General features: G+C 49.4%; 6 protein-coding genes, 2 long non-coding RNA genes and 1 other non-coding gene across 32 annotated transcripts; 5 read left to right on the top strand and 4 right to left on the bottom strand.

Moving 5' to 3' along the window:
- Positions 1–14,097: 14,097 nt before the first annotated feature.
- Positions 14,098–28,117, top strand: BRD3OS (BRD3 opposite strand). 3 transcript variants are annotated; one of them, XR_008312776.1, is made up of 3 exons: positions 14,098–14,252; positions 15,453–16,662; positions 26,546–28,117. XR_008312776.1 is itself a non-coding variant. In XM_053282194.1 (2 exons), exon 2 carries the CDS (start codon positions 16,336–16,338, stop codon positions 16,588–16,590), a length of 255 nt encoding a protein of 84 aa, XP_053138169.1. In that variant the 5' UTR covers positions 14,098–14,252; positions 15,453–16,335; the 3' UTR covers positions 16,591–18,155. The 3 variants fall into 3 exon arrangements, 1 of the variants encoding a protein (XP_053138169.1); XR_008312775.1 differs by having other exon boundaries at positions 15,453–16,686; XM_053282194.1 differs by lacking the exon at positions 26,546–28,117 and having other exon boundaries at positions 15,453–18,155.
- On the bottom strand, positions 18,794–76,870 carry BRD3 (bromodomain containing 3). Of its 8 annotated transcripts, none has more exons than XM_053282183.1 (16): positions 76,697–76,870; positions 74,870–74,985; positions 70,785–70,889; positions 65,521–65,699; positions 51,160–51,506; positions 48,527–48,664; positions 44,449–44,596; positions 41,804–42,033; positions 38,905–39,276; positions 36,816–36,944; positions 36,127–36,318; positions 33,945–34,010; positions 29,033–29,274; positions 24,076–24,368; positions 22,559–22,684; positions 18,794–21,330 (listed from the first exon to the last, which is right to left on the bottom strand). In XM_053282183.1, the coding sequence occupies exons 5-16, from the start codon at positions 51,358–51,360 to the stop codon at positions 21,215–21,217; spliced, it is 2,253 nt and encodes a 750-aa protein (XP_053138158.1). In that variant the 5' UTR covers positions 51,361–51,506; positions 65,521–65,699; positions 70,785–70,889; positions 74,870–74,985; positions 76,697–76,870; the 3' UTR covers positions 18,794–21,214. The 8 variants fall into 8 exon arrangements, with proteins under 8 accessions (XP_053138158.1, XP_053138163.1, XP_053138159.1 ...); XM_053282188.1 differs by having other exon boundaries at positions 33,978–34,010; XM_053282184.1 differs by lacking the exon at positions 65,521–65,699.
- Positions 76,871–76,939: 69 nt separating this feature from the next.
- WDR5 (WD repeat domain 5) lies at positions 76,940–103,110 on the top strand. Of its 3 annotated transcripts, none has more exons than XM_053282192.1 (14): positions 76,940–77,140; positions 84,783–84,943; positions 86,601–86,709; positions 89,508–89,581; positions 90,688–90,777; positions 93,659–93,748; positions 94,989–95,072; positions 96,434–96,489; positions 97,710–97,756; positions 97,865–97,940; positions 98,647–98,680; positions 99,382–99,456; positions 100,610–100,697; positions 102,063–103,110. In XM_053282192.1, the coding sequence occupies exons 2-14, from the start codon at positions 84,863–84,865 to the stop codon at positions 102,161–102,163; spliced, it is 1,005 nt and encodes a 334-aa protein (XP_053138167.1). In that variant the 5' UTR covers positions 76,940–77,140; positions 84,783–84,862; the 3' UTR covers positions 102,164–103,110. The 3 variants fall into 3 exon arrangements, with proteins under 3 accessions (XP_053138167.1, XP_053138166.1, XP_053138168.1); XM_053282191.1 differs by lacking the exon at positions 76,940–77,140 and adding an exon at positions 77,155–77,451; XM_053282193.1 differs by lacking the exon at positions 76,940–77,140 and adding an exon at positions 77,749–77,939.
- A 2,797-nt stretch (positions 103,111–105,907) lies between these two features.
- LOC128339137 (U6atac minor spliceosomal RNA) lies at positions 105,908–106,035 on the bottom strand. Its single transcript, XR_008312864.1, has one exon. It is a non-coding gene; the product is annotated as a U6atac minor spliceosomal RNA (small nuclear RNA).
- Positions 106,036–248,703: 142,668 nt separating this feature from the next.
- On the bottom strand, positions 248,704–251,614 carry LOC128338987 (uncharacterized). The gene is made up of 2 exons (XR_008312793.1): positions 251,438–251,614; positions 248,704–248,812 (listed from the first exon to the last, which is right to left on the bottom strand). It is a non-coding gene; the product is annotated as an uncharacterized LOC128338987 (long non-coding RNA).
- A 141-nt stretch (positions 251,615–251,755) lies between these two features.
- On the top strand, positions 251,756–438,551 carry RXRA (retinoid X receptor alpha). 5 transcript variants are annotated; one of them, XM_053282347.1, is made up of 13 exons: positions 251,756–251,892; positions 253,308–253,367; positions 258,295–258,336; positions 374,634–374,899; positions 393,416–393,566; positions 396,162–396,341; positions 411,531–411,587; positions 416,166–416,335; positions 418,392–418,521; positions 423,099–423,231; positions 423,590–423,681; positions 427,013–427,118; positions 431,093–438,551. In XM_053282347.1, exons 2-13 carry the CDS (start codon positions 253,334–253,336, stop codon positions 431,238–431,240), a joined length of 1,509 nt encoding a protein of 502 aa, XP_053138322.1. In that variant the 5' UTR covers positions 251,756–251,892; positions 253,308–253,333; the 3' UTR covers positions 431,241–438,551. The 5 variants fall into 5 exon arrangements, with proteins under 5 accessions (XP_053138322.1, XP_053138323.1, XP_053138321.1 ...); XM_053282348.1 differs by lacking the exon at positions 258,295–258,336; XM_053282346.1 differs by lacking the exons at positions 251,756–251,892; positions 253,308–253,367; positions 258,295–258,336 and adding an exon at positions 308,108–308,411.
- Positions 438,552–442,033: 3,482 nt separating this feature from the next.
- On the top strand, positions 442,034–816,316 carry COL5A1 (collagen type V alpha 1 chain). Of its 3 annotated transcripts, none has more exons than XM_053282026.1 (66): positions 442,034–442,191; positions 625,309–625,476; positions 632,458–632,671; positions 635,516–635,678; positions 673,964–674,095; positions 674,841–674,999; positions 676,937–677,170; positions 678,582–678,743; positions 679,916–679,972; positions 689,223–689,264; positions 689,577–689,639; positions 699,989–700,063; positions 705,007–705,099; positions 708,035–708,091; positions 709,135–709,188; positions 713,221–713,274; positions 715,587–715,640; positions 719,430–719,483; positions 720,759–720,812; positions 721,872–721,916; positions 727,159–727,212; positions 728,721–728,765; positions 734,494–734,547; positions 735,784–735,828; positions 737,859–737,912; positions 739,871–739,915; positions 740,573–740,626; positions 743,546–743,590; positions 748,227–748,280; positions 752,334–752,441; positions 753,023–753,076; positions 756,302–756,355; positions 759,893–759,937; positions 760,075–760,128; positions 762,790–762,834; positions 763,002–763,055; positions 763,705–763,758; positions 765,600–765,653; positions 767,418–767,525; positions 768,494–768,583; positions 768,704–768,757; positions 770,029–770,136; positions 774,951–775,058; positions 776,945–776,998; positions 777,559–777,612; positions 778,195–778,302; positions 778,787–778,840; positions 778,933–779,040; positions 780,755–780,808; positions 781,030–781,137; positions 783,894–783,947; positions 784,920–784,973; positions 786,350–786,403; positions 787,418–787,471; positions 787,567–787,674; positions 788,651–788,704; positions 790,002–790,055; positions 791,166–791,273; positions 791,470–791,523; positions 791,976–792,011; positions 793,176–793,229; positions 793,347–793,605; positions 795,191–795,303; positions 800,373–800,441; positions 808,077–808,310; positions 812,466–816,316. In XM_053282026.1, the coding sequence occupies exons 1-66, from the start codon at positions 442,158–442,160 to the stop codon at positions 812,610–812,612; spliced, it is 5,454 nt and encodes a 1,817-aa protein (XP_053138001.1). In that variant the 5' UTR covers positions 442,034–442,157; the 3' UTR covers positions 812,613–816,316. The 3 variants fall into 3 exon arrangements, with proteins under 3 accessions (XP_053138001.1, XP_053138000.1, XP_053137999.1); XM_053282025.1 differs by lacking the exons at positions 442,034–442,191; positions 800,373–800,441 and adding exons at positions 576,500–577,051; positions 800,500–800,568; XM_053282024.1 differs by lacking the exon at positions 442,034–442,191 and adding an exon at positions 576,500–577,051.
- LOC128338884 (uncharacterized) lies at positions 811,026–884,262 on the bottom strand. 4 transcript variants are annotated; one of them, XR_008312737.1, is made up of 6 exons: positions 884,056–884,262; positions 882,860–883,031; positions 831,436–831,638; positions 815,896–816,000; positions 814,162–814,259; positions 811,026–811,222 (listed from the first exon to the last, which is right to left on the bottom strand). It is a non-coding gene; the product is annotated as an uncharacterized LOC128338884 (long non-coding RNA). The 4 variants fall into 4 exon arrangements; XR_008312736.1 differs by lacking the exon at positions 882,860–883,031; XR_008312739.1 differs by lacking the exons at positions 882,860–883,031; positions 884,056–884,262 and adding an exon at positions 833,368–833,742.
- Positions 884,263–898,559: 14,297 nt separating this feature from the next.
- Positions 898,560–980,480, top strand: OLFM1 (olfactomedin 1). 4 transcript variants are annotated; one of them, XM_053282054.1, is made up of 6 exons: positions 898,560–898,684; positions 946,189–946,338; positions 952,818–952,973; positions 956,447–956,666; positions 976,225–976,331; positions 978,741–980,480. In XM_053282054.1, the coding sequence occupies exons 2-6, from the start codon at positions 946,288–946,290 to the stop codon at positions 979,413–979,415; spliced, it is 1,209 nt and encodes a 402-aa protein (XP_053138029.1). In that variant the 5' UTR covers positions 898,560–898,684; positions 946,189–946,287; the 3' UTR covers positions 979,416–980,480. The 4 variants fall into 4 exon arrangements, with proteins under 4 accessions (XP_053138029.1, XP_053138027.1, XP_053138030.1 ...); XM_053282052.1 differs by lacking the exon at positions 898,560–898,684 and adding an exon at positions 903,030–903,599; XM_053282053.1 differs by lacking the exon at positions 898,560–898,684 and adding an exon at positions 937,306–937,986.
- The last annotated feature ends 79,969 nt before the right edge of the window (positions 980,481–1,060,449 follow it).

Below are 1,060,449 nucleotides of genomic sequence, written 5' to 3'. Positions count from 1 at the left end.
TCACCCTTCCAAATGCAAACCAGGACAGATCCTGCTTAGCTAAGGGCCGGACCCTGCTTAGCTAAGGCATGCTTGCTACCAAGACCAGCACTGTTCCACCAGAATGGGTGACCCTCCCACCACTCCTCCAAGGACCTCAGGGGGGCATGCAGGATCCTGACCCTCACCACAACCCTGTGAAGCCACTTAATGGCACAGCAGGGAAATGACTTGACTAGCAAGCCAGAGGTTGCCGGTTTGAATCCCTGCTGGTCTGTTTCGCAGACTATGGGAAACACCTCTATCGGGCAGCAGCGATACAGGAAGATGCTGAAAGGCATCATCTCATACTGTGCGGGAGAAGGCAATGGTCAACCCCTCCTGTATTCTACCAAAGACAACCACAAGGCTCTGTGGGCGCCACGAGTCGACACTGACTCGATGGCACACTTCGCCTTAACAACCCTGTGAGGAAAGGAAGGTTGCCACTGCAAGCCCCACAGGAACGGCCAGGAGCCTCCAGCTTCAGTCCCAGTTGGCAAGCTGTCCACCACAACCATTCCCTGAATGTGTGTTTATCTCCTCCACCACTATTCCAGATTTCCCCATCCAATCTCGCCTCGGCACTTTAGAAAGACCCGGTTCTTCCCCCACCTTTTCCTGGAGGGAGAAGGGAAAGTCCTTCTGCACATGCTCAGAGGTGTGCCATCTGTCCTAAGGCTGATCCCTCATGTTACAAACCAATAGCAGCACCATGTCCTGCTGAGTCCTGGCTTAAATTCAACTCTGGGTGGCACCCAGAACTTTTTACTCAAGTACAGCCATTCCTCGCCAAGCACAAGGGTTCCATTCGGCCAAAACCTCGCCATTGGCAAATTCGTGGTTGGCGAGGCATTAAAGTCCATGGGAAACAGGGTTAGTGGAACTGCTGTCGCAAAAAGGCCAGAAAATAAAGGGGGGAAATGCTCAAAGGTCACCCAAAATCCTCCTAACTCCCTTAAAATTGCCAAGAGTCAGCAAGAGGATTGCACAGACGGAACCTCCAGACATATTTAAACCCCCACAAAATTGCTAAAAGGTACTTTTTTTGCGGGGGACCCAAATTGGTAAAAATCATTTTAAATCATGAGTAGGCAGGGTCAGCAAGAGGAATGAGTGGATTGAACCGCTGAACCCCGCAAAATTGCAACTCCTCTCCCCCCCCCCAAGAAATCTGACCCAACCGCAGATGCTCGGGTTGCAGTTGGCGAGACCGGTCACAATTTCCCAGTCGTGGACACTCAAAACTGCGATTGAGAAAGCCGCGATTGGTGAGGGGATGACTGTAAAGGACTCCCACAGGCAGGTAGACCCCTGCATGCTCTGCAGAAGGCAGCAAGAATCACCAGTTCAAGGATGGAGAGGAGAGCTGGTCTTGTGGTAGCAAGCATGACTTGTCCCCTTAGCTAAGCGGGGTCTGCCCTGGTTGCATCTGAATGGGAGACTAGAAGTGTGGGCACTGCAAGATCTTCCCCTCAGGGGATGGAGCCGCTCTGGGAAGAGCAGAAGGTGCCAAGTTCCCTCCCTGGCAGCATCTCCAAGATAAGGCTGAGAGAGATTCCTGCCTGCAACCTGGGAGAAGCCGCTGCCAGTCTGTGAAGACAATACTGAGCTAGATGGACCAAGGGTCTGACTCAGTATATGGCAGTTTCCTATGTTCCTATGATGGAACCCCCAAGCCAAGCTGAAACAGACACACAGCCTAAAGTGCGTTCCAACTTTCTTTTCTGGCCCTGCCAGCACTCCGGTCATGGACTTCAGCAATTGGAACCTTTCCTGGCCTGGGGATAACACGATTCTGCTTGCCAGAATGCTTTCCAGATTACCCGCTACGACCGTGGCAAAATGCTTCGGCTTGGCAGGATCGTATTCACAACGATCCTCAGAGTCAAAAAATCCTACCGCGGGAAAATGCAGCAACCTTTTTGCGATGCACGTACAGCGTTATAGCGCTATCTCGCAGCGATTAAAGCCAAAACAAGGCATCCGAAATGTGAACGGCACCCTACAGAAGCACACTTAGTAGATACGCCGTGACCCTGTTGTAGGGTCTAATCTGGAAAGTGTCCAGGCTACAGTTCAAGACAGAGAGGAGCAGGGAACGGAGGGAGAGAGAAAAGGTGGCACCTTAACGGGGGAGTGAGTGTAATTTTTGCTAAACTATTGCTGTGTAAATAATGCTTTATAAAAGCATTATAAACTGTGTGTTATAAAAGCATAGCTTGTGTGTAATGTGGATAAACACTCCGTTATTCAAACACTGAGTTGATATGAAAGTTGCCTGCTGCCTCAGACAAACAAAGGTGTTTGTTTTCTTTCTCTCCTTCCTCTTTTTGAACTATTCTGTCTGTTCATACAAACACAAGCGAAGGGCTGAGATTTCCCAGAGAAGAGATCCGCTGGTGCCCCCTGCTGTTTCCAAGAGGGTGTGCTTGTTTTTCTTCTGTCCACCTGGAAGTTTTTCACACCTGGCTTTGAGTTCACGTCTCTGCAGGGAAGAAGGGTGCGTTCACATATTGGTCAGATTTACCTGGAAGGCCCTGCGTGCTCTCAGGGAGCACTTCACACACAATTCGGGTTTTTCATCATGGGTTTATATCCAGTCTTTTAAAAATCCACTCACTGTTTGTGTTGGTTTTAGGGGGCACCTTTGAACTCTCAGCAAAGCCTGCTGTCTGGGAAAGCCCCTGGGAATGTTTACAAACAGCAGACTTTTCCATGAGTTTACTAGGAGCCTTAACTGCGAAGTCGAAGCTGTCCACAAAAAACAATGCAAATAGTGGGGTTTTTTAAACCCCGGATACAAATCAGGCCCCACTCTAATGCGCTGTGAAAAACCCGAATTGTGTGTGAACTGCTCCCCAATAACTTGCAGGGACTTCGGGGTAAATCTGACCGATATGTGAATGCACCCCCTCCATTCCGGAGGAGATGCGAGTTAAAGGGCTTTAAAAGCCCCTTGATGAACTTCCTGGGGGGACAAATACTTTTGTTTTTGACAAGCTCTCCACCCCAGAGATGGAAAACGGGTGATAGTATTACAATATTTTCAGCTTTCTGTGCCTTCTCATGCTTTAATAGTCCTGACCATTGGCCTGCAGCAGACAAATGTGCAATGGTGCTTTAAGAGTTTTTAAAACACAAAAACCTACAAATGTATCGATGTTGTCAGAGGAATGGAAATGAAGATTGGCAGGAATTTCCTCCAAAGATCTCCATGGAGAGAGCGCAAGAATGTCTTCATTGTGCGCCTGACCCATTCCTCTGTGCGAAAATGACTGCAATTTTACCCGAATCACTTGGGGGTAGTAGGGATATATGTTACTGATAAAAACTGAAATTAAAAGTTACAATTTTAATTGTGCTTTTAGCCTGGACTGTTAACTTTTTAGCCTTATTAACTGTTTATCCTATATTGAATCTATTTGATCAGTGTTGTAAGCCACTCCAATCAGTAGTGCACTGAAGGAACAGGGTATAAATATTTTTTAATGATGATGATGATGATGAGATAATGAAGGGATGATGACACAGAAAGCTGTAAGGGCAACAGTGACATCACATATTTTCCACTTTGGGGGTAGATGTTGACAGAACTCACGATGAGCATGAGGAGAGTTGGTCTGGTGGTAGCAAGCATGACTTGTCCCCTTTGCTAAGCAGGGTCCACCCTGGTTTGGATTTCAATGGGAGACTGCATGGTGTGAGCATTGGAAGATACTCCCCTCAGGGGATGGTGCCATTCTGGGAAGAGCATCTGTCTGCTTGCATGCAGAAGGTTCCCAGTTCCCTCCCTGGCAGCATCTCCAGATAGGGCTGAAAGAGATTCCTGCCTGCAACTTTGGAGAAGCTGTTGCCAGTCTGTGAAGACAATACTGAGCTAGATAGACCAATGGTCTGACTCAATATAAGGCTAGGATATGTTCAGCTAGAGTCAAGGAGTACCTGCTGAATCAAGTGTCACCCCTGGACAGGTTTTCTGCTGAACATGCTACTAATCAGTAGATACCCATTTCCATGGGTAAGAAGAAGACGGGAAGCCCCATGAAGTTTCACCACTGTTGTTTTTCCCCCTGCATTGATTTTGCCCACAAAAGCAGAAGTGATGGAACACAGGCATTCCGACAGCATTGCTACCTGCCCAGTTTGAGACATTCACAAGAGCTCTGCCATGCAGAACTGGGAGGCCGGCTTCACTGCCACAAGCCCAGGAAAGTAAGGAAGATTATAGCTTTCCTTCTTTACCTAATGGTGCAGCGGGGAAATGACTTGACTAGCAAGCCAGAGGCTGCCCATTCAAATCCCCGCTTGTCTGTTTCCCAGACTATGGGGAACACCTATATCAGGCAGCAGTGACATCGGAAGATACTGAAAGGCATCATCTCATACTGCGCGGGAGGAGGCCATGGTCAACCCCACCTGTATTCTACCAAAGACAACCACAGGGTTCTGTGGGCGCCAGGAGTTGACACCGACCTGAGGGCACAACTTTACTTTACTATGAAGGACTGAGTTATGGCCTTTTGATAAACAACATCTTAATTGATAGAAATGCTTTTGTTTTTTTGTCTTCTAGGTCACTGACCGTAATAAAGATTGACTATGATTGATCCAATTCTGTTATTTCTCTATGATACTTTGATTGATTGATTGATTGATTGATTGATTGATTGATTGATTGATTAAGTGCCACTCTTAGCTACCACATAGAGAGATTCTCTCCAGGATGATCTACAATCATTTCATTTTGTCAATCCATGTGGTTTTCTTGGTAAAATACAGGAGTGGTTTACCATTGCCGTCTCCGGCACAGAATGAAATTATGCCATTGTCGTTGTCACTGAAGTGATCGTTAGCCTCCAGCACCTTCCTATATCGCCGCTACCCAATATAGGTGCCTGCTTGCTTTAGCTGGGCAGCTGGGGTGACCTTTGTGCTTTGAGTGACCCTACTGGGAGTATACACCCGGCGTACTTCACTCATCCCTCCCAGGAACACCCACCACCACCACCACGATGAGGCAGCATAGCAGGACTTGGGAGCGGGGGCTAAGATACCTAATCTATATAATTAATTCTCTTAGCTGGTGAGTGTCCAGGATTTGCCCGCGGAACTCTTGCGACATCCTGTGAGAGTTCCGGCAGAGTGAGGAGGAGAGAGGGAAGAAAGTGCTGATGGTGGCCGGCCGGCAGGTGGAGGGGGGGGGAGAGAAAAACGGTGGTGGGGGGGCCCTTCTTGGCCGCCCGCCACGGCTCTGTGAGTGGGGAGGAATGGGAGGGGAGGAGGGCAGAAGGAAGAGGGAGGGGGAAACAGCCGGCCCCAAAGCGCTGCACAGATGCTCTGTGCGGGGTCAGCTAATAGAAGTTTATTTCCATAGCATGGGGAACCTCCAAAAACAGGACCGCCCAGCTGTTTTTGGACTATAACTCCCATCACCCCAGACACAGTGGCTAGTCGTCAGGGATGATGGGAGTTGTAGTCCAGAATCTGCAGGAGGGCTGAATTGTGCAGCTCTACTCTGGAAGCGATTTCATCCCCCCCCCCCAGCATCTAATTTTAGTACCATCCGTTATGATTTAAGATTGAATTTTGTGTCCAAGACTTCCATACTCCGAGACCAGCCGTAATTTGTTAATTGCTTTGAGGCCCCATAAATGTAAGAGTCTGCATCAAGTGATTTAAAAAATAGATGAGCCGTGTTCTATCCTGAAACGCTTTTACAGGGTTATGAATTGCTAGGGCAAAGTGGTTTGACAGCCGAGTCAAATAAGAAGGGGTTCTCTCCATTGCCCCACTCTTTGCCTTAGCACACCCAGCTCCCCCTACACACACACACACACCCCACACACCCCACCTTAAGCTCCGTGCTTCTGCACTCTTCAATGCAGAGAAGCCCAAGGTGGATCACAGTCTCTTTTAAAATGAGGAAATGCAATTATCTGATTTCCAAGAACAAAAGAAGCACTAACACAGCAGCAAATGAATTGTCCCCTTTGCTAAGCAGGGTCCACCCTGATTTGCATTTGAATTGGAGACTACATAGGAAGCTGCCATATACTGAGTCAGACCCTTGGTCCATCTAGCTCAGTGTTGTCTTCACAGACTGGCAGCGGCTTCTCCAAGGTTGCAGGCAGGAATCTCTCTCAGGCCTCTCTTGGAGATGCTGCCAGGAAGGGAACCTGGAACCTTCTGCTCTTCCCAGAGCGGCTCCATCCCCTGAGGGGAAGATCTTGCAGTGCTCACACTTCTGGTCTCCCATTCATATGCAACCAGGGAAGACCCTGCTTAGCTAAGGGGACAAGTCATGCTTGCTACCCCAAGACCAGCTCTCCTCTCATGTGTGAGCACTGTCAGATATTCCCTGTAGGGGATGGGGCCAAAGCTCAATGGCAGAGCACCTGCCTGCTTGCATGCAGAAGGTTCCCAGTCCCCTCCCTGGCAGCATCTCCAAGATAGGGCTGAGAGAGACTCCTGCCTGCAACCTGGAGAAGCCGCTGCCAGTCTGTGAAGACAATCCTGAGCTAGAAGGACCAGTGGTCTGACTCAGTATATGGCAGCTTCCTATGTTCCTAAGTCTGGAGAACCTTTAACCTCCCCCAGCAATATTTGGGGATGCTTTGACATGGGGCCCAGGTGCAAATAATCTATCAGATGGGACGACAACTAAATGTAAAGAAGACTAAACTAATGAAGACTAAACTTATGACAAACTAATGGGTACAGCAACCAGCCTCAGAACTGACAATGAAGACATCGACGTGGTGGATAACTTCTGCCTTTTAGGATCGACCGTCAACAGTCAAGGATCCAGCAGTCAAGAAATACGCCACAGACTAGCACTTGATAGGGTTGCAATGAAGGCCTTGGAAAGGAGATTGAGATGCCGTGATGGGTCTACACCTACAAAGATGAGAATTGTTCAGACAATGGTTTTTCCCATGACCCTCTATGGATGTGAAAGCTGGACTCTGAAGAAGCAAGACAGAACAAGCATTGACACTTTTCAACTTTGGTGCTGGAGAAGATTTTGAGGAGACCATGGACAGCCACGAAAACAAACCAACGGATCATAGAACAAACCAATCCAGAAGTGTCACTCCAGGCACAAATGACCAGGTTCAAACTATACTGCAGATACATTATGCAAAGACGCAGCTCCCTTGAGAAGTCCATCATGCTGGGGAAAGTGAAAGGAAAGAGAAGAGGACGACCAGCAGCAAGGTGGATGGACTCGGTTACAACAGCAATGAATGCACCACTGAGAGACTTTCAAGGCCAAGTGGAAGACAGATCATCCTGCAGAGAATCTATCTACAATATGTGGTCGCTAAGAGTCAACACCGACTTGACGGCACTTAATCAATCAATCAATCCTAATGACCACTAGGGGCATTGGGAGTACAGGTAGTGAGTGAGGGTCCTCTTACCTGTCCCTGCTTTGCCTCTTACTCTATGACCCCTGCCTTGACTCCTCAGGTATTTCCTGTAGTGAGTTGGTTCTACTTCCTTTCTCCTTGGAGAGCAGATGGGAGCGTCTCTCTCTCCCCCCTCCCTCCTATTCACTATGTAGCTCATAGTTAGGATCGCTCTTTCCTATCTCAAATGTAATTAAATCTTATTTACTTTATACTGCACTACATTCTCTATGCTTGTTCTTGACTAATTGCAACCATAAGGCTCTGCACTACTTCATCACTGGAGTGGGCGGCTTCCTCTTAGTGCTTTGCTAAACAATCACAACTTGCAACAAACACAGTCATTCTAACCACCAGATTCAAAACTTAACATTGCTCCACGGGTGGGGGTGGGGAGGAACTTAGGATACATCTCCAAACACACATGTTTTTATAGAACCAATATGTGCATAGCATCGCCAATTTATCAACTTATTTATATCTCTGTAAACTAGAGATGTGTGCAAAACCAGCTTGGCCTGTTTGGTTTGAACTAGCTTCAATCCAGGGTGGGTAGTTTCAGTTCTGCTCAAATGCCCTCCCCCCCGGCACAGTTCGGTTCACATTCGAACCCAATTCAAACCAGATCTAACTGGCCCATTATTCCCTATGCAGAGCACCTAGGGGCACAAAACCAGAGTGGGTGGTAGGCACTCAGGGGTGCCAACCACCCACTGAACCCCAAAGCAATTCGTCATTCCTGTGATTTTTAATGATTTTTTGGAATTTCCCCCCTCAATGTTTGCATTTCTCCCATAGGAAATAATGGGGAGTTGAGGCAGCCCCATCCAACCCCTTTGTGGGGCACTGGGCACCTCAAAGTGGGTTTGGGGGCACAGCAGGTTGTGTCACAACTCCCCAAAGGCAGTCCCAAGCCGGTGGGGTTTAGGGTTCCCTCCCCCAGCATTTTTTTAGTTTCTGGCCTTTTAACAGTCTATCTCTATCAGAATGGATTATCTGGTCTATGTGTAGATAGATAGATAGATAGATAGATAGATAGATAGATAGATAGATAGTTCTTCATAGGGATTCACTGAGATAACTCATACAGCACCATGTTACCAATTATCTGCATTTTGAATCAGAGTTGGAAGGGTCCTGGGGAGGTCATCTAGTCCAACCCTCTGCTGCAGCAATCTGAGAGAGATAGCCGTCCAGCCTCTGTCTGAAAATTTCCAATGAAGGAGCACCTACCACTGCATGAGGCAGGCAGTTCCACTGCCTAACAGCATGCCATATAAGATATATAAGACTTTGGGTGGGTTCTTCCACACTTCTGCCCTACCCGCCCACCCCCTCCTCCATTCCTCCTCCATTCCCCAGCAACAGGACTGGGATCTCACTGGGAGACACTGGGTCCTCAGCATCTCCAGGCTCCTCTGCTGGGGGTGGGGGGGCTCTATTCAAGGAGCAGGCTGTGAGTGGGTCCAAGTGTGAGGGATGTGGGAGGTCTCACCTTGGCCAGGGGTCTGAGCTTTGACTTGGACTTCCTCTTCTGGGAGGGCCTCCTTGGCGTCCTTGCCCAGGCGAGAAATTGCCGGCCATCATGCCACAGGGCCATGAAGATACGGAAGCAAGGCCTTACTGCAAATCCCCTTTTCTTTGGAAGGCTCTGGCAGTCAGACCCCAGTTGGGTGCGGCTGGCCCAGGGGCCTGAGAGCTCCGAGATCAAGTCAGCCGGCTATGTTGCCAAATGCAGCTGCTGTATACAGAGCCCACGGCGCTCTGCCTGAGTCCGGGCGCCCCCCGCCCGACATCTTCTCTTTCCTCTCCATCATGCTGGCATCGTCTTCCTTCCCAACATAGCCACAAGGCGCTGTCAGCTGCTAGCACGGCCCGTACAGATGGCTGGTGAAAGGTCACCTGTCATTCCTGGCAAGCTTGCTCAGGTTTGGGTGCAATGGAACCGCAAGGAAGACGACGCTGTAAAGTGATTTAAAGCCAACACTTCCAGAGCGCAGCAAGCCGGAATTCTCTCTTGAGCAGGGGGAGAGCAACAGTCCCTCTTCAGCCCTGAACAGCATCCCTCCAGTGGCTGTTGCTGGGGTCTCCTTGGCATTCCCTTCCATTTTTTGTAGGCTCTTTGGGGCAGGGCAGGCTCTCTCGGGAAGCATCCCTGCTAGCTGGTCAAAGTAGGCACTCTCTTAGGAACATAGAGAGCTGCCCTATACTGAGTCAGACCCTTGGTCCGTCTAGCTCAGCATTGTCTACACAGACTGGCAGCGGCTTCTCCCAGGTTGCAGGCAGGAGTCTCTCTCAGCCCTCTCTTGGAGATGCTGCCAGGGAGGGAACTGGGAACCTTTTGCCCTTCCCAGAGCGGCTCCATCCCCTCAGGGGAATCTCTTCCAGTGCTCATATGTAGGCTCCCATTCAAATGCAAACCAGGGCAGACCCTGCTTAGCTAAAGGGAGAAGTCACGCTTGCTCCCAGCAGACCAGCTCTCCTCTCTTCTCTTGAGCAGGGGGAGAGCAACAGTCCCTCTTCAGCCGAGAAAAGCCTCCCTCCAGAGGCACCGGTTGCCGTCTCCCCAGTGTTTCTTTTTCCGTCTGGAAACTCCTCAGACTAGGAACCATCTCCAGGCCCTCTGGCTGCACACAGGTGGAGAATCTCGCCTGCTACCTGGGCAGAGAGGCATCTTTTCAAGCGGAGGCTCTCTCAACTTGAGTGGGCTGGGCGTGTGTTGGCAACTGTCCCTATCCAGCCCTCCAGCGGCTGTTGCTGGCATCTCCCGCGTTGCTCGGACTCAACTGGGAGCCTCTTGGGGCAGAGAGCCGCCTTCTCCGGCCTCAGCTTATGGGCCCTGCTCCGAGAACTTCTTGGCAGCGGACAGCTGCGCCATGAATAATAGATGAGCAGCCCCCTCAGGCAAAGGTCGGCCTCGTTAAGGCAACACCCCACCCCCACACTGGGCCGAGGCCTCAAAATGGCGGCTCTCTCCTCCTGAGTAAGGGGAGAGCAACTGGCCCTCTGCAACCCAAGCACAGCATTATTATTATTATTATTATTATTATTATTATTATTAATTCACATTTTATGTCCCGCTCATCCTCCAAGGAGCCCAGAGCGGTGTACGACATACTTCAGTTTCTCCTCACAACAACCCTGTGAAGTAGGTGAGGCTGAGAGAGAGAAGTGACTGGCTCAGAGTCACCCAGCAAGTCTCCTGGCTGAATGGGGATTTGAACTCGGGTCTCCCCGGTCCTAGTCCAGCACTCTAACCACTACACCAAGCATCCCTCCAGTGGCTGTTGCTGGTGCCTGTCTTGTGTCTCTTTTGTAGACTGTGAGCCCTTTGGGAACAGGGAGCCATCTTGTTACTTTATTATTGTTTTCTCTGGGTAAACTGCTTTGAGAACTTCCGTTGAAAAGCGATATATAAATATTTGTTGTTTGTTTTTTCCTCTTCCAGCTCAGGGTAAGAATCTGCAACCACTCCCCTGACAGCTAGCCGTCCAGCTTTTGTCTGGAAACCGCCAGCCAAGAAGAGTCCACAGCCACTTCATGAGGCAAGCTGTTCCCCTGTCTAACAGCTCTTACAGTCAGGAAATCCCTCCTAATGTCTAGCCTAGATCTGCTTCCTCGTCATTCAAGGTTCTAGTCCTTAGGAACAACCAAGAGCAAGTCGGCTTCCTCTTCTTCACGAAGACAGCCCTTCAGATATTCGGACGGCTCTCATATCTCCCCTTAGTCCTCTCTTCCCCAGGCTAAACACCCCCAGCTCTTTCTACCTTTCCCCGCAGGGCTTGGTTTCCAGACCCCTCAGCATCTTAAGTTTCCCTCCCCTGACCCCGTTTATCAGCATCCTTAAAATGTGGGACCCAGAACTGCACAGTACTGCACGCAGTATTTTGTCCAATGATTAATGTACATATTTCTAGGGTCTTTATATAACTGTAAACAAACCAAGACAAATCATCCTGGAGAGAATCTATATAAGTGGTTGCTAAAAGTTGAAACCAAGTTGGCGGCACTTAATCAATCAATCAATCAATCAATAAATCAATCAAACAAACAATCAATCAATCAAACAAACAAACAAACAAACCAAAACCCTGCATTCACCAGAAAGACGATTCCCAGCACATGAAATGTTCATTTAATACATTATTATAAAGGAGAAGAGCTGGTCTTGTGGTAGCAAGCATGAGTTGTCCCCTTTGCTAAGCAAGGTCCACTCTGGTTTGCATCTGAATGGGTGAGCACTGTAAGATATTCCCCTCAGGGGATGGAGCCGCTCTGGGAAGAGCATCTACAGGTTCCAAGTTCCTTCCCTGGCAGCATCTCCAAGACAGGACTTGGAGAGACTCCAGGCTGCAACGTTGGAGAAGCCGCTGCCAGTCTGGGTAGACAAGACTGTGCTAGATGGACCAAGGGTCTGACTCAGTATATGGCAGCTTCCTATGTTAAGCTTGTAGATCATAAAACCATTGCTCTAAACATCTATGGGGAGGGGGGCGGGAATCACCACAATGGAATATAACCTGGTACTACAATCCTTTTTAGGTCACTGACAGACCTTAAAGGCCAAGTTGAAGACAGATCATCCTGGAGAGAATCTACCTATGTGGTCGCTAAGAGTTGACACTGATTTGATGGCACTTAATCATGATCATCAATCAACTACAATCCTAAAATATCATCTACAAAATGCTAGGTACCGTATTTCAAGGATATATGATCAACATGCAAAAACTGTATTTCAGAATGAGACCAATGAGGTCATCATCAGTTCTAAACATCTTCCAGTCCAAAGAAGTTCTACATGTAGGGGATTCTGAATGGTGTAATCTCCATGTACAGGGAGAAATACCCCATAAACGATCTTCATTTGTACAGGATTTACGAAGGAGATAGTTCTTCAGTATTTCTTTGTCACCCTACGTATTTCAACCCTCCACGGGTCTTCTTTAGTAGAAAGCCTGCAACTCTTTACAAACAACCTAAAACATCTTGAGAAATTACATGTAACTTTTAAAAATCAACTCTAAACAAGTATGGTTGATTGACTGATTAAGTGCCATCAAGTTGGTGTCGACTTGGAAGTATATAAGCTAAAAAGTACACATCTAGCAGATGTACTCCCCATCATATAAGAAAAGCCATCATATAAGAAAACAATCAAAAGTGATGAAAACCCAACCAAGCCACTGGAAAGCAAACTATTAATATCATTAACATTGTTCCATCCACTAGAACATTAAGCTAAAACCAGTGAGTAACTTCAACAGTAGTGTAAAATAACTTCCATGTTCACCATTTATATTTTCCCCAAGTTATTGTGGTCAAGATTTCGTCTTGTACTGTCCTCATGTGCAAACCACAAAGCCTACTAACACTTCCTACTAGGAGATCTGTACCTTTGCGCACCGCACATGCATTGGACGATGAGTGTTGGACGTATCGTGTGAATCGGGCTCATAACCATACATGTGCTCAATAATGCCCTATGTGCATAGCCTGGGCACAGATTGTATGTGCCTTGATGCAGTGGCACTCTTACCTCTGGACTTGGGGGCCGAAGCCCAGGGCCTCCAAACCTCCTCACCCCCCCTCCCAAATCATCTTTTGTCTGCACTGGGTGGTGGGGTCACCGTTGCCCCCGCACTGCACCGGGCGGCCGAGTGTGATTGTGAGCTGTGCCGGGTGCTTTAGAGACAGAGTGGGGAGCGGGGAAAGAAATCAGTGGGATGGCAACATGTTACACTGTGGGCTGAAATGTTTCTGCTAATGCATCTTTGCATCCATAGACCTGTTGTAGATTCTTACATTCTTGTGAGTTCAGTTGCTGTCTGTGCCCCCAAGAAGCCCCCTGTGATGTGTGAGAAATATACTGCATGTGTCAGGGTGTGTGTGTGGGGGGGGGATGATGCTTAACTTGCAGGGGAGGGGTGGGCCTCCAGCAAGGGGTGGGGCCGTGGGGGGTACCTCCAAAGGCCTTTAGGTCCAGGCTCCAAAATTACCTGGGTGCACACCTGAACACAACATAGCTTTGCTAGGCAGAGAGGGGCTGAAGTGTAGGCTCGGGCTGGCAGCAGCTTCCCCGCCGGGCTGCAGGCGCCTATGCCTGTGTGAGAGCTCCTGAGGGCGGATCTGGCGGGGAAGGGCAAAAGCACGCACACACACACACACACACACACACACCGCTCCCCAAGTTAGTTCACAAACCCAGGGAGAATTTGAACTCGGGACTCCCCGCCCACAACGGGAGCTTCAGCCTCGCCCCATCTGTGCTGTGCCCTTCCCAGGCAAGGGCAGCTCCAGGATGCGGACAAGCGGACTCCTCCAAAGCAGCTCGCTCTCCCCCGTCCACCAGGCCCCCCATCCCTGATTCCGAATTAAAGCCAAGGCGTGGGGTGCAGCAGCTCGGCCGGCCGGCGCCTGCTGCGTGCTGATCCTGCTGGCGCCCGCCGTGGTGGGCCCCGCTTGGCTTCTCCTCCCCCGGGCCGTTGCGCCCGCCGTGGGAGGCGCTGCGCCAAGACGCGGCGCGAGCCTGCCCTGGGCACCCAGAGGGCGCCGCTGCGCGCGGGGCGAGGAGGACTGGCCGGCGGGCGGAGGTCTGCCTCTGCTCGGAAGCCTCGGATCCAGGGCAGCGCGGCGTCGGCGGGCGGAGCACCTCGGAACTCCGCCCGCCGGCCCGTGGACGCGCTTGGCGCTCGCCTCCGCAGGCTGGCCGGTCTCTTGGAGACCGACGCGGCGCCGGAGGAGGAGCCGGGCCCAGCCGAGGCGCAGCGCCCGTGCGCCCTGGGCGCGCCAGCCGGGCACCACCAGGACGCGGCGCTGGTGAGTGCGTGGCGGCAGGGCAGGCAGGGATACAGGCAGGCAGGCAGGCTGCCGCGGGGTGGTCCCCAGGTGGGGAGAGGCCGGGGCCCTGGGCTTACCGCTGCCGCCGGCGACATCTCACTCCTCCAGAGGCGGCCGGAGACCCTCTGCACGTGCTCAGAGGCACCCCTGCCGCCCACGACCCCTTGGCACAAAGTAGGGGTTTCCTTGTGCTGCAGCAGGAAGGGAGCTGCTTTCCAGTGACTGCGATCTCGGCCCATCTAGCTCAGGACTGCCTACCCTGACTGGCAGCGGCTTCCCCAAGACTGCAGGCAGGAGTCTCTCTCCCAGCCCTGCCTTGGAGAGGTCGGCGTCCAGGGAGAGAACCTCCTGCGCGTGGATGCTCTACCACGGGGCTATGGCCTCATCCCCTAGAAAATGCGATAGAGACCTAGCTGCCTTCTCCTGGGTCAGCTGCCATATACCATTGGTCCATCTAGCTCCGAACTACCTACACTGACTGGCAGCGGCTTCTGCAAGGACACAGGCAGGAATCTCTCTCGGCCCTATCTGGAGATGCTGCCAGGGAAGTAGAAACAATACATGTTCTGTTCTATTGCCTCTTTTATTACAACTCCCGTACAAGGTCGATCTCCCCTTTACTGTCGAGATAGCTGGATCGACTGGACATATATTGCTTTCAGAGACAAATTCCTCAGTAACCTGTACGGTAGCTATATTTTGTGCAGCTGCAGTGAAAATATGCCAACAAATGACTTAGCCACGATCCAGCTGATTGTAACATTCTTATTTTGTTATTCTTCTTAATTTACTTGATCTTCTTAATTTACTTGATCTTACTTGATCTTTGCTCAAAATACAGATTGATTGCGAGCTGATGTTGAGTAGTCGCCACAATATGGTGAAAATATGTAGCGATTGCCTTGCAGTGGGTGTTGCCAATCTTGAGAGTCCCCAGATGTTGTTAGACTACAACTCCCATCACCCGCAGTCTACTGTGGCTGGGGATGATGGGGCTTGTCGTAGGGAGACATCTGGCGACCCAACTTTGAGAACCCCTTTGCTGGGAGATTCCTGCCCGAAACCTTGGAGAGCTGCTGCCAGACAGTGTAGACAGTACCGAGCTAGATGGATCAATAGTCTGACTCGGTAGAAGGCAGCTTTCTGTGCTCCTAATTATTGTTTATTCTGGTTCTCCAGGACCAACCTGAATCCGCCTTTTCCCAACTCTGGTAGCAGGACAATCTGTCTCCCGTTTCCCCTCCGATTCTTGCTTGTGAAGAGATGATCTAGATCGCGTTGCAGTCCAGCCAACAAAGGGGTGCAGCTTGTCCTGGGCACAGCAGAAACACCCGACCTCTTCGGCACGTTCTCTCCATGGCAGCAGATACATTTGGTGGCCATTTCAGCAGCACCCGACTGTAGGTGGCTCCCATTTTCCGAGCAAGAAGCTGGGCCAGGTTGCAGGATACATTGCTAGCCGGATGCTTCCCCTCTGGCCGGAAAAAGCTGGCAAGCAAAGTGGACGGTGTCTAGTTTTCTCTTTCCAGTTTCACGTTTTCCAGTCCCAGAAGACCAGGAAATTGGGTGGGATTACAAGGAGGGAAGCCACATTGTAGGCCTGAAGCTGACGAGCAAGCTCCAAAAGGAAGGCCGGGTGCAGGGGTCTGGGACCCCCGGAAAGAGAAGGCCGAGAAGCCAAAGGACAGATGAGGAAGTGCTGTCTTTTGTGTCAAGAGAAGCCTTCAGTTTCCCTTTGGAACAGGAAACAGGAAACTGGTCGTGTGGACCTTGTGAATTTGGGAGGATCAGGTGGGACCCTCCCAGTCCTCGGGGCCAGGAAGCCAGGAGAATATCGGTCTCCTCGGTTTTGCTGCTCAGGCCAAGCCTTTGAGAAGGATTATTCCCTGCCACAAGCACAACCCTCAGCGGGCAGCTCTGGCTGGCAGGGAGTCATGGCGTTCTTGCCACACCGCCGTGTCTGAAGGGGTCTCCCTCCTGCCTCAGAACCAGGCTCTTCTCCAGGCCCCTGGCGCCTGCTAGCCAGCGGCAAGCTAGCCCTCACCCCGGGAAGCCTGCAGAGATGAGCGGCCGGCCCCCCCTGGCAGAAAAGGCGCTCTCGGAGCGATACGCCCGCCTCCGGTACAGAGACGCTTCGCTGCTGATCTGGCAGCAGCAGCAGCAGAAACTGGAGACGTTGGGCCCAGGGTCGTACCTCAGCAGGAGCCACAGCATGTGGTACACACAGTACGGCAACCAGGCCATCCTGGTGCGGGAGAAAAACAAGCTGGACATCTCCAGGGATACGGGGCAGTCCAAATTTTGCACCGTGATGTAGCCTCGGTGCCAAGGGAGAGGCAGCCGGCACGGGACGGCCACCCCCACCGCTTTCCAAAATGTCCTGCCGACGGTTTGGTTGTGTTTACTTTTTCTGGTACTTTAGAGGCCTGGTTTCCAGCGTTGCTGGTGGGGAGGGGGCCTCAGGCCTGGGTCCCCAGATGCAGTTGGAGTCCAGTGACATACAGTAGGAGGGCCCGAACCAGGTTTTCCGGAAGGGCAACCATTATGGGAAGGGGTTCTGTTTTGGTGTTTAAAGACCCCTCTTGACCAGGCCGGAGTGCAGCTAAGCCAGCAACGACCAAGCCTGGTCACTGGCCAGCCTGCACCCCAAGCTCTCCGTTGGCTTAAACCCCACTGAAGCCCTTGGAAAACAGTCCGAACCCAATTGCTGAACGGGGAATGCGAAAAGCAAGGCTGAGCAACTGGGGGATGCCCACTGTCGTGGGACTACAACTCCCATCACCCCCTTGCTGTGGCGGGGGTGTGTGATGGGAGTTGTAGTGCAAGGGCAGCTGGGGAGCCCAGAATTGTGCCGCCTTGCGTGAAACTCAAAAAACGGCACTCCTCAGGGGTGAGACCTGCCCTCTCTGTGTTGGGCGCATGTCTGCAGCGAACGCAGCAGGCATAACTCCCCAAGGTGGCTTATTTCACGCCTGCATTATTTCTGCACTGTGTGCTGTGTATGTATGTATGTATGTATTTTTACATGGTCTCCGGGGTGTGTGTATGTGTGTTTTATTTATTGCTTTAAGGCAGGGGTGGGGAACCTTGGCCCTCCAGCTGTTTTTGAACTACAACTCCCACCATCCCCAGCCACTGGGGATGATGGGAGTTGTAGTTCCAACAACAGCTGGAGGGTCAGGGTGCCCCACCCCTGCTTTAAGCTTATTTCCTACTGCAGGCTGCTTGGATTGAAGGCTAGTGGCTTTGGAAACTATAGGTACCGCCTGGGCTCGTGTCAGGCGATCGGCCACTGAACCAGTGTTCCCTCTAACGGGGATTCCCAGATCATGTTGACTGCAACTCCCAGAATCCCCAGCTGCAATAGCCTGGGGATTATGGGAGTTGTAGTCAGCATCTGGAAATCCCCGTTAGAGGGAACACTGTATTGAATAGTGGTCTCTGACTTTGACTCTCCTGCAGCCGTTGGCCTACTACAACTCCCATCATCCCTGGCTACCGGCCATTGTGAGTGGGGAGGATGATGGGAGATGTTAACCCTCAACAGCCAGAGAGCTGCAGTGGGGGATCCGTGGCCTGATTGCTGGCTGCGAAAGAGCACCTTTCGAAAGCAACTTCCTAGGACAGGGGTGGGCCAAGTTGGACTACAACTCCCAGCATCCCCTGCCACAAGGTAGTGGGGGAGATGGGAGTTGGAGTTGAACCACAGCTGGAGGGCCAACCAGGTCCACCCCTGGCCTAGCAATACAAGCTCACCCCGGGGGTTAGCCAATGTGTGCGGGAGGGCTAGGATTTCCATGCAGCTAACCTGAAGGCCATGTGACTTGTGTCTGGGGCCGCATAAAAATGTGTTAGATAAATAAATAATCCTCTTGACTTTGACGCAACTACTCAAGGTCCTAGTGATGCAAGGGAGAGGAGAGCTGGTCTGGTGGTAGCAAGCAGGACTTGTTCCCATAGCTAAGCAGGGTCCACCCTGGTTCCATTTGAATGGGAGACTACATATGAGCACTGGAAGCAATTCCCATTAGGAGATGGATCTGCTCTGGGAAGAGCATCCAGGTTCCAAGTTCCCTCCCTGGCAGCATCTCCAAGAGAGGGCTGAGAGAGACTCCTGCCTGCAACCTTGGAGAAGCCGCAGCCAGTCTGGGTAGATAATACTGAGCGAGATGGAACAAGGGTGTGACTCAGTATGTGGCAGCTTCCTATGTTCCTATGATTTGTAGATCACTCTGCTAGCCACAATGCTACACTAATTCTCTAAAGGGCAGGGGGCTTACACAGGTGGTGGAGACTGAAAGGGGGCCACCTCCTTTGGTTTAAGCCAGGGTTGCACAACTTTGCTCCCACCCCCAGCTTTTGATGGACTACAACTCCCATAGTCCCTGAATATTGGCCACTGTAGCTGGGGATTGTGGGAACTGCAGTCAACAACAGCTGGAGGTACAATGTTTTGCAGCCCCGGTTTAAGTCATGCATACAGTTTTTAGTGAAGTGGGTTTAAAAAAAAAGATCCTGAGTCTTTGTTCCTTTTATTTTATTTTTTTTCCAAACTGTTCTACTTTAAAACAATTAAGATACAGAGAAAGAGAAAAAGACCGACCTGGAAGGGGACTAGGAATATACAAAGAAAAAATCATGCTTTATCTGGAAGTTACCGATACCTGTAAGTCTCCAAAGTTCTGTACAAAAAGAAACCAAACAAAACCCAGAACATCCCCCCCCCCCCAAAGAACGGAATACACATACAAGGATTAAGCACCGGCACAGGAAACTATCAAAGATCCGTAGCACCCGTTGGTTAAAAAGTCAGAGGCATTTAAATAAAAAGGGCTCCCAATTCATCAGAGCTTGGTTTAAAAAAACCCAAAAAAAGTTTGCACCCCCCCCCCGCCCCGCCAAATGCTGCTCTTCAAAATGCAGGATAGATTTTTTTTTAAGTGACCAATGGTGTTAATAAATAAAGCATTTCTATATACATGAGAACATGGGATAGTCCATTACGGAGCGTGTCTTTTGCAGAACTGCAGGTCTCCAGGAACAGGCTGGAAAGGAAAAAAAAAATAGCTTCTAGAAAATGGATGAACCTTACAAAAAGGTCTCCCCGCCCCATATTCTATCCCCACCACCGCCACCACCACACCATACCTTGAGGTAAAACTTTTGATTATTTGGAAACCTGCACTTCCACAACTGACAAGTATCCTAAGAGCTTTCTGGCTGTTACAAAAAGATAAAAGGGAAGAGAGTCTGTTGCTTGCCTGCTTTGCTTGGCCCTCGGGGGTTCGGGTGCACCCAAACTTTGCCTTGAAACGGGGTTCCTGAAGCTTGGGGCGGCTGGACTACAATTCCCATCACCCCCCGCCACACGGTGGCAGGGGGTGATAGGAGTTGCCATCCAGCCATCTTTGGGGACACCCACCCCCGTCTTACCACCCAGACCCAGGACACACCACGTGTCACAATATCACAACTGCACTGCCTGGCGTGAAATCTCTGCGACATCGTTGGTAGGTTTTGCGAGGCAACTATACAACCCCGGCGAAGACCTGCGGGCAGGGTGTCCTTCCGGGGAGCTTGCCCACCATTACTGGTCAGTGAGGAACACCAGGGTTCCCAGGACCACCGCTTCAGTCCGTAAACCAGCCGGGCTTCCCCGTGTGGGAGAGGCGCGTCTCCCTTCACCACGTCCTCCGGCATGCCTCTCCCAAGGAGCCGGAGACCTCTCAGAATCTCACTCGACACATGGAGGCGTCAACCGACTGGCAGTGGGCCAGTGGGGTGGGCGACGTTTCTCCCCTCCCCAGGGTAGATTCCGGCCACAGCCCAAGAGGCCCACAGGGCTATGGGGCACACCACAAGGGCCATCCTGGGAGGGTTCTCCCCTTTCTCTGGTCTAAGAAACGGGCGGGGGGGGAGTATGCGCCATGCACACACAGTGGGCAGATGCCACGCAGTGACTCCACTCCGGGTGCCAGCCAACCTCTGAAGAACTTCTCAGAACAGGATTCTGAACCTCTATAATGCATTTTTCTTTAAAAAGGATAAAAAGAAAGATCTAAAAAGATACATTTTTAAACAATCCACAGTACATGAGCTTTCTTTTTTCTTCCCTCATATATATATATATAAATATATATAAAAGGATGATGACAATGATCTTCATCACAATGTATACATGGGGGCCCTGATCCACCTGAAATTTTCTCCCTCGAGCGCTTTTCACAGCTGCCCTTAGCTTCTTCAGGGGAGCTTCCTGGTGGATCGGGCCCACAGGAGCCTAGGAATACTAGAGCTAAGAACCAATACATCAACTACTTCAAAAGCTAACATCTTTCAGGTACAGTACCATTTTACAAAGAGCTTGTCCACCCGCCCCCCGCCCCCATTTAAAAGGTTCCCTCCCCACCCTCTCTGCCTTGCGCCTTCTTGGAGATGAGAGCCAATCTTGGTCTGTATGAAAAAGGAAGAAATTCCAGGAAAAAGGAAAAGGGTTACACTTTGCAAGTGTCCTCAAGGGATCTCTCATTCAGAGTCTCAGTGGTAAGGAAACCACCTCCCATTGTTTGTTTGTTTGTTTGAAAAGTTTAGAGACTTTAAGCGAAGCGAATTATTTGTCGTAAAGTCTAGTCGGACACACACACACGCGCGCACACACACACACAAAACGATCTTTGACCTAAGAAAAGCAGCGGGGAGGAAAATTAATTTTGGAAGGTGTCTTTTTTTTCTTCTTTTTTTTAATAACACTGGGGTTGTTTGTTTTTTTTAAAAAAAAAAATGTTTTAAAAAGAGCAAAAAAAGTGTAGAACTGGTCACGAGGGAACGAAGCAGACTGTGGAAATAACCCAACGACAGACGGGGGGGGGACACAGCAAAGCGTCAGGGTGAGTGCAGGCAAGAGGTCCGTTGGCCGGCCAGGCCCGAGAAGTGTCCGCGGTTTATTCCGAATCGCTACTGTCCGAACTGGACCCGCTGGAGCTGCTGGTTCCCGATTCCGAGGAGCTGCTGCTGCTGAGACGGGACGGGCCGCCAGAGGGGGTGGAGCCAGATTTTTCTAGATGGGGGGGAAAAAAATTTGAATTTTCACCATTTCAGTGGAAGCCAGCCGTACCGAGTTCTGCTTAGTCCTTGCTGCATTCATGCCCACTTTTTCACCAAGCCCCAGTCGTCATCCCCAGCAAAGGGTGCAGGGGGGCAACCTTGGCTCTCTGGCTGTTGAACGACAACTCCCATCACCCCCCCGCCATGATAAGCTGCAGCAGGGGATGATGGGAGTTGTAGTTTAACAACAGCCAGAAAGCCACTGCTGCCACCCCTGGCCTACATCCCAGTTCTGGCCAGAGGGGCAAAGGGGCAGGCTCACCCCTCCCCTGCCCACCCAGGGCAAGAGAGCTGCCTGTGCTCCCAATCAGCGACTGGGTGTTTGCAAAGATCAAGGAAGGAAGTGGGGAGAGTGATGGAGCGGGAACTTGGAGATGGGTAGGACGGGGGCACCTAACCCACCTTCTGCCCCCAGCATTTTAGAGGTAGGCGAGAAAGCTCCCGGAAGAAAACTCTGAATGGGCAAATTTTCCAGAAAAATCTCCCATTAACTTTTCGGGGTGGGGTGGGGGAGATTCCAACCCAATATTCCCTTTCGTTGCATAAAATTCACAGGAATTCTTTTCTCCAAAAAAAAAAAAAAAAGGACTATGCAAATTTCCCCTGGCGCTTTAAATCAGACCGTGGCTTGATCTGGCCTGTCCTCTGATTGGAAAAACACCTTCACCATATGAATTTCCCTCCCTGTTATCGCAAAGGTTCTTCAAGCAGCCCAGCAGAAATGGTAGAAACAGAAAAGCTTTTGTGGAGGAGAAGAAGAAGAAGAAGTGGGGAGATTTCTCCGTGAAAGGTTTCCCACCCCACATCTCTGCATTCTATGCGAGAGAGGAAAGAGACTGGGAAAACAAGAAGGGGGGAGAAAAGCCTGTTTCTTTCCCTGCTCCCCGAAGAAACGGGGGGATAGCAGGGGCAGCTTTGCCCCTTTCTGCTAGTCCTCATCGTTCATTTGGTTCCTGGAAAGACAAGTGGCCACACTGAAGATGTGAACGTCTGGGGAAAACCAAGAGTAGGTTTCCCCCTTTTCTCCTCCCCCCCCCAAACCCCCCTGCCTTTTCTCCCAGGGAAAAAAGTGGGGAAACTGGGTTCCTCCCGGGGTTTTACACAGGCCTAATCTCTAGACCACACACACACACACACACAAACACACAGACCACCAGCACAGTGGAGGTGGTCCTGGTTACCTTTTTTTGCAGGCTTCTTGTTATTCAGCTGCCCGCTCACGTCCTGCAGCCGTTTCTCCAGCTCCTTCTTCTTTTCCTGAGCGAGCTCCTCCTTGGATTTCGCGGCTTGCTTTTTCCCACTCGCAGCTGGGAAGGAGGGAGGAAGGCACAGTTGCTGAGAGTGCTCAGGGCATGGGGAGAGAAGAGCCCAAAGAAGCCCAGGATTGCAGCAACACAGAACTTTAGGGCTGCAAAGGACTTGGGAGGCCACCCACTCCAACCCCCGGCTCAGGGCAGGAAGTTGCTACAGCTTCCGAAAACCTCCCAAGAAACAGAGCCTTCATGAGGCAGACTGTTCCACGGTCCAGTCGTTCTTATGGTCAGGAAATCCTTCCTGATGCCTGGCCTGGATCTGCTTCCTGCCTCGAAAAGCAAAAGAACAAGCATTCCACTCCTCCTCCTGTGTAACAGCCCTTCAGGTATTTGAAAAAAGCTATCACACTCTCCCCTATTCTTCCTTTCTCCAGACAAAGCATCCCCAGCTCCTTCAACTGGTTTCTAGACCCTTTCACCATGTCCTTCCCGGGTCTGTTCTGAATCACCTTAATATTCAGATTATAAATCGCAAAGATACAAAGATTAATGTAGTTGCAAGTTCGGAAATGCAGATGCGTTCCATGATACCCAACCGCCCCATAGCCACACCCCATAGCCACGCCCACTCCAATGGCCACACCCCCATGCACACACCCCTCTTAGACAGATGCTATAATTTGGGAGTTCGGTGACAGAAAGTCAAGGACGGTTTCCTGATCCTACAGTTCCACCTGGAAACTCCCAGACAGCATCAGTTGCTGTTCTTAAAGGCCCCCCGACCCCGCCGCCAAGAAACCTCAAAGCATCTTTCATGACTAACGGACTCCTCCTCCAATAGAAGGCCATATCTTTCAATAAGTATTTACTGAAATTTATCTGCAGACAGAATACCCTACCCTGGAAGAAAAATGTAACCTGAACACTTTCCTCAAAAGATAGGGCTTACCTGTTATGGTGGCCAATCAGAAATGATTACCTGACCGGATAAATTTTGAAAAGTGAAAAAGAGTTTTTTAAAAATCCCTTAGATGTTGTTTTTGAGTAAGATTTTAACATGGGGCATAGGAACATGGGAAGCTGCCACATACTAAGCCAGACCCTTGGTCCATCTAGCTCCGTACCGTCCACACAGACCGGCAGTGGCTTCTCCAAGGTTGCAGGCAGGAGTCTCTCTCTCAGCCCTAACTGGAAATGCGGCCAGGGATTTAACTCTGGACCTTCTGCACACAGAGCAGATGTTCTACCACTGAGTGAAAGCCCCATCCCCTAAGGGGAATGTTGCACAGTCCTCACACGTGTAATCTCCCATCCAAATGCCAACCAGGGCAGACCCTGCTTAGCAAAGGGGGGCAAGCCATGCTTGCTGCCACATGGCCAGCTCTCCTCCTGCGGGGAGGCAGGACCCTTGCTCTGGCAACAGGTTTCACAAGACGGCCACTTACAAAACGGCTTCCGTTGCTTTTTCTGTAAACAAGACTTGACGTATCTCTCCAGTTCTCGTAACGTGGTGGGCTTCAAGGTTTCAAAATCTATTTCGATCTCGTCGGGGTTGGAGTCCCTGAGGGAGGGCTCCCGGGACTGGATTATATGTACCACCCGGCCCAGCTTCTCCCCCGGCAAACGGTTGATGTCCAAGCTGAGCTGACGCTTCTCGTCGTAGGTCATGGGCAGACCCTCCTCCTCCTCGTCCGAATCGTAGGGTGCCGAGGCCGGCTTCCCTCCTTTCTTTGGCTGCCTGGAAGGGGCAAATCAGGAAGAAGGGGCTGCTCAGTCAGGTACAACCCAAGGGGTCCCAGGTGGAAGTCGGAACTAGTTTGGGTGGCTTTAAGGAGGGTTTGGAGAACTTCATGGAGGAGAGGTCTATCAACGGCTGCTAGTCGGAGGGCTACGGGCCACCTCCAGCCTCAGAGGCAGGATGCCTCTGAATCCCAGTTGCAGGGGAGCAACAGCAGGAGAGGGGGCAGGCCCCACCCTGCTTGTGGGCTTCTCAGAGGCAACTGGTGGGTCACTGTGTGAAAGAGGAGGCTGGACTAGATGGGCCTTCTTGGGCCTGATCCAGCAGGGCTGTTCTTAGGTTCTTATGAACGTTTGCAATGGAAAGGGCACATTTGTTAAAATGTTGAAGTCATCATTTTTAAGTTTTTTAAAATGTTTTTGTTTTAATCTGTGTTGTTTTATTGTAAACTGTGCAGAGACGTGACTTTTGGGTGGCATATAAATATGCCAGAGTGAGACAGAGAGAGTGCAAAAGAAAGGAGAGAGGGGAATAGAAAGAAAAAGAAAGAGTGAACGAAAGGAAAAGGAAAAAGAGAGAGAGTGCGCATGAAAGGGAGAGAGAGAGAGAGAGCGAAAGAAAGGAGATAGCAAAAGAGAGAGAGAGAAAGCAAAGAAAGCAAGAAAGCAAGCACTCAAGCAAGCAAGCAAGCAAGAAAGAGTGTGAAAGAAAGGGGAGAGAATAAGAAAGGAGAGAGAAAGTAAAGTGTCGCTGCCCTAAACCACCGGGATTTTCAGCACTGGGCCCTCGCGCAAAGATTCCCCACAGCACATGAGATACGCCGCGGTTGTGCTCCTTGCATGCAACTAAACAATATTTGTGCTAGCTCAGAGGCTCTGCAACTTGGGTTCCCAGATGACGTGTTGAGATGACGTGTTGGACTACATCTCCCATCATCCCTGTGGCAGGGGATGATGCAAGTTGTAATTCAACACTATCATCTGCGGATCCAAGTTTGAGGGCCCCTGAGCTAGGGCAACACCCAGGCTTTTAATTAGATACTGTTTTAATGGTTTAAACATTGTTTGGATTTTAAATTATTGTAATGTTTTTAACCTTTTTCATTTTGTTGTGATTTGTATTATTCCATTGTAAACCTCCCAGAGATGCAAGTTTTGGGCAGTGTACAAATATGTTATATAAATAACAAATATGTTTGGGCGGTATACAAATATGTTAAATAAACACACAGAGAGAGCTTTGCACAAGCACAGCATGAGTCAGGATGCTGGCCGCTGCTTAAAAATGTGTTTGCCGACCATGACCCTGGGGAAGCAAGCCAACGTGTCAGCTGACGCAAAGCAACGAGTCTTTTGAATCTATGTCCTGAAAGCATGTATATCTGGCCCCCCTGGTAAAAACCCGCATGGTGGCTCACACTAGAAGTTAGACACACTACACAGTCGACACAGTAAGAAGCGTCCAAAGAGCAGAGATCAATCCAATGCCCAGTTTATCCGAAGACAGACCTCTGAATGCCAGGATGTATAGAAACATGTTTTCAACTGGTGCCTCAAGGCCGTCTGGACAAGCACCGGTCAAATAGGCATGGAGAGAAGGCTCCATCAAGGTGCCACCCACACTGAAAAGAGCCGGGCCCTTGTGGCTCCCCATCACCGCCCCTGAAACACCCATGCGATCTGGGCAACAAGAAGCACCTTTCAAAGTGGCCTCCCTCTTAAGAACACAGGGAGCTGCCGTATACTGAGTCAGACCATTGGTCCGTCTAGCTCAGTATTGTCTTCACAGCCTGGCAGCAGGTTCTCCAAGGTTGCAGGCTGGAATCTCTCTCCGCCCTATCTTGGAGATGCTGCCAGGGAGGGAACTGGGAACCTTCTGCTCTTCCCAGAGCGGCTCCATCCCTTAAGGGGAAGATCTTCCAGTGCTCACATGTAGTCTCCCATTCAAATGCAACCAGGGTGGACCCTGCTTAGCTAAGGGGACAAGTCATGCTGGCTACCACCAGACCAGCTCTCCTCTCTCTGTCGCCTATTAAGATTATCTGGAGAGGTCTGGTTACGGCTGCCGCCAACTCATTTGGTGGCGACTGGGGACTGGGTCTTCTCTGTGGCTGCCCCGGGGCTTTGGAACACGCTCCCTGCCGAAATAAGAGCATCTCCTTCTCTGTTTGCTTTCAGGAGGACCCTGAAGATGTACCTGTTTCCCCAGGCCTTCAACTGAGAACACAATGTTTGAATTTTGATGTGTTTTTATTATGATTTTCTCTTCATGAATTTTAAATGTCTTATAGCTTATATTAGGTTTTAATTCTGTACACCGCCTAGAGATTTCGATATTGGGCAGTCTATAAATTCGACAGACAGACAGAGAGATAAGGAAAGCAAGCTTCTGGCCCCCAGATCTGCAGAACAGGCAACTTCCAGGCTTGGAAACCAACACTATGGCGAACGTCCTCTGCTCAGCAGGGCATGAATGTACAGAGAGCTGCGTAACAGCTGTGTGCAGCGAGCTGGAGCATCTTTGGGCTCCCGGTCCAAAGACGCAGAGTGCAGCACTGGAAATCCGCAGAATTCAGCTTCCTGGGATGTCGTAGTTTGTCACAGCCCTCATCTGCTTTCCACTGAGTCAGACAACTAGTCCGGCGTGGCATCGTGGTTCAAATGCTGGGCTGTAAGTGGAGTGTGTGTGTGTGTGTGTGTGTGCTTGAAAAAGCAAAGCCTTCAATTACTACTCTAAGTGCTGCTGCTTTACTATTTGATCGCTGTTCTGAAGTTGTAAGAGAATGCCGCCTTCTTCATCAACCCCACCGCTTATTAAGATTTATTTTATTTTATTTTTATTTATTTTACATTTTCTATCCCGCTCTTCCTCCAAGAAGCCCAGAGCGGTGTACTACATACTTGTGTTTCTCTTTCACAACAACCCTGTGAGGTAGGTGAGGCTGAGAGAGAAGCGACTGGCCCAGAGTCACCCAGCAAGTCTCATGGCTGAAGGGGGATTTGAACTCGGGTCCTAGTCCAGCACTCTAACCACTACACCACGCTGGCTCAGACCATCTGAGGAGGTTTGGTTGTGGCTGCCACCGGCTCAGTTGGTGGCGACTCGAAACCGGGCCTTTTCTAGAGTTGTACCAGGACTCCGGAACACCCTTCCTAACAAAATTAGTTTTTCCCCTGCTCTGAATGTTTTTAAGAAGGACCTGGAAATATATCTCTTTAAGTCAGGCTTTTAGTTTATGGTTTTAAAGCTTCGGGTTTTAATTTTTTCCATTTGTATTTTTAAATGGTTTTGGTTGCGTCAATGTTTTGGTGGTGTTTAGATTGTGAACTGCCCAGGGACTTTTTTTTGTTTGGCGCGGTATATAGGGTTGCCAGATTCTGACTTTCCAAATCTGGGAGCCTAATTTGCATAGTATGTAAGTAAATGGGCTTGAAAACAATTTCTGAGCAGAAGGGGGGCGGCACGTTTTGCTCCAGAACTTCGCTTCTGCAAGGACTGGAGCTTAGCTTTTTGTTGTTGTTGTTAAATGAAAGCTGGAATCTGGGCAAATCCGGGTGGACTCAGCAATCTGGGTGAAAGGCTTAAAATCCGGGTGAAACTCGGAATTCCGGAGGGGGGGGGGCCTGGCAACTCTTGGGGTTATAGAAATGTGAGAAATAAAAAATAAATAAAACAATATGCACATGCTGCATGGCCTAGGTGTTGAGTGTTGGGCGTAATAAAAGCCACATGCAAAGCCTTGAGCTTAATCAGGCTGTCCTGTGATTTCTTCCTTCTGCAAAGATCTCGTAGCAGGGACACCTCGGCCCAGCTGAACACCCTCTAGCTCAGAATTCGCTGCTCTGACTGGCAGCGGCTTCTCCAAGGTTGCAGGCAGGAGTCTTTCCCCAGCCATACCTGGAGATGCTGCCAGGGAGGGAACCCGGGACCTTCTGCATGCAGAGCAGACACTCTACCCCTGAGCTACAGGCCCTCCCAAGAAATAGTGAACAGGAAGCCCTTGACTCATTGAGTTATGACTACGACGACGGACATTTATATACAGCTCTTCAACCAAAGTTCTCAAAGTGGTTTCCATAGAAAAATAAATAATACCTACATAAGATGGTCCCCTGGCCCCAAAGGGAATTCAAAAATAAACATAAGGCAGACACCAACTACAGCCACTGGAGGGATGCTGTGCTGGGGATGGATAGGGCCAGTTGCTCTCCTCCTGCTAAATGTAAGACAATCGCCACTTTAAAAGGCGTCTCTTTGCTGAGTTAGCAAGGGTCTAATCTAGCTACTCTTTCTGCTCTGATCGGCAGCGGATCTCCCAGGTTCCAGGCAGGAGCCTTTCCCAACCGAGGTGGAGACGCCGCCAGGGCCTTCTGCATGCCAAGCAGATGCTCCCCCACTGAGCTATGGCCGGATTCCCAAACAGAAACACAGGAAGCTGCCTTCTACTGAGTCAGACCACTGGCCCATCTAGCTCAGGATTGCCTACCCAGGCTGGCAGCGGCTTCTCCCAGGCTGCAGGCTGGAGTCTCTCTCCCAGCCCTATTTCGGAGATGCTACCAGGGAGGGAACTGGGAACCTTCTGCATGCAATGCCGGGGGTCTTCCCGTGAGCGACAGCCCCCTCCTCTGGCTGCAGCCCACCCAGCTTCGATCTCAAGCAGGTACCTGTTGGCAGTGGTCGTACTGTTCGCCTTCTTGGCTGGTGCTTTCTTCTGCTGGGCCTGCTTCACCGGCTGGGCCACTTTGGCCTTCTTCTCTTCCTCGGCCTTCGCCTTGTTCCTCTCTTTCTCCTTCTCTTTCTCCTTGTCTTTCTTCTTCTTCTCCTTCTCCTTCTTCTCCTTCTTCTTCTTTGGCTTGTTCACCGGAGCCTGAGACAGGGCGGCCAGTTGCTCGTGGACGGCCTTCAGCTGGTGGAGGAGACGGAGGGTCAAAGCGGAGAAGTTCAAGGCCCCCCACCCCAAAGGCGGCCCCCCTGCGGGGTCTGTGCACACATGCATTTGTCTCTCGCCCCTCCACGGCTGAAGGCTCTAAGTCCAACACTTCATGCAGAGCTTCTCTGAAGTGGGTCCCCAGGTGCTGGACTACCACTCCCATCATCCTCAGCCGCAGTGGCCAAAGGTGATGGGAGTTGTAGTCCCAACAAAACCTGGGGACCCAAGTCTGAGAACCCCTGACTGCATGTGAACAGACCTCATTGGCAAAGCCTGTGCTTGAACCGGCCTGGGGCGATATGAATCTTCCATCCGTATTGACTCATCTCGGATGCATGGAGTGGAGAGGGTGGACAGAGAGATTTTTTCCCCTCCCTCTCTCACATCACTAGAACCAGGGGTCAACCCATAAAGCTGACGGTCAGGAAGTTTAGGACCCACAAAAGGAAACACTTTTTCACCCAGCACACAATTGATCTGCGGAATTCTCTGCCACAGGATGTGGTCATGGCCACCAGCTTGGACGGCTTTGAAAGGGGCGTGGACACATTCATGGAGGACAGGTCTATCCATGGCTACTAACCTGGTGGCTGTGGGCCACCTCCGGCCTCAGAGGCACGATGCCTCTGAATACCAGCTGCAGGCGAGCCACAGCGGGAGAGAAGGCATGCCCTCACCTCTTGCCTGTGGGCTTCTCAGTAGGAAACGGACTCTGTGAGAAACAGGGTGCCGGACCAGATAAGGCCGCGGGCCTGATCCAGCAAGGCTCTCCTTATGCTCTTATGGGATGACTCACCCACATATGCAGTCTTCACTTGAGGGCTGCAGTCATCTAGTGATGGTGTGGGCGGGTGTATATATAAACGATCTCACAGATGCTGTCTACACGAAATGTAGACATGTAAAACGTAAATCTATCTCACAGACGTCTACCCATCCGTCTTGACTCCTCTCTGGGGCTCCCGTGTCGGCACGGTGGTGCTATCTAGGGGTCCCGCTGTGGAAGCACCGCTGGCAAATACCAGCTGCCTCCACACCATGGATGTAAACAAGACCAGCGCAGTCTGTGCACTCTCTTTTCGCGGAGGCTGCAATTGCACCGCTGGCAAAAGCCAAGCAGAGGGGATGGGTCTTACTGAGGACCCCTCCGCCATGGCGCCCACTTCTCAGACACTTCCTGTGGTGTCCACCGCAAATGTGAACCTCTTGGTCCTCCCCCGCAATACTTAGACCTGTTCCACACATGCAGCAGAACGTAGGACAGAGGGGGCCATTTCAGGGTACAGATGGCCAGGAATGCCACTCTGCTATCCTCGCCTTTAATGCTATTCCCGCTTTTAAAAACCCAAATATTAAAAAAACATTCCTCTCCCTATAAGTAGAAAGTTAGCACATCAGGGTCTGGCCTATCCCACTCCCTGCAGTGTTAGCTTTCTGCGTGCAGGGAATTTTGTTTTTTTTTGTTTCGCCCCCATACAGCCGCATTCAGAAATGTGATTTCCCCATCAGCAGCCTCAAGTGCAGACCACAGCAGAACGGCCCTTTATGTGGCAAGGAGAGCCATTTCACTGATCGATCGATTGATTTCTGTGTAAACTGAGTTGGGAACTTTTGTTGAAAAGGGGCATATAAATATTCCTCGTATTTGTAAGATGTCATTTGCTCTCTGGGTTCAAAAAAGTCAAAAGCTGCTTGGGGCAATCGAGGCAGCCACGTGTCCATTTTCCACCCTGCCAGGGACCCCTGTACACAAGAGACGAGCCCCTTGACCAAATAAACGACAGAGGGAACAGTTTGGGGCCAAAAACGTGAGCAGAGATGCCACCTTTTCTGGCCTTCCTCCTCTGCTGTTAAGATGCAGAAATTTAGTAGGTTTTTCCAGAGTGGAGATAAAACTGGTGGGAATCGTTTAATCCCGGGCGGCTCAACTTTCGGCCCTCCTGCAGCTGTTGGCCAACTCCCATAATCCCTGGCCACTGGCCACTGTGGCTGGGGATTATGGGAGTTGTAGTCCAGAAACAGCTGTGGGGGACACTGTTGAGCAGACCTAGTTTAATCTCTGTATTTCAGAGCAAGGCTAGGAAAACGGGGGGAAACATCGGAGAGTATTGTCATACATGGCAAGACCAAATGCAACGCGGGTGTCAGAAGAGAGCCAGTGGCTGCAGCAGAGAGAGACAGACCTGGGTCCAAATCCCCCCTTAACCACGAAGCTCAGTGGCTAGGTTGGAGCAATTCACCCTCTCTCTGCTCGACCTGCTTCACAGGGTGGTTGAGAGGCTATACGCCGGAAACCGTCTTACCAATGCTGCTCATGACCTCCTTGGAGAAAAGGCAGGACACAAATACGGCAGGCAGTAGAAGAGAGAGGTTCTTGGGAGCGGCCCCACATGATTGAGGGGGTCCCTTCTCCCAAAGATCGGCCCAAATCCCACCCTGAATATTTTCTGGAAGCCTTCTAAGACCTCCTTCTCTGGGTGGCATTTAAGGGGTCAGCAGAATGACGGCCGTTTTAATTCATTCGTTGCTAACGCTTTTCATGGCTCTAAAGAAAGCAGCTACATTGAATTAATTCATGGTTAGCTTTGAACACTTTTAAGCCACTAAAACAATGTCCCCAATTAATTGGACAGCAGATTTTTAAAAATCATGATTATTCACACACCTGCTTATTAAAAAAAAACAAAAAAACTGCAGGTGCAAAACACCATTTTAGAAGAGATGTTCTTCGTATCAGAGAAGATGGAATCTCTCTAAAATGGTGCCTGCTAAGGACATCTGCATCATCTGGAAAATATTAAAAACGTGCTTTTTGCTCCCATGCTACTCTTCTTACCCAAAATTAGGCAAATCCAGTTGGTTCAATTCAAATAAAACAGAGTAGCAAAACATAAAATGAAGCCAGGAATTCCGATTTTAAAGTGGGAGTTAGATTGCGGCCAGCCGTATCTCTGGATGTCCCCTGTTTGTAGTGCAGCGGAGATAGTAGACTGGGGAAAGACGGTGGAACAGGGAACCACAAAGACTCAAAACGAGCCTGCCCTTGGCCACTGGGAGCCTTCCACTAGAGACCTTCTAGTCTCGAAGGCTGTACAAGTGGCTGTCTCAGTCTTTGAGTACTCTTTAAGTTGGTCTCCGATTCATAGGGGCTAGAAACTTGTCCTTTGAAAATTAAAGCTGGGATTCTCAGGAGATCTGGTGGGAGCACTAAATCCTGCTCCAGGTGGGAAATGCAGTATTAGCAACATATGGGCACCCCCAGGAACACCCATCCAGGGAGTTTTGTCATTTGGGACTGACTTGATCACTTTTGAAGCTTCTAACATGGAACGGGCAGGCAGGCAGACGTCAATTACAAGCAATAACAATGTCCTGCCCTCCAGGCTTACAATCTGCTTTTTCTACGTTTCTGCCATGCCAGGGGTCACCTTTCTCAATGAAGACCTGCCCTGGATGTAACCTATGAAGCTCTTCCCAACTTTGGCCTTCCTGCAGACGTCAGACTACAACTCCCAGCATCCTCGACTATTGGCCCCTGGGGCTGGAGATGGTGGGAGCAGTAGTCCAAAGGCTGTTGGAGGGGCACAGCGGGTAAAACCCTGCTCTACGCCAACCAGCACTGGCCCTCCCAAGAGTTGGGGTGGGGGGGAAGGTCTCAGGCAATACCTGAATTTGCAACTGAGCGGCAGCGTTTCTGCCTGCAAAGCATATTCTTCTTCTTTGGCTGGGGATGATTTGGTGGAGGAAAGATTCGGCCAGGGTTTTCAGCCTGGGGACGGCTGGATTTGTTGTTGGACTACAAAGCCCATCACTCCCAGCCAGAGGAGGGGGGTGATGGGAGCTGTAGTCCAAACGCATCTGCAGACCCAAGGCTGAGAACCCCTGCATCGGCCCAGTGGGGCCTCCATCCAGCCCCCTCTCTGACCCTGACCCCCTTGTTTAACTGCTCCCTGGAAAGCGAGACCCACCCTTTCCCTTCCCCACAGTCACCTCCAACTCTTTCAGCACCCCGACCCACCACAGAGGGACCCATATGGACCAAATATCTCTTTCTACCTCTTTTTAAGAGCAGGTGACCAGATGGAAAAAAGAAGGCTGTGTTCCCAAACCGCTGGACAAAGAGGGAATTTTGGCAAATGCAGCCAGGAGAAGTTGCACCTGCTAAACTTCCCTCCTCTTCGCAACTAAAAGGAGCTCAGCCTTCTTTGTCTCAGTTGACCCTCCCTCCCTCCCTGTTTCTCCCCTTTTCTGTCTTTTCCACAAAAACAGTTTTCTTTAAAGATTTCGACACCAGAAGCAATCACAACACAACCTAAGTGTGGGTCCCTGCCCACCAGCTGAAGATCAGTGCTTTAGACGAGGGGCGACCAGCCGCTCCCTAGCTGCTGCTGCTGGACTACAACTCCCATCACCCCTGTCAGAACAGCGGCAGTGGATGATGAGAGCTGTAGTCCAGCGGCGTGCCAGAGCGCCTCTGGCTTAGCCACCCGGGTCTAGAGGACTATTTCTGCTAATCCAGCCAAGTGCAAATGCATCTTAGAGGAGGATACAGGATTTCTGATTGCTACATAACTAATACTACAGAACGGGCACATATTCTGTACAACAATAAGGAAATCAATAGAAAATAAAAAATAAACAAATACATTCCATCCATTCCAGTCTCGGGAGTCATTGACCTTGTAGCACTGCCTCAATGATCGGGAACAGTCCTGTGTGAACAAGAAGACAGGCAGGGAAGCAAATATTGTGTCCACACTGCGAATCCAGACCCTGGGGGAGGGATGTAGGGGGCAGAGGGCCCAGAGACCTGTCTGGCCACCACAGCCCAGAAGCTTCAAGTCTCCCGCAAATCCTGAGAATCTTTTCTTTTCTTTTTTTAAAGTGCCAAGTTTCTATTATTTTTACTGACTTTTATTCTTAAAAAAAAAAAAAAATCTCCCACCCTTTTGCCAAACAGCTCACGTTTGCCCTCCCACCTTGTTATCATCACAACAACCCTGCAGGGGAGGTTAGGCCGAGAGAAAATGATTGGCCCAGGGTCACCCAGAGAACGTCATGGCTAAATGCAGATCTGGACATGGGGTCCTGCACTCCCCGGCCCAAATCCACATCACTGATGGGCGGATGCCCAGGGTTCTCAAACTTGGGTCCCCAGATGTTGATGGACTTCACAGGAACATAGGAAGCTGCCATATACTGAGTCAGACCCTTGGTCCATCTAGCTCAGGATTGTCTACCCAGACTGGAAGCAGCTTCTCCCAGGTTGCAGGCAGAAATCTCTCCCAGCCCTATCTTGGAGATGCTGCCAGGGAGGGACCTTGGAACCTTCTGCATGCAAGCATACAATTGCTCTTCCCAGAGTGGCCCTGTCCCCTAAGGGGAATCTCTTCCAGTGCTCACACATGTGGTCTCCCATTCAAATGCAAACCAGGGCAGAGCCTGCTTAGCAAAGGGGACAATTCATGCTTGCTTCCACAAGACCAGCTCTCCTCCCTTCAACTCCCCACATCTCCAGCCATAATGGCCTTGGCCAGTTGTGAGTACAGGAATGGAAATCCAGCAATGTCTGAGGACCCAAGCTGGAGGAGCCCTTCTCAAGAAAGACCCTCTTAAGAAAATCTGAGGGTCAGTATGGTGGGGTCTGCAGAGCCCTTTGAAATTTATTTCCACAGACACCCTCGGAAGAGACTCTAGTTCCCATTTATAGCCGCAAAGCAGAGACTGGGCAACTTGTCTCTCCGTGGGTCCCTTGCAGAGATGGGGTTCAGCCCAAAAGACCGGTTCAGCTGTAACTCAGAAACACAATTAATCCTGCTCCTCTCCTCAAGTTTTGAGTTGCAATAAACCAAGATTGGACGTGACATCCTGACTGACTGAACTCGGTTTGTTTACTGATCAACTGTGACGCCCAAACTGACTGATCTCAGTTTGTTTGAACCCACTTACTTGAAATAAATGGCGATTTAACACTCTCTTCGAACCTTGGTCTCCGATGGCGGTTTATTTCAAGTAAGCCGGTTCGGACAAGCTGAGATCGGTTGCACCGGACCTTGCAACTGATCAGCAAACCAACCTAAGTTGCGATGTCCGAACTGACCTATCTCGGTTTGTTCTAACCGGCTTACTTGAATGGAATCATGATCTAACACTCGTCTCGGACCTTGATTTCTGATGGCGGTTTATTTCAAGCAAGCCGGTTAGAACAAACCGAAATGGGTCGATTTAGACGTCACAAGTGATCCTGGCTCACTGCAACCTAAATTGGAAGTCAGTGTTCAAGTGGGTGTGGGAGGGGAGGGGAGGATGAGCTCTTGAGCCTTGGGGAGGACCCCACAAGAGTGGGCTGAAATGTGGTCCCACATGACGTCCACCTCCAACTCCCAATCCAGCCACCCAGGCTAAATACGCTGGACATTGAGTGACCACAGGTTTGGGGTGGGGGAGACGAGTTCTAATCTGCACTCAGCCACGACGCCTCCCAGGTGGCCCTGGAGCAAACTGGCATTTCTCACAGGAAGGCTGAAGACACGGAGGGTATAAGTAGGTCGGTCAATCTCCAGGCGATGAGGTAAGCAAGCTTTGCGAAAGTTGGTTGGTTTTCTGATTCATTTATGACATGGCGACCCCGCCCCATCCAAAGGCTCTGGGCTTTTAAACGGTGACGCCAGAAATGGCCAACGGCTACGTGGGCTAGGCAAACTCGGAATGGGCTCGTTTCCAACGCTGACCTCCTGGGACCTGGCTGGAGCCCCAGGGACTGGTGGGGAAGAAAGCCTCCATCCAAATCTCGGCCGGCGCAGGAGAGAGCACCGGACTCCCCCTCACCTGCTCCTGAAGCTCCGCCAGCCGTGTGGCTCTCTCCTCTTCGGAGTCCGAGCTGTCCGAATCGGAGGAGCTCTCCTCGCTGCTGTGGCTGCTCTCCGTGCTTTTGCTCACGACTGGCGCCGTCGGGGGAGGCGGAGGGGGAGGCTCGGGAGGCTCGTCCGGCATCTTGGCAAACCTCATCTCAAAGACGTCCTGCGGGGAGGGCAGAGTCGGAGGAGGGTGAGGCGCAGGAGCAGAGAACGTGGGGCCGCCTCTAGGGCAGCGTCCCCGTCCCCCCCTCCTGACGCCTGATCCCCCCCTCCTGACGCCTCCATGTGAAGAGGGCCCCCCCTGCCCACTGAGTCCCTGGGAGCCCAGAGACTCACACAGAGGCTCGACGGGTAGCTCCATGAAGGGTGGGCAATTCTGGTGCCTCTGCAGCAGGTAGCACTGAATCCACCTGAACGCTTTCCGTGCAGAGACACACAGCACAATCATCCCCCCTCAGAGGAGGCTGCCTCCTGCCCCTCTGCATGAGTCACTGGTCTGGATAGGCCTCCTCCCAAAATACAGCAGAATCTCCCCAAAGTCTGAGTGGAAGGTGACACACCCAAAAGGTTGAGTTGATTTCTTCTGGGGTTCTCTCTCTCAGGCCCCCCCGTCTGCCCCCCATCTCTCCCCACTCGTGCCCCAGTAAGCATGCTTTTTACCTGAAGCTTCCTTGCCATAGCCACAACTTCGTGGTCAGGAGGATTGTACTTGTAACAATTTGAGAACATTAACCGAATATCTGCGGCAAAACCCTGGGCGTCTGGATATTCCCGGCCGTCCATTTTTTTCTGCAAACACAGAAATCCAAAGAGGTGGGGGAGGGCAGGGGAGGTAGAGAGGAAGGGTTGGATGGGGAGTGGGCCAGGGACGGGAAGAAAAGCCATAAGCAACATGCATTCACAGACATGATGGGTGACACAAGGGAGCTCATGCAAAAACCAAACCAAAAAAAAGGAAGGAACACAACGGAAAAGTCCAGCTTGTGAGATCGGGTCGGATCACCTCCACGGCTGCACCCAAGAGAGTCATTTCTACAAACGCTTTTAACCTTTAGAAGTACAAGAGGAATAAACAGTAATAGAGTGATGTGAGAAAGGAGTTTGGGCCATGCAGCTTAAGAAGCCGCTGGCTAGACTTGGGAGGAGAGCTGGTCTTGTGGCAGCAAGCATGACTTGTCCCCTTAGCTAAGCAGGGTCCATCCTGATTTGCATTTGAATGGGAGACTCCATGTGTGAGCACTGTGAGATATTCCCCTCAGAGGATGGGGCCACTCTGGGAAGAGCAGAAGGTTCCCAGTTCCCTCCCTGGCAGCATCTCCAAGATCGGGCAGAGAAAGACTCCTGCCTGCAACCTTGGAGAAGCCGTTGCTGCCAGTCTGTGAAGACAATACTGAGCTAGATAGACCAATGGTCTGACTCAGTATATGGCAGCTTCCTATGTTCCTCTGATATCACAAGAGTCCTGCTGGGTCCTACCAAAGGTTCCAACCGTGGGAAGCCTGTGAGCAAAATGGGAAGGTGCTACCCCACTAAAGATATGTGAAGGTCTGGGGGGAAAGATGGGGGGGAATGGGGGAGAAACAGGGTGTTTTTTTAAAAAAAATTCCCCTGGGGGTGGCATTGTTTTTTCTAGCTTTCCCCTCAGTCCATCGCATCTTTACACCCCCACTGAGTTTGCTTGCACTACCAAGTAACAGATAGAAAGATAGATAGATAGATAGATAGACAGCCCTGCTAAGCAACACATTTCTGTCGGGGAGTATATTCTACAGTTTAGCACAACCACAGAGCAGCCCCGATCCGGAGTCGCCACCAGACAAACCAGCAGCGGCTGGCGATGGATCTGGCCAGGTGATCTTAATACGTGCTGTGGATCACACAGAAGGCGGCGCTCTGCTATGGTAGCCTGGCCCTAAGCTGTTAAAGGCTTTAAAAGTAGGTGCCAGCACTTTGCATTTCGCCCGGAGACCTATCGGCAGCCACACAACTGTTTTGAAAGAGGTATAATATGGTCTCTCCAGGTTGTAGCTGTGCTTGATAAATTCATAGAGACATAGGAAGCTGCCGTATACTGAGTCAGACCCTTGGTCCATCCAGCTCAGTATTGTCTACCCAGACTGGCAGCGGCTTCTCCAAGGTTGCGTGCCCAGCCCCATAGGGAAATGCTGCCAGGGAGGGAACTTGAAACTTTCTGCATGAAAAGCAGATGCTCTAGGGAATGTACTAAAATGAATGACATTGGATGCCCACTAAAAAACCCTCATTCCTTCCAAATGAGCATTGCAATTCCATGCATTCCTATTCCCTTTAAAAGGAGGAATTTAGGAGGTGCCATATACTGAGTCAGACCCTTGGTCCATCTAGCTCAGGATTGTCTTCACAGACTAGCAGCAGCTTCTCCACGGCTGCAGGCAGGAGTCTCTCTCAGCCCTGTCTTGGAGATGCTGCCAGGGAGGGAACTTGGAACCTTCTTCTGCTCTTCCAAGAGCAGCTCCATCCTCTAAGAGGAATCTCTTACCATGTTCACACTTCTAGTCTCCCATTCAAATGCAAACCAGGGCGGACCCTGCTTAGCCAAGGGGACAAGTCAGGCTTGCGACCACCAGACCAGCTTTCCTCCCTCCTCTCCATACTGGTTGAAGCCCTGGAGTTCCCCTGCCTCGAGCTGTTCCACAAGTCAATGTTACGATTAAAAGAAGGTAAAGGAAGGGGGGTGGTGGAGAAAGAGACGTGGGGGAGGCGGACGGACCTTCACAGTACTGAGATCCATGGGGTGCTTGATAATGTCGTGATAGTCGTGCAGCTCCAGAGCCTCGGCGTCCACCGGCTTGTAAAAGGGCCAGGCGTAGGCCGCGTGCTTCTTGGACAGCATCTCCTTGAGGATGCTGTCGCAGTACTTGAGGTGCTCCGACAGCTTGCCCTTCTTGCCCGCGTGCTGGGGCACCTCCCCGTCCTCCAGGTCCTTCTTGGGCGGCTTGATGGGGCGGCCGCCGCTCTCCCGCCGGGCCACCACCTTGGCCTGCTTGGGGTCCGAGAGCGGAGGGGGCGACTCGCTGCGGCTGGCGGTGATGGCCGAGGTGGTGGGCGTGGTGGTGTCCGCTTTCCGCTTCACCCCCTTTTTCTGGAATCCAAACACAAGTCGGATCAGCGGCAGGAAGGGGGTGAGCCGTCACCGGATCCACAGGGCCATGGGCGGGTGACACAGAAGCACAGGAAACCAGGGAAGTATCAAGCACAGAACGCAGGTTAATTATTATTATTATTATTATTATGGGGCTTTGTGTAATATCATCATTATACTTTGTGTGTGCCATCAGCTGAACCACAGAGTTGTGGTTGGGTGACACAGAAGCACAGGAAACCAAGGAGGTATCAAGCACAGAACACAGGTTGTTGTTGTTATTAATTATGATGCTGCTGCTGCTGATGCTTTGTGTATTATCTACATATTTCATTCTCCTGGGTGCGCCATAGAATGTGCGTCCTGGCACCCTGCTGATTGGCTGGGCGGCAGAGGCACCTGATAGGCTGAGGTGCACCCAGGAGGATTGGTCATCGCGGTGGCCAGGCCGTCCCCCGGGTAAGGGGGAGGCAGCGGCCAAACCCAGCCTGGCCACCGGAGGCGGTGGTGGGAAAGGGGGTGAGTGGGAAACGGGCGGCGGGACTTCCCTGTTCGCCACCCGGGAGGATGAACAGCGGCAGCGGGGCCCTTTCCAGGCCCACGGCCCCTCTGGTCCAGCATTCCATTTCCCACAGTAGCCCATCCGATGCCCCTGAGAAGCCCACAGGCAAGCCCTCTCTCTAGGAGAGCGGTCTATCAATAGGAGAAGTCTATCAATGGCTACTAGTTGGAGGGCTAGAGGCCACCTCCAGCCTCAGAGGCAGGATGCCTCTGAATCCCAGTTGCAGGGGAGCAACAGTAGGAGAGAGGGCCTGCCCTCCCCTCTTGCCTGGGGGCTTCTCAGAGGCATCTGGTGGACCACTGTGTGAAACAAGATGCTGGACTAGATGGGCTTCCTTGGGCCTGATCCAGCAGGGCTCTTCTTATGTTCTCTTGCTGCCACTCCTGTGCAGCTGGGATTCAGAGGCATCTTGCCTCTGAGTCTGGACTAGTAGCCATTAGCCACTGCTAGACCTGTCCTCTATGAATTTGTCAGAGCCCCTTTTAGAGCCATCCAAGCTGGTGGCCATCACCACATCCCATGGCAGAGACTTCCACCATTTAATTGTGTGAAAAAGTACTTCCTTTTGTCGGTCCTAAACTTCCTGGCCAACAGATTCATGGGATGGCCCAGTGTTATGCGAGAAGGAGAAGGAACTTCTCTACACCATGCATAATTTTATAAATCTCTATCATGTCTCCCCTAGGTCTCTGTTTATTCTAAACTAAATTTTTTGAAATGTATTAGCCAGGTCCCCTGAGAAGGCCTGCCATTTGCTGGCTAGAAGTGGGCCCCAATTTCAGACATGGCATTAGCCCCAGAACCTGCGTGGAACGTGTGAAGGGGAGGGTTCTCCTGAGCACGTGCAGAAATACTACCCCTCTCAAACGGCAACCATCCTTCATATCCAAGTGTAATGGGTTGTCGTATTCCAATCTCCTAGCCTTAAGCAGCTAAGTAACAGACAGAAAACAACAGGTGAGGTGGTCCATGAGCGTAATAAAGATGGATTGAACAGGTGCGGTATACAAAAGCTCTTCCTCAACTACCCATGAGGGCTAGAAATGTTTTTAATTTTGATGCATAATTAATTTGTCTGTTAACTAATTAATAATTAACACATAATTTTAGATTGTGAGCCCTTTGGGGTCAGGGAGCCTTTTATTCATACGACGTAAACCACTTTGTGAACCTTTCTTGAAAAGCAGTATATGAATATTTGTCGTATTTGTATAACAAAACTGTGGAAGTCTCTGCCACGGGATGTGGTGATGGCCACCAGCTTGGATGGCTCTAAAATGGGGTTTAGACCAACGGGCTTTCTCTGTAGTCGCTGCTGGGCTATGGAATGCGCTCCCTATTGACATTTGTGGTTTAATGTCTTTACAAACTTTAAAAGAGCCCTTAAGACACTTTTTTTTTTTAGCAGTCTTTGAATGTTTTAAGCTGTTTTAACAATTTGTCTTGTTTTGTTTTTGTTGCATTTATTTTTGCGAACCGCCCTTTGGAGTCAGGCAGTCGGCAAACAAACAAGCAAGCAAACAAACAAACAAAGCAAAAGCAGATACTCTCTGGGTTCCAGGAAAACCACTCAATTTAAATCGTGTTTGTAAGGTTTAGATCTATGTTTTGAATTATTATTACAGCAAGGGTTAATTCTATAGCTGACGATTCACAAGGAGGTGTGAGCGGGAAGTCCATGTTTGTTCAATATGTTGTGAATGTTAAGATACTGTTAAAATTAATAAAAATTTAATTTTTTAAAAAAAGGAAAACCACTCAATTCCACTCGAGGACTGTTTTCCCCTTTCCATGAGTAAGCATAACTCCGACCAGCTTCCCAGCTTCTGAGTGCAGCAGCAACCGCTCCTCTCTCTGCAGCCCCCACACCCCTGTGCCCCACGCCTGGCAAAGAGGGCGGCTTGAGACGGGCACGCGGCCCCCGCCGGGGAAATGCCCGCGTCTCCATCCCTTTTCCTCGCGTACCTTGACAATCGGCGGCGTGGGAGGGACGACAGGCATGATGGGGGCGGCAGGAGGTGGCGGCGGCGGCGGCGGGGGCGCGGCGGCAGGGGGGGCGGAGATGGGGGAGACGTTGGTGGTGAGGCTTGGCACGGGCGTGGCGGCAATGACCGGCGTCTGAGAGACGGAGGGGGGCACATTCTGGAAGGGGGCAGGCGGAGCGACGGAAGACACAGCCAGCGCGTGCTGGGCTCCTGGCAAAAGGAAGAGAGAGAAGTTACGCGCGGGCGCAGGGGCCTCCCACCGGACCCCGGTGGCCGTCCTCTGAGAAACACGCTACTCCATACGTGAGCCAGGCCCACACGTTTGGAGCTTTGGTACCATTTCAGGGAGTCAGCTAATGCTGCAGCGGGGAAGTAACTGGCCTAGCGAGCAAGCGGTTGCCGGTTCGAACCCCCGCCGGTGTGTATCCCAGACTATGGGGAACACCTCTATCGGGCAGCAGCGATAGAGGGAGGTGCTGAAAGGCATCATCTCATACTGCGTGGGAGATGGCCATGGTCAACCCCTCCTGGATTCCACCAAAGACAACCACAGGGCTCTGCGGTCGCCACCGATTCGACGGCACAACTTTGCCTCTGCCATTTCAGGGGATGAATGCTCGTAGTGAGTTTGGCCAAGAGGTTTGCGCTATCATCGCCCCACCCTTACCCCCAAATGGTAGCTAAATTGCTCAAGGCGGGGACTAAGCTAACTTGGCAAAGAGGCACCTTTTAATGTGGTGATTCTCTTTATTTAGCAGGGGGAGAATAATTGGCCCTATCCCACTCCAACACAGGGTCTCCAGCGACTGTTGCTGGTGTCTTATCTTATGTTTCTTTTTAGATTGCGAGCCCTTTGGGGACAGGGAGCCATCTTATTTCTTTATTATTTCACTGTGTAAACTGCCCTGAGCCATTTCTGGAAGGGCGGTATAGAAATAAAATATGTTGAAATCGAATCGAATCAGCAGAATGTCCTCCTTGTGTCTGGGGATGCTGGGAGTTGTAGTTCAGCAACATCTGGAGGCACCCAGGTGGGGAACTGCAACACAATGAACAAACCGCCGTGCTCTCTACCTGGAGTAATCTTTGGAGGCCCAAAGACTGGAAGTGCCAATTGTCATTTCCCTGCCTCTGACCACACTGATAAGAAGTTAGAGTCATTTCTGAATAGTTCCTGTGTCTTTCAATGCTTTTAAGACCGCCTTGCAAATTTGGCCACTACAGGCCTGATGGTCAGGCCAATAAAAGCCTGAGAACACACAGCAATGTGGCTATTCCTTTAGGTTAAGCAGGAGGAGAGCAACTGGCCCTCTCCAGCCCCAGCACAGCATCCCTCCAGTGGCTGTTGCTGGTTTCTTGTGTTTCTTTTTATTACAACGATGCATATTTATATCCTGCACTTCATAGGAACATAGGAAGCTGCCATATACTGAGTCAGACCTCAGTCCATCTAGCTCAGTATTGTCTACCCAGACTGGCAGCGGCTTCTCCAAGGTTGAAGGCAGGAATCTCTCTCAGCCCTATCTTGGAGATGCTGCCAGGGAGGGAACCTGGGACCTAGATGCACTTCCCAGAGCGGCTCCATCCCCTAAAGGGAATATCCTACAGTACTCACACTTCTAGTCTCCCATTCAAATGCAAACCAGGGTGGACCCTGCTTAGCAAAGGGGAGAAGTCATGCTTGCGACCACAAGACCACATCTCCTCTCCCAAGTTCAACCCAAGTTCTCAAAGCGGTTTACAGAGAAAAAGAAATACTACCTAAATATGATGACCCCCTGTCCCCAAAGGGCTCAAAGTCTAAAAAGAAACACAAGGCAGATACCAGCAGTTGTCACGGGAGGGATGCTGTACTGGGGATGGATAGGGCCAGTTTTTAAACTGAGTGAGCCCTTTGGAGACAAGGAATCATATTATTAATGATGATGATGATTCTTTTTCTATGTATGTATATAGTATGTTTTTCTATAGTGTGTAAATAGTAGTCGCAGTGTCTACACCAGGGTTTCCAGAACTTCCTGTTGGACTACAACTCCCATCATCCCCAGTCGCAATAGCTAAAGGGGGGACTAAGCAGAATGTCCAGTGGACAGCGAGTGGGGTCTTCTATGCCCCCCACTTTGCTCCTCCCATGATTAGCAGAAGCAGGGTTAAGTTATGTGAAAATGTCCACCAGCTGATGCCCAGATGTTGTTGACTACAGCTCCCAAAATCTCCAGCCAATGGCCACTGCAGCTGAGGATTATGGGAGCTGTAGTTGCCAGTTCAAATCCCCGCTGGTACTCTATCAGGCAGCAACAATATAGGGAGATGCTGAAAAGCATCATCTCATACTGCATGGGAGATGGCAATGGTCAACCCCTCCTGTATTCCACCAAAGACAAGCACAGGGCTCGGTGGGCACCTGGAGTCGATATCGACTTGACGGCACACTTTACCTTTTGTTGACAACATATGGGCATCCCTGCTACAAGGAACATTCATACCCAGAATAAGCACATTTGCTTAATTCACATAAGGCATACAGACTTTCCTTGACACTCCTTGCTTTTTAAAAAAACAGCAATCAAAAAGCTGCACAGAGTTACAAAGACACACACACACAGAGAGTGTGCCGTCTCTGACCTGAATTGTGTGTGCTGGCGGCCGTCTTCCGAGCTTTGCCTTTCGGGACCGGAGGTAACAATTCAACTTCCTCCTGGGGCATCTGGGCCACCTTCTGCAGGAAGATCTTCTCCAGGGCCTGAGCCATGAGCACGATGTCGTCGGTGGGCTGGGCAGGGAAGGCAGAAGAAAGCAGGGGTGAGTCGAGGTCCGACAGACACACGCGGGTCAAACACCTCACTTCTGCCCCCTACATACCACCTCTGGGCAAGAGAGCCATGCTGCCTACAAGACGCTTTGGAACCGGAAGCCAGAAACTCACAAAGAACGCCCAACCTTTCCGCCGATTCACAGGGCCCCCTGGTTTCAAGGGGGAGCTTCCTGGAGATGGTAGGCCAGACGTTCCCCGGGCGGCACCCCAAATACCTGCTGCCTGGACCAGCCCACCCACCGCACCCCATCGGTACGGTCATATCTGCCTCCAAGGGGGCAAACCCATTCTTGCTTTGAGAAGGGAAGTTGAATGCCAGCTTGCAAGCCGCTCCTGCCCTGGAGATGAACCCAGGTCAGCCGGGGAGGGAGCGTGAATGGACTGCAGGGGTGGACCTTCTCTATGGCCAAAGTGGGCGGCTCTCGCCTTCCATTTCTCAGTCCGCCATGTTGCCTACTGCCTGCCTCTGTTGCTCCCTGCCGCGCTTGCCTAGAGCCTGCGGCTGCTTTGTCTATTTATATATTTATCTGTCATATTTATACACCGCAAGCTGTATGTGTATCTCTTGACGGTGTACACAGTTTAAAACAAATACAAAACAGGACAAACACGAATTAAAACTATTTCACAGAATAAGGAGTTCAAGCAAGGTCAGAGGATTAAAAAACAAGCAAACAATAAATTTAATTTCAGTTAAAAGCCTGAGAAAACAGGTACGTCTTGAGGGTCTTCCGAAAAGCAAACAGAGAAGGAGATGCTCTTCTTTCAACAGGGAGCATATTCCACAGCCCTTGGGGGCAGCCACAGAGAAGGCCCGGTCCTGAGTCGCCACCAAATGAGCCGGTGGCGACTGCATCCGGACCTCCCCAGGTGATCTTCATAGGCGGCAGGGTCCATGACAACGGAGGCACTCTCTTAAATAGCCTGGACCCAAGCCGTTGAGGGCTTTATAGGTAATAACTAGCACTGTGTGTTTCATTCGGAAACACAGCAGCAGCCAGTGCAATTTTCTCAAAATCAGTGTTATATGGTCCTTATGGGCTTGTCCCAGAGACCAACTTAGCTGCCACATTCTATACCAACTGCAGTTTCTGGACCATGTATAAAGGCAGCCCCACTTAAGAGTGCATTGCAGTAGTCGAGCCTGGAGGTTACCGGCATATGCACCACTATTTTAAGGTCATTTACCTCCAGAAATCGGCGTAGCTGATGGCCGAAGCTGATAAAAAGCGCTCCTGGCCACTGCCTGAGAAACCAGAGAGTTTTGGATCCAGGAACACTCCAGGCTATGTACCTGATCTTTCGGGGGAGTGTAACCTCATTCAGAACAGGCAGATCTAAACCATTTCTCGGTCCCGTCCCCCGCCCCAGCCAACAGTCAGTATCTTCGACTTATTTGGATTCAACTTCTGTTCGTTAGCTTTAAGAGTTGTGAAATGGGCGACGGTAGCACCAACCTCAAAGAATGAGTGAAAAGCCCCAGATCTTCTAAAATATATTAATAAGGCAGGAGCCCATAAGCATGCTCACTTTTGTTTTGCAAAGTGGGTGGTCCTAGGACTGCCCTATAAACCAATCAGAGAGTGACTAGGCTGATGGGACTCTGCAGGTAGCCAATAAGAGTGCCCAGAGGGTGGGCAAGTCTTTTTCTTTTAGTTACTCAGGAGAATCACCATTTTGGTTAGAGATCGAGTGGGCTGGCTGGCTGTTGGCAAGTCTGATCTTTTGCTGGCTTCTTTGTTTGTTTGTTTGTTTGGAGGGGAGGAATGCAATCTCTGCTTTCTCTCCCTTGCTCTCTGATCTGATCTGTATGCAAAACATTATGGCCCATTCCCAAAATAACATGCTATGAAACACTGGAAGGAACAACAACTGTAAGACTGGACTAATTAGATTAGAATCTGTCATAAGAAGCCAGAAAGTTCTTTTAGGGCATATGTGTGGATTTCTGAGTCCAAACTGCTTTTCAAATAATTGCAGAAGGGGCATTCCATGTGGGTGTGGTGTATGTAGAGAAGGAATGGATTCTTTTGGAAGGAATTTTTTTTAAAAAATCCATTTGCTATGCAGAGAGCTAACCAGTTTCCCCCTCTGGATTGTGGCCAGTATATGGAACATTAATATGTCCATGGGGGGTTATGGTTCAGTGGGCAAAGATTAAGGAAGTGATTTCGATTTTAAAAAACAACAACATTTGTTGCTTGCTAGGAAGGACACCCAGGCTAAGTAGTGGGCACCCAAGGTGGGCAGAGAGTGGCACTCAGCCGTTCAGCAGGCATGGAGCATAGAGAAGATGTCCTCATGCATATTTGCTCTCCATGGTGTCCTCTAAGTTACAGGAGATGGTTCATAGCTGCAGCAAGCATTATGGAAAACCCAAAGATATAAGCAACTGTTCCAGAGTCAGCCAGTGAGTTTCATGGTTGAATGGGGATTTGAACTTGGGTTTCCCCAGAATAGTCCAGCACACGAACCATTGTACCACTCTAGCCCAGTTCTTTCTTTCTTGTTATTTATTGTAAGTAGTAAGTAACCATTTTTGAAATCAGGCAGACAGAGCTGCCCTGGTGACTTCAGATGCATTTATCTGTCTCACTCAGTATTGTCTACACAAACTGGCAGCGGCTTCTCCAAGGTTGCAGGCAGGAGTCTCTCTCAGCCCTTTCTTGGAGATGTTGCCAGGGAGGGAACTTAGAACCTTCTGCTCTTCCCAGAGCGGCTCCAACCCCTGAGGGGAATATCTTCCAGGGCTAACATTTCTAGCCTTGCCTCTCCCAGAATCTCTTCCTATTCTGCGCATCCAAGCCCTATTCACGTATTGTGTTCAACGCATGGATAACCTGTGTTCAGTGTCCACATGAACAGACCCATATGCAGGTCACCCATCACGTACAGTGGTTGTCAGAACTCTGTCCTTACAACCCAACTGAAGGCATTCGCTGATCCCCTCACAACCTATACGGGTAATTTATTCTCATGAGGTTAGGTTTTCCCCAGTAGATTTTCAGTAGGGCTTACTGGTTAGGTTGCACAGCTCACAGCCGTAAGCAGGAAAATCAACTTCATTGGCTGCATTCAAAACTACAATCTTGTGCACGTAGTACATACACTTAAACAAAAAACAGGAAGCTGACCTTGGTCTATCTAGCTCAGTATTGTCTACCCAGACTGGCAGCGGCTGCTCCAAGGTTGCTGGCAGGAGTCTCTCTCAGCCCAATCTTGGAGATGCTGCCAGGAAGGGAACTTGGAGCCTTCTTCATGCAGGTGCTCTTCCCAGAGTGGCTCCATTATCCCCTAAGGGGAATATCTTACAGTGCTCACAAATGTAGTCTCCCATTCAAATGCAAACCAGGGCAGATTGTGCTTAGCAAAGGGAGAATTCATGCTTGCTACCATCCACTTAATGGCGCAGTGGGGAAATGACTTGCCTAGCGAGCAAGAGGTTGCTAGTTCGAATCCCAGCTGGTATGTTTCCCAAACTATGGGAAACTCCTATATCGGGCAGCAGCGATACAGGAAGGTGCAGAAAGGCTTCATCTCATACTGCGCGGGAGGAGGCAATGGTCAGCCCCTCCTGTATTCTACCAAAGACAACCACAGAGTCGACACCGACTCAAGGGCACAACTTTACTATACCACAAGACCAGCCTTTATTTCTCACAACCCGGAAGTGTGTTTCTTTTCCTTGTGTGGACAAGGACAACGCTTTACTCTCATCGTTGACTAAGATTTGGCAGGGCTTTCAATACACCGTTCTGGGGGCCAGATCCCGTCCAGAGGCTCTCATTAACCACCTGCTCTCAGCATATGTGCATGCACAACCCTTACGTCCGTTTTCCCCCCTGCAGCCAAAAACTTGCATTTCAACTGTATGCTCAGCTCCTTTACCTTGTTGTAGATGTAGCAATTTGTAAACATGGTGTTGAAATCCTGCATGCATTCACTGGCACTCCAGTAATAGTTATGCTCCAGGCGTTTCTTGATCGTCCCCATATCCATCGGGTTTTTGATTATTTTGTGATAATCCTGTTGGAAAGGAGAAAAAAGCCATTTTTACTGGAATCAAGATGCTTTATGGTGCATATCAGGAGTCCTCAACTTTGAGTCCCCAGATGGTTTTGAAGACTACAACTCCCCTCATCCCCAGCCAAAATGACCAAAGGGAAGGATGGGGACAGTAGTGGTTAGAGTGCTGGACTAGGACCGGGGAGATCCAAGTTCAAATCCCCGTTCAGTCATGAAACTCACTGGGTGACTCTGGGCCAGTTGCTTCTCTCTCTCTCGGCCTAGCCTACCTCATAAGGTTGCTGTGAGAATAAATGAACACCGCTCTGGGCTCCTTGGAGGAAGAGCGGAATATAACTGCAAAAATAAATAAATACATAATATAAATGTTAAAGGAGGAATGAGGGAAGCGATGAAATTCATTGGCTATTGAGTGAAGGTGTGAATTTTTACTTTCCCCCTCTGCTTATGAGAAAATTGGGGGTTTTGTAACAGGATTGGCTAATTACTGTCAATTTTGCCAAGTCGTGATGCTGAGTTATTGTATAACTCATATTGTATAACTGAGTTATTGTATAACAAGGTAGTGAGCCGCCTTGGTATTTTCTTAATGAAAGGTGAGGTGTAAATTATTTTATTATTATTATTACATTTTATATCCCGCTCGTCCTCCAAGGAGCCCAGAGCGGTGTACTACGTACTTAGGTTTCTCCAATATAACAATATTTAACAATTTAACAATAAATAAATAAATAAATAAAATATTTAAGAGCACGTTTCAGCCACCACTGTATACTACAGGCAACCCCTGCTAACTGAGCAGAGAGACACCTTTTTAAGTGGTGATGCTCTTATATTTAAGCAGGGGGAGAGCAACTGGCCCTATCCGTCCCCAGCACACCATCCCTCTAGTGGCTGTTGCTGGTGTCTAATCATGTTTCTTTTTAGACTGTGTGCCCTTTGAAGACAGGGGACCATCTTATTTATGTATTGTTTATTTTCCTATGGAAACCGCTTTGAGAACTAGAGTGGTATAGAAATATTTGTCATTGCAACCGTAGTAATATATAGCACTGAAGCTGGTTGTGACGTCAAAATGTATGCTACTTTTAACATCTCTTTTATGCTTTATTTTCCTTGCACACTAAAGAGGTCTTGCAAGGAAAGCTTTCAATAAATAAATAAAATAATCTGAGGACTCGAAGTCGGGCACCTCCAATTTATACAGCACTCCCCTGCTTAATGTAAGCCAGGTCCCTGCCCCAGGAAGTCTACAATCTAAATGTTGAAGTTGCCAGATTTGGCTTTTTTAAAGCCAAATTTAGGGTTAAGGCCCATTTGACCCACGAGTATACCCCTTAGGGGAATGAGGACAGGGAGAAACCAAAAAGGTATCATAGGATATATTTATTTTATTTAAAATATTTCTATACCACCCAAAACCTGCGTCTCTGGGCGGTTTTCAATTAAAATCATTTAAAACATCAATGAACAATTACAATCATTTAGAAGATTAAAAACATTTAAAACCCAGTATTAAAATTATTTAAAACTATAAATCTAATTAAAAACCTGGGTGAATAAGTGTGTCTTCAGTGCCTTTTAAAAGTTGACAGAGATGGGGAGGCTCTTATTTCAACAGGGAGTGCATTCCAAAGCCCCAGGGCAGCAACAGAATGAGTTGGCAGCAGCCACTGGTGAACCTCTTCAGACGACCTCAATGGGCGGTGGGGCTCATGGCGAAGAAGATGTTCTCTTAAATACCCAGGGCCTAAGCTGTTGAGGGCTTTATAGGTAATGACCAGCACCTTGTATTTTGCCCGGAAAGGTATCGGCAGCCAGTGCAATTCCTTCACAGGAGTGATATGGTCTCTCTTAGATGACCCAGAGACCAACCTGGCTGCTGTGTTCTGAACCAATGGCAGTTTCCGGACTACGTACAAAGGCAGCCCCGCAGAGAGCGCATTGCAGTAATCCAGCCTAGAGGTTATCAGCAGCTGTACCACCATTCTGAGGTCGTTTCTTGTTCATCTCAAGAAATGGACACAGCTGGAGTATCAGCCGGAGGTAATAAAAAGCACCTCTGGCCACCGCCTCAACCTGGGACACCAGGAGAGGTTCAGATCCAGAGGCATCGGATCCAGAAGCATTGGATCCCAGACTGCGTATCTGTTCCTTCTGGTGGAGCGTGACCCCATCCAGAATCGACAGATCAAAATCGTCTCCTGAGTTTTGACCCTACACAATAAGTACCTCCGTCTTATCTGGATTCAGCCTCGGCTTGTTATCCCTCATCCAGCCCATTACTGCCTCCAGGCAGGCATCTAGGGAGGTTATGCCTTCTCCTGATGAGGTTGACATGGAGAAATAGGTTTGGGCGTCATCAGTATATTGATAACACCCAAATATATAGTCAGGTCAGGGAGTGTTTATCAAATTTTCTCACCCCCCAAAAAGGGCATCGTGGGTCTGGGGAGTGGAGCAGCTTCCTCCCAAGGGAGGCTACTGTTACTCACCGGCAGATTCAGCTTAATGGCATCCACCGGCTGGTAGAAAGGCCAAGCAAACTGGTGCTTCCACAAGGTCTTCACCACCACATTCTGCATGTACTGGAGCTGATTTGTCTTCCTCCCTGGCTTGCTGGGATTGGTGACCTCCGGAGGAGGCGGGTTGATGGGGCCCTGGGGAGCCTGGATGGCCGAAGTGACGGTGGACATTTTCCCCGGCCTCTGCGTCTCACTTGTGGTCACGGCGACAGCGGCGGAAACAGCCGGGGCTGGGAAAGAGCCGGCCTCCTCCTCCTTCTTCTTCTACGATCCCTGAATGGGATGGACATCCCATTCCCAGGGACCGGCCATGCAGCCTGGGAAGGGAGGAGGAGAGGAGAAAGTGTCAGCTTGCAAAACAGGGAAGGACACAAGGAACATCTCTACCACCAAGAGCACAGACTCGCTTGACCCTTCTGGCTCCTCAAAGAAAGAGCGGTGGGGAAATCCAAACAGATTATTCATCAGTTACATCTCTGGAGGAGGAAAGGAACTCCAATGACGAAAGCATGTTTTGCTAAAATACGGGATTGTTGAGAGCCAGAAGGCTCCAACTGTATAACAGGGCTAATCAACTTTGGCCCTCCTGCAGATGTTGGCCTACAACTCCCATAATCCCTGGCCACTGTGGCTGGGGACTATGGGAGTTGTAGTCCAAAAACAGCTGGGGGGGGACCTAATTTGAGCAATAGAATGGTGGGAATAGAAATACGATGGCTATTCATATACCGCTTTCTAACCAAGTTCCCAAAGCGGTTGACATAGCTATGAAGAAAGATAGCTCCCTATCCCCAAATCGAAGTCACAATCGAAAAAAGAAACATAAGATAAGACACCAGCCACGGCTGTGCTGGGGATGGATAGGGCCAGTTGCTCTCTCCCTGCTCAATACAAGAGAATCACCACTTCTTAAAGGTGCCTCTTTGCTCAATTAGGAAGAGGAAGCCACAAGAGCTTGGACTACTGCCGAAAAAAGAGATGAGTGGGGGCCAAGCGGAAGCCTCTAGGAAGGGCATTCCACCATGGGGGTGCCACCACAAAAAATATTGCAGGAACCTAGGAACCGGTGTCATACTGAATCAGACCCTTGGTCCACCGAACTCAGTAGTCTTCACTGACTGGTAGCAAGTTCTCCGGGGCTTCAGGCAGGACTCTCTCCCAGCCCTACCAGGAGATGCTGCCAGGGAGCGAACCTGGGACCTCCTGCATGGAAAGCCACTGAGCTACGGCCCCAGACAGTGCTCACATGTAGCCACTGATTTGTCAATGGCTACTAGTCCTGATGGCTATAAGCCACCTCCAGCTCCAAAGGCAGGACGGCTCCGAATCCCATTCGCCAGGGAGCAACAGGAGAGGGGGCCTGCCCTCACCCTCTTGCCTGTGGGCTTCTCAGAGGCACGTGGTGGGCCACCATGTGAAACAGGATGCTGGATTAGATAGGCCTCCTTGGGACTGGTTAAACAGGGCTGTTCTTATTTATTTGTTTGTTTGATTGATTGATTGATTGATATCAAATAAGACTTCAAAAAATGGCTTATCTGGATTCAAATCTCACTTTAGCCACCCATCTCATCAACAGGCACAATAGGAGGAAATTGTGAAGGTAACATGGGATAAAGTCCCTGTTCATCAACCGGGGGTCATCCCATGAAACTGATGGCCAAGAAACTGAGGACCAACAAAAAGTACTTTTTCACACAGCGCAGAATTAATCGATGGACTTATCTGCCACGGGATGTGGTGATGGTCCCCAGCTTGGATGGCTTTGAAAGGGCTTGGATGGCTTTGAAAGACAAATTCATGGAGGAGAGGTCTACCAATGGCTACTAGTCTGGTGGCTATAGGCTACCTCCAGCCTCAGAGGCAGGATGCCTCTGAGTACCAGTTGCAGGGGAGCAACAGCAGGAACAGAGAGGGCCTGCCTTCACCTCTTGCCTGTGGGCTCCCCATAGGCATCTGGTGGGCCACTGTGGGCAACAGGATGCTGGACTAGATGGGCCTTCTTGGGCCTGATCCAGCAGGGCTGTTCTTATGAAGGCTGTTAGGGGTTGTTCTTATTCTCCAAGAATAGCTCCAATCAGAATTAGTAACCCTACTGAACACACTTCCCAAACCATCTACAGGCAAATCGGTGTGGGAAACGTTTGAAAGAGAGACACCCTCTCGGTGCGGAGGGCCCCATGGAAAACTGGATCCAGCCCTGATTTTGTGTCTTAACCCACTAACTCCTGTACTCGGCTGCACAAATCCTGTGATCTGCATATAACAGACAAACCAGACGTTCACGGTTTCTCTACCTTTGAAGCATCTGCAGAAGCAGCCGTGGAAGCACTTCAATTTAAGAAAAATTTGGTTTCAGAAAACGGGTCACCGCTGCATCCATGCAAAAGCCCCCCGCCAAAAAACACCAAGACACACCTTTCCGTTCTCCAGGCCGCAAATAGTAACCGTGAGAAACGTTTTGTGATGTGGGTGTGCAATTGTGACATTTCACAGAAGCCAGCGAATCAGCAAGCACTTGGGCCTTTTCAGTAGAACCAGTGAGAGTTTTCTCGCCAGCAAGATTCTTATTTTGAGGATATTTGCTACGTTTCTTTTTTTAAAAGAGAATAATAAAAATAAATAGATCTTGGCATTCACATAGGACAGGAGTTCTCAACCTTGAATCCCCAGATACTGCTGGACTACAACGCCCACCATCCCTAGCCACAATGGCCAAAGGTAGGAGATGATGGGGCTGGTAGTCCAAACACCTCTGGGGACCCATGGAAGCAGCTTTCTACCTCGTCAGAGCCTTGGTCCATCTAGCTCAGTGTTGTCTACACAGGCTGGCAGCGGCTTCTCCGTGGTTACAGGCAGGCGTCTCTCTCAGCCCTCTCTTGGAGATGCTGCCAGGGAGGGAACTTGGAACCTTCTGTTCTTCCCAGAACGGCTCCATCCCCTGAGAGGAAGACCTTCCAGTGCTTACACATGTAGTCTCCCATCCAGATGCAAACCAGGGTGGGCCCTGCTTAGCAAAGGGGACCAGTCATGCTTGCTACCACAAAGCCAGCTCCCCTCCCAGAATGCCAAGCCTCTGATGGACTGCGCGCACACACACACACACGTTCAGATGTAGTCTCCCATTCAAATGCAAAGCTGAGCAGACCCTGCTTAGCAAAGGGGACGACCCATACTGGCTACCACCACACCAGCTCTCCTTGGAACCTTCTGCATGCAAAGCAGATGCTCTAGGGAATGTACTACAACGAATGACAAGGGATGCCCACTAAAAAGCCCTGGTTCCTTCCAACATTCCTTCTAACAGGGGTTCCCAGATGTTGTTGGCTACAACTCCCATTGCAGCTGGGGATTCTGGGAGTCGTAGTCAACAACATCTGGGAACCCCTGCTAGAGGGGACGCTGGCTCCTTCCAAAAGGTCATGGAAATCCCATGCATCCTTATTCCCTTTGGAAGGAGAAATCTAGGAAGCGGCCTTCTGCCTAGTCAGACCATTGCTCCATCTAGCCTAGTATTGTCTACACTGACTGGCAGCAGTTCGCTCAGGTTTTGGAGACTTTCTCAACCCTACCTGGAGATGCTGCCATCTTTTGGGGACCTCCCGATTGCAAAGCAGACGCCCCGCCCCTGAGCTGCAGGCCCCATCCCCTAGGGCAGGGTTTCTTAACTTTGGGCCCCTATGTTGTTGGACTACAACTCCCATCATCCCCAGTCACGAAGGCAATGCTGGGGATGAAGGGAGTTGTAGTCCAACAACATCTGAGGGCCCAAAGTTAAGATATCCTGCCCTAGGGAGAATATCTCACACCATTCACACGCGGTCACACAACCAAAGCCAACCAAGGCAGATCCAGTTTAGCAGAGGGGACCATTCATGCTCACTTCCACAGGAACTGTCCCCTTTGCTAAGCAGGGTCCACCCTGGTTTGCATTTGAATGGGAGACTACATGTGTGAGCACTGGAATAGATCCACCCCCCACCCCACCCCAGGGCAGTAATTACCAAACAGGGTTCCTCTAGATCAGGGATCAAGTGGCCTTGGGTTGGGGATTATGGGCGCTGAAGTCCAATAACATCTGGGGACCCAACGTTGAGAATCCCTGATCTAGATGTTGCTGAACTACAACTCCCAGCATCCCCAGCCACAATAAATTGCAACTGTGGATGGGGCCGCTCTGGGAAGAGCAGAAGGTCCCCAGTTCCCTCCCTGGCAGCATCTCCAAGATAGGGCTGAGAGAGAGATTCCTGCCTGCAACCTTGGAGAAGCCGTTGCTGCCAGTCAGTGTGGACAATCCTGAGCGAGATGGACCAAGGCTCTGACTCAGTATACGGCAGCTTCCCATGCTCCTAAATGCAGCCCAGGCCTGCACACTTGCTCCTTCGCTTACCTCCAGGGCCGAGCTACAGTCTCGACATCGCAGCTTGGTCATAGCCAAGCACGGCAGCTAATCCTAACCTGGAGTTCCGCTTGAAGCGTGATTCACAAACCACGATTTCAACAGCCTCCGAAACAGAGACTGGACTGGTCTCAACTGCCGGCTGAATCGTGGTTTGTGAAGCACGGTGAAAGCACAGCCCCAGGGATCAGGCAAGCCACGGAGCTGCGGTTTAAAGCCAACCACAACAGCTGCAAGAGGGGGGCGAGACGGGACTGCGCAGCCACATCAACCATTTCTTTGGTTAAGAACATAAGAACAACCCTGCTGGATCAGGCCCAAGAAAGCCCATCTATCCCAGCATCCTGTTTGGTCCCCCAGATGCCTCTGGGGAGCCCACAGGCAGGAGCTGAAAGGGGCAGGCCCTCCCTCCTGCTGTGGCCACCCTGCATCCTGCCTCTGAGGCTGGAGGTAGCCTGTAGCCCTCCGACTAGCAGCCACTGATAGACCTGCCCTCCCTGAACAGGTCTGAACCCAGCCTGGCTCTCAGATGCTGCCATCCAAAGCTTGCAGTCCCATGCATCGACTTGGAGGAAGGCCCGATTCAACGGGACGTTACTTGGGAGAAAACACAGACCCTGGCACTATGCTTCTCGCTAACAAGGCAGAAGAGGGGTCTTCACTCTTTTTCAAGCGGGGGCCACTTTGGCAAAACACCTTCGATGGAAAAGACATTTCCCACCACGCTGACCCCCAAACAGTACCGCGCTTCTCTCAGTGCTGAGAGCGCCCTTTAAGAGCGACGAGGCAGGCCTCTCCCAACGGCACGGCGGGAAGGGAGGACTACATACCCCAGAATTCCGTGCACGCCTTCCTAGATGTTGCAGGGGCTCAAAGAGGACAACGTTTCCCTTCAAGGTTGCTGGTTCGAATCCCCGCTGGTACTATATCGGGCAGCAGCGATACAGGAAGGTGCTGAAAAGCATCATCTCATGTTGTGCAGGAGGAGGCAATGGGAAACCCCTCCTGTATTCTACCCAAGACAACCACAGGGCTCTGTGGGAGCCGGGAGTCGACACCGACTCAACGGCACACTTTACCTTTATAAATATTCATAGTAGCAGTAGCTACCACCAGTTACCTCCTTGAAGCCCAAAAGCCAGGCAAGAAGGCAACGGTGCTCTCCTATTGCCTGTCCCTCCCTACCCCTGAACATGGAAGTTCCATGCTCTTTTTATAGATCTAATATTCATACGAGGTCAATGGAATCATTCTGCATAGACCTCTGAGTATCAGATAATGCCTCAAGCCCTTACACACACACATTTCCCTATGTGCAGTGTTCCCTGCAAGGTGTGCGCATGAGCATTTTTGGATGTCCACTCCGCTTATTTTAGATCCCGCTCAGGTTGAATCAGGAAGGCCCCACTCTGAACGCAGGTGCCTTGATACTGCTGCCCAGAACAAAACTCATTCCGCACACAGATGAACAAAAAATGAGAGAGTACACTGTCTACGTGCCTCAGGATTTCAGAATTGGAAGAGACCTGTGGAGATTTGCCAGTTCAACCTTTGCCTAAGTACAGGAATCTGTTGCACTTAGAAATTAGATTAGAAATTTAATTTCCCCCACCCGGGCAATAATCCAGCTGTGGAGATGTAAGAATTTGGAACCTTCTGCATGCAAGCATGCAGCTGCACTTCACCCTCAGGGGAATAGCTCACAGTGCTCACACATGTAGTCTCCCATTCAAATGTAAACCAGGGTGGACCCTGCTTAGCAAAGGGGACAATTCATGCTCACTACCCCAAGACCAGCTCTCCCGAGCACAGCAACATATTTATATCATATATATTTTGCTTAAGATCGCATGCTTCCTTTGCAGAGAAAAACACAGAGATCCACAGATTGCCCAAACTTCGATGGACAAAATAAAAAAAACTAAGATGCATTCCCAAGTTAAGATATGCAAATAAGGCAAACCTCACGGCTGGATATAAATTCCGTCCACATCAGCAGGAATACACAGTGGGCTGGTTCAGGTGCAACAGGACCCAAGGAATAAATTCTGGCTTCCTGCAATGCTGCCCAACTGAGTTTTGGGAGCATACACCCCGCTTTTTGCAGTTAAATTCGAAGAACTCTACTCCCAATTCTGGTTCAAGACAAACTGAATGGCTTATTGCAGCCAAACCAAGCAATCTGGGTTATCTTAACAAGAGCTCCAAACCCAACCAGAATCTGAATCCGAGACTGAGTCCTGAGTTCAGGTTTGGGTTGGTTTTGGAACTCTCATTAGGATGAGTTAGGAACGCACGTTAGGATAACACATCGCACAATTCAGCTATAACAAGTGGTTCTGTCTAAGCAGAACTGGGAGAAGACTCTTCGGACTTGCACACACTAAAAGAAAGGAACTGGAAAGCACTTCACATTATCTCTGACCAAGTCCAGCGAGGAACCCTAAGATAGGAACATAGGAAGCTGCAGAGTCAGACCATTGGTCCGTCTAGCTCAGGACAGTCTACACAGACTGGCAGCAGCTTCTCCAAGGTTTCAACAACAACGACAGATATTTATATACTGCTTTTCAGCAGAAGTTCCCAAAGCAGTTTACACAGAGAAATAAAAATAAATAAAGATGGATCCCTGTCCCCAAAGGGCTCACAATCTAAAAAAAAAAAAGACAGACACCAGTAACAGCCCCTGGAGGGATGCTGTGCCAGGGACGGAGAGGGCCAGTTGCTCTCCCCCTGCTCAACAAAGAGAATCATCACTTTTAAAAGGTGCCTCTTTGCTCAGTTAGCAGGCCTCTATCTAGCTTCGTGTTGTGTACACAGACTGTCAGCGGCTTCTCCAAGGTTTCAGGTGCTCTTCCCAGAGTGGCCCCATCCCTTAAGGGGAATCTATATCTTCCAGTGCTCACACATACCGTATCCCATTCAAATGCAAACCAGAGCAGACCCTGCTTAGCTAAGGGGACAATTCATGCTTGCGACCACAAGACCAGCTCTCCTCCCATAGACCAGATAAGACCTTTTTTCCCCTTCTCCCTTACTAGCTTTTTTTTTTGTACTGCATCAAGAATCTGACACAATGTCATTATACAGGTGAAACTTTTCCTGGCATGGGAATCATGGCCAGTGCTCTTCCTGATAGATTTCTACACATCCAGCTACTGTTGAGAGGGGCAAAGTCAGTGTATTGGTTTTTTTTAAAAAGGTAACCCGCAATACAGCTTGCGAATCTGTGATTTATCTCTGACAACCTGAAGCAAGCTCATCTGGAAATCAGCCTTATAGATTCGTAGACACCAACCCTCTACGAATTCTCCCTAGATAACCCTACTTTCTCCCTAGATAACTTTCTAGATAAAGAAACTTATCTAGATAAACACTACTTTCTCTCTAAACAACCGTGGTGACGGCTGCAGCACAGCACAACATCCCACAGTAATATCGCCTTGGTGTTACTACACAGTGCTGGATATTTATGCCGGCTTCTGCTAGCGAGGAATTTTGCAAACAAAAACCTAAACAGCAGAAGCACGTTGGTCTGATCCAGCAAGGTCCTTCTTTTGAACTTAAGAGTGCACAGCCAGGACCACTAGAAGCACAGACTGTTTCGCTTTTATGGGGCCATATGAAGAGATCTACGCCATGGAGCAAACTCCTATAACCCCATTCAGACAAGCTGGACGCACATGTTTTTGTGTGAATGACTGTAAAGTAAAGTGTGCCGTCGAGCCGATTTCGACTCCTGGCACCCACAGAGCCCTGTGGTTTTCTTTGGTAGAACACAGGAGGGGTTGGCCATGGCCAGTAGGAGATTATGCCTGTCAGCATCTTCCTTTATCGCTGCTGCCCGATAGAGTAGCAACGGGGATTTGAACCAGCAACTTTCCGCTTGTTAGTCAAGCGTTTCCCCGCTGTGCCACCACCTGCGTTCATTTCAAAAAGTGAACCTGGGGGCAGGCCCTCTCAAGGACAGGCACAGATAGGTATCCTGCTGTGTGTCCAACGTAACCTGTGCATGATGTCAATATGCCCTCTCTAGCCTAGTATTCTGCACCCCTCGAGAAATCCCACAAGCAGTTCAAGGAAGCAACAGCCCACCCAACAATTACAGCCAGGCAACTGGCACTCCGTGGCATAAGGCCTCCAAAGATGGAGGCTCTAAATCGACCACTTGGCTAATCACCCTCGACAGAACTCTCCTCCGCCAAGTGATCTAATCCCCTCTCATGGCATCTCAAGCTCGTGGCTACCACGACATCCTGAGGAAGTAGATTCCGTGAATCAGGAGTTCCCAAACTTGGGTCCCCAAAGGTTGTGGGACTACAACACCTATCATCCCTCAGCATAAGATGGCTCCCTGTCCCCAAAGGGATTACCATCTAAAAAGAAACACAAGACAAGACACCAGCCACGGCCACTGGAGGGATGCTGTGCTGGGGTCGGATAGGGCCAGTTGCTCTCCCCCTGCTAAATGAAGAGTATCACCATGTAAAAAGGTGCCTCTTTGCCAAGTTGTACACACATACCCATTGGTGTGTGTGTGTGGGGGGGTGTTTTTTGCACCCATTTGTTCCCCTAACCTCACAAGACTGCAACTATAACCACATTTGCACAGAAACTACTTCCAAAGGCATATGTGAGTGAACTATATTACACACACACACACACACACACACACACACACAGAGCTGCCAACTGAGGATAACATTTCATGCATCTGATAAAGAGGAAGCAGGGCCAAAAAAGCTGCTGCTACGACCAACAGGTTAGTCTCTTTCAGGAAAACCCTTGGCCGCTTTGACTTGTGTGAATTCAAGACTTGTGCAAATTTGAATCAAGGTACTTGGAACCTGCATGAAATCCCACTGAAGTCAACAGGACACAGGGCCCCGTCCTCTCGGTGGACATTTAGAGCAGGGGGCGGCTCGCCAGCTGCTGTTGAACGACAGTAAACTGTGGCAGGGGAGTTGTAGTTCAACACCAGCTGTAATTCCAAAGGGGTTGGATCCCGCTGCTTTCAATAGGACTTATTCCCAAGTTGCACACACTCGGAGCAGCAGACTTGAAATCCTTAAGCATTAAAAACGGAACGAAGTCAAGAGAAAGAGACACAAACTTGAGCAAGGACTGACCCCTGGAACACACGAAGCAACAACAGGTGGAAGCGTTCCTGAGCATGCACGAAGTGTTTCCCGACCTCCAGAGTGCAACTGTGTGCCCACAGCACTTGAGAAGAAGCCCCACTGAAGCCAATGCGGGCGGGGGCTCACTTCTGAGAAAACATGGCTAGGATGGAACCACAAGCAACCATAAACATACCTCCTCGAGAGCAAGTTCCACAGAACGCAAAGGGGACGCGCCAGCATCATTAGGGAACAGGCTGCCGTCACAACAACTCTTAGCACGACAGGACAGATGGCTATGTGGGGTGGGGGGGGCACATAAGTCCCTCTGCAAACTTTCTGCCATCCCCACATGCAACAAGAAAGTTCCCTGCAGATGCAACAGGAAGGCGGAAAGAGAAAGTGTGGAAGGAAAGGGAAAGGGAAGGAGGGGGTGGAAACCGACCAGACCAGGTGCCACTGAAACCGACACACTCTCTCTTCTCACCGGGCTCAGTCTTTCATGCCTAAATCAGGGGGAGGCAACCTTGCCAAACTAAAACTCCCATCAGCCCCAGCCACAATGTGTCCACAGCCGTGAGGATCGGGCCCCCGTGTCCTGTCACTTTCAACGGGCCTCCCAAGAGGGTCTCAGCATCTCCACTCAGAACCTGAATGGCACCCTGCCCCGCAGTGTTGCTCCCTTCCAGACCCAACAGAGCGCCCAGGTGGGCAGCGCGGGTGATCCTCCTTTGTGCAGGGGGAGTGGTGTGGGGGGGGCCGGCCAGGGGTCCTCCTTTTCCTTCGCCCCAGGCCGAAAGAGGAGGGGGAGAGGCAGAGGGGAGAGGAGAAGGTGGGAAATGAGAGACACACTCGGCATCTATCTATCTATCTTTGTGTGTGTATATATGTGTGTGTGTATGTATATATGTATGTCTGTATGTGTGTGTGTGTATATATATATATATATATATATATATATATATATATATATATATATACACACATATATATATGAATGATGTGTGTCTATACATATGTGTGTGTGAGTACATCCATCTAGCTATGTGGTCCCTAAGAGTCGACAGCGCCCTGACATCACTTAATCAATCAATCAATCAATCAAATGTCTACACACCGATGATGCCCACTGTCTCCCAGCACACCCAACCCGCTCCGGTTGTCCTCCTGCCTGCCTGCCAGCCAGAGGAGCCGGAGCGGCGTCAGTGGCCCGTCCTGCCCGCGGCATTTCCGCCCGGCGGCGACCCCGCTTCGGGGCACGCGGTCCCCCCGCTTCCGACCCGCCTCCGCCGGCCAGCACCGAGACCCTGGCGCGGGGGTCCCTCCCGCGTCGTGCGCGGCTCTCCTTCCCCGCCTGCCGCCGCCGCCGCCTCTGGTGGGGCTACAAAGACGCCGCCGCCGCCGCCGCGCTCTCCCCGGCGCCAGCCCGTCCGAGAGCAACAGTGTTGCCGCCGCCGCCGCCGCGCTGGGCATCCTCGGGGGCTCCCTCCAGGGGCGCGGGGCCGGCTTGCGGGGGGGGGGGGGGGCGCGAGAGGGAGAGCGGGTGCCCCCCCAGAAAGAGGATCGCGGCCCCCCCAGGGAAGGGGGCGAGGCGGGAGTCGCGATCCGGCCCCCCCGGTGGCGGCGGCGGCGGCGGCGCCTTTTGTTACACTCTTGCCAGCGGAGGAAGCGGGGCGCGCGGCGGGGGAGAGGCCGGCTGCAGCGGCCTGGCCGAGGAGCGGAGCGGAGCGCGCGCGGGGGAGGAGGAGGAGGAAAAGGGGGGGCGCTCTCCGGGGAGGGCCCCCCCCGCCCCAAGCGTGGCCTGCTGCTGCTCCCGGCCGCGGTGGCGGCGCAACCTACAGGCGCTGGCTGGGCCCGGCCGCCGGGCGACGATCCGCTCGTCTTGCTGCTGCTGCTGCTGCTGCTGCGTGCCTGTGTTTGGAGGGCCAGGCCAGGCCCCCCCCCCCCCGCCGCCACTCCTCCGCCTCCGGTGGCTCTTCGGGCGCCCCCCTCCCTCCCTGGCTCTTCCCCCCCCCCCCTTTTTTTTTTTTGGCTTGCTCCTGGCCAAGGCAAGGCGGGGGGATGCGCTGCTGGCTGCAGCGATGCGCGCCGCTCATGCGCCCGGGCGCGCCGCCCGCTGGGTAGCCGAGTCTGCGCGCCCGGCCGGCCCCAGGCGCTCCGCCCCGGCCGCGACTACAAGGCCCAGCAGCCCCCGCGCCCGCTTTCTCGCTGACCCCCCCTCACTCCCCCCCTGCGCGCGCGCGCAACCCCGCCAGTGGGGACAGAGAGGGAAGGGAAGGGAGGGGGCGATGCTGCTGCTGCTGCCGCTGCCCAGGTCGGGAGAGGAGGACTCGAAGGTGCTCCCTCCCCACGAAGGGAAGGCGGCAGCAGGCGGAAAGGCCCCTCCCGCCTGGATCTCCGCCGGGGCGGCAGCTGTGGGAGGGCAGACATTTGCAAAAAGGCCGTTGTTTCCCTCCCTCTTCCTCCATCGGGGTGTGCGGGGAGCGGGGGGGGGGGGCTTTTTCCGGCGGCCCACAGGAGCCCCTCCAAGTCTGGCTGGGGCAGAAGGATCGGTCTAGGGCGGCTGCTCGCACAGCGCTCTGGACGGCCCCCTTGGGGAAGCGCTATGGCTTTGGCTTTGGAGAACCCTTCTGTGGCTGGTGGGGGTCTCTGCTGAAGCCTCCAACTGAATCGTGGCTTCCTCTCTCTGGCCTCCCCTCCTCTTTTTATACCCTCCTCTTTTTATATTGTGCCTATACACAGGATGGTTGGTTAACAGAACTATAATGTTCCCCCTGCTAGCTGAGCAAAGAGACCTTTCAAAGCGGGGATTCTCTTATTTAGCAGGGGAGAAGCAACTGGCCCTATCCATCCCCAGTGCAGCATGCCTGGTATCTTCTGTTGCTTTTTAGACTTTGAGCCCTTTGGGGTCAGGGGACTATCTTACTGATGCATTACTTATTTTTAAGAACACAAGAAGAGCCCTGCTGGATCAGGCCCAAGGAGGCCCATCTAGTCCAGCATCCTGTTTCACACAGTGGCCCACCAGATGCCGCTGGAAGCCACAGGCAGGAGCTGAAAGGGGCAGGCCCTCCCTCCTACTGTTACTTCCCTGCAACTGGTACTCAGAGGCATCCTGCCTTTGAGGCTGGAGGTGGCCCACAGCCCTCCGACTAGTAGCTGTTGATAGGCCTCTCCTCCATGAAGTTATCCAAACCATCCAGGTTGTTGACTGTCACCACATCTTGTGGCAGAGAATTCCACAAGTAGTTCCGCAATTTTTCTAAGTAAACTGCTTTGAGAGTGACATCCAGTCAGTGTCGACTCTTAGCGACCACACAGAGAGATTCTCTCCAAGATGATCCATCTTCAACTCGGTCTTGAGGTCTCTCAGTGGTGCCTTCATTGCTGCTGCTGTTACTGCAAGTAACTGAGACTAGCCCTCTCCTTAAGGAGTGAGCTCATGGCTCAAGGGAGATTTGAATCACAGACTTCGTCCCCAAAGCTTGTACTGCAAGATACCTGAGAGCCCCACTGAAAGCAATGGAAACTATTTCTGAGTTAAGACCGTGAGGATTGGGTCTTACCCAGGCTCGGACTGGCCCACAGGGCAACAGGGCATATTCCCGGTGTGCTCTACCCGCGTGGCACCCCTACGCCCCAACTCCCACCATTAATCACCAATTATGCTCAAAACTCGGCACCCTCCCTACATACATTCCACCGCCCTCTCCGTACCCCCAGTCCGGCCCTGGTCTTACCAGAGCCCGCCCTTAGCCACTGGGTCATGCAATTAATATGCAGCACTATTTTAAAACATTTCCAAAGAGACATGAACTAGTATGATACTAGTATGCTGAAAGCAGTATTCCTTAATGATAATATAATCAGATGTGTTCATTACCATTTTTATCACGGTTCTACTGTTTCACACTTCCCACTTCCTTGAACAGGAGAACTGTTCAGGCCAAAGGGCAGGAATGCTTTTGTCCTGGTGTTGAACTAGATGGGTGTAACACAAGGACACTGAAGTTTGGTTTTTTAAAAAAAAGTCTTCCAAAAAAGAGGGAAGGGGGAAACCAAACACCACTCCCATGGGCTAAAACAGGAGCCCGTGAAATTCAACTGAGGTAGTCAGTGCAATGTCATCCCTCCTCCTCCTCAAAAAAAAAAAAAAAAAAAAAGAGGGGGACTCACTCATTTTCCCAAAACTGGAGAAAAGTGTGAGATCAGAGCAGTGCATTCACACCAAAGCACTAAAATGAAAGTTTCCTGGTCAATTTCACCTCAGCTGCAAAATCCCATAAGCAAGCCTGTCAGTTTGAACCGAGCTGGTCAGTTTCACCTCCGCACACAAGAGCAACCAATGTTTGATGCTTTCAGTGTTACCTGTTTCTCTGGACATCACTGCTTCTTAATTAAAACGAATGACAAAAGATCCAGCCAAAAGGACACTATGTAATATAGCATATAACCAGAGGCACAATAATAAACCATCCATATATAAATATATCACAGAGAACTATAAAACATCACAAAACCATAATAGAACCCTACATAAACTAATGTTCATAAGGATCCACAACACTGACCCGGTGAAATTTTGAGAAATACTGCCTTTTTCAAGTGGAGCAATTAATGTCCAAACAGCTGAGCTGTCCAATTCTCCAAGTCATGTCCTTGATAACATTCCTTTACAGAAGATATCCTGATCTATTACCCCTGTAAAACATATCTATAAAAGTAATCATCACAAAATACTTATTTCATCTCAGCTGCAAAATCTCACAAGCAATCTTGTCAGTTTGAACTGAGCTGGTCAATTCCACCTACCCCAGCTCTCAAGTCAGCAAACAAAGCAACAGATGTTTGATGTTTTCGGTGTTATCTGTCTCTCTAGACATGATTGCTTCTTAATTCTTCACTTCCTGAAACCCACTTCCTGAAACCGTTTCCTCTCAAGTGAACCTTTCCCCCTTCAATGACTTGGCTGCAATCAGATGCACACTTTCCTGGGAGTAAGCAGAGTAAGAAGCACATAAGCAGATGGCACTAGTTCCCAAGAAATGTTGGTCTAGCATCCTGATATCCCAAAGACAGCATTTGCAAGCTTCTGAAAGTTGACCTTTTTCCAGGTTCAAAATCCAGGCACACAGCACACTTACATCTGAAAAGCTTTATAGGATAGGGTTGCCACATTCTGGCTCTCCAAATCCGGGTGCCTGTTTCACATGTTATGTAAATTGGCTTGCAAATCATTTGCAAACTAGCAGCACGTTCCAATTGACTTGTATTTGTTCCGGGTATCTATCAACAATAGTTGGGGAAGACAGCTTTGCCTGACCATTTTCCTTGACATATTAACAGCAGCAATAGAACAACAACAAAAAGCACAGCTTTTAAATTAAGGCTGCAACTCTGCACATGCTTAATTGAGAGAAGATCGGACAGGTATCAATGGTGCTTACTTCTAAGTAGGCACGCATTGAAAGTAAAGCCAAGAAAGTCCTTAAACAGTACAACACACAGCCTGGTAGGCAGGTAGTGATTCACATCAAAAGCAAGCTCTCTTCTCAACTGCCCCTGCTGATAACAAACAAGGCAACATTCCTCAGGGGACTACTGTTCTTGTGAAAGTGAACCCCTCCCAGCGAGCCTACTGTGTATCCAGCAGCAACATAGGAGCTGGAAACTGCCTTACAGCACCATCCTATGCATGTTTTCTCAGAAATACGTTGCATGGGGTACCCAGTGAGGCTTACTTTCATGTAAGCAGGCCTAAGATTGCAGCCTGAAAGCAACGGCAATTTAGGGAGGGGACAGGAGTTGGCATTTGTTTGGGGCTGGCATGCACTCCAGGGGCCCCACTGATTAAGCAGGGACAGGACCTATTCTCTGGCCACTATCCTTGGGTAAAACTATGGGTCCACTGACAGGGGGAATAGATCCACAATACTTTTAATTTTAATGTGATAATATGCTAAAAATTGACCTCGGCCCCTGCACTCCAAGCTGTGGATGGATCCGGCCCACTAGGGCATTTGGGTTGTGCAGCCCTGGTACATAGTAACATAGGAAGCTGCCATACACTGAGTCAGACCATTGGTCCATCTAGCTTAGGATTGTCTACACAGACTGGCAGCGGCTTCTCCAAGGTTGCAGGCAGGAATCTCTCTCAGCCCTGTCTTGGAGATGCTGCCAGGGAGGGAAATGGGAACCTTCTGCTCTTCCCAGAGCGGCTCCATCCCCTGAGGGGGGAATATCTTCCAGTGCTCACACTTCTAGTCTCCTTTTCATATGCAACCAGGGTGGACCCTGCTTAGCTAAGGGGACAAGTCATGCTTGCTACCACAAGACCAGCTCTCCTCTCTTAAAGGTAAAGCTTTAGCTTTAAGGTAAAGCTTAGCTTTAAAAAAAGAAAGAAAGAAACCTGAAATCCAGGTGAATCTGAGTGGGCTAAGCAATCCGGGTGAGATGCTTAAAAGCCAGGTTACGATCATCAAGGCAGGTCCAGCAGTGGTAACCACCAATTCATTGGGTTGCAACCCAAAACTGGGCCTTCTCTGGAACAAGTCCCCAAATGAAATCATCTCTGGCTGTTTTCAAGCAACTCTTTTTTTTGGCAGGCTTTTAATTTATACTGTTTCAAAGTTTTATTGGTGGTTTTAATTTGTTTTATATGACTTAAGATTTTAATTGTCAGGTTTTAATTGTAAATTACCGAAAGATTTTATAGGAGGAAGTCTATAAATACAATAATTAAATGATAAAGAAGTAGGATGTCTTTCTCAGGAAAGGCCTCTGTGATGCTGTAGAAAAGGGTACTGTGAGGGTCTTGTGGTAGTAACAAGCACAATTTGTCCCCTTTCCTAAGCAGGGTCTGCCCTGGTTTGCATTTGGATGGGTGATTATATGTGAGCACTGTAAGAGATTCCCCTTTGGGGGTGGGGCCGTAGTTTTAATTATTTTATGTATGTATGTATGTATGTGATTTTTATACGGCCCTTCCAAAATGGCTCAGGGCGGTTTACAATTAAAACACACCACTAAAACAGTAAAGAGCTAAAACAAATTAAAAAACAATATAACAACAATTTAAAAACATTATTTTAATTAATTAATGGTAGAGCACCTCCTTGCATGCAGAAGGTATCAGGTTCACTCCCTGGCAGCATCTCCAGGTAGGGCTGGCAAAGACCCCTGAGTCTGAAACTTTGGAGAGCTGCTGCAACTCAGCATAGATGGACCAAGGGTCTGACAAGGCAACTTCCTACGATGTTGGTTACCTGTGGCAGCACCATATACAACGTGGCGGGGGGTGGGTTTGCATTTCTGGGTGGGCACACTATGACCCACTTTACATTTCTTAAAAAGAAATAAAGGCAAAGTGTGCCCTCGAGTTGGTGTTGACTCGTGGTGACTCCAGAGCCCTGTGGTTGTCTTTGGGAGAATACAGGAGGGGTTGACCATTGCCTCCTCCCACACAGTATGAGATGATGCCTTTCAGCATCTTCCTAGATTGCTGCTGCCTGATAGAGGTGTTTCTGGGGAACATACCAGCGGGGATTCGAACCGGCAACCTCTGGCTTGAAAAACAAGTCATTTCCCCACTGCATCAAAATACTAGTGAAGCATTAAATGGAGCCGGAGTGGGTTCAGATAGCATGGTCACTGCACAGACATTGTAGAAGGCCAAGTGGTTGGGTTATGGTTGGATAGAAATCTACAATAGAGGCTGTATAATTCTAGGGCTCAAAATGCACCTATTGACTTGGAGCTTTGTATGTATGTATTTATTTATTTTTAAATAGGGGTATGTGTGGAGTGTGGAGAACCAGTCCTGTGGTGGTAACCTGGGGCAACCCCCGAGAAGGCCCGGTTTGGGGTTGCAAACCAACAAGCCAGTGGTTACCACAGCTGGACCTGCCCAGATGATCTTGGAAGAAGGCACTCTCTGCTTTCCTTTATTATCTCCATTGTGCCTGCCTCTACCCGCTGGTCTTTGATTCTGTGGCCTTGCACACAACCTTTCCTTAGAAACTAGGACTGTCAACTAATCATGTTGAATGGGTGAGACACCTGCATCTTGAATTTGACCACAACCTCAATAGAGATGTTGTTATAGGAAATGCAAGATTTGCCGTTTATCAGGCAAAAGATACCGCTTATTGTTGGAAGGGAGGGACGGGAAGAAAGCCGATCTTGTGGTAAAAAGGTAAAGTGTGCCATTGAGTCGGTGTCAACTCCTGGCGCCCACAGAGCCCTGTGCTTGTCTTTGGTAGAATACAGGAGGGGTTGACCATGGCCTCCTCCCGTGCAATATGAGATGATGATGCCTTTCAGCATCTTCCTATATTGCTGCTGCCCAATATAGGTGTTTTCCATAGTCTGGGAAACATACCAGTGGGGATCTTGTGGTAGCGAGCATGAATTGTGCTAACTGAGCAAAGAGGCACCTTTTTAACGTGGTGATTCTCTTTATTTAGCAGGGGAGAGTAACTGACCTTATCCACCCCCAGCACAGCATCCCTCCAGTGATTGTTGCTGGTGTCTGTCTTATGTTTTGTCTTAGATTGTGAGCCCTTTGGCAACAGGGATCCATCTTATTTATTTATCATATCTCTATGTAAACCGCTTTGGAAACTTTTGTTGAAAAGCGGTATATAAATATTTGTTGTTGCTGGTGCTGCTTAGCAAAGGGGACCTTTGTTTGCATTTGGATGGCTGACTAAGTGTGAGCTCTTTAAGATATTTTCCTTAGGGGATGGGGTGGAAGCTCATCTGCTTTGCATGCAGAAGGTCCCAGGTTAAATCCCTGGCCGCATCTCCAGGTAGGGCTGGGAAAGACTCCTGCCTGAAACCTGGGAGAAGCTGCTGCCAGTCTGGGAAGACAACACTGAGCTACATGGTCTGACATGGTATAAGGCAGCTTCCTATGCTTTGGGTTACAGATGCTGGCTGTAACTGAGGCAATAAGGCACATAACTGGCTACAATCTGCTCTCACGTCTCTTGGCCTTGTGTTTGCCTCTGCTAAACAGCTTATTTGTAACTATGTCTTAAAATATTTGCCATGGGTTCTAACTCTGGCCAGGATAGAAAACCTCAGATTCCAAATTACAGCAGCTGAAAGAGACACAGGGAAATGAGAGGAGAGCTGGTCTGGTGGTAGCCAGCATGACTTGTCCCCTAGCTAAGCAGGGTCTGCCCTGGCTGCATATGAATGGGAGACTAGAAGTGTGGGCACTGCAAGAGATTCCCCTCAGGGGAAGGAGCCACTCTGGGAAGAGCAGAAGGTTCCAAGTTCGCTCCCTGGCAGCATCTCCAAGATGTGGCTGAGAGAGATTTCTGCCTGCAGCCTTGGAGAAGCCGCTACCAGTCTGTGAAGACAATTCTGAGGTAGATAGACCAAGAGTCTGACTCAGTATATGGCAGCTTCCTTTGTTCCTATGTATTTGAATGGAAGACTAGAAGTGTGAGCACTGTAAGATCTTCCCCTCAGGGGATGGAGCTGCTCTGGGAAGAGTAGAAGGTTCCCAGTTCCCTCCCTGGCAGCATCTCCAAGATGGGGCTGAGAGAGACTCCTGCCTGCAACCTTGGAGAAGCCGCTGCCAGTCTGTGAAGACAATACAGAGCTAGATGGACCAAGGGTCTGACTCAGTATATGGCAGCTTCCTATATTCTCATGATGGAATGCATCCAAAATGGTTTCTTAAAACACCTTTGATCAAAACTGTATTATAATTATGCTTGTAAGTTTCAAAAAACGTTTATTTGGAGGGAACAGAACATCTTGCAAAAGACCCCAAACAAACCTGACAGAGAGCAATATTTATTCATTTACTTCAATCCAAAAAATTACTAATGTAAGAAAAAATGACATGATTTATGCACAATCCCACTAGCTCATCAAGTCGAGAGCTTCTGAGTAGATGCATGCATTTATTTATGGTCCTCGGGGTCCTCGGTGTCAGCTCAAGACCTCTGTGTGACTGAGGCAGGACACCAAATGCTTCCCTCCCTGGCCCCCACCGCCCCTTAAAACTGGGGACAGCAGAGCAAATAATTTGCAGCCCGGCGGGGGGCGGGAACCCTCACCTTGCCTCATAGAAGGAGCGTCCCTGGGTGGACTCCTGCGGCCCAGGGCAGTCCCAGAAGGCATCTCGTCTCCCCACGACTTCCTTAAGAAACGGTGTTTCTTCACTGTTCAAAACAAAGGCAATAACACTGACTTAACGGCTGAAAAAGTTAATTAGTTTTTTATTTAAAAAACAACAACAATGATCAAGTGTTGTAGCAAGGCAGAATGGAAGAGCCACGTAACACCTGATGCCTCCCCACTGGGGTGGAAGTCCAGGTGGAAATGAAAGAGCACCTGTTCACTGCCTGGGGAGAGTCAGGTTGCCAGCTCTTCCCCCCTGGCAGGGCTCCTGTGCCTTTAGCAGCGTCATGGCAGATGCGGCTTTCCTCTAGGCCTACATCTCCATGCCAGGAGAAGCTGCTGACAGTCAATTTGGGCCACTCTCACCTCCAGGGCTATATGTGCTTTAAAACAAAATGTCAAGACTCTGTGCCAAAGCGGCCCCAGTTCTGCACCGAGAAAACTGGAATTCCGCACCTGCATCATTTCTCTTTGCTTTAGTTTCTCTGCCTGCACTAGCCACCAGGAAGGGCTAAGGACACCCCAGAGTGCTCTAACCTCTGCCATTTACCTGCTGAAAATACTGTTCGGACACCCCTCTGGCTTCTGGACTTAACCTGGCATGGCACCCACATCTGGCTCCGGCTTCTCTTTGCAATCACAAGGGCCTTGCTTCTTTTGTGGGGCGAGTTGTGCCGAGTGGCATATGTTGCCTCTCGCGAATGTTGGAACATAGGAAGCTGCCACAGACTGAGTCAGAAGATTGGTCTATCGAGCTCAGTATTGTCTACCCAGACTGGCAGCAGCTTTTCCAAGGTTGCAGGCAGGAGTCTCTCTCAGCCCTACTTGGAGATGCTGCCAGGGAGGGAGCTAGGAACCTTCTGCATGCAAAGCAGACACTCTGCCACTGAGCAATGGCCTCATCTCATAATATATTACAGTGCTCACATGTAGTCACCCGCCCAAATGCAAACCAAGGCAAACCTGCTTAGCAAAAGGCACCATCCACGCTTGCTACCACAAGAATGCCTAAGTCTACCTCTGAACAGCAGATACTAGAGACGAGCAGGCCAGTGGTAGATCAAGGCATCTGTTCCCTTGAGCCAGGGCACCAAATTCCACCCGGTCTAGCGGATCGTCAAGAGGAGACTACTTACAGAACTGCATGTTTTTGTGCTGCGGCGTGCAAAATAAGATGCTTGCAAACGGGGGTTTAAATTTATTTTATTTGGTTTCCGATTTGTAATTGTGGACTTGCTGTTCAGGTGCTGTTCTGTTTGGTCATTGACCATAAATAAAAGAACTGATGACATGTTCCCGCCTTCCCTCATTTTCAAGCAGGGGACAGGAGGACATCTTACTGGTGCCCCTCTAACCTGCTGCCTAAGGCGGCTGCCTCGCCTCGTGGAAGGGCCGTCTCTGAAACAGGCCGTGTGTTGCTGTGGCCTTCACATCCTGCTCATGGGCTTCCTTCCCAAACACAGGCAAGTGGGCATTTAGCCACAGGAACAGTGCGCTTCACAGTAAGGTCCAGGGGCCCGTGGGGGCCCCATCAACCCTAAGGGCTCCTTGAAGGGGAACAGGGCCCTCTTGAGTCTCTGCAACATCTTGGAAGGTGTGCGTCCAGAGTGCTGGGAAGTATCTCTTAAGAGGGGGCTCCGTCTTTCTGAGAGGGCCCTCCCAACACGGAGAAAAGCAGAGATCAGCGCCGTGGGAAATGGATCTCACCACAGAAGGTTTTTTGCCCAAGTGGTCCCTGGCACTATCACGGCGTTCTTGTAGACCACCTGGTAAAGACCTTTCTGTTCACTTAGGCTTTTTAAGCTTGATTTTAAAAATTGATTTAAAAAAAAGTTTTACAGTTGCATTATATTATCATGCTCTATTTCTTTTTCCTGGTGTGTTGTGATTTGTTGTGCTTCATGCGTTTTTATTGGAATACAGATACGATGAATATTTATATACCACTTTTCAACGAAAGTTCCCAAACAGGTTTACATAGATATAAAACAAACAGACAAATAAAATGGCTCATGGTCCCCAAAGGGCTCACAATTTAAAAAGAAACATAAGATAGACAATAGCAACAGCCACTGGAGGGATGCTGTGTTGGGGATGGACAGGGCCAGTTGCTCTCCTCCTGCTCAATAAGGAGAATTACACCTTTTAAAAAGGTGCCTCTTTGCTCAGATAGTAGGGGTGATGTTAGCAGGGGTGATATTGGATGCCTTAATGTTGTGTTGTGAGCCATCCAGAGAACAATTTGTTATGGGGCGGCTAGCAAAGTTATTAAAATTATCTATATCTATATCTCTCTTAGGCGTACCCGTCACTAATCTCGTGTGTGGCAGCTCTCGCAAGAGTTTGCGAGTGAACTGCCAACAGGAAAAGAGGAAAGCGGCGGCTCCGGATGGGCAGGGAGAAAACGGCAGCGGGTGGGCAAAGAAAACGGCGGTGAAGGCCGGAGAAAACGGCGACAACGGCAGTGGGAGGAGAACTAGAGACGCAGATGCTCTGCGCCCAGCCCAGCTAGTTTATTATTATTTAGTGGAGACCACTGGAATACTCAGTTAGATGGACCAAACTGGGACTGATCCAGGAAAGCCGGGCTTAAGTAACACAAAATAGTATCTGAAAGTGCCTCAGTGATACTAAATGATCATAACAGCAATGCTTGCACACAACATACAATTCGAGATGCTGGCAAAGGTGGGGTTTAAAAGCACAAACAGGGAGACAAAGGCTGCTGCTAATTTGCCCGATTCCAAACGGATGGCAATCCTCCTGATGACCCCCTGTGGTCCCCTTCTTGCTGAAACCCACATTTTCCTAATTAGCAGCTCGTTATCCACACACCTGCAGTCTATTTACTCCAAGCACTGGGAGGCCTCCAGTTTTTAGCCCCTGGGGAATCATCTCTCAGTGCGCTTTGGACAACACACCAGGACGCAAAAAGGATGTGCAGTAAAGCAATCACCCTCTCGTCATCCTCCTGCCAATACTGGGTTTGTAAGCCACCTAATGGCACAGCAGGGACATGCTTGACTAAGAATCAGAAGGTTGCTGGTTCGAATCCCCCCGTTACTATATCAGGCAGCAGCGATATAGGAAGATAATGAAAGGCATTATCATCTCAGACTCCGCGGGAAGAGGCAATGGTCAAGCCCTCCTGTGTTCTACCAAAGAAAAACCAGAGGGCTCTGTGGGTGCCAGGAGTCGAAATCGACTTGACGGCACACTTACCTTAAGATCACTGAGGAAGATCACCCTGGAAAAGCCCTGTCAATGCAAGACCACAGGAGAGTTGCTGGGCAACTGCCAGAACCTCAGGGGTATACTTGTGAGTCAAATGGGCTATAACCCAAAATTTGGCTTTAAAAAAGCCAAATCTGGCAACCGAGGACTGTATGGGTCAGACACTTCCTCCTTCAGCAAAATTCATGACTTGAGGCCGGAGCAGGCAAAGCAGATCTCGTCACAGGCAATGCTGTCTACTGCAGTGATTACGTAAGAGCCCGATTCAGATATCATGCTGTACGAGTGTACACAGGCCTGTGCACAGGGACATGCATTTGTGTGTATGAGTATACCTCGGTTCATTTAAAAAGTGAATCTGATACAGACCCTTCAAAGACATGGGACAGATGGATAGGGAGGAGAGCTGGTCTTGTGGTAGCAAGCTTGAATTGTCCCCTTTGCTAAGCAGGGTCCATCCTGGTTTGCATTTAGGAACACAGGAAGCTGCCATATACTGAGTCAGACCCTTGGTCCACCTAGCTCAGTATTGTCTTCACCGACTGGCAGCGGCTGCTCCAAGGTTGCGGGCAGGACTCTCTCCCAGCCCTCTCTTGGAGATGCTGCCAGGGAGGGAAATTGGGACCTCAGATGCTCTTCACAAGCTTTGCTAGAAGCACGAGGAGGAGGCTGGGGACCCACTCCCTTCCTTTTGGTGGCCCCTCAGGCCACTACCAGACCTTTCAAGGGTCAGCTTTGAAAGGGGCTAACCCCCACCAGGGTCGTGAGGCAGCACCTGGCATCTCACCTCCGGCACCACAATTCCGCTCCTGCCCAAGAACCACCATTAAGTTAGTCTCCGCTTCCGCGTGGTCTCTGGGTCCGGATTTCGTTTTTGGCGGCGTTTCATTTTCAGTTTGATGGCTTTAAAACAAACAAACAAAAAATCATGGCTATCGCAACGATCCTAATCCTTGCTGTGAGTTGCCTTGACCTCTCATAGGCTTGGGAAGACGGGATATAAATTCCCCTAAATAAATAATTCAAACTACAGTAGATGTTCTGTTAAGTCCTTCATTAGTGCTGACAAGCTTAACCTTTCTTCCCAAAATAGCACCTGCCGCTATAGCAGGGATGTGCAGTGCTGGAGATCAGGGCAGCCGTGAGGGAGGGGTGCTCTAATCCTCTGCTCCGGCTACGTTCCTAATCCGGATCCCCCCACCGTGTCGATCCGATATGGGAAAACAAAAATCTCCCGCCGAAGCCCCTCCCCTCCACAGTGGCTCTGATCCTTCCCCGAGTCAATGATGATCGGTTTAACACACAGAGTTCTCAAACAACAACTACTACAACTAGGAGCTGTAATCCAACAGCCTCTGGGGACCCACATTTGAGAAACCCCGGCTCAACAGTGTATCTTTTCCTTCTCAGAAATACGTTCCAGTGAATTTAATTGGGCTGCTCCCAACTAAGCATGAGCAAGAGTGTAGCCTTAGATATCTGACATACATCTGAAGCTGAATGGGCCTAAATTTTGACTGCTGTTTGAGCAAGAGGCAGCATCACTTGCCTGGGCGCTTTCCAGACTAGCTGCTTAACAGCAGCAAAATGCCTCCATCCGGCAAGTCTCATTCGGAACGTAAAGAGCAGGGGGAGCTGTCTCGCAGCAACTAACCACCTGAAAAAACCAGCAACTTTTTCACACCAGATATACGATGTCCTAGCTCTGTATCACAGCTATTAAATCCAAAACAAGTCATCGGCAATGTGACTGGCACCCCGCTGTCTGCAGAGGGACTGTGGTGTCACTACGCAGGACGTGTGGAAGCACACTTCCGAGATCTGTCCTGACCCCGTTGTAGGGTCTAGTCTGGAAAGCGCCCTGGAGAAGAAATCTCCCACAAGGTTTCTAAGTTAACACCTCTTCCATGGAAAAGGCAGTGTCTCACTATCTCCCCCAGTGAGCTTAGGGGAGCAGGCAGGGTTTTTGATCCCTACAACAACCTGGAATTAATTACTTTTTGTTTAAGATAAGGTTGGGTTGTGGTCCAAAAGGAGGAGACAAACATCAAATGCAACAGACCTGCCTGTGCCTGGTAGATTCACTAAAAAGGGTGATTAATAACATACTGCTCCATGTTAACACTGACAGCTATACTTAGTAATAATTACAACCATAAAGGCCTGGTGTCCACTGACTTAATAGCTAATTGATTGATTGATTGAGTGCCATCAAGTCAGTGTCAACTCTCAGTGACCACATAGATTGGTATAGATTAACATATTATTATTATTATTAATATATTAATACAAGATTAATCATGCATTGTTCAAGGTTAACACTAACAGCTATGCTTATTTATAATTACGGCCATAAAGGCCTGGCGTCCATTGACTTAATGGCTAATTAGATTAATAATATATTTTTAATATAGTAATAGTATATTGATAGTAAATTAATAATACATTGAGCAAGGTTAATACTAACTGCTGTGCTTAGTGATAATTATGTCCATAAAGGCTCCATGTCCATTGACTCAATTCCTAATATATTATACAATTATTAATATATTAATAGTAGGTTAATACATTTCTCTATTATCAATATAGTACATTGTTCAAGTTCAATACTAACTACTATGCTTGGTGATAACTGCGACCATAAAGGCCGTGACTCGGTTCCTCTCTTGTGCACGCTGACGCGCCTCGCTCTGACTGATTCACACGTTGGCGGGAAAACCCGAGTTTCCGAGTCTCTGCTCCTTGATGGCAGCGACTTCTCCTTTTTGTCCCTCCGCGCCTACCGTACGGCCAGCGTGCAGAGGAGGAGGACGGCTGCGTGCGTGGCTGCGTGCGAGGGAGGGGGGAGAGAGAAACAAGCCTACGCCCCGCCCCTTTCAAGGCGGCCTCTGCTTCTTAAGGACAGGACCAAAAAAACCTCAAACTCCACACAGACAGTCCAATCACATATTGCGAATGAGGTTTTTAATCCCTTCGAGGACACCGTAGGGGGCGCGCCCGCCAGAAGCAGCAGCAGCAGGGCGGGGCCGGGAGAGCGAGCGAAGGAGCGCGAGGCCCGGTGCGTCGCCCTTTCCCTACCGGGTCCCGCCAGTGCGCCTGCGCGAGGCCCCCTTCCTCACACTGCCCCCACCCCCGCCGCGCCGCCCCGTCTCCTCCTCCGGCGGCCGCTACTGTCGCCTTCCTCCTCCTCCTCCTCCTCCTCCCCCCTCCCCTCTTTCCCCGCCCTCCCCACGCCGAGGCCTCGAGGTGAGCGAGCTGCTGAGGCGAGCGGGGCGCCGCCGGTGCGACCCCGAAATCCCTCCCCCCGGAGGAGGAGGAGGCGGGCGGGCAGCAGAGGAGTCGCCGCCAACGCCGCCGCCGCCGCGCCAGGTAGGAGGCCAGGAGGGGCCCCGCTCCTGCAGGCCCCAGAGGCCCCTCGCTCCCGTCGTAGCTGGCCGTGGCATCGGGGGCTGATGGGAGTTGTAGTCCAGCAGTAGCAGCAAGGGGGGGGGGCTCTGCTCCCTCTCCCTGCCCCTCTTCTTCCTCCTCATTCCTCCCCCCGCCTTCTCCCGGGCGGGTCGGGCCCGGGATCTGGTATGCAGGCATGTGCCGCCTGCCTGCAGCGGCTCCGCGGTGGGGCCGTGGCGGCCCTCTCTCCTCCTAGGGGTGGGAGAGCTGGGCTTCTTGGGGGGGAGGAGGGAGACCTGCCTGCAAGCTGGGAGCAGCCGCTGCCAGCCTGGGTGGACCATCCTGAGCTAGAGGGACCGAGGGTCTGACTCGGGATATGGCAGCTCCCTGTGTTCCTTGGCGAGAAGAGCTGCTGCGTTGTATGCCGCGTAGCCAGCAAGACAGACAGCTTCTGCGTGCCTGCTTTCCAGGTGAAGTGGGGCCTTTTCATTTCAAACACACCCATACAGAGGCAGTAGCTATAGGGGAGGAGAGAGGGTCTTAGGAACAGAGGATGCTGCCCTATACTGAGTCAGACCCTGGGTCCATCTAGCTCAGCATTGTCTTCACAGACTGGCAGCAGCTTCTCCCAGGTTGCAGGCAGCAAGAGTCTCTCTCAGCCCTATCTCGTTGGAGATGCTGCCAGGGAGGGAACTGGGAACCTTCTGCTCTTCCCAGAGCGGCTCCATCCCTTGAGGGGAAGATCTTCCAGTGCTCACACTTCCAGTCTCCCATTCATCTGCAACCAGGGCAAACCCTGCTTAGCTAAGACAAGTCATGCTTGCTGCCACAAGACCAGCTCTCCTCTCCTTGTGGTCGCGGGATTGAATGGTCCCCTTTGCTAAGGGCCGCTTCCAATGTGCTGCCTTCTATGGAGTTGGGTCCTTGGGCCTGCCAGCTCAGCGTTGTCTGCACTAGCTGGCAGGTTGCAGGCGGGGCTTTCCTCCCATGGAGTGCATTGATCCACAGAGTGGCCGAGAGTCAACTGGGCGGATAAGAAGTCAACAACATCTGGGAATCTCTCTTAGAGGGAACACTGTATAGTATAGCCCTCATCTCCACCCCCAAATCTCAGGAACATAGAAAGCTGCCATCTACAGAGTCAGACTCCTGGACCGTCTAGATCCCTGTTGTTGACTCTCCAAGGTTTCGGGTAGGGGTCTCTCCCAGTCCTCGCTGGAGATGCTGCCAGGGACAGAGCATGGGATCTTTTGTACGCAAAACAGTGGCTCTCCCATGGAGTCTCAGCCCTACCCCTAAGGGGAGTATCTTACAGTAGATGGTGCTTACATGTGGTTACCCATCCAAATGAAGACTAAAGTGAACCTCACTTGGGAAAGGGGGCAATTCATGCTGGCCGCCCAGAGACGTAAGTCTGGGCAGGGTATAAATTTGATAGACATAAATAAATAAAGCCAGGAAATAAAAGTTCCAAGCAAACCCTCCTCGCCTTGCCTACTTTCCACAAGTTAGAAGGGATAACGGAAGCTGCCCTATACCATGTCAGACTGTTGGTCTGTCTAGCTCAGTATTGTCTACACCATTTATTTATTTTTTACATTTTTATCCTGCTCTAAGGAGCCCAGAACGGTGTCCCTAGTGATGTTTATCCTCACAACAACCCTGTGAGGTCGGTTAGGCTGAGTGGCCTAGAATCATCCTGTGTGTTTCATGGCTGAATGGGGATTTGACCTTGAGTTTTTCCAGTCCTCGTCCAGCACTCTAACCACTCTGCTACACCGAATGGCTGCAGCTTCTCCAAGGCTCCAGCCAGGAGTCTCTCCCAGCCCTACCTGGAGCTGCTGCCAGGAATTTTACCTGGGACCTTTTGCATGCAAAGCTGAACCATGAGCTCTCACCATTGTCAAAGACCTGACTGAACATGGTTCATTAATTCCCTCAGTCAGACGAATACATATTCAACAACAACAAATATTTATATCCTGCTAGTCAACAAGTTTCCAAAGTGGTTTACATAGAGAAATGATAAATAAATAAGACCGCTCCCTGTCTCCACAAGAACTCACAATCTAAAAAGAAACATAGACAGACACCAGCAACAGTCACTGGAAGTACTGTGCTAAGGGTAGATTACTCTCCCCCTGCTCAATAAAGAGAATCGCCATGTTAAAAAGGTGCCTCTTTGCCTAGTTAGCAGGGGTATTCATATATGAAGCATCTGAAACTGCCTTATACTGAGTCAGACCCTTGCTCCATCTAAGTCAGTATTGTCTGCTCTGACTAGCGGTGGTTTTAGGTGGAGTGTGTTTCCCAGCCCTATTTGGAGATGCTGCAAGGGATTCCATCTGGTGCCAACCTGGGATTGGGCCCCTTTGGCTGTCGCCCCTAGGTTGTGGAACATGCTCCCCGGATTACCTTCCTTGGAGAGCCTTCAAGGCCTATCTCTTTAGCCCGGCTTTTAATGCGATCTAGCTTGGATTTTAATCTTAATGAGTTTTAATCTGGTTTAAATGTCTGATTTTAATTGTTGTCTGTGTTTGAATTTATTGTCAACCTCCCTGAGCCACTTTTGGAAGGATGGTATATAAATGGAATGAATGAATTAACTTGAACCCAGGACCTGGGTTTGGGCAACATACCGCAGTGGTAGAACACACAATTTGTCTGCAGAAGGTCCCAGGTTCAGTCCCTGGCAGCATCCAGGTAGGGCTAGAAGTAGACGCTGGTGAGCTGCTGTCAGTCAGAGTAGAAATACGCGCTCGTGTGCGCTCTCCCCCCCCCCCCATTCTCCCCACTGCTTACATGCTTGTTACTAATATTTATGTACCACTTTTCAGAGCAAAAGTTCTCAAAGCCATTTATACAGCAGAAGGAGTAAGATGGTTCCCTGTTTCAGAAGGGCTCAGAATCTGAATCCATCCATGCCTAATAAGAATGATGGTTTGCCAAGGCTTTTGTCTTTCACCCATCGAGCGGTGGTTCTGTTTCTTTCTCCCCACCTCTTTGCACCCCGTAGCTCTGTTTCTGCAGGCAAGAGCTAACCTCGTTCCCAACTTCTCTTCTTTTCTCTTTCCCCCCGCCGTTAATCGGAGCCCATACTTTACCATAGGGTTGTGTACCCATCATGCCTCAGGAACAGACAGGAAGTTGTCACAGCAGAACTTTTGGTTAGCAGTAGGTAAAGCCCCAAAGCCCCAGTTTCTTTCCTGTCTTGCTTCAGAGAACAACACGCAGTGAGAGCTCTTCAAATTGAATGCCAATTTCAGGCCTGTTTACTTTGCTTTTATCAAATTCCAAACCTTTTTTGCATATTCTGTTTGCATTCTTTCCTTAAATTTATTTGAGTGTGTCTCTTTAATTTTCATGGATCCTATACAAATGGCAGAAGCCCTCACGGGCTCTTTATCACAAGGCCCCCCAATTTTATTGGAAGCCCCACTTACGGCTCAAACTCAAACCCTACCAAAAGAACGCGGAGTCTCCCAGCTTTCCCAATTAATGAGGGTGCATCTCCTTGAAAATGTTCTAGTGCAGGCATCTCCACGATGTTTCAAGCCGGAGCCACTCTGGCAAAACACTTTCCATGTAAGAGCCATTTCCCACTGTGCGTCTCTCGGTGTTGGGGTGCCCTTCAAGAGAGACGGAGCCCTCTGAAAAGCTCAGTGGGAAGAACTACACTTCCCAACATTCCCTGCAGGCCTTCCAAGATGGCGCAGGGACTCAAGAGGGCTCCATTTCCCTTAGAGGAGCCCACTGTGGCTGGGCAAGGTGCAGCACTGCATGATGGGACTGGTAGTCTCTGCTCAGTGCTGGGGTGGGGGCAGAGTATTCAGTTTCAGGCCCAATAAGCAATTAGGGGGCTGACTTAGGGTTGATGGGGCCCTCCTGGGCCTTACAAGGAAGGACACTGTTCTAGTAATTATTAGCGCTGAACTAGATGGACCCCTGGTCTGGATTTCACATCTTGATGTACACCCTGTGTTCTGTGACTGGCTTCTCCCTCCCATCACAGACTCCAGAGAGAGGAGCTTCATGGGTTTCTGCTAGTGCTATACTCCCAAGAGCAATTGGTGCTTGCCTTGAGTAAGCAGTGGAATGGCCCACTGCATCTTTAGTGGATACAAGCCCATATCAATTGGGACTGTGTGTGTATATATGCTAAAATAAAATAAAATAAAATAAAAAATCCAGCAGCGGGAAAAACCTGAGTTCTGCACGTTGTAAGTCATGCAGGTGAAGCACTTTTGTATTCTTTTTTTTCTTAGTTTGTACAATCTATCCTGCTTTGGCTGTGGGGCACTAGAAACACGGGTGGGGGTGGTTCTCTCTGGCTTTGATTTCTGAGGGCACTGCCTCCGTACTCTCCAGTATATGTTTGCAGCCCATGTGCTTAGGATGCTTGGAGCAGAGTTCAGTAACCGATTTCGCTGTTGTCGAATTCTGCCATTGAACAGAATTCCACAACCAGTTCGTTTTCAGGCTCACGTGAAGTGTGTGCAGACGCCAGGCCCCATTTCTGCTTCCGTCAGGGGTCAGTACTGGCCCTAGAGCAACACTTTGTATATATCCTCCACCCCTAGGCAAGAGCCTTGCTGTACATGCTGAAAGCCCTTCTCTAGCCATGCTGCAGTGAAACAGTTTCCTCTGCAGCAAGGGCTCCAGTTTCCTAGAATACAAGCACAGCATTTTATCAGGGCTTGCTGGAGGCTGGGATGCATTCTCTTCTTCTTGACTAGATGGCTTCCAGGCAGTATTAGAACGGCTGCACTCGGTCCCTCTGGCCCCTGCCTCTGTTCCCTGCCTGCATCTTTTCTTTTGTTCCTCGCAGTGGCTGCTGACGTCTTGGCTTAGAAGGTTTATTTTCTTTGTGTGTGTGTGTGTGTGTTTGTTTGTTGGCTTGCCCCTCTGTTTAACCGTGGTTTGCACAGGCAGTTCGGACACGTTTGCACCATTTTTCACAGATTTGCACAGATGTGTGATTTAGTATGGCAGCGGAGGCAGGAATTGTCAACTTGCTTTTGTAATTTTCAAATGGGGGAAGAGGCTTAATGATCGAAGTGTGTGCTGAAGGGAGAACGGGGAGCGGAGCGGAGAGCTGGTCTTGTGGTAGCGTGCAAGAATTGTCCCTTTTGCTAAGCAGGGTCTGCCCTGGTTTGCATTAGAATGGGAGATGGCATGTGTGAGCACTGTGAGATCTTCCTCTTAAGGGATGGGGCCATTCTGGGAAGAACACCTGCATGCTACCTGTATGCATTACCTCCCTGGCATCTGCATATAGGGGTGAAAGGCTCCTGCCTGAAACCTTGGCAGACTGCTGTCAGTTAATGTAGACAGTACTGAGCTAGATGGACCAATAGTCTGACTCGGTATAAGGCAGCTTCCTATGTGGGCAGAACCCGAGAAGGAAGTAGTAGCAATACAAAGTTGAAAGACCTCTTGTTGGAATACTCCACCCAGACCTCTCAGATTCTTCTTGGGACTGCTTGAGGATTTCCTCGGCAACGTGAAGGCTTAAAACCTACTAAGTTAAAACAAGCGAAATGAAGCAGAGATGTAGGGTTGAAAACTTCTGTTGAAAATTTCCCAAAAAGGGGTGGGGAGGAGAAATCCCATCCTTGGTTCCCTTGGAAAGTTTTCCACCTTTTAAAATTCATAGGGATGCCAATGTAATATTAGGCAAGACTGCCAATTTCAAAATTGTAATTAGTGTTCTTCAGATGACAAACTTCTAAATGACTTCTTTAATGCTTAAAAACATTAAAATAGCATTTTAATATTTCTTAGTTTTTTTAATGTCTTATTTTTATTATCTTTTACGCATTTAAAGTGGTCATTTAGAAGTTTGACTTTGGAGCAGCGCAGTGAGTGTTTCATAGCTACTATATCATATTTATTCTTCAGATTATCTTGTGGAATTCTTTGAGAGAGTACATGTAGGTTTTACTGATTTGAGTAGTGTATTAAAGTTTTCTTCCTTAGGGAAACATAAAGCTTTGAATTGTTCAGTATCACACTTAAACTGCATTAAGTGTCTCTTGACTCCCCGCCCCCATCAGAAGTTCGGCTGCTTGGCTATGTGAACTAACTTTGAGATACAGCATGGGAAGTTATGGCAGGTTTTTAAATTAAGTGTGTAGACCAAATATGCCATATCGAATTACAATCTGTTTAAGGCATCAGTAAAATGTTTGAAGAAAATTCTTTGTACAAATGAAACATTTGCATGGGACACTTCCTTACAAAATTTTCCAGTTCTAAACTTTTCGGAAAACCCACATCTCTGACGGAAAGTGCAAGTTCATATGACTGAAGGTTGTATTCCATTCATTGTTCTGCTAATAGGGCCTTTTAGAGTTCCTGACGCCATAGCATTGGGAACAGCAAACAGGCTTCGCTCTTGAATTCTTAAACGTGGGGCTAGATAGTAAAGGTAACGTGTGCTTTCGAGTCGGTGTTGACTCCTGGCGCCCACAGACTAGCCCTGTGGTTGTCTTTGGTAGAATACAGGAGGGGTTGACCATTGCCTCCTCCCACACGGTAGGAGATGATGATGTCTTTCAGCATCTTGCTATATCGCTGCTGTACTGCAAGGAATTTAATTAATGAGAGGTTCCTGTGAGCCCAGAGCACCCATTGAGGAGGCTGCCTGATGTATCTCTGCAGGATTTCATTGTTTTGGGTCTGTCTCTTTCCGGTTGGTCTTCACTTTGGGGGTAGGCTGAGGGCAGTTTTGTTCTGTCTCTTGATCACCTGCAATGGAATGATGCAGTCATTCCTGATTGCTATGCAATTAACCCCTGCTAACTTGGCAAAGAGGCACCTTTTAATATGGTGATTCTTTCTTTAGCAGGGGGAGAGCAACCGGCCCTATCCATCCCCAGCACAGCATCACTCCAGTGACTGTTGCTGGTGTCTATCTTGTGTTTCTTTTGAGATTGTGAGCCCTTTGGGGACAGGGAGCCACCTTATTTATTTATTATTTCTCTGTTTAAACTGCCCTGAGCCATTTTTGGAAGGGCGGTATAGAAATAATAATAATAATAACAACAACAACCACCTCAGAGGAGAGATGATCTGAACAGTGACTCATGCAGAGAAATGGGGTGAATTTATCTTAGGGCAAGGAGTTCTAATTCTTGTGCTTTTGAGGTGTAAACAGTGCAGTATGCTTCCATCTTTTATTTTTAATTGGAGGGGTTGGAAAGAGGTTGCTTGTCAGAAGTTTGGGAAACATTTGTCTGCATTCAAACTGCTGTTCCTTAACTCTGCATTGCTGAAATGCTTTCCCTCCCTTCTCTTTCTCTGTTCTTCAGCGGGAGACCTCCTTCTTTGAAACAGTGCGTTCATTCATCCCTTGAAGCCCCCGAATCCTGGCTTGCCAGTTTCCAGAGCCATGGCAACGGAAGAGAAGAAACCTGATGCAGAATCGACCAAAACACAATTGACGCCTTCCTCCTCAACCAATCAGAGCAAGGTGTGTGTGAGGTTTTTAGATGATCATTCTGCCTGGAAGTCCCAGCTTAAATGCTCGGAGTCCAAGCTACGTGTAGCCATCTTCTTGCTGATGGGGCTTGGAATCTCGGCTGGACTCCACTTGCTTTCCTTAAGGCCCTTTAGATTCAGGTGAAGGCTAAACAGAGAGGCATTGTAGACCACCTGCACCATAAACTCGTCCAAAAGGAAAGCTGAATTGTCCCCATTGCTAAGGGTCTGCCCAGGTTTGCATTTGAATTGGAGACTCCATGTGTGAGCACTGCAAGATATTCCCCATGGGGGGATGGGGCCGCCCTGGGAAGAGCTTGCATGCAGAAGGTCCCAGGTTCCCTCCCTGGCAGCATCTCCAAGATAGGGTTGGGAGACTCCTGCCTGCAACCTCGGAGAAGCCGCTGCCAGTCCGGGCAGACAATCCTGAGCTAGATGGACCGAGGGTCTGACTCGGTAGAAGGCAGCTTCCTATGTTCATATCCCTATATTCATAACTTCCAGTGTGGTTTTATGAATGTATGGAGTTGTCTGGGCAAACTACGCAGGTTCCAGGTTCTCCAGCCTGGTTTTTCACACGATGGACTACAGCCTCCCTCATCCCCAGCCTCCCCCCAGGGTGGAGCAAGCCTGACGCTCTAGGCCAGCACGTAGCATATAAGCACAGCCCTGCTGGGTCAGGCCCAAGGCGGCCCATCTAGGCCAGCATCCTGTTTCCCACAGTGGCCCACCAGGGAAGCCCACAGGCAGGAGGTGAGGGCATGCCCTCTCTTGGGCTGTGGCTCTCTTTTCATAGCATTATGTGCTGAGTTTCCAGCTGCTTATTAATTACGAACCCTGAGCCGGCCTCTCTTCTGTGCGGCTGCGTACTGCGCTGACATGCTCAGTAACCATCATGTTACTGTAATTCATCATGTTCATGTGAATTACAACTGCCGATCAATGCCCTTTGCTTTCTTGCTGCCTGAGAGCCATGGCTGCCTTGCAGCAATTAACAGGCTTGCCAGTTAGCTGAAATTCATAACAGAACCAACTGGATCAGGGCCTAGATCCGTCTCGTCCAGTGTTTTGCATCCAGGCAGAGCTAGCTGGGTATTGCTAGAATATTCACATGGGATGAGCCTGTCCTCCTCTGCTTTTGTGAACAGGCCTGCTGGATCAGGCCCAAGGAAGCCCATCTGACCCAGCATCCTGTTTCACACAGTGGCCACTAGATGCCTCTGAGAAGCCCACAGGCAAGAGCTGAGGGCATGCCCTCTCTCCTGCTGCTGCTGCTCCCCTGCAACTGGGATTGAGAGGTACCTCCATGACTTTGTCTAAGCCCCTCTTAAAGCCACCCAAGCTAGTGGCCATCACCACATCCCATGGCAAAGAAGTCCATAGGTTAATTGTGCACAGTGTGAATTATGCGCTATCTGACCTTACTTCCTCTGGGACGATATCTGGGGTTAGCATGTCTCTGCAGCTTGTGACTACCAAGCCAAGTACATCCCACTGGCCATGTCTTGCAGCCCTCTGGGGGCTTGATAAAGCTCTGCCTGCCCCAGAAACAAGGTGGAGTCACGATTGGTGACCTCCCTTGGCTTGGTGGCTCCCGAGGTTGTTGTCAAGGCCTTTTTGGCGTCATGTGGTGGTTTCTGTTTTCTCAGCCTGCACCCGTCAAGCCAAACTACGCCCTGAAGTTCACGTTGGCAGGACACACGAAAGCCGTCTCGTCGGTGAAGTTCAGCCCCAACGGGGAGTGGCTGGCCAGTTCTTGTGAGTATCCATCACACTGGAGGTGGGAGGGCTCTGTTCTCACGCAGTGTAGAACTGGGAGCTTCAACTCCCATAATCCCCAACCAAAGTCCACTGGAGCTGGGGATTATGGGAGTTGAAGTCCAGTAACATCTGGGGACCCAACGCTGAGAATCCCTGGTGTAGAAGGTCGTCAGTAACTGGGTTCTCTTCCTCAACTTGCTGCTCTAGACAAGTTAGATTCAGGTAGAAGGATCAGGTAACAGGGAGTCCGGGTTTCCTCCCAGTGGGCAGCGGGAGCTGGATTCCGAGTTCCTCTCCTGCCCGTCGATCTCCAGTTCCATTTTCTTCACTTTCTTCAGTGTGGCGAGTAGGGATGTGGATGGGACCGGCTCCCTTGGAGCCAACAGTATAGCAGGGGTGCCTTTAAGGATGGGGGAGGGTGCACTTAACACTCGGCGGTGTTCTGAGTACAAAAGTGTGGCGGGCTAGCAGCGTGCATCCTTGCCACCCTGTTTCCGTGACCGGAAGTGACGTGTGCGCATGCACGCGACATGTGTTCACCCGCGAACAGCGTGGTCATGGAAACAATGGGGTGGCAAGGAGATACATTGCCGCCTCGCCAGACCATCTCCTTGCCGCCCCATTGTTTCCGTGGCTGCGCTGTTCGCCGGCGGGCACACACCGTGCACATGTGCACACGGCACTTCCGGTCGCGGAAACAACAGGGTGGCACGGAGGTACTCTGCCACCCAGCCACACTATTTGTACTCAGAGTGCCGAAGGGGGAAGCCCGGCAGGTTGGTGGTGGGAAGTACACCCTCCCTTGTCCTTAAAGCCGTGAACCGGTTCGAACATGGGGGTTCTGAAGCTCTTTGGCGTTCTAAGAATACAATGCCTAACAGGTTTGTGCACATTGCTAGTTGTGAGCCCTTCCCCCCGCCCCCCTTGTTTCTTCTGCTTAAAAAAAACAAAAACCCAAACCACACCTTTTCCGATCACCCCATCCCCAGCACTAAATTCTGGGTCTGTTATAAAGTTAATATGTCTGAGTCAGTCCGGTTGTATGAGTTTTAGTTAATTGATCCATGATGCCCACATGTGAGTAGAAACAGTCATTCTGAAGCAAAGGGCAAACCTCCTTGGTTAAAATGGATCCATGCAAGGCCTCATCTTGAAAAGAGACCTTCTTTCTTGTGTGACACAGAAGAGAGGATGCTTCTCTTGGGATGCCGCTTGGTATCTGGAGTTCTGATAGGTACTTTAAAAATAATACACCCTCTTTAAAGAACTTGCTGCGTGATTACTTGTGGCGCCTCTGTAGTTGAGGAGGTTTTGAAATCGGTCAATCACGCTGATGAATGAACTCAACTTTGCAGCCCTGCAAAGTTCTCAGTCTACATCTGGTCCTTCTATACCCAGGGCTCTGCGCTCTGCACTATAAAAATGCTGTTTCAATAAAATCTGAATTTTGCAACCTATATCATAATGTGAGCTTCCATAAGTTGTCGCTTCCATAACTCTTTTTAGCATAACTTATTCTTGTCATTGGCAAGTGGAGGGGCAAGGAGCTGCCTAGAGTGTTGGATTCACATCCCATGACTGTTGGAGGTGGTCTTCAGGCCCCATTCTGATAGATTTCAATAGGTGTTGACCTTGACCACATGCTTGAGCGTCTCTTGGCAGCCTTAAGAACCAGAAACATGGTTTTCTTAGCAATGAGAGAGCTGGAATTCTCAGGAAACAGAATCCGCCACATATCCTCCCCCGTGCTCCTGCAGAATCTAATTGAAAGCACAACCAGTGTTGATATATTACTTTTTGGAGGGACAGCATTATGACTTTATTTCATTTTAGCTTGATGTTGGTCCTGTCTTGATTAAATACACAGTGTGCGAGGAAGCACTTAAATAAGTCCACCATATAAACCTTCCAAAGGGACGGAACTTTCCCACTCCCCTGCTCTTTCCTCTCTCCCCCAATTTCTGCCCCGAGGTTGTGGGACTTGCTCTCGGCTGAGACCTACGTGGCTCCCTCTCTCCCACCCTTTAGGAGGAAAGTGAAGACGACCCTTTTTATTCAGTCTTTTGGCCAGCAAGCTGTCCTTTGCTCTTAGACTTTTAGCTGTGTTTGTTTTGTATGTGTTTGAATTATTTTTATCTTGTTAACCGCCCTAGGGTCTTAAGATGAAGGGCAGTATATAAATAAGGTGCAGAAAGTATCAAAATTCTCCTGTTCCCTTGGCTAAGCAGGTTTTCTGTATTAGATGCAAATTCATACTGTAGTAGGTGAACATGTGGATAAAGGGTTGTCTGTATTCATGCACAGTTTGTCACACTTGAGTCCCAAGATGTTGCTGGGCTACAACTCCCATCATCCACAGCTACCATAGCCTTTGACTGGGGATGGTGGGAGTTGTAGTCCAGTAACTTCTGGGGACTCAAGTTTGAGAGCCCCGCCCTAAGGAATGAAGGGGAAAAATGTTCATTGTGGTTTTTTTCCTAGAGCAACACATGGAGAGGAATCTAATGAGAGTCTGGGAGGAGCTTCCAGGATCCATGCCCATCAATCATGCAGTAATGCAGCCACATTAGACTTGGGCAGGACATTCAGGGGCTAAAGAGAAGTAGGCAGAGGCATGGGTTACAGTCCAGGAGCTCTTCCAGGCTAGTCTGAACACTCCTTCCTGGGCATACCTATTTGGTATCTGGCAAAATAAAATCTGGTGCACAGACTGTGGTGGAGGGGAGAGGGTGGCGAAAGGAATTAGCATGTGGAAATCATCATTTTACATCGGTGGCTTCTTCTTCCTTCTCTAGCGGCCGATAAGCTTATTAAAATTTGGGGTGCTTACGACGGCAAATTTGAGAAAACAATATCTGGCCACAAATTGGTGAGTGCTCAACTATGCTTTTTTCGGGCGTTACCTGCTGAGTTATGGCTGAGTGGCCGTTCCAGGCAACAGCAGTTTCTCCCTGAACCAACATTGGTTCAGTGGGTCTGACAAGCTTCTTGGGTGGAAGGACTTGCTACTAGCCACGAGGAGGGAGGCGAATGGCTGGCTGGCTTTGGGAAGCAGCATTTATCCAGTTCTGTGGCGTGAGTTGTCCACGTCTCTGAAGCTGAAAACATACACGTAAAGTGGGTGGTCTTGACATTTTAGAACAAAAACGGATCCCTTTTTGTATGTTACACAGATTGAGTGCTGCAAGTGTGTGTGTCCTTTTTTTAATGTGCCACCCCCATCCAGCATCAACAGCTCTCTGCGTGTAGGTAGTTGGCACATCAGAGAACAACTTAGCTTAACTGCTGTCCCTTATGCACAACATTGGCCTTCCAGCTGTTTTTTGAATACAACTCCCATCATCCCCAGCCACAGTGGCCAATAGGTACGATGGGAGTTGTAGTCCAGCTTCAGTTCAGTTTTATTGCAATCTTTGATCAAATAAAAGGCACCTTAAAGGCAAATAGCAATGCAAATGTGTATTTACACATGTGGAATCTATTACATAAAAATGGAGATAAAATAGTATAGGATAAAACAAAATGAAAAAGAAAAAGAAAAGCATGATTAAAATGGACTGTTTCTGATACACCACGTGCTGATCTTAATCGCAACCATACCAAATTTGGCTACCCTGTGCAAGGCATTGATGTATTTATCAGAAAGAAATACGTTTATATAAAATTCATCCAAATTACCGGGGTATCTAAGAACAAGACGAGCAATATATTTGGAACGCAGCTCATGATGGGCTTCACAGTACAGGAGCCCATGGCCAGCTGTCCTTCCAGCATCTGCGGGGGCGGGGCTGAAATTGTACAGCCTTACCCCTGTGTAAACACTTACTACAAACTGGAAGGTTTAATCCAATGTGGGGATTAAAAAATCTCAGCTGCGTACTGAAGTGATACCACCCAGAATGCGACTTCTCATTCTGTGGAGTTGTGTGAATAATTCACTTGCTTTTAAAGAAGCTGAACGTCCCTTTGTTCCAGGGAATCTCTGACGTCGCCTGGTCATCGGATTCAAACCTCCTTGTGTCCGCTTCAGATGACAAGACCCTCAAAATATGGGATGTGAGCTCGGTAAGAGGTTTGCCCTTGGTGCCCCCACCGGTGGGATTTAACCACATTTTAATGTTAGCTTGATTGGGGCTTTTGCTAAATTTATTTTGCTAACTTGTGGGTTTTCATATTCACAACGCGGACTCTCCCTTTGGTGACAAAGTCCAGATGAAAAGCCTTAAAGAAACTTGCCTCCATTTCCATTGTATCTGTTGGCTAGAATGCATATCAAGTACAGAGATGACAAGTCTGTGGGTTCAGCTTATTGCAGAGTTTGCTGTTGAATCCAACAGGATCAGCTGGCTGGAATCAAGACTGAGTTTAAGTAGCTATCTAACCCTGCCGCTCTGTGTGTGCGTGTGTTAAGCTTGGAGAACTGCAGGGCCCATAGCCCTGTGATGGAGCATCTGCTTGGCATGCAGAAGGTCCCACGTTCAGTCTCCGGCAACATCTCATAGGAGCATAGGAAGCTGCCATATACTGAGTCAGACCCTTGGTCCAACTAGCTCATTGTTTTCTTCCCAGGCTGGCAGCGGCTTCTCCGAGATCACAGGCAGGAGTCTCTCTCCCAGCCCTATCTTGGAGTTGCAAGGGAGGGAACTTGGAACCTTCTGCCTGCAAGCAGGCAAGTGCTCTTCCCAGAGCGGATTCCCCATCCCCTAAGGGGAAAGATCTTCCAGTGCTCACACATGGAGTGTCCCATTCAAGTGCAAACCAGGGCAGACCCTACTCAGCAAAGGGGACAATTCATGCTTGCTCCCACAAGTCCAGCTCTTCTCTTCTCTTCTTCGGGAAGGACTGGGAAAGACTTCTGCCTGAAACCTTGGAGAGCTGCTGCCAGTTGGTGTACCACTACAAACCTTAATTTACCGCTTTTCAACAAAAGTTCCCGAAGTGGTTTACATAGAAAAATAAATAAAATGGCTCCCTGTCCCCAAAGCGCTCACAGTCTGAAAGAGAAACACGAGACGATGCTGAACTAGATGGGCCAAGGCATCAGTATAAGGCAGCTTCGTGTTTTCCTAGGACAGCAACCTTAAGGCCAAAAATGTACATAAAGAAAAATGTAGTAGACCTTATAGTAAGTAAGCTGGAGATCCACTCTGGATAGTGCTCCAGGTATAAATATGAATACAACGGATATTTATATCCTGCTTTTCAACAGAAGTTCCCAAAGTGGTTTACATAGAGGAATACAAATAATTAAAAGGGCTCCCTATCCCAAAAGGGCTCACAATCTAAAAAATGAAACGTAAGACAGACACCAGCAACAGCCACTGGAGGGATGCTGTGCTGGGGCTAGTTAGGGCCAAGTGCTCTCCCCCTGCTTAATACAAGAGCATTGCCACTTTTAAAAGGTGCCTCTTTGCTCAGTTAGCAGGGGATAAGTTGATCAGTCAAATTGCGTGCTGTTTCCTTATGATTAGCAACAACAAGAACAAATATTTATATACCTCTTTTCAACAAAAGTTTCCAAAGCAGTTTACCCAGGGAAATGATAAATAAATAAGATGGCTCCCTGTCCCCAAAGGACTCACAATCTAAAAAGAAACATAATAGACACCAACAGCAGTCACTGGAGGGATGCTGTGCTGGGGATGGATAAGGCCAGTTGCTCTCCCTCTGCTAAATAAAGAGCATCACCACGCTAAAAGGGGGACTCTTTGCCAAGTTAGCAGGGGATTAGCAGACTAGATGTTACGCTGCAGTCAATCCCTCCTGCCTTGGCAGAGGTCTGGATGTTTTTTTTCTGGAGTGTCAGAATTCAGTTCCAGCTTTAGAATTCTGTTTTGGTGCCAACTATTCATTCCACTAGATGGTGCTGTAGCTGTTCAAGCCTGGGAGGGAGTTTTAGACTGGTAATCATCCCAACGGCAGCCTTGTCATCCGCTCCCTCTCGCTTTCTCCCTCCTCTGTGTGCACTTGGTGTGTTTGTCAGAGGCTGTGTGGATGGTTGCCTGCCTCTGTGACTGCCGCTCGGTCGGCCACGGAGTCCCTCTTGATACACACGCAAACGCGTTGCCGTTCTGACCACTGCTCTATCATGGCCTGTAAAGCTCGTCGATATGATTGCCGGCATTGTGGCAGTTAATTCTCTGTGTGTTGTGCATCATGTGGAGAAGGACTTCGCTTTTTGTCCAGCGGCTTCTGCCAGCCAGCTCCGTTGGGTGACCAGATTCTAGCACGCGAAGAAGAGAACTTTGATTTTCTTGCAGACGCGAGAGATGGATCACTGCATGCACTTTGCCGATTGTGAAGCTGTGGCTGACGAAGTGGAGGGTTGAGCCGTATAGGAAGCTGCCGTATACTGAGTCAGACCCTTGGTCCTTCTAGCTCAGTGTTGCCTGCACTGGCTGGCAGCGGCTCTCCATGGTTTCAGAGGCAGGCGTCTCTCCCAGCCCTACCTGGAGATGCTGCCAGGGATTGAACCGGGGACCTTCTGCATGCAAAGCGGATGCTCCACCCCACTGAGCTACAGCCTCATCCTGAAGCGAATGACAGGAAATGCCCACTGAAAGGCACGGGTTCCTCCCCAATGGCCAGAGGGATGCATGGAATTTCCGGATGGCAGGATAGAAACTCAATGAATCCCGTGGCCGTTTGGTCTGACTAGCTCAGTCTTGTCTTCACTGGCTGGCAGCGGCTCTCCAAGGTTTGAGAGAGGAGTCTCTCCCAGCCCTCCGTGGAGATGCTGCCAGGGATCGAACCTGGGACCTTCTGCATGCCAAGCAGATGGTCTTCCACTGAGTGATGGCCCCATCTCCAGAGGATGCTGAGCTGGACTTGCCCATCATGTTCACTCCCCTCTCCCCCCGCACTGTGGCTTGCTGCAAAGTTCAAGCCGTGGGCAGTCCTATTGGTCTGTAAACTCTCTTTTTATGTATTTTATTTTATTTTTTAGGGCAAATGCTTAAAGACCCTGAAGGGGCACAGCAACTATGTCTTCTGCTGCAATTTCAACCCCCAGTCGAACCTCATTGTCTCGGGGTCGGTAAGTGTGCTTTGCTGAGAGAGGCGGATGTTCTTGTTTTTGTTTTTGTAGAAGAGAAAATCCCAGGTGAAATTCTGCCAAAAATCTGTACTGGCTCCTTATCTTGGGGCATCTTGGTGTTGGCAGGCCTGGCCCCCCGAGAAGAAAGCTGCGGTAGAGCCCATGGGTGCTAAGGAACCGGGAGAAGAATCCGCCATGGCGGGAACCACTTGATGGGGTGGGCAGAGAAGTCCTAGAGGTGGACTTCCCAACAGGGATGTGCACAGTACCACGGAGCTGTGGTCCGGCGCTGGGGTGGGGGTTCCTTTAAGGACGGGGTGGGGGGAGGGTGTACTTACCCCTCCCCCCACTGGCACGTGTTTTTTGGTAAGCATTTGGGGCGGCAGGGTTTGGTGGCGCGCGTGCACGCGCAAAAGGCTTTCTCGGCTGGTGTAGGAGGTCACCCAACGTGGGATTGAACGCGCGCTGGCGGGGGGAAAGCGGCAGGAGGGGAAAGTACACCCGCCCCCTGCCCTTAAAGGAACCCGCACCCTGGTGTTCGAACCTCGAACCGCCCCATGACCGGACCGGTCCGGAGGCCTGTAAAATGGCCTCCGGACCGGTCCGTGCACATCGCTACTTCCCAACTGCATGAGCTTGCATTCTGGGTCACTTGTTCAGCACTTCTGGCAGGGACAGCTTGGGCAAGCTTCCTTGTAAAACATGCTTGTCTTATCAACCATAGCCTTGTGTGTGAATGAAACCTTTCTGCATGAAAATGTCACGCCTCATGTTATCGCCATTCCCTCTTCATGACCTAATCGTCCTTATGTCCCTGGCATAATTTATTTATTTATTTATTGTGGCTGGGGATTATGGGAGTTGTAGTCTGGCAACATCTGGAGCACCACTGGTAGCGAAACCTGCTCAGGGCAGGAAATCGCTATGGCATCTCTGACAAAGTGGGCCGTCCAGCCTCTGTTTAATACGCCTTACCTGCCCAAGATCTAACCCCCGAAATGCAGGCCACAGCAGATGCCAGGGACGAGCAGATCAGAGTAGGCCATGATGATTCAGGACAAGCTTTTGGCTCCTTGGTGCTCGGTGCCTGAGCAAAACAGGAGACGTTCACTACTGCTAAATCATGTGTATGGAAGTAATTTACAGGTGTGTGTGGGGTGTGTGTGTGTGTGTGTGTGTGGATTCCTTGAGCACTAGGAAAAGCTGCCACTTCTGAACTTCTCCCCTGCTTGCTTTCCAGTTTGACGAAAGTGTGAGGATATGGGACGTGAAAACTGGGAAGTGCCTCAAAACGCTGCCAGCTCATTCTGACCCAGTTTCGGCTGTAAGTTCTTTGGGATGCGTTGAGCCGCAGCCGCCTCTAAAGCTGGGCTTTCTGTTTCCTCCCTCCCAGCAAGAAAGCTGGAGCTCTCTGCCTCCTGCTGTTGCAAAGAGTTATGGGAGTTCCTGGGACTCCATACAGCTGGGCATGAATCGCACCTGTCCTTTGGCAGGACAGTGAGAGAGAGACAGACAGACATGAACATCTTGCCTCTTGTAGGTAGTAAGAGTAGTACTACTAATAAATAAACTTTATTTGTTAGTCTCCTCATAATAAACTTTTCTCTGGACAGCTCACAACACATTAAAACATCAAGTAGAAACACACACATGAAATCACAATACACCCCCCCTATACAAAAGAATTTAAAAACGTTTTTTCAAAAATCAGTGTTAAAAATTAAAAGAAATCAACATTTAAAAGGCCTGAGTGAACAAAAAGGTCTTTATCTGGCATCTAAAAAAACAAAGTGATGAAGCCAGGCGAACCTCACTGGGGAGGTTATTCCATAAGCGGGGTGCAACCACCGAAAAGACCCTGTCCCTAGTAGCCACCTCTCCTCATTTGCCAGGGCACTTGGAGGAGGGCCTCTGAAGAAGATCTTAAGAGCCAGGTTGGGACAGAGGGGGCAAGGTGCTCTCTCAGTTAACCCGGTCCCAAGCCACTTAGGGCTTTAAAGGTTAAAACAGCACCTTGAATTGGGCCCGGAAACGGACTGGGAGCCAGTGCAGCTGATGAAGCGTTGGCGTGATATGCTCAAAAAGTCCAGCCCCAGGTAATAATCTTGCAGCCTTATTTTGTACCAGCTGCAGTTTCCGGACTGTTTTCAAAGGCAGCCCCACGTACAATGCATTGCAGTAACCTAAGCGAGAGGTTACCAGAGTCTGCGTGATTGTGGCCAAGCGCTTTCTGTCCAGGTCTGGTCGCAATTGGCGTATCAGCCAAAGCAGATCAAAGGCGCTCCGTGGACTTGGAGGTGGTGGTCTCTGTGTCACAGAGGAGTCTAGCAGTGCCAGCTGGGGGACAAAACTGGACTACCAGGTGTAAAACCCCAATTCCAAGGTGCTTGCTTTGCTTGCCAGTGTAACGCTTTGATGCCAGCAAACTGTGTGGCTTGGGCAGAAGGCATTGGCGTGTGGCTGCTGCCGCACCTCCAAGCCACGGTACTTGCCTTCTGAAGGTGGTGCCAGATGCACAGCAAACTGGTCTGGATCCTGGCACAACAGTGTGTGTGAACCTGGGCTTTATGTGGGGCAGGTTTGAACCAGGGTTCCCAGCGGAAGGGTAGCAAAGCAGCTAGCCTTTCTCTCTAGAGAAAAGTGACTTGTACCAGAAATGCCATCTCGCCTTTTCTTGCCTCCCAGGTGCATTTTAACCGTGACGGCTCTCTGATTGTATCCAGCAGCTATGATGGCCTCTGGTAAGTGGGCAGAGGGAGAGCTGGGTTTGGATCCTGACTTGGTCCTGGGAGCAGGTTATCGTGAGCCTCTGCTTTTGCCCGCTTCCTTTAAGGTGGGGATGGGGAGGGCTGCCTTGACGGTGATCTGTATTCATGCCACCACAGAGTGCTTTAAAGAACATTTGTATGCTGCTTCTCTCTCTATGAGAACCCGAGAGAGATTCTTAGGTCCAACTTTTGTCATCCGCGATGTATAAACATGTGAAGAAAAAGGCTTGGTGGTGATTTATCTGATTCATATGTTTTTGTTTTAACACATTTTTATACCACCCCATATGTTGGTCTCTGGGCAGTTCACAATCTAAAAACACAACAGCAATTCAAACGATTTAAAATACAGGTAAAAACTGTAAAAAAAAATAAATTTAAAACTATGAACTAAAAGCCTGGCTAAACAGGTATGTTTTTCAGGTCCTTCTTTTTAAAAAAAAGCATCCAGAGAAGGGGAGGCTCTAATTTTGTGGTTCAGTTAATTCCAAAGTCCTGGGGCAACTCTAAAAAAGGCCCCCTTTTGCGTCTCCTCCAACTGAGCCGGTGGCATCTGCAACTAGATCTTCCCTGGTTCATGAAGAAGGCATCCCCTGCTTGGTTTGTGAAGGCTGCAGCACATATTGGTGGTGCTTTAACTCCAGACGTTCCTGCTGGGGATTGTGGAAGAGAGAGGCTCATTTAAATTTGAACGGTTTTGAGCTTTAAGAAACGTCTTAACTTCATTATTTGTAACATTCGTCCATTCTCAATAAACCGATCTGACTGGTGATATTGGGCTAGTTCAGGGCTGCTCAGCTTCACCCCTCCTCCAGATGTTGGCCTGCAACTCCCATAATTTTAAATGCTTGTATTTTAAATCTTTTTAGTCAGGGTTGTTTTAAATTTTAGCTTAATATTTTCATTGTGTCATTTTTATAGTCTTGCTTTTAATTTTTGTGTAAACCGCCTTGGGATTGTTTTAAGGAAAGGCGGTATTCAAATTTAACAATAAATAAAATAATTCCTGGCTGTTGGCCACTGTGGCTGGGATGATGGAAGTTGTAGTCCAAGGACAGCTGGAGGCCCTAAATTGAGCAGCCTAGAACAGCCGTCCTGTTTTGGTTTGCACTTTGGTTTGCAGTGTGCCTTTCCAGGAAAACCTGGTTTTGGACCAAGTTCTCTTGCCTAACGCTCTCCTCTTTGTGTTGCAGTCGGATCTGGGATACAGCATCTGGCCAGTGTTTGAAAACACTGATTGGTGAGTCCTCCATAAGTCATTTGGGTGCTTTTTAAAATGCACCCAGAAAGTATCTGCTAATGATCCAGATTAGCGCACTGCGTAAATAATAATCTGTTTCCGTTACAGATGACGACAATCCCCCGGTGTCTTTTGTAAAATTCTCTCCCAATGGCAAATACATTTTAGCAGCAACTTTGGACAAGTAGGTATCAATGGCTCAACAGAGGAGGAGTTTGAAGGGATTTGTTAAGGACAAGCATGTCAGTAGCGATGGGCCATAATAGGTGAGGGTTCCTCTGTCCAAGGGGTAGAGGGATCCCTCATCCATGCTAGTGGTGATGTCCACGGGCTGGGGCTGGCTTTAAAAGGGGCTTAGACAAAGTCATGGAGGACAGGACTATCAGTGGCTACTAGTCTGAGGGCTGTAGGCCACCTCCAGCCTCAGAGGCAGGATGCCTCTCAATCGCAGTTGCAGGGGAGCAACAGCAGGAGAGAGGGCATGCACATACCTCTTGGCTTCTCAGGGGCATCTGGTGGGTCACTGTGGGAAACAGGATGCTGGACTAGATGGGCCTCCTTGGGCCTGATTCAGCAGGGCTGTTCTTATGTAAATTGGAGTTCTCCAACTTCAGTCTCCAGATGTTGGGCTGCAATTCTCATAATCACCCCAAAAAAATCCAACAGCAAAATAAATATCTGAAAATTACCAATATACTTACACTTTAAAATAAGTAATACCCATTGCATAAAAATCGTATTGATAATCCTAGACCACTACTTGAAATTTGCCAGGGAAAGGAAGAAGGGCACGTGATGATGAACCAAAAGCAGTCATTGAGCTCTGGGTGAAACATTGAACCACCTCATAAGTCTCTTGCTTAATTTAATTTCCCCATTCTTCCCTCCAGCACTCTTAAACTTTGGGACTACAGCAAAGGAAAGGTGAGCTTCAGTAATACATTATTAATCCTTGAGTAGGTAAGCATTTTAATGCACATAGAGGGTTAAAAGCACCTGCATGCAGAAGGCTTAAAGTCCCCTCCCTGACGGCATCTCCAAGATAGGGCCGGATGAGACTCCTGCCTGCAACTTTGGAGAAGCCGCTGCCAGTCTGTGTAGACAATCCTGAGCTAGATGGACCAGTGATCTGACTTGGCATATGGCAGCTTTCTATGTTCCTATGGTCTAGTTTTTTTAACCAGATTTTGCGAGTTAAGCATGTACCGTGGTTTCCTCTCCTGCAAGTAAAAGTGACGTACTTTTGTTTTTAAAAATTATTGTTGGCCTCTAATCTCTGAATATCCCCAAGTTGATAGAATGTAGCAGAGCTGACAAGGAATGGGGCTCTCTTGGGCTTTAAGTGGCCAGGACTTTGGTTTCCCCCAAAGTTTATTATCTTTCCACATGATTAGTGAAAGCAAACTCGGGAAAGAGATCAGACTTGTTTAGTCTGCATAACTTGCAGAAGCTGCAGGACCTTGGTGTTTAGTTTTTCTTTGTGGTGTGCCTAGGGAGTGCCCTCTAAATCCAGAGATCCAAAGCCAAGGTATAGGTGGAAATTCCATGGATGTGCCACAAGTGTGCCTGAGGATATCTGTTCACTTTTTAAAATAATGTTGATTTCTGTTCCTCTCGTCTTCCAGTGCCTAAAGACATACACAGGCCACAAGAATGAGAAGTACTGCATATTTGCCAACTTCTCGGTTACTGGTGGAAAGGTGAGAATCTCTTAAGCTTGCAGGGACTGAATCCAAACCAGTGTTCGCTCTAAAAAAAATTTCATCTGTGTGCGGAATGAGTTTTGTTCTGGGCGACAGTATCAAGGCAGTGTGCGCACACCATTCATTCATTCATTCTTTCATTCATTCATTCATTCATTTATTGTTAAATTTATATACTGCCTTTCATTAAAGCAATCTCAAGGCGGTTTGAGATTCACATGGATTCAGAGCTGGGTTTTCTTGATTCAACTTGAGCAGGATCTAAAATTAACTGAGTGGACATTAAAAAAAAGTTGTGAGCTCGCTCACACCTTAGAGGAATCACTGGCCCAAACGCCAGGATTCCACATCGGGTGTGGCCTGCTGTAATTCTCTTCCCCATTCAAAAATTTAAAGATTGCCAAAACATAGCAAGGAATCCTCAGACTTGCTCATTGAACAAACCAAGAAAAAGTATTGAATTTTGCATAAATGCCGACTCCAGTCGCTTAGAATTCTGGGGCAGGCCTGAGTGGAGGTAGTGATGGGTTAAGGCATGGGGAAATCAGTGAGCAAGTTGTGCAAAAGAGGAAGCATCATATGTACACACACACACACACATATGGAAATACAGGAGAAGCTTGTTACTCGCCTGGGTTCCACTCCTTGCCTACTGCCGCAAGGAACGGAACCAGAGAGGAACGGAACCATCTCTGTAACCTAGAGATTTACATATCAGGTGGTATAAAAATATGATAAATAAATAACGAGTCATTATTATGGGGAAAGGGGGATTAGATTCTGAAGTGGAGGGAAAGTGGCAAGATAACTTGGAAAAACTTAGTGTGGAGTGCCCCACGCAGTCTGTATGTGCCCAGGAATGCCCCCTCCACCAACCGCGAAAAATCGTGGGGGGGGGGAGTCGGTCCATTTTTGTAAGGAAAGGAGCCACAAAATGGTGGGCAGAAGTGACCTCCACAGTTACTTCTGGTCCTCTAGGAACTGTGGATATGTGGGTTATAACCCTATCGTATCTGCGAATACTGGAAATGGGTGTCATTGAGACAATAGTGAGGTTCTCTTGTAATACGAATGGGGGAAGGCTTCCCCTGGGCTGACCAGGGTACACAACTTTGCTGTTTCCTCCTCTTTTGTGCGTCTCCCCATGTAGTGGATCGTGTCCGGTTCAGAGGACAACCTGGTCTACATTTGGAACCTCCAGACAAAAGAGATCGTACAGAAGCTGCAAGGCCATACAGGTGAGCTGTGCTGCGATCCTTTGTGTTCCCCTTGCAGGGAGAACGCAGAATACTTCTCAAACTCTGGCTTGTGGTGTGAACTCAGAATTGTCAATGGCGCGGCAGTCCTGAGAACGACTCGGCTTGTCTGACTCGGAGAGCGTGAGGTTCAGCACGGGAATCTGTCAGGTGCTGCTCTTGTCCTCCACTGTGCCATTCGAGGAGCTTTGAAAGCCGGTTCCCGGTTGCTTTGGAAATGTGCCAGATGTTGGAAATGGTGCACAGAGAGTTGGAGAACTTTGCCTCCAACTACTTGGCAGCTGTGACCGTGCCACAGGTGCTCCCTGTTAAAGCTTTGTACCCTTTATTGGATTAAGAGACGTCTGTCTTAATATAAACATGCAGCTTGCATCGAATCAAGTTGCTACAGAGGGCCAGAGTGGATCCATTGCTATACATGGCCCTTTGGAAATCCTGGGAGTGCCTGTGACTCTTTTTGTGTGTGTTGAGTCGTAATCGGTGAAACTTCCAGGAGAAGAGCTGGTCTTGTGGTAGCCAGCATGACTTGTCCCCATAGCAAAGCAGGGTCTGACCTGGTTGCATATGAATGGGAGACTTGATGTGTGAGCACTGCAAGATATTCCCCTCAGGGGATGGAGCCACTCTGGGAAGAGCAGAAGGAGGTTCCAAGTTCCCTCCCTGGCAGCATCTCCAAGAGAGGGCTGAGAGACTCCTGCCTGAAAGCTTGGAGAAGCCGCTGCCAGTCTGTGAAGACAATTCTGAGCTAGATAGACCAGTGTTTCTCGGCGTTTTTGGAGTCATGGACAGGTACATCATTCATGCACAGTTTCCTGGACCAGCAGTTAGTAAGAGGGTTTCCCCCCTCAGCCCCAATCCCACCCCCAGGTACCTCCCAAAACACAACCAACAGCTCGAACACCGGACTTCCAAACCGGTTTGGTGCTCCAGAAAAGGAGCGCCTAACTGGTTTGTGCACATCCCTATTCGCTACCACAAGACCAGCTCTTCTTGGTGTTCTCTCTTTTAGCTGTTTATTTGTTTGATTGGATTTCTATACCACCTGATATAGAAATCTCCAGGTGGTGTACAAATTAAAACAGAATATAAAATATAAAAGTCCTCAAAACAGATAGAATCACAATAGATAAAAACACATCAAAAATTTGAAATTTAGATTTCAGTTAAAAGCCTGGGGAAACAGGTACCTCTTCAGGGTCCTCCTAAAAACAAACAGAGGAGGAGAAGCTCTTCTTTCAGCAGGGCATGCAAGTTGCATGCAAGACAGGCTTGCGCGGGTGCCTGGGCCTGTGAGAGGACTAGCTTCATGATTCTGCGTGTGTCTTCTCTTATTTTCCCCCCAAACAGATGTTGTGATCTCTACAGCTTGCCACCCAACAGAAAACATCATCGCCTCAGCAGCCCTAGAAAATGACAAAACGATTAAGCTTTGGAGGAGTGACTGTTAAAACACTTTTGACATCATTTTAGAGACTGTTGGGGGGGTTCTATGGAAAATTGGGGGTGGGGGGTTGTTTTGTGTTTGTGTTGTTTTTTTTAAAGAGAGAGAGAGGAAAAAAACCCACAGGAGAACATTTCAAGCCCATTTGGCAGGGACCCTGAAGCAGTCAAGAGGGCAGTGTCTCTTATTCTTGGCCCAAAGAGAATGTTCGTCCCCCCCCCCCCCGCACCCCAATCCTTCTATTCTTGGCAACATAGTTCGGGGATTTCTTTTCCCCATATCTTGGGGGTTCTTTCATGTTGTGTTCCCTTTGCACTGGAAGCCCCAAAGATTCTGCCCTCCGATGAAAGAAGGCTGTTCCCTCCTTGGAGGTATTTCTGGCTTGTCTAATGGGCAAGTCATAAATAACTTGGATCTTTTTTTTTTAAAGTTTTTATGTACCTAAAGGTAGGCCTTTGTCAATCAAACTTTAAAGGGGAGAGCCATGTTGTTAAAGGTGCCTCCTGACAAAAAAGCGACCAAATGTGGTTCTGCCTTTTTATCTCCCCCAGCCCCTGCTCATCAGTCTACCCAGTTCCAGGACTCTGTGGTCGTGCCCCCCCCCGCTTTTATTTCATTGTGAGCTCCAATAGATGCCATAACGGTGTGAGTCTTTCCAGCTTCTCCCCTTAACTGTTACGCCCGACGTCTTTGCTTATAGTTATTGTAATTTTTTTTTTTTTTTACTTTTATGAAACCATTCTGGCAAACTTCACAATACCTGTACAGTTATTTCAATGTAAAAAAAAAAAAACTTTTTATCTTGGAAACTTCATTGTATGAACTTGTATTTGCTAATGGTATGGCTGTATTGTGCGGCGTTGGTATCCTCACCCCTTCTTTTTCCTTCCATGCTTGGCGTTTTTACACATCAGAATCAGTTGCCATTTGCCATAATAAAAAGGTGGGATTTTATTTGGATGGTCTTGGTACGATTGGGCGGATGGATTGTCTGTTGGCTTACCCCCAGCCATTCCTTGGGCTTACCTCTCACACCTATTTGCAAAGAAAAGGCTGGTTTTTAATTAATCTTTTTAATGCAGGATTCTCATGCTTGGATCTCCAGATGTTGTTGGACTTCAGTTCCCATAATCCCCAGCCACAATGGCCTGGGGATTGTGGGAGCTGAAGTCCAACATCATCTGGAGACTCAAGTTTGAGAATCCCTGTAGAAGTAGGGGTTCCCAACCTATGGTACTTATGCAACCTATGGTGTTGCTGAACTCCAGCTCCCATTGTCCCCAGGCACAATAAAATGTTGCTGCGGGTGATGGGAATTGGAGTTCAGCAGCATCTGGAGTAGCACAGGTTGGGTACCCTTGAAATAGAATGTCCAAACACAGGGCCAAAAACTGCAGGCAACTTTTGACCCTCCCAAAAATTCAAATCTTCCAGTTATGTCATGTATAGATCTGAAATTAGGCTCCCTTCCCCTTGGTACAGCCACCTAATGGCACAGCAGGGAATGACTTGACTAGCAAGCCAGAGGTTGCCGGTTCGAATCCCCGCTGGTCTGTTTCCCAGCCTGTGGTGCTGAAAGGCATCACCTCATAATGCACGGGAGGAGGCCATGGTCAACCCCTCCTGTATTCTACCAAAGACAACCACAGGGCTCTGCGGGCGCTGGGAGTCGAAATCGACTTGACGGCACACACTACCTTCTTGGCACGACTCCTGAGGTCTTTGAGCATTGCTCGGGCTGTCTCCACTGCTGAAAAGTCTGTTTTTCTAAAAACAAAAGTCAGCACCTAGCAGCTGTGTGCGCTCGCTGTGATGTTGGAATCTTTCTCTTGCTGTGCAGCAGAGAAAGACGAATGAGGCCCCATTGGAGTTGCCTGCAGCCTGTCCGTTGTGTGCTAGTGGTGTGTCCATGCATGAGTGTTAATGAAGGGGGCACTGCTCCAGAACCAGCACCCAAACTGTGCATTTTTAGTGAGTTGGGCTTCCCCCTTTTCTGAACAGTTGAGCTTCATGGCCTGCTTGCTTAGAACTGGAGAGGAGCAGGAAGGCAGGGCCAGAGCATCGGAAGCTTAGAACAGATGTCGATGTTTTTGTGTGTTGCCTTTTTGAAAAGCCCACCACAGCTGTGTGAAAGGTTCAAGAGCACAAACTAGTGTTGGGCCTGGTCCTCGTTCACATAAATCGGGGAAATACAGGCAGGAACCCCTGAACGCAACAGGCAAGTGTGTTACCGAGGCAGAGAAGCATCTTTATTCTGTCACTGCACTAATCTCCTTTGCAAAAACAATTTTTCATGATACAGCCAACTAATCCAAACTCTGACCAATGCAAACACATTTGAATGTTATTGACTATATTTACCTGAATTCAAGATTAGGGTTTTTCCTAAGTTCCTTGATGTCAGGTGGGTAGTTGGGGTTTTTCTTACATTCAGAGCCATTTTCTACTTAGATAAAAATTGTATATTTAATGTGCTGAAGCTGCTGCAGAAGATCTCTGCTACATCAGATGAAAGGATCCTGTTTCTAACACGTCTCTCCCAGATGTTTCCTGAAGAAGGGCACAGAACACCCTTTGTTTTGCCCTCATTGTGTAATGTGCCAAGATATAGTGCTTCTGAACAAGGAGGTTCTTTTGAGCTACCAAGCAATGATAGACTCGCCCTTCATGCATCTGAAGCCTCTGTTGCTAGAATGGAAGCTCACATTCTTTGCAAACCATGAAACAAATAAGAAACAAATTTGTAGTGGTTTGAAGCAACATAGTCGGCTCACAGAATCCAAGCAGCAGGATGTACAAATATTTTTGTACCACTTTTCAACAAATGTTCCCAAAGCAGTTTACATAGATATACATAAATAAAATATTCCCTGTCCCCAAGGGGCTCACAATCTAAAAACTTGATAGGCAACAGCCACTGGAGGGATGCTGTGTTGGGGATGAATAGGGCCAGTTGCTCTCCCCTTCCTAAATACAGAGAATCACCACTTTAAAAAGGTACCTCTTTGCTCAGTGAGAGTGGTTAAAGTAGGAGCAGAGAGACCTGAGTTCCAATCCTCATTCAGACATGAAACTTTCTGGGTGACTGGCCAATCAGTTATCTCTCAGCGTAACCTGCCTCAAAGACTTTTTGTGATAATCAAAATAACCATCTATATTGGAAGAAAAATGCAATATAAATGAAAATCTATTATATATTTTGAAGCATTTATGAAATAGTCATACTTCCCAATGACCTACAGATATCAAATTTTGCATACACAATACTTGCACTTGAATTAGCTGGATGTAGTACTTCTGTTGGGGGAAAGTATACTGTATAAAAGTATATAAGTATACTGCTATTCCTGGGAAGGAATAAGCAACTCGGAATATAATATGTAACTTATAATATGTCATTGTTCTCAACAGATTTTAAACAATAATTATACCAATAATTCCAAAGCAACATAATACCCCTGCAAATGCAGAATATCTTTCTCCGGTCCAATTTTACTGTGATTCAAACTTACTATATACAGTATAGGCACCTTGGCGTCCGCTTTATCGCCACATCAGTGCTGTTGCCTTCCAGGTGCTGCAGGATGCTTTGTCGTTTTGGTTTCAGCAGGCTCTCACACCTAGTGACCCCAGACACTTCTAGAGCAAAAGGCAATGGCAAAAGAACACTGCGAAGTGGGAAGAAGGCAGCGGCACCTTGCCAATGCTGCAGATAATGTTATTTCTTACTCTCTTATTTTTGCAAGATGAAACAAAAACTTGGTTAGATGCCACGAAGTAAGTGGCAATGCCTTAACCATATGCGTGTTGTAAAGGCCACTCGGACCTCTTCCATCCTTATCAAGGGGAGTGCTAACCTTCTCTCCTTTCATACAACACGGAAATCGGAGTTGTGTGCTCTGTATATATAGCTGAGTGTCGAGAAATCTTACAAGTCATGGTGACTCAACTATACCTAATTTTAAATGGGATTTAAAATAATGTTTTTGCAGCTATTTGAACCAAGAAATAAATACAGTGCAAACATTTAGTTTTAAAAGGGCGTGCGACTATGAGGACAAATTTAATAAGCAAATATAGCTGCGTTCTGCGCATGACTCACTAATATATGCAACAGCGCATCCAATCGGGATGCGAGAGATTTGAATATGGGGGAGGGCTACAAAATGCGCTCTCTCTCTATATATATATTACAATTACAAATGCAGTACAGGGCTTATTTAGATGCTGACTTTTCATTATGGTGAAATTCTTTGCGGGTTTGTCTAAATGATGGAACCTTCGTAGCTGAATGACCGCAAAATAGGGCGTCGAATCTTCAGTCTGCAAACATCAGCTAGATTTACTCGCCGCCATATTTACGGCCGGAGCAGATTTCTTCCCTGCCCTTGTCCAAGATGGCGGTCTCAGTGACGCCACGACTCTGGAAACTTGTGAGTTCGAATCTGCACTGTTTTAAAAAATAGTAATAATGTGGCTTTTTGATCTCCCATTTAAAACAAAAATTAGGTTTTATTTTTTAAATGAGAAAATAGAAAAAATGACTTTGCAATAGGAAGTATCTTTGCCTTTTGTTGCTTGCTTTTGTGCCATCTTTATTCGTATCAAGAGGTGTGCTGGTTTTGCACAAATCTAAACAGACAAAAAGTATTTAAAAACTTTAAACAATGGAATATAAAGGATAAAGATGCTGCTGTAAACCCCCTCTAGTGCCTCTCTAGCCCACCCAAGAAAGAAAGGTGGGTGGGGAATAACACAGGCTACAGGAACAGGCAGTCTTATAAAGAAATCATTGAGGCTTAAGTCGTGACAAATAGAGGCTAGTAGCAGGGGTTGGTCTAGATGACCTCTGAGGATCCTTCTGACTCTGATACCTCCTATGCAGGCCACCTTAGTCATGACTAATTTCTTCTCTCCAGACCTTTTTATTATTAATTTTATTTATTTATTTATTTATTACATTTATAAACCGCCCCACCCAGAGGCTCTGGGCGGTGTACAACAACAACAGACATAAAACCCACAATTCAAACACAATGCTAAAAACAATCTAAAAAAAAAATCAAAAATAATTAAAACTAGCGCCCTAACCCAATTAAAATACTTTAAAAAACAATGACACTTTTATTTATTGCGTAGATTAAAAGAAGATTAAAAACTGCAAACCGAGAACCGACGTTTCGACGTGCAGATGTCAACTTCAGTGTTCCATGCCTCACTGTCTAAAAACCCACACTCTTAGATCCCAGATACTCTCGCTTAAACGTAATATATGAGTGTGGGTTTGCACACACACCACTCTGCTCTGTAACTGGAGTGAGTAGCTCCCTTTGCTGGCACTTTGGAAAATAATGACAAACTCCAACAAATCCGGCTGCCCCCTGAAATGGGAGGCAAGCTGGCAATCTTTGCTTTTGGGCCCGAGCGCCACTGCAGGATTGTGACGGAGAATCACTGCAATGAAAAGAGATAAGTAAGTTGTGTGTGTCCAATAGGAGATGATCTCTAAGAGGGATTTGTGGGCAAAACCCTCTTATCTGTGCACGGTTTTTATCCATCTTCTGGGCATCCCGAAAGTTTCAGTGAGAACAAGAATGTCCTGGGCTTGTTAATGGAGTGGGTCTGCCCCCCTTTTTTTTCTCAGTCGGCGTGGGGCTTTCCCCATTTCACTCCTCAGGGTCCATGCCTTAAGCCATCTTTACATCAAGGTTTAATAAGAAGGGGAATGGGTGCTAGTGCGACTAATGCCCAAACGCAAAAACTGGGGACGAAAAGAAAAGATTGCTTTTGAACTAAAAGAAAGCCAAGTTTCCCCATGCAGGGAGGCGGAACAGTCCTTTAAGAGTTGCATAGACCAAGGGTTGCGCCTGCTAACTGAGCAAAGAGACACCTTTCAAAGTGGTGATTCTCTTTTCATTGAGCAGGGGGAGAGCAACTGGCCCTATCCGTCCCCAGCACAGCATGCCTCCAGGGGCTGTAGCTGGTGTCTACCGTATGTTTCTTTTTGGACTGTGAGCCCTTTGGGGACAGGGAGGGAACCATCTTATTTCTGTATTATTTCTTCTTCTATGTAAACCGCTTTGAGAATTTTGTTGAAGGGCGGTATGTAAATATGCATAGTAGCAGTAGTAGTAGTAGCAGAAGAAGATGTGGTTGGACTACAATGCCCACCATCCACAGCCTTCAGCCGTTATGACTGACTGGGGATGATGGGAGGTGTAGCTTACCTCTGCTACCTGGCCTCCTACCTACCATTCTTAGAGGAGAGCTGGTCTTGGGGTAGCCAGCATGACTTGTCTCTTTAGCTAAGCAGTGTCTGCCCTGGTTGCATATGAAAGGGAGACTAGAAGTGTGTGCACTATAAGATATTCCTCTTAGGGGGATGGAGCCACTCTGGGAAGAGCATCAGATGGTTCCCAGTTCCCTCCCTGGCAGCATCTCCAAGATAGGGTCGAGAGAGACTCCTGCCTGAAACCCTGGAGAAGCCGCTGCCAGTCTGTGTAGACAATACTGAGCTATATGGACCAAGCGTCTGACCCAGTATATAGCAGCTTCCTATGTTCCTCCCTTGTGTTCCTTGTGAGTGCTTTTGGGAAGGGAACTGCCTTCTTATTCCGTGCACTCCACTTCTGAGGACTCAAGATAGCCAACCCCAGGCACAGGAAGTTGAATTTTGGGTTACTGCAGGTCCTTATGTTGTATTAACAACAGCAAATATTTATACACCGCTTTTCAACAAAAGTTTCCAAAGTGGTTTACATAGAGAAATAATAAATAAATGCAGAAGTGAGCCAGGTTGCATGAACTGCCTTTGTATCTGGTCGCCTCTTGTGCAGACAGTGGGTAGGGTTGCCAACTTTTAACCAGTTCCTGCTCCTATGCCTTTGAGAGCAACTTGATTAGTGGATGACAAATTTTATTTGTGTCATGCATGGGCGTCCGGGCAGGGGAACAAGAGGGGGCAGTCTTCCCCTGCCCAGATTGAGCCAGTTCCCATTGAATTCAGTGGGGCATACTCCCAGGGCAGGGGGTATTCGATTGCTGACTTTGCCCCCACGCCCCTAGAAAAAAAATCTGGCAGACACCCCTGATGTCATGAAAACATCTGTTATTTTAATCTGCTGTTTTGCTCTCTCTGCCCATTTTAAATTCTATTAAGGAAAACGAACACTACTGTTCTGGACTTGATCAATTGATTGATTGGTTGGTTGGTTGGTTGATATAAGGGAGCTCCGGATGTTTGGCAGGATGCATTTTAGCTGCAACAGTCGACATCCAGTGCTCTGACTCCACTGAATTGAGACTGGAATTGCTCTCCGAATGAAACATTTTTGGACGTGCCTGGGATTCCTAGCACCAAATTCTTCCTGCCCTGAATTCTTTCCAGGAGCATTTCCACCTGAAGTACTTCCTCCCAATCTCAGGCTTATTTTAAGATATGGGGAAGGGGGCATTTCCTCCCTTCCTCTGACCCCTCACCCCTCCGAATTGGGAGCCATTTAGGGCAGATCCGGAGGGCGGGGGCGGTTTAAACAAGAAGAAGCACTTCCAACCTCAGGGTGCTCATCGCGATGTGGGGGCAAAGGTGGCCGTGTCTGGGCACACTTCAGTGGCCTGAGCGTCAGCAGGCCACACTTCAAGGGGGTGCAGGGAGGGGGTGGCAGCTTGGTGGACTCAGCAAGGCTGGTTAGGCAGTGCCATTGTGTGGGGGGGAGAAGAGCAAAGAGTGGAAGGCAGAGGGAGGCCAGGCAGGGGCCGGAGGAGACTCGGGTGGGTGGCCGAGGGGAGGGAGCTGCCGGCGGGGACCGCTTTGGGGTGGGAAGTGCCACCACAGCAGCCCCGGCTCTCTTCCTGGAGGCAGCCGCCTCGGCAGGAGACCCAGGCTTCGGAGCTCTACCAGAGCTTGTACGATCGGAGCTAGACTGTCTTAGGACAAAACGGTCAGCCAGAAGAGCTTGGTGGTAGCAGCAGAAGCTGGAGAAAAGGAGGACGAGAGAAGGAGAAGAAGGAGACCATTCTCCGGGGAATTGCTCCACAAAGTTTCTAACCTCTCCAGTTTGGGGGACAGAAACCCCCCCCCCCCCATTAGCAGTGTCTCAGAGGGGTGAGGAGGGAAGGGCTCCCCAAAGGCCGCCAGTGTGGTGGTGGTGGTGGGGGGGGGGAACCCTGACTCCCAACAGCCCAAAGAGACCCAGGTGGCATCGGAGAGAGACAAGCTCTTCTGGCTGGACCCGCCTGTCCCGAGCAGAGTGGGGCAGCCTCCTCCCCATCTTGACTTTAGCCCCTCTCCGTTGGGAGAGCATTTTGCCTAAGCAATTTGTCGCCACAGTCCAAAAAGGGGGCGCTGAAGGGATTCACCGCCTCTCAGCCCAGGCCCCGCCTGACTGCTGGCCTCGGGTAGACTCTCAGTGTGAGTCAGGCAGTCTACGTGGGTGTGAGTCCTTTCTTCACCCTAAGCTAATCTTCCTGGCCCCCCAGTTCCCCCCTTCCCCCCGGTTCCCCATTCCGCAGGCGACCCCCTGATTCCCTCTCAACCCGTTTCATCTCTTGAGCAGTGTCTCCAGAGGCAGGTCTTCAAGGCGGCTTGCAGAACCCGCCTGCAGCCTTGGGAGGAGGAGGTGTCATATCAGAGCCTTTTCATCCAGAATGCGTCATTCCCCTGTCCCCGTGTGGCCCGTGCAGGATGCTTGTGCTGGGAATGAGACGCTCTTGGTCTCCCGGACTGGGTCCGGCAGGAGAGAAGGGGAGAGAGCTCAGCTGGGGAGAGGGTGGAGGCCCAAGGACAGAGGGCTGGTGTGTGTCGCCTGCAGCTCAGGGACGTGGCCGAGGGAAGCCAAAGACTGCCTTCTCAGAGCCCTTTATTTTGAATTTTCGCTTTTTCACACACACACGGAAAAACCGAGCACGTTGTGTTATGTACCCCAACCTTAGACTTAAAGGTACCAACTCAGAAGTATGTGGAATTGAGGCCTGTGTCTGATTTCATTTTATTTTAAGAGTTCAATTAATGCCTGCACTCGGTGAATTGACATACTAGATCTCAACTGCTCTGTGAAGGAGGAGGCAATCCAGCATTGTATTGTGAAATGGATACTCAAGGGAGTGCAAAAGCCAGGCCTGAATGCTGAATGCTGAATATCCAAATGGTAAAATGTGACTCACTACCAGATAATGTCCGTGGAAGAGGCCAGAGGTTGATCTCCCCTCTCCTGTTGCAAGAAGTCAGCGTTAATCCTTGTCAACGATTAACTCAATTGCTCTCTATAGAGATTCAACATAGGTAGATGCATACAAAGAAAACACCTATAGACTATAATTCTTACCTCACTGACAGGATGCTTCTGCCCTAGTCAAATGTATTGATTAACTCGTCTCACACATGTACCCCTTTTAATGTTACTTTGAATATTCTTTTTTTATAAATGCACACTAGATAGAGGTACACAAGAAATAAGGTAATTGCTGTCTCACACAAATAGAACTAACTCTCTCACTAACTCCTGACTTTTAACACCTTTGGGACCAGGCTAGCAAATCTGGGATGCAGATTGGCTTGGGGCAATTTCCCCTCCTCAAGATAGCAGCTAACAGAAGATGAGATTAAGATTTCTCTGGACTGGCCAATATCCTGAATAATTAAAAGACATTATCCAGAAGGTAGCTGCAAGTTGTCGCCCTTTGGGACCCAGGAAAAGATGAGATTTGAATAGATCAAAGAAAATTCAACTATAAAGAATGAGGCTGCTGGACAGAGAGTTAGCAGTGTTGTGCCTATGGGCAATCTTGTACCTACATGCAAGACCTGCTCACACGCCATCCCAGAGTTTGCTGCTAAGCCGCGGGGCAACAAGCAGGAAATACTCTGCCCATGGACCGGAGCTGTCTGTGACTTCTACTGCACAGTGAGAAGTCAAGACTTCCCCAGCCATGGTGCTCTGGCTCTCAGCCGTGATCTGAGCAACTGCAAACGCTCCTGTCTCCAGCCAAGAAGCCTCGCTCCTTCAGCTGAAAAGACCCTCCGCTCTCAAAGCCTCTGAGCTGCCTTCACAAGCCGTGGATCCCTACTTTCCTCCTCCTTACTAATCACGGCTACCCCCCTTCCTAAGCGCCCCCCTTCCTCCTTCTTTCTCTGCTTCTCTCTAAAAGTTTTGTTAGATTATTAGATATCTGTAATTACTGATTGCACACACATATGTTAGTTAGGCACATTACAGTACAACTTGAATCGGAAACATGTTTTTATTTTATCCTGATGAGCAACTTTTTCTAATAAAGCCCATTGAATTTTCTGAGTCTGTCTCTCTCTATCTCTGTTTGCGCGCCCAGATCCTACATGGTCATCATCTCCAGGAACCAATTCAGTTTGTGTATGATGTGACTTGGCCTCTTTCCCTCTGAGCATGTACAGAGTGCGAAACCAGGCATAGTTCACAACAGTTGTGGAGCGAGAGAGACCCCTCCCCTCCCCTCCGCCACTGGCGACTCTCTTTCTCGATACCAGTCTTCTGACTGTCATCCCAAGGACAGGCGGGATTCGCACCCAGCCCCCTGTGAGCCTATTGGAAGAGTTGGCCAGCCTCATGACCCTGGGCTGGAGAGGGACAACCAGAGGGAGGCGGATCGCTGGAGCAGGCAGACACGCGGGCCCAAGACAGCGTCGGTGCCAGTGGAGGGCCCCCTTCTCGCCGCGGCCTTTGGGGGGCCCAACGGGCTTCAGGTTGTCTGCAGGGGACCCTGACCCTTCAGGTGAGAAGCAGCATCCGGGAGACCAGGAGGCAGCCGACGGAGAGGGCCTGGCCCGGGAGAGCCGCCCCCCTGGGGGCTCCGTTGCAAAGGTCTCTGTCGCAGCAGTGGACGCGGATTCCGGGCAGCTCCTGCTGCTGGCAGTGGCGGGAGGTGGCACAGCCGCTGGTCAACGGGACCCCCAGGACCACTGCGAGGCAGAGAGGGGAGGAGGAGAGCGGAGCGTTAGGAGGCGGGCTGCAGCAGGGACCCCTGGAGAAGCCACCTGCCCACACCACAGCCGCCCTGCTCAAGGACACAGAGACGGGGCCAGCTTATGGGTTTCACAGAACGCTTCCAACTTTTGAGGAACAGGGAGCAAGACCAGCAGGAGAGGCAAAGAGGCTTCTGGCCAAGGCCTTGTGGAGACCTCGCATGCCTGGCTGCAGGACTCACAGAGGAGGGAGAGGGTGGTTTGCTGCCCCCAAGCTGCCCCCCCCCCATTTCTGTGTCAGAACTCTAACAGGAGGGGCACAGACCACCGCCCCCCACTCAGAAATGTGCTGGCCTCCACTCTCCCCCAGGCAAAGACTCCTCCCCAGATCTCCTCCCCAAGCAAGACCCATTGGACTGGAGAGGTCAGGCACAGAACCTGGGGGACACACACACACACACACACACACCCCACCCCACGGCCAAGCGTTGGTGGGCTCTCCGCCCTCCAAGGGAAGCCCCCAGCCCACATCGTCGTCCCGGGACGCCCCCAGCTCCAGAGGCCGGCTGGCCTGCCACCCACTCACTCACTCACCGCTCTCCATCTTAATGCAGAAGCGGTGCTTGAAGCCTTGGTGCCAATGGGAGCAGGTGATCACTTCTGGCTGGGAGCAGCCCCTGTCCACCGACCGGGAGCCCACGAGGACGTTGCAGGCGTAGCACTGGAGGCCGGAGGCTGCGGGGGGGGGGAGCAGAAGCAGGGGCGTGAGTGGACCCCACTTCTCCAAGAGGAGGAGCCCTGCAAAGCCTGCAACCCAGAGGCTGTCAGGTGGCAACGTGGGGATCATCGGGGGCCTTCCTGCCACCCCACTGGAAGTGTGGAATGCCCCACCACCACCACCACAAAGAGAGTCACATGTCCACCAGTGGTTCTTCACCTTAGATGCTGCTTTGGCTTTGGCTTTGGGCCTATATTCTCACTGCCACTGATTATGCGGTGACGCCTCTGTGACTCTGTTGGTTCTCTGAGGCTGGCTTGTTCCACTACTGATGAGTCGGGCTGAAATCTGGCTCGGTATGTTATAGACTGTTCATAATAATGGTTGGAACTTCTCCTCACTCACAGCACTTGGTGGCTGTACACACCATCAAGGAGGCTTCTGAAAACCTGAACCCAGCTCCTCCCCAGAACTGGACTTCACACCCCAGGCTTTGCTACAGGTGGTCCTCATAAGCCAGTCCTTCTTTCTTTTCCCGGCTGCCTTATCCTTTGAGTCTCAGAACTCCTCCTCTTTGGGGCTGTCCCTAAATCCCCACTCTCCCTGAACTCCCCTTCCAACTTCTGTGTCCTTCTTGTGACTGACAGCTCCCAAGAAGCCTCAGCCAAGATGCATCCAAGTTATCCTGCAGCATTTCATCATCACACCCCACCAAAGGAGGTTCCAGAGGTTGCTCTAGGTGTCCATCGGCTGGCTCTCGGAGGTCTGGGGAAGGGTGGCTTAAGTTCTGCTTGGTGGCTCCCTTAAGGGGATGTCCTCACGGCTCTTCACCCTTGTGGGGGTCTGAATAATTGATCGGTTGATTGATCAAATTTGTACACCGCCCCAAACATTCATCCCTGGGCAGTTAACAATAACATGCATGTGTGGTTTAAAAATAAATAAATAAATAAACAAATTAAAACACAAGAAGTTGAAACTTACATAAAACTTAAAAACAATTTAAACATTTTTAAAAGTCAAAACAGATTCAAATCTAAAAACGTTAGCTTTTTAATTAATTATGAAGCTCCCTTCTCATCGTAGCCCGCTTCATAGGGACGAAGGGATCCTCCGTCAGCCTTGCAAGCAACCGTTTCCCACGTCAGGCCGTTGGTCTGTTTAGCTCAGTACTGCCGACTGGGGAAAGTGGGGCTGGGAGCTCCTCCTGCCTGAAGCCTTGCAGAGCTGCGGCTGCTGCCGGTCCGTGCAGACAATGCTGAGCTAGAGAGACCAAGGGTCTGACTTAGTAGGAGGCACATTCAGCAGGTGGCAAAGTGGCTGACTTGTTCTGCTTTGTGGGTTATTGTTGCTTTGGTGACACCCCCGCCCCCCCCGCCTGCCGTGCCTTCCGGAGGAGACAGGCCTTGGGGCTAAACTAAATAATAGGCATCCCTTCCAAAAACGAGGCAGTCATTGAGTGGGACGGAGGAGGAAGGACCAGTATCGCTCCAGCTCCCTGTCACCTCTCCTCATTACTCTTTCATTTATCTTAAGCACTCACCGACAGGAAGCAGAAAAGAAGAAGCCATCACCAGAGAAAGGATCCCAGAGGCTGCACCCAACGGGCGTCGCGCCCCCATGGAGGCCGCCTTTTGCTCTGTGCTGAAGACCAGCAAAGGTGGTCACGTCGCCTGACTGCGGACCCGGCTCCGGATTTCGGAAACCTTTACATGTGCCCGGATCTCTGGTCATGGGGCCATGCAGCACTCAGCGCAAAAGTCTTCGATTCCCAGTCTTCAGAGACCTCTCAAGGGATTGCCTCTCTCTGCGAGAGATCTTCCTTTTGAATCACGCCCAATCAGTGTTGGAAATTAGAGCAAAGACACACACCCCACTTCCTTCCTCAGAAAATCTTCCTGGTTGATGAACAGACGCTAGCATATGTGCGTGTGCAATCTTACCCTCAGCTATTCCTGGCCTATTTCTTCGACCCACGATCATTACCCGTTAATGCAAACGTGCAGAGGCTGTTAGAGAGAAATTCTCCCTAATCAAGATTTAACTCTAAATCCACTTCAAAATCCTCTAATTCAGTTGGATTAGGCGGGGAAAGCTTTCTCTCTTCTCTCCCACCCACCCCACATCCAGTCCTCCCCCCCATCCCCCATTTTAGCAAAGTGACAGGAGACCCCTGCAGAACGTGATTGTGCTACGTAACAGATCTAGGGATAATTTTATTCTCGAAAGACAAGAAAAGACCCACGTCAAGCTAATTTTAAATCCAAAAGAATGCCATTTGAGGAGTCAATGCAGGGGTAACTCTAGAACAATCAGTTTGGAAGAGCAAAGGGAGTGAGAATTTTGCCACACATAAGAACATAGGGAGCTGCCATATACTGAGTCAGACCCTTGGTCCATCTGTGTATTGGTCTATACAGACTGGCAGTGGCTTCTCCAAGTTTGCAGGCAGGAGTCTCTCTCAGCCCTATCTTGGAGACAAGTATATCTCTTCTAAACAGCAATGGGACAAATTGTGGAAATGGACATCGGATGTAACCCGCCCCCCATTAGCTGATGTGCCTTGAAATCCCCCACCCCCAAGTTACAGTACTACCTGCATATACTTCATAACCTTGTGGGTTTCCAAATCCTTGTGTGTAAATCTTTGTAGATATATCATGTACAAACAACCACTTTGTATATAATTGTGCTTTGGCAATGTACTGTATGCTCTGGTAGTTTGTTGGTTCAATTAAAAAAATCTTGTCCTATTAAAAAAAATAATAGATCTTGTCCTATCTTGGAGATGCAGCCAGAGAGGGAACTTGAAACCTTCTGCTCTTCCCAGAGCAGCTCCATCCCCAGAGGGGAAGAACGTCCAGTGCTTACACATATATATGGTCTTCCATTCAAATGCAACCAGGGTGGACCCTGCTTAGCTTAAGGGGACAAGTCATGCTTGCTACCACAAGACCAGCTCTCTCCTATATCATAGAAGACATATATATTCACACACATACACAAGATATTCACACACTGCACACTTTACCTCTATAGTTATAGGTAAAGGTAAGGTAAAGTGTGCCGTCAAGTCGATGTTGACTCCTCCGACGATTTATGAGATGATGCCTTTCAGCACATTCCTAGATCACTGCTGCCCAATATAGGAGCTTCCCATAGTCTGGGAAACATACCCCTGTGGATTTGAACCGGCATCCTCTGGCTTGCTAGTTGAGTCATTTTCCACTGTGCCATTAGGTGGCTTATATTTATAGATATAAGGGTTAGGGTTAGTTACAATCACGTTCTGCAGGGGTCTCCTGTCACTTTGCTAAAATGGGGGACGGGGGGGGACTGGATATGGGGTGGGTGGGAGAGAAGAGAGAAAGCTTTCCCCGCCTAATCCAACTGAATTAGAGGATTTTGAAGTGGATTTAGAGTTAAATCTTGATTAGGGAGAATTTCTCTCTAACAGCCTCTGCACGTTTGCATTAACGGGTAATGATCGTGGGTCGAAGAAATAGGCCAGGAATAGCTGAGGGTAAGATTGCACACGCACATATGCTAGCGTCTGTTCATCAACCAGGAAGATTTTCTGAGGAAGGAAGTGGGGTGTGTGTCTTTGCTCTAATTTCCAACACTGATTGGGCGTGATTCAAAAGGAAGATCTCTCGCAGAGAGAGGCAATCCCTTGAGAGGTCTCTGAAGACTGGGAATCGAAGACTTTTGCGCTGAGTGCTGCATGGCCCCATGACCAGAGATCCGGGCACATGTAAAGGTTTCCGAAATCCGGAGCCGGGTCCGCAGTCAGGCGACGTGACCACCTTTGCTGGTCTTCAGCACAGAGCAAAAGGCGGCCTCCATGGGGGCGCGACGCCCGTTGGGTGCAGCCTCTGGGATCCTTTCTCTGGTGATGGCTTCTTCTTTTCTGCTTCCTGTCGGTGAGTGCTTAAGATAAATGAAAGAGTAATGAGGAGAGGTGACAGGGAGCTGGAGCGATACTGGTCCTTCCTCCTCCGTCCCACTCAATGACTGCCTCGTTTTTGGAAGGGATGCCTATTATTTAGTTTAGCCCCAAGGCCTGTCTCCTCCGGAAGGCACGGCAGGCGGGGGGGGCGGGGGTGTCACCAAAGCAACAATAACCCACAAAGCAGAACAAGTCAGCCACTTTGCCACCTGCTGAATGTGCCTCCTACTAAGTCAGACCCTTGGTCTCTCTAGCTCAGCATTGTCTGCACGGACCGGCAGCAGCCGCAGCTCTGCAAGGCTTCAGGCAGGAGGAGCTCCCAGCCCCACTTTCCCCAGTCGGCAGTACTGAGCTAAACAGACCAACGGCCTGACGTGGGAAACGGTTGCTTGCAAGGCTGACGGAGGATCCCTTCGTCCCTATGAAGCGGGCTACGATGAGAAGGGAGCTTCATAATTAATTAAAAAGCTAACGTTTTTAGATTTGAATCTGTTTTGACTTTTAAAAATGTTTAAATTGTTTTTAAGTTTTATGTAAGTTTCAACTTCTTGTGTTTTAATTTGTTTATTTATTTATTTATTTTTAAACCACACATGCATGTTATTGTTAACTGCCCAGGGATGAATGTTTGGGGCGGTGTACAAATTTGATCAATCAACCGATCAATTATTCAGACCCCCACAAGGGTGAAGAGCCGTGAGGACATCCCCTTAAGGGAGCCACCAAGCAGAACTTAAGCCACCCTTCCCCAGACCTCCGAGAGCCAGCCGATGGACACCTAGAGCAACCTCTGGACCCTCCTTTGGTGGGGTGTGATGATGAAATGCTGCAGGATAACTTGGATGCATCTTGGCTGAGGCTTCTTGGGAGCTGTCAGTCACAAGAAGGACACAGAAGTTGGAAGGGGAGTTCAGGGAGAGTGGGGATTTAGGGACAGCCCCAAAGAGGAGGAGTTCTGAGACTCAAAGGATAAGGCAGCCGGGAAAAGAAAGAAGGACTGGCTTATGAGGACCACCTGTAGCAAAGCCTGGGGTGTGAAGTCCAGTTCTGGGGAGGAGCTGGGTTCAGGTTTTCAGAAGCCTCCTTGATGGTGTGTACAGCCACCAAGTGCTGTGAGTGAGGAGAAGTTCCAACCATTATTATGAACAGTCTATAACATACCGAGCCAGATTTCAGCCCGACTCATCAGTAGTGGAACAAGCCAGCCTCAGAGAACCAACAGAGTCACAGAGGCGTCACCGCATAATCAGTGGCAGTGAGAATATAGGCCCAAAGCCAAAGCCAAAGCAGCATCTAAGGTGAAGAACCACTGGTGGACATGTGACTCTCTTTGTGGTGGTGGGGCATTCCACACTTCCAGTGGGGTGGCAGGAAGGCCCCCGATGATCCCCACGTTGCCCCCTGACAGCCTCTGGGTTGCAGGCTTTGCAGGGCTCCTCCTCTTGGAGAAGTGGGGTCCACTCACGCCCCTGCTTCTGCTCCCCCCCCCCCCCGCAGCCTCCGGCCTCCAGTGCTACGCCTGCAACGTCCTTGTGGGCTCCCGGTCGGTGGACAGGGGCTGCTCCCAGCCAGAAGTGATCACCTGCTCCCATTGGCACCAAGGCTTCAAGCACCGCTTCTGCATTAAGATGGAGAGCGGTGAGTGAGTGAGTGGGTGGCAGGCCAGCCGGCCCCTGGAGCCGGGGGCTTCCCTTGGAGGGCGGAGAGCCCACCAACGCTTGGCCGTGGGGTGGGGTGTGTGTGTGTGTGTGTCCCCCAGGTTCTGTGCCTGACCTCTCCAGTCCAATGGGTCTTGCTTGGGGAGGAGATCCGGGGAGGAGTCTTTGCCTGGGGGAGAGTGGAGGCCAGCACATTTCTGAGTGGGGGGCGGTGGTCTGTGCCCCTCCTGTTAGAGTTCTGACACAGAAATGGGGGGGGAGCAGCTTGGGGGCAGCAAACCACCCTCTCCCTCCTCCTGCAGCCAGGCAGGCGGGGTCTCCACAAGGCCTTGGCCAGAAGCCTCTTTGGCTCCCCTGCTGGTCTTGCTCCCTGTTCCCCATCAGTTGGAAGCGTTCTGTGAAACCCAGAAGCTGGCCCCGTCTCTGTGTCCTTGAGCAGGGCGGCTGTGGTGTGGGCAGGTGGCTTCTCCAGGGGTCCCTGCTGCAGCCCGCCTCCTCACGCTCCGCTCTCCTCCTCCCCTCTCTGCCTCGCAGTGGTCCTGGGGGTCCCGTTGACCAGCGGCTGTGCCACCTCCCGCCACTGCCAGCAGCAGGAGCTGCCCGGAATCCGCGTCCACTGCTGCGACAGAGACCTTTGCAACGGAGTCCCCAGGGGGGCGGCTCTCCCGGGCCAGGCCCTCTCCGTCGGCTGCCTCCTGGTCTCCCGGATGCTGCTTCTCACCTGAAGGGAGGGTCCCCTGCAGACGACCTGAAGCCCGTTGGGCCCCCCAAAGGCCGCGGTGAAAAGGGGGCCCTCCACTGGCACCGACGCTGTCTTTGGCCCGCGTATCTGCCTACTCCAGCGATCCGCCTCCCTCTGGTTGTCCCTCTCCAGCCCAGGGTCATGAGGCCGGCCAACTCTTCCAAAAGGCTCACAGGAGGCCGGGTGCGAATCCCGCCTGTCCTTGGGATGACAGTCAGAAGACTGGTATCTAGAAAGAGGGACGCCAGTGGCGGAGGGGAGGGGAGGGGTCTCTCTCGCTCCACAACTGTTGTGAACTATACCTGGTTTTGCACTCTGTACATGCTCAGAGGGAGAGAGGCCAAGTCACATCATACACAAACTGAATTGGTTCTTGGAGATGGTGACCATGTAGGATCTGGGCGCGCAAACAGAGATAGAGAGAGACACACTCAGAAAATTCAATGGGGTTTATTAGAAAAAGTTGCTCATCAGGATAAAATAAAAACATGTTTCCGATTCAAGGTGTAGTGTAATGTGCCTAAATAACATATATGTGTGCAATCAGTAATTACAGATATCTAATAATCTAACAAATCCTAAATAAAACATTTAGAGAGAAGCAGAGAAAGAAGGAGGAAGTGGGGGGGGGCTTAGGAAGGGGGGTAGCAGTGATTAGTAAGGAGGAGGAAAGTAGGGATCCAGGGCTTGTGAAGGCAGCTCAGAAGCTTTGAGAGCGGCGGGTCTTTTCAGCTGAAGGAGCGAGGCTTCTTGGCTGGAGACAGGAGCGTTTGCAGTTGCTCAGATCACGGCTGAGAGCCAGAGCACCGTGGCTGGGGAAGACTTGACTTCTCACTGCGCAGTAGAAGTCACAGACAGCTCCGGTCCATGGGCAGAGTTCCTGCTTGTTGCCCCGCGGCTTAGCAGCAAACTCTGGGATGGCGTGTGAGCAGGTCTTGCATGTAGGTACAAGATTGCCCATAGGCACAAGACTGCTAACTCTCTGTCCAGTAGCCTCATTCTTTATAGTTGAATTTTCTTTGATCTGTTCAAATCTCATCATTTCCTGGGTCCCAAAAGGTGACAACTTGCTGCTACCTTCTGGATAATGTCTTTTAATTATTCAGGATATTGGCCAGTCCAGAGAAATCTTAATCTCATCTTCTGCTAGCTGCTATCTTGAGGAGGGGAAATTGCCCAAAGCAAATCTGCATCCCAGAATTGCTAGCCTGGTCCCAAAGGTGTTAAAAGTCAGGAGTTAGTGAGAGAGTTAGTTCTATTTGTGTGAGACAGCAATTACCTTATTTCTTGTGTACCTCTATCTAGTGTGTATTTATAACAAAAGAATATTCAAAGTAACATTAAAAGGGGTACATGTGTGAGACGAGTTAATCAATACATTTGACTAGGGCAGAAGCATCCTGTCAGTGAGGTAAGAATTATAGTCTATAGGTGTTTTCTTTGTATGCATCTACCTATGTTGAATCTCTATAGAGAGCAATTGAGTTAATCGTTGACAAGGATTAACGCTGACTTCTTGCAACAGGAGAGGGGAGATCAGCCTCTGGCCTCTTCCACAGACATTATCTGCTAGTGAGTCACATTTTAGCATTTGGATATAGCATTCAGCATTCAGGCCTGGTTTTTGTACTCCCTTGAGTATCCATTTCACAATACAATGCTGGATTGCCTCCTCCTTCACAGAGCAGTTGAGATCTAGTATGTCAATTCACCGAGTGCAGGCATTAATTGAACTCTTAAAATAAAATGAAATCAGACACAGGCCTCAATTCCACATACTTCTGAGTTGGTACCTTTAATCTAAGGTTGGGGTACATAACACAACGCGCTTGGTTTTTCCGTGTGTGTGTGTGAAAAAGCGAAAATTCGAAATAAAGGGCTCTGAGAAGGCAGTCTTTGGCTTCCCTCGGCCACGTCCCTGAGCTGCAGGCGACACACACCAGCCCTCTGTCCTTGGGCCTCCACCCTCTCCCCAGCTGAGCTCTCTCCCCTTCTCTCCTGCCGGACCCAGTCCGGGAGACCAAGAGCGTCTCATTCCCAACACAAGCATCCTGCACGGGCCACACGGGGACGCGGGAATGACGGATTCTGGATGAAAAGGCTCTGATATGACACCTCCTCCTCCCAAGGCTGCAGGCGGGTTCTGCAAGCCGCCTTGAAGACCTGCCTCTGGAGCCACTGCTCAAGAGATGAAACGGGTTGAGAGGGAATCAGGGGGTCGCCTGCGGAATGGGGAACTGGGGGGAAGGGGGGAACTGGGGGGCCAAGAAGATAAGCTTGGGGTGAAGAAAGGACTCACCCCCACGTGGACTGCCCGACTCACACTGAGAGTCTACCCGAGGCCAGCAGTCAGGCGGGGCCTGGGCTGAGAGGCGGTGAATCCCTTCAACGCCCCCTTTTTGGACTGTGGCGACAAATTACTTAGGCAAAACGCTCTCCCAACGGAGAGGGGCTAAAGTCAAGATGGGGAGGAGGCTGCCCCACTCTGCTCGGGACAGGCGGGTCCAGCCAGAAGAGCTTGTCTCTCTCCGATGCCACCTGGGTCTCTTTGGGCTGTTGGGAGTCAGGGTTCCCCACCACCACCACCACCACACTGGCGGCCTTTGGGGAGCCCTTCCCTCCACACCCCTCTGAGACACTGCTAATGGGGGGGGGGTTTCTGTCCCCCAAACTGGAGAGGTTAGAAACTTTGTGGAGCAATTCCCCGGAGAATGGTCTCCTTCTTCTCCTTCTCTCGTCCTCCTTTTCTCCAGCTTCTGCTGCTACCACCAAGCTCTTCTGGCTGAGCGTTGTGTCCTAAGACAGTCTAGCTCCGATCGTACAAGCTCCGGTAGAGCTCCGAAGCCTGGGTCTCCTGCCGAGGTGGCTGCCTCCAGGAAGAGAGCCGGGGCTGCTGTGGTGGCACTTCCCACCCCAAAGCGGTCCCCGCCGGCAGCTCCCTCCCCTCGGCCACCCACCCGAGTCTCCTCTGGCCCCTGCCTGGCCTCCCTCTGCCTTCCACTCTTTGCTCTTCTCCCCCCCACACAATGGCACTGCCTAACCAGCCTCGCTGAGTCCACCAAGCTGCCACCCCCTCCCTGCACCCCCTTGAAGTGTGGCCTGCTGATGCTCCGGCCGCTGAAGTGTGCCCAGACACGGCCACCTTTGCCCCCACATTGCGATGAGCACCCTGAGGTTGGAAGTGCTTCTTCTTGGGAGCGGCTCAGGCGGGCGGAGGGCACAGGGGCGCTCCTTGATCCTGTGGAAGCAGCCACAATGCTTCTTCTGCGGACCTGACGTAGTCCTGGGGCAAAGGAGGACAGAGAAAAGGAGGACCCCCAGTGGTGTGCAGAAGGGTTTGCCAAGACTCTTCATGAGAATTTGGGGCTGGGCGCTTCCCAGATTAGCCGCTCAGCAGCTGCAAAAGGCTTCCACTCAGACAAATCGCTTCCAAAACGTAAACAGCAGGGGGAGCCGTCTCACGGAAACGAACAACCTGGGGAAAGCAGCAACCTTTTTACGCCGGACACACGACGTCATCGCACTATGTGATTAAATCCGAAACAAGGCATCGGCAATGTGAACGGCCCCCTGCTGTCTGCATAGGGACTGCGGTGTCACGACACAGGAAGTGTGGAAGCACCCTTCTGAGATCCGCTGTGACCCCGTTGTCGGGTCTAATCTGGAAAGCGCCCTGTGATCTCAGTGGGCGGTGGGGTTCATAGCGAAGAAGGCATTCTCTTAAATGCCCAGGGCCCAAGCTGTTTAGGGATTAATAGGTTATAACCAAACCCTTGTATTTTGCCCGGAAACTTATCGCCAACCAGTGTAGATCTTTTAAGAGAGGAGTGATATGTTCTCTCCAAGGTGACCCAGAGACAAACCTGGCTACTGAATTCTGGATCAACTACAGTTTCCGGACAACATACAAAGGCAGCTCCACACAGAGCACATTGCAGTAGTCAAGTCTGGAGGTGACCAGTAGATGTCCTACTGATCTGAGGTCGTGTATCTCAAGAAATGGACGCAACTGGTGTTTCAGCCGAAGCTGATAAAAGGCACCTCTGGCCACTGCCTCAACCTGGGATACCAGGGAGAGTTTTGTGTCCAGAAGCACCCCCAGACGGCATACCTGTTCCTTCTGGGGAAGTGTGAGCCCATCCAGAACTGGCAGATCAAAATCTTCTCCCGAGTTCCGACCCCGCAGATAAGAGACCCCATGCTGAACTGCCTCACATGTAGTCACTCATCCAAATACAAACCCAGGCAGGCCCTGCTTGGCAAAGGGGACTATTCACGTTTGTTACCACAAGACCAGCTCTCATCTCCGCACCTGCTGTCCTGGCATCCCACCAGGGTGAAGGAGGAAAGAGAAAAATCTGTCTGCAAAAGCGTTTGCCAAGAATTGTCTTAAGAATTCGGGAGCAATTTTCCAGAGAATGCTCTTCTTCTTATCTCGTCCTCCCTTTCTCAAGCTTCTGCTGCCACCACCAAGCTCTTCTGGCTCAGCTTTGTGTCCTGACAGCCTCTTGGGAGGGCTGCGTATTAGTATCGTCTTCACAGACTGGCAGCAGCTTCTCCAAGGTTGCAGGCAGGGATCTCTCTCAGCCCAATCTTGGAGATTCTGCCAGGGAGGGAACTGGGAACCTCCTGATGCTCTTCCCAGAGCGGCTCCATCCCCTGAGAGGAAGATCTCACAGTGAATGCATGTAGTCTTCCATCCAAATGCAAACCAGGGTGGACTCTGCTTAGCAAAGGGGACAATTCAGGATTGCTCCCACAAGACCAGCTCTTCTCCCCTTCTTAGGAACATAGGAAGCTGCCATATACTGAGTCAGACACCCTGTGACCTAACCTTAACCAGCACCCGGCTGTCCGCGTAGGAACTGCGGTTGTGTCACAACACAGGAAGTGCGGAAGCACACTTCCAAGATTCGCCGTGACCCCGTTGCAGGGTCTGATCTGGAAAGTGCCCTGGAGTCCTTCCCCGCAGACGCTAGGGAACACGAGACCTTCTGCAGTGCACACAAAACAGATGCTCTTTTCACTGAGCTGCAGCCCCATCCTTGGTACAGGAAGAAGCTGCCACATACTGAGTCCGACCCTTGGTCCATCTAGCTCAGGACTGTCTACACTGACTGGCAGCAGCTCTCCAAGTTCCAGTTCGGAGTCTCTCCCAGCCCTACCTGGAGATGCTGCCAGGGAATGAACCTGGGAGCTCCTGCATGCAAAGCAGATGCTCTTCCACGGAATTATGGCCTCCTCCCCTAAAGGGGAATCCCTTACAGCACTGACATGCAGCCACTCATCCAACTACAAACCCAGGCAGACCCTGTTTGGCAAAGGGGTCTAGTCCGGTTTGTTACCACAAGGCCCGCTCTCCTCTCTGCACCTGCTGTCCTCCTTATAGCTCTGCACCTGGTTACCCATGGATGTATTGTACACATATACGCGTGTCTGATGGAACCTTCGTCCTGCAGGCTTGGCCTGTCCTTTCATTTGCCCGCCCTGTGAACGGGCTCCAATCTTCCTGAATATGCAAGGAGTTATTTTACATTTGCAAGAACATGCTTGCCCTTTTGTTTTTTTGGTTTGCTGTGGGTTTTTGTTTTGTTTTGTTTTGTTTAAAACCCCAATCACCTTAAGCTGTCTGTGCATCAAAAGCTGTTTCCCGAATAGCCTTGGTAGCTGAAGTGCTGCCTTTGTTTTGGTCTCTAGCGAGGCTGGGGCTTAAAATAATTCCAGTTTGAAGCACGCCTTGACAACCTGCCCAGACAGACGAGAGAGAGAGCAAGCAGGGAGTTGGAAATGTCCCTACAAGACACAGATCTCTGCTCAAAAAAGTGTTCCGATCACCAGTCTGCAAATTGTAGACTCTCATGTCACTTTGCTGAGCTCTTGGGGTGTGTGTTGTGTTGTGTAGTGTAGTGTAGTGTTGTGTGTGTGTGTGTGAGAGAGAGAGTGAGCAAGAGAGAGCATACCATAAAGTCCAGTAGTCTAACCCCTTGCAGCTTTGGCCTCTGCAGGATGCTTTCCAGATTAGGAAGCTGCCATATACTGAGTCAGACCATTGGTCCAGCTAGCTGAGTATTGTCTTCAGAGACTGGCAGCGGCTTCTCCAAGGTTGCAGGCAGGAATCTCTCAGTCCGATCTTGGAGATGCTGCCAGGGAGGGAACTTGGAACCTTCTGCTCTTCCCAGAGTGGCTCCATCCCCTGAGGGGGGAATATCTTCTGCTGCTCACACATGGAGTCTCCCATTCAAATGCAACCAGAGTGAACGCTGCTTAGCTAAGGGGACAAGTCATGCTTGCTACCACAAGACCAGCTCTCCTCTACACGCTACAACAGTGTCACATCGTGTCCGTTCAATGTGTTTCAAGACGATCCCACCAAGCCGAAGTTAACTACTGCTGTTGTAGCATGGAAGCTGCCATATTACTGAGTCAGACCCTTGGTCCACCTAGCTCAGTATTGTCTTCACAGACTGGCAGTGGCTTCTCCAAGGTTGCAGGCAGGAGTCTCTCTCCCAGCCCTATTTCGTTGGAGATGCTGCCAGGGAGGGAACTGGGAACCTTCTGCTCTTCCCAGATCGGCTCCATCCCCTAAGGGGGAATATATTCCAGTGCTGACACTTCTAGTCTCCCTTTCATGTGCAACCAGGGTGGACCCTGCTTACCTAAGTGGACAAGGCATGCTTGCTACCACGAGACCAGCTTTCCTCTCCTAAAAAAGATCTCAAGTACAGAGCCAGGAAAGATCTTAGGGAATATAGGAAGCTGCCATATACTGAGTCAGACCCTTGGTCCTTCTTGCTCAGTATTGTCTACCCAGACTGGCAGCGGCTTCTCCAAGGTTGCAGGCAGGAGTCTCTCTGCCAGCCTTATCTCGTTGGAGATGCTGCCAGGGAGGGAACTGGGAACCTAGATGCTCTTCCCAGAACGGCTCCATCCCCTGAGGGGAATATCTCGCAGTGCTCACACCTGTGGTCCCCCATTCAGATACAAACCAGGGTGGACCCTGCTTAGCAAAGAGGACACTCAAGCCCAGTACCACAAGACCAGCCCCCCCCCCCGCGAAGAAGAGCCTTTTGACAGCAGCAAGCTTGATACCCTGCTGACCCAGCTGCTTCTATCAACAGCCGACCCTGCAACCGGCGGCTCGCCAGTCCCCTCTGCTCATATAAGCTAGATCCCTGCTTCCTCCAGGAACCTGCTCACGGACCGCCAGCATCTCCTTCCTTGCCCCATTACCTCGTTTATCCAGCTCCGCATAACCGGCTCAAAGTCTTTCTCTTCCCCCACTCCCCGCATTGTTGTGTTTGCATCTTAACTCTGCCCGACTTGGCTGATTCTGCTGAGGAGGACGGATGGACGGATGGATGGATGGGGTGGGGGTTCCTGACAGCCCCTGGCTCTTTTTTGTCCTCCAGAAGAAGGTTGCCCGTGTGGCATGTCAGAGGGTTGGTGGGTGACACGCAGTGCCACAGCAGTGGGAACAGGACAGAGGGCTTGCCAGAAGGGGAAGGGTCATCTCCGTCTGTAGAAGGATGGCAACAGACAGAGAGAGGACCCTTTCCCCTTTGCATTAAGTGGCTGTGTCCGTGGCTCAGACCAGCATGTCTCATCAGGAGAATTTGTTGGGGAGAAGGAGACGGAGAAGAAAACTTTATTTTAAAGCCACCCCATAATTGGGCAGCTCAGAACAACAGCAAGAAGGTCCACTTAAAACACAGAATGTGGAAGAAATGACAATGTAAAGTAGAAAATCAAAATATAATACCAAACATTTCAAAACTTTTCTTTAAAAATCCATTTTCAAAAGCCCGAGTGGACTGAAAGGTCCTCCCCTGGCATCTAAAAGAACAAAGTGACGGTGCCAGGCGAGCCTCACTGGGGAGGCTATTCCAGAGCTGCGGTGCCACCACCCAAAAGGCCCTCGCTCTAGTTAGTAGCCACCCACCTCTCTTCATTTTCTACCTCTTTGGTGGAATACAGGAGGGGTTGACCATGGCCTCCTCCCGCGCAGTATGAGATGATGCCTTTCAGCATCTTCCTATATTGCTGCTGCCCAATATAGGAGTTTCCCATAGTCTGAGAAACATACCAGCGGGGATCCGAACTGCCAACCGGGTATGAGAGAAGTAGGAGGCAAAAGCATCCTACTCAGCTGGGACTTTGCACACAAGCAAGATCCCTGCCTCCCACCTTGCAAAGGAGGCCTCGTGAGAACTGCCCTCTCTTGTCATTCTTTCATGATCGAAGCCTAACTTTCAAAACTCTCTTTAGAACTAGGAGGCAGAAGATATCGAAGGCATTACCGCTGCTGGAGGCAGGGATGTGGAGATCAGCTAGTCAGAGCGAGTAGAGGAAACAGACGCAGCTGCCATCTGTTGAGTCAGCCCACTGGTCTCCCTAGCTTAGCACGGTCTACACTGACTGGCAGCAGAGTTTTTCAGACAGGGGTCTTTCCCCACCCTCCCAAGAGATGCGCAAGGGACTGAACCTGGAAGCTTCTGCATGCAAAGGACGTGCAAACTATGGTCCTCTTCCCAGTAGGAAACCATCCTGTAGGAGCGAGAGAGCATGGGCATGCCTCTGTGTACCCTGCACCCGTTGACTGGCCTGTCTCTTTTATACGATCGCATCCTTGCAGGGAGGTGCGGAAGAACTGAATCCCAGCCGGGCTTCCCTCCGCCTCTCCGGGCTCGATCCACAGAAGAGCGGCTGAGTTATTTCCCCTCCCGAAACTGGTCCTCAATGAATCAGTAGAACAAATCCCCATTGTCACCCCTCTCGAAGCCCTCGCAGGCCCTTTGGAGATGGATGGATGCAAGGGTCCCCTTCCAGGCTTGTTGCGCGCCTTTGGAAATAGCACACAGCACTATTTCAGGCTGAATTGCCGCTGTGCACCCGGCGTAAATAAAGGAAAGGGAGCGTGCCGGGATATAAGCTGCTGGCTCAGGGCTGGGGTTTTCATTCCCCTCCAGGGAAGGGGCTTTGTCTTGCCACGGAGTCAAGGAGCGAGGCTGGAAGCAGGAGGATGACGTGCTCTGAGTCGGAGTGCTGCTCCACTGAGTCGTCTGAGGTCTACCTGGATGTCTGAAGCTTTCTAAGCTGGCTATCCGGCAAAGCTCCTAGGAGAACATCAGAAGCTGCCTTCTACTGAGTCAGACGCTTGGTCTATCTAGCTCAGTGTTGTCTACCCAGACGGGCAGCGGCTTCTCCCAGGTTGCAGGCAGGAGTCTCTCTTAGCCCTACCTGGAGATGCAGCCAGGGAGGGAACTGGGAAGCTTCTACAGGCAGGGTAACTTGGAACCCCCTATGGGCTGGGCAAAGAGGCACCCTTTTAACGTGGTGATTCTCTTTATTGAGCAGGGGGAGAGTAACTGGCCCTCTCCACCCCCAGCACAGCATCCCTCCAGTGACTGTTGCTGGTGTTGGTCTTGTTTCTTTTTCGATTATGAGCCCTTTGGGGACAGGGATCCATCTTATTTAGTTAGTTATTTGTTTATTTCTCTGTGTAAACCACTTTGGAAATGTTTGTTGAAAAGTGGTATATAAATATTTTTTGTTGTTGCTGCTGCTGCTGCTGCATGCAGGCATGCAGGTGCTCTTCTCAGAACAGCCCCATCCCCTAAGGGGTATATCTTACAGTGCTCACATCAGAGGCGTATCTAGGGAAAATAGCGCCTAGGGCAAGCACTGAAATTGCGCCCCCTGTCCAAACATCTGACACCCATCTTTCACATAACTTTACCATAATATCAGCTGAAAAATGCAAGTCAAGCTTGTTAATCTTTTAATATTTCAAAAACTATTTAGCAGTGGACGTAGCCAGACCAAAAAATGCGGGAAAACTACAAATGTCAGTATGCTGGGGCTCATGAAATACCCAAAGACTATGTGGAGGTGTACTTGGAAAACTAAACAGAAATACCTGTTCTAATTCTCTACTATGCATTGTAGCATCATTATTACGTAAGTTTTAAAAATAAATGGAAAATTTGGCTTTCCCCAGCTACTCTGAAAATAATTAAAGGATATGCAGAGTAAACTGTGTCACTGCTTGGAATATATTCTAGTCTTTCAGAAAGACAGTTAAAATGAGAGAAAGAGAGCAAGAAACTCCCAGTGGGCCTTAATACTAAGGATTTCACACTGATTCAAAGACAAACTCACCATTAATAGCCATATTAGCAAGACATCACATTTAACTCACTTATCACAAGAAGCAAAGTAAGAGCAAATGAATACAATCCTAGCTCATAAGCTTCAGCTCAGTATTCACAAGCCCTGATTCTCTGTACCTAGTTCCAAACTAAATATGTGTACAGTGACTTATATTATTATTTTTTACCTGTAGCCCTTTGGGGTGCTTCCTAAAGGCTGGGGGGTCTGCAAAGGTTCCCCCTCCCCACGCTGCCCTCTAGGGCCTTGCAGGGACCATTTGAGCATGTGTTGTGGCCATTGTTTAAATTTTTTTTTAATGGCCACTAAAAACAGATGCCATTTGAGCATGTGCAGTGGCCATTTTGTTTTCGGCAACCATTTTTGTTTATTTTTTAATTTTAGAGAATGGCGCCCCCCTTCAAGTGGCACCCAGGGCACGTGCCCTGCCTGCCCTACCCTAGATACGCCCCGTCTCCCATTCATATGCAAACCAGGGTGGATCCTGCTTAGCAAAGGGGGCAATTCATGCTTTCAACTGCAAGACCAGCTCTCCTCAAATCCTGCCTCTGCTAGGGATGCCAGGGTGGGCTTGGTCAGGTTATTAGCCTCAGTTCCCCTTCTGTACAATGGGTGTCACAATGACTTAGCCAAGGCTCCTTCCTAAATTCAACTTTCAAAGTGGTGTCTCTCTTAAGAAGCTGCCATAAACTGTGTCAGACCCTTGGTCCATCTAGCTCAGTATTGTCTACCCAGACTGGTAGCGGCTTCTCCAAGGTTGCAGGCAGGAGTCTCTCCTCTTAGCCTTATCTTGGAGATGCTGCCAGGGAGGGAACTTGGAACTTTCTGCATGCAAGCATCTTTTCCCTATACGGAGACCCTTTTGCTGGAGATTGAACATAGGCAGCTGCCACATACTGAGTCAGACCATTGGTCTATCTAGCTCAGTATTGTCTTCACAGACTGGCAGCGGCTTCTCCAAGGTGGGAGAACCTGGGATGTTCTCTGTCATCGAGCTCTGGTTCAGGTCACCTCTGAAGCCCTGTTCTGTCATCAGGCTGCATGTCTTGAGACATTAGAAGCTAGTTCATATGCTCTTTAGTTAGGTAGGACATGATCAGAGCCCTTTGCCCTGAAAAGCACAGCTGAGTTGCATAAAAAGAGGGCTGGGCTCTGTCAGAAGCTCTGTTGCTGTTTGTATGGAGAAGAGGGGGTTAAAAGAACCCTTTGCCCATGTTTCAGTTGATGCCCAAGAAAGGGGTGGAGAGCTGGCCTTGTGGCAGCAGGCATGAAGTGCCTCCTTTGCTAAGCAGGCTCTACACTGGTTCCCATTTGGATGGGTGGCTACATGTAAGCACTGTCTGCAGCAAGATGTTTCCCCTAAGCGATGGGGCCATCGCTCAGTGGTAGAGCCCCTGGAGATGTGCAAAAGGCCCCAAGTTCACTCCCTGGCATTATCTCCAGGTAAGACCGGGAGAGACTCCTGCCTGAAACCACAGAGGGCGGCTGCCAGCCAGTGTTGACAGTTCTGTGCAGGATGGACCAAGGGTCTGACTCAGTATAAAGCCGCTGTGAGGCAGTCCTCGGTATCAGGGTGATGATGCTGGAGGGCTGGATTGAGCCCTTGATCCTACCAAGGGCCTATTCAACAACGATCCACCGTTTCCACCGCGGTCCACAACAAGAGCTCAGAATGACCCACTCCGCAGCGGAACGTTTATCTCCTCCGGAGCGTGGTATGTAATAACAAGTAGGTGGAAAAATCACAAGCCGAGTATAGAGAGAAGGCATGGCTGGCCCCATCCACAGGATGGTAACAAAGATGCTCCCATTGACGCCTTCCATCCTGGGCTGGGCTTTGAATTCCACTTCAAGGCCATCATCACCCAGACAATCTAGGCTGTCTCTCGCCCTCTCTTTGGGAGACTGAAGAACTCACTTTCCCCGAAGAGCTCAGGCAGACAAGGCAGCCATTGTCAGGAGTTTGAAAAGGAAGCACTGCTGTGTGTCGACGACAACAACCCAGGATAACAGCCACCCACCCTAGAGCCTGAAGTGTATGCTGGTTTCAGATGAAGTGGCATCCTCTTTCTCTCGGTCCTCCCACTCACCTGCCTATTCTTCTGTCCATCGGTTCGCTCAAGAACCTGCCCCTCCGGGGGTGTAGCTAGGGAAGGGGGGGGCCTGTGTTTGCCCCCTCCCTGGCGGACCCTTGGAGTGAGGGAGATAATGAAGAAAATAGGGTGGGGGGCCTTCAGGAGCTGGGGGGCCCTGGGTTCTTTGACCCCCCCCCACTCAATTATAGCTGCCCCCTGCTGTCCCCCCAATGTCTTTCCAATTTTGCACCCCTTTTGCTCCTGGTTGCCATGGATCTTGCTCTCTTTCCTTGGCTTGTGCGGTGACGTGGGAGGCCTGCGGAAGAAGTATGGGTCTGAGAAGGAACCTGCCCCACCTGGGGAGACTGTCCGATAATGTTCAACAGAGACATGGAAAGCCCTGCAAAAAGTCGAGGATGGGGCAGGCCTGGCTTGGTGGCCGGGCTCCAATGTCTGAGTCAGGTCATGGCTAGATTGCAGGAAGATACTGCTAGATTAGAGCTGCCTGCTAACTGAGCCAAGAGGCACCTTTTAAAAGTGGCGGTTCTCTTTACTGAGCTGGGGGGGAGCAACTGGCCCTCTCTGTCCCCAGCACAACATCCCTCCAGTGGATGTTGCTGGAGTCTGTCTTCTGTTTCTTTTTCAGATTGTGAGCCCTTTGGGGGACGGAGAGGCATTTTTTAACCCAAAAAATTATATCTATGGAAACTGTTTGGGGAACCGTGGTTAAAAAGTGATACATAAATATTCATCATAGTCATCGTTTGAATCGTGTTGGGTTTATTTGTTTAATACCTGAACCATTGGCTAGCAGGCCTGAAGTTACCTGTATTTATTTGCTTACTGGTTTTTTCACCTGAGACCAGGCAGTTATTTGCACCTGGCTTCATGCTGTGGGGTAAATGTTGAGCGAAGCCACTTTGAATCACACTTGCGGCATTGAGGGAAGCCGCCCCTCCCCTCTGCTCTCTCGGGTTTGCTTTCGATGCAAGTTCACATTGCATGCCTCCATGTTCTAGCCAATTGGTGGGGGGGAGAGGGACCTAAATGCAGCTATATCTGCATTTCTAAAGAGAGTATCCCTCTTATCATGCTAATGATTCTATGTCAGTGCCTCTCCGTTTGCTTAAGTTGCTTAAAACCAGCATTTTTAAAGACCCAGAAGTACCTCAAGATAAGCTAGAATTTGCAAGACAAAGCCCGATTTGTGTGTGGAGCCGGTCCAAGGATATTGAAGGGATTTGGGGGTAGGTTTGGCTGGTGTGTGAATGCACAACGACAACAACAACTTCGACAATGATGTTCCTTCCACCCTCTCTCTCTGTACAATAAAATTTAAGCTTTATCTAACCAATCAGAATTCGCACAGTTGATTTGAACTGCATTTTAAATATATATTTACTTTTATTTATAAATACAAGAAAAAATATCCAGAAATATTCAACATTCCAGTATCTAACCCCACTCTTTGTCATATGAATTTAAGCCAAATCATTGTTTTAAATGGAGACGATCAAAGGAAACTTTGAAAAATGAAATGATTATAGTAAACAAAAAGGGACATACCTAACTTTAAATGAAAACATACTTTTACATTGCAATCAATCTCATCTTAAATTACTCCAAGTAACATAAATGGTTCTACATTATCCTGAGCTTTAGTGTTCCAATAATGAATAAAAAAGGGCCATTTTTGAACAGATCTATCTATCTACCCATGGCAGGGGCGTATCTAGGGTAGGGCAGGCAGGGCACGTGCCCCGGGCACCACTTGAAGGGGGGTGCCATTCTCTAATTTTTTTTAAAAAAAATTAAAAATGGTCGCTGAAAACAAAATGGCCACTGCACATGCTCAAATGGCCTCTGTTTTTAGTGGCCATTTTTTAATTTAAAAAATTTTAAACAATGGCCACAACACATGCTCAAATGGTCCCTGCGAGGCCCTAGAGGCCAGTGCGGGGAGGGGGAACCTTTGCAGACCCCCCCAGCCTTTAGGAAGCACCCCAAAGGGCTACAGGTAAAAAAATAATAATATAATATAAGTCACTGTACACATATTTAGTTTGGAACTAGGTACAGAGAATCAGGGCTTGTGAATACTGAGCTGAAGCTTCTGAGCTAGGATTGTATTCAAACAGGAGTCACAGCTGAGCTCTGTTTGCTCTTCTCTCTCCCCCCTCCCACCCTGCCCCAGCGTTAATTAAAGCCAGCAGGCTGCTCATTCGTCAGGTAGAGCTGCACAGGGTGGTTGATGAAGGGCCAGCCTGCTGGCAGCGTGAGCAGGTGAGATGGGATGGGGGAGAGAGGAACAAACAGAGCTCCGAGAAGTAGTCACAGCTGTGCCTCCTTTCCACCTGGCTTGTCGGAAGAGCTACTCCCGGTACATGGTTATGTTTATACTCACAACAACCCTGTGAGGTAGGTTAAGCTGAGAAAGAAGTGACCGGTCCAGAGTCACGCAATGTGTTTCATGGCTGAACAGGGATTTGAACTCGGATCTTCCTGATTCTAGTCCAACACTCTAACCACTGCACCATGCTGTCTTTCTCATTTTACTGCAGAGGCCGTACCTCCTCTCCACTTGAGAATTAATTCCATGCACACATCCTGAGCAGAGCACACAAAAGTTGGCAAAGAAGGAAAGGGACAGTATTGTCATTTGAGCCACCCAAAGTCAAAAATGCATATTACTTAGATTCAATTTAAAAACAAACAAACAAAAATTGCTAGCCTGGAATTGGCCATTTAGCTCAAAGCGGGCAGGAAATTACTATGGCAACAATGCATCATAATCTGCGCTGATTCGAAACATCTTCTCTTTCTTTCTGAATAACAAAATGCCAGCAACAGTCTAATTATCCGTGTGTTGCCATGGCTATTTGCATGAAGGCCACATTTAACAATCCTTTTGAAACAGCAAGCAAATTGCATCCTTAAGTTTAAAAAAAAAAAAGCCAAGAAATTTTTCTAGACCTGTAACGAAACCCACATTGCCGGCTGTTTAGTGCAAAAAAGACCAATTCCCACGAAATAATGATCTGGTGCATGAGATCATCAGGACCCACTTGCCAACGAGAGGTGATTATTTGGCTCCTGGCTGGGCCCAGTTTCCAGCTTCTCGCTTTCATTTCATTTCCATTTACAAGGGCAGCAGGGGGGGTTGAGGGTGACCCTACTGAAAAATTAGAACCTCCAAAACATTTTCTGCAGTTGCTAAGTAACTTCCTGAAGATGACTTCACTCCGCTGGGGGCGGTGGGGGGGATGAAATGGACAGGCCAAGGACGACAGGCATGCACACACGCATTTATTGGCGATTTAGTGAGGAGGGAGTGAGGGTGGTGTTTCTTCCGCTCTTTGAAATGAAGAGTTGCATGCCTCCATCCAAAGCCAACGGAGATGGATAAGCAAGGAGGGTTTGGCACTTAGGATTTTCAGTAGTAGTAGTAGTAATATGGTTTCTGTTGTAACCACTGGGTGTTCTTCACATCGCATAGTTCTTCACATTTACTGCAAGTTCGAAGCTGCAGCCAGAAACTGAGGCAGACAGTGGATGTTTTAACCCCGGACATAAATCAGGCTGGGCTCTAACGAGTCGGGTTTTTCTGGCAATGAAGAACCCAAATCGTGTGTGAAGTTCGCAGGGTCTTTGGGGTAAATCTGCCCAAGGAACACCTTCCATTCCGGAGGAGATACAAACTAAAGGGCTTGAAAAGCCCTGTGTGAAAAATGCCCTGGAGGTTTTTCACATGTGGCTCTATGCCTCCGGGTATCTGAAGAGCGAATCTGCTTCACAGCAGATTCGAGGCATTTTAATTCGAGGGATTTGATGGCCCGTTCATATAGCCATCAGCACCATCATCAACACCTTCGGAGAAAGCAGAAGCCCTGGAGTTCTTTTCAAAAGCTGTGGGAAATAGAGGGTGTGTTTTTTTACCCCTGACATAACTCGGGATAAGCCAGAATTCACAGCCTCCATTCGGGGAGAATCAAAGTCTTGTCTGTCCTGGTCTCTGATAGCCCGCAGGGAAGTCAGATTAAATCCAGAGAATATGTGGACTGCCATACTCCAATCAGGAGTGGATTTGGGAGAAAAGCCCTGTTTGTAAAACCTCCGGGTCGTAACATGGCATTAAAAAAGAAAAGGGGCAGGGGGAGAAAAGGTTAAAACAAAACCTAGCATACAATAAAATCCAGCAAATGATGAAACAGTATGGACACACACACATACATACACATGCACTCTGTGCTCCTGCAGAGAAAATGATTTACCCTGATGATTTAGGTTGTGGTGCCATTTCAAACCATCTAAAATCAGGGATCCCCTGTGGACACTCTGCAAGGCATTCTGGGAAATGGTTTGGGGTGAATCCATGGTTCATGTGGGGCAGAACTCCCTGTTGCCCGTCTGAACTGCATTCAGGTAGCCCCTTCCTTAATATTTACATGTCCGGCAAAGAGCTGAAGAGATGCTACTAAAGCTTCGGCCCAGGGTATTTGAGAGGATGCCTTCTTCACTGTGAGCCCATTGAGATCATCTGGAGTAGTCTGTCTGCAGTTGCCACCAGTCTGTTTGGTGGCTACTCAGGGACGGGCCTTCGTTGCCACCCCAAGGGTTTGCAATCCACTCCCTGCTGCAGTAAAAGCCTCACCATCTGTGACAACTGTTCAAAAGTCTCTCATTGTGTGTTGAAAGATGTATATACCACTTTTCAACAAAGATTTATATGCCGCTTTTCAACAACAACAACAACAACAAAAGACGCATGTATTCACCACAGCTTTTAAACTAGAATTGTGGTTTTACATTGGTTCAATGTTTGCTTTAATTTGTTTTATGTGATGAACAAATATACTAAACACATGCTAGGAAAGGTGAAGCCCGGGGACAGGCTTGCTTTTTCCAGAGATGACGCCAGCGTGATAATTTCGGAGCTCTGTGCTCCCTAGAAACAAGATTTGCACCCTAGAGTTCCCAATGCAAATGAACCCACAAGCAGAGTCACTTCTTGGGTCAGACTCAAAAGTGGGCTGACAGCTACCCATGTCTTCTAGCGATACAAGTTCTTCTAACTGTGGAAGGGGAAAAATGAAAAATGGCCCCTTCTGGTTAGCCAGCCTGATCATGAAGATGGCAAGAAAATTAACCTCAGTGAAGCATGCAGCACGTTGGCCTGCTATGGTGTGTTTGCTCCTGGCAAAACTTAGCCCTGGAATCAATCATTAAGAGAGTACCTCAGAGCCTGCGCAAAATGCCTTAGACCAGTTTAGTTTATGGACTTTGGGGATGGGGGTGGGGTTCGTGGTTCGCCATTCTGAGCTTTTTGGAAAATGCAAAAAACCCCACAAAACATATCCATACAGGAAGCACAACTCAGACCTTACCAAACTTAGTTCACACCTTCATCTCTTGTTTATCTGTTTATATTATTTATTATTAATTTATTTATATATCACCTGGCTTTGAAGACTCTAGGCAGTTCACAACCATAAATACAATAACACTACAGTTTCTCGCCTGAGGGTGCCTCTCTGCAAAACATCAGAGGTATTTTGGAAGATGTCGAAGATCTCCTAACAAGGTTGGTAGAAATCTCTCAGGCATTTTGTTCTTCTTGTCCTTTCCAACTGTGTGGTGCAGGACAAACTCTGGCCCAAAAGCGGAAGAGGAAATGGAGGGTGCAGATCCAGGCTACAGTTAAATCCGTGTTGGAGGGCATTTTTTGGGAGTGCATACGACCAAACCCACAAGAGATCCTCTGGATCCATGGGTCTGGGTCTGAATCTGGAATCTGTGATGAGTTGGACATGGGAGGAGATCTGGTCTTGTGGTAGCAAGCAGGAATTGTCCCCTTTCTTAAGCAGGGTCCACCTTGGTTTGCATTTCAATGGGAGACACGTGTGAGCACTGTAATAGATTCCCCTTAGGGGATGGGGCCACTCTAGGAAGAGCACCTGCCCACTTGCATGCAGAAGGTTTCCTCCCTGGCAGCATCTCCAAGATAGGTTGAGAGGAGAGACTCCTTCCTGCAACCTTGGAAAAGCCTCTGTCAGTCTGGATAGACAATCCTGACCTAGATGGACCAACAGTATGACTCAGAGGAAGCAGTTTCTATGTTCCTTGGGTCCCCCAACCTTGGAGAAGCTGCTGCCTGTCTGGGTAGACAATACTGAGCAAGATGGACCGATGGTCTGACTCGGCATAAAGTTATTTTCCTATATTCTGATGTAATTATATATTTATCAGATTTTTATACCACCCCATTCAGAGGCTCAGGCTTGCTATGGTGTGTTTGCTCCTGGCAAAACTCAGCCCTGGAATCGATCATTAAGAGAAAAACAGACACAAGAGAACAAAAACTAACAATCAATCATTTAAAACAATCAGCTTAAAACACTATAAAAACACATTTAAAAACAGTTTTAAAACAATTAAAAACAGAAACATTTAAGAGCAATTTAAAACCCTCGAAGGCCAAACCAAGCAAATAAGTTGCAAGGGCTGTTTTGCAGGCCAACAATTCTCCCAAACCACAAATTTCTGCCAGGAGTGCATTCCACAGCGAGTCGCCACCAGACGTACCGGTGGTAACTGGAGATGGACCTCTCCAGATGACCTCAACGAGTGAGCGATGAGGATCATACCGAAGAAGGCGCTCTCTAAGGTTTAAAGTGAGTAACTAGCACTTTGTATTTTGCCCAGAAACATATTGGGAGCCAGTGCAACTGTTTTAAGTGCAGGCATGATAGGGTCTCTCCGGGTTACCCCAGAGACCAATCTGGCTGCCGCATTTTGGACTAACTGAAGTTTCCAAGCTACGTACAAAGGTAACTATTTACTCGAATCCAAGATGAGGTGTCCCACCCCCCAGTTATTTCCTGTTAAGTATACGGGGGTTGTCTTGAATCCGAGTCCTTTTTCTTTTGTGTAAATACAGGTATAACCTGTATGTAAGGTCTATCTTTTAAGGCATCATCCTAAATTCAGAGTTGTTCTCTTTGGGTAAATGCAGTACAGTTGGGAGTTTTTTGGGTTTGTTTTTTTTTAAACAGAGAATGAGAACACAGTTCCCTGCCCCAAGGGCCTTCCAAGATAAAATCCACACAAGGGAGATCACAAAGGAAGAGGAGAGCTGAAGAGGCAGGGGATAGGCAGGCTGGGGAGTAATTTACTTTATAGATTTGTTTAGGTCTCGGTGCTCACAAGCGTGTTTCCTTTCATCTTCCTGTGCTTTGGGCATCATAACTGAGACTGATATTTTCTTACAACAGGGTCAATTGTTCTGTGTTGTTGCAACCCCTTCTTCCATTGTGAAGACCCCCCCCTTTAAATTTGACTGTTTTGCATCTGCTAGACCCAAATAAAGTAGGGTTGCCATATTCTGGCTTTTCAAATCTGGGTGCCGAATTTGCATATTATGTAAATTGGCTTGGAAACAATTTTGCATATGCTACGCTTTCCAGTTCACTTGTATTTGCTCTGGATATCTACCAACAATAGTTGGGGAAGATATCTTTGCCTGACCGTTTTCCTTGACACATTAACAGTAGCAATAGAATTTTTTTAAAAATGCACAGCTTTTTAATTAAGGCTGCAATTCTGTACACACTTATTTGAGAGAAGATTTTATTGAAACCAATGGTGCTTACTTCTACCTAGGCATGCATTGAACATAAAGCCAAGAAAGTCTTTAAACATTACAACACACAGCCTGGTAGACAGGGAGTGATTCACATCAAAAGCAAGCTCTCCTCGCAACTGCCCGATAGAGATCCCCTACCGATAGCAAACAAGGCAACATTCCTCAGGGGATCACTGTACTTGTGAAAGTAAAACCCTCCTAGCTAGACTCCTGTGCTCTTCCTCTCTTAATCCAAGTCCAGTGGTTGAGCAGAATAGTAACTGCACGTTTTGCTCCATAACTCCGCTTCTACAAGGGCTAGAGCTTTGTTGTTGTTGTTTTTTAAAGGAAGCTGAAATCCGGGTGAATCTGGGTGAGCTAAGTAATCTGAGTGAGATGCTTAAAATCTGGGTGAAACTCGGAATTCCAAGGGGCATGGCAACTCTAAATTAAAGGGAATAACAGTAAAGAAAACCAACAGCTATGCAGTTTTCGTTGTAACCAGGAGGCCTGTAGCTCTTTGGTACAGCAGATCTGCTCTGGATGTAGAAGGATCCAGATTTGATCTCTCAGCACCCCCAACTTAAAAGACTTTGGGTGGTGGTCTCTCTGTCTAGGACTCTGAGGAGTTGCTGCCAGTCAGAGCAGATAATACAGAACTAGGCAGGCCAAGGTCAGAGTCAGAAGCAGAGTCAGAGAGAATCAGAGCTGGAGTTGGAAAGAGCTAAGAAGAGCTGCTGGAAAGAGAGCTGAGAAATCTCTGGGAGAGCTGAGAGTCTCTGGAGGACGAAATCACTCCCCAAACAGCTGAAGGAACAGATTGAACCCCCCACCCCCACCGCGAGCTGGGAAGTGAACTGAAAAATCACTGGGAGAGAAATCACTGGCTCAGGAGGAAGGAACCAGCTTGGGGGAAAAGTACCTGTGTTGCATGCAGAAGGTCATCCCATGTCCAATAGCATGTTCAGGAGGGGTGGGGAAGACGCCTGCCTGAAACCCTGCCCAGCTGCACCCAGTCAGTACAGGGGCTCTGAACTGGGTGGCTTCCCCTGTCAAGAACTGGGAAAGATGGCCCCAGAACTTGGAATTTAGGTCAATTTGAAATCACAGGGATCTTTTCGACCACTAGATGGGACCAGTGAGCCACATCGCCAGCCTGGATTGGAGGCTGGACTCTTCATTCCGTCTGTGGAGAGAAGAGCTTAGCTGAGATGAGGCCAGACTTAGAGGTGTGTGGGGGTCTGTCTGTCTGTCTGTTTGTGTTTGTGTTTCTGTGTCTGTGTGTAGGATTTGTGGAGTTGAGCTGGTCTTGTGCTAAGCAGGGTCCAGCTTGGTTTGCATGGGGATGGGTGACAGTGTGTGGGTGCTGTCAGCGGCCCCCCTTAGAGGATGTTTTTGTTTTATTGTATTATTGTCTGCTTTTACTCTGTAACCGTATTTTAATCTCAATTTGACGTCTGAGTCAAAGTTGATCACGGTTGTTGACCAATGAGAAAAGCACAATCGCTTCCAATCAGAGGTTGAAAACGGAAATCACACTGAGATGCGGCTTGAATAAATTATTGGAGTCTCTTACACGCAGCTGTTCAGAACTTAGCAACATTTAGTGTCGCCCCTGAACATTTATCTGATAACAAAAGTGATAAGTAAAATTTGTCAGTGTGCCCTATGAAACAAGATAATAAGGGGAGAATTCAGCTCCTTCTGAGATCACGATAAATAGAGCAGTACAATAAAATATGCCCCAAATGTCATCACAAGGACATAGGAAGCTGCCACATTCTGAGTCAGACCCTTGGTCCCGCTAGCTCAGGATTGTCTACACAGACTGGCAGCGGCTTCTCCAAGGTTACAGGCAGGAATATCTCTCAGCGTTATCTGGCATTGCCAGGGAGGGAACTTGGAACCTTCTGCATGCAAGCAAGCAGGTGCTCTTCCCATGTTCTCATCTTGAGGAGTAGGAGTGCTCCTATGTATTTCTAGAGCCAGCATGGCATAGTGGTTAGAGCGCTGGACTAGGACCAGGGAGACCCGAGTTCAAATCCCCATTCTGCCATGATACTAGCTGGGAGACTCTGGGCCAGTCACTTCTCTCTCAGCCTAACCTACAGGGTTGTTGTAAGGAGAAACTTAAGTATGTAGTACACCACTCTGGGCTCCTTGGAAAAAGAGCGGGAAATAAAAATGTAAAACATCATCATCATCATCATCATCATCATCCAGCAGTCAAGAAATACACCGCAGACTAGCACTATCAGATGTTTGATAGGGTTGCAATGAAGGCTTTGCAAAGGATATTTAGATGCCGTGACATGTCTACACCTACAATGATTAGAATCGTCCGGACAATGATTTTCCCCGGGACACTCTATGGATGCGAAAGCTGGACTTTGAAGAAGCAAGACAGAAAAAGTATTGATGCTTTTGAACTTGGGTGCTGGAGAAGACTTTTGAGGAGACCATGGACAGCCAGGAGAACAAACCAATCGATCTTAGAACAAATCAATCCAGGATTTTAACTCAAGTCACCAATGACCAGGCTCGAACTATCATACTTTGGACACATTATGCAAAGACCCAGCTCCTTAGAGAAGTCCAAAATGCTGGGGGAAGTGGAAGGAAAGGAGAGAAGAGGACGACCAGCCGCAAGGTGGATGGACTCGATCAGGACAGCAATGAAGGCTCCACTGAGAGACCTTGAAGGCCAAGTGGAAGACAGATCATCTTGGAGAGAATCTATCTATGTGGTCGCTAAGACTTGACAGCACTTAATCAATCAATCAATCAATCAATCAATCAATCAATCAATCAATCAACTGCCTGCCTGCTTAAACTGTCATGGGGCAGAATCTTCAAGGGGTGTGAGAATTTTTTCTTTCCCCTTTTAAGAAAGCAGAAATCCTGCTCCACAATCAGAGAATTAAATAGACCCAGTCTTCCTTCCTTCCTTCCTTCCTTCCTTCTATTTTATTGAACTAGATCAGAACCTGAACCAATAGCTGAAATTCTCACTGCACCCAGAGCAGAATCCGATCAAAAGGAGTAGGGCTTTTGGTTCTCAGCGGAGAACCTTTAGGAGGAAAGTGAAGACTGACCTTTTAATTCAATCTTTTGGCCAATGAGCTGTTCTTCGCTCTTTTTAAAATTTTAGCTGCGTTCTGGTTTTTTTGTTTTGTATTGCATTGTTTTTATCTTGTTGTTAGGGTCTTAGCACAAAGGCTGGTATATAAATATAAATATAAATATAAATATAAATATAAATATAAATAGCTTCAGAATAATGGTCCGACTGAAAAATTGGGGTTGCATACAGCAAACATAGGTCTGAGTCATGCAGTGTTTTGAATCTGGATTCGGTGTGGGTTACTGACATTCGTTTGATTGTGTGGACCCACACCAAGGTGGTTTATGGCCAGAGATGAATCTGGAATTCCCACATTGGCATGGATTGACACAATCACGCAAATGCCAGTAACTCACATTAAACCTAGATTGCATAGGAACATAGGAAGCTTCCATACACAGAGTCAGAACTTTGGGCCATCTAGCTCAGTATTGTCTTCACAGACTGGCAGCGGCTTCTCCAAGGTTGCAGGCAGAAATCTCTCTCAGCCCTGTTTGCTGCCAGGGAGGGAACTTGAAGCGTTCTAAATGCAAGCAGGCAGATGCTCTTCCCAGAGCAGCCCCATCCCTTCAGGAGAGTATCTTACAGCATTCACATGAGGTCTCCCATTCAAATGTAAACCAGGGTGGGCTCTGCTTAGCAAAGGGGCAATTCATGCTTGCATGAATTGCATGAACACAAGACCCGCCTTCCTCCTCTAATGATTCTAAAGATTTTGTGAACTTGGCCTTAACTAGGGTGATAACGGTACTTTGGAATATCGCTTTCAGCTTATTTTCACCATGCCTATCACCTTCCCTGCAGGATTGAGCTGAGGAAAAACACTATCGTTTTTCAGCCATGCTGGCTGGCTGGCTGGCTCTCAAGACATCACAAAGCTAGCCTCCCTAGATAAACAGTTTGATTTATCAGTTATAAAAAATAGGTCTGTGTGTCTGTGTGTCTGTGTGTGTTAGGGGATACACAAGCACACCTTTTGTGATGATGCCTTTTGCAATACATGCATGCATTGGATACACACAAAAAATAAGTGGTTTCCCTCCCCCTTTGAGAGCTATTCTTTTGACGTATGCAGATTTAATCAATCAGTTAATGGACTGAAGCACAGCCCATTGGCTAAGATGCCTTTCCATGACTGGCAGGCATACGGAGAGGGGTTCTTTTTCCTTAAAAAGCACCTAGCAGATGTTTGATTTGACAAATTTGCAGAGAGCTTGAAAACAAATTAGAAAGGAGGAGAATCTGCTAGATGTCTAGGGGGAGGAGTAAAACGGAAGAAGGCATCCGTGCTGGAGCGGGAGGCAAATACAGAGGAACTTGTCCCACAGCAGAAAACCTCACACAACTCATGGTTGTTACTTACATCTGTACACAAACCCATGAGCACATAAACAGATGTCTGGAGTGGTCTGCAATACACCAGGAGTTTTCAGCCTTGGGTACCCAGCTGTTGTTCAACTCAGGGCCTTGGAAGATTGTACCTGGGGATGATGGGAGTTGTAGTCCAAAGTTGGGAACCCCTGAAGGACAGGGGTTTTGAGTTGTCTTGGCGTCGGCCTTCTTGAGAAGCTGGAAAGTGGTGGGGAGGATTTGGGCAATTCAGCGTAATTGAGTCATACAAATTTAAAACTGTGCTACTGATGGAGTGTTCGATCAGACCATGGCTTTTATTTCATGCATGCTTCGTACTGTTAATAGTTTATGGGAGCATATATAGTGGCATCAAGTTCCTCCACCTGGAAAGATGGGATGGGGCGGTATCTTATTGGTAGGGAATTAGCTTTCCATGCAGAAGGTCCCAGGTTCACTCCCTGGCAGCATCTTCAGGTAGGGCTGGGAGAGACTCCGGCTTGGAACCTGGGAGAGCTGCTGCCAGGGGCGTATCTAGGGTAGGGCAGGCAGGGCACATGCCCCGGGCGCCACTTGAAGGAGGGCGCCATTAAAAAAAATTTTTTAAATGGCTGTTGAAAACAAAATGGCCACCATGCATGCTCAAATGGCCTCTGTGAGGCCCTAGGCCATGCCAGGCCTCACAGAGGCCATTTGAGTATGCGTGGTGGCCATTTTGTTTTCAGCAGCCATTTTTTATAAAAAAATTAAAAAATGGCCACCGCATATGCTCAAATGGTCCCTGTGAGGCCCTAGAGGCCAGCGGGGGGGGGGGAGAGGAAATCTTTGCAGACCTCCATGGCCATTAGGAAGCCCCCCGAAAGGGCTACAGGTAATTTTTTAAATAATTAATATAATATAAGTCACTGTACACATATTCAGATATGTGACTTGTATGTGACCTTCAGACTTTTATTTTTCGGCTGATATTATGGTAAAGTTATCTGAAAGATGAGTGTCAGATGTTTGGACAGGGGGTGCAATTTCAGTGCTTGCCCTAGGTGCTATTTTCCCTAGATACGCCTCTGGCTGCTGCCAGTCAGTGTTGACAATCCTGAGCTAGATGGACCAAGGGTCAGACTCAGTAGAAGGCAGCTTTCTATGTCCCTACGTCAAAATGGTCTTAAACTCCCAATATTTTAGGAAATGGGCCCATAGCTCAGTGGTAGAACATCTGATTTCAGGCAAGTGGGCAGCCTTTATTAGGGTCTTTGACCAATACCAGTGCACCTAAAACAATTACATACTTTTATACGCAGCATGCTGATTACATAACTATACATTAATCCTACCCATTAGCAAGCAGAATATGTTCCACTCCTATTGCAGAAGAACAAAACTACACAACTGAATGTGTAATTGACGAATTCATGTTTATTAACAGATATTTGACATCAAATCCATCCAATCATCCAGGAAATCTTTTAGAACAGGATCAGCTGATTTGCATGCGGAGTGTCCCAGGGTTTACTCTCTGGCAGCATCTCCAGGTAGGGCTGGGAAAGTCTCCTGCCTGGAACCTTGGGTAGCTGCTGCCAATCTGTGCAGACAGTACTGGCCTAGACGGACTGATGGTTGGACTCAGTAGTCGGCAGCTTCCTCTGTCCTATATTCCATTCCATTCTGAACAGCAGCACCACAGTATGAGTCCCATTTAAGATTTCTCATGTGATCCAGAAGTCAGCCTGACTTGAAGGTGTACTTGGCGGGCGTGAGCTGGAGCTGAACTGGAATTATGCCGGTCTTAGCTGACCTCATGCCAAACTGTTGAATGGCTCAGCTCCCTGCCCACAACCATCCGTTTTCCCCAATTGAAAGAGGTAAAATGGGAAACAATGCGTGGAACGTCGAACCAATGAGGAAAGCAAAGGCTACCAGAAGCTGTGGAAGCCGGTGATTAATAATCAAACTCAAAACCTTTCACTGGGCATCGTGTGGACAATGAGACATCAGGAAGGTCTGACTCAGTCCTGAAGAAGTGCAGATTCTCCTCTTTGTTTCCTCCCGATTTTCTCCTCCCACTTTGCCTGGTATGAATGGCTCCTCATCTTCTTTGATTGGAGCAGGGAAAGAAATAACTGACCAGATAATGGATGATCTTCAGGACCTCTTCCACCCAAAGGCATTTCGTTCCAATTTTTCTTTCCTTGTTGGCTGTACTTCCTGCTATCCTGGGAAACGAACACACACACACACACACACACACCACACACTTTTGTGCCGAAGTAGGTAATGATTAAGGGTGAAGGAGAAAAATTACTTAAGTGTATAGTAGTGCTACAAAAAAGATGATTCAGAATAGGGGTTCCCAACCTTCAATGCCAAGATGTTGTTGGACCACAACACCCATCAACCAATGGCTAGGCCATTGTGACTGGGGATGATGGGAGTTGTAGTCCAACATCTGGGTTCCCTAGGGTAGGAACCTCTGATCTAGATAGGACCATCAGAAGCTGCCTTCTACTGAGTCAGACTCTTGGTCCCTCTAGCTCAGTATTGTCTATACTGACTGGCATCGGCTTCTCCAAGGTTTTAGGAAGGTGTCTCTCCCATCCCTATCTTGGAGATGCTGCCAGGGATTGACCCTGGGATTTTCTGCACGCAAGGCTAGGTAGTAAGCCTAAAATTAGAACACACACACACACACACACACACACACACACACACACACACATTTTGTGCAACAAATGGCCAAATTTGCCTTCAGGCAAGGAGGAGGAGGAGGAGGAGGAGGAGGAGGAGGAGAAGAAGAAGAAGAAGAAGAAGAAGAAGAAGAAGAAGAAGAAGAAGAAGAAGAAGAAAGGAAGGAAGGAAGGAAGGAAGGGGAGGAGGAGGAGGAAGGAAGAAGAAGAAAGAAGAAGAAAGAAAGAGGAAGAGGAGGAAGGAAGGAGAAGAAGAAAGGAAGGAAGAAGGAAGGAAGAAAGGTAGGGATGAGGAGGAGGAGGAAGAGGAAGAAGAAGAAGAAGAAGAAGAAGAAGAAGAAGAAGAAAGCCCACAGACTGCCCAGAGATTTCTTCCCGAAGTGGCAATCCTTTAGCACTGCCTGCTAACTCCCATTTCCATCTGCATCTCCGCTTTCTCAGGTTGTCCGTTTTGGCAAATGAGAACCAAAGCCCAAAGCAGTGGGCTGCTTGACCTCCGGAAGCGGAGGGGCCAGCAGAGAGAAAAACAGGCCCAGGTTCAAGGGTGCATCTTTGAACCCCGGTTTCAAAGAGGTGGTGTGGGGGGGGGGAGGTCAGGAAAGGGTCAGGCAGAGAAAGAGGGCTGGTTTCCATTAAGAGCCTGCCACGGCGCTCAGAGGCCTTGCTCCATTGTGTGCGCTGTGGGGAAACCTCTTTCTCCTGTCAGCAGGAATGACGGGGGGGGGGGGGGAGGAGGAATTGGAAACAGTCAGCCTTAAGCGTTACCAGCTGAAGCGCTTCCAAAACTTTGAAAGATGTTAAAAAAAAAAAAGAGGAGGAAGAGGAGGAGAAGGGAGAGGTGTGTGTGTGTGTGTGTGTGTGTGGTGGTGGTGGTGGTGGTGGTTTCTCTTCTCTCGCTTTGCACTGTCCCAAGACAGGCGGGATTTCGCCGGCAACTCCCGCGCCGGGCGGGCATACTGGGTGCAGTTCATTAGCCGTGATTTGTTGGAGTGCGGGCGCTTGGCCGGCCCATTACAGGTCCATTTGCTTCACGGGTTGCTCTTGATGGGGACAGTCAATAGTTTTTAACTATGATGACGCATTTAAGAGCCCTGCGTGGGGGAAAGATATTTATGACCTCAGTCGGGTGGGAGAAAGAGAGAGGAAAGACCACAGTGCCTGCGAGCTTTGTGAGAAGTGAACATGGTGTTGGGACGAATTATTATTTCTTGTTTACACAGTCAGACAGGTGCTATTGGCTGGTTTGTTTTATCCAGACATCGAGTCCTTCCCAAGGACCTGGGATGGCTGAATTTTGTTATCAATATCGTTGTTGTTATCATTATAAATATCGTTGTAGAATATAGCCTGTTCCCAGAAACATTGGTTTTTGTAATTGGCTGATGGTGATTTCTGTGGCCCCTCTGGTGTTGAGGTGCTCTTCAAGGTCTTTTGGAACTGCACCCAGGGCGCCAATGACCACTGGGATGATTTGGGTCTTTTTCTGCCACAGCCTTTCAATTGCAATTTGTAGATCTTTGTATTTGGTGATTTTTTTCTATTTCTTTTTCTTCTATTCTGCTATCCCCTGGTATTGCTATGTTGATTATTTTAACTTGTTTTTCTTTCTTCTCAACTACAGTTATATCTGGGGTATTGTGTGGCAGTTGTTTGTCTGTTTGTAGTCGGAAGTCCCATAATATTTTTGCATCTTCATTTTCTACAGCTTTTTCAGTTTTATGGTCCCACCAATTTTTGGCTACAGGTAGCTTGTATTTTTTGCAGATGTTCCAGTGTATCATCCCTGCTACCTTGTCATGCCCTTGTCTGTAGTCAGTCTGTGCGATCTTTTTACAACAGCTGATTAGGTGGTCCATGGTTTCATCTGCTTCTTTACAAAGGCGGCACTTGCTGTTTGTGGTGGATTTTTCAACTTTTGCTCTTATTGCATTTGTTCTTAGTGTCTGTTCTTGTGCAGCCGGTGTTAAACCCTCAGTTTCTTTCTTCAAGTTGCGATTCTTAAGCCATTGCCAGGTCTTGGTGATGTCTGATTTTCCAGTTATATTGTGCAAATATTGACCATGCAGGGGCTTATTTCTCCATTTTTCTGCTCGGTTCTTGACTTGTTCTTTCTTGTAGGCCTGCTTTGTTTCATTGGTGTTGAATAATTTCGCATTATTGACCGTTTGAAGTGCATCTTCTTCACTGCCCTTGATATATTCTTCAAGGCCTCTTTTCTCCTCCTCTACTGTTTGATGGACTTGCAGCATTCCTCTTCCACCTGAGCTGCGAGGGAGGTATAGCCTATCGACATCACTGCGGGGGTGCAGAGCATGATTGATGGTCATGATTTTCCTGGTCTTACGGTCTAGCGTCTCTAGCTCTGCCTGGGTCCAGTCTATTATTCCTGCAGTGTATCTGATAACAGGTATAGCCCAGGTGTTTATAGAGTGTATGGTGTTCCCGCCATTGAGTTTGGACTTGAGGATTTTTCTAACTCTCCTCATGTATTCACTTCCAATTTTTCTTTTAACTTTAGTGTGTGCAATGTTATCAGCCTGGAGAATGCCCTTGTATTTGTAATGTTCTTTCTCTTCCAGGTTCTTGATGTTGCTTCCATTGGGCAGTTCTATTCCTTCTGTTTTTCTTATTTTTCCTCTGTTCATTATTAATGCAGCACACTTGTCTAGTCCAAACTCCACTGCTATATACTGAATATACGGACAGTGTTTAGCAGTGATTCGATTTCTGACTGGGACTTTCCATACAACTTCAGATCGTCCATGTACAGCAGAGGGTTGATTTTACTGGATGTTTTAGATGTTTGGTATCCGAGGCCTGTTTTGTTTAGTATTTGTGAAAGTGGGGTCATGGCGATTACAAACAACGGAGTGGATAGTGAGTCCCCTTGGAAAATGCCTCTTCTAATGCTAACCTGTCCAAGTGCCTCGCCATTGATTGTTAACTGTGTACTCCACATGCTCATTGCTTTTTAAATAAATATCTGAATGTTTTTGCTGACACCAGTTATTTCTAAACATTTTAGTATCCATGTGTGAGGCAATGAATCGAAGGCTTTCTTGTAGTCAATCCATGCAACACTTAGATTTGTTTTTCTTCTCTTGCAGTTTTCTAAAATCATTTTGTCAATCAGCAGCTGGTCTTTTGTGCCTCTGGTGTTCGGGCAATTTCCTTTCTGTTCAACTGGAAGCTGTTTGTTAGTTAATAAGTGTTACATTACGTCATCTGCTATTATTCCAGTTAATAATTTGAACATGCTTGGCAGGCAGGTTATTGGTCTATAATTACTTGGAACTGCACCTTTTGCTGGGTCTTTCATGATGAGATGAGTTTTCCCAGTTGTTAGCCATTGTTCAATATCACCTCCTTGCAAAATGTGATTGAACTGTTTTGATAGTTGTTTATGAAGGCTTGTTAGGTGTTTAAGCCAAAAGCCATGCAGTTCATCGTCGCCTGGTGCAGTCCAATTTTTAATTTTCTTTGCTCTTTCACATATTAATTCTGGTGTTGTTATTAGATCTTGCATTTGTTGGTTACATTTTTCGACCTCTTTCACCCAGCCTGCTTTTTTGTTATAATCTATAGGATTGTCCCATAATTTCCCCCAGAATTGCACTGTTTCTTCTTTATTTGGTGTTTCTAGGTTTCTTGTAGTTTCTCCTTCTATGCTTTGGTAGAACCGTCTCTTATTCGACTGGAATTGGAGATTCTGCCTGTGTTGTGTAATTCTGGCTTCGTATCTGCTAATCTTCTTTGACACTGCTGTTATTTGCTGCTTTATTATTTCCAGGACTTCTCTAATTCTCCTTGAATCTAGGTGGTATTTTTGGATCAGATACTGGTTGGTGTTTTCATTCTTCAGCTTCTTGTCTTTCATATCTTTCAATTTACTAGCATCTGATCTAAGCCTGGAGATTTTATTTTCTAATCTAATCTTCCATTTAGGTTATATACTGCTTTCTTTTTTGACAGGTCCACTGATCTTCTATCCGAGCTCTTGTGTTGTTATTGTTGCTGCACTGTACATTAGTTGGTTTGTTTCTTGCAAATGATTGGTTGTTATTTCTGCAAGTGCAACGCTGACATCTTTTAATGCCTGAGCGAGTTGCTTTTTGGCAACTGTTTTTAGAGCTGGAAGTTGAACCCTGGTGGTTGTTTGGTTCATGTGCTCAGATAGTTTTTGCTTTAGTTCTTGTTGCTTTTCTGTTAAACGGCATTCGGGTTTTTGAGGTGAAGGCAAAGGGGAGGTTGCCTGGTTTTGATTTTGAAACAGTTCAGCAACAGTGGCATCCTCTATTTCCAACACCTCCTCTACCTGCGCCTGAGCAACTTCTTCAATTGGTGGTAATTCTTCTTCCATATCTTGAGCCTGTGTTGCTCTTTGCAGTTCTGCCAGCTCAATTCCTGTGAATACTCTATTTCTTATTATGAATCTTCTCTGGTCTTCTAGCCTTTGTTCTGTGATTTCTGTATCTGGATGTTTCTCTTTCCAAATCTGGTACATTCTTTTTAAATAGCCTCTTCTAGTTGGACTAGACTTGTAATAGCAGATCATTATTTCCTTGTTGGCGTTTTCCGTATATTTTTTTCGGTTAAGCGACATTTCTTCCAGTAACTTTGCTGTCTTCAGCCCTGGTTGCTCAACTGAAGATCCTGAGTCCTGTTGCCCACTTGCCACCAGATGTCCAGGGACTCCAGCACCTGGCGCGGTCCTTGTTGACCCGGGCGACAACCGATCCGGTATAGATTTATTAAAGTTACTTCTCACCATATTGTTGATGGGAGAGGCACTCTTTGTCTGGGTCCTCTGGTGAGACCTGTCCAGTATGGTTGGACCTCTGGCATAGCTCTCACCTTCCTCAGATCACACAAGCCCCACAACCACGCCAAGGTAGTGCCTCACTGTGGGGGGGGGACATGGTGTTGGGACTAATAATAATAATAATAATAATAATAATAATTATTATTATTATTATTATTATTATTATTATTATTATTTTACACACAGTCTATCCAGTGTTATGGACTGGATTTGGTACTTTAATTATCGGGCCTTTTCCAAGGGTCTAGGATAGAGATGGTGTTCAAGTTCTTTTGGTACTGCACCAAGGCCACCCACAATGATTGGCACCACTCTTGTTTTCTTTTTCAACAACAGCCCTAACAAGTACTACTACTACTACTTATTAATAAACAGTAGCATTCATTGATTGATTGACTGATTGATTGACTGATTAAGTGCCATCCAGTCGGTGTCGACTCTTAGCACCCACCTAGAGAGATTCTCTCCAGGATGATTTGTCTTCAACTTGACCTTCAAGGTCTCTCAGTGGTGCATTCATGGTTGTCACCATCGAGTCCATCCACCTTGCTGCTGGCCGTCCTCTTCTTCTCTTGCCTTCAACTTTCCCCAGCATTAGGGACTTCTCAAGGGAGCTGGGTCTCCGCATAATGTGTCTGAAGTAGGATAGTTTGAGCCTGGTCATTTGTGCCTGGAGTGAAATTTCTGGATTGATTTGTTCTAGGATCCATTTGTTTGTTTTCCTGGCTGTCCATGGTCTCCTCAAAAGCCTTCTCCAGCACCCAAGTTCAAATGCTTTTTCTGTCTTGCTTCTTCAGAGTCCAGCTTTCACATCCATAGAGTGTCACTGGAAAGACCATTGTCCAAATTTGTTAGGGCTAGGCAAGTTTGGATTGGGGTGGCCACACTGGATGATGCTGGAGAAAATTTGAACCTGACCGTAGAAAGCCTAGGTTGCTACAGAGTTTGATGTGGTTTGGTAAATTTTGGAGCATTTCAGAACTCCAAAAGGTGGCAGGAGTCCCTTTTTTTTTTTTTTTGGCAGATCACAGCTGTATTTTTTTTAAGGGCATCTGTCAGTCCACCCACCTTCTTGCCTGTCTGCCCATGCATTTATTTTTTTAATTTTTAAAAGTTTTATGCTGTTTTTTTAACTTACAATTTTAAAATGAAAGTGGCTGATTTCTGGGTTTCTCCTGTGATTCTCTGATGTTACATCACTTCCCCTGTGATTCTCTGGTGTTTCCAGATTTCACAGTGAGTGTTTTCTGGTTACTTTTATAAACTAATAAATACCCCAACCCCAACATTTTCCTGACCCCAACATTCTATAGGGTCCGACATTTGTGGGATCGGGTCAGATCGAGTTGGACCCGATGCCAACATTTGCAAAGGTGTGCAGCCCTGGAATTTGTATCCAAAGAGCTCGGAATAGCTTATCATGTCACCCAAAATAATTGTCATTATCTTCTAATAAGCCCTGTTTAGACCTTACACTGTGCATGCATCAAGGCCCCTATTCACATGGGATGGTCGACACATCCCATTCAATGGCCGTTCAACATGGCGATTCTCTTTATTGAGCAGAGGGAGAGTGGAAGGTTCCAAGTTCCCTCCCTGGCAGCATCTCCAAGATAGGGCTGCGAGAGATTTCTGCCTGCAACCTTGGAGAAGCCTCTGCCAGTCTGTGAAGACAATGCTGAGCTAGATAGACCAATGGTCTGACTCAGTATACGGCAGCTTCCTATGTTCCTATCAGAGAGCACTTGACACACAATTCGGGTTTTTCATCCCACATTAGAGTATTGGGGTAAAAAAACCTCCAATTTTTGCATCCGTTTTGGGAGGCAACCTTAAACTCGCAGTAAAGCCTGGCAGAAACCCGGCGGTAATGCCTGCTGTCTGAGAAAGCTCAGGTGACTATGGTTATGAGACTACCTAGAGCCTACAAAGACCTTAATCCAGCCCTGGGCGGACCAGCATCATGCAGGTGCTGTCATACCTTGGGCCGCCCTTGGGTGGCTGTTTCTGCTTCCGCTCAGTCGAGGTCACCTTTGTTTTCTCCGGGGACTGCCTGCTCTGGGCGGCCACAAAACCCCTGATCTGGGCTGCCTCGTGCCACCTCCGTGGTGATGGAAGAGGTGTACGGCCTCCCCCTTCTCTCACCTTCTCCTGCCACACTGGGACGTACAAGAGGCAGACCTGGAGTGATCTGATTGTTCTTTACCCAAGCAGTGGCCATTTGCTTGAGCTGCTCATTTCTCACGACAGCAAGGCCCCCCAATAAGTACTGCGATCAGGCAGCACAAGGTCAAGGGCCTTGTATTGTCTCCGTCTAATGGGATGCTATTAGGCCGGGGCCATAATGCGGCAGCTGCAGCAAGGCTGACGCTGTGAGATCAAAGCTCCGGCAATTTCCTCCCTGTCCTCCCACGGTGATCTTATCAAAACCTGAGTGATCTCTGTGCACAGGAATCAAACTGGGAAGCGTTTGCAGCCACTCAGAGCTCGGCTTCCACGCGGGGCAGATGAATGGCCGTCTGCTGGGCGGCCGCGAATGGCCCTCCTTTAGCCACGCGTGCCGCCGCTTTCGCTTCCCCTCCAGAAAGGTCGAAGCAGCGATTGCTTTTTGGGGGGTTGAGGAGAGGCCATCGCCTTCTGAGAAACGCCAGCCGGGCGGCGTTTCCAGCCCCGTCATTTGTTTCCAAAGTTCGATCTTCGCTCAAGCACTGATGAAGCTCTCGCCGCTCAACTCCGCATTTCCAGGAAAAGGAGCGTGTTGGCGGGTGTCACAGAATGGCTAATTTTGCCTCCATCAGCAGTCTGAGGGCTGACATTCCCTCCCCCCCCTTTTAAAACAGAGGTCAACCGCTGAACAGAAAGAGGGGGAAGGGGTGGGGGGGGGGAGAGCGTGAGTTTGTTTCTGTTCACATCCATGATCATTTCCGAGCATCGCTCTGGAGAGATGCAGAAAAAGGCCATGGAGGTGGCCAGTGATCTTCTCAAGGAGGAAGAGGCTCAAGTGTTTGGGGTTCCGGAGTTTCGGGGGGGGGGAGAGAGAGAAACAGCAAGTCAACGTGCAGGTTACAAGAAATGCACAATGGTTGTTTCACGAAGGGAGGTGCGCGGGAAGTCCATTTTTGTTTATTATGATTGTTAATGGTTACTATTGTTAAAAATTAATAAAAATTGAATTTGGGAAAAAAAAGAAATGCACAATGGGCGCTGCTGTGCTTCGTTTGTATTTGTGGCTGACCGAGAGAGCAAGGAGGCAGGGGTGCAGTGAGAGAGCTGCCTAACAGAACGTCCCAGGTGACTGCACCCGACCCAACAAGGTTCTGCTTATGTTCTGATCTCTCTGCTCTCCAGACTGGGAGGTGGAGCCTGGGAGGGATAGTTGGAGCCTGGAGGTATTTAAGGCTCCATCCCTCCTCTGGCTCTCATCAGAGCACGTTTCTCTACGGGAGCTCTCCAGGGTCCTAAAACCCTGCCTTGCCTTGCCTTGCCTTGCCTTGCCTACTGCTTCGGAAGAGGGGGAAATACCAGATCAGTGTACTGGGAAGCAGTTCCAGGCATAAGAGGCAGCAGGGGATGAAAAGCAGAGACCTTTGAGAACAGGATGGTAGAGGTATCCTCAAAAGTCTTCTCCAGCACCAAAGTTCAAATGCGTCAATACTTTTCCTATCAAAGTCCAGAAGAATCCTTGCTTCTTCCAAGTCCAGCTTTCACATCCATAGATGAGGCAGCATAGCAGGACTTGGGTGGGTGGGAATCAAGAATTATGATGCCCAAATTCTCTTGCCATTAAAAACACCCTCTCTACAGGAAAGGAAAAACAAGAGTCTTTTGAAAGAGAAAGTTCTGTAGCAGATTCATTCATTCATTCGATTTCTATACTGCCCTTCCAAAAAATGGCTCAGGGCAGTTTACACAGAGAAATAACAAACAAATAAGATGGCTCCCTGTCTCCAAAGGGCACACAATCTACAAAGAAACATAAGATAGAAACCAGCAATAGTCACTTCAGTCATATGTGCATAAAAAAGGCCCAGGACACATTAGTGGACAATGTCTCTGCTATCCAGACTTATCACACACATTTCAGTTGGGGAGCATAAAGGTGTATCTCAACTGCTCTGCTGTTATCGGCAGCCTTTGACATTAGCTGTTCTAGAAGGAGGAAGTCACTTTTAGCTGGCAGTGAATTATTTTGTGGCTCTCTCATGTGGTTTGACAAAACCATCATAGTGATGAAATATAGATGGCCTTTCTTTCGTGGTGTCCTCTGGACATTTGCACCTCTGGTTCAGAGGAGAGCTAGTCTTGTGGTAGCAAGCATGACTTGTCCCCTTAGCTAAGCAGGGTCCACCCTGGTTGCATATGAATGGGAGTCTAGAAGTGTGAGCACTGAAAGATATTTCCCTCAGGGGATGATGGAGCCGCTCTGGGAAGAGCAGAAGGTTCCAAGTTCGCTCCCTGGCAGCATCTCCAAGATGTGGCTGAGAGAGATTTCTGCCTGCAGCCTTGGAGAAGCCGCTGCCAGTCTGTGAAGACAATTCTGAGGTAGATAGACCAAGAGTCTGACTCAGTAAATGGCAGCTTCCAATGCTTCTATGTTTCATCCTTTGCAGGGTCAGACTCATTAGACACCTCACATTATTAATGAGGTATTAGCTGCAGTTTCTCCCTGGAAAACTTTAGCCTTCCTTTTTAAATTTTTTTAAAAACGTACAATTCTTAGGAACATAGAAAGCTGCCTTATGGGTCCATCTAGGAAAAAGTTTATGCCTGCATTCAGATGTAACGACTGCGGAACCGCAGGCCCATTTAGTCACGTGTGAATGCGGCCACAGTGTGTCTAGGCTCACTCGCTCTCATCCTCAGCCCTGCTTCTGCAATATGGGGCTCAAACTGGCCTACCTTGCAGGGTTCTGAGGACTGTTGCGATAACAGCCAACACCTTCCAAACTCAACCACTGCTAGCGTTTACACATGTCGTATTTTGGCCACAGAGCTCTGTCTTGAGCATCATGGTCTCCGTTGGGCAGCTGGTGGCCATTTTTGCGCTGGCCTCTGTGTGAAATTTCAACATGTGGGCTTGTATTTACAGTTGCTGGCTTGAAAGGCCTGCTTTTTCTGCCCAAGTCTTTCGGCGTTTTCGAACTGGTTTGAAAGGGAGTCATATTGCCCACTCCTTTCTTCTGCCACGTGTGTCTCTAATATAGCTGCCTCGATCACCACCAACAAGAGTGGTGTGATAAATCTGTTGTGACATCGTGCAGCTTTGAACGTTGTTGGCTCTTCCTTCGCTGGCCAGTCAATGGTCTCTCCTGCCATGCCAAAAGCTCATGTTGAGCCAAATCAGGATATTTGGGGTGTGTGTGGGGGGGAGGATAAGATGGCTAACGCCTTATTCGCTGGCATGTTAGACCTGCTCTTTTAACAGCCCCATTGCCTTGGAATCTCATATTTCTAAATGCTGACAAGGGAAGACGTTGGCCAAAGGAGGGAGGCGGGAATTTGCCCACTTGCTCCAGAATTTCTCTTGGGATGGTCATTCATGCTTCATATTTGAAGCTGGGGGCAGGTTTTCTTGTAAGCAAGGCAGATGCTGGAGCCACTCCCGTCTGGACCTTTGCGGGAGGAGAGTAGCTAGAGAGGAGGGCAAAGGTCTTGGGGCAACAGCTGTCTCTCCAAAGGCAGTGCTGGGGCTGAGCTTATTTCTTGTGCCAGGATTGGGGCCTAGCATCTGTGCTCAACTGTCAGGGCTGGCTGGACTCGTTGTTGTTATTATTAGGGTCAGAGGCTTCTCCCACCGTCGTTTGGGAGCTGTGTGTGCTCCCGATATCTGACGGTGTGTTAGATAGGGACATAGCAAGCTGCCTTATACTAGATGGTGCCTTATACTAGGTGGACCATCTAGCTCAGCATTGTCTACCCAGGCTGGCAGCGACTTCTCCAAGGTCGCAGGCAGGAGTCTCTCTCGGCCCTATCCTGGAGATGCTGCCAGGGAGGGAACTTGGAACCTTCTGCTATTCCCAGAGCAGCCCCATCCCCTGAGGGGAAGATCTCCCAGTGATCACACATATAGTCTCCCATTCAAATGCAAACCAGGGCAGACCCTGCTTAGCTAAGGGGACAAGTCATGCTTGCTAGCACAAGACCAGCTCTCCTCCTTGGCTCCTGAATCCAATGGTCAACAAGTCAGGAGGGGAAACTCCCTGCAGTGTCGACCTCTCTGCAGAAGAGGAGGTGTTGAGTTGACTCTATGTCAGGATCTCGCAGCTCAAACCTTTCAGAGGAGGGGTGTAAATCAGCCTTCCCACTCTTTAACGTTCTTTTTCAAAGTCCTCGAGATAGACTGCTAAGCCAAAGCTACTCAGCTAGATGACCATGCACAATTTCATGCTGGAGTGCTTCTGCCGATTTATTTATTTATTTATTTATTTAGCACATTTTTATACTGCCCCAAATGCAAGTTCTCTGGGCAGTTTACAAAACAATAAAAACAACCAATAAAAAAGATTAAAACATTTCAACAATTAGAATTAAAAAGTTAAAACTATTAGAACACAATTGAAGCAGTATCTAATTAAAAGCCTGGGTGAACAAATCCGTCTTGACTGCCCTTTTGAAAGTTGTCAGAGACGGAGAGGCTCTTATTTCAGCAGGAAGTGTGTTCCAAAGCCTCGGGGCAGCAACAGAGAAGGCCCTTCCCTGAGTAGCCACACGACAAGCCGGTGGCAACTGCAGATAAACCTCTCCAGATGATCTCAATGGGTGGTGGGGTTCATATCTCATTTAAGAGCTCAGAGGCGCTTCTGACTTGGTTGGACCCACATTGGCCTTCCTTAGGCCCTCTCCCACCTTAACGTGCCTCAGAGCAGAGCGGGGAAGCCATGCTTTGCGGAATATAGAGAACAGTGCCTGCTACCAAATCAGATCCCTGGTCCAACAGTATTGTCAGCACAGGCTGGCAGCGGCTTCTCCAAGGCTGCGGTCAGGAGTCTCTCTCTCTCTCAATCCTGACTGGAGATGCTGCCAGGGAGGGAATTTGGGCCTTTCCACACGCAAAGCAGATGCTCCAGCACTGAGCTACAGCGCCATGTACAACCCAGAGGGAGACCAAAATGGCAGCTGGTCTCTAGTGGTGGATTCCACATCTACTTCAGCTTTGCCCCCTTGAAAACTGGCCTCACCCATGAAGGTTCCCCGGAAAAAGAGTCTGCGGGGTGGGAGGGTTTCAGCACAGCTCAGCCATGGGATGCGGGATGCGAATGGGCAGTGCTGTCTTCTAGCAAGGAAGGCTTATGAGAAGGGGGACCAAGCACAAGATCGGATCGAAGCCAAGACAAGAGAGAGAGAGTCATTCTTGGGAAACAGACGGGATTTCAGTGCATTTCTCTGCATTGTCCTTTCCCCGCCTGCAGCGGTTTTCGCTCATGTGCGATGTGCTGTCACAACAATGTTGCCACTGCTCACAGATGATTGCCTAATTGCAGCCCAGAAGAAACTCTGTGGAAATCCAGAGAGGCTCCTGTAACTCTGTTGGGAAGAGATGAGGGTTTCTGGGAGGAGAAATCGCACCTGCCCTTGGTGGCCCGGCGAACATCTTCTGGGAAGCTCCAGGAGGCAGCCTAGGGTAGTGGATAGGTCAGGGTCGGAATGCCTGGTCAGAGTTACTTGGGCAGCCACAGGAAGTCTCACTGTGTCTCAGCCTGACCTACCTTGCAAGGCTGTTGTGGAGAGTATGTATCCTTTGGATTTAAATTTGACAATGAAGAGGAGAGGAGAGGAGAGCTGGTCTTGTGGTAGCAAGCATGCCTTGTCCCCTTAGCTAAGCAGGGTCCACCCCGGTTGCATATGAATATGAATATGTGTGAGCACTGAAAGATCTTCCCCGCAGTGGATGGAGCCGCTCTGGGAAGAGCAGAAGGTCCCAAGTTCCCTCCCTGGCAGCATCTCCAAGAGAGGGCTGAGAGAGACTCCTGCCTGCAACCTTGGAGATGCCGCTGCCAGTCTGGGTAGACAATACTAAGCTAGATGGACCATGGGTCTGACTCAGTATACGGCAGCTTCCTATGTTCCTATGATGAGTCTATAGCTATATGAAATCTCCAATGAGATTTTTTGAAGAAGAACAGCCCGGCTGGATCAGGCCCAAGGAGGCCCATCTCGTCCAGCATCCTGTTTCACACAGTGGCCCACTAGATGCCTCTGGGGAGCCCACAGGCAAGAGTTGAGATTGAACAGGTCTGCTGAAAGAGTAGGTCAGTTTCACCTCTCTCCTGCTGTTGCTCCCCTGCAACTGGGATTGAGAGGCATCGTGCCTCTGAGGCTGGAGGTGGCCCACAGCCACCAGAATAGTCATCATTGATGGACCTGTCCTCCATGAATTTGTCTCAGCCCCTTTTAAAGCCAGCCAAGCTAGTTCTGCATATATGCGAATGCAGCCAATGAGTGTACAGTCTGTGTCTGTGTGAATGACTATACCTGGGTTCATTTAAAAAGTGAACCTGGATCCAGGCCCTTCTAATGCATGGCACAGATAGAAAGGGTACTTCTGTACCTGCATTCGGGATAACATGTGAATAGATCTGCACAGATCTGGGAGGTATAGATCTGGTGAGGCCTTTGGTTTTTATAATTCTCAGTTTTTAGCTTTTAAAATAACTTTTAATTTGAAACTTTAAAAAAAATTTTTTTTTAATTTTAAATGTAGTTTGAGCCTGGTGGTTAGAGTGTTGGACTAGGACCAGGGAGACCCGAGTTCAAATCCCCCTTCAGCCATGAGACTTGCTGGGTGACTCTGGGCCAGTCACTTCTCTCTTAGCCTAGCATACCTTACAGGGTTGTTGTGAGGATGAACATAACCAAGAACAGCTCTCTGAGCTCCTTGGGAGGAAGAGCGGAATAGAAATGCAAAAATAAAACAAACAAACAAACTTAAATTTGGTTAACTTTATTGATCTTATTTTGCATCGTATCTTTTTTATTGATGTTGTGAGCTGCCCCCAGCAATAGTGTAATGGAGGGGCAGGGTATACATATTTCAAATAAATAAATAAATAAATAACAGCTACACTGTATGCTTGTTGAATGAGTGTTGAACATCATGTGTGAATGGGCTTCTGGAGTGTAAAGAAGCCTATAGAATTGTCTTCTGAACATACACGCCGACGTTCCATATCTCAGGGTCCCGGAGAGTGGCTGGGTTAGAAACAAAACCGGCTACTTGAACCGGCGAAGGCCTTGCTTCACTCAGCCAAAAACAGCAAAATGCGTCATCCTCGTTCGCTGCTTCCAAACCGCTCCGGGTTTTACAGCCCTCTGATGAAACCACCACCATTTTAAAAGTGAAGGGAGAGTCATTCTTGGCTTGTGGGAAACCATATGAAACCCTCGGGTTCATTGCTTGAACTCTGCCACCTGTAGGTAGGCTCGCTGTCTGGACGCAGGCAGTTCAAATAAAGGTTGTTCTCTGCTGCAGAAGAGCCGCAGGCTTGCTTTAATAATATCTGGGAACAGCTGGGCTGGGTCCCTCTCTCTGGTTCCCCTTCTCCTCCCTTTCCTCCTCAGCATGACTTGCTTACCATCTCGGAGGCAAGACCACAAAATCAACATTTTGGCAGCTTTCTTCTGCATTTGGCTCCGAGGGAAAACGAAAATTGAAAGTCTGGTTGGACGAGCAGTTCTGGAAAAGCTGGCGCACGGGTCTAAGAATGCGAAGGCACGGATCGTGCCAAGGGCCTCCAAAGGTGGTCTGGGAGGAGCCGCTTTGATCAGCGCCGGATCAAGCCCTCCTCAGCTTACAACCGGCTCAGTGCAATCAGGGCTGTGCATTGATGCTGTCCTTTCTCAGTCCAAGCCATGTGGTCAGGAAACAGACGGTAGCCAAGTTCCAGTCAGATGTGGAATTCAGAAGCCTGCCTGACCGATCCGCCCTCATGGTGACCTGGAAGTCTTAAGAAGTCACCCTTAGGAACATGGGAAGCTGCCATATACTGAGTCAGACCCTTGGTCCATCTAGCTCAGTATTGTCTTCACAGGCTGGCAGCGGCTTCTCCAAGGTTGCAGGCAGGAGTCTCTCTCCCAGCCCTCTCTTGGAGATGCTGCCAGGGAGGGAACCTGGAACCTTCTGCATGCAAGCAGACAGATGCTCTTCCCAGCTCTTCTGGCGGCTACTTAGGGACGGGCCTTCTCTGTTGCCTTCCTGAGACTATAGAACGCACTCCCTGCTGAAAGAAGAGCCTCCCCGCTGCTGCCAACTTTTAAAAAGTCCCTAAAGACGCATTTATACACCCAAGCTTTTTAACTAGACACAGAGGCACTCTTACCCCTGGACTTTGGGGCCAAAGTCCAGAGCCTCCACAGCCCCTGGGGGTCCCCTAATCCTCCTTAGTCTGTCCCGGGTGGTGTGGTAACCCGGCAGAGCATGATGAAGCTTAATTTGCAGGGGCTCCAAAGGCCTTTCGGACCAGGCTCCTGAATCTTATGAAGGTCAGTTTCATCGGGTGATGCTGAATTTAATGAGATGACGGGGGTGGGAGATGCTGGGCGCTGTCGTTCAGCAACCGCTGGAGGGCCAAGTTTGCCCACCCCTGCTGGAGCAGATTCCTGCACTGAGAAGTGGGTTGGACTACATGACCTCTGAGGTCCCTCCCAACGCTCACGTTCTATGATTTGGATGGGAGCAGGCTGAAGGGGCACCTGGCCACTTTCACAGGTCCACCGCCTCCTTTTAGGATGATTTCAAAGCAGGCAACGCCACAGCTGGGAGGTTCTAAGTGCACAGACAGACAGCTGCATGCTACGTGGCTAGCTCCCTGGGCCACTATTGATCGATGCAGCCGCGAACAGTAATGCAACCAGACAGCCTGGGCGGAAGGGGGATCCCGCCCGGTACATGTGTGCCCAGCTGGGACCTGCTGAGTCAGGCATGATCCTGCAGAGAGGAACCGTTTCCCTGCTGGAAACGCAGGGTTCGAATCAACCACATCCCTCCCTTCAGCTGGCCAGGATGCTACTTTGGGCAGCACGGCTTCTCTGGAGGAGGGCATTGTCATGGCACATTCCAGGCTGGGATTCACAGTGAAACACAAGCCAATGTGTTCTTTCACCCAGTTCCTTGCTTTAGGAACACAGGATGCTGCCATATACTGAGTCAGGCCCTTGGTCCATCTTGCTCAGTATTGTCCACACAGACTGGCAGCGGCCAGTCCAAGGTTGCAGGCAGGAGCCTCGAAGAACATAAGAACAGCCCAGCGGGATCAGGCCCAAGGCCTATCTAAGTCCAGCATCCTGCTCAGGGGCGTAACAAGGCTGGAGTGGGCCCAGAGACAAGATTTTAAAATGGGCCCCTCGCTGATATACACAGGGTCGTATCTAGGGTGGGGCAGGCAGGGCACATGCCCCGGGCACCACTTGAAGGGGAGCACAATTTTTTAAAATTAAAAAAAAAAATTTAATGGCTGCTGAAAACAAAATGGCCACCATGCATGCTCAAATGGCCTCTGCAAGGCCGTAGTATCTGAGAAAAGTCAAATTCTCCATTTATTTTTAAAACTTATGTAATAGTGATGCTACAATGCATAGTAGAGAATTAGACAGGCACTTCTGTTTAGTTTTCCAAGTACACCTCCACATAGTATTTGGGTATTTCATGAGCCCCAGCATACTGAAATTTGTATTTTTCAGCATTTTTTGGTCCGGCTACATCCACTGCTAAATAGTTTTTGAAATATTAAAGGTTAACGAGCTTGACTTGTATTTTTGAGCTGATATTATGGTAAAGTTATCTGAAAGGTGGGTGTCAGATGTTTGGACAGGGAGCGCAATTTCAGTGCTTGCCCTAGGCGCTATTTTCCCTAGATACACCTCTGGATATACACACACACACTTCACAATATATAGTCATGTGACTTGCCTCGGAGGGGGGGCCTTGAGGCATGGGGGCCCCCAGGCAGCCGCCTCCCCTTGCCTAAGAGTAGTTACGCCCCTGATCCTGCTTCACACAGTGGCCCACCACATGCCTCTGAGAAGCCCACAGGCAAGAGGTCTGTGCATGCCCTCTCTCCTGCTGTTGCTCCCCTGCAACTGGGATTTGGAAACACCTTGCCTCTGAGACTGGAAGTGGCCTATAGCCCTCAGACTAGTAGTCATTGATACAGTAGGCCTGTCCTCCAGGAATTTGTCTAAGCCCCTTTTAAAGCTATCCAGGCTTCTGGCCATCACCACATCCTGTGGCAGAGAATTCCATAGATTAATTATGTGCTGTGTGAAAAAGTACTTCCTTTTGTTGGTCCTCAATTTCCCGGCCTTCAGTTTCATGGGATAGCCCCTGGTTCTCGTGTTGTGAGAGAGGGAGAACAATTTCTCTTTCCACTCTACTCCATGCATACTTTTAAACACCTCTATTATGCCTCCCTGTAGTTGCCTCTTTTCCAAACGAAAAAGACCCAGATACTCTAGCCTTGCCTCAAAGGGAAGGTGCTCCAGGCCACTGATCTAGGAATGTGCATGAATCGAAAATCTCAATACGATTCAGGTTCAAATCCAAATGTGCTGTATCAATTTGAACACAAATCGAATCAGCCCGAAACAGGCCAATTCGATTCAGACTTGATTCGACTGGAATTGAATCCATATCCACCCAACCTGTATGGGGGGAGGGAGGGGGGATAGTGTCTCCTTTTAGCATGAAAACACTACATTTGAGCACTACAAGTTCTTCCCCTTAGAGAATGGGGCTGCTCTGCGAAGAGCCTCTACATGCTTGCCTGCAGAAGAGAACCTGGCATCTCCATGCTAGGGCTGAGAGAGATTCCTGCCTGCAACCTTGCAGAAGCTGCTGCCAGCCTGTGTAGACAGTGCTGAGCGAGATGGACCAAGGGTCTGACTCAATAGGTGGCAGCTTCCTATGTCCGTCAAGCCTTGCGTTGGACACTTCACTGCACTCCCCCCCAATGTGTGTTGACAGGCGGCTCTTCAGAAGCCAGTTTGGATCGGGTGTTTGCCATCTCTCTCCCCGCTCTGAAATATAATCTGCTCCCGCTGCATGGGATCTTCTGTACTCTGCCTCTCTTTGCTGAGTCCCGACTCCCTTTGAAGTGAGGTTGCCCTTTGCACAGTCACAATGTCACCGCCCGGACTTTCCCCTCCCCTCCCCTCCCCTCCCCACCCCCTCCCGGGGGACCCTGGCTGCCAAAGCAGTGGAGAGCCGTCCCCTGTTTGTCCAAAGAGCTGGCTGTCTGAGGGCAGGCCACATGAAATCCGCATGGCCTCCGATGGGGCTGCTGCATGCTCGGGACCTGGGCCCACTGCCACGGCTGTGGACAGCAGAAGCCGAGGAAGAGCCTCCAGGACCCGGGGCTTTTTAATCCAGAAAGGAGAAAAGAAGGGATCCAGGCAGAAGAAGGGGTCGTGGTGTACAGACATGGGGGTACAGACGTGGTCCTCCCCACCCTCCCTCTCTCACTATACTCAGTCATTCGATGGAAGTGACTGGCATAAGATGAAACAAACAAGAGGAAATATTTCTTGACAACACCCAATTGACCTTTGGAACTTGCTGCCACAAGATGTGATGATGACCACTGGCTTTAAAACAGGGGTGGGTGGGCAAAGTTGGCCCTTTTATGTATGTATTGTTGCTGGGGGTGATGGGAATTGTAGTTCAGCAACAGCTGCGGGGGCAGGTTTTCCCACTCCTGTTTTAAAAGGAAGTTGGGCATGTTAATGGGGGAGAGGCCTCTGATTGTTACATGGAACCCCTATGTTCAGGTGCAGTCTACCTCTCCATACCAGAGGCTGAGGATAATGGACAGAATATAATATTCTGTATCGTAGAGTTGTGCACAAATCAGATTCTGCCATTTGTTTTGAGTTAGAAGCGAGTAGCAGAATCATCAAATTGATTCATCACAAAATCCCAGCTTGGCCGGCTGTCTTGATGAATCACCCCCTGATTCGGCCTGAATCAATTAGGGTGATTTGAGTGCCATTTTGAGGCCTGTTTTTCCCGGGTAGAGCTGTCTACCAGTTGGGATTGGTGGGTAGACCAGCCCTCTACTCCAGACTTGGTGCATCTGCCCACCTAGGAGGATGAATCTACCAGGCAGAACAGCCCTCTGAGATGGGCTGATACATGAAGTACAGAGTGGATGGCTGGTCTACCCAGCAACCCCAATTGGTTGACTAGCTCTCCCTAGAAAAATGGCACCATTTTGAGACCTGTTTTTCCAGCTCTTGCAGGAAAAACGGGCCTCAAAATGGCGCTCGAATCACCCGAATTGATTCGGGTCAAAATCAGGCATTATTCTCTATGACCATGAATTGGGTCCTTTATTTTGAGGGCAATTTGACTCCAAGTTGCATCACCCAAGTAGTCCTCAATTCGACCCGAATCGATTCAAGGTCAAATCGGATTGCACATCTCTACGGTGAAGCCCCTGCGAACTGAGCAAAGAGGCTTCTTTTCAAGTGGTGATTCCCTTAAATTTAGCAGGGAGAGATCAACTGACCCAATTCCACCCCACCATCTTTCCAATGGCTGTTGCTTGTTTCTACCTTACGAGCCATTTTGGGACAGGGAACCACCTTGTTAGTTGTTTACTTTCCTATGTAAAACTGCTTTGAGAACTTTTGTTGACAAGCAGTATATATGTTGTAAATATTTGTCGGAAATCATCAACATGGCCTGATGTGCCATCTGATAAGCTGTCTCTGTCCTCACTCCAAAGAATGGGATCTAGCCCCAATTATCCATGCCTTTGTAGGGGTGGTGGCATTTTTCTGAATCGGAATTGGTGGCACAATACACTATTTACTGTTAATGAAATTGGCCACCTTCAGTGTAGGCTATGCCCTGGGTTTCTGCACTAGCTCAAAACAGGGACTCATAGAATTGCACAATTCGAGAGCTGGAAAGGACTTCAGAGGTCTTCTCGTCAAACCGCTTTCTCATTGCAGGATTGCCAGGATCCAATCACTGCTAATACAGAAACACAGCAAAATGGCCCACCCCCAATGCAAACTGGCTGGAAAGTGACTCAGTGCTTTGCACTCACAGGAGATTTTAACAGTTTCTTAATAGTGGCACAGTTAGAGCATGAGCCAGCTGGGGTGGGCTATACCACCTGGGGAGGATTCATGCTCACTGCGATTTTTGACAACAGCAGGGCTTCTCAACTTCAGCCCTCCTGCAGATGCCGGCCTACAATTCCCATAATCCCTGGCTATTAGCCACTGTGGCTGGGGATTATGGGAGTTGTCATCCAAAAACAGCTGTGGGGAGGGCCTAAGTTGAGCAGGTCTGGTCTACTCCCTGAAAGATGGAAAATAGCTGATAACATGGCAAGACTTTTGACTTTGGGTGTGTTGTTGTGTTTCTATTGTCCTGGCCATCGAGGCTGCAGTGGCCAAATTTGCAATGGTGTTTTAAAAGCTTTGAAAAGTTTTAAAAACACAAAAATGGCGATAACATTTTATTGAGGTTGTCAGAGGAATGGAAAAGAACATTGGCAGGAGCGTCCTCCAAAGATGCCTCCATGGAGAGAGGACAGCAATTTGTTTGTTGTCACCCTGACCCTTTCCTCTGTGCAAAATTGACAGCAATTTTACTCTGATTATTTGGGGATAGGGATAGAGAAGGGGTGATAACACTCAGAAAGCTATAAGTGTAATAGGGATGTGCAAATCGATTCACATTTGAATCGATTTAATTCAAATCTGGGGGATTCAAATTTGAATCGATTTAATTCAAATCTGGGGGATTCAAATTTGAATCAAATCACTCTGTCAAAGGGCAATTCGATTCAAATTTGAATCAAAATTCCAAAACTCGATTCGAATTCAATTCGGGAGCCATTTGGCACCTTTGAAAAACCATTCAGGCCCCCTGATTGGTAAAATAGGTGTCCAAATAGGGTCGAATCAATTAGTATTTGATTTGAATCGAATGTTCGGACCAGATTCGAGTTTGATTCGAATTCGAAAAGAATATTCGGAATTCGAATTGGATTTGAAATGAATCAAAAAGTTCATTTTGTGCTCCTCTCTGTAGTGCAACTGTGCCATCACCTAGTTCCTATCTCTGAGGGTTAGACATTGCCAAAAATAACGGTGAGCATTAGTCCTCTGAGATGGTACGAATGACCATAATGCGTGGACCTGCCTCACGGACTCAGTAGGGTGACTCAGCAGCAATATGGCAATTACTGCTCTGGATTAAATCAACCCTATTATGACCCTTGCTCATTGCTAGTTTGTGAGCATGCCAGCCGAGGAAAGCACTCTGTGAGACATTTTTTTTAAAAGCTGAATAAATACTCAATATTGCTATTATTAATCAAAGCCATTTAAGTAGGATAGCATAATTGCACATAACAGCGAGCGAAATAAAGCAACACAGCCATTAATATTCGTTAATATCTGTTTCTTTGCTCTCTGGAATATAAACTCTGGCAGGCTCTCAAAAACTGCAGGGAGTTGTGTTTGTTCAGTGGGAGAGGGCCGAACTGACATCATAAATGCCTCGCTGAGGGGAGGGCGGGATGCCTCCATGTTTGAAGGAGGCAATCGAGAGACCTTTTCTTCCTCCTTATACCGAGTCAGACCCTTCGTCTATCTAGCTCAGGATTGTCTTCCCAGACTGGCAGCGGCTTCTCCAAGGTTGCAGGCAGGCGTCCACCTGGGTCCATCTTCTGCATGCACAGGGAGAGTCCTCAGTGTAAGTTTTCTGAAGTCTGTCAATCAGGCTGAGGGGAGGGGTATGCGGAGCTTCAGCATGTAACTAGCCAATCAGGAACCGAGGAGGAGGGGTCCTAGAAATCAAGAGTCCTATAAATTTCAAGGGGAGCTGGAAAGGGAGGAGAGCTGGTCTTTTGGTAAAGTGTGCTGCTGAGTCGGTGTCGACTCCTGGCACCCACAGAGCCCTGTGGTTGTCTTTGGTAGAATACAGGAGGGGTTGACCATTGCCTCCTCCCATGCAGTATGAGATGATACCTTCCAGCATCTTCCTATATCCCTGCTGCCCAAGATAGGTGTTTCCCCTAGTAGTATTTCCAGGGGGGATTCAAACTGGCAGCCTTTGGCTTGCTAGTAAATTGTCCCTTTTGCTAAGCAGGGTCTGCCCTGGTTTGCATTTGGATGGGAGATTACATGTAAAAGTACTGTAAGACATACCCCTTAGGGGATGGGGCCGCTCTGGGAAGAGCATCTGCCTGCCTGCCTGCCGAAGGTTCCAAGTCCCCTCCCTGGCAGCATCTCCAAGATAGGGCTGAGAGAGAGACTCCTGCCTGTAGCCTTGGAGAAGCCGCTGCCAGTCTAGGTAGATTAACCTGAGCTAGATGGACCAAGGGTTTGACCACTGCAAAGCAGCTGCACTACCAGTGAGCTATGGCCCCACTGCAGAAGACAGCCCCAGTTCTTGCTAGGATTGGGGCTGCTCTCCCACTCTAGTTCAACCAGAGAGCAGGCTGAGCAGAGTTGGGGTGGAGCACAGCTCTCATTTCTGCTGCCAGTGGTTTTCTCTCCCTCCCTCCCTCTCTCTCTCTTCCATTGTTCCTGTGTTCTCAGAAAGATTTTCTACTTTTCCAGCCATAAAAGGAAGCCCGGGCAAGGCCAACATGACCTTCCGCTTTGTGAAGAGCGAATGATGATCAAGCAAGATTTCTCTCGAAGGACCGTCGCTCTTGAAACTGCTGACTTCATCGCTGGTTGGAGCGGGGAAGCAGGCGGCTCAAAGGGAGGATCTTTTGACAAAGCTTAATTTGTGGCAGGATTTCATGGGAGTAACTTAATCTGGAGACCGGTCAGTGATTGGAGTAGCCTGTCTCATAAGGGTAACTTTTAAGTGTGGGTCTGGGTCTGTGTGTACACAAAAACAAAAATCTAAGTGGCACAGTCACTGGTTCATAGGAAGCTGCCGTATACTGAGTCAGACCCTTGGTCCATCTAGCTCAGTATTATCTTCACAGACTGGCAGCGGCTTCTCCGAGGTTGCAGGCAGGGGTCTCTTTCTCAGCCCTGTCTTGGAGATGCTGCCAGGGAGGGAACTTGGGACCTTCTGCATGCAAGCAGGCAGGTGCTCTTCCTAGAGCGGCCCCATCCCCTAAGGCAGGGCTGCTCAACTCCTGCAGGTGTTGACCTATAACTCCTACAACCCCTAGCTGGTCTTGTGGTAGCTGGTCTGTGGAGAGCTGGTCTTGTGGTAGCCAGCATGACTTGTCCCCGTAGCAAAGCAGGGTCTGCCTTGGTTGCATATGAATGGGAGACTTGATGTGTGAGCACTGCGTGATATTCCCGTCAGGGGATGAAGCCGCCACTCTGGGAAGAGCAGAAGGTTCCCAGTTCCCTCCTTGGCAGCATCTCCAAGATAGGACTGAGAGAGACTCCTGCCTGCAAGCTTGGAGAAGCCGCTGCCAGTCTGTGAAGACAATACTGAGCTAGATAGACCAGTGGTCTGACTCAGTATATGGCAGTTTCCTATGTTCCTATGTTCCTATTGGCCACTGTGGCTGGGGATTATGGGAGTTGTAGTCCAAAAAAAGCTGGGCAACGTTGAGGAGGCTTGCCCTAAGGGGAATACTGAGCTAGGTGGACCAAGGGTCTGACTCAGTAGAAGGCAGCTTCCGATGTTCCTATGTTCTCTCCCCGAGCTTGCAGGATATTTTGCTGGTCATTATTATTTGAAAGAATTTTTAAAAATAAAAAACCCAAAATCACAACAGGCTGCTTGTCATTTCTCCCAAAGTCTGCACCCCCACTTTCATTTTTTTCGTATCTTTGTTTTCCAAGGAAAGGCTTCGCCACTCATAGAGCTGCTGACAAGGACAATCTGCCCTCCCACAACACCAAGTGGACAAGACACATTTTAATTTAATTATACTTTAAGCATGAATCATGTCACTCCTCCTGGAGTTTGTTGTCTGGTGTGTAATTACTTTACGGCCCTGTAAAAATATATGGCACGACAGAGCTGTGCTCAAATGATTTATAGCCCGGACGGTGTCACGAAGATCCATCGGGAACTAGACAGACCTCCCTGGCCTTTCAAGAGAGAAGCAAGCCCCGAGGAGAAGAATGGCTCGATTCAATATCACTATTTGGTGCCTCGGATGAAATCTATATTGAAATACACATTGGTGGCGATTCGGAGGTCTGTCTGAGACTGGCTAGCTGCCCTCATGTGACCAAGGGGGCTGGGCAGTCAGAAGGGACTCTGGCCATTGGCTGAGCTGCTGTGATGTCAGAAAGGGTCTGGAGATGGCCCAGGCCTAGGGAAGGGAGAACAGAAGGAGCAAGGAAGGCCTGCCTCCTGGTCTTTCTTTCAAGGAACTGTTGATTATTTAGGATCAGAACAGTGGCCGCATTCACACGTAACTCGGAACTGAGGGTCCAACAGACCCACGGTTCCTCCCCGCCCACCGCACACTCACGCATCTGCATTCGGATGTATCACCCAAGACCCGAACTGCAGTCAGGGAGACCAGGCCTCCTTTCCATGAAGGACAGCCATGGCAGCCAATCGGAACGGAAAGAACTTCCTCCCTCAACTCTAGTTTTGGAGAATGCAGCCTCAGAATGCAGCAGCCGGCTGCTTAACCTCAGGTAGGAGCAGCAAAACTTGCAACAGGGTTCAAATTGGAGTTTGGGGAGGGAAACCTCGGGTCATTTTCCCCAGTGGGGCAGAGGTTCCACGTATTCAGAACTGTAGCTGGGTGTGGTGGTGGGTGTTGTAGTTTAGCAACCTCTGGAGAACCAAGAGGTTTGGAACCCCTGTTCTGCTCCATCTGGGCCTAGGGATATCCAAGCCCCCAGAGTGCTAACACAGCCCCAACGGATCACACAGGCTTCCGCTGCAAAGTGAAAACTGTCCCCCCAGGTTCTCTCACATGGCCTGTCTCATCTTGAGGCCTTCTGGGCTTGGCTCTTAAAGAGGCAGTGCGCAACAGAAAGCACCTGTTTTAACTCAGGGAGGCTGGTAGGCAAAAACAGCTTCACCTCCGGGGTGGCCCATGATGGTCATGACAGATGCCAGTGAGCATTTCCTGGAGAGCTGCCTGGAAGTGAGGCTATCCCTTATAACGGCCAAGACAGGTAAGAGCTGCAAGAGGAAGGCAGGACAGAGCGTGCCTGGGTTTGGGGCATCCCCTCTTTATTCTGAAGAGCTGAAACCCCATTCCTCTCGCTAGTGGTCCCAGCTGCTTCCTCCCCCTTGCCTGATTGACCCTGGTTCTAATTTGCGTCCTTGGGGCTGGTCCAAGGCAACAGCACTGGTGGGGCCCCCCTAGATGCATCTTCCACAAAGAGACTCATAAATGCAGTCTGCGACTGAAAATCAATCCCTTAAAGTGGAAATCAATCGCTATAACTAATATTAATAGTGATTATGCTGCCTCTATTGCGCTCTGCAGCTGGGAATGAATTCTTTTTAAGGATTCAGCGGCCGCTGAACTTTGTAATGCAAGACAAGGCCGGAGATTTACGTACGGAGGAAAAACACTCCGCAGAGCAAGAAGAAGCAAGCCGGGCGGATCTTTTATGAGGCGAGTTGAGGCAAGGGCCTCCGGTGGCGTATTATGGGGCCCAATGTTCCCTGTAACAGGGATTCCCAGACGTTGTTGACTACAACTCCCATAATCCCCAGCTGCAGTGGCAAAGGACCCTTGCAGCTGGGGATTATGGGAGTTGTAGTCAACAACACCGGGGACTCCCTGTTACTGGGGACACTCATGGGGCCAGCAGCTGGGAGGCAATTTTCTCCCCACTACCTCCACTGGAGCGGCTTTTGGGGACTGATCTGACCCTTGCAGGTTTTGCACAGAGTGCCAGGAGAAGAACTCAGGCTCAGAGGCGCTCTTACCCCCTGGACTTCTGGGTGGCTGTCCAGGGTCTTCACACCCCCGGGGGGGGCCAATCCTCTTTAGTCTGTCCCAGGTGGTGTGGCCGATGGCTGAGCGCAACTGTGACCTGCACTGGATGACCAAGTGTGACCTCTGCATTAGAGCCGGGGGGGGGGGGAGAAATACGTGGGATGGGAATATGTGGAGACGCGGGTTGAAATGTTTCTGCTAATGCAGATTTGCGTCAATAGACCTGTTTTATATTCTTACATTCTTCAGTTGCTGTTTCAGCCCTCAAGAACCCACATGCTGAAAATACTGTGTGTGTCATGGTGTGTGTGTGTGTGTGTGTGTGTGTGTGTGTGTAGGAGGAAGATGCTTACCTTGCAGCGGGGTGGGGTGAAGCCTCCAAAGAGAGGTGCTCCTAAGTAATTTTGGAGCCTGGACCTAAAGGCCTTCGGAGGCTCCCCTCCCCTACAAATAATATTTATTTATTTATTTATTTATTTATTTATTTAACGCATTTCTACACCACCCAAAATTCACATCTCTGGGCGGTTTACAACAAGCAAACAAACACAAAGTGACAGCATTAGTTACAATCAATGACAACAAAAAACTTAAAAAGCAGTCGTTAAAACAAAAGAAACGATCTAGTACCAGTTAAACCATGACAACAATTTAAATTTTAAGACGGCGTTAAAACGATTAAAGCAATATTTAATTAAAAGCCTGGGTGAAGAGGTGCCTCTTTAAAGAACTTTAAAAAAGTTGTCAGAGATGGGGAGGCTCTTATTTCTCCAGGGAGCGCAATCATTAAGCTTTATCATGCTCAGCCGGGCGACCACACCACCAGGATTTGGGGGCCCCCAGGAGCTATGGCGGCCCTGGACTCTGGCCTCAAAGTCCAGGGGGGAGAGTGCCTCTGCCTCCAAAGGCCATTAGGTCCAGGCTCCAAAGATACCTCGGTGCACCTCTGAACAAGCGGCCCGCTTCTCCTCATGCCCCCTTTGCACATGAATCGAGCTCACACCTTCTGGCCCTGGGGACCATCTCAGTGCTCTAAATGATCTTTGACATCATCTGCAGCTGATTTTTTGACACTGTTCCCACCCCTACAGACGGGAAATAGGTGATCACATTGTTGCAAATATTCCACCCCCACCCCTCAAAGATTAGAGGAAAATTGCAGACATTTTTGCACAGAGCAAAAGGATAGAGGCAGAGTTAAGGTAACACTGACTCAACAAACGGACGCACCTTCTTCATGGAGTCATCGTTGGGGGAAATTCCTGCCTGTTGTCGTTCCCATTCCTCTGACAACATCGTTGACATTTGACAGTTGTTGCAGATTTTTCAAAGTTTCCAAAACACCAGGGCATGTTGGGGGGCACCATGATCGGCATGTCAGGTCCTGATGGAGAGATTGCTGGTCTTGTGGTAGCAACCATGACTTGGCCCTTTTGCTAAGACGGGTCAATCCTGGTTTGCATTTGAACGTGGCCCTTTTGCTAAACAGGGTCAGCCCTGGTTTGCAGTTGAATGGGAGACTACGTGTGAGCACTGGAAGATCTACATGTGAGCACTGGAAGACCTTCCCCTTAGGGGATGGGGCTGCTCTGGGAAGAGCACCTTCCTGTTTGCAAGCAGAAGGCTCCAAGTTCCCTCCCTGATGGAGAGATGAGAGAGACTCCTGCCTGCAACCTTGCAGAAGCTGCTGCCAGTCTGGGTAGACAATACTGAACTAGATGGACCAAGGGTCTGACTCAGTATATGGCAGCTTCCTATGTTCCTATGGTCAGGACAATAAGAGCATGAGACCACACCAAAAGTTGCAAGTCTTGCATGGCGATCGCCTCTTTTTCATCTCTAGGGGTGTTGTAGACCTTGTCAAAAAAATCACAAGGAGTATTCATCCCTGCAGGCGGTACCAACCACTCCAGCCGGCTTATATGCTACCAAAGTCTCGATTGCTCTTTCTCCTTATAAGGAAATTGTTTTCCTCAAGATGTCCCTGGAATTTCCTACCATTTGGGGGCATTTAAATGACTAGGATTAAGAGCAGAGTTCCTCGTTCGCCATACTCACCACCCAATATGGGATTATCCAAGAAACGATCTGGTTGCTGGCTTCAGATGGAGACATGGCAGAAAGCTGCCTTAACAATTCCCCACTAATCTGTTTGGCTGTGGCCACAAATATAACTTGGGAACGATAAATAAACAAAGGGGGATTAATTAAATGCAGCTTCTTAACCTTCGGACCAACCAATCCGCCTGCCTCTCTCTCTCTCTCTCTCTCTCTCTCTCCCATCCCGAGCTTCCTTTCTGTCTTGGTCTTCCTGATTGTTGTTAAAAAAGCAGCTTAGCATCAGGAAAAATAAAGAGTAACTAGCGGAGCCTTAAGTGGTGCAGCGGGGAAATGCTTGACTAAGAAGCAGAAGGTTGGAGGTTCGAATCCCCGCTGGTACTATATTGGGCAGCAGCAATATAGGAAGATGCTGAAAGGCATCATCTCATCCTGCGCGGGAGGAGGCAATGGGAAACCCCTCCTGGATTCTACCAAAGACAGCCACAGGGCTCTGTTTGCCAGGAGTCAAAATCGACTTGATGGCACATTTTACCTAGGGGAGCTAGTCAGAATTCTTAGGACCATAGGAAGCTGCGTAGCTGCCTTATACCGAATCAGATCATTAGTGGTCTATCTAGCTCAGTGTTGTCTACACAGGCTGGCAGCAGCTTCTCCAAGGTTGCAGGCAGGAATCTCTACCAGCCCTGTCTTGGAGATGCTGCCAGGGAGGGAACTGGGGACCTTGGAATAAGCATGCAGATGCTCTTCCCAGAGTGGCCCCATCCCCTAAGGGGAAGATCTTTTAGGGCTCACACATGCAGTCTCCCATTTAAATGCAAACCAGGGGAGACCCTGCTTAGTAAAGGAGACCATTCATGCTTGCTACCAGCTCTCCTCCCTTTCTTGCTGTTGAAAAGCAGGTTCTGTCCAAGGGATTTACTGAGCACAGACTATGGGCGAATTGAAAACAGAAGTAATATAAAGGATTAACGGTGAGGGTTGCCAATTCTGTCTGAAGCGATTCCTGCAGATTCAGTCACCGCCCCATTCCCACCCCCACCCACCCCAAAATATCAAGCCACTATAATCTGCAGGACAGCTTTTTAATTTTTCCTGGTGGCTGATGCCAGTTCTTGGTCCAGTCCAGGAGAGTTGGCAACCCTAATCACTACTTGTTGCACAGCAGGAGGTGAAGGTCTATTTTGCAACGAAAATGACGGCCAGTTCTACGAGCAAACAGAGGACCAGCTCATCAGACAGGCGGGTTTCTCCACCCACGCTCCAGACAAACAAAAGCGATTCTTCAAAAGCATCACCTTAACACTCATGTATTCTCATTTGCGCTTTCTGAACTGAAAAAGGAAACTCTTTCCAAAGTGCTTCTGCATGATGGCGCATGCAGTGATGGTGGAGCAGGGCAGTGTTCCCTCTAAATGGGATTCCCTGATGTTGTTGACTACAACTCCCATAATCCCCAGCCAAAGGCCATTGCAGCTGGGGACACTGGGAGTTGTAGTGTTGTCGACTGGGAGTTGTCACCCCCGCTAACTCAGCAAACAGGCACCTTTTTAATGTGGTGGTTCTCTTTATTGAGCAGGGGGAGAGCAACTGGCCTAGTCCATCCCCAACACAGCATCCCTCCAGTGGCTCTTGCTGGTGTCTATCTTTTCTTTCTTTCTTTCTTTTTTAGATTGTGAGCCCTTTGGGGAACAAGGAGCCGTTGTGTTTATTTATTTATATCTCTGTAAATCGCTCTGGGAACTTTTGTTGAAAAGTGGTATATAAATATTTGTCGTCGTCGTAGTGAGCAACATCTGAGAATCCCTGCTGGTTGGTGCAGGGGTTCAAGAGGGCTCTGTTTCCCTTAAAAGCAACATAAAAGTGCAAAGCGCAGCTCTGAATGGGGAGAAGGGTTGTCTACGCATGGTGCCAGGGGGACCGTGCAGAGTATTCAGCTGTGGTCGAAGCTTCATGCGGGCTTTGATAAACAATTTGATGGGGATCCACCCTTGGGGTTGACGGGGGCTGCCACTGGCCCCTTCCCTGGGCCTTGCCACCAAGAACACTGAACGAGTCAGTTCTTGTGGTTGCAGGTGTCCAGTTAGCATAGGTCTGGTGGTAGAGACTGCAGGCAGGTTTTAACTGGTCCAGTCCAAGTGGGAAGAGTCTTATGGGGACGTCGCCCAAATATCTCCAAAGAAATATCTCCATTCCTGCTGCTTGGTGTGTCTACCATATGAAAAACATGCATTTTTCTCTTTAACCTCCCTATAAAAGGAGATTGAAGCATTCCACGACTCTATCCCTCCCCCCTAGATTGTGAGCCCTTTGGGGACAGGGATCCATCTTCTTATTTCTTTATTATTTCTCTATGTAAACTGCTTTGGAAACTTTTGGTGAAAAGCAGCATCTAAATATTTGTTGTTCTCTCTCTCTCTCTCTCTCTCTCTCCCCTCCATGCTCCTTGCTTGGTGGTTTTAACCCCCGTTTATATGTCTGGGGGTGCTGGTGAATTTATTTTCCAGTGCATCCTCCTTCATCCAAATCCACATAGGTAGGGATGAAGCATAGCTGTTTTCCTCGATGAGTGAGTCTGCACTCCTCTCTCTTCCTGGAGGTGGCAGATTAATTCCTGCATATGTTTAGCCTCACCCCGTTGAACTCGTCTTCCTTCCCACTTCAGAGATGACTTGACTCTCTGTCCCCCTGCCTGCCTCAGCCAAGGAGCAGCCATGATCGGAACTGGCATTGCCAAGATACAAGGTGAGGTGGAAGTGTCAAGAATACAGGAAGCTGCCTGGGGATGATAGGAGTTGTAGTACAACAGCTGGAGGACTGTTTGCCCATCCTTGGTCTGCACTGACTGGCAGCAGCTTCTCCAAGGTTTCAGGCAAGAGTGTCTCCCAACCCTACCTGGAGTTGCCAGGGATTGAACCTGGGATCTTTTGCATGCCTTGTATACAGGAGAGGAGATCTGGCCTGGTGGTCGCAAGCATGATTTGTCTCCTTAGCTAAGCAGGGTCTGCCCTGGTTGCATCTGAATGGGAGACTAGAAGTGTGAGCACCGGAAGATCTTCCCCTTCAGGGATGGAGCCGCTCTGGGAAGAGCAAAAGGTTTCAAGTTCCCTCCCTGGCAGCATCTCCAAGAGAGGGCTGAGAGAGATTCCTGCCTGCAACCTTGGAGAAGCTGCTGCCAGTCTGGGTAGACAATACTGAGCTAGATAGACCAATGGTCTGACTCAGTATATGGCAGCATCCTCTGTTCCTATGTTGCCAGCACACACATGGCCTCCACCTGGGCATGGCTGCTGACCACGCAAATACCTACTGCGCATGTGCAGAGGCCATGTGAGTGCTGGTATCACGTGAGGCCAGCTGGGGGAGAGCACCGCTGGTGCGCAAAGGTAGCTGGGAGGAGCGCTGCCAATTCAGGAAGTGGCAGCGAGTAGCAGAGGAACAGGTATGCACCTGCTCTCCTCCATTTTAAAGGTGCCGGGGATGTGTTTCGAATCGCGCATCGAATCACAATTCGTGCACATCGCTAGACAGGTTCATAAGTTCACATATATGGAATGGTTAGCCCTGTGTAGCTCTGGCAATACCAGGATAGGAACATAGGCAGCTGCCATATACTGAGTCAGACCTTCAGTCCATCTAGATCAGTATCGTCTACACAGACGGGCAGCGGCTTCTCCAAGGTTACAGGCAGGAGTCTCCCTCAGCCCTATCTTGGAGATGCTGCCAGGGAGGGGACCTGGAGCCTTCTGCATGCAAGCATAGAGATGATCCTCCCATCCCTTACAGGAAATATCGTACACTGCTCGCACATGTTGTCTCCGATTCAAATGCAAATCAGGGTGGGCCCTGCTTAGCAAAGGGGGCAATCCATGCTTGCTACCACCAGACCAGCCCCCCTCCAGGGGTCTTTGATGGATCTTTAACTGGGATTGCCCACCCAATAGGAAATGTCCCTGGAATGATGAATCGTCTCTCATGGCGACGCACGCACATTAATACCCCGATGGCACGCTGCCTTTGGGCTTTTTTGGGCATAGCTCCAAAATGGAACAAACTTGCCATAATAACTGAGTGCGGCTCACTTTTTCCACTGCACGGGTCTTGGTGGGGGGGGGGAGCTGCTGGCTCTGAGCCTCCAAGGACACAAAGGAGCTTTCTTCCAGGCAGCTCAGTCTGAAGGGGATGCTTTGGCTGAAGTCACACAGGGAGAGACTGGTCATCATCTGCTGGGGCCAGAGATGCTATGTGGGCGAGCCTCGGCTCTTGGATTTTGAGGGACAAGGAGACTCCGGTTAGTCCCAAACGTTTTCACCCTGATAATGTTCAATCCCTCAAGAGTCATTAAATGTGTTTTAAAAGTTTCTAATGTTAGATGGCTGGTAAGATTCAGGGCTCTGAGCCATTCATTGGGGGCCCAAGCCCCATGGACCAGGTTACCCGAGAGAGCGCCTTGCTCCATATGTCCTGACTCAAGATCTTCTCTGGAGGCTCTGCTCCGAGTCCCCCTGCCAAATGAAGTGAGGCGGGTGGCTGTTAGGACAAGGGTCTTTTTGGTGGTGGCTCCCCATCCATGGAATAGCCTCCCCGGCAAGGCTCACCTGGTGTTGTCACTTTGTTTGTTTACACCCCAGGAGGCTTTTCAGACAGCAGGCTTTAAAATGAGGCTTTACTGTGAGACTGTGAGTTCGAGGCATAACAGATACTCCAACGCAAAAAGAGGATTTTTCAACCATGGACATAAACAGGGCTCGGTTCCAATACGGAGGGAAAAAACCCCAATTGTGTATGAAGTGCTCTCTGAAATATCGCACGGACTTCGGGGCAAATCGGGCCGATTTGTGAACGCACCTCCCATAGTGAAGTCGCAGTAAAATCGCTGTCTAGGGATACACATATCAGGCAGCATACAAACATGATTGATGAATGACTGAAAGAGAAACAGAAAAAGAGACCACCATCCAGCTCCTTGTCCCAGCTGGAGAGCACATACACCCCCACCCACCAAATGCCACCACAGAACAGTTAGAGACCATATTGCTCCATACAGTAGGAAGCTGCCATATACTGAGTCAGGCCCTTGGTCTATCTAACTCAGCATTGTCTTCACAGACTGGCAGCGGCTTCTCCAAGGTTGCAGGCAGGAGTCTCTCTCAGCCCTATCTTGGAGATGCTGCCAGGGAGGGAACTTGGAGCCTAGATGCTCTTCCCGGAGTGGCTCCATCCCCTAAGGGGGGAATATCTTCCAATGCTCACACTTCTAGTCTCCCTTTCATATGCAACCAGGGCGGACCCTGCTTAGCTAAGGGGACGTCATGCTTCCTACCACCAGACCAGCTCTCCTCTCTCCTAAAGTGAAACTAAAATAAAAAGGTAAAGTGTTCCGTCAAGTTGATTTCGGTAGAATATAAGAGGGGTTTACCTCCTGCTCTGTCTGAGATGATGCCTTTCAGCATTTGACTATATCGCTGCTGCCTAATTTAGTACCAGTGGGGATTTGAACCAGCAACCTGCTTGTTAGTCAAGCAGTTTCCCCGCTGCGCCACTTAAGGTGACCATGTAAAGATGTAAGTGTGTGGCTTCATCTCTTGTCCTTTTTAAAAGTCTTTTGTAAACCGCTTTGGGAGGTCCGCCTACAAAAGTGGCATATAAATGCAAAAACAAGCAAACGAACAAACAAATGGATAAACAATTGGCAAACTTTTCCAGGTGGAAGAGCGGAGAGAGACTCCACAAAGAAGGTGTGCCTCGAGGGTCTCAAGAATCCTGGGAAACCTGAGAAATGTTTGCAATTTATTTTTCAACGGTGTTGTGTCTGAGGCGCAGGGCACCTGCAGGAACTTGGGGAGACGCCAGGATCAAACGAGCAAAGGGGGAATGTGCTGATTCCTTCGGCAAGCCAATCTAAGCTTTCTCCGCCGCCTCAGGTCCTGTTCCTACCAATCCAGGCCTTCACGTGTTCACCCAAGGCCAAGGTGTAGAGTCTATAATAGAATCACCAAAGACTTTATCGTTGAAGGAAACTCAGCCAAGAGCCTGCCAGGTATTGCACTGTGCCTAGATTGTAAATTATCTTTTATGGCCCTTTCAGTCTAATTGCGAATGGAGATTTACAGCCCGGAGGTGGAGGGGCTCACACTCTTAGCCTAATTAGGGCTATTTTTAGACCCGGCCAGAGCAGCTGCGTCGGCCTCCGGCATGGCGTCTGGCTTTAGTCCTTGGCTCTTGCCAACCTTGGGGGTGAGCATGACACATTTTGCCAATGCAGAGAGTGAGCCCACAAATCCTGGACGCAGGTGGGGCAGTTAAGGGGGCCAGGAAAGGGTCTAGCTCAGGGAGGAGAGCGTGTCTGGTGGGAGGGAGCATGAATGGTCCCCTTTGCTAAGCAGGGTCCACCCTGGTTTGCATTTGAATGGGAGACCAGAAATGTGAGCACTGTAAGATATTCTCCTTAGGGGATGGAGCCGCTCTGGGAAGAGCAGAAGGTTCCAAGTTCCCTCCCTGGCAGCATCTCCAAGACAGGGCTGAGAGAGGCTCCTGCTTGCAACCTTGGAGAAGCCGCTGCCAGCCTGGGTAGACAATACTGAGCTCGATAGACCAATGTTCTATGGCAGCTTCCTATGTTCCTATCCCAACTCAGCCAAAAACCTACATGAAGGTTGTCTCATGTGTTCGTATCCATATCAGTATTCGAGGACAGCTAGCAAGAGACTCCAGTAAGCATTGGCAGCAAAGTTAACAATTAAGCGAGCCTCCACTCTGGCTGGAAAACCCGGCAGCCCCCACGCTGATCATAGGTCGGGGAGGAAACCAGCAACTGGGAAGAGCCTTGACTCTTAGCAATCATTAGGGAAAATGCATCCCTGCCCACACTTGAAAGGGGGAATTACATGCACGTGTTTCCCACCCTGGAAACCCTGACTGTGCCGTGTTTCTTAATACAGACAGCAGGCTGCTCTGTGTGTGTGGCTTTCTGTTCAGAGGTGGAGGAGAGCTGGTCTTGTGGTAAAGATAAAGTGTGCTGTTGAGTCGATTTCGACTCCTGGCGCCCACAGAGCCCTGTGGTTGTCTTTGGTAGAATACAGGAGGGGTTGACCATGGCCTCCTCCCGCGCAGTGTGAGATGATGCCTTTCAGCATCTTCCTATATCGCTGCTGCCTGATATGGGAAACCTACCAGTGGGGATTTGAACCAGCAACCTCTGGCTTGCTAGTCAAGTCATTCCCCCACTGTGCCATTTGGTGGCTGTGGTAGTGGGCACAAATTGTCCCCTTTGCTAAAGCAGGAACATAGGAAGCTGCCATATACTGAGTCAGACCGTTGGTCCATCTAGATCAGGATTGTCTACACAGACTGGCAGCGGCTTCTCCCAGGTTGCAGGCAGGAATCTCTCTCAGCCCTATCTTGGAGATGCTGCCAGGGAGGGAACTGGGAACCTAGATGCTCTTCCCAGAGCGGCTCCATCCCCTGAGGGGAATCTCTATTAGTATTTGCTTTCTTTTTGTTTTATTGTATTATTATCTGCTTTTACTCTGTAACCGTATTTTAATCTCAATTTGACGTCTGAGTCAAAGTTGATCACGGTTGTTGACCAATGAGAAAAGCACAATCGCTTCCAATCAGAGGTTGAAAACTGAAATCGCACTGAGATGCGGCTTGAATAAATTATTGGAGTCTCTTACACGCAGCTGTTCGGAACTTGGCAACATTTAGTGTCGCCCCTGAACATTTATCTGATAACAAAAGTGATAAGTAAAATTTGTCAGTGTGCCCTATGAAACAAGATAATAAGGGGAGAATTCAGCTCCTTCTGAGATCACGATAAATAGAGCAGTACAATAAAATATGCCCCAAATGTCATCACAAGGACATAGGAAGCTGCCACATTCTGAGTCAGACCCTTGGTCCCTCTAGCTCAGTATTGTCTACACAGACTGGCAGCGGCTTCTCCAAGGTTACAGGCAGGAATATCTCTCAGCGTTATCTGGCATTGCCAGGGAGGGAACTTGGAACCTTCTGCATGCAAGCAAGCAGGTGCTCTTCCAATGTTCTCATCTTGAGGAGTAGGAGTGCTCCTGTGTATTTCTAGAGCCAGCATGGCGTAGTGGTTAGAGTGCTGGACTAGGACCGGGGAGACCCGAGTTCAAATCCCCTTTCAGCCATGAGACTTGCTGGGTGACTCTGGGCCAGCCACTTCTCTCTCAGCCTAACCCACTTCACAGGGTTGTTGTGAGGAGAAACTTAAGTATGTAGTATACCGCTCTGGGCTCCTTGGAGGAAGAGTGGGATATAAAATGTAATAATAATAATAATAATAATAATATGTTCCTGCTTAGCAAAGGGAATGCTTGCTACCACAAGACCAGCTCTCCTCCCTAAACTTGACATCTGGAGTTCTCCTCCAGACTTCAATTTGGCTGTTACACCTCTTTTGAAAATGCCCCCCCTCCCCACTGATCCCCACAAGTCAGTTTGATTCTAAACTCTGTGAGAACGCAATGCTTAGATGCTGCACAATATTTAGAGCATCTCTTGTCTAATTTGCCTTTTGATGCTAATCAGTCTGGTTTACATCCCTTCCACTTTACTGAAATCACTTTAACTTCTGTTACTGGCTTTCTTCTTTGTCTAAACAGTGTCATCTGTTTTCAGTTCGCCTGTTGTGGTTACTTCTTTCCTCGGCTCTTCTTTTGTCAGCTTTGCATAAACGTGGCTTCCTGGCTCCTTGTTCTTGCTTGCTTTTCTTTTCTTGTGTGTCCAAATGTCCCTCTGCATTTCCTGGACGAGCCCTTCTCAACCTCATGTCCGCAAACTGTTGGTGCTAGGGGTGTGCACGAACCAAAAATCTCGGTTCGGTTCGAATTCAGTTCGAACCGAATTCTGCCAAACCAGTTTGGTCAAACCGACAGGCCGGTCTGGCCCGTTTGACTGAACTGGTTCGGCGATTCGGGTGGCCTACACTTGTAAAGGGGAATCTGGTGAGGATTCTCCTTTACAAGTAGAGGGGTGAGGTCCTGAATCCAACCTAAGGGGCAAGTGGGCAGGGGCAGTGAGGAAAGTAGTAAGGGTCTTATCAGGCAGGTGCATCGGCCAGCGCGGCTGTTTGCCTCTCCTGGCGTGACCCCAAGTCCATGCAATACCTCGTTAGAAAGATCTCTGGCATCTCCGGATAGGGCTGAGAAAGACTCCTACCTGTAATTCACTCTGTTTTCATGTTTTAATTGAATTGTTTTTATCTTGTTGTTAACCGCCTTGGGGTTTAGGATGAAGGACAGTATATACATAACAATAAATAAAAACCTTGGGGGAACCACTGCCAGTCTGTGTCGACAATACTGAGCTAGATGGACCAATGGTCTGACTCAGTATATGGCAGCTCTCTCTGCTCCGATTCACTCTTCTTCCCAGGCTTGATTATTTTAATGCTGCTTGTATTGGTCTTCTTTCATCCTGCCCTGAAACAACTCTTCATTCTGCAGCTCATCTCATTTTTCTTGCCTGTAAATATGACCATGTTTCTCCCTTGCTTTGTTTTGTTTTTTTTAAACACTGGGGTCTTTTTCCTTACCATGTTCGATTTAAATTGTTATTGCTTACGCTTAAAAAGCTTATATTCATTTCCCCCCTCAATTTCCTCTTCTTATTCCTCCCAGAGCCTGATGTTCTTCAAAAACCAATCTTGGCTACGGCAGAGATTATGCTGGCTGCGTCCTGCCTTTATCCAATTTCTCTGGGTAGCACCTTATCTTTAGAAATCACGGCTTCCAGATGTTTGTGTGTCTTCAGTCCATTCTGTTCTTTAAGAAACACCTAAAGACAAGCTTTTTCACTCAGCCTCCCTTAGTTTGTTCTAATCCTTGCACCTCTCTTCCCCCACTGTATTTCCTTTGTTTTTCTTTGACTGTTTAGATTGCAAGCTTTCAGGCAGGGACTTGTCACTATTTTATGTATGCAACAGCACCTTATTTCTTAGTGACTTGAAAAATGTTATTTAGGTTAGTTGCCATATTTACTTGAATAGAAGATGATTCTGAATTTAAGACAAGCCCCTTAAAAATAGGGATTAAATTCAGGTCATACCTGTATTTACCCCAAAGGAAAAAGAATCTGAATTCAAGATGACCCCATGATTTTTAAAATCAAAGAACTTAGGAAAAAAACATAGTCCTTGATTCAGATAAATATGGTAATTTTTCTACCCCTTTTCAACAAAGGTTGCAAAGCAATTTACATAGCTAAAGAAATGAGAAAAAGTTCCCTGTCCCAAAAGGGCTTGCAGTTTGAAGACGCAGACTTTGGGGACCCTAGCAACTAGCCATTGGAAAATATGCTCTGCTCTGCTGGGATTATAGGTCTTTGTTAGTGAGGGGAGGAGGAGAACCTCCTCTTGAGGGGAGGAGAGCTGGTCTTGTGGTAGCAAGCCTGACTTGTCCCCTTAGCTAAGCAGGGTCCACCCTGGTTTGCATTTGAATGCGAGACTCCATGTCTGAGCACTGGAAGAGATTCCCCTCAGGGGATGATGGACGTGCTCTGGGAAGAGCAGAAAGTTCCAAGTTCCCTCCCTTACAACGTCTCCAAGATAGGGTTGAGAGAGATTCCTGCCTGCAACCTTGGAGAAGCCACTGCCAGTCTGTGTAGACAATACTGAGTGAGATGGACCAAGGGTCTGACTCAGTATATGGCAGCTTCCTATGAAGGGTGAGAGACATCCAGACTAAATTACTTGTGGAGTGGTCCCATTTTCAATGTTGTATGTGGCCAAGCAGACAACTAAAGGTTTCCTCCATGTTTAGGTAAAGGTAAAGTGTGCCATCAAGTCAGTTTCGACTCCTGGTGCCCACAGAGCCCTGTGGTTGTCCTGGGTAGAATCCAGGATGGGTTTAAAGAAAACCACAGAGCTCTGTGGGCGCCAGGAGTCAAAATCGACTTGACGGCACACTTTACCTTTTATCCTCTTTAAGGCAGATCTTGTCAAGAGGGATCCTACATGTGGCCAGAGACATTTCATTGGCTACTGGGTGAGATGGATATTGATCTGAATCAACAAGGTCTTCAAAGATTTTAGTATGATCTTGGAATAATTATAGATCAATGGTGTAGGTGGGGGGCGCAAATTATTGCAGGTACTCTTGATCTCAGCCATCTGAGAATGACCACATTCCAACTTGGAACACTCGGAACAGCCCAAGAGCCATTTTATGTGCGGTCAGCAACATAATGGAAATGGCTGCCCCACATGCTCAGAGGCCCAAAGAGCTCGACTGGTTTTTCCAACAGAACGTTTTGCAGATGTTGTGTTCCATTCCGAGCTAAGAATGGAATGAAAAATCAGTTTTGTGCGTATCCCTAACAGCTACTAGCGGATTTACCTGAATCTAATACCAGGTTTCCCACCAAGTCCTTTCTTGTTAAAAACCATGGGAGTTGTCATAAATTCAGAATCCTCATTCTTTCAGGTAAATACAGGTATAACCTATTTTTAACCTCTGTTTTTTAAGAGAGTCATCTTACATTGGATAGATATGGTCTGTCTGTCTGTCTGTCTGTCTGTCTCTCTCTCTCTCTCTCTCTCTCTCTATCTATCTATCTATCTATCTATCTATCTATCTATCTATCTATCCTTCCATATGAAGATATATCTCCATATGAAGAGCGTCAACTTAATTTGGATAGATATGGTCTGTGTCCAATACTGTCAGCTTTGGATTCCTACCACTGATTCCTTTGGGATCTCTCAACGGCTTTCGATACCATCAACCATGGCATGGTATCCTTCTGGATCACCTGGGGGTACTGGGCATAGGGGGTACTGCTTTGCACTGGTTCCGCTCAGAAGCTTTAACATCTACATGAAACCGCTGGGAGAGATCATCAGGGGATTTGGTGCAGGGTGTTATCAGTATGCCTTTGACACCCAAATCTACGTCTCCATATCAGCATCATCAGGCAATTGCATAACTTCCCTCAATATCTGCCTTGAGGCAGCAATGGGCAGGATGAGGGATAACAAACTGAGACTGAATCCAAACAAGACAGAGGTGTTCACTCATTCATTGTAGGAAGCCTCAGTTTGGGAAATAGGATAGATCTGCCGGTTCTGGATGGGGTTACACTCCCCTGGAAAGAACAGGTCCGCATTTTGGGAGTACTTCTGGACCCAACCCTCTCTCTGATACCTTAGGCTGAGGTAGTGGTCAGGAGTGCTTTCTACCAGCTTTGGTTGATTCACCAACTGCACCCTTTTTTGGAAGTGAGTGACCTTAAGACAGTGGTGCACAAGCTGGTAATCTCCAAGCTTGACTACTGCAATGTACTCTATGTGGGGCTGCCTTTGTACATAGTCCGGAAACTGCAAATGGTGCAGAATGCTGCTGCCGGTTTCCGGGACATCCCAAAGAGACCGCATCACTCTGGTTTTAAAAGACTAGACTGGATGCCAGCAGGTTTCCAGGCAAAATACGAAGTGCTGGTTATTACCTATAAAGCCCTTAATGGCTTGGGCCAACAGTATTTAAGAGAACACCTTCTTCGTTATTAAGCCTGCCACCTATTAAGATTTTCGGGGAGGGTTCATCGGAGGGTGCCGTTGGCTCGTCCGATAGTGACGCAGAGGCGTGCCTTCTCTGTGGTTGCCCCGGGGGCTGTGGAATGCGCTTCCTGCTGAGATTAGATCTGCTCCATCCCTGATGGTTTTTAGGAAACAACTGAAGACACAGCTCTTCAGCCAAGCTTTTTAGCTATCTGGTGGTTTTTAGGGGTATTTTCATTTGATATTTTTATATGTTTTAATGGTTACCATTGCTTGGTTTGTTTTGTTGTTGTAAACTGCCTAGAGCCTTCAGGAGTGGGTGATCTACAAAGATGCTAAATAAATAAATAAATAAATCTCCAACATTTCCCCAGGCCAGGAGAGACCTAGAGAATGGTCGTCCTCAGCATGGGGAGAGGGAAGCTTGGGAGAGCATTTCCTGGGGCGAACTTGTTTCAGCTCTGCTCCAAGAGACGGCAGCGAGGCTGTTTCTGCCTGGGAAAGGCAGGCTGGCCATGCTCCCTGCCTCCTCTCCTCCGCCAGGCGGTTATGAATTGTCTGGCTACACCAGGTGAAATCAAGCAATCTGTACAAATCATATTAGCCGTGCAGCCATGCCGGGGTTCAAGAGGTGAGAAAGTCAAAAGGTGAAGCCGATGCCCTCCAGATGACTTGTGCGGGGCTGACGGCAGCACTTTGTAAACCTGCTTGGCCGTGAAGCATTTCCCATCTTGCTTCTCATTCACCTGTGGTACTGCAGGCGGGAGAGAGAGCAAAAACTAGCCAGTAGGGAAGATCTGGCCGTCACTGAACGCCTGAGACATCCCCTTTCAAGTTCTGGGTTTTAAAAAACGGATTGAGCACGCTGAACCCACATGGCTCAGAGGAAGCTTCTATTTGCTGAGTCAGGTCCTTGGTCCATCTAGCTCAATATTGTCTACACTGACTGGCAGTGGCTCTCCAGGATTTCAGACAGGAGCCCCTCTCAGCCTGTCCTGGAGAGGCCAGATATTGAATCTGGGACCTTCTGCATACAAAGAAGATGTTCCATTATTATTTCTTGTTTGCACAGTCAGGCAGGTGTTATTGACTGGTTTGTTTTATCCAGACATCGAGTCCTTCCCAAGGACCTGGGATGGCTGAATTTTATTATCAATATTGTTGTTATTATTATAGATATTGTCATTGAATATAGGCTGTTCCCAGTAAAGTTGCTTTTTGTAATTGAAGGATGGTGATTTCTGTGGCCCCGATGGTGTTGAGGTGCTCTTCAAGGTGTTTTGGAATTGCACCCAGGGCACCAATGACCACTGGGATTATTTTGGTCTTCTTCTGCCACAGCCTTTCAATTTCAATTTGTAGATCTTTGTATTTTGTTGTTTTTTTCTATTTCTTTTTCTTCTATCCTGCTATCCCCTGGTATTGCTATGTCAATTATTTTGACTTGTTTTTCTCCATCATCATCATCATCATCATCATCATCATCATCATTATTATTATTAATTCAATTTTTATACCGCCCATCCAAACATGGCTCAGGGCAGTTTACACACACAGAAACAATAAATAAATAAGATGGCTCCCTGTCCCCAAAGGGCTCACAATCTAAAAAGAAACATAAGACAGACACCAGCAAAAGTCACTGGAGGTCCTGTGCTGGGGGTGGAGAGGACCAGTTACTCTCCCCCAGCTAAATAAAGAGAATCACCATGTTAAAAGGTACCTCTTTGCCCAGTTAGCAGGGTTTGCGCTTTGGACCCATTCCCAGGATGATGGAGGTTGTAGTCCAACAACATTAGGGGAATCCAGCGATGGAAACACAGGGAGCTCCCCTCTATCACAGACTGGCAGCATCTCTCTGAGGTTTCAGAGAGGTGTGTCCCAGCCCTACCTGGAGATGCTGCCAGAGAGTGAATCTGGGATGTTCTGCACATGAACATGAACATGCTCTTGCACTGGAAATGTGGCTGGGAATTATGGGAGTTGTAGTTCAACAACAGCTAGAGAGCCAAGGATGCCGACTCCATCCCCTCAAGGGAATCTCTTCCAGTGCTCACCCATGTAACCACCCATCCAAATGCAAACCAAGGCAGGCCGTTCTTAGCAAAGAGGACCATTCATGCTTGCTACCACGTATTCATGCTTACTTTTTTTTTGAAGTTCAAAGGTTCAAAAGTTCTTCTAAAAGTTCTCAGTCTAAAAAAGAAACATAAAATAGACACCACACTTCCCTTAGCAGCTCTGTCCTCTGAGGGGAAGATCTTCCAGTGCTCACACATCTAGTCTCCCTTTCATAGGCAAGCAGGGTGGACCCTGCTTAGCAAAGGGGACCAGTCATGCTTGCTACCACCAGACCAGCTCTACTTTGGATTGTTTTGGCTGGAATCCAATACAGTAAAGGTCCTCCAGATTTCCTGCTCGCTTCTCCCAGGAGAGCAGGCTGGAGAGGGGAATCTTCGGGCACTCCAGTTCTCCTTCACAACTTCAGTCATGATTTTCTCTGGGAGCCAAGACCTTTCCTCCAGCCATGTCTCCCTCTCCTCCCCTCAAGGGGGTCACACATAGCTCCTTCTGGTGGATTGTGCTCCTTCAGGCTTTCTCTGGCTCTGCTCTCTCTGTGCTGCTGGATTAATACAGAGAAGCCAAAATCAGCCACCCAGAAAGCACCTGGTGATTACTATTTGGTCCACCAGGCAGGTGGTCTTTGGCCTCCCTGCTCAGAGTGCTTATTCACCATAAAATACGCTGTCGAGGCATTGATTGCCAAAGCGTGTGGGAACTTAAATCAAAAAGCAGGGGAGCAGCGCTCTGGGAATGGAGTCGTATGCTTTCAAAAAGAGTGGATGGAATTTGGAAACCTTTGGGGAGCACCAACCTCAGCAGCCTCTCTCAAGAGACTAGTCTGCCAGTTTCAAGGCTGCTTGCCTGCTGGGAAGGTCTCCCACCTGCTGGGACTCCCACACCAACCAGAAAGCTGGTTTTGTGGGAGAAAGCATGACTTGTCCCCTTTGCTAAGCAGGTTTGCTCTGCTCTTCTCTGGTTTGCATTTGAATGAGAGACTGCATGTGAGCCCTGGAAGTGAGTCCCCTCAGGGGATGGAGACACTCTGAGAAGAGTACCTGCGTGCTTGCAGGCGGAAGGTTCCAAGTTCCCTCCCTGGTGGCAGCTCCAGGTAGGACTCTTCCCAGAGTGGCTCCATCCCCTAAGGGGAATCTCTGACATTGCTCACATGTCTAGTCTCCCATTCCTATGCAACCAGGGCGGACCCTGCTTAGCTAAGGGGACAAGTCATGCTTGCTACCATAAGGCCAGCTCTTCTCCCTCTCCGTGGTAGCCAGCACAAATTGTCCCCTTTGCTAAGCAGGGTATGCCCTGGTTGCCCTGTGAGATATTCCCCTCAGGGGATGGGACTGCTTTGGGAAGAGTATCTAGATGCCAGATTCCCTCCCTGGCCGCATCTCCAGATAGGGCTGAGAGAGATTCTTGACTGCAGCCTTGGAGAAGTCAAGTTGTCAGTCTGTGAAGACAATACTGAGTTAACTGGACCAATGGCCTGACTTGGTATAAAGCAGTTTCCTATGTTCCAATGTGCCAGGCACCCTCCCAACTGGCAGTCTTAAGGTAGGAGGCAGGGAGAGTGATCGTGTGCAAGGCAACAGCTGGAGTGAGTCCTACCCAGATTCTGTCCCCAGTTTTTATTACTGAGGTACGAGGGAAAGCTGTCCTACCCAACAGCTGCCCATGACCACTCTCCCTGCCTCCTACCTTAAGACTTTCATGCACACAGCCCCCAGTCAGGAAGTTCCTCGGCTCTCCCACCCAGACTGGTTCTCCTCTTACCTACAAATGCTCGTGCGAATGACACCAGTGTTTGCACACCTTCTACTGAAACCTTGGGTGGGTTTTTGTAGGTCAAGAGGGCTTTGGAAGATGCTCCCTGCTGAAATAAGAGCATAAACTCACCTTTAATTAGAATTATTTTTAATAATTCTTGAAACTTGTTTTAATAGCTATTTTATTCCATAGTTTTTACTGTGTCATGTATTTTATCCTGTGACTTTGGAATATTTTAAATTTTGTGCACTGCCTAGAGTCACCTTTAGTGGCGCAGCGGGGAAATGCTTGACTAACAATCAGAAGGTTGCCGGTTCGAATCCCCGCTGGTACTATATCGGGCAGCAGCGATCTAGGAAGATGCTGAAAGGCATCATCTCATACTGCGTGGGAGGAGGCAATGGTCAACCCCACCTGTATTCTACCAAAGACAACCACAGGGCTCTGTGGGTGCCAGGAGTTGAAATCGACCTGACGGCATACTTTACCTTTACCTTTACACCACCTAGAGATGTACATAGATAGATAGATAGATAGATAGATAGATAAGAGAAAGTGCTTTTATCTGTCTCTTGAGTGTTCAGGCATTACTCGGTAGGAAGCAAATTCACGCTCTTAAGACACACCTGGAATTTGTCAGGTGTACAGACAGGTGAGTGTCACCCAACCTTGGGTGCAGGCCCTTGAGATCAGCAGGCAGCCTTCTTCCTGGTCACCTCCAAGCTCTGGAAGGGGAAGGCAGTCAGAATGTGCGTTTCCCTTGCAGTGAAAAATCTGGCCTTTTAGTAGCCTGCAAGGCATGAGAGAGCCAGGGAGGGTGTTGGGTGTTTCTTTCTTTTTTTTGACTAAGTGCCTTTTCATCTGCTGTCCCTTTGGGAGCCGGAGCTCAGTAACCAATGAAATTATATCTGTTGTTTTAAGCGGTGGAGAAAACTTCCCCTGATCTTTATTGAGATTTATGGCTCCCTGGAGCTTAATTGTCTTTGGGAGACTTGGATGTTCTTAACAGTTCACTGTAAGTGGTGCTAAGAAGGATGATAATGGCTTGGAGGGCCAGCCCCTCCCTGGTCAGCCTCCCTCCCCTCTCCTCTCCCCGTAACGTGAGAGGCCTAAAATCTCCTGGTGCAGAAAAAAGACCCAACCACAGAAAACACGGAGAGGGGTATGGGTTTGATGCCCAGCCCAGGCTTAATTTGGGGGTTGTTGTCTCTGCCTTTACAATCTAAGGAGAGCAAGGGTGCCTCTGGCCATGTGCAGAGTGTTTTTTTTAATCCACACAAAGTAAAGCCAGCCAGCTTGGTATTCTGAGCTGGAAGCCCAGGCTTTCAAGCATGAGCTTAGTTACTGGCACTGGCTGGACAGAAGGGGTGCATCCTTTCCAATTAATGAACCAGAGGAGAGATAATATTCCTCTCAATCTGATTGGGCTCAAATCCCACTTCAGTAATGAAGGCACTAGGGCTAATGAACAAGCCGAGCCTTCCTGATTACTGCATTTACCTCCATCCAAGAGGCGCCCCCCCAATTTTTTTCTGGGGGGAACAGTTGTCTTGAATTTGAGTCTTCTTTCTTTTGGGTAAATACAACCTGTATTTAACCTCTATCTTTTAAGGCATCGTCTTAAATTCAGAGTCGCCTTCTAGTGGGGTAAATACGGTATATACTAGCCTGTGGTACAGGGTTGTTGTAAGATTACTGGGCCATGTGCAGGCAGCATTCTGGACCCCTGCTAACGGAGCAAAGAGACATCTTTTTAAAATGGTGATCCTCGTTACTAAGCAGGGGGAGAGCAACTGGCCATATCCATCCCCAGCACAGCATCCCTCCAGTGGCTGTTGCTGGTGTCTATTTTATGTTTCTTTCTTTTCTTTTCTAAGATTGTGAGCCCTTTGGGGAACAAGGAGCCATTTTATGTATGTATGTATGTATGTATGTATGTATGTATGTCTATGTAAACTGCTTTGGGAACTTGTGTTGAAAAGCGGTATATAAATATTTGTCGCCACTTCTGCCGCCTTAAAGGACAGTAGAAATGAGTCAGGGCTGTAAGACCTAATCAGGAGATTGGCTAAACCAGTTTCGTGCCCTCCAACGGTTTTGTAGCTGTAAATAAGAATACGCTTGTAAACTATCTTGGAGCGAGGACGACTCCCCAAACCGGCTTTCCCCTGGGACGCCTTGGCTGATGTCTCCTTCTTGATGTCATCTTTCATGGACTCTGCTACAACTGGTCCGGCACTGATTTAAGAGCTGGGGAAGGGATGGTTCTGTGGACTGGTGATCTGGCCAGGGACAGGTAAGGTGGCCAGCCCTCCAAGATGGGCAACAATTGGAAGCATTGGAAGCATTCCAATTGGAATTGGAAGCATTCCTGGAGATGCCTGCCAAAGCCATGCAGCACATAGAAACATAGGAAGCTGCCATATACTGAGTCAGACCATTGGTCCATCTAGCTCGATACTGTCTACCCAGACTGGCAGCGGCTTCTCCAAGGTTGCAGGCAGGAGTCTCTCTCAGCCCTCTCTTGGAGATGCTGCCAGGGAGGGAACTTGAGACCTAGATGCTCTTCCCAGAGGGGCTCCATCTCCTCAGGGGAATATCTTACATGTAGTCTCCTATTCAGATGCAACCAGGGCAGACCTTGCTTAGCTAAGGGGACAAGTCATGCTTGATACCACCAGACCAGCTCTCCTCTAGTAAAGCTCCAGTAAAGCTGTTTTAGGTTGAGTGCTGAGATCTATGCTTTGCTTCTCTCTTTCTCTCTCTCTCTCCATCTTCAGAAGTGATGCAGAACTGCAGGTCCTTCCCATCCTCTTTCGGACGTTTGGGAGAACTGCCTCTTGGGAGTCAGTGAGCCTGGAGAGAGGTGGGAGAGCTGTCTGTGCGGGCTTCCATCTTGACAGAAGGACAACCCACACAGCCAATCAGGCTGGAGTGAAGGAGGAGCTTTCTCCCTCAACTCCGGGCCCATTGGGCCGAAAATGCGGTACGGTGCCAGTGTTCGGCTGTAACGCTGGTGCCGCAGAACCGGAGGTTAGGGCGGCAAAACTCCATTCTGACCGAAGGCTCAGAGTGGAGTTTGGGGAGGGAAAACCACTGGTCCCTTTTCGCCCGTAACTCCAGTTTCCTCAATTTGGCAATTGTGCGGCTTGGGAAACCGGAGGTGAAGGGAACTCCAGTTTCCTAGTATGCCTGAATCTTCACACACACACACACACACACACACACACACACACACACACACACACACAGTGGCCCACTGCTCGCCCTCTCCTCTGAGATCACAGCTCCTTGTGGGTGTGAAATCATAAGAGAAGAAAGGAGGTGTGAAAAGCTCTCGGGCAGGCTGGGACATTCCCTTCCCTGCTAGCCAAAAGCTGCCGTTTTTGCTGCTCCTCCCCTGCTTGCTAGAAGTCTGGACTGTTGAAGGATCCCTTCCTGCACCACTAAAGGGGAGTTTATGGGGTCCCCAGGCCCCTGCCTGCCCTCTCTGGCTGCCTGCAGGATGCGTGGATGGCAAGGCCCTCAAGACTGCAGTAGAGAGATTGCAACACTTAAAACTGCATGCCCTTGTGCAATCATGGTCTGCTAAATGACAAACACACAAAACCAAGCCAAACAGAATCTTGTCAGCACTTGAGGCAGCTTGCTGAAGTGCCACCCCCATGCTCCTGCACAAAGCATGCCCCCATGGAGGAATTTCCTCCCGCCTCCTGCCTTCCCCCAACCTGGATCTCTCTCCTTATCACCTCCCAAGCCCTCTCCACCCCCCACCTCCCCCCACCGGTCACAACCCTCTCCCCCTCCTCATCTTGTGCTGATGTCAGCAGCAGTCTTGAGGGCTATGTAGAACCTCCAGGTCCAGTGGCAGTGTACCTGTGATTACCAGTTGCAGGGAAGCAACCATGAGAGAGGGTGTCTGCCTTCCTCTGCTCGTGGGCTTCCCAGAAGTGTCTGGTGGGCCATTGTGGGAAACAAGATGATTATGTAGAGGTCATGAGTGGCCCCGAAAGAGGAGGGCAAGTCTAATGATAGCTGCTATGTTCTTATATAGCACATAATCCATAGGATTCTCCGCCACAGGATGTGGTGATGGCCACCAGCTTGGACGGTTTTAAAAGGGGCTTAAGCAAATTCATGGAGGACAGGTCTATCAGTGGCTACTAGTCTGGATGGCAAAAGGCCACCTCCAGGCTCAGAGGCAGGATGCCTCTGAATCCCAGTTGCAGGGGAGCAACAGCGGGAGACGGGACATGCATACAGAGTCAGACAGTTGTTCCATTTAGCTCAGGATTGTCTGCACAGACTGGCAGCGGCTTCTCCAAGGTTGCAGGCAAGAGTCTCTCTCAGCCCTTCTCTCATCTTCCACCAGGGAGGGAACTTGGAACCTTCTGCCTGCAAGCATGCAGGTGCTCTTCCCAGAGCGGCCCCATCCCCTAAGGGGAAGATCTTACAGTGCTCACATGTAGTCTCCCATTCAAATACAAACCAAGGAAGACCCTGCTTAGAAAAAGGGACAATTCATGCTTGCTACCACAAGACCAGGTCTCCTCCTCCTCCTATAGCTCAGAGAGTCTGCTTTTTATGCAAAAGGACCCAGGTTTACTCCCTCCATCTCCAGGTAGGGCTGGGAAAGACTCCTGCCTGAAGCCTTGGAGAGACACTGCCAGTCAGAGCAGACCTTACTGAGCAAGACGGACAAAAGGTCTGACTCGGCATCAGGCAGCTTCCTATGTCCGTCCCCTCTGAATGGCCGCTAACAGCCACAGGCAGTTGCATCAAGCGAGCCACTTTGGTGGTCCCACAATTCCTCACTGGAGCCCACATGAGTCATAGGAAGCTGCCATCTACTGAGTCAGACCAATGGTCTGACTCACAGACTGGCAGCGGCTTCTCCAAGGTTGCAGGCAGGAGTCTCTCTCAGCCCTAGCTTGAGATGCTGCCAGGGAGGGAACTGGGAACTGAAATGTTCCATCCCCTCAAGGGAATCTCTTCCAGTGCTCAGACATCAAGTCTCACATTCATATGCAACCAGGGCAGACTTCCTATGTTCCTAAATAAATAAAAACAGGGAAGAATACACAGAAGAGGGAATGTGTGGAGAAGAAGATGGCAGATTCCTTCACCTCTGTATGCCTCTCCACCTTGAAACCAGATTGGTGGTGGTGGTAGTGATGGTGGTGTGTGTATGTGTGTGTGTGTATTTCTGTGTGTGTCAAACCATTTGTATTTCAAATAAAAAATTATGTCAGGGATGCACCTTCTAAACTTCATTGTCATTGTTTCATGTTGCCATTTGGTTTATACCTTTCCTTTCTGGGCCCCCTTGAAAACAGGGCCTGAGAAGTTGAGTTGGTGTTTTGAACTCAAACTCTAGAATTGTGCCCTGAATATACATGCCACTTGACATTCAGAAATTTCAGTAGACCTTTTCTGGCTTTCTCACTCTAAGTATGCTACACCCAGGTAGGGAGGGATGTCAGCCCACCAGCTAGCCACTAGGGCTGTGCAATATGTTTAGACCTTGAAATGTTTCGACTTGAAATGGGTCATTTTGAGTGTTTCAAGCTCGGAACAAAACACCCTCTAAATAAAGGGCTTGTTTTGAGCTCAGAAAAAAACAACCCCATTTTGATCGAAATATTCCAACATTCCGGGCGCCATTTTGGAGGCCTTTCCCCCCCCATTGGTTCACCATCTCCTTGCTTATTCATTGGCTTGTTATTGTACAAATCAAGGGTTGTAATGGGCAACTGCGCCCCCATTGGCTGGTGGGGGGGAGAAGGGAGAGGGCAGCCTAAATGGAGGGATTTTCAAAAATGTATTCAAAGAGACTGGGTGGCAGTGAGAGCCCTTATAGTGCGCCTCTCTTGAAGAGGATACATCAGGCGAGGAGGAAGGTAGATTTGGCATTGTCATTTTCTCAGCACCAATTATAATATGCTTTGCTATTCTTGCTATAACTATCTGGTTTTGCTGGATCTCAGATTGGCAAAGGCAGAACTCTGGGGCCTTCCTTCCTTGAGTTGTGGTTTGTTTGATTGTGTTGTGGCAATAAACTGTTGTGGCAATAACTTGAAAATTTCAAAAGGAGGAAATAGTAGTCCCAGCAGCACAACATATGCAGGCTTCCTCAGAAACAAGTTCCACTATGTTCAGTTGGGCTTACTTCCAGGAAAGTGGACACAGGATTGCGGCCAAATCATTAAAAAGGGATGACTGGGAAGGATTTCAGGAAGTGGTTAATCAGCATCAATGGCCAGAGAACAAGGGAACACTTAAAATCACATTTTGTTTCTTCTTTTTTTAAAAAAAAAATCATTTAGTTTCCAGAAACAGATATACAATTCAAATAACACCAAAGAAGATCCATTATAAATAAGTTCAGAAATTATCGAATTTACACATGCTGCAGAAACAGTGGCCACCTTCAGACATCATGCTAAACCAGAGGCGAACACACTTCCGGTTCACCCGCCGTGATGTCCATATTATCGGCATCATGGTTCCCAGAAACAACCACAGTTCCAGTTTGACCACCCAACCTGGGAATGAACCCTTGGTCTGTTGTGAGTTCCACTCACCCAACTGAAGGTCCATTCCCTCTCCCGTTATGTCCAGATTGGGATTTCACCCTAAATTGGAAGCAGGAGAGGAAGATCCTCCCATGGGTGGCCAGCACATTGGCTGACAGAGGCTGTCCTTCCAGGGTTGGAGGAAGCCTACGCAGCCAGTCCCGCCCCCTTTTCCGGCTCCAAGACTTCAGACTGTGACTGCCAGGGAGCTCACGGTAGGGGTTGGGGGCAAACCACAGGTCTTCACCATTGTATCCTCCCCCTCTTCCTCTCCTCTTCCTCTCCTCCCCTCCTCCTACCCTCCCCTCCTCTTCCTCTACTTCTCTCCTCCTCCTCCTCTCCTCCTCCTCCCCTCCTTCTCTTCTCCTTCTCCTCTCCTCCTGCTCCTCTCTTCCTCTTCCTCCTCCCCTCCTTCTCAGCTCCTCCTCCTCCTCTCCTCCCTTATTCCTGCTCCTCTCCTCCTGCTCCTTGCTCTCCTCCTCCCGTCCTCCTCCTCTCCCTCTCCTCCAATGCTCCCTCTCCTACTCCTCTTCCCCTCCTCTCCTGCTTCTCCTCTTCCTCCCCTCTCCTCCCTCCTCCTCCTCTCCCACCCCTCTTCTCTTTTGCTTCACCCAGGATTGTGTCTCCGAAGTATTCTGGAGCAACAGACTCCTTGGACTTGCCTCTCTCCCTCAGCAGTGCACCCTAGACCTTTCATTGGACCCCCCACCTGTTCGTCAACCCTGCCAGGGCCTATTTAATCACATTACAGGAACAGAGGAAGCTGTTTTACACTGAGACAGAACACTGGTCCATTGCTTGGGATTGTCGGCACGGACAGGCAGCAGCATCTCTAGGGATTCAGGCAGGAACCTTGCCGGAGATGCTGCCAGGGATTGAACCTGAGATCTTCTGCATGCAAAGCAGCTGCTCTTCCACTGAGCTATGGGCCCATCCCCTGAGGGGAAGATCTTACAGGGCAGGGGAGGAGCAGACAACTGATTGGCAATGTCCTCCTTCCTGAAGTGGATGGGAAATAGCACCGTGATGACAAAAAATAAAGCTGCAAGGGCTGTTTTGTTGGGAAGCAGGGAGGAGAGCTCCTTTTGTGGTAGTGAGCTCTTTGCTAAGCAGGGTCTGCCTTAGTTAGAATTCGGATGGGAGGCGACATGTGAGAGCTGTAAGCTATGCCCTTAGGGCTTGGGACCATAGCTCAGTGGCAGAGCAGAAGGTCCTGGGTTCATTTCCTGGCAGCATCTCCAGACACGGCTGGGAGCGACTCCTGCCTGCAACCTTGGAGAACTGCTGCCAGTCAGTGTAGACAGCCCTGAGCGAGAGGGACCAAGGGTCTGACTCAGTATATGGCAGCTTCCCATGCTCCTAAGTGCCTTTTCTCTTCTGTATGCAGCTCATGTTGGAAAGCCATGGAAGAGGCAAGTGGAAAGGGGTTTGGCCCCAGAGCCCCTTCCCCAGGACCCCCAACAGTCAGCCCTCCGCCCGTGCTTTCTGCTGGGAGGCTGCACCTCTCACACTGAGCGCTGTCAACTTCTCCACCACTGGCGCTTGTGGGAATTTCCCGGGCGTGCCGGGCACGGAGGAGTCACCCAGCAGCAGCTCCGCGGCAGAGGCCTGAGCATGAAGCAGCTTGTCGCTGTCATTAAGAGGCAGCTGGGGCTGGCATCAGACCCTGGTTGCAGCTGCACCTCAGAGGGTGTTTTTCCAAGCCTTCCTTGACAAGACCGGCTGTGGGGTGGTGGGATGGGGGGGTGGGTGGGAGTGAAACTGAGCTGCTGATCTTGGCATCGCCCCAACTTGCAGGAGCAACCAACGGCCGGGGAAGCCAGGTGTGCAGGGGGGATGGAAGGCCGAGAGGGTTCCATCATTAAATTGTGCACCAAATCCTCTGGCCTCCCCAAATGGTTTCGCAAACGTGCCTAGTGGGGGGAATAGGAAGGAGGGAGCCAGGACCACGCCAGGCTTGTGCATCTTAAGGCCCACAACTCCTGGCATAAGAAGATAAGAACAGCCCTGCTGGGTCAGGCCTAAAGAAGCCCATCTAGTCCAACATCCTCTATCACAGGGATTCTCAGTGCTGAACGGGATTCTCAGATGTTATTGGACTTCAACTCCCACAATCCCCAGGCCCAGTGGCTTTTGGCTGGGGATTATGGGAGTTGAAGTCCAATAATATCTAGGGACCCAACACTGAGAATCCGTGCTCTATCCCACAGTGGTCCATCAGATGCCTCTGGGAAGTCCACAAAGAGGAGATGAAGGCATGCCCTCTCTCATGCCATTGCGCCCCTTCATCTGATATTCAGAGGCACCATGCCTCTGAGGCTGGTGGTGGCCCATAGCCATCAGACTAGTAGCCATAGATAGTCCTGTCCTCCATGAATTTGTCTAAGCTCCCTTCCAAGCCATCCAAGCTGGTGGCCTTCACCACATCCCATGGTAGAGAGTTCCACAGATAAATTATGGGCCATGTGAAAAAGGACTTCCTTCTGCTACTCCTCAATTTCCTGGCAATTCATTTCACAGGATGACCACTGGTTCTAGTGTTGTGAGGGAGGGAATCCCCCTAAGGCTGAAACAGGTAGGCCCTCTGGCACCTTTGAGCAAACTCTTTTACTGGGGGGAAAAACCATGTGGGCAGTGCACACGATAAGGACTTGGGTAGGAGATGCATCCTCCCCAAATTTGGGAGCTCTGTGTGCTCCTGTTTTCTGACTGACTGTGAATTAAAATCAAGGTCAGAGGCAGGGAGCTTGATCGTGAGCTTAGCCCCAACCAAGTAGGACAAGCAAACCCTACCCAGCTTCCATCCCCAGTATGGATGGAATGAGGTAGGAGGATTATCCCTCCTACCCAGCTGGGGCTTTGCTCCGTATCAAGCTTTCTGCCTCCGACCTTGTTTTTAACCCACAAAAGTCCAGAAAACAGTAGTGCACACAGTTCCCAAATTAAGGAGTAGGGATGTGCGAATCAATTCACATTCGAATCAATTCGACTCAAATCTGGCTGAGTCAAATGATTCAAATTCAAATCAAATCACCCCCCAAAGGGTAATTAGATTCAAATTTAAAATGATTCAGATCGATTTGATGGCAGTTGATGGGCATTTTGGCACCTTTAAAAAACATTCAGGCACCTTGATTGGTCAAAAAAGGCACCAAAATAGGTCAAATCAATTCAGGCCAATTCAAATTCGAATTGAATCTACTGGTTTCGATTCAAATCAAATCTGAAAATTCAATTTGTGCATGTCCCTTTTAAGGAGAACCCGTCTCCTTAAAAGTTCTGAGCGTGTGAACTGACCCCTCCTGTGTTCTTCCTCTGTTCAATTATTTCAAGATATATGTATTTTAAAGTTCTTCATGGTCAGGTGATGTTCAGGCACAACAACGAGGAGCAAATGAGTACATCCTCTCTGTTTTATTTAATGACAGATGTAGCAAAAAAAACCAGCCTTTCACAATAATAAATCAGGGGGAGGATGGAATTTGCAGGGCTATGGTGGCATCTTCTATCCCCCCACCCCAACTCATGCTCTGTCCTGACTTCTTGAAAAGAAAAGCGAGGACCAGCTTGCAGCCCAGGAGGTATTTAACCTTAACTCCAGTTTAATGTCACATCAGGGTATCTTGATTCCTGCTTGCCTGAGATCACCTGCCTGTAAGGAAGGCTTTGTTTCCAAGACGCAACCAGCCGATGCGACATTAGACCTTTAAGCGGGCAGAAATGAGATGGGAGGGAAATGGCTTCATATGATCTTCCAGCCCCGACCTGAATCATTATTTTTCATACAGACTCTGTTGGCATTGTGATCTGACGCTGGGATTCTATGTACTAAAGACTCAAGGCTCACCCGGAAGAGATGGATCCTGGCCTGCAACCTCTGCAGATTATGAACATTACGCTGATTTGCAAGAGAACATTGAAAGAGTCTCCCTCCCTCCTGTTGTGATTTCTGGAAGACTGGTATTCTGAGGTATACTGCCCTGGAGATGGATGCTTTACATAGCTAGATAACAAATAGTCAGGAGATCTCTAGTCCTCCATGATGGGTCTAATCTCATTTTGTTTTGTCTTGTGTTTCAATATTATTATTTTTTTAAAAAAACAACCCATACAAATATAATTAAAGCATACAAAACATAAAAGATCCCTCATAAACAAGTTAATCAGAACTAGACATGCTACACAATTCTTATAGGTTTAGACAATAGAGAAGGTAGGAGATCATTTTGGATCCCAGAAGGATGCTGTTAACCAAAGAGAATAGTACTGTTGATTAGCTAAACAGAAATATAATGGGCAGGAACCTTCAGTTCAGAAGAAGGCGGAAGCCAAAAGGATTTGCCCATAATATCCTCTCTCTCTCTCTCTCTCTCTCTCTCTCTCTCTCTCTCTCTTAATTGCTCTTTATCCCATCAGATTAAGAACCCAGATGATTCATAAACAAAACCAGATTTTGAACATCTTCTTTAGATGCCTCCCATTTGCGGGAGGTGTGGGGAGGTGGTCTTGTGGTAGCAAGCATGAATTGTCCCCTTTGCTAAGCAGGGTCTTCCCTGGTTGGCATTTGAATGGGAGACTACATGTGTGAGCGCTGTAAGATATTCCCCTCAGGGGATAGGGTTGCTCCGGGAAGAGCCCATGCCTGCTTGCATGCAGAAGGTTCCAGGTTCCCTCCCTGGCAGCATCTCCAAGAGAGGGCTGAGAGAGACTCCTGCCTGTAACCTGGGAGAAGCCACTGCCAGTCTGTGCAGACAATACTGAGTGAGATGGACCAAGGGTCTGACTCGGTAGAAGGCAGCTTCCTATGTTCCTATGTTCTTTCTCATCAGAAACGTTTGCGACCGCATCTGTAATTAATTAAGAATATAACAGAACAGCCCGGCTGGATCAGGCCCAAGAAGGCCCATCTAGTCCAGCATCCTGTTTCCCACAGCGGCCCACCAGATGCCTCTGAGGAGCCCACAGACGAGAGTTGTAGAGCTTGCCCTCTCTCCTGCTGTTGCTTCGCTCCCACTGGGATTCGAAGGCCTCCTGCCTCTGAACCTCAAGACTAGTAGCCCTTTGAAAGACTTGCCCTCCATGAATATGCCTAAGCCCCTTCCAAAGCCATCCAAGCTGGTGGCCATCACTACATCCCCGGGACAGAAAATTAATTACATGCTGTGTGAAAAAGTATGACCCCGAACTTGCTGGCCACCAGTTTCATGGGATGACTCCTGGTTCTAGAGTTCTAGGGGAGGTGGGAATCTTTCTTTCCTTTCTCTCCACGCCATGCATAATTTTATAAACCTCCTTCAGGCCCTCTTGGCCTCCTTCACTTTCGGTTATCTTGCCATTAGGTTTCTCCAGGCTTGTTTTAAAAAAAACAAAAAACCCACTGCCCTGAGAGATCCAAGGTGCAGGTTTAGCTGTGTTCTCTATTAGCTTCCTCACAGGTCAGGAATCCCAATACGGCGTGGTCATTTCCCTCTACAATTCCCACTGCTTCAACCTCATTCACCCAGGGCACATCCAGTCGGAGGGATTATTTTGCGGGAGCTTTATTGAACTACCATGAGAACAACCTGAGCAGGGCGTGTGGCAGTTGCTTGCTCCTGCTTTTTTCGGTCTGCACAGAGATGGACGTTTGGGGGTTGTGTTCTTTCCCTTTGTGGTCCCCCTCTTAGCTGCACATTGTTAGAACCAGGGAGTTCTAGCTTCATACAGCAGGCTTGACCACACGTTTTCTGTGAGGCTTTACTGCAAACTTGAAGTTGTAAAAAAAAAAAAAAGATGCAAAAAGTGGATTTTTTAAAACCCCGGATATAAATTGGGCTGTACTCTAACGCGCAGTGAAAACCCCAGATTTAGTGTGAGCTGCTCCCTGATTGCTCTCAGGGACTTTGGAGTAAATCTGCCCAATATGTGAATGTACACCCTCCATTCCAGAGGACATGGGAGCAAAAGGGCTTTAAAAGCCCCGTGTGAAATACTCCCAGGGGCCATCCCATGGAACTGATGGCCAGGAAATGTAGGACCAACAAAAGGAAATACATAGGAAGCTGCCATGTACTGAGACCATTGGTCTATTATTATTATTATTATTATTATTTACATTTATATCCCACTCTTCCTCCAAGGAGCCCAGAACGGTGTACTACATACTTAAGTTTCTCTTTCACAACAACCCTGTGAAGTAAGCTAGGCTGAGAGAGAAGTGACCGGCCCCGAGTCACCCAGCAAGTCTCATGGCTGAATGGGGATTTGAACTCGGGTCTCCCCAGTCCTAGTCCAGCACTCTAACCACTACACCACGCTGGCTCTATCTAGCTCAGTATTGTCTACCCAGACTGGCAACGGCTTCTCCATGATTGCAGGCAGGAATCTCTCTCAGCCCTATCTTGGAGATGCTGCCAGGGAGGGAACCTGGAACCTAGATGCTCTTCCCAGAGTGGCTCCATCCCCTAAGGGGAATATCTTACATGTGGTCTCCCATTCATATGCAACCAGAGCAGATCCTGCTTAGCTAAGGGGACAAGTCATGCTGGCGACCACAAGACCAGCTCTTTTCTCCAAAGTAGTTTTTCACACAGCACATAATGTATGGAATTCTTTGCCACGGGATTGTGTGATGGCCACCAGCTTGTATGGCTTTTTAAGGGGCTTAGACCAATTCATGGAGGACTGGTCTATCAGTGGCTACTAGTCTGAGGGCCATCCCCAGCCTCTAAATACCAGCTGCAGAGCAGAAAACAGAGGCGAGAGGGCATGCACATACCCTCTCAGGGGCATCTGACGGACTACTGTGAGAAACAGGATGCTGGACTAGAGAGGTCTTGGGCCTGATCCAGCAGGGCTGGGTTTTTGTTGTTGTTGTTTAGGGATGTGCGTTTCGTTTTGGATACAAAATGTTTTGTGAACAAAACAGGCCATTTCAGCTGTTTTGTAGCCAAAACAAAACACCCAATGCTCAAAACAGAAAATTTTGTAGCCAAAACAAAACGGCCCTGTTTTGGATACAAAACGTTTTGTTGTTTCGGCTGTTTTGGAACTCCATTTTGCAATCGCAAAAATTGGGGTGTTTCGGATTGGCTGGTTTCGAACAAAGAACAAAACGGGGGTATTTCGGATTCGAGCCAAAAACAAAACAGAAAAAAAGACAAAACGCACAACCCTATTGTTGTTGTTCTTATGCTGCTCCCACCCCCAGGGCTTTCTGAATGCATGTGTAAAAAGCCACATTGTGGACTTTTTAAAAAACTTAACACAATAGTGCTCTTCCAGAACACTGTGCTTCTGGAAATGTATTTCTGTTCACTGTTCCACTGCTCTGAAGTAATAACTTCCTTCCACCTATCCACGATGTCACGAAAAAGGCTGAAATTATCGCTGCGTTTGGTTTTTTCCTGCTATCTGGGCCAAAGTGTAGGGATGTTGCCTCACCGGCGTTGCACAAGAATACTTAAGTGACAAAAAGCCCACCTCCTCTCCTTCCAAATGAACCAGACGCCACTGAAATGGGTTAATCAGCAATAGCTGAGATGAGCCTGTGAAGTTCAGCTGAGGTGATCAATTCTGCAGCCCCTCAAAGATGGACCATGTCATTTTCCAGAAGCACGCAAAACCAGAGAAATTTTGTTCCATTAGAGGGCCATATAACAATGAAAAACCAAAGCTCTCCGTTGATGTTTTCAATGTTGTCTGTTTCTCTGGACATGGTTGCTTCATAATTAATCGTTTCCTCCCAAAGAACCTTTAATGACTTGGCTGCAATCTTATGCACACTTTCCTGGGAGAAAGCCCCATTGACCTCCGTGGGGCTTATTTCCAAGTTAACATGGTATCTCTTTCCCCACTGAGAGCACGTCCTTTCCAAATTTCTAGCGCATACTTCAGCTCTGTAAGCCTGCACATCTTAGAACTGGGTTGTTTCATGTCAGAAAGGATGGGAAACCGGATGCATGGGAGACCTTTATGAGGTCATTATACACTTGCCACATTTCCACCACATAGCTCAAATTGGCAGCCCTGCCGGAGCATACAAAAGAATCCCGCTAGACCAGAATCCTCTGCCCCCCACAGTGGCCAATCAGCTGCCTCCAGGAAGCTCACAAACAGACCGAAGCCAAAAGCCCCAATTGAAATTAATTAATTAATTAATTAATTAATTATTCATTTATTCAATTTCTATACCGCCCTTCCAAAAATGGATCAGGGCGGTTTACATTAAAACAAAACAATTAAAACCAATTGACAGTTAAACACAGAGACTATAAAACACTATCGAACAATGAACAATTAAAACATGCCACACAGTTTTAAAAACCCCAGAAAACCAGGTTACAGCAGATAAAAAAAACATTTACAACAGTTTAAAAACCTTGGAAGGCCAGGTCAAAGAGATAGGTTTTGAGGGCTCTCCTGAAGGCCAATAATGAATTCAGATTACGGATTTCTGCATTAAATTAAAAAAGATATACTGCCTCTGCATATGGAGGCTCCTTCAGCTATTATGGTTAATAATAATAATTTATTGATTAAAATTGTGTTTTAACTGTGTTTTAATAGTTTTAACTTTTTAATTTTAATTGTTGAAATGTTTTAATCTTTTGTTGGCTGTTTTGATTGTTTTGTAAACTGCCCAGGGAACTTGCGTTTTGGGCGGTATAGAAATGTATTCAAATAAATAAATAAATAAATAAATAAATAATAGCAATTCTAGCCCTCTCCTCCTCCGTAAATCTATCCACTCCATGTTATTTCTTTATTTCGTGCCTTCATTTTATTTTATTTATTGAGTGGTTTTGGAAGTCTCCTAAGCCAATGGCCATCTCGTTTTTGAGAAGAAGAGATCTTTATCGGAGGTTTCCAGCGCTACCTGTTCTTCCACTGAGCCGCCAAACAGGAGTGCCTCTTCCCTCCCCACCCCACTGCCCCCCAGGCACCCGGCCGCTTCCAATTCAAGACACTCCACCCTTCCATTACATAATAGCTTCAGCAAAGCCAGCCAACCTGACATTTGCCTAACCTGCCCCCACTTGTTTCCGCAGGCATAACAGCCGGGTAGGGTTTCTTAAGTCGCTTCCCTTTCGTGTGCATGCAGGGTGTCACAAACATTATATCTGTACATTTAAAAAATAATAAAAATCCACGGTGCAAACTGCAGAATGCAGACACTGTGAGTGGTATAGAAAAGGAAAAGGGGCCGTGTAGGCTTTCGGCAGAATTCAGTGGCAAAGCTTTCCTTGGCTTCAAGGAGGAGTGCTCAGGCCCCTTTGGACTACAACTCTCATCATGCCCTGCTGTTGTGACAGGGGATGATGGGAGTTGTAGTCCAGAAACATCTGGAGACCTGAGGATGCTGGGAAATTTTTGGGTTTTGGGGACACAAGTGTTGGGCGGTATAGAAATATTTTAAATACATTTTTAAAAAAAAAATGCTTTCAGGCTGCAGGTGAGGGCATCCTGTCCTGTAGTTGAATGCTGACTGACGATGGATTGATTAAGGGCCGTCAAGTCAGTGTCAACTCTTAGCGACCACATAGATAGATTCTCTCCAGGTTGATCAGTCTACCATTTGGCCTTTAAGGTATCTCAGTGGTGCATTGAATGCTAAAGGTAAAGTGTGCCATCCAGTCGGTTTCGATTCCTGGCGACCACAGAGCCCTATGGTTGTCTTTGGCAGAATACAGGAAGGGTTTACCATTGCCATCTCCCACGCAGTATGAGATGATGCCTTTCCACCAATGTTCCCTCTAAGAAGGATTCCCAGACGTTGTTGACTACAGCTCCCAGAATCCCCAGCTTCCATGGCTTTTGCTTGAGGATTCTGGGAGTTGTAGTCAACATCTGGGAATCCCTCTTAGAGGAAACACTGCTTTCAGCATCTTCCTATATCACTGCTGCCCGATCTAGGCGTTTCCCATAGTCTGGGAAACAGACCAGCAGGGATTCGAACCGGCAGCCTCTGGCTTGCTAGTCAAGTCATTTCCCCGCTGTGCCATTAGGTGGCTGCATCGAATGCTACTCTCTGGGAAAAACAAAACGGAACACCTCTCCCTAAACACACAAAAGCTGATTGTCACAGCAGAAAAGGCTACGCTGCACTGAACTCTCCAACCAGCTAAGTGTGTATATACAGTCAGCATTTTACGTAAACCTAAAGATTTATATCCCGTCTTTCTGCTTTGATTAGCAAGGCCGCTGACATCAAAGGACTTTGAAAACAGTAACACTGTCAACGTCAAAAAACCAAGGCAACAGAATTTCAGCACACGTACACAATTGGGCAGTGCCCATTAAAAACCAACAAACCTAGGCAGTAAACGTAAACACCACACTAGACAGGCTGCTTCATTCACTTTTAAATTTTATTTCCAAATGTGTATACTTTTGCACTCGGAAAAGATCTTCGAAGCAGTGAACAAGGTGAAATCACGGACTGGCAGCCGCACTCCAAAGTTCCAGGCAAAGAGATGTCTTCCCCAGCCCTACCTGGAGATGCTGCCAGGGACTGAACCGGGGACCTTTTGCATGCAAAGCAGATGCTCTGCAACTAAGCGATGGCACTTCCAGTACCTTTGTGCACACTCCTTGTTTCTTCAGATAGCCAAAGGTTTCTGGGCACTGAAGAAATTTGAGATGCATTTGGAAATGTCCTATCCTTGATATTTTTTTGTAGCGTTCAGTTTTTTAAAATTCAAATTGTCCTGCTGCTGCTTCATTTCCATTATTTTACATAGTGAAAAGTCTTAACAGATTGCTGTTTAAGGAATCAAATCTTACAATGGCATGATAAAACCAAAAGCCAAGCCGCATCCTTGAAATCCATAAAATAGCAGCACCTAAAACCAGAGGAGTTAAATGCATAAAACTGAACACCAAGGGCCTGGGGAAAAGAAACCAGTTTAGAAAAAACTGAAATCTGTGGCTGGACTCCTCTGACGTGTGTTGTGTTTGGGTCGTCAGGCCGCCTTCGCACATAACGCAAATGCAAATGCAACCAGAGGAAAACAAGCCAGAGGTTCCATTTCGTGGTCATTTGAAGGCATGAAACCGGGGTTCTTCACAAAAGCGACCCGGGTTTTTTGAGCTGAAAGTGTAATCTGAACTTTTGGTTTGTAGTGAATTTCGCTGTTCCAACCTGAGGTTTGAAAGCAGCATCGTGTCGTCTGAATTCTTCCGCCACCGTAACTTAGGTTTTGTGCTGTGGCTGCTGCCCAGACCAGCCCTGTGCCTGTTGTGCTTCTCGCTGGCCACCTCTTGGAGCATTTATTTATTCATTCATTCATTCATTCATTCATTCATTCATTCATTCATTTGATTTATATACTGCCCTTCCAAAAATGGCTCAGGGCAGTTTACATCAAAATAAAAACAATTACAATCAATTAACAATTAAAATCAAAACTAAATCAATTAAAACCATTTAAACATGAAAATTATTAACATTAAAATGCCCCACTTGCCCCATCTCCCGCTGTCTCTACTAGGGGTGTGCACGAACCAAAAAATAAATGTGATTCACTTGGAATCCTAATCAATTTGAACCTAACTGCATTACTTCGAACCGGTTCGCTTGAACCGACCAGCTGGTCTGGTCTCTTTGATCAAAGCAGTTCGGGCGATTCAGGTGGCCCGAACTGGTTTCTTCTAAAGGGGAAATCCGGTGGGGAAACCAAGTGGACCTGGAAATTAACAGCATTGTGAGTGCTTATGCAACTTACAGAAAAAGGTTTTCTCTCACTTCGAAAGGTCTTGGCCAGCACGATGCCTTTTGAGTCTCTCTGCTCCCTAAATGGCTAATTGCCATTCTGAGCTTTAGCTGCGTTGAAAGATGAGAGCATTGTCTTCTCTTTCTCTCTCTGAAAGAAAAGAGATGTAGGGAAAAACACCCCGGTTCCTCCAGCAAGCCTCCCTTCCTGCTCCTCTTACACCTTGAACTGCCAGAGCACCTGCTATTCTGAGCTCCAGCTGTCAAATTGTGTTTAGTGCCTGTCGCTGGAGTGCTTCGAGAGAACTCGCTTGCAAAGACGACGCTCACGGTGCTGACATTCAGGTCACCAGATGGAGGACAACCAAGCAGCCACACACTCAGAACACAAACAGCAAACACAAACTTCCTTTTCGTTTTCTTGCACACACGTCTGCAGTTCCTGCCCGGAACGTAGGAAGCTGCCTCCTTTTACTGAGTCAGACCCTTGGTCCATCTAGCTCAGTATTGTCTACCCAGATTGGCAGCGGCTTCACCAAGTGGCAGGAAGGAGTCTCTCAGCCCTAACTGGAGATGCTGCCAGGAAGGGAACTTGGGGCCTTCTGCATGCAAAGCAGATGCTATGGGGAATGGACTAAAATGGATGGCAGAGAATACCCACTGAAAAGCCCTGGTTCCTTCCAAGTGTCCATGGAATGCATTGAATTTCCAAATGGCCAAAGGCCAACATTCATATGGCCCCCTGGACGGAACAACATAGGCAGCTGCCGTATACTGAGTCAGACCCTTGGTCCATCTAGCTCAGTATTATCTACCCAGATCGGCAGCAGCTTCTCCAAGGCTGCAGGCAGGAATCTCTCTCGGCCCTATCTTAGAGAAGAGTGTGGCAGGGAGTAAGCAAGCTGTTAGAGTGGCCTGATTTGGAAAAACAGACTTGGGAAGAACTAACCTCGGGTTTGAGCGATAGAACCTCCTTTCGAGGTCCCAGAAAGAAACCTTCAAGGAAATGGGACAGAACGGGTGCCCCCATACTAGGGAACTGGAACATTCCCCTTCTCGTAATCAGGTTAGTAAACTTGTATGTCATTTCTGCAATGCTCGTGCATAGGAATAGGGAGGGAAGACGCGACCAAGAGGTTCACGCAGATGAAACAGTAAATTTCTTCTGGAAAAGTTTGTATGGTTATGTGCAAAAAGAGAAGAGTATCTCTTCTAAACAGCAATGGGACAAATTGTGGAAATGGACGTTGGACGTAAACCACCCCCCCCACATTACCTGATGTGCCTTGTAATCCCCCACCCCCGAGTTACAGTACTACCTGCATATACTTCATAACCTTGTGGGTTTCCAAATCCTTGTGTGCAAATCTTTGTAGATATATCATGTACAAACAACCACTTTGTATATAATTGTGCTTTGGCAACGTACTGTATGCTTTGGTAGTTTGTTGGTTCAATAGAAAAATCTTGTCCTATACAAAAAATCTTGTCCTATCTTGGAGATGCAGATGCTCTTCCCAGAGGGGCCCCATCCCCAAAGGGGAATATTTTACGGTGCTCACACCTGTAGTCTCCCATTCAAATAGGGAATGGGGCAACCATAGCTCAAAGGCATCACTGATGGGCCCATTATATCCAGATCACACCTGCATCACCATCAATCTAACCTTCCTTCCTTGAAGCATTCAGCATTTGGGCTCAGTTCACAGCTTATATAAATTCCCAAAATTGTATAAACAAGAGTTCCAAAAGCGGATTACATAGATAGATAGATAGATAGATAGATAGCATGGAGAAGGTTCCAAGTTCCCTCCCTGGCAGCATCTCCAAATAGGGCTGAGAGAGTCTCCTGCCTGCAACTTTGGAGAAGCCGCTGCCAGTCTGGGTAGACACGAGCTAGATGGACCAAGGGTCTGACTCAGTGTATGGCAGCTGCCTATGTTGCTCCTTCCAGGGGGCCATTTGGAAATTCAATGTATTCTATGGTCACTTGGAAGGAACCAGGGCTTTTCAGACCCTGGTTGCATATGAAAGGGAGACTAGAAGTGTGAGCACTGGAAGAGATTCCCCTCAGGGGGATGGAGCCGCTCTGGGAAGAGCATCAAGGTCCCAAGTTCCCTCCCTGGCAGCATCTCCAAGAGAGGGCTGAGAGAGACTCCTGCCTGCAAGTTTGGAGAAGCCGCTACCAGTCTGGGAAGGCAATACTGAGTGAGATGGACCAAGACTCAGTATAAGGTATCTTCTTATGTTCCTTTTCTAAGATTCAAAGCCATAAAATTTAATTAGATACCTAGAATGCCAGAGTTGGAAGGGACATAAGCGGTCCTCTATCCAACCCCCTCCCCCAAGCTCAGAGCAGGAGACGGCTACCGCGAATTTCTTCCTTTGTCATTCAGCTGCAACACCTCACAAAGTAGCTTACAGGAAAACACCCCTCTATAAAACATATCAGCTTAAAACAAACAACTTACCCCACCCCCAGCCATTTACAAAACCAATATCAATAAAACCCCAGAGAAGAACACATTTGCTCTCTGAGGTTTTTTAAAGAAACAAGTGAAGAACCCATCTTTTTAAAGAGGCTTTTTAGTGTTTTGTTTTTATTTTGTGTCAGTTCCAGTACATTCTCATTCCATACATTTGAGTTTAACTGACCCTAATTTTTAACAAGCCACCTAATGGCGCAGTGGGGACGTAACTTGCCTAGTAAGCCAGAGGTTGCCAGTTCAAATCCCCACTGGTATGTTTCCCAGAATATAGGAAATTCCTATATCGGGCAGCAACGATACAGGAAGATGTTGAAAGGCATCATCTCATAGTAGACAGGAGGAGGAAGTGGTCAGCCCCTCCTGTGTGCGCCAGGAGTCAACACCGACTTGACGGCACAACTTTACTTTAATTTTTAGCTGAATTTCATTAATTTTGTTTTCTCTGTTTCACTGTTGTCTACACCCTGAACAGTGTTGCGCTGGGTATGTAAATATTTAAGATAAGTAAATAAAAAACAACTATCATACTTTGGACACATTGTGCAAAGACGCAGCTCCCTTGAGAAGTCCATAATGCTGGGAAACGTTGAAGGAAAGAGAAGAAGAGGACGACCAGCAGCCAGGTGGATGGACTCAATGACGACACCAATGAATGCACCACTGAGAGACCTTCAAGGCCAAGTTGAGGACAGACCATCCTGGAGAGACTCTATCTCTGTGGTCGCTCTAAGAGTCGATATTGACTTGACGGCACTTAATCGATCAATCAATCAAAATTAAAAGCAGGTTTGATGGATGATGAGGATCAGTTAACTTGGGCTTCTCAAGCTTGGTCCTCCAGATGCTGGACAGGACTACAACTCCCATCATCCCCAGCTGCAGTGGCCAAAGGCCATTGGAGCTGGGGATGATGGGAGTTGTAGTCCAACAACATCTGGGGGCCAAAATCTGAGAAGCCCTGAACAAAAGGCATCCTGGAAACGAAGGTTTTTCAGGGCTCTTTTGAATGTTGCCGAAGACAGATTTTCACCTGGGACATAGCAGGCTTAACCGCAAGTTTAATGGAAGGCTGTAGTGCGAACTCGAAGTTGTCCCCCAAAACCAACACAAATAATAGATTTTTTAACCCTGGATATAAATCGGGCTACACTCTAACATGCTGTGAAAAACCCGAAGTAAAGTCCCATGTGTAAAACTACCGGGGGGGTGGGGGGGGGAGGCATTGCACAGGTGTGGCACCATCACCCCAAACACCCTATCTCTGGTCCTTGGCAAGGCATACTAGTTTGGGATAATGTTGGACCAGGAAGCAAGGTTGGAAAAATTGACCTTAAGGCCCAGAGGTCAAAAGGATCAGATTGGTAACCAGGGAAGCAATAATAGCAAGAGTATCAATAAGCAGGTGCAGGCAATAAGAGCTCCCAGCCCATAATTTCTTGATGGGGGTTGTTTCCCACAGATCCCTATAGAGCAGTCAGTTCCTTATTTTGGTCTTTCTGGATTTCTTATGGTGCCCTCCACACTGACATTTTTGTGACAAATAATATATCAAGACCACATCTGGTTTTTACCCTTTATTACAACGGCTCTTAAACGATAATCCCTAGACCGCTGTAGAGATGTAGGGAAATGCTGAGGACCCCGCAGTTGCTTTGAAGTCCCCGCTACATGCTGAAGAGGCAAGCCACTTATCAGTGCTGATTTTAAAAGCCCAGTTGAAAGGAGGCTTGCCTCTTCAGCAGAGTAGGAGGTTCCAAGAGAAACCCGAAAGTATACACACACTGCTTGCCAGTTTTGTGCACAAATCTCTCCTGAACAACAACAAAAAATATTTATATACCGCTTTTCAACAAAAGTTTCCAAAGTGATAGAGGGATAGATAGATAGATAGATAGATAGATAGATAGATAGATAGATAGATAGAACGTAAGTATGACTTTCAGTGGTCACAGAAGACAAATGCTGTCGAATTTCAATTCAGGGAATATTTCAAGTGTCCAAGATAAGAAATTGTGATGAACAAAGAGCAAGTGAACCAGAACGGTGATTAAAAATAATAATAATAATTCAAGAGTTTGAGAACTGGAGCATGCAAAAGCTACGTTTCCTTCATAAAACTGAAGGCTAGAATTTATTGTTTAAAATGAGTCTGATTTCTGCATACTCCAGGCTCTGAGATCGTTGTGACAACCAGCCTTCCTAGAATTTCCCCACTAAATTTGACATCTCTTTTGAAAGCTGTCTAGTCTTGGTTTCTTCTTAACCAATCAAAGTTCTCCACTCAGTTTTTATTGCAGTCTCTTGACAGCTCACTTCTGTCCTTCCAGCAATCCCTCGCATTCAGACACTCCCCTCACCCCACCCAGGGCAACAGAGGAGGCAGATTGTGTAACCTCAGCCTTGGAGTTGGAAGTTCCTCACCCTGGGAACTTTAAAGTCAGCAGCAGGCGTTCAGGCGAGGGGCCTTTCATGCAGCCCTGAGTGTGAATCATGCCATAGGAAGGGACGGGACTTGCAACAACGTGGTGACTCTTGGTCAGGACCCACTCGGACTCCTACCCAGAAGAGTCCGTTTTGGAAGACGATGGGCCTAATGAGGATAATGAGCATAAAGGAAGCTGCCACCTGTTGAGTCAGACCCTTGGCCCATCAGACTGAGAATTGCCTGCACTAACTGGCAGCGGCTCTCCAAGGTTTTGGACAAAGAGGAGTCTTTTCTATCCTACTTGGAGATGCTGGAGAGAGAACCCGGGGTCTTCTGTATGCAAAAACGGGGGTCATCTGCATGTGCTCTACCACTGAACTACGAATACAACAAACATTTATATACCGCTTTTCAACAAAATCTCTCCAAATGTTTTACATAGCTATAAATAAAATAAAATAAAATAAAACAGCTCCCTGTTCTTAATGGGCTCACCATCTAAAAAAGAAACATAAGACAGTCACCAGCAACAGCCACTGGAGAGACGCTGTGCTGGGGACGGACAGGGCCAGTTGCTCTCCCCCTGCTCAATAAAGAGAATCGCCATTTTTAAAAGGTGCCTCTTTGCTCAGTTAGCAGGGCATAATTTGTTAACTATGGCCCTTGGGGGCTGTTTTGCAGGAATGACTTGCATTAAAGGCTCCTCAGCTGTCAGTCACAGGGGCAGAATTCTTCTCCCTCAACGCCAGGGCTTTTAAATTTAATTTTTTCCACAAATCATCTAGAAATTGGGGTAAGCAACGAGGTGGCCAGAATAGTAGATGACACCAAACGATGTAGGGTAGTGGGATCAAAACAGACTGTGAGGAGCTCAAAAAGGATGTCTCCAAATTGGGGGAGTGGGCGACAAAATAGCAGATGTGGTTCGATGTTAGCAAGTGCAAAGCGAAGCATGTTGGGGCACAAAACCCGAGCAACTAAGAGGAGAAATGACAGAGGCCCATAAAACTATACAAGGAAGTAGCTTTTCACAATGTGCATAATCGACGGAATTCTCTGGTGCCAGATGTGGTGATGGCCACCAGCTTGGATGGCTGGAAAAGGGGCTTAAAAGGCCCCTGCTAACTGGGCAAAGAGGCACCTTTTAGCGTGGTGATGCTCTTGATTTAGCAGGGGAGAGTAACTGGCCCTATCCGCCCCCAGCACAGCATCCCTCCAGTGACTGTTGCTGGTGTCTATCTTATATTTCTTTTTAGATTGTGAGCCCTTTGGGGACAGGGATCCATCTTATTTACTTATTATTTCTCGGTGTAAACCGCCCTGAGCCATTTTTGGAAGGGCGGTATAGAAGTCGAATTAATAATAATAATTAATAATAATAAATCCACGGAGGACAGGTCTATCAGTGGCTACTAGACTTGATGGCTAGAGGCCACCTCCAGCCCCAGAGGCAAGATGCCTCTGATTACCAGTTGCAAGGGAGTAACAGCAGGGCAGGGGGCACGCCTTTATCTTCTGCCTGTGGGCTCCCCAGAGGCATCTGGTGGGCCACTGTGAGAAACAGGATGCTGGACTAGATGGGCTTCCTTGGGCCTAATCCAGCAGGGCTGTTCTGATGGTCTTATGTTATGTTTTTAGAGGAGTGCTGGCTTATAGCAGAGGATGCCATGTGGGTAGGGTTGCCATGTCCCCTGGAATTTAGGGTGGCCCCCAGATTTTGGCTCCTCCCCCTGGCTGCTAAATTCCACCAGGACTTACACGGATTTCAAATGTGCTGCCCGGATTGCCTGGATTTTATTCTGGATCTGATCACATGGGAGGGCAGAGAAGGAGGGGGGACGTAGACAAATCGGTTAGATCAATAAATAAATGAATTGCAAATCAGTTGCCGCATAATTTGCATAATGTGAGAATTTGCTTGAATATGGCAACCCTCCATCTGGCTGGTTGGGCTGTGACCCCGAATTCCTCCCATTGCACAAGCCCACCCAGAAAACCCCTGCAGGCAGCCTCTCCCAAGATGAGGATGGCAGATTTTGGCATGAGGCTGCCAAGTCTTTGGCACTCCGACGCAGGCAGCCTCCAGTTTTCCTCATCCGCTCCTCTTTTCCTGTACGGCAAGGATCTAATTAAGCCGGAGGAAATCTGAAAGAGGCCGCTCTTGATCACCATGGCAAAAACCCTCCAAGCACCTCTCCTCGCTAACAGCTCTTGGGGAAATGTGAAAGATCTGAAGTGTTTACTCTTTAGAGTATGAAGTGTCCAGTTTATGCTTGGGGGCTAGAAAGCCCTTAGCCAAGCCTTCCTCGTATCTCTGTCTATGCTGTACTCAAACTACAATGTCAATATTCTGCACGGAAGAGCTGAATTCTGCAATCTCTTTTGTAGGCCTGTGCAGAATTGGATCGGTTATTGATCCCTTTGCCTGGTTCGGCTCGGACTTCTCCAACCCCCTTCATAAAACATTGGAGCTTTCCAGAGCTTCAGATGGCGGTGAGAAACTGTTCTTCTCTCTCTCTCTCTCTTTAGCAATCGTAGTTGGGCGGGGGAACCCATCTTCTGCCCGCTCTGCCTGCCCGCCTGCCCATGCATAACATAAATCCCATCTTTTAAAGTTTTTAAAAGTTTTAACACCGATTTTTAATTCACAAGCAGCTAATTTCCAGGTTTCTCCTGTGATTCTCTGAAGTTACATCACTTCCTCTGAGGATCTCTGGTATTAAGTGATTTTTATTCTGGTTTACAGTGAGTATCCATGGTTACTTAGAAAAAAACCTGTTTTGAGGTTTGTCTCACCCCAACACTGATCCGACCCCTACTCCAATCCCGACCCTGACATTTCGTAGGGTCCAAAGCAACCCAAACCGACATTTGTAGGGTTGGACTAGGTTAGGTCGGACCCAATTCCCGCACTTTAGCATGATGCCAAAGAGGCAAGTTTAATTTTGCACCATTTCTTCTTCTTCTTCCCAGGGTTCCCAAACTGTGCTACTACAGATAGCTGAACTACAACTCCCATCATTCCCAGCTACAATTTATTGTGGCTGGGGATTATGGGAGTTGTAATCCAGCAACATCTAAAGGACTGAAGGTTGGGAACCCCTGCTGTAAACCACCTTGAGATTTCACCTGGTTGTGAAAGGCAACATACACAGTTAACCATTAATCCACGGAACCTCTTTGTTCAGAGGCAGTCTATCTGTGCTGATTCTGGTACAAAAATGGCCATCACTTTCACATCTTATAACAAAGGTCGGCAAACTTGGCTCCTCCAACTGTTGTTGAACTACAACTACAATTGAACGACACTTTTGCCCACCCTGCCTTTTAACCTTCTCTGGAGTATCTGGATGACCACGCTGAGAAGCAGGACCAGGACTCTTCTTCTGTTCTGAAGTGCATGAAGGTCCCCCCACACAAAGTGCAGTAGATCCTGCACTGGAGGGCTACAGCGGAGAGAAATCCTCTCCAAGATCTCATCTGAGAACAGCAGTGCTGTTCTTGTTTTGGGCTATGTAAGCCACCTAATGGCTCAGCGGGGAAATGATGTGACTAGCAAGCCAGAGGTTGCTGGTTTGAATCCCTGCTGGTATGTTTCCCAGACAGGCCTTCTCTGTTGCTGCCCCCAGACTCTGGAATGCTCTCCTGGTGGCTGTTCGCTTCCCAGGCTCCATCACAGCTTTTAGAAAGAGTGTAAAATCATGGCTTTTTACCAGGACTTTTATGTGATTGTCTCTTTGTACTTTGTATTGCTTTTATGCTTGTGTTTTAAAACTTTTTAATCAGATTTGTTTTGTATTTTTAGCTTAATATTTTAATTGTGTCTTGTTCACAATCTGGTTTTTAAATTTTGCTGTAAACTGCCTTGGAATTGTTTTAATGAAAGGCGGTATATAAATTTGAAAATCAATCAATCAATCAATCACTCAATCAATCAAACAATCAATCAATCTCAGACTGCGCGGGAGGAGGCAATGGTCAACCCCTCCTGCATTCTACCAAAGACAACCACAGGGCTCTGGGTTTGCCAGGAGTTGACCCTGACCCGACGGCACACTTTACTTTACTTTTGTGGCGGTTTGCTTCCCATTCTCTTGTATGGATTCAATTGCCATACTCAACAATACAGCCTGGGAATTTTTTACACAGTAGGCTTTACTGCAAATTAAATGTAAGGTTTTACTGCGAGTTTGAGGCTGCCCCCCAAAACCAACGCAAAAAGTGGATTTGGTTTGTTTTTTTTCTACGTCGGATATAAATCGGGCTACACTCTTAACGTGCAATGAAAAACCTGAATCGTGTGTGAAGGGCTCCCAAATATCTCGCAGGGACTTGGGGGTAAATCTGCCCGATATGTGAACGCACACCTCCATTCCAGAGGAGATGCCAGCTAAAAGCCCTGTGTGGAAAATGCCCAGGAGGTTAAATTTTAACTCCTTTCACGCGGCCGGGCGAACTTTGCCTGACATCCAGGGGCATGAAGTGCTGTGTCATCAGGCCGTGCACTCCTGATCTCTGCAAACAGATCATCCTCCTGTCCCCAGGCCCAGGACAACTGCCCTCACGAATCAGGGGCCATGCAGGATGCAGCCCATTTCGCCAAACCTAACCAAGGCCCACGATTCAATTTTTCAAGAATTAAAATTGGAGGCTCACTTCACTAATAACGGAAAATGTTGTCCGAGGGTATAAAAGAGAGAAGAGCTGGTCTGGTGGTACCCAGCGTGACTTGTCCTCTTAGCTAAGCAGGGTCCGCCGTGGTTGCATTTGAATGGGAGACTAGAAGTGTGAGCAGTGGAAGAGATTCCCCTCAGGGGATGGAGCTGCTCTGGGAAAAGCAGAAGGTTCCAAGTTCCCTCCCTGGCAGCATCTCCAAGAGAGGGCTGAGAGAGACTCCTGCCTGCAACCCTGGAGAAGCCGCTGCCAGTGTGTGAAGACAATACTGAGCTAGATAGAGCAAGGGTCTGACTCAGTATATGGCAGCTTCCTATGTTCCTAAAGGGAAGAACTGCCTCCCACAATGCAATCCTCCTCTGCTTATAGCATCTCCCTCCAGAGTGGCAGGAGACCACACACACAGCGACTGAGATATTAAAACCTCAAACTGCTGAATGAACCCTCCAGAAACAGTGGGACAGCTCTCCTAAAATGGGAGAATGCAGCCATTCATTTGGAACGCCCATGCAACGTTGTAACACTAAAACGTAAAGATAAAACCCGGTAGAAGGCTTCCCATGTGCAAACGGCACCTTGCTGCCATCACACCCAGGGCAGCGGTAGGATCCACAGTTACTATGGATGCACATTTAGCAGATACATCGTGAATCCATTATAACGTGTAATCTGGAAAGTGCTCAATCCCGAACAGTGACTCATGCAGAGATGCAACAAGTAGCCTCCTCTGAGGGCTGCTAATTCTGCTGCTCCTCTGGATTGAATGCAATTGGACATTTCAAACACAGAGGTTGCTGCAAAACTCTTTGTCCCCAGCGAAGGCTGATTGGAATGAGCAGGGACTCACACAGAGACAGGATGGGCAGCCTCCTGTGTGCGGGCACTCCAAGCTCACAGTATCCCTTAGCTGTTGTTATTTTTTCCTTTTCACAGCATGCGGACAGCTGGCTGTTCTTTAAGAACATAAGTGGCGGTGGCCTCCAAATAGTAGCCCTTGATAGACCTCTCCTCAGTGAAGTTATCCAAACCCCTCTTAAAGCCATCCAGGTTGTTGGCTGTCACCACGTCTTGCAGCAGAGAATCCCACAAGTTGATTATGCATTGTGTGAAAAAGTACTTCTGTTTGTTGATCCTAAATTTCGGGGCCATACTGTTTAAGAGTGATCATGTTAAGACAAACTGAAGCGCAAGTTTAAGATTAAGTTTCTGGCTGTGTTGCTGAGAATGACACTTGGTTTTTATTTTATTTTTGTTTTAAGGAAGCCAGATTCACAAGCAGTTCAAAGAAACACTCCCTGGGACTTTTACACACAGCAGGTTTTACCACGGGTTTGAATGTTGAATGACTTGAATGTTGCCAAAGACAGATTTTCGCCTGGGACTTTTACAAACAGCAGGCTTTGCTGAGAGTTTACTGGGAGGCTATCTCCCCGATATCTCTCAGGGACTCAATATGTCAGATCAACACCCCCTTCATTCTGGAGGAGACGCAAGTTAAAGGGCTTCCAAAGCCCTGTGTGAAAAGCTTCCTGGGCAAAGAAACTGGGATTAAGGGAAGCCTAGAACAATGGTGAGATAAACTCAGAGGAGAGCAACCCAGATAGGAAGGCGTCTGGACAGCAGATCATGCGAGAAATGGTTGAAGGAAGTGGGGATGGTTAGTCTGGAGAAAAGACTGTGGAAGGCGGGGATGTGAGAGCTGTCTTCAAATAGCTGAAGGGCTGGGAACCTTCAACTCTTCCCAGAGCGGCTCCATCCCCTGAGGGGGAATCTCTTGCAGTGCTCACACTTCTAGTCTCCCTTTCATATGCAACGAGGGTGGACCCTGCTTAGCTAAGGGGACAAGTCATGCTTGCTAACACAAGACCAGCTTTCCTCTCCTAAAAAGATCTCAAGTACAGAGCCAGGAAAGATCTTAGGGAATATAGGAAGCTGCCATATACTGAGTCAGACCCTTGGTCCACCTAGCTCAATATTGTCTTCACAGACTGGCAGCGGCTTCTCCAAGGTCGCAGGCAGGAGTCTCTCTCCCAGCCCTATATCCTTGGAGATGCTGCCAGGGAGGGAACTTGGACCCTAGATGCTCTTCTCAGAGTGGCTCCATCCCCTGAGGGGAATCTCTTCCACAGCTCACACTTCTAGTCTCCCATTCAAATGCAACCAGGGCAGACCCTGCTTAGCTAAGGGGACGTCATGCTTGCGACCACAAGCCAGCGTGGTGTAGTGGTTAGAGTGCTTGACTGGGACCGGGGAGACCCGAGTTCAAATCCCCATTCAGCCATGAATAGTAGCTGGGTGACTCTGGGCCAGTCACTTCTCTCTCAGCCTAACCTACTTCACAGGGTTGTTGTGAAAGAGAAACTCAAGTATGTAGTACACCTCTCTGGGCTCCTTGGAGGAAGAGCGGGATATAAATGTAATAATAATAATAATAATAATACCAGCTCTCGTCTCTCATGATTAACTGAGTGTGGATGTAAACCAGTGACTGGGGTAATTTGTCTCATAAATGTAACATTTAAATGTGTGTGTGTGTGTGTGTGTGTGTGTGTGTTGTGTGGGTGTGTATACAAACACATACACACACTATGGGGCACCTGAGCTGAAGGTTTGTGACAGAAGGGATACACTGGTTAAAAGGGGTTGGAATCCCTGCCTTAAACACTTAAAGAGGTGCTGGAGACGTCTCTTTCCCTGAAGACCTTCAGAGAAGAAGATCGCAGCTCTGGAATACGCTGTCAATTCAGCCCTTTTCTCCGTCAAAGTTACATCTTCATCAAGCACCCAACAACCGATATAAAATTAGCCCTGTTCACTGCACATCCAACTGTAGCCAACTTTAGGGAGAGGATTAATCTGAGATCAATGGATTTTCTCTTCCCCCTTCTTCTCCCCAGCTCCCCAAAGCCGCAAAGAATGGATCTGTTTCGCTGGTCAAAGGCAGGGGGCTTCATTTATAAAAAAATTTCAGGATGGAAATTAGTTCTTAAAGAGCTTTTATTTTTCAAAAGTCCCAGCTTGCAATAAAAATCTAGGTGACCTAGACTTTCTTCTTCTTCTTTTTTTAAATCAAGTTTTCATGTCAGTGGAAATAGCTTTTGTTCAGAATTCTAAGAGCCACAGAGCTAATTAGGCACTTTTTGAACGCTGTCTATGAGCCGTTGAGACGTTAATCCTGTCAGATGATACTTAAAGACCATGCACTCCATGATAATTACCCAATGTAAGAATCCTTCAGGGATGCAAAAACAACTTTTGCAAACATTGCAGTGTATTATTGCAAAACACAAAAAGATACTCTGCTTAGGAGGGTAGAGTTGTAGTGCTGTAAAAGCCCCTCTAGAAAAGAATGAGAACAAAGCATAAGAGAAACACTCGGGTTTGTGGATCTCTGCAAGAGTCAGGGTACTGAGAAGGCCTCCTAATCCGTGCTTGACAGCTGGTCTTGCATAAACTGTCCCCTTTGCTAATCAGGGTCCACCCTGGTTTGCATTTGAATGGGAGACTGTAAGATGCTCCCTTTACGAGATGGGGGGGCATTCTGGAAAGAGCCTCTACAGGCTTGCATGCAGAAGGTCCAAAGTTCCCTCCCTGGCAGCATTTCTAGATAGGACTGAGAAAGACTCAGCAACTTTGGAGAAGCCGCTGCCAATCTGTGTAGAGAACACAGAGCTAGATGGACCAAGGGTCTGACTCAGTAGAAGGCTGCTTCCTTGGTTCCTGTGATGGAGTTGCTGCAAGGATATTGCTGGGGCTTTTTAGTTTAGAAAAAAGACGACTGTGGGGAGGCATGATAGAGGTCTATAAAATCATGCATGGTGTGGAGAAAGTGGAGAGAGAGAAATTCTCCCTCTCCTATTGCACTAGAACCAGGGGTCATCCCATGAAATTGATGGCCAGGAAATTTAGGACCAACAAATGGAAGTACTTTTTCACACCACGCATAATCAACTTGTGGAATTCTCTGCCACAAGATACAATGACAGCCAACAACCTGGATGGCTTTAAGAGGGGTTTGGATCACTTCATGGAGGAGAGGTCTAGCAAAGGCTACTATAAGCCACCTCCAGTCTCAAAGGCAGAATGCCTCTGAGTACCAGTTGCAGGGGAGTCACAGCAAGAGAGAGGGCCTGCCCTCAACTCCTGCCTGTGGGCTTCCAGCAGCACCTGGTGGGCCACTGTGTTAAACAGGATGCTGGACTAGTTGGGCCTCCTTGGGCCTGATCCAGCAGGGCTGTTCTTATGTTCTTTTATTGCTGTCCTAACCCCGATGGGGAGGGATGAATCCAAGGGGTAGTGCGGGGTAATGGGTAAAAGGAAAGGAAAGATTGTGCCATTGAGACGGTGTCAACTCCTGGCGGCCACGGAAAAAAACATGTGGTTTTCTTTGGAAGAATACAGGAGGGGTTTACCACTGCCATCTCCCATGCAGTATGAGATGTTGCCTTTCAGCATCTTCCTATATTGTTGCTGCCCGACATAGGAGTTTCTCATATTCTGGGAAACACACCAGCGGGGATTCGAACTGACAGCCTGCTCCTGCTCTCTAGGCAGGTTGCTTCCCCGCTGCGCCATTAGGGGGCTCGGGGTAGTGGGTACTCCCCCCCAAAAAAGCATATTTCCTGCTCCCCTATCCATCAGCAAAGTGTCAGATGACAGAATCATAGTACTGTATATTATCGCTTGAATTAATTATTATAGAAGGCCTCCGTTGTGTTAAGAAGATCACTTCATTTATTCCTCTGCCAGGAGTCTCTTCCAACCTCCCAAGACCCAGCCCATCCAATTTGCTTCCTCCCTGGCAAGGAACTAGGCTGGGTGAGAGACCAGGTGTGCAGCGGGTTGCAGGCCACATATCCCCTGCAGATTTTGGCTGGCCTGGTATTCTGTCTCCCAGCCCAGGGCTCTCCTGCTACAGGGTTTTGGACGGGAAGAGAAAAGCACACGAAGGCCAACTGGAAGCTTTGGCCAACTCCAAAAAGACTGTATTTTCCATCACAGTTTTTAAAAAGCAAGTAAAAGCTTGGCTTTTTACCCAGGTTTTTAAATGAGTGTTTTTATTCCCCTTTCTTTCTTTCTTTCTTTCTTTCTTTCTTTCTTTCTTTCTTATATTTGTATACTGCCCAAAACGCCAAGTCCCTGGGTGGTTTACAACAAAACAAAAACAACAAGTAAAAAGGTTAAAAAACATTACAACAATGTAAAACCTAAAACACAGTTAAAACAATTAAAATCATCAAACTATTAAAACAGTATCTAATTAAAAGCCTGGGTGAACAAATGTGTCCTGATTGCCTTTTAAAAAGTTGTATCTTATGGTTATATTGCACATGTTTTTGAAACGTTTAATTAGATTTGTATTTTCATATTCCATTTTAATTCTTATTATGTGGTTTTTAATATTTTATATTGTTTTAAATGTTTTGGTAACTGCCTAGAGATTATTTTAATGAAAGTTGGTACAAAAAATTAACAATCAATCAATCAATCAATCAATCAGCATTTGGTGTGTTTTCTGAATAAGTTTGAAGATGTCAAGCAAGTAATCATGATTAAGGTAAATAAACTAACAACATTAAATTACCTTACCTTTATAAGTATTTGATATATAGCAAAATCCTCACTCCCCTAACAATATTCTATGCCAGCCCTCTGATCTCCCAAACTAGTTGTTCTGGAGTTGATCCTGGTGATGGGACATAGGCGAAGAGATCAGGAGTGCTCTTTGCTATGCTTAACGGACATCTTGATTTGGCACTGGATATTTATCCCTTTGGGTTTTCATATCAATTCTGGCAAGCTGGGATGGCTAGAGATGGTGCCGAACAAGTTACCTTTGCTCAAGCCTGTTGGATGCTGCTGTTTGCCTGGGCGTGACTTCTTCCTTCTTCCTGAATTGGTCATATGGGGAATCCTGTGCAATCAGGGAGCACATAATGAAAGGGATAATGTCACTGTGTGACATCTGCCTTGAGGATGTCTCTGGACATTAGTCAATAGAATCATGTGAGATGATTGAACGGATTAAAGTTGGCTGGATGATTTTGCCACTGAAGACAATTGGGAGTGAGGGCTGTCTAAATGAACAAATGTACATTGGGAGTGAAGGCTATCTAAATGAGCAGATGTACATTGGGAGTGAGAGCCATCACAATGCAACATCTGCCTTGATAATATCTCTGGACATCAAATACAATCATGTGAGGTGGCTGAATGAATGTAGAGTGGACTGGATGATTATGCCACTAAAGGCAATTGGGAGTGAGGGCTGTCTAAATGAACAGATGTACCCTGGGAGTGAGGGCTGCTTAAATGAACATTTTTGCTAGGAGAGCTGAAAGATTTCCAAAAAGAGGAGGACTTTCCCAGCGCTGCTAAAACATCTTTGCAGAAATGGGGATGGGTTTTGTCTCACTTCTGGCTTTGAACCAAGACCAGAAGTCGGTCGACACCTAAAAATGCCCTGTGAACCATATCTAGATCCAGCTTGCGAGCCAAATGCCGCCTTCCCTCCCCAGCCACTGAAAGCACCCGCAGAGAATAATGTGCTTACCGATAAAGAAAGAAATCACCAGAGGGTCACCGTAGCTGACCTTGAGCAGAAAAAAAGGACCGGCGGTGATTCCGGTAAGGCCCAGAAATGGTGGACGTGGCGTCTAGACCCACGGCGGCTCCAAATTCAGTACCTCTGGGGCATTCGGGATCACAACTTGCTTTGGGGCGGGGGGGGGCTGCCAAAGGGACCAGAAGCCACCGCAGGCTGGCAAGTGGCGACAACCCAGGGAACAGATGCAACCCATCACGCTAACGAGCTTTTCCTTCCCAGCGGCATCACCCCATTGAGAGCGAGCGGGCTCATTCCGGTCTCATGGCAACCCTGAAATGGATAGAATGGAGGAGAGGGTGGCCAGTGGGGGGCGGGAGGCTTTTTATTTAATTTTTCTCTGTGTGTCTTTCACTAGCATCACTGGTGAACAAAAGCCCACAAGAGAAGGGCTGCTCATTTTTCGCTCTCTCCCAACACCCTGCAACTCCTTTTCAGTCTCTCTCTCTCTCTTTTAAAGGGGTTAGAGCAAGATAGATGGTCCGCCTGGCCATCATCGCATTAAAGAAATTGATGGCGGTTTCTATTAAACGTGCCGGTTTGCATGTGGGCGGATGGCTGAGGGTCCCTGTGCCTTAAAGATGCTGGCTTTTTGCTGGCTTTTGCACAAACCAGATTGGACTCCAGGCCTCCATTCTCCTTTGCCCTTTACACCTCAGGAGCACTCCGCCCCTAACAATCTCCGGTCCATATGCTTTCCCAGAGCAATGAGGAATCTGGTTAGATAGATGGGGGCCTCGTCAGCAAAAGTGAGAGGTCAAAGGGTTGGGACGCCTTGAACGCGGCACGCTTGGAGTGAAACGTCAAAAATCTCTTGCGCGCGCACACTGGACACGCATCTGATGAAGTCAACTGTAGACCATGAAAAGTCTGCGCTACGTTTGCTGCGTTTTTGTTTGTTTTTTGCTAGTGATGGCATCACTAAATTCTGTCATTTTTGCTCTGCTATCATGGCTATCCATTGTAAGTGATGCTCTGGAAGGGGTATCCTATTTTATTTTATTTTTATTTATATACCGCCCCATATAAAATATCTGGGTGGTTTACAAATTAAAAGCACAGCAATTAAAACCTTAAATCCTATTAAACAAATTAAAATAACCATCAGCAGCAAGACTTAAAAACCTTATAAACGAAAAGCCCGATCAAACAGGTGTGTTTTCAAGAGTCACTTAAAAATAGCCAGAGATGGGGAGGTTCTGATTTCATTTGGATGCATGTTCCAGAGATCAGGGGCCACCCCGAAGAAGGCCTTGTTTTCCGTTGCTACCAAAGAGCCAGTGGTACCTACAGCTGGAACTCACTTGATGAACTTAATAGGTGTTAGGGTTCATGAAGATTATTTCTGTTGGCTAACATTCTGGCTAATGCTGTCTTTGCACAACACAGGCTGTGTTATCAGGTCCAGAATGATCATGGTTAAAAAGTTAACCACAATCAACCAGCACCCACGCCCCCATGGAGCATATTGTGAGAATTTCTGCACCGTCCCAGTTAAATTGTTGCAGTTAATCAGCATTTAATTAGGCTCGCTAACTAGGTGGTATAGTCATTAGGGTGTTGGACTCAGATCGAGGGGGAGCCAAGTTCAAATCCCCGTTCAGGCATGAAACTCACTTTAGGCCAGCCACTTCTCTCTCAGCCTAGCCTACCTCACAGGGTTGTTGTGAGGATAAACATAACCATGTACGCAGCTCTGGGCTCCTTGGAGGGAGAGCGGGATACGAACGTAAAAACAAACCAAACCAGACAAACAAACAGCCCTTAAATGGCGACCACTTTGGTCACGGGAACGTGGCCGAACTTATGTGGCTCATGTTGAGGCACTAAATTCCCGCGATTTCCAAAACACCACTCTTGCACACTCGCATCCAGATTCCCTGCAAGGTGTGTCCTGCACACTGTGGAGCAAACACAAGTATCTTAGCACCAGGGCAAGATGGGTCTGGAGCGCAGCTGGCTGGCCTGGTGTTAGTAGGATCTTGGCCATTGACCCCTTATTTGGTTATGTGTGGATGTATTATTTATTTATTTGACTGATGACATGTTTAGGGGTGTGGAGGCAGAAAAATGCATCCCGTTGCCCCCAGAATCCCGACAGCCACGTTGCTTGTTGGCAAGGTCTGGCTGGGCCCAATCCCAATCTCAATCTCTGCTGTCCCCAGGGTCTCCGATGAGCAGCAATGGGAGGGAGCCCTGGATTTGGGGCTCCATCCTCCCCCCCCCCACTGCTGGCCCGCCTTTGACCTGTGGGGCTCTGGGATAGCAAGATGACTTCGCTCTCTAATGGGGGAGGGCGAGGGGAGGCCAAAAATTAAAGAGGGGCAGAGAGGCCAGGTCCCCTAACCAAGGGGGGGTTGGGACGGGCCCACCTTCGGGCTGTGGAATTCAGCAGAGAAGAGGCAACCTCCCGGCTTATCCGTTCCCAAGCTATGCCTTCTGCATCGCGCCCCCCCCCGCGCCCGCTTTAATTCTTAAAACGCTTTTGTCATTAGTTTCATTTCAGTGATGAATTTTTAAATGGCTTATACATTATAGAGGTCTCCTCACATCCCTCCTTGCTTCTCCCAGCTGCGTGCGCTCTGCACACGGCGCTGAATTGGCGCTCAGTGACACCCGGCTGCATTCAGAGATGCCAGGCGGAGTGGCGAAGAAGACCCACATGCTGATGAGCACAACGTCTTCCGCGCTGATTTAGGATTCGGTGGCTGGAGGGCGTGAAAGTAGTGCCGAAATCCATTCTACAGGCTACGCCTGTTATCCAGACATCTGTATGAAATAGCCAGTTCCCCATTTGTCTGTCTTTATTTGTAGTACATGTAAAGTGGTGCCCTCGAGTTGATTCCTGGCGACGACAGAGCCATGTAGTTTTCTTTGGTGGGATACAGGAGGGGTTGACCATTGCCTCTTCCCGCACAGTATGAGATGATGCCTTGCAGCATCTTCCTATATCACTGCTGCCCAATATAGGTGTTTCCCTTAGCCTGGGAAACACACCAGCAGGGATCTGAATTAGCAACCTCTTGCTTGCAAGGCAAGTTATTCCCCCGCTGTGCCATGTTGTTGTTAAATGGCTTGGGGCCAGGTTACCTGAGAGAGCGCCTGGCCCCATATGTCCCTAATCGGATCTTGAGATCTTCTTTGGAAGCCCAACTCCGAGTACACCTGCCCAATGAGGTGAGGCGGATGGCTACCAGGGAGAGGGCCTTTTTGGTGGTGGCACCTCGTCTATGGAATAGCCCCCTCAGGGAGGCTTGCCTGGCATCCTCTCTTTGCTCTTTTAGACGCCAGGCGAAGACCTTTCTGTTCCTTCAGGCTTTTTAAAACTGAGCTTTCAAAACAAGTTTTAAAAATATTGTGTATTGTATTTTGTATGTTTAGCTTTGGAATGCACTCCCTAGTGAAATAAGAACCTCCCCATCTCTGACAACTTTTAAAAAGTCTTTAAAGGCGCATCTGTTCACCCAGGCTTTTAACTGATATTGTTTTGATGGTTTTAATGTTGTTTTTAGCATATTGTTTTAAAATTTTAAATGGTTGTGTTTTAAATTCCTTGTTTTTAAATTCCTTGTTTTTCTTTTTAACTGACGTTTTACTTTTGTTTTTATCTTCTTGTAAGATGAGATGTAAATTCTGGGCAGTGAGATGAGATGTAAATTCCCAGAGATGTAAATTCTGGGCGGTATAAAAATATGTTAAATAAATAAATAAAAATAGCCCACTTTCCTTAAAGAATGTAAGTTTATAAGATCACCCAGCAGGGACACATTGTAGGGATACATAGGGACACCTCAATGGCATAGATTGTGAAGATGTCATCCAGCTCAATTAAAGATGGCAGATGCATGAACGTTTGAAACAAAATGGGCTAACTTGTGACTGTGGTAATTCTCTATTAAGATTCTAGTGAGAGGAAAGCAGACAGATTCGTTCTGACCAGAATGTCTTGTTTGTCCTGTGTTGTAATTTGTTTGTCTTGTTTTATGTGTTTTTACTGGATTTTTTTTTTTAAACTGTTGTGTTGTGAACCGCTCAGAGAACAACTTGTTATGGGGTGGCTAACAAATAAAGTTGTGGTTTTTAATGGTTGTTATGCTGTTCAACAAAATAGGTTCTGAAAGCAGTTTGCATAGCAGAAGGAATAAATAAATGGTCCCTGGTACAAAAGGGGCTTACACACCCAAAAGAAAGCAAGGGAGACGCCTGCAGCAGCCACTGGAGGGATGCTGTGCCAGGGATGGATAGGGTCAGTGGCTCTCCCCCTGCTACAGAGAAGACAATCACCACTTTGAAAGGTGCTTCTTTGTCAGTCATTTCCATCTCCTCTAGTTGTAGGAGATCATGGAGATGCTGCCAGGGAGGGGGCTTGGAGCCTTCTGCATGCAACACGCAGATGCACTTCCCAGAGCAGCCCCATTATCCCCTAAGGGGAATAACTTCTAGTGCTCACACACGTAGTCTCCCATTCAAATCCAAACCAGGTCAGGCCCTGCTTAGCAAATGAAACAATTCATGCTCGCTACCACAAGACCAGCTCTCCTCTCTTTGGACAGACTGGGACTAAACGCTGCAGTGAACACAACAGGTTTCTCCTATCACCTAGCAGGGGCTGTTAGACCCCCATTTAGACCCCCATCTGTCGCAATGACAGGCATTTTGCTAGACTTACCTAACACTATTCTGCACATGCTGGGCTTCTCAAACCGTATTAATTAATTAATTAATTAATTAATTAATTCTATATCCTGCTCTTCCTCCAAAGAGCCTAGAGCGGTGTACATGGTTGATGTTTATCTTCACGGCCACCCTGCGAGGTGGGTTAGGCTGAGAAAGAAGTGACTGGCCCAGAGTCACCCCGGGGCTGTGATCCCTCTAAGGTGTGTGCATGTGCATGTATGTGCACACACATTTTTTGAAGTCCGTTCAGTACATTTCAGATCCCACTCAGGTTGAATCCAGAAGGCCCCACTCTGAATGCTGGTGCGCCCACACTGTCTTGATACTGCTGCCCAGAACAAAACTCATAAGAACATCGGAAGCTGCCATATACTGAGTCATGCTTGCTGCCACAAGACCAGCTCTCCTCAAATGTGCAGATTAAAGTTATTTAATGTAAGGAACTATTTCAGGGGAAAGAACATTTCATCTTAATAAAACCAGTGTTTTCCAGTTCTCCCCTGGGCCTCTCCACTCCCAAGGCAGCAAAAAGGAGCGACAGGCGTTTGGTTCTCTCACCCCGTCAAAGAAGTTGGTGTACACATTTAGCCTCCACGACTCCATTGCCACAGGGGTTCCTAACCCTAGGTCCCCAGATGCTGTTGGACTACAACTCCCATCATCCAGTGGATGTCCATTGCAGCTGGGGATGATGGGAATCATAGCCCAATGACGTCTGGAGAGCAGTGTTCTCTCTAATTTTTTTCCCCATCTCTGCAGAATGAGAGGAATGTGTGGAATGGAGAGGAGAGCTGGTCTGGTGGTAGCAAGCATGACTTGTCCCATTAACTAAGCAGGGTCCGCCCTGGTTGCATATGAATGGGAGACTAGCAGTGTGAGCATTGCAAGATCCTCCCCTCAGGGGATGGAGCTGCTCTGGGAAGAGCAGAAGGTTCCCAGTTCTCTCCCTGGCAGCATCTCCAAGAGAGGGCTGAGAGAGACTCTTGCTGCCTGCAACCTGGGAGAAGCTGCTGCCAGTCTGTGAAGACAATCCTGAGCTAGATGGACCAAGGGTCTGACTCAGTATATGGCAGCTTCCGATGTTCCTATGACTCCTTGGTTGTCATTAATCCACACCGTTCCCCCAATGTGCACTTATCTCTCTCCGTCACCACCAATTTCGGCCCACCAGTTTGGGCTTCTCGCAGGATTGGGTTTCCTCTCCAACTGCATTTTTGACCCCCGCCCCCAACTCCTTAAGGCAGCGTCCCCTGGATCAACGCCCCCTCCCCTCATAAAGACCAACTCCAATTTTAAAAAATCAAAACCATTTGGGAGTGATGAGGGTGCTGGGGCCACTTCTACACTCATCCCCCCCCCCACAGCTGCCAGTTCGCACCCCAGCCGGCCTCCCACCTCCAGAGAACAGCAAAAGCCAAATTAGGCATCTAGAGAGTGCAAATGTGGAAGACATTTCGGAGCGCCGTCAGCCCAAACGGAGAAGTGGCTGGGGAAAGAGGAAATTGACTTCTCCTTGATAAAGACCCATAAATGCATGCAGACTTGTATTGCGCGTGGAAATATCTTCATTAAAAGTGGGAGGGTTCTCTCCCCTCCCCTGCCGCCCCCACCACCCCCAGCCAGATTTTTGCAGATACAAATGTGCAATGGAAAATGAGGGTAAAAGGAAGTGGCGGGGGGGGGGATGGAAATGCAGCTGTGCCTTGCCCAACGAAGAGAGAAGGAGAGGTTTTTGTATGCCCCGTGGCTGAAAAGGATTCTTCCGTTACTTTGACGGCCAGTGGCCACTAGCGACCGAGTGCTGGCCGTGACGCTTGGAGGAGAAATATCTAGAAATGATACTTGGAAGCTGGAATGGAGCCAGTGAGATGCAGGCGGGATATTTTGTGGCTGGCTGGCTGGCTAGAAGAGGGGCTTGGCCGAGGGCCAAGGACATGCTGTTTGATTTGGGGAACGGACATTATTTTGCAGACTCACAGTGTCTGCCTGGATATTCGCCTTCAGTCCTTGCCCAACCTGTAATGTCTGTAAATACACAGATTTACATCATAAAGCCTTTATCCGTCATGAGGACTGTCTCCTCAGAAGAGAAGTGACCCCTGTCAGAAATGACAACACTGCTGGATAAGTTGACTGGCGAGAAGCAAAACCAAGCGCACTTCATTTGCGGATTCTCTCTAGTCTGTAGTAACCTGGGACAAGGATTCTGCCGATCACTGAGGAGTGTACGCAGGCCAAGCTGCTCACATAGGCTTCGGCCGCAGAACAGTGTTGTCTTCATTTCTCTCACAGGGCCATTCTCATCCTGAGGCCTTCTATTCCCACCTCGTAAAGAGGCAGCACCCCCAAACCCCCAGGAATTTCCCATAGAGAAGCCGTGAAAAGGGAAGCTTTTTGTATGACTATCTGGCCCTTTCTTCACCCACAAGAGGCGTCTGCTGAGGCCCTGATCAATGTCACATATGAGCCAGGCATTCATGCAACTCAGCAGTGCTGGCTTCAGCATTCTCCAGAAAGTCCCAAATGAGCTTACTGATTGCAAGGTTGCTACAGCGGAGATTGCCAATGTTTCTTGCACTGGGATGGGGCCGTCGCTCAGTGGAAGGGTATCTGCTTGGCATGCAGAAGGTCCCAGGTTCACTCCCTGGCAGCATCTCCCAAGTTCAGCTGGGAGAGACTCCTGCTTAAAACCTGGGACAAGCTGCTGCCAGTCTGTGCAGACAATGCTGAGCGAGAGGGACTGAGGGTCTGGCTCAGTATGGCAGCTTCCTGTGTCCCTATGTCTGTGCACATATGCCAGTTAGCTTTAGCAATGACCACTAATGAGACTGATTGGAAAAATAAGCAGACCAGACAAAAGAAAATAATTCTTCATACAACTTAACAATAATTTACGTTGTTATAGGAATATAGGGAGCTTCCGTATACCGAGTCTGACCTTTGGTCCACCTAGCTGAGTATTGTCTTCACAGACTGGCAGCGGCTTCTCCAAGGTTGCAGGCAGGAATCTCTCTCAACCCTGTCTGGGAGATGCTGCCAGAGAGGGAACTGGGAACCTCAGATGCTCCTCCCAGGGTAGCCTCATTATCCCCTAAGGGGAGGTGCTCACATGGATTCCTCCATCCAAATGCCAACCTTGGTGGACCCTACCCTGCTCAGCAAAGTACCTTACTACCACAAGACCAGCTCTCCTCCTCCTCCTAGTTCGTTGCCTAGACTGGCCGCGAGCTCAGATGGCTTTGAAAAGGGATTCTGGAAATGATGGAGGAGAGGCCTCTCTGTGGCCATGGGCCCTGGCAGCTAAATGAAACCTCAGGCACGTACCAAGACTGGAGGCAGAGGGACATTTGTCCCTTGTCTAGCGGTAGTTATGCCCCTGTGGAGGCTCCATGAACAGAGGCATTCTACCTTTCAGTAAAGGATGCTGGGGACCAGCAGCTAGGGAAGCCAGGACTTCCATGCCCTGTTTGTGAGCTCCCAGATGCATAGGGCTGACTGCTGCTGAAGACAGTATACTGGGGAGCTGAAGACAGAGTGGTGAGGGGTGGGACTAGAAGACCTCCAAGGTCCCTTTCAATGGACTGATTCTAGTTCCTCAGTCCCCAGATGCTGGGGAGAAACCGCATACTCTGCTTGTATAAACTCCTGGCTGGGCTCTCTTGGGAACAAAATGCTGCCTGGACGGACGGAGCTGGATTCCCCAAGGCGCCGGTGTGAATCTCTTGCTCTCCGTCCGGCAGGGCTGCCGCCACCCAAACCAGAGGCGTCCCCAGGTCTCGCTCGCAGCACCCTGCGAACCGTCCCCGTCCCTGCTCAGCTCCGGGAAACGCACCCAGTCCAGGTCCGTGCGCGTACGAGGCCCGCACGTGTCCTCCCTGGCTGCCAGCCAGCCGTTTGGCGGATGCAACAAAGACCTGGAGTCTCCCAGACAGAGTCCTGGGGATTCCCTTGCTCGGAGGAGTGTGTGTTAAGCTGTCCCGTCAGTTGCACGGCGAGGCTGTGACTTCATTAAGAAGCGAGAGCCTTTGGAAGGGAGGGCGTGGGGGGGTTTCCCAGGGGCAGGGGCTGGGAGAGCGGCTGGGAATGGGCCCCTTGTAAATCACAGCCCCTGGCTTGCCTCTTTCTTGGCCTCTTGCAAAGGCTGTGTTTAATTCAAAGAAAACATGAATGGGCAGATCGGTTCTTCAGGGAACCGTTCAGAACATCGGGACCCAGGAAGCTGCCACATCCTGAGTCAGACCCTTGGTCCAGCTAGCTCAGTATCATCTACCCAGCCTGGCAGCGGCTTCTCCAAGGTTGAAGGCAGGAGTCTCTCTCCCAGCCCTGTCTTGGTGATGCCGAGGAGGGAACTTGGAACCTTCTGCTCTTCCCAGAGCGGCTCCATCCTCTAAGGGGAATATCTTACAGTGCTCACACATGTAGCCTCCCATTCAAATGCAAACCAGGGTGGACCCTGCTTAGTAAAGGGGACAATTCATACTCCCCACCATGACGGGCTCTCCTGCTTCCCACACAGGAAGCTGCTTTGAACTGAGTCAAATCCTTAGTCCATTGAGCTCAGAATTGTCTACACAGACTGGCAGCAGCTTCTCCAAGGTTGCAGCCCAGCCCTATCTTGGAGATGTGTTTGGTTTTTCCCTGCTATCGGGACCAAAGAGCATGGATGTTGTTTCGCTGTTGTTTCTTATTAAGAGAAGTGTTTATTAGGGCTGTGCAAAGCATTAAGTATTTGATTTGGAAATGGTTTTGCCCGTTCAGAAGGGCCCTGTTTCTATCCAGAGATTCTGTTTGTTGTGGTGATTTGATTTGACATGGTTTGGGTCCAAAGTTCTAATGGAATATTCGGACTGAATCTCGTCCAAACCGAATATCCCATGGAAGCTTTGCCCAGCCTTGATGTGTGCCTTTTGTCGGTGTCGACTCTTAGCGTCCACATAGATAGATTCTCCCCAGGATGGTCTGTCTTCAACTTGACCTTTAAGGTCTCTCAGTGGAGCCTTCATTGCTGTCATAATTGAGTCCATCCACCTTGTGGCTGGTCGTCCTCTTCTTTCCTTTCCTTCCACTTCCCCCAGCATTTTGGACTTCTCTAAGGAGCTGGGTCTTCGCATAATGTGTCCAAAGTATGATAGTTTGAGCCTGTTCATTTGTGCCTCGAGTGAGAATTTTGGATTGGTTTGTTCTAGGATCTATTGGTTTGTTTTCCTGGCTGTCCATGGTCTCCTCAAAAGTCTTCTCCAGCACCCAAGTCCAAAAGCATCAATACTTTTTCTATCTTGCTTCTTCAAGGTCCAGCTTTTGCATCCATAGAGTGTCCCGGGGAAAGCCATTGTCCGGACGATTCTGATCTTTGTAGGTGTAGACACGTCACGGCATCTCAATCTCCTTTCCAAAGCCTTCATTGCAACCCTACCAAGTGCTGGTCTGTGGCGTATTGCTTGGCTGCTGGATCCTTGACTGTTGATGGTCGATCCTAAAAGGCAGAAGCTACCCACCACTTCAATGTCCCTGCCAGAAAATCCCCCAGAGCCCTCAGGAATCCACTGGAGTCCATCAGTCTCAGAGGGCGGACCATTTTTATAGGTCACCCCAGCTCTTGCAGAGAGGTGTAGCTGCTAAGACTCTAAACCTCAGAAGGAAGTGATCCGGTCATGATAAGGGCATAGATGGCATAGATCCCCCACTTTCAAATCACCGCCCTCCTGTCCTGTCCAGTTGAAAAAAACCAGATCTAGAGTCTTCCCCAGTTCATGTGTTGAGCCAACAACATGTTGGGACAGCCCCATGGTGGTGCTGGCAGCCATGAGGTCCTGAGCCACTCCAGACCTGGCAGTCTCAGCATGGATGTCGTCACCCCAGAACAATCATTCTGAGCATCCTCAACACCAGATCTGAGACCACCTCTGGGAGCTCAGGGAGGGAGACGTCTGTGCAGTACACCAGCAGCTTAGCATAGTGGTTAGAGTGTTGGACTAGGACCGGGAAGACCTGAGTTCGATTGTTTGAATCGCCCTTCAACCATGAAACTCACTGGGTGACTCTGGGCCAGTCATAGTTAGTCTTAGCCTAACCTACCTCACAGGGTTGTGGTGAGGATAAAAATAACCATGTATACCACTCTGAGCTCTTTGGAAGAAGAACAGGATATCAATAAAATAAAATAAAATAAAATAAAATAAAATAAAATAAAATAAAATAAAATAAAATAAAATAAACAGAATCCCCATTCTGTCCCAAGAGCCCAACGCCAGGTACAAACACTCTGAACCAGCACTTATTTGGGCTGGGGTCCTCGAGAGGCAAATAGAGCTTGTATAAATTACAGTGAACCCCACCCCCACCCCTGCCCCCCCAGACTATGTTGATGCTGCACTAAATATCCAGGTGGCCACCACTGGGGAAGCCTAATCTCTGCCAGCCAGGGGCGTATCTAGGGGTAGGGCAGGCAGGGCACGTGCCCCGGGCGCCACTTAAAGGGGGGCACCATTTTCAAAAAATATTTTTTTAAAAAAGTATAATGTATACCTCCACATAGTATTTGGGTATTTCATGAGCCCCAGCATACTGAAATTTGTAGTTTTCTAAATTGTTTTTGAAAAATTAAAAGATTAACAAGCTTGACTTGTATTTTTCAGCTGATATTATGGTAAAGTTATCTGAAAGATGGGTGTTGGATGTTTGGACAAGGGGTGCAATTTCAGTGCTTGCCCTAGGCGCTATTTTCCCTAGATACGCCTCTGCTTCCAGCTCCCCCACCCAGGTCTCCGTAATACAAACCAAGTCATAAGAACAACAGAATGACGTGGTTGGATTGGACAAAGGTGGTCCATCTCCTTATCCGCTTCTAGTGGTGACCCACCAGGACCCTTCTGGGAAGGCTACAAGCAGGCCACGAAGTCAACAGCATGTCCCCAACACTTGGTAATTGGAGGTAGACTACTCCTGTGCCATGGAATCCCCATCTTGCTACCGTGGCCAGTCGATTGGTCACCGCACTGATCTGCGACGGACCTCTCTGGGCAAGTGGAAGCCCCTGCACAGCTCCATTCTGGGAGTGGTCCTGGGTTTCGAGCCAGCTTCGCAGAGAGAGTTGTGAGCGGCCCAAATCAGGCAACGGCCAGCCTGCCCTCCCTGCAATGCCCTGGTGCCTTCTCGGTGGGGAAGAGGGCGAGAAGGCAGCCTTGCCGACCCCGGCAGGACGGGAGCTTCGCGGCCCTGTGTTGGACCGCCCTGGCCTGCCCTCCTTGGAGGCAGCGTGGGCTCATTTTCCGTCGGGGAACAAGGCCAGGGTTTCAGCTGAGGCGGCAGTTTAACGAGCAACACCCACTGCAAGAGTTTCCAGCGCACATTTGACAAGGCAATCCAAGATCAACATTACGAAAGAGCTGCAGAGAAGAAACTGGGGTAAAGAAACCTTGGCTGGTGATGGGGGTCGGTTTGGGGGTGGGGAGGATCTGGTTCTCTTGACGCTTCTCTGCTCAGTGCGTCGAGGAGAAATCGGCGCTTCAGCAGAACAAACCAGCAGAACAGGCTGCGCTGCCTTACGCGAGAGGTTCGGGGAGGGCGGCGGGATATCACCTCTGAGTGTTCCCCTGGGTGGAAAAGCTCCCTGCAGAGAGAAATCGACCAGGTCAAGGAGGGGGCTGGGGCAGAACATTTTCTCCCTCTGCCGGTTTTCCATGTGAAAATGCTGCTGTTCATTTAACATGTTTGGGGTGGGTGGGATCAACGTCATTTTGCTGATGCAGCCTAGAGGCTGCTTCACGTGATCTTTTAACAGAAGAACTTGTCTTACCCAAGTTTCATAGGAAGCCGCCGTATGCTGAGTCAGACCCTTGGTCTGTCTGCCTTAGTATTGTCTACCCAGATCGGCAGCGGCTTCTCCAAGGTTGCAGGCAGGAGTCTCTCTCAGCCCTATCTGGAGATGCCACCAGGGAGGGAACTTGGAACCTTCTGCCTGTAAGCAGGGAGGTGCTCTTCCCAGAGTGATTTCCCCAGCAGCCAAGGTTCAGAAGTGGCGTGCAGTCCCGTTACGTAAGTGTGTGCTTTTAAAAAATAAGATGCAAGGGGTGCGGTTGTCTGTGAGGCTCCCACTGGGTAGGAGGGCTTTTCCTCCCACCTCTGTTAACTTTTTTCAAAATGGTGATTCCCTTTTATTTAGCAGGGGGAGAGCAACTGGCCCTACCCAACCCCAGCACTGCATCCCTCCTGTGGCTGTTGCTGGTGTCTGCCTTATGTTTGTTTTTTAGAATATGAGCCCTTTGGGGACAAGGGACCATCTTCTCATTATTATTTTTTCTTATTTAAAGACTTTTGTGTTTGTTTGTTAAAGATCGGTAGATACTATATTTACCTGAATCCAAGATGAGGATTTCCCCAACTTCTTTCCTGTTAACTATAGGAGGGTCATCTTTTATTCAAAGTCCTCTTTCTTTTGTGTAAATGCAGGTATAACCTGTATGTAACCTCTATCTTTTAAGGCATTGTCTTACATTCAGAGTCACCTTCTACTTGGGTAAATATGCAGCGGGGAAATGACTTGCCTAGCAAGCCAGAGGTTGCCGGTTCGAATCCCCGCTGGTCTGTTTCCCAGACTATGGGAAACACCTCTATCGGGCAGCAGCGATATAGGAAGATGCTGAAAGGCATCATCTCATACTGCGCAGGAGGAGGCAATGGTCAACCCCACCTGTATTCTCCCAAAGAAAAACCACAGGGCTCTGTGGGCGCCACGAGTCAACACCGACTTGATGGCACACTTGATGTGTGCCTTTTGTCTCAAGTTTGATGCCCAAACCTTGTCACATCAAACATGTCCTTGGCCCTGAGGTCTTTTTCGTTTCGTTTTGCCCGACAGCAGCCATGGGGGTGGAAGTGGGAACTCCAGAGTAGGGATACAGGATCTGGCAGGGATTTTAGCCCAAGCTAGATCCCGCCTGGCTCCTCTTGAGCAAAGACAAATTGCCTCTCTAGCTTGTGCATCCTTCTTGTTTACCAAGTCCTTTGGAGGCCAAAGGATGGATGGGAACCGCGGCATGCCGCAGGGTTTTATGGCTCTGCTGGTGCTCGGATGCTTTTTATCGCTTTGAAATTGAGTTTACAGTATCAATGTTTTTTAAATAATCTTGTGAGCTGGCTGGGGCATCTCGGAAAGGCGGGATGGAGATCTCTCCAAATAAACAAGCCAGCCTCTTGGAGACTCTTCCTTTTGCCAGAGAGGAGGCAAGGATGACAAAGGTTTGATGGAAATAAAAAGGAGGGGGAAGGGGACGCTCTGGGAGCTGACAGAGCCTGGTCTGAAGGGAGACGGATGGCCAGTGGAAGAAGATCAGGGGGAATCTTCCTCGGAAGCCTTCAAACAATCAAACCTAATGGGTTTAATGTGAGGGCCGAGAAGTAATCGCTTTTTCCTCCCCACCTAATTCAATTCCATTTATTTTTATCTGGCAGCTTTCATACCAACTGTCTTGCGGCTGCTGTGGCCAGGGACCGGAGTGATGGAGGGGTAATGCTGTCCCATCAGCACCCCGAGGGCCTGGAGGGGCAGCTCCGGAAAGGTCAGGGCCAGAGCTAAAACTGGATTTCAGAGGTGAAAGAGTCCCTACGACAGGCTTCTCAAAACTTGAGCCCCGGATTTCACACAACGACAGTTCCCACCATCTCCTCCTGCAGTGGTCCTCAACCACGGTGGCAGGGGATAATGGGAGTTGTAGTCCAACAACATCTGAGGACCCAACTTTAAGAACCTCTGCCCTACAGGCATGCTGGGAGGGGACCAGAAGTCAGTGCAGGTCCACCAAAAGCTAGAGTCAAGAAAGGTAAGAGTAGCAATAACAATAAGACTTCAGACATCGTATCTATATAGTACATATTGTACAATACATACCATAGTACATAGGAACCTAGGAAGCTGCCTTCTACTGAGTCAGACCCTTGGGCTGTCTAGCTCAGGATTGTCTACCCAGACTGGCAGCGGCTTCTCCAAGGTTGCAGGCAGGAGTCTCTCCCAGCCCTCTCTTGGCTTAATACCAGTCTTATGACAGATATTCTGGAGTGGGTGGGGTAAATGAGCTTCTCTTTATCCCCTTTACAAGTAACAGACTTAGAACAGAAAGCAGGCTTCCTGGGACAAAGAGGGATATTATTCAATAGCTGGCTGTGCATCTGAATATCCTAGTCTAGGTGCCATGGTTACATTTCTAGGTGCAATAATAAATAACAACTTTATTTGTTAGACGTCCCATAAACTGTTATCTGGGGCTGGGATTTGTCATGCCTTGATTAATAGCTTTGCATTTGTGTTCTGTTGTATGATTTAAAATATTTTTATTTTAAATAAGCTATGTGGGGAATTTTTAGAGCTTAAAAGACAGGGTAATATTTTTTACTTTTTAATAAACCAAAGTATTTATTATTAATTATGATTATTATATTGCTCAAATCCATATATCACCTTTTCAACCAAAAAAAGTTCTCAAAGTGGTTTACACAGATAAAGAAAGAAGATGTCTCCTTATCCCACAATATCTCTCCCTTTCTCTCTCACACACACAGGGTTGGATGTAGGGGTGTGTACAAACAAAAGAATGCAGTTCGGTTCGAATGGGAAACAATTCGAACCGAACCGCGTTGCTCCGAACTGGTTCAGTCAAACCGACTGGCCAGTCCATTAGACTGAACTGGTTCATGCGGCCACTTTTAAAGGGGAATCTGGTGGTGAGGATTCCCCTTTGCAAGTACAGGGGTGGGCGACTCTGCTAATGGTGAGGGGTGGTGAAAAAGCTAAAAAGCTGATTATCACACGTGCACACCCCTACTGGATAAGGACAGACTCTCTCCCCTTCTAAACTGAAGAGACTCACCACTTTGAAAGGTGTCTTTTTGCCCAGTTTACAGGGCCCGGCCGATTCCCAAACTGTATGCCCGAAGAGGGCCGAAAGAGAGTTCCCTTTCCCAAAGCGGCTCAGCCTAAACAGAAACAATGGAGAGCCCAGCAACAGCTACTGGGCCAGTTGCTCTCCCCCTGCTCAATATGAGAGACTCTCGTTCTAAAAGGTACCTCTTTGCTCAGTTAACCTAACAACACGCAGCTTATGATATGTCCAAACAGGAAAGGTCCCACGTGCCTGCAACCTTGGAGAAGCCGCTGCCAGTCTGTGAAGACAATACTGAGCTAGATAGACCAATGGTCTGACTCAGTATATGGCAGTTTCCTATGTTCCTATGTCCTATGTCCCACTGGGTTAGCATAAGCCCCTTACATGAACCTAAATTCTTTCAATCCATCCTCTGCAACTTCATCAATCATCTGTCCAAGGCTGAATATTTGCCCTACTTTATGCATCTCCACCTGCAATGCCGTTCTCATGGCCGGTAAGTTAAAAAGCAATGCTGGAGCAATTCTATCCCTAAAAACATCTATATCCCACCCCTCCAGTACAATATTGCTCGCAATGAAAATGAGTGACGGAATTAGTGGCGCTAAAGGAACCGGATCCTGACCAGAACAATGTTAGGCGGGTCTGACTCAGAGGAACCTCCACTGTTTTTTCTGAGCAGACCTCGTCCACTATATGACATCCGTGAGTCCACCTCAATGATGTTTTAGCAGAAGGTTCCCACCATCCCGGGTAGCAAACAAAGGGCAGAGCTACAGACTGTGCATTGGGTGTGTGTGTGTGTGTGTGTGTGTGTGTGTGTGTTTAAATAATCCCATGGTCTGTTGGTAATTAATGACCGCGTATTCATGGAACATTCATGGAATATAGAATCTCTCTCTCTTGCTCTGCCGGAAAGGACTTTCTCTGAGATTGGAGTGGGGGGGGGGTTGCTTGTGGGAGGGGAAATTAATAATATCCATGTTTTCCATTATTAATGTCCACTCTGTCCTCTAGACACCGTGCCTATTAAGCCTGGGAAAGTAAGATTTGAAAGCTTCCCCTTCAATGAAAATGAAAGTCGGCCTCTGCGTGGATGCTATAATTCCATCCTTGCATGGGGAAAACCTTGTGGGTAGAATTCTGCTCCCAGTCTCAGCTTTCGTGCTTTAAAAAAGGATCGAGTTTCTAGCCCTTACAGTGGACCAGGTTGCTTGAGGGTAGGCCTGTTGGCACCATCCTTTGCATCTAAGTTGAATGTTACCAACATTTGCATGGTTGTGTGAACCCAGGCCAAGGTGGTTCATGCCCGGAGATTCCCACTTTGTCATGAGTTGACAGCAACAGGCTACTCTTGGTAGTCCAGATTAAACCTGGATTCAAACAACTGTGTGCTGTATGGGTGAACAGTGGTGGAAATGGGACACAATTCCATTTCCAGTGGTGAGAATTCCACCAATTCCAGGGTGCAACCTTCTCAAAACGTTTCAGGGCAGTTGGTAGCAAGCATGATGTGTCCCCTTAGCTAAGCAGGGGGACATGATGTGTCCCCTTAGCTAAGCAGATTCCAGGTTGCACCCTGGAATCGGTGGAATTCCCACCACTGGAAATGGAATTGGGTCCCGTTTCCACTCCCTGGTTGCATATGAATGGGAGACCACATGTGAGCACTATAAGATATTCCCCTCTTAGGGGATGGGGCCGCTCTGGGAAGAGCAGAAGTTTCCAAGTTCCCTCCCTGGCATCATCTCCAAGCTAGGGCTGAGAAAGATTCCTGCCTGAAACCTTGGAGAAGCCGCTGCTTGTCTGGGTAGACAATACTGAGCTAGATAGACCAATGGTCTGACTCAGTATTTGGCAGTTTCCTATGTTCCTATGGTTGGTGGGCAGATGCATAGCTAGGACCTCAATTCCCGGACCTCAATTCCCAGCACCTTCACTGTTGGCTGAGTGTCTTCTTTTTTCTCTTGGGGAGAACGAAGGAAAAAACCCTGCCGACGATAAAGCCTGCTGGGAAATAAGGACAGCTGGAGCTTGTGGGAGAAGGGGGAGGCAGGCGGCTCTCAGGAGCTGGGCGACTTGGGTTCTTTGGACCCACCTGCCCAAGTATAGGTCCGCCCTGTAGGTGAGGGTCGGGAGCTGTGCCCTTTTCTTTAAAAGGTGTTTTAAATCTCTTCACACATCTGCAGGCTTCTTCCGCCCCAGTGTCCATCGCGAGAACAGCCCTGCTATCAATTCATTTTCCAGCCCTGGGGCAAGAAGTGAAGAAGGGTTCCCTGCCCCTGGGCCCACGGCCTTCTCCTCCCTTTCAGTCCGAGGGAGGGAGGGAGGGAAGGGTGCTGCCTGACACCCCTCCCCTCCCTCCTGCCCCAGTTGTCTTGCTTGAAGTCAAGATGAAATGGCCAGCAATGACTATTCTTGTTGGGGAGAGCAAAGACGACGTACCTGTTTCCCCAGGCTTTTAACTGAACTTGTTTATTTATGGTCAACGGCCAAATAATTGAACTGAAATTTTAAATTTTAATGTGTTTTGATCTATTGCGATTTTTATCTGTTTTTATGCATTTTCAATGTTTGGTATTTTATACATTATGTTTTAATCCGTACACTGCCTACAGATTTCTGTATTAGGCGGTATAGAAATTCAGTCAATCAATCAATCAATCAATCGTGAGCTGCCACCCAGTTGGCCGGCTGGCCGCCCTCCCTCCCGCCCTCGGGAGGCGAGGGACCTTGGTCCTCTTTCTTCAATTATAGCGACGCCCCTGGGGCCAGCATGTTTGCGGAACAATCCTGCTGCTTCCGACTCCTGCTTTGTGGCGCAAACGGAAAGTTGTGCAAGTTCGGCAAGTTTAAGCAGCCCGCTGCCTGGGATTCTTGCACGTGGGAAGCCACACTTGAAGCCCCCTTTTCCTTTCAGCGCGGTGCCGGGAAGAGCATCAGGCAAGCCGTTGGCAGCTGATTTGTCACGTCTCTCGGCGCAAAACCGTCTGTGCTTTATGAGCGCTATCAATAATGACGATCATCTCCTTAATGCCGCGGTTGCCACATATATAATATTTAAATCACATTTTCCTCTGGCGGAGACGGGCGGGCGGCCACAGCCTCCAACAGGCCATGATGGTTTGCGCTGGGCCTGTCATATCCCTGTTATGAATCATCCCCCGCGATCTTTATGGGGGCCCTGTGCTGACATCCCTGGGAAAGGGGGCAGACGCCTGGTCTCTCTGCATATTATTAACACTCACCTGACATGTATGTATGCAAAGACGGCAGGGTGAAGATATATACGGCCATCACCGGTAATGGATGCCTCTTGTAAAGTATATCGTCTTCGCGCTTAATTCACAGGTGGCACAATTTTATGATTGGAAAGTCAGAATCTGCAGGTCTGGTCACTCCCTGTACTGCAGGCAGTGTGGTGTAGTGGTTGGACTAGGACTAGGGAGAGCCGAGTTCAAATCCCCATTCAGCCATGAAACTCACTCGGTGACTGCAGGCCAATTGCTTCTCTCCCGGCCTAAACAACCTTACAGTGGCGTTGTGAGGGATAGATAACCCCTGCTAACTGAGCAAAGAGGCACCTTCCAAAGAGGTGGTTCTCTTATATTTAGCAGGGGGAGAGCAACTGGCCCGCTCCAACCCCACCACAGCATCCCTCCAGTTGCTGGTTGTTTAACAGATTCCTATACTGCCCCCAAACCTGGTGGTTTACAATAAAAATACAATTAAAAGAAAATGTAAAACATTAAAAAGATTTAAAATGTAAGACAATGTCAAAAGTGTTAATGCTATTCAAACTGTTGGTGTCTGCCTTGTGTTTCTTTTTAGATGGTGAGCCTTTTGGGCCAGGGAAACATCTTGTTTTTTATTTCTTTATTCTTCCTATGTCAACTGCTTTGGAAACTTGTTGAAAAGCAGTATATAAATATAAATAAACACCACCACCATTCTGGCCTCCTTGGAGGAACTGTGGGATATCAATGTAAACACAAATAAAATGAAATAGAAGCAAGGACATAACAGCAGCCCTGCTGGATCAGGCCCAAGGAGGCCCATCTAGTCCAGCATCCTGTTTCCCACAGTGGCCCACCAGATGCCTCTGGGGAGCCCACAGGAAGCCCACAGGCATGCCCACTCTCCTGCTGTTGCTCCCCTGCAACTGGTATTGAGAGGCATCTTTCCTCTGAGGCTGGAGGTAGCCCACAGCCACCGGACTAGTAGCCATTGATAGACATGAACTCCATGAATTTGGCGAAGCCCCTTTTAAAGCCATCCAAAGTGGTGGCCATCACCACATCCCATGGCAGAGAATCCCATAAGTTAATTATGACAATGTGTGAAAAAGTACTTCTTCTTGTCCGTCCTCAATTTCCCTGTTTCCAGTTTCATGGGGTGACCCTTGCTTCTAGTGTTATAAGAGAGGGAGAAAAATTTCTCTCTGTCCATCCTCTCCACTCCATGTATAATTTTATACACCTCAATCATGTCTCCCCTTAGTTGCCTCTTTTCCAAGGCAAAGAGCCCCAGATGCTGTAGCCTAGCCTCCTAAGAAAGTTGCTCCAGGCCCCTGACCATCTGGGTTGCCTTCTTCTGCACCTTCTCCAGTTCTCCAATATCCTTCTTAAGATACGGTGGCCAAAGCTGTATCCAGGACTCCAGATGCGTCCGCAACATAGATTTGTATAAGGGCATTATAAGAGGAACATTTCTATTTTCAATCCCCTTCCTAATGACTCCAAGTAGAAGAACTGCCCCCAGAGCAAGGATTCCCAAACTGGGCTCTGCAGGACTCACCCTCCCACCATCTTTTCGGTCAACCAAAACGTTCTGCATCCATTATCTTCACCAATTAAGTTGACGTGATGCAGAAGTTCTGACTTTGGCACCTGAAACAAAACAAAACACCCAGATAGCATGCCTCCTCCCACATACGTACAGTGAAAATTGAGTGTTCAATTAAACCACAGCTAGTTTGCTGTCCTCTCATGCGGGCTTCGAATGAGCTGCTCATCCAGTTGAAGACGGTTCCCCTAGGCAACCCAGAAGGGAAGATTTAAACTGCAGGAGGGGGTCTTTTGCTTTCAGACCAAAAGCTGTGGATGATGGGAGTTGTAGTCCTGTACAGCCACCCAATGTTAGAGCTCCTGAATTAATCTGTGGACAGATTAATCTGTCCATCAGCCAAAACTCACACGATGAATCAACTAAAATTTATTTCTCTGGGCATCAGCCTGAATCAAAATGAATTAGGCCAAAAAGAGGGAAAGGGAAGGGTGTAGTGAGTACCACAGGACAAGAATGAACTCAGATATCTGATTTCCTTTCTCTGTCGCTTTCCCAGGAAAAGCTTTGGCAAATTTCATTTTTAAAACAGAGTGAGTAAAGGGCTTTGTTAAAAAGGGAGGGGAATCCAGATCTCAGCTGTATTCCACTTTTAAGACTTCTGGCTTCCAACGCTTCTTCCTGGCAACTTGAAGTCATAGGAACATAGGAAGCTGCCATATACTGAGTCAGACCACTGGTCCATCTAGCTCAGCATTGTCTTCACAGACCGGCAGCGGCTTCTCCAAGGCTGCAGGCAGAAATCTCTCTCAGCCACATCTTGGAGATGCTGCCAGGGAGCGAACTTGGAACCTTCTGCTCTTCCCAGAGTGGCTTCATCCCCTGAATGGAATATCTTTTGGTGCTCACACATGTAGTCTCCCATTCAAATAAAAACCAGGACAGACCCTGCTTAGCTAAGGGGACAAGTCATGCTTGATACCACAAGACCAGCTCTCCTCTGTTCTCCCAATACAATTTATTGTGGCTGGGGATGATGGGAGTTGTAGTTCAGCAACATCTGGAAGCTCCCAGGTAGAGAACTACGGTACTGCTCTAGAGAATCACCCCTTTAAGAAGGCATCTCTTTGCTCACTTAGCAGGGGACCATCTAGATTAGTCTGCACTGGAAGATTAATATATAGTCGCCGAGATTAGTCTCCGTTGGAAGGATGCTGGGCTGAATAGGGACAGTTGAATAGGGATAGTTTTAAAAGATGTGTCTGGGCTCAGTTACTAGGCCAGATTCCCAAAGCGTGTGCCACCAATTTAGGACTGACAAAAGGAAGCACTTTTTCACACAACGCATAATCCACTTGTGGAATTCTCTGCCACAAGATGTGGTGACAGCCAACAACCTGGATGGCTTTAAGAGGGGTTTGGATAACTTCATGGAGGAGAGTCTATCGACAGCTACTAGTCGGAGGGCTACAGGCCACCTCCAGCCTCAAAGGCAGGATGCCTCTGAGTACCAGTTGCAGGGGAGTCACCGCAGGAGAGAAGGCATGCCCTCAACTCCTGCCTGTGGCTTCCAGCAGCATCTGGGTGAAACAGGATGCTGGACTAGATGGGCCTTGGGCCTGATCCAGCAGGGCTGTTCTTATGTTCTTAGGAAGGAGGAGGAAGGGATGGATGGAAGAATGGCTAGCAATGGACACAGACAATATCACCCACAATGGAGAGAGGGATCCAAGCTAGTGGACTTCACCACATCCTGTGGCAGAGAGTTCCAAAGGTTAATTCTGTGCAGTGTGCAATGTCAGTTTGGCCTTCCTGTCCCTCGAGCCCCATGTTTGAACCAAGATTTGCAGTGTAGCCAAAAAGCACAGCCAGACAAGATTTTGAAGATAACCAGGCAAGAGACGCTCAGATTCCAATATGTTTTGAACATATGCTACAAAGCAAACCCAAACGACATGATTCATATGGCAGTGCTTTAAGACTACAACCGGATTTAAAGCTTTGTCAGGCTGTCATGCTAGGACTGTGAATCTAATATCTATGTTTCCTAGTGAAAGCCGTGTGAAGTCATAGAAGATCTTTATTCGGAGCTGAATCACAGCTCACGTTTAGCAAAGTCTACCTTAAACTTGCAGAGGAGCTGGGGTTTTGCAGCTCAGGTCTGGCATGCCTTGGCTCACATTGGAGGAGTTTTGATACAGCAAGCTCAGCCTTTGCAAGAGTAGATGTGCAAAATAGCCAAGCAGCTTGTTTCGGAGGCTTCTGGGTAGATCCCATTTAAATGAGAGGGAGCTGGTCTAACTGTCATGGCTTCCTCCAAGGAACTCTGGGAAATCTAGAGCGCGAGGGTAGGTTAGCAACCTCCTGGTCAGACTGCAGTTCTCAGGGTTCCTTGGCGAGGAAGGAAGCCACACTAGTCAAGCAGGTTTCAAACCAGTTTGTCATGCAGATGCACCCTTCAGGAAAAGGAGATTTCAGTTCTTTGGGAGGAAGACCATTTGTTAGTATTTTTTTAAAATAGCGATGGAATGATAGGAAGGTTATGTGAGGGATTGTGACTCACAAGCCTTCCTCCTGGCGTGTGAGTCAGGAAATGTGTGATTTTTATAGCAACTCCAATAAGTTGCCAGAAATTACAGGGAAGATTTCATTTCCACGGGTTACTTGGAAAACAGCAGGCTGTGGACAGTGAGTCCAGGCGCTTCTCTTGAGGGAGGCCCAAGAAGACCATGATTTCGACATCTGAAAAGAAATAATAATGGAAAAAAATGGGAAAGGCAGCCAAGGGAGGGGATAAAGCTCACCTTTTCTCCTCACTGTCCTGATATCACCCTGACTGAGCATAGAGACAGTTGCTTCTCCTTCTGATAGGAGGCTAAAGGTGCCACTTGCTGGAGAAGAGGGAGCGAGAGAAGAAGGAGTTGCATGTGATTAGCTCTTGGACATGTTTGTCCCAAATGTGTCACTTGTGGAACTCCCTGCCACAAGATTGCTCACTAGCATTTCTAATGCACATATAGATTAATTTTTTAAAAGGTTCACATATACTATTTCTGATATAATCCATCAACAGAGATGATACCCAAATGGAACCCAGAATAACAGAAAGAGTTGGAAGAGACATAAGAACAGCCCTGCCGGATCAGGCCCAAGGCCCATCTAGTCCAGCGTCCTGTTTCACACAGTGGCCCACCAGATGCCGCTGAGAAGCCCACAGGCAGGAACTGAAGGCAGGCCCTCTCTCCTGCTGTTACTCCCCTGCAACTGGGATTGAGAGGCATCCTGCCTTTGAGGCTGGAGGTGGCCTATAGCCCTCAGACTAGTAGCTAATGATAGACCTCTCCTCCATGAATGTATCCAAACCCCTCTTAAAGCCATCCAGGTTGTTGGCTGTCACCACATTTGTGGCGGAGAGTTCCACAAGTGGATTATGAGTTCTGTGAAAATGTACTTCCTTTGGCCGGTCCTAAATTTCCTGGCCATCAATTTCATGGGATGACCCCTTGTTCTAGCGTTATGTGAGAGGGAGAAGAATTTCTCTCTATCCATTTTCTAGTTTGTAGACCTCTAGGTTTATAGACCTCTATCACGTCTCCCTGCAGTCGTCTTTTTTCTAAACTAAAAAGCCCCAGGTGTTGTAGCCTTGCCTCATAAGGAAGGTGCTCCAGGCCCTTGATCATATGGGTTGCCCTCTTCTGCACCTTTTCCAGTTCTACAATGTCCTTTTTTAGGTATGGAGGTCTTCTGTATCCATCCCCTAAATCTCTCCCTGAAATGGGGAATCACAGTCGTCCCTTGCCAAGGGAGTTTTTAGTATCCGCGACTGGCAAATTGTGAGCGGTCTCACCAACCGCAACCCGAGTATCTGCAGTTTGGCAAGACTTTATTTCAGTGATTTGAGGGGGGGTTGTGTTTCTACAATTGGGGGGGGGGTTTCAGAGGTTCAATCCACTCATTCCTCTTGCTGACCCGGCCAATTCCTCACAATTTAAGGTGACTTTGTGTGGTTTTGGGGGGTTCAAAAGAAACTTTGAGCAATTTGGGGGAGTTCAAAAATATCCAATTTGCTCACTCTTCTACTTATGCTCGGTGGTTTTAAGGGATTCTGGGCATTTTTTTGACAATTTTATTTATTTTTTCTTTGAATCTTTGGTCTTTTCTCAACTGCAGTTCCCCTAACCCCCTGTTCCCTACTGAATTCAACTGCTCGCCAACGGCAAGGTTTTGCTGGAACAGAACCCTTGTGGTTGGCAAGGGATGAACCGTATTGCAAAATGCTGATTTGGGGGCAGACGAATCCTTGGGTGATTCCAGGGTGAAAAGAGTATAGGAGACAAGTTCTAGACTCTCTCTTTCATGCCGTGCACTAGCGAGGCAAGTTCTAGACTCTCTCTCTCACCACACACTACACCCCCATCCAGATTGGGACCCCATTTGACATATATATATTTTAAAGAGAACAAGACTGCTTCTGGTCCACTTCTAGGTTAAGTTGATCTTCTAACAATGCATCTATTGTCACATGCAGTTTGACCCATCTTCATCTTGCACGTTGAGTCCGGAAGGAGCTCAGTGGTAATCTTGCACCTGTCCCTTTTTGCCATGGGATTGCCTGTAATATTGTGGGGTGGCCGCACCCAAAAGCATACAGAGGGTCACCTGTGATCCATGGACTCACAGGTGACGTGTTATTAAAGCGGGACACTAATAACTATCCCTTGAAATCTGTCCTCAAAATTTACATTTTCTGCAGAGTCTTTGGCTTCTCCTTAGTCCCTGATAAGCATCGGAACACAGGAAGCTGCCATATACTGAGTCTGACCCTTGGTCCATCGAGCTCAGTATTGTCTACCGAGACGGGCAGCGGCTTCTCCAAGGTTGCAGGCAGGAGTCTCTCTCTCTCTTTCTCAGCCCTCTCTTAGAGATGCTGCCAGGGAGGGAACCTGGAACCTTCTGCAAGCAGATGCAAAGGCCCCATATCCCATAAGGAACTGGTCTTGTGGTCGCAAGCATGACTTATCCCCTTAGCTAAGCAGGGTCTGCCCTGGTTGCATATGAATGGGAGACTAGAAATGTGAGCACTGGAAAATATTCCCCATCAGGGCCGCTCTGGGAAGAGTACCTAGGCTCCAGGTTCCCTCCCTGGCAGCATCTCCAAGATAGGGCTGGGAGAGAGACTCCTGCCTGCAACCTGGGAGAAGCCGCTGCCAGTCTGTGTTGACAATCCTGAGCTAGGTGTACCAAGGGTCTGACTCAGTATAAGGCAGCTTCCTATGTCCGTATGCTTTCACATGGTGGCTCCTGTGCAGGGGCAAAGTGGGCACAGCCCCCCTAAAGATCTCCACCTGCAGCTGCCATGCTGCTTACCTAATTACAAGTGGCAGGCATCCTGTTGAATTCAGCATCTGCAGCAGCCTCTCTATCTCTCCAGACTCTTCTGCTCCAGGACCTGCAGTTTGGGGACCTCCAGGCTCTCTCTGCCTTTGAGGGACAATATTAGCATAAGAATTCCCCCCCCCCCCCGATTTGAAGATGAAAAGGCCTCCTAGCCAATAATCAGCTTGTGGGTTGTTGTCACAAGGTGGGCTGGTCCTCCTGGGGCCTCAGCCAATAGGGAGAGGCTCAGCTGTGATTGATTTACTGGACCATTAATTAGGAGCACCTGGAGGCAGGCACAGGTTTTTTTTTTTGAAAGGAGCTGGGAGGAAGCTGGATTTAGGAAGGAAGCCCCCTTTTAAATTAGAGATGGCATCCCCCCATTTGTGAAGTGTGGTTGTAGTTTGCACAAGATGGCATCTGGAAGCAAATGGAGTTCAGGAAAGGTAGGAGCCCAACCTGAGGAGCAAGCCCTCAGAAGGTGTTGAGTTTCCTCCAACGTTTGCTGGGAGCTTTTCTCTTTCCCTTTCCTCTTTTCTGTTTTAGAATTGCACTTAATTATCTTAGTAACATCCAGAGACCTGGAAAAGGGGGTAGGAAAGGGACGTGAGGTGGTGGACAGGGGCCTAGCAAGGTTGGAGTGGGCCTAGGGACAGAAAGTGAAGAGGGGCCCCCTTCCTCCCCGTCTTCTTTGTTTCCCCCTTCCCCCAGATATTTTTTTTGCCGACAAACGGCGAGGAGACCATGAAAACAAGATTCTTCGAATGCCCTTTCTTTCCCTTCTATGCATATAATATTACATCCTCTTCATAGATGCATACACTTTCACACACACACTTGTGCACACACAGTCCCCTAGCTCAGAAACATTTTTAATATATGCCTCCTACTGTGACCCGATATATACATGCATGCAACTCCTAGCAATGCTCCTATCCCTATTTACCAATTTGTGCGCTCTCTCTCTCTCTCTCTCTCACACACACACACACACACACACACACACACACACACGGTTCATGTATGTCAGAAAGAGAAAAACACACAGGGAAGAAATCACATTCACAGAAAAAAAACAGATACGGGTTGTCTGTTTGTTTGACTTTCCTTTCCAGCTCTCCTTGTGGCCGTGCTTCCTTCCTGATACCTTGTCAACTCTGCATTGAATTGCCAAGCGGAGGAATACAACTCAAGGAAGAGCAATCCCTGGGCTGGTTTAACCGTTTCCTTTCTCAGCAGCCGTCATCCTCCTGCCTGAAAGAAGAGGAGCAGCTCACTGGCCGTGACTGGGAGTCATGCCGCTGGAGTGAGGGGAAGAGAAACATTTGGGGGGCAATATCACACCCTGGCCGTGGGTCTGCAGAGCCTTGTGGGGCCCCTTGAGGATGCAATCGCACCTCTTTGTAGAATCGACCCAACGCCCCTGGTGGACCGACACTTCCTCTGGGTTTCTCTCTCTTGCTCTCTCATCTCTCGGGAGGGAGGAGTTTTGTAGCTTCCAAATAAAACTTGGAGGTCATGCACACAGTCACAAACTGTGTTCTCTCCAGGTTTGGGAGCTGTGTGTGCTCCCAGTTTTTGGTTGTGTGGAAGCAAGGTCGGAGGAAAACCTGGGTAGACGTGATTGTGTGGAAGCCAGGTAAGAGGGAAAGCGACCCAGGTTTTCCTCCGACCTTGCTTCCGCACAACCGAAAACTGGAAGCACACACAACTCCCAAATCCAGGTAAAACACAGATTTTTTTTTTATTGTGTGAATGACCTCATGGTATTTTAACTGAAATCCTTAACTGGACAATTTTGAACTTAACCTGTCTGAAATGTGCATCTTTAATATAGAAATATTTGTCTTAATTTTTGAAGGGTTCTGAGACTATTGCCTTCTCTTCATGGACAACCGAACAGGCACAACTTGGAAACCAGGTAAGTCGAAATATTCAAGTACCTGCATCTTTCTCTCTAGTCCTTATACCAGTTTTTGCTTGCTGTTGTTGTAGTTGTAGTTGTGTGTGTTTGTTTTTTAACTCAGATCTTCAGCATAAATTAATTGGTCAGGTCTGTGATCTCTATGGCTTAATTTTCAAATCTGAGAAAGTAAATGTTGTATAGAATTGCGGCTAATTCTGTGGGGGTTTACTCCCAAGGAACTGTTGTGTGCATAAGATGGCAGCCTAAGGATTTTTTTCTTAGAAATGTTTATATTGTGAGAGAGGGAGAAGAAAGGCTTGCAAGTATGCATGTGTGTATTTGAGAGGAAACGTGTGGGCAAATACCTCAAGTGGTGTGAAAGTTGAAGATGCAGTGAAACTGCAAACAGGTGCTCAAGAACTCAAGCCTCTCCCTAGTTTAGGTGGTGGTCTTAGCTCAGTCCTGCATGTGGGGAGAAATGGAGGCGATGGTCAATTTCTGAGAGAGAGAGAAAGAGAGAACATTGCCATGAAGCTACTAAGTGCTGGTATAAATGATGGAGCCTTTGGCTGAGAAAAGTAGGCAGGTTTAAAGACTGCAGAAAACCATGGGCTGGTGACTGTCCTTCCACTTCTTTTGAACTTTGCTAAGCAGGGCCCACCCTGGCTTGCATTTGAATGGGAGACTACATGTGTGAGCACTGCAAGAGATTCCCCTGAGGGGATGGGACCACTCTGGGAAGATCAGCTGCCTGCTAGCATGCAGGAGGTTCCAAGTTCCCTCCCTGGCAGCATTTCCAGGAGAGGACTGAGAGGGACTCCTGCCTAAAACCTGGGAGAAGCCACTGCCGGTCTGTGAAGACAATACTGAGCTAGATTGACCAAGGGTCTGGCTCGGCATGTTCCTAGTCTCCCATTCAAATGCAAACCAGGGCAGACCCTGCTTAGCAAGGGCACAAATCATGCTTCCTACCACAGGACCAGCTTTCCTCAAAACAAAGCCTAGGTACATAACATTTGGGGCTGAATAAAAATGTAAACTATGCATATCTGTTTGCACTCGTCCCTTGTTGGCTCTTCCTCCTCCCTCCTCCTTCGGGGTGCCGTCACCTTGGCCGGGGGCCCAGGAGGACCATCATAACATCCACAGCACAGCTCTGGGCTGTCCCGAGTGCCGGACTCAGCTGAGAGCCTACGATCGGGGATGCGTGTAGACTTCGAGAGCGCTTTATGGTGGCCATATTGGTCGACACCATCTTGGCTGCAGCTATCCCTGTGTTGCATGGCTGTGATACACTGAAGTTGGGTTGTTGTTTTTTAAATGGAGGTGGCCATTGCTGCGGTCATGAAGCATTTTCCCTGCTTCATATGGTAATATGCTTCTTCTAAACCCTTGGTGGGAGCCTCTGGACCACTGGATGGGGGATTGAGGCCCCAGTTCATGCAGGCCATTGGGGGTGGGCTGGTGGACGGGGAGACAGTGCAAAACTGGGGGTCCAGCACAGGACTTCACCCTAGTGTACCCCACAAGCTGAGCTCATCCTGCCCTCCCTCTATGGTCTCTCTCACTGTCAGAATTTAAGGCGCGGTCCTGTCAAAGTTGTGGGGCCTCTTGTGTGGAAAAGCAAAGTAAATCTGAAACTGTGATAAGATTTGAAAAGTGAATCCTGGCTGTTCACCTCCTGATGCTGTGGGTAGATTTCCTTTGAAAGAGAACGTCATCAGTTATTCCTCTGCGTTTGAGTCCATTAATTCATCGATTAAGTCTGCGTATATTTGCATATTTGAAAAAGCAAGTTTTCTAATGGGGGGAAAAGATGTATGATTGTTTGTTATTTATTAAAGTCTCCATTATTTTTAAACGACACCCTAACCCTGCATTACAACAGGTATACGGATTGTTGTTGGTTTGTTTATATTATTTATATACTGCTTTTCAACAAAAGTCCTCAACGCCGTTTACATAGATATAAATAAATAAAATGGCTCCCTGTCCCCGAAGGGCTCACAATCTAAAAAAGAAGCATAAAATAGGTACCAGCAACAGCCACTGGAGGGATGCTGTGCTGGGGATGGATAGGGCCAGTTGCTCTCCCCCTGCTAAAAGTAAAGAGAATCGCCACTTTTAAAAGGTGCCTCCTTGCTCAATTAGCAGGGGTGTCGTGTTTTAGAACAGGGGTTCACACAGAGAACGTTGCTTCTAAGACAGGGATAGGCAGCCGTAGTTCTTCGGAAGTTGTTGGACTACAACTCCCATCATCCCTCTTCAAAGACGGTGCTTGCTGTATATATTTGTATTTAAAGATGTTAAGAATCTTTTGAAACCAGGGGCACACCCTTAGCAGGCTGCAATACATTTTAGTCAATTAATCCACCCAGTTAATTGGTCCGGAGGCCTGCTCTGAAGCAAGAGCCACTGAATTCAATGAGGTCTAATTCTCACAAGGATTCAGTGGTGATTACTCTCTTGTAATAAGCCACCTAATGGGGCAGTGGGGAAATGACTTGCCTAGGGAGCAAGAGGCTGCTGGTTCGAATCCCCGCTGGTCTGTTTCCCAGACTATGGGAAACGACTTGCAGTATCGGGCAGCAGCGATATAGGAAGGTGCTGAAAGGCATCATCATTTCATACTGTGCAGGAGGAGGCAATGGGAAACCCTTCCTGCATTCTACCAAAGACAACCACAGGGCTCTGTGGGCTCCAGGAGTCGGCACGGACTCCATGGCACAACTTTACCTTACTCTCTAGTAAGCATGCTCAGTATTCTAGCTTTGGTCCCATGCATTTCAACAGAAGAAATTTGCAGTGTGGTCTTCACCCGGAGGGGGTCTGGCTGAAGTTGCCACCAGCCCTTCTGGTGGCTACCCGGGGAGGGGCCTTCTCTGTGGCTGCCCCGAGACTCTGGAATGTGCGCCCTGCCGAAATAAGAGCCTCCCCATCTCCGGTAGCTTTTAAAATGTCTCTAAAGATGCATCCATTCACCCAAGAATAAATTGTGGTTTTAAACTCTTTTAATGTTAATTTGTTCCATGTTGTTGTGAACTGCCCAGAGACGTAGGTTTGGTGCAGTGCACAAATATCTATATATTAAAAAATTGACTGTCTGTCCCCTGTGCATTCCTTTGCGCTATTGGCACCAAACTTGGCACAGTGACTGCCTAGGACTCTACAAGTAACATAGGGTACCCGGGAACCCCGACAACTGCCTCGCACAGACAGACAGATATTCAACGGGTATATCCACAAAACGGATATGGATGCAATAACAAAGAGAAGCTCGCACCATAAGCCCGAGCAACGCCGGGTACTCAAAGCTAGTAATAAATAAAAACAAATATTATTAATTATTATTATTTATTCGATTTCTATACCGCCCTTCCAAAAATGGCTCAGGGCGGTTTACACAGAGAAATAATAAATAAGTAAGATGGATCCCTGTCTTCACAGGGCTCACAATCTAAAAAGAAACAGTAGATAGACCCCAGCAACAGCCACTGGAGGGATGCTGTGCTGGGGGCGGAGAGGGCCAGTTGCTCTCCTCCTGCTAAATAAAGATTATCACCACACTAATGAAAAGGTGCCTCTTTGCCAAGTTAGCAGGGGATTTAACCTTGAGTATTCTTCTGAGACACCACATTTCAAATTCATGGAGGACAGGTCTATCAGTGGCTACTAGTCCTGATGGCCAAGTTAGCCAAGTTTGCAGGGCTATATTTATTAAATGAATAAATAAATGCAGGGCTGTCCTTAGAGAGCCCTGGTGGGGTGTTGGGCCTGGGGCAAATCGCATCCGAATCTCACCTGCGGCAAATTGCCACCCCTTGTGGTGGGGTGTGGGGTTGGGTGGGGGAGACCCGAGTTCACATTCCTGTGGAACTGAATGGGTTGTTGTGGGCCGGTTACTTATCTCTCATCCTGGCCTACCTCGCAGTGTTGTTGTGCCGATAAATATAAACCATGTACGCCACTCTGGGCTCCTCGGCGGCAGAGTGGGATATCCATGTAAGTAAATAAAATGAATACCCATGTTAGGTCTGAAGCGTGCGATTCGGCCACCTTGCTGAAGCTAAGTAGGTTTGGGGCTGGTCAGTAACTGGCTGGGAAACTGGGACCCTCCCCACCATTGCTGCCTTGAGTCCCACCATGGAAGAAAGGCAGGGCAGAAACTCCAGCCCAGCAAAACTCTTCTTCGGAGTTCTGGTGGAAGCTTGCTCACTACCGATTGCCATTTGAGGGGGGCAGAGGTTTCGCTCAGCTGTCCCCCCCGTCCCCCCCGGATTTTTTCCGGCTGGATCGGCTGGATCTCTTCCGTCCCTGAGAAAGAGGGGCATTGCCCAGCCCCGTCGCTGCTAGCCGGTCGGCCCTCAGGTTCCCCCTTGGCCGGGGCCCTTTTGCAATTGCAGCTCCAGTCTCTGGGAGAGGGAGAGAGAGAGAAGCAGACACACACACACACACACACTCACACACACTCAGAGACACACAAGTACTTTAGTTACATTGTTGGGTGAGTTTGTTACAACTCCTATCGCCTCGGCCTTGCGCGCACCCCGTGGGATTGGATTTGCTCTTCTCAGCGTGGCGTTTCTCTACACTTATTGTTGTTGTTGTTGTTATTATTTCCCCCCTCCAAGCGGGGGAGGGGGGGGCAAGGCAAAAAAAAAACCAAAAACCCCACCAACCACCCCAAACCAAAAACAAAGCAGCCGAGGAAGGCAAAGAGAAAAAGGAAAGGAAAAAAGATACAAGGACAACCAGCCAAGCCCCCCCTTCCTTTCCCTCCCTCCCTCCAGCTTTGACTTTGATTTTTCTTTTTTAATACACAGTGCGTGTGGGCTTTTTTTCCTCCCCCCCCACCCTGTGTGTGATTTTTTTTCTCTCTCTCTCCCCCTCCCCTCCTCCTTTTTCCGCCACCGATCTTCATCACAAATCTCTCTGGCATGAGTTAAACGGCGAGCAATGGACACGAAACATTTCCTGCCTTTGGGTGAGTTTCTTTGCAGAATTTCTTTCAAAATCAGCCGGAGCTGGGGCGGGGGGGGGGGGAGGCTGCGAAAGGGAGGGGGGTGGAGAGAGGAGGGTGATTTTCCTCTGGTTCCCCCCCCCCCCCCGCACAAGTCAAGGCGATCCCCCCCCCTTCGCTCTCTTGCTTTTTAATCGTATTTAGATCCCGGCGATCGTGGAGGGGGGAGGAGGAAGGAAAGAAGGCAGGCAGAAGCGTCTGGGAAAAGGGCGCGCGCGGGGGGTGGTTGGGGAGCAGAGCGGGGGGGGAGTGTCTTTATTACCCAGCCGATCTTTTTATCCCCCCCCTCCCTAGTGGGGGCGGGGCTGGGAGCACCCCCTGTTTGGATGCAGGCCGGCTGGAGAAAAAGCTGGTCAATTTCACCACCCGGCGAGCCTCCCCACCCGATCGCTTTGAAATTGACAAGCTCGGTCCAGGCCGGGGTGCCTCTCCCTGGGTTGGCTGTGTGTGTGGATGCCTCTTTGCAAAAGAGGATGCCTCCTCCAGATGCCTGCCGAGTTGGCAAGGGGGGGCGGGGGGGGCAGGCAGCCGAAGGGGCGCGGGGGGGGGTGTCCGGGGGCTGCTCCGAAGGCAAAGGGGGCCGCTGGCTCCAGCCACACGGACCCCCCTCTGGGAATCTCAGTCAGGGCTGGATCTTCGCGTCTTTGGAAGCGGGCATGGCTCAGAGCAGGCCGCAGGAGCGGGAGGCGTTTCCCAAATGTAGCCGAGAGAGAGAGGCTTAATTTGCAGAACTTGGGGGAAGTCGAAAAGTAACCCAGGCTGGGAGGCAGCTCCCAAACTGGGCAGAAGTTCGTTTTCTCTCTCTCTCTCTGTCTCTTTTAAAAGTATGTTTTCTGAGTGCGGCTTGAAAAGCCAGTTCTTGGCATTCGAGGCGGAGCGGGGGGGGGGGGGGAGATGAAAAGCGATGGCGATGCGACTTTTCCTTGGAGCAATTAAAAGTCTCCTCTTTGGGGTCGGAGAAGTATTAACAGTGTGCAATCCGCCCCGCCTTTTAATTTTTTAAAATGGGAATCTGAGTTGGTTTTGCTTGCATCGCTTAGGAAACTTTTTCTTTTGGGACTGATCTGCCTTATGGGGCTGTATTCCGGGGGGAAAAAAATTGCTGTATTGGAAAAGGCCGTTTTCTAAAAGAATGCCGTTTGGAATTTTGTATTTCCCTAAATATATATATATAAGAATCTCGCTTTCCCTCCCTGAGATGTTCATCCCGCCCTTGTTGTTCCCCCATCTGTAATTGTTTTTCTTTTTACCCTTTAAATCCCGCCCTTCTTCGAAGACTCAACCCCCCCCCCCCCGCAGGCTCAGTCTAGCAGAAGTAAATGTAATTGCCCAGGGTTAAAGAGGACAGCGTGTAACACACCCACGGTCAAGTGTTGATCTAAAGCGGGGTGCTTTCAGCCTGTGCCCTTGTCAGAATACAATATCTGATGGCTGGGAATTCTCCCCACCTCCATGTCACCTTTCGAATGAATTTCCACCTGTCGGGTTGGGTGTGTGTTCTTTCCCCCTTTTTCTTTCCGAGCCAACATTTCGGTGTTTGAGTCAAGCTCTGGCTTTGCTAAGAGTCTTCTGGGCCTCCTCCTGGTCTTGCGTTGTGTTTTTTTGGTTTTGCCTGGCTTCTAGGAAGTTTTGAGAAAGGGCCACCCCAGCCCAGTTCCGCTTGCCTGGCTCCGTTTGGGGTACTCTGCCCTGTCTTGGCCAGAGTGCCGGCCCTTTGGGGAAATCGGCAGGCATTGTTCCTACAGGTGAACAAGCGGCAAGGGGGCAAATTGCTGGACGTGGCCATCAACATAATGTGTGAATGTGACCGATTAAAGCTCACCACATCTAAAAAAGGGCATTGTAGAACTGGAAAAGGTGCAGAAGAGGGCAACCAAGATGATCAGGGGCTGGAGCACCTTCCTTATGAGGCAAGGCTACAACACCTGGGGCTTTTTAGTTTAGAAAAAAGATGACTGCAGGGAGACATGAAAGAGGTCTACAAAATCATGCATGGCGTGGAGAAAGTGGACAGAGAGAAATTCTTTTCCCTCTCCCATTATAACACTAGAACCAGGGGTCATCCCATGAAATTGATGGCCAGGAAATCTAGGACCAACAAATGGAAGTATTTTTTCACACCACGCATAATCAACTTGTGGAATTCTCTGCCACATGATGTGGTGACAGCCAGCCACCTGGATGGCTTTAAGAAGGGTTTGGATAACTTCATGGAGGAGAGGTCTATTGACGGCTACTAGTCGGAGGTGCTGTGGGCCACCTCCAGCCTCAAAGGCAGGATGCCTCTGAGTACCAGTTGCAGGGGAGTCACAGCAGGAGAGAGGGCCTGCCCTCAACTCCTGCCTGTGGGCTTCCAGCAGCATCTGGTGGGCCACTGTGCGAAACAGGATGCTGGGCTAGATGGGCCTCCTTGGGTCTGATCCTGCAGGGCTGTTCTTATGTTCTCCATCAGTCAGAACCCACCTTGTCTGGGAAGCCTTTACCACCTCCTTAAAGGATACACATCCCCAGGCCCCAGATAAGTGGAACCACGCTTGCCAGCCACGTTTCTTCCCTTCCCACCTCTTTCTTCCGTTGCCAAAGTCTAGATTTGTATGCCCCTTGAAGCAAGGGACCTGGTTTATTTATTTGCTGACGAAGCAGGACGGTGTCATAGGAAGTACTACGACTGATAATACGCCTTAAGGTTTCTGTGAAAATAATGCTGGCCTGCCTCAGTGAGGTGTTCTGTTTCTATGAAACTGCTTGTGGCGCAACAGGCCATCGGGCTCTGGATTGCCATCACTGACTGGCAGCAGGCTCTCCGAGATTTCAGGCAGGAACCTCTCCCAGGCCTAGCTGGAGATGCTGCCAGGGATGGAACCAGGGACCTTCTGCAGGGAAAGCAGACGCTCTGCCACTGACCCCCAACATATATGACTGACCTAGTACTGATAGAAGCCTGTGTGCTCTTAAGCCTTTATCATATGCCTTTCTCTGGGATTTCTCCTGGCGTTGCCACTTTCCAGAAGCCTCCTTGCGAAGGCTGTGTGCCTAGTAGTGAAGTCGGGATAGAAGTCTCATAACTACAGAGATTATAGGAAGTGCTCTAGACATGCCGAAGCATGACACAGTTTGCATTTTTATTATTGCAACCAAGTGCCTGTCATTGTGAGAGGGGAGAGCTGTGTCTGCAAGGAGCTCTTCTTTGTGGCAGAGACTTTTATGATGTGCCACCCCTTGCACAGGAAGAGTCCGACCCTTGGTCCATCCAGCTCAGTCTCGTCTACACAGACTGGCAGCGGCTTCTCCAAGGTGGCAGGCAGGCGTCTTTCCCAGCCGTATCTGGAGATGCTGCCAGGGAGGGAACTTGGAACCTTCTGCCTGCAAGCAGAAGGGGAAGATCTTCCAGTGCTCAGGTGTAGTGTTCCTCTAACAGGGATTCCCAGATGTGGTTGACTACAATTCCCAGAATCCCCAAGCAGAAGCCACTTGCAGCTGGGGATTCTGGGAGTTGTAGGCAACCACATCAGGGAATCCGTCTTAGGGGGAGCAGTGCTCAGGTGTGGTCTCCCATCCAAATGCAAACCAGGGCAGACCCTGCTTAGCAGAGGGGACAAGTCACATTTGCTGCCACAAGACCAGCTCTCCACCCTCCTCTCCTCCCTTGCCAGATCTGTGTCTGTCACTGAGAGCCGGGCTTCCCGGGGTCCAGGGTTGAAGCCAGATGATCCACAAGGCTCTACACCCCACACTAATGTGGGAGAAAGGCAAGGGAGGGCAGGCTAGATTCTTCCCTGCCTCACTGACCTTGGCCATTGAGAATCTAGCCTTTGCATGGCCCCGTCCCTTCATCTGCATAGCACCGCCCTGGATCCTGTCTACAGGGAGACATGATAGAGGTCTATAAAATCAGGCATGTGTTTCTCTCCTCACTTTCTGCACCCCATGCATGATTTGATAGACCTCTCTCATATCTCCCCGCAGTCGTCTTTTTTCTAAACTAAAAAGCCCCAGCTGTTGTAGCCTTGCCTCATGAGGAAGGTGCTCTAGGCCCCTGATCATCTTGGTTGCCCTCTTCTGCACCTTTTCAAGTCCCACAATGTCCTTTTTTAGATGTGGTGCTGGGGGTCCTGCTAGCCAGAGCGCTGGGGGCACTTGCCACTGGCGAGCTGGCAAGTGAATTTGTAGATGCCTCTGTGTAAGTATACTTATATTCGTATCCATATTTGCATGTTTGTATGCGTATATAAATGTAGTGTACTGGTGCTGATTATATCAAGCAGCGTGGACATAAGGTGACACTAACCCTCAAAGATATAAAACAGAGAAGGAATTAAGTTTCTCCTAGTTGCTATGGGTCAAAGGGCCCCCTGTTTAAAATTGTGGTCAGATCTGCAAAGACGAGACCCCAAACGAGTGCATTCCAGGAGTGACCGAGCTGAGAGCATGGAGCTGTTCCATCTCAAAGGGGTGTGACATTGACTCCTAAAGAGGTTCTGGAAGTTACACTGAAGTCCGTGAGCCTGGCTGCTGTGGAGACCTGTGAGCAGTTGACTTGCGTCTTGCGATGTGGGCAAGGAGTGTGCATGAAGGGGGTGGGAAGTGGTCTTAAGATAGCATGTGGATAGCTCATCGGGTTCTTACAATCTCTTTTGGCTTCTTAACAGGCCTGCAAGCTGGATAAATGGTTCAGGTTTAGAGTGAAGGCACACTGCTTGCAGTTTCTGGTGTAGCATGTTGAAGGGTTCAGTGTGGATAGGGTGCTTGCTGTAGTTGTAAAGTGTGCCGTTGGGTCGGTGTCGACTCGTGGCGACCACAAAGCCATGTGGTTTTCTTTGGTAGAATACAGGAGGGGGTTGCCATTGCCATCTCCCGCGCAGTATGAGATGAGGCTTTTCAGCATCTTCCTAGATCGCTGCTGCCTGATATAGGTGTTTCCCATAGTCTGGGGAACATACTTGCGGGGATTCGAACTGGCAACCTCTGGCTCGCTAGTCAAGTCATCTCCCCGCTGCGCCATTAGGTGGCCACCGTAGTTGTAGAGGTGTTAATTTAATGCACAGAACACGCAAATGTGGCTGTTGAGTTCTAAAAGAGACTGAACGGGAGCCCTCTTTCTTCTGGGCCCTTCCCCACCAGGCCTGTAGGCCCCCTCTGGCCATTGGCTGAGCTGCTGTGATGTCATGGAATGATCACACACATGGGAACCACATGGGGCGAATTACTGGCGCGAAGGAAAAACGGACAGGCGAGACAGAACAATTACGAAGCCCTGGAATTTGGGGTGTGTGCCTAATTCCAAGCTACTCCTTTTGCTTGGGATATTGGAAACGGTTCCTTTGGTGTACAACAAAGCAACTCTGGCGAGTAGATGTTACTTCAGCCTTGTTGACTGACTGGCAAAGGAAAACCCAGAACCCTTGGGGGGTGTGGGGGGGGGATGAAAGCAGGCTAGGGGAAGGAGAAACAGCCTCGTCCACTCCCCGCTTTGCAACTTGGAACGCTGGCTTTGGGCTGGAGTCCCAAGTTCTGGAGTGCTTGTAACTGGGTGACGGTCTGGTCTGTCTTGGTCGACACTCTTGTGCTCTCAGTACAGCGTCTTCCATAATGAAATGCTAACAGGTTGTTGATGGTGGGAGAGGTTCCCAGGGGCAGTTTTTCTCAAAAACCGGGGATGGTGCTGAAAAGCCCTTGATGTGTAAACAAGAACCTTGCAGGTTCAGCTTGCCAGACCAGATAGAGCCTACCCCTTGGGAGGGTGGGCCTCCTGTATCTCAGAAGCCACCTTTGTGCTATCAGGTCGACTGCTCCCTCTGTGTGTGTGTGTGCACGCATGCGTGTGCACACACACACAGACACACACAGAGAATGGTCCTGGGTTTATGAGTCCGCAGTTAAGAAGATAGGAAGCTGCCAGATACTGAGTCAGACCCTTGGTCCGTCTAGCTCAGTATTGTCTACCCAGACTGGCAGCGGCTTCTCCAAGGCTGCAGGCAGGAGTCTCTCCCATCCCCATGCCATCTCTCTTGGAGATGCTGCCAAGGAGGGAACTTGGGGCCTTCCGCATGCAAGCATGCAGCCAGCTGTTTCTCCCTAACCCTATCCATTAGGGGGAATATCTTACAGAGCTCACACATTCAAATGCAAACCAGAGCAGACCCTGTTTAGCAAAGGGGCCCATTCATGCTTGCCACCACGGCCAGTTCTTCGCCTTCCCACATAGGAAGCTGCTTTGTACTGAGTCAGACACTTGTTCCATCAAGTGCAGGCTTGTCTACACAGACTGGCAGCGGCTTCTCCAAGGTTGCAAGCAGGAGTCTCTCCCTGCCCTATCCTGGAGATGCTGCCAGGGAGGGAACTGGGAACCTTCCGCATGCAAGCAGGCAGGTGTTCTTTCACTGAGCTCCGACCCAATCCCCTAAGGGGAATCTCTTACAGTGCTCACACATGGAATCTCCCATCCAAATGCAAACCAGGGCAGACCCTGCTTAGTAAAGTGGACAATTCATGCTTGCTAACACAAAATCAGCTCTCCTCCAGTGGTAACAAAGAGGTCAAAAGCACAAGTATGGATTTTTATTTTTACATTTATATCCTGCTCTCCCTCCAAGGAGCCCAGAACAGCTGCGTACATGCCTATGTTTCTCCTCACAACAATCCTGTGAGGTAGGTCAGGCTGAGAGATACATGACCGGCCCAGAGTCACCCAGTGAGTTTCATGGCTGAACAGGGATTTGACCTCGGTTCTTCCCGGTCCTAGTCCAACATTCTAACCACTAGGCCTTGCTGGCGCATTTCGGCGTACCATCCTGTTTTTGAACCTGCTGAAGACGTGGCAGCTTGAAATGTGAGTAAAGTAAAGTGTGCCGTGGAGTCGGTGTCAACTCCTGGCGCCCACAGAGCCCGGTGGTTGTCTCTGGTAGAATACAGGAGGGGCTGACCATTGCCTCCTCCTGCACAGTATGAGATGATGCCTTTCAGCATCTTCCTAGATCGCTGCTGCCTGATATAGGTGTTTCGCATAGTGAGTGCCTCAGGTAAAAGGTGGGATGGATCCCCCCCTGGATGAACTGAGTGCAAAAAAGAAAGAAAGAAGAGCGCACCCCGGCTGAGAGTGTGGCGTCACCGTTGCGTTACTATTTTGTTAACTGTCTTATTTATAGAGAAGCGAGAGAGTCCCAGAATTTTCGTTATCCATTGCAGATGTTGTTCTTGGCATTTTGAGGCAGCAAGAAAGGAGAGAGAGAGAGAAACCCAGTCGAGGCAGAATCAACACAGCTAGCTTCATGGAGACAGGAGATTCTGCCGCTATCCTTGCCAAGTTGGGGATGCGCGGACAGATATTGGATTCTGGGGTGGTTGGTTTTTTTGGTTTGTTCTTAAATACTTTCAATTGGATATTGTTTGGGGAAAGACGATCCACGGTTCTGGATTTTTCACAGTGCTCTCCGTACAGGAAAAGAAGAAGCCGGTGGCGCCGAGCGGCTTGCTAGAGTGATGAGGAATCCTTGGGCTTATGTTGATGCTGCCGCGACACCCCCCACCCCTCCAGATCTGCACTTGTGAACATCCTCCAGGCCTCCACAAGGACAATGTTTTTGTTTTCATTTCATTTCATTTCATTTTGGCCAATGACTGTAAATAGAAAGCTGTGCCTTCCTGGCTGAGGAACAGATGGCTTGCAAAGAACAAGGGAGGGAAAAGTGCATGAAAACCTATTTTAATTGCTGTGAGAATCGGAAAGGGATGCATAGAGCCTGGGATTGATGGAAAGTCAATCTGGACCAGTTGCCGCGTTCTCTCTAATTTTTTTTTTTCATCTGTGTGCGGAATGAGTTTTGTCCTGGGCGGCAGCAGTATCAAGGCAGTGTGTGTGCACATGCATTCAGGGTGGGGCCTTCCTGATTCAACCTGAGCGGGATCTAAAATCAACTGAGCAGACATCAAAAAAACTTGTGAGCACGTACACATGCACACGCCTTAGAGGAAACACTGGGCCATCCAAACACTGGATGGCTTTGAGGACAGGGCTGTAACTCATCTCCTCGTAGGGCTCCCCCATGAAACCTCGGAGAGCTGCTGCCAGTCAGTGTAGACAGTACTGAGCTAGGTGGACCAAGGGTCTGACTCGGTATATGGCAGCTTCCCTCATTTCTATATTTCCTTTTGAGAATGGCCCAAATTCCTCCCGATGGAAATTCATCCAATTGATCACAATGCTATGTTGGATGAGTCTCTAAGGTGGTTTTGCTGAAGTTGGGGCACTCTAGATTCTTTGCAAAATGCCAGGTGGTTTTTTTTTTTTGGTTTTTTGGCAGATGATTGCTGCCTCCTTCAAGGTAGAAAGTCTGGAAATCAGCCCTTTGGGCCATTCCTTTCCAGCAAGTTGTGGTCAGATGACACTCTCTTCCCGTCTCTCTCATCCCACTCTCAAATCTGTGTCCGTCATTTTGGTAAATTACTGCAAGAAGTGGGGAGGGCTCTTATGCGGAAATGTTGCTGAAGAGAAATTTGCTTTCAGCTTTCCAAAGTATGTTCCCCGGTATCTCCGTGGTGAATATGATGCTGTCTCAGAGCATGCCGTGATGTCTCTACGAGGGGAAATATCGCCCAAGGGTTAGGCAAGCTTCTGTCATTTTAAGACGACACTTCTAGCAATGCGGCGTGTATGTTGCAATCCTGTTTGAGTGTGTGTGGTGGGGGGGAGCGCAGAATCTGGTTTTGGGTGCAGAATGTCCTTTTAAACAAAACAAAACGGGTTTCTAGCGCTTCTGGTTGTGAAGCTACGATGTGGGGCCGTTCCTGTTGGATTCTCAGAAGTCAAAAGAGTGGATCTGTTTTTTCAGAGCTTCCATTCCCCCTCTCCCTCCTCATTGTTAATGGAACCCAAATAAATGGTCCAAAATGTTGGCAGAATTGGCGAAATTGGCCAGAGCATGCATGCTTGCAGAATTAATATACAGGTTGCAGAACTGAGTTTTCTTGGCACAGAACCTGGCATGCCTGGATGCAGAATTACCTTTGCGGCCCAACCTCCTGTTCTCTAGTGGTCTGGTTTGGATGCATTGCCACTGGGAATTTTCCTCTGGCTTCTGTAGTTCTTTGGGCAATTGAAAACATTTGAAATATCCCCCTGCCTTTCCTGCATATTATAGCCTAAAGACGTGGGAGTGGGCTGTAGTAATCTAAACTGATGATTGTTGTCAAAATGTGAATTGTATGTGAGAGCTGATCCTGAGGTAGCGGGCATTAATTGCCCCCTCTGCTAAGCAGGGTCCACCCTGGTTTGCATTTGAAAGGGAGACTACATGTGCGATCACTGTAAGGTCTTCCTCTTAGGGGAGCGGGCCACGCTGGGCAGAGCGCCTGCATGCAGAAGGTTTCAAATTACCTCCCCGGCATCTCCAGATATTTATTTATTTATATTAATATTATTTTATTTTGCATTTATATACCGCTTTTTTCTGGATAGGGTTGAGAGAGACCCCTGCCTGCAACCTTGGAGAAGCCACTGCCAGTCTGGGTAGACAATGCTGAGCTAGATGGACCAAGGGTCTGACTCAGTATAGGGCAGCTTTCTATCTACACACACACACACCCCTGTCTGTTCCCTGTACATTCCCACACCCTTTGAGCTATTGGGATGAAACTATGCAAAGTGACTTCCTAGGACCCTACAAGTAACAGAGCGTACCTGGGGATTTGGAACCCCGACAACCACCTCGCATAGACGGACAGATGGCTATACAACAGGCATATCCACCTATGGCTCAGTGGGGAAGTGACTTGACTAGGAAGCCGGTGGATACCGGTTCGAATCCCCACTGGTATGTTTCCCAGACTATGAGAAACAACAATATTGGGCAGCAGCGATATCGGAAGATGCTGAAAAGCATCATCCTCTCATAGTGCGTGGGAGGAGGCAACGGCAAACCCCTCCTGTATTCTACCAGAGACAACCACAGGGCTCTGTGGTCGCCCCGAGTCGACACCGACTCGACGGCACACTTTACCTTTATATGCACAAAACTTATGGAAGAATTAACAAAGAGAAACTCACACCATAAACCTGAACAACGCCCAGTATGTACTCAAAGCTAGTGTCCTTATGTCATTTCCCCGGGCAAGGACTCCCCATTTAAAAGTTGTTCTGTAAAGCACGTTTTCCAACAATGCTGCTCTAAAGCATGATAATGCTGATGATTAGAGCTCTGGGTAGGGACTGGGGTATTCCGGGCCGCTCCCGAGGGATGGTCTTGCCTCTCTAACTCTCTGTTAAATGGCCGAGCCACAGTCATGGGGATGGGCTTGTTTTGCTGACTTAATGGGGCACCAGGGCACGCCAGTAAGGCTTGAGAGAACTGTGTATGGGCTGTGGGCAATTAATTTAATGGCATAATGACAGTTTCCCATGGGCCTAACGTATCCATTTGCAGAGGAGGCCTGCCTGTGGCATCTCGGGACAAGTCACTGCTCCTCACTTAGCGTCCTTCCAGTCAGGTGCAGAGATGCCAAATCCCGCCCTAAAGCAGAGGCGTGTTGCTCGCCCTTGGGAGTGTCTGTTGTATCTCTGCGTGAGTCCCTCATCTGGGTGTGCTTTTCCTGGTTGCAGGGAAGCCAGCCCCGAGCAGGGACTCATTTGATGGTGGAGTCCTCCTCCAAAGCTATTCTTACGGACCACAAACCAGTCTGTGGAGAGCCGGTCTTGTGGCAGCAAGCATGGCTGGTCCCCTTAGCTAAGCAGGGTCTGCCCTGGTTGCATATGAACGGGAGACTAGAAGTGTGAACACTGCAAGATCTTCCCCTCAGGAAGAGCAGATGGTTTCAAGTTCCCTCTCTGGCTTCTCCAAGATAGGGCTGAGAGAGATTCCCGCCTTCAACCTTGGAGAAGCTGCTGCCAGTCTGTGAAGACAATACTGAGCTAGACAGACCAATGGTCTGACTCAGTAGATGGCAGCTTCCTATGTTCCTATGTCTTAGATGCAAATTCTAACTGAGTCGAGTAGAGTGTCTTGCAGTTGAGAGCTTAGATCGGCTATCCAGGGGAGATTCCCCCCATGTTTTTTTTATAAATAGAGATTTCAATAGTGGAAATAGCAGTGGCAATGAGAACCCCAAAGTCCATATACCAGGGCCCCCATCTGGATTGGGGGGTTCCCCACACTGCTGCTCTACCTATTTTAGCAAGCAAACACTCACGCACAATATGTTAATTTCCAGTCCCTTAGGAACACAGGAAGCTGGCGTATAGTGAGTCAGGCCTTTGGTCCATCTTGCTCAGGATGGTCTGCAAGATACGATGGCACTCCAAGGCTGCAGGCAGGAATCTTTCCTGTCCCGACCTGGCGATGCTGCCAGGGAGTGATGGGAACTGTAGTCCCACCTCTGGAGACCCAGCTCTTCCGGTCTTTCCATGATTCCAAGGGATATCTGAGCGGATAAGGTTCATTTGCACCATTGTCTACCTCTGGGTGACCCTCTGAATCCACTTTGACATCCAGCACACTTTCATATTCAAGTTGCTTAAGCTGCATTGGAAGCGGCCTTATACAGACCATCAGACCGTTAAGCTCCGTATTGTGTAGACTAGGATCCCCAAAAGTTGGACTCCAACTCCCAACATCCCCAACCGCAATGGCCTTCGGGGTGATGGCAGCTGTAGCCGAACAACATCCGAGGACCCGAGATTGGAGTGCCTGGTGTGCACTGACTTGCAGCAACTCTCCGAGATTTCAGATCTACGTTGTCTACCCAGACTGGCAGCGGCTTTTCCAAGATTACAGGCAGACGTCTCTCCCAGCCCTACCTGGAGATGCTGCCAGGGGTTAAACCTGGGACCTTCTGCATGCAAATCAGATGCTCCACCACTGTTCTCTTGCCCCCTCCCCAAACTGGAATGTAGGAAGCTGCCATATACTGAGTCAGACCCTTGGTCCATCTAGCTCAATATTGTCTGCACAGACTGGCAGCGGCTTCTCCAAGGTTGCAGGCAGGAATCTCTCCCAACCTTAGCTGGAGATGCTGCCAGGGATTGAACCCAGGACCGGATGTTCTTCCACTGAAGGGGAATATCTTGCAGCACTTACCTTGAGCCTCCCCTCCAAATGCAAATGTTTTAAAACATTTAAAAATAACTTTTAAAAGTTATTTTGTTGGCTGTTTATAATAATACGCTTCATCTTGAAGAGCACCTCAACACCATAGGGACCACAGAAATCACCACCAACCAGTTACAAAAAGCAACCTTACTGGGAACAGCCTATATTTTGCGACGATATCTATAATAATAACAATATTGATAATAAAATTCTGGCATTCTAGTTCCTTGGGAAGGACTCGATGTCTGGATAAAACCAACCAGTCAATAAAACCTGTCTGACTGTGGAAACAAGAAACAATACACTTTATTTGTTAGCTGCCCCATTACAAATTTTTCTTTGGGCGCCTCACAACATAGAATTAAAACATCAAATAAAAACACATAACACATGAAATCACAACACAAGGGAAAACATATAAATTACAATAAAAAACAATTTAAAAGACATTTTTTTAAAAAAATCAGATCAAAAATTTAGAAGGCCTGGGTGAACAAAAAGGTCTTCACCTGGCGTCTAAAAGAACAAAGTGATGAAGCCAGGCAAACCTCACTGGGGAGGCTGTTCCATAGACGGGGTGCCACCACCGAAAAGGCCCTCTCCCTAGTAGCCACCCGCCTCACCTCGTTTTGCAGGGGCACCCAGAAAAGCAAGAGACCCTATTCTGAGGGTACTCACCTCTGATTTAAAGAGCAGTTAACTTTAACAGTGGGCGGCTCTAGTGAATTTATTATTAATTTATATCTTTGTTCATTCAGTGCAAACGTCTTTGAGAACCTTTTATGAAAAGTGGTGTATAAATAGAAGCATAGGCAGCTCAGCTGCCATATACTGAGTCAGACCCTTGGTCGATCTCGCTCAGTATTGTCTGCACAGACTGGCAGCGGCTTCTCCCAGGTTGCAAGCAGGAGCCTCTCTCAGCCTGATCTTGGAGATGCCGCCAGGGAGGGAACCTGGAACCTCAGATGCTCTTCCCGGAGCGGCCCCCATCATCCCCTGAGGGGAATCTCTTGCAATGCTCACACTTCTAGTCTCCTTTTCAGCACTCTCCCTGTGCATATAAGAGGATTGTTTTCCTTGGGTCTTCAGGAGAGCCCTAAAGTCCCATCTTTTTAGCCTGGCTTTTAATGATATCTAGTTTTAATTGTAATTTCAATTTGTTTTTAGTTAGTTTTTGATTTTGTTACTTTTAAATTTGATTTTAGTGATTTTCTTTTTTGAGCCACCTTCGGAAGGGCGTTGTATAAATCCAATCAATCCAATCAAACCAATCAATCAATAAGTGCAAACCAGGGTGGACCCTGCTTAGCAAAGAGGACAGTTCGTTCTTGCCACCCCAAGACCAGCTCTGCTCCGTTCTTCGTAGTGGTCATTGTGAATGAGCCAGGTCACGCTCTGCAGCAGAAGGCAGGTCACTAGCCAATAGGGGCTGACCTCTTTCTGGTTACCAGTTGGTTTCAAAAGGGTTCCCCCCCCCCATTCTCCTCCTGCTTTTGCAAAAATCCTTCTGCTTTACCTTGCTCCTGCCATGAGTAGAAGCAGAGGTTGATGCAATTAGATATGCATTTAATCTATGCACAGACACTTTGCGTAGAAGAAATGGGGGAGACCGTTGTCCCCCTCTTCTGGCGGGCGCTCGGCCAGGACCCGTCTGCACGCCGTGTTGCCTGCCTGCGTTCACGTTGGGCTCACAGACGGTCAAATTGTCCCCTTGAGTTATAAAGCAATTGTCTCCCTCTTCAGCAGGATGAGCACGAAATGGTGCAGAAAAGGAATGGAATAAAATTGGGAGGCAAGCACACACGGACAGGAGCAGATAATGACGTCTCGCCGCTCTTTCGCCTGCTGCTCCAGAGAAACTTCTGGAGCTGCGCCAGCATTTTTCGTTCTCCTCTTTTGGCTTTTATTTTATTTTCTCTTCTCTTCTCCCCTCGGAGCTCTGGCAAGTGGGAAGGGGCTGTGTGTGTGTGTTGATGTCGCATGCGGGTGAGGAACCCAGAGCTGTTGACAAGCCATCCATGTGAACGGGAGGATTGCTGGTCTTGTGGCAGCAAGCATGCATTGCCCCCTCTGCTAAGCAGGGCCTGCCCTGCTTTGTATTTGAATGGGAGACATGCACAAGCATTGTAAGATGTTCCCCTTAGGGGATGGGGCTGCTCTGGGAAGAACATAGGAAGCTGCCGTATACTGAGTCAGACCATTGGTCTCTCTAGCTCAGTATTGTCTTCACAGACTGGCAGCGGCTTCTCCAAGGTTGCAGGCAGCAAGAGTCTCTCTCAGCCCTTTCTTGGAGATGCTGCCAGGGAGGGAACTGGGAGCCTAGATGCTCTTCCCAGAGCGGCCCCATCCCCTGAGGGGAATATCTCACAGTGCTCACACATGGAGTCTCCCATTCAAATGCAAATCAGGATGGACCCTGCTTAGCTAAAGGGACAAGGCATGCTTGCCTACCCCAGGACCAGCAAATTTAGGCTAGATATTAGGAAGAATTTCCCAACTGTAGGAGCCGTTGGACAGTGGAACAGCCTGCCTCATGCAGTGGCGGGCTTTCCTTTGCCGGAGGTTTTTGACCAGGTTGGGCAGCCATCAGTCAGGGGTGCTGGAGCAGTTTCCTGCACAGAACGGGGGCTGGATTAGATGACCTCTAGGGACCCCCCCAGATCTCAGATCCTGAGGTTCTGTGATATCTCTGCTGGTGATAACATGGCTCCGAAGCCAGCAGCTTCCTGTTGTTTCCAGATGGATGTGGGCTGTCTCCAAATACCCATTCCCTGCAAGGGGCTGTTTTGGAGAATGAACTGGTGACTGGTTAGGCCTGGTTATTAGATGGGGATTTCTGCTGTGGAGCCGCTGGAAGTCTCTTCTCGGGGAGAAATTTAAAGCCTGGCCTTTGGACAGTAAGTACCCACCTAATGGGCCCATATATTAACATAACGATCTCCTTTCCTATGGAGCAAGGGCCATAAGATCCTCCAGCTGTTTCTATTTGCAGCACCGCAGTATTTATGGGCGCGCTCGCGGAGATACAGATCTGGCTTATTGGCTTGCTATTTATGAGGGCTTCACCTGCCTCTGGAAAAGGGAGCTGGGAAACACAGAAGGAAGGATGGCGAGGTGGGGCTCCCTTGCATAACCCAGGGGTTCTCAGCCTTGGGCCCCTTGGTGGTGTTGGACTACAACTCCCATCTCCCCCTGCCACTGCAGCCATCAATGAGAGTGGTAGTCTTGCAGTAGCGAGCATGAATTGCCCCCTTTGCTAGGCAGGGTCTGCCCTGGTTTTCAGTTGGATCAAACGTCATTTGAGCTACCTGCTGTAAGATACTCGGCCAAAACCATTGTGGTTGGGGATGATGGGAGTTGTAGTCCAACAACATCTGGGGACTCAAATTTGAGAACCCCTGCCAGCTGTGTGGGAGAGCATCTGCTTTGCATACAGAAGGCCCCAGGTTCCCTCCCTGGCAGCAGCATCTCCAAGACAGGGCTGAGAGAGACTCCTGCCTGCAGCCTTGGAGAAGCCGCTGCCCGTCTGTGCAGACAACGCTGAGCTAGATGGACCAAGGGTCTGGCTCAGTATATGGCAGCTTCCTATGTTCCTAATCCACCAGGCTGACACCATGCATGTATAATCATGTAGACGCTAGGGAATGTATTAGAATGAATGGCAGGGAATGCCCACTGAAAGGCACTGGTTCCTTCCCAATGGCCCTAGGGAATGCATGGAATTCCCAAATGGCCTTGGCCATTTGGAAACCCAAAGCATTCCATGGCCATTGGGAAGGAACCAGTGCCTTTCAGTGGGCATTCCCTGCCATTCACTTCAGGATGACCTGACACTTGATGGTTCCAGGCTCAATCCCTGGTAGCATCCCCAGGCCAGACTGGGAGAGACTCCTGCCTGCAACCTTGGAGGGCCGCTGCCCGGGCTGTCAAACTATGCCCCCTTCCCAGATGTTGTTGGCCCACAACTCTCAGCATTCCTTCCGGTGGGCCGCTCTGGCAGGGGCTGATGGGAGGTGTAGTCCAGAAACGGCTGGAGGGCTGCAGTTTGACACACCCCTGGTGTAGACAACACTGAGCTAGATGCGGTGGTGATCTGATTCAGTCCAAGGACGAACAGAGAAGACCTGTTAGCCGTTACCCAAAAGCCCACAGAAATGCAACCAGAACCCCCCAAACCAAAGAACTTTCTTACTAAAGGGGTGCTCATGTGTTGGATAATTAAGTGCCGTCAAGTTGGTGTAGACTCATAGTGACCACATAGATAGAGTCTCTCCAGGATGATCTGTCTTTCACTTGGCCTTGAAGGTCTCTCAGGGGTGCCTTCATTGCTGTCGTGATCGAGTCCATCCACCTGGCTGCTGGTCATCCTCTTCTTCTCTTGCCTTCCACTTTCCCCAGCATGATGGACTTCTCAAGGCAGCTGGGTCTCCACACAATGTGTCTGAAGTAGGATTGTTTGAGCCTGGTCATTTGTGCCTGGAGTGAAAATTCAGGATTGATTTGTTCTAAGATTCATTGGTTTGTTTTCCTGGCTGTCCATGGTCTCCTCAAAAGTCTTCTCCAGCACCCAAGTTCAAACGTGTCAATCCCTTTTCTATCAATACTAACTCAAAATCATCACTCAATTATTGACCAGTGAAACAGCTAAAATGAATATATTAACGTCACACAATGACTAAACCATATTAAAAACTCATATCTAAACCTCAGATCGCCAGTTGAAGATCTACAGTCCCAAATGCGTCTGAATGGAACTTTCATGTCACTTCAAAAAAAACAGTCTTGTTAGTGTCCACCAACATGGAGATCCAAGTAAACAGTTGAAGCATCCAAGGAATTCATACAATTACAGAAAATACCAGATGCGTTTTGACCATCTGTTGGGCGTCTTCAGTTGCAATAAGTATTTATGACTCCTTGTAATCAATCGGAAGACTTCCAGAAGCAGAAGAGATGTTCAAGCTGTGCGTAATCTTCATCTAAGACATTAATCTTACAAATATTTATTTCCATGTCCTGTACCTAGCTGTTGCGTTCCCCCGCCCCCACAGGGACCGGTACTGGGACCCGTGTTTTTTAACTTGTTCATAAATGATCTAGAACTTGGGGTAAGCAGTGAAGTGGCCAGATTGGCAGACGACGCTAAACTTTTTAGGGTAGTGAAATCCAAAAGAGATTGTGAGGTGCTCCAAAAGGATCTCTCCAAACTGGGCTACAAAATGGCAAATGCGGTTCAATGTAAGCAAGTGTACAGTGATGCATGTTGGGGCAAACACCCCCCCACCCCCAAGTTCACATATGCACTGATGTGGTCTGAGCTGTTGGTGACCTCTCTGTTGGAAAGAGATCTTGGGGACATATTGGACAGCTTGCTGAAAGTGTCGTCTCAGTGTGGCGGCAGCTGTGAAAAAGGCCAATTCCATGCTCGGGATCATTAGGAAGGGGACTGAACATAAAAATGCTAATATCATCATGCCCTTTTATAAATCTATGGTGCAGCCACATCTGGAGTACTGCGTACAGCTTTGGTCACTGTATCTTAAGAAGGACATTGTAGAACTGGAGAAGGTGCAGAAGAGGGCAACCAAGATGATCAGGGGCCTAGAGCACCTTCCTGATGAGGCAAGGCTACAACACCTAGGGCTATTTAGATTAGAAAAAAGACAACTGAGGGGAGACATGATCAAAGTGTATGAAATTATGCATGGAGTGGAGAGGGTGGGCAGAGAGCCAGCGTGGTGTAGTGGTTAGAGTGCTGGACTAGGACTGGGGAGACCCGAGTTCAAATCCCCATTCAGCCATGATACTTGCTGGGTGACTCTGGGCCAGTCACTTCTCTCTCAGCCTAACCTACTTCACAGGGTTGTCGTGGAAGAGAAACTAAAGTATGTAGTACACCTCTCTGGGCTCCTTGGAGGAAGAGCGGGATATAAATGTAAATATTAATAATAATAATAATAATAATAATATTTTTCCTCCTCTCTCACCACACTAGAACCAGGTTGGGAAATTTGGGAAGGTTGGGAAATCTTGGACCAACAAACGGAAGTATATTTTCACACAATCCATAAGCAACTTGTGGAATTCTCTGCTACATGATATGGTGACAGCCAACCCCCTGGATGGCTTTAAGAAGGGTTTGGATCACTTCATGGAGGAGAGGTCTAACAAGGGCTACTTAGCCATTGCTTCTGTCTCGGGAGAAGGCTGCTTCCTATCGTCCTGCATCTGTAACAACATCTGGGGATCCGTGTTTGAGAACCTCCTGCCTTAACCCAACAGTTTCAGCATCACACAATGGTTGCTGCGCAGACCCAAGCAAGTGTGGCCGACAGGCAGGTGAGGACAGGTTGGGAACTCGCCCGTCCACCTGCAAGGAGGCGCAGGAGAGATCGGCCCGTTGGAGCCTCTGTCTGGTGGGGAGGGAAGTCAGTCCCGTGGGGAGGGGAGGGTCCTCTCTCCCGGCAGATTCCAAAACAGCATGTTAGTTCCTGTGCAGCCCCCTAACAATGTCTCTGGGGATTCGCATAGCTTCGAGCCCAAACAAAGAGTGTCGTAATGTGCCATCGGCTGGCTCATATTCCGGGCAGAAAAGGGCTGCAGAAAGGCGGGTGGTGGGAATGAGCACAGCGAGGCGAGAGGCAGAGTCGATTGGCTGTATCGGGGATGCCGGTGATTCGATTGGCTGTATCGGGGATGCCGGTGATTCGATTGGCTGTATCGGGGATGCCGGTGATTCGATTGGCTGTATCGGGGATGCCGGTGATTCGATTGGCTGTATCGGGGATGCCGGTGATTCTAGCGGTCCGGTTCTGTGTGGCCGACTTGGCTTGATGAACCCTCTCTGGAAACAAATGTAGGAGAGGATTTATGTCGGGGGGTTTTGGACTTGGGTCCTGGCTGTTGGGCTATAGGTCCCATCATCTCAAGACACAATGGCCTTTGGCTGGGGTTGGAGGGAGTTCCCTGGGGATGCTGGGAGTTGTGGTTCAACAGAATCTGTGGATTTAAGGTGCAGACCCGCTGGAGACACAATTCCTGGTTGCCCCGAGCCTGTTTCCGTTTGATTTCTCCAGCACCGTCGTGATGTACAGAGGAACGCTGGGGATGTTTCAAGGTGGGCGACCTGGGGACAGGCGGCCCAATTCCATGGGCATTGTTCTCAAAGTTGGGCCCCCAGATGTTGCTGGACTACAATTTCCATCCTCCAGCAGCCACGATGCCCCAATGGTCCCTGCCTCCAGTGGCTCTGTGTGTGCTCTCTGGATAGGACTAGAGGCAAAAGCAGCCTGTGCTGCAAGCTAACCCACGTGTTTTGCGTCAGCCGCAGAGTTCGGCACAACTGCGTTGGCTGCATGTGGCACGCTGGTGACGCATGCAGCTGCTGAACGCCGCATCTGTTTCCAGCCCTGGTGTGGTTTTGTCGGGCAGGAAGGGGAAATCTCTCTTTGACTGGGGTTCCCCTCAGTCTTTGGTCTGAAGCTTTTAGGAGCAGAGTCTCTCGGTGCAGGCGTTCCTCAGTCCCCTTCGTCGCTTAAGCTCTAGTCTACCCGAATTCAGCTGTTGGTGTTTCCGTTGAGTGGAGCAGCAGGGCAGGGAGGCTTCCTGGAGCAATCTCCCTCTCCTATCACCACTCTGCTTGCTTACCGGGCTGTAGGGAGGCAAGCCAAGAAGGGGCGAGCACCTGTGTCTGCAGCAACGGGGATTTCCGGATGTTGTCGACTACAACACCCATCCCCCCCTGCCAAAGGCCCTTGCAGTGGGGGATGATGGGAGTTGGAGTTAGCAACATCGGGGAATTCTTCTTACAGGGGACACTGGTTGGGCATCCACTCGGATCACTTTGGCATCAGACTGCCTCCCCAAAGGGGCTGCAGAGACGGCTCTGAAATGGCAAAAAGTCTTCATGAGACAGGAACCCCACCTCCATGGGGGCATTGCGGTTGGTGGGGGGGCTGCTGGAGGGCTCAATCGAAGGAATGGTTTTCCATGAGCTCACTCCGTTTTCCAGCCCCAGGGTGTGCTGGATGCCGGCCGGCCAGCCAGATGTGCTCGTTTAATGTGTGTCAACCCTCTGCACCTTTTGGCACCCAACAAGTTCAGGCACACTTCGCCCAGAGCCTCTGCTGTTCTCCACTGTGCCAAGCTGTGAGCAGAAATAACACACTTCTAAAAAATCCGCCCTCCGAAATGCTGGCCCTTAGCTGAGAGGGCATAAAAAAGGATTGTGCCGTATAGAGGGGAGAGGGGAGCTATTGTAGCGGGTGGGAAGCAGAGCGGGTCTTGTGGCAGCGAGCATGAATTGCTGACTTTGCTAAGCAGGGTCTGCCTTGGTTTGCATTCGGATGGGAGACTATATGTGAGCGCTGTAAGTTATTCCCCTTAAGGGGGATGGGGCCATAGCTCAGAGGAAGAGTGCCTGCTTGCACGCAGAAGGTCTCAAGTTCCTTCCCTGGCAGCATCTCCAAGACAGGGCTGAGAGAGAGACTCCTGCCTGCAGCCTTGGAGAAGCCGCTGCCAGTCTGTGCAGACAATACTGAGTGAGATGGACCTATGGTCTGACTCAGTAGAAGGCAGCTTCCAATGAGCACAGTGGCTGGAGTCGCTGAAAACCTTCATTTGCTTAAGGGCTTCTGGTGGCTGAGGTTAGGGGCTAGCATTGTAGGCTTATGTTCTTGGGTCCAGTTCTGGCATCCTAACTGTAAGGAGCTGTTCAACAGCAGAACAGCCTGCTTCATGCATTGGTGAGCTCCCCTTCACTAGAGAATTTCCCACAGAGGCTGGACAGCCGTTTCTCAGAGGTGCAGATTTCTGTGCTAAGCAAGGGGTTGGCCTAGGTGACCTCTGAGGTCCCCATTCTACTCTAAAATTCTGTAATTCTATCACATTTAAAGCCACGTATCCTAGAATTTTAGAAGGGAACTTGGAGTTCTTCTAATCTGTGGCGGAATCCTGGTTTTGAATAGTGTTCCTCTTTCCATTTGCCTACCCACTGCCGAGTACACCAAAAGAACTAGCAACTTGGCCGCTTTTAAAATGTGGCAGCGGAGAGTCTTAGGATATGAAATCTGCGTCTGATGATGCCACGTCTGGCGGCCAGACTGTGGCACTGGCATAATCCTTTGGATAACTGTCATGGTAAAAAAAATCCTGACATGTGGATGAGAAGTCTTTAGAAAGTGGCAGTTTTGGAAGCCGACAAATCCGTGCAGGGCTGTGAGCTGGGAAAGATTTTAGGCTCATAAGAAGAGGAAGGCCCCATCTGTCATCTGTGTAGGTGGGGTGGACAGCCCCGATGAGGTGGATTTAAACGTGTGGTTGAACCGAAGCCCCTCCAGTCTAGGAGGCGAGATAACGCAGCCCCTGTTCTGCCCTTCCTTCCTCTGAACTCGGTGATCCTTCTCATACATTGTACAGACTTATCTGCTCATTAACAATTATCGTCTCCCTCTGAAAGGGATAATGACCGTACGTACAGTGCAGAGATCTCATTATAGCAGAGCTAATGAAGTATATATATATATATATTTAAAAACACCAACCACTCAGCTACGGCAGGGGGAAGGGAAGCGAAAACATCCTCTGGAACCAATTCACCCCAGCGAGAAGCAGCGAGATCAGGGAAACCAAGGCGTGCAGGTTCTGATCCCTTGATCTGGAAGGCGGAGATGTGCAAAGGCTGTCTAGACCCCCCGCTTTTTTTAAACCTCACTGGGCTGTTATGATTCTAAAGCCTTGGATGCCAAGGAGAGCGCCTGCACCCCGATGGTGACAAACAGAGAGATGGACCAGGAAAAGCTAATTCCATGCTAAGTTACGGATATGGAATGTGCGCAGTTATCTGGAATCAGACTGTTTGTCCATTTGGTCTCTCGTTTTGCTGTGACTGGCACCATCTCTAGGAGAGGGTCTGGTGGTCGCAAGCGTGACTTGTCCCCTTAGCTAAGCAGGGTCCGCCCTGGTTGCATTTGGAAGGGAGACTTTGAGCACTGCAAGATCTTCCCCTCAGGGGATGGAGCTGCTCTGGGAAGAGCAGAAGGTTCCCAGTTCCCTCCCTGGCAGCATCTCCAAGAGAGGGCTGAGAGAGATTCCTGCCTGCAACCTTGGAGAAGCCGCTGCCAGTCTGGGTAGACAATACTGAACTAAATAGACCAATGGTCTGGCTCAGTATATGGCAGCTTCCTATGTCCCTATCTCTCCAGCCTTATAAATGAGCTTTTTTCCTGCGCTACCTGGAGACGCTGTCGGGGATTGAATTTGGGGCCTTCTGCCAGCAAAGCAGGGTCTCTGCCACTGAGCGACAGGCCCTCATAATAGAGAGTCATTTTTTTCAGAGAATGCTGCCTGCCACTGAGTCAGACCCATGGTCCGGCTAGCTCAGTTTTGCCTGCACTGACTGGCAGCAGCTGTTGTTTGTTTTACATTTGCATTCTATATCTTGCTCTACCTCCAAGGAGCCCACGTACTTAGGTCTCTCTTCACAACAACCCTGTGAAGTAGGTTAGGCTGAGAGAGAAGTGATGGGTCTCCCTGGTCCTAGTCCAGCACTCTAACCACTGCACCACGCTGGCTCTTGAGGGTTTCAGATGGGTCTTTCCCAGCCCTACCTGGAGATACTGCTGCATTTGTTGATGAGAACCTATCAAGGATATGTGTCTGCCGAGAACTCTTGAAAGCAAAAGTCCTTAAAAAAATAAATAAATTAAAAAGTAGGGGAAGAATCTGTAGTGCGACTCATCTGGAACCAATCCATTGCGAGGGCAGAAAGTTCATTAACGGGTGATCAAAGGTAACTGCTTGTGAAATGCCCTGGGGTGATGGAACCCAGGATGGAAGCATGCTGCCTACTGAGTCAGACCCTTGGTCCATCTAGGTCAGCATTGTCTACACTGACTGGCAGCCTCTTCTCCAAGGATATAGGGTATCTGGAGATGCTCCCAGAGGAGGAGAGCTGGTCTTGTGGTAGGAAGCATGACTTGTCTCCTTTGCTAAGCAGGGTATGCCCTGGTTTGCATTTGAATGGGAGGCTACATGTGAGTATATGATTGTCCCCCTTGGGGAGGGGGCCACTCCTGGGAAGAGCATCAGGTTCCAAGATCCCTCCCTGGCAGAGTCTCCAAGATAGGGCTGAGAGAGACCCGTGCCTGGAGCTTTGCAGAAGCCGCTGCCAGTCTGTGTAGACAATCCTGAGCTAGATGGACCAAGGGTCTGACTCAGAATATGGCAGCTGCCTCTGTTGCAGAGATTGAACCTGGGACCTTCTGCATGCAAAGCAGATATTCTCCCCCTGAGCTATGGGAGGCGATGGCACACAGCCATGAGAACCTGCCTTATACTGAGTCAGACTCTCCTTCTATCTAAGCCAGGATTGTCTACACTGACCGGCAGCAGCTCTCCAAGGTTTCAGGGAGGAGTCTTTCCCAGCCCTACCTGGAGATGCTGCCAGGGACTGAACGCTCGACCACCGAACTGCGGCCCCATCCCATAGCTCCGTGATGCTGTCCCTTCCCTAGTTGTGCCCCTGGATCTGTCCTCCTCAATGCTCCTTTGGCTTGAAGCTGTCTTTCTTTTTTCTGTGCAATACGATCCTCCTCCTCCTCCTCCCCCTCCCTGCTGCCGAGGATCAGAAAATTAGCGCATGGCTCTTGCGGCAGAAAGCCTGACATGATACCTGTAATTAGCAAAACGAAGCGGAGATTCCTCAAGATGCACGTCACCTGGGCGGCAAGCAGGAACCTTGTTGACGGAGTGTCTGGGAAGCAGCGAATTCTTCACCGTTGAGGACATCCGTGCGCGGAAGGCGCAGCCAATCCCATGGGGGGCTTACTGGTCGGTGGGCTGTCTTGCTTCTAGAGCAAGTTGGGGTGCCTGTCTGGGTGGCTTGACTATTCTTCTTTGTTTGTCGGAGAGTTGATTCAGGTACCAACAGCTGGGATGAGGTGGGGCCGTAGAGCCCTGGCAGAGCATCTGCTTTGCTTGCAGAAGGTCCCGGGGTTCAGTTTCTGGCCGTATCTCCAGGTGGGGCTGGGAAGGACTCCTGAAACCTTGGTGAGTTGCTGCCAGTGTAGACAATATTGAGCTCAATCTCTCAGAGATCTGACTTAGTATAAGGCAGGCAGCTGATGGGGAAGAATGGTCACACCGTGGAAGAACTTCTGCATTTTGCATGCAGAAGCTCCCAGGTTTAAATCCCTGGCGGCATCTCCAGGTAGGGCTGGGGGAAACCTCACATGGAACCGTGAGAGGCCATGCCGTTCAGAGCGGACAATGAGGCTGGATCAGGCCTGCTCAACTTGCCCCCCCCCGCTGTTTTTGGATGACAACTCCCATAATCCCCAGCCACAGTGGCCAATAGCCAGGGGTTATGGGAGTTGTAGGCCAATGTCTTGAAGAAGCAAGAGAGAAAAAGTATTGATGCTTTGGGACTTGGGTGCTGGAGAAGACTTTTGAGGAGACCATGGACAGCCAGGAGAACAAACCAATGGATCCTAGAACAAATCAACCCAGAAGTTTCACTCCAGGCACAAAGGACCAGGCTTAAACTATGCTACTTCGGACACATGCTGCGAAGACCCAGCTCCCTTGAGAAGTCCGTCATGCTGGGGAAAGTGGAAGGCAAGAGAAGAAGAGGACGACCAGCCGCAAGGTGGATGGACTCGATGACGACAGCCATGAATGCACCACTGAGAGTCCTGAAAGGCCAAGTTGAAGGCAGATCATCCTGGAGAGAATCTATCCATGTGGTTGTTAAAAGTGAACACCAACTTGACGGCACTTAATCAATTGATCGATCAATCAATCAGTCAATCAGTAAAGGCCATCATCTGCAGGAGCAGCCAAAGCTGAGCAGCCCTGGGCTAGATAGACAAACCATATTATTCTGTAACAGGCAATTCTGTATGATCAATCCTGTATAACAGAAGAAAGTATGGAGGAAGGATAATAGTTCAGTGCATGCAGAAAGGTCCCAGCTTCACTTCCTGGCAGCATCTCCATGTAGGGCTGGGAAAGTGTCCTGCCTGAAATTCTGGAGAGCTGCTGCCAGTCTGTGTGGACAATCCTGAGCTAGATGGACCAATGGCTTGACTTGGTATAAGGCAGCTTCCTAGGTTCCTAAGCGAATGGCACCGTAGCAGAGTTTACACGCAGAAGGTGCCAGGTTCAATCCCTGGCAGCATCTCGAGGTTGGGCTTGCGGGGGACGGCTTGTGACTCCTGCCTGTGACCTTTGCAAGCTGCTGCCAGTCAGAGAACACGACACTGAGCTAGATGGTCCAAGGGTCTGACTCGGCAGAAGGCAGCTTCCTATGTTCCTGATGCACTTGTGTCCACTCTGCACTTATTCACTGGATTTCTGTGCTTGTGGCGAAAGAGCTCCTCCAGGTCTTCTGTGTCATTTATTGCAAAGCGAACGCGGCCATAACTTCTCCAAATAACGGGGAATCTCAGATGGTGAGTTCTAGAGGTGAGATCTGAGAAGCCTCGCCTCTAATGCTGGGGGGAGGGCTGTGTTGATGGCCATCAGGCACAACGGGAGTGGAATCAGACCATCTAGTCGAGGCTTCTCCAACTTGCGTCCCCAGATGTTGTTGGACTACGATTCCCATCATCCCTAGCCACATGTGGCTGGGGATGGCGGGAGCTGTAGTCCAACAGCATCTGGGCACCCAAGCTGGAGAAACCCTGATCTGATCCTGTTTTGCCTATTCTGACGAGCTCCGTTTGCTGGTCGAAGCCTTTCCCAGTTCTGCTGGCCTTCTTAGTAGGGAAGATGCAGGAGTCCGATTCTGGCACCTTTTGATTTTAATGCATATCCTCTACTGCTGAACAGTGGCCCCTCCGGAAATGGCTAAATGAAGCCTCCATCCTTAGAGGCAGTATACCTGATGTCTGCTACAGGCAAATCTCTAGAGGCATCGAACTAGCTTCAGCTGGAAACTTAAAGCTCCGTTCGGTGGACTTAAATGAGACAGCAGGAACATAGGAAGCTGCCTTCTACTGAGTCACACCCTTGGTCCAGCTCGCTCAGTACTGTCTGGCAAGTACTGGCGGCAGCTTCCCCGAGGTTGCAGGCAGGAGTCTCTCTCAGCCCGATCTTGGAGATGCTGCCAGGGAGGGAGCTTGGAACCTTCTGCTCTTCCCAGAGCGGCTCCATCATCCCCTGAGGGGAATCTCTTCCAGTGTTCACACTTCTAGTCTCCCATTCACATGTAACCAGGCAGACCCTGCTTAGCAAAGGGGACCAGTCATACTTGCTGCCAGGAGACCAGCTCTCCTCCCATCAAATGTGTGCACCAGGCCCCCCACTTTTCTTATTAGCTGTCCAGCAAGCCGTAGCCCAGAGGGGAGCCCCATTGGCCTGCTAATGTTGCACGCAGAGGGAAATGCACAGAGGCAACACTCTGGGCTGGTGAAACCCAGCCTGGCCAGGGTATGCAGTTCCTGCAGATCAGTCTGTAGACTGTTCCAACAAGGGAAAGCGCGTCCCTGTTGTGCTCCACCTGTGCCGAGCGGGCGACCGTGTCGGGGGCTGCCATCTCCCGCAGCCATGAGTGACCTTTTCTTCCCAGGAGTTGTCATCCACACACAGCGACAGTCTCGAGTCTTTCTTCTGCTGGCTGCGTAGTGACTGTCACCATGGATATTGTGCTGTCTCGTCCCTGGCTATAGATCTGGGGCTTGTTTTCGTCGCTTCCCAGAAACGGAATGACGGGGAGCTGGTCTCAAGTTTTGGAAGAAGCCGGGATGGAAGGACTGTTGCAGCGAATATATTTGAAGGGTAGGACTTCAGAGGGACAGGGAGCTTGAAAACCCCTCTGTGATCCGTTGTTGAGAGGTTGGGCATTCTCAGACCTGCTGCTGAGATATTAAAGTAGTAATAATAATGAAACTGATGTTGTGGTAGCAAGCTTTTTGTCCCCTTTGCTAAGCAGGGTCTGCCCTGGTTGCAGTTGAATGGGAGACCATATGTGAGCACTGGAAGATCTTCCCCTCAAGGGATGGAGCCGCTCTGGGAAGAGCATCTAGGTCCCAAGTTCCCTCCCTGGCAGCATCTCCAAGATTGGGCTGGGAGAGATTCCTGCCTGCCGCCTTGGAGAAGCCGCTGCCAGTCTGTGTAGATCAGGGATTCTCAAACTTGGGTCCTCAGGTGTTATTGGACTTCAACTCCCATAATCCCCAACCAAAGGCCACTGAGGCTGGGGATTATGGGAGTTGAAGTCCAATAACACCTGAGGACCCAAGTTTGAGAATCCCTGGTGTAGATGATACTGAGCTAGCTGGACCAAGGGTTTGACTCAGTATAAGGCAGCTTCCTATATTCCTGTGTTTATTTTTTAACTGCCCCATAGCAAATTATTCTCTGGGAGGCTCTCCATAGAACAAGAATAGAAGAAAACATACAATGGAAACACACAAAACCAAACAAAAAACTGCAATAAAATACAAACATATTATACAAAAATACTGTACACGAAGCCTGAAAAACCTATTTTAAAGGCCTGATTGAACAGAAAGGTCTCTCCCTGGTGCCTGAAAGGACAAAGTGATGACTCCAGGCATGCCTCATGGGAGGCTATTCCATAGAAGGGGGGCCACGACCAACAAGACCCCCTCCCTGGTAGCCACCTGCCTTGCCTCATTTGGCAGGAGTACTCAGAACAAGACCTCCATAGTAGATCTCAAGCCCTAGATAGGGACATATGGTGACAACTGAAGCTGTATATGCTAACTGGTGCCAAATTTAGGCTCCCACTTAGGGCCTCAAATTATAAGGGGCCTCTAAATTGGGGTGGGGAGGACTAAATTTCAAATTTGACATGAGATGTTTTCATTTAAAGGTTCTTCTCATGCAAGAGAACTCTTTATATTCCGTTCCATCTTTGGCAAGTAAAAAAAGCTTTATTGCTTCTATTTCTATTGCCCTTTTTGTTAGAAGAAGAATTTTTGTAATGCTATGTGGCATTTTATATTTGATATCGCTCCATGTGTCAACATCTGGCCCCCGATGTCAAAGGGGTAAGAACAAAGAGCAATTCTGCATCAGGAAAAAAATGGAATTCTGCAACCTGTCTAAATTATGCAAATTACACCAGATTCTTTTAGTTGGCATAATTCTGATTTGGGAAGGAGCAAGATTTTCTGACCGGGAATCTGTTTTTCCCCCAGGTTTGTTTGTTTGTTTGTTTATCAAATTTGTACACCACCCCAAACTTTCGTCTCTGGGTGGTTAACAATAGCATAAAACAAGTTAAAAACATATACAGAAAACTCAAAACAATTTAAAAATTTAAAAATAAACCAGAGATTAAAACCTAAGAACACTTAGTTATCCCTCTGGCATCTGAAACTTGTGCAGAATTTGCCTACACACTTTCAGGCTGATGTCCCCAACCATAAGTGCTGGACGCTTTAAAATAAAATAAAATAGAAGTGACTGTTTTGTAGAATCTGAATCCTGCTTCCACATCCCCATGTGCCAACCTTCCTGTGGAACCGTAGCCCAGATTGGGGTGCGTATGCTGGGAACTGGGCCAGATACACAGACGTTTTGGCAAACATTTGCCACTGCTGTCCTTGTGAAATTGCGTTGATGCTGGTTTTTTTTTTTTTAATGTCTTTGTGTTTTTCTCTTGTCTTTTGTTTTCTGTTGTGCGTTTTTCTCTTGTCATTGGGCAAGCCGTATTTGGAACTCTGATGAAGGGTGGGTTACAAAACTTTAGAATAACATTTTATTAAAAAAAATAAAATCTTTAGTTTTAAAATAACATTGGCTACACTTTGTTTTCAGATAGCAAGGGGCCCTGTTGCTCCATTTGGGAATCTTTGCTCAGGGAGAGGAGGGAACGTGAGAGCGATTAGCGGGTTTTCCTCCACGTTATCATTCTGGTGGGTGCCAAGACCAGTACCGGGAGCGAGATTGCGTATTGCTGGGCTTCTAATGAACTGGGAGCTTTTTACTCATGGTGTGAACTGAGATTGAGCCGTGGAGAGGGACGGGCAGGGTGGAAAGTCTTTTATTTACAACGGTCTATAAATAAACCCGGCCAACCACCCTGCTCAATCCGAAATAGACCGTTTGTCGCTGAAGGCAGCCAGATGAAGTCGTAGCGGGCAGAGTTTCTGACCGGCTAGGGTAGAATGGTGGGGCCCCGGGTTGGGGGGGGGGGAGCTGTGGGAATCCCAGGAACAAACAGTTGTCTGTTCTGCAGAGCTCTGCAGGGAAGGAAGTTGCTTTGCAGATGGGCAATGCAGAGAGGAGGAGATATCTCACATTCCTGCCTCAGTTTGTCAAAGCCACTGCACACTAGGGATGTGCACAAATCGGTTCGGTGCTCCTCTTCTGGGGTGCCGGACCGGTTCGGAATGCCAGCGTTCGAGCCAGTTCCGAGGCGGGGAATCCTTTTAAGTGGCATGGAGAGTTGGTGCAAGGCTGCAGCGTACCTCCCTTCAGCCCCGCGCCAACGCTTTTGGGGAAAGTGGCGGGGCTGCTAAGGGCACCCTCCCTGCCCGTTGATGGGAAACTCTCCCCCCCACCTCCTGGGCATGCACGGACTATTTCATGCACATCCCTACCACAGACATTATGGACATCCATGTTTGCACCCCAGCACAGGGTCATTTGGAAGCGGTTGTCATAATTCATGTGTCTGCAAGTGTGTCTTCCTTAGAGGAAGCCGATTTTCCTTTTCAAAGTTTCTAGTCCTTATGGACTAGGAGCTTTCCTTAAGCTGTGCTTGGGAATGAGTGAGCAGTGCCTAGTGAAACGTCCAGACTGAGGACTTAGTGGGCCTTTTGGATAAAAGGTCTGTGGTGCCCCACTCCATCCACAAACCACCCACCACTCCTCCCCTCTATGATCCATCCTTTTTACATCCTTTCTCCTGAGTCAGGCCTTGGGTCCATCCAGCGCAGTCTCTTCCACACTGATTGGCCGCGGCTCTCTAAGCTAGGTGGACCAAATGGTCTGACTCAGTAGAAGGCAGTTTGCTATGACCTACTCCTCGGGAGTAGGGAAGGGCGTTATTGGGGGACTGAGGATTTTGCTCTCTAATCAATACGTATAGAGGCAAGGTAATTAGGAACGTAGGGAGCTGCCATATACTGAGTCAGACCACTGGTCTATCTAGCTCAGTATTGACTTCACAGACTGGCAGCGGCTCCTCCAAGGTTGCAGGCAGGAGGGTGTCTCTCAGCCCTATTTTGGAGAAGCCAGAGAGGGAGCTGGGAACCTTTTGCTCTTCCCGGAGCAGCTCCATCCCCTAAGGGGGATATTTTCCAGGGCTCACACATCAGGTCTCCCATTTATATGCAACCAGTACACACCCTGCTTAGCTAAGGGGACAAGTCATGCTTGCTGCCATAAGACCAGCTCTCCTGCAATGCTCTCCTGTAATGCAATTAAGGCAATTAATTGCATTAATTACCTTAATGCAATTAAGGTAATTAATGAGTCTCCTACCTACCTGTCTGCACTAGCTTCTGCGGCTTGTTCCGTGGTAGAGGAGGCCTTCTTAAAACAACGGAGGCCTTTTGGAATAATTCATTCAAACACTAGGGCCATACTCCGGTAAGATTGGACGATGAGGGCCGAAATTGAGCAGCCCTGCCTAAAGCAAAGGTTCCCTCTGACAGGGATTCCCAGATGTTGTGGACTACAACTCCCAGAATCCCTAGCTGCAATGGCTTTTGCTTGGGGATTTTGGGAATTGTAGTCAACAACATCTGGGAATCCCTGTTAGAGGGAACACTGCTCTAAGGCAAGGATTCCCAACTGGTGGTCCACCAGATGCTGCTGAACTGCAACTTCCATCATAAATTGTAGCCGGGGGTGATGATGGGAGTTGTAGTTCATCAACATTTGGAGCACCCTCTGCTCTAGAACACTACTAAACTTGCATGGGACTTCCTCTCGTAAATGTGGTCAGGCTATGGGCCACGGTTTCCTTCCAGTCTTCATGACCCCATACAAAAAGTGCATTTGAGCCTTTCCTTGCGCATTCTCATTTTTTGGAAAGTCCCTAAATTTTTCTTGCTTCCTCTCTTTCTTATCCCTTCCTTTTCTCTCCGCATTGCTTTCCCTCTCCCCCTGTTTTTCTTTCTGTCAGCAGATTCTGGAGTAAGGGAATGCTTGTGGATGGGGGCGGGGGCGGTGGTTTGCACTGCAAATAGGAACAAGAATGAAAATAGGTTGCTTGTGCAATAGGAGCTGAAGCTTCGAATAAACCTTGACCGTCACTAGCTTCAGTGCAGAGACTCTGTGTCTCTCGCAGTTCTAGGAAGTCACGTTTGCGGACGGCCATGCTAGCTTCCTGTGGCAAAGAGTTCCAGAGGTTAATCCTAAGAATGTCTCCTGGAACCCCTGGTCCTGTTCTTTGGACCGCTGGGCAGCTTCCAAGGGGTTGTGCTTGGGGGGGTGGCGGGGCCCTCAGGAAGCACACAGCCGCAAGTGTTGTTGTGTGCACTGACGCAGCTCAGCTTTCTTGCTGAAGGCGGTGCTGTGACCGTCGCCCCCACCCTGGGACATTCCAGCCCCTGGCCAAACGGGTCCGGATACCTGTCACAGTTCACAGAGGAGTCGCTTCTCTGCGAAGTTACGTCGATGCATTCCAAGGGGCTGAAGCACTGGCCAGAAACGCGGCCAGCGAAAGTGGATATATCTTTCAACCGACTTATTGACGTGTGTCACTTAGCTCAGGGGCTCTAAATCAGGGTGGGTGGTGCTGCCTCAGGAGAGCCAAGCAGGAGATGGAGGCCTGCCCTCTCTCTTCCTGCTCTTGCTGCCCTGCAACTGGGATCTGGAGGCATCCTGCCTCTGAAGCTGGAGGTGGCCTTTAGCCCTCCGACTAGTAGCCATTGATAGCCTGTCCTCCATGAATTTGGGAGGAGAGCTGGTCTTGTGGGACAAAGCATGAATGGCCCCCTCTGCTAAGCAGGATTTGCCCTGGTTTGCATTTGAGTGGGAGACGACATGTGTGAGCACTGTAAGATATTAGGGGATGGGGATGCTCTGGGAAGAGATATTGGATGCAGAAGGTCCCAAGTTCCCTCCCTGGCAGCATCTCCAAGATAGGACTGCGAGAGACTCCTGCCTGTAACTGTTTATACCAGCTTTTATGTAAAGTTCGCTTTTATGTAAAGCTTTTGTACTTTCCGTTTTGCTGGTTGAATGACCGTAACAATAAAGACTTGATTTGATTTATACCAGTTGCAGGGGAACAAGAGCAGGAGAGAGGGCATGCACATATCTCTTGCCTGTGGGCTCCCCAGAGGCATCTGGTGGGCCACTGTGGGAAACAGGGTGCTGGACTAGATGGGCCTCCTTGGGCCTGATCCTGCAGGGCTGTTCTGATGTTCTGTTGACCTTGGAGAAGCTGCTGCCAGTCGGTGTGGACAGAGATACCGGAAGCGAGTTGCAGAGACCAGGAGATCCTGAGAGTTCTCTTAACCGGGACACCTTAGAAAAACCCAATGGGTAGTGTGTGAGTGAGAGAGGTGTCTGTGCCAGGACAAGGGAGGTCTGGACCACCCCTTCTTCCTCTGCAGCTGTGGGCGGCTCCCAACAAGAGCTGCCAGCAGATGTGCAAGGAGCCCTCGGAGTGAGTGACCTTGACGCTTGCAACTTTCCTGGAGGGATTTCTGCTCATCCTCCACTTTAGCGTAGATAGGCTTTGCAAACGGCTGTTTGTGTCCTCTGCTTTCTTCCCTGATCACGGTCTGCAGCCCGAAGGCTCAAATGTTGAGGCCAAAGTAAACCCAGGGTCAGTTTTCGAAAGGGGTGGGTGGGTGAACACTGTGCGTAGGCCACACAATTGATGGATTTTCCAAAAATGGCGCAGAGAGAGAGAGAGAGAGAGAGAGAGAGTGTGTGACTTCTGGGAGGGAGTGTCATCTTTTCTCTCCCGTCCCTGCCCAGCCCACACATTTAATAAAGACATTGTTCTTTGGAATGACTTGATCTTTGAGTTTTTGGAGAGGCCGCTCCCCCCCCCCCCCCGGAAAGGCTTGCTATCAAAACATGTTGAGTTTTTGAAGCCTAACTCCAAATGTGCTGATTTCATGGGAAAATGGAAATCCCGCAAAAGGAGGACTCTCCCCTTGGGGCGGATTAGTCAGGAATCCTTCTTTCATTCCTGGGCAGGGAGGGCCATGAGCAGGAATGGTCCCCTTTGCTAAGCAGCATCCACCCTGGTTTGCATTTGAATGGGAGATGTGTGAACATGGAAAGATATTCCCCTCAGGGGATGGGGCCACTCTGAGAAGAGCATTTAGGTTCCAAGTTCCCTCCTGGCAACATTTCCGAGATAGGGCTGAGAGAGATTCCTGCCTGCAACCTTGGAGAAGCCGCTGCCAGTCTGTGTAGACAATACTGAGCTAGGTGGACCAAGGGTCTGACTCAGTAAAAGGCAGCTTCCTGGGGCTGCAGGGTGAAAGGGGCCATCCTTCCAGGGTGCAGAATGCCCCCCTCCCAAAGTCACTCGGGGTGAGGGAAAGAAAATGCCCTGCTTAGTCTGCAAGCTGTCTTGGAGAAACTACCTCTTTGCACGTCTAACACCATGTGCCATAAATGGCAGAGCGTGGAAACTACCCCTTTTCTCTCAATGGGAGATGCTCTTGCACCTGGAAAGGTACCTCCTGACTGGAAAGAAAGAAGCCTAGAACCGTGGTTCATGCAGGGGTGCGAGAGACCGCTACAGGCAGCTTCTTCTGCTACGGCTCTGTCTTGTGAGTCATGCGGGCCCAATAGCTTCTGCGGGCTGAAGTTAGAGCAGCCAACTGTGACCATCCTTTGGGGAAAGGCACTCCAGAGCACGGGGGCTGCTGTGACAGTGGCCCTCCCCATATTAGGGCTTTGCATCGCCCCGGCTGGTCATCAGGTCCAAGGTGATGCAAGCACTATCAGAGCATTTTTTCCTCCCATCCAAATGCAAACCAAATTGGACCCTGCTCATTGAAGGGGGCATCTCTTGCTTGCCGCCACAAGACCAGCTCTCTTTCTGAGGGAGGGGGACTCGGAACAGTTCGAGCTCAATCCGGTTCGGCTCTAGCTTGAGCCGAACCTCCAGGTCGGTTCGGGGGTGTTAGTGGCCGTGCATTTTTAAAAAAAGATGTACTTGCTGCCGCCGCCGGGTTTGACAACCCCGGGGGAGTGCTGCTGCTGTGGTGGGGGTCTCTGGTGGCCTCCCCCTGGTCTCTGAAGGGTCAGTTCACCCCCTTTCGGGTCTGTTTGGGGCCGTTTTGCCCTTTGAGAGTGCGCCGCGGCCCTTTTGGAGGCAGCCCATTTGCACAGCTGGGTCATGACACACGTTCTCATTTCTCACGGCACCCTGATGTGCTCCAGCAGACCGTTTTTGCAAACGGCTGCTCTCCCCACGAGGCCAGGTCGGCCGAAGACGATCTCCCCCCTTCTCTGCCTCTGCGCCAGCATCAACGTGCCCCGTGTCCTAAGACCAGGTGAGGGCCCTTTTCCAGCCCGGCTCCCCTGCCCTCAAAGCAGCTTCTGATGAGCTCCGCTTACTTAACCTGACGAGAGACTAATTAGTTCATTGGCGAAGTGCTCGGAGGGCAAGCACTAATTAATTGGCATGATTTATTAACGCCTCAGTTAGGCCTCTGACCTTCAAGGCCTCGCTTTCCTCTCGGTTTCCATGCAGCGGGCGAGAGCGTTGGCTCGGTGGCCCCTTGTGCTTAACCAGGGCTTGGTGGCCCCCGTCTTTGGCCTCGTCTCTTGGGGCTTCTGCGCTGCTCAGGAAAGGCTGCTGTGAAGCAGCTCCAACCCGGGAGCCTTGTTGAATGAGTCCTGTCTGGGGGGCTGGCCTTCGAGACCCCGTTGCAAGCAGGGAGTCAATTTCGTGCCTCTGGAGTTTAAGATAAGTGAGAGGGGATGGAGAGGGCACCCCGATGCGGGCGGATTTCTTTGCCTTCCTCGCCGGGGCCTGCCTTGTGGATGTTCAGCCAATGTCCACAGACGCGGGGCTTTGGCTTTCCCTCCGCGCGGCCGCCAAAAGGTGCCAGCGAGGAAGCTGCCGGGAAGGTTGCAAAGACCCTTCAGCGAGGCCAGGGAGAATTGCACACGGAGAGGTTGCGGAGACCAGTTCCTGGCGATTCTGCCGGGGACTGAATCCTTTGCAGCCCAACCAGATGCTCCCGGAAGCTGCCGTATACCGTGTTGGACCCTTGGTCCATCTAGCTTAGCATTTCCTACCCCAGGGCTGCTCAGCTTCAGCCCTCCTGCAGCTCCCATCATCCCTGGCTGTGGGCCACTGTGGCTGGGGATGATGGGAGCTGTCGTCCAATAACAGCTGGGGGACGGAAATTGAGCAGGGACATAGGAAGCTGCCATATGCTGAGTCAGACCCTTGCTCCAGCTCGGTCAGTATTGTCCGCACTGACTGGCAGCGGCTTCCACAAGGTTTCAGGCAGGAGTCTGCCCCAGCTCTCCCTGGGTGCTTTCCAGATTGCGAGCCTCACACCGCAAAAAGTGGAGTAAATGGCAACATTTTGTGGTGCTGCATTCAAACCACATTAGAGATCCGTTTTAAGGGGGCAAGCCTCCTGCAATCGGCAAATAGAGCTATTATTATTTTTTGCAATGCAGATGCGATGTTATAGGGCTGTGATGCAGCAATAAAATCCAAAAGAAGGTGTCTGAAATATGAACGGCACCTTCCTTACGACGCAGGGGCTGAGTTGTCACGACACAGGCAATATGGAAACACACTTCAGGGACCCCTTGCGACACTCTCATCGCGTGCAATCTGGAAAGCGCCCTGGAGATGTCAGGGAGGGAACTTGGAACCTCTTGCATGCAAGCGTGCAGATGCTCTTCCCAGAGCGGCCCCATCCCCTAAGGGGATGTGCTGCTCACATGTAGTCTCCCATTCATATGCAAAGCAGAGTACACCCTGCTTAGCAAAGTGGGGCAATTCATGCTTGCTTCCCCAAGTCTAGCTCTCCTCGCAAACTTCCTGAGGCTGCAGCTTCTGCATAGAGCTCTCTGTGTGTGTGTGTGTGTGTGATATAAATATAAATATTATTTGTGTGTAATATAAATAGTACGTGTGTCTGTAATATAGAAATAATTTTTTTTGTTGTGCGTGTATATGTGTGTGTGTGTATGTGTGTATGTGTGTGTGTATCTATCTTGTGGGGTTTGTCTTGGCAGCACTCTGGAGGTGTCAGTCCGCAGGAGAATCCAAAGTATGTTAATATAGCTGGTAGTGTTTGCTTATGGAAAAGCTGAGCCTGCCGTGAAATGCTTCTCCAGTATGAAAAGAACCACTCTTAGCGCTGGGGAATGCAGACCTCCCAACTCTCCCACTCTAAGCAGGAGATAAACCTGATTTTCAGGATCTCCCTTCACTGTTACAAGTTTCAGCTTATTGAGGATTCTTTTGGCAGCAGTCGGGTGAGCGGAGATCCTCATTTTACAGAGGTTTGGGGCAAGCAGGATGGAATCTGGCCATACCTGGCTGATTTCAGGGTCAGGATAAGGTGGTTCAAAGGAAGGGAGGGTGGAAGGAGTCGAGAGCCTGGGAGAGGAGTAGGTAGGACCTTCCTAGTTGGAAGAGTGGTCCACCGAAGTTAGGCGGAGAAGAACATAATAATGAGGTGCCCATGAATCAGGATTATTCATTTTTTATTTACTACATTTCTATCCCTCTCTTCCTTCAAGGATCCCAGAGCAATGTACGTGGTTATGGTTATCCTCGCAACAACCCTGTGAGGTAGGCTAGGCTGAGAGATTAATGACTGGCCCAGAGTTGCCCGGAGTTCCATGGCTGAATGGGGGATTTGAACTCGGGTCTCCCTGGTCCTAGTCCAACACTCTATCCCAGGCCTGCTCAATGTAGCCCCCCCCGGTGGCTGTTTTTGAACTACAATTCCCATAATCCCCAGCCACAGTGGCCCTTAGCCAGGGATTCTGGGAATTGTAGGCCAACATCTGCAGGAGGGCCGAAGTTGAGCAGCCCTGCTCCAACCACTGCACCCTCGGAATTGTGCATGGGATTTGGGGGCACGCTTCCATCTGGAGTGGTCCGAGGTCCAGGCCGGACTGGGATCAGCTCTGGCTGGGCTATCCGGCCTTCCTGGCCAAGGTGTGGACATGCTTGCAGAATCTTGCCAGGGAGGCCATTCTTGGATTCCTCCGCTCTTATCAGAGCCGACCGCTGCTTTTCAGTCAAAACATGCTCCCGATAAAAGAGAGACTTTTCAGCACAGCAGCGAGAGGTTTTGGCAGGCGAGGCGTCAGCGCCTCTGTGGGAAGAGGAGGGGCATTGGTGGCCCTGCAGTGTGGATGGGGTTTGGGAGATGGGATTCCTGGCCAGCGGAGCCCTGGACGTGCTGGGTGGTCTCAGGCCAGATTGACAGCCCGCGGGGCTCCAAGGGTGTGTGTTCAGACATCAGTCTCCGTGCGATCCGTCGGACTTAGTATTTGGGAAAATACACCGGCTTGCCACATCTGTTCTCCATTGACAAACTGAATCAGAGGAACCTAGGAAGCTGCTTTCTACTGAGTCAGACCCGTGGTCCATCTAGCTCAGGATTGTCTACACTGACTGGCAGCGGCTTCTCCAAGCTTGCAGGTGGGAGTCTCTCTCAGTCTTACCTTGGAGATGCTGCCAGGGAGGGAACTGAGAACCTAGTTCATGCACGCAGGTAGGGGCTCTTCCTAGAGTCTCCCCATCCCCTCAGGTATATTTTCATTTTGTGGTCTCCCATTCAAAGGCAAACCAGAGTAGACCCTGCTTAGCAAGGGGGATAATTCATGCTTGCTTCCACAAGAGCTGCTCTCTCCTGCCCCAAGGACACTGAGGGCGACACCATGGAGAGAATGGTCTGCTGGTGCAAAAATGAATATTTTGTTCTGACATCTCAACATATTTGTATGGAACGCATGCGTTGTGTGTGTTTTTTTTTTAAATTATTAAATATTTCTGCACATGCACTATGTTCTGGGGATGTTTTAAGGCTAATTTTTTACTGCTTTCAATTATTTGAGTGTTTCATAATTGGGTGGGTTGTGTGAGTGTTCATCTAGTCTTTTTATTAGCTATGCATTTTATTTTGTTTGTTTTATTCAGTTTATATACCGCCTAATATTGAAATCTCTAGGCGGTTTACAGAATTAAAGAAAATAAAATATAAAACATTTAAAAGATAAAAAGATAAAATAGATAAAAACACATTAAAATTTTTAAAATTGATATCAGTTGAAGGCCTGGGAAAAGAGGTACATCTTCAGGGTCCTCCTGAAAGCAAACAGAGAAGGAGATGCTCTTATTTCAGCAGGGAGTGAGTTCCAAAGCCCTGGAGCAGCCACACAGAAGGCCCGGTCCCGAGTTGCCCCCAAATGGGTTGGTGGCAACCATAACCGGACCTCTCCAGATGATCTTAATAGGCGGCAGGGTTCATGGCAGAGAAGGCGCTCTCTTAAGTATCCTGGACCTAAGCCATTAAGGACTTTATAGGTAATAACCAGCACTTTGCATTTCGTTCAGAAACATCTCGGCAGCCAGTGAAGTTCTTTTCGAATCGGTGTTATATGGTCCCTCCTGGTAAACCCAGAGACTAACCTGGCTGCCGCATTCTGAACCAATGGCAGTTTCCGAAACTATGTACAAAGGCAGCCCCACGTAGAGCGCATTACAGTAGTCAAGCCTAGAGGTTAATTTAATTTATTCAACTAGTGTTTTTATTAGCTATGTATTTAATTTATTGTATGTCACGTTTTTGTTTTCTTTGACTTCTTTGTATCATCCCCTGACGAAAAGCGGTTTGCATGAAATATGTTGGAATCTTCGATTAAAATACTCATTTTTTCCGCCACCAATGCAGAACAAGGGGATAGGTCTGTAGCTCAGAGCACCTGATTGCATGCAGAAGGTTCAGTCCCTGGCAGCATCTCCAATTAGGACTGGGAAACACGCAGGTCTGAAACACTGAAGTGCGGCTGCCAGTCAGTGTAGGCAATACTGACCTAGACAAACCAAGGGTCAGACTCGGTATGAGGCAGCTTCCTATGTTCCTGTGCCTTGTCCTGGGAGCAAAGCTTCTTTAGGGGAGGGGTGGGGGTCCCAGGTTCAATCACTGGCAGCATCTCCAGGTAGGGATGGGAAAGATTCCTGCCTAAAACATAGGAAGCTACCATATCATGGGTCTATCTAGTTCAGGATTGTCTTCACAGCCTGAGAGCAGCTTCTCCAAGGCTGCAGGCAGGAATCTCTCTCAGCTCTCTCTGGAGATGCTGCCAGGGAGGGAACTTGGCCTTCTGCATGCAAGCAGGCAGGTGCTCTCCTCCCAGAGCGGCCCCATTTTCACCTAAGGGGAGTATCTCACAGTGATCACACATGTGGTCTCCCATTCAAATGCAAACCAGGCTAGAGCCTGCTTAGCAAAGGGGACAATTCATGCCTGCTCGCCTCCTTGGAGAAGCTGCTGCCGGTCAGTGTAGAAAATCGTGAGCTAGATGTTCCAAGGGTCTGACTCAGTAGAAGGCAGCTTCCTGCGTTCCCAAGCAGGAACCCCAATGTTCCTGAATTCCTTCTCCAAAGCGCCCACTTAATTTGGGGCGCCCTGTATTCAGAGGTGCATTCAGCCACGGGAAAGTCAGCTCCATTTCCCAGTTGGGAATGGAAAGTTCAGTTATCGGGGGGCCGAGGATCAATAATGGAAGCAGAATATTAAAAAGGCGGTCATTTGCTCCCACCACTTCGGTGGAGTGACAGCGCCTTTTTGCATGACACCACCTTGCTTTTGAGCTGATCCCACGAGCCAGCCACTCCTTTAATTTTCAACCGGCTGGAGCTTCTGGTGGGCTCTCTCTCCCCCCGCGTTCCTCAGCGCTACATGAGTGTACTTCGGGGAGCCGAGAGAGGCCGTCTGCCTGACTGCGCTTTGAGGCTGGCGCTAATGGGCGGAGGAGGCGCAGCACGCAGAAAGGGGGTCAGGGGAATCCTCTCCTTCTCCGCCAGCTTTAATTTCCTCCTTAATGGTCTTTGTGGTTAAGAGAAACTGGCCCACGTGGACCGTTCCGGGGCCCCAACCAGGAGCTTGGGATGCTCTGCTGGAATTTCTTGCCCTTGCTTTCGTGCCACGCCCAGGAGCGCTTGGAGTAATCCTTACTAACAGCTCCCCGCTTCCCAGTTGGGTTAGAATCGAGGACTCCCAGCGTGACCCTCGGAGGGGCCGCCTGTCTCCGTATTTTGCGTGCAGAGGGTCCCAGGTTCAGTCCCTGGCAGCATCTCCAGGTTGGGCCGGGATGGACTCCTTGGAGAGCTGCTGCCAGTCAGTGCAGACAATACTGAGCTGGGTGGACCAAGGGTCTGACTCAGTATATGGCAGCTTCATGGGTTGCATATCTGTGAATACCGGGCACCAGAGAGAGACACGGGGAAGGCTGTTAAAAAGCCGTCATGTGCTTTTCCGAGTGCTGCTTTTCAGAGGCATTGAACTGGTGGCCACTGCCGACTATTATATTATTATTCATTTATCACAATTTCATACCTCCTCCTCTAAAAGCTTAGGGCAATTTACATGAATGAAGAACAGCAAAACACTCAACAGTTAATTAGAATGACCACTAAAGAGCCTAAAACAATTAAAAAGGCCAGACTAAAAAAAGGGGTGTCTTTAAGGGCTCTCTTGATGGTTGTAAAGCTTCTCCCCCTCACCATTATAAAGCACTGTTATGCACAGAGTACTTTAGTCTCTCTCTCTCCTTTTGAAAATATAATCTTATCTCTTCTATTACAGTTCCAGAATCTACATGTATTGCATAACTAAAGCCTACACATTAGACTCACCAGGGAAGCCGTAGAACAAATAAACCACATGGTGGTTATGATTGGGATTCCAGATCTCTCTCCCTTCAGATATGGTTTTGGGAGGAGAGCTGGTCTTGTAGTAGGAAGCATGACTGGTCTCCTTTGCTAAGCAGGGTTTGCCCAGGTTGCATCTGAATGGGGGACTAGAAGTGTGAGCACTGGAAGATCTTCCCCTCAGGGGATGGAGCTGCTCTAGGAAGAGCATCTACATTCCAAGTTCCCTCCCTGGCAGCATCTCCAAGATAGGGCTGAGAGAGACTCCTGCCTGCAACCTTGGAGAAACTGCTGCCAGCCTGTGCAGACAATGCTGATGGACCAAAGGTCTGACTCAGTATACGTCAGCTTCCTATGTTCTCTCTGGAGATGCTGCCAGAGAGGGAACCTGGAACCTTCTGCATGCCCATGCGGATGCTTTTCCCAGAGCGGCCCCATTCCCTAACAGAACCATCTTACAGTGCTCACACATGTCCCATTCAGATGCAAACCAGGGCAGACCCTGCTTAGCAAAGGGGACAACTCATACTTGCTGCCACAAGACCAGCTCTCCTCCCTGTGAACGGATGTATTCGATAAAGGTAGCCTACCACCTACAAGGTTGCCAAATTTTGTGCAGCTGCTGTTAAGATCTGTCAACCGCTAACCTCCAGACCTCCTTTTTTTTGGTGTTGTCACATGTGGCTTCTCTGTTGGTGTATTCTGTATGATTTACTTCTCATCTGAACGTCGTATCATCTGTTTGTATAGATAACGGATCATTGATCGTAATAAAGCTATTCCGATAAAGGTAGCCTCATCTTTCTAAAGCTGTCCTAGGGAATGATTCCGTCTCTGCAACCCACATTGCATCCCTCGCTTGGCAAAAGGTGGAGTTTTGCTTTGAAGTATGAGGAGGGAAGCCCTCGGTCTGACAGCGGCTTTGGTTCCCCCTCCACCTGATTGATTTGTGGGTGGAATAATTTAGTGATGGAAGCAGAAATCGATGGTGGCGGATTTGTGTGTGTGCCTCTCTGACTCCCCCCCGCCCTTGATGCATAATGTATGAGGAGGTGAAAAAGTGGGGGAAATAATTAAAGTTGGAACACTGTATGCTCTCATTCATTACGAAATCTGGGTCAGCCGCCTGAGAAGGAAAATGTGGGGAGAGGAAGGGGGGAAAGAGAGATGGCAGCGTCAGCAACGTGGGTGGAAAACATGGAGTTGAGAACGCTCGAGGCGTTCAAGGAGCTTGTGAAAGAAAAGTGTGCAAAGGCTTGCACGCTTAAGCGGAGGCCGGTGGTGGGATTGTGTGTGTGTGTGTGTGTGTGTGTGTGTGTGTGTGGTGGGAGAGGCCTCTCCTATTTCCTTTTTGTTTCCCAGGCAGAAATTCCTCTGGAATAGCTCTGTGTGAGCGCACCGGCATTTTTCTGCATCAAGAACAACTCTGAATTCAAGCAACCTCCTTTTAAAGCAGAGGTTGAATGCAGGCTCAAAAGGAAGAGGTCTCTGAATTTAAGACCACCTCCTGATTTCAATATTTTTAAAAATGAGGAAAACCTAGTCAGGAGGTTTTACCCACACCAGATTTTATCGCGAGTTTACCAGGAGGCTTTACTGCGAACTTAAAGCTGTCTCAAACAACCGCTGGAAATAGTGGCATTTTTAACTCCGGAGATAAATCGGGCTACAATTGGGTGCAATGGAAAATCCGAATTGCAGGTGTGGACTGCTCCCTGATAACTTGCAGGGGCTTCCAGGAAAATCTGGCCAATATGTGTACTTGTACCCTCCATTCGAGCTAAAAGCAAAAACCGTGCGGTAAAACTGCTGTTCATAAAACTTCCAGGTAAATGCAGAATTCCAGCTGAGAGCAGGGTTGATAAGGCTCGCTCTTTCTCTCCAGGAAGTTTTCCACACGGGGGCTTTTAAAACCCTTTAGCTCGCATCTCCTCTGGAATGGAGAGGGTGCGTTTCCATGTCGGGCAGATTTACCCCGAAGGCCTTGCAAGAAAAGCTGCATCTAGGAAGGATTTTCCCTTCTCGGCAAGCCTAAAGAGGTTCAGGAGGTCTTTCAGGGTTTGGCAGCCTTAAAAGGGAAATTGCTATCTTGCAGTTTGACAAATGGAATCCCATCCACTTCCATTCTAGCATCCTAGAATGTTAGAGCTGGAAGGGGTCTTGAAGGGCATCTAGTCCACCCCACGGCTTAGCAGAAGCTCAGCAGAAACAAGGTAGCCAACATGGACCCCTCTGGGTGGCAGAACAGTGAACAGTCACATACACTTATGTTCTCAGCCTTGCAGCCCTCTTATGTGTGATGTGCATATACAGCACTGATGACTTCACTGTCGTGTCTACAAAGTTAGCATTTTAAAGCAAAACAAGGTGAATTTGCAAGGGCAGATCAAGGGAGAGCTTTGAGAGCAAGCATGCATTGTCCCCCTTTGCTAAGCAGGGTCTGCCCTGGTGTTCATTTGAAGGGGAGACTACAGGTGAACACTGTAAGAGATTCCCCACCCCTCATGGGAAAGGGCCGCTCTGGAAGGAGCACCTGCCTGCTTGCAGGCAGAAGATTCCAAGTTCCCTCCCAGGCAGCATCTCCAAGATCGGGCTGAGAGAGACTCCTGCCTGCAACCTTGGAGAAGCTGCTGCCAGTCTGTGAAGACAATACTGAGCTAGATGGACCAAGGGTCTGACTCGGTAGAAGGCGGCTTCCTATGTTCCTAACTGGAGCTCCCAGCGAGGGCTTCTCAGCCAGCGAATTAAGGGAACAAGATGACCAAGTCAGTCATAAATGGGACCTGTTGGCAGTTTTAGTAAGCATCCAATGCAGACTTTTATACGAATACAGCGAATACTTCGATACCGCTTTTCAACAAAAGTTCCCAAAGCGGTTTAAATCAATATAAATGAATAAAAATGGCTCCCTGTCCCCAAAGGGCTTACAATCTTAAAAAACAACAACAATCCTATGATAGACAGACTGCAGCCACAGCCACTGGAGGGGTGCTGTGCTGGGGACGGAGAGGGCCAGTTGCTCTCCCCTGCTCAATAAAGAGAAGCACCCCTTTAAAGAGGTGCCTCTGGGCTCAGTTAGCAAGGGCGCCCTTTAGCTCTCCGAACTGCAAGGCGATGTGCTTCCTGGGGGCAGGACAAGGGCCCCCCCTTCAGCGGGAAGGGGGATTCATGGCGCATCCTTCGCTCTCCCTTTCCCCGAGTGCACGGCTGACTTTTCCTCATAAGATACATTTCCAGCCTATCCCCGCCGCGTCAGCTTGAATTCTGCTTAGACGGTGAATAAATTGATGTTGGATTTGAGCATTTGTGGTGTATGCAGCGAAGGCGGCCTAATCTTCTGTGTACTGGAGAGGATGGGAGAGGAGTGTCCCCCCCCCCTTGCTCGGGAACTGGCTGTGCTTTTGCAGCTGGGTTTTCTTGTCTGCTTATGGCTAAACAGACCCTGGGCAGGGCTTGTGGAGGTGAGCCGTTGGCTGGAGTCTGACCTTGGCGGCGGGCTGGATTTGGAACGTTCCTGACTGTTTCTGTAGGGGTGGGGCTGTAGCTTAGAGACAGAGCATCTGCTTTGCATGCAGAAGGTCCCGGGTTCAATCCCTGCCAGCCTCTCCAGGTAGGGCCACGAAAAACCTGTTTGCAACTCTGGAAAGCTGCTGCCAGTCTGTGCTGACAATGCTGAGATGGAGGGGCCAAGGGTCGGACTCAGTATAAGGTGGCTTCATAGGTACCCCCCTGTCAGTTGGAGGGGTCATCGCTCAGTGGCAGACAACCTGCTTTGCACGCAGAAGGTCCCAGCTCTAGTCCTGGGACAGGAACTCAAGGTAGGTTGAGGGACACAAAACGTTTGAAAGTACAACAGTGTTGTGCCTGGGGATGAGGGAAGTTATAGTCCAATAACGCCTGGGGAGCGAAGTTTGAGAACTGCTATCTAAGGGGGATATCTCACAGAAGGGCTCTCACGCCATTGCCCATCCAAATGCAAACCAGGGCAGACCCTGCTTAGCAAAGAGGGCACGTCCTGCTCGCAGCCACGAGACCAGCTGTCCTCCCCAACTGAGGCACCCAGAACTGGACACACCCTCCGTTGACTGCTGCTACCGTTCACGACGACAATCTGCAACGACACACAGCCCTGGTGTGGCTTCGGTCATCCCCTTGGGAGGCTCATCACCGGAACGCAAGAATCTGGAAATTCAGGGACAGAATCCGTTGCGTCTTGTTGTCTCAGACCCCAGTATGTCATTTGTGGGTTTTCCATTTGCGGTTTCATGTATCCCCGGCTGGGCCGTAGAGACCCGCCGTTTTGTACCACTGACACTCTCCTTACCTGCCGGGGTCTCTTTTGGCTAACGTAGATCTGATGGTGGCGAAACCTCTCCGTCCGGTGGGCCCCCAAGTGTGGGGCTGCCCCTGGCTGCCTTGCCCATGGGCCCTGGCCAGAGAATCCACAGCGAAGGGTTTCTCTGCCGTAAACAAGCGGCGTGGCTGAGACCCAGTTCTGTCGAGAGGAATGAAGAGACGGCCCTTCCTCAGTTATTTTTAATGCACTCGGCATCCTCTGGATCGTGCAGAGGGGCGCGGGAGAGCGAGAGAGGCCACAAGCTCTCTGTGTGTGTGTGTGTGTGCACGCACATGGGATCAGATTTGGTTCTTCTCCAACCGGTATCCTCCGACTTTGTTGCTGGGCTGGAGGCAGGATGCTGACCAGGCAGTGGTAGTGCATTTAGACCTGGCCTGCCCAACCCAGAATCCAGAAAGGGATTAATAAAGGGGTCAGCGTTGGCTCCTGTGGTGAGGAACATGGGAAGCTGTCTCCTACTGAGTCAGACCCTTGGTCCATTTAGCTCAGTGTTGACTTCACAGACCGGCAGCGCCTTCTCCCAGGGTGCAGGCAGGAAGCTCTCTCAGCCTTATCTTGGAGAAGCCGCCAGGGAGGGAACTGGGAACCTTCTGATGTTCTTCCCAGAGCAGCTCCCTCCCTGAAGGGGAATCTTTTCCAATGCTCACACATGCAGTCTCCCATTCAAATGCAAACCAGGAAAGCCCCTGTTTAGCAAAGGGGCCATTCATGCTTGCTGCCGCAAGTCCAGCTATCCGCCCATCCGCACGGTCGATGACGTGAGAAGTTGTACCTACCAGAATTCCCCCTCTGCACCACTGGACAGAAGTGGCGCCTGACTGGATCACACCACCTCATTCTCTCTCTTCCAGTTTCTGCTTGCTTAGAAGGAGGCCAGAGTGGCTAGGATCAGCTTGCCTTTCCCCCACATAAGAACACAATCCACAGAAGCCCGGCTGGATCGGGCCCAAGGAGGCCCATCTCGTCCAGCATCCTGTTTCCCCCAGTGGCCCACCAGATGCCTCTGGGGAGCCCACAGGCAAGAGGGGAGGGCCTGCCCTCTCTCTTCCTGCTGTTGCTCCCCTGCAACTGGGATTCGGAGGCATCGTGCCTCTGAGGCTGGAGGTGGCCCACAGCCACCAGACTAGTAGCCACTGATCGACCTCTCCTCCATGAATTTGTCTAAACCCCTCTTCAAGCCATCTAGGCTGTTGGCTCTCACCACATCTATACAAACGGGACCCCATCCTGGTCCTGATGATCTCTCCCATCTTCGGCTGGGCTTTGTGCCGTCCTGTGCAGAGCCTGGGATCAACTCCTGGGCACCGGGGGCCTCCTGCTCTGTCCAGACCGTTCCCTCCCCGAGCCTTTTGCCACCCGCTTCCTCCTCCCTCCTCTTAATTTCTCTCTCTCTCTTCCTCCCCCCTCCTTGAGAATGCCTGGGTTGCAAGGAAGCAGGAAGCCCCGGCCGCTGCCAGATGGCTCCGAGGCCGGCATCTGCAAGATTTTATTGGAGAGAAATTGCCGCCCCGGAGGAAAAAACAAGAGCAAGAAGCCAGCCGCGCTCCCGGCCAGATCCTCTGTGGGCCAGCTGGGCAGTCTCTGGTCCCCATGACAGGATGAGCCGTTCGGAAGCCACGGGGCGGGGTGGCCGTGCGGGTCACCCTCCCTTGTTCCCGAAGCCTGCCGGGGAATGGCGGGAGGAAGGAAGGAAGGAATTGCAGGCCGGTGAGGGCAGCCGTGGCGTTGGCATTCCTTGTGGGAAGGACGCTCTTTTAAGCTTGTCGCAAGCAACGTTTAAGGGTGAAGCGTTCCTTATGCCCACCGTCAGTGACGGGAGGAGCTGCATCGGCCAAAATTCCCCCTCCTGCACCACTGAGCAGAAGCAGAGTCAGGCTGGATCAGTCCGCCCAAGGCTGTCTAATCCAGCGTCCTGTTTCCCGTGGTGGCCAACCACCAGATGCTTTTGGGAAGCCTGCAAGAAGGCAAGAACTCTCCTTGGCTGCCGACTGCTTTCCAGGTAGACTGCCTCTGTCCCTGGAGGTTTTATTTAGCTAGCCTTCCTAACAGCCACTGGCAGATCTCCCCTCCTTGGATTGCTCCATTCGTCTTTTAAAGCCACCAGAGACAGTGGGCATCACCGCATCTTGTGGCCATTAAATCGCACCATAATGCAGGCCATCCTTCCTTTTGTCTGTTTGGAACCTCCGGCCCTTCACCTGCATTGGACAACCCGAGGGCCAGCATCACAGAAGAAGGAGAAAGCCCCCGCCCCCCGCCCAATCTAGTTTCTCCGTCTCCTGTTTGTATTTGTGGGGTGTGGAGAGTGGTGGACCAAGGGTCTGACTCAGTATAAGGCCGCATCCTATGAGAGAGAGAGGAATAAAAGACTAGTTTGTTGATGGCTAGAAGGTGAAATATAGTTTGATTGAGATTAATTCTAAGCAGTAACCAGCAAGGGCAGAGGCAAGGAGTCCTTCTCTCTCTCTCTCATTTCTCCCATGCCTGTGTCATGCGTACCTCTGAGAAACGGATCTACAACAAGCAAACTTGCTGTACAAGCGAGATCTCACACTTCAGAATTTCCCCACCACATTTTAGCTGACTCTTTCCTGAGGAAGAGAGGGGAGGATCCCTGGCTTGCCCTTGATGCATTTGCTGCCGAATTTAAGATGTGTTCCACTGTTCCCAAGAACTCTGCCACTCTCTTGGTGCAAGCCCAGACTTCTCAGAAGTTGGGTTTTTATTTGAACCTCCACCTCCCCAAAGGCTCGAGGCAGAAGACAACATTTGGGAACAAGTCCTATCGAGTAAAATCCCAAGGCTCCACTGGAGGTATCCCATTAGTTTGTATTTCTCCATATCTTGCCCCAACGAAAACATGAGGTTAGGACCCTGTCCTACGGAACAGCCCTAAACTGAAATTGACATGTATTGCGTAGGAACAATGGTTGGAGAAAAAGCAAAGTACAAAAGACAGCCTATCAAAATTGTATATTGCCTCGGAAGATCATTTGGGCCAGAATTTTAAAAGGGAATGCAAAAGGGAAAGAGAATTTTAAAAAATGTGAAAGGGAATGGAGGTGGGGAGTCGATTCTCAGAAGGTGCAAATGGAAAAATATTGTTCTGATCGACCCTTGCAGCATCTCAATGCATTAACTTTAAAGAAAATGATTACAAAGCACCATATCAATATTTATTGACTTTCTTTTAAAAATTTATACCCCTCTTCTCTCAACAAGCAACTTGAAGGAGCTTACAGAATAAATCTATTAAAACAGTAAACCATCTCAACAACAATGCGGCAAATTAATAATACAAAAATGTAAAAAAAAAAAAAACAGCACCTTTGCAATACAAACAAACACACCCTACATGCAGGAAAAATAAACCAAATTCCGCAAAATGGTATAAATCCAAGAAACGAAGATGTACAGCCGAAGAAACGTTTACCGTTGATGATGCAGTGAGTTAATTCTGTGCATTTTTGTGAAGGTTAAAAGCATTTAAGGTATGCTGTTAAGCATATGACTATTATGCTTAATAACCAGCAGATTGCCTGGGTGAACAGATGTCTTTAAAGACTTTTAAAATGTTGTCAGAGATGGGGAGGCTCTTATTTCACTAGGGAGCGTAGAATTCCATGTTGCTGCTTCTGCTTCTGCTGTTAAACTAGATATATTTATATTCTGAATGTTTCATCAAAGCCTGTTTTGTTAATGACACAGGTCACTTAGGATGGCTTAACGGTCGTGCTTGTTGTTTTTGTCAAGAAAGAGAAATTATCTTCCCTTTTTGTATTTTTGGGACTTGCATTGGAAAGGGTTCATTTCAACTTTTTAATCCTGAAATTAAAAACAACAACACAAAACCCCAACATTTTCAACTAGTAATAACCAGCAGATTGCAAAGTTTGAAGAGACCTGCCATTCGATCTCCTGCATCAAGGGTTTTCAACATTGGGTCTGCAGATATGGCTGGACTCCCATAATTCCTTAGGCCATTGTGGCTGCAAATGATGCACATTGTAGTCCAACCCCATCACGGGGGAGGAGAGCTGATCTTGTGGTAGTGAGCACAGATTGTCCCCTTGTTAAGGAAGGTCTCCCCTGTTTTGCATTTGAATGGGAGACTAGAAGTGTGAGCACTGCAAGATATTCCCCTCATCAGGGGAAGGAGCCGTTCTGGGACGAGCATCTAGGTCCCAAGTTCCCTCCCTGGCAGCATCTCCAAGACAGGGCTGAGAAAGATTCCTGCTTGCCACCTTGGAGAAGCCACTGCCAGTATGTATTGACCAGGGCCGCTCAACTTTGGTCCTCCTGAAGATGTTGGCCTACAACTCCCATAATCCCTGGCTATTGGCCATTGTGGCTGGGGATTATGGGAGTTGTAGTCCAAAAAAAGCTGTTGGGGGGGGCTAAATTGAGCAAGCCTGGTATAGGCAATCCTGGGCTATATGGACCAAGGGTCTGACTTGGTGAAAGGCACTTTCCTATTTTCCTAAGTCTGCACTTGCATTCATAGGAACATAAATAGCTGCCTCCTACCGAGTCAGACCCTTGGTCCCTCTAGCTCAGCCTTGTCTACACTGACTGGCAGCAGCTCTCCAGGGCCATGTAGCTTCTGTGCGTCCAAAGTGATTCAGGGCCTTTAAGGTTCAGCCCAGGCCTGCCTGCCTGCCTGCGTCGGCCTCATAATAGCGTTCGGCGTTGTTTAAAAACATGACAACAAACTGCGGACCAGCCTGCCGCCCGATGACATTTTTCCGTTTGAGCCTTCTGATGCGTTGTGAAAAGGCAGAGTGTGAGGAGGCAGCAGGCGGGAGCGGAAGGGGAGAGCTCCGTAAACAGGCTCTGACGGGCGAAGGGCCCTTCTCCCCCTCCTTGGCCGTGCCTGGCAGAGGCTCACAGTCGGGGGGGCCCCCGAAATCTGAACCCCCCAATTCTTGGTGCTTTCCACAAGGGAAGCTGGAGCCGTGTCCGAGCGAATGGCTCAGTGTCTCGTGTGTATCCGCCTTCTGTGTCCTCCTCTTCCATCTTTCCAGTCCATGGTGGGCCAGGAATGCCCCGCGTGGTTTCTCGTTGAACCTGCTGCAAAGAACACCGGCTCTGTCTAGGTTGGCCTTGCTTAGTGCCCACGTTTCAATTAAGAAGTCCTGGCAAGAACGGATCTGCCTACCGGCCTTTTCATTCTCATCTTGGTGGATTATGACCATCTTCACAAGTTAGCCCATTTCTGCCCATTTCGAAACCCCAATAATTAGTATATCAAATAACGGCTGAGTGTGCAAATAGCAGTTGACTATTCCACCTAATGGCGCAGCGGGGAAGTAACTTTGCCTAGCGAGCAGGAGGTTGCCGGTTCGAATCCCCGCTGGTCTGTTCCCCAGACTATGGGAAACGCCTCTATCAGGCAGCAGCGATACAGGAAGATGCTGAAAGGCCTCATCATCTCATACTGCGTCGGAGATGGCAATGGTCAACCCCTCCTGTATTCTACCAAAGACAACTACAGGGCTCGACACCGACTCGATGGCACACTTTATTCCCTAGCAGTTGAGTATCTCTCTCTCCCCCCCACAGCTTTCCTCGATGGCAAGGGGCATTGTGTTTGTGTTTGTGTGTGTGTGTTGAGATTCAGGTAAGTACAGTGGAAGCGTCCACCTTGAGAAACATTATCTCTTTTCCTTTTCTCAGCTGTCAATATTTCATGGGCATATTAAACATTTAAACCCGAATGAACCCTGCTGTGGGGAAAAGGTTGGGTGGGTGGAGAGCTGTCGTGGTTTCAGGTTCGGTTTAAGTATTTTTTTTCTTTTATAATGCAGCGATGTCAATTAGAAAATGACATGGCCATTTAAAATGCTGTTCCGCGGCCCTCTTTAATTAAAGGGAGGCACATAATACCAATCTGCTCTCATTAATGAATTTTTAACCGTCATAATGAGATGGGGATGACGCGCTCGTCCCAGCCCGGGTGGCTCCCTTGTCTCTCCTGTGCTGCCAGCAGGCTGGCCATTTGTCAGGTAGAGCTGCGTGGCTGTACCTGATGGATGGCCGGCCTGGCGACACCGGAGAGAGGAGAGCCACTGGGAAGCAGACGCAGCTGTGCCTCTTTCAAACCCCCCCCCCCCAGCTAGTGAGGATGAGCTGCTTCTGAAGTTGTGGTTGGGGTGTGTGTGTGTGTTGTGTGCTTTTCTGTTTGCTTGCTTTTAACTGAGATATTCTGCTTGTGGGTCTGATGGGCAGATTTTTGGACTCACCATTACTAGAGATCTGTAACAGCATAGGAACATAGGCAGCTGCCATACACTGAGTCAGACCCTTGGTCCACCTAGCTCAGTATTGTCTTCACAGACTGGCAGCAGCTTCTCCAAGGTTGCAGGCAGGAATCTCTCTCGGCCCTCTCTTGGAGATGCTGCCAGGGAGGGAATCTGGGACCTTTTGCGTGCAAACATGCATATGCTATTTCCAGAGCAGCCCCATCCCCCGAGGGGAATATCTTACAGTGCTCACATGAAGTCCTATCCAAATGCAAATCAGGGTAGACCCTGCTTAACAAAGGGGACAAGAAGTCAAGCTTGCTACCACAAAACCAGCTCTTGTGGCAGCTAGGAAGGGCTGCTAATTTGAGCAGGGAAGGAGTGCTCAGGGAGGGGTGTAGATTGAACCCTTTCTTCCCAGGGGGTTTCTCTGATCAAATCCACCCCGTCTTTAAAATAAGAAAGGAAATCCTATTAGATCCAGGGTGGCGGAGGGGGGCTTACTGAGAGTTAAAGATGGGCAGAGATGGTTTCTGTCATGCCAAACTAGCCTGCTGGGGCTGGACAGAGTTTTCTGAACCACCATTTTAAAGACGATATAAGTTATTGCAGGCACGTGAAGTTTCCACTATGCCTACCACCACCATGGGAAGCTGCCTTATACAGAGTCAGACCCTTGGTCCATCTAGCTCAGGATTGTCAACCCAGACTGGCAGCGGCTTCTCCAAAGTTGCAGGCTGGAGTCTCTCCCAGGGACCTTCTATTTCATTTAACATATTTATATCCCGCCCAAAACTCATGTCTCTGGGCGGTTTACAATAAAACAGCACAAATTTAACTGACTTAAAATGTAAAAACAATGTTGAATTTGGCATGCAACGCAGATGCTCTTCCACTGAGCTACGCCCCCATCCCCTAAGGGCAATATCTTGCAGTGTTCGCATGTAGTCTCCCATCCAAATGCAAATTAAGACAGGCCCTGCTTAGCAAAGGGAACAATTCATTTGTGCCGCCACAACACAGTCTCTCCTCCCCTTCTTTTCCTTCCCCTCGACAGATATCTATATCTATATCTATATCTATATCTATATCTATATCTATATCTTGTCTTTAAGTGTGTGTGTCTCTGTGTGTAACTCTTCTGAAGAAGCGTTCTGTGAAACTCAAAACTTGCCCATCATTTTGTGATGTTTAATAGGGTATTACATAAACACCCACATTTCCGAATTGTCACTCCTCCTCTCCCTTCTGTTCATAACGCTGCTTGGCATTTATTTAGTGTTTGAGGGGTGTTCTAATGGCTTAACATCCGTTATCGTCTCGTAATCTTTCACCCACCTGGGCGATGTTGGCCTGCTGGCCCTGTGCCTGGGAAGTCATGGATCCTTGGGACGCTAATGCTGCGTGCCCGAATGTGGTGACCCTGTTTAAAGGAGACACTAGGTGTGTGAAATGCATCCCTGGGGGGCGGGGGGGGGCGGGGTTGTCTTAAACACTCAGTGTCATGTTTACCAGGGAATTCAGATCCGATTTAAAGGCAAAACTCGCTCTTCCTCCAGGTCCCTACACAACAGTAACTCCCAGTTGCTGAGGAGGAGGAGGAGGAGGAGAAGCCAAACACAAGAGTTCAAGTTGATTTTTTTGTGTTAAACTGCTTTTTCTAAAGAAGCAAGCTTTGGAGTGAAAGGGAATAAGCAATAGATTGCAGATATCACTGCTGGTTTTGCTTTGGCTGCAGACTAGAATGGGAAATTAGTAAAATCTTGCCGAGTTTTGAGTAGAGCTAGAAAGACCAAATTCTGCAATGAGAAGGATACAGGAGGGGTTGACCATTTCCTCCTCCTGCGCAGCATGAGATGATGCCTGTCAGCATCTTCCTATATCGCTGCTGCCCACTATAGGTATTTCCCATAGTCTGGGAAACATACTAGCGGGGATTCGAACCGGCAACCTCTGGCTTGCTAGTCAAGTCCTTTCCCTGCTGTGCCATGATGTGTCCCCCCCCCAAAAAAAACCCCTGAATCTAACACTTATACTTTAGAACAGATAGGAAAATAGGAAGCTGCCTAGCTGAGTCAGACTGTGGTCCATCTATCTTGGTATTGTCTACACTGACTGGCAGCAGCTCACCAAGGTTTCGGGCAGGAGTCTCTCCCAGCGCTACTTGGAGCTGTTGCCAGGGAGTGAACCTGGGACCTTCTGCATGCAAAGCAGATGCTCTACCACAGAATCACGGCCCCTTCCCCCCTGGTCCCCCAGCCCCAAATTCAACTCTCTGCCTACAACGCTGCCGACAGTACCCTCTGGCTACTGAATTGTCACACGATGGACCGTGACTCTCAAACCGACAATCGCAACAGAAGCGTAATCTGAACTCGGTGCAAGGCTTTGAGTGAGCGCCGAGCGGTGGAAACCGCTAACTTGGCAACTAAGCCGGAGATAAAATTACTGGAGCTGAAGTAATTATGTTGACGTATCCTGCGGTAACCCTATCTTCTAACTAGGGCTTCGCAGCAGAACAGGCCTTTGGAAAACGTGCCCAGGGGTGCCAGACAGAGCTGCCCAGAATGTAAGCCAACCCTGGGATTCAGACGTTTGACCACCTCAAAGGGGTGGGCTTAAGGACCACCCCCCCCATGTTGAAAGGAACTTCCTCGGCTCTTTTCTGTAGTGCCAGATCTAAATACGACACGAATACGACACATATTTTTATGCCGGTTTTCAACAAAACCTCCCCAGGCGGTTTGCATAGAGAGATAAACATAAAATAAATAAAGATGACTCCCTGTCCCCAAAGGGCTCACAATCTAAAAAAGAAACATAAGGTAGACACTGGCAACAGCCACTGTAGGGATGCTGTGCTGGGGATGGGGATGGCCAGTTGCTCTCCCCCTGCTAAATAAAGAGAATTGCCACTTTTAAGAAGGTGCCTTTCTGCTTAGTTAGCAGGGGGTGGTTCTACAATGGACGTGAGTCGTCTTTTGTTCCATTCTTTTGACTGTAACTGCCTGGCAGCCCGTCTCTTGAGAAACTCATCTTCTATCACACAGCGTTCTTCGACCCTTGCAGAGAAGCTCTGTTGGATCTGGCGGCTTATGGAGTTTTTGCAAAACTGCTTAGAAGTGAGGTGAATTCCGGCAGGGCCTCTGCTCTGGTGCAGAAGTTGAGCGGCTGCATAGAACTCTGCCTTGATCTTTCCAAGTTTAGGTCGTGTATTTATTCTCCTGGCCCATTAAGGACCCACACGGGAGATATGAGCACCATTTCTCAGCTGGACTGTCAGTTTCGTTAGAAGTAATGATGCTTTCATTTTATTTATTTATTTATCATACTTGTATACTGCCCATAATGCAAGTCTCCGGGCGGTTTACAACAAAACAATGAAAACACCAAATAAAAAGGTTAAAACATGACAACAATTTACAATTTAAAACATTAAAGCGATTCAAAATCACCAAACTCTTAAAACGGTATCTAATTAAAAGCCTGGGTGAACAAATGTGTCTTGACTGCCTTTTTTGAAAGTTGCCAGAGATGGGGAGGCTCTGATTTCGGCAGGGAGCACGTTCCAAAGCCTCGGGGCAGCAACGGAGAAGGCCTGTCCTGAGTTGCTGCCAGACAAACTGGTGGAAACTGCAGATGAACCTCTCCGGATGATCTAAATGGGTGGTGTGGCTCATAGCGAAGAAGACGTTCTCTTAAATACCCAGGGCCCAAGCTGTTTAGGGCTTTATATGTTATAACCAAGACCTTGTCTTTTGCCCGGAAACTTTTTGGCAACCAGTGTAGATCTTGTAAGATAAGAATAGTCCAACTTCCTCTTGGATCCCAAAGCATCCTTTATCGAAATGTTTCCTTGCAGTCAAGAGGACTAGAAACTTCTTCCCAAAAAAACCCCCAAACTACAGTCCTCCCTCGCCAACCGTGGGTATCCCAATGGCGGGTCTGAGTATCTGAGACTGGGAAATTGTGGCAGGTCTCATCAATCGTGACCTGGGTATCCGTGGTTTGGCCAGATTTTTTGGAAATTTGGGGGTATTGGGGAATTTTGTGGGCCAGGAGGTGGTTCTTCCTTGATGCAAACAAGGAGGGAGGGTGCTATTCCCAACAGCAACCCTGCAAGGTAGGATAAATTGAGAGGGTGGCTTGCTCAAGTCCACCGTGTGAGCACAGCAGAAATTCGAACTGGTGTCTCCCATTCCCTATAGGAACATAGGAAGCAGCCATATACTGACTGAGTCAGACCCTTGGTCCACCTAGCTCAGTATTGTCTTCACAGATTGGCAGCGGCTTTTCCAAGGTTGCAGGCAGGAGTCTCTCTCAGCCCTCTCTTGGAGATGCTGCTGCCAGGGAGGGAACGTGGAACCTAGATGCTCTTCCCGGAGTGGCTCCATCCCCTAAGAGGGGAATCTCTTGCAGTGCTCACACATCAAGTCTCCCATTCATATGCAACCAGGGCAGACCCTGCTTAGCTAAGGGGAGGAATGCCTGCTTGCGACCACCAGGCCAGCCCTCCTCCCCTCCTTGGGCCCCTTCCTCGCCATCTGCATCCAGAACTGGAACCGACCGGCGGCAAGGAAGTCGGGTCACCCCAGTCCCCTCTAGCTGTGGTTTGGCCTGTCGGCTGGAGGTCGGATGTGACACGCGGACTGCAGCTTTTTCTCTGCCATTTAAGTGGCGCCCTTAACTGGCCACGGCAGGATCCTGATCCTGATGGCCGTTGCGTGGGTTCTCTGTGGCCCTGGGATTCTTGTAGCGGGGGTGCATGAGGAGAACACACACACCCTCCGGTAAGGTGGGAACCCCCAGCTAAAATCTTGGCTCAGCCTCTGGCCTCGTCCCCAGCCGGTAATTGCTTCAGCAAGGGGGCTGTATCTTGTGCCTCTAGACCATGCTCTGGGACCCATCCCTGGCCACCCCACCGGTGATTAGGAAGGAACATAGGAAGCTGCCACCTTCTGCGTCAGACCCTTCTTCTAAGAACATAAGAAGAGCCCTGCTGGATCAGGCCCAAGGAGGCCCATCTAGTCCAGCATCCTGTTTCGCACAGTGGCCCACCAGATGCCGCTGGAAGCCACAGGCAGGAGCTGAAAGGGGGCATGCCCTCCCTCCTGCTGTTACTCCCCCCTCAACGGATACTCAGAGGCACCCCGCCCCCGAGGCTGGAGGTGGCCTACAGCCCTCCGACTTCTGCCTAGCTCACCCTTCTACCTAGCTCACTACTGTCTACTCTGGCTGGCAGCATTTCTCCAGGGCTTCAGGCAATCATTTTGCCAGCGGTTGAACCTGGGACCTTCTGCCGGCCAAGCAGATGCTCTGCCACTGAGACAGGGGCTCCATCCCCCAAGGGGGATCTCTTACAGTGCTCTCATGCAGCCGCCCATCCAAAAGCAAGCCATGGCCGCCCCTTGCTTAGCAAAGGGAGTGATTCCTGCTCGCTCCCACAAGTGCAACTCTCCAACCCTGAGAGAGGAGATAATTTCCTGGGATGATTTTTGCTCACCGGCTTCTATAGTATGACCCCAAGTGGGCTGCTTCAAAACTCAAACCAGGAGATATTCGGGGCCAAGCCACGTGTGCCGATTCGGTGAAGACGTTTGCAAGAGGCAGATGGGCATCGTGCCATTCGGTGTCGGCACTGGCGAGGGAGAAAAAGGCCGATCAGGCGCTCCGTGTGTGTGCACCTTTGGCTGCATTTGCCAAGATGGACTTTCACTGCAAAATTTTGGGAGAGAGATTTGAGGGCCGGGGGAGAAATTTTGGGGCGGTTTTTCAACACCCACCACTAGCTGCTCCCTCCTTTTGAATAGAAGGTTTTCAGTAGGTGCTGTGGAGGCGGCTTGGAGAGGCCTGCTTTTTTCTCCCTGGTCCTTCACTAGTCCCAGACCGGTTTTCTTCTCTGGCAAAATGCCTCCGGAGTCCTGCTTTAGCTGGCTAACTATTGTGCTAGACCTTGTCTTCAAATAACGCTGAGCACTGGGCCCAGCGAAAGACCTTGACTGTCTGGAATGGGAGGCCGCCGAGGCCGACTTGTGTTTTCACAGGAAGGCTGTTCCTGCGCCCTGTCAGTGGAAGGAAGGTGATGATCAAGGAGCTGAGTGGTTGAAGCCACTTTCCCCCCTCTGCAGAGGGAGTCTGCAAAAGATCATCCAGTCTGGCTAATATCCCTAGCACGTGGGGGCGAATGAATCTTTGGCGGGGTCCCTGCATTGGGAAGGAAGCCGGGGTTCTCTGCAAGCTTCTCAGGGTCTTTAAAAAAAAGAATCAGTTCAGCCATGGTGGGAAGAGCTTCCTAGAAGAAGTGGCTTGGGTTGCCATCTCTCGAGGACTGGCCTGGAGTTTCCGGCAGTCTGCATCCATTCCCAGGAGACTGGAAGAGAGCTGGTCTTTGCAGGAGCAAGGGTGTCACTCTCATGGAGCGGATGGGTTCAAAGAACCTGGGCCCCTCAGTTCCAGAGGCCTGCCCCCTGCCCAGCTCCACCCCTCCCTGTTTTCTTGATTATCTCCATCACTCCGAGGGGCTGCCGGGGAGAACATGGGCCCCCTCTCCCCTAGTTCTCTCTCTCTCTCTTGCAAACATGAATGGTCCCTGTTGCTAAGCAGGGGTGTCTCTCTATGTGGTTGCCGAGAGTGGACACCAACTTGACGGCACTTAAGCAATCAATCCATGGCAAGCGCTCTTGTCGAAGCTCTGGAGATTCTCTCCAGGATGGTCTGCCTTCCACTTGGTCTTGAAGGTTTCTCCATGGTGCATTCATTGCTGTTGTGATTGAGTCCATTCACCTGGCTGCTGGCCGTCCTCTTCTTCTCTTTCCTTCCACTTTCCCCAGCATGACGGACTTCTCCCGTGAGCTGGGTCTTCACATAATATCTCCAAAGCATGATAGTTTGAGCCTGGTCATTTGTGCCTCGAGTGAAAATTCTGGATTGCTTTGTTCTATGATCGATTGGTTTGTTCTCCTGGCTGTCCATGGTCTCCTCAAAAGTCTTCTCCAGCACCAAAGTGCAAAAGCGTCAATGCTTTTTCTATCTTGCTTCTTCAAAGTCCAGCTTTCGCATCCATAGAGTGTCACGAGAAAAACCATTGTTGGAACGATTCTGATCTTTGTAGGTGTAGACACGTCATGGCATCTCAAAATCCTTTCCAAGTCCTTCATTGCAACCCTACCAAGAGCTAGTCTGTGATGTATTTCTTGACTGCTGGATCCTTGACTGTTAACGGTCGATCCTAAAAGGCAGAAGCTATCACCACTTCAGTGTCTTCATTGTCAGTTCTGAGGCTTGGACAGTCTTACACTCAGGAAATTCCTCCTCTCTTCTAGCCTAAATCTGTGTGCTTGTCCTCCCAGCCCTCGTAATGGTCTTTTTGGAAAGAGGCAAGTGGTTACCACAGCAGCCCACGTAAGTTTGGGGGCTGCTATCTGTTGTGGCTTCCTGGGACACAGACATTCAGCAAAATGTGTGAAATCTCTCCTCTGCTTGCATGTATTTCCTACACTCCAAGTCTTTCCCATGTCGGAAATGGAAAGCTGGCACATTTGAATTGGCCTCAGAGCACTGAACATTCCCTAGTGAATCAGCATTCCTAGTCTCTGGAAATTTTTGATTTTCCTGGGAAAGGCAAGGAACAGTCATTGGAAATGGGCCAGTTGCTGGAACGTAAGCCGTATACTGAGTCAGACCCTTGGTCCATCTAGCTCAGTATTGTCCACCCAGACTTGGCTTCTCCAGAGTTGCAGGCAGGAGTCTTTCTCAGTCCTATCTTGGAGATGCTGCCAGGGAGGGAACTTGGGAACTTCTACATGCAAACATGCAGATGCTCTCCCCAGGGCAGCCCCATCCCCGAAAGAGAATCTCTTCCAGTGCTCACACATGTGGTCTCCCCTTCAAATGCAAACCAGGGTGGATCCTGCTTAGCAAAGGGGACAGTTCATGCTTGCTACCACAAGACTAGCCTTTTCTCCCTTATGTTGCAGGGAGAGTTGTTGGGCAAGCCTGTGCATGAACAAAAATGTCAGGATCGGGTCTGACCCTATCATACCCAACCCCACAAATCTTGGTTCGGGTTCCTTTGAACCCTATTGGGGTCAGGATCAGACCAACCTTAAAACAATTTTTCCATGCAACCCTGTGTTTTTCTGAAGAGGGTCGGAAAAGTCTCATCCGAACTGGCTTGTGCAAGTTCAGATTCGGACTCTCTCTGCATCCCTCCGATCTGGGTAAAAATGGACCATTTCCTTTTTAACCAATCTGATATTGCACACCCCTAGTGTGAGGTGCGGGGAGAGAGAAACAGAGAGGTGCACCCCAGATGGGCAAGGAGGCTGGCAGTGTGACCTCCCCTGCTCTCTGGTAGGGGAGTTAGGAACATCGGAAGCTGCCGTATACTGAGTCAGACCATTGGTCTATCTAGCTCAGTGTTGTCTTCACAGACTGGCAGCGGCTTCTCCAAGGTTGCAGGCAGGAATCTCTCTCCCAGCCCTTTCTCGTTGGAGATGCTGCCAGGGAGGGAACTGGGAACCTTCATCTCTTCCCAGAGCGGCTCCATCCCCTGAGGGGAATATCTCACTGTGTTCACACATCAAGTCTCCCATTCATATGCAACCAGGGTGGACCCTGCTTAGCTAAAGGGACAAGTCATGCTTGCTACCACCAGACCAGCCCTCCTCTCATATTCTCACATATTCTTCCCCTCCTGTTGCCCTGCAGCCGGGAAACTGCCCCATATTCTGCCAGAAAAGGTGTAATAAACCAGATTTTAATTCCTGTGGCAGTGGAAGGCAGAACCATATTTCTGCCTGTAAGGGTGGCAGGCAGAGCAAATCCCAACCGAAAAAGCATCTCCAAATCAAGTTTGCAGCAACTACTTGCAATGTGGGAATCTGCATAACTGCTGTGCCTAACTTCTTTTCAGGCCTGCACGCATCCTTTTGCCAAAGAACTGGTGCTGAGCGCAAGGCAGCCTGGCTCTGCAAAAGGAGAGGGGTGTTTGCCTCCTCCCCGGTTCTCAGAGGGACAACTTTGAAAATCCAGCAGCTATATTCTTGGCCTTTAAGCTCCTCATGCACCTGAGCAAGCTGCTGGAGTTGCCCGTGTGAGGATCACAGGGATATTTTTGGCCTGTAAGCCTCTCAGCTTCTGCAGGCCTCCTTTGGACACAGAGGCGATAGCAACAGGTCTGTGTTACTGAGGGATGCGGGGATCTGTTGTGTACGAGTGGGGATTCTGCGACTTCTTTTGCCACCTCCCTGGAGACAGCAGCCCCTGCCCCTGCCCCTGCGGAGAGATTTTTCAAGCATCTCTGCGTCAATCAGAACTAGAAACTTGAATGAATTCCGGAAGTGCCAGGACCACTCCTTAAGCGGAGGAGTGCTGGTTTTGCAGTAGCCAGCATGAATGGCCCCCTTTGCTAAGCAGGGCCCACCCTGGTTTGCATTTGGATGAGAGACTCCACGTGTGAGCCCTGTAGGATATTCCCCTTAAGGGGATGAGGCCGAAGCTCAGTGGAAGAGCACCTGCATCTTTCGTGCAGAAAGCCCCCTGCCTGCTACTCTGGAGAAGCCACTGCCAGTCGGCGTAAAGACGGTACTGAACTAGATGGGCCAGGGGTCCGTCTCGGCATAAGTCGGCTTCCTGTGTTCCTAGCACGTCTTGTGGGTTTTCTGACAGTTGTGCAGAATTGTGGCATGAAACACACCAAGCGTCCTTTCATCCGACTGGTGCGCCATCAGCATCAGAACAGCCCGGCTGGATCAGGCCCAAGGAGGCCCATCCAGTCCAGCATCCTGTTTCCCACAGTGGCCCACCCGATGCCTCTGGGAAGACCGTCAGTGGGGCAAAGAGGGCCGTCTCCCCTTTCTGCTGATGTTCCCCTCCTAACTGGACAAAGAGGCCTCTTTTTAAAGTGGTGATTCTCTTTCTTGAGCAACGGGAGAGTAAGTGGCCCTATCCGCCCCCAGCACAGCATCCCTCCAGTGACTGTTGCTGCGGGTCTATCATGTTTCTTTTTAGATTGTGAGCCCTTTGGGGACAGGGAGCCGCCTTATTTCTTTATTATTTCTCTGTGCAAACCACTTTGGGAACTCTTGTTGAAAAGCGGCGTATAAATACTGGTGGTGGTTGTTCCCTAGCACCTGGTGTTCAGGGGCACACCCCTTCTGATCCTGATGGAAACCTACAGCTATCCAGGCAAATAGGAGGTGATTTAGGTGCAAATGCCGCACACCACAGAAAACAGGGTTGCCAAACCTCTCCTGGGAGGAGAGCTGGTCTGGTGGGTGCAAGCATGACTTGTCCCCTTAGCTAAGCAGGGTCCACCCTGGTTGCATCTGAAAGGGAGACTAGAAGTGTGAGCACTGGAAGAGATTCCTTTTGGGGAGGGAGCCGCTCTGGGAAGAGCATCGAGGGTTCAAGTTCCCTCCCTGGCTTCTCTCAGCCCTATCTTGGAGAGACCCCTGCCTGCAACCTTGGAGAAGCCGCTGCCAGTCTGGGTAGACAATACTGAGCTAGGTGGACCAAGGGTCTGACTCAGTGTATGGCAACTGTCTATGTTCCTAACCTCCAGGATGGGAACAGAGTCTCCAAGAACTTGCATGCATCCCCATGTGACTGGAGGTATACTTTTATATGGCCAAAAATATCAGGGTGTTGGGGGGTATCTCCAGGAATAGCTCTGCTCAGTGTGGGCACCCTTCCTTGAAACACCAACTGACAGGAGAACCCCAGGCAGCAAACTTTTCAAATTATATTGTCAAAACAAAATGACCCTAATAAAATATGAACAGTCCAGCAAATGGGTCACTAAGCACTCACAATGACGACGATGTTGCCACAAAGTACAACATTTTAAAACCATTCCATATTAGACGCAGTTAAAATGTGGCAGTGGCTATTCAACATAAAATCTGTACAAGTCCACAGATGACCCAGTGATTTGGTCTCATTGCATATGCCAAGATCCAGTAAGATGCGGTGTCCATAACTTGACAAACACCTTTCATCCAGAGACCGACCCCCTCAGTCACCCCAGATCAATCACCCCCCTCCCCATTTCTGCTTATTGGCTGCCCTCAAATCCATCAGCTATATTGAAATGCCTTCAGCTACCCTCATCGCAGCTGGTGGTCCATCAAGAAGCGTGGCTTTGTGGCCTCCGTCACCCCTTCCCGCTCACAATTTTGCTGGAAAATATTAACACCACAAATCACAGCCATTTTCCGAATGAAGGCAGGGGAGGAGAGCTGGCCTTGTGGCAGCACGCACAAATTGTCCCATTTGCTAAGCAGGGACTTCCCTGGTTTGCATTTGAAGTGTGAGCACTGCAAGATTTTCCCCTCAGGGGATGGAGCCGCTCTGGGAAGAGCAGAAAAAGGTTCAAAGTTCCCTCCCTGGCAGCATCTCCAAGAGAGGGCTGAGAGAGAGAGACTCCTGCCTGCAGCCTTGGAGAAGCTGCTGCCAGTCTGGGTAGACAATACTGAGCTCGATAGACCAATGGTCTGACTCAGTCTATGGCAGCTTCCTATGTTCCTACCGTCCCTGGCACGTTATTGTGACATTTAACCATGGTGTGATACAAATTTCACTGCTTAGAGAAAAGAGATTGTCAAAAGTGGCCAGAGATCCGTTACAAATACGAATACAACGGATATTTTGCTTATCAATAAATGTTCCCAAAGTGGTTTACATAGCTATAAACAAACAAACAAACAAACAAACAAACAAACAAACAAAGAAAGAAAGAAAGGGCTCCCTGTCCCCACAAGGCTCACAGTAGAAAAAAGAAACCTCAGATAGACCCCAGCAACAGCCACTGGAGGTGTGCCGTGCTGAGGACGGATAGGGCCAGTTGCTCTCCCTCTGTTCAGTAAAGAGACTCACCACTTTAAAAAGGTGCCTTTTTGGTTTGGAATAGGCTAGGAGTCGTTTGCATAGATTATGCGGTACTGGTTCAACTGGGTTGCTTTCCACCCAAAGAATGCAAACTTTTGTGTCTAGAGTGAATCACTCTACGTAGCATACATTTGCTTTGTTTTCCAGCCCATTGGTCTGCTTCCTTGCATTTCTGGTGAAACCTGGAGGGCCTTCTGGGGAGGCGAGTATGTAGGTTTGATCTTGACAAACTTTCTCTGCATCTGGGATCAGCCCCCAAATTTAGGAGCCAGACATTGGACACTTGGACGAAATTCCCAGACTTGTGGAGGGAGAGGGTAAATGGAGGAGAGCCGGTTTTGCAATAGTGAGCATGAATGCTCCCTTTTCCTAAGCAGGGCCTGCCTTGGTTTGCATTTGGATGGGAGACTACATGTGAGTGTTGCAAGAGACTTCCTTTAGGGGATGGGGGCCCGTAGCTCAGTGGAAGAGCATCTACTTTGCACGCAGATGGTCCCAGGTTCAATCCTTGCAATCTCCAAGGAAAGCTGGGAGAGAGACTCCTGCCTGCCACCTTGGAGAAGCCGCTGCCAGTCTGTGTAGATAAGACTGAGCTAGGTGGACCAAGGGTCTGACTCCGTAGAAGGCCGCTTCCTAACTTCCAGCTTCAGTTTCTCCTTGGCTGGGGGTGGTCTGGGCATTTTGGGAAGCCAACTCTCTTCCCACACCTACTGTCCATGGCCTTCTATCAAACAGCCATTTGAAAGAAGGCCAACCATGGCGATGGCCAGTGCTCAGAATAATGTTTCACGGTAAAGCTGGGACATATCTGTGAAACTGTGTTTTATGTCCTGAAACTTGCCTTTTGAATTCTCGGATTGGTGTGTGTTGGGGTGTGTGTGTGTGTGTGTGTGTGTGTGTGTGTGTGTATACATAGAGCAAAGATGCTTATACGTTTCTCTCCGAGGGAGCTCTGTAGGGTGGCTGGGCCCAGTCGACGTTCGGTTTTGACCTTCATGCCCATTAGGATTAGCTTTGCCGCATTGAATCGTTGCTCCCGCTTTTGGGCTGTGAGACGAGCGAAGCCTGTATCCGGAGCCGAAAAGGCCTTCCAGCCTCACTTGGCCTTTTTCTCTCTTTCCCTCCGCCGAATGGAAAAGCCTCTGGGCCGACGGCTGTTCCAGGCCTGATGCAGCCGCATTGCCTCCTCGAACAGCGAGGAGATAGTTTATCTGGATGTTGTCTAGGTGGAGTCTTTTTTTTGAGGTGGAAGAGGCCGCGTCATGTTTGGCAACCATCAAACAGAGAAATGTGAGGAGAAGCCGGCTCTTGAACACGGGACCTTTCATTGATGGCTTTGCTTCCTTAGTAATTCTAAAGGAGGATTTGATGGCAGCACCAGAATGGTGCTGGTCAGACTTCCGGCCTTCTGGGAACCCTCCGTAGATCTGTTTGACTTCCAAGGAAGATCCAAGAATTGGCCCCAGAAAGCCAGCGCGTTGCAGAGGATTCTGAGGTGTGTTCTAGGATGGGCAGGCAGAAGGTGCATTGGGAGCAGCGGGTAGATCTCGGAGGGATTCGACATTGAATCGAAAGGCTTTTTGATAGGCCTGTGAAAAGTCGGATTGGCCATGTTGGAATTGATCCCATATCACTGCACTCAGTAAAAAAATCAGCCACATTCTGATCCGATAATGGGTCCCCGATATTGGATCGGAATTCTCAGAACTCTTGTTGGAATTTGTATCGGAATTCATGTCGGACTGTCAGAAGCAGAAAATGGTGGGAACCATTGTTGTTGTTTTTTGAAACCCCAATAAAATTGGATCATTTCCCATAGAGATCAATGGGGAAATGGAAAGACATTCAGGAAAAATAAACGGATGGGCCTAGGACTTCGAAATTTGGCACAGGTGACAAACGGGTTGGCAGAACACTGTGTAGTGAATTTGAAATGAATTGGAAAATTCTGCTATTTGTGTGTGTGTGTGTGTTTCATTCTATGGGGTGTTTTTGCGCAAGAGCAGCATTCTACCATTGGCAGAATGCTGCTCTTCTGCAAGAACATCTTATTTTTAAAAAATCATTAAAAATCATAGGATTGTCTGATTTACTTCAAATTCCCCACACAGAGTCCTGCCAAGCTATACTTCACCTCTGTCAAATGTTGAAGTCCTAGGCCCAACTCTTGGTTTTTCTTCTGATTTTTTTCTGTTTCCCCATTGATCTCGATGAGCAACATTCCGATGTTAAGTCGTTTTCCAACCAGAAATCTGACTCTGACCTGACACCCGACACCTGCAGAGGCCCAAGAATCTGACCCTGATATTTTCGAAATTGGATCGGATTTGGATCTGGTCCGATTCTTTTTTTCACGCACAGCCCTCGTTTTAGCAAGTTATATGGCAAGGGAAAGAAAAAGCAAGTCACTGCTCTCTCTGGCTGTCTCCACCTGTTAAAATATGAGTTATTAATTGTTTGCCAGGCTTTTGAGCTGCTCTGATGGCCAGTGCAAAAGTTTACTGTAGCCCTGTTCAGACATTATGTTGTGTGTTTGTACAGGTTTCTATACATGCATATATGCTGCTGTATGAATGACTGTGCCTGCGTTCATTTTAAAAGTGAACCTGGACGCAGAGTCCCTCAAATGCAGGGTGCATCCAGGAATGTACATGTGTTGAGCATAATCAGCTGGTTCTGACAATACTTCATCTTCTGACCCAACCATAAGAGATATTGATATGTGCACACTACAAGTGTGTGTGTCTTTCTTCACCACCCAGAGTGCTGTGGCAGCATTTGTTGTTATCGTTGTTATTTAGGAGGGGGGTCCAAACTGCCTTTCTACATGCAGACCAGCTGCCATCCTAAAAATTCAGGGATACTACCAAAAATATGAGGCTTATCTGGCCCTATCAGTCCTAAGGCTAAGCAACATTTTTTTGGCGGGGGGGGGGGAATTAGCGGGGGGGGAGGGACATTGAAAATTCTAGGGAAGCAGCATTGCTCTGGTCTTACTGGCTACAGGTCTGTCTATGTATATTAGAAATGTCAGTATCATCCTAAATGTTTCCCCATGTGATTAGGGAAAGATTGCCACTATTTTGTGCCATCTCTCTGCTGGGTAGAAGTTGCCATCCTTTATTATGGCTGAATGTGGTGTTGATTATTTAAAAAACCCCAGTGCCTGGCCCTGATGGCTGCGGAGAAAAACCTGGACAGGTCTCAGCTCCCTTCCTCCTCACCCTTGTTGCCTTTCTGACTGCAGGGATGGTTGCTTCTCCTGCAGCTGATCTCCTGCCTCTGTCCCCCTTGCCCTTTTCAACGTTCAGAGCCTGTTAGGAAGACGCCCTGTCTGGATCTTGGCTTTGCAGTCAGGGTCTCTTGCCCTGTAGGCACTCAAGAAGGGACGCTTGTCTCGGACCCTCAGAGGCCATCACCTTTGAGCTGCCGTTTCCAAGCCCAGCCGAGATGAGTCTTGGCATCTCCATCACAAGAGCCTGTCAATCCTGGCGTCTCAAAGGCGAATGAAGCAGGTCTCGCCTTGGGTAGAGACTTACCCGCTATCTCCCCCCCGCCGCCCCCGAGGGGCTTTTTCAACCAGAACATTTTCCAGCACCTCGACACTCTGTTGGGTCGGTACCTCTTTCTTTTGCTGTGGGCACTTGGGCAAGCCCTCTGAAATAGGGGCCCTTCCAGAGAGACGGAGTCCCCTCTTAGGAGCTCTAGGAAGGAAGCTCTGTGAAGGGTGACATTTCCCAGCAGTCTGTGCACACTTTCCAAGATGGGGCAGGGGGTCAAGACGACTCAGTTTCCCTGAAAGGAGCGCCCCCAGCACTGGGCAAGGTGTAGCTCTGAACCGTGAGAATGGCTGTCTTTGCATGTGCAGAGTACCTGGCTTCTGCTGAAGTTTCACAAAGGCCCAATAAACCATTAGTCAGGAAGCCACGCTTAGGGTTGATATTTGCCACCGCTGGCATCCTCGTCCAGCCTTCTCCCCTGGCATGTGTCTCTCTTTCTGGGTGTCCTGATCCCGCCACGCTGTGCGTTCTTCTGAACCCTTTCGACATCACTGGCTCTTGCTGGTAGGAAGACGAGTGCGTGCAAGCGGAGTGCAAAATGGCATCACACTCTGGGGGGAAGAAGGGTGACCCCAATTTGGGGGTGCCGTTTTGGGTGGCCGCTGCCAGAGATGTGGGTTTCCTGGAAATTTTTGATTGGGGAGATTTTGGAAAATTTCAATTTCCCATCCAGTTTTGCATACAATTTGCATACCCTCCCCAACCCTTCTGATGCCCTAAATAGATTGTGTTCTGATTTGGCATCTTGTTTGATGTATTTACAAGGGGGTGGGGTGGGGGAACCCCACACCCACCATATTAATTTTCCCTCACTGTCTCTCAGAAGTTTTTCAAGTAGCCAAGTAGACATTTTAGAAATGGTTAAAAAAAAAGTATGGGGGGAATTTCTGGAACAATCCACTCACCCACCCACCCCAGGTCTCTGGCTGCTATGCATCTTGCATGATGTATAGTGGCTTGCAGAGAACCAGGACAAAACTGTCTGTCTGCATCCTTTGACAATCTGCAAAGTTCACTCTTCTGAAGTGCCTTTTGCTTGGGTTTGCCCCAGACAGGTTTCTGCCTCCCCATGTCTGTGGTTCTCCCGCCTCTCTGCGAATCTCAGTTTTGTCTCTTTGCAAGTCCACGAACAGCAGCATAATGGGGCGTGTTGGGAACAGCTAAGCAAACATGAGGATAAACCTGTGCACAGCGTCGGAAGTATTTCACGTCGGGCCGTGCTAATCTGAGTCGGCTCATCAAACGGCGGCCAAGGCAGACAGGAGGCGACGCTTCCTAATTGTGACAAATTGTTTCCCCCACAATCCCCTGCTTCAGCTGTGGCATGACAAGGCCTCGGAGACACCTGGCGGTGTGCAAAGTGTGGGCATGCAGACCCCCGTGGTCACCTGCTTTGATGAATGTGGAGGGTGTTGTGTTAACCACACATGTGCTCACCATGAAGATAGTTACTGCCTGTGACTCCTCAGCTATGCAGGAGAGCCTTCTCGAGAGGACAGTTCCCAGGTTCCCTGGCTGGGGAGCGATGGCAGTTAAGGCTGTGCAAGATGTTTGCAGTGGAGGCAAATGTTAGTCAGAGCTGCTGTCACTGGGCAGATGTTGAGGGTGCAGGAGCCACTGCAGAGTCCTCATAACCCCATCTGTGCCCTCCCTGGCAGCAGCATCTCCAAGAGAGGGCTGAGAGAGACTCCTGCCTGCTGCCTTGGAGAAGCCGCTTGGAGAAGCATGCCTCGTCCCTTTAGCTAAGCAGGGTCCGCCCTGGTTGCATACAAATGGGAGACTTGATGTGTGAGCACTGCAGGATATTCCCCTCTTAGGGGATGGAGCTGCTCTGGGAAGAGCATCTCGGTTCCCGGTTCCCTCCCTGGCAGCATCTCCAAGAGAGGGCAGAGAGAGAGATTCCTACCTGCAACCTTGGAGAAGCCGCTGCCAATCTGGGTAGACAATCCTGAGCTAGATGGACCAGGGGTCTGACTCAGTATATGGCAGCTTCCAGGGTCCCTCTGTTTTTGTGTGACAGAGTCCCGCCCGGTTGGAGGGAGGCCCTTGAAACCTGAGGCTGGTTCTGCAAGTGGGGATGTACGATAAATGGGCCTCTGAACCAACTCCATGGTTGATTCATTTGTATCAGTGCTGGTCTCGTGGCAGCAAGCATGCCTCGTCCCTTTAGCTAAGCAGGGTCTGCCCTGGTTGCATCTGAATGGGAGACTAGAAGTGTGAGCACTGGAAGAGATTCCCCCCTCAGGGGATGGAGCCGCTCTGGGAAGAGTGTCTAGGTTCCAAGTTCCTTCCCTGGCAGCATCTCCAAGATAGGGCTGAGAGAGATTCCTGCTGCTTGCAACCTTGGAGAAGCCACTGCCAGTCTGTGAAGACAATACTGAGATAGATAGACCAGTGGTCTGACTCAGTATATGGCAGCTTCCTAGGCTCCTAGTTATCCACTGGGAAGATGGCCATCATCTTGTGTGGACTCCCCAAGCTACACAGACATCAACCCACTTACTGCCTGAGCACGCACACACAGAGTCGGCATATTTTGCTGGGGGCTGCCTCACTTTCTGAGGGCCTTTCCAGCCTGAATGAGCGGCTGGCTCCGGCTCAGGAATGTTGCATTATCTCGAAACCATTTCCAGCTTCCTCAGTAGGGAACAGCTCCGCTTCTGTCTCCCTACATCTGGAAAACGTTAGCGCAGAGTGTCGGGGCCGTCAGCGTGAAGCTGGCTGGCAGGCCTTCTCTCTCCTCACGCCCTCTTCACCCCGAGCGGGGATGACCGCAGGGGAGAGGACCCCCTCTGTGGACGCCCGAGCCTGTTCCTGAATGCGAGATGGGCTGGGGAGCTCATAGCCCACTCTTGCAACAGTAGAGATGCAGATTGATGGGTGGCCTTCCAGCCCCCACCTCTTGGCTCCACAAGGCTCTGAGGGCAGATTGCAGAAATATTTTTAACCACAGACGATGCCGTGGAGAGCCGTGCAACACTCACAATTCATGTTGGCAGCAGCATCCGAATGACACTTTGGTCGCAGCTTGGATGCCGCGGAAGAGCAGTGGTGTGTTCTTCCTTCAGCAGGGATCCGTTTTAATTATGCTCCCCGCGGCAAAGAACGAGAAGGCAAAACAAACGACCCACTTTTTTGGACACCCCCAAATCACCCCAAACTGCATGGAGCCCAGTGAATCCCTGGCGATCGGGGTCTCTACTCAGCCAAATGTTCCCTCGAGGGTCCAATTGGAAGCTGGCTTGCGCCCTACAGCGTCATCCACTAATTAAAGGACATATTGATTTGGTAAGTCTCCTGCACACAGATATTATGTCTGTATCGGAGGCCGCTGGACTCTGGCCTGTGATATGCAGACTGGCCTTGTTCCAGGGCAGCCTTCCCCCAAATTGCAAAGCCCGGCATTCTCTCCTGATCGATGGGGCTGCTGCCTGCTAACTAAACATTGCCTAACTGTTTTTCTGGACTCTGGGACTGTGGCGGAGGAATTGCCAAGACTGATTAGTTTGTGACGTGGAGAGTAGGCTGGAGAGGGAGAGCTGGCTTGTTTTCAGTCCTTTCCCCAAGAACGATAGATCTCGGGCAGAGGGGCCAGTAGAGCCTCCTTAGGAACATAGGAAGCGGCTTTCTACAGAGTCAGACCCTTAGCCCATCTAGCTCAGGATTGTCTACCCAGACGGGCAGCGGCTTCTCCAAGACTGCAGGCAGGAATCTCTCTCAGCCTTATCTTGGAGATCGCCAATAGACATAGGATGCATTGAATTTCCGAATGGCCAGGGGCCCTTTTGAACATCCCAGGCATTCCTATGGCCATTTGGAAAGAACCAATGCATTTCAGCGGGCACTCTCTGTCGTCATTTTCGTACATTCCCCACATGGATGGTCTCACCTTAGTGGACCACGAACAGAGAAAGCGGCCTTCTACCGTGTCAGACCCTTTCTCCATATAGTTCTTGATGGTCTACCCAGAACAGTGACTTCTCCAAGGTTACAGGCAAGAGCCTGTCCTCTCAGCCCTATCCTGGAGATGCTGCCAGGAAGGGAACCAGGAACCTTCTGCCTGAAAGCGTGTGGATGCTCTTCCCAGAGCGGCTCCTTCCCCTAAGGGGAAGACCGCCCAGTGCTCACACATGGAGTCTCCCATCCAAATGCAAACCAGGGCAGACCCTGCTTAGCAAAGGGGGCAATTCATGCTGGCTACCCCAAGCCCAGCTCTCTGGCAAGCTGCAAGTGGGGTCAGTTTGTGGGCAGGATGTTTGGGGTGTTGCAAATGGAGACTTCGGACTTCCATTATCTTCCTCCCTCCCTCCCTCCCTCCCTCCCTCCCTCTCTCTCTTTCTTTCTTTCTTTCTTTCTTTCTTTCTTTCTTTGATTTCTATACCGCCCTTCCAAAAATGGCTCAGGGCAGTTTACATAGAAAATACGGAATAAATAAGATGGATCCCTGTCTCCAAAGGGCTCACAATCTTAAAAAAGGAAACACAAGATCGACACCAGCCACAGTCACTGGAGGGATGCTGTGCTGGGGGTGGATAGGGCCAGTTACTCTCCCCCTGCTAAATAAAGAGAATCACCATGTTAAAAAGGTGCCTCTTTGCCCAGTTAGCAGGGATTATGACATTCCATGACATTTTGACATTAGATGTGCTGCCCAGGTAGTTTTGATTCGGCATTGTACTAAGTAGTTTTTGGTCCTTTATCTTGGGGGTTCTCGCACTCGGCTCCCCAGATGCGATCCTGTGGCTCCTATCATCCCCAGCCACAATGGCCGAAGGATGAGGAGAGCTGTCATGTAACATTTGGGGACCCAGGACTGCTCTCTAGGTTCAGCCACTTTGCTTTCCTGAGCTGAGGACTGCCAGAGATTTTTCAGAGGTGTTTCAGAATCCAACTGGTGCGTCCTCTTCATGTCACCTGCTGACTTTCGGTTCCTCTTGAAACACTAAAAGGCACAGGGAGTCTGCCAGAAAGGAAACTAGCCAGCCTGGCTGCTTTCTGTTTTTGGCCCGCTTGACGGGAGGAGAGCTGGTCTTGTGGGAATAAGCCAAGTTGTGCCGTCAAGTCGGTGTGGACTCCTGGCGCCCACAGAGCCCTGTGGTTGTCTTGGGTAGAATACAGGAGGGGTTGACCATTGCCTCCTCCTGCGCAGTCTGAGGTGATGATGCCTTTCAGCATCTTCCTAGATCGCTGCTGCCCAATATAGGTGTTTACTGGGTTCAAACCAGCAACCAGTGGTCCCTCTAATTTTTTTTGTCTCTGTGTGGAATCTTTTTGTGCAGGATTTTTGTTTTGTTTTTTTGTTCTGGGCGGCAGTATCAAGGCAGTGTGCGCGCACCATGTGCATTCAGAGTGGGGCCTTCCTGATTCAACCTGAGTGGTTGAATTGAATGGAGTGGACATCCAAAAACTTGTGAGCGCGCACATGTGCGCACACCTTAGAGGAAACAGTGCCAGCAACCTCTTGCTTCCTAGGCAAGTTACTGTAGCTAAGCAGGGTCCGCCCTGGTTCCATATGAATGAGAGACCACCCGTGAGCACTGGAAGATATTCCCCTGAGGGGATAATGGGGCCGCTCTGGGAAGAGCATCTGAGGTTCCCAGTTCCCTCCCTGGCAGCATCTCCAGGAGAGGGCTGAGAGAGACTCCTGCCTGCAACCTGGGAGAAGCCGCTGCCAGTCTGTGAAGACAATACTGAGCTAGGTGGACCAAGGGTCTGACTCAGTAGATGGCAGCTTCCTCTATTCCCTAAGATCTTTCCTGGCTCTGTACTTGAGATCTTTTTAGGAGAGGAAAGCTGGTCTTGTGGTAGCAAGCATGACCTGTCCCCGTAGCTAAGCAGGGTCCGCCCTGGTTGCATCTGAAAGGGAGACTAGAAGTGTGAGCACTGGAAGAGATTCCCCGGAGGGGATAATGGGGCCACTCTGGGAAGAGCAGAAGGCTCCAAGTTCCCTCCCTGGCAGCATCTCCAAGAGAGGGCTGAGAGAGACTCCTGCCTGCAACCTTGGAGAAGCTGCTGCCAATCTGGGTAGACAGTACTCAGCTAGATGGACCGATTGTTGGACTCAGTAGAAGGCAGCTTCCTTTGTCCCTATGACAACTCATACTAATGAAGTGAGCTGGTTCCCCTTATCCTCCAGATGGTCGCACCCAGACACTACAAGTGCAAGGGTCTCTAGTTTTGCTTCCTGGAGAGATGTTGGCTGGAGTCGCCTGGTTCTGCTTTTGCTTTTGTGGAGGTGCGTGCACACTAGAATTCTCTACGCCAGATTCTCTCAAACCTGGGTCCCCGGATGTGGTTGGGTGACGGCCCCCATAATCCCCCGTCACGATCCCCATTGCGGCTGTGGGTGACGGAAGCTGTAGTCTGACCACATCTGGAGATCCGAGTTCGAGAACAGCCTCCTGAGCTTTCAGCCTTTTCCCTTCAGGCTCCGGAAGTGACTCTTCCAAACTGGGGACGGACGTGCTGTGATGGCATATCAGTGTACAGATGCCGAGCAGAAATCTCCTTCCATTTCTCCACCCACTCAATAACTGCCTCTCCAGCTAACAAGTGTTGCTGGAGATAGTCATCTCTCATCCTCTGCCTCTCCAGATAACGAATCTTGCGGCGATTCTGTGAAAAGTAAAAGCAGATCCGCTGTGAAATGAAATATTCCATTAAACTTGATTACATTTGAATAAGAAGTGAACTGTTCTTTCGTCAGTTGATGTGAGGCAAGGAATCCGCTGGTTATGTTGAGCCTGGGGAAGAGGAGACGGAGCAGAGATATGAGAGACGTCTTCAAAGGTCTGAAGGCGAAGGAGACGAGACGTGGTGACAGCCAACCGCCTGGATGGCTTGAAGAGGGGTTTGGATAACTTGATGGTCTATCAGTGGCTACTAGTCAGAGGGCTACAGGCCACCTCCAGCCTCAAAGGCAGGATGCCTCTGAGTGCCAGTTGCAGGGCAGTCACAGCAGGAGGGAGGGCCTGCCCCTTTCAGCTCCTGCCTGTGGGCTTCTCAGCGGTATCTGGTGGGCCACTGTGTGAAACAGGATGCTGGTCTAAATGGGCTTCCTTGGGCCTGATCCAGCAGGGCTGTTCTTAGGTTCTTATGAGGTTCTTATATTCTTATGAGACTTGCTTTCTGTTGCTCCTGAAGGCAGAACTGGAACTTATGGGTTGAAATTATAAGGAAGCAGATCCAGGCTAGAGGTTTGGAAGATAGCGGTAAGAGCGTTTGGACAGTGGAACGGCCTGCCTCATGCAGTGGGGGGCTCTCCTTTCACTGGAGGTTTTCAGACAGCGCCTGGGCGGCCATATGTCAGGGATGCCATGGCAGATTCCTACACTGCACGGGGATTGGGCTAGATGACCTTGAAGGGCCCTTCTTTCAGCTCTAACATGCTGTGATTGTATGAAAGGAGGGGAAGCACCGAGGCAGAGCGGGCCCAGCTCGATTTATATTTATTTATAGTAAATTAATGCTCTGGAGGCAGAGAAGGGCCCTGAAGGCAGCCTTTGGTGGAGCTCTCCAGCCGTGATTTTCAGGGTGAAGATATTACAAGTACAGGAGGGCCTCCTTCTTTTTATCCATAAACTGTTAGCAGGTATGTGTTAGGGTTGTGCACAACACCGGAAAACCCAGTTCGGTTTGAGCAGAACTGGGCTCGAACCGGGCCCTGTCTGGTTTTGTGCATTCCGAGCCGGGACTTGGTCCGGCTCAAATCCAAACTGGTTCGGGCTCGGCTTGGCTGTGTGTGTGTGACATTTTGTTTCCACCTAAAACCCCTGAACCGGCTCAAGGTTTGGGGCCCTGAGCCAGTCCAGTGGGGGTTCAGCTCGATCTGGAGCCAAATCGGATCTGGTCTTGATGTTGAACCAGCTCAAGGTCGAGCCAGTTCACACATCCCTAGTATGAGGCTACGATGCAGTTACCCAGAATCAGTGGCCGCTTTCTGCTGGCCACGACTTCCCCATATCATTGCCAGTGGAACTTGGGTCTTTCTCCTCTTCCTCTGCTCAGTAGTTGATGTTCCCCCCAGCCTCTCAAGCGCGTGATTGGGGAGGATTTCCATTGTCATTGTTTCGGTTTCTTTTTAAATCTGCCTGGTTTTTGTTTCTCTGGAACCCTCTTTTCCTCTCACTTGGCCAATAAGATGGTTGCAGAGTGATGAGCAGCAAGGGCATTGACTTCACGGGGAGGGACCCTTGGAACTCATGTACACATGGCTGTCAGCCATCCCAGAGAGGGCTTGGCACTACAGATTTCCCCTCTCTCCATCTGTGCAGTGGTGGTGGGTGCCCATGTGGGGCCAGCCACAGGGGGCAGGGGTGGGAAACCGGACTTGGGCTATTTCTCCAGCCGTGCTTCTTTCCTTTTCGGCATGGAGGGTCACTATGATTAAAGTGCTTAAAGTCTGAGATCTGCACAGGATCTCAGTCATTCTGCAGCAGGGTGTGGGGCGGGGTGTGGGGCGGAGGGATCTCACCCAGGAGGACTCGGAGAATGGTGAGAAGGGTGGGGTGGCAATGGAGAAGGAGGATAACCTGCAGTAGCCAGGTTATATTTATTTTTATAGATAGACAGCAGCTGTGAATTATGAATACGACAAATATTTATATACCACTTTCCAACAAAAGTTCCCAAAGTGGTTTTATGGCCACTGGCTGGGGGGATTGTGGGAGTTGTGGTTAGCAACATCTGGGAATGCTTGTTACAAGGAACGCTGGTCAGGAAACAGAGTGATCTGAGGCCCATTCACACAGTATGTTCAACGAGTGTAGAGCGGTACCGATCTGTACTTGGGTACAGTCGTTCACATGTCATGCTGAATGCAAGCCCAGAAGTCTGTACCCTGCCTTTGAAGGGCCTCTCTCCAGGTTCACTTTTAAAATGAACCCAGGTACAGTCATTCTCACACACACACACACACGCACACACGCACACGAGTGTGCAGACATCTGTATACTTGCACAGCAGCATGTGTGAATCGGGCTTTGGTTACCTAGCAAAGCCAGTAAGGGCCCTTGAGCTGAGCTGAAGTCCACTGGTTTTGAACTTCATTCTCTTGGGGAACCCTTTCCGAATCTCCCCCCCCCCCCGTGTTTCCCAGAGGATTCTGGGAAGGCTTTGAGGAGCCATGCTTGTTTAATTCATTCACTGGCTCTGCTTGGTGGCCTCGCTGCTTCCCCACATGGACTAACAACATGTGTGGGGCTCTTTATTTTATTTAATTTATTTACAGTATTGTCTATTTTAAGGAGATTTCTGTTTTAGTTGGGCTTTCATAGGCGGTCTTTTGCTCTTTGCTTTTTCAGTTGTGTGTTGCCGGTCACGGGCCTTTGGTATTCTAGGGAGGTTCTGCATTCAAACTAATAAATGCAGCCGTGAAATGCGCCTGGCCTTGTGTGGGACCAGCACACCCTGTCCTCCTGCCTCAGGGAGCAGAGTCCAACCCTTCTTGGGCGGTTTTTTCCTCCCTTAACAAGCATAGGAAGTACAAAGTTCACCGTCGCCCTGGTCCTCTTTCGCAGGACGTCCCCAGCTCTGGAATTTCCTCCATCTGCCTGCCGGGGAAATGGAAGCGTGGCCATTTCTGTGGGCTGCACCCGGACCTGTTCACTTGCCACCAGCGTAATGGTTTTGGCCACTTTTTTCCAACATCCCTGGGCGACAGGCCTCCAAGGGTTTTTCCCTGCATTCTTTTCCTGCATTCCCTTTCAGGTCCTTGACTTCTTGAATTTTTACCTTGCCTGTTCCAAAAGTCATTTCCCCCATGAAGACCCCTAGACAAGCGTGCAGGTGGCCTTCTACCTGGCTGCAAAGGGTCGGTCTGGATGAGGCCAGTGCTGGATTCTGACATGCAGAGGCCCTGAACTATGTCAAACCTAGAAGGCCCCATAGCATTTTAAAAACAAAAGGATTCTAACAAAAAGGACGATGGAAACAGAAATATGAAAATGTTATTTTTTACGTGGCAAAAGTGCAACAGAAAGTTAATAATCTAACAGAGACAGTTCCTGTCACTTGCAATAAGCCTGTTTATTTATTTATTTGACATATGTGTATCCCACCCAACCCTTGCGTCTCTTGCCGTTTACAATGAAACCATACAAACAAAACAAAAATAAAAAGGTTACAAACATTAGAAATAAAACAATTACAAAATGATAAGAAACACATTACAAAACAATACAAATGAAACAAAATGGTTAAAAACATCACGATAATTTAAATTTTAAAACAATGTTAAAAGCTATCGGAACGGTGTCTAATTAAAAGCCTGGATGAACAAATGCATCTTAACTGCCTTTTAAAAAGTTGCCAGTGATGGGGAGGCTCTTATTTCAGCGGGGAGCGCGTTCCAAAACCTGAGGGTAGCAACAGGCCTCCCAGGTGCAGGCACATGTCAGAGATGGAAGCAGGTGGGTCAGAGGACATATCACCTGTAACAGGAAAGGTGTACTGATCAGCCAACGAAGTGTCCGTTCACTGCCCATTAGTGGCACCTTTCTCACTCTGTGATTCTGTGTTAGGGATGTTGCTGCAGATTCCTGCTCTGAACAGAGGGTTGGAGTAGAAGACCTCTTAGGCGCCTTCCAATTCTAGGGTAGGGCGACCATCTGTCAGGGATGCTTTAGCAGTTGTCTGCACTGAGTAGGGGGCTGGACTAAAAGACAAACTGGTTCCCTTTCACCTCTTCTTAGGAACATAGGAAGCTGCTGTATACTGAGTCAGACCATTGGTGTATCTAGCTCAATATTGTCTACCCAGACTGGCATCAGCTTCTCCAAGGTTGCAGGCAGGAGTCTCTCTCAGCCCGATCTTGGAGATGCTGCCAGAGAGGAAACTTGGAACCTTCTGCTCTTCCCAGAGCGGCTCCATCCCCGGAGGGGAAGATCTTGCAGTGCCCACACATCAAGTCTCCCATTCAGATGCAACCAGGGCAGACCCTGCTTAGCTAGGGGGACAAGTCATGCTGGCTACCACAAGACTGGCTCTCCTCTCTTTGATTGTATGATTCTAGGACTTTCCTGACTGTAAGAGCTGTGGGACAGTGGAACAGTCTGCCTCATGAAGCGGTGGGCTCTCCTTGGCTGGTGGTTTTCAGAGGCTGGGTCGGCCATCTGTTGGGGGTGCTGGAGCAGATTCCTGCCCTGAGCAGGGGTGGTGGACTAGTTGACCTCTAAGGCCCCTCACAACTCTTCCTGTGAACCGCTGAAAGGCCATACCTGGGCTTGTTGGGATGGCGGGGGGAGAGGGCGGGCAGGTGTGAACTTGATACCGTAGGCTGGCGGAGGAGGGAGGGGATCATGGTATCGAGAATATAAAACCCACCAAGGGATGATTGGATCCAGCGGGGAGAGGAGTTTCTCTTCGGAGATGCTGTTTCCTTGATGGCATGTTTGGTTTCATGAGTGACGCTGGAAAGGTTAACTTGATAGCCCCTCTGCGTGGCCCAGCTGGAGTCACCGGCAGGGCCGGCCGGAGGGTGTCGGTGCTGGTTTTGAAGCTGGGTTTTCACGGCCTGGAATATTGTGGCTGGAATGTCTCCCAGGGGGATCGGGGGATCCGTGGGGGGCTTTTGAACACGGAAGAAGGCAGTATGAAGTTCTCTCTTAACAGCAGTGCTGAGGTCTGGATGGAAAGCAATGCGTAGCCAGACATTAGTGGGGTTGTCACAGCCCTGTGGATGCACAAGCAATACACATAGCCAGCTGCCATCTACTGAGTCAGACCACTGGTCCAGCTAGCTCGGTAATGTCTACCCAGACTGGCAGCGGCTTCTCCATGGTTGCGGGCAAAAGTCTCTCTCAGCACTATCTTGGAGATGCTGCCAGGGAGGGAACTGGGAAACTTCTACATGCAGGCCAGAGGAACCCCTAAAGGGAATTTCTTACAATACTCAAACATGTAGTCTCCCATTCAAATGCAACCAGGGTGGGCCATTCAAAGCACAGCATGTGTGACTGGCCACAGAATTCTGCTTCCTGAGAGTCTTCGCTTTGGTTTATAAAGTACAAGCAAGAATCTAGTCCTCATGGTTACAGAGTTTGAACTATGCTCGGTTAGTTGTAGAACTGATAATCAGTCAAGATCTGCTCCTCTCTCCTTTTTTCTTTTACTGGTTCTCGGCTGCAGTAAAGCTATTTTCATTATGCTTGAATGCTTGTGGGCATGCTTTCTTAGATCTTGAAAGGCATAAGACTGACTGGAAAAGATTTCCATGGCTGGGGGAGAACTCAGCATCCCGCCTGGCTTTCCCTATTTAGCAAAAAACTAAATAAACTCTGCAGAAGTTTTTTTTTGTAAAGGAATAAAATTGCAGAACATACCATGCAATATATGAGAGATTGCACGCTTTGATTTGCATAATTGATTCAGGTCGCAGAATTCAGCCTCTCTTGGTGCAGAATGTTATTTACTGTATTTTCCTGAATAGAAGATGACTCCAAATTTAAGACACCCCCTTAAAAAAAGCAATAGAGTGTAAATACAAGTTATACCTGTATTTACCTGAACTGAAGAGGACTCTGAATTTAAGGTGACTTCCCGCACAAAAAACCAACAACAATCAAAGAAACCAAACCAAACCATAGTCTTGCATTCAGGTAAATACTGTATGGTATTTTTTTAAAAAATAGTGTGGTGAAGTTGGAACCACGGAGTTAAGCCCTGGGGGAAAGTCCTAGTCCTTCAATATCCCTGCTCCCCCCCCCCCGCGCTTTCTCAAGGCAAAGATGGGCGGAGATCCTTTTTGGCTTGGATACAGGCCTAGGTATGAAGCTTGTAGCTTCATGGAACAGGGAGGGACCGTTGCATGATTAAAAAATGTGCAGATCAGTTACTAGCTCACGGAATGGTTTACAAGCCCGGCTGCTCACGTATCCCTGTATTTATTTGTAGCCCTAAAGCAGGTCTTCTCAAACCAGGGTTCTCAGATGGTGTTGGACTACAACTCCCATCATCCCTGGGCACAAGGGCCTTTTTGCTGACATGCAGCTTCTGTAGGTTCAGGGAAGTGTGTTGGTTCTGTTTTCCCTGTAAGGAAGCGTTCAAATGTATGACAGCCTCACCTGAAGCCTCGGCTGGGGTCCAAGACGATGTTGGACCAGGACTGGGAAGACATGAGTTCAAATCCCCATTCAACCTTGACACTCACTGGGTGACTCTGGGCCAGTCATGTATCTCTCAGCCTTACCTACCTTACAGGTTTGTTGTGAGGATAAAAGTAACCATGTACACTGCTCTGAGCTCCTTGGAGGAAGAGCGGGATAGAAGTGTAAAAATAAATTAAAAAATAAATGGGCAGGCTTGGAGGACTGGTCTGGATTCTCCCGGAATGGGCCGTTTTGGAGACTTAAATGACTTGGGAGTGTGCAAAAATATTGGAAAACGAAATCTGCTTTGAGACAACTTCTGGTTTCAAGCAAATGAAACTGAGCCAAGCTTACTGCAGACGGCAGTGTTTTGGAGAGGCCGACTGAAGGATACTTTCAGTTTTAATTTGGAAAAATTGTGCTGTGGCGATCAGATGTTCAGGAAACAGGGTTCTATACTTAGAAGGCCAGCCCTGGTGATAGCGGTTGTGGAGGAGTGACTGATGGGCTTTGGGGCCGTCTCGGGATGGGAGTGTTGAAATGAGGCGCCGAGGAGTGGACGCTGCCACCTTGCAAGCATCGACGCGGCCTGATTGTTTTTCCTCTGCTCTGGGTTGGCCACAGAACAGGGTTGCACAACTTCCAACCGTCCAGCTGTTTTTGGACTACAACTCCCATCACGCCCCTTTGCCACAGTGTCCAGTAGTCAGGGGTGATGGGGGTTGTAGTCCGACGTCTGCGGCAGGGCTAGGGTTGCCTGAGGCTTGCTTTCCAAATCGGGATGCTTAATGTGCATATTATGTAAACTGGCTTGAAAACAATTTCCGAGCAGAAGAGTGACGGCACGTTTTGCTCCCTCACTCCGCTAGACCAGCTCTCCTCCCTCAACTCACACTAAAAACCAGTTCTAGAAACAACTTGGAGTAGCTCCACTCACACTGAATTCGATTAGAAGGCCGTTCAAGCGTGCGTGTCTTTTGCTGGTGTCTGAAAGATGCCCCACGATGGACAGTGGGAAGGAGTTCCACAAGGGATGATGTTACTATCTCACTGGAGTTCCACAAGTGGGAAGGAGTTCCACAAGCCATGTTGTACATTTTCTTACCCCTCCCCTGCTGCACTGTGTCGCGACCTGAGTGACTGCTCCCGCATTCAAGCAGCAAAGAGTTTTGACCCAGGCATTGCTATTTTAGGGGCCAGCTAGGCCCTGCATGTGGCAAAGTGCTGCCCCGAAGCCTGTGTGCCATGAAGGAGCACATCCGTTGCGCGCGCACTCATTGACAGTGTGGGGCTGGGGGTGCCTAGTGTGTGGAAATGGCGCCCACCCTGTGGATCGGAAAGGGGTCCAGTGTCAAATCAGAGACGGAGCGAATCAGTCTCCATCATCCTGGTGACTCAAGCCGTTTCGAGATGCATGACTCAGTGTCTCCTCGGCTCTGAGGAAGTGGCTGTTGGCTGTGTTGAGAAAAATAAAGAAGTCCTTTGTCTGGGTTGTTTTCCCTTTCCACCAGCCCTGCAGCCCAGAGCAGGAAACGAGAGCTGGGCAGAGAGAGGAGGGATCTTTGCTCTTGCTTCACAATCCTGCTCTCTCGGGAGCCGTCAGCGCTCCCACGCCCCACTGAACGTCCTCGCTCCCACGGTGCCCGTTCTAGGGGGCGTCCTGGCATGAGGCACCTTTGTGGGAGTCCCCTTCTAGGGGGAGTCCCTTGGCAAGCCGCCATCCCTTGCCCTGAAGGGGGGACAGAAAATACACCCCTGTGGCCTTTGAGTGCCTTGAGGTCAACGTGGGGTGGGTGGTCCTTCTGATGGTGGACCCTTCCCTTCCCTTGGGGCCCGTGACACGTGCTTCTCCAACTTCCCTAGCACTGAATTTCCTTTTGGTGACTGGTGTGCATGTTGGCGATGTGGGGAAGGAGAGAGGGGACTCTTACCTCTGTTCCTTGATTGTAGGGTAATGAGGCTATTTCCCCGATTGCCCCAAAGCGGGCTAAGGGAGCCCAGCCCGCTTTGGGGCAATCGTGGGCTGCAACCGGAGCCGCACAGCTCCCGGCAGCTAGCCACATTAAGCCCCCCTCCACGAGGCGAAGCCCTCTCTCCCCGCAGAACCCGGTCAGGCGCTTCTCACGAGTCACGTGAAGCATCTCAAGATCTCCATTCTGGAAAAAGATAAGTGACTATGTCGATTTAGTCATAGCAAAGGAATATCCTCTAGATCCTATTTCAGTTTGGTGGGGATTGCCTTCTGATGTAGAAAGAATAACCTTTAATCAGTGGAAATGGCTTACTAGGGCCTTTTTGGTGGCGAAACGCATTGTTCTACAGAATTGGAAATGTGAATATTCTCCAGATATTGAAAAATGGCTCTTCGGTTTTCTTACTTTAGCAGCCCACGAATGGTGTTTTTTCAAGACTTGATCTTGTTTTTCTAAGTATGGGGGATTTGATCTGAGTTTTTGGAACTATTTTTATTGTAAGTATAGTGTATGTAATTTAACTTTTTTAAAAATAGTGTACCTGTTGCTTTGAGCAGGGAAACCCAGCCCCAAACCAGAGAGCCAATGTAATTTTAACTTAATTCATTTAAGATTGTTCATTTATTTAGCCTTTTTATATACCACCCAAAACTCATGTCTCTGGGTGGTTTACAGCAAAACAACACAGATGAAAGCAAACATTAAAACAACTTAAAAGCCATGACAAATTCTATCAGTCTAATCAGAAGCCTGGATGGATAAATGTGTCTTAAGCCACCTAATGGCACAGAGGGGAAATGGCTTGACTAGCAAATTTAGGGCTTTATAGGTAACAATCAGCCCCTTGCATTTTGCCCAGAAACCTATTGGCAGCCAGCGTTGCTCTTTCAAGACCGGAGCGATGTGGTCTCTCCGAGATGACCCAGAGACCAACCTGGCTGCCGCATTCTGGACCAACTGCAGTTTCCGGACTACGTACAAGGCCAGCCCCACATAGAGCGCACTGCAGTAGTCAAGTCTGGAGGTGATCAGCAGATGTACCACTGTACATATGAGAAAGAGGGTGAGAGAGCGAGATGTGAGAGAGCCTTCCGAAGAAGCTGAGCAGGAGAGAGAAGAAGGCATTGCATGAATAATAGAGTCCCTTGCATCCGGTTTAGATTCCTGCGAGAGAGCACCGTGCCCATCTTTACCCAGCATGCAACTTTAATGCCGGGATAATGAGCAAACGTATTTATTTGTCAAAGATCTGGAGATATCACGGCTCCAAAGGGATTGCGTTGCAGGGCACTTCTGGCAGCGGTGACTCCACTCGGCTGTGACTGGAGATCTTCTTTCCAGGTCCGGATTTCTCAGCTTGCTCCGTAGTGCCGTGGTGGAGCTTTGCGGCGGAAGTCCATCTCAGAACCTGATACTTGGGGGCAGTACATAGGAACACAGGAAGCTGCCTTCTACTGAATCAGACCCTTGGTCTGTCTAGCTCAGAATTGTCTTCACAGACTGGCAGCGGCTTCTCCAAGGTTCCAGGCAGGAGTCTCTCTCAGCCTTATCTTGGAGATGCTGCCAGGGAGGGAACTGGGAACCTTCTTCTGCTCTTCCCAGAGCGGCTCCATCCCCTGAGAAAGGGAATATCTGACAGTGCGCTCACACTTTTAGTCTCCCATTCCTATGCAAACAGGGCAGACCCTGCTTAGCTAAGGGGGCAAGTTCTGCTTGTGACCACAAGACTGGCTCTCCTCTCCGTAGCGGCTCATCCTAATGAGCCTAATGGGGGGCACCAAAGGAGGCAGTTTGGATCGCTCCTTTTTCTTCTGCAGGTTGCCACTTGTCAGGTAGAGCGGTGCGGGTAATCATTTGGATGGGTATAGAGAGCAAAAAAAAAAAAAAGGACAAGCCCCGAGCAGAGAGAATTTCACCGCCCAAGAGGACGCCGGAGACACTGTTGGCGAAGTGCGGCGGAAGGTGCGCCCGAGATGTTCCCTCCTCAGCAACCATCCGATGCTGTCCTTGTGCCGCACTTCGTAGAAAGTGTTTCCGACCCCTCCTCGGGCAGCGGAGGCGTCTCTCCGCGCTGGGCCTGTGCTGCGTTTGGGTTGCCGCCGTGCTGATTTGAGAAAGGCCCCTGCAGGAAGGATGTGGCCGTGACTATCTGAAGCAGCAGCTTCTTGTGGTGAGCAGAGACGATTTCCCAGGAGGTGGGGAACTGATTTGCAGTCGCTTGTGTGAGCCGGGTGGGGGTGAGCCGTGCAGGGGCGCGCGGTGGCAGAAGGGTGACTTCTGTTTCCTGTCAGATTGGCCCTCCTTGCGGCCTGGAAGATCACCGGCATACACGGCCTGAAACCGTTGGCTGAACCTCTTCCCCGGATTGGGTGCCAATTAAAGCAGGGAACTCGGGGTTTTTTTCTGTTCCGCTCCATTCTCTGTGGCGGGCTGCAAAATGGCTCTCCTCCCCCCCAGGTGGCTCTCAGTTGCCGCAAAGGCCAGGTGGCAACAGATCTTCGCCCTCTGCGATCCACTCAGCTGGTTTGCTAATCGAAATGTCTCTGCTCTCTGCAAACATTGCCTGTGACATTTTACATTGGCCTTGTAGTAGCCAGTATGATTTGTCCCCTTAGCTAAGCAGGGTCTGCCCTGGTTGCATATGAATGGGAAACTAGAAGTGTGAGCACCGTAAGATATTCCCCTCGGGATGGGGCCACTCTGGGAAGAGCATCTAGGTCCCCGGTTCCCTCCCTGGCAGCATCTCCAAGACAGGGCTGAGAGAGAGACTCCTGCCTGCAACTTTGGAGAAGCGGCTGCCAGTCTGGGTAAGCAATCCTGAGCTAGATGGACCAAGGGTCTGACTCAGTATATGGCAGCTTCCTATGTTCCTAAAGGTAACCTGACATTCATTCGGGCAGAGGGCTCATCTCAGTTGTTGGGCAAGATTGCTAAATGTTTGGAAAGGCGCTGTTTTGGATGTCGCTAGGGGAGCAGTGGTCTCTCTAACTTTTTTTCATCTCTGCGGAATGAGTTTTGTTCTGGGCAGCAGTATCAAGGCGCCTGCATTCAGAGTTGGGCCTTCCTGATTCAACCTGAGTGGCATCTGAAGTGAACTGAGTGGACATCAGAAAAAGCATGAGCATGTGCACGCCTTCGAGGGAGAAGGGCTGGGGAGATGCCAGCTGCAAAATGTAATCTATAAGCCCTGATTTCTATTTTATGCTCAAGACGGCATGGTGGTCCCCATGTGCTGGCTGGACGGTGCAGAGCACAGGAGGATATTTGCGCAGGTGATTCGTTCCATGCGACAACCGCGGATACGGAAACCGCGGATATTGAGTCATTGGGGCAATGGAGAATTGGGAGTCAGGTCCCCGGTCCCCTGAAAACCTCACAAAAACATTGAATTCTGGGAGTGTGTGTGCGCCTACCATCTTAGATGCTTCCCTCTGGGGTTTCTGCATATGCCAAGGTCAGGTGACTATTACCCGACCGTGGGAACACGGATCCACCGATGTAGAGTCTGCACATTCAAGATCCTGCTGGTTTCCATTTTTTGCCAAAGTTCCGCACAGGCCCAATAAACACTTGGCCAGCAAGCCACACTGGCTTGAGGCTACTCCTTACGATGAAGAATCATTCTCTAAGGCCAGGCTTAACTCAAGATGTTGCTGAACTACAACTCCCATCTTCCCCAGCCACAACGAATTGTAGCTGGGCATGATGGGAGTTGTAGTTCAACTGCATCTGGAGTACCACAGCTTGGGAAGCCTTGCTCTAGCGCAGGATCTGCTCAACCTTAGCCTTCCAGCTGTTTTTGGACTACAGCTCCCACAATCCCCAGCCACAGTGGCCAATAGCCAAGGATTATGGGTGTTGTAGGCCAACATCTGCAGCAGGGCCAAAGCTGAGCAGCCCTGCTCTGCTGGAGTGAATTGAATTGCATCCCTAATAATCATAAACTTTATTTACATAGGGCATAGGAATGTTAAGCTGGTCTAAGGACTGTAATAAATTTACTTACTTACTAGGACATAGGAAACAGCCATATACTGAGTCAGACCATTGGTCTATCTAGCTCAGTATTGCCTTCACAGACTGGCAGCAGCTTCTCCACGGTTGCTGGCAGGAATCTCTCTCAGCCCTATCCTGGAGATGCCAGCGAAGGAACTTGGAACCTTCTGCTCTTCCCAGAGCGGCTCCATCCCCTGAGGGGGGAATCTCTTCCAGTGCTCACACATGGAGTCTCCCATTGATATGCAACCAGGGCAGACTCTGCTTAGCTAAAGGGACAAGTCATTCTGGCTACCACAAGACCAGCACTCCTCCCTTTGTTAGCCACCCCATAACAAAGTGTTCTCTGGGCAGCTCACAACAACACAACATTAAAATCATCCATTCAAAACACACAAAATACAACAAATTGCAACCCAAAATTAAAAAAAAAAGTTTTCTATTGTATTTTGTAGATTTCAAAACTTTTTAAAAAGGGGGGGAGGAATCAATTGAAAACAATACTGATGCATTGCAGGAGAAAACACTGAGCTTAACTCTGAGAGGCGAGATACAAAGAGCCATCAAGGAAATAGATGAACCCACAAATATGCATAACCTTCTAAATTTATGGGCATTAGTGCTGTTTCTGGTTGCGGGATTATTTTCCATTTTGTTTGATCTTGTGGGCTTTTGGGCTGTCTTAGATGGTGGTTACTGGATTCCTAAGGAGAAAAGAGGAGAGATGAAAGTTTTGTAAATAAAACAAGGGAAGTTGTTCAGAGTTCATCCAAACAAATGGTATGCATCAGTAGTCTTTAGAAAATGTAGCAGTCAATCATGTTTATTGACTGGTCAACAGACCACAACAAACAGAGCAATGCTATTATACAGAAAGTGACAAAACAACGGAAAGTTTCATCCAAAAAACTCATATGCAACTCAACGTGCAGGATATATAGGCCAAGGGAGGGACTCGACTTCAACTTGTCTACAAAAAACCTTTAAGAATTCCAAAGAATAATACTGATAAAAAAGAAAGAACCCCAACATACAATCTGCATAATAATCAAATGCCTTTTCAGAAATATAAAGGTGATAATACTGATCAATCAGTATTGATCAGCAATCTTTGACTACGCTAAGCAAATAAATCTATCACATACAATCATAAATACATCACCAATACTCCATATGAGGCTTATATTTATTTCCTGATTTCTGATTAAATAAGGTATCTGATTATAATGCAGATTGAAAAGTAGATGGTATGTTTGAGTTCTTTCTTTATCTGTTGGACTTTAATTCCCATAATCCCTTCCTTTGGCCGTTGGGGATATGGGACACCTGGGGACCTAAATTTCAGAACCCCTGTAATATCCTGCTGAAATAAGAGCCTCCCCATCTTTTTCAACTTTGAAAAGGGCAGTCAAGACGCATTTGTTCATCCAGGCTTTTAGTTAGATATTGTTTTAATTGTGTTTTAATAGGTGTAACTTTTTAAATTTTACTTGTTGAAATGTGTCAATCTTTTTATTGGTTGTTTTTATTGTTTTGTAAACCACCCAGAGAACTTGTCTTTTGGGTGGTCTAAAAATATGCGAAATAAATGAAAATAAAATACATAGAGGCCTCTCTTACCAGGATAAACCCTTGGCTTTGCCAGTATTTTTCTGCCAAAGGTTTGATGGCTTTGGTATAAAATTGCCGCCCGTCCCGGGCTACAACATGTCGACCTTGATGAGATAATGCGCTATTATTTTTGTAGCGCCGGAAGATTAGCACTATTGAGATCTGTCAAAAGGCTTATCAGGCAGGATTTATTCCCGCTCCGAGCTGTGGCTCAGGAGGTCAGATGGGGGCTCATTCTTGGGAGACAATTTTGAGAGTGAGTTTGGAGTCTCGTTGGGTGGCTAGACGGAAAGACCTGGGTTGCTCCAGCCCCTCGTCTGTTGCTTGGGGCTTCGGGATAGCGGCCAAGATGTCGGACTCCCGTTGAATGCCCTTCTGTTCTCGGCCCTCGGTGACGCTTCCGGGGGATACGAAGCCAAAGGAAAGCGGTGGAAGGTGACCTCTGCACATGGGCAGAGCAATTAGTGGCGCCGCTGGGGGAGAAACACTGCATCTCAGGGCGCCTTACGCCGCAGAAAGCATCCGGCTTGAACTCTGATGTCGAGGGGTCCTTCTGTGTTGGCACAAGTCTCTTGCACACCCCTGAACAGTGTTCCCTGGAAGAGGGATTCCCAGATGTTGTAGACTGCCATGCCCAGAATCCCCGGCCAAAGGCCCTTGCAGCTGGGGATTCTGGGAGTTGTAGTCAACGACATCTGGGAATCCCTCTTCCAGGGAACACTGCCCCTGAAGGCTCTTAGATGGGAGGTGGGGAGGAGGAGAGCTGGTCTGGCGGCAGTGAGCATGAATGGTTTCCTTGCACTGAGCAGGCTGTGCCTTGGTTTGCATTTGGATGGGAGACGACATGTGTGAGCCCTGGGAGATATTCCTTTGAGCCACCGCTCAGTGGCAGAACTTCTGCTTGGCTTGCAGAAGGTCCCAGGTTGGCTCCCTGGCAGAATCTCCAGCTAGAGTTGGGAAGGACTCCTGCCTGCAACTCCAGCCGGTCTGGGTAGACAACGCTGAGCTAGAGGGACCGAGGGTCTGACTCAGGAGAAGGCCGTTTCCTCTGGGGGAGGAGAGCTGGTCTTGTGGCAGCCAGCATGGATTGCCTTATTTGCTAAGTAGGGCCGGCTGGGGTTTGCACTTGGATGATTGCTAAGCAGGGTCTGTCCCAGTTTGCATTTGAAGGGGAGACTGTCTGCTCTGGGAAGAGTGCCTGCCTGCTTGCATGCAGAAGGTCCCAAGTCCCCTCCCTGGCAGCATCTCCAGATGGGGCTGAGACCTTGGAGAAGCCGCTGCCAGTCTGGGTAGACAATCCTGAGCTGGATGGACCAATACTCTGACTCAGTTTAAGGTCCTGTGATGGCCATGTGTGCGCTCTGCAAGATATTCCTCTTAAGGCAGGGTGAGGCAACCTTGGCTCTCCAGCCGTTGTTGAACTACAACTCCCATCAACCCCAGCCACAGCTCGGCGGCAGAACATCTGCTTTGCTATGCAGCACATCCCAGCTTCCCTCCCTGGCAACATCTCCAGGTGGGGCCGGGGGAGACTCCTCCCGGCAACCTCGGAGAAGCCGCTGCCAGCCTGTGTAAGCAATCCTGAGCTAGGCGCACCAGTGGTCTGACTCTGTATAGGGCAGCTTCCTCTCTTCGCCGAGGCTCTTGCCAAATGTGGAGCTACAGGGCTGTCACGTCTGGATGCTTTTTCCTTTGCGGAGAAAGCCTAGTCTGGGGAGCCCCGCCCGGACGCAGCTTGCCGCCGAGGCCTGGCGAGAGCCGGCTGGCTTTGCCCCTCTCTGCGCGGCTGCCTTCCGTGCCCTGCCACCCCCTCTAAGCTGGCTGGCAGCTGCTGTCTGGGAACGGGAGGGATGTGGCTGGCATTAGACCCAGGAAGCGCAGCCTGGAGGCCGGCCAAGGCGGGCGCACGCTTGAGCCAAATGCAGCTGCAGCTGATCTGATCAAGGGAGAGGTTAAGAAGAGAGCATCTGTTAGCCAAGGGGGGGCGCCCAGCAGGAGGGCTTAAGCTCTTTTCTGCCCCCCACCCCAGCCCCACATCAGCCCGGGCGGCTGCAGCGGCTTTGTCACTTTATTTCCTTAAGTGAGGAAGGAAGGAAGGAGCACTGTCAGTGGTGGTCTGTGGCATTGGGGCTCCGTCCCAAAGACATTGCAATGGCCTTTCTGATGGCCACTTGGATCTGTGCCTAGCTTGCCCAAAGCCAGGTTGGAGGATCTGAAGCTAACTCATAAAAGACACGCTTGTGATCTGACTGTGTCCTTGAGCTGCAACAACGATGGAGTCAGACAGACCGAGTCAGACCCTTGGTCCATCGAGCTCAGGATTGTCTCCACAGGCTGGCAGCGGCTTCTTCAAGGTTGCAGACAGGAGTCTCTCTCGGCCCTCTCTTGGAGATGCTGCCAGGGAGGGGACTTGGGACCTGCAGATGCTCCTCCCCAACCCCTCAGGGGAATCACTTCCAGTGCTCAGACATGGAATCTCCCATTCAAATACAAACCAGGGCAGACCCTGCTTTGCCAAGGGGACAATTCATGCTTGCTACCACAAGGGCAGCCACCTGATGGTGCAGTGCGGAAATGCTTGACTAAGGTTGCCGGTTCGAATCCCTGCTGGTACTATATCGGGCAGCAGAAATATAGGAAAGTGCTGAAAGGCCTCATCATCTCATACTGTGCGGGAGGAGGCCATGGCCAACCCCTCCTGTATTCCACCAAAGACAACCACAGGGCTCTGTGGGTGCCAGAAGTCGACACCGACTTGAGGGCACAACTTGACTTGACTTTTCGTGTCCTCCTCTTCGGATTCAGCCCCTTCTGCAATGATGCAGATCAACAGGAAACATTCTCTAGTCAAGAGGAAATCCACCTTACTTAACTTTCCACCCAACTTAACTTTTCCGATCTGTGTTTCCTGCTTGCTTTTCCTCTCAAAGATTTCTGCCCAACCTCTTCCTCCTTGTTCGCTAAGGACGTTGCTCCAGCTGTGGACACCGCCTGCCAAAAGGAACCAAGTAGAATTCTGTCAGATTGCAGTAATGCCCGTCACCTTGGCCCACACGCCATCTGCGTAGAAAACCCTCCTAGGTTCAGTCGTCTGGTGGCTTCCCTGCAGTTCTGTTGGAGGGGAGAGGTTTAATTTGCCCCAGTTATAGCAGAGCAAGCATGTGTGAGAAGAGCAAGCCCCCCAAATAGGTACCTTGAGATAGGCATTTAAGTTTCAAGAGCAAGTAAGGCTTATTGGGGAAGTTACATACTTGGAAAGAAAAGCCTGTGCCCCTGAGCTTTCTCTCTCCATCGTGCAGAGCAGGGAGGGAAAGAAAGAGGCCATGTGAGGAGTAGGGAGCAAGAAGGAGGAAGGAAGAGACACCCACCCACCGCTAGAGGATCAGTCTACTAATCGGAGAAAGCCAGAGCAGAGAAGAGACCACAAGAGGAAGAGTATCTCTCACGATCTCTACTCCTAACTAGCTCAATCCCAGTTGCAGGGGAGCAACAGCAGCAGGAGAGAGGGCAGGCACATCCCTCTTGGCTGTGGGCTCTCCAAATGCATCGGGTGGGCCACTGTGGGAAACAGGATGCTGGACTCGATGGGCCTCCTTGGGCCTGATCCAGCAGGGCTGTGTTTTTCTTACTCCGAATGCCCCACTGCTCTCGAGGATAGAAGGCGCAAACAGAATCTAACCAGTTCTGCAGCTCCAGGCTTCTCGGCCAGTCCTCCTTGGGTTACTCCAAAATGTGCCCTGGGCATTGAGGGCGGCTGTCATAACAAGATCCGCCACGACATAATGCCATCCTGAAACCTCACCCAAAGCCCCACCTCAGCTGGCCTCATGCAGGCTGTTTTGCCTCTCTCCCCACCTTCTGATCTGGAGGAGAGCTGGTCTTGCGGTTGCAAGCGTGCATTGGCCCCTCCTTTGCTAAGCAGGGTCCACCCTGGTTTGCATTTGAACGGGAGACAGGATGTGTGAGCGCCGTAAGATATTCCTCTTAGGGGATCTGGCTGTAGGTCAGTGGAAAAGCATCCGCCTGCTTGCGTGCAGAAGGGTCCACGTTCCCTCCCTGGCATCACCGAGAGAGGTCTGAGGGAGGCTCCGTAAGGAAAGTAGGCTAAAAAGGCATGCCTGGCATGAATAACAAACCTCTTATGAGCGGTATTTGACTTCAGGTGGCTACGGAACGAGCCTTTCTGCCTACAGAGTCCAAGGCGGAGGAGCACAGAGTTTTAGGCATACAGCACAGCTGATTCAGGTCCACAACCGTCTCTGCAGAGAGGGGCCGATGCGGCCCCTTTCCTGGGCTTGCAGCGCGGATGTTCGGCGACGTGGCACGTCCAGGAGAAAGAGAGAGAGGACTGTTGTACGATCCCCCAGTCTCTTGTCTGTTCCCGCAGGGCTGTCAGCAGAGATGGCGCAAGACACATACCTGAGTTGCTAAACACGAGGAATCGCTGTTAAAACTTGCAAGTCCGTTTGCGCGCGGGGGGAGGGGGGGAGCCAAGCCAAGAATCCGGACACCCCAGAACGGGTTGGGCAGCCCCCGGGCGAGACGAGAGCCGAAATGTGTTTTAACAGTACAAAGACGATCGGGAGAGATGCATTTTGCAACCCGGGCCCAAACGCAGCGTATTTTGTCTTTTTGCTCAAGGACATGGCGCTTGGTTCCCCCCCCCCGGCAGCCTTTAGATCAGGGCTTGCCAGATTTCCGATATTTATAGATAAATTCATGGAGGACAGGTATATCAGTGGCTACTAGTCTGGTGGCTATAGGCCAGCCTCAGAGGCACGATGCCTCTCAATCCCAGTTGCAGGGGAGCAATAGCAGCAGGAGGGCGGTGAAACTGACCTGCTCTTTCAGCAGAGCGGTTCAATTTCACCTCTGGCCTGTGGGCTCCCCAGAGGCATCTAGTGGGCCACTGTGTGAAACAGGATGCTGGACGAGATGGGCCTCTTTGGGCCTGATCCAGCCGGGCTGTTCTTAGGTTCTTATTTATTGTTAGATTGACAGACCACCTTTCATTAAGATAACCCTCAAGGCCATTTAGACTAAGTTTAAAAACTATGCAAATGTTAAACTGGAATATAAGAAAAAAATTAAAAGTTTTTTTAAAAAACCATGCACAGTAAAACCATGAAACACAGCAGAAGCAGCAGCAACAACAAGAAAACAAAAGATATTTTCTGGGAGGAGATGGAGAAACGGATGTCGGCTGGAAGGGCACTCCAAAGCCTGGGGGCAATGTCGGAGATTTCGCAGCCAAAATGAGCAATCTCAATCTGTGGCTGGGCTTGCAGGAACATAACATTGTTTTACAAGTTAATTCCTCATTTGGGATTTACTGCTTAGGAACCTAGGAAGCTGCCTCATACTGAGTCAGACCCTCGGTCCATCAAGTTCAGTATCGTCTACCCAGACTGGCAGCGGCTTCTCCAAGGTTGCAAGCAGGAGTCTCTCCTCTTAGCCTTATCTTGGAGATGCTGCCAGGGAGGGAACTTGGAACCTTCTAAGCATGGAAGTAGGCAGGTGCTCTTCCCAGAGCGGCCCCATTATCCCTCAAAGGGAACATCTTGCAGTACTTACACATGCAGTCTCCCATTCAAATGCAAACCAGGTTGGACCTTGCTTAGCAAAGGGGACAATTCATGCTTGCTACCACAAGACCAGCTCTCCTGCTTATAGCAATGAGAGCTAGGCTTATCCATCAGTTGAGATTTTTACTATGGAGATTGTGCCCCAGAAAATGATAACACTGAGAAGAATTCACATTCAACTCCAGTGTTTTTACATTTATGGAAATAACTGAACTGAGAAATGCTGCAGTTCTTAATTTGGGTACTTTGATGAAAACCACCCGTAGTATCAGGAAGGATTTAATTATCCAGCTGATTTCCCTTTACACAGTGTGCCACAAAATCTGGTCACCGAGTTGAGCAAGAGTGACTTCTTTCATGTATGCTTGAATGGATGTTTAGTTAGTTTGCTTTTTTTACAACTGTAAAACAGAGTGAGTGACACACGATTGCCCTGAATCAAGAGCAAGAGGGGTTTGCAAAAGTGGTCTCGTGAGAGCTGGCCTGGTGGTAGCAAGCATGACTTGTCCCGTTTGCTAAGCAAGATCCATCCTGATTTGCATTTGGATGGGAGACTAGAAGGGTGAGCACTGGAAGATATTCCCCTTAGTGGGATGGGGCTGCTCTGGGAAGAGCAGAAGGTTCCCAGTTCCCTCCCTGGCAGCATCTCCAAGACAGGGCTGAGAAAGACTCCTGCTTGCAACCTTGGAGAAGCCGCTGCCAGTCTGTGAAGACAATACTGAGCGTGATGGACCAAGGGTCTGACTCAGCATATGGCAGCGTCCTCTGTAACCACAAGGGAAGGTGTATAGCTGCGTTCCTATGCTCTGCCACTGAGCTGTGGTGTTTCTCCACACAGTGATATGTAGGGATCAACCTCTGATTTTGTGCCTCTTTAGTCTTTGGCTGGCTTGGCTCCCTGGATGTTGTTGGACTACAGTTCCCATCATGCTGAGCCTCAATGGCTGAAAGGATGACGGGACTTTATTTAGTTAGTTAGTTAGTTATTTACTACTTCTTTATCTAGTTATTACGTTTATATCCTGCCCTTCCTCCAAGAGCTCAGAGTGGTGTACATGGTTATTTTTCTCCTCACAACCCTGTGAGGTAGGTTAGGCTGAGAGATAAATAGCTGGCCCAGAGTCACCCTGTGAGTTTCATTGCTGAATAGGGATTCGAACCCAGGTCTTCCTGGTCCTAGTCCAACACTCTAACCATGACGATGCTTGTAGTCAATAAGCATGTAGGAACAGGCAGGTGGACCACAAACTCTCCTGAGTCAGATTTATGTCTGCTGAGGTTTGCTTAACATCTGCAGCTTTTCATTCATCATAGCCAGACAGTTGAGATCCTTCCCTTTCCCCCAATCAGCACCTAATGGATTAATTATCTCCAGGAACTAATAAAGTGCAATTATTTATGCTCGGCAAATTCCAATTACCGTGCTGATGGGACTGGGTTATTTTCTGCAGGTATGGGTGAAAGGAAGAGAAAGAAAACGAGCTGAATTTATTGCCACTTCGTATGTTCCAAGGCCAAAGACAGATTCTGGGGCCAAGCTCTGGGGAGTCCCAGCTCCCAGTGAGGGTGCAATTACTTTTAATAATTATAATCATAATTAAGACTCGTTTAGTGCCGTGCTGGGTTCAAAGGGCTTTATACCCATTACATGATGGGAGGAGAGCTGGTCTTGTGGCAGCAGCAAGCATGACTGGTCCCCTTAGCTAAGCAGGGTCTGCCCTGGTTTGGATTTCAATGGGAGACTGCAAGGTGTGACCACTAGGAGATATTCCCCTCAGGGGATGGGGCCACTCTGGGAAGAGCATCTGCAGGTTCCAAATTCCACATGCTGGTTATGATTTGGATTCCAGACCTCTCTTCCTTCAAATATAGTTTTGGGAGGAGAGCTGATCTTGTAGCAGCAAGCAAGACTTGTCCCCTTAGCTAAGCAGGGTCTGCCCTGGTTGCATATGAAAGGGAGACTAGAAGTGTGAGCACTGGAAGATTATATTCCCCTCAGGGGATGGAGCCACTCTGGGAGGAGCAGAAGGTTTCAAGTTCCCTCCCTGGCAGCATCTCCAAGAGAGGGCCAGAGAGATTCCTGCCTGCAACCTTGGAGAAGCTGCTGCCAGTCTGTGAAGACAATACTGAGCTAGATGGACCGAGGGTCTGACTCAGTATAAGTCTGCTTCCTATGTTCACAACAGTCCTGTGAGGGAATTATCCATTTTATTTTATTTTTAAATTTTGTTTTGTTTTGTTTTGTTTTGTTTTGTGTTTCGTTTCGTTTCGTTTCGTTTCGTTTCGTTTCATTTCATTTCATTTCATTCATTCATTCATTCATTCATTCATTTTTGCGGATGGAGTTCTGAGGCAGAGAGGATAGGGACTTGCATGAAACCCCCTGGTGACTTCTCGGGAGAGGCAGAATTTGAACTAGGGTCTTCTGGGTTCACAGCTCAGCCTTGGGAAGAGCCGAGAAACCAAGGGAGGTGGTGTTTGGTAATCGTTAAGAGAGCAGCCCCCGTCCTGCCCTCCTGTCTCTGCTTTCTTGCTTTGACCGAAAAATTCCAGCAATGTCTGTGGCCTTCTCGGAATGGCATAGAATTACAACGCAGCTGAGGGGCTTTATGTCTCCTCTCGGGGACCGAGTATTGTTTGGGTAATTTGAAGCAGATCCGACCGGCATTTGCGGCAAACTGCAAGACTCCGCGGCTGTAATGGAGACCAGCCGAGAATGCGCGCGTGGGGTGCGTGTGGGGAAGAGGGACGCATGCGTGGGGTGCAGAGGGAAGGACTTTGGGGTCACTACTGGTGTTGCACTGAATGGGACTCGGCGTTTGGACTTGGGTGCCAAGATGTTGTCTGACTACAACTCCCAGATGTTGGACTACAAACCCCATCTTCCCCAACCCAAATGGCCAAAGTCCATAAAAGTATGAGGAGATCGTTGTTCTCCCCTCTCACTCTCTGTCACAGCACTAGAACCCGGGATCCACCCAGAAAAGCAGGGTTCCCTCTATCAGGGATCCCCAGATGTTGTTGACTACAACTCCCATAATCCCCAAGCAAAAGCTGTTGCAGCTAGGGATTATGGGAGTGGTAGTCAAGAACATCTGGGAATCCCTGTAGGAGGGAACACTGGTGGGCAGTGGGTTGGGCTGCCAGATATGAATTCAGAGCCTTGGTCTATCTAGCTCAGTATTGTCCACCCAGACTGGCAGCGGCTTCTCCAAGGTTGCAGGCAGGAGTCTCTCTCAGCCGTATCTGGAGATGCTGCCAGGGAGGGGACTTGGAGCCTTTTGCATGCAAATATCTTCCCAGAGCGGCCCATCCCCTAAGGGGAATCTCTTCCAGTGCTCATACATGTAGTCTCCCATTCAAATGCAAACCAAGGTGGACCCTGCTTAGCAAAGGAGACAATTCATGCCTGCTGCCTAATGGTGCAGCAGGGAAATGACTTGTCTAGTGAGCAAGAGGTTGCCAATTCGAATCCCCGCTCATAACGTTTCCCAGACTATGAGAGACAACACTATCGGGAAGCATTGAAAGGCATTCAGTGTTGCTGAAAGGCATAATCTCATCCTGCACGGGAGGTGGCAATGGTAAACCTCTCCTGTATCCTTCCCAAGACAACCACAGGGCTCTGTGGATGCTGCAGACTGCCTAATTAACCTATGGAACTCATTGGCACTAGATGTGGCAGTTACCACCAGCTGAGATAAATTTTACATGGGGTTAGACACATTCACGTCGGATAAGTGTCTCAATAGCTATTTGAGCAGGGCAACTAAATGAAACCTCCATGTTTGGAAGCAGTCTACCTTTGAGTGCCAAACACTAGAGGCAACCAGCAGAGGAAGTTATGGCCTTCCCGGGCCTCCTTGGGAGCACCCGGACAAATTCGGCGGACCACTTTTGCCTGCTGGCTTATGGTCAGGTCTGATGCCCAGTCCTGGTGTTGTCTGTGTGTCTCTTTCTGGGCTGCGACTGCCTCCAGATTCCCAACAGCAGCCTCCACTTCACCCGTGGCTGGCACACGTGTCCTTGCGACCTTTTTGGCATGGCCGGGTGCTTCAGTTTTTCCGCTGTTGATTGTCGCTCCTCAACCATGAAGTGGCCTTTGCCGGGCTCACAGAATGCTCTCTTTGTGTTTGGAAGGGAGACGGGCATACCGGAGCGGCCGGCCCGAAGCGGGAACTGGGAGAAGCCACTGTGTGTCCTCTGCAAGCATCCTGTGCTCGAAATAGCTCCCAACACTGCATCTCCTGTCCTGCTGGCTGTAAACGTCCCAGGCCTCACCTAGACTCGGTTCAGCCCGATCTCTTGGCTGTTGGAATCTGCGTTGAATGGGTTGCCTTGAGTACCTATGCCTGGCAAGCGGATCGAGGCCCTCGTTGCGCATGAAACGATTCGGGCTGGCACCGAGCAACCCTCTGGGGTTAGGACCATGTGAAGTCGAGGACCGCAGCCTAGTGGGCGGCGATTTGAGGAAGGGGCTTCCCTACGGTGAACAGAAATGGAACCTGGCAGAAGGAAAATTGACCTTCCGCCTGTAAAAGAATTATTCCAGCAGTGGAAGGAAGTGGGATTTCTGGAAGTTTTGTGCAGTGTGTGTTGTGTGGTGTGTGAGTGAAAAGAAGCCTTCTAGCCTAGGGGTGGGGGAATGCAACGGTATTGTGACAGAACAACCAAGAGACCGTCCTCCGGGAGTTAAATGGTGCGTCCCATTCAGAGTGTTGGAATGAAATTAGTTAGTCACACACTCGTCAGCCAAAGTGCTGCGGGGAGGGCATAAACATGACAGATGAGGGCAAACTGATGCAGGACTCCGCGTGTCCTGGGAAACAGCAGGATGCGTCAGCGTGCACGGCTTTGGCTGGGATAGGAGGACACTTCCAAAGAGCCCATCAGCAGAACAACAGACTTCTGTTGTGGTGAAGGAAATGCATTTTGCCTCCCAACTGGTCTTGTAGTAGCTGGTCGTGTGCTGGTCTTGTGTGAGCAAGCAGGAAGCGTCCCCTTTGCTAAGCAGGATTGCGTTTGCATGGAACCTAGGAAACTGCCATATACTGAGTCGGACCTTTGGTCCATCTAGCTCAGTATGGTCTTCACAGACTGGCAGCGGCTTCTCCCAGGTTGCAGGCAGGAGTCTCTCTCAGTCCTCTCTTGGAGATGCTGCCAGGGAGGGAACTTGGACCCTAGATGCTCTTCTCAGAGTGGCTCCATCCCCTGAAGGGAAGATCTTCCATTGCTCACACTTCTAGTCTCCCTTTTATCTGCAACCCCAGGGTGGAACCTACTTAGCTAAGGGGAGAAGCCATGTGACTACATATGTGAGCACTGGAAGAGATTTCCTTGGGGGGTAGGGCCGTGGCTCAGGGGAAGAGCATCGGCATACCTCCATGCAGAAGGAGCCAAGTTTACTCTTTGGAAAATGAGGTGGTGTGAACACTTTTGTTTGTAAAAACCTATATAATACAGTCACACACAAAGCAGCAGTGGCAGCAAAAACGGTACTCTCTTATAAAAAGCCTGGGTGAAGAGCCAGGCTTTTACCACCAGATTGCTGGTTTTGTGGTAGCGAGCATGCCTTGTCCCCTTAGCTAAGCAGGGTCCACTCTGGTTGCCTATGAAAGGGAGACTTGATGTGTGAGCACTGGAAGAGATTCCCCTCTCAGGGGATGGAGCCACTCTGGGAAGAGCATCTAGGTTCCAGGTTCCTCCCTGGCAGCAGCATCTCCAAGACAGGGCTGAGAGAGATTCCTGCCTGCAACCTGGGAGAAGCCGCTGCCAGTCTGGGTAGACAATACTGAACTAGATGGACCAAAGGTCTGACTCGGTATATGGCAGTTTCCTACGTCCCTATGAGAGATTCCTGCCTGCAACCTTGGAGAAGCCGCTGCCAGTCTGTGCAGACAATCCTGAGCTAGATCAGCTGTATCCGGCCCAAGCTCATCTAGTCCAGCATCCTGCTTCACACACAGTGGCTAACCAGGTACATTTGGGGAGCCTGCAAGTGGTGAAAAGAGGGGAGGTGTTGGGGATCCCCGATCCTTCTCTTTTCAAGGGGTGGCCCAAGCAGATGCTTCTGGCAACCCGCGGAGGTGACGGCGGTTCCTTGCTCTGCTGTTCGGAGGCCCTCCCAATTACAGCATCGTTGGCACAGCAGCCTGGAATTGTGTGCGAAGGAGCTCCCGAACGGTGCAAGTCACGCTCCGTCGGCAAGCGCCATGAAAGGGCCCTTCTGTGCCGGCTTTATTAAGAACAGCTTTTCCACGTTGAAGAGCTTTCTGGGAAGCGGGGGAGAAAAAGTTACAAAGCACTTCAAAGGCGCAGGCCAAATGTTCAGCCCTCCCCGCTTCTCCCCCCCCCCATTCCTTTTTGCACTTCATGCTTGGAAGGAAGAAGGCAACAAAGCCGTCGGCTTTCCAAAGGCGCGGCCGTTGCTGTCCACTCGTCCCCATAGAGACGTAGGGAGCTGCCATTTACTGAGTCAGACCCTTGGTCCATCTCGCTGGGTATTGCTTACCCAGACAGGCAGCGGCTCCTCCAAGGTTGCATGACACTTTCAGAGTTTAATATGTAGTAGCCGCTGCAGGTGGGAGGTCCGGGAGGCAATTTTTAGCCGGAAAAATGGACTGAGGCAAAGGGTTCAATATCCCCAACCCCGGCGTGGGAGCCCCAATCCAAACCGCAGCCCTGCGCGCTGCCACTCACGAGTAAACCAAATTCTGCAACGACACCCTAGCATTGTGTGTAGTTTGGCTCTGAAGCTCGCTCTGGTAGTTGGAAATCTCCAGAGACCTTATAAAAGGAGAATTTCTGTGCCTGCCCCCCTTTTTCTTCCTTTGGCTTTTCCTTTATAGCGGTGGGGTCACGGTAGTCTCTTTCTCTCTCCTCCCTCCCCCCCCCCATTCCCCAAGAAACAGCATCGGGGCAAAAATGCAAGGAAGCGAACTCTTGAACCTCCCTTGGGAGAGCTTTGTGGGGCTGGGCTTGGGGTTGTTTGCAGTGGGGCGTTGGGCAGGGGGGAGAGCCAAGGAGCTGTGCCTTGCGACGTCTTTTGGCTCTGAGACAACACCCCCCCCAGGAAGGATGGTGGCAGCGGCGGGGGGGGGGGGAAGGCACCCCGTCTGTGACACAGTGAGATAATTGCAGCCTTTCCTTAATGGTTTGCGGTTTGGTGGATCTGGGATTCCGGTAAGTGGAGTCTTTATTTAATGTTTAAGAAGGAACCGTTTGCAGACTTATTGTGTGCCGAGGCAGCTTGTGGTGACCTTGGCACACAGGCGGTTGATGCTCAGCGCCTTTCACTTTCCCAAGGTGGATCAGGTCTGTGGAAGGCAGGCAGGCCCGGGCTGGGAGGACACCTGCCCAGGAAGCCCTCTTAGCTCTTGGGAACTTAAGGACCCTATAAATCACCCCCGAGCAGCCACTGCGAAGCATGTGAGCCCAGGAAATGGATATTCTGCCGGTCATCTGCTCCCTACCCACCGTCTGGGCCTTCCTGGCTTTTGAAGACACAGCGCGGCTTCCATGCATCTCTCGGGGTTCCCAGCAAGTCCAAGACCAATTTCGAGTCTGGGCTCAGCAGCGTGGGAATTTTGTGGGGAGGCAAGCAGCAAGCAGCGGCTCGGTCGCTGTTAGGGACAGGGGGTTGGAGCAGCGTGGAGTTGCACCCAGGTGACCAGATGGTGTATTATTCGGGAGTAAAAGCAGGGGAGGATTGCTGGTCTTGTGGCGGCGGGAAGAGTTGGTCTCTTTTGCTAAGCAGGGCCCACGTTGGTTTGCATTTGGATGGGAGACTGCGGTCTCCCATTCGTTTGCATATAATGGCAAACGGCGGGGCTGGGAGACTGCGAGGCGGGAGGAGCTGGCCGCGTGGGCGTCTGCTTTTGCATGCAGGAGAGCTGCGGCAGCCCATCGGTGAGGGAGAGAGGGAGGAGCTTCCCACCCTCAACTCCAGTTTTGCACAGCGGCAGACTTGGGACGACACGGCGGCGCTTTCTGACCTGCGGCTTCGGCAGCGAAACGCAAGCCGAAGATGCCAGTTCAGGTTTGGAGTCGAAAAGCTCGGGTTGCTTTTTTGATGGGACCGCAGGACCCTGGATTCGGACAACCACCAGCCTGAACCTCTGGCAGGGCTGCCTCTGGTTTGGCGTGATGTCCGAAGGTGGCCTAGAAGTGAGTGCTGTCAGAGATGCCCCTCAGCGATGGGGCCATTGCTCAGGGGAAGAGCATCTGCGGGCAGAAGGTCCCAGGTTCCGTCCCTGGCAGCAGCATCTCAAGAGAGGTCTGGGAGAGACTCCTGCCTGCAACCTGGGAGAAGCCGCTGCCAGTCAGTGTAGACAATACTGAGTTGGATGGACCAGTGGTCTGACTCAGTATATGGCAGCTTCCTAGGTTCCTAAGGAAAACAAAAGCAAAATTCTTTGCAGCGAGAAACTCGTTTCTAAAATTTGTTGTAAAGCGTGTGTGTTGAGCACAGTGGTGCATTATTTTGTAAGGCTTTGGGGAGTCTTGGCTAGGAGCAAAGAACTCTGTTGAGCCCTGAAGACCCACTACTGAACGTCTTATCTAGCAAACTCTGCTGGCTTCTGGGATCCGCCCAGATTGTGCTGAGCTGAAGAGTTTCCTTGGTGCCTTAATGCAGGGTCCCCAGAGGCTGTTGGACTCCAACTCCCGACATCCTTCAGTTATTATGGTTGGGGATGATGGGAGTTGTAGTCCAATAGCATCTGGAGTCCCCAGTTTGAGAACTCTCTTGATCCCTTGTACAGCACCCAGCACACTTTATTTACATGGATAATCCGGACTTCCTCCGAGGAGCCCAGAGTAGTATGCATGCTCGTGTTTCCCCTCACAACAACCCTGTGGGGCGGGTTAGGCTGCGAGAGAGTCGCTCATTGAGTTTCATGGCTGAGTGGGGATTTGAACTCGGGTCTCCCCAGTCCTAGTCCAGCACTCTAACCACTGCACCCCCGCTCCTCCAAAACTGGATCAGCCTTTCAGCTAAGGGAACAGTGACAGGAGCATGTCTGATGCAAGGGGAGAGGTGAGCTGGTCTTGTGGTAGCAAGCATGACTTGTCCCCTTAGCTAAGCAGGGTCCACCTGGGTTGCATGTGGATGGGAGACTAGAAATGTGAGCACTGGAAGAGATTCCCCTCAGGGGATGGAGCCGCTCTGGGAAGAGCAACGAGGTTCCCAGTTCCCTCCCTGGCAGCATCTCCAACATCAGGTGCTTTGGGCAGCATCTCCAACGAGATAGGGCTGGGAGAGAGACTCCTGCCTGCAACCTTGGAGAAGCTGCTGCCAGTCTGTGAAGACAATCCTGAGCTAGATGGACCAAGGGTCTGACTCAGTATATAGCAGCTTCCTAGGTTCCTAAGGGCCAAAAAGCGTGATCAGGATTTCTACAGCAAGGAAAGGGTTAACGTGGGGCTGCTGTGTCCCACTGGGCGAAGGGAAATGTGGGGGGTCTGGGAATGTGACCCCAGAATCTATTGATGGTGTGTGTGTGTGTGTGTGTGTGTGTGTGTGTGTGTGCTTCCCGCTCCTTTTTTACCCAGAGGCTGAGTCGGGTCTTCTGGAATGCTGCAATGAGAGGGGAGTGAATTTGTCCTGCTCCCTCCGTTTTTCTTTCCTTTTTGAGTTTTTGTTTGATTGAAGCCCACAAGTCCTAAGGTCTTTATCCTGTTGGTGGTTTCGGTTTTAGCTTAGGAGGTTGTGACCCTGCCTGGACGGTTTGTCTCGAGACCACCAAGCTGGAGTCGCTGGTGAAAGTCCTTTGCTCGGCCCCAGTGAGGCTAATCTCGGCGCACAAGCCCAAAGATCACGGCTGGAGCCAAACATCCCACATCGGTGGGGTCATCAGCTACTCGGGCCTCAGCCCGTTTCCCCAACCGCTTCCTTCCCCTGTAAGGAACAAAAGATGCTGGGCCAACAGTTCCCTGCCTGGCAGCATCTCCAAGATGGGGCTGAGAGAGAGATTCCTGCCTACAGCCTTGGAGAAGCCGCTGCCAGCCTGTGTGGACGATCCTGAGCTAGATGGACCAAGGGTCGGACTCAGTAGACGGCAGCTTCCGATGTTCCTAGCTGTTCAACAGTGGAACAGCCTGCCTCATGCAGCTAAGTGGCTGGCCCAGCGTCACCCAGTGCATTTCGCGGCTGAACGAGGATTTGAATTTCTAATAACTTCTGTGCATATACCACCTTCTATTGAGTCAGACATACTGAGTCAGGAACATAGCAAGCTGCCTTCTACTGAGTCAGACCCTTGGTCCATCTAGCTCAGCGTTGTCTACCCAGACTGGCAGCGGCTTCTCCCAGGTGGCAGGCAGGAGTCTCTCTCAGCCCTACCGGGAGATGCTGCCAGGGAGGGAACCGGGGACCTTCTACTGTTACTCCTGCAAAACACAGTGCCCTAGATAGTCGGGGAGACCATTCAGGGCTAGCCGGCGTGGAAAAGCTGTTGGCGGCCGGGGCCTGCCTACGCAGCAGGGTAGTGAGCGGAATCTGCTCCCCTGTCTCTTTAAAGGGGGACGCCTGCCCCATTTCCAGAGCGAAACGGCTCCCAGCAGAACGGGCTGAGCTTGGCAGGCAGGCAGGCAGGGGCTCCCTTATCATGCCTGGCCTCTTCCTGTGACACGTAGCCTCAGCAAGGTTCTCAGGCTTTCTCCCCGCCCCTGTGCCCCTCCACAAGACCTCCAACTGCAGCGCGCAGATATCGGGAAGCAACCGGGAGGCCGCTGACTCCCTCGCTGTGGGTCCCTACCAGCTGGGGTTTTCTGCTTCTGCAAAGGGGGGCTGGCCTCAGCCGTCCAGCGAATCACACAGCCAGGGAGCTGCTTATTATTATTATTATTTTTTAAACCCCAATCTCTAGATTTCTATCCTGTTCTTCTCCCAAGGAGCCCAGAGCAGCATCCATGCTTGTGTGGATCCGCACAACAACCTTGTGAGGTAGGCTGGGCTGAGAGAGAAGCGACTGCGGCCCAGAATCACCCGGCGATTTTTCACAGTGGAATGAGGATTTGAACTCGCGTCTCCCCAGTCCTAGGCCAACCCTCTGCCGACTACACCTTTGGGAATGCGCTCCCTGCGGAATTGAAAGCCCCTCCCCATATCCGACAGCTTTTTAAAAGACTCTTAAAACCCATTTGCTCATCCCAGCTTCTAACTAGATTTTATTTTCATTGTGAAATGGATATACCACCTTGCCTCAAAACAATCCCAAGCCTTGCCAAGTTGTGGATTTGTTTTATATGGGATTCGCGTTTTGATTGCTCTTTTAATTCTGCTGTATTTGTAAACGTCCCAGAGACATGAGGTTGGGGAGGTATCGGAATATACCAAATAAAATGAAAAAATCACAACATTTATGCTCCCCTCCTACAAGCCTGTGGACGCTACAGATCAGCTTCGGCCCGGGATTATCTGGCATTGGGGCCGGGTTGCCTGTGCCTTGCAAAGGGGTCAGGGTCCCTCTCCGACAGGGCACAGGGCTCGGGTTACCCTCCTCCTGCCTGGCGGCCATTAAGAGTGCTCTGTTTGCAGAAGGGGGGACCTGCTCGGTTGACAAGAGGTCGGGAGGTCTGGTCAGAGTTTGTCCTTGATTTGTTAAGTCAACACTCTTGCAATCTCCCAGGGGCTGGAGCGTAAACTTCTTCCCTCGGATAACTGCACCTCCTCCAGGTGCAGGAAAACCTTCCAGGGAACTTGGCCAACAGCCAGGTTTGGGCAAAGGTAATTTGGCATTGGAAGTGTAAGGAAGAAGAAGGAGAAGGAGAAGGAGAAGGAGGAGAAGGACAAGGACAAGGAGAAGGACAAGGAGAAGGAGAAGAAGGAGAAGGACAAGGAGAAGGACAAGGAGAAGGAGAAGAAGGAGAAGGACAAGGAGAAGAAGGAGAAGGAGGAGGAGAAGGAGGAGGAGAAGAAGAAGAAGAAGAAGAAGAAGAAGAAGAAGAAGAAGAAGAAGCCATATTGGCAAGCATCCAATTTCGGAAGGGTAACCATGGACCAGGACCCCCCCTCCCCCAATCGGCCAGCTCTGTACACGAAGCCAAGAGACATTCGGGGCCGGGCTGGGGCTCCAGCTCAGTGGTAATGCATCAGCCTTGCATACAGAAAGTCCTGGGTTCAGAGGAACATAGGAAGCTGCCATATACTAAGTCAGACTATTGGTCTATCTAGCTCAGAATTGTCTTCACAGACTGGCAGCGTCTCCTCCAAGGTTGCAGGCAGGAATCTCTCTCAGCCCTATCTGGGAGATGCTGCCCAAAGCACCTGATGTGCCTTGAACCAACCCCCCCCCCCGAGTTACAGTAATGCCTGCCTGCATATACTTTATAACCCTGTGGGTTACCAAATCCTTGTTTGTAAATCTTTGTAGATATATGATGTACAAACAACCACTTTGTATATAATTGTGCTTTGATAATGTACTGTATGTTCTGGTAGTTTGTTGGTTCAATTAAAAAAATCTTGTCCTTAAAAACACACACACACCCTTGTCCTGTCTGGGAGATGCTGCCAGGTAGGGAACTTGGAACTTCTGCTCTTCCCAGAGCGGCTCCATCCCCTACTAAGGGGAATCTCTTCCAGTGCTGCTCACACTGCTAGTCTCCCATCCATATGCAACCAGGGCGGACCCTGCTTAGCTAAGGGGACAAGTCCGGCTTGCTCCCACCAGACCAGCCCTCCTCTCCCGTTCACTCTCCCTGGCAGCATCTCCAGCTAGGGCCAGGAAAGACTCCTGCCTGAAACCTTGGAGGGCTGCTGCCGGTCCGAGTAGACATCACTGGACTAGAAGGACCGATGGCAATGGTCTGACGCAGTATATGGCAGCTTCCGGCATGCCTGTGTTTTCTTCTTGGCTCCCCTCCCCCCCCCCCCGCCCCCGCCTGCAGGAGTTTGGCAGATTCTGCCCCTGGCTTCTCCCAAACATTGGAAATGTTGCAATCCACATTCCAGAATGTGCAGTCTCCGCCTTCAGTTGCAGACTCCGCAGCTTCCAGGAACTTAAAGGAACTCGGGTACATGTCCATACATTTTGCTGCTTTTGTGAAAATGATTCGGTAGGAGGAGTCCTGCGGAGGGAAAAGCACGGTAAAGCCTTGGAGGCTGTCCTCCGTTTTGCGCTGCTTCTGAGATGTCTTAGAGCATTGTCGATTTCTGTGACCTTGAGGGCTAGAAACATGGTTATTATCTTTAAAAGAGAGCTGAGATGCACCGAATGCAAGATCCAGCCTCGGCACCCCACCCCACCCACTCCAGTGGCAATGTCCTTGGATTTTCCTCTTTTCATCTCTAATCTGGATGTCTGGATGTTCTTTGTTCCCCCAACGGTTTCCGTAACGTGCTCTGATCAAGCAAGACAGAAATGCTAAAATACATAGAAATCAGGCGGGATCCCTCCAGCTCTCGCTGCTCCTGCCTGAACAAAGACGGTCTCGTTTCTCCCGCGTGGGAGAAACCTCCGACTCGCTGACGCCTTTTGCGTTTTTCTCCTTGGTCAAAGCTCAGCACCCCCACGTGGGCCATTATATCGTTTCCAATTTGCCTGTCGCCCATTAAATTCCCGTTGAACGTAATTAAAAGGCTGTAACGATCCCGGCCCACCTGTGGGGCCTCCTGTTGCCTCTGATTCTTCTCCGTTTTGCTCGGAGAAGGGCTTCAAGGAGAAGCAGAGGCTGTGGATTACGGTTGCTGAATCTGGAGACTTATTCTCAGTGCCCCACAGAACACCTCATTGGACCCAGCAAAGACCACGGCGGGCTGGCTTAATTTCCTGTATCTGGCCCTTTCAAACAGGTGACCTCTTGGCGGCTTGTTTGTTCGGGCTGTTAATTCTTGGAGGAGACCTTCAAATAAGGCTGTTTTTCAGGAACTGTTTTTCAGGAACTCTCACTTTATTTTGTTTGGTCACTCATCTTCGTGAGGACACTTTTTCTTCCCATTTTACAGACTGGAGGCAGGGGAACCTCCTGAGACCGTCGAAAAGTGATTGGAGCAAAGCTACCGCATTTACCTGAATCCAGCACTAGGTTGGATTCAGTGCTTTGAAGTTAGAATTTGGCGGGGGCAGCGGGGTGTAATTTTACATTCAGAGGCCTGTTCCTTTCCGGTAAAGAGAGGCATAATCTGTATTTCATCCCGTTTTGTTTTTTTTTAAAGGGGCTCATCTTAAATTCAAAGTCATTTTCGATTTGGGTAAATACGGCACTCATGGAGGTTGAGTTAGGATTTTGAACTCTATCTGCTGGCCACAAAAGATGAGCCCACCATGTAGGGGATGGGACTGTAGCTCAGTGGGAAAGCATCTTCTTTGCATGGCGAAGGTCCCAGGTTCAACCCCTGGCAGCATCCCCAGGTAGGGCTGAGAAAGACTCCTGCCTGCAACCTTGAAGAAGCCGCTGCCGGTCAGAGTACTGAGCTGAATAGACCAAGGGTCTAAGGCGATACAAGGCAGCCGCCTCCCTTCCTATGGTTGTTGGGCTCAGATGTGGAAGGCTCCACACCTCCCAGAGAATTCTGAACATCCTGCCACTTTTCAAAACGAATGCCTTAGCTAAGTTCCTAGCCCTCATGATTGTGGAGAAAAGCATCACGGTAATGTGTCTGTGAGTTTCGCCCTGCAGAATGAGAGGCCCAGAATTGCATCTGAGCTGGAGTGTAACCAGCAGTCAGCAGCAGACCCAGTTGCTGGGAAATGCTGGCTAGAGGGAGGGATATTTGGGGACGATGGTGGGGCTTTGGCATCTGTAATCTGAGCCTAAAACGTTCATGGGCTAGAATATATATACAAATATGAATACGACAAATATTTATATACCGCTTTTCAACAAAAAGTACTCAAAGCAGTTTACACAGCAATAAATAAATGAAATGGATCCCTGTCCCCCAAAGGTCCCACAATCTAAAAAAGAAAGAAAGAAACAGAAGATAGACCCCAGCCACAGCCACTGGAGGGATGCTGTGCTGGGGGATGGATACAGCCAGTTGCTCTCCCCCTGCTCAATAAAGAGGATCACCATTTTTAAGAGGTGCCTTTTTGCTCTGTTAGCAGGGGACCATCTATATAAAATGATGCTCTCTTTGGCTTTCTACCCTGCATTCATAGCACTTAGTGGCACTCGTCAAAATGCCGTTAGGGTGTGCAATGTATGGTGGTTGCACCTCATGCTTCAGCTCCACATGGACCTGCTTGAAGAATATTAGAACAGCCCTGCTGGATCAGGCCCAAGGAAGCCCATCTAGTCCAGCATCCTTTCCCCCCACACTGGCCCACCAGATGCCTCTGGGGAGCCCACAGGCAAGAGCTGAGGGCCTGCCCTCTCTCCTGCTGTTACTCCCCTGCAACTGGTACACAGAGGCATCCTGTCTTTGAGGCTGGAGGTGGCCTGTAGCCCTCCGACTAGTAGCCGATGATAGACCTCTCCTCCATGAAGTGATCCAAACCCCTCTTAAAGCCATCCAGGTTGTTGGCTGTCATCACATCTTGTGGCAGAGAATTCCACAAGCTGATTATGCGTGGTGTGAAAAAGCCCCTCCGTTGGTTGGTCCTAGATTTCCTGGCAATCAGTTTCATGCGTGAAACTGGCCTGGTAATGGGATCCTATAATATTGTCAGAGCATGCTAATTTTTTTTAAAAATAATAATAATAAAGGGACACTTTTAAGGTCTGTGCTGTGTCAATAAACGCTTGCATGTTTCTAGGCACTTCACTGTATGTGGAGATGTGCTTTCTGGGTTTAGGGCATTTCTCTTTCTAAAGATAACACTTAAAGAATTTGAGTGAGGCATGCTGCTAGCTGGTCTATGAGGAGGAGAGCTGGTCTTGTGGGAGCAAGCAGGACTTGCCTCCTTTTGCTAAGCAGGGTCCGCCCTGGTTTGCATTTGAGTGGGAGACTACAGGTGTGAGCACTTTAAGATACTCCCCTTAGGGGATGGGGCCACTCTGGGAAGAAGATCTTCCTGCTTGCATGCAGAAGGTTCCAAGTTCCCTCCCTGGCAGCATCTCCAAGATAGAGGGCTGAGAGAGACTCCTGCCTGAAAGCTTGGAGAAGCCGCTGCCAGTCTGTGAAGACAATACTGAGCTAGATGGACCAACGGTCTGACTCAGTATATGGCAGCTTCCTGTCATTGGGGAAAGTGTGTCATTTGGTGTAAGAAGCTGCCTTATACTGAGTCGGACCCTTGGTCCATCTTGGTCAGTATTGTCTACCCAGACTGGCAGCGGCTTCTCCAAGATTCCAGGCAGGAGTCTCTCTCCCAGCCCTACCTGGAGATGCTGCCAGGGATTGAATCTGGGCCCTTCTGCATGCAAAGCGGATGCTCTTCCACTGAGCTATGGTCCTTCCCCTGACCCTTGCTCCGTCTAGCTCAGTATTGTCTACACTCTCTAGGGTTTCAGGCAGGAGTCTTCCCCAGCCTTACTTGGAGATGCCAAGGAGTAAATCTGGGCCCTTCTGCGTGCAAAAAAGCAGATGCTCTTTTACTGAGCTATGGTTCCATCTTCCCTACAGGTATAGGATGAAATTGTGCCTACCTTGTGTAACTTGCGTGTATGTTCACACCCCCTAAACCTCCACTCCGGCCTGCAATATCCTCCCCGCTGCCCTTGTCCCTGGGTGTCTCAAATCGGGTAATTCGCCAGCAAGCTTGGGGTGCTTTCCTCCCGCGTCGCTACAGATCTGTGTCTTTGCCGCTTTGATTTATTTCTCACACCACATCAACAGAGTCGGAACTGCGGCTTAGAGTTTTAAAAAAACACCAGTTGGTTTTGTTTTGGAACTTGTGGCGCGGGGAATGGATGCCTCAGTGCTTAGTGCTTAGCAGATTTCTGCTGGATTCAGTTGGGATTTTGAAGCATAATGGAAAGACGCGAAAGCTTGTAAATGCATAAAGACTGTCTTAACGCCGAGAAAATAGCTGCAATTGAAGGGGAGGATAATGCATCGCTAATGTGTTTCTGTGGCTTCCAAGCCGGCAGCGTGGAGTTTATTTTGGTCTTTAGCGTGTTGGTAGGAGTCGTGTTTTCTGGGGGGCTACTTGCGTGTCTTGGAGCCTGTGCAGATCTTGTTCACCTCAGTCGTGCCCCGCTTTAATTGGGGCTGCCAGTAGGATGGTATGTCCCAGACCAGCCTCCCTGGGAAAGCTGGAGCAAGGCTTTGATGGAAACCTTGAGCCCTGGGGGTTCTCAGTCTTGGGGCCCCAGACATTGTTTGACTATCCCCAAATTCGGATGTACTAGGACCCTGGAGGTGCTTTCACCTCTAGTTTCCCAAGCCACCACTGGAACTGACGAAACTGGAGTTTAGGGTGAGAAGGGACCCACGATTTCCCTTCCCAAACTCCACTCTGAGCCTTCGGTCAGAGTGGAGTTTCGCCGCCCTAACCTCCGGTTCTGCGGCACCAGCATTACATCCGAACACTGGCACCACTGTTTTGAGTGCATGGACCTCAAGGAGGTTGAGGGGGGAAGCGCCTTCTTCACTCCAACCCAAGAGGCTGGGCGGGTTGTCCTTCTGTCAAGCCCGGCCAGTCCCTCCCCCACTCTCTGCAGGCTTGCTGACTCCAAAGAAGCAGCTCTCCCAAACTTCTGAAAGCAAACAAGAGGAGCAAGGATGGGGACGCGGTTCTGCGTTAGTTCTGAAGGTGGCCTGTACCTTCCATGTATTGGGATGATGGGAGTTGTAGTCTCCTGCTAACTGAGCAAAGAGGCACCTTTTAAAAGTGGTGATTCCCTTTCCCGAGCAGGGGGAGAGCAACTGCCCTATCCGATCCCAGCACAGCATCCCTCCAGTGGCTGTTGCTGGGGTCTATCTTCTGTTTCTTTCTTTAGATTCTCGGCCCTTTGGGGCCAGAGTAGCCATCTTCCTTCCTTCCTTCCTTCCTTCCTTCCTTCCTTCCTTCCTTCCTTCCTATGTCACCAAATGGTGCAGCGTGGAAGTAACTTGCCTAGCAAGCAAGAGGTTGCCGGTTTGAATCCCTGCTGGTCTGTTTCCCAGACTATGGCAAACACCTCTATCGGGCAGCAGCGATCTAGGAAGGTGCTGAAAGGCATCATCATCTCATACTGCGCGGGAGGAGGCCATGGTCAACCCCTCCTGTATTCTACCCAAGACAACCACAGGGCTCTGTGGGTGCCAGGAGTTGACACTGACTCGATGGCACAACTTTACCCGTACCTTTAAACCGCTTTGGGAACTTTTGTTGAAAAGTGGTATATAAATATTGTCCGTCTTTGTAGTCAAGCTTGGACCTGGGTTTGTTAAGGTACTGGCAAGAATCACTCGTCAAGTCAAGTCAATCTTTATTTACGGTCATTGACTAACAAGAATCACTATTTATAGTTCTGTTTGGTTGAAATGCCGCGGTAACTTAATTCTCCTAAACAATCAGCTATATTATAGAAACAAACACAACACTGTTGCAGAATGATGTTGTTTTTCTCCGTAAGGGATTCAAGGCACTGGCCACGGTGACTGGCAGAACATATGGGCGAGGGTACAACGGGCGTGCCCATATTCGTTCACCGCCATGGGGGCAGAGGGTTTTCCGAAACAGATTTCTGTCTTCCAAAAATGTCCCCTTTCGGTTCTTCCCCCCTGCACTCCTGCAGCATCTCCGTGCCTGTTGCTGTGCATCTGTTTGGGGCCGCGGCTGCTGGATTTCTCTCCTGTCCTTCAAAGAGAGGAGCCCCCTCCCCAAGCCGGCTCCAGCAGACACACCCTGTTCCTTGCTGCACTGAGTAAGAAAAGCCGGTTCGGGGGGACGGGCCAGTTGACCTGCCTGGCTGGCCGGCCTGGCCTCTGCTCCAGATTTCCATGCTGAAGGTGCAGCAAGAGGCTCGCAACAGCAGTCCAGGAAGAAGCCCCTTTTACAAGCGTCACCTGGAGATGGATGCTGATACCTGGAGGCTGTAGGGTGATCTGGACGGGCTGGCAACCCTAACCCTTTCACCACTCCCACCTTCCCTATCCTCAGGACAACCCACACATTTCCCAAGCAACACGCCGCTGTGTGGGGTGGAGAGCTGCATGAACGGAGACCTTTGAATGTAGATCTTTGCTAAGCAGGGTCTGCCCTGGTTTGCATTTGGGTGGGAGACCACATGTGTGAGCACTGTAAGATGTTCCCCTTAGGGGATGGGGCCATAGCTCCATGGAAGAGCATCTAGGTTCCAAGTTCCCTCTCTGGCAGCATCTCCAAGAGAGGGCTGAGAGAGACTCCTGCCTGCAACCTGGGAGAAGCCGCTGCCAGTCTGGGACAGACAATCTCCTGAGCTAGACGGACCAAGGGTCTGACTCAGTATAAGGCTGCTTCCTGTATTCCTATGGAGGGGGGGTCGTGAGCCATGGGCGACTGCATCCTCGTGATCACTAGTCATTCCCTGAGATACAAATGTGCCAAAGAATTGGCACCTGTCTGAGCTATCTCTTGAAAACAAGCCGGGAGATTTTAATCGTTTGGAGTCATGGAAACCACTGGGGAAATTATTGGGGAGGGGGAATCTCCGGACATGGCTTCCGTCAGAGTTGGGCCCGTCAATCGCCCGTCCCGTATGGAGTTGCTTGCTACCGCCCTGGGGGTGCAAAGCAGGACCTTTTGCGGACCCAACTGGAGGGTGAGGAGGATTCCGGGGCCCCCTTGGGACCATGCCCTGCCCTTGGCCCTGTCTTTATCTATCCGTTGATCAGAAAGGCGCCCCGTACGTTGCTCCCACGGTGCCTGGCCTCGCTCTGCATTCCCCGAGTTGTAGACATAACAGGATTACAAGCGCTGAGAGGAAAGAGAGAGAGAGAGAGAGAGAGAGAGAGAGAGAGAGAGAGAGAGAGAGACTCCTTTCCTTCTTCAGCCCTCCCGGACAATGGGCCTCCTCTGTGTGGATCCCAGGGATGTGACACCCCCCCAGAGCGGAAGGGTTGAAGGAGCCGAGGGGGCTTTTCCTTTGGCTTCCGCGTCTGTGGGAGGTGGCAGCCTGGGGGGGGGTGGATACCGGAGGTCCGAGGGCCGCGGGCGGAATCCTGGCTTGGCATCTCTGGTCAGCCCTGAAGCTGGATCCATCACTCCCTCTCGCCTTCCTCGCAGGGTGGTTGTGAGGACGCATTTTGGGCTGATCCGGGGAGGCTCTTCTCATGTTCTTCTTCAGTCTGGGTTGGCGGCTGTTTGGCAGGAGAGGGAGCGGAAGAGAAGCCCTTGGCAAGCACCAGCTTGGATGGCTTTTAAAGGGACACATTCGTGGAGGGCAGGTCTGCCGTCGGCTACTAGTCTGGGGGCTGGGGGCCACCTCCAGCCTCAGAGGCACGATGCCTCTCAATCCCAGTTGCAGGGGAGCAGAAACAAGAGAGAGGGCATGTCCTCCGCTCTTGCCTGTGGGCTCCCTAGAGGCATCTGGTGGGCCACTGTGTGAAGCAAGATGCTGAACTAGATGGGCTTCCTTGGGCCTGATCCAGCCGGGCTCTTCTTATGTTCATTTTGCCATCACTTGCCTACATTAGAGTCAAGATACATCAGCCTCCCATCTTCCAGGGCAGGGCTGCCCGCCGGGCCTGCCCTCCTGCAGAGGCTGGACTACAACTCCTATCATCCCCGGCTGTGGCTGAGGATGACGCGGGTTGAGTTCAAAACCAGCTGGAGGCATGGCTCTACATGCCAGGGCTGCTCAGCCTCGGACCTCCTGCAGATGTTGGCCTACAGTTCCCGCAATCCCTGGCTTTTGGCTACTGGGGATGGGGATGATGGGAGTTGTAGTCCAAAAACAGCTGTGGGGCCTAAGCAGGCCTGATCGACACATTTCGGCTCAGCTCACCAGTCAGCCTTTATGGGGTGTGGGGCAGAGATGCTCTTAGCCCTGGACTCCCGTGGCAAAGTCCAGGGCCTCCACACCCCCTGCCCCCCCCCAGATCCTCTCTAGTCTGTCCCGGGCGGCTGAGCATGACCTCTGCTTTAGAGACGCGGGTGGGGGGATTTGTTGAGTGGTATGTTGAAATGTTTCTGCTAATGCATAGTTGCACCAATATGCCTGTTTTATGGCCTTATGTTCTTGTGGGTTCAGTTGCTGTTTGGGCCAAGAACCCCTGTGCTAAAAATACTCTCTGTGTGTCATGGTGTGTGTGTGTGTGTGTGTGTGTGTGTGTGTGTGTAGGGGGATGATGCTTAACCTGCAGCATTGGGTTCCAAAGGCCTTTAGGCTGAGGCTCCCCAATCACCTAGGTGCACCTCTGATTGGGGTTGCCACCAAACTCCTGAGATCCGTTCCTGGCACCCAAGCTTAAGGGAGAAGCTGATCTTGTGCCGTGGGAGATGGCAAAGGTCAAGTTGCCGTCGAGTTGATTCCGACGCCTGGCGCCCACAGAGCCCCGTGGTTTTCTTTGGGTAGAATCCAGGAGGGGTTGGCCATGGCCGCCTCCCGCGCAGTATGAGATGATGATGCCTTTCAGCATCTTCCTGTATCTCTGCTGCCCAATATAGATACCAGCGGGGATTCAAACCGGCAACCTTCTGACGGAGAGGGTAAGAAACAGGGGGAGCCCCCCCCGCCCCCGCCAACTTCTCAGGAAGGATTCCTGCTGTTGCTTGCCTTCTCAAGACTGGCCGTGGCGGAAAGGAGACCTCTGGGGGGGAGATCTTTGCAGTGCTAGCCAGCGGGTTGGGGGCACTTGCCACTGGTGAGCTGGCAAGTGGATTTGTAGAAGTCTGAAGCGATGCAGCCCAGTTTAGAGCTCCGAGTGGGGAAGCTGAGAGGGGGAGAACTCCAGCGCAGAGTCTGGGGACGGCGTCTCCCCAAGATAGACGATGTCTGTCTCTCCAGGGACACGATCCAGAAAGAGGGGGCGGGCCTGCTGGTTAGGGGGAGTTGGAGCCTGTGGAACAGCCGCTCCCTCTTCAAGGGATATTTGATCTTTCCATTTTGACGTCCAGGGAGGTTGGGTTTCAGAACGTTATATTTGACAGCTGTCACTTGATCGGTGGTATAAATGGCGCTCAGCATCTGACACCCGGCTGCTTATGAAATTCCATGTGACCTGTGCTTCCACGCTGCATTTGCAGGCCCATTTGGGCCCGTGGTTCCTTTGAAGGGAAGCCACGGGGGGCGTCAGAGACAGCCTGGCCCGTTGGGAGCAGGGGGCTTGCGTTCAAATCCCTCCCCAAACACAGAGGTCATATTATTTATTTGCTAATTACATTCCCACCCCACCTTTCCTCCAAGGAGCCCAGAGTGGTGTGCCTGGTTATGTTTATTCTCACAACAACCCTGTGAGGTAGGTGAGGCTGAGAGAGAAGCGGCTGGCCCAGGGTCACCCAGTGAGTTTTGTGGCTGAGCAGAGATTTGAACCCGGGTCTCCCCGTTCTTAGCCCAACCGGTCAGCATATCTCAGCCTCGCCCACCTCTCAGGGCTGTTGTGAGGATCTGCTGGGCTAATTCCTACCGATGCCACACTTCGCTCCTTGGATTAAATGTAATAAGAAATCATTACACGATGGATTATAATTTTTTGCGGGAATCACATTTATCAAATCCTTTATAATGGTCGTAGGCCACGATCGTTGCACCAACATACGCCCAGAGATGCACGTTTTGGGCAGTATAGATGTTAAATAAATACAGACAGGCAGACAATATTCTACAGTGTACACTCAGAAACTGCAAGCGTCCTCAACATTTATATTTGCCGGTTGCCTCGCCCACATTTTTCAGAAAATGACTAAAGTTGTTGCTACGCCCACTTTGTTCCTTGCCCAGCTCCTTGTTTTGAGTTTGTCCTCACGGGCAGATTGTGCAAGCTTGGAGACCTAAAACAAAGTAAAGTTGTGCCATCGAGTTGGTGTCGACTCCTGGCGCCCACAGAGTTTTCTTTGGTGGAATCCAGGAGGGGTTGACCATTGCCATCTCCTGCACAGTATGAGAGGGTGCCTTTCAGTATCTTCCGATATCGCCGCTGCCCGATACAGTCCCAGCGGGGCTTCGAACCGGCAACCTCTTGCTCCCTAGGCAAGTTACTTCCCTGCTGCGGAGACTGGAGGTCTCTTTTTCCCTGTGGCCACCCAACCATGTTTCTCTTTCGCCCTGCAGATTTTTCGACTCAGGTCAATTCCAATTCCCTGAGCTCTCCGACGGGCCGGGGCCCGATGACAGCGCCTTCCCTGCACCCGTCCCTCGGACCCGGCATCGGCCACGCCCTGGGCTCCCCGAACCAGCTTCATTCGCCCATCAGCACGCTCAGCTCCCCCATCAACGGCATGGGGCCCCCTTTCTCCGTCATCAGCTCTCCCATGGGGCCCCACTCGATGTCTGGGCCGTCCACCCCGGGCCTTGGGTTCGGAACCAGCAGCCCACAGGTGAGTGGCTGATGGGGAACTCCGGAGGGGGGCCGAAGCATCTTTCCGACAAGTCAAGGCTGCTGCGTTGGTGACGTTTTAGTTTAGGGGAAGTGTGCCTAAGAGTGGAGACAAAGAGGGAGGTTTTCCTCCAGTTCTGAGCATCCCAAGACCTAGGGTCAGTTGATGGAGTTGACTTGGGCATGGCTGAGGACTGACACACATTCCTAGGACTGACGCACATTGACTTGGGCATGGTTTAGAAATGACACACGCCAGGCCCCTCTTCACACGATGCGCTGTTAGCTTGTGAGATTGGAGGTGACTGCCACGAACGTCGTTTTTTTAAAAGTACTGGGGAAATTCAAAGAGGACAAGTCGCTCCGTGGCTGCTAGCTGTGATGGCTAAGTGGAGCCTCCCTGGAAAGGAGCAGGATACCTCTCAGTACCAGATGATGGAGCCAAGAACAGGTGAAGGACCTGTTGATGGTCTTGCCCTGATTGTGAGTTTCTAAACGAGGGCTGAGAGCCCGCCTTGTGGCAGCATGTGTGAATTGTGCCCTTTGCCAAGCAGGGCCTGCCCTGGTTTGCATTTAAATGGGAGGCTACATGTGAGCACTTTAAGATGCCCCCCTTGGGGGAAGGGGCTGCTCTGGGAAAAGCACCTGCATGCTTGTATGCAGAAGGTTCCAAGTCCCCTCCCTGGCAGCATCTCCAAGACAGGGCTGAGAGAGAGACTCCTGCCTGCAACCTTGGAGAAGCTGCTGCCAGTCTGGGTAGACAATACTGAGCAAGAAGGACCGATGGTCTGACTCAGTATATGGCAGCTTCCTATGTTCCTAAGAGATGCTGCCAGTCTGGGTAGACAGTCCTGAGCTAGATGGACCAAGGGTCTGACTCGGTAGAAGGCAGCTTCGTGTGTTCCTGAACGTCTTCTGGCCTGGCTCTCAGTGGGAAACAGAATTCTGGCCTCTGTTCTCTTTTCCCAACCTGATCTCTTTGCAAGGCAGCCAGATGGTTGGCTCCGGAGTGCCTTTGAAGGAGCAGAACAGGATCGCCCCACTCTCATTTCCTTCCTCCTAGCAATGATTTGTTTTCCTTCTCGGGAGGCACGAGGCGGTCAGGTTGATGGAAGATTACGCTTAAAAAAAAAAAAACCCAGGAGAAAAAACCCCCCACATACACACCACCCCCACTGCCGGGAGATAAGCCCTCCCGATAAAAATAGCAGGCGCTGACCACGGCTGCCACCTGTTGCTCGGCTCGCCGGAGATTTGGCGCGGTCTTACACATTCATGGACGGGAAGCGGGGCGGGGAGGGGGGGGGACACCCACCGCGGATCAAGAAATTGGCCACCACCTGCCGGTTGCGGCTGCGTTATTGATTCCGGCCTCTCTCCGGGAGCCGTGCACCTGCCGGGCGGTTGATTAGCCTGATTTATGGCCAGGGGGATGGAGAGCAGGTTCTCCTGGGGAGGAGAGAAGGGTGCTTGGCCTGAGCGAGGGCTCTGTTCCGGACCGGGGGGCCGTTTTGCCGTGGCATCTGTGGGGGGGATTCTCCGCTCAGGCTGCGGTCTCCCAGCCACGTCCTGGTGGCCCCCGGGGCTTCCCCGAAGCTTCTCGGGGATTCCTCTCTGAGGCTGAGTGATATCGAGCGGGTTTCCCTGAAAGAGAGCTTGTCTGGCTTGTCTGGCGTCACGGCCGCCCACGTTCTCCTGCAGGGTTCAGCGGCGGAAGCGTGTGGGGTGTGCTCTCAGAGGGCGCGCCTGTAGGCCTGGCGTTGCCTGTGTGGTATAAGGGCCGCTGTGGCAGAAGAGGAGAGCTGGTCTGGTGGTCGCAAGCATGACTTGACCCCTTAGCTAAGCAGGGTCCACCCTGGTTGCATTTGGAAGGGAGACTTTGAGCACTGCAAGAGATTCCCCTGAGGGGATGGAGCTGCTCTGGGAAGAGCGGAAGGTTCCCAGTTCCCTCCCTGGCAGCATCTCCAAGATAGTGCTGAGAAGGAGATTCCTGCCTGCAACCTTGGAGAAGCCGCTGCCAGTCCGTGAAGACAATACTGAGCTAGATAGACCGATGGTCTGACTCAGTATATGGCAGCTTCCCGTGTTCCTAAGCCCTTCCTATGCGGAAGTGACAAGCCTCAGGATTCAAGACAGGAATCCCTGCCTGGGATTTGGGGTGGTGCTTGCATGGGGCGAAGCTGCAGCGTGGGTTTCTTTCCAGCGACCTGTCATCTTGCATTTTGTGGCACCCAAGGGGTTAAATGCCCCCTCCCCACCTGTCTTGGTCTCCATCCTGACCAGCTCCACAGTCCCTGTTTTAGATCTGAAAGCAACACAGAAGCTCAAATGATGCAAGAAAAGTCCCTCTAATTTAACCCTGAGTTTGTGGATATGTAATTATTTTGACACGTATATCCTGCTTTTCCTCCAAGGAGCTCAGAGCAGTGTACGTGGTTATTTTTATCCTCACAACAACCTTGTGAGTTAGGCTAGGCTGAGAGATGCACGACTGGCCCAGAGTCACCCAGTGAGTTTCATGGTTGAATGGGGATTCGAACCCGGGTCTTCCCGGTCCTAGTCCAGCACTCTAACCACTACACTATGCTGGCTCTCCACACTATGCTGGTATGGTTGTCTACAGAAACTGACGGCCACCCTTTTGGAACGTGGCCCCCAGCTCTCTCTTGCACACAGCTGTGTCTTCATTTTAGCAGTTTGTTTTTAGGCAAGTTTTATTACTGGTTCTATCTTGTTAGCTGCACTGGGGTCTTCAGACGAAGGATCGTACAGAACTATAAAGAGCCAATAAATAAAATAAACAATACAGCTGGCTGGAGGCAAGAGTGCCTCTGAGCATGTCCAGAATTTATTGATGATCGTATTTTTATGCCTTCCAGGGCGGCTTACAACTTAACCAAACAACCAACCAAACCTAAACATCATGTAAAAACACATTAAAGTAAGCAAAACATCAACCCTTTAAAATGCCATGAACTACAAGCCTGATACAACAGCCGTGTCCTCAAAAGCCTTTTACAAACAGCCAGCGCGATGGGGAGATTCTGATTTCGTTTGGGAGGGGGCTCCCGAACCTAGAGAAGTCCCAGTGTTGGCTTGCCACCAAACGAGCCGGTGGCAACCACAAACGGACGTCCCCTGATGATCTCCATAGGTCCCCTGATGATCTCCATAGGTCCCCTGATGATCTCCATAGGTCCCCTGATGATCTCCATAGGGGTTCATGAAGAAGAAAGTGCTCTCTCAAATCAAAGCATGCAATGTGCAAACCACTGGTGGGCTCTTTCCATGCTGCCGTGCTGCTTTAAGACTGGCGTCCGTCCCCCCTCCAAATTGGGCATTGCAAATGAGAATGTGCCCCCGACTGTGAGGATTTGCTCTCTGCTCTCTTAGAACCAGATTGGGGAGGCCAGATTTTGTCAGACCTTTTTGCCCCAAAGTAGGGCCATTCACCACACGGCCTCCCAGAGATGAGCCCACGGAACCCGGGTCACGGGATGTGCCACGCTGCACAGTAGTGTAGGTGCCAGCGAAGAGAGCTGGTCTGGTGGGCACAAGCATGCCTTGTCCCCTTAGCTAAGCAGGGCCCGCCCTGGTTTCATTTGAATGGGAGACTTGATGTGTGAGCACTGGAAGAGATTCCCCTCAGGGGATGGATCCACTCTGAGAAGAGCAGAAGGTTCTTCCAAGTCCCCTCCCTGGCAGCATCTCCAAGATAGGGCCGAGAGAGATTCCTGCCTGCAGCCTTGGAGAAGCTGCTGCCAGTCTGTGTAGACCATACAGAGCTAGCTAGACCAATGGTCTGACTCAGTAAATGGCAGATTCCTCTGTCCCTATGTTCCTACAGTATCTCCAGGTAACCTGAGCAAGCACAGCTAAGCTATGTTTGGAGTTGTACTTTCCTCACAGTAGCAGCTCTTCTCTGACGGTGAGAAATTTGACAGCTGGCTGTTCCCCTCCTCTTAGAAGACCTGTCTGCACTTTCTGTGACATCACAGGAGTTTGGCCAATGGCACAGGCCCGCAGGGGTCTGCAGAATGCCATTTCCGGGCCTTCTGGGATCGGATTTGTGTCCTGCTTTTTCGACAAGGAGAACAAGGAGGCATCTGTGGGGCTACCCTTGATTTCTGCATAACCACCCTGTGAGGTATTCTGGATTTAATGTGACTTGATGCTATCTCGCATGTTCCTGAACCATGGGAGTCCTGCTCTGGCTGTTTACCCTGGGCGGGGAGTTAAGTTTAGTCTGTGTGGTTGGCCCACAGTTTTTTTGGTACCATCTCGCAGGACAAATGCTCAAATTGAAGATTTTTTTTTGCCCGGAGGCAAAGGTTAGGGTCAGGTTTAGGGTAACAATGAACAAATGGCGGTTTTTTTCTCTCTCCGGGGAGTCATCTTTCCCATTTCCATTTCCATGCCTCTGACAACGGTTGATGATGAAACCAGTTGATGATGAAATCGTATAGTAGTGTTTGTGCTTTTGAGACTTTGGAAAGCTTTTAAAACACCCTTGCTGTGAGCGCAACAGTCCGGACAATAAAAGCAAGATCAGACCGAGAGCTGAAAGGCCATCACTAGGGATGTGATTGTTGTGCTTTCGAGTGGCTTCAAATCGTGGCGCCCCCAGAGCCCTGTGGTTGTCTTTGGTCGAATACAGGAAGGGTGGACCATGGCCTCCTCCCACGCAGTATGAGGTGATGCCTTTCAGCATCTTCCTATATCACAGCTGCCCAATAGAGGTGTTGCCCATAGTCTGGGAAACAGACCAGCGGGGATTCGAACCAGTAACCTCTGGCTTGCTAGGCAGGTCATTTCCCCACTGCGCCATTATGTCGACCTTGTCAAAAATTGAACATTCCTCCCCACCCAGATGCTATCAGTGGCCTCATCTGGACTGTGGATTAATGGCAGTCTGACTCTTGGAGTGCTGGGTATGTGGCATTGATCCCCATTTGACCCTCACAACAGCCCTGCAGAGTAGTCCCGACTGCAAGAGCATGGCCACCCGACCACCAGGGATTGGAACCCGCGGCCGCAGCTCTCTCGGCTGCCCTGCTTGGGGAGAGCTGTCGGGAGAGACTGGCGGGGAGGCAGGCAGGCTTGGCTCTTCCTGCCGCTTGCTCCACACCTCCCCAAGGAGAATCCGCCTCGTGCTGCGTCTATTTTTAGCGCCGGTCACGCAAGGCAGAGGCCCGGAAATAAGTCTAAGCCAGCGAGCGGGAGGGGGGGGTTGTCAGGCGGGCCGGCACGGGGGTCTCGCCTGCTCCTGGCGGCGCATCTGGAGTGGGGCTCCTGTACTCATGGCCTGTCTTAAGTGCTTTTTTCTGGCGGAGACGCTGCAGACGCTCACGGCCGGCTGACTCCGGCAATCTGTCCCCTTCTGACTGCTTCCCACCGCCAGGAGGGGCGCACCTGAGCCTGGAGAAAAAGCAGCAGGCTGGGCCGGAGGGAGGGGAGGCAGCCGGCCTCTCCCCACAGACCCCCCCCCGCCCCCGCCCCCCGGTGCTGTCCCTGCTCAGGCCCACAGAGCTCCAAGGTCAATGAAGCGTGTGCCCGAGGTGCGGGGCGGTGGCGGCGGCACTGGGGGAAGGTGTGGAGCATCAGATGGCAGGTGCCACTTGCGATCACCTTCTGCTCGGTTGCCGCGGCAGCTCAAGCGGAGCAGAAGGGCGCTGGGACGGGGCGGAAATGCGCAGGATCACTGAGCAAGGAGGAGACGGACCTTGCTCGCCTTCACTGGGGTTTTTTTTTTTTTAAGAAGCAGGGGATACAACAGCAGAAAATGTTTGGCCCCAACATTGTTCTTGCTCTCTGTCTCTTTCTTGTTATCTTTCTTGCATTGTTGTTATTTTGAGCTCTCCTACTCATCAGTCTGACACAGAGTGGCTTACGGGGGGAAAAGACCGAAAAAGCTGTAAATGATAAGGCTAGCAACAGCGATAATAATATAATTCCTCACCAGAGCAGAGAGAATACTACAGGAAGCTGATTTCTACTGAGTCAGACCCTTGGTCCATCCAGCTCAGTATTGTCTACACTGATTGGCAGCAGCTTCTCCAAGGTTGCAGGCGAGCGTCTCTCTCAGCCCTATCTTGGAGATGCTACCAGGGAGGGAAGCTGGGACCTTCTGCATGCGAAGCACCGGGTTATGCCCCGCTCCCCTATGGGGAATATCTCACAGCACTCACACGTGGTCACCCATCCAAAAGCAGACCAAGGCAGACCCTGCTTAGCCAAGGGAGAGAGTCAGGCTTGCCACCACCAGACCAGCTTGAAAGGTCAGATTCAATGGGTTTGGGCAAACCAGATGCCTTTGCTTGGTGTTCCATGGGGAGAGCATTTCAGTGCCAGGGGAGGGCACCACAGAGAAGTTCCTGTCCTCCCCCCCCGCCCCCGCCACCACCTCACCTCCAGTAGTGAGGGAACCCGGCGAAGGGCCTCTGTCAATCTTCATGCACTTGTAAAAGTGACCCGGCTGCATGCCCTGTAGACATCCAGATGGGATGCCGCGCATAAGTTATGCATTTTTTAAAGGATCGTTTCGTTTGCATGATTTATTCTGAACTTGCCAGTTGTGTGAAGGGGTGGAAAGCGTGCTGAAGACTCCGGAGCTGGACATCCACAAACCCGCTTGCCAGTGGTGAGTGCCCCCAGCCCTCTGGCAAGCAGGACACCCAGCCCCACACAGACCTCCTCCCCAGAGGTCTCCATTTTGGAGAAGGCAAGAAACTGCAGGGATCCCATCGGAGCAGTTTCTTGCCATCTCTGTCTCCCTGTGCAAATGCTAACTGGGCAAAGAGGCACCTTTTAACGTGGGGATTCTCTTTATTTAGCAAGGGGAGGGTAACCGGTCCTCTCCACCCCCCGCACAGCATCCTTCCAGTGACTGTTGCTGGGGTCTCTCCTGAGTTTCTTTTCAGATTGTGAGCCCTTTGGGGAACAGGCATCCATACTTTTTACTCATTCTTTTTCTGTGTAAACTGCCCTGAGCCATTTTTGGAAGGGCGGTATAGAAATCAAGCAAGTAAGTAAATGTCAAAAAGTCCCTTTTCTTGCCTAAGCCCCTCTATCCGTGTGCCAGAAAAGGATCCGGTGGAAGAGAGGGGCTTGTGAACTCAGTGCAAATTAAGAACATAAACATAAGAACAGCCCTGCTGGATCAGGCCCAAGGAGGCCTATCTAGGCCAGCATCCTGTTTTGCACAGTAGCCTACCAGATGCCACTGGGGAAGCCGACAGAAAGGAGTTGAGGACATGCCCTCTCTCTCCTGCTGTGACTCCCCTGCAACTGGTATTCAGAGGCATCCTGCCTTTGAGGCTGGAGGTGGCCTGTAGCCCTCCGACTAGTAGCCCTTGATAGACCTCTCCTGCATGAAGTTATCCAAACTCATCTTAAAGCCTTCCAGGTTGTTGGCTGTCACCACGTCTTGTGGCAGAGAATTCCACAGGCGGATTATGCATTGTGTGAAAATTCGTGGATCCCTGCCTGTGGCCATGTTCTAGACAATTCTGGCATTTGTCTAGATCTGACTGCACCATTACTCTGGCTTCAAAGATTCCAGCGCTCGGAAGTACATCTTTGGACTCATAAGGGCTAGACACATTTTTTTTAAAATAATGAATGCTAATATTCTCTAGCGACTGGATTCTGCACCCAATACTATGTTCCTGTAGGAACCTGGCATTCAGGCAGCCCCGAACTGTACCCAGTGTGAGGAATGACCTTCTGAGATCCCCGTCCTTGACCCTAGGAATGTGGCTGCTTAATTGGACTACTTTGGCAAATGCTTGCCTTTCTACCAAGTTGTGCGCAGCTCTGAAGGAAGCAGCCGGGGTTCTGTCCTCTGGTGCATCTGGGATGAGCTGGAATGGTTGAGCTGACGCGAAGAAGCGACGAATGGTGTGAGCTGCGTGAGAACTAGAGCAAGGATTCCCAAAAGTAGGAGGGCCATTGAGAGCATAAGAGAGCATAAGTGGGAGAGCATCTGCTTTGCACAGGGAAGGTCCCAGGCTCCCTCCCTGGCAGCATCTCCAGGGAGGGTTGGGAGAAACTCCTGCCTGAAACCTTGGAGAAGCCGCTGCTGCCAGTCAGGGTAGACAATACTAGATGGACCAAGGGTCTGACTCGGAATAAGGCAGCTTCCTATGTTCCCCTGTGAGATGTCCAATATCTGGGAGCCCGAGTTTAAGAACCAATAGGAACATAGAGAGCTGCCTTCTACTGAGTCAGACCCTCGGACCATCTAGCTCAGGATTGTCTACCCAGACTGGCAGCGGCTTCTCCAAGGCTGCAGGCAGGAGTCTCTCTCGGACCTATCTTGGAGATGCTGCCAGGCAGGGAACTTGGAGCCTTCTGCATGCAAGCAGGCAGATCTTCTTCCCAGAGCAGCCCATCCCCTAAATGGAAGATCTTACAGTGCTCACACATGTCGTTTCCCATTCACATGCAAACCAGGTCAGACCCTGCTTAGCAAAGGGGACAATTCATGCTTGCCACCACAAGACCACGTCTTGTGCATCTGCATCCAGAAGGTCCCCAGGTTCAATCCCCGATGACGTCTGCAGGTAGGGCTGGGAAAGGCTCCTGCCCGGATCCGTGGAGAAGCTGCTGCCAGTCAGTGTAGCCAAGACTGAGCTAGATGGACCAAGGGTCTGACTCAGTATATGGCAGCTTCCTGTCTTCTTATGAATCCCGTCAGTGGCTGCAGCATGCCTTTGTGCAGAGGAAACGGCACTGCCCTGCATTCCATCGTAACGCCGAATGTCTTCTCCAGTAAACCAAGCTGCCGCTTAGCTTTCTGGTCCTAGCAGGTGGACAGCCCTGCCCGCCGTGGTCAGGATTTAGGCCTCCTGAGTTCCTTTTAGACCGGCGATTCTGTGCAAGAGGACATGGCTGGCCTCCTTCTTAAATATTTCACACACACACACACACACACACACACACACACACACACACACACACACACACCCTCCATGGCTCCGGAGCTCGGGATGCCAGCCTCCTGTGCCAGCTGCCGCCTACGGAGATGTCTCTGCTCCCCGAGGCCATGCTGACAGCCGCACAGGAGGCGCCGCAGGGCAGAGAGGACGCCGCGTCTGCACACACACACTCCTGCGGCGTCAGCGCCGAGGCGGCCACCCGCCGCGTCCTTCCTTGTAAGGGCAGCTGTCCCAGCAAGGTCGCCGGTTTCAGACCTCGCCCCAGCAGCGCTTTGACTGGCCATTTCCCTCACTCTTGGCTTCGGGCTTGCCGCGGAATCTCGCGAGTGGAGGATGGCCGCGGACAGCCGGAATGCCAGATCGCGGACTGGGCAAAGAACGTCTCTCCTCAAAAGACTGGCGACGCCATCACCGGGGCAGTCTCAGGAAGGTGGACCAGCCGTGGAGATGGATTGCATTGGCAGAGGGTTGTGTGTGTGTGTGTAGAAAGTGGATAGAGAGAAACTCTTCTCCCTCTCCCATTCTAACACTAGAGCCAGGAGTCATCCCATGAAATTGATTGCCGGGAAATTTAGGACCAACAAACGGAAGTATTTTTTCTCACAATGCATAATCCACTTGTGGAATTCTCTGACCCAAGATGTGGTGACAGCAAACCACCTGGATGACTTTAAGAGGGGCTTGGATGACTTCATGGAGGAGAGGTCTATCATCGGCTACTAGTCTCTGAGTACCAGTTGCAGGGGAGTCGCAGCAGCAGGAGGGAGGGCCTGCCCCTTTCAGCTCCTGCTTGTGGGCTTCCAGCAGCATCTGGTGGGCCACTGTGTGAAACAGGGTGCTGGACTAGGTGGGCCTCCTTGGGCCTGATCCAGCAGGGCTGTCCTGATGTTCTTATGGTGGTCCAAGGACCCTTCCTTATTAAAAAAAAAAGGGGTATGATGTGGTTAGCTAGGTCCCCAGTCTGGGGGTAGACCTCTCCTGAATATGGAGGTTCTTAGCTGTCATGGTGAAAAGCTGATCTCTCCTCCATGTATTGGTATGCTTAGGCCAGAAGTCTTCAACCTTTCCATCCCCAAATCCAAGCATTTTTTGTGGGGGGTTGGTTTGGATGCCATCTGTCAGGGATGCTGAAGCAAATCCCTGCACTGTGTGGGGGTTTGGACCAGAAGGCCTCCAGGGTCCCTCTCAACTCTAAAATAGAGATGTCTCCTAAAAGCTTTTTATTGTTCGGTTCTCACCAAAAAGTGATTACAAGGTGTCGGGTTTGCTTGCTGAAATCTGTTTATATGCAGCTGAAATCAAGACTTGAAATGCCTATTTAGCTACATAAGAACATAGAACAGAAAAACAGCCCTACTGGATCAGGCCCAAGGAAGCCCGACTAGTCCAGCATCCTGCTTCACGTAGTGGCCCACCAGAAGCCCACAGGCCAGAGCTGAGGGCATGCCCTCTCTCCTGCTACTGTTACTCCCCTGCAGCTGATATTGAGAGGCATCGTGCCTCTGAGGCTGAAGGTGGCCCACGGCCACCAGACTAGTAGCCATTGATAGACCTGTCCACCATCAATCTGTCTAAGCCCCGTTTAAAGCCATCCAAGCTGGTGGCCATCACCACATCCCATGGCAAGGAATTCCATAGGTTAATTATGCACCATGTGAAAAAGGACTTCCTCTTGTTGGTCCTAAATTTCCCGACCTTCAGTTTCATGGGGTGACCTCTGGTTCTAGTGTTGTGAGAAAGGGAGAAAAACCTCCCTCTGTCCACTCTCTCCACTCCATGCGTAATTTTATACATCTTCACTCTGTCTCCCTGGCATATAGCCACCAGACTAGTAGCCATTGATTGGCTGCACCCCCCAAACAGGCAGCAGCTATGTTAGTTCTGCTATGACATCATCACTGCTCTCTCTCTCTTTCTCTTTCTCCTCCTTCTCCTTTTTTTTTTTTGGAGACCTAGTCATTCCAAGTATGGAGAGTGAAGTTGCTTGCAAGAAATCTGACCAAAAACCATGATTTTGAAAAAATCCAGAAGGCACAAGTCGTGCATAGCATGCCCCTCATCTTCACTCCAACATCACCTGTATTGCCAGCGAAGAGACGTGCCATGGTGCAGGTGCATCCACACATGGCAGATTCCCTGGATTTCCTTTTACGAATCCTTTCCCAGCCACTTTCAGTCATCTGCGCACAATGAGTCCGCACAACCCAGTCAGGCCTTCCACACATCTTGGAAGGCTGCGGGGAGGTTGAGCAGTGCTGATGTCATAGTCGGCTCAGCCAATGGGAGAGCACTCTTGCCTTTCCCGGGAAACGTGAACTTTTAAACAGAGTTTTTAAAACAAACTACTTCATGCAGGTCAGGGGGAAATCACAACACGACCTATTGGTGAGTTGCTTAACGGACAAAGACTAATAAAAATGCTCTATGGGAGACCTTCATAATCTGCACGTTCTCCATCTGTGGTTTCATGTATCTGTGGTCAGGTCATAAGCACTGTGAGATATTTCCTTTAGGGAATGGGGCCACTCTGGGAAGAGCCCTGCCTGCTTGCATGCATGCAGAAGGCTCCAAGTTCCCTCCCTGGCAGCATCTCCAAGACAGGGCTGAGAAAGAGAAATTCCTGCCTGCAACCTTGGAGAAGCCGCTGCCAGTTTGTGAAGACAATACTGAGCTAGATAGACCAAGGGTCTGACTCAGTATATGGCGGCTGGCATGTTGCTATGTGCAGAATGAAAACAGTGGTTAGTGTTGGACTAGGACCGGGAAGACCTGAGTTCAAATCCCCATTCAACTATGAAACTCACTGGGTGACTCGGGGCCAGTCATGTATTTCTCAGCCTAACCTACCTAAAAGGGTTATTGCGAGGATAAAGATAACCTTGTACCCCGCTCTGGGCTCCATGGAGGAAGAGCGGGATATAAATGTAAATAAATACCTGCTATTCCTGAGTCGTCGGAAATGACTGCTGACATCATTTCCGTCTGCTATTTTGTGGTTCTTTTCTCCCCAGCAAAAAAGCCCAAAAATCGGAGGATTTACCGACTTGGGGGGCATTGCTGGAGAACTGAAGAGCAAGATATGAGTACGGCGGATATTTATTCCGCTTTTCAACAGAAGCTCCCAAAGCGGCTTACATAGATATTACTAAATTACATACATATATACATACAATTTAATTAATTTAATTTAATTTAACAGAACATATTTTATTTTGGTCCTTGACCAGAAACATTATCACACACAACAGAACGTGATTTGCATAAGATATATCAAAACTTAGCCACTGTATTGGCATATTTATGATTAAAATTTGACAATAAAATTTTTTAAGAGAGACTCATCTGGATAACCAGGAAATTAATTTAATTTAATTTATACATACCTACATACCTACATATTTCTGCTTCCCACTTTCCCCTTATGATTTCCAGCTCACTTTAGTGTGCCAAGGAACCTAACCCAGAAATCCCCATAAAGTGAAGGTGTCTTTATTTGCTGTTTTGTCATCCCTCCGAATAGGTGGGAACCCCACAAATAAAGGGACTTAGGAGAATGAAGCGAATGAAAAGAGATTTCGGAGACATCCCCGCTCTGTGATCTGGCTAAACGGCTTCCAAAGAGGAAAGCCACGCTGGGCCGTTTCAGCCACGACAGCACGTCCCACAAAACAGTTGTGTCACCCAGCCGAGCAAGAGACCTCTGGTCCCCAGGGCATCCGGAGGAGAGCTCGGCTCACGGGAACACGGACGTTCCCCATCGCTTGCCTTGCTGTTCGGCGGGGCCCGCCTGCGAGCATCTGATGCTGTGGTCGGTCCACCTGTGCTGGCAGCATCGAGCGCGCGTAAGAGGAAGGTCCAGCAGGCGCCGAGGGCGGGCGGGGGGAAGCGGGACCCAAGAGGCGCCGTGGTTTCCAGGTCAGCAACCCAAAGCGGAACTTCAAGGGGAGACGTGCGGCCGAGGGAGCCAGCTCAGCAGCCGCTTGTGGTTCCTGCCGGCTTGTTTGTGTGTGTGGGGGGGCAGGGCGGGGGGCAGGTAAGGCTCTCTGCCCTCTCCTCCCCATAGGCGGAGGATGAAGGGGAAGCTCCCACCCCACTCGCTGCCATTGCAGGGCCTGTTGCTTAAAAACAGGCTCGGATTAATGTGGCAGTCCCGAGCATCTTTTCTTGAAAGTGAACACAAGTCAGGGAGGGGGAAGCATGTTTAGGATGGAGTGTGTGGATGTGAAATAGGTGGTTAACCCTAATAGGATTAGGGTTAGAGAGCTGGCCCTGTGGCAGCAAGCATGCCTTGTCCCCTGAGCTAAGCAGGGTCTGCCTTGGTTGCATATGGATGGGAGACTTGATGTGTGAGGACTGGAAGAGATTCCCCTTCCAGGGATGGAACTGCCCCTCTGGGAAGAGCACCTGGGTTCCAGGTTCCCTCCCTGGCGGCATCTCCAGGTAGGGCTGGGAAAGACTCCTACCTGAAGCCCTCGAGAGCCCCTGCCAGTTGGTGCAGGCAATCCTGAGCTAGGTGAGCCAAGGGCCTGACTCCGTAAGGCAGCTAACTGCCGGAAACCTCTGAGAACCGCTGTCAGTCAATGTGGGCAGTGCTGAGCTAGATGGACCAAGGGTCTGGCAAAAGGCCGCCTTCTAAGTGCCCACGCCCAAGGCATGTGCCCTGGATCAATTTGGCCACTCTATCCGGGGGTGATGGGGACGACATTTAGGGATTCCCAGCGTTGGGAATCCGTGATGGAGAGCATCGGAGGTTCTGCAAGACGGTTCTGGAAACACGCACCTAGAGTGGGACCTTCCGGATCCAACCTGAGTGGGATCTAAAATTGACTGAGCAGACATGCGCCCACCTTAGAGGGAACACTGACCGAAAGATTGCCAGAGCATGAGTTTTGAATGGACTGGGAGCAATTCAAGGGTAAAACGGCAGGTTATGTGGGGCCCTCTCTTCCTGACGGGCTCTCAGACCAGGGATCTCTCTCTCACACGCAGGGAGTGGCTGTGGGCACTGGATTAGGGTTAGACCTGCTTATTTTTTTTGGGGGGGGGATTTTGGGGTGTGACTGGCGAGGGGGGAGTATGAATCTCCCACTCAGGCGGCTGCAGGTCTGAGTTGTATTGCCTCCTGCCCAGAAATTGCTTTGGGAGGAAAGGGAAACGCTTCTGGCTGCAGCTCGGTTGTTTGTTAAATTGCTGATTCTTAAATTGTTACCCAAGGAGAAAGGCTGTGCGATCGTATTCTGGAGGCATTGCTTCCCTTGAGATGGAGTGAGTCCTTGTGCTGCTTCTTGCACATGCTTGCGGTCGGCTCTCTGCCCCGCCACGGTCCCCTGGTCTCTTTAGGCTGGCGTCTGTGAAACGGGAAGTTTGGAAAGACGAGAAATTGGTTTCCCCTCCCTCGCGAAAAAACCAAAGCGCCACCCACATGGTCGTTGCCGCCACACGAACAAAGGAAATGGGGCAGCCGACTTGAAAGGGAGATTTTGCAGCGGGTGGGTTCAGCAGAAGCCTCAGTGTGGAGACCGAGAGGAGGCGGAGGCGGCAGGGGACGGGGGTGGTGGAAATTGCTGAGCCGCAAAGTCTGGAAAGGGCAGGCCCGATTCTGCTGATACTGTGCCTGCGGAGGAGGCCGAGTTACGCAAAACCTCTTCTGGCGGCACTGGGGGAAACCCAGAGCGTGCAGGCGATTCCCTCCGGAGGGTGTGCACAAAACCGGTTTGCTTGGTTCCATTCGAGTCCGAAGCAGACTCGAACCGGACTGGACATGTTTGGTTTTATGCACCCCCAAACATCCCCCCCCCTCGGTTCGGTTTGACTTTGAACCGTTTGGGGGTAATTCTTTTTTAAAAACCACATATTCACTGCCACGGGCGTGTGTGTGTGTGTGTGTGTGTGTGTGTGTGTGATCTCCTAAAGTTCCCCCTCCCTCTGTCAGCCCCCCCAGTATCATAACAGCACGGTTCGGGTGGTTTTTGGCCTTGCAGGTGGCTCGGCAGGTGACCATTGTGCATGCACAGCCACCTCCGAAATGGCCACTGCAACTACACATAGGCTTGAAATGGGCCGTTATGATACCGGGAGAGTCTGGCAGGGAGAGGGGAAACCCTGGAGGTGGTGAGTTTAATTTTTTTTAAACAACAGAACCCCAAACTGCTTGGGGTGTTCGGCTTGATCTCTAGCCGAACTGGGGTAGGTTCAGTTTGAGGATGGCTTGAAATCGAGCCCTTGAACCGGGCCTGTTTGATGACGAGCCGGTTCGAATGTGAACATCCCTATGGTCTGGCTAATGCTTCTTTTTCGATTGTGAGCCCTTTTGGGATGGAGAAGCAGCTTGTTTTTATCGAAGCTATTGAGGATGTTCAAGTTATATTGCTAACTAAGCAAAGAGGCGCCTTTTTAAAGTGGCGATTCTCTTGTATTTAGCAGGGGGAGAACAAATGGCCCTCTCCATCCCCAGCACAGCATCCCTCCAGTGGCTGTTGTTGCTTATGTATCTTTTTTAGCTTGTGAGGGTGTGCGCGTGTGTGTGTATAGATATATATTTGTGTGTGTGTGTGTATACTTTGGGAACTTTGTTGAAAAGCGGAATAGCAATATTCGTCTTCTTCAGAGTATTTGCATGCTGAGTGTTTTCTTCCTTTTTTCTGGTCATGTACCAAAATAAAGTGTCCATTTCATTTCAGTTTGTTGTTTATTTTTTGGTGTTAACTGCTCTGAGTGCTTTATTGAAAAGTGGTATATAAATATTCCTTGCAGTAGTACTAATATTTATCCCGAGAATGACTTTCTGCAACCCTCCCATTCTGGAGAAACTCCTTGCCTTCTCCTTTGGAGTCTTCTCCTCGCCACGTCTCTTTGCCCTGATTCTTTGATATTTCTCCGCCTGCCACGATCCGCTGTCGCTTCTGGCTGCCAGGCAGCCTCCTCCTGCCTTGAATTACATAGGAATGTAATGAGGTGCCTGCCTTCTACCGAGTCAGACCCTTGGTCCTTTTTGCTCAGTTTTGTCTACCCGGACTGGCAGCGGCTTCTCCAAGGCTTCAGGCAGGAATCTCTCCGAGCCCTACCTGGAGATGCTGCCAGGGACCGAACCTGGGACTTAGGAACAGAGGAAGCTGCCTTCTACCGAGTCAGACCGTTGATCCATCTAGCTCAGGACTGTCTACACAGACTGGCAGCAGCTTCTGTGCATGCAAAGCAGATGCTCTTCCACTGAGCCTCCTCCCCTAAGGGGAAGATCTCACAGTGCTCATACACATGTAGTCACCCATCCAAATGCAAACCAAGGCAGATCCTGCTTAGCAAAGGGTTGCCACTCATGCTTGCTGCCACAAGGCAAGCTCCCCGTCACTGACTCCTTTGCCTGCAGCACCCTCCTAGACCAACTGTGCCCCCCCCCCCCCCATTTCTCATCCAGGATTTGACTCCTGGTGCCCACAGAGCCTGGTGATGAAAATATCCAGCCCCTGCAGCTCTCCGGGATGGCTTTCCGGAGCCATCGGGGTGGATGCCAATTCTGGGATCCAGTGGCCAAGTTCTTGGATCTGCTCCGTAGGATGCCTGAAAGCCATCCTGGAGTTTTGGGATCTGGTGGGAAAGGTTGGGGCAGCGGGGAGAGCGGGGAGTCATGCCAGCCAGAGTGGGCAAGGCTGCGTCCAAGTGGTGATACGACGGTAAGAGTGTCAGTGACAACACACAGACACACACACGTAGTTTGGAGAGAGCAGAGATTGCTGAAGAGTGAGGCGAAAAGTACTGCGAGTACGTCATTACAGCCGTTTAGTGGTTGTACATAGGAACAGGAAACTGACATATACTGAGTCAGACCCTTGGTCTATCTAGCTCAGTATTGTCTTCACAGACTGGCAGCAGCTTCTCCAAGGTTGCAGGCAGCAAGAGTCTCTCTCAGCCCTCTCTTGGAGATGCTGCCAGGGAGGGGACTTGGAACTTTCTGCTCTTCCCAGAGCGGCCCCATCCCCTAATTGGAATATCTTACAATCCTCACGCATCTAGTCTCCCATTCAGATGCAACCAGGGCGGACCCTGCTTAGCTAAGGGGACAAATCATGCTTGCTACCACAAGACCAGCTTTCCTCTCCTAAAAAGATCTCAAGTACAGAGCCAGAAAAGATCTTAGGGAATATATGAAGCTGCCATAGACTGAGTCAGACCTTCAGTCCATCTAGCTCTGTATTGTCTTCACAGACTGGCAGCGGCTTCTCCAAGGTTGCAGGCAGGAGTCTCTCTCAACCCGATCTTGGAGATGCTGCCAGGGAGGGGACTTGGAACCTTCTGCATGCAAGCATCTTCCCAGAGCGGCTCCATCCCCTGAGGGGAATATCTCACAGTGCTCACACATGGAGTCTCCCATTCAGATGCAAGCCAGAGTGGGCCCTGCTTAGCAAAGGGGACAGTGCATGCTTGCTACCACAAGACCACCTCTGTCATGTCCCTGCTTACCTGCCTTCTTTCAAAACTGAAAAGGGCCCAAATCTTTCCTCATCGGAAAAGGGTCATTGTGAGGATAAGGGTGTCTGTGAGAAAATGACAATTTTTGGTCCTCTGGTCTACTTGGAGGAGGTGCATATAATTAAATAATGCATTTATAAACCACCTTTGCATTAAAACAACAGTGGCAAACAGCATATAAGAAACCAGAAAGAGAAACACATAAGAGGGAACAATAATTTTTTAAAAACACAGTACTAGGAGCCAGCTTTAGAAAGTAGTCCGTAAAAGTATTCCATGTTTGAAAATAGAGAATAGCAACCTTTTCATCAGGAGCTAGAAGCTACGCTGGGAATGTCACCTGGAAGGCCAGGGGTGCCTGGCCTGGGGCTATCTGCTTTGTAGACTACAACTCCCATCATCCCCAGCTGCATTTATTCTCATTAGCGTGCTCGTTATTTGAAAGCACAAGAGAATGGTGTTGGGGAGGAGAGCTGGTTTTGTGGCAGCGAGTACGAATTGTCTCCATTGCTAAGCTGGGTCCACCCAGGTTTGCATTTGGATGGGAGACTACATGTGAGCACTGTACGATATTCCCCTTTGGGGATGGGGCCGCTTTGGGAAGAGCACCTGCCTGCTTGCATGCAGAAGGTCCCAAGTTCCCTGCCTGGCAGCATCTTCAAGAGAGGGCTGGGAGAGACTCCTGCCTGCAACCTTAGAGAAGCCGCTGCCGGTCTGGGTAGACAGTACTGAGCTAGATGGACCAAGGGTCTGACTCAGTAAAAGGCAGCTTCCCATGTTCCTATGATAGCATCATTTGGGTAGCTGGGGGATTTAAGTTGGGGGGAAACTGATATGTCTTGAAAGATGAAGGTCCTTCCCACTATCTGGGCATGTGGGCAGCAGTTCTGTATTTGTCAGGAAGCTTTCTCATTCTGAGCTGTGTTAGATTATGCAGCTGTGACCTCCTGATTGTTCTGGAATTTCTGCTGAGTCTGTCTGTCCATTTGCTTTGAACAGTAGAGTAAACAGTACTTATCTGTGTCGAAATGCATTGTCTGGAGGTTTCTTTACGGACTCTGTCTTTTCCTTTCTTGATGCTGATTCTTCCGTTTCTCTACCTCTCTTTGCAGCTCAGTTCTCCCATGAACCCCGTGAGCAGCACAGAAGATATTAAGCCCCCCTTGGGACTCAACGGCGTTCTTAAAGTGCCAGTACACCCTTCAGCCGCCATGGCCTCCTTCACCAAGCACATATGTGCCATCTGTGGGGACAGATCATCAGGTAACACCAAACTTGCCAGGTGGCTTGTGGAATAAATAGCATGAAGATCTGATGATGGTATTTCTTCACTGAGCAATGGAACGAGGGTGAAGTGGACTGGAAGACCTCCAGGGACCCTTTCGAAACTAAAATGCTGTGATTTAGTTTCTGATGTGTAAACACTGGAGATGGACAGACCCTGTTTCTATTTCTGGTTGAGCTATGAAAACCAGATTAATTATCCAGATACCTTGAAATGAATCCAAGAAAAACTGGAGAATTTACCAACATTCAACTTCAACGAGTTGAAAGATAGATAGATGACTTTATTATAGAACAGAACCACAACAAGCCGATAGCCATCAATAGCCAAAATTAACAATTTAAGAAGTTAGGACAGTATCTATCTATCTATCTATCTATCTATCTATCTATCTATCTATCTATACTACTCATTGCCTTAAAAATCTATATACTATGTACTAATCATCAAAATACTCAATCTAAGTAGCCATACTGTGCTCCTTAAAGTTTTAGTTATACTTAATATCTTGAATCAACTTGTGCCTGATATTGCAGGCTACGGCACAGAATTTAGCCACTCTAAATATTGAAGAAGAAAGGAGGTATAAAACTTAGCAGGTCTGCCTGGCATATTCAGTCAAAGAGGGGCAATAAAGGTGATGTGAATATCCCAATACAATGGGCAATATAAAAGCACACGAGTCACAGTTTCAATTTCCTCTCTGCTGCATTTTTTGTGAACTAGAGTTGAAGTTTCCTTTAACTCTAGGATAGCAGTTTCCAAAGTGTGAGTCGCAACCTAGCATTGGGTCCCTTGCTAATGAAGACATGAATGTTCTTTTCGGATATCACCCACAACATTTGTAAAGCAGTGTCACAGTCATTCAGAGATGGGACTAATAGGTTGTTTCCAGCAAGCTTGCTAGATTTATGCTCACATATTATGTGTCCAACGTGGCAGTTCTGAATGTAACTAATCAAAGAATTAGATCTTTCTTGCTGCTCACTGCTGTGAATTCACGAGCTGTGAAACACAACCAGTTATTCTTTGGGGCCCTGTGGAGAAGTGATTGCCATTGACTTGGTTGCGGGAGAAGCTGGAAAATTGCTGCTCTGGGGCTCTTTTGAATAACAAATTGCATCCCCTCTGAATTTTGCACCTCTGCTGAGACCTGGGACTTAGGAAGTGGTGCCTAGGAGGGCTTGATTTTCACCACTTAGGGCTTCCTCTGGACCTTTTGGTCTTCTCCTGCTCCATTCCAAAGACTAGGCATTTCACCCAGACTCTAAACCAATGCTGAAAAAATAGACCCTCCCTAAATGTGGATGCGTTGTTGTTGTTGGAGGAGTTGTTGATGAGTGTTGGTTTTTTTTAAGCGATTTAATCACATACTTTAAGTGGTTAATAGTTGACCTGAACACACTGGGAGCCAAACGTTTGCACCAATTGAAAACATGGTGACATTTTGAAATGTGAATGTATGGCATTAGTGTTAAAGTAAAGACAGCATCAAAGATCTCCATGCTAAACTAAATACTGAAGCTTCCTGATAAAGACAAATGTACGAAGTATCAGCATTCCAAATAAAGTAATCTGTAAGCATTTTTCCCTTGAACCTATAGATCCAATCAACTTGATGGCACACTTTACCTTTATAGATCTAATTGCATTCATATTTGGTATTTCTGGATCTCCCCGCACCCCACCCCCACCATATTTGTATTTAGGAAAATACAGCTGGATTTTTTTTAAAAAAAAAGTAAATTCTAGTTAGGAAAATGTCCTTGGATTTCTTTATTTCTTTTAACCAGATTTATCTCAGTATGGGCCATCTTTGTTTGGCTCCTTACAGCAGGAGTTTTCAAGATATGGGCCAAGACCCAGAAATGGATCATGGGATATTAGGCGCGGAGTCCTTTGCTAATTAAAATTGTTATGATCTCTTCAAATATTGTCCATGTTTTATAAGCTACGTTACAGTCCTTCATATAGAGAATTACCGTATCTACCCAAATCGAAGATGACCCTGTATTTAAGACAATCTCCTTACAAAATATGGGTTAAATATACTATTTACCCAAAAGGAAGAGGTGCTTAAATTTAAGATGACCCCCCAATTTAAAACATCAAAGAACTTGCAAAAACCTAGTCTTGGATTTAGGCAAATATAGTAATAGCTGGTTTCCTTCACTGAATCCTTAGCCTAACCTACCTCACAGGGTTGTTGTGAGGATAAACTTAAACATGTACACTTCTCTGGGCTTCTCCAAGGAAGGGCAGATATAAATGTAAAAATAAATCAAATCAAACTGATACATCAGAGTTGGCTCGATGTGGGCACCCGGACATTGTCCGATGCGCCACTTGGTTATTTCTGGGGAAAAGACGACCCCAACAGGGATGGTTGTGTGCAGCCACAGGTTCCCACAGGCCTCCTTAGCTGATGCCAGAGCCAACCCATTGCATCATGGGAAGTGCCCTCCCAATGCGTCTTTCTTCCCAAATGGTGCTTTCCGCCATGGGCCATGCCCTTGGCTCGCTGTCCAGACCTCTTCCAATGAGTCCTTTCTCTCCCTTCTTCCCCACTCCAGGTAAACATTACGGGGTGTACAGTTGCGAGGGCTGCAAAGGCTTCTTCAAGCGGACGGTGCGGAAGGACTTGACATATACCTGCCGCGACAACAAGGACTGCCTCATTGACAAGCGCCAGCGGAACCGATGTCAATATTGCCGGTACCAGAAGTGTCTCGCCATGGGCATGAAGCGAGAAGGTAAGGCGAGGAGAATGCTGCCCGCTGCGGCTAGAGCGAATCGGCGTGTTGTGTGGACCAGGGTGCTAGTCTTACCTGGACTGTACCATTCCAGAATGCAGGGGGGGGGGGCTGTGTCTGGGGGACTGCTATTTTTTCCTGTTCCTCCACGTTAACATTTCCAAGCTTGTAGGAAAGCAGCACATAAAAAAGGAAAGTTCCCAGTTGCGGATACTCAAAACCATGATTGGGAGGAATGACTGTACAACCTGATTGCATGCTGGGAAATGTCTTATGCCTGGACACGTTTGCCTTGAACCGTTAGTTACATTGCCTTTAGCAGTGTCAAAGAGCATTGTCTTGATATTTCTTTACACGCACTCTCCTTTCCTCCAGGGCTGCACAACACCGACCCTCCTGCAGATGTTGGACAACAACTCCCATAACCCCTTGGTTTTGGCCACTGTGGCTGAGGATGATGGGGGTTGTAGTCCAGAAAACAGCAGGTGGGCCAAGGTTGTGCATCCCTGCTTTAGGAAGATGCAACATGGGGTGCATTCTAGGAGGGCCCCACTCATTCTCCGTGTAGGGCATGGATTGCTTCTTAGGGCCGTAACGGTTCACCAGGGTGGTGCATATTCTGATATAAATAAATAGAATAAAAATGTGAGATAATTCAGATCCTATGCAAAGAAAGGCAGGATTCCACAACCTGCATCAGTAGGCCTGGATCATGCTCATTTGCGTGATTTCTCTCCTCCTATTTTCTGTATTCGGCACAAATGCTTCTGTTCCTGTTACTCATGAGGAGGGCCTGTCCCCAATCCCTGGACAGGCTTATGCAGCTGGTCTCATGCTCATTTAGCTTACAGTTGAAATCATAAGGGATTAGAGGTGTATGCTTTTTGTCTTGTGCGCAAGACCATGAACAGAGGAATATAGGAAGCTGCCATATACTGAGTCAGACCCTTGGTCTATTTAGCTCAGTATTGTCTTCACAGACTGGCAGCGGCTTCTCCAAGGTTGCAGGCAGCAAGAGTCTCTCTCCCAGCCCTGTCTTGGAGATGCTGCCAGGGAGGGAACTTGGAACCTTCTGCTCTTCCCAGAGTGGCTCCATCCCGCTAAGAGGAATCTCTTCCAGTGCTCACACTTCGAGTCTCCCATTCAAATGCAACCAGGGCGGACCCTGCTTAGCTAAGGGGACAAGTCATCCTGGCTACCACCAGACCAGCTCCCCTCTCTAAGTGCTTTGTGTTAGGAAGCTACGAATTCTAAGAATGTGAACCCATGAATTTAAACCCATGAAGTGGGTTCAAAGGAAGGTTGCAGCTTGATTATTCTGCTGTGCGGTAAAGTATATGGTGCTGGTAACTCCAGTGTCTGGATTCCTGTTACCTACCGTCTTAGCCTGATCAAGTGCTGTGGGGTTATTACTGCAGTTGGCAGGGCGGCCAGGTCCTTTCCCTGCTCTCCTGGGTGATGTTACAGAAGTCTCTGCTCTAGTGTGACCTGCGTCTTAAGTTCTCTGCAGTTCCCAAATGGAGCAAAACATCCAGTTAAACCTGTCAGATGCTGGCATTGTGGAGATGGACAGGGTGGTTCTTTGGGCCTGTGTGGTGGAGTTTCCATCATTCTGTGCTGCAGGGATTCTGCCCTCTGGAGTGGAAACAAGATCCAGGGAACGGTGTTGCTTATGCATGCACTGCAGGTTACATCTCCAGAGCTGAGTTTGCTCCCTCTGGAACATCATTATCCAACCCTTTTCATTTGCATCTCACTGTTTGGTGCATTTCCACTCTCACTGAACAGAGGAAGCTGCCATCTACAGAGTCAGACCCTTGGTCCATCTAGCTCAGTATTGTCTTCACAGACTGGCAGCAGCTTCTCCAAGGCTGCAGGCAGGGGTCTCTCTCAGCCCGATCTTGGAGATGCTGCCAGGGCAGGAACTTGGAACCTTCTGCTCTTCCCAAAGTGGTCCCACCCCCTGAGGGGAAGCTCTTCCAGTGCTCACACATCAAGTCTCCCATTCATATGCAACCAGGGCAGACCCTGCTTTGCAAAGGGGATAAGTCATGCTTACCCCAAGACTAGCTCTCCTCCATGGAGAGAGCACAATAGGAGAGGAGAGCTGGTCTTGTGGTAGCCAGCATGACTTGTCCCCTTAGCTAAGCAGGGTCCACCCTGGTTGCATATGAAAGGGAGACTAGAAGTGTGAGCACTGGAAGAGATTCCCCTTCTTAGGGGATGGAGCCGCTCTGGGAAGAGCAGGAGGTCCCAAGTCCCCTCCCTGGCAGCATCTCCAAGACAGGCTGATTGAGATTCCTGCCTGCAACCTTGGAGAAGCCGCTGCCAATCTGTGAAGACAACACTGAGCTAGCTAGACCAATGGTCTGACTCAGTATATGGCAGCTACCTATGTAACCATTGGTTCATTGTTACCCAAACCCTGACTCTTTCCTCTGTGCAAAAATGACTGCATTTTTACCCTATTTATTTGTGGGGTCAGGATAATGAAGGGGTGATAACACACAGAAAGTGGCAGCTGCAACAATGCTCTCGCCTGTTTGGCATTTCTAGCAGGGTAGAAGTTGCCAAAAAGTCACTATGAGTGGCCAAAAAGACCCTAGGATGGTAAAGGTAAAAGTTGTGCCCTTGAGTAGGTGTCGACTTGTGGTGTCCACAGAGCCCTGTGGTTGTCTTTGGTAGAAAACACGAGGAGTTTCCCATGGCCTCCTCCCATGCAGTATGAGATGATGCCTTCCAGCATCTTCCTATATCGCTGCTGCCCAATAGAGGTGTTCCCAAAATTTGTGTGCCTGGCTGACGGGCTATGACCACAAGACTGGATCTCTACCAGTGTTGCCTCCAACAGGGATTCCCAGATGTTGTTGACTACAGCTCCCATCATCCCCAAGCCAAAGGCCATTGCAACTGGGGACTCTGGGAGTTGTCGTCAACAACATCTGGGAATCCCTCTTAGAGGGAACCCAGCTCTCTACCCAAACTTGGACCTTGGACCTTCCATTTCCGAATCTAGTGTTGCCCCATGCCGGCCCCCCCCCCGGTCTCAGCACCACCGACTCCCCCAGCCTTCTCCTCGCTTTCTTCATTTCCTTCCCAGTGGAGCTCAGAGGATTCATTCAGTGGGGTGCTCAGGGTGCCCAGGCGAGCACGCAGCAGACCTGACATGCTTGATTTGCGGGGTTATCCCAGGACTCCCACTGGCTTGAAATGTCAGGCCTGTCTTTTCTCTCGGGAAGCGCCGAGGAAGCCGTCGATAAAAGGGCATTTGGAAGGGAGCTGGCCGGGAGGAGAATGACGGAGAGGATGTCTGGGGTGAGAGGCAGTGCAGATGAGGAAGGACGGGATGGAAGAACAGCATGGCTGGATCAGGCCAAAGGCCCTTCTAGACTGCCTCCCCTCACACACGGAGTCTCCCACTCAAATGCAAACCTTTGCTAAGACCCTGCTTAGCAAAGGGGAGAATTCATGCTTGCTAATGCATGGCAGGGGGCTCATCGTCTTTTTGGCTTATTGGCATATAGGAAGCTGCCTTATACTGAGTCAGGCCATTGCTCCAGCTAGCTCAGTATTGTCTTCCCAGACTGGCAGTGGCTTCTCCAAGGTTGCAGGCAGGAATCTCTCTCAGCCTCTCTTGGAGATGCTGCCAGGGAGGGAATGTGGAACCTTCTGCTCTTCCCAGAGCAGCTCCACCTCCTAAGGGAGGAATACCTTACAGGGCTCACATGTGGTCTCCCATTCAAATGTAAACCAGGGCAGACCCTGCTTAGCCAAGGGGACAAGTCCTGCTCGCGACCACCAGGCCAGCTCTCCTCCTTCCGCGGCCCTCCCCTCTCAGACGCTGTCTCCTGGCTTCCCCTCTTCCAGCCTCCCTCTCAAGGGTTGCTCCTTTCCTAAGCCACTGCTTCTCCTCCCACACTTCTTCCCTGAGCCCTTCCGCCTGCCAGGCTCCTCTCTAAAAGCAGAGCATCTCTGTCCTGCAGAATGGTCCAGTCATCACAAGGAAGGCGGTTCCCCAAGACAGGAACAGAGGAAACGGCCAGTCTGTTAGTCCCTCTGGCTCAGCTTGTATGAAATAACTCCACCTATGAAGATCTCCGTCTAAGCACCACGGTCAAATTTCTAGGTGCCGTGGCTCCCTGGCACCTGGGATCTGTCAAGCCTGTAGGGGAGAAATTGAGTCAGCCTCGTATTTATCAGAGAAACCCAGCTAGATGAGAACAGAGCTCAGGGAGGCGATCTGGAGTCAATTGCTTAAGGGCTAAAACAAGTGGAGGTTTAGTTGAAGATGTTACAAACTTCTGCTTTCTCATGGAGCACCAAGGCACTTTTTCAAAGTAGTGATTCTCTTTACTGAGCAGGGGGAGAGCAACTGGCCCTATCCGTCCCCAGCACAGCATCCTTCCAGTGGCTGTTGCTGGTGTCTGTCTTAGGCTTCTTTTTAAGACTGTGAGCCATTTTGGGGACAGGGAGCCATTTGTGGACAGGGACAGAAGAGCCAGCATGGTGTAGTGGTTAGAGTGCTGGACTAGGACCGGGGAGACCCGAGTTCAAATCCCCGTTCAGCCATGAAACTAGCTGGGTGGCTCTGGGCCAGTCACTTCTCTCTCAGCCTCACCTACTTCACAGGGTTGTTGTGAAAGAGAAACTCAAGTCTGTAGTACACCGCTCTGGGTTCCTTGGAGGAAGAGCGGGATATAAATTTAAATAATAATAATAATAATAATAATAATAATTTTATTTCTTTATTTTTATGTAAACTGCTATGGGGACTTTTGCTGAAAAGCAGTATATCAGTATTTGTCATGTTCGTACAAACCTAGATAGAAAGCGGGCAACCTGTTCCTGCTATGTTATGGTGGAAGGAAGGAAGGAGGAGGAACAGAGAGAGCAAAGAAGAAGGGAGGGTCCTAAGAGTATCGGTCTACCAACTGGAAGGCACTTAGAGCAGAGATATGGAAATGAGAGAGAACCAAGGGGCAGCCCTATGCTCTCTGCATCCACTCATCATGTCCCCAGTGGTCAGTCGGAATTGTTGGTGTTGAGTGTTGATGCCCATGGAGTCACATCTCCAACAAAGCCCAGCTTTATTTAGGGACACAGGAAGCGGACTTCTACTGAGTCAGACCCTCGGTCCATCTAGCTCAGCATTGTCTGCACAGACTGGCAGCGGCTTCTCCAAGGCTGCAAGCAGGAGTCTCTCCCAGCCCTACCTGGAGATGCTGCTCGGGATTGAACACCTGGGGCCTTTTCCACACAAAGCAGATGCGCGACCACTTAGATGCTCTAGACGGAAGTTTTAAGAGTGGAATTTCAAAAAGAGTTTCAGGGCCCTCTGCTCTAGAGAGTGCATGATCCTTTCCGAGAAGAAAGGAAAAGGAAAGATAGAGCCATCGAGTCGGTGTTGACTCCTGGCACCCACAGAGCCATGTAGAATACAGGAGGGGTTGGCCATGGCCTCCTCCCACGCAGTGTGAGATGATGCCTTTCAGCATCTTCCTATGTCACTGCTGCCCGATAGAGGTGTTCTCCGTGTTCTGGGAAACATACTAGCGGGGATTCAAACTAGAACAATTTTTTAATTCGGTCTGGGGTGAGATGTCGAACCTGTTTGCACATCCCGGCTCCCTAGGCAAGTCACTTCCCTGCCACGCCGAATGGCCAGGAGCTGACCCAGGACCTTGGACAGTTCCCAGGGCAGCCGTTCAGGACCACGGCCAGAGCTGATCAGGCAAATGCAGAAGTTGGGTGTTCCCACAGGAAGGCTTGGTGCTCCAGCAGTCACTCTCTGTGAACTTCTGGGTTTTGTTGCCTGCTGCTCAGGCAGGGCGACTTACCCTTCCAGGAACAAGCGATGGTGTGTGTGTGTGTGTGTGTTTAAAAGGAGCTTTGCTCAATTTTGCAGGCACTTCCTCTGGTAGTGTTGGATAGCCTCCACCATGGCTACAAGGTCTTTGGGATGTTCCTCTGAATCAAAGGGTCGTATGCTCAGGGCCATTAGCAGGGTTTTGGTGGTGGTGCTTGTTGGGGTCCTTCTGCTTCATCCAGTCTGGGGGTCCCAGTGGCACAGGGTCAGTGGTGCCTCCCAATCCATCTCCCCCTTCCCCCAACTTTCTCCTGTATTTCTCTGGTAGGTGGCTTCATAGGAACATAGGAAGCTGCCATATACTGAGTCAGACCATTGGCCCATCAAGCTCAGTATTGTCTTCACAGACTGGCAGCGGCTTCTCCAAGGTTGCAGGCAGGGGTCTCTCTCAGCCCTATCTTGGAGAAGCCAGGGAGGGAACTTGGAACCTAGATGCTCTTCTCAGAGCAGTTCCATCCCCTGAGGGGAATCTCTTCCAGTGCTCACACGTCTAGTCTCCCTTTAATATGCAACCAGGGCAGACCCTGCTTAGCTAAGGGGACAAGTCATGCTTGCTACCACAAGACCAGCTGTCCTCTTCAGTTTCATCATAGGGCTCATCAATTCATAGAAGAAATTTGGAGTATCTCTCAAAAAGAAACTGAGATGAGATGAGGAATTTCGGGGTTCCTCCCCAAGAGGGACATTGTAGAACTGGAGAAGGTGGAGAAGAGGGCAACCAAGATGATCGGGGCCTGGAGCACCTTCCTTGCGACAGCATCTGGGGCCCTTTAGTTTGGAAAAGAGGCAACTATGGGGAGACATGATAGAGCTGTATGAAATTATGCATGGAGTAGAGAGTGGACAGAGAGACATTTTTCTCCCTCTTTGGTAGAACCAGGGGACATCCCATGAAACTGTTAGCCAGGAAATCTAGGACCACAAAAGGAAGCACTTTTTCACTCAGCTCATAGTTAACCTATGGAACTCTCTGCCACGGCATGTGGTGATGACCACCAGCTTAGACACATTCATGGAGGACAGGTCTATCAATGGCTACTAGTCTGGTGGCTCTAGGCCACCTCCAGCCTCAGAGGCAAGATGCCTCTCAATCCCAGTTGCAGGGGAGCAACAGCGGGAAGAGAGAGGGCAGGCCCTCACCCTCTTGCCTGTGGGCTTCTCAGAGGCATCTGGTGGGCCAAGGTGTGAAACAGGATGCTGGACCCGATAGACCTTGGGCCCTGATCCAGCAGGGCTGTTCTTATGAGAAACAGTAGAGTGTTTCCTAAGTCAGTTTATCCAGATTTCTTTTTCAAAAGCCTGCAGCCCCCAACCCCAGCTCTGACCACTAGGCCATTGCTGCCCAGTGAGGAGTGTTTCCGAGGGCACCTGCCACTGCAGGAAACCGGGAGCGGCGGGCACTTGCAGCCTGATCAGCACATGGCAAAGAAGTCACACCCACCCTCCAGCAATCTCCCTCTTCCATGTTTTCACAAAGTGGGCAAGGACCCCAGCTTGTTCACCTCTGCCTGAGTTCAGCCGCCGCCTTGTCAATCAGGCGGGTTGTGGACGTTTCCACTGAAGTGGGCAGCGCCGCGGTGAAATCATAAGGCCCATTAATTCATGCCGTAAGTGGTCACGGCGTTCCCACAGCTGGGTAGGCCTTGCAGCATCTGTGTGAGGCCTTCTGACTAATTCATCTTGATTGCATTTGTGCCTGCGAGCACTTAAAGGGATTTGCTAACAATCAGCCAGTTACCTTTTGGGAAGTGTAACGGAGTCAATTTGGCTGTTCTCACTCCTCCCCGCACATCCCCATCGCTGCACTTGTTCCTTGACTTGTTCATCTCTCAAGCTCTAAAACCAAATGGTGTACAAATGGTGTTGGATGAAACCAAAGGCGCATCTAGACCAGCTCCCTGTTTCCAACAGTGGACAGCCAAATGGCCCATTGGCTAACAAAAATTGAAGGGGACAGCACCCCCGTACCCCGATTATTGTCCCTCCTCAGCTGGAGTGCAGAGATAGACTGCTTTTGTTCACGGAGGTTCCATTTCAGTATCATAGTGAATACACGGTGATAGAACTATCCTCTATCATGATTTTTTATTTATTTCACTACTGCTCAGGGTGGTTCATGACAATAAGATAGACACAGATACAATAAAAGTTATAAAATGACTGTATTGTCAAATGTTGCCGTTGGAAGGGACCGTGGAGGTCCTCTAGTCCACCCCTCTGCCTTGTCCATTTTTCAGTGCAGATTCCTGCCTTTGGATGTACCAATTGGGTTAGGAACAGCAGTAGTTCAGTTTTATTACAGTCATTGACCAGAAAAGAAAAAAAAAGAAATAATAATAATAATATTTTTAAAAAACAACATAAAAATGCAAATATCAGTATCAATAAAGCAACTATTTATTGCCTGAGCCATTTTGAAAGGGTGGTATATAAAAATCCAATGAATGAATGAATGAATGATAAATATAAAAGAAAATAAAGGAATAAGATTATAATTAACATTAACCAGCTAAGGAGTATTCATAACCTCCAGACGTATCCTACCCAGAATGTAACAACGTTTGGCACCCTTCCACAGTCTGGCTTTGCTCTGTTCCGCTAAAAGACTAGATAAACACACGTTATCATCCCAATCTGGGTATCAGGCAAGTTCCGGGCAAATAAGCTCAAATCTAGCATCATTATAAAACTGGCAGTGTAAAATCACCCCCTCCTTGTCCCTTTCTTGGCTTGTTTAAAAAACTCCAAGCTTGACAGGGCAAATGGGGCCAGGCTGCCAATTTCCGCGAGCCCCACCACTCTGTGAGGGTTGCACTAGTGAATTTGTCATATTGGAGGGAATTTGCCAGACACACAGACACCTGTGCATTAGGGGTTCCCAGGTAAGCCACCTTTCTAAATTCGGCACGGCAGAGATTAGATGGCGAATGCCTGTTTCCCGTCAGAGCATTCCTTCTGCATAACGTTTCTTTAGGGCCAAGAATGTGTTGTCGCACAGGCACACACTTTGCCTGGCCGGCTTACAAACTGCCGGAGGTGGACAAGTGACAGAGATGGAAGGGGGAAGAGGCCATGGAAATACGGATACGGCGAATATTTATAGACCGCTTTCAACGCAAGTTCCCAGGGTGGTTTATATAGATATAAATAGAAAAATCAAAGGGCTCCCCAAAGGGCTCACAATCTAAAAAAGAAACACAAGGTCGACATCATCATCAGCCGCTGGAGGGATGCTGTGCTGGGGTCGGATAGGGCTTGTTGCTCTCCCCCTGCTAAATAAAGGGAATCGCCACTTTTTAAAAAGAGCCTTTTTGCTCAGTGACCAAGGGAAGGAGGCCACAGGAGATTGTAGGAGAAAATGGGGAAAGCAGGAGGTGAGAGAACCATTGCAATCTAGGCATAGAGATGGAGAGTTTAAAAGCTGGACCTTGATGACTGGATTCCGAACATCAGAAGAGCACCAACAGAGAAATAAAGGCTATTAAAGATAATATTATAAAATAAAGATAATATTATAAAATAATAATTATTAAATATAATATTATGAAATAAATAAAGGCTGTTTGCTTAGGGTGGAGAGCTTTGAGGCTGAGGACTAGAACCTTAAAGCGGTGTTCTAAACGTCAGGGGGCTTTTTGCCATTCCTTGCTCTGAGCTGCTGGATAAGTTGGGCCTGTGGAATTCCTTCTTAGAAATAAGCTCTGTGCGCACACATTAGCAAGAGCTTGAAATTCTGCCCCAAGGTGGAGCCGATTCTGTGCCGAAAAATGTGAGCTGTATCATTCTGTAACTTATTCCTCTGCTGTGGTTGTGGGGCGAGGCGCTGTAGCAAGTTGCAGGTCCATTTGCAGACAGCATCTCCAGAAGGGGCTGGGAGAACCTCCAGCCTGAAACCTTGAGGAGCTGCTGCCAGTCAGAGCAGACAGTCCTGAGCTAGACGGACCAAGGGTCGGACTCAGTAGGTGGCAGCCACTGTTCCCTCTAAGGCGTGCGCATGTGCGGGCGCTCACAAGCTTTTGGATCTCCGCTCAGTCCCATTTAGATCCCGCTCCGGTTGAATCAGGAAGGCCCCATTCTGAATGCGCATGGTGCGCACACACTGCCTGGATGCTGCCACCCCGAACAAAACTCATTCTGCCCAGAGATGAAAAATATTAGAGGGACCCCTGGAGGAAGCTCCCTGTGATTCCCAGGGAGCGGAATGCTCCGTGCAGTGCCACAGTGAGTCTGTTCTGGGCGCTTGCACAGAATGGCAGAGTAGACCCAAGACCCAACCTTGACCGGAGCCCGTGGCGTGAAATGATTCGCCCCCAACATGGGGCTGGAGCTTCCGCTCCGAAGCTTCCTTTCCTCCCTGGGATTTTAGCAAGGGGCTTGCGCCGTTTATAGCAGCCGCGTTTCCAGCACCCCACGGGCATGCGTCCTGGAATGACTTGGCCGGATCGGCACTCGCGGAGGGAAGCGTCTGCCAGTGACCCATCCCTGGGTCTCCTGCCGTAGCTGCTTGCTGGCCTCTATCAAATGGGTCACACACCGAGGGGAAACCCTGGACCGCCAGCCAGCGGGGTGGAGCAGCGTGGAGGGGAAGAGCAAAGAGAGGGCCAGGGAGGGGAACATCAAGGGAGCAGGCAGGAAGCAAACCTCCACCGGATCAGCAGGGCTCGAGTGTCCAGGAAGCCCGAGATTTGGTGCGCGGTGTGTCCATTTTTCAAATGGGACCCCTGTGGCTTGGCATCCCTCCTCCCGTTTCACTGGGAGAAACCCAGGCCTGGTGAATTTGCAACCTGTGCAGCTCAGTTCCAGGCTGGCTGGCTCAGACGTGAGTCTCCCTGCGACGGAGTCGCGGAACGTTAGCACCGGGCGGGGGGGGGGGACCTTGGAGGTCATCCGCTCCCCTGCTCAAGACGGGACTCTCTTTCCGCATCCCTGGCACATGGGTGTCCAGCCTCTCTGTGAAAACACCCAGCTCAGGAGAGCCCAGCACTGCATCAGGCGGGCTGTAGGGGTGTGCACGGAACTGGCGGGTCTGGCTTGAGTTCAAATTGGCCCTGGGCCAGTTCGGTTCGGCACCCCCTCGAACCCTGCCCCCCGGTCCGGTCCAGAATAAGAATATTATTATTATTATGCTCTTTGCACACAGTCGACTAGATGTTAATGACTGGATTTGGTACAATAATAATAACAACTAGCTGGGCCGGGCGCAGAGCATCTGCACCTCTGGCCGGCCCACCCACCGCCGCTGCCCCACCACCACCACGCCGGCATGCTCAGCTTTCTGGCTGGCTGGCCAGCAGAGCCCTCCCCCACCCCGCCACACTTTCTGGCGGGCCGCCTGGTTGTTTACATAGGGAGCTGCCATATACTGAGTCAGACCTTCAGTCCATCTAGCTCAGTATTGTCTACCCAGACTGGCAGCGGCTTCTCCAAGGTTGCAGGCAGGCGTCTCTCTCAGCCCTCTCTTGGAGATGCTGCCAGGGAGGGAACTTGGAGCCTAGATGCTCTTCCCAGATCAGTTCCATCCCCTGAGGGGAATCTCTTCCAAGGCTCACCCATCAAGTCTCCCATTCATATGCAACCAGGGCGGACCCTACTTAGCTAAGGGGACAAGTCATGCTCACTACCACAAGACCAGCTCTCCTCTCAAATAGGCATTGGAACATAGGAAGCTGCCATATACTGAGTCAGACCGTTGGTCCACCTAGCTGGGTATTGTCTTCACAGACTGGCAGCGGCTTCTCCAAGCTTGCAGGCAGGCGTCTCTCTCCCAGCCCTTTCTTGTTGGAGATGCTGCCAGGGAGGGAACTGGGAGCCTTCAGCTCTTCCCAGAGTGGCTCCATCCCCTCGGGAGAATCTCTTCCAGTGCTCACCAGCGTTCTCTCGAATTGTTTTACATCTGTGTGTAGAAAGAGTTTTGTTGGGGGCAGCAGTATCAAGGCACTGTGTGCGCACCTGCATTCAGAGTGGGACTTGCCCGATTCAATCTGAGCGGAGCCACACTGTGGCAATCCATGACCAAAAAACCTGGGTTCGTGGAGCGCTCGCTCAGCTAACCTGGGCTACGGGAAGGGGGAGTTAAGCGTGTGACCCGCTTTGGGTAAACTGGGCTCGCCTGTGGCCCGGTGGTTCCCATGATCCATGGGAAGCGGGCTAAGCTCCCTTAGCCCGCTTTCCACTGATCGTGAGAATACCCTTGTCATCTTTTTGCTTGGAGAGGGTAAGGAGTCGCAGGAGAGGCTGAAGTCCTCTTCCCTGACCCCATGGAACCATAGTCAGCTCCTCTCATCGCTTCGTTGCCCACATGCTTTCTTCTCATCCTAAGGACTAGTCACCTGCTTGCTTATAACAAAGAACGGAAGCTGAATTCTGTACCCCGAGTTACTTGCTGGGCCGTCTCTGCGCTTCTGAGGACTTACAGGAGGCTAAACCCACCTCTGTGTGTAGGACGTTCCCAGAGAAATGATTGCAGCCGATCCAATCTCTTAGTGCTGCCTGCCTGGGCCCAGTTTTTCCTCCTCCTCCTCCTCATTTAGGCAGGACTTGGTGTGCAGAATTAGTTTCCTGTGAAATCTAAACAGTCTGCAAGAAAATAACAGGAAAACCATCCAATCTGTTGGTATAAATAGAGGGGCTTTTTTTTTTTGCTTGGCACACAAGTACGTATTTGTATTAGTGGAGGGTTAGTGGTAATTGCCTCTTACCACAGGCCTCCGCTTTCTTGGAATAAACAACCCTGAAGCCACAAAAGGTCACAGCAACAGAGGCTTTTGTTCCGGCAAACAGCACTGATGGGAGAGACGAGGAGTCCTTTCCCCTTTTGTCTCTGGCAGTTCTCATTAAAATTCCTCTCCTTATTCAAAAGTGCAGGGGAGTGAGTGGCAGCTTGAGCTCTGCCCACGACTGCTTCCGTTCTGAGTCCAGAACTTGGCGGTGGCCTCAGTGCAGTGGGATGGAACAATCACAGAAGCAAGTGTCTCGAGAGAGCATGCTTTAACGCGACAGCTCAAAGAGGGCTAGAAACTTGGCTGGTTTTATAAACGTGTTGGGACAAAGCTGAGAGTCTTGGGGTGCTAAATGCTGCATACCGTCCCAAAGGTGTACCCTCTTGAGATTTCACGGATGAAAATAGGGGCCAATCTCGGGTGCTGTATTTAAAATGTGCTGTGACTGATCCGCAAATTGTAACGCCTGGCGCCTTTGCAGCATTGTGAGGGATCCTATACAAAACCATAGGAACAGAGGAAGCGGCCTTCTACTGAGTCAGACCATTGGTCCACCTAGCTCAGTATTGTCTACGCAGACTGACAGCGGCTTCTCTAAGGTTACAGGCAGGGATGTGCATGAGACGATTTTTGGGGATTCGATTCAAGTTCGAATTGAATCAGCCTGATTCGATTCGAGCTCAAATCCACTGCCGTAGAAGAAGATTAGATTTTATTTGAATCCATTCGGATTTTATTTTAGTGGGCTAGGGGGCAGCAAGGCAGGTTGGGTGGCAGGGTCTACCACCCAAACTGCAAAGCGATCGGGCAAATGGTTGATTTTTGAGGATTTTTTTAGTTTTTTGTACTTTTCTGCCCAAAGGAATAATGGGGATTCAAAGCAGGCCTGTTATTTCCCACGGGTAGTGCCTAGGTACTCGAAAATGGGTTAGGGGGTAGAGCCCCATGGGTGCCAACAGCTACCCAAGTCTCTATCTTGGAGACGCCAGGCAGGAGACATGGGACCTTCTGCATGCAAGCAGGTGGGTGTTCTTCCCAGAGTAGCCCCAAAGGGGAATATCTTGCATGTCTTCTCCTGTTCAACGTCAAACCAGGGCAGACCCTGCTTAAAAAGGGACCATTTCCTGCTGGGACCATAAACGGGGCAGAAGACAAGCCCTACATGGTTTTGGGAGAGCGATCCTGTGTTAGATGAAAGTGGAGACGGGGGCCCTTGATGGTCTGTCAAGCCCCACCGGAGCAGAACGCGTGTGCCTTTCCCAGATTCTATCTCCAGCTTCTGATCAATGTTGGCAGGGAGCTGATCCGGGCTTACTATAGGAAACTGTATGTAAGGATTGGAGTCCCTGCACTCAATACTCATGAAGTTCCATTTTGCTGCGGTGTTTATGGCGATGTGGCGTTTGTGCTTCTTTTAAAGAAAAAGTCAGTCTCTTTTCTTTAGTGTGGCGTTTATGCCAATGCGGCGTTTCCGCCGAAAACTACAGTAATGCCAATTCTCGTTAATTTATTGATAAGCAGCTTGTCTGGTGTAAACAACAGTGCACAGAGTATAGCAGTGATCTCGTTTCCTAGGGCAGGTCATTATGCAGGCTTCAGAACAGCCACTGTGCTATTCCTCTGGGGTGAGTATGAAGTGAGTGCAGGCGAGCCAGGTTAAAGTAAAATGCAAAACTGTTTAGGAATGATGACACCCCAACACCTGTCCTTCTGTAATGCATTCTTTTTTGCAAGTTGGTCTGACTTTCCAGTGCTGATGACGATAAATGGTACCATATTTTCCCGAATCCAAGATGAAGGTTTCCCCCCAGTTCGTTCCTGTTAAATATGGCAGGGGGAGGTTCGCCTTGAATTTGGGTAAATACAGGTATAACTTGTATTTAGCCGCTTTTTAAAGACCTCATCTTAGGGACAGAGGAAGCTGCCATATACTGAGTCAGACCCTTGGTCCATCTAGATCAGGATTGTCTACCCAGACTGGAAGCAGCTTCTCCCAGGTTGCAGGCAGAAATCTCTCCCAGCCCTATCTTGGAGATGCTGCCAGGGAGGGACCTTGGAACCTTCTGCATGCAAAGCAGATGCTCTAGGGAATGTACTAAAATGAATAAGGGATGCCCACTAAAAAGCCCTGGTTTCTTCCAAAAGGTCATGGAAATCCCATGCATTCCTGTTCCCTTTGGAAGGAGGAATTTAGGAAGTTGCCTTCTACTGAGTCAGAGCCTTGGTCTATCTAGCTCAGTATTGTCTACACAGACTGGCAGCGGCTTCTCCAAGGTTGCAAGCAGGAGCCTCTCTCAGCCCTGTCTTGGAGATGCTGCCAGGGAGGGAACTTGGAACCTAGTTGCTCTTCCCAGAGCGGCTCCATCCCCTGAGAGGAATATCTTACAGAGCTCACACTTCTAGTCTCCCATTCAAATGCAACCAGGATGGACCCTGCTTAGCCAAGGGGACCAGTCATGCTGGCTGCCACCAGACCAGCTCTCAGGGTCATCTTCTATCCGGGTAAACGCAGCAGGCAGATATTCTGAGCATCTTCAGGAGCAGCAGCAGTGACCGCTCTTTACTCTAACCATGTCTCATTTCCAAATTTTTACTCTATTACAGGGATGGAGCACCATCCATCCCGGCCCACCAGACAGCCAGGAAGGCAGGAAGATCAAGGTATTCCCATTTCAATCTTACTAGACCAGCTGTGAAGCAGCATAGACTGTGTGTATTTCTCTAGAGGTATAGCAGCAGAGTCTAACTGGGGGTGCCGTGGTTCTGCCTAGATCCCCACCCCCAGGCCCCAAAGTTTGGCCACCCCTTTTTGGAAATGTCTTCCTTCCTTCCTTCCTTCCTTCCTTCCTTCCTTCCTTCCTTCCTTCCTTCCTTCCTTCTCCCTCCATCCCTCTTTCTTTCTTTCTTTCTTTCTTTCTTTCTTTCTTTCTTTCTTTCTTTCTTTCTTTCTTTCTTTCTTTCTTTCTTTCTTTCTTTCTTTCTTCCCTCCCCCCTTCCTTCCTTCCTTCCTTCTTCCTCCGTCTTTCTTTCTTTCTTCCCTCCCCCCTTGCTTCCTTCCTTCTCCCTCCATCCCTCTTTCTTTCCCCTCCCTCCCTCCCCTCGCTCTTGCCTTCCTTCCTGCCTTCCTTCTATATACTGCCCATCCCCGAAGGGCTCGGGGGCAGTTCACGCCCCCAAATCCAAACCATTTAAAATTCAACAGGAAACATCAAAATAAGAGCAGTTTAAACACCAACCTCAAACCTCATTTTTAAAAACCAGTTCAGGATTATGATTAGCTCAGCTGAAAAGAGGGGTCTTCAGGGCTCTCTTGAACGCCTCCAAAGGCGGCAACCCTCTTATTACCCATGGGGAGTGCTTTCCACAACTGAGGGGTGACAGCTGAGAAGACCTGATCCCAGGTTGCCACCAGGTGAACGCTGGCACCCGAAGATGGACCTCCCCTGAGGATCTTAATGAGCAGTGGGGATCTTTCAAGGGAAGGGGTTCTCTCAGGCAACCTGGGCAATAATGATCCGCTTACATTCAGGACCAGCGGCAGGGAGAGGTGGGCACCCCTTTAAGGAGATGAGCCCTCTGACCAGGTTTGGAGGAGGGGCTTGTCCTCTTAGGCCCCTCCCCCCAAATTTGCATTACATCACTGCATCCATGATGCTGTAACTGAACATAAAAATGCAAAACAGCCATGCTTTCTCCACTGGGCCGTCCCTTTCATTCTGGTCGGCCAGCTGTAACCCTTTACAGGATTTTACAGGGAAACTTCGCCACAGGGTGAGAAATGCCTGTCCTCCTTTGTCCTGATTATTGCACCCACATGTAGGAGTCAGTGGGGAGGCTGGACAGGTCTTTGGGGCCCTGGGTGAGAGCGCTTTGATGTTCCTCTCACTCTGGACCCCTCCTCTTGAGAAGCAGAATCACAACAAATGGTTTGAGAGGTTTTTAAAAATATGTGTGAACTTGCATAGCTGGTCTTGTGGTAGCAAGCACGAATTGTCCCCTTTGCTAAGCTGGGTCTCTCCTGGTTTGCATTTGAATGGGAGAAATGTTGTGAGCACTGGCAGATATTCCCCTTGGGGGACCGGGCCGCTGCCTGCTTGCAGGCAGAAGGTTCCAAGTCCGAGAGACTCCTGCCTGCCACCTTGAAGAAGCCGCTGCCAGTCTGGGATAGACAATCCTGAGCTAGCTGGACCAAGGGTCTGACTCAGTAGAAGGCAGTTTCCTATGTTCCTGATTGAATTAAAAAAAAAAAAAGGTTTTAACATCCTGCCTCATAGTGCTGTGAAACCTGAACGCTCGCAGAACTTTGTGCAATATAGCCGGGTTAATATAATTCAAGTTTTTGTCCTTCTGTCCCTGTTTGCATTCCCCTCACCCCTTATGGTTCCACACGGCCGCTTGGTTTTGATCTCATGGCTCATGCATAGCCTCCCACCACATCTCCGCTGCATCTGCTGAGGGCTGTTTCCGCCCCGTGCCCAGGACCACTTGGGTGGGATCCTGCCATGCTGCTCTCTGTTGTACGCCATGCACACCCAGCAGGGCCAAAACCGCTTGGAGGAGTGGGCTGTTTGGTTCTTGGCAGGGATAGGCTTTTCCCAGTGGGATGGTTGGCCCCAAGAGTCTATGAGTTGAAGGCCAGAGAGACCAGGTCCGCTGCCGAAAGGCGGTCCCGGTCACGAAGGCAGCAAGTTTTCTGTAGCTCCTGGAAGGCCCTGAGGAGGGCCTAGTCAAAGTGGCTGAGGACCACGTCTCTTTCTTTGGGTTTGGCTGGAGTGGGGGGGAAGACCCCCTCACTTGTGAGGAAGAAAGGTCATGACGCAAACGACTGACCCATGCCTATAGGGCTCTGCTTGTAGGGAAGAGGGGCTCCATTCCCCTGTGTTTTGACTGCAGCCAGGCAGAGGAGGGAGATGCTACACCTGGCGTTCACGAACGTCGGTGCCCAGATGTTGCTGGCCTGCACAATGGCACAGGCCATTGTGGCTGGGGAATATGGGAGTTGTAGTCCAAAATCATCTGGGCTTGAGAAGCCCTCGATGACACAGTTCACCCAGGTGGGCAGCCCATGTCAACTGCAAATCCATGGCATCCTTTTGGGCAAATGATTCAGCTACCTGATGATGGGAGCTCAATCAATCAGCCATTATGGCCATGACGAAGGGTGTTTTTTTTCTAACCCTCAAAAATTAAGCCATTAAAACAGTGACATAAAAATGTGCAAGATACTCGCAAACGTAATCTTGATTCACAATAATTCAGCGTGCACCAGCTTGCCACCTACTTTGATAGCAGAAACGAGAAAGCTGGCTGCTTTTCTTGTAACGTAGGGCCCGGTATTGACTTATCAATTTATTTGCATAGAACTGCAAAGATCTCCAGGGATTAACCACATTCTGTGCTTCTTCCATGCACGGCCAGACCCTATAAATGGCCAGGCTTAGCCAAAGCGGCTTGTCTTGTGTCATGGCTGTTCTGAGGAGTATACGACCTCGTGTTTTCAAGGAATTTTGGGCCCCTCTTTGCAAATGCATTCATGTTGTTTCAGTGCTCTGCTTGGCATCATTCCCGTCTTTGCTTTTTTGCCTTCACTGTCCTTGGCTTCATTTGCCCTCACTGCCCTTTCATCCCATCGCAACTTAGGGATGTCCCCATGCCACCGCCGATATTATGATGCCACTGACACAAAACATTGCCACCAAATGAACTCTCATGGGTTGCTGCAGCCAATCATATCAAGCGGCAAGCGAAGGGAAATGAGGCAGTGAGGGCAAAGACGAAGGAAAGTGTTGCCAGGAAGCAACAGCTATGGGAACAAAAGGCCTCCAAAGAGGGGCAAAAGTACAAGACTGTCCAGTGAGGGGAGAATGTGTTCAGTTATTTGTTCAGCTGTGTTGAGTGTGCACTATTTGAGATGAATATCTAATTCATTATAGTGTTGCATCAAATGTTCTATTTTGCATATTGGATGGGGAACCCTGCGGCTGCTTCTTTATGCCTTCCTCTGCCTGATCTGTATTCTAGCATAAACTAGAAACCCACATCCAGCACCTGGGTTATTGTCACTTATTATCTGACAGGCCTGTGCGATGTCGGATTGGGAATATCGGATCCTGTCCACTCTGCTGTGTTTCAGGGCTTTGGAGACTGCACTCATTCCCACCTGCCCAACCCCCCCGGCCTCAGTCTTCGCTTCTCCTGGCCCAGCTCTTTTAACCTTTCCTCTTAGGCTTTGTTTTCCAGATCACTGACCATCATCCAGACCCACCAGCTTCCCTTTTCTGGATGCATTCCAGTTTCTCGGCATTCTTCTTAAAGTGCAGTGCCCGGAACTGGGTATCCCTTGAGCTGCACTGAATGCAGTACAATGTTTGCAAGTGCACAGTGATGCACATTGGGGCAATAGACCAACAAACCAGCTTCACACATACGCTGGTGGGGTCTGAGCTGTCAGTGACTGACCAGGAGAGGGATCTTGGGGTCGGGGTGGACAGCTCGTCGGAAGTGTCGGCTCAATGTGCGGCAGCTGCGGAAAAGGCCAATTCCGTGCTAGGGATCTGTTTAAGAGAGTTCTGTGAGTGGGTTAGTGGCCTCAGCCACTGGCACCCAAAGGGGTGAGGAGTGGACCAAGAACTTGTAGCTCTCTGTGTGCTTTGTTGGTGTCGATAAAGGTGCCGCTCCAAAGTGGAAATCCTTTTCTGCCGTAATTTCGATGCCCATTTGACCCACAGGATAGTGACCCCTGGCCACTGAGCTGGTGAGAAGCTACAAGGGTGCCCCACTGCCTAGCGTGCTTTTCATCATCTGCTGCCTTAAGGCAAGCTGTGTTTTTCAGAACCAGAAAGGGAACTTGACATAATCTAGCGTGATTTGAACAATGGCCAGTGCATTGCATGTTCTTAGGTGCCCATGGTGTGTGACTGTCTTATCAACGGTTGTTAACTTAGGGCTTCGCAGCCTCGAGCCCACCAGATGTTGCTGGACTACAACTCCCATCACCCCCCAGCAGGGGGTGATGGGAGTTGTAGTCCAACCGTACCTGGGGACCCAGTGTAGAGAACCCCTCTGTTAATGCATCAGCACTCCAGGGATGCCACTTTAGCATTGAGGATGCTGTTCTCTCGATGTTGAGCTCTTGAAGCTTATGAACTGGGAGACTCCCTTTGGCACATGCTGTCGGTGTTGAGACCCACAGACTGACCCCTCTCCCCCCTTTTCCCCTTTCTCTCTTGGCATTTCCAGCCGTACAGGAAGAGCGACAGCGGGGGAAAGACCGCAACGAGAACGAGGTGGAGTCGACAAGCAACGCGAACGAGGACATGCCGGTGGAGAAGATCCTAGAAGCCGAACTCGCAGTAGAGCCAAAGACAGAGACGTACATTGAAGCTAATATGGGCTTGACTCCGAACTCAGTAAGGAAACAACCCCATTGGGGTCTCCGTTGCCCACCGGCTTACTTAGATGATGTTTAACAAAGCCACCTAAATGTGACAGAGGATTGGTCTATTAGCCATTGGCTATGACAACTAAATGGAACCCCCATGTGCCACTGCAGTCTACCCCAGAGTGCCAGGTGCTGAGGATGGGCCCGGGGGGATCATCATCCACTTCATGCCCAGGTTGTGAGCTTACATAGGAAGGGTTTCTTGGATGCGAAGCTTTGGCTGAAGCTTCAGACCTGTGCTGTTTGGGACCACAACACCCATCGCCCCCGGCCGCAGGGATCAGTAAGGGTTGATGGGAGTTGTAGGCCAAGATCTGCAGGAGGGCTGAGGCTGTGCAGCCCCCCTGGCACGACGCGGAGACGACCGCCCTCAGCCCTGCATTTTGCCCAGGGAGGGGGCTCCTTTGAGGGAAACGGATCCCTCTTGAGCCCCCCGCGCCGTCCTGGAAGGCATGCACGGATTGCTGGGATGTGTAGTTCTCCCTAGGGCTAACCCTCCTTGAGCAGGGGTGGGCAAACTGGGCCCTCCAGCTGTTGCGGAACTACGCCTCCCATCTCCCCCAGCCTTGGGATGCTGGGAGTTGGAGTTCCCCAGCCCTGTCTGAGAGCTCTGAAGAGAGGGCTCCGTCTCGGTGCAAGGCCCCCCCAGCACCGAGGAAAGTGCAGAGCTGGGCAGAGATCAGCATAGTTGGAAATGGCTCTTGCATTGAAGGGTTGTTGGGTTTTTTTTGCCACAGTGGGACCTGCCTGATCAGTGCCATAGAGGAAAGAAGGATAAAAATATTATGGATGATGGTGACAGGCACCCTTCAGAGCCAAGCAAATACTGGAGCATAGGAAGCTGCCTTCTACCGAGTCAGACCCTTGGTCTATCTAGCTCAGGATTGTCAACACAGACTGGCAGAGGCTTCTCCAAGGCTGCAGGCAGGAGTCTCTCTCAGCCCTATCTTGGAGAAGCTGCCAGGGAGGGAACTGGGAACCTTTTTCATGCAAGCAGGCAGGTGTTCTTCCCAGAGCTGCGCCATTCCTTAAGGGGGGAATATCTTACAGCGCTCACACATGTAGTCTCCCATTCAAATGCAAACCAGGGTGGACCCTGCTTAGCAGAGGGGGCAACACATACTTACTAGAAGAGTGCTGGTCTTGTGGAAGCAAGCATGACTTGTCCCCTTAGCTAAGCAGGATCCGCCCTGGCTGCATATGAATGGGAGACTAGCACTGGAGAATAGCACTGTGAGCACTGGAAGAGATTCCCCTTCAGGGATGGAGCCACTCTGAGAAGAGCATCTGGGTTCCAAGTTCCCTCCCTGGCAGCATCTCCAAGATCGGGCTGAGAGAGACTCCTGCCTGCAACCTTGGAGAAGCCGCTGCCAGTCTGTGAAGACCATACTGAGCTAGATGGACCAAGAGTCTGACCCAGTATTCGGCAGCTTCCTACATTCTTACTATCCCACAGACCAGCTCTCCTCCCCCATCCTGTCATGTTCCGCCCACTAGGCGTTTCTGCTTGGTGGCCTTGTGTTTCCTTCTTGGCATCCTGTTTCTCCTCCTCATGGACCCTCGCTCTTTTCAGCCTCACTTCCTCACGCTCCTGTTTCTGACCTCTTGGCTGCGGTGCGCTTACCACGTGGCGTTGCTTCAAGCGGCCACAACGCCGTGTCACGTGCCGCGCCATGGCGGCATCGACAAATCACGTGAGTTGTGGCAGCCAATCAGATTAAGCCATGGCGTGGGCAAAGGAGGCCGGGGAGGAAGAGGTCCAAGATGGAGGAGGACCTTGGCCATGATAAGGACGCTGAGACGGCCGGATGGTCTTTGCAACAGCCGCTGAGAACCGCCCCACCGTGGGAGGATTTCTTTGACATTCCGAGAAACAGGCGCCAAATGCAAACAATTCTTTTGGCTCCGCTCTTCAACGGTGGGCGAAGACGTCTTCTGGGATGCTGCGACCTTGGCTGTTTTGTGGCCCCTCTTCCCTGGCCTGTCTGAATCCGAACACCTTTTGTCTTCTCTGCTCTCCGCAGCCCAACGACCCGGTCACCAACATATGCCAAGCGGCAGACAAGCAGCTCTTCACGTTGGTGGAATGGGCCAAGAGGATTCCCCACTTCTCCGAACTGCCGCTGGATGACCAAGTAATCTTGCTCAGAGCCGGTGAGTCTGACGCCCCGCCGGGGCGCGGGAGTGGTGGGGCGGGGAGGGAGGCCCCCAGCTGCGAGGGCACACGCCAGTCCTAGATGTGCTTTGCTTGCAGCCTGCAAGGGAACGGTGCATCCATTTCCCCCCCGTTTTGTTTTGCCTTTTTATTAAAACATTTTTATACTGCCCAAAACTGGCGTCTCTGGGCGGTTCACAACAATGAAAACAATGATAATGACAGACCTAGTAAGAAATTGGAGGCTACACGGACCATAGGAACAAACCATATACGTCGAGAAATGTATATGCCCCATGTTTAATTGTCACTCACACCAACACGTCATAGGAAATCGTTCTCATCAAAACGTTATGTCAAAATTTATAACCAAACTACAATACAACGGATCTTTTCAAATCAATTAACATATGCAATTGACCAGGTATATAAATGTTTTGACACAGGTAATCAGTTGAGGCTCCTGGACTCAATTGGCATACAATGAGGAAACACACAGAATAAGAGAAAATATTAGTCGAGATCATTTCTGTTCCATAAATCACAAATGGCGTTGCTTGGAAGTCAAATATCGCATCAAAAAGTTCCTTTATGCATGTAAATGCTAGATAATGAGGGAATAAAATACGAAAAGCAATCCTTGTGATTCCCTCAAAGTCCTTGTTGGTCTTGGCTCTCGTAGATTTTTATTCAAATTTTGGCTCTTGCTCGACAGGTGTCCTAGATAGCTTTTCACCTGTTTCCCCCTGCTCTAGCAGGACTTCATCAGGAGAAATATTTATCAATTCATTAGTGCCTCTGCACCTACCAGTGGTTTCACCTTGGAACTCCTACTGATTACAGGAATGTATATACACAGTGCATATCCATTTCTCTACGTATATGGTTCGTGATAATGACAGACCTGTCATTATGAGGCCCTGGGCGTGGGCCTGAGAGCTGGCCCCATCCCCCAGAAGGAAACGGCTGGCTTCGCCATGCGTCAGGGAGTCTGGCTGTAGCGGAGTGGATTTGCGAGTGTCTGGCTCGGGAGGGGCCTCAGATGACCTCCCCGAAGTCCTCTAACTGGTGGCTTTATTTATTATTGAGCACGGAGAGCAGCCTGCAGAGAACAGCCTGCCCATGAAATATTGAAGCGTTAAAACTTTGCTCAGAGTGGCGCTCGGATTCGTGTGTGCCAGTGCCCTGGGGGAAAAAAAAATCAAACGGGAACCATGTCTTCAGAGAAGTGTGCCTTGGATGGGGCGGCCAGCTGGCCTTTGGCTGGGAGGTGTGACCATTTCAGCTCACCTGTGCAGGTGAAGGGAAGGTGCACAGTCCAGCCTGCTGGAGCCTCTTTGCTTCCCGTTCTGGGCGGGACCTGAGATCGAGGCAGGCCCAAAGCCGAGTTATTGAGGGTCCCCGCTGATGGAATTTTGGAGCCCCTGTGTAAACGGGGGCTCTGAGGGGTATCCCGTCACAGCAGTGGGGGAGTGGGATATTCACATGCTGTTCCCGTGTATCATGGACATTGCTACAGCATCGCTACAACAGGTGTGGAACCTAGGAAGCTGCCTTATCCACCGTCAGACTGTTGGCTCATCTAGCTCAGCCTTGTGTACAATGACAACTCCCACCACCCCCAGCCACAATAAATTGTGTCTGGGAATGATGGGGGTTGTCGTTCAGCAACACCTGGAGCAGCAAAGGTTAGGAACGTAGGAAGCTGCCTTCTACAGAGTCCGACCCTCGGTCCATCTAGCTCAGGATTGTCTACACCAGGGATTCTCAGCGTTGGGTCCTCAGATGTTATTGGACTTCAGCTCCCATAATCCCCAGCCCCAGGGGGTCTTTGGTTGGGGATTATGGGAGTTGAAGTCCAATAACATTTGGGGACCCAATGTTGAGAATCCTTGGCCTACAGAGACTGGCAGCGGCTTCTCCGCTCTTTCCCCGCCCGCCCTGGAGATGCTGCCAGGCATTGGACCTGGGACTTCCGGCATGCAGAGCAGATGCCCTGCCACTGAGCAATGGCTCCGTCCTCTTGGGGTTCTGAATTAATCTCGTCTGGTTTCTGAAGTGGAACCCAATGCATGCAGAGTCCACCGCCATCTTAGAATCCATGTCCAAATATGCACACAGTGACACCCATCGCTTCCATCCACGTAAAATCCAAGTCCTTGAGCTCCGTCTTACATGCCCACTTCTGGACGGCCTGGTTGGGAAGTGCTATGTTGCCCTTCTAAACCCCCCGGCTGGCAGAGCTAGTCAATACTACTACTACTATGAATATTTATCTACTGCTTTTCAACAAAAGTTCCCAAAGTGGTACACATAGCTTTAAATAATTAAAGGTGGCTCCCTGTCCCCAGAGGGCTCACAGTCTGAAAAAGAAACATGAGATCGACACCAGCAACAGCCACTGGAGGGATGGTGTGCTGGGGATGGATAGGGCCAGTTGCTCCCCCCCTGCTCAGTTTGAGAATCACCACATTCAAAGGTGTCTCTTTGCTCAGTTAGCAGGGGTAAAGCACTACAAAAAGGCACTCTTGGCTGATTAATGCCTAACATCATTGTGTGTGGTGGATTTTTTTAAAAAAATATTTAGCATGGGGAGAATAATTGTCCCTGTTCAACCCCAGAACTGCATCTCTTCAGCGGCTGTTGTTGGTGTCTAACGTGTTTCCTATTAGACTGTGTGCCCTTCTGGGAAAGGCGACAATTCTATGAGCTTATTTTGCTATGTAAACTGCTTTAAGAACTTTTGTTGGGAAGCGGTATATAAATATTTGGAGGAGGAGGAGGGTGGCGAAGGCAGAGTGGTTTAGTGAATTCTGGGAGCATTGAAGAAGGAGAAATGAAGGTCTCCTGGCAAGAGACTAAAGATATGTTTTGCATTTCTGGAGCCCTTGATGGATGTTCAGAGTGCTATCTTATGCACAATTTCATAGCAAATGGAAGAAAAACAAGGTTTCTCTTGTCTCAGAAGCTTAGTACAGGTTTTTGGAGAACCTTATTTAACCTTCAGCCCTGGGGAGATGTTTGCAAGGGCATATTAGGAGAGTCGCGGAGATGTGTTTGCTCTGGTGCCTGGAACTGGAGCGTTGCTGTGCAGCAGAGTTCGTTACAAAGGCTTTGAGAGTCCTCACTGGCCCTGCTGCAGCAGAAGCCGAGGTTGAGGTGACCCAGAAGAGCCAACCTGACCCATCACAACTCTCTCCAGGCTGGGGCCCAAGTCACGGCCCTGTCCTTCTCTCTTCGGAGCTCCGTTGCATTTTGACAGCCTGTTCGGGTTGCATCCTGCTCCCTCGTTTCTCCCTCGTTCTTTCTTGCATGTTACCAAATATTTATAGACACCTTCTGCCAGATCCTCATCTGCCAGTTGACCGAGAAATGGGCTGGGAACATCCCGTCAGCCACATACAAAGTGGTGGCATTGTTGACGGGACGGACTCTGGACAGTTTAGAAGGGCAGCATTGCGGTCCCAGAACTGCTGGCCAGAGGCAGGCCAGAGGGAGCTCAGAAGCTCAGGTCCTGTGTGCGTGGGAGGTGCTTCCAGATCTTTTCCAGTGTCTTCAGCCACCCGAAAGCTGTCTTGAGAGAGTCAGATGACTTAGGGAGTTAAGGGCAGGACCTCCGACTTCAGTCCTGCTGGAGAGGACAGCTGGTCTGGTGGTAGCAAGCATGACTTGTCCCCTTAGCTAAGCAGGGTCCACCCTGGTTGCATATGAATGGGAGACTACATGTGAGCACTGTAAGATATTCCCCCCTCAGGGGATGGAGCCACCACTCTGGGAAGAGCATCAGAAGGTTCCAAGTTCCCTCCCTGGCAGCATCTCCAAGATAGGGCTGAGAGAGATTCCTGCCAGCAACCTTGGAGAAGCTGCTGCCAGTCTGTGAAGACAATACTGAGCTAGATAGACCAATGGTCTGACTCAGTATATGGCAGCTTCCTATGTTCCTACTCTAGTTTGCACTAGAGTAGTGCACATCTTTCCAGCATGCCTTGGACTGACTAGGAAATAATCCAAACTATCTCACCCCCACCCACCCCCAAATAAGAAAATATTCTCCCCCCCAAATTGATCCAAATGCAGCATAACACCCACCCCCATGAGCTCTTGAGTCCAATCTCTCACACATGCTGATTCCCAAATCCCTTGCCTGCTCTCCTTTAAACTACGCTTACCTGCCTGGGCCATTGTCCACAAGAAGGAGGGGGTGTCTCTTCTCTCCCCCCCCCCCCCACTCTCCTGGTGCCTTGGGTACTGTGTAGCAGCACACTAACTCCCCTGTTGATCCATGGGAAATGTATTTTCCCAGTATCACTTGGGAATTCTTTTCCAGCTTGAATTTTTATCTGAGCCAGAGAAGAATTTGGGGCACATAATGCTCAGCTTTTATTCAAGGCGAGCATTACACACCCTCATAGCCTGCCTCTGAGCCCAGAAACAGGATGCTTGACCTGCATGCCCAGGCTACACAGACTGATTGTCTGAAAGGTCTAAAGAGATCAAGATATGAGCACTATCCTTGTGCAGTGTTTGGGTAGCCTTCACACCACCATCATTTCCTTCCCTGTTGTCTTATCTCCAGGCTGGAATGAATTGCTGATTGCCTCCTTCTCTCACCGGTCCATAGCTGTGAAAGATGGGATCCTCCTTGCCACAGGCCTCCACGTTCATCGGAACAGCGCTCACAGTGCAGGAGTTGGCGCCATCTTCGACAGGTAGGGGCGCCCGGACCTGGAGATGGAGTGATAGTGGGCCTTGTTCGGAGGCGAAAGGGGTGCAGAGTTGGCTTGAGTCATTCTGCTGTCCACCAATCACGCACATGCCACAGCTCTACCTTTCACACCAACATTGTCTTCCAGTTGCTTGTGAAGGATAGCCGCCTTTCACTTTTTAAACAATCTTCTAGCCCTCATGGGAAATGTGCACAAGAAGGCATCACAACAATAAAGCTCACAATGTTATGAGGGATCCCTCGCTGGCTACTGGATAGCTCGGCTACAAAAATAGTAATAAATGAAATGGATGCTCGGAAGCCTGAGTGCCACAGTCTTTCTTATTGCTCCACCCTTGCAGAGTATTGACAGAACTCGTGTCAAAAATGAGGGACATGCAGATGGACAAGACCGAACTAGGCTGCCTGCGAGCTATCGTCCTCTTCAACCCCGGTAGGTTTGCTTCCCCTCTCTGCTTCCGCTCTTTTACTTTCTGCTGCATCAAATCAAGAAAGAAAAAAAAGGGATGAGAGCTGGTCTTCTGGTGGCAGGCATGAATTGTCCCCTTTGCCACTCTGGCAAAAAAGCGTGTGTGTGGGTTTTTGTTTTTAAAGAAAAGAAAATTGGTGTCAACAGTGGGATTTGAACTTACACCTTCTGTTGGAGACCAGGACTAAATCATTAGAAAAAGCCAAGTTAGGGCATTGAACTATTCTTCACCCTTAATATTTATTTATTAGAAACATTTAATATACCACCCACTCCAAAGACTCCAGGTGGTGCACAAAAACACGCAAACAAGGCAACATTAAAAATTACATTCTAAATTAAAAACTAAAGTAACTAACAAAAAAACAAAATAAGTAAACTACAGGGCAAAAGCCTGGCGAAAAAGAAAAGTCTCCAATAGAGATTTGAAGATCAGTAAGGAAGGGGCTAGACGGATCTGAAGGGGAAGAGCTTTCCAAAGAAGTGGGGCCCCTTATGATGCAGAGATGATGTGGGAAAGGAGAAGCCAGATGCTGCACCACCCTGACATGGTCTGGCTGATATCCCAGCTTCCCTTTATTATCACCCTCCCCCCCATTATTGAAATGTAGATTGTAGACTACTTGGGGCAGGGTCCTTCCCTTTTGACTTATGATCCTTTGCAAACTGTCAGATATTAGGGGTGTGCACGGAACTGGTTTTGGCTGTTTGGAACCAAACTTGAACCAAACCGCCGGTTGGCGAGCCGGTTTGGTTCGAAGGCCTCTTCTTGTAAAGGGGGACCTGGTGAGCATTCCCCTTTACAAGCAAAAGGGATCCCTGCCTCTAAAAGGGTTTCTAAGGCCTGGGTGGTGGTGGTGGTGAGAGGCTGCCCTTAGAACCCTTTTAGAGGTAGGCTCAAACAAACAACGTATATTTATATACCACTTTTCAACGAAAGTTTCCAAAGTGGTTTACACAGAGAAGTAATAAATAAATAAAAAAGATGGCTCCCTGTCCCCAAAGGGCTCACAATCTAAAAAGAAGCATAAGAGGGACACCAGCCACAGTCACCGGAAGTACTGTGCTGGGGGTGGAGAGGGCCAGTTACTCTCCCCCTGCTCAATAAGGAGCATCACCATGTTAAAAAGGTTCCTCTTTGCCTGGTTAGCAGGGGTATTGTAAAGGGGAATCCTCACCAAATTCCTCTTTACATGTAGAGCCCCTCGAACTGGTCTGTACTGAACCAGGCCCAGTCTGGTTCGGGGGGGGAAAGGTGGACCGGCCACCTTTTTTGGGAGGCCAGTCCTGTTTGAGTTTGAACCGGTTGAACCGGCCTGGTTCGAATCAAACTGGTTCCACACACCCCTACCGGATATAACCACCCATGATTCTCAGACTTTGGTGCATAGGGCAGGGAGACAGAGTGGGGCTCATTTGTCCCCACCTTCCTCAGAGATGTTAGCTGGGCTTTCCAAGAGGTTATGTTGGGATGGGTCCATGTTTTACTTTCATTTCTCTATTATGTATACCTCTCTGTAAATGTTTTTGTGGAAAAGTGGTGCATAAATATTCTAAATAAACAAAATGTGTCAGTGAGTTGGGCGTAGTGTAGTGGTTGATGATGGAAGTTGTATTCCATCCACATCTGGGAACTCCTATTCTAAAAGCACCCTGAAGATTCAAACCTGGTCCATCCATAGGATCATAGGACGCTGCCTTATACGGAGTCAGGCTGTCGGTCCATCTAACTCAGGGTTGTCAACACTGACTGGCAGCAACTCTCCAAAGTTGCAGGCAGGGGTCTTTCCCAGCTTTACTTGGCAATTTCAGGGGTTGAACCTGGCGCCTGCTGCATGCAAAGCAGATGCTCTTCCACTGAGCTATTATGGCCCCATACCTTAAGGGGAATATCTTAGAGCGCTCACCTGTAGTCGCCCATCCAAATGCAAACCAAAGCCAGACCCTGCTTAGCAAAGGAGACAATTCATGCTTGCTGCCACAAGACCAGCTGAGCATGCTGAACCCCCACTCTCAGGTCAGATGAACCAATCGCCCCATAACCACAATTAGCAGAAAACCTCTGGTCTGGATGTAGCGTCCATTGCTTCGCTTTCAGAACACTGGTCTCCTTTAAAGTGATGTTGTTGGCATGTCGTGTGCATGTCGTGTTCTTGGAAAACACTACCCTCCAGGCTAAATTACTCATGAGTTGTCCCACTGAAATTTATGGGACAGGTGAGTTACAACTAACTTGTCTCATTAGTTTCAGTGACTCGTGAGTAATTTAGTCTGGCCATGATCCAGATCTTATTTATTAGCTTTGACGGGACTGGTGTGTTCTGTTGAACAATATAACCTGTCTCTAGCTTATCTGAAAGAAGGCCACACATGTCAATTTACACCCAACATTGCCTCTGAGCAAGCCAAGTAACCTCAGTGCAAATAGGTTTTACTCTCACGGATCTGAGCCTCCTTTCCGGGACTCCCTGGCTTCTGTCCATGGAGGGGTACCTGTTGAAGGCAGATCAGACCAAGGAGTGCTGATCTGCTCAGAGGGGGCTCGGTGCTCTAGCAAACCCCTCTTTCAGGGAGCCATCAGATCTTTTAAAACCCCCGTGCAGAATTCTGCCCAGTGGTGCTCATCTGGGCAGCTCCTGGGGAGATGGTAACAGCATGTTAGGTAAATCAAAGGGGACAGGCCCAAAAAACTGAATTTATTCAGAGTAATTGGATTTGTCAGGTTATGAAATCCTGCGAGTAGAGCAGTGCCATGGGAAATATGCCTTATGTATAATTTAATCCTCTCAAGATTATTTTGGTTTTAGTTTCTGCAACTCCAGTGTGGGATTTTGTCTCGAATTCCCACCATGATCTGCTCCCTGAGAGTATAAAACTGGTGGGATCTGAACAGAGGAAGTTGCTTTGTACCGAGTGGTCCATCTAGGTCCATCTAGCTCGGTATTGTCTTCACAGACTGGCAGCGGCTTCTCCAAGGCTGCAGGCAGGAGTCTTTCTCAGCCCTATCTTGGAGATGCTGCCAGGACGTGAATCTGGGACATTCTGCATGCAAGCAGGCAGATGCTTTCCCAATGAGCTATGGCCCCATCCCCTGAGGGGAATATTCTACAGTGCTCACATCTGCTCTCTGCTGCCTGTTGCCACCCAGGCTGAAACCAAGGGATGGGTTTGGCTTTAGTTTTTTGGTTTATTGTTGATGATAAGAAAGTTCTCCCCTTCCTTACGATGCCCACATGCCTCTGGTCCTCAGGAGGGCTTAAAAGGTGTCCGTTTCAAAGTCTCTCTTCTCTCACAGACTCAAAAGGCCTTTCCAATCCTGCCGAAGTGGAGGCTCTGCGTGAGAAGGTGTACGCTTCGCTTGAGGCCTACTGCAAACACAAATATCCCGACCAGCCTGGAAGGTGAGTGAGTGTAATGTCCACATGTAAGATAAGGCCACTTGGAAACTAACTTCCGCTTTCTCACTCTTTGTTTCATTTTACTCCTTCTCCTCCTCTTCCTTCTTCACCATCTCCTCCTCTGTCTCCTCCTCCTCCTTCTCCATCTTCCTTCTGTCTCCTCCTGTATCTCCTCCGTCTCCTTCTCCATCTGTCTCCTCCTCCTCCTCTGTCTCTTCTTCTCTCTCTCCATCTCTTTTCTCCTTCTCCATCTCTCTCCTCCTCCTCTGTCTCTTCCTCTCTCTCTCTCCATCTCTCTCCTCCTCCTCCTCTGTCTCCTTCTCCATCTCTCTCCTCCTCTGTCTCCTTTGTCTCCTCTCATTCTCCATCTCTTCCTTCTTCCTTCTCCATCTCCAAATCTCTAAAGAAGGAGAGTCCACCACTGCATGAAGCAGGCTCTTCCACTGTCTAACAGCTCTTACAGTCAGGAAATGCCTCCCGTTGTCTAGTCCAAATCTGCATCCTTGTAATTTCAACCTTTTGGTTCCAGTCTTGCCCTCAGGCATGACAGATAACAAGCCCACTCCTCTTTCTTTCAAAACTTGAAGATGGCTCTCGTATCTCCCCCTCCCCCAGCCTTCTTTTTTCCAGGCTTAACACACCCAGATCTTTCAAATGCTCCTCATAGGGAACCTGGCGCCATTTTGTTTTCTCTTTCCATCGTCTACATATAACTGCGTTTCCTAATTTGGCCTTCTGTTCTGGCGGATACGTTTCTGTATTTCCATCCATTCTGATTGGAGGGCTTGGGTATATTTGTTTGTGGGGGGGGGGGGGCGGGGGGCGGGGCGGGGTTATCACTTCTTTTTGAATTACATTTGGAAATGAGAGGGGAACCCCCCCTTTAAAAAAATCTTTTTAAAAGGATCCCCCCCTTTAACAACAACAAAAAAAGTCAGGCACATAGAGAGTTAATCTTCCTTGGCAGATGCGCTTCCTGTGTCAGCCACACTTCCTTCCCTGGCTCATCCTTTGAGTGCACTCAACACTCAAGAGTGTTGAGTGTTAGGCGCATCCTCTGAGATTGCATTGGAACTTCGATGGAGAAGGGGGCTTTTTCCCCCCACTGCCAGTTAATTCTAACCAGGACTAGATCCAGTTCTTGTATTTCATGGGCAAATGGCTGACCAGAAGCATACGTGCACCCAATAATTCCCTCCTTCCAGATCAAGGAACAGCAAGGAAAGGTTCCAAGGAAAACTAGTTCCGGCATCTCCACTCCGCGGTTCTCCTCTGGCGGATGCCTGACCTTAACCTTGCTTGCCCCTCTTTTGAACCTGCCCCTCTCCTCCCACCCAGCTGCTCTTTCCCTGTGGCTGGATTATTCCCCGAGCTGGTTCTTTCACAGTTAAAAGGTTTCCAAGCAGCCCTCATCTGGTTTAGTTTAAGAGTGAGACTTCCTGTGTGTCGGGGGTGAGCGGGACAAGGAGGACGAGAGTGGCAGGTCTTGATCCGCGTTTCCTGGCCTCCGTCCCACGGTTCTTGCCAACTCAGCGTTCAAAAATAAAGTCAACAAAACCGCCCCTCACAGCACTGCCACCCCCGCCAGGAGCTGGTTCAGTTCCAGGCCTGAAACAGACGCTGCATTTTTTTGGAAACCACACGTTTGCATCTATTTGCAATAAAAATAAATATATGGTGTCACCCTCAATTATGCAAGGGGGAGAGGGGAATAACAACAACAACAACAACAAGAATAATAATGATCCCAGTGGTCATTGGCGCCCTGGGTGCCGTTCCAAAAGACCTTGAAGAGCACCTCGACACCAGAGGGGCCACAGAAATCACCACCGGCCAATTACAAAAAGCAGCTTTTCTGGGAACAGCCTATATTCTGCGACGATATCTATAACCATTGACAGTAAAATTCTGGCATCCCAGGTCCTTGGGAAGGACTCGATGTCTGGATAAAACAAACCAGTCAATAACACCTGTCTGACTGTGTAAACAACAACAACATAATAATTGTAGAAGAAAGCGTGTGTGTGTGTGTGTGTGTGTGTGTGTGTGTGTGTGTGTGTGTGTGTGTGTGTGTGTGTAGAGGAGAGGCAGGAAGGGAAAAGAAATATTCAAATGTCCGTTCTCTGCAGGGGAGGGCATTTCTTCAAGGATGCAAAGGAGCCATGAGTACTAGAAACTTCTGCCAAGCCCAAACTTAACTTGTTTTTTGTAACAACGGATCCACTGAAAACACATGTATTTTCCAGCAATTTTCAGCATGCCTTGCAAATACTTTTTGTCACGTTGTATGCATGCTGTTTTTCTCAGTACCATTTCCCCTTCTCTTTGCCCTCACTGTCCCCTGCCCTCACTTGCCCCACTGCCACTTAATCCGATTGGCTGTTGCACCCTATGTGATTTCCTCTCCCCTCCCCACCATGATGTCACAGTGCTAGATGTCACTGTTGATGTTTGTAAGCAAGATAATGTGGGTTGACTTGTTCAGTGGCAGTGTGGGCCAATGAGGCCAAGGACAGTGAGGGCAGAGGAGAAGGGAGAAAATGATACCAAGAAGAAGTAGTGGCATCTCGGGGAAGAAAAGGTTGCCAGGCCGCAGTGAAAGAATACCAATGTTTGCTCAGGTTTTTCCAGATCAGTGTGCATCGGCATCAAATGTGAATATTGAAACACGAGAATATTTGGCAAGCCCGATTAAAAAGGCTATTTAATACTGCCTAGAGCTTTGGAGTCAGGTAGTATTTAAAACAAACAAACAAACAAAATATTTGTTCCTTTTCCAGGATATTCTGAAGAGCTGCTTAGTTCTGTATTGGAGACGGTATTTTGCACTCCCCTTCATGATTTCTGATTGTGCTCCATGCAGATTTCTAGAATCTCTCCACCTGAACCTCTGTGGGGCCATACACAACTGTGTATTTGCAAAAATGAAAGCATAACGACATGTCCAGGACAAAAGGAGGGACGTTCCCACACCATGCATAATGACCGTCTTGAACTCACTGACCCAAGATGTGATGATCCCTCTTTAAAAAAACAAAAAAAGGGGTGGTGGTGGTTTACAGGCATCATAAAACAACATAAAAGCATAGTAGAACTGGAATAAAAACCAAATCATGTTAAAATGATAGGTATTGAAGCGACCGCAGAACAAAGAACTGAAAATCCCCCAAACCAGCCAAGGAAAGAGAGAGGGAGGCCCGCCACCAGTAGATGCTCCTATCCTGTCCCAAAGGTCTAAGGGATCAGGACAGTGCCCAGCTGCCTTTGAAAACCCCAAGGGATTCTTGCCTCAACTCGGAGCAGTAATCCCACGTCGTCACGGCACATGACCCAGCCACCGTGATGAACCTTGGATTGTTAAGGCAAGCTGCAAGGGGAGAAGGCGGTTGCCGGAAGGCTTCTTGGAAGCTTCTGCCTGGCCACGATTAGAATCCTAGAACCACAGAGCTGGAGAGGGCTTTGGAGGTCATCTAGTCCAACCCCCACACAGAGCCTCTGTTTGGGGACTTCCAGGGAAGGACAGCTGGTCCTGAGCAGCAGAGAACCAGTCCACTCCCCTCCTCCTCCTCTGTAACAGCCCTTCAGATATCTGAAGATGACTCTCCCCGCCACCCCTTGGTCTTCTCTTCTTCAGGCTAAGCACCCCCAGTTTCCTCAACTTAGCTTCCAGACCCCTCACCGTCTGGGTTGCCTTCCTCCGAAGCCATCCTCCTCTGAAATGCGGCGCCCCGAACTGGACACAGTACCCCGCATGCGGTCTGATCCATGCAGACTAGAGCGTAGTGACCACTCCTCGAGGCCTGGACCCTGTGCCTGCAGTTGGCACAGTCCGGGATCACGTTAGCCTTTTTAGCTGCGGCTTCACCCTGCTGGCTGACGTTCCAGCTTGCGGTGCACCCTCCGGACGTGGCAGGCGGGCTCGTCGCCTGGCCCAACCGGGCTCCCCTCCCCTTCTAACGGCTGTCTTTGCCTTGTAGGTTCGCCAAGCTCTTGCTCCGCCTCCCCGCCCTCCGCTCCATCGGCCTCAAATGCTTAGAGCACCTCTTCTTCTTCAAGCTCATAGGCGACACCCCTATCGACACCTTCTTGATGGAGATGCTGGAGGCCCCCCACCAAATGACTTAAGAGGCAGCCTCTGGCGAGCATCAGCCCCTCTCCTGGAGCTCAGCAGGCTCCACCACGCTCCGCCTCCGCGTCCCGCCCGGTGCAAAAGACACTGCTCTCCTCCGCGCGGCACTCACCTGGCGACCCTGTTGGCTCGGCCCCTTTGTTGCTTTCACAATCTCTGCTGCCTCTGAGGATCCAGTGTTGGGCTGCCGCTGCTCCTTCCACCGATGGAGAGACCGTGGGTTTCAGACACTCAAAGGGCACCCACCGCCGCCTCCTTCCCGGGCACAGGTGCACCGCAAAAGAGCCTGCAAGCTGGGTCACTCTCGCCGTCGTTCACCCCCCCCCCGCCCCCCGCATTTGTGGCTTTGGTTGGGCAGATGGGATTTGCGTCCTCCGTTGCAGAGAGATGGACTTTGGGAAGAAGGATGGAAGGGATTGTGTGTTTTGTGTTGTCGTCCCCCCCCAACCCCACCCCTGATTTGGAAAGAGGAAAAGATGATCCTCCCCCCGCCCCCCACGCCCATTTCAATTGCTTAACATCTCTAAAGGGAACTGAGTGCAAACGCAGTTAAGCTGAGGAGGGTCTTCGCGGCGAAGGGTTCCTAATAGGGGAAGGTTTTCAGGGGGTGCTCAGCGCCCACCTTGCCTCCCCATGCTTCTGCTGTGCTGCTCATGAGCAAGCTTATTGGGATTGATGGGACATGCTTACTTCCAACGGGAGTCACTTCAAAAAAGTTTGTTTCGTTATTCATGAGTAACTCAGTCTGGATGGGAGCCATTGATTGGAGTCGCTTGTCTCATAGCTAACGTTTAAGTGTGTGTGCATGAGCAATAAAAATCTCTATGGGGCACCTGAGCTGAAGGCTTGATCCGGAAGGGGGCCTCCTGTTTAAAAAACTTGGGGAGCCCTGATCTAACGGCGTCGTAAAATTAAGCGTGAAGGGAAGGGCCTGGCACAGGCAGGCAGCATCCTGCAAAAGGGCGGTGCTTTCATAGCTGTCTTGATGTTGTTGTTCAAAGGTGACGTCCTCTCTGTTGTCAGAGTGAGGCCGGCCTATTGCAAGCCGACAGGAATGCACAGAGATCAGCCCAGGCACTTTTAACGCTGTGAATGTCACGGGTGAACCAAATCCATCCATGCCTTTCCTTGCCAAAGGGCATGCCTGTCCAGTGGGCGTTTTGCAGAAGATGAAATTGTCGTTGCTCGTGGTTCTTTAAGGCTGAGGTTGGGAACCTTGGGTCCACTGGTTGCTGGGACTACAACTCCCATCCATCCCCAGCCGTTATGGATGGGGATGATGGGAGTTGCAGTCCAACATTTGGGGACCCAAACGTGAGAACCCCTGCTTTAAAGTTCTTCCTCTACTATTGCCACCTTAAAAAGAAAAGAAAAATGTCCCTGCCCCTGTGCCCGGAACAGATATGCAGAAATGCAGCCTGTGGAGCTCTGTCCGAGCCCTGCCTGTTTCATGTCTTCATATCCGATATCCTGGCACGGGGACCCTGGAAGGTGTTCAGAGGAAATCCCACGGGCAGTTCTGTGCTTTGTACGGCCAAACCTGTGTCTGCTCACCATTTAACACACGAAGCCAAGTATTGATGGGCTGTGCCTTCCTGGCAACGCTCTTGAGCGTTCTCTGGTTTTGTAGAGTTTGGAGGGGAGTTTAGCACCGAGGCGAGCCAGTTCTGGGAAAGTTGCTTATCAGGGTTGTGGATTCTCAGCATCGACATAGGCAGTAGGGATGTGTGAATCGATTTGAATTGATTTGACTTGAAGCTGGCCAATTTGGACGATTGGAATTTGGATAGAATCACCCCTTTAAAAAGGTAATTCAATTCAATTCAAATCGGTCAGACTTGCGTTTGAATCGATTCGAATCTATTCGGTGACCATTTTGGGACAATTTTGTCACCTTCTAAAAACCATTCAGGCACTCTGGTCAAAAAAGCCCCCCAGATAGGTTGATTAGATTCAAATCAAATCAATTAGAATTAAATCCACCTGTTTCCAGCCAATTCAATTCAAATTTGAAGCGTATTTGAAAATTCGATTCGTGCACATCCCTTATAGGCAGTTCCTCTAGTCTACCAGGGTCTGCTGTGAGTGGCCCCATGTTCTTGGACTTGGCGGGCTTTCCCAGCCTTCTGCTGAGATCTTTTCCAGACAGCCTGAGACCCTCTGCTTTGGAAGCACTGCTCAGCTGCTGCACTCAGGGCCATCACACTTTCCTGTGCTTCTAAGCAGGCTTGTTAACAGAGCGGTGATCTTGGAGCTGATGCCACGCCAGCCTCTTTGCCTCCCAACCTAAGGCCCGGCTGTGCCCAGCAGAATCCACTGTGCAGGTCTGTTCTTTAAGGAGAGAGAGAGAGAGAGAGAGAGAGAGAGAGAGAGAGAGAGAGAGAGAGAGAGAGAGAGACCAGAGGTGACACCTGTCTGAAAGGTCAGCCCTTCTGATGCAAGCCTCGCCTCACCCCATCCCAGCTGGGCGAGGCCAGTTGTGTGGCACGGGGGCAAAAACACTCTCTGCTCATGCTCAGAGGTATTGTCTTTAGGCATACTTCAGGTGGCCCACTTGTCAAAGGTAGATTCTGCGGTCGAGGCCCATTCAACAAAGGCAACATTTGAGCTTCAGAATCTAGTCTAGCGGAGAGAAAAAATTAAGTCCAGAATAAAAGTGATCCGAAACGGAATGCTTCCTATACATTCTGTGGCCATTCTGAGAGAGCCTCGTTTTTTGAAGTTTTAGTCAACTTTCAGCTCAAAATGTATGGGGAGGTGAAAGGCTCGCCAGAACTGACTTTCTCAGGAAACAGGCTCTGACCATCTCGCAGTCACCAGTGTTTTTCCTCCCGCAATCCCCCTGGAATAAGCACAGGATGCGTTCAGATTGTGGGGAAATATGGCAACCACCGGGACAGCCAGGAGCACTGATGGTCAGCTGATTCCCTTTTGGGGGCTCCCAAATTAACCCCCCCCTCTGGCTTTGCACTCTGGCAAAATTGGCAGGGAAAGTGTTTTGGCTTCATTGTAAATTTACCAAGAAAGCTGGTTGGGGCAACCTGAGAGTAAAAGTAGGACAGTGGCATCAGTGGTGTTTGCCGGGGGTCTTCTGAGGGAGGCTCAAGTGAAAGGAAACCCACCCTAGATATGAGCCAATCTTGTCCAACCTGAGGTTTTCCAGCTATTGTTGGACTACAAATCCCATAACCCCAGCCGTAATTTGTTGTGTCACAGAAGAGGGTACCTTGTTGCATCTCTGCATGACTTGGCCTGGCCTTGCCCTCCTCCAGATCAGACCCCATTGGGAGTGTGCCATCCTGCTTTTTCTCCACACTGAGTGTAACAACCAATCCCGAGACGGAGATGCAGTCGAATTAGCACCGCCTGAGGCGAGTTCCTCGCGGGTCTCTGCACGAATCCGATTCATGCAGAAGCACCAGCTGGGCTCCCCGAGGTCAGAGAACAATTCCTTTCCCACACTTTAGAAGCAATCCTTGTCAAGCTAGAAGGGGCAGCTTGACCCATAGGGCAGTTTTGTTTTGGCCAGTGTGGGGCTCAAATGACCCATAGCAGTCATGGCTCTGAGACTCCGTTTGTGGGGAAAGAAGTCTGTTTCATAGCCCAGTGCAAAGGAGCCCAATTTGTACCCATACATAGTTGGCATGTAAGAATTAAAATGGAAAAGAGCTACCTCCTGAGAATCTCAGCTTTCTTTTCATTTCCAAGCAAGTTTCTAGTCCTTAAGGCTACAGATACATGCTTGGAAGCATGCATCTGGAGACTGAAGGTAGACTTTTCTTTTCAAAGCTCGTATTGTTGCCTTACGCAGGTGTTTCCAGAGCCAAGTTCTCTCTCAATCTCTCTTTAAAAAACAACAACCAAAAACCAGAATGAACAGTGAAGGAGTGTGTTGGTTTTGCAGAAGAAAGTGGTTATTCTTAGCAGGTTGGGCCGAGGCCAAGAGTGAGGTGATTGTGGTTGGCTCTGGCCTAGGAGTTTCCCTGGGACATTTATTTGCTTGGTGTGGGTTTTTCCCCTCCCCAGACTCCGTGTATGTTCTAAAAATAATCCACCTTCTCTCAGCAGCCGCTGTGAGTCCTTTAAAAAGATGCCTTCAGAGATCGCTGTGTTCAGGGACAGATTTTTGGCTGCACTCGTTCCTTGCGGGCCAGGCCTGCTTCCTCACACTTCCCACCCGCTTTCCAAGAGGCATTTCCCACACGCCAGGGGCCGACGTCTTCCCGTAGGACTCCCGGAGACGACTCAGTCCCTTACTCAGCCATCCCCAAATGACTCGAGGTAGCCGACTGGCAGGAGGGAAGAGAAACGCTGTCTCCGTCTCTTTGCCCGCTTGCAACTTGGCTGGGAATATTATCCAAACAACTTTTACCCTGGAAACGGGGTTTGTGTGTCATTTGATTGCCAGCAAAATGAGGCAAGAAATGGCTCGTTCTGTACTAATACATTCGTGCAGGAGTGTGCTCTTTAGGACAGGGGTTGCGGAAATGGGGAACTGCCAAATACCGAGTCAGCGCCTTGGTCCATCTAGCTCAGTATCGTCTACCCAGACTGGCAGTTGCTTCTCCAAGGTTGCAGGCAGGAGTCTCGCCTCCCAAGTTGGCAAGCTCACTTCTTCGACCCAAGAGTCACAGGTAGCCTTTGAAAGACACACCCGCTGCTTTACACAGCCACTGAAATATCAGGTTTTAATTTCTGGGTTCTGAAGCCAAGACTGAAGAATCAAATCTCACACTTTTAGATTTTTAGGCTGGTTTAGGATATTGGATTCATGCACACCAAATTCTTTCCACTGCCTCTTTGGTCTTTGCCAGAAAATATTGGCATTCATTGCCCTTGTTTATCCCGACCGAGTCCTTGGGCCCATCTAGATGGTAACCTATTCCAGCTTCGCAAATTAGATCATCATGAGATTTTATGGAGCCTCTACATGACGTTTAAACATTCTGTGTAATTTCCTAGCACCATCTGCTGGTCACATGCTGACAATCCATGAAGAAGCCATCTCTTTTCAATGCTACCTTGATCCTGGCTTGACAATGATGTGACTTTTTCACAGATTCCCAGCAGGTGGCGCTAAGACATTACAGGAAGGGTTTAAACGTCATGTGGCTGCCCTGTAAAATCTCCCATTGGAATTTGTGTTGAATTTGGAATAAATTACTGCCAGGATAGTGCTCTCATTCTATTTGCGTGTGTCCAGCTCTGACAGAATGTGGCCAGGAATGTGCAATCTAATGCCCAGTAGCAAGCAATGTAGTGTGGATAGAGGGTGCCCCAATACATCATGTTTGTACAGAAACTTTATTCCATGCCCAGCCCTCCTTTAATGGTCTCGGGCGAGTGCAAGCATTTTAACTGACAGCAGCCAAAGTCTCTTCCCCCAAGTAACACACAAGCGACACACCTAAAAGACCGTCGGACTTTTGCACCCCTGCCCACCACAGCCTTAAATCAAACTCTGCAGGATTTTGATTCTAACCGATTTCCTCCTTTCAATTTTTCTTTCACATTTTGGGTTCCTTTCTCTCTTTCCCACGATGGCAGTGAGCCATAACAATGACCAAACTACTCTCTCTCAGCCCAGGACAGCTGTGGGGTCTGTAGCATTCTGCAAAGAGCCAGGGTGGGTTTTGCCACACAGGATGGCAAAAGGGGTCATCTGAACAAGCCAAGTGAGATGTACTGCATTTACCTGAATCTAAAACTTGCCTCCCCCTGCCCCTCGCCAAGTTCTGTGAGGTTAGAAAAAAGCGGGATCATCTTAAATTCGGAGTCCTTTTTCATTTCGGGTGAATACAGATATAATCTGTCCTTAACCTGAAATTTTCAACAGAGCCATCTTAAATTCAGCGTCGGTCTTCTATTCGGGTAAATAGGGTGCCTTTTAAAAAATACTTGATCCACCATGATGGCATGATGCTGTTTTAAGTGAGGGCGGAGGCCATGATGCATTTAAGAGCCAGGGTTCTAAACAAACCACTCTCTCGGATGCAATTGGCTTCTACCGTGCTAACCCTAACCCTAACTGGCTACACAGCTTTGGCCCTCCAGCTGTTGCTGGACTACAACTCCCATCATCCCCGGCCACAATGGCCAACAGTCAGGGATGATGGGACTTGTAGTCCATCATCTGCAGGAGGGCCGAAGTTGTGCAAGCCTTGTTTTAGAGGATTCCTCTCCCTCCCTCCTGCTCTCTCTCTCTCTCTCTTTCCTTTCCACATCTGCAACGAGAGAGATTCCACATAGGATGCACAGTCCCGGGGCTTTCTGTTGTGAAATTGTAGTAGGAGGCTGTGTGTCTACAATGAGATGGCACGATGTTTTTTACGTTGATATGTATGTAGTGTAGATATGTTCACTGTATAAATATCCTCACTCACATATGCATATATTATACCCATAGCAAGTCAGACTTTTAGCATTACCTTTGCGTTCTCTCTCTCTTTTTTAATTTCTTGGTGCCCCCTTCATTTGCTTTATGAAAGCAAGTACATTTCATCGGACTGTCCCTTCCAGCCCATGCAGAGTTGGTTGGCACCAAAACAGAACTTTATAACCCAAGAAGAGGCAAAAATGCATCTATTTTAAGATGCTGGGGGGTGGGGCAAGCAGCAGGTGTATTCAAACTATAGCTTTAGCAGCTCCCAACACTTAGAAAAACAGATGCCTTTGCTATGGAGTGCATAGCTTAACAAATATAAAATTTAGAAAGGGTTTTTAAAAAACTAAAGCTTTTTAAAAAAGAGAAAGGGTAAGCAAAATATCTAAAGCGTCAATAAAGTTAAATATCTATTTTTGTACAAATGTAATTTTATCCCTTACATACTTTCAGATAATTTGGGGTTTTTTTTTGTGGTGTTGTTGTTGATGTGGGGCAAGGGTGTGTGTGTGTGTTTCTCTGTTATCATAGAATTTGCTCTAAGTTTCGCATTAATGCATTTAGCCAGAGATCCATCTGTACGGAGCAGAGGGCAGGCTTTGCATTATGTTGAAATGGCGTCATCCAAAATCTCTTCAGAAATGGTTTTTCTTTTGAACGAGTGGGTTTTGACTTTCCCTCTGCTATTTTTGGAAATGCAAAAAGATGGCCTTTTATTGCGTCGTTTCCCGCGCCCTCCCACCCCAGCATTATCCTGCAGGTCTACTCTACTGTGAAAATCACTACCATGTATTATTGTTCACTTAAAAAAAAAATTAAGCAAATAAAAAAAAAATTCTGCTGGAAATGCCAGTATTTTGAACAAATGTCTTAGAATTGTTTTAAAGAGTAAAAGAAAATATATGAGCATTTTAAAATACAACAACGTTCTAATTCTCTTTTATTCTGCACATGGGTATTCTTTGGTTTCTTCTTCGTGTAGCTTACAAGAAGTTTGATTTGATGTTGGGTTGATCTTTGCAACAACAGTAATGTTTCTTACATGTTTGCAATTTGCATAAGAACTAGAAACTTTGCTTTTATCCAGCGAGTCAGAAGTGCTATTCACACATTATGCTGAACACTCGTGCAATGAGTATACAGTGTACATGCAGTTACAGAAGTATGCTTCCGATCTGTACCCTGTATCTGAAGGGCCTGCATCCAGGTTCATTTTTAGGAACATAGGGAGCTGCCATATACTGAGTCAGGCCATGGTCTATCTAGCTCAGTATTGCCTACACAGACTGGCAGCGGCTTCTCCAAGGTTGCAGGCAGGAATCTCTCAGAAGGGGAATATCTTACAGTGCTCATATGTGGTCTCCCATTCAAATGCAACCAGGGCGGGCCCTGCTTAGCTAAGGTGAGAAGTCATACTTGCTACCACAAGACAAGACTTTTAAAAGGAACCCAGCTACAGTCGTTCACACAAACACATGTACGTGTGTACAGACATCTGTACACCCGCACAGCATCATGTCTGAATGGGCCTAAAGAATCAGTCCAGTGAATTACAGCTCTCTAAGTTAAGTGGCCAGTAGGCTCTTCTACAGAGACATGGGGAATTATCAGGGGGAGGTGAAACCTCCCTGCAGCCTCTCCCAGTTCACCTTTTGCGGAACGTGTGAGGAGGACAAGAATAAGTGAGCGACCTTCCAGTCAACAGAAGAGCCTCTGATTGAGATAGCAGAATCATAGCATTTTCCGAGTCCTTGGAGGTCATCTAGGCCACCCCCCTACTGAGTGCAGGACTTTGCTCCATGGTCATCCAGCTTCTGTCTGAAAACGTCCAGCGAAGGATTGCCCGAGGTGGGCCCTGGTGCTCTATGGATGGAGTCTGGGAGAATTGGGTGGGTCATGGGTGCACAGTGAGACGACTGTGAATATTTATATACCACTTTTCAACAAAAGTGCACAAAGCAGTTTACAAAGAAAAACAAAACAAGGTGGCTTCCGATCCCCCAAAGGCTCACAAGATAAAAGGAAAGGTAAGGGGGAGACCCCAGCAACAGCCACTGGATGGATGGATGGATGATGCTCTCCCACTACCCAAATATAATGGAAGCACCTAATGGCGCAGCGGGGAAATGACTAGCAAGCCAGAGGTTGCCAGTTCAAATCCCTGCTGGTCTGTTTGAGAAACAGACCAGCAGGGATTTGAACCGGCAACCTCTGGCTGGTTCAAACTATGGGAAACTCCTATATTGGGCAGCAGCAATATAGGAAGATGCTGAAAAGCATCATCTCAGACTGCGTGGGAGGAGGCAATGGTCAACCCCTCCTGTATTCTACCAAGAAAACCACAGCGCTCTGTGGTCACCATGAGTTGACACCGACTCGACAGCACACTTTTCCTTACACCGTGGAAAGATGCTTCTTTGCTCAGTTAGCAGGAATTCGCTCTAACGCAATTAGCCTTACAATCAGGATGTTGAGGAGAGGGTATCAAACATGAATTGTCCCCTTTGCTAATCAGGGTCTGCCCTGGTTTGCATTTTTTATGGGAGGCTACCTGTGTGAGCACTGGAAGATAGTCCCCTTAGGGGATGGGGCCTCTTTGGGAAGAGCCCTGCCTGCTTACATGCAGAAGGTTCCCAGTTCCCTCCCTGGCAGCATCTCCAAGACAGGGCTGAGAGAGAGACTCCTGCCTGCAACCTTGGAGAAGCCGCTGCCAGTCTGTGCAGACAGTCCTGAGCTAGATGGACCAAGGGCCGGACTCAGTATATGGCAGCTGCTTTTGTAACAAGGGCGGAGGTGCACAGGGATAAGTGCCAAGCCCTCGTGGAACACGATGGTGGTCCAACACAACGGCCCTTCCACATTCCTTACCGGTTGGGAAGGCTCAACAGGGTGAAACCTCAGCGCTCCTGGCTCCGTCTCCTGGCCCTCCTGGTCCTGGGACGCGATGTGATTTTCATGGCCTCTCGGCTCCTGGTGTCAGATGTTTGTGCTTGTTGCAGGAGAACGTTGCCCAGGCATCAGTCCAGGGCTGGAGCCAGGACTGATGCCGCCTCTTGAGCAAACTGCCGCTTCTGAGAACTGACTGGTGAAGGGGCAGGAGATCACCGAGATGCCAGCTGGTCAGAAATGCCCATCCCTGAGACAGCATACTTTATTTCAAAAAAATTTTTAGAGGGATGGCTTTTATTCATTCATACATTCATTCAAGGTGGCTTAGCAAAGTAAAAACACAATAAAATTCCATGAAAGTTTCATCTAAAAACCTTAAAATCAGTGAAAGAGTAAAAACACTGTAAAACACCAAAAAACCAAAACAAAACACCCCAAAAAAACTCCCACCATAAGAAAGACAAACAGAAGCAGGAGAGCTGAGAGACCAGCAGCCCCTGGGTGGTGGTGGGGAGGCCTGAACAAATACAAGGGTCTTTAGCATTTTGTATGGGAGAGAGAAAGCATCTGTATGCTTCATGCAGAAGGTCCCAGGTTCAATCCCTGACAGCATCCATCTACAGGTAGGGTTGGGGGGAAGAAGAAAAAACTTGGAGAGCCGCTGCCAGTCAGTGTAGAAAATACTGAGCTAGATGGACCAAGGGTCTGACTTGGTAAGGCAGCGTCCTATGTCCCTATGTAATTTCACCATTTTAAGATTGCACACGCTTTGGAGGGGAGGAAGACGAGGAAGAAAGGATGCAAATGGCATTTGGATCTCTGAAACATGGCCTTTCGAATAGTTTCCTCTATACCAGGGTTTCTTAACCTTGGGCACCCAGATGTTGATGGACTACAACTCCCATCATCCCCAGCCATGTCCATTGTGGTTGGGAATGATGGGAGTTGTAGTCCATCAACATCTGGGGGCTGAAGGTTAAGAAACCCTGCTCTATACTACTAGCAGAGAGTGAGCAATCCGCAAAACCTTCAAGGGCGATCATGTGTTGCCACCTGGTGGGGAGGTTTGAGAGCTGCAAGTCAAGAAAGGCAACCCGCGTTCGAGTGAGGGCTGGAGCTGCAAATGTGACCACCCTTTCCCGTTTGTGGGTCCAGAGCAATGCTTGGTGAGAGGTACAATGTTTTCCAGAAAACATGCACATGTGATGTGATGTGTGTCTGTGTGTGTGTAAAGGTAGAGTGTGCCGTCAAGTCGATTTTGACTCCTGGCACCCACAAAGCCCTGTGGTTGTCTTTGGTAGAATACAGGAGGGGTTGACCATGGCCGCCTCCCACACAGTATGAGATGGTGCCTTCCAGCATCTTCCTATATCTGCCCTATATAGCACCAGCGGGGATTCGAACCGGCAACCTTCTGCTGTTAGCCAAGCATTTCCCCGCTGCGCCACTTAAGGTGCTTAAATATAATCTGCTGCTTGCTCCTTACTCTTTTTTTCTTTTTAAAGGTAATGACGCCATCTTCTCCCTCCTGGGCATAGCCACATAAGCCATAGCAACCATGTGGGGTGATGCCATGAATGGGGTGATGTCCCTGATGCCGAGATGACCGACTGGGTGGCCAAATTTTGTGCCACTGCTTGTAATGTCAGGGAACAAACGGTTGACCCTTATGTCATGTAAGCTACACGTCTTATTCTGGTGGGGGCAGTGTTCTCTCTAGTTTTTTTCATTTGTGTGCAGAATGAATTTTGTTCTGAATTTTGTATCAAGACAATATGTGCGCATGTGCGTTCAGAATGGGGCCTTCCTGATTCAACCTGAGCGGGATCTAAAATTAACTGAGCGCACATCCAAAAACTTGTGAGCGCCCAAAAACGTGTGCACACGCCTTAGCGGGAACTCTGGGTGGGAGTTGGTAGTCTTAGTGTTATTCATTATTATTTTGTATCAGGGTATTTATATAACTTATTGCCTGTAACTATTCATCTTTATAATTGCTGGCTGGTCGTGGACTGTAACGTTATTTATTATTTATTACATTTTTATACTCCCCTATCCAAAGGGTCTGGGCGGTGCACAAAAAATAAAAAATTAAGAAAACACACTATTTAAAACAAACTCTGTAAAACACTATAAAAACAAATTTAAAATGGCTCAGGATTGTCTTCACAGACTGGCAGCGGCTTCTCCCAGGTTGCCGGCAGGAGTCTCTCTCTCAGCCCTATCTTGGAGATGCTGCCAAGGATTGAACCTGGGACCATGGGTACATAGGAAGCTGCAAGATACCGAGTCCGATTAGGGATGTGCAAACAGGTCCAAACTCGAACCGGTGTGGTTCAAAGGTTCGAACTCGGACCCAACAGGGCATTGCATTGGCAATGCCGGTCTGAGTTCAAACCGAACGAACCAGGTTCAGTTTGCTCCGGATCGAAAGTTGTAGAAGCCATTTTCAAGGGCGTCCTCCATTTTGTGTGACTTGTGTTGCTTGATTTAATTGGCTGAGCTCTTGCTTCTGATTGGCCAGATGAGTCTGGCTTGCTGGTAGGCTCGGCACCCTATTGGCCGGGGGGGAGGGCAAAGGTGGGGGCTCCCAAAGGAGGGAGTTTCAAATCCTATTTAAAGCCAAGCTTCTGGCCTTGCAGAATCACTCTGGCTGCAGCCTTCCTTGGCTCCTGGCCGGCCTTGGCTGGTGTGGCAAGAGAGAGAGCGTCTGCCTGGCAGACCAGCCTGTATTTTTGTTCCCAATCCCTTCTACCTGTTTTCCTCCCCCCCTGCTTTAAACCCTTTTCCCCCTGTTGTCAGGGCTGTCTCTAAGGAGGTGCGGGGCTGGGGGCAAATCAGCATGTGCGGGACTCCTTTAACAATTCGTAGGATTACAAAACCACACTGACTGATGACCTACTGTGCAAATCGTGTGAGTGAGGTTTTGGGGCACGTCCAACCAGCTTGGCCATATATTGCATTTGGTGGAGGGGGGAGTCACTCTGACATTCTGGATTGCAAGCCAACCTGAGCACAGTCAGGCAACAATAAAATAATTTACATTTATTTAGATGTTTACAGCCAGCCCTACTTCCACTCGTGGTGAAGGACTCTGTGGATAGAGAGAACACTTTCTGGCAGCTTTACTACAGTAGGGAAAACAATGCAAAGTCATGAAACAAGCCACTGATAGGACTTTGGGTGATAGTTTTAGGAAGAATTTTTTTTAAAAAAAATGAATAAACCATTTCAATGTCAATTTCCAAACCATTTCAGTGTCAACATGCAGAGCTCTCCCACTCTGCCTTATAAGTCTGTGCCCGAAATCAAAGCCAAGGCATTCCAGGTGGTCTAAAGGGCGGGGCAAGAAGTGGGGTGCTTTTACCCCCCCTTTTTTAATGAAGGCAAAGGGCAGATTCCTCCACATGGAGGTGGAAGGAGGGTCCAAGGGTGGTGGGCTTCAGTTCCAGATGCTTTGGTCACTTTCTGCCATGAAACAAGCCAGTTGCAGGACTTTCGTGTGTGTGTGTGTGTTTAAATGCAAACAGTTATTAAAAACAAGCCTTTTCTCCAATCCATTTCAGTTTCAAAACTGAAATGGACTGCCCTCCCGCCCTGCCCTAGATCTGTGCCCTATATCAAAGCCCCATAGGAAGCCATGCCTTATATATGCAAGCGGGGGGGGGGGAGGGAATTGTGAGAAAAGGGAAACCCCCCTCCCTGGCATGGCTGGCTTGGAGGAGGAAGGCACCAGCTCTCTGCACAGCCCAGGGCTGTAGGGCAGGAGGGGCAGAGGGTGTGCCCAGCACTCTGCCTCCTGGCTGGGGAGAGCTGCAGGAAACTGGGAGGCTTTTAGGGAGGCCTGCTGCTCCAGCAGCAGAGCAGCTGCCCTGGAAGCCCCGCCCAGCCACTCAGCCCCACAGCTGAGACTAATCCCTCCTCTGCTGCTGCTGCTGGGAGCCCAGCCTGTGTGGATAGCAGGCAGGCCAGCCTGTTGTGTGTTCTGGGCCCCCCAAGTGAATGAGTGAGTGTCTTGCTCTTCCCCCCCCCCCAGGCCAGGGGGACCAGGCCCCTTGGCCTGAGGCCTCTCTCTGGCCCATTTCCCTGACCCCCCCAGTCCCCCCCCCCCCCGCCTTTGTAGCTGGCTGCTGCTTTTAAATCTGTGGGCTGAGTCCATAATTGGAGAGCCTTCTGCTCAGCTGCCAATGGTTTGCATTTTATTCTGGGGTTGCATTTTTTTTGTGTGTGGGGGGGGAGTCCTTGTTTTCTGGAGCAGCTGTTTTTCTTTCCGAGCCCTTTCCTTGCTGGGCTTAGCCCACCGCCTGGTCCAGAGTCCAGCAGCACCTCTCCCCCCCCCCGTTCTCCCCTTGCCTTCCCTTTCTTCGCCCCTCAACCCCTTCCCCAGCCCCACAGCTATTTTTCCCCCACAGTAGCCTTTTTATTTATTTAAACAGTGTTTGTTTTAATTTGTTTGTTTGGGCGGGTGATGAGCTGGAAAGCTTTTCATTCTGCCCTCCCCCTGCCCCAGCGGTGCCTGCGGCTGCTCTGGGAGTCCTCGTGACCCACGTGTGGGGCAGAAGATCTCCAGGACAACGAGGGGGTAAGTGGTGCTTTCATTTTTGTTGCCCCCTTTAGTTCTCCTTAAATAGGGCCTCCTTTTTCTGGTGTGGGCGTGGGGGAGGTATATTTTCTGTGCTTTTTTCTTTGCAGGTTGTTTCTTGTTTTTGCAGGTTGTTTCTTGTTTTCACAGGTTGCTCCTCAGTTGCCCCCATTGTATTGCATTCTGTGTTTTTTTCTTTGCAGGTTGTTTCTTGTTTTTGCAGGTTGTTTCTTGTTTTCACAGGTTCCCCCTCAGTTGCCCCCATTGTATTGCATTCTGTGTTTTTTTCTTTGCAGGTTGTTTCTTGTTTTTGCAGGTTGTTTCTTGTTTTCACAGGTTCCCCCTCAGTTGTCTGCATCGTATTGCATCGTATTGCATCATACTGCATTGTATTGCATCGTACTGCATCATACTGCATTGTATTGCATTGTTGTTGTGGGTGGAGTGGGTGGGTAGGTTTTATTTAAGTAGAGTTTTCTTTAAATAGGTATTTTTAAATTTTTTAAATAGGTATTTTTAAATTTTTTAAAGAAAAAACTGTTTTTCTTTAAATAGTGTTTTTTTTTAAACATCACCTCCCAATAGAGTTTAAAAAACACAACCCCCTCATTTAAAGCCCCCAGGGTCTTTGAGAATGTCTGAGCACTGTGTGGTGAGCAGAGCTCACAGCAGGGTGTTAGGCAGAGGTGGGAGGGGTCCCCATCCCCAAGGTGGTGCGGGAGGCTGGGGTGGGGGGCAGAGAAGATGCCGGCATGGGGTCCTACAGGTCCCCGTCGGCAAATTCTTTGTCCCAGGTGAGGCGGTGGCACAAAGGCTTTCCTATCCCCCCAATGACATGGCAAGGAACAAATCCTTGGGTGCGTGCAAACTATCCAATGCGGAGTGGAAGCACAGGTCCAAGATGGCGTCGGCACTCGAGCCCTTCCTTTTTGCCACGAAGGGCTTGTGTGGCGACACCGGTCCTCTGAGCCAGGCCCTGCCCGCGGCTCTCCTCCTGGAGAAGCGGATGGGTGCACTCCGGACTTTGCGGAGCGGACCATGCCAGAGGGGTGTGCTCTGGCCGGAAGGCTGAGGGCCGGGGTTGGTGGCAGGCTGGTTGATGAGCTGGGAGGAGTATGTCCTGGCTCCCTCCTTCCGCCGTGCCGTGTGTCAGTGTGCCCACTAGTGTGCTGTGACTTGACAACTGGATACACCCCGCCCCCCGCCGTGACCCAATTCTGAACTAGCCCCTGGTTCCACCTGACCACTACTACTCAGGGGGCTGTGGGCACACACAGACACTAGGTGGTTTGTGCCAGTGTGGCACTGTGTAGATTTGTGAATATGTTGGTGTGTAAATATATAGATTTGTAAGCCTGTAAACTCCTGAATGTGTGCATAAGTGACTTGCGGGGGAGGCAGTCGGGGTGGGCCGGGGACTGTACAAACGGGGATCTGTGAAAATGTAGATTTGTTAGTCTGTAAATTTTTAAACGTGTTGTGTTGGTGTTGTACATAGTTGACTTGCTGGGGGATGGCAGCGGCACTGGCAAAATTTCTATTTGTAAATATTTCGGACTGTGCAAATTTGTGCTGGTATAGAGAGAGTGTGTGTGTGCGTGGCGGTTTCTTCCGTTGTGTGTGTGAATGGGTGGTGGACGTCAGCAGTAGTAGTGGCAGAGGTTTTTCCTTTCCTTTCTGTAGATCGTGTTTTTGGTCTGGTTCGTGGAGACAGATCGTTGATGGTGTAAATATTACTGTATAGCGGCTATATAGATGGATTTGTATATATACTTGTGTATATATGTACTCGTTAAATGTTTTAAGTGTGCCCCCCTCACTTTCCCCTCTCGTTTGGTTCTGCTGACATGCACGCAAACACACACCCCAGACATGCATGCACCAGCCATGATGAGTAAGTGGTCTCCTTCCACACCACGTCGTGTGTGGCCTCCACTGACCTGCATCTGAGCTGAACTTTCTTATCCCTTTTAATTTTTTCAGAGCTTCCCCTCCTTCCCCTCTTCTACCTAGCAGCACACACGCGCACACCAGATGCAAACACGCATGCACGCCAAGGATGACTCTATGTGCTCCGGTGCCACCCCATGCCTGGGGCCCTGTGTGGCTTCCAGCAAAGATGTGGTGGATTGCACACTCTCAGGCATTTTCCCCTACACAGGCAAAACGCGTGCATTGCACACGAAGAGAAGAGCAGAAAAACCAGGTGCCAGTCACTTTAAGTTCTTCTTCAGGGTGTTGCGTGCCGGGTTGGTTTTACTGCCTTGCGCCGTTTTGTTAGATTGTGTTGGTTTGTGGCTTTTGTTGTGTAGTCTGTGCTGTTGTTTGGTTTGGTCCCCTTGGCTTTGCGGTTGTGTGGGCACAGCAGCAGGTCTGTTTCTGTGGTGGTTTTTTGTTTTGTTTCCAGTGGGTTGTCGTCTTAGGTGTGTCTCTGTGTGTTGGTATGGTGGCCTGCTAGGGGCACAAAACTGGAGGTGGTGGTAAGCACCCAGGGGTGCCAACCACCCACCGAACCCCAAAGCAATCGGGCACTTCTGTGATTTTAGATTTTTCAACTTTTTGCATTTCTCCCATAGGGAATAATGGGGATTTGGGTTGGCTCAGCCGGCCCATTCTACTCTTTGGGGGGTGCTTGGGCACCCCAAAGTGGGTCTGGGGGAACGGCAGGTTGTGCCACGTCTCCTCCAGTCCCCAGGCAGCCCCAAGCTGGGTGTGTGTGTGTTGTGGTTTCTTTTTCAGGATTTTTTAAAGGTTTCTGTCCTTTAACAGTCTGTCTCTATCACAGTCACTTCTCTGGTTTGTATATTCAATCATTTGATGTCTATAGTATACCGCCCTTCCAAAAATGCCTCAGGGTAGTTTACACAGAGAAATAACAAATAAATAAGATGGCTCCCTGTCCCCAAAGGGCTCACAATCTAAAAAGAAACACAAGATAGACACCAGCAACAGTCACTGGAGGCCCTGTGCTTGGCGTGGATAGGGCCAGTTGTTCTCTCCCTGCTAAATAAAGAGAATCACCACGTTAAAAGGTGCCTCTTTGCCAAGTTAGCAGGGGCTATTTGTGTTTATGAAGAGTTCATATGGATTCATTGAGAGAATTCATACAGCAGAAAGTCCAAACACTAATTGGATTCTTGGTGGCTGTAAGAGTTCTCTCAGTGAATCCCTATAAAGATCTTTACACACACACATACACACACCCTAGTGAAACTACTCTGATAGAGACAGACTGTTGAAGACCAGAAACTTAAAAAAATCCTGGGGGAAAAATCCATAAGCCCCACAGACTTCGGGCTGCCTGGGGGGAGTTGTGGCACAACCTGCCGTGCCCCCAGACCCACTTTGGGGTTCCCTGGCACCCCCAAAGGGGAGGAATGGGGCTGCCTCAAATCCCCATTCTTTCTTATGGGAGAAATGCAAAATTTGGAAAAATCTTCAAAAAAATAACTAAAAATCACAGGAGTATCCGATTGCTTTGGGGTTTGGTGGGTGGGTGGTACCCATCGGTGCCTACTACCCATCCCAATTTTGTACCCCTAGGTGCTCTATATAGTCCCTATTATACCCTATGTAGAACCTTTTATAACTTATCCCTGCAATATATAACTTATCCCTAGAATCGGGCTCTGTACTGGAGGACTGGAAAGTAGCAAATGTAACACTGATTTTCAAAAAGGGATCCAGGGGCGATCTGGCAAATTACAGGCCGGTTAACTTAATGTCCGTTCCAGGCAAATTGATGGAAAGCATCCTCAAGGATAAAATTGTAAAGCACATACTATAGAAGAACAGGCCCTGCTTGGAGAAAACCAGCATGGCTTCCGTAAAGGTAAATCTTGCCTCTCAAATATTTTGGAGTTCTTTGAGAGGGTCAATAAGTGTGTGGATCAAAGTGATCCAGATGACATAGTATACCTGGACTTCCAAAAAGCTTTTGACAAAGTTCCTCATCAAAGACTCCTGAGGAAACTTAGCGGTCATGGGATAAGGGGACAAGTACATGTGTGGCTTGCTAACTGGTTGAAAGACAGGAAACCGAGGGTAGGTATAAATGGAGAGTTTTCACAATGGAGGGAAGCAAGAAGTGGGGTCCCCCAGGGATCTGTACTGGGATCGGTGCTTTTTAATTTATTCATCAATGATCTAGAAGCAGGGGTAAGCAGCGAGGTGGCCAAATGTGCAGATGATACTAAACTCTTCCAGGTAGTGAAATCCAAAGCAGATTGTGAGGAGCTCCAAAAGGATCTCTCCAGACTGGGGGAGTGGGCGACAAAATGGCAAATGTGGTTCAATGTTAGCAAGTGTAAGGTGATGCACATTGGGACAAAAAACCCCAACTTCAAGTATACGCTGATGGGATCTGAGCTGTCGGTGACTGACCAGGAGAGGGATCTTAGGGTCATGGTGGACAGCTCATTGAAAGTGTCGACTCAATGTGCGGGAGCTGTGAAAAAGGCCAATTCCGTGCTAGGGATCATTAGGAAGGGGATTGAAAATAAAATGGCTAATATTATAATGCCCTTATACAAAACCATGCTGTAGCCACATCTGGAGTACTGGGTACAGTTCGGGTCACCAAATCTAAAGAAGGACACTGTAGAACTGGAAAAGGTGCAGAAGAGGGCAACCAAGATGATCAGGGGCCTGGAGCACCTTCCTTATGAGGCAAGGCTACAACACCTCCTGCTGAAATAAGAGCCTTCAATTCTTACAATTTTTAAAAAGGCAGTCAAGATGCATTTGTTCACCCAGGCTTTTAAGTGGACATTGTTTTATCTGTGTTTGAATTGTGTTTTAATAGTTTTAATATTTTAAATTTTAATGTGTTAATCTTTTAATTGGTTTTTATTGTCTTGTAAACCGCCCAGAGAACTCGCGTGTTGAGCGGTATAAAAATGTGATAAATAAATAAGTATTTAGTTTAGAAAAAATACGGCTGTGGGGAGACAAGATAGAGGTCTATAAAATCATGCATGGTATGGAGAAAGTGGATAGAGAGAACTTCTTCTCCCTCTCCCATAACACTAGAACCAGGGATCATCCCATGAAATAATCAATCCCATGAAATTGATTGTCGGGAAATCTAGGACCAACCAACGCAAGTACCTTTTCACACAAAACATAAACAACTTGTAGAATTCTCTGCCATGAGATGTGGTGACAGCCAACAACCTGGATGGCTTTAAGAGGAGTTTGGATAACTTCATGGAGGAGAGGCCTATTGATGGCTACTAGTTGGAGGGCTAAAGGCCACCTTCAGCCTCAATGAAGGATGCCTCCAAGTACCAGTTGCAGGGGAGGAACAGCAGGAGGAAGGACATGCCCCTTTCAACTCCTGCCTGTGGCTTCCAGTGGCCCCTGGTGGGCCACTGTGCGAAACAGGATGCTGGACTAGATGGGCCTTGGGCCTGATCCAGCAGGGCTCTTCTTATGCTTTTAGAACTGGTTTGAATTGGGTTTGAATTCGAACAGAACTGTGTGTGTGGTGGGGGCGGTTTTCGAGCAGAACCAAAACTGAACCTACCCACCCTGGTTCGAAGCTGGTTCGAATTTGAACCAAAGAGGCCAAGCCGGTTTTGTGCACATCCCTAAGTCAGACCCTTGCGCCATGTAGCTCAATATTGTCTACCCAGACTGGCAGCGGCTTCTCCAAGGCTGCAGGCAGGAGTCTCTCTCAGCCCGATCTTGGAGATGCTGCCAGGGAGGGAACCTGGAACCTAGATGCTCTTCCCAGAGCAGCTCCATCCCCTGAGGGGAAGATCTTCCAGTGCTCACACATCAAATCTCCCATTCATATTCAACCAGGGCAAACCCTATTTAGCTAAGGGGACAAGTCATGCTGGCTACCACAAGGCCAGCTGACCTTCTGCATGCAAAACAGATGCTATAGCACTGATCTACAGCCCCATTTAGAACCAATTAAAAATATGTAAGAACAATTTAAAAACCTTGGGAGGCCAGGCCAAACAAGTAAGTTTTTCGGGCAGTCTTGAAGGCCAGCAATGAACCCAAACTACAGACATCATATTAATCAATAAAAGATGTCCCAGGACTGCCCGATCAATCATATTTGGCTCCGAGATTATGGCACGGAGGGCAAATAAAACCTATGGAAAGCGTAGCATTTTGGGGTGATCCCAAGCCTCCTGAGATCAAGTACTGATGAAGATGCCATCACCATGACATGTAGCTAATCATGTCAAGGTTAGCCAATAATCAGAACTGCCTTCGGGGGCAAGCTAATACAATCTGTCTAATTTCTGAATTATTCTGAGTTAATGTTTGCTCTTTTTTGAGAGTTCTGTGATTGTCTTATGTGGGTTGAACGACCTAGTTTCCCCCAAAAATATTTGTGTTATGGCTCCGGCTAAACAGATAAACTGATGGTTTGATTGATTATTGTTCCAATTGGCTGCACAGCCCTCTTCTCCACATACAAATACGACAAATATTTATATACCACTTTTCAACAAAAGTTTCCAAAGAGGTTTATGCAGATATAAATATATAAGATGGCTCCCAGACCCCAAAGGGCTCACAATCTAAAGAAGAAACATAACATAGACACTAGCAGCCGCCACTGGAGGGATGCTGTGCTGGGGATGGATAGGGCCAGTTGCTCTCCCACTGCTAGAAAGAAGGGAGTCATCATTTTAAGAAGTGGCCTCTTTGCTCAGTTAGTTCTAACTCACAAGAAAGGTGAGAGATTTTGGAAGCTGGGTTCCGGGCAGTGCCAAGGAGTGGAGAAGACGCCAGAAGTTGCAGTGGGAGAAGCCGAGCTGAGGCCTTCTCAGAGACTGGGAGGGCCATCTGTTACAGCTCATGACATTGTTGGATAAACATTGTTTTTTCCTGGTTAAAATGTACACATGTTTTTTAAAAAAAGATTAGAATTCCAACCGCTGAGCACTTTGACAAATGGGAGAAGAAACAAGACAACCTCCCAGCTCTGTGGATATTGGAGGTGAGGAGGAGGAGGTGGAGATGAAGGAGGAGGCAGAGGCCTCTTCGTTGGAAAGGAAATTGAGTGGAACATTCTCCCCCTCCACGCCCCCTTCTTTGACAGCAATTCAGCCTCACAGCCGTTTCCAGTTGGCTCTGAGTTCCAGTGTAAACAAGGAAAAGTGTGCAACTGGTTTGTTTATTTATATATTTATTTGTCAAATTTGTACACCGCCCCAAACTTTCATCTCTGGGCGGTTAACAATAACACAAAACAAGTTAAAACATACACAAACATCTTCAAACAATTTAGGCAATCTAAAAATCAAAAACAGATTAAAACTTTAAATGTCTTAAAACTTTTTAAAGACGTTTAAAAAGCTGGAAACGCTTGGGTGAAGAGGAGGTGGGTTTTCAAGCGCTTTTCAAAAATGGTCAGAGATGGGGAGGATTGTATCTCGGTAGGGAGCTCATTCCACAGTCTTGGGGTAGCAACCGAGAAGGCCCGTCCCCATGTGGCCACCAGCTGAGCAGGTGGCAACTGGAGACGGACCTCTCCAGATGACCTCAGTGGGTGGTGAGGCTCATAATGAAGAAAACATTCTCTTAAATAATGAATAGACGTTCTCTTAAATCAAACCAGATCTGAAGCTGGTTATGGGGCGGGAGCTTTTTTCTAGAAGGAGAGAAAACTGACAATGAGGCCCCTATCATGGTCAGCCCCAAATGTAGAAGGTTCACAAGGTAGCCCACTTGGGCTTCCAAAACGTGTGTGCATCCACCATCTTGAATCAGGGAGGATGATGTCATCACAAACTATGCCATTGAGGTCTCCCTATGTGTCCCTACAAGACAAGTGTACCCAATTTGGTTCATATTGGTCCAGGCATTGTGAGGTTGATAGGGACGGACACACACACACACACACACACACACACACACACACACACACACACAATGCCTGGTGATAGCATAAGCTTATTTTCCTTAAGGAAAGGATGGTCATAACTATCTTCTACCCTCTGCCTGCCTGCCTGCTCATGCATATCTCCTTTTTAAAAACTTTTTTAGCCCATTTTTAACTCACAAACAGCCATTTCCTTTCCTCATAGGACTTGGCTTCCAGACCCCTCCCCATTTTTATTTCCCTTCTCTGAATACATTCCAGTTTGTCAATACTTTTCCAAAAATGCAGTGCCCAGAACCAGACGCACTATCCCAGTATCAGATCTGACCGGTGCAGGATAGAGCTGGACGATGACTTCTCTCATGCTCTGGATGCTTCTGATGGTGACAGATCACCCAGCCAGTAGACGGCGCCATTGCACCACTGAGCCCACGGCTGGTGCGTTTTCTTGAGCACGCGGAACGTCTCCTTAGCAATGCTTGCGTGGGTGGAAGTTCCTGCCGTTCCGTCCCTCGCCCCCACCTCTCTTCTCTGAAACGGTTGCATGTTTTATTTTCGGAACTGTTCCAAACGATGTTTGAGGAGTGATTTATCCACGTGCCCGTGTGACCTTTTGCAAACGAAAGAGAGTACGACGTTCTTTCCGGCATGCACACTGTATTGGCCACTGATAATTTGGAATAAAGTTTATACAGACATGGAGCGCTCCAAAGGGATCTCTCCAAACTAGGTGAGCGGGTGACGAAATGGTAGAGGTTGAGGCCGGAACTGTGCTGCCGCTGTGCGGGCGGTTTGCTGCGCCAGTGGGGGGAAGTGTCGCGTCAGCAGCCACATCCGGTAGGTAAGACACTTACACTACCTCTCTCGTCACCCCACCGACCGCCTTTTAGAGATTGCCAGGACCCCCACCCTTTTACTTGTGAAGGGGAATCCTCACTGGATTCCCCTTTAGAAATATAGCTGCTCAAACCCCCCAAACTGATTCGGTCAAACGGACCGGACTGGCTGGACGGTTCGACCAGACTGGTTCAGCAACACACAGTTCAATTCGAATTTGATCCGAATTCGAACCGAACTGTGATTTTTGGTTCGTGCACACCCCTGCATGAAATTGATAGCCAAGAAATTTAGGGTCAACAAATGGATGTACTTTTTCACACAATGCATAATCAACTTGTGGTACTCTCTGCCACGAGATGTGGTGACAGCCAACAACCTGGATGGCTTTAAGAGGGGTTTGGATAACTTTGTGGAGGAGAGGTCTATCAAGGGCTACTAGTCGGAGGGCTATAGGCCACTTCCAGCCTCAAAGGCAGGATGCCTCTGAGTGCCAGTTGCAGGGGAGTAACAGCAGGAGAGAGGGCAGGCCCTCACCTCTTGCCGGTGGGCTTCTAGCAGCATCTGGTGGGCCACAGTGCGAAACAAGATGCTGGACTAGATGGGCCTCCTTGGGCCTGATCCAGCAGGGCTCTTCTTATGTTCTTAAGAGCCCTGCTGGATCAGGCCCAAGGAGGCCCATCTAGTCCAGCATCCTGTTCCCCACAGTGGCCCACCAGATGCCTCTGAGAAGCCCACAGGCAGGGGGTGAAGGCATGCCTTCTCTCCTTCTGTTACTCCCCAGCAACTGGGATGTAGAGACATCTTGCCTCCTGAGGCTGGAGGTGACCGACAGCCACCAGACAAGCAGCCACCCATAGACCTCTCCTCCATGTTTCTTTCCTAGTTTTATTTATGGTTTCATTTTTGAAAAAATTCTAATCCTGTTTCTCTGTCTTCTAAAAACACGCTGTCTACCACCTTGACCTCTTTCTTGCAGAGGAGCAACGGATACAGTCAGAAATAAAATAAAATAATTTACACTTTCCCCTAAGCGGTTGTAATGGTAAATGGGGAATATAAGATTGAGCTGCCAGTTTAAGAAGCCACGACTGTGAGGGAAGAAGGCTTGTTCAAGGCTGGGCTTTTGGCTCGCAGATCCAACACGCTTCCATGGTGCAGGGACCCAAGCATCATAAATTTCCAGTCCATTTTAGACTGTCCTTTTTGGAGCGCTTTTTTGGCCAGGTGCATATCCTTAATTGCACGTTTGAAATATAGGTGGGACAGAGTTGAATGTGCTCTGGAGTGCTGGAACGTCACCCCTGGGCGCAGAGCATCCTAGCAACAGCTGGTCTGTGTGGCGGAGACACAGACAGACTCTGGAATGGAGGGAGACATCAGCTGATGACCCGAACATCTGGATGGTGTACTGTAGAAGGCAGCTATGTGGTGGGTCAGGGAACTCCTGGATCCGCAGGAAACTCTCCCACAATTTTAAATTGCGGTTTCCATTTTAAACTGCTGCTAAATATACAAAGAGGCACCTTTTTAAGAGTGGTGGTTCTCTTGTATTTAGCGGGTGGGGGAGCAGCTGGCCCTATCCAACCCCATTTTTTAAATTTAAATTTAATTTAATTTAACAAAAACAGAAGGAATAAAACTACCCAATGGAAGCAACATCGAGAACCTAGGAGAGAAAGAACATTACAAATACTTGGGCATTCTCCAGGCTGATAACATCGCACACACTGAAGTTAAAAGAAAAATTGGAAGTGAATACATCAGGAGAGTTAGAAAAATCCTCAAGTCCAAACTCAATGGCGGGAACACCATACAAGCCATAAACACCTGGGCTATAGCTGTTATCAGATACACTGCAGGAATAATAGACTGGACCCAGGCAGAGCTAGAGACGCTAGATCGTATGACCAGGAAAATCATGACCATCAATCATGCTCTGCACCCCCGCAGTGATGTCGATAGGCTCTACCTCCCTCGCAGCTCAGGTGGAAGAGGAATGCTGCAAGTCCATCAAACAGTAGAGGAGGAGAAAAGAGGCCTTGAAGAATATATCAAGGACAGTGAAGAAGATGCACTTCAAATGGTCAGTAACGAGAAACTATTCAACACCAATGAAACAAAGCAGGCCTACAAGAAATAACAAGTCAAGAACTGAGCAGAAAAATGGAAAAATAAGCCCCTGCATGGTCAATATTTGCACAGTATAAGTGGAAAATCAATCATCACCAAGACCTGGCAATGGCTTAAGAATGGCAACCTGAAGAAAGAAACAGAAGGTTTAATACTGGCTGCACAAGAACAGGCACTAAGAACAAATGCAATAAGAGCAAAAGTCAAAAAATCAACCACAAACAGCAAGTGCCGCCTTTGTAAAGAAGCAGATGAAACCGTGGACCACCTAATCAGCTGCTGTAAAAAGATCGCACAGACTGACTACAAACAAAGGCATGACAAGGTAGCAGGGATGATACCACTGGAACATCTGCAAAAAATACAAGCTGCCTGTATCCAAAAACTGGTGGGACCATAAAACTGAAAAAGTTGTACAAAATGAAGATGCAAAAATATTATGGGACTTCCGACTACAAACAGACAAACATCTGCCACACAATACACCAGATAGAACTGTAGTCGAGAAGAAAGAAAAACAAGTCAAAATAATCGACGTAGCAATACCAGGGGATAGCAGAATAGAAGAAAAAGAAATAGAAAAAAATCACAAAATACAAAGATCTACAAATTGAAATGAAAGAAGACCAAAATAATCCCAGGGGTACTGTAATTGGCGCCCTAGGTGCAATTCCAAAAGACCTTGAAGAGCACCTCAACACCATAGGGGCCACAGAAATCACCATTAGCCAATTACAAAAAGCAACTTTACTGGGAACAGCCTATATTCTGCAACGATATCTATAATTATAACAGCAACAACATTGATAATAAAATTCTGGCATCCCAGGTCCTTGGGAAGGGCTCAATGTCTGGATAAAGCAAACCAGTCAATAACACCTGTCTGACTGTGTAAACAACAACAACAACAATAAAATAATCACAACAACAACCTTGGAGAAGCTGCTGCCAGTGTGTGTAGACGATACTGAGTTAGTCGGACCAAGCATCTGACTCGGTACATGGCAGCACCAGAGAGGGCTGAGAAAGACTCCTGCCTGCAACCTTGGAGAAGCCGCTGCCCGTCTGGGTAGACAATATTGAGCTAGATGGACTAAGCCAGCTTAGCCTTGTAAGAGGTCAGTGTGGATGGTTTTCTAGAGGCGTCTAGGACCTCCATACTTCAGGATGTCACACAGTCTCGGAGTTATCTTCCAGGTGGTGATGGCTGCATGGAGGTCTTGGCCATTGTCCTCTGAGCGGAGGAGGGCTCCTCTGTGCCTGTGTAGAGCCTCCAGGAACACCCCAGAACTTTCCCTCATAGACTTTGGTAGGAGCCCCGCTGCCAATGATGTCTTCCCAGCTTCCCCCTCCATACAAGTTGGCAGAGCACCTGACATCAGGCCAAGAGAGCTGTAGAGAGAAGAAATCTGGGAAACAACAAGATAAGGCCACAGAAACGAAGGCCTGCCCCTTCGAAAGGGTTCCCACCCTATTATCTTCTTCTCTCTTTGGAGCTGGAGAGGCTCAAACTTTGAGCCAAAACCAATAAGCTGAAGTTCAAGAGAAACAACTGCAAAGTTCTGTACTTAGGTAGAAAACTCCACGGCAAAAGTGCAAAGATTGGGGGAACTCAGGCTTGGCGGCAGCAGAGGTAAAAGGGGTCTACGGGTCTTAGTGGACCCCAAATTGAACGTGAGCCAGCAGCGTCATGCAAGAGGAGCAGTGACAAAGATAAGGTGTTTGGGGTACCTATTGGGCACCTCCATCTTCTTCCAAAAACAGGAAAAGCAGCAGGGATGGTATTCAGGATGGCAGTCTATCAGAAACCGAACATAAGGCAGCAGTGTGAAAGCATCTGCAAAAAAAAAAAAAAAAAAAAAAAAAGGCTAATTCAATATTTTATTTTATTTTATTTTATTTTATTTTCGTATAAATGTACATTGCCCCAAACTCACATCTCTGGGCGGTTTGCAACACACCTAAAACAAATTAAAAACAGAAATAAAAACATTTAAACAGCGTAAAACCACAAGAATTTTGGGTGAATAAATGCATCTTATTCGAATCCCCGCTGGTATGTCCCCCAGAATATGGGCAAAACACCTATATCAGGCAGCAGCGATCTAGGAAGATGCTGAAAGGCATCATCATCTCATACTGCGTGGGAGGAGGCCATGGTCAACCCCACCTGGATTCTACCAAAGACAACCACGGGGCTCTGTGGGCACCAGGAGTCCACACCGACTTGATGGCACACTTTACCTTTAAGAGTCTTTTTAAAAACTTTCAGATGTGGGGAGGCTCTTCTTTCAGCAGGGAGTGAATTCCAAAGTCTCAGGGAGGCAACAGAGAAGGCTGTCCTTGGGTAGCCACCAGGTAAACTGGTGGCTGCTGCAGATGTTCTTCTGAGGATTATCTCAATGGGAGGCAGTGCTCCTAACGAAGAAGATGTTCTCTTTAACAGATTTTAATAGAACTTAGTTTCCAAGTCACAAGAAATCATAGTTCCACTTTGCCAGTTGAGATCACCCGGAGAGGTTTGTCTGCAGTTGCCACCGGCTGGTCTGGTGGCTACTCAGGGACGGGCATTCCCGAGACTCTGGAATGTGCTCCCTGCTGAAATAAGAGCCTCCCCATCTCTGAAAGCTTTAAGTAGACTTAGTTTTAAAAAGACTTATTTCTTCACCTAAGCTTTTTAATTTGACTGTGATTTTAAATGGTTTTAGGGTTTTTATTTTTGCATTTTAACTTGTTTTATGTTGTAAACTGCTTGGAGATGAATGTTTGGGGCAGTATAGAAATGTGGTAGATCGATAGATTGACTGACCGACCGACCGATACTTTATCCTACTATAGTCAGACCCAGTGTTGGCAGCAGGGGAAAAAATTGAGGTCCCCTCCAAAAAAATTCGCAAAATGTGCCAAGTGCATTTATGGGTGGGAGAGTTGTGTCCTGCACATAAGATTTCTGAAACAGAAATGGAGAAGCAGGTAGGGGCAAAGCTCTTCTGGAGCTGCTCTAGTGTGTCCAGCTCTGGGTGCCACACTCTTAAGTAAATGTAGAAAAAACAAACAAAGGCGCAGTCTACAAGAAGGCAATCACAATACTGGTCTACCTCCCAAGGCTGTTGTAGATCCAAACTGGTGAAATAATATCTGTCCAGGACTCTACAGGGCCGAAATGCGAAGCATTGCATCAGATAATGTGCTTCTTTGGATGAGTTCTCACTCAGTCATTGCAGTGCGTAGTTTCTGTGTTACGGGATAAACATTTATAATTCAAATCGTGTGCAAAATATCAGTCCAGATTTTTTTAAAAAAATATAAAAAACCCCAGCATGTTATATTGGTTAGGGATTGGGAGAGGGGAAACAACTTTGGTTCAAGTGTGGAATGACCGAAGTGATATGCACCATAAAATTTCAGGCATGTTTGCAGATGGATTGGACAGCAGTTCTATGCAGAATTCCTCAAGAGTAAGCTCTGCTGAAGTCTGTGGGATGTGTGTCTGGGTTAACAGATTGGTCCCACCATCGCATTGAGAGACTGGGAAGACAATGTCAGAAGAGGGAGGGAGGGAGGGGGACACATCTGGATCGCCTCCTCCCCCCTTGATTCACATGTGCCAGAAACCAAGTTTTTATATACTTTTTTCGCTCAGCGAGCCAATCGGCCTTTCATATTTTCCCACTTACATCATCCAACACAATTGGAATCTACCACAGACTGGTAAACCCTCAAAGGCATAATTGTCGTTGCTTTAGGAAAGCAGAAATCATATGTTGCTCTTTCCCCCATCCTCTCTCCTCCCTTCCCCTCCTTTAAAAAAAAAAAAGTCCCTCTGATTCTTGTTTGGATTCCAGATGTTTCCTGCAGCAGCCATCCTGGGACAGGGAGGAGGGAAGAGAGAGACACGATGGAGGCCCCCGTATGTTCTGGAAAGCACTGCATGACAATGGAGAAAGAGTCTGCTTGACTGCGTGTGTAGTAAGGTAGACTAGAACCGCTAGGGCTGAAACTTCATTCTTCTGAAGACAAGATTTAAAGAATTCTGGCCTGGTTTTCTCAGGAACCAGCATGCATTTTCTTGTATCCCTAAATCAGCCTGGACCAGGGGTTCTCAACCGTGGCTTCCCCAGATGTTGTTGGACTACAGCTCCCATCATCCTCAGCCATTACAACGGGGGGGGGTGATGGAAGTTGTAGTCGGGGGACCTAAGGTTGGGCACCCCTGCTCTAAGGACGTGGAGCAACCATCTGAGAAGATTCACCAAAATGTTTTCCATGGAGGAACCCTGAAATTATCTTTCAAAGACCACTTTGGAGAAATTTCAGTTTCAGTCCTATCAAACTCGGAACAGAGGAAGCTGCCATATACTGACTTAGACCCTTGGTCTATCTAGCTCAGTATTGTCTTCACAGACTGGCAGCGGCTTCTCCAAGGCTGCAGGCAGGAGTCTCTCTCAGCCCTATCTTGGAGATGCCGCCAGGGAGGGAACTTGGAACCTAGATGCTCTTCCCAGAGCGGCCCCATCCCCTGAGGGGAGGATCTTCCAGTGTTCACACATGCAGTCTCCCATTCAAATGCAAACCAGGGAGGACCTTGCTTTGCAAAAGGGACAATTCATGCTTGCTACCATCAGACCAGCTCTGTATTGATCTGTATCAAGCTCACAGCTATACCAAGAGCACATTTAGTTTTTAGAGCGCTATGAGGACAAACTCACTAAGTGCTTCCCTTAAGGCGGAGTGCAAAGTTGCTACCTACTTGTGGTTTTCAACATGTCTTCTGCTAAACGAGTATCAGCCTGCTAAAGGAGCAAAGAGGCACCTTTTAAAAGTGGCAATTCTCTTTATTTAGCAGGGGGAGAGCAACTAGTCCTCTCCATCCCCGGCACAGCATCCCTCCAGTGGCTGTTGCTGGTGTCAATCATATGTCCCACCTCCCTCAATTGTGAGTCTTTTGGGGACAGGGAGCGGCATTTATTTATTTTTATTTCTCTTTGTGAACTTTGGTTGAAAATGGCATACAAGTATCCGGCGTTGTAGTAGAAAATAAGCCAGCAATGTGATGCAGCAGCTTAAAAAGCGAACACCATCTTGGACTGTTTTGCTAGGCGCTTCGCCTGCAGGACGTGAGAAGCAATCTTGTTCCACTCTGTTCTGCCCTGGTCCAGCCTCGCTTGGAATACTGTGTCCAATTCTGGGCCCTGCGTCTTAAGAAAGGTGGGGACGAACTGGTTCAGAGGAGGCCAGGTGTCTGGAAACCAAGTCCACTGAGGAATGATAGAAAGAGGCCGAGGCCGGAGCCTGGAGGAGAGGAGACTAGCGGGGGCGGGATGATAGCATAGTTTTCTTCAAACATCTGAAAGGCTGCCAAGGAGTTGGAATTGCAGGAAGCAGATTCGGGATAGAGATTAGGAAGAATTTCCTGTTTGACAGTGGAACAGCCTGCCTCATGGAGCGGTTGGCTCTCCTTGGCTGGAGGTTTCCAAACAGAGGCTGGATGGCAGTGTATCAGGGATGCAGCATCGGATACCAGCCCTGAGCAGGGGGCTGGATAGATGACCTCTAAGGTGCCTTCCAACCTGGACTTTCGGTGATGCCATGACAGTCCCCTCCCTCCAGCTCAAACACTCTATGGTCCTATGATTTTATGCAAGTAATATAATACAGATAGAAAACATCTGCCTCTGGGGCACATCTGGAACATTAAGTACATTTCAGTTGAGTTGCCTCCCCACTGAGGATGTCCCCCCTCTCCGGCTTTTCCTATTTCAGCCCATTGAAACAGAGATTTTGTCTTGTTTTTTTCCCTTCAGTGATACTGTCGCCTAGTCAGTATCACAGATTCGCTCTGCTCCTTCCCATTAGAAGGAAGCCCGCTTCTTGTCTTCAGGTAAGCCTCCCTCCCTCCCCCTGACACAAACTGATACGATAAAATACAATATTATGTTGTATCGAATTGGATCGGTTTATTGGACAAATGTTTCATCAGCTCGTATCCAATGGAAAAATGGACCAGTAAGACTTTGCATCGCATTGGTTCCTATTACCAGCCCGTGTGTGTGTTGTGTTCAAGTTGTGTATCGGGAGCTCCCATATGTTGAGTCAGACCACTGGGCCATGTAACTCAGTGTCGTCTACACTGACTGGCAGCAGCTCTCCAAGGTTGCAGGCAGGAGTCGCTGGACGTAAACCCCGCCCCCCCCATTACCTGATGTGCCTTGTAATCCCCCATCCTCGAGTTACAGTGCTGCCTGCATATACTTTATAACCCTGTGGGTCTCCAAATCCTTGTGTGTAAATCTTTGTAGATATATCATGTACAAACAACCACTTTGTATACAATTGTGCTTTGGCAACGTACTGTATGCTTTGGTAGTTTGTTGGTTCAATAAAAAAAATCTTGTCCTATTAAAAATAAAAATGAAAAAAAATATCGTGTCCTACCTGGAGATGCTGTCAGGGAGGGAACCGAGAACCTTCTGCATGCAACAGCAATGCTCTCCCACTGAGCTATGGCCCTGAATCCAGCACATACATTGGAACATACAGGAACATAGGAAGCTGCCTTACTGAGTCAGACTTGGTCCATCTCGCTAGGTATTGTCTACACTGAGTGGCAGCATCTGTTTCATCACACAGCCCTACCTGGAGATGCTGCCAGGGTGTGTACCTGAGACCTTTTGCATGCAAAGCAGATTCTCTACCACTAAGCGATGGCCCCATCCCCTAAGGGGAATACCTTACAGCAGGCAGGGCTCAGATGTGGTCACCTGTATCTGGAAGGAGAGCTGGTCTGGTGGGAGCCAGCATGACCTGTCCCCTTAGCTAAGCAGGGTCCACCTTGGTTGCATATGAGTGTGAGCACTGGAAGATATTCCCTTTCTTAGGGGATGGAGCCGCTCTGGAAAGAGCATCTAGGTTCCCAGTCCCCTCCCTGGCAGCATCTCCAAGACAGGGCTGAGAGAGATTCCTGCCTGCAACCTTGGAGAAGCCACTGCCAGCCTGGGTAGACAATCCTGAGCTAGATGGACCAATGGTCCCCCATCCAAATGCTGACCAGGGCAGGCCCTGCTTTGCAAAGGGAACAATTCATGCTTCCTGCTGGAAGACCAGCTCGTCTCTGCCGCTGACTTTGCCTGCAGAGCCAGGTGACTCCTCCTGCCAACTCTCTGTGAACATGAGAATCCGTCCCACAGCTACCTGCTCTGTTGCGTCTGTTGTTTTGCAGGCAGCTGTTATGGACATTTGCTGGCGTTTGAGAGTGCCCTGCAGCGCTCCCGGCTTGGTTTTCCATGAGCCGAAACAGCAGCCTTGTGGCTGTCAAGCATCCAGGGTGCCGCTGGAGTGCGCTGATTCGGCCAGCCAGCTGACAGCAAGAAGGCTCTTCCCCATGCCAGATGGCACCACACAGCATGTTCCCTGGCTTCAGTGGTTTCTTCTTCTCATTTTGTTTTAACATCTCCAGAAAGAAACCAGAGGAGCTCCTTGAGTGAAAATGTGCCTCCTTGCAAAAATAATAGGAACCTAGGAAGCTGCCGAATACTGAGTCAGACCCTTGGTCTGTCTAGCTCAGTATTGTCTTCACAGACTGGCAGCGGCTTCTCCAAGGTTGCAGGCAGGAATCTCTCTCAGCCCTGTCTTAGAAATGCTGCCAGGGAGGGAACTGGGAACCTTCAGCTCTTCCCAGATCGGATCCATCCCCTGAGGGGGAGTTTCTTCCAGTGCTCACACTTCTAGTCTCCCTTTCATATACAAACCAGGGCAGACCCTGCTTAGCTAAGGGGACAAGTCATGCTTGCTACCCCAAGACCAGCTCTCCTCTCCTAAAAAGATCTCAAGTACAGAGCCAGGAAAGATCTTAGGGAATATAGGAAGCTGCCATCTACTGAGTCAGACCCTTGGTCCACCTAGCTGAGTATTGTCTTCACAGACTGGCAGCGGCTTCTCCAAAGTTGCATGCAGGAGTCTCTCTCCCAGCCCTATATCCTTGGAGATGCTACCAGGGAGGGAACTGGGAACCTTCTGCATTCAAGCAGGCAGGTGCTCTTCCCAGAGCGGCCCCAAAGGGGAACCTCTTACAATGCTCACATGGGTGGGGTGGGGGAGACTATGCAACCTTTGCCTCCCCCCAACCCCGCCCGATGAGCTTTCCTAGACTGGTGGGAGCACAGAGCATGCTCCTGCACGATCAGCGCTGCTCTGTGGCTGGGACTTGTTATCCTGGCCTCCGGTATCCCACAATGCACTGCGTGCTGAGTACAGTGCACTGGGGGATTCCCCCTGGGGTTGGGTGCTCTAGGCTTCCATCTCTGTGTCAGTGCAGGCTGCAAGCAGCTCATGCTGACACATGATCCCAGGTTAAGGGTGCGTTTGTGCCCTGAACCTTGGTTAAGATCCGGACATCAGTGCTGGGTTTGGCCATGCCGTGCTGATCCTGGCAGTTCTCACGCACAGCCAAACCCAGGCTCACAATGATTCAAACTTACTCTATGTGGTAATTATTCCATAACATGAATAATGTTTGAAGTTGAAATCCTATCAACTGAAAACGGGTTTTTTAACTTCCCTTTTGCAAGGGTGTATTTGACATATATGCATATATTTGCAAATAGGGAGAGAAACGTGGTGTAGTGGTTAGAGTGCTGGACTAGGACCGGGGAGACCCGAGTTCAAATCCCCCTTCAGCCATGAGACTAGCTGGGTGACTCGGGGCCAGTCACTTCTCTCTCAGCCTAGCCTACTTCACAGGGTTGTTGTGAAAGAGAAAGTATGTAGCACACCGCTCTGGGCTCCTTGGAGGAAGAGCGGGATATAAAATGGAAAATAAATAGTCATTGTCTTATTTTAATCTATATTTACATTTATATCCCGCTCATCCTCTAAGGAGCCCAGAGTGGTATACATGGGTTATGTTTATCCTCAACACAACCCTGCAAGGTAGGTTAGGCTGAGAGATATGTGCTCGACCCGGAGTCACCCAGTGAGTTTCATGGCTGAATGGGATTAACACCAACAACAAATATTTATATACTGCTTTTCAACAAAAGTTTCCAAAGCAGTTTACATAGACAAATAAGAGCTCTGTGAAATGTAAACGTATTATGCAAATTGTAATGACTGGTCAATGACCGTAATGAACTTCTACTGGAGAAATAAGAAATAAATAATTAAATTAAATTAAATGGCTCCCTGCCCCCCACAGGGCTCACAACCTAAAAAGAACCACAAGGTAGACACCAGCAAGAGCCACTGGAGGGATGCTGTGCTGGGGGTGGATAGGGCCAGTTGCTCTCCCCCTGCTAAATACAAGAGAATCGCCACGTTAGAAGGTGCCTCTTTGCCCAGTTAGCAGGGGCTAGAATGGGACTAGTTGACAACATCTGGGAATACCTGTGAGGGGGAACTCTGCAGGGGGTTCAGGGATAAAGAGAGGGGCCCACGGCTCCAGATCTGCTTGGAGGGGCCAGCTGAAGGAGGGGCAACGAGCCGGAAGAGCTGGGCCTTGGGCCTGATCCAGCTGGGCTGTTCTTATGATAAATGTACTTTCCGATTTGCCAGGTGGCTCTCGGACACACGAGATGTTCCAAGCAGGTTTTTCTGCAGCTGTGTGGAGCATTCACTGGAAGCACTGACCTCAGGCGGGAACAGGGTGGTATTTGCTTTGGCCAGCAAAATCCCCTAAGGTGTGAGGGTGACCATGTTTTGGCTAGACCAGAAGGGGACAGAGTAGAGCCAGGAGTTGAGCAGAAGGAAACACAGGACAGCTTGCCAAATGGGTCGAATGATGGCAAGGGGGATAGCACACGCCAACCCCAGGTGAGGGAGCCGGCGTATCGGTGTCTGTCTACCCATGCCAGAAGCCTCCGAGCCAAGATGGGTGAGCTGGAGCACTTGGTCACTAATGAAAACATAGATATAGTGGGTATAACAGAAACCTGGTGGAATGGTGAGAACCAGTAGGACACGGTTATTCCCGGATAATAGGCTCTATAGAAGGGACAGGGAGGGGATTCTTTGCCATGGGATGTGGTGATGGCCACCAGCTTGGATGGCTTTAAAAGGATTAGACAAATTCATGGAGGACAGGCCTATTATTGGCTACTAGTCTGGTGGCTGTGGGCCACCTCCAGCCTCAGGCGGAGGGATGATGCCTCTCAATCCCAGTTGCAGGAGAGAGGGCATGCCCTCAGCTCTTGCCTGTGGGCTTCCCAGAGGCATCTGGTAGACCACTGTGTGAAGTAGGATGCTGGACTAGATGGGTCTCCTTGGGCCTGATCCAGCAGGACTGTTCTTATGACAATTCACACTCGCTGGCACAAAACCAGTTCTCCTCCCTCTTCCTTTCGGAGCCCACCTTTGCTGGGTCAACAGTTTCTTCTTGGAGCTGCTGCTACCTCGTTGGACCTGGGCACAGACAACTCCAAACTGTGACCACCTGAGAAAACTGTCAAACACTGAGTATCTAATGCAAGTATCAAATACTGTTGGGGTATTGCTCCAACGTGCATTGATTCAAATATGATCTGGGGGAGAGCTGGAATCCAAGATGGGAATCTTGGGGGAGAGTTCAGTTCTGTCTTTGCATCTTTGAAGGACCTTCTTCCGTAGGCTGCAGTTCGACAGGCACATCACGGAGTTGCTTAATAACAAGCTCTACCTTCCCCCATTAAGGAGATAAGAGGCTTATTGCAGACCTTGTATTGTTTCTGCCTGCTGTGGTGAAGGCTGAAATAAATGGCGTCATTTTGCCTCCTATTATGTGGAGTCATAAAAAGCACATTTGGGGAGAAGACAGAAGGCATCTGGCAGGGTGCAGGAATTATGGCTGGTGTGGAGGCTAAATCTTGCAGAACAGAACTTGTGGTGGGGGACAGAGTGCTTGGACTTATTCTTATTAATAAAGGAAGTGATTATAGGAGCCGGATAATGGCTGCTTTTGTCTTCTCAATGACAAATCAGAGGTACTTAGTGGACTTCTCCTATGGCATTATTTCCCACACCTTATTTGTGATTTCTCTACTTCCCAGGAAATCAGTTTATTCAGTTCTTCTAGGCACTGCGTTGGTGGGGTTTCTTAATTGTTTGGGAGAAGGAGGAGAAGGAATTCTTCTGATGCTGCATAATTAGGCACGTAAGATGAAGTAAATGTATATGTGATTTGGGTAGCCACTCTGCATGCAAATGTTTCCAGAACCTATAGACCAACATATTTTGGCCATGAGTGCCATTTCAGGGGACCGACCATGGTTTTTGACCACATCTACTCCCTGAGAATCCGGCCGCTCGTCTCGGGGCCGTGTCGGTGCCTCCGAGGCGTGACCTGTTTGCTCCAGCTTTGAATGGAGCCCAAGGCATGGAGCTTATGGGTTGCTGGGTGGAGGAGGAGAAGCCTAGGAGGCGGTTGGGCCTTTGGCCTGCGCTTCCCCCTCCGTCTGATGTGGGAAGTGACCTGAGCAGATGGCTTAGGCGGCTTTTCTCCTCAGGTGTGCGGTGGCGTTCAGGAGGTGGCGTTTCAGCCTTGTGGCGGTGGTGTCACCCTTTCAGCGGAGTCATCATTGGTTGACATTTCTGCCAGTTTTCATTTCCATTTCTCTGACAACATCCACAATATATTATAGGAGGGGTGTGTGTGTGTGTGTGTGTGTGTGTGTGTGTGTGTGTGTGTTAAACCTGGCATCTCCAGGTAGGGCTGAGAGAGATTCTGCAACCTGCAACCTTGGAGAACTGCTGCCAGTCAGTGTAGAGTGAGCTAGATGGACCAAGGATCTGACTCAGTAAAAGGCAGCTTCCTATCTTTTTATGAGTTGGGATATAGCCTCTTTTTGAAGGGAAGAGAGCTGGTTATGTGGTAGCAAGCATGAATGGTCCCCTCTGCTAAGCAGAATCTGCCCTGGTTTGCATTTGAATGGGAGACTACCTGTGAACTCTATAAGATCTTCCCCTGAGGGGATGGGGCCGCTCTGGGAAGAGCAGCAGCCTGTTTGCATGCAGAAGGCCCCAAGTTCCCTCCCTGGCAGCATCTCCAAGATAGGGCTGGGAGAGATTCCTGCCTGCAACCTCGGAGAAACCGCTGCCAGTCTGGGTAGACAATACTGAGCTGGATGGACTAAGGGTTTGACTCGGTGTATTGCAGCTTCCAATGTTCCTAAAACTTCTAAAAGCTTTTAAAGCACCATTGCAGATTTGGCCACTGCAGACCGGATGGTCAGAACAATAAGAGCATATTAATACATCAAAAGTTGGAGATCTCGCAATGCGATCACCTCTTCCCCATCTTTAGGTTGGTAGAGCTTGTCAAAAGAGCATCATGAGCATTCATGCCACCCCCCCCCCCCCACGGCCAATGATAATGGCCACCTAGTTGGCTCATGTACCATATCCTCCATTTCTCCCATTAAAACGGTTTCCAGAAGTGTGGCTGGGAGAGGCCTCTGAAAGCCACTGCCAGCCCTAATAGACAGTACTGGGTTGAATCAGTGGTGACGGTGCCCAGGCTCTCCCGATGTTCTTGGACTGCAATTCCCATAACCCCCCACCTCAATTTATTGATACTGGGAATTGTTAGAGGAACCAGAAGGCAGCTTCCTGTGTTCACGTCTTGCAGGATTTGAGAGAGCTTGCTGCAGCCTCCGTGACCTTTTCTTCTAGCAGAGGCCAGGGTGGTGGCCCTTTGGGCACCCTGGTTCTGCATCCAGCCCTTCTTCCAGCCTTCAGACCATCGCGGGAACTGACTGGAATTGCTGCAGTGGAGTCAGGCTTGGGCGATTGCTACCAGATGACTCTTTTCACACGCTCATCCAGAAAATGTGGTCCTGGGAGATGATCCAGTTGGCCATACATTGCAGCAGGAAACTGAGAAGGAACACGGAGAATGCTTCAGGAGCTGGGAGTTCTTTCAATCACAACATCGCCTGTTATATGCAAGACCAGAGGACAACATTCCCAACTAGCTCCTCCCTCAGATGTTATCAGAGGCCTCAAGAACAGAGGGAGGGCAGAGATGGAATTTGGGTAGGAACATAGGCAGCTGCCCTATACCGAGTCAGACCCTTGGTCCATCTAGCTCAGGATTGTCTACACAGACCAGCAGCGGCTTCTCCAAAGTTGCGAGCAGGAGTCTCTCTCAGTCCTCTATCTTGGAGATGCTGCCAGGGAGGGGACTGGGAACCTAGATGCTCTTCCCAGAGAGGCTTCATCCCCTGAGGGGAAGATCTTGCAGTGCTCACACTTCTAGACTCCTATTCATATGCAACCCCTGCTTAGCTAAAGGGCCAAGTCATGCTGGCTACCAGAAGACCAGCTCTCCTCCCACAAGACCAGCTCCTCTCCTTTTATGTGTTAGGGTGGACATGCTTCTGGTCAGAAAAAGAGCTGATTCAGTCTTTGGGGTTGTTGTTGTTTTAATTTGGATAGGGTTACATTCCCCTTGAAGGAGCAGGGTTGCAGCTTGGGGATTTTCTGGGCAAGTGTGTGCCATGGCCCAGAAGGGAGGAGAGCTGGTCTTGTGGTCACAAGCATGAATTGCCCCCTTTGCCAAGCAGGGTCTTCCCTGGCTTGCATTTGGAAGCATTAGCATATATTCCCCTTAGGGGATGGTGCCACTCTGGGAAGAGCATCTGCCTGCTTGCATTTAGAACGTTCCCAGTTCCCTCCCTGGCAACATCTCCAAGATCAGGCTGAGGGACATTCCTGCCTGCAACCCCAGAGATGTCGCTGCCAGTCTGTGCAGACAATACTGAGCTAGATGGACTGAGGGTCTGACCCGGTAGAAGGCAGCTTCCGACGTTCCTTGCTTTCTTTGGCCAGCTTTGCTGGTGTGCCAGTTGTGCCCATTTCTGTCACAGCCCGATCTGACTGCAATTATCCACATCCTTTTAACATTGCAGTTGGATTCCTGCCACACGTTCCTCACGAGGTGAGGTGAGGTGAGGTGGGGCAGTCACCTCAGGGGCAAGATTCCTGGGGCACCAGCCAGGGATCCAGATGCTGCTCATTGCTGCCCCTTGGAAGACTCTTTGAGACCCCTCTGACCTCTCACCCTCCTTGCAAACCTTGCAAGAACCATAAAGGGAGAAGAGGCAGCATCTGGCAAGTAAGCCGGCAGGGGGAGGGGGGACCTCAGGAGACACCCCCCCACCCCCCCACCCCCCCCACCATGGCAGCACCTCCCGAAACCCTGCCATGGTGGTAAGTCCACCTTTTTTTTTTTTTTTTTAAACCCATTCCCCCTCTCCCACCCCGCCCCGAGCCGGGCGTGAACCAGTTTGGACTCAAGCCAGCTTTGGTGAGCATAGAACCGCACTGGACCCGGTTCAGCTTGAGTCCCGTTCTACTCGAACCAAACTGGGTTTTCCTTTTTTGTGCACACCCTTACTCAATGCCTCAAATGCCACCATACGGGGATGACAAGGGCACCAGATCAATTAGGCTCTTCCCCCCCCCCACTTGGCCCTCGTCAGTTGCTGGTTTCATTTCCGAATCATAAACTGAAAATTAAACTACTGTGTTTACCCGAATCCAAGACACGGTCCCCCCCACCCACCCACCGGCCATTATAATTATCTTTCCTGTTAATTATAGGGGGGTTATCTTGAATTCAAATCCTCTTTCTTGGGGGTAAATAGAGGTATAACCTGTATATTTAAGCTCTATCTTTTAAGGCATCATCTTAAATTCAGAGTCGCCTTCTGTTCAGGTAAAGACGATAAGGCTGCAATTCCAGCCTTGCTTACCTGAAAGTTAAATCCATCAAAACCAAATAGGTCTTTTTTCAGTGAAAGTGCAGGGTAGGATTGCTTCCGGGCACCTTCGTTCATCTAAAACGGATAATAGAATTCCAGCAGGTGGGGAAAAGAGGCTCTCTAAATGCTACACACTGTCACGCTGTCTGAATAACACCCTCCTTGTCCATCTTTATGAAGACTGAGGTCCCTGCCCTGAGGAGCCTACAATCTGGAATATTGGAAAAGCAGAATGCATTCCCGGGTATGATGGGAAAAGCAGGACCTCTGTTGCCTCTGAGCTTGGAGTGAGCAGCTAACAAATTCACTCCAAGATCGTTATAATATTTTTTTACGGTTGCTTACTGCAAAATCTTATCTAAACTCTGGAACAGAATTGCCATAAGGCAAGCCGGAAGAGTGGAGTATTTGCAGGAAGGAAGTGTCTGGAGAATGCAGCAGCCAGCAGCCTGTGAGAAAGAGATCTTTTAAAGGAGCAAAACGCAGCTCTCAGCGGAGAATAGATTTCCTTCTTAACCAGTGAGCATGGCCTCAGACAAGGAGGCCACGCTTAGAGAAAAGCAGAAGAATGGGGCGGATTTTGTTTCTGTGGGGAGGAGTGTGCTTTACAGTAGAAATGCTACAGGGCAGGTTTTCTCTTTATAACCTTCTGCTTTGCCATAGTTTTACCTGGGAGTGAAATGATTCGTCCAGATTGTTATTTATCACCATCTGTGCATCAGCTGCTTTACAGAGGATAAATTTCTGCCCCAAGGCATGCATGGAGTGGAGAAAGTGGATGGAGAGAAATTCTTCTCCCTCTCACATAATTCTTCTCCCTCTCACATCATAATTTTATGTGGCAGAAGAAGACCAAAATCATCCCAGTGGTAATTGGCGCCCTGGGTGCAGTCCCAAAAGACCTTGAAGAGCACCTCGACACCAGAGGGGCCACAGAAATCACCAACAGCCAAAAAGCAGCTTTACTGGGAACAGCCTATATTCTGCGACGATATCTATAACAATTGACAATAAAATTCAGCCATCCCAGGTCCTTGGGAAGGACTCGATGTCTGGATAAAACAAACCAGTCAATAACACCTGTCTGACTGTGTAAACAAGAAATAATAATATATTTTGTTTGTTTGTTTGTTTGACATCATCCCATGAAACTGATTGCCAGGAAATTTAGGACCAACAAACAGAAGTACTTTTTCACACAACACATAATCCACTTGTGGAATTCTCTGCCACAAGATGTGGTGACTGCCAACAACCTGGATGGCTTTAAGAGGGGTTTGGATAACTTCATGGAGGAGAGGTCTATCAACGGCTACTAGTCGGAGGGCTACAGGCCACCTCCAGCCTCAAAGGCAAAATGCCTCTGAGTACCAGTTGCAGGGGAGCAACAGCAGGAGAGAGGGCATGGCCTCACCTCTTGCCGGTGGGCTTCCCAGAGGAAACTGGTGGGCCACTGTGTGAAACAGGATGCTGGACTAGATGAGCCTCCTTGGTCCTGATCCAGCAGGGCTGTTCTTAGGTTCTTATTTTGTTCAAGGTGTCTACAATCTAAAGGTTGGCCGTGGGCCAAACCATCAAGGAAGAGGAGGAGTAGCAGTGCAAGGTTAACAAGGGATGGAAGCAGAGAGAAGAATGCAGTCGCTGGTCACCATCGCTAAACTGGCGGCAGCTACTCTGGGGCCGGTACAGAAGGCCTCTCAGAGCACCCTTCATCTCATCAGGGCACATGCCATGGCGTCTTAGCAGGATTCCCCAGGTGGTCTCTGGGGACACACGAGCTTGTTTTGAGGCAGTGGCTTGTGTGCCATAAGAAATAGCCTACACTAAGTTGTAGGATGCTGCTAGTCTCCGGCACCCTCTCCAGGTAGGACTGAGAGAGACTCCCGCCTGCAGCCTGGGAGAAGTTGCTGCCAGCCTGTGAAGACAAGACTGAGCTAGATGGACCAAGGGTCTGACTCAGTAGGAGGCCGCTTCCAGTGTTCCTAAACATGGTGCACATTTCCTGCCCACTTTTGGAGAGAGTCCCGGGTGGCAAGACGGCCAAGCTGAGGAGAACTAGCAGCCACTTCCGGAGTCTTCAGCAGAACCTGTCGGGATAACCCCGCAGACCCGTCCCCCCCAGGCCTCTGCTTAGCTTGACTTAGAAGTGAATGCCATGGCGTGGGATGGGCCTCCCTCCCTGGAAAGCGTGCATCAGTTGGCTGCTTGGATTTGCTGCGAGCAGAATTTCTGCGGTGACTCCATCGAAAATGTGCTGAATGTGAGGTCACGGAAGCAGCCGCGTTGAGCCTTGCCTGCTTGGCTGGGATGCAACTGCTCTCCCCTCTCCCCGCCCCAAGCTCAACCCTGAGACTCCAATGGCTAATAAACAGGAGGAAGGGCCTGTAGGGAAAAGGAGCTGTTTCTGCGGCTTTGAGGGCCTGGGTAATCATAGCCCCAGCTTCGCTAAACAATTCCAGATGTTGCAGTGATGAGGTCATCCAGGGACTCGGCTCTCTGAAGCCATCACGATTCTCCCCCCGCCCCCCCCCCAATTTTTACAGACTTGCCCAAAGCAGGGAGTGTTGAGTGTAGCTGGGAGGCGTTTTGGCTCGCCTTCGTTTCGCTTCGAAGGAACCCAAGACCATTCGTGGCAAAACCTGGGCCTGGGGTTTCTACCTGGTGCACCGCAGAGCTGCCCATCCTTCCCGCCGGGGTAGAAAGAAGAGGGTGGATCTGAAGAGTTTGTTTGTGCGACAGAGTCATACGTCCTGGTCATCTACAGTGACCAAATTTTGCCTACACACTCCTGCCACTGAAATTAGCGGAATGAGCTCCTTTTTACCCTGAAACATGCTGGGTCAGGTTTTAACGGTTCAAATTCACCATATATGATAACATGGAAGTCATTCTCCCTGATGGCCTGTAAAGTAAAGGTGTGCTGTCAAGTCGGTGTTGCCGCCTGGCGCCCACAGAGCCCTGTGGTTGTCTTTGGTAGAATACAGGAGCGGTTGGCCATTGCCTCCTCCCTCACAAGATGAGATGATGATGATGCCTTTCAGCACTTTCCTATATTGCTGCTGCCTGATATAGGTGTTTCCCATAATCTGGGGAGCATACCAGCAGGGATTAGAACTGGCAATCTCTTGCTTGCTAGGCAGGTCATTTCCCTGCTGCTCCATGAAGTGGCTCCTGATGACCTGCAGATACCAAATTTTGCCTGCACAATCCTGCCACTGGAATTAGCTGAATGTGCTCCTTTTACACTAGAATATGCTGGGAGAAATGCTTTTGGTTTAAAAAAAATGTGAAGAAGAAATTCTGATTATAATTATCGGATTTTAACTGTAATTGTTCTGAGTTTTCTGAACCTTCGATAATCAGATCAATAATTCCAAAACAACATCATGCCCAAGAGAAACAGAAGATCTTTCTTAGCTTCAATTTACCATATATTGTAATTATTCAATACAATGAATAGTGTCTGAAGCTGATATGTACAATGTGCAAGCACATTAATAAAAAATTCTATTAATTATTTTCTCCTATCAGTGTCTTCTACACAAAATAACTTTGCGCATTCAACCAAAGGACTCTCCTACTAGTATATACTGTATATTTAAAAGGAAGCATTCTCCAGTTTACTGGCTTGGTCTGCATAACCTTTCTCAATATGAATATGAATGCAACGAATATTCACATAATTCAAATATGAATATGAATATATGACAGGAGGAGAGCTGGTCTTGTGGTAGCAAGCCTGACTTGTCCCCTTAGCTAAGCAGGGTCCACCCTGGTTGCATTTGAATGGGGGACTACATGTGAGCACTGGAAAATATTCCACTCAGGAGATGGGGCCACCGCTCTGAGAAGAACATAGAAGGTTCCCAGTTCCCTCCTTGGCAGCATCTCCAAGCTAGGGCTGAGAGAGACTCCTGCCTGCAGCCTTGGAGAAGCCACTGCCAGTCTGGGTAGACAATACTGAGCTAGATGGACCAAGGGTCTGACTCAGCATATGGCAGCTTCCTATGTTCCTATGACTATTCATATATTATATTTGTAAATAAGTTTCTTAAATGACATAGTTGGGAATCGGCAACATTTCCAGGGAGGGCTAGGAAGGAGAAGAGCTGGTCTCGCGGTAACAAGCGTGAATGGTCCTCTTTGCTAAGCAGGGTCCACCCTGCTTTGCATTTGAATGGGAGACTCCATGTGTGAGCATTTCCCTTAGGGGGATTGGGGCCGCTCTGGGAACAGCACCTGCCTGTTTGCATGCAGAAGTTTCCCAGTTCCCTCCCTGGCAGCATCTCCAACGAGATAGGGCTGAGAGAGAAACTCCTGCCTGAAACCCTGGAGAAGCCGCTGCCAGTCTGGGTTTGACAGTACTGAGGTAGATGGGCTAATGGTAGAAGGCAGCTTCCTAGGAACCTAGGAAGCTGCTGTAGACTGAGTCAGACCCTTGGTCCATCTCGCTCAGTATCGTCTGTACAGTCCGGAGGCGGCTTCGCCAAGGTTGCGGGCAGGAGTCTTCCTCGGCCTTTGGGGCTTTCGGCACGATTCAGTGTCCCTTCTGACTCGGATGTGCCCCTCGTGGCTGCATTTTTCCAGGCTCCAGGGCATGACGGCACAGAAACGTCAGTGTGTCCACTAGGCCAGGAGTGTTTATGTCATGGAAAAAGCAGAGAGGGAGACACTAGAGGGCAGATGGAGCCTACTGGAAGCAGCACCTGGCCAGCTACGGAGCGACAGCCTTGAGAGACCACTTTGGGAAGGCGCTGTGCTTGTGTTCTTAAGGGGTGCTGTGCAATCCCTGGGGCGTTGGGTCCTCACTAAGGGGAGTCTATATGGTTGTCTAAAGGGCACGCTCTAGACTCAGAGACTATTGAGTGGGAAGGCAACAGCACCTTGGAGGCCTCCCAGTCTGTCTGTCCGTCCGCTCAGGGCAGGAATCCTCGACAGACAGCCACCCAGCCTCTGTTTGGAAGCCTCCAGCCAAGGAGTGCCCGCCACTTCATGAGGTGGGCTGTCCCACTCTCTAACAGCTCTTCCTGAGCTGTTAACTGAGCCCCTGCTGCCTGAGCAAAGAGGTACCTTTTCAAAGTGGTGATTCCCGTCATTGAGCAGGGGGAGAGCAACTGGCCCTATCCGGCCCCAGCACTGCATCCCTGTTGCAGGTGTCTGTCTTCGGTGTCTTTTTCAGATGAGGTTTCTTTTTCAGTGAGCCCTTTTTATTTTATTTTATTATTATTTATTTATTGTACATTTATATCCTGCTCTTCCTGCAAGGAGCCCAGAGCAGTGTACATGGCTACGTTTATCCTCACAACAACCCTGTGGGGTGGGTTAGGCTGAAAGAGAAGTGACTGGCCCAGAGTCACCCAGTGACTTTCATGGCTGAGTGGGGATTTGAACCCGGGTCTCTCTGGGTTAATTTATTTTTTAAACCCACTAGGCTGTAGCAAAACACATTAAGAAGCCTCTCTAAACAAATAGGTTCTAAGATCTTTTTCCAAAATCCTAAGGAAGGGAGCATGGCAAAAGTTTTCTGGGAGGGCACTCCAGAGCCAGGGGGCCACAACCGAAAAGGCCCTGTCTCTTGTCCCCGCCCACTGAATCTCAGTCAAGGGCGGGGCCATGAGCAGGGCTTGTGATGATGAGCATAGGGCCCTGGCAGATTGATATGGGTGGATGCGGTCTGACAGCCACCCTGTTTCTTACATACAAGCGAGTGCAAATTTTTAAAAGGTGGCATAGCTACACATATCTGAAAACTAAAATTATGTTATTACCAGGACCAGCTCCCCCCCGTGCACACGGTCGAAGCCTGGTTTGGCTTGAAACTGCCTAGGCTCTTTGCTCCTATTCAGGTGCTGCAAAGGACAGGCACGGAGCTCCATTCGGTGGGTGCTTTTGTCACACCTGGCCTGTGATTCTCGCCCATTACTCCAGCGGGCAGTGTTTTTGACTCTGGGAACAGGGACATGTCTGAGCTTGAATCACCTCCCAACCCTTGTGCCAGTTTCAGTCAACTCCTCTGAGCTAGGAAGGTGAGTCAGAACCGAAATGCTCATCAATCAATATCCGTTTTCAGCCTGCATGGATTGTAAACCACCCAGAGTTTTGGGCGGTATAAGAATATGCTAAATAAATCCATAAATTTTGCAACTGGCCAGGTCGACAGGGTGCTGTTATGCTGTGGATGGTCCTTCCTGACCCATTCTGATCCTTGTGTTCCGTCGAAGATGCCAGGAATGCCAAATCGATGGTACTGATTGCATTCCTGCATCAGAAAGCCTGATCATGGACACAGTGTGGGTGTTGTGAGCGGAAAGCAACATGGGGTTCAGGCAGGTCGGCCCACGTCTGGTAGACTGTCTTAACTCCCTGAACACACACACACACATACAATCTAGCAAGTGAGAGACTGAGCAGATAAAGATTTTTTAAAAAAAGATAAATTGCTGTGGATCAGGTCTGGTGCTTGCTTCCCTGATTAGGGTCTTGAGACCTAAAGAATAACCTCATAAGATCTTAGTCCTAAAACTTTGATATAAACGATGCCAGAGGTGCTTGCGGCTGCTATGCCAACTGCATCCATTTCTTGAGATAAATGACCTCAGAACAGCAGTACATCTGCTGGTAACCTCCAGGCTTGGCTACTGAAATGCACTCTATGTGGGGCTGCCCTTGTACATAGTCTGGAACCTGCGGTTGGTCCATAATGTGGCGGTCAGGTTGGTTTCTGAGTCATCTTGGAGAGACTATGTTACTCCTATACTAAAAGAGCTATACTGGCTCCCAATAGGTTTCCAGGCAAAATGGTTATAACCTCTAAAGCCCTAACAGCTTGGGCCCTGGGTATTTAAGAGAATGTCTCCTTCACCATGAACCCCTGCTAACTGGGCAAAGAGGCACCTTTTACCGTGGTGATTCTCTTTATTGAGCAGGGGGAGAGTAACTGGCCCTCTCTACCCCCAGCACAACATCCCTCCAGTGGCTGTTGCTGGTGTCTATCTTGTGTTTTTTTAAGAATGTGAGCCCTTTGGGGACAGGGAGCCATCTTATTTATTTATTATTTCTCTGTGTAAACTGCCCTGAGCCATTTTTGGAAGGGCGGTATAGAAATCGAATTAACAACAACAACAACAACAACCCCACAGGCTATACCTGGAGAGCTTTGTCTGCAATTGTCACCAACGTGTCTGGTGGGCTACTCAGGGGTGGGCATTCCCATCTCTGGCAACTTTTGAAAAGTCTCCAAAGACCCATTTATTCACCTTTTAAACCAGAATTGTGGTTCTAAATTGTTTCCATGTTTTAATTATTGTTTTGATATGTTTTGAGTTGTTGTAAACTGCCCAGAGATGTAGGTTTGGGGCAGGGTACAAATATAATAAACAAACAAATGCATGCATGCATGCATGTATACACACACACACACAGACACACACACACACACACACACGAACAGGGTTCTGTAACTGATCTAGAGATCTTTGGCAGATTGAACACATCGATAGAGAGGCATCATTTCACCCGTTCAAGGCTCTGCTCATTAGTATTCAGTAGGCATTAAAAGGGGATTGTCTATGGATCTGGATTTTCCTACTCATTAAAACGTCTTCAAAGCAGATTTCTGGCATTTGTCCACCGATTCCACATCCTCCTCAAAAATAAACCAGAGGGAAAGATTACCAAGATTTCAAGAATTCCTTGAGTAAATCTCAATGGGTAAATCTCCTTTGAAAATGCAGACGGCGCATCGATGAGTCCTTAGCTCAGCATTAACACTCAGGAATCCCTTGCCTCGCTTGGGGCAAACGTTGGTTGAATTGGGATGGCTCCAGGGTGGTTCCTTCAGCTTCAAAGCTGTTACTACAACATCCATGAGAGGCAACAGTGAAGTTGTCCTGATAAAGACAGGTTGGTCCCTAAAAGTATTTGTGAGTTTGCTACCTTCTGTTGATCCACTATGATCTGCACATTCATGAGAACATAGTAAGCTGCCTTATACCAAGTCAGACCATGGGTCCGTCTAGTACAGCATAGATTTCAGGCTGGGAGTGAACCTGGGACCTTCTGTGGGCAAAGCAGAGGATCCACCACTAAAGCTCCTTCCCTTCAGGGGTTTATCTTACAGCACTCACATGTAGAGGTCATTCACACAATCAAAAACTGTGTTCTACCCAGGTTTTCGGAGCTCTGCGTGCTCCCAATTTTCGGTTGTGTGAAAGCAAGGTAGGAGGGAAAGCTGGGTAGAAGTGATTGTGGGGAAGCAAGGGAGGAGGGGAAAGCTGGGTAGCTTTGGGAGCACACACAGCTCCCAAAAGACTTCATTGTCTCCCATCAAGATGCAAACCAAAGACAGCTTTCCCTCCTACCTTGGTCAAAAGCTGGGTATGAAAGCCGGGTAAGACGGCACTTTTTGAGATCCTAACCATCCGCTTTCTATTCTTCTCTTTTCTTTGTAAACGTTTTTCAGAACTTCTCTGTTGAAAAGCATATTTAAATCCCCTGCTAAGTGAGCAAAGAGGCACCTGTTAAAAGTGGTGATTCTCTTTATTTAGCAGGAGGAGAGCAACTGGCTCTATCCATCCCCAGTGAAGTGTCCCTCCAGTGGCTGTATACCAGTCATCATATTCATATGAATTCTCCTCCGCTCCTCTCTTCCGCTCCTCCCCCTCCCCTCCCTTCCCTTCCCTTCTCATAATTTTCTGAGAACAGAGAATTTTGTCAGCATCACTGTTTAGCTTGACTGTTATCCTGACATGAAAAAAGCTATCTTCTCCCTGTTTTAGCCGAACAGATTGTGAGGATGAGGAACTCCAAAAGAATCTCTCCAAACTGGGGGACTGGGCAACAAGATAGCAAATGCGGTTCATGTAATTAGCGAATTTACCACGAATATTTATATACTGCTTTTCAACTAAAGTTCCCAACACGCTTTACATAGATATAAGTAAATAGATAAGATGACTCCCTGCCCCAAAGGGCTCACAGTGGCTCACAACATAAGATAGACGTCAGCAACAGCCACTGGAGGGATGCTGTGCTGGGGACGGATAGGGCCAGTTGCTCTCCCCCGGCGAAACAGAAGAGAAACTATACAGACCTTTAGGCTTTTACTCCTTTGGCAAAGGGCGTTTGCGATTCCTCAGGGAAGGACGGCCAGAGCAGCTGCCCAGACACAAATACCTTCCATCTGCTCTGTGGCTGCTCTCCTGATCACGGCCGCTGTAGGGTAAAGACTTTAAGTCATACAGTAATTACTCCCATGAAGGAAACATGGTTTTCCTGTCATGTTCCATTAAATAGCTCCTGGCGTGAGTCAAAAGAATTAATGGTCTTATTATCCAGGCTTCAAATTATGCCGTATTACAGAACAACAGGAAGCTACAAGGAAGGGGAAAAACACACCAAATCTAGAAGTGGGCCAGGCAAGTGGCAGCGGAGGGCGGAAATCTTCCTTTCCCAGAGGGCTGCTGGACATTTCCTCGCCTAGTAGTTTCTATAATAAAGGGTTAAGAATCAAATGCAGAGGTCGGGGATGGGGGGAGACCTAGATTGGCCTCAGTACATATGAAAGCGGGCCAGTACATGTGAAAGGGACCTTAGTGTGGTCCACTAAGGTGTCCTAGTGGACCACAAGCTGAAGATGAGCCAGCATTGTGATGCTGCTGCTAAAAAGGCGAATGCAATCCTAGGATGTGTTAATAGAAGCACAGTGTCCGGATCACAAGAATTAATCATTCTGTTCCTTCCCGTGCTGGTCGGACCTTACTTGTCCAATTCTGGGCCCTGCGTTTTAAAAGGATGCTGGCAAACTAGAAAGAGTTCAGAGGAGGGCTTGGAGAGAGATCCCTGCCTGAAACCTGGGAAAAGCCGCTGCCAGTCTGTGTAGACAATGCTGAGCTAGATGGACCCATGGTCTGTCCCAGTAGTAGTAGCAGTAAGTGTATTACGGCCCTTAGACCAGCTTAACATTTAAAATAATACATTTACACTTTACAAAATATTCAAGTTACTAATACAAGCTCTACGAAGTTTGGATGCAACAAAACAAAACTTAGCCACATTTATAGAGGTAATAGATTTAAAATTGGACAGCAAAAAATCCAAGTAAAATTGATCCGTATGGCCAGGATGATTCTTTAAGAGAGGAGCAATGAACTTAATACGAGCACCCCTGTAAAATTGACAATACAGAATAACATGAACAACTAACTGACTCTTTATCCCCTGAGCCACAAGGGCAACAACGCAATGCACACAGAACTCGTTTATATTTCCCGTCTAGGAGTGCGGAGGGAAGGGCATTCAAACGTGCAAGGGTCAATGCTCTCCTAAACTTAGGTAAAAACATATGATCTAAATATTCAGCCGGTTTGTGACTGAAATTTTGGGAGCCTATATACATTTCCCTAGGTAGTCGTGCACACTCCTCCTGCAGATCTATATCCAATAGTCGTTGCCTGACAAAACATACTGCCTGATCTAAACCCCTCCCTATAAGGTTTTCTTGGGACGTGCCCAGATGATGTAATTTCGTTTTCAGAGCTATTTCCCATTTAGATGTACAGGTGAAACTCGGAAAATTAGAATATCGTGCAAAAGTCCATTAATTTCAGTAATGCAAATTAAAAGGTGAAACTGATATATGAGACAGACGCATTACATGCAAAGCGAGATAAGTCAAGCCTTAATTTGTTATAATTGTGATGATCATGGCGTACAGCTCATGAAAACCCCAAATCCACAATCCCAGAAAATTAGAATATTACATGGAACCAAGAAGACAAGGATTGTAGAATAGAACAATATTGGACCTCTGAAAAGTATAAGCATGCATATGTATTCAGTACTTGGTTTGGGCCCCTTTTGCAGCAATTACTGCCTCAATGCGGCGTGGCATGGATGCTCTCAGCCTGTGGCACTGAGGAGGTGTTATGGAAGACCAGGATGCTTCATTAGCGGCCTTCAGCAATTCTGCACTGTTTGGTTTCATGTCTCTCATCCTTCTCTTGGCAATGCCCCATAGATTCTCTATGGGGTCAGGTCAGGCGAGTTTGCTGGCCAGTCAAGCACAGTACACTGTATACTTTTCAGAGGTCCGATATTGTTCTATTCTACAATCCTTGTCTTCTTGGTTCCATGCAATATTCTAATTTTCTGGGATCGTGGATTTGGGGTTTTCATGAGCTGTACGCCATGATCATCACAATTATAACAAATTAAGGCTTGACTTATCTCGCTTTGCATGTAATGCGTCTGTCTCATATATCAGTTTCACCTTTTAATTTGCATTACTGAAATTAATGGACTTTTGCACGATATTCTAATTTTCCGAGTTTCACCTGTAAAGCTTTCAACTAACATTACATGGTCTGTCTCAGTATATGGCAGCTTCCTATGTTCCTGCACTGAGCTAGGGGTTGGAGGAGTAGAAGACCTCCAATTTCTCTGCCAACTCATGGAAAGAGGGACCATGTATCAAAGGGCAGGATCTCAGCCGGGCCTCTTTCCAATTCCCTGTTGAAGCTTCTAGGGTGGTTCCTATGGGGCACTGTGAGAACAGTGGTGCAAAAGCAGGGGGGAGAGACAGATGGGGCAGAGCAATTTGCTGAACTGGCATCCCAGGCAATCCCACAGTTGGGTTACTGGGGCAGGGGCAAGGAGATACGTATTGAGCAGGCGAAAACGAAAGATCAAAGGGCCCTGCCTCTGGTGGTAACGTGCTCATTGGAAATTGAAAAATACTTGGCATTGCAAAAGGCAGCCCAGGGCGCTCAGAGGCGCAGCTGCAGCAGCAGCGAGAAAAAAAGAGCTGATTTAGCAGGAACGGCTGAGGCTGGTAGGAGAGCTGGCAGCAGCGGAAACCGAGATGGCTCTGCTAGGCCTCCCCTCTGCAACCACTCCGGAGTCTCTCCTCTGAAGCGCAGCCCGACTGATAACCCAAGTTGGCTGCTACTAAAAGAAAGAAAAATAAGGCACGCTCCAGGCTGGGGATCATTAGGAAGGGGACTGGAAAGAAACATGCTAATTTTATAATGCCCTTATACAAATCCATGGTGCGGCCCCATCTGGAGGACTGTGTACAGTTCTGGTCACTGTACCTTAGGAAGGACATTGTAGAACTGGGAAAAGGTGCAGAAGAGGGCAACCAAGATGATCAAGGTGTGTGTGTGTGTGTGTGTGTGTGTGTGTGTGTGTGTGTGTGTGTGTGTGGTGCGTGCGTACGTACGTGTGTGCGTGCATGTGGTGCCTGGAGCAACACACACACACACACCCCTCCTGCTTAATATCCCCCGAGCCCCACATTTTCAGCCCCACAGATAGCTGCAGCTATGACAGCAAGCCAAAAGCCTGGACAGCCATTTACCTTTAGAGGATGCCGTTCCAAATTTGCCTTAAATCTCTGCATAGTGGTCTTCAAAAGCCCATAAACTCCATCCACAACAACATGCACGAGGGCTAAAGGCGGGCAAGCGCCCCTGAAGCCGCTGGCACATTTGCTGCCAAGACCAACGGTGGGGGGGATGCCCAGATGATCCCTTCTGCCACCAGCTCCATGAATTTGTGGAGACGAAATCTGAGACCTGACTCTCTGTCTCTGCCTCACCTGGCTGGGGGGACCTTCCCTTCTGCCTGCTCCTTCTCGGCCTCTTGGGAATGTTGTTAGTTGTGTCAAGTTGGCCTGAGAGGACCTGAACCAGGGCGGCGGGGTGGGGCGCCATTTCTGCCCTCACTACAGAGTTATTGGGAGGATATTTTTCTTTGTTTTTGCTTTATGGCACTACAGGATTTTGAAAGGCTAAAATGCAACATTTCACCAAAGGATATGTGGAGCAGCTGCAGGAGGTCAATCTCTTTCTCCATATCTCTATCTCTATCTATTAATTAATTAATCATATTTCTATATCTTCTGACATGTGCATCCCTAGGTGGTGTACATAAGTTAAATGAAATATATAAACTGAATGAAACTATTAAAACAATTACGACATAAAATCAGTTAAAAGCCCAAGAAAACAGGTGCATCTTAAGGGTTTTTTTGGTTTAAGGCAGAGATGGAGAAATTCCGACAGCAACAGGAAGTTCATTCCAGAGCCTCAGGGCAGCCACAGAAAAGGCCTGGATCTAAATAGTCGGGGTAGCCAATACTGGACCTCCCCAGATGATCTTAATAGGCGGGAGGGTTCATGAGAAAGGAGGCACTCTCTTAAATAGCCTGGACTCAAGCCATTAAGGGCTTTATAGGTAACAACCAGCACTTTGTACTTCGCACGGAAACGTAGCAGCAGCCAGTACAGTTCTTTTAGGATCGGTGTTATATGGTTTCTTATATGGGATTATCCTGGAGACCAACCTGGCTGCCGCTTTCTGCACCAACTTTAGTTTCTGGACTACATACAAAAGGCAGCCTCATGTAGCATGCATTAGAGCAGTCAAGCCTGTAGGTTATCAGCATATGTACCACTATTCCCTTCCGGTCATTTTCCTCCAGACATGCGCATAGCTGACGTATCAGCCAAAACTGATAAAAGGTGGCCCTGGCCATTGCCTCAGTCTGAGAGACCAGAGAGAGTTTTGTCCTTTCTGGGGAGTGTAGCCCCATCCAGAAGAAGCAGATCTAAATGGACTCTTGAGTTCTGACACCCCTCCCCTCCCCAGTAAGTTTCTCCATCTTATTTGGGTTCAGTTTTAGTTTGTGATCCCTCATCCAGCCCATTACTGCCTCCAGGCAGGCATCCAGGGTAATGGTTTATGCCATTACTGCAGTTTTTTTGCAAATGACTGAAATTTTGCCCTAATCATTTGGAATTAAGGATTTAAAAAAAGGGTGATGATAAGACACAGAAAGCTGTTAAGTGCATCAAGGCTATCACCTATTTCCCATCCCTAGAGTGCTAGATGTTGCACCAACCCCCCCCCCAAAAAAACCCCACACACCAACCAATAAGCACTCATAGGAACATAGGAACACAGGGAGCTGCCATATACCAAGTCAACCCTAACCCTTGGTCCATCTAGATCAGTATTGTTTACACAGGCTGGCAGTGGCTTCTCCAAGGCTGCAGGCAGGAGTCTCTTCCAGCCCCATCTTGCTGATTCCAGGGAGGGAACCGGGAACCTTCTGTATGCAAGCAGGCAGGTGCTCTTTGACCCAGAGCGGCCCCATGCCTGGAGGGGAAGATCTTGCAGTGCTCACATGTAGTCTCCCATTCAAATCCAAACTGGGGTGGACCCTGCTGAGCAAAGGGGACAAGTCATACTTGCCACCACAAGACCAGCTCTCCTCCTATAGACCAGCTCTGCTCTCTTGTCCTCTGAGATGGTACCAAAGGCCAATATTTGTGATCCTGGCTTGTGGGATTGTATTTTATTTTATTTTATTTTATTTTATTTTATTTTATTTTATGGGTGGTTTACAATTAAAATTCTCTCCCCCCCCCACCCTTCCTTCCTTCCTTCTTTCCTTCCTGGCTTGAGGATGGGGTATACGTTGGACTGCATTTGCCCATATGAACCTGCCAGGCCCTCTGCTCATCGTCTCAGGCCCTGTTCATGGCCTCATCACTGATGGGGACTAGATACAGGGCCTTTTTGGTTGTAACCCCTCAGCCCTGGAACGTCCTCCCTGTAGATCTTTGCCATGCTCCCTCCCTCAGTGTTGTGTGTTTTTTTTAAAATAAAAAAAACAACTAAAATGCATCTTTTAAAAGAGGCTCTTAAATGTTTCACCTGTTGCATATATCAGGTAGGTTCTTTAGTTTTTAAGATTGTTCGTTTTTCGTTTTTAAAAATGACTTTTAATTTGAAGTTTTAAAAGCTGTGATTCTGATTGTGGTTTTAGCTTGGCGTTTTAACTTGTTTAGCTTAATTTGGTTAATTTCGTTTGTCTGCTTTTACAGGCTTACTATTTTCCAAAGGCCGTGAGGTGCTCCGAGCAGCAGTATCCTGGAGGGGCGGGGTATATTATTTATTCTAAATAAATAAATAAATACACAAGCAGATGAATAAATATCCCGCATAGTTATATACAGCCTGCTATATCCCTCTCTAGGCAGGACACCTAGGACAGCACCAAGGCTCCAGGCCCCCTGTTCCTTTTGAACTCAGGCTGAGAGGGAATCCAACCCCTCCGCTGGGACTGTATGGAAGGGGATCTCTGGTTGCTGACTTCTCAATGCCACGCTCACCTCTGTCTTGTACAGTTGGAGCCAGTGGTGCAGTGAGAGAAGATGAGTGTGCTGCCGGGCGTGTCCCGCTGCCTTGGAGCAAGGGGTCACGGGCCAGGTCTGCTCGGAGTATCTAGGACGCAGACAGAGACCTGCCTATCTAGGGCACGGATCCTAATGAGAGTCAGCTGCCCCAGCTATGCACTCCTGATGCCTCCTTTATTAATCTTATATAAGAAACAGTCTCGGCTGCCCTTCAGCGTAGCCGGCATGACAGACAACTTCTGTGGGCCTCTCCCTCAACTTGCTTTCCAGGAGAAGTGGTGCGTTTTCATTTTAAGTGCACACACACACACAGGCAGCAGCGGCACGGGAGGAGAGCGGGTCTTGTGGTCGCAGGCATGAATGGTCCCCTTTGCAAAGCAGGACCTGCCCTGGGAGGCGACATGTGTGAGCACTGGAAGATAGTCCTCTTAGGGGATCTGGCTGTAGCTCAGTGGAAGAGCACCTGCACACTTGCATGCAGAAGGTCCGAGGTTCCCTCCCTGGCAGCATCTCCAAGATAGGGCCGCGAGAGGGACTCCTTCCTTGGAGAAGCCGCTGCCAGTCTGGGTAGACAAGCCTGAGCTAGATGGACCCAGGGTCTGACTCCAAATATAGCAACTTCCTTTGTTCATAGCTATAAGAGGGGGAAAGGGAAGGTTGTGCCATTGAGTCGGTGTCGATTCGTAGCAACCACAGAGCCCTGTGGTTGTCTTGGGTAGAATACAGGAGGGGTTGACCATTGCCTTCTCCCGCACAGTATGAGATGATGATGCCTTTCAGCACCTTTCTGTATCGCTGCTTCCTGATCTGGGAGTTTCCCATAGGGCTAATTCTGGGATTCCAGTCTCTACGAAGCCTTTGGCCCAACCCGTCAGCTTTGTTCATGTTCTGTAAATCTGTTACCTGTAAACGTTGCTGCTGTTTCCTTTGTGTTCTGGCCATACGGGAGATGTGTTTGTATACATAGTTTTAGTGGATTTCCGAGGTACAAAATAGAAAATATTTTGAGAGGCGAACATAAATAAGTAGCTGTTCGCAGCCTTCTGCATAGATTTGAGCGGTCCAGCTGAGCAGCCATGAACTGGAAAAGGAGGCAGCAGAGAGTAGTAGCGTTGTGTGTGTGTGTGTGTGTGTGTGTGTGTGTGTGTGTGTGTGTAAAGCCAGATGACCCTCTTCCATTGCAAAACGTGGCAGTGCTTCTCCCAGAGTCACAGGCCAAAGATCAGGAACGTTATATACATCCTACGTATGACCTAATAGGATTGGCTGCCACGTCGCTCCGAGGGTGGGAGCTTTCCAGAAGCCTCTCTGGGCTGCAGAAAAGCAAGCGCAAAATTGGCAGGAGGAGTTTTGCTGCTGCCTCCTCTCCCAGCGACCGGCAGTCCCACGCAGCTGCAGCTGGCCTTCAGACCAGCTGTGAGTTCCGATGGGTGCTTTCTGCTGCCTCTGCTGTTTCGACGGGAAAGGGCTGGCCAGATCTCTCTCAGGCCGGTCTGAAGCTGAACTGGTCACAATACGGCCAGTTCCACATTCTTGCAGCGGTGATGCTTTGGATGGATTTACATTTGAACCTGGCTGATTCCGTTCTAATTCAAATCGGATGACCCTTCTAAGGAGTGATTCAGTTTGAATTTGAATCATTCAAATTGGCCAGATTCAAATCAATATCAACTCAAATTCGAATCGGTTCGCACATCCCTAGGGACCAGCTAGGAGACCTGCCTACTTGAATTCTGCCCAGCGTCTCTTGGGTCCCCGTCCCCCCGGCAAAAAAACAAACAACAACAACAACAAACAACTGGCTCCCTGGGCAACCACCTGGGTCTACCTAGTGGATGAGCTGACCAGCGATGAAGAAGAATTAAGGAAGGCGGAATCACTGCTGGAGTGAGAAGATGGCCAGGCTACAACTGTTGCTACGACCCCTGGAGAAAATGAAAATGAATTTACATGTTGAAAGCACAGGGAAGATTCCCTGCAGCAGGAAACACGAACTGGGCAAACTGGAGCGCTCTCAGGTTTTGGGAGGAGGGAAGTGGCTGCTTGAGTTTTCCCAAGCTTGTGCACTAACAGTGGGACAGAGGAATGCTCTTGGACATGGGTTTTCCATTCTCTTCTCTCCACTCTGCCTCTAACCTGATCCCAGTTAGATAAACATGGCAGTAGCTGCCATGAGTCTTTTTATGACTCATTTGCAAATAATAAATAAATAATAAATAAATAAATGGTACAGAAGTGCTGTGCATTTTGAAGCAAGAAGATTCCAGCTGTTCGTTCTCTCTCTCTCTCTCTCTCTCACTCTTGCTCTCGCCTGCTCAGTTTATTAGCAATGCAGATCACAGGAATTTCTGAAGAGAAAGCACTCCAGAGAGGCAAGTTTAGCCTCTTCTTGGAATCCCATCCTATGCACCATCCTTTTCTGTACTCTTTTTTGTCTTCTTTTTTAATGCAGCTGGCAAGAAAGTAATCATCTGGGTTGAAGTTTTCCAGTGTACAAGTAGCAGGTTTGCGGCCAGAGAGAGAACTAGCTAGTGATGGCTTTTTAAATATGTGTTTTCCTTGTCGAATCAGCAGAATTCTTCTGCGCTCTTGGCAAGTTGAGCGACTGAAACATGTGGCCACCTTTCGCCCACAATTCAGAGGACGAGCATTCCTGTAATTTCCTGGAGGATGCACTGGTCTCTCTTTGCCAGGCCCAGCTGCAGGTTTTTGGTGTGCTCCAGAGTGGGAGCCAACGTTCAGTTTCAAGAAGTTTGGTCCTGTGCAGGAGTAGGCAGTATGGCTGTGCAAGGACAGATTGGGAAAGTTGGGTAAGAACATAAGAAGAGCCCTGCTGGATCAGGCCTAAGAGTGCCCATCTAGTCCAGCATCCTGTTTCGCAGAGTGGCCCAGCAGATGCCTCTGAGAAACCCTCAGGAAGGGGGCGAGGGCATGCCCCTTCTCCTGCCACTGCTCCCCTGCAACTGGTATTTAGTGGCATTATGCCTCTGAGACTGGAGGTGGCCTATGGCCACCAGACTAGTAGCCATTGGTAGGCCTGTTCTCCATGACATTGTCTAAGCCCCTTTTAAAGCCATCCAAGCTGGTGGCCGTCACCACATCCTGGGGCAGAGAATTCAATAGATTAATTATGTGCTGTGTGGAAAAAGTACTTCCTTTTGTCGGTCCTAAATTTCCCAACCTTCAGTTTCATGGGATGACCCCTGGTTCTGGTGTTGTGATAGAGGGAGAGAAAATTCTCTCTGTCCACCCTCTTTTTCTTGGCCTGACATTGCCCACTTTGGAGGGCATCAGCCCCAACCAAGGGAGGTCTATTTCAGGTTGGAGTTCCCTGATCCCATAAGGCTAATTTTTGGAGCATTTTGGAAAAATTATTTGGAGGATTTCCATATGGCAGCAGAAGTCCACCCACCCATGGTGTGAGGGGGAAACTATCTTCCAGCATCTCTATACCAGCTTCCCTGCCTACCCACTTCCCATGCATTTATTTTCAATTTTAAGATTTTAGCCCAATATTTTATGCACAATTTTTAAAAGGAATCAGAAGATTCTCTAGTGTCCCGTCACTTCCCATCAAATTCTCGGAAGTTACATCACGTTTCTTCTGCGATTCTCTGTGAGTAGGATTTCTGGGCTACATAACAACAACAACAACAACAACAACAACAGAAAGGAAATTGCCCGAACACCAGAGGCACAAAAGACCAGCTGCTGATTGACAAAATGATTTTATAAAATTGCAAGAGAAGAAAAAACAATCTAAGTGTTGCATGGATTGACTACAAGAAAGCCTTCAATTCATTGCCTCACACATGGATACTAAAATGTTTAGAAACAACTGGTGTCAGCAAAAACATTCAGATATTTATTTAAAAAGCAATGAGCATGTGGAGTACACAGTTAACAATCAATGGCGAGACACTTGGACAGGTTAGCATTAGAAGAGGCATTTTCCAAGGGGGCTCACTATCCCCTCTGTTGTTTGTAATCGCCATGACCACACTTTCACAAATACCAAACAAAAATGGCCTTGGATACCAAACATCTAAAACATCAAGTAAAATCAACCATCCGCTGTACATGGACGATCTGAAGTTGTATGGAAAGTCCCAGTCAGAAATTGAATCACTGCTAAACACTGTCCGTATATTCAGTAGCAATATAACAATGGAGTTTGGACTAGACAAGTGTGCTGCATTAATAAAGAACAGAGGGAAGATAACAAAAACAGAAGGAATAGAACAGCCCAATGGAAGCAAGATCAAGAACCTGAAAGAGAAAGAACGTTACAAATACTTGGGCATTCTCCAGGCTGATAACATCGCACACACTGAAGTTAAAAGAAAAATAGGAAGTGAATACATCAGGAGAGTTAGAAAAATCCTCAAGTCCAAACTCAAGGGCGGGAACACCATACAAGCCATAAACACCTGGGCTATACCTGTTATCAGATACGCTGCAGGAATAATAGACTGGACCCAGGCAGAGCTAGAGACGCTAGATCGTAAGACCAGGAAAATCATGACCATCAATCATGCTCTGCACCCCCGCAGTGATGTCGATAGGCTCTACCTCCCTGATCCCAACATTCGGAAGGGTTCCAAGGACCCGAATCTGACCTTTGTGGTGCTGGATCCGATTGGACCTGACCCAGTCCAAACTTTGTGATTGTGTACAACCCTATTAGGCAGCCTTCGCTCCCCAACTATTGTTCAACTGTCACTCCCATTATCCCCAGCCACAATTTATTGGAGGGCTTCCCCCAACCTAGTTGCTGAATGAGGAAGAAGAAAGGTCCTCTAACCCAGCTGAGCAGATGAACATGGACAGCACCTCCGACCTTGGTTTTTATTGACAGATGGCCAAATATCAGGAGTGTGGGTAGGAGGCTTCTCCTACCTTAAATATTATGGTGTGAACTCCCCTATTGATACTTTTTTAGTACCATGTCTCTCCCCTGCAACTGGGATTTAGGACCATGAGCCCCACCGCTGGTTAACTGGAGAGGTCCGTCTGTGGCTGCCACCAACTCATCTGGAGGCTACTCAGGACGATGCCCTCTCCGTTGCTGCCCCTGGATTTTGGAATGTGCTCCCTGTTGAAATAAGAGCCTCCCCATCTCTGGCAACTTTCAAAAAGGCACAGAAGGCACATTGATTCACCCTGGCTTTTAATTAGATTTATAGTTTTAATATTTTTTAATATTGGGCTTTAAATGTTTAATGTTTTAAATTATTTTAATTGTAAACTGCCCAGAGACGCAGGTTTGGGGCAGAATAGAAATATTTTAAATAAAAAAATAAAATCTTGGAGGTGACCTATAGCCCCAAGACTAGGAGCCATTGATAGACCTGTCCTCCATGAATTCATCTAAGCCCTTCTTAAAGCCATCCAGGTTGGTGGCTGTCACTGCATGTTGTGGCAGATAATTCCATTGGTTAATTATGCATTGTGTGAAGAAGTACTTCCTTTCATTGGTCCTAAATGTCTTGGCCATCTGTTTCATGGGATGACCCCTGGTTCTAGTGTTGTGAGAGAGGGAGAACTTCTCTCTATCCACTCTACAAAGGTAAAGTTGTGCTGTCCAGTCTGTGTCGACTCCTGGCGCCCACAAAGCCCTGTGGTTGTCTTTGGTAGAATATAGGAGCGGTTGGCCATGACCATCTCCTGCGCAGTATGAGATGATGCCTTTCAGCATCTTCCGATATTGCTGATGCCTGATATAGTGTTTCCTAAAGTCTGGGAAACACACCAGCGAGGATTCGAACTGGCAACCTCTGGCTTGCTAGTCAAGTCATTTCCCGCTGCGCCATTAGGTCTATAGTGACATAGATATAAGTGAGAATGACAAACCATTCTCTTCCCAAATGTAGCCAGTAGCTCGTGCCTCTAAGACACTAGTTTTCAAATCTAACTTTCTCTCTCTCTCTCTCTCTCCCTGAAAGAAACCATTGAGCAAACATTACACAGCCCCAAAGTAGTTAAAACCGTCCAGAATCCCCATGCAGACCACTTTATAATCTGAGCTGAGTTTATACAAGGCTGAAGCAATGAAATTTATTTTACCAAGTGGGAAAGGGTGTGTATATGTAGGACGCATAAGATAAACAGTAGTCAGCAGTCTATTAACAGGATGATTGGGAGGCCGTTTCAGCTCCAGTCCAGGCCTAGTTAAAATCACCGCCCCAGCCCTGGACATCATGCCAGCCTCTCTCTACTCAAGTCCAACAAAGTAGGCCAGAGATTAGTCTTCTGCAGCGTCTTCAGGCACTCTTGGCCTGGTCTGGAGGGAGGTTTGGTTGGGGTTTTTTTTGCTGTGGGGCAGAATCTCAGGCTGGACACAGGCTGCCAGTTGTTGATGGGTTGGGGTCCAGAGTTCCTCCTTACATTGCACTTCATCTTGTTTGTTTTTGTCCCAAAGTTTTAGTTTGCCCAGATTGGACTGAATCTTGATTCTGTTCGCTGTCTCCCCAGCCTTGCTGTGAAAAGCATCCCTTCCTCCAAGTCATTTATGAAAAGGTTGAACAGCACAGGGTCCAGGACAGTAGGACAGTTTGAGCCAGGCTTGACGTCGAGCCGGCTTGGCTTGACGGGTTTGGGGTCGAACCAGACTGGCTTCGGCCGGTCCAGGTTCGAGCCGAACCAGGCCTGGTTCAGACCGATCCGGCTCGGAGTTGTACTGGTAAATGAGTCCTCTTTACTAGTACAGGCAGGGGGTCTTTTCTAAGCATAGGGGGGTGGGGGGGTGGGAGGGGAGTAAAAATGTACTTACAAGTAGGATCTGCAGCTGCTGCAGTGGTGGTGGGGGGCAGCTCCCCCCCCAACCTCCCCCCCAAGTAGCCCTGGTTGGTTTGGGTCTGATTTGTGCCAGCTCGGGCCTCTGTGCAGGCGTGGAGATAACTAAAATGGCCTCGTTTATATTAAAAAACATACCACTTTCCAACAAAAGTTCTCAAAGCTTTTTACATAGAAAAACAAACAAGATGGTCCCCTGTCCCCAAAAGGCTCACAATTTAAAAATAAACTTAAGGCAGATACCAGCAGAGGAGCACCTAGGTAACTTTGGAGCCTGGACCTAAAGGCCTTTAGAGCCCACCCCCCGCCAATTAAGCATCCTCATGCTCCTCCCGGCGACCGCACCACCTGGGGCAGACTAAAGAGGATTTGGGGGCCCTGGACGTTGGCCCAAAAATCCAGTGGTAAGAGTGCCTCTGGACACCATTAACAACCCCTGGAGGGATGCTGTGCTAGGGGTGGATAGAGCCAGGCCACACACCCCCACGCTAAATAGAAGATATCCATCAGTTTGAAAGGTGCCTCTTGGCTCAGTTAGTTAAATTTTTATGCTACCTAGCCCAGATGGCTCTGAGTTGCCCCTCTTCAGTAGTTAGTTATTGAAGGTAATAAGGTAATAAGGACCAGGGTAATAAGGACCAGGTAAAAGTAGTTATTGAAGGTGGTTAGTTATTGAAGCTGTCAGATTTGTTGAGTTGGTGTGGTGTGTATTTTGCATTTCTATTCTTTTGACCCGCTCTGAGTGATCTGCCATGCTCCATCCCTTGATGGGAAGAACCGTCAGCTGGCTCTACCCTGGATTTGACCCATGGGCCACATATGTTAAAATCACAAGCTACAAACCCAACACACAAACACACACACCTACAAAGGTCACTGGTGACCTCTAGTTTGCATTCCTGAACACAATGAGTATTAAGAGATTCTAAGACAATTGGGGCTTTTCCAGTTTAACCAACCAAAGATACGGCTCCTTTGCTTCTAAATCAATGCAGAACACGAAGCAAATTCTGAGGCAACCCTTTGATCTCCACACTTGCGCTTTCATTTGTTAAGGCTGTGGTTGGTTTTCAAAATCTGAATGCAGCAATGTCATTACATTTGCAGGATTTTGCAAAATTACATTCCAGCTGTTGATTGATTGATTGAAAAAGCCTCACCTTTTTTCACCTTGGCAAATAGGTAACTCTTTAACTGTGCAGGGAAGTGAAGCTCATTTTTTTTGCTTTTTAAATCTTGAGCCCTAGCTGAATTGGGCCTCCTTGCGTCAGGTCTGCAGCTAGGGGAGGGGTCTTTTTGTTAAGAACATGTATTTTGATTTTTTGGGGAAAAAATGTTTTAAAGGAACATACATATTCAAATTACATCAAGTGCACAGGTACAAAAAATTGAGGATTCTCAAGCATTACACTTTCTAACCAGTATATATTATATAATTACATGTGGGTTATATTTAGGGGTGTGCAAAGTTGGATCAGGGAGGGGGTCAGAAATGGCCCAACCTGGGTAAAATTGGAGGGGGTCAGATTACATTTATATCCTGCTCTTCCTTCGAAGAGTTCAGAGGATATAAATGTAGGTGTAGATGCTTATTTTTTATCCTCGCAACAACCCTGTGAGGTAGGTTAGGCTGAGAGAGAAGTGACTGGCCCAGCCTCACCCAGTCAGTTTCGTGGTTCAATGGAGAGTCTAACCTGGGTCTTCCTGGTCCTAGTCCAACACTCTAGCCACTTTTCTATGCCGGCCATGCCGTGCCTGTGTCATAGCCATTAAGACTGGCTCTGTGTCTCTTAGAGTCTGCTAGGCTAGCTGTGAGTGGGCAGTGGCTGGATCCTGAATGCTCCCCAGAGGTCCTGTGTGCCATTTCTTCCCTGGAAATCTTCCGTGGACAACCCATCCTCCACTCTGGATGAAGCTGTTCTGGCCAAAACATCGCAGTGGAGAGAGGGGTGGTGGAAACTGCGTTGTACTCATAGACTCAAAATCCGTCCCTCCCTTGGGCCTTGTAAAAGAGCTGATGGTTCATAAGCCAAGCTGACCTTTAACTAGCGTAGTCTGATGACTCCAAGTTCTCCAGAACACTCTTGGAGGGTGATGTGGCAGCTCAGGGTCAGACTTGAATGCAAAGAGCCTTCCCATCACTGACCACTTTTAAGAAGTTTTCAAAGATGCATTTATTCGCCTGAGCTTTTTAACTAGAATTCTGTCTTAAAATTGTTTTAAGGTTTCAATTTTTGTTTTATGTTGTAAACCACCCAGAGAGGTAAGTTGGGGCAGTATAAAAATAAAATAAAATAAAATAAGATTTGCATTTAAAGGGTGAACATCCCAACTATCATTACCCCTGGCCTGAATTCAGGGGGCTTTCAGACAAGGGACCACTAGCGGACCCCCAAAATGGAAGGTAATGTGTGTACAGACTGGGAAATCTCTCATTTGGTGCCAGACATCCATGCAGTGATGGAGAAGTGAATTCTTTGTTGTTCTTGGGGCCCCGGCATTCCTAACCTTGTCAGCCTTCGGAGGATGGGGATGGAACTTAGTGGGAGAGCATCTGCTTTGCATGCGGAAAATCCCAGGTTCACTCCTTGGCAGCATCTTCAGTTGGGCTGGGAAAAGCTCCTGCCTGAAACGTCGGAGAGCTACTGCCAGTCAGTATTATTGGATTCCCCTTTACAAGTATTAGCCGCTCGAACCGCTGAACTGGTTCAGTTAAATGGACCGGCTGGTTGGTTCAACCAAACCGGTTTGGCAGCATACGGTTCAGTTCGAATTTGATTCGAATTCAGATTGAGCCACGAGTTTTTATTTGTGCACACCACTACCAGACAGTGTAGACAATACTGAGCTAGATGGACTAATGGAATAATTCAGCTTCTTCTTCTTCTTCTTCTTCTTCTTCTTCTTATTATTATTATTATTATTAATTTTACATTTATATCCCACTCTTCCTCCAAAGAGCCCAGAGTGGTGTACTACATACTTAAGTTTCTCTTTCACAACAGCCCAGTGAAGTAGGTTAGGCTGAGAAAAAAGGGACTGGCCCAGAGTCACCTAGCTAGTATCTGGCTGAATGGGGATTTGAACTTGGGTCTCCCCGGTCCTAGTCCAGCACTCTAACCACTATACCATGCTGGTTTTCTATGTACCCATGCAAGTACCTAGCTGGTTTTGCAGGTGCTCTGCCTTGCCAGCAACTGATTACTCCATATGGTCAGCATTACCCAGTAGATCATCTAAATTCTATACTAAATACCTATTGGATAAAGTTCCTAGGGTGACTTTGATTGATTGATGAAGTGCCGTCAAGTTGGTGTCAGATCTTAGCAACCACATTGATAGATTCTCTCCAGGATGATCCGTCTTCCACTTGGTCTTGAAGGTCTCTCAATGGTGCATTCATTGCTGTTGTGATTGAGTCCATCCACCTGGCTGCTGGCTGTCCTCTTCTTCTCTTTCCTTCCACTTCCCCCAGCATGATGGACTTTTCAAGGGATCTGGGTCTTTGCATAATGTGCCCAAAGTATGATAGTTTGCGCCTGGTCATTTGTGTCTCGAGTGAAAATTCTGGATGGATTTGTTCTATGATCCATTTGTTTGTCTTCCTGACTGTCCACGGTATCCTCAAAAGTCTTCTCCAGCACCAAAGTTCAAAAGCGTCAATACTTTTTCTGTCTTGCTTCTTCAAAGTCCAACTTTCACATCCATAGAGTGTCACGGGGAAAACCTTTGTCCGAACGATTCTAATCTTTGTAGGTGTAGACATGTCAGGGCATCTAAATATCCTTTCCAAGGCCTTCATTGCAACCCTACCAAGTGCCTGTCAGTGGCTATAAAAATGAGGAAGTAACTTGTGAACTAATGCAGATTTTAGGACTGTTTTTTTTTTTTGAGTAAATTCTGTATTTATGAATCTCATTGTTGGAATTTTAATGTCTATATTCCGTGCTGTACATTTGATTATTGCTTATTTCTATTTCTGGTCTATTGACTGTAATGAACTGAATTGAAAAGGTAAAGTGTGCCGTCGAGTCGGTGTGGTTGTCTTTGGTAGGATCCAGGAACAGTTTACCATTGCCATCTCCCGCGCAGTGTGAGATGATGCCTTTCAGCATCTTCCTATATCGCTGCCACCTGATAGAGGTGTCTCCCATAGTCTGGGAAACATACCAGTGGGGATTCGAACCAGCAACCTCTGGCTTGCTAGTCAAGTCATTTCCCGCGGCGCCATTAGGTGGCTGAACTGAATTGAATAAGCAAGTAAATTCTGTATCCATTAAAAAAAACCAAACAAACCTATAACTCATCTTTCCACAAATGTTCAAGGCATCTAACAGCAGTTTTAAACAGCAGTTTTAAAAAGAAAATGTACATTAAATCTGTTAATCAGAGATGGATGCTGAAAGCAGAAGACTTGTGGAACAGAGACTGCAAAACAGAAGCGCCGAGAGACTCAGGACTCCTCTCCTGCAGACATGGCCCCTTGATATCCTTGGCTTTGCCCCAGGGGGTGGGACACCATGACCTTTACATCCGAAATGTTGTGAAGCTCCCAGCAAGAAGCCATGAGGTGATACTCTTTGGTGCAAGGAAGCAATCCTTTGGCATGCCACCAGAATGTCTCCTTTTGTTGCTGTGAGCCAAGAATCTGGCTGTAATGGAATGCATTTCCCACCTCCTCACATGGGGAAGATTGAAAGAGTTTCCTGCCTGCTCACTCTTCACATCAGAGAACCACTACGATGTTCATTCTCAGACGCAGTAGTCATCTGTACCAAGAGGGTGCCGAGACCTGAGACACTACAGGAAAGAATGTTTGGGCAAGCCAAGGAAAGGATGGCTGCCCTGAGATATTCACAGCTTAAATCACATCCCACAACTCTGGTTGGTTTTTAATGGCCTCAGTGTGGCCACAGAGTCCTTGGATGCAACAAGGTGGAAAAACATCCATTTTTAAAAACATATTTTCCATCTACCCAAACATGTTCAGGATATTTTTTTGTCCCAAGCAGATACATGGTTGACTCAGGAGCTGAACCATTCTTGCACAGAATTTGGAACACAGCATGCAAAGTTGGCTGAATGGTACATCATCGTGCTCTCCAAAAGCACAGGCTTTGAAGCAGTTGGAGAAATGGATGGGAATTGCTTGCACTCCTGACTGAGAAGCTGAGAATCTGAATTTGAGATTTGACAGAAGGCAGCTTTGTGGTGGTTCGATAACTTGTGCCTTCCTCCCTGCCCACGGGTTGGCCAAAGTGAGCCTGATGGGTGTCATGTGAAAATAGTGAGCGCTCCTGGGAACTAGTTTTCTCTAGGGTTTGTTTGTGCCACGGATCTGCAAAGCTCGCCTTGGGTGTTTCTTTTCAATGCTATCCTGCAGCTCAGGAACACCTGTATTTATTTCTAAACGTTGATATTCTGCCTTGATTCTGACACATGAAGTAAGAAGGGATAAAAGTGTCTCTGAGAAAGTGTAAAGTGCATTTGTGAGGGATTGGTGGGAAGGGATAGGGATGTGTAAACCAGTTCGATATTGAACAGGTTCGATATTGAATCGGTTCGGTTTGAAGCCTCGGCATCGAGCTGAACACCCCGCCCCCCCAGTTTGGTTCGACAATGAGTTTGACCCTCGACAAAAATAAATAAATATTTTTTTACCTTACCCCTTCTGGGGGGGCTTCTCTGAGATGCATTAATAATAATATTTTTAAAAACATATTTGCAACCCCCCCGAACTGAATCGAACTGAACTTTGGGGGGGGTGGGGTTCCGATGCAGGCAAAATAGGATCTGGTTGGGACTCGAACTGAACCAGGCCAGCCAGTTTTATGTACACCTCTAGGAAGGGATTCCAAAGCAGACTGTGGCATACATTTGTTACTTGTCATTAATTTCCATTGCACATGGTGCTTTCCAGAATCCCTGGGAACTTAGGTCCCACAATGTAACAGCAAGGAGGTAGGAAGATGGAGGCAAAATATTTGCACAGATTTGAGCACCACCTTTGCTTCTGCTGGAAATGAAGCACTCAGCCAAGGAAATGGTGTGCATTGTTTACAATGAAAGAAAAGAACCAATTTTACATTTTTTCAAAAGAAAATGAGGCTCTCTCATTGTCTTTATTAGTGCTTTTTTTTTTTTAAACCAAAAGCAAATGGTGCTGCTGGGAACAGGATGTCCCAGCTGGATGGGGGAGTCATTAGCCTCTTGCATGTATGTGAGAGAGAGAGAGAGAGAGAGATTTCCACTGGGACAAGAGGAAATGCTTTTCACCCAGAAGACACAGCAGATAAGTTCACTGAAAGCACAAACTGGAAGATGCCACCACTTTGTTTAATTTCAGTTTTTGGCGATGGGACATCACAGTGTGAGCATCAGAGGAAGATCTGTATTTAAACTATTGGATCTGCAAACTGTTGAATCTTAAATTGTTGGAACTGCAAACTTTGAGGGCACAGTATTTGGGACTAGAAGGCCCCCGGGCCAAGACTGCAGTTGCGGGCAAGTTTGGGGCTAGAACAGGGGTTGCATCTGCCCTTCTCTGTTGGAAAATCGGATGGACAGGAACCCTGACAAAGGCAGGTGTCTGATGCAATCCTTGACATGGCAAACCACCCTGTCATGGGACCACCTTCTTCCTCCCAGAGAAATAGACTTTGCAGAAGTGCCCTTGGGAGGGGTGTGTGTGTGTGTGTGTGTTGTAAGCTGCACTCAGTGCAAATCCATCAGGAAAGGACATTATCCATCCTCCGGCCGTTTCCTGTCATGTCTCCCTCACTCATAGCAGCCCGGATTTCCTCTCTCTTTGCAAGGTAGCAAGTGGGATCATGCAGTTAAGATCATGCACCTCCCTCAGAGCAATTCATGCTGCTCAGTGTGCATTTTGCAGGGTCAAACTAGATGCTACTTCAAGCAAGCACATTGCTTTTTTAAAAAAAAATGTGCTATAGGAGCTGCATAAAACTTCAGTGAGGAAAAGGGGTTCACCCCTCCTTCCTCTCAGAGGTCCAGTCCAGAGCCACTGTTGACTGCTGCTTGCTGAAGAGCCGGGGGGCGGGGGGGCGGGCGGGGGGAGGTCTCCCACTGAATCCAAACTGTTCCTTTTTTCACCTTGGCAAATAGGTAACTCTTTAACTGTGCAGGGAAGTGAAGCTCATTTTTTTGCTTTTTAAACCTTGAGCCCTAGCTGAATTGGGCCTCCTTGAGTCAGGTCTGCAGCTAGGGGAGGGGTCTTTTTGTTAAGAACATGTATTTTGATTTTTGGAAAAAAATGTTTTAAAGGAACAAACATATTCAAATTACATCAAGTGCACAGGTACAAAAAATTGAGGATTCTCAAGCATTACACTTTCTAACCAGTATATATTATATAATTACATGTGGGTTATATTTAGGGGTGTGCAAAGTTGGATCAGGGAGGGGGTCAGAAATGGCCCAACCTGGGTAAAATTGGAGGGGGTCAGAGATGTGCACATCCGACCTCAGGAAGCCTAGTTCAGGTCTGATTTCTCTGACCCTGTTTGTGCCCCTCCAACCTTGCTGCTTTGGAGTTACCAATGGTGGGTGGGGTGTCTCTGTGTGTGGCTGAGTTAAACAAAAGTTTTTTTCTGCCCTCTAACTGCTTGCCTGCCTGCCCATGCTTTTATTTTGTGGTTTTAAAAACATTTTCCGCCAGTTTTTAACCTTACTTTTAGAGAAATAAAGTGGGTGGTTTCGTTGTTTTACATCACTTCCTCCAAGATTCTTTGGTGCTCCATCACATCTGCTCTGATTCTTCATTGTTATGTAGCTTTTCTTCCACAATGGTGGATTCTTTGATTTTCAAGTAAGTTAAAAAAACTATATCAAAGGATGGCCGGATTCACTTGTAATTAAATATACAGAGTTCCGCCATCCTTACCTACTTGTGGGGGTGACTTTCAAAGCTCTGCTTTAAGCAGTTTTTTTCTTGGAGATTTCTAAACATTCCCCATAGAATTCAATGGGGATTTTTGCCAGAAAAAAGCCGACTCCGACCCTGATTCTGACTTTGGGAAAGGTCCAAACGACCCGATCCCAACCTCTCTGATTTCGGTTGGAGGCTCCTTGCCTCTGTCACAGTTCCTGACATAAGGCAGTCATGTCTGACAGCTTTGTCATAGGAACATAGGAAGCTGCCTTCTCCTGAGCCAGACCGTTGGAACCTTGTAGCTCAGTATTGTCTACCCAGACTGGCAGCGGCTTCTCCAAAGTTGCAGGCAGGAGTCTCTCTCAGCCCGATCTTGGAGAGGCTGCCAGGGAGGGAACCTTGGACCTTCTGCATGCAAGCAAGTAGGTGCTCTTTCTAGAGTGGCTCATCCCCTAATGGGAAGAGCTGACACTGCTAACACATGGTCTCCCTTTCAAATATAAACCAGGGTAGACCCTGGTTAGCAAGGGGACTTCAATCAATCAATCTTTATTACGGTCATAGACCAGCATAGTAGCAAGGGGACAATTCATGCGCACTTCCACAAGACTATAAGTCCCCCCCCCCATCTCCCTCCCAGACCTGACACAATGCACAGCGCTCGTGGTCATTACCTTTTGAGTCCAAAATGATTTGGGGCTGGGGTCCCTGAGGACCACCTTCCCCCATATGAATCTCCCTGGGCACAGATCTGGCTCTGGGTTCGGCAAGCAGTGACCCAGGACTGGATCTTCCCTATGGTGGCACTCAGCCTGTGGAACTCCCTCCCCCTTGCAGCCCAGCCAGGCACCCTCCTTAGCAACTTTTTCCTGAGGACTAAAAACCTAAAAAGGCCACTGATTGAGCAGCTTGGTTTAATTGAGCTGCAGAAGAAATGTTTACTGTCCTCTGTGGTTCATGCGGTAATGGCTTTAACAGAGGGCAAACTGGGCAACTGCCCAGTGCCCCACAGTTTCTTTCCCCCCTCCACAAAACTTGTACATTTCTCAAGAGTAAATAGCTTGGGTTAATGACAACCTCAATCAAAAGTTTTTAGGCTTTTGAAGTCATCCACACAATCAAAAACTGAGGCTGTTCTTACAATCAGCCACGGCTCCTGTGGTGTCGTGGTGGCAAACTCACCAAAGAGGCCAGCCTCTTGGTGCTCACTTAGCCCCTTTTCAAAATCATCTGCCCACACCACCTGCTTGCCACCAGGACTCGGAACCTGCGGGGGGGGGGGATACCCACAATGCACCACACACTCACACAGTGCAGTTTGGGATTTCTGGGGACCGGGGCGGTGTGGGCACACAATCTGAGCGCCCAGCACAGATGGGGGTAATCGTCTGTGGTGGAGGTTAACTGAGCAAACTGAGCAAAGCAACCCCTTGTGGCCATTCTCTTCTGTTTAGTAGGGGGAGAGCAACTGGCCTTCTCCGACCCCAGCACAGCATCTCTCCAGTGGCTGATGCTGGTGTCTTACCTTATGTTTCTTTTTAGATGGTGAGCCCGTTGGGGACAGAGACCATCTTATTGATGTATTATTTACTTTTCTATGAAACCACTTTGAGAATTTAAGTTGAAGAGTATAAATCTTTGTTGTCATTGCCGTAGGTATGTTTTCACAGCCTTCCTCCCCACGCGCCCCAAGCCCTTTTGCACTGATTGTGAGAAAGGGCTCAATAAATGAGAAGAATTCTCTTGGTTCTGCGAGTTTGATTATTCTTGGGAGCCAGTCTTCTGCTGAGCTCCCTCCACCTTGAAGGGAAGTCACAAGTTATCTTCCTGTGCCAGTTCCTGCCTGCTGTTCTCTCGGCTACAGAGAGCTGTCACTCTCTAGCGGGGAATGCTTGACTAAAAAGCAGAAGGTTGCCAGTTGGAATCACTGCTGGTGCTATAGGAAGATGCTGAAAGGCATCATCTCAGACTGCGCAGGAGGAGGCAATGGGAAAACCCTCCTGTATTCTACCAAAGAAGCCATAGGACTCTGTGGGTGCCCGGAGTAAAAATCAACTTGATGGCACACTTTACCTTTAACTGCATCCATGCCAAAGACCACTATGCAATATCCAGACATTTCATTGGTGGTGGTGGTGGTGGTTTTTATCACACTTCTAAACCACCCAAAACTCATGTCTCTGGGAGGTTCACAAGCAAACAAACAAAAAAAATCATAACATTAGGTAAAATAAACAACAAAAAATTAACACAGTAGTTAAAACAAAATAAACAACATAGTAAAACTTAAAACAATTTTTTAAAAAAGCTAATAAATAAAAATCTCCATTCTACTACATGCATCTATAAGAATATGTGGACAGTGATTACCACTGATGTCAACGAGACTGGACCATCGCTGGCCCAGGGCCAGCTAATTCTGATGGACACCATTTGGCAACCGTACTAACTATCCTCACCCTTGTGCATGTCACATCGGAAGTGATGACGGGCACAGCGAACTGTGATTTCAGGGAATCCTTTCTCCTGGAATGGAGCCAGTGACCTACAGGCATCTCTAACTGGGTATGATTTCTCACTAGCAAAAGAATTGATATTAGGGCAGCCCTTGTGGTCCGGCCACCAACCTGGAGACAGACCAAAAGAATGCAGGGAGAAGATTTCACTGTTAAAATGCGTAGTGCTCTAAAGAGTAATGACAAAAGATGGAGCCCTGTCCTGAGTTTACTAGCTATGATTTGGCACAAAAGGAGCCACGGAGGGAGGAAAGGGAGGAGGAGGCAAGGATAAACAAGAAAATGATGCCTCCAGTTGCACATATTTAGACTTAGGCCACTTTCAGACATAACGTGGAACCGTGGGTCCCATGGACCCTTGGTTCCGCAGCCCCATCTCTCCCTGCTCTCCCAACCAAATATGGATGTTCAGGAAAGCAGTCTCACTTCAGTCAGCAAGACTTAAAAGAGGCGGGGGAGCTGGTTTTGCAGCTTCCTTCTTTACTGAAGGACAGCCCGCACAGCCAATCATGACAGAGCTGGGGGAAAAGCTTCTGGTTCCCAGGAAAGCAGTCTGCAGTTCCAAATTTGGGACCACAGGCTGCTTGGAAGAGGGACTTCTTCCACAGAGAGCGTAGTTAATCTATGGAATTCCCTGCCACAGGATCTGGTGATGGCCTGCAGCTTGGATGGCTTAGACAAATTCATGGAGGAGAGGGCTAATAGTCTTGATGACTATGGGCCACCTCCAGCCTCAAAAGCAAGATGCCTCTAATGTCATTTGCAGGGGAGCTACAGCAGGAGAGAGGGCCTGCCCTCATCTCTGGCCTGTGGGCTTGTCGGAGGCATCTGGTTAGCAACTGTGGGAAATGGGATGCTGGACTGGATGGGCCTCCTTGGGCCTGATCCAGCTGGGCTGTTCTGATGTTCTCATATTATGTTATCTTTGGAAGAAGTGTCATCAGATAGGGAGGCCAAATAGTGCTGCATGTTGACTCACTTGCTCCTGTGTGGGAGTGTTGGAGGCCTCTGGTTGGTTGCTCTGTAGTTGTTTTCCATGGGCTCCGTTGAGCTGGGCCAGGGGGAGCAGGTAGAGACAGACCCAGGAGGCCCCATGAAGCATGACTTCATGAGGGAGGAGAGCTGGTCTTGTGGTAGCAAGCATCAGTTGTCCCCTCTGCTAAGCAGGCTCTGCCCAGGTTTGCTCTAGAATGGGAGACTACGTGTGAGCACCATAAGAGATTCCCCTTAGGGGATGGGGCCACTCTGGGAAGATCACCTGCATGCCTGCATGGAGAAGGCTCCAAGTTCCCTCCATGGCAGCATCTCCAAGATAAGGCTGGGAGACACTCTTGCTTTCAACCTTGGAGAAGCTGCTGCCAATCTGTGTAGACAATCCTGAGCTAGATGGACCAAGGGTCTGACTCATTAGAAGGCAGCTTCCCATGTTCCAATGGCTCCTGTTTGCACTTCCTTCCGCTCGCAGCTCAGCCTCCCGTCATTAGAACCCGAGTGCCAGCCCAGCCCGCTGTGCACCAACCCCGAAGCCGCTAGAAGTGGTTTGAAATGGCTCCGGCCCGACCAAATGAAGCCCCCGGGTTTCCACCTCCTGGCCTCGCCCAGGTGCCAGCAGTTTCAGAACGGAGAGTTGGCAGTCCCTAGCTCTTGGGTGTGGGGAGAGGAAGTGTGAAAGAGGTGGCTGGTGTGTGGGGGGTCTCTCCAAGGAGGAGAGCAGCTTGCAGAGGAGGCTTGGTGTGGAATGGGGAGCACAGAGACCCCAAGGGTTGGAGAACTGGCCATGGGGAGAAGGGGAAGCGCCGAACCAGAGAGAGGAAGAGGAGAATCTTCATGCGGACACACTCGGTGCTTTTTGCGACGTTGTGAGCTCTAAGGCTCCTCCCTTTGCTCCACGCTGTGCTCAGCGGGGACACGAAACACCCCACAGTGTGTTATTTCTTGAGCATGAGCTCAAATTCTTGGTCGGCTGGTGGCGGGGAGCAAACGCCCACTCCAGAAGGCATGCCCCACATTCCAAAGGGGCTTAAAGCTACACACCAGCCCTGTGAGGCGGAGGGCGGCGGGGAGGAAGGGCTGTTATAGACGTGTGTTGTGTGCATGGGGTGGGGGAGATGGGGAGCAGAGCAGGCGGGAGGCCGAGTAGCAAAAGACCGCAGCAACGTGAGCGGACCCCATCTGGTTCCACTTAGGCCTGTCCTCCGAGGCCGAGTGATGTAACACTCGCTAACCCCTGTGATATGTTGGCATGCACAGCTCACCGACAACTCCAACTGTAAGTTCCTTCGCTAATGAGCAGGAAAGCTGCAGCTTTTTGTTTCCTTCAGAGCAAGCCTTTTGCCTCCGGATCCTCCTCCTCGTGGTTGACTCTTTTCACACCACGCCAGTCTCCGAGGACACCCAGAGGAGGGTTAATGGCTGCATAGCGGCAAAGCCGAAGGCTGCCAAGAGGAGCGTTACTGGGGAGGTTTCATAATCCATTTCACAGGACAATTTTCCGACAGGGCGCAAAATAAACACCCAACCTCCTCATAAGGGATCCCTTGGAAATCTTGCTTTCTGGCTCTCATGGAGTTAAATGCATTATGTGCTCTTTTTTTTGTTCCAAGTCAAGAATGTTTTACTAGCGTTTTCTCTCCACACAATCACCAGCCTCCAAGTGGACCATGTTAACGGCAGCATTACATAGTCTGTCAGGGAGCATGTGTTTCTTGTAAGACAATTTTGAGCCACAATCCTTGGTAGGAAATTGTTTATGTCTCCCTCCCTCTCTCTCCCTCTTCCTCATTTCCTCACCGTACATTCCCCCCCCCCCGCCCGCCCGCCCCAAGAAGCTGTATAGGAGAACTTTGCTAAAGCAGATGTTCATCAGTCTTCATTGCACTCACGTAGACCTCTGTCCCAGTTGTGGGGTATTGGGAGAAGGAAAGGCTGGAGCAGACATGCCGGGAGGAAGGAGCAGCTCAGCTCCTTCAGGAATTTGAACTTTTCTCTGCTGAGAAGGGATTCAGCTCCAGGCCAGCCCAAAGCCATATTGCAGCTTCCAAGTGGTTCTAGGACCGCGAGGCACTGCCTAACCATCCCCGGTGGGTACATCTGCCTCAAAATTAGATTTCAACCATATGAGAGACACTTTTGAAGAGATTTTTCTCAGAGCAAAAATCTGCAGGAATTGTGAGGAGTGAGATGTTTACGGAGGAAAAAATATGTCTCAAGAGGAGGATTGGAATGGGTTGCACATCTCTATCCAGTACCAAGTGTCACCTAAAGCAAAATTCAAGGTCATTTCTATTGGGGAGGTCATGCTCAGGTGAAACCTCGATGGCAAGTTTGAAGGGAGTCAGAAGGATGTCAAGAAACATCGTGATATTTCTCAGGAGTGGAGAAGTTCACGGTCTCTCTGTGCAACGTAGCAAAGGATTCTGGGGCCACAATCTAACAGCACCCTAGGGAAGTCCTCATCAGAAAATCCCAGTTGCAGAGCTGCACGTGTTATTTTTGCCATCCCCAGATTGGTTCTGCACACACCGACGTTTAAGCAGGACTGACCAGCTGAGTTCAGCTCTGAGCTGAACTATTGCGGTTAACTGGTGGGGGTTTGCAGCTCTGATCTGGGGTTAGTGAAAAAAACCCAGAATTTCTGATAACATGCTCCTCAGGAGTGCAAGCCATTCAGCTGTGACTTTCGTGGTCATGAGAACCTGCAGTGGCACACCTAGGCAATCTGGGAGCCTGGACCGCCCTGCTGTGAGGCCCCACTTGGCCGTAAGCCCTCTTCCCCGCTGCCACCACGAGGCAAAACTGTCGATATTCTAGCTGCCATGTGCATGGCCAGGGTGTGTGTGTGTGTGTGAACACCTGCTCACTTCACCCACACCCACCCCCCAACCACACACATGGCGGCCAGAATATCAGCAGTTTGGCTTTGGGGCAGGGGCAGAGAGGAGGGCCCGTGGCCTGTCCTTGGAGGCCACGGGCTGGGGCCCCAAGGTCCGGGGGTTAGCGCACCTCTGAGAACCTGCCCTCTGCTTGGTTGGCACCTAACTGCTGCCTCCGTGGGAAGGGAGGCCACTTGACACAATCATTTTTGGTGTGTAAAAGTCGCCACAAAGGTCTCGGGTCTCTTTGATGCCCTCATCCTGTCCAGGTTTGTGGAGAAGCTTTCCCCTGCTGTGCTCAAGTTTTTGCCATTTTAGAAGGCAATGTTTGGCCTAGAAAAGAAGAAGGGAAAACTTCCACAAGCTGAGCTTTCGATGTGGTTTTTGCACGGTGATCCTATAAGCACACTGGAATGTTAAAGCTTATTGAGGCTGTTCACACATCCAGAGACCTCTGGGTAGGAGAGGGTTGAACCAAGGATTCCTGGTTGTCTGGGGAACCAGGAGCCCAGATTTGCTACCCTGGTTAAAAGTGAGGTAGGAGGAGAACCAAGCCCGTCCTACATTCTTCTGTGGTCATCTGTGTGTGCAACCTGTAATAAATGCCGCTGCGGTTGCCCTGTTGATCACGGAGTTGTGGGCTTGCAGAGCCAGGCAGAGCTGAACGTCTGCTGTACTGAGGGCTGCCTCTCTGCTGCTCATGAGATGTATTGTGGGTTACTGGAGGACTCAGGTTGGGTTTCCTTCCCTCCTGGAGCATGCAGCAACCTGCTCATCTGGGCATTGGGTAAGCTAACCCAAGCAGGGGTTTGGGTCATCTGGGAGGCACAAGGCAGGAATGCACCTCTGCTCCAGCCCTGCCCGCCCGCCCGCCCATGATCATGAGAACGGCCTCGCTGACTAACTATTCTTCCCAGCTAGCTAGCCTACCCTTTTCTGTGACATGTTGTTGTTGTTGTTCTTCTTCTTCCCTCATTCAGATATGATATCCCGGTACGGTCCCGGAAAAGGTGCACTTTTCAGCAGGTGACCCTGCTGCAGGTGTAGAGCAAATGAAAGCAGGAGTGGTGTTTGTCCGGACAGTGGTGTTTGTCCAGAAGTGTGTGTTTATGCAGACTGCTCCTTTGTCAAGTATCTCCAGGCAACAAACTTGAGGAATCAAGAATGCCAATGATCACACCTAAAATTTAAAGTTCTCATGATCTGACCTTATGAGTGTATCAACCAGTGCCAGATATTCTCTAGTTTCCGATCAGGGGTCACCAAATAACAGGAGTTCCCAACCCGTGGCACTCTAGATGTTGCCAGACTGCAACTCCCAGCATCCCCATCCACAATAAATTGTAGCTAGAAGTCATGGGCATTGTAGTTCAGCAACATCTGGAGTATCACATAGGTTGGGAACCCCTGGTAAAACACAACCAATTAAATGCGGCTACGTGATGATGCCACCAAGGGGAAGTGAGGGCAACATGAGTTAAAAAGTGGGCTCTTTTGGAAGGATTCCTGAAAAGCTGTCCCAAAGGGGAAATGCACCAGCAAAATATTTTCTGGGAAACAGTCGTTTTGGCTCAACCCTACGATCAATGGATCCCAAACTGTGCATTTTTGTTAATAATTCCCCTTTGGTGGTTCCGTGTCAAAGGAAGTTTGTCCACATTGTCATCCATTTTTGTTCACTATGCTGTGAATCACACATGTAAATCACCAAACCAAACCGACAAAAAAGTCTGGTTTAAAGGGACCCTTTAAATCCACAAGCACTGATGACAAATATTTAGTCCTGCTCTTCCTTCAGTTATTTACACGAAAGAATTCAACACAGGTTTTGAGCACAGATGTCTTGGCTTGTCTTAAATAGATGTTCACATTGAGTTGGACTTGGGAAGGTATCTGACGTGGCGCAGCATTCAGAGAAACAGTCCATTGGTTGTTAAATTAATGCAAGCAGCGGAAATGGCATTTGTTTACATATCGGAATTGTTGCCTGCAGTATCCCAAAAATGTGCTATTTGCTATGGATTCATATACCTGTTTTGACTCAGCAATAGTCAAGAAAAGTTGACCCTGAAAAAGTTTTTGTTTTCTTGTACTTTGGAGGCTAATTGTTACCAGAGCAAAAAGGCGGGGTGGGGTGGGGGTGGGGAATCAAAACACACTCACAAAAAATGGAAACGAGTTTCCAAACCTGGCTTGACTCCCCCACTGGCAATGCGCCTTCGTGACCTCCCTGCAGAGCATGGACACAGTTGGGGTGGGGGGAGAACAATCCCAGTGATAAATTGCATGGATACATTAACGGAAATCTAAACATTCTATTCTATCAACAGACTCAAAGTGAAGAGTTGGCGAAGTCATATAGGGACTTGCTTTGGGTTTATGTAAACAGAAAATCCCCTGTTTCCTGCATAGTATTCAGTGGAAGAAAGGCAAAACTAGGGTTGCTACAGTAACAGGTATCACCTTATTCAACCCCCCTCCTCAGTCTGGGCTAAACATAGCAAGGATACTCCAAACTGGAGCTGAAATGGATTCACTTTGTTTCCCCCAGTTTGGAAACAAAACACTGGTTATTGCACACTTTTGGAACTGTCTACTTTGCATCTGGTTCCCTTGAGGATTTCAACCACCCTGCTTTGATTTCTTTCTTGGTGAACTGTGTTCTCAAGTAAAAGGTAAAGTGTGCCGTCAAGTCGATTTCACTCCTGGTGCCCACAGAGCCCTGTTGTTTTCTTTGGTAGAGTACAGGAGGGTTTGACCATTGCCTCCTCCTGCACGGTCTGAGATGATGATGCCTTTCAGCATCTTCCTATATCGCTACTGCCTGATATAGTACCAGTGAGGATTCGAACCGGCAACCTTCTGCTAGTTAGTCAAGCATTTCCCTGCTGCACCATTTAAGGTGACGCGAACTGTGTTTTAGTACTGGCCAATCTGAAAGTGTAATTCAGCTACCAAGTTACTCTGTTCCTTCCCTTCACTGGAACCTTCCAGACGAGGCACTTTTAAGAGGAGTTTTATAGGTGGAAAGCAGAATGTTGGACTCCATTAAAATTCCAACGGAGGTATGAACTCGGACTCAAATAAGAAAAGTTGGCTTGGTCTATCTTGATTCGTAGGACTTGACCCAAATGGCTGTTCTCTGTTTCATTCTCTGAGATTAGGTCTGATGAGCTGTTGGGACCCCCTCCAACGGAATGGATACCCTTGTCTTGAGCTGCCACCCAAGTTGTATTTAAAGTGCATTCTGACGTAAAATGGTGGTGGTGGGCTTCATAGAATAATAGACATAAGAGCTGGAAAGGACTGTGGAGGTATTTTAGTCCAATGCCCTGCTCAGTGCAGGAATCAGCTGCAGCATTTATTTATTTAACACATTTTTATACCACCCCGTATGCAAGTCCCCAGGTGGTTCACAATCTAGCATCCCTGACAGATGGCCAGCCAGCCTGTGTCAGAAAACCTTTAGAGAAGGTGAGCCCATTACTGCACGGAACACACTGTCCTACCGTCCAACTGCTCTGACTCTCCGAATGTCTAGCCCTAATTGGCTTCCTTGTCATTCCAACCTCTATTGGTCCGCGTCCTGCCCCCAGGAGCAACGGAGAACAAGGCCCACCTCTCCTTCCATGTGAGGACCCTTCAGATATATTAAGACGACTGCCATAGAAATACGAATACGACAAATATTTATAGACCGTTTTCCAGCAAAAGTCACCGAAGTGGTTTACATAGATATAAGTAAATAAATAAAATGGCTCCCTGTCCCCAAGGGGCTCACAATCTAAAAAAGAAACATAGGATAGATACCAGCCACAGTCACTGGAGGGATGCTGTGCTGGGGATGGATAGGGCCAGTTGCTCTCCCCCTGCTCAATAAAGAGAATCGCCACTAATGGGACTAGCTCCCTTCAGTCTTCTCTTTTCCAGGCTGAACATATCCCACTCCTTTGACCATTCCTCACAGGACTTGGTTTCCAGACTCTTCATCATTGGATTTATTATTTACTTATTTGCAGATTTATATACTGCCTATTACTAGCGTCTGGAAGTGGTTCACAATCATCTGGGCTGTCTTCCTCTGAACTGCTTTAGTTGATCAAGATTAGGCGTATCAAGGTTCCCAGCACAGGACGCAGTGGTCAGGTGGGTGGGTGGAGGAGAAGGCAGGATTCGATCTGCCTTCCCCCAGATGACTGCTCACAGCCTAGGTGGTGCACATCCACACAACCAGTGCTGCCGAGAGCAGCGTAGATGAATCTTCACTCTGCTCCCAGCAGTGCTGGTAAATCCCGCAATCCCACAATGCACTGCACAACATGTGTGATGCATTGCGGGATTCCCCCAAGAGAGGGGCCTGGGGGAAGGGACCCTGTAGGTCATCTAGTCCATCCCCTGCTTAATGGGGATGTGGGTTCCCAGTGTGCTTAATGGGTTCCCAGTGTGACTGCCCAGCCTCTGCCTCCCCCTTCTCACACTTGATACATTGGTTCCACTTCCAAATTTCTCTCACCATTACAAACTTTCTCGTAATGTTCAACCCAAATCTACCCTCTTGTAACTAGCCTGGCCTCTGGGATGGCAGAGAACAAGTTGTGCCCTCTTCTGTGAGGTCTGTGCCTCCTCCTCCTCCTCATTTACTTAATCATGTGCCTGATTATGCGGCATAAGTTAGAGAATTCTCCTCCTCCTCCTCCATGAATTTATTTATTTATATTTTTAATACTACGGTAATCTCAGATGGGAATGTGCGGGAATAAGGAACAAGTCATTAAAACAAGGGGAATCTGGCAACCCGAGGCCACACCCACACTAAAACCCCCATTAAAGACAAATTGAGAGCTTTTGTGGTTGTCTGATTTCGGAGGCAACGGCCTGCCGAGATGAAGGTCATTTTCACAGCTTCTCAGAGCGCTTGCAGGGAACTGTGGGCAAGGAGGACAAGCACAAGCAGATGGTGGGCTCTGGCCCGCAGATGGGAACGAAGTGACTCCGCTCCAGTCTCCACTTGGGTCCGCTTCCAGCTTGTATCAGATGGTTCCAGTCAACGTTTGGCTTAGCCGGGGCGAGGGGAGGCCAGCACAGCCGTTGGAGCTGGGTGAGTCACCCGCGCATGCGTGGCTGGAGAAGAGCTGTCTGCCCTTCCTTCTCACACCCCTGCTTCTTGTGGGTGATGCTTCCCTTCTCCGCAGTCGTCAGCCAGGATTTCCCCAATGCTTGATACCTGGCGTGGGGAATCGCCATAGGCTCCAGTGGTGCCGATTCAGAGGAACAGTCCCTGTTTCTGCTCCCTCTCCCTGGAAAACGCATGTTTCTCTTGGGTCCCTATTTCTTGCCTTTGAGGAATGGTGAAAATATTGATACTGTGGGCTGGTTCTCACGACCGGGAGGCACTGGTCCAACCAGGTTTGAGACAAACTGGCCCCGTTTGAGCAGTTGGACTGGTTCGAGCTCAAACTACATTGGCCCTCCAAGAATTGTTTGACCAGTTCGGATGCTGGTAAAGGGGGATCCAATAAGCATCTGTCTGGGGTTGGAAAAGGGTGGGGTGGCTGGAGGTATCTTATTCTCCTCTGCGGTGGTGGCTCCTCGAGGCTCCACTGGCGCTCCCGCATCACCCCTTTACAAGCATCCGAACTGGGTTGACCCAATTCGTTAGCTCCGACCGCTGCCAGCTAGTGGACTGGGCGGTTCGGGTCAAGTTTGGTTCAAACTCAAACCGAACCACCGTTAGCAGTTCTGTGCACACCTCTCAGTGCTGGGTAGGAGCAACCAGGCTCTATGACCTGTGTGCGCTCCTGAGAAATGGCCCTGTGTCCGCAAAAATCAAAGTCGGAGGGATGGGCAGAGATCAGCTGCTAGCGGCAATCTGGGTGAGACGGTAGTGGTCGACCCAGATGGTGTACCCAGCACTGGACTGAGGGTGGAGGGAAAGCACGTCCCACTCCGAAGAACTCAAGATCGTGGCTAGCACACGGTCACTGCCCTCTGCTTCTACCTTGCTCTCCCCTGACATATGGCCATTTCTTTGGAGGGCGTACGGGCCTTGGTGCTTGGCTGGACACTCTGCCTACCAGCTGTCGGTCATGAGAACCAGCCCCGGGACTTGCAAGAACTGTCATTCTCCAGGCTTGGGTGTCCACGCTCTTTGCTTGAAATGAAATCTGTGATTCGAGCAGGATTCGGCGTGTCTTAAGTATAGGGGAGCCTCGTTATTCGTGAGTTCTCCATTCACAGATGCGTGCTTCTGCTGCTGGGTCATAGTGAAAGACTAACATGCCAGAGGCTGACATGTTAGTCTTTTGCTCCTATACTCCTGTGTTGTTCTAACAGGGACCCAGTTTCTTTATTCATGGGGCAAAAATAGGGCGATATCTGTAGTTCCTGAGTGACTGAAAATGACTTCTGATATCATTTCCTGCCACTATTTTATAGCACAGAGCTGTTTTGTGGTTCTTTTCTGCAAAAAAAAAAACCCCAACCACAACAAACAAACAAACGTTGAAGGATTTGGGAGTTTGAGGGGCATTGCTGGAGAACTGGAGAGCAAGCGACTGTGTTTATTACTCCTCCCTCTTTTTTCCTTGTGATTTTTGTTATCCACAGAAATAGGCTGGAACAGAATCCCCGCAAATCTCATGCATAAGCACTAAGGCAGGGTGGTGTAGAATGCAAGGGAAATAATTGTGGTATATATGGTCAAGGCAGTGGTATTCAATCAGGAATATTAATAGTTTAATGAAATAGATATTATGTACAGAGAGGCACATGCAGACTGCTTTTCTGTGCTCTTGCTGCTGGCTGTTTGTTAGCCTCGCCTCTTTTCAGTTATCTTGCTGCTGGCTGTTTGTTAGCCCCGCCTATACTCCAGGACTGGAATACAAGTAACTAAAGCCCCAATCAAAAGCTGGCCTGGATCAAGGAATGGGTTAACCCCAAACACCACAGGTAGCACATGATACCCCACACTCGGCAGCTGCAGAGGCTATCTTGACAGCCTTTGATCTTGTAGGGCAGGTATGATTTCCAAATATATCTCCTGCTCAAAGAACCAAGATCTTCTTGGGTTCTAAATCAGCAGGGGATAGACCATTGCAGCATAGAAAACCCAAGTAGTTCTAAGTAGAATTAACATAGCCTACGTTCCGCTTCTTTAAACGTGAGGTCTCTTATCTCAGACTCCCTTTCATGTGCCACGAATTTGCTTTGTATCCGACTGTATATATATTCCTCCTGGGGTCTTCTAAATCCCTCCCATGTGCTGTAACTTTGGTTTGTATTGGACAGTAAAAACGAGATGCAACCTTTAATTGACAGATCTGTCAGTTAAAGTTTATTCTCTCAATTTTAAACAGTCCTGCATCAAATTAAGGCTGTTTTGAGGATGTTATGATTCTAGTGTGTTTGTACCATAAGGCTCTAAAAAGGCAATGTTAAACAAGGGCCTTTTCTTCCAGTAATGATGAGTAGCTTTCATCTGTGGAACTGGAATTCAACATTTGGTCTTGTGGTAGCAAGCATGAATGGTCCCCTCTGCTAAGCAGGGTACTCCCTGGTTTGCATTTGAATGGGAGACCACACGTATGAGCACTGCAAGATATTTCCCTCATGGGATGGAGCCGTTCTGGGAAGATCACCTGCGTGTTGCATTTTAATTTTTGATTTTTATTTATTTAACATATTTTTATAATTGCCAAAACTTGCATGTCTGGGTGGTTTACAATTAAAATCATTTAAAACATTAAATCAATTAATTAAAATCATTTAAACATTAAAATCATTTAAAACTGAGATTAAAAATTAAAACTATAAACCTAATTAAAAGCCTGGGTGAATAAATGTGTTTTCGGTGCCTTTTGGAAAGTTGCCAGAGATGGGGAGGCTCTTATTTCAACAAGGAGTGCATTTCTGGCATCCCCAACATAAGACTGGGGGAGACTCCTGCCTGCAGCCTGGGAAAAGCCGCTTCCAGTCTGTGAAGGCAATATTGAGCTAGATGTAGCAATGGTCTGACTCAGTAGAAGACAGCTTCCTATCTTCCCATTGCGTTCATTGTCATTCCCAGAGGAAGATTTCAGGTGAGCCCATGAAGTTCATTTCTATCCTGTATTTAGATTCTCCTGTTGGAGAGATTAATAACTCTTTTAGGTTGAGTGACCTCCCTTTCTTTCCCCCTCTCTCCTTCTTGTCTCCCCCAAATGGTTGTGGTGCTATTGACCCAACCCACCATAGGTAAGGTGGGAACCAGTTTGGGGTCTTAATATTGGACTTAATATATTGGTCTTATGCCCTGAAGAGCAATATCTATCTAACCACTCTTCCCTCAGAAAAGATGAAAAGAGAAGCATCTCTTGTCTGCCTAGTGAATCAGGCCAAGGCCTATAACAGCATCCTCTTTTCCATAGCAGCCAACCTCTGGGAAGCCCACGAGCAGGAAATGAAAGCATAGCCTCTCTTCTGCTGTTGCTTGCCTGCAACTGGTATTCAGAAGAGTCTTGCTTGGATATATTTCTGTAGAGGAGCCTTAAGAGCCTGAGAAAACAGATGCGTCTTGAGGGTCTTCCTAAAAGCAAAGCGAGGAGATGCTCTTATTTTTTGGGAGGAGAGCTGGTCTTGTGGTAGCAAGCATGACTTGTCCCCTTAGCTAAGCAGGGTCTGCCCTGGTTGCATTTGAATGGGAAACTAGATGTGTGAGCACTGCAAGAGATTCCCTTCAGGGGATGGAGCCACTCTGGGAAGAGCATCTCGGTTCCAAGTTCCCTCCCTGGCAGCATCTCCAAGATCGGGCTGAGAGAGACTCCTGCCTGCAACTTTGGAGAAGCCGCTGCCAATCTGGGTAGACAATATTGAGTTAGATAGACCAATGGTCTGACTCAGTGTATGGCAGCTTCCTATGTTCAACAGGGAGCATATTCCAAAGCCCAAATGAATATCCAAAATGAATACTGCTTGTTTGTAATGTCTGAAAAGGTCCTGTTTGGGAAAGCTGAACAGGCTGCAGAGACCCAGATAGTAATCAGAGTTCCACGTGGCAACTTTCGCCATGGATCCCAGAGCCACAGATCATGTCCAGTGGGATTCAGCCGTGGTCCCTGTGAAACATTTCTGCAGAAGACTGAGAGGAAACTGTAATGAACAGCAACAGTCCTTTTCTCTTCTCTTCTCTTAAAGAAAGAATCCTCTCCATACATTTTCTCCCTTCCTCCTCCCAATTAGGCTTTGGCAAGGAGAAAGGAGAGAAGCCAACCAGCCAGTGAGCTGCTTTCTAGGGAAGGGCGGAAACAAGCACAGATCTCCTCTTTCAAGGGAACAGAGGTTGCAAAATGAATGGAAGTTTCACCACCAGTGAAATAAGCAGAGGGATGACCCAGAAAGAAATGGCTGCAGAAAATATCTATTGCATTCGTATCCCAGCTTTCCGCCGAGGGTAGCCGTCAGGGACTCCTCTTCCTCTTCATGTGGATCCGTGCGGGGGTGGGGGGTGGAGGCTCTCCCCTTTTGTCCTCACAACATCCTTGCTAGGTAGGTTAGGCTCGGAGAGAATGGTTGGCTGTGCTAGTGCAGTGCTAAAAAATGCATGCATGCAAGGAGATGGTAGAGCGGAGTGGATAGGAAATTAGGAAGCTGCCTTCTACCAGACTCTTGGTCCATTTAGCCCAGTATTGTCTACACAGCCTGGCAGCGGCTTTTCCAAGGTGGTAGGCAGGAGTCTCTCTCAGTGCTATCTGGGGATGCCAGGGAGAGCACTTGCAACCTCCTGCATGCAAGCGGGCAGGTGTTCTTCCCAGAGTAGCCTCATCCCCTAAAGGAAAGGTCTCACACATGTCGTCTCCCATTCAAATGAAAACCAGGATGGAACCAGCTTAGCAAAGGGGACAATTCATGCTCGCTCCCACAAGACCAGCTCTCCTCCCATAACTACTTCAGTGTTCTTCATTGTAAGGCCCGGGGAGTCACTGCCGCTCCCTGATGGATTCTTTAACAGGCCATTGTGAAGCTTCAGCCAAAACTGAATGCTCTGGACAATCCCGCTGGCACCTTGTGGAGGTGACCATTCTCCCCCTGCAAGGCTGTTCTTCCTTAGCCCCAGGAGCAACTTTAAAGGAAACTGAGCTTTCTTGAGCTCCGGCACCATCTTGGAAGGTGTGCACAGAGTGCTGGGAAGCGTAGTCTTTCCTGGTGTTTTTCTTCTACTGCTCTTAAGAGAGGCTCTTAAAAATTCTGAGGACCCAGTATCGGATCGGATTTGGGCTGATTTTTTAAACCAATTGCAGCTATGTTAGATCAATTCTGCCTTTGCAGAATTGATCTAACATAAAAAAAAAATCTGACTTTGCACAGTCACATTTTGCCATGTTAACGCACCAGCCATAAGGGGAACAGTTATGTCCCTTTTCCATATTGTCATCTTCAATTAACTGATAGATAGATAGATTGATTGATTGATTGATTAAGTGCCATCAAGTCGGTGTCGACCCTTAGCAACCACATGGATAGATTCTCTCCAGGATGACCTGTCTTCCACTTGGCCTTTGAGGTCTCTCAGTGGTGCATCCATTGTTGTCATGATCGAGTCCATCCACCTTGCTGCTGGTCATCCTCTTCCTCTCTTTCCTTCAACTTTCCCCAGCATGATGGACTTCTCAAGGGAGCTGGGTCTTTGCATAATGTGTCTGCAGTATGATAGTTTGAGCCTGGTCATTTGTGCCTCAAGTGAATATTCTGGATTGATTTATTCTAGAATCCATTTGTTTGTTCTCCTGACTGTCCATGCTATCCTCAAAAGTCATCTCGAGCACCCAAGTTCAAAAGCGTCAGTACTTTTTCTATCTGTCTTCTTCAAAGTCCAGCTTTCACATCCATAGAGTGTCATGGGGAAAACCATGGCCCGAACTATTCTAATCTTTGTAGGTGTAAATATGTCACGACATCTAAATATCCTTTCCAAGGCCTTCATTGCAGCCCTACCAAGTGCTAGTCTGCGGCATATTTCTTGACTGCTGGATCTTTTACTGTTGACAGTCAATCCTAAAAGGCAGACGCTATCTACCACTTCTGTGTCTTCATTATCAGTTCTGAGGCTGGTTGCTGTGCCCCTTGTCACTCGTTTAGTCAATTAACAGAACGTGCATTTTATTTGCAGTGGTGTTTTTACAGTTTGTGCGGCCAGGCTAAATCTTGCATTACCTTTAAGGAAGGAGCTGAAAGGAACAGATCAGGTTTTTCTCATTCAAGAGATTTCCCCCCTCCCTTTGCAGATAACGGCGGCATGTCTGCAGACCTCCTTGGTGTTTCCATCTCCTTCTTTTCCTGCCCTTTAGTCTGAATGAGTCAGGGGAGATAGAGGCCACATTCCCCACTCAGAGCCTCTTCAAGATACAGAGTTCCACAATGCCTGGGGCCATATTTAGGCTGCTGTCTGTCTGCTTTCCCACAGGGGAGTCCACCCATAATCTCCTTTGGAGGACTTATCAGCTCCTCTCCCTCCTCTTTTAAGTGCTTCTCCCCAAGGTTAAGTGGGTCCTTTAAGTTGAACGAAATGCCAGGGTTCTTCCCTATGATACATTGAAACTCAAGAAAAGAATTTCAGGGTGTCCCCACCCCCACCCCGGTGAGAAACTGAAATTGGAAGAGGAATTTCAGGCTTCCTCCAAGAAGAAGAATTGGAGGATTTTCTCAGGTGGTTTCTCCGTGTCCCTGGGTGCCAGGCATATCTCCATTTACCACCCAAGTACCAAGGCCTGGAAGGTGGAGGTCCCATTTCTGGATTAGCCTGGTGATGCCTGTAGATGACACTAAATTCAGGAGCCACGAGCCACAACTGAGCCGGGCAGGGGTTGTGGTGGAGTGTGGAGGAGTGGACCAGTCCGTAACCCACTGGAGCCCACCTATAGGGTCTTGGGCTCTGTGGCTGTGAGGAGCCATTTGGCCTCCATTCAGAACAGAGGTAGGTAAGACTACATCATCACCTCTTATGAAGAAATGCTGATTCCATTTCTTGGGAAGTTGGACAGCACAGAGCTCAGAAATGTAGACAGCCACAAGGGAGCAAACTGTCTTTGATTCCAAAAGGAACATATGAATTAAAGAAGGCGGAGGGCAGGGAGGCATGAGAAGCCGTGAGCCACACTCTGGGTGAGTAAGGGATCCAGAGACAGATTTAGCAGGGCATGGCCCCTCTGTTTGTTTATTCCAGAGAGGTATATTTGAAAACTTTTAAACACTTCCAAAGCGCTATATAATCAAACAAGGCCTTTGTGATCTTGGCTCAGCGTCACAAGTATCTCTTGCATCCAAGGACCTTCTCTAAGCTTTAGATCGTTGCCCCTGCCGACGTCTTTGCTGTTATTCCTCCGTCACTTCCCATCTGTTCCCTCTGCAGCTGCCCCAAAGTCTCTTAAAGGGGTCCAGCTCAGAGCTCACTTCCCGGTCATGTCCCTTCATTGTATATGTAGCTCGAGGATCTGAAATCGGAACCAAATCGGAAGCAGACGTGCAAATCGGAAGCAAACCGGCGGCTTCTGCCTGTTCATTCCCGGGTCACCCCCCTTTCATAACATTACCAGAATAAGGGGAATGCAGACCGTGAGTCAGTTCCAGGTCCCGGGAGGACGCACCCTGGCGCCTGCACCTTGCGCCGCTTGTCATGTGGGTGCACGGTCCACGTGCCCAGACTCTTCACATCGCTCATCTGTGGGGAAGGTAAAGGTAACAAACCTTCCTCCCCGCCCGCCCACCTGGCCTGGCTGGGCGGTCGTGGGAAAGGGCCCACCGGGTCACATTTCTTCCATGGCATGTGAGGGTGTTTTTGTTGATTTTTATTTTTAAGTGAGAGATGGCAGCAGGGATTCTGGCTTCTGCCCCTCACCCCCTAAATCATGGGGTCCAGCAGAATATCCATCATCCTTTCATTATTCAGCAGGGGGGAATAATGACCCAAAGAGCAAGGGTATACTCGTATCCTTTGGGAGGGAATTAATTATCCATTGCTTCTGGATTTCCCCAAAGCTGTTTTGTAGCAAGTTGGGTGCATAGGAACCTAGGAAGCTGCCATATACTGAGTCAGACCATTGGTCCTTCTAGCTCAGTATTGTCTACCCAGACTGGCAGCGGCTTCTCCAAGATTGCAGGCAGGAATCTCTCTCAGCCCTCTCTTGGAGATGCTGCCAGGGAGGGAGCTTGGAACCTTCTGCTCTTCCCAGAGCAGCTCCATCCCCTAAGGGGGAGATCTTAACAATGCTGTAACTTCTAGTCTCCCTTTCATATGCAACCAGGGTGGACTCTGCTTAGCTATGGGGACAAGTCATGCTTGCCTACTACAAGACCAGCTCTCCTCTCTCATTCTGTGGGATGAATGTCCCGAAAGCCCAATTTGTAATTAATATTTTAAAAATGAGTTAAGTAATAGGTTGCCCGCCGGACATCTGAAATTCTTTTGCGGGGCAATTGTGATGCATTAAGCCTCAAGGTCCTGGTGATAGAAATATGTCACAATGGCCTCCTTCACATGTTATGCATAGTGCATCACAATCTGTGAGCAGTGCATGCACGCACAGATCTCTATACATGTACAGTGTTTCGGACATTATCTTCAGCATACATACAGTACTTCCTTTCTCCTTCTTATCTACACTTCTCATTGGAGAGGGGAGCAGGGGTTGCACCTCACTTTTAAAATGAAGGCACATACAGTCATTCACACAAAAACATGTCCATATACACAGACATACTTAGGCATGCAGATTGTAATGTGTGAATAGGGTTATTGTCATTAAGTGTGCCTCCCCAGGACCTAGAGGCCTCTTTGTACCCCTTTTGATATGGACTAGGCCTTTTTTGCACCCATACCCACACACGTATTGTGTAAATTATCAAAAGTGGGGTAGATCCATTTTGCACTGGGAGAATCACAGGAACATCAGAAGCTACCATATACTGAGTAGGGTTGTGTGTTTTGTATTTTTTCTGTTTCGATGTGTACCAAATCCGAATCAACCCCATTTTGTCCAAAATTAAACCTTCCGAATCACTCCAGTTTTGTTTTGTATCCAAATTAATCCAAATCTGAATCTGAATTAATTCAGATTTTAAAAATGGGTCATGTGGTCAAAAGAGTGGGTGGGGGTTATAGTGCCCAATGAGTGGAAGCTACCACAAAAATTTCAAAGGAATTGGGCAAACTGCTGATTTTTTGTTAATTTTTGAAGTTTGCGTGTCTTTCAGATTTTCTCCATAGGGTATGATGGAGGTTCCAGGAAAAGTATAGCTTCACGCAGGGTGGGGGGAAAGGGTAGACCAGTGTGGAGTGTGGTTGGTGGTAGTGCCTGGTTGGTGCAAGGAAGCTACTACAATTTTTTCAGAGGAATTTGGCAAAGGGCTGATTTTTAAAGAATTAATGAAGTTACATGTCTTACAGATTTTCCTTGTAGGGTATAATGGAGGTTTCTGCAGTCCCATAACTCAACTTGAGGGGCACTGGGGTGGCCCAGAGCAAGTGGCGGAGTAGTGCATATAGGGTGCCAACCACCCACATGGGTTGCCAACCCATGAAGTACAGGGTTTTGTTGTTCTAGAGGTGTTCTGAGTAGATTCTCTAGTAGCATATGAGAGTGGATTCATGGTTTTTCATTAAAAATCTCATTTGCTACCAGAGAATCTAAACTCAACACCTCAGAAACAACAAAGCCCAGTACCCCAATGGGTTAGCAATTCAGGGGGTTGGTTGGTGCCCTCTGTGCACTACACCACCACTTGCTTTGGGCCATCCCAGTGCCCCCCAGGTGGAGTTATGGGGCTGCTGAAACCTCCATTATTCCCTATGGGGGGGAAATCTTAAAGATGCGTAAACCTCAAAATTTCCTAAGAAATCAGCCCTTTGCCCTATTTGTAATCTGGGTGCACCACCCTTGGGGCAGCTCCATCCCCTGAGGGGAATATCTTACACATGTAGTCATCCATTCAGATGCAAACCAGAGTGCAAACCTCTGCATGATGTTGGCATGCACATGGTGGTCAGCATGTGCACGCTGACCATGCAGATGGCCACCACACATACACGGAAGCCATGTGCATGCCGACATCTTGCAAAGGCAGCTGGGAGAAGCCCTGCTGGTCCACGGTCATGGCTGGGGGGAGTACTGTGATGAAGTGGTGGTGAGTAGAGGAGGAGCAGGTGTGGACCTGAGCTCCTCCATGTTAATGGGGCTGTGGAAGCCCTCGGTTTTAAAGGGATTGTGCTGTGATTCAGCATTTTGGTGCATCTCTCCCCCCTCCATCCCTCCCCCCTCCATCCCTCCCCCCCTCTCTCTCACCAACCAAAAACCTTCTCCCAAACCTTTAAAACAAATGAAAAGAGAAACCCTAGATTTCCAGTGTTGGAATCTTGTTTTCAAATCTCCTTTCCAAAGTTTGAAAATTTGAATATATGCTTCTTTAAAAAACAAATATCAAAGTTTGAATTCTATTCCCACTCGTTTTGTTTCTTGTTAGCCCCTTGCTCCTGAATTCTTAGAGGCTTTTGGAGGAGAGGAGGAACAGGAAGAAAAGGGGGGACCCCCCAAACTTCAGACAGAACTAATACTGCTGCATATATGTGTCTCTTCTGGAAGCCTTAAAATAGTTGGCCTTTTCATGTGGTTTGCGCATGAAAGAATTATTTATCAGTCCCTAGATGCTGCTGTTTTTTAATTGCACTCATTTATTAGAACAAGCTCGAGTGGGGTATTAAAAAGGATCCCTGATTCTTACTGCTGGGTGATGCATGGCTGGGAATGTTGTGGTCACAGCCCCCTTTGGTGTTATGGGAAACATGTCTGTTCACATCACCAGGACAGTGAGTGGCAGGGTTCTCCACCCCCTCTTGAAATACCACAGGAGTCCCAGGGTGGGCATTTCTGCGTATGTTGTAAGCAACAGGGATCTGAAACGTTGCACTCGCTTTTAGGAAAAGAAGCAACCCGTTAGGAAATGCCACATCAGAAATATTCCAGCTACTAGTGTGGGAAGGGGCGGCCAAAAAACCTGGAGCGGTTCTTGGTAGGCTCTGCATTTTTTCCTAGTGAAGTTGCAGAGCAAAGTAAACCCACTTGTGCAGCCTGTGGTCACTTCTCTTCCTATAAACCAAAGAGTTGCATAGTCTCCTTTTCATTCAAGCCAGTGGGGGTGCTGGGTGAGTCAGCGCAAATGGGCTTGTTGCAGAGGGTTCCTTAAGAGCAGGGGGGCTCTGCGTCCTCTTCTGAGACTCCTCTGTCCTTGGCCTTAGATTCAGCAGGGTTCCACAGGGCTCGGATAAGCTTAGATTGAACACTGAATCCTGTAATGCCTTCTCCCAGAAGGGGAACTGCATGCAACCTTACACGATGGCATGACTGCAGCTCATGAATGAGGAGGCGTTGGTCAAGAAACACCTAGCTACCTTCAATAAATTGGCTGGATAGATTGGACCCCAGGGTGTTCAAAGGATTGGTTAGGTACTCTCAGGACTTAGTCCGCTCATCATTCTGGAGGACGGCTGAGTTGCCACAGAACTGGAGACAGGAGAATGTCCCAATTGCACAGAAGGGGGGGGAAAGAGTCGCCATTGACGTTGGTGCCTGACACGATCCTAGGTCAGATTATATGAGCAATTCCAAAAGAATGTGATGATGGGTACTAGGAGCCAGCATGCATGTGTGAAGAACAAGTCATGCCAGACCAAACTTACCTCTATTTCTCAGAGTTACTAGTTTAGTAGATCATGGGGATGCTGTGGACATAGCGTATCTTGGTTCAACAAAGCTTTTCAGCAGTATCCCATAGGATCCTTGTTAACAAGATACCAAAATGTCGACTAGATGATACTTACTGGGCCTTTTCTCACCATCAGGGATCCTGCGTGAGGGTAGATGGGGAGGAAGGCTATAGAAGCTTATCTCCCCCACAGACGAGCAGTTGCTGGTAGCGCGGGTCGCATGCCCAGATGATCTGCTGCTCCCCCCGGCAGTGTGGAGTTGCGGGGGGAAGATTGACACATCGACCCAGCCTCCAAAAGTCCCACAATGTACTGCACGAGGGCATGGTGTGTATTGTGGGTACATAAGAACTTAAGAACAGCCCTGCTGGATCAGGCCCAAGGCCCGTCTACTCCAGCATCCTGTTTTGCACACTGGCCCACCAGATGCCATTGGGAAGCCCACAGGCAGGAGCTGAAAGGGGCAGGCCCTCTCTCATGCTTATACTCCCCTGCAACTGGCACTCAGAGGCATCCGACTAGTAGCCGTTGATAGACCTCTCCTCCATGAAGTTATCCCGACCCCTCTTCCAGCCATCCAGGTTGTTGACTGTCACCGCATCTTGTGGCAGAGAATCCCACAAGCTGATTATGTGTTGTGTGAAAAAGTCCTTCTGTTTGTGGGTCCTAAATCTCCGGGCAATCAGTTTCATGGGATGACCCCTGGTTCTAGGCATCCCCCTGCCAATGGACTGGTGCCCTTCAGTCTCTCAGTGCTAGCTGGAAGCAGCCAGCACAGACACACGGTCAGTTAAACCGGGTCAAAGGAGCGTTTGCTCCCGGTTCCCTAATCCAGTTCAGCAGGAAGGGACACCTCTGGACGAGCGTGCCAGATAAGATCTTCCCCTTGATCAAAAGGATGAATTGGAAGGATTCTCTACCTCCTCTTGTACTTTGCATTCCAACTCAATTTCATTCTCTCCAGGTGAGACCCAGTGAGTTGTCAACACAATTTCTACACACCCCACAGGTTTGGGACCTGGAGACAAATGTGTTTTGACACATTCAACACGTTACTTCTGCCTTCAGCGCACAGGGCAAAGAACCCCTCCCCGACCCCGAATAATCTGAAAAGAACTTGGTGCAGGAAAAAAGAATCATTGTATTTCTCATTTATTAAGGTACATGTTGTTACAAGAACATCTGTGCAAAAAGGAGGGAGGGGGTTAGTAATTCTCAAGTACCGTGAACTCTGTGTGTGTGTGTGTGTGTGTGTGTGTGTGTGTGTGTGTGTGTGTGTGAAAGTGCAGCCTGATCCGGCCAGATTAATATAGAACTAAACCACAGTCTGGTTCTGTTCACATTGGGTCAAATCGGGACCAACTCGATTCAGTCCTAATTTGAACCTTCATTTTGTCTCCCCTCCCACCAGCTTCTCCCCCAAACCAGTTCCTGGGAATTGGCAAATATTTTATTTTTGCACCCAACTGAAGGGCAGGGCTATGCGTTGGAAAGTCAGGAACATAGAGTGCAGCCTTATACTGAGTCAGAACCTTGGTCCATCTGGCTCAGTATTGCCTACCCAGACTCCTCCAAGGTTGCAGGCAGGAGTCTCTCTCAGCCCTATCTTGGAGATGCTGCGAGGGAATGAACCTGGGACCTTCTGCATGCAAGCAGGGAAGTGTTCTCCCCAGAGTGGCCCAATCTCTTAAGGGGAATATCTTACAGTGCTCCACACACATGCATCCCTATGGCCGCATTCACACGTAACGCACCCCCTGCTCTGCTGCCCGAATTCGGATGAACTGGAGAGCAGTCTCTCTGCAGTCAGTGAGACGGGAGAGAGGAGGGGGAGCTGGCTGTGTGGGCTTCCATCTTGACTGATGGACAACCCTCACAGGCAATCACATCAAAGTTGAGGAAGGAACTTCCTCCCTCAGCTCCAGTTCCAAGGGAAATGACTTGCAGTTCCAAATTTGGATGTACTGCAGGGTTGCGGCAGAACCTTGGGTTCTGGTGATGACACTCACAACAACCTGTGAGTTCAGACTGGAATTCCAAATCTGGGCCCTTGGTTTCAGTGAAGCAAATAAAAATTTAAAATCAAGTTTTAAAGATCAGCTAAAAGAAAAGCCTGGCGGAACAGGTGGGTCTTTGGTGCTCTTCTGAAGGTCATCAGAGACAGAGAGAAATCTTTCTCCCTCTCCTATAGCACTAGAACCAGGGGTCATCCCATGAAATTGATTGCCAAGAAATTTAGGACCAAGAAATGGAAGTACTTTTTCACACAACGCATAATCAACTTGTGGAAGCCACTGTGTGAAACAGGATGCTGGACTAGATGAAAGAATGACACAAATAAAACACATCATAAAATGAAACCAATTAAAACAAACCCAATTAAAAATAAAAACCCAATAAAGAGTCCATTGATGTATGAGTAGGAGAGTTTAAAAGCTTCTCCGAACAGGTGGGTTTTGAGATCTTTTTAAAGACAAATCCCTACAGGAAGGAGCAGGGCCAAGTTCTTTTGTGCTTGCACCTCAGACAGGTCTTCAGAAACAAGACAAAAAGATGTTGAAGGCGGTGGTTCTGCTGTGCTCTGCAGCCAGAACTGGCGTTCTGCAAAGAACCTGCGATGGCTGGATCTCCGTGGGGCTGTGACCTCTGTAGCCACTTCTCCTAGCCCATTCTGATGCACGGGGGAAAGAGTGACTCCGAGGCGTTCTCTTGGCCTCTGTGCTACTGTTTATCATGCAGCTGATGACATGGGACATATGGAGCTGTGCATTGACAGAGTACGTTTTTGGAAATGAAGGCCTTTGGTACATTCCATCGGGCCAAAGTAATACAGTGGATGTGGGCCCAGTTTAGCGATGCTTCCTTGAACACCAGGGCTGTTTCTGCCTCCCCTCCCTTTCCCCCTTGACTTTCACTACTTGGAGCCTGGGCTGTGGATTCTCACGGAAGGCCCTACTTGAGCTAGGTAGCACTGAGGTCATATTGTCACTTAGAGTTGCCAGCTCTGATTATTCCAGGAGAATTCCCCTCCCAATTATTTCCATTTAAGCCATTTAATTCCCCTCCCAATACTTTCCATTACACCATTAAATCTTGAAGTATTGCTTTCAATATAGGAAGCTGCCTCCTCCCGAGTCAGACCTTTGGGCCATCTATCTCAGTATTGTCTACACAGACTGGCAGCAGCTTCCCCAAGGATGCAGGCAGCTCTCTCCCAGCCCGATCTGGAGATTCCACAGAGGGAACTAGGAAACTTCAGCAAGCAAGCAAGCAAGCAAGCAAGCAGATGTTCTCCCCAAAGTGGCCTCATCTCCTAAAGGGAATATCTTATAGTGCTAACACATATAGAGGCTGTTCGCATGAGCAGCCTAGACCAGGCTAGGACAGGGCTAGGGTTGCTCGTGTGGAGCACCAGGATCCACACAGATCCTGCCCAGTCTAACCCTACTCCAAACCCAGCTCTTAGCCGAGGTTAAGGGAGCAAGCACTCCCTCAATCCAGCTACCAGGCTTGTTTGTCTCCTTGGGCTCCATGGAGACACAAAGACAGATGCCTAGAGTGCCCATCTGATGACTGGTTGCACAGTGCCTTGTGGGATATCTGGAGGCTGGGAAAACAAGACCTGGCCTCTGTTGATATGGGTCATGTGGGCCCACGGCCTGCACCCTGAAGCAACAAAATTTGACCACCTGCAGGAAGGTAGCTTGAACCCTGCCTTCCCCGCCACCTGCTGGGCCGCCTGGATGTGTGAATAGCCCTGTACTCTCCCATTCAGATTCAAACCAGGGCATACCCTGCTTAGCAAAAAGGACAATGCTTGCTACCACAAGATCAGCTCCCCTCTCATCATTCAGCATCTCCATGATCTGGGTGCTAATTCCTCCAGAATCCAGGCCACTCCTGAAGGGCTGGCAACCCTGTTCTCCATAATACATTTCTTTCAGGTGGGGGGATGTGTCTGCTGAACAATAGATTGCCTAGGGCAGGTGGCGGGGAGGGGTAACTTTAGTTTCCCAGCTGTTACTGAACTCCAGCTCACAACATCCTCAACCACAATAAATTGTGGCTGGGGATGGTGGGAGTTGTAGTTCCCCAAAAATGGCTAGAGGGCCAGAGTTGCCTCCCCCTCGCCCAGGGCCCCCTTCCGGGTTCATGGAAGAAGGTTGAACTGGGAAGCTCATGAATAAGAACTCCCCGGTGGGGCTGATCCTAGAGTACCCCACACCTGAGCATGAGGATTGCTTTTGGCATACACTGTGATGGGGCGATGGGGTTCTCCACGAAATAGGATCTTTAAGAGGGAGAGAGTCTCCCCGTACTCAGCTGTGGTTTGACATCTTGTATGTGTCTTGAAGAGGACATTGTAGAACTGGGGAAGGTGCAGAAGAGGGCAACCAAGATAATCGGGGGGCTGGAACACCTTCCTGATGAGGTGTGGCTACAGCATCTGGGGCTCTTTAGGATGGAAAAGAGGTGACTACGGGGAGACATGGTAGAGGTCTATAAAATTAGGCATGGAGTAGACAGAGTGGACAGTGAGAATTTTTTCTCCCTCTCTCACAACACTCGAACCAGGGGTCATACCACGAAACATGAAGGTTGGGAAATTTAGGACCTACAAGAGGAAGTCCTTTTTCACACAGCGCATCATTAATCGATGGAATTCTGTGCCACAGGCTGTGGTGATGGCCACCAGCTTGGATGTCTTTAAAAGGGGCTTAGACAAATCCATGGAGGACAGGTCTGTCAGTGGCTACTAGTCTGGCGGCTGTGGGCCACCTCCAGCCTCAGAGGCACGATGGCTCTCAGTCCCAGTTGCACGGGAGCAAGAGCAGGAGAGAGGGCCTGCCCTCACCTCTTGCCTGTGGGCTTCTTAGAGGCATCTGGTGGGCCACTGGGTGAAACAGGATGCTGGACGAGATAGGCTTTCTTGGGCCTGACCCAGCAGGGCTGTCCTTTTGTTCTTATGGAACTAGATGTTCAGTCCTAGCAGCAATGCAGGTAGCTCAAGCAGCAGAAACGACAGAAAACTAACCCTAACCCTAACCCTTATCCTTATCCCTAACCCTACCCTCACCACGGTTAATTTATCAAGGTTCCCACCCCCCGCCTCACTAGCTACCTACAGACAGGCCACTCAAAAAAACTTCAAGCCCCCACCAAGCCTGCCTGGCCACTCCCTACAGGTAGTTGACTTGGGTGACCTTCTGGCTTGCCCACCCCTGTGGCCAGCCCTGCGGCTGAACCAGCTCTTCCTTCATCATCCCATCTTCCAGCACTGAGCCTTCGCACCGAGGACCCGTTCCAGAGATGAATGATTCCGAGAGGCCCAACATCTCGCTCTCTTATTGCATGTCTCCAAACTGACTTTCACAAATTCCTCCTCTTTCTAACCCTGTTAGCATCTTACTCTGCACATGGGTACAGGTGTCTGTGCGCCTGTGCATGTTTTTTCTGTGAATATGTGTTCATAGAACATGCATTTGTTTGCAGAGTGTATCTGGGTACGGCCCTCCCTGACAATGCAGGGGGGAGAGCTGGTCTTGGGGTAAGTAAAGTAAAGTTGTGCCGCCGGGTTGGTGCTGACTCACGGGCATAGCAAGACCCCCGGGGGCTCAGGGACGAAATGTTTGGAGGCAGTCCCTTCTATTGCACACACACACAGTGTGTGCATGCCCCAAGCCATGCCCCCTGCATCGGACATCAAACGCAAGGAGCAGGGCAACAAACAATGCCCCCCTGCCCCCCCTGCCCCACTGCCCATGCCCCACTGCTGCTGCTTACCTTTCCCCCCTGATAGCACGGGCCGGGCCGGGCCCCTCTTCACTTGCCAGCTGGCATGCCTCTCTCTCTCTCTCTCTCTCTTGCTGGCCAGCCAAACTGTGCGCCTCTGCAGTTCTGACTATTGACGTCACATGCCTGTGGGGCAAGGGCAAGGGTGGTCTGGTCTGGTCCGGTCTGCTTGGGGGCCCCTTTGGGGGTCCCCTGACCCTCTGGGCCCAGGGACATTTGTCCCTGCCTGTCCAACGGGCACTACGCCATGGTGGTTTTCTTTGGTAGAATTACCATTGCCATCTCCCATGCAGTACGAGATTCATCTTCCTATGTGGGAATTCTCCCCTTTGCTAAGCAAGGCCCACCCTGGTTTGCAATTGAATGAGAGGCTGCATGTGTGAGCTCTGTAAGATATTCCCATTGGGGATGTCTCCAGTGTAGAAAGGGCACTTGCCTGCTTGCATACAGAAGATTCTCAGTTCATCTCCAGATAGGGCTGAGAGAGACTCCTGCCTGCAACCTGGGAGAGAAAATAAGGTGAAGAGCACCGTGCAGAAATGAATATTCAAAGGTCACATAAATTGCTACTAGTGGTGACAACACTACTAATACTTGAAAAATGGCCAAGGCTCTGTATAAAGAAAGGAGGCAAAATGTATATATCCATACAACTAGTTCCAGATGCCGGTCTGTTTAGACAATACTGAGCTAGATGGACCAAGGGTCTGACTCAGTAGGAGGCAGCTTGCTATGTTCCTTTGTTCCAATGCAAATGCAGGGTACAGATAGTTAGTGCTGTACTGTACATATGTTGAACATATAGATCTGGACATGCTTGCTCTGTACTCCGATTGTACTTGTGTGTTGACCATAACGTGTGTGTAAGGCTTCCATGTGCCTTGAATTCTACAACGGCCCATGCCAAACAGGAGAGCAGCTGAGGTCAGAAGACACATCCTGTAAGCTTCCCAACTGTGAAGACATTCCTGGAACATAAGCAGCAGCAATTCACAATGCTGGGTGGCGTTTGGCTTCTATTCCCTCCATCAAATTCCACATGGGCAAGCTGAGAGACGTTTACCACAATGTAGGGCTGCACAAACGCTCTGCTTTTATTTCTGAGGATGTTTTGGTGACTTCCTATATTTAGCTCTGCCAAGCTTGGAAACTCCCTGCCAATCTGAATCATCAGCGCGCATGCATGTTCTGATAACTGCCGCTGCATGTGCTGACTCATGCACATTTATCTATTGGCTTCAACATGGAATTCCTCCTTGGGGAAAGCACATCTCTAAACCTGATCAATTTCCACGGAGGTGGGGGTGGAGAGCACAGAATGTTCGACGGTGGGGATGTGGAAGTCCTTTTTGAAGGCGATGATGAAGTGCATGGACATAGTCTGAGACGGAGGTCCCGGCTTATGCAGGAGGTGACTCAGGAAATTATCTGCAACACTTTCCCACTGTAGGATTGTTTCAGAGCTGAAACGTATGTCCTGGGGAGGAGAGTTGAGATCCAAACCAGAATTAGGCCCATATTTTGAAGAGACGGTTGGTTTTCTGTAGGAGAACGCCAGCCATCCCTCCCCGCTTGGCGTCTTGTTTGTGGGGCAGAATCATCGCCCGACTCAAAGATGGAGGAATGTAACCACTTCTCATTGCAAAACGTTGCTCAGCTGGAGACCGGCGGAAGCGGTGTCTGCACCAGCCGTTTCGTCACAGAGAGAGGTTCGAGGAGGAGGCCTGGGGAGGGCTTAGCCCCTGTAATTCACGCTGCCGATCTCTCTGCAGAAACAGCCTCTGCCTGGCTTATTCGTCCAAGCCCACATCGCGAAATGTCTTCGGGTGGAAAGTACCCATAAATCAGGCATGCTTGTGGGCTGATGAAGAAACCTCCATGAAGCTTGACTCACAGGCTAGAAATGTGCTTGCTAAAGAGATGTGGCCGCATGGCCAAGGTCCTAAACGCACCCCCCCCCCATGAACATCTGTCCCGAGAGTCTGTAGTGGTCACTTTCTTTTTGGGGGGGGGCTCTCCTGCACATTCTCCACATTCTCTGCGAAAACCATCCTTTGAAGAAAGAGCATTCGACTGGGATCTGGAAGCGGCTGTTCCCCTCCCAATATGCCTGGATCGCAGATCTGCATGCAGTATAAGGGCAAGCCCTGGATCTAAGAATACAGCGCTGGGCTGTCTGTCAGTCCACACTGACGTGCTTGCAGGAAGTAGAACACTGATTGTGGATGGAGCTTTTCTGCAGTTCCACTTACAAGAAGTGAAATTCCACTAGGCAATCATCCATAGGGACAACAGGCTCATAGATACAGTATAATGGTGGTAGGGGGGAATGTTCCTGGGCTGCTGGTTTCTGGGATCTGTCCCCTTACCCTCAGCTCCCTATGTGAGGAACCTAGGAAGCTGCCATATACTGAGTCAGACCTTTAGTCCATCCAGCTCAGGATTGTCAGCACAGACTGGCAGCGGCTTCTCCAAGGTTGCAGGCAGGAGTCTCTCATCTATCGACCCTATCTTGGAGATGCTGCCAGGGAGGGAATTTGGAGCCTTCCACATGTGCGCCTCCCAGAGCGGTGTTGTGGCGACTGGCCAGCGGAAGATGTCAGTCAAAAATCATTTATTTGATATCTTGTTTAATGTATTTATTGTTAAATTTTTATGCCACCCTAACACAAACTCAAGGCAGTTTACAAAATGTTTAAAACAATATAAAACCATAAAAATTATGCAATAAGAATTAAAACAGAATATAAAGATACAAATCTAATTAAAAATTTGAAAAACATGTACAGTAGAAACATAAGCTAGAAAGCGGGCAGCAAACAAAACACTCATTTAAAAGCCTGAGTAAAAAGCCGAGGTTTTACTTGCTTTCTAAAATCGGTGATGGAGACTGGGGAGTGGAGGCTCACCGGGAGAGCATTCCAAGGTCAGGGGGCAACAACTGAGAAGGCCCTGTTGTGCATGCATGACAGGCGAGCCTCCCTCATTGCCGGCACACGGAGCAGGGCCCCCTCTGATGGCCTCGTTGAGTGGGCAGCAACCCTTGGAAGCAGGCAGTCCCTCAGGTATCCCGGGCCCAAACCCTTTAGGGCTTTCAAGGTCCAAACCAGCACCTTGAATTGGACCCGGAAACAGATTGGCAGCCAGCGCAGCTCTTTCAAAATGGGGGTGACGTGGTCCCAGTGGGCAGCTCCAGATAACACCCTTGCTGCCGCATTTTGCAGGAGCTGCAGTTTCCAAATATTCTTCAGGGGCAGCCCCACGTAGAGCAAGTTACAGTAATCCAGCTGTGACGTGACTAAGGTGTGGGTCAATTCGCCTTCACGAAAAAGGCATGCAGCTGGCGCACTAGCCGAAGCCGTGCCAAGGCGCCCCTGGCCACCCTCTCCACCTGAGCTTCCGAAAACAGAGCCGGGTCCAGCGGTACTTCCAAGCACTGAGATCTAGGCACCTCCTCCGAGAGGATCCATGAGGGAGGGGCTTTAGAATGCAGGGAACAGGAGGTGATAAATAAATAGAGATGGGAGTGAACTGAAAAGATGGGATCACGATGGGATGAGCCAGAGAAAGGGTCTCCAGAGGGCGGGGGGAGAGGAACTGAGGGCTGGAGTGGGAGGTTAGGTGGGTAGGAACATAGTAAAATTGGAAGCTGCCATATACTGAGCCAGATCATTGGTCTATCAAGCTCAGTATTGATTACCCAGACTGGCAGCGGCTTCTCCAAGGTTGCAGGCAGGAATCTCTCTCAGCCCCATCTTGGAGATGCTGCCAGGGAGGGAACTGGGAACCTTCTGCTCTTCCCAAAGTGGCTCCATCCCCCTAAGAGGAATCTCTTCCAGTGCTCACACTTCTAGTCTCCCTTTCATATGCAACCAGGGCGGACCCTGCTTAGCTAAGGGGACAAGTCATGCTGTTACCACAAGACCAGCTCTCCTCTCCTGGGTAGATTCTTATACACTAGGGAAAACCTTTTTTGGTTTGCATAGGAAAACCTATGCACCCCCAGCAGAATCTTTTGTTGAACAGGGTGAAGATGACCTGAATGCTGCCCAAACAGTTTGTGATTGCATTGGATTGTTTTTTTGGGGGGGAGACCCGTGACAGATTTGGGAGGTGGGCAGAGTGGAGATGGCGAGCTGGCAGAGGCAGTGTGAGGGTGGAGCACCCCTCGCCCCGGCCAGTACGACCCCTGAGGTAGCTGCTCATTAGAGGGCCAGTCCTTGGGCAAGGACAGGAAACGCACTGGCATGATCCTGGCATCACACGTAGAAACCACCTTCAGCATTTTCGTTCCCGATCCTCCACTTTAATTTGCTTTAATTTGATTTTTTTAAACGGAAATTAATTTGATTTTTGTTCTGAGGATTTTTGGTACGCTGCTTCGAGAGTGAGCCTTTCCACCTTCTAGAAGGAAACGAAACATTTAAAGGCAACCTGTATTTCCCAGCTGCCCTTGTGAGCTGCACGGGCTTCAGCCACAAAAAGGCACTACTTGAATGGCAGGGGCCGCTGACATCCAGACAAATGCAAAAGACAAATGATGCCGATAGGCAAGGAGCTTGTCTAGCCGAGTGGGCACTCAGAGTTGTGTGATCTCTTGCTCGTACACGCATGTGCACGCCTTGCACTAGTGTGACAAGGGGAGCAGAGAGCTTTGCATCCTTCCCTGCAACTGGCTTTCTATCCTGCAAGCCCTGCAAATAGGCCCATGATCCCCTTCCCTCCTTGCCCCACTGATGTGCTGAATGGCTGGACTGTCTGTAGACTGTCCCCTGCTAACTGAGCAAAAGAGGCACCTTTTAGAAGTGGCGGTTCTCTTTATTGAGCAGGGGGAGAGCAACTGGCCTTCTCCATCCCCAGCACAGCATCCCTCCAGTGGCTGAACAGGAGCAAGGAAATGGATTTCCTTGCAAAGAAACACACACACAAACCTGCTTCTGAATACACACACACACACACACAAGTTTCCAACCTTGTCGCTGCTGGACCGCAACTCCCACCGTCCCCTGCTAACTGAGCAACGAGGCACCTTTTTAAAGTGCTGATTCTCTTTACTGAGCAGGGGGAGAGCAACTGGCCCTCTCCATCCCCAGCACAGCATCCCTCTAGTGACTGTGGCTGGTTTCTATCCTATGTTTCTTTTTTAGATTGTGAGCCCCTTGGGGACAGGGAGCCATTCTATTTATTTGTTTGTTTCTATATAAACCCCTTTGGGTGCCGCTCATGAAAAGTGGTATATAAATATCTGTCGCATTTGAATAGTTCAACTGGTTGACTAACCCTACAAAGGAGCAACGAGCCCGTCTGAGACTGTATCAAGGAAGCCTGTGCACTCAGTTCCGCACCGGTGAGACCCCGATCTGGAGAAGCATCCCCTTCAGCGCTTCGGCTCAAAAAGGGCGCTGACAAGCTGGAAAGATTCCGGCGAAGACGGGAAAGATGATGAAAAGTTTAGAAGCACGTGTGGAGAGGCTGAAGGCACGGCGTGTATTTCGCCTGGAGAAAAGAAGCGGCAGCAGCAGCTACTGTACATTGATGGCTGTCAGGTTTTTCAAAGGAGAACGGTCCGTCTTCAGCTGTTAACCTGATGAGAGGAGGAGGACGCAGAAGGTCACATCTGCCAGGAGCCAGCTGGCCTGCAAAGTGGAATAGCTGATTTCAGATGCAAGGCTGGGGTGCAGTCACATTTCTTGCAAGAGGGCTTGCACGGGGGGCTCCCCAGCCCCGCACTGTTTTTACACGGATGCACGGGATGCATTGAATTCTTAGCACCAGAGCCTTCTTCTCTTGCTCCTTCCTTCCTTCCTTCCTTGCAGCGATAAGGGCTAGAAATTTGCTAGAAAGGTGACTTCCCTGGGATGTGAAATTCTGCAGTACACAAAGCAAATTCCACCACAGTACTCAGTGCCTACCTAAGATGCACTTCAGAGATCTCTGGGAAGGGAAGTCTTTCTTCTCCCTAACATCACAGCCTAAATAAACCATTTTTTAAAAAAATGTTGGGCACATCTGGAGGCTGGTGCCTGAAAGGCTGGTCTGGACGATCTTTGGTTTTTTCCTTATTGATTGGCTACATTTTTATCCCGCTCTTCCGCCGAGGAGTCCAGAGTGGTGTACGTGGTTATGTTTCTCTTCACAGCGACCCTGCTGTCGGGGAGGAGTGCCAGTTCCTGTCCTCTTTGCTAAGCAAGGCCTGTCTTGGTTTGAATTTTGGATGGGAGGCTACATGTGAGCCCTGTAAAATATGCGGCCGTAGCTCAGTGGAAGAGCATCTGAGGCCCCAGGTTCAATCCCTGGCGGCATCTCCAGGTAGGGCTAGGAGAGACTCCTGCTTGGAATCTGGGAGAGCTGCTGCCAGTCAGTGTTGACAGTCCTGAACTAGATGGACCGAGGATCAGATTCAGTATATGGCAGCTTCCTATGTTCCTAACAGTTTCCTTGGAAAGCTGTTGACGGTCAGTGTACACAAGGCTGAGCTAGAGAGGCCAAGGGTCTGAACTAGTATGAGGCAACTTCATAAGAACACCCGAACAGCTCTGATGGATCAGGCCCAAGGTCTATGTAGTCCAGCACCCCGTTTCACACAGTGGCCGACCAGATGCCCCTGAGAAGCCCACAGGCAAGAGGTGAGGGCATGTCCTCTCTCCTATTGTGCTCCCCTGCAACTGGTATTTGAAGGCATCTTGCCTCTGAGGCTGGAGGTAGCCTGTATCATCAAGACTAGTCGCCATCCATAGGCCTGTCCTCCATGAATTTGTCCAGGCCATTCTTAAAGCCATCCAAGCTAGTGGCCATCACCACATCCTGTGGCAGAGTATTCCATAGGTTAATGATGTGCGGTGTGAAAAAAAGTACTTCCTTTTTTGGCCCTAAATTTCCTGGCCACCAGTTTCATGGGATGGCCCCTGGTTCTTGTGTTGTGAGAGAGAGAGATAAATTTTTCTCTCTGTCCACTCGCTGCACACCATGCATGATTTTGTAGACCTCTACCATGTCTCCCCGTAGTCATGTCTTTTCCAAACTTAATAGCCCCAGATGTTGCACCCCTGCCTTCTAAGCCATACTTACTCTGTCCCTAGGTAGGTTCGTCTGAGAGATGCTGGCCCAGAGTCACCCAGCGAGTTTCATGGCTGAATGGGGGTTTGAACTCATCATGTGGATCTCTTGTTTAAATTTCTGCTCTGTCTTTCTCCACAAGATTCAAGGTGGCTTATTCAGACTTCAATTGAAAGGCTTGAGTTAAAAGCTTCATTTAAAAGAAGAATGCAGGCTTCTCAAAATTAGCATTTGGGGCTAATTAATGTGCTCTCTTGCTCCTTCCTTCCTTCCTTCCTTGGCTAGAAATTTGCCTGAAAGGTGACTTCCCTGGGATGTGAAATTCTGCAGTACACAAAGCAAATTCCACCACAGTACTCAGTGCCTACCTAAGATGCACTTCAGAGATCTCTGGGAAGGGAAGTCTTTCTTCTCCCTAACATCACAGCCTAAATAAACCATTCTTTAAAAAAATGTTGGGCACATCTGGAGGCTGGTGCCTGAAAGGCTGGTCTGGACGATCGGCTCACTGGAGCAGGGAGAGGAAATTGATTGTTATGGGAGAGATTGATGATGCAACTCTCCGCTCCAAAGGGAGGTGCAGGGGAGGACAGGAAAGCCGTTGGATGCCAAGTGGAACAGAACAAAAGGAAACCATCCTGGAGGGATGCTGTTGCTTATGAAGGGAGTTTAAACAGCTGGCATCAGGCAGGGAGCATCTCCCGGGCAGCATTAAACCATCTGCAAAGACAAGGATACTGGGTAGGAAGCTGCCTTCTACTGAGTCAGACCCTTGGTCCATCTAGCTCAGGATTGTCGACACAGACTGGCAGCAGCTTCTCCAAGGTTGCAGGCAGGAGTCTCTGGAAAACTAGTATACTCACAGCTCGACTGGAAATGTGACAGACAAAATTCCCCCGGGATGGGAGATTTCTTTCTGTCTTTCTTTCTGTCTTTCGTATCTACGTTTTCTGCACTGGGTTCCAGTCTGTTTCTGGGCCCAGTCCAAAGTGCAAGTTTTAACTGTTAAGGCCCTAAATGACTTGGGACTGAGCTGCCTGAGAGAGTGCCTTGCCCCATATGTCCTGACTCGGACCTTAAGATCTTCTTCGGAGGTCCTGCTCCGAGTGCCACTACCAAAGGAGGTGAGGTGGGTGGCTACTTGGGAGAGGGCCTTTTCGGTGGTGGCACCCCATGACTGTAATAGCCTCTCCAGTGAGGCTCGCCTGGCACCATCACCATGCTGTAGATGCCATGAAAACATTCTATTCACCAAGGCTTTAAAAAAAATGTTTAACCTCAAGTGCCTTCTCCAAGGTTGCGGGCTGGACTCTCTCTCAGCCCTATCTGGAGATGCCGCCAGGAAGGGAACTTGGAACCTCCTGATGCTCTTCCCAGAGCGGCTCCATTCCCGGAGGGGAATCTCTTACAGGGCTCACACATGGAGTCTCCCATTCAAATGCAAATCAGGCTGGACCCTGCTTAGTAAAGGAGACAATTCATGCTTGTTACCACAAGACCATCTCTCCTGCTCCAGAAAGCAAAGCACTTCCCCACTGTACAACAACAACTCTGAGTACTTATATGCCACTTTTCAACAAAGGCTCTTCTCATGGTTTACATAGAAAAATAAATAATAAAGATAATTCCCTGTCCCTAAATACAACCTTGCAATCTGGGAGAAACAAGGTCCTATCAGGCTCCCATTACCTGGTTTCACTTTCACTTTCCTTCACCGGTTCCTTCACTGGATGAGGTCACGTCCATTGGAGGATGAAAGCAGCCGGAGGAGGCTGATGAGACCCAGCTAGGTGATTACCAAGGTCCCAGACTTGACTTGGATGTGCCTATAAATAGGCCAGGTTAAGTCCGGTCAGGGAGGCCCAGCCACTCCCCTGTAGAGAAGAGACATGTTGGGTCCCGAAAAGGAGGGCGGTGCTGTTTCTATGGCTTATCGAGGATGCTTGAGTGCACGATATGCCCATAACATCAGTTTCATAACTAGCTGCTTATCCATCTGCAGTCAATTTGATGCCGGGCTGAAATGCCGTTTAAAACAAAGGATTTGTTTGTATGTTTGTTGAGAGAGAGAGAGAGAGAGAGAGAGAGAGAGAGAACAGCAAGATCAGAGCATCTTTGGCACCAGCGGCCTGAGATGGGGTCTTCCTGCTCCCATATCAATGTGCAGGGTGCTGGACAGAGCATACCGTATGAAGACTTGAATGGAAGACTTAATTTCCCCCAAGTTCTTTGATGTTAGAAAGTGGAGGGGGCGGGGTGTCATCTTAAAATCAGAGTCCTGTTCCTTTTGGATAAATACACTTATAACCTGTATTTATCCAAGCAGGTATAACCCCTGGGTGTTTTCTACAGAGGGCTTTTAAAGCAACTCCTCTGGAGTGGAGAGTGGGCGTTCACATTTCAGGCAGATTTACCTCGAAGTCCCTTATGGAACACTGGTCTATCCATGGCTGGTAGTCTGGTGGCTGTGGGCCACCTCCAACCTCAGAGGCATGATGCCTCTCAATCCCAGTTGCAGGGGAGCAACAGCAAGAGAGAGGGCATGCACACACCTCTTGCCCATGCGCTTCTCTGAGGCATCTGGTGGGCCACTGTGGGAAACAGGAGGCTGGACTAGATAGGCTTTCTTGGGCCTGATCCAGCAGGGCTCTTCTTATTTATGTTCTTATGAGCTATCAGGAAGCAGTTCACATTAAATTCAGGTTTTTCACTGCACATTATAGCCCAGCTTATATCTGGGGTGACCAAAAGTCCACTTTGTGCATCAAATTTTTTGTTTTGTTTTGTTACAATTTTGAGTTTGCAGGAGAGCCTCGCAGCAAACTAGAAGTAAAGCCTGCTGTGTGAAGAGTGCCCTGCTAAATGAGCTCTTTGCTAACGGAGCAAAGAGGCCCCCTTTGAACGTGGCGATTCTCTTTCTTGAGCAGGGGGAGAGCAACTGGCCCTATCTGTCCCCAGCACAACATCCCTCCAGTGGCTGTTGCTGGTGTCTATCTTGTGTTTCTTTTTTAAGATTGTGACCCCTTTGGGGACAGGGAGCCATTTTATCCATCCATCCATCCATCCATCCATCCATTCATTCATTCATTCATTTATATCGATGCAAACTGCTTTGGGAACGTTTGTTGAAAAGCAGTATATAAATATTTGTTGTATTGGTTGTATTGTATTTCCCCTCTGTTTCAAAAGGGGGTCATCTTAAATTCAGAATCATCTTCCATTTGGGTAAATATCGTAATGCCAGCAATCCCTGCCTCAAGGAGCTTACAAATGGCTTCATGTTCTCGCTGTTCTTTGGAAATAAGCCACTGGAGCCGTGTCTCAGACAGTTATGTGTGTGCAAATACCTGGAAGCGACCAGTGAGTCACGAAACTGCTGCCTTCTGGAGAGGGAAACTGGAAGCTGACCTCTGAGCAAGAGAGAGAGGAGAAGCGAGAGCCTGGAGCTCTCTGGGTTTTGCAGGTTCACCTCGGCTTCCGTGGCCTCTGCCCCACCCTCCTTGCGATCAGAGCAGACTGTCAAAATGAATCAGAATCACCCCAGATGTGCAGAAGTGCGTGCTGGAAGCGTCCCGGCACGCCTGCTCATGGAACATCTGCCCTCACATACCAAGAATCTCACCTCTGTTGGCTGCTGCTAACTCAGGGGGAATGAAGATCACATCGTTTTTACAGCAGGTACCATCTCGTGGGTGATACCTGCCTCAGAACACTGCAAGATTTTTTTGAGGAGGGGCGGATTTTTCTCAGACCTAGAGGGTTTTTGTTCCAGAAACCCAAGACACACTCCCTCCTTGAACTGAGATCGAATCATGAAGAAACTTAGAGATTGCCACTGAAAATGGGCATGCCCAATCAAGTCCCCTTACCCTGTCTGTAGCCATGGGGAAGTGTCTTCTTCTCATTGGCTGGCATGAGGAAAAAAACTCAGAGTAGTCCCATTGAAATTAAGTGGACATGTTAGGCACTATCAGAAGGAGATATCAGCTTGCTCTCTGCTGCACAGGAGCACCACCCATATAATGGCCAGAACCGGTACTGCATTTCTTCTGCCCAGGTGAATGGAGGAATCATTAGACGCCCAGCCATCCTCAGATGTTGCTCCAGGCTTGGTTCCCCAGCCTATGGAACATCACTTGAATGCACAACAGCATGGACTTCCTCTGCCTTATCTGTCTTATCACTGGCACATGACAAGCTGCCCATTCTCAACTACACCTTTTGACATTGGCCCTTCTGATCTTTGTCCTGGCATTTGACCCTAGCTGGTCTTGACCATGTCTGCTTCCACTTCTCAATTTGACCCTCATCTACACCCTCTGCAATAGAACCAACTAGCCTCAGGTGCAGCCTGCCTTGGGGTCAGGACAAGGTCTGTCATGACGTTGCTAAAACCCACAGACATAAACTGCTCAGAAATGTCAGTTTGGGGCAGTGTACAAATATAATAAATGAATGAATGAAGAAGCCAATTCAGAGGGATGGCATTGTTTCGTGAACTGAATAAAATGAACAAGCCAAGTCAGAGGGATGTCAATGCTTCCTGAATTGAATAAAATGAATGATCCAGTTCAGAGGGACATCAGTGCTTCCTGAATGGAATAAAATGCATAAACCAAGTCAGAGGGATACCAATGCTTCTTGAACGCTCTGAAGCCCTTTTGATGAAGCAACTATCAATGAATTGCCAAAAAGATTCATGTGTGCTTTTTGATAATGCTGAAAATGTTAACAAAAGTACTTCCCTTCTGCTCACTTTTGTTAGTCACATTGACTTTTAGTTTATTTTAGAAACCTAGTCCCCACCTTTTGCAGATGCCTCAAAGAGGTGAGCAGAATTAAAAAAACAACAAAAAACTTAAAGCAAACCATCAAAATTAAATGCAGCAGATAAAAACATCAGAAACAATAAACCAAGCAGTAGCAACTTAAAACAGATAACCAATCTTAAGAGCAAGGGAGAAGAGACATCTAAAAAAAGCCATCAAGTATGATTTAGGAATTGTAGGGTTTTTGATATAAGGCAGGGCATGTCTAGGGTGAAACCTTCCGCTTAGAAATGCAAGAGGGTTTGTCCTACCAGATACAAATCTAGAGATCATTGTTCATGTGTATAATGTAACCTGGTTACTTTTTGTGACCAGGTTACATTCAAAACCCTTTTTGTTGCTCTTAAAATACCTGATTTTTCTAAGCAGATGCCAACGGTATTTACCTGAATCCAAGACTAGGTTTTTTATTGTACTTCATTGTTAGAAATCCAAAGAGTTTTTCCCCCTGAAATTCAGGGTCATCTTTAATTTGGGTAAATATGGCAACAAGAGCCCTCAAATATGCTTTGAAGTTTTACTGTGGGGAAAACTGGGTTGCAGCTGAAGGGAATGTGTACCCCTCCCCCAAGAAATAGCATTAGCATACTGAACATCATGTCTGTTTTTTGCTCAAAGCTCCTCCAAAGGGAACTTCCATCTGAGCAGAATTTTTGAAATTCGATTCGAATTCAATTCAAGAGCCGTTTGGCACCTTTTAAAAACTGTTCAGGCCCCCTGATTGATTATAAAAGGTGCCAAAACACAGTTGAATTGATTAAAATTCAAATCGGATTTTTGGACCAGATTCGAAGTTGATTCAAGTTCAAAACGAATTTTCGGAATTCAATTTGAATTCAAAACAAACAAAAAAATTCATTTCATGCACATCTCTAGTGTATCATCTAGAAAATGCTTACTTTTGTGGCCTATTTCCGGACACACTGTGTGTGCTAAATAGGGAGAAGGCCAAAGAATTAATTGTGAAATGACTCTAAGATTTGGAGTTCCAGTTTAATTTGAGCTGGATACCCACTTTTTGCAGGATGCCAAGTAAGACCAGTTGGACTCCATGGCTGCTTACCTTTTTAATATTCTAATTAGCTCTGGGCTTTTACAAGAGTACAATTTAATGCCCTCTCTCCAGCCCTTCTAGAGGGCAGATACTGTAAAATCTCCACAGTACCTCGTTTGTGTCCTTGTGGTGCAGAAGAAATTGAATCAATGACTCAATTTTCAATGAAATTGAATCAACGACTCAATGATGGCTTTTATATTGCAGATTTCATTCCAACTTATGCTATTGTCTGATTTCTTCTTTTTATTAGAATTTCAAGGTCACGTCACTCCCGGAAAGGAGAGCTGGTCTTGTGGTAGCAAGCATGAAACCTTAGCTAAGCAAGGTCCGCCCTGGTTGTATATGAATGGGAGACTTGTTGTGTGAGCACTGTCAGATATTTGGAAGGGCGGTATAAAAGTTTTAATAATAATAATTTAATAATAATATTTCCCTCAGGGAATGGAGCCGCTCTGGGAAGAGCATCTGAGGTTCCCAGTTCCCTCCCTGGCAGCATCTCCAAGACAGGGCTGGGAGAGATTCCTGCCTGCAGCCTTGGAGAAGCCGCTGCCAGTCTATGAAGACATTACTGAGCTAGATAGACCAATGGTCTGACTCAGTATATGGCCGCTTCCTAGGTTCCTCTGATGATTCTTATGTATCATTTATTCTAGCAGACTGTAAGTTTCAGGTTACTTATAATGTTGCCAAGTCTTGTTTCGTAGCATCTAGGTTGTGGTGGTCAATGATCTGATTTAGGCCTGATTTGTTGTTTACTGACAGTGGTGTTAATTTTTTTCTCTGTTGGTCTCTGACCGTAATAAATGAATGCATTCAGGCAACACCCCCCCCCCACTCCCCTCTGCTGCTGCGATCCCAGGCAGGGAGTGGGTTTACAAGTGTCATGCTGGTCGCTTTTGGAGCGTGGCCATGTCCCCTGTCCGCACAGCGGGTGTGGCCAGCCCCCGAAAACACCCAGCGCGGCACTGAGATAAACGTACCGGCACCTTTTTCCTTTTTAACAAAGAAGGCTCTGCTGAGGTGTTGCAAGATTTACCATGGCGGCTCCTGATGCAAAGCTCTTTTGGCAGGAATGATGTCCATGAAAAGACTTGTGATATCATCATCGTCATCATCCTGTGTCTGTCCTCTGCATGACAAAGGAGGCTGGTGTGCTTCAGCCGATGCACCTTGAGAAATGGCTTTTTAATTGGAATCACCTTCCCCTCCCCCGGCTCCTGTCTGAACTTCCCATCAGGATGAGCCCGATCCTGTGAAATGGACCTGTGAAAAGGCATTCAACAGCAACCATGGAGGACACATCGGCCATTATGGGGAATTATGATGTTCCTGAGACTTGTGTTTTTAAATGGAGCAGATGTTAGACCCTGCCTGCCTGCCAACTCCCCTCCGTTTTAATAGTTGCTCGGGGAGCCTGGCCTTGATTTATTGCCTTTGAAAGCAGGAGAACAACGTCAGCTTTCAAGGAAAGAGGCTGGGCATTGGCTCCCATGATCCACTCCTTCCTTCCCCAACACTGCAGCCCCCACCCACTCCGTCCATCCATCCCACCCAACTGAGGGCAGAAGAAATGCACAGGTTCCGTAATTATCCCGGGCCAATGTCTGATTTTTCAAGAATGCCTGTACCTGGGCAGGTCAAGCCTTGGGTAGGTCAAGGGAGTGGCCGACGGTGCACTGGGGAGGACCTCAGCTACTTGGTGCCCTAGCGTGCATGTGTCGACTTCCCAGATGAAGCATGCACAGAATGGATGGCACTGGTTTTTACTCCCCATGTGTGCCCTTCTCCGGCCATGAAGTACAGCCAACTCTGTCAAGTCTTTTGCACAACCAAGAAGCAGAAGGTTGGAGGTGGTAAGCCCAGCTTTTTCTGCCCGTGAGGACCCACGGGATGCCTGCATACCCAGCCCATTCAAATATGGGAAGCCAGACTTCTGTTTCTTGATTTTGACCAATGGGACCGTAGTAGTAGGCTACCCTACCTAGGTCTGCCGATCGTGTGTGGAAGTCCCTGTTCTAAGCAGTCCCCAGCAGCTGGCAGCCATGTTTGTCAGAGAGTTCTGCAGCTAGAGGGGCCAGTCAGAGGAGAGTTGATGGTGCAGTGAGGGCTGCCTCTCTACTGGCAACACAATGCATTGTGGGAGACCCTCCCTTGATCCTTGGAGAAACCAGCTCCCGGATTATAAAATGGAGATTCCCACTGTGTCAGTGGTATGCGTGCTGGATTTTAGGCTCTGCTCATTTGTGAGGTGGAACCAAACACTACCTCCCGAAACCACCCCCAGATGAATATGTGAAAGACCTTTGTGGCTATCAGTCTGCTTCTGGAAATTGTTTTTCAGACCTTTGGGATCATTTTGCCCCTGGTCCCTTCCTGAATCCTCCTTCACGAGTGCAACTAAACATTCTGTGGAACGTGGAACATTCTGTGGAACGTTCTGTGGTATGTGTCTATCAGGTCTGCTCAGCTTTGGCCCTCCTGCAGATGCTGGCCTACAGTTCCCATAATCCCTGACTATGGGCCACTATGGCTGGGGATTATGGGAGTTGTAGTTCAAAAACAGCCAGAGGGCCTTATTTGAGCAGGACTAGTGTATGCAGATTTCATTCTATAGGGTTTTCTCCAGCGCTTTCCAAAGAGGGAGGGAAATATATCCCTCCGCTTGGCCTCTTGCGTGGAAAATGTTAGACATTTGATCAGAATCAGCACACACTTTGCAGAGAAGCCTGCCAGCGAACGGAGGCCAAGGAAAGACAATTAAACAGATTTTTCTGATATGCAACCTTTCCCCCCCCCCAAAGGGCTCAAATATGTAATCTGATAAGGATGAACAGTTGCTGTGTAAGCTTGTGAATGGAAGAGACAGAAAGCTAACCAGCTGAGCCAGATACAAGCCACGGGAAGATCAGTCTGACGTGGATGGGATCTGAGTTCCAATCCTAAGCCAAAAGCTTCTTGGGTGACCAGGAGCCAGTCATTAAGGCAGTTCACATGATCAAAAGCTGGGAAGGACAATGACAAGGGAAAAGAGCTTGTCTTGCGGCAGCAAGCATGAATGGCTAAGCAGGGTCCTCCCTGATTTGCATTTGAATGGGAGACTGCATGTGTGAGCACTGTAGGATATTCCCCTTTGGAGATGGGGCCGCTCTGGGAAGAGCACCTGCCTCCTTGAATGCAGAAGGTTCCCAGTTCCCTCCCTGGCGGCATCTCCAAGCTAGGGCTGAGGGAGAGATGCCTGCCTGCAACCTTAGAGAAGCCGCTGCCACTTGGGGTAGACAATAATGAGCGAGATGGACCAAGGGTCTGACTCAGTAGAAGGCAGCTTTCCTGTGTTCCTATTGTGATCACATTTTATTGTGATCACATTTTTTAGGGTCCAGGAGAAGAGAGCTGGTCTCTGGGGAGAGCAGAAGGTTCCAAGTTCCCTCCCTGGCAGCATCTCCAAGATAGGGCTGAGAGAGGCTCCTGCCTGCAGCCTTGGGAAGCTGCTGCCAGTTTGGGTAGACAATACTGAGAGAGAGAGACCAATGGTCAGACTCAGTATATTCAGCTTCCTATGTCCCTGTCTTCCCATGCATGCAACTTTGCCATCCTCACAGTCATCTGTGAGCCACCAAGTGCTGAGTGGTCCAGTGGTTTACAGGCATGTGTGAGCATTCCAAAGTGATGAGGTCTACCATGATCAGCTTGCATTTATCAAGACGGAGCACAGCTGGAGGGACATGGGCACTCCATGGCCTGTTGAACCTCAAAGCCAATATGTGTTCAGTCATCAGTTGGGGATTTTGAACAAGGCACAGAGACCCTGGAGAACGAGATAATAAAAGTCTTTTATGGCATGTTGTGTGTGTAACTGTTGGTTATCAAGCACATGTGCAGAAGCGATCATCAACAAAGCAAAAGGGTGAGATAAAGTTGGAGAGCTCTTATTGAGCTCTAGTGAGGGTGATTTTAACCCCCCTCCCCAACCATTCTTAACCCAACTTCCGCTCGATAAACTTTGTGGGATGGATTATGCATTCCATGGAATCAAAGAGTAAAGTTTTCCTTGGACTGTTCCAATCAGGCTGCAATGGAGGCTTGTATGTTTCCATGCTCACCATGATGAAGGTTTCCTTCACACAGGAAAGCAGCAGATCAGGCTAAATCCTTCTCCCTGGTACATGAACTCTGTCTGGGCAAGGGGTTTTGGAGCTGGAGAAGCAGTCAAGCTCTTTCCTTCTGCACCTGCAGCTAGCTGGTAACCCTCAGGGCAACCTTTGCCACACGGTTCGGCAGAACGGAGATCTGGCCACAGAAGCATCACTCATGAAGATGGAAGCAATTCCTTTTCCAGAGACCAGGCTAAAAATAAAACTTCAGTCTCCTTGTTCCCAATTTGGGAGCCTTTAAAAGTCAAACTTGGGCTCAGCCACGCTCTGGCTTCTCCCCAAGTTGTGTTATATCTGAACACAAACAAACTTGTGCTGATCCAGGCCGAAAGGGGTTCCAGTTTGTTATACAGGCTTTTCTCTTCTTCATGCAACTTGACGGCACCTTCCTGAGCACAACCCAGTCATTTTACAGGAGTCTGTCATTCTCGTTGGGTTTGGTTTGACCACCTAGGTTTGCCTCGTGGATGGCCTGACCCTGGTTCCAACTAGACCTTGCTCTTGCTCAACAAGCCACACCTCACATGGCTTTCAGGGATCTTTGCTCAGGAGCGCGATTCCAAAACTCCTAGTGATCTAGCGCAGCGATGCGATTGTCCTGAATGAGTGCAACTTAGTCACACACACACACACACACACACGGTGCGTCCTCACTCCGAGTCGATGTCTTCCAACTTCAAAAGCATCCATTTGAATTAAAGGCCAGCAGGATTGACAGATCTCCATGGCAACTCCTGACTGTGTCTCATTGTTGAGGTTTGCACTCCAGAAGTTTTAGATGAAGTTTGGCTCCCAGAAAAAAATCACTGCCAGAGGGACTTGGAATGCTCCGGAGATGTCCGCGTGGTTGCCAGAATAACAAAGCGAACTCCAGCAGACACATGGTAAGCAGATTGTCGCAAGGCAGAGAAATAAACAGAACATGTTCCTGGTGGGTGAGGGCATGATCCTATCAAGTGGCTGATGAGTACAGTTGGCGGCATGTTTATCCTCTGGTGAAGAACATGGAAAATGACCCAAGGTTGGAAAATCAGCTAGTTACCAGTGTCTTGCTCTCGAAGACCAACTAGGCCTGTCCACACAACGAGGCTGTTCTCACATGCAGCCAAACCTGGGCTGGGGACCAGTGTTTCCTCTAAGGCATGCGCAAGTGCATGCGCTCACACCTTCTGGGATGCCCACTCAGTTCATTTTAGATCCCGCTCAGATTGAATCAGGAAGGCCTCACTCTGAATGCACATGTGCACACACTGCCTGGATGCTGCCGTCCAGAACAAAAGTCATTCCGCACACAGATGGAAGAGCTTAGAGGGAACACTGCTGGGGTTGCCCAGCCTGGGTGAGATTGTGCATGAGAACTGCCAGGTTCAGGACTGATCTTGGTGGGCCAGTGCCACCTAGCCTGGCTTTTAAGCCTGGCTGTTAATGGAGGTTAAGGGAGCAAGGGCTCCCTTACCCCCAGTAGGGATGTTCGCCATCGAACTGAGCCTGTTCACTGTGAGAGCTGTGAGAGCTGGGCTTGTGGTAGCAGGCATGACTTGTCCCCTTAGCTAAGCAGGGTCCATCCTGGTTGCATTTGAATGGGAGACTAGAAGGGTGAGCACTAGAAGATATTCCCCTCAGGGGATGGAGCCGCTCTGGGAAGAGCTGAAGGTTCCCAGTTCCCTCCCTGGCAGCATCTCCAATGAGATAGGGCTGGGAGAGAGACTCTTGCCTGCAGCCTTGGAGAAGCCGCTGCCAGTCTGTGAAGACAATACTGAGCTAGGTGGACTAAGGGTCTGACTCAGTATATGGCAGTTTCCTATGCCCCTATGAATTTATTTATTTATTTATTTGAAACATTTAATATACCGCCCACTCCGAAGACTCCGGGTGGTGCACAAAAACATGCAAACAAGGCAACATTAAAAATTACATACTTTAGTTTTTAATTTAGAAACTAACAAAAAAAAACACACCCTATGATGGCTCACGCTTGAGCCAAACAGTTTCCCGTTCGGTTAGGCTTGACTTCGAGCTGAACCCTCCAAACTGGCTTCGGGCTTCTAAAAGTACGAACACACAAAGACACACACACATACATATATCTTACTGCCCAGTCTGGACGGCCTTTGGGTGGTGCTGCCATGACCGGGCGGGCGTGGTGGTGTCTCCAAAGATCCTCGCTCCCCCCACCAGCTCCCCCCTGGTCTTTTCAGGGCCAGTTCGGCCTGTTAATGGGCCATTCCAGTCCTCTGCCTGCTCGCAGTGGCCATTTTGAAGACTGCCGCATGTGCACCCTGGCCATTTGCATGCCTGAACTGGGGGAGGCTGGCAGGGGGAGCTGCGAGAAGGCAGAGGGCCAGAAACCGGGCCGAACCAGCCCTAAAAATGGGCCGAACTGAACTGGCCCTTAAAAGACCCGGGGAAGCGGGGATCGTTGGAGACTCCTCCTCAGCCACGGCGGCACCCCACAGAGGCCACCATACTGGGTGGTAAGTTAATTTAAAAAGGTGTGTTGCATGCAGCATTGTGGGATTCACAGAAGCAGGGACAATGAGTTCTGGCCTCTGTTGACCAGTGCTGCCGGGAACAGTGCTGAGAGTCTCGGCAGCGCTGGTTCTGTGGGCATGCCCAGGCTGCGAGTGGTCACCTGGCGGAAGGTAGGTGGGACCCTGCCTTCCTACATCCGCCCGGACGCCGGACCACACAGTTATGTGAACAGCCAAAACCTTTGGAATCTAGGTTTCATATGGGTTACCGACATTCGCATGATGGTGTGAACCCACGCCAAGATGGGAATCTCAGGACATAAACCACCTTGGCCTGGGTTCCCTACTAAGCCTTCTTTTTCGATGGTGAACCCTTTGGGGACAGGGATCAGTTTTGTTTATTTATTATTTCTCTGTGTAAATTGCTTTGGAATTTTTGTGGTTGAAAAGCGGTATATAAATATTTACTGATGTTGCTGTTGTACCATTTCAAACCTGGACCATCCCTCATAGATGCCTGATTAGGACGTACCAAAACTAGGGTTCCTAACTATCCAGAATTGGTCCGGAGTCCCCCAGAAACCAGGGTCCACCTACAGGTCATTAATGAAGCAAAACTGAAGCTTTGGAAGCAATTTTGAAAACGAACGGCTTGACATTGTGAAAAAATATTGTGAAAAACGTTTTTAAAAATCCCTGGGAATAACTTCAGCCAGAATGAGCAACCCTACCCAAAACCAGACATCTAAAAAACCCAACATTTTGGTTCAAAGAGTATCCATTTACTAAGAAGAAAATTTGGACTACAGTGAACTAAGGGGTCATGGGATAAGGCAGTGTGTATATATGGGAAAATCAACAAATAATGAATTCAGCACACTGTATACAAATTCAGCCTAAGTGCTGAATTTCACTGGGTGAAATGATAACTGGCCCTCTCCAGCCCACCTCCCATATGATCACTCTCCCCTCCTGCCCTTGACTTTGGCGTTCTCATGACCGCCAATCAATCAGGAGCACTGCCAGCTCTCTGACTGGCTGGCTATTCCTCCTAACCTGGCGAGGATCATGTAAATTAGCCTAGAGTAACACATGCAGAGAGCCACCTTAAGTGGAGCAGTGGGGAAATGCTTGACCAGCAAGTAGAAGGTTGCTGGTTCAAATCCCCGCTGGTTCTATATCGGGCAGCAGCAAAATAGGAAGATGCTGAAAGGCATCATCATCTCACACTGAGTGGGAGGAGGGAATGGTCAATCCCTCCTGTATTCTACCCAAGACAACCAAAGGGCTCTGTGGGTGCCAGGAGTCAGAATCGACTTAACAGGACACTTTACCTTTAACACATGCAGAAGAAAATTGTGCCACGTGCAGAATCCCAAATGTGTACGATTGCACAAAAGCTTCCTGCAAAATGTATTCCTTGCCACATACATGGAGAGCGGCGAAGGAGGGTTTCCAGTGCACCGCAGACTGTGCACCTTGCTGCAGAAGGACATGGATTTTGCAGGAGTGCAATATTGGTGGGTCGCTTCTGCCTTTTAGGATCGATCGTCAACAGTCAAGGATCCAGCAGTTAAGAAATACGCCGCTGACTAGCACTTGGTAGGGCTGCAATGAAGGCCTTGGAAAGGAGATTGAGATGCCGTGACGTGTCTATACTGACAAAGATGAGAATCATTCGGACCGTGGTTTTTCCCGTGACGCTCTATGGATGCAAAAGCTGGACTTTGAAGAAGCAAGATAGAAAAAGTATTGACACTTTTGAACTTTGGTGCTGGAGAAGACTTTTTGAGGAGACCATGGACAGCCAGGAAAACAAACCAATCGATCATAGAACAAAGCAATCTGGAATTTTCACTTGAGGCACAAAGACCAGGCTCAAACTACCCTACTTCGGACACTTTATGCGGAGACCCAGCTCCCTTGAGAAGTCTCTAGTGCTGGGGAAAGTGGAAGGAAAGAGAAGAAGAGGACGACCAGCTGCAAGGTGGACGGACTCGGTGACGACAGCAAGGAATGCACCACTGAGAGACCTGAAAGGCCAAGTGGAAGACAGACCATCCTGGAGAGAATCTCTGTATGTGGTCGCTAAGAGTTGACACTGACTTGATGGCACTCGGTCAATCAATTGATCGATGATCATAGGGACCCAGTGTCTTTATTTGTGGGGTGAAAATAGGGCTATTGTCACCTATCTGCGGGTCCTCAGTGGCCGGAAATGCCTCCCAGCGTCATTTCTGGCTGCCATTTTTGTAGTGCAGGGCAATTTTTGGGGCACTTTTCTGCAAACAAACCAAGAAATCAACCTAAAAAAGCACAAAAATCAGAGGATTTGGGAGTTTGGGGGGCATCACTGGGGAGCAAGGTACTGTGCTTATTACTCCTCCCCTTTTTCCTTGTGATCTTCAGCACACATTAGTGTGCTAAGGAACCTCACCCCCCAATCCCCACAGAGTTAAGGTCTCTTTTTTCACAGTTTTGTTATCCACAGAAATAGGCAGGCACGAAATGCCCATGAAGAAAGAGGGCCTTCGTATCTGCCATATGGTCTTCAGATGTTGCTTTATTCCTTGTTCCACGTTTATTTTTTACAGAGGTTTGATCAGCCTAGTCAAGGTGTGGTGGGGTTCTTTTTCATCCACATCGTGCAATGCCTTTCAGCAATGCATTCCAGCATCACCCCATTTTGCATCCTTTCTTCTAGCAGGTATCCCCCCCCCCGCCCCGCCAACATTCCCTTAAGATAGATCGTGAACATGAATCTGGATTTTCTAGGTTATCTGCAGTGGTCCCTCTAATTTTTTTAATCTCTGTGCGGAATGAGCTTTGTTCTGGGTGGCAGTATCAAGGCAATGTGCGTGCCCCTGGATTCAGAATGGGGCCTTCCTGATTCAACCTGTGCAGGATCTAAAATGAAGTGAGCAGACATCCAAGAACTTGTGAGTGTGCATACGTGCACATGCCTTAGAGGGAACAGTGGTTATCTGCATTGTTTTTTTCTCCTGTGGAGTGTATCTTCCCACCATGGCAGGGGATGATGGGAGTTGTAGTCGAACAGCAGCTGGTTGTTATGATGGCCAAGCTCTCAAAGGCTGGAGTAAACTCCATACCTGTCTGTTGGGGGAAATGGTTTGTACTTTGGGCCTCCAGGAAATGAAACAAAACTGGAAAAACTAGTTTTGATGTGATGTAGAATCTCTTGGCAACCATCCTGTTGTACGATGGATGAAACTGACCCTCTTTTGTGTATGCAGGAATAAAAAGACCAAAAATGAAAAGACCAATTCTACCTCCAGTAAGAATTTTGAGGTCGCAAAGTCTCCCTACTATAGTGTGTGTGTGTGTGTGTGTGTGTGTGTGCGCGCGCGCGTGCACACACGCTCATGTGCACACACATAAACACAGGCGGATGCATGCATGTTCTAGAAACACACACACACACACACACACATATATTCTGCTAAAGAATGTGGTGTGAAATCAGAAAAGGATGTGTTTTCATGATGCCTGTGTGGAAGAGGATATGGAGCTTGCTTCCAGAGAGCCACAAGATGCTACATTCATCATTTTTCTTCTTCTAAATGATGAGGCTGCATGCCTGGTGCATTGGATCCCCATTTCTGGGGAGTAGGGGGAAGAGGTTCTCATCAATGAGTACTGGTCCTTATTTTTTTTAGAGTAAATTCCCTGTATATAGTATGTGCAAAACATAATGCCTTGACCATTGTCTGTCTTTCTTCTTCCTTGTTCTAGCCATCAAGACTAGTAATCATTGATAGACTTGTCCTCCAAATAGGCTAACATTGCAGTAGCTGTATTTAATTGGGGTAAAATATCAGGTCTGAAAATACACAGGACAACCCCAGGTCTTTGGGAGCCAGGTTCCTCAGTATCCTCAGAACCCATGCTTAGAAAATTAGGCATGACTCATGTTTAAAAAACAGAGTCTTCCCCAGGGAATGGGCAGGGCCAATCCACTCTGCCTGGGCTGAAGCAGCCATAAAACCCAGCGGTCTGTTCCAGGCAGCTGCTGGTGCAACGTCCCTCTTGTGTTGCTAGGCCCAGCTCTCCTGCATCCCTGCTTGGAGCTCTCCCAGGTCCTGACCTCTTTCCTTTTGGAACTGTCCAAGGTCTGAGACCATCCCAGATTCTTGCATTGGTGGAAACATGGGATGGGACCAGCTGGTTTGCATGTCTCTGACAGCTTGGGCCATTGGTCCCTATCTTTTCTCAATAGCCATTTCCCACAACACACCTGTTGGTTCACGCTGGCCTTGATCCACCCATATTCCCAATCCACGCCCTTTCCCCCTCAGCCAGATCAGGGCATTGATGGCATCATCCTCCTTCCCCTTGGAAATCAGGAAACGGTGGGAGTAGAGCATGAAGCAGATAATGATGACCACGGCAAGAACTGGTACCTCCCCAGCCAGTGCTAGCCACTGCCAGGGGAGGGCGGGGCCTGTATTGGGAAGAGATGGGTTGAGGTCAAAAGATGAGTGTAGAAGAAAAGGATGTGTTTTCACATCCTTGGTCTTTTCTGTAATGCCACATACTGGTAGGCTTGCTGCTTGAAGCCGTGGGGAAATGACTTGACTAGCAAGCCAGAGGTTGCCGGTTCGAATCTCCGCTGGTATGTTTTGGAAACACCTATATCAGGCAGCAGCAAAATAGGAAGATGCTGAAACGCATCATCTCAGACTGCGCAGTAGATGGCAATGGTAAACCCCCTCCTGTATTCTACCAAAGACAACCACATGGTGTTTTTTCCCATGGCCGCCCAAGTGCATATTTCTTCAGTTGACTGTGCAGAGGTCCTGACCCTGGGCCTATAAAAGAGTGGTGATCCTAACTGTGTTGTTGCAAGTCCCACATGGGTTGTGCATCACATCTCCCAGTGCATTTAATAGGGCACAGAAGTAAATAAAATAGAAGTGCTTGACCTTATTATGGATAAGTAAAGGTGACTTTTTGGTCTCCAGTTAGTGTCTACATCACAGCCTAACTGGAGAGTAGGGATGTGCAAAAATTGAATTTTTAGATTCGCTTTGAATTCAAATTGAAATGAGATGTTTTGATTCGAATTCTAATCAAATTTGCCCCAAACAGGCTGATTCTATTCAAATTGATTCAAATTTGAATCAATTCGACCTATTTTGGTGCCTTTTTTTTGACCAATCAGAGCACCTGAATAGTTTTTAAAAGGTGCCAAAATGTCCTTAAGCTGTTGTCGAATCAATTTGAATCGATTTGAATTCAAATCTGGCTGAATTGATTCAAATTCGTATAGAATTACTCTTTTTAGGGATGATTTGATTCAAATTTGAATCGTTCGAATCAGCCAGATGCGAGCTGAATCTATTCAGAGTCAAGTCGATTCACACTTCCCTACTGGAGAGTTAAAAGGCATTGATGAAGCCTTGATGAATATGGAACAGAATCTATATTTTGAATGCTATGATTCCCTAGATGAAATAGCCAGATGTTTATACTGTTTGGACATGACCAAAATCCATCCTTGGTTTAGTCTGTGGGGTCGCATGTTTCAGATACTGATAGAAGCTTCTCCATTCATGTGGGCCAGGCTGATTCCGGAAGCTGAAATATCAAGCAATTTCTGTGCCCCAAAATGGGCACAGGACCCACTGCTGCCTCATAGATGGACTTGGAAGGGACCTCGGAGATCTTCTAGTCCAACTCACTCCTCAATACAGGAGTCTGCCACAGCATCCCAAAGCGATAGCCACCCAGCCTCTGTCTGAACACTTCCAGTGAAGGAGTGCCCACCACTGGATGAGGCTGACTGTTCCACTGTCCAACAGCTCTCACAGTCAGGAAATTTGTCCCAGTGTCTAGCCTAAATCTGCTTCTCGGCCATTCTTACTTTGCACAGAATACTCTAGGCCTAGGGCTGCTCAGCTTTGGCCCTCCTGCAGATGTTGGCCTAAAACTCCCACAATCCCTGGCTATTGGCCACTGTGGCTGGGGATTATGGGAGTTGTAGTCCAAAGACAGCTGGAGGGCCCAAGTTGAGCAGGCCTGCTAGGCAGACTGGGTGGCAGCAGGAGAGAATTCTCTGTTTGCACCCCCTAGTTCTTCCAGGCTAAGAGTGTGAATGCTTTGTCTTACGGGCTCCCAAATCCTGCATTAGGAAGCATCTTACAGAATATGGAGAATATTACCGAAAGCAGAAATAGAACTCACCATTCAGACACTACTGAGTCAACGGAAAAATTAATTGTCTCTCTTTTCTTTTGGCTTTCTTGTTTTAATGTTCCCCTCTGGAAGAATCAACAGAGGATGGAGACAGTTACGTACACTTTCCAATTTTGGGGCTGCCTTTTTACACCCGCCCCCCCAATTGCTCGACAATAATGAAGAACTCTGTTTACAGTAGCTGAATTCACGCCGGTTTCCTCTGGGATTAATTAAGTATCCTCACATTTCTGAGAACTCTGTTTTCTGTCTGAGCAGTCAGCCTGGCTTGGCAACTCCTAGATGCTGCCAGTTATTAAATTTGCTAAAATATACCGGCTGGTTTAAGCCATTTTAAAGCAGAGAACAAGACTATTTTGGTGGTTATTTTTAAGTCATGATGGATTGGATTAAACCATTTTCTCTAGGGAAAGAGAGACATCAGTAGGCAAACCGATGCTTAGTTGTGTAGGCATGGATTTAAGCATCTTTTGATTCATCCGTTTCAGAACGACTGGGGGGGAAAGGCACACACTGTTGATAGCATTGGTTTTATTTAATTGTTTATCTATCAGTTAGTCCTCTGCTAAGTGAGCCAAGAGGGGCCTTTTTAAAGTGGTGGTTTTCTTTATTTATCAGGGGGAGAGCAACTGGCCCTATCCGTCCCCAGCACAGCATCCCTCCAGTGGCTGTTGCTGGTGTGTCTTATATTTCTTTTAAAAGATTTCTTTTGGGGCCAGGGAGGCTTGCTTGCCTATCTATCTATCTATCTATCTATCTATCTATCTATCTATCTATCTTTATGTAAACTGCATTGGGAACTTTTGTTGAAAAGCAGTATAGCAATATTCGTTGTATTCGTATTAATTTATTTATAGGAACATAGGAAGCTGCCATATACTGAGTCAGACCACTGGTCCATCTAGCTCAGTATTGTCTACACAGACTGGCAGCGGCTTCTCCAAGGTTTTGTTGAAAAGCAGTATATCAATATCCGTCATATTCGTATTAATTTATTATCAGGTTTATATACTGCCTTTCATCAATTTATCCGAAGGCAGTTGACAAAAATTAATAAAATACAATTCCATAAGATCACATTAAAATCATTAAAATTATTCACTTAAAAAGTCAGTAAGTACAGGACCCTCTGCTGCTACCACGTTTGGCTGATGAATCCCTGAGCCTTCTTGGTGTGATTTAGATCATGGAACTTTTGGGTACCCACGGCTCAGCGGCTGTGTTCTAGACATCCTCTAGCACAGAGCTACACCATGTCTTTGGCCATCTAGCTGCTTTGGCACTACAGCTCCCATCATCCCCGGCCACAGTAGGCAAGAGTCAGGAATGATAGGAGTTGTAGTCCAATAGTAGCTGGGGTGGTGGTGGCTGATATTGTGTGCCCCTGCTCCGGGGGATAAAAAGGCTGTCCTGGCTTCCAGTTGACGTGTCTCCAGTGACACCCTTTAAAGAAGGCCAGAAGGCAACATTAGGAGCTGGCCTTGTGGTAGCAGGCATGACTTGTCCCCCTAGCTAAGCAGGGTCCACCCTGGTTGCCTATGAATGGGAGACTAGAAGTGAGAGCAATGGAAAAGATTCCCCTCGGGGTGGAGCCACTCTGGGAAGAGCATCTAGGCTCCAAGTTCCCTCCCTGGCAGCTTCCTACGTCAAATGGACCATAGAGCAAATCAATCCAGAATTTTCACTCCAGGCACAAATGACCAGGCTCAAACTATCATACTTTGGACACTTTATGCGAAGACCCAGCTCCCTTGAGAAGTCCATAATGCTCGGGGGTAGTGGAAGGAAAGAGGAGAAGAGGATGACCAGCAGCAAGGTGGATGGACTCGATGACGACAGCCATGAATGCACCACTGAGAGACCTGAAAGGCCAAGGTGAAGACAGATCATCCTGGAGAGAATCTCTCGATGTGGCCGCTAAGAGTCGACACCGACCTGACGGCACTTAATGAAACAATCCTTCCTATGTTCCTAAGGCTGGGGAAGAAGTGAGAAGAGGCGTTCCCACCTCATCCCCTGCTAACTGGGCAAAGAGGCACCTTTTTAACGTGGTGATTCTCTTTATTTAGCGGGGGGAGAGTAACTGGCCCTCTCCACCCCCAGCACAGTACTTCCAGTGACTGTTGCTGGTGTGTGTCTTATGTTTCTTTTTAGAATGTGAGCCCTTTGGGGACAGGGAGCCATCTTATTTGTTATTTCTCTTTGTAAACCGCCCTGAGCCATTTTTGGAAGGGCGGTATAGAAATTGAATTATTATTATTATTATTATTATTATTATTATCATCATCCCATTATTCACGGACATTTAAGTCAGGAAGGCTTGTGCTCCAGAGGATCATTATGTCTGGAAATGGCTGGAAATGCTCTTGGGGGTGGAATATATATCTCCACATATATTCCTACAGAAGTGTATATATTACATCTAAAAACAAAACAAAACCGGAGATACTTTAGCCGGCTGCTAAATCAAGAGCAGATGGAGAAGGCCTCCTGCACTCCAGACAGAGTTCTCCCCAGGCCCCACCACTGGAGGGGCCCAAAGGTGGTTCTGAGAAGACAGAAGTCCACAGAGCAACTCGGTGGCTCTTGGGTCCCTGCAGGTGGCAGCCAGTTCTCCAGAATTTCCAGAGAAACAAATGGGAAGGAATCGCCAGGATGACACGTCTAGAATGTGGACATGCTAGCCAGGCCCTTCCCTGAAGGTTGCGGATTCCACATCCAAGCAACCGGTTTTCAATTCAAGACACTTCTCTCTAGATCGGAAATGCTCACGTTTTCTCCTTTAACAAACTCTTTCCATATTGACCTGTTGGCCACGGAACTCCATGCCACTGCTGAAGATTCTGGAGTGCATTGTAGGGCAAGGTCCTCAACTTTGGGTCCCCAGGTGCTGCTGGACTGCAGCTCCCATCACCTCTGTCACTATGGTCAAATGCCATTGAGGCAGGGGGCGATGGGAGTTGTGGTCCAACAACATCTGGGGACCCAAGGTTGGGAACTCTTGGGATACAAGCCCTTCAGTGTGGGACTTTTGCCAGCCGTCTTGAGCCTCCCCATTGCTCAAGAGGAACGGACAATTTGCCTTAGAACTTAATCATGTGGGGGTGGTGTAAACCATGCTTTGGGGGAGCTCTTCCTTGCTTGAATCCTTCCCTTAGGAGCAGTTGGTTTTATTTTTATTTTCCAACTGAGGTTTCGCTGCCGAAGAAGAAGCCGCTGCCCGTCTGTGCAGACAATACGGAGCTCGATGGCCCAAGGTCCTGACTTGAATGGGGAGCAGAATCTGGCGGATTCCCATGCTCCTATGTCCACTCCCTCTTCTATATGGCAGCCCTTCAGATTACTCCCCAGAAAGAATCCAATTTTCAAAAGTATCAGGGAGGGAGGAGAGGAAAGAAGAAGAAGAAGTGCAATTAATTGGGTGGTGGGGGGGAGCGTTGTCTGTTATCAGGAAGTAGCTGATGGTGATCACTCCCTTTAGAAGGCTCCCAAAGGTTTGCAGCCCTTCTCACCAAAACAGGGGTCAGGTTGAATAGATTTGCAGAAGCACTTTGCAGTCCCCATTGGAAGCGTCAAGGATGGCTTTTCAAACAAAGGTCCTGGACATTTTCCCTCTCGGAGAAACCCAACCCCATGCTTCAGGCAGACACTTTGCCTTCCTTATCCCTTGTGGCATCAGCGCTAATGGGAAGGCCCCCGGACAAGAGAACCCTTTTTTTGGTTTGTTTCAGAGAATAATCGCTGTTCTGTGGCATAGTCACTCTGCTAAGAGGCCTAAATGGCTCATTGGACTCAAGCACAATGATGAAAACATGGTGCCATAGCCCACTCCTTGTATTGTGCAGGCAGCACAATTGCTACAGTGATGTTTTCATTTGGCCCAGGACAGGCTGTTGAAAGAAAAGAACTTGCACTGGGGAAGAAAGGGGTCCCACAAGGCCCATATTGTTGGGACGGTAACTGTAGACCTGGCTTTGGCTTTCTTAGCTTTGCTCAGGAGGAAAATGTGACCGGTGAATATCGGAAGCTGCCTTCTACTGAGTCAGACCCTTGGTCCACCTAGCTCAGCATTGTCTACCCAGACTGGCAGTGGCTTCTCCAAGGTAGCAGGCAGGAATCTCTCTCAGTCCTATCTTGGAGATGCTGCCAGGGAGGGAACTGAGAACCTTCTGCTGTTCCCAGAGCGGCCCCATCCCCTGAGGGGAATATCTTACAGTGCTCACACATGTAGTCTCCCATTCACATGCATACCAGGGTGGACCCTGCTTAGCAAAGGGGACAAGTCATGCTGACTACCACAAGGCCAGCTCTTCTCCCATAAGAATTCAAAAACTAGAGATGTGCACGAACCGGTTCGGAAGCCATTTTAGAGGCCTTTCGAACCGGTTCGAATGTGGGGCCAGTTCGAAGGCTCCGGGCTTGGCATTTTAAGGGCGGAGGAAGGCTGCACCCCACGCCTCACTGCATCTCCCCCGCTGGCGCTGTTCATTTTCAAAAACTTTTGGGCTGGCAGTGTACCTCCCTGCCACCTCGTTGCCCTCATCGGCTGGAAGTGGCTGGAAGTACCATCATCCCTACACACACACACACACACACACACACACACACACACACACACCCACCCCGTGACGAACACAGTATTTTTAACATTTGCGGTATATGTCTGCAAATATGCAGTAGCAGAAACATTTCAACACGCCACTTAACATCTCCCCATCCCACATTTTTCTCGCCCCACTCCCAGCTCTGTCTCTAAAGCACCCAGCACAGCTCATAATCACATTCAGCCATCCGGCACAGTGCAAGCAAAATATAAAAAAACACTAAACAAAAAAGAAACCAGCAGCAACCACACCACCCAGGACAGTCTAAAGAGGCTTTGAGGGGGGGTCCCCAGGGGGTGTGGAGGCCCTGGACCTCAGCCCCAAAGTCCAGGAGTAAGAGCTCCACTGACTGTGTTCATGCTTAGATGGAGTTCATCTAACTCCAGATGTGTCTTTGCTAAGAAGGAAAACGCGGCTCAGTGTCTTTGGGAGTAACTCCGAGGCTTGCCGTCTTCTCTCGAAGTCTCCCAGATGAACACAACCGTGGTCTGCAACATGCATAAGTGGAAAATAATCCCAGCAGGGAAGTGAAATGAAGCGCCAGACCCTCCCGCCCTCCCTCTTTTTAAAAGGTGGCTTGTTGGAAACACTGAACACTGAGTAGAAATTAGTCATGTTCGAAACCGCTTGGAAGCTGGACCGGCTGCTTGCTATGACTCATCCTCCAGTAACCACCACTTTGCTTAACATCTTTGCGTCTCCCTGGAAGACCACGCTTGCCCTGCGAGGGCTGCCTTTATGACCCAATGGCTTCGAAATGGAGGGGTTGAGTGTGCCATCTTCACAGCATTATAATTTCCCTAAACCACCAGTACCAACAAGGGGAGAAGGTAGAATAAAAGGAATTGGGAAAATGAGGGGTTTGCAGCCCGGGAAAGCTCTCGAAGGAGCGAAAACTGTAATCTCGGGACATCAAAGCTGCACTGCTTTGGGAGATCATTGCAGTGCCCTTGGGATGTAAAAATGGAATTGCCGAGAGAAGACTCAATGGCCGTAGCTTGTGAGGAGAGGGAGTTGGGTCCTGGGCAGGGCTGAAGTCAAAATTTCTTAGACGTGAAATTGGAAAGAGGATTTCAGGTTTGTCCCAGGAGAAAGTACAACCTGGAGAACAGTTTCAGGCTTCCCCTCAAGGAGAACTTCAGGACATTTTCTCAGACCTTTCCCACACATCGTGGCAAGGTCCGGACAGAATACCAAACCGGAGCGCCCTTCACCTCCAGTTTTGCTAACTGAATGTCCGAACCAGGGAACTGAAGTTAAAGGGGAAAAATTGACCCTCGGTTTCCCTTCCCAAACTCCATTTGTCAGCTTTGGTTATCTTTAGGTTTCGTTGTCCCAATCTCCAGTTTGCCCGGGACAGCAGTACCTTTGAACGTGGCACTGGTATTAACCTTCTAATAGAACTCCCTCACTCCGGCTACTATGGGCTGTGTGGGCTGGCCTTCAGGAAAGAAGGAAACCCACATAGGAACACAGGAGGAACATAGGAAATTGCCATATACTGAGTCAGACCATTGGTCTATCTAGCTCAGTATCTGGCAGTGGCTTCTCCAAGGTTGCAGGTAGGAATCTCTCTCAGCCCTCTCTTGGAGATGCTGCCAGGGAGGGAACTCGGAACCTAGATGCTCTTCCCAGAGCGGCTCCATCCCCTAAGAGGGGAAGATCTTACAGTGCTCGCATGTAGTCTCCCATTCAAATGCAACCAGGGCAGACCCTGCTTAGCTAAGGGGACAGGTTATGCTTGCCAGATCCTCTGCCTCTGGCAGTCTTCCTGACTGCAGAAAGACCCCTTTCCCCGAAATCCGAACACGGACAGGAGAGCGGGGGGCGGGGCACAGAACCACAGGTCCATGGGATATTTCCATATTATGTCTGACCTGGACTTTTGAGTTGAGAACCTTTGCTGCTGAACTTGCACCTTAAATGCAAGTCCAGAGTAAATCTGTTTTACAGGGGAACTTCTTCAGGCAAACGCGTCTAAGGGATTCTGAGGGAAGCCAAGAGAGTTCCAATAAGAGCAGCAACACTTCTACATCAATCTCCCTGTTACCAGATTTTGCCTGAAGTGACACTTAAAGCCAAATTTGGAGTTTCCTCCTTAGAAGAAAACATCTGAGAAAATTCAAAGGAGGCCTCAAAAACTAGCAACATTTCATAGAGGGTTTCCAAATGTTCCTAGCCCCTCACTAGATTTCACATAAAGCAACACTGGAATATAATTACTTGCTTTTCTGGTAGCCTCTCTGGTGTTCCCAGACAAAAACTGGTGGCTTGAACACAAGAAGACCAATCGAGTGCCTTGTGGCCTCCTTCCTAAACAGCAGATTTCTTTCCACCGCTGTCTTCGTGGCAAAGTGACCCTATCCATTGCAACTGATTGTAAGGGTGACCATTCAACACAGACATAACTTCTTTATACAATTCCATAGATGGTTTGTCAGTAACTGCCGTGGGATGTCTATTATTTGATTTTAATTGGACTTGGATCAGTCCGTGATGCTTCAGAATGTTTGCTTGTGTTCGACGGTTTGAGATCTAATTATCGCAGATCCTGATGGCCAGCTGGCTGAGGATCAAGAGGTTTGAACTTGGCTGGTCCCATTTGGAGGGTTCTCCCTAGGCCAAGCATGCGAGGAATTGTAAAAGGAAGTGGAAAAATGTTGATGACATACAAACAGACGAGGGGGTGGGGGGATTCAACATTCCTAGCGGAGAGCAACGTGGCGGCTTTGGGGACATAGGAACATAGGGAGCGGCTTTCTACTGAGTCAGACCCTTGGTCCATCTAGCTCAGTCTTGTCTTCACAGACTGGCAGCGGCTTCTCCAAGGCTGCAGGCAGGAATCTCTCTCAGCCCTCTCTTGGAGATGCCTCCAGGGAGGGATCTTGGGACCTTCTGCATGCAAGAAGATGTTGAGCCCCATCCATGGAAACATGCAGTTCACACCAGGGTCAGCCCCAGGGTCCAGCCTGCCATCAGCCTGAGGGCCAAGTCTGCTGCTCTTGACTCCTCTGCTTAGACAGAACTCTCCTGCCGTGGGCTTTGCTTTTTGGTTTAGAAAGATTATTACACTTGTGAGAACATAACCGGGAGATCCGCACAGGACCTGATCCATAAGAACATAGGCAGCTGCCATATACTGAGTCAGACCATTGGTCTATCGAGCTCAGTATTGTCCAGCCAGCGGTAGACCATTCATGCTTGCTACCGCAAGACCAACAATCTCTCCCCACTTTACACACTGGCCGACATCCAGGTGAATGCCACAGCAGTGCAAGAAGGCTGCGCACACCCCAGAAGGCCGCCTGGCTGTGTGGATGCTGCAAGTTGCCCCGTCTCCTGTGTGTTTGTTGCATTTGTGCATGCACTGCGCTTGTACGGCAAGGAGCGTGGGGGAGCCATCCAGATGACTGTTGGTGTATTATTTATTCTTCTACGTAAACTGCTTTGAGAACTCTGAGACATAGACACAGTTGTGCTGTAAGGTGGTGCAACCTTTCGTCATCATCCTCTACGGCAGGGAGCAGATGGTGGGCTTGTTCACCCAACGGGGGGAGCTGGCAGTGGCACGCCTAGGTAATTTCAACACCTGGACCGCCCCTGCCAAGAGGCCCCCACTTGTAAAAAGAAAGAGAGAAACCTACAGGGTGTTTTGGGGGGGGGCTCCTGCCACCAACCTGCACCCACCCCGCTGTGCTGAACCGCCAATTCCCCCCATAATTTCCTTGAGAACTGTGAGAACCTCCTGCGCTTCTGTGCTGTTGGAATAGATCGCCACAAGCCCATGATGCAGTCCCTTCGCAGTTCTCAAGGGCCACTGGGCCGGATGGACAGGCCCAGTAGCCAGATAGGCCAAATGGCTGCTCCACCAACCGCCGCCATGGGGCGTGGGTAGGTGGGTGGGTGGGCGGGAGGCCTGCTTGGCTCAACCCCTGCCCCCTAGCTGTACACACGGCGGCTAAAATTATGGGGGGAATGGTGGTTTGGCATGGGGTGGCAGCAGGAGGCCCCCTGGACATTCGGCCTCTCTGGACCTTCGGTTCCAGGGGTAAGAGTGTCTCTGGGAGCTGGAGGGAAGGCACGATCTAACCTTCCTACTCCCAGACGACCAGAGCCTGTCCATGGCTCTGCCACTCGTGTGCTCACACAAATAGCATGCACAATCTGGCTGGCCTCCATTGTGGGATCCTGGCCTCCTGTATCCCACAATGCACCGCACGAGCGGCAGAGAGGCAGCCCTCAGTACAGCTGCAGGGCTCCTCTCTCTGGCCTGGAAAGCCTCAGAACTTCGTGGTAAACATGGCTGCCAGAAGAAACAACCCGAACAAGAGGTAGGATGGGCCGAGTAGTGGATCCAGGCTCGGAGCGGCTGGGTCAGGAGACCTCCTCGCTCCCCAGACGACCACAGATTCCTGGGTTAAAACTCTCCTAGTGCCTAGAGGCTGTCAGGACCTGGATGGTCCCAAACAAGCTCAGGCTTAATCCCTCCAAGATCGGGTTGCTCTTGTTCCGTTTGCGATCTGGTCGATTGCTGTGTGTGAGTTGATCTCTGGACGGGGCTGCGCTTCCCTGGAGAGAGACGGTTCATGATCTGGGGGTCCTTCTCGCTGCTCCTGCTTGAACAGCAGGTTTAGGCAGTGGCCAGGGGGGCCTTGGGCCAGCTTCGGCTGGTTCGCCAGTGATGGCCTTTTCTCGACCAGCAGGCCCTGGCAACTGTACCTCATGCCTTGGTTACCTCTCGCTTGGATTACTGTAACGCGCTCTACCTAGGGTTGCCTTTGGAAACGATTCAGAGGCTTCAGCTACTCCAGAATGCAGCGGCCCGCCTCCTCGTAGGTGGCTGTAGATTTGAGAGTGTCAATCACACTCTTTAACGATCGCTCCACTGCTTGTCTGTTCACTTCCAGGTCCAATTCAAAGTGCTGGTTCTCACCCACAAAACCCTTATGGGCTTGATTGATTGATTGATTGATTAAGTGCCGTCAAGTCGGTGATGACTTTTAGCGACCACATATAGAGATTCTCTCCAGGTTGGTCTGTCTTCCACTTGGCCTTGAAGGTCTCTCAGTGGTGCATTTGTTGCTGTTGTAATGGGGTCCATCCACCTTGCTGCTGGTCGACTTTCCACACCATTATGGACTTCTCAAGGGAGCTGCGTCTTTGCATAAGGTGTCCAAAGTATGATAGTTTGAGCCTGGTCATTTGTGCCTCAAGTGACAATTCTGGATTGGTTGGTTCTAGGATCCATTGGTTTGTTTTCCTGGCTGTCCATGGTCTCCTCAAAAGTCTTCTCCAGCACCCAAGTTCAAAAGCATCAATGCTTATGGGCTTAGCACCTGTATGTCTCCGAGATCGCCTCTCTCGGCCGGTCGTATCCCGTCCTGTGTGGTCTACTCAGCTGGCCCTCCTGAGTGTCCTGGGCCTTGGTGTACTGTGTGGTATTTGGGCCCGTAGGAGGGCCTTCTCTGTGGCCACCCCTCTTCTTTGGAACACCTCCCCCCCCCGCTGATTCATTCAGCCCCCTCCCTCTCTGCTTTGAAGGCCCAGGTGTTTGCCCTTTATTTATTTTTGTTTTTAATTATTATTGGTATTGTTGTTCACTGCCTAAAGTCTTTGGAGGAGGTGGTATATAAGAAAACCCGAATGAATGAATCTGTGGCCGTGAACAGGCTTTGTGTCTTCTCTGAAGAAACTCTGCTTTGACTGGACAAGCTGCTGATCCTCTCCCCGTTGTCCTGTGTGGGGCCCGAGCTGTGCTGCTGCCTCAAGAGGGATCCTCCAGGGTGCACCTCGATCCTTCCAATGCAAAGCCCCGAGGAGTGGGAAGGAGGGGCAAGAGCCAGGCAGAAGGAAGCACTTTCTCCTGACGGGGTCTGGCCCTCTTTCTCAGCCAAATGTCTCCAGCCTTCTGTATTTGTCATGTTCATTCATCTCTCCTCCTTGTAAGACGCTCTTGGAAGTGACACTGCAAATGGCTTTTCCAGCTGATTCTGGGACATTTTTAATTCCTGACAGATGTGGATATCGTTTCTTTCCATCCTCTCTTTGTTTTCAATGGAGCTGGAACCGGGTGATGTTTTTGTTCCACGGCTACCTTGCTTTGCCGTGTGCTCCGGGCCAGGCGCATTTTGTTCTTTTGGCTGCGGTGAAGCTCTTGTACAGCTTACTGGAGCCGCCAGTTGATTGGCCAGCCACGAGACACACGAGGAGACGCTCAAAACACGGCGCTGAATCCCACACTAGCGCAAATCGCCTCCGATTTCAGCGGGTTGGATTTTAAGCCTTTCCCTTCCTGTCTGCCCACACAGACAATGCTCTCTCTCAGACCTTTGATACCTTGCGGACAGGTTCCCTCTGGCTGAAAACTAGAGGCGTGCTTCTCTTTTACACTCAAAGACGTCAATATTCCCTCTGCCATCTCCTGGAGCAAAGGGCAAATGCCAGGGTGGTTCCAGATGCCTCCTATCCTCGTTCGAGGGCTGGATACACTCCTGTCTTGCTATTGCCTGTTGGATAAGAACGAGGCGGGGAAATGGATCGTCCGTCAAGCCCCAGCTGGGTGGGACGATTTCCCCAACTACCTTGTTCAGAAGTTGGGGAAGCAATCTGGGTGGGGGGCGCTTGTCTTGTCCAGTTGGGGCTTAGCAACTCTGGCCTTGTTTTTCTTGAACACACAATCACAAATCAGGAGTGTGCTCAGCTGCAAAATGAGGGTAGGAGGAAAAAACACCTACTGTAGTCCAAATTAGAGGTATGCACGGAACTGGCTAGCCCGGTTCGGTTCGAGTCTGAACTGGACCTGGACCAGACCAGGCCAGTTCAGTCTGGCATCCCCTCGAACACCCCCCCAACTTTGGTCTGGTCCAGGGGTGTGTGTGTTTCCCAGACCTTTTACTTAAAAAACCCTTACTCCCTCTGGGGGGCTTTTCTGAGGCGAGGGGGTGTCCGCAGAGGTCCCCCCTCTCCCTGCCGGCCTTCTTTCTCTCAAAAATGGCCCCATTTGGGCATTCTTTGGCCTGTTTGGGCCTTCCCCAAAGCACAGTGTCCATTTTGGAGGCCGCTGCACCTGCACAATGGGTGTCTGTGTGGCCTGGGTCAGGTCCTCGTTTTGTGTTATGTGGGAGTGCAGCCAATGTGTGAACAGCCCCGTCTGGTCACTTCCAAGTTCTTTAAAGCCCAACACAAACTGAGGAGAGGTATCTCAGGAACTGCTTCCGGCCATACCAAGCTCCCTGTGGCTCTCTTTGCTCCACAGAGGCTGCCCCTCATGCTCCCTCCCTGCAGGAAGACTCCAAAATTAAGTCCCCCTAACTGGCCAAAGCTTTGCCAAAGGCGACTGAGCGAGACAAGATTGGAACTAGGGACTTCTCAGAGTGTAACTCATACTCCTAGCCATCAGTTCTCAATTCCTATGGCAGGAACATCCAAACTCAGTTCAAGGATATCACCTCAGGCTAAATCTGATGGCAACTGAGACTGGAACGAAGAAGGAGACACACAGTCAACCCACTGAACTTCTCTTCTCTTCTCTTCTCTTCTCCTCTTCATATTCCTATCTATACATACAATGCATATGGCATTACATAACGGTGGTGTGAGATTCGTCATCCCTGCAAATGGCAGTGGTCCCAAATTTGGCTTTTGGCAAGTTTGCAGGGAGGAACAGCTCTCAAATACTTGTCTTTACCTAGCAGGCCCCCTGCCCTCCTGATTTCACTCGGGATCCAGATTACAAGCAGCCGTCATCAGGATGAGCTAAGGAAGGCCCTTTATGTGTGGCTACCTTTGAAGGAAGTGGCACCAGAACTTAAACCGGAAATACGGGCGGGGGCACACTCGCTCACGGCAACTTTCAGACCTCGACATCTTTTTACAGAGCAAGATGCGAGGCTGGATAGGAGAGAGAGTTCTAGGCAAAGGCCCAGAATGCTTTTATCATCATCAGTTCAAGTCGGGGAGAGCTTCTAATTTCATCTTGTGTGATTTATGATGTCCCATGCCTTGAGAATGTAACACAGCATTTCTTGGATTTCCAAATGCTCTTTCAGCATGTTGAGATGAGCAAAGAAATCTTTGCACAGCGCGCACTCCCTGCCCCCAAGAAGCCAGTACCACAAAACCAAAGCGTCTTGGCTGCATTGGGAATTATTAGATTTAACAGCTCCCTCCAAGGTTTCCACTTATACCAAAAGTACTGACTTGAATTATCTTTGGTCCTTCAAACTTGCAATGCCGTGAGTCACCCCTCTCTTATTCTTACTCTTACTCTCTCTCTCTCACTCAAAAAAAAAAAAAAAAAAAAGCTCTTTCTCTATTGTTTCAAGGCATTTTTTGGCCTGTAGAAATATTTGGACACCTGATCAGAGTGCAGCCTTAAGACCCAGAAATGAGTGAAGTACAGCCAAATGATTACAGTTGTGCTTTAACAATCAGGATATCTTAATGAAAAGACGAAGCCTCAGTCAGGAGTGTGAATATTAGAAACGGACAGTTCTGTAGCCTCAGAAACTCACTTTCTCACACTCCTTTACACACACATGGACACACTGGGAGAAGCACTTTTATCCCAATCCACCCAACTCCTCAGTGATGGATGGCAGAGGTGCCTTAACTTAACACCCCTGAGATGCCTTGCTTCCGTGGTGGGTAAAGGAGCCTTTGGCTGCCAATTTATTTCTGGGTCCAATTCAAGGTGCTGGTTTTGGCCTTTAAAGCTGGGCCCTGGATATCTGAGGGGCCGCCTGCTTCCAAGGGTTCCTGCCTGCTTGACAAGGTCATCGGCATGGGTTCTGCTCTGTGCACCAATGATGAGGGAGGCTCGGCTGTCATGCACATGGACGGGGTCTTCTCGGTCATTGCCCCCAGGCTTTGGAGTGCTCTCCCGGCTGGCATACACTCCTCCATCTTCATTACAGCTTTTAGAAAGCAAGTAAAACCTGGGCTTTTTACCCAGGCTTTTATATGAGTGTTGTTTTCTGGTTGCTTCTGCTTCTGTGCTGTGTTTCATGGTTTTATAGGGCATATGTTGGTTTTTAAAAACTTTTTAAATAGATTTGTATTTTTCGCCCTTATATTCCGATTTAATATTTGTATTGTCCTAATGGTTTAATAGTTTTATATTATTTTTTAAAGGTATTGTCAACCATCTTGAGATTATTTTAATGAAAGATGGTATATAAATCTAGCAATAAGTAAACAACAAATAGCAGCACAGAGATAATGTGCATATATGTACAGACTCAGAAACCCAATCATAGAACCTAAGTCATTTTTCCAATGGCCAAAGCATATCTATCTATCTATCTATCTATCTATCTATCTATCTATCTATCTATCTAATTTGTACACCGCCCCAAACTTTCATCTCTCGGCAATTAACAATTGCATAAAACAAGTTAAAACATACACAAAAACTTAAAACAATTTAACAATTTGAACATCAACCGCAGATAAAAACCTGAACATATAAAAAGCTGAAAAAGCTTGGGTGAAGAGGTGGATTTTCAAATGCTTTTAAAAAATTGTCAGAGATGAGAAGGATCATATTTCAGTGGGTAGCGAATTCCACAGTCTCTGGGCAGCAATTGAGAAGGCCCGTCCCCGTGTGGCCAGCAGCCGAGCTGGCAGCAACTGGAGACAGACCTCTCCAGACGACCTCAATGGGCGATGGGACTCATGACGAAGAAAACGTTCTCTTAAACACCCACTGTCTAGGCAGAGCCTACAAGCTCCTCCCGAATGTATATGCACTTTGGACAGGAAACCTCTCCAGAAATGAGTGAGCATCCCACTTGGCTCCCCAGCTGTTGATGGCCTACTAATCCCATCATCCCCAGCCACATCATTATGGCTGGGGATGATGGGAGTTGTAGTTCAGCAACAGCTGGAGGGCCACGTTTACTCACCCCTGCTCTCAGACAAGCCAGATGCATGCACGTGACTATAAAAATAAATCCTGCCAGAATAGAGACCATGAGAGTAGAGCTGGTCTGGTGGTAGCAAGCACGACTTGCCCCCTTTGCTAAGCAGGGTCCACCCTGTTTTGCACTTGAATGGGAGACTTGATGTGTGAGCACTGGAAGAGATTCCCCTCAGGGGATGGAGCTGCTCTGGGAAGAGCATCTAGGTTCCACGTTCCCTCCCTGGCAGCATCTCCAAGGTAGGGCTGAGAGAGATTCCTGCCTGCATCCTTGGAGAAGCCGCTGCCAGTCTGGGTAGACAATCCTGAGCTAGATGGACCAAGGGTCTGACTCAGTATAGGGACTCAGTATACTGATATATGGCTCTGTATATCCTATGTTCCCTCAGCCACTTTTCATTCTTTCTAGGCAGCAGTTCCACCCCTAAGGAAAGCCACCCTCTGGTGGATCCAGCTCCCCAGGCTTGAATCCATTTAATCGTTGATGGCTTCTCCCAAGAAACCCTGGGGAGTTTTGTTCTCTGATGGGGGCGGGGGCGGAGCCTCTGTAACTCCAGCAGCTGCACAAAGCCACCCTTCCCAAAGCCTGTGCATTTTCTGAGAGGCCCCCCCATAATGGTTCTTCTGAGCCTCCGTTTTGCCTCAGCCGGGGAGGCAGTCTCTTGACATTCATTTGCATTTGCTTGTGTGGGATCAGGCGGGCTCCATTTGCATATTTCCCATCCCTTGGAATGTTTGTGGGGAGGGGGCCGAGGGGTGGGGGTATCACCCCCCCCCTTCCATGCAAGGCAGACTTTCTCCCACTCCGTTCTTAATGGGCCTGCTCAAGGTATCTGCGGGATTTCCCTCTGCAGCTCCACCGCGCAAGCCCCCTCCTCGGAAAGGTCACGATTCCAAACAATGAGCTGTTTGTGTGGACTGGGGGTTAAGGGAGGGAGGGAGGGAGGGGGAAGCCGGCCCAGATCTGGGGACAAGACGGGGAAGGAGCAGAAAGGAAAAGCCAAGTGCTACCTGGGCACTGTCTCCTTTGACAGGCCACAAATGCCGTGTTGCAAAGGCTTTTAGCCCCCGGTCCTTTTCTCCGGCAGGCCCGAGTTCTGCTTGTCGTGGCGAGAGCGAGCTCTTCCCGCCAGGATCTCCCGAGCCCGAGGGGTCACCGACCTTTTCCAACCGCCCCAGTTACACAGCAGTGCATGAGCCCACCCTGTTTACATAGCCTCCAACACTGCAGAGTTCTGGAAAAAGGGACACCCTTGCACACGCCTCCCCCGACGCCAAGGATCGCTGCCCGGACGCCGCCAGCCCCCAAACCCGTTCTCTGCTGCTGTCAGTCCATTCATTACACAGCCGCTTGTGCTATGCTGGCTTCTGAAGTGGAGTTAGGAGAGGAGAGCTGGTCTGGTGGTAGCAAGCATGTCTTGTCCCATGCTAAGCAGGGTCTGTCCTGGTTGCATCTGAATGGGAGACTTGATGTGTCAGCACTGTAAGATATTCCCCCCTCAGGGGATGGAGCCACTCTGGGAAGAGCATCTAGGTTCCCAGTTCCCTCCCTGGCAGCATCTCCAACGAGATAGGGCTGGGAGAGAGACTCCTGTCTGCAACCTTGGAGAAGCCGCTGCCAGTCTGTGAAGACAATACTGAGCTAGGTGGTCAGACTCAGTATATGGCAGCTTCCTATGTTCCCATGAAGTGGATGTGTTTGCCTACTGTGTAACACTGATTACTATTTCATCAGGAAATGGATCTGGTTGCCCTTTTTATATAGACCACTTCTCAAGATTGCAATTTATTTTATTCTTTATTTTCACTTTTGTATCCTGCTCTTCAATTGCGACAGCGATGAATGCACCACTGAGAGACCTTCAAGGCCATGTTGGAGACAGATCATCCTGCAAAGAATCTCTTGATGTGGTTGCTAAGAGTTTACACCGACTTGACGGCACTTCATCAGTCAATCAAATCTTCCGTGTTGTGCAGGGTTCTGTTTATACTCACAATAACTCTGTGAAGTAGGCTTGGCCGAGAGAAAAGCGACTGGCCCAGAGTCACTCAGTGCGTTTCATGGCCGCACAGAGATTTGAACTTGGGTCTCCCTGGTCCTAGTCCAACACTCTAACCACTACACCATCCGGGTTCTTGTGCAATTCAAGGCACACTAAATCACCAGATCACATCCCCTAAGGGGAATATCTTGCAGTGTTCATATGAAGTTTCCCATCCAAATGCAAATCAAAGCAGACCCTGCTTAGTAAGTAATGACATAAGACCCTACTTAGCAACGGGGACCATTTCATGCTCACTACCACAAGACCGGCTCCCCTTCCCTCTGTCAAAGGCACAGCTACAGGCTTGAATGAAAAGCTGGCAAGCCCAAGAAGCTGTGGTGGCGAAGGGTGCCACGACGTCCGTCCGTGGCTCAAATCTCACCTCCGCCATAATGCCCCTGGGCAGCCTTAGGCAGTGCAGATGGCTGGAGAAGGACCCCTCATGATCTTTGCTGCAAGAGCCTCACCCGGGAGCAAGGAGGACCCTGGGGGGATTTACTTCTGAGGGAATGCACGTCAGAGAGGGTCTGAGCTCATGTAGGAGACGCACTTCTGGTTGGAGCCGGTGGGACTTGCTTCTGAGTAAACAGGTTAATAGGCTGGCAGTGCCCACTTGGCTTTCCTCCTGGAGCTTGGAGCTCTTTTTGTCCATAAAAAGGAGAGAGAGAGAGAATATTGAACAGAAGGCCAGCAAGATTTCTCCTCTACAAAGGCCTCCTGGAAAAGCCATTGCAATGAATAATAATTATAATAAACAGTGAGGGAAATGGTGGTGAGTAAAGGCAAACAGCTATTTAAAAACCAAAAATGGTTTGTGAGTGAGAGAGAGAGAGTGTGTCCAATGTAGAGACGTGTTTGTGATATTGCATCAATAGCCCATGGTCTCTTACAAATCTGTGTATTGTACCTAGATCTTCAGACTAGGTTAATCCTGCCCTTACTAAAAAAAAATGTGCCAGGTCATTCAGAGGCATTTTATACTATATATCTCTTCTCTGATAAAGGTGTTCATGTTACACACCAAGTAGCCAAGTTCTGTTTCTCAGCCACCTAAAGAGTTTGACATGCCTTGGGGGCTCTTCCTTGACTGTACTGGTGTTGGGAAGTCTTTTACAGGCAGTATTATGGTTTTTAGTGTTAGCATTCTACTGTTTGCATTTTAGAACTTGGTCCTCTCCCTTCTTCTTATGATTATGTGTTTTATGATGATTGATTGCATTGCTATGTTATGGTTATTCTGGTCTGAGACCATAATCAAGGCAGAAATTCTAATTGTATATATCACTTTCCAACAAAATAAAGTACTCAAAGTGGTTTACATAGAAAAGTAAGATTGGGGTCATCCCATGAAACTGATTGCCAAGAGGCTTAGGACCAACAAAAGGAAGTTCGTTCTTTACACAGCGCATAATTAATCTATGGATTTCTCTGCCACGGGATGTGGTGATGGCCACTAGCTTGGATGGCTTTCAAAGGGGCTTGGGGAAATTCAAGGAGGCAAGTGGGTACTAGTTGGTGGCTATAGGCCACCTCCAGCCTGAGAGGCAAGATGTCTCTAAATCCCAGTTGCTGGGGAGTAACAGAAGGAGAGAAAACATGCCCTCCGCTCTTGCCTGTGGGCTTCTCAGAAGCATCTGGTGGGCCACTGTGTGAAACAGGACGCTGGACTAGATGGACCTTGGGCCTGATCCATGTGTGTTCTTATGTTTTTATGTCCTTGTTCCCAAATGGCTCACCATCTAGGAACATAGGAAGCTGCCATATACTGAGTCAGACCCTTTGTCTATCTAGCTCAGTATTGTCTTCACAGACTGGCAGCAGCTTCTCCAAGCTTGCAGGCAGGAGTCTCTCTCAGCCCTTTCTTGGAGATGCTGCCAGAGAGGGAACTTGAAACCTTCTTCTCTTCCCAGAGCGGCTCCATCCCTGAGGGGAATATCTTGCAGTGCTCACACTTCCAGTCTCCCATTCATCTGCAACTAGGGTGGACCCTGCTTAGCTAAAGGGACAAGTCATGCTTGCTACCACCAGACCAGCTCTCCTTTATGCTTCTACAAAGAAGCATGGACTATCAGCAACAGCCTCTGGACGGATGGATGCTGTGCTGGTCAGATAGGGACAGATGCTCCCCTGACCAGTGGGACAGAATCACCACTTTAAAAGGTGCCCCTTTGCTCAGACCGCCCGGGTGGCAAAGAGCCAGTCACTAAAATGGGGCGACCCCATTAACAGCTGACCCCGCACCCCATCATGTATCCCTTTCCCTTTTCATTGCACTTGCGTTGGACAGGTCTCCGCCCATGGAAAAGATCGCACCCGGGTTGCTAACGGAGCCGGGGAGAAGGCAGCGTGGGGGGCTTGGTCCTGTGCCTTGAAGTGCTGCTTGCTCTGCGGGATCCCCAGGTGATGCTTCTCCCGCGGGAGCCCAGCAATCAGCAGCAGCTGCCCCCCCCCCACCTCTGCCGTTAAGGCCCAGCTCAGAAACTCAGGGGCAGTCCCTGCCTGTCTTAGATGGGGCAGGGGACGGTCCCTTCTCTGCCCAGTAGATCCATCACAGCCCCTCCCAGGGGCCATTGCTCAGGCTGAATTTATCCAGGCAGGGGAGTCCCTAGGGGAGAGGGGGCCGTGTTAATCCTTCTCTCTGGCAGCCCCCCAGAGTGAGGGAGGTAATGGAGGAGTGGAGCTGGAGGGCCCTCAGGAGCTGGGGGCCCGTGTTCTTGGATCCCTTTTGCTCAGTCATCGCGAGGCCCCTGCATCCTGGTTTAACTTGTCCATAGCCATGCGGCTAGCAGGGTCAGGGGCATAGCCAGGGGGCGGGCTGTGTTCACTCCTCTGGTTGCCAGAACCTGAGGGGTATTCTCGTGTGTAACAGGAGCTGTAACCCACGATTTGGCTTTTGGGGGGGGGATTTTTCTTCATTATCTCCCTCACTCCAAGCGGTGGCTGAGCCGCTTGAAGAAAATAGGGAGGGGTGGAGCTCCCCCCCCGGTTCTTTGAACCCACCCACTCAATTCTAGCTACGCCCCTGATCATGGTCTGTAAATATCCATAGTGGCCTGGTACAGGTAGAGCAGGTAGAGCCGATAGAGCCATGAAATCAAGAGCTGCCATTTCCCCGGAGGGTCTCGTGCTGGTGCTGCTGCCGCTGCCGCTGCGGCCATTTCTTCAGTGGCAGGCACCTGGGCCGAAAGGCAGGGGAGTTGTCCGGAGAAAGCGATGGAACTGGAAACCCAGGCTCAGGTGAGCAACATGGTTTCCCATGCAAACCCCAATTGCAGGGAGTTTTATCAGGGTGTCAGTGTAACCGTGGGTTTCCAATGGGCCAGGAACATCGCACAAGCCCTCTTTAAAGGTAGAGTGTGTTGTCGAGTCAATTTCGACTCCCGGCGCCCACAGAGCCCTGTGGTTGTATTGGGTAGAATACAGGAGGGGTTGACCGTTGCCTCCTCCCATGCAGTATGAGATGATGCCTTTCAGCATCTTCCTGTATCGCTGCTGCCTGATATAATACCAGCGGGGATTCGAACCGGCAACCTTTTGCTTGTTAGCCCAGCATTTCCCTGCTGCGCCGCTTTAGGTATATATAATCTAGTAGAATGATGTGGAAGAGCTTTTCCTGGGCTATATCACCTTGGGCTGGAGGTGAAGAGGCCCAAGAGAAGAGAATGTGTTATTTACTTGAATAAATAAACCCTAACCCCTGCACCAAAGTCATATTCGTATATGGCTGTGTGTATGTGACACAATATTTATTTATTTATTCATTCATTTATTTATTTATGAAGCAGGAAGCCAAAATCTTCCACTATTTGGGTTCATCTATCTCTGCCAGCTGCTTTTTAATATATAAAACGACTGTGTGTGTTCTTCCAGGATCTGAGCCTCCTGACAAGCCTGTTCTTAGCTTATGACCTATTCTTATTCTTATTGTTGTTTATTATTTATTTGATTACTATACTGCCCTGCCAAAAATGGCTCAGAGCAGTTTACACAGAGAAATATCAAACAAATAAGATGGCTCCCGGTCCCCAAAGGGCTCACAATCTGAAAAAGAAACCTAAGATAGACCCCAGCAACAGCCACTGGAGGGGTACTGTGCTGGGGATGGAGAGGGCCAGTTGCTCTCCCACTGCTCAAGAAAGAGAATCACCACGCTAAAAGGTGCCTCTTTGCCCAGTTAACAAATGTTACTTTCAGGGATATAGTCATAAGTGTGTCGGTCGGGCTCTCTCTGTCTCACACATGCACGTGTGTGTGCATTTTAGAGTTAGAAGGGACCCCAGAGATCTTCTAGCCGTCCACCCCCTGTGCTCATCTTTGTGGGAACCCATCTCTGATGCCTTCGCTGCCTGTCTTGGGCGAAACGCTCCAAGCTGTGCCTGCTAGCCTCCGGGATGCTGCCGCCAGAACCGCCCCGGTGCAGCGCCTGCCTGCCTGCCTGCCATCACTAGTAGCAGCTGCGCGCAGTGTGGAGCTGGAGTCCCGCTTCAAACTTCCCGCGGGGGTCGTCTCCTTCTCCGGCCCTCTCCCCCCCGCGCGCGCGCCCGCGCCCGGCAGAGCTGCGGCTCGGCCTCCTCCCTCCTGCAGGGGGGAGCCGGGGGCGGGGCCCGGGGTCCTCCCCGCGCGCCCTGATTGGCCGCGGCGCCCCTGGATTGACACCCGACCCGCATCTGGTTTAATAGGAGACGGAGAAGAAGCCAAAAAGAGAGGGGGGGGGCGGAATAAGCGCAAGTTTGCACTCCCCGGCCGGGACAGGGCGAGGCGAGCGTCACTTTGCAGAAGGGCACCCCGGAAGGCGGAGCAGGCAGAGGGGCCCGGGCAGGCAGCAGCAGGAGGACGACCCGCGAGAAGACTGAGGCGGCTCCCTGGAGAACGGGACCCCCCCCCCCGCCGCCGCCGCCGCCACGCAACTTTCTTTCCGCCAGCCGCGGAGGAGGAGAGCCACGTCCGCGCCCGCGCAGCAGCCCCCATGGCCTCTTCCTAGAGAGGGGCGCTGCTCGGGGGTGGGGGGTGGGGAGGGGAGGGTCTGAGTCTCCTCTGGGCAGCGGCGGCGGCGGCGGCGGCGGCTTCCTCCAGACGTGCCCCGCCCCGGCTGCCTCCTTTGCACAGCTCCCTCGGGCAGCATCCCTTTTCCTTGGCGGACCATGGATACGCACACGCGGTGGAAACGGAGGAGCTGCCCGGCCAGCCTGGGGGGCAGCCGGCCCTGGAGGGTCGCGCTGCTGCTCCTCTCTGCGGTCGCCCAGAGCCATGCAGGTAAGCCACACCGGTGGGGTGGGGGGGGGGGCTCTGCCTGCCTGCCTGCCTGCCTGCCTTGCTGGCAGTGGCGCATCTGGGCACCTGGACCCCGAGCCCTCGCCTCGCCTCGCCCCCGGCTGGCTTTCCCCAGAGCGTTGCCTCCCAGTCTCCAGCTCGCTTCCTTCCCTTCTCGCCTTGTTCCAACTCGATCCCGGAGGGATCCAAGTTAGATGTAGGAAACCGCCAGAGTGTGCGTGGCCCTTCTTGGCCAGCGCAAAGTTTTCTGCTGGTGTGCTTCAGAAGACCGTTGAGCCCCCCCCCCTCCTGCAATCCACCCCCCCCCCGCACCCCTCTGCTCAAAAATAGTTCTAGCCGCTTAAATCTTCCGAATGCCATTTCTTCTGGGGGCCCAGAAAGGGAGGCGAGCAGGCACACCGATGCTTTCTGCGGGGCGCGCGCGGTGGGGTGTGTGTGTGCTGTTCTGGGTTTGGCAACAGTCCCTGCAAACTGAAGCTCACCTTTCTGCAAAGGTGCCTGTCCCTTGGAATGGGCTCTGCGTGCTGTAGATGTGCCCTGTGTGTGTGTGTGGCGGGGGGGGCCTTCTTCTTCTTCTTCTTCCCAAGGAACAATCTCTGTGATCAAAGGCAAGAACTTTGCAAACTTAAATGAACTTAGAAAACGGACGCCCTCTAATGTGTCTGGCTGCACTCTGGTGGAAACTGTTCTTGGGCTTCGAGCGAGAGCTCAGCTGTGGGACAAACCTCAATTGCCCCTACCAGAACCCCAAGTGGATTTAAAAATCAAAATCAAAATCATGGATTGATTATTCTAAAGGGGTGGTGGGGCTGAAATATTCGATTCTCGTTGGGGAACGCAAAAGATGATCTCCTTGTTAGGCCTGGCCTGCAGCTGGATCAGATGGTGCTTTCAAGAGAGGGCACCCCTAAAATTATTGTATTTCCTTTAAAAAAAAAATTGCACCATTGATTTGGAGCTCAGTGAGTGCTGGAACGCTACTGTCTCTGTGAGGCTGTTCGTCAGAAAGTTCTCTTCCCTTGGATCGAGTCCACGCTGTTGGGGAAAGTGCCTTCAAAAGTTCTAGCTGGGTTGTAAGACCCCAAAGTTGGCTTGCAGGATTTTTGCTGTAGTGGTGTGGATAAGTTGCCCCAGACTTAGTCACTGATGGTTTCCCTGCCATTGCTCCCAAGAGGTGTCCTTGAAGGAATGGAGCTGCAGTCAGTTGTGTGTGTGGGAGTTCTGTGTAAAGGAGTAATGCATGGCAGCGTTTAACATCACTGCGTTGCCAAATCCACAGTCCTCATCTTCCCTGCAGATTGCAACTGAAGAATGTGCAGAACTTGGAAGGCGCTACATGTCACTGTAAGCCTCCAGCTGCAATACCCTTGGCGGGGGGGTGGGGGCGAGGTCCTGATGAAATCACTGGGCTCATTTCCAAGTCCAAGTATCTTTAGAATTGAGATGCCTGTGGAACCGCTAGGGAGCCCCACTGAGAAGGAGGGTGCTCCCGTCTAAGGAACTGGCTTGAAGATTGTGGCACCCGTTAGAACTTTAGTGGAACTCACTGGGACGGTCACTGTTGTGTCTGTGTTTGTGTCACGGAAGGGGGACTTGGCATAATTTTGGCGGTGTACATATGCAGGTCTGGTCTCATTTTTTTTTTAAACATGTGAACTCCTTTGGATTCCATTGGTGCAAAGACCTGTTGAGCTTGGGACTTTCTGGCCAGAAATATACTGATAGTGGGGTGGATTTAAATGAGATGTCGGATTATGCTGAAATTTTTGCAATAAAAGAAGGCATTTTTAGAAGGGGGAGGATGTTTGTTTTAAAAGTAGCACAGCCCCTTTGATGTTGTGTAGTTGGAGAGATTCAAGGAGGAGAGCTGGTCTTGTGGTGGCAAGGATGAATGGTCCCCTTTGCTAAGCAGATTCCATCCTGGTTTTCATTTGAATGGGAGACTACATGCGTGAGCACGATAAGATATTCCCCTTAGGGGATGGAGCCGCTATGGGAAGATGCTTACATGCAAAGAGCTCCAAGATAGGTCCAGGAGAGACTCCTGCCTTTTCTTTGGAGGAGCTGCTGCCCATCACTGTAGACAGTCCTAAGCTAGATGGACCAAGGGTCTGACTCGGTAGAAGACGGCTTCCTATGTTCCAGTGCCATAGGCCAACGATGGCCACCGTGAGTGCTCTTGAGACCACTGTCTTCTGTCGCCCAGAGTTTCCCAGCCTTGATTGCCCAGATGGCGTTGGACTATAACTCTCATCCCCACCCCCAGCTACAATGACCGGGGTTGATGGGAGTTGTAGAACAACGCCATCTGAGCAGCGAAGGCTGGGACCCTGCTCAACTCGTTGGTCTGGGGGCCTGAAAGTTGCGCCCCTGCCAAGCTCAGATGTTTAGGCTGCCAAACGGCATCGGCACCATCCAGCAGGATTGGGCCCTGCAGCTCTGAGCACGTAGAATGATTCGAGCAGAGTGCTGATGCTTCTCTCGTGGAATGCGGGCCTCGTCGTCGTGCAACTTTGGAAAGCTTTTCTTGATCTCTGCAAGGGAATGCGTTGGCCAGCTTGGGACCTCCCCTTGATTATAACGGGGCAGGGTTGCCAGAGGCCAGATAAAATCGCTTTGAGGGGCAGATGTGGCTCACGGAAGGCCAGGTGGCCGTCGCTGGCTAGCAATCTCATTCCCTTTTCCTAGTTGGAGCCTGTCCAAGGCCTCCAGCTGCCCCGCACCCCACCCCGGGGAAAGGCTGGTGTGTGTTTTTGCAACATAGTTCGGCTTCTCACTTTCAGAGCTCTCTGCTTTGGGCACCCACTGGCTCCTGGCAAAATCGCGAAGAGTCCCTTAAATCTGACGGACCCTGGAGAGGTCCCTCCTTGCCATTGGGGCCTGGGGGAGACATGCCTCCTAGCTCCAAGGGTCTTTGCAGAGGGAGAAGGTTGGGAATCCTGCTGGTGACCCTCTGGGACAGGGTTGCACCGCTGTGGCTCTCCTGCAGGGCACGGACTACAACTCCCATCACCCCTGGCTTTTGGCCACGGTGGCTGAGGACGATGGGAGTTGTAGTCCAAAGCCAGCTGTAGGGCCATAGCGGTACAGCTGTGTTCCAGGACGATCTCGAATGAGGAAGGCGGAGGGGAGGAGTCGGTCTTAGCAAGCCAGACACTCTCTTGTGCTCCAAAGGTTTTTGGTTGGTTTGTTTCTCGTCCGCCCCCCTCAGCTTACTTTATTACGTGGCTGAACAAGGCAAGCAGCACGTGAAATGCAATGCCACGAATTCAAGGAGGTCGTCTTAACAGTACAGCCCTTTTCATGCTTACTCAATTTTAAATCCCTCTGTGCAAAGGGCGTTACTCAGAAGTAAGTGGACCTTAGATTGCACTCTTCGGGTGCATCCTAAATGCACAAGGGAGTAAGTCCCATTGAGTGGATCAGGACTTGTGCTACAGTCCTACACAGGTTTACTCAGAAGTAGGTTTTGCGTTTGGGACTTGACTTGCTTGTAACTGCTAACTTGGCAAAGAGGCACCTTTTAACGTGGTGATTTTCTTTATTGAGCAGGGGGAGAGTAACTGGCCCTCTCTACCCCCAGCACAACATCCCTCCAGTGGCTGTTGCTGGTGTCTATCTTGTGTTTTTTTAAGAATGTGAGCCCTTTGGGGACAGGGAGCCATCTTATTTATTTATTATTTCTCTGTGTAAACTGCCCTGAGCCATTTTGGGAAGGGCGGTATGGAAATTGAATAAATAAGAATAAGAATAATTTGAGAACTTAATAATTTGTGGCCTGGTGGTAGCAAGCATGGGTTGCCCCCTTTGCTAAGTAGGATCCACCCTGGTTTGCATTTGGATGGGAGACTACATGTCTGAGCACAGGGAGATATTCCCCTCAGGGAAGAGCACCTTCCTGCTTGCATGCAGAAGGTTCCAAGTTGCCTCCCTGGCACCATCTCCAGGATGGTGCTTGGAGAAGCTGCTTCCAGTCTGGGTAGACAATCCTGAGCTAGATGGACCAAGGGTCTGACTCGTCATTCAGCAGCTTCCTGTATTTCCCTGGTGGAACTTGGAGACTCCACATATGCTCTTCCTGGAGGATAGTCAGTAGGCCACGGGGGATCTGCTAGTTCACGCTAGCTAGCTTCTCTATTATATCTCCTTGCGAGCGTGTGGTTTTGTAGCCTCTCTTCCCCCTGCTCCTTTCCCTTACCTTCTTTTGTGGGTTGTCTCCTTTGGCAAAACCAAGCTGCCTCTTGACGGTATACTGCTGGTCTGCATTTAGTGTGCCTGATCCCCCAACTCCCCAGGGCCTAACTGGGGCGTGCTGTTTCAAGGGGCTAACCGCCCTACCCCATCAGGGAGGGACCTTGCAGTCCTTTCTTCTCCTGGCGAAACACTCTCAGTTCCTTCAACCATTGCTCATGGGTCTTCGTTTCCAGACCCCTCTCGGCTGGGTTCCTCCTGAACCCATTCCAGTGAGAGGTGGTTTGATTGAAGGAGAGCTGGCCTTGTGGTAGCAAGCATGACTTGTCCCCTTAGCTAAGCAGGGCCCACCCTGGTTGCATATGAATGGGAGACTAGATGTGTGAGCACTGGAAGAGATTCCTCTTAGGGGGATGGAGCCACTCTGGGAAGAGCAGAAGAAGGTTCCCAGTTCCCTCCCTGGCAGCAGCATCTCCAAGAGAGGGCTGAGAGAGACTCCTGCCTGCAACCTTGGAAAAGCCGCTTCCAGACTGTGTAGACCAGGGTTTCTCAACGTGTGGTCCCCAGATGTTGTTGGACTTCAACTCCCATAATCCCCAGCCCCAGTGGCCGTGGGTTGGGAATTATGGGAGTTGAAGTCCAATGACATCTGGGGACCCACACGTTGAGAAACCCTGGTGTAGACAATCCTGAGCTAGAGAGACTAATGGTCTGACTCGGTATATTTATTTATTTATTTCATTCGATTTCCAAAAATGGCTCATAAATACACAGAGAAATAATAAATAAATAAGATGGCTCCCTGTCCCCAAAGGGCTTACAATCTAAAAAGAAACATAAGACTGTAGGGATGCTGTGCTGGGGTTGGAGAGGGCCAGCTTCCTATGTTCCTATGACCAGCTCAGGATAGACTGGAGTTCTTCTTTCTCATGATCTGGATGTCCTGCCTTTGTTCATGCAGTCCAAGATTGTATTGGCCTTTTTAGCAGCTGCATCACTCCTCTGGCTCACGGCCAAAATACTGGGGTTCCTTTTACATAGTCTGCTGCCAAGCCAGGCCTGCCCCATCCTCTGCTTGTGCCTTGGCTGCTTCTTACCTCCTGTCTGGGTTTGCTTCTGTTTCATGTCCCTGCCTTATTTGGGGGCTCCAGCGTTTGCTTTCCTTCAGGACCCTGAAATTGACATGAAACTGACCTATAGCAAATTGTTCACATAAGACATTGGCACAGGTCTTGATATCCTGTTTCCTAAACTCTTGTTATTGGTGGGGGGTGGGGGGGTGGGAGAGGAGTTTTGCAGAAGGATTAAAGTTGGAGACCTACTTCAGTTTCATGCTCCGGCTATGCCACTGTATCTTCTCAGTTCACTTGCAGAATAGCTATTCTCCTTACAATATTAGGGTAGCCCAGTTAATTTATTAATGTACTGCATTTATATCCTGGGCTTCCTCCCAGGAGCCCAGAGCGGTGTGTTTATCCTCACAACAACCCTGTGAGGTAGGTTAGGCTGAGAGATGCGTGGCTGGCCCGGAGTCACCCAGTCAGTTTCATGGCGGCACTCCTCCTCCATGCTTCAGATATTTGAAGATGGCTCTCCTGTCTCCCTTGAGTCTTCTTTAATCCTTCCTCCTAAGACTTGGTTTCCAGATCAGTGCTGCATGCAGCTTCGCCATTCTGAGAGGTGCTGGAAGCGTCTCAGATAGCCAGTTTCCTCCGGTATTCTGTGGCTCCTCTCGTGACTGTCTAGTGTCTCCTGGAACACGGCTTTGGAGTTGTGGCCGCCTAACCAGGGATGGATGATACTTTGGTTCTAGTTCCTTGATTCTGCAGGGACTTCAGAAGGGAACTAAAGAACAGCCCTGCTGGATCAGGCCCAAGGAGGCCCACCTAGTCCAGCATCCTGTTTCACACAGTGGCCCACCAGATGCCGCTGGAGGCCACAGGCAGGAGTTGAAAGGGGCAGGCCCTCTCTCTTGCTGTTGCTCCCCTGCAACTGGTACTCAGAGGCATCCTGCCTTTGAGGCTGGAGGTGGCCTGTAGCCCTCCGACTAGTAGCCAATGATAGACCTCTCCTCCATGAAGTTATCCTGACCCCTCTTAAAGCCATCCAAGCTGGTGGCCATCACCACATCCCATGGCAAAGAATTCCATAGATTAATTATGCGCTGTGTGAAAAAGTCCTTCCTCTTGTCCGTCCAAAATTTCCCAACATTCAGTTTCATGGGGTGATTCCTGTTTCTAGTGTGGTGAGAGAGGGAGAAGAATTTCTCTCTGTCCACCCTCTCTGCTCCATGCATAATTTTATACACCTCGATCATGTCTCCCCTTCGTTGCCTCTTTTCCAAGGTAAGGAGCCCCAGATGCTGTAGCCGAGCCTCCTCAGGAAGCTGCCCCAGGCCCCTGATCATCTGGGCTGCCCTCTTCTGCACCTCAGTGGTCCAAGGCATTGCATACTATTTTTGATGTATGGATGCGGACTCCTTAATTGGTACTTTCAAATGTGAAGAGATGGGGCCATAGAACCACTGGTTTCTATGTACTACTTTTCTTTCTGGGTATACTGAGCTGGCGAACAGAGTTTTGCTTCATTTGTTTCTCTTTACATTGATATCCCGTTTTTCCTGGGAGGAGAACAGGGCGGTGTGTCTGGTTACCTTACCCTGTGAGCTGGAGAGAGAAGTGTCTGGCCCAGAGTTGCCCAGTGTCACATTTTATGCCTCCTTTTCTCCCCGGACCTCAGGGCTGCATCTAGAATGGGGGTTCTCTACCTTGCGTCCCCAGATGGTGTTGGACTAGAACTCCCACTATCCCCAGCCGAAGACCAAAGGGATGATGGGGGTTGTAGTCCAGCATCTGGTGACCCAAAGCTGAGAAATCCTGGTCTAGGGCATGCTCCCTTTCTGACCCCATAGCAAGCTGGTTCAGGGAGTGAGGCAGTGAGAAAGGGTGCAACAATTCCACCACAAGTCCTCAAGTGTGAATCGGGACAGGTGGATACCTTGATGAGAGACCTTGGCGCTTTCCAGATTAGTCGCTCAACAGCAGCAAAATGCTTCCATTCAGGCAAATCACATCCAAAACGTAAACAATGGGGTAGCAGTCTCACGGAAACGATCAACCCCCCCAAATCAGCAACTTCTTTACACTGGATATACAACGTCCTAGCATTACATCGCAGTGATTAAACTTGAAACGAGGCATCAGAAATATGAACGGCACCCTGCTGTCCGTGTAGGGACTGCGGTTTCACAACACAGGAAGTGCGGACGCACACTTCGGAGATACGGCGTGACTCTGTTGCAGGGTCTAAACTGGAAAGCACCCCTGCTGCTTTCCAGAGGATTCTGGGATTTGTTTGGGATAAGGACGTTTGGGTCTGGGGGCCTTTGGTCTGGGGGCCAGCCCAGCCTGTGCTAAACCTCAATAGGAGGAGAGCCGGTCTTGCGGCAGTGTGCATGAATTGTCCCCATTGCTAAGCAGGGTTTCCCTTGGTTTCCCTTTGGTTGGGAGATTACATGTGAACACAACCTGCTGTCAGTTCCTCCCCTTCGCGGGTGGGGAGGGCTGTAGCATAGTGTTGGAGCATCTTCTTGGCATGAAGCTTACACAGGCCCAGGTTCAGCCCCTTCAACCAACATCTCCAGGTACGTCTGGGAAAGTTCCCTGAGACCGAAACCCAGGATAACCACTGCTGGTCGGTGTAGACCAGTGGTTCTACATCATTTGTTGTGGCTGGAGATGCTGGGGGTGGTCGTTCAGCCTCATCTGGAAGAACCCTGATTGGAAGCCATGGGTCTAGACCAGGCCTGCTCAACTTAGGCCCCCCCAGCTGTTTTTGGACTACAACTCCCATAATTCTCAGCCACAGCAGCCAATAGCCAGGAATTATGGGAATTGTAGGCCAACATCTGCAGGAGGACCGAAGTTGAGCTGGCCTGGTATAGACCCTCCTGAGTGAGATGGACCAGGGCTCTGACTTAGTATATATCAGCCCCCTATGCCTTGCATGCTCCAACGCTTCTGGTGCAGTTTTGATGGTTGCCTTAATCCGTTGTCTCACTGGAAGACGTGGAGAAGCCCCGGAGGCCTGGGGAACTTCTGTGTGGCTTTGCCTTTGGAGTGGATGGATCAGAGGCGCTCTGACCCCTGGACCTCGGGGCTGAAATCCAGGGCCTCTACACTCCCTGGGGCCCCCCAGATCCTCCTCAGTCTGCCCTGGGTGGTGTGGTTGGTGCCCTCCAGAACCTACATGTTTGAGAATGGGCCGATTTCCCCATCAGAGGTTGCCCGGAGTCCTGGCCGAGCAGGGATTGTGTAGGGAGGCTTGCACAATGGACTCAGCCCATCTGATGCCTTTGAATGTTGCTGTCTGAAATGCCAAAGGAGCAGATCCAGACTAGACACGAGGAGGAGTTCTCTGACGGCAGGAGCTCTTGGACCATGGAAAATTCTGTGCGTCACAGTGGTGGTAGATTCCTTCTTGGCTGCGCCTGGAGGGTTTCCAATTGGAGGCTGGGCGGCCATCAGTCAGGGCCTACACTCTACATTTCCTTGTGGATGTCAAATGCAAATTGAAATTCTGTGATTTTTAAACTGGGGGGGGGCGGTTGGGAGTTGACTCGGGCTAGACTGTAGGAAGGATTTCCTAAGGGTGAGAGCTGTTTGTCCAGAGGAACAGTCTGTTTTGTCCAGTGGTGGGCTTTCCTTTGCTGGAGGTTCACTGGGTGGCCATCGCTCAGGGATACTGCAGCAGATCCCTGCACTCAGCAGGTGTGATGGAGGACTAGGTGAAATGTAGAAATGTGCTGATTCCCTGACTGTATTAACCATCCTGCATCTTCAGCAAAGAATCCTTGGCATGGTCATTTGTAGTGTGGGGCTGCTGCTAACGGAGCCAAGAGGCACCTTTAGAAGTGGCAATTTCTCTTTACTGAGCAGGGGGAGAGTAACTGGCCCTATCCATCCCCAGCACAGGGCCTCCAGTGACTGTTGCTGGGGTCTATCTTAGACTCCTGCCTGCAACCTTGGAGAAGCCGCTGCCAGTCTGTGAAGACAATACTGAGCTAGGTGGACTAAGGGTCTGACTCAGTATATGGCAGCTTCCTATATTCCCTAAGATCTTTCCTGGCTCTGTACTTGAGATCTTTTTAGGAGAGGAAAGCTGGTCTTGGGGTCGCAAGCATGACTTGTCCCTGTAGGTAAGCAGGGTCCACCCTGGTTGCACATGAAAGGGAGACTCGAAGTGTGAGCACTGGAAGAGATTCCCCCTTGCGGGATGGAGCCGCTCTGGGAAAAGCATCTAGGTCCCAAGTTCCCTCCCTGGCGGCATCTCCAACGAGATAGGGCTGGGAGAGAGACTCCTGCCTGCCACCTTGGAGCAGCCACTGCCAGTCTGTGAAGACAATACTGAGCTAGATAGATCAATGGTCTGACTCAGTATATGGCAGCTTCCTATGTTCCTAAACTGGACACCGAGTTAAAAGCAAAAGTTGAAGCAACTTTAAAATGCAGATCTGAAATGGAGTCTCTTCAGATTCTTTCCCAAGCGAATCCAGGGTGGAGACGGTTGAGTGATGTTTCAGGCATCTCTTGCTGAATTGTTGGACCCGGTATGAAGGACTAGTTTTTAACATGGACTTGACATTCTCGGTTGAAACAAATAATCCAGTTCTCCACTGCCCTTCTTCAGTTCTTGTAAAAGAAATGGAGTAAGTGAACTGCTTTCTTCTCCCGCCTCCCTGCTGGGTGCCAGAGATCCAGATGTGGGAGGCGATGAAAGGCCAGGAGTAGGCGTGGAAGAGAGAGAGGGCAGGGGAGGTGCCCCGGCTTGGAGGTGACTTCATATCACAGGCGTGCAGCGCTGGGCCCCAGACTGTCAGTTTGCAAAGATATAAAAGTCCTCAGCTGGTCCTGAGCAGAGCTGTGGGGTGGGAGGATTGCACACGCAGCATCCTCCTTATAGGAAGCAGCTGGCTGTAACCCTTTCTAAAAGAAAATCTGTAGTGTGTAGGGCTGGCCGCCCCCCACCGAGTTTGGTTTGGGTGCCCCCCTGGCTGAGAAGCGGGCCCTGCAGGCTTCTCATTAGTTAGGTCAAATGACCAGCCCATGCTGGTTGGAGGATACAGGGGGAGAGAGTTCCCAGTCCATGATGGAAGCAAAACTCTTAACACTTCGGGGGTGGGAAGAAGCTGCTTTTAATTTGCCTTTTCTGGAGTTGCCCCGGGACTCTGGAACACACTTAGGAACAGAGGAAGCTGCCATATACTGAGCCAGACCATTGATCTATCTAGCTCAGTATTGTCTACACAGACTGGCAGTGGCTTCTCCAAGGTTGCAGGCAGGAGTCTCTCTCAGCCCTCTCTTGGAGATGCTGCCAGGGAGGGAACTTGGGACCTCGATGTTCTTCCCAGAGCGGCTCCATCCCCCGAGGGGAATCTCTTCCAGTGCTCGCATTTCTAGTCTCCCTTTCATTTGCAACCAGGGCAGACCCTGCTTAGTTAAGGGGACAAGTCATGCTTGTGACCACCAGACCAGCTCTCCTCCCACGAAGTACTTAGGAAGCAATACAAGAGGGAGGAAAAGAAAAAATTGCTTTCTTCGATTCTGGCACTCTTTATCTCCCCCCCCCCGCAACCGGCGTCCTAGATGACCACCAATTGGACAGGCTGGCCCTGGCAGTACAAGCTGCGTTGTGAGCTTTTTGCCATGGTTAAAGCTGCCTTATTAGCTCAAAGGATATTTTCCACACCCCTGGGTTGCTGGAGAAGGTATTTTGGGTCTGGGTTTCCTTGGTCTATGTATAAACATCTGCACGGCAGATGATATTCCACAGAGCACTTTGAAGTGCCTCAGTCTCTTTATGAACATAGCTTTTCGGTGAGGGAAAAAGACAGGGTCTCCTTGATCCGGAGCACTGAGCTTGCAAATCAGGTCCTATTTATACTGTCCCTGGAGCAATGTGGTTGCTTTTTAAATTATTCACGGTACTGTCTGTAGTTGGAGGTCGGCAGGCTGTATTTGTCCACCTGGCCTTAGAGCTGGTGTAAGGGGTGAGAGCTGATCTGGTGGTCGCAAGCATGAGTGGTCCTCTTTGCTAAGCAGGGTTTGCCTTGGTTTGCATTTGGATGGGAGACTACATGTGTGAGCACTGGAAGATATTCCCCTTAGGGGATCATGAGGCCACTCTGGGAAGAGCACCTGCCTGCTTGCAGGCAGAAGGTCCCAAATTCCCTCCCTGGCCACATCTCCAAGACATGGCTAAGAGAGACTCCTGCCTGCAACCTTGGCGAAGCCGCTGCCAGTCTGGGTAGACAACACAGAGTGAGGTGGGCCAATGGTCTGACTCAGTATATGGCAGCTTCCTCTGTTCCTATGACCACAACACTTTACTTTATGAAAAGATGTAGGAATGTTTAATCTCTCAGCACAGGGGTTCTTAGCCTTGGGCCCCGAGATCAGTGTTCTCTCTATCAAAGATTCCCAGATGTTGTTGACTACAACTCCCAGCATCCCCAGCTGCAATGGCTTTTGCTTGGGAATTCTGGGAGTTGTAGTCAACATCTGGGGACCCGTGTTCACTCTACCAGGGATTCCCAGATGTTGACAACTCCGCCCAGAATCCTAAGCAGAAGCTATTGCAGCTGGGGATTCTGGGAGTTGTAATCAACAACATCTGGGAATCTCTCACAGAGGGAATACGGGTCCCCAGGTGTGTTTGGACTACAACTCCCATCATTCCCAGCCGCAATGGGGATCCAAGATTTGGTGACCATTATTTCCGGGGGTGATGTGAGTTGTCATCCAACAGGATCTGGGGACCAAAAGTTGGAACCCTCTGCTCCCAACACTGCGCTATGCTGCCTCCCAGTTTTCCCAAAGTGACTGCCAGAAGCGTAGCTGATTTTCGGAAAAGATCAGAGAGACATCCATGGAAGAGGGAGTCCATCATCAGTGGTTAAACTGAATTTCCGTGTTGAGTGGCTGTATACCTCTGAAAATTGGATGTGGAGGTCATACAACCAGGAGTGGCCACCACTGCTGGAAACAAGATGGTAGACTGGATGGAACTTCTGATCGGATGTTGATGGGCAACTCTTGGGCAAAGGACTACAATCTTCTGGGCCTGTTCAGTTGCTTAATTTTATCATAATGGAGCAGGGGAGCAGCAGTGCTTGCAGGTACCTCCTTGTTCTTTTCTTCCTTCCTTTCTGTTTTGAAAGTACCCCAAAGGCCAGTTTGCACATGCTCCCAACGTTTAGGCTTTGTGTGGAATGTCCATGTTCAGGGGCAGTACATACACCTCTGGATACCCGTTGATAGGGGCATACAGGGCTGTAGTGGGCTTCCTGGAGGCCTCTGGCTGGCCATGGCGGTGGGGAGTCATACAGACACAGGCATGATGGATCCTAGTTGTTCTTATCCAGCAGATAAGTAAGCTGCAATCCTCGGCCTCAACTCCCTTGCAGAGAGGAGAGCTGGTCTTGTGGTAGCCAGCATGACCTGTCTGCTTAGCTAAGCAGGGTCCGCCCTGGTTGCATTTGAATGGGAGACTTGATGTGTGAGCATTGCAAGATATTCCCCACAGGGGATGGATCTACTCTGGGAAGAGCATCTAGGTTCCAAGTTCCCTCCCTGGCAGCCTCTCCAAGATCGAACTGAGAGAGACTCCTGCCTACAACTGCGGAGAAGCCGCTGCCAGTCTGTGCAGACAATCCTGAGCTAGATAGACCAATGGTCTGACTCGGTATATGGCAGCTGCCTATGTTCCTAATTGTGGGAAGAGTAGATCAACAATGTGGTGTTGAGGATTCTGCCCCCTAAAATAAAATAAAAAAGAACCCCAAACTTTGCCTGGCTGCTGCCACCGTAGAGAAGATTAAATTGGACCGTGGGAATTGCCCTAGGAATATCCCAGAGTTTATAAAAGATTATCTGTGTTCAGGACAGAAGCCAGCCAAAAGATGAGATCAGGAGATCCATGAGATGGTTCCGGAAGCTTCTCGAGGGGACTGGGTTAAGGGATGATGATAAACCAGGATGGAAACGGGATTCTTCTCCAGACAGACGAGAGACTGCAAGATGCCTGCTGGATGAGTCATGAAGTGAATTCGCTGCTGTCTGCCTGTCTAGGGTCATTCCCCCTGCACAGAGATCGTCCTGGAAGTCTTGGGCGTTGTGGGGGGAGATGATGATGTCACCGGGGCAGCCCTGTTTAATGCTACTTTGAGCTTTTTGGTGTCAGCCACAGCAGTGACTCCCACTCCAAATATGGACGTGCAAAGGAATGGGCATTTCAGCCCATGCTGACATTCTGGCCGTCGGTGGCTTTGAAGCCGGGCTGAGAATGATCTGCTGGCATGTTGTGATGAACGCACCCCCCGTGAAATAACTGGAAGCACCCATCCATGGGAGAGGCTGCCTGCGGCGTCTCTGAAGGGTTCACAGGGCTGGGTTTGCCTTCTCCCATCCAGCCTCCCCGGGAGCATTTCCAGATGGGGCTTTCAGCTCACATCGCCTCCGGAGTAGATGGTGTGCGTTCACATATCAGCCAGCATGGTGTAGTGGTTAGCGTGCTGGACGAGGACCAGGGAGACCCGAGTTCAAATCCCCATTCAGCCAGGAGACTTGCTGGGCGACTCTGAGCCAGTCACTTCTCTCTCAGGCTAGCCTACTTCACAGGGTTGTTGTGAAAGAAACTTAAGTATGTAGTACACCGCTCTGGGCTCCGTGGAGGAAGAGCGGGATAGAAAATGGAATGAATGAATGAATGAATAAGATTTACCCCCGAAGTCCCTGTGAGCTATTGGGAGCACTTCACACGTGATTTGGGTTTTTCATTGTGCTAGAAGGTAGAGCGATTTGTGTCTGGGGTTTAAACAAATCCACTTCTAATGTCGGTTTGGGGGGGCAAATTTGAACTGGCAGCGTAGCCTTTCAGTAGAGCCTGCTGTCTGGGATGTGCCTGTGGAGGAAAACTCTGTAGGTGTCTGCCTTGGGTGTTGCAGGATCAGTCAGCCTCACCCTGTGCAGGGATGCCACAGTGCTCCTTGCCTGCAGAGTAGGCTGCCAGTTGAGTCTTGGCTTGCTCAGAACAGTGACTCATGCAGGAACATGGGAGTGTGCTCCTTCAAGAGGAGGTCGTTGTTGTTCCTAAACACTCTCAACATTTTCCAGTGCAAGAGGGAAATCTTCCGAAACACAGGGTGTCTGAACGATTTCATTTGGGAAACCTTGCTTGGTACGAAAAATCAGAATCTGGGCTTGGAAATCTAGAATTCCAAAGTGGCTGGAAATAATCTAGCAGCACAAAAGTGTGATGAGTTTGGGCATTGGTTCTGGCTAAATGCCTTATGAAAGGGATTCTCAAACTTTGGCCCCCAGAAAGTGATGAACTCCAACGCCCATCATTCCCAAAGGACATTGTGGCAGGGAATGCTGGGAGTTGAAGTTCATCAACATCTGGGGACCTAAGTTTGAGAACCCCTACCTTATGCCATCAAAATTGATACTCTTGGACAGTGTTCGCTGCAACAGGTGTCCCCAGATGTTGTTGACTGCAACTCTCATCATCCTGAGCTTCAATAGCCATTGGCTAGAGGCAGTGTTCCCTCTAACAGGGATTCCCAGATGTTGACTACAACTCCCATAATCTCCAAGCAAGAGCCATTTGCAATTTATTTATTATATAAATATTTTAAATATTTTAAATAAATAAATTGCAGTGCAGAATTCTGGGAGTTGTAGTTAACAACATCTGGGAATCCCTCCTTCAGGCAACATTGCTCTTGGATACTCTTGGATTTTATTGGATACCTAGCCACTCTTGAGATGGAAGAGTGGACTTTTATTTATTGCTTTTGGCAGCTTATGAAAAGAACTGCTTTTAAGAGAAGAGCTCCTGACAGTTGGGGAACCATTCTTGGAATTGTATGCATTGTTGTAGGGTTTTGGAATGTTATGGGTACATAGGAAGCTGCTATATACTGAGTCAGACCATTGGTCTATCTAGTTCAGGATTGTCTTCACAGACTGGCAGCGGCTTCTCCAAGGTTGCAGGCAGGAACCTCTCTCAGCCCTATCTTGGAGATGTTGCCAGGGAGGGAACTTGGGACCTAGATGCTCTTCCTAGAGCGGCTCCATCCCCTGATGAGGGGAATATCTTGCAGTGCTCACATGTAGTCTTCCATTCAACACACATGAACGAGAGGACGGCAGCAACAAGCGACAATTTACACACTGAACAGTGGTGGTTGGGATATCTGTCAGGCCAGCATTTTCCCTACCTTCCTTGTAGAGTTCTCATGCTGGTCAATTGAGAGAGCGAGAGCGCACACGAGTCTCCGAAATGAGGGTTGGAAGCTCTACCCTGATGCCGATCTTGAGAACAGCCCTACTGTCCTTGTGGCAATGGGAATGTTGTGTCTATGGTGTCCCAACCACCACTGTCCAGTGTGTAAATTGTCGCTTGTTGCTGCAGTCCTCTCGTTCGTGTGTGTTGAATGGAAGACTACATGTGAGCACTGTAAGATCTTCCCCACAGGGGATGGGGCCGCTCTGGGAAGAGCAGAAGGTTTCAAGTTCCCTCCTGGCTTCTCCAAGATAGGGCTGAGAGAGATTCCTGCCTGCAACCTGGGAGAAGCCGCTGCCTGTCTGTGTAGGCAGTACTGAGTTAGATGGACCAAGGGTCTGACTCGGTAGAAAGCAGCTTCCTATGTTCCAATGAGTTGGGTGAGACCCTCGGAGGATGCTTCTCCTTCTTTCTCTCCTGTTGTGCTCTACAAACGAAAACGCACTTAATATTTATTTTATTGCATTTCTACCCAACCCAGACCTGCTTAGCTTCAGTAGGCAGACAAATCCAGGCATTTTGAAATTGATACATGGCTTCTAGTTTAGGGGGTGGGTTTTTAGTATTGATGTGACCTTCCTGTTTCCATGCTACCTTGCAGCCTTTGAAATGGAGGGTCATGTATTTATTTGTTCCACTTCAGGAGCATGCAGCTTTTTCCTGTGGAGAGATATGGGTGAGATCTCTCTTAAAGGACCCTCCCAGTACTGAGAAAAATGCAGTGCTGTGCAGAAGTCAGGGCAGTGGGAAACGCCTCCCACAGTGAAGGTTTTTTGTTGCCAGAGTGGCCCCCACATGGAAAAATAGTGGAGAGGACTGGATTAGGGTCAGGGCTAGGTAGCTATGATGGGCAAAGGGCTGTATTCTCTCCATGGAGTCATCTTTGGAGGACATTCCTGCCAGTTTGTCATTTCCATTCCCCTGGCAACATCGATAATTTTTTTTTAGTAGTTCTTGTTAAAAAGTTAAGTTTGTAAAACACCATTTGCATACTGTTGGCCCAGTGGCCAAGATGATAAAAGCCTGGCCACAGACGGGAAGCTGAAAGTCTTCCAACGCTATCACCTATTTCCCCATCTCTAGTGGGGTAAAGGTAAAGTGTGTCGTCAAGTCGATTTCGACTCCTGGCACCCACAGAGCCTTCCTGTGGTTGTCTTGGGTAGAATACAGGAGGGGTTGACCATGGCCGCCTCCTGCGCAGAATGAGATGATGTTGCCTTTCAGCATCTTCCTAGAGCACCAGCGGAGATTCGAGCCGGCAACCTTCTGCTTGTTGGTCAAGCATTTCCCTGCTGCTCCAGTGTAGCTCGTGAGACTGTTGATTAGTGGCTGAGGTGCAATGAGGAAAGGGGACTGTTATGGAGAGCAGGATTACGTCGCCCATTCTTATGCCTCTGGCATCCAACCCAGGGTTGCGATAAAGAGGGAGGATCATCGAAATGGGCAGGGCTCTATTCTGTTTATGCATCCTTCACGAACGGGGGCCCTAGACGACTGCCTGTCTCTGTCTAGTGGATGGGCTGATCATGATTCTGCTGTGAATATTGGCATGTTGCTGTTGTCGGCACAGAGAGCGAGAGCAGCGAACTCTGGTCCTGGAAACACTGGGTGACTCTGTGGAGAGCAGGATGGTGCTGAGAGCCAGAGATTACCAAGAGGCCAGGCTTGCGTGGAGTCGGCCAATCGCGGCCGTGCACAAGTAAGCTGGAGCTGTGTGAGGGTCGTTGGAGCCTGCCCAGGGCGGTGTGATCCAGCTGGGCCTTGGCCCAGTTTGGCGGCTGGGATTCATTCTGATGTCTGCTCCAGGGGTGAGGCCGCCTTGTTCTGCTGTGTTTGCTTGGCCAGCACCTGCCTGGTATCCAGGAAACCAAGCTGGGGCAAAGGTGAGGAGCCGGCACCCGGGGGACAGAAGCCGAAGGCAACGGAAGCTTGGCCAAGGAGGATCTCCTCCCAATGGCTTGCCGTTCCTCATGGAGAGTCTATAACTGGGCCTGATGGAGACGAGAGCTGGCCTTGGGGTGGCAAGCATGACTGGTCATCCTTTGGCACAGTGGCCCAAGTTGCAGGCAGGAGTCTCTCTCCCAGCCCTACCTGGAGATGCTGCCAGGGATCGAACCTGGGGCCTTCTGCAGGCAAAGTGGATGCTCTGCCTCAAGCTACGGCGTCAGTGGCATCCCGCCTTGTTCTCAGTCTGGCCTGGGACTTCATATGTGTGCTATTGGAGAGGTGGGGAAAGCACCTCTCGGTGCCAATGACATTTCCCCATTGAAAACATCACAGGGGGACCCAAGGCACCCTTATTTATTGTTAAATGTGTATGCCGCCTCTTGTTAAAACAATCCCAAGGCGGTTGGGAAGGGTTGACGTTCCCCTCTCAGAACCATGGGAACTCTTGATCTAAAGGTAAAGTGTGTCGTCGAGTCGGTGTCGACTCCTGGCAACAACAGAGCCCTGTGGTTGTCTTGGTAGAATACAGGAGGGGTTGACCATTGCCTCCTCCTGCGCAGTATGAGATGCCTTTCAGCAACTTCCTATATTGCTGCTGCCCCATCTAGGTGTTTCCCATAGTCTGGGGAACGTACCAGTGGGGATTCGAACTGGCAACCTTTGGCTTGCTAATCAAGTCATTCCCCCGCTGCGCCATGAGGCGGCTAGACTCTTGATCTAGTTGCTGTTCAGTGTTAACAAATGTTCCTACTGTATTTTCCCTCTATAAACCTGTGATCTACAGAGTCAAGGTGTATATGTGGGACCTTCTGATTGTGAAGTCACAACACATCTTTGCTGAGTGGCTCTTAAGTATGCACCCTTTTATACAGCAGGGCTGTTCTTACGTTCTTATGTTCTTAAGACCCTGCTCAGAGGACCAGATCCAGGTCAGCATTTGCAGAAGCCAGCAAGCACTTGGTGGCCCACCTCTAAATTGCCTGGCATACCACCAATTGACACCCCCCCCACACACACCCCGCCGTTGGTTCAGTGATAGTGTGCCAGGTTGACCCTAACTGGCTCTACTTCAGTCCATCCTGGCACTGAGGGAGCTTTGCAGGAGTGTTGAAACCTCTGGCTGTGATTGGTTGAACTGCTCTGATGTCACATAAGGATGATGGGAGGCTCTATTTTCTGGTATTCGTGACAGAAGAGCCTAGAGAAGCAGAAGTTAGAGGCAGCAACAGGCAAAGGGAGCGAGGAGAGAGGTCCAGAGGAGGGGCAGGGAACCTGGAAGAAGGAATGCTCCAAAGCTCCCATTAATGTGATGTCACCAGCCAAAACTTTGGTTGTAGGCTTCCAGCATTTCCATGGTGATACAGCTACATAGCACTGAAATTCATCCAAACTCTAGAATATCTGGACGTTGTCGAGCTAGTGAAGAGATGATGTTTACTTCTCATGGCATTGTTTAAATAAGTGTATTTTTTCACTCATTGCAAAATGTGTGAAGGTCCTCCTCCTCTCCTACGCCGTCCAGTGTTTTGGTTACTGAACATCAGCTCCTCAAGCATGAAAAAGAACATGTCAGAATTCCCATAAAGCGTTTATACCTTTTGACTGTTTTTTTTTTGGCCTGAATACCACTGACTTTCCATTGCTGCTGCTTTTTCAGAACATTTATTTTTGTTTTCTGATGGGCGAACAGTTGTGTTTGAGAACTTCTGGTGAGCCCTGATGATAAAACCAGGATCCTTTGTGTTGGTGGTTAAGACATCATGTGAAAATCTTGGAGGCCAAGTGTGGTGTTCTTGAGAGAGAGAGAAATGACGTTTTTATGGCAAAATGTAGACCAATAAAATACCACTCAATAATTGGAAACAGGAGGCTCATGACAAGCCTTGTGGCAGCTTTTTGAAAATTACTCGGGAGCCGAGACTGATGTGCCTTGCATGTAAAGAGGAAACGGAGAACTGGCTGTATCGGAATGAATGAATGTATCGGAATTGGCTGTATCGGCCCCACCAACTGCTAAGCTTGGAATAGGTTGGGCCAGTGGTATTCCAACAATGGGGTCCTTCGGGGAGTATCGCACACACAAGGACGGAAGGGAATTGCACAGAAAATTTTCCCAGTGGGACATGCCCTAGGAAAGCATCAGGCACTTGGGATCCAAGTTCAAGCAAGGTCCAATTCAAATGGATCGAGAGGCTAATGGAGCATAGTAATTGAACTTAGTAAGGCCTGGGGATTATACTAGGCAGTGGCTTAGGATGGGCTCTGCTGGATCACCTGACTCCCAGAATGAGGCGTCACCTGTCCAAGGTGTTCACATTGTGGTGTGGATTGCCCTACAGTGCTGTCTGCTGGCCGGAGGCCTTAATGGTGCTGATATCTGTGACAGACTTCTAGGACTTTGGGGCTGATCCCCACTTATTATTATTAATAATAATAATAATAATAATAATTCAATTTCAATACCGCCCTTCCAAAAATGGCTCAGGGTGGTTTACACAGAGAAATAATAAATAAATAAATAAGATGGCTCCCTGTCCCCAAAGGGCTCACAATCTAAAAAGAAACATAAGATGGACACCAGCAACAGTCACTGGAGGGATGCTGTGCTGGGGTTGGATAGGGCCAGTTACTCTCCCCCTGCTAAATAAGGAGAATCACCACGGTAAAAGGTGCCTCTTTGCCCAGTTAGCAGGGGATCCAATGTAATGAAAGGTGAAGAAGAATTTCTCCTTTATTCAGTGGGAAGCATCTCGTTATTTTTGCCATTGAAGGGGGGGGAAATTCCAGCTAAGTGTCAGAAGTGGTCTTATCACTCCACTTTTTTTTCTTTAGAAATTGGCATTGCCTTGGATATCTTTCTGCTCCATTTCTCAAAGTATTTGCATCCACCCCCTTTGTGATCCCACAATAAAAGATCCTAAGGACAAACAGATGGGGATATGTCATTGGCTGTGAAGCAAATGCCTGGGGATCCATTGGTGGAATCTCACACTACAGTCCTGAAATCTTTTAGTGAAGGAACAGCCACCAAAACAAAACAACCCCCCCGCCCACACACACACACACAAATTTCCCTTCCTTTTCCTTTTATTTCTGGTTACCTTTCAAGAATGGAACATAGCTTGATGGGAACTGTAGTTCCATGGTGATCACTGAAACAATTGCCCTGAGATTTTGGAGGGGAATTTCTTGAGAGAAGCAAAGGACTGGAGCTGCAGATTTACAGCACCCCAGTGAGACTCTGCTGTGGGAAACTGGTGTTAAACCAGTTTGTGGTGGTGAAGGATTACATCTACAAAGTCGGATAAAAGAGTGAGCTATTGGAGAAAAATGTGTACTTTTGAAATAAAAGAGATTTCCGTTTCCAGTTTGAGCTGCTTTGAGAACATTTAAGTTAAAACACATTCGCTGCTCAATCCTATCCATATTAGGAACACAGAAACAGAGGAAGCTGCCTTCTCCCGAGTCTGACCATTGGTCCATCTAGCTCAGTTTTGTCCACACTGACTGGCTGTGTCTCTCCAAGGTTTTGGGCAGGAGTCTTTCCTTATCTTGGAGATGCCCGGGAGGGAACTTGGAACCCTCTGCATGCAAGCAGGCAGGTGTTCTTCCCAGAGTGGCCCCATCCCCTAAGGGGAATATCTGACAGTGCTCACACATTTATTGTATTTATTTATTACATTTATATCCCACTCTTCCACATAGGAAGCTGCCATATACTGAGTCAGACCCTTGGTCCATCTAGCTCAGTGTTGTCTGCCCAGACAGGCAGCGGCTTCTCCAAGGTTGCAGGCAGGAGTCTCTCTCAGCCCTATTTTGGAGATGTTGCCAGGGAGGGAACTGGGAACCTGGATGCTCTTCTCAGAGCGGCTCCATCCCCTGAAGGGAATATCTTAACCGTGCTCACACTTCTAGTCTCCCTTTCATATGCAACCAGGGCGGACCCGGCTTAGCTCAGGGGACAAGTCATCGTTGCCACCACAAGAACAACTCTCCTCTCCTCCAAGGAGCCCAGAGTGGTGTACATGGTTATGTTTGTCCTCACAACAACCCTGTGAGGCAGGTTAGGCTGAGAGAGAAGCGACTGGCCCAGAGTCACCCAGTGAGTTTCACGGCTGACTGTGGATTTGAACTCTGATTTCCCTGGCCCTAGTCCAACACTCTAACTGCTGCACTACACTGTAGTCTCCCACTGAAATGCAAACCAGGGCAGACTCTGCTTAGCAAAGAGGACAATGTGTGCTTGCTACCACAAGACCAGCTCCCCTCTCCTGACTTTTGCAAACCCTCCATCTGTGGGAGGGGCAGCCTCCACTCCTGCTGCTATTTATTTATTTTATTTATTATTAATAATGTTGTTGTTGTTGGCTAACCCAAAGCAACTGTTCTCTGGGCAGCTCCCAAAATAACACGATAAAACAACACTCCAAGCCGCTCTTCTGTCTGCGTCCCACCCTCTGCCTGCTGAAAAAGCAGGGGATGGGGAACAAGACAGCTCTCCCCTCCTTTGCTTTCTGAACAGGCAGAGGGTGGGATTTGGCAGGAAGGGGCAGTGGGGAGGGCTAAACACACCCACATCTTTGAGGGCAGTGGTGGGTCCTCTGAAGCTGCCTCCTCCCCCAAACTGCCTCCCCAGGTGACTGCCTCACCTCATCTCATTGATGGGACATCTGTATTTCAATGAGGCTTGCTCCCTCATAACTATGGCTAAGGTCGCCCCTCAGGGCTACACAGGGAATGTGTGCATCCTCTTCCCCCATCCCAATCCATAAGACACTTTTGGGGAGGCTGGGATCATTCCAGTTTTCATCAAGCCAGTTCTCAAGGGAGCCTAGCATCCTTCAAAAAGAATAGCCTTTTACTTGAACGAAGAGTTGTGTGTCCGTGGGGGGGGGGGGGGGGGGGGCGGGAAGAGGGGTGGAGATTGGTCCAGTTAGACCTTCAGACAACACTAGATATGAGCTGTCAGATGAATGTTTTAGAAACTGGGGCATCCATTCGACTTTGGGAGGCTGAGATCATTCCCGTTTTCAACAAGCTGACTAACAAGGGAGCCTAGCATCCTTCCTAAAGAATAGCCTTTACATGAAACGGTGGGGGGGGGGGGAAGAGATTGGTCCAGTTAGACCTTCAGACAACACTAGATATGAGCTGTCAGATGAATGTTTTAGAAACTGGGGCATCCATTCGACTTTGGGAGGCTGAGATCATTCCCGTTTTCAACAAGCTGACTAACAAGGGAGCCTAGCATCCTTCCTAAAGAATAGCCTTTACATGAAACGGTGGGGGGGGGGGGAAGAGATTGGTCCAGTTAGACCTTCAGACAACACTAGATATGAGCTGTCAGATGAATGTTTTAGAAACTGGGGCATCCATTCGACTTTGGGAGGCTGAGATCATTCCCGTTTTCAACAAGCTGACTAACAAGGGAGCCTAGCATCCTTCCTAAAGAATAGCCTTTACATGAAACGGTGGGGGGGGGGGAAGAGATTGGTCCAGTTAGACCTTCAGACAACACGAGCTATGAGCTGTTGGATGAATGTTTTGGAAACTGGGGCATCCATTATATGTTCTTCTGGTTGTGAGATTTTTGACTGTCGCAACCATTTTTGTTTCCTTGTGTGTTAAAGTAAAATACATCTGGCAACCATATTAGAAAGCCTGAGTCAGCAGCATTTGAGGAGGGCTTGGAATGGGCTCCGATGTGTCCACAATTTTGCTTGCATTCCTCTTTATTAAAGGCTTTGGTTGTAAATTAAACCTTTTAATTTCCTGCTCCAGAGCGGCACTGAATGGAGCTCTAGGAAACAGTTAACCACATGGGGGCCTGTGGGGGGAGCCTGGAAATAGATGTGGATCTTGGCCTGGGGCTGGCGAGGGGCCACTGGAGCTGGGCCTGGCTTAGGGGGCTCAGGTGTGGAACGGAGCGATGGAGCATCTTGCTGGGATGGGGACCTGCTGCCTGAAAGCAAAAGTGCCCGGAGTAGCCATTGATGCAGCTGTCTCGATAAAAATACACACAGAAATGGAGCACAAAATCAGGACATGTGGATGTCTCTGAACGCCAATATTTTGGGATGTGTGACACTCTGTCACTTCCTGAAACACCTCTGCTGCCTGGTCAAAGAGGCACCATTCAAAGTGATTTTTTATATCAAGCAGGGGGAGAGCAACTGGCCCTATCCAGCCCCAGCACAACATTCCTCCAGTAACTAGAGCAGCAGGTGTCTACTTGGTTAGCCTACTTCCCTTAAAGGAAGCAAGCTTATGAGGTCACCCAGCTCTCTCTCTCTCTCTCTCTCTCTCTGTGTTCCCCATCAACTTTTCAATACTTGGACTGATTTGGACTAAAATTGGTATAGTTGTAGGGACACATAGGGACACCTCAACGGCATAGTTTGTGATGATGTCATCCACCCCAATCCAAGATGGCAGACGTGTTAACGTTTGAGGCACAAGTGGGCTAACTTGTGGACTATCTAACCGGTTTGAACCAAATTAGGTACAGTTGTAGTGAGTGACACACAGGGACACCTCAACGGCATAGTTCGTGATGATGTCATGCAACCCAGTTCAAGATGGTGGAAGTGTGAGCATTTGAGGTGCAAGTGGGCTAACGTGAACTGCCTAACCAAGTTGAACCAGATTTGCTACAGCTGTAGGGACACATAGGGATGCCCCAATGGTGGGAGTTTCTGGTGACGTCATCCACCCCAATTCAAGATGGCAGACACACAGACATTTGAGGCGCAAGCGATCGAACTTGTAGACTTCAATTTGAACCAAATTTAGTCCAGTTGTAGTAAAAGTAGGCAGATTAGTTCTTACTTGAACCACTTGTTATGTTATAAGCCCTTTGGGGACCTGGGGGCCACTATTGTTGTCTTTTGTTAATGCCGCATTGCTTTGTAAACCACTTGGCAAACTTGGGTTGAAAAGCAGCATCTAGATAATAGTGGCTCTCTTGGCCATCTGTAGAACCCTTGGAAAGACCCACTCAAGTTCTCTCTTAATTTGGGGGGCCACTTATTTTTCTCCTGCAAGATTTTAAGCACCCTACACAGGGCAGAATGGAGTGCCGGGCTACCACCCAAACGGGCAGCTCCGTGTCCAGCCGCCTCCTGCCACCCCAGAGCCTGCATTGCCCAACTCAATGCTCTTCTTGACATCCCTTATGATATCCATTTCCCTGGGAGCCAGTGGTGTGGTATGGTGCTTGGGAGACACAGAGCATAATTAGGAACAAAGGAAGCTGCCTTCTACTGAGTCCAACAATTGGTCCATCTAGCTCAGTACTATCTTCACAGATTGGCAGCGTCTTCTCCAAGGTTGCGGGCAGGAATCTCTCTCAGCCCTCTCTTGGAGATGCTGCCAGGGAGGGGACTTGGAACCTTCTTCTCTTCCCAGAGTGGATCGTTCCCTTATACTAGGGAATTGGAACGTTCCCCTCCTCGTAATCAGGTTAGTAAACCTGTATGTCATTTATGCAGTGCTGCTGCATAGGAATAGGGAGGGAAGACGCGACCAAGAGGTTCACGCAGATGAGACAGTAAATCTCTTCTGGAAAAGTCTGTATGGTTATGTGCAAAAAGACAAGAGTATCTCTTCTAAACAGCAATGGGACAAATTGTGGAAATGGACGTCGGACGTAACCCCCCCGATTACCCGAGTTACAGTACTACCTGCATATACTTCATAACTTGTGTGTTTCCAAATTCTTGTGTGTAAATCTTTGTAGATATATCATGTACAAACAACCACTTTGCATATAATTGTGCTTTGGCAACGTACTGTATGCTTTGGTAGTTTGTTGGTTCAATAAAAAATTCTTGTCCTATAAAACAAAAACAAAAAAAAAACCTTGTCCTATCTTGGAGATGCTGCCAGGGAGGGAACTTGGAACTTCTGCTCTTCCCAGAGCGGCTCCATCCCCCTAAGAGGAATCTCTTCCAGTGCTCACACATCAAGTCTCCCATTCATATGCAACCAGGGCAGACCCTGCTTAGCTAAGGGGACAGTTATGGGACAGTGCGGTGGATAAGTTGTACAGAGCGTTACGGAGAGGAGTTGAACACTGTTTTCAGCCATAGCTTCTCTCGACCTTTAGTTTTTCCTGTCGTCCCCTTGCATCTTTTAAACAGTGATGAAGAGTAGACCTCGATTCCATAGGAATATATGAAAACTGCCTTCTACTGAGTCAAGCCGTCGGTCCCTTGGCTCAGATTTGTTGGCCCAGGCTGGTAGCAGCTGTCCCAGGTTTCAGACAGAGGTACGTTCCCGCCTTACCTGGAGATGCCGGGGATAGGATCCGGCAGGTGGTCGGCCACCGAGCTGTGACCCCGACCGACACGGAATAGCTCAAATTTTGAATGTAGGCTTTGTACCGGAATGTTGAAATGCCTCCCTGCCTGGGACTTAGTTGCCTGCCATGGGGTTTTTGGTGTGCGTCTTCCAGCATGTTTTGCTGTTAATTTTGGCACCAGCTTGCTGCTGCCTCTTACTCCTTTTCCAGCCCCCTCCATAAGGAGAAGGCGGAAATGACCCTCGCGGCTGGAGCTCTGGAGGTGAGGGGTTCTTCCAACACAAACACGAAAGCTGTCAAGCACGGAGAGGCATCCACTGACTTGGAACCGAATCCAAGGGAAAAACTGGCCGCCTGTGGCCGGGGGAGCGTTCTGTGAAGATGTTCCCACCGGGTGCCGGCTTCAGCTCGCTCTCTGGCTAGTCTGGTGGCGCTGTCCAGCTTGGGGTCATAGGTGAAGAGTAGCAGGGGCCCACAGTTCTGTGATTATGGACGGCTTCTTGGAGCTAGGCAGGGGAGTCTGAAAGGGGAACATCGGAAGCTGCCGTCTACCGAGTCAGACCCTTGGTCCCTCTAGCTCAGGATTGTCTGCACGGACTGGCAGCGGCCTCTCCGGGAGTCTCTTTCAGCGCTGCCTGGAGATGCCAGGGAGGGAACTGGGAAGCTTCTGTAGGCAAGCAGGCAGGTGCTCTTCTCAGAGTGGCTCTATCCCCTAAAGGGGAATGTCTTACGGGGCTCTCACATGTTGACTCCCATTCAAATGCAAACCAGGGTGAGCCCTGCTTAGCAACGGTAACAATTCATGCTTGTTGGCAGCAGCGATATAGGAAGATGCTGAAAGGCATCCTCTTCTACTGCGCGGGAGATGGCTATGTTGAACCTCTCCTGTATTCTACCAAAGACAACCACAGGGCTCTGTGGGCACCAGGAGCTAACACTGACTCGATGGCACACTTTACTTTTACTTTACCCCAAGACCAGCTTTCCTCCCATAGTTTCAGGAAGACGGACAGTAGCCTGGAAACTCCTCTGCCCAAAATGAGGTGAGACTGGACTTCTAAATTAGGGTCTAAGCTCACTTTGCCTCATATTGGTGTTCCCCCCCCACACCCTGTGGCAGAGAGTTCCATAGATCACTTATGCACCATGTTCTTTTTAAAGATCCGCCCTCTTGTCGGTCCTAAATTTCCTGGCAATCAGTGGGTTGGCCACTGGTTCTAGTGGTGTGTGTGTGAGAGAGAGAAAAGGTGGGTCCCTCTTCTCCACCAGATGTTTGGGAAAGCCTAGTTGCTCCCCTTCTGCCCTCAGCCTCTGTCCCTACCCTCCCCGCCACCTCTGGGCGTGAGGTTCCTGACAGCTGCCCCGAAGTGCCTGCTGGTGCCACTTTTTCAAAGGGAATCCGATTTGGAAAGGGGCCCCAAATAGCTTGGCCTGAACAGCCCCCTCGAAGTGTTGTGGAGCTTGAAAGCAAGTGGACTTTTGCTGGAGCTGAGCACTCACTGGCCTGCCAAGCGGGCCCAAGCTGACTGGCCTGGTGCGGGGACGGGGCAGATCAGGTTTCACGCTTGGTCTTGTCGACCTCATTTCACGGGGGACCTGGGGATCTAGGTTAGAAATTTGAGGAAAGTACAGTCATGCAGAGGTTTTCTTTTTCCTTTTTTTCTGTATTAAAGGAACAGGAATTCATTGTTCTTCAGAGGAATTTCCTCCTGCTAGGCAAGAAAGGTGGAATTGTAGAGCTTGCAGGAGGGGAGGAAACCGTTGTCTTATCCAAATAAATCAACTTGGGCAGCCAGGAGGCTTCGATCTCTCACACGAGAGCTGTGCCCTCTCTGCCGGGCAGTGAAATCTGTCCTCTTGGGTAAAGAACCAACTTGGCCTTTGAGAAGTCAAGAGGGACTCTCTGAAGTTCCAGGAAGCCCTGGGGCAAGAACTAGGGGCCCCCGGGCAACCTCACTGCTTTAACCCGTTGGTCTTATCCCAGCATACTGAACAGCCAACACTGTTCATAGGAACCTAGGAAGCTGCCATATACTGAGTCAGACCATTGGTCTATCTAGCTCAGTATTGTCATCACAGACTGGCAGCAGCTTCTCCAAGGTTGCAGGCAGGAGTCTCTCACAGCCCTATCTTGGAGATGCTGCCAGGGAGGGAACTTGAAACCTTCTGCTCTTCCCAGAGCAGGTCCATCCCCTAAGGGGAATATCTTGCAGGGCTCACACATCAAGTCTCCCATTCATACGCAACCAGGGCAGACCCTGCTTAGCTATGGGAACAAGTCATGCTTGCTACCACAAGACCAGCTCTCCTCTCCTAATACACTCAGACCAGTGTGGACCCCCAAATCTGTGAGCGGAGCCCCCTGAGATCCTGGGAACTGAACTGGAGATATTAGGAATGAAACCAGACCAGCCTGCCGTCTTCTAAGCCGCAAGTTGTACCACATGGTTGCTCTTTCCGGCCCAGCATGGAGAGCCTAGAGCTTTGTCTTGCTGGAACTTGAGTCTGGAACCTTCGACAGGTAAGGCAACAGGAGGTTCTAGACTCAGGCCCCCGTTTCCCCACTTAAGAGCATCTTGGGTGTCGAGCCGCCGAGAGGAGGTCCTTTTCCACACAGTGCATAATTAATCTCTGGAATTCTTTGTCATGGGATGTTTTGATGGTTGCTGGCTTGGATGGCTTTAAAAGCGGCTTAGACACATTCATGGAGGACAGGTCTGTCAGTGGCTACTAGTCGGAGGGCTATAAGCGACCTCCAGCCTCAGAGGCAAGATAGCAATAGCACTTACATTTATATACCGCTCTATAGCTGGAAGCTCTCTAAGCGGTTTACAATGATTTAGCATATTGCCCCCAACATTCTGGGTACTCATTTTACCGACCTCGGAAGGATGGAAGGCTGAGTCAACCTTGAGCCCCTGGTCAGGATCGAACTTGCAACCTTCTGGTTACAGGGCGGCAGTTTTTACCACTGCGCCACCAGGGGCTCCAAATACCAGTTGCAGGGGAGCCACAGCAGCAGGAGAGGGGGCATGTTCTTGTCCTCTTGCCTGTGGGCTCCCCAGAGGCATCTGGTGGGCCACGGTGGGGAACTGGTCGCTGGACTAGATGGGCTTCCTTGGGCCTGATCCCGCAGGGCTGTTATGTTTTGATGCCTGGGGCAAATTCTCTGCTTGGAGAGCCTGCTTATGGCAGGAGTTGTCCAACTTCGGTCCCCAGATGTTGCTGGACTGCAACTTGCATCACCCCCAGCCATGCGAAGGTCTGCAGAAGGTCCTCCTGGATTCTAAAGCAGAGAGAAGCCTTCAGTGAGGTCCACTGTCATATGGGAGGTCACTGGGAGTGATGGGAGTTGTAGTCCAACAACATCTAGGGACACAAATTTGGGAACCCCTGGAGGAGAGCTGGCCTTGTGGTAGCAAGCGCGAACCATCCTATTTGCTAAGCAGGGTCCACCCTGGTTTGCATTTGGATGGGAGACTATACATGAGGCGCACTGTAAGATCTTCCCCTGAGGGGATGGGGACATAGCTCAGTGGAAGAGCATTTGCTTGCTGGCTTGCATGCAGAAGGTTCCCAGTTCCCTCCCTGGCAGCATCTCCAAGACAGGGCTGAGAGAGACTCCTGCCTTCAGCCTTGGAAAAGCCACAGTAGGTGGCTTGGCACAGCTGGGCTCCTTTAAGAGACACGGTGCCCGCTCCAGCCCCAGCGCCATCTTGGAAGGTGAGCAATCTGCGTTGGGCAGCGGAATCCTTCCGGCCACTCCCCCCGCCTCTAGCTCTAGGACAGCAGTTCCAGGAAGGACTGCATTTCCTTGAGTACCTTCCAAGATGGTGCTGGGGCTTGAGGACTCGGCTTTGCTCAGCGCTGTGTGGAGTTCTCCCCCCCGAAGGTTTTTGCCCCAGTGGCTCCTGCTTGGAAAGCAGCGAAGGTCACAGGTCTGCTCCAACTGTCAGACTCTCCAAGCGCTGGGGCCGAGGGTTTTCTGCACCCGGGTTTCCACTGACCTTTCCTGAGTTGGATGGTCCTGGGCTAGAAGACCCAGCTAGGCATGTTCTTACAAGGATCAGACACATTCTGGGAGGAGAAGCCGTCTTATTTCTATTTGTGGTGAAAGCTGCAAACTTAGCCGTCCATGTTTGGATCTGGCTACCTGTGAGTACCAGATGCGGGGGGTGGACAAGAGGGGAGGTCTGTTCCTTTCCTGCTCTGCTTATATGCTCCCTAGAGACCTTCAGCCGTCTGCTTTGGGGGCAGAATGCTAGGCTTAGCGGGACAGTCCTCGTGCAACCTGGAGAAGCGGGTTGTAGCGCTACTTTTTAAAGGGACCCTGGGCAGGTTCAGAAACCATGTGGCTTATTTTGTTTGGGCACAGGCTGTAGTTCAGTGGTAGAGCATCTGCTTTGCATGCAGAAGTCCCAGGTTCACTCCTGGCAGGAATTCCAGGTAGGGCCAGGAGAGACTCCTGCTTGAAACTTTGGAGAGCCGCTGCCAGTCAGTGTAGGCAGTCCTGAGGTAGGTGAACCAATGGGCTGACTTGGGATAAGGCTGCTTCCGATGGCCGCATTTGCACTTAACACGGAACTGGGGTTGCAGGAGCCGGAGGTTTCCCTACCATTACATCCAAATGCATGCAACTCCGGTCCCGTTTGTCCAGCAACCCGAGGCTGTGCTCTGCAGACCCTCGGTTTGTAGTGAGTTTCTCTGCTCATAACCAGGTTTTTCGTCTCGGAGCATTATGTCCAAATGCAGCACTGGAGGCAGCATTTGGTCAAGATGAAGTTCCGGGAGGAAGCTCCTCCCTCTCTCTGGGCATGACTGGCTGTGTGGGCTGTCCCTCAAGAAAGAAGGAAGCCCAAACCTCCAGTTCCCCCTCCTCTCTGCTGTCTGCCTGACTGCAGAGAGCCTGCTCTCCATTTCGTCCGAATGCAGACGGGGAGCAGGGAGTGAGCAATGGACCCGCGGTTCTGCGTTTCAAGCTAATGTGGCCCATATCTAACTATGGCTAGTCTGTGTGTCTGAACCTGTGCCAGTCACCAAACTAAGGTTTGTTTTTTGGCAGTCGATCCAAGATCCGAACCTGAAGTTGGTGGTTTTGTCCTAACCGTGGTCCTGAACCTGCTATCGTGGTTTAACCCTGCTGTGTTTCAGTAGTTCCACCATATATTGCACCCCAAGAACCCACCCACCCAAAACATTTGCTGAATGCAATATTAAATAAATCTGTGAAAAGACATTAAAGGCACACATTCAACTGCAACCTAATATTGTAAGGATCTTTCTCAAAACATACCAAAGGATGAAAGTGGCTGGATATTTAATTATACGGTTTTAAAATCACCCACATATATACTCAAACAGTGCATAAATCCTTAAAATAAAGGATGTATGTATTGATCAGTAGTTCCACCCTCACACGGCTCTTGCATAGAGAGAGGTGAGCAGCAAAAAAAAAGGGGGAGGGAGTGGAGGGTGGAACCTCCCATCCAAATCAAAATATGGCAGAACGAACTAAGATTTGGTGATTGCTTGTGATGCCAGACCAGATTAACTGTTAAATAAGCCTTGGCTAAAGTAAACTGTGGTTCCACGTGAAGTCTCAACCCAGCTTGTCTTTCTGACTGGGGCTGAGGTGCACGTTAATTGTGCCTACAAAGCCCCCTTGATGCCTTCCTTGGGCTGGCCCTCTCCCCTAGTTGCTTATGAGTGAGGTCCAGTTATCTGGTCTGGGGAGGAGAGCTGGTCTTGTGGCAGCGGGCATGAGCAGCGCCCTTCGTTAAGCAGGGTCTGTCTTGGTTTGCCCTTGCTGGGTGACGGACGACACGTCTGCCCTGTCTGCTGCCAGATATTCCCCACGGGGATGGGGCCGCAGCTCAGTGGCGGAACATCTGCTCTGCATGCACAGAAGCCGCTGCCAGTCTGTGTAGGAAATACTGAGCTGGATGGACCAAGGGTGTAACTCGGTATTTGGCAGCTCTCTCGTCAGTGCTGTGAGAAGCCTGTGTTAGTTGTGAAGGAGCCACAGGAAGGGCTTCTCTGCCTCTTCCAAGTTGCTCTTGGAGGGCTCTCCTCCTCCTCCTCCTATTCCTATTCCTCCTCCTCCTCCCCTCCAAGGGCCAACAAAGTACGAGGACAATGGTCAGTCCCTCGTCCTGCAGCGAACGATGACTCAGAGTGTCCCAACGCAGATGGGGCTCTTCAGAAATCTCATGTCTGAGCCAAGATCGGGGTGGGCCAACGTGGCCCTTCGGCTGTGGTTGAACCATAACTCCCATCCTCCCCAGCGCCAATTGTGGCTGGGGCTGATGGGAATTGTAGTCCGACAGCAGCTGGGGGCGGGCAAACTGGCTCACCCTGGGCCCAGAAAAGGAAAGGCTTCTCTCTCGGAGAACAGCCTCTTCATGCAGATGCTCGGATCCTTTTGGATAGCAGAGCACGATGGCTTTGTTGGGAGTGGGCGGACGGAACAGCACTGAGTCATTTTTTCCATTTTAGTGAGCAGTGAGCGACAGGATTGGGATGAACCCCACCAGGTAGTTCACGTCTGCTTAATATCAGTCAACACATGATTAAATCAGGCATGTGGAAAATTCTGCTACGAAGCAAAACGGAGCATCTGTGAAGAGGCCAAGCTCTCGGAGTGAGCAGGGGAGAGGCGGGTACTCCCACCCTCTCCCCGGTCACCCCCCAGATGAAACATCCAGCCTCAAACCTCCCCCCTGAGCCACTGGATAATGGCCAGGTTGATGGATCAGTAACTTAAGATGCTCTGACATGGTTTTGGCACGGTGTGGCTGCCTGGCTCACTCACCAGAACATCTTGGACCTTCCAGTAGGGCTTTCGCGCACCTTTCCCAGCTGCAAAGCGCTTCTTACGAACGGCGGCCACTAGCCGGGCAGTGAGTTGTAGGATAGGCAGGGATCAGCCGGTCCCCTTGGAAATGGACGAGCAGAGGCAGCTGTATAGCCTGGGCAGATTTTGGGTGCTGTTCAAGGCAGCCTAGTGGGAGGGAGATGGGTCTGATCCTTCACACTGTGGATCAGAGGAGGAGAGCCGGTCTCGTGCTAGCAAGCGTGAGCTGTTTCTGTTACTAAGCAGAGTCCACCCTGGTTTGTATTTGGATGGGAGACTGTGTGAGCACGAAGATACCACTGGCTGCCAATATGTTTCCGGGCAGGTTGCATATGAATGGGAGACCAGAAGTGTGAGCACTGCAAGAGATTCCCCTCAGGGGATAATGGAGCCTTCTGGGAAGAGCAGAAGGTTCCCAGTTCCCTCTCTGGCAGCATCGCCAATGAGATAGGGCTGGGAGAGAGACTCCTGCCTGCAACCTTGGAGAAGCGGCTGCCAGTCTGTGAAGACAATCCTGAGCTAGCTAGACCAAGGGTCTGACTTGGTATATGGCAGCTTCCAATGTTCCTAACATCTGGGAATCCCTCTTTAGTGGGAACACTGCCCTAGATCCAGCTCTGGCCCCTTTTAGTGGGCTAGCTGGATCCCTCCAGAATTGCCCACCCAGGTGTCCGCGTCTGTCTCGCGCTGTCTGTAGCCCCTGCATTTTGTAGCAGCTCTTTGTGGTGAAAGGGCCAGGTGTATTTGCATTGAGGAGATCCAGTGATGGGTCTCCTGTGTGTGGCATGCAGTAGTTGCTCATCCTAACAAGCCCAGGGGTGCCAAAGCGGCCCCGCCCAAGAGCCAAACTGCTTCAGCAGGCTGGCCATTTGTCCGGTAGAGCTGTGCAGATAACCACCACCCCCGGGCTCATTAGGGCAAGTTGCTAATTGTGCAGCGTTCCCTGGACATGTCTGTGCATCCTTTCCTTGAGTGTTACCTTGCAGTTCTGTTGTCCTCTCCCTGGGAGGGCTATTGTGTTAGGAAACGTTTCCTAATATTTGATCTCTGTCTACCTTCCTATAGTTCCTCCCTCCCTCCAGGAAGCCTTGGCTGTGGAGTCTCAGAGGATGCTCCTCTTGGGGGGAAGAGGGGTCTGACCTCTGCAAGTGACATAAATTCACACTCTCTTGGGAGGAGGAAAACAGGCAAAGACCAGAGGGTTAGGGTTTCTGCTGGTATCAAACGTAGTACTTCCCACTGAGCGGATCTCTCATTTGTCAGTGTCTCCCTCCAGAGAAGATCTGTCTCTTCTCTAGACCTGTCTGCAAAACCCATTTCCGGATCTGCTTTCGGGGCTTCTCTCTCTCCCCCCTGGAGGCCGAGAGAAGAAGAGGGTTTTGGGAGCCCCCCTGTCTCTCTTGGTTGTGCTTCATGTGTATCCCAAACCGTCTCTCGCACGGAGAGCCAACCGATTTGTACTGCTCCTTTCAGTGGATCCTGTGTCATCCCTTGCCAAACATTGTCATCCTTTTTGTCTTCTGATTCTTGCCCATGCGCTCTTTCCTTCCTGAATCCTCATTTGCTTTTTTCAGTTGTTTTGTCCTGTGGAACGATGATCATAGCTGGATGGGACTCACCCTGGAGTTTCCCTCCTTTTGATTCTGCCCATCCAGCTGTTCATCACATCAACATGCCAAGCAAACTGCAAGTCCTTAAGGTTCCTCATCAGCCTGCCTGCTTTTTGAAAGCCATTCCAAAACACAGGGTTTGCTGGGAAAGACAGACACACATTTCCCTGCTGTTTTGGAGACAAATGTCACTCTCATTGTGTCCCTGTTTCCTTTGTGGTTGCAGAGAACCAGAAAACACCCCCTCGCTTGGCCAAAAACCAATTTTGGAGAAGCCCAACCCTCTGGCCTGCATTGTTTATTTTATTTTTCAAATGTGTAGAACACCCTAAACTTCCATCTCTGGGTGGTTTAAAGGTAAAGTGTGCCATGAAGTCGATTTTGACTCCTGGTGTCCACAGAGCCCTGTGGTTTTCTATTGGTACAATACAGGAGGGGTTGACCATAGCTTCCTCCCATGCAGTATGAGATGATGATGCCTTTCAGCCCCCTCCTATATCACTGCTGCCCGATATAGTACCAGCAACGGGGATTCGAACCGGCAACCTTCTGCTTGTTAGTCAAGCATTTCCCCCCTGTGCCACTTAAGTTGATGCTGGGCGGTTTACAACAACACAAAACAGATTTAAAATGAAGACTTTAAGCCACCTCATTTATTTATTTGTTATTTCTTTATGTAAACCGCTTTGGAAACGTTTGTTGAAAAGCGGTGTATAAATATTTGCTGTTGTTTAAAACAATTTAAAACCACAATCCAGATAAAAAGTTTGGGTGAAAAAATAAGTCTTAAGAGTCTTCTCTTTTAAAAAGCCTCTACTTTCAGCAGGGAGCGCATTATTCCACAGCCTCGGGGCAGCAATGGAGAAGGCCCGTCCCTGAGTAGCCACCAGACGGGCCGGTGGCAACTGCAGACGAACCTCTCTGGGTGATCTCAATGGGTGGTGGGGCTCATGGCGAAGAAGATGCTCTCTTAACTACCCAGGGCCTAAGTTGTTTAGAGGTTTAAAGGCAATAACCACCAGCACCTTGTATTTTGCCCAGAAACCTATTGGCAGCCAGTGTAGTTCTTTTGATACAGGAGGAATATGGCCTCCTCAAGATGACCAGGAGACTTACCCAGCTGCTGCAATATATACCAACGGCAGTTTCTGGACTGTGAACGAATGCAGCCCCACATAGAGCACATTGCTGTCGTTAAGCCTGGAGGTTATCAGCATATGTACTAAGGATGTGCAAACAGTTACGACGTCAAACATGTCCGACGTCAAACTGGTTCGGTTTGACTGTTTGGGATCAAACCGAACCGCTGATGATGTGTTGTGTGAAAAAGGACTTCCTCTTGTCGGTCCTAAATTTCCTGACCTCCAGTTTCACGGGGTGACCCCTGGTTCTAGTGTTGTGAGAAAGGGAGAGAAATTTCTCTTTCCATCCTCTCTACTCCATGCATAATTTTATGCACCTCGATCATGTCTCCCCTTAGTCGCCTCTTTTGCAAGGTAAAGAGCTCCAGATGCTGTAGCCGTGCCTCCTAAGGAAGTTGCTCCAGGCCCCCAATCATTTTGGTTGCCTTCTTCTGCACCTTCTCCAGTTCTGCAATATCCTTCTTAAGAGATGGTGGCCAAAGCTGTACACAGTACTCCAGATGTGGCCCCACCATAGTTTTGTATAAGGACATGATGATATTAGCACTTTTATTTTCAACTCCCTTCCTAATGGTTCCTAGCATGGAATTAGCCTTTTTCACAGCTGCCGCGCACTGAGACGACACTTCCAGTGAGCTGTCCAACATGTCCCCAAGATCTCTCTCCTGGTCTGTCACACAGAATACTGTGTCCAGCGCTGGATTTTTAAGGGATTTAGAGAAAAGTGACAAAGAGGACGAGAGCTCCGGGGGCGGGAATCCTGTGAGGAATGGTTGAAAGAGCTGGGTACATTTAGCCTGGAGAGGAGAGGACTAAGGAGAGATAGCCAGCGTGCTGTAGTGGTGAGAGCGCTGGAGACCCGAGTTCAAATCCCCATTTGGCCATAATACTTTCTGGGTGCCTCTGAGCCAGTCACTTCTCTCTCAGCCTAACCTACTTCACAGGGTTGTCGTGAAAGAGACACTAAAGTATGTAGTACACCGCTCTGGGCTCCTTGGAGGAAGAGCGGGATATAAGTGTAAATAATAATAGAAGAGCTGTGTTCAAATATCACATAGGAGGAGGAGCGGGCTCCTTCTGAGGTCAAGACTAGAACCAGTGAGTTGAAATGGCAAGACCATTGTTGGAAGCACAGAAAGGAGTTGGCTAACTGTAAGAGCCGCTGGACAGTGGAACAGACTGCCTCATGCAGTGGTGGCGGGCTCTCCTTTGCTAGAGATTTTCAAGCAGAGGCTGGAGGGCCATCTGCTTGGGATGGTACAGGAAATCCCTGCAGTGAGAAGTGGGTTGGTCTAGAGAAACCCGAAGGTCCCTTCCAGCTCAAACCTTCTATGATCCATTGGTTTTCCGGTGCAAAAGGGCAGACGGTCTTGGGCAGTGCCTTAGTGTTCATGCAAGTGCCTTGCTCTTTCCCTGGCTGTTCACGGGAGACAGGGCCTCGAGCTGTCTACTCAGAGATTCAAGGGGCTCTGAGGAGGGATCGGACTCCAGGGATGATAACGCTGAGAACCCGCACTGCTAAAGAACTTCAGAAACAGGGACACCAGAGAGGTGGTGCTTTCTCGGGGACAGGTTTCTGAAAACAGAGAGAAGGTTTAGTTAGACTTCTCGTTTCCTCATTAGCTTCAGTAGAGTTGGCGTCTTCATTAAAACAGGGTTTGCCAAGCATGGCTCTCTGGGTGTTGCTTGACTACGACTCCCATCATCCCCAGCATCAGGCCGCTGTGGCTGGGGATGATGGGAGTTGTAGTCTCAACAACATATTGGAAATATCTGCATTAAAGGGGTCCCCCCCCTTAGTACTGCTCCCTGTGCTAAGGCAAATGGCAAAACCACTTTCTGCCAGCTGGTCTTGTGGGAGCAAGAGTGAATTGTCCCATTTGCTAAGCAGGGACTGCCCTGGTTTGCATTTGAATGGGAGAATACATGGGTGCGCACTGTAAGATGATCCCCTTGGGAGATGGGGCCACTCTGGGAAGCACACCTGCCTGCCTGCTTGCATGCAGAAAAGGCTCCAAATTCTCTCCCTGGCAGCATCTCCAAGATAGGGCTAGGAGAGACCCCTGCCGGCAACTTTGGCAGAAGCCGCTGCCGGTTTGGGTAGACAATCTTGAGCTAGATGGACCAAGGGTCGGACTCCGTATAAGGCAGCTTCCTACGTCCCTAGCTCAGAACTGCGGAGCTCTGTCTGGACTGGATAGCTAAAATCTCTCTCTCGCTACCCGGAAAACTCAGACCTTGACTAATTTTATTTTGCATCCCAGCCGAGTGGGGAAATGGCTTGCGTGCATTGGCAACCCCCTCTCTTCCACAGACTCCCTGGGCAAGTGGCTTCCCGTCTCTTGGCCTCCTTCCCCACATCTGCAAACTGTGCTCGGGAGTGACCTCTCCTGCTGGGTGAATGTGAGGGTGAGTGGGAGTGTGTCACAGCGGGGCTGCTCTTTTCGCTGGGGAGAGGGTTGCGATTTCCCTGCGCTCCGAGGGCTGGATTTCTCGCCCAGTTCTCTCTTTCAAGTTCAACAATTGCACAGGCCTGGGGCGTTCTCTGCAAAAAGTCACCCCAGGACATGGGTGTTCCTTCACGTGGGATTGAACTTGGATGTATCTTTCAGTGGAAATGCCGGATTAGTTTCCTGGGCTTGATATTTCGCCACCGCCGCGTCCCCGCAGTGATATCTGGCGGTGTCCTTCCTGCCAGTGGGTTGTTTGTTTGAGTAAGAGCCTCGCATTCGGCCCTTCTGCCTAATCAAAGAGGCCATCAACGCAGTGGACAGCGTGAAAAGGACAAAATCGGCTGAAACCACCAACACCGGAATTGTAGCTCGGCGCAGAACAGACACTCTCAGTCAGGCTGATGACAGCTACTTTTATTTTGCCTCTTAATCTGGTTCCCATGAGAAGTGTGAAGTTGCCGCTTGGGAGCAGGGCCAGCCCACCGAATCTCAGTCCAGACAAGGCAGAAGTTCTGTCAGGGGGGTAGTTTCTCGGATCAAACAGGGCTGCACGCTCCGGAAAGGTCCAGCCTCCGAGGCAAGATGCCTCTGAATCCCAGTTGCAGGGGAGCAGCAGCAGGAGAGGGGGCCTGCCCTCAGCTCTTGCCTGTTGCCAGATGGGCTTTTTAAAAGCCCAGTTCTGGGTTAAGCCCCCTCTGTCACACACCCCTCAAGTCTGGCAACAGCTCCCCAGAGGCATCTGGTGGGTCATGGTGGGGAACAGGATGCCGTCTGATCCAGGAGGCCTGTTCCTGTGTTGGGTTGGGTTCACAAATTGGGGTGCTGACTTGATTCTGTTTTGTCACCTCCATGGCACATTCTGGCCTGGTTCCCACAGGGTTTTGCCTCTAGGTTTAATGTGGGTTATACACGTTAGCATGGGAGTTATTCACACATAGCTTCATGCTGGAGGGTAAATGTTGAGCAAAGCCACTTCGAATCCCACTCGTGGCATTGAAAGAAGCAGCCCTTCACCTCTGCTCTCAGTTTTTGGTTTTTTGGTGCAGGTTCACATTGCATGCCTCCATTTTTTTTTCCCTTCTAGCCAATGGGTGTGGTGGTTGTGGGAAAGAGATTTCTAAAGCTTATATCTGCATTCCTTAAGACTCCAGCATTTTCGGGGGTGGGCGGGGAATCGGTGACTTTCATTGTGCAGTTCATTGGCAATGGGATGCAATCTGGCAGCGTGCGTGGAAATTATATGTGTGAAATATGTAAGCAGTATGCTAATTCTAGAAATGATGCAATAGCTAGGCTGGACAGTGTTGCTACTTCTTGGTACCCGGGACATCAGACATGGGCTGTACAGAAACTATCTGAGAAAATTCTCCTCTGGAAGAAGCTTGCAACAATTTTGGGGGTTTCAGTCTGGAGAAATTTTGGTTGCAGCCCTAGTTAAAGTCTCCTGTTCAAGCCAGGGGAGGAGAGCTGGTCTTGTGGTAGCAAGCACGAGTTGTCCTCTTTGCTAAGCAGGATCTGTCCTGGTTTTCATTTGGATGGGAGACTATGTGGGCGCTTTGTAAGGTGTTCCCCTTAGGGGATGGGGCCACCCCGGGAAGAGCACCTGCCTTCTTGCATGCAGACGTTTTCAAGTTCCCTCCTTGGCATCTCCAGACAGGGCTGGGAGAGACTCCTGCCTGCAACCTTGGAGAAGCCACTGCCGGTCTGTGTAGACAATACTGAGCTAGATGGACCAAGGGTCTGACTCAGTAGGAGGCAGCTTCCTATCTTGCTATACTTCAGTTCTGGTTTGGGGTTGAAAGTATTTTGCGGGGAAACTCTTTGTCTGTGAAGCTTTCCTTTTTCCAGGCCTGTTTGGTGCCATTGTTTTCTCTGGTTGCTACATAAGCCCCAGTTTTCCCCGACTGCTGCTTCTTGCGTAGGTCACATGGGTAATACCAGCTGCGATGTTGCACAGCCAAACTTATAGCCAATTTGTCTATTAGTTGACATAAACAGGAGCCTGCGGGGGGCGGGCGCTGCGCTGCTTTCGCATGGCCAACTGGAAGTCACCTCCTGGATGGGAAATTAACTTCTCAGCTGAATTTGTAAGTTCCTGGTTGAGCGCTTTGAAGGCTGTGGATGAGATGAGTTGTATTCTAAAAACTATCCAGGGACCACAATTCGGGAACCTGGAGCACCTTCCTGATGAGGCTAGGCTACAGCATCTGGGGCTCTTTGCTTTTTTCCAAAGAGGCGACTACGGGGAGACATGGTCGAGGTATACAAAATCATGCATGGAGTGGAGAGAGTGAGTTTTTTCTCCCTCTCTCCCAACACTAGAACCAGGGGTCACCCCATGAAACGGAAAGTTGGGAAATTTAGGACCAACAAGAAGTACTTTTCCACACAGTGCCTCGATGGAATTCCTTGCCATGGGATGTGGTGATGGCCACCAGCTTGGATGGCTTTGAAAGGGGCTTAGACAGATTCATGGAGGGCAGTCCATCAGTGGCTACTAGCCTGGTGGCTGTGGGCCACCTCCAGCCTCAGAGGCAGGATGCCTCTCAATCCCAGTTGCAGGGGAGCATCAGCAGGAGAGAGGGCAGGCACATACCTCTTGCCTGTGGACCACCCAGAGGCATCTGGTGGGCCACTGTGGGAAACGGGGTGCTGGACTAGATGGGCCTCCTTGGGCCTGATCCAGCAGGGCTCTTCTTATGTATGTATGCATGTATGTATGTATTTCTCTATCAGATTTGTATAGCACCCCAAACTTTCGTCTCTGGGCGGTTCTTAACTTGTTCTTAACTTAGGAAGCTGCCTTCTACTGAGTCCGACCCTTGGTCCATCTAGCTTGGTATTGCCTGCCCAGCCTGGCAGCGGCTCCTCCCAAGGTTACAGGCAGGAGTCTCTCCCAGTTCTCTCTGGAGATACCTGGGAGGGAACGTGGAACCTCCTGCGCGCAAGCATGCAGGTGCTCTTCCCGGAGTGACCCCATCCCCTAAGTGGGATATCTTCCAGTGCTCCGACAAACCAGGGCAGAGCCTACTTAGTCAAGGGGACCATTCCTGCTTGCTACCAGCAGAGCAGCTCTCTGACCCTCCGGCCTCTCCAGGGATCCAGGCTCAGGGTCTCTCCTCGCTCTGTCTTGAGATGCCGCCAGGGGCTGAGCCTGGGAGACTCTTTGCATGCAAGGCAGATGTTCTCCCACTGGATTTTGGCCCCATCCCAAGGAGTGGAGATTCTCCGCCACCTCTTCAGAAGAGCAGAATCTGCCTTTTTAATCATTAGCCCCGGCTTCATTGTTCGCCCCCTTCCGATGCTGTGGGAAGAAGCACCTTCTTGTCCCTCGAGAGTGAGGCCCTGCAGGGCAGCCATCTCCAGATGTGGGTGGCCACTTGGCACGCGGTGTCGGACTCTGCACTGCTCTGATGGGCCCGCCCCATTAAAGTGTCTCTTTATTCACCTTGTTTTTGTAACCTTGGTGGTCCAGTGGGAGACGCCGCCATAGCCAAACACGGCCCAGATGTGGCGTGGTTTGTATATGTTCTCTGATACTGACTCTGTGGTCCATCGACAGAACGGGAGAGTGAGGGGAAGACGCCTTATCGGCATTGCCTCTTTGGACAACATCTGGATTCCTCCTGTGTTGTATCCTAGGGATGTGCTGCTGCACTAATAGCATCACTGACATTTGCAGGGACACAGGAAGCTGTCATATACTGAGTCAGACCCTTGGTCCATCTAGCTCAGGATTGTCTTCATGGACTGGCAGCGGCTTCTCCAAGGCTGCAGGCAGGAGACTCTCTCAGCCCTATCTCGGAGATGCTGCCAGGGAGGGAACTTGGAAGCTCAGATGCTCTTCCCCAACCCCTCAGAGGAATCTCTTCCAGTGCTCACACGTGGAGTCTCCCATTCAGTTTCAACCAGGGTGGACCCTGCTTAGCTAAGCGGACAAGTCAGCCACCTAATGGTGCAGCAGGAAAATGACTTGACTAGCAAGCTAGAGGTTGCTGGTTCGAATTCCAGCTGGTATGTTTCTCGTATCGGGCAGCAGCGATACAGGAAGATGATGAAAGGCATCATCTCACACTGCGCGGGAGGAGGCAATGGTCAACCCCTCCTGTATTCTACCAGAGACAACCACAGGGCTCTGTGGGTGCCAGGAGTCTAAATCTCAGCCCTGGGTTCCAGCTCCCATGGGCCCCTGACCATTGTGGCTGAGGATGATGGGAGCTGTAGTCCGACAACATCTGGCACTCCAAGGTGGAGAACCCTTGGCTTTAAAAGTAACAATGAAAGACCAACCTTTGTTTTCTGAGCAGCAGAAACTAGAAGGCGTTTGGGAAATCCATCCTGCCGCTGTTGCTGCTGCTGGATTTGGTTTTCTTTAGCTGGTTTCCAGTTTAGACCTGCAAAGGAATAACTCGGGGCTTTGAGATAATGAGAGAGACATTCAGCCCGGGCCGTCCCCTGCAGGGGGAAATCCCCCCTTTGAGTGCAGAGAGACGCTTTCCGCCACCGTTTTCACAACCGGGTGAGCTGACCTCAGTTGAACAAGGGAAGAGCTTCAAAGAGGGTTCTGGAGGAGGCAAAAACGAACTTGGCTCCCTCCTGGCTTCTCCCAGCAAGCCGCAGCTGTTCATGCTGGGAAGCACTCTGGCGAGAGAAGCTGCAAAACCTTTCAGTATCTGTGCCACTTTGGGACTGGAGTTGCAGCCTGTGGTTTCTTTGGAGTGGAGCTGCACGTCTTTAAAAATCAGGTGCTTTGGCCGTGTACTTTATGAATGGTGTGCCCAGAGGTGGACCTAGGGAATTTTGGAGCCGGGACCTAAAGGCCTTTAGAGCCCCTGCCCCTTTTGGAGCCCCACCCCGCACTGTACATTAAGCATCACCCCCACCCACCCCAATTCTTATCCCACTTATTTCTTCCTCCACTCCCCCTCTGTTTCTAAAGCACCCGGCACAGGTCATAATCCCATGCAGATGCCCAGCGCAGTGCTGGCCAGGGGTGACCACACCACCCAGGACAGATGGAAGAGGATTTGGGGGCCCCCAGGGGATGTGGAGGCCCTGGACTTTGGCCCCCAAGTCCAGGGGTCAGAGCGCCACTGGGTGTGCCTTCCTCCAATAGGGAATGGAACTAGCTGTAGGGAGAACTGGGGTTTCCAGTTGCTGGTCTTGTGTTAACAAGCACGAATTTCCCCCTTTGCAGAGCAGGATCTGCATTGGTTTGCATCTGAATGGGAGACTCCATGTGTGAGCACTGTAAGCTATTCCCCGGTTAGGAGATGAGGCTGCTCTGGGAAGATGCTTGCATGCAAAAGTTTCCAAGTTTCCTCCCTGGCAGCATCTCCAAGAGAGATGGGATGGGGATGGGAGAGACTCCTGCCTGCAACCTCGGAGAAGCCACTGCCAGTCTGTGTAGACACTACTGAGCTAGATGGACCAATGGCCTGACTCGATGTCTTATGTCCCTATGATTTGAGCCATGCAGTTCTGGCTCTTTTGTGTGTTCTGCTTTGGATCAGGATGATTGTGCTTTAAACTCCTCTTCTCTATCAATATTTTTTTTGACGGAGGTCTCATGGATCTTCCAGATGCTGCAATGTTCTGAGATCCTGGAAGAGTTTGGCAGTCCTCGAAGCCTTAGATGGGTGGAGCTCACAGGCTGGAAATTGGAAACGCCTCTTTAAACTTGTCAGATGGCTTTTTTTCTTTTTAAAGGCCAGTATTTAATCTCCTTGTCACGTGTGGGTCTTTTCGAGCATTCTGCATTTTGTGGTGTTGTGGTGTGGTGTTTTTTAAATAGCAGGTATTGGGAAATAATAGCAGTTGTGCCAAATGCTGCGATCTCACTCATTTTATGCAAACCAGAGTGAAATAGTCGAACTGATTTCCACTCACCCATTTGTTGTGCATGGCTTCCCTTTGCCGTGAATTCAGTCTTTTGGCAATTCTGAACCTCCATGTTACATCTGTACCATGGGAATCAGGTGTCCCTAGACTTGACTAGCAAGCCAGAGGTTGCCAGTTCGAATCCCCGCTTGTATGTTTTCCCCAGACTATGAGAAACTCCTATACCAAGCAGCAGCGATATAGGAAGATGCTGAAAGGCATCATCATCTCACACTGTGCGGGAGGAGGCCATGGTCCATCCCTCCTGTATTCTACCAAAGACAACCACAGGGCTCTGTGGGCGCCAGGAGTCGACACCGACTCGACGGCACAACTTTACCTTTACCTTACCTCAAGGTTGCTTTCACACAGGGCTTGACAAATCCTGGGCCCCAGGGGTCCTAGAACTTTAACCATGGTGCCGTTACTAGGATTTTCAGAGATGGAGTTATTGAATAAAATATGTGTTTGTTCCAGACAGCCCTCTTTCTGTTTTAAGGATGTTACTTGTAAGGGAATTTTAAAAAGTCCATATACCCTTCCTTTCCATAATACCCACCAGTGAGCCTGGTAATTTTGTCAAGTGTCTGCTCCTAAAAAAGACTTTGGTGGGTGGCGGGGGGGGTGTCCTTGATCCCAAGATGTTAAGATCAATAGCTAGGTACCGTCTTCCTGTATTGGGGGGCGGGAATCACAGGCATGGAGAAACCCTGCTTCATGGTTTTCCATGCACATTTCCATCAGAAAGTCCCTTATAATCAGGAGAAATGTCGTGGCTTCTAGAACTGTTGATCTCTCTGCTCAGTTGTTGGCTTCTTCCTCTCTCCCTCTCCCCGTCATTCCTACTATAGATTAAAACTGGGTAAGTCAGAATTATTTCAGTTGATACACAGTCAAGTACCTGCTCACTTGTGGTGCACAGAGGTTGCCTCCAGGCGATTAGGTAGGGGTGTCTCTGGGAATGGGAAGATGATTCCTCCTTTCTTCCCTTCCAGGCTGTTGATTGTTACAGAAATGGCTTCGTGATCTGTGTGAGTCCAGGACAGGGCTGAGAAAGACCCTTGGATAAACCCATGGAGAGCCACTGCCAGTTGGCTTGGACATGGATTGTGCCTGTAGTGCACACTGCACACAGCTTGTACGTGGCTTGAACATAATAGGCACATTTGCATGTCTTCCAAGCAGGCTTGAAGGCATGCCCAATCTGCATTCGCGATCTGCAGTCTGGTAGACTCAAACAGGAAGGCAAGAGGAGGGGAGAGTGATTGTGGGGGAGCTGGGGAGGGCGGCCTTTTGCCTGCCCTCACTAAAAGGCTGGGGGGAGAATGTGGGTTGGCTATGCCCATCCGACCCTGCTTCCATATCCCCCACAATCAGTTTCCCCTCCTACTTTGATCTTTGCAAACACCTGACCACCAATCAGGAGCATGCATGGAGCAGAGCTGGTCTTGTGGTAGCGAGCATGACTTGTCCCCTTAGCTAAGCAGGGTCCGCCCTGGTTGCATATGAAAGGGAGACTAGAAGTGTGAGCACTGGAAGAGATTCCCCTCAGGGGATGGAGCCGCTCTGGGAAGAGCTGAAGGTTCCCAGTTCCCTCCCTGGCAGCATCTCCAAGATTGGGCTGAGAGAGACTCCTGCCTGCAACCTGGGAGAAGCCGCCGCCAGTCTGGGTAGATAATACTGAGCTAGATGGACCAAGGGTCTGACTCAGTAGGAGGCAGCTTCCTGTGTTTCCACCCTGGCTGACGGCTCCTCTGACCTTGTTATTCAAACAAGCCTAGTGTGCAGATAGGGCTATGGAAGTGGTGCAGATTCAAGTGCGCTCTGTGTGTGTGTATCCTTTCCTAGCTGCAGTAGCTCAGAGGACTGGGCTGGCAAAGTCTGCAAAGCAGGAGCAGAGTCGAGGAAGGGTTGTGCGCTCTGTGTGGCGCATACGCAGCTGCCACAGCTTGGGCTGCCTTGAGTGAGTCCCTGGCGCCGTTTCCTTGGAGTCTGTCAACTGGAGTCTGATTGTGAATGGGAAACAATTTGGCCACATGTGGGGAGACTGATCTGTGTTTTCGCCGCTCACTGGTTCTTTCCACGGACGTTCAGTTGCTGCCTCCGCTGAATGACTGGCAGCTTGAAAGGCAGGCAAAGTGCCTAGCGTCATCTTAGAGTAGTAAGCACGAACTGACCCCTTTGCAAAGCAGGGTCTGCCCTGGTTTGCATTTGAATGGGAGACGTGCGGCGACTGGATGGGGCCGTTTATTATTATTAATGATGATGATGATGATGATGATGATGATGGAGGAGACATGGAATGGGAGGCATGGAGGAGAGGTCTATCAATGGCTACTAGTCAGAGGGCTAAAGGCCACCCCCAGCCTCTAAGGCAGGATGCCTCTGAGTTCCAGTTGCATGGGAGTCACAGCAGGAGAGAGGGCCTGCCCTCACCTCTTGCCTGTGGGCTTCTCGGAGGCATCTGGTGGGCCACTGGGGGAAACAGGATGCCAGAACTGTACACAATATTTTCACTGAGGTCTGACCAGTGTAGAATAGAATGACACGATTACTTCTTGGCATCTTGAAACTTTGACCACCTTTGGACGTAACATGGAACAGTTCCGCACCCCAACTTCCCCTGCTCTCCCGACCGAATTCAGGCATTCAGGAGAGCTCCCTCTCTGCAGCCTCACTGACTGCAGAGAGGAGGGCGAACTGGATGCCATGGGGCTTCCTTCTTTCCTGAAGGACAGGAAAACTGCAGCCAACTGCAGCTGGAGTGAGGGAGGAACTGGTCCATTTTAAAACAAAACTGCAGTTGCCCGCATCTGGATGTACAGTTTCTGAATCCAGAGGCGGCTTACCTCCAGTTTCGTGTTACGTGTGAATACAGCCTAGGATTGTCTTTGCTATTTTAGCAGCTGCATCACACTGCTGGCTCATGTTCAATTTATTGCCCACTAAGGCACCGAGGTCCCTTTCCCATGTGCTGCTGCATGCTTGTTGCTTCCAGTCCTGGTCTCGCTTTGCTGATTGTCTTCTAAGAACGAAGTGATGGTCGCAGGAAACCTCTTGGAAATGGAGCCAACCTCTGTAAAAATTGGCTTTCAGTCAGGCTTAGCAGTGTTTTTAAACTCCCCAGTTCGGGCATTAACTTTTATAAAGGAGTTTGGTAACTAGTTCAGAAACTTTGAGTCCTTGAACGTGTCCGATAACGATTCTGCATGAAAAAGCTCTAGATCCATTTGCTGGCAGTGAAACTCTGTAATGGGAATACAATGAGGTCAATTTCACTTGAGAGCAATATTTATTATCTCTTTAACTTTTTTAACTTGTTTTTGTATTTTGTACATTCAACGGGATAATAAATAGAAAAATAAGATAATCCTCATGCAGTTCCAGGCAGAGGGGCTGATTACTGAATCACGTTTTTTGAACCGGTTGCTGACACTTGTGGTTCAGGGTTCAGTTGAAGCGACCAAGAAACTTTAGGGTTGGTTTCTGTTCCAGTTTACGGAAGCAGACCTTTCCAGACTGGACTTGGCTTTCATTTTGGTTTGGTTCCCTGATCTTGGGGGCCCAGAGGAAGCCAAAGTTCCTTTGCTACCTCTTCCAAAAGTGCCACAGTGAAATTGGCTAATGGGAACACACAGGAAGCTGCCATATACTGAGTCAGACCCTTGGTCCACCTAGCTCAGTATTGTCTTCACAGACTGGCAGCGGCTTCTCCAAGGTTGCAGGCAGGAGCCTCTCTCAGCCCTATTTTGGAGATGCTGCCAGGGCGGGAACTGGGAACCTTCTGCATTGGTGCTCTTCCAATGAGCTATTCCCCACCCAGTAAGGGGAATATCTCCCACTGCTCACCCATGTTGTCTCCCATTCAAATGCAAACCAGGGTGGACCCTGCTTAGCAAAGGGGACTTTGCTTGCTACCACCAGACCAGCCACCTGTGTCCTGCTCCCAACCTCCTCAGTGCCGTGCTTTCAGGGTGGGTTCACACGTGGGCCTTCAGACTGCAGCATCAAGCAATGGTGTGCAAGTAGGACGCTGACCGTCACACACTTCAGACTGGGGGTGTGCACAAAATCAGCCAGGCTGGTTCAGTTAGAATCCAAACATCCTACATTGGATGTGTTTTCCCCCTCCCCCCAATAAATCAGTGTTATTTCAATGTAAACCTGTTTTCAACTGTGCTGAGTGTTGCCATAAACTGAATTGGGCTTTTAAGGAAAAGTGACAGAGATAAATATAGCAATATAAGAAATAAGAATGGGGGGAAATCAACCTGCAGGTGCCACTCTGAACCTTGCCCTCCCTTCTCTGCCCCAGGAAAAATCCCCTTCATTTTCTTGGGTCAGCATTGGTGGTTTTGCTTCTCTTCCAGTTGAGTTCCCCAGGTTTCTTGGATAAAACCTCTGAAATGTTTGGAGTGAGGTTCTCTTGGCTGTTTATGCCTTTAGCTTGCACTGTGGGTGTATGCAAAGTCAGTCGGTTTTTCAGCGGCTAATTTTCCTTTTCTTCTTTTGCAGCTGAGCCTGCGGATCTCTTGAAGGTATTAGATTTTCACAATTTACCCGACGGGATATCGAAAACAACAGGGTTTTGCACAAGCAGGAGGTCTTCCAAAGGAGCCGACGTGGCCTACCGAGTAACGAAAGATGCACAGCTGAGCGCCCCAACCAAACAGCTCTACCCTGGTAAGGATGCTTTCTTTTCTGCTACGGTTATGCATGTGCAGAATTCGGCATTTGGCTGGGTTTGGGGCTGAAACTGACCTGGTTGCCCTAGTGCAGGGGTTCCTGACAGGGGGTACTAGTAGTAACCCTGGGGTCCCAGATGATGCTTGGCAAATTAGATGGTGCTCTACATTCCCTGTACATTCCCCATCTGAGGATCACTGACTTGAAGCCAATGCATCCTCAGCGGTGTGTCCACTGCAGGAGGGGAGGAAGGAGCACAAAGACTCTTTTCTGCTCTGCTCCTGATTGGCTGGCTACGTGCTGAAGCTCAGCATACCCCTCCCCTCAGCCTGAGTGACGGGCTTAAGAAAAATAGCCCTGAGTATACCCCCTCTGGAATTAATAGGCAAATTAAATGTGTCCTGTTTTTCACTGGGCGTCCTCATGGGTAACTTGGTCTGGATCAGGCCTCTAACCAGCCTCAAGAAAAATTTAGGGGGGGATTGCAGAAGTCAGTGGTGGGAGGTTATAAAATGTTCAGGGAAAACTGTCAGTGAGGCTGGGGAGGAAAGAGAATTTTTTGGTGTGGCAAGTACACACCATGTCACCAGCTGGCTACGGGCCTGGTCTGGATGTAATCGGGTGCCTGGAGAAGCTTTTCTGTAACATTTTAAATCTGTGTGTCTGCACACACACACACACACACACACACACACATGCATGCGTACGTCATTTATGCAATCAAAAAATGTGTTCTACCCAGGTTTGGGAGCTGTGTGTGCTCCCAGTTTTCAGTTGTGTGGAAGCCAGGGAGGAGGAAAAGTTACTCAGGTTTTCCTCCTCCCTTGCTTCCCCACAATCACTTCTACCCAGGTTTTCCTCCTCCCTGGCTTCCACACAACCGAAAATTGGGCACGCACACTGCTCCCAAACCTGGTAAAACCTGGCAAAACAGGGTTTTTAAAAAAATATAATAATTGTGTGAATGACCTCACAATCTCTATGGAGAACTTGAGCTGAGGATTTGCGACAGAAGCGGGTACACCTGTTGAACAAGGTGGGGAACTCTTTCCTTAGGGGATGATTTGTGCTGAGAGATGGACCAGCTATGAGCTCCCCTAAACCTGTTGTGGCCTTCGATGCCATAAACTCTGGCCGCCTTCTGTGCCGCTTGATGGGAATGGGTGTGGTTGCCCCCGGATCTAGCTGGTTGTGTTCATTCCTGGAAGATAGGTCCTGAAGGTGATTCCGGGGGGCCTGCTACTCTGCCCCATGGCCTCTGGGTTCTCTTCTGTCTCATAAGCTGCTTAAGATCTGCATGAAACCCCTGAATGCAGCCATCTGGAGGTCTGGGCTGCAGAGTTCTACTGGCCCATTTTCATGGGATCCTGCAGTGGGGACTCTGAACTGGTGTCTGTCAGCACTACCAGATTGGGTGGGGATAGAAGACCAGAGCTCTGCGTCCAGGGAATCAGCACCTCGGCTGGAGCCAGGCAGGGTCACTGGAGCTGGATAGGGCAATGGGATGTTGCTCCAGCAGAGCCTAGGGACCGCCTTTAGGGATGCTGATTGGGCAGTGTGCTTGAGCGCTCCTTAAAGGGGCCTTGCCCCATTTTGTTGTACCTGCTGAATCTGGTAACACTGGGGGACCCCTGCGAATACTGTCAAGTCCTCAGAGGACTCCTCTGAGTTGGGGGACAAAGGCAGGACTGTGTCCCTTGCTGTGATGGGGGTCCCAGTTTGAGTCAAGAACAGCCCTGTTGGATCAGGCCCAAGGCCTGTCTAGTCCAGCATCCTGTTTCACACAGTGGCCCCTGAGAAGCCCAAAGGGAAGAGGTGAGGGGGGCACACCCTCCCTCCCGCCGTTACTCCCCCCCAATTGGCATTTAGAGGCATCTTGGAGGTGGCCTGTAGCCATTGCTAGACCTCTCCTCCATGCATTGATCTAAACCCCACTTAAAGCCATCCAGGCTTTTGGCTGTCACCACATCTTGGGCTATAGAATTCCATAAGTCGATTTTGCGTTGCATGAAAAAGTCCTTCCTTCTGTTGGTCCTAAATTCCCTGGCAATCAGTTTCCTGGGATGACTCCTGGTTCTCGTGTGATGAGAGAGGGAATTTCTCTCTATCCGCTTCCTCCACCCCATGCATTATTTCATAGACTTCTGTCATGTCTCCCCTCAGTCATCTTCTTGTCTAAACTAAAAAGCCCCAGGTGTTGTAGCCTTGCCTCATTTTCTTGATGCAATGCAATTCCTCAGTAGCTTGCTCAAACTGAGCATGAAATTTCGGTTCAGCTCAAATTCAGTTGCAGCTTTCCTCAAGCCACAGACAATATGGGAACCATAAGAACATATATATATATATATATATATAATTTTTTTTATCAAATTTGCACACTGCCCCAAACTTTCATCTCTGGGCGGTTAACAATAGCATAAAACAAGTTTAAAACATATACAAAAACTAAAAGCAATTTGACAATTACAAATACAAATACATAGGAAGCTGCCATATACTGAGTCAGACCATTGGTCTATCTAGCTCAGGATTGTCTACCCAGACTGGCAGCGGCTTCTCCAAGGTTGCAGGCATGAGTGTCTCTCTCGGCCCTATCTGGAGATGCTGCCAGGGAGGGAACTTGGGACCTTCTGGAAGCAAGCAGGCAAATGCTCTTCCCAGAGCGGCCCCATCCCCTGAGGGGAATATCCCACAGTGTTCACACATGTAGTCTCCCATCCAAATGCAAACCAGGGCAGACGGTCTGAGTAGACAGCCTTAAGCTAGATGGACCACAGTTCTGACTGGGTAGAAGGCAGCTTCCTATGTTCCTATGTAGAGAGAGGAACGTTATTACAGTCTCCGACCAGTACAGAATTGAGAAAGGGAGAACATAATGTCCCACCCATGCAACAATATAGTTCTACGACTATACAAATTGCATAGTAAATTATCCCACTATGTTAGTCCTTAGACGTTGCCGTATATGCACTGCTATTAAACAAAACCTAGCCACGTTGTAAGTAACCTTGGCTTGACGGTCTGAAAAGAGGAAGGAGAGAGGGATACTTCGTCTTCTCTGCCTGGTATGTCGTTAATCAGGGGTAAAATTAACGTCGCTCGCGAGTCTCTATTTAAAAAAAAATTACACTATAATAAAACAAGTTCCAAACTGTAGTGGCTGCTAAGGTTGATCTGAGTGTGGAAGACCGAGGCAGGTTTGGCAGGACGCCTAGCGTTTGGATCAGGCTGGAGGGGTTTTGCGACCCACCCACCCCCGCCCCACACCAGACAGGAAGGGGGCATCTCTTGATTCACTCTGGGGTTGAGTGCTGGCTCCAGCCCCACTCCCCCTGACAAGCCCCCACCATTTCTGAAGGACCCAGATCACCCCCCCTTCTGCCCCCACCCCCAGTTTTCTCTCTCTCCTGGTGCTGGCAGTGAGAGGTGGAGGTGGGGGAAAGTCTCCTCCGTGCTAGCTCCCCAAACTGCTGGGAAGCAGCCGAGGGCGTCCTGGAGACCTCGGCTGTGGCGGCCAGAGTGCTTCCGAAGCCTCCCATCCCTTTCCAGTTGATGATACCCCATGGCCCAAATGACTAGATGTTGCTCCCGCGCCCGACAAGCAAATGAGTGGATGGGGAGATAAAGATAACAAAAGGTAATTGCAGAGCCGTTTCCCAAGGGGAAAGGAATGCCGGGGCTTTGACAATGGAGGCTGTTGAGGTGGGGAGAGGCAAGGACACGTTGCTGGGTTGAGGCGGCCTCCAGCCCGACGCACGCTATAGTTTGGGCTAATTAGAAGGTTTTGTTCTCCTAAGCTGGTAGTTTTCGTGCCTTTGTCGTCGTCTTCTTCCCGAGCTTCTGCCAGCATGGCACCATCTGAAGAAGGGCATGTTGTTTTGTTTCATGGGGAGGGGCCGTTGCTCTGTGGCGGAGCGTGGCTGGCATGCACAAGGCCCCCGGTTCAATCCCTGGCAGCATCTCCAGGTAGGGCTGAGAAAGACTCCAGCCTGAAACCCTGGAGAGCTGCTGCCAGTCAGTGTAGACAATGCTGAGCTAGATGGGCCAGTGGTCTGACTCGGTATAAGGCCGCTTCCTTGGAGGGATGGGGCCATAGCTCAGGTGTTGAGCATCTTCTTTGCAAGCAGAAGGTCCCAGGTTCAGTCCCTGGCAGCATCTCCAGGTAGGGCTGGGAGCGACTTCTGCTTGGAGCTTTTTAGAAGCCACGGCCAGTCTGTGTAGACAATATTGAGCGAGATGGACCTATGGTCTGACTCAGTATATGGCAGCTTCCTATGTTCCTGGGGTTGGGAAAGACTCCAGCCTGAAACCGTGGAGAGCTGTTGCCAGTCAGTGTAGACAATGCTGAGCTAGAGAGATCCAGGTTCTGACTCAGCAGAAAGCAACTTCCTATGTTCCTTTGTTTATCCAAACTCCATGGAGAGAGAAGATTTATATGGACATTCCCCCATAACCTTTCTCATTTGTGTTTTGAAAAGGTAGCCCCTAGGATCCAGACAGGCAGGGAATTCTTATATCCACAGGAAGCTCCGTGTTGGAAGTTCTCTGCCCATCCTCCTGTTGTGCATACTGAATTGCCCACAACTTGGATAAGGTTGCCACCTTTTATCTGGCCCAGCTCCTGCGTCTTTGACAGATGCTCGCAGTTCTGGAATTAAGCAGCTGAGGTGTTTTCTAGGCATGCCGATAAACTGATGGCAAAAGTGTCACTTGTTCAATTGCCAACTGTCAGGCTTTGGGGACATGGCTTAGATGCAAGGCCAGGCAAAAAAGTGCCAAGCTGTACATGGAAGATAGTTTTGAGGTAGAGAGATGTCTACAGGTAACTTACCCATGAAGTCAAGATGAACTACTAGAGGAAAGTAACTTCACTCGCTGTAATAAAAAGGCCTGGGTTTCCTATAAATGTTTTAAATAAATAAATTGTGGCAGGAGAAGATGGTAGTTGTAGTCCAACATAAGAACAGTCCTGCTGGATCAGGCCCATTAAGTCCAGCATCCTGTTTCACACAGTGGGCCCCACAGATGCCTCTGGAGGGATCTCACAGGCAACGACATGCCCTCTCAGTTGCTCCCCTGCAACTGGTATTCGGGAGCATTTTGCTTCTGAGGCTGGAGGTGGCCCACAGCCACCAGACTAGTAGCTACTGATAGACCTCTCCTCCATGGATTTGTCTAAGCCCCCGTTTAAGGCCATCCAGGCTAGTGACTACCACCACATCCCATGGCAGAGAATTCCATCGATTAATTATGTGCTGTGTGAAAAAGCACATAAGCACATTCCTCTTGTCGGTTCTAAACTTCCCAACCATCAGTTTCATGGGGTGACCCCTGGTTCTAGTGTTGGAGGGCGGGAGGGAGAGAAATGTCTCTCTGTCCACTCTCTCTGCTCCATGCATAGTTTTATACATCTCGGTCCTGTCTCCCCTTAGTCGCCTCTTTTCCAAACTTAAAGAGCCCCAGATGCTGTAGCCGTGCCTCCTAAGGAAGCTGCTCCAGGCCCCTGATCATCTGGGTTGCCCTCTTCCCCGGCAACATCTGGGGATCCAAGGCTAAGAACTCCTGCATTTAAAAGAGCCTAGGAACACAGGAAGTGGCCTTCTACTGAGTCCGACCCTTGGTCCATTGAGCATAGCATTGTCTACCCTGACTGCCAGCGACTTCTCCAGGGTTCAGGAAAGAGCCTCTCCCAGCCCTACCTACAGAGGCTGCCAGGCGTTGGACTTGGGGGATCAGTGTTCCTTCTAACATGTATTTCCAGATGTCGTTGACAACAACTCCCATAATCCCCAAGCAAAAGGCTATTGCATCAGGGGATGCTGGGAGTTGTAGTCAGCAACATCTGGGGAGCCCTCTTAGAGGGAGCCCTGTTTGGGACCTTCTGCATGCCAAGTGGGTGCTCTTCTGCTGACCTATGGTGTGCCTATGTGGGCACTAGAAAGCTTGGTCAGTTCTCTGGAAGCAGATCTGTACAACTCTGAAACAACAAAGAGTCCTGTGGCAAAGACCCGGAGGTTTATTGTGGCAGGAGCTCTGGAAACCACACGGGCAGATTACAAACTTGCATACTGCACAGTTGACAAAGTAAGTTCTTGCCCACAAAAGCTTTGGCCACAATAAATCTGTTCGCCTTTCCCGGGCAGTGAGACATGCTCTTTCTATGTGTGTGCTCTCAATCACACCGCTACCTTTCTGGAAAAACCGACCATCTCATTTCTGGGGCCCCCACTGAATTGTCGCATTTGGTCACGGAACCCTTATGGTGCAGTTTAATTCAAGCGATTTAGTTTTTCCAGCATGACCCACAACCCCAGGTACCAATGACACCATTCCTCCCTGCCCACACCAGGAGAGCCTGCATTTCGCTATTGTTCTCTTGGGAATCACGTGTTCGTTTCACACTTCCGAAGGCACCCTTTTGTGTGTGTCTTCAAATGGGTGTAAAGAAGGTTCTGAAAATGCCTGTTGAGGGATCCCTCTTCCTGCTCTTGTGCGTTTAGCAACCGCCTGACTCTCAGAAGTTAAGCATTTGACTTTTTCCTGGCATGGGGAAGAAATGATAGGGGGGAAACTTTGCTTCCAAAATTGCATACCAGACTGCTGTTAAATTGCGTCAAGATGGGACCCTGTAAACTAACATTGATGACCGACAGCGGCCAGCCATATGCTTCTCGGAAGCTCCATAAACATCCCAAGCTTTCTCCTTTCCTCTCCTCCACCCCCTACAAGGTAGCTTGTAGTGCCAAGAACTGTCCTGTGACCATGGAGCCTCCATTCTTTTCAGCCAATCGCAGTCCAGTATTAATGGCAATTAATATAATTTCCATTAATTTGCTCTTTCCACTGCTGGCTAAGCTAGCAGCCATCAACACACCTTGTGGCAGAGAGTTCCGCACTGTGGCACTAGATAAAATGTTGGCAATTGAAAGGGAGCTAATGAGGCTGTTTTTTCTCCTGCTGTTCTGTTTCTGGCTCCAGCAACTCCATTTCCTGAAGACTTCTCAATCCTCACCACTGTAAAAGCAAAAAAAGGAGGGCAGTCCTTCTTGATTTCCATCTACAACGAGCAAGGGATCCAGCAGATCGGCGTGGAGATGGGCAGGTCTCCCGTATTCCTTTACGAGGACCACTCAGGGAAGCCCGGCCCCGAGGACTACCCTCTCTTCCGGGGCATCAACCTATCAGATGGCAAGTAAGTGTCTCTTGGAGGTCAAGGATGGGGTAGTCATTTTTAAAAAATAATTCTTTTTTTGCTTTTTATTTCATCTAAGATTATAGCATATATATGACGAAATAAAGGGATACAAATATTTATGACTAAATAAAAGGAGAATGATGATAAAAGAAAATCCCTTGCGCATTAACCGTATAGAAAGAGAATTTGGCAGAAGAAAGGGTGAGGATATATTTCTTCAAAGCACAAACAGTTCATTAGAATTGAACCAAACTGCCCCAAATTTCTCCTCTTGACCTTTCTACCCCCCAAAACAACCTCCACCAGTTCAAATGTCGACAAGGAGCAAGCCTGCTGATGGCGTTATACTTCTGGTGCTGCATTTTGCTGCTTGCTTTGGTGACAAGTGAGTCTACTCAAGTGAGCATTGCGGCAAGTCAAGCATCCTTTTGAGAGTGCCTGTTTTATTTAATTGTTTGTTTAGATGTATGAACGGCTTGATATGAAACGTCTGCAGGCAGTTTACATACAATTCAGAACATTTTAAATGAACCAGCCACGAAAAGCATTTAATACGGTTAAAAGCAATCAAAGCAACACATTTTAAAAACCAACCAACCTAAAAGCCTAAATAGAGAGGTGTGTCTTAAGAGCTTTTTAAAAAGGCAGCCTGCCCTGGTGATCTGTGCAGGTGGCGGGGTTCATGAGGAGGAGGAGGGTGCTTTCTTAAATACCCTCGGCCCAAGCCATGAAGGACTTTATAGGTAGTAACCAGCACTTTGTCTTTCTCCTGAGAACACATTGGTAGCCAGTGAAGTTCTTTCAGAACACGAGTCATATATTATTTATTATTATTTATTTAAAATATTTATACCCTGCCCCTCCAGTGCATTACTGCTCGGGGCAGCTCACAACAATAAGATAGACACAGATACAATAAAAGTAATACAATTAACCTTTTTTTTTTTTTACAAGTCAGATTAAAAACCGCAATTATTAGGTCTAAATCAAAACTGAAAATTATAAAAAGCTAAAGAACCTACCAGATATAACAAAACAATAATGGAGCATTAAAAAGCCTCCTTTAAAAGGTGCGTCTTGGGATGCTTATGACCTCTTCGGGTTTCCCCGAGACCATCTGCACCCACTGCCGTTTCTGGCCTATGTTCAAAGGTGGCCCCACACAGAGCACATTGCAGTAGTCAAGCCTGGAGGTCACCAGAATATACACCACGGTGTTAAGGCCATTTATCTCCAGAAATGGACATAGCTGGCATATAGGTTGAAGTTAAGAAAAAGCACTCCTGGCCACTGCCTCAACTTTTAGAAACTTCAGAAAGGCTGTGAGGAGAAGGGTCTCTTGTGGGGTGGTGGTGGGAAAGGGGGCTTGCACTGGGGAGTTGTCTTCAGGGAACCTAGTGGGGCCGAGGCGTCCCCCCCACTCAATACACATCCTTGCAAGCATTGTCCTGAACAACAACACTTATATACCCACTTTTCAACAAAAGTTTCCAAAGCGGTTTACACAGATAAATAATCAATGAATAAAATGGATCATTGTCCCCAAAGGGCTCACAATCTACAAAGAAACCTAAGAGAGACACCAGCAGCAGTCAGTGAGTCCTTGATTTCCCTCCGGATACACTTAGCCACGCTCAGAGGTATTTCTTGTGCCTCCTTGCCCGAGCATGATGTTCCGATCCCGTTGTTTGTTTGTTTATTACACTTTTATACCGTCCCAAACTTATGTCTCTGGGCGGTTCACAATGATAAAACAGTTAAAAACACACATAAAAACAAATAAAAACAACTAAAAACTAACAATTTAAAAGTCAATCACCGAATTAAGAACCTATTAAAAAGCTGAAAAAGTCTGAGTAAAAAGATGGGTTTTAAAGTATTTTTTAAAAAATTGTCGGAGATGGGAAGGATCTTATCTCCGTAGGGAGCGCATTCCATAGTCCCGGGGCAGCAACCGAGAAGGCCCGTCTCCATGTGGCCACCAGACAAACTGGTGGCAACTGGAGACGGACCTCCATGGACGACCACAATGGATGGTGGGGCTCATAATGAAGAAGACGTCCTCCCAAATACCCAGGGCCTAAGCCGTTTAGGGCTTTATAAGTTATAACTAGCACTTTGTTAGTTATAACTTATAACTGCCCAGAAACCTATCGGCAGCCAGTGTAACTCCATCAATAAAGGAGCAACATGGTCTCCTAGGTCTCCCCTAGGTACCATCTTTAGTTCAAGCTAGTTTGGGGTGAGCCTCATCACTCTCCCTGGATCAATTTAAAATGGGCTCAGGCAAAAGAGTTTATTTTCAGAAGTCCTGGGCTCATCCTGTTCAGACATGTCTGGATGGCAATGAGCAAAGGGAATCCTGGTTCTGCTGGCAAAGGGCAGCAGCAGATCCACTAAGAACAGAACTCACCTGACCTTGGAAGCTGGAATAAGATTTGCAGCCTCTGTGAAGGCTGGTTGGCACTGCTACCTTTCTTTCCCGACACAGCAGTAGGGTTAGAGGCAGAAGCGCAACAGCTCCTGCTTGTCTCAACATGGAGAAGCAAGCTGAGAGGGGAGACTGCATCCGCTGAACTTCTGCCTGCCATGCAGCTGCTTGATGAGGCACAGAGCCTGCAACCAACTGGGCTGGGAATCATTCAGGACTTGGGGCTTTCATAAAAGCCAAAGTCATGCAGCTCTACTCTAGAGGAAGCAGCTCCTTTGGGATCCTGTGGGTGGAGCTGCAGCGTGCTGGGAGAGATCCACACTGAGCCTCCCTTCGCACTGGTTTCGGCAAGCTGCTCATAAGACCCAGTGTCCTGCTTTAACCTTCTGGTCGTCCTTGTTGTTCCCCAGGTGGCACCGGGTAGCCATCAGTGTACACAAGAAAAACGTCACCTTGGTTTTGGATTGTAAAAAGAAGGTCACCAAGTTCTTGGACCGGAGTGACCATCCCATCATTGACGTCAACGGGATCATCGTCTTTGGGACCAGGATCTTGGATGAAGAGGTCTTTGAGGTGAGTGCAAGACCACAGAAAAGTCCTCGGCATGCTAGAAGGGTGTGTGTGTGTGTGTGTGTGTGTGTGTGTGTGTGTGTGTGTGTGTGTGTGTGTGAGCAAACCTGAGGCTCCCCAGCTGGATTGCCCCTCCCACTGCAGTGTGGGGTTGCTGGGAGTTGTGGTTCACCATTAGCTGGAGGAGGGAGACTAGGGTGCTGAATGGTAGATAAAGTGGACTTCTACTTGGAAAAGACTGTTCCACACTGGGAGTAATGGTTGTTGGTCAGTGATTGGATCCAATCTATTGCAAGCATTGGTGCTGTTGAAATTCAGGATTGGGAGGGCCCTGGGATGCATCCTCTGAGCACAAAACCCTCTTGATATCCAGTTTGGTTTGGGAGACGTTCACCTCTAGCAGCCTGCCCAACCACCACTTGTCCTCTGGGCTTGTCATTCTCCAACGTTATGAGCCAGAAGAGAACTCTGGCCTGTTGGTCTTCTTGGATCTCTCGGTGGCTTTTGATACCATCAACTATGGTAGCCTCTTGAGGGCGTTGGGGATGGGATGCACTGCTTTGCAGTGGTTCTTCCTTTCGAATAGATTCCAGGTGGTGTCGCTTGGAGACTGTTGCACATCAAAGTGAGAGCCATTGTATGGAGTCCCACAGGGCTCCATCTATCTCCAGTGCTTTTTAACATCTACATGAAAACCCGCTGGGAGAGATCATCAGGAAATTTGGTGCAGGGTGACACCCAGATCAATTTCTCCCTACCGGCTTAGTTAGGAGATGGCTTAATCTCTCTAAATGCTTGCTTGGAATCGGTAATGGGCTGGATGAGGGAGAACAAACTGAAGTTGAATCCAAACAAGATGGAGGTACTCGTTGCGGGAGGCCGTAACTTGGGAAGTGATATTGATCTGCCTGTTCTGGATGGGGATACACTCCCCATGAAAGATGAAGTATGTCACTTGGGAGTGCTTCTGGACCCAAACCCCTCCCTGATCTCTCAGGCTGAGGCAGTGGCCAGAAGTCCTTTTTATCAGCTTTGGCTGATATGCTGGCTATGTCCATTTCTGGAGATAAACGGCCTTAAAACAGTGGTACATATCCTGTTAACATCCAGGCTTGACTACTGCAATGCGCTCTACCTTGGGCTGCCTTTGTATGTAGTTCGGAAACTGCAACTGGTGGAGAATGCGGCAGCAAGGTTGGTCTCTGCGGCTGCCCATAGAGACTACATTACTCCTATTTTAAAAGAACAACAATGGCTGCCAATTAGTTTCTGGACAAAATGTGGTTGTGCTGGTTATTAGCTACAAAGCCCTGAATGGCTTGGGCCCAGGGTTTTTAAGAGATCACCTCCTTCTTCATGAGCCCTGCCGTCATTTAAAATCATTGGGGGAGGTCTGGTTGCAGTTGCCACCGGCTTGCTTAGCGGCAGCTGCAAACCAGGCCTTCTGTAGGGCTGCCCCAAGGCTCTGGAACTCCCGAATGAAATCAGAATCTCCCCATCTCTGGTTGTGTTTAAATGACTTCTGGATGCACACCTGTTTAATTAGGCTTTTAGTTTATGATGTCTTAAAGTTTTATTTATGGTATTTTTAATCTGTGTATAAGGTTTATAGGTTTTGGTTGTTGTGTTGGATTGTAAACCACCCTGAGATCTTATATAGTATATAAATGCAACAAATTAAAACAAACTCTTAAGTACCAGTAGTCCTGGTACTTTCTCCCGGACTTCTGGCCTTACTGAGGTCTCTCGGCACAAGCTGCTGTGATCTTGCATGCTGCCATCGACAAGTGAGCACTGAACAAAGGAAAGGTCTGAGCAGGAACTGCACACTTAATGTGAGTTTGTGAAGGGGGAGAGAAAAGGCGCTTTTGCAGGGGAGACGGAAATATGTTTTGGGGTTGACGATATGGGTTATTCGGTTTGACAGGGTGAAGAGCAGTAAAATGAGGGAGGGGGTGCCTCGAATGCTTATTTTTTGAGGGGGAGAGGTATGTCGCCTGTTTTCCACGACAGCCTGCGAGGGAATGCATGATATTTTTGGCCCTGGAGAGACCTCTCCTTGCTTGAAGTGTGCTGGGACGACCTGTTTGCATTGTCCGGTGTGACAGACGCTTGCAGGGGTTGTGTGTTTCCACTGTTACATTTTATGCTCCTTTCTAGTATTGACCTCTGAGCAGCTGGGAATCTCTAGATTTGGCCAGGATTGCCACAAACCTACCTGGTCTCATCAGGGTTCCATCCTGATGCGCTGGGGTTTGCCATGGGATCCTGCTACCTTCACTTGACCTGGGTTTCTGCCTAGGAGCCCAGGGTCTATGGATGTTAAAGGAGGTTGACAACCGAGACAGAGTGGTTTAGAGGCAGGTCCTTCCGCCTTCCACTTTCAGTGCTTTTTTAAAAAGTTGCCGGTGAAGGCAGAAGCCAAGACATTCTGTCTATACATCCCAGTTATATATCTTTTTTGTCAATCGCCTTTTAATTCTATATTCTGTATGGAGCTTAGTGGTTGACTGCATCCCTTATGCAGAGTTGCCCGTTTGATCTGCTGCTTTGCTACTGCACTTTCTCTCTTGAACCAGCTTGGGACAAGGCTTGATCTGATGATCTGTAAAGGTGTGCCGTCCAGTTGGTGTCGACTCCTGGCGACCACAGAGCCCTGTGGTTGTCTTTGGTAGAATACCGGAGGGGATATACCTGTTTTATATTCTGACATTCTTGTGAGCTCAGTTGCTGTTTGTGAACTCAAGAATCCAAGTGTTGAAAATACTGTGTGTGTGTGTGTGTGTGTGTGTGTGTGTGTGATGAGGATGATGAGGATGATGCTTAACTTATGGGGTTGGGGGCCTCCAGAGGCCTTTAGGTCCAGGCTCCAAAATTACCTAGGAGGACCTCTGCATCTCCCATGCAGTATGAGATGATGCCTTTCAGCATCTTTCTCTATCGCTGCTGCCCAATATAGTTCTTTTCCATAGTCTGGGAAACAGACCAGCAGGGATTCGAACCGGCAACCTCCGGCTTGCTAGTCAAGTCACTTCCCCGCTGATCTGACTGCATGTTTACTTTTTGGAAGCTAAGCAGGGTTAGGTCTGGTCGGTGCCTGGTTGGGGGACTACCTGAAAACCCCACGGACGCCATGTTGAATTCCATCCTGGGCCCAGACCTGCTTGAAATTTCCTCAATGTTGTTTAGAAACGCCAGTCAATACGTTGTGTTTTTACCTGTCGCCTCTCAGAATTGTGGGTCACGTTGCAATTGGGAAAGAATGACTCTGACACTTCCCAGGTGGGGCCATCAGTGGATGGCTTCGGCCTCTGGTTTTTAAAACCTGCTTTCTGCTGCCGAATGAAGCAAACTGCATGAAGGGCTTCTGTCTTCCTGCTCTGCTTTTCATTATTTTGTAAGGGGATCCTCCATTAGTGGAGCATTTTATGGGATGCCTTGGTTCAGCAGCTGAATAGGACTTCAGTCAGCAGTTTTCATCACTGTCCCAAAGGTTTGACGTATTCCTCTCCAACGGGCTGGTGTTGAGTATCGGGCAGGAATAATAAATAATATGCCCCCCCCTCAACTGCCAAATGTTCTGCTGCAGACATTTCCTTCAGCTCCCAGAGACCAGCCAGGGATAAGAACATAAGAACAGCCCTGCTGGATCAGGCCCAAGGAGGCCCATCTAGTCCAGCATCCTGTTTCGCACAGTGGCCCACCAGATGCCGCTGGAAGCCACAGACAGGAGTTGAGGGCATGCCATCTCTCCTGCTGTGACTCCCCTGCAACTGGTACTCAGAGGCATCCTGCCTTTGAGGCTGGAGGTGGCCCACAGCCCTCCGACTAGTAGCCATTGATAGACCTCTCCTCCATGAAGTTATCCAAACCCCTTTTAAAGCCATCCAAACCTGAGGCAGAAAGTTCCACATGTTGATGATGCATTGTGTGAAAAAGTACTTCTGTTTGTTGGTCCTAGATTTCCTGGCAATCAATTTCATGGGATGACCCCTGTTTCTAATGTTGTGTGAGAGGGAGAAGAATTTCTCTCTCTCCACTTTCTCCACACCATGCATGATTTTATAGACCTCTCTCATGTCTCCCCGCAGTCGTCTTTTTTTTAAACTAAAAAGCCCCAGGTGTTGTAGTCTTGCCTCATAAGAAAGGTGCTCTAGGCCCCTGATCATCTTGGTTGCCCTCTTCTGTACCTTCTCCAGTTCAACAATGTCCTTTTTAAGATGTGGGATGTGGAAGGCTTGCCTGGAGAACAACTGGGAGTTGAATGAGAACATAAAGAGAAGATGCTGGTGCTGTAACTCAGGGGTTTCCCTTTCCAACTCTGGATCCCAGATATAGTGGGACATAGGGAGCTGCCATCTACTGAGTCAGTCCATTGGTCTATCTAGCTCAATATGTTCTTCACAGACTGGCAGCGGCCTCTCCAAGGTTGCGGGCAGGAGTCTCTCTCAGCCCTCTCTTGGAGATGCTGCCAGAGAGGGAACTTGAGACCTTCTGCTCTTCTCAGAGCAGCTCCATCCCCTGAGGGGAAGATCTCACAGTGCTCACACATGGAGTCTCCCATTCATTTGCAACCAGGGCAGACTCTGCTTAGCTAAGGGGACCAGTCATGCTTGCGGCCACAAGACCAGCTCTCCTCTCCCATCATGGGATGATGGGACTACATCATCATGGGGGATGATGGGACTACAACTCCATCACTCCCCTAGCACAGAGACCTTTGGGATGATGGGAGTTGTAGTCCCACATGATTTGGAAATTCCTGCTGTAGCTAATTATTTCTGTGCCTCTGGACAGACTCCTAATTTCACCCCCACAAGGGCAAGCTATACTCTGGGACCTTGGATTTGACTGGTGCGGAAACTCCAGGTCCTGAGGTCCTCAGGCTGCTTCTCCTCAGAAGCTGAGCCACGGAGGAGCTGCCCGACTGTCACTCTGCCTGGCCGGCTGCCCTCACCAAGCCTCTGACTACTTGGCTGTCTGGCTTTTTGCTTCCCATCTTGAAAATGCGCTCTGCTGTTGCGTGCTGAAAAGAGAACCTGATGTGGTCAACATTGCTTCAATCACTCTGTGCCGCGTCAGTCCACTGAGGCGAGTGATGGGGTAATTAAGTGGGAGAGCCCACGAGGTGCTTGATTCTGCAGGGAGCAGCGAGCAGGACCCTCTCCATCCTTGTCTGGAGTCAGTGCAGGACTCCACCTGCTCTTCTGTGCTTTATTGGGGAGCCTGCAGTGCCTGTGGTTTCGGGGCCCCCTCTCCTACTGCACTCAAGGCAGCAGCAACAGCAAGGAGTGGCATGGCTGCGGCCAGAGAGGAAGTGTGCATTGAATGGTCCCCTTTGCTAAGCAGGGTCTGCCCTGGTCTGCATTTGGATGGGAGACTACATATGAGCACTGTGAGATATTCCCCAGTAGGCGATTGGGCCGCTCTGGGAAGAGCACCTGCCTGCAGAAGGTTCCAAGTTCCCTCCCTGGCAGCATCTCCAACGAGAAAGGGCTGGGAGAGAGACTCCTGCCTGCAACCTTGGAGAAGCCGCTGCCAGTCTGTGAAGACAATATTGAGCTAGGTGGACCAAGGGTCTGACTCAGTATATGGCAGTTTCCTATATTCCCTAAGATCTTTCCTGGCTCTGTACTTGAGATCTTTTTAGGAGAGGAAAGCTGGTCTGGTGGTAGCAAGCATGACTTGTCCCCTTAGTTAAGCAGGATCCACCCTGGTTGCATATGAAAGGGAGACTAGAAGTGTGAGCACTGGAAGAAATTCCCCTTCAGGGGATGGAGCCGCTCTGGGAAGAGCAGAAGGTTCCCAGTTCCCTCCCTGGCAGCATCTCCAACGAGATAGGGTTGGGAGAGAGACTCCTGCCTGCGACCTCGGAGAAGCCGCTGCCAGTCTGGGTAGACAATACTGAGCAAGATGGACCAAGGGTCTGATCCAGTACAAGGCAGCTTCCTATGTTCTTATGTAACATGACGAAAACAAAGTTATTACAGGAGCAGACTATTAGTCAGAACCAAGAGCAATATTGACTGAATGGGTTTTATTCTGCCTTTTCCTCCCAAGTGTGTGGTTTCCCCCCTCCAACACAATAACAAATCCAGGTGCCAGCAGCTCTAAATGGGGCATATTTCAGAGGTTTCCCACAGAGGCAGCGGCAGCTCTCCGTAACCAGATTCCATTTTCCCTTTTGCCTTCGCCTCAAAATATTACGCAGAAGGGAGATGAAAAAAGGGAGAGAAGCTTTTGCTTCCCGGAGGTGCTGAATTCCAGAGCCGCGTTTCTGGAGGGGTTGTAGAGATAGAGAGGGCTGGTTCTTGCAACCAGAAGTCTGCTGCTGACGTCCAGCTGGGATCTAGCGGTGCATCTGCTCTCCTGCAAAATGGTTTGTGGAGATGTGCTTGGGAAGAGATGGAACAGTCCTGGTCAGTTGGCGCCTCCATTCTAGACCAAATCTCAGATGCTGCATGTTGGTTGTCCATGCAGACCAACTCGGCTTGCTTGTCCAATGCAATCATTTCCCAGACCTCCAGCCAGGTTTTTCATTGCCTGCAAGATCCATTTTCAGGAGCTCATGGAGCAGCGAGGTCCTGGCTGGAATCTCCTCCAACTAACTCTTGGAGACAGGCATTTATCCATTATGCCTCCTGACAAAGTACTGTTATAAACAGTATTGTCAGTTGACAAAGGAGGCAGTCAGTTGTTATAAGAACTGACTGCCTCCTCTAAGAACGGCTTAAATTGTATTGGAGAAGTAAATGAAGAAAATTGAGTCTTGCTAATGGGTAATCACATGCAAATAACTCACTCAAAGGAATGGCTCGCAGTCAGTCTAGCTCAATACTGTCTACACGGACCTGGCAGTGACTCTCTGAGGTTTCAGGCAGGAGGAGAGCTGGTCTGGTGGCCGCAAGCATAAATCGTCCCCTTTGCTAAGCAGGGTTCACCCTGGTTGTCATTTGAATGGGAGACTACCTGTTTGTTTGCTTGCTTGCTTGCTTGCTTGCTATACCGCCCTTCCATAAATGGCTCAGGGAGGTTTACATTAAAACAAAACAATTAAAACCAATTAACAGTTAAAAGCAGATACTATAAAACACCATAAAACAATTAACAATTAAAACATTCAACATAGTTTAGAAACCCTGGAAAACCAGGTTACAGCAGATTAAAAACAATTAGAAACAACTTAAAAACCCTGGAAGGCTGGGCCAAAGGGATAGGTTTTGAGGGCTCTCCTGAAGGCCAATGATGAATTCAGATTATGGATTTCTGCAGGGAGTGCATTCCACAGCCAAGGAGGGCTATGTCTGAGCACTGGAAGAGATTCCCCTCAGGGGATGGAGCTGCTCTGGGAAGAGCAGAAGGCTCCCAGTTCCCTGCCTGGCAGCATCTCCAAGATGGGGCTGAGAGAAATTCTGAATCTGGGGCCTTCTGCATGCAAAGCAGGTGCTCTTCCCCTGAGCTATGACCCCCCTCCCCTAAGGCAGAATGTTCACATGTCGTCACCCATCCAAATGCAAAGCAAGGCAGACCCTGCTTAGGAAAGAGACAATTGCTGCCTGTCACTGCTGGGTGAGCTTTCTCCTCCTCTCGTTTGCCGTTTATTACTGCTGTATATGGATCCGTTGCATTGCTGGAAGTTTTTGAGGAGTCCCAGATACACACCACACCAAGCATAGACTTCGGCACCCAAGTGTCTTGGACTGACTCCCGCCCTTGGGGTCTGTTGCTTGTGGGTTACATTTCTGTCCCCACTTTTCCCTTCCAAGGGAGGGTTGCTGAGGCAGGCGCGTTGGGCCATGTTGGGGATTCTTGGGTGCTTTTTCACAAGGTCCAAGCTTGCCCTGCTGGTCACGAGGCAGCGAGGCTGACATGGGCCGTGAGTGCATCTCGGCAGTCTCCAAGCTGCCAGTGATTTGCACTGCAGATTTGTCCCCCCGCCCCCCCCCCCCCGATCCCACCTCTTTTTAATGTGGCTTTCCTTGTGGTAAAGGAATGGTTAGCGATAGAAAGATGGCGCTGGCCCGGAGCAGGAGTCGGAACTGGGGGTGCCTCGTTCAGTGACGGCTGCAAGCCGAGGGAGTTCCTGAGGCAGCAGCCAGGCCTGTCTCCCAACAAGCCCGGCTTGCTAGGGACGCAAACTCTTAAATGTAATAAGGGCTCAGAAGCAAACGGGCTGTGTTGGCTGGTGTGTTGCAAAACCTCCGACTTTCCACTGTGTCGCTGACAGGGCTGACAGGGGAGGAGAACTTGGGAACATTCCTCCAGCCTCCTTCGACTGGAAAAACGACTTCCTCTCATTAAAATCCAATTAGTTCCAAGCTGAGATGGCCGAGCAAGCCGGTCTCTCTCCGGTGGAGGAAAGCAGGAGGGAGGTGGGCTGGAGTGGTGGCTAAGCCAGGCCCAGCTGCACAGAAATGGTGTTTGGAGCAGAGATGTGGTCTGAAGCACAAATCTGCGAATGAGGAGACATGTCGGGGGGGAGATTCGTGTGCCTTGTGGTTGGGCAGTGGGGCGGGGGTGTAGTCAACTGTGTTCAGAATGAATGCGAGGGCTGACAGTTTCGAGATATAGGAATTGGCAGTGGCCAAAATATACCGTATTTATCTGAATCCGAGACCAGATTTGTTTATTTCATCCTATTTAGTAAGCATATTTCTGCACCGCCCCGTACAAAAAGGCCCCTGGGTGGTTCACAATCTAAAAACCATTAAAACAATTTGGAAATGCAAATAAGAGCTCTAAAACCCCAAGCTGTAACACTATAAACTAAAAGCCTGCCTAAGCAGGTATGTTTTCAGATCCTTCTTGAAAACCTTCAGAGAAGGGGACACTCTGATTTCATTAGGAAGAGTCTTCCAGCATCCCGGGGCAACTCTAGAAAAGGCCCGGTCTCGAGTCACACCAACCGAATCGGTGGCAACCACAACCGTTCTCTGGCTGCTATTGCTTGCCAGCAGCAACACACAAATATTTATATACTGCTTTCCAAGTTTCCAAAGCAGAGAAATAATAAATAAAGAAGCCCAGAAGGACGCCCATGCAACCAGTTCTCCCTCTTTGCAATCTCGCTGACTGCAGAGAGGGTGCTCTCTGTGACGTCTGAATTTGGGCGGGAGGGCAGGGGGAGCGGGGAGTGGCACGGCATGCCCATTGGACCCACAGTTCCACGTTAACATGCACGTGTGGCCTATGACTCTTTCCAAGTTGGGTGTCAAAGGGCCGGAGTCTGGCTGCCTGGATCGATCTGCCAGAGCCCCCACCTTGATCGAGACCCCAGAGCACTCGCCAATTGGACATTCAAGGGTGGCTGTATCAAAGTAGCCTCCTCTGGGGCCTTAAGCCAGTATGAGCAGTGCCTTCAGGACACGTGCAAGGTCGCAAACAGGTCACCTTGGCTGACACGCTGCAACTTTCGCTTGGAAGGGGAGTCACTGCGGACCTGTGATGCCATGGCAGTATTTGGTTTAACTAGGAACATACGAAACTGCCCTATACTGAGTCAGACCATTGGTCTATCTAGCTCAGTATGGTCTTCACAGACTGGCAGCGGCTTCTCCAAGGTTGCCGGCAGGAATCTACTCAGCCCTCTCTTGGAGATGCTGCCAGGGAGGGAACTTGGAACCTTCTGCTCTTCCCAGAGCAGCTTCATCCCCAGAGGGGAATATCTTACAGTGCTGACACATCAAGTCTCCCATTCAGATGCAACCAGGGCAGACCCTGCTTAGTAGAGGGGACAAGTCATGCTTGCTACCACAAGACCAGCTCTCCTCTCCAAAGATATACAGGTTGAGCACTGGGTGGAGACAGCAGAACATTCTTCAAAGTCACCAATGGATGGCATCCGTTTCCCATTAGGTAGGATTCTGAGTGGCGTCCTAAGCAGCTGTTCCTCCCTCAAATCGCTGGTCTCTCCCTGTTCCAGAGCACCCTAACCTCCAACTTGTCCTTTCGGGTGGATGCTACCGGCTCTATGCCAGGCCCAGCACAGCTTTGCGCATTCAGAACAGTGAGAGCCATTAAAGTATCCTCTGGGTCTCTTCCCCCATCAGCCGGCATTGAACTCTCAAAGGAGCAGCCAGTCCGTGGCCTGCCATTTTATAACTACATCTTCCAGACTTCTAAAAGGTGACCCTGTACTGGGGACTCACTGGAGATGAGCCGGTGAGCAGGCCTTCGGGGCTAAATGTAAAGAGGATGGGATCCTGCATGGAAAAAACTTTGAGGCTGTCATTTCTGGAACACAGGAAGCTGCCATATACCAAGTCAGACCCTTGTTCCATCTAGCTCAGTATTGTCTCCACAGACTGGCAGCGGCTTCTCCAAGACTGCAGGCATGAGTCTCTTTCAGCCCTCTCTTGGAGATGCTGCCAAGGAGGGAACATAGAACATAGATGCTCCATAGATGCTCTTCCCAGAGCTGCCCCATCCCTCTAAGGGGAATAGCTCACAGTGTGCACACATGTAGTCTCCCATTAAAATGTAAACCAGGGCAGACCCTGCTTAGCAAAGGAGACAATTCATGCTTGCTACCACAAGAGCAGCTCTCCTCCCATTCGTCCCTCTGTAGGGTAAAATGTCCTAAACGTCTAGCTCAGTATTGTCTACGCAGACTGGCAGCGGCTTCCTCCTGTGGCCAGATGAGTCTTTCCTCTTGGGTACTCTCTCTGGGTCTCTCTTTCATCGATTCCAACAGCTGCTGATTGCCCATCTTGGTGTGGACAAAATAGATAAATACCAGCCTCTTAGTGTAATATGTTTTATTGTTTTTAATAATTTTTAAGTGTGCCACCTGCAGATATTCGATATCGGGCAGTTTATACATCTAATAATAAATACATGCATGCATACATAAAAGCAGTGAGCCTTCCTGCTTGCCTTGTGGGTTATCAAGGCAAGGGCATTCTGGACGGCAGAGAACTTTGCCCGATATTGGGGGGCATGGCCCGGCAGGAATTTCTCCCGCGGCTCCTGCAATGAACAGGTGTTCTGCCAGTGCGCTCCAGTCCCTTCTCTCCCTCTCCAAGTCCTTGAGATGTTTTGTCCCTGCCAAATGCATCAAAAATGATAGCGATTTGTGAAACTTCTTCCCCCCCAAAGCCTCTGTTCTGCTTTGCAACGTGAAATAAAGACATCAGGAATGGGAGGGTAGGAAGCCTTCTGCACAGAGCCAGTCCAGGACACCACCGGGGCTGGGTGCCAAAACTATTCTGCGTCTCCTTGAGTGTGTTGGGGAGGAACGAGACGCAGGAAATTGGGAGCCGGTGTCTGCTCAGAGTCCCCGACTCTCTCTCCTCTCCCCCCCTCCCCAGAGCTCTCCGGCAGTGATCCTGCCGGTTCTTTTGACATGCCAATTAGTATTTTTATCTGAGGGTTTTGTTGACTTTTCCCAAACTCCAGTCATTATTAAAGTCAATAATCCCGGGTTTAACTTCTCTGTGTTCAAGGCTCCTTTCCTCCTCCCTTGCCATCTGTCATGTTTTGAATGGGTTTATAGTTGGATTCTTCTGGCTCGTCCACCTGCCATTATCAGGCTGCAAAGGATGCTTCAGGCTGAACTTGTCGAGGAAGGGAAGCACTCCGAGCTCATTAGAGGAGGTGATAAAAAGCTCTTGCAGCATCAGATGCAACTCTTCTCCATTTTGAAAACACCGGTCAGAGCACGTGAAGATTTCCGGGACCCTTGTTGTCTTCCTTCCGGTTGGTTGGTTGGTTGGTTGGTTGTGCCATCGAGTCGCTTACGGCTCCTGGCGACCTCTGAGCCCTGTGGTTTTCTTGGCAGAATACAGGAGGGGTTGACCACTTGCTTCTAGTGTGTGTGTTTTCTAGTCGCCTAGTGATGTGGGTGGAAGCTGGGGGCTCTCTTCTCCCCGTTGCCCAGTGGCATGTGCCCTTATGGCTAGCTTGCCTCGAGCCTTGACAGCGCTTGGGAGGTGCCAGTGAGGGAGGGGGGGCAGATGGCTGCGGAGGTAGGCCGTGTGGGGCCCAAGCCCTGGCCTCATTGCAGTGGACACAGTTGCCCAATGGTAGTGCCACCCTGGTGTGTTACCTTGCATCTCTGTGTTTAACCCATAAGCTTCCCTGTGGCCTGCTATAAGGCCTGCTCAACCTAGCCCCACCCCCCCACCCCGCCAGCTGTGTTTGAACTACAACTCCCATAATCCCCAGCCACAGTGGCCAAGAGCCGGGGGTTATGGGAATTGTGGGCCACCATCTGCAGGAGGGCCAAAGTTGAGCAGCCTTGCCTTTATAGGAACCTGGGAAACTGCCTTATACCGAGTCAGACCCATCTAGCTCAGTATTGTCTTCACAGACTGTCAGTGGCTTCTCCCAGGTTGCAGGCAGGAGTCTCTCTCAGCCCTATCTTGGAGATGCTGCCAGAGAGGGGAACTGGGAACCTTCTGCTCTTCCCAGAGCAGCTCCATCCCCTCAGGGGAAGATCTTCCAGTGCTCACACATGTGGTCTCCCATTCAAATCTAAACCAGATAGGACCCTGCTTAGCAAGGGGGACAATTCATGCTTGCTCCCACAAGGCCAGCTGTCCTCCTTAGTTAAGAGCAGGGTGTGTATTCTCAAGCATGGATGTCCGGTTGGAAAGCTCTAAGGTTAAGACACGGAGTTGTGTGTTCTAGCATTCAAAGATGCACCTTTTGGGCATGGACTGGATATCTCCCTCCCAGGGTGTCATACCCAACCTGAACTTGAATGGAAAGTAAAGTTTCCCACTGCCCCGAACTGTAATATTATCCTGAATAATGAATAGGTCACTGGTTCAAAAGGATCTTGAAAAATAAATAGGTCACTGGTTCAAAATGATGTTGTGTGAAAATTCTCTCTGGCCCCAACCAGCATGAATCATGAGCTTAAAAAACTTATATCTGGAAGGGATGTTATGCACTTTGGCCTGATCCTGGCTTCTGTCCTCTTGAAAGGCTGCGGAGGGGGAGGAGGCAGCAGGGCAAAGGCCTGTTGAATTAAGGATGCATTTTGCTCCAACTGAATTAAACACGTTTGCTACGGAGGCAACATTGAATGTCCTACTTCATTTTTATGTGATGCATGTTTCAGAGGGGGGTTGTGCCGTGTTGAATGAGATCCACTAATTTGCTTTGTCCCACTGTGGAAACCAGCTCTGGTCGTGTGAATCATATTTGACTTTTTCCTAAGTGGCGTGGATCAGAACTGGCTCTGGTCAATCCAGTGTGAACTGGGGACTCAGTTGGCTTGAACAGGGACAACCTTCCACCACAACTCGAATGAAAACGGGACCCAAATGTTACTGATTGGATTTCATGTGTTTACTCTGAAAATACCTTGTGCCACCAGATTGCATTTAAAACAAATATTTACAGGGAGGGTGTTCTCTGCCTCTCCCTAGCACCGGATGCCCATTTAGGGAAGCATTTATAGGGTGCTTGTTAACCTATGGAATCCTCTGCCACAGGATGTGGTGATGGCCACCAGCTTGGATGGCTTTAAAAGGGGCTTAGTCATGGAGGATGGGTCAATCAACGGCTACTAGTCTGGTGGCTATAGGCCACTTGCAACCTCAGAGGCAATGCCTCTAAATGCCAGTTGCAGGGGAGCAACAGCAGGAGAGGGGGCATGCCCTCAGCTCTTGCCAGTGGGCTTCCCAGAGGCATCTGGTGGGCTACTGTGTGAAACAGGATGCTGGACTAGATGGGCCTCCTTGGGCCTGATCCAGCAGGGCTGTTCTGATGTAGTAATCAGGAAGATTACAGAGATAATGTGCTTTGGGTATCATAAGAACCTAAGAACAGCCCTGCTGGATCAGGCCCAAGGAGGCCCATCTAGTCCAGCATCCTGTTTCGCACAGTGGCCCACCAGTTGTCGCTGGGGAGCCCACAGGCAGGAGCTGAAAGGGGCAGGCCCTCTCTCCTGCAACTGGTATGGAGTTTCCCCAAAATAATCATCTCCATGTTGTAAATTAGGAGCTGAGATAGTGTGGCTTGCCTGGGGCCACTGAATAAACTCGCAGCAGGACTTTTGTATGAGATCTATTTCTGATTGGAAGGGGGCAAGCCCAGCTCACCAAGGCGCTGACAGGGGCAAGCCCAGAGTCGTGACTCATGCAGAGTAGCACCAGGCAACCTCCTCCGAGGGTAGAAAATGCTGCTGTGTCAGATGTGACTGGATGAGTCCTTGCTTCTGATGGAGACAGAACGATCCTTCCCCAGTGGCGCCATGCTGGAAAGAGGCAAGGGCGGCGCAGTGAATCACGCAGAGACCCATCAGGCAGCCTTCTTGTCTTGAGTGCCAGTTTTCAGTTCACAGGATCCCTCGGTTATTGAGCGTGTGTGTTTCTCACAGCTCGCCGGCTGTTCTCGTGAGGCACACTATTGTGGGAATGGTTGCTGAAACCGGCCGCGAGGTCGCCGCTGCTGCTCCAAACTGGGGCGCCCTCAATTTCTCTGCCGAGCGGAGATCCAGACACCTTCCCGGGTTGGTTTGTTTTGCTTTTGTCACCGCCTTGGTGAGCGGCCGAGAGGAGTGAATTTACGACGTTGGCTTCTTGCTGGACCGGCGCTGCCAGAACTGATTTCACTTTTCTCACTGTGAAGCTCTTGAAGGATGTTTTTAAAAAAGGGAAAGGAAAGAAGTAAAAAAAGCCACAAAGTACATCAGATGGAGTGATGGAAATTCTAAAACCCTTTGAGCCAGCATCTTTTTATATTAAAAAAAAATGGTGCGCTCTCCGCAAGCGCAGAGGGTAATTTATGGTCTGAATAGCTGGGGTTTTGCTTCAGCACTGAGGCCTGCTATTGTTTCTCCCCCCCCCCCCCCCCGCCGCCCCCCAATTTCTCAAAAGAGCTTCTTTTTCTGCTGGAATCGCTGCGTTCTGGACATCTGGATTCCATCAGCAAGCCGGGGTGTGTGCGTGTTGTGTGGGTTTGCGGGGCGGGGGGAGGCAAGTCAAGTCAAGCTGCTTGTTGGGGAGGGGGGATGCCATCTTCTGTCGGATATTCTGCCACTGGAAAAACCGACGCTTACCTTGCGAGGGCCATCCCATCCAAGCCGTGCTTTCCCTTCAGTTGAAAGAGCGAAGGGGAGCTCCGTCTGTGTCTGGCAGTCAGGGGGGAGCAGGAGGCCGAGAGGAGGGACCAGCAGGGCTGTGAGTCTTTCTGTCCTTCTGCAGCACCCGGTTGGCTCTTGCACATCACCTGACCTCCCAGGATCGGGGGCTTCCAAGTCAAATGCTCAGCTGCAATGGCCCCTCGGGTCCTTTCTCTGAGCAGCAGCCCCCGGAGGCTTGGGAAGCAGGTAGAGATGTGCAAACAGGTTCGATGTCGGACCGGTTCAACACTGAACCTGTTTCAGTTCGATGGTCTGATTTCAGACCGAAAACACAGACACCCTGGCCGTTTGGGGGGTTTCGTGATTTTTTTTTTAAAGGTGTTCTACATAGCCCCCTCTGGAGGGCTTCATTGAAGCCTCAGGGGGGTCTCGGGGGCTTCCCCTCCCCACCGCCAGTCTCTATTATGTGTCAAATTGTCCAGTTTGGGCGGTCTTTGGACAATTCCGGGGCCATTTTGGAGGCTACTGCACATGCCCAGTAGGCCTCTGCATGGCCTGGGTCATGAGACAGCCTTGGTCAGCCTGATGGATGACCTTTACTGGGGAATCAACAGAGGGAGTGTGACTTGGCTGGTTCTTTTGGATCTCTCAGCGGCATTCAATACCATCGACCATGGTATCCTTCTGGATCACCTGGGGGAGTTGGGGATAGGGGGCACTGCTTTGCAGTGGTGCCGCTCTTATCTCTTGGGTAGATTCCAGATGGTGGAGCTTGGTGACAGTTGCTCCTCAAACATCCTGGAGCTGTTATATGGTGTCCCCCAGGGCTCCATTCTGTCACCAATGATTTTTAACATCTAAATGAAACTACTGGGTGAGGTCATCAGGGGATTTGGTGCAGGGTCTCATCAGTATGCGGATGACACACTTCTTTTTCTCCGTGTCATTTTCATCATCATCAGGAAATGGGATTCACTCTTGGTATCTCAGGTGGAGCCTATGGCCAGGAGTGCTTTCCATCAGCTTTGGCTGATTTGACAGCTGTATCCATTCCTTGAAGAGAATACCCTCAAAACTGTAGTGCATCAGCGAATAACCTCCAGGCTCAACTATTGCAATGCACTCTACATGGGGCTGCCTTTGTATGTAGTTCAGAAATGTCAGTTAGTTCAAAATGTGGCAGCCAGATTGGTCTCTGGGGTAACCCGGAGATACCATATTATGCTTGTTTTTTAGAAGTTGCAGTGGCTGCCGATAGGTTTCCAGGCAAAATACAAAGTGCTGATTATTACCTTTTGAAAGCCCTGAACGGCTTGCCTTAGAGAGCATCACCTTCTACATTATCCCCACCACACGTTAAGGTCATCTGAGGAGGTCCACCTCCAGTTATCACCAGTACGTCTGGTGGTGACTCAGAGGTGGACCTTCTCTGTAGCCACAGGCCTTCTCTCGGGCTGTGGAATGCACTCCCTGCAGAAATCCGTAATCCAAGTTCATTACTGGCCTTCAGGGGAGCCCTTAAGACCTGTCTGTTTGGCCTGGCCTTCCAGGGTTTTAAAACGGTTTTAAATGTTTTAATTGTTAATTGTGTTAAACTGTTTTAAAGATCAGTTTGTATTGATTGTTTTTAAGATAACCAATTCGTGGGTTTTGTTTTTCTTATTGTGCACTGCCCAGAGCCATTTGGATGGGGCGGGGTATAAATGTAATTAATAAATAAAATAAGACTCTGTTCCAAAGAGGCTCGCAATCTGAACAGACAGGTATGAGACACTTCAGTAACAGCCCCTAGGGAAGGAGATGCTATCCGGAGTTGAAAAGGGACAGTTGCTCCACCCCATTAAACCAAGAGAGCCACTGCTTAGGAAGGGACTCATTTGCCTGATTCACAACTGATGTGGCACAAGAGGTCCCTGGAGTCCACTGAGAACGTAAGCTGTCATGTTGGATGCATCTGCCTCCGCCATGCTCATCAGATGCCATGATTAGGGATGTGCAAATCAATTTGGATTTGAATAAATTCAACTCGAATCTTGATGATTCAACTGATTAGAATTCAGATTGAATCACCCCTTACAATGGCAATTCGATTAGAATTCAATTCAAATTTTTGAAATTTGATTCAAATTCGATTCGAGAGCCATTTGGCACCTTTTAGGCCCCCTGATTGGTTAAAAGTGCCCAAACAGGGTCAAATCGATTTGGATTTGAATCAAATGTTTGGCATTTGATTCAGATCTGAAACAAATCAAAAATTTTGTTTTGTGCACATCTCTAGTCATGATCTCCACCCTAACCACCCAGTCTGGTTGCAAGGAAATGAGACCAGGATTAGACCCAGGCCCCCATGCCAGGCTGGAGCCTTAAGGAACTCTCGAATGGAAGCCCCTGGAAATGGAAACCCCCCCCGCCAAAGCTTGAGCCTCCTAAAGAGCCTATAGCTTTCCACTCCCTATTATCTGCATCCCAGCACCAGCAATGGGCTAGGCAGGATTGGGTAGGCTGGAGGAGGAATCCTGGACTCCAGGCCAGGAGGCTGCCCTTTTAAGGCTCCCACTCTCCAGGCAGGGACGCAGAGCCCAGAAGGGGTAGCCTGAACTTGGGAGCGTTTAAGGACTCAGTCTACCTCTGGCTGCTTCTGGAGCAACTAGTCCGATGGAGCTGTCCGTGGTGCTGCACCCTTGCCTTGTAAGTTCTCCTCCGTGGGAAAAGATATACGGGTGTATGCTGTGCAGCCGTGACCCTCCTCCTTCCTAATATACAGGCACTGACATAATCCCAAACAGGGTGAGATCTCAAGCCTTGCAGAGATTCTGGGATGCGCTCCCTGCTGAAATAAGAGCCTCCCCTTCTCTGAGGTTTTAAAAGTCTCTAAAGATGTATTTTTTAACCCAAACTTTTAAACTTGACTGTGGTTTTGAATTGTGTGGGTTTTTTTTTCATTTTAAATCAGTTTTATTTATTATTATTTATTACATTTATAAACCGCCCCATCCAGAGGCTCTGAGCAACAACAAGTTAAAAGACATAAACAGACAGTGCTAAAAACAGTATACGAACAATTAAAACCATGTAAAACTAATTAAAATACTTTTTAAAACCAACAACACTTAACAAGCCTTGGAAGGCCAGGCCAAGCAAATAAGTTCTTAGGGCTTTCTTAAAGGCCGACAGCGAGCCTAAACTGCGGATATCTGCCGGGAGGGCATTCCATAGACCAGGAGCAGCTACAGAAAAGGCCCGGTTCCAAGTCGCCACCAGACGTACCAGTGGTAATGTTGTCGTTTATGTTGTCATTTATGTTGTCGTAAACCACCTAGCGACAGAAGTTTGTGCGGTCTACAAATTTGGGGTGGGAGTGGGGAGGGGGGGGAAAAGTCTGTACTTTCGGTCTGTCCAAAATCCTCCAGCATTTAGCTTCAGTAGATTCTAATATTATGGATTCTAATACCTGGAACCTGGATTGTAATATTATGAGAGGAGCAAAACTCTCTAAGCACCTTATCCGCACCATGCGTAATTTTGTACACTTCTACCCTGTCCTTACCCACCTTCTTTCTAAATGAAAAAGGCCGAAACACTGTGATCTTTCCTCATCAGGGAGCCATTCCAACCTCCAGATCATGTTGGTTACCCTTCTCTGCACCTTTTCCAGCTCCACAAAGCCCCTTTCAATAATAATAATTAATAAACTTTATGTGTTAGCCACCCCATAACAAATTGTTCTCTGAGTGGCTCACAGCAGAGGATTAATAAAAATATATTACACATTAAATCATAACAGGCCAAAAAAAGAGAGAGAGAGGTGGAAACAAAATACAATACAAAGTAGCATTTAAAAACCTCATTTTAAAATCAGTTAAGAATCAGATCACATCTGAAAAGCCAAATTTAAAAACCTGAATTTAAAAGGCCTGGGTGAACAAAAAGGTCTTCACCTGGCGTCTAAAAGAACACAGTGATGAAGCCAGGCGAACCTCACTGGGGAGGCTAGTCCATAAATGGGGTGCAATCACCCTCACCTCGTTTGGCAGGGGCACCTGGAGGAGGGCCTCCGAAGAAGATCTTAAGGTACGGGTAGGGACTTATGTGCTCAGGTGCTCTCTCAGGTAACCCGGTCCCAAACTATTTAGGGCTTTAAAGGTTAAAAGTAGCACTTTGAATTGGGCCCGGAAAAGGACTGGGACCAGTGCAGCAGCCGGAAATGTACATCTTATTCCAGAAGCAGCTCACGCTATTAGTTTATATAAGGGCATTACTATGTTGGTAGTTTGATTTTTCAGTCCCTTTCCTAATGATCCGGGAACACTGTGCTCGCAGCAGTGGGGTGGTAAAAACCCAGGCAAGTTTCAAGGTTCGACATGAACCAGAAAGGCTTCGCTCCAGAGGAATGGGTCTTTCGGAGAGTGCCTTCCTAATGAGTTGTACAGGCTTCTGGAGAGCGAGAGAGAGCGTGTCTGGTTTTCCCTTCTGCATGTTTCTTTTTTTTTCGGTTGTGTGAATGACATGGCTCCAAAGACATGGAAAACCCATCTCCAGCCAGATGGATGGTTTGTGTCATGGCAGCCGCAGCCTGGCTGTGCTTCAGGAGAGGGATCCGTTGAAGCAAAACACTCCCGCCACCGATCTTCTCTGCGTACACGGCAATGCAGAGCGGATTCCTGGCAGATAATTCGCTTACGGAATCGGTCTTCTTTTTCTCCCTCTGTTTGGTGAGAAAACTCCTCCATCCCCTTTGCCAAGTTATACATTATCCTCTTTCTCTCTCTCTCTCCCCCTCCGGCCACCGTTCCTGCCTGCACATCTTCCTTGACTCGGCCCGTCCTCGGAAATGTGGTCTTCAGCTTGATAGGTGGCTGCAGTCATGTGATGGCTCTGTTTTGGACTCTGGTTGGACGAAAGCCATTCATTTAATTGGACCCACGGGTTGCAAACGTAATCTGAACCTAATGGGTTGTCCGTCTTCAGTTTTCTTCCTTGTGGTTTTGTGCTGCAGCGTTCCCTGTAAAAGGGATTCCCAGATGTTGTTGACTACAACTCCCATCATCCCCAGCTGGAAGCCCTCCCCTTCAGTTTCTTCCCTTCAAAAATGCTAGTGGGGAGGTGAAGGTGCTAGGTGATTGGCACACTGCGCATGCTCAGGGGTCTTAAACCAGAAGACCCCTGCTCTTTAAAGAAGGTGCTTAGTGGGTGCAATTGGAGGAGGAAGAATTGGGACGATCAGTTCCAAGACTCTGCCTTCTGGGGTTATTTTCCTCTGGAAGCAAACAGAGGGAGAGCCTCCACTCCTGCCTGAAACCTTGGAGAGGTGCTGCCAGTCATTTGTAGACAGTCCTGAGCTGGATGGACCGATGGTAAAGTGGTCTGGTTGGTTGCTTGCATGTAGATGGTTCCAGGTTCCCTCCCTGGCAGCATCTTCAGGTAAGGCAGGGTGAGACTCCTGCCTGCAACCTTAGAGAGCTGCTGCCGGTCAGTGCAGGCAGTGCTGAGCTAGGTGAATGACTAGTCTGACTCGACAGCAAGCAGCTTCCGAGGTTCATGTGTGTTTCCCCCTTCCACGAATGTGCAATGTTGCAGTGTTCGGAAAAGGTTGACCTCTGCAAGGTAGCCTGTTTGCTTGGGCTGCTGGAGGCTTGCGGGGGGCGGGGGACTGGAGTCTCTGCAGCCAAGCCTTAGCCCCGTGGCTTAAAGAGGTTTATGCTGGAAGAAGGAAGCATAATATTGACCCGAGTGGGGGAGAGAACCCCAGAGCCAGGGCCGCCTTGCTGTGCTCCGGTGAGGCTGTGCACAGATGAAATGCGAGGCTGGGTAGCCCTTGGCATCGGGCTGGCGGGTGAGTTTGCAGGGCCCCTCCAGGCAAGATGTGCTTCCAACACAAGCGCAGCAATTGCCTTCATCACAGGAGCCGGGCTTGGGTGGCAGCTGCCGATCCGGAGAAGGCGGCCGGTTTCCTCGGCTCTCAGCCGCCGCCCAGGAGATGCCAGCAACAACCTCATCCCACTGGAGGGGCCCAATCAGGCAGAGATGTGGAAGGAGACAGGAGCCTTTCGGCTGGCACCCTTGGGACGTGGGGATGAGAGGGGGGGGCTGATGTGGGGGCTGTGGGGACTCCCCAATCCTTACAGGGTTGCTGTGAGGGTAATTGAGGGAAGAGGAGCCACATTCACTGTACTGAACTCCTTGTTAAAAGAGTGAGATAAAAATGTGGTGGTTATATAAGAAGAAGAAGATCTACAAATTGAAATGGAAAGGCTGTGGCAGAAGAAGACCCAAATAATCCCAGTGGTCACTGGCGCCCTGGGTGCAGTCCCAAAAGACCTTGAAGAGCACCTCATCACCAGAGGGGCCACAGAAATCACCACCCGCCAATTACAAAAAGCAGCTTTACTGGGAACAGCCTATATTCTGCGACGAAATCTATAACCATTGACAATAAAATTCTGGCATCCCAGGTCCTTGGGAAGGACTCGATGTCTGTATAAAACAAACCAGTCAATAACACCTGTCTGACTGTGTAAACAACAACAATAACAATAACAATAATAAATTAGTAGTGGTGATCTGGTAATTAATGAGCAAGGAGGGATTTGACCTTCACACAGGCAAGCAGCTGGGATCACGAAACACACCAAACTGAGCATCCACATTTACGCTCCAGGACAGATGGAGAATTGGGTTCAAAAGCAATTCATTCTGTGATTGAGTGTTCATCTAGAAATGCATTTTATGACACACACCCCACTGCCCCCCCCCCCAGCTTTCTCAGCCTGGACCAGAAGCCAAGGGATGCATCATCAGCTCCGTTTTTCCTTCCAGCAACAGCCGGGCCTTTTCAAGGATTTCCCTGCTTTCTGTTGTGGGCTTTTGGTCTTGTTTTGCAGAAGGTGGTGGGCGGCGGTGGGGGGATACTTGGCTTCCTCTGTTCGCACAAGAGAGGTTTGCGTCTTAAAATGCGAGGACGAAGATGGATCATGGGGGCTGCTGCCTGAGAGCGGAGGCTCAGCCGAAGGAAGACAGCTTGGAAAAATAAAACCTAGGCACTGGCTTCCACATCTCGCCCCAACTGCTTTTGCAGGCTGGAAAATGTTAGGATTGTCTGTCTGGATCCCTCCCTCTACACCCCCTGTTCTGCCGCCGCCGCCGCTCTTATTTTTCATGTTGTCACTGCCTTGGCTCAAGCCAGGCTTTGGAGCAGAGGCCAAACGAACCAGCAGAGATCTCTCCTCGCCAGAGTTTCCATTCCAGCCCTCTCGGCCCGTTTGGCAATGCCGGCTGCCGCTTTGGCCTAGCCAGAGTGGTTCTCTGTGGTGGGGAACACAGTGGCAATCCTGCCCTGGAGACCTCCGAGAGGGGGCTTGAACTTGACCGTGCCTTTAAGCACGGAATCCCCTCTCTGTGGGAGGAAATGGTGGGTCTGTGTTACCCTTTCCTTCTGCCCCGATGGACTGGGGAGAGTCGCATATTACAGGAGAAATGTCCTGCTGTGTCAGGCCAAGTGCCCGCCTAGCCCAGTGTCCTGTTTTCAAGGGTGGTCAGCCATGGGAAGCCCACCACCAGGACTTGAGGATAGCAGTTCTTCTTTGTCTCTGGTGTCTGATATCTAGGGATATTTGAGCGCAGAACATTGAGCCCTTGTGGGTAATGGCCCTGTTGGCCACAAATGTGTCTCCCTTTTTGAATCCATTGAGGCTGGGACCATTGCCACTTCAACAGAGAATTCCACAGGCTATCTCCTGTATGTATGATGGGAGTTGTAGTCCAAAAGGAGCTGGAGGGCCAAAGTTCTGCAGCCCTGCTGTGAAGAGACAGGGTGATAGATTCTGCCTCCCTGGAGGTCTTCAAGCAGAGACTGGACATCAACCCTCGGGGGATATTCCAGCTCTGGATGTCCCAGACTGAGCAGAGGGTTGGACTAGTTGGCCTTTGAAGGACCCCAACGCCAAGATTTTATGAACCTTGATTTTGCTGCCTTCAGAATTCCTCAGATGTATCTTGTGAACTGGAACCTCCATATTCACCATGAAAAATTTCATTTTTGGTGGAATTTAGTGACACCGCTACTTTGTACGGCTTATTATCTTTAAAGCCTTGCACAGCTTAGGTGCAGGTTACCTTAGAGACTGGCTTCTTCTGCATGAGGCCCAGGACCCATTAAGGTCATCTAGAGGGGCTCCTCTCTGGCTCCTATTGGTGTGTCTGGTGGTGATGTAGGATTGGGTCTTCTCCGCAGCTGCTCCGAGGCTAAGGAATGCCGTCTCCACAGAAATCTGAGGCTCGACAATGTTTAAGAGCCCTTAAGACTCACGTCTTTAGTCTGGCCTTCCAGGGTTTTAAAATGGTTTTAAATAGGTTGGGGTGGGCAAATTTGTTGTTCAACTACAACTCCCATCACCCCCAGCCCCCATTTATGAATTGTGGTTGTGGATGATGGGAAGTGGTAAAAGAACCGCTAGAGGGCCAGGTTTGTGCACACCTGTTTTAACCTCTTTTAATGCTTTGCTTGTTGTTTTTAATTGATGATTTTATTTGATTTTTATTAATTGCAAACTGCACAGAGAAGGGGCAGTAGAAAAATATATTATATATATTATATATATTTTGTATATAATATATATAAAAATACTTAGCGTTGTCTGTAGTTTATCCCATTTTCCTTTCCTCTCAGCACTATTAGCGGCTTGACTAAAAGATGACCAAGTTTTTGGATGGACAATAGTCTCCATTCATTGGCCTTTCTGTTGTTTCGAATCTGGACAGGAAAAGACGATATGGTAGGCGTGCGTCCTCCTCCTTTTATACGGCGATCTCCTAAAATGGCTTAGTTAACAACTGTACTTGAGGGAGAAAAGTGATCTCGAAACCCCGTTTTTGTCTGAAGAAAGGGAATAGTGTCTCTGCTAAGTCTACCTTGCGGCTGGGTCGCCACTGAGACCCGAGGCCGAATAGAACAATGAAGCAACCCAGAACTGGGTTAGGCGGCCGCGGCGATTTCAGCTCCTGCTTTTTGTGAAATGCAAGATTGTTCTGATGGATGGAGGGATGGCTCCTGCTTACACTCCTTGTCTCGCCCCCAGATTAGAGAGATGCGGGATTAAAAAAAAAAGAATACACAAGCTAATCAAAATCATTTCGAAATAGCTCCTGATCTAATATTTTGGTTGGGTACAATTTATTCAAAGAGTTTGTGGAACATCTGGGCTTGTTAATGTTCTCTGTTGGGCGAGAGATCTGTTCACGAGCGGAGGAACAGAGGTTTAAAACCTGCTGGCAAAGACTGAGTTTGGGGTAAGTGTTTGGGCTCGACACCTGACTGTCCGGCGTCTGTGTCCAGTTGGAAATGGATCTGGATTGGCCCGCACGGGTCCTTAGGTCATGAACGGGGCTGGCCGGGCTGCATGCCTATTTTGTGACAGTTCCCACGGTGGGAAAGGGAAAGGCTTCGTTCAAGACCACAGTGGGTCTCTGGTCCTCAGCACCATCCTGCAGTCTGCCTGGAATCTGGATTAATCTTCTGAGTATCCAGAGGAAACCTGACGAATTCACACAGTTACTGCAGATTATTTCTGAAGCTTACCCTGGTTATTGTCTCTGTTTTAAAAACGTGTTGATAGCCTTGCGCCGTTGATATCAAGGTGGGGTACAACATAGCATTGTGTAATCGGTAAAAACAAATATAAAACAGTGCAAAGAGAAACTCTCCAGTTACAATCGGGCCAAAGAAGCCCCCCAAAGGCCCAGGTAAAAAAGCACAGGCTTCAACTCCTGACCGATGCCCAGGAGCAGAGGGAGAGCATGTGATCGGGGGCAGTCACCGAGAAGGCCCTGCCCTGCATTCAGAACAATCAGCCTTCAGCTGGTGTTGGCACACCTCCTGCAAAGACTGTGGAGGGTAGGTGGGGCTCAGCTGGGAGGAGGTGGTCTTTCACACAGAGGCACTTCAGGGCTGTCCTTAAGGCATGGCAAGCAGGGTGAACACCCCGGGCCCCACTCTTCTGACCCCCATGAGGATGCTTAACTTGCTGGGGGCAGGGGGGAGGGCTCCAAAGGCCTTTGGGTCCAGGCTCCAAAATTACCTAGGGGCACCTCTGCTTTCACATAATTAGGGTGATAAATTCACATCTAATCTGTACAGTGAAAGCAATCAAAGGGAGCATGGTGTTGATGGGTTCAAGCTCACAAGATCTCCTCCTGGCCAGTGTCTGCAGAGGAGCCTCTTGGAAGCTGTTGAGCTTTCTTGAAGAGAGAGCAGGGCGTGTGCAATGAAGAATCATTCATTCCATCTTTATGGCACTTTACAGCGTGCAGAAAGGTTGTCGTCATGATCTCCTTCATCCTCACCAGATGGAGGAGGCAGATGATTGCCCCATTCTACAGATGGAGAGCCGAAGCGGAGAGAGAGCAAGGCGTGCCTGAAGGCATCTGGACACTCGGGCTGGACAGGCCCTCTGAGTCCGCTCTTGGAATCAAATGTCCATTCTGCATCTCTCTCTCTCTCTCTCTCACACACACACACACACACACACACACACTCACTCACTGGGTTTTCCTTCCTCTGTTGGGAACTCCAGGGTTTTAGCCAGGAGGGTCATTGTCTGAAACTCGCAACTACCCGAGACAGTTTTTGCTTGGACCTCCGAGCCCAATCCAGGCACAGGAGAGAATTACAGATGTGTAAATCTGCCCCCCTGATTAGCAGGCAGTAGGAAGCCCCTGGGAAGGCCAGGCTCTTAGCACTTATGCAATCTTTCCTCGGTCAAAAGAGCAGAACTTTTGATCTGCTCGGTGCATCTGTGTATTTCGGTGCATTTGCAACCCAGTTTCTTCTGCTTCCTTTGTTGATCTAGATCAGGGCTGCTCAACTTTGGCCTTCCTGCAGATGTTGGCTTACAACTCCCATAATTCCTGACTATGGGCCACTGTGGCTAGGGATTATGGGAGTTGTAGTCCACAAACAGCTGGAGGGCCACAGTTGAGCAGCCCTGATCTAGATTGTGAGGCCTTTGAGGACAGGGAGCTATCTTATTTATTTATTATTTCTCTCTGCAAAACTGCTTTGGAAACTTTTGTTGAAAAGCAGTATATAAATACTACTTGTTATTGATGATGATGATGATGATGATGATCTTGGAAAGCCTGAGCTGGAAAACATAGCCTTCTAGTTCAGCCCTGAAAGCAACAGTGCTTGCCTCCTGGTCTTACCCAAGGAATTGCTGGATCTATCCTGGGATTTTTCTAAATGTCTCTCCCGGTGCTTATCGTCCCCACCTCTGCAGCATTTGGTAGCCGAGGTGCAAGTATCCTGTCCCCGACCCAGCTGGGTTCACCTCTGAGGCAGGAATCCAGAAAGGACACAGGCCTCCAATAACTCCAAGGGAACGGATTTCAGGACCTTGGAGAGCTCTGAGCAGGCAACCCAGAGAGCTGGGTAGGACGGGCATGGGATGGATGTTGCTCCAGCAGATGCTTGGAGCCGACTGCCAGTTCTAACAGCTGCTGCCCCTCCCCGGGTCTCTTGTTTAGAGGGGCCTTGCCTGACTTTTTAAGTGCTGGTTGTGGCAGTGCTGGTGGCCGGCAGCTCGTTGAGGGACGACTCTGAGTCAGAGAATGAAGTCAGGGCCATTCCCTTAGCTTGTGGTGGGAGTACTGACTCTGGCTCCCTGATTCCTCTGGCCTGGGAAGTTGCAGAGTCTTCCTACCCTGTCTCATCCCCCAGTTGTGCATGGGCGGTGGGGATTGGTCCCAGATCCAGGGGCATGAACTATTTCCATGGAGTGTGTGGCAGACACATCATTAGTATTTACAGTTCCAACCACTGACTTTTTAGAAAAGTTGATTTTCAGGATTTAGCAAGCACCCAGACCTCGGTGTAGCTGGCACCTGTGTTTAAGGGTAATCTCTTAATTATTCAGTGGCTGTTTTACATCTGTTTGCTGAGGCCGGCAGGGCTCCACATGTGCCCGTCTGCTGTCCTTGCAGCAGAGCTATAAATAGGCCGCTTGCTGGGTTCAGTTTGCATTTCTTTTTCGAATCCTCCCTTTTTAAAGCACTTTCCATAGACAGCTACCTCCTGTTTCAGCTGCCAGCTGCGGGAGAAAATATGGGCTGGCATGTGGCGAAAGCGGTTTTGGATGTGGTGCCCGTCCCCCATGTGTTCCTCATCAGGGCTGTCGCACCGGTGCCCAGAATGTACAGAAGAACGGGAGCAGAAAGTGCTGAGCTTGCAGGAGGGAGTGTCAGCAAGCCTCTTCCTCCGCTCAGCACGAGCCTGAAATCTGAGAACAAAAAATAAAACGGGAACTTGTACCCCCATGAACCCCCCCCACACACACACACACTTTAAGGGAGCAGATGGTGGCAGCTCAATGTTTCTTTAAACAGAAAAAGATGGGAAGGAGCAGTCTGCTGACCCCCTCCTCGTACCTGAATAATTCGGTGTCTGTTTAGCCTCCCCTGCGTGTGTGCGTGCACTCCCTCTCCCCCCCCCCCCAGTGAGCAAGAATGGTGAAGATAAAGCAGCCTGTTGTCTTAGCTTCTTGCCTTACTGGTGGAAGCGAAATGTACCCTTGAATGTGTCCCGGGACATTCTGGAACTCGTTGGAGGCTGTAATCGTGGTGCAAGCTCCCTGCAGGCTGGAGGTCTGAAAGGCACGGCCTTTTCCGCCCTTGTTCTCTTCCCAACTCTGCTCCTCCTCTGCTTCAAACTCCTCCCCTAAATGGTTCCATTTTCTCCCGTTCCTGCTGAGTCCTTGCACCCTTGCTAACTGGGCAGAAAGACACCTTTCAAAGTGGTGATTCTCTTGTATTAAGCTGGGGGAGAGCAACTGGTCCTATCCAACCCCAGCACAGCATCCCTCCTGTGGCTGTTGTTGGTGTCTACCTTGTATTTCTTTTTAGATCGTGAGCCTTTTGGAGACTGGGAATAATCTTATTTATTATTTACATCGGAAGCTGCCATACACTGAGTCAGACCATTGGTCAATCTAGCTCAGGATTGTCTTCACAGACTGGCAGCGGCCTCTCCAAGGTTGCAGGCAGGAGTCTCTCTCAGCCCGATCTTGGAGATGCTGCCAGGGAGGGAACTGGGAACCTTCTGCTCTTCCCAGAGCGGCTCCATCCCCTGAGGGGATACCTTGCAATGCTCACACATCAGGTCTCCCATTCATATGCAACCAGGGTGGACCGTGCTTAGCTAAGGGCACAAGTCATGCTTGCTACCACAAGACCAGCTCTCCTATGTAAACGGTTTTCTATGTTAGCTGCTTTGCAAACTTTTGTGGAAAAGTGTATATGTTCCTGGCTCCATCCCCGATCCCGGCAAAGTCTAAGAACTCCGACTTGTGCCTTGAGTCTGAAGCCTGGCTGTGCTTGCTTGCGTCCCTCCAGGGCTGCCCTGGCTTCAGAGAGGCCAAGGAAGGCCCGTTCTGAAGAGGCAGCCCAGGCAGAAAAGCCTGGGGCAGAGGGAGCAGCCGAAAGGGACTGCTAGGCAGGAGGAACTGGGGGACCCTTGGCAAAGCCTGCAGTAAAGCAGGGCAGAGCAGCGGGGAGGGACTTGGGAGTCAACCCGGCCGATATGTGAATGCACACCTCCATTCTGCAGGGGATGCGAGCGAACGGGTGTGAAAAACCTCCCGTGGAGAGGCTGCTTTGGATTGAACCTGGGACCAGTGCCCCCTCGAACAGGGATTCCCAGATGTGATGGACTACAACCCCCATAATTCCCCACGCCAAAGCCATTGCAGCTGGGGATTCTGGGAGTTGCAGTCAACGTCATGTGGGAATCTCTGTTCCAGGGGACACTGCCTGGCACCTTCTGCACGCCAAGCAGATGTTCCACCTCTGAGCGGAGGTCCATCCTCCTGACGATGGTCAGATCTTTGTAGGGGCACCTCGGTTTCGCAGGAAGGCGCGGACGTTTGGTGGCAAAGACGGGTTCAGCGGAGGACTCGAAATGGGTCCTTACAGAAGACTTTACATAGCCACCTAATGGCGCAGCGGGGAAATGACTGGACTAGCAAGCCAGAGTTTGCTGGTTCGAATCCCCGCTGGTCTGTTTCCCAGACTATGGGGAGCTCCTCTATCAGGCAGCAGCAATACAGGAAGGTGCTGAAAGGTGTCATCTCATACTGCGCGGGAGGAGGCAACGGGAAACCCCTCCTGTATTTACCAAAGAAAACAATAAAATAAATAAATAAAACTGTAGGGCTCAGTGGTTGCCGGGAGTCGACTTGGCGGCACAACTTCACCTTTACTTTTACAGAAGACTTTGCCATGAGTCAGCATTCCTGCCTCTGCAGGGTGTTTTCTCTCTGCCCCCCCTCCTGCCCCCACTCCTCGCTTTGGATCCTTATCAGCCATTTGCTCATTAATTCACATTGTTGGGCTGCTCCTGTCCCCTGGCAGCGGGAGATCTTGGCTCTCGGCCTCGAAAAGCTCGCTGCCCTCTGGACGCGGAATTTATCCGTGCCTTTAAGCGGCGGCAGTGGTGCCTTAAGTAGTTGCGGATGATACGACCTCCATCTTTGTATCTAAGCGGGAAGACGTTTGCCGATCCCAATACGAAAATATGAAGGTCACGTTAACAGATGGGATCCTGGATACTTGGGGGTGGGGGGGTGTCAGGGCTTTAAAATCTGAATAAATTTTAGATGTGCTGTTCTTGGAGTAGTGAGCATGAATTGCCCCCTTTGCTAAGCAGGGTCTGCCTTGGTTTGCCTTTGGATGGGTGACTACGTGTGATTGGGTGGTGTGTTTTTTGTTTTGTTTTTTTAAAGAACTTTTTAAAAAGCAGTCAATACACATTTGTTCTCCCCGGCTTTTTAATGAGATACTGTTTTAATAGTTTGATGATTTTTAATCGTTTTTAATGTTTTAAATTGTTGTAATGGGTTCACCTTTTTATTGGTTGTTTTTACTGTTCGGTTGTAAACCGCCCAGAGACTTGTGTTTTGGGTGGTATGCAGATATATTAAATAAAAATTAATTAATTAATTAATTAATTAATTAAACTAATAAAATGGTTGTAAGATATTCCTCTTAGGGCAGGGGTTCCCAACCTGTGGGACTCTAGATCAGGCCTGCTCAACCTAGGCCCTCCCACTCTGTTTTTGGACTACAACTCCCATCATCCCCAGCCACGGTGGCCAATAGCCAGGGATGATGGGAGTTGTAGGCCAACATCTCCTGGAGGGCCGAAGTTGAGCGGCCCTGCTCTAGATGTTGCTGAGCTACAACTCCCATCATCCCTGGCTAAAATGTAATGTGGCTGAGGGTGATTGGAGTTGTAGTTCAGCAACTTCTGGAGTTCCACTGGTTGGGGATCTCTGCATTAGGAGATGGGGCTGTAGCTCAGAGAAAAAGCATCTGCTTGGCATGCAGAAGGTCCCAGGTTCAATCCCTGGCAGCATCTCCAGGTAGGGCTGAGAGACACTCCTGCTTGAAACCTTGGAGAGGCTGCTGCCAGTCTGTGTAGGCAGTCCTGAGCTGGATGGACCAAGAGTCTGACTCAGTATAGGGCAGCTGCCTAGGTTCCCATGAGACCCCATTTCTCTGAAGGGCCGCGATGTGTCCATTTAGCAAAATGCCCAGAGATTAAGCAGATTCGCCCTGAGCTGGTATTGATGTTGGCAAGATCCCAAAGGGAGTTAAAGGGGAGCTGATGGGAGAAGGATAAACCCCATTTCTGAAATGCCGTGAATAGTCTGGAGAGTTGAGGCATGTTCTACCAGGGAGGGAAACAGACACGGGCTTTGTTCGCTGACATCTATCCACAGTTAGACCTTGGGCTGTCTCCAGCTGCCAGGGATGTTGCTGGTGAATGTTGCCACGGAAATGGCGAGGGGGGGGGGAGAAGGGGAGGGGGAGGAGAAGGGGAGGGGGATGCGAATCTTCGGAGTGTGTGTGTGGCTGGAGGAGGCTCAGCAAATGCTGAGGTCAGGAAATGGCAAGCAGCCCTCTGATTTATGAAGACGCGGTGCCAAAAATGGCTGAGACACTTGGCAGCGTCTTTGCAGGTGGAAAAAGAGGTCCCTGCCTCCCTAAGTTGATGGCAGTTGAAATCTGCATGGTGGGGGCAGGCAGTCTGGTTTTGAGGCTACCTGCAGGCTCCGAGGCAGGATGCCTCTGAATACCAGTTGCAGGGAGCAAGGGCAGGAGGCAGGGGCGGGGGCCTTCCTTCCTCTCCGGCTCCCAGAGGCAATTGGTGGGCCGTCGTGGGAAACAGGGTGCTGGACTAGATAGGCTTCCTTGGGCCTGATCCAGCGGGGCTGTTCTTATGTGCCAACATCAGCAAATGCAGGTGTGGGGGGGGGCTGCATTTGGGGATGGGGATGAAGATATGGGTGGACTCAGAGGAGAGCTGGCCTGGTGGTAGCAAGCATGGATTGTCCCCTAGTAAAATCGAACCAGAAGCAACAAGCCTGAGGTTGCCGGTTCGAATCCCTGCTGGGATGTTCCCCAGATTATGGGAAAAACTTGAATCGGGCAGCAGCGATCTGGGAAGATGCTGAAAGGCATCATCTCAGACTGCATGGGAGGAGGCAATGGCAAACCCCTCCTGTATTCTACCAAAGACAACCACAGGGCTCTGTGGGTGCCAGGAGTCGACACCGATTCGACGGCACACGAATTGTAAAGTAAAGATTCTAGATGTTTTACTAAATTACAACAGTATTGGGATAAATATGGTATATTGGCCACATTCGCACGTAACGGAGTTGCAGGGGGCTGAGGTTTCCTTACTGTTACATCTGAACATGTGCAACTCTGGTTCCATCCCTTTTGTGACTGGAGGGTTCGCTCCGGAGACTCCAGTTTGAACCCTCGATTTGTAGTGAGATTCGCTGCTCAAAATTGGGGTTCAGCGAAGCCTCCGGATGCAGCACTGGAGACCCCGTTTGGCTGGACTGCAGTTGAAGGAGGGCGCTCCACCCTCTCTCCCTGCATGACTGGCTGTGCAAGAAGGAAGCCCGCACAGCCAGTTCCCCCTCCACTCTGCATTCTTGCTGACTACAGAGAGGAAGCACTTCCTGTTTTCCGAATACGGACAGGAAAATGGGGGGCACGGGAGCGGAATCACAGGTCCATTGGACCCGCCATTCCGTGTGATGTGGAAATGTGGCCAGCTTGTACCTCATTTTGTCCTGGCCTTAAGTCTGTCCATGCAACGCATTTCAGGAGTCGTGTGGGAATTCTGAAAACTTCCCTGGCAATTTGCTTAAACACAGTCCAATTTATTGCAAGCAAATTGGTGTAGAGGCCAGGTATTTTCAGCCTTCAGCACAGTCACGCCTCAGCCTTGCCAATCCCGTTGTGTCGAGGGCTTTTGGGTGTTGCCAGTGCTGTCTTCTGTGGACCGAGTCCTCTGGAGTGGTGGGAGCTGGGACGCTTGTGAGTCTCGAAGGAAAGACTTGTATTGCATTGAGATGTTAGTGCTCAGGCTTGGCATGAGAGCAAGTATTTTTATTTCTGGATTTTAAAAAAAAATATTGCCAGGTGTCCTTAGGGAGGTGTATTGGTGCTCTGTTTTCTCAGCAGCAGCTGCCCAGTTTTCAGTGCGAATGCATGGGTACGTGGTTGTTCCAGCAGTTTGATGCCGCTGGTTAAAAAGCAGATGCCACCCTGGAAGCATTAAGAGAAGCACAAAACAGAAGTCAAGATCACCAGACTTAATCGTGCCACTTTTACTGGTCAGACTTCACTTAGGAACGAGTCAGACCATTGGTGTGCCTAGCTCAGTATTGTCTACACAGACTGGCAGTGGCTTCTCCCAGGTTGCAGGCAGGAGTCTCTCTCCCAGCCCTCTCTTGGAGATGCTGCCAGGGAGGGAACCTGGAGCCTTCTGCATGCAAAGCAGAAGCTACAGGGAAATTACTAAAATGAAAGACAGGGAATGCCTGTCGTAAACCTGTCCCACAAATCGGGAGCTATAAATACTGAAGAGTGAAACAGACAGGGGCAGAAGTCAAACAACAAAGCCAGGCAGTAAGCAGTTTCTTCAAACCAAAGTCAGTCCAAGTTGTAATATCACCAATCAGTCGAATAGAATCCAAATCGTAACCCACAAACAGAGTCCCAACGGTCCAAGGTCAACACACAGGCATGAACAGAGTCCAAACAGTCCAAGGTTAAAACACAGGCACGGCAAACAGGAACACAGCCAAGTATCTCAGTGAAGGACAACGTTGATACCAGCACAGCGGCTGTGGCAAAGCCGGCTAATATAGGCTGAAACCATGTACTGTTAATCATGGATCCCGGACTCAGCAGCCTTGCTTGTTAGTCTAGGCATTCTGCGCATGCAGTCCTTTATCTCCTGCTGTCTCTGTGAGCAATGCCTCTCCACTGCTGAGACCGCCCGTCCTTCTTCCATAGGAGCTGCCACGACAGGCTCTAACTCTTCTCCAGCCTCCCGTGGGCTGGTCCCGCTCTCCTCTGCAAGTTCTGGACTTTGCACTCCCACCTCTGCAGCAATCCCATCCGTCTCTTCTTCCTCCTCCTCCTCCTCCCCGGAGTCCGTCCACATGCTCATGACAATGGCCACGCTGAAATGCCCAGGTTCCTTCCCAAGGGCCATAGGAATGCGTGGCATTTCTGAACGGCCATTGGCCATTTGGAAATTCAATGCATTACATGGCCATTTAGTCTAGCTAGTGCAGTATTGTCTACCCAAACTGGCAGTGACTTCTCCAAGGTTGGAGGCAGGAGTCGGTCTGTCTGTCTGTCTGTCCCTCCCCTGTTTGGAGATGCCAGGGAGGGAACCTGGAGCCTTCTGCATGCAAGCAGGCAGGTGTTTTTCCCAGAGCGGCCCCATTATCCCCTAAAGAGAATGGATGGTTGCTAACCCTCGCGGGGTTGTTGTGAGGGGTCCCCCCTCTCCGTCGGCAATATTTTTCACCATCTCCAGCCATGAAAAATTGCCAGGGTTGTGTCCAAGAGTCACCTGGCGATGGAGGCTGGTTTTTGGAGCCTGCAGCCCAGTCTGAGAGGGTTGGCAACTCCACTCTACCGCCCACTGCTGGAAATAGGTTGCTGAACTCGATGGACCTTGGGGTCTCCGTTTCCGCAAAGCCGGTCTTGTACTCTGAGCAGGAACTTGGCGAATGTTGACATTTGCCAGAAATGCTTTCCTTTTCCTCTTGCCATTAATAGGTTGCTGTGTGTGTGTTAGTTTAGTGCAGAATTGAGCATGGAGCCATGCCTTGGATGTAGGATTTGAGGCCCCGTCTCCCTGATAAGCTTGGATTAAAACGTCAAGGGGGTCTGATAGCCAGTATCCGGCAAGGGACTCGAATTAACCTTTGCTCCCCCTGTGGGCACCACAAAAGTGACAGATTACACCCCCTCCGAGGGGCGTCGGCTAAATATGGAGCAAGAGGTTAAGCCGGGGCTGCCTGGCAGGGTTGAAAGTCAGAGGGAACTCTCTTTAGGAAGCAAAACTGACGGCTGTGGCCGGCTTTCAGAATCACTGCCTGACAGTCATCTGTCATTCTCAAATGAAACGAATACTGCTTTTCTACAAAAGTTCCCAAAGCGGTTTACATAGATATGATATAAAATAAATGAAATGGCTCCCTGTCCCCAAAGGGCTCACTATCTAAAAAAGAAACATAGGAACAGAGGAAGCTGCCCTATACTGAGTCAGACCATAGGTCCATCTAGCTCAGTATTGTCTTCACAGACAGACAGTGACTTCTCCATGGTTGCAGGCAGGAATCTCTCATAGGAACATAGGAAGCTGCCATATACTGAGTCAGACCCTTGGTCCATCTAGCTCAATATTGTCTTCCCAGACTGGCAGCGGCTTCTCCAGGGTTGCAGGCAGGATTCTCTCTCCCAGCCCTATCTCGTTGGAGATGCTGCCAGGGAGGGAACTGGGAACCTTCTGCTCTTCCCAGAGCGGCTCCATCCCTGAAGGGGAATCTCTTCCAGTGCTCACACTTCTAGTCTCCCTTTCATAGGCAACCAGGGCAGACCCTGCTTAGCTATAAGGGGACAGGTCATGCTTGCTACCACGAGACCAGCTCTCCTCCTAACCAAAGGAGGGATGTTGTGCTGGGGCTGGAGAGGGCCAGTTGCTCTCCCCCCGCTCAGGAAAGAGAATCACCACTTTTCAAAAGGTACCTCTTTGCTCAGCTAGCAGGGGAGGTGCTCCTGTGCAGGGATTCCCAAGCTGAGGTCCCCAGATCCATCTATCCATCAGATTTTTAAACCACCCCAAACTTCCATTTCTGGGAGGTTTTCAACAACGTAAAGCAAGTTAAAACACAAAGTAAAAAACCTTTAAAACCATTTAAAACCACAGTTCAATTAAAAAGCTTGGGTGGAAAGAGAAGTCCTTAGGGACTTTCTAAAAGCTTTCGGAGATGGGGAGTCCAGATGTCATTGGACTACGCTGGGCGACCCAGGGACGTGATCACGGCAGCACCCAGCATCATGGGTAGGGCACTTCCCTATTAGCACAAACGGCACACTGATCATGAGGCACTTCCAGCCTGTTTCCAGCACCATTTCAGCAACATTTTTAAAAAATAAATGTTTAAGAACGCAGGAGGCTGCCGTTTACCGAGTCAGACCCTTGGTCCATCTAGCTCAGTATTGTCTACCCGGACCGGCAGCGGCTTCTCCCAGGCGGGAGTCTCTCTCATCCCTATCTGGAGTAGGGGTGTGCACAAAATCACCTGCCCGGCTCAGTTTGAGTTGAAACTGAACTCAAACTGCACTGGGCCAGTTTGGTTTTGGCACCCTTCAACACACCCCCCCGGTCGGTTCTGTTCGGGGGGGTGCATTTTGAAAATTTTTTGAATTGTTCTTCTTGTTTCATTTTTAACTTATTTCCTCCATGGGGCTTCTGCAAGGTGGTGTGTGTGGGGGGGGGTGTCCGTGGAGGTCCCCCTCCCCTCACTGGCCTTCCTTTCCCTAAAAACCACCCGGTTTGGGCATCTTCAGCCCTTTCCAGGTCTATTCCTTGGCACAGTGGCCATTTTAGGCTCCCTACATGGCCCCCAAATATTGTTCATCGAACCCCCAAACTGGGTGTGCATGTCTTTGGTTCAAGGTCAAGCCAAATGGGGGTTGGTTTGCCTTGACCCCGAACCTTCGAACCAAACCGGTTCAATGTTGAACCGGTTCAGATTAGAACCGGTTTGCGCACCCCTAATCTGGCGTTGCTGCCAGGGAGGAACCTTCTGCATTCAAGCAGGCCGTTGCTCTTCCCAGACCAACCCCATCCCCTCGGGAATGCCTTCCAGTGCTTACACATGTCGTCTCCCATTCAAACGCAAACCAGGGCAGAGGCTGCTTAGCCAAGGGGACAACCCATGCTTGCTCCCATGAGGCCAGCTCTCCTCCCACTGGGGCAATGATGTGGACTGCAGCTGCAGATACAGTCGGCTCTGGCAATGCCAAGTGGAGGGGGAGGGTGAAGGTCCCACTCTGGATTGCCGCAGATGTTCTGCTGTGTTGTTTGGAGACATTTGGGAACTGGCAGGGAGAGGAGAGAGAGAGATCAGAATACACACCTTTGTGTGCAGTCAGCACTGAAGTGAATGCTTGACTGGCAGCCAAGGGAGAGGAGAAGGTTTTCTGCGCTCTTGTCCCATAGCCAAATCGATTTGGCATTGGCCTCGCTCTGCAAGAAGATGAACTGGAGGCTATCCTGCAAGGGGATTCAGAACTCTCCAGTTCTGTTTTATTTGATTTATGCATTTCTAGAAATCCTTTTGCCTGCTGCAGATGAGGGCCAGGATGACGCTGTGTGGGGTCTGTGTGTGTGTGTATGTGTTTAAAAAAATTCCAAGCAGCAAACCCAAATTCTAGAACCAGACTGAATTTTAAAAACAACAACACCGGACGGACTTATTTTTATTGATGTATGTTTATGTTTATATTCCGCTCTTCCTCCAATGAGCCCAGAGTGGCATACATGTCTGTGTTTCGTCCTCACAACAACCGGCCCAAAATCACCGGCCCAAAATCACCCAGTGCGTTTCATGGCGGAATGGGGAGATTTGAACTCTGGTCTCCCCAGTCCAATTACTTCTTGCATTTTGTTCTGGTTTGGCTAAAAGAAACAGAACCTCTGGCTTGTGCCATGTGCAGGACATGATATTTTGGTGATTGTTTGTGGGCAGTTCATCACCTGAGATACATGCATGGGTTTAATGAGTTTAACTATGTACAAAGGCAGCCCCACATAGAACGCATTGCAGTAGTCAAGTCTGTCGGTGACCCAGAAGATGCACCACCATTCTGAGGTTGTTTATCTCAAACAGATGCAGCTGACAAGCACCTCTGGCCCCCGCCTCAACCAGGGATTGGTGTGGATTCACACACACCTCCAGACTGCATACCTGGTCCTTCTGGGGAAGTGTGACCCTATCCAAAACAGACAGATCAAAATTGTGACCCTAGTGACGTTGGAATATCACAGTTGGCTGCCAAGATGCTTTTCAAATCTTCTGTGGTTATTCAGCAAAAGTGCAAATATTACGAGAATAATAATATTAAGGATAATACTAATAACTGTCATCTACCCTTATTAAAACTGCCTTACCCTTATGGCTCCATCCCTGAGCTTATTAATATTCATAACATTAAGAGAATAATGCACAACCACCTAATGGCACAGCAGGGAAATGACTTGATTGGAAAGCCAGAGGTTGCTAGTTCGAATCCCCGCTGATATGTTTCCCAGACTATGGGAGACACCTCTATCGGGCAGCAGTGATATAGGAAGATGCTGAAAGGCATCATCTCATACTGTGAAGGAGGAGGCAATGGGAAACCCCTCCTGTATTCTACCAAAGGCAACCACAGGGCTTTGAGGTCGCCAGGAGTCAACACCGACTCGACGGCACACTTTACTGGAATACACAGGGGATTCTGAGGAGAATTTTCAGGAACAAATTGACTTCTGTTCTAGTTGCGCCTTGGCCAGTTTCTAGCCCTGAGTGGAGACTGGGCCTGCTGAATGTCTGTCCTGGGTAACTGACTGAAGAGTTGTAAAAGTAGACGTACACTCCCTCCTCTACTACCAGGCAAAGGCTTCCCTGTGTGACATTCCAACCTTCAAGGTGGGAAGTGAGACAATGGAGATGTTCCAACAGACGTTCCATAGAAGTTGGACGTTCCAATAGATGTTGCGGTTTGTTAAAAGGTTGAGGTTGACGTCCCGTAGACGTTCCAGCCTTCTGTGGGAAGTGATGCCCACCTGGCCTCAGGGAGGATCTTCACCTGTGCTCCATTTCTTCCCCCGCAGGGAGACATCCAGCAGCTCCTCATGGTGGCCGACCCGCGAGCGGCCTATGATTACTGTGAGCACTACAGCCCGGATTGCGACACAGCCATTCCAGATGCGCCCCAGTCCCAAGACCCCAACCCTGATGAATACGTGAGTAGAAACTTCATCTTCAAATGCCAGGCTTGACCTGTGCCCAAGTGTCATGTAGAAGCTCTCTGCAGAGCACTGGAAGAGGGAGATATTTGGGGCAATCTGCGCAGGGATCTCCCAGCATGCTCTCCAAAGAAGGGGATGTGATGGTGTGGGGAGGCTGGGCAGCGGGGCTGGCTGGCCAAGCTCATGGCTCTGGGAGGTAAAACAACACAGATTAAAACAATTTAAAAAACATGACAAGTTCTGTAAGTCAACTTAAAAGCCTGGAGGAATAATGTGTCTTTCTCTTTCTTTTCCCATTTTTCTCCTCCTGTCTTCCCCCCCTCCCTCTCTCTCTCCTTTGCTGCTGCCCTCTAAAGCATTCCACACATTTATTAATTTGGTTTCTTCTTCTCGTCCTCCTCCACCGCCATCTCCTCCTCCTTGTCCCCCTTGGTCTCCCCGCAGGCACCCTGGCTACATATAGGCCCGTTGCTATCCCACCTACATAGGAACTGCTTGTTCCTGAGGGTGTGTTTGGTTTTATCTCAGGCACCAAGCCAATAAATGAGCTCTGCAATAAGAGCGAGGGATCCTCACTCAGCAGCAGTTATTGTCGGGAGACTGGGAGTTTGGGCCCCAATCCACCAACAGTGTGGTGGGCCCAGAAGATCTGGCCGCTGCAACTGGAGCCATCACCTCTGCCTTGCCGGAAGGAGCCCTCTTTGCCCCCGGTATTCCTCTGACTGTGTTTCTTTTGCAGTACCCCGATGGCGATGGGAACTTGGAAGTCGAAGGAGAAACCTACTATTACGAATATCCCTACTACGAAGACCCCGATGATGCAGGGAAGGTGTTAACCTCCACTGCCAAACCTGTGGACACAGAAGAAGTGGCCCGAGAAGTGACTGAAACCACTGAGGTAAGGATTGGTGAGGATCCTGGTGTTCCTGTCTCCCTGCTGCCTCCTGGCCCGTCTCTCTGATGGTGGGGCTGTAGAGGCAAAGGGACGGGCTGGTCAGAGGGCCAAGAGCTGGCAAGGAGCGACTGCTACTCCACTGCAACTTGTATTGAGAGGCCTCTTGCCTCTGAGGCTGGGGGTGGTCAGTAGCCCTCCGACTAGTAGCCGTCGATAGACCCCTCTCCTCCATGAATTTATCCAAACCCCTCTTTAAGACATCCAGGCTGTTGGCTGTCACCACACCCTGTGGCAGAGAATTCCACAGGTTGATTATGTGTTGTGTGCAAAAACATTCCTTGAGGTAGAGACATTTAGAAAGGTGTATTAAAACATACCCAGATCTAAAGAGTTCTATTTTCTGCAGAAAAGGACATACAGATTAAAGACATACAGCTGTTAATCTGTAAAGCCCCATGCACAATTGAGTGGCTCCATTGTTTGTGGGGGTGATGTTAACAAATAATGAAGACAAATTATGGAAGCTTAAATATGTGTGCACATCAAGACTGTTGTTTGAAATCTTAGCTGATTAGAAGATCAAAACTCTCGCGCTTAATCAACGAATTCTGCCTATGAATAAAACAATCATTCCAAAGAAAAGAGCTTCTGCTTTCTTGTGTTAGAATGAGGCAGATGTGTGGCAGCTACTATGGGAAGCAGGGCCCATCGTAGTAGAAGAGGCATTCTCCTCTGAGAGAAGAGGGACTACTTAGGTGCATTGCCACCCATAGCTTTTGTGAGTACTTCACAGTAAGAACATAAAAACGTAGCCCTGCTGGATCAGGCCCAAGGAGGCCCATCTAGTCCAGCATCCTGTCTCACACAGTGGCCCACCAGATGCCTCTGGGGAGCCCACAGGCAAGAGGTGTATCCCCTCTCTCCTGCTCTTGCTCCCGTGCAACTGTTATTGAGAGCCATTGTGCCTCTGAGGCTGGAAGTGGCCCACAGCCACCAGACTAGTAGCCATTGATAGACCTGTCCCTCCATGAATCTGTCGAAGCCCCTTTTAAAGCCATCCAAGCTGGTGGCCATCACCACATCCCGTGGTAGAGAATTCCATAGATTAATTGTGCTCTGTGGGGAAAAGTACTTCCTTTGGTCAGTCCTAAATTTCCTGGCCATTGGTTTCATGGGATGACCCCCAGTTCTAGTGTTATGCGAGAGGGAGAGAAATTTCTCTCTCTCCACACAGTGCATAATTTTATACACCTTGATCATGTCTACCCATAATTGCCTCTTTTCCAAACTACAGAGCCCCAGGTGTTGTAGCCTAGCCTCATCAGGAAGGTGCTCCAGGCCCCTGATCATCTTGGTTGCCCTCTGCTGCACCTTTTCCAGTTCTACAATGTCCTCCTTAAGATACAGTGACTAGAACTGTACACAGTACTCCGAATGTGGCCGTACCATAGATTTTTACAAGGACTTCATAATATTACCAGTTTTATTTCCAGTCCCCTTCCTAATGACCTTTTTCACCGCTGCCGCACACTGAGCTGACACTTTCAACAAGATGTCCACCACCACCCCAAGATCCCTCTCCTGGTCAGTCACCGACAGCTCAGACCCCATCAGTGTATGTGTGAAGGTGTGGTGGGGGTATTTGCCCCAGTCTGTATCACTTGAATGTGTTGTATGTTTAAATGCTTTCAGCTTGATTGGTCAAGGACAGTTTTAGTTTATCTAAAGGTTTTTAACCAACGACTCTCTCTAGTGTAATCAACTACTTGCATGTGTCTACTGCTTGTCTGTGAGGCAAAGATGTAAAGTTGCAAGTCAGCTTAGAAAACATCTGGCCATGCTCCAGCCCCACGGTCAATCCATAGAACCGTGTGGGGGTGTCCCCGACAGAGCCACCTCTTTACGAGTGCATGACGTGAACCTCTTCTCTTTGGAAAAAGGATCTTGCCCCTCCGTCCACGTTGGCCCCCCTGGTTGTGGAGACCACGCAGGAGACGAAACTGGTGGACCCGCTGGTGGATGAGTATAATTATGGAACCGTGCCTGAAGACTACACTCCACTCCCATATGATGATTTCAACTATGAGGACATTGACATAGAGGAGAAGCTCCCGGAAGGCGGCGTCGAGGCGGAGGTGCCCACGAGCATCGTCATGACCTACAACGAAACCGATGTAATTCCTTTCACAATTCCCCTGCCCCCCCCCCCCCCGCCGAAAAGTTTGTAATGAGTGTGATATCAACAGGACGACTATTGTAGGCAGGTGGTGCTTGGGATAGTCAGAGGAAAGAAAGAATTATATTTTTATACACACACACACAAATCTTTCCGTAGTTTTCAAACTATGTTCAGGGTGGTTGATAGATAAGAAAACAACCCCAAAGATGGTGCCCGTCTTTTGCTAGGAGCAGCTGAATTGTCACAGTGGAGTGAGCCAGCTTTTCTTCCAGTGGGATCCTCAGCGACAAACAAAATGTTAGGGTGGCTCAGCTATGGGGTCAGGCCCTTCAGCTGCGTTTGGGCTGCAACTCCTGCTGGGGATTATGGGAGTTGGGCTTGAGCATCTGCAGGAGGGCCAAAGCTGTGCAGCAAGGGCCGTGGGGGAGAGAAATGACACCGCACCGACAAATTGAAGGCAAAACAAGGAGGAAAGAAGTCCCGAGGTGCCAGGGGCGGAGCCACCATTGGGCGTTCAAAGAATCCGGGCCGCCACCAATCACGGGCCTAGACACGCCCCGCCCCCGCGTCTGACATCAGATGCAGGGGATGGGGGTATTTCGGCCCCAAATGGGGCTGCGTGGTCCTATTCAGAGCCTAAATCGGCCAACGTTGCACAGTGCAGCCAGGGTGACTCTCCCTGCCTTAAAGGCAGGGAGAACCATTCCTGGTCTCACTGCCAACACAGCAGGGCCGATCGATCTCCCTCCCAAACGGGGCCACATGGCCCCGTTTAGGAGAGAGATCGGCCCATGCTGCATTGGCCGCATGGCCAGAATGGCTCTCCCTGCCATCCAACTGGTAGCCATGGATAGACCTGTCCTCAGTTAACTTTTCAAAGCCATCCCAGCTGGTGGCCCTCACCACATCCAGTGGCCAAGAATTCCATAGGTTAATGCCCTCTGCTGTTGCTCCCCTGCAGCTGGTATTCAGAGGCATCCTGCCTCCGAGGCTGGAGGTGTAGCCATTGATAGACTTGTCCTCCATGACTTCGTCTACGCCCCTTTAAAGCCATCCAAGCTAGTGGCCGTCACCACATCCCGTGGCAGAGAATTCCACAGATTAATGATGTGCTGTGTGGGACAGTATTTCCTTTTGCCGGTCCTAAATTTCCCAGCCTTTAGTTTCATGGGATGACCCTGTGGATGATGATGGGTTGGAACTGGCCAGACCAGCACTCCCCGTAAACCCTGCAACATATCCCAGAAGGCTCCGAGACCTGCAGGGGGTTCCATGGCAGGCACGTGGGGGTGTTCTTCAGAAGATGAGTTCATGGGTGAAAGGCTCTCTGCAGGTTGAACATCTGCATCCACTGGCTTGGAGGGAAGGCCCGATGCCTTACGTGGGCTGTCTGCTTTTTGCTTAAGGCCACCGAGAGTGTGGGCGAAGGTGGAGAAGACGCCAACAAAGACTTCACTGAGGAAACCATCTCGGAGTACGATGGCTACTATGATGGCTACTACGACAGGACAGATTCTCCCGATATTGGGCCTGGCATGCCTGCTAACCAGGACACGTTGTACGAAGGGGTAAGGAAAGGCTTGGTCTCTTGAGCTGGGTGAGCCAGTGGGGTGTTGGCCAGAACTTGAGGTCAGGTCATCGTCTGAGCAAAAAACTGTGGACAAGTGGGTGTGCCTTGCCTTGCCTAATTAATTTCCAGGCAAAATATAGGGCATGCTGATGAAGCGTTTTGCCCGCAGCTTGAAGACTGGCCTACCCACTGGGGAAATGGGGAACTTTAACAAAATCCCTGTGTGCATGTGCAAGCAACCCGTGCCTCCCCTCGCCTTCTAGGGGATATTCTAGGCAGATATTCTAGGCAGATATTCTAGGATATTCTAGGGGATATTCTAGGCAGCTGTGGGCACACTTGAGTCTTGTGGGATCCACCCTCTTTTTGCCACTAGAACCCCAAGGTCCACCTGCTGGAGCCAGCTGCAGAACAGCCGCTCAGGGGTGAAGGACAGACATTGAGAGTGAAGGCGCAGTAGCCTCTGAGTTTGTGCTCCGTTGTAGAATTTGCTTTCGGTTTCAGAACTGAGCTTACGGTTTGGTGGTACAAAAATTCATTCCCGGTTTTCCTCCAATATTTACTTTGCTTTTGTTTGTGTGTGTTTGGGGGGGAGTCTTTTATCATTGCTATTATTACAAAATTGGGGATCGGAAGCTTTTGCCAAACTATTGAAAACCAACCAGAGCTTTCTCTTTTGCCCGCCCCTCTTCCCGGGGTGAATTTTGAATTTCCAGACTTTCTGATTAGGTGGCAAAAGCCCTATCCACCCATTATGCGGAACACTCCTACTATGAGTGTGTATTATACACAGGTAAAGTTATTCACATGTGTTGAACACGGGTACAGCAGGAACATTCTCTATCTGTACCAAGCATTTGTGGGACCTGGACCAATTTGTTTTGCTGGTCGATTGACCTAAATAAAGAGAAAGAAGACCCAGTTTCCCTTTTAGCATGAACGCAGGCACAGTCATTCACACAAGCCCATGTACAAGTGTACAGACATCTGTACACTTATGCAACATGATGTCTGAATTGGGCTTTTGTCTTAATGGCAAAGGGGATGTGTTGTATATGCCACACCCTGCCTGCAGCAGATGCCTGCGTCTCTTGCAAGCAATTCAGCCAGTGGCGTAAGTGGGGCTCGTTATCCATCGGTTCTTTCTTGTGTTTTCCATGTCTGCTGCAGGTTGGTGGGCCACGAGGTGAAAAGGGACAGAAAGGGGAGCCAGCAATCATTGAACCGGTAAGAGCCTCTGTTGTTGCTTGGCATTTGCCCTGCAACTAGAGAATGCATGTGCCACTTACACAGAAGAATCCATATTCTCTTTCAACACACCATTTAATTGTGCAATTTTAATGTCAATTGTGCAAAAGGTTCTGCCGTCATGATTGGAAGCGTAGCACATAATCTGTCCTTGTTTCCTGTTGCTTTGTGGTGGTGTGTGCATGGGGGAGAGAACGAGAGGGAGAATGAACGTTCCTCCCCTCCAACCTGCTGGGGTGCTTTACCAGGAGAACAGGTGCTGTTTCTGGCTCATCAGCACTGTGGTAAACTCTGCTTTGGATATTAGCTGAGATAATAGAAGTGAAGCATTCTGGAGGGAGTGTTGTCTGCATGTGGAGGAGCTTTTTCCAAACAGCAATTGCACGCAACTTCGCTACACTTAGGCTGGGGGGCAGATGTCAGGACAGTGACGGAAGATGCCTTCCTTACAGCTGCTGGCATTTTTCAGCTCCCCCCCCCCATGATTGGTGGTCACTGCACATTATAGGCATCCTTAAAAAGCTGCTCGTCTGGGAAAGTTTGCATGTGCATATCCCTTTTGCTGATGGGGTCGGTGGGTGGGTAGAGTTGTGTGTGCGTGTGCGAATAATAAGCCATCCCAGGTCATTTGCCTCCAAGAGAACTCCCGTCTCAATGCGATGACCTTCCGGGGAAAGAGATGTGCTCGCTCGCTCGCTCTTGACTGAGTTGGGTGTTGAGCCTTTGGCTGTTGTTTCTGGGGATGATGGGAGTTGTAGTCAAACCGCATCTGGAAGCCAAGGTTGGGAACCTCTCGCCTCCATTGTGGGGTGGGGAGGAGAAAGGTAGGATGTCCTCCCCACTTATTGCTGATTGATTGATTGATTTTTGATTGATATACCGCCCCTCCAAAAATGGCTCCGGGCGGTTCATTTCCTCCCATTTGCTCTGCATTGACGTGAGAGGGGCAACTGGGGGAGAAGTGAGTGGTCCTGCCGGGCCTCTGCTTTCCTTTCCCACTTGGGAGGGATACAATGTGGGCTAGGGAAAGAACCAGCCCCTCCACACCCCCGGGGGGCTTGCTATATCAATCGGAAGCAAACTGTTCCACCCTGAAAAAGGGCACAGCAGCCAGCCGTTTTTCAGCTCAACGCCGTTTGGTTTGGGCAGTCCATTCATTTTTAAGTTGTCTTAGCTGCACAAACACCAGTCAGAGCCGGAGAGTAAGGCTCCTTTTCCTCTCCGGCCTCTGCAGCAACATTTATTATCGCTCCTAAAACCTTCAGGGATGTTTTGCTTGCTCCTCCTCCCACCTACCCCCGCCCTTAAGTGAACTTTAACACTGTGCAAAGAGCCTCTGTACTTTGGGAAAGGCGGCTTAATACGGGTGCAAGGAAAGTAACAGCACTTCTTGGGACTGAATTCTGGTGTCGCTGCACATTTCCTTTGCAACAGCGTCCAGAAGCATAGAGAGCCAACTTGTTTCCTGGCTGGGCTCCAGTGCTCTTTCGCAGCTGCGCAAGAAGTGGAAATGTTAATTGTATCTCCACATATACCCTGAACACATTCTTCTGTTGCATGCCTTTAGAGGCTGTTCCATTCCGAGCCATCTCTAAAGACCGTTCCACATCTTCAGAATCGAGGTTGCCAACTTTTTCTTGGCAGGGACCCCATGCCTTTAACAGCTGCAGGGCCTGTTGGAATCTAGCCGCTGAAGTTCTTGCCGTCTTTCTAACGTCATGCCAGGGGACGCCTTGCCTCCTAAGTGTGCTGCGCTGCCGTTATGGGCACAGGAGCCCTGCCAGGGACAAAACGGGCAACCTTCGCTCAACACCCCCTAAGTAGAACTGGCGCCTTTCACAGTTAACCCAGTTTTCCTTGGCAGAACAGCCAGAGGAACAGCAATCCCGTCTGACATCTGGAGTCAAAGGTTTTCATGGGCTGTGCTTCTCTTGCCCTGGATGGTTTTCCTGAGAGGAGGAGTGAAATCCAAAACAACTCTTGGGGGCTCTCCTTTCAAAAAAAAAAATGTCCCCTTTCTCCTCCTCCTCTGCCCCAGTGCCCAGTTTCCACTCTGGGCAAGTGGGCTGCCGCTGTAACTTGAGCGAGTGTGTGCAGGAGAAAATCAGCGTGCGGGTGAGCCGAGTTGGGGCAGGAGCCTGCTCAAACAGTTGCATAAACTCCTCGCTGCAAGAACAAAATCCAGTTCAGCTTAATCATCCAAAAAGAATTTGGCAGCCTTCAATGCTTTCAGAAAGTGGACTGCGGAGTGCTTGCCAGGAGATAAACAAGCCCAAATGCTGCCTTCTCTCTCTCTCTCTCTCTCTCTCTCTCTCTCTCTCTGGCCTGTCCCAAGAAGGAACATTCATGGGCTGCTTAAAAGAAAAGGGGGAGAGGCACTCCTTATCTTCTGGAAAGGCTGAGCTGGGGAGCTGGGAATCTTGCTCTCGAGTAGCCCAGTCAGGACTCCTCCCCTCCTCAGAAGAAGGCCCCACAGTCACAAAATGTTTCACAGAACTTGAAAGCGGGGGGGCAGCTCCCTCTGACTGTACTACTTAAGGTTGCCGTGCTGTGTGTGTATATATACACACACGTGCGTGTTTTCTCTCGTGAGGTCACCTTGCACTCTTTCGCTGCAGCTTGGAAGCAAGCCTTTTGCAGTCCCAGTTGAGTCCGACGGAGATGCTACATAGGAGATCAGCCGTCAGGGTTGCCCTCACAGGTTTCTTTTTCCGAATGTGCAGAACAGCCGTGGTGTGTTGTGCTGTGGTGGTGGCACAAATTGGGCCAGGTAGAGGCTAGCGCAGGGATAACCTTTTCTTCCTATGTTCGTTTCCCCCCAGAGAGCAAATTACAGTCTCAGGGCACGCAATTTAGAAAGGGGAGATGGTGTATGGCAGGGTTTCTTAACTTTGGGCCCCCAGATGTTGATGGACTACAACTCCCATGATCCCCAGCCACAGTGGGCATGGCTGGAGATGATGGGAGTTGTAGTCCATCAACATCTGGGGGCCCAAGGTTAAGAAGCCCTGGTGTCTGGCACGAAGGTTAGTCCCTAACTGCAGCCTGATCAGATTCCTCTGTGCTTCTAGAATCACAGAACATTAGAACTAAAAGGGACCCTTGAGGTCTGCTAGTCAACCCCTTGCTCAGTGCAGGAATCTGCCAGCACAGGGGTTCTCAAGAGCAGGTCCTCTTACCCCTAGGAATACTCGAAGGCCTTCCAGGGATATTCAGAGCCTCCCTTCAGTCACAATATTTATTCCCCATCCGAGGATTGCTGACTTGAAGCAGACACACATCCTCAGCGATGTGTTCACTGCAGAAAAGGAGGGAGGAGGGTGAAGACCCTCCCCCTCCTCTGCACCTGATTCGCTGGCAGACCCCTCCCCTCAACTTGATTGACAGAATCAAGAATCAAGCTTGATTGACAGGAAACTAGCACCGAGTACGCCCTGTTGAAATGAATAGGATTTGTTAGGATTTCTGGCCCCACTAACCTCAGTGGGATTGCTCATGAGTCGCTTAGGCTGCACATAAGTCAGTTACTGGAGAAGCATGTCTTATAAGTGTGGCTGTCTGTGTGTGTGTGTGTGTGTGTGTGCGCTCGCACTAAAAATCTCTGTTGGGTACTCCAAGCTGAAGGTTTGTGAGAGAACGGCTGCACGTGTTTAACAAAAAAGCTTGGGAAACCCTGTGTTGGCATCTATAGGAGCTGGCATCCTGGCCTTCTGAGAGGGGTTGGTGAGATTCTGCCCAAATCTGCTCTGGAATTAGTCATAGAGTTTTAGTGTTGGAGATCTTCCAAAGAGAGATCCCTACCCCCAGAAGCCTACATTTTAAATCTGATTAATAGGAGGTCAGGGTCACATGGGATGGCGTTGAGAGGTGGGCCCGTATAACTTGCCACCCACAGAGCCAAGGGCAGGTATCTGGCAGATGCCTAGAGGCTGCAATATTTGATGACCTCTCAGATGTTGTGGTTGTTAGCAATCTGGGAGAAAGGCAGATTTATAAACAGTTTAAATAGATAAATCTGCACCCAATGGTTTGCATTCAGCTTGATGAATTGCAGTCCGGGAGAAATGTGATGTAGGGTCAAACAAAACATGTATTTATTTATCTGCACATTTCTGGGGCAGTTTACAATTTAAAACACAACCATAGTTAAAACATTAACAGAAGTAAAGCAATTTAAACTATAGGTAAAAACCCTAAAGCTTCAAACTTCAGAACTTCACATTAAATGCCGGATTGGTACGTTGTCAGGTTTTTCTGAAAAACATCCCGTGTAGGGGAGGTTCCAATTTTTTGTGAGAGCAGGTTCTGAAGTCCAGGGGTAGTCATAAAGTTCCAAGTCCCCAGCAAATGAACCCAGGGCAGCTGCAACCAGACATCCGCTGATGTTCTTAACATGCCCTGGGGTTCATGGAGAGGAAGGTGGTCGCTTAGATACCTTGGACCCAAGTCGTGTAGATATCATTCTGAAGAGATGTGCTTAATCACGGCCATGCCCCTTATTTAATTAAAACTGGCCGTGGGGCGGGGAGGGGGACCACCATCCCTCAAGCGGCCACTTGAGGGCGACATTCAGTAGGAGAATGAATGTCCTGGGAGAAAGGATGAATCCTTCCATGGGTGTCCGTGGGACGTTTCCCGGGGTGGAGTGGGGGAGGCTGCAATCCTCAACCAACTTCTCTGGGAGCAAGCCCCATGGAATTCAGTAGGCCTGTCTCAATCCAGGGGGGCAACGGCTCCCTTGCCCTGGCCTGCCTAGATGCCCAGGTCTCCGTCTGGAGCCCCGCATGGCCGTTCTGCTAAAGAAAAGTTTAAGGACTCCCCTTTCACAAAGGAATTTTCTGCCCACGGAGTTGGGCCGTTACACTTTGAGCTTGGCTGTGGGTGAAGGCAGAGAGGCTAATCCAGCATGGTGCAGGGTCCGTCCGCCTCCACCCTGCCCGCCGGCCTCCCCTGTCCCTCCTCACGCTCTTTGGCTTTCCCATCCCCCTGCTTTCATGGTCTTGAGCAGAAAGCCCAAACACTAGAAATGTCTTCCTGAAGAGAGACTCCGGATGTCCTCAGAGCTGGAGCGAAATGTCATCAACCCAAGAAATACAGGGTGCCAGGAATGTTTCTGCCGGAAATGGCCAAACCTGGCCCCTTTTCGCCTCCTCTCCTTTTTAGCCTGCCTCGTTTTTGGTGATGGGGAGTGAGAGGAAGTGAAGCCTGTGAGGGTGATGCTTTCCGGCTTCCTCCATGAAGATCTGGCAGCCGGGCATCGTGGGTGACTCACGGAGATTCCTTATAAGGGCAGAGCAATCGAAGGCCAAAGTTGGCCATGAAAATGCCCTGTGCCCAAGAACTGGATTTTGGAGGAAGACCCAGCTGGATCCTGGCTCGGTGCAAGTCAAACCTGTTCCTTCTGATTCAGTGATGCACAATTGTATTTTATTTTTTGCTCTTTAAAGCCAAGGGTCTCCTAGTTTTGTCTCAGTAACCCTTTTAAGGAAGGCTCACTTTCTTGTGCCACCCAAAGAGAGAACATCCCACAGTACTTGGCACCTGGAATATAGGAGCCATCCATCGGAACATAGGCAGCTGCCTTCTACTGAGTCAAACCTTTGGTCTGTCTAGCTCAGGTTTGACTAAACAGACTAGCAGAAGGTTTCGGGCTAGAGTTTCCCCCAGTCCTACCTGGAGTTGCTGCCAGGGTTTGAACTGGGGACCTTCTGCGTGCGAGAAGAAATGGTCATGGAATGCCTCACTGGAGATTTTCAAGCAGAGAGCGGAGGGCCATCTGGCAGGGAGGCTGCAGAAGATTCCTGCACTGAGTGGAGGGCTGACCTAGATGGCCTCTACGGGGCCCTTCCAACTCTAAAGTTCTTTGTTTCTATGAAATTCATTGAACAGAGTAGAAAGCTTCCTGCTTTCCTTGAAGGGTTGTTTTGGGTTGAAATTTGGTGGCCGCTTGTGTGTCTGTGTGCGTGCGCATGTGAGAGAGAGAGAGTATGACAGATTGACTCTGCTCCTAATAGAGCAAACCCTTGTGGCAGGGATTCTCTGCCTTGAGTCCCCAAATGTTGCCGTTGGACTACAACTCCCACAATCCTTTGCCACAATATCTGAAGGCTGGGGGTCCCTGCGAGTTGTAATCCATCGACACCCTGGGGCCCATCTAGTTTGCAGATCATCTCTTTTGCCTGTCAGGGGGTGCAGAAGGAGGGTGGTTGCAATGGGAACCACGCGGCAGTTCTCTGCTGGGAGGTCAAGGCAGCGGCTGTGACGTCACCCGCACGCTGAATGGGCAGGATTCCACCCACCGACCTTCACTTCAACCCTGACCTGTGGAGAAACCATCACCCTCCTTTGAGGATGGCGTAATTGGAGCTCGGGACTGGCTCCCTCCCAGGCCTTTTCCTGCCTGAGCCGATTTGACATTTGGTGCTTTAAAAACACACACACACAACAGCCAGTTTTATCCTCCCAGGCTCTTTTTTTCGGCAAAGCCTGCCGGAAGTTGGATCTGGGGCACAGGCGTGTCCTGGGATGGCTTTAGTGGCGGAGGGAAGCCAGGGCAGAGACCACTCTCCGATCTGACCGAGCCCAGACTCTCATGCCTCTGAGTGCAGAATTAAAACGGGGCGCCCGCCTACAGAAGCCGCTCCATGGAGTGGGGAAGTGCCACTGAGTCCTCGCCCCAGTGGTGGCCACACTTGTTACGAGGGCCATGAAAGCAACTCAGCTACAAAACACGATCTGATAGATCTTCGATTACTGACTAGAATTATAATTGTCGGTGCATCAGAGCAGAGAAAGGCACAAGATGAAATGCAAAAAACAACAACAAAGGGAAGCAGAACTGGCCTCAATCCATCCAACGCCAGCATGCAACCTCAGAAGGTGATTTAATTATACGCGCATCTTTAGCACCCAGGACTAGTTCAGTTTTGGTTAGCCCCTTTCGGGTAGGAACGTAGAACCTGGCAACACTTAAGAAATACAGCCTGATGGGCTCTGATCCCAAAGGAGGAGAGAGACGCAGGATTCATCAGACCTGCCTGGCAGCCTCATTAAATATGGGGAAATAAAACCAGAACAAATATTGGGGTTTTTTTTAAAAAAAGAACTTGGCCTACTTTCAGGAGGTGGAGGAACTTAGCAGAAGGGTCCTCCCCCCCGCCCCCCCGTCCAATTTAACCTTTTTCCTGCTGCATCTCTTTGGGCTGCGGCAGTGCTTGAAGTGGGGATCGTGTTCCTGGCTGTTCAGTTGTGGTTCTATTTCGTTTAGAATGAGGAGGAAATGACTGAGGGTTGGGTGAGACATTCCGGCCTAACAGAATTTGCAGGAACGGCACCAGTTTTGAGGGGCCTCAGAGGGGAGAGGGAGTTTTGGGGGAGCCCAGCCATTGGGGAGAAACATCTGGGAAGTCTCCAGGAAATTTCTCCCAAACTTTGACCATGGAAAAGGAGGCTTACCTGAGGAGGGAAGTGGTGACTTGGGCCATTTTATTTTTTAAAGCAGTGGGCAGCAGTCACCGTGGTACATAAAGTGTGCCGTCGAGTTGGTGTTGACTTCTGGCGCCCACAGAGCCCTGTGGTTGTCTTTGGTAGAATACAGGAGGGGTTGACCATTGCCTCCTCCCATGCAGCATGAGATGATACCTTTCTGCATCTTCCAAGATCACTGCTGCCCAATATAGGTACCAGCAGGGATTCGAACCGGCAACCTCTGGCTTGCTCGTCAAGTCATTTCCCCGCTGCACCATACTGGCTATTTTTCGTCAGTTAGTGATGCTGCAAGCCATGGTCACAGAATTAGGTGCCGGCTTTGTTGACTGTGTGCAGTATCATTTCCCGGAGCATTCTGGGAAGGAAAATGGTGGCGCTTATGAGAGGGCTAATGCAGTTTCTCCGGATTCTGCTTTATGCCTTTCTTGGTGCACCATTTCCTACGTTTACTCTCCATCAAAGTGAAGGGGCAACATTTGCAACCCTGCCGGAAAATGTTGGCTGTGAACCACCGTTGGAGAAGTTGATACAAGGGCTGAGATGGCAGTGAGGAGCGGCTACCTTTTCTCCTGCTCTTTCCTGGCGGGACAGGGCCTTTGGGGCTGTATGTGGCCCTTGGGCATCTAGCGGGTGAACCCTTCCGAGACAAAGTTGGTGGGCAGAGCTCTGCAGGTGAAGCTTTTGTGCTGCAGAAGGCAGAGGAGCCCTTCCAGAGGAATGCATGGCAACGCTAGCGGGATTAGTCTTCCTATCTGCTCAATGCCACCTTGGCTGTGTGGACAGTCCATGCATCTTGCTGGGGGAGGAATAGAAGAGTCAGGAACAGCCCAGCTGATCTGTGACTGACCCCGCCCCCCGCTTCTCACTCGTTGCATCCATTTGGGATGCCATGACCTGTGAACGTGGCTGTGTCAACGCCATGATGCGGTGGGAGTGAAGAAGCAGCAGCTCAGGATGTGGCACTTGGGCATACAATTCAGCTGCCAGGGAATCTTAGCTTTCATTTAAAAGAGCAGGTTTCTAGCCCTCAGTGTGTTCTAGACTGCGATCTCGGAAGCTGGGGGGGTGTGTGAAATGGGAGCGGGGGTGGCTTTGCTGCTCTGCATAGCTCTTTGCTCCTTTTTGTGACAAGCAGAACCAAAATAACAACAACAGCAGCAGCAGCAGCAGCAAATATTTATATACCGCTTTTCAACAAATGTTTCCAAAGCAGTTTACATAGAGAAACAACAAATAAATAAGATGGATTCCTGTCTCCAACGGGCTCATAATCTAAAAAGAAACATAAGGGAGAAGCCAGCAACAGCCACTGGAGGGATGCTGTGCTTGGGTTGGGTAGGGTTAGTTGCTCTCCCCCTGCTAAATAAAGAGAATCACCATGTGGAAAATGTGCCTCTTGGCCCAGTTAGCAGGGGTTGAAAATCAATCGTGCAAATGTGCTCAGTCTACACACTTTATATGGCTCCCAGAATTCCCCTTGTCTTAGAGCAGGGCTGCGTTAGCTTCGGCACTCCTGCCGATGCTGGACTACAGCTCCCGTCATCCCTGACTATTGGTCATGGTGGCTGGGGATGATGGGAATTGTAGTCCAAAAGCAGCTGCAGGGCCAGTGTTGTGCAGCTCTGTCTTAGAGGATCATTTAGGTTAGTTGCCTAGTTATAGAATTGTGATTGTTTTTCCATAACTGTTGATTCACCCCAGGGCTGCCTATGAACTGCTTTTCCTTCTTGCTGTTTTGCAGGGGATGCTCATCGAAGGTCCACCTGGCCCAGAAGGCCCAGCCGTAAGTTTCACTTCGCTACATCCCTCCTCCTCCTTTCCCCTCCCACTTAGCACAGAATAAAGCATTTGTGAGCCTCCCACCACCGCCAGAGGCAGAAGACAGCTGCTTTCTGGGTCCAAGTACTTCCATCTGATAGGCATGGATCCGAAAGCACTGTGAGGTCAATTTGGCCATGGTGAAGTAAACAGATCCTTCTCATAGTTTTCCTGACCTCTGTGTGTGTGTGTGTGTGTGTGTGTGTGTGTATTTGTACACAGTCAACGCTTCCTCTCCTCCTATGGCTAACAGTGCTTCTTTTTCCTGCCATCTCAGGGTCTTCCAGGCCCCCCAGGAACAACCGGGTCCATGGGCCCAGTGGGCGACCCTGGAGAAAGGGTGAGTAGCAGCCTTGCATGTTCACCTACCTGGCGTCCGGGATGAGCTCAGGCAATGTCCGGTGGGCCACGGGAGGGTCTTGCACATGCTCCAGCCTGGTTTGGGAGTGGCAGAGACACAGCTGCACACGCCCTCCAGCATTTCACCAATGAGAACGCAGCCAAGCCTGGGAATGCGTAGGGGGCGTGGTCAAACAGCCAGAGAGGTGTGTGGGGTACAGTGTGCAGGAGGTGTGGCCAGGGGAGCTGGGAGGTGTGGTGCATTGTTCGGACTACGAGCACGCCACGGATGAGCCGTTCCCAGCAGGGGCTTACGGAGCTGGCCAGCACCCTGGGGGACAAGGGCTTGCCAGGGCTTGCCCTTTATTATGGACTGTGCATGCCCAAACCATGCCCCCTGTGTCGACGTCAGATGCAAGGGTGTGGCCAGTACAGAGGATGCCCCACCCCAGACCCTGGCGGCCTAGGGACTGTTGTCCCCTTTGTTCCGTAGTCCTTATACCCCGGATTCCAAGGATAACGGGCTCAGGCATGTTACCACTTCAGTGGCACCCATTCAATGGCTGTACCATAAGCACATTTTCAAGCTGATATTGTATATAGTCACAGGCAAGAGAACATCTCCTACTATGCGACCAAACCTTTCAAATATTGTAGCTAGTGTCTGAAATGTGCAAAATGAAATGAAATATGTTTCGATTCCGGGCAAGGCAGGCAAGAAAGAAGGAACCTTGTTTGTGAAAAGCCTTGTTTGTGAAAAAAGGCAGGCCTTTCAGATCCTGCTCCGCCACGGTGTGGGTGTTGTCTGGGGGGGATTGCTTACCCCTTCCCCACCCACCCACCCTTCACCTCGGCCTCTCCGTCTTCTTGGCCTGCCGTTTCCATGGCCAGGCTTCGTTCTGGTCTCTCGGTTGGAATGTGGGGTAAAACGTGCTGGCAGTGGGGCTGTTGGGGAAGAATTAAGTGCCCTCCCCCCACCGCCCAGAAATGGGTTAGTCTTCCGGCCAAGCGTGGGGTCGGCAAACTGGCATTCAATGTGTCATTTCTCCCTAGAAGGTGGACTCTTGTTCGAGCTGAAGCAATCATTAAAACCCAGAAAAAAGCAAAAATAAAAGGCGTGTTGAAATTTGCTTCATGCAAATATGGATTTCCGTTGGCAGCAGCTGCCTCCTTGGCTGGCTTCCCGCTGAGAAGAAGTTGCATTTTACAAGCTAAGAAAAAAACCCACCCAGTTTTTGGGGAAGTGGGACAGTTCATATTCAAATGCGGTGCCCGTGTTTTGCAGGAGATCGGTCGTACTCTGGAGGGCTTACATGGCATAGCTGGGCTTGCAGAATGCCGCCTGGCTGGTTTCTCTGCCCCCTCTCTGTCTTTGGAACCCAAATCATAATCATGGTTTCTGAACTGGCCCCTAGAGAAGTCTGCTGCTTGAGTGTAGGGGAGGTTGGACCCCAGCATCAGATGCCAGGACAAGACGTTCGGTCCAACTGTATTATCCTTTCAAGTGTAGTGAATGTACTGGGTAGTTTAAAGGCTGGGATGCACTCGATGGGTTTCTTTCTCAAGAGTATCAAATATCAAAAAGAGCAGGGGAAAGTGTGGATGTCCAGAACCGAAATGTGTTTCCAGTTCCCCTAGCAATTGCAGAGATGAGCTTTCTGTGCAAGAGCACCAGTGGCCAGCAGGGGGAGCTGCAGATTGGAGTCTAGTCCTCCAAAAGGCATATATAGATATGCCTTGTATTATCGGGTGTATCGAGAACGCACTTGGTGCTCCGTTCCACTTTTGCTGGAGCTGGCTGTGTTCCTGCTTCGAGTCTAAAAGCAAATCGGGACTCCTGGGTGATAGTTCCTGAGCCAGTGGAATGTGACCTGACATCTTTGTCGGGGAAAGGAACAAAACTCAAGGGGAGAAACCCACAGCAATATCTAAACACAGATACGAATCACATTCTTCCTATTCATATTGTTCGTAATATCTACATAGATTAACCCTTTGCAAAGGCTGGAATCGGTTTGGTTGTTGGAGGCAATCTCGCTTCAAGAGGAAAGTTGCCCAGAATGCAGCTGTAACAAATACATTAAATGGGAGAAGTTTCAGGCCACCCCATCTCCCACAAAGCCCCTTCTACCAACACACACAGTGGAAGACTGAGACAGAGCATCTAACTCAGTATTGTCTACAGCAGAGATTCTCAACGTTGGGTCCTCAGATGTTGTTGGACTTCAGCTCCCATGATCCCCAGCCCCAATGGCCTTTGGTTGGGGATTATGGGAGTTGAAGTCCAATAACATCTGGGGACCCAACGTTGAGAATCCCTGGTCTACAGCACGCCTGCTCAGCTTCAGCCTTCCTGCAGATGTTGGCCGACGACTCCTCTAATCCCTGGCTATTGGCCACTGTGGCTGGAGATTATGGGAGTTGTAGTCCAAAAACAGCTGGGGGGGGCAAAGTTGAGCAGGCCTGGTCTACACTGAGTGGCAGCGGCTTCTCCCAGGTCGCAGGTAGGAATCTCTCTCAGCCCGATTTTGGAGGTGCTGGTGCTGCCAGGAAGGCAATGTGAAACCTTTTGCGTGCAAGTAGTCAGGTGCCCTTTCCAGAGCGGCCCCATCCCTTAAGGGGAATATCAGGGGCGTAGCGAGGTTCCTGGTGGCTAGGGGACAGAGTTAGGCCCCCGAGCCCCAAGCCATGCCCTTTGTGTCTGACGGGGGGAGGGCAACCTTCACACACAGACACCCCCGCCGCCGCCTTTCCCTCCATGTCTCTTGAACTCACCATTCGGTGAGTCTTTCGGAAGGGTGGCCGCTGTCAGGGTCTGGCCAACTGCCAGGGAAGATCCCGGGACAAAACGGAGCTGCTGCAACTGGATACGGCTCGGAAAGTTCGTCTTGACCAGACTTGGCTGCACGCTGTCGACACGGTGGTTGACAGATGTTGCTTTTCAGCAGTGAGTAGAAAGCTGGTGACGTGATTTATCGTGCAAGCCGAGCGCTCCCGGCTGGCAGGAATTCGAGGCGTATCAGCCCTCTGCAAGAGGCGTTTGCTCCTCCTAATAAGTCTCTAATTGCGTCCTGCGCCTCGTAAGACGCCGCTGTTGTGGAGTCCGTGGGGGATGATTGCGTAGCTCCTCTTCGGATTGGTCCTTCACGATTTCTGCTGTCTCGGGTCGTTGTGCCTGCTCTGAATCATTAGCTAGATCTACCACAGCCGTTTCACGACCGCTGACAGCCGGGCTCTGCCCCTCAGACACTCCTGAATTGGCTGGAAAGTTGACAGCTTCCCCTTCCTCCTCGCTGTCGGAGATCGAGGGCGTGACAGCCGCAGCAGCGCGGGGCTCCATGGCACAGATTGGGACGTGGGGGGCGCTGTCCTCTGTCCAGGGGTGGCGGCGGGTCAGGGCCGGGGAGCCCCTCCTTTGGCGACTGGCACGGTGGTCAGGCCAGGACAAGGCAGCAGTGAGGGGTTGGGAGGCGGAAGCAGCCTTGTGGGACCCCTGGGCTGGGGGACATTCCTCCCCCACCCCTTGTCCAATGGATTCTCTGCCCATGTGGAGTATCTCCCAGTGCTCACATGTACACTTTGGTCTGTAGTCTTTTCACATCCGTTTTATGCCCCCCCCCAACCCTTTTTATGCACTCTTATGACTTTTCAGGCTTTTCATGCCCTTGTGCTTCTGGTGTACTTTCTCCTGTTCTGAGTATTAGTATTCTGTGCCTTGAGTACTGTACCGTTTAATATGTAATCGCCCTTCTACTTTATGCTGGTCTACGACCGTAATGAAAACCAATTGGTTGAGAGTCTCCCATCACATGCAAACCAGGGCAGACCCTACTTAGTAAAGGGGACTGATTGAGTCCCAGTTGCAGGGGAGCAACAGCCGGAGGGAGGGCCTGCTCTGGAGGACAGGAGCGTGATCCTGTCGTAAGGCAGTGAGGGGAAGGAAGCTGTTTGAGCCCCGAGACCAGCACCTCCAGAGTGCAGCACCTGTTGGATTCCAGCCTCTGTACAGACGCGTGATTTCAGAACGTTCTCGTCTCATGCCGAGATGCCGCCCTGCCTTCCCAAAGCCTTTCTGGACAAGCAGTTTGGCTCTCAGGAACACCTGGTCCTTTCAAATGCCTGGCGCTTAGGGAAGAAACAGCATTCTTGCGGTGGGCATGCTCCCCCAAGTGACACTGCTGTGGCCACACCTTCTACACATGCTGTTGTGGTGACGTTGTAGGCGCTTCCTGGCCAGAGGACAAATCCGTCACACACCTTCCTCTCAGGCAGGGGTCCCCAACATCCTCCCCAGCCCCAATGGCCTTGATCCCCTGCCCAAAGGTGCATTCCCCACATTGGGTGCGGGGAACTCCTTGGAAGCTGGCCGAGGGGTCCCCCGTGGTCATCAGTGCCTTGCTTGTCTATCACTTGTCTTTCCTTTCGCCATACCTTCCAAGGGTTACAAACAAAGGATCCGAGTACAAACCTAAATGTGCAAACACTTGGGGGGAAAACGGAAGCCAGCACAGCTGAGATCAAAGTGGGGACGCACAATGCACAATGCCACCAGGAACTGGCCGTGTATTTTTTTTAATTGGTTATATTTCTCTCCTGCCCTCTGCAGTGTGCGAGGCTGCCAGTGGAGATTCGGAGGTCCCTCAGCAGTTGAGCCAGGGTGGAGAGAATTCCCCGAAAGCCTGACACCCTCCGCTCTAAAGCCTGCCTGACTTTCCCTGTCCAGAATCTGTTAAAAGAAAGGAAAAAAAGATGCCCAACCTTTTCATAGCATTAATTTAGGCCTGACATCTAGTGGAATTTGAAGAATATTGCAGACAGTATCTGGGTTTTTAAAAACTCTTTAAATCAAATCCAGGTGTCCTGATTCCAGGGGAACAGAGCCGCCACCCTCCCTGCGTTTCAAACCGTATGTGATTTATTGGCCTGGCACCCCCTCTCTGTTGAGGGGGCGGTTTAACCATAAATGCATCCCAAAGCAAGCCCCTGCTCCTTGCTTAGGAACATGGGAACAGAGGAAGCTGCCATAGACTGAGTCAGACCGTTGGTCTCTCTAGCTCAGGATTGTCTTCACAGACTGGCAGCAGCTTCTCCAAGGTTGCAGAGGCAGGAATCTCTCTCAGTCCGATCTTGGAGATGCTGCCAGGGAGGGAACTTGGAACCTTCTGCTCTTCCCAGAGCGGCTTCATCCCCTGAGGGGAATATCTTGCAATGCTCACACACGGCTCCTGACACTCAGTTGGCCGTGGGCCTGATTCTGCTCAGCTCTGAGTGGCAGCAGAGGACCGGGCCTCGCCTTGCCTTGCTGTTCAGTCTGGAGGCGCTTGGCAGCATTTCTGCAGCATCCCTGCCAGCTGACGCCAGACCAAATGGCGAAGTGCTCAGCTTGGCCCACTTAAGTACCTGCCCTAATGAAGATCTATCTTTTGCCGGCTCGGTCGCCAGGTTTCTCTCCAAGCCGGCACCAAACTCTACACTCATTAGAGCTGATATGACTCTTTACAACATTCAGAAACCCAGGAATGTTTCCTTCCTTGCTCATCTGTTTCTGAGTGTGAGATCTTCCCTTGACGTTTTCTTAGACTTGTTTTGGCATTAAATAACAGATCTCATGAGTGTTCAGTTGTCAAAGAGTAACCACCATTACATGTCATCTGTCAAATACCATCAAGCACGGCTGGAACCTGTCACTGCTGCGTGTCATCTGTCATTAGAGGGAATTTCCTGATAGTCAGACCTGTGCAACTGTGGGACAATCTGCCCCACGCAGTGATGGGCTCTCCTTCGCTAGAGGATTTCAAACAAAGGCTGGGCAGGGATGCTGAAGCAAATTCCTGCATTGAGTGGGGGGTGGGACTAGAAGACCTCTAGGGGTCCCTTCCAAAATTTCTATGAAAGATCAGACACTATGAAATACTACCAGATACTAAACATCATTGCATGTTAGCTATCAAATACAGGCAGTAATACTATTTATTTATAAGGCACTTCAACTATTAGGCACGGTTCAATAGCTAACTTAAAAATTGGGGTGTACAACAGCTGTTGGACTACAACTCCCATCATCCCTCTGGGGAACTGTGGGAATGATAGTCCAGTAACAGCTGGCCGAGTTGTGGATCTCTGCTTAAGAAGAGCAAACTCCAATCAGAGGCTTCCAGTCTTATCTCCTGCACAGCAGCCAGCAAATCATAAATATCGTTCCCTGCCAGCTCTTAACAATTGTAAACATCGCACCTTGTATAGCAGGAGACTATTGAAATCAGATGTCATAGGGGGGTCAAGTACAGATATTTGAGTGTCGTTGGAGAGTGTTGGGAGGAGAGCTGGTCTTGTGGGAGCAAGCATGAATGGTTCCCATTGCTAAGCAGGGTCCACCCTGGTTTGCATTTGAATGGGAGACTTAATGTGTGAGCACTGTGAGCTATTCCCCTTCAGGGATGGGGCTGTAGCTCAGGGAAAGAGCCTCTAAGTCCCGGGTTCCCTCCCTGGCAGCATCTCCACATAGGGCTGAGAAAGACTCCTACCAGCATCCTTGGAGAAGTCGCTGCCGGTCTGGGTAGTTGGAAGAAGGCAGCTTCCCATTTTTCTGAGAGATGCTGCAAGTTAGTGTAGGCAACCCTGACCTGGCTGGACCAAGGGTCTGATTCGGTAGAAGTCAGCTTCCTCTGTTTACCACCAATTGAGGAGAACATAATTTTGTTTCTGCTCTAACAACAGCATTTTTCTTCATAGAAGAGATACCACATCCCTCTCCTGTAGTTTGGTGGCTAATGAATGGTGATTTCAGAGTTAACCATTTAAAAACATTCGTCTCACCGGCAGCCATAGAAGAAGCAGATCCCCTGCCAAAAGCTCACTTGCACAGCCACCTAAAGCTCAGCACGGGAGGCCACTGATGTGCCTTCCCTGGAAGGCTGTTGTAGAGCCATTGCAATACAGACCCTGCTCTTTCCTGCCATTGGTCAATCCCATGAGTTATGCAGCCATGATAAGGTTGATTTAGCAGCAGGGTCAGGCCAGAGAAAGGGGCTTCCCTCTCCAGCCTTCATTTGCGCAAGAAGGGGTCCTGCAAAGAACATAGGATGCTGCTATATACTGAGTCAGACCATTGGTCTATCTAGTTCAGTATTGTCTTCACAGACTGGCAGCGGCTTCTCCAAGGTTGCAGGCAGGAACCTCTCTCAGCCCTATCTTGGAGATGCTGCCAGGGAGGGAACTTGGAACCTAGAAGCTCTTCCGAGAGCGGCCCCATCCCCTAAGGGGAATCTCTTACAGTGCTCACACTTCTAGTCTCCCATTCATATGCAACCAGGGCAGACCCTGCTTAGCTAAGGGGACAGGTCATGCTTGCTACCACAAGACCAGTTCTCCTCTGAGCAAGAACCGAGCAGGTTCTGGCCCAGAGAAGAGAACAGAGCAGGTCAGCTGCCAGTTCTCCGCATCGTGGGGAAATCCAGTATTCGATATGTCACCAAGCTTGCATTGATAAGCAATATCTGTCCCAATTCAGCCATTCTAAGTGGGCTTGTATTTGGCAGGGAGGTTGCCCTGTCTTGCAGATAGAAAGCTGCAAGTCAGCGTTTCCCTTTCCTCCTCTTGGGGGAGTCTTTGCTGGTAGCTTGGAGCCTCCTTTTCCAAGAGGAGTGGCTGTCCTATCCCAAAGACAAGGACAGGGACAGGCAGGACAAGGCTTCAGCACCCTGGAGAGCTCTGAATGAGCCACCTGATAGAAAGAGTTGCGGAACTGGAAGGCGCTCTTAAATACCTCCACACTCAAAGTATTCCTCCCAGGCAAGACTTCAGCACCTGGGAGAGCTCCCAGTGCTTCTAAGGGTGGAAAGAGAGGGGTGGGGTGGGGTGGGGTGGGGGCGGCAGTTGTGGGGTTTGGGGATGTACTCAGAAGTAGGAACTGTGACTGCATGCACTGCTTGTGCATGCACATCGCACTCAAGTCGGGTGCATGCCCCTGATGCTTGCAGTCGCAGTTCCTGCTTCCGGGTGCATCCGGTAAATTTCGGCACGGGGTGGCATGCTGCCTGCCGCCCCGATGGGCTTTTAAGGACTTGTGCGCTGGTGGGGGAAACGTGTGGGGGGGGGGTTCTAAGTGCACCCACCCACGGCCATAAAGCCACCCCTCCCCCGGCCGTCGAACCTTCCAGCCAGCCAGGGTTCATAAAAGGGCCCCCAAATTGGTTCGTGCACATTCAGCACCTGAGAGAGATGGGGGGGGCAGGCGTTCGCTGTGTTTTGAGGGCAGCCCACCTGCTTGGAACTTTGTCGGCTTTATTGAAGTTTTCCACGTGCTTCCAGCAGCAGAAAATAAACCACCAAGCCTCCTTCATGCTTTAGAGTCCTTCCAGTCGCCCACTGGGTTGGTTTCATGCAGCTTTGCCTAGTGTGAGTGGGGAAATGACCGCACTCACACGGACCAGAGGTTCAGTACAAACAAGAATAAAATTTACTTCTAACAAGTTTCGGAGCTTTTCTTTCTCTCTACAAGGCTGCCGGGCGTCGCACCCGTTGGTGTTGTGAGGTTACCGTTTGCTTTGCTGCTGTTGTTGAGCTCTAATTGAATTTCCAAACCAGCCACTTCCAGAGAGACCCAGCCCGTATTCTTTGAGTCGCAAAACATCTCCTCTCTGAGACTGTCCCTCAGAAGACCCCAACCCCCAACTAACTCTCAAGTGACTCTTTTCTTTACCTCCCACTCCCAGCAATGGCATCTTTGGACTGACCGCTCAGCAAGGGTCCCAATCCGTCTGCGTGCAAGCCCAGGGCCTCAGCCCCACCCACGGCCATTTCGTCCACAGGGCCTTAGATACGTCTAGGCTCAGGCTGTCCCTCCCAGGCTCTGCCTCCCTGCCCAGTGAGCAAAGAGTTCCCTAGAGGGTGGCCTCTGCACTGGAGGAATGTAGGAAGCCACCTTCTGCTGAGTCAGACCATTGGAGCATTGTCTACACTGACTGGCAGCAGCTCTCCAAAAATACGGGCAGGAGTCTCTCTCAGAGTGAACCTGGACCCTAGAGGCTCTCCCACTGAGCAATAGCCCCATCCCCAGAGCGGAATAGCTCACAGTGCTCACACATGTAGTCTCCCCTACAAATGCAAACCAAGGTGGACCCTGCTTAGCCAAGGGGGCATTCACGCTCGCTACCGCAAGGCCAGCTCTCCTCCACGGCCTCGGGTTCCTCCTGGCCCACTGCCAAGGCTTGGGGAAGCAAGGGGTTATGGGAAGGGGCAGGCCCAGTGAGTGTTAGCACTTCTGGGGTCCACCAGCTCCAGGCTGGGGTTGGGGTTTGAGGCTGGACCGGCTTCTCTGTCGCAGCTGCGCCTTGCACCTCTAGGATGGACCCTGGATCTGTTCCCCAGGGTGGGGCTCATGTCAGGGTGGGGCTCAAGGGTTGATTCAGCGCGTGGTGGCTGTGAAAAAGGCCAGTTCCATGCTGGGGATCATTAGGAAGGGGATTGAAAATAAACATGCTAGTGTTATAGGGCCCTTGTACATATTGATGGTGCGGCCACATCTGGAGTACTGTGTGCAGTTCTCGTCACTGTATCTTAAGGAGGACATTGTAGAACTGGGAAAGGTGCAGAAGAGGGCAGCCCAGATGACCAGGGGCCTGGAGCACCTTCCTGATGAGGCTAGGCTGCAGCATCTGGGGCTCTTTACTTTGGAAAAGAGGCAGCGAAGGGGAGACAGGATCGAGGTGTATAAAATTATGCACAGAGAGGAGAGGGTGGACAGAGAGACATTTTTCTTCCTCTCTCACAACGTTAGAACCAGGGGTCTTTCCAGGACATTTAGGACCAACAAAGGGAAGTTCTTTCACACATCTCCAAGATAGGGCTGAGAGAGACTCCTGACTTCTTCACACAGCACATAATTAACTTTTGGGATTCTCTGCCATGAAGCCGCTCTGGGAAGAGCAGAAGGTTTCAAGTTCCCTCCCTGGCTTCCTTGGGCCTGATCCCGCAGAGCTATGTTTTTATGTTCGCATGACAAGAATAGCCATTGCCCAGATGCATCAAGTCTCTTCCAGTAGTTTTGTTTTGTAGATTGTGAGCCCCTCGGGGAGAGGGACCCCTTCTTTTATTTCCTTTGCTATGTAGCCTGCTTTGAGAATGTTGCTCCTGTTTTTGAAGTAGTAGTATATAAATATTTGCATTCTTGATGATGATGATGATGATGATGATGATGGTGATAAATAATGTATTTCCCACTGTTGACATACCAGAACAGTTGTATCTGAGTTTAATTTAATTCAAATTTAGTTTTTGCATAATTTAATTAAAGTGATTTAATTTAATTTTAAGATGAGTTTAATTTCAAGTTTATGTCTCCCTTTCTAGGGCCCACCTGGGCGGCCAGGGCTTCCCGGAGCAGATGGTTTGCCGGGACCTCCTGGGACGATGCTTATGTTGCCGGTGAGTATGCATCAGGACAGCAGTTTCACCCTCGGGGTGAACAATTGTCTCTGTTTTGGATCCCTTCTCAAAGTTGGGTTCTCAAAGTTGGGTTGGCAGATGGTGTTGGACTACAACTCCCATGCCCCCTGCCATTGTGGTGGGGTGTGAAGGGAGTTATAGTCCAAGGGTATTTGCAGACCCGGCTTTGAGAACTCCTGCCTTAGGCAGCTATGGTCTGGTTGAATACATCGTGACCTGCAGGTAGAGTACTCAGATGCAAAAGAAGATTCTAGGATAGCTCCCAAGGAGGAAGAGAAGAAGGCATTCTACTAGGAGGAGTTTGTCATGCCGGGAAAAGAAAAGTGCTCATTCCCATGTTATGCTGAATGCAGGTGCAGAATAATTCATTGTACTGCCTGCGCCCTGCATTTGAAGGGCCTGTATCCAGGTTTACTTTAAAAATGAACTCAGGTACAGTCATTCACACAAACGTGTGTACAGGTGTACAGAGATCCATACACTCGTACAGCATAATGTCTGAACCGGGGTAGAGAGTTCCACATTTCAAGGCTGTGTTTACAGCAGAAGTGTTTAGGGGGGCAGAGTCGGCTTTCTTCCAGATGTACAAAGTGGATGTCTAACTGGGTAACTTTAGAGAGATACATGCTGAGTACAGATTGATGATGAAGAAGAAAATCTTCCTGGGAGATATGTATGTATGTATGTATGTATGTACGTGAAGCAAGAGCGGCCCAAAGGCTAAGAAACACAATGGGCAGCAGACACGCCCTTTGGTTATGCGGGTCGGAAAGTGGGGGAAGCACCTGACCATGTTCTCCCAAATTTCTTCTTGGGAGGGACCCTGAGAAGCTTGACATTTGGAGCGAATCTCCTCCAAGGAGAAAGGTCTCCACATTCCCCTCATCTTGGTGTGTGTCCTGCTTCTAATTCAAGGTCCTCAGACTTGGGTGCTCAGGAAAATAGGGAGCTGCCATATACTGAGTCAGACCATTGGTCTGTCTAGCTCAGTATTGTCTACCCAGACTGGCAGCAGTTTCTTCCAGCTTGCGGGCAGGAATCTCTCTCAGCCCTCTCTTGGAGATGCTGCCAGGGAGGGAACTTGGGACCTTCTGGCTAGGGATGATGGGAGTTGTGGTGCAGGATCAGCTGGGCACCCAAGTTTGAGAACTCCTATTCTGATGGGTGCTGGTGATAGATTTCCCATGAGCTCACTGGATGGGAAATTACCCTTTGGCCTGTACAGTTGAGCACACACACCCACACACCCACACACCCCAGCTGCCTACATGCAATAATCAGGGTTTTGTACTGCATGTGGAGGGCCGATCAGGATGATCACCCCCCAATGTGCGATTACAGGATACGGCGAGAACCCATTTCCATGTCCTTTAGTGACTTTGGGACAGGCGTGTCCTTGGCACGGCCTTGGCGTTATCCCTTTTGGGAGGCCAGTGGTTCATGAGAACCAGCCCTTGGAGAGGCTGATTTCATGGCAATGTGTACTAAACTTGAAATAACCAGTTCAGAGATCACTTCGGGAGAGGGAATGGGACGCCCCGCTGCCAGTCAGTTGGACACAGCCAACTCGCCACAGGGACAAGGTTCAATATTTGTGCCCTGTCCCCCTTTCCTCTCCCGTACAAAGGACTAACTCCTTCTCTTGTGAATCAACAAACCTGAAGGTCTCTGCTGGTTCTATACGTGTGTGTGTGTGTGTGTGTGTGTGTGTGTGTGTGTGTGTGTGTGTGTGTGTTGTTATATCGGAGTTTGGGGCTTCCCTTCCAAAACAGACAGATGGGATCCAACATCGTTCAGCTGAGATCTTGTGAATCACCGCAAGCAGCAGCTGGTGAAGGCTGCTGCATGGCATTACGACTTACGTTAATTGGATTCTATATGAGAGACAGGTAGCGGCTGTCTCTCAGGCTTTGGCACTTTCCCTCCCCTGAAGAGGCCTTGAACATCTCGCAGGCAGAAACGAGGCTGCAAAGTTCAGGAAAGCCATGCCGTTAGATATCGGATGCAGAGCTCCACGCCCGAGGAGCTCGGCTCTCTGTTCATTTCTCAAAGCTCCTAGTCCTTAGGACTGCAGAAGCAAGGGGTGTTGTGGACAATGCCCGCACGAACTCTGAAACCAGAGGAAGGGCTTAACGGTTGTGGGAGGGGACTTCAAGTTCTCAACACCCATCTGTCATGCAGGGTGGGACCAGAGGAACTCTAGGCTACCTTCCAACTCTTCTGCTACTCTTGTGAATATTGGTAAACTGCTTTTCAACAGCCCCCCGAAGTGGTTTAGGCAGAGAAATAAACAATAAGATGGTCCCCTGCCCCAGAGGGATTTAGACTGTGTGTCCTAAAAGGAACAGACAGTCTAAAAAGAAACCCCAACTAGACCCCACTGGAGAAGACCATTGAGGTGGAATGGGGCCACTGCTTCGTAGAAAGAGAACTCCCACTTTGGAAGATGCCTCTTGGCCCAGTTCGCAGGGAACTCCCAGATTCTGTGAAGATTCTGGGGAGAAAACTACCTGTAATGTGGAAATGTGTGTCTCAAAGCCAAGGAAAGGAAAGGAAAGGAAAGGTTGTGCCGTCGAGTTGGTGTTGACTCCTGGTGACCAAAGGAAAAACCATGTGGTTTTCTTTTGGGAGAATCCAGGAGGGGCTGACCATTGTCTCCTCCCGCGCAGTCTGAGATGATGCCTTTCAGCATCTTCCTCGATCGCTGCTGCCCAATAGAGGCATTTTCCATATCCTGGGAAACAGGCCCGCAGGGATTCGAACCGAAAGCCTCCAGCTCTCTAGGTAGGTTGCTTCCCCACCGCGCCATTAGGTGGCTCAAAGCTGGGGAAGCCTTTGTTAAATGTAAAGCAGCTCTGGCATGCGGCCGTTCTAAGTGAGGGACTTGGAAGGAGGGAGCACTCCACCCCTTTTCCACGCTGAGTTTCTCCCATACAGCTCCCCCCCCCGCCCCCCCCCCCGGTCCACAGCACGGAGGGGGACAGTGGGGCAGGAGGATTCCATTTGGCTAGTGAAGAAAGGGGGCCAGACAGGTAGGCCGCCTAGCTTTGCAGAGGTTTTTGCTTCCCCGGGCAGCCCACATGGGCAGAATGCCTTTCTCCCCCCAGACCCTTTAAAAATGCATGCCGAGAAGGTTTGCTACGTCCAGGTTTGTCGCGCCAAAAAACCAACCTTGCATCTGATTCCAGCCTGGAGATCTCCTTTTTCCCTCTTCTTTTTCTGAAAACGGCTTGACTGTTTCAGACTCTCCACAGTAGTCAACAGCTGTGTGCATATGTATTTAGGAATATAGGAAGCTGCCTTATTCTGAGTCAGGCCCTTGGTCCATCTAGCTCAGTAATGTCTACACTGACTGGCAGCAACTCTCCAAGGTTTCAGGCAGGAATCTCTCTCAGCCCTGTTTGGAGATGCTGCCAGGGAATGAACCTTCAACATGCAAAACATAACTCCACTGAGTTATGACCCCATCCCCTAGGGAGAATCTCTTACCGTGCTCACATGTAGTCTCCCATCCAAATGCAAACCAGGGCAGGCCCTGCTTAGCAGAGGGGACAATTCATGCTTGCTAACCCAAGTCCAATTCTCCCCCTCCTCTTAAAAATAAATCTGGGTTATTTTTTTAAAATGGGTGGTTTTTCTGTAGCTAAATATCAGGTCAGTGTACTAGACACACAGCCCTCATCTTCTCACCCGATACCACGAGGGAAATCTATAATCCTCTAATACCAGAACTTGGGGGTGCTCAATGGAATTGATCAGCGGTAAGTTTAGGCGTCACCAAAGGAAGTGGAGCTTCTTCCCACATTAATTAATTTAGGGCTCCAGCGGTCACAAGATGCAGCCATGGCCATTAGCTGAGAGGGCTTTAAAAAAAAAAGACAAATTCATGTTTAATGATCAGCTGTCATCTGTTATGCACTGTGGTACCTAGATAGAACTTCCATGTTCAGAGGCAGCCTACTGGTAAATTTCAGACACTGGGGAAGAACAGCAAGGGAGAGCTGATATCCTTGTGATTTCCCAGAGACACCTGGAGTTCTCGGTGATGGACCTTTGGTTGGGTCCAGGAGGTCCCTTTTGGGTGTCTATAGCTCTCTCTCGACATTATGTTGCACAAGTGTACAGATGTCAGTAGACTTGTGCATGTTCTTGTGTGAATGGCTGTACTGGAGTCCGTCTTGAAAGTGAATCTGGAGATGCATGGTGCACATAGGAAGTGTGCTGCTGTACCTGCATTCAAGATAATGTGAAAAGAACTGCACCTGTGTAGAGATCTGTAAGGTAAGGGTGTGGTGTGTGAAAGAGAGAGAGGGTGGGGTGCAGGTGTGTGTGTGTGTGTGTGGGAGAGAACCAGATTATTAAAGCATCTTTAAAATAGAGAGGAAAACCAAAGATCGTCACATGGATCTAAGAAAAGAAAAAGCCCAAATCTTGGCTCAGCAGGGGATTCTCAGGGTTGGGTCCCCAGATGTTCTTGGACTTCAACTCCCATAATCCCTGACCAAAGGCCACTGGGGCAGGGGATTATGGGAGTTGAAGTCCAAGAACATCTGGGGACCCAACGTCCTGCTCACATGTCTTCTAAATGACTTCCCCGGCCCCTGAGCGACATGCAGGGGCACAGCTAGGGGAGAGGGGGTGGTGTTTGCCTCCTCCCTGGTGGCCCCTTGGAGTGAGGGAGATCATGGAGAAAAAGGGAGGGGTGGGGCTGGGGGCCCTTCAGGAGCTGGGGGCCCGGGTTCTTTGAACCCCTCCGCTCCGTTATAGCTATCCCTCTGAGCTCCGTGAGCCCACCCTTTTGCAAAGTTTCTTGCCACTCTCGACTCTGCAGCCAGTGTGCTGCCTTCTGAGCCGCCTTCTTTGGGCCTGGGCGGGGGAGAGGAGCAAGCGATTGATGTGCTGCCCCTTGTCTCTTCCCGCAGTTCCGGTTCAGTGGGGGAGGCGACGGGGGCTCCAAAGGCCCCATGGTGTCCGCTCAGGAGTCCCAGGCTCAGGCAATCCTCCAACAGGCCCGGGTAAGTGACGCGCCTCTCTCCTCCTTGGGCCTGGCCGGCATATGGGCATCCCTGCCTGAGGCTCTTTCTCATCCTTCTCCTGCGATTGAATGTGCACTGAGGAGCACAGGAACATGGCCCCTATCTGTCTGCCCCTATCAGCAGACAGCACTCACAGGTAGACACAAATGCAAGCCAGGGCAGACCCTGCTTGGCAAAGGATCCATGCTTGCTGCTGCAAGACAGGCTCTTCTCCTCAGACCCCAAGGCCAAAGATGGAAAGGAACCCCTAACGACCGTACCGAGCTGACCATGTGGGGTGCTCAGCATTCACATGGCCCTTAGCTCTTCCCCATTGGCGCTCTAGACCTCGCCAGCCCAGTTAGATCCTGCCCTGCATAGCGTGTGGCTGCTTCAGGCGTCCAATCCTGCTGTCTTCAGCTGGGGGCTTCCTAACTCTGCTCGGGAGACTCGAATGTTGGCATTTTTTCTTCCCGCCCCCCTAATGGGGAGCCATCATTACACACTCACGGAGTGGGTCGTCCACTAAATAATCAAGCATTTCTTGCAGAGTTTTTGCCACTCCATTGGCAGCCCTGGGTGGATTTTAATTACTGGCGAGTGCAGATAATTACAGGTCTTTTAAAGTATTGGATTCCCGCAATGGAGCAAATTTGTCCCCGCGACGTTATAAACTGTGGACAGCCCCATTACCTGCCGTGAGATTTATTGACTCGGCCCCGGCGCCATGACTTTTTAATTAGTGCATTTGAAATAAATAAATAAAGCATGCCTGCGACATTTTAAGTTGAATTCCTGCTTTTCGTAGAGGGGAATAAAAGGACTCATTATCCCAGGTTCGCTCCCCCTGTGATAGGGTGTGTGATAGGAATTGGATCTCTGTCTTTCTTGCGTGTAGTATGGTTTATTTCACGGCAGTGAAGCTACAGTTCTAGCCTGCCTGGTGACTTTCCAGCAATAGCAGTGGAAGAGTGTTAATCAGTCCTGATTGATTGATTGATTGATTAAGTGCCATCAAGTTGGTGTCGACTCTTAGCGTCCACATAGATAGAGTCTCTCCACCATGATCTGCCTTCAACTTGGCCTTGAAGGTCTCTCAGTGGTGCCTTCATTGCTGTCATGATCAAGTCCATCCACCTTGCTGCTAGTCGTCCTCTTCTTCTCTTTCCTTCAACATTTCCCAGCATTATGGACTTCTCAAGGGAGCTGGGTTTTCGCAGAATGTTCCCGAAGTATGATAGTTGAGCCTGGTCCTTTGTGCCTCGAGTCCCTAGAGGGACGGAATCTCCAATCTTATGCCCAAGAATAAGTGTCATTGAACAAGGGGCTGTCCTATGAGTAAATCTGCAGTCCTGCACAGGCTTTCTAAGGGAGTGTGTCTCATTGAGCTCGGGGGTTTACTTCTGAGTTAAACATTCTTAGAATTGCACTTTTCTGTCCGAATAAGATCTACCAACTTCAGTGGGGCATGAAATGCTAGGAAGAAAGTCCATCCAGGTTCAACGGAGTTTACTTTTTAGGAGACTGAAGCCTCTGACACACACACACACAGTTGTATGCAGCGGTGTGCTTGCTGCAGAATCGGACCCAACTCAGCACAGGTTCAGTGGGGTCTACCTGTATTTACCCAAATACAAGATGACCCTGAATTTAAGACAACCCCCTGATTTCTAACATCAAAGAATGTGGGGAAAACCTAGTCTTGGATTCAGGTCAATACAGTACTCTTTGGGATTTCCCCACTTTGAGTCCCCAGATGTAGAACTATAACTCCCATCATTCCCATGATGATGATGATGTTTGGCTGTTGTGGCTGGCATAATGGGAGTTGTAGTCCAACCACACTTTGGAACCCAAGTTTTGGAACCCCTTCTTCAGGAGACTGGAGCCTTTGGCACACACCAGTAGAAATCTTGCACGCAGTTTTGTTCTTCTTGTAGCATCCAAACCAAACTCTCCGCAATCAAATCAAATTCTATTGACCTGAAATGAGTACAAAATTAAGCGCGTGCTAGACTTGAGCTGGATTGTGACCTTTCTGTGCTGTATGTGTCATGGAAATGATTCCAGCATCTTTACTGCTGTCTAATGGCAGGAATCTAGTAGAGCAAAGGGTGGGTGCCATTTCTGACACAGGAACCTAGACAGCTGCTATACACTGAGTCAGACCCTTGGCCCATCTAGCTCAGTATTGTCTACCCAGACTGGCAGCGGCTTCTCCAAGGTTGCAGGCAGGAGTCTCTCTCAGCCCTATCTTGGAGATGCTGCCGGGGAGGGAACCTGGAACCTGTAGATGCTCTTCCCAGAGCAGCTCCATCGCCTAAGGGGAATCTCTTCCAGTACTCACATGTGGTGTCCCATCTGAATGCACACCAGGGCAGACCCTGCTTAGCAAGGGGACAAGTCATGCTTGCGACCACAAGGCCAGCTCTCCTCTCTGTCCCTTGTGGGCAAGCTCCCCTTTGCCTTGGCTCCCCAGATGTTGTGTCTGCTTGCCTCCAAATCCAGCCCTGGTTTTGTCTTTGTCCTTCTCCTCGCCGTGCTTCCAACTAGTGTCTACCCTTCCTGCCCCCCATTCCCTCCAAACACCTTGAAAGTTTCCCTGATAAAACTTTTTTTTAAAAAAGCAAAGCTGAGGAACTTTTTAAATTTCAAAAATGGCTCTTGAGGGTCGGAAGAGTGAGATTTTTGGGGTGTCAGAAAAGGCTGCAGAAAAGGCTGTTGTGCATCCAACCCAGATGAGGAAGGTTCAGTTCCATGCAGGCTCTTGCTGAAATGATGTCTGGATGTGGGCAAGGGCGGGGGCAAATCCATCTTGTGGGTGGGTCCATCTTGGTAGAGATGATAGCTCGTTGGGGTGTCGGTGGTGTTGCCCTTCTAACAGGGGGAATTTGCCACAGGCTTCATTTTCCATTGTCACTCTCTTCCTTTGCAGCTGGCGCTGAGAGGACCATCTGGCCCAATGGGTCTTACTGGAAGGCCGGGCCCCGTGGTAAGTGCGTCAAGGGCAAAGCGCTTTAACAGAGCAGTGAGCAATTATTTCTAAATTATAATTGTGAGTCTCTGTGAAGTGAAGCTATAATAGCACAATTATGTTGCTATAATAACTGTCTTGTAATTTGAGCTGAATTGCACTATATTTGTTAGTATATGGGTTGGTTGGGAAATTGACAAAGAGCTTATCGCAAGAAACTAAGAAGCAAAGTTCGATTCCCCGTTCAGCCATGAAACACACAGGGTGGCTCTGGGACAGTCACTTCTCTCTCAGCCTAGCCTACCTCACAGGGCTGTTGTGAAGATAAACATAACCCTGTACTCCATTTTGGGCTTCTTGGAGGAAGAGTGGGATATACATGTAAACGGATACATAAGACAACAAAATAAAATCAATGTTAGCTTTCTTGAATGGGCTCAGAAATATAGAGCTTTGTGGTATCTAAATGTTAAGAACGTGTTTGCCGTATACTAGGTGGGAGAGTGCCAACTGCATTTGGCAGCTTCTCTTCAGTTGCCCCTTTTTACCTCTTTTAGGTTGAACCCAAAATTTCACCCCATTGAAATCTAAAAGGAGATTCATAGGAACATAGGAGGCTGCCTTCTACTGAGTCAGACCACTGATCCATCTAGCTCAGGATTGTCTTCACAGACTGGCAGCGGCTTCTTCAGGGTTGCAGGCAGGAGTCTCTCTCAGCCCTCTCTTGGAGATGCTGCCAGAGAGGGAACTTGAAACCTTCTGCTCTTCCCAGAGTGGCTCCATCCCCTGAGGGGAATATCTGACAGTGCTCACACATGGAGTCTCCCATTCAAATGCAAACCAGGGCAGGCCCTGCTTAGCTAAGGGGACAAGTCATGCTGGCTACCACAAGACCAGCTCTCCTCTCCAGGGTTCTGCCCAAGGAAGGACATCAGAGAACTTTCCTAAATAGCTTCTCCACCACCCTGGTTGCTGCTGAACCCCCAGCCAGATTTTACAGTCATAGGGATTATTTCCTTTTTGTCATGATGTGTAATTTTACCCATGTCCTTTTTCCACAGGGACCGCCAGGCGGAGGAGGCATCAAGGGTGAACCAGGAGACATGGGGCCTCAGGTATGCAGGAGAACATCCCGTAGTTTAACAGGGGATGAGCAGATTTCTTTCATTCTGTCCTTCTCTAGATTTGCTCTATTTTGCATTCCACTCCTTTTCCATTTCTGCTGAACTAGAAAAACGTGTAAGATTAATTCCAGAGCCGGAGCACTCACAGTTTCCAATTCCTTTGCATCTTCCCCCTTATCAATGGACGAAGCTCTGCAATAAATAAATACATCCGTTTCTGATGGAATCATACATATGATTGCATCCAGATTCCTTGTGTACAGTGTGGGTTACCAACACGTACATGAACTCTTGCTTGCTAGTAAAACATCACTTCATGCCACTCAGAGACATTACTGGTTTTGCTCTGTGCTTAAAGAGATTCTTCTGCCTTCACATATGCAGAGGAACATATGCAGCTGCCTTCTTCCGTGGGTGTCATTATGGAGGGGCAGTGGTGCTCTTAGCCCTGGACTTCCGGGCCAAAGTCCAGGGCCTCCACATCCCCTGGGGGGCCCCCCAAATCCTCTTTAGTCTGTTCTGGGTGACGTGGTCTGCACTGGCAGAGTGTGACTATGACCTGTGCCAGGTGCTTTAGAGGCAGGGTGGGGAAAGAAATCTGTGGGTTCGGAATAGGGGGATGGTGCTTAACGTGCAGTGAGCAGGGGAGACTCCAGCAAGGGGGGTTGGGCTCCAAAGGCCTTTAGGTCCAGGCTCCAAAATTGCCTCGGTGCACCACTGAGGAGGGCTCCATGTGGCTTGAATCTCCTCAGCCCGCTCCCTCCTCCGCGACCTCTTCCAGGAAGGAAGTTCCAGCCATGGAGGCTCCTGCACAGAGCAGGGGAGAGGGAACTCCTGGCCTCCCCTGGCTCTCAGCTGCTTCCACCTTCAGAGGTGCTGTACGATGCGATTAGAGAGTTTTAGAATATCCATCATTATTCTTGAGAGAGGGTATGATCGAGTTTAACGCTCTAAAGGGGAGCTGTGTGCCCAGGTCTCGGATCTTTTAAGTACCTAGCAACATCCCTGCCTTCTACTGAGTCAGGCTCTTGAGTACCTTCAGTTCAGTACGGTCTACACTGGCTGGCAGCAGCTCCTTGAGCATTCAGACAGAGAAGAGTGCCTCTCAATCCCAGTTGCAGGGGAGCAGCGGCAGCAGGAGAGAGGGCATGCATATCCCTCTTGCCTGTGGGCTCCCCAGTGGCATCTGGTGGGCCACTGTGGGAAAAGCTGGCCTGGATGGGCCTTCTTGGGCCTGATCCAGCAGGGCTGTTCTTATGTTCTTAAAAACCTTTCCCCGTCCGACCTGGAAATGCCGGGAACGGAATCTGGGGCTTTCTGCACCCAAAAGAGGAACTCTACCTTTGAGCTCTGGATGCTCCCGACAAATATATGGAGCTGCCTTCTGCTGAGTCAGACCCTTGGTTCATGCAGCTCAGTATTGCCAACACTGACTGGCAGTAGCTCCCCAAGGTCTCAAACGAGAGTCTTTCCCAGACCTACCTGGGGATGATGTGTGGGGCTGAAGTGGGAGCTTCTGCATGTGCAACGCAGATGCTCTGCCACTGATCCTAAGGCCACCACTCCCAGGGGTCCCTGCAATCCAACTCCATCCACCCCCACCCCCAATGGTGAGTGTTTAATGAAAAGGCTCCATCCAAAATTAAGCTGAGATGCCTAGTGAGACATGCAGATCCTCATAAGTATGAAATACTGCTGTCTCCTTAGTTGTGTATTTTGAGTACTTCTGGTGGGCCCACTTTCAGTACCCTGATCTATGTTCAAGAGGACTTTTTAGAATTTATTTGGTTTCATTGTTTGTAGTAGGAGTTTGATTGTTTCCTCTTCTACATTTGTTTTAATCTTATGCTGGCCGCTGACCAAAATAAAGAGATTTGAACACGCAGATGTGGTGCTGGGAGGGGCGCTGCCCCATCCCAAAATTTGAGACCAGAGAGGCAGGCATAGCAGGGCAGTCAGGATAACAGCACCTTGGAGAGCTCCCCACTTGCTCTGATAACAGCCAGAGCTGGAATGGAGTCTTAAGTACCTCCAGGCTCAGACTGCCCCTTCCAGGCAAGGCAAGGCTTCAGCACCCTGGAGAGTTCCCAGTGCGTAACCTGGACTAACAAGGGGCAGAGCTGGAATGAGGTCTTAAATACCTCCAGACTCGGGCTGCCCCTCCCAGGCAAGGCTTCAGCACCCGGGAGAGCTCCCTGTGAGCAACTTGCTGGACAGGGGCCAGACTTGGAATGAGGCCTTCAGTCCCTCCAGGCTCAGACTGCTGCCCCCAGGCTGTGCTCCATCTGGAGAGCAGAGGATCCCCATCTGGAGAGCAGAGAGATGTAAATAAGCAGCCCGCTAGCCTGGAGTCTAAGCACATCTCTGCCCCATCAAGTTCCTCCTGGCCCATTTTCAGCATGGTGTGTAGGCTCGGTGGAGACGTTGAGGTGCTTGGTGTGGAAGAGACGGGTTCATTGGGAGGCTCCGGATCAGTGCATGCCGGTGCTGGGGCCTCCCAACTGGTGGGCTCAGTCTTCAGCCCAGCATCCGTGCCTGCTGCTGGTTCCTGCCCAATGCCTCCCCCTCTTTGGGGTTGGAGCCCATGCAACTTCTCAGGGCTGGGGTCATGCCAGGCTCTTTCATAAGGAGCATTTGTGGGAGCAAACCTAGGAAGGCCTGAGCTTGTCTCTTCCATTGTGTGCTGAAAGGTATGTCTGAGCATTTAACTGAAGAGCGTAGATGGGAAAGAGACCACTGAAGACACGGATTTCTGTGAGCAGGCAGTTCTAGCATTGTTAATTTCCCTCAAGCCAGGAAGTCCATTGAATCAGGCATTGCTCCCATAATAATCGTTCTGGGACATTGCAGCAATAGAACGGTGGGAGGGGGCAATTCTGGGTGAAACCTATCGTACGTTCTGGCGAAGAGACACAGGAAGTTGCCTTGTGCCAAGTCTGACCATGGAGCCGGCCACAGTCTCTGAGACTGGAAGTAGTGCCTCCCGAGGACTCCGACAGAGACACTGTCCCAAGCCTGCCATTTGCAATTCTCCCTGCCTGAAGAAGCTGGGGTCTGGACTGGGAATTGTGAGTGTGTGATGAGCTGTAATGAAGAAACCGAATCAATTAGAACAATATCCCTTTCTGATCTATTTTGATATGTCAGTTCCCCATTAAACCGGACAGCCCACAGGCCAGAGAGCAGGGTGATGCAACGACATTCCAGAACTGCCGACATCCAAGCGTGTCCATGGGCTAATCCCAATCTACAAGGGGCATTTCAGCTCCCCTCCTCTGGGGCTGGGTCGGCTCAGGGTCACCAAGAAGAATTCCACCCACGAGTGGAATGGGTTTCCACATTTTGGGACAGAGCAGCTGTCGGGGAATCCCCGATGTAGGGCAGCATTCCTCGTTCGGCTGGGACCGGACCTCCCCCAAGTGGGTCTCGGGAGGCCACCCCAACCCAGCGTGCAGAACAACGATGAAACTCCCATGTCGGGAACCTCCAGGTTGCTCCAGCAGGGACTGGGGAAATGGCCGCCGGAGTGTGGCATGGCCTTTCAAGGCTGGGGTCAGCTCTCGCGAGGTTTTGGCCCAACCCCTTATGAAATTTACCTCGAGTGTCAGGGGCGATATTAAGAAGGACTGGCCAATGATGAGGGGCAGCATCTTTTTCTTACAGGGGCTGTCGGACTGGGAGTGTGTTTATTCCTAGCAGCTTCCTAAGTCCTGGGGCCAGCTGGGCAACTCCCTGTTAACACAGAGCTAGAAGCCAGGAGTTAGAATTTATATTATTCTCTTGTTTTCCTCCCTGAATAATCTGTTCAGTTCCTAGGTCTCTCTGTGCACTAGCAGTAAAAATACCCGGCTTGGATCCCTAGATCTTGTTGGACTACAGCTCCCATCGCCACAAAGGCCACGGTGGCTGGGGGTGATGGGAGTTGTAGTCCAACCACGTCTGAGGACTCAAGCATGGGAAGCCTTGAGGGAGTCCGTTGCCACTCGGGATTGCTTATTCTGCTTCTGTCTGTCTTTCTTTTAGGGTCCACGAGGTGTGCAAGGCCCCCCAGGCCCGTCGGGGAAACCAGGACGCCGGGTACGTGGACTCGGGAAATGATTAGTATGGTGGCCTGAGCTTGGCTTGCTGGCTGCCTCGCAGCTCAGAGGCAGGAAGGAGACCTGGGTCCTGTCCCCTGGGCCTTTGGCGGCAGTCTAGGGAATCTCATAGAGTCATCTAGGAATGCACATGGGAATAATTATTCAGACAAACTCTAGATCATCCTGTTGGCTGTATTGGATCCATTTGGACAAGGGAGCAAAGCTCTCCTTTCCAGAGCCAACACAGGACGTTTGTTGGAACTCGGAGGGTCTGTGCAGGCAAAGCCGAGACTGAGATTTCTCTGAAGTGCAATTTGAAGAAGATTGTCATGGTTACTGCCAGGGGAAGATGCCAGCGAATATCCTCAGGCCGTTTCTCCACTGGAGAGGCAAGAGGTCGTCCAGGAACACAGGAAGCTGCCATATCCTGAGTCAGACCATTGCTCCATCTCACTCAGTATCGTCTACACAGACTGGCAGCAGCTTCTCCAAGGTTGCAGGCAGGAATCTCAAACCTATCTTGGAGATGCTGCCAAGGAGGGAACTTGGGACCTTCTGCAGGCAAGCAGGCAGGGGCTCTTCCCAGAGCAGCCCCCATCCACTAATATCTTACAGTGCTCACACATGTACTCAAATGCAAACCAGATAGGACCCTGCTTAGCAATGGGCACAAAACAGGAGTGCGCGCAGCCCCAAGCTTGAGTGGGGTGCTTGTCCTGAACCAGCCAAGCATCATCGCATGTTTCAAAATCCCACTGTGAGCTATAGCCTAGCTCAAATAGAAGATAATCGCACGTGCTTCGCATTTATGGCCCATCTGAGAGTGTTCAGAGCACGCACATTGATGTACATGATCTTCTTGTGCACTTTACAACGAGCCAGTAAGACAGGCAAGGGTAGTTATGGCCAGGTGAAATCCGGTTTCATTGCCTGTTTCTGCCCATTGGTGGTGTCACAGGCAACTTGCTCCCTGGTGGTGTGACGTGCTTGGGTCCGACTGCTTGAGTCCTGAGTTCAAGATCCTGGCCACTCCAGAGCACCTTTTGTTACTTCCTTGGCCTTTGCAGTGGTGCTGATACCCAGCACAGCATCATGGGAACATAGGGAGCTGCCTTCTACCGAGTCAGACCATTGGTCCTTCCAGTTCAGTGTTGTCTACGCAGACTTACAGTGGCTTCTCCAGGGTGTTCACGGAACCTCTCCAGGCAGTTCGGTTGAATTAGGATTCACTCGTCCCTCGACAGACTGTAAACAAAGGGCTGTAGGGATTAATTAGCTGGCCCTAGGAAGTGCTGTTCTTCAAGAAAGAAATGAAAAGAGGATCTTCCTGTCTAAGGCCACGGTCCGTCTAGCCCGGAATTCTGGAACTCGGTGGCAGCCCGCCAGATGTCCCATGGGAACTTCACGAGCTCGAGGTGAAGTGAGAGATGTGCAGAGCGGCTCTGGCATGAGCCGGTCTGACATTGAGCTGGCCCGGTTGGAGGGCTCACCCTAAAGCCAGACTGGGCCCAGTTTGGCTCCCAGCTCAACATGCACAGAACCGAAACAGGCCCGGTTTGGCTTGACTCTGTTTCTACTCGAGCCGAACTGGGGGTTTTGGTTTTGTGCCCTCCCCTATGTGAAGTTTGGATGGAGAATACTACCCCATAAATGTTAAGATTATGCTTATTGGTAAGACATTTCTTTGTCCAAAGCAGGGTTTCTCAACGTGTGGGTCCCCAGATGTTATTGGACTTCAACTCCCATAATCCCCAGCCACAGTGGCCCGTAGTAGGGATGGTGGGAGTTGTAGTTGAACATCTGCAGAAGAGCCAAAGTTGTCCAGCACTGTCATAACTTATCACTCCGGACTCAGCCATGCAATTATAATGTTGCTTTAATAATGATTCACCAAATGTTTTCTCAAGCACAAATGACAGTTCTCATTGATGGAACACCATGTATTTCATTGGTACTCTTCTAATTTCATTTTGTGTTGCCAGCCGTGTAGTACAAACTCTGCCCATGTTCCTACCACAGCGGGGTGTCCCTTGGTGTGTAGTTAGAGAATAAATATGCACATCAGATCCACGGAAGGCTCTGTGTGAACCCTTCTGGAGTTTGGGGTTTATGTCTCGTGCCTCCGGGGAATGAATTGGGCATCCCGTCTTCCATGAGCATCACTCCTTCGAATCCTAGCGGGGAAAAAAGCTAACCACGATCAAAAGGGGCAGCCACGTTATTTTGGAACTTGGCCGTGGACCCCAAAGCAGGTGTCTCTCTGGCCTGGCTCTCCGGTCCTGGAACTCAGTTTCCTTTTTCTCTTTTCAGGGCCGTGCTGGCAGTGACGGTGCGAGAGGCATGCCAGGGCAGACGGGGCCAAAGGTAGGGTGACCAGGTGACATAAGACGTCGCTGCTGTTGGCTTCTTTTAACCACCACATCTGTTCTAGGAGGAGACATGGGGCGGGCGGGGGGGGTCATTGCATTCCAAGTGGAGCGAACGCCTGGGCCTTGAAAATGGAGGCCCAGTGAGCGAGATCTCACTCAGCCTTTGGTCCACAGATGTTGTTGGACTACAACTCCCATCATCCCCAGCCACAGAAGACCGCAGTGGCTGAGGACGATGGGCACTGTAGTCCAGCCGCTGGGGACCCAAGGTTAGGACCCCCTGAGCTAGAAATCAAAGGCAGTACATCTATGAATTTAATGACTGTGGATAACTTATCTATCCATGGCAAGGCTCCTTCCTTCCTTCCTTCCTTCCTTCCTTCCTTCCTTCCTTCCTTTCTCTCTCTCTCGCTCTCCCCTCCTGCCTTTCCTTTGGAGCTTGCTCAGCTATCATCAGACAAGACAGAAGCCATTAACAGCAAATCTGGATGCAGGGGGAGTTTGCCTGCAAGGAGTCGTTTGTTAGAAGGTTTAAGTGCTTGATTATGTAGGTACTTAAAGTGGAAATGGATGGGTGGGGGCGTTGCTGCGGCACAAGGAGATTGCAAATCATGTGTCCCTTAAGTGCTGCCGCCTTGTTCCCCAAGGAGTGGGCGTCAGGGTGACGGGAGCGGGGAGGAGGCAGCAGGATGGATAGCCGTGGAGACAGGAACCAATTCCTCGGCAGGAGGATGTGCAAGGATACTCCGGGGCCTGAGAGCAGTGCTATCCATCAGCTCGCCTCCCATGGATCCTGCAAGGGCAGCTGAAATTGCTTCTGCCAGTGCTGTGGCAATCCATCCTTCAGGTCACCCCTGCTCATGTTCTGAGGTCAACGGGAGACAGGCAGCTGCTGTCTGCTGAGTCAGACCCTCGGTCCTCTAGCTTGGGGTTGTTTGCGCTGATTGGCAGCAACCCTGCAGGCAGGACTATTTCTCAGCTCTCCCTGGAGATCCCAGGGACGGATCTGGGGCCTTGGGCATGCAAGGCAGATGCTCCTCCAAGGAACTACAGCACCATCTGCCCAATGAGACTCGGCTTTGCATAGGTTACTTAGGAAGCTGCTGTATACCAAGTCAGGCCCTTGCTCCATCTCGCTCAGGATTGTCTACCCAGACTTGCAGCGGCTTCTCCCAGGTTGCAGACAGGAGTCTCTCTCAGCCCTCTCTTGGAGATGTAGCCAGGGAGAGAACCTGGGGCTTTCTGCATACGAAGCGGGTGCTCATTATCTGAGCTAGGGCCCCATCCCCAAGAAACTTGCCATGTTCGGGTGGAATCATGCATATCCAAGGACATGGGGCTTGACTGAAACCAGCTCAGCCCCCTTATCCCACCCCCAATGTCTTGTCGAACGTACGCAGTGTCCTGACGATGTGCATCGATGCCCTGACATGGAGCAGGGAGCATGAATCCTAATGGCATTCCTAGTCACAAGTTGTGTGGAATGAGGTGTGACATCAGAGGAGGGGCAGGCAAGCCACAGCCAAACTTGTAGCAGAGGCTCCCATGTTTTGGAAAAAAAAAATGGAGGGTAGATTGGTGTCCTTTTCACTTTTTAATTATCTTGGCTTAAGTTCCCTCCATTTCTGGCTAAGTGGGCAAGCGTCAGTTCCTCCACTCTGAAGATGGAGATCCTGTGTGTGTTGTGTGTGTGTTGGTGGCTGCAAAACCTGTCTGGGCCACTGGGTTTCTTCCTCCTGCAAAGCCCTGTTGGTGGTGCCTGCCTGTACACAGGAAATGCCAGATTTGCACCCTGAGACAGCATTCTTGAGAGAGAGCAGATCACACAGAATTGCACAATGGCAGTGTCCTAGTGAGGGAGGTGCACAAATCAAATTTTCAGATTCGATTTGAATTTGCACATCCCTGCTTCTAGTCCAAAGCCCTGCTCGGAGCAGGAAGGAGGGGCAAATCTAGAAAGCCAGCTAAACTTGGTCAACAGTCCCAGAATGTCCTCTACGAGTGCCCTCTCCTTCTTCTCCATCCTAGAGCAGGCCCTGGGCCAGAAGGGGTTTCTTGATCTTGAGCACATTGTGGTGCTCTTTCAAATCTCACAAGATCTTTCAAGATTTGGTCACCTCATGTAGATACAGGGAAATAAGTTTGCCTGGATTTACAAGCTAGCTTCCATTTCTTTGGCTAGCTTCACACAATCACAAGGACCCTGGGTGAAAAAATTAACCAGGATTAATGAACCCCATGGAGCTGGTTGCGAGAACTCCGAATTTCTGGGAAATCCTAGTCACACTGCTCTGGTTAACCAGCATTGAGCCATGAGAGATCATCAGCCTCGAATCTACCTGGTTATGTATCCTGCTGAAATGCGGGCTAACTGGAGTAGTTTGCGCAGCATTTCTCTGAGATCCTGCAGTCTCCCAGTCAACTCTGCTGGGCTCACTGATTCTGGTAACTTGTTAACCAGGATCTCTGTGTCTGTGTGAACTCAACCTTTATCAGAGTAATGGACATTCAGCCAAGGCTGGACATCACCTAATGTGTGCCCTCTTCATTCTCCAACCCCCGTGCATCAGCCCTGGGTGACTCAGGGCAGAATTGGGCTGATCCCCCCTCTGTCGGGCGCTTTCCCCACCCTTTCCACGCCATTGGCTGCCACGGCATGGGGAAGCAGACAAGTGATGATGTTGCCCCCAGAGTGCTTCCTGCATCGTTACGGGGCAGAGCAGGGGGAGGGAAAGCAAGAGAGACAACGCTGCTCTGCTGACCGTTAGGCTCACAGCTTGCTTGGCTTGAAAACAACAGCTTCCCTGATCCAATTGCAAGCCAATGGACAAGCAGTTGGCTTTGTGCATGCTGAGAACCAAATCTTTGGCCGGAGAGCCGCATCAGCTGTCCTACAGTCACAAGCAGAACAGGAAATGGGAATATTTCCTCTTTGTTGTGTTCTTTGTCCTGTCCAGTAATGGGGCAAGTGGGTGTTAGCCAGAAACGTCCCAGTCCACCCTGCTCTGCCGCAATGGCCCTGGGGAGTCACTGCCACTTTAATGTGTGGGAGTTGGTCTGTTTTCAGGTCCTTGGAGAGCTCCCACCTTCCTTCCTTCGTGGGCCAGCTTTTGGCCATCAATCCAGGCATCAGCCAGTGCATGCTAAAAGCCAAAAGCCTGCAGCAGGCTCTGCTCTGACTGGATAAAATCCCATTGTTGAGAGCTCCGAAGGCCATGCAGAAGGAGCTGGCCAGCCCACACAGCTGGGAACTGGACCAGTGGACAGTCCAAACACCAGAAGATCAAGAGCTGGATGGGATGGGAGTTGCATCTGCATTTGACATGGCCAGCCCACTGACTTCTGGCTTTTACAAAATGGCAGAGGGTTTAAATGCCTGGTTGCTTTGCTGGATTAAGGCTGAATTAAGGTGGTGTTCCGACACCAAAGCACAGAAAACCATAGGGACTTCGGAAGCTGCTTTCTACCGAGTCTGACCATTAGTCCATCTAGCTCAGTATTGTCTACCCAGGCTGGCAGCAGCTTCTCCAAGGTTGCAGGCAGGAGTTTCTCTCAGCCCTGTCTGGAGATGGCTTCAATTTCCAGGAAGGGAACTTGAAGCCTTCTGCATGCAAGCATGCAGGCCCATCCCCTCAGGGGAATCTCTTACAGTGCTTTCACATGTAGTCTCCCATTCAAATGCAAACTAGGGTGGACTCTGCTTAGCAAAGGGGACAATGAATGCTTGCTACCACAAGGCCAGCTGTCCTCCTCGTGGACTGAATATCTTTCCCTTCTTCTGTAGGGTGACCGAGGCTTTGATGGCTTGGCCGGATTGCCTGGGGAGAAAGGGCACAGGGTAAGTTCTTGGGTGTTCCCTTCGTTTTGACTAGGCCAAGTAAAGCAGCAGCGCTAAAAAGCAAGGTGGTGTCTGATTCACATGGGTGGCTTTTATTGTCTCAACCGTGTCTCTGTTTAGTGGACTGTAGTTTTCAGCATCCCTGTGTTTCGGTAATGCAGTCTTCCTGGCAAACCTCGTTATCCACGGGGATTCCATTCTCGGGTGAAAGTATGGATAATGAGGGAATGGGAATTGGGGGGTTAGGTTCCTGGAGATGAAAAACCTGGCAACAAAGTAAAAAAAAAGAGAGAGGCAGAAATAGGGGCAAAAAAGGAATGTACCATGGTCTCCGGTTGTGCGCCCAAATTCAGCCAATTTTCCATGAAAAATGGCAGAAACACTTGTTTTACACAACTGAGCCACAGAATGGCTCCTTTCATCAAATTGGTGGCCAGAAATGTGTTCAGAAGTAATTTCCGGCCACCTAGGAACCACGGATACATGGTTCTTAATCCTTTCTGTACCCGCATATTCCGAGGTCAGGTTTCAGTTGCCTGACCGTAGATATGCGAAACCCTGGTTGTCGAGGCCGCATGTGCTGTGGTTCCCCGGGACTGCATTGAGTGGCCGCCATGCCTGGCTACGTTCTACGTCATTGCAGCAGGACATGAAGGAGAAAGTGGAAAGCCTAGCCTTTGATGGAAAAGGGCTTTTCCACAATGATACCGATTCCGCAATGGAGTCTTGCGTATATGGTATACGCCATCCTACTATATGAAGAAGGGCTGCCACGTGAGACCCCTGATCTAAACACAAAAGAGAAACCTCCCTATGGTGTTCCCTGTTAGAGGGAACAATGGTCAACCCCTCCTGGATTCTACCAAAGACAACCACGGGGCTCTATGGGCGCCAGGAGTCAACACCGACTCAACGGCACCCTTTACTTTACTGTGACATCACACAAAATGGCGGAGATGGCAAATCATCCCCATCTTTCAAGCTGTATTTATTTTTATCTCTTTAAAATATTTATACCCTGCTCCATCCAGCACACTACTGCTCAGGAAAGCTCACAACATTAATAAAACAGATATGATGTATGTCCTCCTATGCATTTGGGTTTTTAAAATCTTTCCTTATGCCTTTTAATGTATCGCTATGCATTAGACTTTGCATTGTGCAATCACCCCCTGTATTTTATGCTGGAACTTTGATCAAGGGACTAGGGTTGTTGGGGTGGGGGTGTTGAGGGGGGTGAAGGATACGGCTGATTCTTCCCTTGCGTTTTCTTAGGGTGACCCCGGCCCGTCAGGTCCTCCCGGAGCCCCAGGAGAAGACGGAGAAAGGGTAAGCCCTGTCTGGTCCATTTCTGAACGGGACCATTTGCTTGTATTTGTTCATCGCCCTCTGGCTTGGTGACCAGTGTCTACTCGCATGTGTGAATGGTGCCATCACCGATCTGTTGTGGCTTTTGTTTGAATTCTCTCTCAACCTTCTCGGTTGCTGCCCCGAGATTGTGGAATGCGCTCCCTGCTGAGATACGCTCCTCCCCATCTCTGGCAATTAAAAAAAAAAAATCTGAAAACCCCATCTTTTCACCCAAGCTTTCCCAGCTTTTTAAATTTAATTTTATTTAATTTTATGGCTGATTTTAAATTGTTGCATGGTTTTAACTTTTTATATGTGTTTTAATTGTTTTACGTTAACCGCCCAGGATGAAAGTTTGGGCGGTATAGAAGTTTAAAAAAAAAACAAAAAACACGAATGAATGAATAAATAAGATGCACCATTTTGGGGAAAGACGTATCAGTTTATTTATATAATTAATTAACGTATCAGTTTATTTATATAATTAATTAATAAACATATTTTATACCGCTCAAAACGTACGTCTCTGGGTTGTTTACAACGAAGCAACAAAGCAGTTGTGTTCGCCATTTGTCCCAAGGGGTGCTCGGCTGGATGCTGTGTGGGTAGGAGCCCAAAATGGCGTCGTCCTGCTGGGTTTTCTTTGTTGACCCCTTGAACCAGCTCCTCGGCCTGTTACTTGCTGACCTTCATGTGTCAAAACTATCCCCTCGTCTCCCCACCCTTCGGTTTAAGCAGATCCGTCTTTATAAATGTTGACATGAATTATGAAGGCATAGCTTCCAGCATTTTTAATCTTCCCCAGTCAGTTCTGCACTTGCCGTAATCGTCTCTGGGCTGATGAGGCTTTCCTTATGCACGGCTGCCCTTTCATTACTCTCGGGGAGATGCTTTTCTGTGCAATTAGTGTTTCCCAAAGAGCAAAACACCTGATGTGTCTGCAATATAACCCGTTTTTCCTCTCTCTCTCGCTCTCTCTCGCTCTCGCTCTCTCTCTCTCCCCCTCCTTCTAATTTTCTTCCCTCTGCCACCAAACAGGGCGACGATGGAGAAGTTGGACCCAGAGGTCTCCCTGGCGAACCCGTAAGTGGTCTCTGTCGAAAGTCTTAGCGCCCTGATCCTTGGTAGAGAAGGGCTGCTTCACATTCTGCATGTTCTATGTATGCAGCTAAGACGTTTTTAAAGAGAATGCAATGTGTGGAACCCATACAGGGACACTCATCAGGCAACCCGTATTGGCTGTAGGGACCTGCTGAGTTGACTCTAGACTAGCAAAGCCAAATGTGATGCAGGTAGGTTCCTGTGAGATACACAATTATTGCTATTTGTATCAGTAGCGGCTTGTGGTAATGAGACAGCAGGGTGCCAGAGGACCAAGAGCCATGTCACCTGGTAGACAGATAGAGCTGCACGGTAATGACCTGACAGATGGCCGGCTTGCAGGTAGCACAGCTCCCAGGTAGCACAGGAGCAATCCAGGCCGCCTCCTTTGGCATCTTCCTGGCTCATTAGGACCAGGTGGTTTCTGTCGAGCAGGGATTCTCAACGTTAGGTCCCCAAGAGAAGTTTTTGGACTTCAACTCCCAGAATCCCCAACCAAAGGCCACTGGGGCTGGGGATTATGGGAGTTGAAGGTCCAATAACAACTGGGGACCCAAGGTTGAGAATCCCTGGTGTAGACCTTTCTCTTTTGGCTTAAAATTGAAATGTGGCAAATTTTCTGAATTTTTGGCACACATTCAGCATAACCAAAAACTGAGAATTCTCCCCCTTGGAGTTCATTTTGACTCTCAGTAGCTTTGTAAGAATGATTGAAGTCACTCAGGGACCCTATTCAGATATTACGCATTCTGGAGTCTCTATACATGTACATGTGTTTGTGTGAACAACTGTACATGTCTCCATTTTAGAAATGAGACTGGGGACAGGACCCTTCAAATGCAGGTACTGTTGTACATGCATTGGACATAATGTTTGAAGAGGGCTTAAATAATCTCTTTGCTCATGCGGTGCTGCACAAGTGGAACCATTAAGGCCCCAATCCAGAGAAAGCAAGTTTGCATAGGAAGTTTATATCGATTGGTCCATCTAGTTCAGCACAGCCAACACTGACTTGGCGGTGGCAAGATTCCAGGCAGAAGTCTCTCCCAGCCCTACCTGGACATGTTGCCAGGGATTGAACCTGGCTCTTTCTGTCCCAGTTGCTCTTCCAATGAGCTATGGCTGCACACCCTAAGGGGAATATCTTACCGCGCTCACACGTTGTCTCCCATCCAAATGCAATTCTAAGGCATATCGTGCTTTGCAAAGGAGGCAATTCATGCTCATGTTTTGTGAACCGCCTAGAGCCTTTGAAGTCAGGTGGTATATAGATTAATAAAATAAAGAAGACCAGCTCTCCTCCCCACACCTTGGAAAGCTGCTGACAATCAGTGTAGACCAGGGATTGAGAATCCCTGGCCTAGAATATTCTGGAAGGGGAGGCAGGCAGAGAAGGCATAGGTTGCTTGCGCATCCACACAGGGATTCTGCTAAAGTTCCCCATTTCCCCAGTGGGTAGGCAAATCTTCTATCTAGCTCAGTATTATCTACACCAGGGATTCTCAGTGTTGGGTCCCCAGATGTTATTGGACTTCAACTCTCATCATCCCCAACTGAAGGCCTCTGGGGCTAGGGATTATGGGAGTTGGTCCAATAACATCTGGGGACCCAATGTTGAGAATCCCTGGTGTAGACAATAGGCAGATGGATCAAGGGTTTGTCTTGGTATGAGGCAGCTTTTCTGTAAGTTTCTCTCAAGTCCTGTTGAAATGTGAAACTTAGGTTTGACTAATTCTCCCTAGTTTGGGTCCTGGGTGCTGAGGAACAGTAATGGTTGATGTTTGAATTTTAAAATCTCTTGTGGCTGAGGATAAAACAGTGCAGCTGCAATTTTGGCCGTCTCCGTCTTTCATGCCACAAATGCACATAAAAGAGAACTTACCCCATACTTTTAAAACCACTCACAGTTCAAATATGGAAACTGAAAGCGGAGTTTTAGGTTTCAAACTTTGGATTAATTTATGCAAAGTTGATCAGTGGCACCGGTATGGTGCTTTGGAGTGTTGAACGTACTTTGTACCTGCTCTCCAAATAGCCCTTGGTCACAACTGTGCAAGGTAGGCCGAGGGTATTCTCCCACAATGCAGCTGGAGATCTGAGGCCGAATCTGCACTGGGCAACCCCCTTCTTAACGGTTCGCTCTCAGAGCCAAGATGGTTCGGTGGATCTTGACCCATTGGAGGTGGGTGTTTCCCTACACACCCCAATTTCTTCTCAGCTCTAAAAGAGCTGTCAACGGAAGTTTTGAAAATGCCACTTTAAAAAAAAAGAATTGCTGCCATTTGCAGAAAGGAGCTCGCCAGCATGACAGCTTTTGTTGGAAATGGGAGGACGGCTTCATGGGAGGAAAAGGGGGGAGTGAATGTTTACAAGCTGATGGTGTCTGAGCGAGAGACACACGGCGTCTAGTTAAAGCCTTGCCAGGCATCATCGTCAAGCCCCCCTATTTTCCCAACACACGTCTAGGCGGGAGCTTTGTGGCTGTTGACTGCTTTAAAAACACTTAAACAAGCAGGTAGTGCCAGTAATTAAGGAGGCATTTAGACGATGATAAATAGGGTATTTTTTATCACTCGTGGATGGAGGCAGAAGCGTGCAAGAGAGGGCAGGCGAACTGGGGAACTTGAAACTCTCGTCGTGTTTTAATCCATAGGTATATACATCGCTCAGATTGGGTGGATGGCTTCAGCTTTAATGCCTCTAGCCTGAGGCAAGGGAACGATTCATTGGGGGTCAGAGGTTTATAGTAGGCACATGCAAGGTTAGGTTGGGGAAGTCGGACCTGACTCGACAAGGGACAGGCCGGAGAGTATTGGGGATACTCCAATCCCCACTTAGGAAAACCTAGTTCAGGTTGGAGTTCTCCGACCCTGTTTGGAGAGAATCTTTCTCCGGAGCACTAAATAGCAGCAGGATCCCACCCCCTGCAATTGTGGCTGGGGGGGGGGGGCATCTTCCGCCATCAATATCTGCCTGCCTTACATAAGAACAGTCCTGCTGGATCAGGCCCAAGGAGGCCCATCTCGTCCAGCATCCTGTTTCACATAGTGGCCCACCAGATGCCTCTGGGAAGCCCACAGGCAAGTGGTATGTGCATGCCCTCTCTCCTGCTGCTGTTGCTCCCCTGCAACTGGTATTGAGAGGCATCGTGCCTCTGAGGCTGGAGGTAGCCCACAGCCACTAGACCAGTAGCCATTGATAGACCAGTCCTCCATGATTTTGTCCAAGGCCCATTTAGAGCCATCCAAGCTGGTGGCCATCACCATGGCAGGGAATTCCATTGATTAATTATGTGCTGTGTGAAAAAGGACTTCCTCTTGTCAGTCCTAAATTTCCCAACCTTCCTGCCCACCAGCCCTGCCCCCATACATTTACTTCTCTGTTTTAAAACTTTTAAAAGGCTGTTTTTAACTTACAGCTGAAAAGCAGCAGATTTCTGGGTTTTTCCTTGCAATTTTCTGGTTTTCCCCGTGATTCTCGGATGTTCGGTCACTTCCCCTGTGATTCTCTGGTGTTAGGTTAGTTTTCTTCTTCGTTTCATGGTAATTATTCCTGGGACTTAAAAAAAAATATTACAGGTTGACTGGGGAAATACCCAACCCAACATTCTAAAGGGTCCCAGAACCAACATTAGCAGCAGCAGGTCGGATCCGGTAGGACCTGATTCCGACATTTACAATAGTGCACACCCCTGATTTCTAGCAAGAATCTCATGGCCTGAGAGGGGTGTGTGGCACTCCAGGACCATGTGAGCAAGCATTAATACACTGCTTTTCAGCACAGTTCCCAAGGGGACAGTTCACACGACTGAGAACCGGGCTAATTCATCTGACACACTTCTGAATTCCACTCATCCATGAGCGGAAATGCCAGTTAACTCACCCGGAAATGGTTGTGTGCCATGGTGGTTGGCATGGGCTAGCCAAGATTTTTGACCTATGATCAGATCAGGGCTGGCTAGGTAGAGCCTCCTGTATTGCACACAATCCTTTTTGGAGGATTTAACTGGGATTTCTGCTCGCAGTTCTGGGTGAGTTATCCTAGATAACTGGAAATTTGAGGTTTGTAGTATTGACACTTGTGATTGGCTGCCAATAAAGAAGGCTTTCGATTGGCCTGGCTTGATATAAATACAGCAGCCAGCTTTCTGCCTTGCCTGATCAGTGCAGCAGGATCTCTCATCTTCTCTGCTTCCATCCCTGGCTGGTGCCTCTGGCTTCAGCAGCTGCGCTCACCTTATCACCATCCACAGCCCTTGGACTTTTAAGATAGTTGAAGGTAATATGGCGGGGTGCTGTTTCCCATAGTGTGTGCACACACCTTTTTGTGGGGTTCCACTCTTCTCTTGAGTCAAACAAGTTTTGCCGGGTTCCCCCCCCACACACACACACACCAAACAATGCAAAAACCCGCAAGACCTATTTTGACAGTGAGAACAACACGTGCACATTATGAGAAGCAAAGGCATCAAGCCACTTTGAAGTCCCTGAGAAGATTGTCTCCATCTGCTTCTAAGATATTGTTTCTTTCAGCATTCTTGGCAAAAATGAGGATTCTTGCTAGCCGCAGTCTGGAAGTAGCATGTTAAACTATGTTCTCTAATAGGGCTGCAGATATTGGTCTGCAACTCCCACCATTGCTGACTATTAGGCACTGTGGCTAGGATTGATGGGAGTTGTATTCCAACGACAACTGGAGGACCAAAGCTCTTGTGTAAGGAGCCATCATCTAAGACAGGGGTTTCCAACTTTTGACTCCCCAGAGGTTGGACTCTAGTCCCCCATCTTCTCCAGCCACAGTGGCCTAAGGACATTGTGACAGGGGATGATGAAAGTTGTAGAACAGCATCTGTGGAACCAAGGTTGGGAAGCCCTGGTCTAAGATGAATTTGCCTAACATTAAGGAAATGGCGTTCCATGTCATGGACAATCCCTCCCTGCAATGTGCCTCTGAGCCAGCCAATCAGATAAAGGGCCACGTGACACAATATGCTTCCTGTCTTCTGCCTTTGCTATCCTTTCACAACATGGTCAAATGCAACTCAAAGGTTTTACAGAACAAAGATCACCCTTAAGGACCCCCGATCCTGACAACTCCAAATCAAAATGATCCTGGAAGATTACTGAAGATGCTGGTTTCTAATGAATTTTTAAAAACAGGATTTGGAAAAAGTGTGCATGTCATGCCAGTGGCATATTCAAACTCCATTTGTGTCTCCCAACAGGGGCCTCGTGGTTTGCTGGGACCCAAGGGCCCGCCAGGACCCCCAGGACCTCCAGTGAGTAGTCTATTTTGTTTGTTTAATAACAATCCCTATACTTTTTCATCAAGCAGCTCAAGTTAGAGGGAAACCATGGTAATCAAGTGGGCGTATCTGATGTAAGCTTGCCAACCAGAAAGGTCCTAGGAATTTGAAGTAACCTAGCCAGCTCCATGAAGTAGCTTGTCTTGAAACAATATCCTCTGATGAACCTTTCTATATAATTGTAATTTCGGTTTGAATGGCCAAAGGCCGTTTAGGCCAGGGGTAGTGTGAGCAACATCTGGGGACCCTCATTTGAGAACCTCTGAAATATAGTAATAAAGAAAGACAGGTGTTAAAAAGAAGACCATCTGCAGCTTCCAATCTAGTCTAGGAGCCCTGAATCCAGAGAGAGGGCCACCAGAAGGAAGGTTCACACCAGAGGCCCTCCCTTTCCAGAGTCAGCATCCCACCTGGCAGCCCCTCTAAGGAGCGATGTGTGAATCGATTCGAATTCAAATCAATTTGACTCGCATCTAGGCGATTCAGGAAATCCAAATTCAAATTGAATCACCCCTAAAAAGGGTAATTTGATTCAAATCCGAATCGATTTAGATTGATTCGGCAACCGTGTTGGTGCCTTTGTAAAACCATTCAGGCACCCTGATTGATTTTTAAAACTACCAAACCAGGGTCGAATCAATTCAAATTCGAATCAAATCGACTGTGTTTTGAACCGATTTGAACCGAATAAAAATTCGATTTGAACTGAATCAAAATTCGCTTCGTGCATATCCCTACCGCTAAGCGTTCTTGCCTCTGGGCATCTTGGATGGAAAGAGGCATGCACGGAGCAGTGCTCTTGCCAAGACAGAATAGCCGCCTCTGAGGGTGGCTGATGCTGCTCTGGCTTTGAGCCGGGAGTGGTCGGCCACTCATGGCCATTGCAGAGATGGGGCGGAATTATCTGGAGGCTGATGGGAAGCCAAGACAGAGAATGGCGTCAGACCTTGTGTGGTCCTGCACTTTAATCATATTATGGCTTATTCAGTCCCGCCGCTTCTCCTTCCTTCCCATGATCTAGGCTTGCCTTTTATGAGAAAGTGAGGACAAAGCTACTGAAACAAAACAAGGTTAGCCCACAATTGTGGGTTCAGACATCACCTGATAAGACCCTGGTTGGGACAAACCTACCAGCTTCAAGCCTTGGGTTCAGATCTTGGTTCAGATGTCCAAAATAAAGCACAGTTTGTTGACGGGTGCCGGTTCGGACATACACGTGAACCACAGTTAGATGAATTAAACCATGGTTCTGCGCATAAGGTCTAAACACTCCCAGTAATTCATGCAGAGAAGCAACTATTGGCAGCAAATTTTCGTACATTTAGTTGTGTCCTAGCAGTTCCCTTGTGGCAAATGATGTAGCAATTGTTGCCTTAGCCAGTTAAGATGCTGGGTTGGGACTGGAGAGGTCAGCGTTCTCTTTTCTCAGGAGAAGGAGATAACTTCTCACTGTGCATGTGTATTTTTGACTTCCCGCTTAGGGCATCGGTGGCATGGATGGGCAGACAGGACCCAAAGGGAATGTGGTAAGTTCTCATGGCGTGTGCATATGCGTGTGTGGCATGCCATATCCCCCTCCTGTGAATTAAACTTACTCATTGCTTTTCCAGGCTGCCTTCATTTCAAAGCAGGGTGTGTGTGTGTGTGTGTGTGTGTGTGAGAGAGAGAGAGAGAGAGAGAGAGAGAGAGAGAGAGAGAGAGAGAGAGAGAGAGGCATTGCTTTCCTGCAGCAAATGCCTGCTAATTAATTTTTGATTTCAAATTGGATTTCCACTGGTGATGCACATCGCTTCCCATTGCGGGAGGAAAGGCAAGAAAACGTACAGGGGCAATTTGGGTATCAAAACAGCCCCACAACAAATTTCTCTCTGTGTGTGTGTTTGCTTGTGCTCTTTTTCCATTCAGGATGCAGGGCCTTGGGAGGAAAGAGACACACACACCCCCTTACACTTCTTTTTTGTGATTGTGTGAATTGATTGATTGATTGATTGATTGACACTTCTTATATACCGCTTCCTCCAAAGACCCTAGGTGGTGAACAACAGAAATACCAACAACAATCAATTTAAAAAAATTAATTAAAGGGCAAACACCTGGCGAAACAGGTGTCTCTTCGAAATTTATTATTTCTCGAGAAAATGCAGAGGTTAAGTGAGCAGCACATGGAGATTACAACCAGCCATTTGACTCCCCTTTCCCATTCTTCCCTCCAGTCCTCCCAGCTTTCTTCCCCCTCAACCATTTATTCATTCTGTTTCTCATTTGTGTACAGACAAGGAAGCAACTTGTGAACTAATGCAGGACTGTTCTGTGGGGTGGGGGTTATTTTCCGTCACTTAGTCTGTATTTATGCATCTCGTTGTTGAAATTTTAATTTGCAGAGTTTGCATTGTACACATGACGGTTGCTTATTTCCACTTCTGGTCCATTGACTGCAATAAGCTGAAGATATATACTGTATTTATGAAGATATATACACCCATGCATGCGCCCTCTTCTCAAGATGCACAGTCTCTGCATAATCTACCTAGGGTTGCCTTTGAAAACGATTCGGAAGCTTCACCTAGTCCAGAATGCAGCAGCCTGCCTCCTTATGGGTGGCTGTAGATTTGAGAGCGTCACACCTCTTTTACGGTTGCTGCACTGATTGCCTGTTTGCTTCCGGGTCCAATTCAAAGTGCTGGTTCTCACCTACAAAACCCTGATGGGCTTAGCACCTGTATATCTCCAGCATCGCCAATCTCAGCCAATGGCCCATCTAGTCCAGCATCCTGTTTCGCACAATGGCCCACCAGATACTGCTGGAAGCCACAGGCAGGAGTTGAGGGCGTGCCCTCTCTCCTGCCATTACTCCCCTGCAACTGGTACTCAGAGGCATCCTGCCTTTTGAGACCGGAGGTGGCCCCCAGTCCTCTGACTAGTAACCATTGATGGACCTCTCCTCCATGAATGTATCCAAACCCCTCTTAAAGCCATCCAGGTTGTTGGCTGTCACCACATCATGTGGTAGAGAATTCCACAAGTTGATGATCCATTGTGTGAAAAAGTACTTCCGTTTGTTGGTCCTAGACCTCCTAGCAATCAATTTCATGGAGTGACCCCTGATTCTAGTGTTGTGTGAGAGGGAGAAGAATCTCTCTCTCTCTCCACTTTCTCCACACCATGCATGATTTTATAGACCTCTATCATGTCTCCCTGCAGTCATCTTTTTTCTAAGCTAAAAAGCCCCAGGTGTTGTAGTCTTGCCTCATAAGAAAGGTGCTCTAGGCCCCGATCATCTTAGTTGCCCTCTTCTTCACCCTTTCCAGTTCAACAATGTCCTTTTTAAGATGTGGTGACCAGAACTGTACGCAGTACTCCAAGTGTGGTCGCACCATAGTTTTGTATAAAGGCATTATAATGTTAGCCGTTTTATTTTCAGTCCCCTTCCTAATGATCCCTAGCATGGAATTGGCCTTTTTAACAACTGCCGCACATTGTCGCCACTTTCAACGAGCTGTCCACCATGACCCCAAGATCCCGCTCCTGGTTCGTCACCGACAGCTCGGATCCCATCAGCATAAACTTGAAGTTGGGGTTTTTTGTCCCAATGTGCATCACTTTACACTTGCTAACATTGAACCGCATTTGCCATTTTGTCACCCACTCCCCCAGTTTGGAGAGATCCTTTTGGAGCTGCTCACAATCCGTTTGGGATTTCACTACCCGAAAGAGTTTGGTATCATCTGCGAATTTGGCCACCTCGCTACTTACCCCTGCTTCTAGATCATTTATGAATAAATTAAAAAGCATCGGTCCAAGTACAAATCCCTGGGGGACCCCACTTCTTACTCCCTCCATTGTGAAAACTCTCCATTCATACCTACCCTCTGTTTCCTGTCTTTCAGCCAGTTAGCAATCCACACATGTACTTGTCCCCTTATCCCATGACCGCTAAGTTTCCTCAGGAGTCTTTGATGAGGAACTTTGTCAAAAGCTTTTTGGAAGTCCAGGTAGACTATGTCAACTGGATCACCTTGATCCACACACTCATTGACACCCTCAAAGAAGTCCAAAAGTTTGGTGAGGCAAGATTTACCTTTGCGGAAGCCATGCTGGCTCACTCCCAGCAGGGCCTGTTCTTCTAGGTGCTTTACAATTTTATCCTTGAGGATGCTTTCCATCAATTTGCCTGGAATTGATGTTAGGCTAACCGGCCTGTAATTTCCCGGATCGCCCCTGGGTCCCTTTTTGAAAATCGGTGTTACATTTGCTACTCTCCAGTCCTCCAGTACAGAGCCCGATTTCAGGGATAAGTTGAAAATTTTAGCAAGGAGGTTGGCAATTTCATGTTTGAGTTCTTTGAGGACTCTTGGATGGATGCCATCCGGCCCTGGTGATTTGTTAGCTTTCAGTTTTTCCAGACAGTTTAGTACATCATCTCTTGTCACTACTATCTGACTCAGCTCTCTAGCCTCCATCCCTAAAAAGCCTGGTTCAGGAACAGGTATATGCTCAGTATCCTCTGCCGTGAAGACAGACACAAAGAACTCATTTAGCTTCTCTGCAACCTCCATATCCTCCTTAATAATCCCTTTCACTCCGTCATTGTCTAATGGCCCAACCGCCTCCCTTGCAGGTTTCCTGCTTCTGATGTACTTAAAGAAGTTTTTGTTATTCCCCTTGATACTTTTGGCTAAATGTTCCTCAAACTCTCTTTTTGCCTCCCTTATGGTCACCTTGCATTTCTTTTGCCAGAGTTTGTGTTCCTTTCTGTTCTCTTCATTTGGACAGGCCTTCCAATTTCGGAAGGAAGTCTTCTTCCCTTTTATGGCTTCTTTGACGGTACCCGTGAGCCATGCTGGCATCCTCCTGGACTTAGTGGTATCTTTCCTCCTTTGGGGTATACAATCTAACTGGGCTTCTAGTATTGTGGTTTTGAGTAAACTCCATGCACTCTGGAGCAAAGCGACTCTCCTGGATTTCCCTTTCAGCTTTCTTTTCACCATACTCCTCATTTTGGAGACGTTTCCTCTTCTGAAATTCAAAATGTCCGTGTTAGACATCCTTGGTGATTCTCTCCCCGCATGTATGCTGAATTTGATGGCACTGTGGTCACTGTTCCCTAAAAGGTCGATGACACTGACGTCATGCACCAGGTCCTGGGTGTCACTCAGAATTAGGTCCAAGGTCGCCTTCTCTTGGTCGGTTCCATGACCAACTGTTCTAGGGCACAGTCATTTAGTGTATCTAGAAATTTGACCTCTTTGTCCTGACCTGTGAATTTACCCAGTCTATGTGGGGAATTCTTTGTGGCTGCCCCTCTTCTTTGGAAGAGGGGCAGCTCCCCCACTCTCCCCCACCCCAGATTCGTTCAGCCCCCTCCCTGGCTGCTTTTAAGGCCCTTCTTAAAAGCCAGCGTGGTGTAGTGGTTAGAGTGCTGGACTAGGACCAGGGAGACCCGAGTTCAAATCCCCCATTCAGCCAGGAGACTTGCTGGGTGACTCTGGGCCAGTCACTTCTCTCTCAACCTAACCTACTTCACAGGGTTGTTGTGAGGAGAAACTTAAGTATGTAGTACACCGCTCTGGGCTCCTTGGAGGGGGAGCGGGATTTAAAATGTAAAAAATAAAATAAATAATAAATTTATTTTGTCAAGAGAAACTTGAAAAGGTGCCTCATTGGCCAGCTAGCAACAGTCAGCCGTTCAGAAAATTGCTTCCAGCAATCCAGTCCTGGCTCTTCAGCTCACGTCCCCTGACAGTTAGAAAGCCATGCCTCCAATTCATGCTTAACCACGGAAGAGTCTGCTGGAACACGGATGTAGCTCAGCTGCTGCTTAAACGAGAAAGTGCCTTGGAGGAGAGCAGAAGCCTTAAGTGTTGGACTCCCGCCGATGGCTTTTCAATTACGGCAGGAATGTTTTGCAAACACCTGGGATTCCTGAGAGACAGGGGCCACCATTCCGCCAGCGTCAGGGACCCCACCCGGACTGCTGTGCGATGCGAAAGGCAGACTCAGTTGTGTTGTAGGGGCAATTACCTAGAACAACATGCAAGGATTTCAAGGACACTCCTTCCGTTGGCACTACGCTACTCCAGCGTTGGCACTCAGCACTTTAAGATCATCAAGCCTTGCTGGCTCAGACCGATGCAGTCCAGCACCCTGTTCCACACAGTGGCCCACCAGATGCCTGGTAAGCCCACAAGCAGCAGACGAAGGCAGGCCTCCTCTCCTGCTGCTGCTCCTCTGCAACTGGGATTCGGAGGGGTCTTCCATCCAGACTAGTAGCCGCTGATAGACCTGTCCTCCATGAATTTGTCTAAGCCTCGGTTAAAGCTATCCCAGCTAATGGCCATCACCACATCCTGTGGCAGAGAGTTCCACGGTTTAATGATGTGTGGAAAAGGCCTTCCTTTTGTCAGTCAGTTTCATGGGATGGCCCCTGGTTCTAGTGTTGCGAGAAAGGGAGAAGAACTTCTCTATAGTCACATCCTCCAAGCACTTAAACAAGGTAGGAAGAAAAGCGATCCTACCTAGCTCCCATCTCACAGATGAAAACTCCCTCCTTCGCCTAGCTAGGTTTTTGCTAGAATGCGAATAAAAATCAGGAGCGTGAGCAGCTCTGGAATCTGGGGAGCTTGCTTGTCCCAGCATCACGAGCAGGGTTCCCTCTAACAGGGATTCCCAGATGTTGACTACAACTCCCAGAATCCCCAAGCAAAAAGCCATTGCAGCTGGGGATTCTGGGAGTTGTTGTTAACAACATCTAGGGATCCCTGTTTGAGGGGACCCTGGTCAGGAGCTGAGCATGCACCCAGATTTTGATTGTTCACGCTAACAATCGTGTGTGAACAGTCCCCGCGTGTGTGATGGTCTTCAAATTAAAAACAAGGGGTTCTAGACTTTTGCAATAACATTTGACAGCCCTTGTAGAAAAAGGGGGACTCTCTAAATATTAATCGTAACCATTGTTGTTATCAGTAGATGAGCAAACTCCTCTCTGCTCAGTTTTGAAAATAGATAACCGATGAGAAATAATTTGTATTCTGAACCAGGTAATTACAAGTTTTGGCAACATCGCCAGCAGTAATGATTATTATTAGTAATAATTATTATTATATATGTAGCACTGTCACAGTGAAATGTAATCACTGCAGCGTTCCAGGACAATGCGTGGTCTCTGTTGTGGTCGCTTTTTGTTCATTTGAAATTAATGAAATGGAGCTTTCTCTTTTTTTCGTGTGTGGTTTTAAAGGTTGTTTTCCTTGCTAGGGTCCTCAAGGTGAGCCCGGACCACCAGGTCAACAGGGGAATCCAGGCGCACAGGTGAGATGATGCTCGTTGACCCAAGGACAAAATGAAACCTCTCTGTTCTGTGTTACCCATAGCTGCTATCTTCTGGGTTTCACCGGTTATGGTGACGGGCTGGGAAATTGAGGTCAAAAGTGGTGTGAGTTTCTTAAGGTCGGTGTATTGTTTAAGACCAGGGTTGTCAATCTTGACTCTTCAGATGCTGTTGGATTACAACTCCCATCACTCCCAGCCATCGTGATATTTGGGCACTGTGGCTGGGTATGATGGGAGTTGTGATCCAACTTCTTGTAAGCCAAGGTTTTCAAGGCTGAAAACCAACCCCTGATTCAGAAGGAAGGCAGAGCTTTTCCAGTGAGAAGGATTCAGGTCCTGGAGAAAAGTGTTCTTCACTGCCTGAGATCTGAGAGCAACCTGTCCAAAATAGATAGCACTGAGCAAAGAGAGCAATCGTCTAACTCAAGGTAAGGCTGCTTTGTAATCTATGATTTGTTATATTGGAGGGGGAACTCAACTGGTCTCTCTTAAGGGGAAGATGGTGGTACAGAAATCCTTTAATTCAAGAGCTGATGATCATTGAAGACAGGAATAAAGAAAGATTTGTGGGGCCATCCCCTCACTTTGGGGGTCCTTCCTTGAAAATCCTCAGATGCCTGGACTGAGCAGGATCCTTCCTAATTCCTTGGAATCCTCATTTGAAGTGAAGTCCAGCAGCCGCCTTGATAAAACCTACCTGGAAAATTTGCTAGTCTGAACAGCAGCAACAAAAAAGATCTTTGAATTTCCCTTACGGGGGCATCCAGTGACAGCTGAAAGAGTTTGAGGGGCTAATTGTGGCCCCACTCACAGCCCACTAAGAAATGCCACCAATCTTTCAGAAACCTTCCCTTGAGTTTCGCCAAGGGCCTCATCTGAGGAGACACCCTGAATTCTCTTCAGATTCTACTTTAGGCAAAAGTTGGTAGCATTTCCGCTAGAGACGGAGGAATTACCCTTCAGTGTTGGGTGTCACATTTGGTCACATTTCTCCAGGGTTCTGCCTAATCTCTGGCCTTTTAGCGGTATTTAAATTGTTTTAGATCTAAACAATCCACTGTTTTCATTGTTTGCAATTATTTATTTGGTCTGCTTTGGGTGAGCTGCCTTGAGCTGTCTGGATTGGGCGGTGCAGAGATGGAAAAAACATCTCAGGGAAAGATTTGTTTATATGCTCACATTTATCTTAACACACCTTCTGCTCTCTTCTTCCAGGGGCTTCCCGGTCCTCAAGGTCCGATCGGTCCACCAGGAGAAAAAGTATGTTAATGCAAAGCAGCTGTGACATTTAGCCAGTTTTGTTCTTTAGCATGCGTTCTGCGTCTTGAGAGAGCATCTGCTTGTTTAAATATATCCCACTCTTGACTTGGTGGAGACATGTAAAAGAACTCTCTCTCTCTGTGTATTTTAAATTTCCGATCTGTGCATCGTTGCTCAGCATTCCCGCCCCTCCAAAAGAGAGCTTAAAAATGCTTTGAGAGTGGTCTCTAGTGGGTTGGTCAATGGTGGCGCCTCCAGCTGTTTTTACAGGATAAATATGCAAACTCAGGTTTAGAGCCAGTTCACATGTGTCTGTTGATCACTGCAGCATGTGTGAATAAGCCATAACTGGTCAATCACCACAGGCAGAACATTTGTACTCTCTGAATCACAGTGCATTTATTTCAGTGGAATTGGTCCCTGCACATATTCAGTCACTGGTAGAGTTCCGTTCTCAACACAAGTTGTTCTTGAAAGTCAAGGAACTCTCCTATTATAAAGATCAATGGAGAGAGCTGTGCTTCTTTATAATCCAGAAAAATGATAGGAAGTTCTGGGAATTGGTGGCAACCGGCACACAGTCTAATTTCATCTCGGATGCGCATATTCCAGCTGAATTTCAATACTTCTGGTTTCAATACTGCTTGGCCATTGATGGTAGCATTTGCAAATCATCAGAAGGTAAATGATGTGCATCCACATCATCCCGAGGCATAACCAAGATGATATGCAAATAACCAAGTTGATGTGCATAACCGGATATGCAAATAACCAAGATGATGTGCAAATGATGTGCATCCACATCATCCTGATTTGCAAATGATCAGGAGGCAAATGATGTCCATCCATGTGTGAACTGGTCCTTTGAACACCAGGGCTGAGGACGTTCCCGTTATGCTCCTTTTTGCTTACAGTCCTGTCTTCACATCCCTCTTTTTCAAACTGCCTCCTGGGGAACTTAGAAGTTCCTCGGGAGATGACCAGGATTCTTTCAATGAGAAGATCAATAGTGATGGACAGGTTTCGCTGAAAGATCGTTTCCTCACCACTGTTGATCCTCCCCCACATCGTGAAGCTGGAAAAGAGATTGTGTGTGCATCTTAGAACACCTCCCATGATGCATTTGTGGCATGCAGGGGTTTGGGGACAGGTGCACGAAGATTCCGCGGCAGGCCAGTTGGTGGGGAGAGAGTTCCCTGGAGGTTGAAAGCCTGGGAACTGCTGTTCAGCGGCAAAGGAGAGGGATTCTGTTATCCGCAGGGGGATAGTGAAACCCACTATCCACTGTTATCCTGTTACCCACTGGTATCCTAGTGGAAATTCTGTTATCCTTTGGGGAGGGGGGCGGATAGTGAAACCATGGATGACAGGGCATTAGGGCAATCGGAATTGGGGGGTTAGGTTCCTGAAGTAGCGGGACGAAAGAGCAAAAATGGGGGGAAAGGGCTGACGAGAACGGGATGAAAAACAGACTGTGAAAGTAGGGGAAATTGTGAGGGTGCCCTTCTAGGCTCTGTGTGTTCCCAGCTGTTCAGCAATGCCCCCCCAAAAGTAAATAATAATAATAATACAAAGTTGCATTGTGTTTTTTTGCAAAAACATTTTCTTCTTTTTACAAAAATGAGCCACGAAATGGCTCCTGCCTTCAAAATGGTGAGCAGAAATGACCTCAGAGGTCATTTACTCTCATCCCTGACCCGCAGATACAGGAGTCTGAACTCTTTAGTTGCCTAATTTGTTTTGCATATACCGAGGTCAGGTGGCAATTACCCGACCACGGATATGCCAAACCGTAGTTGCTTGGTTGCAGTTAATGAGGTTCTCCTGTAACTGCCACATCTCCATAACGTGGAGCATCTGATTCCTACAAATCACTCTGTGCTCACGGGCATGCAAGGTCAAACCAACAGCCTCTGAAAATGTCGAGGATCTTTGATGTAAGAGGATTATTGATAAACCAGATCAGGTTCTAAAGCTCCTGCAGTGATTTTTGCTGAAGGGACTCAGTTCTACTTTCCTGTCTCCTCTAGGGCCCGCTGGGAAAACCTGGACTTCCCGGGATGGCTGGAGCAGATGGTCCCCCGGTAAGCTTTGTGGAGAATCTTGCTGGCCTTCATTCTTTCCTTGTAGGGGCGGAGGGTTCACACTGTGAGCCTCCCACAGTTTAAACTCCACGGAAATAGCCAGGCAAAGTGACATCCTGCAAGCCTAGGGTGCAAAGTCCGAAAGTGCCAGAATAGTAGTACTTCAGGGGCACCCCCAGTGATGGTGGTGGTTGAAGACGTACAGTGTCTTTCGTACCTGAATGTACTAGGGATGTGCAAACAGGTTCGACGTTGAAGATGTTCGATGCAGAACCGGTTCGGTTCAACAGTTTGGGGTCAAACCAAACCGCTCCCTGTTTGGTCCAACCCCGGACCGACACACACACACCCCTGGCCCATTCGGAGCGTTCGTGAGGGTTTGTTTTGAAATTTTAATTTTTTAAAAAACTAACCCCCTCTGGAGTGTTCTCCTAGGTGGCGGGGGGTCCGTTGAGGTCCGCCTCCCCCTGCCAGCCTCCTTTCAGTCCCAAAATGGCCCGTTCATGGCCCGGTCCCAAAATGGCCATTCTTCAGCCCATTTGGGCCTTTCCCCTCAATATGGCAGCCATATTGTGCTGTGCTTCTGCATGGCCTGGGTCATGCCAGGCCATACAGAGGCCCATTGCGCAGGTACGGTGGCCAAAGAACAGCTGAACGGGCCAGTGTTGAACTGCAGGGAGGCTGGCAGGGGGAGGGGGGAACTCCGTGGACCTCCCCAACACTGCCTTGGAGAACACCCCTGGAAGGGGCACATTAAATAAATAAATAAAATAAGTTCACGGACCCCACCAGACCTAAGCATAATGGAGTGGGGTTTCGAGAGGGTGCTGGACTGAACCAACTCTGTTCAGTTTGTGTCTGGTTCGGTCTTGATCCAAACCGGACCAGCCAATTCCATGCACACCCCTAGAATGTACCATGGCATAGGTATACTACGCAATTAGGGTTTTGTTGTATGTGAAGAAGCATCTCTCCGTTGGCAGGAGGTGTCACAGACACATCCTCTGCATATCTTATTCTGACCCATGATCAGCTACAGAAACAAATACACAGCAAAGTAATACAATTTACATCAAGAACCGTAGCAAACGGACACCGCTATGTAAGGTGACCCTTGCAAGTCAAGCTATAACAAATGGACACTATCTAAGAACTGCTACTAAAAAGCTACAAACAGGTTTTGAAATCAGTAAGGTTCGGCCTAATCTTGCAGACTGCAGCACAAGGTTTTCCCACCTTACCGCTAATTTCAGCACACTGGTCAGAAAGTAAGTATGACACATAAGATGCTTCAGAGGAGCCCTGAAGGGCCGATATCAGCAGCACAATAAGAGAGTTCTGCATTTGTGATTCACGTGTCTTTGTGTCTCTTTCTCTGCTGCCCAAGAGGGACGGACCTCTTCTCTAGGTGAGCCATGGGTTGTATGTAGAGACCCATCTCAAAGATAAAATTCCTTTTCTGTAGTCACTACATACTTGTGCGGATTGTAAAGATCTTGCATCCCTTCTGGGGGAAGTTCAGGTTGGGTTGGGTGGACCTCAAGAGCCCAGAAGCGAAGCAACCATGGACAGAGCCTCCCTGTGGGGTTTTGTTGTTGAAACTTGGCCCACTGATGGGTCTTTTGAGACTGGAGGACGTTCTCTAATAGTCTCACAAATTGTCTTAGGACACATGGGTGACGCCTATAGGGCCACAAACAGTTAAACACTTTTGGGAAGGATGGCAGAAGAATATCCAGAATCATGGTCTCCCAAAATGGCAGTCTCCCCCTAGCAAGAGGTCACATCCTGCATGAGCCGAAGCTGCCGACCAGGAAAGGGGCAGTCCAGGGCAGAGCAGTAGACCAGCCATGAAGCTGGAAGGGACCCCTGAGTTGGAGCTGGACTGCATTCATGTTGAACACTGGAGGAAATCTGATGGATCCATTGGCTTCTCTTTTCCATGTCTTTCCCGACAGGGTCATCCTGGGAAAGAAGGTCCCACTGGTGAGAAGGGCAACCAGGTAGGTATCCACTCGGTGCTGGGTGTGTGCAGATGTGGCTTGTGCTGCCCGGTTAAGAGGTGGGGGCAGGAGTGTCGCTATAATTGAGGGGGTGGGTTCCGGGCCCCCCAGCTCCTGAGGACCCAGCTCCACCTCTCCCTGTTTTCTTCGTTATTTCCCTCACTCCGAGAAGCTGCCGGGGAGAGGGGTGAACACGGGTTGGGTTGGGTGTTCAACCCCGCTCCCCAGCTCCACCCCTCCCCAACCACCAATATTTATATACCGCTTTTCAACAAAAGTTTCCATGCTGTGCTGGGGCTGGATATGGCCAGTTGCTCTCCCCCTCCTCAATAAAGAGAATCAGCACACTAAAAGGTGCCTCTTGGCCCAGTAAGTGGGGGGGGGGGGTCCCAGCATGGGTAGCCTGTCTGGGTCCCCTCTGTGTCAGAGAGGGTTCCTCTGAGGGCTGGCTTGAGCTAAGGGACGTTGGCCGGCTGCAGCCGCACTTGGGGGCCAACCAGCCACTGTCATCATCACTGTCATCTTGGCTCGGCACAAGGCTCTGTGAGTGTCTGTGGCGCCTCCAGAATGTGTGCACCTTCATCCCTCACCCAGTTGCCTGCTGCGCTGGGCATCATTGAAATCTGACTTGAAATCTCCCTTTTCTGTTGATTGCAGGGTCCAGCCGGCCCTCAGGGCCCCATCGGGTATCCTGGCCCCCGTGGTGTGAAGGTAAGAGAGCCGCTCTTGACTTTGGGGGGGTTCCTCGGGAGATGCCGTTGAGCCAGTCCGACAGCAAATGTTGCGTCTTTGGGTTGAGAAGGGTGGGAGTTGAGATGGGAGCTGAAATCGCGTCAGATGTGGGGGAGAGCAGCATTCCCTCCCTGTAACAGGGATTCCTAGACGTTGTTGACCACAACTCCCATCATCCCCAGCTGAAGGCCATTGCAGCTGGGGATGGTGGGAGTTGTAGTCAGCAACCTCTGGGCATCCCCGTTACAGGGAATGCTGGGGGAGACACACCCCTGCCCCAACAGCCTGTGGGAATTGGCCTCCCAGAGGTGGGGAGAAGCAGGAGCCACGTTCACATGGCTAGGCATTTCTTGCTTCCCGCATCTCATAATCCAGAGATCCACTTGATCGGCCAGAACAATTCTGTGGGTTGCATCCTGTGCCCAGCAGCAGCCTTTCCTGATGGTTTTGTTTCTAGCATTTGGTATTCAGAGGTATTTGGTATGCTGAACATGGAGGTTCCATTTAGTATCTTAAGGAAGAGAAGAAGAAGGTAGTATTGTGTATATACTGTTTTTCAGCAGAAACATTGTTTTAGTGGTTCACAAAGAAAATAATAATAATAATAATAGGGAGAAGAGGGTGCCCTGTCTCAAAAGGGCTCCGGGTCTGAAAAGAGAGACGAGGGAAGCTCAGGATCTGGGTTCCTTCCACCTTCACTTTTTCCTAACTAGACCCGGACCGTGCCTGTATGGACCACTAGTGGCTCATCCTATCAAGCTGGGGGTGGAGACCAAAGGAGCCAGCTTGCTCCTCTCTCTCCCACCCCACTGGAGAGCCAGGCTGCCTGCAGGCTGGCCATTCATCCGGTAGAGCTGCGCAGTTAATTGCAAAGATGGTCTGTTAGATCATGTAAACAGTGACATAAATAAATAAATATTTATTTATTTATTTATGTAACATATTTTTATACCGCTCAAAACTTGCGTCTCTGGGTGGTTTACAACAGGATTTTTTTTTTTAAAGTAAAACATTAATTAAAAACAAAAACAAGACATTTAAAAACAAGAAATTTGAAACACAATTTAAAATTTTAAACCAATATTCTAAAAACAACCATAAAACAATCAAAACAATATCAGTTAAAAAGCCTGGGTGAACAGATGTGTCTTTAAAGACTTTTTAAAAAGTTGTCAGAGATGGGGAGGCTCTTATTTCACTAGGGAGCGCATTCCAAAGCCTTGGGGTAGCAACGGAGGCCCCATTCCTGAGTAGCCACCAGATGAGCCGGTGGCAACTGCAGACAGACCTCTCCTGATGATCTCAGTGGGCGGTGGGGTTCATGACAAAGAAGACATTCTCCTAAAAACCCAGGGCCCAAGCTGTTGGGGGCTTTATAGATTATGACCAACCCCTTGTATTTTGCCTGGAAACATATTGGCAGCCAGTGTAACTCCTTCAATATGGGAGCAATACGGTCTCTCCTGGATGACCCAGAGACCAGCCTGGCTGCCGCATTCTGGACCAACTGTAGTTCCCAGACTACGTACAAGGGCAGCCCCACATAGAGCGCATTGCAGTCATCCAGTCCATAATGGGGGGAAGTGAGTCATCCAGGCTCCTCCAGAACCCAACCAGACCCTGAACAAGCACGTCCCCATCACTGTTCCCTCTAACAGGGATTCCCGATGTTGTTCACTACAACTCCCAGCATCCTCAGCTGCAATGGCCTTTGGCTGGGAATTGTGGGAGTTTTAGTTAACAACGCCACATCTGGGAATCCCTGTTAGAGGGAACACTGGCTTGGCGGCGGCACGGATCTCAGCCAGGGCAGGAGAGAGAAGAGCATTCCAGCTGCCTCCTCAACACCCCCACCCCACCCCTGGCTCTTTCGGATGAGTATGTGCCCAGCGGCGTATCTCAATTAAGGATGAGAGTCTTGGCCTCCTGAGACATTTTCCTAGAATGATCAACACCCTCTATTTTGGCGTACCTCGGAATTCCTCCGATGTCTTGCCTGAGCAAGAACCTCCAAATTCACCCTGGAAGATCACACAGGGGAAATTTGGCCAACGCATGTGGTGTGGGCTATGTACAACCCCCATAAATACAAGGGGCTACACAGATCTCACCTATGACATTCCGCTTCTCTATACACAACCCCCCTCCCCACCATTAAAAAAAAAGGATTGTGCTATAGTCTTCGCAAAATCCGTTTGCATTCCTTAGAAGTTCCTCTGTTGTCTTGTTTGTGTGGGCGTCGCCAACATCTGCCACAGGCTTCGGTTTGGGGGCTTTTTGCTGGCCACTCTGTGCCAAACGTAACGGTGCAGCCTTCCAAAGGTTTGACCATGCGTGTGACGAATGAAGCGTTTGGCGGCAGTGAGGCTATAGACGGAGGTGCCCCGTCTGCATTGGGAAGTGCTGTTCTGGATTGTGAGGGGGCGACTTCGGAGACTCCCATTGTTGCCAGACTCGAGGGCCGTTCACACGATCGGCGCAGACTCCCAGTTTGTGCTCATCTGTGAGTGCAAAACAAGGTCGAAGGCAGGGAGCTTGCTTGTCTAGCCTGTCCCAGATTTCTTCCCCAGTTTTGGAACGAAGTAGGAGAGGAAAGCCTCCTACCCATCTGGGGCTTAGCACGCAAGTAAACTCCCCGCCTCCAGCCTAGTTTTGCACTCACAGTCACGCACACAAAAGGAGCGTGAACAGCCCCCACACTTAGGTAGGATGCACCTCCTCCTACCCAAGTACCAATCATGTGAACCTCCCTTCTGTTGGGACGCAAAATTCACCCCAAGTTGAGAAATGTAAAAAATGCACCATAATGAATGAAAGCAACCCCCAGCCACCCTGTCCCATTTGCATCTGACCTGGGCCAGGTAATAACACTGATTTCTTTTGGTATTCCTCACATAGGGAGCTGATGGAGTTCGTGGCTTGAAAGGCACCAAGGGCGAGAAGGTGAGTGAGCTCTAAATGGGCAATTTGTTGGGGGCAGGGTGGAGAAGTTATTGGTCTCTACCAGTGTTTACCCGTCAAAGGGAACCCCAGATTTTGTGGACTACAACTCCCATCATCCCTAGCCAATGGCCATTGCCGCTGGGGATGATGGGAGGTGTAGTCTACAACATCTGGGCGCAGTCCTCACTGCATTCTTGGGCTGCCACTTTTTTCTTTCCTCCAGTAGAGTCCCTGCCCTTTTTACAGCACTGTAACAGGCAGAAATTCAACAGGTGTTGCTTTTTAGTTAAAATCACTCTGCTTGTGGGGGAAGGGGGATGCAGCCGTCGACTGGCAAGGCTATCCTGGAGTTATGTGTGCCCCAGTTACACAATCTGCTCTGGAATATTGGGCCCAAGATGGTTTGTTGCTGGTTCTTTCTTTTGTCCAGAGTGTGGGGCTCAGGGCAGGCTGTCCTTAGGACAGGGCAAAGCAGGCTGACCAATCCAGGCCCTTCTCTTTTAACCCCCATTAAAATGAACTGGAAGGGGCCCCCACACTGGCTGATTTGCCCCAGGCGCTGTCTAAGGACAACCCTATACCCCTCCCTCCCCTGAGATTCAGGACCAACTTCAAGCTCCAGACCTAATTTATTTATTTATTTGTTTGTTCAGTTTTTATACCACCCTTCTGAAATGGCTCAGGGCGGTTTACAGTTAATGAACTAATGAACAGGGATTGCCCTTCCCCATTTATATGGAGGGTTTCTGGAGCTTCTGATGCTTTACCCAAAATCCAGTCTAAATCCTTGCGGGGCGGTGGGGTGGGGACCCAACCAAGAATTTGTAGTCCCATATCCTGCCGTGTTTGCCTGTGTGATCAACGTGCCTGATCCTAGATGCAAAATGTGCACAGAACTGGGAGAGCTTTTGAACCTCCCTGTTCTACTCTCCTGTTTGCTGAGGAAACTGCTTTTGATCTCCTCCTCCTGGCAAGCCTGTAATCTCAATTATAGAAATAGATGTTTCTGATTTACACCTTTTGGAAAGCGAGCTTCCTTCGGAGCCAGCCCGGGGAATTCAGCCCGGAGAAGGACTGCACACTGCCAGAGGCAGCATTGCAGCAGCTATTTAAGCACTGTGTTTAAAGAGAGTTTTGACAAGCTGCCATCTCTGTGTAGTTCAGGTATACAGGTATACATGTCCCCCCAGAGGAGGAGCAGAGGCTGTACAATATGCCGGCCGTGTTCTGACCTTCAATCTCCCCGGCTTCCCTCTGCTCGTATCCGGTAGTCCATCACCAGCAAAGCTGACAATTATAACCAGGGCGCCAGCTAGCAGAGACCTTCCCTAAACCCCAGAGTTGGGCTTTCTCTTTCTTTCTTTCTGTTACTGCGGCTGTGTTTTAGCACCTGACAAGCTTGCTTTAGGACTTGATACACTATTGATTGGAACTCTGCAGTTAAACCTGTGCCGACTGGAAGAAATATTAGCGCTGTCCTTGAGTCCGCGCCGAGAAGGCTGGTGTGAAATGGTCTCGGTGACAATAAACCCGGTTATCTTTCAAAATAATTTGTCGCCTGTGCCGGCGAATTCCCGGTATTTATATCAATGGAGCGGAAGGCCTTTCTGGCAGGCTGGTGTGGCACCAGGCAGAGGACGCCCCGGGGGCTTCCGTTGCGGGTTAGGGGTTTTTTTTTTTTTTTTGTGGGAGGCCGTAAGGGGGCTTCAGCAAAAAAAGAGTTTCCCCATCACTGGCTGCCTTTAAGAATACCCTTACGACATACCTGTTTTCTCAGGCTTTTAGTTAGAAATATTTTTTAAATGGTTTGAATTGTTCCTACTCTGTAAAACTGTTTTAATTGTGTTTTATTCTGGGTTTTATGGCGGTTGTATTTTTAGAACCATGTACACCGCCTAGGGATACACGTATCAGGTGATCAATAAATATGATGGATGCATACACAAAAAAGATGTCCTCCTAGGGTCTCACCCCTCTCTCTCTCTCCCCCCTTCTCTCCCCCCTCGCCCCCCCCACTCTCTCTCTCCACCACCGCCACATGATCAGTAATTGGATAGGCAACTGTTCTACCCATGTTTAGGAGTCGCCTTCCCGTTTTGCGCTTGTCTGCTAAGTGACAGCTGGGGGACGAGCGTGCCGTCCCACCGAGCAGCTGTGCTCAGCTGCTGAATGGGGTAGGAGGAAAAGCCCTCCCGCCCAGCTGCTGCGTGGCAGACCATCCCTGCTAGTGCCTCTGACTTTGCTTTTTACTTGAATGTGAGTGGGAACCAGGAGCTCCTGCAGCTCCCGTTCTTGGGTAGGACTCTCGTCCCTCCGGGTTTCTGATTGTGTAAACCGCCGGGGTCCCAAGACTTGAAACGTGTGTGGTAGCATAAGTGTCTGTGGCCTCCAGTGCCTCAGTTGCATGAAGTGAAATCCCCAGGAAGTAGGGATGTCTAGATCAGTCTAGACCAGCGGTTCCTAACCCTGGGTCCCTAGATGTTGTGGACAGTAGCCCATTACTCTCAGCCATTGTGGTGGGGTAGTCCCAGCAGCACCTGGGGGCCCAAGGTGAGGTACACCTGGCATGGAGAACAAAAACTGAAAGCAGCAAAGTCACATGCAAAAGGCTGTAGCCCAATTCAGACATGCTGCTGGTACGAAGCTGCAGATAGCTGTACACTCATACATGTGTTTGTGTGAATGACTGTGCCTGTGTTCATTTGAAGGTGAACCTGGAGACAGTGCAGGGTGCAGATAGGGAGTGTACTTTTGTACCTGCATCCAGCTTAACCTGTGAATGGCTGGACCTGGGTCCACATCTGTACCACTGTACACTCGTACGCGTGTTGAACATAATGTGTGAATGGGCCTCTTTCCTCCTCCTTAAGCTTGTCGAGAGACAAGACTTTTTGCATTTCCTCTTGCATTTGATCACCTCCATTTTTAAATTTTCATTTATCTCCCTACAAAGAATTTCACTTCATGCATCTGATTCAATGGGTTCTACCCATGAATGCTTCTGCTTTCATCCCTGTGTTCGTTTTTAAAGTGCCTGGAGACCATTTGTTGCGTTTCCTGCCACAGACTAACGGAGCTCCCCCTCTGGAAGATATCTCTTCGATTTGTGTGTATGTCAAACCAAAGACTTCCCATCCTCTCCAAGGAAACACAACCTTCTGCCGTAGTCTTTGTGCCCAGAAAGCAGGGGGGGGGCTCCTTTATCAAACAACTTATTGGTTCTCCTGCCCCCAAGTAAAATCTGGTTGCTGCGGAAACCGAGTCTTTCCTGCTGGACTGCTTACCTGCTGGACTGCTGCCTGCCCTGCCTCTGCGTGGAACAGAGTCGCCTCCTGTGGTCGGGGCTGGAGGGAATTGCCGCTACGGGCCGGAGTTGTCAAGTGGCGTCCTAAGACCTAGGGGAGCTCGGACACTTGCCCGGAACCCTCTGATGCGGAGGGTCAGTGGTCTAGGATGAGCATCCCACCAAGAGACTTTGCCTAGCATTATGGGCTGCCCAGGGACAGCTGGGCCTTCGCTCAACTTGCAGGGAGCCGCATGGACCTGTCAAGCCTGAGAGCGCTCTGGATGCACCTTTGAACAGCCCCCAGAATGCTTTGCAAAGGGCAGGAATCCCATGACAGGCAGGCGTGGTCCTTATCCTGGTCCTTAGCAGACCAGTCAAGGCAGACACGCAGTGGACATGTTCAAACGTCACATGAAAGCATGGTTTGTTTTGACTAAGTATTTGCCAAAGCTGGATGACCTCTGTGAACTGTCCCAAAATTTTGTGGGGGTTTCCCCTCTTCATATTGTGGGTTCCTCCCATGATCCTGGTCTGGTGCTCTCTCAGTGAGAGCCTTGCAAGGTTCGAACTTCAGGGTCCCCTTAGCTAAGCAGGGTCCTCCCTGGTTGCATATGAATGGGAGACTAGAAGTGTGAGCCCTGCAAGATCTTCCCCTTAAGGGATGGAGCTGCTCTGGGAAGAGCAGAAGGTTCCAAGGTCCCTCCCTGGCTTCTCCCAGACAGGACTGAGAGAGATTTCTTCCTGCAACCTTGGAGAAGCCGCTGCCAGTCTGTTTAGTCAATACTGAGCTAGATGGACCAATGGTCTGACTCAGTATTTAGCAGCTGCCTATGTTCCAAGATGAAACCAACATTTCAGGCTCAGACTTCACACAGGGCCACCATTAGGACACACCAACTGACTTCAGACTTTGGGTGCAGATCCTGGTTTGACCACCTGAAATAAACCATGGTGTGCAGGTTCAGACATACAGATTAACCAGTTGGACGAAACCATGGTTCTGCATGATGTCTGAACCCATCCGAACGCAGCACTTTGACACCACTGTCTTTTGTCTGCAGAGAACCTGCAGGCAGGTTCTTGGGTAAGCAGTGAAGAAAAAGAGGGAGGGTTTTCACCATGCCTGTTGAAGTGAGGAGTCCTTGAATATCTCTGGGATGGGCTGTCTCTCCTCTCCTCTCTTCCCCTTCCTCCATACCTGAACTGAGGAGTTGCAGGAATGGTTTCATGGTCTTTGTAGTCAGTAGACCACAGAGCCAGCAAGCAGGTTGTTTCTCTCTCTTTGTGTGTGCTTCTGTATATACAGAGATCTTGGTAACAAGTGTGGTTTTTCTTCCTGTTCTCCTCCAGGGTGAAGATGGCTTCCCAGGATTCAAAGGCGACATGGGCATTAAAGGAGACAGGGTGAGCTTTTTGGCAACGCGATCTTTTTCCAGGCTGGTTTTCATGAAGCAGAGGCAGACGCTGCTCAGGGCTCTGTTGCAGGGGCTATTTTCCCGAAATAACCCTTTTCGACAAAGAACTGTGAACAAAGAACTCCCAAGTGTGTTAGAGCTGCTCCAGGCATCTCAAGGAAGCACAAAGTCATTTCTGTTTCTGATCCTTGATACTTCTGGGTCTCATCTGAAATTGGGAGGCAGACAGATGCTTTGGGAGGGAAGGTTGCGCTCTCTGTGCATGGACGGATGACTTGGAAGCATGAAAGCTAGAGAGTGGCAGCCGTTGCTAGGTCCTGTTGCAGTGAAGCTCATTGTGTTATAAGGGAAAGGTTCTCCCATTTGGGTCTCCAGATGTTGGACTACAACTCCCATCATCCCTAGCACCTCCCCTCCGTCATCCCTAGCCACAGTGGCCTGAAGCTGGACTACAATGGCCAGATGGTGTTGGATTGCAACTAGGGATGTGCGGATCAATTTGGGTCCAAATCAAATCATGCCAGATTCTATTTGAATTGATTCGAGATTTGGATTCCTCCTGCTAATTTCCCCAGATTCCCAGCTTTCCTTTTTTTTTAAAAAAAGAGCTAAGCTCTAGCCCTTGTAGAAGTGGAGTTATGGAGCAAAATGTGTGGTCACTATTTTTCAAGTGTTTGGATTCTTTGGTGTGTAATACCTTTTACTCAATGAATCCCTATGAGGATTCATTACAAACCCTCATTTCTTCTATTCATTTTGACTGTCTGTGGACAGTGCCAACTCTCAACTGCCATGTGCCAACTACACCCCGCTCCCACCCGCAAGGCAGTACTGCTCAGTTTCTAGAATTTAGAATAATCAACAAAGCCCCACTGCCTTGAAATTTGGGTGGTAGGTGGCACCCGTGGGGACCTGCCCACCACCCAAATTTGGTGCCCCTAGGACCTTTATAATTGGTCCAAATAGATCCAAATCTGAATCGAATCCAAATCTAATCTGGGGTGATTCAGAGGACAGAGTCGGACACAAAACAAATCAGGGGTGATTTGATTCGGGCACAAATCAAATTTTTAAAAAATCGATCCGTGCACATCCCTAATTGCAACTCCCATCATACTCAGCTGGGAATGATGGAAATTGCACTGCAACACCTTTTTCACACAGCACATAATTAGTCTATGGAATCCTCGGCCATGGGATGCGGTGATGGCCACTAGCTTGGATGACTTTAAAAGGGGCATGGACAAATTCATGGAGGACAGCGTCTCTCAGTGGCTACTAGTCTGAGAGCTTTAGGGCACCTCCAGTTCCCAGTTGCAGGAGAGCAATAGCAAGAGAGAAAGCATGCCCTCACTTCTTGCCTGTGGTGGGCCCTTCTGGTGGGCCTCAGTGGGGGGAAAGAGCATGCTGGACTAGATGGGCCTCCTTGGGCCTGACCCAGCAGGGCTGTTCTCATCTGAGGACCCAGGTTTGAGAACCCAAGGGTGAAAAACATTTCCTGCTGCCTACCAGGCTCTGCGGTTACAGCTGAGGTTTTAAAATCCTTATTATTTTGAAAGAGAATGCATAATCCACCCCCACCTCCACTAGCTATGCTTGCTGGACTGCTCCTGATATTCCTATTCAATAATTGTCTCTTCCCGAGCAACAGCAGCCTCGTGCTGGCTTTGGGACCTTTCCCCCTCACCTGGGAACGTGGACGCATTTGGGAACGTGAATGCATTTGGCAAAGCAGGCAGGCTCCATTAGTGTCTCCTTTTTAGCTCAAGGGGACCGAGAGGTTTCCTGGTTGCTTAGGCCAGCATGGTTCATTGCTTCAATGAGAGGGGAGCAGCTGACACTCGGAAGGAAAGGTTTGCCTCTCTGGGAAGATGTGCTGTCTATTTCTCCCAGTTGCGTATGCATGGCAGAAGAGAGCAACTTCTCACCAATTACTTGGGCAAGTTATCAATTGACAGAATGCTCTTTGGGCTAAGGGGGTGAAATTAGTGGGATTCTTGGGCCAGCCTGCCTCAGAGACATCTATGCTTTCCTTTTCCCTCCCCCCCCCCCTTTTTTCCTTTTGCAAGGGGAAACCATTTTTCAGCGCTGTGTTCAAAAGGCAAGACTCATTCAAGCCTCCCGAATCAACCCTGTTTCTCCCTGCAGGCCAGGTCCTTTGTACTGGTCTTTATTCCGCTCTTCCCCTCCACAAATCAGCCTTTAATTAGAACATCTCCTGGGGGCTTATTGTGAACTGGGGGTGGAGCTGGGGGAGGAAATTCCATGTGTTTAAGCCCGAGCTTCAGGGATCTTCTGCAAGAAGAGAAGCGAGTGTTCGTAACAGATTTCAAAAGGATAATTGAAGTCGAGCGGGAAAGGCTATGGCTGGAAGAAGGGGCCGGCCTCTCTGAGTGTGAAAGCAAAGCCATTAGTCTAGGAGAGACACAGAGGGAGGGATCTCTCAAGGGCAACTTGGCCGGTTGAGAACTCCAAGTGGAAGGGTGGATTGTTCCAGGTGTCCTCACTGGGGTGACTTCATGCTGGCTGCTTTTGTGGACATTTAGGGAACTGTCCCCCCCCCCCCATTGAAATACCTCGGTGTTGTTTTGGCGTCCTCTGAAATTTCTCAGAGCCATTTTCCTAAAGCAGGAACCTTTTGCTTTAGTGAAATCTGGGGATGTTGGCAGAGCCCTGACTTTGCAGGTAGAAGGTCTCAGATTCAGTCCTCGGACTTTCCATGTAGGGCTGGGAAGGACCCCTGCTAGACACTCTGAAAAGTTGACCCATCCAGCTCTGTGTTGTTGAGACTGGGGGCTCCAAACCTCCGGCCCCCAGATGCTGTGGGGCTACAACTCACATCATTCCCAGCAACAATCGCCAATGGTGGGAGTTGTAGTTCAACAGCATCTGGGGCCCCGAGGTTTTCAACCCCTGGTCTCAACAATATGGCGCTAGATGGACCCAGTGGTCTGACTTGATCTGAGGCAGTTCCCCATGTTCAGTTCTAGTCCTGGTTCTATCCACTTTGTGTGCTGCCTGCCAAGATGATTTACCAGATTGGAGGCCCATTCACACATTACGTACAATGAGTGTTGAGTGTACACAGGTACGGATCTGTACCCAGGAACAGTCATCCACACGTTATGCTGAACACAGGCACAGAAGTCCATTTCTGATCTGTACCATACATCTGAAGGGCCTGGATCCAGGTTCACTTTTAAAATGAACCCAGGTGCAGTCATTCACACAAACACCTATATGGTGTGCAGACATCTGTACACTTGTACAGTATAATGTCTGAATTGGGCTTTGGACTCTCCCTTATGCAGTAATGTGACCCACCATACAGCTTGACTAACAACCCACATTGATGTTTTCTGTGGTTTCCAAGTGGAAATATTCATTTTTTCCCTGCTGCCACAACCCCCACCCCCAAAAAACTTCCACTAGTTTCTACACTCTTTCCCCATCCCCCAGAATTCCTTGTATATTTGTCCTCCATTAGCATCCACATAAAACCCCGCAAAATTCCTTTACTACCACTATAATTACTATTTAAAGTTGTGCCATCAAGTTGGTGTTGACTCGTGGTGCCCACAGAGCCCTGTAGTTGTCTTTGGTTGGCCATTGCCTCCTCCCACACAATATGAGATGATGCCTTTCAGCATCTTCCTGTATCGCTGCTGCCCGATAGAGGCGCTTCCCATAGTCTGGGAAACATACCAGCAGGGATTCGAACCGGCAACCTCTTGCTCCCTAGGCAAGTTACCTTGCCACTGCACCATTGAGTGGCTTTTTAAAAAAATCTACCACTTTTCAACAAAAGTTCACAAAGCGGCTTTCACAGAAAAATAAATGATAGTTTGCCTGTCCCCAAAGGGCTCACATCACAATCTAGAAAGAAACCCAAGGGAGACGGTTACTCTCTAGTCAGTTAGCTTTAGGTGCAGTCTGGGGCCAGTTCTGATTAATATTGCTCTTCAGTATTTTCTTAACAGTGGCTGCGAGAGGAGTTTAAAATATGTCACAGGAGTTCAGCTCTCTTTTTCTTTCTTGCCAGGGCGAAATCGGTCCTCCTGGACCTCGGGGAGAGGATGGGCCGGAAGGCCCCAAAGGTCGTGGAGGCCCCAATGGAGATCCTGGCCCGTTGGGTCCTGGTGGCGAAAAGGTAATGATTCTGCTGCTTGGATAGTCTAGCAGAGAATGCAAGAGGCCCATCTGGTGCTGAGAATAGTTGGGTCTGTCATCCTGATTGTATGATCCTGTTAGGCCTTTCCTTAGGTCTCTGCATCTGCTTCCTGTCGGGCTTAATATTGGCTGGAGACGTAGGAAATTCTCCCTTGGTATTAGTTTAGCATCCCACCCCTCCGCATTGCTGCAGATGTTATGTCTGACCAAACCCCTCTAGATTCAAGGGGGCAGACTTGATCAAAGTGTAACCAGATGCCGCCAACATACCACCGTTGCTTGGATTCCAAGTTGCCCTGAAACCTTCTTCTCATCTGTTCTTCTCCTAACCGAGAAAGCTAGGTGTTCCCTCGTCTCAAATTAGGCTCATCTAGGTTCTGAAGCACTCTCCGGTCCACAGCTATCGCTTCCCCACAACCCTGTCCCCCACAAACTTTGCTATGGCATTGTAACAGAGAAGGTGAATTCTGGAGTTTAGATTAGCACACTTCGAAATGTATATATTGTTCTATGCTTTGCTTATTACTTGAAAAATAAATAAATATTGGTTTATTGTTATAGGGAAAGCTTGGAGTTCCTGGATTGCCAGGTTATCCTGGGAGACTGGGCCCCAAGGTAAGTTTGGCTTTAATTGTAAACCAATTTCCTCTTGGGGCTCTTGTGCAGAGTCAGTTCTAGCAGACACGGTGAGAGACCCATTGCAGCCTGTGTGGGGTAGAATTGCAGTATGGCCTTGCTTCACGGTGAAGTTGCATGACAAATTTTGTACTTGGATCATTGAATGTTTGAGTTGGAAGCGGCCTTTGAGGTCAGGGCAGGAATCTGCTCCAGCGTCCCTGAGAGATGGCCGTCCAGCCTCTGGTAGGAAACCTCCAGCGAAGGAAAGCCCACCATTTCATGAGGCAGGCTGTTCCATTGTTGAACAGCTCTTGAAGTCAGGAGGTTCCTCTCAGTGTCTAGCCTCAATCTGGTTCCTTGCCACTTCAACCCATTGGTTCTAGTCATGCCAGCCTCTAGTTCCAGCCTCGGAGGCCAGGTACTCAACAAGGGCTCACAGTTGGGCATCGCTTTATATGACCAAATAAAAAAATGTGACTCATATTTGTTGGAGGGGCAACTATTGCTTCCAACCCCATTTGCTTCGGTTGTCATTCTGAGCCTGTTGGGTGCCCCTCTTCTGGCAGCATATCCAGAGCGTGCTCTTGCAGCCATATGGAGCATTGGGAATGGTTGGAGATGGAGGTAGGAGTGATGGAAGGTTGTGGTAAAGGACCCAGCACAAAGACTGGATTTTGCTTTGTGGTCTGGCCGAAGGCTACTGTGAAGGACATTTCCTTCTTTCTAATTGGGGGCAGAGCTACAACTGAACAAGGCGGTGGGGGGGGCGGTATATGTGTGTGGCAAAAAGCTCTCCACCAGGTGAGCTGGTCCTGTGGTAGCAAGCATGACTGGTCCCTTTTTCTAAGCAGGGTCCACTCTGGTTTACATTTGAATGGGAGACTACATGTGAGCACTGTAAGATATTGCACTCAGTGCTCACTCTGGGAAGAGCATCTGCCTGCTTGCGTGCAGAAGGTTCCAAGTTCCCTCCCTGGCAGCATCTCCAAGACAGGGCTGAGAGAGACCCCGGCTTGCAACCTTGGAGAAGACGCTGCCAGTCTGGGTAGACAATCCTGAGCTAGATGGACCAAGGGTCTGACTCAGTATATGGCATCTCCATATGTTCCTATGGCCCTGAGGGAGGAGAGCCTGTTGACCGGATGACAGCTTGTTCTTTACTCTCACCCTCAAACCTCTATGCAGTAGAAGGTCGGGCGTGGTGGAGGGGAGTCCTTCGCTTTTTGTCTCAGGCCCCACTCCAACCTAATCCTGCACTCTTCTAAAAATAGGAAAATGTGGATATGATTAGCAAACAATTTAGCTGATAAAGAAAAAGGAAAGGTTGTGCCGTCGAGTCGCTGTTGACTCCTGGCAACCACAGAGCCCTGTGGTTTTCTTGGTAGAATACAGGAGGGGTTGAGCATTGCCTCCTCCCGCGCAGTATGAGATGATGCTTTTCAGCACCTTCCTATAGCGCTGCTGCCCGACATAGGAGTTCCCCATATTCTGGGCAACAGACCAGCGGGGATTCGAACCCACAGCCTCCTGCTCTCTAGGCAGGTTTGCTTCCCCGCTGTGCCATTAGGTGGCTCCAATTTAGCTGATAGTCCTTAGAAATTAGGAGCGTGTAAGCCCCCACCCCACTGAGGCATTGTTCTAGTCCTGCAGAAACCTTTTTAGCTTCCCTGCAAAATCCTTTCTGTACTTGCTTTAAAAGAGATCCTCCCCATCTCCCCTGAATTGCATTTTGGGTGGAGCTGGGCAGAACCTCCTTGCGAAATTTTGCAGATGTTTTGGCTGTTAACCTGCCTTTGAACCTCCCCGCAGATGTTTCTCCTGAGCAGGAACTTCCACATTGCCTATGAATGTGATTTGGGGTGACATTTGGTGCCGTCAGTTTCCAACGGAGGGCGGTTTGATCACACCCATCTTTGCGCCTTCCTAAGCAACTTGCTAATTACAGATGCCCCCTCAAGAGCTGTTGGTGTTAAGCGACCTCATCAGCCTTAAATTATTAAGCAGAGATGCGACTTTGGGCGCCACTGGGGTACTTGAGAGAAACATGGAGGGCCCAGAGACTCGAGGAATCAAAGTGCGTCATAGGCGAGCCACTCCAGGCGTCCAAGGGAAGTCTTTGATGCCAGCGACGGCTGCCGTTTCTCTGTGCTTCCACACTTTGAGCCGCAAAAAGAAGAATGCAAATGCCCAGCTCCCGTGAAAGCTCTTAGATAATTAATTAAGGGGAATGACTAACAAGGCAGAGCCCCCTTAATAAGAAAGCGGGGGGGGGGTGCCGTTGGCTGGAGGAGCCATCAGCTCCACGCCCACCTCCATTTGGGTAGTTGGCAGACATTTTCTTTTTAAGAATCCAAAAATGAAGAATTCCCTGGGCTGTGACTAGAAAAGCTCTTGTCTGGTTTTTATCAGGCCCTCAAGGTGCTTGGGAACTTGGCGTTTTTGTTAATTATGGCATCTCCCCCCCCCTCCCGCCGGCAATCTTCTGGTGTGTTTTTTCTCCCTTTCTTTAAAAAAAAAATAAAAATCACATTTTATTATTCATGTATAATGCTTGGGAAAACAGGCTTGTTAGACACTGGAGACATAATTAACTACAAACGCTTCTTTCCTGTTGGCGGCTTGTTCGTTCCATTTCCTTCCCCCACCTCACTCCAAATTTGCATTATTTCTTATGCACCTCTAGTCTAACCATCCCTGAAGGGGGCGCTGCACCAGTTGACTGATTGCCTGGGCTTGGGGTCTCGCGATGTGGGCGACTTGCGGAGGGGAGGGGACGACCCCCATTCCGTGGGCCTGCTCAGGTATCCGCATGGGGCCTAGGGCACTTCGACCGGATCCAGCCCTTGGATGAGCTGATCACGGCCCAGCATTGCTAGGGAGGAGAGCTGGCCTTGTGGCAGTGAGCATGAATTGCCCCCTTTGCTAAGCAGGTTTCTACTTGGGTTTGCATTTGGATGGTTGGCTATGTAAGAGATATTCCCCTTAGGGAATGGGGCCGTTGGTCAGTGGCAGAGAATCTGCTTTGCCTGCAGAAGGTCCAAGACTCCTGTAGCCTCTCTAGCTGGCAACCTTCCCTCAATGCCTTCCTGCTGTTGAGGGGTTGAGTGATGATGAAGTCCGCCGTGTAGAGTTCCTGGAGAGGGATGTTGGGCAGGGGTGTGGCATTCTCCCTGTTTCCCCTCCCCTTTCCTCATTCCCTTTTGTGCTTTCTTTTTTGTCAAGGGGTCCATCGGGTTTCCAGGATTCCCCGGAGCCAATGGAGAGAAAGGAGGAAGGGTAAGTCGGCATCTTGCCTGCGTCTTTCCACGGTTGCTTGTTTGGTGCAGAGCACTCATTTTCTCCACGGCATAGTTCTGAGACTAAAAGCTGGGCGGGTGGAAGTTGGTCCACCACACGCCTCTCTGCCTTCACAAAAGCCACACCCAAGTACATTATTGGGGATCCGGGGGGCTGGGCATCCCTACACCCAACCCTCCTTCCCCGCAGACAGCCTCGAAGCTCTTTTCACGGATCATGAGAAGAGCTTCACTTCCTAGCACAAAGTGGCTACAGACATCTTCTTTGACAGACTGATGTGGCTGCCTCTCTGGATGTTATGTGGTGACATCCCAACACGTGCATGAACATTGTTTACTAAACCCCTGTGTGCATACATCTAGGAACCTTGGCCCAGTCAACTACTTTAAAAAATGCATGCATACACTGGCATGCTATCTACATGTTACATGTTTGCTGCAGGACACACCAGTGTAATCAGTTCAGTCATAATTCCTGAAGCTCCCCTCAGCCATGCTTCATGCTTCTTTTTCTGTTCCGTATTGACTCCTGAGCAGCAAACTGCCTACTAGGGAAGTGCACGCATCGATATTTTCGATTTGATTCGATCTGTGCCCGAATCGATTCGCACATCCCTACCACCCACCTCCCTCCACAACCTCCCGGCAGTCTGGTCTGATGCCTGGCTGGATTCCTTCTCCTCTTCCCCCAGCACCTGTCACAGTCACGCCTTGCAAGTCTGCATCACTTCCAAGAGTCCCTTGCAATTAGAAAATGCCGAGGGCTCCTTTTGAACAGCTCTTGCCTGGCTTATCACCTGCAAAGCCAGCTCTGGCTGCATAATCAGGGAGCAAATATTAAAGGCGTGGGAGCCGCCCCCCACCCCCCCACCCCACTCCAGCAGCTGCCTTGTGTGGCAGGAGAGCAGGCATGGTGTTAAATTCCCCTTTTACTCTCATTTAAATACAAATTACTTCGCACCAGCCTGCTTGAGAGGAATGCAGGAGATATAAATTGCCTTTCAACATGTTAATATTGTGCTCTCTAAATTTAGTTTACATACGGCGGGGATAGGAGAAGGAGGGGCACACTGTATCCCTCGCCTGCCAACACACTTTATTTTCACGGCACAATTTTCGTCTCTTGATTGCGAGCCACAAATTGTCTCCCTCACCTGCCATCCCTTTGGTTTGTTTTTGCTTTCTGGCAGCTGTGCTGCCCCCAAGCCGTTGGGGGGCACCGGATGCCGTCAAGGTGGCCGCTTTCTTGTGACAGGAAGGACATCTCACCCCCGTCCTTGCTGAGTGGCAGACAAAAGCAAACGGGATAGCAAGGGGATTTATGAGAAGTGACACCCGCTGAGTACAGCCTGTCCCAATCTGCCAGTCTAAACACCGATAGGGCAACGGTGAATCCGCGGGCCCTGATTGGCCGAGACGGATGAGAGCATGGCATGCACAGCATCATCCCAGTTGCTCAGGGTTCAGTGCTCCCAATCCTGCTGCAGGAAGGCAAGGTTACCAGTGTGAGTGGATGTAAGAGCTCACCCGGGGCCTAGAGAGCGGACGGAGTCGCTTTGCGGGGCAAGCTGATGACTAAGGAGAGGTCCCAGGAAGCAGGGGAGTTAAGAGGCATGATGGAGCCCAGAGGCAAAGTGGCTGAAGGGAGCTGGAAGAGTAGTGAGACTGAGGGCCAGGCAAAGTGGGACCTGAAACTCGTCGTTTGGTCTAGTGCGTGTCCCCCGGCCCCACATAAATAGCACCTGTCTGGATTGGGACCACAACATGGCGCAAGGTGCATCTAACCCTTTGCCTCTGCCTTGGCCCTGATCCTGGATTAGGGTCACCACAGCTGTTTTTTTTGGGGGGGGACAAAACACTCGGGACCAAACAAGGTGCTTAGAGTTATGTCTAGTTTTGCCCTGAGAAAGAGGAACCTCAGTAGAGGAGGAGGAGAAGCCGGGCAGATGCATTAAGGAGCTGAAGAAAGACGGGAGAATGTGGGAGCAGAGCTGGTCTTGTGGGGGTGAGCATGAACTGTCCCCTTTGCTAAGCAAGGTTTGTCTTGGTTTGCACCTGGACGGGAGACTCTATGAGAGTGCTGTAAGAGATTCCCCCTTAGGGGAGGGGGCCATAGATCAGTGGAAGAGCATCTGCTTTGCATGCGGAAGGCCCCAGGTTCAATCCCTGGCAGCATCTCCAGGTCGAGCTGGAAGCGACTCCTGCCCAAAACCATGGAGAGCCGCTGCCAGGCAGTGTAGACAAGACTGAGTTAGCTGGACCAAGGGTCTGACTCGGTATGAGGCAGCTTCCGCTGTTCATAGGAACATAGGAAGCTGCCATATACTGAGTCAGACCATTGGTCCATCTCGCTTTTGCAGCTCCCTATGTTCCTAGAATGAGTGAAGACCCAGGGGGTGGGGGTGGGATACCTTTCAGCACGTGGGGCCAAGGGGGGCTGTATGCTTGGGTGAGAGGCAGGACCTACTAGGAAAGCCCGCTAAGAGACAAGGGCTGGCCTCATCACAAAGCTCTTGCAGAGGGGCACGAGTGCAAAGCTGTGGGGTCAGCTACTGAAGCTCAGTCCAGAGCCTCCATTGCAGACTAGGTGTGCAGTGTGCAGGGGGTGCCTCATCTGCCGCCGAGAGAACTTTGGCACAAGAGCAACATCCTGCAACTCTCCGTTCCTTTGCACCACTGTCCAAGCTCCTTGCATCAGTGCAGCCATTCTGCAAAGCCCTTCCTTGGTCTGGATGCCCACCGGGGGGCCTGTACAAGATACAGCAGGCGCTGTGTGGCTGTCTGGCCTTCCCTGGCATACCCGTAGGGACCAGAAATGCTCCGCAAACCTCTGCAAGTGAAATGGAACGACCCCATGCTAACCACTCGGTTCCCCACCAAAAAAAGCCCCATTGCTTCTGCTATCGTTCTAAGCAAAGCCCTAGAAGCCCGTCTCCTCCTGGACTGGGCCGTTTATGCCCACCCCGCAACTTGTCCAGCCCAGACAGAGCTTTCTCCTTTGGGGACCTCAAATTCTACAGCCATGCCAGCTGGCTGTGTGCTTTTCAGCGCCCCCCCCCCCCCCACCTTCATCCCATAATATACCATGCATTGTCTCCCTGGTGGCAAGGCCAACCCTGACGTTAGCAAGTGGTAATTGAATTCAGCCGCCGGCTTCCGAGACCCACCGCTTGCCTTCTGGGAACTCGGTAATGGAGGTTAATACGGCGGCATATTTGGGCCCAGCTGTCGCTCCCTTTTCCCCCGTCGGGATTAATCACCGTCCCCCAAATTGGGTACATCTGGCCGATTCCTAAGCCGGCAACGCCGAGAAGTCACTTTGTCCGGTTTGTGATGTGCGCAGAGCTGCAGTCTGTCGTAAGCCCGTGTCTCCAGAATTTATTTTCTATTCCCACTGAATATTCTCTCCATGTGTTTGTGACCCCCAACCCCTGGGACATGACGGGTTAGAACCAAACATGACTGAATTCGGCAACTTAGCTAGCAGGCCACCCATGTCTCCTCTCTCTGATTGCAGGGCACCCCTGGCAAGCCGGGACCGAGAGGACAGCGAGGCCCGACGGTGAGAAACCTTTTCCTTTCCCCTCCTCATTCCTCCAGACCCCCCCCCCCCGCCCGCCCCCGGCCCACTCTGGAGTCTCGGTTTTGTGTCTGCATCCGGGCAATTCAGTAACGGCTTCTCTTTTGTATCTTTTTCAGGGTCCCCGAGGAGAACGAGGCCAACGAGGGATCACAGGGAAACCGGGGCCGAAGGTATTGCAGGCGGGATTCCTCGAACCCAGCTCCCCATCCCAGACTTGGAGGTTCTCAGTAGGGGGGTTGTGTCCTCACCCCCATCCCAATTGGCTTGTTTAGTCAAGAGGGGAGTCTCTGAAAAGAGCCTAGTGCCACAGCCATAATAATATAAGAAGAGCCCTGCTGGATGAGGCCCAAGGCCTATTGAGTCCAGCATCCTGTTTCCCACAGTGGCCCTCCAGTGGCCCCTGAGAAGCTGACAGGGCATGTCGATGAGGGCACGCCCTCTCTCCTGCTGTTGCTCCCCTGCAACTGGGATTCAGAGGCATCTTCGCTCTGAAGCTGGAGGTGGCTTATAGCCACCAGACAAGTAGCCACTGAATTTGTCTAACCCCCTTTTAAAGCCATCCAAGCTAGTGGCCATCACCACATCCTGTGGCAGAGAATTCCATAGGTTAACTGTGCGAAGTGCGAAAAAGGACTTCCTTTTGTTAGTCCTCTGTTTCCTGGCCCTCAGTTTAATGAGATGCCCCATGGCAGCGTGCACAGAGGGGAACAGACATCCGTGAATTCCATTCACAGATTGTTCATGGACATGCTTTATGGCAGCCTACTGCAGCCTCTTTGGGGCCTTTCCCATCCCTCTTCCCCTGGCCCATCCAAGGCACAGCATCTCCCCGAGCAACTGCATGGTACGATCCAAGGGGTGCATCCCAATCCCCCTCACTGTGTCTGCTTTTTTATCCCAAAGGCTCTGTTTTGTGTCCACGTGAATTTTTGATCAATCTTTAGCTCTGCAGACACATCCATCTCTCAGGAGGAGTTCATTATCTGCTCAGAATATTCCCCCCAATCTCCCCTCCGAAAACCCCTGATGTGATCCATTCTGCAAGTCTGTTTATAAGCAATACAGGAGGGGAAGGGGGAGAAAATCGTTATGTGGACCCAGCAGTGCCTGTATAGTTCAGATGAGGTGTGAAAACAGCATGCCACGATTATAAAACCCTGACTCTTCTGCTACTCCTAAAATCCAAACCCGTTGTCCAGTTCACTTGAAATTTGGCACACAGCAACTAGGGGACAGACTGCACTATTGTTCCAAATTTGGTGCCAATCTGTTAATTAGTGCCCGAGGTACTGCAGTTTGAAAATGGACCTCTTGAGTAGCTGTTTTCCGCATGTAAGCAACCTATATCTGGCCAGAGGCAACATTCTCGGTTCCCCCTCACACACCCATTGCCCTTTAGATGTATCAAAACCTAGAGGAGTAAGTGCTTTTGTTCTTTGGAAGGAAAGTCGGTGGTGAGAGGCCTGCTGCCTCTCTTGGCTTGCTCATGAGGAGACCCTTCCTTCCAAGCAGGTTACTGCCCATAAGGACAACTTCTGGGTCAGTGGAGCTGGTGCCCCCTGGGGGAGATTGCAGATTGCTCACCCGAGATTGCCCACCAGGGCCGGCCCGAGGGTTTTGGTGCCCTGGCTGGAGTTCGACTTTGGCACCACCCCCAGCTGAGGAGTGTGGAGCCCTGACTTTAAACTGAGCCCCATCCCGACTGCTCTTCACCGGGCTGCATGACCAGCGAATGGCTGGCCTGCACGGGCTTGAGGATATGGTGGGAGAGGATGAAGGGTTGAGGATGCCGTCCGTCCTTCCTCTCTTGCCACTACTGCCTCCCTCCTCTCAGCAGTGCAGGCCCTGCAGTCTTCAGGGCTGACCAAACTCTCTGAGAGGCAGCTTATATCTGCCCTGAGAGGAGCTCCTCTCCATGACCAGCCAGGCCTGACTGCAGCTAAGCCAGCCACTGTGCACGCTACTGACTTCCTGTTTGGGGGTTGGGCACTTGAAGAACCAAGATGGCGGCTTCCACTTGGGCAGCCGCCGTGGTCACAGAGCGGAGGGAGGCAGCAGGAACGGAGCATGCCTGAGGTGGGGAGCAGGAAAGCAAGCCAGAGACCAGCTAGGAGGTCAGCCCTGCCCAGGGAGCTGTGGTGCTCCCTCCAGGAACTGGTGTCCGAGGCGACTGCCTATGTCTGCCTAGTGGATGGGCCACCCTTCAGCCCACGGCTCTGGGCTTCCCCTGTGGCTCCTCTCCATATGTGTCCTCTCATCTTCTTCTCCCATGGACTCAATGCCTGCATCGCAGATTCTGGCAAGAGGGGTGCCATCCTTGGACACACACTCCTCCCCCAGAACAAGGGATTTGGCTGGCTGCTGATGGGGAGAACAGCAAGGTCTTGGTCAGGACCAGAAAAGCTGCTTTGCTCAAGGTCGGCAGTCATGAAAGAGTCCCACAGCAACCCAAAGGCCGACAGAGATATTGTGGCATAATTGGTGTGGCGGGCTGAGGTGGCCGGCTGAGTCAGTAGACACCTGGGGGCAGAGACGGCGATGCGGCCGTTGTTAGCAAGTGCTTTGATAAAGGGTGTTCTTGACGTCGCACCCGGGAGAACGTCTGTCTCCTGGCTTGGATCTCGTGGGTGGGCCACTCTGCTAAAATGGAAGGAGGGGACCTTCACTGTGTCGGCAACATCTCCAGCTGAAAAATGGGCCCAAGAATAGTCCTAGCCCAGAGAGCCCAACTGCTGGTCTGCCCCAGTTCTTTGGGGCACACAAACATGTGGTTGATTTTAATATTGTGTTGATGTTTGTTGTTCTGATATTCTTTTTTTGTTGTTTTGAAGGGCAACTCTGGTGGTGATGGGCCCCCAGGTCCTCCAGGCGAGAGGGTAAGATAAATCAGACATACCTCTGTGGGGCAGGGGAGTGCATTCTAGTTTGTTTTAAAAATAAACCGCAGACGCAAGATGGAAGAGAGAGCTGAGGGGAGGTGAATTTGCTCCAGTCTATCTTGGTCCTCTCAGGACTAACACACTTCTGTCTGTTTGCTTCTAAGGGTCCTCCAGGGCCTCAAGGGCCCACCGGGTTTCCGGGACCAAAAGGGCCCCCGGTAAGTACAACCAAGAGAGAGATTCCCCTTGACACTCCAAGGCATAAGAGCAGCCCTATTGGATCAGGCCCAAGGGAGCCTGTCTAGTCCAGCCTCCTGCTTCACACAGTGGCCCACCAGATGCCTCTGAGAAGCCCACAGGCTAGAGGTGAGGGCTTGCCCCCTCTTCTGCTGTGGCTCCCCTGCAACTGGTATTCAGAGGCATCCTGCCTCCGAGGCTGGAGATGGCCTATAGCCGCCAGACTAGTAGCCATTGATAGAGCTGTTCTCCATGAATTTGTCTAAGCCCCCTTTAAAGCCATCTAAGCTAGTAGCCATGACCACATCCTGTGGCCGAGAATTCCACAGCTTAATTATGCACTCTGTGAAAAAGGACTTCCTCTTGTCGGTCCTAAATTTCCCGGCCTTCAGTTTCATGGGGTGACCCCTGGTTCTAGTGTTGTGAGAGAAGGAGGGAAATTTCCCTCTGTCCACCCTCTCCACTCCATGCATGATTTTATACACCTTGGCCATGCCTCCCCATAGTCTCCTCTTCCCCAAACAAAAATGCCTGTAAGAGAGCTCAGCCCACAGCTGGTTGCCCTGAATGTTCAGAAGATGGTGCTGGAAGTGACCCCAGTTTTCCTGAGTGTTCTCTGTTCTTCCTTAGGGTCCACCTGGAAAAGATGGATTGCCCGGCCACCCTGGCCAGCGAGGCGAAACTGTAAGTACCTTGGGAGCATCTCCAGGCATTCTGAGAGGCAGCTGAAATGCGCACCCTCTCTCTCTCTTTCTCATTCTGTGTGTGTGTGTCTCTCTCTCTCTCGTTTTCTCTCTCTCGTGCTCTCTCTCTCTCGTGCTCTCTCTCTTTCGTGCTTTCTCTCTCTCGTTCTTGTGCTCTCTCTCTCTCGTTTTCTCTCTCTCGTTTTCTCTCTCTCGTGCTTTCTCTCTCTCTCGTACTCTCTCTCTCTCGTGCTCTCTCTCTTTCGTGCTCTCTCTCTCTCGTTCTTGTGCTCTCTCTCTCTCATTTTCTCTCTCTCTCGTGCTCTCTCTCTTTCGTGCTTTCTCTCTCTCGTTCTCGTGCTTTCTCTCTCTCGTTCTCGTGCTCTCACGCTCTCTCGTTCTCTCGTTCGCGTTCTCTCTCTCAGCTCCAGCTCCAACTTTCCCTAGAAATCTCCCTGGCATCTGGAAGCCCCTTAGACCACTGTTCTTCATTGTAAGGAACGGCTGGGGGGAGGGGTGCAGGGATGTGGCTCCCAGCAGCTCTAAGTGTGCTCCCTCATTGTCTGTTGGCCCTGTGGGTAGCTTTGGCCAAAGCCGAGTCCCCTGCACAGCCCCAGCACATATGGAAACTACCATTCTCATCATGCAGTGCTGCACTTTGCTCTGCGTGCTTGGAAGGCAGCTCTGCTCCTTGAAGGGGAATTCAGCCCCCTTGAGCCCCTGCCCCATCTTGGAAGGCATGCATGGAGCGTGGCCCTTCCCAGTGATTTCCTCCCAGAGCTCTGAAGAGAGGCCTCCATCTCTCTGAAAGGACCCTCCCAGCACGGAGAAAGGTCCACTGCCTCCAACGGTCTCCAGGCCCCACCTTTTCCCAATGAAGCCCACCTCCTTGGCTGCGGTATCTCTTGTTCCTCATCCAGAATCAATCTAGCCACGGCGTACCGACCGGCTTTGTGAGGCTCATCTGGCAGCTCTTGCTATGAAAAAAGGAAAGCAAGAGGAAACAGGCCCTCCAGCGCGGCATGCTGTCCGTTGTGTTGATCAACCAATCTTTGACTGCTGTGCCGTGTGGATGTGTCCCATTCACTTTCTGCGTACAAAGCGCTGTCAAAGGATTGCCTTATAGTGGGGAGCTTGGAGAAGCTTCGTTGGAGATGCTGGCCGGCAAGTCGAACGTCTGAGCTGCTGTTTTCTGGACTGAAAGCGGGGCTGGCACAGATTTACCTCACCACTCAGAGAATCAGTTTTGCCAACCCCAGAGCACACCCATCTTATCTGGGCGGCTAACATCAGGCAGGAAAGAGAGTGTCGAAGGAAGAGAGATGGCGACGCCGTTCATATGTCACCGGTGTTGGCAGCCCACACAAAGAGGAGGGGGAAGACCCTGCCCCTCTGCCACACACCCCACATGATTCACAGAAGGGGCCTCGGAGGTCTCCTAGTCAATCTGCTTTGGAAAGGGACTATTCTTTTAAATATACGTTTTCTGGAGTCCCCAAGTCTGCCTGGACCCAGTTTGGAAACGAAACCTGAGATGAGTTTGGTCTAAACATCACACACACACACACACACATTTTCTCCTGTCTGCTGTGCTTCTTTTCAGTAACAACCCTTCTGTCCTGTCCTCCCTGCATGCCCCCTTGTGAATACAGAGATCCTCCTTATCTCCTCACTCATTTCCTCACTCATTATCCTTTGGGATTTCTCATTCTCTCCAAGAGGATCAGTCACCTTATCAGAAGAGAGGTTGTCAAGTGCTGGGTCGTTCTATTCTGTGACAAAGTGTTGTGTCCTCGTCGTCCCCGCCCTATTGTTAAATGACAATTTCTTTGTTTCTAACAGGGTTTCCAAGGGAAGACGGGTCCCCCTGGGCCTCCGGGAGTTGTCGGTCCGCAGGTAAACGCCCCAGAAGCCACCCAGATTCATTTGCCAATTTCCATGGGCAACAATTCAGTTATGTGGTAATTAGCAGGTACCGTCAGATTAATGGCAGTGTGCATTCTGGATCACAGGGTAAATGCATGTTTGTGTCTGCTTTCTGAGGTGTAAAAGCCGCCTGCTTGGTAATTATGTTTAGAGATGCACGGTGTCATCATTAGCGCAATCATCGAGCCTCTCTGTGGTGTTGACAAGCCTTCATTCAAGCCTGCTACAGAAGTGCCTTCCCCTTCGTTGAAATGGGAGATGCAGGATGGGGCGTGATGGGGATCAATCTGCCAGTCCCAGGAGCATTATTTTGCTTTATTTATTTGATTGATTGATTGATTGATTGATTGGAATACTGTCCTTCCATAAGTGGCTCAGGGCAGTTTACATTAAAATCAGAAATATATAACAAGTGAAATTTTTTAAAAAACAACACCATTGAAATAAAAGCAGATTAGAATTGCAATTAAAACTAGATAACATTAAAACTAAATATCATTAAAAGCCAGGCTAAAAAGATGGGTCTTTAAGGCTCTCCTGAAGGCCTCTTGTATCCACATTTATATCTATATTTGTTAACAATAAATACACAATCACACGAGGAAGGGCTCTTACGGTAGATGTCTTCTGGTGCACCCCTCTGACTCCCAACTGCTGACTCCATGGGGCCTTCATGCAGACTAGCCCTCCCTGGACTCCCTGATAACTTCAGGCTTCTGAAATGCATTCTAACCTCCTAGGAGTGTCTGAGCCCCCTATCCAGAACCTACCTCTCTTTTGTTCTGTGCATCGTTTAAAATAACCCTTCCAAAAAGTCAGGGCCTCTCAAATTAGGAGGTTTTCCCAGGAAAGTGTTCCATCCAGAATGAATAAGCACAGCTCCATTTCCAAACGGCCACGGCAGAAGTTTAATAACTACTTAGCATCCTTTCCCTCTGGTAACAGCCTCCACTTTGCAAGTGTGCATTCTGAGATAATGGCCCTGTGGTGACACGGGTCCCCGTGCACAAAGCATAGAAGATCAATAATCACCATGTAGTCGCCAAGTCGATCCATGCTTTATGTCCAATAAAGGAGGGAGCGTGCAGGGCCAGCTGTCAGTTCTGGAGAGCTTCCCAGACAGGGCCTGATGCATAGCCATAAACCCTTGACGTTTATCACGTGCCATTTGCCTCTGGAGCACTTAACTCACTGGAATACCCAAGGTGTGTACACGCACTTCTGCTGGCTGGAATTGTACGGTCCTCCAGAGAAGAGGTTTAACTCCATCTAGGGCACACGCGCTCTGCAAACCTGGAGCTGAGGATGGGTAGTCATTTCTTTAGGAAACAACGTCAGTATTGCTTATGACATGTGGAAACGCTTTTCGGAGGAACATAGAATGTTTAGAGTTGGAAGGTCTCTTGAAGGTCTTCTAGATCAGGGATTCTCAACGTTGGGTCCCCAGAGGTTATTGGACTTCAGCTCCCATAATCCCCAACCAAAGGCTGGGGATTATGTGAGTTGAAGTCCAATAACATCTGGAGACCCAACGTTGAGAACCCCTGTTCTAGACCAACCCCCTGTTCAGTGCAGAAATCTGGTCTATAGAATCACAACAATTAAGAGTTGGAATGTTGGACATCTTCTAAATCCATGCCAGTGGGCTCAGTATGTTCTTTAGATGGTCTCACACACACACACACACACACGCTGAAGGTATATGCTGCATCACATTTTCCTACTTTTCTGCAGGGTCCTACTGGAGAAACAGGTCCAATGGGAGAGCGTGGCCATCCTGGTCCTCCAGGGCCCCCCGGTGAACAGGGGCTTCCCGGATTGGCTGGCAAGGAAGGAACAAAGGTGTGTCTGTGTTGACCGATATTCCAATTGAAATCATGGCATTGGTTTCTAGCTCAGAGGGGGAAAGGGCCAAGAAATCAGGGAGGCAGAGACATTGGGTGTTAAGAAATGGTTTTGCTTGGCCACACTGCTTGATAGATTTGAGGCTGAGCCACAAAAGAGCACCACTGGACAGGATTTCATTCAAGAGCTTCTGAACAGCGTCTGCTTAGATCTTGTAATGGGACATCTCTACAGATGCCTTCGTCGCCCTCAGAGGTGTGAGTGGTCCCTATTGGCAGTGGGTCTTCCTTGGCTGTCAGCTTCCCACCCACCCCATGTTAGGAACATATGAAGCTGCCTTCTACCAAATCAGACCCTTGGTCCATCTAGCTTAGGATTGTCTTCACAGACTGGCAGTGGCTTCTCCAAGGCAGGGGTCTCTTTCAGCCCTACCTGGAGATGCTTCCAAAAATTGAACCTGTAGACCATCTGCACGCAAAACAATTGCTCTACCACTGAGCTAAGGAGACTGCTAATGAACCTATGAAGCTGCCACACTGAGTCAGACTATTGGTCTCTCTAGCTCAGGGTTGTCTACACTGACTGGCAGCAGCTCTCCAAGGTTTCCGGCATGGGACTTTCCCAGCTCTTCCTGGAGATGCTGCCAGGAATTCATATTGGAATTTGCTGCCTTCAGAAACATGCCACATCCTTTCAGCCCCTTTACAAATACCACGAAAGCATTACGCAAACCCTTTGAACATTAAAGTCTGGAAGCTGCCATTGGAAGCACCATGTCCTGACTGTAAGGCAGGATTTTGTCGAGTATTTTGATTCTCGTTGAATTGTTGTACTGAAACGTTATGCAGCAAACCTGCCTTGAGGACTTTGGCTGAAAATTTAAAATGTGCACAATGGGTGAGTAAATTACCTTTCAGTGACCCTTAGGTTTCCTCCCATTCTGAACGGTGATCCTGTCCTTGCAGGGCGACCCAGGTCCGGCGGGCCTTCCAGGCAAAGACGGCCCGTCAGGCGTGAGGGGGTTCCCCGGTGACCGAGGTCTTCCAGGCCCAATTGTAAGTCAAGTTCCATTTCCTCGTTCCATTTCTGAGACCTCTTCCTGGCAGTGTCTCTCTGTGTCTTCCTTTTCTAATTGGACGGCCTTTTCCCTTTCTCTCTCATTTTGTTGCCTGCAGGGACCTGTAGGGCTGAAGGGCAATGAAGGACCCCCAGGACCCCCTGGGCCAGCAGTAAGTAAACACCTTTGTTGCCTAGAATAGCCACACTCTCTGACTGCCAGAGAATTTCCCTTTAGAAATACTGGGGGCAGGGTGGGGGCGGTGGGGATACTCCAAGCAGATCTTTGCCCACAGAGCCGAGAGGTCTCCACTGGGCAGCCAGAGCAGATGACCCCAAGAGCAGTTTGTGGGGACCTCTTTGAAGAGAGGAAGATTCTTGCTTTGTTTCCTTGTGTGGCAGCTTAAGAGCCAGGGAAGAATACAGAGAGGGCGGCATTTCCTGCTCTCACTGAGGACTAGCATGCTGCCAGGAAGTTAAAGAAGGACAATAGGTGGGGTTTCCTCCCCCTAACGCAGAAGTGGCTTCTTGGAAAGGCACTGCCTCTCCTGTTGCCTCTGGTCGAACAAGTGCGGTGGGTTTTTGCATTTATTTCGGAACCTGCAACGGAGGTATGGCTTGTGGAAGGAGCAGCCAATCTCTGAGCTCTCTAGGTTGGTTACATAGGAAGTTGCCTTGTACTGAGTCAGGTCTCTGTCAACACTGACTGACAGCAGCTCTACTTCCAGATGGGTCTTTCCAAACCCTACCTGGAGATGCGGCCAGGGATTGAACTTGGTGCTTATGCTTGCAAAGCCGGTGCTCTTTATGTGGCCCTATCGCTGTATAAAGTTCCCTTATACCGATATGAGACCATTGGCCCATCTAGCTCAGTATTGTCTTCACGGACTGGCAGCAGCTCTCCAGGGCTTCAAGTGGGTCTTCCCCAGGCCGACCTGGAGATGCTGCCAGGGACTGAACCTGGGACCTTCTGCATGCAATCAAGATGCTCTCTGGTCCTTCCCCAAAGTGGTTTCCCGTTTTTGGATGTGAGAACCAGGCCTTGACGACACCTGATTCGGCTTCCCCCACTACCTTCCTTGAATCATAGACATTTGGGGGTTGGGAGGGACCTTGGAGGGCTTCTGGTCCCGGCCATTCCTGGGATTCTCTTAGGGAAGCCGTAACCTTTCAAGCGGTATAAAGCCGATCTCAGTTGGCAACACGTTGTGAGTCCTGAAGCTCAGCCCGGAGATGGCATTTTCCTCCAAAGCTCCTTGGCCTCCCATGGCCTCCCATCCCTCAGTGCTGAAGTAAAGAAAGCTCCAGGCATGTAAGCCGCCACGGGAGTCTCTCTCGATCTGAAGACAGCAACATTTGTCCACACCCTGAATTAACAGCTCCCTCTTTATAGCCCCATCCCTGAACGTCTACCAACTTCCCTCTCTTTTTTCCTCCCATGCAGGGCTCTCCTGGCGAGCGGGGACCTGCTGGAGCAGCCGGCCCGATCGGTCTGCCAGGGAGACCGGGGCCTCAAGGGCCACCAGGCCCATCCGGTGAGAAAGGAACCCCGGTAAGTCTTGTGTTTGAGTGCTGAGCCGTGCAGGGCTGACCTGATGGTGCAAGGAGCCACCTGATTGCTTGGGGCATCCGTCTTCCGTGGGGTGCCGGTGAAGGGGGTCTGGGTGGGCTGCAGTCCTCAGATCTTGTAGTCATGCATGTGAGTTGTTACTGTTGAGGGGTGTGAGAAGGAACATTGAAGTCCTCACACAGCAGAGTATGCTCTGGTGGTAAAGACATTCAGCCCAAGAGATTATCTGGAGACAGTGGTCTGAGTCGAAAAAAACAAAGAAAGATTTGTTAAGCAACTAAAAAATCACATGCTAAGAGAGAGAGATTGAATGAAATACTCAAAGAGGCACTAGCCTTCAACAAGAACTGGATTTGGAACAGACTCTAACTGACCAAGAGAGATCTATTAACATGACTCCTCCTGCCTCTAGTGGCCAGAAGAGGTTACTGCGGAGCTAAGTGCAATGCGTTCGAATTCTCATTTTTAACAAGTTAGCAGTCTGCCTGAGGCTGTGGGCAGCTGGACTCAACTCTAGCATGTGTCTTCTGCAACTTGGGGTCCCAGAGCTAAGGTTGGAGCCACAGCTAGGAATCTGAGCTGTACCAGTGTCATGGCCCCTGGTACGCAGGAGCATGGGAAGCTGCAAGTCAGACTCTTGGTCTATCTAGCTCAGGGTTGTCTACACTGACTGGCAGCATCTCTCCAAGGTTCCAGGCAGGAGTCTCTCCCAGCCCTACTTGGAGATGCTGCCAGGGATTGAACCTGAGACCGTCTGCATGCAAAGCAGATGCTCTTCCACTGAGCTATGGCCCCATTGCCAAAGGTGGCATACATGGGTCTCCCATCCAGGCAGTGATGATACCAAGCCCTGCTTAGCTTCAGCAAGCTGGCTGTATCGTGTGCCCTAAGGCCGTGCTCTGGGACCCATTTCGTGGCCAATTGAGACCAGTTGGAGATGTAGGGGATCGGTGCTGAGCTTGACAGGAAGCAAGAGTTAAGCAGATCCCGAGAGAGTGGCATGCATCACTCAGAAGGCAATGCTCTCTTTGCCGAGGTAACAGGGACATCTAGGGACGTCCTAAGGAAGCTTAGGCTGCTTGTGCCCATGGACAGGGGAATGGGAGGCAGGCTTGGGAGCAGCTGATAGAAAGCAGGGTAGGGGGAGGCAAAGGGGGAGTTCAGGTCACTGGTGGGAGAATCCGGAAGGAAGAGACGAAGAGTGTTTGCCCAACCCACTTCCCTCCCTTGGAGGTCAAAGCGAATGTCCCTGAGAACCTGAGGAAAGATGACCGGCCAGTTCTACCCACCCACCCTGCCATCTCCGTTCCCTGTGGGAAAGGGTTGGACACATTCACGGAGAGTGTGATGACCACGGTTAAATGGAGCCTCCAAAGATAGAAAAATGGAGCCTCCATGTTTAGAGGCAGTGTGCCTCGAGAGCACCAAACACTGGGGACAAGCCCCATAGGGTGGGGTGTCACCTTCCTACCCTCCTTGTGGGCTCCTGGACAGGCATTTAGCTGACTGCAGCTGGAAGATGGGTCTCCTGATGCAATTATTCTTAGGTTGGAGTGTTCCCCCCTCCACTACCCCAGGAAGCTGCCATATACTGAGTCAGCATCTAGCTCAGGATTGTCTACCCAGACTGGCAGCGGCTTCTCCAAGATTGCAGGCAGGAGTCTCTCTCCCAGCCCTATCTCGTTGGAGAAGCTGCCAGGGAAGGAACTTGGAGCCTAGTTGCTCCATCCCCTGAAGGGGAGTTTCTTCCGGTGCTCACACTTCTAGTCTCCCTTTCATATGAAACCAGGGCGGACCCTGCTTAGCTAAGGGAACAAGTCATGCTTGCTACCACAAGACCAGCTTTCCTCTCCTAAAAAGACCTCAAGTACAAAGCCAGGAAAGATCTTAGAGAATATAGGAAGCTGCCATATACTGAGTCAGAACCCTTGGTCCATCTAGCTCAGGATTGTCTTCATAGACTGGCAGCAGCTTCTCCAAGGTTGCAGGCAGGAATCTCTCCCAGCCTGATCTTGGAGATGCTGCCAGGGAGGGAACTGGGAACCTTCTGCTCTTCCCAGAGCGGCTCCATCCCCTGAGGGGAATATATCTGACAGTGCACACACATCAAGTCTCCCATTCAGATGCAAACCAGGGTGGACCCTGCTTAGCTAAGGAGACAAGGCATGCTTGCTGCCACCAGACCAGCTCTCCTTGAAGAAGAGGAGCCGATTTCTCACCGCTGCCATTGGCAAGCTGTTCTTTGCTTTCCCATCGCATTGACTGTGCCTTTCAGGGGCCGAGACAGAAAGGCCGTCTCAGTGATTTTGCGCTAAGCGAGGATGTCTCTGCTGATACAGATCTGTGTTGCTCCGCCTCCTCTTCCCCTGCCCGCCCCCCCGGATTGTGCAACGGGAGAGTTTTTGAAAGATGGTAGCCAGGCCTGTGGCCCTCGTCGCCTCTGCGAGCTGCAGCACAGCGTTTATATATGACATGTTTTCATTGAGCGGAGTGGCCCATTTATCTGGCTCCTGATCGGTTACAGCGAGCCGCCCCTGCGGAGCGGGAGGAGAACCAAGGGATGCTCCTGGGAACCGACAGACATCAAACAGTCTGCCCATGCAAGCAAAAGGCAAAAAGTGTGGACAGTTTGTTCCCCCTTCAAGCCGTGCAAGCAAAGGAATGGCTCTCAGGAGCTGATTTCCATTTTATTTTATTTTTTTGGAAGTGTTTCTCATTCAGTCCGTGTGAGGGAAACAGAGTTGCCAGCAAGGAGCTCTGGAAATGGGCAGGCTTTCCACACAGGACCATCCTGGAGGAGGATCTTTTGTGAACCCCAGGATTTCTGGGCTGTTCTCCAGATTGGGGAGGAGAGGAGGGAGATCTGCAGCGCTGGGGGGGGGGGTGTCCCATTGCAGCCATCTGTTCGGAACTGGTGGTTGAGCTAAAATGAGGCCCACAAGATCTGAAAAGATCCTAAGACCAGGGTTCCCTCTGACGGGGTTCCCAGATGTTGTGGACTACAACTCCCAGAATTCCCAGCTGCCATGGCTTTTGCTTGGGCATTATGGGAGTTGTAGTCAACAACATCTGGGAATCCCTGTTAGGGGCACCCTGCCCAAGACCCAGAGGCCCGGGGTCTTTATGCAGCAGTCCTCTTGGGGTGGGCAGGCCCTGCTTGAGTTACCCAGAGCCATCTGGCTGGCTGCTTCTGGAATGCGACTGTTGTGCATGTGGGAATTTGGTCTGGCTCGCAGTGTTTCCTCTAAGAGGGATTCCCAGGTGTTGTTGACTACAACTCCCAGAATCCCCAGCTGCAGTTGCTTTTGCTTGGGCATTATGGGAGCTGTAGTCAACAACAGCTGGGAATCCCTCTTAGAGGGGACATTGTGGGCCAGACCAAATTCCCACATGTATAGCAGTCTTTAGGTGGTCATGAGCAAGGAAAAAAGGGCTGGGGCTCACAGGTGTGTCCCCCCCCCCCAGCTCTCGGGTCCTGGTTCATCCTGCGTACATTTTGGGTAGGCATAGCTCCTGGGGATGTCTTGTGGGTATCCGCAGGGACTTTTCTGAGGGGTCAGGCCCCTGCTGGTGTTCCCCAGGTCCCTATCTCATTGGAAGTCGGCCCACATGCCAGAATGTACCCCTTAACCACACTGGCTGTGTCAACGGATGCAGGGAGGCATGGCCATTATTGGGAAGAGCGGCAGCTCTGTCCATCTCCTGATCCTCCGCAGTTGGTGCTTCATTCTTTTTTCTCGGCTTCAGAGAGGCAGAAAAAGTAGCCTCCAGCCAGCATTGAACAGAGTCCTGACTGCTGAGGATAGGGAGAGGGAAAAGGGGGCAGCTCAGTCCCTCTCCCTATCCTCAGCAGTGGGGAGCAACTACCCCCCATCCTGCTCCCCTGCTGTGGACACCCATGAGATGTCTTCTGGTTCTGTCCCCTCTGCCTTCCTCCTTAGATGTTTTGTGTGGCTTGCACCTATATGAAAAGGTATATATATATGTATTGTGAGCTGCTGAGGGAACAACTCTTATGGGGCATCCAACAAATATAGTTGTTCATTGGATGAAGCTGCCCTAGACCAAGGCTGGACATTGGCCGATCTCCATCAATATTTTCTGTGCTGACCGGCAGTCCGGGATTGACCATGGGGCCTTCTGCGTGCAGAACAAATGTTCTTCTGCCAAACAATGGCCCTGCCCCATTGAAGTATTCCTTATGGTGTTTCCAGTCGGCGGGGTGGGGGGCAGAACCCAAGGACTGCTTAGAAGCAGTTTGAGCCTGCCTCCTCTTCCAAAGGGAGATGCTGTCCTGTTGCAAAATCAGGGACCAGCAAGGAAGTTGGGTTTTCAGCACCCTGGAGAGCTCCCAGTGAACAGCTTGCTCCGACAAGGACCAGAGCCAGACTGAGGCCTTCAATCCCTCCAGCCGCCACTTACCCCTCGCAGGCTCCGCCTCCCTGCCTGGAGAGAGGAGTGGTTTAAAGGGGCGGCCAGTTCATTGAGAGGCACAGGGCATTCCAGTTCCAGGTCTCCACTTCCAAGGTTTTCCATCTGGCAGGCTCTGGCTCCAGCCCCGGAGATGAGACTGTGCCTGGGTCTCGCCTTCTCCAGCCCAGCTGCTCCCCTTTCCTCGGGGTGAGGCTCTGTGCTGCAGCTTACGGCTGGGTTCCTGACAGGTGCCGTCCTGAAGGGTTTAGAATGTCCTCTGATAGCCATGAAAAGCAGGAGCCTGCTGTAAGAAACCCCCCCGGCCCCCTCAACCTCCTAAGGAAAGCATTGTTTGATGGCGGGTTTCCCCTTTTCTTGCTTAGGGTGAAAAAGGTCCTCAGGGTCCAGCAGGCCGTGATGGCATCCAGGGGCCAGTTGGGCTTCCGGGCCCGGCAGGTCCTGTTGGCCCACCAGGAGAAGATGGAGACAAGGTGAGAAAATGCGTACTTTTGTGACGGGAAGTCCCTGGGCAGAAATAGCTCCTTTCCCACTCTGGCTCTTTCCCCAATAAGTTCAAATCAGGCTAGCAAAAAAAAACCAATGGTATTTCTTGCCCTTCTTTTATAAAGTACCTTTTTCTGCATCGTTAGCGGTGCAGAGACAACGATGCTGAAAGAAAGCAAAGGAATCTGACTTGCTTCATGCATCAGTGCCGAAATTCTTTTGAAGTTTCAGGCAGTTGAGCTTGTAAATCCGGAAATCGAGCTCTTCCTCATTTGGCCTGCATGTCGCTCACCTCTCTGGAGTGTGGGTGCTCTCGAGGGAGGAAGAGGCACATGGCAGGGTGTTCCTGTTCAAGCCCCAGCAACGTGGGGCAGGGCAGTTCTCCTCTTGAGCGCTCCCGCAGAACTCCTGCCTGTCCTGGTCCAACCTGTAGCACAGGCGAATGCAGAGCTGATGTCCACTGAAATGTAGGTCCAACCTAGGTTGTGACTGCTCAGATCCACACTAGATAGATAAAGTTTCTTACGGCCATAGACCAGTTAATCTTTACATTTTACAAAATATCTGATTAAGTAATGCAGGCTTTACGAAGCTTACATACAATAAAACAAAATTTAGCGGCATTAACTTGACTATCCCAGGTTTAAAATTGGACAGCAGATACTCCAAGTAAAAAAGATGGGTGTGGCCCATGCAGTTCTTCCTTTCCACACTTGTACAAGGGCTAATTATGTGCCTCAGAGCAGGAAGCTCTTCTGTTGCGTCAGCTGAGTATCGTATGGGCCTCTAGTCAAGAAATGCCACATCCCAGCAAAGCTCTTCCCTCCCCAGCCCCACACCCTTACCTTACCATTTCTCAGAGCCTTAACCTCTTGCCTTGAAAAGTTGCTTGGGGCAAAATTCTACTAGATAGGAAGCTGCCATCTACCGAGTCAGACTCCTGGTCCATCTAGCTCAGTATTCTATCTACAGAGACTGGCAGCGGCTTCTCCCAGGTGGCAGGCAGGAGCCTCTCTCCCAGCCCTTTCTCGTTGGAGATGCTGCCAGGGAGGGAACTGGGGACCTTCTTCTGCTCTTCCCAGAGCGGCTCCATCCTTTAAGGCAGGCCTGCTCAGCTTAGGCCCCCCAGCTGTTTTTATCCACAGTGGCCAATAGCCAGGGATTATGGGAATTGTAGGCCAACGTCTGCAGGAGGGCCAAAGCTGAGTGGGCCTGCCCTAAGGGGAGTATCTTCCAGTGCTCACACATGTAGTCTCCTGTTCAGATGCAAACCAGGGTGGAGTCTGCTTAGCAAAGGGTTCTTTGCTTCTTGTGTTTTGTACTGTTTTTATACTTGTGTTTTAATTTTTTTAATCAGATGTGTGTGTGTGTGTGTGTGTGTGTGTGTGTGTGTGTGTGTGTGTGTGTGTGTGTATGCGCATGCATATTTTAATATGTCTTTTTTATAATCTTGTTTTTAAATTTTATTGTGAGCCGACTTGGGATTTTCTTAATGAAAGGCGGGGTATAAATTTAACAATAAATATATATAAAATAAATAAAGGGGACAATCTATGCTTGCTGCCATAAGACCAGCTCTCCTCCTGATTCTGATGTGTGGACTTCACTTGCATTTTTTTTTTTCCAGCTCAGCCAGGCTAGCAAAACCAGCTCTAAACTGAGCAACGTTATGCTGGAGGGCAGGGATACAAATCTTTGAAACGAATAAACAAAATAATTAATTTTAGCTCCAACAGGACTTGGAATATATATCTGGGGCGCTTCGTGCGCTTGCCCTCCAGGGGTCTCACGGGATGTTCTGTCAGGAGGTTTTGCTCTGACCAGCTTGTGTTTGCAGAGAGGATCTCTTACTGACCTTTTTCCTGTATGACAGGGTGAAATTGGTGAACCGGGGCAGAAAGGAACCAAAGGAGACAAAGGGGAACAGGTAAGGGGTGATGTTCCTCCAAAAGTGGGCGGTCAGGCCTGTCCCGAAGGTCACCGGTGTGTCTCTGCCCCTTTCCTCCACGCCCCTTGCAGACAGCTGGGCAGAGGAGGGGCCTCGATGGTGGGGACCACTTTGCAGGGGGGCAGTTGGCTGCGCTCTGAGTCCTCGCGCCGTGGGCATTTCCCTGTGGGCGGGTGGCCGCTAAGCCTTGTGCCCTGAAGTCGCAGGCTGACATGCAGCCTGAATGACTCCGGAGCGGTTCTGCTGAAATCAAGTCATCCTTTAGAGCAACCCCTGGGTAGTACAGTGGGGAAACTGAGTCTGGAGGCAGCCATGGTGGCTGGCTATTTATTTATTTATCACCGGTCAGGTGACTGTCTGGCCTCTGCATTCACGATGTGGAGCGGATTCCACCACTTGCCAGTTGCTCCCCACACAAGGGCTGCTGCGAATAAAAGGGTGCCTGGAAACCGTGTTGGGTGTGCTGGGTGGGGCGGAACCCTCAGCCCTCTACAGGCTCACTTTGCCATTTCACTGGACATGTTTCTATTTCTTTACAGGGCCCCCCTGGTCCCACTGGTCCACAGGGCCCAATTGGGCAACCCGGGCCAGCTGTAAGTATGCCTCCTACTGTTGACCATCCTACATCTTGTGAAAAGGTTCATGGGGATCATGGCTGGGAGAGGCGGTAACAGGGTTTTTCAGGCACCAGGGCTCAGACTTGGGTTCTGTTTTCATGGGCAGGGTTGAGCCCTAGACGATGGACAAGTGGCCATAACCAACAGTGTTTCTGAGCTTGTTCAGAAAGCCTTTCCTTAAGGAACTAAAGCTGGCTTCTAGTCTCCCATTCAAATGCAACCAGGGCACACCCTGCTTAGCTAAGGGGACAAGTCAGGCTTTCTGCCACAAGACCAGCTCTCCTCTCCTCTATGAGGCTGTCGCTAAAGCCCTCCAATTTAGTTCTCTGGTGTGAGTCTGGTCTCTTAGGGCAGCCTGTGTGAATTGCTGGAGGAAGGCCCTAGTTTTGCTAATAATTGTTTGATAGGCAGACATGTGCCTGGATAAATATTCTAAGTGGCTAAATATCAGGAAAGCAGTCCTGGTCACTCTGAAATGGATAGGACCTTGGAGGTCTGTTCTGCCAAGTGTGGGATCTTACCCTCCAGATTTAAGCCTTTCCATTCTTCTTTTTCAAGGGAGCTGACGGAGAACCTGGACCTCGAGGTCAACAGGGTCTCTTTGGCCAAAAAGGAGATGAAGGACCCAGAGGTTTCCCCGGCCCTCCAGGTCCTGTTGGGTTGCAGGTAATTTCTAATGCTACTGACAATAAACTCGACTCTGCAGTGGGTCTCGAACCAGCGACATCGGGTCGCACAGGGGTTCTCCACCCTGGTGACCCCTGTATGGCTGGACTACAATTCCCAGGGGCAGGGCTATAATTGGGTGGACATGTTCCTCCTCCTTCGGTGCTCTGGCCAGCCTCATGCCAAGCCCGCTTCATTGTTGGCTGTATGTTTTCCTTTGAATTCTCTCCCTCGCTATGGGGGAAGAAAACGCGCAGCTGGCCCTTTGTTGCAGAAGGCTGCGCGGGACCATCCCGGTTGCCGCCCCCACCCCCTGCTTGTTGTGTGACGTCCTATGCAGGGGTCTGGCTGGCGCGTGCAAGGGGCTGCCAGGGAGAAGGGCCCACCCGGGGAGAAGGGCCCTACCTGGCAGCTCCCATCAGCCCCGGCCACAATGAGGTGGTTTATTCTTTCTTCATAAGCCCTTCTTACGTTATCTCCACAGGGTTTACCTGGACCTCCTGGTGAAAAAGGAGAGACGGGCGATGTTGGCCAAATGGTAAGTTCTTTGAATGTTGGCTTTGACCATCCACAGCAAAAGACTGGTCTTTCCACTGACAAAATGTCTTTTCTCTCCTCTCCCCACGAAAGGGTCCCCCAGGGCCCCCAGGGCCAAGGGGTCCATCTGGGTCCCCAGGGGCTGACGGGCCCCAAGGGCCACCTGGCGGGATTGGAAATCCGGGATCGGTTGGCGAGAAGGTAAGGCATCTTTGGTGAAGCCGTTTTGTGACAGGTCTTGTGAAGGGAACCGTGCCGCGTGGTGGGAAGGGTGGGCAAACGTCGCTGAGGTTAAGCAGGCAATCGTATGTATTTATTTTATTTACCTAGGGACTTATATCATGCCATATCGCATGCATTTACAAAAAGCCTTCCAACTCTCAGTGATGTATGTATGCAACTAAAGGGCATCTTCCTTATTATCCATACCAGCACTAGCTTGGAGTTACACAGTGTTAGTCTCGGCCCAAGGGGAAAGTGAGGCCCATGCCAGGACATTGCTTGAGGGTCTTCTCCAGCTTCCAAAGCCTTCTAAGGGCCTTGGCATTGGCCCCGTTTTGCTGGCCCCCTGAAGCTTAGGAGTGTGCATGACCCAGGCCACACAGATGGCCAGTGTGCCTGTGCCACGGCCTCCAAAATGGCCTCCAAAATGGCCAGCACAAAGAGGCCCAGAATGGGCCAAATACGGACTAAAATGGCCCGAACCAGGCCGATGGGAGTCCTGGGGCGGGGGAGCCGCCGGAGACACACGCTCACCCCATAGCCCTGGCAGCGCCCCCCAGAGCTGGTGAGTTGTTAAAAATATATATTTTGCTTAGAACCTTAAGACCGGCCCATTGGGGTGGGGAGGGGAGTTTCCGCTCGAGTTGGAGCTGAACCAGGTTTTGTTTGGCTCAAGGGTGAGCCAGGTACAAGCCCTTGAGCCAGCCGAGTTTGATGTTGGACTGGCTCGTACTTGAGCCGGTTTGCACATCCCTACTGGAGCTGGCCATGGTGAAGGCTGCAGGAAGCAATAGGAAGAGATTCCATTGAGAACGTCTGGGTTCATTCATTCATTCGATTTCTATACCGCCCTTCCAAAAATGGCTCAGGACAGTTTACACAGAGAAATGACAAATAAATAATATGGATCCCTGTCCCCAAAGGGCTCACAATCTAAAAATCTAAAGGGGTTGCAGGAATCCCTGCAGAGAGCAGGTTCTGAGGATGCGTTCAGGGAAAGCCATGCCCTGAAGTCTTGTGTTCAGCAGCAGCTTCACCAGTCACGGGGGTAGTGGTGGTGGTTTGGATTTTGTCACGCCATTCTTGGACTCCCTTGTTTGAAAGACAAAGAAACAGAAGTGGGTGGGAGTGGGAGGGCATCACTTGTGAATTTCCCTGTTCCAGAAGCAAACAAAATGTCAGCACAGGTGGAACTCTCCCTTTTTCCATTCCATCAGAACTTTGCGTCGTTTCCGTGGATTTCCAACCCACTCTCTTCCACCCCAAGTCCTCACATTTCTTTTTTTCTCCGTTGTAAAATAAAGTAACTTTCAAAAACATGTTTTCCACGTCTTTTCACGTCTTTCCAACCCAAAGAGCTGGTGCAAGAATATGTCCTAGTGAACACATAGACTAGGGTGTGCACGAACTGAACCGCTGGTCCGTGAACTGGTTCTGTTGAATATGACAAATACTTATAAACCGCTTCTCAACAAAAGCTCCCCAAGAGGTTTCCATAGATATAAATAAATAAATAAAATGGCTCCCCGTCCCAAAAGGGCTCACACTCTAAAAACATCTCCATCTGTTATAAAATTCAATTATTTGGGGGAGCAATAGGAATCTAGAACCATGTGTCCCAGAGGGGATTTGGGCATCAGAGGAATTTGGTAATATCTCTAATAATGCCCCCACATTTCTTGCTGCTTTATAGGGGGAACCTGGCGAATCTGGAGAACCTGGCCTTCCTGGAGATGGTGGCCCGCCGGTAAGCCATGGACTTCTTCTTTTGTTTCCTTTTTTGAAAAAATACCGAAGTTGAGAACTCAGAAGAAAGAGATGAATGTTGTTGCGTAGAGTTGCTTTTTAGTTCCTGAGCTGGGTGACAATATGCTCTTGGTAGAGAATTGCCGGTTACAGGCTTTGCCATCTCAAAGGTGAACTTTGCTTTCACGTTAGAAAATGTGATCTCTCGTCTTCCATTTCCAGGGTCCTAAAGGAGAGAGAGGGGAGAAAGGTGAAGCGGGTCCCTCTGGGGCTGCTGGTCCACCAGGTCCCAAAGGCCCCCCAGGTGACGATGGTCCTAAAGGTAGCCCCGTAAGTAGCCCATGTGTTTTAAAAAGTTTTTACAGCACCTGAAGCAGGGAGAGCTTTCCTGTTGCTAAATAATGCTGGCCACATTCACATGTAACATGAAACCGGAGGTGAAGGGGCCTCTGGTTTCAATTTTTGAACGTCCAGATGCAGGCAACTGCAGTTAATGAAGAAAATGGACCCACAGTTCCCCCCACCCCCGACAGTTATTTGTACCTTTGGTTTGCAGTGAGGTCTGCCGTCTGGACCTCCAGTTCCATGGTGCCAGTGTTACGTCTGAATGCTGGTGTCACAGTCTGGTTGCTCCTCCCTCACTCCCATCTGCTATTGGCCGCTGGGGCTGTCCTTCCAAAAAGGACACTCACTCCTCAGTAAAGGTGAAATTTGGACAGGGGAGTGAGGTGAGGGGGGAGCGGAATTGCGGGTCCATTGGACCCACAATTCTGCATTACATGAGAATGTGGCTACTAACCGTGTTTAACCGTACATGCTCACGGCCCACGTACTGTTATATCATAATTTTTATAAAGGTATTTGTAATGATTATTGGTTGCCATTTTTAAAAGATTACCCAGGTTGGCTGGATAATTTTTATGCAAGTTACCTTTCTATCTGATTCGAATGATATGATAGCCGACTATGGTGGGTAGACCAGGACGCCAGCCCGGCTGGTAGACCCAACCTCTGTGCCCTTTGCTTCTGTGCGGGGAGACTCTGATTCTTTCTCCTGCTCCCGTCCCAGCCCAACCCCACTCCGGGGCTTGATTCTCCACTTTCCCCGGCTGAGCCAGCCGCAGCCTCTACCTACTCACCCCATCTCTCCCTCTAGCTCAGGGAGGGAGGGAGGGGGAAAAAGAAACAGGAAATTAAAAAGACCAAGTCCGATCCAGAGGCCAGGTCTACCCGCCATAGATGGCTTAATAGTGAGCAAGATCTGACAGAAGATGTGTGAAGAATTATATAGTGGTGGGTTTTTTAAGTTTATGGTCAATGTTAATCTGTTTTTAATGTTGTTACTGAGTGATGTGTATAGATATGTACCTATTATTATTTCTATGTTTTTTGTTTCTGTTCAGTGATCAAAATAAAGATCCACCCATTCATTCATTCATGCTTAGCCTTGGGAATTGTTCCACTGTCTAACGGGCAACTTCCCTTCTTGCAGAGATTGGCAACACCCATTCAAATACCACTTTCCCCCCTGGAGTGCTCTCTGTAATGTGAAAGCCACATTTGCCTTTTTATTTTACTGTAAATACTGGGAGGTTTCAGGGGTAATTGTGGCTCCTTGTGGCACATACATGCAGTTTTTTAAAAAATGATTTTGGTCCTCTCCTTACAGCAAGAGTTTTCAAACTTGGGTCTCCAGATGTTGTTGGGAGTTGTAGACTAACCACATCTGGGGACCCCCAAGTTTGAGAACTCCTGCCTTGCATGGGACAGCAGAAATACACACACACTGTATGGCACGTGCCTGCTATCACTGTAACGTATTGAGCCACCCTGCTTGGCTTCCTGATACCTTACAGCAGCCGCATTTGCACGTAACGTGAAACCGATGTTGAAGGGGCCTCCGGTTGGAAATTGTGTACGTCTGAATGCATGCAAATACAGTTCGGACCAAAAACCTATCCTTGGTTTCCCTCTTCAGACTCCAGTTTGCATGTTTGGTTTGTAGTTCGTTTCACCGCCTTCAACAACCGGAGTTTGGTGGTGCCAGCGTTACATGTGAATGCTGCACCACAGACCCACTCTGCAGCAAACAGAGTTCAGAGAGGAAACTCCTCCCTCGCACCAGCTGTGATTGGCTGCCAGGGCTGTCCTTCAGTCTAGAAGGAAGTAGGGATGTGCATGAACCAATTTGCCGGACCTTTTACAGACTGCCGAACTGGTTCAGATGTCCGGCATTCAAGCCGGACAGAGGTGGGGAGGGGGGTTTCTTTAAGGGACAGGGAGGGTGCTCTTACATCCCCTGCTGCATTTTCCCCACTGGTGCTCTCTCCAAAATCACTGGCACGGGGCTGCAAGGAGATATGCTGCAGTTCTGCGCCAGCAATTTTGGGGAGAGCGCCAGTGGGGGAAATGCAGATGTGGGGGGATGTGACGGGGGAGGTAAGAGCACCCTCCTTGTCCCTTAAAGAAACCCCCCCACCTCCTGGGTGTGAGTTCATGCACATCCCTAGAAGGAAGCCCACACAACCAGTTTGCCCTCCTCAATGCAGTCTCCCTGAATGTAGAGAGCAGGAGCAGTAGGGAGCGGAACCATAGGTCCATTGGACCTGCGCTTCTGCATGATGTGTGAATGTGGCCAGCATGACATCCAGTGGCCCCAGCGATGTGATATGGCCATCCGATCTGTGTGTGCATTTTGGAACATTTATTTTTGGGCCGCTTTACTCACACATCAGACTTCTTTGGCCTCCTGTTCATTCATCCATTTTTGCGGATTACATGCCCGTGAACCTTTTGCACTGCGCTATTTGGAATGGGAGACAATATTTTGGAGAATTATTCTACCCATTCGATTAAATGCATTGGAGAATATTCTTTTGCAAGGCTGATGGAGATATTTTCATATCCTGCTTGGGTCAATGGACTGCTTTTTATGGATGTTAACTTCCCTGGACATATTTGGTTTGAGTCTAGTTGCTTGTGATTTGTGAGAATGGTTGTTTGTTCTTCCGCAAGGTACATGGTCTTTGAGAGACTCCAATAAAGCTTTGTAGGTAATATTGTATCCTCCACATGTTTTTTTGTAGGGCCCTGTTGGCTTTCCGGGTGATCCCGGACCTCCAGGTGAACCTGGCCCAGCTGTAAGTACCAGTCAGGAAGATACATATATCATCTGTGTCTGTGAAATGTTTTAAATAGCGTGTGCCTAAGTGTGTCTCTCCAGAAGTAAGATTCAATGACTTGAATAGGATTTCCCATGCATAGGATTCCACCTAAAGCTTTATTTTTCTCTACAATTCTTACTTCAGAGGAACTGGAGAAGCAGGACAATAGATACATTTCTTTTGGTTTCATTTTTCTTCTTCAATGACAGCAAGAAATTTGCTTTTAAACAGACTAAAAAGTTGAAAGTCTATTATCACTATTGAAGATATTTATATACTGCTTTTTGACAAAAGTTGTCAGCACAGTTTGAGATGGTTCCCTGTCCCAAAGGGACTCTCAGTTTAAAAGGAACACAAGGTGGAAACCAGCAACAGCCACGGGAGGGATGCTGTGCTGGGGTCAGAGAGGGCCAGTTGCTAAATATGAAAGAACCCCCACTTTAAATGGTGCCTCTTGGCTCTGTTAGCAGGGGTTAGGATACATTCTTAAGATACTGAATTCGGGGTTGGAAGTGAGATCAGTGCACAGGGATGGTCAGTGTTGGATTTGCCAATAGACTGTATAGGGTTCCTGGAGGAGAATACCCAATTATTTCTGTACCTAAAGTTTGCTAGGGACATTGACATTGCTAGGGACATTGACATGAAGAAATGCCTGTAATTCTATTCCAGCATCTTCTACTAAAACAGGCTTCCCCAACCTGCGGCCCTCCAGATGTTGCTGAACTACAGTTCCCATCACCTCCAGCTGCAACTTATTGTGGCTGGGATGATGGGAATTGTAGTTCAGCCACATCTGGAGGGCCGCAGGTTGAGGAAGCCTGTACTAAAGAATCAGTAGCTTGAACGTGTCAAAATGTCCATCAGAAACGTTGCCTTCAACATGCACAAGTGGGAAGGGTGCTCCAAGGGGTCTGTGATCTGAAACTCTTTCCCCCTTTTTTCCAGGGCCAAGATGGTCCACCGGGTGATAAAGGTGATGACGGCGAATCTGGCCAGACAGTGAGTAACTTGTTGGTGTCGTGCACACTGTTTGCTAGGGGCTACCGATGCCGTCGCATTTGCTTTGATGCCTGTGAGGGTTGAGCCACGGGGAAGCGTCACATCTGGGAGTCAGAACCAGCAAAGAATCGCATTGCCCAGTTTGGACAGGAAATCATTATGGCGCTGCTTGGTTGGGGAGAGCCAGTGGCCACCCTGGGTGGGTGGACTCACTCCAGTACCTGAGGACTGCTGATTGCCTAGGAAGCCTGGACACCTGGGGTGGCTGGGCAGAGAGTCTTGGATTCCTCATTATAGCCCCCCTAGCTCCTGACAACCAACTGATAAACAGCCATTCATCTGGTTGCATGTAGTGTGGATCCAGTTGATCCAGCAGAATTGGAATGGAATCGGTCCCAGTCATCGTCCCCACTCTTGCCACCACCACTTTTTAGGACCTAGTATGGCAGAAATGACTGATGGTGGTATTCTGGTCAGAGTAGGAAGGCTTTTTGCAGAAGGGTACGTTTGTGGGCTTCTACATTTTAAAGGAGCCACCTAATGGCATAGCAGGGTATGTTTCCCAGACTATGGGAAATGCCTATATTGGACAGCAGCCATATAGGAAGATGCTGAAAGGCATAGGAATATACGAAGCTGCCATATACTGAGTCAGACCATTGGTCTAGCTAGCTCAGTATTGTCTCCACAGCCTGGCAGCGGCTTCTCCAAGGTTGCAGGCAGGAGTCTCTCTCAGCCCTACCTTGGAGAAGCCAGGGAGGGAACTTGAAACCTTCTGCTCTTCCCAGAGTGGCTTCATCCCCTGAGGGGATCATCTCATACTGTATGAGAGGGGGCAATGGTAAACCCCTCCTGTATTCTACCAAAGACAACCACAGGGCTCTGTGGTCGCCACAAGTTGACACCAACTCGACAGCACAACTTTACCTTTACCTTTACAGTTTAAAAGGTTACTCTTGCACAGGAGACATGCATGGTGGAGAGCCTCTTAGGAATGGAACATCTCATGCACACCTTGTTCTTCTAACACCTTTAACACCTCATGCACACCTGGGGTGGTGTTGGTGTAAAAACCTGAGAACTTTAAGTGTCAGAGCTGCATATAGGAACATTATCAGGTCCAAAATGATGGGAATCCATTCATACTGCATGGTATGAATGTACAAGCCAAAGTTCAAGGAGAAAGCAGGAGTCTGTGAAAGCCCCACAGTTTGTTTAGATTCTCATATTGTGGGAAGAAGAGAGAGCAACTTCTCCTTCAAAGACAAGCGACAACGTCCTTCCTGCATCTTGCTGGATTCTGTTCGATGGTGTATTCAGCACTTGGTCTGTTTGCGCGATTATCTTTTCTTATAACGAGTTTCATTTCTCTCCAGGGCTCTCCTGGTCCAACTGGAGAACCAGGACCTTCAGGTCCACCAGGGAAAAGAGTAAGACCCTTTTATTTTGCCTTTTAAGTGGCGTACTCTAACATTGCTAGCAGGGCTCATGAGAAATGTCTAAGGACTGCAGGGCAGGTCAAGATGATTAATGGCAAATTTGTGGCCCAGCTCAGTAGCCATTAGCGTGAATCAAGAGGCCTTTAGAAATATAGGAAGCTGCCATATACCGAGTCAGACCCTTGGTCTATCAAGCTCAGTATTGTCTTCACAGACTAACAGTGGCTTCCCCAAGGTTGCAGGCAGGAATCTCTCTCAGCCCCACTTAGAGATGCTTTGCCAGATGTGAGACCTCCTGTTAGCTAAAAAGGTAGCCCAGTTTGCTCTCACTCTATCCCAGTGAGGCTGGGCATTCCAATTCCCATTGGTCCAACCAGAAACTGAAGCTCAGAGCTAACCAAGGGCTGATGACTCCGCAAAGAACTCACACCTCCTCAGTACAAGTCCAGTGCTTTAGACCCTGGATCATGTCCACTCCTGCCCATCGCCCATGAAGGTTTTATTTCTGAATGCCTGTGTGCCATCTGAGGGCAGAAGATCCAGCCCTTCAAAGAGATGCCCAACCCATTAATTGCTAACCAGTTGCCCATAACAGTATTCCTTTCCTTGGGATTTTTAAAATATTTGTCATCTCTAGAAATACCACTTCAGCCAATACCTCTCATGTACTCTGGTTAGGAACAGAGGAAGCCGCCATAGACCGAGTCAGTCCATTGGTCCATCCAGCTCAGGATCGTCTATACAGACTGGCAGCGTCTTCTCCCAGGTTGCAGGCAGGAGTCTCTCTCTCAGCCCTATCTTGGAGATGCTGCCAGGGAGGGAACTGGGAACCTTCTGCTCTTCCCAAAGTGGCTCCATCCCCTAAAGGGAATATCTTACTGTACTCACACATGTAGTTTCCCATTCAAATGTGAACCAGGGCAGAGCCTGCTTAGCAAACAATCCATGCTTGCTACCACAAGACCAGCTCTCCTTCTGATTATTTTGTTTCCTTTCCCCGCTTAGGGCCCACCTGGGCCAGCAGGTCCTGAAGGCCGCCAAGGAGAGAAAGGAGCTAAGGTAAACCATTTACACTCCGGGAGGCACATGTGGGCGTACATGGTTCTCACTTTTTTCACAGCAGCGGCCTAACTGGCTTTACTTCTTGTCTTCAGGGTGAATCTGGGTTGGAAGGCCCTCCTGGGAAAACGGGCCCCGTGGGCCCTCAGGGACCTCCAGGAAAACCTGGTCCAGATGGGCTTCGAGGAATTCCAGGCCCAGTGGTGAGTGGTTTGGTGGTTTGGGGGGGTGGTGTTGTCAGCAGTGGCTTGAGGGCTGTGCATGGACGCTGCCCAACATAAAGCCATGAACATCAAGTACCCGCCACCCTCCACATCCTTCTTTGACCAGTGTCTTGCCCCTGCAACCATCTTGGGTGTGCTGGCATCCTGTAGCTGGGGTTAAGCTTCATGAAGGGGCCATATTTTGTTTGGCGGAAAATCTGGATCTTATCGAGTGAGTATTTCCTTCCCTTTGACACCCACCAGAGTTCTTGTGTCGGAGTGAGAGAGAAGTCTAGCAAATAAATAGCAAGCAGCAGGGACTGGATCCCGTGTCAGGGACATGGTTCTTCTCACAGAAGATGGGGGGGGCAGTTCCACCCCCTCCTGTACTCACCTGGACCAGAATCCCAAACCCCCAAGTTGGCGTAGCACCTTCAGTAGCCTTTGGCAGTCATGTACCATTGGAGGAGGTCTGCAGATCAGGCAGGTGGTGGTAGTGGTGGGGGTGGTTTGAGATGTTCCTATGAGATTAACCCCAGGTCTTCTGCAGATGCCACCTTTGGCAGGCAGCTACCCATGGGGAGGAAAGTGGAATGAAAAGATATCAAAGTATCCATGCCTGACGAAGGGTAGGGATGTGCATGGAACTGGTTCCATGCACACTCGGGAGGCGGGGGGCAGTCATATGACCAGGGCAGCAAGAGGGTATACAGCCACCCCACACCAAAAGTTTTCGAAGCAGCTCCGGAGGGGGAAACGCGGTGGGGAAGGTAAGGGCACACCCTCTCCGCACATTGAAACACACCGCATTTGAACCAGTTTGAACGTGGGGTTTCCAAACCGGTTTGGCATTCTAGGAATAGAGCGCCCAACTGGTTTGTGCAAATCCTTAACAAAGGGATTATGAACTTTACTGGGCTCTGTGTAACACCTTCCTTCCTTCCTTCCTTCCTTCCTTCCTTGCTTCATTTTATAGGGCGAGCAAGGACTTCCTGGAGCACCTGGTCCAGATGGGCCTCCAGGTCCGATGGTATGTCTGGAAATTCCAAACGTTGTTGTTGGTCTACGTTGGGGGCTGAGTGTGAAACTTGGTGTGTATGTATTCCAAATCCCCCATTCCTCAGGAACCCAGATCCAGCTAAGATGATCCGTTTAGGAGCATGGGAGGGACACAGGAAGCTTATACCAAGTCAGATCCCGCTAGTTCCATCTCGTCTGCATGGAACCCTCTCCGAGATTCCAGACAGACAGACGTTGCTCTCAGCCCTACCTGGAGGTGCTGCCAGGGATTGGACAGGAGACCATCTGCATGCAAGTCATATGGTGGACTAGTCTCAGGACCTCCTCAAATGAATGAGAGGGAAGTCCATGCATGCCTATGGCCATTTGGAAGGAACCAGTGCATTTCCATAGGCATTCATTTTTTATTAATTATTTGTTTGTTTGTTTGATTGATTGATTGATTTCTATATACTGCCCTTCCAAAAATGGCTCAGAGCGGTTTACACAGAGAAATGAGTCACTGGAGGTCCTGTGCTGGGGGTGGAGAGGGCCAGTGACTCTCCCCCTGCTAAATAAAAGAGGATCACCACATTAAAAGGCGCCTCTTTGCCAAGGTGCCTCTAGACCATGCTCTGGGACTCATCCCTGGCCAGCACACTGGGGATTAGGAAGGAACATAGGAAGCTGCCGCCTTCTGAGTCAGACCCTTGTTCCACCTCCTCACTATTGCCTACTCTGACTGGCAGCAGTTCTCCAGGGCTTCAGGCAATAATTTTGCCAGGGATTGAATGTGGGACCCTCTGCAGGCCAAGCAGATGCTCTTCCACTGAGCTCTGGCCCCATCCCCAGGAGCCCCTGGTGGCGCAGTGGTAAAACTGCCACCCTGTAACCAGAAGGTTACAAGTTCGATCCTGACCAGGGGCTCAAGGTTGACTCAGCCTTCCATCCTTCCGAGGTCGGTAAAATGAGTACCCAGAATGTTGGGGGCAATATACTAAATCATTGTAAACCGCTTAGAGAGCTTCGGCTATAGAGCGGTATATAAATGTAAGTGCTATTGCTATTGCTATCCCCGGGTCTGTGGACCATAGCCATAGATTGGATGAGAGGACATGATGGATGAAGCTGGCATTGTTCTGCATGGGGACAGACAGTCTGGTATGCAATCAAACAATGCTTCCTTCTTCACAACCCGCTGTGTGTTAGTAGTAAAACCAGTTCAGTCTGAATTCAGGTTTCCCAGAACTGGTTTGGACTCTCACTGACTCAAAAGCAATGTAGTGAGTGGTATATTTTCAGTGCATTTCTTTTCTCTCTCTCCATAGGGCCCACCTGGCTTACCTGGGCTGAAGGGAGATTCGGGTCCAAAGGGAGAAAAGGTGAGGCCTCTGTCTTTGGAAACGTGTGTGTGGCCTGACCCAGAACTAGGCAACTGAATGCCATCCCTTCTGGATTCCACTCAGTGTATTCCTCCTCAAGTGGGGCAACATTCCCAGCTGAAGGCGGGCTTTCGGTGCCCACGGCCTGGGCAAGAAGGGCTAAGCAAGGTGCCAAGCAGAAGTGTTTGGTCAGCAACCGGGCTGACTGCCAAGGCTAGAGCAGGAAAGGGAGGCAGCAGATGAAGTTGCTGGAGCCGAGTCAGGAAGAGAGGGCAGGCAAGAGACCCTCCCAGGCTGAGGTGTTGCACCAGCAAAAGTCTGGCTGGAACTGAAGGCTCGATGCAGGGCCAGGAAACCTTTCCCTCTTTTTGGCACTAACTGAACCCTGATCTGTGTGTACACTGGCTTTCTCCATCTCTTGAGTAGGCCCAGATAGAGGAAGGCCTTGGGCAGCAAGGTGGGTACTCCTCTGCCATTTCGGGGTACTCCTCTGCCAGATCCAGTTCCACCCTTGCTCTTGGGGTCCTGGGGGTCATTAGGGGGCTGGGATCCGATGGAGGGCATCAGATCCCTGGAGAGCTCAGACTCCTCCTGCGAGGTCAGCACTGACTGTTCTTCAAGGACAGTAAAGCCGGAGATTCCTGAAGGAATTGGGTCGCCTTCCTATTCAAAAGGGAGACACAGCGCCAACCTGGGTGTTGACCTGAGTCTGGATGGGTGCTGATACTGGCAGTGCTGGAATCAAGTTGGTATTCCATTTTCAAGTCGAAATGTTGGCATCTTGAAGTTTCAAGGACTTGCACTTGAAAAGTTTGTAAACTGCATTTCAAATCCACTTTATGATTCTTTTTATATTACCATAATGACCACACAACAGCATTTTCCATTTTGCATGTGTTTGATATCAAACTGGGAGTGTAGACTTTCAGCAGTTCAAGTTGCAAATCTGAATTCCACCCCCACCACACACAAACACACACACACACACACTTCTTTTACAACTTAAACATGCTTTATGGTGTCCATCTGGAATAGCATTACAGCAGAATTTTGTGTTTGTGAGTGTGATTCACGCTGACACTTTGGAACTGTGGCCTTTTGTTTCTCTAGGGTCATCCAGGCTTGATTGGTCTCATTGGGCCTCCTGGTGAGCAAGGAGAGAAGGGGGACCGAGGCCTCCCAGGTCCCCAGGGAGGATCAGGGCCTAAAGGAGAACAGGTGGGTTCCTGTGAGATCTCTGCATCTTGCTTGCTCATAATGTCCCGATGACACCATGAGACCTTGCTTCTGAATAAGAGCTGGGAGGCCTGAGGGATGTGTCTCAAGCTCTTACTCTGGAAGGCTCTCCACCTCCGAAGCTTGTGCTGAACCCCCGTGGCTTAAACAAGTGTTCACTCTGTCTTTTCTTCTGCAGGGTATTCTAGGTCAGTCTGGTCCAATCGGCCCTCCTGGTCCTCCGGGACTACCGGTATGTACTAAAAGGGCAAAGCTGTTGACCCCCAGAGTGCTGTTGCCAATTAGTTCCAGGATCATGAGCCAGTGAGGAGGCTGTTGCTTGCCACCACCCTCCCCCCGCCCCCCCATCCAGTCCAATCCCAGATACTGTCAACAGAAGCCAATGGAGAAGTAATGGAGACCTCGCTCTTACATCCAGGTCTTCCTCTCCCACTTTCTGCTAATCCAGGGAGGGTGGGGTGGGAGGGTGTCCTCAAACTGGAGTCCCCAGATGTTGTTGGACTACACTTCCCATAATCCCCCACCTCAGCATCCATTGTAAAGAACGTCCATCCAATTTGAGGACAGCCAAGAGGCACCAGAATTTAGGTTTTAGACATGCTGTTGTATGCATGTTAATGTATGGGTATGTCTTTCCCCCTGATCCCCTCACTAACTACTGCTTTGGCCCTGATTTTGCTCTAGGGTCCCCCAGGTCCGAAAGGTGCCAAAGGATCCTCGGTAAGTACACACCTCAAAATGATAAAAAACGGGGCATGGTTTTGGTCGTCTTGAGCTTGCAACGCCCAGGCTGGTTGCAGCCTGTCTGGTGGGAAGGGGAGGACTCTAGGGGTGTGCTTCTTGTTGCAGACTTCCTTCCCCACAACCCTGTTGTCTCCTGGGGACACCCCATACCCCCACTGGCTGCTGCCACATCCATCTTCAAGAGGGTACCTAAACCGTTTTGTTCTGCTCTCTCTCGGGCAGCACTCTCTCCTGAGATGGCAACCCCAAGAGGCACAGAGGCAAACACTCCAGGCAGCTGCTCCCAACTTGAATGCTCTTCTTCTCTGATGGAGCAAGAGAAGGCAGCAGCTGCTGAACTGGAAGGGTCTGTCCTCCAGAGCACCCACCTCTGTATTGGCTGGTAAAGCAGAATGCTTCTATACGGACTATGGGCTGCCTACCCCATAGGAAGCTGCCATATACTGAGTCAGACCCTTGGTCCTTCTAGCTCAGTATTGTCTTCACAGACTGGCAGCAGCTCCTCCAAGGTTGCAGGCAGGAGTCTCTCTCAGCCCGATCTTGGAGATGCTGCCAGGGAGGGAACTTGGAACCTTCTTCTCTTCCCAGAGCAGCTCCATCCCCAAGGGGGATATCTTCCAGTGCTCACACTTCTAGTCTCCCATTCAAATGCAACCAGGTCAGACCCTGTTTAGCTAAGGGGACAAGTCACGCTTGCTACCACCAGACCAGCTCTCCTCCTGCTGGAGGGAAGGGGGCAAGCAGAGTAGGAGAGTGTCTCTACCCATAGCATCCTTGCGGAAAAAGAGCAGGAGTCTGAAATGACCCCAGCCCACGCATTCTTCTGCAAACGAGGGCTGTGCATGTGTGCTTCCTCCTGATTCTTCCAGCAGTAGGACCCTTTGTGTCTTCACCCACTCCATCTTGCTTTCTGCATGACACGAGTTGGGTAAAAAGTCACACTGACTCTTAACTGCTGATTTCAAGGACTTTCCTGGGGTGCTCCCGAGCCCTCTTGGGATCCCGTCCTTTAACGCTCTCTTCGGTGAGCTTCTGGGGTGGGTCTGTGTGGGGTGGCTTCTGTTTGGCAGATGTTGGCTGCTGGTATTTTTGCCCGATGGCTTCCCTATAACGGCTTCTTCCTTCCTTCTCGTCCTCCAGGGTCCAACCGGTCCGAAGGGCGAAACGGGTCATCCTGGCCCTCCAGGGCCTCCGGTAAGTATGGCCCCGTTCCATAAAAAGTGCCTGGATCTGCCCCATGGATCTGGGCTTCCCCTCTTCTGCCTCTCCTGGCACCAATCAGCCCCTGTCCCCCTCCTCTCCTCCCCGCAGGGTCCTCCAGGGGAAGTCATCCAGCCGCTCCCCATCCAGTCCTCCAAGAGAACCCGGCGGAACATCGATGCGAGCCAGTTGATGGACGAAGGCAACGCCGACAACTACATGGACTACGCTGATGGCATGGAGGAGATTTTCGGCTCCTTGAACTCTCTGAAACTGGAAATTGAGCAGATGAAGCACCCGCTGGGGACACAGCACAACCCGGCGCGGACCTGCAAAGATCTGCAGCTCTGTCACCCCGATTTCCCAGACGGTACACAAGGGAGGGGGAGAAGTCGGGTTCATGTGGGCACATCTGAAGCCCAATGAGTGCCTCCCAAGTTAACATAGGCGGCTGCCTTATGCTGACTCTTTATTCTCTACTCTGACTGGCAGCGGCCAGCCAGCATTGTCTGCTCTGACTGGCAGCAGCTCTCCAAGGTTTAATGCCGAGAAGAGTCTTTCCCGTTCTTACCTGGCCGTACTTTCTGGGGCTGAACTCAGGACCTCCTCCATACAAAAGAAGGCAGGTGCCGTACCGCTGAACTTTGGCCTGTGCCCTGAACGTCCTCATTCGCATCTGAGTAGTTGACATCTATGAATACTGTGTCTACTCAGTCTAAGGCAACTCCTCGTGTTGCTATCAAATCTCTTTTGCTGTTCTTTAATGTATGCATCGAGGAGATTTGGATTGATGCTGGGCTTTGATTTTTATTTATTTATTTCATTTCATTTCATTTCTAAACCGGCCCATCTGAAGGCTCTGGGCGGTGTACAACGAGTTTAAAAAGACACAAAAACACACACCATTTAAAATACAGTGCTCAAAACAATATAAAAACAATTTAAAAACCATTCAAAACCAATCAAAATGCTTTTTAAAAACAATTTAACAACCTTGGAAGGCCAGGCCAAACAAGTAGGTTTTCAGGGCTCTCTTAAAGGGCTCTCTTAATTGGCTCTTATGGTTTCGCTGCTCTCCTGCAGCTTGTGGCAGCAAGCATGAATTGTCCCTTTTGCTAAGCAGGGTCTTCCCTGGTCTGCATTTGAATGGGAGACCACATGTGTGAGCACTGTCAGAGAACCCTCTAAGGGGATGGGGCCGCTTTGGGAAGAGCACCTGCCTGCTTGCATGCAGAAGGTCCCAAGTTCCCTCCCTGGAGAGAGACTCCTGCCTGCAACCTTGGAGAAGCCACTGCCAGTCTGTGTTGACAAGATGGAGATAGATGGAGCACTCAGTATATGGCTGCTTCCTAGGTTCCTACAGTGCCTTATATCTTACAGCATTGTTTTTTTCAGTTAGTTTTAAATTGGGTCTTTGGGGAAAGGCATAGTGCACAGATTAAAATGAACACTTAGAATTAATAATTGGGGAGAAGTCACGGAGTACAATCCTTGTGCAAAAAAATAATCCAGCTTCATATGGTACACTGAGCTGGAGTCAATTGTTTTTGGAATTTCACCGTTTGGGTTTTATTGTTTTCAGCCCCAAGATAAATGTTTCAATTGAAGAGCAACATGGGAAATAATAATAAATAACAGTATTGTCAAAAGCATCTCATTTTCTAAATAATTAGGATGAAACTGACTAGTAAGGTGCTTTTTTACAAGCACAGGGTTAGGGAAGGGGCTCTCACACTTGAGTCCCCAGATGTTGCAGGACTGCAACACTCTTCGTTCACAGCCACAAAGGCCTTTTGGTGGGGGATGATGGGAATTGTAGTCCTATAACATCTGGGGATCCTGGTTTGAGAGCCCCTGGGTTGGGGCAAAACTGGATCCAGCGGTTGGAATTGACATGTCTAACAAACTGTGTCCCCCCTTCCTTTCTTTTTTTACATTTTTTGTCTCAAATGCAGGGGATTACTGGGTGGATCCTAACCAAGGGTGTTCCAGGGATTCCTTCAAAGTTTACTGTAACTTCACAGCGGGTGGCGAAACTTGCATCTTCCCCGATAAGAAGTCAGAAGGGGTGAGTAGCTCCTGTGAATGTCTCCCCCTCACTCTTCTCTGAGCATCTTTTCCATGCACACGCCGGGAGACACCTTGCCAATATCAGCTGTACGTCAGCCACTTTGTGTCTGCATCTTTCCCAGTCTCTCCGTTTGATGATCCGCAGCTCAGTGTGGGAGTTGGCTCCAGGGAAAAAGCAATAAGGAGCTGTCTGCCTAGGGTGGGATTCAGCACAACCCAAGGAACAGGCATACGTGTGTGAACAAAATAGTAGTAGTAGTGGTGGTGGTGGAAGTGAAATATCATTTGATTTGATTTGATTTGATTTTATTTTATTTTATTTTATTTTATTTTATGATTACTTTATTTGTTAGCCACCCCATTACAAATTGTTTGAACAAAGAGCATAGTTACAAATGTGACAAATATTTATATACCGCATTTCAACAAAAGTTCCCAATGGATGGATGGATGGATAGATAGAATGACTCCCTGTCCCCAAAGGGCTCACAATCTAAAAAAGAAATGTAAAGTAGACACCAGCAACAGACACTGGAGGGATGCTGTGCTGGGGATGGAGAGGGCCAGTTGCTCTCCCCCTGCTAGACAAAAGAGAATCACCACTTTTAAAAGGTGCCTCTTTGCTCAGTGAGCTACAATTGAACCAAGGGGCACAAATTAGTCCCCTGATAACTCGGCAAAGAGGCACCTTTTAACGTGGTGATCTCTTTATTTAGCAGGGGGAGAGCAACTGGCCCTATCCACCCCGAGCACAGGACCTCCAGTGACTGTTGCTGGTGTCTGTCTGATATTGCTTTTTAGATTGTGAGTCCATTGGGTACAGGGAGCCATCTCATTTATTTATCTTATTTATTTATTTATTTATTTATTTCCCTGTGTAAACCGCCCTGAGCCATTTTTGGAAGGGTGGTATAGAAAGCGAATAAAAGCTCCCACCTAGTCTCCCATTCAATGCAACCAGGGTGGACCCTGCTTAGCTCAGGGAACACGTCATGCTTGCCTCCACAAGCCCAGCTCTCCTCCATGTAGACCTTAGATGCAGGTGCTGTTCCACTGAGCTAGGGCCCCCATCCACTGAGGGGAATACCTTCCAGGGCTCACACATGTCATCTCCCATTGAAATGCAAACCAGGGTGGACCCTGCTTAGCAATTGAGACAAGTCGTGCTTGCTGCCACCAGACCAGCAGCCATCTCTGCCTCACCTGCTGCAAATAATTCCATAAAACAAGCAGAGTCTTTTGCAGCAGTCTAGAACAAAGCCACCAGTTCAGACCGTGTTTGCCCTGGGAAGAAGGGAGAATCATCTAGACTTTGGGTCATTAGGTGGAGCGACCCACTAATTGACTTCCTGCAGGGGGTGGGGACGGTCCCCCACCAAGCCTACTTAGAGAGGCTTGCCCTTGGCCCGTTCCTAATTATACCCATCAAGCCCTTCGCTTGCTGAGTTTGGTTTATTCCCTGTAAACAACCCCGAAGCCAGGAACTGCCGCCCAGAAGGCCCGTCTGCATATCCTCATGATTCAAAGGTGCTTGCCTATTCCTGTCTGTAAGTCCAAGCTCATTGTCCAAGAAGCAGCTTTTTATGGTGGAACATAAAATATTTTTTAACATAGGAAAGTGGCTGTGTTACGTTTCATAAAGAAACCATGAGGCTCATTAACAGGCTGGGGAGGAAAGGCTATACAGCCATATTAAGACGTTGTGTGTTTCTAATGACCTGTTGGGGACATTTAAGGAAACCCTTCTCCCCCCCACCCCCACCCCCAGCTGCCATATACTGAGTCAGACCCTTGGTCCATCTAGCTCAGGATTGTCTACCCAGACTGGCAGCAGTCTATTGAGTCTTGAGGGATGCCTGCAAGCATCCAAGGAGTGCCCGCATTCCCTAAGAAAGCATTTGAAACTGTTGGTTGAAAACCCCGGATTATTACCTCCTTGTGTGGGGTTGCATTTTGTACTGCTCTGAGGGAAGAAAGATGGGCTGGCTTGAGCTGTGCTGTCCTGTCCTCCTCCTCCTCCTCGCTGCGCCTGGGTTTTCTCCTTGGGATGCCCGTTTTGCCATTCTGAACATGGCTCCTACCTTTCAGCGGCCGCTGACCTTCCTAGAGAAACAGATCATTGGCACCTTGCAATAATTTCTCGCTCTGCTCTCCACCAGCGATTTGGCCGCCAGGTGCACTTCAGCAACTTGCAGGAGGTTGCAGGCCGTTAACCCCAAAGTAATGAGAGGAGGGGTCCCAGAGGCACAAATGGTTTGATGGCCTTGTGTGGGGGTTGAAGAGTCCAGTCCTTAAAGTCAAGTGGTTCACTTGCCAGTGGAGAAGTTTCCCAGCTTCCCGGACCTCCCGGATTCAGGTGCAGAAGGCAGGACTGGGAAACGTGGGAGTTGGTGGTGGGATGGAGGGGGGGAAGGCAAGAGAGAAAGAGGAAGCTGCTAGTCCTCAAGGATGTGAAAACCACTTTACTAAGGGGTCGGAAAGCCAGGCTGCCTTGGAAGGTTGTAGTCGGTTGCATTCTCCTCCTGCCTTAGCGTTTTTCAGCCCTCTCTTGAAAATGTCCTTTATTCTTGGAAATTCTGTTTTGAGGCAGAAAGCAATGCTGGATAGGAGGAGACTGGAGGCTCGACTCTGAGAAGGAATGCTTCCTTGTCTAGGGGCATGATTCTCAGTTTGGGAGTGAGAGGTCCTGAATTCATTTTCCAGACAAGTCCAAGCATCAGGGCAAGGAGGGGGCATGCCTTAGGAGCTATAGCTCAGTGGCAGAGCAAGAAGGTCCCCGGTTCAATCCCTGGCAGCATCTCCAGGTAGGGCTGGGAGAGACTCCTGTCTGAAACCAGGGAAAGCTGCTGCCAGTCAGTGAGTGAAAAGGGACCAAGGGTTTCTCAGCAACTTCATACGTCCATGTGCTTGGGGAACATTTTAGCTCAGTGGTAAAGCATCTGCTTTGCCCGCAAAAGGTCCTGAGTTCAATCCTGGCAGCATTCCCAAGTCGGGCTGAGAAGGATCCCTCTCTGGAATCCTGGAGAGCGGGCTGCCAGTCTGTGCAGACAATACTGAGCTAGAGAGACCCATGGTCTGACTCGGCTTAGAGGGCAATCACGAGCCTCACTGAAAGATTCCGGGTGCCCTCTGACGACTCCTCTGAAGTTTCGTCCAGGCAGAGACTCCCAGTTGGTCTGCCATGTTTCTTGGGATGAAATTCAGAGGCAGCTCTTGACTGGATTTCCCGCTCGGTTTCCGTGAACATCCTGGCCGTGGCCCAGAGGTGCACACACAGCTCTAGATGTGCTGGAGTTATTCCATCCGTCTTGCCTTCTTCTGTTTGAATGCCTTGTGTGTGTTTTTTTCCATCAATGCCAAAATTAACAGGCAAGAATCCTGTTCTAAAAACTGCAGCAATTATGATGAATGCCAAGCACAGATCTAAAAGTGTGTGTGTGTGTGTGTGTGTGTGTGTGTGTGTGTGTGTGTGTGTGTGTACATTGTATTTGCATATTCTGACGATGAGAATTGGTTCAGCAGCACCCTTAACTTTGCCGCCAGTTGCTTCCCCCGTCCTGCCAGGCCTGGGCGACGCTGTAACCTTCAGCTTTCTGGTTTGTCCATCTGTGGGCCTCTGCATGGCATCCTCTTACTGCTGCCACTCTTTATGTATCATTTCCCAGCCAAATGTTTTCGGAGCCGTTTACCCAGACACCCATTGCAAGTTCACATGGTGGTTGTTTTTTACATTCACTTGTTCAGCTCTTGTTGCTTTTTGTTTGTTTTTCCTAAGGGTTGGCACATCCCTTTTCGCAGTTGTGGGTGCCCATGTTCAAGATGAGACTGTTGTCGGGAAAGTGTAGTTGGACGTCTGCCTCGCCTACAGGTTCGCAGGCACAAACGTCCAGCACAGGCCTCCTGCTGAGCCACGGTTATTGCTGACCATAGTTTGGTGCCTTAACCCTGGTGGAACCACGGAGTAGTTTGTCTGGCTAAAGACTGCCATCACAGAAGGTGTATGGGGAGAAGTCAGCAAGACCTGCCTGTTACCTGGCAAACACAGAGGCCATGCACACAATCAAAAACTGTGTTCTACCTGGGTTTGGGAGCTGTGTGTGCTCCCAGTCTTCAGTTGTGTAGAAGCAAGGGAGGAGGAAAACTTGGGTAGCTTTTCCTCCTCCCTGGCTTCCACACAACTAAAAATTGGGAGGACACACAGCTCCCAAACCCGGGTAGAACACAGTTTTTGATTGTGTGCATGACCTCAGACGGTCTGGAGAGGCAGGGAAGCTGCCTTAACCATGGCTTGCTTGGTTCTGACGTAAGGTTTGACCATGGTTAACACGGATCGGCTCCAAGTTAAACTCTCACCCCGTTCACATACTTGGGCCTTGGACAAGCTCTTCTCTCTCAGCTTAGCTGTCATAATTCCGCCATACCTTTCAGGGTTGTTGGGAAAGATTCCTGCACGGATGTATGGTGAAGTGGTTAGAGCTACCCTCCCAAATGCTAGAGTTGTGACGTCGATGGTGGCCTGTGTCTGGAGTTCAGGGGGAGCTGCTGCTCACCCACAGCAACCTCCCACCCTCCACTGGCCTCCATGGTGGCCCCCTGCTCACTGCCCCCTGTTGGCTTCCCATTAAACTGCGGGGCTAGCAGGGGCAGTGTGGCGGGGGGCGGGGGGGCAGGCAATGGTGGTAGTGAAGTGGGGAAGCCATGGAGCCCAGCAGCAGATGAGCATGGCAGCCTCCTCCACCCCAGGTAGCTTGATCCATCTTAGCTCCCAGGTGCGATGATAGATAGATAGATAGATAGATAGATAGATAGATAGATAGATAGATAGATAGATAGATAGATAGATAGATAGATCTCTCCAAAGGCCTCCACTGGGATCAAATGGGCTGAAAACCAGCACAATGTTTCAGGAGCTGTGTGCATTTCCTAACAGGTTGGACAGATTTCGCTGAGAGTCTGTGTATGTACCACTGAGTGTAACTATCTCCTTTTTTTTCTTTTTCTTTTTCTTTTTGTCTTGTTTCTCTCCTCTTCCTCCGCCACCGCCGTGGCCTCTTCTGCCCCTTTCAGGCTAGGATTACCTCATGGCCCAAGGAAAACCCCGGCTCCTGGTTCAGTGAATTCAAGCGCGGGAAACTGGTAAGAGGCTCCCGCTCTCGGCTTTCTGGTTGGCTCTAACCCATCTCGTGTTTTGCAGAGTAAAATGGCCCGTTGGCCCAAAGAGCAGCCTGGCACGTGGTATAGTCATTACAAGAGAGGGTCCCTGGTAAGTGGCTACGCTTTTGGCGCCCTCCACCTCCAGACTTGGAGCACGCCAGCCGCTCCCGCTTTGGGGCTATGGCCGGAAACTGACCTCACTCTGCATGCTGGACTAACAAGCACCACTAAGGGTCCGACTCGGGGCCAAAGGACGGTTTCGTGCCGAATCGGATTCGGAAACGGGAGGGCTGCCATCTCCCCACTCCTCCTTCAGAAACTGAACACTAGGCTAGTTCTGATTTGTCAGTGCAGTTCTCATGAAATCAAGGGAGGGACTAGAAGGAGACAATCCCATGAGAACCAAAATACCTACTCTAATAGCAATCCTCTAAAAATTGTAATAAGGCAAAAAGGATCACAAATATGTCAATATGAGAGTAGTTATTTTTAATTAAATAGATGATTTGGATGGTTACATACTTATTATTGGAGACATATTTTTTTGTCTTATTAAACGTTTTGGAAGATTGATATTATAGTATTTATTAGACCGTTGGGTTCTTGTTGTATTTTGGCTACTGCTTGCATCCAAGAGAGATATGCCCTTTAATTTTTGTTGGGGACTGGAAGGAGGCCATGCTTATCTGGCACCCTGCTGGGAATTCTGGTCCCAGTTTCTGTTTCCTTAAAGTAACTGTTTTTGTGCAACCTGAGAACATTGCAGAAACCACTGCAAAGCATAAGCTCTGGTCATTAACATCAAACGGCGTCCTTGCTAGAAACAGCAGCAGAACAACAAATGGATACCCCCAACAGGAATGAGGTGGCACGTAGTACAGCTCTGTGCTCACAGAACAATAGATTTTAGAGTTGGAAGATCTTCTAGTCCACCCCCAGTGCAGGAAACAGCTCCCGCTTTCTCGATGTCACACATGACCTGCAGTCCATGTAGGCTGCAGGTGGCAGAGATCAGATGTGCAGGAAGGTGTGTCAAGAATGCAGCAGTCCTGGAGAAAAACAGGCCATGCAGATACTGCCTTGTGTTCCAGAGATGTGTCCATGCCAGGGGCCCAGAAAAGCCATTGCAGGTTGTGCAGGATAGAGAAACTGGCTCTCCAAGCATTGCAGCAACATCAGGAGAGCCAAATTTCTATTTCTCTTGGGTTTGACGCTAGACCTGGACATACGTAACTGGTTAGAAGTGGGGGCTTTTGAAGTCCCACATAGTTCTTACAGGGCATCAAAAGCCAGAAACAGGAATGCAGATCAGGAGACACGATGTACATTTCCTCAGTTTATATCCTTGACATTGCTCAGAATTCCGATTCCCTTGGTACAGAATCAGGACTGCAAAATAGATATATATTTTGGGGGTGCAAACTATTTTTAACTTAAAACACATACATGTTTTATAGAGTCCTCGTGCATATAATTGCACAAGGAGGAAAGAGTGGTTGTGAGGAGACAAATGCAGAAGAAGGGAGGGAGAGATTTTGTAGCAGCTGAGATTCCAAAGCACCTGTTCTGAGTACCTGTTTAGCAAGGCGATTATAAAGCAATTTCAAAATAAGCCAGTTTAAAAATAATAATAATAATAATCCAACCTGCTCAAGCCACAATTTCCATCACCTTGTTTGAAATGCTCAGAGTCTGTGCCCAAGAGAGCAACAGCTTTTTCTGTGGCTGTCACTGCAGCATTTACCTCACGGAGCAGGCTGCATTCGTGTGTGTGTCTGTGGGTGTGTGTTGCCAGCGCCATTTTCCTTGTTCTGTCAGTGTTAGGAGAGGTTGTGTGCTCTTGTTGCTGTTCATGTCTCCAGCTTCACAGCACTGTACTAATGTATTTTGTCAGTGTCCACCAGATGTACTCTTTGTTGTCTGGCCAATGTCTTGGTGCTCCACTGGTCACGTGCAAGGTTTGGGCAGGGTTTTGGATTGGATTGTTGTGTTTGGCTACCAGCTGCCCGCTCTCTCTCGTCTTTCTGCTGCCACCGTCTTGCTCTGCCTCAGTATGGCTTCTTGTCTTGGAACTAGCCACCAGCATCTAGAAGACACTTCAGAAATGACGTGTTTGGTGCCCCTGAGGAATACCAGTGCCCCGCTTAGCAAGACACTTTCAGCATCCTTTTGAATTCCTTGGATGTGTCAAATGAGGAGGAACCCCAGATTTGATTCACAGGTTCCTTTAGGCAAAAAAACTTGTCAAAATGGCAGCAGTGATATCAATGCAGCATCCCTTTTCCAGACCAGAACTCTCTCTCCAGACAAATCAGTAACAGGGCAGCTTGGTGGGACAAAAGGTTAATTCATGCACAACCTTTTAAGCTGAAGTTGGTTAACTCTTGACTCTGGGTCCCCACTGAAGGTGAATTAGGCTTCTGGCCCCAACTGACTAGTCAAAAAGTTTGGAGTTCTCACAAATTTGAAATGTGAAATCAAAATTCTAATTTGAAAATTCCTGAAAAAATATATTTTTAAATGGCAAGGTTTTGAACAGTTACACCTAGGCTCAATTTGAGTGGACAGCTCTGTGTGTGTTGCCAGTAAGCAACGTTTTTGTGGTGGAGAGAGGGTTGAATATTTTGCCAGAGTGTAAAGTGGTCCAAAAGAATTGAGAAGCTTGATTTAATACGTGAGCCAGCTGGGGTGGTCAGTACCATCTGGGGGAACGAATGCTCCTTGCGATTTTTTACTGTCTCTGAACCCCTAGAGATGGAAGGGAGGAGATTTCATTGCAAGACTTGCAGCCTGCTTCATGTGATCATGCTTTTATTGTCCTGACCGAATTTGCAAGTGGGTTTTAAAGGCATTTTTAAAACACACACAAAAAACTCTAGAACATCGTCGTCATTGCCAGCGGAATGGAAATGAAAACTGGCAGGAATGTCCTCCAAAGAGGACTCCATGGAGAGAGGTTCCTTTCCTTTGTGCAAAAATAACTGCAATTTTACCCCAATCATTTTGGAAGTAGGGTTAAAGAAGGGGTGAGAACATGGGAGAGAAAATAGGTGATAGCATTGTTGCACTCTTATCACCTCCTTTCTGGTCCATCTAGTCCAGCATCCTGTTTCACACAGTGGCCCATCGGATGCCCACAGGCAAGAGGTGAGGGCATGCCCTCTCTCCTGCTGTTGCTCCCCTGCAGCTGGGGTTGAGAGGCATCATGCGTCTGAGGCTGGAGGTAGCCTATAGCCACCAGACTAGTACCCATTGATAGACTTCTTCTCCATGAATTTGTCTAAGCCCCTTTTAAAGCCATCCAAGCTGGTAGCCATCACCACATCCTATGGCAAAGAATTCCACAGATTAATTGCCAAAGACATTGCCAAAGATCACAATGAGTACTTGTCCCCCTGATGGTCCAGTATTGGCGATGGCCAAGACTTGTGGGCCTGGCTTGTGGATTCTCCTTGATCGAAATGATGAGCTGAAGTCCACAATGGCCCTTTGTTGCTTAGTCCTCCCAAACCCCCATTGGCCAGAAATGAGTTAATTCTTCTTGGCCACGTGCAACGCCTTTCCATTTGGGTGAGTGAAAGATGGGATTACACCTCTTGTGCTTCTCCTGGGTTTTTCTCTCCAGCCTTGGAATATGCTTGCAACTCCCATTAGGGCTTAATGAGCCTGAACGCCTGTTCAAGCCTATTATAATTTTGCTGCCATATGGCATCTGTCACAAACCCTTATTGTTATAATTCTCAAGTAAACAAGGAGCTGATGATGTAGAAACGGACTCCCCAGAGCACACGTCGTCCTGTTGGCATTAGATTTAAGGGTTTGCAAGAGGGGAACTGACAAGGCCGACTTTGTAGAAACCAGGTCTGCTTCCCTTAAAGGGAATGTCCCGCACAGGCCCCTGAACAGAACAAAGGGGAGACATCGTCCTTGGCGCCATCTGTCAGAACCCAAAAAGCAAGACTTGGAAGGATGCACTGCTTTACCTCCTTAATTTTACACTGCCTGCAGTCTCCTCCTCTAGTCTTCCGTAACATGTCTTTGTTATGCGAGTTGCCATTTTAAATTGAGATCATCAGCCAGCCGTTTGGTAGCAATCTCAAGCCAGGTTGCGAGAGGCAGGGAAATTTCAGAGAGCCCAAAGGCTGCCGCCTGATGAAAGGAATCCTGGTTTGTGGGTGATTTAATTGTGATTCAATCATGGGTTGATTAAACCGTGTAGATTGAGTCTACAAATTAATCAATCGAAACGTAAGTTGCTTTGCATATGAATAGTTTTGCAAATGAATAGAACAACAGTACTGAAGGAAGTGCCTGTTCTAAGACAGCAGCAGCTGACACCTGCAATTTTTGGATGCCCATGCATTAAAAATAGTGGCCAGCGTCCAGACAAACACTGCACTTGTGCTATATCAAGATCTTACATTCCCAATTAGTGTCGCACTAGTACAGATGTAATTGTGGTTGCACAATGTTGGTGCGGCTCCTACCATGAAGTCTCTTCCTTCAGGAACTTTTGTGCAAGAGCACAGCTTCAAAAATCCCCACAGCCTGGTGCAGGGACGCCATTTTCTTGCCCTATCACAACTTTGTGCATTGCGCAAGTGCAACGTAGGTCTAGATGCCCGCCATGTTGACTCTAGGTGTCAAGTAAGAAACTAAGCATTCTGGGATCTATATATCACGAATATCTCACAAGAAAGATCCATAGCAAAATACATGTATGTGTTTAATAGAACTAATAAGGCAAGGAACCTACATAAAATTATGATCAGCAAGATTAAAAATTCTATATCCTTTAGAAGGCAAAGAATCCATATATCCATCAAATCCATAATAGTGACCTGGTGACCTCCCTTTCTGACCTTTTCAAATGGAGGAGCATTCCAAATTTAAATCTCCAGTGGATGTTCCAATATATATAGTTCCTCGGGAAATCAATTATCCAATGCCTAATTAATCTGGAGTTCTTTGTTAATCAGAAGTTGTTGTGTGTGTTTTAACCTTTGATTACCCTAAATGATGGCTTGGCTAAACTAAACACTGCAGGCCTCATAAAGTCTAAATCAGGTTGATGATGGCTGTCTCTCAGTTGTCAGGAGAGGGCTTCTCAAGATGTGTGAGAATCATGGGGCTGGTTCCCACAACCAGCAGCCAAGAAGGAGGAACATTTGACCATGCTCCAAGTCTTGTGCGTGCAAAAATCTAGCTAAGGAGACAGGGAAGTGGCTGTGTGTTGGCCGTAATCGGGGTTGGGCAGCAACAGTCAACCCACATGGTGGCCCTAGCAAAGAATTGTGTGGGGAAGGAAAGCACAAATCCCATCCCGCCCTCCTCAGAGTGTGACTAGCACCCAGTCACTTCCCCCTCAACCTAGTTCGGTTTTCGCTTATCCGCAAGTGTTTCTCGAGAGCATGGCTGGCCACTTCTCCTACCCAGCTGCTGGTTGTGAGAACAAGCCCAGAAATATTAGTGCTGGAAGGGACCATGGAGGTCTTCTAACCAGCACTGGTCAGTGCAGGAGATGTTGCCAGGGAGGCTTCTTCTTCTAGAAATTGGCTTTTGGAAACATTTGGTGGCGACTGGAGGTGTGTTTATGAAAACAGTTGCTTAGTGGTGGGGGGGGGGTTCCACTTCCCTCAAAAGTCTTACAGATATTCTGCATAAGAGATGGCAGTCCAAATTCACCTCGGCGTTCATTTTGTGTGAACTTCACCAAACTGCGATTTCAAGAACGACGTTGCCACCCAGATCTTGTGCTGAGTGAAATTAGAGGGGAATCTGAAACACTCCAAAGGAGGCGAAGAGAGTTTTGATCAGCTTTGGTGACACTTGGTGGAGGGGACATTTCACACCATCCTAGGGGAGAAAAACAGTCTGTACATCAAGGAGACTGCACAGCTTAAAAAGCAGCAGTCTGCATTTCCTTTGAGGAAGGGCACAGGCACACACACGGGCTGTGCAATCTTTCCCGACTTGGCTTAGGACCGCCGCCCACCTCAGGTTCGTTTTCCCATCCCCTGGAAATCAGCCCTGTCTGCCCCAAATGGAGCAGTAGCTCCCAAGGGGCACCAGTCCGTCCGTCTTCTAGGTCCTGGTCACTCTTTCTCCTCCTGCCTTCTGGCATGCTTGCCTTGGTCAGTCAGACTGAACTCGCCAGACACACTGGATCCAGAAGATAACTGGTTGGTATACTTTTGTTCCTTATTTCTCCTTTTCCATGATGTCGACTTGCCTATTGATCTCTCCACCTACTCGCAAATTCCCATTTATTTCCCCCCCTACTTTGTTCTTTCAAGGAAACGAGATGTCTCCAGGTCATAATCCTAAGCTGCAGCCCATGATGGCTTATGAAGGGAAAGTACTTCTGTCTGAGAAGGGAATGATAGAATCCGACAGGCAGGAAGGGGCTTTCAGAGCTCATCTAGCTCAGCCCCCCTGCTCAGGGCAGGACACCCAGAGTTAAAGCCTCCTCAAGAGATGGCTTCCCACCCTCCAATTGCAGACCTCCAGTGAAGGGAAGCCCACCACCTACCGCCCCCTTAGAGGAATGGCCCTGTTCTTCAATTGCATCAAGACATTTCTCCTAATCTTCAACCAAAACCTGCCCTCTTCTAATTGAAGTCCATTAAATCTCGTTCTGCCCTCTGGAGCGGGAGAGAACCAAATCTCTAACCTCTTGTATGAGAGAGCCCTTCAGGTAGTTGAAGAGGGCTGTCTTGTTCCCCCAACCACCACTCTGTCTTCTCTTCTTCAGGCAAACATAGGCCTTGGTTTCCAGACTCCTGATAATGTTGGTCTATTTTCCTCCTCTGGACTCGTTCCAGTGTGCCTACATCCTTTTAAACGTGTGTTGCTCAGAACTGGTGTGGAATCATGTGGAACTGTTCCTTTTGGTGACATGGAACATCTTCTAATGTAGCCTAAAATTGCATTAGCCATTTTTGCAGCTCCGCCATACTGCTGGCTGATGTTCAGGTTGTGATCAACTACAGCCCCAAGAAAGATCCTTTTCACATTCCTCCTCTTTTTTGAGAGAGAGAGAGTAGGTCCTTACATTATCCCACACTTTCTGTAGTGGCACCAGAATCTTTCCAACAGAGGTGTGGATGCCCACTTAGTTTGAATACCTCCCAGAATCTAGATAACCCTTTCCTGTTTACTCCAAAGTTTTAGTTTTGGTTTTGGAGGTCTCCAGCTAGATTCTTTAGTCTGCACCTTCCCTCCCCGACTTAGCATCCGTGTCTGTAAAACCAGCTTTCTGATTTTAAGATGTTTGTCCATCACTTTGAGTACAATTTGCAGAAAGGTGCTCTGGGAGTATCAAAGGAAAATGCAGCAAAGGACGAGACCCTCTCTGCAAACTCAGATGCAACTTTGCTTGGCTTCTGAGTTTTGAAAAATACCTAGGAGGTTTTTCTCTGTTTGATCAGCTGGTACTCTGGCGAATTGTGTGGCTGGGATGCCTTTTGAGATACTGTATGGAAGAACAGAGAAGGCGCTTTGAGAAGTGTGTGTTCCCTGTGCCATATCCCTTTCCAAGCTCAGGTTGCTGCCTTCCTTGCTGAACCTTCCAGCATTCTCGGCTTCCCTCTAGTCCCCACTTTCTGTTCCCCTCAGCTCTCCTACGTGGATGCCGATGGCAACCCCATTGGCGTGGTGCAGATGACCTTCCTGCGGCTCCTGAGTGCGTCCGCCCACCAGAATGTCACCTACAACTGCTTCCAGTCCGTGGCCTGGCACGATGCCACCGCCGGCAACTACGACAAGGCCATCCGCTTCCTGGGCTCTAACGACGAGGAGATGTCCTACGACAACAATCCGTTCATCAGGGCTGTCCTGGATGGTTGCGCAGTGAGTGTCTGCATTGGGGTGGTTTTAAGTTGGGGTGGTTTAAAGTTGGTTAGGAACATAGGGAGCTGTTATATGCCAAGTCAGACCCTCGGTCTATCTAGCTCAGTGTTGTCTACACAGACTGGCAGCAGCTTCTCCAAGGTTGCAGGCAGGAGTCTCTCTCCCAGCCCTCTCTTGGAGATGCTGCCTGGGAGGGAACCGGGAACTTTCTGCTCTTCCCAGAGCAGCTCCATCCCCTGAGGGATCTTACAGCGCTCACACTTCTAGTCTCCCTTTTGTATGCAACCAGGGTGCATCCTGCTTAGCTAAAGGGGACAAGTCATGCTTGCTACCACAAGAGCAGCTCTCTTCCCATAGCTCTCCAAGGTTTCAGGCAGGAGTCTCTCCCAGCCCTACCTGGAGATACTGCCAGGGACTGAACTGGGGACCTTCTGCATGCAAAGCAGATGTTCTGCCACACTTATAATTGTCATTCCTTCACCCTCCTCTAGGGGGGGACTCATATGCAAGCATGATTCACATGGGGGACATTTATTTCTGAGGAGTTTGTGCCCCTTGATGCATACCCTTAGATGCTTTCCTGCACCACAGGAGAAGAAGCTCAGTCAAGTGAGAGCAGGCATTGCAAAAATAAATAAATAAAAATGTCCCCAGTGTTGGAACACTGTTCTGCTCGGATGTTCTTTTGTCTGCTTTGCTCCTCTTTCTCCTGGGACCCACATTTCTGTCATAAATAAGACAAAAATTGACAGAATTCAAGCTAGGCTGGCTTCTGAGGAGTGATGTGCGGGGGGGGGGTTCTGCTTTAATCTCACCAAAAAAGGGAATTTTCTGTTGCAACTGGTTAGCTGGATATGCACATGAGATGTTGCAGACAGGAGGTAGAAAGTGGGTGATGTTGGAAGTGGGGAGGAATTGGTGGTTGGTTACCAGAGCAGCAACAGCTGTGATTCTGGACCTTTGAGACATGCATGCCCATCTAGGTGGATGCTCTGAATATCAACATGCCTTTTCTCAAACCCCCAACCCACCCCAAATGTGAGGCAGGCTATAAATCTAAATGAATAAGCATTTTGCCGTCAAGAGCTGCCATTCATTGTTGGAAGGCAAGGTCATTTATAACAGTTACTTTTGTATGCTTTTTACTGCCACACACCAACAACATAGCCTAGCAAGCACACCAGCTCCCAGTTGCAACCACCGCAGTTTGGCCTCCTATCATCAGCTGGAGTTTTCACTGCTTAATCTAGCTTTCCAAACTGTGCCCTGGAAGACAGACTCGTGTGACTCTAGAAAGAAATCAATTCAATAAGCCGAAAGCTCCTGGAAGTGCAAAGGACCTCCCCATGGAGGAGGCTGCCCTGTGGTGTGTCTGTGTGAGTCCCTGTTCAGCTTTTGCTGCCTCCTCTCAGTTAGCTTCCACTGGAGGGTGTAAATGTGCTGGGTTTCTGGGTCAGGGTGGTTCATTCAATCGCTTCCGTGACAGAGAAGCTGCCGAATTGCTTGCCTTAAAAGAAGCGATTTATTGCATCTCTGTGTTAGTCACTGCTCTAGGCATCTTAAGCAATGACTCACGCAGAAGCGCGGAGGAGGGAAGGGTCTTCCCTCGAAATGAACTATTCTTATTTTTACTTTTCGAAGGAAACCTAATTGGCCTCTAATTTTAATCCAGAAAGGAAAGCGTGCCTCGGTGAATAGGCTGGCTTGTTAAATGGCTCGTCAGCCAACAGAGTGGGTTGCTGATGAAGCAGGTTTGCCCGTTTGGGTCAGGGCCAATCTGTCCACTAGGCAGACCTCGATAGAGGACCAGTGCCAGACTATAGCAGTGAATATAGCATGCGACCCCGGCCATCCGCCCAGCATTTGAATAGCGTGACCGGTCATCCACCCAGCATTTGATTAGTTTGACTGGTCATCTGCCGTGCGACCGGCCATGCAACCAGCATTTGAATAGCGTGACCAGTCATGCAATCAGCGCTTGAATAATTTGACCGGTCATCTGCTCCGCAACCAGCATTTGAATAGTTTGACCATTTGACCGGCCGGCCACCGTTCAACTGTTCAGTGAAAAACCCGTATCGTGTATAAAGTGTTCCTCGATCGCTCACAGGGACCTGAGGGTAAATCTGGCTAATATGTGGATGTATACCCTCCATTCCAGAGAAGGTGCGAACTGAAAGCCCTGTTTGAAAAGAATAAAGTGTGTATATGTACACACTTAGTACATGTAGACACAGTGTGTAAATATCGGCACAAGGCAGAGTGAGTAACCCCTTCTCCCTCTTTTTATTTTTAGTTTATACACACACACACACTCTTAATGGCTCTCTATATAGACACTAAACAGAAGTGTCTGTGTGTGCGTGCACCAAGTTCAAGGTCTTACTGAACCTCTTACCGTTCTGGTCTTCTGCATGCAAGCAATCAGGTGCTCTTCCCAAAACATACATCCCCTCTCTCTAACTTAGCCTGTATACAAGGCAAGAAAAGAGGGTGTGAAGAGTATAAAGCGTTAGGTCAGCCCTCCAGCAGATGCTGTCCTACAACTCCCATAATCCCTGGCTGTTGCCACTGTAGCTGGGAATTATGTGAGTTGTAGTCCAAACACATTGGGCGGGGGGGAGGGGCAAAGTTGAGCAGGCCTGGGTTAAGTAGAGAGATGCATAAAGGTGCTTCACAATCAACTCAAAATAATATAATACATTTAAGACAAAATAGTAGCAGCAAATTTATTGCGGTCACAGACCAGATTAACAATTAATAACAATTATTAGCATTAACAAGAAAATTCAAGATTAAAAAAGAAACTGTTCACTTCCACAAAAGGAGATGAGGGTAGAACATGGTTTGATTCGGTGGGACCCCCATTCTCCAAATTAACCATTATTCCAATTAACTATTATTCCAATAGTCTGGAAAAGAGAAAATAAATTTTAAAGAAAAAACGTTCAAGGTTATCAATAACCATAATTAAAAATATGATGCCTAAACTTTACATTTAGATAGACAGTGGGCCACCATATAAGAACTTTCTTCAAAACATAGACCTGTGTGAGGTATAAACACATAATAAGCAGTAAAACAGTTGGAAAAAAAATCTCTGACAAGAAGAAACCATTGCAACATTTGCCATATTTCCATAAACTGATATTGGCACAAAATAGGTTATATTTCCAATCATGGATATCAACAAGTTCTAAAGGCTTTTTTTTTTAAAAGACACATTTTACCTAGAGGCCCGATTGACCAATAAATAAGAATAGATATCTAAGACTAAATGATGTCAGAGGTCATCCAAAATTGTTTTGAAACCTACTTGGGATGCGTTATAAATTACATTCATTGTTGCTGATTCCTGTGAAAACATCTAAAAAATTTTTTTAAATCACAAGTTTCTTTCTTTCTTTATATCTGTGTAAACCGCTTTGGAACTTATTGTTGAAAAGCAGTATATAAATATTTGTCATATCGTAAAATCTCATTTTCAATCAGTCAGTCATTATTTTGGTCTTTGACCAGCATAAGATAAAACAGAAAAACAGTGGTGTTTAAAACAGAGGAAAGTAATAACTGTAAAGTTTGCACGAAGAACTATAGAAAGTTATAAAGTCAGTCAAAATATGATAGATTAAATGCATGAAGGTTAAGAGGCCCTCCTCCGGGTGCCCCGCCAATACTTCCAAAAGCTGCAAAACCTGTGGGTCATGTTTGGCTTTGTGCTCAACATTGGTCTGACCCAATACAGATTAGCTCCTTTGTAGGTTTATCTCTAGCCCTATTCAGATGCTATCCAAAAGCTTGCGGTCATCATGCACAGCATTGAAAGGGGGTCTGGAAGGCTCACCACAGCATGTTTGCCCACCTCCATGCCCACAGCAGCGTTGGTCTGAAGGGGTGGGACACCATATCCAGGATGGTTGGCGCTTCCGTGATCAGCAACCTGGATTTCCCAAGGCTGCTGGCCATAGAAGTGTCCACCACCACAGCTAAAGTATTCACCTCTTCCAAAGTCTCTGTGGCTGTGAAGAGCATGTGACAGAGTTTCTGGACCATTTATGGAGCTGTACATGATTACAGTGGGTTTTTTGATAACATCTGAATAAGGCCTCTGTCCCAGGTTCTTCTGACCTTCCTTTTTCTCCCCCCACTCTACAGGCAAAGAAAGGCTATCAAAAGACCATCTTGGAAATCAGCACCCCCAAAGTGGAGCAAGTCCCCATCGTCGACATCATGTTCAACGACTTCGGAGAAGCATCACAGAAGTTTGGGTTCGAGGTGGGACCGGCTTGCTTCCTGGGCTGAGAGCCACTCGGAAAACTCGTCTCCAAATGAGCAACCTCATAACCTCATTGTGCCTCCTCTTTTTTGGGGCTATGTTTTGGCCTCCTCTTTTTTGTGGCTATGTTTTGGCCATCGTCACATGCACGTTCTGAAACTGGACAGTTGGATGGGTTTATTATTTTTATTTGTTTTCTCGTTTTGCCTGAGACCCAGCTCAACCACCGGACCCAAACCATGTTGAAGCCACCATCAAAGATGGGACAGTTATTCTCACCACGGATGCCAGAATCACATGACCTAAACACACCATCTGTTGTTGGCAGCAGCAACCTCTTCCAACACACTCCTCATAGGATGCGTCTTGGCTTTTTGCTCTGGAATGCAGGGGTGTTACTCTAAATCGGAAACACTCAGGCCATGAAATGCTACCGGTGCTTTGCTCATTCCGCCTTTTGACCGCCTTGCTGAAGCCAGTGGAGGAAGTTCCACTGATTTCTAGAGTTCCCCATCAATGGAAGGTTCCGAAAATACCATGGAATGCCAAGTGCGACACGGTAACTCTGTCCCTGTGTCGCAATGTGGACCATGGACTCCGAGGGACCCTTCCACTTAGGATTCTGTTAACTTCAATGGGGTTTCGATCAGAACTCAGATGCAACATCCACCCCCCCGCCCAAAGGATGGCTTCTCTGTTTCGTGCTTAGATCGTAAAAGGTAACAACTGAAACCAATTCAGTTAACAAACAAACAAAATTGCCAGGTTCTGACTGTATACCCCATATGATAAAGGTGCTTCTATTTTTGTATGTTTGTAAGTAAATATTTGTATATTATTTTAAATATAAAATGTTTCTGGCTTCAAAACATGCATGTGACTCTCCCATGCCCCCTGTTGGTAATTTAAGGAATATTGCTTCTTACCAATGCCCAATATATAGGTGCTGAAAGTCCACTTGATGCAGCCAAGGACTGTGGCTATTTGTCCCTAAGGAAAATGGGGCCATTCAGGGTGGTGCTTGCACCCTGATCCTATGCATGTCTACTCAGAAGTAAGTCAGCCTCCCTTGAGTTCAATCAGCCTTACTCGCATGTAAATGCACCTAGAATGGCAGCCTCACTTTGGAACATGTTTGGTTTTTTCCCCCCTAGTGATGACAAAAAAGTCTAGTGACAGAACTGAAACCCATGCCTGAATAGATATATTTTTCAATCAAAGCAAACAGACAGTCTGTTTCCCAAGCAAAGAAAAACAGTGGCCTTTCAGAATCATTTCAAACAGAACTCTTGCCTGACTGGAAATATGTTGCTGCAAAATCCATCTGCAAGCTTTTTAAAAAAGTCGTCTTGTTTTTGTGGACTCTGACAAACGGCTCAGCCTCCAGGTCAGCTTTTTCTTTCTTTTTTTAAAAAATCTTGGCAAGATTTACAGTACAATCCCACCCTGCCCGTGTCTACTTAAAAGTAAGCCCTATTGAATTCAGTGGAACTTACTCCCGGGTAAGTGTGCAAAGACATGCAGCCTTAATGTACAGGTTTTTTATTATTATTATTATTATTATTTCTCAAGTACCTTTTGCAAAGAAAAGCCTTCTTTTTTGTTCGTTTGTTTTCAACCTTCCATTCCCACTGGAGGACTGTATCTGGCAGGGATATCCATTATTCTCCTCTCTATAAGTAAATAAAAATAAAATAAAAACAGGTGCTTATATATATATATTTTATTATTTACATTTCTCTTTGTTGGTGCTATGTATTTGAATAACTTTGCGATGACACTGGTGGAGCCCTGCCATGAATCCACCTCCACGGCGCTCTCCCTCCTCGCCTGCTTCCCCCACCCCACCCCACCCCACCCCACACGCTCTTGGATAGAGTTGCATTCCAGCCTCATACGCAATACGTAGATCAGCTGCTGCTTCAATTGTATTATGGTACCTTGGAAGACCCGTGTAGGAAATATTAAAATTTGTACTGACTTGTGGGGTTTTGTGTTTGTTTCGTCCCTTATGTAACAAATAGAATATCCATGCCTTTTATATGCCAGATTTGTACTCGGTCATTTGTGGTGCTAATTTATGTGTCTCTTCCATGTACTGCGGTCAAGGCCCAACCTCCCCTCCTCAACTTGAATGCGTGCCTCAGAGACCGCCACAGGGCTTTGTAGCCGCTCTGACGGGGACCCTCGCTTCGGCTTTGACCCAGGCGGCAAGGAAAATTACACACTATGCCCATGTATATCCATGGAAATACCAGATTTGTAAAAGAAAAGACATCACATTTACTGTGAACAGGAACCAATAAGATGTCTTTCCCCCACTGCTCTCCTGAAGAAAAAATTGATCCATGAGAGAGAAGCCACAGAGGTGAAGGCCCTGAGGTTTTCCCTGGTGCTGCAAAACCAGAGTCCCAGCGAGAAGAGGGAATGCGTCTCCAGTTGCTTGCAAAGGTACAATACATCAGAAGCCCAATGTGTTTCGGGCAAAGAGGCCCTCATGCCATCTCTGTGCCAAGTATCCTCTCTTACTTGAAGCAAGTAACTGACCCTGAAGAGGGCCTCTTGGACCCAAACACGTTGGGCTTTCAATGAAATATATGGCGGGTCATGTTTACAAGCAGCCTGAGGCATGTTCTCTTTCCGTTTTGTGCTTTTTGCTCTGTGGATTCTCAACCGCAGATTCTCCAGCTGGGCGTTTCTTGTGGGTTTTCCCATTGGAATCAACCCTCCGTTCTAAAACAAGCATATTCCAACTGTGTTTGCGGGAATGCTTGGATCAGAATGCATCAGAGATTCCTCCACAAGGGATCAGCAACACGCTTCCCTTAAAGACTGAGGAACACGCACCAGGATGAGCATCCCCAGCTGTGGACAGCTGCAGGAAAGTATGGGGGTCCATTCTAGGGTGTCTTGGGGGCTTTGCCCTCTCCCCTTTTTGGTGCTCCCCACCCCCCGCCCCGCCGGACTTCCTGCACTTCCAGTTCACACATGTCACTGGTGAGGGCCAACTAGCCTGGCCAGTCCCTCACACAAATGGAGTGTATGCCTGTACCCAGAGGTGGCCAACTTGTCTGTCCTGTTGGACTGCAGTTATCATCAGCATCCCAAGCTGACATCTGTTGTGGCTGGAGATGGTGGGGGTTGTAGCTCAACAGCAGCTAAAGAACCTCAGGGCAGCCACACCCCAGAATCCCTTGCGCTAGACCACATCCCAGAACCCTCTCCAATGCAGTGGGATTTTGCGACTGACACTCAGGAGTTCCTCAGCAGATGAGTCGAACAGGGGGAAGGTTCCCTGAAGGGTAGTACCTTTGGTGCTAGGAAGTCTCAGCTCAACAACATTCCAGGAAACTTGAGGATCTGATGCATTGTGTTGTTCGATTTCACCTTGGCAACAGTCCTGTTTCAAGAACTCTGGAAAATGTCAAAGGTTGCACGTTTACATCTGTGAAAGAACTCTTTGTACATATGGATGCAAACAGACACACACACACACACACACACACACTTAGGTCATGTGATTCTGTTCCAACATTTTTCATCGAGGGGTCTTTAATCTTCTGCTTGTGTTTGCCACTGTTCGTGCCTCTGTCAAAAATCCTACCAAGTGTTGTAAAACTGTATTGAAGTTTCAAACCTATCCCATGTTCCCCTCACCCTCCCGCGTTCCTTCCCAGACCACTTAGCTACGGTATATTGCAATAAAAATTACTTCTTGTATTTGCAGACATTTCTTTGTGTAATTTTATCACCCTTCCCCACTAATATATGACTTGAACAAATGTTGATGAGCAGAAGAAAAATAAAACCTATGAAAACAAAGTTTTATGGACATAGGGCCCTTTTTTAAAAAACGAAAGTGTATATACACACACGCACACACATACAATCAGATGACACATTTGTACAGGCTTTCAAATTCCAATCCAGTGTGTCAGTGCCCATAAGAGGTATTTCTTAAGGGGGGGAATTAAACCTGTGTTACAAATGTAATCGGTTCCCCCGCCCCCACAATAAATCATGTTTACTGTTTCCACCTTACCTACCATGATGTGAATGCTTCTTGAACTACCTTCTTGAACTTCTACCCCCCCCCCCAAAAAAAACACACCTCCCCCTATTTTCCTTTGCTGGCTGAAGCATGCAGAGTTCATCAGATTAGCGGACGCCAACCCACATTATTATTATTTATTAATAGTTGTTATTATTTAATAATAATAATACTAATAATTAATTAATTAATTAATTAATTAATTCAATTTCTATATACCACATGCTAGCAGATGAAAGAGCATTTTGCTAGCAGGACCGCTAGTGATCCTTTTTCAAATGGGGGGCCAAAAAGCTTTAAGTCTGGGAGCCCTTTCCCACTGTGCTGACCTCGGCACATTGCTGCGCTCTTCTCCGTGCTGGGCACTCTTCTCCTTTCAAAGAGATGGAGTCCTCTCTCAGGGGTGCTGTGTGTTCTGCAGGCCCCCCTGTGGAATGGGGGTGGCTGCATTTGGGGGTCGGCGGGCATCGGCCACAGATACAAAGGCACAGCAGGATGCCGGTGCTGCCGTGCAGGTGACAGCCACGTCCTTGGATTGTTAGGGCACCCCTGTGCGTTCACTTGCCTTTCATTTTATTCTATGTTTTTTAGCTTTTGTAAACCGCCTTGGGATTGTTTTTAATGAAAGGCGGTGTATACATTTAACAATACATAAACAGATAAAAACAATGAAATTTTGCAGCCTAGCTTAGCAAAAGCGTGCAAAGCAAAGGGCAAACTAGCACGGCTGCGCTAAAGGACCTGATCCTCAGTAGGCCTTAAGAGGTACATAAATGTGGCCAACACCATTCTGGGGGTTGGGGGCATGGGTGTAATCCAAGCGTGTGGCCCTCCCCACATCCCGTGGCAGAGAGTTCCAAAGGTTAATGATGCATGGTGTGAAAAAGGACTTCCTCTGGTTGGTCTTACGTTTCCTGGCCGTCCGTTCCTTGGGATGCCCCCTGGTTCTTGTGGTGGGAGTAAGGTTTCTCTGCCCCCTCTCTCTTCTCTATCTCCTCTAGTCTAGACCACACAGCAGGCAAAGCCTCTTCCATCCCCTTGCATGGCCATCCATCTCCTGGTCTGAGTCACCTGGGGCAGGGTGGCCCAAGGTATTGCGAGACCCAAGGTGGGGCCCCAGATGTTGCCCTGCCCCACACCCCTGGGGGCAGCTCATCCCATTTTCAAGACCAACCTTGCAAGTTTTGAAAATGGCATGGGGGGGGGCAAGAAGGAGGGGAGGTCATTTGCTCCTTGCCAAGCCTGCAGGGAGGCAGGGGGGTCCTGAAGAGTTGCCCGGAGGCACAGGACATTTGGCTGCCCTGCTGCTGGCACTGCCAGGATCGGGTGCCCAAGGCCAAGGCCTCACCTCGCCTCACGAAAGAGTCGCCACTCCAGCCAACAGGAAAGTGTACCATGCCGGACTCGGCCCTGCACACACTCTAGAGACAGACAAGGTAGCCCCACCCCCCCTAAAGTCACTCTTCACATGCTCAGGTGCACTTTGCCCTTATGTAGGGTCAGCAGCCCTCCAGGTTTGGCATTATGGTTATGGTTATTGGCATTGGCCTTAGGTGACCTTTAAAAGCAACCCTGGAGGGTTTGGTGGCTTGATGGTATGGGAAATAGTGGCAGGGGGGAGAAATCTGGTCTTGCGGTAGCAAGCAGGAATGCTCTGCTTGGCTAAGCAGGGTCTGCCCTGGTCTGCATCTGAAAGGGAGACAACTGGAATTCCCCTCAGGGGATGGAGCTGCTCTGGGAAGAGCAAGAAGGCTCAAAGTTCCCTCCCTGGCAGCATCTCCAAGATGGGGCTGAGAGAGATTCCTGCCGGCAACCTTGGAGAAGCCACTGCCAGTCTGGGTAGACAATATGGAGCTAGATGGACCAAGGGTCTGACTCGGTAGAAGGCAGCTTCCGAAGTAGCTCTAGGAATAGCTTCGGTCAGAGCTGGAAACCTCCTGCCACATCCTTCATGATTAATTTGTGGTTTACATTTTCAGGCTGCCGCCTTTCACGCATGGTTCAAAACAAATACAAGAGCAGAAAACGGAACACAAACAATTCACACAGTAAAATTCCAAGTAAATTGAGTAAATGGTATTAGAATGATTGGTTCACGAATTTTTCCCCCTTTTCTGTATTTTGCGAAATGAGTTGTATTGTCTTGCTTTTGTTATGGGCCATTGACCGTAATAAAGATCATTCCAAGTAAAAAACAAACATAGGAGCCAAGTTTAAAAAAAATAAATCCATATAGCTGAAGCCACCAGGATTAACTCTTAACCCAGACCCTTGAATAAGAACAGCCGCCTTAACCTGCCTCTGAAAGATCAGGATTTGGTGAGAGAACACAGGGCCATAGGAAGCTGCCATATACCAAGTCAGACCCTGGGTCCATCTAGCTCAGTATTGTCTTCACAGATGGGCAGCAGCTTCTCCAAGGTTGCAGGCAGGAGTCTCTCTCCCAGCCCTATCTTGGAGATGCTGCCAGGGAGGGAACCGGGGACCTTCTGCATGCAAAGGAGATGCTCTGGTTATGGGCGTCGGTGGCTCACAGCCACATAAATCTGCCTTATACCATAACCAAGCCAGATCATTGGTCTATCTTGGTGGTCCTCCTAGGTCAGTCTGGTCTATACAGACAGGCAGCAGCTCTTCAAAGTTGCAGGCAGGAGTCTCACCAAGCCTACCTGGAGATGCTGCCAAGGATCAAATCTGGGAGCTCAGATGCTCTTCCACTGAGCTATGGCCCCATATCTTACAGAGCTGCCATGTAGTCTCCCATCCAAAAGTAAGCTAATTCAAACACCACTCAGCAAAGGGTACAAGTCACTCATGCTCACTACCACAAGTCCAGCTCTCCTCCCATTTGTAGGTCTTCCTTCTGGGAACAACCACCAAGAAGGATCTGTCCTGCCTGCACGAAGCCAGCCCTCGGCACACGGAACAGAAGCTCTCCAGTAAGATCTTGTATGGTGGCTAGATTCCCTTGAAGACAGGCCGTCCATCAGGCTTAAAAAGCTTTTAAAAAGTACATGTCTACTTGCAATTAATTTGCATAGTCCCTTCAAGAAGGCAGCCACAAGGGTGTTCTTCTATTCATGAGAAAGCTCCTGGGATCTACTTATGAGCACGGTCATTTACAGTCTTATGTAAAAGGGCAGGTCTACACAGGTCTGCCTTTTAGGATCGACCATCAACAGTAGAGGATCCAGCAGTCAAGAAATACGCCACAGACGAGCACTTGGTAGGGTTGCAATGAAGGCCTCAGAAAGGATATTTAGATGCCGTGATGTATCTATACCTACAAAGATTAGAATCACTCTATGGATGCAAAAGCTGGACACTGAAGAAGCAAGATAGAAAAAGTATTGACGCTTTTGAACTTGGGTGCTGGAGAAGACTTTTGAGGAGACCATGGACAGCCAGGGAAACAAACCAATGGATCCTAGAACAAACCAATCCAAAATTCTCACTCGAGGCACAAATGACCAGGCTCAAACCATCATATTTGGGACACATTATGCGAAGTCCTTTGAGCTCCTTTGAGAAGTCCAAAATGCTGGGGGAAGTGGAAGGCAAGAGAAGAAGAGGACGACCAGCAGCAAGGTGGATGGACTCGATGACAACAACAATGAATGCACCACTGAGAGACCTTCAAGGCCAGGTTGAAGTCAGATCATCCTGGAGAGAATCTATCTATCAATCTATCTAGCCATCTGATTTCTACACCACCCTTCCAAAAATGGCTCAGAGCGGTTTATACAGAGAAATAAATAAAATTATTTATTTATTTATTTAGAGAAAGCCTACTCATGAGTAAGATTGTACCAAATGCAAAACATTTAAAGGGGCATTAAAAAAATTCATGCACAAGTATGGAAGTCTGATTAGCTTGCACAGTCTGCTCATGAGTAAAGGCAAACACCCCCTTCCTGAGCAAAGTACAGGGGTCTCTTGGGAGTAAAGTCACAAGGTATTAAACATTTAAAGGGGCATTACAAAATTATGAGGTGTGCGAGAGCAGATGGCAAAGCAAAAGTATAACCAACACATTTCTAGAGTTTCAGGGTCAATATTTAAACTGCTGAATCGCAGCTATTTTACATCAGACCTGCATTAGGTCTGGAGCAGGGAGGTTTCTTGTTTCCTACAATGATCCACATTGAGGCCGTGGGCAGGAGAATGCATCCTCCCCGGGCTGATTCAGGTGCCACTTCTCCACTGAACATAGGAAGCTGCCTTCTACTGAATCAGACCCTTGGTCTGTCTAGCTCAGTATTGTCTTCACAGACTGGCAGCGGCTTCTCCAAGGTTGCAGGAAGGAGTCTCTCTCTCAGCCCTATCTTGGAGATGCTGCCAGGGAGGGAACTAGGAACCTTCTGCTCTTCCCAGAGCGGCTCCATCCCCTCAGGGGAATATAATCTTGCAGTGCTCACACTTCTAGTCTCCCATGCATATGCAACCAGGGCGGACCCTGCTTAGCTAAGGGGACAATTCAGGCTTGCGACCACCAGACCAGCTCTCCTCCCAGGCCTGGCTTGACCCAGATAATCTGGTGCCAAGAATCGGGCCCCTACCCAGAAGTGCTACCATTTCAGCAACCCCACTCTTCTACAGGCTTCCTCAGAAGCAAGCCGCATTGGGTTTGGCCCCAGGGTAATCGCATCCTGCCTCTCCTCAGTGCTGCACTGTACCACCCAGGCAGACGTTAGCGGCCGCACCTTCTCCCCTAATTACCCATCAATCCTCACATCTCCCCCCTCGGTCTCTCCTCTCCAAGACAAAAATGAATCACCTGCTGAGGCTGTCAAAGCCCATTTGAAGCAGCTCAGGCCTCGGGCAACGCTCAGCATCTGTCAATAGCTTTTTAGCAGACGGAGCGCGCACGCCATCATGCAAGAGGATGGCGAAGCCAGACTGCCTGGATGCATGGCCAGGGGGAGGCCCCATTGACAGGACAAGCTACCGGGCCTGGTTGGGGGGCTTGGAGGGGACACCTGCTTCGAGGAGGGACAGCATCCGTGCGCCATGGAATCTGGAGCCAAGCTCACTGTGATAGGAAATCTCTGGGTTCTTCTGAAGCAGGGTGTGGGTTAGTCAACAAAAAGATCCATAATGGTCGAGACGTTTCTCAGAAAGACAGTGGGGCCCCTGGGAGCCGTCTTCTTCCCCTGCAATGTGCTTCTAGGCTATTCTGACTGAAGCGATTTCTAGAGATTTCCCCCTCCCCACCACGATATTTTGACAACATCAAGACTTATTAAAACCACAAGACTGCTTTTTCAAGAAACAGCCTGGGATTATTTCGGGAGATTCTAGGAAAATAGGAAGCTGGCTTCTACTGAGTCAGGACCTTACTTCATCTAGCTCAGGGTTGCCAACACTGACTGGCAGCAGGTTCTCCAAGGCTGCAGGCAGGAGTCTCTCTCTCAGCCCTGTCTGGAGATGCTGCCAGGGAGGGAACTTGGGATGTTCTGCATGCAACCAGGCAGGTGCTCTTCTCAGAGCAGCCCCTTTATCCCCTCAGGGGAATGTCTTAGAGTGCTCACACATGTAGTCTCCCATCCAAGTGCAAACCAGGGTGGACCCTGCTTAGCCAAGGGGACAATTCCTGCTTGCTGCCACAAGACCAACTCTCCTCCCTAGCATACTGCACTGCCACATGTTCCGCGTGCCTGTGAATAAAACAGGCATGCAGTTGTGCCACAGCACTCTTGCACAAGTGCAAAAACTGCACCCGCACAGCTGCACAGTGGGTGGCCATTATTTCCCATGGTCATTCAAAGTACTTTCATACTTTGCGCTGCATAAATCTTTCATGAAGAGGCTCCCATTGCACAGCAGGGACTTCCTATCACTGGCAAAATTGGCAAGCAATCTGACCTCACGAAGCTCTGTTTCACCAGATGATCTAGACTGCTGTGATATTTTTTGCTTTTTTAGAGTTTCTTCCTTGGGCAACCAAATACGCTCGGCTGTCCCTGCTCCCCTCAGACTGCTGTGTGACCTTAGTGGCTTTGTCTCACGCCTCAGGGCCTTATTCACAAAGCACACGGAGGAACATTAATGCCTCAGAATTACCCAGTGCAAATACGGAGGTCTAATAATCAGTAGATCTCCAGTCTAGCACTGAGCTAATTCCCAAGAATCGTTTCCGGTACTTCGACATTCTGTCACACTCCAATGTGACAAAGATGCAGATAGAAGCAGGCTTGACTGGGGGGCTGCCAAGAAGAGCAGGTTTGCTTCCCACCCGCACCACCCACCACTGTGGGATTAATCCTGTGCATATTTACCATCACTGAGCAAGCAAGCAGGCATTATTATTTTTTTCTTCCGGGGGGGGGAAACTTTCCAGGAGCCAGAGAAGAACATAGGAACTTAAGAAGCTGCCTTGTACTGAGTCAGACCTTTGGTCCACCTAGCTCAGTCTTGTCTACACTGACTGGCAGCAACTTTCCAAGATTTCAGGGAGGAGCAGCCTCTCCCAGCCATGCAAAGCAGATGCTCCACCACTGAGCTATGGGCCCATCCCATCAAGAAAGATGCTGCTTGACCTTTGCAGAAGCCAGGGCCCAGAGCCAGCTCTCTCAGGTGCCACTGGCTACGGGGCACTCAGATTTCTGCACTCCTGCCCTGCTCATGAGTAAACCTAAGTAGAACCCATTTAGTCACACCACAAAAATAATATACACCAATTTTTTAAAAAACAAAGACTGCTGCAAAACTTTCCAATGTGTCAAAAACCGACAATCCCAAAGATGTTTTTCTTGGGAAGGATGCGCGCAGGGAAGGCAGTGACAAATGCAAATTCCACCCTCCTGCACGCATGCGCGCGCACACACACACACACACACACACACACACCCTGCCAGCAAAAAACGCACAAGCTGTGCAACACTGAAGTTACATCTTGTACAACCCAGGCCGTCACACTGTCACGCTCCCTTGGGACGGTTCCCTCCAGCACAGCTGCTCTTCCCTGGGACCTGCTTTGCTCATGCACACCCCAGCCTAATGACCAATATGCTAATCGGGGAACAGACGGCTTTCTCCTCGGAGCCGATGGTCCTGGGAGGGCAGCAGTGAGGTCCTACTCCATGCGTCATCCCTCCGCCTCGGCACAAGAAGGGGGCTTCCCTGTGCATCCACACACACACCGCCCCATTTGCTTTTCAGCCCCTGTGAGGAAAGAGTGGGCCATGTTGCCATTTTTTAGACCTGTGCCTTGTAGAGCTCTTGAGGCAGATGCAGCTGACTCTGGGTGGATGTGCTGCACCCTTGATCACTCAGCATTTTTGAAGCTGCTTTGTGCCAAGTCAGACAGCTGGGCCGTAGGGTGCTAGCGGAATTTGGGGGGAAGGTTAAAACGTGCCCATTTCTTTCGTGAGCTGGGTGATAAGTAGCCCCCATCTACGCCCTACCACACAACCTACTGTGGTGTCCCTGGGAGCTCCTCATGGGGAACAAGGGAGTGTTTCGTTTTCCGCTATGGCCAGAATCAACCTGCACTCACATTTTTGCATTGGTTTTTGCAATGCCTTTTGCAAGCCTGCCTTGAAAAACAGTGCCGAAGCACATAGCAAAGAGGAAACTATCCCTCTCAACACAGAACACACATTTCAAACACAGTCCAAGAATGTCCCCCCACACACCAATAGAATCACTCTGCCAGCCACAATGCCTGCATGGCAATAACCTCACGGGCACACGTTGCTCTTAATTAGGACTCTTTGCATTCCTAGCATTGCAGCAGCTGCCACAGCAACACCCTGAGCAGCCAGCAAGCAGAGCCATAAGCTCAACTAGAGAAACGTCAGCCACATTTTGACTGCGTACACCTTGCAATGCAGATTGTAGAGCAGACCAGAGCAATGAGCGAAGCACAAGATCGTCTCAAGGCCAGACATGGAGCTCACCACAGCAATCACCAAGAAATATTACACACACCCCTACCTACCTCTCTACCTGCCAGTGTCCATTCCTCACCACAACCCCATCTCACCAGATAGTCATAGCAGCGACAACACAGACAGCATATTAGACTCGCTGCTGAGAAAACCACAGAGTCAAACTGACCTTCCTCCTCTCCTGATGCTTCTCTTCAAGAGAGGCGCACTACAAGGGCTCTCTCTGCCTCCCAGTTCCTTTGAATGCATTTTGAAAATCCCTCCATTGGGGCTTCCTCCCCCAGCCAATGAGGGCACAGTTGCCCATGACAACGCTTGATTTGTGTGATAGGCCAACCAAGAAGCAAGCAGATCGCAAGCCGATCGCAAGCCAGTGCCAGGAAACCAATCAGCAAGCAGGAAACAGGCCTCCAAAATTGGACATTTTGATAAAAATGGGGGCATTCTGCTCCGAGATTGAAAGCAGTCCTTTATTTAATATTCTGAGCTCAAAATGCTCAAAATGGCCTGTTCCAAGTCAAAACATTTTGCCCTCAAAGCATTCTGCACATCCTCTGTGAAGATGTTTCTCCTAAAACTCAGCCAGAATCTACCCTCCTGTAATTTACACCCACTTGATCTAGCCCTATCCTCTGGGGCAGCAGAGAAGACGTTATGACCCTCTTCTGTGCAAGACCCCTGCAGGCCTTTGAAGAACACTCTTCTGTCACTCATGGCCAGACATATACAGTTCCTTCAACCTTTCCTCACAGGGTTTGCTTTTCCAGATCTCCTTTATTGCCCTCATTCCAATTTTCCCTCCTCCTTAAAATGCAACACCCAGAACTGGGCACAATACTCCCAGTGAGGTCTGATTAGAATGGAATGAAGTGGAACTATTACTTCTCGTGACACAGAAACTTTGAGTCTGTTAATGCAGCCCTAAAACTGCATTTGCTTTTGTTGACGCTACACCACACTTCTGGCACTCTTCGCCCTTCCAAAGGGGGAGAAAGACTGCTCCTGGCTCTGGAGGCCCATAGTCACTTCCCATCTCAACTTCCTCTCAAAACAGAATGAATTTTAAGACCACCATGGTTTCAGTCACAGGTGGAGAATCATGGTCCATCTGTCTGCAGCGTTGCTAAGGCAAATGCTGTTGCTAAGGCCGCAGTCTGGGCTTGGCCCACTTGCCTCCCCTTCCCACAGATTCCAGGGGATGGAAGACTACTGGAAGACTTCCCCACTGGAAGACTATGAAATTTAATCAGACCCTCTTTGGGGCTCCTCTGGACAGCTCCAAATATTCTGCATAATTATGAAGCACAATTTTCCATCAAGGGCAGGGGGATCTTTAAAATAAATAAAAAAAGAATCCCAAAGGTGATCATGTCCGCCTTGGTGCATGCCTGCGTGAGGCGGCAGAAGACAGATGCTTGCCGTTTGCACAGTAATGGGTCGTGTCACCGTAAACTGGAATTTATTTTCGACTAGGTATATAAACCCCTCCCTGCTCAGCCAGTCCAGAGAGGGTTTGCTGAAGCCCTCTTGCTGCTTCATAGAGCTGCTTCCTGTTAAATTCTTTATTGGCCTTTCACACTTTTGCAAATGCGAAATATAGAGGGCTAAAGGGAAGAGGAGAAAATATGAGAGAGAGAGAGAGAGAGAGAGAGAGAGAGAGAGAGAGAGAGAGAGAGAGAGAGAGAGAGAGAGAGAGAGAGAGAGAGATATTTGCCATGTGTGGTAATGAAACAGCTTGACATATAGCTAGGGAAGAGAAAGGGGGTTAGGGAGTGAAAAAGCAAAAAATGGGGAATGAGTCATGAGTGTAGATCTTCTCTCTTTAGAATCAAGAGCATCACTGCACAAAGAGTAGTATTTCTACAGAGCAGCAGCCCCCAAAAGCTGTGGGACTGCAGCTTTGGCCATGGTGGGTGGGGCTAAGGCGCCAGCCACCCCTAGGGTTGATTATTCTGGGTCACTGATTCCAATGGCACTTAGAAATGGCGAGCTAGTCTTTGAGGCCATCCACACAATCAAAAGCTGTGTTCTCCCCGGGTTGGGGAGTTGTGTGTGCTCCCAATTTTCAGTCGTGTGGAAGCAAGTTAAGAGGAAAACCTGAGTAGAAGTGAATGCATTCCAAGTGATTGGAAGCAAGGGAGGAGGAAAACCTGGGTCGCTTTTCATCCTCCCTTGCTTCCACACAATCACTTCTACCCAGGTTTTCCTCTGACCTTGCTTCCACACAACCCAAAACTGGGAGCACACACAGCTCCCAAACCCGGGTAGAACACAGATTTTGGATTGTGTGAAAGAGCTCTGTATGTTGCAGCTGACCAGTCGGAGCTGGATGTTGATGAACTGGCACAGGCTCAGAGAGGGCGACAAGACAGAGAGTGAGGGGTCTGCAAATCCGGTCCTGTGAAGAACCATCTTCAACTATCCAGAGCGCTGCCACGCAGATATGGCGGTCATTCACACAATCGGAAACTGTATTCCACTCGGGTTTGGGAGCTGTGTGTGCTCCCAATTTTGAGCCTGCCTCAAGCTGTGGTGGTTCTCTGGAGGTTCCCAAGCAGAGAGTCTGGAGGGAGGAGAGCTGTTCTTGTGGTAGCAAGCATGACTGGTCCTCCTTGCTAAGCAGGGTACACTCTGGTTTGCATTTCAATGGGAGACTACACGTGTGAGCACTGGAAGACATTCCCTTTAGGCATGGGGCTGCTTTGACAAGAATACCTGCATGCTTGTATGTAGAAGGTTCCAAGTCCCCTCCCTGGCAGCATCTCCAAGATAGGGCTGAGAGAGACTCCTGCCTGCAACCTTGGAGATGCTGCTGCCAGTCTGGGTAGACAATACTGAGCTTGTTGGACCAAGGGTCTGACTCAATATATGGCAGCTTCCTATGTTCCTACAACTTCCATTAGAGATGCAGTAGTGTTCCCTGCAGGGGGGAGGGGGGGTGTTCTAGAACAGGGATTCTCAACGTTGGGTCCCCAGATGTTATTCGACTCCAGCTCCCAGAATCCCCAAGCAAAGGCCACTGGGGCTGGGGATTATGGGAGTTGAAGTCCAATAGCATCTGGAGACCCAACGTTGAGAATCCTTGGTCTAGAAGACCTCCAAGGTCTCTTTAGAGCTCTGAAATTTGGCAATCCTATGACCTGTAGGCCTTTTAAAAAGTGTGTGTGGACTCATTCATAAACGCAAGTCAGCTCTTGATACTGCAGGAATCAGCTGAACGAAATGCATGGGTGAAGTGGAATGCTGAGTTCAAAGCATGCAGGTCTGTATATCCCTTGCCCAGTTATTGGCTCCTTCGTGCCTTTCAAGGACCGGACCGGCTGTTCTTCTGCCATGCCTCCCTTGCCCTCCCCACCATCAGCTGCTCCTCACGAAAGCCGCAGCTGACGGCCTTAACAGAATTAAATTCCCCAGATCTATGAGGCCTGTAAAAATTGCTAAGCTCAGCCTTGTTCGCAAAATGACCCTCGGTGTTGGGAAGAGAGATTGCGCGTTGAAATATGGCTCCTCCCGTGCCATTCCGCTGTATGCACCTTCTGTCATCCCAGGGCCCGATGCCTTTTAAGCGCCACGATAATGGGTTTACCATCAGAATCACGCCTCGTGCTATTCATCACACGCGTTATGGCCCCATTCACCTCCACGGGTTCAGCCGCAAGCGGTCCTCAAAGGCAGCCCCATCAGAAAGTCAGAGCGGTCTTCGGCATCCGCAGAGAGCGATCGGCCCACAGTAGCCCCAGCAGCCGGGAATGGTGGCACCCAAGAACTGAACAACCTGGGGCACTCCACACGTTGACGAATTCCCTCCGTCCCTAGCTACAGCAAATCACAGCTGGGGGTAATGGGAGTTGTAGCTGAGCAATAGCTGGAGGACCTGGAGCAGCTTCCATGGGGTATGCATGGGGTAGAGAGAGTGGACAGAGAGAAACTTTTCTCCCTCTCTCACAAAGCTAGAACCAGGGGTCATCCCATGAAACTGAAATTTAAGACCAACAAAAGGGGGGGCGGGAATTTGCTGGGAAATTTAAGACCAACAAAAGGAAGTACTTTTTCAAACAGCACATAATTAATCTATGGAATTCTCTGCCACGGGATGTGGTGATGGCCACCAGCTTGGACGGCTTTAAAAGGGGCTTAGATGAAGTCATGGAGGACAGGTCTATCAATGGCTACTAGTCTGGTGGCTATAGGCCACTTCCAGCCTCCGAAGCAAGATGCCTCTACCAGTTGCAGGGGAGCAACAGCAGGAGAGAGGGTGTGCCCCTTTCAGCTCTTGCCTGTGGGCTCCCCAGAGGCATCTGGGGGGCCACTGTGGGGAAACAGAATGCTGGACTAGATGAGCCTCCTTGGGCCTGATCCAGCAGGGCTGCTCTTATGTACTGCTGCACAATCAGAAGTTGCGTGGTACTCGCATTACTACCAAGGCATGTACCACGTGACCTGCAATTGTGCAAGTGGTCAGCTGTGCTGGAACAGCCCTCTTGCACAGCAGTGTTCACGGTGTGTTGGCCACTGATATATTATATTTTTGAAGGCAAAGTTCCCAAAGCTATAGATAAGTAAATAGAAGGGGGTTCCTTGTCCTTAAAAGGCCCACCAGCTAAACCAGAGCTTTACAGCTTTGGCCCTGCAGCTGTTTGGGGGACTATAACTCCCATCATCCTCAGCCACAGTGGCCAATAGTCAGGGCTTATGGGAGATGTAGTCCAACATTTGCAAGAGGGCCTTAGCTGTGCAGCCCTGATCTAAACGCACACACAAACACACCACCACAACCACCAGCCACTAGGGTGGTTGACTGTGGTGGGCTGAACAGCCACAACTGGTCTCCTGGAGAGACAGAAGAGTACTTAGAAGGGTGCATCTTTGCCCAGGTCCCAGGGGGTGGTTCCCAAACTGGGTGCCACAAGGTGGCACCCTATCCACAAGTGTTGGGGGGAGTCATAATCTAAAATGAAAAGCAAGGGAGACACCAGGAACAGCCACTGGGAGGGTGGAGTGGAAGAAGAACAGCTGCACTCCACCCACTAAGTCGAGGGGGGCCGTCCCTTGAAAAGGTGCCCCCTGCTGTCCAAAGTTTCAGGCTCAGGAGTTTCTCCCAGCCCTTCCCGGAGATGCTGCCAGGGAGGGAACCTGGGACCATCTGCATGCCAAGCAGATGCTCCGCCACTGACCTATAGGCACATGATCCCCCAAGGAGAATATATTACAGCATTCACATGGAGTCTCCCATCCAAAGGCAAACCAGGACAGACTCTGCTTCGCAAAGGGGACCATTCATGCTCGCTACCGCAAGACCAGCCCTCTTCCCCTTTCCCAAGCCAACAGTGAAGGCCACAGCCCTGAGCCTTTGCTTGGCCTCATAACAAGGGCCACAGGGCAACCTCCGGACATGAGGCTTTCATTTGCACCCTGTTGGATCAATCCTCCATGAATTAGTCTGATCCTTTTTTGAAAGCCATCTAGTCGCCATCATCACTTCTTGAAGCATTCCATAAGTTCTCTATTGTTGTTCCCCCAAGGAGCTCAGGGCAGTGTCCACGGGTGTTTTTATTGAGACAATAACCCTATAAGGTAGGCCAGGCTGAGGGACCAATAACTGGCCCCACGTCAGCCAGTGAGCTTCACTGCCAAGTGGGGATTTGAACACAGGTCTCCTCAGTCCAACATACTGGCAGTCGCCTTATGCTGCGTGGGGAACTGTTTCATGTCTGTCTGGAACCTACCAAGATCTAGTGGTCCACATGACACACAGTGGTCCGTCTCCGCAACAGTCCATCCAACCATCCCTGATACATCTCCAAGCTGTTGCCCAAGTAGCCAGTCACCACCCTGATGTGGAAAACCGCAGTCACATTCAGGGCACAGCAGCCTCCGTGCAAAGGGTTATTGATCTCCCTGCCCTTGGGTTTGGCTGTCATGAGAGAGGGCAAAACACACCCTGTCCCCATCCGCGCACCGGTAAGCCATTTCACAAACCTCTAGTATGCTTTCCTGTCATCTAGGGTTCTAGAGCAGGGATCCCCAACCTCGGTTCTCCAGATGTTGACGGACTACAATTCCCATCATCCCCAGCTACAATGGTCTTCAGCAGAACGTCCCAGGCCTTTGGCCACTGTGGCAGGAGATGATGGGAGCTACAGTCCAACTGCATTTAGGGATCCAAGTTTGGAAAGCCAAGAATTAAAACTGCTAGGCAGCTTACACGGCAAGCAAACATGTGCCTTTTATTGCTGTGCACCAGGGCTGCTCAACTTTGGCTCTCCTGCAGATGTTGGCCTACAACTCCCATAATCCCTGGCAATGCCCACAGGAAGGATGCCCCATAGGACAGCACCTGGCAGTACATTAGGTGTCATCACTGTTCTGTATTTTAAATCTATGTCACTGCCCACTAGAATGTGCTTAATATTTTTAGCCCCTTTGTCTAACCTTCCTTCTTGGTGGGCTGTACATTTGGTTGATCAGATTTTTTGCAACAACAAAAAATTAAATTGTCTGCAATACAGACACATTTCATTTCTTAGAATTAATTAAAAGAAATAGAATATTTGATTGATTGCTTAAGTGCTGTCAAGTCAGCGTTGACTCTTAGTGACCAAATAGAGAGATTCTCTCTAGGATGATTGGTCTTCAACTGGCCTTTAAGGTCATTGCTGTCGTTGAGGTCATTGCCTTCATTGCTGTCGTGATCGAGTCCATCCACCTTGCTGCTGGTCGTCCTCTTCTTCTCTTTCCTTTCCATTTAATTGTCCCTGTAGCTAAACGCCATGCCTCTGACAGAAGCAAAACAAACCCCAAAGATGACAAAAGTCCCTTTGTCTAAAAGTAAGTGCGCTTTTCTCAAAAAACAGACATATCCTCCAAAATATGCCAAGGTTTCAAAATACTCCTTTTTTTACATACTTAGCTTGTTAGTCTGTGACCATTTTCTTTTGGGAAAGAATGCGGAGGCAGCCAATTCCTGTTCAAGGGAGGGAGTGCGGCTTAGGAGATGAGCTATTTCTTGGGGGTTGAGGTGTGTCTTGAGCGGTGGTGAGCAGAATGTGCAGGTCCTTTGGAACATCTTAAAGTCTTACACCACTAGGCAGTGCTTCAGGGGTACAATTCTGGAGGGAGAGACAGACTAATGAGCAGGGATATATTCTGGCACGGTTTATGTGCTGTCGCCCCCCAAGATCTGGCTCCCTAGGCAAACCCCTAAGGTCTGATCTGCACCAGGCTCCTCTGCTTCGAGAATAAAGTCCTGCTTCTGCTTGAAGACCTATCAGAATTGTCCACCACGCTTCCCAGGATGTTTGGCCAAGCCCCTATACATCACACCCTCTACAGACAAGGCCTTCCGCTAGTTTCATCTGCAAAAATGGGGGGGGGATATGGAATGGTTGCAACCATGTCGGGGCACCATTGGCCAGTATTGAGACCCTGGAAAGGACTGAGCCCCCTTCCCTCTCAACCCAGCCATGACTAAAAGGCCGGCATCAGGGGAGAGGAACAAAGTCCCAAAGGACCCCGATTGATATAATTACAAATTTACATAAATATGAATTTTAAAAATTTCAATAACCCAATAAAAGCAGTCAGTAACTCACACATGTACAGTCATAAACATTAATATGCCCATTAACTGCAACAAACTCTGATCACAGAAATGGATTCATGTCCAGAGAACGCAACAATTCAGAAGTCCTCATATGAAACACACAAGGAATCAAATATCCACCACTGATTCCCAAACAGAACCTCCGGACACATTCTTCAGGCACTAACAACCACAAAAGTCATTCGAGTAATTCCTGTATTCATTCCCACTGGGCTTGATTGCCATCGTCCTACATTTTCGCCATCGCTACAGCAGTCCTCGATTACCAGATGCATTTTGGCCTATTCCAGCCTCCTTCGGTGGCATCCGTCCAGAATAAGAACCACGTTGGAGATTCATTCATGATATCCACCAGGATACTAGCAGAACAAAAGTTCAAAGAGAACTTCATAACCAATATGACATCTTCTATATAAAATAAACCCAAAATGTATTACAAGCATCAATCAACAAGTCTTATATCCAAGGAGGGACTTTCAAGTTACTAGCAATGTTGTGTAGTTCGCTCAACCTAATCGCAGCCCCAGTCTCCCTCTGGAGTATAGATCAGATACATATGTTATAGCTAAAATACATTCTCATTAATTCACTCCAGCAACTCTGGTCTGTAGGGACTACTCCTGTGAGCACCCACATCAGATAAGACTGACAGGAAAGACGTCTTGAATAACAAACCAAAATATGCTGGTGAGCAGCATATTTTGGTTTGTTATTGTAAACACCCGTCAACAATTCTTAGATCCCAAGAAGGATCATTGGCATTAAGAGAGCTCAGGGAAGTCACGGAAGAGTGGATAGAGGAGAAAGGAGGGGAGGACACATGTTGCTTACTATCAAGAAGATGGTTCCAGTCATTGTGGTGCCCTTATGGTGCCCCTTTCATTTTGGAGAGCTTTCTAGCAGATGGCGGTACAGAGATGGCTCTTTCAGATCACCAGACTCCCTGAACCAGAAGGATTCTGGGCTGTGGAGTAGGGGTGTGAGAGTCGGCCATTTGGCCGGCTCGGTTTGAATCCGGACCAGATTCGAACTGGCCCAGTCTGGGTTTGGACTCAGTCGAACTGGGTCTGGTCCAGTTTGGCCTTGAACCGGGCTGAATCGGTTTGCAGGCTGGCTCGGAGGGTATACTTGTAAAGTCAAATCAAATCAAATCTTTATTGTTATGGTCATTCGACCCGCAAAACACAAAGTACAAAAGCATATTTGTAAAGGGGGGGAGAAAGGCTTCCTTTTACCTTTGAAATGCAGGCAGTGGAGACATCAGAAGTGGGGGTGGGGGCTCCTCCAACCCCCCCCTCCGCTGGCCTCCCAAATGACAGCCTGGGCCGGCTACAGCCTGGTTCAGGCCCCCGCGCATGCGCGCACGGCATTTGCGTCACCATGGAGCCAAGCAGGCCTTTGATGCCGAAATGAGCCCTCTCTCACTGAGCACTGCACAGCTTCCCTGATGCTGTTCTGTATACACTTTTGTAACTTTGATACCTTTTGGTCCAGCCTTTATTCTAAAGTCAATTTTCATCTCCAGCAGAAAGGCGAGGAATTAACCACACACACACACCCCCGATCCGAAGTGGCATTATTTCCATTTGCCAGCTTGCTCAGCACGGCTTGCAATTAGACCGTCTTGCCTGCTGACTCGGTCCCACCGAGGAGACAAAAAGCTCCTCTGCCATTGATTCTCTCTCCTTCCCTTGCTCACTGTGCCTTCCCTTTTGGTTCATGAGCAGTGCTGTAAACACGAGGAGGTGTCCTGTTCTGCATTCAGAATGTTGCAAAAGTTTGGGGTTGTAAATAATCCCACTTCCAGTCGGATTAGACCCGTCTCCCCGCGGCCCGCTCCTCGTCTTTCCGACTCCTTGGAAAGGGTGATCAATTAATCACTCCTTCCCCTGAAGCCACTGCCAATGCGCGTGAGGGGGCTGTGATTACTCAGCACCTGTGCTGCAGACGGAAAGGTGACCCTGCAAAGGCACTCGCGCCAAGAGCAGAAAAAGAACCCCCCCCCCCCCACTCCTTTGCAAGAAGAACCAACTGCAGTCTGGGATACACACTGACTAGCAATGAGGCATGGAGCTGCAACTCAGCATGTCGGTGACTTCAAAAGCTTCGGGCGTTTTGAGTGGCTAAGACCGGGAGTTGGTTCCAGGGGTGCATCAGGCGCAAACTCACCAGCTGGTGACCGTAGGCAAAGCTGTCTTCCCTCAGCCTTTGCCCTCATCTGCAATGTGGGCATAAAAATTAGGCCTGTGCAGTTGGCTATATCCAATGCTACTATCGGAAACGACATTGACACTCTTGGAAATATTTATTTTATTATTTATTTATTTGTTTGTTTGTTTGTTTAGCACATTTTTATACCGCCCTAACCCAAGGTCTCTATACCGCCCTAACCCAAATAGCAGAATAAATCTGATAATCACTATAATGGACCCTATTGTATTGGAATTACAATAGGTCAGAATTCTCAGAAATATTATCGGAACCCGAAAACAGTGTCCTCGGCTCGCTTTGGGCGTATTTTGTAGCCCTGTGCAGTCGGGCAAATCTGGCAGTACTAGCAGAAACGGCGACGTCGCTGTCGGAAAATATCGGAATAAATCCCATGATGACTCTAATGGCTCCATTGTCATTATGATCCCAACCATTTTTCTATTGGATCGAATCTGATAGAATATTTTATGGGGTGCACAGGCCTAATAAAAACACAGCCTGCAGGGTTATAAACATACACAAAGCTGCCTGATACCCAGTTCGAACAGTGGTCCATCCAGTAGTCTCTCTTCCGGTTGGCATTTTATTTATTTATTTATTTATTTAAAAGATTTAATGTACCGCCCAATCCACAGACTCAGGGCAGTGTTCAAGGCAAGAACAGCATTCAATATTGAGAGAGAGAGAGAGAGAGAGAGAGAGAGATTTAAAGGACAAACGCCTGGCGGAAAAGAAATGTCTTCAATAAGATCTTAAAGGCTGAAAGGGAGCAGGCAGTCCAAATCTGGGTGGGGGGGAGAGAATTCCAAAGTGAAGGGGTGGCCACAGAGAAAGCCCTTCCATGGGCCCTAGTACTATGGACCTCTCTGAGACCAGGGACCGAAAGAAGGGCAACCTGAGAAGATTCACAGGACGGGACAATACTGACCAGAGGAGGCGGTCCTGAAGGTAAGCAGGCGCTAAGCCCTGAAGGGTTTGAAAGGTGAGAACCAGCACTTTGAATTGGACCCGGAAGCAAATAGGTAACCACTAGATGAAAATGCAGTGTTATCTACATGCTAATTATCATAATTCTTCCTGTGTTGTGGCCTTTGACCTCCACACTTCACCAAATTCTCCATTCATGAAATGTGACTTTCCAATCCCAGCAATTCAGGATGTTCAGCACGACTCCTGCGACAAGCCACATAATCTCCAGGGTTTGGCAGAAGAAAACAAAAAGTGTACATGTGACTCAGGCAGAAAAAATCTGCTTGGGGTTCAAATACTTTCCCCATCGGAACTTCCACTTGGATCATAGTCAAAGTGTTCAAAACTCTTTCATGATCTGAAACCCCCCTCCCATTATCTCCACCAAATTTTCAGGCAGCAAAAATAGAAAGAGGCAATTTGGGCGATTTTGAGAAATGTCTCATTGAAATATAGGAAGCTGCCATATACTGAGTCAGAACCCTTGGTCCATCTAGCTCAGGATTGTCTTCACAGACTGGCAGTGGCTTCTCCAAGGTTGCAGGCAGGAGTCTCTCTCCCAGCCCTTTCTCGTTGGAGATGCTGCCAGGGAGGGAACTGGGAACCTTCTGCTCTTCCCAGAGCAGCTCCATCCCCTGAGGGGGAATCTCTTCCATTGCTCACACTTCTAGTCTCCCTTTCATATGCAACCAGGGTGGACCCTGCTTAGCTAAGGGGACAAGTCATGCTCACTACCACAAGACCAGCTCTCCTCTCAAATAAGCATTGGAACATAGGAAGCTGCCATATACTGAGTCAGACCGTTGGTCCACCTAGCTGGGTATTGTCTTCACAGACTGGCAGCGGCTTCTCCAAGGTTGCAGGCAGGAGTCTCTCTGCCAGCCTTATCTCGTTGGAGATGCTGCCAGGGAGGGAACTTGGGACCTAGATGCTCTTCCCAAAGCGGCTCCATCCCCTAAGGGCAATATCTTAGAGTGCTCACACTTCTAGTCTCATATGCAACCAGGATGAGCCCTGCTTAGCTAAGGGGACAAGTCCTGCTTGCTACCACAAGGCCATTGCTTGTGCCCAGAAGTCCTCTCAGAATGACACTGGCCAAGATGCTTCACAATTCCTAAAGCAACATTCATGCAGTTGTGCAAAAGCACTCATGCGCAATGGCCAGAAATGGTGCAAATGGTCCTGCCGTTATGCCTAGGTCATTGGGCATCTGTCCACAGTTTCTGGCAAGTGCTCCAGAGTGCTTTTGAACAATTGCATGAATGCCGTTTCACGAGCACACAACAGCTCCCATGCTACTGACAATGCCTGTAGCACACAGCACACTATATTGGCCAGCATGCTGTAGCCCTACTTCTGTGCAACACATGTTGAGCTTGGGCACCTCCCTTCCTGCTTCCTGCCACCAGCCTGCCTTTGAGGGGGCTGGTATCCAGATCAATCTTCCCTCTGTAGGAACAGGGGCACCCAGGCAATTTTGGAGCCCGGACCTGAAGGGCTTCGGAGGGCCCCCCGCCTCCGCCCTCCACTTGAGGGCTGGGGGGAGGGGGTTGGGGGCAAGTTAAATCAGTTCTTTAAAAGATTTTTTTCCAACCACCACTGTGCAGTGGGGATGGTAGTAGTGGAGATGGGCTCTGGGGAACCCCGCCCCCCAAAACATTTGGAGCGCCCCTCCCCGGAGACAGGCCACCACAAACCTGATCCCCAACATCCATGGCAAAGTGTGCCTCTGAGCAAGGATTCCCAGATGTTGTTGACTACAACTCCCAGCATCCCCAGCTGCAATGGCCTTTAACTGGGGATTCGGGAAGTCGTAGTCAACAACATCTGGGAATCCCTGCAAGAGGGAACACTGATGCAGATGCAGATGCATCGAAAATGTAGGTCATGTCATTCACACAAAAACATGTACCTGTGCACAGACACCTGGCCACATGCACACCATTATGTCGAAACAGGAGTTGTGTATAACGCTGATGTGAACAGACCCCATTCTTCCATGGGGAAACTCCTGGACAATCAATTTAATGGGATGACCCATTGGGATGACCCATCCCATGGCAATCAATTTAATGGGTTTTCGTGTTATGTGAGCAGGAGAAACAATTCTCTTTGTCCACGCTCTCAACATCATGCCTAATTTTATAGAACTCTATCCTGTTGCCCTTCAGTCATCTTTTTTCTAAACTAAAAAGCCCCAGGCCTTACCTCGTAAGGAAAGTGCTCAAGGCCCCTTCCTTCAAGGTTCATCCTCCATACTGACATGTCCAAATATTCAGCTTCCTTGAGCTCAACAGAAGTTTCTTCAGCAACCTTGCAGCAAAGGGCATTTCTTTCCACCGGCCAGTGTGCCAGAAAACCCAGCTCACCTGAATTGATGAGGCCCTAATGAGAGATTCTATGGAAGGTGGATTCCAGGTAGTCACTGGTGTATGTCGAAACTGCTAAACATGGTGAAATGCCGCACCAAGTTGTGTTTACATTTCATTATGCGGCCCTTGAGGGGTTTGCTGTCAAGGGTGGGACGTGCAGCGAAAGGAACAGAATAGACGTTGATGGCTCTAATTGTGAGATGGGAGAAGCTGTTCAAGTATGCATGCCTTCGCTTGCTTATTTCCTCCCCACGACAGAACTGTCACCATGCAGGCCTCGTTTTTCAAATTTAGGCTTCCAAAACCAGAATAAATCCCCTGCTTGGATCGCTATCCATCAGCGTGAGAGATGCTTCCCAGCAAATCCAGCTGGAATGACAGAGACAGCAGAGAAGGCAAAACGAGAGGGGGGAAGCGTCCTCTTGTGTGAGCCCCAAGAGTCCCCACTTTTCTTAATCAAAGGAGGAGGAAGGCCATTATTTCTTAAATGAAGTGGGCAACAAGGCTGGCCACATCTGCTTGCTTTTCTTATGAAAAATAACAGTTTCTGGAATGCTCCCCATCTTTGGTGATTGTTTCATCCCCTTTGGGATGATGTGAATATTCATGATTTCACAGTCCCCAACATATTCATGGTTAGGAGCATAAGGAGCAGTCTTCTACCGAGTCAGACCACTGGGCCATCTACTCAGTACTGTCTACACTGACTGGCAGCAGCTCTCCAAGGTTTCAGGCTCAGGGGTCTTTCCCAGCCCTACCTGGAGATGCGGCCAGGGATTGAACCTAGGACTTTCTCTTCCAGTGAGCTACAGCCCTATCCCCTAAGGCAGGCCTGCTCACTTTAGCCCCGCCCATCTGTTTTAGGACTACAACTCCCATAATCCCCAGCCACAGTGGCCAATAGCCAGGGATGATGGGAGTTGCCAGCCAACATCTGCAGGAGGGCTGAAGTTGAGCAGCCCTGCCCTATCTGACAGTCCTCACACATGTAGTCTCCCATTCAAATACAAACCAGGGCAGGCCCTGCTTATCAAAGGGGACAAATCATGATCGCAACCACAAGACCAGCTCTTCTCCTCTGATGGTTACAGATCAACTGGCATTGACATTATGGCTCTTGTCTTTGCTGGGACCTTCCTTGTGGCCAGGGAAGCAGCAGCTGGATTGCCATGGGCAATCGTCAAGCCAGGAGTTGCCTACTTGGGGTTCCAGATGTTGTTGGAAGACTGCAACTCCCATCATTCCCTGCCACAGTGATTTCTGGGAGGATGGGAGTTATAGTGCGGATCCAAGGTAGCGAACCTCTAATCCATGTGATCCAAAAGCAGGTGCATTGTCAACTAGCTCATTGGCACAGACAAAAGTATCAAATGTCACACAGGTGGGGCCGCAGCTCAATGGATGGGCATCTGCTTTGCATGCAGAAGGTCCTAGGTTCACTCCATCAATCTGGAGATCTCCAGGTAAGGCTGAGAAGAACTCCTGCCTGAATCCTTGGAGAAGCTACTGGGGAAATAGAGCTGGTCTTGCAGTAGCCAACATAAAGCATCCCTTCTGCTCAACAGGGTTTCCCTTGCTTTGCATTTAGGTGGGTGCCTACATGTGAGCACTGTAAGATATTCCCCTTCGGGGATGGGGGCCGTTGCTCAAGGGTAGAAACATCTGCTTTGCATGCAGAAGGTCCTAGGTTCACTCCCTGGCAGCATCCCCAGGTAAGGCTGGGAGAGAGTCCTTCTTGAAACCTTGGAGAGCTGCTGCCTGTCAGTGTAGACAATGTTGAGCTAGATGGACCAAGGGTCTGACTCGATATAAACGGCAGCTTTTATGTGTGTGTGCCACACACGCCCGCAACAAGCACTCCATGAAATGCTGCTTGCAGTTTTAACACCTCTTCCACAGTGCTCAACTGGCTAGGGTGAAACAGTTTGCAAGCTTTAGTACCTGCATGTCAACATTAAAAATTAAAAATCACGTATTCCGGGTCTGTCTGCAAAACTCATAAATCATGAAGTCAAGCCACTGGAATCCTGAGAAGTGCATAAGAAGCTCCCCATCGCAACATTCTGCAAGACCAGCGGTTAAGAAATGGAGTTCTCGGTAACGAATGCCGAAGGCTGTGAGGGTCACAGCAAAGGATTGTTTTGTATCTATGCATAGAGATATGGACTCGGTGGTGGTGAAACAGCTTTGGTAGGGATTGGCCGAGCTGCTCTAATGTCACAGAGGAGGAAGCAGAGGGCCCTATCATTAGGGGAGTGCAGAACTGGCTCAACTGCTTTGGACTCGAACTGGATCAGACCCTCAAAAAGGGGGGCCGATCCGAGTTTCAGCCGAACCAGCCCCAGTTCTAAGGGAACCGAATCGGAACCTGTTCGGCAGTTCAAGGGAGTATGCCCGTAAAGAGGAATCCAGTGAAGGGGTCCCTTGACAAGAGAAGGGGGACACCCTGCCTGCCTAAAAAGAACTCTGAGTAAAAAGACGAGAGGGCACATCGTAGTCGGCGGCATGGTGCATGGGCAGTAGGGCACCTCCTCCAACACCCCCCCCGACCGGGACTGACCCTCCAGTGCAGCCCGATCCAGGGGCTTTGGAGAAGCCGCACCGCCATGCTGCATGGCCAACTACAAGGTGTCCTCTTGCTGCCCCTATTAGACGTTCTTTTGAGGTAGGCAGGGTTCCCCCTTTGCTTGAAAAGGGCAATCCTCACCAGATCCCCCTTTGCAAGCATGCCCACTCGAGCCAAATCAAATCACTTCCAAACTGGTTCAGCCCAGTTCGACCTTCGGACCGAACTGGGGGTTGTTTTGATTCAAACCAGTTCATGGTCCGGCGGTCTGATTTGGCTAGAATTGGGCTAGAATTCTTGAATTCAGCTAGAATTCTTGAATTCTTGAATTTGGCTAGAATTCAAACCGAACCACCGGATTCACTTCCATGCACCCCCCTCCCTAGCACTGCCATTGGCTGAGTTGCTTTGACACTACAGAGGGGCAAAGGAGGGGAGAAGTGCCCAGGAAGGAGGAGGAGGTTAGGCATGGGCCTAAGGACTACACCCAGCCATGTTCACCCAGGGACCCACACAATCTTTCTCCTCTTCAGGCAGGTAAGCAGAACCTGGGTGGGGTGGTCACTATCCTGGGTTGAAGCGCTGGTCCTTCTGGTAGCAAGCATGAATGGTCTCCTTTGCTAAGCAAGGCCTGTCCTAGTTTGGATTTGGATGGGTGACTGACCTGTCATCTCTGCATGTCATTCCCCTTCGAGGATGAGGCCATTGTTCTGTGGCAGAGCATCACTAGGGGTCATAGGAAGGCTGCAAAGTTGACATACCAATTGGAAAACCTTCTATTACACCACAGGACAAGAACCAGCCTGTCAATGGATCAAGCATATTAGCCAAAACTGTTGAGGTCTTTTGCATAGATAATCTGCAAGGGGTGTGTGTGTGTGTGTGTGTGTGTGTGTGTGTGTGTGAGAGAGAGAGAGAGAGAGAGAGAGAGAGAGAGAGAGAGAGAGGGTCCTTAGGGGAATTCTCCTTTAATCTGGTTGTTTTGGGGATAATAAGGGGGGAAAATCCACTTTCCAGTACATAAAATAATTAATAAAACATCACTTTAAAAAAAACACCCAACCCACAGATTTCTCTGAGGTACTGAGCTGTCACTTCTGCTGGATGCTTAGTGGCTGTTTCACACATTGGGGACAGCTCGATAAATTTAACCCCCCCACACACTACTTTCCTGGTTTCAGCTACAGTAAGCATTCCCACCCCCTCCTCCAACCTAACCTATTTCTTATGCTCTGCCTAATGATTATATTGGCTAGAAAAACCCACACAGCCCTGGGACAGCCTGATCATTGAACTGAAGAGCAATGCAATTTCTCGGGGGTTGCTGGAGGAGGGGTCTCTCTCGAAATCTCCATTAATCAGTTAACGAGGGTGAAATTCACACAATGGAGCTGAGCACTCACCTGCCAGGCTGCCGAGGTTAAATAGCAAATTTATTGGCATCTTTCCTCCAGCTTGTGTTGCTGAATTGAGGAGGGCAGGTGGGGTAGCTAATAAAAAGGTTTAATGGAATGCAGGCAGGTGTGGCAACTCTCTGGAAGATCCAGCTACCGTGTGTGTGTCCTTGTGACTTTGGATACATTCACATGTCCAGAATATGCTATTGGCTTGCCCAACAGCTTGTCAGGGCAATTACATCGGAACATGGGCAGCTGCCATATACTGAGTCAGACCATTGGTTCATCTAGCTCAGTATTGTCTTCACAGACTGGCAGCGGCTTCTCCAGGGCTGCGGGCAGGTGTCTCTCGCAGCCCTTTCTTGGAACCGAGAAAAAAGAAAGGGGCTTGAAAAGCAAGGAGATGTTGCCTGAAGTTCGTAAGCACATCCTAAGAACGTGCACTGCCAGGATGATGAGACCATTGCACCATTTCAAGTAGCCGTGCCCCCGTCTTGTTCTGCCACATTAAGAACATCAGAACAGCCCTGCCCAAGGAGGCCCATCTAGTCCAGCATCCTGTTTCGCATAGTGGCCCACCAGATGCCGCTGGAAGCCACGGGCATTGTGCATGTTTCTTTAGATGTCTGCAGAGGAGCGGGTGGTTTAGAACTGCCAATGTTGCATTGCACAGATTGTCAGCCACTGACTTTCCCCATCTATCTATCTATCTATCTATCTATCTATCTATCTATCTATCTATCTATCTATCTATCTATGCAGGGGGTGGCAGGGGCGGGGGGCAACCAGCATGGTTCATCAGCGAGCGGCAACCATTTGGTGAGCCCAGCAATTGCACACTTCTGCTGCTATTAGGTGTGGCTGCCTTCAGGATCCCGTTTAGGATCCTCCAATGTGGGCAGAACTTGCTTCAGAGGCTGCCAAGCTCAAAAGCTTCCAGCGGTCTCAGGGCCTGCATTGTGGAGAGGAGAGCCGAGAGAGGCTGGGGAGCGTCATTCCAGCCCAGCCGCAGCCCAGTGTCCTCAACACCTGCAGCGAAACACGGACAAATTCACCCTCCCAATTGCTCCTTTGCAGGCAATGCTTGCAGGTGCAAAATGGCGACACATTTGGTGTCGTGCCAAATGGTTCCAGGTGAGGGATGGGCTGCTTATGCCTCTTTCCCAGGGGCGGCGTTGAAGTGAGCCTCCTTGGGATGACAAGTGAAGACCACCTTCTCCCTACACTCCGTGTCTTTGCTGCGGAAGAGCTATCCGGCCATGGGGGGAAACAAACCATTCTCGGCAAGCTTGCCCTCTCACTCCTATGCAAGCCACACCACGTGCTCCCCACACACTGGCCAGGAGCCAGCAGCTGGCCAATGAGGCAGGGAGGCAGGAGATGTGCCCCCTGCTAACTGAGCAAAGAGGCACCTTTCGAGGGGGCGGATCTCTTCTATTATGCCACTGGGGGAGAGAGCATCTCCCGACCGAGCACAGCACCCCTCCAGAGGTGGCTGGTGCCTACCTTACGTTTCTTTTTAGACTGTGAGCCCTTTGGGGACAAGGAGCGATCATTATTTATTCATTATTTTTCTATGGGGACCGCTTTGAGAACTTTTGTTGAAAAGCGGTCTATACATAGAAGTAGTAGTAGGAACATAGGAACCTAGGAAGCTGTCATATACTGAGTCAGACCATTGGTCTATCTAGCTCAGGATTGTCTTCACAGACTGGCAGCGGCTTCTCCAAGGTTGCAGGCAGGAATCTCTCTCTGCCCTATCTTGTACTGTATGCTTTGGTAGTTTGTTGGTTCAATAAAAAATATCTTGTCCTATTAAAAAAATAATAATAATAAAATAAAAATCTTGTCCTATCTTGGAGATGCTGCCAGGGAGGGAACTTGGAACCTTCTGCTCTTCCCAGAGCGGGCCCCATCCCCTGAGGGGAAGATCTTGCAGTGCTCACACATCAAGTCTCCCATTCAGATGCAAACATATGCATTCATATGCAACCAGGGCAGACCCTGCTTAGCTATGGGGACAAGTCATGCTTGCCTACCACAAGACCAGTAGTAGTAGTAGTAGCAGTAGTAGTAGTAGTAGTAGTAGTAGTAGTGGGAATAGTAGTGAAAGTAGAGAGCTGGCTCTTCCCCAGACAGTGCCCCTCCATGGGCCTAGGGACGTTTGTGTCCCCCCACCCCACCCCAATTCAATTTCAACTGCATCCCTGCTCCTTCCCATCAATCATTCAATCAATCAAACAAACAAACTTTATTGTGGTCATTAGATTAGATTGTGCCATCGAGTCAGTGTTGACTCCTGGCACCCACAGAGCCCGGTGGTTGTCTTTGGTAGAATATAGGAGAGGTTTGCCATTGTCTCCTCCCGCACAGTATGAGATGATGATAATGCCTTTCAGCACCTTCCTGTATTGCTGCTGCCTGATAGCGATGCTTCCCATAGTCTGGGAAACACACCAGCGGGGATTAGAACTAACAACCTCTTGCTCCCTAGGCGGGTTACTTCCCCACTGTGCCATTAGGTGGCGCTTTATTATAGCCCTAGACCAGCATAAAGTTCAGGGAAAGGATACAGCCAATAAAAGTCATGAAAAGGGCATGAAAGCCATGAAGGCATAAGAAGGCATAACAGGGGTTGCCAGCCTGTGCAAAGTGGCGACTATAGGCTGGGCCCTCCTCAGGGTTTGGGCACTCTGGGCAAAGTTGGGATCTGGTGCCTGTCTGACTGGATTGGCTTGAGCTGTGCCGGCTGTTCATTCTCTAGGGCAGGAGAGAGAAAGAGCAAAGCAAGGGGAGGCTGCTCACACACGCCCCCTCCACCAGCGCCTTTCCTGCCCCCCCTTCAGAGCACTCCAATGTGGTTGCTTAGAGAGGGAATAGAAAGCGTGTAGCAGCCACCACCACCCCCGCCACCCCGCCTGAGAACTGGTGCCCTAAGTCTGCCTAGAGGGTAGTCCGGCCCTGGTGCAATTAATGCTGGGATTGTTTCAGGGCTAGAAAAAACGGTATCCATGACAGTGGCAGAGAGGCGTTGGGTGGAGGGAGAAATGGAGCCGTCGGGTGCAGGAGACACACACACACACACACACACACACACACACACACACACACACACACACCCCTGCCATACACCACCCCACTAGTAACAATTTACAGGCCTTGTAAAATAAACTGGTATTACAGAAGGATCTGGCGTTCCCAGAACATTCTCCTTTGTACACGGAAGAAGGTGACGTTTTAAAGCCGTCCTGGGCATTTCCCACCACTGCTGGTGCAGTGCGTGATGGAGCCACACCGTCCTGGTTTATATGCTCCAATTAGAGTACAAGGCTATAAAGAGAGGCTAATTGACAGGACCGTCGGCGTTATTCTCGCCCCGGATTCTAGGCGGGGGTGAAGGGAGGGAGGGCCACGCCCAAGTCGAACCCGCACCTCTGAGGGGCGACAGGGATGCTGTGCAGGTGTGCTTGTGAAGGGGCAATTAAGCCGGGCACAAGGCGGAGGGTCGGCTGTCTCCCTCCCTGTGCAGCCCACGGTTTTAATTAGTCATGGGGCTTCTGCGCACAGCCATGCTCCGAGAGGGAAGGGCCTGCTGACCTTTTGATGGAGCCTATTAATGAGCCGCGTGATGAATTGGTGCCGTTTTACTGGCAAGGGGGAAGCCATGCCCAGGCCTCCAAAACCACCAGGCGTGGGTTGTTCTCATCCCCAAAGCTGACATGTGGATGCATGACCTCCATTAGCAGGAATGCCACCCCCTGGCTTTGCCCCACCACATCCCACCTGCCAAATGCAAATGCGAGGTTCATTTGGAGCAGGGGTGGGCAACCTAGGCTCTCCAGTGGTTGTTGAACTACAACTCCCATCATCCCCTGGGGGTCATGGGAGTTGGAGTTCAACATCCGCTGGAGAGTCCAGGTTGCCCACCCCTGGTTTTGGAGGGTCTATTATTTAAATTTATTTTTACTTAATTGCTTTCTATACCGCCTGTCCAAAAATGGCTCGGGGCGGTTTACGCAGAGAAATAACAAATAAACAAGATGGCTCCCTGTCCCCAAAGGGCTCACAATCTAAAAAGAAACATAAGAGAGACACCAGCAACAGTCACTGGAAGTACTGTGCTGGGGATGGAGAGGGCCAGTTACTCTCCCCTTGCTAAATAAAGAAAATCACCACGGTAAAAGGTGCCTCTTTGCCCAGTTAGCAGGGGTACTGCTGAGTTCACTCCAAACAGCCACCGCAGGAATTTTGCAAGGAGAAAAAAGGCAATAGGTTCATGACATCATCGTCACGCATGTAGGGAGCTCCCTTCTGTATCGATTACTGCACACACCCAAAGCCATGCCTCCTGCATCCACGGCAGACGCAGGAAGTGTGCCAGGACAGGGCTATTCAGTTTCCCCTCCACAGTCCGGTTCATCAAATCGCTGACTGGGAGCTCCTTCTCTGCCAGTCAGCAATTCAACGGACCCCTGACTGGGGTGGGGAAACTTTGCAATGGGGCTAACTTGCCCTGTCCTGGTACTGACCATGCCCCCTGCCTCTGACATGGTCTCCGGCAGAGTGGCCACTAGGGATACTTCCCGGCCAGCATTTCATTGAAATCAAACCGGCTGGCTGGGTGCGGGAGGGTGGCCTGAGGGATGTCCGCTCCATGGTCCCCATGTCCCTGATCATTGGCATGGATGGTCTAAAAGGAGACCTCATGTGCTGAGCTGCACGACTGCCTCTCCGGGCCTATGGGGCTTGACTGACAGAAGGGCTGCACTCCCTTGATCAGTCCTGGACTCTTCAGAAAAAAGCACTCACTGTGCCGAGAGCTGAGGATATACTGCCAAGACGTGCATTGCCGTGGCAAGCATGGCAAAATGGCACAACCTCATCTTGCCAGCTCTAACTAAAGTTATCCTTGGAGTTCCATCCCCCCCACACCCGCCACCGCACCCCAATATATTTTCCAATATTTTTCACAGTCAAAATCTCCAGGACTGTATTCAGCCAGAGAGGAATGATAGATCCCAGAGACTCCACACCAGCCTTGGAGGGCTGGCAACAATCTCACCCTATTTCCCTCTCTGCACATTTTCAGAGTGCCACCTAATGGTGTAGCAGGGAAATGACTTGACTAGCAAGCCAGAGGTTGCTGGTTCGAATCCCTGCTGGTATGTTTCCCGGACTATGGGAAACTCCCATATTATTGGGCAGCAGCGATAGAGGAAGATGCTGAAAGGCATCATCTCGTACAGTGTGGGAGGATGCAATGGGAAACCCCTCCTGTATTCTGCCAAAGACAACCACAGGGCTCTGTGGGCACCCCAAGTCGACACCGACTTGACGGCACACTTTACATTTTCAGAATGTGGGGAGGAAAAGGTACACAGAGGGCTTCCTTGGAAGTCGTTTCCAACTTTAAAACGAAAACCAAAAACAAACCGGGACCAGGCTGTCGAAATGCTGGCCATAATTGAAGCGCCGCAGCTAAGAACAAGTTTAATGGCCTTAATAGAGCAGCGTGGCTCTTCTGTCTTGCTGGGTAGGAGCGGGATGGCAGCCTGCTAATGGACTGGAGTGGCAGGAGGCTTGCTGCCGGGGCTGATGGATGGAGCAGGCTGTGCCGCACATGGGTGGAGCTCGGCTCCTGGTTGAGGGAGGGGGCAGCTGTGTGAGCAGCCACCCCCCCCCACACACACACACCCCGCCTGGCAGCGTGACAAGAAAATGAGGCCAGCCCTTCTGCTGTCCTGCCTGAAGTGGGCCGCTGTTTGTTTCTGGGGGTTCCGCAGCAACAGGCCTCTTGAAGCTGGTTTCCCAAATGCATTCCATAGGAGCAGAGGAAGCTGCCCTCTACTGAGTCAGACCCTTGGTCCACCTAGCTCAGGATTGTCTTCACAGACTGGCAGCGGCTTCTCCAAGGTTGCAGGCAGGAATCTCTCCCTCAACCCTATCTTGGAGAAGCCAGGGAGGGAACTGGGAACCTTCTGCTCATCCCCTGAGGGGAATATCTTGCAGTTCTCACACATCAAGTCTCCCATTCAGATGCAACCCGGGCAGACCCTGCTTAGCTAGGGGGACAAGCCATGCTTGCTACCACAAGACCAGCTCTCCTCTCCATCATGGCGAGGTGGCGAGAGTGCTGGACTAGGACCGGGGAGACCCGAGTTCAAATCCCCATTCAGCCATGATCCTTGCTGGGCAACTCTGGGCCAGTTCACTTCTCTCTTAGCCTAACCTACTTCAGAGAGGGATAGAAAATGTAAAATCAATAAGTAAAGAAACACATAAATCAACTGGTCGGTCGCTGGAGTTTGGTGCATCGCAACTCTAACGGTTTACGTAACAACGTTTCCCCAAAGTGTCTCCAAACCTGCCCCCCACAAGACAAAGTAGAGACGATGGGCCATTTCTCAAGATCAGGGACCCAGAGAGGAGGGGCCGCGCAGAGGAAGGCTACAGAAGCTTACCACCCCGTCAGATGACCAGGTCTCTCTTGCTAGGCCACGTGGAGTTGCGAGGGCTGGGACGCGAGTGCACGGAGCCCTGTGGGATAATTCAAGCTAGATTACCAGAATATACTATGAGCGTATTGTCTAGTGGTAGATGGGGAACTGGAAATACTGGGGTTGCAGGGGGGTGCCTGCTACCTGTTGCTACCTGTTGGAGTCATCCCTCTTTGTCCATCTCCCCTCCCTGCCAAAAACCCCTCACAAGCCCAACTCTCAAGTGGCTGTGCCGTTCACTCCTTTAGCAGCAGAGGGGGCCACCAATCTGAAGCCAGTAGACTCTGGCCACAAATGAAGGAACTCGCCTGCACAATGGATTCTGTGTATCAGTCGCATCGTCTCCGATACGGGGCTACGATTCAAGCCGGGTTCTGTGAGCCCTCCCTGGGCCTCGAGTGCCTAACTGGGCATCTTGAAATTCCCCACGGCTGCCCAGATCTGCTGCCTCCTGAGAGGTCCGCCTCCCGCTGCCTCATCCTGGGGCCGCCACGAGCACATCAGGATGTCTGGTTTCCTTGCCTGGCCCTTAATCTCTGCTGGAACACTTCCAGGAGCACGTCCGTCCCCGTAGGAGTTTTAAAAAGAAGATGCAGTGTTTCAACAATTAGGCAGGAGATGTAGTCATGCCCCATTCTACGACTTCTTAGTGCTGTGAAGCTCATTAAATCTGGTTTTAATAATGGCCTGGCATTAAATCAACATACAGGGACTGTCTTATTAAATCAAAATTAAATCATTCACCTGAGACATTTAATCGTGAGTGGATTTTTTTCCTGAGCTGTAAAAAAAACTCCAGGGTCTTTATTGGGTTCACTGGCCGTCTGTCCTTTTCTCTGTCCCCCTGTCTGTCTTTCTCTCTAGCTAGCTACCTCTGTCTCTTCACATCGATTTAAATCTTGGTGCTCTGAAAAGCCCCTAGGAGCTGCTCTGGCAACTGAACAATCCTTCTCCCTGGGTCATTCTGGATTCTGGGCACTGGGCTATTCAGGAAACATGAGCTGGAGCACAGAGTCCACAGCTGAGGACAGGGGCATGGTCAGGCCGGAGGAGTCCGCCCTGGGTCTGGATCCGGTGACAGCCAGCTGGGAGACCCAAGTGCAGGAGTCACAGAGTCTGAGCCTCAAGGGGGGCTCCAGAGAGGGAGCAAGACCCCACCCCAGCAAGTAGTTTGCCCCCAGCTGCTTCTCCATTTCTGCTTCAGAAAAGTTTTATGTGGGACGTAGGTCACTCACCCCAAAATGCACTTTGTCCCTTCTCTCCGCCCCCCCCAGCTCAATTCCTTTCTGGTGGTGCCACAACTGAGCCTGAGCCTCCAAATGAACTGCCCCCACCTTCCACAATCCCCCAAGTTTGTACACCAGCAGCATCGGCAGCGGGCCAGGAGACACAAGTTGGGGTTCAGGAGGAGGCACATCTTAAATCCACTTTAGAGTTTGGATCCAGCCCTCTAAGCCAATGTCCATTCACCCGCGGGTTCTCAAATGTGGGTCCCAAAATGTGCTTGGACTACAACTCCCATCATGCCAAGCTGCATGATTGGGACCCAAGTTTGAGAATGTTTTGAGTGGAGGCCACTGTTGCCTAGTACCAGTTTCCTTCCACTGAAAGCCAGTACTACTATGGGGAGACATGACAGAGCTGTACAAAATTATGCATGGAGTAGAGAGAGTGGACAGAGAGACATTTCTCTCCCTCTCCCACAACACTAGAGCCAGGGGTCACCCCATGAAACTGAAGGTCGGGAAATTTAGGACCAAGAAGAAGAAGAACTTTTTCACACCACACCTAATTGATCTATGGAATTTTCTGCCATGGGATGTAGTGACGGCCACCAGCTTGGATGGCTATAAAAGGGGCTTAGACAAATTCTTGGAGGGCAGGGCTATTGGCTACTAGTCTGATGGCTATAGGCCACTTCCAGCCTCAGAGGCACGATGCCTCTCTCAATACCAGTTGCAGGGGAGCAACAGCAGCAGGAGAGAGGGCATGTCCTCAGCTCTTGGCTGTGGACTTCTCAGAGGCATCTGTGGGAAACGAGGTGCTGGACTAGATAGGCCTTGGGCCTGATCCAGCAGGGCTGCTCTTACGTTCTTACGTTCATTGCCAAGTGAGCTCAGATCATGCAGGAAGGGAAGGGAAGATAATGACTATGCAATGCATTCCAGTTTGACAAAGGCCTTCTGCACAAGCGTGCATGACCTTCAGCTCTTGAATATTTCAGGCCGACCTTTGGGGATGGAAGCCTTCCTGTCGGTTTCCCACCGGTAGGCCGAGGACAACCTCCATGCCAGCCCAGAGTGCCATGCGGAAGCATGTTTCTCATTCCATTTGAAGGTGCCGTTGTGGCCATGACTCTGGAGCAGCCACACAAGGCTCTCATCAATCTTTAATGAGACAATAATTGCCCTTTCCCTGTGTAACAAGATGCCAAGTTGCCTTTCCTTCTCCGCTTTCCTCCTCCTCGTGTGGTTGTTGCTTCCTCCTAGTGTTGCCTTGGGCCTTAATTATGTCTGGAAACGATGTCACTCCGTGGATACATTCTGCTTCAGAAACTGGCATCCTCCGAGCCACCTGGCAAATTTATCGCTGTACTTCTGATGGGCTGGGCAGGCGAGGGCGGAGAGTGTGGTGAAAAGGGCTTCTCAAATCTTTGTATCCTTATTAATTCCGGATAACCAGCTCAGTTCAGTTCAATTTATTTGTGGTCGCTGGCCAGAAAATAATATATACATACAGGCATACACTGCAGTCCCTGCGCTGACACGAAGTTGCCCCTCACATTTCCAATGACGTCTTCTGGGTTTTATCTTTGCGTTATGGTGCTACAACGCTGCATGTGCCTCACAAAAAAAAAAAGTAGCTGCATTTTCCCGTAGTAGGAGTTTGAGATTCTGGGGGTTGTTTTCAATATGATCCTGCCATGCCAAAGCATGATTTTACCCCTGTCAGAGTGTGTCACCTGGAAGGTGCCCTTGCTGCTTCTACTGCTGCTAATTCTGCTGCTGTCCTATTCCTCATCCCCAGCTCTGGAACCGACAGAAGTGAGATTCAGGCCAAAGCCCTCCATTCTACCAGAGCAGAGCCATGGCTGTGCATGCAACGTTTCCTAACAGCCTAAAGGGAGAAGGTACTCTTTGGAACAGCCCAGTGCTAAGCTCCTGAAATGGAAATAAATTAGTTCAAAAGGAGAAAGGAATGCACCCCCATTTCCACCCGTGACCAAGAATTGTAGAGTATATAATGCTGAAAAGTATTATAGATTGGACTTGATAGAATATTAAGGTATTCAAAGTGGGTCCTTGTGCTGCTGAGTAGCTCAGACAAGCTACCTAAAGGGTTATTAGAGCAGTAAATGAAACCATTCATGGAGTCTTTGATAATTAATTATCGGAGCCTCATTGTTCAAGATGTTTGAAGAGTTGAAAGTCAAAAGGTGTTGCCACCTGCTACCCCGGCTGCGGTTGTTGGAAAGCAATTTTTCTGTCATTCAGTATAATTTAATTTGAAAACATATCACTTAATTAAATGGATTTATTAAAAAAAAAACCCTAGTGGCAAGCTTTTTATGGTTTGCAGAGGGATTGCCTTTGAATGTCATGGAGCAGATTCATCAGTGGATCTGCTTAATGGCCTCACTACGTTTCCCTGCCCTGCCCTTCCACAGTCAGATTTTTAAAAACTATAAAAACTGGGGGAAAGAAAGTTATACCGTCACAAAGTAAGAAATCAAAACAACGGGGCCGTTTATTTCTTCTCTGTTCCTTCCCACACCCTCTTCATATCAGCTGGCTTCCTCCACAGCAACCTTATTTGTTGGTTAACTGTGTGAGATATTGTTAATGCGTGCATTAATCTACCTTGCAAAGACCTGAACGGTCACTCTAGCCATCAAGAGATATTGGAAGGGCAGGCATGCACACTTGAAACTGTTTTGTGCCAAGTTCAGGGGATCGTGGGGGTGGGGGGCGGAATCCAGTTTTCAATTTGCTTAGGAATATGCAAATAGCTTCCTCCATGCCCTCAGGAATGTTGCTTGTCTCTGGGGAAAGCACATACAGCTTCTCTTGAGGTTCCTCAAATTCAGACTGAGTCAGAGCTTGAACTCGGAGCCTGTTCCAAGGCTGTGCTCTCATGGCCTTTCTGTTGAGCCATTGGGCTGGAGCACGAAGGGGCAGGTTGGGTCTCCTCCGGGGTCTCAGCAAGGTTCCACGGCCTCAGTAGCTCCCCGATTTCCCCCAGCTGGGCTTGCCTGTAAATCTTCTCCGTCAGGTCAGGGCAACAGCCAGACGCTGGCGTTGCCTGTTGTTATGACACATAGCGCAAGACACGTGTGTGCTGTGGGGTCTTTACAGTGAGGTTAACCTGGGTGCAAACGCAGGGATGATACAAACAGGGTGGGAGGAGCCTCAAGCTTTCAATGCAAAACATACAGCATTCCTTATTTATATGCATCCACATTTGACACAGTATGCAGGCAGGAGAGATCATTTTTATACACATCTCCTTCTTCCTGATGCCAATGCTGGAATTACTTGTAAAGTTGCAAAATTCTGTGCCACGGCTAAGGAAGCAAGAGGTTAAAATCCTCAATTAATTGCACAGAGTATACCTTTATTGGTATTAGTATTTTCACTTTGTTGTTGCTGTTTGCTGGTCTTGACCATAATAATAAAGACCGATTGGTTGAAATATACAACATTTATTGAACAGCAATCAAAATACACACTCTCATTTGGGGAATCAATAAAACAGATATCTAATTGTGATACTAGCAACCCAAATCGTTAGCGTGGGGAATGTAAGAGACTAAAACTCGCTTGCATGAATATCGACGCAGCTAAGCATGGCATTCAATAATAACCATTGGAATGAATGGAGTACTACCCGCAGAGTTTTAAAAGACACAACTCCTAGTAAGTCTCCTTGGTGTTACCACCCTAGCTGTGAATGCAGGAACCCTACGTGCGGAAGGTTCCTGAGACAGGCGGGGAGTTCATTGACACAGGGAACTACAAATCAGATAAATAGGCTGGTTAGAATAGGAAGGGATGGGCAAAACACATTAATGCAATGCTGCAGCTGTTCTGGAGGTGAGCCAGGTAGCTTAAATCGGTGGCAGCTAAGTGCTGTTTGGAAGGCTAGACTAGGTTTTGTGTCTAGCCGTGAAGTGAGATGAACGTGAGAGGTCTAGGCTCTGAAAGGTCAAGTGTGCCACTGAGTCGGTGTCGACTCCTGGTGACCGCAGAGCCCTGTGGTTGTCTTTGGTACACAGTACAGGAGGGGTTTCCTAGTTTTACTATAATCTAGGCTGATAACAAAAGAGGCTGATACGGTGGTTTTCAGAGGATTTTTAGAGGGTTTAGCCATTCTGAGTGTAGTCGGAGAAACCTGTTTGCTGGATTGCCACAATCTTTCCGTGTGAAAAAGGGAGAGATTCTGGATGGGTTTTTGCTCCCACAGAGACAGTGGCCGATAGAACTAAATGTCTCCACCACGTCACCAATGCGGGGGTCTAAGACCAGAATAAGGGATCCCTGGGGCCTCCACCTTTACTAGTCAAAGACAGAAATGGGAAGGGAAGGAAAATGCTTAAAGACTAAGCATTTTTGACAGAAGGAAGGAGCTCCTTCCACTTTCTAGAGTGGAAATCCTCATCCGGGTACTGGTGACTAAGCTTACTGTTTGGGGAGATTCAGGCTGGCTGGATTGCCGAAGGGTGTGAGGTTTATCTTCCCAGATTGATCTAATCAGGAGATTCTAGTCCTCAAGGTTAATCAATAGTAGGAAATCAGTTTCGTGCTTGAGCAGAGAGATTGCTCTGCTGAGGAATGTCTTTATTAGTGATTACCTTTCATTTCCTGGGGAAGGCTTCATAGGATAGGCATTCCAGACTTGTTTATAATCATTCTAGGGTCCTCCTAGGTCATCTGATTTACTCAGGAAAATGCTCAGTCCTGTTGTTACTGTTATCCAGTGTGGGAGAGGGGCCCTGGTGTCAAACTTTCTCTCTCCTTCCATCTCTCTCCTTCTCCTGTCTCTGGTAATGCCAATGTGGACCCAAGACAGTCCTGGTAGTGCCTGGGAGTACAACACAGTCCAACACAATAGGACCAGATGGTGCCAAAGGCACGCCTGCCGGAACTGCCAAAACTCTGGAGTCCAAATCAGCATGGATGCGAGCAACTTTATCCGCAAAGTGACACACAAACTGATCACAGCAGGCTGTGGATGGTTCCTCCCCCATTACCTGGGGGGATGTGTGCAGCAATGTCTTAGCTACACAAAACAGCTCCACTGGTCTGCACTGAGCAGATGCAATGGAGGCAGAGAAAAAGCATTTCTTCGCTGCCCCCACCACGACGGAGTAGTCCCTAAAATGGGCTCTAGCCCATGTTCGGTCAGATTTGTCACGACTCTTCCTCCAGCGTCGTTCCAGCCATCTCCCGAGTTGTTTCATCGCCCTAAGCTCCGAGGAAAACCAAGGAGCCAAACGGGCTCCACCAAGCCGGAGAGGGCGTTTAGGAGCAACCGTGTCAACAGCCCGGGCTGTCTCTTCATTCCAGAGATCGACCAGGGCCTCAAAAGGGTCACCAGCTCTGGACACTGGAAACTCCCTGAGGGCTGTCTGAAATCTAAGCGGATCCATAAGCCTCCGGGGGCGGACCATCCTAATTGGTCCACCACCCCTGCAGAGGGCAGACGGAGCAGTCAAACTAAACCCCACCAGATGATGATCTGTCCATGACAAGGGAGTTGTCTCAAATTCCCCCACCTCCATTTATTCCCCGGTCAGCAAAAACCAGATCCAGAGTGTGTCCTGCCATGTGGGTAGGACCCAATACCAATGGGGACAGGCCCATGGCAACCCTGTGAGAGACGTGACTGGCCCAGAGTCACCCAGTGAGTTTCATGGCTGGACGGAGATTTGAACTCGGGTCACCCCGGTCCTGGTCCAACACTCTAACCACTACACCATGCTGGCTCTTTAAAGCCTTACTTTTGTACCATGCACCTAAAAGTAGCTAGGAGTTCTAGATTGTTGGGGGGAGGGATCCGCTCAGCGCCAACTGTGTAAGTCATTCAGATCCTAAAGCCTAAGGAAAACTCCCCTCTCAAAACACCTGAAGATTTTGAATTGGAAGCATTAAATGTCCCCCCTGCCCCCCGACAGGGGTACACCACCACCACTCCAAACGTATTCCTCTCATAAAAACATAAGAACATAAGAACAGCCCTGCTGGATCAGGCCCAAGAAGGCCCATCTAGTCCAGCATCCTGTTTCACACAGTGGCCCACCAGATACCGCTGAGAAGCCCACAGGCAGGAACTGAAAGGGGCAGGCCCTCTCTCCTGCTGCTGTTACTCCCCTGCAACTGGTACTCAGAGGCATCCTCAAAGGCATCTCAGTTCCTCCTGTAAACTTCTTTTCCTCCTGGTCCAACTTCTGACAAAAGAATGATCCAGTTTCGAAGGTGATTTGCCTGAGATGTCTGATTTTGCAGACATCTCGGATTCTCTGTGCCCGCTCTTCTGTAAACCCAGAAATCCCTGCACAACCTAAAAGGAGAGCTCAGGAGACTGATTAAAGAGCTCACGGACGCGCCTGGACTTCTCTGATGCCTTTGCACCTGAAGCCGGTTAAGTCTTTCCCTGTGAATGCTGAGCGTGGGGCAGAGAGCTTGGCTTGGCTTCTTTAGCTGACACCTTCCTCGCACCGAATACCAATGAAGACGTGAGGGGTTGCCCTACCAATCTCACATTGGCTCTAAATGCAAAAAACAATTTAAAAAAAAAAAACACCCTATGCAGGCAGCTGCTGTTTAGCATCATTCATTAGAAATGAGAGGGGGGTGAATTCTCATTTAGGACACGAAGTAGACATTCTGGGGTACATATGGTTGCCACCCACTTGAGATTTCCCCCTGGCATCTCTCTGCAAAATTCTAGTCAAATCAATGCATGGCCAGATGCCATCCTTGTCACATTTCCCTGCCTTGAACACAGGAATACAGGAAGCTGCCATACACTGAGTCAGACTCTTAGTCTATCCAGCTCAGTATTGTCTACCTAGACTGGCAGCGGCTTCTCCAGGGTTGCAGGCAGGAGTCTCTCCCCGCCCTCTCTTGAAGATTCTGCCAGGAAGGGAACTTGGAACTTCCATAGGCAAGCTTACAGGTGCTATTCCCAGAATGGCCCCATCCCCAAAGGGAAATGTGCTCACATGTAGTCTCCCATTAAAATGCAAACCAGGGTGTACCCTACTTAGCAAAGGGGACAAGTCATGCTTGTTAACACACACACATACACCCTTAACCTATGTAAATAAAGGCAGAATTTCAGTATTCATTGCTAACGGCTCATGGGCAGTGGGAGGAAATAAAATAAGAATTAATGTTATCAAAATATTTAGAACAAATTCACACAGTAAAAATCTGGCAAAAGAGTTGTGCACACACACACACCCTGCTAGCCTATAATGATCCATAACTTCTTTATACCCAACACTGGATTTCTGATCATTTTACCCGGTTGAGTGGTTCCCCATTTTTGCTAAACCACTCTGTTTTCTTAGGTCCTTATTGTACTTTCCAATATTTGGCAAAAGGGAAGCTCTTATACCCTGTTTCCCCGAAAGTAAGACCTAGCAGTAATTTCTGATATACCGCTAATTGCCCTAGTGCATTTTGGGGGGCTAAAATTAATATAAGACACTGTCTTATTTTCGGGGAAACACGGTATATTTGTAGAAGCTTTTCTCTTTACATTTCCCCGACAAGGATCTGAGATCAACCACAGGTCTAGCGATCTTCATTAATAACTCCCACCACCATTTACCCCTAATACCAAACTGCTCTCTTAAATTGCCGCTACATATTATTGCAGATGAATAGTGCCTGGCTACTTGAGCATCTCTTCATTTGGCAGATCCACGGCTAATAGTCCAGAAGGCCAAGAGGTGTCTCTGTGAATGGGGGACTTAATGGCCCTGAAGTCTCCCGATGAGGAAAGCCATTAAAAATCTTACAAAATGGCAAGGACTCAGACCCATGTGATGGACGGTCTGAGTGGTCAGCATAAAGAGCCAGCAAGTTTCAAGGTTGCGATGTGTGTGTGTGTGTGTTGTGTGTGTGTGTGTGTTGTGTGTGTGTGTGTGAGAGAGAGAGAGAGAGAGAGAGAAGAATTTAACTGCATTTGTTTTGTTATTGTTGTTTTTATCTTGTGGTTAACTACCGAGGGAACTTTGGATGAAGAGTGGAGTAAAAATATAAATAATAAATAATATTAAATAGCAGCTGGTCCTTTCCAAGCTGACAGAGGGAGCCCTACTGCCTTTTGCTTTCCAGCAAACTGCCGGGTCTGTCTAGCGAGACTCGGCTTTTGCCAGATCAAAAAACGACCCCAGCAATAAGCTAAATGGGAAATTTCATTATTAATCATCACAGATGCTACTGGAGGCAAGGAAGGGCTAATTTAGCCCAGATGCTGTTAAATAATTGATTATGGAAATCATCTTTCAGATAAGACCGTTTTCTTTTCCATTTGTTTATCAAAGGGAGACCTTTCAAAGGGATCTCGCTGCATCCTTGGTTCCAGGGTCATGCAGGTGCTGGAACTGTCCTTTCTTAATGAGTGCCAATGCCTTCACTGGGTAATAATCACACTTCCCTCTTTCTTCGTGCTCTTTAGGTGTTCACTCCCTGGTTTTCCTTGTTATAGAGATAAAAAAACATGCTATTTTTTGCCACGGGTTTGGAGTCTTGGCAGGGACGTGAGCTGCATTGCTCTGAAAGAGAATTTTCCATCCCCAATCCAGTAAGACCAATAGTCACCTTGAAAGATTGGGGTGGTCACAAAAACGTAGGCAGGCAGGTTTCCCATCGCAATTGCTCTCGGATACATTACAATACGGCAGTTAAAAAATTCTTTCTTTTCTTTCTGTTTGTTCAGTCGTATCCGACTCTCGGTCACTCTATGGATCAGTGCACCCCATGCTGTCCTACCTTGAAAAATTATATGTTTTGTAAAAAAAAAATTCAGGGGGCAGAGAAAAATTTGGGAGGGCCTGGCCCCCTAGTTCCCCCCACACACACACACACACTACTGGTTTACCACTGTGCAGGGAGATAATGAATAATGGGCAGTGCTATATTCTGGCACTGTGTATGCACCCCCCAAGAATCGGTGCCCTGGGGAACTGCCTCAATCTGCCTAGAGGATGGGCCGGCCTTGAGCGATGGCCCAGATTCTGGCACTTGTGCTAGTGCTGGCTCAGCAGGATAGGAAGATCCCACGTGAGTGCAACCTAACTAGGACAAAAGCGTCAAGAGACAGAGATGTGGAATATCAGAGGCACAAGAGCCTGGGCGTATTGACATCTGAAGTGCCTTCCAAGGGAGGCCGAGATCCTGTGGCAGAGATCCTTCCGCTCCTTCTCAGCAGTTTTGGCATGAAGCTTTTCATCCCTGTGTGAAGCTTAGGGTTTGAAAGTGGAAGTGCTCATTTGCATTATAAATTGCTAGGAAGGAAGGCGTCTGATGCACCGTCAAAGGACTGAATTAAATTACAATGCCCCTAATCTCCCCCTTGGTTTGTATTTAATTAAAACCTTTCATGTGGCTCTCTCTCTCTCTAAAGAGAGAGATTCCATCATCTTTAATGACTTATCTGGGAAAGGGAGAAAGGTTTCCTCAACAACAAAGATACCATCGAGGTTCTTAGAAGTCTTTGTGCTGCACGTTTATGCCACAGGATCTGTTAGGAGCAGAAGGGCAGGATCCAACCACGAGCGACAGCTAATCCATGGCTGCTGTCAACACTGCTGGAGTCTAGTTTTCTCTCTTTCTGTCTAGTATGGTGGTTCCCAATCTGTGGTCTGTGGACCACTGCTGGTCCACAAGGGTACTGCAGGTTGTCTATGGAAGGGGGGGAAAGATAATGTAATATTATTTAAGTAATGTACAGTTCAATTTGCTCACAAATCGATTTGGGTCAAATGGGGTTGATTCAATTATTCTACCCTGAATTGAATCACCCTGAAAACAAAGTGCTGGATTTGGGGTAGAATAGAATCATCCCCAATTCAACCCAAATTGATCTGGGCAATTTGGGTGCCATTTTGAGGCCCATTTTGCTGGACCTCAAATAGAAGCGTAGATCTTAATTCATGCACCCCCTACCTCTTTGCATAATATTTGGACAGCTTCACCCAGTTGTTGCTAGTTCAGTAAGCTGGTAACATTTAGGTAAAATTCTGGGAACATTCAGGAGCTTGAGCTTCCCCCAAGTGTAACCTATGAACCTACCCAAGTCCCGATTCCACACCAGCTTACCACGTCCCTCTTGACTTCATCAAGCTGATGTCATGGCTCAGTGACAGAAGTTTTACATATTCATTTGATTTTATTATTTCATTTATATACCACCCATCCAGAAATTGCTCAGAGTGGTTCACATTTAAAAAAAACAAAAACACCCATCTAAAACATTAACATAAACCATCAAATGAAACTATTTAAAATATAAGCATAAAACTCATCAAGAAACCATCAAAACCACCTCAATGTCATTAAACATCAACCTGAAAAGTTGGGTCTTCATGGCTGTCATGAAACGCCCCCCAGGGATGGTAACCCTCTTCTTCCCATGGGGAGTGCATTCCACAACCTAGAGTTGACTTGAAGTTGGGCTAAATTCAGTAAGTAGGCATGGAAACTGGACTTGGGTGGTAGGAGCAGGTCCTCCTCATGAGTCGGGGGGGGAGCAATGGAGGCCAAGCGGACTCTTCTTCCCAGAGGTCAATTTGCTTCTCTCTCTCTCTCTCTCTCTCTCTCTCTCCCACCATGCACTGCCTGCAGGCTGACCATTAAGTTATGCAGCAATGCAGAGCTCTGCCTGATGAATGCCCAGCCTGCAGGCAGTGCACAGGGCAAGAGAGAAAGAAAGGAGCAAACAGAGCTCCAGGAATGAGAGGCAGCTGTTCCTCCTTTGCCCCCCCCCCCCGCCCCAACTCATTAGGAGGAGCCGCTCCTGTTGGGTGGGTTCAGATGTCACTTCCAATAGGAGCACTGACTCCTGGTCCCTGAGGCAAAAAAAGGCTCCACATGATTGCTGCCGAGTCAGCGAGTTGGTAACATACTGACTTGGCAGCAATCATGTGGAGCCGTCCTTTGTCCGACTGGCCCTCTTTGCATGATGAGAATGGATCTGTGCCATGAGCAGGCATGTCCTTCTCCCCTTCTGGGATGGCAGCTTCGATTTCACAGGAGTTCATCCAGACTCTCTCCACACACACTACAATGGCTACTTCCCACGGAGTAAGCGCAAGAGAAACTTGGCACAGCAGGGTTGAGAGGAAGGCCTTGAGAGAGTGGTGTTGGCAGACGGATGTGAACCCTGGAATGACTCTTTTCCTAGAAATAAAATGGCCAATATTTTCAAACTAGTCATTTAGCCCGTTACATTAACGGGCGCTAGAAGAGTGGTGTTAGAAGAGCGCTAGAAGAGTTGGCCGCGGCTCCGGCCGGGCCCACCGCTGCCTCACCCGGCTTCCCCCACCGCCTCCTCGCCTTGCTCGGCCAAGCCCGCTGCCTCGGCTCCGTGGCCACCATGGCCGCCCACAGGTTCTCCTGGGTGTGCCGCCAGGACCAATCAGGCGCCCCCTGCATACACGGACGCCTTTACGCGTGCGCCACGCATGCGCAGAACTCCCTCAAGAGACACGGACGCAGGTACCTTAGGGTTTTATTATATAGGATTAATGTGATCAAAATTCTCATATACAGAACTTCTCTTTTGAAAAATTCAAAACATCACATCTATCTCAAGGATCTTCATGGTTTTTCCAGTGGAGGCCAAACCTTCAATGTGAGAGTGATTTCCCACTGTGCTGAACTCCGCACAGGATTGTGCTTTTCTCAGTGTTAGAGGGCCCTTTAAGAGAGACAAAGCCCTCTCTTCAGAGCTCTGAGGTGCAAGCCCTGGGAAAGACTACACTTCCCAGCACTCTGTGCATTGCCTTCCAAGATGGTGCAGGGGCCCAAGAAGGCTCCATTTCCCTTCAAGGGGTCCCCTGGCACTGGGCCCAGCACTGCAGTGCTCACATGATGCCGGGGGACTGTGCAGGCTATTCTGCTTTGGCTGAAACGTCACACATGTTGAATAAGGAATTAGTCAAGGAGCCACACTTAGGGTTGATGGAGGCCACCGCTGACCCCTATGGGTTTGCATGAAACCATTTTGGTATGGTACGCCCAGTTCGGTTTGAACCTGAATCAGACTTGAATGGAACTGGGCATGTTCGGTTTTGGCACCACTAACATACCCCCTGGTTCAGCTCGAATTCAAGCTGGGCTGGGGGTTCTAACACACACAGACACATTCTCACACATTCCTGTCTGGCTGCTGCTAACAAAGCTCCCATTCCAGATCTTCTTTCCTGATCTCTTCATGAAGGCATTTTTGTGGAACTGTGCTTGTGGAGGTGGGAATTCTCTTCCAACATCTTTCACGAAGTATGAACAAGCTCTGTTGTTCACACATCAAAGGTGATCAAGAATGCACGGAATTTCATGAGAGATGCCATCACAGTTGGTCTAAAGCAAAAACCTCATGTTGAATTTGAAGGTTGCTGCTCAGGGGAAACTTCTAAGGAAGGTTGAGGAGACAGAAAGAGTTTCAGGAGAAGTAGCAATGTTGCTCTGGGGTGGGCTTTATACATCTTGAAGCTGCCGCTGTGTCTTGCCTAAAGCAAAAAATTTCCAGGCAAGTTTGGAGATGCCATGCAGGTGGAACACCTGAGTAACTCTGAGAGAAGCTCAAATGAACTGCAACACAACAAGGGATATTGCACGGGAGGCGTTCACACATCTGTAGTTGCCACGGCTGGGCTTCTAACCGGTTGTTTCTCTCTCTCATGCTGCTGCTCACAGAAACATGCTGTGGATTTTCTGCATTTCCACAAGACTGAGCATGGAGGAATTCACCCAATATGCCCGACTGAATTCCTGTCAGCACATTCACATCAGGGAGTATCTGTATCTGCCTGCCACTGTTATCTTCTCGAAGGGTAACTGCTTGGTTACATCTTGTGCGGTTGTGTGGCTGATGCTGCGCTGTGAGGTGCCACGTGGGGCGAACGGGGCAGGGGAGGTCGGTATGCTTTTAATAAATAAAATGTTCCTCTTAAAGCCTGCTCATCGTCGTGGGCTGGTACGAATCTCTCTTGACAACACTTATCAATTATTCCGGCTCCTCTTCCTTGGGAGCTGCTCCATGCTGGTGAGGAGTACGCCCGCTGACAGTGGAATCTGCCAACAGTCTTTTGGTCTGGCAGATCTGTCCGTCCCCGTCGCTACCTGTTAAGCTTTGCGGCAGCCGAGAGAAGATGGCAGCCAAGTAGCATGCCTTCAGATCAACAGTCACCCTTCTGCTCTCCTGCCTCCAGATATTTCTTTTTTAAAACTCTGCTTTGCTGAATTCATAGCCCCTTTTATCATGGGGAATTGTGGCGAGCTGCATGAACATTTACTATTCAACATCTTTGTGGAGGTAGACAGCAGAACTCCATTCTGAAGCACTTACTTATTTATTTATTTATTTATTTATTTATTTTTCGATTTCTATACCGCCCTTCCGAACTGGCTCAGGGCGGTTTACAATTAAAAAACAGAAATCATTAAAAACAATTAAAACAGAAATACAAATATAAACACCAATTTAAAAACACCTTAAAAAACAATTAAACTATCAAAACAATTAAAATCCTGAAAATCAGGTTAACATTAAAACAATTAAAACTAATTAAAAACCCTGAAAGGCCAGGCCAAACAGATGAGTTTTAAGGGCTCTCTTGAAAGTCATTAAAGAATTAAGATTATGGATTTCTGCCGGGAGCGCCTTCCACAGTCCAGGAGCAGCTACAGAGAAGGCCCGCCTCTGAGCCACCACCAAACGAACCGGTGGAAACTGGAGACGGACCTTCCCAGACGACCTTAACGTGCGGTGGGGGTCATGTAAAAGAGTTGCGGGCAAAGCTTTCTGTGTGTTCCTTAGATTTGCGTCCTCCTTTGCTCACCAGAGATCTCTTAATTGATGTAGTGTATTAAGACGGAAGTAGTCTAAAGAAGGAAGAAGCGGCCAAGGAGAGGGTCACGGCATCACTTGGAAGGTGAATGAAGGAGTTTGTCACAGTCGAGCCTCCCAGCTCATTTGGGTTGGAGAGATTGAGATGGGAGCTCTCTTGGGGAAGACCCAAGGAAATGGGGGTCAAGGAACCAGAGTCTTAGCTAGGGATGAATGAACCGGCTCACCCTCCAACCGGTTCAATGTTGAGCTTCAGCTCAGGGTCAAGCCGTACCACCTCGCCCTCCAAGCTGGCTCAGGCCGGTTCCCCAGTGGCCTCAGGGGGTGCTGCCATGGCTGTGGGAGGACAGCACCTTCCCCCTGCTGTCCTCCCCCTCGTCACCCCTGGGCCATTTTGGGGCATTTTGGAGCCATTTTCAGGCTGTTCTTGCCCTTTCTGACATGGCTGCAGCCATTTTGGAGGCTGTCGCGCATACTCCCTGGCCATTTGCATGCACATGGGCCTCCAAAATGGCCACCGCCACATCAGAAAGGGCCGGAATGGCCAGAAATCAGCCTGAAATGGCCAGGGGCAACCGGGTTAGGCTGGCGGGGGAAGAGGAACCAATGGAGACACCCCCCCTCCACGGTTGCCACCAACAACCTCCAAAGGCCTCAGAGGCAGTAAGTCTCCCATTAAAAAAAATAAATTTCTGGCAACCCCAAACTGGGCCTGAACTGGCTTGAACTCAAGTCGAACCAGATGCCTTGTCTGGGGGTACCAAAACTGAACTTTCCCAGTTTGGTTTGAGCCCAGTTCAGAATCAAACCGCACCAGGAAAACTGGTTTTGTGCTCATCCGTAATCTTAGCCACTTGTCGACTACAGGTGAAACTTGGAAAATTAGAATATCGTGCAAAAGTCCATTAATTTCAGTAATGCAAATTAAAAGGTGAAACTGATATATGAGACAGACGCATTACATGCAAAGCGAGATAAGTCAAGCCTTAATTTGTTATAATTGTGATGATCATGGCGTACAGCTCATGAAAACCCCAAATCCACAGTCTCAGAAAATTAGAATATTACATGGAACCAAGAAGACAAGGATTGTAGAATAGAACAATATCGGACCTCTTGCTGCAGCTCCCAGCACATGTAGCAGGGCGCCTGAGAAAAGGCTTGTTTCATGATCTCAAATCTATAAACCCAAAGAACTACTTCTGTTGTCTTCTCTTCCCTCCTCTCCTCTACTCTCCTCCTCTGGTCTCGTCTAGTCTCTTCTCATCTCTCTTTTCCTTGTTCACTTTCTCTTTCTCCTCCTCCATTCCTTTCACTGAGAACAGCAGTTAAAACAGCAGGACATAGGAAGCTGCCATATACCGAGTCATACCCTTGGTCCATCTAGCTTAGTATTGTCTTCACAGACTGGCAGCAGCTTCTCCAAGGTTTCAGGCAGGAGTCTCTCTCAGCCCTGTCTTGGAGATGCTTCCAGGGAGGGAACTTCTGCATGAAAAGCTGCAGGTGCTCTTCCACTGAACTATGGCTCCATCCCCTAAGGGGGAATCTCTTCCAGTGCTCACACTTTCTAGTCTCCCATTCAAATGCAACCAAGGTGGACCCTGCTTAGCTAAGGGGACAAGGCATGCTTGCTACCACGAGACCAGCTCTCCTCCTCTCCCAGCATGCTAGGGAGTGAGAGGTCATTCCTGGGAATATGGCCCCAATAACCAGGAGATTCCAAGTTTCGGTGTGTTAACATAGCAATTGATTTGTTTCTCACTTTATTAGTTGGCAAATCATTTCCATTAAGACAGCCTCCTAGCATTTGGGATTGTGTGTGTGCATTCCCACCTGCCACCATCCCACCCCCTCCCCCTGCTCTGCACCACAATACAAAAGTGGCGATTGGGGGTCAGCTCAGAATGATTGGAGTTGATTTAGTAGTAAAGCAGAGTAGTTAGGGAAAGTGCTTTATGAAGCCATAAAAGGGGTTTTAAAGCATTTTATAGGGCTGAGTTGCGAGGGAAGATCTATGGAAGAGTAATGAACTGCCTTCAAAAGAGGATTGGCTGATAAAAATTTTGGACTATGCGGAGATGGCAAAACTTACAGCACTGATAAGAGACCAAAACTGGGCTTGATATTCACCCCTGCTGAACTTTGCTTTATTGGTTTAAGTGCAGGGTTTGGGCCTGATAGAACAATTCCAGGCACAGTTTTAGCACATGTGCTGCTATTTCCGCAGGGCTTCAGGTAAATGTAGAGTTGTGAAATTGCCTGGCTAGCAAGAGAAGTGATATTGATTATTGTTGCTATTTTTCTCCCCCGTGATCCAAGAGAAATACACTTGAACAACTACTTTGAACTACAACTTTCCCAGACTGATTTTAAGATGGATTTGCTCAGTGTGAACTCTCAAAGGATCATATAGAGCCTGAGAGCTTCCTTAGCAACTTATCCTTCAGCCTGTAACCCCGGTGAGCCAAAGCATGCAACGGCATGACTGTTAAGAGGAGAAGAGCCAGTCAATACTGTTTGGACATTTCTAAGAATCATTCTGAGATGCTTTCGGCTGGAAAGGTCAGGGATGGAAATTGGGAACTTCTGCATGCAACCAGTTGCTTTCCCACCAAGCGATGGCCCCTCTGGATCCAAAAGAAAGAGCCAGTGTGGTGTAGTGGTTAGAGTGCTGGACTAGGACCAGGGGGACCCAAGTTCAAATCCCCATGCAGCCATGAGACTTGCTGCGTGACTCTGGGCCAGTCACTTCGCTCTCAGCCTAACCTACTTCACAGGGTTGTTGTGAGGAGAAAATTAAGTATGTAGTTCACCGCTCTGGGTTCCTTGGAGGAAGAGTGGCATATAAAATGAAGGGGGGGAAACCCAACCCATTGAGCATTGAATGACTGAGCATTCATTGCAATTTTGTGGCAAATGTTGACTTAGGAACATAGGAACACAGGAAGTTGCCTTGTACCGAGTCAGACCATTGGTCTAACTAGCTCAGTATTGTCTTCACAGACTGGCAGCGGCTTCTCCAAGGCTGCAGGCAGGAATCGCTCCCAGCCCGTTCTTGGAGATGCTGCCAGGGAGGGAACTTGAAACCTTCTGCTCCTCCCAGAGTGGCTCCATCCCCTGAGGGGAATATAATCTTCCAGTGCTCACACTTCTAGTCCCCCTTTCATATGCATCCAGGGCAGACCCTGCTTAGCTAAGGGGGAAAGTCATGCTTGCTACGACCAAGATACCTCACTGCAAAACCAAGTCAGGCTCAATGGTTAGAAATGGTTAGAATCAAATCCAGGATACTGTATTGAGAGAATGCTAGCAAATTTTGAAATAATGTGTTTTGAACCTGATTTTCCTGCATAGCCCTTCTCTTTGCAATCCCACCAGATCAGCAAATATTTGTGTTCCTTCCCCCCTCCTCCTAATCAGCAGGGCATGAAACTGCAAACATGCTGACGAGGGCGGCTGTCGCTCACAGTGTGTGCTATTTATCTTCAAGCCACGTATTTTGTGTCCTTAATGAGTTCTCTCTGTTGGACTCCAAGAAATATGCACCAGGTTAAATGTTATGCTGGAAGTATATTTGATCATATGTATAGTGGCAGGTCTGCATCTGCTGATCAAAAGTGCTGCAAAATGTCTCTGTGTGGTGGTCCTGGCATGAATGCCATGTTTCTTTGCATGCATTATTTTGGTTTTCCCCCTTCCTCTTTTCGAAAGCTCAATGCTGATTAAGAACTGTTTAGATGTGGGGAAACATGTATGAGTATCCGTCTGTAGCATCCATCCTACAGCACTGTCAGGCGGGGAAAACTAGGACCCAAGGGTGCCATATCCACAGTGAGGATGCCACCACTGACAAGGCCCTGCCTCTTGTCCCTGTTCTGGTGCAAGCTATATAGGCTGCCCATGGGATTAACTGAGGAGGAGGGAAGACTCCAGCTAAAGACCATGCAGGCGGTGTCTACAACCTCAGAAGGGGCAAGGGGCAGCAACTCCTTCTCCTTCTGCACACACAGCATGGAAAGTGAGGCTGTGAACTGCATGGAAAATGAGGTCATGAAGTGCATGGAAAGAGAGGTCGTGCACACACTGCATGGAAAGTGAGGCTGTGCACACACTGCATGGGAAGTGAGGTTATGAACTGCCTCAGTCTGTTTCTCTCTTTTGACAGTTCAGTAACTTCAGAGTTATCCCTTCCCCTACAACCACACAGGAAGCCCAGACAAGTGTGAAGCTGGGCAACTCTGAGCTTATCCAGTCCATTTACAGAAAAGCTCGGGGCATATCCCACCCCATAAGCTTGCAAAATAAATAAAAAATTGGATCATCCTCTTAGAAAAGACAATGGAATTGTTCTGATGGACTTACTGGGGGAGTGAGTTCCACAGCAAGGGGGCCACCGCTGAAGAGGCTGTGTCTCTTGCCCCAAACAATCTGGCTTTACATAAAGGAGGGGCTCTGAGTGAAGCCTGATCCATTAAATGTTGAGCCTCCCTCTCCAGACAACAGCAACAGCTATGCAAGACTGTCTTTCCTCATCATCTGTTTCTATCCCTAGTGGTGAAAGAAGGAATTATCTATGCAATATTCCTGTGCTTCACAATTCCTGTTCTTCATAACTGGTTGAAGGATAGGAAACAAGGTAGGTATAAATGGAAATTTTTCACAATGGAGGGAAGTAAGAAGTGAGGTCCCCCAGGGATCTGTACTGGGACCGGTGCTTTTTAATGTATTCATCAATGATCTAGAAGCAGCGAGGTAAGCAGCGAGGCGGCCAAATTTGCAGATGATGCCAAACTCTTCCGGGTAGTGAAATCCCAAATGCATTGTGAGGAGCTCCAAACGGATCTCTCCAAACTGGGGGAGTGGCCGACAAAATGTGGTTCGCTGAACCACAATGAACTAAATGTGCTTCATTGCTGGCAAGTGTAAAGTGATGCACACTGGGGCGAAAAAGCCCAACTTCAAGAATACGTTGATGGGATTTGAGCTGTCGGTGACTGACCAGGAGAGGGATCTTGGAGTCATTGCAGGGGAGTCACAGCAGGAGGGAGGGCAGGCCCCTTTCAGGTCCTGCCTATAGGCTTCCAGCGGCATCTGGTGGGCCACTGTGTGAAACAGGAGGCTGGACTAGATGGGCCTCCTTGGGCCTGATCCGGCAGGGCTGTTCTTACCTGCTTATGTTATGTATGTAATATAGTTGAAAGGAGTGTGGGACTGGAGTTAGATTCTCAGGACTGTGGCTTATTACACCATGTAATTGCCAAAGACTGGAGCTGTGTGGTTAAGAGAAAGCAGTGTGTCCTGAGTGCAATTACGTCATCTTCCAGCGGCTTTGGTTGATTTATCTGAAAGGAACTAAGGGGTGTTATTATCCCTTTTGAATACCCTGCTTGAGACTTTGCAAATAACAAAATCTGCCGGGGGGTGGGGGGGGAGGCAGAGTAAAAAAGCAAAGTTGTTACAAGACATGCCGGCTTCCCTTGTTCTATCAGAGCACGTTAAGGATGCGGTTCAAAGGGACTTCAAAGGTGCTGGTGCCTCATCCAGCAGGCCTAGGATGGTTTGATCTTTACTGAATTTATTCTCAGGCGTTTCTGGGGCAGGCACCAGCACGCCTCTTCAAAGAGGCCTTCAGAGCAGCTGCTGCTGTCCAGCGGAGTAGTAGTGGTAGTCACAGTACAGAACGCCAGGCATGGCAGAGGGTGGCTCAAGGGCCAGCAGGCAGAGTGGGCGAGCTCACAGCTCACACCAGGAGGCTGGGGTAGTGGGCAAAGCTGCCGGACCCCAAAGAGAGCCTGCAGGCAATAGAGGGGCATGTACGGCTGTCAGCAAGCAGTCCTGGAAGGAGATCTCTAGCCTGACCTGGAGGCAGCCGTATCCCCACTTATCAGCTGAGGTTGACACAGGAGCTGGACCCTTACCTGGATAAAGCAGACCTGGCCAAGGTCTGCAGCCATCTCCAAAGGGACTACTGCAAGATTCTGTCCAGGAGGCTGCCTTAGAAAAGAAGTCGCTTCCTACTGAGTCAGACCCTTGGTCCATCTAGCTCAGGATTGTCTACCCAGACTGGCAGCAGCTCTCCAAGGTTGCAGGCAGGAGTCTCTCCCAGCCCTATCTGGAGATGCTGCCAGGGAGGGGACCCGGGACTCTCTGCACACAGCTGCAGCCCCATCCCCCAATAGACAGCAGCCAGGCTGGGAAGAGCAACTGCACTGGCGATCAGCAGCAGGCTTCCGGATGCAGCTCAAAACGCTGGGGCTAACCTTCAGAGCAGGAAATGGTTTGGTGCTGCCTGGCAGAAGCATTCCCTCTAATTTTTTTTTTCCATCTGCACACATAATGAGTTTTGTTCTGGGCGGCAGTGTAAAGGCGGCGTGCGTGCATGTGCATTCAGAGTGGGGCCTTCCCACATTCAACTTAAGCGGGATCTGGATATGAGAGCTGGCCTTGTGGCAGCAGGCATGACTTGTCCCCTTAGCTAAGCAGGGTCCGCCCTGGTTGCATATGAATGGGAGACTAGATGTGTGAGCACTGCAAGAGATTCCCCTTAGAGGATAATGGGGCCACTCTGGGAAGAGCAGAAGGTCCCAAGTTCCCTCCCTGGCAGCATCTCCCAGAGAGGGCTGAGAGAGAGACTCCTGCCTGCAACCTGGGAGAAGCCGCTGCCAGTCTGTGAAGACAATCCTGAGCTAAATAGACTAATGGTCTGACTCAGTATATGGCAGCTTCCCATGTTCCAGTGCTTACAAAATAAGAGGTGGCTCCTGTAAACTACAAAGCTTTCCCCAAAGAAGAAGTGGGGAGACTCACTCTGCCTGGGCAGCAGCCTTTTCCACTGGCAGTCAGCTCCAAGCTGGGGCAACTTCCCTCCACTGCAGCCATTCCCCACTGGCCTAGTTGCACCCACCTCTCTTATGCGCCTACTTGGAGCTATCCGAGGTCCTGGTCTCGTCTACTGCTCCATTCCCTTGGGAGCTGTCCTTCCTGAAACCCCGACCAGTAAGCCTCCTCCGGTTCCATTGTTGTCACTGGGAATGGAATGGTGGCAAGGCCAGGAGATGTCCCCAGATCTGGGACACACACACACCCCACAACTGTGGGTCAAAGCAGACAGTTCAGGTGATGAGACATGGTGGGGAGGCCTTATGACCCAGACCTCAGGCAACTCTGTGCAGCCTGGACCCAACTTGATGCATATTTTAAATTTTAGCTCCCTGGTACAGGGGGCCGTGTGATATCCCTGAGTCTTGCAGGCGGCGTTAATCCCTCTCCACCTTTTTGGGCAGATGCGACTCTGCTAAAACTGTCTCCGCTCCAGCACAAACCACAGAAGCCATTTCTCTTTTTGTTTTGAAACGGCGGCAGCTGATCCATTCGGAGCTAGGAGGTGAAGGGAGAGAGATGTCTGTTTGATCTCCCCACACCTCCAGACGTCAAGCAGGCAAAGTTACAGGGAGTGAAATGAATTGAGTTCAACTTTTGGCTGCCGTGAGCACAGCCTCGGCTCCCCTGGCTGCCCTCCTGCCTTTCCAAGTATTTATTCCCTGGTGGGCCCATTCCTCAAGCCTCCCCAAATGGGAACCTGCTCTCAAAGCCCTGGAGTTGATTTAAGACTAATAAACGGGCCAATCGCGAAGTTTCAGCATGGGCCAACTTTAATTAAAATGACAAAGGAAGGGGATCTACGGGGATGATTTACTGGAGGGGGGAAAAAAAGGTTATATTTGCCTCCAGCTAGTTTAATTAAAAAGAACCACACGAGGAGTCAGGCGTGACGAGCTGTTTTGAGGGGCTGGGGCTGCCAGGGACATTTCCAGATTGAAGAGTGGCAGGGAAATGTCAAGGGCCTGCAAGTTGGATGGTTAAGGGCACATTTCCCCCCTGGCCGGTCAAGGCAGCAATGAGAGCAGCTGTGCCATCATTCCGGTCTCAAAAGGCAGGAATGGCGAGCCATTTGGGTGGGGGGGGGTCAGGCACAGAAATGGTTCCAGTCCCAGTAGCAATGGCGCTGCCAGGTTCATCATAGCATAGGTTCCTTGATCGAGGGTCCCTGTTGGTCAGGGACCAGTCCTGGCTAGAGGAGATGGGAGGAGGGAATTGTAGAGCCAGAAGACAACCAAAGCAGCCCAGAATCCTCTTGGTCCTGGAAGTCAGACAATGCTAGAGAGCCGATCTCATGCCATACAGTCTTCAGCTTGGCCTCCCCCCACTCATTCTGGGCAATACCATCCTGCCTCCTCACCTGCTTGTCCCCAATATTGCCAGCACCAAGATGGAGACCAGGCCTCTGTCCGGAAGATAACTGGACCTTGCGTCCAGGCAAATGCTTGGATGGCTCCACCCCACTGTATGATTGTGTCTTTATTTGCTTGTTTAATGCCCATCTGTTTTTTGTTTGTTTTCATGCATGGCACCTCACAGAGTAATGCAAGTAAAACAGACAAATCCCTGCCCCAAGGCGACTGCAGTCCAAATGTCAACAATAGGGCACATCACGTGACCAGAAACTGGTTCCAGCTCTCGCAAACCTGGGACAAAGGCAAGCCAATGTGCTTCTGTACACTGAAGATGGAAAGGGTTATGCCAGGCCTGCCTGTGCCCCACCGAGCCAAATGTAGCCACCAGCCAAGAACGGCGGATGTCGCAGCTGTCCCTGTTTTCCAGCCAGTGAAGATAACGCTGGGCTACATGGACCAAGAGTTTGACTCCCATAAGGCAGGTTCAGATGCTCCAGGAAGAGAAGGAGGTAGCTAGCACTCCACTGGTGTTCTAGGAGGGAGAACAGAATGAGAAGGGTAGCAAGGAAGGAGAACTGGTTCTAGCTAGGTGGGGACTGTTGCGTGGTTGAGTTGGAGGAGCACACCGCTGGTCTTGCAGTAATGAGCAGGAATTGTCCCCTTTGCTAAGCAGGGCCTGCCCTGGTTTGCATTTGGATGTGAGCACTGTCTGCTGTAAGATCGTCCTCTTAGGGGATGGGGCTATAGCTCAGTGGTAATCTGTATGCAGAAGGCCCCAGGTTCAATCCATGGCAGCATCTCCAGGTTGGGCTGGGAGAGACTCCTGAGCCTGAAACCTTGGAGAAGCCGCTGCCAGTCTGTGCAGACAATACTGAGCTAGATGGGCCAAGGGTCTGACTCAGTATAAGTGAGTGTGTTCCTATATTGCTACTTACCCTAGAGAAAATGCTCCCACTGTGTCCAAAAGGGGTGTGCAGGGCAGGGAAGGGAGAAAAAAGATTTTTTAAAGTTGCCTGAGCTATTTGCACAAAAAGGAAAGATGGTTTCTTCCCCCCCCCCCAAAAAAAAAGCATTGAACAGGACAGTTCCAATACTGGGAAGGAGAGCTGGCCTTATGGTAGCAAGTGTGAATTGCTAACCAAGGTGGACCCCTTTGCTAAGCAGAGTCCACACTGGTTAGCATTTGAATGGGGGACTACATGTGAGCAGTGTCTGCTGTAAGAGATTCCCCTTAGTGTAATGAGGGACGCAGCTCAGGGACAGAGCATCTGCTTTGCAAGTAGAAGGCCTCCGGTTCCATCCCTGGAAGCATTTCCAGGAAGGGCGGAGAAAGGCTCCTGTCTGAAACCTTGGAGAAGCCACTGGCAGTCAGATGGACGAAGGGTCTGATTTGTATAGGGCAGCTTCCTATGTTCCCAAGCAATCCCCATGCAGAGCCTGGCCAGGTCAAATCTGTTCGTAAGTGATGCCCTATTTCTTCTGAGCCTGTCCTCCCTCTCTCTGCAGCTAGAAGCCGTGGTTTTTCTTGCCTTTCTCCCTATAACACTGAATTTCAATAACCACCAGTCATTTGCACTCTCTGCATCTTCCATCCTCCTGGGTCCTTCTGTGTGGGTTACTTGGCAGGGTTCGAGAAGCCAGAGACCTCAACCACAAAGGTTTGCTGCGGCATTATCCAACTCCCATTCTTGTCTTGGAGAATTTATTTTCAACAGAGTGTTGAGAGAAAAATGCTCTAGAACCAATACAGACATCAGAGGGCCGGAGGGATTTTCTCTTACCTGACACAGTTCCCTTTCCCAAAGTACCAACTCATGTTCAAGTCCAGCTTGTGTTCAAACTAGCAGAAAAAATGAATTAGCGGACGAGAAGTTTACGACCCCCCGGGAGTGCTTTCTGTTGTCCTCCTATGCCTTGGGTTTCTCATGCTGCCTTTCTTGTATTTCTCCTACTGCCAGCTCAAAGAGTGGCTTTCTTTCCTTGAAGAGCTTCACTGTTATTTTCCATGTTTGAGTAGTTTATTTTCTATTTTGAGAAAGGCAGGAGTTGTTGCGATCTCTCTACATCATAGCCAGTTTTGGCCAGGGGGGCCGTGGAGGGGGAACGCGCAGGGACGGAGGGACGGTATTTCTCGGCTTCTCTGGCTATTGGGGTGGGCATGGCCGTAGGGACTGTCATGGAGAGGGCCTTCTGCACTTCGGAACTGGCAACGACCTCACTGGTTCTGTCTCTTTGGCATACTTAAATGTGACAGAGAAGCAGGAATCAGGTAACTGGCTGGATGAAGGGGTTGAGGGAGGCCATGGGGAATTTCCCAAGACCATACCCTGGGTAGGAGATGAGCAGTGAGGCAGGAAGCTGGCTTTGTGGTAGAAAGCTTGAATTGACCTCTTTGCTAAGCAGGGTCCACCCTGGTTTGTATTTGGATGGGAGTCTCCCTGTGTGAGCAATCTAAGTTATTCCTCTTAGGGGAAGAGCACCTGCATGTTTGCATGCAGAAGGCTCCAAGTTCTCTCCCTGGCAGCATCTCCAGATAGGGCTGGGAGAGAGACTCCTGCCTGCAGCCTGGGAGAAGCCGCTGCCAATCTGTGCAGACAGTACTGACTCAGCTTATGGTAGTCAGCATCTGGGAATCCCTGTTACAGGGAACATTGGAGAGAGGCATCTGATCCAGTTTCAGGAGCTGGACGCACGCTTGTTTTGCTATCGGAGGCGGCGAGGGTCCACTCTGTCAAGCCCCAGTTGTGTCAGACAAGGACAGTCTACCCAGATGCTGTCCCTAGCATTGGAGTGAAGTCTGAGGGGAAACCACCCAACCCAGCTGGGGCCTGACAGACCATGAAGCCCCCCACCTGCGCCCTTGTTCTGATCTAACACACAAAACAGGAGTGCTCTGAAAACTGGAGAGGACAACCCAGTTCATGGCCACCCTCCTGTGTGAGTGCAAAGAACCCACTAGTAAAGAATCGTGTGTGCGTTTCTGTGTTGCTTGGTCTGGGGGCTGGTGAGGTCAGCGTGGCAACTGTGGCTAGGTAGAGCTCCGTGGATCTGAGAAGGCCCTCGGGAGCAGAGTCAGTTGGAAGTCCAAGGCCAAGGAAGAAGCTGCCAGAAAGGGACTCCATCCCATTACAATATACTCTAATACAGGGCTGCTCAACTTTGGCCCTCCTGCAGATGTTAACTCTAACCCTACAATTTCCATAATCCCTGGCTATTGGCCACTGTGGCTGGGGATTATGGGAGCTGTAGTCCTTCAAGTAAACACTGTAGTCCCTCAAGTATTCGCTTATGGGATCTGAGCTGTCAGTGACTGACCAGGAGAGGGATCTTGGGGTCGTTGTGGACAGCTCATTGGAAGTGTTGACTCAACGTGTGGCAGCTGTGGAAAAGGCCAATTCCATGCTAGGGATCATTAGGAAGGGGATTGAAAATAAAACTGCTAATATTATAATGGTGCAGCCACACCTGGAGTACTGGGTACAATTCTGGTCACCACATCTAAAAAAGGACATTGTGGAACTGGAAAAGGTGCAGAAGGGGCCTGGAGCACCTTCCTTCTGGTGCAAGGCTACAACACCTGGGGCTTTTTAGTTTAGGAAAAAAGACGGCCGTGGGGAGACAAGATAGAGGTCTATAAAATCATGTATGGTATGGAGAAAGTGGACAGAGAGAACTTCTTCTCCCTCTCACATAACACTAGAACCAGGGGTCATCCCATGAAATTGATTGCCGGGAAATTTAGGACCAGCCAATGGAAGTACTTTTTCACACAATGCATAATCCACATGTGGAATTCTCTGCCACAAGATGTGGTGACAGCCAACAACCTGGATGGCTTTAAGAGGGGTTTGGATGGAGGAGAGGATGACAACAGCTACTAGAGGGCTCTGAGTACCAGTTGCAGGAGAGTAACAGCAGGAGAGAGGGCATGCCCTCAACTTCTGCTTGTGGCTCCCAGCGGCATTGTGCTGGGAGCCACAGAGCCATCTGGTGGGCCACTGTGTGAAACAGGACACTGGACTAGATGGGCTTCCTTGGGTCTGATCCAGCAGGGATGTTCTTATGTTCTTATGTCATCCCAAAACAGCCCAAGTTGAGCAGGCCTGCTCTAATACAACCTTCCTTAAATAAGACTCCAGGAAGAACTCATGACTCTTATATTATGCTCCTCCTTTCTGGTCAGCATTCTGATATTTCAAGTGGTGTTGCTAAATGTTGTGCAGCAGTTTGTAAAATCCGCAAATTGTGTGTTAATAACAACTGCAGTCAATTGCACTCAGGCTAACTTGATTGTTAGTATACACATTAGCATTTTGTTCAATGTTTTGCACAATTTCTCGCTCTGCTGTCATTGTTGTCACTATTGTTGCAGTTATTATATAGTGATTATTCACTATATGAAGCTTGTTGTTGACCATAATAAAAATTTGATTGGATTTGGATTCAGACTGGAGGATAATAAACTAATTGATTCTACTTTGAACTGTGCATTTATTGGGAAAGACCATCTTTGGTTGCTTTTGTTTTTCTTTGTGAAACAATAAATCCATTTAAAAAATATTTAGACTTTCTCTATTGGAATAACACCCCATGCCTAAAGTACACACACACAAAACAGTCAAGGACTTGGGGGGCCCCAGGGCTGTGGGAGCCCTGGACTTCGACCCCAAGGTCCAGGGTTGAGAGCACCTCTGAGAGGACCTCCAGATTTTGACTGACAATTCTTATGAACTCAACCATCAACCATCTGGCAAATAGTCAATGTGTGTGTGTGTGTGTGTGCGTGCGTGCGTGCACTACACACACATCTCTCTCTCTCTCTCTCTCTCTCACACACACATACACACATCACATCACACACACATACACACATCACATCACACACACATACACACATCACATCACACACACACACACACACACACAGGGTCCATGTTGCCGATTTCAATTTTCCTGTTGAGTTGGCTTGTCCTGGTCTGTTCATAAAGCCTGGTGTTTATTCAACCATTGTCCCGCTTGCTCGTCTATATTTCAAGATCTCTGGGACCAAGAGCTCTGTCTTGCAGGCCTCTGCCTCCCGTACAGCACGTGGAGACCCCAAGGTGAGACTGAGCAGCTTCTGTGCATCAGCCGTGAGGCAGGTGGCCACATTTTCAGGGCACGTAGTAAGCATGAGGACTGCTGCCTGGGGCTGTTTTCTGCCATTGATGTTTCAATCACGATTTGGCTGAGGCGGCACTATTTCCTAACATGCACTTGGCGTGAATATCCACTCTTTCCCCCTGGGCTGCTCAGTGCCACCTTCTTCTTCCCCAGACTGCTGCTTCTGTGTCATTCCTTCCTCTGACTGTGCCTGTCATGCAATCTGAGCCTGGCCGTGCAGTTCCGGGCAATGACCCAGAGGACTCCCAGGATGAGGTGGGGTCTGAGGGACCTCCACCCCAAAGCCCAGGGTCCCCTGTGCCCGTCGACCCATCCCCTGGACACTCTGCTCCCCTTGTCCTCAGACTCAGAGGGCGAAGGGGAGGCATCACAGCTCCCACCAGCAGCTACCCAGCTCTGCTGGAGTCAGTGCTGGAGAACCGGCCACCAGCCCTTCCAGACCTGGGGGGCATTCCACACATTGGTGGAAGCTGCTGAAGGCTTCTGCTTGCCCCTGCCATCTTGCCCCTGCTGAAGCCGCCTTGTTGTGGACAGGCTCTGGCTGTTCCGAGTTTCCTGCTCTGGCAGTTTCCTGGCTTCTGAGCACCTGCTGGTTTGGACTCTGGCTAGGTGCGTTCCTCCTGTTGCTGACTACCTGGCTCTGGGCCTCCTGCTTGTCTTAGACTCTAGACTAGTTTTGCTCCTGATGCCTGCTCCCTGCCTCTGCATCTCCCTGCAGCCTGCCTCATCACACACCTGCCCTGCCCTGCCCAGACACGACACTGCCCTTTCTTTCTGCTTCCTGCATTTGTCATGTGGTTGACCCCATCCAATCAGGGAACACATAAGAAGCTGCCATATGTTGAGTCAGACCATTGGTCTATCTAGCTCAGGATTTTCTACCCAGACAGGCAGTGGCTTCTCCAAGGTTGCAGGCAGAAGTCTCTCTCAGCCCAATCTTGAAGATGTCAGGGAGGGAACTGGGAACCTTCTGCTCTTCCCAGAGCAGCTCCATCCCCTGAGGGGGAATGTCTTCCGGTGCTCACACTTCTAGTCTCCCTTTCATATGCAACCAGGGCGGACCCTGCTTAGCTAAGGGGACAAGTCATGCTTGCTACCACAAGACCAGCTTTCCTCTCCTAAAAAGATCTCAAGTACAGAGCCAGGAAAGATCTTAGGGAATATAGGAAGCTGCCATATACTGCGTCAGACCCTTGGTCCACCTAGCTCAGTATTGTCTACCCAGACTGGCAGCGGCTTCTCCAAGGTTGCAGGCAGGAGTCTCTCTCCCAGCCCTATCTCATTGGAGATGCTGCCAGGGAGGGAACTGGGAACCTTCAGCTCTTCCCAGAGCGGCTCCCATCCCCTGAGGGGGAGTTTCTTCCAGTGCTCACACTACTAGTCTCCCTTTCATATGCAACCAGGGCAGACCCTGCTTAGCTAAGGGGACAAGTCATGTTTGCTACCACAAGACCAGCTCTCCTCACCTGGTGAATGGACCAATGGTCACAGTGTTAGGCAGGTTGTTCTGGTTTGGGTCTGTGGTGACTTTCCTGATGGCCTGAACTAAAAGTTTGGGAATAAAGCAATAAACAAGTCTGTTTGCAAGGAGTGTAAAAAGAACATCTTCCCGAAAGGTGTTTGCATGATGTGACTGAAAACATTTGTGAAACGCTCTGAATAGTTCAGGCTCCAGAGTTCTCGGCAGAGGATGGATTAGGTTGATGAAGAACTCCGAAGGACAAACTAACGAGCAGGCAGCCAGAGAGACCCATTTAGACTTTACTAGAAAAAAAGTGGCGTTCCTGCTGCTTTCGACACTGGGGGGAAAGACGCGGCTTGATTTACCGGTCGGCTGGCCACAGCTAAGGCCAGGTCCCTAGACATATATTTTTTTACATGCCTGGGAGCCTGTCTGCGCTGGCTCACAAATGGAATTAAATAATTATTCTCTCTTCCCCGCTTCCCTTCAGGACAAGCTTATTAAAGGCAAGAACTGGATTACAGACTGTCTGCCATCTCCTTGCAGCCTGTCTAGATTGGATTGCACTCTTTTATCTCCTAATCCCTCGAGCATTTTAATGCAGAAAAGTAATGGCATCCCAAAGCCAAATTTAATTTAGACTTTCCCCAGCTTTTCAAAGTTGGATTTTTTCCACTATGCTGGTAAGCCTCCTTCTCTAGTTGTATTTAAAATACCGATAGCATTTTGAAATCCGTCTCAGGCAGGTAAAGGAGGTATCTCCCCCCACCCACCGCCCGCTAGCATGAGCTAAAGAGACAATTTCATACCAGGATATTATGGAGAGAATCAAGAAGGCCCTTTTACCGTGCATCCGCACCTGACGAGTGGTCAAATCATCCTCGCCACGAAGACGGTGAGTAGACCACCATCTGGTCATTTTAACAGAGATGGTGCATGGTGGAATTCTCTCTCTCAGTGTCTACACTGGCTGGCAGTGGTTCTCCAAGGTTTCAGAGAGGAGTCTCTCCCAGCCCTACCTGGAGATGCTGCCAGGGATTGAACCTGGGACCTTCTGCATGCAAAGCAGATGCCCTACCACTGAGTTATGACCCCATCCTCTGAGGGTCACCATCCCCTACTCACATGTCATCACCCATCCAAACTCAGATCAAGGCAGATTCTCTTAGCAAATTCATGCTCACCATGAGACTGGTTCTTCCCCCATAGGGCCTGAATCCTGACTGTTGTTTGCAGTCTGGGCCACCAAAGTGGATATGCTGCCATCGCATGACACATTTAATGACACATCTGCACCTCACCATTGGGCTGGAGATTCCCCTCACCATTGGGCTGGAGACACAAACCATGGACTTGCCAGCGACCAAGGTCAAATCAGTTACATGCATACTACAATAAGTTACCCTCTTAAGGAGCAGCGTATCCATCGCCACCCATACATGGTTATGCTGGTGGTAATCAGCCTATTGGGAAGGATGAAGCCATCCCTGGAGTGAGTGAGTGAGTCACATTTCTGTGCCTCCAGTCTGAAGTGGAAGGTGCTGACCTGCTGACCCCAAATTGTAGACCAGCTCTCCCCAGGTACACAGCACCATTCTGAGGCCATTTTCCCAGCTCTCCCCAGAAAAACGAGCCTCAAAATGGCGCTCAAATCGCTCAAATCGATTTGAGGTTGATTCATCAAGACCTCTGACCAGGCCAGCTGCTTCTGATGAATCAATTCAAGTTTCTGCAATTCAGTTCGAGCTTGAATCAAATCACAAAATTTGATTTGTGCATACCAGTGAGTTTCAGGGCACTGATATTCAACCCTCTGGCTTAGTTTGCTTTTCCAGAGCCCACATACTCTGTGCCCTGGACCTCCCTGTGTGCCACGATGATCTGAGGAATCCTTTCCGCATGTACCACCACCCGCAGAAGTACAGAGGAGGGGTGGGAGATGAAAAGAACTGAAGGCCTCTTCGGAGCTCCCTGCCCAAGGAAGTGAGAATATCCACATGGATAACTGATGGTTTTGTTTCCTTTGGGAGATTGCATGCTTGCTTCTCTGTCTCAGCATATGCTTCTGTGTGATCGGAGATATTTTGCACACAAGGCAGAGTTTTAACCCAATTAGTCTGCAAACCACCACCCTCTATTACTGCCTTAAGAGTTAGGACTGAAACAAACTGCCGCTAGGAAATGCTCTTCCCCCTGCCTTTCATCAGTTTTTTCACATCCCACCCCAGGAAGAGTTCTGTGTGCTTGCATATTACATCGTGAACTCTGATTACTTGTAATAAAAAAATTAATAAAGAGGGAACGGAACTCTCCAAAGGAATTCTCTCCCAAGACAGGCTTACCTTGCTATTACGCTTCCTGTGCCTGGTAAGGAGGCCTTTGGATGACTCTGGGTTTGGGAGATTTTATTATATGCGAGCTCAAAAAAAAATCACTACTGGTTGTTTTTGAGTCTTCTATGCTGGTTTTGTCAGTATTGTTAGGAAGTTGCAACATATATGGGGCTTTTAGAATTCTCAAATGCTTCAGTGTGCATTTGTCCTGTCCCAAAATCAGGAACCTACAAAGTAAGCCACCTAATGGTGCAGTGGGAAACGACTTGCCTAGGGAGCAAGAGGTTGCTGGTCTGAATCCCTGCTGGTATGTTTCCCAGACTATTGGGCAGCAGCGATACAGGAAGATGCTGAAAGGCATCATCTCATATTGTGCGGGAGACAGCAATGGTCAACCCCTCCTGTGGTCTGCCAAAGACAACCACAGGGCTTTGTGGTCGCCAGGAGTCAACACCGACTTGAGGGCACAACTTTACTTTACAAGGTGAGGCAGGTGGCATTCAGGACCACGGAGAGCTCCCAGTGACCAATTTGCTTTAATTATTGATTGATTGATTTCATGTATATACCACCCATCCCATAATGGCTCAGGATTCTTTGTGAGTTCTCTTGTCTGCCCACCTCTGTGTCCAGGATCTGGGAACCAGGATCTGACCGCTCTTCCCTCTTCAGGGTCAGACTCTGCACTGCTGCTCAGGGCTGGGACCATGACACCAGTACACAAGAAGAAATGACACACTGTTTTACTCCCTCTGTGAATGTTTAATAGGGATACGCGAACCAGCTCGAGGTCAAGCCAGTTCGCCATTGAACTGGCCTGGCTCAAGGATTTGCCCTCAAGCCAGACTGGGCTGTTTCGGCTCGACCTTGAGCTGGACCTCCCTGACCAACTCAGAGCCAGTCCTGGGTCCGAAACATTTTTTTAAGAAATTTCTAAACTCACTGCCAGGCCTGGATTGTTCTGCTGCCTTCGGGGGGTGGGGCTGCCATGCCCACGATGGGTGTCTCTGAAGCTTTGCCTTCTCCCCAGTCTTTTCTGGGCCAATTGAAACCTTCTTCAAGCCTTTCTGGCCCTCTCCCAGTGGCCATTCTGAAGGCTGTCGCACATGCACATGGGCTATTTACATGCCCGGGTCTCTTTGGGGGTTCACAAAACTGAACATGCTCGGTCCACTTCGAGTCTGGTCCGGACTCAAACTGAACCAGGCAAACCCGTTTTGTGCACACCCTGATGACGTATTGGTCCAACACAGCAACCTGTTTGTTTGTTTTTAATTCGGCAAATGACAGCAGCAATGATGTATTCAGAAATCTCTGAATGCTCCCACAATTTCCCATCAACTCATTCTGATTGGGAAAAAAATATATGCTTTCAGGTAGAGGGCAACTGCCTAGCTGTCCAGACCTCACAGCTGTACCTGTTCAGTAAAACCCTACACGCATCTCAGACACTCTTGAACTTAGTTTAACAACTGCCAGCGGAGGGCAGGGGACCAATCTGGGAAAACCAGGGATTAGATTGAAATATATGCATGTGCTATTTACGGTGCCCTGGCTACAAGCAAACCTGCAACAGCAGCAGTGGCCTGGCCTGGCCCTAGATGAAAATGAATTGGCTGTTCTCAGCTCCCGTGGTCAGAGGTAAGCTTAAGTGAAATAAATGGCCATTCTGCTGCCATTGCTACATTTGTGTTGTCGGCCAATTAGGGAACCAATTTGCCCTCCCTAATAGGCCTCCTTGTCGGTGTGGGATGGGGAGGCTGTTCAGGGTTGGCTGGGAGCTCTGAGCAGGAGCCGATGGGGGAAGCGGAACGGCCACCTTGACGGCACTTTATTGATGGTAATTTTAGTTTGTTTTTATGTGCTTTTTTGGTTTCAGTTGTTTGGTTTCAATTGTAAACCTCCCTGAGATTTTATGCGGGGCAGTAAGTATAAAAACATGATTGATAAATAAATACATACATACATACATAAATACATAAATAAATAAAGCCAATTAAGAGTGAAAGTAGACAGCAATGTATCTGAATAAGAAAACACATGGGTTTGAAGGACAGTATGGATAAATATAAGATATGGAGTTTTAGGTGTTTCCCAGAATCTTACAGTTATCTTAGTATCGTAGTGGCTAGAAAATTATCTCAAATGGTTAATTTTTAAATATATATATATTGTTTAAAATAAAGGGAAAGTTGCTTTAAAAAGAAAGAAAGCACTTTGGGACCTTGCACTAAAAAGTTTCCCAAAGGAGAAGGTTCCCCCCTCCCTGCCCCCATCAGTGCTGAAAAACCTTCATGGAAAATCATGAATAGTTTTGACTCAGCTATAGACCAAATGCAAGCTAAAAATATAAGACGGCATGCAAGATAATTACAGGGTATTGAACTAAAAGCCAGTGGTAGCTTTTCAGTGTGAAAAATGCACCCAGCGCTCTGTTACCTTGTTCTGAAACCCAGCTGACATCTGTTGCTCTAAGAGTAGTTACTACGGCTGAGTCTTGCAATCACAGGAGGCATGAATCACTCGGTAGGAAGATCAGTCTGTGCATGCATCCAGCTTTGTTTCTTCTGCTGGTTATCGTCCAGAAATGTACCCGTTCCATGTGTTATCCCTGAGACAGTAAGGTCATTCTCACGACTGGCTCTGCCTAGTCTAGGGCCACCTTAACCCTAACCACCCAACCTGGGTAGGGTTGGTCATGAGAAGCACCGGGATCGGTCCCAATCCCAGCACTCTGTGACCAGGTATCCTGGGTTTTTAACCCAGGCTAATAATGGGGTATGATGTGAGTGTGGACACAAAGCCAGGAGGCAAGAATTCCCAGCAGCAGGGAAATCCCCCAATGAACCATGCTTCTGGCATAGTGCATTGTGGGATGCTGGGGGACTCCCTCCTCCAGCTCCTGGCTCTGCTGCTCACCACCCTGGAGATAGTGTGGATGTGCATTCTATATCAATGATATAGAAATCATTTATTTTGGAAGGGCATTATAGAAATTGAATACATAATAAATAGTAATAGCCACTAAATAGTCCGCTAAAACTTTTCAGAAGATATACAGCAGGACCTCCTCTCAGAGTGAGTGTGAGGTTCATGTGAGCGGAAATCACAGGGGAGAGCTGGTCTTCTAGTAGCAAGTATGACTTGTCCCCTTAGCTAATCAGGGTGCGCCCTGGTTGCATTTGAATGGGAGACTAGAAGTGTGAGCACACTGGAAGATATTCTCCTTAGGGGATGGAGCCACTCTGGGAAGAGCATCTAGGTCCCAAGTTCCCTCCCTGGTAGCATCTCCAAGAGAGGGCTGAGAGAGACTCCTGCCTGCAGCCTTGGAGAAGCCACTGCCAGTCTGTGAAGACAATATGGAGCTAGATGGACCAATGGTCTGACTCAGTATGTGGCAGCTTCCTATGTTCCTAAATGTCCAGCCTCAGTCCTCTTTTTCCATTTGCAATTTGAGGTTCATGCGGGCCTTGGTTCATAGGTTGCCTTGTGGGCCGCCTTATAAGGATTCCTGAGATGTGAAAGGTTTTGAACATAAGCATGGATGCTAATTATTAAGGCACCTAGCCAACATCCAATTGGCAAAGGTGGGGTATGCTGTTTCTTGTCAATACCGTGCAGCAAAACGCTCTTACTTGATTATGTCCACCGTCTTGAACAAGGAGGCTGACGGAACCTTGCATTAAGGCTTCGAGTGATCATGCCTGACATCTCCATCTGGCCATCTTCGAGGGTGCAAAGCCCAAGAAAGAGCTGGTTCTTCTGGCTGCTCAGCCTTGGCGAGGGAAACATCAGTAATCCAAGGTGGCATTATGTTCTGATGAAGCTGATTTTCCACTGCTGCCACTGTTATTTTTTGAAGATAAAAATAAAACCGTCTAAATGTCATCCCTGTCCACAATCTTACCACACTCTAAGGAGACAGAATACAATTCCAAGAACACCAATCTATGTTTATATTTTAAAGAATGTGTTTGTACAAAATAAAATCATACTTCTTGATTACTAACAGATATCAGGATGTGGATGAGGTTCTTGGAGCGGTATGGCCTACCACCTGTTCTCTGGATCCTTGCCCAACATGGTTGATTACCTCTTGCAGGGAGGTTGTTGGAGCTGGCCTAGTTGATATCATTAACTGAGGGAGGGCAGGATGCCATCTTGTCTGAAAGAGGTGGTGGTTAGACCCCTTCTTAAGAAGTCCACTCTGGATCCCCTGGTGATGGATAAGTATAGGCCAGGAATTCTCAACGTTGGGTCCCCAGATGTTATTGGACTTCAACTCCCATAATCCCCAGCCAAAAGCCAATGGGCCTGGGGATTACAGGAGTTGAAGTCCAATAACATCTGGGGACTCAACATTGAGAATCCCTGGTATAGGCCAGTCTCCAACCTCCCATGGTTAGGTAAGATGATTGAGAGGGTGGTGGCTGACCAGCTCGGAGTGGTTTTGGAAGAAACTGATTATCTCTAGACCCATTTCAAACTGGCTTTAGAGTGAGCTATGCGGAAAGGAAAAGATGCCTGCACTTTGGAATGCGACACATTGTGCAGCCTACTGCAGATAAGAATGTGCAGGAGGTATCCATGACCACATGCATGAGACTAATGTGAATGGAACGGTGATTCGGAGCTGCATGGTGAAAATGGATATCGGCATCTGTGGAGGAGTCTCCTTGCGGTATGGTGGAAACAGCCAAGGAAATAAAGAGACATTTGGTGCACATCTCTAGTCAGACTCAATCTGAGTCTCCCATGCTGTGTATTCAGTGCCTGATCAATCACAAGGGCAAAGGAATTCTCCTGGAAACTCAAATTAATTCCCAGATGGCCCTCAATTCTATCCAAGTCCACAGGAAAGGTTGTCGTCATGAGATACTGCCATCTGTACTTTCTTTGCAGGACACAACAGAAATAGTCAGTGCAATACATGTGATCTTTCACTACTGAAACCACAATCATTTAAGTTGGCATGTCCTCTCTGCAAACCTTTAACTGCCACAAAATGCCAGGATATGCCTCCATTTCTGTCACACTCTGGTCCCTTGAGAAGAGGACAGACGGTCACTAACATTGCCCAGAACCCCTCTTTCCTTGTATTCTGTTTTTTCCTCTTTTGCAAAAGGATGCAAATGGGAGCGATCTAAAATCTTGCCGTCAGGGAAGAGATCTGAAAGGGCTTTGAGAGCTTGTGATTGGCTTCTGTCAGCACTGGGACCATGAACCCACCTCCCCAGCGGAATCGGACGGGGGTTTGGGGAGGGCTTTACTGTTCCAAGCAGCCAGGGCCCCAACGAGAGCTGGGATTCAGCTGGGGGACAAGTGGCAGCAGCAGCAGCAGCAGCAGCAGCAGGGAGTATAAAAGCAGAGGGGGTCCTTTCGTGGGGCAAGGCGGGGGCCTCAAGAGGCACCAGCAAGGTGGCAGGCAGCATATGCCCTCCCACCCACCGCCCTGGGAGCAACTCTTGGGGACAGATCTGGCGGCCCCAGTGGGTTTTGCCAGGAGGGCCTCTCTTCACACTTCTCACAAAGCTCGCGTGACACACAAGGAGAAAAGGGGGGGGGGCCCTCTGGCACCCTGCCCTCCTCCCCATCCCACATTCAAAGCTTGCAGGAGTCAGTTTAGAACGGGGGCTGTGTTGCCCCCTTTCCAGGGTGGTGGGGCAGGGTGGTGGGGCAAGACAGGCTGGAGCACCACCCTTCAGGTGCTGCAAGGCCTTGGGACCACCTCTGTGCAAAGGTCTGCAGGGCAGAGTTGCTGTTACATCCCAGGAAGTGGTGGATGAACGGCGAGGCAGAGGGGGCATTTGCCTACGGCGGCAAAATTTGAGAAGCAGCAAATTTAGCCCCTCCTCAAATAGCGTTGCCCCTCTCTGTGGGCTGCGGCAGCTGCAGCAAGGGTGGAGTGGGAGAGGAGAAACCCCCCCCCCTTACCTTATTACAAAAAAAAAAGGCAAACCCTTTTTGTTTAAGGTACAAGGGCTGCAAAAGCCTTTTTGCCTATGGGCAGCAAAAAGCTTAATCCTCCCCGATCCCAGGGCCCCACATCTGGGCAGTTAAAGGTACAGGTGATCTCAATTGTCTGCTAATTACACACACCAAGCACAGTTCCTGTGCATTTTCTACCCATTGCTTTGCCTGCATCTGGCAAATATCACAAAGTCGGCTAAAGAGAGACTTGACTTATCAAACTAAGCATGGTGTGGGCAGAGAGATGTTTCCCTCCCTCTCGCACAAGGCTAGAGCCAGGGGTCATCCATGGAAACTGATCAGCAGGAGGTCTAGGATGGAAGTCCTTTCCCACACCGTGCCTAATTAGTCAGTGAGACTCACTGCCACTAGATGTGGCGATGGCCACTAACTCAGGGTTAAAAGGGGATCAGAACAACTCCATATCTTTTGCTTTCTCTGCACTTGTGTGGAATCACAGAATAAATTCAACCTTGGCAATCCTAAATTATTGATCCTAAGCTTGTTTGGAAGACACAGCCCCACTTGTCCCAAGAAATGCTGGGATTCTGATTGAAACCATGTTTATTTCCCTCAAAATTCCTGGAAGATTTCACTCAGGGAGGAACCCAAACTGACTTTGAAACTGTCCTTTCAGTGAATTTTAGTGGCAACACACCATCTACACCAGGGCTTCTCAAACTTGGGTCCCCAGACATTGTTGGACTATCTGTCCCATTATCCTCAGGCCATTGTGGAGGAGAGCTGGTCTTGGGGTAGCAAGCATGACTTGTCCCCTTAGCTAAGCAGGGTCCACCCTGGTTGCATATGAATGGGAGTCTAGAAGTGTGAGCACTGGAAGAGATTTCCCCTCAGGGGATGGAGCTGCTCTGGGAAGAGCATCTAGGTTCCAAGTTCCTTCCCTGGCAGCATCTCCAAAGAGATAGGGCTGGGAGAGAGACTCCTGCCTGCAACCTTGGAGAAGCCGCTGCCAGCCTGTGTAGACAATACTGAGCTAGATGGACCAAGGGTCTGACTCATTATATGGTAGCTGCCTATGTTCCTATGAATGCCTGGTCTACCCTATTATGTCCATCCATGAATGTGTGTCTGAATCTACAAAACAGCACTGGGTGTTGCATTCATTTGGCACAGAACAGAGAACACTATTGAGAAGGTTGCCGGAGATGAATTAGTTCCATTTGGAAGGCAAAGGTGCCAGGGGGCCTGCCCCATAGACCCACCCCCTGCGATTTTCAAGCCTCAGCCTCCACCTCTTGGCCTCTGCTTTCAGTCTCGCTCTGAACCTTTGGCACTTTGGTATATATTAGCAGGGCGACAGCCAGAGGAAGGGGCTTGGGTTTGGCCTGGCGTGCCACATTTTGTTATTGTTAACAGGCCTCACAAGAGCCAGAACGTTGAACCTCCCATACTATTGATCCCTCTGGGCTGACCTCTGCCATGCGCTTAATAAGCTGGCGTGGTGTATGGATCACCCTGAGATCCAAAGGTCAGCCGTTCGAGGACATATAAATATTCAGAACACACAGAAAGGGCTTTTTTTTTTTTAAAAAAAAAAATCTTTTTCAATATTTATGCCAAGTCTCCACTGATCATGAGAGCATCCATTCATTCTAGTGGGGTCAGTGTTTTCTCCTTCTTCTTAAAAACAAAAACAAAAACTTCCCCCGGAGCAGAGAGTATCGTCTGCATTGCTGGTTCTTACTTCTAAAGCCCTGAATGTTTTAAGCCTGGGTCACCTGAGAGAGCACCTGTCTCTACAGGATCCCCACCACGACTCATTAAGAGCATCCAGAGGGATACGTCTTTGGGACCGGGCCTTCTGAGAAGCCGCCTCTTGGTTGTGGAACACGCTCCCTGTAGGTATAAGAGGATTATCATCCCTGAAGGCCTGCCAGCCATAAAGACCCATCTTTTCGGCATGACTTTTAATAACAGTTAAGTGCTTCTAAAGGTTTTTAATGAGTTTTATGTTAATGCTTTAAATGGCGGTATTTTTTACTGTGCACAGGAAATCCAGAAGATCCTGCCTTCGGGCCCAGGACATAAAGGGTTAGGGTTGTTTCCTTGGCCCCATCAGGACATGACCCTGCCTTCCGACCCTGAGTCAAAAGAGTCCCTTGATGACCTGCCCGCTCAAGTAGCGATCCTGGCATACTGCCAGCGCCAGTGCTTAGAAAATCAAGCAAAGGCCCTTTAAGAAATGGAGCCTCCCCTAGGGAAAAGAGGGGGCCGCTTCCCTCTGCCTGGGCAGCAGCCATAAAGATGAGCAGGCTGCCCCAAGCAGCCACTAGAGTGCCATCCCTCTCAGGCGGCTAGACCCAGCTCTCCTGGGCGCCTGCTCGGAGCTATCCAAGGTCCTGACCGCTCCCCCCACCACCCGGAACTGTCCAAGATCTGTGTCCCTCCCAGATCCCTGGTTCCACTTAGAACAAGACCAATGGGAGGAGAACTGGTCTTGTGGTAGCAAGAATGGATTGTCCCCTTTGCTAAGCAGGGTCCACCCTGATTTGCATTTGAATGGGAGACTACATGTGTGAGCACTGGAAGAGAGTCCCCTCAAGGGATGGAGCCACTCTGGGAAGAGCAGAAGGTTCCAAATTCCCTCCCTGGCAGCATCTCCAAGAGAGGGCAGAGAGAGAGAGACTCCCGCCTGCAACCTTGGAGAAGCTGCTACCAGTCTGTGTAGACAATACTGAGCTGGGAACAGCTGCCGCTGGGCTTTGGAACATGCTCCCTGCTGAAATAAGAGCCTTTCTACCTCTTACAACTTTTTAAAAGGCAGTCAAGACACATATGTTCACCCATGCTTTTAATTATATACTGTTTTAATGTTGTTTTAAATTTTATATTATTGTAATGTTTTAGCCTTTTTATTTGTTATTAGTAAAGTTTTATTGTGTTTGGGGCAGTATACAAATATGTCAAACAGAAGAAGGCGCTCTCTTCTCTTCCGATGACAAGAAAATGCCCAAAGGGAGCCCTTCTGCATTTGTCCCTCCAAACAGGGGACATGGAGGCTCCCTCTGAAAGGGGAAGGGAGCCTTTGTCTCACTTGCTAGGAAACTGATATGTGGTACTCGCATCGCCAGAGATACCTGGGCTATTATCACTTCCAGCATCTTGATATCTGTCAGAACAGCCAGCGTGGTGTAGTGGCTAAAGTGCTGGACTAGGACCGGGGAGACCTGAGTTCAAATCCCCATTCAGCCATGAGACTTGCTGGGTGACTCTGGGCCAGTCACTTCTCTCTCTCAGCCTAGTCTACTTCACAGGGTTGTTGTGAGGAGGAACTCAAGAATGTCATACACTGTTCCGGGCTCCTTGGAGGAAGAGCGGGATATAAAATGTAAACAAACAAACAAACATGGGCTGTGATGCAGTTGGTCTCAGGAGGAGAGCAGGCTGAGCCCTGTGAGAAAGCCAAGATACAAACAAGGAGCTGTGTGAAAATCTAAGCAGGAAAAGGGATAGGTGAGGGGGGATGTGGGGGACACGGGGTCTTGGGGACAGGAGCTGGGTTGGAGGGTGGTAGCATCCTTCCCGACACAGCCATTTAACGAGGGAGGAGGGAAAGCCATCCTGCCCAGCAATGGAAGTCTTGTTCTCCTTCGCATACTCAGTTACCTTTTCAGGTACAAAAAAACAGGGAAAGCTCAGCAAATGCAGACCCTCCCTCACGAATTCTGGAAGCATCTTGATCTGCCTGAAATGTGCACAGCCGGCTCTCAAAAGCCCACCGCTCTGTATTTGTCTCACTGCTGCGGGCGGCTACATGATTTCACACCAGTGCCACAAAAGCCCAGTGGAAGTCTTTCTTTCCAGACTCTTCCTACACAAGCGGAAGTGAAATTAGACTTTGGGGAACTGCTTGCTGAAGGCTGCTTGTGGCAAGTTCCAGCTCACCCACCTTGGAACCCGTCATCCCAGAGTGGTAGCAGCACAGAATGAGTGTCATTGTCACCAGCAATTAAACTGCTTGCGAACGGGAGTTGGCTGAGAGAGAGAGAGAGAGAGAGAGAGAGAGAGAGAGAGAGAGAGAGAGAGAGAGAGAATAATGTTGGTATCATTCAGGCAGTCCAAACCAAAGAGCTTTTAATTAGCACAGTTGGGCCATGTTTGCCTCCATACAGAAAGATGCAACTCAGCAGCTGCTGGCGAATGGCTTTATTGTTCACCCTCCAAAGCTTATGCTCAAAATAAACAAATGGAACCCATGGTAAAAAGGTTGCATTCAGATCTGAAATCTCACGTGGTGAGGAAGGAGCGGAAATAGGGCATTGATGGGCGGCAGGAAGGTGAAATGGAGAGTTGGGAAGGTCTTGTCAGGACCAGAAAGCATTCTGCTGAAATGTGTGATATTTTGTGGCAAATTTGGAACTGCAAGGGGAACGGGGGAAAGAGTTTTGACAATCAACAAAATCAAAATAAATCAACAAACCCAAATAAGAATGCTAGAGTTAGAATGCCCTTATACAAATCTATGGTGTGGCACCATTTGGAGTACAGTTCTGGTCACCATATCTTGAGGACATTGTAGAACTGGAAACAGTGCAGAAGAGGGCAACCAAGATGATCAGGGGGCTGGAACACCTTCCTGATGAGGCAAGGCTGTAGCATCTGGGGCTCTTTACTTTGGAAAAGGGCCAACTATGGGGGCACATGACTGAGGTCTATAAAATTATGTGTGGAGTAGAGAGGAAAGATAATTTTTCTCCCTCTCTCTCAACACTACAACCAGAGGTCATCCCATGAAACTGAAGGCTGGGAGATTTAGGACCGACAAGAGGAAGTCCTTTTTCATACTGCACATAATTAAGCTGTGGAATTCTCTGCATGGGATGTGGTGATGGCCACTAGCTTGGATAGCTTTAAAGGGGGCTTAGACAAAGTCATGGAAGACAGGCCTATCAATGGCTACTAGTCTAGTGTCTGTGGGCCACCTCCTGCCTCAGAGGCACGATGCCTCTCAATACCTAGGTGGCCAGATTTGGCTTTTAAAAAGGCTTTTAAAAAGCCAAATTCTGGCTTACGGCCCATTTGACCCACGAGTATATCCCTTAGGTTCTGGCAACCCTGCTCAATACCAGCCGCAGGGGAGCAACAGCAGGAGAGAGGGCATGCTCTCAGCTCTTGCCTATGGGATTCCCAGAGACATCTGGTGGACCACTGTGGGAAACAGGATGCTGGGTTAGATGGGCCTTCAGCCTGATCCAACACGGCTGCTCTTATGTTCTTATATAACAGAGAGCTCTTTAAAAAAAAACACAAAGCAGCATAAGTGGCCGATAGAGTTTATTTCATGAACAAAATAACATTTTGGGAAGAGCAGAGAAGAAAAGTCTGGACAGGATGTCCAGACCTTTCTTCTCTACTCTTCCGAAAATGAGCGCGTCAAGAGGCCTAGACTCAGGACTTGGTTAATTTGCAATAAAGCCCGCTTTTAGCAAAACAAAAGGGGTTCTTAGGAGTTCCTGTTTGGTGCTGTGGAAACAGAGACTAATCAGAGCAACCTGGTCTCTCAACATGTTTGAAGGATATGCTTTGATAGTGCACAAAGAAAAATTTGTAAATTATAAAGGCTAATCCAAGGCTCTCCACCTTAATTGGTTGAAATGTAGAGATTAGTTTAGTCCAGGACTTCTAGTTTAGTTTAAGTCCTCTAACTTTTTTTTATTTTCCTATTTTCCAAGGAACTTGAAAATAAGCTTGTTTGGGGCTTATTTCTTCTTCCAGAAAATGCCATTTCTGGAAATGATAGTTTGAGGATTATTTGGTGAATATTCGAGGAATATTTTAAAACTCAGCAGAAAATGCTCAGAATTTCCTGCCTCCTATTCTCCCCCTGAGAATCTTCAGAGAATATTTTGGGACACATCCATCCCGAGTCTAGTTTTGGGAACACTCCTGCCATTTCTCAGCGGGTATTCTGCCCACGCTTCAGGGTTGCTTTATACACGTGTCCCGCTAATCAGAATGTTGAGCTTGTTATCGTTTTTATGAAAAGCACTTACTCTAAACCAAACGACACTTGGATTCACTCGTTTATTACATTTCCCAATTGAAAAGCAGCAGCTGTGACATAAAACAAAATGTTCACATTGCACCAGCATATAGAGAAAGCAGAATGGAGGTGTAGATTAAATAAAACAAACATCCCGGATACACGATCCAATACACAATCTGGGCCTTGAGAAACTTGGATGCTTTTGCCATAATCCCTTTAACAGTTGGCTGAAACCATTAATTTGCAATGAGCCAATCAATCTTCATTTGTTTAGATGCAAACCAGAATATTTCACAGGAACTCCTGTGGTGTGGGGTCATAGCTCCAGGGGAAAGCATCTGCTCTGCGTGTGGAAGGTCCCAGGTTCAATCCCTGGCAGCATCTCCAGGTATGGCTGGGAAAGATTCCTGCCTGCAACCTTGGAGAGCTGTTGCCAGTCTGGGTAGACAATCCTGAGCTAGATAGATCAATAGGTCTGACTCAGTAGATGGCAGCTTCCTTCTCGCTTCCTATGCTAGGACATTTAACGAGAGAAGGCATGCAAGAAGGAAGGGTAAGTGAGCTCAGTCATAGCTCCCCACTTACCATTTCTCTGTTCTTGTTTGCACACATCTGTATCTGCCAGTGGTATTATTTTAAAAGTTAAACTGGTCTAAGGACCGTAATAAATTTACTTACTTACTTACTATCTGCCAGTGTCTCCCCACAGCAGTATCTTTTCTCTTACCAATGAAAATTCACCTAAAGCAAACAAGAAAGCAAATCTGGGTTTCCCCCCCCAGGCCACCTGGGACCTCTCATTTGAGAACCCTTCTCCTGAGACCAAGGCAGTTTTGAAGGAAGCCAAAACTTTTTAATAGGACCAGTGAGACTTCTCCGAAGGCTGTAGCACTCCCCTAGAACTTCCACATGGTCTTCCACATGGAGAATGACTCTTTGCCTTTTAGAGCTGATCTGCCACACCAGAGGAGGAGGAGTTTTGCCAGCTTATTGCATTCTCCACCCACCCACCCATCCCGACTCCCAGTCCAAATACTCTGAGCACTCTAAATCAAACTCTATATAAATGCTAAGTACAATGAGTGTTATAGCTTTGCCTGGGCTTTCGCTCTCAATATGGATTGAATGACTGCAAGATTTATATCCCACCTTTTGAGAGACAAGTCCTCAAGGCAGCTTATAATATAAACCGCGAAATATCAGCATTAACTTCAGTCAATCAAAATCAATAGCAAAATCGATCTGAGCAGGAGGTAGTATATAAAAGCATCGTTCCTGCAGCCAACGGTGGTGAAATCCACTCATCCGATTTGCTCTCCTGCAAGAGTGCCGGTCTGACACATCTCGTAGCAACAGAGGAAGCTGCCTTATACCGAGCCAGACCCTTGGTCCGTCCAGTTCCGTGCTCTCTACACTGACTGGGAGCAGCTTCTCCCAGGTTTCAGGCAGGAGGAGTCTCTCCCAGCCCTCCCGGGAGATGCTGCTTCCAGGGACAAATAGTGGATTTTCTGATCTGGGGTTTTGATCGGTTGTTCTTGTTGTTTGCTTGTTTTGGTTTTTGTTGCTGGTCCCTGATGGTAATAAAGTGATAGACTGATTGATACCTGTGATCGCAAGTGGCTCCATCTTTCCCAGACTGCACCACTTCCGAGTGCAGGTAGAAGGGTTTGTTTGTTTACATTTATATACCACTCTTCCTCCAAGGAGCCCACCAGAGCCGTGTACATGGTTATGTGTATCCTTACAACAGCCCTGTGAGGTAGGCTAGGCTGAGAGATAAGTGGCTAGCCCAGAGTCACCCAGTGAGCTTCATGGCTGAATGCGGATTTGAACTTGGGTCTTCCCAGTCCTAGTTTGCATGCCCCAGATCGCATGTCTGCATAGGACCTGCCAGATTAGTAGCTAGAGCACTAATGCACTATGCATAGAACTGCATATGGTTCAGCTGGTTCAGAATGCTGCTGCAAGGATGCTCGTGGGTGGAAGTGGCACACCCATCCTTCAGCAGCTTCATTGGTTACCGGTCTGCTTCCGGGCTATATTCAAGGTACTGGTCCTGACCTTTAAAACTCTACATGGCTTGTGGCCAGGATACCTGTCCGAATGCATTCGCCGTGTTTATAGCCCCACCCCTAAGAGAGATCCGGTTGGTGGGGACTAGAGACAGGGCCTTTTCAGTTGTGGCCCCTCAGCTTTGGCACGCCCTCCCTGAAGAGCTTCACCATGCTCCCTCCCTCAGTGGTTTTTTTTAAAAAACAAACAAACTAAAACACATCTTTTTAAGGAGGCTTTTTAAGGCTCCATCTTTGGTTATATCTGGTAGGTTCTTCTGTTTTTCATTTTTATAATTAGAAGGTTTTTAACCTGATTCCTAACTTACATAGAAACATAGGAAGCTGCCATATATAGATAGATGGACCATATATAGATAGATATATAGATAGATGGACCCTTGGTCCATCTAGCTCAGTATTGTCTACACAGACTGGCAGCAGCTTCTCCAAGGTTGCAGGCAGGAGTCTTTCTCAGCCCTATCTTGGAGATGCTGCCAGGGAGGGAACTTGGGACCTAGATGCTCTTCCCAGAGTGGCCCCATTATCCTCTAAGGGGAATCTCTTCCAGTGCTCACACATCAAGTCTCCCATTCATATGCAACCAGGGCAGACCCTGCTTAGCTAAGGGGACAAGTCATGCTTGCTACCACCAGACCAGCATGTTTACTTAATTTGGTTAATTTTATTACTTTTATTGTATACTTTATCTATTTTATTGTTGCGAGCCACCCTGAGCAGTAGTGTACTGGAGGGGCAGGGTAGAAATACTTTAAAAAATAAATAAATAAATAGGCTGAACACTCCCTTGGTGGGTCAAAACCAGGGGTGCAGGAAGGTTGGAGGCAGCGCCCCGCCACCTTCGTGGGGCCCCCCATTGCTGACTTCACGCCTGCCCCCCATCATCACAGCTGCCCACTAGGTGCCACTGCCTCTTTCTGAGAGAGCACTTCTGTGTTGCGATGCCGGCCACGCCCCTTGCATTGGCGCCAGAAGCATGTTGTGCAGGGGGCGTGGCCAGCATCAGCGCATGGCCGCACTGCCTCTTGCCTTCTCCCAGCAAGCGAGCTGTTCATTCGCCATCTGGGTGCTGGCAGGGGCAAGGGGAGCAAGGGATATTGAGGCCCAGAGACATTGGTCCCGCCCAAGTCCCATGGTGGCTGTGCTACTGGTCAACTCAGAATCCGCTCAGGTGTTCCCACATCTCTCCTCCGCTCAGCTGCATCTGCGCTTGAATCCAGAGACACAGAGCTTATCTCGAACCACCATCCATCACTTCTCTCTGAGGCTTGTCATGTTGTTCTTTCCCCCCCACCAGCATGTACGGGATTTGAGAATAAAACAACAACGCGGTAGAAACGTTGTTTCAGCAGAAGAGCACACTGGGGACAATTTGTACCTGGAGTCAAATCCTTGCCTGTGACAAGCACCATTAGCTGACAAGTGGTTAATTGCTTGTTTGGCCCTGTAGGAAGAGAAAGAGCCGAGCGTTGACCCGGGGAGAGCCAGAATCCCAGGGAGAGGCGCATGGCCAGAATGTTTGGAAATCATCTTGGAATAATATTTATCAGGGCTAGGACTGGAGGACAGTTCTCCCGGCGTGGGGAGCCGTTAAAAGCATATCTAATCCTCACACTCACATGCACGCACATGCAGGAAGCACAAAGACATTTGTTTTGAAAGCAAAACACCGTCTCTTAAATATATGTCACCCGTGGGCAACATTAACATGCACTCTGGCATCGTAGGTGGGTTTTACTGTTGGATGCCAATTTGCTCTCGTAGACGAGATCCTTTTCGCTTTGCTTTCTTTCCCCCTCCCAAGCAAGGATGTTGGTGCGGTTACTGTGGCAACTGACTTATTGCATTAGGGTGATGCTCTGCCTGAGGGAGAGGGAGCACTTTCTTAAAGGAACACACACCCACTGAGGGATTTCGAGGGGAGGCGCCCCCTTCCCCACCAGCGGCACAGTTCAGGATTGGAAGAAGGGCAAGGCCCAGCACAGCGGTTGGGGAAGGGGCTAGGCCCATGCCAGGAAGGAGGTCAAGACAGGGGTTCTCGAATGTGGGTCCCCAGATGCTGGACTACAACTCCCTGCATCTCCAGCCACCATGGCCAAGTAGCTATATATTTAATTCTCCTAAACGTACCTGTCGCTAAGCCCACGCGTGGCAGCTCTCATGAGAAACGGGGACAGGAGACAATGGTGGCAGCTGCAGGCTGGCCTGGCCCAACCAGGTGGCGGGCCAACATGGCCCTGGCCCTGGCTGCTGGTCATCCAGAGGAGGTGGCGGCAGCGGGCTAGCCTGGGCCACCCACCGGGAGAAGGAGGCGGGAGGAGATGGTGGCCCGGTCTGGGCTGGCCACCGGGAGGAGGGGGTGGGCTGGCTTTTCCGGCTGGCCTACAAGCCAGAAAGCATGGGATGGGGGGGGGGAGGAAGTGGGCCAGCCAACTGGCCCACCAGGAAGCACAGTGGGTGGAGGGGAAAGTGGGCGATGGGGGGGGGAGCAGCCGGCTGGCTGGCCAGCCAGCCCGTCAGCAAACTGGGCATGCCGGCATGTGGGGGGGGGGCAGTGGTGTTGGGTGGGCCGGCTGGTGGTGCAGATGCTCTGCGCCCGGCCCAGCTAGTTCCTCATATTATAATTTGGCTGTCAGATGTTTATTACATTTCTGGCTGATATTGTCTAAGCAGGAGCTACATGCATACAAGAGGCCCTAGAAGCTGAAAAGCCGGATTTTGCTACTTTATAAGGCACAGATGGGTCTCTAATGTCTAAAAGAAAATTAACATAAAAGTCACCCAGGTGACCTGGAAATTCCGCTAGTATTGGTAAAATCGGGTCGAGCCGCAGATCACGATCAAGGCGACATCAGAGAAGGACATGCGTTGTTGACTCAACCTCAACAGAGCCACAAGGATTTGGGTGTTGCAATACAGGTCTATGCTGGATTCTGCCTTCGAATAATGCTGAGGGAAGGGTAGTAAAACCGGCCATAGAAAAGCCCAGCAATATTTTTGCTAGGGAAGAGGAGGACGACCAGCAGCAAGGTGGACGGACTCGATGACGACAGCCATGAATGCACCACTGAGAGACCTTCAAGGCCAAGTGGAAGACCGATCAGCCTGGAGAGAATCTCTCTGTGGGGTCGCTAAGAGTTGACACTGAATTGACGCACTTAATCAATCAATCAATCAATCAATCAATCAAAGAATTGATAGGATACTGGTACAGGTCTAGAAAGTTCCCTCAGCCACCTATAGGACCTAGGCAGCAAACTTAAATCAGACTGCAGTTCAGAATCCAATATACGCTTTTGGATAATATCTTTAGACTTTTCATGGCCCAGAGAGAGTAGAAAATCAGGAGAAAAGCCATAAGAGAGAAATTTGCACTTTATACCCTTCTGCTAAGTAGATTGAAAATTATCCAACATAATTAAAGGTGTCAGGGATAAAATCAAGGGATAAAACTGAGCCTAAGCCAGAAGAAAAGAGTGACCATCCAGACTCTGGATTCAACTCTAACCATACCTGCTTCCACTCTCAATTTGGTTGATACATCAGTTATGCCCATTTCTGGAGGTGAGCAACCTTAAAACCGTGGCACATGTGCTGGTGACCTCCAGGCTTGACTACTGTAAAGAACCCTATGTGGGGCTGCCTTTGTAGGCAGTTCAGAAACTACAATTGGTGCAGAATGTGACAGCCAGGTTGTCGCTGAGAGAACCCAAAGAGACCAGTTTTAAAGGCAGTTTTAAAGAACTGCCCTGGCTGCTGTCTCTGAGCAACGTGCTGCTTCTTCCCTACCAAGCCCTTAATGGTGTGGGTCCAGGGTACTTCAGAGAGCGCCTCCTTTGTTATGAACCCAGCCATAGGCGTAACGGGGGGGGGGGGGCACGTGCCCCGGGCACCATTGAGGTGGGGGCACCATGCCAGTCCCTGCCACCCCCACCCCATTGCCCACCTGCCCACCTGCCCAGCCCCAGGGGGGCCCCTCAGCCACTTGCCTCCAGCTCCGGCCTAGGATCGAGGCCTGCAGACTGCAGAGCTCTTCTTCTCTCCCCGGCGCCTCTCAGCTGATTGGCAGGTGGGCGGGGCTTCCGGAGAGGCCTCCGAGTAGGCCTTCCTGAAGCCTGAACTCGAGTAGGCCCCAAGCAAGGAAGGAGGAAGCAGGCAGCAGACCCTCAGCAGACCCTCTGCCCAGACCAGGCCATCCAGATCAGCTATTGCTAGGTAGGCTGTGAATTCCTTTTTGTGGTTGTTACCCCCCTAGATAGGGGTCTGCTTGCCATAGGGCTTTGATATGGGGGGGGGGGGGCGAGACTGAGAAGTCTCTGAATATTTAATTTAAAAGAGACTGGAAAATGTGCTGGCTTTAAAAACAAAAACTATCTAAAAAGTCCTATAAGTGGCTTGTTTCATGTCAGAAAATTACAAACACTTCTGGAACAAGTATATTTTATTTATTTTCATTCATTCATTCATAAATATGTTCAAGTTGTTTTGCAACCCAGAAGGTCTGAGGGAGAACTGTGAAGCAGGTGTGGTGCTTTTATTTGATTTGATTTGATTTCTCTTGCGTGTGAACTGCTCTCCAATAACTGGCAGGGACTTCAGGGTCAATCTGGCCCACCTGTGAATGCAGCACCTCCGTTCCAGAGGAGATGTGTGTTAAAGGGCTTTAAAAGCCTCCTGTGAAAAATCTCCTGGAATCAAACTTGACTGAATTTGTTCAGAATTCTGAGAAAACAAACATGGGCTCACCCTGCATGGTTGAAAGTCTCCTTTGCTAATCTGCAGCAAGGGGTCCATTTTAATAATTAGCGTTGCTAGTGTTTTCTAGGCATTAAAAGTAGCACAGATGTATAGTACTCAATGTATATCACTATATATTGTGACGTGTGCGTGTGTGTATTCAGTGAAATGTATTTCCAGGTAGCATACTTATTTTGAAATATCAGACTTAAATCCTTGGGGGCCTGGGGTGTGCGGAGGCCCTGGACTTGGAGGGGCTGGGGGCCCATTTTGAAATCCTGTCTCTGGACCCATTCCAACCTTGCTATGCCCCTGGCGGAATAGATAAATATGTATTGATCACTGTACATGGGTTTCTGCACAGCACCTGCACAGAAGAAACTTCCATGTAGAAAATGTGTCTCTTGTAAATTGACCCTGAATTTTCCATCCATGACTGGGATATCTGAGAGTTAGAGTCAATAATAAAAGAACAGCACACTGCTTGTGACAGGAAGGGGCAAATTACAATGATTTCTTAGTTTGGCAGGGGCTGGTTTTGGCCCTGGCAGAACTTGGCTATCTGCTCCTGTTGCAAATTCCTCTGTCTAGTGTGGCAAACTAATGTATCCTCCTCTCTCTTGGTGTCAAAGTAAGCACTAGTGTGGTGAATGCACATATACCCCATCATGAGCCAACAGTCATCATAAGACAAAGGCTGGCAGGAATCATTCACTGGTTTATAGACACACACACACACACCCCACCACCTTCTTCTTCCCCTATTTTGCTAGTGGCTATTTGGGCAGGTGATCCTCTAGGACAAAGTTATGTTTTTTTAAAAGAATGAGAGGAGACAGAGAAAATGACACTTGGAATCCTCGCATAACTCCTGACTGTTGTTCTAAGTCTTTTACGGAGATGGCTCATGTTTTCAGGTTTTGATCGACAACCATGTCTAGATGGTACAGTGTTCCTTTTAACAGGGATTTCCAGATATTGCTGACTACAAGTCCCATAATTCCTGCTTGGACAGTGGCGCAATTTTAGTGCTTGCCCTAGGCGCCATTTTCCCTAGTTAGGCCTCTGGATACCTGTCTTGTCTTTTCCATTTTGGGACACAAAACCTTTAAAAGCATTTATTTTCTGGCCATGAGGACTGCAAACTTAGGCTGTTGGTGTGCAAGACATTTCTTTAAAATATATATTTCTAAAGAGCCTTGTAGCCTCATGTTTCCTTTTCCCTGTCCCAGTATACTTGCACGGATGCAGCCCACAACCCACATTTGACTATGGCTGTGACATATTTCCGGGGGTGGCGGGGGGCGCGCGATGGGGGGGCGCAATTTCAGTGCTTGCCCCGGGCGCCATTTTCCCTAGTTACGCCTCTGAACGCAGCAGTTGATTAAGATCAACTGGGGAGGTCCGGTTACAGCTGCCACCAGCTCATTTGGTGGTGACTCAGGACTGGGCCTTGGTTTCTCGGTTTCTCTGTGGCCTCCCCAGGCCTCTGGAATATTCTCCCTGTCTAAACAAGAGCTTCTCCATCTCTGGTTGCTTTTAAAAACACCCTTAAGATGCACCTGTTTTCTCGGGCTTTTAGTTAAAATGTTAATTAAACTGTTTGAATTGTTTGTACTCTGTAAAGGTTCTGATGGTTGTTATGGTTGCTGTATTTTTAAGCCATGTACACTGCCTAGGATACACATACCAGGTGAACTATACGAGAGAGAGAGAGAGAGATGGTTGCATAGATCTGTGCCCCCTGGATTTGTGAGTTAAAGCATAATTCTAGTGCATGTCCCCAGGGAAAATCAGCAGAAGGGCTACTTCACTGCTAGGGACACTGTGAAGTATTTAAAAGATCCAGGCCCCGGGCCCACAGCCCTCCTATTGAGAATTAAACTCAGTCACACACACACACACACACACACACACACACACAATTACATATAGGTTTTCTTTTTCAGTCTCTGATACAGCACGTCTGAAAGCAGTAGCAGCAGAGAGCTGAATGAGGCCAGGAGTTCTCTCCTCCCTGCCCTATGTAGGACCCTCCTCGGCTGCCTTTCCTTTCTGGAAGAGGTCAGGGAGGAGGGAGGAGGTGGCTGGTGAGATTCGGGGCTCTGAGCCATTCCTTGGGGGCCTGTGCCTCACGGGCCTGCCCCGAACGTCACCCCTGGCTCTAGTCCTTGTCCCCTGGCCAGATCAGCAGACTGACTGCCTCACCGCATCAGACCAGACTGAAGGTCTCTTCCCAGCAGAATGTTATGCCTTTCTACTCAGAAGTAAACCCCATTGCACTGCATGAAATTTGCTTTCAGGTAAGTGCGTGTGTGTGTGTGTGTGTGTGTGTGTGTGTGTGTGTGTGAGATGTACAACCCTAGTCCAGGTTTCTGTTTCCCAGTGGGCAGCCAGGAATGGAGTGGAATGGAATGGAATGGTAGTTTCCCCGTGTCATTTATCTTTGGGATTTGTTCTCGGAGGCGCGCAGTTTTGGAACCTGGAGGCTCCATTTAGCGGTCACAGCTGATAGCCCTTGCTGGACTTGTATTCTTCCCTCTCTCTGCCATCCCCCTTCATCATCTAACTTCAGATTTTAGATTCCCACATCACTGCCCCTGGACTGCCTCTAGGGCACAAAACTGGGGGAGATCTGTAGGGCCTCAAATGGGCCATGATGGCACCCAGTGGCTGAAAGCCCCCAGAGTGGACCCCACCTCCATGGGCTGTTGTCTTCTCAAATGCAGGAGTGGAGCGGAGAGTTTCCACAGTAGTTGTCCATTTCTGTTGGAGACAGCCGGGCTCCATCTGGCAAGTGAGCATTTGACTCGTGGCCTACAAGGGATGCAATAACAGGCCACTCTGGGGAGGCCAAGAGCGTGATCTCTGGCTATTTTCCGGAGGATGTTGATTCAGGTGCTTTGGATCCAAAAAGTGCATCCAAAAAGGGAAGGACACCGTTGTTCTAGATAGGTGCTCCCTGCTGATCTGTTGGTCTTAGAGTATCAGAAAAGCAAAACACTGAGGCCGCAGAGGAAAATGCATCTTTCCAGAAAGAGGAGATGTGTGGGAACAGCTTCAGGCATTCTTTCCTCTCCTCTCCTCTCCTTTTCTAACAGGACAGGGGAGGATGAGGAAGCACCACTAGCCGAATGACTAGTGTCATTCTGTGCCTGCATCTGTGGGAGGTCTCATCTTGACTGCGGGGTTAGGGTTAGGGCTGAAAGAAACCACATTTGCAGCTGGGGCGCAGGCAGCAAAGCGGGGAGGCGAGTTCTGCGTTTTGGAGCTGGTTGGAAGACAGTGCTAAGAGTTTCTGGCTCCCTGAGACCTCCTGCCCAGGCACAGAGAGATGCTGGGCTGGCCCCACTTTGGGGCTGTGCTGTGCCCGCCTGGCCTGGTTGCTTGCTCCCCATCTGCTCAACCTGTACCTTTGCAAAAACAGCTGATGAAAAGCAGCAGCAAGGAATCTCCAAGACACACACCTCTCTCTCTCGCTCTGAGCACCAGAGATCCTTCCTGGCGGCCATGAGGGGAGGGGGCACCGCTGCTCTCCCAGGGAGCTGGCTCGGCCAGGGGCGCCCCTAGAAGGAGGGAGAGGAGCCAGGCAGGCGCCCCTCCTCCTCCTCCCCCCCCACGCCTCCACGCACCCCACCCTCCGCATCCAGCCAGCCTCACTTTCCCTCTGTTTAGTCAAATCTACCCCGCCTTGCCTGATGTCACATCCTGCCTGCTCCCCCCCCCCCGCCGCTCCAGCCCCTGCCTGCAACCGCCTCCCCCTCTCCTCTCCTCTCCCCCCCTTTGGAAACCCCTCCCTCGGCCTCCCCCCCCCTCTCCTCCTCCTCCTCTCCCTTGCCAAGGCAAACTTTTGGCACTAGCAGAGCGCCTCGTTGCCTGCTCAGCTGCCGCCTGCCTTTCGCCTGGCAAATGCCTCTGGATCAGGGGAGCCATTAAAAGAGCGAGCGAGCGCGAGAGCAAGAGCGAGAGCGGGGGCCAGTCCCAGGAGGAGGAGGAGGAGGAGGAGAGGCAGGCAGGCAGGCAGGCAGCGAGCGAGCGAGCGAGGGAGCCTGGGGGGTGGGCTGGGGGGAATCGTGGCCAGGACCGGGCCGAAGACTATGCCCAGGGCAGGCGCCGGGCAGCCGCTGCGTCGCCCTCCCTCGCCGGAGTGCTGAAGCCGCCTGCACACCGGAGGAGCGCCGCTCGCTCGCTTGGAGCCCCCCATCGCCAGGGCTGCGACGGAGCCGGAGCCGGAGCCGGCGCGGAGGAAGGCAGCCGCCCGCTCGCCCGCCCGCCCGCCCCCGAAGCTGCTCTATATGCCCCTGGCTGGAGCCGCTGCGCGCAAGCCATGCGACCCGCCAGCAAGCTCCTCAGCCTGCTCTGCCTCCTCCTGATGGGCACGGAGCTCACCCAAGTAGGTGCCTCGCCACCCCCCCACCCCACCCCACCCCACCGCCTCGTCCTCCTCCCCCTCCCCGCCCGCCCCCCAAGCAGCAGCTCGCCTCGTGCATTCCCAGCCTCCCTTCTTCCCTTGCTTCCTCTCCCCCCCCCCTTGAAAACGGAGCATGCGATTAAAGGTCATGCCGTCGATCGTCTCTTCCGCCGGTGCGGGGGGGGGGGTGGAGAGACGGAGAAGGGCTGGGGGTCCTTGGGTCGGGGGTCGCCTCTGAGGGTGGAGGGCAGTGGCTGTGTCTGTGTAGCCGGAGTCCCGGAGCCTGCTCCCCCCTCCCCCGCCCTCACGCCCCCCCCCCCAACTTCAATTAAAAGTTGAGGGAAGGTTCAAGGGCGGGGAGGGGGCGCCTGTCTTCTGGTGCCCCCTTTCTGGCTGGGAAGGCAGGGCTGGCAGGAGGCGGCCTCCTCTGGGACAACCAAGGCGGCCCGAGGGTTGCTCGCCAAGGTGCTGAATATGCCCCGGGAGTGGGGTTTTGTGTGTGTGGAGGGGGGGCAGCGGGGGTGCGGGGGGGGCAAGAGCGATGAGGAGGCTTGCTTCTGTTCAAGCCTCTTAGCCAGATATCTGGCCTGATCCTTCCCGGGCTAGTTCGCAAGGGGTCATCTGCGGGTTGGGACCCCCGCCCCTTCGCAGGCGAGCAGGACCCCTGCCCGATGGAGGAGATGTGCGGAGCCGAGTTGCCGCCGCTTCTTTCTGGCTCCCCTGGGTGAGGCTGCTGGAGTCTCTGTGATGCCTCCTTCCCTTCTCCTCCTGGGTGGAGAAAGGGGGGGGGGCGGGGCGGGAGGGAAGCCCCGTCCTGGGGTCTGCGCTGCCTGCGAGAGGGAGATTCAGAGGGCGACCTGAACGTGTCCCCCTCCAGGGGAGCACGCGCGGACCCCGCTCTGAGGCTCCAGGCGGCGGCTCCTTCCAGAAAGGAGCTGGCAAGTGAGTCTTGCAGGAAAGCCGGGCTGCTGCTGCTGCTGCTGCTTTTTAAAAAGGAGTCTTCTTCTCCCCATCTCCCCCCCCCCCCACTTAGTGATGGGGGGACAATACGTGTGTGTGTCTCTGTGTTGGTGGCGTGTGTGGCAGGGGGCGGTGGGAGCGTTCAGATCGATCCACGTTCCGATTCTGCGTTGACCTGTAGCTCCTTGCCTGGAAACAGATGTGGGGGGCACCCAGAAGGGAAGCGAGATCCCCTCTTCCAGGCTCGACTAGTAGCCCGGGCTGGCCTTAGGGCGACCACCCCGGGCCCCGCTCTTGGAACCCCCGCTAGAATGACCTGGAAGTAGGCCCACTGGCTGGTTTGCTGCCCCCCCGGGCCCCCCGCAGGGCGGGCTCTCTAGGGGGAGGCCCCTGCTACTCGCAGCCCCCTGCTTCGCTGTCTCCGGGCCTGTCCTCCCGGCTCTCTCGTCCGCAAAGCATCGCTTGCCTTTGGACCTGGAGTGCCAAGGGAGAGGGAGCCGGTCCTCGAAGGCTGCTTCCGAGCAGAGAGGCCTCGGACTCCCTCCAAGTGGTTTGGGTTTAAAAAAAAAAAAAAGCAGGGGAAGCGCCCAATTGGGGGGGGGTCTTTTGTGGAGGGGGGGCGGGTTTGCTGGTAAAGTGGAGAGGGCTGGGGAAACCTCGCAGCCGGCAAGAGCGGAAACAAGGAGAGGAGGCGAGGGTCTTCAGGCTGGGAGGCAGGCACTGAGCATGCGCGGCCAGTGGACAAAGGCAGGGCGAAATGGGCCAGGCTGGTTCTGAAACTGGGGGTTCCATTGTTAATGGGGGGGGAGGGAGGGGGAGACCTCCATCGCTCAGTGCCCCCTCCAGGGGTGTAGCTATAATTGAGCGGGTGGGCTTAGGGAACCCACCCACCCCCCCAGCTCCACCCCTCCCTATTTTCTCCATGATCTCCCTCACTCTGAGGGGCTGCCTGGGAGAGGGGTGGGTATGGGCCCTCTCTCCCCGAGCTACGCCCCTGACGCCCCCCCCCCCCCCCGTTTCCATGCTGAATGGTGACTCCTTTCCGTACCTCCCTCCACCCGCCTGGCCCCTTCTTCCCATGCTCAGCTTCCTGCCTCTTCTCTGGAAGAACTCACACTAGGAAAGGCCCCCCCCGCCCCCGTTGCGCTCCAACGGCATGCATGCCGCCCTCCATGGCTGGGGGGGGCCCTGTTCTGACCCCCTCCCCCCAGCAGCAGGGTTTCCCCTCAAGGACAAGGTGGCCGGTGGGGGAGAAACCTCCTTGCTTGCTCTGTCTGCACACAGAACTGGCAGCATCAAGGGGGGAGGAAGGTGGGGGGGGAGAAGAAGACCGTGGTGGTGGGGAGGTTCTTTCCCCCTTAGTTTGTGTGTGTGGGGGGGATATTTCCCCCGGCTGCTCACTCAGCCCACCCACACATCCCAGATGTGATGTGAGTGGGAGAGAGGACAGGACCAATACTGAGGGAGGGAGGCGGAAGTGTCAGGCTTGAAACTGTTCCAGACCAGGTCAGCCCTAGAGGAGGAGGGGGGGGGATGACCTAGTCAAAACCACTCCACAGCAGTATGAACTGAGAAGCTCATCTCCCCCATATTATTATGATTACATTTTATATCCCACTCTTCCTCCAAGGAGCCCAGAGCGGTGTACTGCATACTTGGGTTTCTCCTCACAACAACCCTGTGAAGTAGGTTGGGCTGAGAGAGAGCAGTGACTGGCCCAGAGTCAGCCTGCAAGTCTCATGGCTGGATGGGGATTTGAACTCGGGTCTCCCTGGTCCTAGTCCAGCACTCTAACCGCTACACCACGCTGGCTCATATCGACTTCCAGGATTATGGTGACATGTTATTTACTTCTTATGTATTTGTTTTTACATGTATATGTAAAACTCTTCCCCAAGCAGCCTAGAGCATTGTTTGGGCTTATGATTACAACAACCCTATGAGGTAGGTTGAGAGGAGAGAGGAGTGACTGACCCAGAGTCACCCAGTGGTTTCCATGGCCCAATGGGGCTCTGAATGAATTAATGGGTGGACGGATGGATGGATGAATTAATTATATTACAGTCAGCAATCAAAAAAGAAAATGGAAAATAAAATCAAAGTAGAATAAACTTAAAAACAGGACTGGGTCCTGGGATTTGAACTCGGGTCTCCCTGGTCCTAGTCCAACATTTCGGCTTTAGGGTGTTCCATGCATTTCATATACACTAAGTAATGCTTGCAACGGGCTTGTAAGGAGGCCACTGTTGCAGGGAGGGAGATGTCAAAGCTCGCCTAAAGGCTTCTAGTCAGCACATGGCAGAGGTGAGATTCGAACCAAGAACTTCTCTGGCTCACATATCCTGTAACATGATGCTGCTCTTACAAGGATGGCATTGGAAAGAGTGTTTGGAGAGGAGAGCTGGTCTTGGGGTAGCCAGCATGACTTGTCCCCTTAGCTAAACAGGGTCTGCCCTGGTTGCAAATGAATGGGAGACTAGAAGTGTGAGCTGTGGAAGAGATTCCCCCTTAGGGGATGGAGCCGCTCTGGGAAGAGCATCTAGGTTCCAAGGTCCCTCCCTGGCAGCATCTCCAAGATAGGGCTGAGAAAGACTCCTGCCTGCAACCTTGGAGAAGCCGCTGCCAGTCTGGGTAGACAATATTGAGCTAGATGGACCAATGGTCTGACTCACTATATGGCAGCTTCCTATGTTCCTATATTCCTAGTGTTCCTGAACATGTGTAGAGTTCATGTCCCTCCATACCAAATAACCACTGGCTCCTTCTGACAGCCAGCTCAACAGATGGGGCTAGTAGATGAGGCTGGCAGGCAATCATAGAGCGGGAAGGGACCTGGGAGGTAATCTAGACCAACCCTCTGCTCTGTGCAGGAATTTGCTCCAGCGTCCTTGACAGAGAGATGCCCAGCCCTGAGCTGCAGCTGCTTTTCCTTTCGAGAGGAGTTGCTGGACCACTCAGCGTTGACTCAATGGGGTTAATTTGTAACTGCTGGCAACTCACCAGGTACAACTTCACTGAGACTTTGTCCTGCAAGGGGAGCAGGCCTCCGCAGGAACCTTGGCCCTGTTGAGAACTTTTGTTAATCGTCTTTCCTCCTCCCCCCCCCCTTTTTGCTCACCCCAAATGCTGAGCCTGAGTAGGGACGTCCATATCTCTGCCTTGGCATTTCACTTGAGCTGAAAATCAGTGGCAACCCCTAACTGTGGTGTTCCACAGCACGTTCCTGGTTTTAAAATACTTCTAAATTTATTTTGCAAGGGCTGGGAGATTGGAAGGGTGGGATGGGGTGTGTGTGAAGGGGGAGCTCTCATAAATCAAGCATCTGGCAAAGGCATCATCAGGGTGCGTCCCATCATGGGGCTCAGGCCCCAATGAATGACTCAGAGCCCCAAATCTCATCAGCCCCTTCTTTCGTGAATGGGGCAGGGGTCATATCTCATCTCTGTCTCCTCTCAAAAGGTGCTGGGCTGGAGACATCACAGACGCTTGCTTGCTTGCTTGCTTGCTTGCTTGCTTGCTTGCTTGCTTTATTTATTTGATTTTTATACCGCCCTTCCAAAATGGCTCAGGGTGGTTTACAGTTAAAACAAACCATTAAAACAGTAAAGAGCTAAAACAAAAACTAAAAACAATATAAGAACAATTAACAATTTAAAAACATTTTAAAACAACAATTAAACAACCGCAGTAGTTAAAAGCCCTGAACTTGAGCCCCTCAACATAGCACCTCTCTCCTCCTCCGGGGTCCCTATGGGAAGGAGCTGGGTGTCATTATTCTTGACTGAGTTTAGTTATTCAAAGAGGGATTGTGGGCTCAGAATCCAGACCTTTTAGTCCCTGGAAGCCAGGGCTGAAGTTTCAGTCCCATGATATGTAAAATTAAAAGGGGGGGGGGGAGATAAGGTAACTTTTAAATTGTGAGCCCTTTGGGGACAGGGAACCAACTTACTTACTTACTTATTTTTCTTTCTTTGTAAACCGCTTTGAGAACTTTGGTTGAAAAGTGGCATATAAATACCTGCTGTAGTAGTGATAGCCGTAGTGTTTCTGAGCATATGCAGAGTGCTTTTCTTTTCCCCACCCCACAATTTGTACTCACTTTCCACAGTGGGACACTTCTAAGAGTGGGAGGCTTCCAGGGCAGGGGACAGAGGATGGGATTTCCAAGAAAATGTGAGCTCTTGAATCTCTGGTATTCCAAATTAGCCATATGGGGGTGAAGGTGGGGAGACAGAGGCATTAGAAGTCATAGCAAAGGGAAGCTTGTTCTGCAGGGCAACAAGGGCACCCCCTCTGCTCAGTGCACCTGTTTCTAGTTCCCAGGCTTTGCACATGTGTTTTCAGATTTTGTTCCACAGCTGTAAGGCTGCATTTAAAACATCAGCCAAAAAAACCCAAAAAACCAATTATGTACCTTTGCAGGGGGAGGCATTGAATGAGGAATGCTGGTGCACACAGTGTTGCCAATGATTTCTCTGTCCAGGTAACTGAGAGCCAGCTGGAATGGCATGAGGTCACCCCCTCCCCAAAGAAAGTCCCCTCCTGTCCTGCCCTCTTCCTCCCCCCAAAGGTTTAAGCCGTTGCTAATGGGATGTAGAGACTGCTTGGATCTGTTTTGAGGTGCAGTACAATTTACCACCTTAAGAGGCACAGCGGAGAAATGCTGGGCTAACAAGCAGGAGGTTGCTGGTTCGAATCTCCACTGCTACTATATCAGGCAGCAGTGATATAGGAAGATGCTGAAAGGCATCATCATCTCACACTGCGCGGGAGGAGGCCATGGTTGAGAATACCTCCTGGATTCGACCAGAGACAACCACAGGGCTCTGTGGGCGCCAGGAGTCAACACCGACTCGACGGCACACTTGACCTTCATGAGCAGATACCTCCTGGTCCATTTTGTTGCTTCTGCCCTGGTTTCCAGCTTAACTTGAAGAAATTCTAACTTCCATTCTGGGATGGATGTGTGTGCAGTTTGGCACTTTCCCATTGGCATCTTCTCCCCTGCCCCCCTGCAGGCGATCATGTGCACACACAAGCACATGACCCCCAAAGGAACACGCAGGGACCAGTGTTCCCTCTAACGGGGTTCCCAGATGTTGACTACAACTCCCAGAATCCCCAGGCAAAAGCCATTATAGCTGGGGATTCTGGGAGTCATAGTCAACAACATCTGGGCATCCCTGTTAGAAAAAGCGCTGGCGGGGACTGTGCCACACAACTCCCTGTGTCACTTAGTGTATGCTCAGGGACACTGGTAAACTGGGGAAAGGTGAGTCAAATGGTGGCAAACTGTACACGTGCTTTGCTCTGAATGAGACCCAGAAATCCAAAGCAGATGAATGGTGGGTTGCCAAATGGGTCCATGCTGCTCCAGAAACCAGATCTGGTCCTGTGGAACCCTCCAAATCTGGGAGTTAATCTGGATGGAGAAAAGGGTGCAAGCATGTCTATAAGAGAGTTTAAGAGAGCGTCTTCTTCACTACGAGCCCCACTGCCCATTGAGGTCATCTGAGGAGGTCTGTCTCCAGTTACCGCAAACTCGTTTGGTGGCTACACAGAGACGGGCCTTCTCGGTCGCTGCCCTGAGATGGTGGAATGCGCTACCTGCTGAGTTACGATCCTCCCCATCTCTGGCAATTTTCAAAAAACACCTGAAAACCCATCTTTTCGCCCAAGCTTTCTCAGCTTCCTAAATTTTTAGGTTTAAATTTCTGGCTTATTTTTAAATTGTTACATTGTTTTTAGTTTTTGTATATATTTTTAACTTGTTTTATGCTATTGTTAACCGCCCAGAGACGAAAGTTTGGGGTGGTGTACAAATCTGATAGATAGATAGATAGATAGATAGATAGATAGATAGATAGATATTATAGACCAGCAAAACACCATCCACCAAATGCTAAAAATGGGCTAACTGCTGTTCACTTTGACAGTTCCCATTCATTCATTCATTCATTCATTAATCCTTTTCTCTGTTTCTTTACAAAAATACAAAATACATGGTCACAGTGTTCCAGTTATGACAGTTAATAAACATCATAAAAGCACATGGATAGAATCAAAGAGCTTTAAATAGAACGGAAATACTGAATAACTTATAAGGTTCACATTCACCCATCTTTGGGGGATGGGGCCATAGCTCAGTAGCAGAGCGTCTCCTTTGCATGCAGAAGGTCCCAGGTTCAATCCTTGGCAGCATCTCCAGGTAGGGCTGAGAGAGACCCAGATCTGAAACCTTGGAGAGATGCTGCCAGCCAGTGTGGACAATACTGGAACCATGAACTGACTTGGTATAAGGCAACTTCCTATGTTTAGCCTGTGGATAAACATTATTAAGCATGTCACCCTTTGCCCTATTCCTTGACATGAGGTATTTTGCTCGCTAGGCACAAAAACAGATCCAAGATGCAGAAAGGCTGGGGACATCTCAGCGGCTGGGTGAGGGTGTTCTCGGGAGCCCTCTGCTAGATGACTGGCCCCAGGATCTCCACTTGCACCATGACCATTCCTCTTTCTCAGTTCGCTTGTTCTTCTGATCTTCTCCTGAGACTGCCAAAGTAGCTGAGGAGGAGAAGGTGGACAGATGCACAGCTGGACTGACATTTTATAGAACATGTGCAAACTCCTCCAGTTCAAGTCTGGATCCATAACGTTTATCCAGACTTATAAGCAGGTCTGGGCCCCAGAACGAGATTAAATGAGGTTCAGTCCTAGGCCCTGATTTGAGGGTTGACCTGATGCATCATCCCTGTATGAGAACGTCCAAGAAGCCTGAAGCATCAATACCACAACTAAATACAGCTCACTTGTTCTCTCGCCTCTACTAGGTCACATGAAATTTGGGGTTGTGGAAGAGACCCGGTCAGGGCGGAATGTCTCTCAGCAAGTTCTGTAGTCTCCCCTGGAGCTGATCCAGCTATTTAAGTGGCAGCGGTGGGGACATTCTGAAATGGGTCATACTTTTAATTCAGCTGATGTGTGTTTGATAACATTAAGGGCATTCTAGCCAAAGTGATGAATTGATGATGCACAATCGTAACCTAGCAAAATTTGAATTGGCAGCTGCATTCCCCATGGAAATATCCTGTGCCAAAGACATGGGGAAATGGAATTTGTCCAGCAGTTTCACTCATACTGTAGGGCCTGGCTGATTATCTGACCCAGCAAAAGACAGATTCATCTGCGTGACTGATTTAAACCAATTAAAGTTTGGCTGTTTTGTTTCTTAGAACTTCTAGAAACCAGGTAGGCTATGAGAAGACTAGTGACTGGTTATCATCATGCCTGGACCAGACTGCTCATGGCTTGAGGTTGGAGCTAGCCTAGGGGCATGTGGATGCTCGGGCCTCCGTCACATCTTCAGGGGTGGAAGATCATAGGGATATTTCAGCATTGCGACTGGCAAGCACTAGAAAGGCTCCGGATTGGCCAGGCATGGTGTAGATGATAGAATCCTGGCTTTCTTTCACCCTTGCTGGTCAACAGAGTAGTTTGTAGCACTGCGCTTTGGGCTCCATCTTCTCTAGCTCCTGACCTCAAGGTTCCTGAGCTGGGGAACAATTTCTTTCCATTTAGAGTCAGTTGCAATCACTGGGGCCTCAGTTTAGCTCTGGCTGGCAGGGCAAAATCCATCACATTGTCATGACTGTGTGTCTCTCCCACCCCACAAACTGAGGGATGAGGCAGACAATTCAGGGGGTGATACAGGATGGGAAGACCCTAAAATTCAGACCCCAGGTGACTCCACACTGCCAAGGCCCCAGACACAGGAGAACCCAAGCCAGCCCCCTCACCATGGCTTGAGGACACAGTCTTGCCTACATATGCTGACTCAGAGAAGGCTCCCAAGGACTTTCCAGCTGTGGTAGAGACCCCCCACACACACACCACTGAAGCCTGAGCTTAGAAAATTGAGCCAGGCCCCTTTAAGCAATAGAGCCTTCCCCAGGGAAGGGCGGAAGCTATTCATTCTACCTGGGCAGCCGCCATATACACCAGCAGTCTGCTCCAAGAAGCCTGCTGGAGCAACATCTCTCTTGGGTTGCTAGCCCGGCTCTTTTGTGTTCCTGCTTGGAACTATCCGAAGTCCTGACCCCTTTCCCCTGGGAAATGTCTGAGATCTGCATCTCTCAAGGATCCTGGCTTGGATGGAGACCCCAAGCTCAGCCTAGAATAGGATACATCCCCATCCCCAATTCTCTCAATCACAGCTCTTTGGTTTCTGCAAAGTTATCTTCCTGTACTATACAAATTTGAATTTCTTCCTCCAACATAGTTCTTGAATTCTTGGGCTCTGCAAGGTCTTCAGCATTCAATTTGTCTTGCTCTTCTGGCACATCCAGTCCTTGTGTGTGGCTTCATCCCAGACTCCTCCTGCTTCCATGCCTCCTGCATGTATTTCATTTCAGTGCCAGATTAGCATTTCCATCTCCTGCCTTGGACTGCTTCTTGCCCACACCACCTTCTGCTCATTCCTTTTGTGAGCTCATCCAAGGGGGGCATAATTGACCTTTCCAAGGAGATAACATTTCCATCAGTGGGATGAGGCTTCTCAACACAGCTCAGTGTAACAATATTTATTCCACGTTAGGAGCAGATGGAACAGACGGCGCAGAGGGATGGGAAGCCTCCCTCCTTCTTCCACAAAGTGATCTTCTTAGGAAGGTGGGGAGAAGAATAGCCTCAGGAAGGGAATGCATTATTTCAAAAATTACCCAAGATTCCTTATGCCTTGCATAAATTGGGACTTTTTTGGAACATTTCATCCCTCTCTTTAATAGTATTGATAATCATTGATAATCATCAGATGAGCCCCTGGTGGCGCAGTGGTAAAACTGCCACCCTGTAACCAGAAGGTTACAAGTTCGATCCTGACCAAGGGCTCAAGGTTGACTCAGCCTTCCATCCTTCCGAGGTCGGTAAAATGAGTACCCAGAATGTTGGGGGCAATATGCTAAATCATTGTAAACCGCTTAGAGAGCTTCGGCTATAGAGCGGTATATAAATGTAAGTGCTATTGCTATTGCTATTGCTATTGCTATCAAGAAGAAGCGGGTTCTGATCATTGATATTGCAATCCCAGGGCATAGAAGAGTTGACGAAAAACAATTGGAGAAAATAACCAAATACAAGGACCTCCAGATTGAAATTGAGCAGCTCTGGAAAAAGAAAACAATAGTGGTGCCAATAGTTGTTGGTGCCCTTGGTGCAGTACCAAAAGAACTTGAACACCATCTCAACACCTTGGGCATCAATAAAATTACAATACATCAGCTACAGAAGGCCACACTACTCGGGACAGCACGAATACTACAATGCTCTCTTTAATTTTTCTTTAGTTATCCTAGACCCTTGGAAAAGGCCCAATAATTAAAGTACCGAATCCAGTCAATAACATCGGGTAGACTGTGTGTAAATAGCATCATCATCATCAACAATTTTATTTGTTAGCCGCCTTATAAGAAATTGTTTTCTGGGCGGCTTACAACACAACAGGGCAGAAAAGCTGGCCAGGGGTCTGGAAACAAGCCCTGTGGGGAATGTTTGAAGGAACTGGATATGTTTGGAATGGAGAAGATAAGAATCAGGGGGAGACAGGACAGCAGTCTTTGAATATCTGAAGGCCTGTTAAATAGAAGGATGAGTGGACTTGATTTCTGCTGCCCCTGAGGGCAGGACTAGATTAAAAAATTGACTTAAGTTACAGAAGGATAGATTTGGGTTGAACATTAGGAGATGCTTCTTACTGATAAGAGCAGTTTGATAGTCAGACCAGTGAACTGTTGTGTGCTTTCCCTCACTGATGGTTTGCAACCAGAGTTTGATCAGTCATTTGTAGAGGCTTCTTTAGCTACGGTTTTCCTGCACCAAGCTGGGGGTTAGGCTAGATGTCCTTCAAGGACCCTCTAACTCTACATTTCTATTAGATGTCATATGCATCAAAATTTCAGTGCCAGACTCAACCTCTGTTGATCTCATTGCTGCAGAATACTTGTTGATGATGCATATGCTCTTAAAAGCATGCTCTTTTTATACGTTATAGCCTTGAAAACATCCAGAACAGGCCTTTGAACCTTGTTCAGTCTCCCCTCTCCCGCTGTCTCTCTGCGTGGGCATCTATGCATCTATGTCTCTCCACATGGGCATGAACGCATCTACTTGCAGCAATTCCTTTTGGCGGGGATGTGATTAAAGGGTGTTTTGCTATTGATTTTTTTTTTTTTTAAAGCCTGCCTGCTTCCTCGGGGAATAATTTTCAGCCGTGGGCACATTGGCAAAAATGAACATGTATCTATTAGAGGATGCCATCACTGTGAGTGCAAATTACTTCTGCCAATTTGCATCGCGGCACGTGCTCAGAACGAGAAGCCTAGCAATGGCGGGAGGAGTTTGGGTCTAACACCAGAAGAGTTTTCATTCCTGGAAATGGACAGATTTCCAAGGCCATTGCTTGCCAATGACAACAGATGCTGCGTTACACCGTGAGCTTGAAATGGAACCATGGTGAATAACGTGGCTATTAGAGTCACATTTTTAAGCAGTTCTGGGAAGCTAGACCATTAAAACAAAGCAGACAATGATAGCCACAAAAACTATTAGCATGCTGTGAGACAAAGTGGTCTTATCCTGCTCCAGGCACTGCCATGGTGTCGTCCGAGAGAAGGACCAGGGAATCACCCAGGGCACCCGTTCAGGACCACGGCCAGAGTTGATCAGGCAAATGCAGAAGCTGGGTGTTGCATCAGCAAGGCATGGTGCTCCAGCAGTCACTCTCAGTGAACTTCTGGGTTTTGTAGCCTGCTGTTCAGGAGGGAGATTTGGCCCTGCCCCCTGTCAAGAGCAAGCCTTGGTCTTTTGAAAGGGCCTTGCCTGATTTTGCAGGCACTCACCTTGGAAGCACTGGGAGGACTCCATCATGTCTGGGAGGTCCTCAAAAGATTCCTCCCAATTTTTATTTATTTAGTTTTTTATTTATTTTTACATTTATATCCCACTCTTCCTCCAAGGAGCCCAGAACGGTGTACTCAGGGGCGTAGCAAGGTTGGAGTGGGCCCAGAGACAAGATTTTAAAATGGGCCCCCTGTCACTGAAGCTCAGCTCATGAAGTAAAGAAATCGTAAATGAGGCTGAATAGTGGTAACCAAAAGCAGAGTAAAATGTGTGTGTGTGTGTGTGTGTGTGTGTGTGTGTGTGTGTGTGTGTATATATATATATATATATATATATATATATATATCTCCTATGTGCCACAATAGAACATCATCCTAAATTATTTTTTTTAAGGTTTTGTAAATTGTAGACGATGCAAGTCATTTAATGGTACTAGAGAAAGACATGCTGTTCTGGTAGCTCCAGGTCTTAACACTCACATCAATTTTGAATACAACTTAAGGAAGCCCGGGCGGGTGCACAGCTGGGGGAGTCAGTCATGTGACTTTCCTCTGGGGGGCCCCTCAAGGCAGTGGGCCCCCAGACAACTGTCTCCCCTTGCCCTATTATAGTTACGCCCCTGGGTGTACTACATACTTAGGTTTCTCCTCGCAACAACCTTGTGAAGTAGGTTAGGCTGAGAGAGAAGTGACTGGCCCAGAGTAATCCAGCTAGTTTCATGGCTGAATGGGGATTTGAACTTGGGTCTCCCCGATCCTAGTCTAGCACTCTAGCCACTACACCAGGCTGGAAAATGTTGGCAGAGAGGTGTGTCCTTGGGTCTTGGTTAGGATCCTTCTGGTTCATCCCCTGGTCTCTCTTTTTTAGGACGTGATCGTGTTTATCGTCAAACTTGATTTTATTGAAATGTTATGGTTCTTTTTATCTTGTTGTTAGCCTCCCTGGGATGAAGAGAAGTCTAAATAATAAATAAGTAAACCACTGGAGGGCCCAGTGGCAGAGGGTCAGCAGATCCCCCCCCCCCGCCTGAAGTCTCTCTCTTCTGGATTTTCGGTCCCATCCACCACCCATGGGTGAGGCGGGGGGTCCAGGGGCATGACAGGTCTTGTCCATGATAGGTGAAAAGAGCACAGTACATGACCAGTAGCGATGTGACCACATACCCTCCACTCCCCAGATTAAGCTGTGTATTCTGGGAAGACCGTGTGACTCTGTGGCTGGCAAGGGCTGGTGTGTAGGACAGCAGCTAACAGGCTGAGTGGGGTAAATTATCATCAAGTAAGTCAACACATGCATGCCCGGGGTCGGGGTGAGGGAGATGTGTGCCCTACTAGGTGTGGGAGCAAGGATGGCGCTGTAGGGGTTGCATAAGGGGCATGCTCTGAAGAGAAGAATGTATATGACTGCTGTGCTAAGTATGCCAGAAAAGGGTGGGGTGTTATGTACTACTCAAGGAGTCGCCTCCTAGAGGTTGGGTCTTCAGTGAATACTGGCACTGGAGGTCCAGTTTTTGGGGCTTTGAGGCCTTCCAAATGCGCTTCAGCTCTTCTTTTAACAGCTCTCCCTACAATTGGTTGGCCTAATTCACGCCTGCTCAACTTTGGGCCTCCAGCTGTTTCTGGACTACAACTCCCATAATCCCCAGTCGCAGTGGCCAATAGCCAGGGATTATGGGAGTTGTAGGCCAATATCTACAGGCAGGCCAAAGTTGAGCAGTTCGGGTCTAACTGAAGGTCCAGTCCAAGGTGTGGATTAAGGACACGTGTTCTGAGTTTGCATTGTATTGTTGAATGCTAGAATTGGAAGGCACCTTGGAGGTCATCTAGTCCACTCCCCACCCCCGCTCAGTGTAGGAATCTGCTACAGCATCCCTGGCAGACACTTGTCCAGCCTCTCTTTGAAAACCTCCAGTGAAGGAGGGCCCAGCATGAGGCAGACAGTTCCACTGGCAAACTGGCCTCATCATTAGGAAGTTCTTCCTAAATCCTAAGCCTAGCCTAAATCCACTACCCTTTAATTTCCACGCACTGGCCTTGGTCTTGCCCACAGGAGGAGCAACAAGGAACAAGCCCACTTCTCCAAAGTGACAGCCCTTCAGATATTGAAAGATGACTCTCGTTTCTCCCCTGAGCCTGCTCTACATACCCCACTCCTTTCACAGTTCCTTGCAGGACTTACTACCTGATCTGTGTGGGCCCAGGAGTCCGGTGCTTGGGGCAGAATGTCCCAGGCCCACAACCTTTAACATGGGGCACAGTTTGTTTTTGTTTTTTTAGTATGTAAGACACAGGAACACAGGAAGCTGCCATATACTGAGTCAGACCCTTGGTCCATCTAGCTTAGTATTGTCTACACAGACCTGCAAAGGCTTCTCCAAGGTTGCAGGCAGGAATCTCTCCCAGCCCTATCTTGGAGATGCTGTCAGGGAGGGAACTGGGAACCTAGATGCTGTTCCCAGAGCGGCTCCATCCCCTGAGGGGGAATCTCTTCCAGTGCTCACACATCAAGTCTCCCATTCATATGCAACCAGGGTGGACCCTGCTTAGCTAAGGGGACCAGGCATGCTTGCTACCACCAGACCAGCTCTCCTCTCTTCCAAACATTGTTTGGAGGTCTGGATCTATTCTTTCCATTTATAAAAGTTAAAAGTAATTCTTGCCATCTATTAATTGGAGAGTGCGATACGATAGATAAGTGGGAAGGACTTGAAACAAATATAACAACTTATAGGAGGAACATCTTATCTACAGCAACATGACCCTTACCACTGATGACCATTACCCCATTTACGGATCTTACCTTTAATATATTTGACAACTGGAGTGTTAAACTACCGTTTATTTAACTCCGGTAGGGTTTTTTTTGGGGGGGGGGGAGATTTTTGCACCCAAAACAACGCTGAAGATGATTTCGATACATGGGGCCCAAAGTGGCTCCAAATCTCACATTGCTTCACAAGGCCGCGTCTGCACGCATCTTTCAGGCTGCGTTTTTATCAGGATCATTGCAAGAACCAAGGAGGAGCCCATGGCAGATCTCCAGCCCGTAACTGGGGGCAGATGCCTCCACTCCTAAGCCAATTGATGTCACATTTCACTAACTTCAGCTTTCACCACTAAAAAGAGAGAGAGAGGTAATTTCCAGCCTTACTGGAGTTATCTGTCCTTGTAATCAGGATTAGCATCCTTGTGCGGAGTAGTACAAAACTAATTACCATCTAACTGCATTAGACAGATGAGGACGGTAAGCTGCACTGACGGATGAAAGGGTGTGGGGGGTCCCATCCGAGGTCATGAATGATACGCGGCCACTTTGGCTTGCTTTGCTGTGGTGAATCGAGGAGATCTGCAGTCTCTTCTCTTAAGCGCAAAGATGAGAATCACCGGAACGGAGCTAGCAGGGATAGGAAGGAGACGATTTTAGAGAGCATGGACTGGGTTGGCTCACGGGACCTTGGCCAGGCAGGAGAGCTGGGCGCACTTCTGGTTTCCAGCCGTGAGCTTGCAAGCATTCTGGTAAGAGGCGGGGGGGATGCGCATGTGCAAGGTGGCAAGCCAGGGGAGGATGGGCATGCCCTCCCCAGATCCCATAGAGAGGACTGGGCCCACCGCTTTCCTGGTGGGAGGGGTTTGTTGCTTGGGGGAGGGGTAGTTCTCCAGGTTTCCACAGCACCAGCTCCAATGGTGCTGGGAGACCTCTGTGTGGGCTGGCCCAGGTCAGAGGAGGGCCATGTCTACCAGTCATGGGGGGGGGTGCTGCCTCTTGCCCCCCTGGCTCTCCTGCTTGGGGGGGGGATGTCTCAGCAATGTGGGCTTGGCTGGGGTCTGAGCCACAGGTTCCTGCCATCCGTTTCATCCCCTGATCTGTCTGCCTTATTCGGCAAGCAGGGGGTGGGTGGTGGGTGGGATGTGTGTCCAAGTGTCCAAGTGTCCAAGTTCTGAGAGGACCTGGCCTTTCATCTCACAACAACCCTGTGAGATAGGTCAAAGAATCGCTCCGCAAAGGGCTCCCAGGAAGCTTTGGTGTCAATCAGGTGTTTGAACCTGTATTTCTTAGGTTGAAGTGGTTACTATGGGAGGAGAGCTGCTCTTGTGCTAACAAGCATGAACTCTCCCCTGTGCTAAGCAGGGCCTTCCTTGGTTTGCATTTGAATGGGAGACTACACATGTGAGCACTTCAAGATTGAAGTGCGCCTTAGGGGGTGGGGCCACTCTGGGAAGAGCCCCTGCCTGCTTGCATGAAGAAGGCACCAAGTCCCCTCCCTGGCAGCATCTCCAAGTTGGGGCTGAAAGAGAGACTCCTGCCTGCCACCTTGGGGAAGCCGCTGCTAGTCTGTGAAGACCATACTGAGCTAGATGGAGCAGTGGTCTGACTCAGTATGTGGCAGCTTCTTATGTACTACTCAAGTTCCAGAAGCACTCTTACCCCTGGACTTCCGGGCCAAAGTCCAGGGCCTCCACACCCCTTTGGACCCTCCCCCAAAATCCTCTTTAGTCTGTCTTCGGTAGTGGTCACTACATCATGCCACCGACCTGCATTGCGCCGAGTGGCCGAGATGACTGTGACTTGTGCCAGGCATAGAGCATGACATTTGTTTTAGAGACCACAACAAAACAAATACAAGAACCAATATTTTTATACCGCTTTGCAACAAAAGTTTCCAAAGCAGTTTACATAGAGAAATAAATAATAAATAAGAAAGAAAGAAAGAAAGAAAGAAAGAAAGAAAGAAAGAAAGAAAGACGGATCTCTGTCCCCAACAGTCACTGGAGGGATGCTGTGCTGGGGGTGGAGAGGGCCAGTTGCTCTCCCCGTGCTAAACATAAGAGAATCACCACTTTAACAGGTGTCTCTTTGCCCAGTTAGCAGGGGTCTGCTAACCCCACTCTTAGGTAGAGTGGGGTGTGGGAAAATAAATATGTGGGAATGGGATATGTTAAGTTGCATGTTGAAATTTTTCTGCTAATGCATATTTGCATCCATATACCTGTTTTATATTCTTACATTCTTGTGAGTTCAGTTGCTGTTTGTGCCCTCAAGAACCCACGTGTTGAAAAAAACTGAGTGTGTCACAGTGTGTGTGCAGGGGGATGATGCTTAATTTGCAGTGATTTAGATCCAGGCTCCAAAATTACCTAGGTGCCCCTCTGTACTCAGCCCGGCCCTCAGTTCCTCCAGGGGCCATACTCTGCACCCTGGCTGAGGGAGTGGGGCTGAGGACCAATTCCCACACATTTGCTCACCCTTGATAACTCAGAGATTGATGACTTGCAGACGAATGTGTGAACTTCCTGTGTCAAAAGAGTTCTGGCTGGGAGCTGATATGAATGCAGGGTCTAGGAAATGGAGAACCCACAAAAGGAAGTCCTTTTTCACACAGCGCATCTTTAATCTATGGAAGTCTCTGCCATGGGATGTGGTGATGGCCACCAGCTTGGATGGCTTTAAAAGGGGCTCAGAAAAATTCATGGAGGAGAGGGCTATCAATGGCTGCTAGACTGGTGTCTATAGGCCACCTCCAGCCTCAGACGCGTGATGCCTCTAAATCCCAGTTGCAGGAGAGAAGGCATGCCCTCACCTCTTGCCTGTGGGCTTCTCAGAGGCATCTGGTGGGCCACTGTGGGAAACAAGGTGCTGGACTAGATAGGCCTTGATAGACTAGATAGATCCAGCAGGGCTGTTCTTCTGTCCGTATGCTCATACTGTTAGTCTTTGATCAGCAAAGAGTAAGGTACATCTGCACATCATCCCATGCTTCCCATGCCAGATGTATGTGGTAGACCTTCCTCATTCTGGCCTGAGAGAGTGATGATACATTAGCTGTAGTCCCTTCACTTGGCTGAGCATCACAGAGGAGGTGGTTTTCTGGGTTCTTATGTAGGGAGTCATGGAATTTGCTTCCACAGAATGGCCATGACCTTTGTTGACTCTTTAAAAGCATTAGACAAAGTCATGGACGGACGGGTCTTGGAGCAACTATGCCATGATTATAATCAGGAATTCATGGACTGATAGTTGAACCTCCATGTACAGACAGCTGTATTTGGTATGCAGTATCCCTCTAAATACCAAATGCTCAAGCAAGCCATGGGATGTCCAATGCCTGCATGGTCTGTGTATTATATGCATTTCTGGCTGGCTGTTCTTGGAAACTGGGTTCTGGACCAGATATGGCTTTAGTCATGGCTGGCCTTGGGTGGACTCACACCTTGGAATAATTCCGTTCGATGTTGCAGAACCTTTAGGAACTTTGATGGTGGGGGTTTGTTTATTTAGAATACCTGCATTAGAACTTTTCAACCCAAAATGGTTCTCAAAGTGCTTTATGCAGCAAGACAAATGAGATGGGTGGTTCCCTGCCCGCAGACTCACAGTCTAAAAAAGAAACATGAGGTAGACCCCAGGAACAGCCACTGGAGGGATGCTGTGCTGGGGCTGGATATGGCCGGTTGCTCTGCTCTTGCTAGATAGAAGAGATTCGTCATTTTAAGAAGGTGCCTCTTCACCCAGTGAGCAGGGATGATGCCCAAACTGTGTGCCTGATGATGGCTCCCTCATTTCCAATCTCGGAAATGAGACACCAGCTACAGCCACTAGAGAGACTCTGTGCTGGGCTGAACAGGGACGGTTGCTCTCCCCAGCTCGTGCTAAAAAGGAGGGAGCCTCGCCTTTAAAAGGTGCCTCTGTTCCCAGTTAGCAGGGCTGATTCCCCAGCCGCAAGCCCCAAGAGGGGCTGAAGATGATTCCTATCCCAAAGGGGCTCACAGTCTTTAAAAAGATACATGGGAGACCCCAGCAAGAGCCACCGGGAGGGATGCTGAGCTGGGCTGAAGAGGGGCAGGTGCCCTACTCAATAGAAGAGAGACCCCACTTGGAAGGGGGCTTCGTGGCCTCTTTAACTGGGGCGGCTCCTAAACACAAGAAAGCCTGAAGATGGTTCCTTCTCCCAAAGGGGGGCCCAAGGGAGGGAGGCTATGAATAGGGCCACTTGCTCTCCCCCCGCTAGGCAGAAGAGAGCCGCCACTTGAAAAGCAGGGTTATCGGCCTACCTGCCGCGATTACTTCTAGCCCCGAGAGTCCCCGTTTTTGTCTTTGCCACAAGGTGGAAGTCATTGCTGGCTATTTTCGTTTGCCATGAATTAAAAACCACAACTCTTACAAGCAGGAGAGCCACGTTCTATGCACCGAACTGCATGCAAAATAATGTCAATAAATAATTATGCAAATGTTATGTAGTCTAATCGATCAATCAGATTTGATTTATGAGACACTGTTCCAAGTGAGCCGGCTCGGGAGAGAAGTGGCCACACGTTGTTCTTGAGGCTGGCCACCCAAGCTAAGCCCGGCTGTCCAGCCAAGGGAGCCCTTCCAAGGGTGTGCGAGGAGAGATGCCAGGGAGTTCAGGCTACAAGGTCTTTCGGAAAAGAGTTACCTGAAGGCCAACGTCTCACAAGAAAGAACCAGAGAGGACATTTGGAAAAGCCGTGCTTCTCTTTCATTGCACTCTTGCTTTGTGGAGGCACACAACATCTATGTGTGTGGTGTGTGTGTGTGTGTGTGTGTGTGTGTGTGTGTGTGTGTGTGTAGCTTCTTCTCCTTTTAGCCTACCACAAACTTTTCCATATGCCAAAAACACCCACACACTCACATCATGCAGTACTGAAATCCACCCAGGGCATTCACATATAGCTTGCGTACGTTTCTCACATGCATGATGCACACAGATGACATCTAAGCGTTGACAAACATTTCAATAGTCCTGACTCCCCTATTCCCTGCTGCTTCCCTTCAACAGTACACAGCCCTGTCTGTTCTTTGGCCACGGGGGCAGTTCTGAACAGTTGGGATGTTCATAAGCATCCCTTAGCACCCCAACTGCTGAGGGCTTCTTTCAGTGGAGTGAAGCCAGAGTTCTCAAGAGTGCACAAGCACCATTTAACTGGCCCCTGTGCAACCTCCTTTTCCCTTCATAGGAACATCGAAAGCTTGCATTATACCCAGTCAGACCCTTGGTCCATCTAGCCCAGTATTGTCCACCCAGACTGGCAGCGGCTTCTCCAAGTTTGCAGGCAGGAATCTCTCTCAGCCCCATCTTGGAGATGCTGCCAGGGAGGGAACTTGGAACCTTCTGCTCTTCCCAGAGCAGCTCCATCCCCTAAGAAGGGAATATCTTACAGTGCTCAAACATGTAGTCTCCCATTCAAATGCAAACTGAGGCAGACCTTGCTTAGCAAAGGGACAATTCATGCTTGCTCCCCCACTCTCCTCTCCTCCCCCCCTTCCCTCATGAAAGAGCCTGTCTGTTTTGGATGGGTGTGCCTCATCATTTTTGTTTTTTAGGGACTAAATGTCACGATAGCTCTTTTACCCCACCTTTCTGCTAGAAAAATGAGACCCAAGGCAGAATACATTTTAGCTTCTTTAAGTCCCTTTGATTGATTCCCCTCCCTCCCCCACCATTTTGGACTTCTTTAAGGTTTGTGGCCTTTTCTTTTTTAAATTTAGTTTTTGTTAAATTTTGATTAACAACGTGACAATAAAAAAAAAGAGCTAATATTAAAACATCAATAACCCATCTACATGAGATGACTAGATTAGTGATAATACATTCACACTCTGTACTACACCATGAGGATTGATGTACAAAACCACCAAATGTATCATTCCAAAAGGACCCTAAAGTGACAATTTCTTAATAAAATGGGCACCGTCTGTCTGGATCTTGCCAGCTCTCCTCCATTCAGTCAGTCCCGGCATCACAGCTATGTAGAAAAAAGAGGGCGGAAGAGGCTTCCTATGTACCAACTTTGGTTGGTAACCCAAATGACGATGGGTTGTAGTCCAGCAAACATCTGGGGACCACAGAACCAAGACTGAAGGGTGATTCCTCCTGGTCTCTGAACCTGCCCAGAGCTTTCTGATGGCCTCCAGAAAAGGCCCCGGAATCTGGATATCCCATATCGTTTATGCATACCTCAAGCTTGCAAAAGCATCCTCAGACACGAGTCTCATCTTAGGAACATAGGAAGCTGCCATAGACTGAGTCAGACCATTGGTCTATCTAACTCAATATTGTCTACCCAGATTGGCAGCGGCTTCTCCAAAGCTGCAGGCAGGAGTCTCTCTCAGCCCCATCTTGGAGATGCTGCCAGGGAAGGAACTTGGGGCCTAGTTGCTCCATCCCCTGAAGGGGAGTTTCTTCCGGTGCTCACACTTCTAGTCTCCCTTTCATATGAAACCAGGGCAGACCCTGCTTAGCTAAGGGAACAAGTCATGCTTGCTACCACAAGACCAGCTTTCCTCTCCTAAAAAGATCTCAAGTACAGAGCCAGGAAAGATCTTAGGGAACATAGGAAGCTGCCATATACTGAGTCAGACCCTTGGTCCACCTAGCTCAGTATTGTCTTCACAGACTGGTAGTGGCTTCTCCAAGGTTGCAGGCAGGAGTCTCTCCCCCAGCCCTATCTCGTTGGAGATGCTGCCAGGGAGGGAACTTGGAACCTTCTGATCTTCCCAGAGCAGTGCCATCCCTTGAGGGGAATCTCTTCCAGTGCTCACACTTCTAGTCTCCCTTTCATATGCACCCAGGGCAGGCCCTGCTTAGCTAAAGGGACATGTCATGCTTGCGACCACAACACCAGCTCTCCTCTCCATCTTGACCACAATGAGCTTCTACCCTGACATGCTGCCCCAAGTGTGGGTAAGGCCATAGCTCAGGGAGAAGAGGCTTCCAAAACCATACCTGTGTTGACGTTCCCCCTCTTTGGTTGATTTGCTTTCTCTGGCAAAAGCAGTGGAAAGAATGGATCGTTGTGTTCTAGCTGGAAAGAGGGACCGGCCAGCTCCATCTGTACTTGCAAAGATGTCTCAAGCGGGCATTTCCTGACTGTCTTTCAGCATCCAAAGAGAAAGCCACCTGTTTCCATTTAAAATTAATTGTCATTTACCCCCAAAAAATCAAATGAAGACTTTCCTGTCAGCTCTGCTTTACTGACTGCCCTTCATTGTTCAGCCCACATTGATTCAGCCATATGTGGCCTGTTCCATCACTGAGCAGCTGTTTGGGAGAAACGCCCTCCACGCAGGGCTCAGCCAGCTGCCGAGTGAGGAGGCGGATCAGAACGGCGGAACTGGCCATGAAGATCCCAGAGAGTCAGAGCTGGGTTGGTCCAGGGGATGAGGTGCCAGAGATGGGCCATGCCTGGGATACTAACCTATCACGAAGCAGGCAATGGTCTTGCGAGTTCTTCAGAACATTTCAGACTAGATCTCAAGCAAAACAAAACAAAAGCAGGGGAGACAACTTTGGGCGTGATGGAAGACCTCCTCAAGGGGCTGTTATTTTTTAAGGAGGGCCCTCTGAAAGTTAAGTCTACTTAGCCATTTCTGGGCGTGAGAAGGGAGGTTCCTTCGGGGGGGGGGAACAAAAATGGCCTCCCATTTTTTTTTTCCCTTTGGGGAAAAAAGGAGGTCTTTGAATATGTATTTCTTAAAATATAAGTAGGTCATTCACACTACAAAAAACTGAGTGGGACAAATGTCCTATCCAGCTTTGGGAGCTGTGTGTACTCCTGGTTTTCGGTTGTGTGTGAATGACCTCATTATCTAGCAGTTAATCACTTGGAATAATAACACTAACTTGGAAACAAAAATTCCTTTCAAGGCAGAAAGCAGGAGTAACGAGAAAAGCTGGAGATTAATTAATTAGAACCCCTGCTAACTTGGCAAAGAGGCACATTTTAATGTGGTGACTCTCTTGACTGAGCAGGGGGAGAGCAACTGGCCCTATCCGCCCCCAGCACAGCATCCCTTCAGTGACTGTTGCTGGTGTCTATCTTGTGTTTCTTTTTTGATTGTGAGCCCTTTGGGGACAGGGAGGCATTCTATCTATCTATCTATCATCTATCTATTCAAACTGCCCTGAGCCATTTTTGGAAGGGTGGTATAGAAATCGAATAAACAAACAAACAAATAAATAAAATGATTTTAGGTGGTGCCCCAGCTAAAATGTCTGTGGAAGCCAAATTGGGTGGTATTATCTAGTAAAGCACTCCCTAAAAGTTAAGTCCCATCTTCAGATGGTAGAAGATCATCTTCCTCCAGTTTCCTGGTTCCTGCCCTGGAATGCAAAATTTTGTGTTGGCAACCTTGATGACCCTTTAAGGTCTCCAAAAGAGAACAGACCCTAAAGTTACACCAAATATTCCCAAGTTTCATTTATTGAGTCTAGAAATAACAATGCCAAAGGAAATACCTTGGTGCAAATATATGTCTTATTTTAGCCTCCTGGGTGTCGTTATTCCCCTACCAGTTGCTGCTCTGGTGTATGTTTCCTCCTTTGCTGCTATTGTTTTCTTGTTCTTGGATTAGTAATATGGGTGATTTCAGCCAATTGGGACTGGATGAACAGGATCAAATCACAGTGCTATGTAGGCAGTCAGACTGCGCTATTGCAGGATGAAGTTACTCTGCACAAATCAAGACAATTGAGAGTGAGGGCAATGCTTCTTGGATTCGTCCCTAGGCGATCCCAGCCAATCAGAAATCATGCAGGGAAGGGTTAATACCATAATGGATCTAACCAATCATATCCAGCCACGTGATGGCACCACAGTTGGAACCTGAAGTGAATTGAGAAAAAGACCATTGCAAACAAATGAAAAGGCGAACATATTCAGGAGGAATGTCAAAAGTGATTGAAAAAGGGAGGTGGGTCTTGACACTGCCAACACTACCCATAAAAATCATTTAAAGCACTTTCAGCCCTGCCCTAACAGAATCAAATGCAGAGGTATAGGATGGGAAATAGCTGACTGGCAGGTACCTAAGGACGGCAGTCGACCACAGGCCGAGTATGAGCCAGAAGTGTGATGCAGCTGCAAAGGAGGCGAATGCCATTTTAAACTGCATTAATAGGACCATCCTGTCCGAGCCACAAGAAAAGAATAGTCCCACTTTAATCCACACTAGTAGCCAGACTGCATCCAGAGAACTGTACCCACTTCTGGGTGCTTTTAGATTGTGAGCCGGGGGGGGGGGGGCAGGGATCCATCTTGATTGATTGATTGATTATTCCACTATGTAAACCACGTTGGAAACTTTTGTTGAAAAGTGGTATATAAATAGTTGTTGTTGTTGTTGTTGTTGCAACACTTTGAAAAGGATTTAGGGGAATGAACAGCTTAAGAGGAGGGTCCCAAAGACAGTCTGGAAGAGCAAGCCCTTTGAGGAAAACTTGAAGGCATTGGGCATCTTGAGCCTGGAGAAGCCCCGGGCAACAGGGGGCGGGCATGACAGCCCTCCTCAGAGACCTGAGGGGCTGTCCCACAGAAGAGGGCAAAGATTTCTTGTCTGCTTTCCCAGAAGGCAGGACTTAATCATCTTCCAGCGGAGACTGGCCACCTGTCTTTTGGGGACGCCACAAATTTTCTGCATCAAGCCAGGTTGGACTAGAGATTAACTTCTCTAAAAGTCGTGGTTGTGTTTTCTATTCTTTCTTTTTTCCTCTTTCCCTTCGTTCACTCTGCTCTGTTAGATGCAAAGATGTTCAGGGTTCTCAAGGTTATTGTGATAGCTTGAGATACGTAGACCAAACTCCTGTTTTCTATATGATATGGAAGTATCATAACCATGTTGAGGGGATATATAAATGCCCAATATATAAATAACATTTCTCCACACTTTTCTAGCAAACATATAAATATCATTTTTTTCCATACTTTTCTAGCACTTGGTATATGGCATGTGTGTACCAAATGTCAGCTTTCCAGGTGGGGTGGAAATACCTTGACCATCTCTGAGTTTGCTCTCTTGTGCCTAGGGCCTTGAATGGTGCAGGGGGGGTTGCTTGACTAACAAGCAGAAGGTTGCTGGTTCAAATCCCCGCTGGTCTGTTTCCCAGACTATGGGAAACACCTCTATCGGGCAGCAGCAATATAGGAAGGTGCTGAAAGGCATCATCTCACACTGCGCGGGAGGAGGCAATGGTCAACCCCTCCTGTATTCTACCAAAAGAAAACCACAGGGCTCTGTGGGCACCAGGAGTCGAAATCAGCTCGACGGCACACTTTACCTTTTACTCACTTATTGCAAACAAATTTGTTTCTCTGTTGCTGGTCAGAATTCACTAACTTAAGCTGAAAGGAACAAGAAGGAAAAGTCCAAGGGTGAAATCTAACTCTATCCCATAATGGAAGGTTCTTGTATTTCCCCTTTAATAGTCATGTTACTTACACTTCACGTCCTCCATTTTGAGAGAGATGTAGAAATGCACCTTCACACATTTCTAATAATCCTGGTGTCTTGGACTAGGTTTCTATCAGATTTCATTTGTTTTTAATCTTCGTTGTTTGTTGTCTATAATCTCTTTGAAATTAGATGTGATGTTATTTTTAATGGGTGTGTGTTTGAAACATTTATATCCCACCTAATTTCAGACAGACACTATTTAAAAAAAATTAAAATACAATAAAATACAACAGCAGCATTTAAGCCATCATTTCAGAATAAGAGATCTGAGTTTAACAAACCTGCAGGGGAAAGTGAGCATAAAATCATTTCAGGGATGGTCTGGGAAGGCCTGAAAAATAAACAGATTTTCTTCACTTTATGGGTAAAACCAATTTAGCAAATGCAGGAGCAGTTTGACTGTTCAAGAGTACAATGTGAGTCTGAGTTTTGGGGAAGGAGTGTAAAAAATGTCACGTTTTCAGACCCTTCTGATTACTTGGATGTTCTGGAGGTACCAAATTTCAGGCCTGGAGGTCCTTGAGAAGCATCCAAATTGTTTTCAATCCTCCCATGAATGAGGGTCAGCCAGCCAGCAAGTCAGTGAGTGAGTCTCTCCGCATCTTAATATATGCACTGCTCATTATTTATTCAGTGCTTAAATGCAGAGTAGATTCTTTGCAGTGACTTGAAAAAGCAACTTCTTCCTCGGGGGCTTATAATCTGCACAATGAAAAGGGCAGGGGAGAGGAGACAGATCCGATCCGGAAGATCTGAGCAAAGGGATGAATCTTGAAAGATATGTTTTCCCCTCTAAACATTAAATTTCATATTTTACATATTAATGCAACTCACACACAAAAAACCCCTCAAGAAAATAGTAGCAAACAATATAGGAGAAGATTTCACAACCCATCCTCAACAATGGAATCATAAACTGCATGGAAAATTACTTTACTAATTACAGTTATTTCTTGAGCTAAACTAAACCCTAATTAGATTATTATAAAATAATAATTACCTTCTGTCTTTCAAATCGTGTATAAGTATTCTTAGACTGATCAATGTAATCTAGAAATGGCATCCGATGGTCTGGGAAATGGCATTCATATTTGGGATGCATTGATGCTTTCATCTGTGAGGAACAATTGTCCCATTTTAAGAATTCCCAAATTCTCTCAACCCAGAAGCTTATCTTTGGAGAATGTTTCGATCTCCACACTTTTCAAATGCAAAATCTTGCAGTAATAAAGGGTTTGGGGCAGATCAAGGTGTATATGGGGAAAGGGGTATTATAACAAACGCTCTCATAACTTTGATAAAAGGAGGGTGACCACATTCGCACATTATACAAAACCAGAGGTGAAGGGACCTCCAAGTTCATTCTCAGTACGTCTGAATGCAGGGCAACAACAGTTTCAGCAAAAAATGGACCCGCGGTCTCCCTCCACAGACAGCTATGTGTATCTTCAGTTTGTAGTGAGGGTCCGCAGTGCCAGCGTTGCATCCGAAATCTGGCACCGCAGTCTGGTTGCTTTGCAACTGGAGTTGAGGGAGGGAGGCTCCTCCCTCACTCACTCCAGCTGCTATTGGCTGCCGAGGCTGTCCTTCAGTAAAGAAGGAAGCCCAGGCAGTGAGAGTTCAGAGAGGGAGCTCTCCTGAATGTCCAAATTTGGATGGCAGCGCAGGGAGAGGGGGAGCAGAACCGTTGGTCCATTGGACCCACAGTTCCATGTTATGTCCGAAGGCGGCCAATGTGTCCAGCTGGGAATGATACTGGTCTTTTTCTTTCTTCCTTTCTTTCTTCCTTTCTTTCTTTCTTTCTTTCTTTCTTTCTTTCTAAAGTCTGGTTTAAGCTGCAGTCCTACACATTCTTTCTGGGTTGCAAGATCCGTTGCATACAGTGGATTGTATTGCTGAGTGTGGTATACATGCGTGTCTAGGATCAGGCTGAATGGTGACCTTTTGCATAGTATCTCTTGATTGTGTTGATTTTGGCAGACATCAGATAAGAAATCCTGTAGACTGTCTGCTGCTTTGAGCATTTGAGGGTTCCTCAAAAGCCCTCCTCACTGAGATCTCCTCACTGCAGATCTTGTTCCTGCCATGGAGCTGACACATGAAGAATTCTCCATTATTCCATGTGTTTTATTTCTAAACGTTTTCAAGAGCACTCTGCATGCACAATTGGCAGAAGCGTTCATATCTGAAGGTCATTTCTGTCTCTCCCCCTTCTCCACTTTACCAATGGGCACTGATCAAACATGCCACCTTGATGTGTGATTGTATACATGACACCATCAAAATAGACATGTCCTCCCACATGTGCTTTCCCATATCCTAAGAGCTTTGGGTGAGGTCTCTTGTATGTCCAGTTAGTTTTTGTGATGCATCTGGCTGGGGATGCAGGACAGGGCCTTTTGGGTTGCTGCTCCCGAGCTATGAGAAACTTGCCGAAAGAGGTGCATTCCTCCCCCTCCTTGTTGCCTTTCTCCCATGCACTGAAGCCCTCTTTTAAATAAGTCTTGAGCTTGCTGTGGTGGGGATTAGTCCTCTTTCTCTCTTAGCTGGTTTGATTTTCAATGGTTAGAATGAGTTTTTACTGCTGCTCTCTGACTACTTGCATTAATTTGAATTGTTTGTTTGTTTGTTTGTCTATCACTTTTGTACACCTCCCAAAATTTCATCTCTGGGCGGTTAACAATAGCATAAAACAAGTTAAAATATATACCAAAAAATTAACGATTTAAAAATCATCCACGAATTAAAACCTTAAAATTTGCTTTTATGGTATTCTTTTTTTAAAGGACTTATGCTGTACATAAATATTTGGATGTTTTATGGAAAGGTGGGTGCACAGACACACACACAACTGCTTACAGTTTGCAAGTATATTGATGCCTTATATCACTAGTCTTTTCCTAGCTCTGTGAGGTCTCATGACCCATGCTGTACAATGGGAGAATATTCCCACATTTGCCGGGGCATCATCAATGCTTTTTTCTGGTGTTATGGATTTTTTTTTCATATCTGGGTGAGATCTGGAACATACCTGCGAAAACAGCGTATTTCTATCTTTCATGGTTTAGTCTGGGAGTTTAATGCCAGGCAGTCAGGGTTTGCAGTTTGCAAGCATATTAATGGCTGCTGCTTCTTTCTTTCTTTTTCTTTTTTGAAAAGACTTGAGTTTTTCCAGAAAGATCTCTAGGAGGTCTCATTCCTCATGCTTTCCAGTGGGAGAGTTTTCCCAGTTATTCTGGGAAAGTAATGTTTGTTTTCCTTTCTGTTTTTCCCTGGTAGATCCGAATGTGAATTTCACAGACATTTTCTGTGAAAAGGGCATGTTTCTATCTTTTGTGGTTTGTTCTGGGAGTTTCATGTCAGCGAGTAAGGGAGGGAGTGAGCCTGTCAGTCGGTCAGTGAGGCCCAAGTAGCCTATATAATTATAATCTATATATAATTACAGATTATAGAGAAAGATAGATGGATAATTCGGGTCATTCTTTTTGTGCAGCATGTTACCAGGGCACAGGAGTGCAACATACAGTCAGATGAAGGTGGCTTCCTTGGAGTGTGGGTTCAGTGGACACACACCCTTTGGTAAGAGGAGAGCTGGTCTTGTGGTAGCAAGCATGACTTGTCCCCATAGCTAAGCAGGGTCTGCCCTGGTTGGATCTGAATGGGAGACTTGATGTGTGAGAACTGCAAGATAATCCCCTCAGGGGATGAAGCCGCTCTGGGAAGAGCAGAAGGTTTCAAGTTCCCTCCCTCCCTGGCTTCTCCAAGATAGGGCTGAAAGAGATTCCTGCCTGCAACCTGGGAGAAGCCGCTGCCAGTCTGTGAAGACAATACTGAGCTAGATAACCAATGGTCTGACTCAGTATATGGCAGTTTCCTATGTCCCTATGTTCCTAACATGGAGGGAGGGGAGATATAGAAATGGACCTCAGGAACTGGAAGCAGGGGCCAACTGGGCATGCTTCATTTCCAAAATTAAGCTTAGAATTTCTCCTAGGAGAAATTTCTAATTTAAGAGGTGAGCTATAGTAGAGTAAGTCAGAAATAAAAAGAGATGGAATGGGAGGGGTGGGCAGGAATCCTCTCCTCTCCATGATGGATTTCATCTTGCACAGACTAAATATTAGTACTTGTCAGTTAGCAGTATGCCAGCTGTCAAACAGGGTCAAATGTAGACTTCCAAATATTGCAATCAAATATTGTCAGTTATCTAACAGAGAGGTTAACATCGGAGGCCACTTATACTGAGTCAGACCCTTGGTCCATCTAGCTCAGTGTTGTCTACCCAGACTGGCAGCAGCTTCTCCAAGGTTTCAGGCTCAGGGGTCTTTCCCAGACCTGCCTGGAGAAGATGCTGCCAGGGACTGACGCTGAGATCTTCTGCATGCAAAGCAGATGCTCTTCCATTGATCTACGGTCCTTCCCTCATACAGAGTATTTAAAGAGCCACTTACACTGTCTTGTTGTAATGCCTACGAGAACTGTGCAAAGTAGACCAGCCTGATTCTCCTCGTATTCCAAATGGGCTGCTGCTGCTGCTGCTGCTGCAGGGAGGGTGATGTGAGGTGCCCAGGGCCACCTAGAGAGTTCCCAGCAAAGGCAAGATTTGAACTGGGAGTTCCCGGGCCGACTCTGCCTAATTCAGGGAGGAGAATCTGGGGGTACAAATGTGCCTCCACGCCCCACATTGCCTCCTTGCATCTGTGCTCTGTCCAAAGCCTCCTGCAACGCCAGCCTCGACTAGAAGGTGGCACCAGAGCCTAGCAATTGCTCACCCTCTCTAGGAACACCATTGCCAGACACGGCGGCAGATTGCAGCTCTGCAGCAGCTCTTTGTCTGAAGGGAGCCAGCTATGGTGTGCCCACAAAGGTCATCTGAAAAGCTGGTTTCATGGGAGCAGGCAGCGGAGAACCGTTGCAACCCTCTGTAGAGAAAGGAGAAGCATTCTCTTTGGTTCATATTTGGGGAGGTGAACAGGTGTTTGGATGTGTTTGGAGGAGAGCTGGTCTGGTGGCAGCAAGCATGACTGGACTTGTCCCCTTTGCCAAGCAGCCCCCCACCCCACTGCATATGAAGGGGGGGCTGCAGATCAGCTCAGGGGGCAGGATCTGCCCATGTGTTCCTGTCCCCCACACACACACACCTCGGCTTAGGCACATCAAAACTTGCCTTCTAAGTCAGAGCACTGCTCCATCTTAGTCAGTAGAGTCTGCTCTGACCGGCAGCGGCTTCTCCAGGGTTTCAGGCTCAGGGGTCTCTCCCAGCCCTACCTGGAGATGCTGCCAGAGAGGGAGCTGGGAACCTTCTGCATACAAAGCGGGTGCTCTGACAGTGAGTGGCAGCCCCCTCCCTCTTGTGTTCACGCTCCCTGGATATGTACCAGGATTATCAAAGGTAGGAGTTGGGGGGGAAATTTGTGGAACACCCAACAGCTGGTCTGGAGGTAGCAAGCATGAGTTGTCCTCTTTGCTAAGCAGGGTCTGCCCTGGTTTGCATTTGAATGGGAGACTTGATGTGTGAGCACTGCAAGATATTCCCCTCAGGGGATGGGGCCACTCTCGGAAGAGCACCTAGGTTCCCAGTGCCCTCCCTGGCAGCGTCTCCAAGATAGGGCAGAGAGAAATTCCTGCCTGCACCCTTGGAGAAGCCGCTCCCAGTCTGTGTAGACAACACTGAGCTAGATGGACCAAGGGTCTGACTCAGTATATGGCAGTTTCATAGGAACAGAAGAAGCTGCCATATAAGTGTTTCCCTCTGGGAAACATACCAGCGGGGATTCGAACCAGCAACCTCTTGCTCCCTAAGCAAGTTACTTCCCCACTGAGCCATTAGGTGGCTTTGCATACATATACCTGTTTTATATTCTTACTTTCTTGTGAGATCAGTTGCTGTTTGTGCCCTCAAGAACCCACATGTTGAAAATACTGTGTGTGTGTGTGTGTGTGTGTGTGTGTGTGTGTGTGTGTGTGTGTGTTGCTTAACTTGCAGTTGCCAGGGTGGTGGTGGGGGGAGGGGGCTCCAAAGGCCTATAGGTTCAGGCTCCAAAAATACCTAGGTGCACCTCTGGTGAATATTCATGACACAGCACTTTCAATGTAGGTGGTGTTCCACAGGATAACATAAGCAAAAAGGATCGGTCTCTGCCCTCAAGGAGTTTACAATCTGAGGTTCAGCCAGAGAAAGAGATAAAAGAAGGTGGGGACGAGGCAAGAGTAGACATGGATTAATATGTGCAAAGGTGCTCACAATGTCCTTCAGGAGGTCCTTGCAGCTGGAGGAGAGGATTGTGGGGTGAAGCCATAGCAGACTTTGTGAAAGAGTCAGCATGGTATAGTGGTTAGCGTACCAGACTAGGACTTGGGAGACAAGGTTCAAATCCCTGTTTATCCATAAAGTTCACTGGGTGACTTTGGATCAGCCTCGCTCTCTCTGCCAAGCCTACCTCACAGGGTTGTTGTGCAGGACAATATGATGCTGACCTGGGCCGCATAAGAAAAAAAGGGAGGGGTAAAAATGTAATTGCTGCAAAGTGGGAGGTGTTTTTTTTTTGTTTATTTGTTTTTTTTTGCTTTTTAAATTTGTATTGGTTTTTACAATACCTTAACAATCCCGTTACATCTAATTAAGTAAATATTGACTTCCCGCTCACCAATCTGTGCAATTCATTAACTATACAAATCAACCATTGCTATAATAATTCAAAGCATATATCCTACACATTACAAACTCGATTTTACTCTACCCAACTTGCTATTATTACTAAATTTCAAACTCTGCTGAAAAATCGATAACAGTACAATAGTTCTTTAAGTATAGTAAGAATGGTTTCCAATCTTCCTTAAAACATTCCAAGTTTCCATCCCTTATCAGTACTGTGAGTTTTGCCATCTCAGCATATTCCAAAATTTTTATCAGCCAATCTTCTTTTGAGGGCATTTCCTTGTCCTTCCATTTCTGCAGCAAAGTGGGCGGTTTTGAGGAAGGAAAAGAAGGGGGAGAGACTTTGGGGAAGCCATAAGCAGAGGCAAGCTGGGAGTTAAGGGCTGCCAGGCAGGTGGACCAGGAGAAATCTGGAGGGCTGGCACACAGAAGAGGGGGTGGGGCTTTGTTCTCTGTTGTTCCTGAGGACTAGCACCAATGGGCTGAAATGACAAGGAAGCTAGATGTGGGGTGGGAGGTTCCTGACTGTAAGCCTGCTGGACAGTGAAGCAGCCTCCTTGGTCCTGTGGTGGGCTCCCCTTGACTGGAGATCCATCAGGGATGCTATCACAGTTTCCTGGGTTGGGCTGGATGACCTCCAGGATCCCTTCCAACGCTGTTGGATTCCAGTGGGATCCAACTGCGTGATTCTGTGGAATCCTGCGATGGCTCTGCAGGCCTGAAGCAGCCCGTGGGTGGCACAAAAAGGCACCTTGCCTGCTTTCTGACGTGGCGCCGTCTGTGGTTGGATGCATGCCCTGTGCTTGTGGCTCACATTTCAGGCACAAAGTCTGAAGGAAGGGGGAGGTCTTGTCCCTGGGTGGGTGGGGGCTACGTTGGCTCTGTCCTGGATTCTATCCGGGGTGGCCCTTTTGCGAGGCAAGGGGACGTGGTTGCCTTCAGCAGTGGCTACACAGGAAAACTTGGAAGCTGGCTTATATTCCACCCCCAGCACGGCATCCCTTCAGTGGCTGCCACTGGTGTCTGTCTTCCGTTTCTTTTTTAGATTGTGAGCCCTTCAGGGACAGGGGCCCATCTTTATTGATTTCTGTTTCTCTTTGTAAAAACTGCTTTTGGGAACTTTTGTTGAAAAGTGGTATATAAATATCGGTTGTTGTTGTTATACTGAGTCCGACCCTTGGTCTAGCTAGCTCAGTATTGTCTTCACAGACTGGCAGCGGCTTCTCCCAGGTTGCAGGCAGGAATCTCTCCCAGCCCGATCTTGGAGACGCTGCTGCCAGGCAGGGAACTGGGAACCTTCTGCTCTCCCCAGAGCGGCTCCATCCCCTCGCAGTGCTCTTGCAGTGCTCACACGTGTAGTCTCCCATTCCTGTCGTCTCTCCAGCGGGGAAGGAAGTTGCCCCGACGATGCTGCCATTGGGGCGGCAGCAGCCGCAGCGCTTCCCGACCGATCTGAGCAGCTTGGCAAGCTTTGCGAGGCGGAGGGACGTCGGGGGGCCCCGCGGTGCCGGGAGGCGCCCCACAAGTGGCGGCTGCTGCTGGCCCCCTTCCCTGCTGCCGCTTGCCGCTTCCAAGCGAAGTGGCGAGGGTTGCTTGCCAAGGGGCTGGCCGGGCCGGGCAGGGCATTTGGCGTCTGGCCCGCCGCCGCAGCCGCCACCACACCTGGGGCCGACCCTTGCGCTCACCCCCCGCCCGCCCGCGCCGGGCTGCTCTGGCCAGCCTCTCCGCCCTGCTCCCTCCTCCGGGCTCGCCTGCCTTTGCGGCCGCTCTCTCGTCCTCCCCGCCTCTCCAGGCCGGGGCTCCTTCGCTAGCCTGCCGCCGCCGCCGCCGGGGGGCAGCAGAGAGGAGGCGCCGAAGAAGGCACGGCGGGCCGGGGAGGGAGGGAGGGAGGGAGGGGGGGGAGCCGCTCCACCCGCCCTGACATCAGCAGCAGGCGCTTCCTCCGGGCCGGGCAGCGCGGCTCCTCCCTCGCCGCCGCCGCCGCCGCTGCCTCAGTCCGTGCCAGGCAGCTCCCGCGCGCGCACCGGCTGGACGGGGATGGTGGCGGCGACCGCGGGCGCCTGGCAGCTGGCAAGCCGGGGCGGTCGAGGAGAAGCCGGCGGCGCGCCTCTGCCTCTGCCGCCCTCCCGCGCCGCTCCTCGGGCTCGGCGGCCAAGGGTGCCTCCTGCGAGCAGAGGCGCGCCCCGCCGGCCCGTCCTGGCGCATCGCTCGCGGGCCAGAAGGGAGCCGCCGCCGCCGCGCGGGGCGTGAGGGGCCAGGCGCCGTCCGGAGGCAGCGGGCGGGCGGGCAGGATGTGGCAGGGGCGCCGGGGGGCGCCGGGGGGCTGGAAGGCAGCGCCGCGCCGCCCGCTGAGGAGCATGGAGCCGGGCTCAGAATGAAGGAGGCAGGAGCGCCCGGGAGGAGGCGGCGAAGAAGAAGGCGAAGGCGGAGGCGGGGGGCGAGGAGACCCCTGGCGGCGTCATGTCGGTGCCTTTGCTGAAGATCGGCGTGGTCCTCAGCACCATGGCCATGATCACCAACTGGATGTCCCAGACCTTGCCCTCCCTGGTGGGGCTCAACACCACCAAGCTGACCGCAGCCTCTGGGGGCACCCTGGACAGGAGCACCGGAGTGAGTCTCTTCCGCTGCCGCCTGGGCTCGGGGGCGGGCCGGGCCGGGCCGGGGACACCTGGGCGGGGCGGGGGGGGCGCACTGCGCGCTTCTTCCCCAGCATCCCTCGCTTCCTCCCTCCCGCTTCTCGCTCCCTGCTGCGCGCTAGGAGAGGGGCCCGGCGTGTGGTGCTCGGATCGGGGCCCATGGGGGCAGAGGTGCGCACGGCGAGGGGAGGGGGGCTCCCTGCAAAGGCGTGCCGGCCGACCTCCCCCCACCTGTGGGGAGCCTTGGGGTCTGGTGGCCAAGAGGGGAGGCGCTGCAGGCTCGGCTCTGGTCTCGCCCCGACCTCTAGGTCCAGGCTGGGGCGGGTAACGGAGAGTTCAGCTCCCTTTGCTCCTGCAGAGTCCCTGGAGGTCGTACAGCCCCGGCTGCGCGCGCGCGCGCGCGTGTGTGTGACGAGCCCCTTTTTGCGAGCGGTGCGGACTTGACCGTCGGGGTTGGAGCGGGGAGGGCCGGCGCGGAGCCGCGTCCTCTGCAAACGTCCGTCCGTGTGATCCGGCGGAGGGCAAGCCCAGCGCAGGGCTGCTCCTGTCTGTGCCCGCCGCTCTGCAGCAGCAGCTAGTGCCGCCGGGGCAGGTGCGAGCGATGCACCACCACACCCACCAGCCCGCCGCTCGTTGCTGGGGCGCCGTTCCCACGACCTCCGGGCGCCAGGTCTCGAGAAGGGACGGGGAGGCGGGCAGCGGTCCTGGCGCATCCGGAGCAGCCTCGCGCTGACGGGGGATGGGCGCAGGGGAGAGGAAGGGGGCTCGTCTGGTCGAGACGCGGGCGATATGCAGCAGACTGCATTCCGGTGCGGGCTTCGCTGGGAGTACACCCCACTGAACGCAGGGGGACTCCCCCAGCACACGGGCAAAAGGCTTGCGCCTTAAGGCCCTTAAGGTCCTGCGCACGTGGCGCCTTGGGAGTAAGCCGCACTGCAACCAGAGAGACTGACTTCTGGGTAGGCATGGAGGCTTGAGTGGCGAGTTTCAGGTGGGAGCTGTCCGCGCCGTGGCTGCTCTCCGCCTCCTTTGGGTTTGTGCCTTTTAACAAGAGTTGCCTTTCAAGTGCTTGCGGGAGGGGTGCCTGAGCCCCTTCAGCCTCACTCCCACCTGCGAAGGACCCCAAATCCACCGAGCTGCACCGGCCCACCTTTTCCACCCACCCTCCTCTCCTCTCCTCTCCTTCTCCGAGACCGTATTTTAGATTGCAAGGACGGGAACAGAACAGGGCTGGGATCAGCCTCAGGGCGCCCCTTTGGGGCTTAGGAGGCTCAAGGAAGCACCCTGTGTTGGCAACGCAACACTGGTCCCCCAATCCCAAACACCCAGGTGGTTATAGGATGGGACAAATCTCGCCCGCGTTGTGTGGTGGATTTGCGCCTTCGAAATGGAAAGCGCAAAGCTGTTTGTACAGAACAGAACAGAACAGATACTTTATTGCGGTCATAGACCAATACATAATAAGACATACATACATAATCATACATAAACGTTGCAGAAACTCAACGAAGTAAATCACACAGAAATTAAGCCAAGCACCTGATGAGATTTTGCAGGGTGTGTGTGTGTGTGTGTGTGTGTGTGTGTGTGCGCCTGATGTGCTGACATGGTCAGTTTTTGCCTTCAGTGCCTAAAGAAAAAGCGAAGGCAGTTGTAAATGTTTCGTGTGTGCAAAGCGTCGAGTGCAGCAGTATCGCGCCTTCTAAGCCTGAATCTGAAGCCAGAGGTATGTTTTGACGGCTATTGCACAGAGGTCCTAGCTGAAGAAGGGACATCTGGGGCAAAATGAGGATAAATCTGGAGAGGAGGAGGAGGAGGAGGAGGGCAGGAAGGGACCCCAATTTTATCTATCCCATCCTTCCATCTTCCCATCAATGCCCCCTCTAATTATACCCCGCCCCCCGCCCCCCAGGAATGGTTGGACTCAGCAGTGATCATAGCTGGCGTGGTTACGATGAATAAAAGAGTGAGTGTTTCCTGTAACAGCAATTAGTATTTAGACCTGTGGACGCCACATTTTAGGGAAAGGGAACGGACAAGGGAAAGGGAAAAGAAACCTTGTTTGGAGGGAGGTGGAGAGGCTGCAGAAGCAGTATGATGTGTGTTAGAAGAGCAGCTTGGGGGTTTGGACATGACTAGGTATTGATTCGGGACAGAACCAAGATGCTTGCGATTGTGTGTGTATTGATTTCTTCCAAATTTCACTCACTCACTCACAGACAGACAGACACACACACACACACCTGTGTACCCTGAATTCGGACCTCCCTCTCTGGCAAAAGAGAAGCACCTTTCAGAGAGGGGAAAAGACCACTCTTGGACTGGCAGAACTTGGCCTGTGAGCAGAGTCAAAGGGGGCGCGTTGGGGAGGGGGGGAGAGGCGGGGGGTCCGACCTGGTGTGGGTCTCTTTGTCCGGACAGAAGGTGTCGCTCCTCCGCAGCGCCTTTCTGCTCGCGCACCCTCTGGCTGCGCGTCTTTGGTTTCCTTGCCTCCAGGAGCGGGTGGGACTGTTTGTCTTGGGATGGGAACGTCCCAAAGGTGCTTGCTTGGGGCGGCATCCCAGGAAGGGGACACAGCCCCACAGCTGGGGGTGCCTCCTCCTCCTCCTGCCCATTGCAAGGCTGAGCTCTCCTTGCGGGGAACAACCTATCGGTTGCCTGCCCGAGGGCTGGTTCACACACGCACGGCTGCCGCTGGGCTTCTCGTCACGCGCTTGATGACTCACTGCCGAAAGTGTGAATTGAGTTGGGAGGGGGTGCGAGGAAGACTCTCTTGGTTGGGGTTGGGGTCTGTGAGGGCTCCTGCACCTGCAACTGCTGCAGCTGTTCAGCAGGGGATCAACATGCTTGTGTGAACCAGCCCTGGGCCAGCGGGAAGGACGTTCTGAAGCTGAGGCTTTGCAGCTGTTCTTGTACTACAACTCCCATCGTCCCCGGTTGCAATAAACTGGAACAGTCTGACACTTGCAGGGATGAACTCTCCTTAGTGGGAGGTTTTCAGAGGCTGGGCAGCCATCTGTAAGGGGCGTAGGAGCCGTTTCCTGCACAGAGGAGGAGGGTTGGACTAGATAGCCTACAAGGATCCCTTCCGATATCTTCTTCAGTTCTATGATCCTGTTATTCTAAGCGGTTGCAGGAGAACGAGAGGAATCTGGGACTGCCGGAAATCCCATGCATGTTTACTAGGGAAGAAGTCCCGTTGGAATCATAGGACTTGGCTCTGAGTAATCTTGGACAGGTCCATACTGCACAGGTGACCTTGTTTCCTAAATCTCATCCTCGTCCACACAGACACACACACACACAACCCCAAACCCCGTAGTTTTAGTACCCTGTGGGGGGGGGACATCTTCATTTCAGTGTTGGCACGTGGGATGGCTTGGAGACACCAGCTGTTTGTGGAGACACCAGCTGTGGCACTACTGGGGGGGGGGGGGGCGTTGCCAGATGGCAGCAAAGGCAGGAGGGCATCTAGGTCAGCCCTAGACAGACATGCAGTGGGTGGGTGGCCGGCAGTGCCCCGTGTGGGCCGCTCACATCACCGCCAGTGTCCGTGCTGGCCTCCGTCCAGCTGTGCACCCGTTTCCGATGGCCCTCTCTGGCAAAGTGCCTCAGAACTGCCACTGGCGAGAAGGACGCTTTATCAGAGCAGCTGTGATGGTCGGATGAAAAGGCCATTTTTGATTTGCTCCTTCCTGTGTGAAGAAGGGATTTGTGTAGTTCAGAAGCTGACTACTGCCTCGAGACCGTTGTTCCCATGTCGCCGGGACCCTTTGGGGTGCCACCTGTCTTTGGGATGGGATCATCAAGGGCTCTGGGAGACAGATCTAAAAGATGTGTCGCCTAGCCTCTCCCAAGTCTAATGCAGGGGGTTGCATTAGATGTCCTGTTTGTTTTAAAAGATGGAGACCGGCAGCATGAACAAACGCAACAGAGCTGCACCCAGAGGGCCAATGTTTGCGTGCCCCTGACCAATAACTCTGTTTGAACCCGACCCAAGCGTTTGGTTGGGTTCCTTAGCCCTGGAAATGGCTCGCTCTCAAGGCCTGCTGTACCCCACGGAAGGAGCTCCGCAGCTGAGAAGCAGCTCCTGAGAACACCTTTCCATGTGTCCTTGGCCTTTCAGAAAGCTGCACTTTATTGTTAGATACAGAATCCTAGGACCGTAGAATTTCAGAGGGGGGTCTCGAAGGCCATCTAGTCCACCTCCTGTGCAGCATGAGAATTTCAGAGCTAGCATACTGCCAACAGCAGGCTGCTGAAGATCTCCTGGAAAGAAGAGTGCCCCCACCCTAGGAAATTGGTGCCACTATTAAACTGCTCTTCTTAAGAAGTGTGTGTGTGGGGGGGTCTCTTCTGAACTGCAGTGCTGATAGACAGACGTTAAAAACTGAACTGAGATCCCATATGTGAACGCAACTCACACAGTGGCCAGGTTTAGAAACATCAGTTTGCATGTCACACCACGACAGGGCTGTAGCTGAAGTTTTCCAACAAGACTTAAGTATTATGGAGCAGCTTGGGGTGGGGGCAGAGAAGGGAACAGAAATCCTGGTTTTACGAAGTCGAGCGAATTGTCCAGACTTTATACTAACTACTACCTGGGGTTTATATTGTACTTTCCTTAGAGCTTTGAATAAATTGTTTTGTGATCTCCCTGACAGGTTTACCCAATTTCATTCCAACAGCAGCCCTGTGAGGTAGGCAAGGCTGCGAGAAAGGGACTTGCTCATGACTTCACGGCTGCAGGAGTCTTTCTGCCTGTGTATGAAATCTCAGGGATCAGATAATCCCTGGGGAATATGGTTGTAGTGGTCAGCTGTGAGGGCCGGGGAGGATGCAAGCTTTAGCACCCTGTTTAGCTGTAGCTGGTCTGGTGGGAGCAAGCAGGACTTGTCCCCTTTGCTAAGCAGGGTCCACCCTGGTTTGCATTTGAATGGGAGACTACACATGTGAGCACTGCAAGAGATTCCCCTGAGAGGATGGGGCTGCTCTGGGAAGAGCACCAGCTTGCTTGCATGCAGAAGGTCCCAAGTTCCCTCCCTGGCAGCATCTCCACAATAGGGCTGGAAAAGACTCTTGCCTGCAACCTTGGAGAAGCCGCTGCCAGTCTGTGTAGAAAATACTGAGTTGGATGGACCAAGGGTCTGACTCAGTATATGGCAGCTGCTGATGTTCTTCAGTAACTGACAGAAGCAGAGTAGATTATGCAGATGCATAAATGTGGTAATAGTAACAACCACATGCCAGTTGCAGAACTCCACTTCCCTTGACAGTAGTTTGAGTTACCTTAGCTTGAGTTTTAGTGTTTGTTTCAGCAGAGAGAATCAATGGATTGGCCACAGTGTTCTGGCTGTTTTTGTCAAAGATGTCAATGACTGAACCTGGGAGTTGATCTTGTGGCCTGCAAGCAAAACACATGCTCCATCACCAAGGGGTGCCCCTCCCCTCCCAGGACACTGGAAGTAAGAGCTTGGGGTCTTTGGAAGAGGAAAGTCCACTAGCCCATTGCTATTCTGAGGGGCCACCTCTCTGTGAAACTCACGATCAACACATGAAGTTGCATTGGGCTTCCTGCTCTGACTGGCAGCCCAGTGTGCCAGGCCCATAAGGTCTTCTCTGACTGGCAGCAGCTCTCCATAGGAACATAGGAAGCTGCCTTCTACTGAGTCAGACCCTTGGTCCATCTAGCTCAGCATTGTCTACACAGGCCGGCAGTGCCTTCTCCAAGGTTGCAGGCAGGAGTCTCTCTCAGTCCTATGTTGGAGACGTTGCCAGGGAGGGAGCTTGGAACCTTCTGCTCTTCCCAGAGTGGCCTCATCCTTTAAGGGGAATATCTTACAGTTCTCACATATGTAGTCTCCCAATCAAATGCAAACCAGGAGAGACCCTGCTTAGCAAAAGGGACAATTCATGCCATTGCCTGCAACCACAAGGCCAGCTCTCCTCCAAAGCCTCAGACAGGCAGAGCTCCTTCCCAGACCTTCCAGCGGAGATTCTGTAACGGGAGATACAGAGGCGGCAAAACCTGCAGCCTTCTTCATGTATGACGTCTCTGAACTCCAACCTCCCCCCCCCCCCCCCGCGCTGCCCCACCAACTCAGTACAGATTCCATAGGGAGGCATCACATGGGTTTGTACTTCTGTTTCTCTACAGTCCAGCTGTGCAGAGAACAGACTGGCCATAAAGATGCTTTTAAAGTGCTAAATTATTTATGAAGTTAGTAAAAATAGGCCCTGGGACTGTTCTTTGGAGCACGGCAGCTTTGAAGCATTTGGAGAATGCCCTCTCCACACACACACACCCAGCACAGTACTTGCAGACCAGTGACTGTTGCTGGGGTCTGTCTTGTGTTTCTTTTTAGATTGTGAGCCCTTTGGGGACAGGGAGCCATCTTATTTGTTTGTTATTTCTCTGTGTAAACCGCCCTGAGCCATTTTTGGAAGGGCGGTATAGAAATCAAATAAATAAATGTGCAAAGGTGTTTCCTTGCCTGTTTTTAAAGCAAGGGCGGCTGTAATTCTTGGAGGGGGGGCTGTGTGAAAGAGGGCGGGGGGGGCTCTTCCGTTTCTCCGAATATTGGTTTTAAAACTCTGGCTGTTAGTGGCGGATCGGCCTGTACAGCATTTAGTTCCATCTGAGTGAACTTGGTCATTTTCCAGGGTTATGATGCTGCTGTAATGGGATCCATTGTTAGCCAGGCTGCTTTTAAGGATCTGTTTACCCATCTGGTGGGCAAGGACGTGTTTTGCAGTTTGCCATTTGCCAGTGTCTTGCAAGGTTATTGCTTATTATTTCGGACAGTGCTCATGACAAGCAGCTACTCAATCAGCTGCTATGAGAACAGGCCCCTCACAGCAAAGACAGTCCGGGGGGGGGGGGGTGGTGATTAAACCCTGCCTTTCACAGAACTGTGGCTTGAGGAAAGGGAAACAAAAAGCACCACCTGAGCTCCTGCAGGGTCTCAGGATGGTGCAGGGCAGGCAATGTCTCTGGCTCCTCCTTTCCATGCCAGCATTACAGAGACCAGCAAGGGAGGCAGGTGACGCCTGCAAGGCTGCATCCGTCATTAATGGCTGCAATCCGGCCTGACATCCCTCCGGCTGTCTCTCGCCTCAGCACTTCGGGATTTCATAGAGGGTGGAAAGGGAAACAGTCTTCCAGAAGCGGTCAGGTGTGGGGAGAGCGAGGTGGGGGGGACGGGACGGCGAGGGCTCAGTGGGTTCACCTTGCGGGCTCGCCTCGCTCTTTCAGCACCTTGGACAGTTCCGACGCTTTCCCTTTGAGATGGTTATCCCAACACAGAGAGCTTCTGCTCTGGATATCAAGGAGAAAATATGCCCTTCCCACTTGGGGTCCGGGAAAGCTTTATACAGGCTGGGGTTACAGAAGCACTGCTTCTGCTGGATCAGACCAAAGTGCATCTAAGTCCAGCAGCTTTGCTCCTTTCCCTCCCTCCCTCTTTCTTTCTTTACCAGCCTCTGGGAAGCTCACAAGCAAGGCCCCGAAGAGATGCCCTTCCCTTGCTTATTGTCCCCACCTTCTGGCATTTGGACAAAGGCACCTCCTGTACATTGATTTTATTGTGTTTTAACATATTTCTATACCACCCCAAACTCACGTCCGGGGAGTTCTGTTCTGTTATCGTGGCTAATAGCTGTCAGTTGACCCTTTGCCCGCGAAGGAAGGCTGGGTGGGTCTGGCTCCAGAACAAAGATGGAGACGGGCTGGGTTGATCATCGGGCGGGACAGCGGAGCGGCTGGGAGGCTGTCCTGGGAAGTAGGGAGTCCCTGGCCGGGTTCCCATTTTGGCCAGGCATTCAGCAGGTGGCCTCCAGCCATCAGCCCTCCTTCAGCCTCCCCTGTCTCCCCCTGCAGCCCCACATCTGCAATAGAGCGATAATCATGCTGGCCTATTTTATAGAACTCTTGTAAGGATTACTGTGTGCGAAGCCCTCTTTTTAGCATAAGACTGCTCTGGATGATGATTATGGGTATCCCTCTTTGCATAGCAGGCGTCCTCCAACTTTCTCCATCTTCCCAGTTCTCCTTTCCCCTGAGGCTCTCTCGCTTCTCAAAGCAATTCTGTTTCCTCATTCACCTCCTCTGAGCCTCAATCGCCAACTGAGTCTCCCCCCCCCCACAAGAGTCTCACCCTTCCTCTCTCCTGTGCAGGTGCTGCCTACCAACCCAGAGGAAAGTTGGCAGGTGTACAGTTCTGCTCAGGACAGCGAAGGGCGGTGTATATGCACAGTGGTGGCGCCCCAACAGACCATGTGTTCACGCGACGCCCGGACGAAGCAACTGCGGCAGCTATTAGAAAAGGTAACCGGATGTCCTAGGAGACCAACAGCACTGTGGGGAGGTGGAGGGTGGTGGTCCAGAGCCTCTTGGATGGGAAGGCAAAGAGAGCCAGACCTAGTTCTATCTGTACAGATTTGGTTTTGAATTTGCCATTTCAAGGTCCATAACATGAGCTTGAATGGAAGGTCTTGAGGCGTTTTGTAGCAACATTTGAGCCTTTTTGCACGGGTGGGAGGCATTAGAACATGCCCTGCTGGATCAGGCCCAAGAAGGCCCATCAAGTCCCGCATCCCGTTTCACACAGTGGCCCACCAGATGGCAGGGGCGTAGCTGTCATTGAGCAGATGGGTTCAAAGAACCCAGGCCACACACCCCCCAGCTCCTGAGGGCCCCCCCAGCTCCACTCCAACCTATTTTCTTCATTATTTTCTTAACCTTCTTTTGGTTATTTTATTGCTTTTATTGTATTTTTGTATCTATTTTATTGTTGCGAGCTGCCCCAAGCAGTAGTGTACTGGAGGGGCAGGGCATGTATAAATAAATAGATAAATAGATAGATAAATAAATAAATAAATAATTTCCCTTACTCCGAGGGGCTGCCGGGGGGGGGGGTGAACACAGGCCCCCTCTCCCCTAACTACACCCCTGGCTACTGGGTTGTTCTTTTTATTTGGTTGTGGGTTTCCTGGCATTGATGTTGTACTATTATTAGCTGCATCGGTTACTTTTGGGATTATAAAGTGAGATGTAGATTTGGCGGGGGGGTGTAGGAGGATACCTAATGGCCTTTCGTCTACTAGTGGCCTGGAGCGTCTCTGAATTGTAACTAGGCAGGGGAGCATTTTTGATCAGAAATGAGAAAGATCTCTTTTCCTTCCCTTCGGGTTCCCCTTGTACTACAAATGGTTAGTGCAAGGGCAGAAAGGCTAGTGAAATGTGTCAGTTGGCTAGCAGATGTGATGGGTGAATTTGCAGTGCAGCTTTACAGATTATCTCTTGCTGTGTCCAGAATTAGCACAATGGCTCTGTTCTCCTCCATAATGGGGAGGGGGTGGAAATCAAAGGTCTATTTGCAGAACATGCAAAAATCCATGCAATTCCACCATCCAAATTTTGAAGATGACCTTTTCAGTAAAAAAATTTGAAATTTTTAAAGGTGAAATCTTGGCCTCCACATTTGAGATTTAGAGGGAATTGAAGTATCACCTGATTGTTTTGACAGGCATTGGCTATGAAATAGAAACAATACGTGGCAACAAGCAAGAGCCCCATTCAGATGTGCTCTTACCCCTGGACTTCGGGGCCAAAGTTCAGGGCCTCCACAACCCCTGGGGGCCCCCAAATCCTCTTTCATCTGTCCCGGGTGGTGTGGTCACCTGGCCAAGCATGAGGATGCTTAATTTGCAAGGTTGGGGTTAGTGGGGGGCCTCCAAAGGTCTCTAGGTCCAGGCTCCAAAATTACCTAGGTGTACCCATTACAGCCCAATACTAAATACTGTTACATGCCAATCATCAAATATTATCACATGCTCAGATGCTAAATAGCACAAGATGTCAAATTCTGAATATCTGAGAATCCAGGAAATATCTGAGGAACTTTTAAGAATATTAAAACATAGAGAGGAGGATTACTGACAGCAAATATGTTACAGCTTTAGAGGGGATAAATTAATTTGTTTCCATGAAGTTTTTGGATGTGATTCTGGTTCTGAAAGCCACAGAAATACCCAGAAAGTTCAAGACTGTTGAATGCATCTTGTTAATTAAAACCACGAAAAGATCAAAGTCAGGCTGTGCCCTATATAAATCACCAGGGAATGAATGAATACACACACACACACACACATATATATATATATATATCTTGGATTGCCTCGATCCACATTGCTATTCATTAGCTTAATGCTCCAACATTTCCAAAGAATGAAAATTTGTCTCCAGAAGACAAGAGAGCAGAAAAATTAAAATGGAGGCCACACGCTTTTAGATCCAGCGACATTAAAAAGCTTCAGCAAGACGGAAGAGCTACCTGGACCAGATAGTTACAAAAAGGGGGTGGCTTCCTATTTTATGTGATATATTTTTTACCCTGACACTCATGTGATCTGTTTTTAATAGTCTGCAGTCCAGAGAGGTCAGAAGAATCTTGTTAAGGGCTATATCCGTAGGATCAAGGGCTTCGTTGCTTAATAGCTTCACCAGAACATATACAGATTCTTATGCAATTATATCTTTCCCCCTTAAATTAATTGGATTCTTCGGACTGAACATATCATTATCTCTGGCATTTGGAAGCCTCTCCTAGGATTTGCTGTATATAGCAAAGTGATTCCGCGCTCCCCCCGCCCCCGCCCATGCTTGAAACAAATTGACATGTGATTCCTCCCAGCATTTCTGAATCTATACTTAATAAGAACAGAACTTAAGAACTGCCTCGCCAGGTTGGAGGAAGGCCCATCAATTTAGCATTGCTTTCCCCACAGAGGCCTCTGAACACTCACATGCAGGGCATGAGAGCCAGGGCTTCCTCTGCACATTTATCCCAATTCCGGGGCATCTGTCAGTAAGGTACACTGCCCCTGGGCAGGGAGGCTTCACTTAGCTGCAGTTATAACCAACAGCCATTGATTGGTCTATTCTCCTCCATGAATTTGCCTCTTCCTATTTAAAACCAGCCCTAGGAACACGGGAAGCTGCCTTCTACTGAGTCTATCCGTGGTGCATCTAACTCAGGATTGTCTGCACTGACTGGCAGCAGCTTCTCCAAAGTTGCAGGCCTTGGAGAACCTTATGCATGCAAAGCAGATGTTTTGCCACTGGGCTGTGGCCCCGTCCTCTAAGAGGAGCACCAGCACCTTACTGCAGACAGCACTCATGTGGAGTCTCCCATCCAAATGCAAACCAGGGAGGAGCCTGCTCAGCAAGGGGGGCAATTCATGTTCACTACCACGAGACCAGCTCTCCTCAGCCAGGCTAGTAGCCATTGCTATCTGCCACCTCTTCTCCTTGAAGAATGTGTGGCTTCTCCATTACTTCTCCCTTTCCTGGAGAGCAAAACAGAGGAGGCTGTTGGGTATGCCCTCCCTCCTCCCTCCTCACACAAATGCAGCAGAAATCCAATTATGTTTGGCTTTTTAGAAAATGAGAGCATATCCATTAATTATGATTTGTCCTGGATAACGATGACCTTCCCAAGAAACAAAGCTGCTATCTCCCTCTAGCTCTCTTCTTTCCTTCGTTTGTTCCTTCCGTCCGTCCTCCTCAGCCCACTAATACCTCCGTCTCTGTCTGCCCCCATTGCTGCTTTTGCATCTCCAGGCGTCTTCAGAAGCAGCCTCATCAGCGACTCTTTTGTACGGGCTTTCCACAAGGCTAGTGGCACTCACAACACTGCTAGCGAAACGTGGGCAAAGTCCTCATTTGCGTGGGACAAAATTAATAACCCTAATGTTGCGTCCCCACAAAACCTCCTCAAAGCATTCTGTGTAGCAAAAGGAATCAGGAGGTGGCTCCTCCCTGTCCCCAAAAGGCTCCCCCTCTCAAAAGGAACCCAGGGGAAACTCCAGCCACTGCCGTTGCTCTCCCCCTACTCAATAGAAGAATGACACCCCCCCCCAAAAAAAAGCTGCCTCTTGGCCCAACTAGCAGGGGCAATTCCCAAACTGTGTGCCCCAAGAGGGCCAGGAGATGGTTCCTTGTCCCAAGTTCCTCGGGAGGAGAGCTGGTCTTATGGTAACAAGCATGACTTGTTCCCTTTGCTAAGCAGGGTCCTCTCTGGTTTGCATTTGAACGGGAAACTCCATGTGTGAGCACTGTAAGAGATTACCCTTAGGAGATGAGGCCGCTCTGGGAAAAGCACCTGCCTGCTTGCATGCAGAAGGTTCCAAATTCCCTCCCTGGCAGCATCTCCAGATAGGACTGAGAGAGACTCCTGCCTGCATCCCTGGAGAAGCCGCTGCCAGTCTGTGAAGACAATACTGAGCTATTTGGACCAAGAGTCTGACTCAGTGGAAGGCAGCTTCCTCTGCTCCAAAGTAGGCCCACAGTCTTTAACAGGAACAAGAAAGACACACAAAACAGTCACGGCAGGGATGCTACACTAGGCTGAATCGAAACAGTTGCTCTCCCCCTGCTAAGTGTGAGAGAGCAGTCCTTTGCTCCCCTTGCAGACAGAGGTGATTCCCAAACTGCCTGATGCAAGAAGTCCTGCTCCAAAGAGGCTCACAGTCTAAAAAGAGGAACAAAGGAGACTCCAGCACAGACATTTGAAGGCCTGGGAAAAACCATTGTTGTTGGGTTTGGGGGGGGGGAGACAAGAACAAAAACCTCTGCCCACCCCCAGTTCCTTTACATTTACATTTCTCCTCCAGCCACCGCCCCTGGGAGGACTGCTTTGCTGGGCTGAATAGGGCCAGTTGCTCCCCACTCCCACGTAATAGAAGATGCCTTCTCTATGTAAGGCGTCTCTTGGCCCAGATAGCAGAAGCCAGTGATTCCCAAGCAGTGATTCCCAGCGAGCAGGGCTGATTCCCAAACCGTATAGCCAGGGCGCACACGGATGATGTCATCTCCGTAAGCCACTCAAAGGGCGAGGCATCCGGGCTTTCGGTAGCAGCCTCTCATTTTGCAAACCCTGGAAACAGTCGTGCCGCTCAGAATGATCACTCGGGATATTTGGGTGCATTATTTATGAGCCGACTATTTATACCAGGCGCATCACATCGGTGCCTCATGATTGATGCCGTAATAATCAAGCTAAGTTCATGACGCCTGCCTGGCAACAGTCTTTGTAGCTGGCACTCCGGCTTTCTGCTTTAGCAATCGATGACTGTCACGCATAAATGAGGAGATGATAATTCATCTCGGAGCAGAAACATCCTTCTTCGTCACACACTCTCAGGGCGGTTATGAATGGCCTCCTCCACTTCAGAAAGCAGGCAACTGCGTGCGACAGAGAGGCGCTCTTTGCTCTCCCCCTGCCATCTTCATCGGCATCTTTGATGCAGGGATTATTATTTCAAGCACGTGTCAAAATTGAGGGGTTTTGAAGCTGATCTTCTTCCAGGCTGCCACGCCCAGCCTTATGGAGCAAGAGCAGGAGGCTCGGGAGGGCTGTGTGGTGCTGCTCAGCTGTTGCTCATTCCAGCAGGGCCTGTACAGGACAACTTCTCGGGCCCCGTCAAAGTGGGAGTACAGGGTTGCCAGCTGCCTGCTTATGCTGCCAGGGCAGCCAAAGGCATTGCGGTGCCTTATGCTGCTTTGCCTCATGGCCCTGCTGGAGACCAGCCCCTTTGCAAAACCGGCTCTTGCAAGGTTTGGACGTGGGTGGGTTGCCAGCCCCCTCCTCTCCTCTCTCTCCTCTCCTCTTCGAAGGGTCAGATCTTTCCCGGAGAACTGCTCCAGTGGCAGAAACAGGGAGCATCTGGCTGGTCTGCTGTTGCCTTGCTGTGCCCCATGCAAGGTCTGCCTCTGTCTGCAGCCACGAGCAGGAGGCTGGATTTTAAAATGGGCCCCCCCCCATCACTGAAGCTCAGCTCATGAAGGAAAGAAATCTTAAATGAGGCTGAATAGTGGTAACAAAAAGCATAGGGATAGTTAGATAGAGGGATAGAGGGATGGATAGATAGATAGATAGATAGATAACAGGTTTTGTAAATTGTGGGCGATGCAAGTCATTTAATGGTACTAGAGAAAGACATGCTGATCTGGTAGCTCCAGGTCTGAACACTCACATCAGTTTCTGAGGATGAATACAACTGAAGGAAGCCCGGGTGGGTGCACGGCTGGGGGAGTCAGTCATATGACTTGCCACTGAGGGGCCCCCCCAAGCCAGTGGGCCCCCAGACAACTGTCTCCCCTTGCCCTATTATAGTTACGCCCCTGCCCCGAGGTTTGAGCCTATCCAAACAGAGTCTGTCTCTAAGACATTAACTATCTTAGACAGTCTAAATGGAATACATGTTAATAAAAACAACAACAACAACTGGATTTGGTATTATTATTATTATTATTATTACTACAATATCTTTAATTTTTATTTAGTAGACTGTGTGTAAATATAATAATAATAATAATAATAATAATAATAATAATAATAATAGAAATAATAGAAATAATAATAGTAATAATAAAGGTAATTATAATAGTGATAACAAGAAGAATAGTAATAATTAATAACCAATAATACATTTGCACAGCATACTTCCAGTGTTCAAAACACTTCACACATCTCGGAACCTTTTGCTTCCTCCCTCCGTCTGTCTGTTTTTGGCTGCACATCTGTGTGGACTTGCCGAGGAAGGGATCGTGTGGTTGCTTCACACCTGGGGCCTCTCTAGGCGTGGGTCTGCATGCCAATCCTTTCACTAATTTCCCCCCATTAAGATCCTCCTTGCTTGCTGAGCAAAGTACTGCTGAAGAAGTCATTCCTCTTTGCTCGGCTGTCAGTCTGACCGTCTCTTTTGTGTCCTGTTCCCCCCACTTTAATCCTTTCCGAACAGGTACAAAACATGTCCCAGTCAATAGAGGTGTTGGACAGGCGGACCCAGCGGGATCTGCAGTACGTTGAGAAAATGGAGAACCAGATGCGGGGGTTGGAGTCGAAGTTCAAGCAGGTGGAGGAGAGCCACAGACAACATCTGGCCAGGCAGTTCAAGGTGGGTCGTCTGCTGCTGCTCTCCGCTGGGGCTTTTCCCCTCCGAGGGCCAAAGGGAAGCCTTTCTGGGAGGGTCAAGGATGAGGTCACACCACAGCCAGCTCCAGGGCAGACACAGGTCGGCAGAGTTGGCAACCCTTCTTAGCAGCATGTGTGAATGCACTTCCTTTAAAACAACAGCAACAACAATGCCCTACCCAAAGACAAACTGCAAGTCGAGGAAGGAGTTAAGCTGAGCCTCCTAAGTCAGGGGTCTCCAGAAGTTGCTCAACTTCATCTCCTCAAATCCCCAGATGTTGCAGCCCACACACATCTGGGGGCCCAAGTTTGAGAACCCCTGCCCTATGTGCTTGTTGTGGTTGGGAAGGAGGGATCATTCAGATCTGCAGTTTCTCTTCTCCTGCCTAAAACCCTCCCCTCCCTCCCCTGTTTTTCTGATAGTCTCAAGTGGCCCCTAAATATTGAAAATGCCAAGGCAACACTCTTTCCAGTTCCACCATTCCCTCCATTTGCCCATCTCTGGACATGAAGCCATCTTCAACAGGCTCTTGTACTAGACTTTTAAAAAGCCAGTCTTTGGACTGGCAGATTAAACAATTGGAGTAACTAATTAGGTTGGGGGTTAATCCAGAGGACTGTTTTCCTCACCCAATCAACTCCATTTTGAGTAATCAGTAATAGGGTTGATAGCTCTGAATGAGCTATTCACCAGGAGATGGGTGCCAATCCTTCAGAGCTGGCAACCCTACCTATCTCACAGGGTGGTTTTGAGGGTAAAATTAAGGGGATAACCCTGCATGCTCCCCTGAGCTCCTTGGAGGCGTAGGAAGCTGCCATATACTGAGTCAGACCCTTGGTCCATCTAGCTAAGTATTGTCTACACTGACTGGCAGCGGCTTCTCCAAGGTTGCAGGCAGGAGTCTCGCTCAGCCCTATCTTGGAGATGAACCTGGAAGAACCTTCTGCTCTTCCCAGAGTGGCCCCATCCCCTAAAGGAAATATCTTCCAGGGTTCACACATGTCGTCTCCCATTGAAATGCAAACCAGGGCAGTCCCTGATTGGCAAAGGGGACCACAAGGCCAGCTCTCCTCCCCTAGGAGGGTTGCCAACTCTGACCAAGATGATTCCCAGAAATGTTTCTCCCCGATATGTTTCAGAATCCCATGTCATCAAAATCTCCCGAGTTGCTTGCAACCATCTGGTGAGTGATGCCAATTCATAGAGAGTCCAGGGCCAGTCTTGCAGGGCGAGCAATCCTACCTAGAACACATCCCAGAATCCTTTGCTACACAGGAGGGTTCTGTAGGAGATGCTCGGGTGTCTCCCTTGCAGGCCAGTCAAGGCAGAAAGGATGCCCTGCAGAAAGGAAGATGAAACATCTTTGAGATGTCTCATCTAAGTCATCAGGGGCTGTCACAATTAGATCCAAGGATCCCAAGTCTTATGTTGACCTTGCATCGGTCCATTGAGAAGGAAGTGCTGGTTTTCCTCCCACTCAGGGCCTGGCTGATGGGGGAAAGCATTGTTCACAGTCCAGCCTGGTGGAAAACCTTGCAGAAGTCTTGCCTTCCCCTGTAGGTGGATCTCAGCACCTAGCAACCCGTATGCCAAATCTGCCCCCACCGAGGGTCATATGCAAACACAAAGGAAGGGTCTTAATGAGCAGCATCCATCACAGAGGGACTGGGAAGCGAGGGACTGAGGGTTGCCCACCACCATCTCCCCCTTCCTCAATTTCCCACCCAACAAGCTGCCACCCAATTGCTATCCACAGCCTTCTAGTGTGACTTGACCCCTTTGCTTGACTGGAGCCAGTTCCTTAGCAGGTGGCTTTGCTTGCTCTCCCCTGCCCCTGCCTGGCTTCATCCGGGTGAGAGAATGATGATCCAGCATGCGCCTGGGGCTCAAGGTTGGGGCTTGGTGATGATCTCTGGGGCCCATTCAGTGTTGCAATGCTACGATTGCAAACAAACCTCACTGTGCAGTGATGGATGGGAAGGAGGGAGGGAAGTGGTTGCTGGATTGCCCCCTGAGGATAGCTGAGATGCTTCACTTCGAAACAGGATGAAAAGCTGCACAGGGGGAGGTGGCTTGTGAACTTTGCATCGTTGGGTACGTGAGAGGGTCTGGGCTGGTGCTGTTTGCCATGGGCAGAAAAATCGCACTGGTTGAGCAGGCTTGCCTCTTCGGCGCAACTATGGAAACTCCCAAAGCCAAGGCTGTCCTCTTTTGCATCTGGTCACACAAAATCACAGCGTTCCCCCTGCCCGCCCATTGCCTGACCATGCGTGAGCTGAGATGTAACTGTCCGGGGGTGGGTGGTCTCCCTTTGGACATGGCCGCAGGCTGGGATGCTAACCATACAAGATGGGGGAAATCCAAGCATTGATCTGGTCAGTGTGTAGCTACTGTCTGTTCCAGGCAGGTTAGTGAGTGTAGCTCTTCAACAGTGTCTCATTTTCTTGCTTACAGGGCTAACTTAAAAGAAATTTTTACAATGTCCCACTGGCTGAAGACGCTGTTCATCCCCCCCATGTAACCATGAGAGAAAAAAGAGGGCAGAGAGTTTCCCCCACCATCCTTTGATTTCTTCTTCCTTTGATTTATCTTCTTCTAAATATATATCTCTATATATTATCTCTTTTTTTGTTCTGTTTTTCAAATTAGCATCATTCTCAACACCACACACAATCAAGAGCTCTTCCTTTGCATGTTAACTGTAGAGACGCATTTCATGACGACTAGTTTTGGAATTCCTTGTCGATGCATTGGTTATTATTATTATTATTATCATTATTATTATTATTATTATTATTAATTTATGGAAAAGGAAAAAAAACAAGAATTTGTGTATGTGAGCTCAAGCATGTAACCTTAAGATGTTGCATTCTAAAAACAAACAAAAAAAATTCTAAATAAAGGCCTTTTTCCCAAATAAGATGGTGTTCTTCAGACTGTTTAATGTCTTAGCGATCTGCTTAGATTTTGGCTCCACATTTGGACACCCCCTCCCCTGAGCATTAATAATAGTAATAATGATGATGGACATGATTGTGAGGCAGGAACGGATCCTCGTAACGGGCCGGCCGGGAAGGCCACAGAAGGGCCTGCTGCCTCTCCTTCCCCAAGCTCGGTTTGCTCCTCTCTCTCCCCCACCATAAGTGCTCCCTGCAGGCTGGCCAGCAGCTCTACCTGGTGAATGGCCAGTCTGCAGGAAGCAGGGCTCTCCTTCTCACTGGGGGGTGGGGAGAAAGAAGCAAGTGGAGCTCTGGGAAGGAGAAGCAGCTGGGCCTCCTTTGGCGTAACTCCCCCCCACCGCCAACGGGGCTGGTTACGATGAGCCACTCCTGTTGTGGGGGGTGCAGACAAGGCACATCCCAGGCAGGCAGCGGCCAGGTGCAAAGGCAGGCAGGCAGGGGTGTGAGGGCTGTTGCACGCCGAGGACTGAAACCAAGCTTATTTTAACCTTGCAGGCAATAAAAGCGAAAATGGAGGAGCTTAGGCCCTTGATCCCAGTGTTGGAGGAGTACAAAGCCGATGCCAAATTGGTTTTGCAGTTTAAAGAGGAGGTCCAGAATCTGACGTCAGTTCTAAACGAGCTCCAGGAGGAGATTGGCGCCTATGACTACGAAGAGCTTCAGAACAGAGTGTCAAATCTTGAAGAGAGGCTCCGGGCGTGCATGCAAAAATTAGGTAGGCACCCCCAGAAAGGAGAAGCCCCACCCCACCCTGGCCCCACTCCACTCCAGAGGCGGCAGCGCCTTCTTGCCTTCAGTGCTTCAAGCTTCCCAGGTGCGGCTGGACTACAATGCCCATCACCCCCTGCTGCAGTGGCGAAGGATGATGGGAGTTGTAGTCTACCACAGCTGGGGACCCTAGCTTGAGAACCCCTGGCTTGATGGGTGGCAGAGGCATGGAGGTGTCACACATGGCCAAGCCCAGCTGGGAGCCTGCAGGGTTTCGTGGGGGCTCAGGAGAGCTCAGCTCCAGCACCTCTTTGCCATGCCAGGGGTGTAACCGGGAGCCAACGAAATAAGCACAGATGAGAATGCCCCTGAGCAGATGCAGAGGGCATTTCCTCCCCCCCCCCACCCGAAAAGCAACAGAGTCCCTGTCCCTCAGGGATAAGAGGGCAGGCTTCCCAGCAGACCTGAGCCGGTGTATCTGTTTCCCTGCACTCCTGTATGGCCAGGATCCAAAGAACCAGGCAAACTCACTCTGTTTACCTCACATGGCTTTGGATGGACAGTTCACGCAATGGTCGTTCCACCCCCACAACACCTGCCATGGGGGAAACTGCTCTGGAGAGCTTTCAAAAGCAGTTGGCAGTGGGGCAGTTTGCAGTGGTTGTGTGCATGCATCTGAGTCCCCTGCAAAGGGAAAAGAAAGTCCTAAATTCCACTGGGGGGACACCAAGAGGGGCTCTTTGGAAGGCTCTCCACATGGCACTCGGCACATTCTCAGGGGTTCTCTTCCTTTTTAGCTAGCTTCCAAAAGTTGGAGAAAGACAGAGCTGCTGCATGCTTAAAGTTCCAGGGGCCAAAAGGTTCTGGGGTCTAATTCAGACAAGCTCGGTCTGAAAAGCAATCAGCCCCCTGGGCTCTTCTGTTCATGTGGCCAAGACCCCTTTCCCTATATCAGTATCTCACATCCCACTCTCAGGACAAGCAGAGTTCTCTTCTAGGCTTTGTCATCCTTCCCCAAATGACAGTGACTGTGGTCAATGAATTAAGTATCTCATCACTTCATATGTCTCGGGACCACTGCTCAGAAAGGCCTAGAAAGGAAAGCCTGATTCTGCAAGCAGGGGTGCTCAGGGGCACTCCAGGCTTCTAAGAGTGTCAGGACAGGAATGGGGGAATCTTAAGGCAAGGTTCCCTCCGTGGGACTCATAACCTGGAATGTGCAGGGTACGCAAAAAGCTCTGCCACTTTGGGGCAATGGCCGACAGGGTGGGCATACCCACATCTGCCCAAGCTTCCACCTGTGATGACTTCCACTGCTTGGGGCTCCAGTGTGAGAGACAGTGGGCTGGTGGGTCTCCTTAGCTGGAGGTTTCCAGAGCAAGGCTGCCCAGATGTCAGCCAGGGGTGTTGGAACCAATTGCTGCAGCAGGCAGGGCTTGGGACTAGAAAACCTCCTGGGTCCCTTCCAGTTCTCTAAAGCTAGGACCCTGAGATTCCAAGACAGCCACTGGTTGAGGTTGCTTTTAAAAGGAGGCATTCATAGAAGATACATCCACCGATGGCCATTAGCCAGGATAACTAAACAGGACCCCATAAGCCATGGAAGAACAGTTCCAAGTCCTGGACATTGGAGACACAGCACAAGGGAGGGCCACCATCTTCAGACCCTGCGACCATCTGCATGTGACGCAGATGCTCTCCCACTGAGCTATGGTCCCATCCATGAGTCTCCCCTCCAGGCACTGGCCACACTGAGTCCTGCTTAGCTTCAGTAAGATGCCCTCAGGCCATGCTCTGGGACCCTCTTGGGACAGCTGGCTGACCACCCTTGGAAACAGAGCTTTGGGCTGGGAGGACCTTGGCCTGTCTTACGTTTTTCACTGTGTGCAGCCTTCTCTTAAACACTAGGGCAGGTCTGTGTGATCCTCACCTCTCCCCGCTTTACTGAGGGGACTTTCCGCCCCACTGAAAAAGTTTCACAAGGCACAAGAAGTGCTTCCTCTTTAGTGGTGTGGTGTGGGGGCGAATACTCATCATTCAGGGGTGAAAGTGCTCATCCCTTCAGAGTGAAGGCAAAAAGATGACCCTCGTGCTGAATTGGCTTGCTCTGTGCAATCATTACATAGCCAAAGCCGATTGGATATGAAGCATCATGACGTCATCCTGCTGACAATGGTCCCTGATTGGCTGGGATCACTGACCTCAGTAAGAGTCTGTATTTATTTAACTTTTTTTAGAGGGGGGAAATGTCACCAATTGGGAAAATAATGGTGCTGATTGGGGGAAAGTGCACCAGCAATTAACAGCTGTAGAACATGGGGAGGGGGAGGGTTTGCTCAGACGTGTCCGTGCTTAAAACGCACTCAACGCTTTTGGCAGCCCTCCCAGACATATATTTCTAGAGACGTACATAACTGGTGAATGAAGCTGCATTCTGGAAGCAGAGGTACAAGCTCTGGTGGCTCCCTCCCCCAGAGTCAAGCCCGAAGAGGCTACAGACTCCCCACAGCCCAGCCTTCTGCACACAGGTTGTAAGAACAGGCCCTTGGGCTCCTGCGTGCACACCCATGTCCAACTCTCTGGACGCACCCGTCTTCTTTGCCGTATCCAGTGGGAAGGCTCAAATAGTTTGGGCATGAACCGGAACAGAGCCCAGCTTGCCCATTGGTGAACTCAGATTACGCACCAAGAGCAAACGGATAAGCACATGCATTTAGATGGACCAAGGATGGTGCAACAGGCACATCTTGTGTCGGGCTGGCTTCCTGCGAACCCTTCAGCCCTCCCTTTCTGGGTGTTCCCTGATTACAGCCTGCCCATCTTCCAAAGAGCTCACAGTGGTGTGCATGGATGGGTCTGCTCCCTTATTTTGCACTCCAAACAACCCTGTGAAGTCACCCACTGAATGAGTGAGGATTGAACCTGAGCGCCACAAGCCTAGGCTAACCCCTGCACCTCACTCGCCTTGAGCCTCAGGATGGCTTATGAATCCTCATTTATCAGTGAGCATTAGAGAAAACAAAAGGATTAGCAGACAATCCTTTTGTTGCAATGTATGAACAAGCATAGCAAGCATGCTGCAATATATGAAGCATGCTTGCTAGAGTGTTTCAGTTCCATTGATCTCAGTGATACTTACTCCTGAGTAAACCTCTCCCAGATTTCACCAGCAGCAGAGCACAAGAAAAAAGGACAAGGGGATTTGGGAGGGGTGAGCAGATTTCACAGAGAAACTACACACACACCCCTCTGTCTGTCCGGTGTGTCTCCTCCGCCTTAATGTTGACTTGCAAATAAGACCACGAGCGCTATGTGTGTTTAGACTTAAAATGTGTCTAGAGGTATGTTGACTGCCTGAAATGAGGAGGGGATGCTAAACCAAGTTTTCCTCGGAAGAGAAGGAGATTCAGTATCTTTACAAAGGTTTTGAAGGTTTCCCAGTCCGGTCCCTGGGAAGCAAATTGCAACTCGCCTGGGGTGACCTTATTCACCTTAAACATTTAAACTGGCATTGAGGAGTTTTTTTAAAAATGATGGCTGACGTTCGTGAGAAGCAGAATTCTGTGCCAATGCTATCCCAATTGTCATGCTTGCATAATTACCGAATGCACACATCACTGGATGCGGATCTGTGGGGATCCTAAGCTCTCCCTCTCTGGGCCGACAACGTCCAGCTGGCAACCCACATTCAATGACTGGGTTGCATCAGGAATTCTAAATGCATGTGGGCTGCACAGAACCAGTACATTGCCTATGGAAAGCCCAAGGTTTGCACCCACAGAGAGGGTTGACTCTTGCAACTCAGACATAGGAACATAGGAAGCTGCCATATACTGAGTCAGACCAATGGTCTGTGTTGACCATTGTCAACACAGACTAGCAGCGTCTTCTCCAAGGTTGCGGGCAGGAATCTCTCTCAGCCCTATCTTGGAGATGCTGCCAGGGAGGGAACTTGGAACCTAGATGGTCTTCTCAGAGCAGCTCCATCCCTGAAGGGGAATTTCTTCAAGTGCTTACACTTCTAGTCTCCCTTTCATATGCAACCAGGGCGGACCCTGCTTAGCTAAGGGGACAAGTCATGTTGGCTACCACAAGACCAGCTCTCCTCTGAGTCTGCCTCCTTTCCCACCCAGGACTCATAACATAATATAACAGCATTTGTGCTGGCTTAGACCAAAAGACCCATGTGTCCCAGCCTTCTGTCCCCAACAGTGGTCAGAAGAACAGTGGTCAGAGGGAAAGCCCACAGAAAGGGCAAAACAACCCTCTGCTGGGCAGCCCTCTGCCGGGATTCTGATGCCGATTCCTACCCTGAGCAGGGGGTTGATGACCTCCAAGCTCCCTTGCAACTCAAAAGTTCTAATGTTCTGTGAATGCCTGTAGATCAGCCCATGTGTTCCTGCTCCTCCCTCGGCTTAGGCACATCAAAACCTGTCAGAGCATTGGTCCATCTAGCTCAGTCAGTGGCTTCTCCAGAGCTGCAGGCTCAGGGGTCTGGGACCTTCTGCATGCAAGTGCGTGCTCTTCCAGTGAGTGACGGCCCCTCTCCCTCTTGTGTTCACGCTCACTGAATATGTCCTGAGATTATCAAAGGTAGGCGTTTAGGAGGAAATTTGGGGAACACACAACAGCTGGTCTGGTGGCAGCAAGCATGAGTTGTCCCCTTTGCTAAGCAGGGTCTGCCCTGGTTGCATTTGAATGGGAGACTCCATGTGTGAGCACTGGAAGAGATTCCCCTTGGGGAAGGGGAATCCGCTCTGGGAAGAGTACCTTCCTGCTTGCATGCAGGAAGTTCCAAGGTCCCTCCCTGGCAGCATCTCCAAGATGGGGCTGAGAGAGATTCCTGCCTGCACCCTGGGAGAAGCCGCTGCCAGTCTGGGTAGACAATACTCAGCTAGGTGGACCAAGGGTCTGACTCGCTGTATGGTGGCTTCTTATGTTCCTATGTCCTTTTTGTCGGTCCTAAATTCCTAGTCTCCCTTGTGCTGCTTTTATTTATTTATTATTATTATTATTATTTTGCATTTATATCCCACTTTTCCTTCAAGGAGCCCAGAGCGGTGTACTCCATACTTAGGTTTCTCCTCACAACAACCCTGTGAGCTAGGCTAGGCTGAGAGAGAAGTGACTGGCCCAGAGTCACCCAGCAAGTCTCCTGGCTGAATGGGGATTTGAACTCGGGTCTCCCCGGTCCTAGTCCAGCACTCTAACCACTACACCACGCTGGCTCCCAGTTTTTAAAAAGACTCCGAGCCCCTCTGAGACAGGAAACCATCTTCAGGCCCTCTGTGTGGCACAGGGCTTGGAAATCACCAATGGTACCTGGGCAGGGAGCTCGCTTTTCAACAGGAAGGAGCCACAGGGCCGTGGCACCCTCATAGTTGGGAAGAGAGGAGCAATTGCTACCCCTCCCATGCATTTCTCCCAAGACTGGGAGCCTCTTGAGGGCAGAGAACCGTCTTCTCCTTGCTTTTGCTGTGGGAACTTCTTTTGTGGAACAGCAGGGTGGACAGGTGCTTGATAAATAATAAATGAGCTGAGGAGGGGGCAGGCAAAGGTCGGCCTCATTAAGGTGCCCCCTCTCACTGGGCCACAGGTGGGCACCTTCTTAAAATGGCGGCTCTCACGGGGAGGGCAACTGTCCCTATCCAACCCCAGCACAGCATCCCTGCAGTGGCTGTTCTTGGCGTCTGCCTTGTGTTTCTTTTTAGACGGGGAGCCTCTTGGGGGCAGAGAACCATCTTCTCCTTGCTCTTGCTGTGGACACCACTCTGGGAACTGCTTTTGTGGAGAAGCAGAGTGGGCAGGTGGTCCATATGTAACCAACAAGCAGCCCCTCAGGCAAAAGCTGGACCCATCTAAGGTGCACTAAAAGTGGGCTAAAAGTGAGCAGCTCTGAATTTGGGGAGCCCACAGGCAAGAGATATGTGCATGCGCTCTCTCCTGCTGTTGCTCCCCTGCAACTGGGACTCAGAGGCTTCCTGCCTTTGAGGCTGGAGGTGGACCTCTGACTAGTAGCCATTGATAGACCTCTCCTCCATGAAGTTATCCAAACCACTCTTAAAGCCATCCACGCCTGCCCTCCATGAATTGGTCTAAGCCCCTTTCAAAGCCATCCAAGCTAGTGGCCATCACATCAAGTGGCAGAGGACTCCAGAGGTTAATTATGCACAGTGTGAAAAAGTTGGTACAAGCATGACTTGTCCCCTTAGCTAAGCAGGGTACACCCTGGTTGCATATGAATGGGAGACTAGACTTGTGAGCACTGGAAGAGATTCCCCTTAGGGGATGGAGCCACTCTGGGGAGAGCATCTAGGTTGCATTTGAATGGGAGACTCCATGTGTGAGCACTGGAAGAGATTCCCCCTCAGGGGATGGGGAATCCGCTCTGGGAAGAGCTCCTGCCTGCTTGCATGCAGGAAGTTCCAAGGTCCCTCCCTGGCAGCATCTCCAAGATGGGGCTGAGAGAGATTCCTGCCTGCAACCTTGGAGAAGCCGCTGCCAGTCTGGGTCGACAATACTCAGCTAGGTGGACCAAGGGTCTGACTCGCTGTATGGTGGCTTCTTATGTTCCTATGTCCTTTTTGTCGGTCCTAAATTCCTAGTCTCCCTTGTGCTGCTTTTATTTATTTATTATTATTATTATTATTTTGCATTTATATCCCACTTTTTCCTTCAAGGAACCCAGAGCGGTGTACTCCATACTTAAGTTTCTCCTCACAACCACCCTGTGAAGTAGGCTAGGCTGAGAGAGAAGTGACTGGCCCAGAGTCACCCAGCAAGTCTCCTGGCTGAATGGGGATTTGAACTCGGGTCTCCCCGGTCCTAGTCCAGCACTCTAACCACTACACCACGCTGGCTCCCAGTTTTTAAAAAGACTCCGAGCCCCTCTGAGACAGGAAACCATCTTCAGGCCCTCTGTGTGGCACAGGGCTTGGAAATCACCAATGGTACCTGGGCAGGGAGCTCGCTTTTCAACATGAAGGAGCCACAGGGCCGTGGCACCCTCATAGTTGGGAAGAGAGGAGCAATTGCTACCCCTCCCATGCATTTCTCCCAAGACTGGGAGCCTCTTGAGGGCAGAGAACCGTCTTCTCCTTGCTTTTGCTGTGTGGGAACTTCTTTCATGGAACAGCAGGGTGGACAGGTGCTTGATAAATAATAAATGAGCTGAGGAGGGGGCAGGCAAAGGTCAGCCTCATTAAGGAGCCCCCTCTCACTGGGCCATAGGTGGGCACCTTCTTAAAATGGCGGCTCTCACGGGGAGAGCAACTGTCCCTATCCAACCCCAGCACAGCATCCCTGCAGTGGCTGTTCTTGGCGTCTGCCTTGTGTTTCTTTTTAGACTGGGAGCCTCTTGGGGGCAGAGAACCATCTTCTCCTTGCTCTTGCTGTGGACACCACTCTGGGAACTGCTTTTGTGGAGAAGCAGAGTGGGCAGGTGGTCCATATGTAACCAACGAGCAGCCCCTCAGGCAAAAGCTGGACCCATCTAAGGTGCACTAAAAGTGGGCTAAAAGTGAGCAGCTCTGAATTTGGGGAGCCCACAGGCAAGAGATATGTGCATGCGCTCTCTCCTGCTGTTGCTCCCCTGCAACTGGGACTCAGAGGCATCCTGCCTTTGAGGCTGGAGGTGGACCTCTGACTAGTAGCCATTGATAGACCTCTCCTCCATGAAGTTATCCAAACCACTCTTAAAGCCATCCACGCCTGCCCTCCATGAATTGGTCTAAGCCCCTTTCAAAGCCATCCAAGCTAGTGGCCGTCACATCAAGTGGCAGAGGACTCCAGAGGTTAATTATGCGCAGTACGAAAAAGTTGGAACAAGCATGACTTGTCCCCTTAGCTAAGCAGGGTACACCCTGGTTGCATATGAATGGGAGATTTGTGAGCACTGGAAGAGATTCCCCTTAGGGGATGGAGCCACTCTGGGGAGAGCATCTAGGTTGCATTTGAATGGGAGACTCCATGTGTGAGCACTGGAAGAGATTCCCCCTCAGGGGATGGGGAATCCGCTCTGGGAAGAGCTCCTGCCTGCTTGCATGCAGGAAGTTCCAAGGTCCCTCCCTGGCAGCATCTCCAAGATGGGGCTGAGAGAGATTCCTGCCTGCACCCTTGGAGAAGCCGCTGCCAGTCTGTGAAGACAATACTGAGCTAGATGGACCAAGGGTCTGACTCGCTGTATGGTGGCTCCTTATATTCCTATGTCCTTTTTGTCGGTCCTAAATTTCCTGGCCTGTTGCACTTTGCACCTTGCCTCAAGCACAGCAATAGGGCCTTTCCTAGTCTCCCTTGTGCTGCTTTTATTTATTTATTATTATTATTATTATTATTATTATTATTATTATTATTATTATTTTGCATTTATATCCCACTTTTCCTTCAAGGAGCCCAGAGCGGTGTACTCCATACTTAGGTTTCTCCTCACAACAACCCTGTGAGCTAGGCTAGGCTGAGAGAGAAGTGACTGGCCCAGAGTCACCCAGCAAGTCTCCTGGCTGAATGGGGATTTGAACTCGGGTCTCCCCGGTCCTAGTCCAGCACTCTAACCACTACACCACGCTGGCTCCCAGTTTTTAAAAAGACTCCGAGCCCCTCTGAGACAGGAAACCATCTTCAGGCCCTCTGTGTGGCACAGGGCTTGGAAATCACCAATGGTACCTGGGCAGGGAGCTCGCTTTCCAACATGAAGGAGGCACAGGGCCGTGGCACCCTCATAGTTGGGAAGAGAGGAGCAATTGTCTCCATTCAGCCCGGGGGCTACCCCTCCCATGCATTTCTCCCAAGACCGGGAGCCTCTTGAGGGCAGAGAACCGTCTTCTCCTTGCTTTTGCTGTGGGAACTTCTTTTGTGGAACAGCAGGGTGGACAGGTGCTTGATAAATAATAAATGAGCTGAGGAGGGGGCAGGCAAAGGTCGGCCTCATTAAGGTGCCCCCTCTCACTGGGCCACAGGTGGGCACCTTCTTAAAATGGCGGCTCTCACGGGGAGGGCAACTGTCCCTATCCAACCCCAGCACAGCATCCCTGCAGTGGCTGTTCTTGGCGTCTGCCTTGTGTTTCTTTTTAGACGGGGAGCCTCTTGGGGGCAGAGAACCATCTTCTCCTTGCTCTTGCTGTGGACACCACTCTGGGAACTGCTTTTGTTGAAAAGCAGAGTGGGCAGGTGGTCCATATATAACCAACAAGCAGCCCCTCAGGCAAAAGCTGGACCCATCTAAGGTGCGCTAAAAGTGGGCTAAAAGTGAGCAGCTCTGAATTTGGGGAGCCCACAGGCAAGAGATATGTGCATGCGCTCTCTCCTGCTGTTGCTCCCCTGCAACTGGGACTCAGAGGCATCCTGCCTTTGAGGCAGAAGGTGGACCTCTGACTAGTAGCCATTGATAGACCTCTCCTCCATGAAGTTATCCAAACCACTCTTAAAGCCATCCACGCCTGCCCTCCATGAATTGGTCTAAGCCCCTTTCAAAGCCATCCAAGCTAGTGGCCGTCACATCAAGTGGCAGAGGACTCCAGAGGTTAATTATGCGCAGTACGAAAAAGTTGGAACAAGCATGACTTGTCCCCTTAGCTAAGCAGGGTACACCCTGGTTGCATATGAATGGGAGACTAGACTTGTGAGCACTGGAAGAGATTCCCCTTAGGGGATGGAGCCACTCTGGGGAGAGCATCTAGGTTGCATTTGAATGGGAGACTCCATGTGTGAGCACTGGAAGAGATTCCCCCTCAGGGGATGGGGAATCCGCTCTGGGAAGAGCTCCTGCCTGCTTGCATGCAGGAAGTTCCAAGGTCCCTCCCTGGCAGCATCTCCAAGATGGGGCTGAGAGAGATTCCTGCCTGCACCCTTGGAGAAGCCGCTGCCAGTCTGTGAAGACAATACTGAGCTAGATGGACCAAGGGTCTGACTCGCTGTATGGTGGCTCCTTATATTCCTATGTCCTTTTTGTCGGTCCTAAATTTCCTGGCCTGTTGCACTTTTAACCTTGCCTCAAGCACAGCAATAGGGCCTTTCCTAGTCTCCCTTGTGCTGCTTTTATTTATTTATTATTATTATTATTATTATTATTATTATTATTATTTTGCATTTATATCCCACTTTTCCTTCAAGGAGCCCAGAGCGGTGTACTCCATACTTAGGTTTCTCCTCACAACAACCCTGTGAGCTAGGCTAGGCTGAGAGAGAAGTGACTGGCCCAGAGTCACCCAGCAAGTCTCCTGGCTGAATGGGGATTTGAACTCGGGTCTCCCCGGTCCTAGTCCAGCACTCTAACCACTACACCACGCTGGCTCCCAGTTTTTAAAAAGACTCCGAGCCCCTCTGAGACAGGAAACCATCTTCAGGCCCTCTGTGTGGCACAGGGCTTGGAAATCACCAATGGTACCTGGGCAGGGAGCTCGCTTTTCAACAGGAAGGAGCCACAGGGCCGTGGCACCCTCATAGTTGGGAAGAGAGGAGCAATTGCTACCCCTCCCATGCATTTCTCCCAAGACTGGGAGCCTCTTGAGGGCAGAGAACCGTCTTCTCCTTGCTTTTGCTGTGGGAACTTCTTTTGTGGAACAGCAGGGTGGACAGGTGCTTGATAAATAATAAATGACTGAGGAGGGGGCAGGCAAAGGTCGGCCTCATTAAGGTGCCCCCTCTCACTGGGCCACAGGTGGGCACCTTCTTAAAATGGCGGCTCTCACGGGGAGGGCAACTGTCCCTATCCAACCCCAGCACAGCATCCCTGCAGTGGCTGTTCTTGGCGTCTGCCTTGTGTTTCTTTTTAGACGGGGAGCCTCTTGGGGGCAGAGAACCATCTTCTCCTTGCTCTTGCTGTGGACACCACTCTGGGAACTGCTTTTGTTGAAAAGCAGAGTGGGCAGGTGGTCCATATATAACCAACAAGCAGCCCCTCAGGCAAAAGCTGGACCCATCTAAGGTGCGCTAAAAGTGGGCTAAAAGTGAGCAGCTCTGAATTTGGGGAGCCCACAGGCAAGAGATATGTGCATGCGCTCTCTCCTGCTGTTGCTCCCCTGCAACTGGGACTCAGAGGCATCCTGCCTTTGAGGCAGGAGGTGGACCTCTGACTAGTAGCCATTGATAGACCTCTCCTCCATGAAGTTATCCAAACCACTCTTAAAGCCATCCACGCCTGCCCTCCATGAATTGGTCTAAGCCCCTTTCAAAGCCATCCAAGCTAGTGGCCGTCACATCAAGTGGCAGAGGACTCCAGAGGTTAATTATGCGCAGTACGAAAAAGTTGGAACAAGCATGACTTGTCCCCTTAGCTAAGCAGGGTACACCCTGGTTGCATATGAATGGGAGACTAGACTTGTGAGCACTGGAAGAGATTCCCCTTAGGGGATGGAGCCACTCTGGGGAGAGCATCTAGGTTGCATTTGAATGGGAGACTCCATGTGTGAGCACTGGAAGAGATTCCCCCTCAGGGGATGGGGAATCCGCTCTGGGAAGAGCTCCTGCCTGCTTGCATGCAGGAAGTTCCAAGGTCCCTCCCTGGCAGCATCTCCAAGATGGGGCTGAGAGAGATTCCTGCCTGCACCCTTGGAGAAGCCGCTGCCAGTCTGTGAAGACAATACTGAGCTAGATGGACCAAGGGTCTGACTCGCTGTATGGTGGCTCCTTATATTCCTATGTCCTTTTTGTCGGTCCTAAATTTCCTGGCCTGTTGCACTTTTAACCTTGCCTCAAGCACAGCAATAGGGCCTTTCCTAGTCTCCCTTGTGCTGCTTTTATTTATTTATTATTATTATTATTATTATTATTATTATTATTTTGCATTTATATCCCACTTTTCCTTCAAGGAGCCCAGAGCGGTGTACTCCATACTTAGGTTTCTCCTCACAACAACCCTGTGAGCTAGGCTAGGCTGAGAGAGAAGTGACTGGCCCAGAGTCACCCAGCAAGTCTCCTGGCTGAATGGGGATTTGAACTCGGGTCTCCCCGGTCCTAGTCCAGCACTCTAACCACTACACCACGCTGGCTCCCAGTTTTTAAAAAGACTCCGAGCCCCTCTGAGACAGGAAACCATCTTCAGGCCCTCTGTGTGGCACAGGGCTTGGAAATCACCAATGGTACCTGGGCAGGGAGCTCGCTTTTCAACAGGAAGGAGCCACAGGGCCGTGGCACCCTCATAGTTGGGAAGAGAGGAGCAATTGCTACCCCTCCCATGCATTTCTCCCAAGACTGGGAGCCTCTTGAGGGCAGAGAACCGTCTTCTCCTTGCTTTTGCTGTGGGAACTTCTTTTGTGGAACAGCAGGGTGGACAGGTGCTTGATAAATAATAAATGACTGAGGAGGGGGCAGGCAAAGGTCGGCCTCATTAAGGTGCCCCCTCTCACTGGGCCACAGGTGGGCACCTTCTTAAAATGGCGGCTCTCACGGGGAGGGCAACTGTCCCTATCCAACCCCAGCACAGCATCCCTGCAGTGGCTGTTCTTGGCGTCTGCCTTGTGTTTCTTTTTAGACGGGGAGCCTCTTGGGGGCAGAGAACCATCTTCTCCTTGCTCTTGCTGTGGACACCACTCTGGGAACTGCTTTTGTGGAGAAGCAGAGTGGGCAGGTGGTCCATATGTAACCAACGAGCAGCCCCTCAGGCAAAAGCTGGACCCATCTAAGGTGCACTAAAAGTGGGCTAAAAGTGAGCAGCTCTGAATTTGGGGAGCCCACAGGCAAGAGATATGTGCATGCACTCTCTCCTGCTGTTGCTCCCCGGCAACTGGGACTCAGAGGCATCCTGCCTTTGAGGCTGGAGGTGGACCTCTGACTAGTAGCCATTGATAGACCTCTCCTCCATGAAGTTATCCAAACCACTCTTAAAGCCATCCACGCCTGCCCTCCATGAATTGGTCTAAGCCCCTTTCAAAGCCATCCAAGCTAGTGGCCGTCACATCAAGTGGCAGAGGACTCCAGAGGTTAATTATGCGCAGTACGAAAAAGTTGGAACAAGCATGACTTGTCCCCTTAGCTAAGCAGGGTACACCCTGGTTGCATATGAATGGGAGATTTGTGAGCACTGGAAGAGATTCCCCTTAGGGGATGGAGCCACTCTGGGGAGAGCATCTAGGTTGCATTTGAATGGGAGACTCCATGTGTGAGCACTGGAAGAGATTCCCCCTCAGGGGATGGGGAATCCGCTCTGGGAAGAGCTCCTGCCTGCTTGCATGCAGGAAGTTCCAAGGTCCCTCCCTGGCAGCATCTCCAAGATGGGGCTGAGAGAGATTCCTGCCTGCACCCTTGGAGAAGCCGCTGCCAGTCTGTGAAGACAATACTGAGCTAGATGGACCAAGGGTCTGACTCGCTGTATGGTGGCTCCTTATATTCCTATGTCCTTTTTGTCGGTCCTAAATTTCCTGGCCTGTTGCACTTTGCACCTTGCCTCAAGCACAGCAATAGGGCCTTTCCTAGTCTCCCTTGTGCTGCTTTTATTTATTTATTATTATTATTATTATTATTATTATTATTATTATTATTATTATTATTTTGCATTTATATCCCACTTTTCCTTCAAGGAGCCCAGAGCGGTGTACTCCATACTTAGGTTTCTCCTCACAACAACCCTGTGAGCTAGGCTAGGCTGAGAGAGAAGTGACTGGCCCAGAGTCACCCAGCAAGTCTCCTGGCTGAATGGGGATTTGAACTCGGGTCTCCCCGGTCCTAGTCCAGCACTCTCACCACTACACCACGCTGGCTCCCAGTTTTTAAAAAGACTCCGAGCCCCTCTGAGACAGGAAACCATCTTCAGGCCCTCTGTGTGGCACAGGGCTTGGAAATCACCAATGGTACCTGGGCAGGGAGCTCGCTTTCCAACATGAAGGAGGCACAGGGCCGTGGCACCCTCATAGTTGGGAAGAGAGGAGCAATTGTCTCCATTCAGCCCGGGGGCTACCCCTCCCATGCATTTCTCCCAAGACCGGGAGCCTCTTGAGGGCAGAGAACCGTCTTCTCCTTGCTTTTGCTGTGGGAACTTCTTTCGTGGAACAGCAGGGTGGACAGGTGCTTGATAAATAATAAATGAGCTGAGGAGGGGGCAGGCAAAGGTCGGCCTCATTAAGGTGCCCCCTCTCACTGGGCCACAGGTGGGCACCTTCTTAAAATGGCGGCTCTCACGGGGAGGGCAACTGTCCCTATCCAACCCCAGCACAGCATCCCTGCAGTGGCTGTTCTTGGCGTCTGCCTTGTGTTTCTTTTTAGACTGGGAGCCTCTTGGGGGCAGAGAACCATCTTCTCCTTGCTCTTGCTGTGGACACCACTCTGGGAACTGCTTTTGTGGAGAAGCAGAGTGGGCAGGTGGTCCATATGTAACCAACAAGCAGCCCCTCAGGCAAAAGCTGGACCCATCTAAGGTGCGCTAAAAGTGGGCTAAAAGTGAGCAGCTCTGAATTTTTTTTTTAATCATTTAAATAGATAGATAGATAGATATCTCTAATATTCTCTTTAGCAGAGGAGAGCAACTATTCAGTTCAGCATAGTATCTCTCCTGTTCCCTTTTTTTAAAAAAAGAAAAGAAAAGATTTTCTTTCACACACAATTAACAGCAAAATGGCTCCATCACTATAAGCAGCTGGACGCATCCAAACATAGACAGACCTATTGGGAAATGTCACCACTATCTAAATCCTCAAGAGAGAAAGGGCATTTCTTTTGTGGCATTGTCCTTTTTTTAAGGAATGCCATTCTCTTTTTGAGGCGGAGCATCATTGGCTTCTCTCTTCTGTGATGTAAACCACTTGGAGTGAACTTGCTTCCTCTGTTCCTATTGCTTGCACGCACACCCCCAGATATTCAGCACAACCCAATTGCCAGCAGGTGCAAATTAAGCAGTGCCCCTTTAGAGCTCTCGAAGACCAAGCGTCCCCTGGTTGAGCTGCACATGAAGAGCCAGAACATTAGCAAATGCTCACCGAGGAGAAGCACACAATGTCCCCACTTCTCTGCTTTGCACTCTTGATGAAATGCACCTCCATTGTGAACTCAAAAGCAGAAATATCAGAGAGAGGCGCCATTCTCTGTGCCATAGAAGATCCCTGCTGAATCTCGGCCTGCAAGCTGTGATCAGAACAGCACAACATCTCTGGGAAGCTCCGGAGCCAAGCAGAAAGAGGATATGGCCTCCTCTCGTGCAGTGTCCTCATTTACTACAGGGTTTCCCAACCTCCAGTCCCCAGACCACAACTCCCATCATCCCTTTTGGTCTTTGGCCAGCATGGCTGTGGATGATGGGTGTTGTAGTCAACATCTGAGGGCCCAAAGTCAAGAACCCCTGGTCTAGTACTCAGAGGCACACTGCCTCTGAAAACCGAGCTGCCATGGCTGACAGCTGTTGATAAACCTCTCCTCCTTCCTTGAATTGGTCCAGTCCTTTGTAAAGGCATCTTGGATAGTGGCTGTCCCCCCATCTTGTGGCAATGGGTTCCACAGGGTTAGGAGAACTGGGTAGGAGAGCTGTGCGCACTCCCAATTGGTGGCCATGTGTTTGCAAAGATTTCGGAAGGAGGAGAGTGATTGTCTGGGAGGCAGGAGCTGGGTAGCTCAGCTTTTCACCCACCCTTGATAAAAGGCTGGGGAGAGAGTGGGGGCTGGCCAGGCCTGTCCTCCTCATCTCTTGACTCCCCCCTGATCACTTCCCCCTCCTCCTACCTTGGACTTTGCAAACACATGACCCATGGCTCTCCTTCCAGGCTGTCCATCCTCCCAACTTTGATTTTTGATCGTGAGGATGAGCCCAGTGTTCTTGAAGTTAACCCCTGCTAAGCAAAGAGGCACCTCTTCAAGGTGGTGATTCTCTTTATTGAGCAGGGGGAGAGCAACTAGCCCTCTCCGTCCCCAGCACAACATCCCTCCAGTGGCTGTTGCTGGGGTTTGTCTTGCATTTCTTTTTTAGATTATGAGCCCTTTGGGGGACGGGGAGCCATCTTTATCTTTATTTATTTTTATTTCTCTATGTAAACAGCTTTGGGAACTTCTGTTGAAAAGCGGTATATAGATATCTGTTGTTGTTGAAGACAAATCCCACTGAAATCAGCAGGACTTCTTTCTGAGGACATGGTTGGTTGGTTGGTTGGTTGGTTGATTTGACATATTTATACCCAACCCAAAACATACATCTCTAGGTGGCTCACAATAAAATACAAATTACAACAAAATAAATAAAAAGGCTAAAACCACAATTTAAAAATTAAAACAATGTTTAAAAAAATGATCAAAACGGTATATCTAATTAAAAGCCTGGGTGAACAAATATGACTTGACAGACTTCTTAAAAGTTGCCAGAGATGATTGATTGATTAAGTCATCATCAAGTCGGTGTCGACTCTTAGCGACCACATAGATAGATTCTTTCCAGGATGGTCTGTCTGTCAGAGATGGGGAGGCTCTTATTTATTTCAACAGGGAGCACCACATTCCAGAGCCTCAGGGCAACATTGGAGAAGTTTGGATCAGAGTTGGTGAGCTAACATCAGAAGTGGTGAGGAAGGTAGAGCAGACCACTAGGAGTAGGAAGCTGCCATATACTGAGTCAGACCACAGGTCCATCTAGCTCAGGATTGTCTTCACAGACTGGCAGCGGCTTCTCCAAGGTTGCAGGCGGGAATCTCTCTCAGCCCTATCTCGGAGATGCTGCCAGGGAGGGAACTGGGAACCTAGATGCTCTTCCCAGAGCGGCCCCATCCCCTAAGGTTATCCAGCCTTCAAACAACTCTGCCTGTGTTGAGGGTGCCCCCCTGAACTGCCCCCCCTCCACCCCAAAGGCACCGTGTGAAGGCACCATGTGACTTTCTCTGCTCTGCCCAGAACCTGCTTCAAACCAGCTTCATTTAGGGCAAGGAGGAGGGGGGTTTCCGTTTACAGTCGGCTCCTGATCTCATCTGTTTCACTGAACAGCGCCCTGCTGGACTTCAAAGTTGTTCCTTTCCAGTTGGGCTCCTCTGCGTTACTGTCGTTTTCCACGGCTTCCTCTCCTATTTCTCTAGGGAGGAAAGTTGTAGGAGTTGAAAGAAAAACCTGCTGATAGATCACCATCTGCAGGCTTTTGCATCCCCGCTCTGCTGTTTAGTTAGAGGCATGCTTAGGAGGATTTCCCTTAGGAGGATTTCCTCTGTGCAGGCTCCTTGTCAGAGCCTGGGTGTGTCCCTGCTGTGTGTCTTCCTTCAACCCCAGAAATTAGCTCATGATTTCTTAGAAGTGTCCTGCAAACTGCTAAAAAATCAAATCTTAAAAGCGGTTGTGGTTCTGATAACAATCCCACCTCTTTAAGTGATTCTAGTGAAGGGGCAAACCTGGCTCTCCAGCTGTTGTTGAACTACAACTTCCATGATCACCAGCCACAACTTATTGTGGCAGGGGAAGATGGGAGCTGTAGTTCAACAAAAGTGGGAGGGCTGAGTTTGCCAGCCCTGCGTTAATGAATAAGGGAACAAGCATAGAATCAGGAGGTCCTGGGTTCAAACCACACTTCAGCCATGGACTCATGGTGTTGCTTTGGTTCCATTTTTGTTTTTATTATGTTTTGGGGGCATCTTTCTCCTTCATGGAGTGATCCTAGCCAATCAGTGTTGATGTAGTGATTGTGTTGATGCCACAGTGCTGTGCAGATCTGATCCCAGCCAATCAATGACCACATAGTGATTGTGATGTCACAGTGCTGTACAGCCAGTCAGATCTCACATCATGTTGACATGCCAGCCAATCAGCGATCATGTAGCAAATTGTGATGATGTCACAATGTTATACAGCCAGTCGGATCGGACCTCGCGCCATCTCTGAGGGTAAATGAAGCCAATTTGGAGTGAGAGCAGAGCTTCTTGGACTGGCCATATGGCTTACCCTAACACCTCTATGCAAAGAAAGAAGGCATGAGCCAAGGCTGGGACTTAACCTTGGAAATGTTCTCTGGGAGTAAGGCTTTGGTTTGTTAGCCTCTGGATAGGGCTAAATGCCCTGAAAACAGCATGAAATTCTATTTTCTAAAATGCTGTTGCATGCCATACTAAATGTTGTTGCATGTCAACTACCAAGTTCTGTTATTGCCTATCAGTGATATGTCAACCTCAGTGGTCAAGTTTTAGCTCTTGAAAAGAAATTCCACTGAATGTCAATATTAAATATTCAGCCAGTTGTCAGAGAATATTCGGTAATAATTCGCTTCCACCTGTATGTGTTGCAGGGGCTTTTAAACAGGCAAGCCCCCCACTTGGCCTCGAAAGTGTGCTGCAGTCAAACAAGGGTGTGATCCTGCTGACTGTGATGCTCAGCTCCACCACCAAACAGCCTCACTCCAGCTGACTCCCCTCGCTTGTTATTCAGCACCATTAGCAATCCATCTGTTTTCAGGAGAGCTTGCCTTCTTGGGGGCATAGTGATAAGGCTGGTGGTGCTTATTAAGGGGGAGGGAACCGCCAGAAGTATCTGACAGTTGCTCCCAGTTTAATTACCTTTAATTAAAATCAGCCAGAGAGGTAATCGCTACTGTGACAACTCTTGCGGCTTAATGCCAGTGCCCGTCACTCATCCGAGGGGTGGATCTCCGTTCATCCAGGCTGTAAAATCAATCGAAGGACTTTCAGGACTCGCCCGCGATGTTTTTCTACTTGAATGGCTGCCCAAGAGGTGCATCAGAGGACCCTCGGCAGCACCACAAGGACAGCTGCACAGTTATCCAACAGCATAAAGCCGATATTTCCACCCGAGCAGTTTGTGAACATTCCGTAGCGTCACAAAAGTTCTGGCTTCCCTCTTAGGGAATAGAGGGGGGTTTTCAGGATGGGATTTTGGAATGGGGGACATCCCCAGTTTTTAGAAGATGGAATGTTTTCTCTTGCCAAGACAGAGTTTCCATGAGATACAGGTAGAGCGTTAACTTGTGAAAGCAAAGCTGTGCACGCTGGTCACATTTAAATGCATTTATTTAACAACACACTGCTATACCACCCAAAACATGTGTCGCAGGGTGGTTTGCAGAAAAGTAAAAAAAGAGAAAATATGAACTAGGATAACCTGATGGACAGTGGATAGTTAAGGGACACAAGTTACATTTTTAATACATAGGGAAGATACCATGGGTTTCTAACCAAAACAGTGAATTGCTCCAGTGGAGCAATTCAGTGGTCAAAAGCTCATACTTATGATATGCAAAGACCCGTTCATGTGCAGTGTCAATGTTTCAGTGATGCTCCTGGCTGTGTTCCCCATTTTTGTAGGCAGACACTGCACACAAATGCACAGAGCACTGGACATTTTCAGGGGTAAGCACTTCACAGACCTCGGGCATGCCAGGCAACCCCCAGGGTGAGGTGCTGTGAAAACCCACTAAAAATAAAACGGCCGGCTTGGGGGTGGCCACAGTTCAGCTGCCCGTGAAATGATTTTAAGGTGTGAGGTCAGGGGTTCCCGGCCGTGGGTTGCCATATGTTGCTGGACTACAACCCCCATCACCCCCAGCCTTGGACCATTGTGCCTGGGGATGATGGGAGTTGTAGTCCAACAGCACCTGCAAACCCACGGTTGGGAAACGCCTGTGTTAGAAGGCGTGCGCATTTACAAGGTGTTGTTCATCTGTTTTGCAGCCTGTGGGAAACTGACAGCAATAAGTGACCCAATTACCGTGAAGACCTCCGGATCGCGGTTTGGCTCGTGGATGACCGACCCGCTGGCTCCAGAAGGCGAAAATAAGGTAGGAGCACAGAAGGAGCACTCACCTACATCACAAAATCATCGTGCAATCTTGTTTGACCCTGCTCCTGCTGCTGCTTCTTTCTCACTGCTTTTCAGTAACAAGTTCTCGAAGCAGCTTATATAGAGAAAGAATAAGAAGACATCCCTAAAGGGCTCACAGTCTAAAAGAAGCTCAAGGGTGACACCAGCAACAGCCAATGGAGGGATGTTTTGTTGGGGCTGGATACGGGCAGTTGCTCTCTCCCTGCTAAACAGAAGAGAATCACCACTTTAATGGGTGTCTCTTTACCCACTTACCAGGGTACACTATGCTTCAGGTTTCTTTGTACTGAGCAGAAAAGTGAGGGATAGTCAGAAGTGCCTAGGGAAATGTGGTTCTATCGAAACTCCCCGGGCTTCTCTGGAAACCCCTCAGATGTTTCTCCCAAGCAGGATCTGTCAAATTCACCTTGAAATCTTGCTGCAGGGAACATTCAACGGCAGCTTCCTTTCTGGCCAGAGGTAAGCAGAGTGGCCCAGAGCTGGACTAAAGAGACCAACCTTGTCTGACCCCGCCAGGCAATATTTGTGTCCTAACCTAGCAGCGCTGGTATGTTTGTGGGGTCCCCAGGAGATGCAGAGATCTCCCTGTGAACTTGCCCTCTCCCTCCTCTGCCTCCTTCCTGCACAAGCTCACTCTAGCCGTTCTCTGCTGACACAACTCCAAAGCAATCATTAAAGAGGATTTATTTCCATCTCAGTCCCAGCAAGAGACACTTTGCACTGAAAGCAACCTCAGGTCACAAGGGGAGAAGGAGAGAGATGGTAAAAAAAACCAACCAACCAGCCAAGGGCTTTGTCACCAGAGAAGTGTCGTCTGCTGCTCTTTCCTCCCTCACAAGGTGACACTGACATGCTTAGCCTGCCAAAGGCAGTCAGGCCTCCATTAGGTGATGAGTTTCAGCCGACTGCTATTGTGCCTCCTAATTTATGCAGATTTTGTCTGCTCATCAAGCTCCCTGCCTCATCACACTGTGGTCTTGTCCCACAAAACAAGAGCTTGTGATTCTCTTATTCAGAAATAAACATTATTCAGTGTGCATCACACACACACACACACACACACACACACACACACACACACACACAGTGTAACATAGGAAGCTGCTTTATCAGACCTTTGCTCCACCTGGCTCAGTGTTATTTACACTGACTGGCAGCAGCTCTCCAAGGATTTGCAGGGAGGTCTTTTGCAGCCTCCGCTGCCGATGCTGCCAGGATTAAACCTGGGATCTTCTGCATACAAAGCAGATGCTCTTCCCCTTCTGGATTCATTTGACACCCACCCACCCCCCGCCACAGTTCCATAGCGCAAGTAGCTGGTGTGTGGCTCTTTTTCAAGGCTGTGTGCACATAAATTCTGTACTCAGGCAATCCATGCTAATGTGAAGTCCTGCACTGAGGTAAGAAATATCAAATGCACAAATATAGGATGGAGAAGACCCGGCATGGCAGCAGGACAATGAAAAAGGTCTCAGCACCTTAGCGGGCCACAAGCTGAGTGTAAGCCAGCGGTGTGGTGCAGCTGCTAAAAAAGCGAATGCAATCTTAGGCTGCGTTAAAAGAGGGGCAGTGTCTCGTTGATGAGAAGTAACCATTCCGCTCTATTCTGCACTGGCAGACCCCACCTGTCCAGAATTCTGTGTCCAGTTTTGGATGCTGCATTACAAGATGGAGTAAGGGAATGGGTCCAGTGAGCAGCGGCAAAGATGGTGAGGGGTATGAATGCCAAGTCCTATGAGGAACTGGGTATATTTAGCCTAGAAAAGAGAAAACACCAGGGAGATGTGAGAGCTGTCTTCCAATATCTGAAGGGCTGGCCTGTGAAGCAAGAGCAGGCTTGCTCTCATGGGAACATAGGAAGCTGTCTTCTACTGAGTCAGACCATTGGTGCATCCAGCTCAGTATTGTCTTCATAGCCTGGCAGCGGCTTCTCCAAGCTTGCAGGCAGGAATCTCTCTCAGCCCGATCTTGGAGCTGCTGCCAGGGAGGGAACTTGGCACCTTCTGCTCTTCCCAGAATGTCTTCATCCCCTAAGGGGGAATCTCTTCCAGTGCTCACACTTCTAGTTTCCAATTCATATGCAACCAGGGCAGACCCTGCTTAGCTAAGGGGACACGCCATGCTTGCTACCACAAGACCAGCTCACCTCTCACAGCCCAACCGGCCTTTGCTCAGTTAGCAGGGGTTGCTTTCCCAGACATATACACTCCCAGGCATATCCCTGTTTCCCTTGGCAGAATGTCGCAGGCCGCACAATGCGAAACCCAGACGCCCCCTTTGTTTGACAGGCATTTCGCCAGACCCACTGAAGTGTGTGCTGTGCCCCTTTCCTAACGCAGACTTCTCCTGTGTGTCGTTGCTGTAGGTCTGGTATATGGACAGCTACCACAACAACCGCTTTGTCCGGGAATACAAATCCATGGCCGATTTCATGAACACGGACAACTTCACCTCTCACCGCCTCCCTCACCCGTGGTCCGGGACAGGCCAAGTGGTCTACAACGGGTCCATCTACTTCAATAAATACCAAAGCCACATAATCATCAAGTTTGACTTGAAAACCGAGAGCATCCTTAAGACTCGTAGCTTGGATTATGCTGGCTATAACAACGTCTACCACTATGCTTGGGGAGGACATTCGGACATCGACCTCATGGTCGACGAGAATGGGCTGTGGGCCGTCTACGCCACCAATCAGAACGCGGGGAACATTGTCATCAGCAAGCTGGACCCCAACACCTTGCAGAGCATCCAGACCTGGAACACCAGTTACCCGAAACGCAGTGCCGGCGAAGGGTTCATCATCTGCGGCACTCTGTACGTCACCAATGGCTACTCGGGAGGGACCAAGGTGACCTATGCTTACCAGACCAACACCTCCACTTATGAGTATATAGATATCCCATTCCTGAACAAATATTCCCACATTTCTATGTTGGACTACAACCCCAAGGACAGAGCCCTCTACGCCTGGAACAACGGCCATCAAATACTCTACAATGTCACTCTCTTCCACGTCATCAGATCTGACGAATTGTAGCCTGGACTTCTGCCTGGGAGGGACCGGAATGTCGAGCAAACAGGAAGGGAGGAAGGAAAGAAGGGGATGTGTACCTGTGTGTCATATGGAAACATACTTCTCCAAGCAAAAGAAACACAGAGGGAAGTTCAAAAACAGAGTAGCTGCCAAAATGTTTAAAATTTAAAAAAAAGCGAGAGGATTTATCCAGTCTTTAAAACCTGCAAGGTCAGCACTTACCTCTCAAATGTTTATTGAGTTGCAGACTTGTGTTATAGACAATAGGGGGGGGAATACAATAAATCATTCATTTGCAGCTGGAACTGCACACTTGACAGCCACTTCTGAGGTTTTTGTGTTTTGTTTTGTTTTCGTGGGGAGGGGTGCGGTGGGGAAGGTGCTTGGTTTCCCTTTGGTTTACTTTCTGTTCCAATAGCAAAGCTGTAGTTATATAGTACAATGTAAGGCAATGACTGTTGGAAATTTATCATTGGGGTGGGGTGGGGGGGGGGGACACAGTTCTCTCTCTTTTCTCTCTCTCTCTCTCTCTCTCTTTGTTTTTTTTGTTTTTGGTGAGTTGCATGGACATTTGCCTACATCACAGCCAGCTATAATGGATGTCTGATTTGTATTTGAGAATATGGCATTGATTCGCTTTGGCAGTGTCTGATCTAAGAAGAAGAAGAAGGAAGAAGAAGAAGAAGAAGACGCATTCCATTGCAGCTAGCAACTTCTTTCTCTCTCTCTCTCTCTCCCCCCCCCTCTCTTTTTCTCCGTGTTTTATGTCACTTTTAGATTAACTGTTCTGAGACCCAAAGTAGCTAATGGATCTGTGTCTTTAGTAGCTATAAAATACAAAAAAGAGAAAAAGAAAAAAAAAAGGTTTCCAGTATGTACTATGGACAAATTGTTGTACCAAATATTTGTTTGAAATTATATATCCAGCCAATATCTTGTACACTGTATGTCTGCTATTAACCTGAGGTGGCAAAACTTTGTATGTCCAAGTTTATGCAATGAATGTTGTAAATGCAGATGATGTCATTTGGATTAATAAATGAAGGTTTCATATCTTAAAAAAAGAAACAGTGGTGTGCTTGGAGAAGGCGACACACTTAGAAATGAGCGAAATCCAACTGCCCACTATAAAGTTGGCTGCTCTTATTGAAAGCAACTCTTCTGATTTTCCTCTACATTCTGTGTATATATTTATTATTTATTATTATTATTTTTAAACTACCTAACCTGGATGACTCTAGGCAGTTCACATTAATAAAAAATAAACAAAGGGCCCATTAAAGCAATTAAAAATTAAAACGAAAACCATTTGACAATCACGGAAGACCAGGCTAAAAAAATTATTTGCTTTTGTGTCTCTTTCCAAGGCTGCTAATGAGCTTGACCCTCGGCTGTCTCTAGGGAGTGCCTTCTGCAGCCCAAGAGCAACTTCAGAGAAGGCTCCGTCCTGAGTTGCAACAGCAGGGCCTCTCTCAGTGACCTTTTAAGTGCAGTGGGGATCGTGCTGAAGAGGTTGCATGAGGCCCCTCAGTTTATATGGAGCCCCTCAATGCATTTCAAATTTCACTCCAGGTGACATTTTCCTGGCTCTTAAAAGTTATAATGCCCATGCCAACGTCACAACAGCTAAGCAGCGCAATACTCAGAGAGTCTTGGCATCCAGATGATCATCCTCACAGGGTGGAATGTGTGAACTGGTTCCTTCCTTGGACTCCTAAAACAAGTTTAACCCTGCACTTCATCTTTGATCAAAGATACCCTCAAGTTACTAGCCCTCATGTTTTGGGGGAGAAGATGGTACAGGTTTGCTCTTTCTAAATACTGACAGTCTTGTGACCTGCCTGTCCAATGGCACTTTGTTGCCTTTGCACCTCTAGAGCAATGAGGCTGCCAACCCTGTGTGGGTGCCACAGGGCCACAACAGTGTGGCTCTGAGGTGCCACTGATGCGCTGCAAGAATGGGGAGGGCTAACACTAGTTCACCCTTTGTATGGATTGTCCATTATTCTGAGAGCAAGGATTTTGATCTCCTGAACAGATCTGAATTATCAGGGATTTGGGAAGAAGCATCCCCTATGGCAGGGGTTTTCAGTCAAGCGTACTTGAACCCTTATGGGGGCACAGGGTATACAGAACCAACCCTCCTGCCTCCCTGACACACTTGCATGCCACACTGTTGGCTCCCTCTCCAGCAGGGAAGGGGGAGGAATATCAGGGAGCACCTGTTGGGGAAGGGGGAGGAGTGTCAGAGAGCATCTGTCAGGACAGGGGAAGAGAGTGTCAGGGAGCATCCCACCACCACCACCTCCTCTCCATGTGACTGGCTAGCCATGTGCTCAGGCTCAACCCACACCTCCCTCAGCTGGGCTGACAGCAACGAGGGCAATGCTGGATGATGCTCAAGGTCGCCACTGCCCTTGCTGTTAAGCTTGTCAGTCGGGCTGAGTCTTAGTAGCTAGCCAGCCAGCCAGCCCCATGGAGAGGAGGAGGGAGAGGAGGCAGGGGTCAGATCAGGGGTGCTCTATTCTGTCCTGGACTCGAGGCTCCAGAAGAGGAGAGGAGGGAAGGAAGAGTGAGAGGGCTGGATTTTTGTGCATATTCACTTAGCTTGTGATTTACTTCTAGGGGTGGGGGAGGTCACAGTTCTTGGCTGCTTCTATGGTGAGGAATTGAGACAGAAGAGGTACCCCTGATTGACAAGGGCTAAAAATCCCTGCCCTACAGCATGAATGGGCAGGTGCCAGCAGAGGACCACTGGCCAGTCTCCAGCAGGCAGGATTCCTCAGTGCCTACGGGTGCTGCTGGGACTTTTGCAGAGCGTATGAATGAGATGGATGTTGATCTGATCCTGCAAGGTGCTTCTGCCACTCAGAAGCAAGACTGAAGACTCAGAACCAGGTGACGTGCCCTAACCATTAGGAGACCACGAGTCTGAAGCCTTGCTTTGAATTGTTCAGCTCACACTGGGGGACCAAGGGGGTCAGTCTGCCCACAGGCCGCTGAGGCCCAGCCCTCTGGGGATTCTAAAGACCACAGGGTCATACGAAGCTACCTTATACTGAGTCAGACCATTGGTCCATCGAGCTCAGTACTGTCTACACAGACTGGCAGCGGCTTCCCTTCGTGCAACCTGCCCAGGACTGGAGTGCTGTGGCCCACAATTCTGGAGGCTTTCATGATGAGGGGGTGGCTGCATCCTGCACCCTGGCACTCCCTACTAACAGAGCTGACTCTGGAGACGAGATGCAAGGGAGGCGGACTTAACTCCTGGAGCCTCCTTCATCCTCTTCTGTGGGGAAAGGTGAGCTAAGGAGACCAGGTGCTCCGCTTTCCTCGCCCTCAGGAGCCTCAGGGCACTGAGAGGGCGGTGGAATGTATGTGGAGAGGGCACTGGGTTTTGAGCAGAATAGTGGGTACTGAAGGGTTGGCGTATTCACTGCTGCTGAGTGCAGTAGGGCACAGGGGCACCTCGCGGGTGGGACGCACCGGGAATATGCCCTGTTGCCCTGTGGGTCAGTCCGAGCCTGAGGAGCCTTGCCTGAGACCCTGTTTCATTGTTTTTGCTTCTCACTTCTCCTCCAAATAGTTCAATAATGCAACTTGTCTGGGTTTACCATAATATTATGGTCTAGGTTAGAATGAGCAGTAATGGTGGTTTCCCCAGGGCAAGCAGAGAGCTTGGGTGGGCAGGATTCAAGCCCAGCTCTTGGGTAATGGCATAAATCTGTTGGCACAGCTGACCCCACAGGATTTATGATCCCTCCAGCTCCACTTTTGTGAGTCAAGATTGAAGTTCTGTAGATAAGAGTAGCAACTTAGCTGCACAGATGAAAGCAAAGAATGACTCTCAGAGATGAAGTAGCATAAGCAAAATAAAGTCCCCTGAAACTAAGCTAGGTACCCCCCTCTACGATATCTGAGCAATAACTGAAACAAAGGAGCAAGAAAGGAACAGAACAAGGACAGGCTGAAACAAGAAAGGGTGGACCATTATAAGCATGAGGAACACTGTCTGCAGAAGGTGATGTTGCTGACAGTCCTGTCCCAGGAACAGCATCTGCTTAATATAGGTCTCAAGAAGATAACCAGCAGCCAATCAGGCTTCCCTGACTCAGCATTTCTATTGCCTCTCCTGTGAGATCTTGCACCTGCATGCCTCCCACTGAGCCTTTCTCTTGAGACGTCTTCTTAACACAGGTGAAATTCCAACTGCCTCCTGATCAGGCTCCTCAGCCTTCATCTCTGCCAGCTGTCCAGATTCCCGTCTGCTGCTGTTCCAACCCAGCTTCAGAGTCTGTTTTCACAGCCTGGTCCTCCTGCTGTGCTTCTGAGCCTGCTCTCCCAACCAAGTCCTCCTGCTCCTCCTCTGACTCAGAGGTCTGGGCCATGACAGGTAACTATTTTGAAAAGAAAACAAAAGCAAGACTGGTGGGAAATAATGGGTGAAAGGAAGCTCATTTTCTGAAGCATTCCTGAGCCATCGTTTCCTTACCAAGACTGGGAAATCTCCAGTTCCCAATTCCACCCCCACACACAACTGCCTCTGATTTAAAAAAAACACACATTTATATACTGCTCTTCCTCCAAGGAGCCCAGAGCGGTGTACTACATACTTGAGTTTCTCTTTCACAACAACTCTGTGAAGTAGGTTAGGCTGAGAGGGAAGTGACTGGCCCAGAGTCGCCCAGCAAGTCTCATGGCTGAATGGGGATTTGAACTCGGGTCTCCCCGGTCCTAGTCCAGCACTCTAACCACTACACCACGCTGGCTCTCTCCGATGACATTTTCCTCCTGAGGATGGAGGGGGCAGAGAAGAAAACCGTGGGGGGATGCCAGAGGAAAGCTCTATTTGCTAGTGAAGTTCCTTTCTTGTTCTGGGTCTGTCTTTATCAAGCTTCTTCTGAGGGCCTTGGGGGTTTCATCCGCCTCAGAGAGAGACAGGATTGGATCAGGCTCTTGCCAGGCCTTTGGTGACGTCTGCTCCGGCCACCCTCCCTGAGTGCAGTTCTTCTCTCTCCTCATTTCTGTCTGTTTCCCCCTTTTTCCTTCCCTTCCCCTTTGTGAGTCATGGCTTTGCACTGATCCCGCTGAGTGCTTCACACATCTGAACACTTCTATGTCATGTGTTTAATGCCAAAATAAGAAGAGCTCAGACTTTGCTTCTGTTTGTGGTTCATCAGCCCTCCTCCCACGATGGTTTAAAAAAAAAAAAAAGCACTTTGCTAATCAGATGCTGCTGCTGGAGTCAAACATGGTCCAATTTAGCTATCCTTTTAAAAGCACAAGATGTCCGTATCTGACCATTCCTCTCAATCCTCCCTGAGTTTCTCTCCAGCTCAGCCTCTCCTGGAGGCATGAATTTAAAAAGTAACAAGGATCCGTGGCTTTAACGATGCCATAAAGACCTCTCTTGCTCGTTAGGAAAAAAGATGGGGCACCCTGGAAAGACCATTCAGAGTCAATTTCCTGATTGCCTTGTATGTGACTCTTGCTAAGATGTTGCGGGACCTTTTATTTCTCATGCCTTATCAATGGAGAGCAGGGCATTTCTTTTACCGACCCCATTCCAAAAGCTCAGGATGCGTAACCACAGTTAACTGTGCCACCCCCAGCCAGGCTGAATTAAACAAAATTCTTACACTGCTTCTGCAAGAAACGAATTCTGGAAGCTTCTGGATTTTGAAAGAAGCTTCAAATTCAGGAGAGTCTCTCTGGCAGAGTGTAAAGGGAAGAGGGCTTGGGTTTTTCTGTAAATCAGCCCCTGTATTGTTGTTCATGTTCCCAAACCTCTTCTTGTAAATAAGCCCCGATAAATTACTTGAATTGTATTATATTATATTCCCAAAACTTCATTATTGTAAAGGGGAGTCTGTGGTTGCAAATCCCTGTGCATAGAGAAGGCTGGCAGGGTCAGAGAAGCTCATTCTTGGTTTTCTCTAGTTTCACTTTTGGTTTAGCATTTTGGCTGCTGGTTTTTGAAGGGAAAGGAGATCTTGCTGCTGCCCGATCTAGGTGTTTCCCATAGTCTGGGGAACAGACCAGCAGGGATTCTTACCAGCAACCTCTTGGTAGCAAGCATGCATTGTCCCCTTTGCTAATCAGGGTCCATCCACCCTGGTTACATTTGAATGGGAGACCACATGTGAGCACTATAAGATGTTCCCCTTAGGGGACGGAGCCACTCTGGGAAGAGCACCTACATGCTTGCATGCATAAGGTTCCCAGTTCCCTCCTGGCATCTCCAGATGAGCCCCTGCCAGTCTGTGTAGACAATACTGAGCTAGATGGATCAATAGCCTGACTCCGTATATGGCAGCTGGCGATGTTCCCATGTAATTCCCATGTAATCTTATCTGACACAGGAGATAGGGACACTTAGCATCTCATTTCCCAGAGGGGAGGAAATCAGAATACTCTTTGAACTATGGACAGGTGTGAGGCCCACAGACTCCCTTGTGGCTTTAAAGCTAGAGGACAAAGGCCTGGCCTGTGTCCCCCCTTTTCCATCTGCAAATGGGTGTCCTAGCAAAGAAGCTGTAGAAACTAACACTCTCTCAGCCAAGGACCTGCCTACGGATAGACTCAGGCAAAACTCAGTGCCAGTCAGTTAGGAAATGCTTTTGTCTTTTCTTTAGAATTCCTCTGTGCCTTTCTTTGCTTCCCGTTCCAACCTATTTTTACCCCAACTCCTTATTCTATGTGCAACCCGGGTTTCTTAATAAAGTTCATATACTTAGAAGTTGCTTCAGTCCGGTTTAACAGGTTCTGGAGGGTTACTTGAAAAACCTTTCCCCACGTGCCTCGTAAGGTCATTCGTGACTGTTGAGTTGTTTTCAGAATAATATATAGTTGTCTAGAGCTGGGTTGTGTGGACTCTGGCCTGTAAGTCCCAAGCCGGACAGTTCTAGGTTGTTGAAGCCGGCCCCAAGCCTGGCCAGTGGCTTTAGATCAGTCTTCAACTGGTGGCAGCCCACCTCAAAGGAGCGGCGTGCTCCTAGTTTGGATCAGAGCAATCTCTCTACTGAGATCCCAGGAAAGCCTAGAGTAACTCCCACTTCATCACAGGGGGAAAGCCTTTTCTGTTTTGTTTTTTTTTTCCTCCTCTGTAAATTGTAAAAATTATTTTGAATAGGATGTTGTGGAAATACATGTTTAATCAATAAAAGCAGGGACATGGGCCGTGCAGCTGAGGATTCAGGTGTACAGTTCTTAGCCTGCAAGTGAAGACTTTCTGGACCCCACCAGGTAAAAAATTGACTGGGGAGGCACAGATGGGGCAGACAGCATTTCTGAAGGCAGTGAGGATATGTTAGATTTCTGCTCTCAGCCTAAATGGAAGAAGAGGTGCACCTAGGTAATTTTGGGGCCCGGACCTAAAGGCCTTTGGCAGCCCCCTTCCCTCCCCATCCTGCTGCAAGGTAAGCATCACCCCCCTACACACACACCATGACACACGCAGTTTTTGAGGACACAAACAGCAACTGAACTCACAAGAATAAAAAACAGGCATATTGATGCAAATCTGCACTAGCAGAAACATTTCAACACACAAGTTCACATATCCCCATCCCACGTATTCCTTGCCCCACTCCCTCCTCTGTCTCTAAAGCTCGGGCCACAGATTAAAGAGGATTTGGGGGGCCCCAGGGGGTGTGGAGACCCTGGACTCTGGCCAGAAGTACAGGGGTAGGAGCACTTGGAAGAGAGGCCTTGGACTTGCTCTTTATAGATATTGATGCTGTGCCGGCATACCTTGATTGATGATATGAGGGGGAAACTCTAGGGAGACATAAAAACTAAAAGACCTTTCCTTCCAATTGCTACAGGGGTCCAGCAATGGGGAGCAGCCAGTTGTCTGGGGGGAGGCATGTTCTACACACACACACACGGCACTGCCTATGTTGTGTGGGTATGCCTCCTAGATTGCTCTGTTCAGCCAAACAGGGTGGCAGCAACACACCCACAGCCTTGCCGAATGCCGTTCTGCCCCACAAGCCCCAGGCAGCCACATCTCATTCAGAAACACCGTATGTTTGTTTGATTGTTTATCATAGTTTTATACCACCTGATATGTACATCTCTAGGCAGTGTACAACCTTTAAAATAATATTTGAAAGTCACCGCTTAAAATACACGTGGCACAACAAAGACAATAGTATAAAACAATTATTAAAACAAATTATTAAGATTAATTCTAAGTAAAAGCCTGCAAATACAGGAGAGTCTTGCGGGTCTTACAAACAGAGAAGGAGATGCTCTTATTTCAGCAGGGAGCCTATTCCAAAGCCACAGAGAAAGCCTGGTCCTGGGTCGCCACCACACGAGCTGGTGGCAACCGTAACCAGACCTCTCCAGAAGATCGTAACAGGCAGCAGGGTTTATGACAAAGGAGGTGCTCTCTTAAGTACCCTGGACCTAAGCCATTAAGGGCTTTATAGGTAATAACCAGCACTTTGTATTTCACCCGGAAACATATTGGCAGCCAGTGCAGTTCTTTCAAAACCGCTGTTATATGGTCCCTTTGTGTTGTCCCAGAGACTAATCTGGCTGCTGTATTCTGTACCAGTTGTAGTTTCTGGACTACGTACAGAGGCAGCCCCACCTAGAGTGCATTACAGTAGTCAAGCCTGGGGGTTACCAGAATATGTACCACTGTTTTAAGGTAATTCACTTCTAGAAATGGACGTAGCTGATGTATCGACCAAAGCTGATAAAAAGCTCTCCTGGCCACTGCCTCAACCTGAGAAACCAGGGAGAGCTTTGAGTCCAGGAGCACTCCCAAGCTACGTACCTGATCTTTCAGGGGAGTGTAACTCCATCCAGAACAGGCAGATATAAACCATCTCTCGGGTCCCGACCCCCTACAGTCAGTACCTCCGTCTTATTTGGATTCAACTTCAGGTTGTTATCCTTCATCCAGCCCATTACTGCCTCCAGTCAATCCCTGGTCCCTAGACTTATACACACATTCACTATAGGCCAAATCCCTGAGGGATCCTGGAAAAGTAGATTCTTATAGCCACCCCACCTCCCCACCCACATCTTCTCACCTGCTACACCATGGAGTAACCCTCTGGGAGAAGTTGGGACCAAACTGGACCACTAGTTTCTCCCGACCAGATCTCCGTAATACATACCAAGTCGGCTCCTTCATCCATAATCAAGTCATGAACCACCTCAGATTTATTTTGAACTGGCCTGGCATTATAGAGTAATAAGATGAGGTTTTGTGGGTTCTGGGCACAGCTCTCCAAAGTCAAAGAGGTGGTAGGCTTGCTGGAAGGGGAAACAGCAATTAAATGTCTGATTTTCCTTCCCGTATAACAGCCCATTGGCCTACCAACGCCATATCTTGGTTGCTTCCCCACCACCGCTGGCATAGCTACCCCAGGGTCGTCATGCAACGTAGCCATCTCTGATCCCGTAAAGAGCTCAGCTTAGCTTGCCATAAGCAGAACAGAGGTCTCCAATTGAGTTTTGGGTGAGTTGGTAGATGTCCAAACATTTCAAGCCGTAACGCTTTTCTGTTAAATAGCCAGCTTGAAAAACTTAGGGAAGAAAGACTTTCCCACTAGAAAACCTGACAGACCTTTAATTACCAGCCATCGTTATTGCATTATAATAATGAGAACACACAGAAATCCCCTCCAGCCCGCCAGATGTTCCACTTGCTTGGAAACATTTCAGTCCTCTTGCATCTGTCATCGGCTGACTTCAGATCATTCTTCCTAGGTGGTCTGAAGAACCACACTCATCTGAGCGACATGGGAGCAAATGCAGCAGTATGATTTCCTATGGTAAACATTGTGATGAGCCTGTGGAACTCATTGTTACTGGGTCTTGTCAAAGCCATTCCTTTGCTTGCAACAGTTCCCAGGTTGAGCCACTGGCATCTCTGGGTAAGGCTGGGAAGGACTCCTGTCCGAAGCCCTAGAGAGCTTCTGCCTGTCAGTGCAGACAGTGCTGAGTGAGATGATCCAGAAGCCTGACTCAGTAAGCAGCCGCTTTGTACACTGTTGAACAATTTTTGCTTTAATGTACAATCGCCTCTTCCAACATTTTTTGATTGGGCAGGTCTTAGAAAAATAATCAACACAAATGCCTAAGAATCTTAGACAGGGATGTGGTAAAAGCCAATGTGTAAAAATAAGAATAAGAAAAAGTTGTTAAAATAAACCCTCTTTTCCAAAATCCTTTTTATCCTAGTGCTGGTGTGTTCAGCAGGTGCCCATGGAAAAGAACTAAAGAAATAATTAAAAAGAGGGAACTGTAATCTTGAAGAGGGTGAAGATTAGAGGGGCTCTAATGAAGTACTAAAAATACGCCTGTTTTTTTGCTTTTTCTGTTTAATATGTTTTGTTGCAAGGATGGTTTCTTTTTTCTCTTTGCAGAATTCAGCAGCAGGGCTCTTCCGGAGAGTCTGGCTGTGAAATTCATTTGCTTAATGACTGTGTGAGGGAAGCAGGCATTTTTAAATAAAATGTTTATCCTCCATATGCAGTCAGCTAAATTAGATATTGGGATGATTTCGGCAGAGCTGAAGGCAGAGAATGAAACTGGAAAGAGAGTGTACGGACTGCTTTGCTGCATCGCCCCCAGCTCTGTTTTGTGCGGCTTTTTTGACCCAACTGCAGGCAATCGGGACCGGCTCATCCACTAGGCAGGCGGAGGCAGTGGTTTGGGGTGCCAGTTCTTGGGGGGCACTGCAGCTCACTGGGAGGATCCCTGGCTGTGGATTATGGGATTTGTAGTCCAAAAACAGCAGGGGGGGCCTCAGCTGAGCAGGCCTGCAATAGAGGAAAGGCGAGTGTCAGGCACGTTCTGGGCAGGTGTGTAACTATAATTGAGCAGGTGGGTTCAAAGAAGCCAGGGGGGCCCCCAGCTCCACCCCTCCCTATTTCTTCACTATCTCCCTCAGAGGAGCCACCAGGAAGAGGGGTGAACACAGGCCCCCTCTCCCCGACCTACACTCCTGGCTCCAGGTTCCTCCACTCTTTTGCTTTCCCCGCTGTTTCCCCAAACCAGCGCAGCTGAGTTATTTGTTGGCCTTCCGACCCGACAGACGGACAGCCTGCGCCCCTCATGTTAAGCCAGGGCTGCACACCTCATCTCCTGTGCAGTGTGAGATGGTGGTGCCTTTCAGCATCTTCCTATTTCGCTGCTGCCCGATAGAGGTGCTTCCTCTAGTCTGGGAAACAGATCAGCGGGGATTCGAACCAGTAACCTCTTGCTCCCTAGGCAAGTTGCGTGAGAGATGGCCATGGTCAACCCCTCCTGCATTCTACCCAAGAAAACCACAGGGCTCTGTGGGTGCCAGGAGTCGAAATCGGCTTGATGGCACACTTGACTTTACTGCCCTAGAATGCACCAGGAAATGAAGCAATGTCGTGCTGTTGCCTCCTTTTCCTGGGGGCCCTGTAGTTACAAGCAGCAGCTAATTCCCCTGCCCCAGCTCCTGACTTGAAGTGAGCCCCAACCTGCCAATGACCACCATAGCTGATGCAATCCCATGCAGTATAACATGGACTCCTGATATAGGAGGCGTTTTTCTCTGGCATCACTTCTGGAGGGGTGGGGGATGCTCTGATGGGGCTTGCATTGCCTCAGGCCTGATTATGGGTCCCTCGGATGCAATGCACAGCCCTAACAGGAAGTAAACTCTGCTCACCAAAGGACTCGAAGGCGAAGGACTCGAAGGCCGCCCCCTGAAACAAGGGGTATGCTGCGTCTAAGCATGGAGGTTCTGCTTTGCTCCATGCTTAAAAGACAGCCCTTGACATTCAGGTTTCTGGCCAATGAGCTGCTCCTTGCTCCTTGTTAGCTGTGTTGGCTGTTTTAATGTTTTTGTTGGTTCTGTCTTGTTGTCAACTGCCCTGGGGGTCCTAGGACAAAGAGTGGTAAGTAAGTCAATAAGCTATTACGGCTGGTAGCCCAACAGGTCTGGGGAGGTTGGGAACCCCTGCAAAATAGTGGCCAGTGCCACCCACATCTTGTGCCACGTGGCATGAAGTAGGCCCTTCCTCTCACTGTCCTGCACCCCCTGGGTGACTTCTTTCATTTATTTTATACACACACACACACATACACACACACACACACACACACCTACCTATTTATGTGACACAATAGAACATCATCCTAAATTATTTTTTTAAAAGTTTTGCAAATTGTGGACAATGCAAGTCATTTAATGGTACTAGAGAAAGACATGCTGTTCTGGTAGCTCCAGGTCTCAGAGGATGAATACAACTGAAGGAAGCCTGGGCATCTGCCCAATACAATTGCCCCGGACAACTGTCTCCTCTTGCCCTATTATATTTACGCCCCTGACACCCCTCTCCGTCTTCTCCTCATGGGCCCTCCTGCTGCCTTGGCACTCTCTCGACTAGAACAGATCACAGTGCTCCGCAGAGAAAGAAATCCCCTCTCTGCAAAGCGGGATTTGGATTCTGGGGCCATATGTTGGTGCTGTGGCATGAGGAATTGAAAAGGAAATTGCTCTCTTTTAGGATAATCAGCCAAGGGAGGAGGGAGCGCCCGCTGCAGTAATGACAAGAAAGCTCCTTCATCTCCTGGCGGAGGCTTGTTCTGATTGACATGTTTTAACAACATAAGCTTCCACTGAGCTATTGTGAATCCCTGAGCTGAGGCTGGAGGAGAAGGCAGAAGGAAGAAGCGCTCGCTAGGCTGCTCTGCCCTCCTCCCCTGAATCACACGCACATCTCTTGCAGCTGCTGGGATTCCTTTAAGCAGGGCACAGGATCGATATGGGGTGGTTGTGAGCTTGTGGGAAGTCGCTACGGCTGGGGGCAGGGGGATCTAGGGGTGGGGATTTCCGAGCTAGACCCCCGTGCAGAAGGTGCTGTTGGGGCATCTGGGGTTGGTTGATCCTTTTACTAAGTTAGGCACAGGAGGCAGGGGTGGGCAGGCAACTGGACAGGCAGCAAGAGAACCAAATGTGGCCTCAAAGCCCTTATTCTGGCCTTGACTGCCTTACCAAAAAATGTGCTCAAGCTGTAATAAAAGTGGAGCGGGGAGACAGAACTCCCACACATGCATTTCTCACTTCTCCTTTTGGATTCTGTCGGCAGCCTTTACATGGACGTGCTTGAGTGTTATTGCCACATGCACGCAGGTTCGTGGTTGCTATCGCACTCCGTGACTGCAATCGATGTGGAGGAATTGCCTCACGTGGGGTGCAGGCATGCAAGCAGCATTCCCAAAAGGGAAGAATGGAGTCAAGACCAGGTTTCCTAATTGGAGACAAAGGATAAGGTTGCTAAATACAGAAGCACACACACAAGTAAACAGTGGTGGTTGGCAACCTCTCAAAGGAGGAGGACAGAAGATGTCCCTGTCCACATCCTGGCCTTGTCACCTTCCTTATGCACCAGAGGTGACCAGGTGAACAGTTCCTTCCAGGCAGAGGATGCCTGTTCTCCTAGCTGGCTGAGCTCTGTTCTCAAAAGTCCCTGAATTCTGCAACAAGGTAGCACCCATTTCTGCAATCAGAATAATTTGTGTTAATTGGCATTTTGCTTTTGCATCATCTGTTTGGCTTGTGAGACCAAGATACAACTACATGCTACGAACCAGACATGCTTTTTCAAGCTTGTGTTTATCTCTTGTAACATTAATGTGGGAATGGATGGGGCGGGGGCGTGTTTGCAGGAGAGTCAGAGGGTGCTCGACCCTTTCTCTGCCTGGCAATTCTCCCTCCAGGTCAACTGTGGCCCTCCAAGACCAGAAGTCACCTGACTGGGAGAAAATGAGGGATTTGCAGGGAAGGATTGAAGGGCAGGGGAAGTATCCCCCCCACACCCATTAGGACTCCCTTATAAATACCACCCACCCACTCACAGACACACGCACTCATATTACTGAGCGCGCTCTTTGAAAACCCGTCTGTCTCCAGGCCTGTGAAAAATTTAGAACAGCTTTGCAAGGCCTGGGAAATGGAACCCTGGAGAGTTTTCATCTGCATAATGTCACTTAGCAAAGGAGGTTGTGTGTCTCTCTATCCTCAGTTTAGGTCCACACACCTACCCCATATTTCAAGCTGAAAAACAGAAGCATAACAGAACCATAGAAGTTTGGAGCTGAAAGGGACCCTGGGGGTCTTCTAGTCCAACCTCCTGCTCATGCATGCACGTGGCCTGACTTCATGAACCTCCTTTGCATCTACATGCATAGAAAGATTAAATATCCGGAAGCATCTTTCTTTGGGAAGTGGTAGGTGGGCAGGGCGGGGGAATGCTTGGGCTATCGCTACCTGCGGAGGTTTTCTTCCAGGCTGATCACTCCACCAACATATGCCCTCCGTGAAACCACACGCTGGCCTTTCCTGCCACGGCCCGGCCCTCAAGAGTTGAACTTCCATCACTGTCTCTGGCAGCTTCATACTCCACATGGTCTGAGCAGGTTGCATTCAGCCTGCAGACGGTGACCCACTTTCCACACCAGCTGGGTGCTGGCAGGGCGAAGAGACGCGGGTCGAAATCTCCATGGCAACAGGATGTGCTCACACTTTAATTACCTTCAAAGAGCAGATGCTTGTCTTTGATGTAAATGTATGGATTTGTGGTCACTTACATGCACACGCACACACCAGGGGCGGGGGGGGGAATCAGAGACTACGTGAAACCAAGGTTTATTTCATCAAACTGAGGTTTGTTTGTATAAGCCTTCTCCAGTCAACAAACTATGGTTGATTTTGGGCTGTCAAACACAGATTTGAATCCAAGGTTTGAAGTTGGTTGGTTTCTCCTACCCAGGGTCTTGCATGATGCCTGAACTCACAATCATGGTTTAATTCTGGTTTATTTCAGGGCTCCCACATGGTCCACCTTCAGATGTCACGGGAAACCAGAGGCAAACTCACCGCAGGTTCGTCTCCTGTGATGTCCAAACAGCCTGAGTCATGGTTCCGAGACCCAACTGCGGCTCTGATTCCCACCCCCAGCCTCCTATTGAATTCTTGATTGTAAGTAAGGTTCACTTACTTAGCAACTTGCCCAAACTGGAGTTAAGGGAAGAAGTTCCTCCCATGGCTTATGCTCCGTTAGCTGACATGGCTTTCTTCCATGGGTCTCAGAAAGCCCATGCAGCTAGTTCCCGCCCCCTTGCAGCCTCCAAGACCACAGCTCCAGCTCATCTGAAAGGATGTTGGGGAGTGGACAAGAGAACCGCAGGTTGACTGAACCCACAGTTGTAAACAACATCCAAAGGCAGCCAGAAAGAGAGGCAAGCCTAGTCTGTGCCTGAGAAGGAGAAGGGGTGGACCAATTGTATAGCTGATAGTTCTTCTGGCCAGTTCAGATTGACCACTTGTCTGCCTTACAAGATTTTAAGATAGAGGGCATTCATATAAAGAGAGGTTCTTGATCTTAGAGCAGTGCTTCTCTTCTTGCTACAAATTTGGCTTTGTCCAATACTGGCACTTCAGCTCTACTGAGCCAACCATTCCCTCGGTGGCGTGTGCGAGCATGGTGTGGCTCATGTCCTTCCCATAAACAGCTGTGGGCTGATCCTGGCTGGCAGAGAGGAAACTGCAGCCACGGCCTGAACAGAAGAGAATATCTCTCTGGCAGGAGCATCCCTAGTGAACAGGTCTGCAGGAGAAAGAGTTGGTCCTGCCTGAGAGAAGGTCCCTCCATGCATCTGCCATGAACTTCCAAGGCCCTTTGGTCCCATAGTGTGAAACACAATGCCTTTCCAAATTGTTATTTGGAGAAGGAGAAAGAGTCAAATGTGTGACCCATTTTCCTCGCCTCTCCCTGGATGATGGATGCCGGCATTGGTAAGGGCTCCATAGCAACTGAGTGTGCACCGTTTAATTACCAAATCCCCATGGTGTACTCTGGGAAAGATAAATGGATACAGGATATTTTTCACCTTTTGCAGCTATCCACACATCTATATTTAGAAGTTGTGTTGTTCCAATTTAACCATGTCTGCACAGTAGCCTGCTTCAGGGAAGGACAGCCAATAGATCAAGCTTTCTGGAGGAGAGGTGGCCGCAGGCCTCTTTCTTGCCCAGAGCAATCTCTGCCATTAACTCAGAAGGGGGATGTAAAAGGTGATTGCAAGATTGATGAGATAGTTCTGCAGCTGAGTAGGCCGGCTAAATTCCCATTTCAGAAGTACTGGTCCCTTGGGGAGGAATAGGGGGCAGCCACAGTGGTGGTGAAGGGCTGGAAGAGGACCTTGCAGGTTTTTGGGGGGGGGACAGGGCAGACCAAGGTGTTTGATGGACTGGTGGCATCTGGAAGCTACTCACTTTTTAAAAACCCAGGATTGGTTACCTAACTGAGAGTAGTTTTGGTGACTAACAAAACTCTAGATCACTCGTCCTATGTCAGGAGTGGGCAAACATGGCCCTCCAGAGGTTGTTGAACTGCAACTCCCATCATATCCAGCCACTCTTTGGATAGGGAGGAGAGCTGGTCTTGTGGGAGCAAGCATGACTTGTCCCCTTTGCTAAGCAGGGTCCACCCTGGTTTGCATTTGAATGGCAGACTCCATATGTGAGCACTGGGAGAGATTCTCCTTAGGGGATGGGGCCACAAAGGGAAAAGCCCCTGCCTGCTTGCATGCAGAAGGTTCCAAGTTCTCTCCCTGGTGGCATCTCCAGATAGGGCTGGGAGAGACTCCTGCCTGCAACCTTGGAGAAGCTGCTGCCAGTCTGGGTAGACAACATTGAGCTAGCTGGACCAAGGGTCTGACTCAGTATAAGGCCACTTCCTGCGTTCCTACATTCCTATGCTCATGGGCCCATAAAAGCACAAAACTAGTCCTCCAGTCCTGCTACACCTCAACTTATCAAGAGGTTTTTTTTTATAAGCAGCACCACTTGCTAAGCGTGCGTGTGTGTGTGTGTGTGTGTGTATATATATACACACACACACACACACACACACACATGCTCATTTATTTCAAATGATTTTTTTCCCCTTTGCCATCCAGAAAGAAATCTAAAAGGAGCGTATGTATGTGTTGGCCCAGATTATCAACACTGTGTTACTTGTGTTGTCCTGGGAGTTAGTCACACATGGCTTCATGCTTTGGGGTAAATGTTGGACGAAGCGTCTTCGAAGTATACTCGTGGCATTGAGGGAAGCCGCCCCTCCCCTCTGCTCTCAGGTTTTGTTTTGAAACAAGTTCGCATGGCATGCTCCGTGTTTTCCTTCTAGCCAGTTGGGGGGTGGGGGGAGCTTCCTAAAGAGCGATCTCTGCATTTCTAAAGAGAACATCCCTTTTCTCATGCTAATGATTCTATGTCAGTGCCTCTCTCTCTTTGCTCCAGTGTTTTCAGAAAAAGTCATTTTAAAAAATCCGGAAATCCATCAAGATAAGCTAGAATTCACATCACAAAACCCGATTTGTGTGTGGAGTGGGTCCAAGGATCTTGAACACTCTCCTCTGAAGTAGATTTGGGATAGAAGCCCTGTGTGTAAAGCCTCCTGGTAAAGTAAGGGGGGAAATCAGGGGTTTTAAAGTCCCATCACAAAATCCTCTGAGTTCAGCTAAGGCCTTTGACTCGATTCGTTGCAGCTGCAGAACACTCTGGGTAAATGTTCCACCTCAGTACATTTTCAAAAGCAGAAAGGCAGAAATTAAACTGCTTTGGGATTTCAGCTCCTAGCAGAGGTTAATAAAATATTGAAAAGAGTTCTTGCCATCTGTAACTTTTACACTGATGGGAAACATGGGATTCAGATGGCCTGGGCGGTCTCTCTAGGGCTGCTCCCACTGGGAGGTTTTTCAGGTGCTGGACAGACGCAGACGCCCCAAAATACTCCTCTTGTGACGAAAGGGGTAGCATGAAGGCCATTCACACACACACACACACACACACACACACACACGAGCTGGTCTGGTGGTCCCAAGCATGACTTGTCCCCTTAGCTAAGCAGGGTCCACCCTGGTTGCATATGAATGGGAGACTAGAAGTGTGAGCACTGGAAGATATTCCCCTCTTAGGGGATGGAGCCGCTCTGGGAAGAGCCTCTAGGTTCCCAGTTCCCTCCCTGGCAGCAGCATCTCCAAGAGAGGGCTGAGAGAGAGACTCCTGCCTGCAGCCTTGGAGAAGCCGCTGCGAGTGTGCAAGGCATCCTGGAGAGACGCCCAAGGCCAAGAGGCTTGTTTCAGCCTCCCAGTGGGGGTCTCCTCGTGTGTTGCCATGGTGCAGAGCTGCGCCATGGCAATACACGATCAAAAAAACAGGGTTATCGGAGCTCCGGTGCATTCGGCGATTCCCACGGGAGATGGGCACTCTAGGCCACTCTAGACACCATCTCTGTGTCTTCTTGTGCTGTGTGTGGCCCACGGAGACACATGATCCCAGAGTCCAGGTTAAAGGTTATCCCCAACTAACAGCCAGGATGAAAAGCTGGGCTAGGCGGCATTGCCCTGCTGGGATCCGGCCCGATCCAAGCAGTTCTCATGAACAGGCGAGGTTAAGCTGTGTGTGAGAGCAGCCTCAGTGTCTCTAATCACCCACAAACGGTACAAGTCGCAGGCTGTCACAGCATGCATACACGCAGAGAGAGAGAGACACACACCCCAAATGGCCTGAACCATTAAAATGAGATATATGTCTCTCTTCTGTTCGTGAACAATCCCCGGGTCTCTTGGTCTCTTCTTCATTTTTTTAAACTTATTTTTTAAATCTTTTTTCATTCCGGGATGGGATGGAAATAAGACCAAACCCCTGCAGATCGTCAAACGTCTTCTCTGATGATCATCACAACCAGGCGCTTCGGCTGCCAAGGAATGTGCTGACGGTCCATGCCGCATCCCGGCCCGTGTCCTCCGCATCCTTTGTCTATCCATGAGAGAGCTCGGCTTCTGGCTGGCTCCCACCCGCTGCCACGCTTTGCTTGTTTGTTCCAGGTAAATATGAAAAGGCTTTTAGAGCCTCCACGGGGGCTCCCTTGCTCGCTGTTTACTGTATTCTGGATAAAACCGCGTCAAGGCCCAGCAGAGCTTCTGCAGGGTGGAGGTGGAGAGGTGGGGACGGATGTCCGAGAGCAGCCCGAGGGGTCTCCTAGGCGGAAAGGCTGGACTGGGACACTTTGACCAGCCCAGTCCTTTGGCCCCGTCTTATATCGATGTGCCAGAAGGGGGGTGTCACACAGGCCTAGTAGCTCAAGGAAATGACTGCAAATACACATCCTCACAACCTCACCCCAACATATAAGGTACACTCCCTGGAACATAGGGAGCTGGCTTCTGCCGAGTCAGACCCTTGGTCCATCTAGCTCAGTATTGTCTTCACAGACTGGCAGCAGCTTCTCCAAGGTTGCAGGCAGGACTCTCTCTCAGCCCTGTCTCGTTGGAGATGCTGCCAGGGAGGGAACTGGGAACCTTCTACATGCAGGTGCTTTAGGGAATGTGCTAAAATGAATGACAGGAACGCCCCATGAAAATCCACCCTTCCTCCTCTTCTCTTTCGTGGCTGACCTAAGCAGTGCTGGTGGCGGCTGCTGATTGAATGGCAGGACCTTTCTGACTGGCATAAGTGGCTCACCTAATGAGCTGGCCTTAAGCTTGCCTAGTCCATTTTCCTGAGCTGCCCAGCTCCCCCAATTTATGCCCACCCCTCAGTGTTATTGCTTAATTGGAAAATAGATTAATTGTCTCTCTCAATGTGGCTTAATTGGATCTGCATTAACTCCTCGGGTCTTTTCCCCGCACAGGCTCCTTAACTATGAATCTAGCTGTTCCAGATAAGGGCAGTATATTTAATTTATTGGGCCGTCGTGCTGCACGCTTGAGGACAGGTTTTAGGGTTTCTTTCAGATAACTTTTGGCATCCAGAGCACATGCCAGATGTAAGATAATTTCTGCCCCAGATAGAAAGGATTTCTGGGCCTGGAACAAAATCCCACCAAAGTTTTGAGAATCATCAGTATCTTGAGATACGGTTGTGGCCCTATCTGTCAGGAGCCGTCAGGGCTAGTATCAAACGCCTGTGTTTTGCTACCTCTTCAGCTTTCCCAGCTGCACCTCAGAGAGTTTGGACATTTATGCAGAGTCAGACCATTGGTCCATCTGCATATGGTCCATCCTGGTTAGCAGCATCTTCCCAGAGTCTCTGGTGGATATTTCCCCAGACCCCAGTCCCAGCCCTACTTGAAGAAACTAGGGATTGAACGGCCATGCCAGGTATGTAATCAACTCTTGAACTAGTTCTCAGTCAGGACTAAGATGCCCTCCCAGGCTGCAGGGCAACAATGCCCATCCCAGGAAGAGCAACAGAGGAGGAAGAGCAGGAGGGAGGGCCTGCCCTCAACTCCTGCCTGTAGGCTCCCAGTGGCATCTGGGGGGCCCACTTTGGGAAACAAGATGCTGGACCAGATGGGCCTCCTTGGGCCTGATCCATCTGGGCTGTTCTTAGGTTCTTACATTCTTATGTTCTCAGGAAGGCCTTCTGCTTTGCCCTCATCTGGAAGGGCTAAAACAGGTGCCAGTCGGAGTAGACACTGGGTGAGCTTCCCCTTGCCTGCTAGGGATGTGCCTGAACCAGTTCGGTGGTCCTTTTCTGGACTGCCAGACCAGTTCGGAGGTCCGGCAGTTCGGATGGTTTGGCAGCAGTGGGGTTACCTTGAAGGGACTGGGGAGGGCTCTTATACACCCACCCAGCCACATTTTCCCCCACCAGCCCTGTGCCCAAAATCTCTGCACGGGGCGGCAGCATGACTTCTGCATTGTCAGAGGCTGACCGGGGTGGCGAGATGTTATGTTGCTGCCTCATGCAGCGATTTGGGGCACAGCGCCAGCGGGGGAAATGCGGGGTGGGGTAAGAGCACCCTCCCCGACCCTTCAAGGTACCGCTCCCACCCCACTGCTGAACCGTCGGTCGGACGGTTCTTGCAGATCCCAGTTGCCTGCCTGACTCCAGCTTCCATGCCGGCTTGATTTCCCTCAGGCCCCAGGCAGAGGCCTCTTGCTCCAGTCCGCACCCTGCCAGTGTTTGAGGCTCCCTATCACACACCGCATCATCACAACTCCTTGATATCGATCTCTGCAGCCAGTAATGCTGGGAATCTCAAGGAAATCCGTGCTGAAGAATTGCAGACCTCCTATCAGCAGCCGGGAAAGTAAATCAGTAGCCGTTGCCTTCAGAAAGCACTCACCTTTCTAGAGGGAGAACCGTACTCGGAGCCACCCTCAATGAAGAAATGAATCATTAGAACGCTGAATACGGAAGCAGGCATTGCAGAAGCATCCAAACGCCCACAACGGACTTGGGCTACGAGATTGGCAGAGGGCCCCCCAGGAGTTGCTTCTGATTTCCAGGAGCAAAAATCGGGGCAGCCAGGATCAGAGACTATAATGTGGGAAACTTGCCAAAGACCAGATTGCCAGAGCTGGAGTCGCAGGAGGAACTTCTTTCTGGCTGCTAGGGAACTCGCCACACTTCGCCAGCTGCTTTCATCCAACTTAACAACCAGTACATTTCATAAGGATGGGGGCTGGAAAGGCAGTTGCCGTCGAGGGAGGCAGGCAGGGGTGTGTGCAGCTGGGTGGCAGATGGCAGTCAGTCCATGGAGGGGGGTTATGGGCACTCCGGGGGCCAGGACGACTCATCCTGGCCCTTCCTGCTGCCTGGGCCAACAAAGAATGACCAGGGTGTGGGGAGCAGTGCCGGATCGATCGTCTGCAGGGAAGGTTGGTTTAACCTGCCTTCCCTGCAGCCCACTCTGGAGCCCTTCTCGCTGCTGGTGAGAAGAGGCTCAGTACGCAGAATTGTTCCAGTTTTTGTCCCAGATGTCTGTCTTCCTCCCCCCCCCTTAAGGAAAGAGAAAACATTGCAAAACTCAAGCAAACAGAACAATGCAGAAACTGATCAGCAACAACAAAAAAATCCGACTTGCTCCCCAAAAGTAGCCCCCACCCCGGCTCAACAATGAATTTATTATGACAAGGGAACGGATGTTTGCAACACGAGGATGTTTTTGCCTCTGCAGTCTAGGCTCCGTCTTCCTCCCACACTGAAACACACGGCTTCAGTGGCAGAGGCGGCAGTTTCTTCGCTTTGACTAGGTAGTGTGCAATAATTACTATAATTACGGAAAACTAGAGGATGGGGTTTAAACGGTCTTGACAGCCAAGAATTGTCAGCACTGACTAAACCCAGGAGGGTGTAGACGAGTCGGCGCTGAGACGGCCTGCATGTCATGAGGTCAGAACTGGGGCCCCTCCTATCCCCACACTCGCCATTTCCCTCCTCATGCTCAGGCGTTTCCAGGAAGGATCGGTGAGTGGGCAGGGAGTTTAAACCATTTCCCCTCAACTGAGCTCCCAAATCAGGAGTAAACCCTACTAGAATAGAAGTGGCTGGCAGGGAGGGTTTGGAGAGTGTCAGGACCCACCTGGGTTCCAACTCGGAGGAGACCGTCTTGGAGAAGGAGGGGGAGCACACCCAGCCAAAGACCCCCAGCCCTGGTGAAGGCTCCCCAGACCCTTAAAAAGGGAGGGGTCCCCGTGATGCACTGGGCATGCGTGTGGGGATGACTCATCCCGGCCCTCCCTGCTGCCTGGCCTGACGGAATCATCAGAGTGCGGGGAGCAGAGCCGGATCGACCGTCTGCAGGGAAGGTTGGTTTAACCCGCCTTCCCTGCAGCCCACTCTGGAGCCCTTCTCGCTGCTGGTGAGAAGAGGCTCAGTATGCAGAATTGTTCCAGTTTTTGTCCCAAATGTCTTTCTCCAGCCGTTACTCCCCTGCAGCTGGTATTCGGAGGCATCCTGCCCCTGAGCCTTGAGGGGGCCTGGAGAGATTTTGCTATAGTCTGATTGCAATTGTTGTTGCTTCCCTCAAAATTATTTGAGCTCCCCTTCTCAGCGGAATGTCCGAATTCACCTCAACATAAGGTGGCAACCATCTGAGAACACCACACCACACTCCCCCCAAACACCTCCATTCTAGTTGATTGTCGAAGTTAGTCCCAACTGTTGTGGAGGGGAAGGCACGAATCCCATCTGCTGTTCCATGTCGACCTGCAGTGGGTTGGGACTGTTCTTCGCCATTGCTAGGCAACCAGTTCCAATTCCCCCAAATTGCCAGCTGGACTCCCCAAAGGTGCTAGCCATCAATTTTCCGAATTACACAAAGTATGGATCTGAAGGAGGTGGGTTCTTATCTTTGCTGTAACATCAATCACTGTAACAAATCGAAACATCAGATCCCTGCCCCAAGGAACATACCATCTTTTTTTAAAAAAAATGAGATTAGGGATGGAGGAGCAAGGGGAGAGGTGGCTGCGGGGAGTCACGGTTTCCCCACACAATGTGTCCTGTTCGTAGAAGTATCTCAGAGAGGGTGAAATTGTGTGAGTGACATTTATTAATGGCCGTGAAGCTTGAGGTCTGACCTCCGCTGTTCATGAGACTCCAAATGCAGTGCTGTTCAAGGACTCAGCGGCTATGCCGTGGAGAGGCACATTAGAGAGAGATCTACAGCCTCCTATAAAAGTCCAAGGACAGGGATAGGAATGCAAGCCATTAAAGATTTTAAGAGTGATTGAGTAATGCTCTCAAAACGTTCCTAGGGCAGGAAAGGCTGGGTCACCGGAGCCCGATCATTCTCAGCTGCTGCCTTCTCCTTCAGAAGTGGCTTGCTCGGTCACTTCCTGGCACTAACAAATCACAGTCCAGTTAATCTACTCCCACCACCACCACACATATCTGAGGAGGGTTTGTATGTATGCCTTCTTAAGAAACCGTGATCATTCAAATCAGAAGCAGGAAATGAACCGCCACTTAAACTCTCTCTTAGCTATTCATTTTTTAAATCTCTTTTCCAAAATGCCTGCAGAAAGAAACCATCTGCCAACAAATGGGGAACCCACAATTCCGTGAGGCTCTTGAGCATGTTAAGAGTGGGAACTTCAAGCCTGTAGTCACAGACACAAACAGAGAGGCTTCTGGGGACCTGCAGAATGCCAGTGCTGGCAACAATAGGTCCTAAATATTGTTTGCACTTTTCTATTCCCTTTGACCCTCGAGGAAAGCAAGGCCCAAGATTCCTTGCATCCTGTTCCTCCACCATGTCTGGGCTCCGGAAGCTGGTAGGAGTTCCAGGAGGGACCCAGATCACAGACAGCTCCAAGAGAAGCACAGAAGGAAATGGTTTCAGGACCTTGGATAGCTCCAGCCAGGCCCACAAGAGAGCTCTGGGTACAAGAAAAGATGAATGTTGCTTCAGCAGATCTTTCCAGTGGACTGATGGTTTCTATAGGTGCTGCCCAGGTAGAGTAGATCAGCCCCTTCCCTTCCCTGGGGAAAGTCCTATAGTTTAAGGGGTCAATTTTTAAGCACTGGCTCCAGCAGCACTTGGGGATCTCTCTGTGGTCTGGCAGCTCCTCAAGGGACTTCTCCGAATCAGAGGATGAAGGCAGGGCCAAGTCCTTAGGACATGGTGGTGGTAGAGGGTTGTCCAGGGTCAAGGTCACAGGGTCTTCCCAACCTGTCTCATCACCTGAGCTTGTCACCTGAGCTCATCATCAAATTGGGAAGGGTTCCTGATCCAGGCCCATTTAACTGACTGTGTGTCAGCACCGGCTGCTTTCAGCTGGCGTTGAAACACCCATCGCGGAGGGGACCCCCACAATGTGTTGCACACTCACGCAGTGCACTGTGGGATTTCTGGGGGCCCGGATGTCCCCACCTCCGCACCAAGTGAGCAATTTGTGTGCCACGCAACTCCGCGCGAATCGTCTGTGGGGAAAGGGAGTTTCTGTTGCCTCCTCCGCCTCCTGCCCCTCAAGCCCTCTCACTCAGTCATGAGGAAGGGCTCTGTGCCTGACATCCAGGATAAGTTCCTCGACAGCACTACTCCAGACTGACCCTAAAGGATGGCTGAATTTCAGTAAGACTTCTGTTAAGCAATTTAGTCAGGATGTCAGTCAGGGAAGAAGCCCAAAGCCCATGCTCGAAATTAAATTTTATTTATTTTCTTGGTTCATAGTACAGTATGTAGCTTCCCAAAGTAGCTTACCTGAATACCAGAAACCATCCTACAATGCACGTGTAAAGGCAGAGCAGTTTAAGACTGTGCAAGGCTGGGTCATTTCCTTTTTCAAAAAAAGAAAGAAAGCAGCAACTATAACTAATGGATTGGACAGTGGAAAAGTAGGACAGGCTGGGCTAAAGGCTTCTTCAAAAAGTGACTCTTCGGAGCCTTTCCAAGCATGGCCAGAGAGGTGCCTAGCAGATCTCTCCAGGAAGGGGGTGGCTGATTTTAGACCCGGTTATATCACGCCTAGATACCACCTAATGGCACAGCGGAGAAGTAACCTGCCTAGGGAGTAAGAGGTTGCCAGTTCAAATCCCCGCTGGTATGTTTCCCAGACGATGGGAAACACCTACAGTATATCAGGCAGCAGTGATAGAGGAAGATGCTGAACAACAACAACAATAATAAATATTTATAGAATATAGAAATTGAATGAATGAATGAATGAAATATTCATATACTGCTTTTCAATAAATGTTTCGACAGTGGTTTACATAGAGAAATAACAAACAAACAACATGGATCCCTGTCCCCAAAGGGCTCATAATCTAAAAGGAAACATAAGACAAGACACCAGCAACAATCACTGGAAGGATGCTGTGCTGGGGGTGGATAGGGCCATTTACTCTCCCTCTGTTAAATAAAGAGAATCACCATGTTTTCTTTGCCCAGTTAGCCTCTTTGTCGTTAGCAAGGGCTGAAAGGCATCATCTCATACTGTGCAGGAGACGGCAATGGTCAACCCCTCCTGTATTCTGCCCAAGAAAACATGGCTCTGTGGGCACCAGGAGTCGACACCATTGCCTGTGTATGCAGGGCTAGTACTAGCTCCAGCTTAATTCCTTGGGTTATGAACTCTGTATTTCCATGTCGCAGTTTTAAAATGTGAACATTATCTCTCCCTCCCTCCCTCCCTACAAGCTGAAGAAAATGGCACACAGACCTTTGAGAGTGTCTTCATGCCTCGGTCTCTTGTCAGACTCTCCTTTTACGGGAAGGCGGATCAGGAGGGGATGGCATTGGTTCCTCTGCTTGGCAACTCAAGGGCTCACCTGGGAGAAGGCAACCTTTTGCTTGAAATGACCTCATTTTTTATCCTCTCCTAGGCATGATCAAAGGCTGCATCGTGTGAATCTTGGTGGCCGATGTGAAGAACACTTTCCCCCTAAACATATTAAATAGCTCCTGTAGAAAACCCAGAAATGAAGCAGACAGTCACTTGGTAGACTGACCTATCAATAGAGCTGCAACAAATTTGAGTCCCTGCCCCCATGCTCTCCTCGATTCTCCTCTGTGAATTGTAATACCAAACATTCTCTAGATGTCCTCCAAATACTCAAAGATTTGTAAAAATATTCACCCAAGAGTTGATACGTTGGGACATCTGCTGATGTTTGATTTCAGAGTTTGACCTTCAACTTGGATATTTGATTGCCTTGGTTTATGTTTTACAGCTGATGTTTGACATGGTTAGGTACCTGACCTGCAATGGCATTTAGCAATTGGCAAGAAAGGTCTGGGGATAGAAGAGATTTTAGAACGCTAATTTAACACTTGGCTGAAGAGATGTGCCTGAAGGAGGCTGGGAAGCATGGATGGGTCTCCTCACCCTTCTCCTCTGGAAGCTTCAGGGTGACCTATCTTTTTTTTTTAAAAAAAAAATGTCCCTGAAGCATCCTTGGGCCAAAGAAGCAGACACTGCTCCATTTCTATCCTCCAAGTCATACAGTCTTTGACATTCCATAGCTTTGCAGTAAAGTATATTTATCTGTACTATGGGAACTGAAAGGCCCCACAGATAGAAACATCAGAAGCTGCCTTCTACTGAGTCAGACCCTTGGGCGGAACCTAGAAATCATCTTTGGATTTCTGGTTTCTCTTTGGAATAACGCTGAATTCACTTTCAGATATCCCTTTAGAGACACGTTGGTCCCACCCTGTGCAAAAAGAATATGGGAAAATGACTAGAGACATTTCTCAAAGGATTCTGGGTACTGGGCAGTAGCAAGGTTGCTCATTTTAAAGCTTGGCCATCATCTGAGATTTGGGTTGTAGTCGGGAAGTGTTGCTTGGATGCCAAAGGAGAAAAAACGGATATCCAAAGGTTATCCATGTTATCTGTGCATGTGGCTTTGAGAGTACAGCTCTTTTACATTATGAATGGAGAAAGGATGGGTTGAGGAAGGTTTCAAGGACTGAATGGTGAAGCGAGGCTAAAGGGAGGCATGCCAAAATGAACCTTTTTTAAAAATTAGCAGCTATTTAGTCCTTGTAAGCAAAGCAACTTTGAGATGAAAGCTTCAGGACAAATTGCATCATTCAAGCAGGACCTCTGGATGGTGACGGCTCCCACACCTTAGAAGTGGATTGACATCACACACCGCCAACTTCTCTCCCAAGGAGGGAAGTGCAAGAAATTTGCTAATTATATCCACATTCTTAATTGTATTTCTTGTATTTAAAATATTTATATCCTCCCTTCCAGCCATAACTTTCATTCTGATCATGCTTTGGCATCAGCAAAATGCTGTCTTCGTTATCTTTCAGTCAAAAGTAGGTCAGGTATTCTCCTCAGTCCCATGCTGCAGATGGGAGGGGCTTTTGCCACCTGGGGCGCTCAGTGGGGAGGCAGGACTGGAACTGGGAACCTCTGGGATCAGATCTCTGTCTCTAAGCCACACCAGTTCTTCATTTCCCTGCAGTTCTGCAGGCACACCTTCATGTGCACCTGCTTAGCTGAAATCATGGCAACTCTACTGCTTAGATCAGAGGTAGGAACATAGGAAGCTGCCATATACCGAGTCGGACCATTGGTTCATCTAGCTCAGTATTGTCTACAATACACAGACTGGCAGCGGCTTCTCCAAAGTTGCAGGCAGGAGTCTCTCCCAGCCCTATCTCACTGGAGATGCTGCCAGGGAGGGAACTTGGAACCTAGATGCTCTTCCCAGAGCGGTTCCATCCCCTGAGGGGAATATCTTCCAGTGCTCACACTTCTAGACTCCCATTCAAATGCAACCAGGGTGCTGCTTTAGCCTGCTCTTGGCTGCTAGTGGGAACAGCCTCAGAGAGTTCTGGAATTTGAGAGAATTCTGTTGACAACAGTATTTCTCAGTCTTTACCGGAAGGAAATTAGAGGCACAGGCATCACTCATAGGAACCTAGGAAGCTGCCATATACTGTCTCAGACCATTGGTCCATCTAGCTCCGTATTGTCTTCACAGACTGGCAGCGGCTTCTCCAAGGTTGCAGGCAGGAATCTCTCTCAGCCCTATCTCGTTGGAGATGCTGCCAGGGAGGGAACTGGGAACCTTCAGCTCTTCCCAGAGCGGCTCCATCCCCTGAGGGAAATCTCTTCCAGTGCTCACATGTGGTCTCCCATTCAAATGCAACCAGGGTGGACCCTAAGGGGACAAGTCATGCTTGCTACCACCAGACCAGCTCTCCTCTCCATCCCAGTCCCCTTGACTTCCTATTCCTCCCCTGAGTACCAGCCGTGGATGCTGAAGTCAAAGAGAGCTTGAATGGCAAGATGTCAATCATTGGAAGTGCAGAGAAGTGTTGGGTTTGAACCTCGGAGATCACCAGGTGAGCCAGGCAGAGGGACCTGGAGGTGGCGCTGTACAGCAGTGCAGGATCACGCAACAAACTGCTTCTTCCTTGGTTGCAAACAGGCTGGTCATTCTCTTGGCCAACCTCCCTTTCTTGCAGCAAGGGAAGATTTCAGGTTGGCCACAGATGTGCACCGACGCTCCTCTTCCAACAGAGTTTCATGCAAACACAAAGAGGCTTTTTGGACCAAGGAGAGCAGACGGAGGGTGCAGAAGGACCAGCTGGAGACCTGAGGAGGGAGCCTTCTATGTGGGTGGCCTCCTCTCGGGGTCCGTCTGCTTCCTTGGCATTGTGCAAATGTGTCTTTTCTCTTCCAGCAGATGCAACGGTGGTGGCAGGCAGCTCTGTTTCTCTTCTCTCCCTCCTCCATCCTACACAGACACCCCCGCACGATGCCAGCACCAGGAAAGGCAGCCATGGCTTCCCCCATGCTCTTTGCCTGTCCCAGCTGCAAACGACGGTTGCCTCCAGAGGCCCTGCAAATAGAGAGAGTTAAAGCAGCCATCAAGACCACCCCCTGCTCAAAGCAGGACTCTAGAGAGTCCCCAGGGGATGGCAGTCCAGCCTCTGCTTGAAGACCCTGCCCCCTGCGAGGGAGAGCCTGCCCGAGGGAACTGGTTCCATTGCCAAATGCCATGAAGACGTTTCTCTTACTGTTCAACCAGAATCTGCCCTCCTGTAATTTAAGCCCATAAGATCTAGTCTTCCGGGGCATCAGAAACTTTGCCATTGTGCTCTGTTGTTTCTGAGAACTGGAATCAGCAGGTTGAAGTTACAAGGAAGCAGAGACAGGCTAGATATTGGGGGGGGGGGCGTTCCTGAATGCAAGAGCTGCTGGACAGTAGAACAGCCTGCCTCATGCAGTGGCAGGCTCTCCTTGGCTGGAGGTTCTCACACAGAGGCTGGACGGCTATCTAGCAGATTCCTATACTGCAAAGGGGGTTGGGCTTGAGGTCCTCCAAGGGACCATTCAGCTCTAAAATTATGTTATTCTAAGAAACTGAGAAACAACAGAGGCAGGACAGAAGGCTAACCTACCTCACAGGGTTGTTGTGAGGATAAACTTACACCATGTACACCACTCTGGAATCCTTGGAGGATGAGTGGCATATAAATTAGATAGATAGATAGATAGATAGATAGATAGATAGATAGATAGATAGATAGATAGATAGATAGATAGAAAACAGAGAGGACAGACAGACTGAAAGACAGACAAACAGATAGAAGGCCCGGTCAAGAATGTGGGCTCAATGGTGTCAGGAGAAGGAGTGGCTTGCCACATATCCTGGGACAGATCACATCCTTGCTTTGTGATATTATTCAGAGCCTTCAAAAATGACGAACTTATGAAGACTCTAAAACAGCAGCAGGGTCCGTGCTGAATGCTTCACATTTTAACAGCTTTGTTGGTGACAACCTCAGGTGAGGAAGGAGAAATAGATTTTTAAGAAAACACTCTGAGCTGCTGCAGTGAGGTGCATCACGATGTGGCAGTGAGGGATGAAAAGAAAGGGCTAAATTTAGCCAGGTGAATGTGCGCATTGGTCCAGGCGCCTATGACATTTCCCCCAGATCATGTCGTGTGCCTCTCCCCTGAATCAGGACAAGTGAAATATGAGCCTCCATTTGCACAGGCAGCCGTGTGACAATCCAGAGGCCTCTCAGCCTATTAAGGAGGTCAGATGTCCTTCAATGCCTTAATTGACAGATTCACCAATTAAATGCCAGTGAGCTGGTACATGACCAAAACCGGCATTTAGGAGCCTTTTTGACAGCATGAAAGAAGAACCAGGTGCCTTGCCATCTGATAATCAGAAGTCCTCACTCTTCATTAGAAAGAAAGGCCGGGAGAAATGTTTTCTCTTGTGCTCTCGGTGATGGCTAGACATCTGGGCCCAAACAAACCAGGATGCCCTTAATAAGCCCTGCAGATGGAATTTGCCCTCACGGATTAATTACTTGATTGTCTTGTAATGAAACCAACTGAGGTTTGTTGCCCTAGTTATAAAAGGTGTGAGAGAGATCATCTGATTATCTTACTGCATGGACATCCAGGACAGTAAACATGGCGGCCCAAATGGGGGACATCTGAATGAGAATAAATGATGATGATGATGGAGGAAGAGGAAGAAGAAGAAGAAGAAGAAGAAGAAGAAGAAGAAGAAGAAGAAGAAGAAGAAGAAGATCATTTGAGTCCATCACAGGCTATCACATCAAGGGGTGAGGGATGTGGATGATACTTTCCTGAAGCAAATTATAGATGTTTAAGGGAAGGAAGAATTAGTACTTTGGGGGGCTTCCATTACCCTGAGATCTGTTGGGAGACAAAGTTTGCTGAGATTTGTTAGCAAATCTCCAACAATGAACCGGGCCGACCCTGGCCTGGTCCGGTTTGGGGGTCTACTGGTAAAGGGGAATCCAGTGAGGATTCCCCTTTATCAGAAAAGGGGCAGGGGGGCTTCCCTAGGCCTAGAGGGGGCAGGAGGGGAGACAATAGTACTCACAAAAAAGGATCCCCCCTCCTGCCCCCTCCAGGCATAGAGAAGCCCCCCTGTCCCTTTACTGGTAAAGAGGAACCCTCACCAAATTCTCCTCTGCCAGTAGACCCCTGAACCAGTCCGTGAACAGGTTCGGGATGGTCCAGCAGTCGAACCGGGCCAGGCCGGATCAGTTCAAATCCAGTTTGGATTCAAACCAAACTTGCAAATCCAGTTCCATGCACACCCCTAGTCCAAGGTATGTTCAGAGAGACGGAGCTCTCAAGCAGAATCAGGGTTGTTCCCTTGCAGTGGAGCTGCCGACTGACCCATCTCTGCCTGCTTCCTTTGTCAGGGGCTGCTGGGAGGCTGGAGCCCAAGATGCCAGGCCAGGCTAACTACTGCAAGATGTACTTATTCTAAATATAACACCAGGCAGGACGGAGAGGCCATTGCACATTGACAGACGACCCACCCAAAATGCCCACTATAAAATGGATTATTTTGCAATCATTCACCTTTTTCGTTATGTTTACTAGCAACCGTAGACATGAGATAGCAGCCAAAACCGATTTGTTTCTCCAATTCTGCTCAAAGATTTTCAGTGCAGATTAACCTGCTTCTGATCTGTCTTGGGCATTCAGTGATATGTTATTTCAGGGTCTGATATGTGACATTGTTTGACAGCTGGCATAATCAAATATAGTACTTGACATGTGACATGTAATGGCATTTTGTGCCCAACAGCACTTGACAGATCGCATGAACATTGATAGATGGGCATATTGCACATAACTGCATGGTGGAGATTGTCTTGGCACCCATCAAAACCACCTTGAGATAAACAGGTCTAAAAGCAACCAGATCCCAATCTTTGAATGTAAGTTTCAAGGACACTTCTGCCTGTGCCACCAGCCAGGCCACTAAGCAGCCACATCACTTCCACCCAAACAGTAACAGAAGATCACTCTGGTGGATCACCCTCAAGCAGAGATGGCCAAAGCATTTTAGAGTTGGGAGGGGCATTGGAAGTGGTCTAGTCCAACCTGCAGCTCATAAATGGGCTTGCAACTCACCCTTCCATTCTGGCTTTGTCCGATTCATTTCCCTCCCTGACTTCCACACTGCTGCATCTTGCCTTTTTAGTTTGCATCCTGGTCCAGTGGAGGGGTCTGGCAAAGGTTTCAGCAGGAATCCAAGGCAAACAGGACCACAGAAGGATTGGTGGATCGGTGAGCACGTCTGGGCTGGATACAGAGTATCCCACAATGAGCAGCAAGCTAGGAGATTGCTCCAGCAATGGCCTGTTGCCAAGCAAGGCCCAAAATACTCCTGCTGTCTCCTGCTCCAGCACCTCTGTGGGTCTTGTTAGGGCTCAAAGGGATGGTGCTGATGGAGGTGGAGAGCTTCAGGGGCAGAGCTCTAATAGGGCGGATGAGTTCAAGCAACCCAAGCCGCTCAACTTCCAAGGGCCGCCTGACTCACCCCTCACTCCATGGCCCGCATTTCCCAGCTCTGTTGGTTGCTGGCTGCATGTGTTTTCTTTATTCTCAGAGAACAAACAAAACGCATACCCAGCAACCAGCATGACTGGGAAATGAACCCTGGAGGGCTTGCACAGCAATTCTGGGGCTCTGGTCACACACACACACACACACACACACACACACACACACACACGATATCACATGCAAGGGGGAGTGGCCAGAGCCCTGGAAGAGCCATCGGAGCTCTCTGGAGCTCACTCCCAGCTGGGTGTCTCCCTCACCTGCTTCTCTCCCTCAAGAAGAAAATCCAGTAAGGCTGTTGAGGAGAGGGGGCAAACAGGCCCCCGTTCCCCTAGCTACACTACTGGATTGCTTCTTAGATTTCAGAGTTCAGGAAGAGGAATGATTGGAGTCAGAGGAGGAGGGAAGGTCACCTCCACAGGCTGCTACTGCAGACGGTGCCTCTCCCAGGGTGATACTTCCCAAGGTTCTTTTAGTACCAGGATGGAACCTTCCCAGACACCAGAAAGCAGATTTCTTCACCCAGCTTTCTCCATCCTGTGTCCTCAGACCCTTTCTCTGGTAATAAGAGGAAAAGAATAACCCCTGAACCCTAACAGTGTGTAAGGCTGGGGCTGGATTTCGATCAATGTGAGCTCCTTTGGGAGACAATATTTGCCAAAAGGGGGGCCAAGCAAATTTTCAGATCTGAATTCTGAGCATAGAATCTGGATTTTAGATTACAACTATTTGAAAATGTTGCATGTTTCAGCTCTGAGGCAGGCAATGGCATGGCATGTGTAGAGTTGGATTCTCGTTGGCCTAATTCTTCTTCTGTCAGCACATAATGTTTCCCATCTTGTTTTTATTAGGCCATTTCTTGGGCTTTAAAAATTTAGGAGAAGGAGGAGGATTCATTCTTCATAATGTTCAAGTGACGACTCTATTAGCATCCTTAAAAGCATCCTTAAAGTTCTTGACAATGAGAGTCATCCACAACACTTCATAATGAATCACATTTTTGAAAAAGAAAAAAGCTAAAATGAAATGAAATGCCTTGTATCAATTCACATGACCATCTCTTATCCATGGAAGTATTTTTGGAGGCAGTGTATACGGAGAGCACTCCGAGGGAAGGATCCACTGGTGGGTGTCGCATCACCAAGTTACCTGAAGGATGGCTTTCATCTGCTTGAATCTGACCATCTCTTGCACTTCCTATTGCTTCTTTGATTATTGCTTGGTGGGGATGCAGTGAGTGAGCCTTCTCTGTGTCCCTCTTTCTAGACCCCCTGCTCCTTGAACTTGGAGCAGCAGCTTCCCTGGTTGTTATTATATGGAGTTTTAAAAGATTAACGAGCTTGACTTGTGTTTTTGAGCTGATATTATAGTAAAGTTACCTGAAAGATGGGTGTCAGATGTTTGGACAAGGGGCGCAATTTCAGTGCTTGCCCTAGGCGCTATTTTCCCTAGATACGCCTCTGGCACACGTGCATGCCCTCAACTCCTGCCTGTGGCTTCCAGCGGCATCTGGTGGGCCACTGTGTGAAACAGGAGGCTGGACTAGATGGGCCTTCTTGGGCCTGATCCTGCAGAGAGAGGTAGGGGGGTGTGTGTGTGTGTGTGTGTGTGTGTGTGTGTGTGTGTGTGTGTGTGAAAAATCAGACTTTGCTGTATCAGATTCTGCTTTATAAAAAATGCACTGTTTACTACTCTTTGCATCAAGAGAGAGTTTCATCTTTGCCTTTCATCTTTCCCAACTGACCAAAGATGTTTTGCCAAGTCCCTTGAATGAGTGATCAAGGATGCAGGATGGACCCTTTGATCAGCCTGAGCATCAAACGCCACTTCAGGCCATCAACACAGGGTCTCCCTGTGCTCAGCCATAGATCTTCATTAATGGAGCCGTTAGCAGAATGTCACATCTATAATCAAATTCTCTTGTCTTTGCCCTGGATCTCTTGGCTGTTTGGTTGTGAAGGCCCAGTTGTGCTGCTCACCTGCCAAACTCAGTTGCTGGTCATTGTTAAGATGCGCGCAAACAACAGACCCTTGTGGGACGTTCACTGTCTGCTTGCTGCCTCTCTGAAGCTTCTTAAAATAAGCTGTGCCTTCGGGGCAATTTGGTTTTTTTTGGATTTCATTCTTTACAGAGTACGTAAAGTGAGATTATTTATGTTATAGTTTGCAAAACAAGCAGGGTAAAAATTGGTTTAAAATAAATGATAAGTATGATTGTTGCACTTATATTCCCTTTTCATTCTTCCAAAGAGCACAAAAGGGTGTTTTAGTCAAGAACAACAAAAGAACAGCTGTATGAACGTGATGGTTCATTCCCAACATGTTGTGAAGTAACCTTTCTCAAGGGAATGTCTTACTAGACTGCCTGGGGAAAATATATCCTAAGCACAGGAACGTAGGAAGCTGCCTTACACGGATTCAGACCCTTGGTCCATCTCCTCTGACTGGAAGTGGCTTCTCCGGGGTTTCAGGCTCAGGGGTCTCTCCCAGCCCTACCTGGAGATGCTGCCAGGGATGGAACCTGGGACCTTTTGCATGCAAAGAAGGTACTCTTCCACTCAGTGAGCTAAGGGCCTCAACACCTTAGGAGGGATTCTTTATCTACTGATTTACTTATCATATTTCTATACCACCTGATATGTGTATCTCTAGGTGGTGTCCACAATTTAAAACACAATCTAAAACAATTCCCAACAGTTTCACAGAATTAAAAAAAGTGAAAACAATTTCATGGGGCAAAAACAATTAAACCGTTCAAAATTCATTTCAGTTAAAAGCCTGAGAGAACGGGTGTGTCTTGAATGCTTCCTAAAAGCATTCAGAGATAGAGATGCTCTCATTGGGAAAGGGAGCATATCCCAAAGCTCCCGGGGCAGCCACAGAGATAGGCCGAGAGCATCTCCAGATTCCAGAGTCTCTGCCCTCCAAGTGGATTAATTTTCAGGATTGCCATGAATGTGGACTTGGCACTAGCTCCTGCTTCGCCCTCTTCTCTTTCCACTTCCTGCACTTGTGATTCCCAGGGGGAAAGCAATTAAAACAGAAACACGGAAGCAGCAGCAGCAGCATCTGGGTTGTGTTTCTCTGGCCTGACCAACGGTCACGTCAGCAGTGAGCAAATACAGGCTGCCTCCGTCCTGCTCACTCCCAGGATTAATGGTTCTGGAGGGAGCAAAGGGACAGTTCTCCAATCGCCAGAAAAGCCGGCAGCGAAACGCAATATTTTGTAATCCGTGGCCATGTAAAGGAGTGTCTGTGCTGGGCTCTGACATGTGTCTGAGCTTTAATTCAGGAAACGAACAGCCGCACTGTGGGGAAAGCCATCCATCATCTTGAGTAATGGATTTCCTATGAGTGTATATTTCCCACTGCATTTTTCAACAGCAAAAGCACCAGGAGATCTTTCGAGAGGAAAGCAGCAGAGACTTCCACAATCAACAGGAGCCATGTCTTTGGGGCGAAAACCTGTTTACTACTTTTGGATGCCCATCGTCTCAAGAAAAAACTCCAAAAGGGGCATCATCGTGGCTTTAAAAGTTCACTTATAACCTGATTTTCTGCATTGTGGGTATTAAAAGCAGCATACAAGAGGCCAAATTCACAAACACAACACTACAAATGCAGGAGAAAGCAAGGGTGACAGGAATCAGCTGAAAACTAGCAATCGCATTGGCGATCGTGCAAGATATTTGTTTAAATATCCAGCAGAAAACGTAAAGCACCCAACGGCCACCTGGTTAGCCACCCACCTGAAACTAGGGATATATGGGGCATGTCAGATCTCACCCAGAAGGGGATCCCAAAGCTGCAGAGAAAAGGAGCGAAGTGGGGCAGAGCAGACTCAAACCCATTGTTGCCTGAAGCAAAGGACAAGATGGCGCCCCCATGCCACATTGCTGAAGTATTTGTCATCCAGATTTACTGCTGGGTAAGCAAATTGGCGTAGTGATGCAAATGGCCTCTGCGCACATGTGGAAGTCACTTTAATAGCCTCTGCACATGCGCAGAGGCCCAAGCTGGGCTGCAGCCTACCCAGCCTGTCATTTTCGCAATCCACCCCTGCAGGGGTGGTGGACCTATTAGGATGGTCCGTCCCAAAAGGCTGCTGGACCCAGTGGGATTTGAAAAGGCCTTGGAGGATGTTGACGTTGGTGCGGCCGGTGATTCTGTCGATGCCCTGGTGGGAACCTGGAACAGGGAACTCATCAGGGCAGTAGACATGATTGTTCCTAAGCGTCTCTTCTGACCTGCTGCAAAAATGGCCCCTTGGTATACTGAGGAGTTGCGAGGGCTGAAGCTGGGTAGGCGACTAGAGTGCAAGTGGAGGGGAACTCGGTTCGAATCTGATAGGATACAGCATGTCACCCATTTGAAGAGTTATGCGGTCGTGGTGCGTGTGGCAAAAAAGAGCTTTTGGTCTGCGCGCATTGCGGCTGCAGGTTCGGGCTCAGCAGAGCTATCCCGGGTTGTGAGGAGTTTGATTTCTGCTCCTTCTACTTCAAATCAGTCCCTGGGGTGGTTCTGCTGTGATGCCTTTAATGGGTTTTTTGCAAACAAGATCTCCGGGCCAACTTGGACTCCACTGTTTTTGCAGGGTCTATGGAGGAGGTGTCCAGCAATCTCTCTTGCAGTATTAGATTGGATCAGTCTCAATCTGTGACTCCTGAGGATGTGGACAAGCTGCTTGGGGCAGTGAGGCCTACCACCTGTTCTCTGGATCCTTGCCCGACTTGGCGGCTGCTGTCTAGCAGGGAGATTGTTGGAGATGGCCTAGTTAATATCATAAACGCATCACTGAGGGAGGGGAGGGTGCCCCCTTGTTTGGATTGATTAGACCACTCCTAAAGAAGCCTTCTTTGGAGCCCTTAGTGATGGACAGTTACAGGCCAATCTCCAATTTCCCTTGGTTGGGCAAGGTGATTGAGAGGGTGGTGGCCGACCAGCTCCAGGCAGTCTTGGAGGAAACTGATTATCTAGACCCATTTCAAACTGGCTTTAGAGCTGGCAATGGGATTGAGACAGGCTTGGTCGGCCTGATGGATGACCTTTACCAGGGAATCAACAGAGGGAGTGTGACTCTGCTGGTTCTTCTGGATCTCTCAGTGGCGTTCAGTACCATCAACCATGGTATCCTTCTGGATCGCCTGGGGGAGTTGGGGATAGGAGGCACTGCTTTGCAGTGGTTCCGCTCCTATCTCTTGGGTAGATTCCAGATGGTGGAGCTTGGTGACAGTTGCTCCTCAAAATGGAGTCCCCCAGGGCTCCATTCTGTCACCAATGCTTTTTAATATCTACATGAAACCGCTGGGTGAGGTCATCAGGAGATTGCTTCCACACAACCAAAAATTGGGAGCACATGCAGCTCCCAAACCCTGGTAGAACACAGTTTTTGATTGTGTGAAGGACCTCAATGACTCTTCACTGCTTGACTCTTCTCACTGGCAGACAGGAGTAGTTACAAATGCTGAGTAATAACTTTCTAACATCCCAGTTGCGCGCTTCAGGGTTCTTGGCTTCTTCATCATCGCCAGTGACTTAGCTTTACTGAGCAGCATCTGTATCCATCTAAATCCCATGCTAGGGATCATTAGGGAGAGGATTGGAAATAAAACTGTTGATATTATAATGCCATTAGGCAAATCTATGGTGCAGCCACATTTGAAGTGCTGTGTACATCAGTACACAGTGTACATCTCCTGTGTACAGGAGAGCTGGTCTTGTGGCAGCAAGCATGACTTGTCCCCTTAGCTGAGCAGGGTCTGCCCTGGTTGCATAGGAAAGGGAGACTAGAAGTGTGAGCACTGGAAGATATTCCCCTCAGGGGATGGAGCCGCTCTGGGAAGAGCGGAAGGTTCCCAGTTCCCTCCCTGGCAGCATCTCCAACGAGATAGGGCTGGGAGAGAGACTCCTGCCTGCAACCTTGGAGAAGCCACTGCCAGTCTGGGAAGACAATACTGAGCTAGCTAGACCAATGGTCTGACTCAGCATATGGCAGCTTCCTATGTGCCTGTGTTCTTATGTACATATCTGGTCACCATGAGTATTTCCAGAGAGCAGACTTTACTGTGGGTTTACTGCAAGGCTTTACTATGAGTTTGAATTTGCCCCCCAAAAAACAGTACAATAAGTGGGGTTTTTTTTTACCCCCAACATAAATTGGGCTATGCTCTAACGCACAATGAAAAACCCAAATCATGTCTGGAGTGCTCCCCGATAGCTTGCAGGGACTTTGGGGTAAATCTGGCCAATATGTGAACACACACCCTCCAATGCAGAGGAGAAGAGAGCCAAAAGCCCATTCTGGAAATGCTCCCTCTCTCAAAAGGGACATTGTAGAACTGGGAAAGGTGCAGAAGAGGGCAACCAAGATGATCAGGGGGCTGGAGCACCTTCCTTAGGAGGCAAGGCTCCAGCATTTGTGGTTTAGATTAACATAAGAACAGCCCTGCTGGATCAGGCCGAAGAAGGCCCATCTAGTCCAGCATCCTGTTTCGCACAGTGTCCCACCAGATGCTGCTGGAAGCCACAGGCAGGAGTTGAGGTTTCCCAATTTAGAGAAAAGACAACTAAGGGGAGACACATTAGAGGCTTATAAAATTATGCACAGTGTGGAGAAACTTGAGGGAGAGAAAGAGAGCAAGAAATTTTTTTCCCCTCTCACAGAACTAGAATCAGGGATCATCCCATGAAACTGATCACCAGGAAATTTAGGACAGTCAAAAGGAAGTATTTTTTTACTCTGTGCATACTTGTTTTATTGTTTGTTTAAACAAACAAATTTATTTATTTATAATTTATAATTATAAATTTATAAATAAATTTATTTATTTTATATACTGCCCTTCCAAAAATGGCTCCAAAAATTAATCCGTAGGACTCTCTGCCATGGGATTTGGTGATGGCCACCGGCCTAGATGGCGTTCCAAGGGACAGTCAAATCCATGGAGGACAGGACTTCTAGACTTGATGATCATAGGCTACCTCTAGGCTCAGGGGAAGGATACCTCCAAATGCCACAGTAGGAGAGGAGGTATGCCGCCTTCATCTCTTCCCAGAAGTATCTGGTGAGCCACTGTCAGAAACAAGGTACTGGACTAGATAGGCCTTGGGACTCATCCAGCATGGCTCTTTCTTTCTTTCTTTCTTTCTTTCTTTCTTTCTTTCATTCTTGCTTGCTTGCTTGCTTGCTTGCATGACTGGTTTCATGCAATGGATTGGAGCTTCTCTGAATCCACTTGCCACTACTGCACGTCACCTGCTACTAGCTTCTCCACTTTCTCATCTCTGTGTGTCTCATGAACCATGTGCCCGGACGGAGACACCAAATCAATTTTGGGCGGGGAGGGGGATCTGCTCCTGAAGGAGCCCTTCTCTTCTGCTGCCAGATCTGACCAGCTGGGGAAATGCACTGCTATCTTCCAAGTGGCGCCAGCTCATGTTAACCAGCACAATATCAGCAAGTGGGCATAACTTCAGATCAGATCCAGACACGGAAGCATCACCATAAGGACCTCGAAGGGCAAACAGGAGGCCAGGGCTTTTCAGTGAAGGAAATACGTCTTATTGGAAGAAAACACCACAGTCAATGAGGTGTTGAATATTGGCTGTCCGCAGGTTTGAAAGCTGGCAGTCAATACAGAGGAGGGGGTGTTTCAGGCTGCTTGCAAGGCAAGTGAAACTGAGCAGGGGAGGCGTAGGGGGGAGAGGGAGGGGTGTGGGCCTTGGTTCAAAGCAGAGTTTTTGCATGGTGCTGCATGCGATGAATTGGTCCAAGGAGCAAGGGAAGAGCCAAGGAACAGCCCTTGGCAATAATAACTCTCCTGCAAAATGGTGTGTGCTTTTCCTTTAACTTAACCTGCTAACCGCTTTTTGTGTTAATTCTGGCATTTAAGGAAGATTTACAGCTGCAACGGCAGCTGAGTTTCAACGTTAAATTATTGTAAATTATGCCACAATTACATTACATTAATTTCTGCTGCATATGGTATGTTGCATTACTTTGGGCAATTTATGCTCTTTTCATGCTAAATTGATGTTGCAGGTCCCCGACAGGATAGAGATTGATCACTTACAAATTTGGAAAATGAAAATCATAATTAATTGGAATAATGTGGTAGTTGTCTCTTCTGTGGTGTGGGTGTCTCCACCAGTTTGGAGACCATGGATTTCCATGGTATGTATTAACCTCCCTAAAGGGGGCAGGGGTCTCTGGGGGCTTCTCCCAGGAGAGGAAGGAGAGGAAGGGGCTTCTCCCATGAGCGGAGAGGAGTCTCTGTGGGCCTCACCCTAGCTCGAGGGCAGGAGGGCAGAAGAACAGCAGCTTCTGAGAGGAACAAACAGAGTCAATGCTGCTAATGTGGGCCGGCCTTAAGTTGATCGTGGACTGAGACCTTGCTTGACCACCTGCCTGCTTCTAGGGCACTGGATCCAACAGACAGACAGGTTGCCGGGCCCTGGACCCGGGCGCGTCACTCCTTGTGCCAGGCTGCAGAAAGGGGCAGCTGTGGGCTTGATCTCATCCAGCACCACCCTGCACTTGGCCAGGGAGGGAGCTGCAGCTTCTGAGACTTGAGAGCCGAGAATGGCCCTGTCCGTGGTCCTGTAAAGCTGCTGACGCTGGCCTTGGTCCTAAACTGAGCAACTGCTGGTCCCTCTGTTCAGGTTGGGAGAATGATGGAATGTGAGCATTGGGAGGTATCTGGCAGGTTTTCTAGTCCCACCCTCTGCCTGGTGCTGCTACTACGGATTGGCTGGAAGGCCTACCTGCCTGCCTGCCACTCACCTTCCCCTTCCATTACCATGTCTGTTGTGCAGAAAGATGGGACATTCTTATTAATAGTCTAGGACTCCCCCAAAGCTCTCCGAGGGCTTCACATTATTTTATTAGTTATGTAGGAACATTGGCAGCTGCCAAATGCTGAGTCAGACCATTGGTCCATCTAGCTCAGTATTGTCTGAGACAATATCTACCCAGACTGGCAGCGGCTTCTCCAAGGTTGCAGGCAGGAGTCTCTCTCAGACCTATCTGGAGATGCTGCCAGGGAGGGAACTTGGGACCTTCTGCTCTTCCCAGAGCGGCCCCATTATCCCCTGAGGGGAATATCTTAGAGCACTCACACATGTAGTCTGCCATGCTGGACTAGGACCGGGGAGACCCGAGTTCCAATCCCCATTCAGCCAGGAGACTTGCTGGGTGACTCTGGGCCAGTCACTTCTCTTTCAGCCTAACCTACTTCACAGGGTTGTTGTGAGGAGAAACCTAAGTATGTAGTACACCGCTCTGGGCTCCTTGGAGGAAGAGCGGGATATGAAATGTAATAAATAAATAAATAAGCAAACAAATTCATTTGCAAACCAGGGTGGGCCTGGCTTAGCAAAGGGGACAAGTCATGCTTGCTACCACAAGACCAGCTCTGCTCTCTACACTGTAATGTCTTTGCTCAAATGGCCCAGGAAGGGAAGTGCTCAAGAGAGCCATCGCTCTTGGAAGGGAGCTATTGATGGGAGGAGAGCTGGTCTGGTGGGAGCAAGCGTGACCGTTCCCCTTTGCTAACCAGGCTCTTCCCTGGATTGCATTTGAGTGGGAGAGTACATGTGTAATCACTGTAAGATCTTCCCATCAGGGGACGGGGCTGTAGCTCAGTTGAAGAGCTCTTCCGTGCTTGCATGCAGAAGGTTCCAGGTTTCCTCCCTGGCAACATGTCCAGGTGGGGCTGGGAAAGACCCCTGAGCCTGAAACTGTGGTGGGGGGAGAAAGAAGCTGCTGCCAGTCTGGGTAGACAATACTGAGCTAGATGGTCCAATGGTCTGACTCAGTATATGGCAGCTTCCTCTGTTCCCAAGGCCATGTGATGAATGTGTGGCTTGGGAGAGATTTGGCCTGAGGACACCTTGGGGCTATTCCCACGATCAGGCAAAATCAGGCTAAGGGAGCCTAGCCCAATTTTGCCTGATCGTGGGAGCCACCGGGCTCGCAGGCAGTTAACCCACCTAAGTACCCCTCCCCTTAAAACAGGTTTGCAGAGCGAGCGCTCCGCAAACCCAGTTTTCAAAATCATGAGTAGCTGCAATGCAGCTCCGTGCCATGGCTACTCAAGAGTAGACACCCCCCCGGAGGGGAGGCGAAAAGCCGCCTCCCAGCTCCAGGGATCTCTCCAGTTTGCCCTGCGCACTCGCACAGGGCATACTGGAGCTTCCGGGGGCTGCACGGCCCCCAAATTCCCCCGCCCCCACCGGCTACATCACGGAGCCGGCAATCATCTCCCGCTTGCTTGTGTGCGGGGAGAGCAGGCGTAGCTCTCCCTTCCCAAACCGAGTCTCACTGATCGTGGGACCCTGCTCCTTGCCTCACAGCGGGTCTGTGTCAGCAACATAAGGGGCCTGCATACCCTGATAAGGCAGGGAAGCTGCCTTACACCACACCAGACCCTCCATCCTTCTCACACAATATTGCCCACACTTCCTCGCTCAGGTCTCGGGCAGGTGTCTCTCCCAGCCTACCTGGAGACGCTGCCAATGACTGAGCCAGGGGACCTTCTGCATGCCCAGCCGGGGCTCTGCCTCGGAGCTGCAGACCTTACCTGGCACGCACAGAGGGGTCCCAGAGAATGAACATCAAGCACGCCTTTTAAAAACCATCCAAACATCTGGCCTCAGGTCTCCATCGTTCTGCTTCAAGGATGTCTCGTTTGTTTATGAGAGGAGACACCTCAATAAATAATTTCTTTTTAAAAAAAAAGAAAAGAAAAGAAGAAAGATAAAAGGACCCTTCCTGCTGCCTTCCCGGTCTTTAGTTTTTAATGAGCAAATTTTCCACTGAACGGGAAGCCAATGCGGCAGCGACCTTTCTCTGAGTGACGGGTTCCCTGCTCAGGATTTCATCTCTCATGGCGGGTCTGCAGCCCTTCCATTGATATGCTGGCTGAAACCACAGCCAGCCTGTTCCCAATCAATAGGAGAGAGCAAGACAGATGCCAGTGTGTGTGTGTGTGTGTGTGTGTGTGTGTGTGTGTGTGTGTGGAGATTTCACAGTTCTCTGGGGTTGCTGACCTCCCAATGTCATCTGGCTTGGAGATCAATATGCCCAGGCGATCACAAGACTACACACAGCTGGACGAGCTCAGCTCTGCCGGGAGTCCCTTGCCTGTGAGACGATTTTGCATAAATGCAGGAGTTATCCTTGCTCGAATCAGCCTGGAGAACCTTCCTGAACATGAAGGCAGCTTGGGAAGTCTTCATTCATTTTCAGTACCGGCTCCCTTTGAAAGGGACGTGCTCTGGACAAACCCCTGTTGAAGGTTCAATGGGTGCTCGCTGCTATTTCGCATCTTCCTCTGCTTGTCCCAGCATGGCTTAGGCTGAGTGTGACAACCCCGTGTGTCTGTGTTGTGCTTCATAGATTCATATCCCACTCTGCAACTATTGCAAAGTGAGTTAGAAACAGAATTAAAACAAAAATAAGCATAAGTACTATGATTACTACTATGATGTTTTATATACCACTTTTCAACCAAAGTTCACCATGCAGTTTACATAGAAAAATAAATAACACATACATGAAATGGTCCCCTATCCCCAAAGGGCTCACAATCTAAAAAGAAACATAAGTCAGATGCCAGCAACAGCCACGGGAGGGATGCTGTGCTGGGGCTGGGTAAGGCCAGTAGCTCTCCCCCTGCTAAATATAAGAGAATCACCACTTTAAAAGGTGTCTCTTTGCTCACTTAGCAAAGAGAATTGTCATAACATATGGCAATACAATACAATCCGACTGGTAGCCAAAATGAATAAAATGGCAGCCACCAATAAATCCTTATCACCGAGAGAAGGGTTCTTTTCAAGGTCCAGCTTGGGATATTAAATGTGGCAAGTGTGGTTTAAGATACTCAGTGTGGCCACCACCACATTTAGGCTGGCCTGCTCCCGGTCAGTCCCATCTTAGCTCATGGCGGAGCAAAGCGCACAACTCTCGGCAGTTCTTTAAAGGCTGGGTAGCAGTTGATATGGGAGCAGACAGTCCTTAAGGTCGCTCAGGTCAGAACGAGCACTCTGAATGCGGCCTGGAAGCATCCTGGCAACCAGCAGAACAGAAGCAAAAAAAAAGAGAGAGAAAGAATCTCTGCTCCCGCCAACTTGCCTCAACTTTGCAAGCGGCATTCTGGACCCTCTTCCAAGCCCGCCCACACATTGCAGCAAACTTGTCTGGATGTGACCAGTGCAAAGATAACTGGGATCAGATCCGACTTCTCCAAACACACAGCCAAGATTGCGAACAGGCCATTCTGGCCTGGCGTCATTACTGGGTGACCAAGGACAGCACTGGATCAACCCCCAAGCTGCCTAGAAGGATCCCCAGCCCCCTCCAGGACAGACAGGGCTCCTTGGACCAGGGTCTCAGAATTTCTGACCTATAGCACCCATCTCCACTCATCTGGATGCATCTTTGTGATCCTTAAGTATTTCCAGCCATTTCTTCCAGGCACTGTTCAAATCCCTCAAGGGCTTTTGCCCCTCAAGGGGGCAGAGCCTTGTTTACTGCTGCCCGAAGAGGCTTGAGTCAGAGGAAGGTAGGTTCCAGTTGATCATCAGGAAAAACGTCTTAATGGTAAGGGCAGTGCAACGATACGGCCAGTGACCTAGGGGATGGTGGGCTCTCCCTCGCTGGGTGGGGGATACTCTAGCTCTGGATTTCCTTCTTCAAGTAGGGGATGGACTAGATGGCCTCTAGGGACGATCTACTGTACAAGCCTCCATCTAGGGACCCTCTAGGGACCTCCAACTCTGCAGTTCTATGACAGGGGTCTGTACAATGCCCCAGTGCTGCGAGGAACAAGTTATTTGCTGCCAAACCTTGTGGCAGAAATCAAATACCCATTTTAGCTGGTGTCTGTGTCTGTCTGCAGCCAAAATATTCTGAAAATTTGTTTTACCAGTTCAGAGCAACCGGGGGAGGGAATTGGAATGTGCCCAAAAATATGAAGCAAACAACGTTTATTATGATTTATTGCGTACATTTCAGGTTGGGCGAGATTGCAGCGGTGAAGGGGGGAGGGAGGGGGGGGAAGGATTCAGACCTCGTACAGAATCCCTTATTTATTTGCCTTTTTATTTCACAAGTAAATAAGATATTCCATCAGAGGCAGCAATCTTCCTGGAGACTGAAAATGCAGCTCATGAGTTTTTACAATTCCCAACCTTGGCCTTGTGCTGCATTTTTTAAAAAAAGATGGAAGTGGCAAATGTGTTTTATTAGGATTGTGAGAGGCGTTGCAAAAACCACCATTAACAGCAAACGTTTTAAACAAGGTACCAGTGTTGTGTGGGTAAGAAAAGAAAAACCAGCTGTGAAGTACAGGCACGGTAACGGGCTTGATGTGGATTTAGGATGCAAGGACTAATATGGGGAAGAGGGAGAGAGAGACTGCACAGACCACTGTTTTTCCTCTTTAAACGGCAAAGCCGTTTAAGATCTCTGGCACTGTCTTGCTAGCTTTCTTTTTTCTTTTTGAAAAAGTGTGAAATGTCTCTGGCTGACGCTCTGAGCCAGAGAGGTGCCCTTTGTGGGTATTTGTGTTCCCTTGCAAAATCTGTTCCCCCTTTCAGTGATTTTTTTGCACCCGTTTGCCAAAGGGTGTGAAACTGTTCACCAGGGGATAGGTCAGAAGAAGAGGGAACAAATCCTTCTTGCCAAGGAAACTCTACGGCTGCTCCCTTGTATCATGACCCAGTGGCCTGTAGTTGCACATAGGAAGCTACTGAGGGCGTTCACACGACTGGCTGGGTGAGAGGGGTTGGTGGGTGAGCAAGCAGGCTTGGCTTCACTCACCTTCCCTCCAGACAATTGGCAAAATGTTGGCGGGGGTGCCGTCCACCCTCCCACACGATCCATTTTCAGAGAGCCGAGACAACGCATCCCAGCCTCCAGGTATCTCACAATGCACCGTGCGCTGAGCACAGTGCATTGGGGGATTCCCCCAGGAGACAAGGGCGCTCTAGGCACCCATCTCTGTGTGATTGTGCGGGAGGGCTGTGTAGACAATACAGAGCTAGATGGACCAAGGTTCTGACTCAGCAGAAGGCAGCTTCCTATGTTCCTCGTTTCTTGAGGCAAGACATTTAAGGTCCACATACTTGTAGCTTCATTAAGGAAGTTACATACTTGGATGGAAAGCCGGAGTCCCTGAGCTTTCTATGACTTCATAGTGCGAGGGCAGAACAAGGAAGGAGGAAAGGGGCACCGCAAGGCTGAATTGGGCCCTGGGACAAGAAGTCAAGGTGGCCGCCTGTTCCCTGCCTTCTTCTCTTCCCTTCTGGTTTTTTTCTGCAGAAGAACTGTAAGGAGGTGGTGGAAAACAAACCATTCTCAGCACGCCTTTTCTCTCACTCCTAGGCAAATGATAGCATCCCTTCCCCACGCAGAAGACCAAAGTGCAAGCAGTGGGGGGGGCCTCTTCAGGGGCCCGGGGACATTTGCTGAATTATAGCTACAACCCCTGGCAGCAAGCAGGGAGGAGGAGGAGGAGGAGGAGAGGGAGCCCTGATCGTCTCTGTCTACCATTCAAAGGAAGCCAGAGCAGAGAGAGAGAGCACAAGAGTGGGGCAACGCAAGAGGAAGACTCTTGCTTACTGTCTCTGTCCCCAGTGCCCCTTGGGGTCAGTTGGAGGGGAGGTGTATAGGGAAGAGCAGGTGCTGATGCAGCTGTATCTCCAACACTCCCCCCCCCACTTCAATCTGCCAAAGATTAAAAATGTTTCCTTAACTAACCAAGTCACCTTCCAAGAAATCAGAAGACATTTGCAACGGAAGCTCTGTGCAATCCTCCCCGACTGTCAGGTTTTAATCAGTGAGGCAGAGAGATTAAGGGACGTTGCAGCTTGGTGTTTAAATGCGGTTTCATAGAGTAGCTCCAGGAGCCGGGGATCCGTCTGGTCACTCCCTCTCTCCAGGGGGGTCCACAGTGGGGTCTTCATACCAGGCAATGCCCAGCTGGCCACGAAAGAGCATCCTGGGATGGACGCCTGCCGCCCCCTCCTGCTTCCAGCCACTGCAAAGACCACCACCGAGGGGCTCCATTTGGACCCTGCCTGCCATCTCTCCAGCCCTAAAGGCAGCCATACATGGGGGAGGAGCGCCGGCTTTGAGATGGTGAGCAGGAATTGTTGTCCCCTTGGCCCAGCAGGCTCCTCCCTGGTTGGTTGGCTTTGGTTTGTTTGCTCATCATTTATTTGTATCTGGGTGGGTGGCTGCAAGGGAGCACTGTAAGAGAGGGGATGAGGCCATAGCTACGGGGGAAGAGCATCTGCTTGGCATGCAGGAGGTCCCAGGTTCTGTCCCCGGCAGCATCTCCAGGTAGGGCTGGGAGAGACGCCTGCCTGCAACCTGGGAGAGCCTGCTGCCAGTCAGAGCAGAGAATGGTCCATGCAGCCTCACAGCTGTGTTTGGACTCTCATGTGCTTGGACTTCCATAATCCCTGGCAACAGTGGCCAATAGTTAGGGGTCGTGGGAGTTGTGGGCCCAGAACAGCTGGAGGGAAAGCGTTGTGCAGCCCCGGGGGCGACCCTATGGAGCTCCATAGACCAAGGGTCTGACTCTGTATAAGGGCGCTGCCTCCATTTGAGCCGCCATGCTTCTGGAAGCATAGTCTGCCCTGCAGAGAGAATGGCACCGCCCTCAGCTAGCCTGAAGGGACTCTCAAGTGTCCTGGGGGGTGTCTCGTTGGAGAGATGCTGGGGTGGGGAATGTGGCCACCTTGGCACAGACTCCGTTTCAGCAAGAGGGCACGGACTCTGCCTGCCCCACAGAGTCCTACAGCTTTCATGCATCCTAAATTTTAAAAAAATGCAGGGGATTTTGCAGAGAATCTTACTAGCCCACGGCCACTGTGGCGGTTGTCTACAGAAACCCACAGAGAGGGAGTCCTTCCTTCTTGCACCGCAGAGTGGAAGGAGGCATTGGGATGGATGGCTCTCTCCTGGTGGCTTGTTTGCGTGGGCTCAGGGAGGAGGAGAGTTTGGAAACACACACGCAGCATGAGGAAATCTCACACGCAGCCTCTGCACAGTCTGTTAACTTTATGGCCTGGCGGTTTAATTAAGATGTCTTGATCCATATAATAATTGCAAAGTTTCTTCTTGCTGGAAATGAGTTACCAAGTTGAAGTGGAGAATTGATTAAATGTTTATGCTTCTTGGAGAGCTGCCTTGGCAAGTTTTACTGTATCGGCCTTCTAGGGTTTCTCTTTCTTTCTGACCAGCTTTACACAGGACATCCGCTCATATTGGGAGGGCAGGGGATACAAGCTGGTCTGAAATCAATGCTCCCTAATGCAGATTCACAGGGCCTGTCCCCACAATTGACTCTCTGGGAAGAGCAAGAAGTTTCCAGGTTCCCTCCCTGGTGGTAGCATCTCCAAGATAGGGCATTGAGAGATTCCTGCCTGCACCCTTGGAGAAGCCACTGCCAGTCTGTGAAGACAATACTGAGCTAGATGGACCAAGGGTCTGACTCAGTATATGGCAGCTTCCTATGTTCCTAAATATTAGAGAAAATATATCCGGGGGTGGACAGGAAGTGGCTCAAAACTCCTTGGAAGTAGTAGGCTTTGCCCCTGAAGCCCCTTCCCCCTAATCTCAGGTTTTGGAGACACCATAAAGGAAGATGAGCTAGATAGACCAAGAGTCTGACTTGGTATATGGCAGCTCAGCTGCCTGTGTTCCTATGTTCCTACATGTAGGAGGTGTTCAGTGCTGCAGCCCATCTGTGCTGCCTGATGTTCTTGTTGCCAGAACGTCCCACCCACACATGGAGATATCAAAGTCACATTTCCAAAACAGAGCTTGGGGAGGAATTATTTCACTCCCCGTGTGCTGCTTCTCATCCAAAGCAGGCTGGCGTGTTTTGTAGCCCAACGCCATGGGGAGGACTCAAGCCCGCATAGGTCGTGATCCTTCCTCCCTGCTCCCCTCCAGCTCTGGCCAGGTCCCTGCCCCGATGAGCTACAATCTAGATTTTGACAAGGGGAGACAAGGGGGAGTGAAGGAAGAGGCAAGAACAGGGATGAACGTGAGCAAATACAGTTACCTAGACTGGGTTGGGACAAGGACTAGACCAGGGCGGGGCTCTTTGAGGAGGCGTCTGAAGGCAGGGTCGGCACCACGGAAGGGTCCTAGGGGAGGGTTACCATCCCAGCTGGTGGTGGTGGTAGAGCAGGCGGAGGGGAGGCCCCAGACCCCTGCTGGCTGAGCAAAGAGGCCCCTTTCAAAGGGCTGGTTCTCTTATACTTAGCAGTGGGAGATCAACTGTCCCTCTCCATCGCACTGGCTGTTGCTGGTGTCGGTCTACCTTCTGTTTCTTTGTGAGCCATTTGGGGCAGGGACTCATCTTATTGATTGTCTTTCTATGCCAACCGCTTTGCAAACTTTTGTTGAAAAGTGGTCTATAAGTAGTATAGCTTTATCCAAAACGGAGATAGGCTCCAGCTGGCATGATTTGTTCTTGACACATCCTTGTTGGCTCCTAGCAATCGCCACATTCTTTTCTAAATGCTCGCAGACCGACTGCTTAATCATCTGTTCTAAGAAGGGTCCAAGTATCAACATGGAACTGGCAGGGCTGTCGTTTCCCAGATCCTCCTCTCCCCCATTTTGATGTTGGGACCACATTGGCATGGCTCCAGCCTTCCAGGGCTTCAACTGTTCTCTAGGAATTTTCAAAGATGGCGTCCGCAGTTCCCTTCCGTATCCTGGGACGTGATTATTCATCTGGCCCTGCGCACTTCAGTGTTCCCTTACCATTGTTTTATCCCTCTTGAAGCACATTTCCCTTCTCTTCCTTTGCAGTTTCGCCCTCTTCTCCAAGTAGCAGGCTGACTGCTTCCTTAAACTTCCCCTCTCTTGTTTTGGATATATGTCACTATCTGATATCTAATAATACCTTTTAGCTATAGCGATCTCTCTTTTAAAAACCACTTCTTATGGGGCTTATTTGCATTCCCGCTTAGCTTCGGCTCATTGGGAGCTTTAGCGTTCCAGAAACTCTGTCTCTACAGGTTCAGCCCCCACCTTGCTTGGTTCTTTGGCCCTTCTTCCATTTCCCATACACATCCTTTTTGCTAGAATCTGATCCTTTGCCCCAGGGTTCACAAATATTCAGCTAGGCGTATATTTTGAGTCCCTGTTCAGCCAAGTTCTTGGGCAATGCTCCTGGTACATAGGAACAAAGGAAGCTGCCATATACTGAGTCAGACCATTGGTCCCTCTAGCTCTGTATTGTCTTCACAGACTGGCAGCGGCTTCTCCAAGGTTGCAGGCAGGAATCTCTCTCAGCCCTCTCTTGGAGATGCTGCCAAGGTGGGAACTTGGAACCTAGATGCTCTTCCCAGAGTGGCTCCATCCCCTGAAGGGAATCTCTTCCAGTGCTCACACTTCTAGTCTCCCATTCAAATGCAACCAGGGTGGACCCTGCTTAGCAAAGGGGACAAGTCATGCTTGCGACCACCAGACCAGCTCTCCTCTCATCCCAGGATACGGTAGCTTCAGGAATGGGCAGTTTGGGTTGCAGTTGGGCAAAAGGACACGGAGGTCATTCCCACGACCAGGTAGGGCAAAGCTAGCTCAGGCAGGGCTGGTTGTGAGAACTGCCAAGATGGGGACCAGGTGGGGAACCCCCCCCCAAGGCATCCTGATCCCCCATGCAGTGCATTGTGTGATCCCTGAGAGGGCAGCGGGGTTCCCTCCCCCCCGCCGTCCCTCTCGCCGCTCTGGCAGTGCTCTCACGCCATTTGTGTGAGTGTGCAGTGGGGCCGGATCATGAGGGGGGCGGGCAGGTACGCTCCGGCCTTTCCCACCCCCCTCAGCCCTCCCCTGGCCCAGCGGCTAAAGTCACGCGAACGACCTTACTGCCTTTTCAGATGCCGCTTAACTCAAAAGGCAGTACTCGAATCAGCTTGTGCTTGACTAACAAGCAGAAGGTCGCTGGTTTGAATCCCCACTCCTGTGTTTCCCAGACGATGGGGAACTCCTATATCATGATGTAGCCATGTGGCGCCCAGAACCTGCCTCAGTACCTGGAGGGCTGTAGCTGTAGCACTCCCGGGCCTTTTGCTGAATGCTCTGGAAGCAGCTGGCTGCTGGCTACTGCTGGCCACAGAATCCTGGGCGAGAGTGACCATTGGTCTGACCCACATTGGTCTGTCGATCGGTCTGACCCACATCGCATCTTGTGTTTGTCTGCCATCCCCAACATGCAGTCTATTAGTGGCACGGAAAAAAGTTGCTCTGCAGCATCCCCATTCCTTGACCCCCTGGGCAGGGTGGCGGGGAGTGGAACAAGAAAAGCGGGAGAAGAAATATGGCTCGCATTAGATCTCCACTTGATGGGATAGGGGCCATAAAAGCAGATTTAAGAGTCCGGCAGTGAAATTCTACTTTCCCCCCAAAGATCAGGCAATCACTTCCCGTTTGCTTCTGCTCCTCCTCCTAGGCAGTCGGCATTGAAGCAGCGGGTGAAGCATAAACCAAAACCTCTCTAGCAGAAACTAGCCTTGATCCAAAACACTTCCATACAGCAGTAGGCTGGCTGGGTGCTGCTTTCTGTGTCGCACATGCACACACACTCCCTTTGCCTGGGGTGCTCAACCTTGGGTCCCCAGACATGTTGAACTACAGCTCCCATGGGCCTCTGACCATTGTGGCAGGGCATGATGGGAGTTGTATTCCAGCTGCAAACTCTGGGGACCCCAGGTTGAGAACCCTTGCCCTGTTCAGGGATGGGTTGTAGCACTGGAAGAGGGACCCATCAGCTCCTCTCTTGTGCTTCTCAAAATGGACCTCCTAGAAATTGAGTCGCTGACCAGGGAATATGTTACATTATCTCAGCCATTTCCCCAACAGCCCTGGTGAGTAGGCCAGTCTGTGATATCATTCACATACTGCAGATGGGGAGCTGAGGCTTGGAGGCAAAAGCAGATCTTTGAGACTCGAGTGCGAGTTGCTCTGGAGAGGCTCCAATGTCCCAGGGAAACTCTGGCATAGCGGTGGCGTCGGGGAGGTGTGTTTGCACTGGCAAAAAAGGGCAAAGGAAATGCCTTGGAAGGGAGTGGGAGGGTGGAGGAGAGCTGGTCTTGTGGCAGCCAGCGTGAATGGTCCCCTTTGCCATGCAGGGTCTGCCCTGGTCTGCATTTGAATGGGAGACTGCATGTGAGCCCTGTAAGATATCCCCTTTGGGGGCCACTCCTGGAAAAGCACCTGTCTGCTTGCATGCAGAAGGCTCCAAGTTCTCTCCCTGGCAGCATCTCCAGGATAGGGCTGAGAGAGACGCCTGCCTGTAATCTTGGAGAAGCTGCTGCCAGTCTGGGTAGACAATCCTGAGCTAGATGGACCGAGGGTCTGACTCAGTAAATGGCAGCTTCCTGTGTCCCTAAACCTTGAATCGGTCCCACGGCCCTGCTTGTAGCATTCATGAGAGGCATAAGATGGCCACTTTTTGCAGTGGACGGACGTTCATTCTCCCCCCGCCCCCACCGCATTTCCCCTTAGTGGCTTTCTTAATGAAACAAACCAGTGAAGCTTGCATGTTCATTGTCCTCTGACTAGCCCAGAGCCAGCTGAATAAATCTGCCTGCATTAGACAGAAGGGGTGCCATTATCTCCCTGTTTCCTTCCCAGCCCGGAAATCGGCTGTGACATTTCTGTCTTCAAGGGCTATTTGTCTCTTCACTGCCCCTGCTCCTCTTTGTGGACTGACAAGCCATTTAAGCTGAAGTCTATTCTGTTCCTCCTGGGCACGTGTAAGAACTCAATGGAGCATCCTTATGAATGGGGGTGGAGATGGAAAGGACAGCAAGAAAAGTTTCTTCTTCTCAACATGGGAACTCAGAGTCACTCAAGCTCCAGCTGCACGTCAAGGTACTTCTGTACATAATATGCACTTCCAAAAGATGAGGAGACCAGGAGAAGAGGAGGGCTGGTCTGGTGGTCAAGAGCATGACTTGTCCCCTTAGCTAAGCAGGGTCTGCATATGAATGGGAGACCGGATGTGTGAGCACTGGAAGAGATTCCCCTCAGGGGATGGAACTGCTTTGGGAAGAAAAGAAGGTCCCAAGTCCCCTCCCTGGCAGCATCTCCAACGAGAAAGGGCTGGGAGAGAGACGCCTGCCTGCAACCTTGGAGAAGCCGCTGCCAGTCTGTGAAGACAATTCTGATCTAGATGGTCCCATGGTCTGACTCGGTATATGGCAGCTTTCTATATTCCTATGGAGGCCACTAACTGGCTTGCAAATGGGATTATTTATGTATTTATTTGACATATTTATTATTTATTTATTATTTTATAAAATTGTTGTTGGTTGGTTGGTTGGTTTTGCTTGTTTGTATACCACCCACTACCAAAGTCTCTAGGTAGAATGAGAGATTTCACAGAGGAGGCTAGGCCTCTTACTGGGGTCATTAGCCACAGTAGCCAAATAGAACCTCCTCACATAGAGATATTCTACCTTTCAGCACCAAGTGCTGGGGTAAACAAAAAAAAGGTAGGGCTGTTGCCTTCATGGCCTGCCTGTGGGCTTCCCGTTGGGGCATCTGGCTGACAGTAGGCTGGGCGGACGTTAGTTCCATTCTACAGCTCTGGTGCCGTAGCTGAGCATCTCCTTGGCTTGCAGGAGGTCCCTGGTTCCATCCCTGGCAGCATCTCCAGGTAGGGCTGGGAGAGACTCTTGCCAGAAATCTTGGCGAGCCGCTGCCCGTCTGTGCAGGCCATTCGGAGCTAAATGGACCGAGGGTCGGACTCAGGCAGCTTCCTCTCTTCCTAATTGCTCTTATGCTCTGTGTACATCTGCTTTTAATCTCAGGCAGCTGGCTTCATGGATGGGTCCTTCTGTTTTCAGCTGGGAGTAGTTTCCCTTGGCTGAAACTTTCCTAAGCTGAAATTCTCTTTGCAGTGCTGCTAGAGTTAAACATATGTGGAATTTGGAGAGAAGCAAAATCTCCATAAGGTGACTGAGATTCGAGGAGGAGGAAGAGGAGGAGGGGCGAGGGGAATGGGAATCCTGTAACTTCCTCCTGCAAAAGCTGATCGGTAGCACTCCCCAGCTTTGTAGTCTGCCCGAGAGACGCCTGCAAAGGCTTGATGCAAATCCCTTCTGACAGCTGCCTGATCTTGGGGCCCCTTCGGCCTTGTAGGCCTCCAGAAGACAAGAACACCCCCTGCTGGGTTCTTTGTTTTATTGGCCCTCAGGCCTTTCTCAATAGGGTGGAAGAAAGAGGCCAGAAAAACCCCAAACCCGCCCCTCTCTCTCTTCCAAGTTGCAGCAGTTCTGTAAAGATAAAACTTCCTGTAAGTGCCCTGCTGACATACAAAGGACGGCTTGGCTTCTCCGGGGAGCTATTATGAGCCAGGCAAAAGGACAGTTCTGCAGTCTTTCCATTCAGCTGAAATAATAAAGGGGGGGCAAAGCCAGCCTCGGAGAAGAGCTTGGGGGCTATTTTAAGAAATATCATACCCAGGGTGACAATGAATGTACAAAGGAAGTTGCAGCTTCCAAAATAATTAGATCAATTGGCAAAACCCCACCGGGTTAAAGGAAGCAGGCGGGTTTCTGAATGCAACTTGACGGTGCCTGCCCGTGGAACAGGAGGAGAGCCGGAGCAAGTCTCAGATGGAAGAGGCTGAAGGCGGTTCCTGGAACATTCCCTAAAGTGAGGGGGGACACATTAGTACATGGTGGAGGGAGCTCTCTTCGTGCCCTTGGATACCAGGTTCAAAAACAGGCATTTCAATAAGTCCGATTTTGCTCCAGAAAAATGAGCAATCCAAAAAGAAGTATCTTCACATGCAATGAAACCCTGATGGAGAAAGGAAACAGGTCCAGTTTCTCATTCTACACGATGTAGTGATGGTCACCTGAATGACCTTTGAAGGGTTATGCAAATCCATGGAGGACAGATCTGTTGATGGCAATTAACCAGGGTCATCAATTGGAGTGTCTCTGTACAGGCCATGTGTCTGTTTGAACACCCACTACAAAGGACTGAATGTGGGGAGGGAGGCACCCACTTCATGTCCTTCTCTCCCTAACTCACATTCAGGAAGGCACACTTGACGTGGCCATGAAATGTGCAGATGCTGCAGAAAATGGCACTGCTCTGTCGCTTTCCCAGCCCTGCCGTGGTGTCTACTGCCTTCTGTGAAGACACACCGGCTGCATTCGCACATAATTCAGAACTGCAGTTGAATGGGCCAGAGGTTCCACGGACGTTACACCTGAATGTGGGCAAATGGGGTTTGGCGTGGCAAGGAAACCAAGGGTTCAGATTTGGAACTCCAATCTGAACCTTCAGGTTGTAGTGAGTTTTGTTGCTGCAGCCCAGGGTTACAGGCAGCCCCCGGGAAGCTCCTCCCTCAACTCCAGCATGATTGGCTGTGTGGGCTGTCCGTCAGTCAAGAAGGAAGCCCACACAGCCAGCTCCCCTGCCTCTCTGCAGTCTCACTGACTGCAGAGAGGATGGTCTCCATTACATCTGAATGCGGACCGGAGAGCAGGGGGAGGGGGACCCACGGTTCCACATTACATGTGGATGCGGCCAATGTTCTACATTCACCACTGTTGGTTTGGAAACCAAGTCCTAAGAGGAATGGTTGAAGGAGCTGCATATGTTTAGCCTGAAGGAGAAAAGACTGAAGGGGAGCTAGGAGAGCTGTCTTCAAACATCTGAAGGGCTGCTCCATAGGAGGAGGAGCGGGCTTGTCCTGTGGGCAGGGCAGGGCTAGGCACAAGGGGCTGGAACGACAGGGAAGTGGAAGCAGATTTGATGGTGATTACGAATGTTTCGATACTGCTTTTCGGCAAAGTTTGCAAATGATGTACTACTTCTATACCACTTTTCAACAGAGTTCTCAAAGCAGGTTACATAGAAAAATAAAGAAGATGTACTAAGATGGCCCCCTGTCACCAAAGGGCTCACCGTCTCAAAAGAAACGTAAAATAGACACCAGCATCAGCCCTGGAGGGATACTGCTCTGGAAATGGATAGGGCCAGTTTACGGTCCCAGGAGCTTTTACACACATGGCTGTTAGTTCGAATCTCCTCCGGATTGGAGGGTGCCAGGCCACATATCAGCTGGATTTACCCCAAAGTTGCTGCAGGCTATCAGGGACCAGTTCATACACAACTCTGTTTTTCCACGAATTATGGCTGCGCATTCCGGTTTAGCCCGAATTATGTCCTGGGTTTAAAAAAAAAAAAAATCTCCTCTATTCAACTGCTTGGAGGGGGCAACCCAAGGCTTCAAGTATGCCCCAGCACTTATCTGTGATGTGCAGAGTGGCAAACTCGCACTTCCATGTTTATTAAAAAAATGTTTGCTGGGTGGATTTCCAGAACACCAAGTGTCAGGAAGGAGAGTTTGACAGCTCAGTCTGGTCTGCTCTTTGAATGATTTGCATTTGTGAGTGCTGCGAGTGGGGGACGGGTTGTGGCAGATTGGTGAGATTCTGTGAAGGGAGTCCAGAAGGGGAGGGGGCAGGAGAGATTCTTGAGTTAAATGCAAGCTCAAGCAAAATGGGTCTCTTCCTAGGCTTTCAAGATCAGCTTCCTCTTATTGAAGCCTGGTCACCATAGGAGCCTAGGTAGGCTTACCATGTGCAGATGGTGTTGGAAGCTAAACAATGGAGACTACAAGCTCGATGTCACCTGAGCCCTTTGTGTCTGAGCTGATTCCATGAGGCTGCATTTTTCTTCATCACAGAGAGAAAGAAATGAGTTCTACTTTAAACTTCCCTGCCTCTTAAATGGTCGGCGGGGTGGGTGGGCATGAGATGATGAAGGCAGTCACAAAGGCAAGTTCATTATAAAAACCAGCAAAGATTGGGGGCAGATTCAGTAGGTTCGGGTTAAGCGTTCTGTTGTTTCGGCTAGTCAGTTTTGCAGAAAGCCAACTGGCTGTCAAACTAAAAAAAAGCAATCATGAAGGGAGTCGTCTCTCGCCTCCTCTGGGATGTGATCGGTGGGAGAGAAAACCCAGTGCAAGTTGTGGGAATGCACACAGAGAAGGATCCACAGGAATGCGGAGAGGAGATGAGGAGATGCCGAGGAAATGCGAACAGTCATAGGAAACATAGGAACATAGGAAACTGCCATATACTGAGTCAGACCATTGGTCTATCTAGCTCAGTATTGTCTTCACAGACTGGCAGCGGCTTCTCCAAGGTTGCAGGCAGGAATCTCTCTCTCAGCCCTCTCTTGGAGAAGCCAGGGAGGGAACTTGGAACCTTCTGCTCTTCCCAGAGCGGGAATATCTCGCAGTGCTCACACATGAAGTCTCCCATTCAGATGCAACCCGGGCAGACTCTGCTTAGCTAGGGGGACAAGTCATGCTTGCTACCACCAGACCAGCTCTCCTCTCCATTTAAAGCCATGAATTAAACAGCTCCGAATCTGCTGTGAAGCAGATCCGCCCTTCCAATATTAACCTGGGGCACGAAGCCATGTCTGAACAACTCCCAGGTAAACAAGGCAGTTGACATGGGCATGAGAAGACACTCCCTGTCCCAAAGGGGCTCCCATTCTAAGAACCGCATGGGGGGGGCACCAGCAGCAGCAGCAGCCACTAGACCAGTCTGCTTCGCGCAGAGGGGGCTCTCCTCCTTGGCTAGAGGTTTTCAAGTGGAGGCTGGACACAGCCAACTGGCAGGGATGCTGGACCAGTTTCCTGCCCAGAGCAGGGATGGGTCTAGAAGAAGAAGAGGCCTCCGAGGCCCTTTCCAGTTCTGTCATTCTACTGGCAGCCAATGAAGATGGGAAGCAGAGAGCAGATTCTGCTGGACATCATAGAGGCGGGGACTGAATGCAGGCTCGCTGCTGTTCTGCCTAGTCTGGTCCTTGGCTCTCGTACTCCCAATAGCTGGGAGAACAGGTGCAGTGCAGCTGCGAAGAGACTGAACTGCAGATTGTCTCTTCCCCTGTTTGAATCTCGCCTCTGCCACCAACGGACTCGGAGCGGCCCCCTCCCAGCCTTGGCGGATGAGGGTCCTTTGCAAGATTGCTCACATGCAGATTAAAAAAATGCAAAGAGGGTGGGGTTTTTTGGGGGAGGGAGGGGTTGCACATTCAAAAAAGTGCTGTTCAGAAGGATGCTCAGGCTCTGTTTCCACCCAAGAGGCCTCTGCTAGCTGGAGCCGGCAAGGAAAGAAACAGCCGCCTGGAGAGAACAAGGAAGGTTTGTTCTCCTTTTAACTTACCTGACCTTTTCAAATCACCCATAATAAAGCAAGCTGGGGAGAAAACATGTACATGGGGAAAGGCTTCCTACCAATGGAAAGAGTATAAAGACCGGCTGCCAGAGTAGCCACAAGGCAGAGGCTCTTCTGTGGAAGAAAAATGCACAGCAGCAGCCTGGATTTGAGCCTCTCTGGTGGAAGGGCAAGGAGGAGAGGACGGTGACGGGGTGCAGGGGAGGCATGGCCACCAGGCCTCTGCCAAAGGTGGGGAAAGAATCTTCAGTGGGAATCGGAATGGTCCTGCTGCCTCACTGAGGGCTAGCCTCCTTATCCTTCCAGCTTTGCTCTTTGCTTTCAAGCACATCTGCTTTGAGATTGCAGCCATACGGCCACTTTGGATGTGAAGAGCCTTCTTCATGCCCTTGTCCACCCCAGGGTTGAGGGCATAGTGGGGAATCTAGCATGTGATCATGCCTGCAGGGCTGTCCTTAGGGCAGGGCGAGCAGGGAGACCGCCCCGGGCCCCGCTCTTTTAAGCCCCATTAGAATGAACTGGAAGGGGCCCCCACACTGGCTGATTGGCCCCGGGCCCCACCAAGGCTCTCTAAGGACAGCCCTGCACACTTGAGCCATGGAAGAAGAGAGAATACCCTTGAAACTTCTGAATGCACAAAGTGTTGGGGGCTCAAAGTTTGAGGACAGCAGTAGGACATCTGCTCTGCACGTATTTGTTTGTTTAACATATTTATATACCGCACAAAACCCATGGCTCAGGGTTTTTACAATGTGGACAGTTTACAATAAAACACAAATTAAAACCAATTTAAAACAATTTAAAATTTCAAAACAATGTTAAATTCTGAGTCTAATTAAAAGCCTGGGTGAAAAAAAAATTGTCTTTACTTGCATGCAAAAGGTCTCAGTTTCAATCCCTGGCAGCATCTTCGGAGAGTGCTGCAAAAAGACCCTTCTGGACCTGGAACTCTGAAGAGTCTCTGACAGTCAAATAGACAGAATTGACCGAGTCAGACTAATGAGTTGATCTAGATGTTCATTGGGAACACCCATAGCTCAGTGGAGACAGAACCGGGAAAGACTTCTGCCTGAAACTCTGGAGAGCTGCTGCCAGTCAGTGTAGACAATCCTGAGTTAGATGGACCAAGGACCTGACTCGGTATGTGGCAGCTTCCAATGTTCCCATCCCGTGTGCTTACTTTTATGCAGTCTCCAAAACCTGAGATTAGGGGAAGGGGCTTCGGGGGCAAAGCCTACTGCTTCCTAGCAGTTTTGAGCCACCCTCTGTCCACATCCTGGATATATTTTCTCCAGTATTTAGGAACATAGGAAGCTGCCATATACTGAGTCAGATCATTGGTCTAACCAGCTCAGTATTGTCTTCACAGACTGGCAGCGGCTTCTCCAAGGTTGCAGGCAGGAGTCTCTATCCCAGCCCTATCTCGTTGGAGATGCTGCCAGGGAGGGAACTGGGAACCTTCAGCTCTTCCCAGATCGGCTCCATCCCCTGAGGGGAATCTCTTCCAGTGCTCACACTTCTAGTCTCCCATCCATATGCAACCAGGGTGGACCCTGCTTAGCTAAGGGGACAAGTCATACTTGCTACCACAAGACCGGCTCTCCTCTCTTAATTTGCTGTCCCTAAATATAGGACAGGGTTTTGGCTTCTCTTCATTCTTCCTTCAGCTGCCTCGGATGGAAGATATAAGTAGTATTGCCTTTGCAAACAACTTGTATTGCTGTTATGCACTTTCTACAGAAACGACTTAGATTTCTAACGCCTTTTTGATTGCTCCCTTTTAAGATGGCCATTAGAATGTCTACTGCTTTCTTGGTGATGGATTCATATTCCTACAGAGCAGAGTCAAAGTTTACATTAGCCATTAAAGTTCATAAGCAATGTATTCAGAACACAATGGGTATTGATTGTTTTTTAAAACCAGTTAAATGTTAGGTCTAGCTAAACGTCCTGATTTTTGGAGCTTTTTGTGTGTCAATTTGTATTTTATAGAACTGTATCACTGATATTTTTGAGAGATCTGTGAACCGTTCACAAGAAATTGATCAGATATTTTGGTGCTTCGCAGCGGAGAAATGCTTGACTAACAAGCAGAAGGTTGCCGGTTCGAATCCCTGCTGCTACTATATTGGGCAGCAGTGATATAGGAAGATACTGGAACCATCATCTCATACTGTGCAGGAGGAGGCAATGGTCAACCCCTCCTGTATTCTACCAAAGAAAACCACAGAGCTCTGTGGGCGCCAGGAGTCAGAATCAACTTGACGGCACACTTCGCCTTAGCAGCCTATACACAGCTGTAAAAGGAAGGCAGAGCTCCAGAAAAGGGTTTTGGTCCAAAGATTTCCTGCTGCAAAATGCTCCACACAGAGAAGACTAGCTTGTAAGGAAGAGGGAACTTTCCAGTCCAGCTGGTGAAGAAGGGAAATGGCCACCTTGGTACTATCCAGGCATGGGTGTGATGCCATTCGGGCCGGGGACAGGGGTCGAAAATGGAGAGCCCAGATGTAAGTGGGCCGGCAGAGAGAGAAGGCCAGGAGCCGGAGAGGGAGAAGCCGGCAGCCTTTTGACAGTGCTGTTGGCATCTCACAAATCACAAATCATCCCCTGCTGAGATCCTGCAGCCGGCTTCCTAATCCCCGACATGACTACCACGGTTATCCCCTCGCTAAGTCGGTCTGCATTAACAATGCCGTCTTAGGGAGCTGTTGAGGAAGCTGCATATGCTGATGAGAAAGAGCAGGCGGAAAGGATCAGGGGGAAGGGAGGGACGGGGAAATTGCATGGAAGGAAAAGAAAGCTTCTCTAAGGACTTCAAAGGGAAAGGGAAGCTCGCTGGCCCTCTCCCCCTCATTTACCCCCTTCTTCTTTTGATAGATTTACCCCCTCCTGCATTCCAATGACCCGGGCGGCGGCTGGGGAGAGCGCCCTAGGAGAAAGGCCTCTTACAGAACAAGCGGGTGTGCTGAGCATGAGATTCCATGCCACCTTGAACAGTCTGCACCACCCCTTTGCCCTGTAGTGTCTATAAGTGCACCGACTGTTGTTTAGCAGGAGCATTGGTCTTGGAGGAAAGAAGTGATAACTTGTCTGGTTGACTGCAGGTTCTCACATGCATGGGTCTCACGCGATGGGTGCCCAGTGCCCAGGGTGACGTGTGTGTGAATGTGCCACTGTCCGCAGGTCAGACTTCAGAGACGGGACTTGCCGGGGGACTCAGATTCTGTGCTTTTCCGTGCATTGCGTCCTCACTTTCACCTGCCAGGCAGGAGCGTGTCCATCACTTGACGACTGGAACATCAAGTGGCTACCTGCATGTACGAATGAGCCATTCACAGAGGAACTGGTCATACTGTACAGCCTCAAACGCAGTGCTTGCTTTCCATAAGAACCTACATTGGAAAGAATCGCCGGCATTGCTTCTTAAAGAATAGGAGAAGACCCCCGCTGGTTCAGATTCCATCTCCTCCAGCCTCCTGCTTCCAAGAGTGACTGGGTTGGAGCATGTCCCGCCATTACCCTCTCAGGACCAGCCCAGAACTGGATGAGACCTGCTCAGGAAAGGAGGGCTCATCACCAGCCCTCGTAGAGAAAGGGGAGGCCACAGACAATAACCCCCCCTCAGCTGCCCCCCCCCCCGAGCTTGCAGGTTTGGAGGACCTCACACACACCCTGACTGGCCCGACCTTCCAAAGGCACTCCTGGGGTTCCGGAAGCAAGGATGGTGGCGCGTTCAAGTGGAAGCCCATCTGGCAGCCCAAGACATCTCATCCCTGACTCCTGCTTGAGAGGGAAGAACCAGAAACAACCGAGGCTCGCGGCTGGGGGCCTGCTGGTGATGGGCTGGGGCAGGAAGACACTGGGATGTTCTCTGTGTGGGAGAGCAGCCCAGTGGGAGAGCATCTGTGTTCCATGCAAATGATCCCAGGCACCATTCCCAGCAGCATTTCCAGGATGTGCTGAGATAGAGAGAGGCTTTGAAGAGCTCCTGGCGGTAGGCAGTATGGCGCTAGAAGGACCAATGGTCTGTCCCAGCGGAAGACAGCTGCATCTGTTCATAGAAGCCTTGAATTTGTTCCATCCTTTCAATGGAGCAGAGAGTCCTCCATTCAACTGCCAGCCTACAAGAGTGCAGTTGATGAAAAACCAAGCCATGGCTTTGCATGTGTGAATCAGCCCCTCAGAAGGAAGGAAATCCACTTCTCTCCCTGCATATGATATTGAATTGTGGATTTCAGTAGGCCGTTGAACCCCATAGGGGATATTAACACCACCCTTCTGGATTTTCACAAACAACAAACCCAAATTAAGTCGCATGAGTCAGCTCCTCAAACATCATGAGATGTGGTGACTTGTCTGCCGTTTGTATTTGGCTTTCTGTCGGCCCACCCACCCCCACCCGCTCTCCGGAATCTTTGACAAGCCCACTCACAACAGTGAGGGTTATGTAAGACAATATTTCATGTCTGTTGTCCTTGCTGATGCTTTTGATCACCAGTTAATTATATTACCTCGTCCATCTGCCTCGAGCCCCAAATTACACGGCTAAAAATAACCGCACCGATGACAATGCTGCAGGAAAGGACGGTTTGGGTTGTGTAATAATCCAAAGGGCTGCTCCGTTCCGGTCGTCCTTGGCCAAGCATGACTTGTGAATGCCTGATGGTGCGCAGGGGGTCCAGGCAGAGTCTGCGGAGGGCTGATTCACACGGTGGGTTCTGGGGCAGAGAGGCAGGCTCTAGGAGAAGGCTGGGATCCAGGCACACCTCAGCCGTCAGCGAGGCTTGAGCATGCTGCCTAAGAACATAAGAAGATCCTTGCTGGATCAGGCCCAAGGCCTGTCTAGTCCAGCACAGTAGCCCACCAGACGTCTCCAGGAAGCCCACAGGCAAGAGGCGAAGGCATGCCCTTTGTCCTGCCTTTGCTCCTCTGCATTCAGAGGCATCCTGCCTCCAGACCTAGAGGGAGCCTACTAGCAGCCGGTCATAGACCTGTCCTCCATGGATGTCTCTAACCCCTTTTTACAACTATCCAGGCTGGTGGCCATCACCACATCAGGTGGCAGAGCATTCCACACAGATTAATTATGTGCTGTGTGAAAAAGCACTTCCTTCTGTCGGTCCTAAATGTCCTATCCACCAGTTTCATGGAATGGACCCTGGTTCTAGTGCTATCAGAACTTCTCCCTATCCACAATTTCCACACCGAGAGTACAGGTGTAGCATAGCACAGAGGGATGCGATCTCAGAAGCCCCTGGTGCAAATCTTACCTTCGCCATGGCCGTACTAGATGGTCTGGTGCCAAGCATCACTTTTGCCGCAATCTAACCCCTCATCTTCTGAGATCTAGGGTGAGAGTTCTCAACCCACATGCAGTTGTTGGGAAAGGCTTCTCTACCCTCTTGGCCTGGGGGGCTGCCAGCTGTTCTGAGCTGCTTCTAAAATGAATCATTTCTATTAGTGAAATGTTGACATTTGGATCCATTAAAATGTCATGGCATTGTTTTGAAATGTTAGGGGTTTCCCCGCAAAAAGCATGCATCCCCTTCCTTGCTGCATGGGGAAGGAATTTTCTGTATGGAACCATGTCTAGGAGAAGAGCTGGTCTGGTGGTAGCAAGTATGACTTGCCCCCTTTGCTGAGCAGGGTCCACCCTGGTTTGCATTTGAATGGGAGACATGTGTCAGCACTGTAAGGCATTCCCCTTCAGGGGGATGGGGCCATAGTTCAGTGGAAGAGCACCTACCTGCTTGCATGCAGAAGGTTCCAAGTTCCCTCCCTGGCATCTCCAAGAGATTCCTGCCTGCAACCTGGGAGAAGCCACTGCCAGTCTGTGTAGACAATACTGACCTAGATGGACCTATAGTCTGAGTCAGTATATGGCAGCTTCTTATGTTGCTAAAGGGCTGGAGCCTGGAAGGTGGTCATCTGGGCCAGGAGACATGGAAAAGCTCTTCCGTAGCATCATTTGGATTAGTTTGCCCCCTCGGAGCTCTCCAAGGTCCTGAAGGTCCTTGGCAGGTTCTCCCGGGAGAGGGCTTTCTCAGCCCTACCTGGAGATAGTGCCGGGAAGTGAACCTAGGACCTTCTACATGCATAGCAGATACTCTCCTGCTGAGCTACAGATGTTTCCGATTATCTTATGGAACTGCCTTCTACCAAGTCAGACTCTTGGTCCATCCAGCTCAGGATTGTCCACACTGACCAGCAGCACCTCCTCCGGGTTCCAGGCAGGAGTCTTTCCCAGCCCTACCTGGGGATGCTGCCCAGGACTGAACCCAAGACCTTCTGCCTGCAAAACAGATGCTCTTCCATCAAGCCACTCTCCTGTCCCCCATTCCAAAGTTTCACGCCTTGGGAGCCATGAGCTGAATAGTAGCACTGTGTCCACATGGCTGCAAGTCCAGTCCTGGAATTCCTGGTGGAGAAGATCATAAAAGGCAGACAAGGATCCCAGAAAGAGAACTGACCCAGCAACTACTGATTCTCCCTACAATGCACAGCTGGGGGACACGTTGGGTCCGTTTTGGGGTGCACCTTTGTCTCCCACGGAATAGTAGCAACACCCCACATGCAGTGCTTGCCATGAATGGGGTGTTCATATAACCTTGAATATGCTCCCAAATCCCCTGCAGTGCGCTGGTGTGGGAAGGATTCCCCAAAAGCAGAGCCTCAGCTATACTTCATACTGTGAGACCTGCTCATCTCTAATGGTGGAATCATAAGTTGGCTTCGTTTAAGAAGTAACCAATAATTGATACAAGTACAAATGAAATACAAGGTCTTTGTGAGAGGAGAGCTGGTCTTGTGGTCACAAGCATGCCTTGTCCCCTTAGCTAAGCAGGGTCCCTCCTGGTTGCATATGAAAGGGAGACTAGAAGTGTGAGCACTGGAAGAGATTCCCCCTCAGGGGATGGAGCCGCTCTGGGAAGAGAGCAGGAAGTTCCAAGTTCCCTCCCTGGCTTCTGCAAGATACAGCTGAGGGAATTTCCTGTCTGCAACCTTGGAGAAGCTGCTGCCAGTCTGGGTAGACCATACTGAGCCAGATAGACCAATGGTCTGACTCAGTATATGGCAGCTTCCTATGTTCCTACAAATCAACAAAAAGTGTTTTCTGAAGACATGCATTTTGTTTCTCAGTATCCCACCAGGGAGAGCCATTAGAGGCCCCAAGCATCACTGAGCTCTGCTCCTTTGAATAGGCAAAGTGAGTGTTGGCAAAAGGATTGTTGATTATTCTGTATTTGCGTTTTTGGGTTTTAGATTCTTACGTGATCATTCTGTATCCTTTATTTCAAGACTCCGTTTGAGGGTCAAGAGACACATTTCTGACTGAGAGGAAGCATTTGAAACCTGGCATAAGAGCGACCAGTCTCTGCTCTTTGCATATTTCCACATTCTGATAACTGTGTCATTATTCATGGAGGCTATTCCACACTCAAGTGCAAAACTGGGCTAAGGGAGCCCACCCCAGTTTTACACGCACGTGTGAACCACCAGGATCAGGGCTCAATCCTGGTGGCACCATGGCGGCAAACCCTCAAAATGGGCTTAGGATTGTAAGCGCTCTCCTAACCCCATTTGAACAATCGTGTGTCAGTCGCAGCAGCTTGTGGCCATGAGGGGGGGGATCCCAATAGACTTGGGGGGGGTGTTTCCAATAATGCACCACCAATAATCCAATAATGCACCACTCACTTGCACAGTGTATTACTGGAGCTCCAGGGATTGGGGCGATGCGGGGTGGTGCATCGCCCTAACCCTGCCCGTGGAGGGACTGCTCAGCTGCAGCCTCCCCTGAAGCCCACCCTCTAACCCTGAGAAGAGGCTCATTGTATTTTATATGGTTTAGCCATCTGTCTGTTCCAGCACCCTGATAACTGTGTTACCACCCGTTGGGTTGCCTTTCATTGCACGCTCATTCTTTACTTATGTATACATTCTGTGACCATTGCTATCACAATCTACTTTTACATCTGCTAGGTACTTCATGGTTTTGTGTCCTATGTTAGCATCAGCAAACCACAGATCTATAAGGAGACACTCGCCTGATTCACACAAGCGTTTGAATCTAGGCTTAATGTGGGTTCCCAACATTGACGTGCTCATGTCTGCGCACACAGAGGTGGCTTATGGCCTGGGATGAATCAGAGAGTCCCACAGCGGCCTGGGTTCACACAGAGGCTTTTCCCACGATCAACAGAAAGCAGGCCAAGGGAGTTTAGCCCACTTTCCGTGGAGCGTGGGAACCCCCGGGCTCGTGGGCAAGTCCAGTGATCCCAAGGCGGCCAGCCCACCTAAAACACCCTCCCCTTAAATGATGTTAATGGAGTGAGCACTCTCCCCACAGAACCCCATCAAGCACTTCGTACGTGTCATGTGAAGCGCCTCACCGTCACGCTAATGTCGGTAACCCACATTAAACCTAGATTTGAATGATTGTGTGAACAAGACCTCTCTCTGAAATGCAATAACAAGTTTGCTGGGCTCCACCCATTCCTAGTGTGACTTATCCTTATTCCTTTGGCTCAACCGCCCCTTCAGCTGCAGGCTGATGCCAGTGTATTGGCGGCGGCGGTGGGGGGGGGTGTCTCCTCCCCATCTCCCCCTTCCTCTCTCACTCAAACATTGCGAATGAACATCTCAAATCAATTTTCCTTCTTTAAAAATTCTGCCTGTTCCAAGCTGCGGGCCGAAGCTTTCAGCTGCATATTAAACGGAGCTTTAGTCGCAACGTTTGAGTTTTAGCGGAGATGTGCTCTTTGTTGTGTTTTAAAAGCTCCAGGCATTAACCTCCGTGACTCCAGCTGTACAGAGCTGCTCATTACCACTACAGAGGGTTTTTTGGAGAGAGAGAGAGAAGGCGATCCACCTCCCCCCCTTGCCACCGCTGGTGCCTGCCTCCTTGAATCTTGTTTGATAAGATTCCTATAGGATTCCCTCTCCGATAACAAAAGAGGAGGATACAGATCACATGGAAATAAAAGAAGACAAATGAGGGCCAGAAAGGTTAACAGCATTTCATAATAAAAATAAGAAACACCGTGGATTATTGTCACATCTCCACCGCAGAATACCTGCTGTAACACATCAAGGCAGAAGGAGAGGGGCCAAGACAGATTCCTCCTGCAACTTCTAGATTTCCATTGTTTTCCTTCCATTTTTTCCCTTTAAAGATGCAGACTATGATATTGCTGCAGAATCCCCAGATGCTCCAGTTTAAATTATGGGTTTCGCTTTTCAAAAAATCCACGTTCTTGAAAGAAACTTGTGATTAAACCAATTCTCCATTCAGGAGCGCCCCGGGTAATTCTGATGTGCCCAGAATTTAGATGAATGTGTGGTCTGGGGTGGGATCCAGAGCATCTTAAATTCCTGTTCAAATAAATTAAGTTTCTAGTACTTCAGGTTGTCTGGAGCACCACCCAGGATGTGCTGCCATCCTTGTACATACTCGACTGGGTCTCCAGCCTCATGGTCCCCACTCCAGGAAATTGGACTCACAGAGCAAACGCATCTGCCTATCTGGAGCTGTCTTCTCTATCTTCTCCAGCTTCTGGAAAGCCTGAGCTCTGTGTTCAGATCTGGTGGCCAATTCTCAGCATGGCCCAAACAGGTCTAAAAGTATCACACGCTGCTGCCATCGTGCCGTACTGGGTTCACTCTCCGGCAGCATCTCCAAGTAGGGCTGGGAGAGACTCTGGCCTGAAACCTTGGAGTGCTGCTGCCAATCAGGGCCGGACTATGTAAGCACACACTCAGGCTCTCCACATGAGCAGTGTGGAGAGTAGGGCTGTGCGTGGGACCGGTTCGGAGAACCACCGGTTCCGCCGGTTCGAAGGCGGCGGGGATCTCCCTCTGAGAGCGGTGGGAGGGTGCAATTACCCCTCCCGCCACTTTCCCCCCACAGGCGTCGGGTTTTTTAACAGCCCATCAGGGTGGCAGCATACCTCCCTGCTGCCCCGTCACCCTCGTCTTCCAGCTATGACCAGAAGTTGATGACTCCCTTAAAAAATGGCTGGGCTCAGAAGTTGCTGGGCCCCCTTCTCCTGCTTTCCAGCATTTGTGAGGAGAGCCTCATGATGTGAGTGCCTTACACTCTCAGACTCCTGTGCAGTTCTGAATTCTACTTTTGAAAAACTTCTCTGGAGTGAGTGGGGGCTCTTGTTTCTTGTCCATACACTGATTCAAGAACCTCTTCTGAGCTCTGACCATGATGGTTGATCATCTTCCAACTATGTTTGATCTAAGATCGTAAATAAACAACAACAACAACATCTTCCAACACTACGCAGTAAATGTGAAGCTCCCAAAGGGGACTAGAAGATAGAGGTCCCCACACACACACACACACACTGTGGACCTTTCCTGCCCCCCTTCTTCCTTCCCTTTCTTCATGTGTCTATTGAGATTGAAAGGCTGTCATTAGCTCTACATTAAACACTACAGTTTTTCAAACATATGAAATAGGAACATAGGAAGACATTCCCTCTCTTCCAATCACATGTTTGATTCCAGCAGCTAATGAGTGGTCACCGTTTCCGATGATACCCTGTCAGTGATGTTTAGGAACATCAGAACATAGGCAACTGCCATATACTGAGTCAGACCATTGGTCCATCTAGCTCAGTATTGTCCACACAGACTGGCAGCGGCTTCTCCCATTCATGTGCAACCAGGGTGGACCCTGCTTAGCTAAGGGGACAAGTCATGCTTGCTACTACAAGACCAGCTCTAGTCGTAGTATTACAGTGTTTTTCTGCATCACCCTGGCATTCAAAGATTGACTGCCTCCAAAGGTGGAAATTCTGGTGTGTGTGTTTTTTAATCACCACCTCTTCTGGTGGTGAATATATAAAGTCATCTTCCTGGCTTATCTGACCCAGTGTAGTCTCTCCTGTGGCTGACAGTGTCTCTCCAGAATCTCAGAGAGAGGAATATCTTTCCCAGCCACCTTCCTGAGGTTCTCTTCAGGCTGGAGATGCCAGGAACTGCCCCAGGGGGTTTCTCTCTATGCAAAGCAAACCCTCCTCCCTCGCTATGCTTTGAAGAGCACCACCTCCAAGTTTCAGATTTTTATAGCAGGAGAGCACATAATGCGATTAAGCATGGTGTATCTATTACCTCTGTAGGATTCAAAATAACAATAATGATTGCCTCCTCCCCGATCTGCTTGGAAATTACGGAGATGGGCAAAGTGCCACAGAGGCTCTTCGGAAACGCATTTGCAGACAGCCAGGTGCCAACTGCAGGCCCACAGGCAAGAGTGTGTGTGTGTGTGTGGTGGGCAAGCAGGCAAAATACAAGCCAGAAGCCACCATTTCCAGAAAGGCAGAGATTCCGCAGCCAATTCCAGCCACTATCAGCCCTCGATTGTTACAAATGGAGCCAACGGTGTCCTCGTCTGTGTCACCCAGGTAACTGAGCCCAGTGTGAGATGTCCTGGATGGCAATTCTGCCTCCATTGGCAGGCACAGAGGCACAGAGCAGGGACTGGCTCACAGACAGCGTATGGCTCTGCCGCTCACCTTTGCCAGGGCTTTGCAGAAGGAGAGACCTGGAGGTTTTCTGGTGTCTCTGTCAACTCCCAGGCTCGGAACCAGAGGAGCCTGCAAGGCCGCTGGGCAGGAGCTGCAAGCAGCTGCCACTGAGCTGAGGCACCACAGAGTGGCGGTGCCATTTGCCTTCCAAGGGCTGGGACATTTTTGTGGGCATCTTGTCAAGATGGCTGCAGGATGGGCCCATCTGCATGGGATGGAAGGAAAAGGAAGAGGTGGGCCAGGCCAGGGCCGGCTTTTGAGAGCTCAGCCCAGATTCCCCAGACGAAGGAAAAGATCTGGGAGCTTGATCTCAGGCAGCCATAGGAGTGGGGGACCGGAGTCCCATTTGATATGTAATCACTTTTAGCTGCTCTCACTTTCACTGGCCGTCACCCATATTATATATCATTATATAATGAATATATATATTATGGAAGCTCCTCTCTCGCTCTGGCTGCGATTGGCTGCCAGGCTTGTCCTTCAGTCAAGAAGGAAGCCTGGACAGCCAGTGCTTCCTTCTCCCTGAAGTCTCACTGACTGCCGAGAGGGAGTTCTCCGTGGTGTGTGGATTTTGACTGGAGAGCAGCGGGGAGGGGAGCAGAACTTCAGGTCAATTGGACCCACGGCTCCACGCTACGTGCAAATGCACCTATATCAACTGGTTTGTCAGCAAGTGAGTTGAACAATATCACTCAAATTGACAATTCTCAAGAGTGTAACAATATCACTCAAATTGCATGTTGCAAAACCACCAAAGTTGCATCCATCCCCTAAGGGAAATATCTTACAGAGACGATGTGTGAGCACTGGAAGATCTTCCCCTCAGGGGATGGAGCCGCTCTAGGAAGAGCAGAAGGTTCCAAATTCCCTCCCTGGCAGCATCTCCGAGATAGGGCTGAGAGAGATTCCTGCCTGCAGCCTTGGAGAAGCCACTGCCTGTCTGTGTATTCTGAGCTAGACAGACCAATGGTCTGACTCAGGCAGCTTCCTCTGTTCCTATGTTGTTGGAGAATGTAACTGGAATTTAGGTGGGTTACCTTGTATTTTGAATGCAAAAATTAACTATATAAGTACATTTTGTATAGGAATAGACAAACATGGTATTTAAATCCGTCAAAATCAACACAGTACAATAAAGACATCCGATCACAGAAACCAACATTTATGGATAGTATTGTCCTGTCTATTGGTTTTCCAAAACAATAAACAAATCCAATTTATTAACAAACTTGTCTGTTTTCCCTTCCTTTGCATTGTGAATCTTACCATGTGCTCTGACCTTCATGCATAATTAAACCAACCATTCTAGATGGAAGGATTATCTTTTTTTTTTTTAATGAGCACTACTGCAAATATTTATATACCACTTTTCAACAAGCTTGGGACTCTGCCTTCCCCTTTTACTGGCTATGGGAGACAGCCAGGCCAAATTTGTGCTCAGAGAAAGGATAACAGACCTAGAACTTCAAACAAGCTTGGGCAGAGTCCCAAACTTCCCCACACCAGAAAGTCTGAGAGACTTCCACTGTGTATCTGTCACTGCTCGAAATCTCAGCCCATTGGAGGGTCTTCACTTTGGCCTGTGGCCATGCCCTCCCATCAGCTGTTCTAGAAAGCAGGTTCAGGAAGATTCCAACTGCAGAGAGATCATGGCCTTGTGACACAGGGCAGCTTGAAGCTACAGGGTATATTCTCCTCTTCTGCCCCTTTTATAGAGATAGTTGCACCAACCTCATCCTGCTGCCAGTACTCCTCAAGTCCCCAGGTCGCTCAAGTAAATCCTATACCTTGCTGCTCCTCTCAGATGAAGACCCCCACCATCACACACAATACTGCAAAGCTCTGTGCTCTAGCATGTAGAATCCACTGGGCCATGACAGCTTGGAGAGCTGGTCTTGTGGTAGCAAGCATGACTTGTCCTCCTAGCTAAGCAGGGTCCACGCTGATTTACATTCAGAAGGGAGACTACATGTGTGAGCACTCTAAGATATTCACCTTAAGGGTTGGAGCCACTCTGGGAAGAGTGTCTAGGTGCCAGGTTCCCTCCCTGGTGGCATCTCCAAGATCGGCCTGAGACTGAGAGAGACTCCTGCCTGCAACCTTGGAGAAGCTGCTGCCAGTCTGTGTAGACAATACTGAACTAGATGGACCAAGGGTCTGACTCAGTATATGGCAGCTGCCTATGTTCCTATGTTCCTCCTGCCCAGAGTGTCCGTGGGCTGACCCTCCAAAATTCAGTCTTAGCCTCAGCTCTCACACAAGCTATTGTAACCTCCTTTTAATTTCATACTTTTAATTTTTCTTATGTACCTTTAAACAGTCTCAATTATTTTAATTATTTTTAAGTACTCTTACATGTAGCTCCCTTCTGGCCCACTGTTTACTAGGATGCAGACTTATCTCTCGCAAGTCTCAGTTCTATTTTAAATTTTTAATATTATTTCTTTAAAATTTTCTTCCACCTTATTACTACACTGCACTTTTATAGCTTCATAACTGTAGTTTTATATTGTATATTGTGCCCCTGCCCGTACTGCTCTTATGCTGGTCTAAGACCAAAATAAAGGAATAATAATTATTAGCTATTTACACACAGTCTACGAGATGTTATTTCCTGGATTTGGTACTTTCATCACTGGGCCCTTTCCAAGGGTCTAGGATAACTAAAGAAAAATTAAAGGAACATTAAAGATAGCGTCGTAGTATCGTGCTTAAAGTGGTTTTTGTAGAAAAATAAATGGATTGATAAGATGGTTCCCTACCTCCCCGTCCCCCCAAAGGGCTCAAAAGCTAAAAAATTGAGAGTCCCAGGAACCCAGGCTGGAAGGAAGCCGGGGTTAAGGGTAACGGAAGTGGTGGCAGTTCCTGCTTCCTCACGCCTATACAAGCGCCTGGGAAGGCTACCTTCTTATTAGGCCCTGATTGTGCAACTTCTCACCAGCTTCCGGGATGAATTTGCTTTGATTGCTGCTGATTACACACACACACACACACACACACACACGTTAAGAGCTTTAGGCCTGTAAACCCCTATTCTCCCCAATGGTGCTCTCTAAGTTTTCATGCTAGCATTTGCAGTTCGAATGCAGTGTATGCCTTTAACGAGCCACTTGCTGGACACTTTCAATGAGAGGGACGGATCAGAATTACCAGTTTTGCCGCAGCACAGAGCTAAAGAGAGAAACAGCCATTTCACGTTATGGCCGGCAGTTTCGGAGCAGAGACTCTCTCAATAACTTCAGATTACTCCCTTCATATACGTTGCATAAGAGGCGAGCCAACCTTCTCAAGAAGGAAATGACTAGGGAATTTGCTAGTGGCCATTTCTCTCCCTGGCATTTCCGAGCAAAGCCCCGCAGCGGAGGGTTGCTACGTTCTTTCTGAAAACCCAAACATCCTGTGCCTTCTGAAACAGACAAATTTGACAGGCTGGAACTTGGTATAGAAGATACCAGTCCCTGCAACATTCAGAAATTTAATAATGGCAGCGTGGAAAATGCAAAATGCATTCGTTCCACAGGGGAAACAAAACCAAGTAACTCAGAAGTCCCAGTTGTGGGGAGAAATTCAGACAGGAGGATTTCCAGAGCATCCCTACACCTGTGTGACAAACTGATCCAATTAAGATGGGCCCAAATTAGCAACTTCAGGTAGCCAAGCAGAATCAATCTGGCCCTGGTGGACTCCCATGCCAGAGAAGCCCAGATTTGCACAGAAGACCAATGCTGAGAGTTTAGCAGTCAAGGATTTTGTTTTTCTCAGAACTGTGCCAGAGAGTGTACCGTGCCCAGGGTTTGAAAGGGAGCCCTGCCATTCAGGAAATGGGCTTCCCATCCAAGCACTCCACTCACTGGCCTGTCTTTGCCCAGGCGTCAGGTGGCAGCCCACCTGCCTGGCATCCCCCAATGGCTGGTGCTGGGCTCCACACTGCAGCTGGGCAGCCCAGCTTGGGTCTTTGGCCCCACAGCTGAGCATCAGGTGCTGTGAGAGTGCTCTGCGAACAATAATAATCCTAACAGATTTCCCCCCCAGAATAAATGCATTGGGCAGTCATTGCTCCAGGAGCCAGCTGGGGTGGCCAGTACCGTCTGGGGGCACGAATGCTTATTGTGATTGTTGTCAAGGTGTACTCAGCTAGAGAGGGAAGAGAGGTGATAGCACCGGAATGCAGTCTGCTTTCAGTCTGCTTTGATTGTCCTGACCATCAGGCCAATCAGCAGTGGTGTCTTGAACGCTTTTCAAGGTTTTAAAAACACAAAAGCTACAATCAGATGTCATCAGTCTTGCCAGAGGAATGGAAATGACAACTGGCAGTGTGGGGTCAACTGATTCATTTAGGTGTACGCAGAAATCAAATAGGCCGGAAGCTGGTGCACGCGCACACACACACACACACACACACTTTTAAGCTGTAGAAACTGTTCAAAAAGTGGACAGCCAACTCAGGCAGGGTCATTCCCTGCAGACTCCTGCCTGTAACCTTGGAGAAGCTGTTACCAGTAGGGATGTGCACGGATCGATTTTTTGATTCAATTTGTACCCAAATTTAATCACCCCCAATTTGTTTTGGGTCTGAATCTCCTCCTCCCACCCGAATCACCCCGGATTTTATTTGTACCCAATTTTTTTGAATCTGAATCTGAACCAGTTCAAGACAAAAAGGGGTTCTGGGGGCAAAGAAGTGGGGTCGGTGTTAGCGCCCAATGGGTGGAAGCTACCACCCAATTTTCAAATAAATTGGGCAAAGGGGTGATATTTAAAAATTGTTTGAAGTTGGAGCACCTTTAAGCTTTTTCCCATAGGGAATAATGGAGATTTCATCAGCCTTAGTTATAATTCCCGGGGTGGGGGTGGGGCACCAGGGTGGCCCAGAGTGGGTTGTGGTGGGTGATAGTGCCCAAAGTGTGCAAGGAAGCTACCACCCAGATTTCAAAGAAATTGGGCAAGGGGGTGGTTTTTTTAAAAAAAACAAAACAAAACTTGAAGTTGGCATGTTTTTGTGGCAGATTCGGGGCAGAAAAGGAGTTTCAGGAGCAGAAGAGTGGGTCATGTGGAAGTGCCCCAATGGGTGCCTACTACTACCCAGATTTCAAATAAATTGGTGAAAGGGGTGATCTTTATTTTTTATTTTCTGAAGTTTGCGCATCTTTAAGCTTTCCCCCCATAGGGAATAATGTGGAATTTCAGCAGCCCCATAACTCCATTTGTGGGGCACCAGGGTAGCCCAGAGCAGGTTGTGGTGTAGTGCACATAGGGTGCCAGCCACCTCCCAAACGACAAGCCCAATGGGGCCCTGGGTTTTGTTGCTTTCAATGTCTGAGGTGTCCTGAGAGAGTTGAATCTCAGGTAGGAAATGAGAGTGGATTCCAATGTTCCTATAACAACAGCCAAGCCCTGGCTAGACCAGGCTGAGAGGGAAAACAAATGCATTTAAATAAGGGGATTAACACACAAGTCCTCCAAAAACCACTCCACGGAGAGAGAAGGAGAACTGGTTCATTGTCACGCTAACCCTGACATGAACCCTTTCCTCCGTGCAACAATGACTGCTGTTTTTCCCTAATCGTTTAGGGTAGCGCTAAAGAAGACGTGACAGCACTGTTGCGTGTACACCTTTCTCTGTGTTATACCACCTATTTGTGCCGTCAAGTTGGTGTCGACTCCTGGCACCCACAGAGCCCTGTGGTTGTCTTGGGTAGAATACAGGAGGGGTCGACCATTGCCTCCTCCCGCGCAGCATGAGAGGATGCCTTTCAGCACCTTCCTATATCGCTGCTGCTACTCGATATGGGTGTTTTCCATAGTCTGGGAAACAAGCCAGCAGGGATTCGAACCAGCAACCTTCTGCTTGCTAGTCAAGTCACTTCCCGCTGCTCGGGGAGACATTGCCAAGATCAGGATGAGCATTTGGCTGAGTGGGTCCCCACAGCCAACATGTGTGGGCCTGCTAATAGAGTTACGGCTCTTTGAAATGGGCCGTTCCCCCAGCTGATGGACGGCCAGCCAGATTGCAGCTGGGCAGATCTGTTCCCTGGAGAAGGCACCGCACATGTGCTCATGCAGAAGGTTCCCCCGCCCGCCACCAGGTTCACTCCTGGCAACATCTCCCAGGCCAAAGGGAGCAGGACGAGCAAGGAGCCCCGGGCTGGACCTTCGTGCCGCTGCCATTCAAGAGCGGTTCGATTTGCACAGCCTCCTGCTCAAAGGCAGGGGGCAGCCACCCACCAGCCCCTCCCAAACCTGTACCACGGTCACCCCATTTTGCTTGCAGCCACAGATGTGCCACAGAGCAGGTCACCTGCAGAGCAAATAGCCCCTCAGGACTCTGGGGAGGAGAGCTGGTCCTGTGGTAGCAAGCACGAATCGCCCCCTTTGCTAAGCAGGGCCTGCCCTGGTTTGCATTTGAATGGGAGACTACGGGTGAACGCTGTAAGATATTCCTTTTAGGGGGTGGGGTCATAGCTCAGTGGCAGAGCATCTGCAGGCTTGCAGTTCCCTCCCAGGCAGCATCTCCAAGACAGGGCTGGGAGAGATTCCTGCCTGCAACCTTGAATAAGCTTCTGCCAGTCTGGGTAGACAATATTGAGCTAGATGGACCGAGGGACCAAGAGTGTGACTAGGTAGAAGGCAGCTTCCAAATATCCATGGAATGCATTGGATTTCCAGAAGGCCGTGCATTCCTATGGCCCTTTGGAATGAGCCCGGGCTTTTCCGTGGGCATTCCCTGTCATTCATTCTCGTATATTCCCTGGAGCATCTGCTTTGCATGCAGGAGGTTTCTAGTGACATCTCCAGGACAAGCCAGAGAGAGAGAGAGAGAGAGAGACTCCTGCTTGCAACCTTGGAGAAGCCACTGCCAGTCTGGGTAGACAATCCTGAGCTAGATGGACCAAGGGTCTGACTCGGTAGAAGGCAGCTTCCTTTATTCATATTGTCCTATGACTCAAGCAAAAGAGCCAAACCATAGGCCACAGAACAAGGCAAAATCATCACCACCTCCCCAGGACTGCTACTCAGTTGACCGGGGTGGGGGGGGGCATCTTGGCCACTACCAGACTCGAACACTTGACTGCTTCTTTCCCAACAGAAGTCCACCCGGCGGGTGGGTGTTGGGAATCAGAGCCGAGTTCCAGGCTCTCTTTCCCAGCTAGCTGGCCTATTTGTTTCTCCATTGGACCGGAATAACACGGAGGGTCTGGGCTGCATTAGCAAGGAAAGCACAGCCGTCTCCAGGGGTGAGGAGGACAAATCCGGGGGCGAAATCCAATCTCGCTCTCCAGTAATAACTTCGGGCCTGCGGTCTGCAGGCTATCGCAGAGGCTGAATTAGCAGCCCCCTCTGAGGCGGAGAAGACGGTATCAAAGCAGACAGTCCGACGGCCCAGGAAAGTAACATCTTCTTGAGTAAATTTTCTCCCTGATGAGCCATTAAGTGGGGAGTCCGCACTGGTTCATCAGAGTTCATTAGCAGCCTGCACACCTGGTGACAAACTCAGCTCTCCTTGCCTGGGGGGGGGGCATGTCTGAGGTGCTTTCTGCCCTTGGAGATGGCCACTGTGGGCACCCTGGGGGGGGTTTCCTTGGAAGCCTCTTGGCCTGAATTGCACTGGGCAGGTGGGGGGGAGGCGATAGTCTTGACCCGGATCTCCCAGCAGCCAGCACCAAACCTCCTGCAACCCCATGTCCTGGGGACATGGCTGGTGTGTTGTGATGTTTTGTTTTATTTATTCATTTTTCAAATGTGTATGCCACCCCAAACTTCTGCCTCTGGGTGGCTGACAACAAAGCGGCACGTACGAGCATTGCGTGCCATTTCTGTGAGAGCCCTTGTTCTGGATGGGCCACCTGGAAAGGAACCCAGAGATGTAGCAGGCACACTCCACGGAGGGCACGTAGCTCAGCGACTGGAGAGGCTGAAATGAGCCGATCCTCCCCGGCCCCGAGATGGGTCAGTGAGCCGTGCCTGGGGGAGTCGAATGGAAGGAACATAACAGCCCTGCTGGATCGGGCCCAAGAAGGCCCATCCAGTCCCGCATCCTGTTTCACACAGTGGCCCACCAGATGTCTCCGAGAAGCCCACGGGCAGGGGATGAGGGCTTCCACCCTCACATTGATGCTTCTGCCTGCAGTCGTGTGCTTATTGCATGGTGCTGGTAGGGTTGCCCTATTCTGGCTTCCCAAATCTGGGGGCCTAAATTGGCTGGAAAATTATTTCTGAGCAGAAGAGGGACTGCACATTTGCTCCATAGCTCCACTTCTACAAGGGCTGGAGCTTAGCTTTTTATTTATTTGTTTGTTTATTAATGAAAGCTGAAATCTGGGCAAATCTGGGTAGGTGAAGCAATCTGGGTGAGCTGCTGAAAATCCGGGTAAAACCCAGAATTTGGGGGGGCCTGGCGACTCTTCGTGCAGGGGCGTAGCGAGCGAGAGGAGAGGGGGCCCGTGTTCACTCCCCATGGAGTGAGGAAGATAATGGAGAAAATAGGGAGGGGTGGAGCTGGAGGGCCCTCAGGAGCTGGGGGGCCCTTGTTCTTTGAACCTATCCGCTCAGTGATAGCTACACCCGGCATGGTGCCAGTGGGTGGCGTCGGCTCCAACGGACAGGGCAGCCCAAGAGATTGTGGCCCCTGAGGAGACGGCTGCTGGCAGATCACATGGCAGAGTCAGGGAAGGATCCCCTTCTTCTCCCCCCACCAAGCATCTTGGCTGCTGCTTCAGCGCATCTCCACACAAGGGCTCGCCCTTGGAGCCAAAGGTCTGCCACAATCTCACCACCCGGAGCGTCCGCATCTGCCTGCGTCTGGCCATATTTTAAATGAGGCATTGTTTATTCTTCCCCAATTTTTGTTCCTCTTTGCTTACATCTGCCAGTTCTGCTGGTGTTGAATTATATCTTACCCCTGGGTAATAACAGCGCCTAGCCTTTATACCTCATCAGCTGTAAATCTCAAAGCAATTTACAAAGAAGCATATTAAGAGCTGAAGTGAAGACGGCTTTTTACGGTTCATGAATAGTAATATTTGGAGTTTTGAACCCTTTGATGGATCTTCCAGCTTCTCTTGGCTCTCTGGAGAGCTGTCTGATTTATGTTGCTGTACTTTCCTTGATTAGTTTCTTGGAACAGTCGTACCGTGGCATCACATGACCATGAGCACACGACCATATTGGCCAATTAGAATTTGGAACTGAGGTTTGCTTCCTGGAGTCCACAGGATAAAGTCGTTGTCAACTACTTTCTCGGGTAAATGCTTTCTTTGCAAGGCTTTCAGAAACACAGGAATTCTCTGTCTATCTACACACACACACACACATACTTGATGGCTACTACTCTTAGGGCTATAGGCTGGATGCTTCTCAATCCCAGTTGCAGGGGAGCAACAGTAGGAGAGAGGGCAGGCACATGCCTCTTGCCTGTGGCCTCCCCAGAGGCAACTGGTGGGCCACTGTAGGGAACCGGATGCTGGACTAGACGGGCCTCCTTGGGCCTGATCCAGCAGGGCTGTTCTTATGTTCTTATGATCTTTTGTTAAATTACCAGATGTATAGCTCTGTACTCTCCAAGGTCTCAGAGCGGCATCCACAGGGTTATTCCTTTACAAGTTATTTCCATACAACAGTCCTGTGAAGTGGGCTACAGTTAGAGAAGTGGGCATCTTCCCAATCTGTGGCAAACGTCTCATCCATTATACCAGCCTGGGTTTCCAAGAAATGGCAATCAGGCCCTCAGAGGGCTCCTCTTCCAAGGTCTACATCTTTCTCAGGGGCTCAGACCATCCCAGAAGTCCTTCTACCAAGTCATTGGTAGAACATAAGAACAGGCTTGCTGGATCAGCCGCCCAAGGAAGCCATCTAGTCCAGCCTCCTGTTTCACACACACTGGCCCACCAGATGCCTCTGAGAAGCCCACAAACATGCCCCCTCTCTCTTCCCGCTGTTGCTCCCCTGCAACTGGGATTGAGAGGCATCTTGCCTCTGAGGCTGGAGGTGGCCCACAGCCACCAGACTAGTCGCCATCGATAGACCTGTCCATCATGAATCTAAGCCCCTTTTAAAGCCATCCAAGCTGGTGCCCATCACCACATCCCGTGGAAAGGAATTCCATAGATTAATTATGGCACTGCGTGAAAAAGTACTTCCTCTTGTCGGTCCTAAATTTCCCGACCTTCAGTTTCATGGGACGACCCCTGGTTCTAGTGTTGTGGGAGAGGGAGAGAATTTTCTCCCTATCTGCTTTCTCCACTCTATGCATGATTTGATACACCTCGATCATGTCTCCCCTTAGTGGCTTCTTTTCCGAAGTAAAGAGTCCTAAATACGGTAGCCGAGTCTCCTAAGGAAGGTGCTCCAGGCTCCTGCTCAGGCCCCTGGTCCACCTAGCTCAGAATGCAGCAGCATCAACTGCTCTCCAAGGCTGTAAGCCAGACACTTTCAAGCAAGCGCTTAAGCACCTGGCATGCCAGGGAGTCCTTTTGACACAGGCCACAGCAGGGCCACACGAGGCGTGTGCATCTGGGATGCTGGGCCATGTCACACCTCCGTAGCCCCGCCTAATGAAAGAGAGCTGCCCCCGGAGACTCCCCCACACCCAGGGGACCAGCCCACCGTGTGCAAAGCAAGCAGGGGAGCCT

The sequence above is a fragment of the Hemicordylus capensis genome, chromosome 17, assembly GCF_027244095.1.
Source record: "Hemicordylus capensis ecotype Gifberg chromosome 17, rHemCap1.1.pri, whole genome shotgun sequence".
Lineage (NCBI taxonomy): Eukaryota > Metazoa > Chordata > Lepidosauria > Squamata > Cordylidae > Hemicordylus > Hemicordylus capensis.
This window is presented reverse-complemented; position numbering and strand designations above follow the sequence as displayed.

Coding starts and splice junctions, on each gene's coding strand:
- BRD3OS (XM_053282194.1), top strand. CDS start 16,336: ATGAGCGGCCGGCCCCCCCTGGCAGAAAAGGCGCTCTCGGAGCGATAC.
- BRD3 (XM_053282183.1), bottom strand. CDS start 51,360: ATGTCCACCGTCACTTCGGCCATCCAGGCTCCCCAGGGCCCCATCAAC. Junction 48,665..51,159: donor CCATTAAGCTGAATCTGCCG/GTGAGTAACAGT, acceptor CCTTTCCAACAG/GATTATCACAAAATAATCAA. Junction 44,597..48,526: donor ATTGCTACATCTACAACAAG/GTAAAGGAGCTG, acceptor TTCCCTGCCCAG/CCCACCGACGACATCGTGCT.
- WDR5 (XM_053282192.1), top strand. CDS start 84,863: ATGGCAACGGAAGAGAAGAAACCTGATGCAGAATCGACCAAAACACAA. Junction 90,778..93,658: donor AAATATGGGATGTGAGCTCG/GTAAGAGGTTTG, acceptor TTTATTTTTTAG/GGCAAATGCTTAAAGACCCT. Junction 95,073..96,433: donor ATTCTGACCCAGTTTCGGCT/GTAAGTTCTTTG, acceptor CTTGCCTCCCAG/GTGCATTTTAACCGTGACGG.
- RXRA (XM_053282346.1), top strand. CDS start 308,330: ATGACAACAAACTGCGGACCAGCCTGCCGCCCGATGACATTTTTCCGT. Junction 411,588..416,165: donor AGGAAGGCAGGAAGATCAAG/GTATTCCCATTT, acceptor TGGCATTTCCAG/CCGTACAGGAAGAGCGACAG. Junction 416,336..418,391: donor TGGGCTTGACTCCGAACTCA/GTAAGGAAACAA, acceptor TGCTCTCCGCAG/CCCAACGACCCGGTCACCAA.
- COL5A1 (XM_053282025.1), top strand. CDS start 576,940: ATGGATACGCACACGCGGTGGAAACGGAGGAGCTGCCCGGCCAGCCTG. Junction 762,835..763,001: donor CAGGTCCTCCAGGCGAGAGG/GTAAGATAAATC, acceptor TTTGCTTCTAAG/GGTCCTCCAGGGCCTCAAGG. Junction 763,759..765,599: donor CTGGCCAGCGAGGCGAAACT/GTAAGTACCTTG, acceptor TGTTTCTAACAG/GGTTTCCAAGGGAAGACGGG.
- OLFM1 (XM_053282053.1), top strand. CDS start 937,837: ATGTCGGTGCCTTTGCTGAAGATCGGCGTGGTCCTCAGCACCATGGCC. Junction 937,987..946,188: donor CCCTGGACAGGAGCACCGGA/GTGAGTCTCTTC, acceptor TCTCCTGTGCAG/GTGCTGCCTACCAACCCAGA. Junction 952,974..956,446: donor ATCTGGCCAGGCAGTTCAAG/GTGGGTCGTCTG, acceptor TTAACCTTGCAG/GCAATAAAAGCGAAAATGGA.